The following is a 1,113,540-nucleotide window of genomic DNA, read 5'->3' as shown; positions in this document are numbered from 1 at the left end:
CTGCTCCACTTCTGATCCTGCTCTCTGCTATGGCCTGGGAAAGCAGTAGAAGATGGCCCAGGTCCTTGGGCCCCTGCACCCTTCCATGGGAGACCCAGAAGAAGCTCCTGGCTCCTGGCTTCAGATCAGCCCAGCTCTGGCCGTTTCGGCCAACTGGGGAGTGAACCATCAGATGACCTTGAGGGAGCAAGCCAGGAAAGGTGGAGGGGGGAGGCACTAGTCTGATCTGGCCTTAAATAACCAAGCTTCTGACAAGAACAACCTTCCCAGGGCACGCCCCGGCATCACCACAGGACCCCACCAGGCCCGCCTTGAAGACACCACAGGAAGATCTAGCGTCCACCCTTCACCCATCAGGCGCTGGCTCTGGGAGGCAGGGAGCTGGGTCAGCATCTCCAGTCTCCGTATCCCGCAGGTGCTGGGGAGGGGTGAGCAGACGGTACTCGTAAGCACCTGCTGTTTTCTGTAGGATTCCACTCGTCAGAACAAGGTTCAGGGCAGAAGAAAGATGAGAGGGGAGTGACCCCATGTGAGGTGGCGGCTGAGGCGGGAGTTCAGCCTCCGGGGGGGGGGGGCCTTCACAGGGTAGACGACACCCAGTTAGTAAGTTGCCGAGCTGGGGTTCCGACGCAGCACCACTCAGCAGCAAATAGAGTGTTCTCTCTTCTAGAGCATCACTCATTTGCATTTTGTGCTTTTCCTTCTGCAAAGAGAACGCTCGTTTCCTACTGGGCTGGGTACGGATGGGGCATCCCCGATCAGGTGAGCGTTAGCCACAGTCCCCTAAAGGATGCGATGCTAGGGCCACCCTTCACGCAGGGTCAGAAATGAAACACAGCAAAGCCAACCTGGGGCCTTCCGCCAAGGGCAAGGGCATAGATGGCTCCGAGCAGCCCTGATGTGGGGGCAGGGCCGATCGTCCACCCTTTCATGCACACAGTTTGCCGCGGGCCACTTCCAGCCGCAGGAGAAAGCCTGACCTTTGAAGAGTGCTATAAAAAGTCCCATTCCCGCCTTCTCTCATAATGCGCCTTCAACAAAGGAGGAACGTAATGAAGGCCTTCTGTGTTCAAGTGCCTGGCACACAAAGGCCACTCGGGGCGCGGCCACACTGCGAGAGCAAGTGCGCAGGCTCTGGGCAGCCTGAAGCGGCCAGCGGGGAGCCTGCTGCTGTGGCACTCAGCAGTGTGGGCCCCGTGTTGGTCATAGCCGCCCTGCAGCAGCCTGGGAGCCAGGGGAGAAGGGTGGCTCCAGGAGCCAGGGGACCGAGGTCACTGGTGGTATTGGCTTTGGAGGACTCAGAACTCACATCCACGTGGGCGGGGGTCTCCAAGGGGCCAGTTAAAGCATGTGGCACCCTCCAGCACAACCCCTGAAATTGCAATTGAATGGCAGGTTTCAGAGAAAGTGGGAGACCCGCTGCTGCCGCTCTCTGTGGCCTTCAGCGAGGTCCCCACGTTAGCCAGGTCGCTGAAGGCCGAGTGTGAGCAAAGCCTAACAGTTAGGATGCCTTCATTCCGCAGCTCAGTGCTTGGGTGCAGTCCCCAGCTCCGGCTCCTGAATCCAACCTCCCAGCAACGGGGACCCTGGGAGGCAGCAGCAGGCGGTGGCTCCAGTGTTTGGGTCCCTACCACCCACATGAGAATCTGGATTGAGTTCCTGGCTCCTGGCTTTGGCTTTGACCCAGCTCCAGCCTTTGCAGGTAGTTAACCAATAAGTAGAAAGAAGTCTCTCTCTCTCTCTCTCTCTCTGTGTGTGTGTGTGTTTAAAAAACATACCATTGTGGCCAGCGCCGCGGCTCACTAGGCTAATCCTCCACCTTGTGGTGCCGGCACACCGGGTTCTAGTTCCAGTCGGGGCGCCGGATTCTGTCCCGGTTGCCCCTCTTCCAGGCCAGCTCTCTGCTGTGGCCCGGGAAGGCAGTGGAGGATGGCCCAAGTGTTTGGGCCCTGCACCCCATGGGAGACCAGGAAAAGCACCTGGCTCCTGCCATCGGATCAGCGCGGTGCGCCGGCCGCAGCGGCCATTGGAGGGTGAACCAATGGCAAAGGAAGACCTTTCTCTCTCTCTGTCTCTCTCTCTCACTGTCCACTCTGCCTGTCAAAAAAAAAAAAAAAAATACCGTTGAAATCAAGCCTTAAATTCCCTAGAAAACAGCAGTGTGCAATCTCCCAGGAACTCCAGCTACCTAGTTTATTTTTTTCCCAGGGCCAAACACACCATTGTGTTTCTCCTGTTGCCCTCCAGAAGAAATTGTTGTTTCAAAAGACCAAGTCGAAGAATAATAGAAATATTTCAACATTAGTCACACTTGGCAGGTGGGGGCTGGGCTAGACAGGACAATAGCGGATTGCAGCTCCCTTCCCACACTCGCTGCGCTCGGGCTCAGTGGACACAGCGGTGGGTGAGCTCCCTGGTAATGTTTCCGTGTCTGCTCTCTCTCCCCTGTGTATATGGTAGAAATAACATAAATTAAAATCGCTCCTGATGTGATCCGCCTCTCCAGATGGGACTCTGACTTACGATAGGTCAACTTCTGATTTTTTTTTACTTAATAATCTGCAAAAGTCATACACATTCAGTAGAAACTACACTTTGAATTTTTAAAAGAATACTTATTCATGTTCCCTTTATTTGAAAGGCAGAGAGACAGACAGGAAGAGATTTTTCCGTCTGCTGGTTCACTCCGCAAATGCTCCCCAACAGCCAGAAGCCAGGAACTCCATCCCGGTTTCCCATGTGGGTGCCAGAGGCTCATGCACCTGGACCATCATCTGCTGTCTCTCAGTGTGCATCAGCAGGAAGCCAGAAACGGAAGGGGAGGAGCTGAGACCTGAACCAGGCTGATAAGGGTTACAGGCATCCCAACTCACTGACGTCTGAGTTTTGAATTTTGCTTTTTCCAGGCAAGTGCTCAGAGCCCTGATCCTCTCTCCTGAAGTGGGCAGTGGCAGGAAACACAGCTTCCAGCCAGCCCTGCCATCCTGAGAGGAAGCCCTGGAGACTGCACGGTGCCCTTGGCTGCTGAGTGGGACTATTGGGTGGGTTGGCCACAGAGCATTGAATGCATTTCCACTTGGGATGTTTCTTTAAAAAAAAAAAAAGATTTGTTTATTTGAAAGGGAGAGATATAGAAAGAGATGCGGGGAGAGAGAGAGAGAATCTTCTGTCTGCTGGTCCAGTTCCCAAATGGCTGCAATGGCCAGAGCTGGCCAGGCCTAAGCCAGGAGCCAGGAGCTTCTTCAGGGTCTCCCACGTGGGTGCAGGGGCCCAAGGGCTTGGACCATCCTCCACTGCTTTCCCAGACCATAGCAGAGAGCTTGATCCGAAGTGGAGCAGCCGGGACTTGAACTGGGTCCGTATGGGATGCGGGCGCTGCAGCTCAGTCCTTTAGGCCACAATGCAGGGAGAACTAGCTGCTGCAGGTGGCCGGTGTGGAGAGACTGCTGAAAGCAGAGGGCAAATCCAGGACTACTCAAAGTGTCACTTGCTGCAGAGACTTAGGGCAGGGGCCTGGGCTCAGGGGCCATGAGACAGTGGATCCTCACCCTGCACTCGGGAGGGAGGGGACAAAGGTGGCAGCAGCCATCCTGGGTGCACCTGGACTTTCTCCAGAACCATTAACATTCCAGGCATTAGGTAAGGGACATTCCAGGGTGAGCCCAGCAAGATGGGCCCAGCAGGTTTCATTACTGACTTGTATCTAAAGTGCAGGGTGATGGTTCCGACCACGATGGCTGTGTTCATGTCAGGCTGCACCCCCACACAGATGTGGAACCCCAGTGTCAGGGCTGTCTTCCTCCACACCCTGCTCCTCACTCCCAGCTCCAGGTGCATCAGTGATTTCCGTAGACGGCTAACAAAAGATGGGCCAGGAGCTCCAATAAAATCCCAGGGCAGCATCCAATTGTGGGGAACAGCTGTTGCCATTATCCCAGGGCTGGGCCTTGGGAATCTGGGGAAGGAGTTCAGAGGGAGGGAGGGCTGCAGGCACTCGGAGGCTCGACTGGAGCTGGAGGAGCCACTTCCGACGGGTCTGCGGGTGCCTGTCCTGCGAACCCTCGATGCTGGCCGGAGAGCTGTCTTCCCCTGCGCTTGAGAGCTTCTCCCAGAGCAGTCATCCAGCTCTCATCTCACAGCGACTATGCTGAAACCACATTGCACACCGACTCAATCGTGAGAACTGGGCTGCACGGACCTAAATGTTGTGGGGTGGAGAGCGAGCGCTTTACATAGTGTGCGGTTATGGCTCGGACAGGATGTGGATCCCAACCTCATGCAGACATTTAAACCCCAAAGTTAGGAGCTAGTGGAAGGGAGAGGCTGGACAGTTAATCTGATTTCGGTGGTGTAGACGATGGGCCTGGTGTGAAGTCCTGAGGTGGCGGGGACCAGCCCTCAGAAGGTGCTTCTTGCAAAGAGGGGTGCTTACAAGGCCTGAATCAGCGCCAGCTGGTGCACTGTGCCCCCCCCCCCCGCCCCCACTCGCCGTACGGTCCATCCTAGGCCTGGACCCCAGGCCCCACCGTTTCCACCCTCAGCAGCAGCCAAGCCAATGGGCCAATCTTGGACTGTGAACCCTCAAAACCGTGAGCCACATCAACCTCTGTTTCCTCCGTGAGCAGCCTGTGCCGGGGATCTCAGGTCGGTGATGAAAAGCCGACTGACACACACGGAGAACCTCACTCCCCCTTTCACTCCGTGGCCGGACAGGGTCTCACCGCATGGACATCTCGTGAGGCTGAAGGCGGAAAGGTGTGTACGATTCGCACACTGTGTCTTCTTGGCTTCATCGATGTGTGACCGTGACACTTTGCTTCCAGTGCTGCGAGAAAAATCCGCCCTCTATGGTGCACGAGAGGCGGAATGGCAATTTTCAGCAAAGAGATTGTTAAGTGCATTTTTTTTTTCTTTCGCAACATTAGACTTCAACAGTTTTCCCCACACCTAAGTAGAAATGGAAGAATTGTACAGCGAGCATGCTATACCCACTACCTCGCTTCTACCACTACCGCTTGGCTTAGCCGGCTTTGCCTTACATCAATCCAGCCAGCCCGCCTGCTCTCTGCGTTCACCGGCTCATCTGCCTTGCTGACGCATTTTAGGACCCTACATCCCTAAAGAGCAAGCACATCACTCACTCCTCACCAGTGTGTTCATGATTTTTGGAGGGATAATTTAGACAGAGTGAAATGCACGAATCAGAAGTGGACCATTCCATGAGTTTTGACAAACGTGGAATCCAGACTCGCACGCCTGCTTACCAAGGGTGACTTGAACTAAATGCAATTTAGTTTAGATGAGACCTCACTGCAGAATTTCTGTCCAGTGTCCTACTGCATTCTCTTTGCCCCAGAACGTGGGACAACGTCATCAGACATGAACCCAGGCATTTGGACGTGACTGGCTTGAGGTGGTGTGTGCGACGTGGAGGAAATGGGTTCAGATCCTGGTTTCACCACTTTTTTGGCTGCATGATCTTGGGCAATGCACTTGGCTGGTGCCTCGAATTCTCCATCTGCAAAATGAAGGCAAGGACAGAGCCTGCCTCGTGAGTTTGTTCTGTGCCATGAGGGCTGTAACTCGTGTAAAACTCCCATGTGGAACACTGCTTATCATCTAGTCAACACCCAAGGTGGCTGGCCCTGGAGACCCCAGCGCCGGCAGGGGTCAGGGAAGAGGGGGTCTCGTGTCTGACGTTCTGACTTTCCAGAATGGCCGGACGGGGCAATCTCAGGTCCCACTTACTTCTGAGTCTCTTTGGCCCTGCTGGCCCTCTGGCCAGAAATTTAATGACTGTCAAAATCCTCACCACGACATCACCAGACAATGTCAGCAGGAAGCTGGCGCCCAGAAAATGACTCAAACCAGAACGGGAGCAGGTGGGGGACTGGGTTCTCAGTCTTTCGTTGTGTTGAGTTTACAGCGTAAACCCCATGGCCTGGACTTTCCTGCCACACTATTTCATTGGCACCAAATCACACGGCAGCCTCATTAGCTCTCTGGGGGTCCCCATCTCCGCCAGCCCCCGGCTTGCCCTGGAGGCTGCTGCTTGCATTATTCATGACTCGGGCGCAGCCGGTGGCCTGTGCAATGGAGATCAGAGAAGAGTTTTTAGCAGCGAAAGGCTCTTTATCAATCCAGGCCTCTTTGCTGGCTTTCTGAGGCCAGACTCATCCCTTCTTTCATTCAGTCATCCCACAGTTAGTCCCTGAGCGACTGTAACAGACAGGGAACTTGCTCTCAAAAAATCTTTTTTTAAAAAAGATTTTATTTTATTTATTTGAGAGGTGCAATTACAGATAGAGAGAGGGAGAGACAAAGAGAAAGGTCTTCCATCCACTGGTTCGCTCCCCAAATGGCCGGAACGACTGGAGCTGAGCTGATCTGAAGCCAGGAGCTTCTTCCGTGTCTCCCATGCAGGTGCAGGGGCGCAGGGACTTGGGCCATCTTCTACTGCTTTCCCAGGCCATAGCAGAGAGCGGGATCAGAAGTGGAGCGGCCAGGACTCGAACCGGTGCCCATATGGGATGCTGGCGCTTTAGGCCAGGGTGTTAACCCACTGCACCACAGCACCGGCTCCAAGCCTGCCTGATTTTGAACCAGCAGGGAGCTGGATTGGAAGAGGAGCAGCTGGGACTAGAACCGGAGTGCCGGCGCCGCAGGCAGAGGCATAACCTACTAGACCACAGTGCCAGCCCCCGCTCTCAGAAAATCTTACAATATATTTGGGAATACAAACACTTAATTAGTATAATAATTAATTAATAATTAATCACAATTAGTAGAGGACTGGCCCAATAGCAGCCCATAGAGCAGCTCATGTTGCTTGCCCTAATGGCAAAGGCTAATCAATGTCTCCCAACGTTGATTTTTTTTTTCTCTTTCATAGTAGTAAAACACTTATTCTTTAGCAGAAGACATGGAATCCAGGGTCATGACTACATTTCCCAGCCTCCTTTGCTGTTATGTGTGGTTATGTGACTATGTCCTGAGATTTCTGCAAATGAAGTCCATGCTCTAAAATAGGGAGCTGGGGAGGGCATTTGGAGTGGCTGTTAAGATACCATGTGGAAGGCCGGCGCCGCGGCTCACTAGGTTAATCCTCCGCCTTGCGGCGCCGGCACACCAGGTTCTAGTCCCGGTCGGGGCGCCGGATTCTGTCCCGGTTGCCCCTCTTCCAGGCCAGCTCTCTGCTGTGGCCAGGGAGTGCAGTGGAGGATGGCCCAAGTGTTTGGGCCCTGTACCCCATGGGAGACCAGGAGAAGCACCTGGCTCCTGGCTTCGGATCAGCGCGGTGCGGCCATTGGAGGGTGAACCAATGGCAATAGGAAGACCTTACTCTCTGTCTCTCTCTCTCTCACTGTCCACTCTGCCTGTCAAAAAAAAAAAAAAAAAAAAAAAAAAGATACCATGTGGAAGGCTGGCACTGTGGTGCGGAGGGTTAAAGCCCGGCCTGCAGCTCCAGAATCCCATATGGACGCCGCTTCGAGTTCCGGCTGCTCCACTTTCGATCCAGCTCCCTGCTAATGTGCCTGGGGAAGAAGCAGAGGATGTGCCAAGTGCTTGGGCACCCACACCCATGTGGGAGGCCCAGAGGAAGCCCCTGGCTCCTGGCTTCGGATCAGCTCACTGCATCTGCCTCTCTGTAACTTTGCCTTTCAAGTAAATAAATAAATAAACTTTTTTTTTTTTTTTTGTAAAGGTGTCACTTGGGAACCTGCATCCCACATCAGAAGCTCCACTTCTGATTCCAGCTTCCTGCGGATGCTCATCTGTGGAGGCGGCAGTGGTAGCTTGAGTGCTTGGGTCCCGGCCTCCTATGTGGGAAACCAGGCTTAAGTTCTGGGTTCTTGGCTTCAGCCTGGCCTGGCTCTGGCTGCTGCCAGGCATTTGGGGAGTAAGCCAGTGGATGGAAGATCTTTGCCCATCACTGTCTCTCTCGTTCAAATAAGTAAAATTAGTTATTTGGTTAAAAAATGAAATAGAATTGGTGCCAGTTCGTGTCCCAGCTGTTCCACTTCCGATCCAGCTCCCTGATAAGGCATCTAGGGAAGTAGTGGAGGATGGCCCAAGTCCTTGGGCTGCTGCACCCACATGGGAGACCTGGAAGAAGCCCCTGGCTTTGAATCGGCTCAAGTTCTGGATGTTGCAGCCTTTTGGGGAGTGAACCAACAGATGGAAGACCTCTCTCTGTGGCTCTGTCTTTCAAATAAATAAAATAAATCTTTTTTTAAAAAAATGAAATATAATCCCAAAGGAAAGACAGCTACCTCCATAACATACCAAGGGTGGCACTAGGTCCATTTTCTGATGGATTTCACTGTGTCTGTTGGTTGTGATGCCTGGAACCAGGGCAGCTATTTTGACCCCAGGGGGAGAGCTAGTTGGCAGAGGATAGAGCAGAAAGACAGAAGGAAACTGACACTGAGATTGAGCCAGTGAATTAAGCAAGCCTGGAGCCACTCCACCTCCAGACTTCCTGTTATGGAAGGTTATAACACGTCCTTCGTGTTTAAAGAGGATTAGTCGGAGTCTTCTACTACTTGCAGACAAGAGCATCCTAAGAAAACGACATGATAGGGTCCATCGTGACCTAGCTCATGACCAGCTCTCCAGGTCCATTTCTCTCCACTGCCCCAACCTTCAGACCCACCGAAGTCCAAACCAGGCTCTTCCATTTCTCCAGGACCCACCAATCAAGTCCTCCTCCAAGATCAGCCCAGCAAATGTCTCTTCCAGGAAACCTTGGGCAGCAAACCCAGCGTGGGGACAATCCCAGATCCAGGTGGCCACTCCTGGGCCTTCGTTCCTGTCCAGTGTGGCCTCGGTGGTGACTACATGGTTGAAAAGACCTGATTGCTGCTGCCCCTGCTGCTGACCTGGGACTTCCTTTGCACAGTGCCCAGGGATAGGAAGAGAGTGGGCTGCACCATGGGGCCCCTGGCTTCTCCATCAGCCAGTGCCCTGCCCAGGAAGTGGCAGCAGTTAATGTGCCATGGGCGTCCTTCGAGCCGTAAGAGAAAGGAGGTGGACAGGATTATCCTCTTGCCCGTAATTGGGCAGCCTCTTTGGAAACCCTCTGGGCACTGAGAAACCAGTTCTGCTTGCTGCAAAGCTGGGCTCGCACCAGTCAAACATTCACAGGGAAGCCCTACCCTGGGGATCTTCTTTCTAGGAAACCAGGCTAACAGGCCTCCCCACCCTGTGCAACCTGGGTGCGAGGAAGAAAGATAACCCTGTGATCCCAGAGCTCAGCAGGGGTTGCTACCAGGACCGCGGGGAACTGAGCCAGTGGCTGCTCACTCAAGCCAGAAGGAGACCTGGATGGTCATCCAGGCCCCACAGAGGCTTCTGTGCCCCCAAACCAGCTCGGGTAGCTCTCCGTTCTGGGACTCAGGTTGTTACTCTCCTTGATTTCGCCTCTGACCCGCCGTGATTTCTACTGCCTCGGGGCCTGTCTAGTCCATCGCTTCCGTTCACGTATGGCTTCTACTTAAATCTGAATTCTGCTCTGTGTGCCATTCAGACTCCCAAGAGAGATCACCTTGGGTCGCTTGGTCACCACCCAGTTGGCATGAGATTGGGTGGCATGACGTGGCATTGTGCGGGCCCCTTTGTAACTGGCTGTCCTGGTCCAGGCACCTCAGAGAAACACAGTTGTCCCTTTTGCCTTGGGATCGTGTGTCAAGACCCCTAGTGGATGCCCGTCATCGTGAACAGCTCCGAACCCTGTAATTTAATGCCCCGACAATCACAATGAAGCACTCACTGTGCGCTGTGCCTTTGACTTTGGCAACGAGGTGCCACATTCTCTCTGATCTTGACAACTCGAGGATCCAGTGTTTTCTCTGTCCTTATCAATTCAAGGACTTTCACCTTTTCTGGTACAGGCACTTTCACGGCTTGTCTTGGGCAGATCCCAATCTCTTGGGCCCTGGGGCCACTGTTGACCTACAGCATGCATACATCCCCAGGTGGGATGGAATGGGATGGCACGAGATGTCCGCATGCTTCTTAGGTGGCATGTAATTTACAATGAATCATCTATTTCTGGAATTTTCCATACAATGTGTTTGGACTGCAGGCAATGGAAACTGTTGATAAGGGACACTATTGTGAGTGTTTAGAAACATCTGCATTGGCCAGCACCGGGGCTCACTAGGCTAATCCTCTGCCTGCGGCGCCGGCACACCGGGTTCTAGTCCCAGTTGGGATGCCAGTTCTGTCCCGTTTGCTCCTCTTCCAGTCCAGCTCTCTGCTGTGGCCCGGGAAGGCAGTGGAGGATGGCCCAAGTGCTTGGGCCCCTGCACCCCATGGGAGACCAGGAGGAAGCACCTGGCTCCTGGCTTCAGATCAGTGCAGCGCACTGGCTGTAACACACTGGCCGTAGCGGCCACTTGGGGGGTAAACCAACGGCAAAAGGAAGACCTTGCTCTCTGTCTCTCTCTCTCACTGTCTAACTCTGCCTGTCAAAAAAAAAAAAAAAAAAAAAAAAAAGAGAAACATCTGCATCAACTTGACATTGCTGTGACACCCACAAAACTAGGATGGATGCGCTCATCTCCCTGTCTAGGGGGTGGACCAGTGTGGGCGTTGTGGGCTCTGTGTGATGTCAGCTGGGGAATAGCCCTGCATGGCGAAATCAAAAGGGAATGTTTTGAAAGAACAGCAGCGGATCATTGATCACAGGTACTTGAGAATCACTGGGAAGCCTGCAGGAAAGCGCTCTGAGCAAAACTTCCAGAAATGACCCCTAAGCCACGTAGCAGGCAGTTGCTGCCTCTGCCCCCATGAGGGAGCTGCCCCTGGAGGTAGGGTCCCTGCTCCAGACGTGAGTTTCAGAACCGTCCGCCTGTGAAGCCAGCCACACCAGCAAAGCAGGTATCTCGGGCAGCTCCTATCCCTGCATCCGGGCATATGGGCATGGTTTTGCTTTCCAGTCCCTGCTGCCAAGGAAGACTCCCTGGAAGAAGGCTAGGGTGAATGTCCACTGAACGGAGCCACGGTGTCCATTAGCTGAGTGTAGACTTCTGCCTCCACGGGACCGATACCCTTCGCTCCTGGAAGTCACGTGCCCCTGGACCACAAATGTTTGCCCTTGTTGTCACATTACCTAGAACAGCCTCCCTGAAGTTCTGCTGGTGGGGGAGAGAGCTAGGAACAGAAATGAACCTGCTTTCCCAGAATGCTCCCCTCTGTTCCCTAAAGCCCTCTCCAGTGTGAGAGCCTGAAGCATAGAGATTAAGAGCCCAGCTCTGGAGTCAGACTCACCAGCTGTGCAGCTTTGAGTAAGTTGCTTAACCTCTCTCGGCCTCATTTTTGCCATATGTGAGATGGCGTTAACAAGAGCACCCGCCTGAGCGTGCCAGGAGATGCCGCTGCCTCCCAGGGTGCACACGGGCAGAAAGCGGGAATCGGGAGTGCAGCCAGGTCTCCAACCCTGGCACTTGAAGTAGTGTCTTAGCCACCGTACCAAACGCCCGCCCCAGGTCACCCCTCCCCCCACCCCTGGGACACACCTCTGGGAAATCAGAAACACTGGGAGGGGTGTGTGCACATATTTACTAAGCTACTTAAAAAAACAGGAGTGGCCTTGGTCAAATACTGACATTAGAAGGTATTTTTAATGAAATGACTGGCAAAAGTCCAAGAAGTACTGACGGTTTTCTGGGTCCACTCACCAACTGTTCAGCTTTTTATTTTGCAAGATCAAAAACTCTGCTTTCCCTCCTGCTCCCCTCTGCCTGGCGCAGAGCAGGGAATGAGTGAAGACGTCTGTCTGTGCTCTGATACATACGCTAGCCTTTCCAAGGGCAGAGATCGGAGCCTGTACCTTAAACTCTGGAGGAAACGAGCTGTGGAACCAATTCCCCGGAGAGAAAGGCAGTCACACATAGGATGGGCCCTGTGCAAGGAACCTTATTGGGGGAAGGGTCTTGGCAGACATAATTAAATTAAGATGCTTCATTTGAGATGAGGTCACCGGGATTAGCCAGGTGGGCCCCACGTCCAGTGACAGGTGTCCTTCTAAGGGGCAGAGAGGGGCAGAGCAGGTCATGCGCTCTTGCTCATATGGCCTCTGGATGCCGTAGCAGGTTGAATGGTGTTCTCTAAGAAAGATACGTTTGTATCCTCTGTGCCTGGGACTTCATTCAGCAGTAGTTTTTTTTTTTTTTTTAATTAAAAAAATTTTTTTTGACAGGCAGAGTTAGACAGTGAGAGAGAGAAAGACAGAGAGAAAGGTCTTCCTTCCATTGGTTCACCCCCCAAGTGGCTGCTACAGCCCGTGTGCTGCGCCGATCTGAAGCCAGGATCCAGGTGCCTCTTCCTGGTCTCCCTTGTGGGTATAGGGCCCAAGGACCCGGGCCATCCTCCAGCAGCAGAGTCTCTGCAGAGGTAACGAGTTAAATTGAGGGCACACTGGACTGAGGGGCCCTCCGTTCAAGATGGCTGGTAGGAAAAGGAAAGGGAGACTTGGATAGAGACCCAGCCACACACGCAGCGAAGAGGCTGTGTCGAGAGAGAGGCAGGGACTGCAGTGCCAGGCACGGGCAGCCAGGAAAAGGCAAGGGAGGGTCCTCTGGAGCCTATGGAGGGAGAGCGGCTGGCACCTCGCCCTTGAACTTCCAGCCTCAGGAGCTGCCAGAGTAAATTTCTTGCTTATTTTTTTTAAAGATTTATTTGAAAGGGAGAGTTATCGAGAGAGAGATCTTCCACCCGCTGGTTAAACTTCCCAAATGGCCACAACGGCTGAAGCCAGGAGCCCAGAACTCCATCCGGGTCTCCCACGTGGGTGGCAGGGGCCCAAGCACTTGGGCCATCCTCTGCTGCTTTCCTAGGGGCATTAGCAGGGAGCTGGATTGGAAGTGGAGCAGCCGGGACTCAAACCAGCACTCATATGGGATGTTGGCATCGCAGGTGGTGGTTTAACCTTCTGTGTGCCTCAGTGCCGGCCCCACATTCTGGTTGTCTTAGGCCACCCAGTCACTGGCCCCAGGAGGCACACGCAGCTGACGTAGAACCACAGCAGCAGACCCGAGGAGACAGCCCACGTGCCTAAAATGCCGACTCCGGCTCTGGCGAGCAGGCTGTGTCAGCCTGAGATCCTGAGTGTGGCTCAGCTGGACGTCACACACTTCTGCGTCTGCCCAAGCCCCCTGCCAGCCTCACTCCCAGCTTGTAGGCAAGGAGAGGTTAGGAAATGCATCCAGCTGGAGTCAGCTGTCTTTTCAAAACGCCACACACGCCCCTGTCCTCTTCCAGTCACAGCATCTTGACTTCCCTTGGGGGACCCCTGCACCCACAGTCCCCATAACACGGGCAGGGCTGCCCCCACGTCCTGAATTAGTCAGCTCGGGCCGTGCTCACAAACACCAGCTCTGTAGACTGAGTGGCAGCGTCCACACCGGGAGCCGATCTCCTAGCTCTGCAGGCTGAGAGCCAGAGGTCAAGGTCGGGCGTGGTCTGGCTGCCGGTGAGGATGGGACTCTTCCTGGTTGGACGACGGCCACCTTCTCACCGTGACCTCACCTGCCCTTTCCTGGGTGGGTGCCCGTGAAGAGGGATGGCTCGCTCCCCCTCCTCATATAAGACCACTGAGCCTACTGGATTAGGATCCACACGGCCCCCCGCCAGACCTTTTTTAACCTTAATTAACTCCTAAAAGCCCACCCTCCAAATACACCACACTGGGGATTAGGGCTTCAACATAGGAACTTGGGGAGGACACAGCCCAAATGAGGCCCATCAGCGCATCCTCTCCATTGGTCAGTTTCAGCGTAGACCCCAAGGCCATCTGAAGGCCTAGCTATGCGAGACTCGAGCAGCCAGGGCACGTGGACAGGAACCGCCTCAGAGTACAGACCACTCAGGAGAGCAGAGCCGGGCAGTAGCAACACAGCAGCACCCAGATCCAGCCACACCTGAAACCGCATGCCCAAACCCTTCTCAGTTAACCTGAAGCAATCCACCCTTTTTACTTCCGCAAGTCCGTTCTTTGCTGTTTTTCTGTCACCTGTAACCCGAAGAGTATGAATACGAGGGTGCTTCAAAACATTCATGGGGGGAAAATGGAATTACAAGAAAAGGTTGTTCTGGTGTGATCTTCTCCTGGAAGTAGATAATCCCAGAGTGTCACACGGGGGCCACCCTCGGAGTCCCGATTCTCCGAAGGCAGCTGGGTCCTGATTATTTTTTTAAATAAAAGACTTATCTATTTATTATTTGAAAGGCAGAGTTACAGAGAGGCAGAGAGAGAGAGAGAGAGCTTTCCATCCATCGGTTCACTCCACAAATGGCCAGGAGCCAGGAGCGTCTTCTGGGTCTCCCACATGGGTGCAGGGGCCCAAGGTCTTGGACCATCTTCTGCTGCTTTCCCAGGCCCGTCAGCAGGGAGCTGGATCGGAAATGTAGCAGCTGGAATTCGAACCCATGCCCATATGGGATGCCGGCCCTGCGAGCAGAGGTTTTACCCACTATGTGCAGCTCTTGCGATTTTTTTTTTGAACAAACACATTTTTAAAATTTTTCCCCCAGAAACCTTCTATTTAAGGAATACAAAATTCATGCATTTCATAAACACAGCTTTAGAAATAAAGTGATTCTTCCCAGTGTACCCATCCTCCTGCCCATCTTCCTCCTCCCTCTCCTATTCCCATTCTAATTTTTTTTACTAAGATCTATTTTCAATTAACTTTATACACATATGATTCAGTCCATACTAAGAGTTCAACAAGTTGTATGAATAAAAAAGAACCTTTTCCTCAACAGTGGAGAGAGGGCTGTTCAAAGTCACTGCATCTCCAAGTGTCCATTTCACTTTTTTTTTTTTTTTTTTTTTTGACAGGCAGAGTGGACAGTGAGAGAGAGAGAGACAGAGAGAAAGGTCTTCCTTTGCCGTTGGTTCACCCTCCAATGGCCGCCGCCGGCGCACCGCGCTGATCCCACGGCAGGAGCCAGGTACTTCTCCTGGTCTCCCATGGGGTGCAGGGCCCAAGCACTTGGGCCATCCTCCACTGCACTCCCTGGCCACAGCAGAGAGCTGGCCTGGAAGAGGGGCAACCGGGACAGAATCCGGCGCCCCAACCAGGACTAGAACCCGGTGTGCCGGCGCCGCAAGGCCCATTTCACTTCTATACATTACCTTTTAGGTGCTCTATTAATCACAGACCAGGGAGAATATATGGTATTTTTCTTTGGGGATTGGCTTAGTTCACTAAGCATGCTGTTTTCCAGTTTTTAAAAATGCATTTACCCTTGCTCTCCTCAAACGGCAGTGGAAGCGAGGAAGGTACAGGACAGTGAACAAAGGGGGTTACTTAGTCAATCAGGGGGCACGCCCCGGCAAGCAGAAAACAAAACAGGACTCCCGGGACTGAGGTCCCAAGGATGGCCCTGACCAGCTCGCGGCACAGCGAGCAAGGGCCAGGGCAGGGTTTCCCTTCCTGGGAGCCCCCTGGCATCCCTGGAGCCTGGCTGCAAGGCACAGTGCCGCTAAGGCTGCGAGCCCTTGCGCAGGCCTGGGCCGGGTGCCTCACCAGCGAGTGAGGAAACAGGGTAGCACGGAGCACGCTGGACGTGGGGGTGGCGCGCAGCCCTCTGCACCACCGCTTCCCCTGGCCTTTCCCCAGGCAGGCTCCTCCTCTCGCAGGCCTCCTCGCACTGGGGCCCCTGCTGCTCTAATTCGCTTTTTTACGGAGCAGGAAGCCTCAGGAAGGGGCAGCCGCCGAGTCTGCCGCGTCTTCTGCCATGGCCCCAGCACCCGGCCTCGAGCGCGCGGTAGGTGCTCTGGGAACCCGGGGACCCACCCCTGTCCCTTCCAAGGCCGGGCACCCAGTAGAGGCTCGGGGAAGGCTGATTTGAGGCCAAGGACGGCTGCAGAAGGCACGGGCCACTTCGGCGCCAGGGGCCGCCGCGCCACCACCCCCTTCTGCTTTTTGGTCTCCCGGGCTAACAACGTGGAGAGAGCGGCGCAGCCCCGGAGCCTCCCCGGACGAGGCCGCCGCCCCGGAACCGGGGCCGGGCTCGTCGTGCCTCCGGGGAGGGAGGACGGGGGAGGCCCGCGGGAGGCCGCTTCCAGGCGCGTCCCAAAGTCCCTCCCGCCGCCTGGCGTCGCTTTAAGGCGGAGGCCCGGCGGGGGCCGCCCCCGCGGCGCGCTCGGCTCCAGACTTCGGCATTTCCTCCCCGCTAGCTGGCGCGGCCTCGCCTCCCCTCGGAAGAGGAAACTCGCGGGGCTCGGGTAACGGGATCCAGCGAGCAGGAGAGCGGCCGGAGAGCCGGGAGGGCCGCCCGCGGTAGGAGGCGAGGCGGGTCGGGCCGGGCCAGAAGCTGGCCGAGGACAGCGCGGCGCAGGGCGACACAGCGCGCCGCGGGCGCAGGGCGCGGCCCGGAGCCGGGGAGTGCAGGGCGGGCCGCAGCTGGAAGGAAAACTTGAGCTGGGAGAGGAGGCCGAGCCGGAGGGCGGCTTCCCCCGGCCCTGCGAGGGGGGAGCCGCCGCGGAGGCCGAGGAGACGGGGACAGCGGGGCCGCCCGGGCTCTGCGCGCATGCTGGGCCGGGGGCGCCGCCGGGGCTGGCGCCCTGGGCTGCTCGGCCGCCGCGGCCCCGGGCGCCCGGGATGTCGGTGCACTATACCCTCAATCTGCGCGTCTTCTGGCCCCTGGTGACTGGCCTGTGCACCGCCCTCGTGTGCCTCTACCATGTCCTCCGGAGCGGCGGGGGCGCCCCGGCCGAGCCCCCCGACGGCGCGGACAGCGGCTTCCCGCTGCTCAAGGCCACCGTGCTGCTCCTGTTAGGCTACGTCCTCCTACGCTGTCGCCACGCCGTGCGGCAGCGCTTCCTGCCCGGGTCGTCGCGCGTGGCCGGCCACTCCACCTTCTCCCCAAGACCCTTCGGAGAGCCGGGCCTCGGCGTCCTGCTGGAGAGTTACTACGAGCACGAGGTGCGCCTGTCGCCGCACGTGCTGGGTCACAGCAAGGCGCACGTGAGCCGGATCGTGGGCGAGCTGGTGCGCGCTGGCCGTGCCCGGGGGTCCCCTGGCCCCATCCCCGGAGGAGCGCTGGCCTTGGCCTTTCGCGGAGACTTCATCCAGGTGGGCAGCGCCTACGAGCAGCACAAGATCCGCCGGCCTGACGGCTTCGACGTGCTGGTGCCGCTGCGCCTGCCGCCGCTGGTGGCGCTGGAGCCGCGGAGCCTGGGCCAGGAGCCGGAGCTGGCCCCGGCCTTCCGAGGCTGCTTCGTGTGCGCTCTCAAGGCTCCACCGTCACCGTCGGGGCCCCCAGGGAACCAGTGGCTCCGAGACTGCAAACCGTTCTCGGATGGCTTCTGCGTGGACGTGCGTGGGCGGCGCCACCTCTCCGCCACGCTGGTGCTGCGCTGGTTCCAGGCGCACCTGCAGCGCTCTCTGGCCACGGTGCGCTACAGCCTGGAGGGGCGCTGTCGGGTCAGCCTGACCCCGGGAGGCCCGGAGCAGCCGCCCACCCTGCACATCCTGCCCTGCCGCACCGACTACGGCTGCTGCCGTCTCTCCATGGCGGTGCGTCTCATCCCCGCCGTCCACTTGGGAGACGGGGTTTTCCTCGTGGCGCCGCCTCCGCCACCTTTGCCGGTCGGGCCCCTGTCGGAGCTCCCGGGAGGCCTGCGCGCCGAGGCGCTGTGGGGCGTGAACACAGCCCGGCAGGAGCAGAAGTTGCTGAGCTGGCTGCAGGAACGGGCCCCTCCAGGTGCCTGCTACCTCAAGTGCCTGCAGCTGCTTAAGGCCGTGCGCGACCTGGGCACCCGCGGGCTGGACCCGATGGCCAAAGCTCAGTGGGAGCGCGTCCTGTCCTCGTATGCGCTCAAGACGGTGCTGCTGGCGGTGCTGCTGCGAGAGGGGCCTCCTGCCAAGGGCTGGGACGACGCGCACCTGGGCGAGTGCTTGGAGGAGCTGGTGCAATTTCTGAGGGATTGCTTGCTGCGACGCCAGACGCTCTTCCACTGTGTCCTGGGCCCGGGCGGCGCGGCCAGCGACGTGGGCCCCCTGCCCAAGGTCCTGCGCGAAGCCGCCCCGGTTGACCTCCTGGCCGCTTTCGACAGGCGCACCCGGGAACTCGCGGCGGCGCGCTTGCTGTCCACGTGGCGAAGGTTGCCCCAGCTGCTGCGGGCCTATGGGGGGCCCCGCTACCTCGCCAGGTGCCCCCCACCCCGGAGCCAGCGCACCCTGGGGTTCCCAGAAGGTGAACCGTAAGCCCCGAGGACAGCCCCCACGTGACCCAGCGCCCTTGGGACCGCTTGCAGCCGCTGGGGGTGGGGTGATGGGGAAACCGCTTCTGGCCCAAGGAGCTGCAGAAGGGGCTGGGAGAGTTTTGGAGGATGCCACAGGCTTTGGGTGGCTTAACCATCACCCCCGGCTCCACCATCACTAACACAGATATAGACTCATCACACCTGCCCCGGCGTCGGGGGCGAGCTGTGGAAGGTGATACAGAGTGGACCCAGATGTTGGTCTGTGGATGAAGATTGCTAACGCAGCTTGTTAGGGAAGTCGGGTGGAGGAAGCCCAAGCTAGCTGCAGACAGGACCAAATGTGTAATAATAACAACAACAAAACTAATGTTTTTTGAGATGATTCCTTGCTAGGTACTGGGTTCCTGATTTTTTTTTTTTTATTTAAATCTTTATCCACAGCTGGAATGGAAGTTCTTTTCCAGCGGTGAATGTTCCAAGGAATATAATTTCCTCTGTCCAAGTGAATATTCCTGTACTTTTTTCAACGGTGCCACCTCGGGTGCTTGGCAGGCCCGTGGACGATGAAGTCGCACGTGCCGCGCGGCTGTCGGGGGCCGATGGAGAAGCATGCAGGGCGTGCAGGCTCCCATGTTGTAATTACCGGCAGCAGGAGTGTTGCATCTGAAAGGGGGCCAGGTGCATTGATTATGAAGTGTGTGGCCATGGCAAGCGGCCAGCCTGACAGCTTCCTATCCCTCCAGGCCATAAGCGGACCGATGCCGAAGTCGGTCAACACCCATCGGCTGAGCAGGTCCTGTAGGAGCCGGCCACAGTGTGGCCACAGCAAGGCGCATGTTGCAGACAACACCTGCGAGGGCAGACAGCATGCTGGTTCTGGAGAAAGAGGTGTTTCAGCCATTGTCTATAAAGGTGTTTTTGTAGGGCATGCTTCTGGCTGGAGACGGAAACCTCTGGTTTGGTTTTGTTTAGCAGAGCCCTTGGGGAAGAGGTTTCTCCCTGAGTTTTAGTAGCAAAGGAAGAGGAAGTGCCTGCTGCCGGGCCTCCGTGCTCAGTGATGGTTCGTGGTCGCGAGGGTGTCTCCCCTGCACCAGAAACCCGTATGCACTCAGCCCAGGTCTTGCAAAACGTCTCCCTTAGAGAGCTCGGTAGCTGAGGCTCTGTGCTTGCCCATCAGTCACTCCCTGGTGCGTCAGCGGAGTAAATAAGTGGGGTGAGAACGCGAACACAGCTCTGGGTTGCCCATGCTGTCTTTTGCGTGTAAATGTCACCGGGCTGAGTGCATTTTGCAGCTAGGAGGGGTCGGTGGGGAAATTCCTTGTCCTTCCAGATTGCTGATGGCTCTCGTTTGTGGTTTAAGATCAGAATGGCCCAGAATTGTAGCCCGAGTCCAGAATGTGGTTTAAGTTCTTCAGCCTGTCTGAGCATTGTACGTTGGAATTTTTTCCCTCTTTGTAAACAAAGACATGTACTTCCTTTGACTCTCAAAGGTAAAAGTTGGAAGGTAGAAATAGTTCGGTGAACAGGGCCATTGTTGAGTTTCTGAGCTATCTTGAGGGGACATCCTAAACCTTTCTTTAGGGGACTCGCTTGGCCACCGTGGGAAATCATCGTGCATCGGCGATCGATAAGGAAGCCTTCTCATCAGAGCTGCACAGTCCGGTGTGCAACTGTGGACTGAAAGGGAAACACCTGCAAATGTGCTGGCTCCTGGAGGTCATTTTGGGCGTGGTTCCTGTGGGCTCCATCAAGGTCACGCCTAGCTCAGGGGTCACTGTTAGGTCACAAGGTACCGCACTGAGCAAAGCTGTCTGCCAGCCTCTTGCAAAGATTAAAAACTGCACAGCATTATTTTTAACTTTTTAAAATAAGTGCCAAAGTAGATCGTATATATATGTGTGTATATATATTTCTATGCTCAGCCACGACTCCTCCTGCAGTTATTAAGTCTACAGCATTGGGGGGAGAATGAGGCTGTTAGAGAGATTATAAAGCTTTGAAAGCTGAATTTTCCAAATATTTCTAGCTGAGTTGATGGTTTCTTTTTTATCTTAATATTTTGAAGCATAAGTCTGGTAACATACTGTTATCGTAGTTTATTATTGTTATTATTATTATTATTATTGTTTCAGGTTAATTACCCAAAGCCTCATCCATCCTCGAGATCTTTAAGTTTTATTTTTTTAAATTTAAAATTTTAATTATGTTAAATTAATGGGCATTGTGTTTGTGATTTTTAAAAATGTTAATGTTTTATTTAAATGCCATGCTGAGCAATTGTTCTCTGTACATGGTAACCAAAATGTAGGGATTTCGACCAATTTTGGTCCATGCGTAGCCATCCAAAATGTGTACCACGCACAAATGAATAAAACAGCCATTAACCAGGCTGCCCAAGGCACTTAAATTAAGCTCAACTCTGTTTTGTATGCGGGCTCCATCATTTGAAATGTACACATTTTTGGTGTAGGATTGGTACTGGGGATGCATATATGCAAATATCCCCATACAAAAAGGTTCAACAGCAGCCACCAAAAAGGTTAGCTGTTGGCGCTGGTGCCCAGAGAAAGATGTTTTGGGGAAGATGACTCAGGCGAGCGGCGGCCAGACGGCGCTCAGCGCCTCCCACCCGGCGGGCTTGGGAGCCTTCCTGGAGCTCTGGTGTGGGCTGGGAGATGGAGTTGGTTTTTTGGTTGTGTGTTTTTTGTTTTTTTGGTTTTTTTTTTTTTTTTTTTTGAAATGAAACTGAAGCTGAAAGAAAGGCGGCTTCAGGAAGGAGGACTTGAGATGGAAGTGAAAGGGAGAGAGAGAAGGGATCCTGCGAGGGTGTGAGAGAGGTTTGGGTTAGGAAACGCGTTCTTCAGTGTGTGCTATTTCCAGCCAGGGGTCGCAAACTCAGCAGCCTACAGAAAAGGCGGGGGGAGGGGGGTTATGGGGGGAGTGGACGGTGCCCACTTTCCAGGGGCAGCCCTCATCCAGCTCCATGCAGAGCAAGGGAGACAAAGGGATAGAAACTACATATTTTTTTAAAGTCAAATTTCCTGATTGTTCAACAAATAATTTAAAAATATCCAAAACCCTATGTGGGCCAGATGAAAGCCTGCAGGCCACCAGTTTGCGACCCCTGCCTTATACAGTGAACTTGACCCCCAAGTTGTATGCGGTTATCTTTTGTGTTGGATACGGGGGTGTTATATATCGTGGGGGGATAGTTCAGGTCTTCTCTATCCCTCAGACTTAAGCTTTATTGTAGAAACAAACCAAAAAAAAAAAAAAATTAACCCAGCCACAGATAACACTTAACTCAGAGTTCCCGGGAGGACCCCTGATCCCGGAGCCGTTCTCCGAGTGGGACCCTGTGTCAGGTCTCGTCCCCTTCCTGGTGGCTCGGGGCAGCCGGCTTTGCTGATGGCTTGCAGATGACTCATCAGGAGGGCTTGCAGGAGAACTCATTTCGCTGCGCTTTGTTCCTAGAGTAAAATTAATTGTCATCATTATATTTTTTGTGAGTGGTGTTCGAGCCTGTGCGTCGACGATGACGTGACAGCCGGCTCCTGTGACCTCGGCACAGCAGTGCTGAGGCTTTGAGCCGAGTGTCTCAGACCTGTGCCACTGTCCCTGCCAAGGACACGGCTCTGATCCGATGCTTGGAATGTCTGGATCCCATTGAAACGGGCATCCCAGCGCCGGAGGAGTTAACCAAACAACACCCCCAAAGCCGCTCGTTCTGTGCCGTGCCCTTGACCTTGGAGAGGTCTTTCTCTCCTCGCTCGTCTCCACATGAAGGAAAATTTATTTCTCCCTCTCCAGTGATGGAGAAAATGAGCCTCATTCGCGAACATTTCCAGAGGGAAACAGTTCCGTGTTATCGTTGTGGTGCTGGTTAATTTTTTTTTTCTGATTGCCTGTCTGATACTTAGACATGACTGGTCTTTAATATCTATGTAGCACATGGTTGAGTGGGACTAAAGCAAGTATACGTTGTGAGAGGCTGAGGACTATGCAATCATATATATATATATATATATAATCTGGTTTTTGAAGTATCAGAGATGGAGTGTTTTAGCATTTTTTGCTATAAAAGTGCCTTGATTCAATCGCTTCAGACATTCCTCCTATTTTGTTGTAACCTTGAATGTGTCTTCTGACCCCAAACTGTGTACTATGAAGCATTCGGACTGCGGCAGTCCAAGCAGAGGTTGTGTTCCAATAGCAGAGACCAAAGAGTTCATCAGATCCGGTTTAGTTGCTACAGCCGTGTGATTCCAGTGCCGCTGAATCGCACCACATTTCCGTGGTCCACACCATCGAGGCCTGCCATGCGTGTTCTCTTTCAGGTTGGAGTGAATTTGCACTTTTTAATCAGAGGGGTCATTTGGGGACCTTGTTCTTTATATATATATATATTTTTTTGCTTTATTAATAAAGAAACTTGTAGAAAGCTCTGGACTGAATGGTGACTTGGGGGAGGGTGCTCGTTTTCTCGGAGGGCAGCTCTGCCCGCCCTGGTTTGTGCTTCTTTGCACAAACCTCACCTGCGTGTATGGGAGGCCTTTGGCCGTGCGGGAAGGCTGCAGGGGACCGTGGGATGCCAGGTCATTGGCTGCAGGTGTGCAGCCTGGAATCCTGCCTACTACAGCCTCCTGCCCCTGCCCTTCCTCTCTACGCGTCCCCTTCTTACCCCTTCTCTGCCCCCAACACAGTTCAAGTCTTGACCTGTGGCTCGTTTCTGACTCAAGAATTAGGCCCCGGAAATTTCTTAGCCCCTTAGGCCCTCTCCAAATGGTAAACACGGCTAATAAGAAATCCCATCAGGCTTAGCGTGGGATCGAATCTTGGCAGTGGATGAACTGTTCAGAGCCTCAGGGCCAGGCGGCCGCTGAGGGACACCTGCAGCCCCGGGACACTGGTGCAGGGGAGCAGCTGTGTTTTTTTGTTTCCTTTTCAGCGAGAGCAGCAGCTCCCTGGGATACTGGGGACACACACGGAGGTGGCCGAGGCAGGCATGACCTTTCTCCTGTGCTGTTGCACACTGGGAGGGGCAGCTGGCTAAAGAGGTGCTGGTTTGCGATGTGGTGGGGGCTGGGCTGGGGAGGGCTCATGAGAGGCACCTCCTGCAGCTTGGGGACTTCAGGGAGGGCTGCCCAGAGAAGCCATGCCTAAGTAGGCAGGGATTGGCCACGTGAAGGGAGCGGCTGGGCAAGAACGTACCTAAGGCAGAGGTGGAAGCGCTCCAGTGGGCTGGAAAGGGAGCGAGTCCCGGGCAGGAGGGCTGGGACAGGGCACAGGGGGTCTGCGAGCCTGAGCTCCTCCCACTGGAGTGAGTGAGGCGCAAGGAGTCCAATCAGAATTCAGCAGGTCTGGGGTGGGGCCTGTGATGCTAATAAGCTCCTAGGCAGTGGGGAGGTCACTGTTTCCGGGGCCACACACAAAAACATACACACACATACACACACGGCTGCAAACCCCGCTGAGGGCGTGGCCCGGTGCTGAGGGCACTGGGGAGGAACAGAGTGTCCCCCGTGAATTTGGCCCACTCTGGCTGCCATGTGAAGAATGGAGGAAGCAGAGGCTGGCTGGCGTCCCCCCCCCCCCCCCCCCCAGTTTTTATTTTTGGCAACAAAGCTTTGCTGGGACACAGCCTTACCCATTCATTTACATCCTGCTCTGGGAAGCTTTCCTACTATGTGGCAGGACTGAGTCATTGTAATACAGACCCAGTGGCCCTCACAGCTGGAGACCTTGACTCTCTGCCGCTTTACGTGATCAGTTGGCCAACCTTGGAGCAAGGCTGAGCTAACCGGATGCTGCGGTGGTCCAGGCCTGGAGGCGCCAGAGCTGTAGGCACAGAACAATGCCGAGACCTGTCTTCCAACCTTGCATCCTGCCCTTCCCACCCCTGTGTATCTCTGCAGGCTGCCCAGTGCTCCCTGAAGCTGTAGTCCCACATCCGGGAAAATGAGATTCATCCCAGAAGTTCATCCGGAAGCAGGGTGGAGAATTAGATGAGATTCAGCACACCATGGGCTTGGCGTCTGTGAACCAGCCCCAGGTGTGCGTTGGTGGACAAGGAGCGGGATTTTCACGTAGTCTGCAGCCTCCCCTGGCTGCCTGGGCAGCTCATTCCTGCTCCATGGTGGGGCCTGTCGTGTGCCCCCAGCCATCTGCCTGCCTGCGACCGGCTTCTCTTAGTCTCTTTCCTTCCCACGTTGGAAGGTTTTGCTCTGGGTACCGTGGACCACCCCTCCTCCAGCCCTTCCCCTACTCCCACCCTTTGCAAAGTGAATCCGGTCAAGGAGGGCAGACTTTTCGCCTGCCCCGGACATAGAATGTGCCAGAAGGAACAGGAGGCCAGGTACTGGCCCAGGCCTCAAGAGGTCCTGCATGCTTCTTATTGCTCTCTTGGAAGGCTCCCGCCACCGCGTGAACAGCTGGCCTGCTGGAGGGTGGGCAACCACGTGGCTCAGCTGACCACCCTAGTCTGGCCTCCCTGTCCCTCGCTGGCCCTACAACTGACCTGGGTGCTGATGGAAACTCTTGGGTGAGCCCAGCCAAGGTCAGCCAAATCTGGCCCAGGTCAGCAGAACCACCCAGTTGGCCCACAGACGCTAAGCAAAAGTAGACAGTGTTTTCAATCCCAAGCCAGCAGCCACTTACTGTGGAGTAGTTACTGGCTCATCTGGATGTACTGTGCTTTGAATTGGTCCCTCAATGTTTGTATGTTGGAAACTTAACTCCCCAGGGTGAGAGTGTGACGGGGTGGGACCAGGCTGAAGCTGGGAGCCAGGTCTCTTTTATGGGTGTCAGGGATCTAGCTACTTCAACTGTCACGTGCTTCCTCCCAGGGTCTGCATTAGCAGGAAGCTGGAGTTGGGACCCAGAGCTGGAACCCAAACCCAGGCACTCGGAGTGGGGTGTGGATGTCTCATCTCAGCGTCTCAGCTTCTAGGTCAAACACCAGACTTCTGCACAGGTGCTCGGCTGCCGCTCCACACCGCCTGCCCCACAGTGGATCCTGGCTTCCCTCGGCAGCTTGGTCTACTGCTGGCGTAGTAGATAGTAGCAGCCACTATCGCTGTGCAGTGTTTGCACAGCTGCTGGGATGCGTGCCTGCACCCACCTTGGTCTTGTAAAGACAGATGGGAGCTGGAACAGTGCCAGACCTGAGTGACGTGCTGCTGCAAGTCTCAGAGGCAGTGACTCGGGAAGCTAACATGGCCGTGCCTCAGTCACGCTCACGGGTTTAAGCTGGTAGGCACGCGTCAAGTGCAAAGGAAAAGAACAGCAATTCAGTGCAAGTGGGAGGTTGCATTGGTTAGGAACACAATTGCAATTTGGCCACAACTTGTAAAAACCTACCGGAAGTGACTTCAACAAATAGAGGTGTGTTTTATCAGGCAGCCGGAGGGCTAGAGGTTCGTAGGCAGCAGCCAGGGATGAATCAGGACCCGGGCATCGCTTTGCAATGTCATCTCAGGTATTTGTGCCTTTGTGCTTCTCAGGTCAGGACCCTGCCATGGATTCTGCATTTCCAGACACTCAGCTTTGTCTGAAGGAAGCACTAAAGACAATGGATTTGGGAGCTCAGCGGACCTCCTCTCACATCTCATTGGCCAGGATGGTGACATGTGACCATTTCCTTGCTGCAAGGGAAGCTGGGAAAGAGAGTCTGGTACCTGACCGACAGCAACCCTGAGCAAGCTGTGAAGGAAGAGTGGGCGTTAGCGGGTAGGTGACAGTTGGCCTCAGAAGTGCGAGGGACAAATAGCAGAAGAGTATGCCAAGGGGCTGGCATTGTGGCACAGCAACAATGCAAGCATCTCATCCGGGAGCACTGGTTCAAGTCCCAGCTCCTTCACTTCCAACCCAGCTCCCTGCTAATGTGCCTGGGAAAGTGCCTGGACCCCTGCCACCCATGTGGGAGACCCGGATGGAATTCCACGCTCCTGGCTCTGGCCTGGACTAGCGCTGGCCATTGCAGTCATTTGGGGAAGGAACCAGTGAATGGAAGCTCGCTCGCGTGCTCTCTCTCTCTCTCTCACATCTTCCCTCCCCCACCCCCATAACTCTGCCCTTCAAATACATAAATAAATCTTTTTTTAATAAAAGAAGATTGTGTCAGGAAGTGAGGGGGAATTAGAGAATTATAATGCCATGATTATTCATTTATACTTGCCTAAGCCTTAGCATATAGCAAATGCTCCGTAATTATTAGACCTGAAGTCCCAGTTCCATCATTCCAAGGCTGCACTCCTTTGGGAGAGTCAGTTAATTCATGTGGATGTCAGCCTCCTCGTCTGCAAAACAGGGGTGCCAACCCTTCCTGTGATGGCTTCAATGGGGGAATCTAAGAGCAACACACGTGCGGTGGAGTAGCTGGGTTCCTGCGATGGAGAAGCTGGGTTCGCTTCGAAGCAGGGTGCTGGCGGCTTTGGAAGGATGGGAGAGCGAATCCTTGTGGCCAGAGGTCGTTCTTGGGCACCCCGCCCAGTCTCCCTGCCACCCAACTCCCTTCCCCCAGGAGGCATGAACGAGTCTGTGGTTGTGAATGTTATGTGAGTCCCCGGAAGGGAGGACTTCCAGGGACAGGATCAACCACCCCATATGTCTTTTATTTTTTTTCTTCTCCTTCTAGTGATGTCATCCACTTACAAGATTCCCGCCTGCTGTAATTTCCATTGCTGGACTTCCGGGCAGAAAGCACGGGCTAATAGTTCTCAATCCCAGCCCATAATGATCTGCTGGTGCCTTCATAAAAATGTCCATGTTGGAGCCCCACCTGGGGCCTCAGAGCAGAGCTTCTGAGCGCATGGCCCAGGCCTGGGCACTGCTCCCAGGGCCCTGTGGAATGTCCGCGTGTGGCCAGGGAGAGCACCTGTGGTCTCTGCACCAGGTGTGTGCAGCCTCACTGGGGGGTGTGGGCGGGGACAGATGGGTGAAGTGGAGGTGGAAGAAAATCTCAGGGTGGGGCTCTCTGAGAAACACAAGTGGGAAAAGCCCCGCTCAGCAGGCACGGGGTTCAATTCCACTTCCAGTTCCCCTTCTTCTAGTTCCAAGAACTACGGTTGAAAGCAGAAATCAGAGTGATCCTGAAACCCAAAGCCAAGCCTCTGTGTTCAGAGTGGGGGAGGCCCTCACTCTTAGCCTTCAGACTGAAGGGAACCTGTGAGGGAACTTCCAAAGGTTCATGGAATATAGAATTAAAAGGGAAGTTCGGGTGCAAAAAAATTGAAATCTGTGCCTTGGTTTCTTGTAATATGCACATTTTTAAAAAAATTTATTTATTGGGGGGGAGCACTCTCATTCTCTGGATCACTCCCCAAATACCCAAAAGGGCCAGGGTTGGGTCCGACCACAGTCAGGAACCAGAAACTCAATCCAAGTCTCCCCTGTGGGCGGCAGGGGCCTTAGTACTTCAGCCATCCCCTGCGGCCTCTCCAGAGCTGTATCCGCTGGAGCAGGGCTCAGACTGGAACCCAGGCAGGAGCAGGGCTCAGACTGGAACCCAGGCAGGAGCAGGGCTCAGACTGGAACCCAGGCAGGAGCAGGGCTCAGACTGGAACCCAGGCGCTGTGATCCGGGATGCAGGCATACAGAGCAGTATCTTAATGACCAAGTCAAGTGGCTGCCCCCTGGTATGCGTTTTCAAAGACCCCTCGAATGCATGGATTTCAATTCTTTCTTGCACCAAAATAAACATTTTTAAAATCCCACCTCCTGTGACCTTTTGCTGTCTTCCCCAAACACTGGCTCTCTTCAGGCCTACACAACGGTTTTGCCCACCTTGGGTTTCCATCTCCGTCTCCACTCATCTTCAGCTGGCACTTAAAAAAATTAAAGTCCATGGAGACACCTTCCAGTGATGTGGGGAGTCAGAACCTGGGAGTCCCACTGCCTGCCAGACTCAGGCAAAAAGCTTTTAAGGACTTTATCTCTTCAAAGATGGTTATCTTCGCGGTTTATGTAATCATCGGTCTCCTCGGATTAGGAGCTGTGCCTCTGATGAGGGGCTGTGGAGCCTTATCAAATGAAAGCATTAAAACATTCCAGCCATGGAGACCAACGGCTGGCACTTGGAGAGGGGAAGCCTTCAGGATCTTGCACGACCAAAAAACTGCTAGAAACACTGCCGTATATTTTACGCAATGTGCCATGAGTTTTTTTAAAATAATTTTTATTTCTTTGAAAGGCAGAGAGACAGAGGGAGAAATAGAGCAAAAAAGAAAGAGATCTCCCATCTCCTGGTACACATCCCAAATGGCCACAATGGCCAGGCCCAAGCCAGAAGCCCAGAGCTCCATCACGGTTTCCCATGTGGGTGATGGGGCCCCAGTCCTTAGGCCATCGTGGGCTGCCTTCCCAGGAGCACTAGCAAGGAAGCTGGATTGGAAGCCACGCAGCCAGGACTGGAACTGGAGCTCTGACATGGGACAAGGGCATCACAAGCAGTGACTTAACACGCTGCACCACAACACCAGCCCCCAGCGATGATTCTTTTTTCTCTGATAACTACCATCAGCCCTCTGCATCTGTGGGTTCCCCATTCATCAAGTTAACCAAGCACAGATCCAAGAAATTGCATCTGTGGGGCTGGCACTGTGGCGCAGCGGGTTAAAGCCCTGGCCTGAAGTGCCGGCATCCCATGTGGGCGCCGGTTCGAGTCCCAGCTGCTCCTCTTCCGATCCAGCTCTCTGCTATGGCCTGGGAAAGCAGCAGAAGATGGCCCACGTCCTTGGGCTCCTGCATCCATGTGGGAGACCCGGAGGAAACTCCTAGCTCCTGGCTTTGGATCGGCGCAGCTCCGGCCATTGCGGCCATCTGGGGAGTGAACCAACAGATGGAAGACCTCTCTCTCTGTCTCTACCTCTCTCTGTAACTCTGTCTTAAAAAAAAAAAAAAAGAAATTGCATCTGTACTGAACACGCATGGACTGTGTTTTCTTGTCACCATTGCCTAAATAACGCAGGGTAACATCTCTTTATAAAGCACCTACTTTGCATTAGGTAGTCTAAATAATTGAGAAGGGACTGAACACTATGCCGACGGACAGGTGCATCTGCAGAGCTGGGTGTCCACAGGGGTCCTGGAGGATACTGGGGGACAACTGGGTTTTCAAATCCCCTAATCAGTAGGGAGCTCCACTTGCCAAGTCTTCCAAGTGGATTTGGGCTCCCTCTCACCGAACCCAGACCCGAGAGCCCTTCTCCTTCGTGGCGAACACCTCCTGATGAAGACCCCCCTGCCCTGCTCTGTCTCCCAGCCTTCCTGCAGTTAGGCAGGGACACAGGACCAGCCCTGAGCAATAGGCCGGGAGCATGGCCCTGCAGAGACAGTGTGCAGGTGGTGACGTCGTGTCTGAAGTTGGAACTGAGTCACCACAAAGCAAGGTTGTACTGGAGAGTCACTCCATTCAGAGACCTTGGCCTCTGAAACATTACCAGGGTAGCACAGCCCAGCCTGTCCTATGGAATGCACCCGGAGGCTGAAAGGGGCTCCAATCAGCATAGTCCCAGTTGGGAAGTCCTCAATGGAAGCCGGTAAATAGGCACTGAGTGCCGGCTACATGTCCGCCGACTCTGACCCCTCTACCAGCGAGAGGAGACAGCCCCTCGCCAACTAAGCGAGGGCCGAGCACCCAACCGAGCTGAACACTTTGAAGGCAATAAACCAGTTTCTTCTCTTTTTAAAATGTATTGGAAAGACAGAAAGTCAAAGACACCGAGATCTTCCATCTGCTGTTGACTCCCCAAATGTTCACAACAGCCAGGGCTGGGCCAGGCCAAAGCCAGGAGCCAGGAACTCCATCCAGGTCTCCCACGTGGGTGGCAGGGATCCAGGTATTTGAGCCATGCCCTGCTAGCTGCTCAGGTGCACGTCAGTAGGCAGCTGGAATTGGAAGCCAAGCCAGGACTTGAATCCGGGCACTCGGACAGGGGCCGGGGGCATCATACGTGGCATCTTCCCAGCTGGGCAAATGCAGGCCTAGAAAGAAACCTGTTTCTGTGATACCGATCCCAGGGGCCTTGTGCAGCCTTGGGGTTAAGGAGGGCTCTCTGATGTCAGGAAGCACAGCACACCAGCCCGCAGAGGTCAGACTCAGGGGTCATCCACAGAGCGCTTCCTGAAGGCGAGGCTCCGTGCCAAGTGCTGGTCGCACACGATTCTCCCCGGACTGTGCCAACGGCCCCAGGGGTGCCACTGGTACCAGCCCATTTCACAGAGGAGGAGACAGGCTCAGCACGAGGAGGCCTTTTCATTAAGAAGTGCAAACAGGCATTGAGCATTGGAACCCCCAGCTGCCGGCTCTAAAATGAGCACTGGTCACTCACATTCCTAGCCCTTAGAAACCCAGCCAAGAGGTTAGTCATGCAGGAAGTGGCCTCCCGGGTCCGTGGACAGATGTTTATAAATGGCCGGGAAAAGCCACCGCAGCTGGAGGGGACAGAGTTCTCTCCCCGCACCAGCAACTCCTTCCAAGCTCCAGGCTTCAGTTCTCATATTTGTGGCATTCCTCCCCACTTTCCCGTCCCCCCACGCCACCCCTCCCGTAAGTCTGACCTCATCCCTCTCTCAGCAGATATGGAGGCGTGGGCAGCGGGCCCCACAGTAGCTCAGCCACTACCCGTGGCTTCTCTCCAAACCCAGCCCAGATGAAAATGATTAGCGGGGGCCAGCGTTGTGGCACAGTGGGTTAAGTCCCAGCCTGCAGCACCGACATCCCAGAGGGCAGCCTGTTCAAGTCCTGGCTGCTCCACTTCCAGTCCAGCCCCCAGCTAACGTGCCTGAGAAAGCAGTGGAAGATGGCCCAAGTGCTTGGACCCCTGCACCCACATGGGGGACCCAGAAGAGGTCCTGGCTTCAGATCAGCTCAGCTCCTGCTGTTGCAGCCATTTGGGGAGTGAAACAGCAGATGGAAGACCTCTGTCTCGCTCTCTCTCGCTCTGACTCTCCTTCTCCCTTTCTCTAACTCTGCCTTTCAAATAAATAAATAAATCTAAAAAAAAAAAAAAAAGAAAGAAAACGACTAGCACCCACCAACCCTCTCCAGGCTTTCCAGATGTTTCTCTGGTGTGGCTGTGTTAAAGTGTCAGCTGGCGCGAGCTGTTTGTTCTGTCTTTACAGGACTAACCAAGTCCTCACATGGCTGCGTCAACACTCGTTCAGACACACGCTGCACACACAGACATGCACACGCACACACACGCACAGCGCACAGTCACGCACATTCGCTCAGCGTTGACCGAGTTGCAGCACAGTCAACTTACACCATCACCCAGGGGCCAGACCCAGCCTGCAGCCTGTTTCTATAAAGTTGTGTGTGTGTGTGTGTAAGATTCCTTATTTGAAAGAGTGACAGAGAGAGAGGGAGAAACAGAGAGAAAGAGATCTTCCATCTGCCACTTCACTCCCCAAGTGGCCACAGCAGCAGGTGCTGGGTGGGCCAGGCCAAAGCCAGGAGCCAGGAGCTCCATCCGGGTCTCCCACATGGGTGCAGGGGCCAAGCGCTTGGGTCATCTCCCCCGCTGCTTTCCTAGGCGCACTAGCAGGGAGCTGGATGGGTAATGGAGCGGCTGGGATGCCCGCGCCGCAGGCGGTGGTCTAACCTGCTGCGCCACACTGCCTTCGGTTGTGTTGGAACGCAGCCTCACTCATGCCTTTATGCATTACCTGGCTCTGCTTTGCACTTCCATGGCTGGATCAAGTAGTTTTGATAATGACCATTATAAAATATGTACTCTCTGGCCCTTTACAGGAAAAGCTGGACACGGTTAGAATCCTTGATCCAAGTGTTTTAAAAACCCTGCGGGATATCAGTTATTACTCCGGAGCTAACCATGCGGCTTCAAACCTACCACCTCTGTTACTATCTCTTGTGATTCTGTGTGTTGACTGGGCTGGGCCGGGCTGGGCAGGGCTGGTCTGGGCGCTTCTGTTCCTCGTGGTGTTGGACTTGAGACCCAGGAGCCTCGGAATTTACTTCCTTATTGAGATGGAGACGACACCGACCAGAGGTTCTTGAGGGACTTGCGGTGGAAATTGACAAGTGTTGAGTGCCGCTCCCAGACGCGCACGAGGGCCGGTGGGAGGAGCTTCCGTGCACCTGCTGGACAGTCTCAGGCTCTGACTCCTCCTCTGCAGCGCATGGCAGTTTCGTTTGCACCCAGCCGGACGTTCTGCACGGCTGCTTCCTCCCCATACCACACTCAGTGCTGCTCACTGGCGCCTCCCCAGGCAGGCCATGATATTGGTCGTCCTGGGCTATTGTGACCAAGGGTGTGGGTGGGGGAAATCCCTAAAGGGGCAACAGGGGTCTTTTGTGGCTGGACGCTGCATGCTCTTGGATGGGTCTGGAGCTGTGTGGAGTGACCTGGGGTCAGCGATGAGTCCATGCTCTCGTAGGGGCATGGACACATGCATGGGAGGCAGGGGCTTGATTTAGTGAGTCCTGTTTCTGTCCTGTATCTGAGGGAGTCACTGAGGCCCAGGGTCACCCAGCAGAGCAGCCACTGAGCTGGGGCTAAGCCCTGGATGTGGACAGGGGAGTGAGGGAAAGCTGAGGGCCACCAGTGGCACCTGCACACACACACATCCCAAACCCCACTGCTCCCAACATGTCTGCAGCCTCCGCACACACCCATTCCCCCAGATGCCATAACACCCTCCTAAGGGTGGCCAGCTGTGCTCCTGCCCTAGTGTAGACACCATGACACTTTCAAGTCTCCCAAAAAAGGGACAAACCCAGCTGCACCGTGGAGCCATCACGGAACTTCCAACAGTCCTGATGCTCAGGCCCCAGCTCAGACCAATTGAATCCTTAACCCTTTACCTCTCTGAGCCTCAGCTTCCTCATCTGTAAAATGGGAATGGTACTTTCCTATTGCATGGTTGTGTGGACTCAATAAAAGAATGCCTTCAAGGTATCTGGCACAGAATAAAATCAATACTCAATAATAAAGGTGCTAATAATAATAAAGTTGCCCTTTATTGAGGGCTCATTAAGAGGCTGGCCCGATGCAGTGTTCTCTTCAGTCTGTGGGTTGCTGGGACCATACAAGGGGCAGAGTGTTATTGCTTTCACATGAAAGCCAGGTCAGTTTGCAGATAAAGGAACTGCGGTTCGTGATCCTGGCCCTGTTGGATTATGTTCAGAGAGCCAGGCCAAGGAGCCAGTGACCCAGTGAGGTCAGAAACTGCCCCTGGGACTCCAGGATGACATGAGCCAGCCCTGGATTGGCTTGTTCAAAATGAAAATAGCCTTCTCATTTGTTTGAGATCACGGACGTTATGCACGCTGACTATAAACAGCTCAAACAGTGCAGACGCGTATGGGAAAGAAAGATCTTCGGACACCCTTGGAACCCGGGCTCAGGTTTCCTTTAGCAACCAGGAGTGGGAGAGAGGGGCTCCTCCCCACCCACCCTTGCCCATGCCTTCAGGACAAACTCAGCGGTTCCCATGACATCATTGCTCTGCCTTGAGGCCGTGGTGCTGGGCACAATGGCAGGATGTGGGCTTTGGAATGAGCAAGCTGACATCAGCCTAGCTGGAAAGGGCTTCGCATGGAGCTGGGACTTAGCCTTGCAAAGGCTCTGGGAGTAACATTTCAGTGCACGTCTCCAGAGCCAGCCCTAGAGCCCTAGAGCGGCTCCTAATGACTGAACACTGACTCTGCACCAGAAGTCACGCAAAAGGTGGATCAACACATGGAGTCCTGGCTGCCGCAGCAGTCAGGCGCTGTTACAGCCTTCCTGCGGGAGAGAAAGCAGGCTCAGAATCCTCTTAAGACAAGGGTTCTTGCCAGTGCCATGGCTCACTAGGCTAATCCTCCGCCTTGCGGGGCCGGCACACTGAGTTCTAGTCCCGGTCGGGGAGCCGGATTCTGTCCCGGTTGCTCCTCTTCCAGGCCAGCTCTCTGCTGTGGCCCGAGAGTGCAGTGGAGGATGGCCCAAGTACTTGGGCCCTGCACCCGCATGGGAGACCAGGAGAAGCACCTGGCTCCTGGCTTCGGAGCAGCGTGGTGCGCCAGCCGCAGCGTGCTGGCCGCGGCGGCCATTGGAGGGTGAACCAATGGCAAAAGGAAGACCTTTCTCTTTGTCTCTCCCTCTTTCATTGTTCACTCTGCCTGTAAAAAAAAAAAAAAAAAAAAAGACAAGGGTTCTACAGGGCTGAGAGCCTTGCCCAAGGTCATACCCTAATAAGCAGGTGCTCCAAGAGAAGAGTTCAAGTTCACCTGAAGGGCCTGCCCAGGACATGCAGCATCCCTTGGCCTGGCATAGCCACACTATCTGCACTGCCCACCTGCTGGTCATTTAGAAGCGTCTAAGTCTGCTAACTTGGTTTCACAGTGCATTCAAGGAACCCTTATTTTACTTAATAAGCACCTCTGGGTGCCACGGGGGTGCCACGGTCAGCGTGCTGGCAATTCAGAGCTGCCAAAGAGAAGCCATTTTGTTTCCTTGAAGCAAAATGGTGCAAGTTCTTAACTTCAGTAGAATAAAAACAATCACATGCTGATATTGCTACAAATGGTGGTAATCACACCTTCTGTCCATGAGATGATGGAGAGGAAAGAGAAATGCATGCTGTTGTCACCGTCACACCTCGAGCTGCAAGACACAGCCACAGTGTGTGGGAAGGACACTAGATTACAGGGTTGGGTACTTCTAGCGGTTTCCCGTATCCACTGGAGCCTTGGAGCATGGTCAGGGGGATGACTGTGTTGAACCTTTCTCCTTAACCCTGCCATAGATTGAATGTCTGTGTTGCCCCAAATTCGTATGTCAAAACCTAAGTTTTGGAGTGACAGTGTTAGGAGGTGGGGCCTCTGAGAGGGGATTGCTGGTGGGCGGAGCTCCCATGAATGGGATCAGCCCTTCTGTGAGAGGCTCCCCAGGGACAGCCTTGCCCTTCTGCCAAGGGAGGCCGCGGGAACAAGACAGGAAGTGGGAGCTCGGCCGACCCAGATCTGCTGGCGCCTGCATCTTGGCCTTCCCGGCCTTGAGGGCTGCGAGGAATAAATGTGTTTCTAAGCTGCCCAGTTTATGGTATTTCGTTACGGCAGCCTGGATGGACTAAGATTTTTTTTTTTTTTGCTCTAGCCTCATTCCAAACAGTATCTGTGACAATGTGCTTTAATGTGCTAGCTACACATAGTTCTCCCTCCTTTTTAAAAGTTTTACTTATCTACTTGAAAGGCAGGTAACAGTCAGGGGAGAAGAGAGAGAGAAAAAAACAGGGGCAGGGGGATAGAGAGAGAGATCTTCTGTCTACTAGTTAGCTCCCCAAATGGTTGCAATGGCTGGGGCTGGGACAGGCTGGAACCAGGAGCCTGGAACTCCGTTCTGGTCTCCCACGTGGGTACAGGAACCCAAGCCCTTGGGCCATCTTCTACTGCCTTCCCAGGTGCATTAGCAGGAGCTGGGTCAGAAGTGGAACAGCCAGGATGCGAGCCAGCATTCCCAATATAGGATGTCAGCGTCCCAAGAGACAGCTTCACCTGCTGCACTGTTATACATCGCTTTCCAACATTTTAAAATAAACACCTACTCAAGTAGAACAAGTATGTCTCGTGTCCCACCAATGAATGGGAGATGTTTGTTTGGCTGTGAAAAGGCACAACAGTTTCTGTGGCCAGATCTGAATCTCACCCTGAAGTGGGGGAGGCGGGGCGATGGTGGAGTCTGAATTGTGTCCTACGCCCCAGGACCTCAGAGGGGAACGCACTTGGGGATGAGCTCTTTCAAGCAGTGGTTAGGCTAGAATGAGGCCATCAGAGCGGGGCCCAGAAGCACTCATGTCCTTATGGGAGGAGACCCAGTAAGAGGGTGGCGCCTTGACCTGCACTTCTGCCTCCAGAACTACAAGGAAATAAGTGACTGTTGTAGAAGTTGTTGTGGCAGCCCTGCTAAGCTACCACAGACAGGTCCTCAATCACACAGGATTTGAGATGGTTAGGGCAACGGGGTCAAGGTCAGAGGGAGGGTATGGGGAGGAACCGCCGTGGGAAGCAACCAGGTTCAAGGCTCCAGAATGGGATCATGAGGGACGGTGGAGGACTTAACATCTCATTCCGGGTTCACAGAGACCTCTCCAAGTGTCAGAGCTGAAGACAGAGTTCTTGCTGCTTAACAAGCCATCCCAAAGTGCAGAAGCTTAAGGTAATAACTTTTCAAAAATGTTATGGGGTGGAGTGGGGGGGCTGGCGCTGTGGTGTAGCTGGTGAGGCTGCTGCCTGTGGTGCCGGCATTCCCTATGGACACCAGTTTGGGTCCCAGCTGCTCCTCTTCCGATCCAGCTCTCTGCTGTGGCCTGGGAAAGCAGTGGAAGATGGCCCAAGTCCTTGGGCCCCTGCACCCACGTGGGAGACCCGGAAGAAGCTCCTGGCTCCTGGCTTCGGATCAGCTCTGCTCCAGCCATTAATGACCATTTGGGGAGTGAACCAGCGGATGGAAGACCTCTCTCTCTCTCTCCCTCTCTCTCTGAGTATAACTCTGACTTTCAAATAAATAAATAAATCTTAAAAATAAAAAAGGTATGGGGAGAAATTTGACTCTGGGTGGATGATTGACAACCAGGAGAGAGAAAGAGCAAGAACTCAGATTCGAGGGAGAGTTCCTGGGGGGGCTTCTCCTCTTGGGGCAGGGACAGCTTCTGGTGTGTGTGTAATCTGTGCTGGGTCACCCCAGGTGCCGACGCTACACGCCCTCCTCACTCCAAAGGCTGCCTCCCGTTTGCTGCAGCTTAGGCTGCAAGACTCTTATAAGTCAGAGGCAGGATGCGCCACCCACAGGCGAGACAGCACACGACGCTGGTGCGAGAGCGCTGGGGAGCAGCCGTTCACCGACCTGGGATGGGGCTGGATGGGACTGGATGGGACTGGGGGTGAACACCCAGCTGTAGGGCCGGGGGCTGTGGGTGCACGCTCTGCATTGGCTGCCAGGACTCGTCCACGGGCCGGAAGCTCAGCTGCTCACAGCAGGCGCCTGCGTGGTGACCCAGCCTCTCTGGCTGCCTTCCTTTCCCTCCCCATCTCCTCCCTCAGTGTTCCTGGGATCTCCCCTCCCGTTAATGACTTACTCTCCACCTCTGCTTGAGGGTCTGCTTTACGGGGAGCCTTAATGAAGTCAGGACGTGCAGTGTGATTGGGGGTCTGTGTGGGGGCCTCCGCCCCCTCCTCATTTCTGCCCTGCAGATGCAAAGCCCCCATCCAGTGTGGACTGAGACCGGGGTGAAGTGAGACCTTGGAGGGGCAGGCAAGGGAGAGAAATGGTGGCAGGACAAAGGGTCTGGGAAAGAGGAGGAGGCCGTGCTGCAAGGCCCCTTCCATCTCCCATCCTCACGGACTTGGTACTGGAGAGCTGCGATGCCGAGGGAAGCGTGCCCTTGGGACATCATCCATGCCTGCTGGCTGTGCTGCCCCTGCTGGGACCACTCGGCCCAGCCAGCGGGGAGGGGGCAGGGCTGTAGTCCAGAGGTCAGGAGCCTGAGCTCCGGGCTTACGCTGAGCTGGGATCAGATCCCAGCTTCCACACTCATACACTCTGTGATCTTGAGTGGATCGCTTACCCACTCTGAGCTACAGTCTGCTGTTCTAGCAACACAGCCAATTCTCCTGGGCATGTCTCCATGGGCAGCGGGCAGGGGTTTCTCTGGGGGGACATCACCTTTCTGTGTGGGGATCTGGCTTCTTTGGCTACAATTTATGATTACGAGATTTAAAAATGTATGAATGCATTTATTTTCTTTTCTTTGAAAGGCAGAGAGATAGAGAAGCAAGTGGAGAGAGATCGTCCCTCTACTGGCTGGCTCTACGGATGCCCTCAACAGCCAGGGCTGGACCAGGTGGAAGCAGGGTGCCCAGAACTCAATCCAGGTTTCCAAGTGGCAGGGACACGAGTACCTGAGCCATCACCTGCTGCCTCCCAGGTGCACCTGGGTGGGAAGCTGGATGAAAGGGGGAGACCCAGGGCTAGAACCAGGCACTCTGGTATGGGATGGGAGCGCCTCAGGCAGCTTCCTAACCACCGTGCCACACGCCTGCCCCTGATGGTGGGACTTATCCATGTACTGCCTGGATCGTGACATTTGGCACTGTCTGGAGATGTGTGTGGTGCTAACAGCTTGCAGAGGGGGCTGCTACTGGCAGGCAGCGTGTGAAGGCCAAGATGTTGCTACAACCCCAGGGTGCACGAACACTCCCCTGATACGCAGTGCCGGAGGTGCAGCCTCGGCTGGGGACTCTGCATTTTATTCAGTGGGGAGAACCTCTGGGCTGGGATGTGTTCAGCTTTCCAAACTGCTTCCCAAAGTCTTGGTTAGTGCCCGCCTTCGCGCCTCACCAAGCGGAAGTGCCATGTTGCCAGTTTTTTGTTGATGAACTTAGTGTGTCCAGTCTTTTGACTCTTCTTCCAGCACCAACATGAAAACCCTTGTAACAACCTATTTAGGGAAACTAGCCTATTTGGGCAGAAACACATAAACTCTCTCTCTCTCTCTCTCTTTTTCTCTTTCTCTTTCTCTTTCATGCACACACACAGTCACTGTTGGTGGAGACCCCAGGCCACACGCCTATGACCGCAATTTAATTTCTACATCCATTTCCTCCATTCCCTTCATGTTTAACATCGAACTGGAGTACAGAAATAGCTCTTGTCATCCTGGCTGCTGCCCCGGATTCACCTCCTGTGCATGCGGACACACGAGCTGGAAAGATAAACAGGAAATCCCTCCCGGCCTGGGAACACGGAGTGGGCCTCTGTTCCCCAAAGAGCTGGAACTCAAGAAAGCGAAGCGTCGCCGTGGGCGGGCCCGGAGGCCCTGGGCTGAACCCTCTCCCGGCCCGGCTCTGGGGAGCAGTTACCATTCTGGTCCCCCCCCACCACCACCACCAAATGCTTCATGTGAATGAATTCCGTTTGGAAATTAAGCCTGGACAACTTGGTGCCTTTTATCTTAGTTCAGGTAGTGCTGTGACTTCACAGGCAGTACTTTATAACTACATAATCTCTCGCCATCATTTTTACTTTACTAGTTTGTCAAGTGACTGGATTAGCCATTTCTTTCAAGTTAGCTCTAAATGTTACTAGAAGTCAACAGAAGAGAAATTAAAAAATAAAATAAAATAAAAAAAAAAACCTGTACTATTTGAGAGGCAGAGAGAGAGAGAGAGAGAATCTCCCAACCACTGGTTCATTCCGCAAGTTTCTGCAATGGCCTGGACTGACCCAAACCAGGAGTCAGAAACATGATCCAAGTCCCCCACATTAGGGGTGGGGCCAGAGATTTGATTCCTTGAGTCATCACCAGGTGTGCATGTAAAGGAAGCTGGAGCCAGAGCCAGGCATTGAACCCAGCCACTCCCATCACGAGATCCGGGCATCTTAGCTGCTATGCTAAAAGGCCACCACTAAACATTTTAAAATAAATATCACATACCATTATTTTGTGTTTATCAAAGGTAAAACAAAACAAAGCAAATCCCTATCATATAAAGGAAGACTAAAACAAGATGCACAGGTGACTATTAATAGGGTTTAGGTTTCGCTCTGAGCTTTTCAATAAAGCAATTAGGGACACACAATGCTTCAAATTTCTTGTTTTCTAATCAAAAGAAAACCACACATCCAGAGCTGAGCTGACTGCCTTCCCGATCCTAATTCTGCAAGGAACAAGATGTGAACAGTTTTAATTTATGCCTCCCATCTGCATGTTTATTTCTGATCCGCTGGCTTTCCCTGTGCTGCCCTCATAAAATGACAGCTGTGTGGCTGACCACTCACCATGCGCCAGGCACCAGGTCATGTGCTTTACGCTTGCTGTGTGGACTGTTACTGTGCCCATTTCACAGCGAAGGAGACTGAGGCTCAGGGGGTTAAGGAACAACCCACACTGGACACTCGGCAAACAGTGACAGATGGACAGGCAGGGATGGTAAATAGCTTGTCCAGATTCAAACAGCTGGGTGATGCCAGAGCTGGGATTCAATCTAGCAAATTTAGGGACCTTAAGGGTCTTTATACCTATGAACACCAGAGAGAGAGGGAGAGACATGGAGAGATCTTCCACCTGCTGGTGCACTTCCCAAATGGCTGTATCAGCTGGGACTGGGCCAGGCTGAAGCCAGGAGCCCGGAACCCCATCCGGATCTCCCATGTGGATGCAGGGGCCCAAGGACCTGGGTCATCTTCCCAGGCACATTAACAGGGAGCTGCATTGGAAGTGGAGCAGCTGGGACTTGAACCAGCACCTATTTGGGATGCTGGTACTGCAGGCTGCAGCTTAACCCGCTACACCACACCAACAGCCCCTGGGAAATCACTTGTCTGAGGCCCAGTTTCTTCAGCTTGCAATCTTAGGTAGTGTTGTGGGAAATCCATGAGTGGATGCTTGCAGAGGGCTTAGTGCAGAGCCTGGCAAAGAGGGTGTCTACCATGTCAGCTCCCATCAGTGTCCAAGCTGGACGCCCAGGAAGTCATCAAGACTCCTCAGTGAGGCACAAACCGCCAGCCCTGTACCTCACGAGATCTCTCTCGTCCCACGACCCTCCCCCTCCTCCCCCTGCTCTGATTGCCCGGCGTGGCAGGGTGGGGTGGAATTTAATCAGGAGGGCTCCCAGGGGGGCTCTAATGCAATCCACGTAGGGGCAGAGACCTGCGCATCCCCAGGTGGGAATGAAAAGGAAGCTGGGGCCAGGACTCCTCGTGAGAACAGCTTAGCTCACAGGCAACCTGAGAGTGGGGCTCAGCCACGGGGGCCGCGGAGAGGAGGCAGTCGGCCCCCAGCCACGGAGCAGGGCCGCAGGGCGGGGTTTGGACTTCCAGAGCTTCCGTCCGCCAAGCTCCCAGGCTGTGAGATTGTGAGGCGGCAGCCGAAGCCGTCTGCTCTACGCACCTGCGCACTTGCACACATTTCTTTACGCAGCTCACCTCCTGCAGGTCTTAGCTTAATGGTTGCCCAAGGGGGCTGCCCAGCCACTCTGTTTACAACTGTAACCCCACTGCCCCGATGCCTCATACTCTGAGTTCCTGTCTCTGTTTCATCTTGTCTGTTTTTTAAAGCTTTATTTTTTATTTATTTGAAAGACAGAGAGAGAGAGAGAGAGGTCTTCCATCTGCTGGTTCACTCACCAAATGGCTATAATGGCTGCAGCTGGGCAGATCCAAAGCCAGGAGCCAGGAGCTTCTTCTGGGTCTCCCACGTGAGTGCAAGGGACCCAAACCCTTGGGCCATCTTCCACTGCTTTCCCAGGCCTTTAGCAGGGAGCGGGATTGGAAGTGGAGCAGCCAGGACTAGAACCGGCCACCATATGGTATGCTGGCACCGCAAACAGAGGCTTAGCCCACTACGCCACAGTGCTGGCTCTGACTTACCTGGTCTAATGGCATGAGAGATGTCAGATATCAGGAACTGCATCATGTTCATGCCAACAGCCTCCGAGTCTATGCCAGGCTTGGCCCAAAGGTGTGCTCCACCAACGTTTGTTGAATGACTATGTGTGACATAGCCTGACGCCTTGGACACAGGGTGTGGGGTCATTTGTGTGTTAGGTACCAAGGCAGCACAGTCTTGGAACCTGGGAATAGAGGAAGTAATCTCTCTTTGAAGTGGTTCAGTGTCCCCTCCTTGTGGGAAAGGATGGATGGTGACATGTTTTTCAAAATGTGCAGACTGAGAGGCAGCGATGCTGGCTCAAGTGGCTGCCACCCACGTGGTAGACTTCAGCTGAGTTCTGGGCTTTGGGCTTCAGTCTGGCCCTGCCCTGGCTGTTGCAAGCATTTGGAGAGTGAACCTGCAGTTGGGAGACCTCTTCTTTTGTTTCTCTTTCAAATAACTTTTTAAAGATTTGTTTATGTATTTTGAAATTCAGAGTTGGGGAGAGTCAGAGAGAGAGTGAGCGAGCTTCCATCTGCTGATTCACTCCCTAGACAGCTGCAATGGCCAGAACTAGGCCAGATCAGAGCCAGGAGCTCCTTCCAGGTCTCCCACATGGGTGCATGGGCCTACGCTCATGGGCCCCCCTCCATTGCTTTCCCCAGGCCTTTAGCAAGGAGCTGAATTTGAAATGGAGCAGCCAGGACACGAATTGGTGCCCATGTGGGATGCTGGCACTACAGGCAGCAGGTTAACCCATTACACCACAATGCTGGCCCCTCAAATACATTTTTAAATATAAGAACTCAAGATTTTAAATGAGTCAGGTGAGGTTAACCTACACTGCTTGATCTCGGTGGCTTAGGAGAACGAGGGTGTATTCCCCACTCCTCTGCGTCTGTAGATGAGGGTGGTCAGGGCAGGGGAGAGGGACAGGCAAGGCTGACAGGTGATCAAACCCCTCAACTCTGCCTTCTCAGTCCCAAAAGCAGAAAAAGAGATGACGGGAGGTTGTACCCTCCTTCTTGAAACATATTGGTCACTTCTGCTTTAGCCCATTGGTTAAAAATACTTGGGTAGCCTCTCCTAGTTGCCAGGAGCTGCGAAATGTAGTCTTCTTCTGATCCCCCCCCCCCAAATAAGAAAATGAACTGGGACTTGGTGGCCACGTGGGCCTGTGTGCCCTGCGGGTGACCACCTCCCTGTAAGCAGACCTGCTCTGTGGCACGTGCGACGCTCCTGCAGGGGCAGAAGGGTCTTCCTTCCTACCCACTGTCTCAGCTCCCAGCAGAAGTTGGCACAGAAAAAGGTGCATTGTCAGGGCTTGTGCACTGAACAAATCCATGGATAAATCCGCGGATGATCCTCTCCCTCTTCTCCTGGCTTTGGGCACCACACGCTCTGAGTCATGGTTAATTCCCTCGCTCGCAGGCTGAACTCTTTAAAAGATCCTAATTAGATTCTTAGAAGAAATAATACCCATCAGACAAACAAGTGACAGGAGGCTGCCTGTGGAGCTAAACTCCAGGCCGGGAAAATGTAATCAGAGGGTCTATCCCTCTGGGGACCAGAGAGATATGGGGAAAAGGTCATGGCCAGCTCGGAGCAGGCTCACTGCCCATAGAGAATGGCCTTCAGGGGCCAGCGCCCGGCTCGCTGTGAGTCGGGCGCAGAAGAGAGGACGTTTTCAATGTTGCCATAAAGACGTACTTTGCTCTTGATGAAACTGAGCTGTCGCACGCTCTGGAAGGTTGATAAGCATGTTTTACAACCAAAGAGACTGGAATTATGGGGAACATTTCAGACCCTTCCTGGACCTTGTAAAATAAAGCAAAGCAAGTTTTCCTGGGGAGGCATATGACACTCTAAGGCTCTTTAAAAAAAGATTTATGTATTTTTATTTATTTTGAAGGAGAGAGAGAGAGAGAGAGAGAGAGATATCTTCCATCCACTATTTCACTCCCCAGATGGCCACCATGGCCAGGGCTGGACCAGGCCGAAGCCAGAACCCAGAAGCTTCATCCTGGTCTCCCTTGTAGGTGGCAGGGGCCCAAGCACTTGGGTCACATTCTGCTGCTTTTTGCAGACCATTAGCAAGGAAGTGGATGGGAAGTGGAGCAGCCTGGACGTGAACCAGCGCCCATATGGGATGCCAGCACTGTAGGCGGCGGCTGGACCTGCTATACCTCAATGCCGGCCCTGTGCTCTTGCTCTTATATTCTCCTGTGTGAACATACATGGCTTGTCACAGTGTCACACTGGGCTTCACAGGGACCTCAGACTCATTTGAAGGCAGCCAACTCAGTTTGCAGGTGAGAACTGAGAACCACACAGGTCAAATCCAGCGTTGTTTGAAATCTGTGGTTGAGCAGGTTGCGCACTGTACAACTCTATTGTATGCTATTATGCGCTATTACCACAGACTCCTATATAAATAGAGGCTCTTGGAATTGTCTGAGGGCACTTCAAAATGTTTGTGGAAAAATATAACTGAAATAAATTTATTATTGGAAAGTCAGAGTTACAGAGAGGAAGGAAGAGAAAGAGAGAGACAGATGGAGAAAAACAGAGTGAGAGAAAGAGAGATCTTCCATCCTCTGGTTTACTCCCCACATGGCTGCAAGAGCCAGAGCCCCGCCAGGCGGAAGCCAGCAGCCAGGAGCTTCTCCTGGATTTCCTACATGGGTTCAGGGCCCAGGGATATAGGTCATCTTCTATCACTTTTTCCAGGCCATTAGCAAGGAGCTGGATCAGAATTGGAGCAGCTGGGATTCGAACAGGCACCCATATGGGGTGCCGGCGACACAGGCAGCAGCTTTACCCACTATGCCGTGGCGCCAGCCCCCGTAGGTTTTTCATAGTTCCCTCATACAACGAGATGCTCTGTATGCCTCCGTTCTCAAGAAAAAACAATCTTACACTGCTACATCTTAAAAAAAAATTACTCTTGTTGCTTTCAAAGAAAAATGTGTACAAATTTCAAGTATCATTCAACTGAGATGAGTTAGAGAATATTAGCATAGCCTTGCAAAGGGTGATTCTTCTCAAATCCTTTAAGGAGTTCCATCTTCTCGTTTCTTTCTGAACATCAGTATTCCATTGTCGCTAAAAGGCTCAAGTTCTGGAATCAGCAGAAATGTGATTTGACCATTAATTATCTGTGACTTTAGGCAAATCACTTTAGCTCTTAATATCAGGGCTCTTAATTTGTAATACGAACATAACATTATCGCTGAGTTGAACAATGTCATCTACAGATGACTCATTTCCCCTTCTTCTTTGCTTACTCTGAATTCCTGCCAGGCAGGAGCGGGCTCACTTTAGACTATGGATCTTGGCTGATCACTAAGCCAATCCATCACACAATCCCACGCCTGCTCTCCCAGACTCCTTTGCAGCTTGAGGTAGCCATGTGATCCTGTTTAGGCCAATGGGAGTTTTGTTTTCATTTCCGGGAGATTCTGTTACACTGAAGTCCATTTCAGTCTTTTAGAGAGTCAGATCTTGAGGGCTGGGTCCAGCTGGGAAGAGAATCCATCCATCGCACTCTGAATCGGAACCTGAAGCCCAGGTTATCACTCCGGTTATGCCAGTGATGCTGTGGTGTCACCCTGGACTAGCCGTTTTCTCTTTGGGGGTGTCACCTCCCTCATCTGTAAAGCGAGGGGGTCTGGATGCTACTGGCAGGGGACTCATTTGTTTATTCATTTCTGCGGGCAGAGAGGACTCATAGACGGCACGCCTGGCCACCCTCTGCCCTCAGCCCTGTTAGCGCCTCTCCAAGAGGAAGTACTCATCAGCTCCATGAACGCCCCGGACATGCCCCGGGCCATGTATCATTAGCAGAAGGGGCCACTTCCCTGGCAGCACCCTGATCTAAGTTCCCCCTGAGCTCTTGCACATTTCCACACCAGTCGACCTTTGGGTTGGGTTCTCTGTTAAATTCAGCAAGACCCCAAGACACACATTCAGGGATTAGGAAGCTTGTTTGGTCTGGCGTTTATACCAAGTGCTCTAATCTTTTTAAAGGGAGCTCCACACTGGTGATTTTTAGGTCAAAGTTCAACTGTTAACAAAGAAATGTTTTGATTCTGGTGGAACTGTCATTCTTTGTGTCTGGCTCCCTAAGTAACTTCAGGTGTGCAGTGGAGCCGGAAGGGACGGTCTAAGCAGAGACCTTGGGGCTTTGATCCCAAGTTGATCACAGGCAACACGGGCAATTTGTGTTCTTCACACCCCACCTCTATGACAGTGCTGGCTCCCAGAAATTCATGCGTGGGAGGGCACTGTGGTGCAGTGGGTTAAGTCACCACCTGCAACCCCACATCCCGAATCGGAGGGCTGGTTCAAGTCCTGGCTGCTCCACCTCTGATCCAGCTCCCTGCTAATGCGCCTGCAAAGCAGCAGATGATGGGTCAAGTACTTGTGTCCCTGCCAATCATGGGGGAGACCCAGATGTAGTTTATGGCTTCTGGCTTTAGCCTGGCCCAGTCCTAGGTATTGTAGACGTTTGGGGAATAAACCAGCAGATTCTCTCTCTCTCTCTCTCTCTCTCCCCCCTTCTCTCCCTTCCTCCATCATCTCTTTTTGTCACTCCTTCAAATACATTAACCTTTTTTTTTTAAAGAAGAAATTCATGCCCATTGCACTTTGATCAATAAGCAATCCAAGCAAAGTTTTAGAAAAGCTGGGAAGTTTCCACTATTTTTGGTGCTTCCTCGTCTCTAGAGCTCTAAAACAATCTCCAACCATCCTCTCTCTGCAGGTGATTGGCACTGGTTCATGTCACCAACGATACCTTTGGTTCAGTCCCTGAGATCAGAGGCTCACGTGTCCTTGATCTTAACTCTGAACCCACAGATATCTAGCACAATGAGTAGTCAAGGACAGGTTGACATTGACCCTCTCACCAAAATCACGTTGGTTGGCCTTTGATGTTTCCCCCCATGATAATGTTGAAATTTTAACAGAATTTGATCATTGCAAAAGACATCCAAGTGCAGCCTGGATAATGATGTCTTCGTTCCTTCTGTGTCGCATCTCCAGGACTCCGTGGGGCTAGCAACGGAAGGACCAGCTGATGTTTTGTGCAGCAGACAGGGTGGGAATTCTGCCCTCTGTCAGATGTGGAATCAGACCGAGCTCTGCCTCTTGTCCTCTGTCTCACCTTGGTTAATCCACTGAATATCTTTTTTTTTTTCTTGAAAAGTGGGGGAAGCTGTTCTTCCTGTGGTGATAACGCTGATGACTGGGGCTCCATCCTGGCCGCTACTCCTCTCTTCATTGTCTTTAATCCTAAGAATTCTTGCCCAGTTTCTGGGCAAGAATGAGAGCAAGCAGCCCTAAGCTGTGGGACACTCTAAGGATGAGACATTGGAAAGCCCACATCTCTCAGAGCTCTCTGTTCTCGAAGATATTGGGGTTTGAGCTTGCAAAGCAAGGGGTGTGTGGCAGGTTTGTTTCATATTTTAAAGGGGGAGCTGGGGAGGTGCATGAGAACTGGGGTGTCGCTCCCCCTCTTCACAGAGGAATGACACAGGACCCTGTGCTGTTCTTTTGTCTGCTCGGCCCTTCCCGGGTTTGCTGCTGGTTCTTCCCGGGTTGGCTGCCGTCCCTCCACCTCCGTGGAGGGGTGGGCCCCCCTGCCACTTTCCCCACTTCCGCGGGGGAGCGGCACACCGCCGGCCGGCTCTCTCGGGGGCTGCTCAGATGTTATCTGGATGTTCCCCTTAGATGTTCCTGGTGCATGTTGTCTCTCTCCTCCTTTATAGTCCTCTTCCACCGATCCCAACTCTGCTACCCACATGCCGAGTATGCTGCTCTCCTCCAATCAGGAGCAGGATCAGCTCCTGCAGGTCATCACTCAAGTTGGCGAGAGGCAGCTGCGTAGAAGTTGTTTACTCCCTTCTCAGCGCCATATTGTGGGAGAGCAGATGCATAGAATAAGTCTTAATTCCAGTAACTTAGTCTAGTCCGAGTTGCTCCCCACACTGGGGTGCAGAGGTGACTCAGAAGAGAAGGGACAGAGGTTCTGGAGTTTTCTGGGCAAGACCAGGAAGAGGTGTGGAGGCACAGGTGACATGTTCACAAGGACCCTGTGCTTGGTTTGATGCACTATTGTCGTTGTCTCTGAAATTCTGAATGATGTTGAATAAAGTGCCTGTATCTTTATTTTGCTCTGAGCTCTAGCTAATTCTGTGTGTGTGTGAGAGGTAAAAAAGATGCAAAACTGAGATGCACACCCATGTGGGTCCCCCAGTGACTGTCATCTGTGGCCCACACACCATCCCCAAATCCTCAGCTCTTGTGAGTCCTTTGTTTAGAGAGAAGTCTTAGATGTGTATGGGCATGGCTTTGAGGAGGGATCTGAGAGGGGCAGGGGTTTGGCACACTGGGTAGGACACTGCTTGGGGTGGCTGCATTCCATATCAGAGTGCCGGGTTCAAGTCCCAGCTCCCAGCTCTGCAGCTTCTTATCCGTTTCCTGATTAAGTGCAGCTTGGGAGGCAGCCAGTGATGGCTCACGTACATGAGTCCTTGCCACTCACAGGGAAGACCTGGATTGAGCTCCAGGCTCCTGGCTGTGTCCTGGCCCTGCCCTGGCTAGGGGTAGCATTTGGAGAGTAAACCAGTGGGTGGAAAATCTCTCTCTTTCTGCCTTTCAAATAATAAAATGAAGATAAATAAAAAAAAAATTTTAGAGGATCTGAATACAACCAAATAGATGTTTTCCCACAAGCACCTATTAAACTGTCCCTGTGACACTGCCTGCCCTTAATCATAAGACATCTTAACTCATTATGATTTTTCTGCTTGAGGAAATAATACAAGCTCCCTAGTGTTCCTGTCTCCTCATCATCTTACTTCCTTTGTGAGAATTAGCCTTCCGTTGTTCCATATGTTGCCAGTAGGGCTGCCAATCATGGCGCGCCGCCTCTAGCCATAGGTCTGGGCATGTGATCCAGGCTGTGCCAATCGTACTGCTGCCTCCCCTCCCCCACACCTTTGAGAAATCCAGGGTGAGGCTTTAGGGGCTACCAAAGGTGAGGCTGCCTCCATCCTCTTTTGATTGCATTGAAATGAAAACTGCAGGGCACCCAGAGACAGACCAATCAGAGTATTGCGCTTTTCTTCAGTTCCCTGTGGTCACAATGTAACGTTTGGCTCTTACTGTTCTTGTTCCCCAGGGGAACGTGGCACTTGTCAATTGCTCTGATGGACAGTGATCCCTGGAGCTGGTGAGGTTGACCCAGTGACAAGGTCAGGCGACAAAGGTCTTGAAGACACGACCAGAGAACCTTTCCAAAAGGTTAGAATGCTGTGGTGCCTTCTATTGCCTTTCTCAGTGCAGAAACCAGGCCACTTTACTGTATTAATAACCTTCGGCATAAACTTTATCGGATTTGGCTCACTGGTGCATGCTTTTCATTGGTTTGTCATAGAAACATATCCAAAAGACAGGGAAACATAATTCGCAGAGAGAATTCCTTTGCATTTCTGAAAAGTATTCCATTTTATGGCTATGCCACATTTCACTTATCCATTCATCCGCTGATGGACCTGTGGATGCTTTCCACTTTGCAATCACAAATAACAGCCGCTGTAAACATTCACATGCAAGTCTTTGTGCATAGGGAAGCTCTCTCCCGGAATGGCCCAAGCTTACCTGAGCACAATGGAGAGATTTAAAACTCACCAGCCATCCCTGCAGAGGCCAAGATGTTACGGGGGCGTCAGGGTCTCAGGCCCTGTGTGGATTTCCCCGTATTTCCCTTAACAGGGAGGAACAAGACCCAAGTGAGGCCCACTACCCCTTCCTTGGATTGGTTTCTATGGATGTCTGGGAAAATGTCTTTACTCATTGGGATTGCTGTGCTGGGAAAAAAATGTAAAGGTGCCACCCACTAGAGGCACTTGTCCACTTGCATGGGGGGAGACTGTCGGCAGAATTCATTCATTCATTCATTCAAACACCACAGCAGAGTGTCTTCCATATGTTGGGCACTGTTGTAGGGATTAGGGATAGCCTGTGAAAGAAACAAACTCCTCTATATTCAGAGAGCTTACCTCTAGCTGGGGAGGCAGACCGTGAGATATGACGAATGTAACACACAACACAGGGTGTCATGTATTAGACAAATTAAGCAAGGGAAGTAAGGATTGCCCCAGGATTCAAAAAGCATCTACTGAATTCCTCCTAAGTGTGAAAGATACGGACACGAAGTGACAACAAAGCTCAGGTCTACAGGGCAGCCACTCTGGCTGTGGTTTGCAAGTAAAGGAGACAGGAGGGCACAGGGCACTGCTGATTGGGCACAGGGCACAAGAGAACACACGTGTGCACCACACTGCGTATGGATGTTGCAGTCAGTGACGGGCTGTGTGTCTACGACGCTGGTCCCACCACATTCTATCGCCGGCCATGTCGTCAGAGCCACGGAAGTCTGTGTGAACCACACCGGACATCTGCACGACTACAAAATCAGCTAACGCTGTGTTTCTTGGGACTTCACCCCTTCATAAGCACCACGTGGCTGCGTGTATACATCTCAGTGGTGACTCCACACGTTCCGGCTTGAACAACTTGAAGAAGGAAGAGGCAGGTTGAGGGAGTAGGAGGGCGGGTCAAGGTTTTTTTTTTTTTTTTTTTTTGACAGGCAGAGTGGACAGTGAGAGAGAGAGAGAGAGAGAGAGAGAGAGAAAGGTCTTCCTTTGCCGTTGGTTCACCCTCCAATGGCCGCCACGGCCGGCGCACCACGCTGATCCAATGGCAGGAGCCAGGTGCTTCTCCTGGTCTCCCATGGAGTGCAGGGCCCAAGCACTTGAGCCATCCTCCACTGCCCTCCCGGGCCACAGCAGAGAGCTGGCCTGGAAGAGGGGCAACCGGGACAGAATCCAGCTCCCCAACCGGGACTAGAACCCGGTGTGCCGGCGTCGCAAGGCGGAGGATTAGCCTAGTGAGCCGCGGCACCGGCCAAGCATTTGGTTTCAGAACACAAACTTGCTTATGCTCCCTACACAGGGGCTGGATGACTGTTTTCTGTAAAGGGCCAGACCATCACTATTTTAGGCCTTGTGAGCCATACGGTCTCTGTCTCAATGACGCAACCCTGCCATTAGCTCATGAAGGCTTCTAGAGAAAACGCACGTTCCAAAGTAACTGCATTTACCAAAATAGACGGGACACCACATTCAGCCATGTGTTTGCAGACTCCCATTCTTAAATGTCGGAGAAATGGAGCCTTATTTCACACAGGGTATCCTGGAGTTCAGAGAGGGCCCCTGGACTGGGAAAACATGGAGATGGGGAGGGGGGGGTAGAATTCTGTGGCTAGACTGAAGAGGAAACAAGACGTAGAGAGACAGAGACGAGTCAGCCGCTCCGGTTGAGCTCCTGAATCCAGTCCTGTCTGAGATGCAGGTCCATAAATCAATCATGTAGATTCCATCTGGGCAGCCGCGTGAGCAGCCACCACTCTGTCTCTGCAGAAGGGTGGCTTCCCTTGCATTTTCTGCTACACGCAAGGCTCCGGAAGGCAGACAGCTGGTGGGGGCAGAGGGAGAGCCGAAGAGCTTGTCGTGCGTGTTTGAAGCGCACTGCCAATCATCACCGCCCTGTGTATCTACCGAGAGGTGGTCATTGAGAGGAAGGGAAACTACACCAGACACCAGGCCAGCGTTTTGCAATTCCTCCATTTGATCTGCATCCCCAACCCCCTGGTATGCACAAGCCCACTCACTGCTGAAGGACACTGGTCAATGGCCAAGTCCCTGTTAGACCCCACATGGTGTGCTATGCCTGACTGTGGACAGGGCCTATCTATGCCTTCTGGTATTTTCTTCTTTGCTACTGGAGGTGAGCCGAGCTCGCAGGTGTGTGCAGGGATAAATGCACCTGTTCTACCTCGTGGACCAGCAGCCATAGCGTCACCTAGGACTTGTCAGAAATGCAGAGTGGCAGGCCCTTCTGACTCGGAAATTTGTCCAGAATGAGATCTGCAGGTGAGGCACCCGCGGTCAAGGTGGGTTCCCACACTTCAGTCGGCCTCGGAAGCATCTGGAGGCTCTGCTGATGCACAGCCTGCTGGTCCCACTCCCGGAGGTTCTGATCCGGCTGGCAGGCGATGGGTTCTGAACGTCTGCATTTCTAGGAAAGGCAGCCCAGGGGCCGTGCTCGGAGCACCGCGGGTCTCTAGTGCACCAGCTAGCTGCCTGGGATCAGGGCTGAGTCAGACACAAAACGCTTTTCTGGACGTTGCTTACAGCATCAGGCCCTCCTCCCCGCCTCCGGGAGACACGACACATCCAACCCAGAGCTCCCGTCCTTGTCATAAATCGTAGGAAAGCAGATTTCGTGATTTTATGCTGCCCCTTGAAACCACAGCCGCACTGTCACGTTTTCTGCCTCCCCTGACATGTCCTTCTATTTCTGCAGTTAAATCAGATCTCTGGCCCTCCTGGCTGTAGCCGAGAGAGGGAACAGGTGGTCACCAGCTTCCTGCTAATAACCCCTCATATGTTTGCAGCCCATTATTAAATCGCCCTCAGATTTTCTTTCTCAAAGACTAAATAATGAGCTACCCTCTCCCGAATCATGGGGTGGAAAGGGTTTGGCCGACTATAGCAACCAGCCTCAGCTGGGGGAATATGGAGTGGAAATTCTGCAGCCAGTATGGGGGCTGGAGGAAGGATGGGGTGCGGGCTTCCGGGGCTTTCAGAGCACAGCCCATCAGACTCCACCAGCTAGGCAGGAGCCGTAGGAGCAATGCCAGCAGGCGGCGGGCAGGAAGAAGAGAAGTCGGACAGCACACAGGGATCAGCTGGAGGTCAAGCTTCATGGGTGAGTCAGTTATCTTCAGGGCTTCTGGGCACGACCCAACCCCAACCTCACGCCAGCTCCCACCCGACCCCTTCCAGCGAATGGGACAACACTCACGGGGCAGCCTGGCTGGGGGTGCATGTTGTCCTAGGTAGGAAGCCTGTTAGTGTCCTAGCTTGCTAATGTCAGGGTCACACTGAAGGCACCTGCACCTGCACCTCCCGGGAAGCTGCAGATCCCCAGGTCCTGCTCCTACACCCCCTGCCTCAGGACCCCTGGGAGAGGAGCCCGAGAGCAGAGCTGGCGCCCTCTGTCTGTGCACAGTCTGCTTGTCTTCTCAGTCTTGGCCATGAACCAAAGAGGAAAACTGTTCGGGGTAAACAAAGTACCTGTTGCAGATACTAGTAATAGTAGCAACCTATCTGTGTGATGTGCTTGCGTGTGTATAAGTTTTATGTACTTATTTTTTACGTACTTATTTAATTTATTTTTATTTATTTTTTTTTTGACAGGCAGAGTGGACAGTGAGAAAGAGAGACAGAGAGAAAGGTCTTCCTTTTGCCCTTGGTTCACCCTCCAATGGCCGCCGCGGCCGGCGTGCTGCGGCCGGTGCACTGCGCTGATCCGATGGCAGGAGCCAGGTGCTTCTCCTGGTCTCCCATGGGGTGCAGGGCCCAAGCACTTGGGCCATCCTCCACTGCCTTCCCAGGCCACAGCAGAGAGCTGGCCTGGAAGAGGGGCAACCGGGACAGAATCTGGCGCCCCGACCGGGACTAGAACCTGGTGTGCCGGCGCCGCAAGGCGGAGGATTAGCCTAGTGAGCCGCGGCGCCGGCCCGTACTTATTTATGAAAGGCAGAATGAGAGAGAGAGGAAGACACAAAAGGAGAGAAATGTCTCGACGACTGGCTTACTCCCCAAATGACTGCAGCAGCCTGTCCTGGGCCAGGCTGAAGCCAGCAGCCAGGAAAGCCAGGAACTGCATCTTGGTCTCCCACGTGGGCGGCAGGGGCCCAAGTTCTCGGGCCAGCTTCCACTGTTATCCCAGGTGCAAGAACAGGAAGCTGGGTCAGAAGCAGAGTAGCCAGAACTTGAACCAGCACTGCGAGATGAGAGGCTGGTGTTGCAAGGGGCGGCTTAACCTGCCACGCCCCAAAAGTGCTATCCTCATTCATAGTTTGAAAAGAATAAAGTGGGGCACATGACTGGCTTCGTGTAAGATGCCTGCATCCCAGATCAGAGAACCCGTGTTCAATTCCTGGCTCTGGCTCCCACTTCCAGCCTCCTGTCAATGCAGATGCTGGGAGGCAGCAGGAGATGGCTCGAGCAGTTGGGTCTCCGCCACCCACGTGGGAGACTTGCATTGGATTGCTGGGTCCCTACCTTGACCTAACCCAGTCCTGGCCATCACGGGCATTTGGCAAATGGAAACTGTTTTTGTCTATGTGTCTCTCTGTCTCTTGAATAAATAAAAAAAAACTATTATTTCTTCAGTGCCTCCTTGGTGGCAGGCACTGTGCCGTGGGATAAACACGGATTGGCCAGCTGGATCCTCGCCCCCAAGAGACATGTCTGCTGACCTCCTAGTCATGGAGGAAACAGGCGCAAATGAAATGCATGCTTGGGGTTGGGGGGAGAAAGAGAGACCCCCAAGTGTGTTGTTTCAAAGGCGATTTTCTCGTCTGCTTTATCTACACCAGCCCTGGCGGGGCAGCGCCACTGTGGTTTGGACACAGTTCCAGGTGGCCCCAAGGGACTATGTGTTGGAGGCACATCCCCAGTGCGGTGATGTGGAGATGTGGTGAGACCTTTAAGATTCAGGGCCCGGCAGGAGGGCCTGGCTGACCCCTTCCTGCACTCGGGCTTCCTGCCTTGCTGTGTGATCTCTCCCTCTTTCCTGCACGTGTGCCATCTGTCATGAGGGCCTCACCAGCGCCCTTGACCCTCCAGAACTGGAAGCCCCATCAACCTCTTTTCTTGACAAAGTGCCCAGCCTTGGGTATCTGATTATAGCATCAGCAAACAGACTAAGTGTTGCATCCATTCTGCAGATGAGGAAAACTGAGGCCTGCAGAGGTGGTTTTGCTCCATCGAGGATGCACAGCTGTTACATAGGCAGGGCTGGGCTAGGAACTGGATGCCCTGCTCCCAGAAGACCACCCTGCCCCTGGAGAGGGTGGAGATGAGAGGGCCCGGCTCCTACACACAGTGACGCCCTCCTGTCTGCCCATTTTTGGAATCAGACTCCAGCAGGTGGCTGCCTTTCAAGATTTCCCATGAGCTATTTAGTGAGCCTGGCCATGACTTACCTCCCTGTCATTTGGAAACACTGCCCAGGCATAGCTGGGGTAGCTGACACAGGATCTAAGGGGCAGGATCGGGAAGCTGTGTAATTAAGGCTGACTTAGGAGACAAATGCCACCAGCTGGCAGAGCAGAAATAGCAAGTCACCTCCCCAGGACCCGTGTTGTCCCTCTGGGAGCCAGTGGCCACTGTGGCATCGTGGCACTGTTAATTATCATCGGTGTGCCCAGGGCTGGGACCTGTGCTGCCTCCTAACTACCTCACTAAGGGTTCCCAAGAGAAGACCGTTATTATGTGCAGGCGCCTGCCACCCAGGGCTGGGCCTTCTCAGCAGGAAAGAGAGGGCTTGTTCCTTTTAGAAGCTGGAGATGGACAGGGGCTCAGACATGGCCAGGGGAGGTGACAGAAGCCTCATTCCCTGGCCATCAGCTCTGAGTGTCTATGTAAGACAAGCTGAGTTCCAGAACCATTCTACGCTGCCCACTGGGCAGACCCACCTGCATGGTCCACAACACCTGTCACAGGCATGTTTCTGTCTCCCAGCCCCTCTTAGGGAACCAGTGCCTCCACCTCCCTGGGTGGTCCTGGTGGGATCATGGCTCACGATGCCCCCCCAATCTCTGGTCACGTGGGCCAGGCTGACTCAAGCAGAGTACTGGGTCCTCTGGACACAGCGGACGTGTGTGTGTGCGCGTGCGTGTGTATGCATGCGTGTGTGTGTGCGTGACCTTAGCAGGACTGAGACTTTCCATAATTCAATATTAAGTCTTTCTTCCTTTTGAAACATAAACTGCAAGCATAGAAACTTTTAAGTGGTCATTTTTCTGCCATGTGAAGCAAACCTATTCCAAGGAAAAAGAATGGAATGTTCAGAAGGAAGCTGAGAAGAGGAGGGGGAGAGGGAGAGGGAGAGAGAGAGAGAGAAGGAGGCAGGGAGGGAGAGAGGGAGAGGGGGAGAGGGAGAGAGGGAAGGACGGAGAGGGAGAGAGGCAGAGAGAGGAGAGGGAGAGAGGCAGAGAGAGGAGAGGGAGGGAGGGAGACAGAGAGAGGAGAGGGAGAGAGAGAAGGAGAGGGAGAGGGAGAGAGGGAGGTAGGGAGAGAGAGAGGGACGCAAGGAGGGAGGGGGGAAAGAGGGAGAGGGAGAGAGGGAGGAAGGGAGAGAGAAGGAGCCCTTACGACTTTAACTGCACCCCTAGTTCCATCATGCCTATAGGATTTGCCCCCTGGACTTCCCAGTTAACAAGTTCATAAATTCCTTTTCGGCTAAGCTGGACGGAGTCGGATGTCTTTCAGGAACACTAGATAACACACCCGGGACTCGGCATACTCCGCCCAGCCCTGGCGGAGACCCGGCGGACCCGCACACACAATTCCTTCTCCTGCCCCCGCAGATCCGTCCTGCTCCAGTCTTTTCTACCTCCCACAATCGCCCACCACGCACTGTCACCTCACTTCTCAGCCTCCCCACTGGCCTCCCTTGCCCCCGTTCCCATAGCCAGCCAGCCAGCCAGACACACTCACAAACACACATCCTGCCAAAATAATTTTCTTACATTTTTTTTTTATTTGAAAGGCAGAGACACAGAGGCAGAGAAAGACGGGGACCCTCCATCTGCTGGTTCACTCCCCAAATGCCCGTGACAGCAAAGTCAGGAGCCCAGAACTCCCACGCAGGTGGCAGCGATCCAATATTTGAGCCTCCTCGGGTATTCTCTAGCACGAAGCTGGAATCTGAAGCAGAGCCAGGCACTGCAAGCGGGTCCTTTACCACGGCACCACGACATCACCCCTGCAAACTCTGACCCTGCTCCTTCCTGACGCCCTCCCCAGCTCCCTGTTGAACCTCACCTGGCCCTGCTCTCCCACTCTCCAGCCACTTCACCTCTAAGCTACGCACATGCTACCAGGGGACTTCAAAAAACTTCATGGAAGTTCATTCCATGAACTGTTTGAAGTACCCTCAAAAGTTCAGGGGTTCCTTTTTTTAAGATTTATTGAGAGAAAGAGCGAGAGAGGTCTTCCATCCTCTACTAATTTCCCAGGCCATAGCAGAGCGTTGGATCTGAAGTGGAGCAGCCAGTGTCCATATGGGATGCTGGCACTGCAGGCGGCAGCTTTACCCGCTACGCCACAGCGCCACCCCCAGTTCAGGGGTTCTTAACCTTCCTGTGCCATGGAAACCTGTTGAAGCCCATAGATTCCATTTCAGAACAATGTCTTAAAAAATCATAGGGGGCCGGCACTGTGGTATAGCAGGTAAAGCCATTGCCTGAAATGTCGGCATCCTATATGGCACCAGTTCCACTCCTGGCTGCTCCACTTCCCATCCAGCTCTCTGCTGCGGTCGGGAAAAGCAGTAGAAGATGGCCCAAGTCCTTGGGCCCCTGCACCTGCGTGGGAGACCTGGAAGAAGCTCCTGCCTCCTGGCTTCGGATCAGCACAGCTCCGGCCATTGCGGTTAACTGGGGAGTGAACCAGTGGATGGAAGACCTCTCTCTCTCTCTGCCTCTCCTTCTCTGTGTAACTCTTTCACATAACATAAATAAAGCTTTTTAAAAAACCATAGAATACATAGGATGGTAATGAAATTATAATTATGTGGATGTGTAGTGATCAAATATTTAAATTTAAATATGATCATATATGTGCTTCTTTATTAATTCCTTAAATAGAAGGACTTAGCAATGGGCCTAATGACTGTTGTCCTATTCAAATGGTAAAAAGTATAAATGAAATTTCAAGTTCTCTGCAGCTCTAGAATGTAAGGTGAATGTACAAGATTTCTGTGGATGACAAAGTACTGGGAGAGGGTTAATAATGTTTTGGTTTGTTGCCTGCACTTTTAAAAATTATATTTAATTTATTTAAAGGCAGAGTGACAGAGGGAGAGACACAGATCTCTCATCTCCTGGTTCACTCCCCAAATGGTGGCACCAGCCAGAGTTAGGCCAGGCTGAAGCCAGGAGCCAGGAACTCCATCTGGGTCTCTCATGTGGGTGGCAGGGGCCCAAGTACTTGGGCCATTTTCCGCTGCTTTCCCAGGGGCATCAGCATGGAGCTGGATTAGAGGAGGAGCAGCTGGGACTGGAACTGTCACTCTGCTATGGGATGGCACAATGGCAGCCCTGGAAGGAAATATTAAATAAACCTCAGGTAGGAGCTAGTGATGATGGAGATGTAATTTTTTCCCTAAGTTCATGACTCACCTTCCCCGAGAAGTCTATCCATCCAACCTTCAGCTAAGCACCACTGGGGTCCACAGTCGTCTCCCTCCTTTGGTTCTTTGGGACTTGGATTAATGCCAGCCCCTCCTGGGGCCTTCTCTAACCATCATACTCTGTACAATGGAGCCCCCTGGGCCTTTCTCTGTCAATGCACAGGTCCCACGGAGCTGCATGCTTGTGTCTATCGCCTGGACTAGAGGCTTCTCCAGTGAGGTTTGTGAGGGTGCCAGCTGCCATGTCCCAGCAGGCATGGCTGGGGCCTGGGTCCAGTCCTTGCCAAGGGCAGGGAGGGGCTCACAGAGCTGTGGGCTCAAGGAATCAGTCTGAGAGAGGCCTCTGCCTCTGACATGCCCCAGATGAAGTTCTTTTTTTTTTTTTTTAAGATTTATTTATTTATTTGAAAGTCAGAGTTACACAGAGAGAGAAGGAGAGGCAGAGCGAAGTCTTCCATCCAATGGTTCACTCCCCAGATGGCCGCAGCGTCCAGAGCTGTGCTGATCTGAAGCCAGGAGCCAGGAGCTTTTTCCCAGTCTCCCACATGGAGGCAGGGGCCCAAGGACTTGGGCCATCTTCTACTGCTTTCCTGAGCCATAGCAGAGAGCTGGACAGGAAGTGGAGCAGCCGGGTCTTGAACCAGCGCCCATATGGGATGCCGGTGCTTCAGGCCAGGGTGTTAACCCACTGTGCCACAGCACCAGCCCCATCCCAGATGAAGTTCTTATTCTGCTTAGCTATTCATCCCTTCATCTGGGGGTGGTGCAGCTGTGAAGACCCGAGACTTCTTTAAAAATGTATTTATTGATTTATATATACGAAAGGCAAAGATTCAAACCTCCTGGATTCTGGTTCATTCTCCCAGTGCCCACAACAGACAAGGCTGGACCCAGGCTGAAGCCAGGAGCCCAAAACTCATGTGAGTTACAGGGATCCAACTACTTGAGGATCTCCAGCTGCCTCCCAGGAGCGGAGCCAGGTCTCGAACCAGGTCTCGAACCCAGGTCTTGAACCCAGGCGCTCAAGTGGGACGCTCCACTGCTACAGCAAGCTGGGCCCTTGGGGTTGAGCAGATCTGCATTTTTATCTGGTCTCTGTCCCTTTCCACCTGTTTGGTTTTTTTTTTTTTTTTTTTTTTTACAGGCAGAGTGGACAGTGAGAGAGAGAGACAGAGAGAGAAAGGTCTTCCTTTTTGCCGTTGGTTCACCCTCCAATGGCCGCCGCTGCAGCCGGCGCACCGCGCTGATCCTGGCAGGAGCCAGGAGCCAGGTGCTTTTCCTGGTCTCCCATGGGGTGCAGGGCCCAAGCACCTGGGCCATCCTCCACTGCACTCCCTGGCCATAGCAGAGAGCTGGCCTGGAAGAGGGGCAACCGGGACAGAATCCGGCGCCCCAACCGGGACTAGAACCCGGTGTGCCGGCGCCGCAAGGCGGAGGATTAGCCTATTGAGCCACGGCGCCGGCTTCCACCTGTTTGTTTTGAGCAACCCACCTTGCCTCCCATCTCAGAACTTCTGCTACCTCCTTTGTCAAATGCGGAGGATGGCAGCGCCCATCCAGGAGGGGTTGAACCAGGCCCAGCCCTCAGGCACCACCACTTGACCGGAAAGTTGGTATGGCCCTGGCAGCTGCCAACTCTCCATCGACTCACTCGGCAAACATTTACTAAGCACTTACTATGCCAGGTGCTTCACATGCAGTTAAAGCATTGGATGATACCACAGGTGGACTGCGTTATTCCCATCTAAAATCACCTCTTCTCTCTCCGGGAAGGGGTGCTTAGTGTCCCCCAACAATTCCAGGTCTTAAGGGGTTAAGGCACCAAGCCCACCCTTCTGGGCTCCTTCATCTCCCCCATGATCAGGAATCATACAGCAGCTCCACACAGTGGCCTGGGAAGGGTTCGAGGTTAGCTGTCTGGGGTTGAATCCCAGCTCCTTAGAGGCCATAAACACCCCAGTCAAGCACTTCCCTGGTCTACGTCTCCTTTCAAGTAAAGAGTGGGATCGGGAAGCGCCTACCTCATGGCTGCCAGAGAATTAAAACAATGAATTCATGCAAAGGGTGGAAAATGGTGCCTGACTCACAGACTTAAAAAAAAAAAAGGCTAACAATAACAAGGGCACTTCAAAAAGTTTACGGAAAATGGAATTAAAAGACACGTTCGTTTTGGTGCAAAAATATGTAGTTTTTTCACTATATGCATTTCCACGAAATGTTTGAATGCCCCACGTATGCATGGATTTCAATTTTTTAAAACTGAAATAAGTTTTTATTCCATTGCCCACAAGTCTTTTGTATTATTCCTGGGAACACCTGGCAACTCCTCCTCTTCCTCAAGTCCCCCTCCCTCTCCAGCCCCAAAAGACACCTCCTCCTCCAGGAAGCCCACTCCCTTCCCACCAGGCTGGAGAAAGCGGAGTGGTAGACAGGAGTGCAGAGTGCGGCTGCCCTGTGCTCCCACCTGCGGGGCCTCGGCCCGAGGGCTGGGGGATGGCGAAGGCACGAAGGGTCCAAAGCGGGAACAGAAGCGTCCTTGGAGCGCCTAGCGGATGCGGCAGGTGCAGCGGTGAGCGAGCTACACGAGCCTGCAAGGAGAGGAAGCGCTGACTTCTAAACGCGCCACACGCTGGGCGCTACAAATACGCCATCCTCAAAGGCGTACACGCCGGCCCCATTTGCACGCGCCATCTGCACACCTGTGTCTACCTCCTCGTTCGCTCCCTACCTCTTTTGTGGATGACACTTTCTTACTTGTCCCCAGGAAACAGCCCTGGCGCGCCGGCAGGGGCAGAACCTTCACCCATTTTTCTTCCTGGCGAAAAGACAAGAGAGGCGCCCGGAGGTTAAAACGTTGGAAAAGCTGATAAGCCGGGAACCAGCCGGGCGTTTTAAAGAGAACCAGCGGAGGGCAATGTGCGCCCTCGAATCCCGCGGTGGCGAGCCAGCGCGAGCTCTGCGGCCTTGGGCTGGGAGGCCCTCGGGTGCTGGGCGCTGCGGCCACGCGGGCTGGCGGGCGGGCGGGCGGCGGGGTGCGCGCTGGACACGCCCCAGGGCGCACGGCCCTCGCCGGCCACCAGCTGCCCGCGGGCGGACTTGCGCACGAGGCCGGGCTTGGACGCTGGGTGGCGCTGCCGGGCCGCCCCAGGCTGGACCTGTTGCGTCCAGGTCGCAACTCCGGCAGGTTTAGGGCGAAGGGACGCTCGGCTCTCGACTCGCGTCCCCTGCGGCCCCGGCCGCGGAGTCCCACCCCCGGAGGCGCCCTACGCCCACCGCAGCTCCGGACTCAGGTCCTGGAGTCTCTGCCGTAGCTCGCCGCCACCGTTCTAGGCGCGACGGGTGGCGCGGGAATAAAGTTTTCCCAAACCCGGTCTGGGGAGAGGGTTGGATGGGGAGGATCCTCCCAGCCCCAGACGCCACGGCGGGGGACGGTGCCCCTCTGCGGCTTCACATCCCCGCCCCCCTACTCCCAGGGTCTCTGCTTTCTGGAGGCGCCCTGGCCGGCCAGATGGGCTGACCCGTGCACCGTCCCCTCCCACCCCCGTCCCCGGCCCCAGCCCCGGTCCCTCCCCCGCCTCCCGCGCGCCCGGGCCCCAGCGTCTCCGGCCCCGCCTGCGCCGGGGTCGCTGCAGTCCCCGCGGCCGCCCGAGGCTCCCTGCCCAGGCGCCCCGGCCCTTTTCCCAGCCTGGGGAGCGCCTCGGGGCGGGGGAGCGCGGGACGGCGAGGGAGGCCGAGGCGGGGGCCCTGGGCGCCCCGGATCTGCGAGCCGGCGAGGCAGCCCCGACTCCGGGAGCCGGAACGCAGGGAAAGGCAAGGACGGGGCGCCCGGCGGAGGGGCGGGCGCCGCTCATCAGCCACGCCAGTCACGTCTGGGGCCACCCGGCTGCCTCTTTCTTCCTTTCCCCCTTTGCCTTCTCCCCCCTCCCGCGTTGGCGAGGGCAAAGTGGCCGTGGCGGCGCCATGCCCGGGCCGGAGTGAGTGCGCGCGGGCGAAAATGGCGTACATCCAGGTAAGGCTGAGGCTGGGGGGACAAGGTCCGGGCTGTGGGCTGGGGGTGCCGCGCCCCCTCGGGCTGCGAGCGCGCGCAAGGGAGGGCACCCGGCTGGGCTCCCACAAACTTGCCTCGAGAAAACGGGCGCCCCAGCGCAGGCAACCTGTGCAGCCGCGGCGGTGCGCCCCGGGAGGAGAGGCTGGGGACCCCCCCGGACCCCAGGCTGGAGGGCCCTAGGTGGACTCGGCTCGCGCGCCCTCGCCTCCTGGGGAGCGAGTGGGGGTGGGGAAGACTTTCTCCCCCTCCCCGCGCGCCCTCCCCCTGGCACCCCACCCCAGGGGAGGGGCCGCGCCAGCTGCGGTTGCCGTGGTGACGGCTCCGGCTAATTGGCCGGCGGAGCGAGCCCGAGGCTGCTGTTCCGGCCAGAAGGGACAAGGACGTCGTCTTTCCCGGGCCCTGGGTGCCCAGGGTGGGGGGCGCGCGGAGGCGAACTCCCCCAGAATCCTGGGGCGGAAAACACTGGGGGAGGCCGGGCTGCTTGGTTAGAGACCTTTCTCCTGTGCCGGGGCGGGGGGTGGGAGGGGGAGTGGCGACAGGTCAGCGCCAAGGTCACCCGGATCCGTTGAGCTGCTGCTTTCTGGGGCTGGCTCCTCCCAGCCAGGCAGAGAAGGCCAGGGGCTCCCCTGACTCCTCCACCCGTCCAGGGTGCCCGTGTGCTCACATCTTGTCCCCTCGGCCACAGCAGGGGGCTCCCGGGGGACTCCCACACTCCCTCATCTTGTTCTTGGGCTCGGCAGCCTGTGGGCCTGGAAGCTGCTCTGTCCACCTGGTGCAGCCTCCCCATTCCCCTGCTGGCCCAGAGTTCTGCAGTGGCCTCCCCTACATGGAGTGGCCACGTCTCTTCGGCTCACATTTCACCGGGGGCTGAAAGTTTCCACCATCACTCAACGCACATTTGGGTGGTTACCCACGAGGTGCGGACGGCACAGCGTCTGCCCCTCTGCGTGCACCGTCCAGCGAGAGAGGGGCATTTTGAGGGCATGTCCGGTTTTCAATGGCCACCTGCAGCACAGAGAAATCAAGTGCCTGTCCAAGGGCACACAGCTGCTTAGCAGTCAGGATGGGACCTCAAACACAGGACGCTTGAGGATGGCCCAGTGGTGCTGGGTTTCTTTCTAGAACAAAGTATCAACTCTGTCTGGTGCTGAGTACAAAGTATTTTTCCCCCCAGGTCCACATGGTATTGGACCCAACAGTGCCACTCTGTAGCAAGAAGGCAGCCACAAAGGGAAGTCTGTGAGTGGGCGTGGCTGTGCCAATAAAACTTTATTTGTGGAGACCAATTTGATTTTTTCAGTATATATCTTTGGCATGAATCGAGAAGTATATTTACCTTTTTTTGGTTCAACCATTTAAAAATGTGCCAGTCATTCTTAGCTTGAGGCTGCGGCTGGTTCTGGCCTTCGAGCCATGGTTTCCCAACCTCTGCTTAGAATACGTCCATTCTTCTCCCACTTGCTTTCTGGCTTAAACCAGTTCTCCCCCATTAGTGTCCGGTGCTGGAGCCGGGGAGGGGGGGGACCCAGGGTGAGGAAGGACTCTGCAGGCTGCTTCTCCTTCTCCATCTCCCTGGAGGGCCTTCGCCCCCCCCCCCGCCCCGTCTTCAACCTGGGCGTTTGGAAAGCCAGGTGCTTCGTGGGGGCGTGCCGTGGCCTGGTCTCTGTTCCTTGTGGTTGTGGAAGGTCCTCCTCTGACCACCTAATGCCCAGGAAATGCTTCCCTCAGTTAAGCCCGTGGGCGTGCCCTCGCAGGGCATCCTAAGCGTTTCAAAGCACTTTCTAATGGAGCCCCTGAGGGAACATAGCCTCTGGCGGTTTTGTGCACAGTTCTGCCTGCCGGGACAACACCTGGTGCCAGGCAGGTTCCCCTGGGGCCTTGACAAGCCCCCTGTGTTCATGAAACCACAGAGGGGGGTGCTCTATTTTGCAGCTGGGCAGCATGTGGGCAATGTTGCCATCTGTTCGCTCCCACCCCAGCGACACCTGCTTAGGTAGGTAGGGAGCAGCTCCCTCCATAAGTGAGCCAGGCTCAGGCTCCTCCCTCGCCCCGCCCCTCGCTTGTCTGAGCCACATGATTGGTTGGCTGGTGGTGACGCCAGGTGAGGCCCCTCACCGCTTCCAGGTCTTGTTCTCTGTATGGTTTGAGTTTTGGTTTTGCTGAGTTGGTGATCAGTGCCTTCCACTAGGCGTTGGAGTGCCACCTGTACTATATTGATATAATGGCTTTCTATAAATAGATCCTTTTTATCCACTTAAAATTCATATGGAAAGGAAACTTTATGTTTTATGACCATAATAGGAAACCAGGATCACGAGATAGAAGCAGAAGGCAACTGGAAAAATATACACCGTGGGAATCGTGCCACTTTATTAAATTCTAGCTGGAAGTGGTTTTCTCCAAGGCTCCCAGCTCGGGTCTGCCTTCTTTGTTTAAAAGGCAGGGAGCAGCCGGCACCATGGCTCACTTGGCTAATCCTCCATCTGCAGCGCCGGCACACCGGGTTCTAGTCCCGGTTGGGGCACCGGATTCTGTCCCTGTTGCTCCTCTTCCAGTCCAACCCTCTGCTGTGGCATGGGAGAGCAGCGGAGGATGGCTCAGGTGCTTGGGCACCTGTACCCGTGTGGGAGACCAGGATGAAACATCTGGCTCCTGGCTTCGGATCGGCGTAGTTCCAGCTGTAGCGGTCATTTGGGGGGTGAACCAATGGAAGGAAGACCTTTCTCTCTGTCTCTCTCTCTCACTGTCTAACTGCCTGTCCAAAAAAAAAAAAAAAAAAAAAAAGGCAAGGAGCAAGGTTGGAACCACATTAACGTGCAATGGTACTCAGCTGAGGCTTCCTGGTTCCCAGCTCTGAGTTCTAGTCCCACAGGGCTGGGTCCTAGCTAGGAGACAGGACTCCTAACTTACCTGGTTGATGGGGGCCTTGCAGCACGCCTTGTAGAGGAGGAGGAAGAAGAGGGGAGGAGTTGGGGAGGGAGGGGGCCCGGAGTTGGGGAGGGAGGGGGCCCCCTCCCATCTTCACGAGCCCTACATCATGGCTTTCTTTTGGATTTCTCCCACTTGTGGGTGGACATGTGAAACTCCCCGCCATCCCCATTGGAGCGCAGTGGGAAGGTAGGGCCTCCGTGGGGGGGCCATGGCGTCCGTGCCTGCCTGCAATGCTGCCTCACCGTGTCCTGCTGGGGTGGCCCCGTGGCTGGCTCTGTCGGGGAAGCCTTGGGCTCCTCTTCAAGTGTGGCTGCGTTGGACAGCACGACTGTGTGTCCCCCGCTCTGATTCACAACAGCATACGGTGCAAAGCACATCGCGATGCTAAAGTTTCCCATTTACTCGGTGTTGGTTAACCGGGAAGCTACCAGCAGCCCTGATAATAGCAACACCTTGTTAGCAAGTCAGCTCCCTTCGCAGGATGGTAAGTGAAAAGATGCTGGGCTTTTTTTTTTTTTTTCTTTTCTTTTGTGAGTTGCTGGAATATTGCTAAACTGGTCTTGTCTCTCTCTTTCTGTAACCCCTTCGCCCCCTTGCGCCCCCGGCCTCATCGCGATCTCTAAAAGGGCAGCTGGAGCCATTAAACGAGGTGGGTTCCCGGAGGGGGGTGGTCTGCCTGGGCTTTGAATTAAGCAATGTCTGGCTGTCATTTGGGGGTCTTCCGTGGGGGCCGTGGGGGTGTGGAGCGTTAGACAATAACTGGATGGCAATGATGGCACATACAGGGTCCATTTCTTTCTACCGGAAGGAAGCCCCCAAGAAAAGCCCCCCCATTGGTAGCACAGGGTACCCTTCCCACCCCGGCTTATCCTGTCTGATTATCGCTGTTTGCTGTCATGTCAGTGAGATTTTTTAAAAAATTTTTTTCCTTGCTTTCCAAAAGATAAAGTAATATTCATTGTGTTTTGGGAACATATTGTCTAGCCCTCCTGTTGTTGTATAAACCACCCACATGGCGGGAGAGAGGCTCGCATAAACTATAAATTACCTGCAAATGTTTTGCTTGCTATTAATGGCTCCAGCGACTCGCTGTTTGCCATCTTTGTGCCTGCAGTGGGTAAATAGACATGGAAAACATTTTGTTCTAAGTGTTCGGCCACGGAGACGCGCCTCCTGCGGGTCTCCGTCTCTCAGCCCGGGTCGACTGCTTGTAATTTGGGGTGTTGTCTCTTCTCTCCCTCCTCTCCCCGCTGCCCGCCTGCCCGCCCGCCCCCGTGGCCTCAGGGTTTTCTTTCCAGAATCTCTGATCTGCTGCTGTGCAGGTGGACCTGCAGGCACTGCTGTGAGAAGTGCTGTGCGTCCAGCTGCTGCCAGTCGAGTGAGGATGAAGTGGAAATTCTGGGACCTTTTCCCGCTCAGACCCCGCCCTGGCTGTAAGTCAAACCGCATCACGACCCGTCTCCACGGCTTTCCGGTCTGCGTGCTCCCTGAGTCGGGGGGTCCCCTGGGTGGCAGCGGCAGCAGGATTTGGTGGATGAGGGTGGGGATGGCGAGTTGCCATGGGCATCCTTGCCGCTGGTGGGGGCTGTGAGCTGTGGCCCTCGTGTTGCTTGGCAAGGCTGGTGAGACCAGCTGGTGGCGGAGATTCTAACACTGGTGGTTTCACGTTGGGACTTGAGGGAGGTGAGCTGTGTGTGGTGGCCCTGTAGGGGCACCTTTAATCAACACTGGGTATCATCCCAGGTGGACGGAGGGGTCTTTGTGCATCAGGCTTCTGCAAGGGATGACCAGATTCTAGGGGTTTGCATCCAAGCCAGCATCACCAGTTGCCTGCACCTGCTAGATGCTGAGTGGATATTGGTTCCTGGACTGGTGGGTGGGATGAACAAACAAGGGCTTTTTTTTTTTTTTTTGCTGGTCTGCACAAGAACTTCAGAAACAGGGGAGCAGGAAAGCACCCCCCGGCTCCATCCTGGCCTCCAACGCTGTTTATGTTCTCTTTGGCATCTTTCATTTTATTTCCAATTTGCTCTCCTCCCGCGCCCGCATACAGCATCGCCATCTGCCAGTCGCTCGGATATTTTGGGAACACAGCTTTGAAGCTTCTCAGCCACGTGTCTGGTCCATCTCTCCACGGCTGGGAGAGGGATGTGGTCAGAGTTCCGGGGGAAGAGTCCATCAGGCCGGGGCTGGGCAGGGACTGGCAATCGCTGGTTGCGATCTCTCTTGGCTGAAGCACCCCCAGCTGGAGCTGTCACAGCTCAGCCCGTGGGCTGTGATTCTAGAAGCCTCTGGTGCCAGGTCTTTCCCTCTAAGTCGGAGCTTGTGCCGCACTCTTCTCGCTTCTGCAAGCATCCAGGGTGTCCATAGCAAAGTGAATCAGGGTCAGGTTATGGGAGTTCAGATCCGATTTCTACTCCCATTTTCTGGGTCGTTGACCTTGGACAAGTGGCGTGATCTCTGTCCCTCCATTTCCCCTCTGTGAAATGGGAAGATAAAAAGAATGGTATCTGTCTCATAGGGTTGCTATTGCAGGGACTGAATGAGCGTGATTGTGGAAGGCGTGAGGATCCTCCAAAAGTTCGTGGGAAATGTGTGCCAGGCAGAAACTGCGTGGATTTCAAAAATTTGCACCAGAACATACTTTATCTTTGAATTCTATTTTGCACGCACTTTTAAAAATTTTATGTATTTTTTATTAGAGTGAGAGAGAGAGAAAAAAGAGCTCTTCTACCTGCCAGTTCACTCCCCAAATGCCAGCAACAGCCAGGGCTGGGCCAGTCTAAAGCCAGGAGTCCCCAAGTCCGCCCAGTTCTCCCATGTGGGTGGCAGGTACTTGAGCCCTCACCTGCTGCCTCCCAGGGTGTGCCTTTGCAGGAAGCTAGACTCGGGAGTGGAGCCAGAACTTGAACCCAGGTTGTCTGATATATGAAATGGGCAGTCCAAGTGGCATCTTAATGGCTACACCGAATGCCCACCCCTCTGCTCAGATACTCTGCCCCTGGCGTCTGTGAGAGATTGACTCTAGAGCCCCTGCAGATCCCCAGATCCCTTACCTAAACTGCCATGTTCCCTAGAACCTACGCACTTGCTCCTGTATACCGCGCATCACCCCCAGGTCATTAGAATCCCCAGTGCAGTGTGAATGCTAAGGGGATAGCTGTTTGCCTGTTTTGTTTAGGAAATAATGCCAAGAAGCAAAATCCACACTACAGATGCACGATGTTCCTTGGAGTGTTTTCAACCTGAGATTGATTGCGGACACAGAACCTGCAAGCAGGGAGGGCTGAGCGTGCTTCAGCGAGCTGGACCCCTGCATCCTGCGTACCCTAGTCTGGGCTCGGTTTCCTCATCTGTAGAGTGGGAGTAGCAGAAGCATGTATAGGATTGTTACAAAGTAAAGGAGATGTGTACGCAAGGCGCTTAGCACAGTAGGAAGGGGTCTGTGAGATTCCTTCTCTCTTTGCTTTGTAGCAATAGAGATTGATGAAATGGATGCGAAGCCCGTGTTAAGGAACACTTCCATTATTCCTCATTTGAGGCTTGACTCCTACAGGTGTATGGAGATCGGGGATATTTGGTAAAACTCATTGACAAAGAGCAAATTACCAGGGCTGGTGCTGTGGTGCACTGAGCTCTGGTTGGTTGGTTTCTTTGCACAGAGCTAGATTTGTTGAATACATGGCCAGGATGTAGCAGGCAGGCAGGTCAGGTGGGGACTGACCACTGCTTGTGCCGTAGGGTAAACAGCGGCTTACAGCGCCACCATCCCATGTGGGCACCGGTTCGAGTCCTGGCTGCTCTGCTTCCAGTCCAGCTCCTTGCTAATGTACCTGGGAAGGCAGCAGAGGGTGGCCCAAGTACTGAGGGTCCTGCCACCCAGTGGGACACAAGGATGAAGCTCCTGGCTTCAGCCTGGCCCAGCCCTGGCTGTTGCAGTCATTTGGGGAGTGAACCAGTGAATAGAAGATCTCTCTCGCGCGCTCGCTCTCACTCTGCCCTTCAAAAACATCTTTTTTAAAAAGGAAGAGAATTAGCATTTTTCAGTACCGCATGCGGCAGAGGTTGGTACAGCCCATGTGCTCTCTTTAAAACCATGCTCACAAGAATGCCAGCTCCCTGAGGGTGGGACTTTTTGTGTGTCTTGTTCACTCAAGCAAACAGTTGTCGATCGGCTGACCAACCTACAGGCCAAAATGGAATGCTGAAAGTGCCAATCATCCAATGAAAAGGTAGTCTCAGTTCTTTGCTGTTTTTCCTCGAGTACACTCTGAGTGCCTTGTGACACGCACAGAGCCCGATAGGGTCCTGTTACCACACCCAGGGCACTTGGAGTCTTGTCTAGGAGATAAGGCAAGTCTGCAAGTCCAGTTACCCTCCAGAGTAGCCATCTGCACCCTGTGTACGTAGGCGACAGTTCTGCTTGAGTCTTGTTATGGGAAAACCCAGGGGTGATGGCTTCAGGTATAGCTGGATCTAGCGGCTCAAATGATATCTTGTGCCTCTGTTTCTTCTGTATTTGCTTCATTCTTTTTTTTTTTTTTTTTTAAGATTTATTTATTTATTTGTAAGTCAGAATTACATAGAGAGAGAAGGAGAGGCAGAGAGAGGTTTTCATCCACTAGTTCATTCCTCAATTGGCCACAATGACTGGAGCTGTGCCGATCCAAAGCCAGGAGCCAGGAGCTTCTTCCAGGTCTCCCATGTGGGTGCAGGGGCCCAAGGACTTGGGCCATCTTCTACTGCTTTCCCAGGCCATAGCGGAGAGCTGGATGGGAAGTGGAGCAGCCAGAAGTCAAACTGGTGCCCATATGAGATTCCAACACTGCAGGCCAGAGCATTAACTGGCTGCGCCACAGCACCGGCCCCTGCTTCATTCTTAAGCTTGCTTTCTGCATGGGGCAACACTAAACTCACATCTTACCATCTTCACAACAAAACACCCAAGCAAGGCTCCCATCGGCCGCCTGCGGTCATGTGCCTGTCACTAGGTGCCATCACTGTGCCTTGGAGATAATGGTCCCAGAATCGTGTTGGGTTCCTGCTTACCGGGAACCACGGCGAGGTCACCCTCCCCTGAACCCCTGAGCTAAGCTGGTGAACTGTGGGCCGAGTGAGCATTTCCTGTGAAGGGCCGCCGTGTGGCGTCCGTCACCTCTGCTGGCTGGGGCGGTGTCAGAGGGCAGCAGCCTTGGGTAATGCGCAGAAGAGTGGATGCACCATGTCAGTAGCACTTGGATCACAAGAACAGACAAGTGGATTTGGCTCTGGAGCTGGCCAGCTCCTGTAGGAGACAGCTTGGGTGCTGTGACCCACAGGAGGGAACGGGCCCCGGGTGGGTAACGCCGCAGGGGCACGGCTGTGTAAAGCCTGCAGGCTCGGGGGGAGGGGAGAGGGGTAGTGTCAGAGCGTGGATGCCCGAGGAAGACCTGGGATTTCCTTCTATGCCACTGGAGACTCCTGCTGGACACTGAGAAAAACGGAGTTGGGTACCTGTTCGCCCCCGGGGTCACAGGCGCTCTGTTTTGGTTTGACTGCTGCCCCTTTGTGCAAGTAGAGGACCCTTTCCTTTTCAGGGATCAAGGGGTTGGGTTTTTGTTTTGTCACCTGCAGAGAAGTGGCCTCGGGCTTTCTCTGCAGGGCCAACACCTCGGGTAACTGCAGGTGGCACCAGTCACATGGTGGCCATTTGGAATACTACCACCCAGGGTTGTGCAGTCTACAACCTGAACAGCTGTATGTGACCTTCGTGGTTTCCGTGATGATCCAGGTCTCCCTTGAACTCCAGGCTCAACCCATTTTTTGGCATTCAACATGATGCAAAATGGTAAGAGAAAGCTGTAAAAGAGAGGCACACTCATCAGTCAAAAAGCAAATGTACAGCTTGTGTTTTCCCCAGATTTATTTACCAAGTGGGCAGCTGCATGTTATCAAACAGGCAGGGAGTAGAAATGCCACAGGCTTTGCAGCTCCCCTCCTACTGTGGCTTCTGAGCCCAGACCCTGGGACTTGCCTCTGTGGACTGAAATGTGGCAGGTGAGCTGGCCTTTGTGTATGCGCTGTGTGTCACCTCTGGATGGTCACCTATGCTCATGGCTTATGGGCCCCAGCTTCCCATGGCTGGGCTAGGCCAGGCTGAGAAGGTCAGGGAGATGGAACAGTTTGGTTTCTTTTTTTTTTGGGGGGGGGAGCAATGCCAGAAAGACCCTTGAAGAGTGAAGTCAGCTAAGTCTTTGGTTTGTCCAGCAAGCGTATTTTTTTAAAAGATTTATTTATTTATTTGAAAGTCAGAGTTACACAGAGAGAGGAGAGAGAGAGAGGTCTTCCATCCACTGGTTCACTCCCCAGTTGACCACAATGGCCAGAGCTGTGCTGATCTGAAGCCAGGAGCTTCATCCGGGTCCCCCATGCAGGTGCAGGGGCCCAAGGACTTGGGCCACCTTCTCCTGCTTTCCCAGGCCACAGCAGAGAGCTGGATTGGAAGAGGAGCAGCCGGGACAGAATCCGGCGCCCCAACCGGGACTAGAACCTGGGGTGCCGGCGCTGCAGGTGGAGGATTAGCCAAGTGAGCCATGGCGCCGGCCACTCTCTGCCTTTTAAACAAAGAAGGCAGACCCGAGCTGGGAGCCTTGGAGAAAACCACTTCCAGCTATAAAGTGGCACGATTCCCACGGGAATGTGTGGCACTCACTGTCTGGGTTTGGCATTACTGGGGTTCTATGCACGGATCAACAGAGGTGCAGCTTGGTTACCCATCGTCCCCCCTAACCCGCCCTGGGGCTGCCACTGAGCGTCTGTGAGTCGAGTGGAGGTGGCTGGAATGAGATGGCTCACACCCTGGCCGGCACATAGTAGGTACTCAGCACCTAGTACCTTTGATCATCGTAGGTGCAGATCCCACCAATAAGAACCGTATGCTGGTGTGAGAGGAAGGGCAAGACCTGCACCAAATAGATAAGACAACAAATAGACAAGAACCATGGGGAGGTCCTTTCACAAATTCACCACCAAGAGACATTTGGAACACCTCCAGCAGGCTAGGGCTGAGGTGTGCCGCGGTGAACACCCCTAGGGCTCAGTGTCAACCGCAGAAGGGAGGCAAGCTGCAGTCCAAGATGAGCTATGTGCAGGGTGGAGGGTTAAGACGAGCAGCCACAGAGAGGGGCTGATGGCGACCGGAGGAGGCGATGGGGACGGGGCGGGGCCTCTCTGCGCAGGTGCCCTGGAAGCGGAACCTGAATGATGGGACGGAACCAGGTTGGGTAAAGGCACAGGAATAGCATGAGCTGGCGCAGTTGGGCGACAGGGGCCTGATGGCCACGCAGGAGGCTTGATGACCCGTGTCTGGGAGCTCCGGATGACAGTGGCCCTCAGGCCCCTGGGGAAGGCTGGGGGGACTTGGTAGTGAAGTGTGGCAGCTGGGAAGGGGGCCCCTGCAGAGGGGTGGGGCGCAGGGGGCATTTCGTTGTGGTCCTGCCTCCCTTGGAAGACGGGAGAGTGTGACCCCATGCCACTCGCTGTCTCCCTCCCGCTTCTCCTGCCCCTCATGTCTCATCGGCTGCCTCCACCACCAACAGGCGAGGAGCAGGGAGCCAGCAAAGGTCCCACTTCCTCCCGACAGCAAACCCGGTCTTGTCCTGGCCGTGACAAAACACATCTGAAGACCGCGTAGGATTCTGAGCTTGCATTTTTCAGGACGAGTTCCCTACAGGCTTAAATGTCCAGTTGAGGGGAGCAGTCTGGGGAACCTAGCCCACAGCCTCTCCTCCTTTTTCCCCCACCCTGGCACCCTGCCCTGGCTGTGTGAGCATTGGGGCATCTTAAAGCCCGTCTCTGTTATAAAGAATATCAGCCACAATGTGTTGCACCTGCTCTGCCCCGCACAGTGCTGGTGTGCGCTCATTCGTGTTTCCGGCAGCCAGGGAGGGTGGGTTCCCTGTCCGCACTCCCACAGCTTCCCCGGTAGGGCACTGAGTCATGGCCGCCGTTCCTTCACATTGAGCCGCCATCCTCCAATCATTGATTCGCAGCTGCAGCCCTGCCACTCAAAGAACCCTTGAGTGACACCTGTTATGGGGATATTTCTGAAAGATGTTAAAATCTTTTCAAGATGCAGTCATGGGTGACTTAGCAGGACACCCTGGCCAAAAGCTGCTTGCTGGAGTGTGGAGGCCAGTAAACAACCCCACAGTCCATTCCAGACTGAAGCATGACAGGGCTCTGTCTTCACTTGCTCAAAGTGGCGCCCCCACGTGGCAGCAGCCTAACATTGCACAGCCCTCTACCCAACCCCAGCTTTTGGAAGTGTGCGGATCCTTTGACAGATTGTTGAAAACAGGGAGGGGAGGGGGACGGAACTAATCCTTCCAGGCATTTCACATTTTGTACAAAACGCCAAGACTTCATGGAGAGCTTAAGGATTCTCACGCTAATTCTTTATTGTTAAAGGTTTATTTTTATTTCTTTGAAAGGCAGAAAGACAAAGAGGGAGAGATTTTCTGTCTTCTGGTTCACTCCCCAGATGGTTGTGGTGGAGCTGGGCCAGGCTGACACCAGGAGCCTGGAACTTCATGTGGGTCCCCCATGTGGGTGGCAGGGGCCCAGGGACTTGGGCCATCATCTGCTGCCCTTCCAGGCACATTAGCACAGAGCCGGAGCGGAAGAGGAGCAGCCAGGACTTGAACCAGCGCTCATGTGGGATGCGGCGCTATAGGTGACTCCACCCGCTGTGCCGCAGCGTTAGCCCCCACACTGTCTCAAATGGACATTGTTGGAAGTTGTAGGACATGGGCCCGAGCACAGTGAACTTGTGGGTTGTACCTTCCTAGGGACCAAGAGGCCAGGCCCTGGGGTTCCCTTGACGCCACTGAGGCCTCCCCTTTTCCTCCAGGATGGCCAGCCGGAGCAGTGACAAGGACGGTGACTCTGTCCACACGGCCAGTGATGTCCCGCTGACCCCACGGACCAACTCCCCGGATGGGAGACGCTCGTCCTCAGACACATCCAAGTCCACGTACAGCCTGACCCGGAGGATCTCAAGTAAGCCCTCTGCTGGGGCCATGGGGCCCTGGCTGCTTCTCCAAGGTCGGTGGTGTCCTGGGGGAGGGGTAACCACGAGGGGCGGGGCTGTTGCTGGGGAGGAGGTGGCATGGTTTCTGCCTTCACCGATAACCATTTTGATCACCTTGACATCGTTTGTCGTCACTGTCACGTACAAGCGCACTCCAGAAAGTTCATGGGAAATGAAAATACATGCTTATTTTGGTGTAAAAAGTGTTTGCAATCCATGCTTTTTCCTAATTCCCATTTCTGTGACGTTTATGAAGACCCCCTCGTAGGTCACATCAGTGTGAGAGGAGTGAGTGTTGCTGTGTGGACAGCAGGGCTCGCCAGCTCAGGTGACCTGGGGGCCCAGCTGAGTTGGCTGAGTGACTGCAGAGGATTGGGCACGGACAAATGTCACTCTGATGCTGCTAATACTGTGCCTGGGGAGTCACACAGGACAGGGTGGAGACTGTGGCTAACTGGACCTTTATGGCTGCTACCCAGCCCCAGCTCCGGGCAGCTCTGTGGATTGGGGACCTAGGGTGGCCCAGTCTTTCTAGAGAGAAACTCACGACCTGGGTTTTTGTATCATGTTCCCTTGCTTTTACACCTAAACAAAATGTATTTATGGGTCACATTTGGGGTCCTAGGTGATTTGGGTGGAGAGGAGAAAGGAGAAAGGAGGATAAATCCCAGAGGCTCCCAGCTTTCTTTCCCTCCGCAGGGTGTCTTTGCCCTCCCACCCAGCTGGTGTCTGTGCGATTCACCTAACAGAAGGGAAAAGCTTAAAATCCACACAGTGCACCCATCAGACAGAAAAAAACTGGTGTCTAGCATTTCCTGATATAGATGGGGAAGAGAAAGGCAGGAGAAAAAAATGTCAAGGGCTCAGATAATGAAATAGAAGACATTTTTTTTTTTTTGACAGGCAGAGTGGACAGTGAGAGAGAGAGACAGAGAGAGAAAGGTCTTCCTTTGCCGTTGGTTCACCCTCCAATGGCCGCCGCTGCAGCCGGCGCACCGCGCTGATCCGATGGCAGGAGCCAGGAGCCAGGTGCTTTTCCTGGTCTCCCATGGGGTGCAGGGCCCAAGCACCTGGGCCATCCTCCACTGCACTCCCTGGCCATAGCAGAGAGCTGGCCTGGAAGAGGGGCAACCGGGACAGAATCCGGCGCCCCGACCGGGACTAGAACCTGGTGTGCCAGCGCCGCAAGGTGGAGGATTAGCCTATTGAGCCACGGCGCCGGCCAGAAGACATTTTTAATGTCTGTAGGCCTCAGTCTCTCCATCTATAAAATGGGAGGGGGGAGCCTGGCCTGGCATTTCCCACTGCCACAGCCACCAGCCCCCTGGAGCTGGTGGGCACCGAATCAGAGCTGGTGCCCGACCAGAAGGGCTGCAAGTATAAAATACATGCTGGACTTCGAAGATAGTGTGGGGGAGGAAAGAGAACTTCGAGTGGCTTCCTAAAATGTTCTGTTGGTTACTTGTCCAAGGGGTAGCCTTTGGGATATACAGCCAGACTTCGAAAAGTTTCTGGAAAATACAATTAAAAGAATTCATTTTCAAGCAAAGCATTTTGCAATCCAGACATTGTCTTCAACAATATGCGTTTTCCAGGGACTTTTGGAAGATCCCCTTATTAAAAGGTTCTCTGACCCAAGGGATCGGGCAGATGAATGGCTTCGCACCCTCGGTCCCTTTAGAACAGCAGCAGTCCGTGATGTGGGTGACGGTGATGGCTGTGCTGCCATACTGCCTCTCGCAGAATAATTACTCCTGGGGTGCCCTCCGCCCTCTGTATCCTCGGATCCACGCAGCTGCCGGTGGGACATGCTTCTGGAAAGTCGCACCTGGGCTGAACACGCACAGATCTTCTTCCTTGTCATTGTTCCCTAAGCAGTAAATGTGACAATGGCTCACGTAGCATTTATGTGGCAGTAAGCACCATAGGACCCTAGAGATGACTGACAGTCTGTGATGTGTGTAGGTTCTGTGGAAATGCTAGCCCTCCCCCATTTTTTAAAAAAATATTTTATTTATTTATTTAAGAGGTAGGGCTACAGACAGAGAAAGAGACAGAGAGAAATGTCTTCCATCTGATGGTTCACACCCCAGATGGCCGCAACAGCCAGAGTTGGGCCAATCCAAAGCCAGGAGCTTTTTCTGGGTCTCCCATGCAGGTGCAGGGGCCCAAGGACTTGGGCCATCCTCTGCTGCTTTCCCAGGCCATAGCAGGAAACTGGATAGGAAGAGGAGCAGCCGGAACTAGAACCGGCGCCCATGTGGGATGCCAGCGCTGCAAGTGAGGCTTAGCCTACTAAGCCAAGGCACTGGCCACAGCCTCTCCCCCCTCCCCCACCCCACCTTTTCTGTCAGGACCTGGAGAGTCAAGTGTGGGCAGGTTTTGGTATACTCTGGGGTCCTGGAACCAGACCCCCAGTGGATACAGAGGAGCAAGTCTATTTCAAAGCATGGCGAGCCCAAGAAGCAGAGGGAACAATGGGAGGGTCTGTGACAACATGGCCAGGCCCATCCCAGCATGGCCGGCCTATCCCACCATGGCCAGGCCCATCCCACCATGGCCAGGCCCATCCCACCATGGCCAGGCCCATCCCAGAGTGGCCGGGCTCGTCTCAGTGTGGCCAGCCCGTCCCAGCATGGCCAGCCCATCCCAGAGTGGCTGGGATTGTCCGTCCCAGAGTGGCCGGGCTTGTCCGTCCCAGAGTGGCCAGGCTCATCTCAGCGTGGCCACGCCCATCCCAGCGCGGCCCTGTTCACTGTTATTTCTGGCCATTGCCTAGGTCTGGAGTCGAGACGCCCCAGCTCCCCGCTCATCGATATCAAGCCCATTGAATTCGGCGTGCTCAGCGCCAAGAAGGAGCCTATCCAGCCCTCGGTGCTCAGACGGACCTATGCCCCCGACGACTATTTCCGGAAGTTCGAGCCCCGGCTCTACTCGCTGGACTCCAGCAGCGACGACGTGGACTCCCTGACGGACGAGGAGATCCTGTCCAAGTACCAGCTGGGCATGCTGCACTTCAGCACCCAGTACGACCTGCTGCACAACCACCTCACCGTGAGGGTGATCGAGGCCCGGGACCTGCCGCCCCCCATCTCCCACGACGGCTCGCGCCAGGACATGGCGCACTCCAACCCCTACGTCAAGATCTGCCTCCTGCCCGACCAGAAGAACTCGAAGCAGACGGGGGTCAAGCGCAAGACGCAGAAGCCCGTGTTTGAGGAGCGCTACACCTTCGACATCCCCTTCCTGGAAGCCCAGAGGAGGACCCTGCTGCTCACCGTGGTGGATTTCGATAAGTTCTCGCGCCACTGTGTCATCGGCAAAGTGTCCGTGCCCTTGTGCGAAGTTGACCTGGTGAAGGGCGGGCACTGGTGGAAGGCGCTGATCCCTAGCTCCCAGGTAAGTGCTGGGCTGGCCGCATCTCCTCCTGGGAGCCCAAGAGAAAAGGGGTGATTTCCGTCTTTCTTCTATTGAAACAGCATGTGGCAGGGGGAGATGGGATGATTGTGTAATTTTGAAATAATTTTTGACCCACAAGAAGTGGCAAAAATGCAGCAGAGAGTCCCTGTGCTCTGTGTATCCAATGTCCCCTGATGATATCATCCTGGACGGCCAGAGGACACGAGCCAGGACATGGGTCACTCGACCGGGCCTTGTTCCGACTCAGCTGTGTATGGCACGCGCCCCTATGATCCTGTGAAGTTTGCTGTCACGTGGGCCGTGTGTAACCCCGACCCCGCTGCCTCCCTGGGAGACTGTATGCCATCGGTGCTGGGTGATTTAATCGGGAGTGTGGCTATCAGTCACTTTGGCTTTCAGGAATTGATTTGACAGGGAGAAGAACGGTGCAGGCTAGAGAACAGGATGGGGCATGGATGCTTTGCAGGCAAATCAATCGTTCCATTGGCGTCCATCCCCCGGCCAGCCCAGGGCTGCTTAGAAAGCCACCCACAGGCCAGGCGGTGTCACCAGGAGCCGTCAGGCCTTGCTGTGTGTTGGAGCCTAAGCGTGCACATGCTGTGGGCAGAGGGGTGCTGGGAGCGTAGGTAGCCAGTGGGAGGTGTGTGTGGGCCGTTGGGCTGTGAGCAGCAGACCTGGGTGATGAAGGCAGGAGTGTTTGGTAATAAACACACACACTAGGGACTTCCGGAGCTGTGCTCCACTCTTTTTAAGAATGCAGGTTTTAAACACAGCTGGAGGAACTGTTCCAGTGTCAGGGCCGAGGGCCGGAGTGGGGGTGGGGGGCGTCTCGGATGTTAGGAGATTATCCCTTTCCTAGTTGGGGTTTTCCCCAAGGAGCCTCTGAGACAAGAGAAGTCGTTTATTAGGGAGGCAACACTATGGTAGAAAACACCAGGAAGGTCATATAAGGGATGTGTTGGTATTGGCCGGGCTGCTTCCGCGGGTAACCCGACCTAAACCCTGCTGGGGAAGCTGGGAGCCCACGGGAAGCTGCTGCCGCAGAGGGGCGAAGCAGCTGGGACATTTGTACCCCTTTGTAGCCCAACCCCTAGTGGTCATTGAGGGCTGTTAGCAATGACACGTCCTGCTGGGGAAGACACCCCTGACATCGACACGTGCAAAATAAGGCAGGGGCCGGCGGCTGCCATCAGGCGGTCAGTGGTGAGGGTGAGGAGGTGGTGACCTCCGTGCTGGCAGTGTCTCCCAGCATCGCACCCCGGCATCAGGGCCAGGTCCCCAGGCTGATGGCTCGTCCCAGCACACAATCAGGATACGTCGGGTGCGCGGTGTGTGTCTTCCTTGGGTTTTCAAGGAGTTACTGTCTCTCAACCATCTAGAAACCTGCAGTTTAAGCAGGGAGACCCACTGGACAAACTCAGGCTTATCTTGCCAAGCTCCCTGCTTGCCCATGACGGAAGGCCCTGGAGACACAGCCCGGGCATCCACACACCTCGCCGCCTTTGGGTCTTTGCACAGATGTCACCGTTGCCACAAAGCCTTCCTGGCACATCACTGTCGTTTCTCTCTCCTGCCTTGTCCCAGGGGATGGGCCAGTGCAGACACAGCCGTGGGAGATGCCTTCCCACGGGGAGCCGTGAGCGTGACATGTGAGGGCAGTGGGCTTGGACTTCACCTTCTCACCCCTCCTGTATCCGTTTGCTGTTCATTACTTTAAAATACCCAAGAGGAGCTCCTTGAGAAAGCAAAGGTTTTTTCCAGCTTACAGTTTGGAGGCTACAGTTCAGGATCAGGTGGCCCCACTGGGCGCCTGGGGAGGCTGGACATGGCGAGTGTGGAGGTGATGATTCCATGTGAGGTGTCACCTACGACCAGCTCCGGTTGCTGGGAGGGGACATCTCCCGTGCTGGGCTTATTCAGAGAAAGCCTGCGGCGCCCAGTTTTCCAGCCACGATCGCAGTAGTTACATCAGGATGATGCCGTCGTGGGAAAGGCGGTCCTTGGGGAGGGTTTATGCTGGGTCCTGCTGCTGTGCCCTCTGGGAGCAGAGGAGCTGAGCTCGTCTCAGGACTGCTGGGTCCCTGTCCCTCTGAGGAGGGGTGGCCGGGCCTGGCTCATGTCACCGTGGGAGCAGGTTTGTCCGGAGCAGGAGGGCTGGCTTCTCATCTTTCCTGTGAACTGCAGGCAATGCCTTCCGTTCCCAGGGGACCTTGGGGTGCCTCTGAGAGCCAGAAGCATGCACATGGTTGAAATCTTTCCAGCAGGGGAACCCCTGGGAAGTGCACCTGGTTTGCACTTGTCTGTCACTATGGGGCGTCTCACCTCGTTGCTGGTGCGGTCGCCACGTACGTAGATTATGGCTGTTAATTCCTGTCGCTGTGGGCTTGACTCTCACATCGGGGCCGTGAACTCCTCCTCTGCCTCGTTCCTCACAGAGATGGGTGTTTTCTATGAGGGCTCATGGCTATTTATGGGAGAGTCATGTGGATTGAGAGATATGTGCTCTTCCTCTTCACCTCTCCTTGTTACTCTTTTTTTTTTTCTTTTTCTCTGACTCATGCATTATTTTTTTCTTGAGTTTTCATGATGTGCCAGGGATCTCTATGCAGATTAATCAACTGAATATCACGTCATTTTCGTCTCATGGCAGAGATAGGTTCGTAAATAGCAAAAAGGTAGCAGTGTGCCCCATGCAGGATGCAGGTGGAATGAAGGCTCGATTTATTAAGAACGGACAGATGTGCCCCTGAAAACCACTTGGCAGGGCCAGCTTAGAGACTGAGTTAGTCCTCCGATCTGGGACATGCGTTAGGAGTGTTCACGGGCATCTGGGTGGGCCTGGGAGTGGGGGTAGTGTATTTCACCTGAGTGCTTTACATGTGGATGATATCAGCCTTGGAGGCCGCTTGGAGTCTTTGTCTTCCTGTTTTCTGTACTTTGTAGAGGAAAGAGGCTGGGAAGGGGAGAGATCACATGGAGAGATGGGGAGCCAGAGCGTGGGAGGGGCCGGTGCCACCTCCCACTAAGCCCCACCTCTTAAAGGTTCTACCACCACTCAACAAACTCCTAGCACATGAACCCTTGGGGGAGTACACTCTCATCCCCCACCCCCTTTTTATTTTTAAGATTTGTTTATTTTGTTCAGAAGGCAAGTTACAGAGAGAGGGAGAGGCAGACACTGAGAGATCTTCCATTTGCTGGTTCACTCCCCAGATGGCTGCAGTGGCCAGAGTTGAGGCCAATTTGAGAGCCAGGAGCTTCTTCTGGGTGCAGGGGCTCAAGCACTTGGGCCATCTTCCACTGCTTTCCCAGGCCATCAGCAAGCAGCTGCATCAGAAGTGGAGCAGCCTGGACTTGAACCTGTGCCCATATGGGATGCTGGCGCTACAGGCAGAGGCTTAACCTTCTATGCCACAGCGGCGACCCCTTTGACCCTTTCCAAGTCAGAGCAGTATCTCTGTTTGAATACTGGACTCATACTTAGTGGGACAGAGCTCCAGCAGAGAAAGACTCATGGAAATGCTGACCGAGGGGAGAATGGACGCCTTGTGCTTTCTTGTGCTTACTCTGGAATCTGCTCTTTGAGTTGCCTTAGGTTGGGTTCCCTGGAAGCAGGGCCCTGGTCGGGGATTTGGGCATGGATGAGTTTCCTGGGGCTGCCCTATATAATCCAGCACCATGGACAGGAGTTCTGTCATCTCACAGTCCTGGATGCTAGAAGGCCAAGGTCCAGGTGTTTCCATGGCCACGTTCTTTCTGAAACCGATAGGGAAGATTCCTTCCCTAGCTTCTCCAAGTCCTCTGATGCTTTGCAGGAAATCTCTGACCATCCCTGGCTTGCAGCCACACTTCTCTAGTCTCTGCCATCCCCTGGCCTTCTCCTCCCTGCGTCCCTTCTCGTAAGGATACTGGTCATGTTGGACTGGGACCCACCCTACCCCAGGATGACCTCATGACACTTAAGTCATTGCTTCTACTCTGTTCCTGAGAAGGTCCCATTTGGAGGTGCTTGGAGGGGAGGGTGGGTAGCACTTGATCACATCTTTCTGGAGGACACAAGTCAACCCATCCCAGGATATGAAAAGCCTACAAGGGGGAAAATGAATCAAGTTGGGTAAAAGAGGAAAGAGTCCAGTGAGGATGTGGCCTCAAGTCAGAACCAGCCTCAGCCTGGCCCACAGTGGCCAGTGGCACCTGTTCAGACATATGCTGGGGTTGTCCCTCCTCAAGACAGGGGACATAGCCCTCTGTACCCCTGGGTCAGCCAGTCATCGTCTGGGAACCAGAGAGGGGAATCTGATTGTCAGCTGGGTGGCCACGGGCCTCCCCATAGCTCCTGTAACATTGGCATTGAGTAGGTAGAGACCAGGGATGCTGCAAAGCCTCCTACAGTGCACAGGACACACACACACACACACACACACACACCCCAATAGCACAAAGCTTGAGCAACCCTGCTGTGGACGAAGGGCAAATGCACATAGGGGCGCAGCAGCAGTCTCCCTCGAGAGTTAAGATGAAAGCCAGGCTGGTCCCTGCAGGTGAGAAGGGCTTCTCAGGAGGGCTACAGTGGTTGGGGTGAGGGAGGAGCAAAGGAGCAGAAAGCCCGAGGACCAGGTCTTTGAGTAGTTGCTTTGGTTTTCATTCCATTTGTGGGAAAGGAGTTACTGGTCCCACACGAAGAATCAGATCAGGAAAAAAGGCCTGGGTGGGAGACTGAAAACTCACACAGTGCCATGAGGCCATGCAAGTGTGTGTCTGTCATTGCCAATTTTCATTAGAAGCAAGTGTCTGTCTTCCCCAAATTGGCTGGTCAGTTGAATGCAGAGGTGTTGAATCAGTTGAATGTGAAAGTGTTGAGACAAAATGCTCCAAGTTCTTGCTTTGGCCTGTCTTAGTGGTGGGCAGGGACAGAGTAGCTGCTGAGGTCTGCTTCTACCTTCTGTGCCTTAGGGAACCCCTGTGGAAGATGAACAGGTGCCTTGCAGGGCCAGCCTCTGAGCGCTCTCTAGCAGAATGTCCCCTCTGTCCTGTGCCTTTGAACCCTGCATCTTTGATCTTGGCATTCAGGAAGTCGGCAGCCAATGGAGCTCTGACTTTATTTTTGTCTCATTGATAAGATTTGGCCAGAAGATAATGGAAACAATGACACAGAAGTATGAAGTGTGCGAGGTGATGGACTTGGGCATGGAATGACACAGGCTGCTTGAGAAATTCTGCTCATGCAAGTGACTGAATCCCCATCTAGAGGGGATATTTGCATAGGCTCTACTCTTTTTATTAAATGTGCCACCTGGACCATTTTTAAGTGTGCGGTTCGGTGGTGTTCATTGCATTTGCATGGTTGTACAGTCAGCACCACCATCTATCTCCAGAGCTCCTCATCTTGCAGGACTGAAACTCTGTCCCCTTTAAGCAGTAATTCTCACTCCCCTTCCTCCTGCTCCCTGCCTCCATGCATTTGACTCCTGTGGGTGCCTCATGCAGTGGAATCATGCAGTGCTTGTCTTGTGACTGGCTCCTCTCCCATAGCATAATGTCCTTAAGGTTCATCCACGTTGTAGTGTGCCAGCATTTCCTTCCTTTTTGAGGCTGAATAATATTCCTCTGTGTGTGTGTGTGTGTGTGTGTGTGTGTGAGAGAGAGAGAGAGAGAGAGAGAGAGAGAGATTGATTTTCTTTGTACACTCACGTACCCATTGGTAGACACTTGAGTTGTTTCTATCTCTTGGCATTGTGAACCATGCTGCCGTGAACACAGATGGACAGGTGTCCCTTTAGTCAACTTTTTTGGAGTCATCACCATATCAAGGGTGGAGTAGCTCCTTCCCGCTTGAGTTCCTGTAGCTTGGGCAGGGAAGAGCGAGGTGGAGGCGAGCTCCCATGCCCCGTGTCCTGCTGGAGACTCAGAGAATTTGGGAAGCACCTGCGGAGGTGTGTGCACGCGTCAGGATTCCTCTGGTACTGTTTCGGGCTGTGCATTTCACTATATATAAACTTAATTTTAAAACCCCACTATAAATACACACCAAGCTCTGATTCACGATCTGCCTGTTGAAGGATTTAGCAGTGCTGTGAGCTGCATGTTGGTGCCCCTCCTGATTTATCTGTTGACATCCTAACCCCGAGGTGATGGTGTTAAAGAGGCGAGGCCTTTTAGGATGGTCAGGAGGGCAGAGTCTCCAGGTATGGGAATTCGTGCCCTTATTAAAAAAATACCAAGAGAGCTACCTCGTCTGTTCCGCCAGGTGAGGGCAAAGTGAGAGGTGAGGGCTGGGCCTTCACTGGACACTGAATCTGCAGATGCCTTGATCTTGAACTTCTCGCGTTCAGAACTGTGAGAAGTACGTTTTTGGCGTTTATAAGCTGCCCGGCTGTAGCAGCCTGAATGAGGGTAAGGAGGAAGGGTGCTAATGCCTGCAACCTAAGTTGAAGTGCATTCAAAAACTTGTGAGGGGGAGATATGCAGGAAAGCAAAGATACTGAAAAAGTAACCGTAGGATTATTGGTCACTGTTCATTGTGGACTTGGGGTGATGTATCTGAGGGTGTTCACCGTGCAGCTTTTCTGCAGTTGGAAATGTTCATAAGGAAATGTTGGGGAGCAAAGGACAGAAGGAGGCGGCAGTACCAGGGCGGAGTCATTGCTGTGGTCTCGAGGGAAGAGGCGGTGGTGGGTGAGACCGTGGAGGTGCCGGGCGGTCAGCTCAGGGATGCAGCTTGAAGGCAGAGTCTTTGAGGCTGAGGACCAGCCCTGGGACATGGAACTCCAGCATCGGGGGCCGCAGACAGGCCCTACAAATCCAGGGTTTCCGTGGCCATGGTTGTTCTCATTAAGTGGCGTCTCAGCCACCTGGGAACTGTAACTGGGGGGTCCCCAGGCCTCATCCTCACTGATTCTCGGGCAGAGGCCCATGAACTTGCACTTGAGCCAGAGCACCTGAGCCTCACTCTGAGCAGCCTCGGGTGATGGTGGAGGGTGGGAAGGGCTTGGTCATGTGAGCTGGACAGACGTGGGCCTGGCGATTTTCTCTGCACGCACTGGCCGGCTGGGTGACGGCTCCTGTGTGCTTGGTGTGCAGGTGTACCCCATGCATGGCTGCCATGAGGACTGTGTCTTCTGCAACCCTTCTGGAAGGATGCTCAAGTCGGAGTGCTCTCAGAAGTCCGTGGCGATACCTCTGGCCCTCGTCAGCGTGTCACATCACGTAGTGCAAAGCCAGCTTGCTCACTGGAGAGACATGTTTGATTTAGGTCCAAAAGAAGAAAATGTGTTTCGTCAAGAGTGATATTTTCACACTGGCAGGCTGGATATTATTGTTTCTGAAAATTCCTGTAAGCCAAGCCTTGCTGTGTGCAAATGAAAAACTCACAGAGCTTTGAGGTCTAGAATCCAGAACCCTGTGGCTTGGGAGGCGGGATCTGTGCACGTCACCCTCCTCTGTGGTGTGCGCCGACCCACGGAACATCATCCAGCATCCTCACTTGGGCTGCCTTGGGAAGCAGATCTCCAGGCAAAGGTTTGAGGGCAGGCATTTTGCTTGGGGGAGATGAGACCAGTAAAAGGTGTGTTATCACGCAGGTTGCCACTGGCTGTAGCTGGAGCTTCATCCTGCTGGGGAGCTCACTGTCGCCCACCCAGAGACACAGAGAGGACCCCAGGGCCACCCACAGGAAACTCAGCAGAGGGCTGAGGTCAGGGCCAGGGTCTGGGGCAGGTGCCTACATTGTGGTTGTGCTAGTCCTGCTAGCAAGGGCTCGGAATGCAGAGTCTTCCACCTGTTCCCCTTCTCTCTGCCACCTCTCTCCATGTCCCCTCTCCCATCTCCAGGAGGTGCAAGGCCGGTGAACAAGACCTGCTGGCTGAGCAGCTGTCCGTGCAGAAAGAGGCTGGTCTCCCCCTCTCTGCAAGGGACTCTGCAGCCATCTCTCCCAGCCCTGGAGCTGCGGTTGGGGGGGGGGGGGAGAGCCCCAGGTCTCCTGCTCAGCCATTCCCTCCCCCTCCCCCTCCCCCATCCTTTAACTTACAGTGGCAGCGGGGGGGGGGGGTAACCTTTTGGTCTGCCCAGGGCCATTTGGATATTGTTAACATCATCCGTGGGCCACACAAAATGATCAACTTAAAAATTAGCCTGCTATAGACATATTGAATTTTGAGTCCCACCTGTGGGTGCCTTGACAAGGCCAGGTGAGATGATTCCGGGTGGGCTGCTCCCCACCGCTCACTTCCAGAGTCGAGGAAGAGGTGGCGGCTGAGCCTGTTCGCTGTCTCTTGTAAAGCCCAGGGCCCCCAGCTGTTGCTCACTCCTTGGTACCCTGCCCTGGTCCTCAAAGGAATGGGCTTTTGAATTTGGTTTGTGTGACAGTAAATGCTGCCTGGATCCTAACCCGTGCTCTAGGCAGACCGTGGGTAGAAGAAATTTAGGATTAAAAAAAAAAAAAGATTTATTTATTGCAAGGCAGAGTGATAGGGAGAGGAAGAGAGAGAGGGCTCTTCCATCCTCTGGTTCACTCCCCAGATGGCTGCAACAGCCAGGGCTGGGCCAGGCCAAAGCCAGGAGCAGGAACTCCACCTGGGTCTCCCATGTAGCGGCAGGGGCCCAAGCGCTTGGGCTGCCTTCTGCTGCTTTCCCAAGGTCATTAGCAGGAAGCTGCATGGGAAGCAGAGCAGCTGGAACTAGAGCTGAGGCTCCGGTATGGAATACCAGCCTTGTGGGGCAGCCGCTTAGCTCATGGCGCCACAACGCTGGCCCCAGGAATGTTTTTAAAAAGACACTTTTGGCCAGCGCTGTGGCTCACTAGGCTAATCCTCCACCTGCGGCACCAGTACTCCGGGTTCTAGTCCCAGTTGGGGCACCCGTTCTGTCCCGGTTGCTCCTCTTCCAGTCCAGCTCTCTGCTGTGGCCCGGGAGTGCAGTGGAGGATGGCCCAAGTGCTTGGGCCCTGCACCCGCATGGGAGACCAGGAGAAGCACCTGGCTCCTGGCTTCAGATCAGTGCAGCGCCATCTCGGGGGTGAACCAATGGAAGGAAGACCTTTCTCTCTGTCTCTCTCTCTCACTGTCTAACTCTGCCTGTCAAAAAAAAAAAAAAAAAAAAAAAAAAAAACCCAACTTTTTAGGGCATTTTTAGGTTCATAAAAAAAACTGTGAGGACAGTGCAGAGGGTTCTACCCCTCCCCCCATACATAGCTCTCCCATTGTCAACATCTCCGAAGAGAGGTGCGTTTTGTGCAGTGGGTATACTGTACCCTTGTGTCGTTGTCACCTGAGGTCCACAGTTTACATTAGGGCACTCCCTTGTCATTGTCCAGTCTGTGGGTTTTGTTTTTTTTGTTTTTTGTTTTTTTTTTTTGACAGGCAGAGTGGACAGTGAGAGAGAGAGAGACAGAGAGAAAGGTCTTCCTTTGCCGTTGGTTCACCCTCCAATGGCTGCTGCGGCCGGCGCACTGCGCTGATCCAATGGCAGGAGCCAGGAGCCAGGTGCTTTTCCTGGTCTCCCATGGGGTGCAGGGCCCAAGCACCTGGGCCATCCTCCACTGCACTCCCTGGCCACAGCAGAGGGCTGGCCTGGAAGAGGGGCAACCGGGACAGAATCCGGTGCCCCAACCAGGACTAGAACCTGGTGTGCCGGCGCCGCTAGGCGGAGGATTAGCCTAGTGAGCCACGGCGCCGGCCCCGGTCTGTGGGTTTTGACAAGTATGATGACATGTGTCCCTGCTTCTATATCACAGAGTGGTTCCACTGGGGCTTCTTTACAGATTTATTTATTTGAAAGACAGTGTCAGAGAGAAATCTTCCATCCGATGGTTCACTCTGCAAATGCCCACAATAGCCAGGGCTGGGCCAGGCTGAAGCCAGGAGCCAGGAACTCCATTCCTGATTTCCCACATGGCTGGCAGGGGCCTTAGCACTTGGGCCACCTTCTGCTGTTTCCCCAGGTGCATCAGCAGGGAGCTGGATTGGAAGCAAAGTAGCCAGAAGCGGGCATTCCAAGCAGGAGCTTAACCTGTTGTACCACAACTTGGCCCCATTGGGACTTTTTTAAGAAAGCAAAAATAGGGGCCGGTGCTGTGGCGTAGTGGGTAAAGCTGCTGCCTGCAATACCGACATCCCATATGGGCACCAGTTCAAGACCCGGCTACTCCACTTCCAATCCAGCTCTCTGCTATGGCCTGGGAAAGCAGTAGAAGATGGCCCAAGTCCTCGGGCTCCTGTACCTGTGTGGGAGACCCAGAAGAAGCTCTTGGCTCCTGGCTTCAGATCGGCGCAGCTCGGGCCATTGCAGCCATCTGGGAAATGAACCAAAAGAGGGAAGACCTCTCTCTCCCTCCCTCCCTACCTCCCTCCCTCTTCCGTGCCTCCCTCCCTCCCTCTCTCCACATCTGCCTCTCTGTAACTCTGCCTTTCAAATAAATAAATAAATCTTAAAAAAAAAAAAAAAAAGCAAAAATAGTTGATCATTCGAGGCGCTAGGAATTCTGTGCTGATTGGACCTGCACTGTAGAAACCGCCTGGAGGTATAAACCGCCCCCAGCCTGCCTAGCAGCTGCTAAAAACAGCCGGGTAAACAGATCCTGGCTGCCTTCTGCCGTTGATCCCTCCCTGCCCGACACTGTAACAGTCAAGGCCCTTGACAAGGCCAGTGCCGGCTTTTTAATGAGAACCCCTCTGCGACTTGCCCTGAGCCGCTGTCGGCCTTGAGCCCGCTCGGTGGAGTCCCGGCCTCCGTGTGCACGTTCACACTGCTGCCACCCAGGTAATGGCGAGCAGCGATGTTTGTGCAGATGCTGCGCAGTCAGAGCTGGACCCAGGCCAGAGCCTTGCAACACAGCTGTTCGCTAGAAGGTTCTTCCCATGCAGTCCCTGTTTTCGTTCTCTTCACATTGAAGTCGGTTTTACATTCCAGACATCCACACGTGCCCTTGAACCGGAAGGCGAGGCAGAGATGATTGGAGCTAGCTTCTCTGTCTCACAGATGAGAAAGGTTGAGTGACTTGTCCAGAGCCACACAGCAGAAGCAGGACTGGAGTCAGGGCTTCCAGGTAGGCAGTCCTCCCGCTGTGCCAGCCACGTTACCCGGCGGTGGCTGGGAGCACAGGCCCTGGAGTCATACAGACCTGGGTTCAGGTCCTGGCATAGCCCCCGACTCAAGGCGTGGGCCCAGGCGAGCTGCTGACCACCTCCAGGCCGTAGTCTCCCAGTCCGTAAAGGGCGACTGTGCAGTGTGTTGGCACCAGTGGGTGCCGGGTCAGTGGTGAGATTTTCAGGAATTTTGCAAGCCGGATGATGTCACCCTGGTAGTGTACAGTCAGCCGTGGCATATGAAACTGACCATGGCCGTGAGATCCGAGCCCCCGAGTGCCCTGAGGGTCAAGCCTTTGCCATCACAGCATTGATCATGGCAGCTGTCATTTCAGATGTCCTTGTGGACAGCCAGAGACCTAGGTGCTAAGAACAGGGAGCTGGGCATGTGTATACAGTGGTGCCATATCATGATCAGGAGCAGAGACCCACAAGCCAGTAATCCTCAGGTCAGAGCCAGCCCCATTCCTTCTGGAAGTGTGACCTGGGTCTCTAATAACCAAGGCTGGCTCTTGCTGGGTGCTTGCCCGGAACTGGCTACTGTTCTAGTGGCTTCTATTTAAATTTGAAAGCCACCAGGGACTGCCATTATCCCGGTTTGTGGCTGAAGACACAGAGGCCCAGAAAGTGTGAGGAATTTGCCCAAGACCATGAAGTTCATCAAGGGAGGAGGCTGCGTTCAAATCCTGAGCATCTGCCCCCCCCCTTTTTTTTTTTTTTAATTTTTTGACAGGCAGAGTGGACAGTGAGAAAGAGACAGAGAAAGGTCTTCCTTTGCCGTTGGTTCACCCTCCAATGGCCACCGCAGCCGGTGTGCTGTGGCCGGCACACCGCGCTGATCCGATGGCAGGAGCCAGGTGCTTTTCCTGGTCTCCCATGGGGTGCAGGGCCCAAGCACTTGGGCCATCCTCCACTGCACTCCCTGGCCACAGCAGAGAGCTGGCGTGGAAGAGGGGCAACCGGGACAGAATCCGGCGCCCTGACTGGGACTAGAACCCGGTGTGCCGGCGCTGCAAGGCGGCGGATTAGCCTAATGAGCTGCAATGCCAGCCAGCATCTGCTCTTGACCTTGGCATTATTCCTTCCTTGGAACATGGTAGGACTCTCCAGAGCGCCAGGAGCCACGTCCAAAGGCCAGATACATATCTATTGTTCTCATCCCAGCTCTGCCACCTGTGAGCTGGGTAGCATCAGACGCATGCCTGAACCCGCCGGTGCCCCCGGGGACTCGCGTGGACCACATGGGTAGTAACGGTGCCTCTTCCAGAGGGGCGCTGTGAAAGTGAAATGGAAAACTAAAGCAAAAGCACTCGGAGCCCGGAGCCTGGCACGCAGGGAGCTCTCAGTGATATTGTTCACCATCACCATCACCATCACCATCACCATCACCATCACCATCACCAACGTCTTCTGCACCAAGCATTCCGTGTGGCATGCTCAGCCAATGCTTTCAGCTGTGGTTTTGATTCGTTTATTTGGTGAACCTGTCAGAGCGGAGGTGGTTTCCCCTGTGTCAACCCCTGCGTGGGACTTGGGGACAAAGGAGTGAGTGAGGGGCTCACAGCCTAGGCTGCAGGTGACCGAATCGAGAGTCGTGAGATGCTCCCTGGGTGGGGTTCACATTTGCTGCTCTGTGCCCAGCACCACACCAGTGCCCAGCTCTCCTGTTCATGGAGTAAGCAGCCCACAAACATCAAAAATCCACTGTAGTCGCACTCTCTATGATGATGTGAGATGGGACGGTGCCAGGGGACCACAGGTGGCTGTCACCACCAGGCATAAGGGGAGAACGCTGAATTGCTGATTCTCAGGCCCCTCTCCTGAGGGTCTGATGGAGTTGACTGCAGGAAGGCCTGGGACCCCGTGTTTTACAGTATCCCTAGGCGTCCCATGTGGGCGGTAGCCTTGGCAACCCTGAGCTGTGCAGGCCTACGTCTGCCCCTGCCTGGACTGCTGGCTGACGTTGCACTCATAACTGAATTGCTTCTCCGTCTGTGTGGTGCCACCGTGTACCCCCAGAACCCAGGAGTCCTACGCTATACCCACGTCAGGTCCCTTCCTCCCCTCTAACCAGGCCCTGGCCACCAGCACCTGTCACCCAACACCCTCTTTAGGGGTCACCCTGCTTCATCCCCTCCCCCAAGTCCACCCCTCTTTGTTCTTCTCGACAGAGCAGCAAGGAGTACAGGAGAGTGAATCTCAGCTCTGGCCTCTCCCCCACTCCCAGCCTTCCTGGGGCATCCTGTCTCATTCCCCATGGAAGGGAAGCACGACTCCGCCCTACTGCTCCCCCAGCCTTGTTCCCCAGCTGGTGGCCTCCCTTGCAGGTGCTCCAGCCACACTGCCTCTCCGGGGTTTCTCAGGCACACCCAGTGTGGCCCTGCCTCACGGCCTTGGCACTTGCTGCTCTCTCCTGGGCATGCCCTACCCACAGATTCCTCTGTGGCTCCCTCCTTTCCTTACTCAGCATCTCAGAGGGGTCTTTTCCAGACTTCCTGCTGTCAGTCATTGCACAACGGTTCTCCCTAGTCTGGTTCTTCTACTGCAGTGTGAGCCCGGAGGGGCTGGGACCGTATTCCCCGCCAGTCCGTCAGTGCCCGGGGCACCGCAGATGTCCCTGTGGTGCTGCCGCCAACCCTTGATGCTCCCTTAGCTCATGGCTTCATCACTGCTGTGTCTGGCTCCATCCCCTGGGGGTCTGAGTCTGTATCTCTTCTTTTATTTTTTCTTCTCCAATTTTTAAGTTTATTTTCATTCCAGAGAGACAGATGGAATGAGATCTTGTGTGCACTGGTTTATTCTCTAAATGCCCACAATAGCCAGGACTGGGCCAGGCCAAAACCAGGAGCCTGGAACTCAATCCAGGTCTCTCTCTCTCTCATGTACAGAAGCAAAAATGACCACATAAACAAATTTTTTTTTCCTAAAGTGCAGAAAAGTGGACAGTTACACATGAATGGAAGAGGGAGTTGGAAGGTGAGACAGAGCTGTCATCAGAGGAAGGAGGCTTGCTTGATTTATTTATTTAAAAGGCAGAGTGAGACAGAGGTCTTCCATCAGCTCCTTCACTCCCCAAATGGCTGCAACAGCCAGTGCTGGGCCAGGCTGAAGCCAGGAGCCAGGAGGTCCATCCGGGTCTTCCATGTGGGTGACAGGGACCCCAGCTCTTGGGCCATCTTCCGCTGCCTTTCCGGGTGCATTAGGAGGGAGTTGAATCAGAAGGGAAGCAGCTAGGACTCGAACTGCTGCTCCACCACGGAATACAGGCATCCCAAGCAGTGGCTTGACCTGCTGCGCCACAAGGCAGGAGGTTTTTAAAAGCACAGATGAATTAGGTGACTCATAAAGCCTTGTGTGGCTCCCTGCTCAGCAGGAGATGTGCACACCCCTTACCTGGAGGCGGAGTAGGAGCTCACCTATCTTTCTCTTCTACTTGGGTCTCTCCCGGCCTTCCCATTCCTCCACTGTCACCAGCCCCTGCTCCTCCTCATCTCATCTCAGCCCCACTTCTGCAGGTGCTTCTGGAAGGTCGGTTCCCATAGCATCTCTTATTCCCCATGGCACACACCACCATGCTAATGAGATAATCGCAGAGTTAGCTAACAAAACGTGATCATTACGAAGGAATTGTGACTATCCTGAACTCCATTCCAGAAACCATGTTTGCCCTGGTCACTGCTGTGTCCTTTGTACTAGCCCGGTCACTGAACAATTATTGAGCACCTACTGTGTACTGGTCATGTGATTGGCTCTCTAGGTATCTGTAGGCAGGGCGATTGGGCTGGATGTGGGTTGAGAAAGAGCTGGGGAGACAACAGGAACAGAGAGAGGTCTCTGCAGAGGGGGAGTGAGGAGGAGGCAGCAGAGGCTGTGGCTGGACACTGCTGTCTCCAAGGCTCTCCCCTTCTCTCAGTTACTTCCTTGGAAGCACTGGGCTGTCCTGGCTGGTGCTGCTTCTCCCTGGGAGAGGACGCTCTCTGAGTGTAAACCTGACCACTGTTGGTCCTTCCTTTGGGCTTGGGGTGGCTGGAGGCAAACTTGCATGCCTGCTAGGCTTTCATGGCAGGTTTCATTTCATTGTTGAAGCCATAATGTTGCAAGTTTTAAAGTTATCTCTGCCCAACCCTGTCTGCAACAAGACACTCACTGGAAGCCCAAGTTCAGATACAATCTGTATCACCCTCCTGAGATGCTCAAGTGCATCCGAGGAGGTTGATTGAATCTGGATGGCCATTGAGTCTGAAACATAAACTCTCCAACATCAAAAGAGCCAGCTGCTCTCAAAGCTTTCCTGGAAGGTGTAGACTCCTACGCAGGACATAAGCAAATGTTTCCCTTAGCCAGTGTTCACAGAGCATCTGCAGAGATGGAGCAGAGTCAGGTCACTGCCCTCCATGAGCTCATAGCCTGTGGGGCAAGAAGACAGGAGAACAGGTGGTGCCTCAAAATAAAACCAGAGCCTTACCTCACACCATACACCAAAGCAACTCCAGGCAGCCAGGGGTGCAAGGGGATCTTCAGAAAGTTCATGGGAGCAGGTGCTTGTCCTAACATTCAAGACACCTGCATCCCATATCAGGATGCCTGAGCCAGGTCATGGCTGTGTTCCTGGTTCCAGCTTCCTGCTAATGTGCGCCCTGGGAGGCAGCAGGTGATGGCTCAGGTAATTGAGTTCCTGCCACTCACATGGGAGACCTGGATGGAGTTCCAGCCCAGCCCTGTGCATTACAGACATCTGGAAAGTGAACAAGCTGATGGGGGTGCTTCTCCCTGTCTCTCTGCTGCCTCTCAAATAAATAATTTTTTACACTTCATGGAAAATTCATAGTATGAAAGAGCTACTTATGAATTTAAACATTTTTGCCATAGCAATAAGTATATCTTTTAATTCGATCCTTCACAAACTTTTAAAAGTAGTCATATATATATATATATATATATATGTATAATGATACATATAATGTCTACCTCTAGGTAGTAATACTGTAAGGTTTTGAAAAAAGAATGTCAGAATATGCCTGTGCCATCAGTGCAGCTACGCAAATATTGTTTTTGCACTGTGGTATTTGCAAGGACTCCAGAATCGAAAGCTTTGTAGAGGGGGAAGAACATGTTCAGTGAAATACGTAGTGTTAGAATTATGGGTAGATTTTTTTCCTTTAAGAAAATCTGTTCCTATTTTAATTGTGCAGTAAATTCAGAGACAAAGGGCTCCCCTGGCCCAGGGGCATGGAGGCCAAGGGCAGCAAGCATGTCTGTGTTTGGGCAGGGTTGCATGTTGGGTGCACCCCTGGCAGCCTCGGTAGGAGAGAGCATGGAAGTGCCTTTTAGAAGCAATTCAAAGGAGGCGTTAGGAGAGAGGGGAGCTGGGCTTCCACCCCACCCACCGCCCAAAAATGTCTTGTCCCAGATGGTTTTCTTTTTATTGATGAGAACCTGACTGTGTTGAGAGGCACGGGGGACGGGGACGGGGGTGGGGGTGAGGGAGAGAAAACCTTTGCCTGGGTGCACTGCCCAGCACACACCTCGCCGGCTGCTGGGGTGATCCCAGGGGCTTCTGGATTCATTTGAGTAATTCACAGACAGGCTATTTGGGTTCTCCCTTGCCCACCCACGTGGTTTGACCAAATTAAGCTCATCAGGCTTTTATAAAAAAGGAAACGGATCTGCTTATTTGTGATACCGCCTCCAAAGGGGAGAAGGAGAAGCAGAAAGGACCCAGCTCCTCCTCCCGTCCCACCTCAGCGGGAGAGGCAGGGCAGGCATCCCGCTGAGCACCCTTAGGGGACCATGTTCCTCTCACTCAGTCTCCATGCTGGGGCTGCCCGAGTTGCTCCCGGGGTCATCTGGGTTGAAGTTGTCACCCAGGGCTGATGCATTCAGATGCTCTTCAGTGTACAGTGGGGTTGTGTCTTGGCAAACCCATCGTAAATGGAAAACATCGTATGTCAAAAACCCATCGAATCCGCCTAACCCACGCTGCATCATAGCAGAGACACACAGCATTGTAGAATGTTGTTTCCCCTTGTTATCCCGTGTGATGGCTCCTGCTGCCCCCCGGCATCATACAAGAGGATCCGACTGCCTATCCCAGTCCGGGGGAAGAGTCAAAGCTCAGAGCCCCAGGTACAATTTCTTACTGGCAGCATATTGCTTTTGCAGCATTGTAAAACTCGATCCTCCTAGGTCAGGGGCTGTCTGTAGTGTGGGGGACAGTTTGGGCACTGTCCTTGCCTTTATGCAGAACAAGAAAACCTCAGGTAAGGACAGAAGGAAAGCAAACAAGATGATGTTGTGATCCAAAGTGATGGAGGCGGCCGGCACCGCGGCTCACTAGGCTAATCCTCCGCCTTGCGGCGCCAGCACACTGGGTTCTAGTCCCGGTCGGGGCGCCGGATTCTGTCCCGGTTGCCCCTCTTCCAGGCCAGCTCTCTGCTGTGGCCAGGGAGTGCAGTGGAGGATGGCCCAAGTACTTGGGCCCTGCACCCCATGGGAGACCAGGAGAAGTACCTGGCTCCTGGCTTCAGATCAGCGTAGCTCCAGCCGTGACGGCCATTTAGGGGGTGAACCAATAGAAGGAAGACCTTTCTCTCTCTCTCTCTCTCTCTCACTGTCCACTCTGCCTGTCAGCAACAACAACAACAACAACAAAAAAGTGATGGAGGCAGGCGCTGTCCTTAGTCTGTCGGTCACGGAAGGTTTACTTGAGGCAGGGATGTTTGAGTTGAGATTTGAATGGAGATGGAGCAGCAGGTCCAAGCTCTGGGGGGCAGGTGTGCTCTTGTGTTTTGAAGGGAAAGAAAGATGGCAGATGTAGTCTGTGGGTCAAGTCCCAGATAGACAGAGGTTCAATCATTTAGATTGTTGTAGATTCTTAGAGACTAGTGGTTCTCAGTGGGGGTGATTTTGCCCCCCACCCCGGGGACATTCGCCATGTTTGGGTGCATTTTGGGTTGTCAGGATTGTGGCGTCCAGTTAAGCATCCTGTCCTGCACGGGGTAGCTCCTTGCAACAAAGAATGACCCAGCCCAGAATGAGGATAGCGCTGAGGCACGTGGATCGGAGGTAGACAGGCCGAGTACTTCGGGTTTTGTTCTAAGAGGGAAGGAGGGTTTGAGACGGGAACATGCAAGATGGTATGGGGCCATCGTTCTTTTATAAACCTAGGGTTTTGTGCTTAAAGATTTCCCCTTGGACATCCCAGCCTCAGCTGACCGTACTGTTCAGAGAAGGAGGCCCTGCTGAGCTGAAGATCCCCCTCCACCCCCCGCCCCGCCCCGAGCAACGGGACAGCTGAGCCCCCTCCCCCCGCGATGGTTTGTGAATTTGGCACTTGGATTTCTTGCCTTGCAGCAGAGAAGGGAGGCTTAAGGGGGAGGCAGGAGGAAGAAATCCGAGCTCGATCTTTGCAGGCTCCGGTTTGCAGCTGCTGCTGTGACCTTTTCAGGTGTGGGGGAGACGAGAGACAGACCCAGCTGAGGCACTGTTCAGTCTTCAGTTCCCATTAACAACTTGTCCAGGGTAGAATCGTATGTAAGAGCAAAGAGTGACTCATCCCAAGATTCACAGGTTTCCTCCGGGACTTCTCAGCGTTGCCATTGTTGATCACTCTTTGTTGGGGGAGGGGACACTGTCCTTCGTCTTCTGCACCTTGCACGATGTCTAGGAACACCCCTGGCCTCTGCCTCTAGATGCCAGTAGCACTTCTCTCCCCCTTCAGTTGTGACAACGAAAACCATCTCCAGATATGGTCAGAAGTGCCCGAGGTGCTGCAGGTCCAAGGTGGCAACATTCCAGGGGTACCCACAAAGATCACCAGTAATTTCATGAACCTCCTGGGGTGGGCACAGGTTGAAGAGGTACTGGACTAGGTGGTCCACTCTCTGTGCCCACATCCCAAATGTTGTATCAGCTGTCTGCTTGCAGCTTTTACATTCAGCATCAGGGACAGGTGTGGCGGTGAAGTGCATATTCATATTGAATCTCGTATTGAAGTGCATAGGTTCGATACCCAGCTCCAGCTCCTGACTCTGCCTCCCTAATAATGTGCACTTTTGGAGGCAGCAGGTGATTGCTCAAAGAGTTGGGTTCCCTGCCACCCATATGGGAGACCTGGATTGTATTGCCAGCATCCAGCTGTGGCCCCAGCTCAGCCCCTGCTACTGTGGGCATCGGGGAAGTAAACCGGTATATGGAAGCTTTCTCTCTGTTTCTCAAATAAATAAATTTAAATTAAAAAAATCAATTTAGCATCAGCTACTTGTAGAGAAGAAGGACTGGAAGACACCAATCCAGGAATCCTCCAGGAATGCTTTGCCCTCTGGGTCTGAGTGAATGGTGCCATTTGCAGTGCCCTGCCTGCTGGGGCAGAGGCCCTGAGTGGAGTGGGGATTTTCCACTTTCTGCTCGGCTGGGTCAGGATGAGATCTTGAGACTCTAAGCCCTGAAAACCGCAGAGCCTCACACCCTATGTCATTCAAGATAATATCAATTTTCTACTGAAAATTCCAGTGCTCATTGAGATTTCTCAATAGTTAATTTGGTATTATTGCTGAAATGTCAAGTTCTCGTCAAAAATATTTTTTTCTCTCTTTTATTTGAAGTGGAGGTAGAGGGGAGGGACCCACCTGCTTCTGGGGTGCCTGGAGCACACACCTGCTTTGCCAGTTAAACGGCCACTCTATACTTCCCCTTCTCCCACAGTACTTCCCTGGCACCCACAGATCTGCATTTGCTCTCTATCCTGTATATTTCATAAGGATAATCTACACTGTGTGATCTGTTACATCTAGCTTCTTTCATGTAGCATTTTTTTTAATGTTTATTTATTTGCTTGAGAGACAGAGAGCTTGCATCCACTGGTTCACTCTCCAAATGACCATGATGGCCAGGACAGGGCTGAGGCCGAAGCCAGGATCTGGGAGCTCAATCCAGGTCTCCCGTATGGGTGGTAGGGACTTAATTACTTAGTCACCCACTGCCTTCCTAGGTTAGCAGGATGCTGGAAGCCAGAGCCACAGCTGGGAGTCGGATGTGGGATCCAGATGTCTTAACCACTAGCCCAAATGATAGCCGCAACTTAGTATGTTTTTGAGGTTCCTCTGCATTGTAGTCTCCTTCTTTTTGTCACTAGTGTCACTATGTTGTATAGATTGGCCATGTTTTCTTCATCCATGTGTTGATGGACATTTGGGATGTTTCCACTCTGGGGCTATGTGAGAATGCTGTTATGGACATTCAAGTCTAAGTTTATGTTTGCTCTTCTCTTGGGTGTATAGCTAGGGGTGGACTCGTTGGCTCCCATGGCGGCTCTGTGTAACCTTTGGGGGAACTGCCACACTGCTTACCACGCTGGCTGTACCACTTGCCATTCCCACCAGCCCCACACAGCAGTTCCGATTTCTCCGCTTCCTCACCAACACTCATTATTTCCTGATTGTGTGTGTGTGTTTCTTTTTATTGTGGTCATTCGAGTGGCTGCACAGCCCCCGAAATTTTGATTTGTTTTCCTGTCTTCCCTTCTATCCCTTCAAAAACTGAATTTCTTGACATCTGCGACTGTGCCTTCATCACCAGCAATGTGGTGTGAGAGCATGGGGCGGCTGCGTCAAAATCCTCTTATTAGAGTTGTGATATGATCTCAAACCATCTCCCAGTGTCTGTAAGCCTAGATTCCCACCCCTGTGAGATGGAAACCCCTGGAGTGTCTGGACGGATAAGATGAGAGTCAGCCTTCTTGTGCCTGGGATGGGGCCCACAGTGGCCTGTGGAGATTTCTCAGTGTAGGTTTGCAGTAAGGGTCATGATGTCCCCGGTACCCAGGATCCAGTAAGGATGAATGTCTGTTATGAGAATCAGCTCGCCCATCAATACTGCTCAATCAGCCCTCTCTTTATTTTCTACCATCTGTTCCCCAACTCCAGACTTGCAAATTGATCACTCTCAAGATGAGGCAGAGAGAGTGGCCGGATCAATGGGAAGGCTTTGCTGGAAAAATACAACGGGAAAGCCATTGTGTTGGGTGGGTGGGTGGGTGGGTGGGCGGCAAGGGCAGTGAGCTCGCAGCCCACAGAGGGAAGGAAGGAAGGAGCTTGGCTTTTCTCCGATGGAATCATTCTGGGGAAGGACTCCAGGGAGCTGATCCATGGTGTGGGGGAGGGGAACAGCAGCTCTGTCCACTCTTGAAGGTTACAGGGAGGACATCGGGGGTTCAGGGCCCAGGAGGTGCCCTTGCCTGCCTTCTGCAATTCCCGTGAGACGCTGGGTTCCAGCAGACTCCCACCCCGGGGCAGCCCCTGGGCATCCTCCTTTGGCTCCCGTGGACGTGTCTAGAACCTCCTGCTGCACTCCAGCCACACTGGCCTTGCTTCTGCTGATTCCTCCTGCCTTGCACTGGCTGCCCCCTCTGCCTGTGTGTCCCCTCCCCATTTCCCAAGGTTTCTGCTTCACTCTGTGCACAGCTCACCTCTCACCCACTAGCTGTGCCCTACCACTCACCCCTCCCACCCTCTCTAATTGTCCTGCTTTCCTTTTTAATGCATGTTTTAAGTTTCAAATGCAGTCATCCCTCAACAACCTCAGGGGATTGGTCCAGGGACTCCCCAGGTCACCACCAAGAACACCAAATCTGAGGAAGCACCAGTCCCTTAAAGGGGTGATGTTTGCATAGAATCAGTGCACACCTTTCTGTAGACGTTCTGTTTTCTTTCCAGAACCGTGTTTTATATCAGGTCTATAGGTGAGTAGGCCAGGAGTTAACAGTCTGAGACAAGTGACTAGGAGTCCCGATTCTAACACTAGAAAAGTCTGGATGCATGTGTTTGCTTCCTATAACCTGTTTCCCGTGGAAATGGGATCGATAAGCCCAACCACATTTCTCCTGCGTGATCTCTCTTTTGCTCACTGTCCTCTGAACATTAAGTTGGATCATTATTGTTACGGGGAATGACAAAGGCCATCTCAGTTCTCGTCTCCCGTGGAAGGATTTCCACATGGACAGGAGCTTCTGTAGACTGTAATCATCTCCAGATGTGTTATTTTTTTTTTTAAGATTTATTTGTTTATTTGAAAGTCAGAGTTATACAGAGAGAAGAGAGGCAGAGAGAGAGAGGTCTTCCACCTGATGGTTCACTCCCCAATTGGTCACAACAGCTGGAGCTGCGCCGATCCGAAGCCAGGAGCCAGGAGCTTCTTCCGAGTCTCCCGCATGGGTGCAGGGGCCCAAGGACTTGGGCCATCTTCTACTGCTTTCCCAGGCCATAGCAGAGAGCTGGATTGGAAGTGGAGTATGCGGGACTAGAACCAGCGCCCTTATGGGATGCCGGCACTGCAGGCCAGGGCTTTATCCCACTGCGCCACAGCACCGGCCCCTCCAGATGTGTAATAACACCTGATACCCTGTAACTGCCACGTAAATCCTTGTTACACTTATTGTTTAGGGAAAGATGGCAAGACAACCGGTCTGCACTTGTTCAGTATGGGTGTGATTTCTTCTTCAAATGCTTTGAATCTGTGGTGCTTGGTGTTTGTGGATGCAGAACCTGCAGAGAGGGAGGGCTGACTGTATGTTCTATGTAAGATATTTTTTAAAGATTTATTTATTTACTTGAAAGGCAGAGTAATAGAAAGATTTTCCATCTGCCTATTCACTCCAAATGGCCACAATGGCCAGGGCTGGGCCATACTGAAGCCAGGAGCCCAGAAACTCCATCCTGGTCTCCCATGTGAGTGTCGGAGGCCCAAGGACTTAGGTCATCTTTTACTGATTTACCCTGGCACATTAGCAGGGAGCTGGAATGGAATCAGAGCAGCCGGGACTCAAACAAAACTGACATCACGTTTAGAACCTATTTTTAAATATTCGGCCAACATTTTTTTTTACAAATACAGGTATGTGTGAAACATCGTTGGGCAAAATGGTGATAATGCTCACAGCTGAGTGACGGCGATGTGGGGAGATGTTACGCTGGCAAATCTGTATAATTTCAATCATTTTTTGAAAAGGAGCAGATGGTAGGGAGGGCAGCTGCTCTTGTCTAGGAACTTGGCAGTGTGGAGTCGTGCACTTGTGCTCGTGTGGATTTTCTGCAAGCGTGGGAGTGTTGACATCAGGGGCCTTGGTCAGTGCTTTCCAACAAGTCCTGCCATGACGGGCTAGAAGCGTAGGCTCTGTCGTGGGCTGTGTGTCGAGAACAGAGTTCTTACCCAGAGACTGACTTTGCAGGGTGTTCCGCCTGCTGGGGATCCCACAGCATAGTGGTCTGAGCACCTGGAGTCAGCCTCACTGGCGCCAATGGCCAGCTCTGCCTCTTTCCAGATGGATGACCTTGGACATGTTATTTAAAGCATTCTGAGCTTAGTTTTCTTGCCTGTTAAATGGGGTTAATACTTAATATGAAGATTAAATTAATCAATCACATATCAAGTACTTAGCATAGAACATGGCATATTGCACTTATTTTTTTATTACGGCTGCTTTGGCTGTTGCTGTTAAACATTGTAAGAGCAGAAAAAAGTTTCTGAGCTAGATGGATGAAGATAATTGGAGGCAGAGGCTAAAAGAAGAAGAGGAGGCACCCCTGTCAGCTGATCTCCCTACCAGCTGTTCATTTGTGAGCTGCACGAGGGGTACAGAGGGCACAAAAGAACAGGAAAAGTTGTTCCTGAACATCTCCTCTCCCCGCAGAACGAGGTGGAGCTGGGGGAGCTGCTCCTGTCTCTGAATTACCTCCCGAGTGCTGGGCGACTGAATGTTGATGTCATTCGAGCCAAGCAGCTTCTTCAGACGGATGTGAGCCAAGGGTCAGGTACAGTGCCATCCCCTGCCCTCCACGTCGTGAATGGGGCACCTGCGTGTGTTCAGTGGACTGCATCCTGGGTACCACTGATGATACCTTGGGTGGTGCACAGCATCCAGAACTAGGCTGCCGGCTCAAGAGAGAAAATAAGTCCTTAGGTGATTCTTAGGGTGAAGCAGGAACCCGGTTTGAATTGGTGGGGTTGACTGGGACCAGGTGTGCTACCGAAAACCTAGAGTCGGAGGAAGTTCCTTTTGCCTTTCCAAACACTGTGCCTGCAATAAAGACAGTGTGCTCCAGGTGGCGATAGTGTGCAGAGACGGCATGGCGGCCCACACACAAGCCTGGAGGTTTGTTCACAGCCCACTTCATATGTGCCATGAACCTTTGTAAATCCTAGCTCTGAAATGACTATTGTATTTAGTGTCTGCTTTATAGAAAAACCAATTCCAACGTGACTTTTAATGAAACAGAGCAGATTCCGTTCCATCTGGAGATATTGTTGTGAAAGCAGCCATGGTCCCTGGATCCCTTCTGCTGCCTTTTCTAAGTACAATAGCAAAAATAAATTACTTTTCTATAAGGTGACAGCTGAAGCTAGAAGATACCTCACAGTCTCAAAAGCCACATTACAAAAATAGAGGTTTCCGAGGGACCACTGGCAGGAATGTATCAAGGCTGGAGAATTCCAGACGCGCCACAATAGAGGAGTCAGTTTGATAAAATGATTAAGGCTTCTGATGTCAGCCTGCCTGGAACAAAATCTCAGTTTCACAGCTTGCAAATAATGTGGCCTTAGAGAAGTTATTTTACCCCAGGATGCCTCCCTGTGCCTCAACTTTGCCATCTCAGAAATGGACACATTAATAATATTCATCTCGTTGGTTTGTTTAAACAGATGCTAAAGTGGATAAAGTCCAGGAATCCCATTATAGCGTGATTGAAGAATATATAGTTATAACTATGCCATCTCCATTCTCCTGTAGATGGGCTCACTGACGTGATAATGGGAGTCCTCAGGTAGCTGGGACAGCCTCTCCACCTGGTGTTGCCTCCATCAGGCAGATCTTAAGCAAATCATGTCTCATCTTGAGTCTTCAGCTTTCTCATCTGTACGGTGAACACAGCACCTAACAGATGGGAGCGGTTCCATAAGTATCAGATGGCTGAAGGAACAGAGAAAGGGATGAATGGATAAGCAGATGGATGAGAAAATGATGAATGAGTAGTAGACGGTTGGTTGGGGGAATGAATCAATGAGAGGAGGAGTGGCTGCTTGAATGGGGGAATGAATCAATGAGAGGAGGGGTGGCTGCTTGGACTGATGGATGGATGGGTGGGTGGATCAGTGACTCAATGGATGGACTGATGAGGTGGATCAGTCACCTAAAGGATGGGTGGTGGATCATGGAGGGATGGTGGATCATGGATGGGTGCATGGACTGAGAGATGGATGAAAAGTTGAAAGGATGGATGGAGGCTGAACAAATTATTTGCGTCTGATGGTGTTCTGTGATGCTTTGTTCGATTTTCAGACCCCTTTGTGAAAATCCAGCTGGTGCATGGACTCAAGCTTGTGAAAACCAAGAAGACCTCCTTCTTAAGAGGCACAATCGATCCCTTCTACAATGAATCCTTCAGCTTCAAAGTGCCCCAGGAAGAACTGGAAAATGCCAGCCTAGTGTTTACAGGTAGGTGGCGTGCCAGGAGCCCTGGGGGAGGCACGTTGTGGAGACAGAAGGTGGCCTCTAGACAAAGGGCCTCTGGAGAGAGCCTTGTATTTGAGAGCTTCATGGCTGGTGTTCAGCCATCTGGATTTGAATCCAGTGGCCATCTGTGAACTTGGGTGAGAGTCGCAGAACCATGCAACGTAATTGTGACGAATGTGGGCCCTGAAGCCAGATTTCCTGGCACGGCTGTGTAGTAACCGAAGGCAAGTTCTAAACTCACCTGAGCCTCAGTTTCCTTATCTGTCAAATGTGGACAATAATAGTCCTTGTGGCACAGACGTGTTGTAAAGAGGAAATGATCCATGACGTGGGAGCAGTACTTAGCACAGGTAATATTAGTACTTAGCATAGGTAGTATTAGTACTTAGCATAGGAAGTACTCCCTCCGTTAGCTTTGATGACAATGATGCTGATGAGTTACATTGCTTACAGTTAACAAAGAAGCCTGTGAGAAAACAGGGTCGCCTAGGTCGCGGAGGAGGGTGTTGAAAGGCATCCAGGGCTTACGGGATGTAAGCAGCAGCTTCAGGACCACTGGCTCATGGAAGTTAGCCCATCTTCCCAGGCTGTGATTGATTGAACCCGTTATTTCCATGGTGTATCACTTATCTATCGCTGCCCAACAAATCCCTCCAAAATTTAAAAATGCTAGAGACCCCTCCCCAGAGAAATAGGAGTACAGAAGCTTTTTTTTGGGGGGGGGGACAGGCAGAGTTAGTGAGAGAGAGAGAAAGAGACAGAGAGAAAGGTCTTCCTTGTGTTGGTTCACCCCCCAAGTGGCCACTACAGCCGGCACTGCAACTGCACCGATCCAAAGCCAGGAGCCAGGTGCTTCCTCCTGGCCTCCCATGGGGTGCAGGGCCCAAGCACTTGGGCCATCCTCCACTGCACTCCCAGGCCACAGCAGAGAGCTGGACTGGAAGAGGAGCAACCAGGACAGAATCCGGCACCCCAACCGGGAATAGAACCCAGTGTGCCGGCGCCACAGGCAGAGGATTAGCCAAGTGAGCCATGGCACAGGCCAGAAGCTGTTTTTTTTTAAAGATGTATTTATTTATTTGAAAGTCAAAGTTAAACAGAGAGAGGAGAGGCAGAGAGAGAGAAAGAGAGATAGAGATCTTCCATCCGATGGTTCACTCCCCAATTGGCCACGATGGCCAGAGCTGCGCCAATCCAAAGCCAGGAGCCAGGAGCTTCTTCTGGGTCTCCCACATGGGTGCAGAGGCCCAAGGACTTGGGCCATATTCCACTGCTTTCCCAGGCCATAGCAGAGAGCTGGATTGGAAGTGGAGCAGCTGGGTCTCGAACTGGCACCCATATGGGATGCCAGCACTTCAGGGCAGGGTGTTAACCTGCTGTACCACAGCACCAGCCCCGAGTACAGAAGCTTTTACACATAGTTGGAGGAGACTTTTTGAACCCCTGTGTCCTGTGTGGTCATCCCCCCCCCACCGTAAAATTAAAGCCTCAAACTGGAGGGATCATACCCCAGCCCCGTGCACCTGTTAGCCGAGCGCCCGCACTACAGGTGGACATTGTCAGCCGGGGCTGTTGTCAGCTGCGCCATCAGACAAGGCCTCTGCTGTCCCTGCCTGTGATTCCCTCTGTAGGCTGGGGTTTGAGGCCCCTGGCCACGGGCTCATGCTCCTCAGGGTGAAAACCCAGTGACAATGTTCTTTCTGGGGAAGGAGGCCTCCCTGCCCACTTTGATCAGCGCCCTGCACCCCTGGATGTGCTTTAGAATCTGCTGGGGACCTTAAAAGCCCACCCACGGCCACCCCACACCCCCCAGAGCTCTAACCCAGCTGGAGTCCCACACACGTCTCCGGTCGTCCTTCCTTGTCCAAGGTTTCCCATTCTGTGGTTTCTGTGCCACGTGGTCAGCTGCAGCCCGGAAATCTTAAATGGAAAATTCCAGAAATAAACAGAGCCCTCATTCCCATGACTCGTATTGCACACTATGTTGTTCCAATGCTTATTTTATTGACAAGTATTGTTAATCACTTACTATGCCTGATTTATAAATTAAACTTTATCATAGGTATTTCAGTGCAGGAAAAGCATACAAAAGGCTTGGCACCCTCCATGGTTTCAGGCATCCACCGGGGATCTTGGAATGTATGTCCATGGAAAAGGGAGGACCACTGTGCATATATAAGGTTTATTTATTTATTTGAAAGCCACAGTGACAGAGAACACAGTCCTATCTGCTCATTCTCTCCCAACGGCCACAATAGCCAGAGCGGGGCCCTAGCCAATCCAGAAACTCCATCTGGTCTACCCTGGGGGTAGCAGGGACTCAAGTACTTGGGCCACCACCAGCTGTTTTTCTAGGCACATTAGCAGGGAGCTGACTTGGAAGCTGAGTAGCCAAGACTCAAACCAGCGCTCTGATCTGGGATGCCAGTGTCATAAGTGATGGCTTAACCTGCTGCACCACAGCTGCTGAGTCTGTATATTCTTTTTTTTAAAAAGATTTATTTTATTCTTTTTAAAGATTTATTTGTTAATTTGAAAGTCAGAGTTACACAGAGAAAGGAGAGGCAGAGAGAGAGAGAGAGGTCTTCCATCCACTGGTTCACTCCCTAAATGGCTGAAATGGCCAGAGCTGTGCCGATCCGAAGCCAGGAGCTTCTTCTGGGTCTCCCACATGGGTGCAGGGGCCCAAGCACTTGAGCCATCCTCTACTGCTTTCCCAGGCCACAGCAGGGAGCTGGATCAGAAGTGGAACAGCCAGGACTCGAACCAGTGCCCGTATGGGATGCCGGCACTGCAGGCAATGGCTTTGCCCACTGCGCTACAGTGCCGGCCCCTAAAGATTTATTTTATTTATTTGAAAGGTAGAGTTACAGAGAGGGAGGTAGAGAGAGAGAGAGATCTTCCATCCACTGATTCACTCCCCAAATGGCCACAATGGCCAGAGCTGAGCCGATCCTAAGCCAGGAGCCAGGAGCTTCTTTCAGTTTTCCCACATGGGTGCAGGGGCCCAAAGACTTGGGCCATCTTCCAATGTTTTCCCAGGCCATAAGTTATCAGAGAGCTGAATTGGAAGTAGAGCAGCCAGGATTCGAACCTGCACCCATATAGGATGCTTGCGCCCATATAGGATGCTTGGGGCTTTAACTCACTGTGCCACAGCACCGACCCCTGAGTGTGTATGTTCTTAAAGCACGCCAGGTAATTCTAATGTTCAGTCAGGATTCGGACCGAGAGCTGGGATAAGAAATGTGGATCAAGTCACTGTAGACAAAGCTGCGGTTCTCCTGAATTTGAGTGCGTAAGGTTCTAACTTGTTTTGTTCGTCCGTGGAGGGAAAGAGCCGTCACCTCCAGGCTGAGGCTGCGAAACCCAGCCCATTAGCATGTTTCCAAACACTGCGGATCAACAGTAGGGTTGAGCTGCAATTTAAGCATTTGCCAGAGATCTCCAGTCAAAGCCCGTAATTAGTGGGCGGGGTGGGCCTTCTGAACGGTTCCCTTCCTGTGTGGGATGAGGAGTCTCCTGCCGTTCGCGGTCAGGTGGTGTCTGCAGGATGAAGAGAAGGGGGAAATTGCCTCTCAGCCCCTGAGACAGCGCCACGTGGTCCAGCGGCATTCTGGGAAATTCAGGGAGGTTCTATTGAACCAGTGTCAAGGGGAGGTAACTGGGCTGTCACTGGAAGTAGGGAAGATAAAAAGGGTGGAAGGAAGGAAGGAAATGCAATTTGATGACGATGCTTCAAAAAATAGAAAGTGGAATTACTGTAGGACCCAGCATTTCCGGGGCTCGGGATAGAAAGGGTATTCTGCAAAGAACAGGAAGCAGGACCCATCCTGACAGCTGTATGCTCATGTTCGGAGACGATACAGGTGAGAGGATGGGCGAGTAGATGAAGAACATCAGGTGTGGCTTTTTTAAAATATGGAACTCCTGGGGCCAGCACTGTGGCACAGCGGGTTAACGCCCTGGCCTGAAGTGCAGGTAGCCCATATGGGTGCCGGTTCTAGTCCCAGCTGTCCACTTCCGATCCAGCTCTCTGCTATGGCCAGAGAAAGCAGTGGAAGATGACCCAAGTGCTTGGGCCCCCTGCACCTGTGTGGGAGACCCAGAAGAAGCTCCTGGCTCCTGGCTTTGGATTGGCGCAGCTCCGGCCATTGCAGCCAATTAGGGGATGAACCATCGGATGGAAGACCTCTCTCTCTCTCTGCCTCTACTCTCTCTGTGTAACTTTGACTTTCTTTTTTATTTTTTTGCAATTTTTAAAAATTATATTTGTTTCTAAAAATCCTGTTATCACAAAAGGAATCTTAATTCACTAAATTTTTTGACACAGCATTGCTAATATAATGCATATTTATTGCCGGCGCCGTGGCTCACTAGGCTAATCCTCCGCCTAGCGGCGCCGGTACACCGGGTTCTAGTCCCAGTCGGGGCGCCGGATTCCGTCCCGGTTGCCCCTCTTCCAGGCCAGCCCTCTGCTGTGGCCAGGGAGTGCAGTGGAGGATGGCCCAGGTGCTTGGGCCCTGCACCCCATGGGAGACCAGGAAAAGCACCTGGCTCCTGGTTCCTGCCATCGGATCAGCGCGGTGCGCCGGCCGCAGCGCGCCAGCCGCGGCGGCCATTGGAGGGTGAACCAACGGCAAAGGAAGACCTTTCTCTCTGTCTCTCTCTCTCACTGTCCACTCTGCCTGTCAAAAAAATAAAAAAAATTAAAAAAAAATAATAATGCATATTTATTTTACAACTGGCTAATTTGATGAAGTCACCTATAAAACCTCAGAAGCCTTAAATATTTCTCTCATATTCTTAGGAATATCACCTACAAATACTTGTCTTCATTTTATTGTCTTTTTCTTTTTTTTTTTTTAACTTTTATTTAATGAATATAAATTTCCAAAGTACAGAATATGGATTACAATGGCTTCCCCCCATAACATCCCTCCAACCCGCAACCCTCCCCTTATCCACTCCCTCTCCCCTTCCATTCACATCAAGATTCATTTTCGATTCTCTTTATATATAGAAGATCAGTTTAGTAACTTTGACTTTCAGATAGATAAATAAATCTTTTAAAAAAGAAAATATGGAACTCTTCAAGAATTTGCATGTCCTACTAATCCCTGTATTGTTCCAGTTTTAGTATATGTGCTGCCGAAGTAAGCACGTCAGGTGTGTTTTGACATATCCAGTGGAATATTAGCCGGCATTTTAAAACCAAGGGGATTCTGACACATGCTATGGCATGGTCAGCCTTGAAGGCATCATGCTGAGTGAAATAAGTCAGAAAAGGACAAGTAGTGTGTGATGCTGTATGGAGACTCTATAGTAGTCAGAAATCATAGAGACCGGCAGGTGGCGAAGATGCCCACCATTCACATGGGAATGCCTGGGCTCGCATCCTGGCTGCGTCGTGACCCCAGCTTCCTGCTAACACACACCCTGGGGAGGTAATGGGGCTGGATCACGTAGCTGGATCCCTGCCCACCCACTTGGGAGACTTGGATTGAGCTCCCGGCTCCCAGGCATCTGGGGAGTGATCCAGCAGATGGAAGCACTCTCATGCTCTCCTTTCTCTCTCTTTTTCTTCCTCTCCCACTCCCTCAAATAAATTAAAAGATTTAAAACATCAGAGGCCGGTGCCGCGGCTCAATAGGCTAATCCTCCGCCTGCAGCGCTGGCACCCCAGGTTCTAGTCCCGGTCAGGGCGCCGGATTCTGTCCCAGTTGCTCCTCTTCCAGTCCAGCTCTCTGCTGTAGCCTGGGAGTGCAGTGGAGGATGGCCCAGGTCCTTGGGCCCTGCACCTGCATGGGAGACCGGGAGGAAGCACCTGGCTCCTGGCTTCAGATCAGCGCGGTGCGCCGGCCGTGGCGGCCATTGGAGGGTGAACCAACGGCAAAGGAAGACCTTTCTCTCTGTCTCTCTCACTGTCCACTCTGCCTGTCAAAAAAAAAAAAAAATCAGAGACAGAGGGTAAAACAGAGGGTAGCAGGGGCCGGGGACAGGGAAAGTGGCACAGCGGTGTGAGTGTGATCAGTGCCACCGGTTTGTTTGCCTAAAACATTTTATATTAGATGTATTTTGCTATTTTTTTTTAAATAAGCAAAAAAATTGCAGCTAGAGCTGCATAGACCTGGAGCCATTGAGAAGCGTCAGGTGCAGGTGTGGGAGCCTGGCAGGCCCCCCTCCTTCTTGGGAAAAGGCCACTGAGAGGGAGGACAGCCTGGTGGTTAGGGGTCAGGTGCTGGGCTGGGGCTCCTGTTTGCCGCTTACCTGCTGTGTCATCTTGGCACTTTCCTTCCTGTTGTTTGCCTCAGCTTCCCTGTCTGCAAACTGGGGCCATTGACACTGCGTGAGCTGTGTCTGAGCCCAAATGGTTAAACTTCTTTGTGATATTCTTTCTGTCTTAGGATTGTGCTGCATTGGTGTTAGCTGTTAGTGTTACTCAAAAGACACCAGATTCGTGCAGTCTTTTGCAGCCTCAAGGCTCGTCTGAAAGAAGGCCGGGTCACCTGCCTGGCCCCTTCCCTCCCAGTGTGCACCTCCTTGGAGGTGAAGGTTTGTGGGAGCCACGTTAGAAGGAGGCAAGTGCACATCAGACACTTCTAGCCCTCCACCACCTCCCACTTCCCCTAGGTTCCCGGGGCTTCCTGGCCCTCTGGGAGGCGTGTCTCCCTCCTCTTCCCAGGGCAGACTTGGTTAAGGGGCAGTGCCTGGTCAGGTGTTGCTGATGGCAGGGGTGCTAGAGGGTGGGATCCAGCCCCCTGCAGAGGAGCTGTCCAAGTGTCAGTCCCCACTGGTTGAATTTTTTTTTTTTTTTTTTTTTTTTTGAGCACTTGCTTTGTCTCTGGCATTTTGCTAGATGCTAAGTTATCAGCAGAGACCCAGATGGCCGTGGCCTGGGATCTCATGGAGCTGAGTCCTAGCGAGGGCACAGACTGAAGGTCATCAGCACCATGCCAGGAACCACTGAGTTGAGGGCTGGTCTAAAGGTATCCGACCCTGCCTGGGAAATGGGAGGAGGTGAGGGGTGCTTATCAACAGGGAGTTGCAGCCAGTGAGAGGGGTCAGGCAGGGCTCCACCCCAGAACAGAAACCAAGGCAGACCTCGTACTTGAACCTGGGAGCCAGCGAGCTGCCCTGGGCATGGGCTCCAAGCAGGACCCATCAGGAGTGACCAGTGCCAGGCAGCCATGGAAACCTGGCAACTGTAGTGGTGTATTTGTCCATTTTTCATTGCTGTAACAGAAGGCCTGAGGCAGGCTACTTTGTAAAGAAAGGGGCATTATTTTGGTTCAAGGTCTAGGGGCTTCATGTGGTAGAGGCCGTCTCACTGGCAGAGTCCCAGGGGGCACAGAGCACAGGGAGAGAGACAAGGAGGGTACACGGATGTGTGTGTATGTGTGGGGAGAGAGCTGGTCTCTCTGGTCTCCCTCTCATAAAGCACTAGGATTTGAATTGGGGGGCTCCCTCCTAATACATTTCTCTAATTCTCATCGTTGTTTCCACCCTCTCACTACTGCCCAGTGGAGATGCAGTTTCAAAGCCCTAGGGAACGCGCATCCTAGGATGCAAAGGCTCCTTCCAGGGATTTCTTAAAATGCAGATTCCAATCCAGGAGGCTGGAGGTGGAGCCTGGTGGGGGAGCAGATGCAGGGAACACTGAGCAGGTGCATCAGGGTGAGTGATGGCCGTGCCGCGTGTGTGAGCTTCAAAGGAGCCAAACTCTGTCTGTACGTTGGCATTACTTGAAGGATGTAGGAAAAATCCTGATGCCCAAGCCCTCTGCTCAGAGTAACAGACTCAGCGCGGGCATCTGCTTCTGTGACTTGGCAGGGGGAGGGCTGTGTTTTTCAAGGCTCCCCAGGCGGCGTCTGGTGCAGGCTGGCTTGGCCCGCCCTTCCCTGGGCCGCTCTGCCTCCCTCCACGTCCGCCATCTGCTTGGAGGCCTCCCAGAACCCCTGTGAGAGCGAGTCCCAAGGCACCTGCTCTGTGGTCCGCAATTCCGGGCTCTGTGCAGCTGCAGCATCAAATTGGTTAATTGAATGTGCTGGGGAGATGAGATGGGTTGGGGAGGCACAGCGGGGACCCCACGGGAACCTGGAGGTCCACTGATGCTGCCCTCTTGCCTGGGAAGACCCAGGCTCTAGTGGGCAGCAGGGCCCACACTTAAGGAGCTTGGGGGTTTGAGAAGCAGGACAGTGGGGAAGCTGAGGGTTTCCCACAGAGGAAGGAAGAGGAGGCCATGTTGCAAGGGAGCCTGGCTGGGGTTTGTTCTGGGACACAGATGTCTCCCTGCCCCAGGGCGCCAGCCACCTAGCCAGCCGCCTAGCACCTCCCACCTCCCACCTTCTCTCCCTTTGCGCCCGGCCTAGTGGGCAGCAGCCCAGCCCTGCCTCCTACAGAGAGGGCTGCACAGCCCTTCTGAGTACAGATGGGAGTGAGCTGCAATTCAGTTCACATTGCACCTTTCCCTCCTAGCAAGTGAGTCTGAGCGTCAGCCTCCTCCTCTGTTGTGAGCGTCCACTGTCTTCCTTTATTTACTCACTCACAAAGGCAGAGAGAGAATGGAGAGAGAGAGAGATCTTCCATCTGTTGGTTCGCCTTCCAAATGCCCACAACAGCTGGGGCTGGGCCAGGCTGAAGCCTGGATCCCAGAGCTCAATCTAGGTCTCTTTCATGGGTGGCCAGAACCCAGGTACCCGAGCCATCACTACTGCCTCCCAGGGTGCTCATTAATGGGAAGCTGGAATTAGAAGCAAAGCTGGGACTCGAACCCAGGCCCTCCAAATTGGGTTGCAGGTGTCCAAGTGGTGATGTAACCACTGCACCAAACGTACTCCTCCCCCAAGCAGCATCTTCCTCACTGCACCAGGTGCCCTTCCCTGAGCTCCCAGTCTTAGTACTGTGTGTAAAGAACTTCAGACAGTGCCTTGTGGGTGGTTGGTGCTCAGTAAATGCCAGATGTGATACTGATGAAAATAACGACAAGGAGGAGGATGAGGGGGCTGGGGCGGGGGGAGAACAGGGGAGGAAGAAGAGGAGGGATGGGCCTTGCCACGTAGAGCAGACCCTGGAATGACACACGCTTGGGTTTCTACGTGGGTCCCATCGTTTACCAGCTGTGAAACCTCAAGCAGGTGACTCCCGTCTCTGGGCCGAGCTGCCCCTTGTGTAGGATGTGGGGAGGCACTCCCGGCATGGAAATTAAATCAAATCAGCATGCGGATCCCTCTAGCCCAGAAGTGATTGAAAAGTCACCTCTGCCATTTTAATCATCGCAGGTGTGAGAGAGTTGAATGCTGGCCCTTAGCAGGTTCACAGCTCTGCCCAGCTGCCTGTGGCTACGTTTCCAGCATCTCTCTCTCCTAGTCACCGTCACCCCAAAGCTGCCAGCTGGTGTGGTGTTGGGGAGCCAAGGGTTGACACAAACTCTGTGCCAGCCCAGCCCACAGCACCAGCCCGGTCTGGGCTCCCTGTGGCTCCCTGGGGTTAGGTCAGAGCCAGGGCTGGCAGTGGGCACTTGGCTCCAGACCCTGGACCAGTGCTGAGCAGTGAGCAGCAGTGCAGGGAGACTCGTGTGTCTGCTTTTTAGACCATGACAGGGGACCCGGGAGCCAGAGCATGGGGAAGGGAGAGGGGCCCGAGAAGGGACCCACAGACCAGCGTGTGAACTCCTGGGCTTGACTGCGAGCTGCACACGGGTGACTGCTGCTCTACACAGTGCACCCAAGGCGCTGAGACCTAATGGCGGGGCAGGCCATCTGGTCCCTGGGGTCACCTTTGAGAGGCAGGCACTGCAAAGGCTTTGGAAACTGGGCTGACACTGGACTAACAACACATGGGAAGGGCCTGGAACTTGAACTCCGAGCCTTGCCTGTTCAGTTGCCTGCCAAGACAAACAACTCAATAGAGTTTAAACAAGGCCCACAGCATAGCACAGGCATGCCTCGCTTTATTGTGCTTTGCATATATTACATGAGAGCTTGTGGCTACATTGCATCAATAGTTCAGATTATCATTAACACGTTTAGTGATACAATATTTTAGGGTATGTTCATTTTTCTTTTAGGTATGCTATGGTACACATTATAGACTATAGTATAGTATAAACAGAACTTTACATTCTTTTACTAATTAATTTGAGAGGCCAGAAAGAGAGAGAGGACACTCCCATCCATTGGTTCACTCCCCGAATGCCTGCAATGTCTGGGGTGGGGTAGGGAGGGGGAGTAGTATGCAGGGGTAAAGCTAGGAACTGAGAGCTCAATCCAGGTCTCCCATGTGGGTGACAGGGACCTGATTACTTGAGCCATTACCTGCTCCCTCCCAGGTACACATTAGCAGGAAGCTGGAGTGAGGAGCTGCAGCCAGGAATGGAAGCCAGGCACTCTAATATGGAATGCAGGCATCCTAATCAGTGTCTTAACCTCTAGGCCAAATGCCCATCCTGAACATAACTTTATATGCTGTAGGAAATTTAAAAATTTATGGGACTAGTTTTATTGTGATATTTGGTTGATTGCAGTAGTTGGGAATTGAACGCACAATACCACTGAGCTATGCCTGTGTTCAAAGCGCCCAAAAGGAGTTGATTTACAAAGAATCCAGTCAACAGACCCAACCATGAGATGGCCCAGATGTTGGAATTATACCTCACAAAAATGCTACTTGTTGCAGTAGTCCTGTTACGGTGAAAGGATACAAAATAAAATCGGCCAAGGGAGGAGACACACAGGACAGAGTCCGAGGAGGTCCAAACTGCAGGCCGCCAATCATCCTGTCCCCAAGGGGTCAGGGACTTCCAGGTCACTGCGGGTCATCGCACACATCCCAGGGGTCATCGCACACATCCCAGGCGTCTGACCTGCCTTCCGCAGCCCCACCCAGAGGTGTGGCCAGTGCTTTTAGTGACCAGCTTCTCCACTCTCAGTCAGTCACACCACTCGAGGCTCCCATAGCCAAAGCCCCCAGGCACACAACACATCCCTGGCAGACACACCGGGGGCCTAGAGATCACCAGTCAGAGCCAAGGCCAAGGCCAGACCTCTGTGTGGCTGAAATGAGCTCTCCCCTCTGCAAGAGGGAATGGGCAACGTGTGCAGAGTCCCCCAGCTCATCGGTGATTAGCCCAGCTGCTTCCAGAGCCTGCCTCAGCCCTAACCCTGCACCATGTCGTGGAGGTGGGGGGTCCCCCCAGATCTTGCTGAGATGCAGACTCTGACCCAGGAAGCCTGGGGCAGCAGCTGAGTGTCTGTGTTTCTGGTGAGAATCAGGGGACTCCAAGGCTCATTTGAGGACCACACATGGAAGAAGCAGCAAGAAGACCCTTTCCTTCTCCGCTCTCGCACACACAGTACCCCCCCACACACACACCCCCACAGTCAGAGCAGGGAGGCCTTGTGAGTTTACAGGAATAGCAGCAGACAGATCAGGCAGAGCCTGTAGGCTAACAAGGCTGTGGTTGTTCCAAGTTCATTGAGAGATCTTTTTTATTTATTTATTTATTTATTTGACAGGCAGAGTGGACAGTGAGAGAGAGAGAGACAGAGAGAAAGGTCTTCCTTTGCCATTGGTTCACCCTCCAATGGCTGCTGCGGCCGGCACACCACACTGATCTGAAGCCAGGAGCCAGGTGCTTCTCCTTGTCTCCCATGCGGGTGCAGGGCCCAAGCACTTGGGCCATCCTCCACTGCCTTCCCGGGCCACAGCAGAGAGCTGGCCTGGAAGAGGGGCAACCGGGACAGAATCTGGAGCCCCGACCAGGACTAGAACTCAGTGTGCCGGCACCACAGGCGGAGGATTAGCCTAGTGAGCCACAGCGCCGGCCCATTGAGAGATCTTGAGGGTTTGGACCCGGGAAATGATAGGCTCTGGATGATGCTTGGAAGGTCTCATTCCAGCTGTAGAGCGGGGAGTGGTTGAAGGAGAGCAGGAGGCGAGCTATCCAGGGGAGCCCGTGGTGTTGGTCCAGGAGAGGCGCTGGTCACTTGGACCGGAAGGTGGCAGAGAGTAACTCGGTGGGAAACCAACGTGGGGGTGGAGTCAACTGCATTTGCCACGGATGAGATGTCAAGGACCATTTCCCTGATTGGCCAAGTTAGTCAGCCCTGGAGAATCAGGATTTCCAGGCTGCAGATCTCCGCTCCTGCCTCCCGGGCTGTTTTGGGGACAAAAGGAAATGATGTGTGTGACATGCTCAGCTCAGGAAGGGCTCTGTGGATGGGGCATGGAGTCTGGAGGTGGGCAGAGGCCGGAACTCCAGGTAAGCAGGCAGCAGGTGGAAGTGGGGGCCTGTCACCTTAGGGTCTCCTGGCAGAGCCTACAGCAGCACCCCCGCCCCCGGCTGCCCTCCTGCCCACTCCGAGAGCTCCTTGAGGCTGCAGAGTCCGCCAGGCAGTGCAGCTTCCTGGATCTTCAACGTTCGTCTGGAGTTCAGTGGCAGGCTCGAAGGCCAGGCCGGCTGCCAGGCCCCTGGGGCTTCGATTCCGTCTGCATGGCTGCTTAGTGATTGTGGTGCCTTTTGCTGGAGTCTCGTTCCAGGCAAGTCCCCAGGGGCCAGAGCATCAGGGAGCTGAGCATTTAGCCAAGCACATGAGTCCCCACAGGGACCGAGCTGGATGGATTGGGAAAGTGGAGCTGGCCAAGGCCAGGTTGCAGCCTGGCTTTGTGCCCCAGGGCTGGCAAGAAGCCATCATGGGCTCGGCAGCCAAGGCCAGCACCTGGGTAGCTTCAAAGGTGGAGGCCTGGGGCGGGCACTTGGCACAGTGGAGAAGTCACACCTCGGGACACCTTATCCCATATCGGAGTGCCTGCGTTCTACTCCCTGCTCTGCTCCCAGTTCCAGCTCCTTGGAGATGTGCACCTGGGAGGCAGCAGCGATGCCTCAGGTACTCGGGTTCCCAGGACCAAGTGGGAGACTCAGATGGAGTTCCTGGCCCAGCCCCATCTGTTGCAGGCATTTGGGGAATGAACCAGCAGATGGAGACTCTCACTCTCTCTCTCCCCCACTGCTATAAAATAGAATAAAAATTAATAAATTAAAATTTAAAATGCATAGCCCTCCATAAAAATGTTTTTTAAAAAAAGGATGAAGCCCTGTGCATGGAATAAAATCAGGAGCCAAGAGTGTCCTTTCCAGACAGTGCTCTGTCCATCACATCACCTTTTTTTTTTTTTTTTTTAAGATTTATTTATTGATTTGAAAGTCAGAGTCAGAGAGAGAGAGCGAGCTTCCATTTGCTGGCTCACTTCCCAAATGGCTGCAAGAGCCAGGGCTGGGTCAAGCTAAAGCCAGGAGCCAGGAGTTTCTTTTGGGTGTCCCACCTGGGTGTTGGAGCCCAAACATTTGGGCCATCTTCCACTGATTTCCCAGGCCATTAGCAGGGAGCTAGATCGAGTCCTGGTTGCTCCACTTTCCATCCAGTTCCCTGTTAATGCTCCTGGGAAAGCAGCAGAAGATGGCCCAAGTGCTTGGGCCCCTGCCCCACACGGGAGACCTGGAAGAAGCTCCTGGCTCCTGGCTTTGGCCTGGCCCAGCCCTAGCCATTGTGGCCACTGGGGAGTGAACCGGCAGTTGGAAGATCTCTTTCTCTTTCTCTCTCGGTAATTCTGACTTTCAAATAAATTTTTAAAAATAATCTTTAAATAAAAACAAGTCAGAAAGCCAGACTCCCGGATCCTGGTTGCTGTGTCGTTTGAGCGGAGCCTTTTGGTCTCTTGCAGCCTGTGGTTCCATCTATGAGACGTGCATGAAATCTGTCCCCGTGAGCATGCAGTGCTGACAACAATAATAGCAATCACTTATATAGCGCTTCCTACGCACCAAGTGTTTCACATGAATTTAACTCATTTACTCCTCGTAGCAACGCTCTGAAGCAGGGATCATTGTCATTACCATTTTACGGACGAGAAAATTGAGGCAACAGTAAGATCAGGAGCTTGTTTGGGAGCCGGGATCCAAATGCTGGTTATCTGGACAAGAATCTGGGGTTTCCACCACTGGCTTCTACGTCTGAAACATTTCTGTAGCCCCTACCATGTTGAGATACTGTGTACATTGCTGAAGAAATAGCAGAAAGACATAAAAGACCCATCCTTCCATGGTGCTCGCATTCAAGTTGGGCCAAGGCGAATGATAAACGGGTAAATATTAACAGGGAGAGGTGCTGGAGAGGGCCTGGAGAATTATTTTTAACTGGATGATATAAAGTACGAAAAGCCCTGCTGTGCAAAGATGGAGGAGAGCGTTCTAAGCGGAGCAGGTGGCCAGAGCAAAGGCCCCGGGGCAGGAATGAGCTTGTTTGTTCAAAGAGGAAGAAGTCCATAGGTCTCAATAAATGGAGTGAGGGCAGAGCTGTAAGTAGGGACCACGGTCAGAAGCGTAGATGACGGGGGTGTCGTGAACACCTCCCTCGTGCCCACGGCTGTTAGGCGCTGGAGAGGCAGCTGTGGCTCTTGGTCTCATTAAGGACTGGGCGAGATGACGTGCAGGCGAGGATTTGGCACGTAACAGACATGCATGTGTGTAACTTTCCCTCTTTGCCCGTTTGTACACCGACATGAAGACCACTTCCTGGCTTTCTGCCTATTCGTCGTCCCACCCCACCCCCCATCACAGCAGAACCATCCGTGGTTGGTTTGCAATGGAAACCACTTTTAGAGACGGGCTTGGCCACGGGCAGTACTGACCAGGCAAGGCAAAGCCGACAGGCGGGGGAAGAAGCAGCAGAGTGGGCAGTGGGGCATGAACTCAGCTTCCTGTCTGACTTAAGCAGCAGAGCCCTGCACTGGCTGGGGGGTTGGGCGGGGGGGACTCTCAGGCCTCACCATTGGCCCTCCTCTTTCGGATCCTGGGTTCCAGAAGGCACCAGGAAGCAGGAGCAGCGTCCGCTGATTTAGCTGCCGGCGTTCCCACGGCGTGTCTGCTTTGGGGATTTTTTCTGCAGGGTTTTCTTGGGGCTGCATCTTCAGACCTGGTTGCTCAGCCTGTGCTGTCGCCATCCCATCTCACAGGAGAGGAAAGTCCAGCTCGGAGTGCTCAAAAGCTGAGCGGCACTGCATGAGTGCCACTGGGGCTTGGCCGCAGATCCATCCGTTCGTAGTTTGACACAACAGGCTTATTTTCCACTTGCACAGTGGTCCTTTGTGGGTCCTTGGGTGAGTGGCCTTCCGTGCAGGGATCTGGAGGCCCAGGCTTCTTCCCCCTCGTGGCTCAGGCCTTGGAGAGATCCCCTGGCAGCTGGTGGGTGGGAGAGAGGGAGAGCTGAGGTTACAGGGCAGGGTTTTATGGACGAGGCCTGGAGAGACTGTATCTCACTTCTATGTTGGGCATAATTTCCACGTTAGTTTTACAGGCACATTCACAGGCATGTGGTGATGGGAAGGAAGGGGAGCTGATGGCTTTGTTTTAAGGTTATATTTTATAATTTCCTATCTTCATCTTTTTAAACAGATTTATTTATTTGAAGGGCAAGGTGAGAGAGAGTGAGAGTGCTTCCATCTGCTGGTTCACTCCCCAAATGGCCACAGTGGCTGGGGTTGGGCCAGGCCAAAGCCAGGAGCCTGGAACTCCATCCAGGTCTCCCACATGGGTGGCAGGGACCCGGGTGCTTGGGCCATCTTCTGCTGCTTTCCCAGGCGCATTAGCGTGGGTCTGGATCAGAAGCAGAGCAGCCACGACTTGAACGGGTGCTCTCGTGTGGGATGCCAGTGATGTCCCACATGGCAGCTTAACCTGCTGCACCATGACACCAGCCCCCTATTGCTGGCTTTCTAATATATGAAAGATATAAGTAAAGGATACGTATTTACAGTGTTTTATAAAAGATACTTGTTTATGCATGGCCGGTGCCGCGGCTCACTAGGCTAATCCTCTGCCTTACGGCGCCGGCACACCAGGTTCTAGTCCCAGTCGGGGAGCCGGAGTCTGTCCTGGTTGCCCCTCTTCCAGGCCAGCTCTCTACTGTGCCAGGGAGTGCAGTGGAGGATGGCCCAAGTGCTTGGGCCCTGCACCCCATGGGAGACCAGGAGAAGCACCTGGCTCCTGCCATTGGATCAGCGCAGTGCGCCGGCCACAGCGCGCCGGCCGCAACGGCCATTGGAGGGTGAACCAACGGCAAAGGAAGACCTTTCTCTCTGTCTCTCTCTCACTATCCACTCTGCCTGTCAAAAAAAAAAAAAGATACTTATTTATGCATTATAAAACGTTGGTATTTCTACATACTATATAGGTATTTATGAGTGCATATACATTTATATATTTTATGCCTATATTCTACAAATATAACAATATTAGCATAACAAATATTAATAAATTGATAGCAGTTAATAGTAAATATCTGTAAAAGATGTTTACATACATACATATCATCTGTGTATTGGAACAGGATGCACACGTGTGTACGTGTACAACTATGAAGGGGGGAGGATAGGCTAAAGAGGAACAGGGTCTGATTTCCCCCACTTTCACAGTTTCTTGCGGCCGCTTCCGGAAGTGCACACAGTCACGTGTGTCTTGGCTCATGTTAGCACCCAACACGCATAAACTCCACTGCAGCTCACTCTTGTCACTTAACGTATCTTGGCATTTTCCACGGTAGCATGTATGTGCTTATTCATGGGCTCCTCATATGAGCCACCCGCCGTGGCTGTGACCGTGAGCAAATTCAGCGAATACCGCAGCTCCCTCCGCTGAAGACCTGAAGGTGGGAAGACGGGCGGCGATCCAACTTACTCAGAGTTTAGAGAGGACGCTAAAGGCTAAGGAGAAAGCAGCCCAGAGAAAGGGAAGCATGAGGGTTATAGGTCTTTCTTTTTTTTTGACAGGCAGAGTGGGCAGTGAGAGAGACAGAGAGAAAGGTCTTCCTTTTGCCGTTGGTTCACCCTCCAACGGCCACTGCGGCCTGCACACTGCGGCCGGCGCACCACGCTGATCCGAAGCCAGGAGCCAGGTGCTTCTCCTGGTCTCCCATGCGGGTGCAGGGCCCAAGAACTTGGGCCATCCTCCACTGCACTCCCTGGCCACAGCAGAGAGCTGGCCTGGAAGAGGAGCAACCGGGACAGAATCCAGCGCCATGACCGGGACTAGAACCTGGTGTGCTGGTGCTACAAGGCGGAGGATTAGCCTAGTGAGCCATGGCGTTGGCGGTTATAGGTTTTTATAAGGTAGCAGGAAAGGCCTCTTGGAACAGGTGACCATGAGAGAGAGAAAGAGAGGGAAAGGGAGAGGGAGAGGGAGAGGGAGAGGGAGAGGGAGAGGGAGAGGGAGAGGGAGAATCTTCCACACTCTGGTTCTTTCACTAAGTGCCCACAACAGCCAGGGCTGGGCCAGGCTGAGGCCAGGAGCTGGAAGCTGAGTCCAGGTCTCCAAGAACTGGAGCCATCGCCTGCTGCCTGTGAGCATGTGCAGTAGCAGGAAGCCGGAGTGGAGGCAGAGCTGAGACTCTGCATGTTAACTACCTGCCTAACGCCCTATTAGGTGTTTTGAGTGGACAGAATAGCAGAGCACAGGACCCTGCCGTCCAACCAGGAAGGTGTTTCTGGCTGTGTGTGGCCTGGTTCCTGTGGTCATGGGGACAGCATGGCAGGACCCCTCTTTGCCATCTCTCCAGGTGGAGTTGTCTTTCTCACTGTCCCACCCCAGCTGGTTCGCCGAGGTCCCCTTCTACTCTAGGATCCAACAGGCCCTGACCTCACTCTTCCATGACGTCACCAATACCCCCATGGTGGGTAGAGCCCCTGTGACCAGTCACCTCTTGATGTGGTGACAGTGACAATCGAATTTCAACGTGAGTTTTGGAGGGTGCAAGCATTCAAACCGCAGCAGGTGTCCTGACTCAGAAGCAGATACTTCTGCAGGATAAACTAGCAAGTAAAGGATATAGAAGCAGAACCATTGGTTGGTTGTATGTCTGGTTGTCTTGTTTTTAATCTTGACATTTTAGTAAGAAACTCTGAAATCATATTGAAAGAATGGTGTCGTGAATACCCACCCTCAATTCTACAAGGAACACTTGGCTGCTGGCTTTGCAACACGTCAGTCTATCCCCAATTGCTCTCGTAACTCAAATTTTTATCGCGCATTTCAAAGTCAGTCTCAGGTTATTTTCCAAGGTCAACAGCAGCCATAAGCCAAGTTCGTCAATCATAAGGATAAGGCACTTCATGAATTTTCTCAGCATGAACACACCCATGTGCCCAGCGCCCAGATCAAGAAATGAGCTTTTCCAAAAATTCCCTCCTATCCCCTTGCAGTTACTCCCCTGCGCCCGGGAGCGCACCGTCCTGCGTTCCCTGCCCGTGTGCTCGTGTTGTCTCTTTTTGCTCTTGATGGAAATGGGATCGTACCACTTCTTTCACCCAACATCATCTTTGTGAAACTTGATTCGTTTCATCGTGTGTAGCTGTCGTTTTGCCATTCCTTTCTTGGAGCTGGTATTTCGGGGGGTGACTGTGCTATGATGTGTGTGTCCATTCTGGAGGTAGGGCGAGTTTTAAACACACTGGAGTTGTGCCTGGCAGAATAAGTGTTGTTTCCTTCAAAGCAAATGAGGCAAGAAGGAACTTCTAGAAGTCAGCAGGACCCAAATTGAAACCCAGTGCTACCACTGTGGGTGCTTGGACTTGATGCCTTGTCTTACGCTAAGAAAGAGACAGAAGCCAGCTCAAGCCACACTGTAGCTTAGGGCCAGACTCTGTTGGTAAGGAGCCGTTGCATGGGGCGAACGGTGGCACAGAGGTGGAGGCTTGCATTCCTCCCACCAACCACGGTCCTCGTGAGATCCACCAGGGCCAGGAGCTGCAGGCCTGCTGTGTCCACACATCGGAGGGATGCTACCTCGGGCCCATCATGCCACCACTGCACAGGACAAATTTGAGGAGGCAGCTTTGTCTGTGGCATCTCCAGTTAGTGCAGCACCAGTAGCCAGGGTTTGGAGGACTGTCGTTACCGTGTGGGGGTTGGGGAGGGGTCTGCAAAGCCAGCGACTAGAAGCCTTAGGGTCCAAAGCCTAAAATGTTTTCTGTGTGGCCCTTTGTGGGAAAAACACAGCCACCCTGACCCTAGAGAAACACCTCTCTTTTGCTCTCTCAATCCTAATCCACTCCTCCAGGAGAAGTGATGAGGAACAGGAAGCGTCTGCAACTAGAGGTCAGTCCCTGGGCCCCGCTGTGGGGCGGGGCGGGGTTAAGATGTTCAAGGTCCCCTTGCCCCCTCTCCTCTCTGGGGGCTGCAACAGGCACCATTCTCTGCAGCTCTTTCAGTGACCTCCGGGTCAGGCTCCTGCAGGCACAAGACCTGCATGGCTATGGGCAGAGAGGTCCCGTCCTTCTCATACACTAGGGTCGGGCCCCTTTCTCCAGTCCCGCTCAGCCATCAGGCCACCTGCAGTTTGGATTCTGTGTCAGCAGGATCTCTTGGGGAAGTGCCAGGCACCATGAGGGCAGAACCTACAGTTCGCTGTTCCCCTAAAACTTCAACAGGTGTCTTGTACCCAGCCCTGGAGACATTGGTAGCAAACGTTTACCCAAAGCCTTGGCAACATCCCCAAAAGCCAGGTGCGAAGACGTCCCTCTTCATGAAGGCATTTGGATGGTGCGTGTGAAAACAGCGCATTGCTTTACAGTCACGCCTTTAAACGCTTCCCGGTGGCTGCTGTGTCACACCCAGATCTGAAAGTGACGCTCCCACCCATATGTTGCCTTCATGCCTGCCCACTCCGCGTGGCTCAGTGTTCCCACGGAGGCGCAAAGAAGTGAGCCATCAGCCCGAGAGGGATTTGTAAGGAAGCTGCGATCTTGAAAGACCTGGTCCAGGACCACAGTGATGTCTCCCAGAAGCACCTTCCTCTCTCCCTGGGTTTGCTCTGTAAATTCTCCAATGCGGAGCTCCCAAGCCCTCGCTCGCTGGCTTGGCATGGCTTCCTCCCCACTCTTTCCCCAGGTCTCCCAGCTCCTTGGCCCTGGCCATCTGCTTGGCCTCTTGAGTTCCAATGGCTTTCCTTTGGGGTATGTGGTGGGGGAAGGCAGATGTGACGTTAATGTAGGGAAATTCCTTCACTCATGCTTGTCCCTTAAGGCAGGGCTTTTCCACCTTGGCACTTGCTGGCATCGTGGGGACCCGGTAACCCTCCGGTATCAGGGACTGTGGGGCGTTGGGCTGCATCCCTGCATCCCTAACCCTAACCCTAACCCTGGGCTCCACCCACCAGATGCCTTCAGTACCCCTCTGAGAATAAAATATGCCTCCAGATATCGCCAACTTTGGAGGGGAAAACTGGGCCCCGCTGAGAACCACTGCATTAAAAAATTCAGCAGTTCCCTTTAAGCCAACGTGGCCTGCGACCTGGACATGGAGGCCTCTACCTTGGGCTTGCTGCTTTCAAAGGGGTAAGGTTTCCAAGAACAAAGCAGGCCCTGGAGGGAGGAATCCAAGGCGTGAAGGGTCCACATCTACCTTTCTAGGTCACCTCCGTGTACCACCATCCTAGAACTCCCCTGCAAACCATCGTCACCCTGTTTCCAAGGCTGGTCAGGGCTTTTCTGGGTCCATCCCCAGGAATGAGGTCCAGGATGGCCAGTGCATGCCCTGTGTGTCCAAAAAGGTAATAACATAGAGATAACACAGTAGCTGCAGGGTTGTTGTTGGAGTCAGTGATGTGGGGTGCTGGGATGCCCACGTCCCACGTTGGAGTACCTGGTTTGAGCCATGGCTACTCTGCTCCCACTACAGCTTGCTGTTAATGTACACCCCTGGAGGCAACAGGTGATGGTGCAAGTAATCGGGTCCCCACTATCCATGCGGGTGACTAGGACTGGATTCCAGTCTTCTAGTTTTAGCCTGGCCCAGCCTAGGCTGTTGCAAGCATTTGGGGAGTGACCAGCAGGAGACAAGTCTCTCTTTCTGTGTCTGCCTTTCAAGCAATGTGAATAAGTTTTAAAAATGTAAAAAAATGTAGTCCACTCAAAGTCCATACACAGGAGCCACTATCTAATACGCACGATGGACGTGTTAGCTGCTATTATTATTTTTTTCCGATCAGTAATTCCTAAACGTAAGACAACGTCCTTCCTTGTTTGCTGCTCAACCAAAGAAGCAGCCACCCGCTCAGACATGGCAGGGGCGGGCGGAGGGACCTTACTCTGCTGGGCCCTAGAGAATTGCTGTGAAGGTCTGTAACGTGGCGCCTTCATGAGGGATTTCGTGGGATTTGCCGGAGCCATCCTCACCGTTGGTACCTTTTGAGGACCTGCCTCCCTTCCAGGCACACACACAGTGCCGACAGCCTTAGGATTTTCTGCTTTATGGTGGGGCGAGAGCATGCCCACTGCGCCTTCCAGTTCTTATTATTTCCAGTGCATTATTCATTACGTGAGATACTCAACACTTGATCATTAGGGGTCTCTCTGTGAGATGACTTTGCCTAACCGTAGGTTAATGCAAGTATTGTGGGCACACTGAAGGTAGTGAGACTGAGCTATGATGTCCAGTAGGTTAGGTGAGTGCATTTTTAACTTGAGATATTTTCCACTGACCATGGGTTTAATTGGACCCCACTGTAAGTCAAGGAGTTTCTGTAAATTTATGCTCCTCATCTTGTCCTTGTCACCTGAGAGGGACAAGGGAAGGAGGGAATGGGTGAGACTTTCCTTTTGAGATAAGAAAAGGAGAAATGACACTGAACTTTGAGTTTCAATTCCTACCAGGTCACATGCTGGGGACAGAGGGGTGAGGTGGGTGTGACCTTAGACACTCAACCAGTTAATATCTCTGAACCTCAAATTCCCAATCTATAAAATAGGGCTAGAAATAGTACCTCCCCTAACCGGGTCATGGTAAGGATTAAGTCAAAGAGGTACAGAAAGGGCTTTGCTCAATGCCCAGTACCAGAACCCAGGGCCTGGTGTTGCTGATTTGTATTATGATAATAAAGTTATCTGGAGTGTCATTATGACTGTCGCAAGGGAAAACATGGGGGACAAGTTCTGTCTGAGCAGCTGCTGTGATTCACAAAATGAGCCAAGAACACTTGCAAAACATCCCCCTTAACTCACAGAAGAAGCTTCTCAGAAGCAAGGAAACGGGGTAGCTGAACGGGGACTCGGCACCTTCGCGTCTGCACCCATGGTATAACTGGGCAAGCTGAGGCCCAGCACGGATGTGCTCTGCCTAGTCTTTTTTTTTTTTTTTTTTTTTTTTTTTTTACAGGCAGAGTGGACAGTGAGAGAGAGAGACAGAGAGAAAGGTCTTCCTTTGCCGTTGGTTCACCCTCCAATGGCAGCCACGGACGGCGCGTTGCGGCCGGCACACCGCGCTGATCCGATGGCAGGAGCCAGGTACCTATCCTGGTTTCCCATGGGATGCAGGACCCAAGCACTTGGGCCATCCTCCACTGCACTCCCCGGCCACAGCAGAGAGCTGGCCTGGAAGAGGGGCAACCGAGACAGAATCCAGTGCCCCGACCGGGACTAGAACCCAGTGTGCTGGCGCCGCAAGGCAGAGGATTAGCCTAGTGAGCTGCGGTGCCCGCCCTCTGCCTAGTCTTGAAGTCACACCTGGAGCAGCTTCAAGGTTTCAGAAAGTGCTGTCGTTTGAGGGGGCTTTAGAAAAAGTTGGAAGGAGTGGGGACCTCCTCTGTGACGTGTGCCAGAGCCAGGCTGGGGGTGGGGGGAGGGAGACAACAGGGAGTTGTGAGCTACACTGGGTCTCCTCTAACAGTTGAGACAACTCATGAACATGCAGCTGAAGTGTGGGGCAGAGGGGTCCCCTCTGGGGTGAGGAATGTGGGCTCCATGCATTTTCATTCTCAGAAATGCAGGAGTAAGGGCAAGCGTCTGACCCAGGGGTGAAGGTGCTGGTTAGGATACCAGTGCTCTGTAGTGGGGTAGCTGGGTTCAATACCTGGAGATCCTGACCCTAGCTCCCTGCTGATGCGGATCCTGGGAGGCAGCAGGTGGTAGCTCAAGTGATTGGGTCGCCACCTGCGAGACCCGAGTTGAGTTCCTGGTTCCTGGCTTTGGCTTTGACTGAGTACCAGCTACTGTGGGCATTTGGGGAGTAAATCACTGCAGGGGAATACATCAGTGGATGGGAGTCTCTCTCTCTCTCTCTCTCTCTCTCTCTCTCTCTCTCATATCTCCATCTCCATCTCCACCTCCACCTCCACCTCCACCTCCAATAAATAAAAAGGAAAGAAATGGGGGCACACCCTAACCCAGCACTCAAGAGGTGGTCCACAGGTCACAGTGATGAACGTCTGGGGTTCCAGCCCTAGTCTGGGGGTGTCCCTGTACCGTGCTGTCAGGCTCAAAGGTGCGTGGGGTCGAGGGTCAGTGAGAGCTGGGGATGCGGCTGGGAGTCCATTGTTCCCTTATGAACCAAACATGTTCAGTGGGGAGCTGGTGAGTTTGTTCCTTCCCATTGGCAGTAATCGGGATTTTTTTTCTTTTAATTTGCAGTGTTTATCACACCCACATTCTAAGTCATCCAGCTTCCCTTCCAGATCCGTCTGCCTTGGCAAACTAAATTAGCAACCTAAAGAGTTTAGCTGTTACAGCGAAGAACGAATTCATTTTCGCAGCAAATATCAACTTGCCCCTGACTCAGGCACAGCACTTAAATCGTGACTGGAGCAGTGAAATCATTCCCTTCACCTCTCTGGAGATCAGTCTCTCCAGCTGTAAAATGGGCCAGCGGTGGTGACTGCCACAGAGCAGTGGCTCTCAGCGGGGGCGGGGCGGTGATACTTGTAACTCAGAGGACGTGTGGCAGTGTTGGGAGATGCCTTGGGTTGTCGGTTTTCCTATAGCTCCCAGGGCAGCGCCTTTCAAGACAAAACAACCTGTCCCCAAAGACTGAGAGTGCCCAGGGCCAGAGACCCTGCCCTACAGGGCTGATGTAAGGATGCAGCAGGTTGATCCATGGGACCTGCTTAGCCCTGGGCCCAACACATAGCAGGTGCTTAGTAAAGCAGTGGCACTCCCCAGGCTCCCTCGGAGCCTGCTCTTTGTAGCACTAGGGGGCACCTCTGGCCACTTTGCCCACCTCATGGTGCTGTGGTGGTTGGCACCAGGGAAGCAGGCTTGTGGATGGCTCCTGAGAGGTCAGTTGGCTGTGTGTGCGTGTGCACTGACCCGACCACAGATGGTGATCCTCCGAGGCTTTCGCCTATGGGATCCCCGAGATCCATGGAGGTTAGGGACAGGAAGCTGGAGTCCCAGCTACGTGGGACGCAGACATCTTAACCTGAGTCGCGGGTGCTACGCCAGGCGTCCACCCTGGCCCTGAGCTCTCTCGTGCACTCAGAGTCATGATTATAAGCAGAAATAGTAACCACACAGTGAGTGCCCTCAGCTCCGTGAGAGAGTGAAGGGAGTTTGCCCCTTCACGGACTGGCCTGTTTCGAGTTCTTACACCTGTCTGGTAGTCACAGTCCAGCCCCAGATGGGGAAACCAAATGAGCAGGTTTATTCAAATTCCATCTACATCTGTGAAGAGAAAGTAGGCTTCAGGACAAGCCCACAGAATCCATGCCTGACTGTGGGACGTCTATTTTGATGTTTAGATGCTTTTTCACAGATTCTCGGTCGCAGGGGTTGTTGGGTGCATGTACCCTGTATATCAAAGATCTTCGAAGATTTTGTGGCAATGTGTATTATGGGAAAGCTATGCAGAGATTTTTAAAAATTGTCACATCAAAAAAAACTTTTGGTTTTATTTTTCTCTGAGATGTCTGGAGTACTCTCATACATTATCCAGTATGTATTAGTGACTGCATTGAAGTGAGTCCCTACAATAAGTAGCGATGTTAGGGAGGTGCCTTAGAACAAAACTTTGGGTTGTGTTTCTGCAGAGAAGGGATTTATTTAAGGGTCTAGTTGCAAAGGGTTGACTTCCCTCACAGGTTATCATTGGCTTCAAGTACTGCAAGTTTCCGTCACTGGCCAGCTATGTGACTTGGTTTCCTGATCTGTTAAATGGAAGGGGTGTCCAGCCCCCCGTCTCTGAGCCCCTTTCTCAATTGTGCACGTCTACTCTTAATTCTCTCTGCCCTCCAACAACACCCTCCTTAGAATTCCTAGGGATGGCAAATCTTGATATTCTCCCAGGCAACTTTGATAACAGGGGTGGTTAGTTGTACTCAGCTTCAGCTTTTTATAATTTGCATTTCAGTTTTTTTTTTTTTTTCTGAAAGTCTGGTACGATTGCCATCACTTTACCAAGTGATTAGCAAGTGCCGATGCCTGCCAATTAGCTCAGATGGCCACAGCAGCAAGTGCCGCGCGTCAGAAAAGCTGAATCACTCAACATCCCCCACCTGTCCCGGGCCAGATGATTCAGCAGCCAAGTTACTTTGCAGATTGGGATGAGGAGCGTGGGCTATTAGACTTCCTTTGCGTTTTCTTTCCTTCTGGCCGTTTAGATGTGGATTCTCTAATAGCAACTTCTTTCTCTCTTTGTTTTCTTTCCAAAGCAATCTGTGCTTGTTAAAAGAAGGTTCGAACTGTGTAGACTTATGCAACACGGAAGTGGACATTTCTCTCTCTCTCTCTCTCTCTCTCTCTCTCTCTCTCTCTCCCTCGAGAGTCACTTTTCAACAATTTGCCGAACATTCCTCCAGGTTGTTTTCTTTATATACATTAATGTTCCTTTTAACAGAAAGAGATGGCGTGTACGTGGACTGTTTCGCAATGTGCTTTTGTCTCCTAGCAGTAAGTCTTAGAGGTTTCTCCATTCCGTGTGGGTGGCTCTGTTTTGTGTTTAACAGTGACGTGGATTTCCACAGTATTATTGCATCGGGAGTGATTTGGAGGTGGGCGTTTGGCATATGGGTTAAGATGCCACCAGGGACTCCTGTGTCCATTTCTGGAGTGCCTGGATCAAGAGTCAGCTCCACTTCTGGTGCAGGGTCTTGGCTTTGGCCTAACTGAGACCTGGCTGTTGTGGTTTGCCGGCATTTGGAGAGCAAACCAGTGATGGGCTCACTCTCTCTCTCTGCCTTAAAATAAATTAAATAGATCTTATTTAAAAAAAAAATCATTTGCCAGGTTAACATATGAAGGCTACAAAGATGTAGTCAGTGGAATATAGTCTATTTCAATGCCTTCAGCCAACAACATTTCTTTCAAAGAAATTGTTTCATTTTTGTGGATGTTCTTTCATTTTTGTATTGGAAGAGCAGAAGACACACAGAGATCTTCTACTTGCTGGTTCCTTTCCCAAATGCCTACAACAGCCAGAACGGGACCAGTCTAAAGGCAGGAGGAGCCCAGAACTCTGTCCAGGTCTCCCATCTGGGTGGCAGGGACCCAGCTCCTTGAGCCAATCTGTGCTCTTTCACAGCTTTCGCCAGTCGGAAGCTGGATCAGGAACAGAGCGGCTGTGACTTGAAGCAGGCACTCCGAGAGCGAGTCTGGACTCTGGAGCGGCGGCTGAAGCAGCTGCGGCAGATGCCTGCCCCCAGGAAGCCGTTGAATCATCCCCGCCAGTCCTCACCTAGGTGCCTCCCGAAGGCGAGCCTAAGGCGATGACGTGGGTTCAAGGAGAGCACCAGGGAGGGCGGGGACCCCTGGCAGCACCAATCAGGGGGCGAGGAATGAGACGGGCAAGGCAGGCAAATCCGTCAAGGCGTGTGACGCATGCAGGTCTGCAGTTTGGGACGTCCTCTCTCCGCGATTCGTTAGAAGGATTCACGGCTCTCAGCAAAGCTGTTGACACTCATGATCCCCGTTGATGACAGCAGCAGGGTGTAGCCTGACGTCAGCCGGGTCAGGGGGAGCTGCTGCCGTCTGAGTGTCTGTGTCCCCAAAAGTTTGTTCCTTGAATGCTGATCCCTGCTATGTTGACCGCATGAGCTGAGTCATCGGACAGTGGTAGGGTGTTAGGATACAGCCCTCGTGAACAGGATTAGTGCCCTTGAAAACGAGGCTGGGGGCTGCCATCCCCCTCCCACCCCACGAGGACATTAATTTCTCCCAGTCCTGGAGGCTGGGAAACAGAGGATCAAGGCCCCGGGCAAATCGGGGCTCTGGTGAGGGCCCACGTCCTCATGCACAGCCACTTCTCCTTGCATCCCCGCGAGGTGGGAAGCACCCACCACTCCTCTGGGCCCCTTTCAATAGGGCATCGGTTCATATGCACCTCCCAAAGGCCCCACCTCCCAACACTGTCACTTGGGGTGACAATTTCAGTGGAGGGCGGGGGGCCACATTCAGACCACGGAGCAATCGCAGGAGACACCGTGTGGCCCTCAGAGCCTCCCATAGTCGTTCTCTGTCCCCTCCGGAGAAGCGTGTGATCCCTGGGTGAAGGCATTGTTTTTATGATTGAAAAGCAGGCCGGCGCCGCGGCTCACTAGGCTAATCCTCCGCCTGCGGCGCCAGCATACCGGGTTCTAGTCCCGGTCAGGGCGCCAGATTCTGTCCCAGTTGCCCCTCTTCCAGTCCAGCTCTATGCTCTGGCCCAGGAGTGCAGTGGAGGATGGCCCAAGTGCTTGGGCCCTGCACCCGCATGGGAGACCAGGAGGAGCACCTGGCTCCTGGCTTTTGGATCAGTGCCGGCTGCAGCGGCCATTGGAGGGTGAACCAACAGCAAAGGAAGACCTTTCTCTCTGTCTCTCTCTCTCACTGTCCACTCTGCCTGTCAAAAAAAAAAAAAAAAAAAAAGACTAAAAAGCTGAGAATGACCAAAAAACAAAAGTACTCCATGAGGATGCATAGCTGGAGCTCGCCCCTCAGCCCACCCCGGGGGGCTCCAGGCAGCTTCCGTGGATGGTGTCCCATGTCAAACTCCACAGCTGTCTGCCTGGGCCATGCCTGCAGTCTGTGCTAACTGGGCCCCATGAGCCACTCAAGATCAGTGTGGCCACAGCATTCGTGGCATTTGGCTGTGGAAGCTGGAACACACTAAGACATCCGTTCTGCCCTTGTCCCGCCATAAAGGCGGGATAAAAGTATCAGGACAAATATGGGTTTAGCCGTGTTCCACCCAAGCTTCATTTACAAACGCAGGTAGTTAGCCAGGTTTGGCTGGGAGGCTGTGGTTTGCCAGCCCCTGCTGGATAAAATGTCCTTGTATGTGTTCGCCCATGTGTGCAGTTACACGGGAACACGAACTACATACTCCTCTAAAGTGGAGTCAAACTGCTCTCCCACCAGCGTACCTGACAGTGCTTGAGATGTACTTTTTAAAAAATGTATTTTATTTTTTATGTGTTAGTTGCATACATTTCTGGCTTACAATGTGATGTTTCCATAAGCCCCTTTCCCAAGGATGTAAAACCTATGCCAATTACAAAGGTTGTTTCTCCATTACCATTCCTTTTTTTTTTTTTTTTTTAATTTATTCGAAAGAAACAGAGACCTTTTGTCTACTGGTTCTCTCCCCCAAAATGACCAGGACTAGACCAGGGCCAGAGTCAGGAGCACAATTCAGGTCTCCCATGTGGGTGGCAAGTGCGTGAGCCACCATCTACTGCCTGCCAAGGTGCACATTAGCAGGACACTGGATCAGAAGCACAGCAGCCGGGACGCAAACCAGGCACTCGGACACAGGTTGCAGGCGTCCCAAACAGAGAGTTAAGCACTGTGCCAAATGTCGGCCCTCTTCATTGCCGTGTCTAAGCTTTGAAGAAGCACAGGAAGTGAGAACATTGTTCCGCAAGGAAAGAAGACCAAGAGGTTGCATAATGGATTCTTGTTTTAGATTCAAAGTCTACAGGGAAGGAGACTGGCAACTTGTTTTTATTTGGGAAGAGCAAACCTTATACTACCCACTCTGTTTAGTTAAAAAAAAAATCCATCCTGAGTGTTACCTATTCAAAAAAATAAATAAAAAAAACACACACACACACACTTTTTCCCCAGGTGCATCAGACAGAGAACTCATAAGCAATTGATTTTTAGTAAACAGATTCCACAAGTACAAGAAACATACATGGTCCAGCTTTTCTGCACAGCGCTGCCAAGCCCCAGATACCCCGGATAGAACTGTCAACCTGCTCTACTTAACTCTGCTTTGCCCTTGGTCTTTTTTGTTGTTTAGGCATTGGGTAGGGTTTTTGGTTTTGGTTTTCCAGTTTTCTTACCACTACCAGCCCCACCCTTTTTTAATCATTTGAAATTCTTGGTGTGAACCCCACAGAGAAGAACAGAGACTTGTTAGTATTCAGGCTCGGCTTTGGACTGCATATTTTAGCTGGTTTATTTGATCATCAGCGCCCCTCCTGGGACCCAGCCTGCCGTTGCTCTGCCCCTGCCGAGTGAAGCCGTGATATTTCCCCTTCTGTAGCCCTTCATTATAACACAGACACCGTCTGCTTCCACATCAGTGAGATGGCACGCTTGGACTGCCCACATGCAGATCAAGAATTAAGCAGAACTTGGCCAGGAAGATAAATCAGGCTAACCATCTCATTAGGCTTGAAAGACACAAGTTAAACTTGTGTTGGAATCAACACAGAAGCCTCTCCAGGAGGCGTGCAGCACATCTAGGGGGTGGAAGGAACTGCCATAACCGTGTCTTCCAGCAGACTCACCTCCGCTGTGTGCCACAGAGCAAACAGGAGGGCTCCTTTATAAACGCCCAACAGCCAGAAATGGAGACTCAAAATGCAGTGCGGAGGTGGGCATTTGGTCTAAGTTAATGCACCAGTTAGGACGCCCGTATCATTTCCCAAGTCGTGGGTTTCTCTCCCAGCCTTTGCTCCCAATGCCAGCTTCCTCCTGAGGCAGTAAGTGATGGCTCAGAGAGTTGGGTGTCTGCACCCACATGGGAAACATGGGTTGGGTTTCCAGCTCCTGGCTCTGGTCTGGCCCTCGGTTATTACAAGCATTTGGGGAGTAAGCTAATACATGGGTGTTTTTCTCTCTCTCTCTCTCCCTCTCTCTCTCTCCTCTCTCTCCCCCTCTCTCCCTCTCTCCCTCCTATCTCCTCTCTCTCCTCTCTCCCTCTCTCCTCTCTCCCTCTCTCCCTCTCCTCTCTCTCCTTTCTCTCTCCTCTCTCGTCTCTAAAATAAATAGCATTAAAAATAAAGTATAATGTTTATTGAGCACTTCCTACATGCTAGGCACTGCAAGCTATGAATTTTACACACATAATTTAATCAAAACCTTACATAGACTTGTGAGGTAAAGTACTACTAAGGTTCCCCTTAACCCATAGGGAAACTGAGACTCAGAGAAATTATCTCATTTGCTATAAAGTCTCGGAGCACCCTAATGACAAAGCCAGGATCCACCCAAGGATGTCTTGCCCCATGGCTTAACCTACTGTTTCTCATCTGGGGTGAACCGGCCTTCCCAAGAGCCTTTGGCCATGTGTTGGATGCATTTTGGGTTGCACCAGGTGGGGGCGGGGCAGCTAGGGATGCTGCGAACCATCCTACAAGGCACTGATCATGCCCTAACAGCAGTGGCCTGTCTTTACAGCTGAGGGTTGTGTGGTCTAATGGCTGCTGTCTCCTCCCTGCCCCTCTGCCTCCACAGTGTTCGGCCATAACATGAAGACCAGCAACGACTTCATCGGAAGGATCGTCATTGGCCAGTACTCCTCCGGCCCCTCCGAGTCCAACCACTGGCGGCGCATGCTCAACACCCACCGCACCGCTGTGGAGCAGTGGCACAGCCTGCGGTCCCGAGCCGAGTGCGACCGCGTGTCTCCCGCCTCCTTGGAGGTGACCTGAGGTGACCCGCGGGGAACACAGCTTTCATATGTGGGGGAAAAAAAATAAACAAATGTGTCCCATCCTATTACATCCACACCTGCCTACACTCACACACATCCCCGAAGTCCTCTCTCTCTAGTGATCCCAGAGTGGCCGCCTTCGATGAGCGAGGCCTGAGAACTTTCCGGAAGCCCCATCCATAATTCATGAGCTGAGGGGCTCTCTGCAGTGCCTCTCTTGTTGATACCCTACCCGTAAAGGCACTTTCAACCCTCGGGCTGGAGAAGAGGCCTCCCAGAAGGTGCCAAGCTCCATTGAGACCCAGTTTGGCCAGTGTGTGGGAGGCCCGTCTCCCTACTCCCAAATCACACACCCTCTGGGGAACTTCTGTGCCCTGAGGGCCCTCACACCCAGTCCCTTTCTCCAAAGGTATAAGTATCCTCATCTTCTCCTTAGTAAATGTGATAAATAGGTTAGCCTATCTGGAGAAAGCAATGGCAACCAAAATGTTCCAGTATAAGAAACCCCCCTCGGCTTAACTGAATCTGTCCTTGTGTTAGCTTATTCCAGGGACTCTGCGTGTGTGTGTGTTCTCATGTGTGTGCCCTCCCAGGCGAACATGTGTGTGTGCCTGTGTGTCCTCTTGGCGAACCAGGGGATGGTTCAGGACCTGCACCCTGAACACTCCCTGCTTTCTGCTTCTCTCATCCAGTGAGCTGTCCCCCAGTGTCCTGCTGTCTGTCAAAGACCCCACCTTGGGCAGTGGTTATGTGTGCGTACATCAAGTTAGTAGGGTATGATAGAGCAAAAGTAACACTCTTTGACCGAATCATGGTGATTGTGACCCACAAAAGACCTGGATTTAAATGGCAACACATCCCATCCACGGGAATCTCCTTCCTTAATCACTTTCAGGATATTTCTCTGTGTGTGAACCAATGTCATGTCTCATGTGCTAAAGAACTATTGTAGTCTCTCTCTCTCTCTCTCTCTCTCAGAAGCTTCTGTATCTTTTCCCACAGTATATTGTCTGGTGTGATGGGGAGCTATTTATTGAAATTAAAGATTATTTATTTGTGCCATGCATTCAAGATACCTTTTTCTTCATGAACATGGGACACAGTGGAGGAGGGTATTCCGGCTGCCATTACTACAAAACAAACCATCCCAACCACTCACAGCAGTGATGTGGATCAGACCAGGTCTGATAGGAGGGTTCATCTCTACTCTAGCTGGGGCCTCGTCTGGAAGAGGGGAGGCCTAGGGGATGGAATCTTCTGGAAGTTTATTCCCTCCCCTGCATGGTGGTTGATGCTGGCTGGCAGCTGGGAGCTTGAGTTCTCTCCATGAGGACTCTCCATGTAGATAGCTCGGGCTTCCTCGCAGCATGGTGCCAGGGTTCCAAGGAAATTATCCACGAGCAAGAGGGACACAGGTGCATGCCATAGCCTTTTGATACTCTGTCCTCAGAAGCCACACACTCTGTCACACTGTCTTGGTCAGAGCGTTCACCAGCTCCTGCTCAGAGGAAGGGGAGAGAACAGGAAATGGAAGGGAAGGAGAGAGTTACGTTGGATGCAGAGCTTCTGAGATGGGTTCTATGTAGTGCAGCCATCTTTGGAAAAATACAGCCTGCCACAGTAGGTGCAGTCCAACAGCCAGTCCTGCTGGGCATGGCTCATGGCATTAGCATACAGCCCCAGAAGGAAGCACGGTTGCATGTGGAAGTATACCCATCTGAGGACTGATAGGAGGAGGCGTCCAAAGAGATGACCAGGTTCGATCAGGGTAAGTGGTGAGAAAGCAACAGAGGCGGATGGCCAGCCCGGGCCTCTGGCCGGAGCCTGTGATGGGCTGAATTATGTCTTCCGAGAAGGATTTCTGGAGCCCTGCCCTCGTACCTCAGGAGGTAACCTGATTTGGAGCATGGTCTTTATAAAGGTAAGTAGGAGAGGTCATTAGGTAGACCCCAATCCAATAAGGCTGGTGTCGTTGCAAAGAGAGGGAGGGGCATTTGGACGCAGAGACACAAGCACACAGCAGGAAGATCTGGAGAGAGAGGGAGAGACCAAGGAGAGAGGCCCGAGACCCACCTCCCCTGCAGCCTGCAAAAGCGATCAACTGTTGGGCATCACCTAAAACCTCCATTACAACATGGCGCCTGGCGGATGTTCGAGGGGCGTGTCTGCAGCTGCTGCAGTTAAGCTCCGTAAGATCAGACCACCAGCAGGGATAGGTCTGCTTTAGTTCCGGACACGTGGACAGTGCGTGATCCCTATACTTTACTTAAGGTGCCCCTGTGCGTGGTCCACCCATGCCTGCGTGACCTTTTCGCTGATTGGCTCCCCTACTGCGCATGTCCTTCGTAAGCTTTATAAGCCTGTACACTTCCTCAATAAAGTGGTTCCTGCTTCGACAGAACTCACGGGTGCTTGTGGTGTGCTCATCACCTGTCTACCTTACCTCTCCTGTTTGCCTTATTGGGGAGAGTCTGTAGTGGCCCCTGCTGGTCAGGGGCTAGCACTGGGCTTGAGACCTGACAATCAACCCCACAAGGTGGGCATTAAGTCTACCAGTTAAGATGCCCACATCCTACATCAGAGTCCCTAGGTTCAATTCCCAACTCTGGCTCCTGACTCCAGGATCCTGCTAATGTAGACCCTGGGAGGCAGGGGTGGATGGCCCAGGTAACTGAGTTCCTGCCACCCATGTGGGAGAGCTGAATTGAGTTCCCTGCTCCTTACTGTGGCCCTGACCCAGCCTGGACCACTGTGCATAGTAGGGAAGTGAACCAGCAGATGGGAGTTTCTCTCTCTCCTTCTATCTCTTTCTCTCTTCTCTGGATCAAGATTTTTCGTAAGTGTAAAATAAAACAAGCAATCAACCCTTCCTGCACTTTGACTTAAGGCTTCAGCTGCCACAGCTGAGACACTGATAAATAATTGTACTGAACGTGTCTGGACTTTTTTCCTTGTTGTTCTTTCCTAAACAGTACAGGAAAACAGCTGTTCACATAGCCTTTGCATTGTACTAGAGATGATTTAAAGTATAAAGGAGCATAAGCCTACGTTCTGTGCAATTACTGCACCCTACATAAGGGACAGGAGCGCCTTTATATTGGGGTACCCACAGGGGGTCCTGGTACCCAGCCCCCACAGGTGTCATGCATTCTAAGCCAGCATGGCTAACAGCTCTGCTGGCTGTCTCGTCAGAAAACAGCCCTGTAGGACCGATGAGGAGTTTAGCTAGAAGATGCCTGCCATCTTCACGTAACTTGGACAGATGTGGGACACGTTGGCATCATCCGCATCTTGAGGACTAGAGTTTGTTGGGAGACGAGAGTGATTTGTTGAAAGGTGAAGGGAGATCTGAGTTTCTATAGAAACCTGGACCCAGGGTGCCCTGGCGTGGGCTACCTACTTGTTTTAATTAGCATCCTCCTCCTCCCAGGTGTCATGTGGGAGAAGAGCTACACAGGGCACTAATGCACTCTTCTTCCGGGCGTAGGGACCCCAGTGCAAAGACGAAGGGCAGGCGGGGAGTGGGGTGTGGGCGTTTCAGAGTCACTTGTGTCTTCCCAGGGCCATGCTGGGTCCTCACATCTCATGGTGGCAAGGCATTGTACTCTTCCCCCTGGGCAGCAGCCCCCAGTGCAGACCTGACCCCAGAGTGCCCCGGGATTCCAGCCCGTGCACTAGGACTTGACCTGGGCTCCTCCCCCTGCCAGCCCTGCTCAGCTCTCTGGGTACTGGTATTTTCTCTTCCAGAAAGCTGGGAATCGCTGCGTGGAAGAAGCTCTGCTTTCTATTGCTGGGTGGCCTGTTTTCCCACCACTAGGGGATAGTTGCCCCTTCATTTCCAAGTTCACGAGAAAGGTAGAGACAGAAACAGAGACTGACTCCCATCTGCTCATTCATCCCCCAAATACAGCAACAGCTGAGGCTGGGTCAGGCTGAAGCCAGGAGCCGGGAACTCAGTCCCATGTAGGTGGCAGAGGCTGAACTTTTTTTTTTTTTTTTTTTTTGACAGGCAGAGTGGACAGTGAGAGAGAGAGACAGAAAGGTCTTCCTTTTTGCCGTTGGTTCACCCTCCAATGGCTGCCACAGCTGGCGCTGCGGCCAGCGCACCGCGCCGATCCGATGGCAGGAGCCAGGTGCTTCTCCTGGTCTCCCATGGGGTGCAGGGCCCAAGTACTTGGGCCATCCTCCACTGCACTGCCTGGCCACAGCAGAGAGCTGGCCTGGAAGAGGGGCAACCGGGACAGAATCCGGCGCCCCGACCGGGACTAGAACCCGGTGTGCCGGCGCCGCAAGGCAGAGGATTAGCCTAGTGAGCCGTGGCGCCGGCCGAGGCTGAACTATTTGAGCCATCACCTGCTGCTGTCTAGTGTCTCCCCTAGCTGGCAGCTTGAATCAGGAGCCAGAGCCTGGTGTCAAACCAGGGCACTCCAATATGGGACCAGGGCACCTGAACCAAAACCAGAACCACTAGGCTAAATGCCTACGCCTAGATTCTGTGGTCAAAAATACCATTTGAAAACAACTCCGGAGTGATTAGTAGGTAAAAACTAAAAGACCATGCTTGGAGAAAAAGGAAGGCAGTGCCCTAAAAGTCAGCAGTGGCTATCCTTTGGTGATTTTACTACCCAAGTCTATACCTCCCTATGCAGTGTTTTCAAAGGTTCTGGAATAATCTAAGAATGGTTTAACATGCATCAGTCACTTGTGAGATGTCAAGCCCTTGTGTGAGAGAAATACTGATTTGTTCCCATTTTTCAGAGGAGAAAACAGAGGCTTAGAGGGATTAAATAGTCAGCGTGCGACCACGTAGCAGCAGATCTGGAATCTGAACGTGAGTGCATTTGAATTGGAAGCCATGAAATTAGGTGCCTTCTGTTGCCTCTTTTGTAATTGTGGTGAAATGGTCAGGACTTTGTTTAATTGATAAATATGTTTTTAAGGCTAAGGAATTAAGGGAGATAGGAAAAATAGATGGTAGGTAGGAATATGGATGGATAGATGTTGATAGAGATGATAGATGGTACATAGATAGTAGAGATATGAGTGGACGAGTGGGTAGATAGGCGATAGATGTATATGTGATAGATGATAGACTAGATATGAATCTTCCCTGAGCTCCAGGTTGTGTGTATGTGTGTGTGTGTGTGTGTGTGTGTGTGTGTAGCTGGGTGGGAGTTCACTATCATCAATGAATACAACTTTTTTAAAAAGATTTATTTATCTATTTGAGAGGCAGAGTTACAGACAGAGCGAGGGAGAGACAGAGAGATCGTCCATCTGCTGGTTCACTCCCTAAATGGCAGCAACAGCTGGCGCTGGGCTGAATCAAAGCCGGGAGCCAGGATCTTCTTCCGGGTCTCCCATGTGGGTGCAGGGGCCCAAGCACTTGGGTCATCTTCCTCTGCTGTTTTCCCAGGTGAATTAGCAGGGAACTGGATTGGAAGTGGAACAGCTGGAACTCAAACCGGCACCAATATGGGATGCCGGTGCCAGGGGCAGCCGCTTAACCCGCCGTGCCACAGCACCGACCCCTGTCCACTTTTAAAAAGGATTTTTCTTGGCCTGCTTTGGACAACCCCCTCCATCCTCCCAGTCCAGTAACACTCAGAGGGATGTTGCTATGGTTTCAAGTCTGCTCTTCCAGAAGTCACATTGAAATGTCAGTGTTACTGTGTTGGTATTGGGAGAGGGGCCCTTTAAGAAACGTTAAGTCTGGAGTCAGAGGCCTCAGGGGTGACGGGGGTGGGTTTGCCCCCTCTTTTCATCACCTCACCCTCTCAGCTTCCACTGTGAGATGACACAATTGGAAGATCAACGCCAGATGCCAGGACCTTGATATTGGACTTGCCAGTCTCCAGAACTGTGAGCCTAACAAGTGCTATTCGTTATAAATTACTCCATCACAGGCATTCCTGATGGCAGCCAGAAATGGTCCAGACAGGCATGTCGTTTCCAGGCGGGCCCGGGGACGGGACAGCAGGGGCCTCCAATGGGCAGCGAGGGGAGAATCCCCAAGCCTTCTTTGTAGTATTTACATTTGGTATCAGCCTTTAAGCATGCCAATTTTGGAGTATGTGTTTTAGTATAAACATAATATATTAGTACAATATGTAGTACCTACACATCACATGGATGCCTGACCCAGTCCTTAAAAAAAAATCTTTCAAAAAGTAGATGCAGTAAATGCTTGTCATTTATAAATAAATAAATATACATGCTCAGTGGGTAGCATCAGCAGAACAATTTTGGGGACAACTGGTATACCTGAGGCCTGTAACCAGCTGGAGGTGGGGCTGAGTCAGGCCTCAGTGGACTTTCAGCTCCAGTGCCAGCAGGGCCAAGTGGGCACTGGCTAAGCTATTCCTCACAGGCAGAGCGGCAGAAGACGAGTAACTTGGAAGCCGAAGTGACACGCTGCATTGCTCCCCATAAATGCCAGCTACAAAGTGTCAGTGCGCCTGACTGAGCATTTTTGGAGAGGAAGTGGGAAGGTGGTGGGGTGATGCTGGAGGAAGTCTTGCAGTAGGTCCATGAGGATAGCACGATTTGTCTAGTGTCTCCCCTTGCAGCCTCTGTGCTAAGTGGTGTAAGGAACAGCTGTGTTTCCTCTCCTTGGGGCGGTGGGGATGCATTGTATCCCCCATTTTAACGAGGGGCACACGGAGGATCGGAGAGGCAAAGTGACTCCCCTAAGGCCACAGGATGTGAAAGAGAAAGCAATTCTGGCTTTTAGAAAGAGGCATTCTAGGGGCTGGCGCTGTGGCATAGCGGGTAAAGCCGCTGCCTCCAGTGCCGGCATCCCATATGGGCACCGGTTCGAGTCCCGGCTGCTCCACTTCTGACCCAGCTCTCTGCTATGGCCTGGGAAAGCAGTAGAAGATGGCCCAAGTCCTTGGGCCCCTACACCTGCATGGGAGACCTGGAAGAAGCTCCTGACTCCTGGCTTCGGATTGGCACAGCTTCAGCCATTGTAGCCAACTGGGGAGTAAACCAGCAGGTGGAAGACCTCTCTCTCTCTCTCTCTCTCTCTCTCTCTCTCTCTCTCTCTCTCTCTGTCTTTCCCTCTCTGTGTAATTCTGACTTTCAAATAAATAAATAAATAAATATTTTTTAAAAAGTATTTTTCAAAAAAATATGCATTATGTATGCCGGGGATGAGAGCCCTATGAAATGTCTGCAGATTTAAAAGTATTTAAGCCAAAGCAACCCCTCAACAACGCTGTGCACTGATGGTGACATTCTCTGCTGTTTGCTGAGCACCTACTCCGTGTCACACTCTGCATGGAACCTTCTACAGACACCTCCTTTTGACATCCCTGGAGGGACCCTGAGAGACCAGGACAGCCTGGGGAGTGATGAGACAGGGGAGGAAGCTGACTTACCTGGACCTCCCCCGGGGAACTGACACTTGCAGGCATCACCTGAAGGGGGCGCTCTTTCTCAGCTCCTTGCAATTACTATGCTATGGAAGTGAGAATCAAGTCTTACCAGATCTTCAGTTTCACAGAAAGCCAAAAATCTAAAATCTCCCCAAGTCTCCTGATGTCATTTTTTAAAAAAAGATGTATTTATGTATTTGGAAGGCAGAATGAGAGAGAGAGGAAGAGATACAGAGACAGAGATCTTCTATCCGCTGGTTCACTCACCAAATGGCCTCAGGAATCAGGGTTGGGTCAGGCCAAATCCAAGAGCCTGGAACTCCATCCGGGTCTCCTACATGGGTGGCAGGGACTGGGGCATCCTCTGCCGCTTTCCCAGGAGCATTAGCAGGGAGCTGGGTCAGAAGCAGTGCAGCCAGGACTCCAACCAGCAATCCAATATGGGATACCTGCACTACAGGCAGCAGCTTAGCTCACTGGGCCACAGTATCAGCCCGTAAATCCCCCAATTTTGCACCCTGACCACAAACTTTTAGACTTCAGAACTGTGGGCCCCTTGGCACCTGATGGCCCAGGAGTGCTCTGTACCCACGGCTGACTCCTGTTTTACCATCTGGCAAACGCAGAGATGCAGTGGATCCTGGGTCGGCTTGGGATGTGGGCTCCATTACTATCCCATCTCACAGAGGCAGACGCTGAGTCCCAGAGCACCGACTCGCCTGCCGCAGGCCCAGAACAGCCTAGAAGCAGGGCCGGAAGCGAAGGGCTCGGGAGGGGAGCCGACCTGGGGCTGCTTTGCTCTCAGCTGTCACTCTGAGCTGTCTCCAGCAGGGCAGAGTGGAGGGGAGGAGACACGGGGAGGAGGAGGAGGGGACTGGGGTCCACCCTGTCTGTCCCAGCTCCCGACAGGCCCCGCCTGAACCTGGGAGGGCAGTTGTGGACCCAAGCTCCGGCCGCAGAGCCCCTTGTCGTCTTCCCAGGCTGCGCTGTGGTTTCTCAGGGCTCAGGATGCAGAGGTGGGGGTTGTGGGCCATGGCCTCCCTGACCCTTCTGTCTGCGAGGGCCTTTCCACCAACGGACATCAATATCAGCCCAGGTGAGCACGGGGGCGGAGGTTGGGAGCAGGTGCAGAGGAGGACAGCTCCGCGGGCTTGAGTGTGAGGCCTGGCTGCCTGGGCCGCGGCCTGCCTGGCCACAGGGGTGTTGGAGGGCACCGACTGAGCCTCCGGGCAGTGTTCCGTCCTCCAGGCCCCATCACAGACACTGACCTAGACCCAGGCCCCAGAAGCCTAGAGTATAAGTCCCGTTTTTGTAGGTTTCAAGCTCTGTGGCCCGGACAAGTTCCTCTGAGCCGCAGCTTCCCTGGAAAGTGGAGGTGGGGGGGGGGGGTGCTGCTGCGCAGGGGCAGCGAGATGACGCGGCGAAATGCTTGGCACAGTGCCAGCACCACGTGCCGCTCTGCAAATCGTATTCTTGTGTTTAGGTTTGGCATCTGGGCCCCCTACCCTCACCCTGGAGGTTAGACATGAAGAGGACACAGCTGTCCCTTGTGTGGCCTTCCCGGAGGTCTGGTTCGTGGCTCCCAGCCCTGTGGGTTGTAGGGGGTGTCTCCAGAATTGGGGAGCCATCAGTCTCAAGCCTGTGGCCTCCCAGTGTCCCATGTAGAGGACCAGGTGCATCTTCTGCTTTGGGAAAGGGAGGGTGGGGTGCTGGCTCCAGGGGACCCCCCACCTCGGGTGCAGAGGGTGCTGAATCCTGCAACCTCCTTATTTCTACTGGGATCTTTGCAAACATTGTCTGAAAACACATAGGTATTTTCTATTTAAGAGGCAGAGACAGAAGAGAGAGAGAGGGAGAGAGAGAGAGAGAGAGAGAGAGAGAGAGAGAGAGAGCTTCCATCCTCTGGTTTACTCCACAGATGTCTGCCATGGCTGGGGCTGGGCCCGTCTGAAGCCAGGAGTGGGAGCTCAATGCAGGTCTCCCACACGGATGGCAGGGACCCAGCCTCTCGAGCCATCACTGCCGCCTCTCAGGGTCTGCACTGGCAGGAAACTGGAATCAGAAGCCGGAGCCAGGAATCAAACCCAGGTCTTCTGATAGGGGGCTCAGGCACCTCAACCATACAAGCTCCCTCTGCTTGTACTGTTACAGAGCTGTCTATAGAGTTATTAGTGTCAGTCCCCATGACTGTAACTTATGCAGCCCTTCGCATGGGCCAGGAACAATTCTGACTTACTCAGTCCTCACAGTAACCCTGTGGCAGAAATATTGCTTTTTATCCTCACTAAATTAAAGCTAATAATGAAATACCTAGATGGAAATTCTCATCAGGCCACAGTTATTGGGCTGTTACAGTGTGGGAGTGAATTCAAACAGAGTTGCTAGATAAAACACCAGTAAATAAATACCAGTAAATCCTTTTTTAGTGTAAGTGTGTCCCCAAGATGGCATAGGGCATCCTTATAATAAAAATTATTTGTTGTTGATCTGAAATTCAAATTATTTTTTTTATTTTTTTATTTATTTATTTGGGAAGCAGAGTTACAGACAGAGAGGGAGAGACAGAGAGAAAGGTCTTTCAGTTGCCGGTTCGCTACCCAAATGGCCGCAATGCCTGGAGCTGGGCCGATCAGGAGCCAGGAGCTTCTTCTAGGTCTCCCAAGCAGGTGCAGGGGCCCAAGCATTTGGGCCATCTTCTACTGCTTTCCCAGGTCATAGCAGAGAGCTAAATCTGAAGTGGAGCAGCCAGGACAGAAATCAGCACCCATATGGGATGCCAGCACTGCAGGTGGAGGCTTAGCCTACTATGCCACAGTGCTGGCCCCTGAAATTCAAATTTTACTGGCATTCTTTTTTTTTTTTAATCTGAGAACCCCCGTAGTAAGGGTGAGGGGAAGTCCTAGTTCACGCTAGCACAGCAAGGGCTTCAGCTCTGCAGAAACTCAGTGCACAAATCAGCAAAAATCCCAGGGCCTCGCCTCCTCTCCTCTCCTCTCCTCTCCTCCCCTCCCCTCCCCTCTCCTCTCCTCTCCTCTCCTCTCCTGTCCTCTCCTCTCCTCTCCTCAGCTGCAGACATCTGTGGCTCACAGTCATGGAGGCCAGAGGTGCAAGATAGGAAGCCAGCACATCCGGGCTCTGGTGAGGGCCGTCCTCCTGACGTGCACATGGCGGGGGCTCATATGACACAGACAGAAAGCACTGCTCTCTCTTCCTTTTCTTATTGTCTCTTATTTGTTTGAGAGGCAGAGTGACAGAGAGAGAGGGAGACAGGGAGAATCAGAGAGAGTAAAAGATCTTCCAATGGGGCCAGCGCTGGCATAGCCAATAAAGCTCCTGCCTGCAGTGCCAGCGTCCTGTATGGGCACCGGTTCGAGTCCCGGCTGTTCCACTTCTGATCTTTCTCTGCTATGGCCTGGGAAAGCAGTAGAAGATGGCCCAAGTCCTTGGGCCCCTGCACCCATGTGGGAGAGCTGGAAGAAGCTCCTGGTTTCGGATCAGCACAGCTCCGGCTGTTGCAGCCATCTGGGGAGTGAACCAGTGGATGGAAGATCCCTCTCTCTCTCTCTATCTCCCTCTGCCTTTCAACTCTCAACTCTGCTTTCCTAGCTGTATCAGCAGGAAGCTGGATGGAAGTGGGGCATCCAGGACTCAAACTGGTGCTCCAACACAGGATGCCGGCGTCACAGGCAGCAGTGTAACCCACTGCACCGCGATGCCAGCCCCTCTCTTCCTTTTCCATAATGGCAATAATAATAAAACTTTCATGTTACGTCCACACCTACTTACCTCCAAAGGCCGTGCCTCCCAACACCGTCACACTCAGAAGGAGACTTCCAGCCCACAACAGTGTCTTTGTGACCTTGCTCTTGGGCCTTGGTTCCCCTCTTCCCCAGAGAGAAGGTGGACGAAATGTGTTCGAAGGCTTCCCTTGTGTAGCCCAAGCCCCTGCCTTTATGCCCAGTGTGTGTGGGAAGGGCCTGAGGCTGGCTCTGAGTGTGAGGAAACGACCTCTCTCTCCCTAGTTTTTTGTTGCCCACCGTGCCTCTCTGAGCCTCAAGTTTTCTCCTGCAGAAAGAGGGTCAGAGGGTGCCTACCAAGGCTTTGGGGAACTTCACAGAAATCCTGCAGGTGAAGTGCTTTGCACACAGCACGACCTGAAAAATGAGAGCGAGCGCCATTACCACTTCTGGCCCCGAGCTTGGCGATGTTGCAGTAGAACTGGCCAGGGCAGTTTCCAGCAGTGACGAATGGCTTCATCACAGAAAGGAACCTCAGACGTCCATCCGCAGGCCTCACACTTGGCTGACGGAGAAGGGGACTGAGACCGCACCTGACCTGGCAGCCTTGTCGGTCTCAGAGTTGGAAGGAAGAGTCCTGGAAACCCATCCAGTCCAAGGTTTTCTGCATCACCACTGCAGAAATGGACTACGGAGGCCAGCTGACCTGGTCAAGGTCATTACTGGTCCAAGTAGCCGTTCTGCTGCTCCCCAGGCTCCCAGCCCAGCAAAAAGCTCAGCTGGAGGTGGAGCAGATAAACCCTGTAGACTGGAGGACAGGGGTTTCAACCCAGAGAGAGAGTGTGAGTGAGTGAGCATGACACTGTGTGTCTCCATGGGTCCTTGCACACCCCAAAGCCCTCCCATTGGTGGGTAGCCCTGGCCTTTTTCCTCTACCTTTTGGAGCAAAACAGAACAGGTCACTCACCCCTCTGCAGCAGACCTTTTATTGCCTACCCTCCGGACATGCAAATATATGCAAATCATACAACTCAGCCACACCCCCAGGTTTGCTGTAGAAATAAGCAAAATCTCTGTAGACCCCATTGAGAGACTTGCAAGGATTTCAGCAGATGAGCTCCTGTTCCCAACACCTGTTCTATGAACTTGCCTTTGATTGTATTGTTTAAGCGGAGTAGCAAGTGTAAAATGCTTAGGGCAGTGGCGGGCACCTAGGAACGTGCCTAAGTTATTGCTGTTATGTAACTCTTCAAGCATCAAAAGCATCCCTCTCCCCAGACCCTGAGCCTAGAACTCCCCACAGCAAAGCAATTGTAGCAAAGTATTTAGAGCTCAGGGCCTATTTCCTCAGGGCTCCAGGGGGTGTAGATGGGGGAATAAGTAGAAGTTCTGTGGTCTTTTCTTCTTCCCTCCAAAAGCCAGCATTTGGAAGGCCCCGGGTCCCAGGCTCTCTCTGCTGCCATCGTATCTAATGTTCACTAGAGTCGGGCACTGCTCTCACGCCCCCAGTAAAGGTGAAGAAAATGAACTATACAGCTGAGTTTCCAGCAGGCGCTATCTGATGCCGGCATCCAAGCTCTTTAACCAGAGCCCAGAGGCCTGGAGAACTCCTGAAGCCGACTCCCTCCTGGGCCGCCCCTTAGACACTCTGGCCCACACCCGCTCCACCCCTGTGGTAACAGAGCATCTAGAACCTGTCTTCACACATGCTCACTGTCGCCACACACGTATGTTCCTCCGTCCAGACTCCGCAACTTAAGGCCACAGACTCCAAGCCAAAAAGGCCTCCAGGAAACAATGACGAACTTGCTTACTTAATTAATCATTACATTTGGTATTTAATATGCTTAGTTTGCAAATGAGAAAGCCAAGAGCAGGAAAAGGTGTTTGCTGTAGAGTCGAGGAGTTTCCAGGTAGTCGTTAGACCTGAGTCGCAACCCCTCGCTAATCCTGGGAGCAAGGTTCTTAACCTCTGGAGCCTCAGCTTCCTCACCTGTGAAATGGGGCTGATACTAACGCCGCCTATAGTTTAGTCTCCAGCAGTCACTTCTAAGCACCTAACGAGCAAGGCAAGACATCGTCCAGCGCTTTTGCTTCTGCACCTTGTGTTGTCAGCTCTCTGAGCCAGGGCAGTCTGGCAGCGGGATGGGTGATGAGGGTGACAGTGTGTCCTCCAGGCCCGCTGCAAGCATCCAAGGCCCAGAACAGGGACTGGGCAGACAACTGTGGCCCCAGAATCTCCCCACCCCCGTCCCCTGGCTGAGCCTCAAGGCTGAACCGGGCAGGAGGCAGAGTGGGGGGTGCGTCTGTGGGCGGCTGGCAGAGTGGGGGGACCAGGGGACTGAGCAGCCAGAGTGAGTAGGAAGGTGGCAATTTATTCTTTTTAAAAGGGAGGAGCTGGAGGGAGAGCCCTGAATTCCACTGCTGTGTTTTCTTTCCCTAGCAAACTGAGAGCTCTCTCCAGGGTTGGGGCACTTGTGGGCTTTTGGCGCTGCTAATTGAGCTAAAAGACCATGAAGTTCGGTCTCCTGGTTTCCAGAGCAACAGCCCGGTGTGCCCCACCACCACCGGGATGTCCTCACCTTCTCCTTCCCCTCCCCCTCCCCTACCACCAGCTCCACCTCTCCCTCTCCCTGGAGCTCAGATTCCCAACCAAACCATTTCCAACTCTCCCTGGGCTCCATTCTCTCTCCCACCCCCAGGCCTTTGCCCCAGGCAGACACTCTGCCCTCCCCCTAGAATGCTCTTTCTCTGACTCTTCCTCCTCCCAGCGGTCTGAATCGAGGCCTCACCTCCTCTAGGAAGCCCCCTGGATTTCTAGGTCTGAGTGCCCCCGTGACAGCACCCGGTCTTTCCCCAGTCCGGAAAAGGGGCCTGCTGGGCTCTCATCACCCCGCCAACTCCATGAAGACAGGGAGGGGGCAGTCACCCCCTCTACTCAGGAGAGGAAAGGCGCGAGCAAACGACAAAACTCCTCGGCCACCGCGTCCTCAGGTCCTCGCCTGGCACACACCCACAGATGGCAAATGAACGACATTTTGATTTCTGTGCTTATGTCTCTTGCTTGTGGTGCCCGCAGACTGCATGACCTGTTAAGGCAGAAGTCACAATGGCAGAGTTTGCCACTGTCGACCCCGCATGGAGCCAACTGCCTGCCACCAGCCAGGGGCTGCTGTTGTGCTTAGTGGAATCAACAAGGAATTGTGGGGCACAAGGGAACGGCCTGAAACGCAGCAGGAGCCCTGAGAGCTGGAGCCACACAGCCTGGCCTCAAGTCCCAGCTCTGCCGGTTACAGGCTGCGTGACCTTGAGCACGTTAGTCAGCCTCTCTGTGCTGTGGTTTCTTCATGTGTAAAGGGTGGGGGGTGTGTGACAGTGGTACTTCCCTCTAGGTTGTGTGCTGATAAAATGAAAAAAATCCGGCCAGTGCCGCAGCTCAATAGGCTAATCTTCCTCCTGCGGCGCCGGCACACAGGGTTCTAGTCCTGGTTGGGGCGCCGGATTCTGTCCCGGTTGTCCCTCTTCCAGGCCAGCTCTCTGCTGTGGCCAGGGAAGGCAGTGGAGGATGGCCCAAGTGCTTGGGCCCTGCACCCCATGGGAGACCAGGAGAAGCACCTGGCTCCTGCCTTCGGATCAGCACGGTGCGCCGGCCGCAGTGCACAGGCCACGGCGGCCATTGGAGGGTGAACCAATGGCAAAGGAAGACCTTTCTCTCTGTCTCTCTCTCTCACTGTCCACTCTGTCTGTCAAAAAAAAAAAAAATAGTCTTTTCCTCTATAAAAAAAAAAATGAAAAAAATCCAAGAGTACTTCAAACAGCTCATGGGATGTGGAACTAAAGGAATTTATTTTAGTGCAAAAAAAAAAAAAAAAAAAAAAAAAAAACAACCCTGAAGTCCATGCATGGCTTTTCTCATCGTGACTTTTTGCAGATACCTTGTATGTCAAAAGCATGCAGTGCGTGCTCCGTAGGGTCTAGCTCTGGCTACTGGGTTGTCATCATTCCCTGACCCTGCACCTCCAAAGCTATCTGCAGCCCTCTGCGAGAGACATGGGAGCCGGGCTGGTCTGGGGCCGGGTTCCCAGTTCCCAAAGTCCCAGAGGCAGGCAGGAGTTAAATCCCCAGGGCAGCACAAGCCCAGCTCCTTCCTGCCCCCTCCCCAGGTCCTGCTAATTCCGGGCTGCCTTTGCCTGCCCAGGTGGAAAGGGGAGTAATGGAGCAGTGACCTGTCCCGGCCCCATTTTCTGGTGCGTTTCACCCCAGGCATCCAGAGCCTGGGCTGGGACCGGCAGCTGGGAGGAGAGGGTGCTGGCTTTCCACCCTGGGGGGTTGGGGACAGCTTCCTGTGAAACACCCATCAGGTTTTAGGACCAAGGACCCTTCCCCCCTGCCCTCCCCACCCAGCTCCCTTCATTTCATTGTTAGTTTCTCTTCCCCACTCCCTATTAGGGGAGAGAATGAATGACCGGATGGCTGATTGTACAGGGGCCGGCCACCTTTCAGTCCGGCACTGTGTAGACCGGTGCTTCCCACATTTTCACACGTGCTAGAATCACCCTTGTTAAACTTCAGATTCTGGGGGCCTGAGAATCTGCATTTTGAGCAAGCGCTCAGGGGCATGCTGGCGTTGTCTTTCCTGCAAACCCACAGAGGGCAACTTGCCTTCAATGCTTGCTTAGGAAACTCCAGAAATTGCCATCCCAGTGTCAGGACTTGCCAGGGTCAGGGGCATCAGGACACGTGGGCGGTGCACACAGCCTGTGCACTGATTCCCCAAGACGTGGTATCTGATTCCCCACACTGCTTGAGGGCAAACCACCACTCCTGTTTGCTGGAAACTGAGGGTGCCTAGGATATGAGACCTTTGGTTTTACAACTGGGATAGTTCTGGACTTGCTAGGGTGGGCGGATCACCCCCCTTCTCTCTGTAATGTAAGTAATTAAGATGCCAAGTCATTTCAGGGTGGGTGGGGGTGGAAAAGCGGGTCAGTAGTGAATCATCCCAGCCAGCCACCCCTGGACAAACTTAGACAAGTTCTCACCAATCAATGTCCTTGGTTCCAAACCAAGGCAGGGGTTGCCAGAGGGAAGAGGATGGGAGTGGTTTGTTGTTTCCCATCCTTGCAAAGGCGGAAGTTGCTACAAACATAGACCCCAGAGAGGGATTCAGTTCAGTCTCTGTGTAGCAGGCAGTGCCAGAAAGCCCAAAGAGCTCGGCCACCCTCAGCCTTACAAGGAGTCCTCCAGGCCTCATTGGACGCCAAGTCCTTCGGGATCAAGATGCTCTCCACTGAGAAGGGAGGAGCCTGAGGCCCAGGGAGGGACAGGGACAGGCCATGGCCACTGTGCTCCCCAACTCCCCGAGCAGAGCTCCTGACCTTTGTGCTACAGGAGAGGGTCAAGTGAGCAAATCCTTAATCAGTTGACTCCAGTTTGGATACCGGCGTGAATTGAGAGAGAGTTGGCCAGGATGGACCAGGATGGGTGGGATTCGCCAGGACTGGTTAGCACTCTCATGGGAAAGCCTCGTGGCTCTGACCAGTCCTGGACAGCGTGGCTTGCAAACTGCCTGCCTTGCATGGCTCTCTCATGCTTTTCTTTCTCCAGAAAAATCACAGAGACGTGAACATGGACATGTACACACATGCACATACATAGACATATGTGCACATACGTAGCCATGCATGTGCATACATAGACATGCGTGCACATACATAGACACACATGCACTACATAGGCATATATGCATAGACATGCATGCACATACGTGCACACTTGGGGCTTTGCATGATTTGCATGAATTGCATTCAGGTCCAGAAACCCTATCAGATCATTGATAATCCTGCTATTAGGGTACAATCCATATAAGCCAGGCACTCGACGACTATATTTGGCCCAATGAATTGGTCCAGAAACCCTGTGGAGTCAGTGCTATAAAGACCGCTGGTCATGCTCCCTGCTGTTGACGTGCCACAGTGAAGCACAGGGACTTTGGAAGCAAAGACCTTGGAGTCACGGGGCCTGCACCCAAATCCCTACCTCACCACCGATTTGGAGGATGCTTTGGGCAAGTCACTTAACCTGTTCAAGCCTCAGTTTCCCTGAATGTGCTTGGACCACTGCAATGCTCAAGGGGTGTTGTCTACTGTTTTATTTTTTATTTTTTAAGATTTGTTTATTTGGGGCTACACTGGGGCATAGAGGGTGAAGCTGCCACCTGCAGTGCCAGCATCCCATATGGGTGCCGGTTCGAGATTCGGTTGCTCCACTTCTGATCCAGCTCTCTGCTGTGGCCTGGGAAAGCAGTAGAAGATGGCCCAAATGCTTGGGCCCCTGCACCTGCGTGGGAGACCTGGAGGAAGCTCCTGGCTCCTGGCTTCAGATCGGCACAGCTCCGGCCGTTGTGGCCAATTGGGGAGTGAACCAGAAGATGGAAGACCTCTTGCTCTGCCTCTCCTTCTCTCTGTGTAATTCTGACTTTCAAATAAATAAACAAATCGTTTTAAAAAAGAAAGGAAAGATTCGTTTATTTATTTGAAAGGCAGAGTTACAGAGAGAGAGAGAGAGAAAGGTCTTTCATCCACTGGTTCACTCCCCAAATGGCTGCAACGGCCGGAGCTGCGCCAATCCGAAGCTTGGCACTCCTTTCGATCTCCCACACAGGTACAGGGGCCCAAACACTTGGGTCATCTTCTGCTGCTTTCTCAGGCCATAGCAGAGAACTGGATTGGAAGTGGAGCAGCCAGGACTCGAACCGGCATCCATATGAGATTCTGGCGCTGCAGGCAGTGACTTTACCTGCTACAACACAGCACGGCCCATCCACCGCTTCATTCTTCCATGAACCCAGCCAACCACTGCAGTGGCCTTGAAAGCCAAGATCGCACACCCCTAGGGACCACCAAGGTGACCCCGGGGATCAGCTAGTTTGGTTTCATAACAAGCAGGGCAGACGGAGCACAGACCCGGGGTGGGACCCACAAGTGGCAACCCTCTTCTAACTGGGTTCACCGCTGCTTGCCCTCCAGAATGGGCCGGCCAACCCACAGCGAGAAGGGTTCTCAGCCTGCCTGCCTCTCCCAGAAATCTAGTGTCGTGGTTTCCCAAAAAAGCTTCTCCCAAGAAAGCGTCTCAGAGGGGCTGAGACTGGAGAGTTTCCGTGTCGCAAACACAGATTTTTCTAATATGCTCCTTTTCAGAATTAACCACAAATCCTGAACCCCCGTAGTTCAATGGGCCAGAGATATAAATAGTCTTGTCTCTAGCCTGCCGGTATACCCATGGAAAAATGGGCACTCCTCCACAGAGAGCCCAGAAATACAAATCAAAATGAGACACCCTTCCTTGCGTGGAACATTTGCGAAGATTGCCATGGAGGGGATGATACTCAGAGCCAGCCAAGGGCAGAGCAAGACAGGCACTCTCAGCTGTGGCCGTGGGAGTATAAATTGCTTTCAGCAGACAATTTAGCAAATTGTATCAGCCTGAAAAACCTCTCCAGAAAATCATCAGAAATGCCAAAAAAGCTTTATGCACAAAACTGTTCATCTCAGAATTATTGTAATGGTTTTTTTTTTTTTTTTTGAAAAAAGGAAGCAATCTAATTATCCAAAAATAAGGAACTGATTAAATAAACTCTAGGAGTGCCACTCAGGAGCGTAGTCAAGAGATATTTAAAATAATGTTTACAAAAATGTAGAATGCCAACAGGGAGATACTTACACTCTTTAATTATGGAAGATCAGAACACAGATTAGTATTTATACTACAATGTAATAACAATTGCATCTATAACTCATCACGTACAAACCTGACATGAGGAAAAGTGAGCCAAAGTACTAATGATTTCCAAATGTTCCAAGACAAGCATATATTACTTTTGTTATTTTCTGAAATTTAGGCATGCGTGTGTGTGTGTGTGTGTGCGCGTGCGTATTTTAACCTCAGGCATAGAATTGCATTTATCATGATAGGACATGTTTTCTTTAAAATAAAAGGGGACTTTTACATGTCAGCAGCAAATGGAATTGAAAGATACATTTTTTGTTAGTGCAAAAGATTTTCAAATCCATGTATGGCATCTTCAGAATACATACTTTGGCCAGCACCACGGCTCAATAGGTTAATCCTCCTCCTGCGGCGCCGGCACACCAGGTTCTAGTCCTGGTCGGGGCGCCGGATTCTGTCCCGGTTGCCCCTCTTCCAGGCCAGCTCTCTGCTGTGGCCCAGGAGTGCAGTGGAGGATGGCCCAAGTACTTGGGCCCTGCACCCCATGGGAGACCAGGAGAAGCACCTGGCTCCTGGCTTCGGATCAGCGCATGTGCCAGCTGCAGCACACCAGCTGCAGCGGCCATTGAGGGGTGAACCAACAGAAAAGGAAGACCTTTCTCTCTGTCTCTCTCACTGTCCACTCTGTCAAAAAAAAAAATTAAAATTAAAAAAAGAATACATTTTGAAGATTCCTTGAACACATGGATTTCCAATTTTTTGTAGCAAAATAAATGTATATTTGAATTCCATTTTCAGTAAACTTTTTTCCGTCCCTGAATATGGGAAAAGCTGTGGAAACAACGTGAGCCTGGCCCCCCTTCCCCCACCCCACTCCCAGCCCGTCTCCTCTCTGTCCCCAGCCATTGCAGAGCTGCCCCGGGCTCCCCTCTGCCCCCTGTTCTGGATGGAGTTCCAAGGCCACTGCTATCGCTTCTTCCCTCTGAACAAGACCTGGGCGGAGGCCGACCTGCACTGTTCCGAGTTCTCCATCGGCAGGAAGTCTGCCAAACTGGCCTCCATCCACAGGTGAGAGCTCCTCAGCCCGCCACGGTCCAACCAAGCACCTCCTGGAAAAGGGAGTAGAGAACGGCGTTTCCCACCAACGTTTCTCTCTGGTAACTGAAGCTATTGGCTTCTCTTTGTTCACTTTTTAAATTTTATTTATTTGTTTTTATTTGAAAGGCAGAGAGACACACAGAGAGAGAGAGAACCTTCTACCCACTGATTCTCTCTCTCTCTCCAAATGCTCACAACAGCCAAGCCTGGGCTGGGCTGAAGCCAGGATCCAGGAACTTAATCCAAGTCTCCTATGGGGGTGGCAGGGACCCCAAGCGCTTAAGCCACATTAGCTGCCTCCCACGATGTGAATAGCAGAAATTTGGATTGGAAGCAGAGGATCTGGGACTCAAACCAGGGACTCCGATATGGGATCTGCAGGTCCCAAGCAATGTCTTAACTGCTTTACCAAATGCCTTCCATTGAAGCTACTTTTTAACCAGCCCAATTTCTCACTTAAATTATCTTTGACAGTAGTTAGCAAAGTGTTTAGCAGCAGTAGCAAAGAACATGCAGAAAGATGCATCCTGCTAAGAGCCAATTTTTTCTCCATATCACAGGGAGCTTGACCCTGTGATACAACTGGGCATGCTTATGTAGAATATAGTGTAAGGGAAAATGACTGGCATTTATTTGCTAAGCGTGTCACATACATCACCGCATCTCAAACCTTCAAACCATAGCAGGTGGATAGCCTTATTTTACAGTTCAAGAACCTTTGGCTCTGAAAACGTGAGTAGTTTGTTCAAAATGACACAGCTATTACATGGGAGAAATGGGTTTTGAACCTGAGTGATCAGATAGCACAGTTCCCCTGCCAAGTCCTGCTCCCATAGTGCTGTGTGTCTCTCGAGCTGCAGCCACAATGGCCGCCTCAAAGTTGAAACCCAGCCCAGCCCTTTCACACTCGTCTGCACCATGGGGTGTCCTTTCTCCTCTGCTGGGAATGCCCACCCCTCTCTTCTCATCCAGGTAAATGCCTCCTCAGTCACCAAGGATCTCTTTACTGAAGCAGCCTGTGGCCCCGGCACCTCGAAGTGCTCACGCCCTCTTTCTCCTGGAGATCTTCCTTCATCCCCATGTACTACTGCATGTTTTTTGTTTTTGTTTTGACAGGCAGAGTGGATAGTGAGAGAGAGAGACAGAGAGAAAGGTCTTCCTTTTGCCGTTGGTTCACCCTCCAATGGCCGCCACGGCTGGCGCGCTGCGGCCGCCGGTGCACCGCACTGATCCAAAGGGAGGAGCCAGGTGCTTCTCCTGGTCTCCCATGGGGTGCAGGGCCCAAGGACCTGGGCCATCCTCCACTGCCTTCCCGGGCCACAGCAGAGAGCTGGCCTGGAAGAGGGGCAACCGGGACAGAATCCGGCGCCCCAACCGGGACTAGAACCCGGCGTGCCAGCGCCGCTAGGCGGAGGATTAACCTATTGAGCCGCGGCACTGGCCTGCATGTTTTTCCATCTGACTTCCCTGTGGGCTTCTTGTGTGTTCTTCAAGATTCTCAGAGATAGAGAGTGAGCAAGAGGGGGTTTCCTTTATGTTTTAGAGCCACTGATTTTGTTGAGAATAGAGAAGTTGTGCTGGGTCTTAGCTCCTAGATGAGTCTTGAATTCACACCCATCTATTATCCAACAGAGAGATCAGACACCCACTGTTTTCTCCATGGAGTTGAAGAATATGCCGAGACAAGGTCTGACCAGGAAAATAGCCATGATGGGTATTTAAGGCAGAAGATTTATACACACACACACATGACAGAAGCTCAGAACTTAAAGAGGAGGCAGTGAGGTAGAGACACACAGAAACACAAAGCCAGTTCCAGCCCTAAGCTGGAAGCCAGGCCATTCCGTCTGGGAGCTGGAGCCACAAAGAAGAGGCAGCCCCTGCCAGAGACCTCCAAGCTTCTCCCTCCTTCCCCCCCCGCCCCAGGAGGCTCACCAGTGCCTCCCATTAGTTGGCAGCAAGCTGACATGGTGTCTGAGTGTGGTGCCGCTGGGGCCCAGCAACTGAGGCCTCCAACCTGAGTGGATATCCTGAGATTCCACCCCCCCACAAAAAAAAACTGAAGAAGGGAGCACCATATTAGAATAAAAGAGCTTAAGGGGGCCACTTCCCTAGGGGATTCCAGACCCGGGAATCTGTAGCCTTCTGCAAACGGATGGAGAGCTGGAGGTTGGACCCTGGGTTAGAGCTCCCTCTACTGCTCACCAGGAAGTGGTCCCTCAGACCTCCCCCTCACACAGGCGTGGGACTAGCCTTGACTGTGTGTCTCAGTAGGGGTTCGCTGTGATTTGACGTCCTACACGTGGAAACCCAGGAAAGGCATTCCTTAGGGGCCAAATCCCCTGTGACAAAGGAACACAGTCCAGGACCAGCACTTACAGAGATGGACCAATCAGCGTATAGAGGAAAATGAAACATAAGAAGGTGAGGTGGGATTGAACGTTAAGTTTATTTTGGTGCAAAAAAAGTTTTGAAATCCATACATAGTTTTTCCATAATATACATTTTCTGCAAACAGTTTTGGAGGGCTCCCATATAAAAGAGCAAATATATAAAAATGATTCCAAATCAAGATTTCACTTCAGCCGGCCCCCAGGGAGGTCAGCCCAACCTGCCTCCTTGTACTTTGCATCAGAAAGGATTCCTGGCAAATTCAGGGGTTTTCCAGAAATTCCTGTTCTTTCAGACACAACTTGACTTTTTTTCAGTCTTCTCCTCTCCTGCCATCCCTCTTTCCCTGACACCAACATTATCCCCCCCCCTCTCTTTTCTTTACATTTATTTATTTGAGAGAGGAAGAAAGAGAGAGAGAGAGAGAGAGAGAGAGAGAGAGAGCGAGCTCCCATATACTGGTTCACTGCCCAAATGCCCACAACAGTGGAGGGAGAGGAGCTGCTGGGCCAGGGCTAAACCTCAGGGCTTGGAACTCAATCTGGGTCTCCCATGTGGTGGCAGGGACCCAAGTATTTGAGTCACTACCATGGCTTCCCAGGGTCTGCATCAGCCGGAAGCCAGAATCGGGAGCAGAGCTGGGAGTCAAAGCCAGGCAATCCAATACGGGATGCAGACAATTCAACACGTATGGGATGCAGGCATCTTAAGCACGTAGACCAACTTTTCTCTCTTATACAGGCTGTTCCCCATTTGCTTTCCTGAGAGCACGTAGAAGAGTTGAATTGGAACGCATTTGGCTGGTGTGTGTGGCGCTCAGGTCTCACAAAGCTAAGCAGTACACCTGCCTTCATCCTGGCTCTGAGACGCATCCAGTTCAACAGAGCACGTCTCCATGCGTTTGCACTTTGCTCTTTCCACTAAGAACTAAACGCAGTTAGCTTATGTGCCTGCAACATCTGATTGGGATTTAGGATTCTCCTACTTCCAGCTTCCCTGCTATTTTCCATCTTTCTCTCAAGTGACTGCCGAACTGAATTAAGTTCATTTGATCTTTGCTTGGGCCTTTCTATTTCTCAGTTATTTTGATCAGACATGGGGGAAAGGCAATAAAATATTCAGAGTTGTCCAAACAGGTGCCATTGAACAAAGAGGATGATAAAATGACGAGGCTGCTGGTCTACCAGATGACTGTTGAAAATGCATGAGCAGTTGAGAGAGGAGTAGCAAAACTGTGTATGAGAGAGGCATTTGGGGACATCACTACTTACCCAGCTGGATAGGACCAAGGTCAAAAACCCATTGGACTGAAGAATGCCTTGTCCCCAGAAATCTCATCGCCTTCATTTCAGGCAGAACACACGCTCCCAAAGCACCAGCATTGATTAGCGCCTGGTGACAGCCTGGGAGAAGATGTCCAATAGAAATGAGACATGACATCAGCCTGTGGGGTCTCTGCAGGACTGGACCCGGAGAAATGGAGAATTAAACCAGCCAGCTAGCTGCAGAGGGGACGGGGGCTTTGGGCTGCAGATAAGCAAGGATTGATTCGAGGACATTGGTGAGAGGTTTCCTGGGAAAATCAGCCCTGGACCAGGATCTGAAAGGACTAGAGGATGAGGACAAGTCAGTGTTGCAAATGAAGACACCAGTGGGGGCATTGCGGGCACTGGTCAGGAGCAGGAGAGGCAGGCAGTCTGAGACTCGAGCCCCAGCTACACTGCTTCACGGATGCACGATCTTGACCAAGTGACGAATCATCCTCACTGTAGCAGTAATCACACGGACCTCTAGAAAGCTGTGGGTGTCAGTGTATCCAAAGTTCTTAGTGCTCACCTAACTTGAGCTTCAGGAATGTCAGCCGTTATTTTTCGTTCACTGTCATTCTCAGTCTCTCAAAGAGGCCCGGTTTTTCTTAGCGTTCCAGAGGGCGTGCAAGCTTGCTTCAACCCCCACTCCCGCCCCTTTCCTCCTCAGCCTCAGTAGTATCTGATAAGCAGCTCTGCATTCGACTTCCTGGAGCGCTGTGTTGGGAAGGCTTCTAAGTGCTGTGAACATGGACTAGATCAGCCGTGTCATCTGCAAACACACAAATAAGGAGAGGAAATGTATGTGCTTTGGTTTGCTACCAAAGCCTCAAGCAAAAGGAAATCTAAGGAGAGGATTTTAGACAAGGTGGCATCTTCTGGAAAGCAGTCATTTGGAAGAAACTGATGGGAGCACATAGACCTTTTTGCACCATAAAGGGAACCTCAGCATAGCTCTGCCTTGAAATGAGTTATTGGTTAGGTGCTAAGTCTAGGGCTTATCACTTTTATTTTATAATAGCTTCTTTGCACAAACTGAAGTCCACCTGTTAGTGGTAGGTAGAAGCCAATAACGGGAATCACTTGTGCAGTTGGATCTGTCCATCTATGATTGAAGGATTTGATGGAGTGTGCCTACCCCTGTCCATTTGTTTTCATAACCCTCCCTTGCTCTTCCAACTTCTGCAAATGACCTTTCCAGGGTTACTGAAATCAGGGCACTGGGTGAGGAGTTAGCTCATCACTCCTCCAAGGTTTCCAACATGGCAGCTCCAAATGTGGTGTCCACACGCAGCTGCGACCCAGAGGAAGGACAGTGGTGGAAACTAGGGCTGTCTCCCTTCACCACAGAGGAAAGCATTTCAAAGATGCCCCTATATCTACTTAACCGAAGTGTTCTCTTATAGCAAATTCATCAAACTTGAGCACATGGCCAATGTTAGCTGCAAAGGGAACTGGGAAAATAAAATCTGGCTTCCCTAGGTTATGTGTAGACAATGGGTAAACAGATTAGGAATGGCTGTAGAATAAACAAGTCTGCCCCAGTGCCTGTCTGGTGTGAAGATGAAATGAATTCATGCATATAAAGTATTAAGCATAGTATCTGGCATGAAATAAGGGCTCGGGAAAGATTTCAATGGTGAAAGCCTGTATGTGTCTGTTTAACTGTCCATCCATCCCTCCCTCCATTTCTCCCTCCCTCCACCTCTATTTCTTTGGTGTTTTAGCTGTGGACTGTCCTCAGCATCCTCTAATGAGTCTTTTGTTGAGTGAATCATTTGATAAGCTCTTTGAAATAGAGAAAGAGAATCCCCCAAGAAGACACTATGGGAAGGGGGGCTCTAAGGAAGGTGGGCTGTTGACCACAAGGTCAAGTGGGCACTGGGAGTTCAAGCCTGCAGCTGAGTTTCCCAGGGAAACAGAAAATATGTTAGAGGCAGAGTGTGAATAAAGGCTAGATGAGATGGGTGTGTAAGGACGGGTAGTGTGGAAAGGGCCTTTGAGAGAGAGCAAGCATGTTTAGTGGAGATGTTCGTTAAGTGTTTGGTGTGTGCAAGGCAATGGAAACCCCTTTCATTGTGTCTTCATCTTCAATATAATCAATCCACCTGCTTTACCAGTGTTTTTGAGATGCATTTAAATGTTTAGGGATGAATAGCAATGCCGAGTCCATCTTTGAGCTGGTTTGGTTTAAACCCGGAGATGACCAGGTGCAGACAGCTACATACAGGTAACCTCATTAAAAAATAAAAGCACATGGAGCCCGCATTGTGGTGCAGAGGGTTAAGCCACTGCTTGCCACTCCGACATCCCATACTGGAGCGCCGATTTGTGTCCCAGCTGCTCTGCTTCCAATCCAGCTCCCTGCTAATGCACCTGGGAAATCAGCAGAACATGGTCACGTGGGTGACTCAGATGGAGTTCCTGGCTCCTGGCTTCAGTCTGGTTCAGCCCCAGCTGTGGCTATTTGGGAGATGACCCAGCAGATGGAAGATCTCTCTCGATCCCTCTCTGTCACTCCACTTTTTAAATAAATAAAATAAATCTTTTTTTTTTTTTTTTGACAGGCAGAGTGGACAGTGAGAGAGAGACAGAGAGAAAGGTCTTCCTTTGCCGTTGGTTCACCCTCCAATGGCCACCGCGGTCGGCGCGCTGCGGCCGGCGCACCGCGCTGATCCGATGGCAGGAGCCAGGAGCCAGGTGCTTTTCCTGGTCTCCCATGGGGTGCAGGGCCCAAGCACCTGGGCCATCCTTCACTGCACTCCCTGGCCACAGCAGAGGGCTGGCCTGGAAGAGGGGCAACCGGGACAGAATCCGGCGCCCCGACCGGGACTAGAACCCGGTGTGCCGGCGCCGCTAGGCGGAAGATTAGCCTAGTGAGCCGCGGCGCCGGCCTAATAAAATAAATCTTTAAAAATAAAGGTAAAAGGGGCCAGCACTGTGGAACAGCAGGTTAATGCCCTGGACAGAAGTGCCGGCATCCCATAAAGGTGCCAGTTTTAGTCCCGGCTGCTCCTCTTCCAATCCAGCTCTCTGCTATAGCCTGGGAAAGCAGTACAAGATGGCCCAAGTCCTTGGATCCCTGCACCCATGTGGGAGACCCGGAAGAAGCTCCTGGCTTCTGGTTTCAGACTGGCGCAGCTCCGTTCGTTGAGGCCATCTGGGGAGTGAACCAGCGGATGGAGGACCTCTCTCTCTACCTCTCTCTGTAACTCTGTCTTTCAAATAAATAAAATAAATCTTCAAAACAAAAAGTAAAAGTAAAAAATAAAGCAGATGGAGTGGACATTTAACCCAGCTGCTGCACGCATTGAGGGGAATGAACCAGTAGATTGGAACTCTCCCCTCTCTCTCTCTCTCTCTCTCTCTGTATGTTTGTCTGCTTCTCATATAAGAAAAGAAAACACATGAAGGATTTAACCCAGAGCCTAGAACCAAGTCGTTTTCCTGTATTGTTTGCTATTGCTATTATTAGTTCTTTGAACTCTGAGTTGATGCAATTATAATCCAACTTTAAAGTTGCTGTTATAGGCCGGCACCGTGGCTCAATAGGCTAATCCTCTGCCTGCGGCGCCGGCACACCAGGTTCTAGTCCCGGTCGAGGCACTGGATTCTGTCCTGGTTGCTCCTCTTCCAGGCCAGCTCTCTGCTGTGGCCCGGGAGTGCAGTGGAGGATGGCCCAGGTGCTTGGGCCCTGCACCCGCATGGGAGACAAGGAGGAAGCACCTGGCTCCTGACTTCGGATCGGCACCGTGCACTGGCCATAGCAGCCACTTGGAGGGTGAACCAACAGAAAAGGAAGACCTTTCTCTCTGTCTCTCTCTCTCACTGTCTAACTCTGCCTGGCAAAATAAATAAATAAATAAATAAAACATAAAAAATAATTTTAAAAAATTACTGTTATAATGGAGATTCATAGTCTTATAGATATTCCCAGAAGTTTAACAAGGATTGCTTTCAGTTTTCCACGCCATCCTCAAACCTGCTGCTCCGTGTCTTACAGCTGGGAGGAGAACGTCTTTGTGTATGACCTTGTCAACAGCTGTGTTCCTGGCATCCCAGCCGACATCTGGACAGGCCTTCATGATCACAGACAGGTGAGGAAGCAGGGACCTAAGCACAAGTCAAGAGTCCACGTTGATGTGCTGAACTTTCCCACAGGCACCAGGTCACTGCTCTGCACTGAGCCCGGGGAGAGAAACGAGACGCTGCAGGAGTGGCTAGAGCTCAGGGATGTGATGGAAACGCATTTCATGGTCAGAGAAGGCAACTGCTTTGCCGTGGTTTCTCCAAAACGCCAACAACAAAGTGCGATTGGGGATGCAAGAGGCGTTCAAGGGGAAACGCTGTGTGTCTGAGACGTGTGCACGGGGAGGGCCGGTAGGACTGGGCCTGAAGAGTCTCGGGTCACTGCTTGGTGAGGCCCCTGGGGAGCCCCAAAGCGAGGGATGCACATTCAAAGGCTCCTGCGTTGGCAGGGAATGGGCCAGCACGGGTACCCCTGAGTCATGCTGAGTCATGCTGAGTCACGCTGAGTCACGCTGAGTCACGCTGGGAGCAACCTGCAGGAAGCTCCGTCTCACCGTGAATGTAATGGCAGTTCCAACACCAGGTGTGACGCCAAGGAGGCAGGAAAGCCGAGCTGTCAATCACGTGGGTTTTCTGGAAGGTGATTGGAGCCACAAGCACTTCCGTGGAAGCCACAGCGTCGCTGGGTGAAATAAACATTTTAAGCCAGTGTTTAATGGGTAGATGGACGTCAAGGCGAAGTAGAACATCCCGGGTGCAGGGAACAGCATGGGTCAAAGCTCTAGGGCAGGGGAGACCTTGGCACATTCTAGGAAGCTGACGAGCAGGTGGGCGGAGTTACGGTGGAGAATAAGGCTGAAGAGAGTGACTTGGGTCATATCTCCTACTGGGCAGCATCCCAGCAAATTCCATCTGGAGCTTTTGTCCACAGACTTTTCCTGGGCAGACTGTGTGCTGAGTCTGCATTTCGCATAAATGCCCCTTGCCACTTAATGGCTGGTAGGGGACTTTAGGCAGCTTTACATCTCTCTAGGTCTCAGTTTCTCTGTCTGTCAAAGGGGATAATAATGGCAAGAGTGCCTGTTGTGAAAAATAGGTGCAGTAACATATGTAAAGAGCTGGCGTGCTGCTTGGCACACTGTAAGAATTCAGGGATGGTGGGCATTGCTGTTAAAGCAGCAAAGGTAACAGCAGACAGTTTTCTAATCAATAGATTTGGCAAGGATCCGTATGAAGTTGTACCTCTTTAAAACCCCACAAATTCTATTAACAATAGCAACTTTTTTTTGACAGGCAGAGTTAGACAGTGAGAAAGAGACAGAGAGAAAGGTCTTCCTTCCGTTGGTTCACCCCCCAAATGACTGCTATGGCCCGTGCACTGCGCCAATCTGAAGCCAGGAGCCAGGTGTCTCCTCCTGGTCTCCCATGCAGGTGTAGCGCCGTGGCTCACTAGCCTAATCCTCTGCTTGTGGCGCTGGTACTCCGGGTTCTAGTCCCGGCTGGGGTCCCAGTTCTGTCCTGGTTGCTCCTCTTCCAGTCCAGCTCTCTGCTGTGGCCCGGGAAGGCAGTGGAGGATGGCAATAGCAACTTTATAACTGGGTTGTAACTACATGAAATCAGAGTTTAAGGAACTTGTACTCTAAGATCTAAAAAGAATAATGATAACCTGTAATAAAGAAAAGGAGCTTTTTTATTTTTTTCAGGGCTGGGCACCCTGTGGCGGGCACTGTGGCAAGTCCGTCACGAGATTTAATCCATCCGACCCTCACATCAGCTCTCTGAAGTAGATACACACTCCTTGTACAGGCATGGAAACTGAGGCTCAGAGAGGTTAAACAACTGGTCCAGGTCTCAGGAAGTGATTGGAGACGGGATCTCAAGCTCTGATCTCTCCCCTCCTCCCTCTCCCCACCCTCCCCCTCCCCCACTCTCTCCTTCCCCAACCCCCACCTGTGTGTCTCAGAAATATACACTATTCTCATTATACAAGAGGAGCTCCATAATCATCAGTGTTTACAAGGCTGCTTTTCTAAGACCTTGAATTCAGAGAGAAATGGCTCTTTATTCTGGGTATTACAAAGATACAGTGCTTCCCACAGTTAATTTGCACATTTATTGCAACACTAATCAAATTGCCAACAGGACTTTTCTTGCAATTCAACAGTAGTTCTACATCAGGCAAGAAAAACACAGACTATTTGGACAAAAATAAAAGAGATGAAGAATGACCCATCCACTGGTGAGGGGTAGCATTAGTATTTTGGGCAATGGAGTTTGAATCCCAGCATTAATGCTTTATTAGCTGTATGAATTTAGGTAGACCCATCTGAGTGTCAGCTTTCTCCTCTCTAAAATGAGATTGGCAATGCCTGCTCTGTAAGCTGGTGAGAAGAAAATGAGTAATGTGCCCAGCATGGCATTTGATAAGCTCTCAGCAAACGGGAGCTAGTAACAGTGGTAGTGGTGGTAGCAATCAGATCAGATTAAAAGGGAGGACTTTTCTGGCTGAAAAGCCCATGAGAGCATCTCAAGCATGGAAAGCCAAGACACTGGGGCAAAAAATATGTCCTACATGAAGGATCTCTGCGAGAGAGACCCCAGTGGAAAGAGGGGCCATCAAAGAAGGAGGTATCTTTCTCTGAAGGAAGGAGAGAACTTCCACTTTGATTATGGCCTTGTCTAAATACAGAGATTGTGGCTTCCGTAGCCTTGACAGCTCGTGTCAAGAGCCTCGGGTGATCACTGACTTCATACATAAGGTTGTTAATTGTTAACAACAGGAGTCACTGTGCACTTACTCCTCATGCAGGACCTCTGACCTCAATGAGTTGTACTATGAGAATTAGCTGTAAAACTTGTTCTCAAATTTTTTTTAAATATTGTGTGTGTGTGTGTGTGTGCAAATTGTAGAAATCTTTACTTAGTATAGAGTGGGGCTTCTGTGTATAAAGTTAATTGAAAAGGGCCGGCACCGTGGCTCAATAGGCTAATCCTCTGCCTGCAGCGCCGGCACACTGGGTTCTAGTCCCAGTCAGGGTGCTGGATTCTGTCCTGGTTGCCCCTCTTCCAGGCTAGCTCTCTGCTGTGGCCCGGGAGGGCAGTGGAGGATGGCTCAAGTGCTTGGGCCCTGCACCCCATGGGAGACCAGGATAAGCACCTGGCTCCTGCCTTCGGATCAGTGCAGTGCACTGGCCGCAGCGGCCATTGGAGGGTGAACCAATGGCAAAGGAAGACCTTTCTCTCTGTCTCTCTCTCACTGTCCACTCTGCCTGCCTGTCAAAAAAAAAAAAAAAGTTAATTGAAAAGGAATCTAAATGGAGAATGGGACTGGGAAGAGGAGAGGGAGGAGGAGGTGGAGTGGGAGGGTGGGTATGGTGGGAAGAATCACTATATTCCTAAAGTTGTACTTATGAAATTTGTACTCATTAAATAAAAGGTTTCTTTAAAAAAAAGTGAGGGCTTTTGCAAGCAGGTGCCACCTATGGAGGCACAAGAATTCCATCCCCGGGACAGTGCCTGATCATCCTCTCCTTGGCTTGCTTCTTTGCCTCTGGGCGGAACCCCCCAGGAAGGGCAGTTTGAATGGACCGACGGCTCAGCCTATGACTACAGCTACTGGGATGGGAGCCAGCCGGATGATGGCATCCATGCCAACCCAGAAGAGGAGGACTGTGTGCAGATGTGGTACCGGCCCACCAGCGGTGGGTACCCCAAGACCAGGGCTCTCACGGGGGTACTGGGGAGGCATCACGAATGGTTGGGAGTCAGACAATGTTTTCATCAGCTTAGAGAGCAATCGGGGGTGCCTGGGGAGTGGCCATCCTCAGAGAATACATTTTTAACAACAGTTAGTGGGTGTTGTTGGCAGGCAGACTCTCACTTGGATAAAAAGACATTAGAAGTAGAAACATAAGGAAAAGACTAGAACAGCAAGTGGTCAAAGGGTGGTGCTTCTGGGTCTTCTCACCAACACAGCCAAGAGCAATGTCTCATTGTTCACCTTCAAAATGGGGCTAATATTTATCTCACAGAGTTGACATAAAGAAAAGAGAAAATGTGCACAAAGTGTACATGGCACGGTTATCACGCGCTATCCGTCATCATCACCCCTTCCACCTATGTTAGAAATAAAACTACTTACATGCCCATTTTGCAAATGAGGAAACTGGGTTTCGCAGAAGTTGAGCAACTTGTTCAAGGTCACACGTCAAGCAAACCTGGTAGTTAGGTTTCAAATCTACATCTACAAAACTCCAGTCCAAGCATTTTACTGTTATGCCCTCTTTGCTTCTTTTTCTTTTCCAGGTTAGGGGAGGGGATATGGGTGTGGAATAATGACTTTTTTGTTTTACCTTGGTAGCCATCCTATAGCCTGGTACTCAGGGTTAGGTGAGGTTTTCCCGCCCAGCCATGGTGGCAAGTCAAGATAGCTCTATAGGGGCGAGAATTGTTGCACAGTAAAGGTGGTAAGTGCCCCTCCCCCTGCAACACCAGCATCCCACATGAGCACTGGTTCAAGTCCCAGCTGCTCCACTTCCAATCCAGCTCCCTGCTAATGTATCCGGGAAAGCAGCAGGAGATGGCCCAAGCACTTGGGCCACTGCCATCCATGTGGGAGACCAGATGGGGCTCCAGGTTCCTGGCTTCAGCCTGACTCAGCCCTTGGGGAGAGAACCAGCAGATGGATGATCTCTCTTTCTCTCTCCCTCTTTCTCTCTCTCCCTGTAACTCTGCTTTTCAAATAAAAAATAAATCTTTAATAAGATCAACCTTAGGAGAGAGGAAGGCTGGACAGCCACCTTGTCAAGTATCATCAAGAAAGGGCTACCAGTGCAGATGTGAGACCTACTGGGAAAACTCTTCCTCCAGAGAGTGGTGGGGGTCACTCTCACTGTGGTTCTCTGCTTCTTCCCACACAGCACTGAGGTCCTGGAATGACAACGCCTGCGGCCAGAAGTTCCCCTTTGTCTGCAAGATCCCTTCTCTGAGTATTCATTGATCCAGTCTTGCCCGCTTGAGCTCGGCTTCAGCATCAGCTCGTAGCTGTACCTAGTGGAGAGTTGACCCCACACAAATGTAAAACACACAGAGGAGGCCAATATCCCAAACAGAGATTTGGAGCAAGTAAATCTTAATTCTACAGGGCTGTCTCTTGGCCACATAACAGGAAGCCCAAATCAAAATGACCCAAGAATCAGGAGTCCAAGGGTTGATATAGATTCAGGGTTGAACCCCACTGGCCTGGTTTGGGTCAGATGCCCAACCCTAATGCAATTTTGGCACATGCTCAGAGGCTAGGACCGGTGTAGACATCGCAGGGGTAGAAAGGAATGGGAATCAATACCCCTGGGAAGATGTTGGCCAAAGGGTGAAAACTTTCTGGAATAAGATAATCTGGAGTTACAATGCACACCAGTGACCTAGTTCAGGGTGATATATAGTAGACTTGAAATTTGCCCAGAGTGGATCTTCAGTGCCCTCACCAGGATCAGAGGTAAATATGTAGTTCGTTAATGAACTTGATGGTGGCCATCACTTCACAGTGTATATCAGGTTCTACATCCTCCATGGATGCTGTATTAGTCTCTCTTACCTTAATAAAATATGTCAATCAATAAATAAAGTTACTCTGCGTGTGTATGTGTGTGTGTGTGTGTTCTGAACCACTCAGCCCCACAGAGGACGTTGGTTCTCCAAAGGAAAATGAAAATATCGCTGTGTTAGCCTTTCATTACCACAGCAAAATGCTCAAGGAAACTAACTCTATAAAGAGAAAAGATTGATTTACCTCACTGTGTGGAGGTTCAAGTCCAAGTTCAGACAGTCCCATTGGTGTGGCCTCTGTGAGGGTGGTGGATGGCAGTGGAGGAGTGTATGGGAGGGAGGATCAAGTGGTGAGTCAGGACACAGAGAGGGAGCTGGGCCATTAGTTGGGCTTTCATAACAACCTTCTTCTGAAAATTAGCTTCTGAGGACCCGCCCCCCAGGACTTAAGGACCTCCCACCAGGCCCCACCTCTGAACTTTCATTGGATTAAGATCCCACACTGTTAGCACCGTTACCCTTTGACTGAGGTTGAAAGTCCTCATGAGCTTGGGAAGCAAGACCAGAGCAATGACCCGAACTTGTTTCTTACTAATGGAGCACAAAATGGTGATGTCACTGTGAAAAACCATCAGGCACTTCCTCAAAAAGTTAGCAGAGTTACCTAGGACACAGCCATTCCACTCCTAGATATACACCCCAGAGAACTGAGAGCAGGTGCCCAACTATGAATGGTAACAGAAGCCTTGTTCAAAATAGCAAAAAAGTGGGAACTACTCAAACGCCCACCAACAAGTGGATGGATCCACACAATGAGGTGTATCCGTACAACGGATGGTTACTCAGGCATAGTAACAAGTAACTAGGAACATAGTAACATAACAAGTAACATAACAACCAGGAGTGAAGTACTGATACCTACTACAGTCTGAATGGACACACTGTACTGCCAGTCATACAGACCACACCTGATAGGATTCCATGCATGTCCAGAAAAGGCCACTCTATGGGGAGAGAGCGTGGACAGGGGCTGGGTGGAGGGGGAGGAGGGGAGCACTAACAGCCATGGAGCTCCTTTCCGTGTGGTGAAAAATGCTTTGCAGCAGCCAGTGTGGTGGCACGGCAGGTGAGCTGGCATCTCGTATCAGAGGGCTGGTTCCAGTCCCGGCTGCTCTGCTTCTCATCCGTCTTCCTGCTAATGCACCTGGGAAGGCAGCAGAGGATGGCTCAAGTACTGGGGCCCCTGCCACCCAACATGGGAGACCAGGATGGAGTTCCAGGCGCTTGCTTTGGCCTGGCCCAGCCCCAGCTGTTCTGGCCATCTGGGAAGTGAGCCAGTGGCTGCACTCCCTCCCTCCTTCCCTTTCCCTCCCTCTCTCCCTCCCTCCCAAAAATAAATAAATAATTTTTAATGTTCTACAGCTAGTGACCATGGCTGCACAACATTATGAATGTAACAGAAGTCACTGAATTTTACATTTTTAAGGATTAAAATGGTGAATTTTATATTATATGAATTTTATTTCAATTTTTAAGAATGATACCAGAAGAAAGTGTTATAGGTCCCCTGGTCACTGCACAGCCACATTCTGGGAAGACAGTCTTTTCACTGCACAGCCACATTCTGGGAAGACAGTCTTTAGAGAACAGAAGGTATTATTATTATTATTCATGAATAAGGAAGCAGGAAAACATCTCCAATTTGCTGTCCTGATTGTAGGGCAGGTGAAAGCGTTTACAGCTCATGAAGGAGACAGCTGGCGAGCGGAAATAACCTACAAGGCAAGTTTGATGGGCAGACCCTGCTCTGCATGTGCCCAGGACCAACACCAGGTGGCGCCCTATGCTGGGTTCTTTCCTAGCATGCATTTAAAAAAAAAAAAAAAAGCAGAAACCTAAAAAATAGGATCTGATCCACTGTTAAAGCGTAAAATGGGGACATTTTCAGGGAAAGATGGGGACTCCTAAGACATTTTTATGTATGGAGCATCAGTGAGGAGCCCAGCAAAAGGACACCCACTTTCAAAAGTACACGTGCCAGGCCTGAAAACCGATGGATATTTATTAATAGGGTATTGGACAGTGAGGCAGGCAGCTGAGTTCCGTGCATGATTCTCTGGACCCGTGTGTGCCCTTGGGCACCAGTGAGAAGGCAGAGAGAGAATAAAAACAGTGATTGACGTTTGCCACGTTGTGTTGCTTCTCAGATTTTGCAAGAATACCCTTCTGTGAAGGATGCTAACATGGGGCTTACCTACTGCTTCAGAATTGGGCCTGGGGCCTGCGGTTGAAAACAACAGGTACTAATCACGCCTCATTCGAAAGAGGGCGATGACAGAGAGCGGAGCCCGTCTCCTGCCCTCCGAGCTCGTGTAACAGTTCGCAAGATGGGCCTCATGGGTGGGAGCAGCAAAATCCTGGAGCCCTAGGGCTCAAGGGGGACAGGGCCCACAGTGAGATGCTTCCCGTCCACGTCCGGTGTGAGACGGGACAGACACAGGACCCACTAAGCCAAGCCCTTCCATCTCCAGGTCCAAACCGATCAGGAGCAAGGAGTGTCCAGACCTAACACACACACACACACACAACCCCAATGCCCCGCTAGGGCCTTCCCCAACCTGCACCCATGCCCAGGAGGACTGACAGATGATCTCCCTGGGGAGGTCGTTGTGAGTATCACGACCATTACGTCAGGTGCAGAAACAAGCAACCATGACGGTGCACAGCACCAAGCCAGGCGCAAACCAGCTTGGCAGGTGGCAAGGGCAGAGGGATGAGCCACAAAGAGGGCACCCCACGCCTCCCCAGCCCGGTGAAAACCTGTGTTCCCGTATTCGGCTCCTGTCGGGAGCCAGATGGTAGGAACCCCACTGTACCCCCAGTACACCTTGTCTGGTTGCACGTGGACATCTTGTCAATTTCTATTGCAAGAGACTCAAATAACTTGGACTAGTATTACAATTATTCGTAGAGATTGCAGATACTTCCAGCCGGCGCCGCAGCTCACTAGGCTAATCCTCCGCCTGCAGCACCAGCACCCGGGGTTCTAGTCCCGGTTGCTCCTCTTCCAGTCCAGCTCTCTGCTGTGGCCCGGGAGGGCAGTGGAGGATGGCCCAGGTCCTTGGGCCCTGCACCCACATGGGAGACCAGGAGGAAGCACCTGGCTCCTGGCTTTGGATCCGAGAAGCACACCGGCTGAGGCGGCCGTTTGGGGGGTGAGCCAATGGAAGGAAGACCTTTAAAAAAAATACTTGCAAGAAGAGGCGGTGGCCCCTCACTCCCCAGAAATATGCTGGCCACACTTCTGCACACATACTTCTGCCACACTGTTGCAACTGCAACCCACTCTGGTCCTCCCCTGGAGAGAAACTGGTCAGAGCCCTCTCAAGAACCCTTAGCACACTCATTCCTTGGAGTCTGGGAGTGTATGGGAATGGGATTTTCCCTCTATCCTTTTATGTTGTTTTCAGGAGGCCTGTGGCTTAAGACAGATGGCAGAAGAAAAGGCCTAAGGATTTTACTGATGTTTTTATGTGCACAAGGGCTTCACAGAGAAGAGAAAACTCAGAGGCAGCTAGACTTGGGAGCTCATATACCATTTTAACAAAGAGTGATAGATTGCAGCGAAGTGACTAGATAAAGGTAATGGGGTGGGCTTGGATTTCCAGGGGCTGGAAACTGTATGGCAGATAAGGGTTGTTTAGTGTGGTGTTATGACTTCATCTCCAGATCCTAGTGTAGCAGAGGCAACCATTCACAAAGGGAAACTTATGCTCTGCTTTTAAACAAATGGAGGGAGGAACAAGCACTCTGCCTATGTCTGCTGTTTCCTAACTGCCTCCGATTCCAAACAATCCAAACAATCGATACCATATTCCGATTCACCAGGATCCTGAGCTGGGAAGCTCCCTGTGCATGCCCAAAAAGAGAGAAGGGGGAAAGACCTGGGAAGAAGGACGAGGGCAGGTGGAGGACAAGAGTCAGTAAGGCACTGGGTTGGTTCTTCCAGCTCCCTGGGAAGAAGCACAGAGGTGGGGCCAGCACTGTGGTGTAGTAGGCTAAGCCTCCGCCCTTGGCACCAGCATCCCATATGGGCGCTGGTTCTAGTCCCAGCCGCTCCTCTTCCGATCCAGCTCTTTGCTATGGCCTGGGAAAGCAGTAGAAGATGGACCAAGTCCTTGGGCCCCTGCACCCACGTGGGAGACCTAGAAGAAGCTCCTGGCTCCTGGCTTTGGATCGGCTTGGCTCCAGCCATTGCAGCTATTTGGTGAGTGAACCAGTGGATGGAAGTCCTCTCTCTGTGTCTCTCCCTCTTTCTGTCTGTAACTCTACCTCTCAAACAAATAAATAAAATATTTTTAAAAAAATAAAAAGCACAGAGGTCCGAGTAGCTGATCTGTGCCTCAGTTTCCCCATTTGCAAAATGAAGACAGTAATAGTATGTGTCTCATAGAGGTCAGGATTTGCTATATGAAGTGGCTTTGGGCAGTGCCTGCAGACGGTGCTGTGTCATTTACATACCGTTATTATTGTGTTGGTTGGCTAGTTTCACAAACACACTGAGGAACCAGCCACCCCTGAACTCAATGACTTAAAATAACCATCATTTATCGTAACTCATGCCTCTGCAGCTGAGCTGGGGCTGAGCTGATCTAGGCTTAGCTCCACAGGGCAATGCTCCTTCTCTCTGCAGATGCTGGGGACAGTGCGAGCGACTGCTCCATGTTTCTTAAATGCATGCATTAGCTAGCCTCGTGCTTCTTTTCTTTTTTTTTTTTTTTTTTTTTTTTTGACAGGCAGAGTGGACAGTGAGAGAGAGAGACAGAGAGAAAGGTCTTCCTTTGCCGTTGGTTCACCCTCCAATGGCCGCCACGGCCAGCGCGCTGCGGCCGGCGCACCGCGCTGATCCGATGGCAGGAGCCAGGAGCCAGGTGCTTTTCCTGGTCTCCCATGGGGTGCAGGGCCCAAGCACCTGGGCCATCCTCCACTGCACTCCCTGGCCACAGCAGAGAGCTGGCCTGGAAGAGGGGCAACCGGGACAGAATCCGGCGCCCCGACTGGGACTAGAACCCGGTGTGCCGGCACCGCAAGGCAGAGGATTAGCCTAGTGAGCCGCGGCGCCGGCCCTTCTTTTCTTTTTTAAAGATGTTTTTATTTATTTGGAAGGCTGAGTTACAGAGAGAGAGAGAGAGAAAGAGAGAGAGAAACAGGTCATCTATCCGCTGGTTCACTCCCCAAATAGCCACAACAAATGGGGCTAGACCAGGCCAAAGCCAAAAGCCAGGAGCTTCTTCTGGGTCTCCTACGTGGGTTCAGGAGCCCAAGGACTTGGGCCATCCTCTGATGCTTTCCCAGGCACATCAGCAGGGAGCTGGATCGAAAGTGGAGCAGCCAGGACTCGAACCAGTGCCCGTATGGGATGCCGGTGCTGCAGGGGGCAGCTTAACCAGCTACGTGACATTGTCCAGCTCTGCTTGTGCTTCAGAAAGGCAAGCAGAAACAGCAAGGCTTCTCATGGCCTGAGCTTAGAACTGGCACAGGATCAGCTCTGCCAAATTAGCCCAAACTAGCTATGTGAGCAAGCCCAAGGTCATCTCTCTGAGGCCATAGCAGGGGTACAGGTGCAGGCAGGGGTGAAGGATCAAGGCCAATGTAACACGAGTATGGTCAGAGAAAGGCAGGAGCTATGGGGCTGTGCAGAAGGCCTCATGAGATCAAGGCCAGAGCAGGGTTGGAGGCACCAACGCCCTCAGAGCCCCAGGAACACCACTTACCCCTCTCTAAGGCGTGGGGGGGAGTGTCTTTATCTGGAGAGGAGGCGTCTGGGTAAAACACAGCCTGAGAGAAGCACCTACGCCACCTGCTGGGAAATACCCTCATCAGAGGTCACACTGGGCGCAGAAGCGGCTGAAGGACCACCGGGACGGTCTGCGCCACCCACAGGGGACACGCTCTGTGCGAAGTCAGCTGTCTTCTCTCTGCCCTTCCCAGCTCGCAGCCAGAGGAGCTGGACCTCGATAAGGGGCTGGGGGACTTGTGTTCCAGAACCAGACCACAGCCTCGGTCCCACTCCACTTAAAGGGGCTGGAGAAGAAGAGAGGAGAAAGAGGGAATCGTGCCCCCCATCCACCCTGAGTACCTAGGGCTGCAGCCTGGCCTCCACCGATGACAGAAGATGAAATACATAAATCAGTTCAAGCCTGGAGACTTAGATGGGCCTGCTCTGCCCTCTTAATAACCGGACGCTGTAGAATGCCCCCAAGGTGACACTGCAGGACAGCAAGATGGGATGGATGTGGTTGAAGGCAGTAATTCTTCGGGGAGCCCTGTTTGTAATCCCTGGGGTGAGACAGCTCAACGTAGAGAGAGAGTAAACGACGCAGCCCAGTGTGCAGGAGCTGTTACTACTATTGACAGAGCAGTAGTATTTTACTCCCTGGGTTTCCTTTCCAAAAGAACAGGTTGCACTTGGGAAACAGAAGAGGTTTCAGAGAAGCAGTGTGCAGTCCCACAGACAGCGAGCTGTCTCTGTAAAAGGACAGATAAAAGTAGTTCATGTTTTGGGCTTCCTGCATCAGTCTCTGTTTCAACTGCTCAACTCTGCAGTCGCTAGGGGAAAGCAACCACAGCCAATACAGATGTGGTCTTGTGTCCCATAAAACTCTGTTATGGAGGCCAGCGCTGTGGTGTAGTAGGTTAAGCCTCCGCCTGCAGTGCCAGCATCCCATATGGGCACCAGTTCAAGTCCTGGCAGCTCCACTTCTGAACATGCTCTCTGCTGTGGCCTGGGAAAGCAGTGGAAGATGGCTCAAGTCCTTGGGCCCCTGCACCCACGTGGGAGACCTGGAAGAAGCTCCTGGTTCCTGGCTTCGGATCAGTGCAGCTCCAACCATTGAGGCCAATTAGTGAGTGAACTAGTGGATGGAAGATTCTCTCTCTCTCTCTCTCTCTCTCTCTCCCTCTCTCTCTCTCTCTGCCTCTCCTCTCTCTGTGTAACTCTGACTTTCAAATTAAAAAAAAAAAAACTATGGAAATCAAAATCTAAATTTTGTAGAATTACCATGTATTACAAGATATTCTTCTTTTGGCTTCTTTTCCAACTGTGTAAAATGTATTCTTTTTTATTATTTATTTGACAGGTAGAGTTATAGACAGTGAGAAAGAGACACAGAGAGAGAGAGAGAGAGAAAGGTCTTCCTTCCGTTGGTTCACTCCCCAAATGGCCACTATGGCCAGCGCTGGGCTGATCCGAAGCCAGGAGCCAGGTGATTCTTCCTGGTCTCCCAAGTGGGTGCAGGGGCCCAAGCACCTGGGCCATCCTCCATTGCCCTCCTGGCCACAGCAGAGAGCTGGACTAGAAGAGGAGCAATCAGGACTAGAACCCCCGGCACCCACATGGGATGCTGGTGCCGCAGGTGGAGGATTAACCAAGTGAGCTGTGGGGAGCAATCCGGACTAGACTGAGTTACTGGAATTAAGACTTATTCTATGCATCTGCTCTCCCACAATATGGCGCTGGGAGAGAAGTAAACAGCTTCCGCACAGCTGCCTCCAGTTCAACCAATAAACTGTAGGACTTGCTCCTGATTGGAGAGCAGCGTACTCGGCGTGTGGGCAGCCGAGTTAGGATTGGCGGAGGAGGACTATAAAGGAGGAGAGAGACGGCATGCACGAGGGAACATCTATGGGGAACATCTATGGGAACCCGTGCAGCCCCCGAGAAAGCCGGCCGGCAGTGTGCCGCTCCCCTGCGGAAGTGGGGAATGTGGCCAGGGGGAACTGCCCTTCCACGGAGGTGGAAGGGATAGTAGCCAACCCGGGAAGAACCAGCAGCAAACCCGGGGAGGGCCGAGCAGACGAAAGAACAGCGCAGGGTCCTGTGTCGTTCCTCCACGAAGAGGGGGAGCGACAGTGAGCCACAGCTGGCACCGGCCCTAAAATGTATTCTTAATCTCAAGTCGTACAGTAACGGGTGGTGGTCCAATCGTGGCCCATGGCCGTGGTTTGCTGACCTCTGACCTGTGTGGCTGACACTGAAAGGACAGAGAAGGCAGGAGGGAAGAATCCCCTGGGAATAATTTTTAGGGTGTGGTTCTGCACCTAAATTACAGTGGCACATTACATACCTCTAAACTCCTCTGAAGCTCAGTTTATCCATCTGGCAAGTGGGTCTAGTAACCATGCTGTTCTCTCTCAGGATCGTTGCAGGAGTCAGATGGAATCATGGCTGTGACTTTGGGCAGTGTAGGTGCAGTTAAAAGAAGTGACCGGGACAGGCACGTGGCCTGGGAGTGAAGGCACCAGTTAAGACCCCTGACCTCAGCTTCCTGCCTTTGCAGGCCCTGGGAAGCAGTGATTTCCCATGAGTTTTTTTTTAGGGCCTTCATAGCTGTGGCCAAAATGCTTCCAAGAAACTAAAGTCAACTTTCATCCTAATCTAGTCAAAGACAATAGCCCTCATCGCTGGTCCTGTTTTTAATTACGATTTCTCTGATTGCCCCTGAGGATGCAAACCTGGTCATCTTCTTGAACTGGTGGGTGGGGGCGGAGGGAGGGGGCCAAGTTTTCCACTCACTCTGAGGTGGGGCGATGCCAACCTCCCACAGCCTCGGGACCGTTTAATTAGCACCTGTCCCCCTCAACCAGGCAGCCAGTGAGCTCCCCGCCACAGGAGCCTACACTTTGCTGCACGCCCACTGGAGGCATTGCCTTTTGCTTTACAATGAAAAGAATCCCCCGATCACACTGACCTGTCAAACGTCGGGCTTCCGGGGAATATCCATCTGCAATAATGATACCACAGGTCCCCCTCCCCCGGGGCTGAGTCCCCAGCTGTGCTGTGAGCGTGGGCACCAGGAAGAGACGGGGGAGGCCCTGCGGGAGCCCTCACAGACTCCACTGCTCTCCCCTCTTCCACGTGGGGCTGGGCAGCTCCATGTCTGCTGGTACCTCCTTGGTAAGCCCTGCTGTGCGGATAGCCAGTTCTGTGAACTCAGCACCTGCCACCCGTGCTGACCTCCCACGGCCAGCCCATATCATGGCCTGCACCCTCTCCCCTGCTGGCTGGCTGGCTCATGGGGGGGGGGATGGCAGAAAGAGCTTCACAGGGATAGTTGGGGGTGGGTATTCTAGGCATTAGAACTTGTCTAAGCAAAGCACCTGTTCAGGGAGGGGAGCCTCGCACATATGCACAACTCTGCAATCCTTGTCTCTTTGTGACTGGCTCATGGATAGACACCCTTGCTCTCTTCTGGTTACAATTTGCACAGAATATCTTTCTGCATTTTTTCACCTTCAACCTATTTGTGTCTCTAGATCTAACTGAAGTGTCTTGTAACTAGCATGTAGTTGTATCATGGGGTTTTTAAAAATTCATTCTGTCCATCTGCCTTTTGAATAGAGAGTTTAATTTGCTTGTAGGATGGATTATATTTAAAGTAATGACTGAGGAGTGGGCATTGTGGGCAGTGGGTGAAGCTACTGCCTGGGAAGCCTGCACCCTGTATCGCAGTGCCTGGTTTGAGGGCTGGCAACTCCAATCCTGCGATCCAGCTTCCCGCTACTAGTGTGCCTGGGAGGGAGCAGGTGATGGTCCAAGCACCTGGGTTTCTGCACCCCTCTGGGAGGTCCGGGTTGAGTTGCAGGCTCCTGGCTTCAGCCTGATCCAGCCCTGGTTGTTGGGGGTGGGGGGCGGTTAGGAAGTGAACCAGCAGATGAAAGTTACCTCTCTGTCTCTCCTTCTCCATCACTCTGCTTTTGAAATAAATCTTTACCATGATTACTGCCAAAGGAGGACTTGTTTTGTTGTTTTTCTGTTGGAGTTGTGTGTGCCTTATAGTTTTTTGTCCCTGATTGCCTGCATTACTGTATTCTTTTGTGTGTAACTGATTTTTTTTTCAGTGAAATGTTTTAATTCCTTTTCACTTCTTTCTGTGTATGGATGTATATCCTGTAGCTATTTTCTTTGTGGTTACCATGGGGATCACATTTAACATCCCAATGTGATAACACTCTGATCTGAATTTATCTCCACTTAACTTCTGTGACGTACGAAAACTCCACTTCTATAAGCTCTGTTCCCAGTCCCCCCCCCCCCCAGCTTTTTTTTTTTACTTGACAGGTAGAGTTAGACAGTGAGAGAGAGAGACAGAGAGAAGGGTCTTCCATCCGATTGTTCATTCCCCAAATGGCCTCTACAGCTGGCGATGCGCCAATCCAAAGCCAGGAGCCAGGCGCTTTCTCCTGGTCTCCCATGTGGGTGCAGGGCCCAAGCACTTGGGCCATCCTCCACTGCACTCCCGGGCCACAGCAGAGAGCTGGACTGGAAGAGGAGCAACCGGGACTAGAACCTGGTGCTCATATGGGATGCCGGCACTGCAGGCAGAGGATTAACCAAGTGAGCTACGGCGCCGGCCCCCCAGCCCCTTTTAATTACTGATATTATTAAATCATATTATTGATATTGCTAAATCTGAGTACCTGCAGACTCAGCTTTGCTGAGCTCTTTATTTCTTGGTGCAGCTTTGAGTTTCTGACTGGTTCCTTTCACGTCCACCTGCAGAACGCCTTCCAGCATTTCCTGCAGGACAGGGCTGTTGTGAATAAACTCCCCTGGCTTCTGTTTCTCTGGGAATGTCTTCTCCCCTTGCTATTGACGGACAGTTTTTCCATATACTGGATTCTTGATTGACAGGGTTTTTTTTTACCCCCAGCTACTTGAATACATCAGTCCACTGCCTTCTGCCCTCCAATGTGTCTGCTGAGAAATCTGCTAAGAGGCTGGTGAAGATCCCTTGTATGTAACAAGTCACTACTCCCTTGCTCCTTGCAAAGATTCTTTGTCACTGGGTGTTGACAGTTTGGCTATAACATGCCTTGGTGTGACTCTCTTTGAGTTCATCCTACTGCAGTTCGTTATGCATCTCAGATGTTTATATTCATGTTTTTCATCAATTTTGTGAAATTTTCAGCCATATTTTCCTGTTGTAAAAAAAGATTTATTTTATTATTTATATGAAAGAGTTACACAGAGAAGGAGAGGAGAGAGAGAAAGAGAGAGAGAGAGAGAAATCTTCCATCCGCTGATTCACTCTCCAATTGGCCATTAATGGCTGGAGCTGGGCCAATCCAAAGGCAGCAGCCAGGAGCTTCCTCTGGGTCTTCCCATGTGGGTGCAGGGGCCCAAGGACTTGGACCATCTTCTCCTGCTTTCCCAGGCCATAGCAGAGAGCTGGGTCTGAAGTGGAGCGGCTGGGACTCGAACCAGTGCCCATATGGGATGCTGGCACTGCAGGCGGCGGCCTTACCCACTACACCACAGTGCCAGCCCCCATAATTTCCTCTTTTTCCCTTTCTCTCTCTCTCTCTCTCTCTCCCCCCCCCCCCACAATATGTGTGTTGGTCTACTTGATGTTGTTCCACAGTCTTGTAGGTTCTGTTCACTTTTCTTCAATGTTATTATTGGTGACAAATGAGTCCTAGGAGGATTCTAGAAATTCTGCAGCAGGCAGCATCTTGGGGAGAAAGTGTGTGGCCTCCCACGGCAACCACTGTGAGGACATAACAGCTCTTGCCTGGAAAGACAGGTGCGGTGGTACAGAAGGCAGCCAGTCTCACCAGCTGCTGCCGATGTGCTGGCCTTCCGGCCAAGGGGACCAGCACTCCGTTTCTGATATCACACTAGAAGCCTTGGCTGGAGGAGCTCCCTGCACTGGGCAGGTAACTTTTGCTCAGACTGACCGGGCAGAAGCTCAGAATGCGTGTTCTTTTTGCCTCAGGCTGTATTGAGGGAGAGTACATGCGGCAGAAAGAAGAAGGACGGAAGAGAAAAAGATAAAGACACAGCCACCCTTCCGCTTCCTTTGGGGACCGAACCCACCACCACAGCTACCAAAATCCTCAGATGCTGGAGTCCCTTGCGTGAAACGGTGTCATGTTGCACAGAACCCATGCCCATCCTCCTGCGCACTTCAAACCCTCCTCTCCAGGTGACTTCCAACACCTACTACTTTGCAAAATGCCTTGCCAATAGTTGGTAGGCCATATTGATTAGAGATCAATGGCAAACAAGGTAGCAATGCAATTTTTAAAAATAGATCACATGTATAATGTTCGCACACAACACACTTCTCGGGACGTATTGTCTTTAAGGGATGGGTGACCGATTTCCTGTGACGGGGTCCAGCAGATGGCAGCAAAGGGTCTCACAGAAGGGGGGATTTTTCTAATTTAAATAGAGTACCAGGGGTGGGCATTTGGAGCAGCTATTAAGATGCTGCTTGGGACATTCTCATCTCACATCAGAGTGCTTGGGTTTGAGTCTTTGCTCTGCCCTCCACGCCAGCTTCCTGATGATACACATTCCTTAACACCATGTGGGAGACCTCGATGGAGATCCCAGCTCCTGATTTGCACCTGGCCCTGTCCTGGCTGGTTCAGGGATGCCATCTTGGAATTTGGAGATGGGCATGGCCTCCCGGGGATGGCAGAGAAACAAGGCAAGGGGAGTTTGCACCCCGATGATGTCACAGAATGAACTGCCACACCAGCTGTGACTTTCACATGAGAAGCAAATTTTTATCGGGGTGAAACCATCGCTATTCTGAGTCTTGTGCTAAGTACACAATATAATGAAGTCTCCAATCTCGTCGTGCAGTCAGAGAACTAGCAGGCTCTTGACAATATCCTCTGGAGAGGCCCTGTGTGGACAACAAACCCTGCAGGACATGAAAGCGCTTTCCAGCTGCAGTGCCGTCACCAACCCACAGCACTTACTCTGTCAGTCTTTGCCCGCGCGTCCTTTCCATCCGAGGATGTTACTTCATCAAATTCCCAGACTACGACTCAGCTCCGTTAGTCTCTGCTCACAGAGCCTCAAGTGGTCTCTTTACGCACGAAAACAATCTCCTGAATACAGAGAAGGCGCACATTTCTGGAATGTTAATCTTTTATCCTGGGGAGAATAGCATGAAGGATTGGGCGCTCAGCCCTGGCTGATGGGCTCATGGCCCTGGATAAATACAGCACGGTTCCTTTGGTCTCCCATCAAGCAGCGAGGCTGTGGTTGACGACCCAGATGTCGCAATGTCCACTGAGTCATCCATGCTTTCTTGCAGTCCAGGGGACACAGGGCATATGTTTGGGATACAGCTGAGCACTTTCAGAGGCACCGTGCTCGACACCCTGGCCTGGGCATTAAGATACCTGGTTTCTTTGCTCCCACACCCTGCCTTGCATGCTCTGTGTGAGTCTCCCGTTTGCAAGTGATGACATTTAAACTGGCTTCCACAAAAGAGCAGGACTTGCATTGCCTCCTGTAGCTGACCACGTTCAAAATCAAGGAACGGCCAGACCCAGACACTGAATTAGCCCTGCTTCTGGCTTCTGGAAGCCTGGTGCTTTAATATCTGCCATGCATGCATGCGCTGGACACTCCTGTTCTAGACAACCTGCCAATCTACCCAGGCCTGAGTCACCTTGCCTTGGTCTTCTGCCTCCCCGGTGTCCCACCCCTGGAAGGAGTCCTCTTTCAGGGATGTGATTTTAAAGCACAAGTGACAAATCCAGAGTCTAATCCTAACCCTTCCCTCGTGGGGATTTCATGCTCCAGGAGGCTACAAGCGTACTTCAAGAACCTCCTGGGGGGCCGACGCTGTGGCGTAGCCGGTAAAGCTGCTGCCCACAGTGCCGGCATCCCATACGGGCATCGGTTCGAGTCCCAGCTGCTCCACTTCTGATCCAACTCTTTGCTATGGCCTGGGAGAGCAGTGGAAGATGGCCCAAATCCTTGGGCTCCCGCACCCACGTGAGAGACCTGGAGGAAGCTCCTGGCTCCTGGCTTCTGATTGGCAGAGCTCCAGCCATTGCCGCCAATTGGGGAGTGAACCAGCAGATGGAATACCTCTCTCTCTGCCTCTCCTCCTCTCTGCATACTTTCAAATAAATAAATAAATCTTAAAAAAAAAAAAACTTCCTGGAACATGGGATTCAAACGTGAGTTTATTGGGAGTGGGGATTTAGTCTAGATTTTTTTTTTTTTTGACAGGCAGAGTGGACAGTGAGAGAGAGAGACAGAGAGAAAGGTCTTCCTTTGCCGTTGGTTCACCCTCCAATGGCCGCCGCGGCCGGCGCACCACGCTGATCCAATGGCAGGAGCCAGGTACTTCTCCTGGTCTCCCATGGGGTGCAGGGCCCAAGCACTTGGGCCATCCTCCACTGCACTCCCTGGCCACAGCAGAAAGCTGGCCTGGAAGGGGAGCAACCGGGACAGAATCCGGCGCCCCGACCGGGACTAGAACCTGGTGTGCCGGCGCCGCAAGGTGGAGGATTAGCCTAGTGAGCCATGGCACCAGCCTAGCGTAGATGTTAATATGTCCATGTTCCATATCAGAGTACCCAGGTTCAATTCCCATGTAAGGGTCCTGACCCCATTTTCCTACTAACACAGAAGCTTGGACGTTAGTGATAGCTCAAGTAATAGGGTTTCTACAACCCATGTGGGAGACCTAGATTGAGTTTCTGGCTTCTGGCTCCAGTCCTGGCCATTGCAGGCATTAGGGGAGTAAACCAGTGGACAGTAGCACCACTTGCTCTCTCTCTCCTCCCCTGCCTCCATATGTGGGTGTGTGTGTGAAACATTTTTTTTAATTTTTTAAAAAAATAACTGTAAGTTCACTTTGGTGCAAAAAAGTTGAACTCCATGCATATGAGAAATCTCCAAAAAGTGAAAACTATGTCCAACAAGTGACACAAGGTTTTGTGGGGCAACGCTGTGGCTTAGCAGATAAAGCCATTGCCTGCAGTGCCGGCACACCAAATGGGCACCAATTCAAGTCCCAGCTGCTCCTTTTCCAATCCAGCTCTCTGCTATGGCCTGGGAAAGCAATAGAAGATGGCCCAAGTCCTTGGGCCCTTGTACCCAGGTAGGAGACCTGGAGGAAGCTCCTGGCTCCTGGCTTCAGATCAGCCCAGCTCTGGCCATTTGCGGAATGAACCAGTAGATGGAAGACCTCTCTCTCTCTCCCTTTCTCTCTCCACCTCTGCCTCTCTGTAACTCTGCCTTTCAAATAAATACATAGATCTTAAAAAAAAAAAAAAAAAAAAAAAAGCTTTTGCACCAAAATAAGCTGCCCTTTCACCTCCCATTAGCTCTCTGGAACACACTCATCTGCAGCCAAATGCTCTACCACTGAGCTATAACCCTAATGCCCTCACGTCCACCAGTGCCCACACCCCCAGGGCTCAGTGCCGGGTCACAGGGGCAGCCCCGATCTCCACAGTCCACGGAAACCTTTCCAGGGAGTTGATCCTCAGCCTGCCAGCCCCAACCCGCCCATCCCTTCCTGCAGAAGCCACGGTGCAGGCTCCTGCCCATGGTTCCCCCTCTCCCTCTGCCTCTGTCTGCCCGTGCTCCCCCTGTCGGCCCCCTGAGGTGTGACATGGACTCCCTCTCTCGGGCTCCGTGAGCATAACAAGCTGACTCCTGGGCTGCTGGCCATATCACACCTGAATAATAATAAGGGCTATTGGAACAGGGGCTCAGCCAGCCAGGAACGTGGGGGAACACCGGGGATCAGTCTCCACCTCTAAGCCCCATGTTCCTCAGTGCTACCTTCTTTCCCATACAAGTCTTCCCCACCGGGGAGCTGAGGGCCTGCTAACAGCTCCCCCAACCCCCACATCATCCTGGGGCTTAGTAATCCTCACGCAAGGGTGACTGCTCGTCCCAACAATAGCCTTAAAATTCATTTCTCTTGTCCTGGCTTGAGTGACAGTCCGTCCTTGAACCAATCACTGTAGCCAGAAAGATGGGGTACCTTAACTGGATGACATGGGAGATTTGCCAACCGTTAGAGCTTGGGGTGGGACCTAGAGAGTGGAAAGACTACCTCCACGAAGAAAATGCAATGCTGGTTGAGTCCTGGCTGCTCTGCCTCCAATCCAGCTCCCTGCTAATGCACCTGGGAAAGCAGCAGAGGACGGCCCAAGTGCATGGGTCTCTGAACCCAAGTGGAAACCCAAGTGGAGTCCCTGGCTCCTGACTGGCCCAGTTCTGCCCTGGCTGTTGTAGCTGTTTAGAGAGTGTGTGAACCCAATGGGTCTCTAATAACCCCTTGCAGGAAGGTTCATGAAATGATTCTCATAGCGCTCTCTGCACAGTGTCTGGCCCTTAGCATGCACTGTGCAGAGCTCCACGCAACCCCCTCCACCCCCAACTGCTCTGCTTGTCACACATGGCACCGCCTCTGTAACAGCGCTGGAGAGATTCAGGATCTTAAAGTTTTTGCAGAATGTAACTCTGATGACTCTGCAAAAGCTTTTCAGGCCATTTTACAGATCAGGAAACTGAGGCTCAGGGGTTTCTAGGAATGTTCCCCCAGATTCTGAACAAGCGTCCTCCTAATGCCAAAGCTCATGCTGTTTCCCGGGCACCTTGGTCTAGCTCCCGCTCAATCGTTAGCTTGTTTTACAGCGTTGGCGATGCGGCTTCCCCTCCCCGGCACACAGTAGGATGCCGGGGCCAGTCCGGGCTGTTTCTCCTTCTGGCTCCATGTTCAGTGAGGTTACAACGTGGGTCCTCCCCCAAGCTCTATTGGTCGCTGAGAGATCCGTTCGTAGCTGTAGGACTGGGACCCTCTGCTCCCGGTGGCCGCCCACTGCTCCCCACACATGCCCCCCCCCCACATTCGTGGACAGTTTGCTTCTTCAAGGTCAACTGGAGCGCATCATTTTCCCCTGCCCCTCCTCAGAGCCCTCTGGCTTCTCTGCCATCATGGAAAGTAGCCGATGCAACAACCTGGGACCACGGCTCACCTAGAAGAGGTGCTAGTAGCACACAGAAAGCCCTCGCCTGCCTTGCCTCCCAGCCCTGGCTCCCTGCACCTGCTCCGCATTCGCAACAGTATCAGTCTCATCCCATCCCCAGAGCCCCAAGAACGATCGGCTGGCTGCCTCTGAGTCACCACACCCCAGCAGATGGTGCTAAACTAATTTCCCAGCATCTTTGGGAAGGATTTGGTTTCTGTCTCTTGAGCTAAGGGCCAAGCAGGCAGTGGCAGCAGCCCCCAAGGGCCAGGGCTCCCTGCCTGGTCCGGGAGAGCCCAGACAGAGATGTGATAAGATCCTGAGGCTTGGAGAGGGTCCAAGCTGCAGCCTGCACTGGATCATGGGAAGGAACTGTGGGTGCCAAACCACAGGGATGGTGCTGATGAATCCCTGGAAATGTAACCACACAGAGAAGGCTGCCATTGTTTGGGACAAAGACTTACAGGACTTTCACCAAGGATCCAAATGATTTTTTTTTTTTTTTTTGCCAGGCAGTGTTAGATAGTGAGAGAGAGAGAGAGAGAGAGAGAGAGAGAGAGAGAGAGAGAGAGAGAAGGTCTTCCTTCCTCTGGTTCACTCCCCAGATTGCCGCTACAGCCAGCGTGCTGCACCGATCCAAAGCCAGGAGCCAGGTGCTTCCTCCTGGTCTCCCATGTGGGTACAGGGTCCAAGCACTTGGGCCATCCTCCACTGCCCTCCAGGGCCACAGCAGAGAGCTGGCCTGGAAGAGGAGCAACCGGAACAGAATCCAGCACCCTGACCAGGACTAGAACCCAGGGTGCCGGCGCCACAGGTGGAGGATTAGCCAAGTGAGCCACAGCGCCGGCTCCAAATGATTTAATCTTCGTTAACAGCCCTCATGCTTTTAGTGCCATATTATGGATGAAGAAACTGAGGCACAAAACGCCAGGAACTCATTCAAGGTCATAACCTAGTAAGCGATGCGGCAGTTTTTGAACCCTGACCATCAGACTCAACAGGACGCCACGTAATTAGCCTGTCCAGGTGTCTGATGAACTGTTGGAATTGGCTAGAAAGTACATATGTGTCCATGTGTGTGCGTGTGCATGTGCCCCCACCTTGCATCAGTGCTGTATTGTTTTTCAGATTTGTCCCTTAACCTTAGACACTTCCCTGCAAAGAGAGGACATTGATAATATCTAACACATTTAAATTAGGTAAAATAAAGGCTTGGGACGCCAGTACGCACTGAATATTCCTAGTGTTATTTACAATCATTGTAAATGGACATTGACATTCTGCCAAAGACATTAACCAAATCCTGTTACAACAAAGTGAGTAATAATAAACCAGATATTGTGGTTGCCCCCCTATCCATTTCTTCCTCCTCCATGGGCTAGAAACCACACAACCCTCTCACATCCAAACACCCTCAACTCCAGGGGGGAGGCTCTGATCGATCGCCCAAGCTTTTTGGGAAATTTCCACCAGGTTTGCCTTTCACTGGTTCAGGCAGCCCCAGCCTGATCTAAGCACAATGACCTATGAGTAGCAGAATCCAAACACGACTGGTCCAGCAGATGGGATCAGGATTCTTCTCCATCAGCTGGACGCGAGTCGTCAAACTTAGAAACCTGTTTGCCTTGGAGAAAGCATCCCGAGCGTGAATCCATCTCACAGGGAAAAGTGATCAAAGGAGCGCACACGGACAGAGCTAGGATCCTATCAGACCACACCTGAAGTCTCTCCGAAGCTGGCTGCTACTGTTCAACCTGGTTTAAATTGGTTTTCTGTTATTGGAAACCAAGAGTCCTAATTAATAGGCTAAATAGGTAAGTGATGAAATGGCCCTGGTGAATTGTATTAGCTCTCTGAGAAATTGGGAGAGGGAGGGAGGAGGGGGTTGGACAGAAAGCATTTCACTCACTCACTAGGGTGGCTATAATTTTCTTAAGAAAAGGTGAGCATTGGGGCTGGTGCTGTGGCGCAGCGGGTTAAAGCCCTGGCCTGAAGCACCGGCATCCGATATGGGCGCTGGTTCTAGTCCCTGCTGCTCCTCTTCTGATCCAGCTCTCTGCTATGGCCTGGGAAAGCAGAAGATGGCCCAAGTCCTTGGGCCCCTGCACCCACGTGGGAGACCCAGAAGAAGCTCCTGGCTCCTGGCTGCAGATCAGCTCAACTCTGGCAAATCATTTGGGGGCCCGCCATTTGAAAGCTGGAAAGTGAGCCTCTCCACCTTTGCTTCAATCGTTTCTATAACGCAAAGAACCATGTCTGTGATGCCCCGAGATTTTGTTTGATGTTTGTTTCGGAGCCAATTGCAGATTTTATTTCTTCCACCTGGCGGAACCCAAATCCCAGCTGAGTCCTGTTGCTCTTTATCTTGCTTCTGGATCCCGCCCTCTGTGGGTGGTTAGCATCAGTGAGTTCAATAAATCCCAGCCTTCCTCCTGCCGATGGGAGCCTGACTCGGAAGTATGTGGCAGGTGCAGGCAGGTTCCAGGCTCTGCACGGGACATCCATGCAGGTCGCCCCTCTTTGAACCCCCTTCTCAGTATCACTGGGAACAGGTGCAGTCTCCTGGGAGCAGAAAGGCTGTGTCCCAAATGGAACCTAATGAGGACGGCGTTTGGCGCCCTGGTTAAGGTCCACATCCCATTTCCCAAGGTCTTGGTTCAGGTCCCAGTTGCACTCTCCATTCCAGCTTCCTGCTAAAGAGCACCCTGGGAAGCATCAGGTAATGGATGACTCAAGTATTTGAGCACCTGCCGCTCACATGGGAGATGTTGGTTGGCTTATAGAGTTCCTAGTTTCCGGCTTCAGCTTGGGCCAGTTTCAGCTATTGTGTGTTTGGGGGCATGAACGAGCAAATAGGAAGTCTCTCTCTCTCTCTCTCTTTTTTTTTTTTTATTTTTGACAGGCAGAATGGACAGTGAAGAGAGAGACAGAGAGAAAGGTCTTCCTTTGCCGTTGGTTCACCCTCCAATGGCCGTCGCGGCCAGCGCGCTGCGCTGATCCGATGGCAGGAGCCAGGAGCCAGGTGCTTTTCCTGGTCTCCCATGGGGTGCAGGGCCCAAGCACCTGGGCCATCCTCCACTGCACTCCCTGGCCACAGCAGAGAGCTGGCCTGGAAGAGGGGCAACCGGGACAGAATCCGGCGCCCCAACCGGGACTAGAACCCGGTGTGCCGGCGCCGCAAGGCAGAGGATTAGTGAGCCGCGGCGCCGGCCGGAAGTCTCTCTCTCTCCATCTCCCTCTCCTCTTCTCTCCCTCTCCCCCTTTCAAATAAAATAAATAAATAAATAAAAATTAAGAAAAACCCCTGTGAGGCGACTGAGTCATGAGAGCCCACCCTCCGAAGGGATTCATGCCATCTTGGGAGTGAGAGCGTTCTCTCCAGAGTGCGCTGTTGGAGAGGGAGCCCACCCCCAGGGCCGGGCCCCCTCCGCCTGCAGCCACTTCTCTGCCACGTTGTGACACAGCCTAGAGACCGTCATCACCAGAGGCTGAACGGATGGGACCTCCAAACCTGTGAGCTAAACAAACCTCTTTTCATTATTATCAGCATCAGGCATTTTGTTAAAGCAGGTAAGGCAAACCAGTGACTCTCAGACTGAATTTGGCTGTTTACACCAATGACATGACTTTTTTTTTTTTTTAAAGATTTATTTATTTATTTCAAAGGCAGGGAGAGGGAGAGAAGGAGGGAGGGAGGGAATGAGGGAGAGAGGCCTTCCATCCGCTGGTTCACTCCCCAGATGGCCGCAGTGGCTGGAGCTGGAGCTGTGCTGATCCGAAGTCAGGAGCCAGGAGCTTCTTCCAGATCTCCCACAGGGGTGCAGGGGCCCAAGGACTTAGGCCATCTTCCGCTGCTTTCCCAGGCCATAGCAGAGAGTTGGAACAGCACATTAAGAACCCCGAACCTGCACTCCTCCCTAGCTTAGCCCGGTACTCGTCAACCAACCTCTCCGCATCCCTCCTTCCCCACTGGCCTCTGGGACCCACCACTACATTTGCAGCTGCTGTGAGGTCACCTGGCTCTTCAGACTCCACACACAGGGAGGCGGTGTGATGCTTGTCTTTCTCTGCTTCACTCGTCTCAGTTCCATCCTTGTTGTTGCAAATGGCAAGATTGCATCCTTTGTGGGGGCTCCCCTGCACCACACTTGCTGTCTGCATTCATCAGTGCCTGGACACTTGGGTGGTTTCCATGTCTGGGCTACTGTGAATAGCATGGCAATAGAGGTGGGAGTACACATGGCTCCGTGGCAGGTGGATTTGGTGTCCTGTGGATAGATAGCCAGGACTGGGATTGCTGGATCACATCACAGTCGTCCCTTCTGTTTTGTGAGGCCCCTCGATACGGTTTTCCCCAACAGCTGTCCTGACTTGCATTCCCATCAGTAGTGGGAAAGGGGTCCTCTTTCTCCACATCCTCCCCAGCACTTGATATCTTTAACATCCGGTCTTGCTGGAGTGAAACGGCGTCTCACTATGGTTTTGATTGGCATTTCCCTGATGACTAGGGGTGTGCGGTGTTATTTCCTGTGCCCGATGACATCGTGGAGTCACTGGGCCAGCTCTGATTTCTCCTGTCCTTGTGGTTTTTTTGTTTGTTTTGACAGGTAGAGTTACAGACAGTGAGAGAGAGAGAGAGAGAGAGAGAGAGAGAGAGAGAGAGATGAGAGAAAGGTCTTCCATCCGATGGTTCACTCCCCAAATGGCCGCTCCGGCCGGCACTGCGCCAGTTCCGAGCCAGGAGCCAGGTGCTTCCCCTTGGTCTCCCACACGGGTGCAGGGCCCAAGCACTTGGGCCATCCTCCACTGCCTTCCCGGGCCACAGCAGAGAGCTAGACTGGAAGAGGAACAACCGGGACTTGAACCCGGCGCCCCTATGGGATGCCGTCGCCAGAGGCGGAGGATTAACCAAGTGAGCCACGGCGCCGGCCCATTGTGTCCTTGTGTTTTAAGCTGTTCTTAGTTCCTTGCAGCTGGAAGCATTCTTAATATGGCCGCTATGTTCAGATTTTTTTTAACCTCCCAGTGCCTTAAATTTTTATGTTGAAGGGATCCCCCCAAATAGACCTTGATTTCTATTTTCCCTTATCTATATTCTATATTCTCTCCCCATTTCCCTGGAAGCCAGGGTCCTAGGACACACAACCCAACTGGAGCACATGCCCAGAGTTTTGAACAAAGAGGGCAGGTGGAAGATATCTGAGCCGCAGGGCTGACGGTCTGGGAGGTCATTGCTCAGGGTCCTGCGGCAGCAGTGCCCACGTCGGCTGCGAATCCCTAATCCCCTGGTGCGATCCGCTGTGTGCCCGCTGGCAGGGCTGCCCCTGCTTCTTGGCCATTGCTGTGTGCTTTGATGTCCACGCAGGAACAGCAGGCTGGCACCGAGTGGTTCATTATAAAGGAGAGGACGCAGAAACAGCCACGTGGAAGAGATGCTTACAGGAAGGCATGCGGGCAGGGCTGGGTGTGGTGCTTCCAGGCCCTCTCCCAGAGCACCCCCCACCACCCAGCCCTTCCCTGCGTTCACCAACCGGGACGCTCTCCACGCCTTCTCAATCAAGCGGTCTCATTACGCAGGTGAGAGTGGTTCAGCCTGATATTGGAACACCTGAGTCCCACATCAGAGAGCCTGGGTGAGATCTCTGGCTCCAGCTCCTGGCTCCAGTTCCCCTCAAATGCAGACCTGGGAGGCAGCACTGATGACTCGAGAGATTGGGTTTTGGCCACCCATGTGGGAGACCGGGGTTGGAGGATTTGGCTCCCAGCCTTGACCCCCTGGCTGTTACAGGCATTTGGGGGAACTAAATAGGGGGTGAAACATCTGTTTCTCTCCCTTCCTCCCTCCTTACCTTTCCCTTCCTTCCTCCCTCCCTTGTGCCCTTTCAAACAAAAATAAAACTCAGCACACGTTCGTGGAGACAGAAATTCGATAAAGGATCGCCTGGGGCTGGGGTGGTAGGAAGAGGGCGGGAAGAACTGGGGATGCGTGCTCATGGTTATGGCGCTGCTTTCTTGGGTGATGGTTGTGCAACTCTCGGAATATACCAGAAGCCACTAGATGTATACTTTAAATGGGTGGGTTGTATAATAGGTGAATTATATCTCAAAAAGGCTGCTTTTAAAAAAATCATAAAATAAAATTCAAACTATAGCCTTAACCTGCCAGAGAGTCCAAGGATTTTAGGAGCTGTGTGCCAAGAACCAGGGACAAAGACCACATATATTTTATTTTCTCATGTATAAAATGTTGAAATAATCCTTTCTTCAAAATGTGCTTATTTTTTATTTATGTGAGAGGCAGAGAGACAGAGACAAAGAGAAGTAGAGGAGGTACTTATCCACTGGTTCACCCCCTCCCCCTAAATGCCCACAACAGGCAGTGCCCAGTCTGTCCAAAACCAAGAGCCAGGAACTCCACCTGCGCCTCCCATGTGGGTTGCAGAAACACAGGTATTTGATCCCACCTGCTACCAGAATCAGTAGTGGAATCGAGACTTGAACCCAGCACTCTGATATAAAATGTGGGTGTCCCAAGGTGCCCGCCCTTGCATTTCTTATCATGCCGCCATCTCCATATTCAGTGCTTCCTATAAAAGCTTTTGTCTATCATTTCTATCTTTTCAGAAGTAAAACAACCCGTTGTAACGTTATGTCAGTTTTTGCTGAGCGGCTCAAGTTCAGTGTCTGGGTATAGTAGGTGCCAATGAAAGTAACACACACACGGATGAAGGAATGACCGTGAAGAACCACTGTAGCCGGCGAGTGTGGGGAAGAAGGATATGCAGCCTGCAGAAAATGGCACCAAGTCTGCACATAACCACAGAGAGAGGAGATCTGGATTGACCAGAAAGTCAGAACTCAAACCATAGGGTGGAATTTATACAAAAGCTAATTTTCGTTTAAGAAAAACTGCAAACAGTTGGAGCCGCCCGTGGCTGGAGAGCACTGGCATTTGCGGCGCAGAAAGGGGCCTTGTCTGCGAGACATCCCTGCAGAGACCAAGCGGGCACCAGGCAGCAGGGCTGGCGTCCCTACCCTGCGCGTCTCTAAGTCCCAAGCGTGCCCGGAGGACGGGCAGTCTCCTGCATGCGCAGACCCTGACTCTGCAGGTCTTGGTGGGGTTGGGGGTCTGCCTTCCTACCCAGCTCTCAGGAGCCGCCGCCCATAGACTACCCTTTGAGTTGCTAAGGTTGCAGGTCCTGAGACTCTGGGAGTCCGACCTCGACATCTGTGGCCTGGCCTTTGGGATAGCCCTGGTACCTGGGACACAGCAGGTGCTCAAAAAAAAAAAAAAAAAAAAAAAAAGGAATATTTTTAGTAATCTGAGCGGCAGAGGCTGGTCTCGAGGTTGATGTGCTGTGTGACCAGCACATTCTGAGAGCTGCTGTGGCAGAGCACAGGGTGTTGCTGGGGTTGGAGATGCGGGCGAGGGAAGAAAAATGCAGCAGCTGATGTTGTAGCATAGCGGGTAAAGCGGCTGCCTGTGATGCTGGCGTCCGATATGGGCACCAGCTTGTGTCCTGGCTGCTCCGTTTCCAATTCACCTCCTGCTAATGTGCCCAGAAAAGCAGCAAAAAACGGCCCAAGTACTTGTGCCCCGGCACCCACGTGGGAGACCCTGTAGACGCTCCTGGCTCCTAGCTTCCGTCTGGCGCAGCTCTGGCCATTGCAGCCATTTGGCCAGTGAACCAGTAGATGGAAGATCTCTGTCTCTCTGTCTCTCTCTAACTCTCTGACTTCCAAATAAACAAATAAATAAAAGTGCAAAGAAGGTTTGGAGAACTGTTCTGAATTCTTTTAAAAATTCATTTATTTATTCAACTTGAAAGGCAGAGAGACAGAGACAGAGACAGAGATCTTCCATCTGCTGGTTCACTTCCCAAATGCCCACAATAGCCAGGGTTGGGCCATGCTGAAGCCAGGAGCCCGGAACTCCATGCAGGTCTCCCACATGGCTGGCAGGGACCCAAGTACTTGAGCCACCACCTGCTGCCTCCCAGGGAACACATTAGCAGGGAGCTGGGTCAGGCCCGGAGCTGAGACTCAAACCACACACTCCGGTATGGGCTGGGGGCGCCCTAAGCGCATCTTCACTGCTGTACCATGTGCCCACCTCCTGGTTTGTAATCTGATTATTGTGCTGGTTACAGAAACCTGTCTGCACACCACGAAAGGTCAATGTTAATACATGATTGCTTAGAACATAAAATAAATGTTTTTGATATGATACTTGTGGGTGAATATAAACACCGTCTAAATCACAGGAATTAAAAACTCAGCCTGTGCCTAGCCAGAGCCGGGTACTGAGGATTCTAAGATGAATAAAACAAAAAGCAGCAGTCCTACCCCGCCCCTTCCCGCTGTCACAACTGCTCCGTGAAAATAATTATTCAAGCATCATACGGGACGAACGGAGGCGCAGCACCATCCATGTCTTCATCATTTTGTAATCACCACTGTTTACACTGGGAATTAAGATGAGGACTAATTACATTCTGTGCTTTTGAAGGGCTTGGAAAAAAAGCCAGGAATGCTGTTCAAACTGCCTTATTTATAAGCCTGCCCCACTTAACATGCCGGCGTGTTTGCCTCCAGACTTAACCTTGTAGACTGTCAAATCCTTCCAAGGGCAGAGGCAATTTGCATAATCCGGTCTAGCTGCCGACTGACAGATGAAAGAGCTCCAGCCCCCACCAGAGAGAATCTTGGCTCAGAACTTAGAAAAGCAAACAATGCAAGAATCCACGCTGTAGAAAGAGCTGCTTTATACGCCCGCAGTGGTTTGCCCGATGCATATACTAACACACGCACATAAACTACTCCAACAATGTGATTGTACTGTGTCAGCTGTTCCCTAACTTGTTCTTTTTTTTTTTTTTTTTCCAGAGATAGAGGAAGAGAGAGCCCCCATCCTCTGGTTCACTTCCCAGATGTGTGCAATGGACTGGATGCCAATGCTGGATTCAATATCCCCACTTCAGCTCCAGCCCTGGCTGTTGGCAGGCATTTGGGGACTAAACCAGTGGATAGGAAAGCTGGCTCGCTCGCTCTCTCTCTCTCTCTCTCTCTGCCTTTCAAATAAAATAAATACATCAAAATTTTACAACTCACATGGGACTTGCCTGAGCTCAGATGAGAGGGAAGTGTCATCCTCTCACTGCAAGGGGAGCCAGATCTTGGTAGAGCCCATGGACCAGTGAGCATCCTCCCCTGTGCGTCTTCTCCTTCTCATGAGGGTGTGTGCACACCGGTACACAGACACTCCTCCTGGCACATCTGCCAAGAGAGCTGAGCAGCAGGTGCACCTCGGTGGCCAGGAGCACACCCAGCCCAAGAACCGGGTGTTCCTGCCATTCTCTAAGCCAAGGAAGCAGGGCTCCACGCAGGGGGAGGGGGCTGCTTCTAGGACAGGGCCAGGAAGTGATCAGGATGACCTGGGAGCTTCCGGCAGTGCCTGGAAACAAACTGCTTTCAGAAGCACAAAACCGGCCGTGATGGGATGTCAAGGGATACAGTGGCCAAAATCGGAACTCTCTAATCCAAAACAAAGGAAAGTAAGATTAGAATCCAAAATTTACAAAACAGCAGGGGTCTACACTGATGTAAAGAAATGGCTTAGTAAATGGAATGGAATGGAATAGAATAGAACAGAACAGAACAGAAATCGTCCTTGTAGAAGAATTGCAAACGCTAGAACTTAGTTTGTCCTCAGGAGGGCGTCTAATGGCTGCCCCATGCCTTAACCGTGGCCTGCACAGTGACGTCATCACAGAGCACAGGATGGGAAGGTTTAGGGAAATGCAAGGTCCCAGCGGAGAAACCGACAAACGTGGCTTCACCAGGTGCTGACGTTGTTGTCAACCACAGTAAAAGTCCCACTGGCAGTGCGCATGCCGGATAGGACGTGAGGAGAAGGGTGCTTCGGCTCTGTGGTCTCCCTCTGAGACCAGCCTGCAGAATCGTGAGAAAAATCAAGACAAACGCAAATTCAGGGGCGTCCTACGAGGCACCTGACTAGTATTCCTCGGGACTGCCAGGGTTGTCAGAAACACAGAAAGCCTCAAGAGGCGCCTTCGGGGGTGAGGGTGTGGTGCAGCAGGTGAGGGGCCGCTTGGGACGCCTGCAGCTCCCCCCCATATCGCAGTGTCTGGGTTGAGTCCTGGCTCTGCCTCCATTCCCAGCGTCCTGCTGCTGCACACCCTGGGAGGCAATGGAAGACAGCTCCAGAGCGTGGGTCCGGCCCACCCACGTGGGAGACCCAGACTCAGTGCCCGGCTCCTGGCTTTGGCCTGGCCCAGCCTTGGCTATTGTGGGTTTTTAGGGAGTAAATCAGTGGATGGAAGATCTTTCTTTGTCTCTGTTTCTCTCTTTCAAATAGAATGAAAATAAATAAATAAATGACTGAAAGAAGAGTCCAAGTAGACATGTGACTAAATACAAGGTCGTATTTCTGGATGGGGTCCTGAAACAGAGAAAGCATTTAATTAAAAACTAAGCGCCATCGCTGGTCTTGAGGCGAACGGTAACCAATGAATAAAGCAGAGATGGAAACCAGCAGGGGGCGTTGTGACACAGCAAGTGAAGCCACCACCTGCGATGCCCGCAGCCCGGCTGCTCTGACTCTGATCCAGCTCCTTGCTAAGGCACCTGGAAAAGTACCAGATGGTGGCTGGAAGTCCCTGATGGGGTTTCAGGCTGCAAGTCTTACTTGAGCCATAGCCTGCCGCCTCCCAGGGTCTGCTTTACCAGGAAGCAGGTGCAGGACTTGAACCCAGATACTTAGATATGGGTTGTGGGTGTTCCTGGGTGTCCCACCAGGTGTCTTAACTGGTAGGCCAAATGCCTGCCCCTCTCAAGGGTGTTTGTATAGTTCTGTGATTATTCAATAAGTTTGTGCTGTTAACCACTAAAAAAAAGATTTTAAAAAATGCAAACCCACCCATGATCTGAATTATAGGCAGAGTGGGCCGGCACCAGGCCTTCTGCCTGTGGACTGGCCTCTTGCGCCACCTGCTGGTAAATAATGGGAACCTCATTCTCAGATGACACTCGTTTTAGTCCCTCTTTGGTTTTATCAACAAATATTTATTGGACATGTAATACGGGCTGGAGAGTTTTTTATTTTTAGTTTTTCTTACATGCTTATATTCTTTTTTTTTTTTTGACAGGCAGAGTGGACAGTGAGAGAGAGAGACAGAGAGAAAGGTCTTCCTTTGCCGTTGGTTCACCCACCAATGGCCGCCGCGGCCGGCGCACTGCGGCCGGCACACCGCGCTGATCCGATGGCAGGAGCCAGGAGCCAGGTGCTTTTCCTGGTCTCCCATGGGATGCAGGGCCCAATCACCTGGGCCATCCTCCACTGCACTCCCTGGCCACAGCAGAGGGCTGGCCTGGAAGAGGGGCAACCGGGACAGAATCCGGCGCCCCGACCGGGACTAGAACCCGGTGTGCCGGCGCCGCTAGGTGGAGGATTAGCCTAGTGAGCCACGGCGCCGGCCTCTTACATGCTTATATTCTAACCCAGTCAGCATAATGTAAAAAAAATGCTATTCTAAGGTCATCCCTGACCCACTAATCCATTATTCTTTTAGAGAAAATCCAATTTCCTTCCTCGTGTTTTAACCAAAACTCCACTCCCAAGAAGTGCGGGCCCAGGGGATCTGCAGTTATATATCAACATCTACAAGATAATTGGGGCACAGAGGAGCGTGGTCATCGCAGATGGCTTTGGGAGGGATTAGGTTACAGGGAACTTTGAAAGTTGAATTACATTTTAAATGAACAAAAGACAGAAATCTGACTAAAACAGATGTCAGGGCACAAAGAATCCAGAGCTTGAAATCATCAGGGTAGCATGGGAGCACTAATCGGTCAAAGCTGGAGAATATTTGGACAAAAAAAAAAAAAAGAACAGAGAGGGGCCGGCACTGTGGTATAGCGGGTAAAGCCACCGCCTGTAGTGCTGGCATCCCATATGGGTGCCAGTTCAAGCCCCGGCTGCTCCACTTCTGATCCAGCTCTCTGCTATGGCCTGGGAAAGCAGTAGAAGATGGTGCAAGTCCTTGGGCCCCTGCACCTGCGTGGGAGACCTGGAAGAAGCTCCTGGCTCCTGGCTTCAGATTGGCACAGCTCCAGCCATTGCAGCCAATTGGGGAGTGAACCAGCGGGTGGAAGACCTCTCTCTCTCTCTCTCTCTCTCTCTCTTCCTCTCCTCTGTGTAACTCTGACTTTCAAATAAATAAATAAATCTTTAAAAAAAAAATAAAAAAGAAATGAACAGAGAGTATGAGGCAGAGAATTGAGGTTTTTGGTGTTTTTTAAATTTTTTTGATTATTTGGAAGACAAAGGGACAGAGAGAGATCTTCCACCTGCTGGTTCACTCCCCAGATGCCCACAACAGTCAAAGATGGACCAAGCCAGAGCCAGGAGCCAGGAGCTCCATCCGGGTCCTTCACATGGATGGCAGGGACCCAGGCACTTGGGGCCTTCTTCCACTGCCTCCCACCCGCATCAACAGGGAGCTGCATTGGAAACAGAGTGTCCAGGACTCAAGATGGCACGTGGGACTGTGAGAGTCCCAGGTGGCAGCTGGGCCCAGCGTATCATGGTGCCTGCTCCAAGAACTGAGTCTTGTGCGGAAGAAGAGAAGCAAGAGGAAAAGAAGGGGGTAAAAACAGATCTTCAAGAGCATAGCCCCTTCCACCAAGATACCCAGCCCTGGCCAGTGTGCGTCAAACATACGGCAAGGGCTCACGTGATCCAAAAGAGCTCCAGGACACATTTCACGTTTTTTGGAGCTTTCTCTGCCATGCCATGTGCTAATGTCAAGCAGCTTCCCCAGAGACCACTAGGCTGTAAGCTCCACCATCTCCGCGTGCAGGTGCTTACAGAAGGAGCCCACTGTGTGCCCACTGAAGGTACATTAATGGGCTCCGTGTCCAGCTTGTCCTAAGAGCAAGTCAGAGCCTAATCATAGTACTCAAACATTCTGACATAGTGATTGGTTCAATGTGTGGTCATGTGACTCAAAATGAACCAATTGCAGCCCTTCCCTAGCCTTTTGGAAGCTGAGGCTGGGAGATGTTTACCTAGTGCCTATGTGGAGAGACTTGCCATTGAAGTTTTCCTTTCAGCTCTGGCAACCCAGGAAGCCACAAAAATAAATCCGTTTTGTATTCTGCATTTGAGAACAATCATTTGTTAAATATTTATTCTACTCCAAGCCAAAGGCTATGTGCATCTTCTTTCAATAACCTCACATGCTAGGTAATATTTTGCTTCCACTTTTTAAATAAGGAAATATTTGCCCAAGTTCAAACAGCCAGGAAGTGGCTGGGTCTGGATTCAAAGCCTAGATTTCTTTGATTCTAGAGTTCAGGGTCTTCACTGATTGTCATACTGAACCTCTTCTGAATGCTTATGCGCTAAGCATATCTCCAGTTCCTCAGAAATTCTTTGAAAACATCATTTTTTAAAGTACAATCAAGATCTTGAAGCATTTCTTTTTATTTATTTATTTTTTGTTTGTTTATTTTTGACAGGCAGAGTGGACAGTGAGAGAGACAGAGAGAAAGGTCTTCCTTTTTTCCGTTGGTTCACCCCACAATGGCCACTGTGCTAGGTGCGCTGCAGCCAGCGCACCGCGCTGATCCGAAGCCAGGAGCCAGGTGCTTCTCCTGGTCTTCCATGCGGGTGCAGGGCCCAAGCACTTGGGCCATCCTCCACTGCCTTCCTGGGCCAAAGCAGAGAGCTGGACTGGAAGAGAGGCAACCAGGACAGAATCTGGCGCCCGGACTGGGACTAGAACCCGGGGTGCTGGCACTGCAGGCGGAGGATTAGCCTAGTGAGCCGCGGTGCCAGCCTGTTTATTTATTTATTTGAAAGAGTTACAGCGAGAGGTAGAGTGAGAGAGAAAGGTCTTCCACCTGCTGGTTCACTCCCCAAATGACCACAACGGATAGAGCTGAGCTGATCCAAAGCCAGGAGCTTCCTCCGGGTCTCCCACGTGGGTGCAGGGGCCCAAGGACTTGGGTCATCTTCTACTACTTCCCCAGGACGTAGCAGACAGCTGGATGGGAAGAGGAGCAGCCAGGACTTGAACCAGAGCCCATGTGGGATGCCAGTGCTGCAGGCTGGGGCTTTAACCTGCTGTGCCACAGTGCCGGCCCCTGGAAACACCATTTTTAATGGCCACACTGATGGAACAATGACATAAGCCTCAGCCATTCTCCCTTATTGCCCAAAATAGATAAACACTGGAATGTATTCCTTGCCCTTGAAACTCAGTTATGTCTCACACCCTAATGCCTTCATACCCCACCCCTTAGAGCCACCTGAAAGACCAGTTCCAGGAATCCCCCCTGCCTGCTGCCCCCTACCCACCCCCACCCCCAGCCCTCCTAAAATATAGAAAGGCCCAGCCCCTGGGGGTTGGGCCTTCTGCCATGTGTTCCATCAGTGTGCACACGGGCAGTCAGTCACCCACCTCTACAGATTGATTTTCTCTGAATAAATTCGGTCTGGCTGTAAATTCATACTCTGCCTCCTCTCTATTCTGCGCCTCTTTTCCTAACACACACCATTTTCATTTGATGTACGTAGTATGAAGATACTTCAAAAGGTTCATGAAGGGGCCAGTGCCGTGGTATAGTAAGCTAAGCTTCCGCCTGCAGTGCCGGCCTCCCACATGGGCTCCAGTGTGTGTCCCGGCTGCTCCACTTCTCATCCAGCTCTCTGCTTATGACCTGGGAAAGCAGCAAAAGATGGCCCAGGTGCTTGGGCCTCTGCACCCATTTGGGAGACTGGGAGGAAGCCCCTGGCTCCTGGCTTTGGATTGGTCCAGCTTTGTCCATTGAGGCCATTTGGGGAGTGAATCAGCGGATAGGAGACCTTTCTCTCTGTCTCTCACTCTCTCTGTCTGTAAATCTACCTCTCAAATAAATACTTAAAATCTTTTCTTTAAAAGTTCATGAAAAAGGGATTAAACAACAATTTATGTTAAGTGCAAAACATTTTTGAAATTCACGTATTTTTTATTGTGGGGAGCAACTCGGACTAGACTAAGTTACTCGAATTAAGACTTATTCTATGCATCTGCTCTCCCACAATATGGCGCTGGGAGAGGAGTGGACAGCTTCTATGCAGCTGCCTCTCGCCAACTTGAGTGATGACCTGCAGGAGCTGATCCTGCTCCTGATTGGAGGAGAGCAGCGTACTCGGCGTGTGGGTAGCAGAGTTGGGATTGGTGGAAGAGGACTATAAAGGAGGAGAGAGACAACATGCACCAGGAACATCTAAGAGGAACATCTATCTGGAGGAACATCTGGGCAGCCCCCGAGAGAGCCGGCTGGCGGTGTGCCGCTCCCCCGCAGAAGTGGGGAAAGTGGCAGGGGGAACCGCCCTTCCACGGAGGTGGAAGGGACGGTAGTCAACCCGGGAAGAACCAGCAGCAAACCTGGGAAGGGCCGAGCAGACAAAAGAACAGCGCAGGGTCCTGTGTCGTTCCTCCTCGAAGAGGGGGAGCGACATAATGGTGCCGTGACTCGGATAGGAAACCTAGGAGGGAAGAAGTGGGAAAATACCGGAGAGAGAGACTAGCAAAGAGCCTAGGGAAAAGCCAGATGGAAAAAGTGCCGGAAGAAGTTAGGATTGAAAGCGAAAGTGAAAGCTGGAGGAAACATAGACTCGGATGTGGACTATGGCGGGGAAGCTAGGAGATTAAAAGCGAAAGTGAAAGCTAGAACAAACAGACTCGGATACGGACTGTGGGGAGAAGCCAAGAGAAATGAGAGGGGAATATTGTTGGAAGAAAAGTTAGGAAACATACCGGGTAGAGAAAAATATGTTGGGGAGGATGAAGCCGTGGGGGCAGGCCGAAGCGGAGACGTAAGCTAAGGTTGGAATTCGTCAAGTCAGCCCGGGGAACAAAAGCAAAAGGCGAAAAGCTAAAACCAGAGGCGGAGATGTAAGCTAGGTTGGAATCCATCAGATTAGCCCAGGGAGCAAAAGACGGGAAGCCAAACTGAAAGGCGGAGACGTAGGCTAGGTTGGATTTCGCCAGGTTAGCCCGGGGAACTTAGACTGAAAACCAAGAAGCGGAAACGTGAGCTAGGCTGTGTGATTCGCGGAAGCCGCCGCGCGCAGAGAGAGCGTGCGGGGCACGAATAGATAGGAAGTGTGGGGCTGGCGCAGGGCCGTGGTGTGGGCGCGAAGGGGTGCGGAGACCGTGGAGCGTGCGCGAAGCCGGGAAGCCGCGCAGATGAGAAGTGCGGGCTGAAGCCGCGCAGAGCCGGGAAGCCGCCGCGGGGCGAGGCGCTGAGAAGCAGCCTCGGGGCGGGTGCCGGGAAGCCGCGGGGATAAGAGAAATGGAAGTATAGAAGTAAAATGAGAGAAATAGGAATGCTGGCAGATAGAAGTAAAATAGGAGAAATAGGAATGCCCGGAGATAGAGAAATAGAGAAAAATAAGTCCTCCCCACAACACGGCAATGAGAGAGCTTGGATTCGGTCTGCCTGATTAGGGAGGCGGTGAGCACCTGCGGGTGGCTAGCAGCTTATGCACCGCAGGTCACTGAAGACAGGCACGAAACATCAGTAAGTCTCCCCACAATACGGCAATGAGAAGGCTTGGATTTGGTTTGCCTGATTGGTAGGGTTTGTAAGCACCTGCAGGCAGTTCTAGCAGAGCAGAGCATGCGCTGCAGGGCACCAAACACAGGCACGCATCAGCACCTAAAAACCTCCTCACAACATGGTGAAGAGAGGACCCGGATTCGGTTTGCCTGATTGGTAGGGCTTGTAAGCACCTGTGGGCAACTCTAGCAAGCAGAGCAGAGTGTGTGCTGTGGGGCACCGAAGACAGGCGCGTATCAACGCCAAAAAATAAAAAGAAAGGGGGAACTGTGGGGAGCAACTCGGACTAGACTAAGTTACTCGAATTAAGACTTATTCTATGCATCTGCTCTCCCACAATATGGCGCTGGGAGAGGAGTGGACAGCTTCTATGCAGCTGCCTCTCGCCAACTTGAGTGATGACCTGCAGGAGCTGATCCTGCTCCTGATTGGAGGAGAGCAGCGTACTCGGTGTGTGGGTAGCAGAGTTGGGATTGGTGGAAGAGGACTATAAAGGAGGAGAGAGACAACATGCACCAGGAACATCTAAGAGGAACATCTATCTGGAGGAACATCTGGGCAGCCCCCGAGAGAGCCGGCCGGCGGTGTGCCGCTCCCCCGCAGAAGTGGGGAAAGTGGCAGGGGGAACCGCCCTTCCACGGAGGTGGAAGGGACGGTAGCCAACCCGGGAAGAACCAGCAGCAAACCTGGGAAGGGCTGAGCAGACAAAAGAACAGCGCAGGGTCCTGTGTCGTTCCTCCTCGAAGAGGGGGAGCGACATTTATAATGTGCATTTTCTGTGAATGTTTTAAAGTATACTTGCATAATCTAACTCCCAGTTATTGACTATTTAGTATATTCACAATATTTGCCATCTCAAAGTTGTCATTTTATTCTAAACCTGAGTCAGCAGTTTGTGGCTAAATCCAGTCTGCTTCCTGTTTATGTAAATAAAGTTTTTTGGAACACAGCCCCAAGCACGGGTCCCCATCTTGCTTAGGACTGCTCCCAAGGTGACGTACAGTCAGAGCCATTGCAACCCGATGTCTAACAAAGCCTCAAATATTTATGACCGGAATCTTTATTTTCAAAATGTTTGCCAACCTCCGCTCTGAGTATTTTTCTGTCTGCCAGTTCTATGGTGAGGATAAATTTGCAGAACAGAATCAAGACAAAGGAAGTTGATCCTGAGCAACGTCATCCCCAGCGGTTTGTACGGAGAGCCCGGGTGCGGCTGTTGGTGGAGGCCCGTGCTGGCTGACGGCCACCTTGCAGATAGTTCCGGCGCCCGCCGTTCCGGCCACTGCGTGACAGCAGTGACCGAACCACATGCAAGCCACTGCCCTCATGCAGCTTGCCATCTGTTGTTTTAAATAATACTTTCCTTATAGATTTATTTCTTTATTTGAAAGAGTTACAGAGAGGGAGAGACAGAGAGAGCCTCTAACTGTGGGTTCACTCCTCAAATGGCCACAAGGGCTGGGGATGGGCCAGGCTGAAGCCAGGAGCTTTACCTGGGTCTTTCATATGGGTGCAGGTCCCTGCGTACTCGGGCCAGCTGCTGCTGCTCTCCCAGGTGCATCAGCAGGGAGCTGGATCAGAAGTGGAGCAGCTGGGACTTGAACCAGTGGCCATATGGGACACCAGCATCACAGGCGATGGCATAACTTACTGTGCCACAACGCCAGCCCCTGTCACCTGTTTTTTTAAAGATTTATTTATTTATTTGAAAGGCAGAGTGACAGAAAGCAGTAGAAAAAAAGAGAAGAGAGAAAGATACATTCTATCCATTGGTTCACTCCACAAATGGACATGACAGCCAGGGTTGGACCAGGATGAAGCCAGGAGCCTTGAACTCCACGCAGGTCTCTCATGTGGGTGGCAGGGGCCCAAGTACTTGGGCCATCGTCTGCTGCTTTCCCAGGTGCCTTAACGGGGAGCTGGATAGAGGGGGAGCAGCTGGGACTTGAACCAGTGCTCCAATAGGGGATGGTGGTGGCTTCACCCCCTGTGCCACAGTACTGGCCCCAAGGTTATCACCTATTGAAGGGGTGGGAAGACAGCCTCAGCTACTTGACCAGAATAGGTCCTGTGTGAGGTGCTGGTAAGTGCCATGAAGATGGTCGGAGTGAGAAAGCGTGTGGAAGCCCTGGGCAGAGTGCAGTGGGTGCTGCTTTCCCCTGCAGGGTCCCCACCTGCCCCCGAGAAGGTGACACAGGGAGCTGAGACCTGAAGGAAGAGCAACCAGACGGAGAGAAGAGCCGATGCCCGGAGCATGACATTTACGGAGTTCCGGGGGGTGTGGCGGCTGCCTTTACCGCTCGCAGAGTCAGGCTGTGGCATCCACAGACAGCTTTGCCGAGCCAATCAGTCAGTCAGGATGCATTTCTGGTGGACTGAAACCCCACGCAGGGCCTGGGAGAAGCGACTGATTTGCTTTGAGATTGGGTTAGTTTTCGTGTCTCAAACCAACAGTGGCTGCACCTGTCCACCCTGGGGGGGGGGGGGGAGTGCAGAGCAGCCTGAACGAGCTGGGGGTAGAGGATTATGGGGGCTCCACGTGTGCTGGGGAAGGAGTGACAGGGCCAAAACCTCACCGTGCTCTGCCTCCTTCCCTTCTCTCATCCACCCCCTTCCCTCAATCGCCAGATCCCGCTCTGTCTCCCTCAAGATGAGCGCTGGACTCTGGCATCTCTTCTCACTGCCCGCTGCCCGCTGTCACTGCTGGACACACACAGCTGCTCATCCCAAACAACTAATCTCACCTTCTGGGACCAGCAAGTTAGGCCACAACCTGCGGTGCACGCATCCTATATGAGCGCTTGTCAGGTCCCAGCTGCTCCACTCCCAGTCCAGCTCCCTGCTAATGCACCAGGGAAAGCGGCAGAAGGTGGCCCAAGTGCTTGGGCCCCCGCACCCAGGTGGGAGACCCAGCTCCAGGCTTCTACTGCCTCACAGGCTCATTAGAGGAAGCGGAGGAACCAGGACTCCATCCGGGCACTGCCAGACGGGATGTGGAAGTCCCAAAAAGGGGCTTAACCTGCGGCATCCTAGCGCCAGCCCCAAGGAGTTTTTAAATAAAAATACCCAAGGTCAGAGTTGAGCTGGTGATTCTGCCACACATACAATTCTCACAGTAAAATGCAACCCAAATTGGTAAAAAAAAAAATTATTCTCACATGTTTTATTTATTGAAAAGAAAACAAAAATATTCTATGGTCTCACAGTTTCCATTTTCTGATAGGAATAGTAGGTTCCTGGTAGCGGGCATTTAGCCTGGTGGTGCCGACACCCACATCCCTCATTGGAACCCCTGGATTCAGTTCCTGGCTCCAGCTCCTGGAAGGCAGAGGGGATGGCTCAAGAGGTTGGGTTCCTGCCACATGGGAGATCTGGATTGCACTCCTGGCGCCTGGCTTTGGCCCCAGTGTGCCCTGGCTGGGGCATTTGGAAAGTGGGCCTGCAGATGGCTCACTCAGTCTCTCTCTCTTTCAAATAAAAAGAAATTCTCAAAGAATGGGAGGTTCTCCTTCAGCCACGAATGCGAGTGCTTGCCCTTAGAGGGGCAACTCTCATGTGCAGTTTTCCTAATTGCTCCAGGGTTGGTCCCAGGTCAAGGTGCTCAGGGCCCGAGCTTTGCTCCCTGTGAACTGACTGCTGCTGGCTTTGCAGGTGGCGGGGGTGGGAGGGGCAGCTGGGGGATGACTCATGCTCCTTGGAACGAAATGCATTCCATGGCATTGCGCCCGGCGCTCTGGAAGTTCAAGACCTTCCACTGGCTGCTCCCCGGGCTTTGGCTGCAGAAGGAGGCAGGACCCCAAGACAGGGAACCTGAAACAGGACACCTAGTGGTTCAGAGCTTATTCTGGAATTTAAGTCCTAACAGATTTTTTTTTAAAGATTTTTTTTTTATTTGAAAAGCAGAGTTACGGAGAGGGAGAGGCAGAGGCAGAGAGAGGAAGGGAGGTCTTTTGTCAGGTAGGAAGTCAGGAAGTTAGCCTATGTGTGTATGAGAAAGGCCTGCAGACCAGCACCCACTGCGGAAGCTCCAGGAGCCCAGTGTTTTGTACTTCAAAGTCCTGCCCAGACCCTGATAACCATCCAGGTGGTCCCAGCTCTTCCCCCAAGGAAAGCTCTCAGAATTCTCTCCTCAGGACCAAATGGGTTACCTCACCTGATAACAAGGAGCAATCAAACCGAAGGGAAGCCCCCCTACTCTGCCCAGTGCCAGCAAATCTGGGGAGGAATTGGCTAATTTTCACCCAACAAACCTTTCTGCTAGGACTCCCCTACTAAAATACTAACACCAGGGAATGACCACTTTGCTTGAAAATTGTGCATTTATAATGGCCTGCAGCAGGATCCTCAGATTCTGAAAACAGCTTGAAAAAATGCAGATTCCAAGAATCTGTCCCTCCCCACCCCCCATGCTTCCTGGCTCACCACTGTCCCTTCACATGCCAATCAAAACTGGGTAGAGAAGGCAGACCAGGGGCCTACGGGTCTCATTCTCCAGCTGGGAACCTCCAGAGCTGTGAGCTAGAATAAACCTTCTTGCCTAAGTAGCTTCTCTTTAAAACAACAAGAAGCTAATACACTCTCCCATGCTAAGGAGTTCTCTCTTTTTTAAGACTCATTTACCTGGAGAGGCAGAGAGATGGAGAGACAGGGAGACAAGAGAGATCTTCCATCTGCTGGTTCACTCCCCAAATGGCCACAACAGGGAGAGTTGGTCCAGGCTGAAGCCAGGAGCCGGGAACTCCACCCTGGTCTCCGACATGGGTAGCATGGGCCCAGGTACTAGAACCATCTTCCACTGCCTTTCCAAGCACGTTGTAGGAAACTGGATCAGCCAGGACTCAAACCAGCACTCCAATATGGGATGCAGGCATTCTGAAGCAGTAGATTAACCCGCTGCACCACAGTGCCAGCCCTCCAAGGGAGCTGTGACACCTGGGTCGTGTGGCCTCCTCGGAGACGCCCTCCTGATTTCTCCCAGCTTGATCGCATCCTTACTTGTGTCTGCACCACAGCAAGCCCATTCCACTGCTGAGGTGGACGATGTGACTCTGAAGGTGCAAATTCGCTAATGCTTCATCTGCCCGAGTGGACATCGTAGTAGGTTGGGGCCATGATTTTACCAATCTCTGTTTCCACAGCTCCCAGCCCAACAACAGGGAGGCACACGCGTGGGAGACAGAAGCATTAGGATGCTCCCTGCCTCCCTGCGCTCATTTAGAAAAAAGAAAACAGCAGCAGTCCATGAGCCCATCAGTCGGGGACTGGCTGACATCACAGATCATGGAGACCCATGAGATGCGAGATGGGGACAGCCACTGGGCGGTGAAGTAGCTCCCTGAGCTCAGGTGGAAGCCGGAAGCGAAGTCCCAGACAGTGTGCAAACAGCGATCCTGTTTACTGGATCATAGCAAGGGTAGGGAGTGCGGCTGGCATCGAGGCACAGCAGTCTGAGCCCAGGGTTTGGGTTCCGGCTGCTCCACTTCCGATCTAGCTTCCTGCTAACGCACCTGGGAAGGCAGCAGAAGGTGGCCCAGGTGCTTGGGCTCCTGCACCCACGTGGGAGACCCGGATGGAGTTCTGGGCTCCTGGCTTCAGCCTGGATCAGCACTGGCCATTGTGGCCATCTGGGGGTGAACTAGGGGATGGAAGATCTTTTTTTCTGTGTCTGTCCCTCCCTCTCTATTGCTCTGCCTTTCAAAATAAATAAATCTAAAAGAAAAGTGGAGGGGTTAGGCAGTGAGAATATCTGTGTATATGCATGCATAGGAAATTTCTGAAATTCTCTGCAATACGCAAAGCCACAGGAAATTAAAAGCGACACCTGCGGGGACGGGCCTTTCAGACTTAATCAGAGTAACCCTGAGGGCTCGCGCAGCCCTCGCCGAGCCTTCCCCCACACGGCCAGCAGAGGGCGCGCTGAGGCCGCCGAGGCCGCGGGCGGTCACCGGCGAACCAGTGCGCCCGCGGAGGCCACTTATCCAAAAGGCTAATTAGGGGTCCCCGCGGGGTGTTCACACTCTGTCTCCTCCTAACGAAGCAAATTTAATTGCAATTTAATTTCCTCCAAATTGCATAGGCAATTAAAGAAAAAAAATCACTTCCCTTGCCTTTGACTGCGATTTTGCAGGAGGCTCTTGGTAATTTGGGCCATTTAATGAAGTCCTTTGTGGGAAAGCAACTGCGCATCGCGGTTGCTACGTCCCCGGAGCCCGCCCTGGGGGCAGAACATGGGTTCTCCGCTCAATTTCGATTGACTGTGTGTCCAGCCTCAGAACCCAGCCCAGCAGCCCGGCCCTCTGTAGCCGCCAGGACTCACTCTTCCAAGTACCAAAGGTCGAGAATACAAAGCTTTCCCCCCAAGACGCCGTCTTCCTTCTCAGTGCCGTCACTGTCCTGGCCTCCGCCTCCCTCTGCATCCTGGGGTGTCCAGAGCCACACCCTTGTAGGATGGAGTTGAATGACTTCAGTCCAGCCCGCAATTGTCCCATCAACACATTCCAGGCACTGGCGTCAGAAGACAGAAGAACCGGACTCCATCCACGCCATCCACAGCCAGCCCGTGGTAGAAAGCCCAATGGATACACAAAATGTGGCAGGTTTGTGCGGCGGAATATAATGCAGCCATAACAAGGAATGGAGCCTGGACGCATGCGCCAACTCGAACAGGTCTGGAGAACACGGTGAAAGGTGGCCACCACGGAAGGGGACCTAGGGTGCAACTTCAAGTTTATGGTCAGTGTTCCAAATAGACAAATCCGTAGTCAGAGTGGGTTGATGATTGACGGGGAAATGAGGAGGACTGCTCAGGCGCTTCAGGGTCTCCTTTGGGGGTGGGCATTTCGTTAGCCCAGCAGTGAAGACACCTGTACCCAATATCAAAATATCTGGGTTCAATACTTGCTCAGCTCCTGCTTCCTGCTACGGCAGACCCTGGGAGGCAGCAGTGGGGACTCAAGTACTTGTGTTCTTGTCGCCCACATGGATTGATTGAGTCCCTGACTCCTGGCTTCTGCCCTAGCCCAAGGCTCAGCCCCAGTCGTTACTGCCACTTGGGGAGTGAACCAGCGGATGGAATATGTATCACTCTGTGTGTCTCCCTCTTCTCTGTAACTATGCCTTTCAAATAAATAAAAATAAATATTTTTAATAAATAAGTAAAAATAGGGGCCGGCACTGTGGTATAGCGGGTAAAGCCGCCACTGCAGTGTGCAGTGCTGGCATCCCATATGGGCGCCAGTTCCAGACCCAGGTGCTCCACTTCCGATCCAGTTCTCTGCTATGGCCTGGGAAAGCAGCAGAAGATGGTGCAAGTCCTTGGGCCCTTGCACCCTCTTGGGAGACCCGGAAGAAGCTCCTGGCTTCAGATTGGCACAGCTCCAGGTGATTCAGCCAGATGGGGAGTGAACCAGCAGATGGAAGACCTCTCTCTCTCTCTGCCTCTCCTTCTCTCTCTGTGTAACTCTGACTTTCAAGTAAATAAATAAATCTTTATAAAAATAAATAACTAAAAATAATAAAAAAGAGCCGTTTTAGAGGCGATTATGGTTACACAACACAGTGGATGCTCTAAATGCCCTTGAGTTGTAACCTTAAAATGGCTAAGCTTCCTGTTATAAGATTTTCACCTCAATTATCAAGAAAAAAAAAAAGCTGATGTCCTAGCGGGATTGGGTTGCAAACAAGCCAGGAGGGAAATAGATGATGAGTCATGGAAGTCTGTAGTCAAGTTGTTTCACTGGGGCGTGGACACTGCCCTGACGGACAGGCGCCCCAGGAAGGCAGAGGTCCCGGTGACAGGTGCGGAGGCTTCCTGGCAGTCTCAGCCGGTGCCTGGGGCCCGGCGCTGGCTGTGCGACCTTGGGTGAGTCACAAGCCTTCATGAATGTTTTCCATCTACAGAGAAGCCGAATGCCCCACTCGCGCTCGCTGGCTGTGCGACCTTGGGTGAGTCACAAGCCTTCATGAATGTTTTCCATCTACAGAGAAGCCGAATGCCCCACTCGCTCGTCTTTCCTGGCAGTGTCCGCCTTCCGAATTTGAGAGTTAAATGCGGTCCCTGTTCCAGCCCATCTCAGTTTGACAGCTGAGTGACGCAATGCTGCTTCAGGACTCAGAGCGTGGCGGGGTCACGAGAATTAGCGGGGCCTCCGTGTCTGCAGGGAACCCTTGCACTTGCCCTGACCATTCTCCCCATCCTGGCTTGGGACCATGGAGTGCGGTTCCGAGTGGCCAGGCTGAGTCTCGGGCCACAGCTGACGCTCAGAAGCTGTGATGGTTTGGACGTGGTTTGCGTGTCTCCCAAGGCTTCGTGGTGCTGGAATTTCATCGTTCCTGTGAGCTGTGAAGACAGAAGACACTCAATCCAGCCATGGTGTCTGGAGGAGGGGCCTTCTGGAGGGCCTGGATTTGACAGGGTCATCAGGCTACAGCTCCCACAATTGGCTCTTGGTGGCTTTATTTCAAGAGGGAGAGAGGACCAGGCATGGGCACAGATACACATGGATTCCCTCCTTTTTTTTTTTTTTTGTAAAATATGTATTTATTTTATTTGAATTGAAAGACAGAGAGGCAGAGAGAGAGAGAGAGAGAGAGAGAGAGGTCTTCCATCCGACGGTTCACTCCCCAGATGGCCACAACGGCTGGAGCTGCACTGATCCGAAGCCAGGAGCCAGGAGCTTCTTCCGGGTCTCCCACGCAGGTGCAGGGGCCCAAGGACTTGCACCATCTTCTGCTGCTTTCCCAGGCCATAGCAGAGAGCTGGATAAGAAGTGGAGCAGCTGGGTCTCGAACCGACACTCATATGGGATGCCGGCACTGCAGGCAGCGGCTTTACCTGCTGTGCCACAGCGCCGGCCCCCGTGCTCCCTGACTCATCCGGGTGATGCTCAGCACAGCCTTGGGACTCTGCCAGCTCAAAGGCCATCAGTAGAGGAGACCCCAGAACTTTGAGCCAAAGAGACCTCCTTTATTAGGTAGGCTGCCTCGGGTATTCATTACAGAAACAAAAATGGGTTAGTACAGAAGACAATGAAGAATCTCAAGCAGGCCACACCAAGAGCAGCCTCCCATTCTTTTTAAAAATATTTATTTGGGAAGCAAAGAGACACATAGAAAACTTCCTTGCATTGGCTTGACCCCCAGCTGCCTGCAATGGCCAGCACTGAGCCAGGCCGAAGCCGGGAGCGGAGAACTCAACCCAGGTCTCCCACGTGGGTGGCAGGAATCCAACTGCTTGAGCATTGCTTCTGCCTCCCAGGGTCCCCGTTAGCCGAAGGCTGGGGTCAGGATCCAGAGCCAGAGCTCGGTATTGAATCCAGGTCCCCTGATATGGGATGCATGTGTTAACTGCTAAATGGCCACCCCTCTTCACACTTCTGAAAACTGTTTTCAAAGCAACTAAATGAGAGCGTGCTCTTACAACAGTTGCATTTACAGAGTTGATTGTCAGCCAACAGATGTATGTTGGGTGCATATTGCATGCATTTTCTTTCTTCTTCAGATTTATTTATTTGTTTGAAAGACAGAGTTAGAGAGAGAGAGAGAGAGAGGTCTTCCATCTTCTGGTTCACTCCCTAAATGGCCACAATGACCAGAGCTGTGCCGATTTGAAGCCAGGAGCTTCTTCCAGGTCTCCAATGTATGTGGCAGAGGCCCAAGGGTTTGAGGATCTTCTGTTGCTTTCCCAGGTCATAGCAGAGAGCTGGATCGGAAGTGGAGCAGCCAAGACTTGAACTGGCACCCATATGGGATGCTGGCATCGCAGGCAGTGGTTTTACCCACTATGCCTCAATGCTGGCCCCGTATTTTCTTATTTAATCTTCTCAGCCACCCTGTGGGGTAGGTTTATTTTCATCCTCATCTTCACGAAGGGAAAATAGAGGCTACAGGATCAGAGAAATCTCTCACCCGTGGTCATGTACCTGGTGGGCGGTGGAGCCTGGGTTTGAACTCATACCCTGTGTCTCCGCGGCCCCTGTTCGTAGTTGGAAGCCGGACTCCTTGAGAGCTTGGGGAGTTCCACAGCTTGGCCAGGGAGCATTCTAAGGCTGCTGGGAGCACACGCCAAAATGCAGACCATGTCCAGTGGGGAACCAACAATATTTTAGGAGAGAACATAAAAGCCCTTGTTTTTCCCTAATCCTGTTGACTACAATAAGAATCATCCTGATTTCAATTCAAGCGACTTAGTTTGAACCCAGTGTTGTGTTCTGGGGGTAGAGAGTGGGCTTTGACAAGACAGCAGCTGGGAGCTCTGGGTGTGTGAGGGTATCTGGGGTCTGGAAAGGATGCCTCCTTCAAAATAAGAGTGCCCTGGAATCCATGGAGACAGAGGCAGACTCTGGCTGCCAGGAGCTAGGTTGTCAGGGATGGGAGGGGTGGACCAGGATTGCTTAATGGGTAGTAGGTTTCCGTTAGAGGTGGTGAAAGGTTGTTGGAACCAAATAGAGGTGATGGTTGCACAACCCTGGGAATGTCCTAAGGGCTGCTCAATCGTACCCTCTGAGACGGTAAACTTGGTTACGTCTATTTAGCAGCAAAGAATAATTAATCAATTAACAGAGCAGTTATTCTGCCATTAGAGCCTTATTCCCCTCTCCACCTCCTTCAGCTCTTGGCTGCTCCCCCCTGCCCCATCCCATCCCCCCATGCTCTAGAATCTTCTCTTAAAATACAGTGAATGGTGTGCTAAACCTTTATTTGTTTTCACTTGGGTCCTTTGAGATCATCTTTGGCTCTAAATGAGGACCAGACGGAAACCATCAATCGGGTTCCACTGGTGAGGATCCTGGAGGGACCACAACCACTGTGTTGTATCCAGGGGGAACACCACCTCCTCCCCTCTGGCCGCCAGGGCTATCGCCTGCAAATATGGGGTTAGGGTGGCCAGACAGGTTTTTCACGAAATATTGGAAATCCAGCCTTTCTTATGAAATCTTTTATGTTTCTTAATGCTGGTGACAAATTCAGTTAAAAACAGGAGACAAAAGGCAGCCCAGAGAGAACTCACTTGCGCTGGCCCTGGTTTGCACATGTGAGAAAAGTGAGGCCCAGGAAGGGTGTGGTGCACCAAGGCCGCCCCGAAAATAAGAGACGAGAGATGAGAACCCAAAGCCCAGTTTCTTTCCCTGGCTCACGCAACAGGGCTGGGGCTGGGGTCCAGTGTGTCGGGCAGGTCACCCAGTGTCCCCGAGTCTTCCTAGTGTCCTGAAAGTGAGTCCCTCCTGGGCCCCCCCAAAGATACAGCCTTTTATTTTTTTAATTAATTTATTTGAAAGTCATAGTTACACACAGAGGGAGGGAGAGACAGAGAGAGGTCTTCCATCTACTGGTTCACTCCCCAGTTGGCCACAACAGCCAGAGCTGTGCAGATCTGAGGCCAGGATCCAGGAGCTTCTTCTGGGTCTCCCATGCGAGTGCAGGGGCCCAAGGACGTGGGTCATCTTCTACTGCTTTCCTAGGCCACAGCAGAGAGCTGGATCAGCCAGGTCTTGAACCAGCGCCCATATAGGATGCAGGCACTGCAGGGGGTGGCTTAACCCGCTGTACCACAGCACTTGGTCCCAAAGATACATCTTTGTCCTAAAGGTGCTGTTCTCTGGGACATAGGAACAGCACCTTTGCTAGGGGGAGGGGCTTAGTGTGAGGGACCCTCTGGAGAGGAGACCTTTCTGAATGATCAGGGGGTCCTAAATCCAATAGCAAATGTCTGTAACAGAGAGAGACACAGAGAGAGAGACAGAGAGAGAGGTGCAGAGGAGAGAGCAGTCTGGAAATGGGGTGTAGCTACAAGCCAAGGAATGCCTGGACCCACTTGATGCTGGGAAAAGCAAGGGCGGATTCCTGCTACCACCTTCACTTTGAAGCCCTGGTCTCCAGAACTGTGGGGCCATTCTGTTGTTGGAGGCTGCCAGGTGCGTGGTCACTTGTGTCGGCAGCCCTAAGAAACCCAGGTCATCTATGAAGCAGGGAGCACCCCACCTGTCACTCCCCACCTGTCACTCCCCACCTGTCGCTCGACCGATGATGAACGAGTTAGCTCTTGCTCGACGGCTGCGGTGAGCTTGCACGTGGGGAAAGTCCTTTACAGACAGTTCACGTTCTGTGCATACCGTTGCCTTCATGAGCCACCTGGGGAGTGGATAAGCCGCTCTTTGAGGCAAGAAAGGGCAGACATCGTGGCCAGGGGAGGGGCTGTTGCTGGAAGGGCTGGCGGCCTTGTGGCGTTTGGGGGCAAGGAAGGTGACTGAAACAACAGGGGTTCGTTGTTCTCAAACAACAAGGCAGCACCACTTGGAAGCTCCAAGGCTGGCTAATTCCACGACTCAGCTACATCAGGTCCCAGGCTGGCTTTTCCTCTTGGTTGTAAACTGGCTGCCACAGCTCCAAGCATTGTGGCCTTACTTGATTTCCCCCAGGGCAGATAGAAGGGGAGAGCCACTTTTCCTCCCAGGGACCTGTTTTCCTTAGGGCGAACAATCTTTCCAGCTAACTCCCCCGTGGTCTCACTGACCATGCCCTAGCTAGAACAAATACAAGTGTGTAATGACCAGCTTCCAGCTGTTCTGCTGTGCCTAGTCTCCAGGGACAAACCATGACCCGTGGACCAAATCCAGCCTGCCACCTGCTTTGTTTCTATTTTAAGATTGATTTGTTTATTTGAAAGGCAGAGTTACAGAGAGAGAGAGAGAATCTTCCATCTGTTGGTTTACTCCCCAAATGGCCTCAACAACCAGGGCTGGCTCAGGCCAAACTTAGGAGCCTGGAATTCCCTCCTGGTCTCCCATGTGGTTGGCAGGGGCCCAGGCACTTGGGCCATCTTCCGCTGCTTTTCCAGCACACTGGCAGGAAGATGGATTGGAAGTGGAGCAGCCAGGACTTGAGCCAGCGTTCATACGGGATGCTGGCCTCACAGATGACAGCTTAACCTGCTGCACCACAATGCTGGCCCCACGTTGTCTGTCCTTCCATCCCCTACTCCCTCCCTTCCCTCCTTCCTTCCATCTTTCCACCTTGCCTGAGCAAATGAGATTCAAACCAGCACCACTGCCTCTCAGAGAGCACATTATGAAAAACATGTCACCATCCGTCTTTTTCCCACAAGGAGGGGACACTGAACCACTTCAAAGAGAGGTTACTTCCTCTATCCCCATGTTCCAAGACTTGGCTACTTTGGTGCACATAAGCAAATGATCACACTACATCATGACCCCACAGCAAGACCCCCACCCCTGCATCCAAGGCGTCAGGCTATGTCACACATAGTCATTCAACAAATGTTGGTGGGGCACCCCTTTGGGCCAAGTCTGGCATAGACTCGGAGGCTGTTGGCGCAAACATGATGCAGTTTCTGACATCTGTGATCTCTCACACCATTAGAATAGGTAAGTTGGAGCCAATGCTGTGGTGTAGTGGGCTAAGCCTGCACCTGTGGTGCCAGCATCCCATATGGGTACCAGTTCAAGTCCTGGCTGCTCCACTTCCAATCCAGCTTCCTGCTTATGGCCTGGGAAAGCAGCAGAAGATGGCCCAAATGCTTGGGCCCCTACACTCTGTGGGAGACCCAGAAGAAGCTCCTGGCTCCTGGCTTTGGATAGCCCAGCTCTAGCTGTTGTGGCCATTTGGGGAGTGAACCAGTGGATGGACAATCTCTCTCTCTCTCTGTCTCCCCCTCTCTCTGCAACTCCGCCTTTAAAATAAATAAATGTTAAAAAAATAAAAAGATGTAAAGAAGGCTGGGGTGAGCATTTGGGGCCGTGGTTAAGCTGGCAACCAATTTTGGAATGCCTGGAGCTAGTCCTAACTCTGCATCTGGTTCCAGCGTGCTAATGGTGTGCCCCCGGGAAGCAGCAGTGATGACACAGTGTTTCAGTCTCTGCCTCCCACGTGGGGGACCCAGATTGAATCCCAGGTCCTAGCCTAGGACTGGCCCAGTCCCAGTTGTTGTGGGAATTTGGAGAGTGAACTAGTAGATGGCAGATCTCTCTGTCTCTCTCTCACTCTTGCTCTCTCTCTCTCTCTCTCTCTCTCTGCCTTTCAAGTAAATAAAAATAAGGTTTGGAAAAAAAGAATTCTAAAGAAGGTAAACCATGAAGAGTGCTTAGCGTCTGAGAAGTAGTCAGTAAGTCTCGGATGCATTCATTACTCTTCCATCCAATATCAGTTCTGGAAAAGCAAGGAATTTCTTTGGGTGTGAGTTGGACTTCAGTTGTGGTCTGTGGTTCTTCACCGAGTTTTTACCTGGGATTCAATAATTCCCATTGTGTCTATTTTTAAAAAAGATTTATTTATTTATTTATTTATTTGAAAGCGTTACAGAGAGAAGTAGAGACAGGGAGAGAGGTCTTCCATCTGCTGGTTCAGTCCCCAGATGGCCGCAATGTCTGGAGCTGCGCCGATCCGAAGCCAGGAGCCAGGAGCTTCCTTTGGGTCTCCCACGCAGGTACAGGGGTCCAAGGACTTGGGCCATCTTCCTCTGCTTTCCCAGACCATAGCAGAAAGCTGGGTTGGAAGTGAAGCAGCCAGGTCTCTAACCATCACCCATATGGGATGCCGGCACTGCGGGCGGCAGCTTTAAGCCACAGTGCCAGGCTCATGTACCTATTTTTCTATTACAACATTATTCCAGGTTCCAAGAAACAAATTAAAACAAGCCTGATGGCTGGCGCCGCGGCTCACTAGGCTAATCCTCCCCCTTGTGGCGCCGGCACACCGGGTTCTAGTCCTGGTCGGGGCGCTGGATTCTGTCCCGGTTGCCCCTCTTCCAGGCCAGCCCTCTGCTGTGGCCAGGGAGTGCAGTGGAGGATGGCCCAAGTGCTTGGGCCCTGCACCCCATGGGAGACCAGGAAAAGCACCTGGCTCCTGCCATCAGATCAGCACGGTGCGCCGGCCGCGGCGGCCATTGGAGGGTGAACCAACGGCAAAGGAAGACCTTTCTCTCTGTCTCGCTCTCTCACTATCCACTCTGCCTGTCAAAAAAAAAAAAAAAAAAAAAAGCCTGCTACAATGCAGGCTATGAAGTTCAAATTCAAAGAAGTGAGATTTCTGGCATGGCATTAACAATGGTAACCAAAAGATTTTGGGGAAATATCAAAATCCTGACTTCGCTTGATCCTAAGAAGCAGTAACTAGTCAGCCTGGGAACGTGGCTCTTTTATGTTTTTGTTTTTGTTTTTTTTTTTTTGACAGGCAGAGTGGACAGTGAGAGAGAGAGACAGAGAGAAAGGTCTTCCTTTTGCCGTTGGTTCACCCTCCAATGGCCACCACGGCCAGCGAGCTGCGGCCGGCACACCGTGCTGATCCGATGGCAGGAGCCAGGTACTTATCCTGGTCTCCCATGGGGTGCAGGGCCCAAGCACTTGGGCCATCCTCCACTGCACTCCCGGGCCACAGCAGAGAGCTGGCCTGGAAGAGGGACAACCGGGACAGAATCCGGCGCCCCGACCGGGACTAGAACCCGGTGTGCCAGCGCCGCAAGGCGGAGGATTAGCCTAGTGAGCTGCGGCGCCAGCCGAACGTATTTAACTCTATCTCATGCATAGCCCTTGTGTGTGTACTGAGGCTGTACTATGAGGCATCTACAGTGCAATTGTCTGGGGCTGCTAGGAAAGCTCAGGCCAAGCTACAAAGATCGCTTTCATCGCGATGCCATGACACTGGCCCGTTACAGGGACTCTGTGTTACGCTGAGCGACTGGGGAGCCAGGGCGCCCTGGACTTCAGGACCTTGCCCTCGGGCACCTGGCCTTCCAGGAGCTCTGGGAGCACAGCTGTGTCCGTGTAAGCCGGGCTGCTCCATCAAGGGCAGACTGCAAGGCCACCTTGCCGCTCATCGCGGCCCGAGGGTCAGCAGCGGGGCATTCCCTGGGAGCCACTGGCTGGAAACACTGCGGGGTGCAACAGACCAGCAGTTCCTCAAAAAGTTAACAGATTCTGTACGCCCGTGGTCATTGCAACATTTGTGACAGTAGCCACAAAGGGAGCGAGCACCCAACAGGCGCAGGCTGCTTATAAAGTAATCCACAGATGAAGATAAATAAACAAGGGGCCGGCATTGTGGCGTAGCAGGTAAAGCCACCTGTGACGCCAGCATCCCATATGGGCGGGCGCCAGTTTGAGTCTCCCCTTCCAATCCAGCTCCCTGCTAATGGCCTGGGAAAGCAGTGGAAGATGGCCCAAGTGCTTGGGCCCCTGCAGCCACGAGGGAGACCCGGAAGAAGTCCCTGGCTCCTGGCTTCAACCTGGCCTGAACCTAGCTGTTATGGCCATTTGGGGAGTGAACCAGTAGATGAAAGATCTCTCGCTCTCTGTCTCTCTTCTCTTCCTCCCTCCGTGGCCATGTGTGTGTGCTTCTCTCTCTCTCACTCTGCCACAACACAGATAAACCTTGAAAACATTATGCTAAGTGAAATAACCCGGACACAAAAGGACAAATATTATATGATTCCACTTCCATGAGCTACCTAGAGTAGTCGAATTCATAGAAACAGAACGTAGCGCAGTGGTTACCAGAGGCCAGGGGGAGGCAGAGGTGGGGGATTCTTGTTGGATGGTCACAGAGCTTCAGGCTGAGCTCAGTACTAAGTTCCAGAGCGGGATGGTGAAGGTGGCTGCACAGCACCGTGTACTTAATGTCATAGAATGCCACTTCAAAGCGATTACATTTTATATTATGCGTGTTTCACCAAAATAAAAAACTGGTGAAAAAACATTGAACAAAAACATCAGACACGCCGAAACTAAAGAACACTCCACAAAATAATTGACTAATTTTCCTTGAAAGGGCTTAGAGACTACTGGTAAAAGAAAAAAAAAGGAATATGCAGTTTGGGGCAGTGGGTGCTGGTGAAAGTGGAGAAAAAACCCTGCTGGTAGAATTTGCCAGTTTCTGTGGCATAAACAGCCCCCCCACGGCTGATCTCCAGCTACTCGTGTGATGTCATGAGGGCACAACTGGAAGGAGACACACAAAACTGGCTTCCGTGGTCTGCTGAGGGCCAGTTGCAGTCTACAGGGTGTTTGGGACCAAGCAGAGTATGGGGACATCAGTTTGTGCAACTATCCATTCCGTCAGGAAACCAGCCTGCCCCTGCTCCACCAGCCTTCTTGCGGCATTTGATGCAGAGTAACTTCCCACTTCTGCCAAAGCAGTGACCCAGGCTAGATAGTGAGTAATTGGTTCTGGGATGGGCGTGCGACCCAGCGTAAGCCAATCAGGTTCTGCCTTGAGCCTTGGCTGCCAGAGCTAGGAAGGACAGTGGCCTCTTGTCGCAGAGTTGCATGAGTGGGTGAATGGCAATCAGAACTCTCGGAGGTTCGCTCCCCTATGGCATCATGAAGCTGATTTGCAAAATAAAGCAGTTCTGTGAAGTGGAGACCGGCTCCTAATGACACTGTTTATGGCCCTGGATCCAGCCATGCCTGAAATCATCTTATTCCTTTCTCTACTGTAGGTGGTTTGAGCCTGTACCTGGGGGCATCTTTTCTCAATAACAGCCTCCTTTCCATCACTCCTGAGTTCGTGCAACGCGTGTTGGCACATGTTTCTGAAATGCGTCTGTGTGAACTTGTACCCACCCCGACATGTGATAACAGGAGCTTCCCTTCTGGCTTGTCCTCTCCTCCCTAAAATAAAAAATACTCGTTTCTCCTGCTCGGGGAGTCACGGCTTTGGAAACGCTTCCTTATTTGCTGCCCATGAGTCCCTCTGGTACCCCCTTAGAAGCCTCCAGGAAGCAGGCCACAGTCTGGGGAACTGCATATGAGGCGCCTTTCGGGGAGCACCACCTATGAGATGTCCTTACCTCAGACAGGTAGCCTGGGGGCCGGTGTTGTGGTGCAGGGTGTTAACTCTGCTTGCAATGCCAGCATCCCCGTATCAGAGTACTGATTTCTGTCCCCACTGTTCCACTTCCAATCCAGCTCCCTGCTAATGCATCTGGGAAAGCAGCAGAAGATGGCCTGCGTGCTTGGGAGCCCACTAAGCATGAGGGAGACCTGGGTGGAGTTCTAGGCTCCATCCTGGCCATTGTAACCATTTGGGGACTGAATCAGCAGATGGAAGATCTCTGCCCCACTTTCTCTCTCTCTCTCTCTCTCTCTCTCTCTCTCTCTGTATCTCTGCCTTTCAGATACATAATTTTTTTTTGAAAGAAAAGGTTACTAATAACTTTAACACAAGGACCAGCATTGTGGCCTTGTGCCTTAATCAGCCACTCATGACACCAGCATCCCATGTCAGAGCACCAATTCAAGTGCTGGCTGCTCAGCTCCAGGTCCAGCTCCCTGCTAATGCACCTGGGAAGGCAGCAGAAGATGGCCCAAGTGCTTGCATCCCCACTACCAAAGTGGGAGACCCAGATGGAGTTCCAGTCTCCTAGCTTCAAGAAAGAAAGGGTGGGGGGAGGGAGGAAGGAGGGATGGAAGGAGGAAAAGGAAAGAAGGGTGGCCTAGGTCCAATCAAGTCTCCCAGAACTAGCTTCCAATTTTCACCAAAGGCAGAGGAGAGAATTGACACAGGAGGAAGCCATCAGGCAGAGGCACGAGGCAGGACATGTTCAAGATGACTGCTCTGTTCCTTTAAAGAGTCGGTGTCATTCAGAAAGCAGAATGGTGGTTGCCGGGGGTGGGGGAAGAGGAGAGGCGTCCTCGTTTCGTGCTTGTGGAGTTTCAGTTCTGCAAGATGAAAATGGCGGTGGTGGCTGCACAGCAGTGGGGTGTTCTTAGGGCCACCAAACTTGCACTTAAAAACAATTAAAATGGTGAACTTCTTGTTATGTTTGTTTTTGAAAGATCTTGTTTATTTAAGAGACATAGAGAAGGACAGATGGATAGAGAGCTCCCTCCTGCTGGTTCACACCCCCCCCCCCAAATGTCTGCAGTGACCCGCTGGGGCTGCTGGATCAGGGCTGGGCAGGACCTGGGAACTTGACCTAGGTCTCCCCCGTGAGTGGCAGGGATGCGGTCACTGCATTCATCACTGCCGCCTCGCAGGGTCTGCATCAACAGGAAGCTGGAGTCAGGCCCCAGAGCTGGGAATCTGTCCAAGTCTTCCAGTGTGAGAGGCGGGCATCTCAGCCAGTGTCTTCAATGCGATGCCAAATACCCACCCCGTCTCCGCTGTTTTTTGCAGAGCCATTGGAATTAAGTTACAAGGATTGTGGACTCTTGGTCCCTAAATACTTCAGGACGCCTTCTACAGGAATAGCACCAGCCTCTGACACAATCTCAGTGTCACCATCGTAACCAAGGGCATCAGCAGTGGCTCCTGAGCGCTACCTGACATCCAGTCCGCATCCAGATGTCCCCAGTGACCTCAACAATGCCTTATGTAACTACTTTGCTTTCTCAAATCAAGACGCCATTGAAATTCAGTCTTCGCTTTTCTTATTGTTGCCTTAGTCTACATTTTTTTTAGACACATGGCAATTCATTTGGAATTATTGACATTTTTTCCATAGTTCTGACTTTTTTTTTAAAAAGTGGCTTTTTTAAAATTTTATTTATTTATTTGAAAGACAGAGTTACAGAGAGGCATAGGGAGAGAGAGAGAGGTCTTCCATCCACTGGTTCACTCCCCATCTGTCCACAATGGCTGGAGCTGGTCCGGTCTGAAGCCAGGAGCCAGGAGCTTCTTCCAGGTCTCCCAGGCAGGTGCAGGGGCCCAAGCACTTGGGCCATCTTCTGCTGCTTTCCCAGGCCACTGAAAACAGCTGGATCGGAAGCAGAGCAGCCGGGGACTCGAACCAGAGCCCATATGGGATACCGGCACTGTAGGCGGTGGCCTTACCCACTATGCCACAGCACCCCCTAAAAAAGATTTTTGAAATTTATTTGAAAGACAGAGCTACAGAGACAGGAAGAAACAGAGAGAGAGAGAGAGAGAGAGAGAGAGAGAGAGAGAGAGAGAGAGATCTGTGCACTGGTTCACTCCACAATGGCTGCATTGGCAGGGGCTGAGCAAGCTGAAGCCAGGAGCAGGAGTTGCATCCGTATCTCTCATATGGGTGGCAGGGAGCCAGGCACTTGAGCCATCCTCCACTGCTTTCCCAGGTGCACCAGCAGGGAGCTGGGTCGGAAGTGGAGCAGCTGGGACTCCAACCAGCGCCTATTTGTTAAGGTTTTTTTTTTCTTCAGAAATTGTACTTAAAAAACTGCACTACCACCAGCCCTTTTAGGGGTTCTTTCCTCTCTTGGAAGCTCCCCCCACCCCCACCGCCTCGGCTCCAGCTGGAGGTCTTTGACTCTAACAAACACTTTTAAATCTCTTTGCCATCCACTTGGAAATTCTTCTTCCATGTGAGACAAAGAACCAGGGTAACAATATTTTCTCCAGGACTAGAACCAGTGTCCATATGGGATGCCTGCACTGCAGGTGGCGGCTTTACCCACTGTGTCACAGCACCAGCTCCAGAGAGTCTACGCTGAAGAAAGAAACTTATGGGGCCAGTGTTGTGGTCTAGCGGGCAGATTTGGAGTTCTAGAAAGAGGGCCGACCTGGGCTAAGACCAGAGAGTGTGCTGTGGGCTCGAGTGTCCAGTTGAGGGCCAGCAGAAGGACCCCAGTGGCCACTCCTCAGCGACGTGCACTCACATCATCAAGTTATGGTGCAGACAGCACGTGTGCCCGGCCACATCCGGGGAATGGAGTTGTTAGAGATAAAGGCAGAGCGAGCAAATGACAGCACACAGAAGCTGTGAGCTCAGAGCTGGCTGTAGCAGAGGAGCCAGTCACCCTCCCTTGCATTTTGGCAGAGACACATGGTCTCTTGGTCTATTTTCTGTTGCTGTAACAGAATACCTGAGACCAGGTCATTTATTTTAGCTCACAGTGTGGGAGGCTGGGAAGGCCAAGATCAGGTGGCCACATCTGGTGAGGGCCTCATGCTGCTTCATGACGCGCAGGAGCCAGAAACAAGGAGAGAGCACCAGGTACAGGACAGAAAGGAGGTTGAGGGATGCGCATTGTGGCGTGGTGGGTTAAGTTGCCCTTTGGGATACCTCCATCTCATCATATCTGAGTGTCCGGGTAGAGTCCCAGCTACTCTATGTTTCCCATCCAGCTTCCTGCTAAGGCATCTGGGAGGCAGTAGATGATGGCCAAAGTGTTTGGGCCCCTGCCACCCACTAGTGAGACCTGGATGGAGTTCCCAGCTCCTGGCTTCCACTCAGCCCAGCTCTGGCTCTTGTGCCATTTGGGGAATGAACTAGTGTTTGGAAATTTCTCTTTCCCTCTTACATAGATAGATAGATAGATAGAGTAGTGTTTTTTTTTTTCCTTTTTTTTTTTTACAGAAATAGAGCTGTCTGGGCCTCACCCTTGGAAATCCAGGTTTCAGGGCCTGCAGTGGGCCCAGGCATCCATCTGTGTTCCAAGGCCCCCAGTTGGTGAGAATGTGGCCACTCCTGCCTCCTTCAGGGCAGGTGCTCACGCCGGGGCACTGCACACCCTTGCTGAAGGAGAACAGATTTTGAGCTGCTCTCGATCTCAAAGTCAATTTGCTTAACCCCTCCTTGTACCTGCCCCAAAGCTGTTGAATATGAGCACCGCCAGAAAGAATGGGAATCTTTCCACCTGCTCATTCTTCAGTCTGCTCCAGACACACACAATAGAGGAGCAAAATCATCGTGACCACTTGCCAGTGAGGCCGGAATGCACCGGGAACTGTGAGGATTTGGGAATTCACCGGACGGCAGTGTTTTCTGCATAGTGTGCTGTTCTGGTTAGAACCCTGGGGCCTGAACCCCGACTATAGTCAGAAGAGCCCCAGGAGCACACGGAGGCCACCTCCCTGGTAAGAGGCCTCCAGTAGCTTCCGTTGGCCTTCACCTTGGCTTACACGGTCTGGTCCATTGTATCGGTCAGGATTGAATGCAGCAACACCGTGAGCTATGAGAGAAGAGATTTATTCTAGGAAATGGACCTCACAGAGTTGTAAGAGAAGGAACAAGAGGCCGGCGCTGCGGCTCAATAGGCTAATCCTCCACCTAGCAGCGCCAGCACACCAGGTTCTAGTCCCGGTCGGGGCGCCAGATTCTGTCCCGGTTGCCCCTCTTCCAGGCCAGCTCTCTGCTATGGCCCGGGAGTGCAGTGGAGGATGGCCCAAGTGCTTGGGCCCTGCACCTGCATGGGAGACCAGGAGAAGCACCTGGCTCCTGCCTTTGGATCAGCACAGTGTGCTGGCCGCGGCAGCCATTGGAGGGTAAACCAACGGCAAAAGGAAGACCTTTCTCTCTGTCTCTCTCTCTCACTGTCTACTCTGCCTGTAAAAAAAAAAAAAAAAGAGAGAGAGAGAGAGAGAGAGAAGGGACAAGAGAGAAGCTGGGGGGGGGGGGGTCAGGGGAGGCACTGGCCAGTCCATGTGAGTAGCAGAGAACACTCAGCCACCAAGACAGGCTAGCTCTACAGCAAGCTGTGCCTGCGTGGGGTGACCACCACCCAGCTTCTGGCCATCAGGGTCAGCAGTCAGGAGGAGAGCTGGACACAGAGCAGAGGAGAACGAGGACAAACGGGAAGCTGCAGGCATCTCTAGCCCACACCTAACCACGATGACCTTGGGTGGCGGCTGCTGCTTCATTTGCACCCGCCTCCTTCATCAGGTCCAACAGGGAAGAGGATTCTGGGAAATATACTTAACCAGCTTGATGCAGTCCAGACAAGCACCCTCTTCTGTTGCCTCTTCTGGCTGTCATCCTCTGTGATGGTTAATTCATTAAATGTTTTATTTATTTACTAGAGAGCGAGAGTGTGTATGTGTGTGTTCCCATTTCCCAAATGCCAGCCATGGCCAGGGCTGAGCTGGCATTGGAGCCAGGGATCAGGAACTCAACCCAGGTCTCCTATATGAATGGCCAGAACCCAACCACCTGAGCCAGGATCTGCACTGGCAGCAAGATGGAATCAGGAGCTGGAGCCGAGTTTCAAACCCAGGTGCCCCAGCGTGAGACACAGACATCCTAGCTCTTGGGCCACGTGCCTAGCTGTGTGATGGTTAATTTCGTGTTGACCTGACTGAGCCCTGGGATGCTCAGATCTCTAGCTACACATCTTGCTGAGCGTATCTGTGAGGTGTTTCCAAAGGAGATTAGCACCGGAGCCCCTAGAGCGAGGAGCGCAGATGGCCTTCCCCAGTGTGTCTGGGCGTCTTCCAATCTGTTGAGGGCCTGAACAGAACAAAAAGGGGGAAAGGAAGGTAAATTTCTTTCTCTGCTTGACTGCCCGAGCTGAGACATCGGCTCGTCTGCTTCTCGGCTCTTCGTGCTTGGACTGGACCTGTCCCTCCAGCCTTCCTTTCCTGGGTGCTGAACAGGGAACCCCTCAGTCGCCATCATCACACGAGCCATGGCCTTGCATCTCTCCTCTCTCTCTTTTCAAACGAACCAATTAAAACATATTTATTACATGAACAAATATGTATGGTGTTAGGGTTCGATAGCAACTGTCTATACGTACACAATGTGGGATTATCGGGGTAATTGGCTCACACTGTAGCAGGTGTCTAGGAGTTCTCTCTCCCGTCAAGTTGACGTCCGTGCGATGGGAACACTGGGACCCCAGCGCTCCTCGTTGGTTCTCCCTTCACTTCCCAGACGGTGCCAGGTCCTTTCCCCTTCTCGGGGACCTCTTGCTTCCAGCTGCAGGGTCTTTCCCCTCACCTAGCTCCTTCCTCTTCACAGACCAGGGCCCAGCTAACCTCGTTGTCCCTGCACTTCCACCACTGCCGTTCTCTCTCTTACTGTTCTCTCACATGGACAATTTGGGATTTGTCCCAACATACAGTTCTGTGGGGCTAGCATTTGCCTTCAGGATTAGCATGCCGGGTAAGGTGTCCACATCCCAAATCAGAGTGGGATTCAGCACTTGGCTCTGGCTCCTGATTCTAGCTTCCTGCGAATGCATGCCCGGAGGGAGCCAGATGCCACGCCAGCATCCCACATCAGAGCACAGGTTTTGCTTCCAAACCAGCTCCCTGAGAAAGCAGTGAAAGATGGCCCAAGTGCTTGGGCCCCTGCCACCCACATGGGAGACCCGGACGGGGTTCCAGGCTCCTGGCTTCAGCCTGGCCAAACAGCCCTGGCTATTGTAGCTATTTCAGGAGTGAAGCAATGGATGGAAGATCTCATTCTCTCTCTCTCTCTCTCTGTACTCTCTCTTTCAAATAAGGGAAATAAAGCCCAGAGAGGCAGCAGGTGATGACTCGAGTCACTGGTTTCCTGTCACCCACATGGGAAACCTGGATGGTGTTCTTAGCAGCTGGCTTTGGCCACAGCCCGGTCCTGGTCATTGTGGGCATTCGGAGAGTGAACCAGTGGATGGGAGATTCGCCTCTCTCTTTCTCTCTCTCCTTTTCCCCCTCTCAATTAAAGTAATATATATGTATGTTTGTGTGTGTCTGTGTATATATATATATATATATAGGGAGAGAGAGAGAGAGAGAGAGCGAGCTGTAAACCCAGGGCCTGCCATGTAGTAGGTGCCTGAAAACATAGTTATTAAATGAACACATGTGGTCATTTTCAAGGCCAATGTTTGATATATTATTTTGGGAGAGGAAATAATGAAGTAAAGCATGGCTTTGTTTTACTATATTATTTACAGGGTACATGTGACAAAACAAAAGATGCAATGCGTAAGATCCCAGCCAGCAGGCACACACCAGTCCTGCCTGGGTCCCCCTACAGGTCTGGAAAGCCATTTAGAAGCAATTACTAAGACATTATTTGCAGTGTAATTAAATAACCAGCTCTCATCGGGAGTTTTAATGGCCATCATGAGACATCCAGAAAATTCCTGTGAGTTAGTGGTCCCAGTTTCCAAGGCTTAATGGCTCACATACATCCCAGCCCTACAGATTTCTCTAATATCTGCATCATTTTCTCTGCAAGAGTGCTTTATATGAATAGATGGTTTTTCTTTAAAAAATAAATTTTTGCAAACATTCCAGGAAAATATTCCAAACAGTCATGATCCCAGTTTTTTCTTTTCTTTTTTATTTTTTTTTATTTGACAGGTAGAGTTATAGACAGTGAGAGAGAGACAGAGAGAAATGTCTTCCTTCCGTTGGTTCACTCCCCAAATGGCTGATCTGAAACCAGGAGCCGGGTACTTCCTCCCAGTCTCCCATGTGGTGCAGGGACCCAAGCACTTGGGCCATCCTCTGCAGCCCTCCCGGGCCACAGCAGAGAGCTGGACTGGAAGAGGAGCAACTGGGACAGAATCCAGTGCCCCCACCGGGACTAGAACCCGGGGTGCCGGCACTGCAGACGGAGGATTAGCCAAGTGAGCCACGGTGCCGGCCAATTCCAGTTTTTTCTAGCACAATGCACATAGAGGTGTGGGAATACCTAGCACACATTAGGTGCTTAATAAATGATCAGTGCCTTCCCACATCTCTAGGGTTATTTTCTTCTAAAGATTAAATGAGCTGTCAGGGCCCTGCTTTCAACTTAGCAAGTAAAATGCCACTTGGGATGCTGACATCTCCTATCGGAAAGCATGGGTCTGAGTCCTGGCTCTGCTCCCAACTCAGCTTCTGGTAATGCACACACTGGGAGGCAGAGATGATGGCTCAAGTAGTTGGATCCCTGCCACCCACATGGGAGACCTGGATTGAGTTCCTGGCTCCCAGCTTCAGCCTGGCCTACTGATAGCATTTTGGAGATTTGGAGAGTAAACCAGTGGAGGAGAGAACTCTCCGTATACCTCTCTTTTTTTTTTGCAAATAAATATATAAGTAATAAATAAATGGCTCTCTAACTCAGGCCACTGGTTGCCAGCATCCCATATGGGCACTGGTTCAAGTCCTGGCTGCTCCACTTCCAATCCAGTTCCCTATTAGTGCACCTGAGAAAGCAGCAGAAGATAGCCCAAGTATTTGAACCCCTGCACCCACATGGGAGACCTGGAAGAAGCTCTTGTCGCCTGGCTTTGGCTTGACCCAGCCCTAGCTGTTGCAGCTATTTGGGGAGGGAACTGGCAGATGGAAAATCTCTCTCTTTCTCTCTCTCTGTAACTCTGCCCTTCAAATAAATAAATCTTAAGAAAAAAGACAATATGTTCCTTTTTTTTTTTTGACAGGCAGAGTGGGTAGTGAGAGAGAGAGACAGAGAGAAAGGTCTTCCTTTTGCCGTTGGTTCACCCTCCAATGGCCACCACGGCTGGCGTGGGCTGGCGCGCTGCGGCCTGGGCACCGTGCTGATCCGAATGCAGGAGCCAGGTGCTTCTCCTGATCTCCCATGGGATGCAGGGCCCAAGCACTTGGGCCATCCTCCATTGCCTTCCCGGGCCACAGCAGAAAGATGGCCTGGAAGAGGAGCAACCAGGAAAGAATCCGGCACCCCAACCGGGACTAGAACCCCGTGTGCCGGCGCCGCTAGGTGGAGGATTAGCCTAGTGAGCTGCGGCGCCAGCTGACAATATGTTCTGAAAGAAAGTAAGTAGGTAGGTAAAAGAACTTTTTTTGGGAGAAGATTAAAAAATGAGTATTTAAAAATAGCTACTGAGTGGCACCTCTGCCCTTTGAAGCTCAGTTCAAGTCCAGGGTACACTTGTTCTTCTTCCTCTCTCCTCTTAGTGTCAAAAGTGAAGTACAAACTGGAGAAAATAATTCCTGGAAATAGTGATTTCAGCATGTTCAGGGACCATCCTGACTCTGACCTAGCTTTTGACAAGTCGTCTGTTTGCCTGGATGCGTGGAAAACCAAACACAAGTGTTTCAGCTAGAATGTAGACATGCAGGCAGCCAAGCACGGAGTCAGGAGCCGTGCTCAATCTGACTCCTCGCATGACTTTTACAAAAGACTTTACTGAGGCAGGTGCTGTGATGCAGTAGGTTAAGTTGCCTGCTGGGACACGCACACCCCATGTCAGGGCGACTGCTTCAAGTCGGAGCTCCTGTGTTTCTGATCCAGCTTCCCACTGATGTGCACACCCTGGGAGGCAGCAGGCGATGGCTCCAGTACTGGTCTCTCAACTTGCATGGGAAACGCTGATGACTTCCCACCTCCTGGCTTCAACCTGGCCCAGCCCTGGCTGTTGCAGGCATTTGGGGAGTGAACCAAATGAGTGGGAGGTCCTGCTCTGTCTGTCTTTCTGTGTCTGTGCCTCTGCATTTTAAATATAATGAAAATAAATAATTTAAAAGCATAGCTATTGGGAAGTGAGAATTGGGGTGCAGACGGGACAAGAGAGTTCATTGGTTAACTGAGAGAGGTCTCATTCATTCCTTCTGCACAGGTGTGGCTCAGTTACATGCTGCTTCATGTGACTCAAGGTCAAAGTTGGCGTTCTTGTACTTGGCAGAGTGGGACAAGATTTTTGGCCTCAGCATCAAAATCATCCAGTGGTCCATGCCCCGTGTGCCCTTGGTTCTGGCTGGTTGGGGCCAGTTTTGTCTGTGAGTTTTGACAAAGTGTAGTTGGTTGTTCCTTAACTCTGTAGGGTAAATTTCACTGGCATCTGGTCCCCATAACAGTATTCTTGCTTCTTCTGTTGTATCTCCGTGTCCCTGCGGGAGTAGCCTGGCTCTTCCTTTGCCTAGAATGAGAATGGCGAAGCCACATCTTTGGGACAGAATTGTGGGATTTGGCTGTTCTGCCACTGTCTTGAGTCCTGACACGACGGGAGACCACCAGCTTGCCTTCCCTTCAGCGCCAGTGTCTGGGGACAAGCCCGTCACCCTCTGTGTTCTAGGAAGGCTACCGCTGTCTTGAGCTATGGTGAGGGGGGTTGTCCACATGGCCCGGTGTGAGTAGAGAGTGGAGAGCTGGCAGTTCCTGTGTCACCCACGAGGGCCCAGCTGGTGGACCGTCCTCCCGGGGGGGGGGGGTTAAGAGGACACAGCCCACAGAGCTTCAGGGCATTGGCATCTGTACTGCTCGAGTGCTTGCTGGCCACCCCTTGGGGACGTGGCTTCTGTCTGCCTTGTCCCTCAGCAGGTGTGATCCCAGAGCGGCTGAGTCAACAGCACCTTGTGAGAAATGCAAATGGCCAGGCCCCACCCACACCTCCTGATCAGAAACTCAGGAGGGTGGGGCCAGACACCTTTTCTTTTCTTTTTTTTTAAAAAGCAAGCTTTCCAGGTGACCTTGAATACACTGGCCTTGGACAGCGGCTGCCCCCAGGCCAAGGACCCTCCCTGCTTCTCCCACACTCCTGAAATTACAATCAGCGAAGAGGCTGGCTCAGGCTCAGCGGTTCTGACAGTTTGGACACCAGTGTCTTACCCCAGGGCTCACGGCTCAGCGCGGGGCCCCGCATCACCCCGGGGCGGGGAGGGGAGGGGAGGGGAAGATCTGATAGATGTGCAGACTTCCAGCTCCTGCCCCAGAGCCGCTGAATCAGGCTCTACCCTTGACCTAAGGTCCCCACGTGACTCTGCCGAGCGCATTGCGACTGAGAAACCCTGGCCCGGGGTACAAAACCTCCGCCTCACGCGTGTGCCTGGAACTCTCTGACCTGCGGATCAATGATTTACGGAATGCAGCGCAAAGGTTGGGACTTGTGTTTTTCTGATTCCGCGGTGACAAGGCTGGTGGAGAGTAATTAAAGTCGACGAGCACCGCCAGGGGGCCCTAGAGAGGGAGGAGGCGGGGGTGGGGGGGCGCCGTAATTAACGCGGGAGCAGTTCTGTCGCCATGTCATTAATTACTGCGCTGTTACTCTCGGGAGGCCTTCTCATAAACCAGCTATTTCTTCCTCCGTCCGCGCACGCCCCTCCAGTTTTTCCATTGTACTCATTTCTCAACATTTTACCGGATCACTACTGAGTGATTGGGAAAGTGAAACTATGGCTGACTCAGAACTGGAAGAAATACTCACTCACCTGGACGTAGTATTTCCTGAAACACGTGAGAGCGCCCCAGGGTCGAATGGGTTGGCCTTGAAACCAAAGGCAACAGGTCTTGATTGACAAGAATTTTATTTGTTAGTAAATTGGGTGATTGTAAGAGGAAATTTTTTTTTTTTTTTAATTTGAGAGGCAGTAACAGAGAGAGAGAGAGAGCGAGCGAGGGAGAGAGCTCCCATCTAACAATTACTCCTCAAATGCCCACAAGAGCCTCAGCTGGGCCGGGGCCAAAGCCAGAAACCAGGAATTCAATCCAAGCTTCCCATGCCGTAGCAGGAGACCAGCTGAACCCAATTACTTACACCCTCACCACTGCTTCCCAGGGCCTGCACAGGAGTCAGGAACCGAACATAGACACTCAGATGTTGGACACAGGCTTCTTAACTACAAGGCTGAAAACCCTCTCCAGACATGGGATTTTACAACCAGGATTCTTTTGTATTATTCCTACCGATATAGTCTTTTTTTCTTTTTTCTTTTCTTTTTTTTTTTTTTTTTTTGACAGGCAGAGTTCGACAGTGAGAGAGAGAGACAGAGAGAAAGGTCTTCCTTCTGTTGGTTCACCCCCGAAATGGCTGCTACAGCCGGCGTGCTGTGCCGATCCAAAGCCAGGAGCCAGGTGCTTCCTCCTGGTCTCCCATGCGGGTGCAGGGCCCAAGCACTTGGGCCATCCTCTACTGCACTCCCGGGCCACAGCAGAGAGCTAGACTGGAAGAGGAGCAACTGGGACAGAATCCGGCGCCCCAACCGGGACTAGAACCTGGGGTACCAGCGCTGCAGGCGGAGTATTAGCCTAGTGAGCCAAGGCGCAAGCCACGGCACCAACCCTGATATAGTCTTTTTCCATAACTCGAAAGTGATACTTGGGGGCCCAGTGTTGAGGCACCATGGCTTACAACATTGGCGTCCCACATCAGAGTGCCAGTTAGAGTCCCAGCTGCCTCACTTCTGATCCAGCTTTCTGCTGATGTGCCTGGGCCTCTGCCATCCATGTGGGAGTCCTGGATGCAGGTCCTGGCTCCTGACTTTCGTCTGGCCCAGTACCTGCTTTTGCAACTATTTGTGGGGATGAAAAGTGGATGGAAGATCTCCCTTCCTCTCTTTCTGATGCTTTGCCATTGAAACAAAGAAGGAAAGAGAGACAGAGAAGAAAGAAACAAACAAGTGGCTCCTATGTTTCTGCTGAGTCTTCAAACCCTTGCTCACTTCTATGTATGTGTATCTTGTAAAGTAGGCCAGGGGAGGAGGTTAAGGCTTGGGGGGAAGACACCTGGGTCCCTCAGAGGAAATGTTGAGTTGTGGTTTTTCTGCTTGTAAAATAAGCACTTTGGGCCAGGTGTTCTGAGGTTTGACATCTTCATCTATGACATGGGGATTCCAATGCCTCCCATGCAGCCGACATGGGGATTAGAACTCTGTCCCCCAAGTGCAGAGAAACATACCTGGCCCACAGGAGACGCAGGTCTCAGTCCTGTTGGATGCTGTACAAAGTGCACAGCTGGAGTGGCTTAGAAACACCGGAAATTGATTTCTCAGGGTTCTGGAGCCTGGGAAATCCAAAATGGAGGTGCGGGCAGATTCAGTGTCTGGGAAGGCACAGAGGGGTCTTCTTGTAGTCTCACATACTCAGAGAAGGCAGCTCCCTGGGCCTCTCCTGGGAGGACACTCAGTCCGCTCACGAGGGCTCTGCCTCCTGACACCATCACCCGAGGGCTGGAGTTTGGCACAACAGTTAATGTTGCAGAGTACCCGGATTCAAGTCCCAACACCACTTCCAACTCCAGCTCCCTGCTGATGCACACCCTGGGAGGCAGCAGGTGGTGGGTCAAGCACCTGAGTTCTTGCCACCTGTGTGGGAGATTGAGACTGAGTTCTGGGCTGCCATTTTCAGCCTTGCCTAGCGCTGGCTGTTATGGGCATTTGGGAAGTGAACCAGTGGGTGGAAGACCTCTCTTTGTCTTTGTCTCTCTGCCTTTCAGATAAATAACAAAAATTCTGACATATCAATTTTGGTGAGGAGATGCATTGAAACCACAGCAATGCTCAATAAATGCATCCCATCATTACTGCTTTTTTAAATTAAATAATTAATTTGAAAGGCAGAGTTACAGAGAGAGGGAGGCAGACAGAAAGAGAGAGATCTTCTATCTGTTGGTTCACTCCTCAAATGATTGCAACAGCCAGAGCTGGGCCAGGACAAAGTCAGGAGCCCAGAACTTCATCTGGGACACTCACAGGGATGCCAGCATTGCAGGCGGTGGTTTAACCTGCTGCACCACAACGCAGGCCCCTATGGTTACTATTTGTATTGATACATTATCAACTCCTTAGAGTTAGGGATTGGCTATAATTAAAAACCATGTGGTGACAGTTCCTGACTTGTAAGCGGCAGGTTGTGTTCCAAAACAGATAGTTCAGAATTTGTTTTCCCAAGGAGATGGCATCAGCTGGTTACTTCCTCAAGGCAAATCTGGAAATGCCTATCCACACAGTAGGGTGACCTAAATATTGCACAATTGCAATTTAAGAAGGCAGGGAACGGCTCTGATGTGAGGTGAATGCAGCAGCAGCAGCAGCAGCCACAGCTCCTGCGGGTTCTCCCTCACCGACAATGACAAGAGGCTTTCTGCTCGCTCTGAATGGCCCTGGCGGCTACATGGCAGGATTAATAAGCCAAACACAAGGGTTCACACTAGAAGATTCTGCAGGGGGCTTCTCGGGGTGTGAGATGAGTGATTCTGGGCTTTTAAAATTGTTTAATTGCACTTAGAAATGTATAATTTTTCTTTCCCTTGAGTCAATTATCCCTAATGTTGTTTTCACAGTTTGCCCTGAAACTACCGTCCTTAGGATGATGGCTCTCGAATCGGCTTCTTTGGGACACATTCTTATATCATCAGTTTGACATCTCCACTGGGAAGTCTCATGCAGATCTGATAGAACATGGTCAAAACTCAACGAACCCCAATTGTTTTTTTTTTAATTTTGTAAAATTTATTTGAAAGATAGAGTTATAGACAGTGAGAGAGAGACAGAGAGAAAGGTCTTCCTTCCATTGGTTCACTCCCCAAATGACCGCTACAGCCAACACTTCACCGATCCGAAGCCAGGAGCCAGGTGCTTCTTCCTGGTCTCCCATGCGGGTGCAGGGCCCAAGCACCTGGGCCATCCTCCACTGCACTCCTGGACTACAGCAGAGAGCTGAACTGGAAGAGTAGCAACCGGGACTAGAACCCCGTGCCCATATGGGATGCTGGCGCCGCAGGCGGAGGATTAACCAAGTGAGCCATGGTGCTGGCCCCACCCCAATTGTTTTTAATGTATTTATTTGAAAGGCAAAGCGAGAGCGAGAGAGATTTTCCATCCCACTGGTTCACTGCCCAAATGATTGCAAAGGCTAGGACTGGGCCAGGTCAAAACCAAGAGCCTAGAACTCCATCTGGGTCTCAGGTGGATGGCAGGATGTGCCGGCCTGCGGCATGATGAACTGGGTCTTCCTGAAACAGAGAGTGGGAAAGCGGGGACAAGGACGCAAAGAATGGAGCCAAGACAAGTCCTGATCAAGGCTCGTTTATTGAATAAATCCAGTAGTATTTAAACATGACCAGTTGTTTACAAGAAGGAGCACAAAAGATTTACATATCAAAAAGGCTCTTAAGGTTACAAAGAGTTCCCAATAAGGTTCTTAATTATTGATTACAAGGGTACAATAAAACACTTAGGTGATAAATGCAGGTTATAGGTGTGACTGATTATCTGTATCATTTCTTGTGAAAGGTTTAGGTTCTTCCTGCCTCTTCCCGGAATCTCCCTAGCCCAATTGTCTGTGCCGGGGAAGTCTCCATATGTTTAAGTGTAAACAAAGGGAGTGACTACCTGTGGCTGCCCACAGCAGGAGTCCAGGTGCTTGGCACATCTTCCATTGCTTTCCCAGGAACATTAGCGGGGAGCTGGACTGGAAGAGTAGAAGCCAGGATTTGAACTGGTGTCCATATGGGATGCCGGCATTGCAGATGGCTGCTTAACCCACTCTACCACAACACCAGCTCCCTCAAGCGCAAATTTGCCTCTTCTTGAGCCTTTCCTATGTCAACCAACGTACCCATCTATGCTGCCTTGTTTCTCCTTATTTCTATCACAGGTACCCCTGTGTTCAGCTGTAATATCCCATGGAATTACATGCAGAATGGGATCGCTCCTCACCCTCTGCACCATAGAACGTCAGTGCCAGCACTACTGTCTCCGCTCCAACAGAGTGCTAACTGATTGCTCTGTCTCTCCTGCTCCTGGCTTCACACAGCAGCGAGGGCCATCTCGAAGCCTCAGCAATGGCTCTCCCTTACTGAAAACCTTCTGAAGGCTTCCCATGGCCAGTGCCACTGTTCGGTGCCAGAATAAATCTCTTCTCTATTTCTGTTGGATTGAAAAAGTGTATCTATGTTCATGGTCTCCTGGAAAATGTAATTTTCTCTTCCGGGTGCACAGCTGATGGATGCCCCCGGGGGGTCTGGGGGACAGGAGATGATAGAGGTGAGGGTTGCTGGGCTGCTTGGTGTGTCAGCTGTCTCCTTTTTCTTCTCAGCCCTTCAGTTTGTTGGACACTAATGTGCTCAGTGACCTCGGGCAGGCACTTAATCTCCGTAAGCCTCCGTTTTCTCATCAGCAAACTCAAGGTGTTGGATCAGGCTGTCTTCCAGCTCTAAATGATGATGATGATGATGCATCGGTCACCTGCTCCCAGTATGTAATAGATGGTGGAAAATGTCTGGGTTTGGGGCTGCTGCCATGGTGTAGGAGGTAGAGCTGTCGTCTGTGATGCCAGAATTCCATATGGACACCAGTTCAAGTCCCAGCTGGTCCACTTTTCATCCAGCTCCCTGCTGTTGTGCCTGGGAAGGCAGCAGAGGGTGGCCCAAGTGCTTGGGCCCCTGCACCCACATGGGAGACCCAGAAGAAGCTCCTGGCTTCTGGTTTCTGCCTGGCCCAGCCATTGTGGCCATTTGGGGAGTGAACCAGTAGATGGAAGATCTCTTTCTCTCCCTCTCTTTCTGTAATTCTACCTTTCAAATAAATAATTCTTTTTTTTTTGACAGGCAGAGTGGACAGTGAGAGAGAGAGAGACAGAGAGAAAGGTCTTCCTTTGCCGTTGGTTCACCCTCCAATGGCCGCCGCGGCCGGCGTGCTGCGGCCGGCGCACCGCGCTGATCCGATGTCAGGAGCCAGGAGCCAGGTGCTTTTCCTGGTCTCCCATGGGGTGCAGGGCCCAAGCACCTGGGCCATCCTCCACTGCACTCCCTGGCCACAGCAGAGGGCTGGCCTGGAAGAGGGGCAACCGGGACAGAATCCGGCGCCCCGACCGGGACTAGAACCCGGTGTGCCGGCGCCGCTAGGCGGAGGATTAGCCTAGTGAGCCGCGGCACCGGCCAATAATTTTTTAAATGTCTGGGTTTGAAAAGATAAGTTTTAAAATAAAGGAAGGGGGTGCCAGCGCTGTGATGCAGCAGGTTAAAGCCCTGGCCTGAAGTGCCGGCATCCCATGTGGATGCCAGTTCTAATCCCGGCTGCTCCTCTTCCAGTCCAGCTCTCTGCTATGACCTGGGAAAGCAGTAGATGACCCAAGTGCTTGGACTCCTGCACCCGAGTGGGAGACCTGGAGGAAGCTCCTGGCTCCTGGCTTTGGATCGGCGCAGCTCTGGCTGTTGTGGCCATTTGGGGAGTGAACCAGCAGATGGAAGACCTCTCTCTCTGTCTCTACCTCCCTCTGTAACTCTTTCAAATAAATAAAAATAAATATTTAAAAAATGAAATAAAATAAAGGAAGGGGGCTAGCGTTGTGGCACAACAGGTTAAGCTGCTGCTTGCGATACCAGAATCCCATCTCAGAATGCTGGTTTGAGTCCCAGCTGCTCCATTTCCAATCCATCTCCCTGCTAATGTGCCTGTAAAATCAGTGGGAAATGGCTAAAGTGCTGTGGTCACTGCCATCCATATAGGGAACACAGATGGAGTTCCAGGCCCTGGCTTCAACTTATCCCAGCCCTGGCCATTTGGCGAGTGAACTAGCAGATGGAAGATTTATTTCTCTCTCTGTCTCTCCCTCTCTCTCTGTCACTCTGCCTTTCAAATAAATAAAACAAATCTTTAAAAAATAAAATAAAGGGGGCTGGTATGGTGGCACAGTAGGTTAATCCTCTGCCTGCAGCGCTGGCATCCCATATGGGCACCAGTTCTAGTCCTGGCTCCTCTTCCAATCCAGCTCTCTGCTATGGTCTGGGAAAGCAGTAGAAGATGGCTCAAGTCCTTGGGCCTCTGCACTCATGTGGGAGACCAGAAGAAGCTCCTGGCTCCTGGCTTTGGATCAGTGCAGCTCTGGCCATTGTGGCCATCTGAGGAGTGAACCAACAGATGGAAGACCTCTCTCTCTCTCTGTCTCTACCTCTCTCTGTAACTCTGTCTTTCAAATAAATAAAATAAATCTTAAAAAATAAAATAAAATAAAATAAAATAAAATAAAGGATTACTTGATTCCTAGGATCAATGTTTCTTCCCCATTGATGTCTATTTTCAAAAATAAAGTACCCGGCCGGCGCCGCGGCTCACTAGGCTAATCCTCCGCCTTGCGGCACCGGCACACCAGGTTCTAGTCCTGGATTCTGTCCCGGTTGCCCCTCTTCCAGGCCAGCTCTCTGCTATGGCCCGGGAGTGCAGTGGAGGGTGGCCCAAATGCTTGGGCCCTGCACCCCATGAGAAACCAGGAGAAGCACCTGGCTCCTGCCTTCGGATCAGCGCGGTGCGCCGGCCGCAGCGCGCCGGCCATGGCGGCCATTGGAGGGTGAACCAACGGCAAAAGGAAGACCTTTCTCTCCATTTCTCTCTCTCACTATCCACTCTGCCTGTCAAAAAAAATTTAAAAAAATAAAGTACCAGCATTAACCTGTGGAATTTCTTAGAATATAATCTCACATAGGCCAGGAATTGTGGTGCAGTGGATTAGGACTCCAGTTGGCATGCCTGAATCCCATATCCTATATCTGGGGTACCTGGGACCAAGCCCCACCTCTGTCTCCAATGCAGGTTCCAACTAACGGGCTTGGGAGGCAGCAGTTGGTGGCCCAAGGACTTTGGTTCCTGCCACTCCTATGGGAGACCTGGATGAAATTTCTGGCTCCTGGCTTCAGCCTGGCCCAGTCCTGGCTGTCACAGGCATTTGGGGGCAGTGATCCAGTAGGTGGAAGATCTCTCTCCGTCTGTTTCTCTGTGTGTGTGTCTCTCTGTGTGTTTCAAAATTTTTCTTTAAAAAAAAAAAAAGGAAAATAAATAAAAATTTAAAAAATAAGACACTGCCTTCTCATTCCTGTGTCTGCTTTAGCATACGAGGACGGAGTTGAGCATTGCGAAAGAGATTAAGTGACCCAAAAACCTAAAATATTGACTCTCGGGCCTTTTTCAGAAAAGGTTTACTGACCTGTGCTGTACTCGATACATCAGGCTGGACAGGCTATATATTTAGCAGGTCCTATCACAGACTGAAATGGAAGAACTCCCTTCTGAAAATTCATTATTTCAAGACAGCAGCAGCAGAGGATTAAACTAAACTTATGGCCTTTGACGTGGGGCAAAGTGCAAGTGCACGGGCCGCATGTTCAGGAAGTTGATTCTGATGCCAGAAAGGCCCCTGAGAGACTGGATGGTGCACTGATCTAGACACTGTATTGCGGGGGCAGGCATTTGGGAAACCCACATCCCACACCCAGAGTGGCTAGGCTCAAGTCCCAGCTGCACTGCCAATGTCAGTTTCATGCCATTGCACAGCCTGGGAAGCAGCAGGTGATGGTTCAAGTACCTGGATCCCTGCCGCCCACTTGGGAGTTCCCTGGTCCTGGCTTTGGCCTGGTCCAGCCCTCACTGTTGCAGGTGTTTGGAGAGTGAACCAGCAGATGGAAGACACCCCCCCCCCCTTTCTTTACCCCACTGCTCTCTGCTCTGTCTGTCTCTCTCTCTCTTTTTTTTTTTTTTTTTTTTTGACAGGTAGAGTTATAGACTGTGAGAGAGAGAGAGACAGAGAGACACGTTGGCTCACTCCCCAAATGGCTGCCATGGCTGGCACTGTGCCGATCCGAAGCCAGGAGCCAGGTGCTTCCCCCTGGTCTCCCACGCGGGTGCAGGAGCCCAAGTACTTGGGCCATCCTCCACTGCCTTCCCGGGCCACAGCAGAGAGCTGGACTGGAAGAGGAGCAACCAGGACTAGAACCTGGTGCCCATATGGGATGCTGGTGCTGCAGGCAGAGGATTAACCAAGTGAGCCACGGTGCCAGCCCTCTACTCTGTCTCTTTCAAGTGAAAACAAAGTATGTTCTGGGCATGGCATATGGATGTAGCCATCACCAGTCACTCGGAGTGCTTCTCTGTGTTTTCAACCAGCGACTGCTGCTTGATAGTATGTTGCTTGTCTTGTATCTCAGGACATATCTGTGACATAAGTAAAACTGTGAAAATTTCTTGCAACAGTAATTCTTCCATTTTTGAGACAGTTTTATCTTTGCAAACTACTATCATGGAGGTGTGCAATATACCTTTTGGCTCCCTTTCTATTAATGTCATATATATATATATGTGTGTGTGTGTGTATATATATATATATATATATATATATATATATATATATTACTTGAGTTCCTGCCACCCACTTGGGATGTACAGGTTGATTTCCCAGCTCTTGGCTTTAGCCTGGACCAGCCCTGACTGTTGTGGGAATTTGGGAAGTGATCCAGTGGATGCAAGATCTCTCTCTCTCTCTCTCTCTCTCTCTCTCTCTCTTTCTCTCTGTGTCTTTGAAAGGCAGAGTTACAGACAAAGAAGGAGAGATGCAAGGATGTGGAAAAGGCTTGAGTGTTATGCAGCCCAAGAAGTCCCCAGGTCTGCAGTTGGCAAGCTGAACACCCAGGAGAGCTGGTGCTGTCAGTTTTAGTCTAAAAGTGGGCAAAGAATGACATTCCAGCTCAAGTACACAGGAGGGCAGAATTTCATTTAGAAAATATTTATTCATTTTTTTGAAGGGCAGAGCAAGAGAGAGAGAGAAAGAGCTAGAGAGAGAGAGAGCTTCTCTTCTATCCACTGGTTCGCTCCCCAAATGACCCCAACAGCCACGTCTGGACCAGGTCAAAGCCAAGATCACCATCCAGGTCTCTCACATGGGTGGAAAGGGCTCAAGCACTTGGGCCATCCTCTGCTGCCTTCTCAGGCACATCAGCAAGAAGCTGGATCGGAAGCAGGGCAACTGGGATTTGAATCGACACTCATAGGGGCTGTCGGCATCGCAGCTAAACCTACTGTGCTACAATGCTGGTCCCAGAATTTTCTCTTACTGAAGCTATTTTTTTACTCAGGTTTTTAATTGATTGAAAAGGGGCCTCCCATATTTGGGGCGGGCATCTACTTTACTCCATCTACTGATTCAAATCTACTCAATCTACTCTTCCAAAAACATCCTCCTGTAAACACCTGCAATGTTTGATCAAACATCTGGAGACCCTATGACCCAGTCAAGTGTCATACAAAGTTAACAACTACATTATTCTCCCTGTCTTATCCTATCACTATACTATATTTAGAGAGTGAATGATTTTCCTTGTGGAAGTATTATTACAATATAGATATTGATCTACAGTTTCCTTTTTAAAAATTATTTATTTAATTTTATTTTATTTAAGAGACAGAAGATCTCATCTGTGGGATCACTCCTCAAATGCTCACAATGGCCAGAACTGGGCCAGACTGAAGCCAGGAGTCAGGAACTCAGTCCAGTTCTCTCACGTGGTTGAAAAGAACTCAATTACCTGAGCCGTGTATCACTGCTTCTCTGGGTAGACATTAGCAGGAAGCTGAAGTCAGGAGCCCAGCTGGAACTCAAACCCAGGGGCTCGAATACAGGACCCAGGTTTCTCAAACGAGGCCAAACGCCTGCGCCCACAACTTCCTTCTTAAATTAGACTATCTTTCTAGCTCACCACATATCAGTCTTCCCTCAAACTTCATTCCTCCAAACACAATCGGTGCTAGTGACTTTTTGAATCTAAAAATTACCATTGGGAAAAAAAAAATCACTCATATTGAAAAATACATACATGCACATATGTGTGAAGGTACATATGCGTGTGTGTGCTATTTCGTGTCTTCCCCACTCATGGAGGTTTGAGGAACAGGAGATTAGGGGTTTGGGCTTTGATGCAATGGGCAGTAGGGAAGCGGCGTGTGGTCTAGGGGTGGGGAAGACCCACAAACCACGGTACGATTGTCTCAAGAACAGTGTCCACAATGATTCATTTCTTCAGTTGTGCAAAGTGTGGAAGTCAGAGAACAGAACACACACGCACACACACACATCTCCATTACTTTAAGACACAACTACCCTTCGGGGATACTCCACTGCAGTCATGTTGAGATGACCGTATGTCAACAAAAACATGTAAAATCCTAGCACTCCATACAAGATAAACGGGTAAGAACGACCTAATGTTTGGAATTTTACATGTGCATTTAGTGCATTCCAGGACAGTGAGAAACTGTTTCTCCTTGTAAGCCCTGCGGGTGGCTTTCAGGTAGCAGGTGTCAGATAACCCAGGGTTCAAATCCCGCTTCCACCACATAACCAGCTGTGTGGCCTGGGAGCAAGTGACTCACTAACCTTTCATTTCTTTTCTCTCCCTTTTTTTTTTTTTTTAATTTAAAGATTTGTTTATTTAAAAGGCAGAGAGAGAGAGAATCTTCCATCTGTTGGTTCACTCTTCCAATGACCACAGCTAGGTCCAGGTTAGTCCAAAGCCAGGAGCCCCTCCCACATGGGTGGCAGGGGCTCAGATCCTTGGGCCATCATTCCTAGGCACATTCTCGAGCAACTTGATGGGAAGCAGAGCAGCCAGGACTCACGTGACCTCTGCTACACAGCTGGTGTCACAAGGGGCGACCTAACCAGCCCCACCCACTTTCTGAGTGCAATTTCTTCCTGTGTAAGAATGGAGTTTCACTGATATTTACCACCCAGAGTTTGAGGAATGGTGATGGTTAGAGATGGATATAATCAAAAGTCCTAGCAAATGGCTATTTTTATTTTAACCAAATGGTGAACAAAAGGGATTTCTGCTTTTCAACTGGGGAGTGTGGGGCCAGGCTTGTCTCAGCTTTTCCGTTTGTGGCATCTGCTGGGAGCAAACGCATCCCGAATGTTCCAGGAGGACCTGGAGAGTGGACGATTCCTTGTCTATGACTGTATTATTTTCATATTCCTGCTTCCCTTTCCCGAGGTGATGTAATACTCGGCCATCTGCTCCCCTTTCCTCTGGAAGCCACCGCCAGTCATGCTTTTCTGAGAACGCTCTTCCAGCACCCAGCAGGAGGGTCCCCGAGGGGTGGCATGCCTGGGGACAGTTTAGACACGGTGCCAAGCAGTGTGACCTTCAAATCATTTCAGCATGAAATGCCTACGGAATAAAGCCTTCGTTTGCCTCCTTGGTGCGAGACAAAGCAATCCTTTTAGTTTTGACGTATGTTCTTGTACAAGGATACTTCAAAACACTCATGGAAAATGGAAGTAAAAGACACGTTTATTTTGTTGCTAACATTTTTTGAAATTCACATGTAGCTTTTTCAAAACATATTTTCCGTAAGCTTTTCTGAAGTCAACAAATTAATAAACTTTGAAAAAAATATTTATTTATTTGAAAGGCAGAATGACAAAGACAGAGAGAGAGCGAGAGGAGAGACAGAGACAGAGATCCTGAAATGGCTTCAACAGGCAGGGCGGGGCCAGTGAAGCCAGGAGTCCTGAGCTTCTTCCAGGTCTTCCATGTCGGTGGCAGGGCCCAAGTGTTTGGATCATCGCCACTGCTTTTCTAGGTGCATTAGCAGGGAGCTGGATCGGGAGGAGAGCAGCCACGACCCAAACTGTCCATCAGTGTTTGGAAGGTCTCCTGCATACAGCAACCCACAAAAGAGACTACGCAATCCTGTCTTCAGCAGGAAGCTTGGAGGTGAGATACTTATCCCCTCCTTCCTTGGTCAGCTCTGGGATTTCTTCTTTATGGAGCTAAGCTGGCAAACCCGCTTGCTTTTAAGGAAATAGGCTACTTATCCAAATTAGGTTGGTTGTTGGTTAAAATAAATTATAGGGACAAGGAACTGCATGTGGGTTTAAGGCTCCCTTCAGTTTGGGCAAGCCATAGCCTCTAAGTTTGTGAAATGGAAACAGGAAGAGCCACCAAGAACTGGTGTTTCGCACAGCAATGAAAATGGCTGAGTTCCTTGCCGGTGTTGCGGCATAGCAGGCAACCCCAGTGTGCTGTAGGAGCACTGGCTGGAGTCCCAGCTGCTCCACTTCCCATCAGCTCCCTGCTAATGTGCCTGGGAAGGCAGGGAGGATGGCCCAAGTACTTGGGCCCCTGCCACCATGTGGAAGACCAGGATGGAGTTCTTGGCTCCTGGCTTTGGCCTTGCCCAGCCCTGGCCATTTTAGCCATTTGGGGAGTAAACAGTTGGATCGAAGACCTCTCTCTCTGTAACTCTGCCTTTCAAATAAATAAATAATTTTTTTTTTTTGACAGGCTGAGTGGACAGTGAGAGAGAGAGACAGAGAGAAAGGTCTTCCTTTTTGCCGTTGGTTCACCCTCCAATGGCCGCCGCGCGGCTGCGGCCAGCGCACCGCGCTGATCCGATGGCAGGAGCCAGGAGCCAGGTGCTTTTTCCTGGTCTCCCATGGGGTGCAGGGCCCAAGCACCTGGGCCATCCTCCACTGCACTCCCTGGGCACAGCAGAGGGCTGGCCTGGAAGAGGGGCAACCGGGACAGAATCCGGCGCCCCGACCGGGACTAGAACCTGGTGTGCCGGCACCGCTAGGCGGAGGATTAGCCTAGTGAGCCGCGGCGCCGGCCCATAAATAAATCTTTAAAAAACCACAACTATTGAGCCGGCGCCGTGGCTCAATAGGCTAATCCTCCACCTTGCGGCGCCGGCACACCGGGTTCTAGTCCCGGTTGGGGCGCCGGATTCTGTCCCGGTTGCCCCTCTTCCAGGCCAGCTCTCTGCTATGGCCAGGGAGTGCAGTGGAGGATGGCCCAGGTGCTTGGGCCCTGCACCCCATGGGAGACCAGGAAAAGCACCTGGCTCCTGGCTCCTGCCAGGATCAGCGCGGTGCGCCGGCTGCAGCGGCGGCCATTGGAGGGTGAACCAGCGGCAAAGGAAGACCTTTCTCTCTCTGTCTCTCTCTCTCACTGTCCACTCTGCCTGTCAAAAAAAAAAAAAAAAAAAAATTTGTTAAAAAAACCACAACTATGCATAGATTTCAAAATGTTTTGGTGCTTGCCTTTTTTTTTTTTTAAGATATATTTATTTTATTTGAAAGGCAGTTACAGAGAGGGAGAGATGGAGAGAGAGAGTAAGAGAGAGGTCTTCCACCTGCTGATTCACTCCCCAGTGGCCTCAATGGCAGGAGCTGGGCCAGACTGAAGCCAGGAGCCAGGAGCTTCTTCTGGGTCTCCCACATGGACCGTTTTTTGCTGCTTTTCCAGGCACACTAGCAGGGAGCTGGATGGGAAGTGGAACAGCCCTGATAAGCTTATCTTCTCATTCCATTTTTCCACACATTTTTTTGAAGTAGCTTCCCATGTAAAATCCTTAGCACCACACCTGGAAGGTAGGGGCCAGTATGTGTTCACTATCGTTATCATGGATGGTATTATTACTATAGTCATCATCAGAACTGGGTGACTTTGAAGCAGATACAATAAGTAGTGAGCACAGCACTCTCCTGTACCCTGGCTTTAACTCCCCAAACCCACACACTAATGCCCTCTGTCTTCAATCCAGGCCTAGACTTCAGGCAGGATGTATAAGCAGCCAGAGCTGGGGAAGAACCAGGGGACAGACATCAGAAGCCACAGAGTAAAATGTCAGGAAGAGGGCTGGCATTCGGCCTAGTGGATGAGACCCTGCTTAGGACACCAAGGTCCCACATCAGAGAGCCTGGGTTCAAGGCCCAGCTCTGGCTCCTGCGTCCAGCTTCCTGCTAATGCAGACCCTGGGGAGGCAGTGGTGATGGCTCAAGGGTCTGGGTTTGCGCCACCCCACGTGGGAGAGCTGGATTGAGTTCTCAGCCAAACCAGCGGATGTAGGCTCTCTAGGTCTATAAAATAATAGCAAAACAAACAAACAAACAAAAAACACTGTGAGGAAGAAACCACGGGCTAGGAGCTCCTACTAAAAGCCAGAAGGAGCCGGCGCCGTGGCTCAACAGGCTAATCCTCCACCTTGCGGCGCCGGCACACCGGGTTCTAGTCCCGGTCAGGGCGCCGGATTCTGTCCCGGTTGCCCCTCTTCCAGGCCAGCTCTCTGCTATGGCCAGGGAGTGCAGTGGAGGATGGCCCAGGTGCTTGGGCCCTGCACCCCATGGGAGACCAGGAAAAGCACCTGGATCCTGGCTCCTGCCATCGGATCAGCGCGGTGCGCCGGCTGCAGCGGCGGCCATTGGAGGGTGAACCAACGGCAAAGGAAGACCTTTCTCTCTCTGTCTCTCTCTCTCACTGTCCACTCTGCCTGTCAAAAATTAAAAAAAAAAAAAAAAAAAAAAGCCAGAAGGAAAGGGAGCTGCCAGATAGCGCTTGTCAATTGGCATGCAAAGTAAAAGGATTCTTCTCCATGTAAACCAGTTCTTCAGAAACACCTTTACTGCAGCCAGGAGAGAGATACAGGCAGGATGTCTTTCTAAAACAGGATGACAGCATAAAGAGAGGGCAGTGGTCTGATTTACAATGATACTGATTTATTCCTGGGAAGCACAGTTGCTCCCCCTTAGCATACATAGCCCTGATGATCCTGGGCCGGCTCAGGCATAAGCCCAGGGGGACTCTTGCTCTACTGCTTTCTCCGCTGGGTGAGTTACAAATAGCTTGGGCCCAGTAGCATCATCCTCTTATTTTATTGTCGGGAGCAGGCACGAGCGTCTAGGGCAGCATGTCGTGTGCCCTGATTCAGGGCAGCTTGGCCTCTGCCTCACGCTGAGGCAGCCAGAGTGCAGATTTCAAATGTGTCAGGAGGTCTCCCAGCCAAATTCCTCCCGCACCAACTTGAAAACTCGCTATAAAAATAGCCCTGACAGAGGGAGCCTGGCCTGTGACAGATTTCCTAGCTGGGAGCAGAGAAGAAGGCTGCTGTCCCCCCGCCCCCTTTAAAAAATTTGCTCTTTCACGTCTCTATGATGGGAATGAGCTTTTAAGACTGTGTTTAAAAAAAAAAAAGAAATCACCCTTGGACTGGAGTTTCCCGTTTGAGAATCAAGTTTCTTAATTCTTGGTGTCTAATTGAGATTAATCCTGAACTAGATACTGGGTTCCAAGAAAACAAAAGAGAGAACCTAACCTTTTGTTGACTCAGGGAATAGACTTGAGTATCTATCTAGGAAATTTGGAAGATCTCTAGGAAAATCATAAGATTCATAAGGACTCTGGGGCTTCATCAAATCCTACCACTGGGTCTGAGGGAGCTAAGGACAGATCCGGTTACCCACAATCTTTGAGTGTATTAAAAACGTAAGAAACAACACACAGGGTTAAAGATTTGTGGTATTTTTAAGCTTCTCTTTTTACAGCTAAACACTTTTAACACAAGGGGTAGGAACGATAACACAATAGAATTAGCTGTTGGCCACGTCATAATCTAATTTATTATGACCTATTTTTGCATAGCCCCTGTAGATGTGTGGGCTGGTAATGGGATACAATTTGAAAATCCAGACTTTTTCCTGCCCATGTGTGTCCAGGACTCTATGCATAACCTCAGGAGACAATCACGTCAAAGGTCTAAATCCGAGGCCTTTGACGAATGTGCGGTTGGGACCAAATGTCCCTTCTGTCCTTGCCTGTGACATTCCCTGCCTGGTCCTGCTTGCTACCAGCTTGGGCAGCCTGCTTAGATTCTGCCTGCATCAAAGTCCCAATTTATAAAATGCTTCATCAGAACCTACCTCGTGAGCGTGGTTTTGGAGGACTCCCTGAAGCAACCCACACTGACCATTTGGCCCAGGGCTTAGCATTAGTAAACGTTCAATAAATATTAACTAGTGTTGGTCACTATTATTAGCTGAGACTCAACACCTTGGCCAGAGGCTACTCAACTGGTCCATATGGATCACTGTTATACCTAGTATAACAGTTGAATATGAAGAGCATATTCAACACATATTTGTCCAATGCTTACTTTTAGTTTTTTAAAATTTTCTTTTACCAATGCCATTTTTGTATTCTAATTAGGAAATTTGCAAGAAGCAGGAAAAAAAATCACTCTTGATCCCACTTATCACAGGTTTTCATTATTAAGGAAATGTAACAAAATTTCCTTTTTTTTTTTTTTTAAGATTTATTTATTTGAAAGGCGGAGTTATAGAGAGGCAGAGACAGAGAGAGAGATCTTCTATCCACTGGCTCACTTGCCAAATGGCTGCAATGGGCAGAGCTGAGCCTGGCTGAAACCAGAAGCCAGGAGCCAGGAGCTTCCTCTGGGACTCCCATGCAGCACAAGGGTCAAAGCATTTGGGCCATCTTCCACCGCTTTCCCAGGCCATAGCAGAGGGCTGAATTGGAAGTGGAGCAACTAGACCATGAACTGGGGTCCATATGGGATATTGGAGCTGCAAGCAGTGGTTTTTCCCACTATGCCATGGTGTTGGCCCCAAAATTTCCTTCTTTTTAAAAAATTGAACTCCATTCTTATTTTTTTAAAAAATATTATTTTTATTTATTTGAAAAGCAGAGTGACAACGAGAAAAGAAGAGAGAAAGAGAGAGAGAAGAGAGATCTTTCATCTGCTGATTCATTCCTCAAATGCCTACAATAGCCGGGGCCACAAAGTCCATCCAGTGCCCCATGGGTAGCAGAGACCTAAGTACGTGAGCCATCATCTGCTGGCTCCCAGGGTGTGCAATAGCAGAAGCAGAGGTGGGACTCAGGACTCAAGCCAGCTGTGCCACAACTCCATCCTCCTCCTGCCTTTATAAAATGAAACTGAAGTCACAGCACACGCTCATTTTTGAATCTGGGTGTGTGTGTGTGTGCATTTTGTTTGTTTTGCTTTGATTTGGTTTAACATGTTCATTTAGTATTTTTCCTGATTTTGTTATAAATTCTTCATAAATATTCTGTTCAATAGTTGCAGAACATTCATCTCTTTCCTAATCAGTTTGCTATTATTGGGCATTTCCCCTTTTTCTGCCATTAATAACTCAAACTGAGATGACTTCTTGACCCATATCCCACACAATTTCCATTTTATCTTTCCCATTTCATGAATGTTTGCTATGGGTCAGGTGCTGTGCTCTGTGCTGGGGGAGGGGAGGAGTTGGGCTGGAACAGGTGCGACCTTGGCACTGACAAAGTTCACATCCTAAGGGTCAGGCAGATGACAAATGTGCAAAGAAACCCAATACTGGCAGATCGTGGTGGTTACTCCCCAGGAAAGAAATAGGTTGTATGACAGATAAAGGGCACTGCCCAGCTTTTTTTGGGAAAAGAGGTCAGAGTATACCTCTCTGAAGACTTGAGATGGGCTTTTGAAAACAGGGCAGGGATCAGGGAGAGGTAAATAAGATGGCTAAAGCACCACATTTAAGGTGGAACTCACTTGCAGGCGTGTGCAACTGTGAGGTTAGCATGCACACGTCCCTGAGAGTGGGTGCTTCCTTAAATTTTGCACCCTAAGTGCATCTGTCATCTCATACTACTCCCAACCCATTGGAATAAATGCATTCCAGGCAGAGGGAACAGCAGGTGCAGAAGCCCAGAGACCACAAGACGGCAGGTGCAGAAGCCCACAGGCTGTTCCTATGAGTGGAATGGGGTAGAGAAATGCTAAGGGAATCACAGACGTAGAACCATGAAAAGAAACAAGAAACATAACTTTGGAAGTTTTGAGAGGTGTTCATATTTGATATACATTTTAAAAGTACCCAAGTAGTGGAGAAGAGTGCACTTCTGATTTTCTCCCAATGGTTTCACATTGTCTCTAGAACCCACATGTGTTGGGAGGCGGGGTTGAGAGAACACCAATAACATTTTTAGTGCTTAGGAGCTCTGTAGTGATATTTCTCAGCCTTGGCTATACGTTAGAATATCCTGGGGAAATCTCAAACATACTGAGGCCAAGGCCTACGCTGAAGGGCCCAGGATAAGCCCTAGTTATAGGGGATCTTATTGTGAAGACAAAAGCAAGAAGCACTGTCAGGATCCTGTTCTGGAAACAAGCTGCCCTGGGATGTTTGCCATGTGGGACAAACTGGATTTTTTTTTTTTTTTTTTTCCTGACAGGCAGAGTAGACAGTGAGAGAGAGAGAGACAGAGAGAAAGGTCTTCCTTTTTCTGTTGGTTCACCCTCCAATGGCCGGTGCGGCTGGTGCACCATGCTGATCCGAAGCCAGGAGCCAGGTGCTTCTCCTGGCCTCCCATACGGGTACAGGGCCCAAGGACCTGGGCCTTCCTCCACTGCACTCCCAGGCCACAGCAGAGAGCTGGACTGGAAGAGGGGCAACCGGGACAGAATCCGATGCCCCAACCGGGACTAGAACCTGGTGTGCCGGCGCCGCAGGCGGAGGATTAGCCTATTGAGCAGTGGCGCTGGCCAGACAAACTGGATTTTACAGTCTCTTGCGTGCACCTATCAATGATGACTCTGAATTTTATTCTAAGAACAGGAACCCATTGATGGGTTTAAGTAGGATAGTGGAGTGATCTGATTTTTGTTGTAAGAAAACCAGTTTGGCTGTGGTGTACCTTAAGATAGATTCCCAGAAGTGGAATTACTGGGGGAAAGGGAGTAAATGAGTTTGACTCTTGTGAATATACACTGTTAAATTCTTTCCAGGACTTTTCTGCCAAATAACACTGTCCCACCTTCTGTGTCCTCACGTCATTCCTCTGTCAACACTGAATATTTTTGAGGGTTAATTATTTCTACAGGAGAAGTGCTGGGCACAGAGAGAGAGAGAAACAAGAAATTGAGCAACTGGCCACAACCTCTGCCAGCTACCTTTACTTCTGTACTTCTTTTTGGTCACTATCCAAATAACCAAATGCTTTAGGAAATCCAAATATAGCCATAAACCTCAGAAAAACCTGTTCATCTGGGGCCAGCATCGTGTTGCAGCAGGTAAAGGTGCCCCTTATGGCATCGGCATCACATACTGGAGTGCTGGTGGTAGTCCTGGCTCTTCTGTTTCCAACCGGGCTCCCTGCTAATGCACCTGGGAAGGCAGCAGATGATGGCCCAAATGCTTGAGACCCTGCACCCACGTTGGAAATCTGGTTGGAGTTCCTTGCTAATGGCTTCAAGCCTGGTCCAGTACCAGCTACTGTGGCCCTTTGGAGAGTGAACCAGTGGATGGAAGATCTCTCTCTCTCTCTCTCTCAATGTCACTTTCTCTTTCAAATAGATAAATCAATCATTTTGGATCTGATTTTTAGCTGACTATATATATATTTAAAGATTTATTTATTTATTTGATAGGTAGTGTTAGAGAGACATAGGCAGAGGCAGAGAGAGAGAGAGAGAGAGAGAGAGAGAGAGAGGTCTTCTATCTGCTGGTTCACTGCTCAGATGGCCACAATTTCTGGAGCTGGAGCTGTGCTGATCCGAAACCAGGAGCCAGGAGCTTCTTCTGGGTCTCCCACGTGGGTGTAGGGGCCCAAGGACTTGGGCCATCTTCTACTGCTTTCCCAGGTCATTAGTTGATATTACAGATTACTCCCTCTGTGGCAGGCACAGAGAAAGACTTTTACACACAATAGGTCTATTAATCCTCTCGACATCCTTAAGAAGTTGGTACTATATCACAGGCACCAGGAGTTTGCCAGGGCTCCCCTTGCTTTTAAGTGAAGGAGTTGGCATTTGAACCCAGACATTTTTCTGGAATTGGTCTGCTGTTTTGTTGTTTTAACCTTTAGAAAGGTTAAAAGGACTCCTAGCATTTTTCTTCAGGCATCCAAAGTTCTAGTTATCTTGCTGCTAATGATTTTGGAATTTGAATAATTGACATGACTTGGTTGCTGCAGTATTATCATGAACAACTATTTTTTAAAAATAATTATTGGGGCCAGCACTGTGGTGTAGCGGGTAAGGCTGCTGCCTGCAGTGCTAGCATCCCATATGGGCGCCGGTTCTAATCCCGGCTGTTCCACTTCTGATCCAGCTCTCTGCTATGGCCTGAGATGGCAATGAAAGATGGCCCAAGTCCTTGGGCTCCTGCACCCACGTGGGAGACCTGGACAGTCTCCTGGCTTTGGATGGGCGCAGCTCCAGCCATTGTGGCCATCTGGGAATGAGCCAGTGGATGGAAAATCTCTCTCTCTGCTTGTGCCTTTCTCTAACTCTGCCTTTCAAATAAATAAATAAATAAATAAATCTTTTTTTTTTTTTTTTTTTTTTGACAGGCAGAGTGGACAGTGAGAGAGAGAGACAGAGAGAAAGGTCTTCCTTTGCCGTTGGTTCACCCTCCAATGGCCGCCGCAGCCGGCGCACAGCGCTGATCCAATGGCAGGAGCCAGGTGCTTCTCCTGGCCTCCCATGGGGTGCAGGGCCCAAGCATTTGGGCCATCCTCCACTGCCTTCCCGGGCCACAGCAGAGAGCTGGCCTGGAAGAGGGGCAACCGGGACAGAATCCGGTGCCCCGACAGGGACTAGAACCCGGTGTGCCGGCGCCGCAAGGTGGAGGATTAGCCTATTGAGCCGCGGCGCCAGCCTTAAATAAATAAATCTTTACAAAAATAAAAATAATTATTATTTGAAAGGCAGAATGATACAGAGGGATAAAGAGAGAGAGAGAGAGCTCTTCTGTCTGCTGGTTTATTCCCCAAATGGCCACAATGGCCAGGACTGGGCCAGGCTAAAGCCAGGAGTCAGGAACTCCATCCAGGTCTCCCATATGGGTGGCAGAAGACCAAGCACTTGGGCCATATTCTGCTGTTTTCCCAGGTGCATTAACAGGAAGCTGCACCAGAAGTGGAGCAGCTGGGGCCAGCGCTGTGGCATAGCAGGTGGGGCTGCCACCTGCAGTGCCAGCATCCCATATGGGTGCTGGTTCAAGTCCCGGCTGCTCCACTTCTGATCCAGGTCTCTGCTGTGGCCTGGGAAAGCTGTAGAAGATGGACTTTACTGTGTGGGAGACCTGGAAGAAGCTCCTGGCTCCTGGCTTCAGATTGGCGCAGCTCCGGCTGTTGCAGCCATCTGGAGAGTGACCCAGCGGATGGAAGACCTCTCTCTCTCTCTCTTGTGCCTTTTAAATAAATAAATAAATCTTAAAAAGAAAGAAAGAAAGAAAGAAAGTGAGCAGCAGACTTGACCTCCAGACTCCAATAAGCTCTCTAATAGGGGACGCCAGCACGCAAGCAGCAATCTTACCCCACTGCACCACAACACTGGCTCCACAATCAACTGTTGAAGGAGGTAAAAATGACTGATGGGCCACAGCAGTCATTTTCTAATGGGGCTAAGAGTTCCAAAGAAGAGGGGGCATCAACTCACCTGGAGCATAAAAAGCAAAGGATCTGAGAACAACGGATCCAAGGAAGCTCAGAACTTCTAAGTAGGAAAAGGCTTTGGAGGCCTGAAAGGCAGGCTTCCAGTGATTTCTTTGTCATAGATCAGCTCCCCAAGTACCTTCAGGGCAGGGTTTGAGTCTTGACAACTGTTCTGTCCTCAGAGGCTTGATTAGCAGGTGTTCAGGAAATTCAGCTGGACGTTGCAACAATACATCATGATTAGGCTGCACATTTAAAAACTACATGACAACATTCCATATTGTGTATGTAATTAAACATTAATTACAAACAAACAAAAAGAATGCCTTGATGTTGTAACAATAACAGCGTTTCGGAGGGGAGTGTTGCGGCACGGAGGGTTAAGCCGTCAGCCGCGATGGCGGCATCATGGACCAGGGCTGGTTCCAGCCCGGGCTGCTCCATTTCAGATGCAGCTCCCTGCTACTGAGCCAGAGAAAGCAGCAGCAGGTGGCCATAAGGCCTGGGCCCCTGGCACCTACAAGCAAGACCGAGATGGAGTTCCAGGCTCCTGGCTTCAGCCTGGCCCAGTCCTGGCCGTTGAGGCCATTTGGGGAGTGAACCAGCAGGTGGAAGATCTCCGTCTCTCTCCCTTTCTGTCACTGTGCCTTTCAAATAAGTAAGTCTGTTTTTAAAAAGTGCCTGTCAGAACCATACTAACAGACACTAAGGCTGGGCCTCATTCATAAGGGATTTTTTTTCCCCTAAGAGAACAGAAAGGAGGAAGTGATGGGGGGGGGGTTCCTCCATCTTCCTCTTATTAAGAGGCAGGTGTGAGGGTCCTTGGACACGTTCAGGATGGGGCGTGTCCATGTGTCCTGGAGTCCTCCTCGCTCGGTAAATTCATCCCGTTTTATTGAATTTATAGTTTACACCGGTGAGTGACCATGCTGGGGTCTAACCAACTCCACTGGAATCTCCGCTTCGCTTCGGAGGACTTTCTATCCCTCTGGACGTGGAGTTGGGACAGGCGGGGAAGCTGGCTTCTAGCTGTGACTGACCGCCCCATCCTTGGGAACTGGCAGGACGCTCCCTCGGGGTGCAGGGCTGGGCCTGGTGTGGAGATGCCAACCCCTCCGTGAACCCTCCCTGGCCAGCAGGCTGGGCTCCCTCGCACGGTTCACCCTGCGGCGGGTCCTCTGCGCGGTGTAGCTGCTATACCCTGGAAAGGCATGGTCCAGGTGACAGGACCCGATGGGCACGCTTCAGGAGGGGGCCGGAGGCTCACCCTCTGGCGACCTCACCCTCTCCACGTCTCCCCGCAGCCCGTGGGAAGATGGGCGCACGTGAACCTCAAAGGGGACGCCTGTGTGTGCGCAGCCGCAAGGGCTGTAGCGCCCCTCACCGCAGGTCCTCGATTGGACGTCAGTTTGCACCTGACCGCCAGGCCCTCCGGACTCGGGTGCCTTCAGGGGAGCGTTAGGGGAGGGTATATAGGGGGCGGGGGGTGGAGAGCCCCTCTCCCGTGAGCCCCCGCGGTGGCGCCCGGACTCTGGCGGGGGGGCGGCCCCTCGGGGCCCCGCCCCTCGACCACGGGCCCCGCCCCCTCCGTCCAAGCACCGCCCCTCTCCCCCGGGCCCGGTCGGCGCCGGCACCGCCCCTCGCTCCCAGCATGCCGTGCGGCAGCGGCGGCGCGGCGGGCGGAGCCGGGAGGCGGGGAAGCCGTGGCCGTGTGAGCGTGAGGAGTCGCCACCACCGCCTCCTCTTCGCCGTCCTCGTCCTCCTGGGCCCCGGCGTCGCGGGCCGCGCACGGCCCTGGGAGAGACGTCGCCTCCCCTTCCTCCGCCTCCCCCTCGGCGCCGCGCTCCCGCCTCCTCCTCGTCCTGCGCTGCGGGCTCAGGCGGAACCCGGAACGGCCGTCCTCCTCCCCCGCCCTCCGCCGCCTCCTCCTGCTGCTCCTCGGCTTCCTCTTCAGCCCCGGGCCGGAGCGGGGTGTCGGCGGCGGTCGGTTCGGGCGGCGACTCGCGCTTCTTCGGGCGGCGGCGCTTGGCCATGTCGTGTCGGGGAAGGTAATGAGCCGCAGAGCCCCGGGGTCTCGGCTGAGCAGCGGCGGCGGCGGCGGCGGCACCAAGTACCCGCGGAGCTGGAATGACTGGCAACCCAGGTGGGTGACCGGCGCCGAGCCCGCCGCCCGGCCGCCCTCCGGGGCCTCGCCTCGGGCGGGCCGAGGCCTAGGGCTGCGGGGCAGGGAGGCGCGGCCTAGGCCCTCCACCCCCCGGGAGCCGGGCGCGGCTTCCTGGGTCCCCTCCCGCCCGGCTGGGGGAGGAGGGCAGCTGGGCGGCGAGGCCTCGGTGCCTCCCCCTCCCTGCATTTCTGCCCCGGGGCTGCAACCTAGACCCGGGGCGCCGGGCTCCGGCACTTGCCTGGGAAGGGAGAGGCCTGGCGGAGGTGGGGCGCGTTCCAGCGACCTCCTGTCCCCACGTTGGGGTTAGAGTTGGGGGTCCCCGCGAGTCCAGGACCCTCCCTGTTAACACTCGCGTCCTCGGTCCGTCGCCCCTTTCAGCCCCCACGCGGAAGACCGCCGTAACTGGGTTCTGTCTGTGACTCCCACGTGTTAATACTGAAAAAAAAAAAAAAAAAAAAAAGAATAAAACAGTTCCCACCACGGCCTTCTTCTGACTTAGGGCGGGGCGTGAGCGAGGCACGGGCTGGGACGGCGTGAGTGTGAATGGGATCGGGTCCTGGGGATGAAGTTTTCCCCGAGTGCGGGGGCGGGTGCTCTGGTGAACGGCAGGTCCCACCTGGACGCCTGGGAGGGAACCGCTCAGAAGGCTAGAGAAATTCCCTGTTACGGAGGCGTTGATCTCGGAGCGCTTTGAGGCCTGGTCGAATTATTATTATTATTAGCATTGACATAATTTTCCTGTGTTTATGATTAATCAGGGGGCAGGTGTGATTTGGGACTTATTTATTCTTCCTGAGTAAGTGCTGGTAATGTTACAGGCCATTTGGACCAGTGCCTAGGAGAACTCCCTAAATGTATGTAAATATTTTGGGGATGTCATGGAGCCTTCCTAATGCTTCGGAGGACACTTGCATTATAATTTTCAGAAACTGGTCAAATACATGGAACAGTCGCATGCCGGTCTTTTGGCTTCCTGATAGGGAATTCCAGCGGTATTTGAAAGTAAGGAATTTGATAAGATTTTCGAATGTAACATTTTAAACCTGGGTGGAAAAATCCAAATATTTGGCTAATGAGTGGTACATCTCTTTGTTAAAAATACCTTTCCAAATGCCATATCTATTGAGAACTGATGTGTGTGACTTTAAAAGTTAATGCTTGAGTCTAGAATTGAGAGGTTAAGTAGTAAGAAATTGAAAACCAAGGCTTTGACTTGTCTTGTAGCACTTAATGGCTTGTGAGTGTTACAAATAAATCAGATGACTAGTTTGCATTACAGTTACAGTTTACATTCTTTCCTGTAATTGACATGACTAGTTTAAATATTTTTTTACCTGTAATTGGCATGCTTAGTTTTGCACTTTTATTGAAATGTGTGAAATAGGATTTTTTATTTTGTGTCATCTAGTGAATTAGGTGGTAAGTGAACTTCCACATAACATTTGAGAGCTCTTTGGATTTCCCATTATTTGACAGTATTGTGATTGTGTGTGTGTATGTGAGAGAGCGAGCGAGAGAGGGAATTTAGTAACTCTTCCAAGAACTAAAGTGTATTTCCCAAATAGCCCTAGAGGTTCTGGAAAAAAAAAAAAAAAACCTGATGCTTGTGGTTCTAAATAGAGTAGTGATGTTATATCTGTGTGCTGGGGCTACCTGGCTTCATTGTGACAGGTATCAAGCAGAATGGCTTCTATAATTATGGCATATGTACTTGGGTTATTAATGTGACCGGTTTTATTTTTTTCTGGATGCTTTATTTCCTAGCAGTGAGATTGTGTGTGTGTAGGGGTTGGGGCCAGGGGAAGAGAAGGTAAGCTGGCTTTGAAGCTCCTCTGTTAACAAAGTTTCAGAATTTAATGCCTGAGTAGATGATGCAGTGAAATAGGCTTGGTTACACAGGGTAACAGTTTGTTAGGATTTTGGAAATACTTGATTTTCTCCGGGAACAGAGACGTATGGACATATCCCATAACTTAACTTGATTTTTTAACAAGGTTGCCACAGTTGAGGTTTTAAAAATAGTTGATTAAAAAAACCCTTAGATGTTTTCAGAAGCTAGATTTGAGGTGGTTTTTCTGTCCCTCCTCCTCTTGAGAAAGGTAACAGACTCTGATTGACTGACAGAATGGAGCTTGTTTAAAGGGGAGTATATTTATTTTTCCAAACATTTTTGAATGCAGGAAAACTCTATGGTTCATCTGAGTTATTTTGATTTTTTTGGAAGGGGGTTCTGTTTTTCTTGATTTAGACTTGAAAAAAGTGAGATTTAAATTTAAAAGTAACTCAGTTTTAGTGTTTGTCAGTTGCTCTTGACTGTTGAGTTGGTGGTGGCCACACATGACTCTTCACACATACTGACAGGAAGTGTGTTCCAGGTGGCTGAGTGGACTAGCATCAGGTAGCAGCTGAGCTAGCCTACCTTTGCTAGAAAAATGTTTTTATCAAAAAATCTTTTTTTTGTTTTTACTTTCATTTTATTTGAAAGGCAGAGAAAGGGATCTTCCACTTGCTGGTTCACTCCCCAGATGCCCACGATATCCAGGACTAGGCCAGGCCAGAGCCCATCCAGGTGTCCCACATGGGTGGCAGGAACCCAAGGTGAGCTGTCACCTGCTGCCTGGGGATGTGCATTAGCAGGAAGCTGGATCCTAAACAGAGGAGTCAGGACTTTCATAGGCACTCTGATATGGAATATGGGCATCCCAAAGTGGCAGCCTAACCATCTCCCTTGAGAATGATTGTTTTAAGATTAAATGTGTAATATTAAACATTTTATAGTTCCAAAATGACATTGACTAACTTTATATTGCAGTCAAATACGGATTGATTAGTTGAAAAAAGAAGAGAGACTACAGGTCAACATGAAGCAAGCATGTTTTCTACATTTGGGAGTCTTAAGATTTTATTTATTTAATGGATGTTTGATATCTTTATGATAACCAATTTATGATCTTTCTATATTTCTAAATGGATGAAACAGGATGTTACAAATAGCTTCCATTTTTGGTAGTATGTAGACAGATTTAGAGTTCTCAAAAGTACAGATAGCTTATTCTCCATTATAACAGACCAGAAGATGGAAGTGTTGTGAAGTTGAAAGAGCCCAGTACGAGTGTGTCTGAAATGAGAAAGGATTAATGAAAGCAAAATTATCTAGTGAGCCTTTTGTAAGTGTATTAAATCTGATGTCCATAAGTACACGTTATAGTGAAATACATAAAAGACAAAATTAAGTGGAGTTAACATATTTTGTAGCTATAAATGGAATCTTACAGAATTTATTGATTACCAGTTCTGTACTGCAGATTTCCAGGTGTACCAGGGAGGTTTTTCTGCCAGTTCCATATGAGTGTTTAATTTGGAAGGGTATTTTTTGGTTATAAAATATTAATTTTTCTTTTAAGTGGAATCTTTTTTTCCTCCTTCTATTTTGGTTCTTTTTAAAAGTGATAGTATAGCTGAATTTTTTTTTTAGATAACAGATTATGAAATACTTTTGTGAAAATAAATATTCTAATTCAGTAAATATCAATAATGCCTTAGGGATTTTTGTGACTCATAGAATCACTGTCTTCAAGAATGTTATAGGTTAGTGTGGGTGATTAAGAAAGGGCTTTGTAAATAGTAAAGTTATGTGGGTATTGTGATGTAATTCTTGGTCTGCTTTGTATAATGTGATTATAGTTAACATTGAGAAAAGAGGGAAAACTATCAGTCAAGTAGGTGGCAATGAGTGCTTTCTCTTTACAATTCTTTTTTTTTTTTTTTTTTTTTTTTTAATTATTTGAGAGGGAGAAAGATCGCTCTTGCATCCATTGGTTCACTCCCCAAATGGCTGCAACAGCCGGAGCTGGGCTGATCCAAAGTTAAGAGCCAGGAGCTTCTTATGGGTCTCCCACATGGGTGCAGGGCCCCAAGCCCTTGGGCCATTTTCCACTGTTTTCCCAGGCCATTAGCTGGGAGCTGGATTGGAAGTAGAGCAGCCAGGACTTGAACCCGTGCCCAGATAGGGTGCCAGTGCCTCAGGTAGAGGCTTAACCTACTATGCCACAGCACTGGCCCCTCTATACAATTCTGACAGTAATTGGGAGGGGGAAATTTCAAAAGAAAAAAAATGGCAAAATGCAAATTACCCTTGGTAAGAATTTTGTTTGCTTAGGGATGGAGCACTTTTGAGAACTAAGACAAGTAAGAGGAAACTGGAAGAGCTGGATTGGAGCCACACTGTAGGCCTTGAACCACAGTTGAAGTGTATTTGTAATGACTTAACCGTTGGGGAAGAAATCTAGTTGCTTCTTGAAGGAGTGTATGTGTGTAAGCACAGTAGGAAGCAGTTGGAACCGTCTAGACAAGAGACTGCTAAGGACCTAAGTACTGTGTTCTGCTAATAATTCATGTCTTAAATTCAGATAAAAGTATTCAACCCAATATGTGGGAATTTCCGTAAACATAAGCCCCTGACTTGTTATTTGGTATTGATTAAGGATGATCATGGAAATAATACTTTTATCTCCTCACACTTTGATTCATGCTGTGATACTTAAGGGAAATGTCATCCATGTGTGGTCCTCAGTATCTTTTGGGAGTGTTCAACTTCATTGCCTGGCATTCAGTGGATACTTACTTACTTTGTCTTAGTCAACTAGATTAAATCCATTGGACTACCTGTTATGGATTCACACAGACTGGTGTCTTTTCACATTGTTATTATTTGGGTTACCTGGCTTTGTAACTCTTAAAGTTTTCCGAGAATTAAAGTATACCTCTTCTAGTGTAGAGACCTGCCAGTAAAGATGACAGAAAATTTGTAGTTTAATTCCAGGTTACAATATTTTCTTTAAATATAGAGTATAGCCTGTTAGATTATTTTTTTTAAATATTTATTTATTTGAAAGACTTACAGAGAGAGGAAGAGACAGAGATCTTCACTCCCCAAATGGCCCCAGCTGCCAGGACTGGGCCAGGTTGAAGCCAGGAGCAAGGAGTTGGTCACCTATGTGGGTACAGGGGCCCAAGCATTTGGGCCATCCACTGCTGCTTTCCCAGGCGCTGGACCGGAAGTGGATCTCCCAGCTTTGCAGGTGGTTTTACCCACTGTGCCACAATGCCCCCCCACTCCTTTCCCTTTCAGATTCTTAAGAAGTTTCCACAGAGAGATGTTTGATTTTACAATGCTAATTCTGTTCTATCTTGTATTACCTGATTGAATGTACCTTTTAAGTTTACTTCTCCTTTGAACTCCAGTAAGATACTTCTTTGCAATGAGGTTTATGTCTTTAGTATATTTTAGTAAATGTATACACCTGTGAAACTCTGGCTCTAGTCAAGATACATAGAGTTGAATTGCCTCTTTCCCCTCTACAAAAAAGTGGTAACACAAGGGTTGATCTTGCCTTGAAATCTTTTGTAGAAAGGAAATCTTTGAATATTTTCTTTATTACCAATTTCTGTTTAATGAGGATTGATAGCTTCATCATCTTCAGTGTTTTTTTTTTTTTTTTTTTTTTTTTTAAAGATTTATTTATTTATTTGAAAAGCAGAGTTAGAGGCAGAGGCAGAGGCAGAGGCAGAGGCATGAAGGGAGGGAGAGAGCGGTCTTGCACCTGCTGATTCACTCCCCAAATGACTGCAGTGGCTGGAGTTAGTGGATCCGAAGCCAGGAGCCTGGAGCTTTTTCCAGGTCTCCCACATGGGTGCAGGGTCCCAAGGACTTGGGCCATCTTCAACTACTTTCCCAGGCTATTAGCCGGGAGCTGGTTTGGAAGTGGAGCAGCTGGGACTCAAATCTGCATCCATATGGGATGCCAGCACTGCAGAGCTGTGGCTTTACCCATTAACGCCACAGTGCTGCCCCACTACCAGTGTGTTTTTATTGTGTTGATATACATATTGCTGACTTACTTGGAGTATCTGAAAATCTCTGTGGGAATTGTTTCGATGATCTCTCCACTGTTAACCTTTTCAGGCATTTGAGCCCTGTTAAATAAAAGGAGCTTCTTTACCTCACCAGGTTGGTTCCTGTGAGCTACAGGTCCAGGAGCCTGTCTCTGCCTTGTTGATACCAACTATGGTTTCAGTCTGCTTTTCATGCTCGCCCTAATCTTAAAGTTTGCTCCTTTGGCCCCTGCACAATCTCTGCTCTCTGTGATTTCCCTCCCTTCCAAATTTTGCACGTCTGTTGAGAACGTTAACAGGTACTTACTGTGTAGTTATCAGGTAGATTTAGGTGCCTGAAAGCTGAGACTGAGTCACTTTTCTCCCCTCTGTCTTGCCTTGAGGCGCTCCCCAGGCACATTCCTGCTATAGGGCCTTTGCATGTGCTGTTCTTGTAGCATAGTGGTCTCTGAAGCTGCTCCCAGAGTACTTGACTTGGCTGCTGTCATGCTGTCTCAGCCTAAATGTTATTTCCTCAGTGTGAGAAACAGCCTTGTTCTTTAACACTTCTCCCTGGATTTTCTTCATGGTCCGACTATTAGAAATTTCACTCAAGTCTTCCCCCATAAAACATAACCTTCGTATGTATGTGGATCTTGTTTAATTTTTTTACTATTGTATTGTTGTCTTCCCTAATAGATAGTCATTAAATTGTATACACCATATTTGAGTGGCTTTTCTCAAGCAAATATTGTGTCCTTATCCATAGGGGTTGCTTCTAGGACCCCTCCCCCCGCCCCACCCAGGAGTCCAAAATCTGTGGATTTTCAAGTCCTTTATATAAAATGATATATATATAAAACCTACATGCTTCCTCCAGTGTACTTTAAATAATCTCTGTGTTGTAATTTCTAGAACAGTGTAAACACTATGCAAATAGTTGTATTGTTGAGAGAATAATGATGGACCCCAAAAGTCTGTACAAGTTTGGTCCAGGTGCAGTTTTTTTAATGAATATTTTTGCTCTGTGGTTGGTTCAGTCTGAGGTTGCGGAATGCATTGATTCAGAAGGCTGGATGTACGTGAAAGTAGATTCTACAAGTTTGTTTCTGTATTTGGAGTTAACTCCAGACTTTACAACTCTGCTACTGTGGGAGGTATTTTGAGGGGGAACTATTCCTTTTATATAGCAACTCTGTTAGCCTGAGACTGCAGCTTCAACAAGCTGATTGAGCAAGTTCAAAGGGACAGTGTTCTAATGGACTGAAGTGGCCAGGTCTTCTACAGAAGAAATAATGTAGTAAAGATTCCTAGGTTTTATCCATCTTGAAAAATACCTAGTTAAAATATTTAAAGTTCTCTTACTCCTATCTGTTGCATTTATGTAAACATTATTTAAACAATCTAATCACTAAAAGGTTAGGCACTGGATTGAGGCTTGGCATTCCAATAGAATGCTAGGGGGACAGTTCTTGCCCACGGTATAGCTGTTGATTTGGGAAAGAAACCTAAATTTTGTAGAATCAACCGATTTATAAGTATGGCTAATGATTTCTTTCATATTAATTTCTGTTAGAAATTGTTCCTTCTAAGGTGTTGCTCTTCATGGTGTTATTCATATATGCCTAGGACCTTGTGTTTACTTAGAAACCTTTTTCAGAGGGGTTTCTGGTATCAGAATTATAGATTGCTTTCTTTGTCAGGGAACTTCCCAGATTATACTTTTAATTTATAGAGACACTACTTTTCTTAAAATTTTAATTTATTTTCCTTCTATTTGGAAGAAATATATATAGAGAAGTCTTCCATCTGCTGGTTTACTCTCCAAATGTCCACAACAGCCAGGACCTGTGCTAGGCTGAAGCCAGGAGTTTGGAATTCAGTCTGGTCTCCAGCATGGGTGACAGGAAGCCAGCTACTCAAGCCATTACCAGCTGCTTTCCAAGGTGTACATTAGCAGGAAGCTGGAATTGGAAGTGCAGCCGGGACCCAAACCCAGGCACTCCAGTATGGGATGTAGGTGTCCTGAGTAATGACTTAACTGTGCCAAATGCTTTTCCTAGTACTACTATTTTCATTTTCACTTTTTATCAAAAGAAGGAACCTCAGCAATGCTCTTCTGTGTTCACATGAAAATTATTAAAGGATTCACAGTGGCTTCACTGCATGTACTTTGATACAGATCTATATTTGGGAACCTACATTGCTGGTCCACCCCCAACTTCCAATCCCCCCCCCCCCCCTTGTTTCTGAGAGAGGAAGGGAGAGTGAGCTCATGTGAGAGGGTGCTTACTTCCACCTACTGGTTCACTCCTCCGCTGGGGATGGGCTAAGGTTCAAGCTGGGAGCTAGGAACTCAATCTAAGTGTCCCAGTGACAGGAACCCAATTATTTGAGCCACAACTGCTGCCTCCCTGGGTCTGTATTAGAAAGCTGGCATCAGGAATTGGAGGCAGGAAATGAACGCAGGCTTCCAGTATGGGATTATGTGATGCAAGTGTCCTACTTATAGGCCAGACATCCCACTCCCTACACACACCCACCCTCTACAGATATTTTAAGTTACTAAATTTAAGTCTTTATTTTTGGTGACATCCAATAAATTAATACCCTTTGTATTGTTTAGGTGAAGACTGTACTGCTGAATATATCTTGGACTATGTAGTGACATGTTTTAGTTTTATGCCATATTTGCTGGCATTGGTAACACTTTCTTTGAATTTAAAGTATTCCATCATGTAAATTTGTTAGTTGAAAATTTTCTTTATTCTCTCCTGTAGCATTTTAACCTGATTTTAAAGGATGTGAATGTGATGACCTTAACTTTCATCTTAGAATATTTAATTTGAAGTAACCCATGACTTTTGCTCCCGTGTGTGTGTGTGTGTTCGTTCTAAATGTAACACTTGATTCAACATTGGAAATTCATATTTGTTGCCCTAGGGGCAGATTCTATGTTGCCTTTCTGAGATTTTTCAGAATGTAGACAGAAAACTTAACATGAGCAAAGATGTCAGTCTATCTGATACGCATTTTTGTTTATCTTCTAGAGCTCTTTTCTGATCACATCAGAACAGATCAAAAAATGATTCACCACTGAATTAATATATAATTGGAAGGACATTTCTTTTCTAAAAAGATTGATCACATTTCTTGCCTATTCTTATGTTCTTTGGGTAAAGGTGAAGAAAAATGAAAATATAGCAGATTTCTGGGTAGTGGGATTGTGAAACATGAGATAGAGTATTTATTCATTAGTTAGGTTTAAAAGAATCTAATTTCAGTCACAGATTGTATTGTTTCCAAAGCACTAGAGTTAGGATTTTGATTATTTAAAATGATAAATTTTGTCATTTAAAATAGTGGTGACATTTTAGTATATAGTATCGTTTATTTTTTGAAAATAATGAAATTATAAGTGAAGTTTATAATTCGCTTAATAGTAGAGGTTGTGGGGCTGGTGCTGTGGTGTAGTGGACTAAGCCTCCACCTGTGGCACCAGCATCCCCTATGGGCACCTGTTCAATTGTGGCTGCTTCTCTTCTGATCCAGCCCTCTGCTGTGGCCTGGGAAAGCAGGGGAAGATGGCTCAGGTACTTGGACCCCTGCGCTCACGTTGGAGGCCTGGAGGAAGCTCTTGGCTACTGGCTCGTGACTTTGGATTGGCTTGGCTCTAGCTGTTGTGGCCATTTGGGGAGTAAACCAGCAGGTGGAAGACGTCTCTCTGTGTCTCTCCTCTTTGTAGCTTTCTCTCTCAAATAATAAAAATCTTAAAATAGTAAATGTGTGTAGGGTAGTTGGTTCACTGATTATAAACAAAGTTTTGTAGAAGAATCCTTTTACTTAAAACAGCTTCTCATTTATAATTACTATAATGCTAGTATTCTTCCATTTTTATAATCTTGTTGAGGATGTAAAAATCGCATGATTACTGTTCTTCCCACTTTTTAAAATTAATATTTTAACTGACAGTTGTACACATTTATAGAGAATATGTGATGCTTTAACACATGTGCGCCACAGTGCCAGCCTCTGTATCAGGTTTTTATATGTAAAAATGCATGTCTTTTTTTGGTATTGATGCTTCACAAATATTTATTTTAGAATTTGATGTCAAGAGAGTAGCAGTGAACTAAGGAAGGGAAGACAAGGGTCTTTTAAAAAAAAAAAAGATTTATTTATTTGAAAGTGTTATAGAGAGAGGTAGAGACAGAGAGGTCTTCATCCGCTGGTTCACTCCTCAGATGGCTGCAACTGACAGAGCTGAGCCGATCCCAAGCCAGGAGCTAGGAGCTTCTTCCAGGTCTCCCATGTGGGTGCAGGGCCCCAAGCACTTGGATCATCTTCTACGGCTTTCCTAGGCCATAGCAGAGAGCTGGATTGGAAGAGGAGCTGCCAGGACTAGAACCGGTGTCCATATGGGATGCTGGCACTTCAGGCCAGGGCTTTAACCCGCTGCGCCACAGTGCTGGCCCCGACAAGGGTCTTTTGTACTGGTCACTACCAGATGTCTCTCTAAGGAGGGAATTCTTGCCTTCTGAAGATACAAGGTTATATGAGTTAAAGTATGAGAAATTTTATTATTTTCAAGTTAAAAAATTTTTTTTTAAATTTATTTGAAAGTGAGAGTTACACAGAGAGAGAAGAGTCTGTGCCACAGTGCCAGCCCCTATTTTCAAATTTTTAAAAAATATTTATTTGAAAAAGTAATAGGGAGAATGGGCTGGAAAAAGAGAGAAGAGCAAGAGAGAGATCTTTCATCTTCTGGTTCGGTCCCCAACTGACCACAGCAGTCAGGTCTGTCCAGGCCAAAGCCAGGAGCCAGGAACTGCATCTTGGTCTCCCACCTGGGTGGCAAGGACCCAAGTCCTTGGATTGTCTTCCACTGCCTTCCCAGATGCATCGATGGAGCTGGATTAGAAGTGGAGCAGCTGGGACTGGAGCTGGGACTTTGTGAGATGCCAGCATCAAAAGCAGTGGCCATTCTGTATGCAGTTGAATATCCATTACTTATTCTGTGTGCTTTAATAGAATGGAATGTTTACAGGCCCTTAAACTATTATTTTTAAAAAAACCTGAAGATGCATACCAAAGTTTTTCCAAGAGGATTTTATAGTCAATGTAAGGTTTATCAGATCTTAAATAGTACGATTATTAAGGTAATTTTATGTTAGAGACTATTTTGTAATGTAGTGAAAGGTACCTTTATAAGAAAAGTGACTGCCAATATATTTTTATAGCTGATCTTTATAAATTCTAATATTGAGTTTTTAATGATTATTTTAAATGTTTATATAGTTTGTTTAGTAAAAAAATTTGCATCTCAAAGTATCATTTTTATATTATGAGAGTGAAGTTTTCAGATTGGCTAATATTTGCATTGTAAGTTTTATATGCAGTTTATCTAAAGAGAAATGCTGTCAGTACATACACCTGTGTTTAACCTCTCTGTATTCCAATTTGTATACACTTTGAAATTGTACCGCGAAACTATTGTGTGCTTCTATACAATATGTATCATATTGTCCATGAAATTAAAAAGAATTTGATAAAATTAAAAAAAAAAAGTGGCCACAACCTGGCCCCTGGAAATTACTTGATTAAAAAATGCCCTTTGTTTTCTATGTCTCAGATTTGGAATCTTCAAGGACCTTCCTGTTTTATCTTTTTCCTCAAACTATGTAAAAGTTGCTATACATGTCACACACAGAGATACACATATGCATTCTAATTTGAATTTCAGTTTTCTCTTTGTGTATATGTGTGTTTGTGTTATAACTTAACCAAAAGTTTCATGAAATTTGTGTCAAATCCTTTAGAGGAGGCTGGCCAGCACTGTGGCTCACTAGGCTAATCCTCTGCCTGTGGCACTGGCACCCCGGGTTCTAGTCCCGGTTGGGGCACCGGCTTCTAGCGCGGTTGCCCCTCTTCCAGTCCAGCTCTCTGCTTGGCCCGGGAAGGCAGTGGAGGATGGCCCAAGTGCTTAGGCCCCTGCACCCGCATGGGAGACTGGGAGGAAGTACCCGGCTCCTGGCTTGGGATCGGCGCTGTGCCGGTCATGGCGGCCATTTGGGGAGTGAACCAACGGAAGGAAGACCTTTCTGTCTGTCTCTCTCTCACTGTCTATAACTCTGTCTCTCTCTCTCACTGTCTAACTCCGCCTGTTTAAAAAAAAAATCCTTTAGAGGATGACATTTAAGATACTTTTTATATTTTAAAACAATATTGATGAGTGGCAGACGTTTTTAACAGGCTTAGCGGTTAAGTAACTGCTTAGGGTGCTCACATCTCAAAGAGTGCCTGGGTTTGATGCCTATCTTGGCTCCTGATTCCAGCCTCTTGCTAACGTGGACTGTAGGAGACAGCATTGATGGCTCAGCAATCTCTCTGTCTCTCAAATAAATAAAGAAGAAGCTGGCGCTGTGATGCAGCGCATTAAAGCCCTGGTCTGTGGCACTGGCAATCCATATGGGCGCTGGTTCGAGTCCTGGCTGCTCAATTTCTGATCCCGCTCTCTGCTGATGCACTTGGGAAAGCAGTGGAGGATGGCCCAGGTAGGTGCTTGGGTCCCCTACGCCCATTTAGGAGATCCAGAGGAAGCACCTGGCTTCAGATAGACTCAGCTCTGGCCGTTGCGGCCGATTGGGGAGTGAACCAGTGGATAGAAGACCTCTTTCTGTCACTCTGTCTTTCAAATAAATAAAATAAATCTTTAAAAAAATTAAAAATATTGATAGGTATAGAATTAATTGCTCTGTGATATATGTGATATAGTAGATCTCTCCCTACATTTTATAATGTACTTCCATTAGCTATACGCCTATTTTCCGTTGACTAATAAGGAATTTCCGTGCAGATATTCATTATTATTTATTGTTCATACTTGCTACTGGTTGAAATTAGAAGCCAGTGAAAGTAATGTAATCTTTATGATTATTTTCCTATATTGGAGAGCAGGTACAAATAGAATTAAATAGAGAAAGGCTAATTAAAAGACAGCTTGTACCTTGCTTAATTTTTATTTTACAGTTGGAATTTAAGCTACTTTTAAAAGCATCAGTTGAATGTCAGATTGCTTTTTTGTCTCTATCCTTGTCTGTGTGAACATGGTATGCATGCATATTCACATGTTTTAATTTCTTTTAAGGACACAGGAAGAATGTCAGAATCGTGGAAAGGTTATACTCTGCCAGTGAAATAGTTTTAATTATTGGGGGAAGAAAGAATCACATATGTCTTCTGAGCAAACATGAGATTTAATGGAATTTTGTATCATTGTATGAGTGTATAAACTGTCGTAAGCATTCCTGAGATTCTGTACTATTTTAAATTGCACTACTTAATTTACTGAAAATGAGTAAATGTGTTTTTTTAAGGAACTTCATATCTGGAAACATTGATTTTTCTCTTGTTATAAAGGGAATTGTAAAAGTCACTTATTTTAAATCACTTAAACCAATCTGATTAAGGAGTGTTTACTGTAAAATGTAACAGAAGAAAAAGATAGGGTCTGTGTAGACGTGGATTTAAAGTGGCTCAAGCAATGATTTTGAGCTGCTTTATAGCTTTCTTTAACTGAAGGCTAAATATAAACACCTTGGAACATTTCTGGCTGCTGCTACTGAGCACAGTGGGGGCACCATTTCTTGGCCCTTGATTGCTGCTTACTATCAGGTTTTACTAGCTATCAAAAATTGCCTTTATTTAATAAAATTTCTTACAAATAGAGGTAACAGTGTGATTATTTGGGAAGTAGCTTCCTTTCCCAACTAGCTATTGTAAGTAAGATCTTACCATTTGAAAATTATCTGAGACCTTTTTATTTCTTTTTAAGCAGTAGGAAATGGTTATTTCAGGATCACCCTCAAAAAAGAAGTCCTAGTGCTTGAGTAGGAGAGTGTACCATACATGTTTTACCTCTGATTATAGTAACATGTTTCTTTACCAATTTGATGTCTAAATGTGGTTCTAAACCTGTTTCCTACCCCAGCCCACCTAAGAGTATGTGTCCTGTAGGATTTATTGGGAATGTTGAAAAGAATCAGGGCCCATTAAAAAATAAGAAACAAAACTACTTTTTGTGTTACTGTGATTGTGTTGGTAAAATTAGAAATAGAACTAAGGTGTTTTAGATTGCTCTCTGATTTGTATTTTTTTGGGAGAATTTCTGGTAATGTCTTCCCCTTGTTGAGAAGCAGTGGTGTGGAATATGAAATTCAGTAAGTACCTTTACCATGTTTGCCATTGTGCTTAGTATGTATGTGTTAGATGTCAAGGGGTACAGGGTAGTTGGCATGGTAGAATATTGCTCTTTTGGTGCCAAAAACTTAACTGTGCCCAGCATGTAGATATACCATCCCGTATTAGAGCAGTAATGCCTAACTTGCTAGCAGTTTTCTTTCAAAGTTCCTCTGTCCTATTTACATAATGTTTGCTTTTCTTTTTTTTTTTTTAAAGAAAGATTTATTTATTTATTTGAAAGAGTTGCAGGGAGGGAGGGAGGGAGGGAGAGGTCTTTGATCTGCTGGTTCACTCTCCAATTGGCTACAACAGCTGGAGCTGGGCCAATCTGAAGCCAGGAGCTTCTTCTGGGTCTCCCCTGTGCAGGGGCCCAAGGACTTGAGCCATCTTCTACTGCTTTCCCAGGCCATAGCAGAGAGCTGGATCAGAAGTGGAGCAGCAGGGACTCAAATTGGCGCCCATATGGGATGCCGGCACTGCAGGCGGCGGCTTTATCTTCCGTGCACAATACCAGCCCCAGTATTTGCTTTTCTTAGTGTGTTGTAAGTTATATTTAGGAGAGCACATCATTTTTGTTGACCAGTCTTACCTGTTTAAAAAAAAAAAAAAAAACTCCAACATACTGTATTTTTAAAAGACCATGGTGCTTTTTAAGATTTAAAATAAAGGAATTTTCTTTCTTTATTTTATTTTATTTTATTCTATTTTTATTTGACAGAGTTATAGACAGAGAGACAGAAAGATCTTCCTTCCGTTGGTTCACTCCCCTAATGGCCGCATGGCCAAGTTGCACCAATCTGAAGCCAGGAGCCAGGTGGTTCCTCCTGGTCTCCCATGCGGGTGCAGTGGCCCAAGCACTTGGGCCATCCTCCACTGCCCTTCCGGGCTACAGCAGAGAGCTGGGCTGGAAGAGCAGCAACCAGGACTAGAACCTGGCACCCATATGGTGTGCCGGCACCACAGGCAGAGGATTAACCAAGTGAGCCATGGCGCCTGCCCTGTATTTATTTATTTTTAGAGGTTTATTTTATTTTTATTTATTTGAAAGAGTTACTGAGAGAGGTCTTCCATCCACTGGTTCACTCCCCAATTGGCCACAACGGCCAGAGCTACGCTGATCAGGAGCCAGGATCTTCTTCAGGGTCCAGGGACTTGGGCCATCTTCCACTGCTTTCCCAGGCCATAGCAGAGAGCTGCATTGGAAGTGGAGCAGCCAGGACTCAATCTGGCGCCCATAAGGGATGTCGGCACTGCAGGCAGTGGCTTTACCCACTAGCCACAGCGCTGGTCCCCCATGTGGCATCTTAACTGTTGGGCCAGATGCCTCTTAACCATTTTTTTTTTAGTTGACACATAATAATCGTACCTATTTATGGAGTATATTGTGATAATTCTATACATGTATATGATGTATAGTAATAAGGGTAATTAGAATTTTTATTTCCTTCAACATTTATCATTTCTTTAAAAATTTTTTAAGCTTATTTTCATTTTATTTCAAAGGCAAACAGAGATCTTCCATCTACTGGCTCACTCTCCAAAAACCTGCAACAGCCAGGATTAGGACAGTCTGAGGAGAGAAGCCTGGAGCTTAATTCTCATCTCCTACATGGGTGGCAAGGACCTGAGTACTTGAACCATCATCAGAAGTAGAGGTAGACACAGGACTTGATCCCAAGCATTTCAATATAGGATGTAGGCCATTCCAAGTGATCCCTTAACCCACTACACCCACCCCTATTTTCAGGATTTTTACAAAGATGGCTATACACTTATATTAATAAAATATTACTTTGCCTTCTCCTTGATTACAGAGTCCCAGTCTGGTTTAGAGGGCCTTTGGGATTCCTGTAGTCAGTAACACTTAGGATTCTTAATCTTCTCTGTCCTAATGGGTTGCTTGGCATTTAACTGGAGAGCCTTGGGGGGCTTGCAGGGTGTATTTATTTGAGATTTTCAGTCTTTTTTTGTCTTGCCTCTAGTAGGGAGGTCATGGAGTAAGATTTCCTTTGAGTCTTGGCAATTTCTCAAGCCAAATAGATTGCTTTTAGAGTACTTCAAGGAGTTTCTTACAAAAGGGTAAGATAAGCAATACAAATGGCGTCTGAAGTAGGGTCTCAAATTTTTAAGACTGAGTTAGCTTGGGGTAAAAATAAAGGCCAAAGCCAAGTTAATGCAGTGCCTTTAGCTAAAAAAAAGTAGCGTGTACAACACTGTTTGTTATAGGAACACCAAAATCACATTTGCATTGGAAATGAAAAACATAGCATTATAACGAGCAATATTCTCAATACCTGTTAAGATACAAATTTATGCAGTTGAGTGACAGAATCTTGAATTATTGGTAGATGTCATGTGTCTCAGCCAGTGATTTTTCTGATTTTCCCAATGTAGTGCTTTTGCTCTGTGTCATTTTTCTTTCTTTCTTTCTTTCTTTTTTTTTTTTTTTTTTTGACAGGCAGAGTGGACAGTGAGAGAGAGAGACAGAGAGAAAGGTCTTCCTTTTGCCGTTGGTTCACCCTCCAATGGCCGCTGCAGCCAGCGCGCTGCGGCCGGCACACCGCGCTGATCCGATGGCAGGAGCCAGGAGCCAGGTGCTTTTCCTGGTCTCCCATGGGGTACAGGGCCCAAGCACCTGGGCCATCCTCCACTGCACTCCCTGGCCACAGCAGAGAGCTGGCCTGGAAGAGGGGCAACCGGGACAGAATCCGGCGCCCCGACCGGGACTAGAACCCGGTGTGCCGGCGCCGCTAGGCGGAGGATTAGCCTAGTGAGCCGCGGCGCCGGCCGCTCTGTGTCATTTTTCTGTGTCTTCTCAGTGGTCAGTTAATGAGAATTTAGCTACAGTTTTTGAAGCCATCAAAACAAATAGGCAATAAATATTAAGAACTTCTAGTGGATAAAAGAAAAGCTGCATGACCAATGCAAGGCATTTAAAAAGTAAAATTATTGTGCTAGAAATTTAGTACATTTTACTATTAGTGACAATTTAGTGACAAATGTCTTTCTGTATCTTGGCTAGGCTAAACCTTTTTAGCTTTAAGTTCTGGTTCTTATATCTAATTGATTTAGATACCAACAGCCTTTGATTCCTGTGCAAAGCACAGTGACCTTAGCCAGTGCTGTATTTTTGCTTCTCCATTTAGAATGGCTAAATGTGATAGGTAATAGATGACATGAAGTACTGAATTATTAAAAATAAATCTTCTGTGCCTTTACTCTAGACATGTGTTTGCTTTTATAAAGTCTGGCTTATTGAGTTCTAATTTATATGCTGTATAGTTTTTCAGTTTTGACAAAGGCGTACAGTAATATAACCACTATCACCACTACGACCGAACTGGACACCTTCCCCCCAAACTTCCTGTGCCCCTTTGTAGTCAGTTTCTGCTTCTAGCCCTGGGTAATAATAGTTGGTCTTTTTACCCTTTCTCTCCTTTGTTTGTTTCTTTCTTTTTTTAAAAAATATTTATTTACTTGAAAGAGCAGCAGAGAAAGAGGAAGAGACAGAGAAGGATCTTCTGTGTGCTGGTTTGTTCCCTTAGAATTCAGAATGCATTGAAGTATATTGATGAGACTTACCCTTTCCATTTCTGGCTTCTTTGTGTTAAAAGTAACTCTTAAGATTATATGAGTATGCTAAATTTTAGTTATGTAAGTTTTTTTTTAAAGATTTTATTTATTTATTTGAGAGGTAGAGTTACAGAGTGAGAGGGAGAGACAGAAAGGTGAAAGGTCTTCCTTCCATTGGTTCACTCCCTAAATGGCGTCAATGGCCGGAGCTATGCCGATCCGAAGCCAGGAGCCAATTGCTTCTTCCCGGTCTCCCATGTGGGTTCAGGGGCCCAAGCACTTGGGCCATCTTCTACTGCTTTCCCAGGCCATAGCAGAGAGCTGGATCGGAAGAGGAACAGCTGAGACTAGAACCTGGCACCCATATGGGATGCCGGCGCTGCAGGCTGAGGATTAACCTACTGGCCCCTATATAAACTTTTTTTTTTTTTTAATTTATTTATTTATTTGAAAGGCAGAGTTACGGAGAGAGAGAGATACCTCCCATTGGCTGGTTAGACTGCAGCGACCTGGCTGGGCCAGGCCAAGGCTAGGAGCCAGGAGCTTCATCTGGTCTCCCACTTGTATCCAGGGGTCCAGAGACTTGGGCCATCTTCTTCTGCTTTCCCAGGTGCAATAGCAGGGAGCTGGATCAGAAGTGGACTAACTGGAACTCTAACTAGTGCCCATATGGGATGCTGGCACTGCAGGCCACAGTTTAACTTAATGCGTTATAGCAGCAGCCCCTAGTTTTGAACTTGAGAGGTAAGCTTAAGTTAGTTAATTTTAACTTAAGTTAGTTTTAACTTAAGAGATAAAACTGCTGGGGCCAACATGTTGCAATAGGTGAAGCTGCTGCTTGCAATTCTGGAATCTGATATTTGAATGCAGTTCGTGTCCCAGCTGCTGTGTTTCTGATCCAGCTCCCTGCTGATGTGCCTGAAAAATGCAGATGAACGAGGCCCAAGTATCTGTGATCCTTTCACCCATGTGGGAGATCTGGATGGAGTTCCAGGGTCTTGTCTTTGGTTCAGCTCCTCCACATTCATTGCAGTTTTTTGGGGAGTCAACCAGGAGATGGGAGATCTCTCTCTCTCTGTCTCTCCCTGTCTCTCTCTCACTCTGCCTTCCATAAATATGTCCTTAAAAACAAAAAGGTAAAACTTACTTAAATTAGACAATCTGAGTTGATTTTGAGACATCATTTTCTAGTCCTTTCCCCTCCCTCCTCTCCTCCATACAGTGACAACTGTGTTTTCTTTTCCTTACTACAAGATGTGTAGTCTAAGATAGTGTTCTTCTGCCTTCAATAGTAACATTTCAAAAAGTGAGTGAATGAAACTATGTGACTTAAAAAGGGTAAACTAGTATAGGACACACTTTGAGTGCTAAAAGAGTTTGAAGGAGTTTTTTTTTTTTTCTTTCTGAAATCAAAGAGCATTTTGTATACCCCAGTGGAACTTAAAACTTACATGAAGTAACTTATTTTTTTATTATTATTTATTTATTTGACAGGTAGAGTTATAGACAGAGAGACAGAGAAAGGTCTTCCTTCCGTTTGTTCACCCCCCAAATGGGCGCCATGGCCAGCAATGCGCCGATCTGAAGCCAGGAGCCAGGTGGTTCCTCCTGGTCTCCCATGCAGGTGCAGGGGCCCAAGCACTTGGGCCATCCTCCACTGCCCTCCTGGGCCACAGCAGAGAGCTGGACTGGAAGAGGAGAAACCGGGACTAGAACCCGATGCCCATATGGGATGCCGGCGCTGCAAGTGGAGGATTAACCAAGTGAGCCACAGTGCCAGTCCCACATGAAGTAACTTATAATAATTTTTTTCTAGATTTCAAGTTTTTAGAGGATTGGAACTGTCTTAGTTTTCCTTTTGGAGTCTTGAACTGATATTAGTTTGTGCCCTTGTAGTTAAGTGGTCAAGAAAATATTTTTTATTTCAGTAGAACAGAAGGTGAGTTGCAAGTTGAATCTCACGTGAAAGCTAGTGTTTGGTTAGGTTAGGGGCCTGAATTCTGGAGTTCAGAGAAAGACCTCAATGATAATATGCAGTAATTTTAATTAGTAAGCAATTTTATATGCCACCTGGGAATGGGTACAGTGATAAGGGAAATTGGTAGGCTCTCTGCAGAACATAGTTAAATAAACATTTCAAATAGTGTACAACCTAAGACAGACTATTAGAATCTATAGCATACATAGAGCAGGAACTCCTGGCTTGCGTCAGGGGAATCAGAAACTTCCAAAGGAAAGCTGAGGCTTAAAGGATAAATAGAAAGCTAGGATTGGCTAGTGGCAAGGACAAGGCTGTTCCAGGCAGGCAGGGACTGATCTAGGTGATATTTTCTAGGTACTGAAAGGCTAGAATGAATGGGACACAGCTGAAAAGGGAAGCAAGCTATGTAAGATGATATGGGCAATAGAAGTGACATCAGATTTGTGTCTTACAGTAATTTTGTTGCAAAGTGGAAATGAGATAGAAATGATCAGAAGGTCTATTTGTAGAAAATAGTGATGGTATCATTTATTAAAATGCGAAGACAGGGAGGCAAGGAGCTGGTTATTGTGTTTGAGACATTTGAACATTGGAATAATTTTTTATTTTTCCTTTGAAAGACATATACAACACACACACACACACAGGAGGGAGATGGGGAGAGAAACAGAGAAATTATCTGTTTGTAGATTACAGCTCAAATGCCCATAATGGCTAGGCTGTAGGCTGGGCCAGGCCGAACTCAGGAGCTTGCAACTCAATCCAGGTCTCCTAGGATGGATGGTAAGCATTTGAACCATCACCTTCCAGGGTGTGCATTACCCTGGAATTGGGAGCTGCCCCCAGGACTCAAACCCAGGCACTCCGAGATAGGATGTGTGCATCCCAAACAGTGTGTTGCCTCTGGATAATTTTTTTTTTTTTTTTTTGGACAGGCAGAGTGAACAGTGAGAGAGAGAGAGAGACAGAGACAGAGAGAAAGGTCTTCCTTTGCCGTTGGTTCACCCTCCAATGGCCGCCGCGGCCGGCGCGCTGCGGCCGGTGTACTGCGCTGATCCGATGGCAGGAGCCAGGTACTTCTCCTGGTCTCCCATGGGGTACAGGGCCCAAGGACTCGGGCCATTCTCCACTGCACTCCCTGGCCACAGCAGAGAGCTGGCCTGGAAGAGGGGCAACCGGGACAGAATCCGGTGCCCCGACCGGGACTAGAACCCGGTGTGCCGGCGCCGAAGGCAGAGAGAGGATTAGCCTAGTGAGCCGCGGCGCCGCCCTGGATAATTTTTTAAACAATTGGTTATATAAGTTTGGGTAGCAGAGTAGACTTTTTAAAAAAAATTTATTTTTTTGAAAGGCAGAAGTGGAGGCTGACAGAGATATTTTCCATCAACTTGTTCACTTCCCAAATGGCTGCAATGGCTGGGGCTATTCAGGGTCAAAGCCAGGAGCCTGGAGTTCTATCTGGGTCTCCCATGTGGGTGAAGGGATCCAAACACTTGGGGGGCTGTTTTGTGCTACCTTCCCAGGCACATTCGCAGGGAGCTGGATCAGAAGTGGAACAGCCAGTACTCAAACTGTTACTCATATAGGATGCTGTCATTGCAGGCCACTGCTTAACCCAGTGTGCCACAATGCCGACCCAGAGTAGACATCTCTGATAGAGGCTACATATGGAAGTGGCATATAGTTTGGTAAATATTGCTATCAACATGGATTGAGGGAGAAAGTAAGTGTAAGTGAGATGAATAGAGGGGTTAACACCAGGCTTTGAGGATCTTTGTTTTAGTAATTTGGTGGAAGAGTTACAAAGTAGGACTAAAAAGGGAAAAATCCATTTACTTTGAATTCTGAAGGTCTGAGCAGTGAGGGTTATTGTAAGGATGTTTCAAAGAGCGTTTTTATTCAGCCTGTTTCATTCTTCTGCAAGGCACCTTGTTGCGGGACACAGCTGATGAACTCTGCTCAGCAGCCCTGTGAAAGCTGCTGAGAGGATGAGTAGATTGAGGCTTGAAACAAATCTTAGATTAGCAAGCTTGAGGTCCAAGTGGGTTTTGTCAGGAGTGATGGAACAAAAGTTGGATCCGTGTGGGCTGAGGAGTTAGAAGGTGAATACCTGGAATTGGGGAGTATAGGCAACTCTTACTTGACTGCGGAGAGCAAAGGCAGGTTGTTTGGTGGAAGGACACATGGAATTGATGGAGTTTTTCCTTTTGCTTTTTTATTTTTTAGTGGTGGGGAATTTAAGGTTTAGAATTGATCTCCCCCTTCCACCCCACCTCGTGAATAGTACATGTGGAGAGTAGAAGAGTGATCTGGAAGACCTGGGACTGTGGTGCCTGTTGATGGACAGTTAAATGTTGGGTTCTTTTGAGGTTGGGATTTTGCCAGATTGATGTGAGGCAGTTGAAGGGAGATTAGGAGATTGGCGAGAGTGTTATTAAAATAAGAGATCAAGAACTCTAATCTAGTTTAAGAAAGTGAAAAAGGAAAAGAATACTTGGATTGGGAAAAGAATCACCGAAGAGGCTCATGGGATTTTAGAGGCACAAGTCCATGAGTGACATTCTTACCTTGATAGAAACAGTTATGATGTTATGAGAGTGAAACTCAGGTTATAGTGGATTAAAATTGAGTGGAGACAAAGGAGGATCGATTTTTCAAGGTTTGTGAAAAGTCTAGGCAGTTAGACTTACAGAAGGAGAAAGGGAGTTGATATTTTGGTTTTCTTTTTTTAACTATTTTTTTAAGATTTATTTATTTATTTTTAAATTCTTTTTTTCTTCTTCTTCTTTTCTTTTCTTTTTTTTTTTTTTGACAGGCAGAGTTAGACAGTGAGAGAGAGAGAGAGAGAGACAGAGACAGACAGAAAGGTCTTCCTTCCGTTGGTTCACCCCCCCAAATGGCCGCCACGGCCAGCGCGCTGCGCCGATCCGAAGCCAGGAGCCAGGTGGTCCCTCCTGGTCTCCCATGAGGGTGCAGGGCCCAAGCACTTGAGCCATCCTCCACTGCCCTCCCGGGCCACAGCAGAAAGCTGGACTGAAAGAGGAGCAACCGGGACAGAGTCCGGTGCCCCAACCAGGCAAGTGCCCCACATGGCCACAACACCAGGACTGAGCCAGGCTGAAACCAGTAGCCAGGAGCTTTTTCCTGGTCTCCCACCTGGGTGCAGGGACCCAAGCACTCTGGCCATCCTCCACTGCTTTCACAGGCCATTAGCACGGAGCTGGATAGTAAGAGGAGCACCTGGGACTCTTAACTGGTGCCCATATGGGACGCCAGCACTGTAGACAGCTAACGCCACAGCACTGGCCCCTAGATTTTTTTTTTTTTTTAAAGGAAAGGCTTAATGCCGGATGTATGTTGGTGATGTGATGAGCAATGAAGTAGATTATGCAACATATGTAAGAGAGACAAAGTATACCCTGTAACATAGGGGAAAGTCATGGATCCTGATGATTCTGTAGGTCGAAGGTTTTACTTGTTCCATTATGGAAAGATGATGGGAAGAAAGGTTGTATGTGTAGATGTATGTAAATTCATGGATTTTTTGGAAGAAAGTTGGCAGGCACTAATGGAGTGTTGAGAAATTGAAAACTAAGAGAACTGGGTCTGAGTTTTTGTTCTGACTTTTTTTTTTTTTTTTTTTAAAGTAATTTATTTGAAAGGCAGAGTTACAAAGAGGCAGATGCAGAGAGAGAGATCTTCTATCTACTGCTTCACTCCCCAAATGACCCCAATAGCCGGAGCTGGGCCAGTCCAAAGCCAGGATCCAGGAGCTTCTTCTGGATCTCCCACACAGGTGCTGGGACCCAGGTAGTTCGACCATCTTCCTCTGCTTTCCCAGGCCATCAGCAGTGAGCTGGATCAGAAGTGGAGCAGCCAGGATTCAAAGCAGCGCCCATATGGGATGCCAGCACTTCAGGCGACGGCTTTATCCTCTGCACCACAGCGCAGGACCCTGAACTATTGAAAATGAAATCAAAGGTCTTTATTTCTCATGAAGCAGGAATATTTTAAGTTGTGAGTTGTAGAGGGAGGAGGAAGACACAGAAAGTTGGATTTGTGTTTTAGAAAGAACCCTGGCTAGGTTCATTTTGCTTTAACGTTTTGGGTGTCATTGAAAGGCTCATTGCTGTCAGAAAAGGAGTATCAGCATGGGAGAGCAGAATTTTCAGCAGCCTGCCTTCTAGATGGTTATGTACATGAAGCAAAAGTTGAAATTTGATGTATTGCCCTCTTGGAGTTACTGGCTTTTGTTTGCTCCTGGTTAATTTGATTTGAAATTATTTATATTAATATAGAGTATTTGAGGTTTCTTGGAAAGGAAAAAAACTGTACTGAAGCAAAATCTTCAATATGTTTGTTAGAAGACAAAATTTATAACCTTTAAATTTTGTATTCGAGCACATTCAGTGGTTTTACGTTAGGTGCAGAGTTGGAGGAGTGCAGTTCTCAAGATCGCCTTTTGCTTCTGACCCTAGTTGCAAGCTTGTAGCTTCCCAAGAACAATCTTAAGTTGGATGAATCACCAAAGGACTCATTAGAACTTTGTGAAAGCCGATACACTCATGCTCCAGTTTACTGCAGCTGAAGATTCAAATTATAACCAGCCACGGGTCAAGGCACAAAGGGCAGAGCCCTTAGACAGTTCCAGTTGTCTTGTCCCTGTAGAATTGGGGACAGTGTTGCTTTCCTGGTAGTATTATTGCCAGCCAGGAAAACTCACTCCAGCCTTCGTGTCCAGAGTTTTTAGAATTGCTGCAGAGTTGACTGGCCATGTGGCTGGCCTCAGTCTCCAGCTCCTCTGGAGGCTCAGCTGATTTGATGTGACTCAAAGTGTCCTTCTTTAAGTCCTGTTAGAATTTCCCATGTAACCCAAACCTTCCAGGTGAAAAAGGACACCCTGGGAGTGGATGTTGAAAATGCGGTGCATTAAGCCTTCTCTGGGACACCCACATTCTATATTGGAGCGCGGATTCCAGTTCCAGCCATTCTGTGCTCCTGTTCCATAGTAGCTAGGAGGCAGTGGAAGGTGACTTGGGTTATTGCCACTCATGTGGGAGGCCCAGATGGAGTTCCTTTCTCATGGCATTGGCCTGGCCTAGCCCTAGCTATTGTGGGCATTTGGGGAATGAACCAGGAAGTGGAAGATACCTATCTCTATCTCCCTGTGTCTCTGTGCCTTTCAAATAAATAAATAAATCTTAAGAAAAGGGGGGAAAAAAAGGGTATCCTGATTAGATATGATATTACAAGATTCCCTCCCAGAATCTGGGTAAAAGCCAGGCCTCTTTTTGGGCAACATAAAACTGTACCATTTTACAGTAAATATTTTCATATTTTATAAGTCTGCAGGGGTAGTTTAGTTGACAGTTTGATTTATGGCTAAAAATTGGTAACAAAGAACCCATAGATGAATAATTAATATTTGTTATTACAGATGTATAGCTAAGGAAGCTTCACCAAGAAATTGTATTAACAATGTTTCAGTATTGCAAAACTAATGCAACTTGTTGATACTTCTGATGTGGGATGGTTTAGTTCTTTTTTATTAAATTTGAATTTAAATTTTTCTAAGAGTTTTATTTAATAAAGTCCTTGAGATGCTCATGGATTTTTTAGCCACAAACTTATAGTTTGGGCAGGATTTCTCAAATAAAATGACACACAGCAAGGTCCAGAGGTATACACAGTTTCAGTCTCTTAACCCTCACGAAAGCGTGTCTGAGTCCAGGTGAGTAAGAGACAGAGACATAACAGGGATAACCTTGAGTTTATTTGTAAAAGGTAGATACTTTTCAAGTAGTAGTAACTGTTAGTGTGTAAACTTTGCAGCATATCTCACAAGTGGTCTGTGACAGTTGACATTTGGAGTCTTATTGCTTTAGAGAATAAATGCCTTCCTCCTTCATTGGCTCTAGTGCAAATCTCATTTCCTGGTTTATATCCATTATAAATTAGTTGTCGCCATGAAGGTAAAATCCCTTAATAAGACTAGGCAAAAACAATTTTGAAGCAATATGATGCTTATTCTGTTGGCACCACTCGATGTGCTGTTTGCATCAAGTCATTTTGGGGTGCTTTACAGAAATGCTTCCTGATAGCAAATCCCTGACTTCACCATTTACAGAGATGGCTGGTGCAGGTGCGCACGCTCGCTCACTCGTGCTCTTTCCTCCCTACTTCCCACCCCACAATGTCTCTCTCTGGTTATTCTTTCTAATGCTTACAAGAACTGGACCACAAGACCACAGCTAGCCGGGAGATACTGTCCTCTAACACGTGATGGATTGTTTATGTAAGGTTCCAGGATTTGGGTCATTCAAAATGAATGGCCTCCTAGACTTACTGCATTTTCTGGTTGTTGAGAATAGGTAACTAAAAAGAGCAGTAACAGTATTTGCATGTGATTTGTATGTTATATAAGCATTTAAATTCTCTTATGTACTAAATTTTTTTTGGTTGCCACCTTAAGCCTTTAAATTATTCTGTAAGGCACAAAGTGGCTTCCCATCTCAATTTTTGCTTTAACATATGAACCCTAAGGGGGCTTAGTTCAACTAAAAGCACCTAACTCATGAATGATATTTGCTTCATGTTTGAACAACCAATGTTTTAACCCACTGTCTTCACTAATATTGTAACTACTGTCTTACAGATTGACTTGATGCAAAACATCACAAAGGCTCCATATTATACAGTATGCGATTTTTGAGGTATGAGCTTTAGAAACTTACCTCTCATGTGGCATGTACATCAGGCTTTAACTTCAGTTTGATCGTTTTGGGGATATTTGTGCTTTTCTTTTTCTCTCTATAATTTTAGAGCATTAGAGGGGCTGTGGAGGTATTTTTGGATCCTTGCTGAGATTCTTAGCCTTAACAGATACCTTTTCTTGTTCTACTAAACTGAAGCACTAATTCTGGCAGATGATAGCTTTTTCAGCCCTTTTAACTAACTAGCTTAACATTTATGCCTGCCTCTTGGGGTTCAAATCTGCCTTTTCTATTTTGTGCCTTTGATTGCCTTATTTTAAATGTTCATTTCCATTCTTTAACAGTTTTTCTGTTTTATTGGGCTGGGATGATCTTGTTGATAATAAACTGCCTAATACATTTCTTGAATCCTAAGCAGTCTAGATATTATAAAATAGAAATTTCCTATAAATGCTGAACCATTTTGTGCTTTTGGGTTTGGAATACTTATAGCCTGAATTCTAGTTGGAAATGTTTTGATCAATTAATATTCAAGAAATTGGCAACTGTGGAGTTTTTAGGCAGTTTTGGGATAATGCTTTTATCTTATTGGATTTTTTTTTTCTATTTCTGAGAATCCAAATTTTGGGGGGGCGGGATCTTGTGTTCACAACTCATGGGGTTTAAAAACCAGTGTTTGTAACAAATTGAGAAGTCGCTCCTGGTTTTTACAGTATAGCTTGAAATCTACTAACTCCTTGTTAGATATGTGGTTAGTAATAGGGTTATTTAAGTTCTTCTTAAAATAAGCTGTTGCATATTGAGTGTAAGAACTTGTTTCGATTGTATTCATAGATTCCCAAACTATTTGAATATTAGCTCTCTCTCAAATTGTAATCCTTGAGTTTTGTTTGTATTTTTGTCATAATACATTTTAATGTACCCTGCAAGCTAAGTATTTAAGAATTCATTATCTTATTTAAGCCTCACAATAGCTTTACATGATAGATGGATATTATTCCCATTTCATGTAAAAACACCATTGAGGCTTGGAGGTTAAGTGTTGTATGCAAAGGCGCATGAGCGTTTTCAGTCCTGGAACTGGGAGTGGAGCCCAGATCTTTTTTTAACTTGTATTCTGTACTGCCTTATGTTACTACTATGTCACCAGAAATCAATACAAATATTTAACTCTTAATAGTGAGGACAGTAAATGTGATATGTAAATATAATAAAGACATGTTTAAACATTGGTAGACTTAAGTTACCTTTATGTTTTAGAATTAGTAATGTGTTTTTGTTTACTAACAGTTTATTCTCTACCAAGTTATATTAGGTGCCATACACACAAATCCAAAACCTGTCAGAAAAGTTCATAAGCTCTGTTTTATTTTTTAGCTCCCTTTAAGAAAGTAAAGGCATATTAAGGCTTATTATGGGTGCATATTTTATATGCTCTACTTATTTATTTTAAAGATACTTATTTATTTTGAAAGCCAGAGTTAGAGACAGACACACACAGACAGAAACAAATTTTCCATCCTTTGGTTCATTCCCCAGATGGCTGCAATGGCTAGGGAGCTTCATCCAGGTCTCCCACATGTGTGAAAGGGGCCCAACCACTTGGGTCATCTTCTGCTGCTTTTCCCAAGCCACTAGCTGGGAGCCAGATTGGAAGTAGAGTAGTAGGGACATGAACTGGCAACCATATGAGATGCCACCATTACAGGCTTAATCCATTACACCACATTGTCCACCCTTGATGTTTTATTTTTAGATATGTGGGGAATATCTACTAGTTTAAAAAATGTTCTTATGGTCTACTGATAATTAATGATATTTTACTTAGAGTTAGTATACTTAGTAAATATCTTCACACATTTTTCTTGAAATTCCTTAGATTTTATTTTTCCATGTTAGAATTCCTTAGCTGTGTCTGTGAATAGTGAATTCGAATATTGGAAGAGAATACTCCATTATAGAGCCTTAGTTATTTTAGTATGCTAGATTATGGAATTTTTATCAAGTCTCAGAAGTAATTTAGATTTGTTCCAGGTAGGAATTCAAATTTAATTGGACTTGTGTTCTGTTACATTAATAGTGATTGCTAAATACAGATCAAGGTGTCCAACTGATTGAGTCTCAGCAAAGTTTCATGTTTAGTACTTTTGTAGGAGGTGGCAAGGATGGGATGATGAACTCGATATATATCAAATTGAAATATATAAATATATGTACATGCACACATACATATAAATTGTCACTTGTACTTAAGGGGGAGGGGCACAATGATTGAGGAATAGCTTAGTTTCTGCCCTTGACAGTGTCTTAATCTTCTCCAAATAATTATAGTTTCAGAATGTGTTAGTAGTGTCTTCTTTAGTGTTTTGTATTATCTGCTTTGTTGATAGTTTGTGGTTGATGGTTGAAAGAATAAGACTCAAGAGAAATCTTACAGCCCACTTCAATGTTTAACTGATAAAAAATAGAGGCATAGAGCAGACAAGAGCTGATACTTAGGTACAGGCACTAATCCTGTGCTGCACCACTTGTTTGTTAATATCCAAGTATCAGATATTACTCTAAACAGTACTTAGATTTTACATAGATTATGGACTACAACCTTCAAATTCAGTTTTATTAAATTTCTGAATACCTTATTTTTATTTTGAATCTTTGTTTCCTTATGTTTTATAATTATAATTGATACTTTTTACAGTTAAGGAATCTTCAGAGGTCTTTGTATTATAGTCCATAAAGTAATTAGACTTCCCAGCTAAAGTGTTGCTTCCTTGGTGCTTGCTTTCAAATACCATCCTGTATTTTCCCACCAGATAATTAAGGATTCTCTGGAAAGTTTAGGGCATGTTGCCTTGAGGCTATACTTTAAAATGATTTGGTAACACATTGCCCCTGCCAAATGCTGCCAGTGTTTTTTATGTCTATGAAGAGTAAAAATTTTTGACTGATAAACCTTCTCCTTGGGAGAGAGTTTAGGAAGAATTACTCTTTTTGTTGTCATGTGAAGAAAATCCTGAACCAAAGTGGCCAGCTGCCCATTTCCTGGGGTATAGGCTTAGTTTTGCTCAAACCAGTGAAGTCCTAAGCAATCCAGCCTGAGTTGGTCACTCAGCCTGATCCTGGCAATTATTAGTATAATGGTCATGGTCAAATATAAAAGATGGGGGGATGGCACTGTCATGTAACAGATAAAGCCACCGCCTGCAGTGCCAGCATCCCATATGGGCACTGGTTTGAGTCCTGGCTGCTCCACTTCTCATCCAGCTCCCTGCTGATCAGCCTAGGAAAGCAGTGGAAGATGGCCCAAATCCTTGGGCCCCTGCACCCACGTGGGAGACCCAGAAAAGGCTCCTGGCTTTGGATCTGCCCAGCTCTGGCCGTTGGCGGCCATTTGGGGAGTGAACCAGTGGATAGAAAACATCTCTCTCTCTGTATCTGCCTCTCTATGACTCTACCTTTCTAATAAATAAATATTTAAAAAATATATTTATAAAAGATGGGGAGAAGAGAGAGGCCTGTTTAAAAGAAAAAAATTATTGGGGTATTTAAAATGTTTGTTTAAAGTTCTAATTTTTCACTTTTCTCTCTTTTCAGAACTGATAGTGCATCAGCCGACCCAGATAATTTAAAATATTCTTCATCCAGAGATAGGGGTGGTTCTTCTTCTTATGGACTGCAACCTTCCAATTCAGCTGTGGTGTCTCGGCAACGGCATGATGATACCAGAGTTCATACAGACATACAGAATGACGAAAAGGGTATGTATATTTTCTTACTGCTCTGGCATGAATCTTATGTGTCTGTCTCATTCTCTTCTCTATCTCTAACCCTTCCTTTTTCTCTAGTGCGCTCTTTAATATAAACAATATTAAAATATAAATAATAGCTATTATTTCTGAAAACTTTATACATTTTCCCACTTTTTAATTTAAGTTTTTGTACATGTAATAAATGTGGTTTGCTTGCCAAAAAGTACAATACTTTCACTTTGGTCATCCCAACCACTCTCTCTAGACTTCTAAGAGTTCTTAAACACAGCGCAGAATCAACTTAATTTAGTTTTAATTTTTCTGCTTATCTTCTAATGAAAGAAACTGAAAGATGAATTATTTCATGGCAAACAGCACAGGTAAAAGGTAGAAGAAGCAGCAGGGGCTGGTTGAGCAATAGGGTTAGGGTTAGGGTCAGGGTTAGGGTTGGGCAGTGAGATCCTGAACTCTCGGGCATTGATTGAGTGAAGTGAAGAACCTATTAAAATAATGTGAACATTGCTGTTTTCAGGTGGCTACAGTGTCAATGGAGGCTCTGGGGAAAATACTTATGGTCGGAAGTCGTTGGGGCAAGAGCTGAGGGTGAACAATGTGAGCAGCCCTGAGTTCACCAGTGTTCAGCATGGCAGTCGTGCTGTAGCCACCAAAGACATGAGGAAATCACAGGGTAAGGCCTTGACAAGACTCCGCCCCTCTCACATGCCTGCTTCTAATGCCTTGCACGCCACAAGTTGATTAGTAGCACGCGCGAGTAATTTTTTTTTTTTTTTTTTTTTTTTTTTTTTTTGACAGGCAGAGTGGATAGTGAGAGAGAGAGACAGAGAGAAAGGTCTTCCTTTTGCCATTGGTTCACCCTCCAGTGGCCGCCACGGCTGGCGCGCTGTGGCTGGCGCACTGCGCTGATCCGAAGGCAGGAGCCAGGTGCTTCTCCTGGTCTCCCATGGGGTGCAGGGCCCAAGCACTAAGGCCATCCTCCACTGCACTTCTGGGCCACAGCAGAGAGCTGGCTTGGAAGAGGGGCAACCGGGACAGAATCCGGCGCCCTGACCGGGACTAGAACCCGGTGTGCCGGCGCCGCAAGGTGGAGGATTAGCCTAGTGAGCCACGGCGCCGGCCGCGAGTAATTCTTACTTAAATTGTTTTCCTGTAAATTGTTCATATCCTACAAGAAAGGTTTTTTTTTACACTTTTAAAAATAACGTTCTCTTAAGATAAATATAGAAGATTAGATGAGAATTGAAGCAAGGGTTTCCCCAGTGATCATGAATACTGAATGTATAACGGGCACTTACTGTACCGAGTCCTTGGTAAGTATATGACCCACCCTCTTCTGTGGTTAAATATGGTGATACCGCATTCTGCCTTCTAACACAAGTGCCTTGAAAATTCAGAGGATTATAAGCAAAGATAAATTTTTTTTCCTTAAAGGAGAATTTGTTGTATTAGTAAGGCAGAAATTGAAGTGTTTTATTAAAATGCTTTGTTGGATCTAATTATTCTGCACATTTGGTTTGTGCCCACCACTGCTCCCCCACCCCCACATGTATGTGTTATGGGTATCTAGGTGAACATCTTTGTCTTTTCAGCCTTTTGGCTCATGGGTGGGGGGGATATAACTTTAAAAGACATAATTTCCTTTGGGTTAATTTTCATAAGTTAAATGACTAAGTTAAATGCTATTTTTTTTTTTTTTTAAGATTTATTTTTTTATTTGAAAGAGTTACAGACAGAGAGGAGAGGGAGAGGGAGAGGGAGAGAGAGAGAGGTTTTCCATCCCAGTTGGCTGCAATGGCTAGAGCTGTGCCGATCAGGAGTCAGGAGCTTCTTCCAGGTCTCCCACACGAGTGCAGGGGCCCAAACACTTGGGGCATCTTCTACTGCTTTCCCAGGCCACCCACAGCAGACAACTGGATCGGAAATTGAGCAGCCTGCTCTTGAACCAGCACCCATATGAGATGCCAGTGGTTCAGGCCAGGACGTTAATCTGCTGCACCACAGTGCCAGCCCCAGTTAAATACTAATATAGATGTTGGTTCCTCTTCCTCACAGGTTCAGAGTTAACACATTTTGCTAGTGACAGAATTGTATATAGAGCTTTGATTCCCAACTGCTAACCTAATGGCATTTTCCATATCCATCCTGCTGAAATACTCTGTGGACTAGGAGTTTGTAAAAATCCTGTTCTTTCTCCTCAGATAGGATAATTTCTGTCTATCAATTTATTTTGTCATGCCTTAGAAATGAAACTGTCAGACCTGTTGATTTGTTTATGTACGTATTGACTAGTTATATTGGCACAGCTAAAAAAATTGCTTTAAAAATCTAGTCTTTGAGTGCATCCTTATTCTGTTGCCAGTATTCTTTGCATTCTTGTGACTAAGGGCTAAAGGGAAGAGAGGTCCGTGTTAGCCTCTCTGTAGCTGCAGCATGTCTTGCACACTTGTAGTTAGACACCTGTTTAACTGAATGTGTGCTTGCAGTTTGCCAAAACTTTGTCCTAAAGAAATGATGGTAATATAAAAAAGAAGCTGTTTTCCAGTGGGATACTTGCATGAGAATTCCTCATAAAAAGCATAGGCTTGTTTGTACCCGATTGAGACTTTATCCCAGCCTGTTGAAATGGTTTATTACCTATACCATGCTCTTTCCCTGGGTGTTGAAAACAGTTTAGAATGGACCTGGGCCGGCACTGTGGCTCACTTGATTAATCCTCTGCCTGTGGCGATGGTGCCCCAAGTTCTAGTCCCGGTTGGGGTGCTGGATTCTGTCCCGGCTGCTCCTTTCCAGTCCAGCTCTCTGCTGTGGCCTTGGAAGGCAGTGGAGGATGGCCCAAGTGCTTGGGCCCTGCACCTGCATAGGAGACCAGGAGGAAGCACCTGGCTTCTGGCTTCGGATCGGCACAGCGTGCCGGCCATAGTGGCCATTTGGGGGATGAACCAACAGAAGGAAGACCTCTCTCTCTCTCTCTCTCTCTCTCTCTCACTCACTCACTATCTAAATCTGCCTGTTAAAAAAAAAAAAAAAAAAAAGGACCTGAAAAAATTGGTATCTAAACTGTTGTATGTCTCAACTGGTGCTTTGGAATGAGATGTTCAGTTTGGTTAGGATTATACATTTGTTCTTTCCTTTGGCAGATTTTTTTTTTTGAGGATTTACTGTGTGCTAGGAACTCTGGTGGGGCTTGATTTATAGGGATGAACAAAGGGTGACAGGACCTGCGTTTTTTGAGCTTTTATTGTCCACTGGAATATGATTTTTGATGTACTTTAAAAATGTTTAGGCCATTACATTTCGTTTTCTTTATACTTAATGGGTGCCAACATGTTTATATGTGCAGAGCGATCGATGTCTTACTCTGATGAGTCTCGACTGTCGAATCTTCTTCGGAGGATCACCCGGGAAGATGACAGAGACCGAAGACTGGCTACTGTAAAGCAGTTGAAAGAATTTATTCAGCAACCAGAGAATAAACTGGTTAGTGCAGTATGTGTGGAATTGTTGATGATTTTTGTGTTTCCATAATAAGCTAGATAATGCTGTCTGGAATGGTGTACAAAGGGAAAAGATTTGCTTCTGAGACAAAAAATAAGAGAGGTTTCTTAATCTATATTTTTTGGCCTACAGTATGATGATCTAGAACTTAATATCCTGTAATGTACATTTTATCTACATCTGTCCATTATTGGATCCTCATTGATACCATTTCCATTTAAGTGCTTTTTGTTTTAAATGTTTGTTTTCATCTAATTGAAAGGCAGAGAAACAGAGAGATTGAGAGACACTCTTCTGCTAGTTCACTCCCCAGAATGTATGCAATAGCTGGGTGGAAGCCAGGAGCCTGCAACTCTATCCAGATCTCCCGTATGGGTGGCAGGGTCCCAGGCACTTGGGCTGTCATCTGCTGCCTCCTAGAGTGTGCATTAGCAGGAAACTGGGTCAGAAGAAGGAGAGCACATGAGACTCAAACTGGCACTCCAGTATGGGGTGTGGTGGCTTAACCCACTCTGTCACAATGCCTGCAACACTTTTAATTTTTAACACATTGGGGCTGGCGCTGTGGCATAGCAGGTTAAGCCACTGCCTGCAGTACCAGCATCCCATATGGACGCTGGTTTGAATCCCAGCTGCTCCACTTCTGATCCAGCTCTCTGCAATGGCTTGGGAAAGCAGTAAAAGATGACCCAAGTGTTTGGGCCCCTGCATCTGCATGGGAGACTTGGAAGAAGCTCCTGGCTTCAGATCAGTGCGGTGCTGGCTGTTGCGGCCAACTGAGGAGTGAACCAGCAGATGGAAGACAGCTCTCTCTGCCTCTCCTTCTCTCTGTGTAACTCTGACTTTGAAATAAATAAATCTTAAAAAAATTTTCTTAAAGCACATTTTAGCCTATGGATAATCTTGTTATTAGAGCTTGAAGAAAACAGTCTTCAGTTCCAGGACCAAATGTGTCTATTTTTCATACGTGAAATTGGGGAAATGGTGCATATTTTGGTCATTTGTAAGTTTTGTCTGGTGGCCAAGTTAAGTAAGTGAAAAAGCCCTTTAATAAACAAAGTACAGAAGTAGTTATAAATTTTTCTTCTGCTAAATTAAGAACTTGATATCAAGCAACAGAAGGGCTCAGAGTAGGTTTTTCCCACCTGGTGTTTTCTTTTTTTTTTATCAAGTTTTGAACACGTAGCAAGTTCAAAGAATTTTACAGTGAACTTCCTATACCTACCATCCAAATTTTGTCATTAATAATTTATCATATTTGCACTATTACATATTTCTTCGCCCCTCCATTATTCCATTTTTAATGTGTATTTCATAGTAGAGAAAATGTGATTTTTGAGTATAGTTTTCATTGATGATCATGGCTCTTATGTTTCCTGTGGATGAATTTCTTCATAGTCTGAAAGGAAACTTAAGATATTCCTGATATGCTAATTGGGTGCTGACAATAATAAGGAAATCAAGGTGCTAGCCAGTTATAGTTTGGAGAATAAAACAAGTAAAGAACATAGTATTCTTTTTTTTTTTAATAGTATTCTTGAAATATGAATATTGAAAGTTTTTATAAATATGTGTGTGTTTTTCTTAAGGTACTAGTTAAACAGTTGGATAATATCTTGGCTGCTGTACATGATGTGCTTAATGAAAGGTAACTAATTATAATAATGAATTTATATGGCTTTGAACTGTAGTTTTTATTTTTTCTTAACTTTTATTTAATGAATACAATTTCCAAAGTACAGCTTATGGATTACAATGGCTTCCCCCCCCCATTACTTCCCTCCCACCCCCAGCTTTCTCTCCCCTTCCATTCATATCAAGATTCATTTTCAATTCTCTTTATATACAGAAGATCAGTTTAGTATATATTAAGTAAAGATTTCAACAGTTTGCACCCACATAGAAACACAAAGTGAAAAATACTGTTTGAGTACTAGTTATAGCATTCAATCACAATGTACAGCACATTAAGGACAGAGATCCTACATGAGGAGCAAGTGCACAGTGACTCCTGTTGTTGACTTAACAAATTGACACTCTTGTTTGTGGTGTCAGTAATCACCCTAGGCTCTTGTCATGAGTTGCCAACGCTATGAAGTCCTTTTGAGTTTGCCGACTCTGATCATATTGGACAAGGTCATAGTCAAAGTAGAAGTTCTTTCCTCCCTTCAGAGAAAGGTACTTCCTTCTTTGATGACCTGTTCTTTCCACTGGGATCTCACTCGTGGAGATCTTTCATTTAGGTGTGTGGGTTTTTTGTTTTTTTGTTTTTTTTTTTTTTTTTTTGCCAGAGTATCTTGGCTTTCCATGCCTGAAATACTCTCTCATGGGCTTTTCAGCCAAATCCAAATGCCTTAAGCGCTGATTCTGAGGCCAGAGTGCTGTTTAGGACATCCACTATTCTATGAGTCTGCTGTGTATCCCACGTCCCATGTTGGATCGTTCTCTCCCTTTTTTATACTGTCAGTATTTGCAGACACTAGTCTTGTTTATGTGATCCCTTTGACTCTTAGTCCTATCATTATGATCAGTTGTGAACAGAAATTGATCACTTGGACTAGTGAGATGGCGTTGGTGCATGCCACCTTGATGGGATTGAATTGGAATCCCCTGGTATGTTTCTAACTACCGTTTGGGGCAAGTCTGATTGAGCATGTCCCAAACTGTACATCTCATCCCTCTCTTATTCCCACTCTTATATTTAACAGGGATCACTTTTCAGTTAAGTTTCAACACTTAAGAATAATTCAACCAATAGTATTAAGTAGAACAAACAGAAAAAAAACTACTAAAGGGGATAAAGTATTAAGTTTGAACTGTAGTTTTTTTTTTTTTTTTTTTGAAAGGCAGAGTGAACAGTGAGAGGGAGACAGAGAGAAAAGTCTTCCTTTGCCGTTGGTTCACCCTCTAATGGCCTCTGCGGCTGGCGCACCGCGCTGATCCGAAGCCAGGAGCCAGGTGCTTCTCCTGGTCTCCCATGTGGGTGCAGGACCCAAGCACTAGGGCCATCCTCCACTGCACTCCCGGGCCACAGCAGAGAGCTGGACTGGAAGAGGGGCAACTGGGATAGAATCCGGCGCCCCGACTGTGACGAGAACCCGTGTGCATACGCTACAGGCGGAGGATTAACCTATTGAGCCGTGGCGCGCCTGAACTGTAGTTTTTAGATATTATTTAAAAACATTCAAGGGGATATGCCATTGGTTTTGTTTATGAACATTGGACATGTCACGGGGTCTTCTCATTTTTCTCTATTTATATGTTAATTGCTATTGAATTCAAGTGGAATCCACTTGAATATCTTATTAATTTGCTAATCTGACTAAGTATTGACTTATGGAATGGCATAAAACTCTTGATGCAGACATGAATGAATGATTAATTTTTCTATATCAGAAAATTTTGGAACCACTTAGAAGGAACTCCTTACAAGGGAGCTTCTTTCTTGGGGGAGGGGGAGTAAGGGCCTACTGGTGTTTCCCATAGGTGTATGGAATCATTCTTCATCTAGTAGTTGTCAAACAATTGTGTTGAAGGACACCCAAAACTCACCTCAGCAGACTGCAAACCTAACTGCCTTTTGATAGCTTTGTTTTATCTAGTTACTTATACCTAAGTCAGTGTTGTTATCCTTTTCAACTTACATATTTAAGTATTATCATTTCCTATTTTATGGTCCTAAGGTGTAGATTATCATATAGAAGATAATTGCTTACATTATAGTGTGTTTTATATAATTTACTGCTGTCTTTTTCTCTGAATCATTTCGTGTAGTTTGAGGTGAAATTTGAAACCTGAATTTTAGCATTTTTGGGCCTTTCCTTACTGTTTATAAATAATTAGTTTTGTAAAAGAACATCTAATGTCTGACAAACACTTCTGGGCACTGTAGAATAAACAGAATAGAGTGTATGAGTGGTTGAAACTTGAAGCTTTTATGTATTTTCAACAGAAATTTTTAAAAGTCATTTAAGATGTTCTTTTGTAATTTGTCATTCCTGTCATCTTTGAAAGCTTATGATTTGTGTGTGTGTCTGTTTTGTTTGCATTAAAATAAACAGCAGCAAATTGCTTCAGGAGTTGAGGCAGGAGGGAGCTTGCTGTCTTGGCCTTCTTTGTGCTTCTCTGAGCTATGAGGCTGAGAAGATCTTCAAGTGGATTTTTAGCAAATTTAGCTCATCTACAAAAGATGAAGTTAAACTGCTCTACTTATGTGCCACCTACAAAGCACTGGAGACTGTAGGAGAGAAGAAAGCCTTTTCGTCTGTGATGCAGGTAGGAGCAGCGGGGAGGAGGGAGTGATGCTGTGTTGAGAAGAGAACTGCCCTTCGCGCAGTGTCCTTGAGGAGCGTGTGAAGAAAGCAGACTTAGACTAGAGGTCATCTGCGGATAGTGAATATAATGTAAATAAATGCCTTCCTTCTGACTTGAGTAAAGGATGAACATTAAAGATAGATCTTACTTATTTTTTAACAAAAGATTTTAAATACCAGATGTTTTCTTGTGTGGGAAGATCTGTACACTGTGGAAGCTGTCCTTTGAAGTTAGCTGTGCAGTGGTACAGTGCTTTGCAGGTTGCAAGTGGGAACTCCACGGGGAGACTGCATAGGAGGGAGTTTCACGACTCTCTGAGGGACACAAAAAGTAGACCTCACAACTCTGTCTTACCCTTTTAGAGTTTGGTAATATGTCCAGAATTCTTAATCCTTACTCTAAGTTATGTAAAACAACTATAAGTGAATACCAGCTCTGTTTAGTTTTATATCATCTTTAGGTATGTGAATCTATTAGATTATTCCTTACTTTTAAGTAAAATTTTAAGTACATCTCTCTTCAGCTGTTGTTTTTAAAAATTGGGATATTGATGTGTCTGGAATTTCTGATCTCTTTTTTAATGATTCATGAAATGTTTTATTTTGGGTAAGTAGGTTCCCCCTCTCCCCTTCTTTTTCTAAGCAGATAAAAGGAAGTTTTGCCTCTTTAAAAATGTGCTTCTCCTAGGGTTATAGAGGTTATGAGAAAAATTTTGTGGAAATGTGAGAAAATATAGCTAAATAACGTGATCAAATTTACTTACTGTGTATACCATCTTTATATTTGGAACATTTCTCCTATTTAAAAAATTTCAAATTCACAGGAAAACAGATGGGATATTACAATAAATACCCATATACTTTTCACCTAGATTATTACTTATTAAAATTGTTATTTCTGGTCGGCGCCACAGCTCAATAGGCTAGTCCTCTGCCTGCGGTGCCAGCACACCAGGTTCTAGTCCCGGTCGGGGCGCCGGATTCTGTCCTGGTTGCCTCTCTTCCAGTCCAGCTCTCTGCTGTGGCCTGGGAGTGCAGTGGAGGATGGCCCAAGTGCTTGGGCCCTGCACTCCATGGGAGACCAGGAGAAGCACCTGGCTCCTGCCTTCGGATCAGCACGGTGCGCTGGCAGCAGCATGCTGGCTGCAGCGGCCATTGGAGAATGAACCAACGGCAATGGAAGACCTTTCTTTCTGTCTCTCTTTCTCACTGTCCACTCTGCCTGTCCAAAAAAAAAATGTTATTTCTATGCACAGGTACACACACATATACTTTATTGTTGAACCATTTTGAAGATGAATTACACATTATAACAGTTAACCCAATAATATATTTTTTTAAAGATTTATTTATTTGAAAGGCCGAGTTATAGAAAGGCAGAGGCAGAGCAAGAGAAAGGTCTTCCATCTACTGGTTCACTCCCCAGATAGGTGCAATGGCCCAAGCTGCACCATTCTGAACTCGGGATCTTCCTCCGGGTCTCCCACATGGGTGCAGGGGTCCAAGGACTTGGGCCATCTTCTGCAGGCCACAGCAGAGAGCTGGATTGGAAATGGAGCAGCCAGGACTTGAACCAGCACCCATATGAGATACTGGCAACCTAGACAATGGCTTTACCTGTTTTGCCATAGCGCCAGCCCCATCCCCATAATATTTCAATATGTATATCCTAAGGCTATCCTTTATAACAACAGTAATTATTATCAGAATAAGCACATTAATTTTATTGAATATATATTCAGATCTTTGCAGTTGTTCCTAAGGCATCTGTTACAGCTTTGTGTTTCTTGTGACCCAGGATCCCATCAAGATTCAGGCATTGTCTTTGTGGTGTGCTATTTTTTTTGAAAGGCAGAGTGAATGAGAGGAAGACAGAGAGAGAGAGAGAACGAGAACCTGCATGTTCATATGTTGCGCCATGCTAATCCCAATTGAAGCAAATTTGATCTAAAGGATATTCATGAAAAATTTGCTCTTTATTTTGAATTGAAAGTAGTTGTGATATGTTAAGAAAACACTTGGTCTAGAACATCTTTTTATGCTTGAGAAATACCTTTAATCATAGTTGGTGTTAAAGGGAGTACTTAGAAATAATGTAAACAACTTAGGACTAATGTTAACTCATGTTAGAGCAAACGGTATTTGTTTTTAGCGTAACACCTTAAAGGAATGATATGTTAGTAAAAAATTTTTGAACTGAATCTATAGAAGTTTTCTTCAATATCATAATTAGCTTTAGATAGAGTCACTAGTAAGTAGTGAACCCAATTTTCTTGTTTTCTGTATTTATTGAATGTTCATAGTTTATAACTTTTATTTTCAAGCTCGTAATGACCAGCCTGCAGTCCATTCTTGAAAATGTGGATACACCAGAATTACTTTGCAAATGTGTTAAATGCATTCTTTTGGTGGCTCGATGTTACCCTCATATTTTCAGCACTAACTTTAGGGTGAGTTCCCCACTTCTTTTTTCAGACAATGGGGTAAGGATATGATTGTGTGAGGAAGTGGAAAATCAGAAAAACAATACTTCTGCTATTTTGAATGTAATCAATATTTTTGTAAAATACCACCTTTTTTTCTTCTTACATTAATACCTTAAAATATTTATTTAGCTTTTAAAAAGCATTATATGGTCTTAAAATTTGATTTATTTCTTTGAAAAGCAGAGAGATATCTCCCACCTGCACATTCACTCCCCAAGTCCCTGCAACAGCCAGGACTGGGCCAGGCCCAAGCAAAGAGCCTGGAGCCAGGAACTCCATCCAGTTCTTTTAAGTGGGTGGCAGAAACCCAAGTATTGGACCATCACCTGCTGCCTCCTAGGGTCTGCATTAGTGGCAAGTTGTATAGGAAGCTGAGGTGGCAGTCCATCTCCGGCACTCTGATATGGGATGTCGGTGTCCCAAGTGGTAGCTTAACCTGCTGAGCCAGAATATCTTCCCACCTTAAGATATTTAAAAGAAAATATTTCATCAGTGTCATAAATGCAGATCCTTTATTCTTATACACCTCCCCTCTTCCTATAATGTCAAATACATAGAATATAGACTCTTTTTAGAATCTTCTACTGTGAAATGGTCCATAGGTGGAATATCAATAAGACCTTAACATGACTGACACCCTCTTTCTCTGTTTCCATTAAGGATACGGTTGATATATTGGTCGGATGGCACATAGATCATACCCAGAAACCTTCGCTCACACAGCAGGTATCTGGTAAGTCTTTTCAGCATATGGCATACTATGGGAAGGAGTGCTGAGCCCCTGAAGATGAGCTGTTAGTACTGTATCTATAATAATCCAAGAAAGCTAATTACTTCAAGGAAACTTTGTGTAATTAGTAGTAGATTGGGAGAATAAGTGTGGATTGTGACTTTTTCCTTTTTTTTATAATTATTAAAAGATTAACTTAGAGAATTGGTATAAACCATAGTTTTTCTTTTTTTGACTTTTAAGTGAATGAATAGCACAGCACATTTGCTGTATTTCCACTTGTTTTAGGTGTTATAGTAAAGTTTTTTTTTTTTTTTTTTAAATATTTATTTATTTGAAAGATGGAGTTACAGAGAGGCAGAGAGAGAGAGAAAGAAAAATCTTCCATCTGCTGGTTCACTCCACAGATGGGCACAATGGCTGGAGCTAGGCTGATTTGAAGCCAGGAGCCACGAGCATCTTCCAGGTTTCCCATTTGGATGTGCAGGGGCCCAAGGCCTTGGGCCATCTTCTACTGTTTTCCCAGGCCATAGCAGGGAGCTGGATCGGAAGTGGAGCAGCCGGGATTCAAACCAGTGCCCGTATGGGATGCTGGTACTACAGGCAGTGGCTTTACCTGCTACACCACAGCACTAGTCCCTATAGTACAGTTCTGAAAGTAGGATATGCTGGTGAGAGCAGTTCGTCTCATTACCACTGGGAAAATGACTGTACACCTTTGATATAGTTCTGGATTAGAAAGCCAGGCTGGGCTGGTGCCACGGCTCACTAGGCTAATCCTCCGCCTGCAGTGCCGGCACCCCGGGTTCTAGTCCCGGTCAAGGCACCGGATTCTGTCCCGGTTGTTCCTCTTTCAGTCCAGCTCTCTGCTGTGGCCCTGGAGTGCAGTGGAGGATGGCCCACGTCCTTGGGCCCTGCACCCGCATAGGAGACCAGGGGAAGCACCTGGCTCCTGGCATCAGATCAGCACAGTGCACCGGCCGTAGTGGCCATTGGGGGGTGAACCAACGGAAAAAGGAAGACCTTCCTCTCTCTCTCCCTCTCTCACTCTCACTGTCTACTCTGCCTGTCAAAACAAAACAAAACAAAACAAAAAAAACAAACAAAAAACAGGCTTGTGGTGGATTGTGGCATTTTAGTCTTAAGTCATTATATGTAGTGACAGTAAGGATTGTCAACTATGAATTATGAGAATCTGGGACTTCAAGTTTCAATAGAATGTTCATTTCTTTTTTTCTCTAAAGATTTGTTTGTTTTTATTTATTTGAAAGTCAGTTACATAGAGAGAGGAGAGACAGAGAGGTCTTCCATCCACTGGTTTACTCCCCAATTGACTGCAATAGCTAGAGCTGCACCGATCCGAAGCCAGGAGCTTCCTCCGAATCTCCCATGCGGATATAGGGGCCCAAGGACTTTGGCCATCTTCTACTGCTTTCCTAGGCCATAACAGAGAGCTGGATTGGAAGTGGAGCTGCTGGGACTGGATCTGGCACCCATACAGGATGCTGACACTGTAGGCGATGGCTTTACCCACTATCCACAGCACCAGCCCCTAGAACGTTCATTTCAGCAACATAAAAAAGGCATTGGTTATTCAATTAAGCATATTTATGCTGGCAGGCACATTTTAAGGGCCAACAACTTGAAAATTAGAAACCTTAAAACAAGGCTCTCAGATTCTTTAAATTTGGATTTATTTATGTTTAACTTGAAAATTATTTTTCTCTCAAAATTTCCTCTGATTCCTAGGGTGGTTGCAGAGTTTGGAGCCATTTTGGGTGGCTGATCTGGCATTTTCCACCACTCTTCTTGGTCAGTTTCTAGAAGACATGGAGGCATATGCTGAGGTGCGTGTATTAAAAGCTGTTATTTCTTTTTTAATCTTTTCATTAAAGAATGATTTGCTTTTTATTTATTTGAAAGGCTTAGTTAAGAGATCGATCTTCCATTCGCTGATTCACTCCCCAAATGGCCACAATGGCTAGGACTGGGCCAAGATGAAGCTAGGAACCTGTGCTTCTTCTGCACCATGTGGGTGCAGGGGACCAAAGACTTGAGCCATCCTCCACTGCCCTCCCAAGATGCATTAGTAGGGCTTTAGATCGAAAGCGGAATAGCTGTGTCTTGAACAGGCTCTGTATGGCATGCTGGTGCCGCAAGCTGAGCTTTAATATGCTGTGCCACAATCCTAGCCCCATGAAAGCTGTCATTTCTTTAAATCTCAGTTAAGGAGAAAATCCTAAACAGTGCTAGATGTATTTTAAAATAATTTACACTATCTGACATTTAAGCAGAAATTATAAGACCATCGCATTATTTCATTTTTTGTTTTTTCAAATGTTTGTAGGTTACTAGCAGTTACCAAGAAGAGAAAGGAAAATTGCGGACTTAATATTTTGCAAAATGAAATACTCAGTAGCTGATATTTTTCTGAAGGCATTTTCTATGATTCATCCATATCTTTTGTTACCAAAAGAGTCTTAAAAATAGGAGAAATTGGGGTTGTGTTTTAAAGTGCACATTTTCTCCTGACATGTATATGGGACCCTGAATGATGCATGGAGGACCCACCTTGGCTGTAGCCACCTGGGCAGTTGTGTGAGAGTAGTGTGGCAGCTTCAGGGGGCCACGGAAGCCCCTTTTATTGGTGGTTGGCTTTCCTCTCTGCACCCCACTGTTATGGCTTAGCTCTATGCCATCTCCTGTTGGAATTTCGCCATGTTTCTCTGTATTCATGTGTACTGTGACTCTTGTTTGGTGTTCAAGGCTCCCATAAAAATTTAGCTTCATCTTTTCTTTATGTTTTTGCTACTTTTAACTGTACCTCTCAGTTTGCTGTCTTCCAGAGGAGAACATAGCACTCTTACTGTACACTGTTTCTCCATCCCTACTCCCAGCATGTCTTTGTAAAGCTGATATGCTTCTCAGAAACCATCTATTTTAGTTTGCTGAGACTCTTCCCTTTGGTATCCATAAGATCTATTTTTCTTGTGTTACCTTGCCACTTAGTTATATTTAGATAATTATTCATTCTAGTATCCCATTTTTTGGCTAGTATTTTCTTTTGAGTATATTTTATTTCCTCAACTAGATTATTAAACAGACCTTAAAATTTTTTGGGAAAGATGGAGTTAGTTCATTCTTCCGTCCGCTGGTTCACTCCTCATGTGTCTGCAACAGTCAGTGCTAGTCCAGGCCAAAGCCAGGAACCGGAGTTTCATCCGTGTCTCCCACGTGGGTGGCAGGGGCCCAAACACTCAGGCCATCTTCCACTGCTTTTTCCCAGGCTATTAGCAGGGAGCTGGATCAGAAGTGGAGCAGCCAGGACATAAACCGGCACTCGTATGGGATGCTGGCATTGCAAGCAGAGGTTTCACTTGCCATGCCACAGTGCCGGCCCTGAGGTCTTAAAATTTTATAAATCCCCTCGCACTTTGCCCTTCCAGTGTGTAGTGTTGGTATGGAGCACTGTTGGTATGGAGTACTTATTATTGAGTTGAGTGGCTCAAAGAATACCCACAGTGAGATTTTAGCAGAAGCCAGTTGAGGAATGGTAAGTTTATGGCTCTGTTTGTACCCATTTGTGACCATTTTATATGTATGAAAATTTAGTCTTCCCCAGCTCCTGATTTTCTTTATTCTGATGGGGTTAATACTGGCTTACTTAAATAATAGAGGTAAAACTCCTTTTATATCATTAGAGTCATCTGTTTCCTTTTCTCATAGGTTGAATCCTGTTAATTTGTTAAAATCTATTATGAAGTTAATTGACTTAAAAATTAGGATCTTTAAAATTTAATCATTTTCAGATATTAATTTATTTTATTTGAGAGGAGAGACTGAGAGAGCCTCCCATCTATCTACTGGTTCGCTTGCAGAGTGCCTGGGAGCCAGGGACCCAACTGTTTGAGCCAGTTGTCCCCCAGAATGTGGAAAGTTTGAACTGGTTGTCTCCCAGAGCATGCATTAGAAGGAATCTGTAATTGGGTGTGGAGCTGGGATCGGAACCCAGGCACTCTGAGACTGAATGTGAGTGAACCAAGCAGTATCTTAGTTGTGGTACCAAACACCTGCCCCTGGATCTAAATTATTTTTTAATTAACACATAGTAATTGTACATATTTATAGTGATATTATATGTGTACAGTACGTAATGATCAAATGGGTGGTTAGCATTTCTGTCTTATCATTTCTTTGTTTGGAACCTTTCAGCTCCTTTCTTCTGGTTCTTCCTTCTCAAATATAGGTTATTGTCTGTTTTTTCTTTTTAAAAAGCAATGTACTATTTAAATAAGAATGCTGTGAATTCACATCTAGGACCTCAGCCATGTGGCCTCTGGTGAATCTGTGGATGAAGATGTTCCTCCTCCATCAGTGTCATTACCAAAGCTGGCAGCTCTTCTCCGGGTATTTAGTACTGTGGTGAGGAGCATTGGGGAACGCTTCAGCCCAATACGGGGTCCTCCAATTACTGAGGCATATGTAACAGATGTAAGTGTCTTTGGGTATTTCAGATGTGGTTCAAGAATAGAGTTGTTTTTGTGTTTTAAATGGTTCTCTTTATGAATTATATTATTAATCTTTCATTTGTTTAGCATGTGTATATTTGCATCTGGCTACCTGAATAGCCAGAAAAACAGGGAATCTTACTCCATATTCTTCCCATTCCATCTCACAACCCCAGGAAGAAAAGGCCACTACAGTTTGAAATGTCTATGAACTTTTCTGTCAGGAGATTCTGTTTAGGTCCATTTAGTCCTAATTTTTAATATTTACATTTTAAAAATTTCATATATATATCTTTTGAAAAATTTATTTTTTAGAAAAAGGCAGAGGTAGAGAGAAAAAGGTCTTCCTTCTGCTGGTTCACTCCCCAGATGGCCACAATGGCCAGAGCTGGGCCTCTCTGAAGCCAGGAGCTTCTTCCAGGTCTCCTACGTGGGTGCAGGGGCCCAAGGATTTGGGCCATCTTCCACTGCTTTCCCAGGCCATAGCAGAGAGCTGGATTCGAAGTGGAGCAGCCAGGACTTGAACAAGTGCCCATATGGGATGCTGGCACTGCAGGCAGCAGCTTTACTTGCTATGCCACAGTGCCAGCCCCACAATTTCCTTTTTTTTTTTTTTTTTTTTTTTTTTTGACAGGCAGAGTAAGACAGAAACAGAGAGAAAGATATTCCTTTTTTCCGTTGGTTCACCCCCCAAATGGCTGCTACGGCTGGCGCACTGCGCCGATCCAAAGCCAGGGGCAGGTGCTTCCTCCTGGTCTCCCATGTGGGTGCAGGGCCCAAGGCCTTGGGCCATCCTCCACTGCCTTCCCGGGCCACAGCAGAGAGCTGGACTGGAAGAGGAGCAACCAGGACAGAATCTGGCACCCCAACCAGGACTAGAATCCCTGTGTGCCGGCACCGCAGGTGGAGGATTAGCCTAGTGAGCTGCGGCACCGCCACAATTTCATATTTTTAAAAATAAATTTGCTCCATTTAGTTTTTCAACATTAAGAATAACACATTCAGTAAGCTCCCCAAAAAATAATTTTCCCTTTGGCAGGATGAATCTCATATCTTTACAAGATTTCATAGTGTGACATCAAGGAATACAAAGACATATGTGTTTAACACACAGCTTAGTCTGAGGTGAGTTGTAAGAGACAGCTAAATTGCCCTATACTCCAGCAGCCCCAAACATTCATGGCACTGTAATACAGTCCACTGCGTGGTTCTGTGTGATGTATGTTAGGTGTGAACTTCAGGCATTGCACTGAGCTTGCATAAGAAGGGAGAAGCATGGGTGATACAGCCATAAAAGATCTAATCTAAATGATTAAATTTACCATTAGGATGTAGCTTGGGCTATTAGGATAACTCACTTTTGTTGAACACATTGCTAAATAAAATAGGATATTAATTAATATAACTCAAATGTATTTGAACAGAAATGTCAGAATTTAAAACCAGCTTGTTGATATTTTAAACCTGGTTAAAATGGTTTAATATCTTTGTATCATTTTTGCTATTTAAAGAGTAGTTGTCTAAAGATTGTTGGAGTTGAAACAAAGGCAGCTAACCTAGATCTAAAACAAAGGGAGGGGAACATAATCACTTTTCAGAATAGTTACAAATTGAATTTATTCTTTCATGATGCTATTTTAGACCTTTCCAAATGATTTTAAGAAAACCAACATACAGGGTAAAAATAATGAAGTGGTTGTTGAATAATACAGAAATACTTTTCAGCAGTTTTTTTCTCCTTTTTCTTAAGTTACTTTTTACCAGAAATTTGGTACATAAATATTGACCATTATAAATCACTGGGATTTTTTTTAATGTGGGAAATAATGAGAATTTTCTTTTATGAGATTATAAATCGATAAGCCTAAGACTACTTAAGTTTTCAAAAGAGATCATCAGGACATGAACATCAGTAAGCTTCAATGATTAGAAATTTTTAGTTTGAAGAATGATTACCAGAAGCCCAAGAGTTAGAATATAATAAGTGTTGGCAGATTATTTCCATGGTTAATACTGTTACTGTTACTGTTTCAAGTTCTCATGTATTTGAGCCAGTTAGTGACTTTGGGGAGAAAGGAAGTGAATAGAAGGGAAATAGTGGATGGGAAATTCCGTTTCCTGTCACATAGTTCTGAGGAATTTTTTGCCATGATCATTCTGCATATTGTACTAGAGATAATATTCAGCTCCTGAGCACTACAATATTAAGACTGCTGACAAGGCAGTCAGTTTTCAGTTGAAACTGCATTAAATAGAAAATATTATCTTGTTCTGTGGAAGCATGTGAATTTTTTTAAAAAGCTGCTTGTTTTCCCCATTTGCAGGTTCTGTACAGAGTAATGAGATGTGTGACGGCTGCAAACCAAGTGTTTTTTTCTGAGGCTGTGTTGACAGCTGCTAATGAGTGTGTTGGTGTTTTGCTCGGCAGCTTGGATCCTAGCATGACTATACATTGTGACATGGTCATTACATATGGATTAGACCAGCTGGAGAACTGCCAGACTTGTGGTACCGATTATGTCATCTCGGTCTTGAATTTACTCACATTGGTATGTAATTGTTCTTTTTTATTGCTTTCTAATATGTTGATTTATCCAGGCCATTACATTTGAAATATGTGGAAGAAAGAAGGGCTTGGCTTTGTTTTGGGGGAGGGGGAGTACATTAATCAGTCTTCTTCGTGTAATCTAATATGCTTTTTTTTCTGGTATCTGTTTGCTTTTAGAGTTTGATAGTGTAGCTTAACATCATGTTTCATCCCAGACTGTCCAGCTCCTGATCCTATTTGAGATGGTGTTGTTTAACCATTTTGGAAGGCCCTGTTATATTTTGTTTCCCATGCAAAACTTCTCTTATTCCTTTAATTTCTTAACCATAAGTATTCCCTCTTCCCCTTTTATTATGGACATTATGAAGAACATAAGGAAAAGAAGAGTGTAATGAACCTCTGCATCCTTAACCCTGAGCTGCTCTAATGAGAAGCGCATGTCCATCTGGTCCGTCTGCACTGCAGACGCTGCCTCCACCTTGCCCCTCCACCTCCAGCTGGGCTATTTTAAAGCAAATTCTAGATGACGTTCTGCTGAGCATTTCTGCCAACATTACACCTCTTTTGCCAGTGTAATAAAACGCCCATGTTTAAGTGTAAAATACATGTATCCTCTTGAGTTGTCTAAACATATTAATGTCACAGTGCTAAGGTCTTAGGATATAGGTTAGATATGATTTTTCTAAAGTAATGGATTTTATTTATTTATTTATTTATTTTAAAAGACTTACTAATTTATTTGAGAGGCAGAACTACAAACAGAGAGAGGTCTTCCATCTGATGGTTTACTTCCAAAATGGCTGCAACAGCCAAAGCTGGGGTAATCCGAAGCCAGGAGCCAGGAGCTTCTTTCTGCCACGTGGGTGCAGGGGCTCAAGCACTTGGGCCATTTTCCACTGCTTTCCCAGGCCTTCAGCAAGGAGCTGGATAGGAAGTGGAGCAGCTAGGACATGAACCGGTGCCCCTATAGGGTGCTGGCTGTGCAGGCAGAGGCTTAACCTACTATGCCATAGTGCCAGCCCAGTAGACTTTATTTTTTAGAGCAGTTTCTCAGTTTGCAGAAAGTCAAGGTCACATGTCTGCTTCCATCCTCCAGCAGTCTCCCTTATTGTTGACATCTACATTTGTTAACAGCTGATGAACACAGGTTGACACATTATTATTATTATTATTAAGTTTACTGCTTACTTTACAGTTCACTCACTGTTGTACATTCTGTGGGGTTCGACAACTGTGTAATCAAGTGTTTCTGCTATTACAGTGCCATAGAGGATACCTTCAGTGCCCTTTTTAAAAATGATTTGTGTTCTCTGTACTTACCTCACTCTCAATTCTTTGGCAACTCCTGATCGTTGTTGTGTTCATAGTTTTTCTTTTCTAAAATCTGATAGTTGTAGTTATGTTGTATTTAGCTTTTTTAGATTGGCGTCTTCCACTTAGCAACATGCATTTAAGGTCTCATGTTTTGCGGAGACTTGATAAACTGATTTTTTTTCTTTTAGGTTGTGGAACAAATAAATACAAAACTGCCATCATCATTTGTGGAAAAACTCTTTATACCATCATCTAAACTATTACTTTTGCGTTATCATAAAGAAAAAGAGGTAAGTGACATACTGACACATTTGTAATGACTTTTTGTTGTTGTTGTTGTTACTACAACTGGTCTTCACTTCCTTCAGCCTTAACCTTTCTTTTTTCTTTTAAGATTTATTTATTTACTTGAAAGAGTTACACAGAGAGAGTAGGAGAGAGAGAGAGAGAGAGAGGTCTTCCATCTGTTGATTTACTCCCCAGTTGGCTGCAATGGCCGGAGCTTTGCCGATCCGAAGCCATGAGCCAGGAGCCTTCTCTGGGTCTCCCATGTGGGTACAGGAGCCCAAGGACTTGAGCCATCTTCTACTGCTTTCCCAGGCCATAGAGAGAGCTGGATTGGAAGTAGAGCATGTAAAATAAATACTAAAAAAATTTTGTAAGGGTCAAATGAGCAATTTTTTTTTAAGTTAAACAGAACTGCTATGTATGTTGTAAATAAAAATTATTAGCTTATCAACTAAATCCAAATAAAATTATAAAGTTTCTAAATGAATCTAAGAAAACCATTCTTAAACTTTTGTTTACACATTTTTTCTAAGATTTATTTATTTATTTGAAAAGTAGAGTTGTAGAGAGGGAGGGGAGAGAGGAAGAGAGTGAGATCTTCCACCTTCTGGTTCATCACCCCAATGGCCATAGTGGTCAAGGCTGGCCCAGCCTGAAGGCAGGAGCCTGGAACTCCATCTGTGTCTCTTAACATGGGTGGCAGGGGTCCAGGTACTTGGGCCATCTTTTGCTTCTTTCCTAGGCAATTAGTAGGGAGCTGGATTGGAAATGGAGCAGCTGGGATTCAAATCAGTGCTTATATGGGATGCCAGTGTTGCAGGTGGCAGCTTGACCTCCTGTGCCACAATGCTGGTCCCAGCTTTCTAGATTTCTCTTGTTTAAGATTTAAATCATTCATCTGAAAGTCAGAGTTAAACAAAGAGAGAGGGAGGAGGCAGAGATCTTTCATCCACTGATTCACCCCCCAAATGGCCTCAACTTTTGAAACTGGGCTCATCCGAAGCCAGGGGCCAGGACTTCTTCTGGATCTCTCATGTGGGTTGCAAGGGCTCAAGCACTTGATATCTTCTGCTGCTGTCCCAGGCTACTAGCAAGGAGCTGGATTGGAAGTAGAGCAGCTGAGTCTAGAACTGGCACCCATATAGGAGCTGGCATCACAGGCAGAGGCTTAACCTGCTATCCTACAAAGCTGGCCCCCCCTTTCTAGATGTTAAAAAAGCTGGCTCTAGGGGCTGGTGCTAAGGCTTGGTGGGTAAGGCCACTGCCGGTAGTGCCGGCATCCTATATGGGCGCTGGTTCGAGTAACAGCTGCTCAATTTGGATCCATCTCTCTGCTATGGCTGGGAAAGCAGTAGAAGGTAGCCCAGATCCTTGGGCCCTAGCACCCATGTGGGAAACCTGGAAGAAGCTCCTTGCTGCTGGCTTCTGATTGGCCTAGGTCCGGCTGTTGCAGCCATCTGGGGAGTGAACCAGCAGATGTTAGACCTCTCTCTTTTTCTCTCTTCCTCTGCTTCTCTGTAACTCTGCCTTTCAAATAAATAAATAAACCTTAAAACAAACAAACAAACATACAAAAACCCTGCCTCTCCTATGTTTGCTTCCCAAAGATATTTTTCTCCTCCCAAAAATTAAGATCTTGGCTGACATTGTGGCGCAGCGGGTTAACGCCCTGGCATGAAGTGCCGGCATCCCTTATGGGTTCCAGTTCTACTCCTGGCTGCTCCTCTTCTGATCCAGCTCTCTGCTATGGCTTGGGAAAGCAGTAGACGATGGCCCAAGTGCTTGGGCCCCTGCACCCGCATGGGAGACCCAGAAGAAGCTCTTGGCTCCTGGCTTTGGATTGGCACAGCTCCGGCCCTTGCGGCCATTTGGGGAGTGAACCAGCGGATGGAAGACCACTCTCTCTGTCTATCTCTCTCTGTAACTCTTTCTTTCAAATAAATAAATAAAATAAATCTTTTTAAAAAATTAAGATCTTAGGGGCTGGCATTGTGGTATAGTGGGTAATCTGCCACCTTTAATGCTGATATCCCATATGGGCACTGGTTTGTGTTCGGCTGCTCCACTGCTGATGTAGCTCCCTGCTAATGGCCTGGGAAAAGCATTTGAAAGTGGCCCAACTACTTTTGCCCATGCCACCCATGTGTGAGACCCCGATGAAACTCCTGGTCTTGGCTTGGCTCTGCCCTGACAGTTGGGGCACTTGGCTAGTGAACCAGTGGATGGAAAATTTCTCTCTCTCTCTCCCTCCCTCAGTGTAGCTCAGACTTTCAAATAAAAAAATAAATCTTAAAAAGAAAAATTAGGACCTTGGATGTTTTGGACAGTTAATGCATCAATTCTTTCTTAACAAAAGATTCATTTGTTTGAAAGGCAGAGTTAGAAGGAGAGAAAGACACACATCATCCATCTGCTGGTTCACTTCCCAAACGGAGTAATACTGAGCTGGGCCAGGCTGAAGCCAAGAGTCTGGAACTCCACTTGGATCTCCCATGTGGTTGGTAGAAGCCCATACTTGTGGAATCTTTCACTGCTTCCCCAAGTGCATTAGCAGGGAGCTGGACCAGCAATGGATTAGCTGGGATTCTAACTGGTGCCTGTTTGAGAGGGCAGTGTCACAGACATGGTTTAACACGTTGTGCTACAGCACCAGTTCCGAATTTATCAATCTGAAATTGAGTTGCTTCACCAGCACAATGTAGATAGTGGTTTGTTTCCTGTATAATTGTGGTTTTATCTTCCATTTGGTTGTAACTGTATTCTGAATTTTCTTTTTTAGGTTGTTGCTGTAGCCCATGCTGTATATCAAGCAGTGCTCAGCTTGAAGAATATTCCTGTTTTGGAGACTGCCTATAAATTAATTTTGGGAGAAATGACTTGTGCACTGAACAACCTGCTACATAGTTTACAACTTCCTGATGCCTGCTCTGAAATAAAACATGAAGCTTTTAAGAATCATGTATTCAATGTAGACAATGCAAAATTTGTGGTTATATTTGACCTTAGTGCCCTGACCACAATTGGAAATGCCAAAAACTCGCTAATTGGGGTGAGCCATTTTTTATTGCATTTTTTTTAAAGATTTTATTTATTTATTCTAAAGTCAGAAAGTTAGAGTTACATAGAGAGAGGAGAGGCAGAGAGAAGTCTTCCATCCAATGGTTCACTCCCCAGATGTCTGCAATGGCCAGAGCTGCGCCAGTCTGAAGCCAGGAGCCAAGAGCCTCTTCTGGATCTCCCACGTGGGTGCAGGGGCCCAAGAACTTGGGCCATCCTCTACTGCTTTCCTAGGCCACAGCAGAGAGCTGGATGGGAAGTGGAGCAGCTGGGTCTCGAACCGGCGCCTGTATGGGATGTTGGTGTTTCAGGCCAGGGCATTAACCTGCTGTGCCACAATGCCGGCCCCTATTGCATGTTTGTGTATTTCATTTACTGTCATATCAGTATTACTGTGTGACCAATGGAGTTTTTATAACAAGTGTGGAAAAATATTGCCAGGATTATTTTATTGCCATTATATTCCACGTTTTCCTTTTGTTTGACAACCTTTGATAATGGTTTTTAAATTTTTTTTTAAATTCTCCAGGAAGCATCTGTCAGGAATTTCTTCTGTTTAGTATTCTTACTGAAAAGTAGTACATTTTCCACTGTTAAACTTTGTAAGGTTCTTATACTGTTTCTTCTTTACTTGGCACCTCTTTTTCTTTCTTCTCCTTTTTCTTTTTTTTTTTTTTTTTTTTTTTTTTTAAATATTTATTTGAGAGGTAGAGTTACAGGCAGAGAGAGGGAGAGACAGACAGAAAGGTCTTCTGTCCATTGGTTCACTCCCCAGATGGCCACAATGGCCAGAGTTGGGCTGATCTGAAGCTAGGAGTCAGGAGCTTCTTTGGGCCTTCCATGTGGATGCACAAGCCAAGCACTGGGGCCATCTTCCACTGCTTTCTCAGGCCATTGGCAGAGAGTTGGATGGGAAGTGGAGTAGCCAGGACGAACTGGCGCCAGTATGGCATGCTGGCGCCACAGCTGGAGGCTTAGCCTGCTACACTACAGTCCCAGCCCTGTTATGTTTTCTTTCCACTGAAGTTAGTACTTACAGGTGGTCTTGTATTTTGACTGCCTACTTTTGTGTAAGAGTATTCATACAGTCTTTCTTTTATGAAAAGAACAAAAGATTTTTTGTGTGTGTGAAATTTGAAGTGCCTGCTTTTGATTTATCATGATTGTGCTCTGTATATTGCTTCCATATTGGACCTTGGAGGACTGGAAAAAATTTTTAATAGAAAGTATCTAAGAGAGGAGGGAAAAAGTCAACATTTGATGTTTTTATTTGCATGCTGTCTGTGGTGCTTGACCATTGCCTGTACTGTGCTCCTTTCTTCGATTACAGTTTGAAAGCTGAAGTAAAGTCTTCCCTTCTTACACTAAAATTTGCTTTTTGGTGAATTCACCTTGTATAAAGATGTAAGGAATTTTATATGCTGCACTCTGGAATTAGGGAGAGGACAGGTAGGACAGTGAAGTGGAATTGAATGTAATGCTGAAAAGGGAAGGGTGGACAGGGTTGGGCTGGCAGGATGTGCTGCCTTTTTCTTGTTCCTCACTGGACAGGATACCCTGCCATTTGCAGTAGTTGGAGAAATCAGGAAGTGCAGTCTACTATACCAGTATAGATACAAAAGATCTTTGTTGAGACCAAGAAATAGCAAACTATAGCAAAATAGTGGCCCAGAACCCAGATAGAGGGGGTGTAGTTGGTTGGTTGGTTTATTTGTTTAAATAGCTATATTGAGATATATTTTCACACACTGTACAATACACATTTCAAGTACACAGGTCGGTGTTTCTTATTATACTCACAGAATTGTGTGATCGTCACCACCCTGTCACCTGAGTTTGTACAGAAAGTGTTATTGGAACGCAGTCACTCTTGTTCCTGTGTTTTGTGTGTGGCTGTTTCTTATTGTAGTGCCAGAGTGGAAGGCTTGCCTTACTACACCAGAGGTGCTTACATATCTCACAAGCTTGAGATGATTACTGTCTTGTCTTTAGAGAAAGTGTTTGCCAAAGACCCCAAGTTTAGTGTTACATTGTTTTCAAAATTGAAAATATAATTTTAATTTTAAAAAAAGTACACTTACCTTGGAGGATAAACTTTTATACACTTGTGCATATGTTGGCCCAGCCATAAATTAAATTTTGTTTTGTGCGTTGTTAGATGTGGGCGCTCTCTCCAACTGTCTTTGCACTTCTGAGTAAGAATCTGATGATTGTGCATGGCGACCTGGCTGTTCACTTCCCGGCCATCCAGTATGCAGTGCTCTACACCTTGTACTCGCATTGTACCAGGTACTGTATTTACAAATCCTTCTGAAGGGGCAGAGAAGCCAAAACGTTCTATTTTTTCAAGAGGAAGGAGGAGAAGCAAGAGCCCTTTACAGCATTAGATTTTTGAAAATGTGAGTTGCTTTGACTTTGGACTTGCTTTCTTTGATTGAAGATCAAAGGATTGCCTGAACTTTGTCTTTCAGGCACGATCACTTTATATCTAGTAGTCTGAGTTCTTCATCCCCTTCCTTGTTTGATGGAGCTGTGATTAGTACTGTGACTACAGCTACAAAGAAGCATTTCTCCATTATATTAAACCTTCTGGGAGTCTTGCTTAAGAAGGATAACCTTAACCAGGATACAAGGTAACTCAGTAATACTTTTATTACATGTTCCTCACTATTGATTTTCCTTCCCTTCCCTTCCCTTCCTTCCTTCCTTCCTTCCCGCTTTCCCGCTTTCCCTCTCGCTTTCCCTCTCTCTTTCCCTCTCTCTTTCTTTCTTTTTTGCCAGGCAGTGTTGGACAGTGAAAGAGAGACTGAGAGAAAGGTCCTCCCTCTGTTGGTTCACTCCCCTAATGGCCGTTGTGGCTGGTGCTGCGCCGATCTGAAGCCAGGAGCCGGGTACTTTCTCCTGGTCTCCCATGCGGGTACAGGTCCCAAGCACTTGGGCCATCCTCCTCTGCTCTCCCGGGCCATAGCTGAGAGCTGGACTGGAAGAGGAGTAACTGGGACTAGTACCTGGCACCCCAGCCGGGACTAGAACCCACAGTGTTGGCACCGCAGGCAGAGGATTAGCCAAGTGAGCCATGGTACCAGCCTTACCTTTTTTTTTTTTAAATATTATTTCTTTGAAAGGCTGAGTTAGAGAGAGAGAAAGAAAGAGGTCTTTTATCCACTGGTTCGCTTCCCAAATGGCTGTAACTGTTGGGACTGGGCCAGACCAAAGCCATGAGCCGTGAGCTGCTTCCAGGTCTCCCATGTGGATGCAGGGGCCCAAACACTTGGGCTGACCTTCACTGCTTTCCCAGGCACATGGGAGCTAGATCAGAAATGGAGCAGCCGGGACTTGAACTGGCTCCCATATGGGATGCTGGCGCTGCAGATGGTGTCTTAACCCACTGCGCCACAGCCCCTGATTTTCCTTTCTAATTGAAGAATAAGGAATGTGGATTAGAGGTGGGATAGAGCAGTTTCTTCACTGTAAATACTGGTTGGTTGGTGTTATTTATTGTAGGTATTCTTTGTCAAGAAAGTTAAATACAAAATCCATATACCTCTCCATTTGATGTTTTATAAAACTTTATATTCAGATTTTAAAATATTCTCTTATAATTTATGCTGCTTCAGGGATTTTTTTGAAAGATATGTAGCTATTTTGTGTAGTTTAATTTCTGCTTCTTATTGTTTGATGTTGACAAAACCAAAAGAAAAGCAATGTAAGAGCAACTGTAAAACATTTTAAGTGTAAAATCAACTATTTTGTGTTTCAGGAAACTGTTAATGACTTGGGCTTTGGAAGTGGCTGTTCTAATGAAGAAGTCTGAAACATATGCTCCTTTATTCTCTCTTCCATCTTTTCATAAGTTTTGCAAAGGCCTTTTAGCCAACAGTAAGACTCTTATTTATTTATTTATTTATTTATTGAAAAGCGCAGACACGAAAACAGAGCTCCCAACCATTTTTTCTGCTTCCCAAATGGCTCACGATAGCATGGGGCTGGGCCTGGTCAAAGACAGGAGCCAGAACTTAATCTAGGTCTCTCACGTGGGTGGCAGGGACCCACTTGCACCGGCACTTGCTGCTTTACAAGATCTGCTTTAGTAGGCAGCTGGAATCATAATGGATCTGATACGGGATGTGGGAGTTGGATCTGCATGTTAACTGCCATTACTAATGCTTTCCCCTCTCTGATTTTTAAATTTTGATTATCAACTTTGGCTATGGGAGAAGATAGTCTCTTGAGCCCTTGTACTGACTGAAGGTGTATAATTCCCATTTTTAAGGACAGATACAGAGTCTTGATTTCTTTTCATTGTTAATATTTAAAAAATGAGTTAAGTGTTATATTTTAAAGCTGATGTCAGTGTTTACACATTCGATATCCTTTTACATTTCCCCTTAGAAAAAGTTCGTTCAAAGACTAGCCATTTACTTTAGGTGGGTTTTGTTGAATGTATCATTTCTCCAAATGTTACTGCCGGTGAGGTCTCCAGGCAAGAACAGTACTGAATGTATAGTAGGTGCTCAGCATTGGGTCAGTGATTGGTTTCAGAAAATTGACAAACTGACAGCTAATTTCTTTTGGCAAACTGAAAGTAAATGTCTCTTCCTTTGCCAGCTCTTGTTGAGGATGTGAACGTCTGTCTGCAAGCATGCAGCAGTCTGCATGCTCTGTCCTCGTCCTTGCCGGATGATCTTTTACAGAGGTAGGCACTAAAGACCGTCATCTTTTGACTCTAGACCTATTGGTGTGGAAATGTTGCCACATTGGCTTTGTTTTCATTTTCTCCTAGATGTGTTGATGTTTGCCGGGTCCAGCTAGTCCATAGTGGGACCCGTATTCGACAGGCGTTTGGGAAACTGTTGAAGTCAATTCCTTTAGACGTTGTTCTGAGGTATGACGTTTGTTTTGGTGCTTTATTTTGCTGCCTAGTAGTCATCTACTTTAGGGAAAGACAGATGGCCTGGTTGAGTGCATTTATGTCGTGTCTTGTGTGGTACTTTTTCTCAGTGATTGAACAGATGCCAGAAGATCAAATTCTGCAGATGTAGAAGAAAATAACAGATTTTTATGTTTAATGAGCTTTATAAGTTCACATAATTTAGTCCACAATAATTCATATATACCAAAATGTGTTTGTTAGTTATAGTTCAGATACTTGGTAACTAAATTACAGTCTCTTAATGTTTTTGATTAAGTTGGTTTGGGAACTTTACCTAAAATTAAGAAGTTGTCATAACAACTCTATATTCCTTTGAAGTCTGAGTTTTATATTTCTTTATAATTCAGTTAAGGAAATAACCTATTTGTAGTAATTGCTACTATTTTAACTAAAAACTATTGCATAACAGTGACTTTATTTTCTGTCTACAGCAATAACAATCACACAGAAATTCAAGAAATTTCTTTAGCATTGAGAAGTCACATGAGTAAAGCACCAAGTAATACATTCCACCCACAAGATTTCTCAGACGTTATTAGTTTTATTTTGTATGGGAATTCCCATAGAACAGGGTAAGACTTTTGGTTTTTGTTTTACTTATTTATTTATTTTACTATTTCACCTAGTAAAAGTAACTGTCTTGAGCTTACTTCAAGTTTTGAGAGAAAATTTGTGTCCAGGGTGATAGAGCAGAAAATAACATTCTTACCAAATGAGTTATTTTAGTCTCCATCAATAAGAAAATTGTTTTCAAGCAGCTGTGGTTGATGATTAAGTAGTGTGATGCTGTCGGTCCTCTTGGGGTGGCCTGACTGGGGCTGTGGACACTCTGGATTTAATGCTTAGTTGCAGTGTCGTGCGTTTTGTCCAGCAGATTGTCACAAGCCAATTACCCTAGTGACTGAGCCACATCATGCTCCCTCCTGTAAAAGACCTCAAAAATGAGAGGTGGAGATATACTGCTTCCCAATTTTGTAGGTTTTTGCCTTTTATAGTAGGAAAAATGATAGTTTCCTTTACTCCTCCTTTCCCCTTGTGTTTTTTTTTTCTTTTTGATTATTAAATGAAGTTATTATCTGTTAAATATGAAACTGCTTTCCCCAGGAAGGACAATTGGTTAGAAAGATTGTTCTATAGCTGCCAGAGATTGGATAAGCGTGACCAGTCCACAATCCCCCGCAATCTCCTGAAGACAGATGCCGTCCTTTGGCAGTGGGCTATTTGGGAAGCAGCACAATTCACTGTCCTTTCTAAGCTGAGAACTCCACTGGGCAGAGCTCAAGACACCTTCCAAACAATTGAAGGTAACCAACTTATTCTGCTTTTTCAAATAACCTTCATAGCCTTACTAATTCAGAAATAATGCATTTCTTATGGTTGTGAAAACAAATTTAAAAGAGTTTATGTTTTTTTCTTTAATACTTTGTCATTAATTTTAAAGTATGTTAGAATAAGCTCCACTCCCCTCCTTTTTTTTTTTTTTTTTTTTTTTTTTAATAAGATTTATTTTATTTATTTGAAGCAGAGAGAAAGATCTTCCATCCACTGGTTCACTTCCCAAATGGCTGCAGTGGCCTGGGCTGGGCCTGACTGAAGCCAGGATCCAGCTTTTTCTGGGTCTCCCATGTGGGTGCAGGGGCCTAAGCACTTGGACCATCTTCTGCTGCTTTCCCAGGCCCATTAGAGGGAACTGGATTGGGAGTGGAGCAGCCGGGACTCGACCTGCTGCCCATATGGGATGCTGGCATGACAGGGGGTGGCTTTCCCTGCTCTGCCACAATGCTAGCCCCATTAGCTTTCATTGATTTGCAACCTGGTCATCTGTTTTTATTAAAAAAAGTAGATGATTTGTGTGGAAGAGACACTTTGTCATTTTAGGATTTGTTTTTCAGGAATAGATAGAAAGGATATTTGATAAATAGAAACTTGTGAAATTCACATTTATCCATAGAGCCTTTATTTTTAATTTAAAATGTCTTTACTTTCAGGTATAATTAGAAGTCTTGCAGCTCACACATTAAACCCCGATCAAGATGTTAGTCAGTGGACAACTGCAGACAGTGATGAAGGCCATGGTAGTAACCAACTTAGACTTGTTCTTCTTCTGCAGTATCTGGAAAATCTGGAGAAATTAATGTATAATGCATACGAGGGATGTGCTAATGCATTAACATCGCCTCCCAAGGTTGGTTTCTGTGGAAGGGTGTTGATGAAACCTGGCAGTATGTGCAGACCTGAAGTCACGGTAGACTTGTGTATTTGGTATAGAAACCAAACGTATATGAATGTTTGAGACATCCGTCTGTAATTTAACCCAGTCCTGAGTTTTCCTTTCCCTTTCTCTTCTCTAAAGGTCATTAGGACTTTTTTCTACACCAATCGCCAAACTTGTCAAGACTGGCTAACTCGGATCCGACTCTCCATCATGAGGGTTGGGTTGTTGGCAGGCCAGCCTGCAGTGACAGTAAGGCATGGCTTTGACTTGCTTACAGAAATGAAGACAAATAGTCTGTCTCAGGTAAAATGGTGTGTTTGGAATTTAGTTAGATCTGTTCATCAGAAAAATTTGCATTTAATTCCTTAGATTTGATTTGTGGATAAGATAAGTTAAAACCAGTTGATTTATAAAACTATTGATCTGATATTTTGGAAAAGCAGTAGTTATCAAAGACACGTATTTATGGCTTCTGTGTGTGTTATGGGAATATATATCTCAATTTGTATAAGAAGTTCTTGCCTTTGCAGAGAGAAAATTTAAGTGAGAGCAGAATTTATTTTAAAAGTGAGAAAGTGAGTGTACATTCATACCAGAGTGTGGGCAACCCTACATGGAGAGATACCCATCATGAGTGGGCCAGAGAGCTGCCTATCAGGAGACAGCATGGAAGGAGGCCAGAGAGAGACTAAGGCCAGAAGTCGAAAAGCAAAAGGGACATTCCCCTGTGTAATAGTCCTCTTTATAGGGCAGGGGCTGGTACCTGGATTGAATATAGAAATGAAGTGGAGTCTGGGTGGGATTTAGTGTGGGTGAGGCTTTCTGGGAGTTTCGTGGCACCTTGGTGTGGGGCCTAATTTCCTCGTGGCCATAACGGCATTTCCTCCCTCCTGGTCCTGGAAAGACACAGATGCATTATGGGAAAGCAGGTGTACTGGATTGACATATAAGAATTGAGTTACAATGCAGGATTATGCAGAAATTATGAGAAAACCTTCCATTTCACCTATTCCTACCTGATCTTGCCTAGTTCTCCCATATCACACAAAACATTAAAAAATACACATTTCTTATGCTTGAGGGTTGGAACACTAAAGATAAGCCTGAGAAATTTGTCTATTGGAAAAATAATTTTTATAATTTGAGAAAGTGCTTGAGTAATTTCTGGCTTGTAATGTGGGTTCACAATAAGTAAATGCTATCAAAAAAACCACAGTAAATAATATTTAAAAACATGAACTTAATTTGTTAATTCATGTTTGTTTCATCTTTTAAGAATTCCACATTAAATAATTTGGAAATAACAGTTTGACTTTAAATTGGCTTAGATTGTGATCAGTAGATGTAAATTTGTGAGGATTTGAGTTTTCCTGACAATTCCGTGATTATTTTCCTGAATGCGTTTTCAGGGGAATGATTTGGAAGTGACTATAATGATGGTGGTAGAAGCGCTGTGTGAACTTCATTGTCCTGAAGCCATACAAGGAATTGCTGTGTGGTCATCTTCTGTTGTTGGAAAAAATCTTCTCTGGATTAACTCAGTGGCTCAACAGGCTGAAGGCAGGTGAGTTGGAAGGAAAGAGATGAGTGACATGACTGCTTGATGTTTGTTTTATTTATTTTATTTGAAAGGCAGATAGAAATAGAGGAGATATTTTCCAACTGCTGATTCATAACCCAAATTCCCGCAATATCGAGGGCTGAGCGAGGCCCTACACAGGCACCTGGAACTCAGTGCAAGTCTGCAAAGTGGGTGGCAGGGAAACAAGTTCTTGAGCCGTCACATGTTGTCTCCCAGAGTGTGCAGTAGCAGGAAACTGGAACCGAAAGCAGAGTGGAACTTGAACCCAGACACTCTGAATTGGGGTGTGGGAGTCCTAAGCAGTTTCAGCAGTATCAGTCCCAGCCATCCCCACACGTCTGCCATTGAATTTGTTTTCATTAATTGTGAAGAAGAGATCTGATTTGCCCCCGCTTCCTCCTCACTCCTTGCAGAGTAATTAACTCATTGTCTTATCTGTTTATTGTGTAAGCCATGCTCTCACTGTTAGATTTTGAAAATGCATTGTGTGCTTTTAAAATGAGACTGCTTCAATTTATGTTTCAGGTTTGAAAAGGCCTCAGTGGAGTACCAGGAGCACCTGTGTGCCATGACAGGTGTTGATTGTTCCATCTCCAGCTTCGACAAGTCTGTTCTCACTCTGGCCAATGCTGGGCGCAACAGTGCCAGTCCCAAGCATTCTCTGAACGGTAAGCGTTCAGTATTTAAATCAAACAGCAGAAGTTGAAGTCACTTATTTTGTGCTGATGATCCTACTGTATGGTTAGGTTTCTGAAATGTTTGATTGCTTTCGTGCTCTCTTCTTATTTTATTCAATACTTTTCACTCAGGTGAATCAAGAAAAACTGTGCTGTCCAAGCCAACTGACTCTTCCCCTGAGGTTATAAATTATCTAGGAAATAAAGCCTGTGAGTGTTACATTTCAATTGCTGATTGGGCTGCGGTACAGGAATGGCAGAATGCTATCCACGACTTGAAAAAGAGTACCAGTAGCACTTCCCTCAACCTAAAAGCTGATTTCAACTACATAAAGTAAGAATTTCTTTTTTCGATTATAAATTATGATGCTTAATCCATCAAGTGTCCCAGACACTTGACTGGGAAGATAAAGGTCTTTGGACTTTGTGTGCTATCCTTGGCTTTTAATAATGGTTAATGGATCATTTCTTCATAGAGCACATATATGTGCCAGGTATTACAATATAGCAATAAATTAAACAGACATGAATTCTAACGCTTTAAAACAGAAGTTGATGAAAACAGAATAAAGCACATTGATAAAAGGATTAATTGGACCTCATCTTTTCTAAGCTTTACGGAAAACCATGAAACTTAAAGCTGCCTTTCTAGAAAGGGGAAGACACCCAAACCAACCACAAGGTCAGAGAATACCCATCAGGTTGCTGTTTGGACACGGACTTGAGGGAGAGATGTGTTACGGTCTGACTTAGTGGTTCACTCTGCTATGGGGTGAAGAGACTGAAGGTGGAGAACAGAGTGGAAGCATGTTGACTGTTATTTTGTGGGGCATTGGTAGAGGCTAGGAGGAAAGGTATACACAGAAAACGATAAGACATGCTTCAGATGTGTGTGAAACTTATAGATGAGATTATTGAGTAAGCAGTTTGTAACTAAGGAGAGATTTTGAAAATGTCAGTATAGGGGGCTGGCGCTGTGACTTCGAAGATAAAGCCTCTGCCTGCGGTGCTGGCATCCCATATGGACACCAGTTTGAGCCCTGGCTGCTTCACTTCCCATCCGGCTCCCTGCTAATGCGCTTGGGAAAGCAATGGAAGATGGCCCAAGTGCTTGGACTACTGTACCCATGTGGAAGACCTAGCTGAAGCTCCTGGCTTCCACCTAGCGTAGCCCTGGCCATTTGTGTGTGTGTGTGTGTGTGTGTGTGTGTGTGTCTTTCAAATAAATGAATTATAAGTAGTAATTCAAGGCCCATTTTTCTGTTCACCTCCCATATTCTCCAGTTTGTAAGCCACCAAACCAGAGAGAAGGCTGTAGAGAACAGTGAGTGTACAGGGAAGAGGGCCAGGGTCAGAATCCTTTTTTAGCATCTTTGTGAAGGGATGGGAGAGAAGACCATTGAGGAAGAAAGTAGCTTACATGTAGCAGATCCAGATGGGAGTAGTCAGCTTTTTCAGATGCCCCAGTGACTACAAAGGAGGAAGAGTTCTGTAAATGATAAAGAAAGCTCGGTTGAATGATACCAAGTATAGAGACATTTGGAAATTAGGAGATGGAGGTAAGTTATTTGCTCAGTGAATTTTTCTTGTTCAGGAAGCAGTAACTGTGCTAGGGTAGATTATCTGCTTACTTAAATATTGGGGAAACCCAGAGTGTTGTTTGAAGCCAAGGAGGGGGAGCCATTAGAAAGCAGAGATGGAAGAAACGAGAGAAAGAAGATGTCTAGAAAGATTGCCTGGACCTTCCCTTTGCTGTGCCTTAAGGAAAGCCGTATAGGTGGTTGCAGCTGGAGTTCAGGAGGTGTGCAGTGGATGAGAGGGGAGGAAAGCCCATGTCTTCCTTGGAGAGTCAGCCTTCAGGTGAACATGCAGAGCATAGTGAGGACATGGGGAGCCTGCCACTGGAGAGGACCCGTGACCTCTAGCAGCAGAAAGAAAGTGTGTGTTGGTCAGTAGACCTCAGTAGTTCAGTCATAGCCAGTAAAGGCTCTCTTGAGCAGCTGGTGATTGTGTTGATCCAGGTACAGAGTAAGTGAGGTGAAGTACGTTTCCCATGCTGGCTTCAGACTGTCTAGAAAGGAGTGACACCGGGGAAGACAGAAAAGAGATTCTGCTACCATCCTCTTCCTGGCTGTAGAGCAGCTGCAGTAGAGATGGTGACAGAACATGGGATCTGAAAGCTGCAATGTGGAGCTCTGAGGATGAGGCCTCTCATTCTCACATTGAGACTGCTGGACTCTGGGATGGAGCCGAAGAAATGGCATCATTTTTCAGATAAAGTGAGATGGGAAGGAGTTTTTTGAAGTGAGAGAAACTTGTTTGTTCCATGCAGCAGAGTGAAAGGGGAGGACTGAGGTGCAAGATTGAGGTGGCAGGGTGAGCTCTAGGGGTTCAGGTTTCAGGTGAGGAATGAGGCCATGTGGGGAGTTGTGCAGGGAGTCACACGGTTGGTGGTGAAGTTGCCCTACAGAGGTCTGCTGTCAGTGGGTTGAGCAGGCTGTGAAGATAGCAGGCTGCAGCACACACAGAGGAAGCTGACTGGAAGGCTGCATGAGCTCAGCTGAACCCCCAGCTGTGACTTTCCACTTTGCCTGTTAAGTGCTAGTTAAGATGGTTATCACGTTTTTAAAATAAACAAAAATAGTGTTGTGCTCATGGAATATATTTCTTGAGAATACTGTATATTATGCTATTTTTCTAGAATTTGTTCTATGTTTAAATGGTTCCACAGACTGGATAGGTTATAGAACAAACTGACCCGTATTTTAATTACAGATCACTAAGCAGTTTTGAGTCTGGAGAATTTATTGAATGTACTGAGCAATTAGAGTTGTTACCAGGAGAAAATATCAATCTACTTGCTGGAGGAACAAAAGAAAAAATAGGTATTTGAGAAAATAACTGTAAAATTTATTGTTGTAGGTAACTTGCTCAAAGTTTTTAGCTTTGTATGTTTTACTGGGAAATCTGGAAGTTTTTGTACATACGTAGGTAGAGTCTTCATGTATAGCAGTAAATTTAGGGCTGTTCTACATACATTTTATTTGGCCATGAAAAAGAGCTTCATAAAGTAAACTAAGAAAGACTGCATTAATACTTTTTTGCCTAGCCATTTTGTTTGAAAAAGTAAAACTTAGTATTTAAGCTAAACATTTTTCTTGTTTTTATCTTAATGTGGCTTATTAAATTTTTTATCACAAATATTTTGTACATTATACTGAAGTTATTATTATCAATATTCTATTAGCATTGATGTTATAGTTTCAGTAAGATTTGCTAATGTAGCTCTAGATTTGTTCCTGAGGGTAACAGATTGACTTGCTAATTTTCACACCTTTAAAATCCAATGAATTTTGGAGTCTGAGGCATAATTTTATATGAAATCAGGATTTTTATACAGTTATCAGTAATGCATAATGATAGTGATATGAAAGGAGATATTCTTTGGTGATTATTTTAAATATAGTGTTCTTATACATTAAGAGCAAATTAACTTAATGAGATTTATTTAACGTGTGTAGATATGAAAAAACTGCTTCCTAACATGCTAAGTCCAGATCCAAGGGAACTTCAGAAATCCATTGAAGTTCAGTTGTTGAGAAGTTCTGTTTGTTTGGCAACTGCTTTAAACCATGTAGAACAAGACCAGAAGTGGCAGTCTATAACAGAGTAAGTATAATCTTAAGGATGAACATGTGCCCTTTCTGTATCATAATTTTATATACTGGGGGAGGGACAGGAGGAGACAGTTACTACATCACTAAATACTAGTCCTAACAGCTTCATTTTAGTTATAGAAGTCATACAGTATATAATTGTGAATGGCAACACATACTGAGGCTGAAACTAAATTATAAAAAATTCCCAGAAGCAGATGATTTACCTTTTATCAATTCCCTGTAGAGCAGCCTGCTTCTTCTTAATTTCATCATCGTTGAGCCCAAGTATAACATCTTCATGACTGCTTGATTGATAACCCCCCACTCTGCACTCGTTACAAGTTGGAAAAAAACCTCATTAACTAATTGATAGTAATATTTTGTTTCAGAAATGTGGTAAAGTACTTGAAGCAAACATCTCGCATAGCTATTGGACCACTGAGACTTTCTACTTTAACAGTTTCTCAGTCCTTGCCAGTTCTAAGTACCTTACAACTGTATTGTTCATCTGCTCTTGAAAATACGGTTTCTAACAGACTTTCAACAGAGGTGTGTATATGTGTATTTTTGTAGGCATGTTTTTTTAATATTAACAGACACTGCTGTAGAACTTAGTTTTTGAATGTTTTTAAAATAACTGATAACAGAAATTTGAAATTGTTTTTAGGCAGGTTTTCATTTGAAAAATAAGTGAGGCAGATGGAATGACCTAATATATACTCATGTTTCAAGGATGACTAATTGGTTAATTTTTTTCTTTTTGGGAGACTGGTTTGAGGAGTGATCTGTATACGTGTGTTTTGCATAGGAAACTACATAAATCTTATTTTAAAAAATAGTTATTTGAAAGGCAGTCACAGAGAGGGGAGGGGTAGGGGGAGAGAGAGAGAGTGCTATTTCTGTTGGCTGGTTCACTCCTCAAATGAACTGGCGCTCCAGTAAATGTGGGCATTACAAGTGGTGACGTAACCTACTGGGCCAGAATGGCTGCCTGTGTTTTTATTTTTTATAAAAATTTACTGACTTTATTGACAAGTATATTGATCAGTTGGGTTAGGTATTCTGAAAAGATGTTTCTTTGGGTAGTTGCCTGTACTGATCGGAGTATACAGGGTACTCGGTGGAAAGGGATATTTTAATAGAATTGGAATAGATTTGAAGTAGTTGATCTGTATTGAAGTCTTAGACTCATAGTCAGTGTGTCTACAAACATAAAAAGGACACATTTTCTGTGTTAAGCATCTTTGTTTTCCTCTGGTAGGATTGTCTTATTCCACTCTTCAGTGAAGCTTTGCGTTCATGTAAACAACATGACGTGAGGCCTTGGATGCAGGCATTAAGATACACCATGTACCAGAATCAGTTGTTGGAGAAAATTAAAGGTACGTGGTTTTAAATAATTAGCACCTTTGTCAAGATAAAACACGTTTGAAGAATACAGTTTGATGAGTTTCGATGCATTCTCACCAGTACAATCGAGATACAGAGCAATCATCTCACTCTGGAAAGTTCCCTTGTGCCTCCTCAGTTATGTCTCCATTATTCTTGTTCCAGGCAGTATGATGTAGATTACACTGTCTTTACTGATGTTTCATAGAAACCAAATTGTATACTGCAATCTCTGTGCCTCAGTTCTCTTTCTCTGCAAGATGCATATATATTTAATGTTTGTTTATTTGGTTCCATCTATTAAAAAAGGAAAGAAATAATCTTACAAGGCCGGTGTTGTAGTGTAGTGGGTTAAGCCACTGCCTGTAGTGCCAGCATCCCATATGAGCGATGCTTCATGTCCAGGGTGCTCTGCTTCCAGTCCAGTGCCCTGCTCATGTTCCTGTGGAAGGCAGCAGAGGATGGCCCAGGACTTGCACCCCTGCAACACACGTGGGAGAGCCAGATGGAGTTCCGGGCTCCTGGCTTCTCTGACCCAGACTCAGCTGTTGCAACCATTCGCAACCAGTGAATGGACGATCTCTCTCACTTTCTCTGTGTCCTCTTCCCCCTGTAACTCTGCCTTCTAAATAAATTTAAAAAGAAATTCATGGAAAAAAAATGAATTATGTTTAAAAAAAAAAAAAAAAAACACACACACACACACAAACTTCCATTTGCTGCTTCATTCCCAACATGCCTGCAATGTCCAGGTCTGGGCCAGCCTGAATCCCTGCATTTGAGTCTCCCTGTGGGTGGTAGGAGTCCAGGCACTTGGGCCATCTGCTGCTTCCCAGGATGTGCTGGCAGAAAGCTGCATTGGAAGTGGAGTAGTTTGGACTTGAACCAGCACCGTGATAAGGGATTTGAGTGTCCCAAGTGGTGACCTAACCTGCTCCAGCATTGTATTTTCAAGGCTCAGTCATGTTGCGTGTATCAGTACTACAGTCCTTTTTATTGTTGTGATGATCTTTTGTAAGGCTATACTACAGTTTATTCATTCTTTGATGAGTGTTTGGGTGTTTTTAAATTTGGTTATAATTATAAAGCTGCTATGAACAGTTTTATGGAATGAAATTGTTGGGTTTTCTGGAATAGCTTTCAAACAGTTGGGCCATTTCTTATTGTAGTTGTACAGATTATATTCTTTTGGCATCTTAAAGTTCTAATTGCTCTATGTGCTTGATATCGTCAGTCTTTTCCCTTTAATCACTGGAGTTGCTGTATTTTCTTGGATCGTTTTTTCATTCATTTTTCTTCATGATTAATGATGTGTTGAGCATCTTTTCATTTGCATCATGGCCAATAGTTTACCTTATTTTCAAATGTCTGTTCAAATCTTTGACCCATTTTAATGAAGGCATAAGACTTTTTGTAAGTTCTTTGTCAGATCAAATGTACTATGAAAAATTTTAAATGTTCCAAATGAATAGCTAGAGAATTACTAGTGGTGTGAATGTTTATATGCATCTCACTTTTTAAAAACATTGCTACTGGAGCCAGCGCTGTGGTGTAGTAGGTCAAGCCTCTGCCTGCAGCATCAGCATCCCATATGGGCACCAATTCAAGTCCCAGCTGCTCCATTTCCCATCCAGCTTCCTGCTAATGGCTTGGGAAAGCATTGGAGGATGGCCCAAATCCTTGGGCCCCTGCACCCATGTGGGAGACATGGAGGAAGCTCCTGATTTCTGGCTTTGGATTGGCCCAACTCTGGCCATTGCAGTCATTTGGGGAGTGAACCAGCAGATGGAAGACCTTTCTCTCTGTCCCTCTGTCTGTACCTCTGCTTCCCAAATGAATAAATAAACCTTATTTTTTTTTTTAAAGAATTTACTATTTATTTTTGGGAAGTGGTGAAAAAGGGGCATAGTTAGGAAATAATTTTTTTGGCCATATTTCTCTGCAGTCTGGGGATAGATGACTCAGAGATTAATGAAATGTTTTCTTCTCTCCAGAACAAACAGTCCCAATTAGAAGCCATCTCATGGAATTAGGTCTAACAGCAGCAAAATTCGCTAGAAAACGGGGGAATGTGTCACTTGCAACAAGATTACTGGCACAGTGCAGTGAAGTTCAGCTGGGAAAGACCACTACTGCACAGGATTTAGTGCAGCATTTTAAAAAACTGTCAACTCAAGGTCAGATGGATGAGAAGTGGGGGCCTGAACTTGATATTGAGAAAACCAAATTGCTATATACAGCAGGTTAGTAAAATGAATAACAGGTAATATACATAAGTATAATAAAAATCTTGTGTATGAATATTATTGCATATGGTACAAGGTAGTAATAGGAAAGTGGATTGTTTTCAGCTGCTTCAGAATATTTGCATCCTAAATAAAGTTGTTTGTGTTTGTATAATTCAGAGCTTATAAAAAGTAAATTTGTTACAGTGCTTTAAAGTAAGAAATGTTTACAGAGCTCATTGTTGGTCCTAAAATAACATCAGTCATTTGGTTTTAAAGCTTCTGAGTGCTGACTGTGTTTTCAACAGGCCAGTCAACACATGCAATGGAAATGTTGAGTTCTTGCGCCATATCTTTCTGCAAGTCTGCGAAAGCTGAATATGCAGTTGCAAAGTCAATTCTGACGCTGGCTAAATGGATCCAGGCGGAGTGGAAAGAGATCTCAGGACAGCTGAAGCAGGTGTACAGAGCTCAGCAGCAGCAGCACTTCACAGGCCTTTCTACTCTGTCTAAAAACTTACTCACTCTCCTAGAACTGCCATCTGTGAACACCATGGAAGAAGAGTATCCCCGGATCGAGAGTGAATCTACAGGTAGGGTTTCTTTTATTAGCTTTCAAGGATTGATTTTAAAAGCTCTATTGTTTTTTTTTTGTTTTGTTTTGTTTTTGTTTTTTGTTTTTGTTTGTTTGTTTGTTTGTTTTTAACTTCACGTTTTATGATTTGAGAGGCAGAGAGCCAAGAAGAGAGCACACACTTCTCCATTCATAGTTTGCTCCCCAATGGCAGGGCACTGTGGCAGGTGGACCTCATGCTAGAAGCAGCTAGAGAGATCGGAAGTGGTAGCCTGTGTTCCCCTTGATTGGTGGAGCACAGAAACTGCAGAAAGACTCAAGTTTCTCATTCTGATAGAAGCACTAATAATGGAGTTATCTGAAAAACAGGCAGTGGTTTTGCTCAGTGTTGGAGTGCATGTTGTAGTAGGCACCATTGTCATGTTTTTACAGTTTATAGGGGGGTACTTAATCTTTTTGCTAAGACATGAGAAGTTACTTTGGTTGTGAAACTTAAGGTTTAATAATACATGTTTGTGTGGTTTTTTGTTTTGTTTTGTTTTGTTTTGTTTTTTTGACAGGCAGAGTGGATAGTGAGAGAGAGACAGAGAGAAAGGTCTTCCTTTTGCCGTTGGTTCACCCTCCAATGGCCACCACTGCTGGCGCGCTGCAGCCGGCGCACCGCGCTGATCTGAAGGCAGGAGCCAGGTGCTTCTCCTGGTCTCCCATGGGGTGCAGGACCCAAGCACTTGGGCCATCCTCCACTGCACTCCTGGGCCACAGCAGAGAGCTGGCCTGGAAGAGGGGCAACCGGGACAGAATCCGGCGCCCCGGCCGGGACTAGAACCCGGTGTGCCGGCGCCGCTAGGTGGAGGATTAGCCTATTGAGCCGCGGCGCCGGCCCATACATGTTAATCTTAATTAATTATGTGTATTATGGTAAGGTCTTAATCAAGATTATGACATTCTGTAGTCCATCTGACACCTGAATTTATCAGGTTCAGTGTCAAAAAGATTTGTGTCTGTGTCCCTCCCTCCCTCTGTTCCTCTCTCTTAACTGAGCTTTTCAAATAAATACATAATCTTTAAAAAAAAAAAAAAACCAAAAAGGGGTCAGTGTGGTGACACAGCCTCCACCTGGGACGCCAGCATCCCATTTAAGCAGTGCTTTGAGTCCTTCCTGTTCGACATCCAATCCAGCTCCCTCCTAATTTGCCTGGAAAAGCAGCAGAGGATGGTCCAAGTGCTTGGGCCCCTGCAACCCACATGTGAGATTTGAATGGAGTTCCAGGCGTCTACTTTTGGCCTGGCCCATCCCTGGCCCTTGTGGCCATTTGGGGAGTGAACCAGCAATAGTAAGATCTCTTTGCTGTCTCTGCCTCTCTCTTTCTAACTCAGCCTTTCAAATAAATAAATCTTAAAAAAAATTTGTGTGTTCCATAGGTGATAATGTAAGCTTACTTGGGAAACTAAATATCAACATACTTGGCTTTTAGAAAAGTATAATTAAAAAAAAAAAAAAAAGAAACATAATAAAATTTGTGCCTTATCAGATTATGTAGAGTAGTATTATAGAATTTATTGGTTACTTATAGATAGTGGTAATGGCGTTATTAGAAACTTGCAAGTGTAACATTGCTGACTTCCTTTATTATTTTTTTCTCCATCATGGTAGTACATATTGGAGTTGGAGAACCTGACTTCATTTTGGGACAGCTGTATCACCTGTCTTCAGTACAGGCACCTGAAGTAGCCAAATCTTGGGCAGCATTGGCTAGTTGGGCTTACAGGTGGGGCAGAAAGGTGGTCGACAATGCCAGGTATGTGTGTGTAAATGTGTAATTTGTTTAATACATTGCAAGATCTTTAAAGTTTCTGCTGGTATGTAATTTTTGATAGCTAAAATACTGATGACGTATATGTTTTTATAGTCAGGGAGAAGGTGTTCGACTGCTGCCTAGAGAAAAATCTGAAGTTCAAAATCTGCTTCCAGACACTGTAACTGAAGAGGAGAAAGAGAGAATATATGGTATCCTTGGACAGGCTGTGTGTCGACCAGCGGGAATTCAGGCAAGGGAAACATAACTACCGTGTTTGGGGGGTAGGGAGCTAGGGAGTGGGAAAGTAGTACCGTGATCACTGTTCTAACTCATGCATTGTGAGGAAATTGATCACACGTATTTGATTCAGTGTTGAATGAGATTAAGACAATGATTGTTAAAAGTAAAAAAAAAAAGTGAATTATAGTATTTTTTTAAGAAGTTATAATTTCTTGAGAAATCAAAGTCATTTCTTTAGGGTCTTGTTAAAGGGAGGTGAGGTTTGTTTGTGTAAATTAAATTTCTCTTTTCATTGTTCTTCTAGTAGGGAATTAATTAGGTTCATAACCCTGGGTTTGGAGCTTTAAAAATGTACCAGGACACAGACTCTGCTGCCAGATATCCTGAATGGGACTTGTGCATGCATGTGTTTGCATTTCCAAGTCATTCAAAGTTCTGTCAGTTCTGGAATGCTGTAACTATTTAATTGCAGTCTTCAAAGGCATGAATTTTATTTGCCAGTCTAAATTCTTGCATTAACTCAGTTCTTTTTGTAAACAACAGCATCTGTCTGTGCCAGAGCTGGTGTTAGGTAGTTGCACAGGACTGTACAGAGAATATAGTCTTTTGTATGTGGAGCAGCTGGGACACCAACGGGCGCCCATATGGGATGCCGGCACCGCAGACAGGGGCTTTACCTGCTCTGCCACAGCGCCAGCCCCCAGCTTGTGTTTAATTTTCTGTAGGCGGAATATTATTTTGTAAATTGCATTAAAAATACAGAAAGAACCAAAAAACTCTTAGATTAGAAAAATAAGCATGATGAAATTGATTTTGTGTGTATGAAACTAAATGGAGCAATTTTAGTCTTTCATGAATGAGAAAAAATGTTTTCATGAAATGGTCAAATCACGTATCTTTCTCTTCAGTTTGTGTTTAAAAATTTTATGCCAATTTTCCTTCAGGATGAAGATATAACACTTCAGATAACAGAGAGTGAAGATAATGAGGAAGATGACATGGTTGATGTAATTTGGCGTCAGTTAATATCAAGCTGCCCCTGGCTTTCAGAACTTGATGAAAGTGCAACTGAAGGAGTTATTAAAGTGTGGAGAAAAGTTGTTGATAGAATCTTCAGCCTGTACAAACTGTCTTGCAGTGCATATTTTACGTTCCTTAAACTTAACGCTGGTCAGGTAGGTAGTCAGTGTTTGGGTTTTTGACATTGCTTTGCTTGTAAATGTCCTGGATTTTTCTTATTTCTTTCCTTCATCTTTGAACTGTAGATTCCTTTAGATGAGGATGACCCGAGGCTACATCTAAGTCACAGAGTGGAGCAGAGCACTGACGATGTGATTGTGATGGCCACCTTGCGACTGCTCAGGTTGCTTGTGAAACATGCTGGGGAGCTCCGGCAGTATCTGGAACATGGCTTGGAAACAACACCTACGGCTCCTTGGAGAGGTGATGGCCTAAGTGCACTGTTAAGGAAAATTGACTTCTGAGTGGAATGTCTAAGACCACTTAATAAGTAGTAGTTCCTCTGTGTTCATTATTTGAATGCGTTGAAGCATAGCTTTGTTAGTTCATAGGACCCCCTTGACTTTGTGTTACGTCACTAAGACCTTCCCTCCCACTGTTCAGAGAAAGGAAGACTGCATGGCAGGAGCTTTTTGAATACAGCATTCGTATGAGTTTTAGAAAGGTTTGTGAAAATAAATTTCAAAAGATTTCATATGCCCTTTACAAAAATAGCATTATCTGCCTTACTTTTAAGCATTCATAGAACACTTTTCTCTAGAACAGATTTGACTTGTTCTGGACTTTAATTATACCTTGGTACCCTTAACCAGTCTTTTAAATCAAGAACTATATTGTATGGTACTTCATTATCACAGAGAAAAGTTTGAAAGCCATTAAAACTTGTGCTGGCCCTACATATGTCACAGTTTTATCTTTTGCGTCTACTGTGTTGATAGTTTTAATAACTTTAAAGAATCTTTCTTTCTTCTCTTAAAGGAATTATTCCACAGCTCTTCTCACGCTTAAACCACCCTGAGGTGTATGTGCGCCAGAGTATTTGTAACCTTCTGTGCCGGGTGGCTCAAGACTCCCCACATCTCATCCTCTACCCTGCGATAGTGGGCACCATATCACTTAGTAGTGAATCCCAGGCTTCAGGTATGGAATATTAAAATAGTCTGACATTTTAGTATAAATTATTTTGTCAGTTTTTGTTAGATCTTTTTTTTTTTTTTTTGGGGGGGGGGCTTTATGTTGCGGAGTTGGTAGTATTTGTAGTTTGTTCATTGTGAATGATTGCCATTTATTGAAGGAGAAACTACTAAGTATTTGGTTCATGGAAATGTACTTTCCATGTTATCTTAAGTCTCTGCAGTCATCTACCAAGGTGTGGAGAAGTGGAATGACTCTCAGGTTAACTGAGCTATAACTGGCAGATAATAATTAAGTGTTATTTGTTAGAGACTCTTTTATTATTTTCCATTAGCATTTAGTAATTTTGAAAGTTAGCTTATAAAAGATCAGTGTATACAGAAGGTAACTTAGTTAAATGAGTGTTTAGAGTCAAATAGGTAATTGATGTTTTCCCTAACTGAGCGTGACTGCATGGGAGAAATATTCAAAGTTTCCTTATAGTCCCATTTCATTGTAGGAAATAAATTTTCTTCTGCAATTCCAACTTTACTTGGCAATATTCAAGGAGAAGAATTGCTGGTTTCTGAATGTGAGGGAGGAAGTCCTCCTGCTTCTCAGGATAGCAACAAGGATGAACCTAAAAGTGGATTAAATGAAGACCAAGCCATGATGCAGGACTGCTACAGCAAAATTGTAGATAAGCTGTCCTCTGCAAACCCAACTATGGTGTTACAGGTACAAAGAAGTTAAACTCATATGCTATAAATATATAAATATATTACAACACCCTGCCACCCCCAAAGTCCTAAAAACAAAACGTAAAAACTATCTGAGACCCAAACATTTTAGGATAATCTTTTAGAGTTTTAGATAAGCTTTATAGAAAAGCAATTCTTTATTGATGGAGTCATTAATCAGGGTTTCCTAAATTGGACCTGGAGTGAAAAAAACAAAGCAACTTTCAGCCGTAATGCCCAGTGTTTAAAGAGCTGTACGTGAGTGTTCGGTTGTGCCGTCTGCAGGTTCAGATGCTTGTGGCTGAGCTGCGCAGGGTCACCGTGCTCTGGGATGAGCTCTGGCTGGGAGTTCTGCTGCAGCAGCATATGTATGTCTTGAGACGGATTCAGCAGCTTGAAGATGAAGTGAAGAGAGTCCAGAGCAACAACACCCTGCGCAAGTATGTTTGCATACACTCCGCTCAGGAAACGAAGCTGCTGCTGTGTGGATGTTTTCCTCTCTGTAGTTGTGGCATTAAATATCTTCACAGTGTTGTGTGCCCATCCCCACTGAGCCTTTGCCTTTTCAGAACTTGTTTGTGATCCCACACAGAAGCTCTGTACTCTCCACCCCCGCTCAGCCCAGCTCCTGGTTACCTCTACTCTACCTCTGTCTCAGGCAGAAAGGTGCCTCATGTGCAGTGGTGTTTTGAAGAGTGCTTGGAGGAATAAGCAAGCATTTAGCATAGTGACTATGAAAGCTGCATCCTGTATGGCAGTGCCGGGCTTTGATACCTGTCTGTGGCTCCTGATTCCAGCTTCCTACCTGTGCAGACCCTGGGAGTCAGTGCTGCCTACCCACATGCGAGTCCTACTATATTGAGTGTCCAGCTTTTGGACGGGCCCAGCCCTGGCCATTGCAAACGTTTGGGAATTGAAAAAGTGGATGGGCGGCTGGCGCCGCAGCTCACTAGGTTAATCCTTTGCCTGCAGCACTGGCACCCTGGGTTCTAGTCCCAGTTGGGGCTCCGGATTCTGTCCCGGTTGCCCCTCTTCCAGGCCAGCTCTCTGCTGTGTCCCGGGAGTGCAGTGGAGGATGGCCCAAGTACTTGGGCCCTGCACCTCATGGGAGACCAGGATAAGTACCTGGCTCCTGCCATCAGATCAGCACGGTGCGCTGGCTGCAGCACGCCGGCCCGCAGCGGCCATTGGAGGGTGAACCAACGGCAAAGGAAGACCTTTCTCTCTGTCTCTCTCTCTCACTGTCCGCTCTGCCTGTCAAAAAAAAGTGGATGGGAGCGCAGTTTTTTCTCAGTCTGTCTGCCTCTCAAATATGTAAATTAAAAAAGGTTGTGGAAGCATGGAATTAAAAGGTAAGCTTATTTTGATACAAAAAAAAATTTTAGAAATCCTTTTTTTTTTTATTTAAAATTTATTTATTTGAAAAGAAGAGTTACAGAGAGAAAGTGAGCGAGAGGGAGAGAGGGAAATCTTCCATCCACTGTTTGACTCCCTGAATGCCTGCAACAGCCGGGCTGGGCCAGGCTGAAGCCAGGAGCTCCAGTGGGTCTCTCATGTGGGTGTTTGCGCCCAAGTACTTGGGTCATCTTCCACTGTCCTCCCAGGAGCTAGCGTTAATAGGGAGGCAGATTGGAAATGGAGCGGCCGAGGTTTGAACTGGTACCCTTATGGGGCACAGTAATTCAACCTGCTACACCCTTTAATGAGCTTTTTGATGATTCCTGGTGTAAATATATTTTAGAGTTTTGGCACCAAAATAAATATTTTTAATGCTATTTTTCACAAATTTTTTGAAGTTCATCTGCATTAAGATATATTAGAATTTCATTTTTTTCCGTGGAAAGTATTCCATTGTATGAATATGTAGTAGGCCCTTTCTTTCCTCAAGGAATATGTTCTAAGACCCCTAATTCAAGACTGAAACTACTGGGGCTAGTGCTATTACATAGTAGGTTAAGCTTCTGCCCATGGTGCTGGCATTTCATATGGGCGCCAGTTTGAGTTCTGGCTGCTCTACTTTGAGTCCAGCTCCCTGCTAATGGCCTGGGAAAGCATTAGAAGTTGGCCCAAATGCTTGGGTTCTCTGTACCCACGTGGGACATCTGGAAGGAGCTCCTGTCTCCCGGCTTCGGATTGGCCCACCTCTACCGTTTGTGGCCATTTGGGGAGTGAACCAGCGAAAGGAAGATTTCTCTGTCTCTCCCTCTCTGTCTGTTACTGCCTCTCAAACAAATAAATAAATTTTGAGGGGGAAAAAAAGACAAATGGCAGATAGCACTGAGTCATGTTGCTTCATATATATATGCCTAAAGTTTAGTTTATGAATTAGGCATAGTAAGAGATAAACAATAGCTAATAATAAAGTAGACTGATGAGAATGATACACTATAGTAGAGGTTGTAAGACTGATCCCTCTCAGTATTTTCTTGTACTTTACCTTTTCACTTGTAGGAGGTAGTCTGTGGTTTCTTTTTTGGCATATCTAAATTGCCAGCATCAGTACCCTTGTGCTTTGGGACCATAATTAAGTAAAATCAGAGTTATTTGAACACAAGCACTGCCATGCTTTCAGTTGACCTCATAACCAAGATGGCTCCTAAGTGACTAACAGGCAGCCAGCATGGATATGCCTTACAGAGCCAAGATTTGTCTTGGTTGGGACAGCATGAGATTTCATCACTCTGTTCAGAATAACACATAGCGTAAAAATCCATGCATTGTTTATTCTGGAATTGTCCACTTAATATTTTTGGACCATGATTGACCTTGGGTAATGGTAACTGTGGAAAGTGAAACTGAGGCTACGGGATGGGTAACACAGTGTTTACCCATGTATCTGTAAATAGATGGGTAACCTCTGTATTTTGTGTATGTGAATAATGGTACTCTGAATATTGGTGTGCACATTTCTGTTTGAATCCTTGCTCTCATTTGTCTTGTATGGATTTTTTTTGTATGATGCAGTGCTTTTGTATGTCTAAGCTGTTGAGGAACCAGCAAACTTCCACAGTTGCTGCATCATTCTATATTCCCACCATCAGTGTATGAGTGTTCCATTTTTTCCTCATCCTGGCCAATACTTGTTAATTTTCTGGATTTTTGGTAAGAGCCATCCTGATATTTCCCTAATGACTAAAAGTATTGAATCATCTTTTCTTTTTAAGACAGTTTTTATATATTTGATTTATCTGAAAGAGATGTTCCATCTCCACTGGTTCACTCCCAGGTGCCTACAACAGTCAGGGCTGGATCAGGCCAGAGCCCGGAGCCAGGGACTCAGTCCAGATCGCTCCCATGTGGGTAGCAGAAAGCTAGAACTGGAAATGAAACTGGGCCTCAAACCTAGGCACTGCATTATGGAATGCAGGCACCTTTTCTTTTTCCTTTCTTTTCCTTTCCTTTTTCCTTTTTCCTGTCCTTTTCTTGACAGAATGAATCGATCTCCCACCTTCAGTTGGCCAGGGCTGAAGCCAGGAGTTGGAAGCTCCATCAGTGTCTCCCAAGTAGTTGGGCCATCCTCTGCTGCTTTCCCGAGAGCATTCACAGGGAGCTGGATTAGAAGTGGAGCATCTGGTGCTTGCACCAGCACTCTACTGTAGGGTGCTTCTCTGGCACAAGGCAGGCCCCATGCCGGTGTCTTTAATCACTACGCCCAGTGCCTGCCTGTGAGCATCCTTTTATGTGCTTGTTGATCATTCATGTGTCTACCTTGAAAACAGTTCAGTTCAAGTCATTTGCCCATTTTTTAATTGGGTGGGGTGGTACTGTGTTGCAGGGGTTCTGTCTATATTCTGGATATTAATCCCTATCAGATACTTGACTTGCAAATATTTTCTATTCTGTAGATTGTCTTTTCATTCTCTTGATAATATCTTTTGAGGCACATAAATTTCTTAATTTTAAATTAAGGTTTTCCTCTTCTTTCACTGCCTATGATTTTGTTGTAAAATCTGGTCATGAAGCTTTTCCTGAAAAGTTTTCTTCTAAAAGTTTTATAGTCTTAGCTGTTTTTTTAAGATTTTATTTATTTATTGGAGAGGTAGAGTCTATAACACTGAGAGGGAGAGACAGAGAGAAAGGTTTTTTCATCTGTTGGTTCACTCTATAAATGACCACAACGGCCAGAGCTGTGCCAATCCGAAGCCCGGAGCCAGGTGCTTTTTCCTGGTCTCCCATGTGGATACAGGGGCCCAAGGACTTGGGTCATCCTCTACTGCTTTCCCAGGCCACCAGCAGAGAGCTGGACAGGAAGAGGAGCAGCCAGGACTAGAACCGGCATCCATATGGGATGCTGGCACCACAGGCAGAGGATTAACTTACTATACCATGGCGTTGGCCCCTATAGTCTTAGCTCTTAAGTTTAGGTCTTTGATAGATTTTTAATTATTTTTGCAAGTGATATATGGTAAAGGTCCAGCGTCATTTTTCTTTTTGCTGTGGGTATACCATTTCCCTGTACTGTTTTGAAAAGAAGCTGTCTCTTTCATGTGTTCTGTTTTTAAAAATGCTTTGTTAGTAAGTTACTTTGCCAACATTTTAATGCTTTTTTAGGTTTATTCTTCGATGCTGTTAGATTTACTCTGATACTATTTTCTTAAACTTACTACATTTAACTTATTTCATGTTTACATAGAATTTTAGTGTAAATTAGTTTTTGAATAAAAATGTTTTCCTGATCAGAGAAGAGAAGATTGCAATCATGCGAGAGAAGCACACGGCTCTGATGAAGCCCATTGTGTTTGCTTTGGAGCATGTGAGGAGTATCACGGCAGCCCCTGCAGAAACACCGCATGAAAAGTGGTTTCAGGATAACTATGGTGAAGCAATTGAGAATGCCCTGGAAAAGCTGAAGACGCCAGTAAATCCCGCCAAGCCAGGAAGCAGCTGGATTCCATTTAAAGAGGTACAGAATACTCAGGAATGCCACTGCCATGGGATACTCCCTATGAGGACAGCTTTCAATACATGCACGTGTGGTAAAGGAGAGCTTCTTACTTCAAACACGAGGGAAGATTTTGGTAGACCCATAAGGCAACCTGTGACCAGTTGCTTAAAAGAAAGGTAGAAAAAGGGATTTTGCTCATTTTGAGAATTGGGACAGGCAGAGGCAGAGGGTGTAGTGATGGTACCTGCTATGTCATGGGGGTGGGGTCTGGTGAGCTAAATATTGTTTTTCTGCTATACTCATAAAAGAGAAATTTAAATTTGTGCCTATTTAGTTTTTCTAGAGAGAAGCATTAGTAGAAAATATTGACATATAACAACATTAGTTTTTTTTTTTTTTTAAGCTTTATTTGTTTATGTGAAAGTCTGAGTTACACAAAGAAGGAGAGGCATAGTGAGAGAGGTCTGTCATCTGCCACACCGATTCAAAGCCAGGAGCCAGGAGCTTCTGCCAGGTCTCCAACACAGGTGCAGGGGCTCAAGGACTTGTGCCATCTTCCACTGCTTTCCCAGGCCGCAGTAGAGAGTTGGATGAGAAGTGCAGCAGCCAGGACTCAAACTGGCTCCCAGATGGGATGCTGGCACTGCAGGTGGCGACTTCACCTGCTGTGCCACAGAGCAGGCCCCCAACAACATTAATTTTAACAAGTACTTGTTTTGAAATCAATATGGTGCATGGGATGATTAGCCAGATACTCGAAAATCCTGTCTTGTGTGTGTTTTGATCCCCAGTAATTGCATATTTTCTTTGGTCTTCATCTTTTTTAGTATATGTGCTACCAAAGCAAGCACTGGTCTTTTTTTTTTTTTTTTTCCCCAAAAAATACCATTAGTTAGGGGACTGTCTTTATTAACTTCGTAGCTTTTCCTTATTTTTTATCCTTTATTGCTCGTACTTGATTTTGTTATTGACCTTCAGTAACTATTTTTAGAAAAATATTAAAAAGTATGTGTTACAACGATTACAGCCAGTTGTAAACTGCTAAATTCATGAGAAATAGCTAGGAGCACAGGACAAGAAAGTGACCACAAAGGGTGGTGTTCATTACCTGCGACGTAGTGTTTGTGACCAAGCAGAAGCCCCAGTTTCTTTATGTACTGAAATCAGTTGCTTGCTTCTTTATCTCTCTTTCAGTAAAACAAGCAAGAAACCCAAAGGAAGGGGCAAGAGGAATTTTTAGCAACCTGTGTGTGTGTGTATAATAATTCATTAATATTTTATGATTACATACTTTTTAAAAAAAAATGTGTGTTTGAAAGGCAGAGAGAGAGAAAGGAAGGAAGGAAAGAGAGAATGGTCGATCACTCAGTCTTCCATCTGTTGATTTACTCCCTGAATGGCTGTAAAAACCAGGACAGGGTCCGGCCCAAGCCAGGAGTTTCAGGGACAAGTATTTGAGTATTCCAGGCCGTCTGCTATGGGATGCAGTCACCCCCAGAGTCCTCTGCTTGCTGTCAAGGTCTGCATCAGCAAGAAGCTAGATTCAGAATATGGAGATGGAACTTCATCCCAGGCAGTCTGATAAGAGATGCCATCATCCACCTGAGGGCTTAACCTGCTTTGCCACAGCAGGTGACTTGATGATTGTATACATTTTAAAAATCAAAAACGATATCTGTGTTCCTCAGAACTAATTAAAGAAATAACTGTATGGTAGCTCGACTAATTAAATCTTGTCTTCACAACCACTGGTACGAATTTGGAAGTAATCATTACCTACTTTTTAAAAATAGTTGTTTAACAGTGCATTTCTGAGTGATACTCAATTTCTACCTATTTTTAATTTTATATTAATGAGATAATAGTTGTATACTTTTTTTCTACTTTTATATTTTTTGTATCAGTGTTAGGTTTTTTTAAGATTTATCCACATTTTGTGAGTAGACAAACAATGAGGTGGAAATACCACATTTTACTTGTATTCTTCCGTCAGTGCATACATGGATTATTTAACATTTGCTTTTTTTCTTTCTATGAACAAAGATTGCTTCACGTTTTTTTCATACAAAAGGAAAGTGCAGCGTTCATTTACTCAGGTGCAGATAATTAAGTTATCTACAGGTAGGGGCATGATTATACATAGAATCTGTTTCCTGTGATCGCTGGAAGAAATTGTGTTGTTTTTCTGCATGCTTCAAGTGGTCAAGATCTAAATTGTTATTCTTTCCTCGGAGTGGGCATTTGGTGAAGTGGTTATAATGCTAGTTGGGAGACCGGCATCCTTTATCAGAGTACCTGGGATAGGTCCTGCCTCTGTTGTCTGTTTAGCTTCCTGCTAATGTGCATGGTTGATGGCTGAAGTCGTCTCCCACCTGGGAGACCTAGACTGAGTTACCGGCTTCTGGTTTTGGCATAGCCTGGGCATTTGTTGTTGTGGACATTTAGGGAGTAAACTCAACTGGATTAGAGATCGATTCCTGTTTATCTCACAAATAAATAAATATTTTAAAATATACTTCTGTTTAAAAAATCAAGGGGCCAGCACTGTGGCACAGTGGGTTAAAGACCTGGCCTGCAGCGCTGGCATGATAAAAAGTGCCAGTTCCAGTCCCGGCTGCTCCACTTCTGATCCAGGTCCCTGCTAATGCACCTGAGAGGGCAGTAAAAGATGGCCCATGTCCTTGGGCCCCTGCACCCATGTGGGAGACTTGGAAGAAGCGCCTGGCTTTGGATTGACTCAACTCTGGCCATTTGGGGGGAACCAGCGGATGGAAGACCTCTCTTCTCTCTTTGCCTCTACCTCTCTCTCTAGCTCTTTCAAATAAATAAAAAATCTTAAAAAATTAAAAAAAAAAAGGTCTTTGCTGCTTTTGTGTGTGTGTTTTCTTGTTTTGCTAAGTCTCTTAGAAATTCAGCTAATTTCTTCCTCAGTGCAATGAGAATAGATTGAGCCTCATTTTTCCGTGTAATTGAATGTTAGTAACTTTGCCAGTGGCTTTTTAAGGGTGTGTGTACTTGGCAATCAACTGCTACCTGTGTCTTCCGCTGTATTACAAGGACTGAACTGATTTGTGCTGGCATTGTTCAGACATACATATTTCAACTGTGGGAAATTAGATTGGAAAAAGCCCTAGAGTTTTGAGCACAGCTGCAGTTTCCCTCATGTCTTGTGATTTCATTGCTTGTTTGGACAGAGGAAGAGGGGGGAGGAGTTGTCACAGTCTGGAAGTTGCTAGAGCCTGTCAGTATGCCAGTGTTGAGCTGGTGGTGGAGATGTAGGAAGCACCCGTTGTCTGTATGGGCTTCTAAGTTCACTTTTATGCTGAAATAAGTGACCTGATCCTAATGGAGATTCTTTTCACCCCTTTGTGAATATAGATAATGCTGAGTTTGCAACAGAGAGCGCAGAAACGAGCAAGTTACATTTTGCGTCTTGAAGAAATCAGTCCGTGGTTGGCTGCCATGACTAACACTGAAATTGCGCTTCCTGGGGAGGTCTCAGCCAGAGACACTGTCACAATCCACAGTGTGGGTGGAACCATCACAATCCTACCAACCAAAACCAAGCCAAAGAAACTGCTCTTTCTAGGATCAGATGGGAAGAGCTATCCCTATCTTTTCAAAGGTAAGGTTTGAAACTTCGTCTTAATGGTGTTTGCTCATCTTTTTTAAGGTGTAGTTGTGTAGGAGAGGGTTATTTCAGATGTTTCTCTGTATGTCATTAATAGCCCTAGGGCAGTGGTTGGATGATCTCTGGAAAGATGATCTGTCTCCTCCCCTCCCCTGTGAGTTTACACAAGCAGAACAACTGAGGTATAGCCAGTTTGGCCAGTGTCGAGTAGTAAGTAGTAATAGTATCTGGATAGAGTCTCCGCGCTCTCAGGTGTGTTTTGCTGTGCTATTGTTAGTTGAAAAAAAGACTCAAAGTAGTATGCTCTCAACTCCATTTGGTCACCTACGCCAGCTACTTTTGTTTTTATAGGACTGGAGGATTTACATCTGGATGAGAGAATAATGCAGTTCTTATCCATTGTGAATACCATGTTTGCTACAATTAATCGTCAAGAAACACCCCGTTTCCATGCGCGACACTATTCTGTAACACCACTAGGAACAAGATCAGGCTTGATCCAGTGGGTGGATGGAGCCACACCCTTGTTTGGCCTTTACAAACGATGGCAACAGCGAGAAGCTGCTTTACAAGCACAAAAGGTTGGTTAAAGTTTAAGTTTACTTCTGTTTGATTGTTCATAAGTATATGTCAGCCCATTCTCTGCTTGTGAAATATTGCTAGGCTTACTAGAACACTTACACATGAATATAAGGGTTAAAGTAGTAAAAGACTTGCTGTCTCAAGGAAAATGTTTTTGAGACATTTTATAAAAATGAGATTTTTTAAGAAGGTTTTTAAAAGATGTATTCATTTGTTTGCAGTGTGTGCTCACACACACACACACAATAGTATCTTCCATCCACTGGTTCATTCCCCAGATGGCTGCAATAGATCTGGGTCATGCAAAAGCTAGGATCCAGGAACTCCATCCAGGTCTCCCACGTGAGCGTCAAGGGCCCAAGCACTTGGGCCATCTTTTGTTGCTTTTCCAGGAATATTAGCAGGAAACAGGATTGGAAAAAGCAGCTAGGACTTAAACTGGCACTCCCATCTGGGATGTTAGCATCATATTTGGCAGCTAGTCATGCTGCACCACAGTGTCAGCCCCAAAAATAAATTGAGGCAGAAATTATGATATTGGGTTACTCTGTCTCTAGACAAATGAGGCGGGTTGATTGTTGCTCACTCAGTAACTTGGCATTTTACATCTTAATGTTTTTTATTGGCCTTTTGAGGGCATCTTCAGTTAAATTTTGGTAAAAGAGCAACTTTGAATTTAGAGGTGATCATCATGTCATCCTATTTTGTACCTTTGATGTTCATACTTGATTTAAACCAGGAATTTAATTTAGAATTCATTTTAGCCCAGTATCAGAAACAGCAGCAAGTGCTAAGGATATTAGTATAAATTGTATGTAATCTTAACCTCAGTATTCCACATCTGGCTAAAAAAATACATTTCCTTAAGGTAGGAAAAGGAAGGAGCATGAGCTTGAGAGGAATAGCGTTTTAAAAGTAGACATGAGAGACTGTCGAATAGTTAGTCTTTTTGAAAAAACTTTGTTTTGGGTGATAGAAGCAGAGATCTCCCCCTCTCTGGTTCAATCCCCAAATGCCCACAGCAGCTAGACCAGAACCGGAGCCTGGGAGCTCAATCCGGGTCTCCCATCTAGGTGGCAGAGATCAGCTGCCTGGGCCATCACCTGCTGCCTCTCAGAGTGCAAAGCTAGAAATGGAGCCCAGGTGCTCTGAGATGGGGTGTGTCTGTCCCAAGCATCAGCCTAGGCACTATGCAGAAGACCTGTCCCAGAGCAGTTACCAAAGGGTAGATCAGTAATCGGTTTCAGAAATGTGTCATGTACCTCCGAATATTTATCATTTTATATTGATGGTTAAGTCAGATTAATGAGATGTGTGCCTAAATGATTTTAAACTGAATTTGAGGTACAAAGTAGACTGTACTTGGATGTTAATGTTTTGAATTGAACCTCAAGAAAATTAATTTAACAGCTGCCTAAATTATTTGATAAAGCAATAGTGCCTAATTAAAAGGAAGATACATAGATTATAAGAATAAACATTTACAATCCAGGGGCAGGCACTGTGGCATAGCAGGTTAAGCCACTGCCTGCAGTGCTGGCATCCCATGTAGATACTGGTTCGAGTCCTGGTTGCTCCACTTCTGATCGAGCTCGCTGCTAATGCATCTGGGAAACCAAGAGAAGGTGGCCCAAGTCATTGGGTCCCTTTTCCCAAATAGGAGAGCCAGAAGAAGCTCCTGGCTTCAACCTGTCTTAGCCCCAGCTGTTGTAGCCATTTGGGGAGTAAAACAGTAGATAGAAAACCTCTCTCTCTCCTTTCTCTCTGTAACTCTGCCTTTCAAATAAATAAATAATTTTTTAGAAACAACTTTTATAATCCAGAATTGTCTGTTGTGTATATGAAATTTGGTTCGTTAACATTGCTACTGAAAAATTAGTTACTAATTTACATTTAAAATATTTTTGTCCTTATTTAAAAATATATATATTAATTTTTTAAAAATTATTTTTAAAGGCCCAGGATTCCTACCAGACTCCTCAGAATCCTGGAATTGTACCCCGTCCTAGTGAACTTTATTATAGTAAAATTGGCCCTGCCTTGAAAACAGTTGGACTTAGCCTAGATGTGTCACGTCGCGACTGGCCTCTTCACGTAATGAAGGCAGTATTAGAAGAGTTAATGGAGGCCACACCCCCAAATCTCCTTGCCAAAGAGCTGTGGTCATCTTGTACAACACCTGACGAGTGGTGGAGAGTTACACAGGTATGTGTTTTGTTTTCGGAGGTAATCAGTATTTGTCTTGCCTACCACTATCTTGTCTGTCCTCCTTTCCATTGCTTCCTGTGTTCCTCCAAACTTGTTTGAGACCTGTGTCTGAATCATCCATTGCGGTTTTAAAGGCATGGTCATGGCTGTGTCTGAGGGCAAGAGGAGGTGACTGTGGCTCAGATGGAAAGGTTGGTTAACGGGTTTCGAAAGAGACAAACTCAGGAGGCTGAAAAGAAGTCCCATGTAGAGCCTCCACGTGCACAACCCTAGGGAGTAGCTATTTCTTTAAGAGAAAGGGGATATGATTGTGACGTTTCCTAAGTTTCAGAACATCAGTCCACACTGGAGAGGAGCTGGCTCACAGCATGTAACTTGTTCTCCTCACCCTTCTTTTCCCTTTAGTCTTATGCGAGATCTACTGCAGTCATGTCTGTGGTTGGGTACATAATCGGCCTTGGAGATAGACATCTGGATAATGTCCTCATAGATATGACGACTGGAGAAGTTGTTCACATAGATTATAATGTTTGCTTTGAAAAAGGTAACATTTATGAGGATCATTTACATTTATGAGGATCAGATTTTTTTGGTAAAAGGGCAAAAATATAACAGTGTGTCTTTTCAAAGGTAAAAGCCTTAGAGTTCCTGAGAAAGTGCCTTTTCGAATGACACAAAACATTGCAACAGCATTGGGTGTTACTGGAGTAGAAGGTGTTTTTAGGCTTTCGTGTGAGCAGGTATGCTGTTTTCTCTTCTCTTTAGTAGATCTGTAAGTGAACAAAACCTGTGAAGTGACAGAAATCGCACTGTAATGAGAAAGTTTGTGACAAGACGTATTCAAAACTCTTCCGAAAATAGGTTCTGCACATCATGCGACGTGGCAGAGAGACTCTGCTGACCTTGCTGGAAGCCTTTGTGTATGACCCCCTGGTGGACTGGACAGCAGGAGGCGAGGCTGGGTTTGCTGGCGCTGTGTATGGCGGAGGTGGCCAGCAAGCTGAGAGCAAGCAGAGCAAGAGAGAGATGGAGCGAGAGATCACACGCAGCCTCTTTTCTTCCAGAGTAGCTGAGATTAAGGTGAAGCCAAGCATGTAATACCTTATCGTCATCTTTTTGTAAACAAAGTAAACATGTCTGTGATCAAATTGAGTAAAACTATTTCTCTGAATTGTTTATGTGCAAGACTGTAAATATAATGTTGGAAAGAGGCAATTTGATGTTTTTTCATGAGTCTATGCTCCTATAGAGTGACACATGGTAGGTGAGTTAATGATTTGGGGAAAATTTTTAAGTATATTGAAATGTTTTCACCAGTGATGATTGTAAGTGTTCTTAAATTGTATTGCCTCTTTCTCTCCACCTGTAAGCCAGTGATGCTACTTTTTCTGTGTGTGGTGTGGTTGTAATTGCATGGTGTCTTCAAATTGAGTCAGTTGGTTTATGGCCATGTGAACTTCAGCACAATAGTTAACCGTTGTAAAATGCGGATGGTGCTATTACCCCTTCATGGTTTTGTTGAGATTTCAATGGAGCAATATGTGGAAAATGTCTTACTATGATTCTTCTGACAGACATCACTTTATCTCAGTGTTGACTCTAAGAATCTTCCTATTCGCAATCCTTTTCACAGGTGAACTGGTTTAAGAATAGAGATGAGATGCTGGTTGTGCTTCCCAAGCTGGACAGTAGCTTAGATGAATACCTAAGCTTGCAAGAGCAACTGACAGAGGTGGAGAAACTGCAGGGCAAACTACTGGAGGAAATAGAGTTTCTAGAAGGAGCTGAAGGCGTGGATCATCCTTCTCATACTCTGCAACACAGGTGAAAAAGCCGGTGAATTCTTTACATACATGCCATTAGGAAGAATTTCTTAAAAATGAATATTGTCAATTTGAATTACTGTAGCAGCACATGTAAATGATAAAACCAGTCTTAAGGACTGTAGTTTCAATGTGTTAGGAAAGAAAAATTGACATAAATTTTATGCTTTTTTATATTAAAGTTAAATGTGTGAGTGACTTATGGGAAATACGGTATAGTTCTTAGTGGATTTGGTGTTCTCCCTGAAGTTGTATCTGAGTCCTTATTCATTTATTGAATTTCTAAAAATCATTAAATAGGGTGATCAGACTGCATAAACCTGCACAGATAGGTGCTGAGGAACGTGCTGTGGAACGTGCAAGTGCCAAACATTACATGAGGCTCTCAGACTGTAATGATCATAGACATCGGTCTTTAGCCTTCCAGGAGCTCAAAACTTGGCGGAAGTGATAGAGTTTTACTTAAATGTTGGAAGCAGGGCTGGCACTGTGGCCTAACAGATAAAGCCTGCAATGCTGGCATACCAAATGGGCACCAGTTCGAGTCCCAGCTGCCTTCTTCTGATCCAGCTCTCTGCTATTGCCTGAGAAAGCAGTAGAAGATGACCCAAGTCCTTGGGCCGCTGCACCCACATGGGACAACTAGAAGAAGCTCCAGGCTCCTGGCTTCAGATCAGCTCAGCTCTGGCTGTTGCAGACATTTGGGGAGTGAACCAGTGGATGGAAGACCTCTGCTTCTCTGCCCCTGCCTCTGTAACTCCGCCTTTGAAAAACATAAACAAATAGTTGAGGGAATGACAGTGTCAGCAAAAACCAGAAAAGTAAGGGACATTTGAGCAGGGCTGTCAAGATTGCAAAGGAGCTAACTGGCAATCCTAGTATGAGCCAAGTCCGTCTCAGCCACTCAAGTGTGTAGAAGAGATAGTAGCCAGTGATCTTTGGATTTTTGTTTGTTTGTTTCTCCTTGATTAGGTATTCTGAACACACTCAACTACAGACTCAGCAAAGAGCAGTTCAGGAAGCAATCCAAGTGAAGCTGAACGAATTTGAGCAGTGGATAACGCATTACCAAGCTGCATTCAACAATTTAGAAGCAACACAGCTTGCAAGTTTGCTTCAGGAGATAAGCACACAAATGGACCTTGGTATGGGTTGTATTTTAGATATACTTGTGAGCATGTGTGTTGTATAGGTGTGTGTTTATGTGTGGCATTCTGGTTTGTGCTCCCTTACAGCAACTGCTGTTGACTTGAATTGGCATCAGTGTGATTAATAATGTCTTTCATCAAAAGGTCCCCCAAGCTATGTGCCCGCAACAGCCTTTCTGCAGAACGCTGGCCAGGCCCACTTGATTAGCCAGTGTGAGCAGCTGGAGGGGGAGGTTGGCGCGCTCCTGCAGCAGAGGCGTTCTGTGCTCCGTGGCTGTCTGGAACAGCTGCATCACTATGCAACTGTAGCCCTGCAGTATCCCAAAGCCATATTTCAGAAACACCGGATTGAACAGTGGAAAACCTGGATGGAAGAGCTCATTTGTAACACCACAGTAGAACGCTGTCAAGAACTCTACAGGAAGTAAGTTGATAGCATTAATTTTTTTTCTGCTGCGGGTGGAAGCAAAGCTGTGTTTGTCTTGTAAATTGCAGTTGTGTGTTTTTCTGAAGAGAATGGCTGATATATGCAATTTGAATGGAATCACCTTTGTCTTGGCTTTAAGAGGGTTTGAGCTCATGTTTTCCCTCAAAAGACTGCTGAAATATATCCCAGTGTCACAGTGGCATGATTGGGTTAAAGAGAGCTAGGCTCTAGGCAACTATGGATTCCATTACCTACTGTCAAGTCCTGTTAGGAAGTTGTTTACTGAAGCTCTTGGGACATTCTTACTTGCAGAATGGAAACAATGAATAAAGATGCAATATTTCTCTTACTGTTTTTAAAGCTTTAACTTTATTTACTGACAGTGGGTGGTTGTGTTAAATATACAAACCTCTCTTTTACAGATATGAAATGCAGTATGCTCCCCAGCCACCTCCAACAGTGTGTCAGTTCATTACCGCCACTGAAATGACCCTGCAGCGGTATGCAGCAGACATAAACAGCAGACTTATCAGACAAGTGGAACGCTTGAAACAAGAGGCTGTCACAGTGCCAGTTTGTGAAGATCAGTTGAAAGAAATTGAACGTTGCATAAAAGTTTTCCTTCATGAGAATGGAGAAGAAGGGTCTCTGAGTCTAGCGAGTGTTATTATTTCTGCCCTTTGTACCCTTACAAGGTTAGTTAGCTAACTCATCGTGGATCATTGCTTTGCCTCAAAAACACTGATGCTTATTGAGACTTCATCTGTCTTAAACTTCCATTAATCTTGCCCAGCATTACAGCTGCTTTCTTTTCAGATTTTGAAACATCCTCTTTAGTGGGCTCCTTCGACTCCATTTCACTGCTCAAATATTGTCTCACGTAGGCGTAACCTGATGATGGAAGGTGCAGCTTCGAGTGCTGGAGAGCAGCTGGTTGACCTGACTTCTCGAGATGGAGCCTGGTTCTTGGAGGAGCTCTGCAGCATGAGTGGAAATGTCACCTGCTTGGTTCAGTTACTGAAGCAGTGTCACCTGGTGCCACAGGACTTGGACATCCCAAACCCCATGGAAGCATCTGAAGCCGTTCACTTAGCCAATGGAGTGTACACCTCACTTCAGGTGAACACTTTAATTTTATCTTACATGTCATAAACTTGTTGTAGATGTGTAATAATCTCTGTAGTCCAGAACAGCAATATGGTATCCTCCTTTTTATATTGCTTAAATAATCATTTAAAATAAACATCAGTGTGAGGTATGTAGCAATAACTTGTTATAATTTGCCCAAGTTTGCTCTTAATGTGTGGCATTGATTCTCTGAATTTATAACTTACCTAAACTCAGAAAGCAGTAAAATGTGTTTCTTGCATGTTTATAGGAATTGAATTCAAATTTCCGGCAAATCATATTTCCAGAAGCACTTAGATGCTTAATGAAAGGTGAATACACATTGGAAAGTATGCTTCATGAGTTGGACAGTCTTATTGAGCAGACAACTGATGGTGTTCCTCTGCAGACTCTAGTTGAATCTCTTCAAGCCTATTTGAGAAATGCAGCTATGGGACTCGAAGAAGAAACACATGCTCATTACATTGATGTTGCCAGGCAAGTGCTAGCTGTGCCCTGTTTCCTTGTGACGGAGATGGGGCAGACAGATAAAGAGGATTCTGAACTCTTGCTTCACTCTAAGTTTACTTTTAACTTCTAGAGCAGGAGTAATTATAAATGCTAGCACAGAATATATACTTAAAAAGTCTTTATTTTAAAGTAAATACAGATTGACTGGAAGTTTTTAAAGTACAGAAAGATCTTAGGCACACTAAGTCGCTCTTCCAGTGTATCTTGCATACCTATACCACAGTAGCAGCACCATGACATGGAAAGTCATGGAGTCTACAGGGCTTCCTTGGACTTCACGAGTTATGCACACATTTTTGTGTACATATGTGCATATGTGTGTATTTTAGTGCAGTTCTGTCCTGTACGTGCATGTATACACATGTCGTTTCATTGCTGTAGTTACACACGTGTGCATATACAGTTGAATTCACTTCTGTCAGACAATTTTAAATTAAGTTTTGTAAGTTTGTTTTAGATACTGCCTTTCTCATCTGTTTAATCCAGAAAAGGAGATTGACTTTGGAACCTGTAGAGGTTGGCAGTTCTTCCAGATAGATAGGCCCTAAGCACCATTGTCCCTGATAACTCAGGATTTCTTTCTTTGGTGTTTCAGTGTCTTAATTCACTACAGAAAGTATAACTGAGAGAGAGGAAAATTATTGTCACATCACTTTTCAAAGAGAGAGAGAAAAATAGAAAAAGAGAATGGTCTCCCATCCACTGGTTAGCTTCCTAAGTGCCTACAGCAGCACCAAACTGAGGGCCAGGAGCTCAATCCAGGTCTCCAGTTATTTTGAAGCAAGTTTTTTCCCCCCTCATTATTGAATAATACAATAAATGTTTTTAAAATAAAAACTTAGGTTTCTTTACTGTGGTACCATTATTTCACAAAAATAATAGTAATTTTGTAATGTTAATTATTCTGCATTCAGAAATTATCTATTTTCTCATGTTTTTCTTTAGTTTTATTCATACAATTAGAAGAAATGCCATAAAAGCATAAGCAAGTGTTATCCCAACAGTGATTTAGATTATGTGCAAAACAGCTTTTTCATAATTGGCAGTATTTAAAACAGTAGATGCTAAGTTTAAGTTGAATTTTTCACACTAAATTTCAGACCTGATTTTCTCTTTTCTTAATTTCTTATGTAGATTTCCCTTGTCCTCATATAGAAAATGTTTAATATGTACATTGGGAACATGTCACTCAATCTGTTTTAGAGAAACTTATCTTGACAAGGAAGTTTTATACCACCTTGCAGCTCTTTTCCCATTAGTCTCTGATAGCGCTGCATTATTAATTCTCTTAAGAAGTCTTAATAATTCTGGCTATGTTGAATGGTTTTTGTATATGAATGATAAAGTTGAAATTCTAGCTAACCTTAGTTTTCATATAGTAAGTACTGGAAATTTTTTTTTTCTTATTTTAAATATTAATTTGAAGTCAGAATTATGGAGAAGGAGAGACAGAGATCTTCTGTCTGCTGGTTTGCTCCCAAGATGGCTACAATGGCCAGGGCTCAACAGGCTGAAGCCAGCAGCTTTATTTTGGTCTCCATATGGGTGGCAGGAGCCCAAGTACTTGGGACATATTCCACTGCTTTTCCCAGGCCATTAGCAGGAAGCTGGATTGGAAGTACAGCATCTTGGACACAAACTGGCATCCATAAAGGATGCTAACATCAAAGACAGTGGTTTTACCCATTAAACCACAATCTGGCCCCTTACGTTTGCATGTTATATAAAAATGTTTAGAAGTAGTGCCTGTGGTATGGCCATTTGGACTAGCGATTAGGGATCCTGCATCCTAGATCTGAGTACCTGAGTTTGAACTCTGACTCCTGATTCTAGTTAATTACTAATGCAGACCCTGAGAGACAACAGTGACAATAATTGAGTCTCTGCCACCTATATGAGACCTGGATTGAGTTTCCTGTCTGGGGAGTCAGTCAGTGTGGGGAGCTCTCAGTCCACCTGCTGTCTCTTACAACTAGGAAAACAGAGAAAGAGCGTTTGGATATATAAACACTATGTAAGTTTTAAGTTAATGGTAATGTGAGGGCTGAACTTCTGAAGACCTTGCATTCAAATGTCCATAATTCAACAAAAAACATGCAAAAATGGACAGGCACTTCACTTTACTGTTTGTAGTTGGTTTTACCATGTGGCTAATGTGAACAGACCTGACAATTGATTAGGTCCAGCAGCCTTAAAATTGTGTAATTCTTAATATAAACTCTGTAGTGAAGCATATCACTTCATATTCTGTGTTTCAAGTGAGGCTAAAATTTGTTGCAGTTATTAAAAGTTATTGTCACAAATTCAAGTTTAATTAAAAAACATAATCCTATGAGTAATTAGACTCACTGGAACCACTGGCATTTATACAGATTTATACATATTCTGATTGACATTAAATAACCATTTTATCACAACACTCCCTCCTGGTGCCAGACAACTTTCTAGACTTTTTGTGCTAGCTGTGAGACACTCTGCCCTTTTGTGTTCTCCCCTCAGTGAGAGTTTCAACTCCCTTTTCTTTCTTCTAGAATACTGCATGCTCAATATGGGGAATTAATCCAACCAAGAAACGGTTCAGTTGATGAAACACCGAAAATGTCAGCGGGCCAGATGCTTCTGGTAGCATTTGATGGAATGTTTGCCCAAGTTGAAACTGCGTTTGGCTTATTAGTTGAAAAGGTAATATTAACTTGTTTTATGAATATTGTGCCATAAAGTAAAGTGGTTGTTCACTGTGTGAAGAATGGAGGAGTGATCTTCTTTTCTTTCATTTATAGTTAAACAAGATGGAAATTCCTGTAGCATGGCGAAAGATCGACATCATAAGGGAAGCCAGGAGTACCCAAGTTAATTTTTTTGATGATGATAATCACCGGCAGGTCTTAGAAGAGATATTCTTTCTAAAAAGACTACAGACAATTAAGGAATTTTTCAAGCTCTGCGGTACCTTTTCTAAAACGTTGTCAGGTAATAGTCTACATTTAAATGTTTGTGGTATGGTATTTTGGAAGGGTTGGAGTAGGGCCAATTCGATTGTATATTCATAAAGGCTTAAGTGCATTATGTAAGCATTATCACAGTATTTTATTCTTGTATGAGATAGTTGAAGAAAGTTCTGCTTTTTCAGGATCAAGCTCACCTGAAGATCAGAATACCGTGAATGGTCCTGTACAGATGGTCAGTGTGAAAACCCTGTTTAGAAATTCTTGCTTCAGTGAAGACCAGATGGCCAAGCCTATCAAAGCCTTCACAGCGGACTTTGTGAGGCAGCTCTTGATAGGGCTACCCAACCAAGCCCTTGGACTCACACTGTGCAGTTTTATCAGTGCTCTGGGTGTGGACATCATTGCTCAAGTGGAAGCAAAGGATTTTGGTGCTGAAAGCAAAGTGTCTGTTGATGATCTGTGTAAGAAAGCAGTGGAGCACAACATCCAGATCGGGAAGTTCTCGCAGTTGGTCATGAACAGGGCCACTGTGTTAGCGAGCTCCTACGACACCGCCTGGAAGAAGCATGATCTGGTGCGCAGGTTGGAAACCAGTATTTCTTCTTGCAAGACAAGTCTGCAGCGGGTTCAGCTGCATATTGCCATGTTTCAGGTAAGGGGTTTTCTTAAGAATGTATTTTTCTGTCTTTCTGTCCTCCTTTCTGTCTTCCTTTCTTGACAGGCAGAGTTAGACAGTGAGAGAGAGAGACAGAGAGAAAGGTCTTCCTTTTGCCGTTGGTTCACCCCCCGATGTGGCACGTTGCGGCTGGCACACTGTGCCGATCAGGAGCCAGGTGCTTCTCCTGGTCTCCCGTGTGGGTGCAGGACCCAAACACTTGGGCCATCCTCCACTGCACTCCCTGGCCACAGCAGAGAGCTGGCCTGGAAGAGGGGCAACCAGCACAGAACCAGCGCCCCAACCGGGACTAGAACCCGGAGTGCTGGCACCGCAGGCGAAGGATTAGCCTAGCAAGCCCCAGCGCCAGCCTTAAGAGTATATTTTTATCAGCATAGGAAACTTGAAAAATGGGTAGAATTAATGTAAAGCAATCAAGGAGGGAAAATTTTAAGCTCCCTCAACTGTGCCAACACAGAGCTAACTCCCCTTTCCAGTTCTTCCTCGTTTGTTTTCTGTGTGGCTAAGGATATTTGGTGTTTACAGTTTGTGTTCTTTGAATTTTTCCCTGATAGCTGCATGGCAAGCATTACCTGCATCATTAAATATTGTTTGTAAATTAGTTTCTAATGGTTGAATATATTCATTGTGCAAATAAGCTTCCTATATTGTTGAACACAATAAGTAAGTTTTTTTCTAAAACATTTCTTTTTCTCTGATGCTCTAACGATAAGGATGCAGAGTCGGGTGTAATTTCTGGAAGCCTGTTTTTGATACTTAGTGTCAGGACAGTGCGCAGACTTGGAGGTGAGGTAAATTTAGATTCAGACTAGACACAGGTGTGCAGGGGTGACTTACCCACCCCGAGTTCTGATTTCCTTCTCTGCAGAGTGTGTGCGATGCCTCTTTCATAGGCCAATGACTTTGAACATAAGAATCTGTGAAGACACTGTGCTTAATGTAAATTTCAGCTGTTTTTCTTTCTCACTTCTTTATCCGATGTAGGCTTCAGTATTATTAATAGCTTCAAACAGATTGTAAGGCGTGGGGTCATTGGGGAATCTATGTTCTAGAATATGTTCTGGCATAAACAATGGTTACTTAATGTCAATTGTATTGAAGCTACTTCCCAATGGTGGAATTGTTGATTTTTAGCTCAAAAAGAAGGAAACCAATGTATTTCCTTCTCTTTGCAATGTTATTAGTTTTCTTACATTGTAAATTAAAATAATAATCAGGCTAATAAGGTTTTTTATATGTTAATCCTATTTACAGCACATTGGGAGAATTTGGGGAGTATATTTTATTCAAAAAAATGTTTAATGCAGACAGGCTTTTTACATTTTTTGGGTATTATTTCTGCAAAATAACACCGTAACAAATTTTTAAAATTTTTTTACCTGAACACATTTTAAACTATGCACAAAGTAGAACTTTTAAATTGTGGCTCAAATGTTGCTTGTCTTTAACAGCATACAGGGTGACTACATGCTCTTCCCAGCCATCTGATCTTGCCATCGCTTCAGGGTCCTATGTTTGGAGAGTTCTCTCTTGTGACTGCTGCTATGTTTCTTTCCGTCTTCTCAGTCTGAGCACTGGATAAACTACCACTGTCCACCCTGCTGCCCTCCCCAGCCACCTCCAGCTTTATCCTCTAAAACTTAGCACTGAAAGATTTTCAGAATTACTATTTTTTTTTAAAAAGATTTATTGATTTATTTGAAAGAGTTACACAGAGAGAGGAGAGGTAGAGAGAGAGAGGTCTTCCATCTGATGGTTCACTCTCCAACTGGCTGCAGTGGCCGGAGCTGCGCCGATCAGGAGCAAGGAGCCAGGAGCTTCTCCCGGATCTCCCACAAGGGTGCAGGGGCCATCTTCTGCTTTCCCAGGCCATAGCAGAGAGCTGGATTGGAAGTGGAGCAGCCAGGTCTTGAACCGGCGCCCATATAGGATGCCAGCACTTCAGGCCAGGGCGTAAACCCACTGTGCCACAGCGCCAGCCCTCAGAATTATTATTAAAATATGGTGTATTAGTGATTCCAGACATTTACTAGCCATTCCGTACTTCAGGAAGATCTCGTGTGAATGTGACTCTTTGCTAGTGGTTTTTCTATTACTCCTCCCTGCCCAGCCCCCACTGTTTGCTGCAACAAGATTTTTTTCTCTTCTCTCATTTCTAACTTGTACTTCCTTTTCCTTATGTAGGTGATTTTATTATGTTCCCTTGTTTTTGAACAGTGGCAACATGAAGATCTGCTTATCAACAGACCCCAGGCCATGTCAGTCACCCCTCCCCCTCGGTCTGCTATCCTAACCAGCATGAAGAAGAAACGGCACACTCTGAGCCAGATTGAAACTTCCATTGCAACAGTCCAGGTGTGTTTTGTCAGCTCTTCCTTCCAGCATCTTATAGAAATACCTTACACTATAATTGTTTTGCTGTGTTGTTTGGTGTGTATGTTTGTCCCTGGATTCTAAGCCAGAGGAACATAAACCTCTTGGTACTTTTAGTTTTAATTTTTAGTTTTTCTTACCCTTCAAGGTAATTGAATCTTATAATAGCAGTTATATTTTGAACCAGGAGCAGAACATACTGAGTATTTTAGGTTTTTGCTTAATTTGATAATTACTATGCCTTAACACATTAACACATAAGGGGAACCTTAGTGATTGATAAAACTTGGGAATACTGCTTTATTTTCTGAAATGGATGCAAGCAATTACATCTGGTTAATACCATCTAAGAAGCTTAGGCATATCTAACAATGTGTGGATAATGGTGGTTGTGTTTTTTTGTTTGTTTGTTTGTTTGTTTGTTTATGTCTGAGAAGCAAGAGGTGCAGGCATTGTGGTGCAACAGATTAAGCTGTTGCTGCTGTTGGCTCCCTTCTCAGTAGCTGCATATTTTCAGTCTGGTTTCTTGCTAGTGCTCTTGAGAGGCAGCACACGGTGGTCTGCTTGGGTCCTTGCCACTCATTTGGGAGACCAGAGATCTTCATCCAAATTTCCTTCATGGGTGGCAAGGGCCCAGGGACTTGGACCATGTTCTGCTACTTTTCCCAGGCTGTTAGTAGGAAGCTAGGTCAAAAGTGGAGCACCAGGACACAAACTGAGATGCCGGCATCTCAAGTGACAGATTTACTGCTATACCACAACACCTGTAAATAAATATTTAAATAAATAGATGGCTTCTGGACTGGTGCTGTGGTGCAGCGGGTTAAAGCCCTGGCCTGAAGCACTGGCATCCCATATGGGTGCCGGTTCTAGTCCCGGCTGCTCCTCTTCTGATCCAGCTCTCTTCTGTGTCCTGGGATAGCAGTGAAAGATGGCCCAACCCCTTGAGACCCTGCACCCACATGGGAGATCCAGAGGAAGTTCCTGGCTCCTGGCTTCATATTGGCTCAGATATGACCTTTGCAGCCATCTGGGGAGTGAGCCAGCAGATGAAAGACCTCTCTCTCTGTCTCTACCTCTCTGTAATTCTGTCTTTGAAATAAATAAATAAAATAAATCTTAAAAAAAAAATAAATAAATGGCCTCAATAAATAAATACTTTAAAAAAAAAAAAGCAGTTGACTTGAACCAGCACTCTGATATGGGTTCCTGGCATTACATTCAGTGGCTTAATCTGCTGCCCCACAATACTGACCATTGTTGACAAAATTTTTTTTAAAGATTTATTTTATTTATTTGAAAGAGTTAGAGAGGTAGAGACAGAGAGGTCTTCCATCTGCTGGTTCACTCCCCAGATGGCCACAACAGTCGGAGCTGCGCCAATCTGAAGGCAGGAGCCAGGAGCTTCTTCTGGGTTTCCCACATGGGTGCAGGGGCCCAAGGACTTGGGTCATCTTTTATTGCTTTCCCAGGCCATAGCAGAGAGCTGGATCTGAAGTGGAGCAAGCGGGAACTAGAACCAGCACCCATATGGGATGCCAGGACTTCAGGCCAAGGCTTTAACCTGCTGCGCCGAAGCTCCAGCCCCAACAAAATTTCTTAAGCTAAATATTTGGACTAGTGATAAATCTCTCCCCCTCACTGGTCCTAATCATGGTTATGTATAATTTCATAATGTATATTCTTTATACTTCGTGACTGACATTTTTCTGTTTTTACAAATTAATAGTAGAATAATATAAACTGTTATTCTGTAATATTTACAAATCTTGTAATTAGACTTCTTTGGTGATAATTCTTTGAAGATTGAAATGATGTTCCTACATAATTTATTAGCCAGAAAAGATGGCTTTCAATTTATAAGAATGAACTTTTGGCTATTCTTTTGCTTGCACAGACCTCAAAAATTTGAGAGAAAAGGAGGAGAGAATGTTAGTGGTGGGTAACACATATTAACTCAGTAGGAATTTAGTGTTGCAGGTTTTTTTCTTTTCTTAAGATCATTTTATTTTAAAATGAAAATGAAACTTATGCAGATTTTAAGGCAGCAGGCTGAAAGTCAGTTATCACTTCTCCAGACATGTGTCACCTTAAATATTCAAAGTGAAATCAAGATTGACTGTAAAAATCGATTATAAAAGATGTGCTCTAAATAACATATATCACAACCAGCTTCATTTGAATTTCCCTTGTATTATATAAAATGCTTGATAGGAAACTGAAAATGTCATAAACAGTCACCAAGATTCTGCTGGCTTTTCCAGGAGAAACTAGCAGCACTGGAAGCAAGTATTGAGCAGCGACTCAAATGGGCAGGGGGTGCCAACCCTGCATTGGCACCTGTACTACAAGATTTTGAAGCAACAATAGCTGAGAGAAGAAATCTTGTCCTTAAAGAGAGCCAGAGAGCAAGTCAGGTATTGTGACTCCTGTGTCCTGTCTTTGTGTTCAGTTTCAGGATGATACAGCTGAGTGGAAGTCACCTATGAGGTGACCATGGGGAGCCCGGGTGACCACGCTCCAGCTCTCAGCACTGGAGGAGGGCCTGACAGGGGTCCCTGAGGCTGAGCTCATAGCCCGTTACTTCCCTAGGCTGCTCTTGCCTGCCAATTAAATGGATTCAGCCTCTGTTGAAAAGTAAATTTGATTTAATTCCGTATTTGTCGAAGGCTCTGTTATGTGCAATTAAAGTCAACTAAATGTTGGAAGAGATATTTGTAGTACTCCACGTGGCAATAAAATGTCTTACGAGTATGTGCTCTTCCAGAGGCTGTGAACTAACCTTGTTGTGACTGAAAAACAAACACAACCCACCCCCCACTTCCAAAAAGCAAAACTGTTATGGGAATTTTCAACCTGGTATAATTTTAGACTAATATAATGATAACTTTACCTCATGTACATATCACCAACATTTAGTCATTGTCAACAGGAGTCCTGTCTTATTTCAGCTATATTCCCTATCCAGTATTTAATGGAAATCTCAGATACTGTATCATTGTCTGAATATTTCCTTATGTGCCTGATAAGATCAGAACTTTTTTTTTTTTTTTGAAATTTATTTATTTTATTTAAAAGTCAGTGTTACACAGAGAAAGGAGAGGCAGAGAGAGAGAGAGGTTTTCCATCCGCTAGTTCATTCTCAATTGGTCGCAATGGCCGGAGCTGCGCTGATCTGAAACGAGGAGCCAGGAGCTTCTTCCAGGTCTCCCACGTGGGTGCATGGACCCAAGGACTTGGGCCATCTTCTACTGCTTTCCCAGGCCATAGCAGAGAGCTGGATCAGAAGTGGAGCAGCCAGGACTCGAACCAGCGCCCCTATGGAATGTCAGCACTGCAGGCCAGAGCGTGAACCTGCTGCTCCTCAGCGCCAGCCTCCAGATCAGAACTTTTTAAGAACAGAACCATGAGCCGGCGCCGTGGCTCACTAGGCTAATCCTCCGCCTTGCGGCGCCGGCACACCGGGTTCTAGTCCCGGTCGGGGCGCCGGATTCTGTCCCAGTTGCCCCTCTTCCCAGGCCAGCTCTCTGCTGTGGCCAAGGGAGTGCAGTGGAGGATGGCCCAAGTGCTTGGGCCCTGCACCCCATGGGAGACCAGGATAAGTACCTGGCTCCTGCCATCAGATCAGTACGGTGCGCCAGCCACGGCGGCCATTGGAGGGTGAACCAATGGCAAAGGAAGACCTTTCTCTCTGTCTCTCTCTCACTGTCTGCTCTGCCTGTCAAAAAAAAAAAAAAAGAACAGAACCATGAAACTGTTAATCATACCTTCAATAATGTGCTTAAAATTGCCAAATATCCAGTTAGTCTTTTGTAATCTTGCGTATAGTTAGGCAAGAGTAGAAGTAGATGGGGAACACTATAGTACAAATGTTTCCTGAAATCTGGATACTGTATAGGATTGCACCTGAATATGATGATAGTTTTGTTAGGAGATAACTTTTCTGTGTGAAAACAGCCATAGGGAAGAAATACGTACCTGATCATTCTTAGGTGCTGTTGGCCGTCTCACACCTTATAAAATCAATAAAATTGAAAATGTGCATTTTGTGAGAATTTGACCTGCTTTTCAAGAGTTGGACATTATCAGATCCAAGTCTATAATTGAGTAGGTAATTTATTTCCTGTGTCATTAATTGTCTTTACTCTGGTGCTTCCCGTTTCTGTCTTCACAGGTCACCTTTCTTTGCAGCAATATCATTCATTTTGAAAGTTTACGAACAAGAACTGCAGAAGCCTTAAACTTGGACGCTGCATTATTTGAACTAATCAAACGGTGCCAGCAAATGTGTTCATTTGCATCACAGTTTAACAGTTCAGTCTCTGAGTTAGAGCTTCGTTTATTACAGAGAGTGGTGAGTCTTGAGTCTTGGGTAGAAATAAAGAGATGTGGTGATTAAAATAAGACCAGTGTTACATGGGCACCTGATTAATTCAGTCATTCAGATTCAGTTTATATATACTGAACACCACTATTGTAGGTAGAATGTTGTTAGAAAGATTAAGTCCTGCTTTTATCCTTCAAAGCATTTATTATTTTAATAATGAATGAAAAAATGAAAAGGATTCTTAGACATAGCCAAGGTGCTATGGCAGTTCAGAAGGGAGGAGAAAGGCAGGGTATAGCAAATGGTTCAGATGCATTGAAAATAGCATGATAGAAAGAGGAACTAGTAGAAAATGAATGCTGGAAAGGTGAGGTAAGTCCGGAAATAGCAACTTGTACATTCGGTATTTGTATTTCACGGAAAAGCTTTAGGTTATGTGTTAACCTCTGCTTTAATTTCTAAGAGAATGAGTTAGAGACCTGGATGAGAATTATCTTTGTCATTCCAGGTATATGCCTCAGGTCTTAAACTTGAAGTAATTGTATTCTGTATGATTATGTAGAAAAGTTGAAAATATTCATCTATATTTCATAGATTGTTGAACAGGTTAAATACTATCTTTATAGGTGATCAAGCCTTTGCAACTAAGGTTCTTTTTTTTAATCAGCTTGAGTTACTAGTATCTTTGATAATGATGATGAAGGGACTTTTAAATTATTCTGATCCTTAGTGCTTGTTCTACTTAGGACACCAGTCTTGAACATCCTATTGGCAGCTCTGAGTGGCTTTTGTCAGCACACAAGCAGTTGACCCAGGATATGTCTACCCAGAGGACAATTCAGACCGAGAAAGAGCAACAAATAGAAACAGTCTGTGAAACAATTCAGAATCTGGTCGATAACATAAAGACGGTGCTCACTGGTCATAACCGGCAGCTTGGAGACGTCAAACATCTCCTCAAAGCAATGGCTAAGGTAAGACTAGCCACCAGCACACGTTCACTGCCCCTGTTTTATAAGATTACAAGTGGTCTCCTGATATAAATAGAGTGACATTTTGTAAACAGTTTCTCTCAAGTCACAGCTTTCAGTTTGTAACTTAATTTGTGTTTAATTAACAGCAGTATTCTGATTTTTGTATATAGCGGAACTGAGACTTAAAAGAATTGGTTTATTCACTCTGACATAACTTGTAATAGAACAGACATGAACCCAGTCTGAATGTTGAGATCTTCAGCTTCTCTTCCTCCTCCCCATCTTGTTGTGGGGTTCACAGATTAAAAACATAGTGAGACTTTTGTGGCCGGCGCCACGGCTCAGTAGGCTAATCCTCCGCCTTGCGGCACCGGCACACTGGGTTCTAGTCCCGGTCGGGGTGCCAGATTCTGTCCTGGTTGCCCCTCTTCCAGGCCAGCTCTCTGCTGTGGCCCAGGGATGCGGTGGAGGATGGCCCAGGTGCTTGGGCCCTGCACCCCACGGGAGACCAGGATAAGCACCTGGCTCCTGCCTTCGGATAGGCGCGGTGCACTAGCCGCAGTGCGCCAGCCACGGCGGCCATTGGAGGGTGAACCAATGGCAAAGGAAGACCTTTCTCTCTGTCTCTGTCTCTCTCACTGTCTACTCTGCCTGTCAAAAGAAAAAAAAAAAACCATAAAAACATAGTGAGACTTTTGAAGTCAAATCAGGAGTCTGCATTAGCCGTCTGGCGACTGCCTTCTCATAATACAAGTCCAGAACAGACAACCCTGCATTGCTGTGGTGGAGGGTTTTAAAAGGGAAAACCTGCTTTTTATCAGTCATTTAATTATGCATGCGGGCTTATGCATGCAGAAAGGAGACATATAGCAAGGAGAAGCAGTTAGCCAATCAGCTAGTTTCTTTGTAACCTTATTGAAAAATACAACAATTCAGTTATTTAATTGTTCCTGGTTGGGGTCAAGCATGGTGTCACTTACCTGGGTGCCACCTGTGTTATCTTGTGGCTGCAGCCGGGAGTAGACAGGAGAAATCAGTCTGGTGGCCTTGGCCATTATCAAGCAAGCAGAGGTCCAGAAGTCAGAAGTGGTCCAGTTATAAATGAACATTTATCTTTTATGAAGAATAGGCCCTGTTTTTAAAACAACCAGTCAGGATAATCTGTAGTCTAAAACCACCTGCGTGTGCTATACCACGTAGACTGTTTAAACTTTTGAGTCACCAGTTACAATCTAAATCCCCAAACTTGTTCCCAGCATTCTACATAGACCAGTTAGTTTATAAGGAAACTGAGCAGCCAGAAAAAGCTAAATGAGTTCATCATCACAGAATAGTCATTTTAGAATTTGTTTCTACTTCGAATTTGCTGGGAACAGAGTTCCTGTACAAAAGAAGTTGGACTGTAATAAGCAGATTAAACACATTGCTATTTGAAGTATTTATTATCTCCTAACCAGCAAGTGACTATCGTGAGAGTAATTACTTAGAGAAATTAATCTTTAATACATTGATTTTAGGATGAAGAAGCTGCTCTGGCAGATGGTGAAGATGTTCCCTATGAGAACAGTGTTAGGCAGTTTTTGGGTGAATATAAATCATGGCAAGACAACATTCAGACAGTTCTGTTCACGTTAGTTCAGGCTATGGGTCAGGTTCGAAGTCAAGAACATGTGGAAATGCTCCAGGAAATCACTCCCACCTTGAAAGAACTGAAAACACAAAGTCAGAGGTAAGAATGCCTTCTGGCCAAAACATACCTGTTATAATGAATTTGTCTCTTGATTTGATTTTTTTTTTCAGTTCATATTTGTGTAAGTGATTGTCTGATAAAGCATTTCATAAATAAGCCCTTTTTATTTTGTATTTCAGTATCTATAATAACTTAGTGAGTTTTGCATCACCATTAGTCACCGATGCAACAAACGAATGTTCCAGTCCAACATCATCTGCTACTTACCAGCCTTCTTTTGCTGCAGGTAAGAGAAGACTTGAATCTTGGTCTTATAATATTCTACACACAAGTGTTTTATATATTTATACTGAAGCACTTTTTAAAAATAAATATTATTTGAAAGAGTTACAGAGGCAACGAGAGAGAGGGAGTGAGAGATCTTCTGTCTGCTGGTTCACTCCCCAAGTGGCTACAACCACCAGAGCTGAGCCTATCTGACGCCAAGATCCAGGAGCTCCTTCCTGGCCCCCCATGTGGGTCCAGGGGCCCAAATATTTGGGACATCTTTCACTCTTTCCTAGGTGTATTAGCAGGGAGCTGAATTAGAAGTGGAGCAGCCATGACTCAAACCAACAGCCATATGGGATGCCAGCACTGCAGGTGGCGACTTTACCTTCTAAGCCACAGCACCGGCCCCTACTTAAGCACATTTTAAAGAGCTTCCTTAAACCATCAGGAAGGGTTAAATTTTACCCTGAGCATTTTTGGCTTATCTTTTAACATAGTCATCTGAGAGGGTAAAATACTGTAAATATATAATCTTTAAAAATTCATTTTATGATTTTTTAATTATATGCTTATATATATATTTATATATATGTTTAGAAAAATACCTAGAAAAGGTTATGGTTCTATTTCAACTAGAGGTATTTTACACTGTGTATTTGTTGATGTATTTCTCTGCATGTTTGTATACACATAAACACACGCTAGAATCTTTCTGTGAATGCAGTGTTTATTGCCTTTTCCCACTTACTGGTAAATTAGTAATTTCCCTGTCATTCAACAGTCTTGAAGATTTACTTAATGGCCATTTTTTTTTTTTTTTAATGATTTATTTATTTGAAAGCATCACAGAGAAGGAGGGACAGATCTTCCAACTGCTGGTTCACTCCCCAGATGGCCGCAATTTCTAAGGCTGAGCAAAGCCAAAGCCAGGAGCTTCACGTGGGTTTTAGGGGCCCAAACACTTGGAACATTATCCATTGCTTTTCCCAAGCCAATAGCAGGGAGCTAGGTTGGAAGTAGAGCAGCTGGTACTTGAACCAGTGTCAGTGTCATAGGTGGCAACTTTACCTGCTACTCCACAATGTAGGCCCCTTAATCACCAAATTTAATATGCCATTCTGTGGCTGCCATTATTAACCTTCCATTGTTGGACAGTTAAGATGTTGATGTTTCTTTTTTTTAAGATTATTTATTTATTTGAGAGGTAGAGTTACAGACAGGGAGAGGGAGAGAGAGAAAAGTCTTCCATCTGCTGGTTCACTCCCCAGTTGGCTGCAACAGCTGGAGCTGAGCTGATCTGAAGCCAGGAGCCTGGAGCTTCCTCTGGGTCTCTCACACGGGTGCAGGGGCCCAAGCACTTGGGCCATCTTGTACTGCATCCCATGTGGGCTCTGGTTCATGTCCCAGCTGCTCCATTTCCAATCCAGCTCCCTACTAATGGCCTGCAAAAACAGTGGAAGATGGTCCAAGTGTTTGGGCCTCTGCCAACCACGTGGAAGACCCAGATGAAGCTCCTGGCTTCAGCCTGGCCCAGCTTTGGATGCTGAGGCCATTGAGGGGGTGAGTCAGCAGGTAGAAGATGTCTATCCTGCTCTATAATTCTGACTTCCAAAATAAATAAATAAAACTTTTTAAAAAATTTTATGTATTAATGAGGTTCAGTCCTCAAATGCTCTCAACAACCAGGACTGGGCTCAGCCTTCTGCCAAATCCTGGCATTGGTAACTCAATCCAGGTCTCCCACGGGGATGGCAGAGACCCAGTCAGTTACTTGGCCATCACCCACTGCCTTCAGAATCTGCCTTAGTAGGAAGCTAGAGTTAGGAGCATAGCCCGGCATTGAACCCAGGCATTCTGATAGAGGAGGCAGGCATCTTAACATTAGGCCTAGTGAACGCCCACTCCTGTAGTTGACTATTTAATTTGGCATATTTGCACCGTCATCTATCTCCTATTGTCCTCTTTGCCCCTAACCCCAATTTTCTATTTACTTGTGAATTGAGAGATCGATTCTTTCTTTGTAGCAGTCCGGAGCAACACTGGCCAGAAGACTCAGCCTGATGTGATGTCACAGAATGCCCGAAAGCTGGTTCAGAAAAATCTTGCTACATCAGCAGATACTCCACCAAGTGCCATTCCAGGAACTGGAAAGAGTGTTGCTTGTAGTCCTAAAAAGGCTGTCAGAGATCCTAAAACTGGGAAAGGTAGTAAGTTATAACAGGGATACTTCACATTTTATACAAAAAGGTGGTTTGACTTACCCATGTTTCCATTGTTTCATAGCTGTGCAAGAAAGAAACTCATATGCAGTGAGTGTGTGGAAGAGAGTGAAAGCCAAGCTAGAGGGCCGGGATGTTGATCCCAACAGGAGGATGTCAGTTGCTGAACAGGTAACTTCTTACAATTTAAGCTGCCCATTTGGATGGAAAAGCATAGGTTTAAAGGTCTCACTCGTTTGCGTGGCGGGTCATTAAGAGAGAAGAGTGTGAAGGTTGTGGGTGCAGTGAGGACACAGGACATCTTGGAGGAGCAGGAGTTTGTTACGTATTCTTGAGTCTCAGTGGATGTTTGATGCTGCTATTCTGAAATTTTCTCATTAGTGTTATTAATATTATATATACAGATTTGAGAATGATTTCTTTTCCCCTGGAAAAGACTTAATAATTGGACTCTAGTGCATCCTCTGGACATAGACATGATTGTTTTATTGTAAAAGAAAGTGTAGCAGAGTCAGAAACAAGTTTTTTAAGCATCCGTTGTGTTGCAGAACGTGCACTGGGTCCTTGTTGGTAGACCACCTCAGCACGTACCCAGTGACTTCACGTCTTTGACTCCAGCAGCACGTGTGAGGTCGGGAGGGCTCACTTTTCAGCTAAGGATCTGTTAAGCTCCGAGGAGTTGCTACTTCCCTAAGACACACGTCTTGTAAGCTGTGGAGTTATGGGAGAAGCCCAGCTTAGTTAACCTCTTTCCACCATGACAGCTACACACCCTTTGGTTGAACAGAAGCTTACTTTTAAACAGTTCATATAGCTTAGATATGAACCATATCCTTTCAGATCTTTTTAATTTATTGCATTTCAGTTTTCCTTTTTGTTCCTTCATTCTTTTTCTCTTCTTCCTTTTTAAAAATCCTCTCAGGTTGTAAGTAGCTTTAAATGCTCCCATATTTTTACAGGTTGACTATGTCATTAAGGAAGCAACTAATCTAGATAACTTGGCTCAGCTGTATGAAGGTTGGACAGCCTGGGTATGAATGGCAAGACAGTAGATGAGTCTGGTTAAGCGAGGTCAGACATCCACCAGAATCCACTCAGCGTCAGGCATCCAAAGCCACACCACAGTCGGTGGTGATGCGACTGGGGGCTTACTCTGAGGAAACCTAGGAAATCTCGGTGCACTAGGAAGTGAATCCCGCAGGACAGCTGCACTCAGGGACACGCCCAACACCATGGCCTGCAACCAGGTCACAGGGGAAAGACGGCAAGCTCACCGCCTGGACACGGAGATTGTCTTTCTGCCTCAGAACAGCTGCAAACGTGTCAGGAGGTAAGCTGCAGGGAGCAATCGGGATGCCGCGGAGCACAGAGTGATCTGGAACTCCATTCCACCTGACCCTGTGTGTGCAATCCAGGAAAACACCCTGCTCAGAAACGGAGAACACTGGGGCCGCGAAGAAACCACAGCCAAGGAAGATTTGATGCATTCAGATTCTCGTGTTACACTTGTTGCTTGGCAACAGTACTGGTTGGGTTGACCAGTAAGTACAAAAAGGCTATGCGATATGAATTTCAGAAATGGACTGAAAATGGAGAGCTATGTAAGAGATACACTACATTGGAAGAACTTACTTCTGAAATGAAGGGAAAAAACACTCCACCATTCCCCCATCTCCCTGCCATTTCCCCATCCCCCTTCTACCTAATCTAGCATGGATTAGCCATTCTTCACATCCACTTTTATTTCAATCCTCATATTTCATATACTTCCATCTTGATGCTGTTAACTTATATTTGGAGCGATAAGCAGAAATTTCTCCAAGACCACTGGTAACATGGAAAACTCAAGGATTGTTTGAAGGTCTCTCAAGGATTGCTTAAAGGTCTGATGATCACATAGAATGTAATTCTGGTCATTTAAGTCATTTCTGTGATTCTATCATGTGCAGTTTCCAGAATTGTCACTGTGCATTCAAAAGTAATGAATCTAACAGACATTTGATTTAATGTACACTCCCCTTTGCTTATAGTGTGCATTTTTGGGAGGTCATTCACATTTTCCCTCTTCTGTGATTGCTGTAGTTTCTTTCATAGAAAGTAGCTAATCTGATGTAATCTTTTACCTTTTTAAAAACCAGGATAGAGTGTGTATTAGAGTTTTACATTGTTGATGACAGATGAAAATAAAGTGATGTTCTGGTGGAGGTAGAGTGAGATCGTTTTAAATTCCGTTTTCTTATTTCATACTTTTAATTTACAAAGTGTAAATTAGAAGTTCTTTAGTTTTCCTGGCATTTTAGGACATGTTTGTGAAACATTAGCCACAGTGAGAACCACCAACATCATTTTATTAAGTTCAGTTACTAGTCTGTAAAGTACCTTACTTTTTGCACAGTTTTAATAGCTTGCTGTTCAGTCAGACATTAGAATGAATTCATGATCAAGGTTCCCTTAAATTTAGCATCGCATTTCAATACTGACTGTATTGTTGATCTAAAATAAATCCATTCTAGAATAGGATTCTTAAAATCACGTATTGACACAAAACAGAACACAATTAAAACCCTAACTGCTTGAGTCCATTTCCCTGCATTTTAGAGATTAGGACAGTGGTCACCCTCTAGCTGCCAGTCTTCACAGACTTGAAAGGTATTAAGGAAAACTTCCACATAGCTCTGGGCCTTTCTGTATTCTTCTGGTTGCCACGTTAGTCGGTAATTCTGAAGTACCCATGAGAGGATGCATTTCAGTATCAGTGCTTTCTTAATACTTTGACAAGCATTGCAAAAAGGATGGTATTTTTGAATATCCATGCATCCAATAGCAAGTTAAGGAACCTAGCACATCAAATTTTATTTTCTTCGTTTATTTTGAACCTTACTTTCACAACCACAACAACCTAGCTGGAATAATAATGCCATATTGTATTTTGCACGCTGCTTTATTTCCTAGAGGCTGTGGGAGCTGTTGGCATTCCTCACTTGATTACCTCTGCTCTCTCAAGATTAAACAGTCTTCAGCAACATTCTTTATTGTCACAAGGAGAAACTTTTATCACAGTGATAAAACCAGCTCATAGTAGTTTGTCCTAGATAGTATTCAGAAGTTGCTTCCTCTTTGGTAGAGAAGGTAAATGAAATAGGTGAATTTTATTGCCTGTGTGTTTCAGGCTTCAGAGGTACCTGGCACCTTATCCAAGAAAAAACAAAACAGCTTTATTTCAAAAACATGTGCCTCTGGTATATTACCCACTTTTATTTTAAACTGGTCCACAGAGAATAGTGTGGCTCCTATGATGCCTGTTTGGTTGTTGGGCAGAAAGAAGTGGGTGATGGCTTCAGAGCTCGCTCTTTGCTGCACTCTGGACAAGATCCGAGTCTGTGCTGTCATTTTGTAAGCAGCCTTGCCATTTTGAACTTTGAGAGCCCTTGTCAGTTAGATTAAGAAAATAGGGCCCATATATTGGGGATTATTTTGTAAAATAATGTGAGTGCTCGGGTTTTGAAGTCATCGTTTTTGATAACAATACCTGTGGAAAACCAGGAATCCTCTCCTCAAGCTGCCTCTCTTCCCTCCCTCCCTCTGTCCCTCCCTCCCTCTCTTCCTCCCTCTCTCTCTTTGTCACTCCCTCCACCCCCCTGTACCTCCTTCCCTACCTCCCTTTCTCTCCAAGTTTCAGAGGGTACAGAATTGTCTACACACAACCTCTTCTATTCAAAGTACCCTTGGAAATTGAAGTTTGTTTTGTTTGTTAATATTGCCTGCTTTTTGAGTTGTTTTTTCTACAAAGCTGTAGAGGCTTAGTAGTTTATGGAGCTATTTCTCTTCTGTTTCTTTAGTGTGTCTTATAATTTCTCATTCTCTCTGGCCATGAAGTTCTTCTGTAGTTTGCTAGATGATGATTAAGATTCTTTCATGTCTGACACTTGTGTTGTTTCGAGATCCATGAGATTTCTTTGTGTGAGAACTGATCATCAGGCTCTTGATCTTTCTCTAAATTGCTTTTGTACACCCCAGACCCCAGGTTCAGGGTGAGGGTTTGTAATACAAAGAGAAACTTCCATCACTTCTGCCCTAATACTTGCCTCTATACCTAAACTTAGTAAGTAGTTTTAATATTGTCCAATGTTTGGTGTTATTTGCATTGTTTTCTGTTCTTGTTTTTGTTTTTTAAATTGTGGTTGTTCTGATGTGTGAAATTTAAGGAAAGAGCCATTTAAAAAAATGCCAAGCAGGGCAATGCAAGTACAGCCAAATATTAAAGTTGATGTGCAATCTTGGGTCCTTTTTCATCGGGGTATTATAGGCAGTACTTTACATCAAAAAGTCTTCCTGGCCTATTTTCCTCCACATTTTTGTAATTACTCTGGGGCTTACTTGTTTTGGCAGTACTAAAATCAAAGGAGCTGGTTCTTCTTCTCCCAATTCTTTTCATACTGAAGCAAGCATCTGCAACTAGCCTGGTAGTCGTGTCAGTGAATGTGTGTTAGCACACTTGAGCATCTTTGTTTTAATGTTCTGTTTTATAGCTTGTTGAACTTGAAAAATGCCCGTAATTTAGAGCTAGGACCCCCCCACCCCCCCAATCAAGGAGGTAGAATAGCTCATGCGAGGGTCACTTAAGAGTAGAATTTGTTTTCAGAATGTGGGTAGTGTTAGAAAGAGTCCTCTTGTGGGGAGGAAGTAGGAGGAATCACAATTTTTTTCAAGTATCAGGGAAAGGGGAAATGTACTGTATTACAAAACCCCCACGGGTTTGTTGCACTTTTCTCTGCTTCTTAGGCCTGGGCAAGGGTTTCACCACGCTTCTTTACAAAGGGCAGACTGACTTGGATTGAGAAAGCTTTGTAGGTTCAAGGGTTAATTGTAGAACACAACCACTTAGGGTCCCTTGCTTTCCATGGGAATTGGGCTGGGCTTGTTAGGAAAATGCTGTTTGTTGTGCTAATGTAAAAATACACAATTAGCTCAATTTTTGAAGATGGTAAACTGAGAATTGCATGTTCTGAAATGCAGACTTTTTTTAGTGTGTTTTTCTTTCAAAACAGGCTGATTATCTTTTATTTTTCTTTGTTTTTTTCCTGACAGTTGAAGTTTCAGCTCCTGTTTAAAGTTACCGTGTCAGTTATTTTTCTGGTTTGAACTTCCCTTATATTTCTACCTGTAATGTCAGTGGCAACGACATCCTATTTCACTTGTTTAGTTTTTAACCCCTCATAAGAGCAAGTTGAGTTTGAACTGAATCTTCCTTGTCCTAATAACATTGTATAAATAGTGGCTTCTCTGTGCAAAAAGGTGGTATTGCCTCCTGATGGACATAATTGTGATTGCATTTAAGATAAAAAGGTGAACAAATCACACCAGCTTCCTGAAAATGTTCATAATGCATCTTTTGGAAAACAAAACACATGCCTACTTTGTGCTATTTGCATTCACATGGCAAAGATTGTATGAAATACCTTTTTCCAAAAAAATAAAAATAAAATAAAGGTTCAGTCTCAAAAGACACGGCATTGAATTTGCTCTGGATTTATTGGTCAGAGTGCATTCTGGAAAGCTCTGCATGCCCTCCCCCCCTTTGTGAAGCACTAATACTTGCAAGTATGAATAATTCTCAAGAAAGTATTTTACTTTCAAAGTAACGATGGAAACTAATGGAAAAGTTCTTAGCATTATAGCCCAGTTCGTTAAGCTGAAGTTTGGCAGTTTTCAAAACTAAAACTCCTGCTGACCATGGTTTGATCATTTCCTGGGTGTGAAAACAGAAAAGATCCAGCTCATTTTTATCCTGAAGATTGCATTTGTTGCTAATAGATTGTGTGAGCAGAATTTGTTCACTGCTTAGTCATCCAGTACATTCCAAAAGATCACATCCTGTCTGTGCAGCACAAAAACAAAGCTCGTGCAGAAGCTAACCACATTCAGGGTAGGTTTGGAACCTCAGTCAAAGACCATAGAGCAGTGCCCCCAGTCTGAATTTTGGAAATAGGTCTGGGAACACATTCCTTGATTAACAAAAACGCTATGAGAAATTGCTGCTTGGATTGCTCCTGTTTTTCACCTATTTCAGTTTCACAGTCTGGTTTTTTAAAAGTCTTCCCTTTTTTTTTTTTTTTTTTTTTTTTTTTTGTAAGTTGTGCATAGGGAACTTGGGGTGAAAACCAGAAGCATTCTGTAGCAGAGCTTTTTTGCCAAAGTAGGAATGTTTTTAAAGCCTAAAAAGTCTGGGGTCTGTGTTGTGAAAGGTATCAGATAATGCTGCCACCCGTGGCCTGCAACCCATCGAGGCGCCGGTTGGAGCTCTGGCTGCTCTACTGCTGATCCAGCTTCCTCCTAGTGGCCTGGGAAAAGCAGTGGAAGGTGGCTTCCAAGTGTTTAGGCCCCTGCCACCCACATGGGAGACCTGAATAAAGCTCCTGGCTTCAGCCTGGCCCAGCCCTGGCCGCTGCTGCCATCTGGGGAGTGACCCAGTCGATGGGAGATATTTCTGTTCCCTTCCCTCCGTCCTCTCTTCCAAAATAAATACATCTTAAGGAAAAAAAAAAATGCCTAGTAACTCTTTGGCCATTCTTTTTTTTTTTTTTTTTTGGACAGGCAGAGTGGACAGTGAGAGAGAGAGAGAGGTCTTCCTTTTGCCGTTGGTTCACCCTCCAATGGCCGCCGCGGCCGGCGCACCGTGCTGATCCGATGGCAGGAGCCAGGAGCCAGGTGCTTTTCCTGGTCTCCCATGGGGTGCAGGGCCCAAGCACCTGGGCCATCCTCCACTGCACTCCCTGGCCACAGCAGAGAGCTGGCCTGGAAGAGGGGCAACCGGGACAGAATCCGGCGCCCCAACCGGGACTAGAACCCGGTGTGCCAGCGCCGCTAGGCGGAGAATTAGCCTAGTGAACTGCGGCACTGGCCCTCTTTGGCCATTCTTTAAAGTTGGGTGTTAGTATGCCGCTAGCAAGATTGTACACTCTGCTCAACACCTTCACCAGTGTGGCTGCTCATTCTTCGGTCTTTTTGTCCTTTTTCTTCTAAAGACATAGAGGAGAGCCTGCTCCTCAAACTCCAGAGCTTTAAAGTCTGCCAAAGCGTGAGCATTAAGCCTGTGTCCCACGTTAGAGTGCATGGGTTCCACTCCTGGTTCGAGCTCCTGATTCCATTTTTGTTTTAAAAGATTTTACTTATTTGAAAGGCAGAGCTAGGCAGAAAGATCTCCCACCCACTGGTTCACTCTCCAAATGGCTGGAGCTGGGCTAATCCGAAGCCAGGAGCTTCTTCAGGGACTCCCGCGTGGATGCAGGGGCCCAAGCACTTGGGCCATCTTTCAGTGCTTTCCCAGGCCACAGCGGAGAGCTGAGCAGAAATGGAGCAGCCAGGACTTGAACCGGCACCGCAGATGGCAGCTTTAGCTGCTACGTCATAGCGCCAGCCCCCGATTCAGCTTCTTGCTGAATTGATCCTGGGAGGCATTAGATGATGGCTCAAGTAGTTGGTCCCTGACACCCACATGAGAGACCTGGATTGAGTTCTCCACTCCTGTCAGGTTTTCCCAGCCCCATTTGGCAAAGGAACCAGTGGATGGGAGCTGCAGCTCTCAATGTAAAACAAACGAGGTCTTTATTGACTGTACGTTACTTATACAACCTGAACTTTCCTGCAGCGTCCCGCATAGCAGAGACCTCTAACGTTGGGGAGGTCAGGCGATACCCCCGCCCCGCCCCCAAAGGTCGCGGTCAGATTTGACACTTCCGCGAAGTTCACAAGGCTCCTGGTTGGTCCAGTTTGCTCAGGGCTTTTCTTTGACTTCCCTGAGCTTTTCAGAACCTGGTTGTTATTTGAAGAGTGCTTTCAGGATAAAGTCGGTGGCATTAATACACATGGGTTTATAAGGATAAAGCGTACAGTACTTTCCCTGAGACGAACCTCTGTCTAGGCCAACATTTGGCGTGATTCAGACAAGAGCTTGCTAACGCATTTTGAAGTCCAAGATGGAAAAGATGGAGAAGGATCTCAACAGAGTTCATCCAGCTCTCTCTAATGGAAGGAAGGCGCTATTAATCACTTGGTACAGGGGGAGTTTGTAGTTTAAACCAAGGGGCCCGGCGCTGTGGCTTAGCGGGTAAAGCCGCCGCCTGCAGTGCCAGCATCCCATATAGGGTCACTAGTTCCAGCTCTCTGCTGTGGCCTGGGAAAGCAATGGAGGATGGCCCGAGTCCTTGGGCCCCTGCACCTGCATGGGAGCCCCGGAGGAAGCTCCTGGCTCCAGAGAGCCCCCCTACCCGTTGGGGCCACTTGTGGAGTGAACCGGAGAATGGAAGGCCTCTCTCACTCTGCCTGCCTCTCGAATAAATAAATTAAAAAAAAAAAAATGCCCCATGAAGGATTTCTCTCTCACTTTGACACCCACCCCCACCCAAAGACCTCATTCCTGAATACGCTGCGGCAGAAGCCACATCAACAGCTCCATTCACTTGTTCTCAGAACCTCACGAGGTGGGCACGAGTCACAAATCTGGGTTAAGCCGCTCACAGGCCGGGGACGGCGAGGGACCGCGGCGCTGGGAGACGGACTCGCGGTCGGCCCGCCCCAGCCACTGTCCCGCGCCGCGTGCCCATCTCTGCCCTCCGCCTGACACCGCACACCTCTACGACTACTCAGTTTTCCAGAGGGGTTCCTTAGGCGCTGAGCGGAGCCAACGCCAGGAGGGTCCCGCGGCTACGGTGGCGTCCACTCTCGGCCAACCAAACCTCCGCCGCCGGCAGCGACAGTTGAACCGCTTCCGCGAGCCCTGGGCGGGGCGCCGCACAATCCCTGGGCGCCCATTTGTTATTCCGTTTCCCCGCCCCCTCTGCCCGGCACGGCCCCTCTCTCCTTTGACCTCGATTTCAAGTCATGCGCTGAGCTGTGGTTGGTGGGGCTTTCCTGAAACCTGCGCTCGATTCACCCAATGAGGAGCGAGCGTCGCGGGTGCTGTCGGGAAAGGCGGCCGGCCTATATAAGCGACCTGCGGGGCGTTCCCTCGCGCTGTGTTCGCTGTGCGGGTTTCCAGCGGAGGTTGAGGTTGGAGGGGCGGCTCGGGTTCGCTGAGACGACTCTTGACGGACGATGGCGGAGGGAGATAATCGCAGCACCAATCTGCTGGTGAGTCCCGGAGGCCTGCCCGCAGGAACCGAGCTGGGCCGGCCGGTGGGCTCGGCGGGGACGGTCGTCGCGGCCTCGCTCCTGTCCCCGCCACGGGCCCGTCCCTCCTCGGCCCAGCCCGGGAGACCCCCGTCCCTTCGGGGTTCGTGGGCGGCTCCCGGTGGGCGGTGCGCGGCGGGGCGAGGAGGGCGCGTGATTAGTCACTGCGAGTGGGGGTTGAGGAGTGCGGGACGGGGGCTGCGAGGGGCCGCGCGGTGGCTTTCGGGCCTCCCCGCGGTCCTGTCCGCCTTGGATCTCACCCTGGGCGAGCGCTCGTCCTCTTCCGTCTAAGACTTGAGCGGGGATGGAGGGTCCCACGGCCACGGCCGAGGATTTCTGTTGGAGCTGGCGCAGCTTACAAGGACAGGGAGGCTGCGAGCTCCCCATGGGGAACCGGGCCTGGGCCTGGAGTTGGGAAGGCCGGGGGCTGGGAGCTCACAGGACGGCTGGAGAGGATCCGGGGGAGCTGCAGCGAGGCCCTGCCTTGGGTGGACGTATTGGGTTCGAATTTAACTGCACCAGTCCAGGCAGGACCCGAGAGAGCGTTCCAAGGTCCCAGATGTTGGCGAACTCTGAAGGGCGGCTTGCATTGGGCGTGGTTTTTTGCTTTGCGCTGCTGCTTTCTAAGAGAATCGGTGCAGGCACAGCGAGGCTGTCCAAGTCCTGTTGCAATAGCCGAGTCTCACCTGGAGCCTGGGGTCCCCAGCAGAGCAGCCCGACTGCAGGGACAGCAAGGCCTTTGGACTTCCCGGGGCCGACGCTGTCAACTCCTTTGCGTCTCAGTTTCCTTATCAGCGAAATGGGGATGGCAGCAACCCCTTCTTTCTAGGGCGATTGAGAGGATCAGGCGAAGTTTAAGGTTCTTGGCACATGTGATCTCTGATTTAACTAGTCGTAAGCGTGAGCGATAAAGCCAGGACACCTAGTTCTCAGGGGAAGTACTCACAGGGACCTTGGGGTTTCTTGTTCCAGTGTTTTCTCCCTTTACCAAGATGAGCTTCAGGGAGTCTGTGGCCTGAGCTCGTCTTCGAGGCCCACTTTGGGATGTCAGGGCTGCAGGAACACTGGAAGTCTACCCCGAGCGACAGGAAGCCCTGTAGAATGGCACTTGTAATTTGGAAAGCTGTTTTCCTTAATTTCGCAATGGAGCCCACTATCTCAGTGCTCCCGTTACACAGAGCCGTTTTAGAAGGTGAGTGCGGCTCAGGGGAAGGCTTTCCTAATGGATTGAGAGTAGGATTGAGATCGATGAAGTGAGTGAGCTGCGGGCCAGTTCCCACCACCTGAAATGAACAAACCTGGAGTGGTCTAATCTGATTAGCACTCTGGGTGCTGCCACTGATTGCCTGTCCACGCCTGGGAAGGGTTGGAGCCCACTTGCTTTCACTGTGAAATGAGTCGCATCCCTACATTGCCAGCTCTGTAAGGGTTGAGCTCCATCATGTATGTGAGGAGTCGCCCCGTGCTTGGATTCACTACAGGGTGGGCTCTGCCTATTAGAAGATGGCCCGAGTCCTTGGGCCCTGCACCCGCGTGGGAGATGGGGAGGAAGCTCCTAGGCTTTGGATCAGTGCAACTCCAGCAGTTGCAGCCATCTGGAGGGTGACCCAGGGGATGGAAGACCTCTCTCTCTCTCTGTCTCTACCTCTCTGTAACTCTTTCAAATAAAATCTTAAAAGAAAAAAAAACAAGGAGAGGCTTCCCCTAGCCCCCTGGTTGATTCCCATCTTTGGTACAAAATTGCAGAGTTCCTCAGAAAGGAAACTGTTGAAGATCGGAATGAGGAGGTGTTGATTGGCCTTGGGAAGATGTAACTGTTAGAACCACGGAGATGCTGAGTGATGAAATGGTCGCTTTCCCTTCTGCCCCGTGTAGGCTGCAGAGACGGCGAGTCTGGAGGAGCAGCTGCAGGGCTGGGGAGAGGTGATGCTTCTGGCCGACAAAGTGCTGCGGTGGGAGAGAGCCTGGTTCCCGCCTGCCCTCCTGGCTGTGGTCTCCCTGGTGTTTCTGTAAGTGAGCCGGGGGACTCCATGGGCTGCGTGCGCTTGGTAGCGCTGAAGGCTCTGTTCAGGGCAGCACCTTAATGAAGCCTTTTGTAGCCTGTAATCCATCAAGAATGCCTTTTCTTACAAGCCGTGCTGGGTTTCCACAGTTGGTAGTACTTATGTAAGCTTGGTAACTTGACGCAGTTGAATAACTCGGTGACTCTCAAGCCTTTTGGCTCAAAACCATTACCATCTTACCATTACAATCTTAAAAAGTACTGGGGGTTTCCGAAAGCCTTTGTAGGTTGGTATTTATATCAGCCACTGCGGCTGTGACGTCATCACGCTATGAAGCCTCTGGAAACCACTGGTGAGGAAATTAGCGCCAAATAACGTCTCTGAGAACCACGGCACTGAGTGAATTGTGAAATTAAGCATCTGCAGCCAGGCATAATACTGGCTGTTTTCTAAGCTTCTTTAATTTTTTTTTAACAGGATTATCTACTATCTGGACCCATCTGTTCTGTCCGGTGTTTCCTGCTTTGTTATGTTTTTGTGCTTGGCTGACTACCTTGTTCCCATTCTAGCACCCAGGATTTTTGGCTCCAATAAATGGTAAGTGACACAGTGATTTGCCGGTTTAATTTCGGAGGCCTTCCTGAACCTGGTGGCCGTGGCTACTGTGCTGTGATTAAGTGCAGAGCCTTGTCGAATCATTCAGGCGTTTTCACCTTCACCCGTGTGGTTTAAACTTACACTTACTGCCACGGGCTTTCTGAAGGTACAGTTTCAGTGAGGACTAACAAACATCTCAGTGAGCTTTCCCTAACAGGTGCACATTTCCATTTCTGTTGATATTTGAGGTGATCAGCTATTTCACAAACTATTCTTGAATAAATAGGAAAAGGTAACTGGTCGACTGTAGTCCACAGTCATGTAGTGACCAGGAGCAGTCTGCTGGGTGAGACACTTGTCTCGGTGCTGTGAAATGTTTGGACCTTTAAGTTTCAAATATCAAAAAGAAGCTTCCTCCACTAAATTGCCTTTGTCGTTATGAGAAACCAGTATTTACTATATTAAAAAATGCCCAAAGCATTTAAGAAAGAACTTAAACTAGTGTATTTGCTGTTGGTTATGGGCCCTCCCCACAGTTATCTTTATTTTTTTAAAGTTTGTATTTATTTATTTGAGAGGTATAGTTACAGAGAGAGGAAGACACAGAGAGAAAAGTCTTCCATCCATTGGTTCACTCCCCAAATGGCCACAATGGCCAGAGCTGGGCTCATCCGGAGCCAGGAGCCAGGAGCTTCTGGGTTTCCCTTGTGGGTGCAGGGGCCCGAACACTTGGAGCGTCTTCTGCTTTCTGAGGCCATCAGCAGGGAAAGTGGCGCAGCCTGGACTCGACTTGTTGGTCATGTGGGATGCCAGTGCCGCAGGTGGAGGCTTAGCCCGTTACGCCACAGCATAGCCCTCCCCCACAGTTATCTTTAAGCTTGCTTTCTATATTTGCTTAGACTAACTTGATAATATTAGAAATAATCACTTATTGAGAGTTTTTCAATACTGTATGTTAGGCCAAAATCAAGAGACTTGCTGATTGCTTTTTATGAAAGTTGTGTGAAGTTGGCAGGTCAAGTGTTGACTTGATGCACACTTCTGCTGTTTGGCCATTTTTACTGAAATGAGAGGTTATGGGGAAGAATTTAGAACACTAAGAAGTAGACAAAAAAATAAATCCTAAAAAGTGAGAAAAGTTGTTGTAGAAGGCTGAGGATGCGGCTGGTGCTGTGGTGCAGTGGGTTAACGCCCTGGCCTGAAGCGCCAGCATCCCATATGGGCGCCGGTTCAAGACCCGGCTGCTCCACTTCCCATCCAGCTCTCTGCTGTGGCCTGGAAAAGCAGTGGAGGATGGCCCAAGTGCTTGGGCCCCTGCACCCACATGGGAGACCTGGAGGAAGCTCCTGGCTCCTGGCTTCAGATTGGAGCAGCTCCGGCTGTTGTGGCCATCTGGGGAGTGGGAGTGGACCATAGGATAGAGGACCTCTCTCTCTCTTTCTCTCTCTCTCTCTCTCTCTGCGTAACTCTGACTTCCAAAGAAATGAATAAATCTTAAAAAAAAAAAAAAAAAACCCTACTGGAAAAAAAAATAGAGGGCTGAGGTTTTGAGATGTTGAGGCAGCGTCGGGTGTGTGCCCCGTGCTTCAGGAGGTTGGACGTGAGTGAGCTGTTTGGCTGCATTTATGCCATTCTTCGGTTTTGAGTGCCTGAGATGGAGTTAGGAGACTAAGGGTCATACTAAAAGTATTTTAACTTCTCTCTGGATTGTTGAATTTCTCACCTTTGATCCCAGCAATGAGTCAAACTAGATGTTGGAGTAGATTCCACACCCACACTGCTACACCACCTCCACCACCCCCACCCCCACCCCCACCCGGCCCGGGAATCCCCCAGCTGCTCTTTTTGCCTGATTAGTAGTCTTCTTGTTCTTGAGCATCTTAGCTGCTGGGCAAACTCCCCGCCACCGGCACCCCACCCCCCAGCAAATGAATCTTCAAATTCACGTGTTTGAGAAAAAAGTTAAATTATAGAATAATTAAGGACATTAGCTTTTTTTTGTTTGTTTGTTTCCCAGATGGTAGCAAAGCATGCAATAATTCTATAGAAATGAGAGTTTTAAGTGTGTACCTTATGAACCTTTTGTTTGGTGATTGAAGTACTTGCTCGGCAGGCAGGCAGGCAGGCAGGCAGGGAGGGAGCTCCCATCGCTGGTTCACTCCCCAGATACCCACAGGACTGCTGCTCTGTGAAGTGAGGAGCTGAGAGCTGCGCCCAGGTCTCCCACCCGGGTAGCAAAGACTTCACCGCTTGAGCCATTCCTGCGGCCTCCCGAGGCCTGCACTGGTGGGAAGCTGGAATTGAGAGCAGAGTTGCAGCTGAACCCCGACACGCGTATGGACTGTAAGCAGCTTCGCCGCGAGGCTGAATGTCCCCACCTGCATTCTGAACCTTTAAGGAAAAGCCTCACATATTTGGGGAGCAAGTTAAATTATAGGTGATTAAACACCCTTGCTTAAAGAGGTTTCTTCACATCAAAATGGAGCCTTTGAGTTATTTTTCACTTGGCAGTAATGAATAATGCTATTTTTTAGATAAGTTTGTGACCATGCAGTGTTAACACGTACAAGAGATTCAGCCACTGACCTTGACTTCTTTAGCCAGGTGACATTTTAATCTGCAAATTTGTAATTCTTAGAAAAAAGCTTTTGGAAATAAATGTTGTTAGTTTCATGGTAATCTGTATGTAACTCAGTTATTGATAGAGCAAATTTTATTTTTCTATAGAGAAGAAAGGGCACTGTGTTGCATAGACACTATCTAGCCTTGACCGAGGTAACAAAAGGTCTAATTGTTTACCAGAAGATTCAGGGCTCGGCAGAAATCCTGCTGCTTGCTCACCAGTGTTCCAGGGGAGGACCAGAGGAGAGAAGGGAACGCGTCCATCCAGATGTACAAAGGCAAATGTTTTTATCAGAGCCAGAAAAATGCCACAAATACAAAGTGCTCCTTGGGCCTTTTGAATTAGTTCTGTGGTTTTGTTTACTGATTACATTTTCCTGTACTGGGAATAAACGTGTGAAGACTTGGGATTTGAGCTGCTTATTGCTGCTTTGGTGTGAGATGTATGAATCTCAGCTGGGGGTCCTGTGCTTTAATTGCTGGTGGTTAATTAGCTCACTGAAGAACTGTTGGTCTGTTAGTCTACACTGCAGGATTCATTGGGAAGTGAAAATAGGAATAGAGAAATCAAGTTTATGTTTTTGCATGGCCGATAGAATTCAGTCTTTTGTTACTGTCGTTAACCAAGTGTGGCTTCCCAGCTACAGGTTACCATTATTTCAGTTTGGTGCACACACTTCCTTCTTTCTTTATGTGAAGATTTATGCTGTAAAAGGTGTTACTGCTGCAATAACTGGACCGAATAAGATAGAGGTGAACCACTGTTTTTTATTTTGACTTTCTTTAGAAAATAGCTATTTAAATTTAAGGCCATGATGTGTTCCTGACCACTGTGGAGATTTGCTTGTATCAAAGGGGGATTTTTTTTTCTAGGACCACTGAACAACAACAGAGATTCCATGAAATCTGCAGCAGTGCAGTGAAAACCCGGCGCAGAGCTGTGGGATGGTGGAAGCGCCTCTTTACCCTCAAAGAAGAAAAGCCTAAAATGGTACTTCCATTCACTTATGTAAGAAAAGCAAAATCTGAAGCGTGAGGCAATTCTGACTTCATCATAGTCTGACAGCTTTTTTTAAGTAGCTTGATATTTATAATTATCCATTGATTTAACTTGTAAGTGTATTCTTGAATATTTATCTGAATTAGATTGTGAATCATTAACGTTGCAAGTTATATTTTGCATTTAACTTTTATTTTGGTACAGCAAAAATTTTTTCTTTTTTGTTCCCTGGAATAAGAGACATATACTGGCCGGCGCCACGGCTCACTAGGCTAATCCTCCGACTTGTGGCGCCGGCACACCGGGTTCTAGTCCCGGTCAGGGCGCCGGATTCTGTCCCGGTTGCCCCTCTTCCAGGCCAGCTCTCTGCTGTGGCCCGGGAGTGCAGTGGAGGATGGCCCAAGTACTTCAGGATAAGTACCTGGCTCCTGGCATCAGATCAGCGCGGTGTGCTGGCCGCGGTGGCCATTGGAGGGTGAACCAACGGCAAAAGGAAGACGTTTCTCTCTGTCTCTCTCTCTCACTGTCCACTCTGCCTGTCAAAAAAAAAAAAAAAAAAAGACATATACTTAGAAAGCATCTGTCTCTAATTTCTCCCAGCTTCACCTGAAGTTACTGTATGAAGTTATTGACAAAGGAATATAGTTTTTGTTATATTTAATGTATGTGTAGAATCACAGGAGAAAATATATCTGAATCCTGTGAATTAGGTCTAAAGGAATTTTCTATGGATTTTTTGAAATATATAGATTTCTTTAACAGATATTTTTAAAAAGTGGTAAAAAGTAAGTTAATTCCCACCCTTTGAAACAAGCCATTTTTTAGATTGAGAAATAAAGCTGTAGCTGTTACGGCGTACAGGGTGATGTTTTGATGTGGAATAGTGAAACAGACTCCATGCAGGAGCTGATGAACTCTGTTGCTCTCTCTGTCAGTACTTCATGACCGTGATCATCTCTCTTGCGGCGGTTGCTTGGGTGGGCCAGCAAGTCCATAACCTGCTCCTCACCTACCTGATAGGTAAGTCTCTGAGGAGGAGCCCCACGCACAGCCTCAGCACTACAGTCTGCCTGTAAGTTAGCAAAGGACGAGCGGAGGGGGAGGCAGTGATGAGAAACGTAAGCGAGACCCAGGTCTTTGTGATGGTCATAGAATAACCAAAGTAGAAAGTAGTGTGCACGAGGTAGAAGTGAGCAGTGGTTTTCATCCGAGGTTGGGGAGGGTTTGATGGCAGAAGTTTTGGAGATAAATCTCAGTGAAAGTAATAGACTTCACATTGCTTCCTCCCATTTGAATATCCATAATTTGGGAAGCTGACTTCTTTAAAATGTAATAACCTTAAGGAAGCTAATGGCTGACTCCTTAATTTTGTTTGTTTTAAGTGACTTTCTTACTGCTGCTTCCTGGACTGAACCAACATGGAATCATTTCGAAGTACATTGGAATGGCCAAAAGGGAGATAAACAAGCTCCTCAAACAAAAGGAAAAGAAAAATGAGTAGTGCCCCTGCTCACTCGGTGTGGTTGCGGAGTATGCGTTGTCCCCGGACACCGTTTCTCCTTTGCTATCCGATACTAAAATGTTAGAGACGTCGACCTTTGCTCTCCCTCACTCTGCCCTTGGTTAATGAAAATTCAGACTTGCCGACTCAGGCTCTGTGCATGGTGCCTGCTTGTCCTGTGTAGCTGGGTGCATTCTCATCAGTTGGCCTTACACGGACACCTCTTTAGTGAGTATGATTTGCTTTGATTTTTCTCAACCAGCATTAATTCGTAGACAACATTACATTTAGGCAGCTTCCTCTAAAATAACATAGTGATGAACTTTGCCCTTTAGTACAGTTCACAGCGACTTGGGAAACTGCTGGAAGTGACCTTTGCTTTAGCTAACACAGGATAGTGGTCTGTGGCTGCAGGAAGCCACCTGCCACAGGACCGTCCGACTTCGTGACTGTAGAGACCAAGTTCACCACTTCTGATGATGAGACCAATTAAGAACCATTCCTCATTCCGTTTCTTTACAGTGGGAGAAGAATCCCCAGGGAATAACATGCAACAATTCCAGGTTTCTCCCATGTACAAAACTTAGAAATTTAGAAGAAACACTGGCACTTCCTCCCAGACGGGGAATATGACAGGCCTAGCCGTCTTGGCCCCCTGCACTTAGACCGGGGCTAGCAGATCTTTAAAGGCAGACTGCCAAAGGACGAGATTCAGGATGGTTAGTGTACTTTGGACTTCTGGTCTGCAGCTGACTTCTAAAGTGCACAGCAGGCTAAGACTCATGTCCATGACCCCCTACTCCAAGAGCAGCCCTTGAAGGACAAAAGTCTTTCTGTGTTTAGTCAAGATTCATTGCAGTAGGAAATAATCTTATCTTACTGGTTGCTGAGACCAGAAGGAGTCTAAAGGCAAGGCAAGGCAGCACCAGCCCACGTGCCAGTCTCTGTAGGTCTGGCACAGCACTCGGCCTGTGTGTGACTTTTTTTTTTCTGGATAATTCTGTGAAAAATGCAAGGGCTGCTGGTGAGAGCAGGCGTGGAGTGACGATCCTTGAACCCTGGTCTACATAGGTGTTGGAACTCCTTGGAAAGTTTCTTGTAATCATTCTTGGTAGCTAGTTTAGAGTAGTTGATATCTGTGGGAATAAACCTCTAAGGGCCAAAAATGTGAACTATTTGGGAACAATTCTGAAACGATTAACTAGCTGTAATATAGTTTTGTGAATTTATTGCACTGATGCTGTAAACCCTGTCCCCTGTGGTATATCTGTCCCTAAGTAGCTGTTTCCTGCCTTTCAATTTTGCTGTGAACAGTGGCTCCCATTGTAGCACGTGTTTTTTTTAATGTTTCATATAAAAACTACCTGAATTTTGCGTGTTTCCTCCTTGTAAATAAGCCTGTCTTCCTATGCAGATTTTTTTGTGAATACGCGTTCTACCAATTAACTACTTTTGCAGTTTTAATCCTGTATTATTTCTTCTACTTTGTTTTGTGTAAAAGGGGAAAAATAAAAAAGCTGGAATCTCCTTGTGTCCCATTTTCTTTGTAACGTAGCCAGCATAATGTTGACAAGACGTGGCTTTGGGAATCTGGTGAATGAGCTGCCTCAAAGGTGCACTTTAGGAACAAAGTGAGACAAAGGTTTGAATTTGTTCAGCAGACATCCAGGCACCACGGTAGATGGCAAAGGACACCCCTGCCTAAGAGGAGGCCAGCGACGACGTGCGAGAGGAACGGGCTGGAAGAACGGGGTGGGGGGGGCACCTCCATACCCCGGGGCCCACCTGGCCCTCTGCTTGGTCAGTAACTGTGGGTGACTTGTGTGCACTTTGAACACTTGAGAATTGGAGCTCAGATTGGGTATTTTAGCTTCTGAGTCTTGCTGTCTGGACTTTGTGGGTCCTGAGAAGAAACTTCAATAGCCAATTAAACGCTGAGCCCCTCCAGCCTACAGAGCAAGGATCCTGCTTTGGAGCCTCCTGGGGGTTTGATGATGTCCACAAGGGAAGTGTCAGCCCGGTCACCGTGGAGCCCCTGTGGTTTCCTCGGGCTTTGCAATGTCTGTCTTTTCCCGGGGCAGCGGAATCACTTCTCCGATCAGGCTCCCGTGGCTGGCTTCCTTCCCAGCTCCAGCCAGCTCCACCGCTCCTCAGCGGGCTGGCTTCATCCCTGGCCCTGGGCCTACCTCCCGCCCAGGTCCTGTGTTCCAGAGAGTTGGGGGCGGGGTGGGGGCGGGCTATTGCAGCGAGTTGGCGCCTGGAAGTCGGAAAGGCCTTGAGGAGTACTGAAGTGATCTCATACGCGCAGCTCGTCCTTCATAGGTTACCACTTATTTTCACGACTTTGAGAGTGATTGATCTTGTTTGAAAACCTCTCAGCAGGTTCGTTTGCCTAAAAAATCACCAGTGTGGTGCTGGCGTTTGGCACAGTGGTGAAGATTCTGTCAAGCTCCTGTGTTGCACAGCTCCAGCTGTTGCAGCCATGTGGGGAGTGAACCAGTGGCAGACCTCACTGCCTCTGCCACTGTCTCTCTAACTCTGCCTTTCAAACAATAAATAAATCTTTAGAAATTAACAAAAAATTTTCGATTAATTTATTTGAAAGAGTTACAGAGAGGAGGAGAGACAGAGGCTGAGAGATCTCTTCCACCTGCTGGGTGACTCCCAAACTGGCCACTGTGGCTGGGGCTGGGCCAGGCTGAAGCCAGGAGCCAGGAGCTTCTTCCGTGTCTCCCACATGGCTGCAGGGAACCAAGGACTTGGGCCATCTACTGCTTCCCCAGGTGCATTAGGGAGTTGGATCAGAAGCAGAGCAGCTAGGACACAAAAGGGCACCTATAAGCTGCCACCATAGACAGTGGCTTAACCTGCTATGCCGCAGCGCTGGCCCAAAAATAAATAAAAATTTAAAAGCAACCTTTTTTTTTTTTAAATCAACCTTGTGAGTCAAGTTCCCGGTGCCCTTCCTCATTCCCACGCCACCCTATTTCCCCTTTCCTACACAGTCATCCTGAAATCTCTCCATCCAGTATTAAAAGAGCAGGACTATTAGAAGGCCAGACCTCTTCCCTACCCATCCTGCCTAGAGCCAGACCACAAAGGAGCTAGTATCTTCAACAAGCTGGATAACGATTTCTGTTTTGACTTCTTAAGACACGGGTGCTTAGGAGAGGGCAGAAGCAGGGACTCAGGGAAGTTACTGCGAATACCCCAGGCGAGGTAACCGACCCCCAGCAGACACCAGTTCCTCAGAGGCGGGGCCAGAATCCACTTCTTCCAGGCCACAGCCCCATGCTGTTTCCATTCTGTATGCCAGCCATTGCAAAAATTGCAAACCCTTTGCCACCATTATCTCATCTGGCCTCTGCATTAACCTGGAAGAGGCAGTTGTTATTAGGCCCTGTTTTAAGTCCAGGGAGAGTTCAGAGGACAAGAGTAACTCAAGGCCGGCGCCGCGGCTCACTAGGCTAATCCTCCGCCTTGCGGCGCCGGCACACCGGGTTCTAGTCCCGGTCAGGGCACCGGATTCTGTCCCAGTTGCCCCTCTTCCAGGCCAGCTCTCTGCTGTGGCCAGGGAGTGCAGTGGAGGATGGCCCAGGTGCTTGGGCCCTGCACCCCATGGGAGACCAGGAGAAGCACCTGGCTCCTGCCTTCGGATCTGCGCGGTGCTCCGGCCACAGCGCGCTGGCCGCGGCGGCCATTGGAGGGTGAACCAACGGCAAAAGAAGACCTTTCTCTGTCTCTCTCTTTCACTGTCCACTCTGCCTGTCAAAAAAAAAAAAAAAAAAAAAAAGTAACTCAGATTGGTTCCAAGCGGGTAAAAGCCACCGTCTCAGACTCCCAAGTGTTTATTTCAAAACACTTGTAGCTTCCTTCCAAACTGTGCATCCCAGAATATGGGAGAAAAAAAAGTCCGGAGCCCCAACAAGTAACTTCTAATATTTAGGGAGAGTCAAAGCCACAGGGGCTGGCACTGTGGAAGAGCGGGTAAAGCCACTGTCAGTGCCGGCAGCCCATAAGGGTCCCAGTTCAAGTCCCGGCTTCTCCACTTCTGGTCCAGCTGCCTGCTAAGGGCCCGGGAAAAGCAGCTGAAGACAGCCCAAGGGCTTGGGCCCCTGCACCCACTCAGGAGACCCAGGTGCAGCTCCTGGCTTCAGCCTGGCCCAGCCCTGGTCGTTGCGGCCACTAGGGGAATGAACCAGCGAATGGAAGCTCTCTCTCTGTCTCTCCCTCTCTCTGTAACTCTTTCAAAGTAAGTAAATAAATGTTAAAATGTACACAGATCTCAAAAAACGGGGGCAGGCATTTGGCTCAGCGGCGAGCCCGCTGCCTGGGGCTCTCCCATCACTTATCCCAGTGTGATCTCCAGCGCCAGCCCCGCTTCCTGGGAGGCAGCAGGTGATGCCCAAGCCCCCGGACTCAATGGATGTCCCGGCTCCTGGCTTTGGCCGGCCTCGGCCTTGGTTATGGCAGGCACGTGGGGCGTGAAGCAGCAGGTGGAAGATTCTGCCTTTCAAATGATGACAGCACACATTAAAACAAAAAGGTAGTCGGAAAAGTTCCCATCCTCGTTCTTAGGGCTGACTTCCTGCGGGTCCTTCCAGTTTATAAATCACAAGCATAAAGATTTATTCTCCGTGGTGACCTGTCACTGCACTACAAACCCGCAAATATCCAGTACCGTTATTGGCCCTTGGATTTTTGCACAAGAAGCGCTAAAACGCAATCGAGCTTCCAATTAACGATCATCTCTGAGCCCTCCCCTTGACTTCACCCGGAAGAGGTCGATTTCATCGACTCTCAACTGCCAACCCCTGAGGAGACTCCGCCCCTTCATTCTCCTCCTCCAACTAGGCAGTGGTTGTTGGGCCTTTAAAAGTCTCGCGATAGCCCGCGCGTTTCCCATAACTCCTTGCTCTCGCTCCTCCCGTCCTCTTTCCGCCATCTTTCCGTGCCGGTGAGTAACTCTCTCCGCGGGCTCCAACACCATCCGCCGGCTATCAGCGCCATCCCGCAGTCTGAGGCTCCGTTTCGGTGTCCTGCGAGAACGCCGGACTCCCGGCGGCCCGGAGCTCCTGGTCTTAAGGGGGCCTCAGCAGGCGCGGGGGACAGCCATGCCCAGGCACTCCACGCTCTGTGCCCGGGGAGCCTGGCTCGTGGGGTGCAGGCCGCAACGCTGGCGAGAGCCGGAGCTTTCGACTGGCCGGGGACCAGCGGTGGCCCTGGCTCGGCCGTCGGCCTTTGGACTTGTCCTTGTTGGCTGAGGCAGCGCCGTGGCTGCGGCCTGCGGGCAGCATCGGAGACGGTGGCCGGGGTGGGGCGTGCAGCTGCCGTTCGGAGGGCCTTGGCTGGGAACTCAGGTCGAGAGTTTGCTGTGGGCGCTTGAGACGGGCAAGAGTGGTGGCTCGCGAATAAGTGTATGTCCCGTGTCCCGCGGTGATGCGCTTGCTGCTCTACACGCCTTTGGACGGCGCGGGGCCGTGTTCATTGAGTCGCGTTAAGCCGAAAGCGAGTTCCGGGTAGGAAGCCGAGGCTGAAAGTGCATTGGCAAGTTTTTTTTTTCTTGGGCCCTAATGCATTTTGTCCTGGTTGTGGAAGGCGGTTCGTGGGTGACGGAGGGTCGAGGGTGCGGGTCGTGGTGGGAGGGGTGGTTGGCGTGTGTGTGTTGCTGGCAGTGCCGGTGAAACTCTGTTTCTTGCCCGAACAGCCGCGATGGTGCGCATGAACGTCCTGGCCGATGCTCTCAAGAGCATCAACAATGCCGAGAAGAGAGGCAAGCGCCAGGTTCTCATCAGGCCGTGCTCCAAAGTCATCGTCAGGTTTCTGACTGTGATGATGAAGCATGGTGAGTGTTGGCTGGGCTGGCGTCGGGAGGCTGCCCCCGGGGAGGTCAACGGGCTCGCGGGGAGCTGAGGCAGATGCACTGGGGGCGTCGGAGCCGCTGCGGTGCTTGGGAGCCTGGGAGAGGCCTTCGGGCCTGTGCTCAGAGCTCCGTGCTGGGTTTCCTTGGCGCTGGCTGGCCGAATTCCTTCTAGACCGTAGGGTGGACTGGGGTGTTGGTCCAGCGTTCTGTAGATGACTGTGCTGGTGCGGAGGACACTGGCAGAATGAGGGCCGGGAAGGAGCGGCGGGGTTGAGTTTCTGGCTAACAGCTGTGTTCCACAGGTTACATTGGCGAGTTTGAAATCATTGACGATCACAGAGCTGGGAAGATCGTGGTGAACCTCACCGGCAGGTTAAACAAGGTAAGGGCTGGTGGTTCTGCACATCGGAGCCCTTAGGGGCTGTGCTTGTTCTTGGGAGTACTGTGTAGTATGTGACAGGCTTGCGTTTCTTGGTTACTTAAAACAGTGTGAGAACAGGTTACTGCCATCCATTGTGTTCAGCTTCCCTGTCTTCCCCTGCGTGCTTCCTCTCCGCGGGAGGCATTGGGAGTCGTTTTTAAAGAATCATATTATGTGAGTGAATGAGGTTCTCTAAATCCGAGTACTTAATTTTCTGCGTTGGCTGAGTAGCTCTGTGCTGTCTTCCGGTCTGGTTTGTCATCAGCGTAAGCTGGTGGGAGAGTTTGGCCGTCTGGCTCGGGGTTACGAGCTGCGTGTGTGAGGGGCAGGAGTGTGGAAGCCAGGGACGCTGGCAGAGCGGTGACTGCGCTGTGTGCCCAGGCTTGCGGGTGTCAGAGTTGCTGGGATTTTGAGATCGCCTAGGAGAAAGGAAGTTGGTAGCAGGGGCTGGAGTGATAGGCTCTACTTCCTGGCCCAACAGTTTGTTTTACAGAGTTGCTTTCTTAGTGAGCTTCATGTATGGTTAGAGAGGATTAAGTGAAAACTATTGTGTCTGAAGCCAGCTTGAAAGAAGGCAAGGATAGTTTGCCTCTGTCATTTTGCTGTAGTTGTAACCATTAGACCCCAACCTCAACGTGGGGCTTGGGAAAACCATCCTTTCTCAGTCTAACCCATTGTGCGGGTTTTTTTTTTTTTTTTTTTTTTTTTTTTTAAGATTTATTTGAAAGAGTTACTCAGAGAGGTCTTCCCTCCGCTGGTTCACTCCCCAGTTGGCCGCAGCAGCCAGAGCTGCACCTCTCTGAAGCCAGGAGCCAGAAGCTTCTTCATGCCTCCCAAACGGGTGCAGGGGCCCAAGGACTTGGACCATTGTCCACTGGCATCCCATATGGGATGCCAGCACTTCAGGCCAGGTGTTAACCCGCTGGGCCACAGCGCCCCCTCCCCCCCCCCAGTGCATTTTTGAAGTGGGAGGGGTGTGTGTCATTTTGGGATTTCTCCTGGTTTTGGAAATCTGCAAACTCAAGTTTGAGTTGTGTGAAGATTTTCTGGCTTGTTAGTGATGGAGAGCTGGTGCCAGTACTTTGCAGAGTATCCTGCATGAGGTGCTGTGACTGGGCAAGAACACTGGACTTGGGATGAGTTTCTCTGAACCTCACTTGAGTCCTCTCTAAGGGAGTACCTGTGTCCACCCCACACGAGGTGTGCTCCTTCCCTGCTGTGGGAATGTGGTGAGGGCAGTGTTGAGGGGCAGAGGTGCTTTTCAGTCCCGGCCTGACCACCTCGAGATTCCTCTCGGTGAGGCTGGTGCTGCGGAGAGTGGGCAGAGCTGCATGGCTCAGTCCCAGCTGCTCCACTTCCGATCCAGTTCCCAAGCGCTTGGTCCCCTGCACTCATGGGAGACCCGGAGGAAGCGCTTGGCTGTGGATTGTCCCAGCTCTGACTGTTGCGGGTATTTGAGGAGTGGAACCAGAGGATGGAAGAGGAAGATCTCTCTGTGTCTCTGCCTCTCTCTCTTATTCCACCTTTCAAATAAAATAAATAAATCTTGAAGAAAGTTTCTTCCAGGTAAGGAGAGGGTGTGCTGGAGTACCGGCCGAGTGCTGCCAGTGGAGGCGTGCTGAAGGACTTTCTGCTTGGAGGGAGAACTGCTTTCCCTCTGCCTATCCCTGTGTGCCTGCCTTCAGTGTGGGGTTGTAATGGAAACAGCAGAACCTGAGCGGGCTTCCCACGTGGCTCTGACAGGCCGGTTTTCAGGTTCTCTGGACTCCACACACAGCCTGAGGCAGGAACAGAACCACTTGAACTCTTGAGTAGGGTTAACCTCTGCAGTCCCTCCTCTGTTCACAGTGGAGCGTGCTGCGATCCTCTGAGTGATTGTCTTGTGGCACGCACAGCTGTGGGCTGCTGACTTAGCCCTTTGGGGTTTTCGCTGTGAGGCTGCCAGGCCTCTGTTCTCCCATGGACATGGGGCGTACAGTGGGAGCCTTGCTGCAGTGAGAGCTTTCAGTGTAGTAGGGATTTGTGAGATGGCGTTTGGACATGGATTTTGCTGTAGCATCTGCATACACATAATCTTACGATTTGGGTACAGTGCTCTTGGAGGGCTGACACTTGGGAGGGTGGTTGTTGCTAGGTCCGGATTGGTTTGGAAAAAGTAGCCTGGTATCGTGGGGCACCATCCCTCAGGAAAGTATGAAGTGGTTTTGAGTTCAGAGCCTTTGGAGCTTGTCCTAGTATATTCTAGTATTTTGCTGTTTTGCTAAAGGATTTGAGACTCTACAAGTTCATTTTGGCCTTATTCTGATCTTTGAGACAGGGGCTGCTGACCTGACACTGCCATGTATTGCCCTGCCTCCCACCTCTTCCTTGACTTTGTCTACTTTTTTTTAAGATTTATTTTATTTATCTGAAACATAGTTACAGAGGGAGAGAGAGGTCTCTGTCCACTGGTTCACTTCCCAAATGACCCCAGTGGCCAGAGCTGAGTTGATCCGAAGTCAGGAGCCATGGGCTTCTTCCAGGTTTCCCATGTGACTGTGCAGGGGCCCAAGGACTTGGGCCAACTTCCAGTGCTTTCCCAGGCCGTGGCAGAGAGCTGGGTCAGAAGTAAAGCAGCCAGGACTCGAACTGGTGCTCATGGGATACTGGCACTGTACCGCAGTGCTGGCCCCTATGTCTACTCTTTCCTTGTGAGGTGGTTAGCCTTGTCGGCAGCCGTGACCTTTTTTTTTTTTTTTCTTTAAGATTGATTTATTTTATTTGAAAGGCAGAATTACAGAGTGGCTGAGGCAGAGAGAGAGTCTTCCCATCTGCTGGCTTGCTCCCCAAATGGCCAGAGCCTTGCCACTCTGAAGCCAGGAGCTTCTTCTGGGGTCTCCCACGTGAGTGCAGGGGCTCAGGGACTTAGGCCATCTTCTACTGCTTTCCCAGGCCATAGCAGAGAGCTGGATCTGAAGTGGAGCATCCAGGACTTGAACTGGTGTTCATATGGGATGCCTGCACTGCAGGCAATGGCTTTACCTGCTATGCCACAGTGCCGGCCCCTTTAAATATTGGGTTTATTAGGTTATAACATTTATGCCAACTTGTGTTACTTGGTTTTTCTGTGATTGGTGAAGTGTGAATGAAATCATTATTCTTTTCCTATCATTGTACAGTGCGGAGTGATCAGCCCCAGATTTGACGTGCAGTTGAAAGATCTAGAAAAATGGCAGAATAACCTGCTTCCATCCCGCCAGTTTGGGTGAGTTGGTTTTGTCTGTCTTGTTCATGGCATATGATCCATATTGTATGTGTTCACGTAACCCTAGACTGATGGCCAGAATCATTTCTGAGCTCCAGGTCTCTAGGAAACTTGGTTTAAAAAGTCTTCATCGTTGTTCAGCCCTGGGCAGTCATAGCCATCTTCTATGTTATCTTAATCCTTTTAGTACACCTGTGGGGTGGCCAGATGCTGCCCACAGCAGGTCTCTGATAGCTTGCCTGTCAGGACACAGAGTCACAGAAACGCATATTAGACTCGCGCTTATGTTAATGCTTTAAACTCCATATCACATTTTGATGTTAAAGGAGTTCTTGGGTTTTCAGTTAAGCTTGTTTCCCAGTGTTAGCAGAGTGGAGGTCAGGGCTGTGTTTGTGTGGCTAGGTCCCTGGCTTTGGATCCTGGAGCTGTGCTTGTGAACTGCCAGTCCATGGAGGCACCAGTAGTCCCGGAGTGCCTTACAGAGTGGGTGCCTGTAACCGCTGATGTGAGGTGTACTACACCAAAAATCACCTCTGTTTGGAACATAAACTCACCAGCATTTTTTTTCCACCCCGTAGTTTCATTGTACTGACAACCTCAGCTGGCATCATGGACCATGAAGAAGCACGACGAAAACACACAGGAGGGAAGATCCTGGGATTCTTTTTCTAGGGATGTAACACAGGCTTACAAATAAAAGCTCGATGGACTCTGGTGCTTCCACTTGGTCGTTTTGAACCATTAGTGCAGCGTAGCAGGAGTGTCTAGTGGTGTGCAGCCACGGTGACTGTTGGTGAATGCCCTTGGCCAGCGTGAACAAGACAGGCCTGTGAGTGCCCCGCTGCCCTGCTGGTCTGGGGGAGAGTAGTCTCCTGGGTCTGGGTGGTGCAGCGCCTCTTCTGGAGTCTTGGTTACTCATAAAGGGTGTGCCTTTCCTACAGTAACAGTCCTGACTAGCTGGTTAAAGGTGCCTACTGTGTGCAGCGCTCCGCAGAAAACAGCAGGCAGCTGAGCCCCGAGCTCACCAAGACTCACAGACAGTGAAGTTGTCCAATTATCCGTTACCAAACATTTTTGGAGACTGCTTTTACTCTGAGTGTATCACCAGGTGGGTGGATGTAGCCAGTGTTACTGACTAGATTTTCTTGAACCAAGGGGAGGGTTTCTTCGCACTTGAACTGTTGGAGGATTGCGGATGTGAAGGTGGAAGCTGCTGGGCCCCTTGCCTGGGAAGAGTGGGAACGGCGGAGGGGAGCCAAGTAAATGAGACTGGGCCTGGTTTTTAGGTCGGAACACCAGTGTGTCAGAAATGTTAAAATTTCAACATGTGATTGACCAAGAGGGGTTTTATTATTTGTAGAAGGCAAACCCTGTATGTTTTAACACAGCACACTTTAATTGGGACTAGCTATGTGGGAACAGCATGGGCTAGAGTTTGGTTGAGTAGATCTGGCTAAGGAGACATCAGCTGTATTTGCATGTGGGTGGCACAAACAGGGCAGCTCACAGCCTACTCTGGGCCAAAGCAGGTGGGTCTGGACTTCGGGCTGGTAGGTGCTGAGAACTAGCTGATCTTGATTAGGGTTGAATTTTCAGAAGGGTGAGTTTGACTTTTCCATCTGTATTCTCTTGGTAACTGGGTCTAGTTGACCACAGTATTTAAACAACAGTGGGGCCCTTTTCACGTGGTGGACACTTTGTGTCTTGTAATAGTGTTGGTGTTAACCCTGCTGGGTGGGTGCAAAGCAAAAGAAGAGGAGTAAGATTTGGGGTAGAGAAGTAACTTTGCTAGGTTGAGACTGGATAAAGGTTTAGAAACTCGGGTATTTAGATGCAAAATTATTTCTGATGTATTTGTGCTAATACCTTTGTTTCTACAATTAACTACTCCCTAAAGACCTTTATGAGTGTTAAATGGTTTGGTGTGGTTAATGAATTGTATGTGTCATGTTCAGATTTATATCTTTTTTTTTTTTTGACAGGCAGAGTGGACAGAGAGAGAGAAAGGTCTTCCTTTGCCATCGGTTCACCCTCCAATGGCTGCCGTGGCTGGTGCACCGTGCCAATTCAAAAGCAGGAGCCAGGTGCTTCTCCTGGTCTCCCATGGGGTGCAGGGCCCAAGCACTTGGGCCATCCTCCACTGCACTCCCTGGCCACAGCAGAGAGCTGGCCTGGAAGAGGGGCAACTGGGACTAGAATCCAGTGTGCTGGCCCCACTGCCGTTTCTAATCCAGCTCCCTGCTAGTGTGCCTGGGGAACAGGGGAAGATGGCTAAGTACTTAGTTCCTTGCAGCTGTGTGGAAAATCCAGATGGAATTTTGGACTCCTGACTTCAGCCTGGCCCAACCTTGGCTGTTGGTCTTTTGTGGGGAGTGAACCCGTGAAGGGAAGATCTAACTCTTGCCTTTCAAATAAATCTTTTTAAAAAACTTTGTGAGGGATAGAGGCTTGCGGAGCTGTCCTGAGTACCTTGGTGTGGACAGTTTGTGTCTCAGAGTCAGCTTCCCTTGCTAGTGGGAGGCACTGAGATGTCAGCCCAGGCCTTGTGAATCTTCCCAGGGTGTGGCTCTCGTGCTAGGAACAGATGGGGAGTTGCTAGCAGGTACTTCATCAGAAACCCCTGTTTTTGGAAGGCTGTCCTTTTTATGGATATCACAATGCTCAGTCTATTTGCAGAGACCATTTAAAGAAAATGGAGGTGAAATCATAGAGGATTTAGTAAGGATGTGGAGAGAGTCTGGTTCCTCTAGAAGGTGCTTGCTCAAGTGGGGCCCGTTGTGGGAGTGGCTGGCGGGGAGCATGGTGCAGTGTCTCCATCTGGGGCATGGCTTTCACTTAACTAAAAGGGCTACCTTGTGTAGAACCTCAACAGCCAGGAGTTCCGAAGGCTGGCCCTGGAGGCAGTAACAGCCCCAGTTGTTAGATGAGGATGAGTTAAGTGTTGACTCAGGGCTTCACGTTCTGAAGGCTTTTTGAGGGGTCAGAATTGAGGTGTGCTCTTCCCATGTAAATAGCCTCCATTTCCTAATCTTAATTTAAGGGGAACTCAGTAAAACCCACCTCAGAGCTGTGGGAGGGAAAATGAGGTGATGTGAATGACACTGAGTCACACTTGTTCCTGTGTAGTTGTGTTGGGCTCAGAGGCGAAGTAGGATCCAAGATGGTGGGGCATGCCTGCTTGTTTTGTCTGGTAGGGTCTGGCCTCCAACCTGGTGCACAGAGGCAAAAGATAAAAAAAAAAATAAATCCATGCTGATGGAGTTACTCAGCAGCCTCTTTCTGACTCCAACACTGCAAGAGGGTGTGAGTGGCTCCATGGAGCATTGCTGTTTTGTGGGATGCAGTGCAGGTCTCGTTGGCAGGGAGCAAGATGGTCTTGACCAGTTTCTGAAGCCTTGTGAACAGAGGTGCTTGTGACCTGGAGCTCGGTGGCCGTGGTTAGCCCCCAGGGTTTCACCATCTGGAGACAGTTGAGGCTCTTGCTGGCCGAATGAGACCAGTTGTGCTTTCCCTTGTGGGGTGATCCCAGCCCCTCACTACCGGCTGCTGTTAACAGGGATCTGGGGACGGGGGTGGGGGGAGGGTTGACCACCGATCTTGAGGTGGACCAGGGTACTTTGAGGTCCTCAAGAACTAAAAGGGACCCAGTGCCCAAGTCCTGTGTCTCATCCACAGACAGGTGTCAGGTGTTGTCCCCTTTCTGAACATATCAAGCAAAAGGACATCCAGGGAGCCTTTGATCTGCAGCTGAAAGTTTGCCAGGCAAGAGATCAAAGGCAGCACCCAGGCCTGCTGCAGCAGTGCGTGCCAGGTGTCTTTCAGGCTGTTCTGCCTCATCCCTGGGGGAGGACTGCCAAGCAGGGGTGTGTACTTCCTGTCTGGTAGGCCGATGTGAGAGACCACTCTTCCTTTACCCCAGCTAAGCGCCCTCCCTGGGAGAGCCAGCTGGGAGACCTGACCCCCAGAGTCCCACATGGATGTTCTGTCTAACCGCCATTTCCCAGCCACACGGGCCCCACCTCTGAGGGGGAAGCCAGCTTACATGTCACCTCCCCACCAGTGCCAGCCTTTCTCCAAAAGGAGTGTGTGTGTTCCCTCCTGCATAGATGAACGTCTGTGAGCCCAGTGGTCCTCTGCTGTGCCCGTCGGACCATGTGTGTGCACTGCCACGCCAGGACCAGTCTGGGTGGCCACAAGGAGCCATAGGCTTGGAAGGTCAAGGCTGTCTCCATTTCTAAAGTAGCACCTTGATCACGGTGTCCTCTGGAGGAGAGAAACTTGTCCTGTGGTGGAAGAGGGGGCCCCCAGCTGGGGCCCTCATGGCCTAGCCCTTAGTACTATTACCATGGGAAACCAGTGGGAGTTTGGAGGGGAAAGGCAGCCAAACCATAGCATCAGACATGGAGCTAAACTGTTAGATGTGTGGTCCCATTGAATCGGTGATTCTGCATCATGGGTACTGATGACCACTTCCAGTTTTTTGAGTGAGAAAAGCAAGGCTCCGACCTGTGGTACCATTTGGGCAAGGTCCCTGGAGGTGGCCAAGTCAGAATTTAAAGGCCTTGAAACCGTAGCCTGCTCCTTTCTCAGCCCCTCTCATTTCCCATCATTCATTCTTGTCTCTGTCAGCGTTTCGTGGGTGGAGCCAGGTGTTGTGCCAGGTACTGGGGGCTCGGGTGCAGGAACCTTCGGGCTGGGCCGCGCTGCCGCCTGGTGATCCCTAGCAGACTGAGCGCCCACAGCAGAACCCCCATTAGTCCTTTGTGTTCCCAGCATCTGGCTCCTCGGAGGGAGGCCACGGGGCTGTGGCCGTGGGTGAGCTGCAGTGCAGAGTCCACAGGAGCCACAGGCCCCAGAGTCAGGTTGGAGTCCAAGTCTTGTTCCGGCCCGAGGCGCCTCCCTTTTTGTGTTCTCACTGATCTAATGGCAATGGAAATGCTGAGGGCTTCCCTCGCCAGGTGTGTGCTCTGGGGCCAGTTGCTCAGCCCTCTGCCTATTTCCCCTTCAGTACAGAGTCACGTGCTACTTCCCCTGTGCCCTGAAGATTAGATACAATGTTTGTGATGTGCCTGCCAGCTGGTGCTTAGCACTACTTGCTGGTTACTCAGTTCTCCGTCTGCCAGGCACGTGGCAGGTGTGCCCCCTCCGTCTCCCTGTGACTGACTGCCCAATGAGCTGTGTGCCTGTAAGTGACTTCCAGGCTGGAGGATCTGGTGGCTGGTGTGACCTCCCTGCTCCTCTCTGCCGAGCAGTGGCTGCTGCACTGGCCCGACCTGAGAGAGAGGTGTCAAGGCAGAGGTGCAGGTGTGTAGCAGGATGCATGAAGCTAGGGAGATGTGGCCTTGATCCTGCCTACTCCGGCCCAAGCAGTGCTTAGAGCCAACAGTGACCTGCAGTGAGGGGCACAGCGTAGCCGGATTCGCCTTCTCTGGGGTTGACAGCTCTAGCAGCCTGTTCCTAACACGGCATTCCTGGGACCTGCATCTTCCCCCTCCACCTGTATGGTTCTTAAATGCGTATCCTCAACCGTTGGGCTCAAATGTTCAGTCCCTGATGGGGACGAAGGGGCACCTGACTCTCCAACCAGGCTGAAGATAAAGCAGGATGGTTTGAGCCCAGGAGATGCGAGTGCTGTCGCTTTAAAATGATGGAAGTAGTGAAATAAAAGCTCAAGGCACTGCCAAGTGTCATTTCTGCAGGGAGCCATCAACAGTGGGGACCTTCTGGGAGCAGCACAGAAAGAGGGGTCACAGCCTAGGCCCCCGGGGTTCCCAAGGTGCAGCTGCACCTCTTCCCTGTCTGTGTTTTAATTCCGTGTTTGGGGCTCGCTCTCCTCTCCAGTGACACAGCCAGGGCATCTGTGCGGGTTCCTGCTTGCCGAGAGTGGAAACCCCTCTGCCCGCTGTTTACTGATAGGTGTATAGCTCAGCAACCCCTGAAGGGAGGGGCAGTTGCTGGAGGCTTTGCCTGACTGTGCACTGAGAGGACGCCCGGCAGCCAGGTCCAGATGCCACACTGCCCTGACCTGCGCTGTGTCCCCGATCACACTCGTGAGTGAGTGCTTTGCCTTGCTCGTCCCTGGAAGCTCCAGTCTCTCTGTTGCCTTCGCAGGAGCCCCTATGCAGGGCTTCTGAGTCTTCGCCGTGGGGTGGCTTGGGCTGGGAAATCCTTCAGGTGCCTTGTTGGTTGTAGGGTGTACGCCCCTCCCACGAGACCACCAGAAATGTTTCGGGTGGTGCCAAATGCCCCCAGTGGGGCAGACTGACTTCCTGTTGAGAACCATGTTTCCGTTGGGTCAAAGGTTCACATCCACATTGCAAGAGGCACCCAAGCAAGGGTTCAGAAGGAGGCCGGTGCACCACGTCTACAGATTCAAGTTCAAAGTGAAGCTACCAAGCTTAGAACGTGCCCGTCCTAACTACGGCAACAAGAACCGAGCAAAGCAGACCACGCGACTGGAAGTTAGCAAAACAGCAGAGAGCTGGCTGCACGTATCGGGGGGGGGGGGCCTGTTGAAAGGCCAGCACATTTGGATTAGAAATAAAGATGCTCATAATTTACCAGTGGTGACACGTTTATGCCATAAAATTTATTTTGCTTTCATTTCTGTAAAAATCCCTAAATATGTTGTTACAGTAACAGTTTTTTCACAATTCATATTCTGGTGGTAATGATCCAAAGGGTTAAAAAATAGTTCCAGAATATTAAAATTTGAATATATTTTTACAAAAATATATAAGTGCAAAAATAAAACTTTTTTTAAAAGATTTTATTTATTTGAGAGGTAGAGTTAAAGACAGTGAGAGAGACAGAGAGAAAGGTCTTCCTTCTGTTGGTTCACTCCCCAAATGGCTGCCATGGCTGGTGCTGCGCCAGTCCAAAGGCCGGAGCCAGGTGCTTCTTCGTGGTCTTCCATGTGGGTGCAGAGGCCCAAGGACTTGGGCCCTCTTCTGCTTTCCCAGGCCAAAGCAGAGAGCTGGATTTGAAGTGGAGCAGTCCGGATACTGTGCCTGTATGAGATGTTGGCACTGCAGACGCAGCTTTACCAGATACTCCACAGAGCCTGCCCCCCAGCCAGCTTTGGAAGTGCTCTAGGATCGAATTCTGCCCTGGGAGAGAATCACACTTCAGCTTTGGGGTGTGAGAGTGCTGTGCCCACCTCCTGTCCCCCACACTCCAGGTCATGGTGGCCTGCCCCTTCAGGGCTGCGTAGAATGTAGAATTTATGTTCAGAGCATCATGAGTGTGGGTCTTGAGCAGTCTAGTGGCTCCCTCCAGGACTAGCAGAAAGGCTTCCTAGTTGTTTATTTTTAAAGAATTATTTGAGGGGTCGGTGCCGTGGCTCACTTGGTTAATCCTCTGCCTGTGGTGCCGGCACCCCATATGGGCACTGGGTTCTAGTCCTGGTTGTTCCTCTTCCAGTTCAGTGCTCTGCTGTGGCCCGGGAGGGCAGTGGAGGATGGCCCAAGTGCTTGGGCCCCTGCACCCGGAAGCACCTGGCTCCTGGCTTCGGATTGGCACAGCACCAGCTGTAGCAGCCATTTGGGAGTGAACCAACAGAAGGAAGACCTTTCTGTCTCTCTCACTGTCTATAACTGCCTGTCAAATAAATAAAATTAATAAAATTATTTGAAAGGCAGAGTGACAGAGACAGAAAAATCTTACATCTGTTGGTTAATTCCCCAGATGTCTGCAAGAGCCAGGGCTGGGCCAGGCCAAAACCAGGAGCCAGAAACTCCATCTAGGTCTCCCGTGTGAGTGGCAGGGGCCCCAACATGTAGGTCATTTGCTGCTGCTTTGCTAGGTGCATAAGTGGGGAGCTGGATCAGAGGGGAGCAGCCAGGACTTGAACTGGCTCCTGATAGGGGATGCTGGTGTCACATCAGCCCCGAGCTTCCTAGTTTTTACACCCAGGACATTTCTGGGGTTGACATGTCTTCCCTGGTGGCTTTTGATAAAAGCATTTGAAAACATGGGTGCTGGCCTCCACAGGCTGGAGCCAAGGACAGTACTTGGGACAAGCAAGAGGCAGATCAAGAAGCGTGAGAAGGGAACATAGGGGGAAAGAGACGTGTATATAACGGTGTCCATTTAGAAGTGTCCACACCCACCAGAGGGTGCAGAAGGCTCTGTGCAGACCCCGGGTGAGCTGCATGCTCAGAAGAGACCAGAGAGGAAGGCCCAAAGCTGCTGTCTCGGGCTGGCTCCTGGGCTCTGTGCAAGTAGGATGTGAGGGCTACGGCAGAGTCCAAAGGGCCTGGCTCAACGTCAGAGTGCTGCCAGACAGATCCGGTTTGCAAAGACCAGGATAGTACAGGGTGCTTTTAAAAGCCCATGGAAAACTGATATTCTGTATATAAAGAGAATTGAAAATGAATCTTGATGTGAATGGAAGGGGAGAGGGAGCGGGAAAGGGGAGGGTTATGGGTGGGAGGGAAGTTATGGCGGGGGAAGCCATTGTAATCCATAAGCTGTACTTTGGAAATTTATATTCATTAAATAAAAGTTAAAAACAAAAGCCCATGGAAAATACACAGTAGGAAACAACTCCATGTGGGGGCCGGTGCTGCGTGGAACGCCTGCAGCCCATGTCGGAAAGCTGAGGATCCAGTCCTGCTTCTGCCTCCGCTTCCCACCCAGCTTCCTACTCCTGCACTCGGGAGGCAGCCAGTGATGGCTCAAAGACCAAGTCCCTGTCCCCCACATGGAGACCCAGTTGAATTCCTGGCTTCTGGCTTAAGCCTGGGCCAGTCCTGGCTATTGTGGGCATTTGGGGAATGAGCAGGTGGATGGAGGATATTCTCTCTCTGTGTTTCCTATCTCTCAATGTCTCCATTGCTCTGCTTTTCAAGTAAACAAAAGTGAATAAATACACATTAAAAAGAACAACAAAAGGGGCCGGCTTTGTGGTGCAGTGGGTTAGGTGGCCCTTTGGGATGCCAGCATCTCTTATGGGTGCTGGTTCGAGTCCCAGCTACTTCACTGGGAAGCAGCAGACAATGGCTCAAGTACTTGGCTTCCTGCTCCCTCCACCCCACATTGGCTGGTGATGGCATTTGGAGAGTGAACCAGAGATTTGTCTGGTCTGTGAACCAGTGGATGGAAGACCTCTCTCTCTGCCTCTGCCTCTCTGTTAACTCCTTTTCAAATAAATAAATAAATCTTTTTTTTTTAATGTAAATGTAAAGAAAATAAAGTGTGGCTGATTCATGGGAAAGTAAATGAATACTTGGCCGGCGCCGCGGCTCACTAGGCTAATCCTCCGCCTAGCGGCGCTGGCACACCGGGTTCTAGTCCCGGTCGGGGCGCCGGATTCTGTCCCGGTTGCCCCTCTTCCAGGCCAGCCCTCTGCTGTGGCCAGGGAGTGCAGTGGAGGATGGCCCAGGTGCTTGGGCCCTGCACCCCATGGGAGATCAGGAAAAGCACCTGGCTCCTGGCTCCTGCCACCGGATCAGCGCGGTGCGCCGGCCGCAGCGCGCTGGCCGCGGCGGCCATTGGAGGGTGAACCAACGGCAAAGGAAGACCTTTCTCTCTGTCTCTCTCTCTCTCACTGTCCACTCTGCCTGTCCAAAAAAAATAAAAATAAAAAAAAAAAAAAAAAAGAAAGTAAATGAATACAATTTTTAAAAAATACTTCCTATTCAACGGGAAATCTCCAGGGGGCAGTGTTGTGCTGTAGTGCAAAGCTGCCACTTAAGAGGCCAGCATCCCACATTGGAGTGCTGTTTTGAGTCCCAGCTGCTTGGCTTCCAATCCAGTTTCCTGATAATGCTCCTGGGAAGGCAGCAGGTGGTGGCCCAAGTCCTTGGGCCCCTGCCACCCATGTGGGAGACCCAGATGGAGTTCCCGGTTCCTGGCTTCAGCCTGGTCCAACCTTGTGTTAGGCTATGTGGGGAGTGACCCAGTGGATAGATTGCTCTCTCTGTCTGCTTCTCTGTCTATTGCCCTACCTTTTAAATCCATCAGCCAGCCAATCAATCAGTTTTTTGAAGAATCTTCAGAATGGCCCAGCATTATGGCATAGCAGGTGAAGTTTGAGTCTCAGCTGCTCCACTTCCAGTCTAGCTCTTTGCTATGGCCTGGGGAAGCAGTGCAAGGTGGCCCAAATGCTTGGGCCTCTGCATCCGCATAGGAGACCCAGAAGAAGCTCCAGGTTCCTGGCTTCAGATTGGCCCAGCTTTGGCGGTTGTGGCCATTTTGGGAGTGAACCAGTGGATGGAAGACCTCTCTCTCTCTGCCTCTGCCTCTCTGTAACGCCCTTTCAAATAAATAAATAAATCTTTTTTTTAAAATGTAAATGTAAAGAAAATAAAGTGTGGCTGATTCATGGGAAAGAAAGGAGTGAGTAAGGACTGACCATGAGGCAGCCCGGCTGTTAGTCTCACTGGACAGTGGCATTGAACGACCATCTGAAATGTGCTCAAAGAGCCAAAGGAAACCCTGGGCAAAGACCAGAGGAAAGGGCACTTTGCAGATGATGCACACCCCTGGGAGCCAGCAGGACATGGGCTAGTGGGATGTTGAGTTACTCCTTTTAATGTTAGTTCAAGTGATAAGGATAGCAAGCTCTCAGATACCAAGAAATCTTTGTTTAGGTACTGTAAGGGTTCTTTAAGGGGGTGGGGTGGGGGGCTGGAATTCATTCCTAACAGCAGGTGTAGGAGTCCTGACTGGCACACAGTCTCTAGCACATGGTAGGTCTTCAGGAAGTAATTTTTTAAAAAAATATTTATTTATTTGAAAGGCAGAGTTACAGAGAGGCAGAGAGAGAGAGAGAGTCTTCCATCTGCTGGTTCACTCCCCAGATGGCAGCAATGGCCGGAGCTATGCTGATCCGAAGCCAGGAGCCAAGAGCTTCTTCTGGGTCTCCCATGTGGGTGCAGGGGCCCAAGGATTTGGGCCATCTTCCACTGCTTTCCCAGGCCATGGCAGAGAGCTGCATTGGAAGTGGAACAGCTGGTGTCTATATGGGATGCTGGCACTTCAGGCAGTGGCTTTACCCAGTATGTCACAGCGCTGGCCCCCAGAAGTAATTCTTGAATAAATGAATGCATTCATAGTGCTCTGGTATTGGGTAGGACCTGTCTAGTAGTCAGCATTTCTGTTTTCTCCCTTTGGGGAGAGGAGTAGGGAGGGCAGCACAGAGGAAAATCAAGATAAGGTGATCTTGAGTTGGCAGATAGTTTTCTTCTCCTGTCCCATTTCTTCACCAAAAATAATTTTTTGCACCAAAATAAGCTTGTCTTTTAATTTTCTCCACATGTTTTGAAGTGCCGTCATACAATTAGCCACTTTTACTTTGCTTTCACTTAAATTTTTTTCTTTACCATTTTTATTTGCTTGAGCAAAATAGACAGATATAGGTAGATCAGCAATAGAGAGAAAGAGAGAGAGAGCTTCACCCACTGATTGACTTCCCAAGTGCCTGTAACGGTCAGGGCTGGGTCGGGCCGAAGTGGAAGATGCGAGGCCCCGATTACTGGTAGAATCCAGATTTTACTCTGCCAGGGAAAATCTCACTTGTGAAAATAAGAGGATATTGGCCTGCGCCATGGCTCAATAGGCTAATCCTCCGCCTTGCGGCGCCGGCACCCCAGGTTCTAGTCCCGGTCGGGGCACCGGATTCTGTCCCGGTTGCTCCTCTTCCAGGCCAGCTCTCTGCTATGGCCCAGGAGTGCAGTGGAGGATGGCCCAAGTGCTTGGGCCCTGCACCCCATGGGAGACCAGGAGAAGCACCTGGCTCTTGCCATCGGATCAGCACGGTGCGCCAGCCGTGGCGGCCATTGGAGGGTGAACCAACGGCAAAGGAAGACCTTTCTCTCTCTCTCTCTCTCACTGTCCACTCTGCCTGTCAAAAATAAATAAATAAATAAATAAATAAATAAATAAAATAAGAGGATATGAGCCAAAGTCATGAGCCGGGAACCCAATCCGGGTCTCCCAGGTGGGCCTCGCCACTGCCTCCCGGGTCTGCAGTAGCGGGAAGCTGGGATCAGGAGCCAGTGCTATCGAACCCTGGTACTCCGATGTGCAGTGCTAAATATCCACTCCCAAGAAGCCACTTTTACAGGAGAGTAGGGGTCATCATGTTTTACAACTACCTGTTGAACTGCTTGCTCTTTACTTAGAACACTTTTGTGCTGTGGGAAAAGTGGGATTTCCTCCAGGCTTCCCTACTCAGCCGTGTTCAGCTGGGCGAGCCGAGCTCCCTTTCTGCTCCTCTGTTGCTCTCTCCCACCCTCTCCCAACTGGGGCACTGACTGCTCACTCATGTCATTGCCTGGGGATGAGCCAGTCTCTCCTGCTGGCCATAACAGGCTCAAAGGGGGCCCATGGGAGATCACGTGGACGTGGTCTGTCCTCTGTGGATGATTCACAGGGCCCCCAGAATACAGGGAGAGAGAGGCGGGGACTGGGAAAACATGGGCAAGAATGCAGTGGCTCAGATGTTCTGCTTATTTGGCTCCTGGCTGAGTGGGAATTTGCATCACTCCATCTCTAGCCTTTTCCTCCGGAATCAAAGTAAGTTTGCTATTCAATTATTAAGCAAATTTCACAGCCAAATAATCCTCTTATTTTTACAAGTGAGATTTTCCCTGGCAGAGTGAAATCTGGATTCTACCAGTAATCGGGGCCTCTCACGTCTTCCACTGGCACTGTCCTTTGTTGAGTGGGAGGAGTTCAACTGTTCCCTCCATGGCTTAGGAGCTTCTAAACAGCAGCTCTGGAGATTCCGCCTCTCCAAGCCAGAGGTCCACCATCGGGTGGGTAAGAGTTTGCTCTCCGTTCCTGTTAGTCCATCAGCTCCATCGTCCCAAGACTCGGGTCTCGGGTCACCGGCGACAAAATGTGAAGGGAACGGAACAGTGTGTAGGACCCGGTGTGCTCTGCCTGGATTGATCAGGAAAAATATCAACCCTCAAACAGCTGCCTTTGAGGTGGAGGTCAAACCAGGCTTGTTGAGGGAACATGTCCGAGAGGCCAGGTGTTAGGTTCAATTAATTTTCTTTTTAATTAGTCCCATTTATTTCATCGGACTGTAGGCTGCTTGATAGCTGGTCATCCAGTTATCCATTTCCCCTTCTTCCCTAAGGCTTGTATCATCATTCATCCATCCATCACCATCCATCCATCCATCCGTCTGTCCATCGAGTCATCAGTCCGTCCATTCATGGACCCATCTAACCATCCAGTCATCTGTCCATCATCCATCCACCCATCCATCCATGCATCCATCCAGCCAGTCATCTGTCCATCAACAACCCAGTTATCCCTCTGTCCATCCAAATTTTATTAAATACCTACCATGTGCCTATTTGGCTCTATGTGTTGAATCCTCTCTAATCACTAAAGATCCCATTCAGTGCTCAGCTCATATCCTTGGAGAGGCCTAAAAAGAGGACATGCAACAGAATTGGGCTGAGCTTTTCCGGACACCGAACCCAAGGAGTAAGACAGTGATAGATGGAGATTGGGAACTCATCTTCTCTGGCAACTGTCTTCTCGTCTCCCGGGGGTAGTGTGCTTCCTCTTCCAGCACATCCAGCATTCCCCTTTATCTGGGAGCATTCTAGAATCCCTTCTTTCAGTGGGGCAAGGGGGAAGGTCAGAGCGCAAGGTAGCTGGTGCTATGCAGATTATGCCTTCACGGTTGGTGGGCATATCCAAGGGAATGGCCGTTTTTGGCTCTGAGAAACATCCCTAATGCCACGTGGTCAGCAGGCTCTGAGCCAGTTTCTTCCAGTGGAGATTGGCCCGTGCCTCCTGCCTCATTCGTTCAGTCATTCCACTGTGAGCATCTGTTAGGCACCAGACTTTGTGCTAGGATCCAGGGATACAAAACAGCAAATCAGACACACTGAGAGCCTTCAGTGTTGAAGGGAAACCTGGTGGACAAGAGCCCCGAGGTTAGGAAAGAAGGGGGATTTCAGCTTTCTTACACGACTTGGCAATGGCCTTACTGGTTATAATGGGAATGTGGAGTGGGCCAGGCTGAGGAAGGTGTGTGTGGTGGCGGGAGATAGGTTGGTTTTATAAAGTTTGGTGAGTCTGGCATCACGCATGCCCATGATTCCAGCAGGCCTCATTGGCCTAAGAAGTCTGCCAGAACCTCTGGGTAATACTGGTTTCATTGTTTTAGTGACCTCAAGGAAGCCAGGTCCTGGGACACACAGTAGGGGCTCGCAAATGCTTGCAAAGCTGCGTTCAGTTGAGTTGAGGTCAGTTCAGCCTCACCACCACACTGGGCTCTGCAGGAGTCTGTAGTGAGCATTTGGCCTTTTCTGCCCCCATCTCTTGTACCCTTTCTCCTTATCTACGAGTGTCCTGGTTCTTCTTGGATGCTTATCTGCCTTGCCCTTCCAAAAGTCTTTATGAGAGGGGAAGTCCAGGTCTCTGTCTTTGTACACTGGAAGCTGAGCCTTCCGCTGGAGACTTCTAATGGCCCCAAACAGTGATGGATTGGACTGTGCCCAACCAGACTCCTCTGGGCTTTTGATCCTGTGCAGAGTGAAACCCTGGGGGTGTTCCCTTCATTGCTAACACAGCCTGTGAGCTGGACTTGGCACACAGACCATGGGTTGCCATCTACCTTGTCTAGAAACTCCTGCTGCTGTGACCCACTTGGTTGGGTTACTCCAGGCTTGAGTAGTAGGAGCTCCCTTTGGACTCTGTGAACAACCCCCCCCCCTTTTTTTAAATACGATTTCTTTTTTTTTTTTTTTAATTTTATTTTATTTGAAAGAGTTACAGAGAGAGGTAGAGACTGGGAGAGAGAGGTCTTCCATCCGCTGGTTCACTCCCCAGATGGCCACGATGGCCAGAGCTGAGCTGATCCAAAGTCAGGGGCCAGGAGCTTCTTCTGGGTCTTGCACAAGGGTCTAGGGGCCCAAGGACTTGGGCCATCTTCCACTTTTTTCCCAGGTTATAGCAGAGAGCTGGATCAGAATACGAGCAGCCAGGACTAGAACTGGTGCCCATTTGGATGCCAGTGCTTCAGGCCAGGGCTTTAACCTGCTGCACCACCGCACCGGGCCCATAATCCCTCATCTTTCCAGCAAATTCTCTACTTTCGGAGGGTAGGCATTTGGTGTGGTGGTTCAGACACCACCTAGGACACCTACATCCCATACTGGAGTGCATGGATTTGAGTCCTGGCTCCATTCCCGACTCCAGCTTCTTGCACATGTGCATCCTGGGAGGCAGCACATGATGGTTCAAGTAGCTGGGATTCACGTGGAAGGATTCCCTTCTTTTTAAAGGCTGAGTAATATTCCATTGTATGTATCTGTTGATGAGCGTTCAGATTGTTTCCATATGTTGGCTCCTGTGAGTAGTGCAGTTGCAAACTTGGGAGTGCAGCTATCGCTTTGAGATCCTGAGTTCATTTCCTGTGGGTGTATACCCAGAAGTGGGACTGCTGGATCAGACAGGAGTTCTATTTTTTGAGAAACCTCCATATTGTTGTCCATTTTGCATTCCCAACAGTGTACAGGGGTTCCAGTTTCTCCAGGTCCTCATCAAGACCCGTTACCATTTCTGTGGATGACAGACATGAGGAGCCACCCTGTTGTTTTCTGTAATGGCCACAGTAATTTACATTCCCACCAAGAGTGCACAAGCGTTCCCTTTTCCCTACATCCTCACTAATACTGTCATCTTTTTTATAATAGCCATTCTGATGGGTAGGGTAATATCACATTGTGGTTTTATATATTTATTTATTTATTTGAAAATAGAGCAACAAAGAGGCAGGCAGACAGACAGACAGACAGACACACACACACACACACACACACATCTTCCACATGTTGGTTTACTCCCCAAATGGCTGCAACAGCCAGGTCTGGGCCAAGCTGAAGCCAGGAGCCAGGAACTCCACCCAGGTCTCTCATGTGGGAGTGAGGGACTCAGTCACTACAGCCATCTCCCAGTTGCCTCCCCAGGCGCATTAGCAGGCAGCTGGCTTGGAAGTGGAGCAGCCGGCACTTGAACTGGGGCTCTGATATGGGCCAGTGTTCCAAGTGGTGGCTTCATGGATTGTGCCACAGTGCCAGCTCCAAAGTGAGTCTCTTGTAGACAGCACATCATTAGTTGTATCTTGGCTCTTTGATTCATTTAGCCATTCTATGTCTTTTTATTTTTATTTTTTTAAAGATTCATTGGGGCCAGTGCTGTGGCATAGCAGATAAAGCGCCACCTGCAGTGCTGGCATCCCATATGGGCACCGGTTCGAGTCCTTGCTGTTCCACTTCCCATCCAGCTCTCTGCTATGGCCTGGGAAAACAGTGGAAGATGGCTCAAGTCCTTGGGCCCCTGTACCGATGTAGGAGACCCAGAAGAAGCTCCTAACTCCTGGCTTTGGGTTGGTGCAGCTCCAGCCGTTGCGGTCAATTGGGGAGTGAACCAGCGATGGAAGACCTCTCTCTCTGTGCCTCTCCTTCTCTCTGTGTAACTCTGACTTTCAAATAAATAAATGAATCTTTAAAAAAATATTTATTTATTTGAAAGGCAGAGTTACAGAGAGGCAAAAGCAGGGGAGAGAAAGAGGGAAGGAGAAAGGGATGGAGGGAGGGAGGGAGATGGCTTCCATCCGCTGGTTTACTCCCCAGATGGCCACAATGCACAATGACCAGAGCTGTGCCAATCCAAAGCCAGGAGCCAGGAGCCTCCTCCTGGTTTCACATGTGGGTGCAGCGGCCCAAGGACTTGGGCCATCCTCCCACATCCTCAGGCCATAGCAGAGAGCTGGATCAGAAGTGGAGCAGTCGGGACTCGAACCAGTGTCCATATGGGATGCCAGCACTGCAGGCTGTGGCTTCACCCAGTACGCTACAGCGCCGGCTACACCTTTTGATTTTTAAAATAATTATTGACAGGTAACAGCTTACCATTCAGTTCTTGGTCTTGTACTCAATAGCCGTGTAGCTTTGAGCCTGTTATTTATCTGTTCTCAGTGAGTTTTCATCCTGTGAATTGGGTACTATTGCAGAGGTCACTCCTAGGCGGGAGGTCAGGACTAGTTGGGATGCTCCGTGTGAGGCTGGGACAGTGTGGAGTTCATTCAGAATTTATTGCTGTTGTTTCCTGCTCCCATGGGACAGGCTCCTGGATGCTCTGGTGGGAAGGACGGGGAACCAGGGAACCTGGACTCCATTCCAGTCCCGCACACCTGCCGCCTGCCCAGCCCTTCACGGGGTTCTGGATATGGGGTTATCCTGCTTCGCACCTTGTGGCCCAGCATACCTCTAGGCAGGTGTGGATGCCCAGTCCAAGGGCAGGCGACATCAAGGCTGGCCAGGGCATGGGGCGGCAGCTTATGGTGAGAAATCCAGCCAGCAGGGGTCAGGGTCCTGGGGACCAATGGGACACTGCAGATGCTTTCTCTTGGTGAATCTGAATTTGAGACGCAGAGAAAGCGTTAGAGGTGTCAGGGGTCATGCAGAGACACAGAGAAGGAAAAGTTGTAGCAAGACGCCTTGAGTCAGCAGAAGCTATGGTGAGCAGGAGCCGTGAATTGACAGCAACCATGAGTCAGCAGGAGCCACAAGTCAGCAGAAACTCCGAGATGGAGAAGAGAGGGGCGGGCAGAGGAGCTGGTTGCCAGCACGGTGGGGCTCAGGGTGCGGGGCCAGGAGGGCGCCCTGGGGAGGGGGCGCTGTGAGGGTCCTGTTGAGTGTCCCACCTGGCTGCTGTCAGGTGACCAGAGCTTCTGCTGGAACCTGGTGCTCCTCCGCCTCCTGAGAAGCCTGGCTGGGGCTGGAGACCTTGGGGCTTCCCACTCACGGGTGCCCGAGACCTGAGAGTGCTTCTCTCCCTCTCCACGTACAAGAGCCTGACGGTGCACGGCCACCTCACAACTCCTCGGGGGCTCAGTGTCCTTGTCTGGGACACGGGGACGCCCTCAGCACCCTTTCCTGAGCCAGGCAGGCCCCCCGCCCGCCCCGACCCCTAAGGCAGCCTCACCCCACAGCGGCTGCCTTATGGGATTTGTGGTTTCTCCTGAGCTTCCTGTCTGCTGTGTGTGGCAAGGCTGGTTTGTGCAGCTCCTCTTCTGTTCTAAGAGTTTCATAGTAGCCTTCTCTTACCTTGGTAATAAAAATAAATAAATAAATAAATAACCCTCCCGAGACCCCCACTCAAAGGGGCTGCTGTGGTGTGAAATAAACTAGCCCCTGAGGGGATTTCCAAGGTGGTTTTTTTTTTTTTTTTTTTTTTTTTTTAAGATTTATTTAGCTTTCGCCTGCGGCTCACTAGGTTAATCCTCTGCCTGCGGCGCCGGCACACAGGGTTCTAGTCCCGGTTGGGGCGACGGTTCTGTCCCGGTTGCCCCTCTTCCAGTCCAGCTCTCTGCTGTGGCCCAGGAGTGCAGTGGAGGATGGCCCAAGTGCTTGGGCCCTGCACCTGCATGGGAGACCAGGAGGAAGCCCCTGGCTCCTGGCTTCGGATCGGCACAGCGCGCCGGCCGTAGAGGCCATTTGGGGGGTGAACCAATGGCAGGAAGACCTTTCTCTCTCTCTCTCTCTCTCACTGTCTAACTCTGCCTGTCAAAAAAAAAAAAAAAAAAAAAGATTTTTTTTTTATTTGAAAGGCAAAGTTACAGAGAGGGAGAGGAAGAGACAGAGAGAGCAAGAGATCTTCCATCCGCTGGTTCACTCTCCAAATGGCCACAACAGCCAGAGCTGAGCTGATCCGAAGCTAGGAGCCAGGAGCTTCCTCCGGGTCTCCCTTGTGGGTGCAGGGATCGAAGCACCTGGGCCATTTTCCACTGCTTACCCAGGCCATTTACCAGAGAGCTGCATCAGGAGTGGAGCAGCTGAGGCTCGAACCGGCGCCCACATGGGATGCCAGCACTGCAGGTGGCGGCTGTACCCACTACGCTACAGTGCTGACCCCAGTTTCCAAAGGTTTGTGGGGAAAATTGAACAAAAAGATAATTTGGGTGCAGAAAACTTTGAAATCCACACATGCAAGGGGTCTTCCAAAAACGCATGGAAAATATGTATTAAGAAAAAAGTGTGCATGGATTTCAAAAAATTTTGGCACCAAAATCATCATCTTTGAATTCTGTTTCCCCACAAGTTTTCTGAAGTCCCGTCTTAAATGTAGAAATGTTGGCGTGCGTTTTAACCGAATCTTCTGCCTTGTGTCATAGTCGAGTAACGTCAGCAGAGAAGGAAAGTGGTTGGTTCCAGGCTCCACAGAAGGCCAGGGTGCAGGGGAGTGGGGGCTGGGACTTCCAGGTGGGGGTTCCTCCCCTGCTCCGCCCGATGATGGACATGCACCTGCCTGCAGCTCTGGGCCCTGTGGATCTGAACGAGCCAAATGTTTCCATCCTTCCCAGGAAGATTCCAGGTCTATGCTGTGCCCAGTTCACGGTGGGCTTGGCAAGTTCTGGCCAAGATTCTCTGTTCGGTGACTTCTCTTTCTGAATAAGGCTCTCTGGGCTTCAGAGTCAGAGATGGGGCCTCTCTGCAGTACCACAGCACTCCCTGTAGGTGTCAGCATAGGACCGCAAAAGTCCTGCAATGTTGGTTCCCTGCGCTCAAGAGAGCCTGGGAGGCGCTGGGGTAGGGTGTTTACCAGCTTGTGGGAGAGGAGAGTGGGGGCGTCGCCAGCCTTGAGACCAAGAAGCTGCTGAGGGGGGCTGCAGGAAAGGAGTAGCTCGTGCGTCCCGCCTGTCCATTTGTCTGTCTGTCCATCCGTTGAGCGTCTGTGCATAAGTACTGTTGAGCTCTGTGCCGCAGGTACAGACCGATACAAACACACATACATGCGTGTGCTGACATGTTTCCTATATGTTATATGTGCATACACACATGCACACAGAGAGAATGCTGCCTTTTATTCCGTGTCGAGTTTGCTTTTATGTCTCAAGCCGCTCGTAAGGACTTTGGGCTTGGGCAGGCATTTGGCACCGCGGTGAAGGTGCCGCCTTGGGAGCCCGCATCACGAATTGGAGCTCTCGGGCTCACAGCCTGGCTATGCTCCCGATTCCAGCTTCCTGCTAGTGTGCACCCTGGGCGGCTCGCTCTGACCAACAGGTGTTCCCATCTCACAGTGCAGGTTGTTGGGCGCTGGCCAGCCGCGTGGGAGACCCGGCTTCCTGCTTCGGCTTGGTGTTTGGAGAGTGAAGCAGTATATGGAGACTATTTTAAAAAGATGGTGGACTTGTCTGTACAGGCCATTGTGTGCAACCATTTCTAACACGCTTCCTTGATCCTCCACGCCTTTCTGTAAGCCAGATGCCACCTGGGACTTTGATACATCAAAGTCTCTCGGAATGTGCCTTCCCCTCCCCCGCCTCCACCTTGTCCCCCAGGGGGTACCAACCCCCCCACCCCCCCGCCCAGGATTTCTGCCAACTCAAGACTTTCTGACTCCCTGTGGGATGCTTGTGACCTGCTGCCTTTCACATGGTTCTTATTTTTTAATTTAAATTGAAAATATTTTGGCCGGCAGTAACTACCATGAACAACCCATCTGCAAGTCTTCACACGAGGCCTCTGTGAGCTCAGCAGGTTCTGGGCAGGGCTGGGCAGGCGTCCCTGGCCGGGGATCAGGGGATCGCATTTCAGGCACAGGATTCCTCATCTCTCAGGTGCTCCCCTCCTCCCCGGCTCCCAGCCAGCCCCTGTGGAAGCTCCCGCAGGGCCATGGGACACTGGGGCTCAGATGTCGGATGTGTGGCCTGAAAACATGGGAAACCGGGGGACAGTTCCCCGAGAGTTGGTTCTGGCCATGCTAAGTGTGTGATGCCGACTCGGACGCTTACGGAGCAAGGTGTGGGGTTCAGGAGTGGTGGAGGCAGGGGCTGGTCTCCTGACGGAGGAGCAGGCTTGAGGCTTCAGAGTCTGGGGGACTCTGCTTCCCCGGGCTGGGTCAGGTGCCACTGTGGGTGCACAACGAGCAGCTCGAGCGAACGTGCTTTCTCCTCGCAGCTGCAGGCCCACAGCAAGGACAAGCCCTGTCTTCTCCCCGCAGCTTGCTAGCCCAGGGCAGGGCTGAGGCCGGTGGTGCTTGGCTGCAGGCAGAAGCACCTGGAAACTTTCCCAACCAGCCCAGGGCCCTGCCCACCAAAGCAGCACTTAAGTCTGGAGTAGGCAGCAGTCATTTTATTTAAAGATTTATTTATCTATTTGAAAGGCAGAGTTACAGAGACAGACAGACACACACACACACACACAGAGCACAAGAGACAACTCTTCCATTTGCTGGTTCACTCCCCAAATGGCCGCAATGGGCATCGCTGAGCTAGGCTGAAGCTAGGAGCCAGCAGCTTCATCCGGGTCTCCCATGTAGGTGGCAGAGGTCCAAGTACCTGGGCCACTTGCAGCTGCTTTTCCCAGGCCATTAGCAGGGAGTTGCTTCGGAAGTGGAGCAGCTGGGACACAAGTTGGCGCTCACAGGGGATGCTGGTGTTTCAGGTGGTGGCTGTACCCCTACGCCGCAGTGCCAGCCCCAGCAGCAGCAGTTTTAGTCTCGGGTGGTTTGAATGTGCACAAGGGTTGAGAGCCAGTGCTCTGGGGTGGCCATTGGGGTGTTGGCGGTGGGATCGCTGGGCCAGACGGAACACGCAATCCCATTTTTGCTGAACGCTGCCCAGTTGCCCTCAAGGGTGGCTAAACTGATTTGCACCCCCACCGGCCATGTGCAAGGGGATAATGGCTGTTTTGTGTGAATGAGGCAGGAGAACCAAGGGCCCTAGTCCAGTTAGCAAATTGCTTCCATGTGGCTTGGCCCAACGTCGGGACTGGAGACACCCCACGCCCTTGTATGGCAGCATGGCACAGCTGAGTGGGCACTGGGCCGCCCACGGAATCACCTGGGTGTCATTTCAGACTCAGAGCCCACCTTACCTTGCGTCCCACCGGGTCACGTCCCCACACCGGGCTTCGGCGTCCCCAGCCTGGAAGGCAGGAGAGAGGATCCCGCCCAGGGCTCCCATGATGGACACCTTCAGCCAGAGCCACGAGTTGTGGTAGCCTGGTGGCCGGATGGTGGGCTCAGGGCCCCGTTTGCATCTGTGAGTCCCGTGGGTGCCAGAGCTACATGTTCTGCTGACCCCAGCGTGGTTTGTGGCCTACACTCACCGCGGAAGGAAGTGGTGCATCCCAGTTGGATGTCAGTCTCAGGAAAGTTTATTTTCCCCGTCCAAGTTCACCAGTCCCAGGTTACAAGTTCATGGAGCTGAGGTCGGGAACACTCGCTGGAGTTAAATAGACTTGACTTTTTCTTAAAAATTTTTATTTATTTGAAAAGCAGAGTTAGAGCTAGAGAACTAGAGAGCTAGAGAGAGAGAGAGAGAGAGAGAGAGAGAGAGAGAGAGAGAGGTCTTCCATCCTCTGGTTCACTCCCCAAATGGCCGCAATGACCAGGGCTGGGCCAATCCAAAGCCAGGAGCCAGGAGCTTCTTCTAGGTCTCCCATGCAAGTTTAGGGGCCTAAGCACTTGGTCATCCTCCACTGCTTTCGCAGGCACGTTAGCAGGGAGCTGAGTCAGAAGTGGAGCAGCTGGGACTTGAACCAGCACCCATATGGGATGTGGGCGCCACACGCAGGGGCTTTAACCTGCTGTGCCACAGCGCCGGCCCTAGACTTGCCTTTAGATCTCTGCTCCGCAGCTTTCTGTGTGGGTCCATTTGGGAAAACCCCTCAGCCTCAGCTCCCCCATCTGTGAAATGGGAGTAAGACTAGCATGTGCCTAGGATCGCTGGGAAGTCAGTGTGATCAGTTCCATTCAGTTTATGAGGCGTTTTCTATGTACTTGGGGGTGTTTAGGGGCCAGGGACACTGAACCGAGCAAGGCGAGATGCTCACCTTCATGGACTTGCTAATCCTTACGGAGACAATCAACAAGGAGGCAGAGAAGTAAACAGGGTTTAGATAATAACAAAGGCAGCCGGCACCACAGCTCACTAGGCTAATCCTCCGCCTGTCGCGCCGGTACCCCGGGTTCTAGTCCCTGTTGGGGTGCCGGATTCTGTCCCAGTTGCTCCTCTTCAGGTCTAGCTCTCTGCTGTGGCCAGGGAAGGCAGTGGAGGATGGCCCAGGTGCTTGGGCCCTGCACCCGCATGGGAGACCAGGAGGAAGCTCTTGGCTCCTGGCTTCGGATCGACACAGTGGGTGAACCAACAGAAGGAAGACCTTTCTCTCCGTCTCTCTCTCTCACTGTCTAACTCTGCCTGTCAAAAAAATTAATTAATTAAAAGATAATAACAAGGGCCATGACGGAGATAAAACAATATGCAAAAGAACAAGTGCCTGCTGTAGGAAACAGAGATTGGTTAATTGGTGACTCATAACACAGAGATCAACGAATTGCATTAACGTGTAAGATGAGAGACTGTATTTGAGATGCCTGGCTCAGTGTTGGTCCTGGTGGTGATGATGGTGATGGTGATGGTGACACGGACTCTCCCGTTAGTTAGACCGGCAGTTCCGAGCGGGCGCAGACCCTGGCTGGCTGCAGCGGGTTCTGGCGCTGTCCACTGTACTCAGAGCTGGCTGAAGGCTGACCAGCAGGGGCAGGCCTATCAGAGCTGGGGCCGAGGGAAGCAGGTCTGATTAAAGGAAGATAAAGTCTTCTCTCTGCCGTGTCCGGCGGGGAGCGCTAAGAAATCAATAGGTCTCGCAGATCAGTGGAGGGGGCTTGCAATCTGGCAGCATGGGGCTCTTTAATTAAACCCATAAATGCGAGCAAAGGTAACTGCTGATTTCTGTAGTGCGCGGTTCTGTCTGCCTGCCAGAAACAGAACAAATCAATGCACTTCCAGAGGCGCCAGAGGGCTTGCCGAGGAGGCCTCTGGGTCAGGCACAAATCTGGGATGCCCGGCTGTTGCCTTTGGCAGGTCAACAGCCCTTTGGTCACTGGTGTGCTTTGGGGAAGACGCCCTCCTGTCCAGCGGTGGGTCATCTCCCGGGAGTCTCACCCTGCTCGGCCTGCCAAGATGTCAGTATTGCCCCGACCCTCCATTTTTTTAAAATTTTTTTTTTTTTTTTTTAATTCTGAAATCAACCTTTGCTATGTGAGCTGCGGTCCACAGACCAGCAGCCGGGAGCGTGTCTGAAAGGCCCCGCCCTGGACTGCTCAGCACCTGCCCAGGTTCACAAGCTCCCCAGAGAATTCCCGTGCGCATCAACGGACGGGACGCCCTGCAATCAAGCGCACCCAGGAGACTGCGGCGGTAAAGCGGCCGATCGATTGCAGCGTCCAGACCTCGTTCCAATCCCGACAAAGAGTGGTGTGAAGTCCATCTACGGGGCAATCAGAAAGTTGAACGCGTGCTGTATATTTGCTGACAGTAAGAAATAACTCATTTTTAAGGTGTTCGGACAATTTTACTACATTTTAGCTTTGAAAAAAAAAAGTGCTTATTTTCCTTTTAGTCGAGAGGCATAGAGACAGACATAGAGAGATTCTGTGTCTGCTGGTTCACTCCCCAAATGCTGACAATGTCCGAGGCTTGGCCAGGCTGAAGCTCAGAGCCTGGCGCTCCATCTGGGTCTCCCATAGGCGTGGCTGGGACTCAAGTACTTGAGCCTTCGTCTGCCGCCCCCCGGGTGTGCAGGAGCAGGAAGCTGGAATCAGAAGCGGAGTCACAAGCCCAGCACTCTGATAGGGGGTGATTCGTCTGAAGTGGCATCTCACCCACTGCGCTGAGTGTGTGTCGTGGACAGTGTCACCACAGAGAAATGGGGCGTGTCTGCGGGGCCGACCAGGCTCATTGTCACAGATCCTTAAAACTATAGTAGGTTAATATTCTTAACTATTGGTTTCACAAAGGCATAAAACAAAGTTGTATGAAATGATATTTGCAGCACACACAGTTCATCGGTGCTTTGGTGACAACACGTGGCTTAATGTCCCACAGCCCCGCGGGCCGAGCTGCACCAGATGCAGGCGTGGGGCAGGAGTGAGGCGCTGAGCCCCGAACCCAGGCTGCCTGGGGTCGAGTCCCACCTCTGCCCCTTGGGAGCCGGATGGTCACAGGGCTGAATGGGTGGGCCTTGGAGATCCCTTGCACAGGGCAGGCGGTGACGTCGGCGTGGAGTGGGGACACAGGGTCAGTGGTTCTGACCTTGTCTTTGTGCGTTTTTTAAACACTGGGTTCAGCGGGTGTCTTTTTTTTTTTTTTTTAACATATTTATTTGTTTCATTCACTTGAAAGGCAGACATACACACACACACACACACACAGAGGGGGCAGGGAGAGAGACATAGAGAGAGGGAGAGATCTTCCATCTGCTGGTTCACCCCTCACGTGCCATCTAGGGAAACTGAGGGTCTGGAACTGCATCCGGGTCTCCCCGGGGGCCCAAGCACTCGAGTCGTCATCATTGCCTCCCCAGATGCTTTGCCGGCCCGCGAGGTGAGGGCGGGCGATTCGCCCTGGAGGTTAAAACCCACACTAGTGCCCGCGGTGGAGGCCCGACCCCAGCTAACACAGCAATGATTGGGTCCCTGCCGTCCACAGGGGACACCCGGCTCCTGTCCTCAGCTCTGGCTCAGGCCTGCCCCCTGCAGGCACCTGGGGGAGTGACCCGGAATGGGAGGTCTCCGTCTTTCTCTGTGCCTCTCCGGTGAATAAACAGAATTTTAAAAAAGACACAGCTATGCACACACACATGAATATACATGTTCAGTACTTGTGTAGACCCTACTAAGCTGTGGCACCTGCCGTGCCACAACACCAGCCCCCCAGCTTTCTTCTTTCTAACGAGGGGCTCCTCCTTTGGAAAGGGAAGACGTCACCCTATAAATAGCCACAATCTATAAAGCTGTCACCATGCACTGGCACTTTTCACCCATGACTTCATTTAATCCACAGAAATAGCTATGATTGTCACAGCCCTGTTTAAAGGCGCTGGGAGGGAGTTCAGAGAACGGAAATGACCCGAGGCCACGTGGCCCCCTGGGGTTTGCACCAGGCACTGCGCCATCCAGGAGGGCCGTGCCCAGTGTGAAACGGAGTGGATTTCAGGTTTATGGCTCTCTAATTTACATTTAATTTGAAAACCCAAGTCCCTGCGAAGTATTCCTCTGTGAAAACAACTCGATTGTTTTAGGGGGGCTACATTTCACTGTAACTGTTGAAGATTTAATGTCCACATGGAAACCGTTGTAAAACATAGATGGGAGTTTGAAGACCTAGTGCGTTAAAAAACACGTAAAATAGCTCATTAGTAATGGTTTATATGATTGCATGCTGAAGTGGATATACTAGACTAAATAAAGGGTATTATTAAAATTAATTTCACCTCTAAAAATTATTTTAAAATTATTTATTTTGAATGGGAGGGAGAGAGAGAGAGATCTGCTGGCTCATTCTTCAAATGTCCCCATCAGCAAGGACTGGGCCAGGCTGAAGCGAGGAGCCAGGAACTCACTCCAATCTCTGGCGTGGGTGGCAGGGACCCGAGTAATTGAGCCACCACCTGCTAACCCCCAGGGTGCACCTTAGCAGGAGGCTGGCTGGGAAGCAGGGCTTCAGCCAGGCACTTTGGTTCAGGATGTGGGTGTCCTAAGGGGTTCCTTAGCTGCTGTGTCAATGCCCACCCCTGGCTGCGCCTGTAAGAAGTATTTATTTATTTATTTATTCGAAACAAAGAGTGATGGAAAGAGAAGGTGAGACCGAGGGATCTTCCATCTGCTGGCTCATTCCCCAAATGGCTGCAACAGCCGAGGCGGGGCCGGCCTGAAGCCAGGAGCCAAAAACTCCACCCGGTCTTCCATGTGGGTGGCAGGGACCCAGGTCCTTGGGCCATCACTGCTGCCTTCCCAGGGGCACCAGCAGGGGCACCAGCAGGAGCCAAGTCAGAAGCGCAGGGTAGCAGGACGCTCCCGTGGGCTGCGGGCGTTGTGAGCGATGGCTTGACCTGCTACGCCACAATACCTTCGCCCTAATACCAAGTTGTTTTTTTTTTTTTTTTAAGATTTATTTACTTATTTGAAAGGCAGAGTTAGAGAGAGAGAGAGAGAGAGAGAGAGAGAGAGAGAGAGAGAGAAAGTCTTCCATCCACTGGTTCACTTCCCAAATGGGGGCATAAGCCAGAGCTGGGCAGACCTGAATCCAGGAGCCTTTTCCGGGTCTCCCATGTGGGTGCAGGGGCCAAAGGGCTTGGGTCATCTTCTACTGCCATCCCAGGCCGCAGCAGAGAGCTGGATCAGAAGTGGTGCAGCCAGGACTCGAACCGGTGCCCATGGGGATGCTGGCCTCGCTGGCAGAGGCTTAGCCTACTATCCCACAGCACCACTGCCCCCCTCATTCCACCTTCTAACCAAACATTTTAAATGGGTTACTAGAAAACCTTTAGCTGCATAACTGCTTTGCAGTACCATTTGATGGGACAATGGTTCATGAGAACCTGAACCCAGGGAAGCCGAGTCTGGGGTCCTTCCCCGGGCTACAATGTGCCGCTTCCCAGCCCTGAGTCCCAACGCCTCTCGCTCAGCCCCATTGGAGGGCGGAAGACGGAGCTGACCCCAATTTCTCTGGACCACCGGACTCCCTTCTGTTCCAGAGCCTGGCGTCTTCCCCAGGCCCTTGTTCTGCCCACAGAGGTCTGGCACAGAGCGCAGCTGGCCAAGCGAGTCACTCTCATTCTTCCACGTGTGCTGTCAACACGCACCTGCAGGATACCCACTGTGAGCGGGGAATGGTTCCAGGCACTGCAGACGCGACCATGAACAACACAGGCAAAAGCTCCTGAGCTTGGGGCTTAGATTTTGTTGGGCAGGCAAAAGTCAAGAAGAGAAAGAGAATTACAGGAACTGAGAGAGTAAGAGAAAGCCCAGGAGAAATCAACAAAGCAGAGATGGCAGGGGCAGGTGCAGGAGGGGTTCACGGGGGCCGCCTTGTGGCTGTGGAGACGAATCTCAGCCCAAGCCATTTCTGCCTTTCTCAGTTCCTTTTTTACTTTAGGTTTTTTTTTTGTTTTGTTTTGTTTTTTTTTTTTTTTTGTTTTTTTTTTTTTTCATTTATTTGAAAGGCAGAGACAGACACACAGGAAGACAGACACAAAGAGATATTCCAGCCTCTTCTTACTCGTTTCCCAGATGCTTACAATGGCTAAGGCAGGGATAAGCCACAGCTGGGGACTCAACCCGGATCTCCCGTGCGGGCTGCAGGGCTCCTAGTGCTTGAGCCATCACCCGCCGCCTCTCAGGGGTGTAGCAGCAGGAAGCTGGAATCGAAAGCAGTGCGGGGACTGGCACCCAGGTGCTCCAATGTGTGATGCAGGCGTCCCCAGGGGCATCTTGCCCCCTTCCCCGTTTCTAATGGCTTCCGGCATTCCTTGGTTCCTGGACCCATGCTTTCATCATCACAGCTCCTTCTTAGCGTCTGATCCTTCTAGAAAGCCTTGTAACCCCCTCCTCTGCAGATCCTTCGAACCACATCTGCTACGTCTGCCACGTGAGGTGATATTCACAGGCTGGTTGTTGGGGTGAGGTTGTGTACCAGTGTGTATGTGAATTATTCTGTCTCTCGAGGAACTGAGGTTTTCGATATGGTGTTACTGAGAGGACAGTTGAGTAAAAGCCTGGAAGAGGTGAGGGAGGGAATCGTGCAGATACCTGGGGAGGGAGCCTTCCACAGCCTGTGCAAAGGCCCTGGGGTGAGTGTGTGGCTGGTGCATTTGAGGTTCAGCAGGGAAGCTGCGGCAGAGACAGCCAGGGACAGAAAGGCAGGAGCTGAGACCAGAGAGATGGTGCAGGTGGTGATGGGGCTTTGGGGACATCATGGAGGGCCTTGTGGATGATTTGAAGGATGGCGTCTTACTCTGAGTGAGACGGGGAACCAGTGCAGTTTCTGTAAGCATGCGCCCAGTAACTGCCTATGAAGAATCTGGAACTGACAAACGAGAAGATAGATGCAAACACACGCAAGCGGACTGGGGAGATGGGGGAAGGACACACTGAAGGGTAGGCTCAGAGCGCACGAAGAAGGAACTCTTTCATGCAGGAAGCTCATCAGTGAGACAGCTTCCGAGTCTGGGTGTTACAGTAAGCAAGGGGGTGTGAACGGACCGCGCACCAAAGAGGGAACGCAATTAGCTGAGCTCACAAGGGAGTGCAGCTTAAACAGTAATCAAAGGAATGCAAATAAAAACAGCAAGCAGCCACATTTGCACCTCCTAAAGACTTAGAAATGAGAATCCAGCCGCTGGCCAGGGGACTGGGGAGCTGACAGTTTGCCTTCAGTGTGGGCATTCTTGTTGGTCCAATAAACTCGTTTCCAGTAATCTGGCCCAGGGGACTAATTCCGTATCTGGAGAAAGCCAAATGGTAGAAGCAACTCTATTGTAAGCAGTAGATTAAATAGGCCCGGGATCTTTCTTTCATCTATTATCTATCTCTCTCTCATCATTGTTTTATTACTTGAGAGAGAAAGAGAGACCTTCCACCCGCTGGTTCTGGTTCATTCCCCAGATGCCCATGATGGCTGGGGCCAGGCTGAGACTGAGACAGGAAGCTGAGAACCCAGCCTGGGTCTCTCTTGTGAGTGGCAGAGACCTAATTACTGTTTTTTGGATTTTTTTTTTCAAGACTTATTTATTTGAAAGAATTACAGAGAGAGAGAGAGAGAGAGAGAGAGAGAGGAATTTTCTATCCAATGGTTCACTCCCCAAATGGCCACAATACATAGCGGGTAAAGCTGCCACCTGCAGTGCCGACATTCCATATGGGTGCCAGTTCTAGTCCTGGCTGCTCCTTTTCCTATCCAGCCCTCTGCTATGGCCTGGGAAAGCAGTAGAAGATGGCCCAAGTCCTTGGGCCCTTGCACCCATGTGGGAAACCTGGAGGAAGCAACTGGCTCCGGATCGGTACAGCTCCAGCCGTTGTGGCCATCTGGAGAATGAACCAGCGGATGGAAGACCTCTCTCTCTCTCTGTCTCTCTCTCTCTCTGTCTCTCTCTGCCTCTCCTCTCTCTCTGTGTAACTCAGACTTTCAAATAAATTAATTAATTAAAAAAAAAAGCCACTATAGCTAGGGCTGAGCCAGGTTGAAGCCAGGAGCCCAGAACACCATCTGGGTCTCCCACATGAGGGCCCAGCTCCCTGGGCTGCACCTGTTGCCTCCCTGGGCAGCATTAGTAGAAAGCTGGACAGGAAGTGGAGGAGCTGGGACTCGAACCAGGCACGCTCATACAGGCCACAGGCATCCAAAGTGGTATCTTAACTGCTGTGCCACGTGGCTGTGCCCCTTTTCTCTCTTCACCTCATTACAGGGAGGAGACTCCTCAGCTGATCCCAGTCAGTTTGCCTCTCCTTCCTTCTCTTCCTACCCCCTTTATTGAGTCAGGCGAGGGGCCTCGCATAGAGCACTCAGCCTTGTTTGCTAGGGTTTGCCTTGTGGGGAAACCCTCCCTGTATTTATCTTTTACGGTTGCCTGCAATTTATGACAAATGGCATTGGTTTTCCATTTACAGAAATGTTTCAAAGCTCCCATTTTCAATACATGCATTTAATTTGTTTAGAAGTGAATTGCTAGCAGAGAAATCTTCTAAGTAAATCATAGTTCAGGTGAAACACAAACTTGGCTCAACTATAGAGGGTGGGTTTTTTTTTTTTAATAAAGATTTATTTTATTTATGTGTGAGAGAGGGAGAGAGATCTTCCTTCCAGTAGTTTACTCCGCGAATGGCCAAGGGCTGGGCCAAGCTGAAGCCAGGGATTTGGAATCCCATCCAGGTCACCCACATGAGTAACAGGGGCCCACTACTTGGGCCGTCTTCTGCTGCTTTTCTAGGCACCTTAGGCAGGAGCTGGGTGCGAAGCGGAACGGCTGGGACTCGAACCAGTGCTTGGATACGGGCTGCCAGCATCACAGGCGTCACAGGTGCCACTGCTGCAGCCCCAGATGCTGGTCTGAGTCCTTCAGTTTGGGGTGTATTACCCTTAACCTTGAGTTCTTTGGGTTCTGGGAGCTCAGGCCTTGATGCTCCACTGCCTTCCATAAACTCAAGAAGCTTCCAGCACCTCTAGGCTAAAGTCTAGTAGCACACGAAGCTCCACCACTTCCCGTTTTCGAATATCACGTCCTTATTTACCCAGTCCCATTTACTGAGCACGAACCAGGACCAAAGTCTCAGCCTCTGTCCGCAGCACCCACTGGGAAGTTTCTTCTAAGAGAGAATGGTGGCCGGCGCCGCAGCTCAACAGGCTAATCCTCCGCCTAGTGGCGCCGGCACACGGGGTTCTAGTCCTGGTCAGGGTGCCGGATTCTGTCCTGGTTGCCCCTCGGCCAGGGAGTGCAGTGGAGTATGGCCCAAGTGCTTGGGCCCTGCACCCACAAAGGAGACCAGGAGAAGCACCTGGCTCCTGGCTTTGGATCAGCGTGGTGCGCCGGCCGCAGTGTGCCAGCCATGGCGGCCATTGGAGGGTAAACCAATGGCAAAAGGAAGACCTTTCTCTCTGTCTCTCTCTCTCACTGTCCGCTCTGCCTGTCAAAAAAAAAAAAAAAAAAAAAAAAAAAATTGGTGCCTGGAAAGAAGCCTTGTCAGAAATCAGGAATAGACGCATACGCCCGCCCATGAGGACACCCTTGCTTGTCCTGGCTGATGGATGTGCCTCCTGGCGCGGGAGAGGCAGGAAGAGCTGGGGTTGACTCTCGCCCTTGGTATACCTACAGGATGCATTGGCAGGTGCATCCCACTGGGTAAACAAGGGTCAAGAACTGGTATAGGCTGGGAGGGACCCTTGGAGGGTCTTCAACAGGAGATTGTAGGGTGAGTTTCAGGGTCTGAATTGTGAGAAAGGGCTGGAGGGAAAGAGGCTGGGAGGGTCTCTAGGAGGTATCTGGGGGGCTCAGCATTGCTGTTGCTTCCAAAGGGTAGGTATTTTCACTGGTTGCACAAGAATTGGTGAAATAAAGAGACACCACATCCCAGGAACATAGCTGGACGGGTTTTCCCCAAACACAGAGGGGGATCCAGAGAAAGGTCTGATCCACCACGAATACTCAGGCAAACAGGGAAGGTGATGCACAGGGCCCAGGGGGTGGGGCCGGCACTTGCCCATGCCGCCAGCCTCGAGCAAGGAGAGGGTGGTGTGTCTGCTTGGCTGCGGACTCACTGCGAGCAGAGAAGCCAAGGGGCGCGTTAAATATGACCCCACAGCAAACAGGTGGAAATCACTCCTGCCCAGTGGACGTCCTCCAGAGCCACCCACACAAGAACCACCCGGCACTGCCCGTGCACAGGGGATTTGCTGCAAGGAATTCTTTAGCAGCAATTAATAAGGTGAATTTCAACTCAATCCACAATGCTGAAATGAAAAAAATTTGAGAGAGACAGAGAGAGAGAGATTGATTGATTCCATTTGCTGGTTCACTCCTCAAATACTCATAACAGCAAAACAGTGCCGGGCTGAAGCCAGCAGCCAGGAACTCCAACCAGGTCTCCCACAGGTGATGCAGGGACTCAAGTGTTTAAGCCGTCACCTGTTGCCTCCCGGGGTCCGCTTTAGCAGGAAGCTGGCATCTGAAGGCAGAGCTGGGAACTGAACCCGAGCACATCTGATGTGGGACGTGGGCATCTTAACTGCTAAGCTAAGTGTCTGCCTCATACAAAGGTGAAATTAAACACATAAATGCTTTTAAAAAGTGAGAAGCCATTGCACCTGTGTTCTCAGGGCCAAGTGGGGCGATGGTGGATGAGTAGCCTGGGTTCCTCGTCCAGCTTTGCTGCTGAGTCTCTGTGGTCAGCTGCGGACCCTCCCAGACGCTGTCTTACTGCACTTGGCTTTGGGATTCTACACAGCCCCCCGGGGGAAATCCAGGTTCCAGCACCAGGCCTGGCTTTGGAGACCGAGGCTCTCCCGGTAGCCCTTGGCTCACTCTGGTGCCTCGATGGCGATTTCTAGCTGCTCCGGACCAAGATGTTTGAGAAAATGCTGGGAAGCCATGCGCAAGAACGGTCCTGGAGAGTGGCCCAGGGCTCGGCTCGCGGACCTGGCTCAGGTCCTGCAAGGATTTCAGGGAGGGCAGCGCCTGCGTGAAGGCATCAGGCTCTGAGGCAGGTTTGACCCCAGGGGAGGGAGGGGAGGTAGAGCTGGCCATGCAGGCTGAAGAAGGGCAGGAACTGGCCTGCCTGGTTTCCGGGCTGAACCACGTGGATTTGTGATCGCAAATCCAGCCGGGGCCCTCGCTTGGTTATGCTGCTCATGGCACAGGTGCCAGGGCAGCCTAGGGTCGCACACCACCTGGCCTCTCCCAGGACTGTTTCTGTGGCCACGTGAGACAGGGCGTGGAAGGTGCTCTCTCTCTTGCTCTCGTGCTCTCTCTCTCTCTCTCTCAAGATTTATTTGTTTATTTGAGGGGCTGGCGCCATGGTGCGGCGTAGCGGGTAAAGTCGCCACCTGCAGTGCCGGCATCCCATATGGGCACCAGTTCAAGTCTTGGCTGCTCTACTTCTGACCCAGCTCTCTGCTGTGGCCTGGGAAAGCAGTAAAAGATGGCCCAAGTCCTTGGGCCCCTGCACCCACGTGGGAGACCCGGAGGAAGCTCCTGGCTGTTCCACAATGCCAGATCCAAGGGCATGCTGAATCAGAGTGAGTATCTGGCTGGTTGAGTTTTGGTTTTGTGTCCGGCTGGGTGGGGGTAATCCTTGGAGTTTAGAAAGTGGCCGCGGGGAGTCGGACAGCACGGGTTGGGGTCCTGTTGCTCTCACCTGCCAGCTGAGCAATCCGGGGCGAGTTATGACATTTCTCTGTACCTTGGCTTCCCGACTGCCAGTCATTCTCCCCTCATGGGGCTGCTTTGAAGATTCAATAGGTGGGAAGGGGTCAGACCTGTGTCTGGATTATTCTGGCTACATCCGGGCTGCTGAAGGCCCCCTGGCTTTTCCTCATCACTTTATTTCCCGTAAGCCTGAAGCTTAATGATCGGTGTGACACCCAGACAGGAATGGGTTTCTCTTATCCTGGTGATATAATCATAGATAATAATGCCAGTTACATAAGCGTCCCTCCTCCTTGTTAAATCCACCTGCGCTCTGCTCCACTGCGTGCTGTCAGAGAACGGTTCTCCCAGTGGGAGAAAGACACCCAGCTTTATGCTAATTATCACCTTCCAGCTGAGACCAATGGCCTGGGGGTGGGGTGTGGAGCTGGGAAAGGAGGTCGGGCTCTAGAGAATTCTGGGAGCCGAAAGCAAACCCTGGCCTCCTCAGGGTCCGGAAAGCTCAGCCTGCGCCTTAGAGTCCACAGGCCAGGCCTCTGCACGCAAATGCTGAGCTGCCAAGATGCCGTTCCTTTGCTGTCTAAAGTCCAAGCACAAGTGCAAGTCCAAGTGCACAAGATCCTGGGTCGTTGTGGAAAACAGGGAACCTGCTGAAAGCGTACACGTCAGCTACCCCTCAGCGGACGGTGTCAGGAATCAGTCTGCAGAGATGCGGCGTGTCCCTGGCCTCCCTCGCTAGGATGTTTGGGGGTGGTTCAGGCATGGCTGTAGCCGGAGCTCAAATAGTTTCCCCAGATTGCCATCAGGTTCACACTCTCATTTTATTCCCCAGATGGAAGAAACCATTGGCGCTATCAACCCCAGACAAGTCACCTGGACCACTGCTAGAGAGAGGTCTCAGGGAAGGACCTGGGTGGGTGTATGTCACGTGTGCCTCTCTGAGCCAATCATGTTAATGGGAAAAGTTCCACATGAAACAGGTTTTCACGTGGCAGAGGGGTTCTGTTCCGGAAGCAAGAGAAAGGTGGGGGAGGGTGGGTTTGCCGAGCTGATGAAGATGATGGTTGGGGGGACTCTCTAAGAAGCAAACACAAATTCCTGATGCTTCTGCCCTCGGGAATAGGGCTGACTTCTCACTGTCATCCTCCCACAGTCCCGCCCCCTTAGGTCTGTCCTTAGAAGCTCGTGTTAGGCTTATAGGACACTGGGGGTACCAGTGCACACTTGTGGAAGCTGAATTCAGTTGCTGCTTTAAAAAAAACCTCAGATATTTAGAAATACAAGTGGCATATTTTCTTGGGAGAAAAAGTAAAGAAGTTAGGTGAACAAAAATAAAATAACATTTATGACTGGCTGGGGTTAACCGTGAGATTTCTACAAGGTCAGGCAAAAGGTGGGGTTGAGAGAGAGGGACTGCAACTCATAAGAGCTCCGCTGACCACCTCTGTAGCTCCTCCTTGCAGTGCTTTGCACATTTAAAAAAAATTTTTTTAAAAGATTTTTTATTTATTTATTTGAAAGTCAGAGAGTTACACCGAGAGAAGAGAGGCAGAGAGAGAGAGGTCTTCCATCAGATGGTTCATTCCCCAACTGGCCGCAACGGCTGGAGCTGCGCCGATCTGAAGCCAGGAGCCAGGAGCTTCTTCTGGGTCTTCCAAATGGGTGCAGGAGCCCAAGGACTTGGGCCATCTTCTGTTGCTTTCCCAGGCCACAGCAGAGAGCTGGATGGGAAGAGGAGCAGTCGGGACTAGAACTGGTGCCCATATGGGATGCCGGCGCTTCAGGCCAGGGTGTTAACCTGCTGCGCCACAGCGCCGGCCCCTGCACATTTGATTGTTATTTTTTCTAAAGGAAACGAGAGACTTTTATTTTTAAAGATTCATTTATTTATTGGAAACTCAGAGTTACACAGAGGCAGAGGCAGAGAGAAAAAGTGTTCCATCCACTGGTTCACTCCCAAATTGGCTGCAACTGCTGGAGCTGTGCTGATCTGAAGCCAGGAGCCAGGAGGTGCTTCTGGGTTTCCCATGTGGGTGCAGGGGCCCAAGGACTTGGGCCATCTTCTCCTGCTTTCCCAGGCCACAGCAGGGAGCTGGATGGGAAGTGGAGCAGCCGGGATTCGAACCGGTGCCCATATGGGATACTGGCACTGCAGGCAGCGGCTTCACCCGCTCTTTTTTACCCAACTCATTTTTAATGAGTTGCTTGAAGTGCTTTATTTAAGATAATTTCATTGTGAAATATTTCAGGCATACAAGAGTAATATCGTGAACAACCACCTACCCTTTCCTCGCTTCAGAAATGTAACAAATACAGTCTAGTTCCCCTGAGGACTCTTCTTAATCTCTGTCTCTTCTCTCCCTCTCCCCTCCCAGTGGGCATCTGTCTCCTGCTGTGTGCTTTGAATTTCATGCCTATTTTATTTATCTATTGGAGAGAGAGAGAGAGAGAGAGAGAGAGAGGCAGGGAAGGAGGGAGACAGGGAGAAAGGGAGAGAGGAAGTGGAGGGTGGGGAGAAATGTGGTAGGGAGGGAGAGAGCCCTCAAATGCCTGCAGAGGTGCAGGCTGGGGCTGAAGTGGGAAGCTGGAAGCTCCATTCAGATCTCCCAGGAGGGCGGAACACATCCTGGGTTCCTGCCTCCCAGGGTCTGCATTAGCAGGAAGCTGACGTTAGGAGCTGAGCTGAAGAGCGAATCAGGTGCACTGATGTGGGGTGTGGGCATCTTAGGTAGTGTCTCATCTCCCAGGCCAAACACCTGCCCCATGCCTATCCCTATACTTTTATTGAGTATGTGTTTTCCATGATCAATATATATTTTATAATTCATATTTATTTACTTATTTTTTTAAAGATTTATTTATTTGAAAGACAGAGTTAGAGAGGTAGAGACAGAGAGAGAGAGAGAGAGAGAGATCTTCCATCTGCTGGTTCATCATCCCCAGATGGCTGCAACAGCCAGATCTGTGCCGATCTGAAGCCAGAAGCCAGGAGCTTCTTCCAGATCTTCCACATGGGTGCAGGGACCCAAGGACTTGGGTCATCTTCTACTGCTTTCTCAGGCCACAGCAGAGAGCTGGATCGGAAGAGGAGCAGCCGGGACTAGAACTGGCACCCATATGGGATGCCGGCGCTTCAGGCCAGGGCATTAACCCACTAAGCCACAGCACTGGCTCCTTCTAATTCATATTTAAAAACCTTAAATGGAAGCCCACTGTATTGTTTTTGCTTATTATTCTGCAAATGACCCAAGTTGTGTTTCGCCTCTTCTCTTCCACCATTAGTGTTAATTTGTTACAGTTAGCATTTCATCGTGTATGGACATTTAGGTTGTCTATTTCAAACAGTGTTTAAAATGTCTCTATTATAAACAGTGTTACACAAATATTCTTGCATGCTTCTCCAAGGCTAGGGTATATGCCAGGAGTGTAATTATCCAGCCATAGGGTCTAGACATCTTTAACTTTGCTCAGTTTTACCAAATTGATATGCAGAGCGTTTGTACCCACCTATACTCTCACCAGAAATACAGTGAATTCCTGTTGCTCCCGAATTGGTGTGTTAGACAGCTCACCTGTTCCAGTTTAATGTGTGTGACGCACAGGTGATTCACACTCAATGTTCAGTGCCAGAGAGCTGGAATCTGATGTCTCATTCACCATGGTTTCCCTAGCACATGGCACAGTGTCTGAAACATAACAGTTATGCTGTGTCGTTTGGTTGACTACTGGAGCAACATCATTTTCTGGCTCCTTCCCTTGCACGGTGCTGAGGAACGCCCTCATTCTCCAGGGAGTCTTGCTTCCGTCTCACTCTTCCCACCTAAAAACCAGGAAACCTCTCAGGGGCTACACAGGGAAGATGGTGTGTGGCTGCCCCACTTCTTGGCTTAGAGCTGCGGATCTCAAAATGTTCCACACCTTGGATCACATGGAGGGCTTGGAAAAACACAGAACGCAGGGCCCCGTCCTCCCCAGAATGTCTCATCAGGATATCTAGGGCCAGGTCTAAAGCTCTGCAGCTCTTTCAAGTTCCTGGGTGCTGGTGGTGGCGGTGGTCTGGACAGTCAATGCAGACATTGTAGATATGCTGCATACGACGTGTGCTCCAGGAAGAAGTCACATCCAACCCTACTTAGCTGGAGCACAGAAAAGAGCTGACAGATCATGACCCTGATCAGACTGGAATAATTCAATATGAAGACACTGGGCACACACTGGGCTGTTTTCATCCGGTCAAAAGCCTTCCATAAGGCAGGATCTGCGTCCATTGTTTCTTGCTCCAAAGGTCATCCTCATTTTCCATTTCTCTGTCTTCAACATCATCATTGAACATTCATTTCATTCAAAGGTGGACTTGATCATGTCATGGTACCATAACAAACACAGCTACCACTGATTGAGGAAGTGGGCACCAAGTATTCTTGTCTGTTTCCTCGCTGAATCCTCGCCCAAGCCCCTGGAGGTAGGCACCACAGATCCAGCGATTACATAGCAACTAAATAGCAATCTGAGGCTCTGACCCAGGTCTCCACCTCTGCTGTCTGATGCTCTCCATCATACATGGGTGAGCTGTATTTCTTCCCTCATTTGTTCACCAAATATTTTCTGAGCACCTACTGGGTGCTGATGATGTGGCTAAATAAGACAGAAAAACTGTCTGCTTCTGTGATGTTCATGGTCTTCTCTTCTTCTTCTTCTTCTTTAAAGATTTATTTATTTGAAAGGCAGAGTTACAGAGAGAGGGAGAGGCACAGAGAAAGGTTTTCCCTCTGTTGGTTCACTCCCCAAATGGCTGCAATGGCCAGAGCTGAGCTGATCTGAAGCCAGGCGCTTCTTCGGGATCTCCCACATGCATGCAGGGGCCCAAGTGCTTGGGCCATCTTTTGCTGCTTTCCCAGGCTGTTAGAAGGGAGCTGGATTGGAAGTGGAGCTGCCGGGATTCGAACTGGTGCCCATATAGGATAATGGTGCTGCTGGCAGAGGCTTAACTTATTGCACCACAGTGCCGGTCCCTCTTATTCTTATAAAAGGAGATTATACTATTCCTCTCTTAGGGTTACTAGAAGGGTTGGGGAAATGTGTGCCTGGTATACAAGAGGTGCTCAGTAAGTGTTCATTTCGGAACTCCTTTACCCCCAAGAGCAGGCAACTTTCTCTTCATGTAGGTGGCGGAGGGAATGGTTGGGGATAATTCCGAGAGTGACTACTTCTGCTGGAAAGAGAGCTTGCGTCATCTTCAAATCCATGCAACCCACGTTCTGTTGCCTCTCTGAGCAAATGCTCATTTCCTGCTCTCGGGGAGCGAGGCTCAGTTCCTCTTCTGTCTCCTCAGCCTCTTCTCTCCCTCCCTGTTCTAGGTGGCGTCACAGAATCAGCCAAGGGCACAGCAAGCCCAAGAGATCTTCAAGTCTCAAAATTCCTTTGGAGGCTTTGTGCAATTATGAGAGATGGAAAATGGCGAAATGTGGGCTCCAGGCGGCGGGTGTGCTGGGGAGGAGGCGGCGATGAGGAGAGACACGTGCAGGTTGGGAGGCCAGGCCTGCCTAGGCGTGAGGGAGAAGGAAGTCACCATGTCTCTCTCCAGCATGAGGAGTCCGAAGCCCCTGCACGGGAGGTGTGCATCTTAGGGATCTGGGCTGTTATTGACGCAGCTTCCATCTTCACCACCTGTGTGCAAATCAGTTCTTTCACCGGCTCCATTTTAATGATTTCCTTTTCTCTCCTTAGGAAGAGGGTTCCGCTCTGTAACGTGATCAATGCACAGAAACCCCCATTGGAGGCCTCTGTCACTACAGACAAGACCATTCAGAGGAAATTCTGCATGCTTTCCACACTCAGGGCAAGGAGCAACCCTCAGAGTGCAGCAGCTGACCGGCTCCAACCGGCCTGGGGCTGCTCCATCCGGGTACCTGCGTGGGGTGGGAGAAGAGCTTAGGTTTAGTCCCTCAGGTACCTCCTGACCCTGAGCCAGCTCCGTCATGTGTCAGAGCCGCAGCGTCCTTGTCTGCGGGTGGAATTTCACGTGTGACCCTCACTTTTTTTTTTTTTTAAGATTTATTTATTTATTTGAAAGTCAGAGTTACACACAGAGAGAGAAGGAGAGGCAGAGAGAGAGAGACAGAGAGAGAGAGGTCATCCATCAGCTGGTTCACTCCCCAGTTGGCTGCAGGCCAATAGAAGCCAACCCGTTACTTTCCTGCTTGTAAACGCTGCTGGGTGAGGGTTAAACCCAAGGAAGGGGTCACGTTAGCTACATTGTGCCTGGCCTCAACTCTCACTTAACCCTGGCCATCACAGAGTGCCTGCGACTTTGTATTCTTTCAGGAGAGGAGGCGAACCGAGGGTCGGCTGTCTTACTGTCAGCGGTGATAGTAACAACAGTGACCCAAGGAGCGAGCTAAGCGCGCTAGCGATCCATCCAGTGCTGGCGATCGAGGGCGGGCACCCAGGAACTCAGCCCCGGGACAGGCCTCATCCAGGGGCGACCGTGCAGGAGGCACCACGGTGGATTTTCCAGGGGGAGGCAGGCTTCCCTCACCCCACGCTGCCCGCCCACCCAGGCTGGAGGCGCAGCACAGCCGTTCCCCAGTGGCCGGCAGCAGACCAGGTCTGGGCGCCTGGCACTGCGTGGGCGATAAACCTGGAGCCGAATCAGCGCCGCCGGCCTCGGTGGGTTCTGTGCTCGATAGCAGCGCGTTCGCCCCCGCGTGCCCTTTGATTCATGCCTTCGGTAGAGCCGTCTGCCAAGTCGCAACTGACCGAGCCTCCAGCTGCCCTGGGCCTTCTCTCCAGCCACTCCTTACCCACAGGGCCAAGGCGGGGCTGTTTCCTGTGATTTGGTACAGGGGCTGCTAAGCCAGCCGTCCCTTTCCCAATAACGCAGCCCTTGGGAAGCAGCAGTGATGGCTCAAGTCACTGGGTCCCGGACACCCACCTTGGAGACCTGGATTCAGTTCCCAGCCTCCCACTTTTTTTTTTTTTTTTTTTTTAAGATCTATTTATTTGAAAGGCAGAATGATAGAGTGGAAGCGAGTTGTAGGTGGACGTAAGTTTTCATTCCTTTTTGGGTAGATTCTTAGGAGTGCAGCTGCTGGGCTTAATGCTTAATTTTTTTTTTTTTTTTTTTTTTTTTTTTACAGGCAGAGTGGACAGTGAGTGAGAGAGACAGAGAGAGAGAAAGGTCTTCCTTTTGCTGTTGGTTCACCCTCCAATGGCTGCCACGGCCGGCGCACTGCAGCCTGGGCACCGCTCTGATCCGAAGGCAGGAGCCAGGTGCTTCTCCTGGTCTCCCATGGGGTGCAGGGCCCAAGCACTTGGGCCATCCTCCACTGCACTCCCTGGCCACAGCAGAGAGCTGGCCTGGAAGAGGGGCAGCCGGGACAGAATCCGGCGCCCCGACCAGGACTAGAACCTGGGGTGCCAGCGCCGCAAGGCGGAGGATTAGCCTAGTGAGCCGCGGTGCCGGCCCCGATTGCTTTCAAAGTGGCCATGTCCTTTTACACGGAACTTGGGTCCAAAATTTTAACCATCGTGTGTGTGTGTGTGTGTGTGTGTGTGTCTCCTGCTACTCCCCAGTGTTAATAATTAGTTAATTTAAACCATTATTGCCTGATGTTCATTCTTTGCTGGTCCTGGGATTAGAGGTAGGAGGGAGAAAGGAGAGGGACATCGTTTGTGTTCTGCCTTCCCTGGTGGTTTGGATTCTTGGTCACGATTCTTTGACCTTATATCCTTGCTTTGAAGATGGGGGATCTTAAAGGCAAGAAGGGGTTGGACAGGCAGAAATGAGAGCATTGGGAGAGCCGCCCAGTGGGGAAAACAACCTAGCAAAGGCGTAGGGGTCAGGCCGAGGCCCACTGGGGTGCAGACTCTGTCACCAAGTGTCCTGGAGCACAGTGGCGAGTCCACAGTTAGGGCCCTCGAATGTCACTTCTGGCGTTCCCTGCAGAAGGGCCCACGTGCGGTCTGTGTGTTGGGTCTCAATCCCACAAGAGATGGATGGCGGAGATCGGCGCCTGCTGCCCGTGCCTGGGCCTCACCTGGAGGTGCGTCACCCCCTCCACCTCAGAGAACTTGAAATTCCAGCTCTCGGCCGGCGCCGTGGCTCACTAGGCTAATCCTCCACCTGCAGCACCGGTACCCTGGGTTCTAGTCCCGGTCGGGGCGCTGGTTCTGTCCTGGTTGCTCCTCTTCCAGTCCAGCTGTCTGCTGTGGCCCAGGAAGGCAGTGGAGGATGGCCCAAGTAGTTGGGCCCTGCACCTGCGGGAGACCAGGAGGAAGCACCTGGCTCCTGGCTTCGGATCGGCACAGCACGCCAGCCATAGCGGCCATTTGGGGGATGAACCAACAGAAGGAAGACCTTTCTCTGTCTCTCTCTTACTGTCTAACTCTGCCTGTCAAAAAAAAAAAAAAAAAAAAAAAAAAAAGAAAGAAAGAAAGGAAAAAGAAATTCTGGCTCCCAGGAGCTGGACTGCCTCATCTTGCTGGCTCCCACCCACCAGCTTCCTGCCTGCTCCTCCACCTGCAGTCAGATAATGAGGATACAGCGCCTTCCTTTTTTATAAAATTCTTCGTCATTCATTTTCAGTTTTTGAAAGGGAGGAAGACAGAGGGAGAAAGAGAAGGAAAGGGAGGTGGGGGTGGGGCATGGCCATAGCTTTCCTGGGAGGCTGGGTGCCCTTCGCTGGCTGCACACGGCTGTGTGCAGGGACCGGATGTGTGTAGCAGGGACCGGATGAGCTGCTAAGGAGGGGGTGGCTGGCTGTGGTCTGTGTTTCCTGCTGACCTCTGCAGGTCGGGGACTCCCAGAATCCTCCAGGCCTGGGCTATCTCTTCCTCCTCAAACAAACGGCCCTAGGCTTCCTGCTCTTACTGAATCCATGCATGCATTTTTTCCATCTTTTAGTCTTTGACAAGCTAAGGATGGTTGCCCATTAGTGGGTTATGAAATGCCACCAATGCCAAGACTATCTGTGGCTTTCAATTTTCTTTTGTATAATAAGCTATCTTTTGAGCCGGCGCCGTGGCTCAATAGGCTAATCCTCCACCTTGCGGCGCCGGCACACCGGGTTCTAGTCCCGGTCGGGGCACCGGATTCTGTCCCAGTTGCCCCTCTTCCAGGCCAGCTCTCTGCTATGGCCAGGGAGTGCAGTGGAGGATGGCCCAGGTGCTTGGGCCCTGCACCCCATGGGAGACCAGGAAAAGCACCCGGATCCTGGCTCCTGCCATCGGATCAGCGCGGTGCGCCGGCTGCAGCGGCGGCCATTGGAGGGTGAACCAACGGCAAAGGAAGACCTTTCTCTCTCTGTCTCTCTCTCTCACTGTCCACTCTGCCTATCAAAAATAAAAAAAAAAAAAATAAAATAAAAAAAAAAATAAGCTATCTTTTGATTCCACGTTCCCACAAACTTTTGAAAGTGTCCTTGTGTATGTGAGCTCTTAGACCAATGGTATAAGTGGCAAAACAGAGAAAGATGGAATCACATAACATGTGATTCCAATATCTATTGCATCCCAAGCGCTGTGCTAGCTCCTGGGAACACACTATGGATCTATGGCTTTCTACTCAAGGAGCTCACGGTTCTGTAGGAAATAAGCACATAGAAGCAAATAATGAAAGTAAAATATACTACGAATGCTAACAGCATATACTAGATACGTACTATGTAATGGGTGCTGTCATAGCATTTTAATATGCATCATCTTACATAAGCATAATGATCCTTGGGGGATAGGGCTATCATTACTCTTATTTTACCAGAAAACAGAGATTCAGTATGGTTAGGTCAGGAAGCTGGTCAGTGGCAAGTGGTGTATCAGGAATGTTTTAAAAATGGTGGGGGACTTAAAATGAGTGGCTGCCTCTTGGAAACAGAAAAAAAGGTGGCGGGTCATGTTATTCCCAGTTCTGGACATCAGGTGGCGATGTCAACCCACGGCAGCTTGGTTGCTGGGCTGCTTGGAGGCACCCGCACGGCACAGTATAATACACAGTATAATATCTTGTAATTGGTTCTGACCTGCTCGGGCTGGGAGTGTGTGTTTTTCTGGTGCTTCTCTGCCAGCTGGCTTTCTCTTGGTGTGTACTGGCTGGGGAATCAGAAACGGGAAGCGGGGAGATTTCTGCTGTTGAAGGGGGAACAGAGCTCAGAGAGATGCCAGATTCTGGTACCCCAGGCCGACGCAGTACTTCATGTGCAGTGCTAGCCCTGGGGGCGGTGGCCCCTCTTTGATAAAGCCAGAAATGACCTCCTCCAATTCAGCCGTCAGTGGAGGCTCAGGGGTACTAGCCCAGGCTAGTTATCGTCTCTTCCTCTTTTTCTCTGATTGCTCTCCCGTCTATCCCTAACCCTTATACTGGATTCCTTTGTTAGTGATGCCATTGCTTCCTGAAACATGGGGTGGGTGGGAAACGAGGAATGAGAATCTGTCTACTTCTGTGTCTGCAAAAGACATTGGTCAGTCAGCCTTAATCCTAGGGGTCTAGGGGCGTCCTCGAATGATATTCATTAATTATCATTATTAACAGCACAACAATGCATTGAAGATGGTTAGTCCATGCTTGGATGCCAGGTAATTGGCGCTAAGACTTCCCTTGGAACTTCTGTGTTCTGATTTGTCCTGAGGGGATGCGGGTATTTGGTAGAGCAGTGAAGACACTCCCGTATCCGAGTGCCTGGGTTGCAATCCTGGTTCTTCTTTGATTGCAGCTTTCTGCTAATGTGCACTGCTGGAGGTAGAAGGTGATGGTGCACACACTTGGGTCTCCACCACCCATGTGGAAGATCCAGGTTGAATTCCAGGCCTGACCCAGCCCCAGCTTTTGCAGGTGCGTGAGGAGTAAGTCTTCAGATCTCTCTTTCTCTCCCTCTTCTTGTCTCTGTCTTTCAAATAAACGATGAAAATAAAGAGAATCTAATTTGTTCTGAAGGCAGGCTGAGATGAGCCAGTGACTGTGTTAAATTAATTGGGCATCAGTCCAGGAACTCTGCTTCTTTGTCTCCTACCCTGACCGTCCACGTGACGTTGGTGGCACCAGGAGGCAGACGAACGGAGCACTGGACCACACGCCTACAAACTGCCAATCCATCTTCAACAGTGCCCTTACTTTCTCAGCCTTGCCCCCAGGACAGGGCCCACATGGACCCTTTCATCAAAGCCCATCAAGTGCCAGAGGTTTACAGACGACTCTGGGGGCGTGATTAGGACGGGAGGGAAAAGGCGCCCGGGCCAGTTGGCAAGCCACCTCCTGAGGTCTGTGGCAGCCCCCTAGCTCTCTGTTGATTACTCTCAGCCAAGCTCTTCAGGTTCTCTGTGGGGAGCTTCTCCCTAAGTGCCTACAATCAGGTTAGCAGGCAGCCGGGGAACAAGGCTGAACAATGGCTTTTCCATTTAAGTCAGTTCATATCAGCAAGAGGCCCGAACTCTGGTTTTTTTCCCAGCCTCACTTGGAGATGAAGCGAAGAGCTCCGTCAGTCATCCTGCAGAGGAGAAAACTAGGCCATCGTCGCCCAGAGCATGCACCTGTCCTAGATTTGAGGGCTGCACACGTCCTGTTGGCTTTTGGGTTTCAGAGGGACAACCTGTTGACACCGCTTCACCCCCGAGTGCCTTGGAAGGCGATGAAGGTGTGGACGGGTTCTTCATGCAGCCAGCTGCTCGGGATCTGGTGCTGATACATCCAGCGTCTCCTCCTCCAACTCCCACTGGAGGAGGAGAATCCCACCTCCTGCCCAGCGTGGGTCCTCTCCTTTCCCTCCAGCCGAGCAACCAGCCTGGTCCTTACCACACTGGTCCCGAGTCAGCTGTTGAAGATCCGCCTTTCCCCGACCAGGCAGTGGGTGTTTCAGTCCCAGGGGCCCCCTCCACAGAGTCGTGGGACGCTGGGTAAGTCCTCCGGTCTCTCTACCTATGAAATACGGCAGCACGAGAGCTGGCACCACTGACCTCATGGGGTGGGTTGCGGGTGAGTCTCCAATGGGGTGGTACCAGGTAGGTGCTGGGCCAGCTCTCAGCTGTCTGTCTGTGCCTGTTTTTGCACATGTTAGAAACTGTGGCAGGAAACAGAGTTGTGGCCTCTATGCCTAAGATGCCTTGGAGGATGTGGGTTGGGTTGAGAAATTCCTAGCTCTGACTCCTGACTCCTGCTTCCTGCTAATGCACACCCTGGCTCAAGTAATTGGGTTTCTGCCACCCAGGTGGGAGAACTGGGTTGAGTTCCTGGTTACTGGCTTCAGCTTTGGCCCAGCACTGGCAGTTGCAGGCCATTTGGGGAGTGAACCACTAAGATGGGCAAACTGTCTCTCAAATAATAAAAGAAAGAAGCCATGGCTGCACTCTAGAGCAGGTTCTGTGTCCAACCTACCAAGAGTCTGAGGCACTGAGGAAAAGGAACGTCTCCTTAAAGCTGTGTTTCAGACACAGATGAAGGAAACAGGTGGCTCCCACTGACTCGGGAAAGCAGCTGAAACCAGCTCAGGACAACTGGGCATGCGTCAGTTAGCCCTCTCCTCGCTTTAGTGCTGGAAGAAGGGGCTGAAGGCTTCCCACTGCACGTGTGCTGTGCGTGACGGCAGGGTTCTACTCCGCGCCAGCGTGAGCTTGTGCCCACCCCTCCCTGTGACGCTGAGAACATCCCGCCTTGCGTATTTATTTTCCCTTGGGATAAAGCCACCCACTTCCCCTTGTTCAGGGAGCCACAGCTTTGGAAGGGACTCCCCAGGGTTTCCTTATTTGCTTTAAATGAAAAGGAGCTTTGTGAATAACTCCTCCGGTGTGTTCCTTGAGTAGGCTCACCAAGAAGCCGACTCACAACGCGAGTGAGCGACGCGGACAAGTATTAAACGTTATCTGCGAGTCATCTGGCCAACTTTGGGCGTCAGCAGACCTGTGTAATGGCCTCACTGAGGGCTCTTGAAGCATTCATTCGAGAAAGGCCTTCCATCTTCTAGGCCATTTCTTCTCAGACTTTTATATACCTGGAAAACACAGAGTCTGATTCAGTTAAGTGAGGCCAGGCCGGAGGATCTGCACTTTCTGTGGCCTTCCAGAACAAAGCCATGCTGCCCGAGTGTAGAATACATGGTGAAGCCGGCGCCACAGCTCACTAGGCTAATCCTCCGCCTTGCGGCGCCGGCACACTGGATTCTAGTCCCGGTCAGGGCGCCGGATTCTGTCCCGGTTGCCCCTCTTCCAGGCCAGCTCTCTGCTGTGGCCAGGGAGTGCAGTGGAGGATGGCCCAAGTGCTTGGGCCCTGCAGCCCATGGGAGACCAGGAGAAGCACCTGGCTCCTGCCTTTGGATCAGCGTGGTGCGCCGGCTGCAGCACGCCAGCCGTGGTGGCCATTGGAGGGTGAACCAACAGCAAAGGAAGACCTTTCTCTCTGTCTGTCTCTCTCACTATCTACTCTGCCAAAAAAAAAAAAAAAAAAAAAAAAAAAAAAAAAAAAAAAAAGGTGAGCTGCAAGAGTCTAGGAAATACGTTCTCTTTCCTTGGCGCTTTCTTGGTGTCGTGTGCCATCTCACTGGTCTCAAGTGGGACTCTTATCTTGCGCAGTCTCGCGTGCCGCAGTCATCCCACAAGAAACCACTGGACTATGAAGTGCCCTTGACTGCTGGGTTAAAACAGTAACGTCTGCTCAGTGACCCGCACTTGGCAGTGCACCCGCCAGGGGTTGGTAGCACACCACCTGTTGTGAACATCACACAGCCCAGATATATGGCATTGCTGAGGGCATAGCTGACCATTTTCTTTGCTTGTTTTTGAGCAAAATCTTAAAAGCTTGCTCATTTTTTTTTTTTGCCTTCCCAAATAACACTGACCCTCAGCAAATGTTGGAAAAGCAGAAAGTGCCTGCAGTGAGCAGGAAACCAGGTCAGGCCCCTGGTCGGACATCTGACTGTTGCTTCGAACTTCAGGAACACTGATTTCCACTGCTACAGGACCTCTCCTCTCCACGCTGCCTGGTTCCTTCCCACATATGGGTGAACCCATCACTCAGGACAGACGCTCCACGCCTTGCCCTGCAAGTTCAGAGAAGCCCTTGGACTCACCCCATTGGGATCTCTGCTAGCCCTGAGATAACCACGTTGTCCCCAAGACTCGTATCGAGGGCAAACCTGTTGGTTCAGAGAGGACAGGTGGCACCGTCAGGCCAGCATCTTGGCATCTCTGCTTCCCTGTCTCCCGGAGCAACGGCATCACAGGATGACCGGATCCTTTTGAACAAACACAAGTCCAGGTTCAGCGCTGGGCGACTCCACAAACCATGCACGGACAGACAGAAAGTGTTTGATTGTGTTTCTCAGTTTGGAGCATCAGTGAGTGTAAGAATTTCCCTTCCTTGGATCGTTTTCTTCTCTTTCTCCCCCTCCCCCCCATCTTATCACTGATGTCTGCCATGTTGTGTAATAGCCGTACACTGGAGATTAGACAGAAAACAAGGACTAGGAGGGCAAAAAGGATTCCAGGAGAGAGAAATGAAAGGCAAATGGATTTTGTAATTTCTGAAGATGTGAGTACCAGGATTTCGGGCTTTTCTGTTACTCCTGACAAAATACGCAAGCAGGCACATAAAGAAACCCTGCAGGGAGTGACGAACCAAGTCTTAGGCGATTTTCCTCGGAAGAAAACCCATGCTGATTTGCAAGCGGGGGATCCTGGGTGAGAGGATTTGGAAGGAGATGGAAATGTATCAGTGGCCGCCCAGACGTTTGTCAAAACAACGGAATTCTGTGGAGCAGAAGCGATGAGCAGAAGGGCTGATGCCAGGGAAGGGTGTTCCAAGCGGGCTCTTTGTGTCAGGTTTGTCTCTGCCAAGACAAGGACGCTTCTAGCTGTGTGTGATAAAGCCTTTTGCAAGACAGGTGTTCAATCTGACCTTAAAGGGCGCGTGACTTTGCTGACTGCGGATGTGTGGCCTCACCCTCGTGCCCCCATACCCCCATACCCATCCTGGGATTCTTCTTCCTGGGCCCAGCGGCACCTGCATGATGTCAGGGCTTAGTAAGCACCTCTTGGACATGGGGACAGGGTCAGGACACCCTCTGTGACTCTTCCCAGATGGGAGAGAGAGTTTCTCACAAGGAACTGGAGGTGCTGTTATAGGAAGAACGAGGAGGCGATGGCTGGGCAACTGAAATCAACAGCACTTGGAAAGTGAGACTTGATTCCAGTACCGGACTGAGCCTGTGCTGAAGTCACTGCTTCCTGGATGGCTGTGATGGCCCTGACATCCCACGGCTTGTGGGTGAAAAGTACCCTGTCCTCCTGAGGCATGGCATCCCACTAGCAGTGGGTACCCCTCATGCATGGCTCTTGGTTCCTAAATACCTCTGTCCATTAAAGTAGCAAGGACTTTTTGGAGAAGTGGCTGACTTCAGGGTTGGGGCAGGAAGGGACAAGGCATGCCTGAAGTATCTTTTGTCATTGTAAAGTATGGAGTTCTAATAAATAACTGGTAAGGGCATATCACAGTGATGTGGAAACCAGCTCGCGCATGCTCTCACTTTAAAATCTGGATCAAAGTGTTTAAATTTGGTTCCCCAAATCTGGGCTCATCTGAGCATCACAATCAATAATGATAGATAGGGATCATAACTCCCAGGATCCTTGAGTCCATACTGAGAATAAGAAGGGAAAAAGATAAGGGAAGCCTTTATAGAAGGTAGTCAAGGAATAAATGTGGAAGATTTTAGAAACTTCCATTTCACAACCACCATGCTGAAAAGTGATGATTCTTGTGTGAAAAAGCTCAGCCCGGGCTGAAACCAGCAGACTAAAGTATTGATGGGGGCTTGGGTTGTGACACAATGGGTTAAGTCACTGCTAGCGTGGCATCCCTTATGAGTGCTGTTTACATTCTGGCTCCACTTCCCTGCTAATGTGCCTGGGAAGACAGTAGATGTTTGTTCAAGTACTTAGGCCCCCGCCACCCATGTGGGAGACCCGGATGAAGTGCCCAGCTTCAGGCTTCAGCCTGGCCCAGCCTTGGCCATTTTGACCCTTTAGGGAGTGAACCAGTGGATGGAAGGTCTCTCTCTCTCTCTTTGTCTTGCCCTCTCTCTCTCAATCTGACTTTCAAATAAATGAATGAATAAATGAATAAATCTTTTTTTAAAATAGGGACAATGGGGGCATTTGAATGTGGGCTGACAATAGCATTGACATTTAACCTCCAGAGGTGCTAGCTTTGCTACAGTTTTATAGGACAGCGTCCTTGCTCTTAACAGAGGGAGCTGAGTCAAGATCTGCACCTCACCCTGAAATGTGCCAGCACGTGTGCAAGTGCAGAGAGAGCAGTCAGGAAATGTGAAAAATATTAACAGTCCAATCTAAAGGATGCATGGATCGTCTTTTGTTGTACCATTTCTACAAGTTTTCTGTGAATTTGGAGTTTCCAAGTATTAACCGTTGGGGAACAATTGCACCTGTGTGGGTCCTCCTCCACAGCAGATTTCGAGGCACCCGTCTCTGTCTCGGCCAACAGCAGCCCTGGTGAGTCAGTTTGTCAAATTTTCAGCAGTTGGCGTGCTTGGCCCTTGATCACACAGTCTGAAGGATGTGTCTCCATGTCCAGCTGGAGAGAGAGAGAGAGACAGACAGACAGACAGACAGGGACAGGTGTTGGGCAGATGGAGTTTGAAATGACCGGTTATGAATTTTTGAGCTCACATCTTTCAGTCTTGAGTTCGCCAATGAGTCAAAGTCAACCTTGGACTTGAAAGCCGACTTGTCAGTCAGATGGGAACCCCAAAGTTATGCCCGCTCCTCCTACCCCTCCCACACCCCAAGACACCTGTCAGATTTGACCATATGCCAGGAACCATTCTGATGCTTAAGATAGGATGAACTGTAACCAGTGGGGACATGTTTGAAATATGTTACTATCCCCGATCATGCCTGGGTGGGGAGCGTCCAGCCCATGGGCCACTTACAGCCCATGAAGTCGCCTGGTCTGGCCCTGCCAAGGGAGCCACAGGAGGGACTGAAAATTCTGTAAGTCCATAGCAGGCCGATTGTTAATTTTATTTTATTGAAGGACAGGATGATCTTTAAGTTGATAATTGTGTGTGGCCTGCAAATCATATTAAATATCCTGATGGCTCTGGGCAGAAAAAGGGTTCCCCACCGCTGCAGGAACCACACGCTCAATACAAAAACAACCAAAAAGAATACTGACGAAACGAGACAAACAGGCTACTCACAAAGCAAGACAGCAAAGTGGCTAACACATGCCTGAGACTGTAGGCAACCTCCTGGGGAGAAGGAGGCTTGGTTTTCATTTACAATGAAATGCAGTTGTTTATTCTTCAGGCTGGAATAAATTAAAACCATTGCTACTATGTTGAGTGGGAGAGAAATAAGAAAGTTATATGCACTCTTGGTGTGATAATAAATTGTCACATTTTAGGAAAACTGCTTTCTGTTACAGTGAAACAAATGCACTTTCTCATTGCCACAGAAGGTTCATCTTTGGGAATCCTTCACAGGAACAAAGGCACCCGTAGCTCAGCAGGTGCTGGCCACAGAGGGTCCCTACCACTCCCAGAAAGCACCCACAACAACCAGCCTGGAGACAGTCTGAAAGGCTGCTTACCGGGGAATGGTTGGCTGAAGAGAGAATTTCCAGTGCTCTGGGAGAGTCATTCATTCATTTACCATATATTCATTCATTCACTCACTCATAACCATGTGTCTTGTGGCTCTACTCTGGGCCAGGTGTTGTTATAGAAACGAGGGATAGGACAGTGAGTAATACAGACTTGGTCCCTTGAGCATGAAGCTTACATTCTAATGTGTGTGTGTGCACATGTGTGTATTTTGTGTGTGTGTGTATGTGTGCATGAGAGAGAGAGAATAAACAAATAAAATAAGATAGTTTTAAAAGAATTTTATTTATTTTCAACTTTATTCTAGAGGCAGAGAGACAGATATATGCACAGAGAAGTCTTCCATCCACTGGTTTACTCCAGCAGCCAGGGCTGGACCAGGCCAAAGCCAAGAGCCAGGCACTCCATCTGGGTCTCCCACATTGGTGACAGAAGTCCAAGCACTTGAGCCATCTTCTGATGCTTTCCCAGGCACATTAGCAGGTAGCTGGACTGGAAGTGGAGCAGCTGGGACTTGAACTGGCTCTTGCATGAGCTGCCAGTGATGCAGGCACCAGCTTAACACACTGTACCACAATACTGGCCCCATAAAATAAATTTTAAAACAGTCACAAAATCACTAACACTTTAGCAGTGTGTAATTCCTATCAATTTGTTTCACAAACATTTAAAGCAGGGTTTGACAAAACACTGTACTTTCATCATTTTATAAGAACCCATTTGTGTGGGAACTCACTCATTCAGTGAGACCAGTAATCGCATGCGAGCTCAGTGTCCCCAGTGACCTAATCGCCTACCCCGGGCCTCACCTTGTCAAGGTCCCCCACGTCAACACCGCCACGCTGGGGACCGAGCGTCTGGACAGGAGCCCTGGGGGGCCCAGTCAGATCACATCCATACCACAGCACGCCCCCTGGTCTTCCCAGCATTCTCTTTCTCTTTGCTATCTCTTGACTCCCACCCCAGGGAAGAGCCAGGAAATTTCACTGGATTTGCCAAGACTGTTGGCGACTGTGATGTAAAAAGCAATAAATTCTGGGCCAGTGGTTATCTAGGCATAGATTTCTGTGCATACATAATAAATATATACTTAAAATGTGTGAATTTTAGCCCACATAAATTCTACTCCAGTAAAGTTGATTTAAGGAAAGAGCAAGTTAGATTTATATATATTGTCCTGGGAAGATATTTATGAGATACAGTTAAGATAATTTTTTTTTGCGTGAAAGAAGCAAGTTCTGCAGCGATGAGCAAAGATAAGGTTTTTTTTTTTTTTTTTTTTTTTTTTTTTTTTTTTTTGCAGTTGAAGCAGGTGAAATAGAAGAAAAGCCCTGTGTGTGTTTCCTGTGTTTCTAATATAAACACAGAGGGATTGGAGAAAGGAACACACACTGCTTATGCAGAAAGGGAGTGGGGATGGGAAAGAATTGGATTTTTTTTTGTATCTCTCTGTATCATTTGACTAGTCCCAATGAGCATATAGTACGAAGGGTGTTTTTGTTTTTGTTCTTAAAAAAGATTTATTTATTTATTTAAAAGTCAGGTCCACAGAGAGGGAGCAATGGAGGGAGGGAGGGAGAGAGAGAGGTCATCCATCCATTCCCCCAAATGGCCACTAACAGTTGGTGCTGGGTCAAAGCCAGGAGCCTGGGACTCCCTTTGGGTCTCCCACATGGGTGCAGGAGACCAAGCACTTAGGCCATCTTCTACTGCTTTCCCTGCCACATTAGCATGGAGCTGGATTGGAAGCAGAGCAGCCAGGACACGAACAAGCACCTAATATGGGATGCCAGCACTGCAGGTAGCAGCTTAACCTGCTGTGTCACAATGCTGGCCCCACAAAGGGCATTTAAAAAAATTATATTTATTTGAAAGGACGGAAGAGAGAGAGAGAGAGAGAGAGAGAGAGAGAGAGACTGCCACATTCACTTGGTTCATTCTCTAAATGCCTACAACAACCAGGACTGGGCCAGGCTGAAACCAGGAACTTGGAACTATGTCTGGATCTCTGTTGTGGGTGGCAGGAGTCCAGTTACTTGTGCCACACCTGCTGTCTCTCAGGATGTGCGTTAGCAGGAAGCTGGAATCATGGAACAAGCGTTTGAATCCAGACGCTCTCATGTGGGGTACAGATGTCCCAAGTGGTGATCTACTGCTCCACCAGAATGTCCACCCCATTCAGTGGTTTTCATGGAGGGCTCATCCCACTGGTGTGATGGATTAACTGACTCTCCAGCCCCTTCCTGTTCCCAAAAGATGGGGGCAGGGCTGAACATTCCAAGATGCCAATCATGACTTGGTCTTTCCGGTGACCTCCCTCAGCCACGAGCCCACCAAGAGTTTCCTCATTAGAACAAAACCAAAAGAAAGTTCAAGGGATTAGGCATTCTGTGGCTTTAAGCAGGATCAAAAGCCAAATATTTGAGCAAAAGGTTCTCTTAGCACCCCTATTGCACAGGGAGATACAAGACTTTTGGGAGCTCTGAAACTAGGAAGTAGGGATGAGATCAAAATACGTGTGAATATTTCTCATAATAAATCCCACTGTGGCTCCGTCTCCTCTAGTTCTTTTTCTTCCACTTCTGTACGCCAAAAATCAGACCAGCGGCTCAAGTCCCAACTCCAAGGCCAAATCCTTCAAATTGTCTTTCTTTTATTTAAAGTTTCTTCATTTGAAAGGTACACACACACACACACACACACAGTGTCCCACCCACTGGTTCACTCCCCAAATGGCAGCAAGAGCCTGAGCTGAGCCAGGCCAAATGCAGGAGCCTAGAACTCCATCCAGGTCTCCCACATGAGTGGCAGGGGCCCAAGCACTGGAGCCATCACCTGCCGCCTCCCAGGGTGTGCCTTAGCAGGAAGCTGGATTAGAAGTGGAGGCAGGACTTGATCCATCTTTCTGTCTAAAATGGGGCTTCCCTGTTCTCTGATTCCCACAGGTGCTGTATTCCTCTTACACGGTGGCATTTGCATTTTCCTAATTGTACCTATTTACATAGATCATAATGCTCCCGGAACACTAGTCAAGGAAACTTCAAAACTTTATGCAAGACGTGTATTATGAAAACACTATGTTGGGGTTCGTGCTGTGGCATAGCAGGGAAAGCCGCTGCCTGCAATGGTGGCATCCTGTGTGGGCACTGGCTGTTCCACTTCTGATCTAGCTCTCTGCTATGCCTGGGAAATCAGTAGAAGATGGGCCTTGTCCTTGGGCACCTGCACCGGCGTGGGAGACCCAGAGGAAGCTCCTGGCTCCTGGCTTTGGATCTGCACAGTGCTGGCTGTTGCGGCCACCTGGGGAGTCAACCAGTGGATGGAAGACCTCTCTCTGTCTCTGCCTCTGCCTCTCTGTAACTCTGCCTTTCAACAAATAAATAAATCTTAAAAAAAAAAAAACCATACTATGCATGGATCTCTTTTCTTTTACACAACAAAATAAGCTTTTCTTTTAATTTAACTTTCCACAAACTTCTTGAAATACTTTCCTAATTTAATCTTAGGCAAGATCCATATCAGATTGAACTTCTTGAATACAAGCAATAAGAAATCAGTTGTTGCAAGGGGATTGGAGATTTTAAAAAAATAAATTCTGGCTATAAAATTACAGAGTGCTCACTACCTGAAAAGCAGCTAAAGAATCTACAGAACAGTGAAGTTCTTTTTTGATTCTTCATCTCTTAGGTGTTATTCAAAAGAAGCCCTACCAATCCACCAAACTAACAGAAAGATCCGTAATCTTCTGTGTTGAATATGGTGTGAAATGCTCTAAATGCTTAGAGTTGGAGTAGGGAAGAACTTGACTTAGGAAATACGAAATTCTATATTTTGCAACAAAATGGATGCAACTGGAAACCATTATACTTAGTGAGTTTAACCAGTCCCCAAAAGACAAATAGCATATGTTTTCTATGATAACTAATGGTGACTAATGGAGTACCTAAAATGTAACGTAGAGGAGTGAAATTGACACTTTGAGATTTGATGATTGTTCATAGCCTTTGTCTCTGCTGTTGAGGATTAGTGGTTTGTTTTTTCCCTCATACTATTGAATCGCTATGTTCCTAAATTTGTATACATGAAATGCATGAAGGGGGTATGGCTTAAATAAAATTTAAAAAGAAGAGGCCGGCGCTGCGGCTCACTAGGCTAATCCTCCGCTTTGCGCCGCCGGCACACCGGGTTCTAGTCCCAGTCAGGGCGCCAGATTCTGTCCCAGCTGCCCCTCTTCCAGGCCAGCTCTCTGCTGTGGCCAGGGAGTGCAGTGGAGGATGGCCCAAGTGCTTGGGCCCTGCACCCCATGGGAGACCAGGAGAAGCACCTGGCTCCTGCCATCGGATCAGCGTGGTGTGCCGGCTGCAGCGCGCCAGTCGTGGTGGCCATTGGAGGGTGAACCAACGGCAAAAGGAAGACCTTTCTCTCTGTCTCTCTCACTGTCCACTCTGCCTGTAAAAAAATAAATAAATAAAAGAAGAAGAAGAAGAAGAAGAAGAAGAAGAAGAAGAAGAAGAAAATTTTACAAATAATAAAAAAATGATGCACATGCAAGAGAATTTATCACACAGCTGATTCTAAGAATGAAAACCACGGGGCTGGGAAGCGACCTGCATGTCATTTGGTGGCAGATGGCTTGGTAGAATGTGGCGCACCTGTGCTAGGTGAGGCCCTGTGACTGTGAAGACAAACTGGATCTCCAGCCATCCCTCTGCAGCGAGATCCACAGTGTGCTGTGCAGCGGGGCAGGAAGAGACAGGGACGATGGACTGAGTGGAAACACCACGATGCAAGTCAGCACTGCCAGGAGGGAGGCGTGGGAGGAGGCTGGGTGGAGCAGCAGTGCCACACTCTCTCTCAAAGCCACCCAGGAAACGACACAGTCCCCTCCCCAGCGGCCATGATCCCCTGAGGAAGGAACCACGCGCGTCTAGCATTTGGGGAGGTGTTGGCGTCCCGCTTGGGGATTTCCCCAAGGATCGCCTGCGTCATTGTGGTATCCTGAACTTCAGATAAAGAGACCCCCTTCACGTTGGTTAATATCTTTCATTTGTGGCGCTTGAAGACTTGCAGCTTTATCTTCTATTTGGGTGACATTCGAAGGGCTGAGTGTGAACCTTCCCCTCTTTGCTTACTGAGACAGTCTGTCGAGCATTGGAAATGCCACTTACACGCATTCCAGCGGAGACCGATGTCTGATAGATGCTCCAGCTCACCAGTGTCAGAGACATGCAGGTTCAAGTAACGACGCGATACGAGTGCCTCGCTGAGGCTGGGCAAAGATGGAGAAGCAATTTACACCTGGCGTGAGGGGTCTGCACGAAGTTCATGGGAAGTGTGTGCCCTGGAAGAAGCTAAGCATGGACCTCAAAAAAATGCTGCACCAAAATTAATTTAGCTTTTAATTCAGTTTCCTGTGAACTTCTTGATGCCTCCTCTTCCTGGTGGGCAGCAGAGAAAGGGGTGCTCTCTTCTGTTGTTGGTGGAGATGAGAACGTGTTTAGCTTTTTTCATCACATTTATTAAAATTAAAGTGTGCAGGTTCTTTGAGATCATCATAGAACTTTGGGTACATACCCGTTAACAGAGGCAGTGACACACGTGTCGATCGCCCACGTGATGACATGTGATTGACACGAGAATGACGTCATCAGCGACACTGCTGAAGCCTTGCGTGTGTTGCTCTTGAGCCCATTTACTTTGCTCTACTTTTCCTCTAGAGAAGAATCTGATCTTGTCCTCTCACTTTCTACTTTGAAAAATGGTTAAAAAAAAAAAAAGAAAGAAAGAAACGTGTGTACTCTTTGACCCAGAAATCCCGCTCTCAATGTCCACTCTCCGAGAAAGAAATGCCCTCTCACACAAGGACATTTGTAGCAAGGATGTTCATTGCAGCACTGTTAGTAGTAGCAGAAGAGGACTGATAAATGATAGGACATCCACTCCCTGGAATGTTCTAGAAAGGACGAATTAGAGCAAACCAGAGGCCGAGGAGGGATTATCATGGCATGAGGGAGAAGATGGACCCAGGAAAGTGGGTATGCCTATGGGTTGCACACAGTGTGTAAATACACTTATCTTTTAACTCCATTTGTGTGAGTAGTTTGAAGTACCCTCATATGTAGGTTGTTGGGTGTGAAATGTGTGCGCGTGGAGACAACTTTGGAAGAGTGCACTCTAGGTTAGCAGCGAGGACTGCCCTGGAGGGGACGGGCAGTGCAGAGTGGAGGGAGACAGGGTTGGGCACACAAGCAGGATAGAAGAGAAAAAAATCTTTTTTTTAAACATTTATTTTATTTGTTTGAAAGAGTTACACAGAGAGGTAGAGAGAGAGAGAGAGAGGTCTTCCATCTGCTGGTTCACTCCCCAAATGGTTGCAACAGCCAGAACTGAGCAGATTCGAAGCCAGGAGCTTCCTCCAAATCTCCCTTGTGGGTGCAGGGGCCCAAGAACCTGGGCCATTTTCTGCTGCTTCCCCAGGTGCCTTAACAGTGAGCTGGATCAGAAGTGGAGCAGCTGGGACTCAACCTGGTGCCCATATGAGATGCTGGCGTTGCGGGCTGGGGCTTTAACCCACTGTGCCACACTGCCAGCCCCAGAAAAAAATTTTTACTTGGGCCTCAGTTGCTTCATCAGAGAAATGTAGATCAAACTTCCTATCTCGCAGTGGACATTTGGCCTATCATTTAAGATGCCTGGATTCCGGGGTAGACATGTGGCATCATGGTTAAATTGCTGCTTGGGGCCGGTGCCGTGGCACAGTAGGCTAGTCCTCCACCTAGTGGCGCCGGCACACCGGGTTCTAGTTCTGGTCGGGGCGCCAGATTCTTTCCCGGTTGCCCCTCTTCCAGGCCAGCTCTCTGCTGTGGTCCAGGAGTGCAGTGGAGGATGGCCCAAGTGCTTGGGCCCTGCACCCCATGGGAGACCAGGAGAAGCTCCTGGCTCCTGCCTTCGGATCAGTGCAGTGCGCCGGCCGCAGTGCGCCAGCCGTGGCGCCATTGGAGGGTGAACCAATGGCAAAAAGAAGACCTTTCTCCCTGTCTCTCTCTCTCACTGTCCACTCTGCCTGTCAAAAAAAAAAAAAAATTGCTGCTTGGGATGCTACAATCCCATAACATAGTTCCTGGTTCCAGTCCTGGCTACTCCGCTTCTGACCCACCTTCCCGCTAATGCACACCCTGGGAGGAAGCAGATGATGGGTCAAGTACTTTGGTCCTTGCCACCCACGTGGAAGACTTGGCTTGGTTTCCAGACTCCTGGCTTCAGCCTAGTCCAGCCCTGGCTATTCTGGGGAGTGAACCAGTAGATGGAAGTGTTCTCTCTGTATATCTCTCTGTCTTTCAAATAAAGTGGAAAAACAATTTAAAAAGCCTGCATCCAGTATTAGAGAACCTGGCTCTGGCTCCTGCCTCCAGCTTCCTGCTAATACAGAGCCTGGGAAGCAGTGGTGGGGACTCAAGTTGTTGGATCTCAGGCTCTCACGCGGGAGACTTGGACTGAGTTCCCACTCACGGCTTCAGCCCTGGCCTAGCCCTGGCTGTTGCATGCATTTGAAGAATGAACCAGAGGATAGGAGTTTTTTCTGTCTACTGTCTTGTTATGTCCCTTAAAAAATCCTCTCCTATTTTTGGCCCAGGGCTTATATAAGAATTTCATGAGAGGATGGGAAAGCTTTTTATTGAAATTGTTCAAGACTTTTCCCAAACGTGTGATGGTGGGATTTATTATGATACTTAGAAGAGCTGTGCAATTTTGGGCAAATGGTTTTATTGTTCCAGTTTTAATGAGGTTTCACTGTTAGAGATAATAGTAACTAACCCAATTAACAGGCTGAACCTGAACTAATGAAATCACTGTGCCTGGATTAAATGTACAGTCCTCAACTATGATCAAATCCAAAGTTATGTAACCCAACTGCTAAATCCCTCCTCTTTCCTGTTTCAGTCACACTGTCTTGGAAACAATCCTGCTGGGTCTGCAAAGTGGAGACCATGCACTGTCTCAGGGCCTCAGCACACAATAACATGGAAGTTGCCAGGCACAGAGAGTGGAGACACTGCCCTACACAGAGGGTAGAGAGCTGCCGCACCAATGGCCAGGGCTGGGCTGGAGCAGAAGCTGGGAGCGAGGAACTCAATCTAGGTCTCCCACGTGGATGACAGGAACCCCATCACTTAAGCCATCACCACTTCCTCTCAGGGTCTGCATTAACAGGAATCTGGAGTCAGAGGCTGGAGCTGGGACTGAACTAGGCACTCTGATGAGACATGTCTTAACTGGTGTCTTCCTAGAAGCTAGATGCCTGCCCCTATTACATATTTTTCTTACAGATTTATTTAGCTGAAATAGTTAGAGAGAGAGAGAGAGAGAGAGAGAGAGAGAGATCAATCTTGCATCTGCTGGTTCACTCCTCAAATAGCAGCAATGGCTGGAGCTGGGCTGACCCAAAGCCAGGAGCCAGGAGCTTCCTCTGGGTCTCCCATGTGGATGCAGGGGCCCAAGGACTTGGGCCATCCTCTACTGCTTTCCCAGGCCATAGCAGAGAGCTGGATCAGAAGTGAAGCAGCCGGGTCTCGAACCTGCAGCCATAAGGGATCCTGGCACTGCAGATGGCGGTTTTACCCAGTACGACACAGCGCCAGCCCCATCTATTACATATTTTATAAAGAACTAGAAGGAAGGAGTTTGGAGGTTCCCAGCACAAAGAAATGATGAATATTTAAGGAGATGGAAATACTAATTACCCTGATTTGATCATTGCACATGGTGTCAAGTATCACATTACCACGCTGTACCCCAAATAAATGTACAATTATTTTGTATTAATAAAAATTATATTCTTTGAAAAAAAGCTGTGACTCTAAAGGCGTTTAAAGAAGGCATTAACCTATCCTTCTTCCTTATATTAAGTGATTGCTGGTGCTGTCCAACCTACTCCCCAGAGGCTGTGCAGAGCGTTGGGCACCAGTTAATAGATGAGGCAGCACAGAGAAGAGTCCAGCCAGGACACCAACGTCATGATCTATCCGCAAGTGCGCCGCTGATGGGTCCTCCAAGGGCATGTCCAGCCGGAGCCCCCCTTCCCCTGTGGAAGAATTTCAATGTCACCTAATTGAGTATCATGGTAACTGGGCAACCATTACTTACAAGAGACACGGAGTTGTAAATTATTCTATTTAATTAAGAACTGCACATTTCCTATTAAAGAAAAGCTTATCATAGGTTAGTAAATTTATTGGGAACACTTAACTTTAGCTAATTAAGCTGTTGAACTCGAGGCAAGGGCATTCATTAATAACCAAGCCCAAGCAGTTAAGGGTAATTAGTGAAACAGCTGGTCTTTATCTCACCGATAAAGGATGGTTAATAGAGATCTTTACAGCTGTTATAAACTTCCCCAAAGCAGTGTCTTCAAAAGTTTGTGTCAGTAAAGAATAAGGAAGAGGATACTAAATCGGAAAGACCTGAATTGGGAGGAATCTGGGTCTCCCAGCTCAGAGATGAAATCTACGCAGGTGGCCTTTTGTTTCTCTGACCATCTGCACTTCCTCGACAGATTTGGACCCCAAAGTCCACAGCAAAGCCATGGTTAAAAATCTCTGGGGGGCCAGCGCTGTGGCGTAGTGGGTAAAGCTGCCACCTGCCATGCTGGCATCCCATATAGGCACTGCTTCAGGTTCAAGACCCGGCTGCTCCTCTTCTGATCCAGCTCTCTGTTATGGCCTGGGAAAGCAATAGAAGATGGCCCAAGTGCTTGGGCCCCTGCACCCGCATGGGAGACCCGGAAGAAGTTCCTGGCTCCTGGCTACGGATTGGTCCAGCTCTGCCTGTTGTGGCCATTTGGAGAGTGAACCAGCGGATAGAAACCTCTGTCTCTCTGCCTCTACCTCTCTGTAACTCTGCCTTTCAAATAAATAAATAGATCTTAAAAAAAAAAAAAAGGTCCCCTGGAACCTTGGCTTCCCCAGGAGCAGTGAGCATGGGTCAGGGTCAGGTGCAGATACAGTGTTTCCAACCCATGATGAGTCCACACCTCTACAAGCAAGCCCGATGGTGAGCTGGATCGACTCGTCATTGTGCCCAGACCACAGCATCCACTGAGAAATCAGCAACGCTGCCTATGGCCGTACCCCGCTGAACGTGCCAATCTCCTCAGATCTCAGAAGCTACAGGGTCAGGCCCGGTGAGTACCTGCATGGAGGAAATCAGCCAAGCTTAAAGCGCAGCCCACAGGTGTGAGATTGACCATAAGCAAATCATCATTTCAAAAGTCTCAAAGCTGTGCTGTTTGTGCTGTTTAGAGACCTCAGGAGGCCATTGGATGCCACTTCCAAGAAAGCCACCGGGTTCTGAGTACAGGGTCTCCAGAATGCTTGGGTCAGAGCCTGCGGGCTGTGTGACCGGTCCTGTGACGACTGTGGACACGACCCCACCCTCCCAAGCCTTAACTAGCTGGGCCTGGGTCACTGAGGCAGAGACGGTTCTTCACAAACCGGAGCAGGGGTCGTTCGTCTGGAGCCTGTAAGCATTCAAAAACTGCACAGTGGTGCCTTTGGGGTGAGCGTTGCGGTGCAGCGGGCACCCCATAGAAACGCCAGCTTGAGTCTCAGCTGCTCCAATCCAGCTCCCTGCCGATGCACCTGGGAAGGGAGCGGATGATGGCCAAGTGCTTGGGCCCTTGACACCCATGTGGGAGACCCGGATGTAGCTCTGGGCTCCTGGCTTCAGCCTGGCCCAGCCCAAGCCATTATGGCCATTTGGGGAGTAAACCAGGAGATGGAAGAGCTCTCTCTCTCCCTCCCTGTGTGTGTGTCTCTCTCTCTGTGTCACTTTATCTTTCAAATAAACAAAAAAATTTAAAATATGTATCTGTGCATATGCATTTTCCTGCAGTGGTAGGAAGGGCCAGTGACCTCAATGAGCCCATAGGTGGCAGCTGGGGGAGGGTCCTTGGTGTCCAGGGCTTAGTGAGGCCCCACTTTGGATTAACCATTAGTGTTAGTTAATCCTGACACAAGTGGTCTGGAGGGGGACCCAGAAATGAGGATTTTAGCAAGCACACCTGGTGAGTTTTCTAATCAGACATGTTCAGGGGAGAGCGTCTTAGACCACGGAAGTGTGGTCTACACACCAGTGGCGTGGATGTCACGGGGGAAACCTGTTAGGGACGTAGACTCTCGGGGCCCACACTGTGGTGCAGAAGGTTCAGCTGCCCCTTGTGACGCCATATTGAAGTCCAGGTTTGAGTCCCGGCTGCCCTACTTCCGATCCTGCTCTCTGCTGTGGCCTGAGAAAGCCGTAGAAGATGGTCCAAGTGCTTGGGTCCCTGCACCCGTGTGGGAGACCCAGGAGAAGTTCCTGGCTCCTGGCTTTGGATCAGCCCAGCTCTGGCAGTTGCGGCCAATTGCGGGGGTGAACCATCAGATAGAAGACGACTCTCTCTCTCTCCTCTGCCTCTGTGGTTCTGCTTTTCAAATAAATAAATAAATCTTAAAAAAAAAAAAAGACAGTTTCTGCACGACGGGGGAGTCCCGTGCTGGGAGAGAGCCCATTGCATTCACTCACAAGTTAGTTAATTTGTCCTTTCCCTGCCTAAGTGTTTTTGTGACAGAAGTCACCCAGCACCCCATAGCAGCGCTCTTCTCCACCTTGGGCGGTGCACTGCGCACACACCTTCCAGGCGTTTGGTCGAGATCTAGGGGAGTGTTTCTCTGGGACCCGAGCAGTCACTCCCCAAAGTGGATGTTGGGAGTCATTGCTGCGTTTTGCCACTAGCTGGTGCCAGATCCCAAGTACAGAGGTGCCCAGGACAGGGGCCCCTGGAGCTCAGGTTTGAGGGTGATGTTGCAGATGTATCTCCAAGCTTCCAAAGGTTCATGGAGAAATGAAATTAAAGTATCATTTTATGGGGGGCTGGCACTGTGGCGTATTGAGTAAAGCTGCTGCCCGCAGTGCTGCCATCCCATATGGACACTGGTTCTAGTCCCAGCTGCTCCACTTCCGATCCAGATCTCTGCTATGCCTGGGAAAGCAGTGGAGGATGGCCCATGTCCTTGGGCCCCTGCACCCACGTGGGCGACCCAGAGGAAGCTCCTGGCTCCTGGCTTCAGATCAGCCCAGCTATGGCTGTTGCGGCCATCTGGGGAGTGAACCATCGGATAGAAGACCTTTCTCTCTTTGCCTCTCCTCTCTCTGTGTAACTCTGACTTTCAAATAAATAAATAAATAAATCTTTTTAAAAAATCATTTTATTTTGGTGCCCCCGAATGAAATCCACACATAGTTTTTTTTTTTTAATGATATACATTTCCCATGAACTTTTTGAAGAACCCTTGTATGCATGGATTTCAAGGTTTTTATTTTTATTATTATTTTTTTTAAGCACGCTACAGTTTTAGTTTGCTCATGGGGAAAAAGAATACTTCGTTCACAGTGAATTGTGCCGAAGCTCTGTCTTGTCACTCAGTAACGTCCTCCTTCACATCTCCTCCCTCTTCTCTACTTCTGCCCTCTTGGCTGCAAGACAGCTGCTGCACCTCCAGCTGTCGAGTCCACATTCCAAGCAGGAAGCAAGAGAAAGCAGCGAAACTGCAAGCGGTTCTGGAGGCTGCGGCAAGACCCTTGTTCTGTGAGCTGCTGCACGCAGGGTCTTTGGGGCAGGGGGCGGGGGTCCCTGCACGAGGCGTGTGTTAAGACACGGGCCCCGCTGCCTTTGGTGTTTCAAGCGCCTGGCGTCCGAGTTTGGCCGAGCGTGGAGCAGCGAGCACCAGAGCTGCCTGGTACCATCGGGAGGGACCCCCAGAGTTGGAACTGAGATCGGGGGCGGAGCAGAAGCCAGCTGTTGAGGAAGGGGCGGGAGGCAGAAGCAGTGACTCTCAATGGCCGAGATCCGGCCTCTCCAGTCTCTCAGGGACGGTTCCTTAGAAACAGGGTCCCGGGACCCAAGTCCCTGCCGGAAAGGGACCGCTGGGTGCGCACAGTGCGCTCACCACTCAGGAGGTGGCGCTGCGGGCCTAGAACGCAGGCGGTGGGCCACGTGGGCAGCAGGTGCGCCCCACCGAAAGCGGGCAGCAGACTATATCCCTGCAATATAAAGGTCCCATAGAACGCAGGCGGCGAGTCCCAGGGGAAGAAGCGGCGTGTGCCCTGCGGGGCAGGCTGCCGAGCGCCCTCGTGGAGCGGGCTTCGGCCGGGGTCGGGCCTGGAGCACTGGCCGCAGACGCGTTGGCCAGCACGGTGGCGGCGCTGCGGAACCAGTGTGCCGACGCATCCGCCCATGGGCAAGGTGACGGCCTCCAGTGCTGCGAACGCGTCCCTGGGCCTGGGCGTGGCCGGGTCGGTGGTCGCCCCTTCGAGGTGCGCGCTGGCACCACCTGCGTGGGCATCGCCGTGCTGCTGAGCCAGCGCCGGCCGCACAGGGGCGGCGAGGGGGCGGCCCGCGCGGGCCCAAGCTCGCTGCCACCGCGCTCTTCCTGGGGCTGTGGCAGCCTGGAGGCCTACGGCCACACCCGGGGCTTCGAGCCGCAGACACGCGCCTGCACCTGCTCCGGGAGCCGCGGTCCCGCCACCCCTGTCCCTAGTGGCTCAGCCTTCCCGGCCCCAGGTCAGCGACGGGGTCCACGCGCGTGGCAAAGGTCCACCTGCATGCGCCTCCCGGAGAGCTGCCCCCAATTCATCTTTCAATCCCGTTTTTCAAGAAGACCAGAAAATCATTCATTTATTTCTTAGGGAGGGAGAGAGAGTGCATTCTCCAGTGTTGCTTCACCCCCCGAACGTCCGCAGTGTCTAGGGAGGGGGCAGGCTGAAGCCAGGACGGGGGAGCTCAGTCCAGGGCTCCTGTGTGGGTAGGCGGCAGGGCGCCAGTCTGCGTCCTCGCTGCCCCCGGGGCTGCGTTAGCAGGGAGCTGTCATCAGGAGCTGACAGAGGACGCCGGCAGGTGCCCCAGCCAGGTCCTAGCTTTGCGGCCGATGCCTGCTCTTCCGGAGCCGTAGAGGTCGGCAAGGGCTGGGGCAGCTTCAGGACCTCCCCTCTTGGATAGCACGTGGGTCGCGCGATCGCTGATGCTGCCGGGACTTCTCCCCACGCTTCTCCTTCTGAGGGCGTCTCCTCACTTCCGGTTTGACGGTGCTGCGTACAGTCTGAGAGCAGAGGCGCTCAGCCATCAGGTGGCGGTAGGCGTTTGCGCTGTATTGAAGAATGCAGTTACTTGCCTGGTGGAGACGGTTTTGTCTGTGGGCCAAAAGCGTTGTCAGAGATACATACGCCAGAATATTCTTATCTACAGATAAAGAGTTCAGCAAATACCGAGATGTTTGGATAAAATAAAAAAGTTGTCAACAAACCAGCCAACCTCAATTGATCAATTTTATTTGGGCGATTAGCAGAGCCTATTTTGCACCAGAGACTCCTTACATCAAGCAATACTGAACGTTAAACAAACAGGTCATCAATTATTAAAAGGCAGCTGCTATTAATGCAATCCCTCGTGTCTCAGTTACACCAGCATTTGGAGGGAGCGTGGAAGGGTAGTTCAGGCATCTGACAGGCAGGATAGGAATTTATTCTGCTCCCTTTGCTGAAATGTTTCACAGGATCTGTCTCCAAATTTTCCCTTTAGGAGTGGGTGTTGTGATAGAGAGAGAGAGAGAGAGAGAGGGAGAGAGAGAGGTGTGAAAGTCAAAGATGAGCTGCAAGTGCGGATTGCTGCCGTCTAAGCCGCATGGGAACCGCGATGGTCTCTCCTTTTATTCTCCACTTCCTGCTGCTTTGTGCTAAGGTAAAGCAGGCACATGCTTATACACGTTTTCTTTCCCCCTCTGTCTCATTTTCACGTTCAGGATGTCTGTCCCTTAAATGCTACTGCCTCTTCCGCTGATGCTTTTCACCTCACCGCTCCCTGAAGAACCTCATCCCCAGCCCGGAATGTCCCAGTCCGTGTGGTGCTGCGCTCACAAGCTCTTCCCCCTCGAGTGGCCATTCCCTCTGTGAAGTGTCTCCCAGCAGCAGCGACCATCGGCAGCCCTGTCTCCTTCCGGTCTGCAAGCCTCTGTTTAATGTTTCTTGTACAGGGTTTCTCGTCCTGAGCTCTGGTTCTTTGTATACAGAACCGTCTCTCCCTGTTACACTGTGAAATCTTCCAGTCAAGGACAGCATCCCTTTCTCCCTCCCTCCCTTTGTCAAACAGCTATTAAGTGGCAGGCCCCATGATAAGGTTTGTGGATACAATGAACTGGACACAGCACCTGGTCTGCAAGGGAAATTGCAACACAGGGTGGGAAGGAGCCAAGAACAAACACCTTACATTCGTTCTTCCACTGAATCTCCTAACTGGCTCTAGACACATCCATTATGATTCCCATTTTACTGCTAAAAGTCCTGAACCAGAGAAGACGTACAACTGTCACAAACACAGGACTAGCAATAGTAACTGACTCCACAGCACCGTGGTGCCACAGCCCTGGGCCCGCCCGCCGACCACTGTTTGAAGCTTCTCTGATTTCCTCTGTGACAGAGGTCAACAGATGGCTTCTGCCAAGGGCCTGGTAGTAAGTATTTTAGGTTTTGCAGGCCATGCGTCTCTGTCCCCTTTATTCAGCTCTGCCACTAGAGTGCAAAAGAGGTCAGAGACAATAGGTGTATGAGTAGCCATGGTCATGTGTCAGTAAGACTTTTTTTCTTCTTTTTTTTTTAAAGAGTTATTTATTTATTTGAAAGTCAGAGTTACACAGAGAGAGAAGAGGAGAGAGAGAGAGAGAGAGAGAGAGAGAGAGAGGTCTTCCAGCTGATGGTTCACTCCCCAGATGGCCGCAACGGCCGGAGCTGTGCTGATCCGAAGCCAGGAGCCAGGAGCTTTTTCCGGGTCTTCCACACAGGTGCAGGGGCCCAAGGACTTGGGCCATCTTCTAGTAAGACTTTATTTCTAATGAAAGTTCATGGGCTGTGGTTGCAGATGCCATAGCTGCTTGGTGGCGCCCCCCGGTGGACGTTGGAGGGGCGTCACTGGACAGTAACTGCTTCTCTACAGAAACAGAAGCTGCCGGTCAAATGCTGGACATGACGAAACGGGCGGGGTGAAGAGCTGTGTGTGGAGTTACAAGGATGACAGAGCAGCAACCTGTTTTATTTTCCCACCCCGTCTACTTGTTTCTTTTTACTTCCATTTTATTTTATTTTATTTATTTATTTATTTTACAGGCAGAGTGGACAGTGAGAGAGAGTGACAGAGAGAAAGGTCTTCCTTTGCCGTTGGTTCACCCTCCAATGGCCGCCGCGGCCGGCGCGCTGCGGCCGGCGCACCGCGCTGATCCGATGGCAGGAGCCAGGAGCCAGGAGCCAGGTGCTTTTCCTGGTCTCCCATGGGGTGCAGGGCCCAAGCACCTGGGCCATCCTCCACTGCACTCCCTGGCCACAGCAGAGGGCTGGCCTGGAAGAGGGGCAACCGGGACAGAATCCGGCGCCCCGACCGGGACTAGAACCCGGTGTGCCGGCGCCGCTAGGGCAAGCTTTTATCTCTCCCTGTGACTCCATTAACTTAATCTATAGTAGGAGAATTATCCACTCAGCTCCCAGAGGACACCAGAGACATACGCAGGAAGAAGAGGAAAATGTGTTTGGTGATGATTTGCTGTAGTTTGTGGACATCAGCGCACAGCTAATTAGGGCGAAAGTTGGAGGGTGCAGGCGGGTTATCAGGCTCCGTGATGTAACAGGTAAGTGCAGAAGTCAGGAAGTGCATAGCTACCCGCGTCTTCTGAAACTGTGATGGGGGAGTGTATTAATCATCTATTGCTGCATATTTATTACCCCCAAATTTAGCAACAACCAAAACAAAAGCGTTTAGTATTTCCGAGTTTTGATGGCCAGGAACCTTGGCGCGTGTCACTTGGGTGCTCTGCCTCCGAATCTCCCTAGGGCGGCAGGCAGGGCGGCAGCCAGGCTGGGATTTCTGTCAGCTGAAGGTCCAGCCGGGGAAGGAGCCCCTCCATGCTCCAGGGGATGTCGGTAGAGCTCGGATCTCCAGGAGTTGGAGTGGGTGCCTCAGGCCTCAGCTGGCTGCTCACTGCAGGCTGCGCTGCTGTCTCCAGTATGGGGGCCTGATCCACTGAACCACGAGAGCCAGGGAGGCCGGAGGGTCTGCCAGTCTTACGTGATCTGATCGCAGTGGGGCCTGCCATCGCCTGTGCCGTATTCTGTTGATTAGAAGTGAGTCACGGCTGGTGCCACGGCTCACTAGGCTAATCCTCCACCTAGCGGCGCCCGCACACCAGGTTCTAGTCCTGGTCGGGGCGCCGGATTCTGTCCTGGTTGCCCCTCTTCCAGGCCAGCTCTCTGCTGTGGCCCGGGAGTGCAGTGGAGGATGGCCCAAGTGCACCCCATGGGAGACCAGGAGAAGCACCTGGCTCCTGCCATCGGATCAGTGCCGTGCGCCGGCCGCAGCGCAGCAGCCATTGGAGGGTGAACCAATGGTAAAGGAAGACCTTTCTCTCCGTCTCTCTTTCACTGTCCACTCTGCCTGTAAAAAAAAAAAAAAAAGAAAGTCACAGGTGCTGCCCAAAGTGTCGGGGAGCGCACAAGACCAGGGGAACAAAGAGGAGGGCGTGGCTGCTCAGAGTGGGAGCAGCAGTGATGGAAGACTTGGCGTGGGCAAGTTCATCAGCATGTTACGACGGTCTCTCAAGCTGTGTTCATGTCTTTGGGTGAGTGGCTGTTATATTTTTCCCACAAATTGAAAAAAATCATGTGACATACAAACATTGTCTGTATCCCTAGGGTGCAGTGTGGTATTTGAATACGTGCATACAGCCGGCAGTGGTCAGATCAGGGTAGCTGATGCATCTGTCACCTCAGATGTGTAGTGTTTCTTCAGCTCTGTGCTGGGAGCATCCAAACCCCTCTCAAGCTATTTTGACATTCACATGGGTGCTTCAAAAAGTTCGTGGAAAATGGAATTAGAAGAGGATTTTTTGGTGTAAAAGAATTTGAAATCATCCATAGCTTTTTTTTCTTAATGTGAGTTATTTTTAAAAAAGATTTTATTTATTTGATAGGCAGAGTTACAGAGAGAGAGAGAAGAGAGAAGAGAGAGAAGAGAAGAGAAGAGAAGAGAAGAGAAGAGAAGAGAAGAGAGAAATGTCTTTTATCCACTGGTTCACTCCCCAAATGGCCAAAATGGCTGGAGCTGAGCCGATCTGAAGCCAGGAGCTTCTTCCGGGTCTCCCACATGAGTACAGGGGCTTGAGCACTTGGGCTGTCTTCCACTGCTTTCTCAGGCCATCACAGAGAGCTGGATAGGAAGAGCAGCAGCCAGGATTTGAAATGGCATCCATATGGATGCCGGCGCCGCAGGCGAAGGCTTATGCCACAGCGCCAGCCCCATGCATAGCTTTTTTGTAACACACGTTTCCATGAACTTTTGAAAAGATATTCATGTGCATGGCTTTCAGTATTTTTTGCATTAGAAGATTATTTTTTAATTTCACATTTCCAGGAAATTTTTGAAGTATGCTTTTTGTACGATTGGTATCAACTGTAGTTAGTTTGTAGAATATCAGAAGTCACTCTTCCGCCTGCAGTGGCACCCCTGTGTGCGTTAACCGCCCTCTCTCCATCTCCCCCTCCTTCCTCTCCCAGTCTCTGGTAACCACTCCTGTGCCCTCTGCTGCTGCCAGATCGACCTTCTGACCTTGTTCATTTAAGTGAGAACATGCAGTATTTGTCTTTGAGCCTGACTGCCTTCACTGATGTACCATCCTTCAGGCTCCGCCAGGTGGCGGCAGGGGACAGTCCCGCTCTCGTGAGCGGTCACTAGCACTCCTTGTGCCTGTGTGCTGCATTTGCATTAGCCATCCGCCAGCAGGGGGCGCCCGAGTTGATCCCGTGTCTTGGCTGTCGTGAACAGTGCTGTGATGAACATGGCAGTGCAGATACTTCTTTAACCGACTGATTCTCTTCGCTTTGGGTCCTTACTCAGGGGCTCAGTGACTGCAGCACATGTGGTAGCTCTATTTATAGCTTTTTGAGGAATCACAAGCTGTTTTCCACACAGGATGTGCTGATTTATGTACGTACCAACAGGGTATGAGGGCCCCCTGTTCTGCATCACTGGGAGGTTGTTGCTGACTGTCCTGGGACGAAGAGGAGGCGGTGGTGTGCCTACATCACCCAGTTGCTATCTTCAACTAGAAACTCGGATTTCTGGGAGATTTGGACTCTGGGGAGAGCACTCGTCCTTATTAGATGCAGGTGGCGGATAAGCAGAACTCGTGTGACAGCCGGGACTATTTTAGTGGCAAGCAACAGAAAATCCAACTCAAGCAGTTTAAGGAAGAGGAGAACGTACTGGTCTAAATAATTGTAAAGTTCAAGAGGAAGTCTCACTTCAGGTGGATTCAGGGATTAATATATTTTGTTTATTTGAGAGGTTCAGTTATAGACAGAGGGAGAGGGAGAGAGTGGGAGAGGGAGAGGGAGAGAGGTCTTCTATCTGCTGGTTCATTCCCCAGATGGCCGCAACAGCCAGAGCTCCGCCAATCTGAAGCCAGGAGCCAGGAGCTTCTTCTGGGTCTCCCACGTGGGTACAGGAGCTCAAGGACTTGGGCCATCTTCTGCTTTCCCAGGCCATAGCAGAGAGCTGGGCCGGAAGTGGATCAGATGGGACGTGCACTGGCTTCCATCCAGGATGCTAGCATCGCAGGTGGAGGCTTAGCCCACTACGCCACAGCGCCGGCCCCCAGATGATCTTTTAAGTAGAACCGAACATTGTGCAGCCCCTTGAGCCTGGCTTCCTTCACTCAGCCTAGCATCTTTGAGACTTGCCCATGTCTTCGTGTGTTTTAGATCAGTCTCTTTTTTGCTGAGTGCTAGCATTGCACAAATGTCCCGATTTCTTCATCCACTGAGCAGCTGAAGGACAAGTGAGTTGTTACTGTGTTTTAGCAGCTCTGGATAAAACTGTTAGCTACCTTTGTGTCTGTTTTGTGACTACAAGTATTCATTGCTCTGGTAAAAATTGAGTAGTGTGGTTGCTGAGTCATAGAGTACGTCTCTGTTCAGCTATATAAGAAACTTCTAAGTTGTTTGCCAAAATGGTTGTGCCATTTTGCATTCTCATCAGCAATGAATGAAAGTGAATTGCTTCCTATCTCCATCAATATTTGATATCATTAGTTTTTTTTTTAATTTTAGCAGTTCTTTTAAACTTTTACTTGAAAGGCAGACACACACACAATACTTCCTTGGTGAAGTGTCTGTGCAAATCTTGCGTTCATTTAAAAATTGTGTACTTACCTAATTTGAGAATAAACACTATTCTCATAATTCTCACAGGTCAAATTTGATGAAATAGAAACAGCAACAATAACTATATAAGGAGGCCTGTTTTTTTTTTTTAATGTAAGGATCCTTTTTTTAATTTATTTGACAGAGTTAGTGAGAGAGAGACAGAGAGAAAGGTCTTCCTTCCGTTGGTTCACCCCCCAAATGGCCGCTACGGCCGGCGCTGTGCCAATCTGAAGCCAGGAGCCAGGTGCCTCCTCCTGGTCTCCCACGTGGGTGCAGGACCCAAGTTCCCGGGCCACAGCAGAGAGCTAGACTGGAAGAGGAGCAACCGGGACTAGAACCTGGAGCCCATATGGGATACCAGCGCTGCAGGCAGAGGATTAACCAAGTGAGCCACAGCACCGGCCCCAGGAGGCCTATTTTTTAAAAGGATAAATTATGTAAAAGAATACAGAACTGTAGAGACAATAAAATAACATCACATAAAAATTGGATTGAATTTTGAAGACTGTTCAGGATTCAAATACTTTATCAGATATGTATTATGCAAATACTATATTCCAGTCTGTGACTTGAGTTTTACTTATTTTAACATCTTCTGAAAAGCAGAAGTTTTAAAATGTTGATGAAGTCCAGCTTGTTAATTCTTGCTTTTATGGTGTCAAATCAAAGAAATATTTGCCTTAACTCATGACCACAGCATTTTTCTTCTCAGAGTTCTATGGTTTTGGGTTTTACATTTAGGTCTGAGATCCATTTTGAGTTTTTTATATAAGATAAATGTCAAATTATTATTTTGTTCCCCAATCTTTTCTTATCTTAAAGTAATGATGAACATACCCCTATGTTATCTTCCAAAACCTACTGTTTCCCTTTACTTTTAGATTGACAAATGATTTGGGATTTCTTTTCTTTTTTTATTTCTTTTTATTTGTTTATTTGAGAGGTAGAGTTACAGACAGTGAGAGGGAGAGACAGAGAGAAAGGTCTTCCTTCTGTTGATTCACTCCCCAGACAGCCACAATGGCCAGAGCAGCAATGATGTGAAGCCAGGAGCCAGGTGATTCTTCCTGGTCTCCCACACGGGTGCAGGGGCCCAAGCACTAGGGCCATCCTCTACTGCTATCCCAGGCCATAGCAGAGAGCTGGATCAGAAGAGGGGCAGCCGGGACTAGAACCTGCGCCCATATGGGATGCCAGCGCTGCAGGCAGAGGATTAATCTGCACCATGGCGCTGGCCCCTGGGATTTATTTTCATGTATGGTGTGAGGCAGGGGTCAAGTTGTATTTTTTTCCGTGTGGATGTCCAGTTGACTCAGCACCATGTACTGATGCGTCTTATTTCCTTCTTGTCCCACCACTTCATCATAAATCAAGTGTTCATAAATTCAGGGGCCCATTTCTGCACTCAGTTCTTCTCCATTTGTCTATTTTTATGCCAGTATCACTCTCTTAATTTCCATTATTATAATAGTTCTTATTGCTTGTAGAGTGCTCTTCTGTTGTATTGCTCTTTAAGATTGCTTTGGCCAATTTAGGCCCTTTGAATTTTCATGTAAATTTTAGAATCCACTTTCTGATTGCCAAAATGCACCAGCTGGAAATTTGATTAGAATTGTGTTAATCCCATGGATCAGTTGCAGTTTACATTGTGACCCTATGGATTCCTGCAGTCCGTGGCCATGTTTTATCCTTCTCTTTATTCAGATGTTTACAAATTTTTATTAAGACATTTTAGAGTTTCCCATGCAGTCATCATGCACATATTTTGCCAGATTTATTCCTACCTATTCGATTTTAAAAACATTATTATAAATGGATATTTTGCTTTCAGAGTATTTGTTATATCAAAATACATGTGATGATTTTGTGCTTGTCTCAATGGATTGGGTCTGGAAATACTGCTTTCTCTTGGGAAGCAGGCCGAAGCATGTATTTTTTTTTTAAGATTTATTTTTTTATTTGAAAGAGTGACAGAGAGGCAGAGGCAGAGGCAGGCAGAGAGGCAGCAATGGCTGGAGCTGCGCTGATCCGAAGCCAGGAGCCAGGAGCTTCTTTCCGGTCTCCCATGTAGGTGCAGAGGTCCAAGGACTCGGGCCATCTGCTACAGCTTTCCCAGGCCAGAGCAGAGAGCTGGATAAGAGGTGGAATAGCGGGGACTCGAACTAGTGCCCACATGGGATGCTGGCGCTGCAGGCCGGGGCTTTAACCCACAGCACCGGCCCCGAAGCATGTATTTCAATGTATTCTCCTGACCTCCCAGGTGCACTGCACACGGTGGGGTTCAGGTCATTCCATTGCACAACTCTAGGGTGCATATACTCAGAGACGGCACCATTCACATGCAATTGGATATAATTTGTGCCTCAGGCATTATGTAGCCCTGGCTACCATGAGAGAAATCTATGAAAGGTGCAGAGAGTGATAGAATATTCCTTCTGTGGGTTGGAAAACGCCACTTTTTAATGATTAGTGTACTTCCTGGTAGGAGGAAAGACTTTTCCCATCTCTAGCCTGAGGAACAAGGCGGCATCACCACATCCTCCTTCTCCATAGGCTACTGCTGGCATGAAACTTTATATCCAATTACATGCATCTTAATTTTGGGATTCAGAATTAACGTAGTTGACTCCTGACTTATCAGGGGAGAAGGTATGTGATCTGGATAGGGCTGTCATGCACAGTTGTGCAGTTTGTGTACTGCGCAAGGGCCCCCGGACATGATGATGAGCTTGATGGAAGAGGGCTGAAATCCAGCACAGCTCTCGTCACGAAGCTGTGTGCCTTGGCATGGGGCTGCGTCCATCTGTGGTGGGCACTTTCTCCTTATTCGTGGGACTGCGTCCATCCATGGTGGGCATTTTCTCCTTATTCATGGGGCTGTGTCCATGCACAGTGGGCACTTTCTCCTTATTCATGGGGCTGCGTCCATCCACGGTGGGCACTTTCTCCTTATTCTTGGGGCTGTGTCCATGCACAGTGGGCACTTTCTCCTTATTCGTGGGGCTGCGTCCATCCGCGGTGGGCACTTTCTCCTTATTCTTGGGGCTGCGTCCATCCACGGTGGGCACTTTCTTTATTCATCTTCCCGGATGGGGCAACCAAATTCCATCTTGCGCAGAGACACCAGAAGGCCAGTGGACATCCCGGTGTAGGACTCTGAGGTTGGCCCACCTCTAAGCTGACCAGCAGTGGCTGCGTTTGTCACCATCTCTGGGTACAGATGAGTGGTGTTGCCAGGATGCTGGCCGAGTGTTTCCGTGGAACTCCACGCCCTATCCCGCCCCTTCGGTTCGCCCCATATTGATCGCTCTCTCTTGCCTCTCTTAGCCTGAGCTAGGAACCCTCCTGTTATTAAAAGCAGTCCCAGCTGCCCGTGCCTTTCATTTCCTTTGAATCACATTAATTACCTGACAGCTAGAAAGTGAGCTGGTATTTTCAGATTTCAGCTGCTGGTCGGCAAGAAATATTTACCAGCTCCTGCAGATTTATAAAGATGCCACGGAGATGCCTGGAGACTAACAATCAGAAAATACAGCAGCAAAACAACACTATTTTTCAAGGTTAAATGCTCAGAATGCTAAAAAGAAATTGTCCATAAAGCAAAATAGGCATTCGGAAGCTGGCAGCCTGTACCCTGTACCCTGGACAAAAGGGAGGAGCTGGAGGTTTAAAATCAGATCTCCCAGCTTCACAGTAATTAGGAATTTAATAAGGGGAGCTTTACTTTTCATTTGGCTTCAGTCAGGCAGCTGCTGCCCTCCCTCCAGCCCCTCCTTAGGAAGGTCCCATGGCTGACCCCCGCCCCCCACCCCCACCCCAGCACGAGATTTCCTGACCAGGAAGTATTTCCACAGATAAGGCGCCTGCCGCTCTGCAGGCCAATGGAGCGACTCCCAGTGGTCACTCCCTCGAGGCAGTCGGGACGGCTCCTGTGATGTAGGGAGACAGCGGGGGCTGGAATTCCAGGAGAGGAAGGTTCTTTCTTTCGCTGATGCGACCCATGGCTTTGTTTCCTGTTCTCCATGAACAGAATGACAAACTCCTCCCAGGCCACCCAGTAGAGTCCTGGACTCTTGGGCCGACAGCATCCCTTAATATGTGGTCACACTCTCAGCACGGTGACCCAAGTGCTGTTAGGAACGGGCCACGTGTTTTCCAACAGGGACAGTGCCCTCTTGAGCACAGTGATCCTCCGCAGACTCCCTGTTCCAGGGCCTTTCACTTTCATTTGTTTGCTTGTTGTTAATGCTGTCAACAACTGTTTATTAATGGTCTATTTTTTACGTGCTCTTTTTCAATTGAGGTTAAATTCACGTAGAACTAATCATTCGAAGTGAACAGACCAGTGGCATTCAGTACACTCACAGTAACGTGCAGCCACCTCTGGCTGTTTCTAAAATCATCCAACGGCCTGCTCCTTTTAAAGACTTACTCCCCAGGCCTCTCATTCTCCAGTCCCTGGGAGCCACCGAGCGTCTTCCTGTCTCTGGATATAACGACTGTGGCTATTTCATACACATGGACTTACACACTGTACCATCTTTCTTTGTGTCTGGCCTCTTACACTCAGTGTTTCTGGGTCTCATCAATACTGTAGCATATATTGGAACATCATTTCTATTCCATTGTTGTGCCCGCTGGAGTTTATCCTTTCAGCTGTTGATGGGCACGCGAGTTGCTCGCACCTTTGGGCTGTTGGGAATAGTGCTACAAGATTCTTTCAGGTCCATGTCGTTGTTGGCATCCTTGTTTTCATTTCTCTAGGGTGTGCGCCTGGGACTAGAATTGCCAGGTGGTGCTGTCGTTGGATGTCCAGCTTGTTGAAGAACCACCAAAGTTCCTTCCTCAGAGGCTGCCTCACCTCGTGCTTCCATTTCAAGGGCTCGTTTCCACACCTGGACACATGAGTGAACAAACATGGCCCTTACAGGCAAAGGTAGACAGTAAGGCATAAGCATAGCAAAAAATAAATCCTATGCAGCATAGAAGGTGACCTGTTCCAGGCATAAAAGAAAAAGTGAAACGGAGTGAAGGGAACTGGGGCGGGGTTGTGGGGTGGTAGGCAGTGGGAGGGTCAGGTCTCACTGAGAGGGGAGACTACAAGGAAGTGATACAGTATCTCTGGGAAGAGTGTCACAGCCAGAGGGAACAGTAAGTGCAAAGGCCCCTAGGTACTGGCTTGTTTGAGGAACACGCAGGGCCAGTGTGGCTGGAGAGGAGTGAGCGGGCAAGGGAGCAGAGAGGGGGTGGGAGGAAAGATCCTGTGCAGCCTGGAAGACCCTGCTAAGGGCTTTGCTTCTGCACTGAGGGAATCGGGAAGCCACGGGAGGATTTTGTCCCTAAGCTTTATGCTTATAAAGGAGGCAGTGGAGTAGTCCACAGGTAAGGGGGTGGTGGACCATACCGCGGTGGGGGTGCCAGAGCTGGGGTGAAGTGGCCAGATTCTGGGGATGGTTGGAGGACAGAGCCAGCGGGAACGCCTCGTGAGCTGGATGAGGGTCGTGGGTCAGGGCCCAAGGATGACTACAAAGTACTTGGCGTCAGAAACTAGAAGGAAGGAGTGGCCATCAGCCAAAATGGGACAGGCTGTGGGAGGAACGGGGTTGTGTGAAGGAGATCGGTTTGGATTTGTTATATTTGAGACGTCTTGTCAACATGGGATGTCTGTGGAACTCTCTCAAGTCTTTGGAGTTTGTGCTGGAAGGCAGAGCTGAGTTGGGGTGGCTGGGATTAGCTTGCTCCACCATGATTTCAGGGAAATCCTTGTATCAGGGGTCACAAGAGGTTTTTTCGCCCCAGGAAACATTGAATAATGCAGGTGGTGGGAAAATAGAGAACATAGCTTATGTCTCAAGAGGATTCCATTCCCATAATTTTTCTCCATGTGAAAATTTGTGCTTATGGTTGTCAGTTCTTCAGGCTTTTTAAAGGAAAACTATAAGTCTGGTTTCTTATTTGAAGTCTCAAAATTGTTTAAATGACCTAGCTATCAGCTATAAAATGTTTTTTCTTAATGTTAATTGGAGAAATTTGCATATGGACACGACATTATAGAATTAGAGACTACTTAGTTGTGATAATAAGGTGGCTGTATTCATGAATGTCCTTATTAATAGGACATTCATGCAAATATTTGAGGGTGAAGTATTCTGTTAGGTGCAATGTATTTTCAAATAGTTTAGAAAAAAGCAAGTGTGGCATGTGTGTGGTATGTGTGTCAAGTGTGTGTATGTGTGAAGTTTGTATGTCAAGCATGTGTATGTGTGATGTGTGTGTGTATGTGTTAGTGGTATCAGAATACCAATGATGTCATTAGTTGAACTTTTCTTTATATTTAAGAATTCTCAAAATAGGATGGGGGTGAGATGTGCAAGGGGGAAGGATAGGCCCAGTAATGATGTAGGCAGTCAAGGGCTGACCTGTAGAGCCATCTAGTTTGCAATCCCTTTCCTTGCAAAAAAAAATCTGTTTTATAACCTTTGTTGTTTAAATAGACTTTTTATGCACCTGCTGTTGCTTCAGGACTCTGGGTCTCCCTGATACCCTTCTACGTCTTCTTCCTTGAATACCTTCAGCTTCAACAAGGGAGGGAGAGCTCAGAGACAAAACAGTGGTACCCAGGGGGATGTACACAAATTATGCTTGTCCCCAGGGAGACAGATTCCATTCCAACACAAGGGTGGGAATGATAGGTCATTGGCTTGCGGGTAAGGTTGAGAGAAACTCATGGGAGGACACACGATGGAAATGCAAGACACGTTTTTCTCTCTGCGTTTCTGCATAAATAACTGTCTGGATTTCCTTGCTGGTCTGTGGTTCAAGCAGCTAGATGTAGGATCCAGCCAGTCTGTAAGCTCTCTTCAAGATACCTATTTTCAGCTCCTGGGGCAGTGCCTAGCACATGGCAGTTACTTGGAAGTCATGGAAAGAACCAACAGATGTCACTTGCTGGACCAAGGAGTCTGCATTTTACATCATGTCTGCCGCTTGCTGGGGAGAGGCCTGTGTAAAATGTCCTGGATGGTCTGGGAAATGCTGATTTTTTCTGGTGTTTAATCTTAGCCTCGCATTCCCACATGGGCGCCAGGATGGGTTCCCTCCAAAGCAACACAAAAATCCATGTTCAGATGGCAGCTCCTCATAAATCCTGCTTGCCGTATTACCATTTTCATCTGCCTACCTCTGCATCCCCTGGGTTGGGAGGGAGTGCTTTACCTTAGAAGTGATTCACTGCTCATGGGCCACTGTGAGCTTGGAAAGCCACACGATAGAAGCTCCATATCAGTCCCCCCATTTATAACCATGGCGGAGAGCTGGGTGTTGTCTTGAGGTTATCAGTGGTTTCACAGAACTCAACCTTTTTTCCTCGTGTGTCTATTTTTCAAAAAGTTACTACTCCAGATCTCTGAAAGTCGTCGCCCCCAAGGATGCATTTGTCTTTGGTTTGACATCTCTTGAGCTGTGTCCCTTTTCAATTTTCCTTTCTCATGTAGGATAAATGGCTCTGAAGGGTTTGGAGGGAAGAGTTACATCTTGCAGCGCATTTGTGAGTGCATGGAGACCCTGGCCTTCCCCCTACTCACTTCCTGCGCCCCTCCGTTAGGTGGTGGGGGAATAACCAGCTAAGACAAATGGCCTTGGGTGATGTTTACGCAACATTCATACACTGAAGCCCTAACTCCTAGTACTCAGAACTTGACTTTATTTGGTGACAGGGCTGTTGCATAGATAATTAGTTCAGAGGAGGCCCTAATCCAATATGGCTGGTGTCCATATTTAAAAAGGAAACTTGGGGATAGAAATGCACAAAGGTGAAGGCAGAGGTCTACAGTTCAAGGAATGTGGACACACCATCAGAGCTGTGAGAGCCTTGGGCAGATGTGTCCTCCCAGCCCCAGAGGGAACCCACCCTGACAGTGCCTTGAGCCCAGTCTTGGAGAAGTGGGAGATGGCAGCTTTCTACTGTCTGCATCCCCTAGCTGGTGGTCTTTTGCTACAGCAGTGCCAGAGGCCGGCGCCGCGGCTCACTAGGCTAATCCTCCGCCTAGCGGCGCCGGCACACCGGGTTCTAGTCCCAGTTGGGGTGCCGGATTCTGTCCCGGTTGCCCCTCTTCCAGGCCAGCTCTCTGCTGTGGCCAGGGAGTGCAGTGGAGGATGGCCCGAGTGCTTGGGCCCTGCACCCCATGGGAGACCAGGAAAAAGCACCTGGCTCCTGCCATCGGATCAGCGCGGTGTGCCGGCCGCAGCGCGCCGGCCGCGGCGGCCATTGGAGGGTGAACCAACGGCAAAGGAAGACCTTTCTCTCTGTCTCTCTCTCTCACTGTCCACTCTGCCTGTCAAAAAAAAAAAAAAAAAAAAAAGAAAACAAATACAGGTGATGTCCCTAAAATGTCTGCCTGGGGACCTGCATTTACGTGGGAGGTAAAGTGCGTAAGAGCTTGAGTTTTTAATTTCTTAATTAATTACTTTGAAGTGGAGAGTAAGTGAATGAGAGCGAGCGAGCTCCTATTTACTGGTTTATTCCCCAGATGCCTGCAACAGTTACGACTGAGCTGTGTGGAACCCGGGTCTCTCATGGGGGTGGCAGGGGTCCACCTACTGAGTCATCACTGCTGCCTTCCACAGTGGGCATTAGCAGGGAGCTGGTATTGGAAGCAGAGCTGGGACTTGAACCCACGCACCCTGATATGGTCCCAGAAATCCTAACCACCGGACCAAACATCAGTTCCAACATCTGGAGTTTGAACTCCAGCTGGGTAATCTTGAAAAATTACTGATCATCTCTGTGCCTCCAGTTTCCTCAAAATACAACTGAAATGTTTAGACCTGATGGTACTAGCGCAGGATTAAATGAGATAATGTATTAAAAGCACCAAGCCAAGCCGGCGCCGTGGCTCACTAGGCTAATCCTCCACCTTGCGGCGCCGGCACACCGGGTTCTAGTCCCGGTCGGGGCGCCGGATTCTGTCCCGGTTGCCCCTCTTCCAGGCCAGCTCTCTGCTGTGGCCAGGGAGTGCAGTGGAGGATGGCCCAGGTGCTTGGGCCCTGCACCCCATGGGAGACCAGGAAAAGCACCTGGCTCCTGGCTCCTGCCATCGGATCAGCGCGGTGCGCCGGCTGCAGCGGCGGCCATTGGAGGGTGAACCAACGGCAAAGGAAGACCTTTCTCTCTCTGTCTCTCTCTCTCTCACTGTCCACTCTGCCTATCAAAAAAAAAAAAAAAAAAAAAAAAAAAAAGCACCAAGCCAAATACCTGGCACATGGTGGTGGTTATTACTAATAATTGCCGATATTTACGGGGCCCCAAAAGACTTCCACAATCCAGAGTTTAAAAATTTCTGCACAGACCACACTTAGCCAGAGGTGGAGAGTGCCCCCGTCTCTGGGCTTAGGGTCTGGAGCACTGTTTGGTTTCCATTCCTTTTCAGGAATCTCATCTTTCTCTGGGAAATGGGACGTGGTACATCATTGGCGCAGGCAATAGCACACTTACCATTTAACCCAGAGGGATTACGAGGGCTGTAAGCGGTGGGTGGTATTTGGAACCATCAGATGGGCTGCCTGGTGTGTACTCATATTCCTGGAAGCTGATGGGCTAGTGCAGGGTGTGGCTCCGAGGGGCCTGTTTCTCAGTGTCTCCCTCGACCAGGGAGGAGGCGCAGCGCAGTAGCTGCATAGTAACGAGCACTTACTGGAACGCGTGCTAAGTCCTGGGCAGGTTTCCTCAGAACTTCACCCCCTGCGAGGCAGCCGGTGAGTTCTGTCCACGTGGGAGACGAGGGAATTCCCTACTCCCAGCTTTGGCCTGGCCTAGCCTGGCCTAGCCCTGGCCACTGTGGGCATTTGGGGAATGAACCAGCAGAGGGGAGAGTTCGTTCTCTCTCGTTTCTCTCTCTCCCTCTCTCTCTCTCTCTCTCCCTGCCTCTCAAATAAAAATTTTAAAAGAAAAACATAAAATGAGAATCTATTTTCCACTATTCACTGAGGTCACAACAGGAAATTGCTTGTAATTTTTCCGTGAATAACAACTCGAGCAGGAAGCTGTGCTAATCATTATTATTATTACTTATGCTAATAATTACATTTGATTGGGCAACTTAAATAGAAGCTGCCTTGAGGACAAAGACAGTCTAAGGAGTTCATTATCACGATTTTCCTTGCAGCTTGCTGTCTTCTCAGCACCACTAATTAATATTCACTCCATAAACAAACAAGGACTGTGCAGGGGGCAGGCTGCAGACACGGCTGCTCCCAGAACAGGGGGAAGAGCGAAGGAGACAAAGGCACTGGGTCACACTTGCGATTATCATCACCGTAAGATGCTTCTGGAAGCAACTTGGCAAAACTCACTGGCACCATATGCCTGGCAGATTAGCAGCTTCAAGACAATTGAAAAATTAAGACAAATCTCAGGTTCAGTCTCCAAATTCAAACATTGAGAAAATGCTCATTTTGCTCCATCCAGTCACCAATTCACAGCAAGCTTTTTTATCCTGGGGTTTGTTTTGTGTGTTTGATTGATGTGTCAGTGCTTGGTTTCCTAATCTGGTTTTCCCTCTGTCTCATTCACAGTCTGTTTCAGATACACAAGAGCACTGGGTTCTGGGTGCTGCCTCCATAAACACTGGCAGACACTCACAGGATTGAAGGGTATGGGATATAGGTTCAAATCCTGATCTTGCAATTAAGAAGCCGTGACCTTCAACAACTTGCTTAACTATTCTGAGCCTCAGTTCCCTCATCTATAAAATGGGCGTGATACTGATATGTAAGGTCAGAGAATTTTAAAGGGGACTTAACCTAAGAAAATTTATTTCATTTATTTAAAAGGCAGAGAGACAGAGATCTCCCACCCTCTGGTTGACTCCGCAAATGCCTGCAACAGCTGGAGCTGGGCTGGATCAAAGTCAGGAGACTGGAACCCATTGCAAGTTTGCTGTGTGGGTGACAGGAACCCAGCTACCCGAGCCATCATCACAGGGCAACCTAGGAAATGGAGTAAATTAAAAAAAAAAAGATTTATTTAAAAGCAGACAGAGAGATGGGGTGTGGGGAGAGGAAGACACCTTCCTCTTTCCAAATGCCTACAACATTCGGGGCTGAGCCAAACTGAAGCCAGGAGCCCAGAACTCCATCTGGGTCTCCGCTATGGGTGGCAGGGGCCCAAGGACTTGGACATTGTCTGCTGCCTTCCTGAGTGCACCAGCAGGGAGCTGGATCAGAAGCAGAGCAGAGCAGAGAGTAGGGACTTGAAGTGGCACTCTGATGGCCCTAGCACAAGGGGTGGCTTAACCTGCCGCATCACAATGTAGGCCCCTATTCTGTTGACTTGATTTGATTTTTTAAAACATTTTTTGAGATAAAATTCACACAGCATCCAGTTGGCCACTTGGAAGTGCCCAGGTCCGTGGCACTGAGCAGGGCATTTCTGGCAGAGGCAACATCTCCGTGGTGGACAGAGGCTGGGCTCAGGGGGTGGTGATAAGTGGGTGGTTAGCGAAGTTTTCTGCTGAGATTGTTAAAATGAAACAAGAACATCTGCAAGCTTGAAAAATTAGGACTTCCAAGTGTGTGGTTACTAAAAGTGGCAGGCTCTTTATAATTTATAAGCTCGGGTGTGTGTGTGCGTGCGCCCCAGCAGTCTTTTCTAGAACGTGTGGAGTGCGGTTCAAGAGAAAGGTTAGCTAACAGGAAAGATTTTAAAATAGACCTCAAAAGTAATGCTGTGATGGGGGCTTCCAAGCACGTGTGAACCAGTACAGCGGCGTCTCAGACACCTGCCACCCACCACTGAGAAGGATCGGCTGACGCTTATAGCTCGACCGCTCCCCCACACTCCTGTTCACTAAATGTCACCTATCAATATTATGTTTCTCTAAAAAATTAAGACTCTTGTGAGATTATGCTCAACTCATGTTTTTTTCTTTTAAAAAAAATTTTTTTTTGGAGCTGGTGCTGTGGTGTAGCAGGTTAAGTTGCTGCCTGCGGTGCCAGCATCCCATAGGGGCGCCGGTTCGAGTCCTGGTTGCTGCACTTCCGATCCAGCTCCCTGCTGCTGTGCCTGAGAAAACCGTGGAGGATGGCCCAAGTGCCTGGGCCCCTGCACCAGGTGGGAGATGGAGATGAAGTTCCTGGCTCCTGGCTTCAGCCTGGCACAGCCCTGGCTTTTGCGGCCATTTGGGGAGTGAATCACCAGATGGAGGATCTCTCTCCATCTCTGCCTCTATTTCTCTCTCTCTAACTCTGCCTTTCAAATAAATGAATACATCTTTAATTTTTTTTTTCATGAGCGTGTCCTACATGTGAATGTTTATGGGGTTGGCATAATTGTTCACCAATCAAGCTGATCCACTCAGGTCATTCTCCTGTATTTCTGTCTCCTTGTCTTTTCCTTATGTTTGGAGGCCCGCAGCCCCTCTCCTCCAGTTCTTCATCCCTGCACAACGCATTCTGTGTACTGCACTCCCCTCACTGTGCTGTGGAATGCAAGGACTTACTCCTTCTATCTGACTGGGTTTTGGTGACCATTACCCACCCCCTTCCCCCTCCTCTCCCCGACTCTTCCCAGCCTCTGGTCACCACTATGTTCTTTCCATATGTGAGCAGAATGTGTGATATTTTACTCCTGATAAGCTCCAGTGCCATCCATTTTGCTGCAAATGTCAGGGTTCCATTTTTTATGACTGAATAATATCCCATTGTGTGTGTGTGTGTGTGTGTGTGTGTGTGTGTCTGTGTGTCTGTGTGAGATTTTCTAAGATAAAGACTCTTAAAACAAAGGCACAATATCATCAGGACACCTAGAATATTAACAATAATTCTTTGGAACATCAAATGTCCCATCACAGCTCAGATTTCTTACTGTTTCATATTCTCATTTTTTTGACTGTTTCTTTGACTCAGGCTGCAACTCAAGTCTTATATGTTGTGATTGTCTTTTGTATCTTTTAATCCAATGGTTTTGCCTTCAGTCCATTGACTGTTGGAGAATTGAGTGTTGGCACTCACAATGTGGTCTGTGTATCACACTCATCAGCATCACCTGAAATGCAGAGTCTCAGCTCCCACCCCACACTCAGGGGTAGAGTTTGGAGTCTAACAACATTCTCGGGTGATTAGTGTGTGAGAAGCACCGCTGTGGAGTGTGCCGCAGCCTAGACACTGCTGGTTGCCTCTCTGGGGTGTCATCCAGTGTGTTCCTCTATTTTCTGCATTTCTCTCTTTCTCTTTCTCTCTTTTTCTTTCTTTATATATTTATTTATTTATTTATTTGACAGGTAGAGTTACAGACAGTGAGAGAGACAGCGAGAGAGGTCTTCCTTCTGTTGGTTCACCCCCAAATGGCTGCAACAGCTAGAGCTGCGCTGATCTGAAGCCAGGAGCCAGGAGCTTCCTCCTGGTCTCCCATGTGGGTGCAGGGCCCAAGCACTTGGGCCATCCTCCACTGCACTCCCGGGCCACAGCAGAGGGCTGGACTGGAAAAGGAGCAACCGGGACTAGAACTGGTACCCATATGGGATGCCAGTGCCACAGGCGGAGGATTAACCAAGTGAGCCACGGTGCCGGCCTCTTTCTTTCTTTTCCCTTCTTCTTCTTTCTTCTTCAAGATTTTGTTTATTTGAGAGGTAGAGGAAGAGACAGAGAAAGGTCTTCTATCTGCGGGTTCACTCCCCAAATGGCTGCAACAGTTGGAGCTGAGCCGACCCAAAGCCAGGAGCCAGGAGCCAGGAGCTTATTCTGGATCTCCCACGTGGGTGCAGGGGCCTTGTCTGTGGCGTTTCTATAGAGTTGGGTGTAGAAGTTCCTTCATGCTTAAGTCTAACAGGCAGTGGCATCCGGTTGCCTCTCGTTCTGTGCTGCTAGCTCCCATGGGATTAATGCTGATACCTGTGAATTCCTTAGGGATTGCAAAGCAGAGCCAGGCTCCCGTCTGAATGGCGCTGGCTCATCTGGGAAGTGCTTGAGTCTCTAACTTGGATTTGCCATTTCTGTAAGGTTGATAATGTAGAGCACCGCTTAGGTGCTAGGCAGTGTTCTCAGGACTTTCCTTGATGAACTCGTGTATTAATCCTCACAAAAGCCCCGTGAAACAGTGTACTAGTTTCCTGTTGCTGCTGGAGCCGGCTGCCAAAATCCTGGTGGCTTAAGACAGTGTGGATTTTCTATCTTACAATTCTGGAAGTCAGAAGTCCAAAGTGCACCTCACCTGGCTCATAGCAAGGCGCTGTCTGGGCTGCCTGCTGCCGCCAGGGGAGAACCCACCTCTTCCACATCCAACAGGTGGCCGGCCTTGCTCGGCCTGTGGCGTCTTCCTCCTCCGGCATCTCCGAAGGCAGAAGCACAGCCGACTCAGACCTCCTCGACCCTTCCTCCTTCCCCTTCTGTACTGAAGGCCCTACCCTGGGGGGTTCTGTGTTATAAAACACCCTCGAGGCTAGCCACTCTGTAAGGAGGGGCTTGTGTAGTTCACAGGTCTGGGGTTTCAAAGCACCAGCATCGGTGCGGCTCCAGTGAGGACCTCCTGGCACCATGGTGACAGGTAGAGGGTAGCGAGGTGGGAGCCTGTGGGAGAGGGGGAGGCAGCATCGTGAGACAGCAGGCAGAGAGGCGCAGGGCTGGGCTGACCCCTCATCGACAGCCCGCTCCTGACAGGACTACATGCCTCCTTTCCCAGGGTGTTGCCCTCCGTGGCGGGGTCCTGGGAATTCAGCCACCTCCTAGCGTTGCCACCCGGAGGACCGAGTCTCCTGCATGTGGACCATTGTGGACGCTCTCCAGTCAGATCCAGACCAGAGCACCTGCATCATCCGAAACACTTCCCTTGTTTTTAGGCCAGTTACCTAGCAACCTGAATCCATCTGTTCCCTTGATTTCCCTTTGCTGTAAGACTTTATGTATGAATAGATTCTAGGAATGAGAACATAGGCATCTATATTTTCTTTTAATGTTTTAAAAGATTTATTTATTTATTTTGAAAGTCTGAGTTACAGAGAGAGAGAGAGGAAAAGAGAGAGAGAGATCTTCCATCCACTGGTTTGCTCCCCAGATGGCCACATGGCCAACACTGGGCCAGGCCAAAGCCAGGGACCAGGAGCTCCATTTGCGTCTCCCACATGGGTTGGCAGGGGTCCAAGTACTTGAGCCATCTTCTGCTTTCCCAGGCTATTGTCAGGAGCTGGATTGGAACCAGTGCCCATATGGGATGCTGATGTTGCAAGCCGCAGCTTTACCTGCTACGCCACAGCACAGGCCCCCAGGACATAGGCGTCTGGTGGGCCATTGTAGTTCCTACCACCAGGAGGCACTGTGGTTCCTGTTTACAGGTGCGGAATCTGGGACACACAGAGGTGAAATAACCCACCCAACTCCACACAGGTCACTGGTGGGGCTTGCATGCGAGCAGGGGGCTACTCCAGAGTTTGTGCTCTGAATCTGTAGACACGAGGCACTTGGTTTTTTAGATTCTCATTTAATATTTTATTATTTATTGTTATTTGTAAGGGGGAGAAAGGGAGAGAGAGGGAGAGTAAGGGAGAGAGAGAGAGAGAGAGATCTTCTCTCTGCTGGTCTACTCCCCAAATGTCCCCAGTAGCCAGGGCTGAGGCTGAGAGCCTAGAACTCGGTCCTGGTCTTCTACGTGGGTGGAACGGGCCCAAGTATTTGAACCATCACCTGTTGCCTCCTAAGGTGCACATTAGCGATGAGCCGGAATCAGAACCAAGATAGGACTCCAACCCCGGCTCTTGTCTCTGGTGAAGGCTTCCCAAGGAGCCTCTTCCCTGCTGCACCAAATGCCCCTTCTCCTTGGCTCTACCTTTAACTCTGCCCAAGGAGTCATCACCGTTCTCTCCGAATGGCTCTTGAGAGACAGTTAAGGAAACAATGAGTGAGCACAGTTGGCAGGGTGGGGCCTGCAGGTGTGTGGAGCACCAGTTGCACTGTGTCTGCTAACATCTGCCAAGACAAGTTCCTGAGAGGTTTGGTGGCCAGCTGCACTTCAAGAGAGGCCCCTCCCTCCCTGCCTGCCTCTCCCCGACACCACCCGCAGCGGGAGCCCTGCATCCCGCATCCCCGGGCCTGACAGTGACAGATTGTCTTATCAAAACCTGGTGCCGGGATTGCACTGTCATTGGCTGCGCAGAGGCACCGTGGCGCTGGATTCTTCTCGGAGAGAAACGATTACAAGGCACTTTAAGACCCGCAAGCAGAATGCCCCGTGCAGCTGGCATCCTTGTTTATGACAAGTGATGATTGCCACAGGTGCATGGCACAGTTGTGTGGGGGTGCAGCAAGAGGAGCTGTGTGCACTGGGACAAGAAGTGGGGAGTGGGAGCCAGGGGGCCCGGGGCCTCAGGCTGACTTGACTGGGCCGCAGGGAACATCCTGGGTGGCCCTGGGGATGCCATATGGACAGAGATGTGACCTGTAGTTGTGGGAAGGCCCAGGTGTTCTGAGCAAATGAGCCCAGAGCTGGTCACTGTCCTGTGAGGGTAGTGGGTGGGGGGCTTGGGCTCCAAGGTTTTGGGCTTCTTGCTACCCTAAGTGGGGACCTTGGGTCGGGGGCATTAGCAGCACCTGGGAGCTGTAAGAAATGCACAGGTTCAGGCCCCACCTAGACCAGATTGAACCAGAATCTGCATTGTAACAAGAGGATTCCTTTTTACACCAAAGTCCCAGGGCCCTATGCTAACAGCAAGGTTAGGCAGGAGGGATGGCGTTTCGGCTCAGATCTCCGACTTGGAGGGTCTCCACCTTGGCAGTGTCTTTGTGTCACCTGGGGAGCTTTTAAAAATCTGTTATTTCTGGCCGGCGCTGTGGCTCAATGGGCTAATCCTCCGCCTGCGGCGCCGGCACCCCGGGTTCTAGTCCCGGTCGGGGCACCGGATTCTGTCCCAGTTGCCCCTCTTCCAGGCCAGCTCTCTGCTATGGCCCGGGAGTGCAGTGGAGGATGGCCCAGGTGCTTGGGCCCTGCACCCCATGAGAGACCAGGAGAAGCACCTGGCTCCTGGCTTCGGATCAGCGCAGTGCGCCGGCCACAGTGCGCCAGCCGTGGCGGCCATTGGAAGGTGAACCAACGGCAAAGAAAGACCTTTCTCTCTGTGTGTCTCTCGCTCACTGTCCACTCTGCCTGTCAAAAAAAAAAAAAACTGTTATTTCCTTTTAATTAACAAATAATAATTGTCTGGATTTATGGGGCACAGTGTAATGTTTTGATACATGAATTCCTTACGGAATGATCAATTCAGGGTAATCGGCATAGCCCTCACCTCTAAATGGGGTTGCATCAAGCTAAGAAGATCCTACAAGGCATGAGAACAATAGGGTGAAGACAAGACCACACAGTGGGAGAACATATTTGCAAGTTGTGCATTGGCTAAGGGACCAATATCTAAATAATCTGTTAACAAATGAGCAAAAATCTTGACAAGGCATTTCTCAAAAGAAGGCATGCAAGTGGCCGATATATGAGAAAATGCTCTTCTAATTATCTGAGCAATGCCAGTTAAAACCACATTGAGATACAAGCCTAGGAACATCCAAAAAATCACCATGCCTTGGACGTCCTTCCAGACCAGGAAACAGGGTCTGCAGGGCTGGAGGCGGGCGCAGCGTCGTGTTCCAGCTGCCCAGGCAGCTCCATTGCCATCGACTTAACACTTGCTCTAAGCCCAGGAACCAGGAGAGGTGTGCGGCTGTCTCCTTTCCCCCGGGGAGCCGGTGTGTGTCCTTTCCTGCAGAGGCCTCACTGGTGCTCCCTTCAACCTTCTTCCGGGGAGCAGGTGTTGGCAGAGAGGGGTTAAGACGTCACTTGGGTGCACCCCACTCCCCGGAAGTGGAGGCCCTGGGTTTAAGTTCTCTGATCCCATTTCCAGCTTCCTGCCACTGTGCACTCTGGGGGACAGTGGTGAACGTTCACGGAGCTGGGTTCCTGCCATCCATGTGGGAGACCTGGAGGGAGTCCTGGCTTTGCTGTGACCTGGGACCATTGTGGGAATTTGGGGGCGTAAACCAGAGAATGGGAACTCTCTTTTCTTGTCTCACAAAGAAATCAGTTTAAACAGTCTGTGGGTCCCCCCTGGGGAACCTCATTCCTGCTGGCTGAAAGTACTTCCTCTGCCCACAGGGCAGGGCGGGCCAGCCGACAGGGAGGTTTTTAGTTACCAACAGCAGACACCTGCTCTGGCAGACTTAAACCCAAAGGAAATTAACTGAAAGAGATGAGGAAAACCGTAGTAGCATTGATCTACGTTTTATGGAAGGTTTACAGGTACTTCAAAAAGTTCATGAGAAAATGTAATTAAAAGATAAGTATATTTTGGTGCCACTTTTTTTTTTTTTTGAAATCCATACATGTGAGAGAGTCTCAGAAAGTTCATGAAAAATGGGCATGTTGAAGAAACTCTGCTTGGATTTCAAATTTGTTGCAACAAAGTAAACTTATCTTTTAATTACATTTTCCCGTGAACTTTTTGAAGTGCCTGCATGTGTGCCAGGTGGTGTCTAATCCCCTCAAATGTATTCAGATATTCTATTCTCAAACAATTCTATGCATTAGGCATTTTTCTTCTTTTTTAAAAAGAACATTTAAAAATGTATTTGAAAGCCAGAGAGAGAGAGATTGAGAGAGATCGATCTTCCATCTGTTGGTTCACTTGCCAAATGCCTGCAACAGCCAGGACTGGGTCAGGCCAAAGCCAGGAGCCCAGGACTCATACTGAGTCTCCCTATAGGTGGCAAGGGTCCAGTTCCTTGTGCCAGCACCTGCTGCCTGCCACAATGTGCATTAGCAGGAAGCTGGAAGGGGAAGAGAGTTGGGACTCAAATCCAGGCACTCTGATATGTGGGGTATGGGCATTCAAAGTGGTGTCCTAGCGGGGCTGCCCCCCTATGGTCTGCAGTTTAGCTCGGAGGAAACTGCCCTGGTGAAGTTGCACGAGTTGCCCACAGCTGCAGGTGCAGCGGCAGACCCAGGATGTGAAATCAGTTGCTCTGGGTCCTCCGTGTTTAAAGGCACTTACCCGCTAGCCTGTGCCGTCGCTCGGCGGTGAGAAGACAGCTTCCAGGTGGCAGCAGGAAACACCCGGGCATGGCTGGGCGCTGGGTGGTAGGACTCACTGCGTGTCTCGTGAGGGATGCTGAAAAGCCCAGCCACCCTTTAGGATTGAGATACAGGTTACGAAAGGGAGCTCAGGTCCCTCGCTTTTCTTGATTTCCAGTTCCAAACATTGGGTTTCGACAGGGAGGAAGGGGAGTGAGGATTGGACGAGGCAGCATGCGGGGGGGGGGGGGCTTAGAGGGAGGGGACCACTGCATCTCACTATGGTGGTGCATACCCAGGGAACGATATACCTTGCAGTTAGTTTTACTGGATGGGGCCGGTGCTGTGGTGCAATGGGTTAAGCCACTGCCTGTGACGATGGCATCCCACATGGGCTCTGGTTCATGTCCTGGCTGCTCCACTTTTTTTTTTTTTTTTTTTTTTTTTTTTTTTTTTTTTACAGGCAGAGTGGACAGTGAGAGAGAGAGAGAGACAGAGAGAAAAGTCTTCCTTTTGCCATTGGTTCACCCTCCAATGGCCACCACGGCTGGTGCACCACGCTGATCCGATGGCAGGAGCCAGATGCTTATCCTGGTATGGGGTGCAGGGCCCAAGCACTTGGGCCATCCTCCACTGCACTCCCGGGCCATAGCAGAGAGATGGCCTAGAAGAGGGGCAACTGGGACAGAATCCGGCGCCCCAACCAGGACTAGAACCTGGGGTGCCGGCACCGCGAGGTGGAGGATTAGCCTATTGAGCCATGGCGCCGGCCCTGCTCCACTTCTGATCCAGCTCCCTGCTAATGGCCTGGGAAAGCAGTGGACGACTGCCCAAGTACTTGGGGTGGGAGACCCAGAAGAAGCTCCTGCCTCCTGGCTTCAGCCTGGCCCAGTCCTGGCTGTGGCGACCATTTGGGGAGTGAAACAATGGATGGAAAATCTCTCTCTCTCTCTCTCTCTTTGTAACTCTGCCTCTCAAATAAACATTTTAAAAATGTTTTACTGGGTATGGATTTCAGAAACGACAAAAAAGAAAATGGGTACTTTTATGAAAGGGAGAAGCTGAAACGGATTCCGGGCGGTGGACAAGCCAAGTGTTTTGGTGTTTGGGGTGCTGGTTTTGTGTACATCTGGTTACACACAACAAGGGCGTGGGAGTTCTACTAGACTTCACGTTTCACACTTGCTCAGTGTGGATGTCTTGGCTCCTGAAGGCAGTCGCACAGCCTGCTAAGACTGTTTGTTATGGGGTTGGGGGACCTTCCAGATCAGGGGCCCTGGCGGGAAGATGAAAGCTTGCTCCAGTCCCGGGCTGGTCTCAGCAGGGTGCGGTGATGGGGTGGAGAGGCCATGAACTTTCAAGTTCAACCAGGCCGGGTGCAGGAGCTGGAGGCACCACTCACCAGCTGTGCAGCCTGGGCAGGATTCTGTGTCCCGGAGCAGCTAAGAGCTGCTGCCCTGGGGAGCTGCCGGCCCGAGCGGGAGGATCCAAGATGCGTGGCACGCTCTAACAGGGAACTCAGAGTGGTTTGCCACAGCACAGCAAGTGCAGAAGAAAGGCTGGTGGTTGTTATTACGTGGGCCATGCTGTTTTATATGATGTTTAAGGCCTGTCAGGGGAGGGGTGGGTGGAAGATGTGATAGTTTCAGAGTTTACGGAAGGCATTCTCAGAAGCCGTTGGTGAGGACACCAGGAGGATCCATGGGTCCTTAGGAGGTTTCCACATGGTTCTTCTCTCGGTTCCAGGGTGCTCTTCCCTATCCGGCAATAAATAAAGAAGACGGTAACCCCTGCAGCTGGTGACGGGAAGACAGGCTGTGGGCAGAAGGGCTGAATACTTCAGGAGAAAACTGCCAACTCTGCCTCAAAAAATAAACCGACAAACCAAACATATGGCCTCAGGGGAAGAATGCTTTCTGTCCAGAAAAAGGAAGAGTGGACTCTTTCTATCTCTGTAGCAGGAATTAGTTGAAATACAGATACAGATGTTTGACAGTCACTAAAATGAGAGCTTCCTTCTGGTGCATCTGCCCTGGAGAACACTCAGATAAAACCTTAGCAGCAAAGTGCAGAGTGCTGGGAGAACAGGTGCAGAGGTGGGCTGTGACGGGCGCTGTGATGACTCAGGGGAAGTCTGCGTCAGACAGGGGAGCTAGGGCATGGCAATTACCCTCTGATCTGAAGGAGCAGCTGGAGGTGAGGGCCTTCCTGCAGAGGCACCAGCATATGCCAAGGTCCTGTGGCTGAGTGGAGAGCAACTTGTTTGAGGAACTGAGAGCAAGTCAGCTTGGCTGGAGGGTGGTGAGGGGGGAGAGCCCCTGGATCCTGTAAAGATGGTGCATTTTATCCCAGGATTGCAGAGTTTGAAGCCGCAATAGCAGCAGCTTTGCAGAAGCCCTGAGGCTGCCTGGGGAGAAAGGATGGCGCTCTCCTTCTTGTAAAAGCCTGCATCGCACCCCCTCCCCTTCCAAGTCTACCTTCTGCTCAGGGCCACTTTTGTTTCAGGGAAGGAGAGAAGGAGGGGCATTTGAGAGCCCCATGGAGAATGGGTGTCATTAAAATAAAAAAAAGGTGGAAAACCTCAGCTAGGTTCCTCCTGCCAGTAAGGATCATACCACAGGTTCCCGCTTTACTGCTGACTGGGTATGAAAGGGGGAAGGGCCCTCAGTTGAGTTCTCAGCCCAGGGGTGGCACGAGAGTTTGGGAAGCAAGCACCCTGTCTGGGAGATAAACTTCTGGAGGACGTTTTACACTGTGGCTCCGGTGCCTTGGCATGAATTGGCTTTGTCCAGATGTCAGCCAGAAGCCCAATGCAACTGCTAATTTGTAGGCGCCTTGGATGACAGGTGAAAGTATTAATTTGTAGCTTGAAAACTCACCCGCCATGTGCTTCCTCCTCCAGCGCGGTAATTAGACGTGGTTTGCCCTGACTTTTGCAGGGCTTTTGACTCGCGCCGGGGAAGGGTTCTCAATCTGGGTACTGCTTGCGGGATGCAAAGTCCTGTCTGCCCGTGGAGGGGAGGGAGCGGTGTCCTCGTTCTGTGTCGTTCACCCTGGGTACCTGGCGTTTCTCCCTGATCAGCCCATTCTGTGCGGCTGTAACAGAATCTGCAGGCGGGATCGTTGACTAACACGAAGCGTTTATTCGGCTCACAGTTCTGGAGATCAGGAAGTTCAGGATGGAGGAGCCGGCCTCTGGCGAGAGCCTTCTTGCTGCGTCATCCGTGGCAGAAGGTGGAAGGGAAAAGAGAGCAGGAGAGCAAGAGACGAGCTGGTAGTCTCAGCCCTTTCATAACTCGCATTAGGGAGGGTGGCGTCCGTGGGACTTGGGCTCCTCCTGCCGACCCTGTGGCATCAGGGGTTGTTTCCAATGCTGGCTTTTGCGGGGTATATGGAGATCACAGCAGGAGTCAAGGCAGACTGTTGGCTGTTCCCTCTTCCGGGGCGCTGTGTTTTGCATCCCCTCTGCCAAGGAGCCGCCCTGCGAAAGGCTGACCCTCCCCTGCAGGCTGGACCGCCCTGGGGCGCCGGTCACGCTGCAGCTCTCCCTGGGATCATGTGAAGCCAGGCTTCAGACGTATCCACCTCTGCCTGACCTCTCCTGCGCCCCTGTTTGACTCGCCTTTCTCATGAGAGCCTTCCCTCCATATCCTGGGGCAAAAGCGTCCCAATCTGGGGTGGGTGCTGTGGCACAGCACGTCAGTCCACTGCTTGGGATGCCGGCATCCCATTTCAGATGGCTGGAATCGAGTCCTGCCTCTACTTCTGATCCAGCTTCCTGTCTGTGGGAGGGAGCACGTGACGGCCCAAATTCTGGGGTCCCTGCCACCTGCTGGGACACCTGTGTGGAGTTCCTGGCTCCTGGATTCAGTCTGGATCAACCCTGGCAATTATGGTCATTTTGGGGAATGAATTAGTGAATGGAAGATTCTCTCTCTCTCTCTCTGTCTCTCTGTCTCTCCCTCTTTCTCTGCCATTCTGCATTCCAAATAAAATAAAATGAAATAAAAATAAATAAAATAAATCCTGTTTCAGGCTTTGCCTCTAGGGAACCTGACCTAGGATCCAGTGAGTGCCAAGCATGGATCTACGCCCTGGATGTAGCATGTTGAACTTGAAAGCCAAAGTCTCTGTCATGGCACAGCGTGGTGCTTTTGAGGGGTCTGGTTTTCTGTATCCCTGTCTTTTAAATTTTTTTTAGGTTTATTTTATTTATTTGAAAGAGTTACAGAGAGAGGTAGAGACACAGAGAGAGGTCCTCCATCCGCTGTGCCACTCCCCAGATGGCCGCAATGGCTGGGGCTGCGTCGATCTGAAGCCAGGAGCCAGGAGCCAGGAGCCAGGAGCCAGGAGCCAGGAGCCTCCTCCGGGTCTCCCATGCAGGTGCAGGGGCCCAAGGACTTGGGCCATCTTCCACTGCTTTCCAAGGCCATAGCAGAGAGCTGGATCAGAAGTGGAGCATCCGGGACTAGAACCAGTGCACATATGGGAGGCCAGTGCTTCAGGCCAGGGCATTAACCCACAGTGCCACAGTGCTGGTCCTCTGTCTTTTAACAGGTTTGACACTGCAAGACTCAGATTTCTCATTTGTCCAGTGGTGATAGCGGCAGCACAGAGATGATTGTAGCCCCCTCTGGAGTCCAGCAGCTGCTCCTCCCATAGACACTTCTAGAAAGGAGTCTTAGCTTCCGTTTGCAGCTTGGCTGCTGCTCCTACACATAGGAATTCTGACTTCTGCACTGAGTTTCTAGAACCAGAGATTGATGCAATGTTGGGCTTCATTTTGCTGTGTTCTACCTAGGTGCTTATTGAATGAATGAATGATAGTAAGATTAACCATGGTGCTGTGGCTACAGCAGTCTCACATCTGACTTCAGAGTCAGATGAAGTGGTCCAGCGATGAACACTTCATTACCCCCTCTCTAGCAGAAGGAAGTGGAGGCGCACGGAGGAGAGCAGCGTGAGCTGCTGTGTGAAACACGTATACGACTGTAAAATATCACACGGCAGGGCTTTGGGTGACCGGTTAAGTCGCAGCGCCGACTTCTCCCCAGGATATCGCTGGGAGGAATTTCTTGTTTGAATGTCTTCCTATCACTTGTCCCTTTGTTGAGCTCAAATATGGACAACTCTTTTAGCCCATTGTTCAAAGCCATGGAAGTTGTTTTTGAAACTTTGAGCTGAACAGATGATTCCCCAAAAGTTGGAAAAAAGAAAATCATGACCACCTACTTCTTTTTTTTAAAAAAAAAGATTTATTTATTTATTTCAAAGTCAGTTACACAGAGAGAGGAGAGGCAGTGAGAGAGAGAGAGAGAGAGAGAGAGAGAGATCTTCCATCTACTGGTTCACTCCCCAGTTGGCCACAATGGCCGGAGCTGCGCAGATCCGAAGTCAGGAGCCAGGAGCTTCTTCCGGGTCTCCCAGGACCACCCACTTCTGTAAGAGGAGCCTTGCATGGTCAAGCGCTGGTTCAGGTCTCTACGGCTGCTCGGGTTTTAGTGAGGGGAAAACGATGCCAGGGGCTGATAACTTGGTCCTTCAATGTGGATCAGAAGTTCAGTATGGAGAATGTACCATTATCTAAGTGCATATACACAGAGCTCTTGATTTTATAGCCCATCGTTTATTTATCATTGTTACAGGACAGGAGTAGTTGAGATTACTGACTGATTTTTCTCACTGGCCCTGGAATCTAACTTCCTTCATTATTGTTGTTATTTAAAATATATATTTGAGAGAAAGTAAGAGGGAGGGAGGGAGAGAGGGAGGGAGAGAGAGGTCAAGGCTTCATTCAGCTCCATCCGTAGACTTGCAAGATTCTATAATTTCCCAGTCTTGTTTGTGCTCAGTTGCGTTGGGTTTATGTTACCTGCAGCCAAGTGGCCTGCCGCCATGGTTTCCCGTTTCTTTACGGCTAAGGTCTGAAGTGCCTCCAGTATCGTGCAAGAACCACATGACCTGGCCCCTTCTCTCAATGTCCTCATTTCCCATCCTGTCAGTGTCACCCACTCTGATCCAGCCATCTGTCCCCTGGCTGTCCCCCGACACACCAGTCTCTATTCAGACTGAGCAAGTCAGACTTTATGGGAGGGGACTGGGTGACGGGATTTTTATTTGAAAGGCAGAGTGACAGAGAGAGAGGGGAGAGGAGGGGAGGGGAGGGGCGGGAAGAGGATTTCCAAGGTGCATTAGCCGGGAGCTGAATTGGAAGCAGAGCAGCTGGGACTTGAACCGGAGCTCTGACCTGGCATGCTAGTGCTGCAAGCAGGGGCTTAACCTGCTGCCTCACAGTGCCAGGATTTTTAAGGAGGTCCTCAGGACTCAAGTGTGCATCTAGAGCTGTGTAACTTCATCTTCTGAAGCAGGTGGCTGCGTGTTAGGGCTGCTGCCACGAAGAGTGAAAGTCTTGGGGGCCAGTGCTGTGGTGTAGCAGGTAAAGCAAACACCTGCAGTGCTGGCATCCCATATGGGTGCTGGTTCAAGTCCTGGCTGCTCCCCGTCCACTCCAGCCTGAGAGAAGCAGCAGAAGATGGCCCAAGTGCTTGGGACCCTGCACCCACGTGGGAGACCCAGACGAAGCTCCTGGCTCCCAGCTTCAGTCTGGCCCAGCCCAGTGAACTAGCAGATGGAAGATGGATCTCTCTCTCTCTCTCTCTCTGTAACTCTGAATTTCAAATAAATAAATTAATCTTTATAAAAATGAATGAAAGTCTTTACATTTTGTCTTCATGGAGTCCAGTTTTAATTTTGTTTGTATAACAGGAAAGTACTTCCTTATACCATTAAAACCTTTTTTTAAAAGAGACTATAGGATGTTGACTTATTATGACTTCCAGATTAAAAAAATATTTTAAGAAACCGTATTTGTTTGAGTGTCTTTTGTAGAAGTGTCCACGCATCCTCCCGAGGTCACAGGATGCATTTGTCACGGGAGGTTGGTTTTGTGCTCCGAGCTGGTGATCCTTAACTGCTTTCCCACTCCAGCAAGCTAAGATATTGAGCCTTGTCTTATTTGGTATTCAAATGAATTCTCCTTTGCAAAATTGTTATTTTGCAGATTACTAAGTGATTCTAACGGATTTAACTTTAAAAATATGATGCAAAATCTTGATTTTTTTCCATGACTCAATGATGTTAAGGAATTCCCCGACTTACCACACGTGTGTGCCTGAGAGAATATCAGCCTTGGCTTTTTTATTTATTTTTATTTTTTCTTTCAATTTTTATTCTATTTTTTTTTTGACAGGCAGAGTGGACAGTGAGAGAGAGAGACAGAGAGAAAGGTCTTCCTTTACCGTTGGTTCACCTCCAATGGCCGCCGCGGCCAGCGCGCTGCGGCCGGCGCACCGCGCTGATCCGATGGCAGGAGCCAGGAGCCAGGTGCTTTTCCTGGTCTCCCATGGGGTGCAGGGCCCAAGCACCTGGGCCATCCTCCACTGCACTCCCAGGCCACAGCAGAGGGCTGGCCTGGAAGAAGGGCAACCGGGACAGAATCCGGCGCCCCGACCGGGACTAGAACCCGGTGTGCCGGCGCCGCTAGGCGGAGGATTAGCCTAGAGAGGCGCGGCGCCGGCCAATTTTTATTCTTTTTTATTTAATACATATAAATTTACAAAGTACAACTTTTGCATTGTTGTAGCTTTTTCCCCCATAACCTCCCTCCCACCCACAACCGTCCCATCTCCCACTCCCATCCCATTCGTCATCAAGATTCATTTTCAATTATCTTTATATACTGATGATCAACTTAATATATACTAAGTAAAGATTTCAACAGACTACACCCACACAGCCATACAAGATACAGAGTACTGTTCGACTAGTAGTTTTTTTATTATTTTATTTTTTAACTTTTATTTAGTAAATATAAATTTCCAAAGTACTGTTTATGGATTACAATGCCCCCCCCCCCACCATAACTTCCCTCCCACCCTCTACTAGTAGTTTTACAGTTAATTCTCATACATGGGGAGCAGGTGCACAATGACTCCTGTTGTTGATTTAACAATTGACACTCTTATTTATGACGTCAGTGATCACCCGAGGCTCTTGTCATGAGCTGTCAAGGTTATGGAATCAGCCTTGGTTTTTGATAGCTTTTAAATTTCTGGTTCAGGTTTTTTCTGTGACCAAGCTGTTCTTAGTGCCTTGTTCTTAGCTTCTGTAAGATGTCCCTGCTTCCTTTTATAAAATGCTTGTTTTGGCTTATGCTGCTTCAGTGAGTTTCTGGTACAGAGTTTTGACCCAGACAGTCATTAATCCTGACAGCAGCCTTGCAAAGTGAGTGTTTTATTCCCATTTTACAGATGGGTCATCTGCGCCCCAGAGGGACTGAGAAATCCTCTGGCCCAGGTTGAAGCTAGAAGCCAGACACTCCTTCCAGGTCTTCCATAGGGTGACATGGGCCTGAGTAATTGGACCATCGTCTGCTGCTTTCCCAGGTGCACGGCCAGGAAGCCAGGAAGCCAGAATCAAGGCAGGGCATGACACCAGGCACTTTAAGTGACAGACAGCAAGGTCATGATACCAGAACACGTGATATGGGAGATACTGGCATGGCCATCTCTGGAAAAAGTCTGATAGGGGCCTTGCACTGTGCTGGGTGAAACACGTGTTCAGTAGAGCCTTATTTAGTTAGATGGAACGCATACTCATCAACAAGTTACACCTGCTTATGTGTCCCCTAAGTACACCTCCTCCCCTCAAAGTGACTTCTTTGTTGGTACTCCTCTAAGGCTTTGCTTTATCAGCTCTGGCTTGGGTCCCCATTGTGCAATCTCCTGGCTGGGTGGTCCTGGGCCAGTCACTTCATTACTCAGCCTCAGTGGTCTTGCCCACAAAATGGGGGTAAGAAATAGGAAGACGGCATTCCCCAGGGGCTGGCTGGAGGAGAGGGCTCCATGACTTACAGCTGCTGGTGCTGCTGTTGTGTCCCAGGAATGGAGTGTCCGCTTTCCCAGGCTTTCCAGGGCTCAGTGCGAGAGTCCAGGGTGTAGGTCAAAGTCGATTTGAGAAGAAAAGGTGGAGGTTAAAATTCCTCTGCTTTCCTCATAGTCATTCCTCTTGGTTTCTCTTATTATTTCCCCATCCTCAAGAGGACTTGTGCTGACTTGTGGACAGCTCAGACATGCCGTGGTGGCTACTGCTGACTTAAAATAACAGAAAGAAGAAGGCTCTAGTTTCAGAAAGTTCTCGCCGTCCTCTAGTCAAAGCTTCTGATCTTGCTGTGGGCTCGAATTATCCTCAATTAGAACCCCAAGCCTCCCTGCTGCTGTTGCCTGTCGCTGTAATTACTCTGTCATCATTAATTCAGTGATGCCGATTAGCCCACAGCAGACAGTGTGTTTGTCTACAATGCCGGTTACCTGCTCCTCTCGCCAAGACAGCTGTCCCACCTCAAGCCTACTGGCTGTTAGTTCAGGTCCAGTGTCGTCAGCTTGCAAGTGTGCCGTGGATCCAGTCGGGGGGATGTGTTCTGAGAACTGAGACGGAGGCAGCCCTGTCGTGCAAACACCGTAGAGCACCCACACAGACCTCGCAGGCATCGGCCAGTGGAGATGAATGAGGCTGCTGTTGGCATAAAATGCCATGTTTTTTTTTTTTTTTAACAGGCAGAGTAGACAGAAAGAAAGGTTTTCCTTTGCCGTTGGTTGACCCTCCAATGGCCACCACGGCCAGCACGCTGCGGCCGGCGCACCGCGCTGATCCGAAGGCAGGAGCCAGGTGCTTCTCCTGGTCTCCCATGGGGTGCAGGGCCCAAGCACTTGGGCCATCCTCCACTGCACTCCCTGGCCACAGCAGAGAGCTGGCCTGGAAGAGGGGCAACCGGGACAGAATCTGGCACCCCGACCGGGACTAGAACCCGGTGTACCGGCGCCACAAGGCGGAGGGTTAGCCTATTGAGCTGTGGCGCCGGCTGCCATGTTGTTTTACAGGCGACTTCGAAGTAGGAGTAACTCTGAAATGAAATTGTACAGTTAACACTTGAACTAGTAGCACGGTCGCTGGCTGGCATCACCGGGGCTGTGTGCTGTACATAATTGTATGCGCTGTACTTCTAGATGGCTGGAGGTGTGCTGGGTTTGCACCAGCATCACCCCAAACATGGGGGTGCATGTTGTGCTGTGACGTCATGGCACCTGTGACATCACTAGGCACCAGTCATTTTCCAGCTCTGTTAGACTTATGGGACCACTGTGTATTATGGACTCGAACTTTGCTGTGGGCAACTGGATTATAGAATCTGCTCTCGTAACTTCCCAAAGACTCAAGTTGGCTGGCTTCCTGAGAAGCAACACCGGAAGGGGTAGTGAAGGACTCCATGTGCTACGCTGGGGAAGCTTCTTCCTTCTTTCCTCCGTTCTCCTCCTCTTTTCCCTCCGGGAGCCAAGAGCAGGGATGGAAGAGCCAGACAGCTGGGTCTGAATCCTGGTTCTGCATGGCGACCTTGGACAGGCTGCCCAAGGCTGCTGGCGCTTCGTGGGGGGAGCACAGTAACTGTTGTCACTCTTTTAATCCTTCCTTTCTTCACAGCCCTCCCTGCCCCTAAGGAAGAAAGTCCTGGAGAACCTGGGCTCGGTGCTGGGGATTCCCTGGTGAACTAGTCCCTGGGGTACTGTCAGGGAGCAGCAGTTGTTCTAACTGCTAATTGGTTCTAGTTGTGATAAATCCCACCAAGCACTATGAGTGGGCATACTAGAGAGAGCTTGCTTTCCACAGGCGATGTGCGATGATCAGGGAAGGCTTCCTGGAGGAAGTGACAATGGAACCGGGATCTGAAAGATAAACATGATATTTCCAGGAGAACTGAGAGAGAGGGGGAGAGAGAGAGAGAGAGAGCGAGCGAGCGAGCACGGCAGAGCACCTCTGGCAGTGGGACAGAGTATAGAAAATTCTGAAGTAGGAAGCATCCTCCTCTGCTGGTGTTTTCAAGCAGATTAATGCTTTGACATGGTCCAAACTTCAAAACAAAGAGATAAACAGGTTTTTCCTCTTTCCATTTACCACCTTCCTGCCCTGCCCGGAGGCAACAGATGAACCAGTTTCTTAGGTATTCTTCTAGAACTAGTCTATGCATAATCAGCAAAACGTATTTATACACACATGTTCGTACACATCCTTTCTAAATGCGCTCGTGAAAGAAACCCACTTTCCTGTTATTACCGTCTCTCTTCTCTTGAATATACATCCTGGAACGCTTTTTTTGACAGGCAGAGTGGACAGTAAGAGAGAGAGAGACAGAGAGAAAGGTCTTCCTTTTGCCATTGGTTCACCCCCTAATGGCTGCTGCAGCCGGCTCACTGCGCTGATCTGAAGCCAGGAGCCAGGTGCTTCTCCTGGTCTCCCATGGGGTGCAGGGCCCAAGCACTTGGGCCATCCTCCACTGCACCCCCGGGCCACAGCAGAGAGCTGGCCTGGAAGAGGGGCAATCGGGACAGAATCTGGCGCCCCGACCGGGACTAGAACCTGGTGTGCCAGTGCCGCAAGGCAGAGGATTAGCCTAGTGAGCCATGGCGCCAGCTGGAGCTCTTTCCCTATCAGAACACAGAGAGCTTTCTTATCCCGTTTCCTGCTGCAGCAGTGTGCGCTACTCGATGCACTGTCGTTTATTTAAGCAGTCTCCTCGTGATGGATGTTTTGGTTGTTTCCAGTTTGTTGCTATAAACAAGCTGCAATCGATAATCTGATACCTGTGCAATTTTCTCATGTGCAAATGTATCTGGGGATAAATTCCTACAGGTACAATAATTGTGCCAAATGATATACTTTTCTCCGTAGAGGCTGTGCCAATTTACATCTCCCCTTGAAGCGGTGTTTGAGAGCGCCTGTTCTCCCATTGGTGCGTTAACCGCCGTGTATTGACTTCTCTGGTTTTGCCCATCTGATAGGTGAAAGCTGATACCTGGGCATGGTTTTCATTTGCATTTCTTTTACTCTAACACTACCAGGTTTTCATTTGCTTGAGAATCACTTGTATTTGTCTATTGGTCCTGTCTTCTTCTTACTGATTTTTTTTTTTTTGACAGGCAGAGTGGACAGTGAGAGAGAGAGACAGAGAGAAAGGTCTTCCTTTGCTGTTGGTTCACCCTCCAGTGGCTGCCGCGGCTGGCGTGCTACAGCCAGTGCACCGCACTGATTCTATGGCAGGAGCCAGGTGCTTCTCCTCTCCCGTGGGGTGCAGGGTCTAAGGACCTGGGCCATCCTCCACTGCACTCCCTGGCCACAGCAGAGAGCTGGCCTGGAAGAGGGGCAACCGGGACAGAATCCGGCGCCCCGACCAGGACTAGAACCCGGTGTGCCTGCGCCGCAAGGCGGAGGATTAGCCTAGTGAGCCGCGGCGCCAGCTCTTCTTACTGATTTTACACATTAGGGAAGTGAGCTGCTTCCTGTGCTGTGCCTCCTGTGCATTGCTTTTTGGGTTTGTCCAGGGTATTTTGACTTTGCTTAGGGTGGTTTTGGTTCTGTGGGGAGCAGCTCGGACTAGACTGTTACTGGAATTAAGACTTATTCTATGCATCTGCTCTCCCACAATATGGCGCTGGGAGAGAAGTAAACAGCTTCCGCACAGCTGCCTCCAGTTCAACCAATTAACTGTAGGACTTGCTCCTGATTGGAGGAGAGCAGCGTACTCGGCGTGTGGGCAGCCGAGTTGGGATTGGCGGAGGAGGACTATAAAGGAGGAGAGAGACGGCATGCACCAGGAACATCTATGGGGAACACCTAAGGGGAACACCTGTGCAGCCCCCGAGAGAACCGGCCGGCGGTGTGCCGCTCCCCTGCGGAAGTGGGGAATGTGGCCAGGGGGAACTGCCCTTCCACGGAGGTGGAAGGGATAGTAGCCAACCCGGGAAGAACCAGCAGCAAACCCGGGGAGGGCCGAGCAGACGAAAAGAACAGCGCAGGGTCCTGTGTCGTTCCTCCACGAAGAGGGGGAGCGACATAATGGTGCCGTGACTCGGATAGGAAACCTGACTTGGATAGGAAACCTAGGACGGATAGGAAACTTAGGAGGGAAGAAACGGGAAGAACTGGGAAAATATCGGAGAGAGAGACTAGCAAACAGCCTAGGGAAAAGCCGGACGAAAAAGGTGCCGGAAGAAGCTATTGAAAGCCTAGGCATAGACTCAGATACGGACTACGGGGGGAAGCTGGGAGAAATCTCTAAGGTCGAAAGCGAAAGTGAAAGCTAGAACAAACAGACTCGGACGCGGACTGTGGGGAGAGGCCAGGAGAAATGAGGGAGGAATATCATTGGAGGAAAGTTTGGGGAAACATACCGGGTAGAGAAAAATGTTAGGGAAAATGAAGCCGCGAGTGCAGGCCGAGGCGGATACGAAAGCCACTTTGGGATTCTCAAGTTAGCCCGGGAATAGGGGGCGAAAAGTTGAAACCAGAAGCTGAGACGCAAGCCAGGTTGGGATCCGTCTGATTAGCCCGGGGAGCAAAGGACGGGAAGCCAAACCGTGGGGCGGAGACGTACGCTGGGTTGAATTCGCCAGGCTAGCCCGGGGAACTTGGATTGAATGCTAGTGGTGGAGACGCAAGCTACGCTGTGTTACTCGCGGAAGCCGCCGCGTGCAGAGAGAGCACGGGGCGTGAATAGATAGGGAACGCTGGCGTAGGCCGTGGTTCAGACGCGAAAGGGTTAAGCGTGGAGACCGCGGAGTGCGCGAAGCCGAGCCGCGCAAAGCCGGGAAGCTGCGTAGATGAGAGAGGCGCGCGGGCTGAAGCGGCGCAGAGCCGGGAACCCGCCGGCGGGGCGAGGTGCCGGAAAGCTGCGGGGATAAGAGAAACAGAAGTTTAGAAGTAAAAGAGAAATAGGAATGTTGGCAGACAGAAGTAAAATGGGAGAAATAGAAATGCCCGGAGATAGAGAAATAGAGAAAAATAAGGCCTCCCCTCAACATGCCAATTAGAAGGCTTGGATTCGGTCTGCCTAATCAAGTGAGGCGATGAGCACCTGCGGGCAGCTAGCAGCTTATGAGCTGCAGGTCACCGAAGATAGGCACGAACCAACACTAATAAGTCTCCCCCACAATAAGGCAATGAGAAGGCTTGGATTCGGTTTGCCTGATAGGTCTTGTAAGTCCCCTGCAGGCAGAGCAGAGCATGCGCTGCAGGGCACCGAACACAGGCACGCATCAGCGCCTAAAAACCTCCTCACAACATGGCGAAGAGAGGACCCGGATTCGGTTTGCCTGATGGATAGGACTTGTAAGAGCCTGTGGCAACTCTAGCAAGTAGAGCAGAGTGTGTGCTGCGGGACACCGAAGACAGGCGCGTATCAACGCCAAAAAAATAAAAAGAAAGGGGGATCTGTGGGGAGCAGCTCGGACTAGACTGTTACTGGAATTAAGACTTATTCTATGCATCTGCTCTCCCACAATATGGCGCTGGGAGAGAAGTAAACAGCTTCCGCACAGCTGCCTCCAGTTCAACCAATTAACTGTAGGACTTGCTCCTGATTGGAGGAGAGCAGCGTACTCGGCGTGTGGGCAGCCGAGTTGGGATTGGCGGAGGAGGACTATAAAGGAGGAGAGAGACGGCATGCACCAGGAACATCTATGGGGAACACCTAAGGGGAACACCTGTGCAGCCCCCGAGAGAACCGGCCGGCGGTGTGCCGCTCCCCTGCGGAAGTGGGGAATGTGGCCAGGGGGAACTGCCCTTCCACGGAGGTGGAAGGGATAGTAGCCAACCCGGGAAGAACCAGCAGCAAACCCGGGGAGGGCCGAGCAGACGAAAAGAACAGCGCAGGGTCCTGTGTCGTTCCTCCACGAAGAGGGGGAGCGACATAATGGTGCCGTGACTCGGATATGAAGCCTAGGCAGGGTTTAGTGTCGTTCCTCCACGAAGAGGGGGAGCGACAGGTTCTGCAGCCTTTTTTTTTTTTTTTTCATTTTACATTTACTAACAAAATGAGTATGTGTATTTTATCTTTTCTGGATTTGTGAACACTAAGAAAGCCTTCCTCATTCTGAGGTCGTAAGATGATTTAATTCTTGCAAACGTATTTCAGAAAAGGTGACTCCAGGTCTTGCTTTAATTATCTTTCCCTGTGTTTACCACACGTCTTAGGGAAATGACTTTTCATGTCCAAATGAAACCTTTGTGTGAAGTCACAGTGACAATATTAGTTTCATCCCATCAGCAAATATTTCCTGGCACCTGCTATGTGCCAGTGTGAAACTAAGAAGCACAGGAGCTGCGGATATTAATAAAGAAGCCAGTGAAATATAGTTAAAATTCCACCATCAAGAAGTAACCACCATAATCATATGGTATTTATCGTGAAGGATTTTAAAAAGTCTATTTTAAAAAGTTGAACTTTTGGACATTTGGTTTCTTTTTTAGAAAACTTTTGTTTAATAAGTATAAATTTCATAGGTACAGCTTTTGGAAATAGCGGTTATGCATGTGTTTTAAAATAAAAATAATATTGCATGCATGATATTTTGTGGTCTGGTTTAATAATGTATCTTGGACTTCTTTCCATGTAACTCACTGTAAATCTAGATTTAATATTTTGCATTCAGTAGCTGTGATGGTGATTTGCACATAGCAGGATTTGTTGAAGAAATTGGTGGAGAGTCTGAACTTCTTCCCCGTTTCATTGTTACAGCAGAGGTGAGGCAGAGGCAGAGGCAGAGGCAGAGAGAGAGAGAGAGAGAGAGAGGTCTTCTATCCACTGGTTTGTTCCCCAAATGGCCACAATGGTTGGAGCTGAGCCCATCCAAAGCCAGGAGCCAGGAGCTTTCCCTGATTCTCCCACACGGGTGGAGGGGCCCAAGGACTTGGGCCATCTTCCACTGCTTTCCCAGGCCACAGCAGAGAGCTGGATTGGAAGTGGAGCAGCTGGGACTCATATAGGATGCCAGTGCTGCAGGCCGTGGCTTAACCTGCTGTACCACAGTGTCTGCCAGAAAGAACATGCTCACATCTATCCTTGCCCTCTTGTCTTGGACAAGGAATCGCTGAGTCACACTGCTATATTGTTCTCCAGGAAGTTTATACTCTGAGCATCAGTGTAAGGACATTGCACAGAAAGGGACTTGTAGAGGGAGAAGGAAAAGAAGAGGAAGGAGGGGAAAGATAAAGGCAGAGGCTATTTGGGGAATTCTAAAGTTTTACTTTGGAAGGTGGCAAACTATGGCTCCAGGGCCAAATCTAGTGTCTGATTGTTTTTGTGTCTGTGTTTATAAATAAAGTTTTATTGGAACACAGCCACACAAGCACTCGTGGATCACAGTGTCAGTGAGCTGCCTTTACCCTACAGTGGGAGACTTGAGTAATTGCAGCCGAGACCACGTAGTCCACAAAGCCCAAGACACTTGCTCACTGATGCTTTGCAGCGTAGCCTCCCTTTGGGTGTCTCTATTCACTTTACACCTCGTGTTAAACTGGGAATGCTGTTGATTGCCCTGAATAATTTCAAAACTTTGTAAGCCAATACTCTCTAAGTCCCAGGAGTCAGGTCAAGGCCAAAGAGTGACTACCTTTTCTCTTTCTCTTTCCTTTTAGGGAAACAGAGTTTCTGTAACTTACTTGGGCTGAGCATTTGCTACTGCTTTGGAAAATGCAGGGAGTGCCTGGGGTGAACTGACGTGATGTATGTGAAGGGGTGGAGCTGTGTACAGGCGTCTGGGAGGTTGACCTGCGGTGGCACTGAGCACGCAGGTTTCCCACCCTCTGTCCTGTCGACAGGTGATTCTGCACTGTGGGGGCTGTGATCTGCCTAGCACCATTGCTGGTGTGATGGACAGAACAATATCCCTCCCAAGAGTTCCTTATCCTAATTCCTGGAACCTGGGAGTATGTTACCATACACAGCCAAAGGCAAACCCAAACGAAAGCCTTGCAGGTGCGACTTACGATAAGGGCCTTGAGCTGGGGAGATTATTCTGGATCATCCAAGTGTGTCTGAAGTCACCGCAGAGGCCTTTATAAGAGGTAAACTGGCCTGGGCATTTGGCGTGGTTGTGGGACATCTGTGTGTCACACTGCAGTGCCTGACTTGTGCCTCCAGCTTCCTGAGCTTGCAGACTGGCAGGTGGGCTGATGGCTCTGCAGCTGGGTTCCTGCCACACGTGTGGGAGGCATGATGGAGCTCCTGGCTCCCGGTTTCAGCCTGGCCCATCCCCAGCAATTGTGGGCATTTGGGGAGTGAGTGAACCAACAGGTGGAGGCTCTGCCTATCTCTCTGCTTCTCAAACAAGTAAAATAAATGCATTAAAAGCTTCAAGAAAAAATAGTAAGCAGGAGAGGGGGGGATTTGACAAGATAAAGAAGAGAGCAGGAAAAGAAGATGCTATGCTGGGCGGCTTTGAAGATGGAGGGAGGGGCCGTGAGCCAAGGAGTGCAGCAAACTCTAGAAGCTGAAAAATCTCTCCCAGAGCCCCTGGAAGACAAGCATCCGCGCAGACTCCGAGCTCTGGAATTATGACAATACACTTGCGTTGGTGAAACCGCTGCTTCAAGTCATCTCAGCGCTGGTCCAGGAAGCTCGGACATCCAGCCTCTGTCCACTAGGTGCCAGTAACGCTCCGTCGCTCCCGCGGCGATCGCGCGGCTGCAGACCTCGTCGAACCCCCTTGAGCCGCGGACTGCCCCCAGCCGCCCTAGGGGTGATGTCCCCACTAGAGGAGCCGCAGAAGCTTGCCGATGGATGAAGGGAGCCCGTGTCCTGTGTCAGGCTGAGGGGTCTCCCGGTGGGAAGCTGGGGGACCTCGGCTCCCCGTCGTGGTCGCTGGGGCTCAGCCGCGGGGATGCACGCCCGGGTGCTCCCAGTGCGGGCCGGGCTGCCCGAGGATGCTCATTGGATGTGACAGCTTGCTCTGCTGGGCTCTGCCTCTTAGCACCGGGATGACAGCCGCTCTCCGCGGCGGCCTTTCCCCGCGGGCCAGGCTCCTTTGCCTGACCGATTCCACGCCCGCCGTTAGGAAGGACTCCCTTCCGTCAGAGCCACAGTGGCTGGGTCCCGGCGGCTTCCACGCAACAGGAAGCAGCTCTGGCCAACAGAAGGAAAATAAATCCAGGACTGTTGGGCCAGCAGGGGCTCCGCTAAAGGAGAGAGTTTGCTTAGGAAGGAGAATGCTAACGCAGCTCCGCAGCTCCGGGGTGGTCAGCAGCAGATGGGTTTCCTGAGTCCCCTCTCCTGACTTCTGCCACTCACGCCTCACTTTGCTCAGTTGCCAAGTTGCAGATTCCCCGGGGGAGGGGAGAGACGCAGCTTGCTTGGCCACCTGAGAACAGGAGGAGGGGCTTGCTCAAGGTCACAGAGCTCCGGCTCCAATGGCAGAGCGTGGCCGCTTCTCCTGATGGCCAGGCCAGGTGCTGGAGTCTTTGGGGAGATGGACTTGCCCAACTCGAGAGCTACTCCAGAGTGAGCGCGCTTGGGAGAATTCTTCAAAAGGCTGCTCCCGTGACACCTACATTCGGCAAACTGGCTGCTTTTTCTCCTGAGTACCAGACACTCGGATGTTTTTTAGATATCTAGAAATGACAGGTGCTTTGTTGATGTATTTTAAAATAGAGTTCTAATACAGTGTTGGGGTGTTGTTGCAATAACATTATATTGGCAATAAAACCTGGGCGGTATAAGTGTGAACTACAGTGAAATGGGCTAAAGAATCCCACTTTTTTTTTTTTAAAGAAATCAATGCTTAATATTTGTACATATTTACAGAGTACTGTATGATGTAGGGAAAGTGGAACTCTTATACATTATTGTTTGGGATGTAAATTAGTTTACAGCCACTATGGAAAACACTATGGATATTTCTTAAAAAACTTAAAATAGATGGCCAGAGTTGTGGTGTAGTGGGTTAAGATGCTGCCTGAGGGGGCTGGTGCTGTGGCACAACGGGTTAACGCCCTGGCCTGCAGGGCCAGATCCCAGATGGGCACCAGTTCAAGTCCCAGCTGCTCTACTTCCGATCCAGCTCTCTGCTGTGGCCTGGGAAAGCAGTAGAAGAGGGCCCAAGTCCTTGGGTCCCCGCACCCATGTGGGAGACCCGGAAGAAGCTCCTGGCTCCTGGCTTCGGATCGGTGTAGCTCCGGCCGTTGCAGCCAATTGGGGAGTGAACCATCGGATGGAAGACACCTCTCTCTCTCTCCCTCTCTCTCTCTCTCTGCCTCTCCTCTCTCTGTGTAACTCCGACTTTCAAATAAATAAATAAATAAATCTTTTTAAAAAAAAAAGATGCTGCCTGAGATGCTGGCATCCCATAGGGCGCTGGTTCAAATCCCTGTTGCTCCACTTCCAATCCAGCTCCCTGCTAATGTGCCTGGGAAAGCAGCAGATGATGGCCCAGTTCAAGGGCCCCTGCCATCCACATGGGAGACTGAAATGGAGTTCTAGGTTTCTGGCTTTGGCATGACTCAGCTCTGGCTGTTGTACCATTTGAGAAGTGAACCAACATATAGAAGTTACTCTCTTTCTCTCTGTAACTCTCCCTTTCAAATAAATAAACCTTTTAAGAAACTAAAAATAGAACTAACATATGAGCCAGAAATCATCCATGATTAAAAAAAGTTTATTTCATAAGGCAGAGTGACAGAGAGGGACACAGACACAGACACACACACACACAGATAGATAAAGATCTTTGGTTCACTCCTTAAATGGCTGTAATAGCCAGATCTGGGCCAGGATGAGGCCAGGAGGCAGGAATTCCATTTGGGTCACCATATGGGTGGCAGAGGCTCAAGCACTTGGGCCGTCATCTGCTGCCTCCCCAGGCGCGTTAGCAGGAAGCTGAATCAGAAGCAGAGCGGCAGCACTCTGACGTGGAATGCTGGAGACAGAAGTGGTGGGTTAACCCATAGCACCACACCGCTGTCCTGGAATGTGCTCTCTGTCTTTGAGCTGCTATTCAGTCTCGTGGAAGGTAGATTATCTCACGCACGTTTGAAGGTGTTTCAGAAAGGGTGTGGAGGGAGGAGCGTTTGGCACAGTGGTTGAAGTGCTAGTAGGGATGTCGGAGTCCCTGCTCTGCTGCTGATTCCAGGGCCCTGCTAACATACACCTTGAGAGGCAGCAGGTAAAGGCTCAAGTGGTTGGGTCTTTGCTATCCATGTAGAAAACCCAGACTGAGTTCCTATCTCATGGCCTTGGCCTGGGCAGACCCAGCTGTTTCAGGCATCTGGGGAATGGGCAAGTGGATGTGAGATCCCTATGTCTCTCTGCCTTTAAAATAATTGAAATAAGTTATAAAAAAATTAAAAGTGCACAAAAATGGAATTAAAAGATAATTTATTCTGGTGCAAAAATTTTTGAAATTCAGGCATATGAGGAGTCTCCAAAATGTTCATGGAAAATTATGAAAAAAACTATGCCTGAATTTCAAAATATGTTTGCACCCATGTAAGCCTACATGCTCTCATACCTGCATTTCCTCTGGGTGCCTGCCTCCATTTAACCACCTGTGGAGTAGAAAACAAGTGTCAGTGGCGTAGTCCAGCCACATCATGGCGCTTTTGTCTGCAATTCACAAAACAGTTGTATAGAGTTCCCATTTTCTTTATTCATACACAAAGTTTTGTTGAGCACTTATTATGTGTCAGGCATTGAAAACACATAAATCATCTCTGGCCACCTCTCAGTAGTGAAGCCATTATTTTTTTTCATTTATGTTGTGTCCTGGTGGTCAGGTCTGATTCATGTACTCCAGACCTGGACTGCCACCATAGCTGCATGACATTGGGCAACTTGTTCCTTCTCTTTGTGCTTATTTTCATAAAATATTGATAAAGTTCAGTGGGATCCTCTGTGTCAAACACACAGTATATGTATGATTCGATAAGCAAGGGGATTGCTATTTACCTTTTTATCATCAGATTCTGCAGAAAGTCTTGCACACAAGTAGAGGAAAACGTATAGCCCACCAGTATATTTCTCTAAGGCAGCTGATGGAGAACAGAGAATTAATTATCCCAAAGAATGAGCAGAGTTATCGGAGGAGGCTGGGTCTCAGGTTAATGTAGCCATCATTCAGAAGGGAGCTGATAGGCTGGAGTGTGAAAGGAACCTGCTGCTTGTTGATAATTAGCCTGGGTTTAATGAGTTATCAGGTGTTAATAACAGCTCCAGTGCAATATATCTTTTCACAGCCTTCAGAGGAGGTGGAGGGTGTTGGATGCGTTCTCGCTTGTTGGGGTTTGATGTGGGTGTAGAAGCCGAGCTGAGGATTCCAGGCAGAGAAGCGTTAATAACTGCCAAGCCCAGGGTGAGGGGAAGAATTAGTACGGGGTTACTTGGACGGGGACATATGCTGGTTTTTCCCAGCGGGAAGCAGCAGCCCTTTGCCAGTGGTTGGCATTTCTTCTTGTCTCAGATAATCCTGACAGCAAACAGTTTAGAAGGAAAATAACCCCCACCTGGAAACAGTATAAATTTCTATCAATAGGCTGCAGGCTAAATGCATTTTAGGACACCTGTACAACAGAGTACCATGTAGCCTTTAAAAAGAATAAGGTGGATCTATACAGCATAGTGTCTAAGAGATATGGAGTAGAAGAGAAATGGAACAGTAACCAGAGCCTGAGCTGATGTAGAGAAAGAGATAGGAAGAAGGAAGGAGGGAGAGAGAGAGGGAGAGAGGAAAGAGAGAGAGGAGAGAGAGAGAGAGAGGAGAGAGAGAGAGGAGAGAAAGGGGGAAAGAAGGAAATACAGATTAAGGTATTTCTTTGTAAAACCAAGGTTTCCATGTGCAGATCTGCAGGTTACTGTAAAGCCCCCTGGGTGATGGAAGGGGGTGGGTGTTGTGTAGCATCACATGGGAAGAGTCTTCCAAAGCTTTTCGTATACCTGATGGAATACTGGGACCCTGGTGTCCAGAATCGAATTCAGCACACTCTGTTGACGAATGTACCTCATCATCCCTGGTCTGTTGTACTTATGATATGTCAGAGACCTACTAGCCTCTGACGAATCTACCGACTCAAATTCAGTACCTTGTACCCCCTCGTGTCTGCCTTGTCTGGCAGAGGGAATGGTCTATCCTGAATCTTGTGCTTCTCATTCCCTTCCTATATTCGAACTTCTGCCACGAGTATGTGTGTTCTTCTCAGATACATTAACAAGACACAAGTTTTCTTATGCACGGGCTTTCTTGACTTCCTTATTTCACCATGCTCTACATTCGTGACAGTGGCAACCATTCCCCCACCGCCTCTCTCCCATCCATCTTCCTTGCCCTTTCTGCCTCTCAGCCAATCTCTTCTTGCCCAGGCCACACCGGCTGATTCACTGCATCCGCATAGCAGGCTACCCATTGCGGATATGGTTGTTTCCACTTTGCTTTTTTTGAAAAATTATGTATTCATTTATTTTCATTTTTGTTTTGAAAGAGACACAGAGCATCAGAGACAGACACAGAGAAATCCTCTATCTACTGGTTCACTCCTGAAATGTTAGATAGAAGTTATTGGGTGAATACCTAATGTGCTGGCCTCAGATGCATACAACGTCTCTGGAAGGCTACACGAGAAACCGACAACAATGATGGCCTGTGGTTCAGCTTCTGAGAGAGTTTTACTTCTCATTTTATAGTTAATTTAATTTTTCATTGACAATTTTAGCATGATAATGATGGTAACAATGATTTTAAGGTTTTTTTTTAGCTAAAATTACGGAATTTTAATAAAGAAGAGATTTCAGGCAGTCCTGGTTGCTGTAGCAAGGTCAGGCATACGGAGGATTTAATAAGATGGAATTTAGAAATCAGAGCCTGTGGATGGCTTCAGAAGGAGCAGAGTCTGCAGGATGCTGGTGCATGAACCCTTTTGCAAAGGGGGACAAGTTGAGTGCCCCACTGGGACACTGATACGCTGAAATCTGAGCGCCCTCTTGTCTGTGTTCCACACAGTGTTGAGTTCTGTGAGGCAGGGGCCACACATGCCCTGTTCTCATGACAAACCCTGCACTGAGTTCAGTGCCTGCACACGGTAGGGACTCAAAATTGTTTGTGAAACAAAACTGAACGTAACCACTGTTCTGGGCAATTTTTTTTTGATGGATGATGTGGACCATGTTTCATTTAATTTTATTTTTTAATATTTAGGTATTTGAAAGGCAGAGTGACAGAGAAAGACACACACACAGAGATAGAAAGAGACAGACAGACAGATCTTCTATCTTCTGATTAACTCCCCAAATAGTTGTAATGGCTGAGGCTGGGCCAGGCCAAAGCAAGAATCAGGAATTCCATCTGGGTTTCCCACATGGGCAATAGGGGCCCAAGTACTTGAGCCATCTTCTATTGCTTTTCCAGGCACATTAGCAGGGAGCTGGACTGGAAGCAGAGCAGCCAGGACTGGAGTCAGTATGGAATGCTGGTGCTGCAGGTGGTGGCCTAACTTACTACTCCACAAAGCTGGCCCCGTGGATTGTGTTTTACAGACATTACCTCCTCTCATGCTCATTGCAGCCATTTGTGGTGAAAAAACAAAAATGGAAAACAAAAGCAGAAACAAAAAAACTGAAACTAAACAAGAAACCGAAGCTTTCAGAGTTTAAATAGCTAGTTCAAAATAACACAGTTCCAGTGTATCCGTGGGAGGCATTTCTCCCACTAAGATGACAAGAGAGAGATGTCCCAGTGGAGGAAGGGGAAACAGAGATCGATTGTCCCAGTCTATTGATTAGGGGATCACCTGGTCTACTGGGTACTCATTGCTCAGGGCTGCCACCAGAAACTGCCACAAAGTGTGGCTTTCATACTGCAGACCTGTTCCCCAGAGCCCTGGAGGTGAGAAGACCAGTGCGCCCTCTGGAGGGTCTAAGGGGAAAATCTATTCCGCACTGCCTGTGACCATGGGCTCTCCTTGTCTTGCAGCTGCATCTCTCCGATGTCTGGCTCCACTGTCACTTGTCTTCTCCATGTGCATCTCTATCTCTTCATATAGGGACATTAGTCCTATTGGATTTAGAGCCATCTCATCATAAACCTGGTTACATCCACAAAGACCCTATTTCCAAATGAGGTCCCAGGGGTTAGGATCTCAAGATGTCTTTTTAGAGGGGGCACTACTTCAGCTTATAACACACTGTGTTAAAGAATCTCAAAGACTTGTCCCAGGTCCCGGTAGGTAACACTGACGGTGAGGTAGCTCCCTGATGAAAGAGGACGGGTGGAGGTGTTGACTACTCAGCTGCACGGCACCTGGGGGAGCGCAGCTGAGACGTCACAGACTCCGCAGCCTAGGCCAGGGCAGGGGAGTTTCTCGTCCATGTTCACTGCGCACGGCAATGCCAGGGAGTGTCCTCTCTCTCACTCCACATGTCCATTCATCACACAGCTAAGAGATTCCAGCTATGTGACCTTGAAAAGCCCTTGAACGTGAATGTCCTGTGTAACTAGCAGTCATTGTGCTAATCCTGACATTGGGCCCTGGAAGTCCCTCAGAAGAAGCAACTTCCTTTATTTCTGGAGTTTCCCAGACTTGGATCTCCTGGGGGAGGGAGTTGGGTTTGTGTAAGGGATCTGAAGTATATGGGAGTAGGGGTCCCATAGAGGGTGCAGCTATGGGCTCCTGCACTCATTGTATTCAGAGCAGTTCAGTGTACTACAGTGGTATTCGGATCTATGTTACATTCACTGAAGTGTACCCATTTCAAGTGCACTTTTCTTTTCTTTTTTATTTATTTGACAGATAGAGTCAGACAGTGTGAGAGAGAGACAGAGAGAAAGGTCTTCGTTCTGTTGGTTCACCTCCCAAATGGCCGCCACGGCCGGAGCTATGCCGATCCGAAGCCGGGAGCCAGGAGCCAGGTACTTCTTCCTGGTCTCCAACGCGGGTGCAGGTGCCCAAGCACTTGGGCCATCCTCCACTGCCTTCCCAGGCCACAGCAGAGGGCTGGACTGGAATAGGAGCAACTGGGACTAGAACCCGGCACCCATATGAGATGCCGGCATTGCAGGTGAAGAATTAACCAAGTGAGCCACGGTGCCGGCCCTCAAGTGCACTTTTCAATGAGATTCAACAATGAAGGTAGAACACGTCCATCACCCCCAAGATTTCCATCTTCCTCCTTTTTTAAAAGACATTTATTTATTCAAAAGGTAGAGTTACAGAGGAGGAGGGGGAGGGGGAGGGGGAGGGGGAGGGGGAGGGAGAAATATCTTCCATCTGCTGATTCACTCTCCAAATGGCTGCAGTGGCTGGAGCTGAGCCTACCCAAAGCCAGGATCCAGGAGCTTCTTCTAGGTCTCCCATGTGGGTGAGGAGCCCAAGCGCTTGGGTCATCTTCCGTTGCTTTCCCAGGCGCATTAGCTCCCTTCTTCCTCTTCCTAGCTAACCCTTAACGCTCACTGCAAATCCAGGCAACCAGTGAGCTACTTTCTATCAAAATGTATTAGATTTCCCCCCTCAGAGTTTCACATAAATGAACTCATGCAGTATACATGACTATGTTGGGCTGCTTTTGCCTGGAATAATACCTTGGCTATCCATCTATGTTGTTGCGTGAATCAATTGTTTTCTTTTCTTTTTTTTTTTTTTCTGAGCAGTGTTCCATTTTATGAATGTAAAATAGCGCATGCATCCATTCACCTACTGAGGAAGACTTTATTGGAGGAAATGTTCATGTCACCAAAAAGCTGGAAAACCACAGCCCTCCTTGGACTCTGCATTTTTGAGGATGATGGAGAACTCAATCTATGCCATGATTTCCTGTGATAATGCGAGTGATATTTTAAGAGATTAGATGAGAGGGTGTCAGAAAGGTTTTTGTGACCTTATTGAACTTACAATGTAGCAGGCAGCCCTCAAGAGGGGCCCCAGTGGTCCCCATCTCCTGATACTTGTGCCCTTGGGTAACACCATCATTTTTAGTGTGGGCTGCACTTACTGGCTTACTTCTATCGAGTTGAGCAAGCAAGACACAACGGGCTGCCCCTTCTGAGATTGCTACACAAAATCCATTACTCATGTCTTAGACTCTCTCTCTGCCCTTCTCTCCTGGATTGTCTGTCCTGGGGAAGCCACTCTCCACCATGCCATGAGTTAGTCCTGCAGAGGGGCCAGCGCAGTGTTGGGTGAAGGCTCCCCATCCATGAGCTAGAAGGAGATCCCCCTGAGTCGGGGGATTCTCATGATGACCATGGACGTCACCCTTCCCCTTTCAGCCCCGGGTTCAACAGAGCCCCAGAGGTGCATTCCAGTTGTAATTGTCTAATACAGAGCACGCGTCAGCACCACACCAAGCATTACTTCCATTTGCTGTTTCAGCCCTCACACTAACCCTATGATTTTCCCCCTCTTACTGATTCAGAGAGCAGGGGTCTGAGGGGAGGGGACAGTGAGCTAACTGGAGCTAGTATGGAGAGGAGCTGAGGTTCCCATCCAGGCCTTGCGACTTGTGTGCTGGGCCTTGACTGCTGCGCGTTCCTTGCACATCAGGGCTCTGCCTCGAGCCACCCACAAGTGATCAGGCCCTTGCTTCCCTGCTCCGTTGCTGCCTCCTCCCCCCTGCCCACCCTCTCCCACCTCTCCCCAACACTTCTCACAGTCCAGCCCTCCCCAAGTCGATTTCCTGGTCAAGGACATAGAGCAGACTCCCAGGGCTGGCACCTGTCTCACGTTCTCCCTCCTTTCCTTCCTCCCACATCTCAGCCATCATTCTCCTTAGCCTAACAGAAGCATAGACGTTTTCTTTCTAGTTCCCATCCCTAGTCTCAGAAGTGAAAATGAAATTCCCAGACACAGCAAATATTAGTTTATATTTGACAGGTGTGAGTGACTAAACTGCTCACTTAGGGAGGAGCCTCAGATGGGGAAAGAACCTGCTCTTTGGTCTCAGGGTTTGAATCCTTTGAGATCCTGGCCGTGTGACTAAGTTCTTCTTTTGTACCCCCCAGAAACCTTTTCTTCCTAAGTTCTGAGCCTTTGCTTTCTCATCTCTAAAATGGGGACCCTAGTTCTTACATCAGAGGAATAGATGAGACAGTCTAGATAGTAGCTTAGTGCCTGGTACAACATAATTACTCCATTTATTATCACGATGGTTTTTGCTTCATTCTTACTTGTAAACTCTGAGCTGTGTTTCCCCAAAGTTCAGGAGCTCCTCAGAGAAAGAGCCTGTGTCTGAATTGTTTCATCTCCCTGGTGACCTTGGAGGTAGGTCATCCTACAGGGTCAGGCATGCCTCCTTTTTCACTCTGTCCTTGTGTAAAAGGCCAGGGTTTTGCTTTGGTGCAAGAACATGGCCTCTGCAGCCAGTGAAACTGGTTTTGAACTCTAGTTCTCCCACTTATTAACCAAGTAACCTTGAGAAAGATATCAGTGTCACCAGGCTCGTTGTAAAAATGGGGATCATAATAGCCCTAGCCTATAGCTTGAGTCAATGAGCGCACATAGAATGTTTGCTGTGATGCAGGGACACAGTGATCGCTTGACGGATGCACACTCTCGTTAGTATTCTCGAGGAGTTGGCCGGCCCTCCGCAAGCTTCTGGAGTCAGGGTATTTCATCCTCAATATTTTGGAAGCTCCGGTAGGGATTCTGCCCTCCTGCCTCACTTTGGACAGCAGTGGTCCCTCTGGATTAGTGGAAGGCTCCCCTCCTCCTCCTCCTCCTCCTCCTCCTCCTCCTCCTCCTCCTCCCCTCCCTCCCTCCCTCCCTCCCTCCCTCCCTCCCTCCCTCCCTCCCTCCCTCCCTTCCTTCCTTCCTTCCTTCCTTCCTTCCTTCCTTCCTTCCTTCCCAGGGATTTTCTTTCTGCACATTGGACTTTTATTCATGGATCCTCTGCCCGAGACGGGGATGAAGAATTCTTGCTCTTTGCAGATTTTCTGTCCTTAATGGTCCTGTTTTGTGCTGTCACCCCCATGCCCTCCCTCTGCTCCAGCTCTCAGCAGCTGGCAGGAAATGTTTATAGAAGCAGCTTTTCTTTCTCTTTTTAATAGCCTCCTAGGCTGCAACCTCCCAAATGAAATCCTTGTTAACCACAAGGACTCTAGGCTACTGATTGATATTCTAGTCATACTGAGAGGGAAAAAAAATTACAAAGAGAGAAAGAAAGCACCAGCGTACCCATGGACTGGTTCCAACACCCTCTGATGAGTAGTGTATATATCTATTCACGCCCTGGATGCTAAGGGATTCCTTCTAGATTTTAGTGTTTGACCTAATTATCTTTGGGTCAGTGTGGATTTTCTGTACCTCTTGTGGGTTTTCTGAAAGCAGAAGTGACAATTCCGTACATCTGCCTTTCAACCAAGAGACTCATTACTTCCAAATTAAAAAGGTACTTGTCTCGAAGAAACGTTAGTGCCTCAGTGAAGATGGGGTCCAAGTTCAAGGTGGCTTCTGAAGATGACTAAGGGCTCACTCTTGCTCCGAGCCATCACTGAAGGGACAGTGGCCCTCCACGTGTGGTTATGAAAGGGCCACAGAGCGTGCAGGCGAGGATCATTGGTGGCCGGGTTCTATCTCAATGGATCAAGGAGGGCTTCCAGGTAGCAGTCGTGCATTTTGGATGGCTCTTCAAAAACTGATGTCAGCGAACATGCAGGTGGTCCTTCAACACCCACTCCCGCCTTCTTGCATAGTTGTAAAATCCCTAGTTTTTAGTGGGTCCCTTGCCCCCCAGAGTAAAGGTTACAGTTCTGCGGAATGGTGCTTGCAGTAGTGGCCACAGCTGTCCCCCTCCAGGCACGCGCTCGCCTTTGCAATGTGGCATCGTAACTCCTCCTGCTTATTTCCCCACCCCTGAATCCAGGCCAGTCCCGTGACTTGCTTGGCAGATGTGGTGTGACACAGGTGACGCCATGCCGATTCTCAGCCCAGGCCTCAAGAGCCTTGCACACTCCCAGTCTACCTCTGGCAGCCTTTCCCTGTCACCTGGTGAGCAAGCCAGAGCCAGCCTTCTGGACACTCGTTATTCCAGGGCGGGGCTTCCTAGACCAGCCTGTACCCAAGCCACCAGGAGCTGACTCTGGCTCTACGAGATGGGCTCAGCCAAGAGTGTGAAGCTGCCCTGCTGAAGCCAGCTGACCGCTCCAACCTACAGAGTCATGTGCTAACCAAATACTTACTGTTTCTTTCTTTTTTTTTTTTTTTTTGACAGGCAGAGTGGATAGTGAGAGAGAGAGACAGAGAAAGGTCTTCCTTTTGCCGTTGCTTCACCCTCCAATGGCCGCCGCGGCTGGTGCGCTGTGGCCGGCGCACCGTGCTGATCCGAAGGCAGGAGCCAGGAGCCAGGTGCTTCTCCTGGTCTCCCATGGGGTGCAGGGCCCAAGCACTTGGGCCATCCTCCACTGCACTCCCTGGCCACAGCAGAGAGGTGGCCTGGAAGAGGGGCAGCCGGGACAGAATCCGGCGCCCCGACCGGGACTAGAACCCGGTGTGCTGGCGCCACAAGGTGGAGGATTAGCCTAGTGAGCTGCAGCGCCGGCCAGTTCGCTCTTCTCACGCAGTGTGGCAGAAGTGCAGGGGATCAAGCCAAACCGCAGAGGCACTTGTAAAGCCTGCAGGTACATCCATGGTGGTGATTGGCCATCGCAAGTCATGTGACCAAGACTGACACTGGTGGATCCAGAAGTGCATTCCACTCACAGTAGGAAGTTTGCCAAGGCCCAGGAATATATAATTCCGCTGAAGGAGAGGATCTGTTACACCATCCAAGAAAATGGGGTGCTGCTCCACTTTTTCCAGAGCTTTTTTGTATGTCTGAATAATTTTTCTATTTTCCTCAGAGTCTGTTATATTTTTTGTTAGGTGTATTACAAGGCACCCTCTCTCTTTGTTTAAAATTTTGTGTAGGGACAGGTGTTGGGGTGTAGCAGATTAAGCCGCTGTCTGTAACATGGGCATAACTTATCAGAGTGCTGGTTTGAATTCCAGACATTCTGCTTCCAATCTAGCTACCTGCCAATGTGTCTGGGAAAGAGGAGGAAGGTGCTCCAAGTGCTTGGGCCCCTGCACTCACATGGAATACCCAGAATGAGTTCTGAGCTCCTGGCTTTGCCATTTGGGGAGTGAACCAGTGAAGGGAAGGTATCTCCTTCTATTTCTCCCTCTCTCTGTATCACTCTGCCTTTCAAATAAATAAAAATAAAGATTTTTGAGAGGCAGAATGACAGAGAGAGAGAGAGAGAAATCTTCCATCTACAGATTCACTGCCCAAATGGCCACAATGGCAGGGGCTGGGCCAGGCTGAAGCCAGGAGCAGGAGATCATCCAGCTCTCCCATGTGGGTGCAGGGCCCAAGCACTTGGGCCATCCTGTCCTGCTTTCTCAGGCACATGAGCAGGGAACTAGATTGGAAGTGGAGTAGCTGGGACATGAAATGGCATCCAGATAGGATGCCAGCATTGCAGGTGGTGGCTTACCCAGCTAAGCTACAATGCGGGCCCCCAAATAAATTTTTTGAAAAAATAAAATGTTACTTTAAAAATTAACATATGCATACATGGTAAGAAGTTCAAAAAATAGTACCAAAGCCTATAACAATGAAAAAGAGACTGGTCTTTTTTTTTTTCCACCAATGGAAATATTGGGTTTATTTTCAGGGATGTTTTTTGTGTGCACAACCAAGTATTTGAGTATGCTTAAAAATATAAAAATAGTATCATTTTACACTTCCTCTGCTTTCATTTTTCCTCCTCCTTAACAGCATACCCTAGGGTAAAGTTTCATTTCAACTCTGCTATACCCACTTCATTCTGTCTAATGGCTACATTGTTTTCCGTTGTGAGGCTGTGCCAGGGTTTATTATGGCTGTGCTGTAGTGAAAGACATTTGGATTGTTTGCCGACTTGGACTTGCTTAACCAAGGCTGCATGTACGATCCCGACACATCTGCCTTTAGACATACGTGTGAGGTTATTAGTAGGTCAGAACTCTGAAACAGAGATCGCCAGGCCAGTGGGTACACAGGCACATGTGATAGACCTTGACCCTCTCTGTATGAAAGAAGGGAGTCCTTCTAACACGTCTGTGGGCGCTGATCACCCCTCCTGTCTTCTGAGCTGTGTCCCATGGTGTCATTTGGGCTACATGTAATAAAGCCAATCCCAAACTTGAGCTAGGATCTCCGGGGAGACTCCGAGTAGCTTCATTCAGATCTCAGCACATGGTCCCCGATTTGAACCTGGGGAGGGCGTGGTGCTCCGTTGCTACCCCAGTCATCCTTCCCATGAGCACGCAGGACGCGCTTCCAGTGTCTCCACCAGCATGCTTACTGCACAACTCCTTGCTGCAAGTGAGATGATTTATGTCCTTGGGAGAACGCAGTAAAAAAAAAATGTGCACAATACCCTTTAATTTGATCTTACTTCCCTGTAGCACCTAAATATTTAGGGCAAATAGAAAATAGTTCTGATTTACAATCTCTATAAAAATTTTAAACAACCTAATAGGACATTTGATCATGAAATTGCCTGAAATAATGTTGGCATTAGGCAGCCATATTTCTTTGAAATGGGCTGTAACTTCAGTGCAAACCCCCAAATATGGATTTTTTTCCCTGTTAATAACAGTCTTATTAATAAAAGAATGATTTTCGTTGCTGATCCTCGGCAGCTGTGTTCTGGGTGCCTTTGTTCAATAAATGCAGAGATAATAACTGTCAGTGGGAAGAAAATGTTCTGAGGTTCCCAGGAGAAGTGATGGAAATAAATCTTTTATTAAATCCTATCAAACTGTGTTTCTTGGTTTTTTTTTTTTTTTTTTCATTTTTTTAAGTCACAGACATGTCTGTTAGTTTTTGTAAACCTTTCCTCACATTTGTCAAAAAGCACTGGGACGCTTGGTGATCTTGAGGTTAAGTGTGTGATCAGTCAGGGTGATGGATTTGACATAATTAACTGCCGTAATGGCGCTTTCCAGTTTATTCCTCTTCCCTGCTCCCTGCTGAAATCGGCTGCAATTGGTTGACTTCTGACCGTGTTCTCGGATGTGCTGTGGATGCCTAGGAAGAGAGCAACAGGAGAATGTAGTCAATGGCCAGAGGTTCTCTTTGGCCATAGATGGCAGGCCTCTTGTTGAGTCGGGACATCCCCATTCTCCTTGAAAGACACACCCTTCACTACTCCCAGGCTCAGATGGGTCTGATCTGTTTGCAGCGTTAAGGGTGGGTATACTATCAAGCCAACCTTATTCAAGTTGGGCCAATCAGAGCTAGGCCTGGGATTTTTCTATAATTGTTGAGAAAAGAAATTGTTTTTTGATTGGAATTCCTGAAAGGACAAAATATTAACCTGCTTTTGGTTACCTTTCCTCTCCAGGGGAAGAGTATTCTTGACAGAAGACAAAGCAGAGGCAATCAGTCAAGAAGTGGAGAAAGACGGATTTGTGATGATGTGCCTTGAGTGCCAGAGTCCGGCCTTGCCTGAAGCCTTAGTCTCTACTAGGTAAGACTACAAACGTGTGTGTTAGCTTTGGTGGTTTTTTTTTTTTTTTAAAGATTTACTTTATTTATTTGAAAGTTAGAGTTACAGAGAGAGAGGGAGAGACAGAGAGAGAGAGAGGTCTTCCATCTGCTGGTTCACTAACCCGATGGCCACAATGGCCGGGGCTGAGCTTGGCTGAAGCCAGGAGCCAGGAGCTTCTTCCAGGTCTCCCACATGGGAGCAGGTGCCCAAGAACTTGGGCCATCCTCCAATGTTTTCCCAGGCCATTAGCAGGGAGCTGGATTGGAAGTGGAACAGCCAGGACTTGAACAAGCGTCCAAATGGGATGCCAGCACTGCAGGTGGTGGCTTATCCTAGTACGCCACAGCACTGGCTCCAGCTTCGGTCAGTTTGACTTGAGTTTGTGTCACTAGCCTCCAAAAGAGTCCGAAACAATTTGTGTTGTTCAACTTTCAGTCAAGTCTCTTGTATAGGACAGCATAGTCAGCATGAGAAATACCCACGTCCACAGTAACATAACAATGTCAACCCTCCTACTCAGCCAGTGCCATGGGCTATCTTCAGGCTGGAGTGACTGCTCCAGCCCACAGTGCATCAGAGGGTCTTGACCCACGGGTTCTCATTGCTAGCATTAGTCATGGTTGCCCCAAGTCCACGCACTGAGAGCACAGAATTTACCTGTGGCCTATGCCTTCCTCACCCCCAATAGCTCTTTATAAATGCAGCTATGTATCTCTCTGCAACAGAAGGAGCCCAGCCTGAGAATTTCCCCAGCTCATGGAAACTTCTAGCTCTTCCCTTGTTTTGCTCAAATCGAGTAATGAACTTGCTTGTATGTATGTGGGAGGCAGGGAGGGTATGCTGTAAAGAAGAATATGGACCCACACGAATAGTTCACCTATTGCATATCCGAATCTAGCTTGGTTCCTGTGCTGTCCTGTCCTCTTGCATCTCACGTAGCACTTCATACTTCTGATGGGCTAGACGCTGTGTTAAGTATCCCACATCAAATTAATCCTTAGAAAATAGGAAAATGGCATTATTATCTCTATGTATAGCTTGAGGCTTAGCCAGTAATTTTCCCAGCATCCCACAGTGAGAAAATGGAAGAAGCAGGATTTCCACTTGGGCTGGAATATCTCCAAATCCAGTTTCCTTCCTGCAGCGTCAGCACTCCCTGCGTCATGCTGTCAGGCTGTGAATCTCCCCGACCTGGGAACTTCCCGGTTCCATCTCTTCTGCGTTGCCTTTGGATTCTCCATCCCCAGTCCGCAGCCTTGCATGGAGGACGCTTTCTCAATGGTTTCCTGAATGAATTGTTCATTCACAACCTTGTAAGGTGAGAATTTTACTTCCATTTTACATACAAGAAATTTAGATTTAGGAAGGTTAAAAGAAACTACCCAAGGCCAGGAACTAACACTCATGAAACAGAATCCTATAATCCTGGAATCTCTTCCTTCAATGAAGAATTGAGAAGAGCTTCCATGAGCTAGAGTCTTGGGAGTGCTCCTCTATTTAAAACAGGTAGGTCGTGTGCAAACATGGACGTAATTTACCGCCTTGCCTCGTGACGGCATGCTGGGCTGGATTGCCATGCAGAAAGCTGCACAGCCGTTTTTATGAAAGAAGGCGGCATCGATGTTCCTGCGTCTGTATCTGAGCTCCTTATAACTTGTGAGCAGCAGAACATTGCTTAATGGTGCCGGACGGAGCTCCAGTGCAGATGACTCCAGTGGGGAAGTCGTTTATGGAAACTGAAATGATTGTCTTAGGGATCCGAGGTGTAATCTTTCACTTCTTAGTCTCTGTTCTCTTGAGTCCCTGTCTGTATCATGGGGGCATGTGAGGAGGAATCCTGGTGACTTTGCCCAGAGTAAGGAGCTCTGTAGAGGCAGGCAGACCTGGGATGCGTGGAGAGGACCGGCCAGGCAGAGGCGGCAGCAGCAGCAGCAGCAGCCGGAGCTCTGGCAGGACTGGTTTCTCTGAAGGACACCACAAGGAAACACCTTTCCCGGGGCTTTGAAGAACACAAGAGCCAAGCCCGGCTCTTCTATTTGAGACAGCTTTCTCTGTTCCAAAGAGTTGACCTTCTGTTCAGCCAGAGGTGGTTTCTCACTTCATCTTGCCTCCCAACACAAGGACTTGGCAGAAGTGCAAGAGAAAAAAGAGCAAGAGGTGATTTCCAAAGTCTTCCGCGTTCCTGGGATGGTGTTTGAACCAGGTCATGCTGCTGCCACCCTCCTGGCTGCTTGTGTTTGGAGTAGTCACTGGAAGATTAAGAAGTTTCCTGAAAGTTAAGAAAAATACCAATTCAATATAGCACTAAATTTTTTCAGACTATTTTCTTTTTTTAAAGATTTATTATTTATTTATTTGAAAGTCATAATTACACACAGAGAGAAGGAGAGGCAGAGAGAGACAGAGAGAGGTCTTCCCCCTGCTGGTTCACTCCCCAAATGGCCGGATTGGCTGGAGCTGTGCCGATCTGAAGCCAGGAGCCAGGAGCTTCTTCCGGGTCTCCCATGCGGGTGCAGGGGCCCAAGGACTTGGGCCACCTTCTACTGCTTTCCTAGGCCATAGCAGAGAGCTGAATTAGAAGTGGAGCAGCCGGGTCTTGAACTGACGTCCATATGGGATGCCAGCACTGTAGGTGGTGGCTTAACCCGCTACGCCACAGCATCAGCCCCGAGACCATTTTCTTTGGAGAGGATGAAATACTGTACCCTCCCTGATGTACTGATGGAAGCAACCAGGTTACATTGTTCATTAACATTCCCAGACATGGAGCCAAGAATACATATACTTCACCCGCTTGCTCACACGACTCCCCATAAAGCCACTCATTCATCCATGCATGCATTCAGCCATCCAGTCACTGATCCATCTACCCACTCACCCATCAGCCATCCACGTATCCGTCACCCATCACCCACCAACACACCTATCCATCCATCCAGCCACACACCTACCTACCCTCTCACCCACCTACCTCTCCATTTCTCTACCCATTCTCCTGACATTTATCAAGCATAGGTAATGTGCCAGACAATACTTGGTTCTCAAGAAATTCCAAGACTGCATTTTTTGCTATAATATAATTTTTGAGGGCAAATTTGCTCTTGAGGTTTTTTTTTAAGTGAAGCAAAATGTAGTATTGAATTTATATAGATTTTGACTCTTACATAACTGTACACTTGGCATTGAAAATCTTATGCAACTTCTCTAGAAAGAGATGGTCTGTGGTACAAATCGCTGTGTCATGCAAAAGGATGGGCTGTAAGAAACAGTTTTTGTTTAAGCTTTGTTTATCATTAGAAACTATGAAATCGTTGGACTGAAGTTGTTGTTTTGCTTGGTCAGGTGTTATTGGTTAGTTAGAAATAAGTCCATATCAGTGAGCAGTGTAAGTTCTAGAAAACTGAGGTGTGAGTGAAATAATCTAACATCCCTTGACTTTGCTACGCTGTACCATGTTGAACAACAGTAGCGCTCTTCTTTGAACAGAGGTGGCAGAGCTTGATGGAGAGATTGCAGGCTGCAGAGTCACATGGCCTTGGTTCAAATCCCTTTCCTGATTTAACCTGCTCCGTGGCTTTGGGAAAGTGTCTTGACTTCTCTGAGACTCAGTTTTCAAAACTATAAAATGTTGTCTCATAACATCATTGTGAGCATTAAATGAGATAATGTTTATAAATCAATTTATCTTTTTTTTTTTTTTTTTGACAGGCAGAGTGGACAGTGAGAGGGAGAGAGACAGAGAGAAAGGTCTTCCTTTTCCGTTGGTTCACCCCCCAATGGCCACTGCGGCTGGTGCATCGCGCTGATCCGAAGCCAGGAGCCAGGTGCTTCTCCTGGTCTCCCATGGGGTGCAGGGCCCAAGCACTTGGGCCATCCTCCACTGTACTCCCTGGCCACAGCAGAGAGCTGGACTGGAAGAGGAGCAACCGGGACAGAATCCGGTGCCCCGACCAGGACTAGAACCCGGTGTGCTGGCGCCGCAGGCGGAGGATTAGCCTATTGAGTCACGGCACCGGCCCAATTTATCTTTTTTTTTTTTTTTTTAAATAAGATTTACTTGAAAGGCAGAGCTACAAAGAGGCAGAGGCAGAGAGAGAAAGAGAAAGGGGGGGTGGGGAGAGAGAGAGAGAGAGAGAGAGGTCTTCCATCTGCTGGTTCACTCCCCAGATGGCCACAACTGCCGGTGCAACGCTGATCTGAAGCCAGGAGGCAGGAGCTCCATCCGGGTCTCTTACGAAGGTGCAGGGGCCCAAGGACTTTGGCCACCCTCCACTGCTTTCCCAGGCCATAGCAGAGAGCTGGATCAGAAGAAGAGCAGCCAGGACTAGAACCAGCGCCCGTATGGGATGCTGGCACTGCAGGTGGTGGCTTAACCCACTACGCCACAGTGCCAGCCCCTCAATTTATCTATCTTTTTGGAGAACAAGCTTGGTATTTCAAGGGCATGGGGTAGATTGACTTCTTTCCTTAGCTCCCTGGTTAGAGCAAGCTCCTCACATGTTTCTTTTTCTCTTATTGTGTCTTCCACCCTTCCAAGTTGTCCCTGTAACTCTTGGACACTCTACTGCACCTTCTAATATAGGCAGTATGAACATACTTCAGAAAGCTTGTGGAGAAATTGAATTAAAAGATAAGTTTATCTTGGAGCAATTTTTTTGAAGTCTTTTATATGCTGCAGTTTCCCTAAACTTTTTCAAGATTCTTTGTGTATATTTTCCCATTTCTCTTTTCGTTTATTTATTTAGTTATATGTAAATAATGGATAAAAATACATGGAGTTGTTTTATGTGTTTTGCTTAATTTACATCAATGGTTTGCGGACAGAAGTCTCCTTCATGCTGTTCTACGTACAGCCGCGTCACTGAATTCCGACTGTGGCCTAGGCATCAGTGTTTGTATGGAGCACAATTTGCTTATCCAGTGCCTCAGTGATGATCGTACAAGGACATCAAAGTCTCTGCTGTGGCAAAGGAAACTGGTGAAAAACCTCATGCCTTCGGGCTTCGGGGGCTTTTCTCTGGAGCACAGATGCAGGTGGGCCTGTGGGCACTGACTGGTTCGTGGCATGGAGTCCTGAGCGAGTGCAGGGGGAGGAGCGGCTCGTGTCCGCTTCTCCCTGCACTCACCCTCTCCGACTTGGTCACCTTCTCCATCTGATGGAGGTATATCCATGCATCATGGTTTCAGTTTGCTTTTCTCTGATGGCTGGTGAAGTTGAGTACCTCTTCATACATTGTTATTAACCATTAGTGTTCCCTTTTTATTGATTGTCTTTTCCTAGGTTTTCCCTTTTTACTGGGTTTCCTGTAATTTTCTTGCTAGTTTGCAGGTGTGTCTCGAGACATGGAGGCCAGCTCCGTTTTAGAAGTTGCAGGTCTCTTCTCATAGTCTACCAAATGTGCCAAACATGTAGATTTCTGAGCAGAAACTCCAATTTTTTTTGAAAGTGTTATTTTATTTATTTGAAAGGCAGAGTTACACACGCATGCACACGCACACAAACACAGACCCACACCCACACACACACAGATCTTTCATCTCCTGGTTCACTCTTCAAGTGGCCACAACAGCTAGGGTGAAGCCAGGAGCCTGGAACTCTATATGAGTCTCCCACATGAGTGGCAGAGGCCCTAATACTTATGCCATCTTCCACTGCTTTCCTAGGCACGTTAGCAGAGAGCTGGAGCAGAAATGGAGCAGCCAATACTTGAAGCAGTACCCGTGTGCAATGCCAGCGTTGAAGTCAGTGGCTGAACCTGCTGCATCACAGCACTGGCCCCAGAAGTCTCAGTCTTTATGGCATTGAGCGCCGCACGTTTTCGCACTGTGACTCATTCTTGTTAGATTTTGCTTAGACACCTGCCCAATTCTAAAGTCACAAAGATATTTCCTTTTTTAGAAGATTTATTTTTTTGAAACTCAGAGTTTCAGAGAGAGAATGAGAGACAGAGAGATCTTCCATCTGCTGGTTCACTTCCCAAACAGCTGCAACGGCCAGGGCCAGGTCAGGCTGAAGCCAGGAGCAGGCGCTCCATCGGGGTCTCCCACGTGGGTGCAGGAGCCCAGTGCTTAGCCCATTTTTCAGTGCTTTCCAAGACAATTAGCAGAGAGCTGGATATAAAGTGGAGCATCTGGGACTCGAACCGGCATCGCAGGCATCAGCTTAACCTGCTATGCCACAACGCCAGCCCCCCATTGTCACTGATTAATGTAATAGTTGTCCTTTCACATTCAGGTGTAAATGAGGGAATCCAATTTACTTTTTGTCAGTGAACCATCCTTCTCCCCTCTTTCCCACTGAGTTCTGACATCAGGTCTCCTGTGTGCGTGGGGAAGTTTCTAGAATCTCTGTGGCACTTCATTGATCTGTTTGTTTTTTCATAAGACACACTTTTAATTAGTATGGCTTAGTAAGCTGCCATGATATTTAATAAAGTAAATCGTTCCTCTACTCCCATTTTTCAGAAGTACCTTAAATATTCATGCCTTCTGCATTTCCATATCCATTTTAGTATCAGTTTGTCAAATTACTCAAAAATTCTGTTCAAATTTTTATTGAGCTGAATGAAGCTCGTGGGTTAATGTTGAGAGAAATGAGTATCCTTGCAGTGCTCGGCTGTCCTGTTCACGCACACAGTGCTCATCTGAACTTACTCGGGCTTTTTAAGATGGTCTTTATAAATAAGCTTTACTTTTTCCCACAGAGCTCTAGTGCACTCACTTTTAGGTTAATTCTTGGATATGCTGTATAAATGTATATGTATATATTGCTTTCATGGTTTAAGCACTCTGTGCAACGTCTAGCACTAGTGAATTCTAAATAAATGGTTCTCATTGTCATAATTTTAGCCACTAGAAAGTGGGTGCTAAACAAAGAGAAACCACGTCCAGAGTCTTTAGGAGCCATCACAGTGTGCTGGGAGCTGTACGGCAGTGGGGTCAGACATGTGTGCGTTCTGGTGCCAACTCCACCGCCAGCTCTGTGACCTTGACTGCATTTTTGAGACCTCTGGACACCTACAGTGGGACTAATAGTCATGTCACCAGTGTTCTGGGTACAGTGAGAAGGTAAAATGAGATGATAAACTAATCATGAGTGCAGTCACCGGCACCCAGAAGCACTCAGAACCTGACTCCTTTCCCTCCGTAGTAAACATGTAAAGAGTTTGTCAACCATTCTGCACTATTTCCCCCACCAACCAATCTCCAATTGAAGTCCACCTCTGAATTTTTTTTTTTTTGACAGGCAGAGTGGACAGTGAGAGAGAGAGACAGAGAGAAAGGTCTTCCTTTTGCCATTGGTTCACCCTCCAATAGCCGCCGCAGCCGGCCCACTGCGGCCAGCGCATCGCGCTGATCCGAAGGCAGGAGCCAGGTGCTTCTCCTGGTCTCCCATGGGGTGCAGGGCCCAAGCACTTGGGTCATCCTCCACTGCACTCGCTGGCCACAGCAGAGAGCTGGCCTGGAAGAGGGGCAACCGGGACAGAATCCGGCGCCCCGACTGGGACTAGAACCCGGTGTGCCAGTGCCGCTAGGTGGAGAATTAGCCTATTGAGCCGTGGTGCCAGCCCACCTCTGAATTTTACATCTCTGATGAGATGGATACAGAGAGCAGGTACACACATCAAGAAAGATAAGAAGAAAAATCTGTCGTCCCAAGCATTCCCTTTTTGATGACACCTTTTCTGTGTCCTCTTTAGGGTTTAAGTCCTCGAGGACCAGTAGCACCAGGGATGCCACGGTTGGCTCCTTGTGTCTGTTTCACTCCAGGTGTTTTGTCCGAGCCACCGTAAGCCCATCCTCTTGGTCAGTGATGGGTTCAGGGATGCTGGGTCTGTGCCATTCTGGCTGAATCTTGGGTGTCAACACTGAGCCAACCAAACCTGAAGTTCCTGTCCTCTTTCAACTTCCTGTTATAATAAATGAGTTATCAATTGTGAATTTGAGCTTGAATAGAAATGCCTTTTGTTGACAGTCCAGTGTGTCAGTGGATTCAGACCTTGTCTTTAGCACAGCCTATGAAGACCTTATGCTCAAGAAATGTGTTGGAGGGGGCCAGCATTGTGGTGCACTAAGTTAAGCCACTGCCTGTGATGCCTGTGTCCATGTTAGCGCTGGGTTGAGAGCTGGCTGCTCCACTTCCGATCCAGCTCCCTGCTAATGTGCCTGGGGATGCAGAGGATGCTGGCCTGAGTGCTTGGGCCTCTGAACCCATATGGGAGACCTGGAAAAAGCTCCTGGCTTCTGACTTCGGCCTGGCACAGCTACAGCCATTGTGGTCATTTCGGGAATGAACCAGCAGATCTAAGATCTCTCTCTGTCTCTTTTCTCTCTCTCTATAACTCTGCTTTTCAAATAAATAAAAAATAAATCTTAAAAAAAATGTATGGCAGTGAAAATGAAAGTGAGAACCACACTGACTGTGTGGGGCGCAGTGCACTGCAGAACCTACATTCACTAGATTATTTGGGCTTCCTCATAGCCTTTTAGAAATTGATTACTCTCTGTGTCTTTCAGATGAGGACACTGAATATCAAAGAGAGTATGCTCTCTGCCCACATTTGAGTCAATACACAAATGACCCAGTTGTAACAGAAACTTGGATTTTTAAACTGCTATTTTAGTGTTTTGGTTTTTGAAATGTTTATTTATTTGATGGGGGTGGGGAGAGGAAGGGAGAGAGATTGATTGATTGATTTGCTCTTTCCTACTGCCTCACTTCCCAAATGTCTCCCATGACTACATTTGGGCCTTGGCCAAAGCCGAGAGCTGGGAACTCAATGTAGGTCTCCCATGTGGGTGGCAGGAACCTGATTACTGGGGCCATCACCGTTACCTTCCATGGCCTGCATTAGCAGGAAGCTGGAATCTGCAGCCAGAACCAGGTATCGAACCCAGTGCTCTGATACGGAGCACTGGCGTCTTAACCAGCATCTCAACCACCAGGCTGGACACCCATCCCCAGTATGTTTTCCAGGATGCCCCCTCTTCACCTTTCTATGTCTTACACAGTTGTGTAGCCGTAATGCCTAACAGAGAGTCTGTTTCATATTGGTTGCCAGTGCGTGTTAGAAGAATAAACACACAAATAAATGCCTTGCTGTATCTTAAAAAAAAAAAAAAGCAGCTCTCACGGAAAGCAAGGGCAGTGATGTCCCTTCCAGTGTTTTAACAGTGCCCATCAGTGGCGGCGTCCCATCTCAAAGACAACAGGCTGGGGAGTGGTCCAGGCCCCTCGGCCAGACGTGACAGGCAGTGATACCTTTTCAAAGGTCACGCTGTCTGGGGAAGTCTTGGGCACGGCCGGCCGCGGAAGGAGTGGAGCAGTGAAGTCAGAGAGGTAGTTTAGAACTGTCATCCTGGCGCCCCTGCGAGCAGCGTGCACCGCTCTCATCGATCAGGTTCAGGGTCTGTCTAATTAATACCAAACCTTTAGTGCTCTTTGATTCTCCATCAGCCTTCAGCATTCTGACACATGGTCACTGGGCTTATCAATAATGTGCCCCATAAATCCTGTTAGCATTTTCTTCCCAGTGCTGCCCCTCGGGAAGCTGCTTAAGAAGCTTGAAGGTCCTTATCCAGCGCTGGCCTTGAATCTCAAGCAGGGTCGGATGCACTGGAACTCTTGATTGTGTGTGTGAGACATTACCACTCTGAGTTGAGCCCTTTGTGCCTGGCTGGAAGCTCTTCCATTGGGGGAGATCTCAACACTGAGCTGAGCAGGTCCCCTCCCAGCAGTGTCCATCATTCTAAGAAGGAGTCCTGGTACGAGGGGTGGCACTTGGGCCATCTTCTGCTGCTTTCCCAGGTGCATCAGCAGGGAGCAGGATCGGAAGTGGAGCAGCCAGCTGGGACTTGAACAGGCGCTCCAGTACCTGTTGCCAGGGTGTGGCGGCTTAACTCCCTGTGGCACAGCTGGTCCTCTGTGCAGTCTCTCTACTGTTAGTCTTATGCCTGCCTTTTCCTCCTCCTGCATCCACAGTCCCTAATGGTCCCATTGCACAGAATCCCTGTTGCCGTGCTGGTGACTAAGCTATTATTAGCTGATGTCCAGCATGAAGCCTTTGTAGGTCCATTGCATTTCAGTGGCAGATCCTGATGGCTTCCTCATTCCAAGCATTTTGGGGGCTTTGCTCTCTCTCTCCAGGAGGCCCCCTAACCGGACTCTGAGCCTTGCTTCTCCTTGCTCAGTTCTCCTTAAAGAACAAAAATCCTTGCCCTAGCCAGGTAGGGGCTGAGCAATGCTTTTCACTGCTGATCATTTCTAGCGTGGGTGGGTGCAGGAGTTGTGTGACCACCACAACAGGGGGAAGCAAGGTGAGGGGCAGATCCCGATGGCGTTACAGCATTGTGTTGTGGGAGCTCACGGTGAGCCAGAGAGGGTGAGTGACTTGGGTGATGTCACACAGTTAGTGAGCAGCAGAGGCAGGATTTGAACTCAGGTCGCACTGATTCCCAGTGCCTGCTTGGGAATATGAGTTTTGATGGGAGGAGAGTAATGGAGTAGATGCTGACTTCCATCTCAGCCTGGAGAAGAATGGCTGATTTGTGAAGAGTTTATAGTGGGACCAGGGGGAGAGGAGGTGACCTGGAAAGGAGACAGGTGGCCCTGAAAATGCAATCTAGGGCCGGCCCTGTGGTGTAGTGGGTAAAGCTGCTGCCTGCATTGCCGGCATCCCATATGGGCACCGGTTCAAGTCCCAGCTACTCTACTTCCGATCCAGATCTCTGCTATGGCCTGGGATAGCAGTAGAAGATGGCCGAAATCCTTGGGGCCAGCACCGCGGCTCAATAGGCTAATCCTCCGCCTGCGGCACCAGCACACCATGTTCTAGTCCCGGTCGGGGCGCCAGATTCTGTCCCGGTTGCCCCTCTTCCAGGCCAGCTCTCTGCTGTGGCCAGGGAGTGCAGTGGAGGATGGCCCAAGTGCTTGGGCCCTGCACCCACATGGGAGACCAGGAGAAGCACCTGGCTCCTGGCTTCAGATCAGCATGGTGCACCGGCTGCAGCGGCCATTGGGTTGTGAACCAATGGAAAAGGAGGACCTTTCTCTCTGTCTCTCTCTCTCACTATCCACTCTGCCTGTCAAAAAAAAAAAAAAAAAAAAAAAAAGAAAGAAAGAAAGAAAAAAGAAATCCTTGGGCCCCTGCACCCATGTGGGAGACCCAGAAAGCTCCTGGTTCCTGGCTTCGGATTGGCATGGCTCCAGCCATTGAGGCCATCTGGGGAGTGAACCATCAGATGGATGAACTCTCTATCTCTCTACCTCTGCCTTTCTCTCTCTCTGCCTTTCAAATAAATAAATCTTTTTTTTTTTTCAAATGCAATCCTTCATCACTTTACCGAGTCCAGTGTGGCTGGCACTTCAGCTGCCAAACTAAATAAAAACTGCTGTTTGCCAGTGCTTGCGAGGGAGGCGCTGCATTAACTCCTTTACAGTTATCACCTCATCCAGTCCTCCAGGTCATCCTAGGAGACCCACTGCTCTGCCTCCCTTGGGCGAGGTGCGGAGAGCTGACTCACACAGTCAGTCGATGGAGCCCGCTACAGACAGAATCGTGTGTCCCCCAAATTCATGGCTTGGAACCCTATATTGTAACTCTCCCTGTATCAAGAGATAGGATCTGTGGGAAAATAGGAAAAGGTAAATGAGGCCAGGAGGGTGGGGGCTTTGATGCAATAGGACTGGTGATCTTAACAGGAAGAGGAAGAGACACAAACCTTGTCTCTCTGTTGGCAGGTGCACAGAGAGAACATTGTGTGAGCACACAGTGAGCCAGGAAGGGAGATCTCAGCAGAAACCGAATTTCCTGGGACCTCAAGTTTGGACTTCTTGCTTCGAGAACTGTAAGTAAGTGCACTTCTGTCACTGGAGCTCCTCATGTTGTGGGCAGCCTGAGCTGAGCAGTGTGAAAGCCAAGCCTACCGGGATCCTAAGTCATCGTGTAGGATTGCTGACATGCACCTCCTGGGGCACACACGTTTAACACCTGGAGAAAGGACCTTCACAGAAAGGAGTGTGAGGGTGGGCTGCTTCTGCAGTGAGCTGGAATTTGTCTTGAGAGTAAGAGCAGGGCCATCTATCTGGCAGGATGAACGCAAACCCTTCCAGCAGGTGCAAACTGATGTTTTCATCCCTGCGTTCTTCCTGTGCCATGGGCTAGAGTAAAACAGCTGCATCTCATCAGGAGAGTAAAGAAAGCTCCTTACGCTCAGAGACACTCCCTGAAAAGGAGGTTAAAGCATGGAAGAAGGCCCCATTGTCTGAGTGACATTTGTCGTCATTATTTCTGTCTTGTAAGAGCCGGGGCTCAGGTGTTAACACCCAGATGTAGAGCAATTATGAAACCACCGAGCTCAGTATAATATTTTTCTTGAGTCTCTTGTTCTGATAGCTGGATTTATTGGCAAGAGGTGCATGCCAGCAGAGCTTAATAAGGGTTAACAGCGTCTGGTTCCAGCTCATTCTCTTTGTAGCCCAACACTATAAACAATTCTGTAAAAATCAATGTTGGAAACCTCTATTTTCTTTCCCTAAAAACTCCTGCCCCCTGCACAGGAGCCTTATTTTCCTCTTTTGACTGAGATCTTAATTTAAATCTGAAAATAGTCTTTGGAGGGCCATGGATATTTCTGTAGAGCCCATGGTGGTGCGGGGTGGGGGCAGTCTTTGGTACTGGGCTGGGTTGGCCCCAGGGTGAGGGCTGACTGGTGGGAATCTTCTGACATGTCCCAGGTGGTGCTAATGTGTAGGCACAGGTGAGAAGCACCCTTTAAATAGATAAATGGTATCTATGCTCTGTAGATAAGCATGTTTGTGTTTCCTCAGTTTCCCCCTCCTTACGGTTTGGATAAAAGGAGCGTCTGACTGTGGATTTGTGGCGATGATGAGATGAGGTACATTAGTGTCCCTGGCAGAGGTTCAGGCTTGCATAAATGTTGGCTGTTGTCATTATGACTGTTACTACTAATTTTTAAAAACACTTAGGGGCTGGCGCTGTGGTGTAGTGGGTAAAGCTGCTGCCTACAGTGCTGGCGTCCCACATGGGTGCTGGTTCGAGTCCCAGCTGCTCCACTTCCAGTCCAGCTCTCTGCTATGGCCTGGGAAAGCAGTGGAAGATGGCCCAAATCCTTGGGCCCCTGCACCCACATGGGAGACCTGGAAGAAGCTCCTGGCTCCGGATTGGCACAGCTCTGGTCATTGAGGCCAGTGGGGGAACAAACCAGCGGATGGAAGGACATCCCCCCCAATCCCGTGTGTCTCTGTGTAACTCTGACTTTCAAATAAATAAATAAATCTTTAAAAAAAACACTTAGGTAGCAGATGATAAAATTAGTTTCATTTTATCTATTTGAAAGGCAGAGCAAGAGAGGGGAGGAAGAGAGAGAGAGAGAGATCTTCTATCTTCTGGTTCACTCCCCAGATGGCAGCAATAGCCAGGGTTGGACCAGGCTGATGCCAGGAGCCTGAAACTCCATCGAGTCCCCCACATGGTTGGCAGACGAGTATACTTGGGCCATCTTCTGCTGCCTTCCCAGGCGCATTAGCGGGAGCTGGATCAGAAGTGGAACAGTTGGAATGTGAACTGGCACTCCATTAGGGAATGCTGGCACTGCAAGGGGCAGCTTAACCCATGCAGCCCCCAAAGCTGATTTTATTTTAGAAACGGGAGATACTACTTGCTGATTGGTGGGACCAAATCCCTGAGAGGGTAGGGGTGGGCTCCTGGGTTCAGGGACTTGATACCACCTGTTCTTTCTGGCTCTGCCTCGTGTGAGCTGCAGACTCCAGGACCTGCATATTTGCATAGGAAGAGGATTAGGTTGATCCACTGCACATCATATGACCAGAAAGGCAAGAGCCTTCTCCCACCAGTTTCAGTTGGAAAGGACCTTGAGGTCCGGGTGGTGTGCTCATGACTGGTTTGATCATTGTGCCTGGGGAAGTGGGGTGTACTCCCAGAAGCGGGGAGAGGGAGGAGGGAGGCTGTGAGAAGACCAAAATAATAACCACTATGGAGATGGACAGACAATTCTAATAATGATGGCTGCATCCCTTCAACAGATATGTAGTAAGCATCTGTTATGGGCCACACTGCTTTATAAGATGGCATGCAGGGCCAGTGATGTGGCGTTCTAGGCTAAGCCTCTGCCTGCAGCGCTGGCATCCCATACAGGCGCTGGTTTGAGTCCCAGTTGCTCCTCTTTCCATCCAGCTCTCTGACTTGGCCTGGGAAAGCAGCAGAAGATGGCACAAGTCCCTGGGCCCCTGCACCCATGTGGGAGACCCGGAAGAAGCTCCTGGCTCCTGGCTTTGGATCGGTCCAGCTCCAGCCGTTGTAGCCATTTGGACAGTGAACCAGCGGTTGGACAACCTTTCTCTCTGTCTCTCCTTGTCTGTAACTCTCTCTCAAATAAATAAATAAATAAATAAATAAATAAGTAAAAAGATGATAAATGCATACCATATTTAAAATATTGAGCTATAGTTTTATACAGTATAATTCACCCTTTTATCGGGATATGATTCACATATAGTAAAATTCACCCTTTTGAGATACATAATTATTCATGTTTTGTGGTGCTATTGTAAATAGTAGTTCTTTTATTTTGAAGTTCTTGAATTTTTTAAAATTTTTAAAAATTTTTTTAAATTTTTTTTTGACAGGCAGAGTGGACAGTGAGAGAGAGAGACAGAGAGAAAGGTCTTCCTTTGCCGTTGGTTCACCCTCCAATGGCCGCTGTGGCCGGCGCACCGCGCTGATCCGAAGGCAGGAGCCAGGAGCCAGGTGCTTCTCCTGGTCTCCCATGGGGTGCAGGGCCCAAGCACTTGGGTCATCCTCCACTGCCTTCCTGGGCCATAGCAGAGAGCTGGCCTGGAAGAGGGGCAACTGGGACAGAATCTGGCGCCCCAACCGGGACTAGAACCCGGCGTGCAGGCGCCGCTAGGTGGAGGATTAGCCTGTTGAGCCATGGCACAGGCCCGAACACATACAGTCAAGTAACCACTACCACATCATGATACTGAATATTTTATGGCAGGCTTAATTGTTGAAAGAAGGAGATAGAGAATGTTTCAGTCACCCGTCCACATTGCTTGCTGTCTCTTTGTAATCCACCCCATGCCTCTGGTGACACCAACCTGTTTTCTGTCTCTGCAGTTTGCCTTTTTCATAAAGTCTTCCTAACAGAATCCTATCGTGTGGGACCTTTCTCACTTAGCACATGGGATTCCACAAGTGCTTGTATGTATCAATATTTTTTCCTTTTCATTACCAAGTAGTAATCCATTGGTTGATCCATTTACTGGTAAAAGGTATTTAGGTTGTTTTCAAGTTCGGGGAGATTATGAAAAAGTTGCCAAAATATTTGCACACAGAATTTTGTGTAAGCACACATTTTTAAGAAGATTTTTATTTATTTATTTGAGAGAGTTACAGACAGTGAGAGAGAGAGACAGAGAGAAAGGTCTTCCCTCCACTGGTTCACTCCCCAAATGGCCACAACGGCAGGAGCTGTGCTGACCTGGAGCCAGGAGCCAGGAGAGTCTTCCGGATCTCCCTTGTGGATGCAGAAGCTCAAGTGCTTGGACCATCTTCCACTGCTTTCCCAGGCTGTAAGCTGAGAGCTGGACAGGAAGAGGAGCAGCCCAGATTCCAACCGGCACCCATATGGGATGCCGGCGCCACAGGCAGAGGATTAACCTATTGCACCACTGTGCCGCCTCCTGTAAGCACACATTTCTATGTCATTAGGTAGATGTTCAGACACAAGGCTGCTGAGACATATGCTAAGTTTATAGTAAACTTTATGAGAAACTACGGAAGTGCTTTCCAGAGTGGCCGGACCATTTTGCATACTCACTCCTAACCCCCCCCCCCCCCCAATGTCCGAGTCAGTTACCCTAAAGCCCTTCTTAGGGGTGGGAGGTATCTCCTTGTGGTTTTAGTGAATACCTAATGATGCTGCGCTTCATTTGGGATGCTCATTTGTCATTCTCACATTTTCTGCTGTGTCTGTTCAGAGCTTTTGCCCATTTTTTTTTTTACTGAGTTAGTTTTTTCTTATTATTGAGCTCCGAGTATTATTTTTTTTTAGAAATTCTTTTTAAAAATAATCCATTTAATAGGGAAAAAATATTTGCAAACTATGCAACAGATAAAGGGTTAATAACCAGAATCTACAAAGAGATCAAGAAACTCCACAAAAACAAAACCAACAACCCACTTAAGAGATGGGCCAAGGACTTCAATAGACATTTTTCAAAAGAGGAAATCCAAATGGCCAACAGGCACATGAAAAAATGTTCAAGGTCACTAGCAATCAGGGAAATGCAAATCAAAACCACAATGAGGTTTCACCTCACCCCGGTTAGAATGGCTCACATACAGAAATCTACCAACAACAGATGCTGGCGAGGATGTGGGGAAAAAGGGACACTAACCCACTGTTGGTGGGAATGCAAACTGGTCAAGCCACTATGGAAATCAGTCTGGAGATTCCTCAGAAACCTGAATATAACCCTACCGTTCGACCCAGCCATCCCACTCCTTGGAATTTACCCAAAGGAGTTTAAATTGATAAACAAAAAAGCGGTCTGCACCCTAATGTTTATTGCAGCACAATTCACAATAGCCAAGACCTGGAACCAACCTAAATGCCCATCAATGGTAGACTGGATAAAGAAATTATGGGATATGTATTCTTTAGAATACTATACCACAGTAAGAAACAACGAAATCCAGTCATTTGCAACAAAATGGAGGAATCTGGAACACATCATGCTGAGTGAAGTAAGCCAGTCCCAAAGGGACAAATACCATATGTTCTCCCTGATCGGTGACAACTGACTCAACACCAAAAAGGAAACCTCCTGAAGTGAAATGGACACTATGAGAAATGGTGACTTGATCAGCATAGCCCTGACTGCTAATGGACAACTTAATACATTATCCCTCATAGTATTTTTTTTGTCTGTTCTACTTAATATGACTGGTTTAATTCTGTAATTATCACACAGTTATTCTTAAGTGTTGAAAATTAACTGAAATGTGATCCCTGTTCAACATAAGAGTGGGAATAAGAGAGGGAAGAGATGTATAATTTGGGGCATGCTCGGGCTGACTTGCCCCAATTGGTAGAGTTAGAAACATACCAGGGGATTCCAATTCAATCCCATCAAGGTGGCATGTGCCAATGCCATCTCACTATTCCAAGTGATCAATTTCAGTTCACAATTGATCATAATGAAAGGACTAAGAGTCAAAGAGATCACATAAACAAGTCTAGTATCTGCTAACACTAACCGATAGAATAAATAAAGGGGAGAGTGATCCAACATGGGAAGTGAGATACTCAGCAGACTCATAGAATGGCGGATGTCCTAAATAGCACTCTGGCCTCAGAATCAGCCCTAAAGGCACTCGGATCTGGCTGAAAAGCCCATGAGAGTATTTCAGGCATGGAAAGCCAAGACACTCTGGCAAAAAGATCTCTGTGAGTGAGATCCCAGTGGAAAGAACAGGTCTTCAAAGAGGGAGGTGCCTTTCTCTGAAGGGAGGAGAGAACCTCCACTTTGACTATGACCTTGTCTAAACAAGATAAGAGTCGGAGAACTCAAGGGGCTTCCATAGCCTTGGAAACTCATGACTGGTGCATAGGGAGATTACTGATGCCATAAACAGGAGTGTCAATTTGTAAAGTCAACAACAGGAGTCACTGTGCACTTACTCCTCATGTAGGATCTCTGTCCTTAATGTGCTATACACTGAGGCTTAATGCTATAACGAGTACTCAAACAGTATATTTCACTTTGTGTTTCTATGGGGGTGCAAACGATTGAAATCTTTACTTAATGTACACTAAACTGATCTTCTGTAAAAAAAAAAAAAAAAAAAAAAAAAAGAAATTATCAATTCCCAACTTGACTCTCACTGGGATTAAACATGACAAGAGGTCTGATCTGATTTCATCATCATTTAAAAAAAAATCATCTATTATTTTTCACTTTATGTTTCTGTGTGGGAGCAAACTGTTGAAATCCTTACTTAAGGTATACTAAGCTGATCTTCTGTATATTAAGATAATCGAAAATGAATCTTGATGTGAATGGAAGGGGAGAGGGAGTGGGAAAGGGGAGGGTTGTGGGTGGGAGGGACGGTATGGGGGGGGAAGCCATTGTAACCCATGAGTCGTACTTTGGAAATTTATATTCATTAAATAAAAGATAAAAAAAAATTGATATTGCCTTGCTTAAGCAAAATTAGGTGTATAACTTTCATTTTCCACTTTAGCAGGGATTTTAAAAGTATAATAACTTGTTCCTTCACAGCACAAAGAAATATTATAGAAAGTTTTCCAGAGAAGAGAACTCTAAGTTGCTTTTATTAAGTTGTTTTATCATGACATATATGTATATCAGCATAATAAAAATATTATATGTCAAATGTTAAAAAAATAATCCATTTTATATTTATTTTCATTTAGTTACAAGGCACAGAGAGACAGATGGAGAGAAATCTTCTGTCTGCTTGTTCACTCCCTAAATGTCCACAACAGCCAGGGCTGCGCCAGGCTGAAGCCAGGAGCCCTGAATTCCTTCCAGGTCTCCCACGCAGGTGTCAGGAACCCAGTCATCTAATGCCCCAGAATGTGCATGAACAGGAAGCTGGCTAGGAAGCTGAGTTGGTGGGAGTGGAAGCAGCCCTCCACAGGGGGTGCAGGCCTCCCAAGCAGGACCACCCCTCAGCTAGCCTTTGCATAGTCTGGTTCTGATGTCCTGCCTTTCAAATGAATAAATAAATAAATATTAAAAAAAAAAACCCACCTGCCTCCAATGTTAAGTCCCAGTGAGAATTTTTTAAAAGTCCAAATGTTAGAAACAGACTTGGCTCTGCTCATCTCTGTGCGTTTTGCCTCCTCATTCTCTCAGCAGTGTCTTGTGAAGAGCAGACGCTTAAAATTCTGATCAGGTCGTCAAGTTTTTTTCATTTGCAGATTATGTTTCTGGTGTCATTTCTAAAATATCATTTCCGTATCCAAGTTTACAGAGATTTTTCTCTTCTAGAAGTTTTATGATTTTGGGCTTATATTTTGGCTTCTGAGCTATTTTGAGGTAAATATTGCACAGCACGTGCCATGTGGGTTGAAGTTCATTATTTTTCATGGGGATGTCAACAGTTAATCAAGTACCATTGAGTTGTTTTTGGATACTTGTGAAAAATAAGTTGACCATATTTTTGTACTTTTTTTTCTCGAGTCTTTGTCTGGTTGATATATGTGTGTGTCTCTCCACCAAAATCTCACATTTTGATGACTGTATCTTTATAGTAAGTCTGGAAATCAGGTAGTCTGAACTCTCCAATTTTGTTCATCTTCCTCAAAATTGTTTTTGCTATTCTAGTTCCTTTGCTTTTCTATATAAATTTTAGAATAAAATTGTTGGTTTCTACAAAAAATACTACTGACAGTTTTGTTGGAATTGTATTGAATTTATACTTGGGAGAGACAACTTAACAATATTGAGTCTTTCTGTCCATGAATTCAGTATTCGTTTCCATTTATCTGTGCCACCTTTGACTTCTGCATCAGCGTTTGCAGTTTCCAACATCCAAATGGCTCACGTATTTTTTCCCAAGGGTTCCATGTCTTTGGGCTCTATTGTAAATGTTTGTAAAGTTTGAAGTTGGGAAGGCTAAGTCCTCCCGTGTTGCTCTTTGTTCAGAGTTGTTTGGGTTATTCTGGGCCCCTTGTTTTTCGCATGCATTACCTCTCAGCTTTCTGAAAAACATCTGCTGGGATGTTGATAGGAGTGCTGTTGAATCTACAGACCAGTTTAAGTGAGAATTGCTATCTTAAGAATATTGCATTTCCAAAGCCATGAATATGGAAGCGCTCTCCATTTATTTAGGCCCTTGTACATTTTTTTGTGAGCAGTTTTTGTAGTTTTGAGTTTACAAGTCTTATTTTCTTTTAATAAATTTATTCCTAAGTATTTTATTCTTTTTGACACTCTTGAGAACAGACTGTTTTTCTTGACTTCATTTTCAGATTGTTCATTTCTGGTATATAGAATATGATTGATTTTTGTATATTGATCTTCTATTTCCTCTTGAGTGAGCTTTGGAAGTTTGTGAATTTGTCCAATTCACGTAACTGATGAAATTTATTGGCACAAAATTCCCAATGTGTGCAGTATCTGTGGTGGTGTCACCTCTTTAATTCTTGATATTAATTATTTCTGTCTTTTTTTGTTGATCATTTTGGCTAAGGGCTTATTAAATTTATTGATCTTTTAAAAGAACCAATTTTCGGTTTCATTTATTTTTTTCTCTACTGTTTCCTGTTTTCAATTTATTGATATGATCTTTCATATTTCCTTCTTTCTGCTTGCCGTGGGTTTAATTTTTTTTTTCTAGCTTCTTAAGGTAGAAGCTGAGGCTATTATTTGAGAACTTTCTTGTTTCCTATCAGGAGCATTTAATAATATAGAGTTCTCTCTAAACGATGTTTTGCCTATGTCCCATAGACTTTGGTATGCTGTGTTTTATTTTTTAAATTTTTTATCATCCCTTCCTTTTTGACTCACGGGTTTCTTAGAATTCTGCAGTTGAATTTCCAAGTATTTGAATATTTTCTAGATACCTTCATGGTATTGACTTTCAGTGTAATTCCATCATGCGTGTATAATATATTTTGTATTATTTCAATGCTTTTTAAAAATATTTTTTATTTGGAAGTCAGAGTTACACACACAGAGAAGGAGAAGCAGAGAAAGAGAGAGAGAGGGAGAGAGGGAGGGAGGGGGAGAGAGAGAGAGAGAGAGAGAGAGAAAGTCTTCCATTCGCTGGTTCACTCCTCAACTGGCTGCATAAGCCAGGAGCCAGGAGCTTCTTCTGGGTCTCCCACATGGGTACAGGGGCCCAAGCACTTGGGCATCTTCCACTGCTTTCCCAGGCCATAGCAGAGAGCTGGATCAGAAGTGGAGCAGCCAGGACTCAAACCAGTGCCCACATTGGATGCCGGCACTGCAGGCGGTGGCCTCTCAGTCCTTTTAAGATTCCTTTATTTATTTGAAAGGTGGAGTTGCAGAGGCGGAGGCAGAGAGAGAGGTCTTCCATCTGCTGGTTCACTCCCCAAATGGCTGCAATGGCCGGAGGTAGGCTGATCCAAAGCCAGAAGCCTAGAGCTTCTTCTTGGCCTCCCACCAGGGTGCAGGGGCCTAAGGACCCAGACCATCCTCCACTGAAAGCTGGATGGGAAGTGGAGCAACCAGGACTCGAACCAGCACCTATAAGGAATGTTGGCACTGCCAACAGTGGCTTCAACTGCTACACCACAACACCGGCCCCTTTAAAGATGCTAAAATTTACTTTATGGGCCACGATATTGGTTGAACGGTTCATGTGAACTTGAAAAGTGACGTGTATTCGTTCTGCTGTTGTTGAGTGAAAAATCTCCAGGTGTCAATTAGATCAACTTGGTCGATGGCACTGTGTATCTTTACTGATTTTCTGTCTACTTCTTCCATCAATTACTACGAGAAAAATGGCGAAGTCTCCATGTGAAAACGTGTTTCTCCTTTCAGTTCTGCCAGTTTTTGCCTCGTGTGTTTCGCAGCTCTTCTGTAAAGTACATGTACATTTTGGATGGTTATATCTTTTTGGTGAATCAATTCCTTTAGCATTATGTGAAGTCCCTCTTCACATAATGTATTGCTTTTTTTTAAAAAAAAATATTTATTTATTTGAAAGTCATAGTTACAGGGAGAGAGAGAGACAGAGAGACAGAGAGATCTTCCATCTGCTGGTTCACCCCCTAAATGGCCACAGGAACAGGACTGCTCCAAAGTCAGGTCTCCCGTGTGGGCGGCAGGGGCCCAAACACGGGGCCATCTTTGCTGCTTTTCTCGGGCCAAGAGGAGTGAGCTGCATTGGAAGTGGAGCAACCGGGTGTGCACCGGCATCCATATGGGATATCGGAGTCACAGGTGGCAGCGTTCCCTGCTACACTACAGCACTGGCCCCGATAGTGTGTTTCTTGTGGTGATGTTGATGTGGGAAAGCTTAGAAGACAACTTTAAGTTCACAAGCTGGAAGCCACACCTCCTTCGGTCTGTATTGCCATGTTCATCCACCTGTCAATCAGGGGCCCCTCCTCCAGGAAGTACCGCCTTTACCGCGGCGTGGGGGTGGTACCACGTAAACACTTCCGTTTTCCAAGCATAGAAAGAGCTAGGAAGGCGCGAGGCTCTCGCTCCTCGTGGGCTCCGGGCGAGCGAGCGGAGCTGGGTATGATAATTCCCTTTATTTGGCCCACTCTCCCTCAATAAAGGCCTAATGAGCCTGTGTATTTTCTCCCTTTGTAAATAAAGCTTATCACACTGCGTGGAGATTTTGGGCCTGTGTTTAGAATTCTGTAAGTAAAAGGCAAGAACCTGGAAATTGATTTAAGCCAAACCTAACCCACAACAGGGACTTTATTCAGGCCATTAATGCTGCCTCCTGGGGTGCACATCAGCAGGAAGTTGAAGTCAGGAATCAAGGCCAGGCCTCGGATATGGGACGTGGGCCTCTGAACTGGTGTCTTAACCAGCAGGCCAAATGTCCTCCCCTAAGATAGGTATTTTTAGAGAACCTATGCTTTTTTTTTTTTTTTTAAATCTATATGTCTTTGGTATGTATTTAGACCATTTACACTTAATTTCACGACTGATGTGGTTAGATTAAAATATAGCATCTTGCTGGTTGGGAGTTACTTTTGATGTCGTGTTGTCTTTCCATTACACTCAAATCTGCAGATTTTCCAGATCCTCTCTTCTGAGCTGTGGCAGTCGAGGGGGGTGGGGTGAAGAGCTTACTCCAGTCCTGGAGAGTTGTTGTGCCAGTGGGGTCTCCGCCGAGACCAGTGGCGTTGACTTGCTGCACTGTTGCCTAGGTCTCTGGCAACAGAAGCAGAAACGTTGCAGAGTCACAAAGTCCGTGATGAGTACTGTCTCCTTCACAGGGTGGATGCGTGCAGTTGTTACACCTCCAGCACAAAGTGAGGACAGTGACACTCAGGAGGGCTAAGCAACCCGACCAAGTTACACAGCGGCAGAGCCAAGATCTGAACTCAGGTCTGTCTGAATCCCACGATGAAAATCTTAATGCCTCTGTTGAAATGTAATAGGTAAGTCATTATGAAGGTACGTTCTAGTACTCTTAATCTAAATTGCTATCAGTATGTGCGTCGAGAGATACCTTTTAATTTTTAAATTGTGAGGATCTAGCCTATCAGGGTGAGACATCAAGAACTTGATATTACCTGTTAGATTGGCTATTATCAAAAAGATAAAAGATAGTAAATGATGGAAAGGATATGGAAAAACTGGGATCCTTGCACCCTGTGGGAATGTAAATTGGTATACTTTTTATGGAAAACAGCTCCTCACAAAAATTAAAAATAGGATTACCATGTGATTGAGCATTCCCACTCCTGGGTGTATACCCAAAGAAGTGATATCTGTGTAAAAGGGATACCTGCACTCTTGTGGTCATTGCCCATTTATTCAAGATACAGAAGCAACTTAGATGTGTTTCAGTGGATGAGTGAATAAAGAAAACGTGGTATATATAACAATGGGGTACTATTCAGCCTGAAAAAAAGAAGGAACTTACGTCACCTGTGACAGCATCCTGCACCTGGAGGGCATTATGTTTGGTGAAACAAGCCAGGCGCAGAATGACAAACACGTGTGGCACGACCGCACTCACAGGTGGGACCTAGAACGCTGGCCCTGCAGAAGCGGAGCGGAGAGTGGCGGTGAGGGGGGTTGCAGGGCTGGTTGCTGGGCAGATGCTGTTCAAACGATGTAAAATTTCAGTTGCATTGGAGGATTACATTTCAGGAAATCTATTGTACAACGATAATCAGTAACAATCTATTGTATTTTTGAAAATCACTAGGAGAATAGATTTTGCAATTTGAAAGGTCTTTTACAAAATAGACGTCTATGAGGTAATACCTCTGCTAATGAACTATAGCACAAAAGATGCAAGTTTTAGAACATCGAGTTGTACACAGTAATGTGTGCAGTCTTTTCTTGTCCATTTCAAAGATAAATTAAACACATTAGAAAAGGGACTTGATAGTATTTTGTTTGCCTTAACTAGAAGCTTCGTCCTTTATGGGAGACCAGGAAGCAGCGCAGTTGAAATCTGTCAGCTTGTCCTGATGAATTGGCCAAGGGACACGTGTGCTCAATTGCGCATTTCTTGGGTTTGGAGAGAAGCGGGGTACAGATGAGTGCCTCTGTGGAGACAGGAGCTCCCTAAATAAAGATAGCGGCTGTGAAGCAGAGTGATCCTGACATCTGCTAACTGGATAAGTACACTTCCTCCACCGCTCACTGTCGGGCTCCTGTTCCACCCTGTGGAATCTCCCTTTAGCCAGTTCCCGATCCAATGGTGAACCTATTGCAGAAATAAATTATGGGGAAGCACGTCCATTGCTACTTCCCTAATTCAGAAAAATCAAGCTCTTTTTCTGTTCTACACTGTTTCCTGTCATGCATAATATAGCAAATTAATTAGTGGATCTGGAGGCGTTTTGCTAATACAATTTCTCTCCCTTGCTTGAGGTGAATTATATTCATGCTTCAGTCACTTGAATATTACTCTTCATGTTTGACGGAATTATGTTATCAGGTGATGATTATATTGCACACTATCTGATTCTAATTAAACCAGAAAATAGCGACATTGTAAAAGGAGCATGTTTCATGGTCTGCACTCCCCACCCCCTCGCTGCTCCATCCGGTTTTTAAAGCTTTCTGAGCTGTGCTTGGGTTGTTTTCTGACACTTATATCTTCTTTCTTTTCTCCCATCACAATGCCTTCTTGGGTCCGCTTCCTCTAATGGGTAATTTGTACAAATTGAGTCTTAGAGAGACATAATGTTTACACTTGCCTTTTTTTTTTTTTCTATTGGAAGCACTGTGTTTAGGAGTGACTGATTATTTCAGGTGATAGCAAAGAAGAAAATGTGTTGTTTTATCAAAATCATCCACATACCTTGAGAAAAAAGCCCCTTGCCCAAGAGAAGAGAAACTCTGATTTATTTCCTCCCTCCTTCCCTCCATCCCTCTTTCCTCCCTCCCTCCCTTCCTTCATTCTTTTCTTCTGTTCTTCCTTTCACTTATTTGAGTGGCAGAGCTATAGAGAGAGGGAGGGACAGGTCTTCCACCCACTAGTTCACTCCCCAGGTGGCCACAATATCTGGAGCTGTGCTAATATGAAACCAAGAGCCAGGAGCTTCTTCCAGGTCTCCCATGTGGGTGCAGGGGCCCAAGCACTTGGGCCAGCTTCCTCTGCTTTCCCAGGCCATCAGCAGGGAAGTTGATTGGAAGTGGATCAGCTGGGACTCGAACTGGAACCTGTATGGTATGCTGGCACCATAGGTGGGGGCTTACCCTGCTAGACCCCAGTGCTGGCCCTGAGACTCGGGTTCTCGAGGTGAGAGAGAACCAAGGTGTGGAGACAGGATACAAGGTAAGCAGGGCTGCGGAATTCAGGCCGCTGGGGTGTGAGCCTCAAGTCCTGGGTTCCAATTCTGGCTCTGCCTTCCTCTGCTGTTGTTTCTCTCGCCGTATACAGCAGGACGTGCTCCGTGCAAGTGAGGTCTGGGAGAGTTCATTGGCTTTATGAAGTCATGGGGAAGGCAAGGCTGGAACTCCCCTTCCAGCTCTCCTCCTCCTATGGCGGTGAGTGAAAGGCCAAGCCCTCAACCACGAGGGTGGAGCTCTGGAGACATCACGTAGGGGAGGTCACTGGGTATCACCGCGTCTTTTCTCACAAGGATAACGTTGTGCCTTTGAGTTAGACTCCACTCACCCTCCTTGGGGCTGCTGATGGTGTGAGGAGCTTTCTAAAGTGTGAGGTGAAACCGGCAGCGTGCTGCAAATGAAAGGCACTTTCATGGTCGGCTGAAAGAAAAATACAGTCCACTACCTTAAACTGAGCAGCTCAAGTGCAAGGTAGAGCCCAGTGTGGTCTGTGGGCTTTGATCGTTGGTCCTTATTCACCGAGTGGTAAAGCTGGGAGAATGAGTTGCAGCACGGGTCTGGCTCCTGTTGGGATAATATTCCTCAGAACACGGGCCTGCTCATTTTCCAAACTGTTTTCCTGTTGGAAGAACGGACTCTTGCCTGCAGTAACAAATTGTGTAATTCAAGTCAGCCTGGTGACTTTCCTCGCGGATTTTTATCTTCCTGCGCGAGGGCAGTGGGGGCCGCCTGTTCGTTGTCACATTACTCCTTGCCTGTGTGAACAGGTGCGTGCCTGACTGCTCAGGAAGAAGGATTTGTGGGAAGAAAGCTCCGTTGTTGGGCTCCACGTAGGACCTAGAAAGTGGCAGAAACAGTTTTTCTTTTCTGAATTTTGGCTGTGGAAAGAGGCAAGGACAAGCCACGGACAGAGCTATTTAACATATATTTATTAAGCAATTATTATATTCCAGATCTTACTTTTGGTGCTGGGGGTAGAAGAGTGAACAAAATTCCTTACCTTGGGGATTTAGGAGCAGGCATTTAATAGGGTGCGGTGAGAAGGCCCTGGGATTGGGGGCTCCAGTTCTGGCTTCTTTACTGGTTCGTGGTCTAGTGGGGAGAGAAATAGCGAGCCAGATGAGAGGAACATATACAGAGTACTGGAAAGTGATAAACTCAGGGAAATAATTGAGCAAAGGATGGAGATACGGAAAGCTGAGAGGGTGCGGAGAAGGGGGGGGTCTCTTGGAGAAGGGGACTTTGGGGCAAAGACTTGAAGAGGCAGGAGGGTGAGCCATGAGGATGTCTGTAGGGATAACATTCCAGGAAGCCAAACCAACAAGTGCAAAGTTCTGGAGGTGCTGTGTCTCCGGTGTGTCTGAGGAAGGGCCGAGTGGCCAGGGGCACCAAGGTGGTGGTTGGTGGTGGTGTGGTGGGAAATCAGGTCCTCTTAAAGCTTGTGGTTTTTTCATGGATGGCTGCGAGCAAGAGCGGAGGAGGAGGTTCAGGTTACTCAGAAGGGCTCACTAGTCAGAGTGGGCGCTCTGCTGGGTCCAAGGACAGGGAGGGTGAGCCTGCCCTCATGGACCAAGGAGTCTATTCAGGATGGGACATTAACCCACATGGAACCTCAGAGGACAGGGAGGTCCAGGCATAGTCATATGGATCTCTCAAGAGAGGGAGAAAGCTCTAGAGAACTGGATGAAAGCAAAGGTTCTGGAAACACAGTATTAGTGCTATGATCTTGGGTGGGACACTGCATTGTCTGAGGGTCAGTTTTACATCTATAAAATGGAACATACTTTGCAGGGTTGTGTGAGGATAGCATGTGCAACATGCTTTAGCAAACACAGAATACACAGTAAGGCCTCAGTACATCGTAGCTGACATGATTGTTTTATTGTATTATCAGAGTGGTTAGGAGAGGATTCTGCCAAGTTTGACTCCGGAGTAAGTGAGGTGCTATGGACAAGGTGGCCCTCAGGGTAAGGGGACTATATGAACAAACATATCATTATGGAGATAAGCAAAGGCAGTCATTACAGTGGTCATAGTTAATAGAGTAGCAACAATAAAAATGGTGATTTATTGAGTGCGCACATGATCTCACTTAGGACTCACTGTAGTCCTGTAAAGTAGGTGTTCAGATGATCTTTGGCTGCTGGGAAAGCTAAGGCTCAGAGACATGAAGTGATTTTCTGAAGGTCACACAGCTCGCGAGAGGCAGATAGGTGGCTCAACACCAGGGAGTTTCCACTTCACTCCGCCTTCACTTCTCTTTGGTATTGTCTGTGGGGCTCGGTTGAGACAGAGACGGGTTTTGGTCTGAGGGACATCGTAAGGAAAATCCAGCAGATAAGAATAAAGGAGCAGTGGTTGTGTCTTTATGAGCAGCATATTGAACTGGGGCTATTCCTGCCCTCCTGGTCCTGTAGAGATAGAGATTGAGTTCTTTCTTTCTTTCTTTCTTTTTTTAATCTTTACCCTTCTTTCTCTGTTTGAAAGCAGTTTTATTTTTGTAAGATTTATTTATTTGAAGGCAGAGTTAGAGAAGGGGACACAGATCTTTTATCTGATGATTCACTTTTTTTAAAAAAAAGATTTATTTATTTCACTTGAAAGTCAGAGTTACACAGATAGAAGGAGAGGCAGAGAGAGAGAGAGAGAGAGAGGGAGGGAGAGGTCTTCCATCTGCTGGTTTATTCCCCAGTTGGCTGCAACGGCTGGAGCTGCACCAATCTGAAGCCAGGAGCCAGGTGCTTCCTCTGAGTCTCCCACGCGGGTGCAGGGGCCCAAGGACTTGGGCCATCTTCTGCTTTCCTAGGCCATAGCAAAGAGCTGGACTGGAAGTGGAGCAGCTGGGACTTGAACCGGTGCCCATATGAGATGCCGGCACTGCAGGCTGTGATCTTACCTGCTGCGTTACAACGCCGGCCCCAGAGATTGAGTTCTTTCCTGGCTTGATAGAGAAGAACGGACTTCTGGGGTACAGTTGTCCCCCAAATGTCAAGCCATCGATTTCTAAGTTCTTCCTCATAATCCCTAGGCAACAGCTAAGCAGATTCACAATTGGACTTTCCATATGAAGGGAATGGACTTTTCTTGATGAAAGCTTGATTTTTCTGATTTGGGGAAAAAATTCTTAGGGGTCTCAGTTGTGGTCTGGGATTTGATGGGCAGCTGACCTGGACCCACAGACACCCCCCGGGGGAAATAAAGCTGGAAATAAATGAAGTGTAATGAGCAACAGATGTCATGAGCCAGGCTGTGACTCTCCTAAGCTCTGGGGTGACAGTAACTTGACATTAACCTTAAAGTAGACGAAGTTGTTGTGTATCCTTGTATTTTTCATTAATACTTTTTTATATATTTTCTCTGAATTTCCTTGTAATGGTATTCCAAATTCCTACCTCTTCCTGGAGTAATGATCCTATAGGTGGCTAATTCATTCTTTGGCCTTCCAATCAACAACCGAGTTCATTGAGCTTTTAATAGGTATGAGCACTGTTCAAGGTTCTGAAGACTGAGAGCATGCTAGGGTTATTTGTGTTTTTAGAGAACAGCAAAGTACCAGTATATTTTAGGTTCTTGATGTATATGGCTTTTTTAAGTGATAAGGAAAAGGGTGAATTTTTTTAAAAAGATGTGTTTATTTATTCTGAAAGTTACACAGAGAGAGGGAGAGCCAGATCTTCCACCTACTGGTTCACTCCCCAGATGGCTGCAACATCCAGCGCTGGGCCAGGCTGAAACCAGGAGCCAGGAGCTTCCTCTGGGTCTCCTGCATGAGTGTCAGGGGCCCAAACATTTGGGCCACCTTCTGCTTTTCCTAGGCCATCAACAGGAAGCTGGATTGGAAGTAGAGCAGCTGGGACATGAACCAGTGCCCATATGCCACAGGTAGCAGCGTTACCTGCTATTCCACAATGCTGACCCCAAGGTTTTTTAAGAAGTCTGGTTTTGGGCCAGAGCCGAGGCTCACTTGGTTAATCCTCCGCCTGCGGTGCTGGCACCCTGGGTTCTAGGCCTGGTCGGGGTGCTGGTTCTGTTCTGGTTGCTTCTCTTCCAGTCCAGCTCTCTGCTGTGGCCCGGGAAGGCAGTGAAGGATGGCCCAAGTCCTTGGGCCCTGCACCCGCATGGGAGACTAGGAGAAGCACCTGGCTCCTGGCTTCAGATCTGTGCAGCGCGCCGGCCGTAGCGGCCATTTGTGGGGTAAACCAATGGAAGGGAGACCTTTCTCTTTGTCTCTCTCTCTCACTGTCTAACTCTGCCTGTCAAAAAAAAAAAAAAAAAAAGGTCTGGTTTAATTATGGCATAAAAACAAATTGGTCAAAATGATTTGTTCAATCAGTGGATTATCATTTTGTTTAACAGCTCTGGGATGATGAAGAGAGTTGGTGAGCATATTACATAAAGCCTTAGGCATTAGAAATAACATTCTCTTTCTCAATATAGAGAGTTTTAAAGGGATTTTTTCTTTGAGAGGGAGGGAGGGAGGATAAGAGTGAGAAAGAGAGTAAGTGCACTCCTACCTACTGGTTCACTTCCCAAATGCTCATTACAGCAGGTTAAGCCAGGTTGAAGCTGGGAGCTGGGAGCTCAATCCAGTTCTTACATGTCCGTGGAAGGAGCCCAATTACTTGAGTCATCAGTAGTTTGCTTTCAGATGGAACGTTGGTCAGAGCTGAGCATTGAACCCAGATACCCCAGTGTGGATGCAGACATCTTAAGCAGAATCTCTCTCTCTCTCTCTTAAAGATCTATTTGTTTATTTGAAACTCAGGGTTACAGGGAGAGATGGAGAGTCTGAGATGCAGACCTTTGATCTGTTGGTTCACACTCCAATGGCCACAATGAATCCAGGAGCCAGAAACTCCATCCTGGCCTCTGACGTGAGTGGCAAGGGCCCAGGTCCTGGGACCATCTTTGCTGCTTTCCCAGGCCATTGGCATGGAGCTGGATTGGAAGTGGAGCAGCCAGTGCTCAAACTGCTGCCCGTAGGGGATGCGGACTCCGCAGCTGGAGGTGTAGCCCGCTACTACAGCTCTGGCCCCTCAAACAGGATTTTGACGACTATCTCAAATTCCTGCTTTTAAGTTCAGAGCTAGGGGGCTCCTTGACTGCATACTGCAGGGATAATCTTGAAAAATAACGGGAATTTACTGATGTGTAGTTGTTGTGATCTCAGAAAGCTCTTTGTGCTTCAGTTTGTTCATTTGAAGGCTAATGCAGCTCCTGGCTTTGGCCTGGCCCAGCTGCAGCCATGGCGGCCGTTTGGGGAGTGACCCAGAGGGTGCAAGAGCGCTCTCGAGTGCGTGCGCTTGCTCTCATGTTCTCTCTCTCTCTCTCTCTCCACCCCCACTGCCTTTCTTCCTTTCCCCCTCTTCCCCTCTCCCCCCTTCCCGTTTCTCCCTCTCTCTCTCTGCCTTTCAAACAAATAAATAAATCTTAAAAAAAAATAGACACAAGGTAGACTCTACGTGTGAACAGACCCACCAGAAGTGGGGGAAGGAAGGGGACCATCCCCTGGGAGGCAAAGAAAGCCTCCGTGGTCTTGCCCTATGTTACTTTGACATTCCAATAAAAATAAAAAGATTGCATGATTTTGGGCAGGAACTGAAAGTACTGTGATGAGAGGTGTTGATTCATGCTGCCTGATTGCCAACAAGGGGAGTGCTCTCTGTACCCACAGCCATACTAATTTGATGTTTCATCTTCATTAAGTGAAAAATGATATGTGTTGTTCTTTTATTCCTTTAATTAATTGGAGTTTAGAAGCTTCCCGTGTATATAAAATTTGCATGGTTATTATTTTCCTTAAAAATAAATGTTATATAACTTTGTGATCCAGGTAAGATGCTTTGGAAGTTATGTTTTCATCAGGTTCTTGCCTGATTTGTTGAAGACCTTATTATCAGTCATTTACAGTGAGATAAATTCCAGTGTTAAAAAAGAAGGAAGCCACATGGAGAAAGGAGCTTTAACTTTACACAAATAGTTTTTTTAAAAAAGGGTTTATTTATTTGAGAGGCAGAGTTAGGGAGAGACAGAGAAATCTTCCATCCCCTGGTTTATTCCCCAAATGGGCAAAACAGCCAAAACTGGGTTGATCCAAAGCCAAGAGCCAGGAGCTTCCTCTGGGTCTTCCACATGAGTGCAGGGGCCCAAGCCCTTGGCATATCTTCCACTGCTTTACAGGCCATAAGCAGAGAGCTGGATTGGAGATGGAGCAGCTGGGATCGAACCAGTGGCCATAGGGGATGCTGGCACCACAGACAGAGGCTTAACCTACTACACCACAGTGCCAGCGCCCATAAATAGCTTTAACTTCTTCAAGAGAATAAAATCTAACTCTTAAAGCTACTGAAATAAACAATCTAGATGTAACACAAAGCTGCAGCTACGTGTAATTCTTACACCAGCATAATGACTAATTTGAAGAATCCGAGTTGAAATTCGGAAGTGTCATTAACTGAAGTAATTTTCCTTTGAAAAATTTTAGTGCTAAGATTTTGTGCTGTAGAGAATGAATACTATCACTTTCCACAGTATTTGTAAATGAAAAATTGTTGATAGAGTATCTTTTTATTTTACTGAGAAAGTTTGTGGCATTGTTTATTATTACATGATAGGGCTGTGTAAGTGTCAGTTGGCTTAATGTTGGTTGGCTAATGCACTCTGGGTTATCAAAACCATAATACTAATAGAATTTTTTTAAATTCATAAAATTCTTGGTTGCATACCTTATGTTGTTACCACAGCTTCTCTCTTTGCTTGAAAAGATTTCGAACTAAAGTTCCAAAGAGTGGTCTTGGCTTTCAGGGGTGTTTCAGATCTTGAGTTTGAATCCTAGCATTGCCACTTGCTACTTATGTGGCCTTCAGCAAACTATTAAAATTATAGAAGCCCCGTCGGTTCCATCATCTGAAATGGGAATGATGATAAAGTCTACCTCAGTGATTATTAACAGAATTAGCCGAAATAATGCATATGAAGTACTTAGCTTATTGTCTGGAAACTTATCAATGATTCATAACTACTTATTACTTCAGCCTATTTCTGCACTGGAAAACTATTTTGCAATAAGCAAAATGATTATAACGAAAATGACAACCAGAAGGCTGTCAACGTTTCTGACTCAGTATCTGGGGAAGGGCTTGAGGACATGCCGTCCTCACACGTTCCCAGGGGAGTCTGATGTGGGCGGCAGAGGGCTGACGGGCGGAGAACCAGTGCCGGAAGCCTTTTCCACCGTGATTTCACTGGGTCCTTAGCATGAAGGTCTAGGAGGTAGGCTCCCGCATGGTTGTGCCCTGAGGTGGACGCACTGGGAGGTTTAATAACTTTCCCAAGGCCATGCAGCTTGGAAGTGGTGGGGCCAAGGTTCCGACCTCCGTGTTCCTCACCTCTTTTTTTAAAAATTTTTTTAAAAATTTTTTAACAGGCAGAGTGGACAGTGTGAGAGAGTGAGAGAGACAGAGAGAGAAAGGTCTTCCTTTTTGCCGTTGGTTCACCCTCCAATGGCCGCCGCGGCTGGTGCGCTGCGGCCGGCGCACAGCGCTGATCCGATGGCAGGAGCCAGGTGCTTCTCCTGGTCTCCCATGGGGTGCAGGGCCCAAGGACTTGGGCCATCCTCCACTGCACTCCTGGGCCACAGCAGAGAGTTGGCCTGGAAGAGGGGCAACCGGGACAGGATCCGGCGCCCCGACCGGGACTAGAACCTGGTGTGCTGGCGCCGCTAGGTGGAGGATTAGCCTATTGAGCCGCGGCGCTGGCCCTCACCTCTTTCTACCTGAGATGACCTATGTGGAACTTGAGCCCATCACTCACTCACCCCTCCCCTGCTGTTCTCTGTCCCCACCTTCCCAAGTCAGTACCATGGGCAAGCATTATAGTCATCCTTTCCCTCAGTCTGTCATCCTCCTCCTGCACTGTGCGCTTGGTAAAGTCAGAATCCTGATGGAAGAAGCTGCCTGCTTCGCACCTGCCCTTGCAGCCCACCACAGCTGGAGAAATGGGCAAAACTGCTCTGACCCTGCCAAGAACCTGGAGCGGTTCTGCCATACTTCTGGGCAACCACACTGCGCTTTATTAGTCCATTCACCCTCCTCCTTTCTATTTTATTGTTGAAATTTATTTTATTTTGGTAAGAACACTTAACATGAGGTCTCCCCCCTTTACCACTGCTTAAGTGTACCGGAGAGTATTGCTAGCTACAGGCACCATGTTGTACACTAGAACGTGTTTGCTTTGCATGGTTGAAGCTTTATTGATTAGCAGTTCTCTATTTACCCCTTCTTTATCCCAATCACTGGCAATAACTATGCTACTTTCTGTGTCTATGAACTTGACTACTCTAAGTGCCTCAATAAGCAATAAGATGATGTACCTGCACAAATGAGAGTACTTAAAAAAATTGGTAGAAATAGATTTTAAAGATACATTTATATTGGTTCCAAAAATTTGAAATCCATGCATATAGAAGTCTTTTTTTTTAAAAAAAGGTTTATTTGAAAGTTAGTTAGGAGAGGCAGAGAGAGAGGTCTTCCATCCGCTGGTTCACTCCCCAGCTGGCCACAACGGCCGGAGCTGTGCCCATCTGAAGCCAGGAGCCAGAAACTTCCTCTGGGATGCCCACGCAGGTGCTGAGGCCCAAGGACTTGGGCCATCTTCTACTGCTTTTCCAGGCCATAGCAGAGAGCTGGATCGGAAGTGGAGCAGCCGGGACTCGAACTGATGCCCATATGGGATGCCAGCACTGCAGGCGTCAGCTTTACCTGCTACACCACAGCATTGGCCCCAATACAGAAGTCTTTGAAAACTTTATGGGAATGTACATTATGAAAAACTATATATGAGTTTCAAATTATGTCTTCAGTGGTTTTGTTTTCATCTATTTGAAAGAGAGAGATAATCTCCCGTCTGTTGGGATGCCCTGCAATAGCCAGAGCTGGGTCAGAGACAGGAACCCAGGATTCCATCCAGGTCATCCACGTGGGTAGCAGGGCCCTAAGTCTTTCAGCCATCACCTGCCGCCTCCCAGGGAACACTTTAGCAGGAAGCTGAACCGAAAATGAAGGTGGCACTCAGACTCCAGCACTCTGATACAGGATGTGGGTGACCTAAGCAGTGGCTTGACTGTTGCCCCATAATACCTGCCCCTCTTGCCTTTCTCCATTTTTCTACCAATTTTTGAAGCCCCTTAGTATATTGCAAGATTTCCTTCTTTTACAGGCTGAATAATATTCCTTCGTACTTGTATCCCACCTTTTCATATCCATCCATCTACTGGTGGACATTCAGATTGTCTCCACATCTTGGCTACTGTCAGTAGTGGTGCGGTGTGCACTGGAGTGCTCATATCTCTCTGAGATCCTAGTTTCAATTCTTTTGGGTAAATATCCAAAAGTAGGACTTCTGAATTGCTGGTTGGTTCTATTTTTAACTTTCTGAGCAATCGCCCTACTATTTGCTTAGCGTCTCCTCCTTTTTCTTTCTTTTCTTTTTTTTTTTTGACAGGCAGAGTGGACAGTGAGAGAGAGAGACAGAGAGAAAGGTCTTCCTTTGCCGTTGGTTCACCCTCCAATGGCCGCCGCGGCCGGCGCGCTGCTGCCGGCGCACCGCGCTGATCCGATGGCAGGAGCCAGGAGCCAGGTGCTTTTCCTGGTCTCCCATGGGGTGCAGGGCCCAAGCACCTGGACCATCCTCCACTGCACTCCCTGGCCACAGCAGAGGGCTGGCCTGGAAGAGGGGCAACCGGGACAGAATCCGGCGCCCCAACCAGGACTAGAACCCGGTGTGCCGGCGCCGCTAGGCGGAGGATTAGCCTAGTGAGCCGCGGCGCCGGCCTCCTCCTTTCTCAACCAGTTTCCACCTCTCCTCTCTTCTCAGGCTCCTGCACTTCCCCAGGCAAACACTCAGCTGATGACCCGTTTCTCAGCTCACTGGGCAAAATGAGGCAGTCAGAAGTGACTTCATGCTGGTTGTCTGCACACAAGCATTGTCGTTACAGCACGTAATCATGAAGAGAGGAGCTGTGGCCATCAGGTTGACCCATACGATACCATTATGAGATACTGCTTCCAAACTATTCCCTTCATATTATTTATTTTTGGTAATTTCTGTCCCCCAACTTCCTCCCAAAAATAGACTCTTGAGAGAAATCCATCAAAATGCTCTTCATGATTGTTTTTTATTTGATGAGGCTATAGGTATATTGTCCATTTTTCTTGCTGGTTTATTGCAATAGGAACATATATTGCCATGAAAATTTAAAACAATTATCTATAGTTCTGCAAAAATACTTGCAAACCAACAGCCACCAACTTCTCAGGATCAATTATTTTATTATAGTTTGCAACCATCCACCTAGCAAACGAGACACAGGATGTGTAAATTTGGCTAGGAAGGGGCAAAGAGAGCAGATAATTGGGCTTCCTTAAATGCACAGATGTAGGAGTAGGAGGTGGGGAGCAGGCACTTATGTCTGTGAAGGAGGGCCGCCGAGGGTGGAGGGTGGATGGAAGGAGGGTTACGGATTTTCAGCTGCCTCTCAGCTGGCTGTGAGCTGGATCACTGTGCTCTAACCCTCTTTGTGTTCCTTTTGACCAAAAAAGGGAGCACATCACTTTGGCCCCTGTTCATAATCTCTTTCCATTGTCTTTTTTTTTTTAATAAGAGTTACACAGAGAGGTAGAGATGGAGAGAGAGGTCTTCCATCCGCTAGTTCATTCCCCAGATGGCCGCAGCGGCGGGAGCTGCACCCATCTGAAGCCAGAAACTTCCTCCAGGTCTCCCATGCAGGTGCAGGGACCCAAGGACTTGGGCCATCTGCTACTGCTTTCCCAGGCCATAGCAGAGAGCTGAATCGGAAGAGGAGCAGCTGGGACTAGAATCGGCACCCATATGAGACACTGGCGCTTCAGGCCAGGGCATTAACCCGCTGCACCCCAGTGCCAGCTCCCTCCATTTTCCTTGTGATACACTTCATCTCATCGTTCTGCCCACAGATCCCTCATGACAGAGCCTCCCTGCCTTTCCAGCATCCTCTCTGCTCTTTCCTTGTTTGTCATGGTGCGGCCACAGTGGCCTTCTTCCTGTTCGTGGACACGTCATAGTGGTTCTCGGTCTTTCTCTCGGGGTCTCCTCCACCTTAGAACATTATTCTCATTCTTCACATGCTTGCCTCTCGTCATCCCTCATATTGCAGTGCAGATATTAACTCCTCTGAAAAATCTCCTGTGATTCTCATTTTTTTTTTTTTTGACAGGGCAGAATGGACAGTGAGAGAGAGAGAGACAGAGAGAAAGGTCTTCCTTTGCCTTTGGTTCACCCTCCAATGGCCGCCGCGGCCGGCGCACCGCGCTGATCTGATGGCAGGAGCCAGGTACTTATCCTGGTCTCCCATGGGGTGCAGGGCCCAAGGACTTGGGCCATCCTCCACTGCACTCCCTGGCCACAGCAGAGAGTTGGCCTGGAAGAGGGGCAACCGGGACAGAATCCAGCGCCCCGACCGGGACTAGAACCTGGTGTGCCGGCGCCGCAAGGCGGAGGATTAGCCTAGTGAGCCGCGGCACCGGCCTCTCATTTCTTTAGTAGTTCTCTCTTGCCCTTCTTTTTTTTTTTTTTTTTGTAAGAAGGGATTTAATTAGTAATTTACATCCAGAAATTCAGTTAATGTGATACACTGTATTGGCAGAATAAAAGACAAAAAAAATCAAATGATCATTTCAGAAAACACAGAAAAGCTGCCAAAATCCAATATCCATTCATGATAAAAACATCAATTAGGGAAAGAACACTTGTGAAAAATCTACAGCTAATATTATTCAAAAATTTTTTAAATTTTAATTAGTTTTTTTAAAAGATTTGTTTTATTTTATTTGAAAGAGTTACAGAGAGAGATGGGGGTGAGGGTGGGGAGGTCTTCCATCTGCTGGTTCACTCCCCAAATGGCCAGAGCTGAGCTGATCTGGAGCCAGGAGCTTCTTCCAGGTTGTCCACGTGGGTGCTGGGGCCCAAGCACTTGCGCCATCCTCTCATGTTTTCCCAGGTACATTAGCAGGGAGCTGGGTTGGAAGTGGAGCAGCCAGGACTTGAACTGATGCCCATATAGGATGCTGGCGCTGTGGGACAGGGTTTGATCCGCTATACCACAGCACAGGCCCCAATTTAAATAGTTTTTAACAAAATTAATATTGTTTGTAGGTAGAATTCTAAGAATATAAAGATACTCTTTTCTTCCCCTCTCTTCCTTCCCTTCTCTTTCCCATGCTCCTTCTCTCCTTTTATTTCTTTTTGTTAGTTTCTAACATAAGGTATTTTAAGTTTACATTGCAGTAAAAGAGCTTGGTACTTCACCAAATAAATTTAACAAGTAAAAAGCAAAATGACCCTAGTTTAGTCAGAATATAGAGAACGTTATAAACAATAATTGAATGAAAAAAAGACCATTTCACACATACTACAGTAAATTTTAAAGCAATCACATATCATTAAAACTATAATAGCATAACGTTGTTAAACACTGGTTTGACAAAGGTATAAAACAAAGTTTCACAAAATTGTTTGCCGCAAAACACAGCCATTTCCCACCCCCCTTTCGTTTTTAGCGCCTACGTATCAGGGAGAACACGCAGTATTTGTCTTTCTGTGTCTGTCTTACCCTACTTTTGGACTCTTCTCTGTGTTACTGTGTAAAATCTCTCTCCTACCATTTTTTATTATTGGGAAACGGCTTGGTATTTTATTTGTTTACCCATTTAGTGTGTGTCTTTCTGTAGAATGGAAGCACCGTGAGATACAGATCTGGAATTGGCCCCAAGATTTCAAATGTAGTGGTGCTTGGCACCAGGTAGATAGATGATCAGCGAAGGTTTGTCATTGAGTGGTGACTCAGTGCCCCTTTCTGTCTCATGAATGAGTGCCTCAGAGAGGCGGCATGAATCCTGCATGAAATGCAGCCCACCCCAGACTCAGCTGGGCCGTGGGGAGCCGGGAGAGTGATTGTCCTGTGTGGGTGGGCGGGGTGGCCCTCTGGGGACCTGCTGGGTTCTGACCGTGTGTTCAGATCACAGCAGTGCACTGAGCCGAGTGCCTAGGATGCGTGCTGGGCTTCAACACCAAGTCCAAAACAAAAGCAACACAGGGAAGCAGGGGCAAGACTTTGAGATGGGGTTCTCAGCCCAGGGACATCTCGTCCTCCACTCACCAGGAAGGCATCTGGTAATGGCCGGAGGCATTTTAGGTAGTCACAGTCGGGGAAGGGGGTCTTCCTGACATCTGGGGATGCTGTGGAACTTGCCGTGATGCACAGAGGAGCCGGCCTCTGTAAAGAGTCGTCTGGCCCCAAATGTCCTTTGCTCCGAGCTGAGAAGCCGGGCTGTCAAGGACAGTCTGAGAAACTCCAGGACTGTTTGAATGTTAATTTCACCCACCACAGCCTTCAGCGCCTTATTGACTGGATTCGGACAATGTTTCCTTTCCCAGGGGGGTGTCTGAGAGCAGGAGCTGATTTCATTGCTACCCTCATAAATCTCTGAAATGGAGAGCAGGTCTGAATATTGGCCCCCTCTCTCCCCCAGTCCCTGAGGCCCTCTGCGGTTGGTGGTGGCAGTTAGCTCACAACAAATCCCACAGACACAATTGAAATGTCATTTCAGGGCTGGGACACGAGGGCAAGGGTATTTAAGATGTAAATTGTTTGGGTTGTGCCTGAATCTTTTATAGATTTTACCGGATGAGAAAAATGAGCCACTACTTTTGGATAAAGTTCGCTTTTACCTCTGTATTATTAACAAAGCCAGCCAAGTGAACCAGACTGCGTCTGCCAGAGAGAACAGGGATGCTTGTTTGGGGGTCAACACTCGAGTGTGTTCCCCGCTGGCTGTATTTATGGCTCAAAAACCCAGGAACGGGTAGGAGGATGTCCTGGGTCAGCGCGTCCTTGCCATGAAAGCAGTGGGCCAGGGATGTCTTGCTGGGCGTGGTGAGAATGAAGTGCAGTGATCTAACCCAGGGTGGAGAATTAGGGACCCTGTGTTGATTGTGTTAGAAATTTGATATTACTAGATCCTAACTCCAAAGATAAATCCTTTCCTGCTCTCTGGTTAGAAATCCACTGTGTGTCTATCAAATGCAAAGATAAAGACACAAGTCAGGTTAAAAAGGAGAGGGGAGGCGGGGGAGAGGTATAAGTGAGAGAAGAAATTTACTAATTTCTAATTCCACCGACTGTAGAAATGCCTATTTTAATCTTCTTGGGAGAAATTATGCCTCCTACATCTCCTTTGTAGCCCCTACCCAGAAATTAATTTTGAACGTTAATGTGAAAGCAACCTGTTTTTTTTTTTTTCCTTTGAATTCTGCTTTTGATTCTGACAGGGTATCTAAAAGGCTGCTATTAGACAAATTTTCATTAACTAATAAGCCAGTTCTCAGGCAAAACATGAATTTTTTGTCATCTCATGTGGAAATGGAAAAAAAGCCATAATTAGAAAGAAAATCACTAATTGTAAGGAGCGAGATTTGTTTGCTAAGAGTAGTTATTAAGGGGCGAGGGAAGCATTGTAACTTCAGTACCAGAAAACAGCGAATGAGATTCAAGTGGAATGCAGGCGCTTGCCCAGATGTAGTAATGGCCTTCCGCTTACAGGTCCAAAACTGTGCTTTGATTTGAGGCATTGTTGGCACTTTTTTTTTTTTTTTTTTTTTGACAGGCAGAGTGGACAGTGAGAGAGAGAGACAGAGAGAAAGGTCTTCCTTTTGCCGTTGGTTCACCCTCCAATGGCCGCCACGGCCGGCGCACTGCGCTGATCTGAAGGCAGGAGCCAGGTGCTTCTCCTGGTCTCCCATGGGGTGCAGGGCCCAAGCACCTGGGCCATCCTCCACTGCACTCCCTGGCCATAGCAGAGAGCTGGCCTGGAAGAGGAGCAACCGGGACAGAATCCGGCACCCCGACCGGGACTAGAACCTGGTGTGCCGGCACCGCAAGGCGGAGGATTAGCTTAGTGAGCCACGGTGCCGGCTTAGGCATTGTTGGCACTTTTTAAGGAACAACATACAGTGGTGTTAAATGCTTGAAGCACCATAGTTACTAACCATTTATTCACACCTCTATTTATTTTAAAATATGTGTATTTGGTTCATTTTCATTTATTTGAGAGACAGAACAAACTGTAGAGAGATCTTTCATCCACTGGTTCACTCCCCAGATGCCCACAGCTGCTGGGGTGGGGCCAGGTTGAAGCCGGGAGCCCAGAACTCCATCTGAGCCTCCCATGTGGGTGGTAGGGACCCAAGTACCCGAGCCATCGTACATGGCCCCCAGAGTGTGAATTAGCTGGGAGCTGTGTCAGAAGCAAGGCAACTCTAACCCAGGCACTCTGACGTGGGATGCAGGTATCTCAAGTGGGGGCTCGCCCCTCCCTTTGTTTTGACTGTATCTGATTTACAGTTTCATAAACAATGCTACTTTGTTTTGATAATTTTTGTTAAAGATTTATTTATTTGAAAGGCAGGGTTACGGAGAGGCAGAGGCAGAGAGAAAGAGGTCCTCCATCTGCTGGTTCACTCCCCAGATGGCCACAACGGCCAGAGCTGTGCTGATCTGAAGCCAGGAGCCAGGTGTTTCTTCCGGGTCTCCCATGCAAATGCAGGGGCCCAGGGTCTTGGGCCATCTTCCACTGTTTTCCCAAGCCATATCAGAGAGCTGGATGGGAAGTGGAGCAGCTAGGGCTTGAACAGGTGCCCATATGGGATACAGGCACTGCAGGCAGCTGCTTTACCCGCCACGCCACAGTGCCGGCCCCAACAATGCTGCTTTGAGCATCCAAATAATTGATTGTTTCCTTAGGATGATTCTTGGAGTTGGCACAGGAGGCAAAAGGCTGTGAACATGTAATGTTCCTGGTGCAAGGTGGCTGACTACTCCCCTGGAAAGCGGCACTGCCTGGCAGGGCCCTCGGTGGCGTAGGAGGGGCCGTCTCCGCTTACCCATGTGCGGTGTTCTGTGTTCTTAGACAAGGTCGTGATGCACCCCACAGAGGAGGTGTGGGAGTTCAGGATCTGAGCTGGTGGGATCGGGAGGAAGGCAGGACAGTGAGGGGCATAGCACGGACAGATTCGCATTTGGAGTTACCTTCCATGGGATGGTTAGGTTGGAGGGGTGTGGATTTTCTAGACACCCTGGCTGGAAAGGTCCTCCTCACAGTCCCCCTAAGCCATCCTCACCTTGGGGAACTCACGAATTTGCCACCTGGGGCTCCACGTGTCTCTCTGAGGAAGGAGCTGATGACTTTTCTCACTGCAGTGTTTTCAGCACTGAGTACAGTGTCTGGCACTTAGAAAGTACTTACTCAATAAAACAGTTGTCCTGTGTTTGTGCTTGAGATTTGGAGAAAGGTACAAGGCAGGGTGCGTTTTATCAGTGTCGGCGTGGAGCAGCGAGGATTGCTCTGTCGCCACGTGGGGCTGAATCCGGCCCTGCGTGCAGATTGCTGAAGCTCTCTGAGCAGCTGTTTACCCCTGGAAGCATGCGGTAGTGGTAATTTGGCTGCCCGTTCTCCATTCACCCTCCCTAACAAGGCCGGATTCTCCACCATGGTGCTGCCCATGGGACTGGGGAGTGGGGGCAGTGACACCAAGCCCTGTCCTACCCAGAAGGTGAGAGGACCCCGGAAACCCCTTCTGCAAATGCTCCTGCTCAGCATTCTAGGACAGACCAGGAACAGGCACGGGGCCCAGGGTGTGGAATTCTAGGCAGAGGGCACAGCACAAGAGTCCACAGCTGCTGATTGACTCCAGTTGTTGCTGTTGGCGGTGATGGAGGTGAAGGGACACCTGGGTGCAGATAACAGTTTCTCCTACCAGGATGTATTTATCTATTTTTAAAGATTTATCCATTTTTTGGAAAAGCAAAGTTACAAAGAGATGTGTGTGTGGGGGGTTTTCCATCTACTGGTTCACTCCCCAGATGGCTGCAGCTGAGCCGATCTGAAGCCAGGAGCTGCTTCTGGGTCTCCCATGCAGGTGCAGGGGACCAAGGACTTGGGCCATCATCTTCTGTTTTCTCAGGCCATAGGAAAGAGCTGAATCAGAAGAAGAGCAGCCGGGTCTTGAACTGGCATCCATATGGGATGCCGACACTGCAGGTTGCAGCTTTACTCGCTGTGCAGAGTGCTGGCCCCCAGGATCTGTTTAAATCCTACTTCTTGAGTCTTTTCACTAATGGGCTCCTTTTAATAAATTTCTTTTCTGCGTTCGTCAGTTTCTGTTGCTTATGGCCAAAGACCCCTGACTGATAAATATCTATGCCTCAAGGTTTTGAGGTTTGTGTTTTGAAAAACAAGAATGAACTGAGAGAGCATATTAGATTAATCTGAGGCTGGGAAGTCTGGAGTTGGGTAGTGAGAATTCTGATTGCCAGTTTCTCTTCTGTCTGGCAACTTCTCTCTCCTTATTTTTGCTAGCCGCTGCCCGCTGTTCTTCCAGCCACAAATTTTTTTTTTTTTAGGTATAAAGTGTTTCCCAAGCATGGTGCAATTATCCATACTGATATGCTGTGCTGTAGGATTCCTTTGGAGAACAGACAGCATGAATTGGGAGGAGCTGGGAGTTATCTGTTTTGAAGAGATGAATGTGTGTGTGGTGGGGAGTGAGATGGGCTTTTTGATGGTGGCTCAAAAATTGATTCTAATTGCTGTTTTCAGGTTTAGCTGATGCTGCTTTTAGTTATTTACCTTTTCCTCTCTCTGTCTCTTTTTTTTTTAAGTGACTTGGGTAATGGCAAATTTGTTTCCACCCAACCATATTTACTCCAATCTTTGGAATGTGTCTATATACTCACGTAGCTGAGTGATTTAGAAAACACCTTCAGCCCAACAACTCCAGGGTTACTTAAAACACTGAGACCAGGGTATCCTCTGGGAAGAGTAGCCCCGGAAAATCTGAGTAATTCTCTTGAATGGGGAACCACTACTTTCCTCTGGATACAAGATACGTCTGCAGTACCATGGATAAGGGAATTGACTGCGGGTGATGGAGCTCCCCTCAGGTCTCTCTCCTGGGTGGGATGTCACCATCCTCTGCCTGTGTCTTCACACCCTTTCCCTCTGGATGTGTCTGTGTCCAAATTTCCTATTCTTACAAGAATGCCGGTGATCCTGGGTTAGGCACCCCCCTAATGACCTTGTTTCACTTGGTTACCCATCAAAAAGACCCCATCTCCAAATTAGGTCACATTTTGAAGTCGTAGGATTAGGACTTCAGTGTATGAATTTTGGGGAGGTGAGAGGATGCAGTTCAGTCCCCAGTAGCCGGTCAAATTCAAGGATGCTCATTGGCCCTTAGCTCTGGGGGTGACTTCCTTGTCTCCTGGGATTTCACTGCTTCGCAGTCTTTCTCTTGCTGTTCAGTGACATAGCAGAGCATAGTAGCTACTTCAGGGTTGTTTTGAGGATTCAGAGTTACTACCCTGGAAGCTTGCAGAGCAGCAGCTGGACATAGGGCACTCAGTGTTAGCGCTCCGAGCAGGGGTCACTGTTGTTACTTTTACAATCATGGTCGCTTCTACTAGTACCTTTATTTTGCTCCTAACATTATCAGGTGCCATTTATTTAGTGCCTGTTACTCCTAGCAGCTGGGCCACTGTGAACATCCATCCAGGAAGGGAAGATTTCTGCTCAGCTGATGGGACAGCCGCAGAACACCTCCGCTCTCTGTCTTCCCTGTTCTGCCTGTTTCCAGGTGCTGATTCCTGGCCCAGTCAGATGTGTCCGTGCACAGCAGTCAGGTGCAGGAATAGCTGAGGCCTGGCTCAGCAGGGGCTGGGACCACACAGGGCCTCCCGGCCCCTTGGACCCTTCACCATAGCTATGATCTCTGCTGGGCCCCGAGAGAGTTCCAAGAGTGCAGTGGACCAGCACAGGGTTAGCCCCTGAGCGAGTGCAGCCTGTGGGCGGCACCCAGGCTGCCATGTGTGCTTCCCCAATCAATTCTTCCGAAGGTTTCCTGTGAATTCTCTTTTTTTCTGCTTAGCCCAGGTTTCTCTTTTCTCTCTAGAAAGTGCCATCCGTGAAGGGTGAACAGAGATGGAGACACACATATGCTACCTGGTTCTGATACAGCAGGCGTCTGTTAGCCTCTCTTCTCTGCCCACTGCACCAGAAATGGGGCAGGGCTCCCGTTCCCTCCTTCCCCTTAATTGATTTCCGGATTTAACCTCCTGGAGTAGAGCCTTGGCTGCCTTTTCAAGTTCAGTCTCTCATCCTTAATTTAATGCTTCCAGGGTAGTGAGAACTTCTGTTTCCCACCTACCAGTTGGCATCTGGCTGCTTTTCTCATCCTGAGAAATTTAATCTCATTAATGTCAAACCTTTGTACCTTGCCTTTAGGTTGTCAAAAGTGATGTATATTCGTACAGTTCCCAACCCTCTAGAAAGAGAGCCCTTCATCTACCCCAGGACAGGGTGGGTGTTTAAAGGGTGGTCCAGTTGTGTTCCACACCAGGATCGTCAGCTAAAGGATTCACTCCATTCAACCCAGGAGTCCAAGGGCCCTGGCTGGGAGAGCTGGCAGATGGAAGAAGCAGAGTGCGTGATTCAGAATCTACTTGGCTTTGCCTAGGTAGCCTGGTGTGAGCTCTTGGAGTAAGACTTTCCCACTGTTTCCTTCCAGTGCTGAGCCAAGGGGTCTATTCTTGGAGCAGTTTTTCAGCCCTGAGCTAACAACTGTGTATGATTGATTTTTCAGCATCTCTCCTGGACAGGAGACACTTTTTGTTCTAGTTAAAGCAAATATAGGATTATGATAACCTAAGGCGCTTTAGTGGTGCCAGTTCCTGGCAGAGTAACGACACGGTGAAGCGTGTTTTCTCCTCCATCTCTTTATTTCCACGAGTCTGTTCTCTCTACCCAACACTGATTACATTCACTACGAGCAACCCAAATCATTTCAGCTAAGCCACATGTCCTGGGCCCCACCAGCTTGATGGTACAGACGAAGTCACACCAAGAAAAAGGTCTGAATGATGCAGGCGTATTCCCTTTGGCTATTGTGGGTAGATCCCGTGTGATTCCAGAGGTTTTCCAGAAATGTCTCAGGTGTGCTAGAAACTATTTTTGGAGACCTGTCTCCTGCAAGCCATTTGAGAGCGCCGACTTCCCACTGTGCCTGTTAGTGCCATCCCTGACAGCTCGGATCCCCTGCCACTCTCTTGGCTGCATGGGTACCTCGAGTTCTTTGACAAACATGACCAAGCCCCGCCGTGTGCTGTGGCCACGCCCCTCTTCTGCACAGAAAGCCCGTCCTTCTGTCCTGCCTTGCTCTGACTTTGGTCATTGGTCCCTCCAGACAGTTCTGCTTGTGCCCCAAGTCTCTCAGCCAAGCATTGGTTTCTTTGCTCCCATCAAGACTCAAGCTATCAAGGCAGAGGCCAGTATACAGTCTCTTACCTCACAGCTCATGAGAACTTCACTCCAAGGCTTATGGGACTTCTGGATTTTTCTCCATGGTGCTCAAGGCTCAGAAGACCCTGAAAGGGGAGGGCCCAGGAGAGGATGCAGCCAGAAATCGCTGCTCATCAATGGATTTAGTGATTCACTCTCAGGACACCTGTCAGTCAAGCTCCCCAGACCGTGTTTCCAGGGATGCTGGATAAGCCACACTCGGTGGAAGGACAGGGGTTCATGCCCAGTGAACCGCAGCAAAAATAAGGACAACATGGACAACAGTGAAATAGTCAAACAGCAACAGATGGAGAAGAAGAATTCCAGTTATGCTGCAAAACTGTTAGTGACACAAACTGGGGTCTTAGCTGGTTAAAGCGACCGACTCCACCTGCACAGGAGCGACCAGAGTACAGTGCCTTAGCCTGAAACGGGAGCCAATTAACTGCGTCATCCAGCGGAAGAAGTCCTCCTGGGAGCTGACTGGGCAGGGGAGGGGGCAGCAGCCTCCACTCCCCGTCAGAGCGCCTTGTTTGTTCATTGATGCCTAATAAATCAGAGCCAGGGAACCAGATGAAATTGTCTTTTGTTTTTGGTTTCCATTATTAATGGAACCTTTTAGAGCTCTGTTTATACTTTTTACTTGCACAAAATCACAGGCCTTCAGACAAAGGGAGCAGATGGCACTCAAAGCTCACAGTTGGTCTGGATTGCGTCTCGTGGAAGCAGCACTAACAGAGACTTGTCTCGGATGTGAAGAACTGGAATCTAATTGTGGGGTTGGTTGTTTCAATTTTGTATAACGACGTGTTTCTTTGTCTGTGTTATTCCCACTCGAATTTAGTGCTGCGCCTGTCAAATACTCCTTTAAGAATCTGAATGGAGTAGGCGAGGCTGAGTTTTAAGACTGTGGTTCTGCTGGAGTGGTGTCGCTAAGAATTGTGAGGGTCTCAACATCCTCACCTCCTGTTGGAGCCTCCCTTGGAGGGGCTGTCTTGTATGCCCTGTGAACTCCCTATCTGGCCAGAGGAGACTGGACAGGGATTCAGGCTTGAGCCCCAAGTAGCCACTGGAGGAGCCTCATGTGTGTCTTGTATATAGGATTATGGTTAATTAGCCCTAGTAGGTTTTCTTGCCTAAAACTAAAACCATCTTTCCAGGAGTTAGGATATGAGACATACTCAAAGGAAGTGGGATCTATGTTCATGCAGGCGCGATCCTTGTTGATTTTCTTTTCTGTTTCCTCACAGTGGCCGGTATGGGAATGCAATGGATATTTGATAAATAAATCAAACACACAGACCATCTGTAGAAAGATAAAAACCATGAATCTGCATCTATCTATATTTACTTCATCCTGCTGCTGGGTAATCAGACTCCTCTACCTCTTCCTCCTTCTCCATGCTGTTACTTTTTTTTTTTTTTTTGACAGAGACAGAGAGAAAGGTCTTCCTTCCGTTGGTTCACCCCCCAAATGATCGTCACGGCTGGCGCGCTGCGCCGATCCGAAGCCAGGAGCCAGGTGCTTCCCCCTGGTCTCCCATGCAGGTGCAGAGGCCCAAGCACTTGGGCCATCTTCCACTGCCCTCCCGGGCCACAGCAGAGAGCTGGATTGGAAGAGGAGCAACTGGGACAGAACCAGCGCCCCAATTGGGATTAGAATTCGGCGTGCTGGCGCCGCAGGTGGCCATGGCGCCAGCCCATGCTGTTACTTTAAATAGACTTTTTTTTTCTTTTTAAAGTATTTATTTGAAAGGTAGAGTTACAGAGAGAAGGAAAGACAGATCTTCCATCTGCTGGTTCACTCCCCAAATGGTCTCAATGGCCGGAGCTGTGTCCAATCTGAAGCCAGGAGCCAGGAGCTTCCTCCAGGTATCCCACATGGGTACAGGGGCCCAAGGACTTGGGCCATCTTCTGCTTTCCCAGGCACATTAGCAGGCAACTGGATCAGAAGTGGAGCAGCCAGGACTCAAACCAGTACCCATATGGGATGCTGGTGCTGTAGGCTGTGTCTTTAACCCACTGTGCCACAGTGCTGGCCTCTTAAATAGACTTTTAGAAGAGCAGTTTTAGGGTCATGGCAAACTGAGTGGGAGGCATAGATATCTTCCCATTTGCCACCCAGCCCCACAATGTTCTGTGGCTCCGATTGCCAACACTACCACGGAGTAGCACATTGGTTGTGTCAGAGAACTTAAACTAAGCACAATCATCCAAAGACCAAGTGGACGTCAGGGCTCATTCTTGGTGTGGTTCATTCTGTGGGTACTGACAAATGTCTAATGTGTATCCACCTTTATGGTATCATACAGAGTTGTTTCACTGCCTTCAGAATCCTCTGGGCTCAGAATTCATCCAGGCCTCTTCTCAGTACCTCAAGCTCTGGTATTTTTACTGTCTTTGTAGTTTTGTCTTCCCTAGAATGTTTTATAGGTGAGATCAGACACAGTGTAGGCTTTGCAGATTGCCTTCCTTGCTCAGTAATATGCATTTACATTTCCTCTACATTTTCTCATGACTTGATAGATCCTTTTTTTAAATTATTTTTATTTATTTATTTTTTATTTTTTGACAGGCTGAGTGGACAGTGAGAGAGACAGAGAGAAAGGTCTTCCTTTGCCGTTGGTTCACCCTCCAATGGCCGCCGCGGCCGGCGCGCTGCAGCCGGTGCACCGCGCTGATCTGAAGGCAGGAGCCAGGTGCTTCTCCTGGTCTCCCATGGGGTGCAGGGCCCAAGCACCTGGGCCATCCTCCACTGCACTCCCTGGCCACAGCAGAGAGCTGGCCTGGACGAGGGGCAACCGGGACAGAATCCGGCGCCCTGGATAGATCCTTTCTTGTAGCACTTAAAACTATCCCATTTTTCTGGATGTACCACAGTTCATTTGTTCATTCACTTGCTCTACGGATCATCTTGGCTGCTTTCAGGTTTGGGCAATCAGGAAGAGAGCGTAAACATCCCTGTGTGGGCTTTTGTCTGTTCACGTGTTCTCCTTTTGGTAAGCACCAGGGAGTGTGCTTGCTGGAGCACATGATGGACACATGTTTAGTTTTGTGAGAAACACTGTCAGTCAGCCTTCCAGCGTGGTTGTAGTTTTTGCATTCCCACCACAGTAAATGAGAGTTCCCTGTGCTCCACATCCTCACCAGAATTTTGTGCTATGGTTTTGATTTTAGCCACTCTGATAGGTGTGTTGTGGTCTCACTGTTTTAATGCACAGTCTCCTCATAACTTTTCATATGCCTGTTTGCTAAAGTTGTATCTGCGGTGAGGTATCTCCCATTTCTCATTGGTTTGTTTTCTTATTTTTAAATTTTGAGAGTTCTTTTTAGATGTTCGTTGTCAGACTTGATCAAATATGTCTTTTGTAAGTATTTTCTCCTACTCTGGTTTGTTTTCTCATTCATGTAATCCCCTCTCTCTGTATTACCTTTTGCTGTGATAAGTAGAAAGGTGTAGTGTTTAGCTGTTATCATTTTAGAAACATCTGGGTCCTGATTTGGCCTCTTACTGAGGCCATGGACCATAGGGCTGGACACAGTGATGGTGTCACCTTGTCGAGTTAATGAGGAGTCAGAATGTCCCAGAATGCAGTTAGCAAGCACTGCATCAGTGGCAATCATTTTCATTGGGATTATAATATTGATTTGATTTTTAAAAGATTACTTATTTATTTGAAAGGAAGAATTAGAGGGGGAGCTAGAAAGAGAGATCTTCCATTGTCTGATTCACTCTCTAATGGTTTGTATTGGCCAAGGCTGGACCATACTGAAGCCAGGAGCCAGGGGTTCATCCTGGTCTCCCACGAGGGTGCGGGGGCCCAGGCATTTGGGCCACCTTGTGCTGCCTTCCCAGGCCATTAGCAGGGAGCTGGATCAGAAGTGGAGCGACTGAGGTACTGCTGGTGTCCCATGCAATGGCTTAACCCACTGCACCACAACACCAGTCCTATCTTTTTTCCTTCTCTCCTTCCTTCCCTCGTTCCTTTCACGTCACCTGGACCCAGTCCCTAGTTCACCCTCATCAGTCACCGGGTCCCCCTCCAATCCTGCGTTCAGAGCACACTGACCTCTGCATCTGTCTCAGGGTCTTTGTCCTTCCGTTTCTTGCTTCTGGAGTGCTTTCTTCCCAGTGTGGCTTTTCCTTCATCAGTTAATTAGTTCAGGATAAAATCGATAACAAGCAGGCCAGTGCAAAGGTCATGAAGTTCCTATCTTTTGTGGGAGACTGAGCCCACCAATGAAGAGCACCCCAGAGGGAGGAGGGACAAGGGAGTAGCAGAACCGGGGAAGAGAGGAGTCAGGGAGGGGTGGGCGTGCTTCGAAGAGGGGTGAGGCTGCAAAGGAGTGCAGTGCGGCTCCCAGGGAGACACGGTGCCTTGCACCTGCCAGAGACCCCAGGCCCCCAGCGTCATCTGTAAGTGGCAGAACTGGGGGCACCATGCCGCTGAGGCAGACGGTTCCCAGGTGGTACCCAGCTGGACTGGCCCTTGGGCAGCTCTCCAGCGCCCACATGACGTGAAACTGTTCCCTCTGCATCAGCCAGAGCAGTGGGTGCTAACTCTCCTGCTTGCTCCCGGGCGGAGGGCTCCCAGGCGGAGGGACTGGGACGTTGTAATGTCAGTTTACAGCTATAAAACGAAGACAGTGACATTTTCGTCTCTTCTGAGTTTGGACAGAAAACAAGTCTTTATTCCCGAGTTCATCATCGCTGTCCATTGTCACTTGTGAGAGTCTCGTTACTGGGAAGGTCACCCTTTAGATGATTCTCACCTCTCTGCTTCCCTTTGTCTCCCCTCTTTGACCCTGCCCTCTCCTCTGACCCCTCGAGTACTAGAAGCTGAGTTTCCTTCTCACTTGCCTGGGCCAACGCTTGGCCCTGTGGTCCCTGGTCACCTCTGTCGTAAGGTGGTTGTGGTTGTGAGGATCCACACAGGCCTGTGGTCCTCCCTTCCATTGGATGTGTGGCTGGCACACCTGTCCTGGCCCCTTGAAGCCAGGTGAGGCCTAGGAAACAGTTCTGATCAGTGAATTGTGAGTGGCGGTAACGTTTGGCCCTCCGACGTGCGATGTTTTGTCCACAGCCCTCCAGTGATCTCTCTTCGCTGGCAGCATTTGAGATGCTGATTGCCTCGCCAAACTGCTCTAAATTAGTTAAGATCAGTTCAGCTTCCCTTACCAAACTATGGCGTGGGCCTTGAGAAAGAATCAACTTTTGTTGTTTTCCGTGAGTGGGGTTTGGGCATCTTTGTTATCACAGCCTCAACTCTCCTGCCCTGAATGACATCCACATTGAGCCCTGTGAAGACTCCGCTACAAAACTGTTAAAGCCAAAAGAAACGTTCAGAACATGAGAACTGGCAGAGCTTTACAGACAAAATATTTTGCTTTGGCAAATATGTGGAGAAGGAAGAGGCCGTTGCTATATTTAGAGCATGAAGCAAATGTTCTGTTTGGATATTCAGACAGATAAACACATTCAAAAACACGATCAAATTTTCCACTCATTGCCTGATTAGAAACATTTTTTAAAAATTTATTTTTGATAGTCAGAGAGAGAGACAGAGAGAGAGATCGATCCCATCCGTTGACTTATTTTCCAAATGCCTACAACAGTCAAGGCTGGGTCAGGCTGAAGCTAGGAGCCAGGAACTCAGTCTGGGTCTCCCATGTGGGTGACAGGGACCCAAGTACTTGAACCATTGCCTGCTGGCTCCCAGGGTCTGCATTAGGTAGAAGGTGGAATCAGGAGCAGAGCTGGGACATGAACCCAGGCGCTCCAATGTGGGATGGCATGTGAGTGTCTCAAGTGGTGTCTTAACTGCTGTGTCTAATATGTGGCTCTGGTTGGAAACCAAAAAGTTGGCATTGTTTGCTTTTGCATGTTGTACACACAGATACACACACTCACTCTCAAACAGACACAGCTGTATAATATAGCTAAGAGTTGCTTGGTTGTGAGAAACAAGGCATTTGATCAAATTTGCAGAAGTGAGCGATCAAACTATTTCAAGATGAAGGTAAGACAGATTCTGCATCACTGTGCATTAATCTGAGTCTCACGTGGTTTTATGGAGTCATAGAGAGCATTCTCAGAGTCTCTCCATCATCAGAGCTGATAGAATCGTCAAAGCCATCGTACAGCAATTTCTACCAGAATTTTTACTGTTTTACTGTCATGTGTTTTATTCTGTTACTCTGATTTTTTTAAGTATTTGTTTCATTTATTTGAAAGACTTAGAAGGAGAGACAGAGAGATAGGGGCCTTCCATCCACTGGTTCATTCCCCAAATGGCTGTGATAGCCAGACCTGGGCCAGACCAAAGCCGAGAGCCAGGAGCTTCATCCAAAACTCCCATGTTGGTGCAGGGGCCCAAGCACTTGGGCCAACTTCTACTGCTTTCCCAGGCACATTAGTAGTGAGCTGGATCAGAAGTGGAGCAGCCAGGACTCGAACTGGCACCCATATGAGATGCTGGTATGGTGGAAGGCAGCTTAACCTGTTATGCTACCGTGGCAGTCCCTCCCCTTGGTTACCTGTTTTGCCCTCCTGGGAAATTTTTCTCATGATTATATTATGCTTTGCAGCTTTTGTATTTCTGTTGCCTAACTTCAGAATGTCTACAAAGGATGGACTTAGGAGTGGAGTTGGAAGGGAGATTGGGGCTAAGGGGGCACTGCTACAATATTTACTCAGGAATGAGAAAATAACCAGTTGTCCATAACAAGGGATAGGAAAATTGCTGATGGCAACTTGTGGGAACCCAGTAGTCAGCACTCGGAAGCTGTCAGCTGGCGTGGAGTTGGCTGTCTTCCCAGAGGACCTACTACAAAGGCTGTCGTTCCTCAACTTGTTTCTGTCTCTTTATTTGAACAGGATTCCCACAAGATCTGTTTTTTTTTTTTTTAAAGATTTATTTATTATTTGAAAGTCAGAGAAGGAGAGGCAGAGAGGAGAGAGGTCTTCCATCCGCTGGTTCACTCCCCAATTGGCTGCAGTGGCTGGAGCTGCACCGATCCAAAGCCAGGAGCAGGTGCAGGGGCCCAAGGACTTGGGCCATCTTCCACTGCTCTCCCAGGCCATAGCAGAGAGCTGGATCAGAAGTGGAGCTGCTGGGACTTGAACTGGTGACCATGTGGGGTACAAGCACTGCAGGTGTTGGCTTTACCTGCTGCACCACAGTGCCAGCCAGCCCCACAAGATCTTTTTTAAAATTTTATTTGAGAGGTGAGAGTGGGGAGAGAGGGGGAGAGAGTGAATGAGTGAGAGAACACTTCCATTCCCTGGTTTACTCCCTAGATGCTCCCAGTGACTGGAGCTGGCCCAGGCCAAAGCCAAGAACTCAATCCAGGTCTCATACCTGGGTGTGGCAGGAACCCAACTTCTTCAGCCATCATTAGCAGGGAGCTGGAGACAGCAGCCAGGGTTGGGCATTGAACCCAGATGTCTGGTATGGGACACAGGTATCCTAACCACCAAGCCACATGCTTGCCCTCACGAGCACTTTTGCTATTGTCACAATGAGTGGAGAGAATAATGGCTTTGCTCTGAGACTCTGAGCAAGTTACTTGGCCCCTTAGATGAGGAATGATCATATTCCTGGACCGAATGACTGTGAGGATTGTGCAAGATCAATGTGGGAAGGGCTCTCACATGGCCAGGGTCCAAAAAGCATTTGGCTCTGCCCTTTTCCTGCAGTTAATGAGGAGACAGCAGAGCCGGGTGGTTGCGTATGCAGGTTGTGAAGTCACACAGCTTGGTTTGAGTTCTGAATTCTGCCTCTTGCCAGCTTTGGGTAAATGGGGGCACATGACTTCATGTTCTGAGCCTCCTTTGCTGTGTCTGTAAAAGTGGGACAAAACAGGACCTGGTGTGCTGTGAAGAGCAGATGAAATACGGAGAGATACAGCACTCCACACGTGGTAAATACTCAGGAAATGGTAGTTTTTCTCAGTCTGCTTATGAGATCTGAGTGTCTTTTTGTATTCAGTCCTGGGTCTTCTCACCATCCCTGATCTGAAACCCCGGGGGCCAGGGGTTTTGGAATTCAGAGCAGTAATGAAAATGCGAAAGGCCACATGGGAAACCATCCATTGTGCAGCATCCCACCCACCGTGGGGTCTGCGGCAGCACATCTCTATCAGCTTGTCCCTGCCGGGAATGTGTGAGTGCTCATGCTAAGTGGGACCAGGCCATCAATAAACTGATGTCAGTGAATGGAAAAAAAAATCATTTTGGTTTCTAGAGCTTTTTGGAATTCAGGGACCTGTGTTATGAAAAACTCTTGCGTCCTGTGTTTTTAAGCAGTGCCCACCACCCGTTTCCACTTTACCAGTGCTTCTCCTACACGTCTGTTTTACTCTTTTTTTTTTTTTTTTTTTTTTTTTGACAGGCAGAGTGGACAGTGAGAGAGAGAGACAGAGAGAAAGGTCTTCCTTTGCCGTTGGTTCACCCTCCAATGGCCGCCGCGGCCGGCGCACCGCGCTGATCCGATGGCAGGAGCCAGGAGCCAGGTGCTTTTCCTGGTCTCCCATGGGGTGCAGGACCCAAGCACCTGGGCCATCCTCCACTGCACTCCCTGGCCACAGTAGAGGGCTGGCCTGGAAGAGGGGCAACCGGGACAGAATCCGGCGCCCCGACCGGGACTAGAACCTGGTGTGCCGGCGCCGCTAGGCGGAGGATTAGCCTAGTGAGCCGCGGCGCCGGCCTGTTTTACTCTTTTGAGACTTTCTTTGAGCCCTCAGCTCTCCTCGTTGGCTGCCTGGGTTCCCCTTCTCCCTCTCGTCGCTGTCTGTAGTCTTTACTCCCCCCTGGGTTTCTCCTTCCCTTTCTGCAGTCCACATAGTACTGGTGCGACGCCTGCCTTGGCTTTCTCTGGTTTGTCCCTCTGTTGTGTGCTCTCTGGTTTCTCACCCCCACTTCCTGTCCTCTGTGGATTCCACGTGGCGAGGCCTCCCTGCCTCTGGTCTTGCATAATCTCCCGTGGACTCTTTCTGCCCCTTTGTTCATGGCTAGCACCCCTGGCTTCCTCCCTCCCCACCACACACTCAACTTTCTCCTTTAATTCCTTCCAGATAACTCTCTGTCCACCCTGCCTTTTATAATGCCAATAACATCACTATGATTATTTATTGAGCTCTTACTGTGTACTAAGCACTTCTTAAGGCTCGTTTAATCTCATTCTTTCATCACTCATCAGGTTAGGGACTCTCCATCTTTGTATTTCAGATGAGGAAATTCAGGCTGAGAGAGACAGCAACTTTCCCAAGATTGCCTGGTTAGGCAAAATAGAATTAAGACCTTATTGCTTTCAGATTTTGTATTTACTCCTTATTACGTTAAACTCATTGCAAAGTTTGGGATTTCAAATCACTATGCATGTACTTTAAAAGGTGTATGGAAATGGAAGTAAAAGATAAGTTTTAGTGCAAAAAATAAAATCCATGTATAGTTTTTTCATAAGTTATTTTACATGTACTTTTATTTTTTTTATTTTTTTTTATTTTTATTTATTTATTTTTTTTTACAGGCAGAGTGGACAGTGAGAGAGAGAGACAGAGAGAAAGGTCTTCCTTTTGCCGTTGGTTCACCCTCCAATGGCCGCCGCAGCCGGCGCGCTGCGGCTGGCGCACCGCGCTGATCCAAAGGCAGGAGCTAGGAGCCAGGTGCTTTTCCTGGTCTCCCATGGGGTGCAGGGCCCAAGCACCTGGGCCATCCTCCACTGCACTCCCTGGCCACAGCAGAGGGCTGGCCTGGAAGAGGGGCAACCGGGACAGAATCCGGCGCCCCAACCGGGACTAGAACCCGGTGTGCCGGCGCCGCTAGGCGGAGGATTAGCCTAGTGAGCCGCGGCGCCGGCCCTACATGTACTTTTAAAAATACTTGAGGCCGGTGCCACGGCTCACTTGGCTAATCTTCCACCTGCGGTGCTGGCACCACAGGTTCTATTCCCCGTTGGGGCGCTGGACTCTGTCCCGGTTGCTCCTCCTCCAGTCCAGCTCTCTGCTGTGGCCCGGGAAGGCAGTGGAGGATGGCCCAAGTGCTTGGGCCCCTGCACCCACATGGGAGAACAGGAAAGTGTACCTGGCTCCTGGCTTTGGATTGGCGCAACTTGACCATGCGGCCATTAGAGGAATGAACCAATGGAAGGAAGATCTTTCTGTCTCTGTCTCTTTCTCTCTCTCTCCCTCCCTAACTCTGCCTGTCAAAAAAAAATATACTTATTTGAAAGGCAGCTTGACACACATACACACAGGGATCTAGGATTGCTTCTATTTGGCTGCTCCATCATTTTAAAGACCTTAATTTGCAGCCACTTGAACTGGAGAGGTGTGGGGTGCATTTGTAGGCTCTCAGACACAAAGAGCAGCTCTTAGCATCTTCATTCTTAGGTGAAGAGATGATTTGCCCAAGATATTCCAAGCTGGGAAGTGTCAGATTCATCACCAGTATTAGTAGCCTGGATACTCCCCTTCCACTATATATATATGTTTTTTGACACCTAGAGATCTTTTATCTGTGCTAATACTACTTCTCTTGATTTATAGTAAGTCACTGGATTTTCACTTCTTCATCACTGATAATTACAGTAAAAATTCTAGGGAGGGTTTCATGGGTCAGGTGTGGACCCCATGCCATCCATCCTGAAATCAATTCCTAGATCCAGGAGAATGCAGTGTTCCGATTGGTCAGGTCAGGTCATGGGAGTAACTCTACAGGGTGGAGGAAATGCAGTGAGAGGCACCTCAACCTGTCCCACATGTGATGGGGATAGTGGAGCACTCTAGGGTCCTCTTACTAAAACAAACAAAAAATCCAGTAGATGTCAGGGCCTTCACATCAAACAACTGAATGAAGAAGGAAATGTAAGCTAGGATTAGTGACAAGGGAAATAAGTGAGTCAATGAATGAACACACACCGCAGCTTTGGTGGAAGATGAGGGAACCTCCCCAAATGAGAAGAGTGACTTAGGGCAGGTTTATGGTGCATGGAAGCTATGTTGTGCCTATTGCATAGTTTTTGCATTAGGGCTCATCTTGGTTAAAGCAAATCTTCAAGACCTGGGAGCTTTGCGGTGTGTAAGTGATGGTGACCTCATTGTGCTCATTTCACTTCTCAATACCGCTGCGGTGGGGACAGCACTGGGCTGTTGACCTGCTTAATCCCCAGGAGGAACTCGGTGAGGAGAAGGCGGCCCCCTCCTCTGCAGCCCTCAGAGCTTATCCTTCTCTGTTTCCTGGAGCCTCCCCCTCCTCTGTAGAGAAGGCTTCCTGCCAGGGAGGCCAGGGAACAACCAGCAGGCTCCCAGTGCTCACTTCCACAGGCCAAGTGACTTCCGCAGTGCCGGGCCTGGAGTTCCTTTATCTCTCCCTGAGTCAGGAGACTTTATGGGCCTTTCTGCAATATTCCTCCAGAGAGAGGTAAACTGCCCTTAAGTAATTGCTGAAGGAGGCATAAACCTGGGAAATTTGATTTGAGCTTGCAGTTTGAATCGGGGAGAGCTCATATAAATAACTGAAGCCGGCGAATGCGGCAGCTTTGTACTTCAGAGGGTTTTTTTTTTTTTTTTTTTAATCTCAGGGTCTTCAGGGGAGAAGCTGTGCTGCAGCAGCCTACCCCGCCCCCAGCCTCTGTCCTCCAGTCTTGTCCTGCTTTGGCTCTGTTAGCTGCCAGCGTGCAGTTTGGCAAGCTAAAGTTGTCTAATTAACTTCTGTCTTCGGAAACAAAATATTTGAACCCTCAAGCCATGCTGTATTATAGAGCAGAGACAGAGACAGCCTTTTTTTTTTTTTTTGAAGGATTTTATTTATTCAAAAGGTAGAGTTACAGAGAAAACTGGGGGGAGAGGGAGACGGATAGAGAGAGAGAGAGAGAGAGAGAGATCTTTCATCCACTGTTTTACTCCCTAAATGGCTGCAGTGTCTGGGGCTGGGCCAGGCCAAAGCCAAGAGCTCAGAGCTCCTTCTGGGTCTCCCACGTGAGTTCAGGGGCCTGAGGACTTGGGCCATCTTCTGCTGCTTTCCCAGGTCACCAGCCAGGAGCTGGATTGGAAGTGGAGCATCCAAGACCCAAACCGGCATCCATATGGGATGCCAGCACTGCAGATGGTGGCTTAACCCACTGTGCTGGCCCCCAGAGATTTTAAAAAGAACAATTTAGAACCGCGAAGAAGTCTGGAATCATCCAGCAGAACTTTACCAATGACAGAATGAGGGACCAGAGTGGTAGGGGACTTTCTGGAGGTCACTGAGACTTTGGAAATGTCAGTCAACTTTTGCTGTTGCAGCAAAGGACCCCCAACTCCTGGAAGTGTGAGCTTCAAACTTTTGTCAGAGCAGAAGGTGGCCCTGGATCCCCTGGGCTGGCCCCTCTCCACATGTCTTGTCGTGCTCTCTGGGAAATGCTCTCATTGAAGATGACAGAAGCTTAGGAGAGGCAGAACCAGGCCACAGGAGTGCATTTATACCTCTTGCTCATATACGGAAGTTGTCACATGTGCTCACATTCCATTGGACAAAAATGGGCTCACGACCGTCATGCCTAAAGGTAGTAGGCCAGGGATTTTCCTCCATCTACGGTGGACCCCTCTTACCTGCGGGGGATATGTTTCAAGACCCTCAGTGGATGCCTGACCCATGGACAATACCTAACATATCTGTGATAAAGTTTGTAAGTATACTGCAATAAAGGTTGTGTGATGGTGGTCTTTCTCTCAAAATATCTTAATGTGCTATAGATCTTAGCAACTTCAGCATATGATCTTTTTTTTTTCCTTAAGTGGAGAGCTTTGACCTTTTCTCTTTAAGATTTATTTATTTATTATTTGAAAGACGAGTTAGAGAGAGGCAGAGGTGGAGAGAGAGAGAGGTTCACTCCCCAGATGGCCACAATGGACGTAGCTAAGCTGATCTGAAGCCAGGAGCTTCTTCCAGGTCTCCCACTTGAGTGCAGGGGCCCAAGCACTTGGGCCTTCTACTGCTTTCCCAGGCCTTAGCAGAGAGCTGGATTGGAAGTGGAGCAGCTGTCTCATGAAGCTGGCACCTGTATGGGATACTGGCACCATAGGCGGTGGCTTTACGCGCTATACCACAGCACCAGCCCCACCTTTTCATTTAAAGGGGTCACATTAGGGCTTCTCTTGGTCATATCTGAAAGACTAGGTTTACTCATCTTAAAAAGTTAATTGATTAGTCAGTTTTAACTTGTAAGGGGGAGAGAGAGAAAGAGTGCGAGCACATGAGAGAATCCGTCTTCCATCTGCCAGTTCACTCTCCAAATGCCCACAATAGCCAGGGCTGGGTCAGGCCAAAGCCCAGGAGCCTAGAACATAGTTGGGATCTCCCAAATGGGTGGCATAGGTCCAGGTACTTGAGCCATCATCTGCTTTCTTCCATGGTTGCATTAGCAGGAAACTGGATTGGAAGTGGAGCAAGGAGCTGTCAGATGTGGGCTGAGGGTTCCCCAAATGGCATCTTCACAGAATGCCCGCCCCAGAATGACTACTCTTGCACTTTGGGGCCATCACTAAGTCAAATGAGGGTTACCTGGACACAGGCACTGTATACTGTGACAGCCAACTGCCAAGCCAGGACGACTGGTAAGTGGTTAATGCGTAGCTAGTGTATATCGTGTGGGTAGGCTGGACCCAGGGATGGCTCCCATCCTGAGTGGGATGCAGCAGGATGGCCTGGGATTTCATCAAGTTACTCAGAAAAACATGCCATTTAGAACTCATGAATTACTTACTTCTGGAATTTTCCATTTAATAATTTTGAACCATGCTCAATTGTGGAAGACTAAAATTGTGGGAAGTAAAATCCTAGACAAGGGGAGACTACTGCTGTGAGGCACAGAGGAGTGGACAGGGTACAAATCTTTATGAACAGATAACTCAAAGCACCCCTGGAAGGTATAGGTGCCCTTGCAAGACCAAGTCCAAGGAGATAGGAAGAGACAGCTTTTGAAATTTACTGAATCTGCTTATTATTTCAGTGTTCTTACCTACTGTTGATTAATGACCAGATTGACCTGGCGATATGAGCTTACTGTCTGGGTATCCTCCTAGACTCCCCCCGCTTTGTCACACTCAAGCTCACCCCAGTCATCAGTGCCTCTGCAGTGCCCCTCCCTCCAGAGGCAAGCCTTCTGTTTTGGTCCTCATGTCCCCTGCCTCCAGACACTCTCTCCAGCCCACGCTCCGCTGAGTGGCCACAGCAGCCTTTGGACTTCAGATCTCGGACACTCTGTTTCTCAAAGTCCTCCCACAGATACAAGAATAAAATTTTTTTTTCATGTCACCCTGTGGTTTCAGTTCCTGTTGCCTGATGCATCAAGCCTTGAGTTCGATCTTTAGTCATCGAAGACCAACTGGTGCGCTGATGAGCCAGGTTAATCCAAAGGCTTGACTTGGGGGATAGGCTCACATCTCCACTGGGATTCACTAAACAGGAAACAGCTGAATAAGGAGGGGTTGCAGCTCCCAGAGGATTGGGAGGAGGAAACCATGGCTCTATTACAGACTTCACTTGTAGAGGGCTGAGGTGAGACCTGGCTTCTGTGAGGGCTCTGTGATGGGTCCATATGCTACTTAAGCCCTATTGAGTGTTCTCGGGCCTCTGTTAGGATTTAACCAACAACTCCCAGATATTGGAGAGTTGACTCCTGTTTTTGTTTTAGTTGTGATTTGGCATTGCTCTGGCTGTCTTGCCTCCACCATCCTATTGCTATCCTAGAATTAGCTGGAAGTCCCACACTCTGACAAGGACTCTGCCTTTCCATGTGTTCTGTAGTTCTTTGTGGCTGTAATACATTTTAGCTGCCAACCTATCAATCCCCCATTTGTTACCTCTTTCCTACTTTTCTACCCTTATTAATCTAGAAAACTCTTAACGTTTCAAATCTAGCTCATAGCATATATTCCTTAAAAGCTCCATCCTCTGCAGAGGATGTTCACGTTGTTTTCTGAGCGCATAGATCAGCTTGCACATTGTTACTTTGATTCTTTGAGTCAGTTAATATTCATAAACAGTTTGCTAGTTCTAGGCATGGTGCAAGATATTAGGAGTATACCTGTGAGTAACTGGTGAAGCCCATGCCATCACGATGCCTGTTAACTAGTGGGAAAATAAACTAACCAAGGAGCCAGATGGTTATCAATGGAGTAAGTGCTGTGAAAGAAATGGAAAAGGTGGTCAGCTAGAGAGTAACTGGAAGAGGTCATTTCAGTAGTGAGTCGAGAGTACCCCTTTGAGGAAGTAACATTTCCATCAAGGCCTGAGTGATGTGAAAGATTCAGACTTGTGCATAAATAGGGAAAAAGAGTGAGGGGTAAAGAAAAAGCGAGGAAAAAAGGCTTGGAGGCAATAAAGGATTTGATAGGTCTAAATCTTAGCTAAGACACAGAGCATGGTCTAAGAAGAAGTAATATGAGTGGATGGGGATTGGACTTGTGGAAACTTAGAGACTAAGAGCAAACAGGAAGATCTTGAAGCTGTTGAAATAATCCAGGCAAGACCTGACGTTTTGGACTAGGGCTGGTGGCCAGGTACTACTGTGGCTGTAGAACCAACAGCACTTGTTGTGTTGGAAGTAGGGTCTAATAGGAAGACATCTAGGAGGGCATGGAAGTCAAGGGTGGTTTTTGATATGAGACTGGGACAAATATAGAAGATTGGGGAGGAGCATGGGGTTGGGTAAAACTTTGTTGCAGACACATTAGTTTTGAGATGCTCATTCGAGGATGTGATGGTCAATTCTATGTACCAACTTGACTGGGCTAGAAGATTCCCAGAGAGCTGGCCAAACAGTATTCCTGGGTGTGACTGCGAAGGGGTTTAGCCTTTGTTTGAGGAGACTAGTAAGGAAGATCTGTCACACCAATGTGAGCAGGCATCTTATAACCTTTGAGGACCTGAACAGAACCCAAAGGCAGAGGAAGGTGAGCCGAGGTGTGCATCACCTTCTCCTGTACTCAGACAGCACAGCTGCAAGATCTTGGACCTTCAGACAGAGACTGGAATGTACACCATGGGTTCCTCAGCCCACAGGCCACTGGACATGGACTGGAGCCACACCCCCAGCTTTCTTGAGCCTCTGGATTTCCGATGGTAGAGTGTGGGACTTCTCAGCCCCCATAATCGGATAAATAAATCCCTTATGAGAAATCTCTAAGTAGCTCTTAATATATACTACTTGTCCTGACTTTCTGGAGAACTAACACAGAGGGCCAAGACATCTGTCTTCTTAGACTGTGCTGTATCTCTAATGCTCAGTACAGTGCTAAACACATGGCAGGCACTTAGAAAGTATTTGTTGAAATGGAAGAATCAGAATGATACACTTGAAAGCTACTGATGACTAATGGCCTCTGGAACAGCAGACAACCCGGAGTCCCTGGCAATGGCTAATTAAACCATTGCAATCTGATGTCCAAAATATTGTATGCGGGAGACCCTCCTTCTTTTCTTCATTAATTGAACAGGTCCTGTCTTTTTCACTCTTGTAGTCCATTGTTCTTCAGATGTAATTAGCCCTTGCGTTTTGACAGTCAATGAGACTCCACTGCTTTGATAAATGACTTGTTTCTGAGAAAGGAGTATTTGTGAATACAAAATCTAGTCTTCTGTATTTATTTTTCCCACCTCTTCTTTCTACACTGGGCTGCCCTGGGGCTACAGTATAACTTTCAAGATGGCCACATTCCTATAAAAAAAGTAGCAACAGCCACACAGAAATAATAGTTTCTAATTTATGGAACACCTATTGCATTGGCAGATTGATACACTATGCGGTATACAGCATTCCTGAAGGACAGGTTTAAAAAAATCCTTACATCATGGCTGAGGAAACTGACTGAAGCTGATAAAAACTAAAGAATTAATTAAGATTCCATAGTGACCAGAGTGCTGAGTGGGGACTCAGACACACCCACACTTGCTGATGCCAGAACCGAGCCTTTCCCTGGCGTCTGCGTCTCCTAAGTAGCTGCCCTCGTTGAGGAGGTCCTGTGTGCTTCACTCGCGGCTCCCTTCCTTCCTTAGCAAAGACAGCATCTGGTTGCTTCAGGCTTTACTCTCGCGTGACTGTGGTTTTCTCATCGATTGTCTGGGCAGGGAATGGTGATTTCACCTGCCTCTCCAGGTGAGGAAGGTGCAGCGTCCTCCAGTCGGCAGTTGTTAGTCTCAGCATCCCGTCTGGGGCCGTCTGACCACCAAACATGATCCCCAGCCTTTCCACATCCACAGTCTGATTGGATCTCCATGTCAAGGCTCAATTGTTGAAATACTTCAGATCTTGTATCAATTCAATTCTGCCAGTGTCCTTTGTGCTAACCCAGAGAAGGGGTATTAAGTTTCTTAAAATTGTCTGTGGTGACCTTACCCAGTTAGAATGGGCACCGTAGATAGAAACAAACAAGTGTTGGGAAGGAGGAGAAATTGGAACCCTTGTGCACTGTTGGTGATTATGTAAAATTGTGTGGTCATTTTGGAAAATAATATGGAGTTTCCTCCAAAAGTGAAAAGAGGAATTTCTATATGATCCAGCAATCCTACCTCTGGATACACACACACACACACACACACACACACAGAGAGACACACACACATACATATCCCCCAACTCCCAAAAAATCAAAGCTGAATCTCAAAGAGATATTAGCAATCCAATGTACACTGCAGTGCCATTCATTAAAAAAAAATATTTGAAAGTCAGAATTACAGAGAGAGGAGAGAGAGGGAGAGAGAGAGGGAGGGAGGGAGGGAGGGAGGGAGGTCTTCCATCCGCTGGTTCACTCCCCAATTGGCCTTAATGGCTGGAGCTGCGCCAATACAAAGCCAAGAGCCAGGAGCTTCTTCTGGGTCTCCCACATGGGTGCAGGGCCCAAGGGGTTGGGCCATCTTCTACTGCTTTCCCAGGCCATAGCAGAGAGCTGGATTGGAAGAAGAACAGCCGTCAGGACTTGAACCATAGCCCATATGGGATGCTGGCACTGCAGGTGGTGGCTTTACTCACTGTGCAACAGTGCCAGCCCCTGCAGTGCCATTCATAATAACCAAGATGTGAGGACAACCCAAGTGTCCAAGAGTGGAAGAATGGATAAAGTTAATGTGATATCTATTTGTATATAAAATGGAGTATTATTCATGAAAAAAGAAGTCCTGTTGATTTTTGCAACATGGATGAACCTTGAGGACACTGTGCGCAGTGAAGCGAGTCAGTCACAAAGGGGGGAACACTGTATGAGCCCACCTCTGTGTAGCAGCTAAAGTAGAAGATGGTTGCCCAGGGATGGTGATTGGGGTGGGGGTGGGATTAGTGTGCAGTGGGTATAGAGTTTCAATTTTACAAGATAAAGTTCTGAAGATCTGAAACATAATAGTTTGAATATACTTAACACTGTTGAACTGTCCACTTAGAAATGGTGAAGATGATAAATTGAATGTTGTGGAGTTTTTTAAAAAATCACTTACAGCTCAGCTTCTCAGGGCTCCAAAGATAAAGACGTAAAAGCCCTGCCACTGACCAACTCCTAGTCCAGAGACGGAGGCAGGCAGGTCACAGGAACAGCAATGAGTCTGGTGAGCTAAAGATACAAGCAAAGGAGAAGGCAGATCTTTTGGAGACAAGAAATTCTCTCAGGATGAGTTGAAATTAATTTCTGGGGAAACTCTTTTCTTAAGGCCTGGGAACTGGGCACTTGTAATTGGTAGGATTCATCTAGTCTGACCACCTATTGTTACACATATCCCTATAAAAAAGGCCAACCAAACTCAGTGGTTTAAAACAGTAGCTCTTTTATCACAGCCACAGATTCCGTGGGTCAAGTGATTGAAATATCTTGTGCCTTGGCTGGGAAGGCTTGAAAAATTGGCGGTGACTTTCACAGCCAGGACCTGGGATCATCTTTAAGCTTCTTCACTCTCAGGTCTGCCATACGGGCAGGGATGATGCAAAGGCTGGGCTTTGCTGGGGTGGTTACGTGGAAAGCCTACCTGAGGCTCCCTGCCGGGGGCTTGGACATCTCTCCTGGTGGCCTCTTTTTCATTAAGTCATAGCTCCAAGCATTGCTTTTCGTGACTTAGCCTTGAAGGTCACATAGCATGCTGTATGCTCTGGTTTATGAGTGGAAGTTAGATTTAGGAGGAGGCAACACAGACACCCACTCCCAACTGCCAAAAAAGTTTATAGCCACAATTTAAAACTATTCCATCATTCTTATTCCACATCCAGAGATCTGAATTTCTCCGAACGCCTTGCAGAGAACTCAATCCCACCTTGAGAAATCTCTCCAGGTGTATTTACACCAAAAGCCTACTTCAATTAATCAATTCTAATGCTCCAATTACTCAGCTTATATTTTCAGACACTCTAATAAGCACCACAAATGAATAGGAATTAAACTGATGGTGCATCACCCTCCACTATTAGAAAGACCACACTTGATTTCTCAAGCAGCCTTCACCTTTGCAAAATGAACTTCCTCCTCTCACTTGTATTTAGCACAGGAAAATGTCTCCTTAGGGCTGGAGTGGGAGCGGAGCAGGGGGGAAGGCTTCCAAGAAGGTTCTTCATGAAGATTGCAGCCTGTTGGTTTTGGGCTCTTTGCATGCTGGGAGAGCCCTGGCTCTCAGTGTACCCAACTGCAGAGCAAGGTTTCTAGCCTTACTATTTTCCAAGGACTGCTCTAGGTCCCAAAAATGTCTTGATTACAGAAGCATCTGTCAAGGGCAATTTTCCAACCTCAATACACAATGGGTGCATTCATGTAACAGCCATATTCATTTGGATAAGTTGCCCTCAAGAAATACAGTTGTACTTTTGATAATCATATCTTTTCACCTGCATTTACATAAATATATACATGTATTTTTACATAAATAGTATCATACATTGTCTTCTGAAATTGTCTGTCCCACCACAACTATAAGTACATGGAAAACTTCCTTTTCAGCACATAGTATGTAATGTAGCTTCATACTTTTCTAGTGCCACATAACAGTTCACTGTATAACTGCTTAAACAGATCCCTTTGATGTAAACTGAGGTTTCCATTCTTTAGGCTATGCAGGTGTTAACAGTGCTTCAGTGAGTAACCACGTGCGTTGGTCATTGTGATGATTGATGTTCTGTGTCAACTTACCTGGGCTAAGGGATGCTCAGACAGCTGGTGAAACACCATCGATGGGTGTGTCTGTGAGGGCGTTTCCAGAGGATTTGCATTTGAATCCATAGAGTAAAGATCTCTCTGATCACCCAATCCATTGAGGGCCCAGGTAGAACAAAAAGGTGGAGGAAGGATGATTTCTTTTTTTTAAAGATTTATTTTATTTTTATTTTTTGAAAGAGTTACAGAGAGAGGTAGAGACACACAGAGAGGTCTTCCATCTGCTGGTTCACTCCCCAGATGGCCGTAATGGCTAGAGTTGCATTGATCTGAAGTCAGGACCTTCTTCTGGGTCTCCCACATGGGTGAAGGGACCCAAGGACTTGGGCCATCTTCTACTGCTTTCCCAGGCCATAGCAGAGAACCGGATTGGAAGAGGAGCAGCCAGGACTAGAACTGGTGCCCATATGGCATCTGTCAAGGGCAATTTTCTAACCTCAACACACAATGGGTGCATTCAGACCAGGTCTTTAATCCTCTGCGCCACAGCGCTGGCCTGAGGAAGGATGATTCCTCCCTCTTGAGTGGAGTTGATTTCTCCTGCCCCGGGACAGTGGAGCTCCTGTTTCTCATGCCTTCTGGCACTAGAACTCACATTGGCTGCCTCCCCAGTTCTCAGCCCTCTCGGCTTAGACTGAGTTACTGGGTCTCCAGCTCCCAGGCAGTAGACCACAGGACTTCTCTCATCTCCCATAGCTGTGTGAGCCATTGCTTTAGTAAACCTGCTCCTACAAATCAGTGTATATCCTCATGACTGTGTTTCTCAGGAGAAACTTGACTGATACAACACTTTTGTTCTTAAGCAGATATACCTTTGGGCCAAAATTCTAGAAGCAAATTTGCTGGGTCAGAAGTTAGGAGCTTTGTAATTTTGATAGATACGGACAAATTCCTCATCATAGAGATAATGCCAACTTATTCTTCTATGAATAATGTGCGAAAGAGCTCGCCTCTCCCCAAGGATGTGATCAAACTTTATAATGCTTGCCACTCTGATCAGGTGAAAATGGCATCTCATTGTGGTTTCAAGTGGCATTTCTCGTTTGAGAGAAAGCCAGCCTTTTTTTCTCAAATGTAAGTCTTTTGTATTTTTTTGTCTCAGAAAAATCTCTTTATAGACTTTGAAGGGCCAGAACTTAAAACCTTTTATTTATTTATTTTTTTAAAAGATTTCTTTATTTGAAAGGCAGAGTTACAGAGAGGCAGAGAGAGAAAAGAGAGATCTTCCATTCACTGGTTCACTGTCCAAATGGCTGCGGCTGAGCCGATCTGAAGCCAGGATCCTAGAGCTTCTTCTGGGTCTCCCACATGGGTACAGGGACCCAAGCACTTGGGCCATCTTCTGCTGCTTTTCCAGGCACATAAGCAGAGAGCTGGATTGGAAATAGAGTAGCTGAAACCCGAAAAACCAGTGCCCATATGGGATGCTGGCACTGCAGGAGGTGGGTTCACCTGCTATGCCACAGTGCTGGCCCGGAACCTTCAATGACATCACTCTGGCCTCCCCTTCATGGTGAAGTCAGGTACTTGGCTAAGTCCTTAGATGGATGCTAACATCCTCATCCCCTTTATGGTTTCTTGGGCTTCGTCTATAGGTCAGGGAAGTGGGACAGCCCACAGGGTGACCTCCAGTGGCCATGGAGTTGGGTTTTATTTTCTAGAAACACATTGAGCATATAACATGAACCACCAAAGTCTTTTCTCTAATTCCTCAAAGCAGTTTTGTCCCAGAGTCGCGGAAAACAACTGCACGTTATTTTTGCTGAAGCTGTTTCTTTGCAGAACATTTTGTAATCATTATGGGTTCTGTCATAAGAAAAACAACTCATGGTCTTTCTGGAAAAAGTCAAACACTGGCTGGTTTCATCATTTACTGGCATCAGCTCTTTCTGCTGATAATCATGGCAACCAAGCCTCTCTTCCTCTGCATGGCCTCAGCCTGCCTGCTCTGGGTTTGGGAGTGGAGACGGTAGGAAGCCTGGCTTTGGCTCTAAGTCTGAGTTGAAATTGTCAATGCACTTAACCAGACACCTTGCATCTTGGAGTGATTGACCCCTGCCCAACAAGGGATAAAGATGACACTCCACTTAGATTTTCCTGTGGTCTTAGTGTCTGATATCAACCAAAGAAAATCCTACAGGAAGGAGGTTCGGGTGATTAGCCACATTCCAGGTTCTGTGTCAGGGACATAAAATGCATTAGTGCTGTGGGGGCGTGAAGATCAGACCTCCAGGCTCCTGCTCATTTGTGCCAAGAAGTGAGGGGCAGAGTTGGCCGGGTCAGGCTTACACGCCTCCCTCTCCCTTGCATCTCCTGCTTTTGAGGCAGGTGGTTGCAGCAGCTCACACACCATTCGGAACATCCAAGTGCATTAATAAGATGCTGTCCTCGGACCCAAAGAACTCGGGCATCTGAGCAGGTCCACCCGGGAGCAGTTATGCTTAGTGCAATGCAGTACGTACCACGATAGAAGGGGCTTTCCAATCCACCCAAAGAAGGACTCCTGGAGGAGTTGAACCTTGGTGAAAATATCTGTATCGATTGGCATTAGACATGGAGGCAAGACTGACCATGTGATAAATTAAGTGGAAAAGAGAGATGAAATGGAGTGTCTGTGTATAATGACAAGTGGTTTTGTGTTTCTGGAGTAGAAAGTATGTTGTGAGTAGTGGTTATGGAGGTAGACAGATCGTGGTGCAATCTTTGGAGACTTTTTCCCTAAAAAGACTGATTTATCCCCAAAGTTAACTTGCTTTTCCCATGACACACACTGATGGAATTCCACTGTGCGAGGTTCTCTTGCTTGTGCCTATGCTTATGTGCAGTTACCGCTCACCGGCTGTATGGGTGTCTGGTTTTCTATCCAGCAATTGTGTGAAAGAGATGAGGTTTCCATAGTCCTTATAAAGCCTAGATCCACCAGGTGGAGCTTGGAGAAGAGCTGAGGTCAGAGAAATATAGTCCATCAACAGCAGTAGCGTCAAAACAGTTCATGCCCTTCATTGTGGAGTCCGGTCATTTGTGCATTTTTGTTTAGCCTAATTCTTTTTCTTTTTTCTTGAAATGCAGAGATAGAAGCAGGCAGAGAGCCCGAGAGCTCTCATCCACTGGTTCACTAAGTGCCTTCAACAGCTGGAGCTGGGGGTTAGGATGAGGCCAGGAGTTGGGAACTCAGTCTCAGATCTCCCTTGTTGGGCCGATCATCTGCTACTTCCCAGAGTGCTGGTTGTCAGGAAGCTGGAACTGGAAAGCATAGCTGAGGCTCAAACCCAAGCGCTGTGATAGGCAATGTGAGTGCTGTAGGTGGCGTCTTTACTGCGGCACCAAATGCCTGCCTCTAATGCAATTCTTTATGATGATCGAAGAACACACACACAAACGAGAGGAGGGCATGCCAGTGAGAGAGCGAGGCGTACGTACTGGGTCCAGAAAACTCTGCCCTCCACTTGCTCCGCAAGAGAGCGTGAGACAGGAAGACTGAGCTTCACGCCCCACCCTCAGTTTCCCACAGAGCTCTCACAACCGGAGCCAGATGGGATCCCAGTGTTTAAGGATACATGCTTTTATAAGACCTGGGTGTTGACCACGAAGTTAAGGGCTCACCAAGAAGCCACTGAGCGACTGGGCCCTGGGTAGGAGGAAGACTGGCTGGTTGGGCCAGACCCAGACCCCAGCACATGCTGTACCTGAAGGGATCTGCACATCATTTTCGTTATACAACCTTTAGTTGTCTTGCCGATTTTTTTGTTTGTTTGTTTAACATCGCACTCCAAAGGGAAACTACTTTGTTCACAGTTCTCAGAAATAGTGAAAGACACACAAATGTCAAAGTCCAGAGCAAACGTAGGAAGCTCTTTGGATTTCTGAGCCACTTTCACCATTCCTATATTACTCCAGAGACTCCCTCTCCCAGCACAGCCCTGAGCAGTCCTGGTACTCCTTCCTCTCTTTGCCTGAACTATAGTCTTTATTTTATTATATGACCTGAGCCTGTATCCTGCAAAGAGGAATTGTTGCTCTTTCCAAGATACGACAAGAAGGGTGGGAAAGGAATTGCATTTTTAATCAGAGCAATTCTTTTGTGTTAGGGAATGAGTTGTGTCTCCTACCCAAAACAAAACAAAACCAAACCATAACCATAGGTTGCAGTCTTAACCTCCAGTCTTAAGAACGTGACCATATTTGGAGACACAGCTTTTACAGAGGTGATTAGGTCAATGTTAAGCCGCAAGAGTGGGCCATGATCCAGTCTGAGTGCTGTACCTACAATAAAGGGACATTTGGACACAGATACGGACAAATCGGAGGCAATGGGATGATACCAGGAGAAGATGGCCATCTGCAAGCCAGGGGGAGAGGCCCCAGCAGAAATCAAACTGACATCTTGACCTCAGCCCTGTAGCCTCCGCAGCCCTGAGACATTTCTGTTGTTGACGCCATGCGGTATTGTGCTAGTACAGCCCTTGAAGATGAATGCAGGCTGAATGTCCTGGATCCACAGTCCTTGAGGCCATACACGTTTCAGATCTGGGGCTATTTGCATAGACATGACTGGTTGAACATCCCTGTACTCCAATATGAAATAGGAAATCCCTGTATTTACTCCATTCTTTTCATATTTTCAGATTAGGACTGCTCAACCAGTACACGTCGGAAGTGAACTGGGGCAGGCTGCGATCCCTTGCACTAACAATACCTGTCCCCTCCCACACCAATGTCTTTAAATTTGTACACAAAAAAGAAAGGCAGCTACTCACAAACATTGGTACCTGGGTTGCTTTGGGTAACAAATTACTTTAGATGCTTTACATGGTTGACTGCAAGAGTGAAAACAGGGGTGTGGGTGACAGGGAACCACAAGAGACGTTGAAGCAGAGAAGGACTTGATGGATCTGGATTTTGGTGGCTCACGCTGATCTTGATCTTGACAAGTTATTGAAGGAGGGCGGGGCAGGATGTGGAGAAACAGCAGAACGCTTTTTTCCTGCAGAGAAGCCAGGAGTGGGAGCTGAGCTGTGTTTGGTAAACCTCTGTTCCAAGAGTGGTAATAATGGTTAAAGGGTGATGACAAGAGCGGGTAGAGGTGGGTGCTGGTCATCTTTCTCACTTGAACCCTTGAGTGTAGGGTGGCACCATCCATGGAAAATAGCCTTGGGAGGACTTGTTTATTTTTATGCCATCTCAATCCAGAGAGAACGTAAGTTGGTTTCGACAACCACTGGCCATGTCCTAATAACTATAATTAGGCAGGGAAAGTGAAGCAAGGAGCAGTGGAAAGAAGGAAAGAGAAGGTGAATCCATGAGCCAGGTGAGCACACGGGTCCTCATCTGCAGACTTAAGCAGTTGCTGGACATGGGCTGTGCATTTTGAGGTAAACCAACAAGTGACAGTCCTCACCCTTGTCGGTTTGGTCCACTTTGCCCACCTCTTCCAAGGATACGGAGTCTGAAAATTCTGAATCAGCAGAATCCTAGCTTTTGCCCCAGGGATCTGGGAAGAAGCAAGGACTGAATGAGTGGATAATCTACAGAGAATGAGCTGTGCAGGGTTCCAAAAATGTGAGGCGTCCCCCAGATCACCAAGGCAGAGCAGGCTACAGCTGCTGAGCTCAGAGACTGGGCTGACGGAGTCTGTTCTTTCATGCCACAGTGCAGAGTGTCATTTGGAAAAATGACGCAGGGATGTCCTACGCCTTCTGGGACACCACTTGTGTGATCTACGTGGCAACGCTGCTTCTGCTCTGTGACTGTGTGGGTTACGTAAGCAGACTGGCAGCTTGAGTCTCACTGTCCTTCCAAGAGCGAGTGCATTCCCATCCAGCACATTGCTGTTAGCCCTCCGTGACCACACCTGTGGAATGCATTCAACCTGCTGGTCTGGTAGCCTTGCGTTGGAAGAGGGAATGGCCGCTCCCAGGTTCCGCCTCCTGGATACTCTGTCTTCTGTCGAGTACTGAGTGGAAGTGAGGGGGGCGTTCTGCAGGTTTATGTTCCTGTTGCCTACGGGGTACCTCTGTGCGCTGAGCAAAGTCTTTTGAGGGACTGACAGCACCGTAAAGCAGTTGTTGGCACTAATATTACCACACGTTTCAGGGTCCAGGACTGGTAGTGGCTTGTCTTGCTGATTTCTGTGACTCGTGTGTGTGTGTACACATGCATGTGCACGTGTGTATGTGTATACTTTGGGGTTTATGTCACTTTGTTTTCTGCAGTGAATATCTTAACTGTAAACACCTATTGCTTGTGTATTAAAATCACCTTGACTTCCCCTTGTATGGTCCCTTCTACTTTTCAGGGTGGTGACATGAGACCAGAATTACTGTCTTTCATCTTCCTTTTTCTGTGCTTAGTTCATAGATGGACGCATGACTTCATGCATGGCAGAGAATAATCTTGGTGTTTTTGATGGAACTACTGGGGAAAAGATATTTTCAATTTCCTCTGGGAAACCAACCTGGTACAGCCTAAGTCCAGGGTTGTCAGGCACCATTATGTAGCCAGATGGGGATGGCATATCCACAATGGGACCAACACAGAGTTATGAAGATGTGAGATATGGGGAGACAGCCTGGATGAAGCCAGACACACCGTGCACTTCCTAGGGTGATAAACCACAAATGTACGGTTATTGTTGTGGTTTAGCTTATGCCAGTTTTCTTTCTGTCATATGTTACTACAAGTTATGTCTAAGACAGGGTCTCCACTGTGCCTGCTGACCTCCAGCTGGGGTCTGCTAAGGTCTGCCTCAGATTTGAGTGTCACCCAAAGATTCATGTGTTGGAAGCATGGTCACAGTGGGTGGCAGTGTGGAGGCTGTGCAGCGTTAAAGTGGTGAAGCTGGGAGGGAGGTATTTATGTTGTGGGCGGGAGCATCATTCTGGGAAGGGATTGATTCTGGTCTCACTAACTGAATTAGCTTTTCCTGATCTCTGCTGTACACGTCCTTGTCATTGTGATACCATCCACCAGGGGGCCTACATTGGATCTAAGCAGATGCCAATGCCATGGCCTTGAACCTGCAGGACTGTGAGCTAAATACACTTCTCTTCCCTCTCCCCTCTTCCCCCTTCCCCGCTCCTTCCTTCTTTATTTATTTATTTGAAAGGTGAGTTACAGAGAGACAGAGAGAGAGAGAGAGAGATCTTCCATCTGTTGGTTCACTCCCCAAATGGCCACAATGTCTAGAGCTGAGCCAATTTGAAGCCAGGAGCTGGGAGCTGCTTCTAGGTCTCCCACATGAGTGCAGGGACACAAACACTTGGGCCATCTTCCACTGCTTTCCAAAGCCATAGCAGAGAGCTGGATCAGAAGTGGAGCATCTGGGACTTGAACTGGCACCCATATGGGATGCCGGCACGGCAGGTGGTGGCTTTACCCCCTATGCCACAGCGCCGGCTCCCATCTCTTCTTTATAAAGTGCCCAACCTCAGAGTGTCATAGGAGCAGAAAACGGGCTAAAGTAGGACTTTCCTGGCGACTGGCAGCGTTGTGCAGCTGGCAGCTTCTCTCCTGCAAGTTTGTCATGTCTGTTCCTTCAACATGCACCACAACATTGGTATTGGCTTTGGAGTCAGAGGGTCCTGGGTGTGAGTCCCAGCCTGGCCAAGTAATTCGGTTCTGTGTAAGTGATCTCACCTCTCATATTCTCTGCTTCCTCAACTGTAAGGTGGGGGAAATGGCACCAACCTCAAGGGATTCCTGGTGGCTCTAAGTGCGTCCGCAACCTTCACAGGCAAGGAAGGCCAACATACTTCTTTTAAATCAAACTAAATCTGGCTCTAGGCTCCCATGTAGCGGAGTGTTGAGCAGTTTGGTCACCAGCATGGTTGGAGACAGTCTCTGGCAATGCCCGTACTTAGGCACAATCTAGGGAGCTTAGGCTGTGAGTTGAGACGAGAGCAGGATCTGGGGTTCAGTCCTTGGGGGCCTCCTGGGGTTCTGCACGGAGCTGCTGCACTGATCCCACTGTGTTCCCCAGCCTCCCCGGCCTGCTCCTCACTCCTGCTGTATTTTCTTATTTTCTTTCTTCTAGCCAGAGATTTGGCCACAGTTGTTATTGTTTTTTCCCTCCCAGTGCTCAGTTCTTCCTGGTCTCTCGTAGAGATGTATGTTTGCAGTGCTGGTTCTAACCCCTTGTGAAAACCCAAACCTCCATATCCCTCCCTGTTTGGGGAGGCTAATGCTTTATCCATCTCTGAGGTCCCACCCCAAGCTCTCCCCAGCCTCGTTTCCCACCCCTTGAATGAGCTTGCACCTCCCAAAAACACTGGGGTGAAGGCTGCTTTCAGATGGTACCCTGACTTACATTTTCCACCCTTCGGTGGAAACTCTTGTTGCCTCAATATCAATCTTCTCCTTTGATGCCAAAGGAACTTTGAGCTTCATGGGAAGTACCTAAAGTAAGGTTGATATTTAGCGTGTTTGCAGCTGAGGTGAGCCGTGTGGTTGAGTTCTGGTAAAAGGTGCTGTTAGAAAGCACAGGTGATAACTTCAGGAGGCCTTCTTAAAGGGCCAGTTCTTGGGCCGCTGCTGTGGCATAGTGGGTTAAAGCCCCAGCCTGCATCCCATGTGGGTGCCGGTTAGAGTCCCAGCTGCTCCACTTCCAATCCAGCTCCTGACTACTGTGCCTGGGAAAGCGGCAGAGGATGGCCCAACTCCTTGGGCCCCTGCACCCACAAGGGAGACCTGGAAGAAGCTCCTGGCTCTTGGCTTTGGATCCATTGAGCTCCTGCTGTTTGGCCATTTGCAGAGTGAACCAGTGAATGGAAGACTGCTCTCTCTGCCTCTCTGTCTTTCAGATAAATAAAATAAACCTTTTTTTTTTTAAAAAAAACAGCCATTTACATCTGCTCCATGTCCCTCCTTCCTTTATTACATGGCTACCTGGAATGAGATGCTGCCATCTTGAACCAAGAGCATGATGGTCATATCCTAGAAGACATCAGAGCTGTTAGGAGGGGATTGAGTTTTCAGTTACAAGAGGAAGCACAGGAGAGGAAATTCCCTCTTCTTTGCCATGATGTCCTGATGCTTGGCCACCAAGAAGACAAGCTCCAGGTCCCAGACAACCTGCTGAGTGTGACGGAGCGGAAGGAAGGAGAGAGCTTGAGTCCGTGATGGCATCACTCACCTGGAGTTGCCCACCTCCAGGCTTCTTGGGATGTGAAATGAGATATTTTCTCCTCTGTTCAAGCCGCTGTTATTTGGGTATTTTATCCCATGAGGCACCCTAACTGTTGGGACATGAGGGAACACAGTGCAAGGGCACAAGGCTGGGGTCTTGTTTTTGAGACAAAGCAGTAGGAATCCCCTTGGTCTTTTGAGCATCCTTTGGCAAGGAGAACAAACACAGACAGGTATCTCTATAAATTATCCCCCATATGTAAAAAGCACAGCGTGAAACCTGACACATTTAAAGCAGTCAGTAAAAGGTAGCTATTTTTCTTTTTCTTATTAGCATAATGCCTCAATAAATGTTAGTTTCCGATCCTATCTCCTTGAGTGTCTCTCCCTCTGCTGCTGAGTTGCTGGGTGCCTCTACATTTATCTCCCTTCTTCCCTATTAAACCTGGCTCTTGAAAAGACTGTCAACTTGCTCTCATTGAGGTGTCAGTGATAGATAAGGCTTAACGTATGACCTCATTCCCCAACCGCTATCAGCTTGCCAGAGAGATTTACATTTAATAGAGGATTAAAGCCTTAAGCCAAAGGAATGAATCTTTAATGGTGAAATTTGAGGCACCAGAAAGCCTATGAAAAACTGGTATTGAAGGGGCAGAGGGTCTCCTTGATATCTTGACATTCTCATGAAGTTCTCAGGAGGGTCTCCAAATTCTCCCAAGTTGAGGAACAGGGTTCTGGCTGGCAGAGAGCTGACTCTCAACATGGTTTTACAGAACTGCACAGGAGAAGGGTGGGGAATGATGAGACTGAAGACACAAGAGGTGGGTGTCAGCCCCGGAGGGAGTTGGCTGTGCATGGTGGCCCGAGCCCTCGCGTGAGCTTCCCTGGCACTGGGGCTGTGTTGAGTCGCGTTTGCTTGGGGTGCAGCAGTTCTCCCACTTCCCCTTGACGTTGGCTGCAGCAAGTTCTTCTCTCGGCCCCTGCCTCCTCCCTGAGCCTCATCCTCAGCTCAGCTCCCCTCCCTGGGTGTCACCGCCCCAGCTGCCTCTCTGGCCAGGCTTCTCCAGTGCTGTGAGCAAGACTTGGGGGGTGGCCTCGCCTTGCACCCATGGCAGAATCCTTGGGCATCAGTGGGGCCGCTGTCGTACAGACCCAGTGGGTTGCATTTCCGATCTTTGGGACTTTCTCTCTGAGTGCTGTTTCGGGAATATCTCCTTTCTGAGATCCCATGCACAAGACTCCACTGTGCTACTCAGAATGGCGTTCAAATGGAAAACTTAGGGATTTTTTTAGTTCTGGAATTTTCCGTATAATGGTTTGGAGTGCAGCTGACTGCGAGTAACTGGAACCCCACAAAGCAAAGGCAGTGATCCGGAGAACTACAGTGTATCTATCTATCTCCTGGCAGCACCTGCCAGCCCATCTAGTACATTGTAGGTATCCGGGGAAGGTTCATTTGAAGGGAAGGTTTTGTTTTGGTTTTCACAGCTTGGCACTTTCTCCAGCACACCATCCATTTGTTCTCCCATTCTCCCACCTGGCAACAGCAGGCAGGTACTGGAGAGATAAAGGTAAACAAGAGATAGTGTTTGGTGTTGTGAGTAGGTGGGTGAGGTGTCAGCTCTCGGAGCTCAGTTAACACTATCTATTAGGAGTCCTAATAGGGGCTGGTGCTGTGGCGTAGTCGGCTAAGCCTCCGCCCGAGTTGCCAGCATCCCAAATGGATGCCGATTCGAGTCCCAGCTGCTCCACTTCTGATCCAGTTCCCTGCTAAGGGGCTGGGAAAGCAGCAGAGGATGGCCCAAGTGCTTGGGCCCCTGCACCCATGTGGGAGACCTGGAAGAATCTCCTGCCACCTGGCTTCAGACTGGCCCAGCTCTGACTGTTGCCCCCATTTGGGGAGTGAACCAGTAGATGGAAGCCCTCTCTCTCTCTGTGTAACTCTGCCTCTCAAATAAATAAATGAATAAATAATCTCAAAAAAAAAAAAAAAAGAATCCTAATACCAGTTCTACAGGGTTGCCTTGAACAGGAGACAGGGTACCACTTGAAGAGTTCTTGACACAGTGCCTGCCAACCAGGCAACATTCAATCAGTTTTGGTGTTTATCATCATTGGTGTCATGATAGATGAATTATAAGACCACTGAGGCAGGGCCCAGCCAGAGGTGAGAACAGAGCCCTTGGGCCCCACGCTGTGCTGTGGGAATAAGCAGCTGACAGAGAAGGAGCCCTAAAACACTTGCTAAGCTGCCGGAGTTGCGCAAGTGCAAAGTGTTTACTTTTATGGGTCCAGCTATTATCTGGGCCCTCATGTGACATTTCTTCCATATTTTTCCTTTTTGAGGCTTTCATTTTGACTTGATTTTATTCCCGTGAAAAATGTAGTGAGCACAAAAGAATCTCCTCCTGATTGGTTCTGGGTCAGCACACCCTCTGCATCCACCCATTTACTCTTCCCCTCCCAAATGGATACAGTCTTTCTTGTTTTCATTGGTGTGAGAATATCTATGCTTCTTGTTTAAAAAAAAAATCAAATCGTAGAGAGACGTACAAAGAACAAAATATCAGTTGAAATAAATCACTTAGAGGTACTACATTTAATATTCTGGTGAAAAAATTTTCTCCAGATACTTTTATACATTTCTCTGCAGCTCTATCTGGTCTTCCAGTCTTATGTAAATGGATTCAATCTATACAAACAAACCATTTTCCCCTCTGAACACTTTTGTTTCTTTAATTGACACATGAAAATTGTACGTTGTTATGGAAAGCCATGGGATATTTTGAGTCTTGTGTATCTGGTGTGATGTTTAAATCAGGGTAAATGTATCTGTCTCCTCAACCATTTACTGTTTCTTTGTGGTAAAAACATTCAAAATCCTTTCTTCTAGCTATTTTGAAATATTGTGCATTATTATTATCCATAGTCAGTAGAACACAAGAAGTAACTGCTCCTTTCTAAACGTCACCTAGTGCTCCTTACACAGCCTTTCCCGGTCCTCCTCCCCTGACCTCTGGGTACCCCCATTACACGCTGGGAAGATGCACCCCTCCATGCTCTCCGAGTCCTGTGTGTGACCACCAGATGGCGCTCCATCTGAATGTATCCGAGGTTGCCATCCCTGGTGCAGGCTCTGGAAATAAAACGGTCCTGAGCATGGCCCTGGGCACCCTCACCTCGGGCTACAGATGGATCGATTCTGTCTTCAAGGACACCTGAAGTGGGCAAAAGTCACGCTCTCATTCCAGCAGGAAGAGAATCTCGACGCTCTTGGACTGGACAAGTTCTGACTTGGTTTCAGGTCCCTTCGAGTCTAGTTCCTCTTCCCCAGTAAGATGGGGGGATCCCCGCAGAAGGGTCAGTGCCTCCTAACCCAGAGCTCTGGGCAGCAAGGCACTGGTTGCGTTTTACTCTCCATTAGGAAGAAGGTAGGGGCCTGCATTGTGGCATAGTAGGCTGAGCTGCTACTTGGGACTTTGAGACCCCACGTGAATACCTGTTCAAGTCCTGGCTGCTCCACTTCCAATTCAGCTCCCTGCTGTTGCACCTGGGAAGGCAGCAGAAGATGGCTCAAGTGCCTGGATCCCTGCACCCATGTGGGAGACAGGATGGAGCTCCTGGCTCCTGGCTCCTGCCTGGCCCTGACCTGGTTGACACAGCCATTTGGGAGTAAACAAAATGGAAGATTCTCTCTCTTTCCTTCCTTCCCTCCCTCCCTGCCTTCCTCCCCTCTCCCTTTCCCTCTCCTTCCCTCTCCTTCTCTCTTTCCCCCTCCCTACCTCCTTTCTCCGTCGCTCTGTATTTAAATAAATAAATAAATAGATATATAAACCTTTGTTTTTTTTTTTTTTTTTTTTTTTTTTTGACAGGCAGAGTTAGACAGTGAGAGAGACAGAGAGAAAGGTCTTCCTTCTGTTGGTTCACTCCCCAAATGGCCGCTACAAGCAGAGCTACACCGATCCAAAGCCAGGAGCCAGGTGCTTCCTCCTGGTCTCCCATGCGGGTGCAGGGCCCAAGCACTTGGGCCATCCTCCACTGCCCTCCTGGGCCACAGCAGAGAGCTGGACTGGAAGAGGAACAACTGGGACAGAACCGGTGCCCCAACTGGGACTAGAACCTAGGGTGCCGGCGCCGTAGGCAGAGGATTAGCCTAGTGAGCCACGGTGCCGGCCATAAACCTTTAGAAAAAAAAAAGAATAAAGTGGCTAGGAAAGTAGAGGCTAGAAAGAAACAAAGTTATATGAGTTGAAAGCAAAAAAGAAGTTATAAGAAGTAATATCGGATTGGGAGTCAGAAAATTCAAATTTTAGGATTTGGTGTTAACTAGATGGCTGACCTTGGAAAAGCACTTGACCTTTCTGGGGTCAAGCTGACCTATGTGTAGAGGAGGGGTCGGGTAGAATGATCTTCAGCCCTGGTTTGCTTGGATACAAAGATCTCCTTTTTGTTGTTGTTGTTGTTGGTTTAGGGTTTTTGGGGTGTGGGGCTGGGGTCAAATTGTACCTAGAAATGAATCAGTCCAGCACTGCTTGGAGCCCTGGAGAATTTGGGTGCAGCAGCGTCTGGAGCAGGACACAGCTGGCCCCTGAGCTCCACTCTGCATCTGCCCTCCTCGCAGGGCCGGTAGTTCCAGCTGCACCAGCACAGCCTGTGCATCGTTTTTAAATTCCTTTCGCTGTGCTAATTGACACAGAATAAAAAATACCCTGGAAGAAAACAGCAACTGCTCTTGCAGCCGCCAGAGCACCCAGCAATTGGGAGAAGCTGCCGTACAAGCTAACCGAGGCTGGAGACGGACCGACTGGCGTCTTGCAGGCTGAGTGGCCTGTTGCTGGGAACGGGAACAGCTCTGACTGGCGGTGTGAGTGGTAGGAGGCGGGGAGGGAGTGTTGCTGGGTGGCACCAGCTCTGAAGATCCAGACTGATGGAGAACCAGGAGAGGGCCTGCAAAGTAAGACTGAGAGGAGGGGCAGTGGCTGTTTCTGTCACCTGCAAACAGCGAGAACCACAGCCCCTTCCAGGCTGTGTGTCTGCCAAGAATTGGTGTCTCCTAGCGTGTCCGGTCTGGGTAGAGGGGATGTGGGGCCCGAACCCGTCTCTCCAGAGAAGGGCTTGCACCTGTGAGGGTTGTTCCCCCAGAAGCCACGATATCTGGGGACAGTTCTGGTTGTCGTGGCTGGAGTGGGCCAGCAATTCTAGCTTCTAGTGGGCAGAGGCCAAGGACACTGCTAGAAAACCTATAGGTAAGTTTATTTGGGTGCAAAAAAGTTTTCCAATCCCTGTGTAGTTCTTTGTCCCTACTGTGCAATGTTTGTGAGCATTTGGAAGACCCCTCATACTACAGATAAGTGTGTAGAAGCAGTTGTGTATGTGTCGGGGGATGGGTAGCAGGTGACAGCGTCCCCGCTCTGGGGCATCTCTGGGACCCTGCTGATCCTGGGGTCCACTTTGGGACGATCACAGACCTCTCCAGGCTCTGAGTACCATTCTCCATCAGGGACTGACCTGCTTCATGCTGGGAGCAGAGACAGATGTGATCAAGAAACCAGGAAATGGCAGTGCTAGACCAAGTTCTTGAAGCAAAGGAAATTGCAATCATTTGGTGTTTTCACCAGAGACAAGAGTCTAAGAGTCTGGGAGGTGAAAGAGGAAGAGTCTCGGGTTCGAGTCCCCTCAGTTCTCCACAGGGTAGCTGGGCAGTCTTCTCGTGGCTCCGGACCTCACTCTCTCCTCTGTAAAATGGGCAAACAGGAGTACCTGCTTCCTGGAGTGTTTGAGTGTGACGATGACCGTGAGCTTCTTCGCAGAGTGGCAGGACAGCACGGACCACGGAGGGGGAGTGGTAGCTCTTGGTCCTGTTAATGTTCTCGTTGTCAGCTTGGAAGTCGATAGCGAGGATGAGGACTGGGGAGCTCTTGCTCTTTCCCCCTCTGCAGGAGATTAACACGAGGAGGACACAAGTAGATCGCCCCCAGCGCTGCCTCCTCCTAGGCTGCGGGTCCCGGGACTTTTCCCACTCTTCCCGGGAGCCATTTGCCCTTTCTCTCATCTCCTGGCAAGAACACGGGGAGAGAAATTAAAGCAATAAGGGCTGAACTGTCTGTGATTGAATAGAGCGCGTGATAATGATATATAAAGCCAAAAGCACTAAGTGGGCAAAACTGTGCTACAGAAGTGAGTAAAACCGAGATAAATCCATCCCCTGAGAGCTATAACACATAACTCAAGAAACGGGAGCAGCAGGGGTCTGCGAGCCCTCGGAAGAACACTTGGCACTCCCGCTGAGCACAGCCTCTGTCCAGCATCCGTAATTTCCCACGTGCTCAGGGCCAGTCACTGCTGCCAGGTGCCAGGGGTGCTGCTGGTCAGAGCAGGGTTTTGGTGGAACCTGCACGCTGCACCCACCCTGTCTGGTGGCAGAGATCTGAGGTCTAACCACAACGGGCCCGAGGGCTGGATGAGCACCAGGAGGCCTGGGTTTCAGCTCTGTTTCCACCTCTTTTGAGCTACGTGATTTGCACAATTTTAAAAAATTATTTAGGGGCCGGCGTTGTGGCATAGTGGGTAAAGCTGCCGCCTGTGATGCTGGCATTGCATTTGGGTGTTGGTTCGTGTCCCACCTGCTCCACTTCTGATCCAGCTCCCTGCTGATGGCTTGGGAAAAGCAGTGGAGTTCTTGGGCCCCTGCCACCCTTGTGGTAAACTGGAGGAAGCTCTTGGCTTCAGCCTGGGGCCATCTTGGGAGTGAGCCAGTGGGTGGAGGATCTTTTTGTCACTCCCTTTCTCCCTCTCTATAAATCTGAGTTTGAAAAGTAAATGAATACATTAAAAAATATTTTATTTTTTGAAAGGCAGAGACAGAAAGAGAGAGGGAGACAGAACCCTTCATCTGCTAGTTCACTCCCCAAATGCCTGTGACAGTCAGAGCTGGGCCAGGCTAAAGTTAGGAACCTAAAACTCAACGTACGTATTCCAAGTGGGACTAGAAATCCAAGTACTTGAGCCCTCAGCCTCCCAGGGTGCACGTTAGCAGGAAGCTGGGTCAGAAGCAGAGGAGCCAGGACCCACGCCAGCGTAGGACGCAGGCATCCCCGGTGGTGTGTTAACCACAGTGGCTCTCGCTGAGATGTGTGCTCTCGATGAAGTCACTTTACCTCTCTGAAGCCCCATTTCGTCACCTGGGCATTGGAGGTAGAAATGTCTGCTGTTGAACGAGCACGAAGTTGCAGTGTGGTGGAGAGAAGGTCTGCTGTCCTGTTACAGAGCAGGGTGAGCACAGGCAGCAACAGTGCGCTCTGTAGTTCACAACACCAGGAGAGGAGGTTTCAGATGCTCTCTCCACAAAGAAGGGAGGCATGTCGGAGGCTGTGGCGGAGCTCACTGTCCTGACTCAAGCATTGTACCATATATTTGAAGGGTTCAAATGGTCCTTGGGACATGTGTACTGTGAGGAAACTGCATGGATTTGAAAAAGGCTTTTGCATCAAAGTAGATGTATCTTCTAAGCTCAGTTTTCAGCAAGCATTTCGAAGTCCCCTTGTACTTGGATCAGAGCAGCACGTGGGGACCTGCAAATATGTACAAGGCCATGTCAGCTTTACAAAGTGACGCATTTCCTGCTACAGGGAAGTGTGGAAGCTCACCCGGCAGGGTGGTCTCGCAGTGGTGTGGATTTTAAAACATTCCACTGAAAGCCGTGGTTCTCAAAAGGGGGTCCCTAAAGGAACACCGTCAGTGTCACTGGGGAATTATTAGAAATCACATTCTTGGGCCATACCCCAGGCTTACTGAGCTGGAAGCACTGGAGTGGCCCCTGGCAGTGTGAGTTTTACAAGTCTTGGAATGCTGCTACCGATTGAGCGTGAGCCTTTTACAGAAAAATAATGCGTGCTGTTCCCTGGTGTCATCCTACGTGTCCAGTCCTTAATAAGGATGGAAGGGACTCAGCATCCACAGGTGCTGTCTGGGCTCCCAGGCAGTCCCTCGGCTTGGAAACAAGACTGTGTATTCCTTGGCTGGTGCCGCGGCTCACTAGGCTAATCCTCCGCCTGCGGTACCCACACCCCAGGTTCTAGTCCTGGTTGGAGTGCCGGATTCTGTCCCAGTTGCTCCTCTTCCAGGCCAGCTCTCTGCTGTGGCCAGGGAGTGCAGTGGAGGATGGCCCAAGTGCTTGGGCCCTGCACCCCATGGGAGACCAGGAGAAGCACCTGGCTCCTGGCTTCGTATCGGAGCAGCATGCCAGCCGTAGCGGCCATTTGGGGGGTGAACCAACGGAAAAAGGAAGACTTTTCAATCTCTCACTCTCTCATTCTCACACTCTGCCTGTCAAAAAAACAGATGTGTGTTCCAGGGGATGATGCAGGGGCGCTGAGTCCCTGCAGATGGGGGGCGTTCCTTGAGTCCAGGTCCATGTGACTTCCCTTCCATCCAGGTCCTGCACTTGCTCCCTTCCCCTCCCTCAGATACGAGAGACACTTTCCATCTGGGAAAAGCTCAGGGAGGCAGAGACTGCCCTCTGCCTAACAATCCCTCTGTCCTGTTTGGAATTGGTGCCCCGATTCCCTTTAGGTGTGGGCTTCGAGTTCTGGAACTCACAATGCGAAGTGTTTGGAATGTGAAGTTCTTTCCCTTGCTTTTCTGCAACCCATCCCTTACATAAGGAAGCATCAGCAGATCTAGCTGCTAGAACGTGGGCGAAGAGAACTAGGAGCATCAGGGACTCTGTGGCGGGGAGAGTGGGCAGTGATTTCAGGGGTGACGCCTTGCCATGTAAATTCATAAGGTAGGCAGGGAGAGGTACAGGTCATTCCACTGAGTGTCCTTGACAACCTTGCCTTTGGTTTAGGTGACAGGACTGGGACCCAGGTTCAGGATGCCACGTAGAAAAGGGAGACAGTTTCTCATGCAGGCGTTCCCTCCCATGTACCGTGATGAGGACTCGAATACTCTGTGCCTAACCCAGGCCTCTCTTCCTTCTGACCCTGGAGAACTCAGCTAGCCAGAGTGGTCTGTTTCTGTCTTTCAGGAGATCCGTGTGATACAAGAAGGAGAAATGCTTTTGTGTCCATTTAAAAACCTTATTATGCTTGTTTCGATGTGGTGGTTCCAGTAGTTACATTCCGGAAAGCATGGGTTCTGCAGCTCTGCAGTCTTGAATGTGAGCTCCCCGTTGTAAGAAGGGAATTAGAGGCATTGCAAGGAGCCTGGCTTCCGTCTGATTAGAACCACAAAGACTCAAGCCGGCAGTTCTTAGAAACATAAAACTCACGTTCAGCGGGGCTGGGAGAGGGGCTGTGGGATATTTGTATGATGGGTTAGACTTATAAAATGCATTATTATATGTCAATCACCAAGATAGAATCCTAACTGGCAACTATTAGGATCAGATTGGAGTAAGAACTGATAATACTTAAGGGCAGCTTAAAAGCTACCAAGAGTACTTCTCGGAGTCATACCTACAACTGCGTATGCTCCTGAGCAAAGCATGCACAATGAAGATTATACTTAACCTTTTTTTTTTTTAAGGTTTTATTTATTTATTTGAGAGGTAGTGCTACAGACAGTGAGAAGAAGAGACAGAGAGGTCGGTCTTCCTTCTGTTGGTTCACTCCCCAAATGGCCACAACTGCTGGAGCTGGGCCCATCCGAAGCCAGGAGCCAGGAGCGTCTTCCGGGTTTCCCAGGCCATAGAGAGCTGGATTGGAAGAGGAGCAGCTGGGACTAGAACCAGCGCCCATATGGGATGCCAGCACCGCAGGCGGAGAATTAACCTGCGCCACAGCGCCAACACTTAACTTTTTATACAACATTCTTGATCTCTTTTATATATAAAATCATTGTCAGACCAGAATCTCCTCGGTAATGGTGAACAGCAGTGATTCTTACTAATGCCATCTTCCTTTTTTAATTTTTAACACTTAAAAAATAGATTAATGTGTAGTACTTGTACATTTGTATGGGGTACAGTGCAATTTTCACATAACATATAGAGCATAAAATCATCAAATTAGGCAATTAACACTCCTGCCTCTTTATCTTTTCTTCATGTTTGGAGCCGACAGCTCCACCCTTCCATGCTGTGTGCAGCGTGTTGCACCTGACTGTGGGCTACAGTCCCCCCACGGTGCTGGGACGATGGGCTCTACTGTTTGTGCTTCAAGGCTTTTAATTTATACTTAAAAAATAATTTGAAAAGCAGAGAAAAATACACCCAGCTATAAATACAGATAGAGAGTTCCCACCCACTGGTCCATTCTCAAATGCCCACAGTGGCTGGGCCTGGGCCAGGACAAAGCTGGAAGCCAGGAATTCAATCAAGGTCTCGCAGGTAGGTGGCAGGAAACCAACTGCTTGAGCCACCGCTGCCTCCCAGGGCCTGCATTAGCAGGGAGCTGGAATTGGGGGCGGAGCCAGAACTCCCTGGGTGCTTCTAACCACTGGGTCAAGTGCCCACTGCCTGGAACCTTGGGCTTCTGTCTGTCTTGGTGCCCATTATCCAGCCTCCCTCTGTCTCCCCTCCTGCACCTCCCAGATATCTGGCGAGCAGCACACTTTCTGTGTATTCTACAGTAAAACTGTTCTAGGGGTCTCCTGGTCAAGATGCAGCAGTGCCATGAGGCCAGGCTGCGTGTGTGCCTGAAGAGGAGTGCAGTTCTCCTTTCCACAGCCCTGCGTCCAGGAGGAGGGAGGGGCAGACAGAGCACTTCCGGTTTCAGTCACCGCACAGACTTGGCCCTCGTGCTTGGTGAGGAAATGCAGGGTTCCCTCTGAGCTGCGAGGCCCTGCTCTTATCTGGCACAAAGGGATGAAGAGACATCGAGGTTGACAGCCTGGAGCCAGCGTGGCTTCTGCTGGACTTCAGAAACGCTGACTTAGTTCTGCACGTGGTATTAGGGGCGCACATTCCTGAGGTCAACCGACACACCTGACAGACTTGTTTCATGGAAGAAAATTAGAGTTTGGTGTTGGCTGTCGTTTTGGTGAGTAATTAAGGGGTTTGGCCCTCATTCCCTATGCCCTGCAATAACACACCCGCCCAAATCACCACTTGGCAGTCTGCAGCTGAACTCAGACACGAAATAGTCAGTTTCATTTCGCTCACCAGGTAACAAGCGGCTTGGACGCCACTGTGGAGGGGTAATTGCAATTCAGCTACCATAGGCACTCTAGCTTAATTGCTGTACAAGATGACAGCAAGGAGGCCCAAATGGCGGGGTGCATCCTATACTTGCCCTTCCTTGGCTTGACAGAGGCGTGGGTGGTGTTGGGTTTGGTCCACCTGACTCCCAGGACTTTCCAGGAAATCTGCATTCATAGAGAAAGAAGAAGATAAGGAAGGACTATTGGCTGGCAGGGATGCTTTCGTAGTTGGCCCTCCAATTCCGTGAGTTTCATGTCTGTGGGTTCAACCAGCTGCAGATGGAAAATATTCAGGAAAAGACAGTATTTGTACTGAAGATATGCATGCTTTCTTCTTTATTCCTGCAACAGTGCAGTCTAACAACCCCTTTCATAGCATTTGCATTGTGTTAGGTATTGTAAGTAAGCCAGAGGTGACTTCAAGTATGCCAGAGGGTGCGAGTGAAGCTTGTACCGTGCCCTTGTGTGTAAGGAACTTGAGTACTAACAGGTTTTGGTCCCTGTGCAGGGGCCTGGCACAGATTGCCTGTGGGTACCCAGGTATGGCTGTGAGGTTGGAGATGGACAGAGCTCCACAGTGTTGCTGTGCTGGGACCTTCCCCATGGAGAGAATGCTTTCCCACCTGAGACCCGCAGAGATAGCTTTTGGAGTGGGGTGTGGGAGGAAAAAGCAGTGGCGTAGCAGTCAGGAAGTCTGCTCTGTCATTCATACCCATCAGCTCCCAGGAACCCAGAGTCAGCTCCTGAACCACTGAGCCCTGGTACAACGCCAGCCTTCATCCTGGCACGTTCAGACTGCCTTCTCTCCAGCCATTCCTGGCTTGAACACCTTCTTTGCCCTCCTGATTCATGGTATTAGAACTCGTTAGTACCAAAGCATGGAAAACACAGCTCAAATTCACGCGTTCACTTAGCTGATCTAGTAACTGATGTGGTTTTAGGCACGGGTGGATGTGTGGAATCTGATGATGGCATCAGGACTCAGTTCCTCAGAACTCTGTCAGTTCTGCTTGCCCTAGTGTGACTCCATTTTCTTTCCTCCTGTTGGCGATATGGCTGCCAGAAGTAACCAGCTTACATCCTCAGAGCTCCAGCTGCACCAGAACAGAGTAGCTCTGTCTCAGCAATCTCAACAGGGTGTTTTACCGGCTTTGGAAGAACCGTATGAGGCTCCTGGTTTGGGACATACCCCTCCACCACCCCCACTCCATCCCTTCCCCCAGCTCTGTAGCACTTGAATGACGATGGGCAAGCATTGACCAAGTGGGGGCTGTTGCAAGCAGAGGGGATGGATGGATATTGATGGCACAGCTGCAGATGCCCGTTCTGCCTCATCTCCCACGTTGTGGCCCGAGGGCTCCTCCACAGCAGGAATTTCACGAGATGACTGGTGTGAATTCTGGCAAGAAGTGTCTTGCAAGAAGCTAAAATTAGCTAGTGTTTGTCAGAAAGTTTTACTTATTTATTTTTAAAAGAGTGGATTCAGGATTATCCTTATGGTGCTTGTCAGTTGTGGCTAGATGGACATTTATGATTCTATTGTTTCTGTGTTTTGTAAAACTGAACATTGCCATGACAAAGGTAGCCCTCAGAGTATGTCAGTTTTGCTCATTTGGGAGGTCAGGGCTGGTGCGTTCAGGCTGCTTGGAGGATCCGGGGAGGAGGATCCCAGCCACATGTGACAGCTTGGCTGAGCCTTGCAGGGTGAGGGGGGTGACTGGCCGAGGGGGTGCCTTTTGGATGTGAGTGGGAAGGGGCTGGTGAAGTGCAGAGTGATCCCCAAGCACTGTAAGTGTCCCCTGCAGGGCTGTTTCTCACACGCAAACCTGTTCCCTCTCTAGGCTTCTTTCCAATTCTGGTGCGCCTTGTCTTCCTACTCACTCTGTTAAGTCATCCTCAGTTCAGTCTGTTAAGAACCATGAGAGCAAAAAGAAGAAAAAAGGAAATTTTGACTTTTACAGTTCAGAAGGCAGAGTCTGGGGGGAGCAGAAAGGAGGTGGAGTTACCAAGCCTTCTCCAGCACTCGACTTGCCAAGAGATCGCCCAGGTTGGGGAAGGACGAGAGCCAAAAATCTGTCAGAGAAAACTCCATTGAGGGGGAGGGGCACAATGACAGATGTGCCTCGAAACCACGGGCCGTGACCCAGCAGCCACTGCGGCCAGTGCGTGAAGTCCTTGCCAGTTCATCTGGCGGGGGCTCCACGTGTGTCTTCTGGTTCATGACACACGCGAGATGTAGGGAGATGTTTGCCACGAGATGCTTTTACGTGGAGTGAGTGATGACCACCCCTCAGTGTTGACATACTTAGGTGCCTGTTTGCATATATTTGTGTGAGTGTGGACAAAAGTATGAAGGTACACAATTCCTCCCAGCAGAAAGAGGTGAAGAGGTGGGAAAGAGGTGTTTTTTTTTTTTAGATGTGTTCAATAGAAAAGTGTGTGTAATAACTCCACTCACGTGACCTTACGTAGATAGGTACATGTGCATATACTGCTTTGCCACCATGTCTCTGCTCTGAGAATTTAGCATCCGGCCCCAAGCTAGGTCGGATGCACAAGGCGGGCTTTGCTCTACGGCTTTGAGTTTGCAGGGTTTGGAGGCTGTAGAAGCTGCCTTGATGCCCTGACTGAGCTGGGAGCCAAGCTTCCTTCACTCCTCTGTCCAACCTGGGCTTCCTCATGAGTAGAGATGAGGTAGCGGGAGCCTAGGGGAGTATCTGCCGTGGGGCAGCCCTTCACAGAGTCTTGGGTAAATGCATGAATGAGTGAGGTAATGAGTGAAGAAGTGAGCAAGTAAAGAGGTGAGACGATGGATGAACGAATAAATTTGTTCCTCAGAAGGAGCCCTGACAGGGTTGTTAATTACTCCTCCAGGCAAGGGTGGCTTTGCGTTGAGCCACCCATCATCCTCTCCCAGTGCCTTCCTGGACAAAGACCCACTGAGTACAGTTACCTCTTGGCTGCAGGCATGGAAGGGAGAAAAACTAACTGGCTCCCATCTCCTCCTCATCAAACGTTTGCCAAGCACCTGTCCCATGCAAGGCATTAACTAGGGACCGTGGGAGATGAGAGGTGCATGTTGTAGCCTTCCCTGCAGGAACACTGGGAAACGCAGCTGGAGGAGTCACCGTCAGAGGCCGGGAAGGACTCCACAGAGAGTGGAAGCACAAGCAAAGCAGTGAGGAGCATGAGCTTGAAGCCAGATCCCTGCCTGCCTTGGATCCCGTCCCCCCCCAATCTCCAACCTCGGACAAACCAAGGGAATAATGGTAGCAACCACCTCCCGGTCGTGTGCTGAGGATTAAATGGGCAAATACAAGTGAAGAACTCAGAACAGTCGCCTTCACATCCGCATCCACCTTAGGTGTGACCTGTGTGAGAGAAGGACTCTCATCAGGGCAGGGTGGCACAGTGTGGAGAGAGGTGGGGGTGTGAGGCGGGGGTTGAGCCAGCCTGGTTCAAAACCCGATTCTCTCATTTCCTACCTATGTGACCTTCACGTAAACTCTCCTAAACTCTCCAAAGCTCGGCTTCCTCACTTACAAAATGGTAATAACCACACCAATTTCATTGAGAACATGTGTTCGCCATGGCATGATAAATAGCAGTTATTATTGAAGAAGAGCACAGTAGAAAGGATCCCAGAGGAAGGTGAATAAATTAAGCAGGATGACACGTCTGTCTTCTCCCCCATTTTCTCTTGGAGGCCTCATCATTACCGGTTTGCATTTCTATTTTAATCATGTTGTAGGTTTACAGTATTTTTTCCCCCTGCATCTTTATATGCTATAATTTGGGTACTATTTTTACACAATGAGACCATTTTTAACCGAGAACAGATTCAATTGTCTTTCAGCATATATCATTGTTTATCTTAATTAATGCTAAAATATTCTTAGGGGGAAAAACACATCCCACAGAGTATTATGCAAGGAAACTTAGCATTCATTTTTGCCTCCCTCTTGTCTGGCATATCGGTTTATAAAGGTTTTAGCATCCTGTTATTTCAATGACAATACGCACACTCTTAAATGCAGACACACATCAGTGGGAATTAAATCGCAAGGTGTCAACAGCAGGTCGTGGATTAGCACCAGCAAAGTATGTGTTGGAGGCTGGAGGATTGACAGCTGAAAGGCGACAGGAACTGTGCTGTGAGGATGCAGTTGGCTGAAGTCAAGGGCTTCTGCTTTGATTGATCCGTGAAGCATTTCTTGAGTTGGGCTAAGCCTGTCTAGGCTCTGGGCTGGGAGTGTTCCATAATAAGGCTCTTAGGTTGCTCAGCCTGGGGTGGACACCTTTGTTGTTGATCAGCATCTATTTTTCTTCCTTCCAGTCAGATGCCGCATGTGCCCCAGGTGCCCTGAGCATGGATGGACAGGTAAGAGAGCTGACCAGTCACCATACACTATCTCCCTGGCTGTAGTGGTTGGGCAAGGGATGACCCTGCGACACACAGAGCCAGCGACACTGGATTGGGGGACTTCAGATAGAAACACTGGGAGAGGGGTTCTCATTCGGCTGGGATTCCAATCAGGGAGAAATATTGCTGGGAGCTGCCACTGTTCATCTTTGCGGGTGAAGAGGGGAGCGTTACCCTGAGTGAAAACATGAAAGCAAGCAAGGCTGAGAGATGGAGGCAGGTTCTTGGTGACATCCCCTGGATGCTGAATCTCTGCTTGTTTAATGTCCGTCTGCCCTCCGGAGAGTTGATGATTCAATGTGATCCAGTAAGTCCTCTCCCTCTCTGGCGTCTCCCCCAACCTCCATCCATGTTCAAGGTTGATTGGGTTGGGTTTCTGTCACTTATATCCAGAAGAGTTCTGGGGAGTGGAGCGTTTCCACAGGCAGTTGTGAGAAGCCAGGACCCTCTGCTGAGTAGAGGGAACAACTTGATTTTGACCACGTGTGCGGGAACGTGCACCTAACGGCATCTCTCACCCCAGACTTGCTTGTTCTGCCAATACTGACGAATGGTTTGGCCTCTGGAAATTCCCGAGTGGTCTTTAAGTCACATGGTCTGGAGGAGCTCCCAAGAGGCTGGACGATGTAAACCCTGAAGCCTCACTAGGTCATGCAAGAACCCTAAAGGAGCTGATAGGAAGGCTGCACGTCAGACATGTTAAGCCTAGGATCGAGGGAACTGACCCAGGATGATCTAGTTGGTTAGCCAGGGTGAGGGGAGGACGCTGTGACAACTGTCCATAGGAGGTAATTATCTCTTGTTGAAAATTTCTCACAACTCAAATACGGTCCTAAATGCGTTCCATACACTGCTATGTTTAATCTTCTCAGCAGTCCTGTGAGTAATGGAGCTTTTACAGGTCAGGGAACTGGGGCTTAGTGAGGTGGAGTGACTTGGTCAATCACAGGTAGGATTTAAACTCGGTTTGTCTGCCTCTGATTTGATAGAGGACTTGGGTCCATGACTAGGGAGTGTGAGAGAGGGGACAGTGTTCAGCCTCCCAAGGTAATAAGGGAGCCGAGGCTAAACTTTTGGTCACAGATTCAGCCTCACAGGGGCAGACCCTGACAGCACTGGGAGAGCGGAGTGAACAGGGAACAGGCCAGGGCTTGTGCAGCAGCACCGCACGGCGGGGTTGGGAGGGTGCCACAGTGGGTCTGCCTGTATCTGGGGCTTGTGGCAGAGGATAGACACAGGACTCCAAAGTTAATTCAGGCCTAATCCCAGAGTTGGAGCAGAGCTGGCTCAGGGATGGGAAAGTAAGGAGAGAGAGAGATGGATAGAGGACTCCTGTGGAGCCTTGAGGCTAAAAAGAAAAAGAAAGATTCCTTTATTCATTAAAACAACTATTATAATAAACTAGTACATGATCCCCACTGGACTAGGGTCTTCCTCACACATTGATCTGAGGCCCAGAGAGGCCAAGTGAGCCATCCAAGGTCACACAGGAGCTGAACTGTGGTTAAAAGCTAGGTCCACCGAAACGTGACGATATTCCCACAGGTGTCTCCTGGAGAATTCAAGTAATAAACTGATCATTAGCTCTGAAGGAGGAGTCTTAGGGGCAGTTCACATGTGCAGATAATGACTGTGCCTTGTGGTGTGCTGACAACCTGGACGCTACCTTCAAAACAACCCTGTGGCATTTAGCCAGGCGTCACCGTCACCATTACCATCATTGTCGTCATGGCTGCTATCTGTTGTACTAACTTTTAGTGAATACAGTGTCTGCATGTGAACCCAGGCATCTCCAACTTTCAGACATGCCTGAGTTGTTAAGCAAGACACCTCTACCTCCGACTGCGCCTCAGTTGGCTATTGTCAGAACAAAATGAAGTAGTACAGGCAGAGGGCTCAGAGGGGTGCTTGGCACGCAAAGCTCAGTCAGCGTTGGCTTTCATCATGGCCATTTCCATCTTTGCATCACCGTCTCTCTTTTTTGTGGCTAACCCACCATGCTCGAGTGTGCTAGGAAATGCAAGGGCGCTTGCAACGTGCAGAGCCTCTAGGGGTAATCCTGAGGCAAGAGATAAAAGCGGCTCACTTGACATAACTTCATAAACCCATTTTAATCCCGACGTTGATTTTCTGTTAGAATGATCCCTTTCGTGTTTGCATACACAGTTCCTGCATGCCTCTAATACAGACGTATCAATACCATGATTGAGATAAAACAGTTACCTCCTCTGTATTCTCTTTATGCATCAGTCACCCTGGCCTCTTTTTTTTGTCTTTTTTCATCCTCTGCTACACAGTAGCATTCACGGGAGTGCCTCCTTATTCCCTCACCAGCCATAACTCAAGGTGGAGGTTTCAAATAATGACAAGTAGTAAAATAGGAGAGATTTAAGCAAATTCAACTGGAAATAATACAGAGAAATATTACTCACCCTGGACACGTGCCTCTCTTTTGATCTCCCTTGTCCAGGATGCACTTTTTTTTTTTTTTTTAAAGAAATGCTCCTTTCATAGAAAGAAGCAAGCAGACACTAAAAGGAAACCTCATGTCTTTGTTGAGAAATAATTAGTCTGATGGACAAAGGAGCGTAGAAAGAAATTCGTTTGTTTCCTAAGCCCCTTTAGGCAGCACGTCTTTCTTAGGTTTGGGCTTGTAGATGAGAGTTTGGGAAATGGAAAATTTTCTTGAATAAGAATTCAGGAAGTTTGACCTATGCAGTTACCTCTCTCTTAACTTGACAACAATTGGCAATTACTTTTTGATCCGAAGCGTGAGGATGAATATGGAAAGGGAGTGTGAATCATTCTCCTTCGGAAACGCTTTCCTCTCTCCTGTGCTGCACCTGAAGCGGATTTGCCTTTTTTTTTTTTTCCAGTCCCAAAGATTCAATATAATGTAGACTTGGAAATACCTGTGTTTGCTGCAGCTGGGGGCGAAAACAGTTGGCAAATCGATGAATCAGTTTCTTTTCTTTTCCTCTTATGGAAGCTTCCAAGACCTTGACAGTGCTTTGCAATGGGGTGCATTGGCTCCTAGTGTCGGCACATGGCACCCACATGTGGCTTAAGACTCTCAGACCCCAGTGGCTCTGGTGAAGATGGAGCACTACGCTGCAAGCAGGATCATGGTTGTCTATAGGTGACTGGGAAAGCGTGGGGCTCTGAAGTCCGTCTCACCAGGATTAAGATCCTGCCTCCTCTGGGATCTGGAGCTGATGGCTGGATTCCTGCCACATTGAGCATCCTCACTGTAGAATGGGAATGAGTAGCTCCCTTGCAGAGCAGTGTGTCCTCAGCCTTGGAGCTGTTGACATGTTGAGCCTGGCCATTCTTCGCTGCAGGGGGCTGTTCTGTGCATTGTAGGGTGCTTAGCATTACTCTTGGCCTCTGATCACATTGTGATGACCAAAATAATCCCCAGACATTGCCAAATATCTCATGGAAAGTACAACCTCTCTCTTCTTTATTGATAGCTACCAGCATGGAGTGACTGTGAAGCAATCCTGATAAAGCTCTCAGACACTGCCTTGCAGACAACACATAGCAGATGCTCAGTCAGCACCAGTTGTTACTGTGCTAATAAACAGAAACCCAATATCATGATTTTCCTCTTGAGGAATCTTACAGGCTCTCTGGATCTCTGAGGTCCCAGATTCCAACTGTGCTGACAAGATATTCTGCTTTCTAGCAAAACCACCAGTCTCTAGGAACAAGCAAATCGATATTCAGGTGGTTCTATGAATGAGTGGCCTCCTCTCACCTTGGTCTGAGAGCTGTAGGCAGGAATTTTAGAAAAGGGTCATGAGAGAAGACAGATGGCACATCACTGACATTTTAGGTTATCACAAGTCAAAGTATCCCCATGCCTTGGCATCCACTAGAAGTTACTGCACCTGGTCTTCATGGATTGGAGCTCTTGGTGCATCTTGGAGGGGAACAGGAATAATGATCTGCGTTGCGGGAGGAACCTACCCGACTGGCTTTGTTCTTCTATATCTTAGTTCTAGCTATTTCTACCAATTGATGGACTGCTCAAGATGGTTCTGTTGTTTGATCACTGTCATGGACTACATTGCAACTCACCAAAATTCACATGTTGAAGCCCTAACCCGCAGTGTGACTGTGTTTGGGGATGGAGCCCTTGGGTTATAGGGGTGGTGCCTTATAATCTGACCGAGCTGATGTCCTTATAAGAAGAGAAAGAGAAAGCAGAACTCCCCCCACCCCCTGCACCCAGGAAAGGCCTGTTGAGGATAGAGCAAGAAGACAGCCATGGAGGCCAGGAAGAGAGGTCTCACCAGAAATCAAAATTTCTCACATCTTGGTCTTGGACTTGTAGCCTCCAAAAACGGGAGAAAATAAACCATCCACTGTTGAAGCTGCCCAGTCTGTTGTAGTGGTTTGAGCTGACTTGCACAAGTGCTGACCCAGGTGTGTGGCATACTCCTTTTGTGCTCACAACAGCCTTTTGAGATATGTTCTGTCCTGCGCTCCCCAACATGCTATAGAAGAGAAATAGAGTATTTCCACACTTGTCCAGTGCCACACAACTACAAAATGGAGCCCAGGCCTGTCAGTTTCCGAAGCCCAGGTCCTTAACTGCTAAGCCATCTTAATATGGGTTGTGTCAACCCCCACAGTGCCATTTATAGAATGTTGACATAGTGCAAGCCTCTATGTCCGGGATTTCAATGCATCAGTTATTTAATCATGCCGCACTCCTACACAAAGGTCACAATGGTCCCCATTTTTGCAGATGAGGAAACTGAGGGAGGCTCTGTTAACTCGAAAGGCTGCAGCTTAACTGGCTCTGCAGGAATCTCTAACTAGCTCAGTCTCTGCTTTGGAATCGCAGGGCGGGTAATGCCTGCTGGGATATAATGAGCTGATATTTGCTCTTTAGAGGCCACAGATTGTTGTTGAATTTTTGCAGTCTCTACAGTTTTAATCCCACTAAGGATTCTAGCGGCGAGTGGGAGTGAAGGTCTCAGAAGGAGTTGAGTGCACTCAACTGCAGGTCAGTCCAGCTGGCTTCTCAGGGTTCTGCATTTATGCAAATTGGAGGGAGAGGTCTCAGCCCGAGGAAGGGGGAGTGCACACCTCTCTCCACACTGGCAGTCCTCTCCGAGGTAGTCTCTCCAGCTCAGGGCTTAGCAACAAATTGCATCTCCCTCCTTTATTTCTTCCCAAGGACAAAGAATAATAATTCAAAGCAGAGAAAAGAACTTACACTCATACACTGCGAATTTCCAAAATGTTTTGAGTTCACCTTAAAATCACCAGGGGGAAACAGGTGTTTTCTGACAGATGAAGTCAAGACACAGAAGTCAGGGCTGTTGATCTCACACGCACTGTGTCCTCCCCACGTGGTACCATTTGGGTGCTGCTTATGCTGTAGCTACTTAGTATCCTGTCATGGTTAAGGGCAGCAGCTTTGGAGACAGGCAGACCTAGGTGTGAATCCTACCGGTGACACCAGCCATCTTGGACACACTGCCTGGTTTAAATAAAGATGGGGATAATAACGGTCTTCTGGGGTCAGCTACATTAAACTGAAGGCTATCTATGGAAAGCATGTGGTAGGTGCCCAGTGGTTGTTTTCACTGTCCTTAATGGATGAGAACATTCTAGAATGTGGCCTAAGCACCACCTATCATGACCTGTGAACATCTCCAGGTAAAAGCATCCTCTGAGGGACCTTGGAGGTCACTCCTATTTTGACTGGGAGCTCCCTTGGGTGGGGAAGATGGCATAGTCTGGACTCAGGTGGTATTTAACAAGTGACCATCCAGCTTTGGGCCAAGAAGTCTAATGACCAAGAGTTAACAGAGTTTTTTGTTTCTGAATCCCAGCCTTGAAGTCAGACTCACGTGCCAGCTAGCTGGTCTGTACAATGGTGGGCAAATGTCCCATTAGATTCTTGTGAGTGCTTAGTGGACTAAGGCATGCAATATGCTTAGAATGCTTGGTGAGCTGCAGACGGATGGAGCTCACTTGGTATTCCCACAAGCCCCTCTCTATTTCCTCCTCAGTAGAGGTGGCTGTTAGAAGCCCTGAAACTTGGTGAGGTTTCCTTTATCTTCCTCCTTCTCTGTCCTATTGGGATATGAGTAACATAAAACAGTCGATTTTCCTGAAATGGCCTGTGATGGTTCCTCTGCTCATCCTGGTCGTGTCAATACTCATTTTGCCTTCATGGAGAGGAATTTTTTATCTAAGGACCCCTTTTCCACAATCACAGCTCTAACAGGAATACATTTAGAATTTTTTTCTTTTGAACCATTTCATGAAATCTAAGCACCTAGACTTCCCCCAGGCGCAGTGATGCACATGGTATAAGCATGGAATATGGTGTCAGAAACCCTTGTCTCTCGGCCAGAATTTGCCTCTGACTGTGATAAGTTGGGAGAGGATGTCCCTCCCCACTTCAGGACTCCAGTTTCACCGTTTCTAATGGAGCTGAAAGCCAAGCAATGTCTAAAAGTCCATCCTAATTAGGCTGTTCTGTGTTTTTGTCACTCCCTTGATAACCAGAGCTCAAGTTGATCAATCCTAAGTCCTAAGATGATGAAGCACTTACACCAAAGCTTATGTTTGTTCCTTTTCCCTGTCTGTACCAGACCAGTTTTCTGCTTTTGATCAGGAAGATTTGTGATAAGTAGTTGTCTATTCTTGGCAAATCTCACTTCTCCCGTGTTTTAACAGTATCCCTCCCAGTGGAGTCTGGTGATTAAGAGTGGGGTTCGAAGTTCAAATCCTATTCCTGTTCTTTACTAGCTATGAAATGGAAACCTGTTCCTCTTCCACATTCATTCTACAAATACTAGAGATGAATTTGGTGCTATGGATCCAAGGATGAGCAGGACAGACACTATTCCTGCCTTCTAAGATGTAATCTAGTGGCAAAGACAGCACCAAAAAGGTGGCACCCATGTGAGGAAGACCCACTGTTAGGAGATCTTCTAGCAGATACTCCTAACGCATAGACTGTGCAGAGAGAGGTCAAAAGCAAAGACCGAACGTGAGAGACACGAAGGGATTCATGCGCTAGACAGAGAAGTCGGGGGCTGGAGACAGGAGGGTATCGAAGGCTTCAACATAAACTCAGAAAAGTTCATGAGGAAGAAAGCAAAATATGGAGTGGGCAGTAGAGAGGGGAACAGTGTGGGAGTGGAGAGAGAGTGAGCGAGCGAGCGCCAGGTCATGAAAAGGATTTGTAAACTGTATTAAGGAGAATCAACCTTAATCCCCAAAGCAATAGGAGCCCCTCAGACAATTTTAAGAAGAGAATTACATGATCAAGTTTTTATTTTGGAAAAATTGGCTGCATTGTGGAGAATGGTTAGTGTTGGAGGATGAAGGAGGGAGAGCCAGTTGGAGGATATAACAGTAATCTAGGCAAGAGACTGACAGAAAGATGGCTGCTTGAGTGCTAGGATCTTTGTCAGTTTTGTTTCTATGAGAGAGAGTCAAACTATTCAAGGACAATGCATATTATGACAAAACTATGCATGCATTTCATTTTTTTTTGCACTGATAAGTATCTTTTGTTAAAAGATTTATTTTATTTGAAAGGCAGAGTGACAGGGAGAAAAAGAGAAAGTGATCTTCTGTCCACTGGTTCACTCCACAAATGGCTGAGCTGGTTGGGACTGGACCAGGCTGAAGCCAGGTCTCCCCAGTGGGTACAGGGGCCCAAGCACATGGGTCATCATCTGCTGCCTTCCCAGGTGCTTTAGCAGGGAGCTGGATTGGAAGAGGAGCAGCCGGGACTTGAACTGGATCTCTGATAGGGGATGCCGGTGTCTGGCTACAGCTTAACCCACTGGGCCACAAGGCTGGCCTCATGTTCTTTTACTCCCATTTTCCATGGAGTGCTTGTGTCCTTTCATGTGTGTCCCAGGTCCTTGGGCACAGAGCTTCTTGTCTGCCAGTCGGTAACTGCTTGTTGCGTGTTAGCGATTGAGACCCAGCCCAGTGGCTAGGGGGCACGGAGAGAACATGTGGATTCAGACCTAATTTGTAAGCCAAAGGGAAAAAGTGTACAACTGATTAGATGGGAATTGAGAATGATTCTGCATTCTGACTTGGGTAATTGAGGGAAAAGGATGACATTCTCTGAGATGAGCCTCGGTTTTCTCATCTGTAAAATGGGACCAATATCCCACCTCTCATATATGGAAAGAGAGTGGCCCAAGGCCTGGTTCATAGAGTATTCAGTGTGTCAATGAGTCCCTCGTCTCAGATCTCACCTCTACGGAGTGCAAGGTCCCCTCCGTAGGTTATGAACAAACAGCACACATACACATTTCCCCAAGTCTCCGGATTTGAAATCCTCAGAGACAGTAATGGCAGCAGCAGCAGCAAGAGCAGCAAGAGCGAGCAATGTGCAGCCAGGAAATGAAACAAGCTGCCGAGATTGCTAATTGGAGTTTGCTTTCCAAGGATGAACTGCGAATCTCGGGGAGGCTCAGTCACCTGCAAACCTGGTCCTTAATGAGCTGCTCTGCTCTTTGTCAACAGGATGGGTGGGTGACAAGGATTTCTGTAGCTAAGAAGCAGCTGGGGTGGTGGGGTGGGAAGGAGTAATTTAGAAGAAGGAAAGTGTTTGTGAAACCCATCATCCCTCCTGCCATTTGGCTACTTAGCGTCATTTCTGCAGCCCCGTTTTGAGAGGAGGAGAAATTGCACTGGACCTGGGGCTGCAGATTCTTGGAGAAGACAGATGCTGGTGTGAGACAGCCCCGTGGCCCCACAGAGCTGCCGTGTCCACTCCTGTCTGCTCAGTAGTGCGACCTGAGCTGCAGCGCTCTGCCGTGCTCTGTGCTGTCCAGCGCTAGGCTTGCGAGAGGACAGAGACACAGGGAAAGCAGCCAGCAAATAGGTCATTACCATGCCACAGGATGGGTTCATGAGGGTACTTCAGAAAATTCATGGAAAAAGTTGTTTGTGGGGCCGGTGCTGTGGTGTAGTGGGTAAAGCTTCCGCCTGTAGTGCCGGCATCTCATATGGACACTGGTTCAAGTCCGGCTGCTTCTGTTCTGACCCCCCTTCCTGCTATGGTCTGGGAAAGCAGTGGGAGGTGGCCCAAATGCTTGGGCTCCTGCACCCACGTGGGAGACCTGGAAGAAGCTCCTGGCTTTGGATTGGCCCAGTCCGGCCGTTGCAGCCATTTGGGGAGTGAACCAGCAGATGGAAGACCTTTATCTTTGTCTCTCACTCTCTGTATCTCTACCTCTCAAAAAAAAATTGTTTATTTTTGTGCAGAAACATTTTGAAATCTGTTTTTGTCACAATGTACATTTTTGTGAACTTTTAGAAAATCCTCATAGACGTGGATTTCAAAGTATTTTGCATGAAGCTAAATTTATCTTTTCATTCTGTTCTTCCATGAACTTAAGTAACCTCTGATTTAAACAGGGGCAAAAACAAATTAGACTGGGTTGTTGACAACTAATGAGCCCTCACGGTAACCCAGCTTCAAAAGGCGGTTTTTCTCTCTCTTCGCTGGGAGGCAGAGGGAAAGCTGATCTTGAAGGTGTGCTTATTTTTGGCAGTCCTCGGGAGTATACTGCTTTCTAATGATGGAGGGTTTTTTCTTCTCAGTTAAGATTCTTAAGCAGCTTTATTGATATATAATTCATGTGCCATACAGCTCACCCAGGTAAGCATACATTGCAATAATTTCCAGCACTTCCAGAGTTGTGCAGCCTTTCCTCTGTGCCCCCAGCCCACCCCCAGTAGCAGTCTCTCCCCATTTTCTTCCAGCACCCCTTTGCCCCCAAGACAGCCACTGGTGAGCTTTGCATCTTTATGGATTTGCCTGATCTGGATATGTCATAGAAACGGAAGCAAAGAGCTGTGGCATTGTCCCTGGCTTCTCTTCTCCTCCCATAATGTTCTCAAGGTTCATCCACATTGTAACATGTAACACAAAATGATGTTGTTTTTTTAAATGGCCAGATACTGTTCCTGGGGGTGGATTTTAAAATATTGACATCTCCTTGTCAATAGCGTTTTCACCCAGGTTGAGCATCTGTCTTGCCTCAAGAACCAGAGTCTTTGCTGCCAGATTGGAGTGTCAGATGCACTGTGAATAGTTAAGGACACAATTCAGGGACCGAGCGCCTGGTCCAGCCTCATCCCTGTCCCTGTTCTGTGTCATTCCATGACATTCTCAACACACAAGAGACCGCTGGACTCTGTCCTACTGACCTCTGCTTCCTCTCTGAACACTCAGTGAAGTCTCCAGTTCTAACCTCAAGCACCTGCTTTCCTGGGCCTTCTCCACCCTAAAAAATAAATGTCCTTCAGGGCGGGAGTTGTGGCACAGTGGGTTAGACAGCTGGCTAGGATGCCCACATCCCATAAGGGCACTAGTTTGAGCCCCAGCTGTTCCATTTCCAACCCAGTTCTCTGCTAATGTGCCTGGGAAAGTAGCAGAAGATAGCCCAAGTGCTTGGGTCCCTGCACCTATGTGGGGGACCGAGATGGAGTTCCAGGCTCCTGTTAGGCCTGGCCCAGCCTTGGCCATTGCAGCCATTTGAGGAGTAAACCAGCAGATGGAAGATCAATCAATCAATCAATCAATCTCTCTCTGTCTCTGTCTCTGAAACTGTGCTTTTCAGATAAATAAATACATTGTTCTTCAAAAGGAAAAACTCCTCTCTCCCGCTCCCTCCTTTCCTTCCTTTGAAAGGCGCATGTGTGTGCACGCACACACACACACACACACACACAACACAGAACTCTCATCCACTGGTTTACACCCCAGATGTCTGCGTGGAACAACTGGGACTGAGCTGTGGCCAAAACCGGGAGCTGGAAACTCAATGCAGGTCTCCACACATGAGTGACGGGGGCCCAACTACCCGAGCCATCACTGCTGCCTCTCAGGGTGCGTGTTGGCAAGAGACTGGTGTCAGGAAGCAGAGCCAGGAGCTCCTATATGCAGTGTGTGTGTCTCAACCTGCATCCCAACCACTAGGCCAAACTCCCACCCCTTCCCCATTTGCACATTCATCTTAATTATGGATTTTGCATTGTGTGTTATAATGGGGGGGGCAGGCTTCCCCTCCAGGCTGGTGATTTTTCTGAAAGAGGATAATAATCATACGCCTTTCTTTTTCTTTTAAAGATTTATTTATTTATTTGAAAGGCAGAGTTGCAGAGAGGCGGGAGAGGGGGTCTTGCATCCACTGGTTCACTCCCCAGATGGCTGCAACCACCAGAGCTGGGCCGATCTGTAGCCAGGAACCTGAAGCTTCTTCTGGGTCTCCCATGGCCCAAGGACTTGGACCATTTTCTCCTGTTTTCCAAAGCTATTAGCAGAGAGCTGGATCATAAGTGGAGCGGCTGGGACGGGCGCCTGTGTGGGATGCTGGCACTGCAGGTGGCTGCTTTATTTGTTACGCCACTGTACCGGCCCCTCATATTGGCTTTCTCTAACCCAGGTGCCCAGCTAGTTTTGGGGGAGCTTGTTTAATGTTTGCATAAATAAGTGAATGAATGAATGAGATAAGTGAACGGGAGAGAGATGCTCACGGAAGTTAGTGGATACAAAGTGGAAGTCATTTCTTTCTACCCGCAGGTTCAAACACAGCAGTTTCTGCTCCTCCTGTTTGAAATGGCTTGTTTGAAAGAGTGGGAATGACAATTTAGAGAACATTAAGCCGTGTAAGCATGGAAAACAATTTGCTAACGGTGGTTATCTCTGGAGGGCGGGGTCTCAAGGGCTGGAGAGGCTTTCACTTAGCCTTTCATTAGAGACTTCAAAAGAAGGAAGCTGTGTGATCACAGGTCGTTCTCACTTCGATGGTTTAAGGGCGATTTTCCACGTTAAAAATTATAAAAACAAAGCAAGTGAACAGAGAAGAAGCCGGCTCAGGTGAGTGCTGGCAAATCACTCATTCTGTCTGCTCCCCTGGGAAAGGGACAGTGCCTGGCACAGAGGGGCATTGGATAAGCGACAGTTATAGCCATCATTAGCAATCACAATAATGGCAATAAACAAACGCTAAACCTAGAGGCCCCTTCCATGTGAGACAGTCCTTGGGTCATTTTATTTATAGCCTGTCTGCTTATGTTGGTGGCTTAACAGATCGATTCTGTGAAAGCCATGTGGCTTAGCCCTGGGACGGAGGCTGTTGTAATAAACTCCGCTTATGGGGCAGTATGCAGAAGTCAGCTACAGTGACCTCGGGGGTGGAGTGAGGCGCCATGGTGATTGTCGCTCCCATCTGTTGAGCCCTTGCTAGACCAGAACACAATCCCAGGAGATCTTTATAATTCCCATTTTACAGATGAGAAAATGAGACCTGATAGGCTAAATGCTTTAAGGCCATATAGCTAGGAAGTGGCTTATCTGAGATCCCAACCCCTGTCTCCTGGGCCTGAGTTAGTGATCTTTTTATTAGACCTGAGGCCTCCCACTGCAGGTAATATGGTGTAGGAGAAAGGGAGGAGGACAGATGAGAGTTTGAAGGAAGGTCCCCAGATTCCCACTTTTCCCATCATGGCTCCTGTCATGCCCCAGTGGGCCCTAGAAGTCTTGGAATGAAGAATGGTTGCTTCTTGCTGCTGTCACCCATGCCAAGGACTTCTGTGGAACCTGACGTGCAGCGTAGCCTGGGTCGATCATGGATACCTGAGGATGTCCGACAGGGGACTTCCAGTTGTACCTCCATACCCAGTCGTCTTTGCTTCCATAATAAAATGACTTCTCATGAAGCACGGTTGCCTGAAAGAAAATGTTTCCCAGGCTGCCTAGCAGCACCGTGTGGACAGGTGTCTAAGTGCTGGTCAGTGGGCTGCTAGCAGGAAGCGCTGGGCGTGGCTTTGGAGAGGTTTCTCGAAAGGGAATGGGTGCATGTTTCTCCTTTGCTTCCCCCCTTCTGGGGCTGCTTTGCAGATGGGGTGGCTGGACGGTCACCTTGCTGGTGAGGTGAACACAGAGCTGGGGCCACTTACAGTAAAAGAAACATTCTCTCAGTGGATTCCCTGTCTATATTTGTGGGTAGATGGATGGTTGGTTGCCACCCCCCAGTGTCTACCTTTGGGCTGAGTAGTATGTCTCCCCAACGTCTTTCATCCAAACTTTGGCTGAATTTCATTGATAGATCGTGAATACTCAGAGTGGAAGGGGGTGATATGAAGGCAAATTCTCTCCCTATCCAGAGACCAGGGAAGGGAGGTGGCCCCTCAACTGGAGTCCAGCCTTGTCGTTCCTCTGCCCATGGTTGATTGAAGGTCAGCCTTGGGTTGAGTTGAGCTCAGAGTTTGTTTTTTCATCTCCTGTGTGAGCTACAACCATGGAAACACTCAAATGTCAAAGAAGGATGGCATCTGCCCCTGCCCAACTTGACCGCAACGCAAGCCACTACTGAATGAGCACCTACTGTATACGATGTGTTGTGAAATGTTGGAGAACAAGGCTCTGACTCTGTATCTATGAAGTTCTTATTCCAGTGAGGAGACTGACAAGCCAACCATGACAAGACAGTGCCAGTAGCAAGGAAGCAGAGGTGGCATTGAGGGCCCCCAGAGGAACACTGAAGCCAGTTCATGGGACTGGGGCTTCCTAGAATACGTTTTGCCTAAGCTGAGATGACACATGGGAAGGGGCTGGCTTGATGAAACGCAGAGCAGAATGTTTCGGGAGGAAAGTATGAGTGGGGAATGGATGGCGATGGGCCAGAGTGGAGGTGTAGGGCCTTCCACGTCGTGCTCAGCATCTCAGATTTACCCTGAGAGCAAAGGGAGGTTACTGGAAGATTTTACTATAGAAGCAGTAAGATCAGACATAACCTGTAGAAATGTCCCCTGGAGAAGTACGGACAGGAAAGGGAGAGGCCAGTTAGGTGGCTGTTTTAACAGAAGTGCATGCATGTGAACTCACTAGAGCATGCGTGTGCATTTGCATACACAACACACACACACACCCATGTGCACTTTCATACCAGAGGTTTACACAAGCACCAGGGTGTGGCCACCACCAGAGCTGGCAGACAATGCCTTCACTTTCTCACCCGTCAAATGGGACCAACAATAATTGTCCTTGAATGTCTCCCAGGTTTCGGAGCAGATGGAAGCATCACATCGTCAAAGCTTTTACAGCTCAGTGAGGCTGCCTGGCCCCTTGTCGCTTTCCTCTGTCCTCAGCCCCCGGTGTCTGAGGCATCTCAGGGTACTGCTCATGGAGGAGCCATTGTGGGAAGGCAGACCTTCAGACAGACAAGGTGTAATTAGATTTCCACGCAGTTTCAACGTTGGAAATAGCACAAGAAGATCAGGGCTTTGCCTCCAGACACTGAAAATTAGAAATTGAAGAATTAGCTGGAGACTCCCAGGCACAGGTAGGCATCCCCTGGGCCTGGGACTCTTTGAAGAAGTCCACTGCTTGTTGCGGGGGGGCGGGCTGTCCACACTCTGTTGGGGGACATGTGCAGGAGGTTCCTAGGGCTTCCTGGCAGAGTTGGCACAGACTGTGTGACTCATACACCAGAATTATTTCATTCTGGAGGCCAGCAGTCTGAGGCCAAGGGGCTAGCGGGACAGTGCCTTCCGAGGCCTCTCCCTGGTCTGTGCACTGCCCTGGGTCTCTGCATGGCCTCCCCTCTGTGAGTGTCGTCCCAGCCTCCTTTTCTAAGAAGGAAACCAGCTCAAGCACACCGGGGCCCACCCTGATGGCTTCATTATACCTTAGTTGCTTCTTTGAAAGACCCCACCTCAAATACAGTCACTCTGAGATCCTGCTGGTTAGGACTTCAAGACAGTGTGTGTGCACGCATGCATGGTTCAGTCCCTAGCAGTGCCTACACAGTCTATTTGGACAGCAAATATAAACAAGCTTCCAGGAGACCCAAAGGCTGTGGCAATTGCTGTTGAAGTTGACCCCCCCCCCCAGGCTAAGAGTCCCTGACAGAAATAGAATCGTGCCATCTGAGCTGTGGCATCAGCCACGTTCTCTTGTTCTTTACCTGGGCGCCAAGGTGCTGGTGTACTAGAGAGCTGGTTGACAGCCACTTGGCGCTTCTTCCCCTCGTGGCTGACAAGTTTCACCATGGCAACTGCTGGCTGGGCAGAGATAACCCTGGGGTGGCAGGGTCAGCCCGATTTCGCTTCTCCTCTCACTGCTTGGATGGCCCTGTTGGGATTCATCTGCAGAGTTGAATTTCTTGCTAATAGTTTCAGGTGTGTGTGGCTGCACCAAGTGACATCTTCAAGAAGGCAGCCACAGGGATAACGGGATGCCCCGCAGAAGTGGGAAGACCTCGGTCACCAGCCAGTGGGTCCCAATTGGGTTTTCTGTCTCGGGCTGATTTGGGCTCTGATGATTGTCCCATTTCCTGGGAGTTTGCCACAGGGCTTCTGCTGCCTTCTCTGCTACTGGAAAAATAGCCTGCAGGCTTCAAATCCTCCTCATTCTTCTCTAGTCTTTTTTTTTTTTTTTTTGAAGATCTATTTACTTATTTGAAAGGCAGATGGGGCCAGCGCTGTGGTGTAGCGGGTGAAGCCGCCGCCTGAGATGCGGGCATCCCATATGGACGCCGGTTCGAGTCCCAGCTGCTCCACTTCCTATCCAGCTCTCTGCTATGGCCTGGGAAAGCAGAAGATGGCCCAAGTCCTTGGGCCTCTGCACCTAAAGCTCCTGGCTTTAGGTCGGCGTAGCTCTGGCTGTTGTGGCCATCTGGGGAGTGAACAGTGGATGGAAGACTTCTCTCTTTACCTCTCTCTGCCTTCTGCCTTTCTCTGACTCTACCTTTCAAATATATATATATATATATATATATATATGTATTTTACTTATTTGACAGGTGGAGTTAGACAGTGAGAGAGAGAGACAGAAAGGTCTTCCCTCCATTGGTTCACCCCCCAAATGGCCACCATGGCTGGTGCTGAGCCAATCCGATGCAGGAGCCAGGCCCCCCCCCCCCCGGGTCTCCCACATGGGTGCAGGTGCCGAATCACCTGAGCCATCCTCCACTGCCTTCCCGGGCCACAGCAGAGAGCTGGACTGGAAGAGGAGCAGCCTGGACTGGAAGAGGAGCAGCCCGGACTAGAATCTGGTGCCCATATGGGATGCCGGCGCAACAGGCAGAGGATTAGCCAAGTGAGCCATGGTGCTGGCCCCTCAAATAAATCTTAAAAAAAAAAAAATAAAAGGTGGAGTTAGAAAGAGGGAGAAACACAGAGAGCAAGCACTTCCATCTGCTGGTTCACTCCTCAAATGGCTACAACAGCCAGGACTGGGCCAGGCGGAAGCCAGGAGCTAGGAGCTCCTTCCAGGCCTCCCATGTAGGTGCTGGGGTCCAAGCACTTGGGCCATCTTTTGCTGACTTCCTATGCACATTAGCAGGGAGCTGGATGGGAAATGTAGCAGCTGGGACATGAACCAGTGCCCATATGGGATGCAGGCAGTGGTTTAACCTGCTGTGCCACAACGCCAGCCCCACTGAGTCCTTTAAAAACAGGTTTCATGCACTGTGGCCCTTGGAGTTTGGAGTCTGGGCCATTCACAGCCACGACCCTGGAGAACCCTTGGATGTGCCAGGGGTGGGAGGGCAGTAGGTCGGGGAGGCAGTCATAAGAAAGGGCTCACCTGACTCACTGAGCCGTCAGCTGTCCGAGTGCCATCTCCAGTGTCTCCAGGGCCCTGTGACTTGATGAGGAAGCATCTGTGCATGAGAGGGGCTGTAGGGAACAGAGGACGCTTGTTAAAGTCCCCTGGCACAGACCACACTCTCCACCTTGGGAGTGGTCCCGGGTGGTCCCAGTATCCTGTGGCTTCGAGAACCTGCCTTGAGCTCCACGATTCTTCAGGGCTGTTCCATTTGCCCTGTGACCTGTGGTGGCCAGCTTTGTGCTGCCCTGGTGCACTGTGTGCCTTCCCAGCTCTGCTGCCCTGGTGCATTGGAGAAAACCCCAGGTTGGCAGTCTTGGGAAGTCCCTGGGAACCAGGGAAGGGCCAGCTTCCTGTTCTTGTCCTTGTGAAGCCAGACATGGCAGCCACCAAGGACCGCGTTAGACCCTCAGGCTGTTTCTCCACTTTTCCCATTGGACTTTTTGAGATGTTGCTAGCACGACTTTGCATTTTTGGGTCATTCACTCCACAAATATGTCAGAACACCAGTGATGTGCTAGGTATGGCTGAAACTTAGTGTGAGAACATAGACGTGAAAGCCGCAAAGCCCTTGTATGGTTTTCACTCTGATATTTTTGTGAGTCTGAGGAGGTGGGCCTTTTAGCTTGCTTTGTCACGGATCATGACAGCTGGCATGCCACTTTTTGTTCCAAAAGAATTTTGAATGGGTAAAATGATCCCCTTAATACACACCTCTCTCCAGCCAATCCGGAATCTCTCTCCTGGATGGGGGAAGGGAGGTGAGGTTTGGGGACATCTGTTTATCTAAGTGGGCTTCAAAGACATTTGTGGATAAATGGACTTCAAAGATAAGCTTATTTTGGTGCAGAACAGTTTGAAGTCTTCGTGTAGCTTTTTGGTAATAGCGTCTTCTGTGAAGGTTCAGCAAGCCCCCTGAGACAGTTTCCCTTCTCTCTACGCATTTTGTGCTTGGGCCTCTCAGAATAATGTTTTCAGTACTTAGTGTGAAACACATAGAGCTATGAAGAAAACCAGCGATTTGAAATGCAGTGCTCAAAATATTTTAGAAATGGTGGTATGGCCACATACGTGCTCCTTGATTCACACATTGAAGAACGTGATTTAACAGTGGGTTGAACAACAGCTGTGGTTCCGAGTGCTGATGAGCATAGGGATAGTTTGAAATATCTAACAACTGGGATGTGGGATGAGAATATCCATGTTGTCTCTTGGTGACAGAGTCCCACGAATGCCAATGGTATGCTGTGGTTTGTAGCAACTGCTGTGGTCCGCCGCACTCCTGTGCAAAAGGCCACGAGAGAGTGGCTTTGATAATAGGAACTTACTGTTTTTTTCAAAAAGATTTATTTATTTGAGAGGCAGAGTTAGAGGGAGAGACAGAGAGAAAGGTCTTCCATCCGCTGATTCACTCCCCAGATGGCCACAAGGGCCGGAGCTGTACTGATCCGAAGTTGGGAGCTTCTTCCGGGTCTCCCACGTGAGTGCAGGGGCCCAGAGACTTGGGCCATCTTCTACTGCTTTCCCAGGCCACAGCAGAGAGCTGAATTGGAAGAGGAGCAGCCAGGACTCTAACTGGAGTCCATATGGAATGCTGGCATTGCTTTACCCACTATGCCATGGCACCGGCCCCAGAAATTTACTGTCTTACAGTTGTGGAGGCTCAGGGTCCAAGGTCAAGGGAATAGGAAGGCTGTGTTCCCCCGCAGGCACAAAAAAGGAGCCCAAATCACACAATCATCTGTGCACACGCCCGGCCTGCAGCCAGGAGAGGCAGGAGTTGGGTTTGCTGCTCTCCCTGTGCCACAGGAATCTTTTGTTCTCCCTCAGTCCACTAAACTTCCCCCCCTCCAAGTTCTCTGACAAACAGTGACAGTAACCTCGAGTGGCCCAACGATCTAACATCAAAGTTACCACTTTAGGATTATAGGTGAAGAGGAACTACCTTGTTACTTTGTTTTTAATCTAAAAGTCAGATGTCACTGGAAATCTCCCCTCCCCCCGCAACCCCACATTGCCCATTCTGATGGCCTCGCTATTGCTTTTCAGATCCTTAAGGGGTGGTAGGCGGGGGTCAAGATGCTGCTTGCAATGCTGACATCCACATCGGAGTGCCTGGTTCAAGCCCTGGCCCCACGTTGACTGGCTCCCTGCTGGTGGGCGGTGCCTGGAAGGCAGCAGGTGGTGGCTCACCCGAGAGGTCTGGCTTGAGTTGCAGGCTCCTAGCTTCACCTTGGCCCAGCCCAGGCTGTTGCCAGCATCTGTGGGGGTCAACCAGCGAGTGGAAGGTCTCTCTCTCTGCCTTAAAAAAATCCTTGAGTTGACATTCAAGCCCCTTTACGACAGGCCTCTGCCACCTCCCTGGCTTCAGCCCACTCCCCACTCACCCCCGAGACCGCCCAGTTGCCCGCCTCCTCTCGGGTCATTGAACACACCATGTCCTTTCCGCCCGCGGCGTCGACACCTGCCATTTGTTCTGCTATGATTCAGAAATGCTAAAGATCTCTGTACAATGTCAGAGGGACGTGCTTTGCTTTTCCTCTGTGAAATGGCAGGGGGAAGCAGAGTATGAAGCCTCAAGGATTTAGAGTCCTGAGAAAGCGACTTTGAGTGAGTGCGAATTCCATTAATACACAGCGTTGCTGTGCTGAACGAAGCCAGGAGCTTCGTTTCTTTTGGGCTTTAACTGGGCTAGATCCTGAAGTTCTGGGGTGCATGTGTGTGTGCACACATGCATGGGTTCCCTGGTAAACGCTGTTTCTCATAGACTGGGGATAATGAACACGCCAGATGCTGGAGTAATTAATATCCACCTGGGTTACGTAGACCGGTGTCTGGGATGTCACCCGCGGAAGCAGGAGCACTCCTCTGTGGTTGATGGGATGTGTTCCGTGTGTATGACGTGTGAAGGTGTAAGGGGGGTGTGGGTGTGGGTGTGGGTGTGAGTAGAGGGGAAGGCAGACACTTGACATAAGTGACTCCCGAATTTTATTAATTTGTTTACTGCCTTCACCATTGCTGCCATATTCAACTTCTGTCTGTATTTATTTCCTTATGAAGTTACATTTTGAAAAGCACTTTTTCTTTATAGTGACCCACTTATTGTAAGCCTAGTTTGAACCTTAAAAAAAAATCCACAGACCGAGAGAAGGTGCTTGCAAAAGACATATCTGATAAAGACCTGGCATCTAAACTCTGAATGAAGAACTATTTAAGCTAGGCAGAGAGAAAACAAAGAGTTCGGTTTCAAAATGATCGCAGATTTGTGCAGAACCCACTGAGAACACCAGGTATACAGATGGCAAGGGAGCATGTGAAAGCATGTGCCGTGTAGGACGTCACTAGGGAACTGCAAATTAAAGCAACAGCGTGTGCTTCTTCACGCTTTCTCTTTCCACCTTCTCGCCCGGGACTCCTCCTTCTTAGCCATGATGGTACCACAGACCACTGACGTTTGTGGGAACACAGCTGAGGAACCCCCTGGGCTGAAGGTCTGCATTCCAGCTTCCCACCTGAAAGGCCGCTGCAGCCATGGGCAAGCCTCTGTTTCCCCTTTGCCTGAGGTTCCTCCTCTAACCCTAACCCCCAGCTCTGTTGTGCAGAAATGAGATGAGGACAGGGACTAGGATGGGTCAGAGATCCGTGCCTTCTTGGGACACAGTCCCTCCAGTCCCCGCAGTTTCACGCTCATCCCTATAATACACATGGCTGATGGGAATGGAAATAGATGCAACTACTGCAGAGAGCAATTTGGCTCCATGGGGTCATGTTGAAGGAGCAACTGATCCCCTGACCTTCCCATGACCCCAGCAGGTGCACATCCAGGTGTAAGTGTCCTTGAGGAACATGGAGCAAGGCAGTTACTGCAGTAACAAGTGCAAAGGTGGAAAATCAGGAACAACCTGACTGTCCATTAGGAGGGGGATAGATAAACACATTATTGTATCCTTACACAGTGGGGTACACAGAACACAGACAGCTGTTAGCATGAACTGGATGTGGTATGAGAGTGAGCATTTGGCTGAGCTGGTAAGATGCTGTCTGGGATACCCACATCCCAGATCAGAGTGCCTGGTTCAAGTCCTGACTCTGCTTCTGAATCCTGCTTCCTGCTAATACACACCCTTGGAGGCTGCAAGTGATGGCCTGAGGACTTGGGTCCTCGTCACCCATGTGGGAAACCCAGACTGGATTCCAGGTTCCTGGCTTCTGTCTGTCTTAACTCCAGCCATTGTGGGCATTTGGGGGATTAAACAGAGGCTGGAGGATCTCTTTCCGTCTCTTTCAAGTCAAATGAAAATAAATGAATTTTAAGAAAGGAATTAGATTGGGTCTGCGTGGGTGGATTTTTTTTTAACATAATGTTGGGTCAAAAAAATCAAACTCCAAAACAATGTAAACGATATGATTCTGATTATAAGTGGTGAATACAGTAAGCATACTAAATATAATATACAGGTTCACATGGGCAGTAAAGTATACAACACTGACCAGAAGCGTTCTGTACATACCAAATTCATAACAGGCTGGGGAGGAGAACACGAGAGGCTGGGCAGCTTTACACGCATGCACACGTGTGTACACAAGCTCAATTCTTTCACCAACTTGGTGAATACCTGTGTGTATATATAAATATAGATAATCCTTTGGGCTTTCTTGGTCCGTTTTTTAAGAATTGATACACAAAAACAGCACACACCTACCGGGGGCCATGCAGCGTTTCTGTGCCTGCACATGTTGTGTAATATTCCAGTCACAGCAAGCACATCTCACTCCTCCAGCAGCATCATTTTTTTTTTTTTTTTGACAGGCAGAGTGGACAGTGAGAGAGAGAGACAGAGAGAAAGGGCTTCCTTTGCCGTTGGTTCACCCTCCAATGGCCGCCGCGGCCGGCACACTGCGCTGATCCAAAGCCAGGAGCCAGGTGCTTTTCCTGGTCTCCCATGGGGTGCAGGGCCCAAGCACTTGGGCCATCCTCCACTGCACTCCCTGGCCACAGCAGAGAGCTGGCCTGGAAGAGGGGCAACCGGGACAGAATCCGGTGCCCCGATCGGGACTAGAACCCGGTGTGCCAGCGCCGCAATGCGGAGGATTAGCCTAGTGAGCCGCGGCGCTGGCCTCCAGCGGCATCATTTCTTTGGGTTGGAACATCCACAATCCTTTCTTATAGCTTTTTTTTTTTTGGGGGGGGGGGAATACACAGTACCTTGTCCTTATCTATAGTCCCTAAAGTGCAAGAGTTTTTATGTTTTCTGCATTTAAATTTTTTTTAAGTAAAAAGGATTTATTTCTACTTTGCTGCAATTTACTTATCAAACAGTTCCACAGCCCATATTGTGTGTATCAAACTTTGCAAATGTTAATCATTCCTGCCTCAGGGCCAGTGTTGTGGTGCAGTGGGGTAAGCTGCTGCCTGTGATGCGGTCATCCCATATGAGCACCGGTTTGAGTCCCAGCTGCTCTACTTCCAATCCAGGTCCCTGCTGGTGTGCCAGGGAAAGCAGCAAAAGAGGGCCCCAGTGCTTGGGCCCCTGCAGCCATGTGAGAGACCCAGGTAGAGTTTCAGGCTCCTGGCTTCTTCCTTGGTCTAGTCCTTGTGATTGTGGCAATTTGGGAAGTGAGCCAGCAGGTGGAAGATCCCTCTGTCTCTGTCTTCTCCCCCTTTCTCTGTAACTATGCCTTTCAAATAAGTAAATCTTTTTAAAAAAATTCCTGCTTCATAACAACCCCATGTAATATACAATTTTAGAAGAGAGGAAACTGATGCACAGAGAGGTTAAGCCACTTACCCAAGGCAAAACAGCTGGACAGTACCAGAGCCAGGCTTCAGCCCCGGGTATCCTGATGCACTGTCCATGTCCAAAGCACCTGAGACGTGGTATCCATTGCTTGTAGCCTCTCTCCTAGTCTCCAGGTGTGTCCCATAGCCCCTTCCACGCTGCCTCTCTGCTGTCTTCCTTTACTTTGTTGCAAGCTGTGTACACACCCACCCACCCATGGATCACTCTTTCCTGCCTCTATGGGAAGGAAACAGCAAATGCTGTTGAACAAATGGATGCGTGAGTGATTGCAGGTTCCTCGAAGTAACTCTGTGTCCATATCAAGCTCAAGGTCATTGCTTCTGAGTCTCCCTCTGCCTATGATGTCATATAGGACATTGGCACTGGGAATGTGGAAAGTCAGTTCATTTAGTAGAAAAGTTGACAAACAAAACCAAATGATGTAGGATGCTTGTGTCTTAAGGGCTGCCTCTTCTTCTAAATGTGGATGGGTGGTTCAGAGAACACTGCAGAGTTTTAGGAAACATTCAGGCTTCCTCACAAATCGCTGTTCTCTCTCCAAATAATTGCTGTCCGATTTCTGGCTTTAAGGTGATGCCATCTCTTCCAGGAAGCCCTCTCTGCCACCGCCTTGCCCTCTTCCGTTGCTTTCCTGCCTCACAGTCGTGTAAAGTAAATTCTCATGGAGAGCAGGCTGGAAGAGTCCCAGGGCAGACGAAGCCAGCGGTCCTCCTAAGTTCCCTCAATCCTGCTCTATTTGCAAATGCAAGCAGAACTTAACTGGAGCTATTTCTTATAAATGCTGATTTTAAAAAATGGCAGAATCTGAACTCAGCCAACACATTTACGTTTCTCTGTGGACTTTGTAGGTGGATGGACCCATTGAGGCAGCTGTATAATTCCTTGGCCTTCCTTCTGTAGCCCTCCTGTAAAAGTCCCCCTCGGTGCAGCTCTGGAGCTACTCATTTCATTGTTGTTGTTTGTGCAAATAAACACTTTCAGATTCTTGGTGTGCCTCAGTTTACCTTTATAACATTACCCTTTTCCCATGCCAAACTCATGACAACATACATATTTCTGAATTGATTCTAGTGTCTGTCCCCAGGAGACAGAAAAATTCAAGAGTTGAAGAATCATGTTTGCTTTAAAAATTCTTACTTTTCATTTTATCTGATAGGCAGATAAGCATGTAGGATGCTTGTGTCGTAAGGGCTGCCTCTTCTTCAAAATGTGGGTGGGTGGTTCAGAGAAAACTGCAGAGTTTTAGGAAGAGAGAGAGAGTGAATGAATGAATGAATGAATCTTGTATTCACTGGCTCACTCCCCAAATGACAGCAGCAGCCAGTTCATGGCCATGCTGATATACCCAGTTCAGGGTCTCCCATGTGAGTAGCTGGAATTCAAGTACTTGAGCCATCACATGCTGTCTCCCCAGGTGTGCTTCAGCAGGAAGCTGGATCAGAATTGGAGGAGCCAGGACTTGAACCAAGCCCTCTGATATAGGATACAGACATCTCAAGTGATGACTTAACCATTGCACCAAATACCTGTCCCCATCTTATTTTTTAAAGCTTTATTTGTTTATTTTAAGGTGGAGTGATGGGGAGAGAGAGAAATCTTGTATCTGCTGGTTCACTTCTCAAATGGCTGCAGTGACCAGGGCCGGGCCAGGCCGAGGCCAGGAGCCTGGAACTCAGTCTGGGTCTCCAGCATTGGGCCCAAAGACTTGGGCCGCCTTGTGCTGCCTTTGCAGGTGCATTAGCAGGGAGCTGGAGCAGAAGTGGAGCAGCCGGGACTTGAGCTGGCGTCACAGGTGCAGCTTAGCCTGCTGTGCTACAGTACCCGGCTCCTGTTCACATCTTACTGTTGGTACCTGGGATTTCTCGCTATGTGCTGGCCACAGGGTAACTGCTCATCTACCATTGCTGAGTGACTCTCATTGCTGGATGCAGTAGCTTAGCCAAAAGATGTTCTGCCATGGTTTCTATTATTTTCTTGAACAGAACTCCTTTTATTAAATGAAAGTGTTCTGACTTATATAAGACCAGCACGTTTCTCTGGTTCAACTGGGGTGAAACCGGGGAGAAACTGCTTTCCCTGCTGTCTCTCCCTGGAGCTCCCAACAGGATTCCCAGGCACAGGTCCCTGCCAGGTCTCTGTGTGCCTTCACCTTAGCGTCTCAGACGGATCTCGCTGAGGGGCCCCTCTTTGAGAGGCAGGCGACGCGTCCTCTCCTCCCGGCTCCTGAGTCAGCCTCATGGGGCGCTTTGCTAATGGAGCCATAAATTCCCCTTGAAATGAGCGTCCTGGTTTGGTTTGCTCTTCCGATGACCTCTTCCTGGGGAAAAGGTTCTGCTTTCCCTGAGTTATGGCAGCGACTCCTGCGCGTGGCTGTGTGGTGTCCTGCCTCTGCCATCTGATAGGCTAATTCCTTTCCAATTTACGAGCTCGTTAGTTCTCCTGCCAGCTCCCAGCTGACCCAGTGGCAATATCTGCCCGCGTCCTCCTGCTCAGACAAACACAGGCCCCCCCCTGCTGGGGAGGCAGCCATCCCAGCCCTGTCATCTCATTGACTGGCCCTGGCTGACTCCACTGAAACGGGCAGGGAGGACAAAGCACGGAGAGCCACACCAGGCTTGGTTCCCGTCCTCAGGAAAGCGCCTGACGTGGGTCTCAGGGCGGCTGGGAGGCTGACTTGGCCTGTGTTTAGTGGCTGATTGCCTGCCAAAAGGCTCAGGATAACGTCCACCATTTAGAGCAGTGAGGCTCCTGCCCGCCCGGGACCTTTCTTCCTGCCCCTACATTCTCCTTCTGGGATGCTCATGGCACATTTCGTGGTGCCATCCCCTGGCTCTGAGTCTGATTCCAGGAGCAGTAAGAAACCAAGCTGGGGATGCTTTCCACAGGCCTCTACTTCCTGACCTCTGTCATGGGCATAATGATGGGTCTCACAAGAGCCTGGGGCGTGCCATGAGATCCATGCACGGAAGGAGTTAGGAGAAGTGTGAGGAGGGCGGAGCCGAGGAAGACGCTGGTGCATCCCAGCTGGGGATTGAGGCGTTGGAATGCGATGGCAGAGGGGGGATGCACAGCTGCGGATAGCAGCGTTGATCCCCCGAGGTTCACACTGCAGCCTTTTACGAAGCATGGAGCATCCTCCAGGGCTCCCAGCGCGGCTCCAGGGCGGGGAGCTGTGGAGAGGCAGGGTCCATCTTCACGCTCTGCGCACAGCCCCGCTGCTTCCTGTCACTGCCTCTCCACTGCTTCTCTCCTTAAGAGTTGCATTGATCGGAGAAGAGCTTGAGAAATACAGATCAGCAAAAGCAGGACCGGACTAAAGCCAACTCCAACAGCCACTCGCTGTCTTTCCTCTAAGTGTGTCCTCTGTTTAAACAAAAACAGGGTAATTGTTTCATTCAACAATAAACTGTGGGCATGTTTTCTGTGAAAACTTAAAACCACACGATCTTTTTTAACGACTGCCTGGTGTTTCATTGTGTGTATTTCAGCACCCAGAACTGAAATCTGAACATGGGTGGTTTTGGGTTTTTCACATACAGGCAGCATTGTTGTAACATTTCCATACGTGAGCTCAATTTTGATTTAGGATAAGTTGCTCCAGGTACATGGGCTGTGACAAAAGAGATGCGCGTTTTTAGGTTTTTTGATACCTGGGACCCAGGCCCTCTGCAGCTAGCCGTCCTTACCCTGAGCCTGAATGTAGGAGGGACCCTCAGTCAGCATGGTTTCATCTGTGCAGATGCACGTGGACCTTGCTGGTCTTTTGAGCAGGGAAGGTGGAAACCCAAGCAGCTGCCAAACAAACCCCAAAGCCCAAAGCCCGTGTGGCTGAAGCTCGGGAGGCCTTGCCATTTAGAGTGGTGACTGGTGATGTTTGGTATCCAGAGATGCTGAGTTCTCAAGGTGGTCAGGTTCTAACCTCAGCTCAGAATCACTTGGGAGAACTTTTAAAAAAAAATGCTTATTCGTTTATTGATGTATTTATCATCTAACTGAACATGAGAGAGAGGGGGGTCTTCCATCTGCCGGCTCACTCCCTGCGTGTCTGCAACAGACGTGGCTGGGCCCAGTCAGAGCCAGGTGCCTGGGGAGGTCTCCCTTGTGGGCGCAGGGACTCAAGCACTTGAGCTGTCGCTGCTGCCTCCCAGGACGCATTAGCAGAAAACAGGAACCAGAAGCAGAGCAGCTGGTGCTCACTGTAGGGTGCAGGCGTCCTAAACAGTGGCCCAGCCTGCGGAGTCACAGTGCTAGGTGCCTTGAGGAATGGTTGTTTGATGGCGTCAGAGGTAAAAGATGGGAATGAAGGAAAGGTTCTAGGGATGGCTGCTGGTGGTGGGTGTGTAACAATGGGAATGTCCTAATGCCACTGTCCTGCGCATTGAAGAGTGGCAAAAATGGTAAAAATTTTAAAAAATATGTTTGTTTGTTCTGAAAGTCTGAGTTAGAAAGAGAGAGAGGGAGGAAGAGGGAGGCACAGAGACAGTGATGGGGAGGGAGAGAGAGAAAAAGGAATCTTCCATCTTTGGTTCGCTCTCCAGACAGCTCCAATAGCCAGCGCTGAGCCAGACTGAAGCCAGGAGCTTCTTCTGGGTCTTCCATGTGGGTGCAGGGGTCCAGACTCTTGGGCCTTCATCTGCTGCTTTCTCAGGTCCAAGCAGGAAGCTGGATTGGAGGTGGGGCAGCTGAACCACTGACCCAGACACCTGCTCTTGGCGTATATTATTTTCAAGGCAAAGGACTTGCTGGTGTAGCACAAAAGAAGTTATCTGTTATTATTTCTTTTATTTTCTTTCTAATTATGAAGGTAGTTGCTTGAGTATCTTGATTTGGAAAACTGATATTCTGTGTGGGAGGGGGCGTATTAATGCTACTGGAAACGTGTGCCCCCCTACTTAAACTTCATTGAGAGAGTCTCCTTCCTCTGTGAGTTAGCCGCAAAGCATTCTGCATCTCCAGCAAAGAGAAATCAATTTGAGCCAATGATAACTTGATCTTTGAGCTGTGCCCCGGCAGTGGAAGCACGCAGTGTGGTAAGGTGGAGAGAGACAGATGGTGTGGGCGGCAGGGAGTGGCGATGGCGTCTTCGTCTGGAAGAAGGAGATTTCCATCGTGGGGTGCTCTGCTCGGGACCTCCCCACCCTCTCGCCCAGGGCAGACATTGCTCATCCGTCAGCGTGGTCTTACCCTCTGGACACTACAGCTGCATGAGAACCCTTCTTCAGTGACGCTCTGGGCACCTGCCAGCAATCAGTCAGAAGAGGCGTAGGAGAGGAGACCCTTTTCCGTGCCTTACATAAGCAATCCTGTATACCCAGAAAGAAGAAAGAACGTTCCGAGAGAAAATGAACTGTTTTTCACTTTCTCAGAATTCTACGGCAAAGGAGAAAGTCATTCCCATGGGACTAATGCAGTGCTGCAGGAATTTTTTTTTAAAGATTTATTTATTTGAAAGTGTGAGTTACAGAGAGGCAGATGCAGAGAGAGAGAGATAAAGAAAGGTCTTCCATCCACTGGTTCACTCCCCAGATGGCCGGAACGGCCAGAGCTGTGCTGATTCCAAGCCAAGAGCCAGGAGCTTCTTCCGGGTCTCCCACATGGGTGCAGGGGCCTAAGCACTTGGGCCATCTTCTACTGCTTTCCCAGGCCATAGCAGAGAGCTAGATTGGAAGTGGAGCAGCCGGGACATGAACCAGTGCCTAAATGAGATGCTGGCGCTGCAGGCAGTGGCCTTACCCTCTGTGCCACAGTGCCGGCTCCTGCAGAAACTTCTAAGACAGGGGCTCTCAGAGTCCATCCAAGAGCAGTTAAAGGAAAACACCAAAACCCTGAGTCTGGGGTGGATTGATGTGTTGTCAAAGGGCTTGAAATAGAAGCGTGTGACTTCCCATGTGTGGAAGTCAGTACCTAGAGAGTGCAAAAACCATGTGGCTGTCACATTGTTGGCTCTGTCATTGTAAATATTGCTTCAGTGACTCCTACCGCACACCTGGCAATATGTCTTTCCTTCCCCGTGTTACATCATTATCACGAATCCCTCACTGTGTGTATATATGTACATTGTCTATATGTGAAGTGGATGTGACAGAACGTTAAGGGTTGTGACATTTTAACACCCAAAATTGATAAATACATGTTCAGAGTGTTCCAATGCTCTTCGAAATAGAAAAACTTAGCTTTGCCCTAAGCTGCCAAGTAGCTCTGAGTCTCAAATGTGCATTTTCCCCTCTTTGATTTGAAGCAGTTTAGAAAAGTAAAGTGAGCTTCTAGAAGACACGAGGAAACCACCAGGTATGCAGAGCCGGGCCCAAGAGGGGCTGCAGATGACAGGAGCAATGGCAGTGACAATCTACCGCACATTTTCTACTCGCTAGCCCTCGTGCTAGGGTGATTGGCGTGGATGCTCTTGCTTTCTCCTCTGAGGTCGGTCCTGTGACTGCCTGCCCTTTGCATAAGACAGGCCTCCAATCAGGGAAGTCAGTAACCTGTAGGTCGTGAAGCTGTGGGATTTGAGCCCAGGCACATCTGATTCAGCGAGTTGTGCTCCTGGGACTCTGGTTCTGAGACCAGCACCGTCTTCTCTCTCAGCAGGAAAAAGCAATGACTCAGAATCTGAAGCATCTTTCCCACCACTTCGCCAAAGGCAAGGACTTGAACTTGGTCCTCCTCATCTTTCCCACAGCAGAGCACAATCGCATTCACAGCTGATACACAACCAGCTCACATTTGGTCGAATTTGTGTTTTAGACAATTGGAGGCTTTCAAATCCAAGGAAATCTGTTCACAGAGCAATTGTGAGTTCTGAACTTTCCAACTGCCTGTTCGGGAACCAGAGTGGATGTGGCTCCCATGTCCTTGTCACTTGTATTTTTGGCCCAGGCACTCGCTAGGCAGTGTCGTAGCAGGATAGCAGCCCACAGGCAGATCGAGTTCCTGCCTTCAGCCTCGCAGTCTGGAGGAGGAGACAGTCTGGTCGTAGAAACATGGAAAAGAATTCCAAACAGGTGCAAGAGAAAGGCCTGGGAGGGAGTTGTCGCCCGGATCCGGGAGATCATGGAGAGTGGTGTTGAAGGTGGCGTGACCATGTCTGCCATTCAGTGCTTACCGTGTGCCACACACAGACCCTGTAAAGTCACCTGGGCCACCCTTTCTATTTCTGACATCAATCGTCAGTTCATCAAGTGGACTCTGCTGTCTCTCAAATCAATCAATCAAATATTTTTCCTAAAAAGAGGGGGCTGGTATTTGTTTTAGTGGTTAAGCCACTGCCTGGGGGTGCCTGCATTCCGTATCAGAGCGCCTGGGTTTGAACTGAATCTCGGCTCTGTTCCCAATTCCAGCTTCCAGCTAACATGGACCCTGGAAAGCAGCAGGTGATGGCTCAAGCTGTTGGGTCCCTGCCACTCCTGTGGAAAATCTGGATTGTGTTCCTGGCTTGCAGATCCAGTTCTGGCCCATCTCCAGCCATTGTGGACATTTAGGGGGTGCACCAGCAAACAACAACTCTGTCTCTCTGCCTCTCAAAGTTGACCTCTCATCACCGAGATATATGAATGGAAGAAGCTGACCCCAAAGGTAGCATTGAATTCAAAGCCAGGCCACAGCTAGAATTCAACTTCTCTCCTACTCTACTGTACCTTTCTTTCCCCTGTGAGATCTGAAAAATGAGTTGGCATTAGGTCGGAGGGGAGGCCACTGGGAAGTCCCTGCTGGACTGTGGATCACGACCTGGAGGTGTTGATAACAGTGTGGGGCAGGGAGGTTGGGGAAGGGGGTTCCTTAGAGGGTGAGTTGGGTGGGAGGAGATCTGAGGGGCTTCACACAGTCCTGCCAGAGGGTGTAGCTTTCACTCCAGGGGCTTGGGCAGTCCCAAGATCAGATTTATTCTAGGAAATGCTAGTCTGCTATTGAGGAGGCTTATGATGGGGAGAGGGAGGAGAGGTGCTGAGGATGCAGCCTTTGGTTAGTGGCAAGGCCAGGGCAGAGTGGGACCAGTGGACTCCTGGGGACCTGCAGAGCCTGGGAGTGAGCAGCACCTTCAGTTTTGTGCTCCATATGCCCTCATGCCTCACTCGAGGCTCAACCCTGCTGTTTGAATTCAGGCCATGGTAGCATACCACAGGCCCACAACAGATATGAGGGAAGCTGGGAACCCACAGAAAAGCAAAAGCCCTGTGACTCCTTGGGTAGCTCGATCCATGTCTGACTGTTAGCTCTTATCATTACCCAGTTTATTTCAGCCTTGACTTCAGCAAGGGTGGAAAGTTTTATGGAATGGAAATATTTTTGAGATTCAATAGTTCTTTTGTGAAAAGATGGTGGTGGAGGGGCAGAGGTAGGAGAGAAAGAACAGAAAATGATAACATAGGATTAGATAAGAAACTTCTTGGCGAGTGGATAAATAATCAGAGCAAATTCCTGCAGAGTGGGAAAATGCAGATGGCACTTGGCGCTGGAAGATCCATTGAAACAAGTGCACTGTGCTTTCTGGGTGTTACCACGGTGTTTCCGAGGCCCTTTGTCAAAGACGCTATTCACCAACCACGCTTTAATCTTTAGCCACCGCTCATCCAAAGGCCTTAGGAACCTGTGGGGTTCGCGGACTGCACCGGCCCAGATGCACTTTCAACAGAAAGGATGTTGGATGCTATTTGCTGTCAGCCCTGGGATGTTTCTAAAAATCACAAGGACTAAAGTGTTTTTGTAGCTGATTTTAAATACGTCTAACACAAGAGTAGAAAGCCAAATACAACAGAATTTAAATAAGCTGCACTTCGGACTTCTGATGTTGAAGTTTGCGTGCCTGCAGTTTGAGGTTGTGAACTGGGGAGGAATCAGGCTGAGTTTCTTAGAAAAGTGGTGTCTAATTTTACCTCTTCTCATTTATTTTTGTTCCTCTGAGGGATAAGTGCTACTGCTGACCTTGCATCTGATTTGATGAGGCTGCAGACTGCTTGTCCCTCCAGTGATGGAGTGACAATTTTACGCTATGCCCTTAGCCAGCGCCAAAGTCACACCAACCTAGATTTGAATCCAGCTCCATGGCGTAGCTTCTCTGTGAACCTGAACGAGTTTCTGAAAGCCTCTTTGAGAGTGGAATGGGGAATAATTATGGTACTGTGTCTCCAGGCTCCTGGAAGCATTAATCTGATAATGAGGCAGTGCGTGCCAGAAGCTTGGAACCAGCCTTGGCACATGCTAAGTGTTCATTCAATGCTAGCTTTTAGTGTCATTAACTGTTGGCTCTAACAAAACAAAAAAACCAAGGTCGAGGCTTCATTTTTGTGAAGTAAATGATTAAATATTACAAGGTGAAGACATTAACTTTTATTAATGCTTTATAAATGATTAAATATTATTAGTAGGTTAATATTTATTAATGTATATGAAATGATTAGATGAATTATAAAGCTATCTCTAGTGTGCAGGAATTTTATACTAAATGATTAAGTGAGTTAAAATCAAATAAGTTACTACTCATAAAGCAATCAGAGCAGTACTCAACACACAGTAAGCATTCAACTACTTATTTATGAAATGTGAGAACGTTTGAACTATCTGGGGTGACTTCTTCAAATTGATCTCTTTCTGAAGGGAGGGGCTATCAGACTGGAGGAAAAAGTGCATTTCTTCACCCTAGCAATTTCATGTCCATCCACATTCCCTGTGCACCCTCAGCGCTGTTTCTCTGTTCTTTTTTTTTTTTTTTTAAAGATTTATTTATTTGAAAGAGTTACACAGAGAGAGGAGAGGCAGAGAGGGGGGTCTTCCATCCGATGGTTCACTCCCCAGTTGGCTGCAGCGGCCAGAGCTGCACTGATCTGAAGCCAGGAGCCAGGAGCTTCTTCCCGGTCTTCCAGGGACTTGAACCGGTGCTCATATGGGATGCTGGCGCTTCAGGCCAGGGCATTAACCCGCTGCACCACAGCACCAGCCCCTGTTTCTCTGTTCTTCCTTGCTGGCTGATAGTGTGAGAGACGGGGAGGAAGAGCAGAGACCAGTCCAGGTTCCACCCAGCAGAAAAGGGTTTCTTGTGCCTGATTTGGGGAATAGCTTCTACTCTTGATAGAATCTCAGATTTACAGAACAGTTACAAGAATGGGATAAAGAACTTGGATTGCAGTCTTCATCCAGACTCACCCATTGTGTTGCCCCATTGCTTTCACAACCTTCCCCACCCCATCTCTGTTTCTCACCTATCTTTCTATCACCTGTCTATCATGCATCCATCCATCCATCTATCTATATATCTAATCTATCATGTTCTTGAAGCATTCAAGAGTACCTTGTATTTGTGCCTTTAAACACTGTAATGTATGTTTCCTAAGAACAAAATGGTTCTTTTACATAACTAGAGTTCAGTTACCAAAGCCAGGAAATTTGACATGGAACACCACTCCTCTCTGTTTCTCTATCAAAGCTCATCAGATCTCAAGATCTCTTTGGTTTTACCCAGTCCAGGATCCAATCTAGGGTCCCAGACTCTATGCTTCTGGCTCTTTCTTTGTTTCTGGATCTTGACATTTTTGAAGAGCATAAGCCAACTGTTTTGTTGAATGATTGTCAGTTTGTGTGTTTGATGTCAGAAATAATGCTGAGGCATTGTCTGTTGCTTTCAAAAAGCATCTTGGAACTTGTGTCTGTGGGGGTGCTACTACTAACGCAGGCTGAAGTCTGGGGTGAGTCGTCTGGCCTAGATCTGGGTTCTTTTATTCTGCTACGCTCTGCAGATTGTTGTATGTTCATTAAAAGTGACAGGAGGCTTAAGTAGGAGTGGAGGGGAGATTATCTCTGTGTTCATCTTTGCAAGACCCACTTGTTGATTAGAATGGGAGTCAAGCTGTCATTGCTCATGTGACTGGTAGCCTGCAGTTTTTAGATTGCTTCTCCCAGAACAGAAGCCAAGGCAACCTGGGTACAGGTTGTTTACTTGGGGCCAATTCTATATTAAAGCACAAGTTAGGGAATGGGAGAGGGAAGCGAGGCAGCTCAGGAGGCCCGGCCAGTGTGTGCTGCCAGACCAGCCCTTCCTGTGGGTCACGCGAGCTTGATCCCCTGGGAACTTTTGGAGGCAGTTAGCATCATAGCGAGGACCAGGAAGTTAGGGTGTTGTTGTTCCAGTCCCTGCTGCCAATGGGCTGAGGACGCCCCCAGGGCACCAGCTGCAGTATGCAGACTAAGCGCAGCTCCAAAGTCCTGGAGGGTCTCAGTGCTCACAGCCTGCATGGGGAGATCTGGCGATAAGGGGCTCTGGGCAGAGCCTGGCGGGTGCCCACTCCCCTGTTGGTGCCTGTCTTACTGTGGGTGAGCATTTATCACTGTCCCCATAGAGCACTATCTTTTTTCCCTCTTTTTACTTTGATTCAGGCTCTGTTTCAACCCCTAAGACATAAGGCCATAGCCTTTCATTTTAAAAAACGTTACTTGGGTCTCAGACCCTGCCTTTTTGGTGTTTCTTCCATGGAGGGGGGACCGTAGTGGTGTTGCATAGCTCTGAGTGTGTAGGCATTGGGACCAGCCATCCTGGACTCTGTTTGTCCTGTCTCTAGGACCATGGGCAGGTCACTGCCACCTTTATGAGCTTCAGTTTCCTTGTGCACAAATGGGCATGGAAGAGCCACTCCTCAGGGTTTCAGAAGTGAGAATTAAATACGACATTGTTTGTAAGCCCTGACACAGAGTGGTCATCATTGTTCAAACTCACAACACATGTAAAGTGGCCTGCACTGTGCCAGGCACAACTGCTTGATAAGTACCCAGGGTTTATGATCCAGGGTTGGCTAACTTTGTCTACAAAGAGCCAGATAGAAATGTTTTAAGTGTTGATATCCTTTAGGTCTCTGCAGATTGAGAATCCCTTATCTAAATACTTGGAATGAGATGTATTTTATATCTCAGCTATTTTTGGAGTGTGAGTGTGTAACTGAGTGAGAGAGAGAGAGAGCGAGAGAGCGTGTGCGAGCGCGAGAGTGAGAGAGAAGATGTCTTGGGGATAAGATATAAATCTGGGCCGGCGCTGCGGCTCACTAGGCTAATCCTCCGCCTGTGGCACCGGCACCCCAGGTTCTAGTCCCGGTTGGGGCGCCGGATTCTGTCCCGGTTGCCCCTCTTCCAGGCCAGCTCTCTGCTGTGGCCAGGGAGTGCAGTGGAGGATGGCCCAAGTGCTTGGGCCCTGCACCCCATGGGAGACCAGGAGAAGCACCTGGCTCCTGCCTTCGGATCAGCGTGGTGCGCCGGCCGCGGCGGCCATTGGAGGGTGAACGAACGGCAAAGGAAGACCTTTCTCTCTGTCTCTCTCTCACTGTCCACTCTGCCTGTCAAAAAAAAAAAAAAAAAGATATAAATCTGAACATGAAATTCACTTAGGTTTCGTATCCAACTTGAACACAAGGCCTGAAGGTGATTTGCTAGAACATTTTTAGTACGCCTGCATTTTGTGCCCGATCCCATGGGTTCAGATATGGATTTTTTCAGCAGTCATCAGTAGTATGTCAACAAAAAGACATGAATGTATTCTATAAAACTTTATTGACAAAACCTGACAGTGGCCCTGAGTTATAGTTGACTGAGCCCTGGCTCATATCATTGGAAATATTACAGCCATTACTGTCATTGTGGGCTGTTTCATTGCTAACCATTTTGGCAAAGCACAGTTGATTTTTGTTATTCATAGTAGTCCTGTCCATAAGCTACAATGAGCACTGAAATAGCAAACACTGAACCATCGCTCTTAGGGAAATACGGGTCTAGGTTCCTGTGAGTCTCTGGTTGCAACAGTTTTGTCAGACAACCAACGTATCATCTTATTTGATGTGTGTTTAAAATTTATTTTCATTTTATTAAAGGACAGAAAGATATCCTTCCATCCTCCGGTTCACTCCCCAAATGCTTGTACCATCCAGGAGTGGGGAACTGGGAGCCCCATCCAGGTCTCACACATGAGTGGCAGGGACCCAACTACTTGAACCATCACTTGCTTCCTCTCAGGGTGTGCTTTACCAGGAAGCTGAATCAGAGACAGAGCAGATGGACTGAAACCAGGCACTCTGATATGGGATACAACTGTTCCAAGCAGTGTCTTAACTACTGCCCAAACATCTACTCCCATGGGTACAGACATAGACGTAGATTTATCCACAGTGAGCTAAGGGCCAACAATACTATATCTCATGCCTGAACAAAGCTTATTGAATGTACGTATGTATTGGGCACGTCGCAGCCATCTTTCTTGTACTTAGTAACACTAGACAATGCCCCGGCACTGTTGAGTGTCATTTTCAACAGTAAAGCTACGAAAAGGAAACACAAAATGTGGAAATGTCGTGCTTAAGAGACATAGACACACGTTCACTGTATGAAGGCGGAAACGAGAGGGTGAGCAGGGCCTGTTGGAACTCAGCGAGGAAGGTGTGCATTGAGTGATTCAGATTTCTTTTTTTTTTTAATTTTTTAAACTTTTATTTAATAAATATAAATTTCCAAAGTACAGTTTATGGATTACAGTGGCTTCCTCCCCCCCATAACTTCCCTCCCACCTGCAACCCTCCCATCTCCCACTCCCTCTCCCATTCCATTCATTTTCAATTATCTTTATATACAGAAGATCAATTTAGTATATATTAAGTAAAGATTTCAACAGTTTGCACCCACACAGAAACACAAAGTGTAAAGTACTGTTTGAGTACTCGTTATAGCATTAATTCACATTGAACTACACATTAAGGACAGAGATCCTACATGAGGAGTAAGTGCACAGTGACTCCTGTTGTTGACTTAACAAATTGACACTCTTGTTTATGGCGTCAGTAATCTCTCTAGGCTCTTGTCATGAGTTGCCAAGGCTATGGAAGCATTTTGAGTTCGCCGACTCCAGTCTTATTTAGACAAGGTCACAGTCTATGTGGAAGTTCTCTCCTCCCTTCAGAGAAAGGTACCTCCTTCTTTGATGGCCTGTTCTTTCCACAGGGATCTCACTCACAGAGATCTTTCATTTAGGTTTTTTGTTTTGTTTTGTTTTTGCCAGAGTGTCTTGGCTTTCCATGCCTAAAATACTCTCATGGGCTCTTCAGCCAGATCTGAATGCCTTAAGGGCTAATTCTGAGGCCAGAGTGCTATTTAGGGCATCCACTATTCTATGAGACTGCTGTGTAACCTGCTTCCCATGTTGGATCGTTCTCTCCTTCTTAATTCTATCAGATAGTGTTAGCAGACACTAGTCTTGTTTATGTGATCTCTTTGACTCTTAGACCTATCATTATGGAGTGATTCAAATTTCTGTGCTATGCTCATGTGCATGTCTGTGAATGACTGAGAAGGTGCTGTGAATATCGGTTTTGAGGTTACAAATAAATTTTAGTGTACAGGCTAATTCATAAATACAGTGCTATGAATAACGAGGATTGATTATATATACTTAGATCAGTAAATGAAATATATTTTGGAAATTTTGCTGTAGAATACGAAAATATGAGGCTTACTCTTTGGGCTTTGCTTGATATATTCCTCTTCATTTTTATTTTATCTTAGTTTTTTTCAGTTTTTAACTCTTTATGTAATTTCATAAATACATAGTCAATATAAAAACATTAAAATGATACACAGCAATAAAGAAAACAAAGTTACTCTTGATATTATACATCGTTTTTTTCTTCAGAGGTAACCACAGCTAATATTTGGTTGAGCCTTTTGAGATTCACACACAATTGTGTACATGCACAAGAACAGACAACTGTGAAAAATAAGTGGGCCACACAAAAACCCTGAGTGTGGGTGTTTATAGCAGTGTTCACTACTCATAATTGCCAAGGCCTGAAAGCAACCAAGATGGGTAAATAACCAGGGGCCTATCCAAGTGACAAGATATTTACCATAGATAATAAATACAGATAATCTAATGAAAATAAAAAAGTAAAGTGGTTTAAAAACTACAAACAAAAGAAAATGAGCAATTAACCTATGAAAAGACGTGGAGGAGACTTCTATGTGCACTGTGATTGACGGGAACCAGTGCCGTGAGTGATTGTAGCTGCACAGCATTCTGGGAAGGAAACTCTGGAGACAGCGGAGTCACCAGTGGCAGTCAGGGATTGGAAAAGGGCACAGAGGAGCAGCAGAGCCCAGGAGCTTCTCAGACCAGTAAAGCTATCCTGTGGATACTACACTGGTAGATATATGTCATTATACACTGCTGTGTAACCTGCTTCCCATGTTGGATCGTTCTCGCCTTCTTAATTCTGTCAGATAGAATTAGCAGACACTAGTCTTGTTTATGTGATCTCTTTGACTCTTAGACCTATCATTATGGAGGGACTCAAATTTCTATGCCATGCACATGTGCATGTCTGTGAATGACTGAGGAGGTGCTGTGAATATTGGTTTTGAGGCTACAAATAAATTTTAGTGTGCAGGCTAATTCATAAATACAGGCTGCACCACGCTAAGGATGAACCTTAACATATACCATGAACTTTGGGTGGTGATGATGTGTCAGCGTAGGTCCATCCACTGCCACAAAGGTACCCCTTTGGTGGGGGATGTTGATAATGGGGGGGAGGTGGTGACAACTATGCATGTGAGGGGGCAGATGGGAAATCCCTATACAGCCTCTAAGTTTTGCCGTGAATCTAAATCTGCCCTAAGAAAAGTCTTTAAAAGAAAAAGTAAACAGGATTGCACTCTACATAAAACATACCATTTTGTCTTCACATTGTGTCTTGAAGACCATTCTGCTCTTTACGACCTATGCTATTCTTTATGACAGCCACAAAGCGTTCCGCCACATGACTGCACATCATCTCCCGCTGATGGCTTTTTAGGTGGCTCCCGGTGTGATGGCATCCTAAGTCATCTAGCGGTGGAAAACTGCACGCACAGTTCTGTGGCTCTTTGGCAAGAAGTAGAGCTGACCAGCGGTTGAGAGTATGTTCTCTGCCATCCGCAGTCCGAGCTGGAGTTCTCGTTTAGCAACTTGTTATGTTGTTTTGTGCCATTTAACTGTCCTCTCTGCACTTCCTCTTCCTCCTCTGTAAGATGGGATATTGAGTGATCTTACAGAGCTGTAGTGTTGGTGAAGAAACTCTAACCTTTTGCATTGTGCCTACACGTCGTAAGTTAGCACTCACGTTGGGTAATATGTTTATTTTTCAGGGTAAAGTCCTAGAGCCAGGATAGTGTAGTAACAAGAGCATACACTCTCAAGAGGCAGCTATTAGGTGTGAAGTACTCAGAACAGAGCCTTGTCAGATCCTAATCACAGTGGGAGAATTTTCTATTTCAGCCCACAGTGGCGCCATTGCATCACAGGGAATGCGTAGATTTAGCTTTTGATGGAACTTCTCAGCTGTTCCCCAAACTAGTTGTACCAAGGTACACTTTCACAACCCATGTAAAACACCTTTAGATGCTTCATTTTTTTAACTGAAATTTGGTATTTTCAGTGTATTTAACTTTAGCCATTCTTTCCAGTAGATAATGATATTAAAGAACACTCATAGAAACTTCATTCAAAATGGCCCCCGAATGGAAGCAACCCAAGAGTAAAATTGATCAATAAAGGGTGGAATTTTTAAAAGAAGAATTTGCTGTTACCATTAGAACTCCAGGAGGACAGGATTGCTAGGTCTTGTGTTTTATATTTCAAAGCCTCTGCCAAGTCAGAAATGTTCTGTTCCACCCTCCAAAACCCTTCAGAAGAAGGGCTTTGCCGTGTTCCATTCCCACAAACAGCCGTTGAGACCCCCTGCTTCCCTACATCCTGCCAGTGTGGGGTACTGTCAGCTTAGTTTTCCCAGTCTGATGAGTGAGTTCATTCCTTGCAGCACGAGTGAGGATGGGCCTTTGAGAAAGTTGTGGATGAATGCAAGGAAAAGCACATCATTGCTCCATTGCTCTCATTTTCCATACGCTCATTTCGGCTCTTTGGAAGATTAACAAGTGGTTATCAAGGTGCTTGTGAGAAGCAGCAGGGGCAGAGATCCTCCTTCAGAACCTTTCAGTAGGAGGAGGGGGCCCAATTTGGTTGGCTACAAGACCCTCCCCCCCTGCCAGATGTCAGCAAATCACAGGCATTCACACAGTTGAAAGCCAACTCGTTCAGTCTCTTTGGGCAACACAGTCAGACGGAACTCAGCATGCTTGGCTCAGGGTGCTGAAATAAATAAGACTTAATTTATATTTTAAAGTCTTTTATCTCTCTTTAGGCCCCTGTGGTTCAGTGAAATAAAATCGAGGTGGAGAGATGGGAGAATGCAGCTTTAATAATGCATGACCTGAAATCTTGGCCTTTCTCTCTCTGCCTTAACGCTCACTTGGACGTCTGCCATTTCCCTCTGATTCCCCGACGTGATTCTTGTCCCTCCTCTACAACGACGTGATTCTTGTCCCTCCTCTACAACGCACGGCCTCAGCATTCAGATGGTTCCAGGTCAGACTTGAAGGTTTGATAACCACTTTGACCAGTGAGAGGTTTCAGGACAAACTGGGGCTCTTAGCCTCACTTTCTGGAGTCACTGTCCACCAGTCAGCTGCCGTATTGATAAGATTAGCTGGTAATTAACAGCCCAGCCCAGCCAAGCAGAGGAGATGGCTCAATTAGCAGAATGTCAGGGCATCTAATTTACTTTGCTTATCGGAGATGTATTCTCTAATGATTCCAAGAGGAGCAGGACAGCTTCAGTGCAGGGATCTGAAGGGGTCTGTGAGCTTCAGTGTGGTCTAACGTGACTGTGCGCTGGTTTGCTTGGCTGAGATACAGACTCGGGAGGTGGTGGGGCTGGCATACGCGTGAGTATCTTAAGCTTGAGCAGGAAGAAACAGAACAGCTCTGCTTGTTATTTTAAGCCCCTGCTCCTCCAGCTGCTTCCTACTTTCTGAACTGAGTCCGTTTATCATTTGAGAAGACTCCTTCTCTGGCTGGTAAATTCATTGGGACAGTAGCCATGCTAATACCACCTGCAACAATCCTGTAGAAGTTATGGATGGAGTTCTCTGATGCTTCAGGCATTGTTCTAAAGCCTTCCCATTGCATGGCTTACATTTCACCATCTAAATCATGGTTTGGCGAACTTTTTCTGAAAAGGGCCACACAGTAAATGATTTAGCTCTGGGGACAAGACAGTCTCTAGTGCAGCTGCCTAACTGCCATTGCATTAAGAAGGCAGTCATAGGATCTGTGTACGTGAATGGGTATGGCTGTGTTCCAATAAAACTTTATTTGCAAACATGGACATTTGGCTAGATCTCTGCTGTTGGTTAACATCTGGCAGCACCTGCTGAAGGTCAGTGTTTCTCAAACTGCTTGTTGTGATGTATTAAGTCACAGAATCAGTGAAGCGAGTTGCAAAGATTGCGTGGAAAAAACCATAAAATCAACCAAAATAAAAAGTTCTATGAATGTATCATGTCTAATATGGATAACTTCTATTTGTAAAATTTTATCTTAGGCCCCAGTGGCCTAACAGGTTCTAACAGACACAACTGAGATCATTATGCTTAGTGACATAAACCATACCCAGAAAGACAAATATCACAGGTTTTCTCTGACTTGTGGTACCCAAAATATAGTCTAAAGCAATTCACGTATATGGGCGAAACTGACATCTTTGGGTTTGATTATCGTTTATAGCCCTTGTCTATTTTCCTACTTTTTCTTGTTGTGCTTTTTATTTAAATTAAAAACAGTTTATCTCAAAAATTAAAAAAGAAAGGGAGAGTGAGGAAGAGGGGGAATGAAGTCTCATATTCTTAGGTTTTTGTGTCTAGGAACCACATTAAATCTGTTCTCTTTATATTAATAAAAATTTATATCAAACAAAAAATGAAAATAATCCTCTCAGGAGAGAATAATGTGAAATAAGCATAAAGTGAGATTCATAGGCTGAAGTATGAAAAGTTCACTGATGAAAGGGGAAAGTTGTGAAAAGGGGACAAAAATGAATTTGCCTCCTTTAAGTTTTGAAATTCATTGTTGTCTTCAGTTATGAGAAAAAAAATGTCAAAATTGTTCTGTTGAATTTTTTTTATTTAAAAAAATTTTTTTTGACAGGCAGAGTTAGAGAGACAGAGAGAAAGGTCTTCCTTCTCTTGGTTCACCCCCCAAATGGCCGCCACTGCTTGTGTACTGCGCCAATCCGAAGCCAGGAGCCAGGTGCTGCTCCTGGTCTCCCATGGGGTGCAGGGCCCAAGCACTTGGGCCATCCTCCACTGCACTCCCGGACCACATCAGAGAGCTGGCCTGGAAGAGGGGCAACCGGGACAGAATCCGGTGCCCCGACCGGGACTAGAACCTGGGGTGCTGGTGCCGCAGGCGGAGGATTAGCCTAGTGAGCTACGGCACCGGCCTTGTTCTGTTGAATATTAAGTAGTGAATCTATAAAATTATTTTACGGTAACCAATACATACTAGTAAATACATAAAAAAAAGAAATCCATGCATAGTTTTTTCCTAATTCACATTTCCCATGAACGTTGCGAAGTGCCCTCCTGTAGGCAGAGCGAGAGTCATTCCTGGGAGGGCTAGGACTCGGATGATACCAGAACACTTCATCACTCACGATGGTGGGGGCGGGGTCAGAGGAAGCAGCTAAACATACAAGCCAGTCTGCAGGTGTTGTATCCTCCCAAGAGACCACGCCTTTGAGACACAGCTTTCTCCCTCCTCCACTTTGGCGATGTTAATGAGTAACAAAATGATTGAACTTCCTTTCAGTGGAAGGAAAATAGAGGAAAACAAGGGACGGGCTCGTTCCGCAAGTTGAGTGCCTTCCTGCTGAAGCACACTCCAGTCTCCTTTTCCTTCTTGGTATTTTCTTTGCAATTGCTGTTTATCACAGTGTGTTTTTTTTTCCCCCAACATATTTTAGAAGCCAGTTGGAATTGATTTGAGGCTCTAACACAGCCTCATGAATGAAAAAGCAAAATGCAACTTATTCAAAACCAGCCCTGCCTTAATCTTAGCAGGTGCGATGGGCTTTCAGTGGTGATGCGCACCAGAATGTGAGAGTGCCACGCTTCTTGCTAGGAGTGTCTGCTTTTGTTTCCTCCACCCCCACTGAAAGACAAACGGCTGAGACATTTGTACCTGCAGCACTTATAAAGGAGGAATGCTCACACCGTTCATTTTATTGCTGTGGTGTTGCCTGCAAAGCGAGGATGCTGAGGACTTCAGCCAGGAGAGGGAGGATTCCGGCAGCACTACGAGGATGCCTCCCCACCCCCACCCCGCCCCCCACTTCCTTCCAGGTGTTGCAGGGCAAATGCTTGCCTAAGTGAGGCGCCCTGGGACATTATCTCTGAAACTTCTTATGTTCGGATTTTCAAGGCCAACCCTCTGGGTGCACTGTCTGCTGATCAGTTTGAAGGCTGATCTCCCTGGCAACTGTGTTTTATGTGGGGTATGTTTTAGGCATACAAAAAATAGAACAAGGAGTTAATAGGAATGATGTAATCAAATGCTGTTTTCAGTCAGAAAAAATAATCAAAAATGAATGACAGGCAGCTCATTAGGATTTTTAAAATAAAGTATACTTAAATTAAAAAGTATATGAAAATAAGAAAGAAAATAAAGTATGGCTCTGCCATCTAATAAGATAATTGCCCTTACTGTAAGGCTACCACAAAACACACCAAACACCTGGGTGAGGGATAGGGTTTATTGGTGGGGAAGCCTGACTCACTGGAGGGAAGGGGTGAAGAAGGAAAAGAGGAAGAAGGAGAGAGAGACAGAGACCGAGAGCAAGCCACATGTTCAGGAACAGGTCCTGTTAAACCTTTGCCAGGGGGCGGGCAGGGAAGGAAGTAGGAACAGCAGATCCCGTTAGGATGGTTGGGCCATGTGGCCACCTGGCTTCCAGCCATGGCAGCAGGGGCTAGAGCCTAGGATGGTATCTGGAGTGTAGACTATACCGTAAATAAGACTAATACTTAATATTTTGTAATGATCATTCTTGTCCAGTATTTTTTTCCTACTATGTGCTTTGGCTGAAAGCCACAAAATTCTCCCAGGTTAACATCTCAGTAAGGAAGGTCAAAACATAAGAGGGGGCTGGCGCCATGGCTCACTCAGCTAATCCTCTGCCTGCAGCGCCGGTACTCTGGGTTCTAGTTCTGGTTGGGGCGCCCGTTTCTGTCCGGGTTGCTCCTCTTCCAGCCCAGCTCTCTGCTGTGGCCCGGGAGTGCAGTGGAGGATGGCCCAAGTGCTTGGGCCCTGCACCTGCATGGGAGACCAGGAGGAAGCACCTGGCTCCTGGCATCAGATCAGTGCAGTGCACCGGCCGCAATACATAGCGGCCACTTGGGTGGTGAACCAACGGATAAAGGAAGACCTTTCTCTCTGTCTCTCTCTCTCTCTCACTGTCTAACTCTGCCTGTGGGGGGAAAAAAAACCCACAAGCAGGAAGCTGTAGCTATCCCCACTCAGCTCATCTTGTGTCTTCATGCTCCCGAGCCAGGGATGCATAGAAGAGGGTTCTAAGCTGCCTCACCCTCTAGGCCTCCTCCCAGGTGCCTGGGATATTTGCACCAAGCCAGGAACACCTTACAGATGCTTTGCAGAATTTTGTATACCAAGTCTTCGTTGGCAAGAGATCCAGAACCAATGGACACCCACCTGGTGTGTGGGACAGGCTGTGTTCTCAAGAGCTGAGCTTTGTGTACAGCTTCTCATTACTCACCCGACAGGCTTGGGTTCAGCCATAGCCACCGGGTCTAGTGTGGCTCGGGAAAGCTCACATACTCTTTACTGCATATACCTGTTGATTTTGTGAGTATATATTAAACACACTTGTATACACACATGTGCAATACATACACACACAAATTATTTGGCTTACATATCTTCATGTTAAAAACCATATACACATATAATCAATTATACATGCATAGAATTTAAAGGGTCAAGGATTTTATAAATTCTGTTTTAAAAGCAGCAGTAATTTACTTTTCATTCTCTTTCCTTTCTTTCCCATCAGAGGCTACAGTGATCAGCTCTTTAGTTGATCTTTTAGATGGCTTCAGGTACCTAAGAAGCATGTTTAAAATGTCACGCATTGGTATTTTTCATATTTAGGCATTGGCTGTTGTCTTTCCCCAAGGCAAAGGAAAATTGAGCCCTCTCGAGTCCCCTCCCTGCTTCCACCCCCACCCACGATGCACACGCGTCCTGTCTCGTGACCTTGCCAGATGTCTTCCACAGTGATCTTGTAATACGTGCAGTGAGATTCTTGTTCCGTTGGTGCACACCTTTGTTTCCCATGACATTAGCATTTACCTTTATAAGACTTAATCTAGGGGCCGACCTTGTGCAGTGGGGTAAGCCACTGCCTGCAATGCTGGCATCCCATAATCGGAGTTCCCTGCTCTGTGTCTCAGTCTGCTTTTAAATAAATAAGTGAATCTTTTAAAAAAATTTTTACTCCATTTTCTAGGTCCTTGAAACTAATTCAACCTTTGATGACACCTACCTATATGAGAAAGCTGTCAACTTTACCTCCCGGGAGTTCAGAGGTCCCAGGGCCTTTGAGCCCTGTCCCCGGCTCGATGTGCAGAGAGCCAGCTCTCATTCTGAGAGATGCCTGCTCTCTGTCCTCTGCAGTGAGTGTGCACCATTTCTCAGCGCCTCTGTGTTCTGTGTTCTTGGGTTAGTCCCTCAGCTCAGTTGAGTTTTTCACTAGGCTTCTCACTGAAGAGTTACTGTTCTTGGAGATGTTATATGTAGACGTTGGATAAAGGATCCTAAGTTGGAAATCACTTTCTTTGAAATTTCAGGCGCTACTCTCTTCCAGCTTTTAGAGTTGCTATTGAGAAGTCTGAAGTGACTCTAGATCTGAAACATTGGATCCACTTTTCTCCTGGGAGACTTATAAAGTTTCTTTGATCCTGGCTTGAAATTCCATGAGATATGCCTCCGTGTGCCTTTTGAACCAGGAAACACATGCTCTTTCGTTCTGAGGAATTTTCTTGAATTATTTAAAGGATAATTTCTTCCCCTCAATTTTCCCATTTTCTCTTTCTAAAATCTCATTATTCAAATGTCAACTCTACTCTTTTTAAAATATTTTATTTGTTTTTTGAAGAGGCAGAGTTATTTATTTATTTGAGAGGCTGAGTTACAGACAGAGAGAAGGGGAAACAGAGAGGCCTTCTATACTCTGGTTCACTCCCCCAAATACCCACAGTGGCTGGAGCTGGGCTGATCCAAAACCAGGAGTCAGGAGCTCCTTCTGGGTCTCCCACGTGGGTGAAGGCACTGACTTAACCAACTATGCCACAGTGCCAGCCCTACTCTTTTTTTTTTTTTTTAATTCTTGTCTCCTGTTTTGTATACCTTTCTCGTTTTCTTCTGGAACATTCCAGAAGAATGTTATTGAACTCTGTTGTTAAAGTGCTCATTTGCACTTTCACATTTTTAACACCTGAGGGCTCCTTTTGGCTTTCCAGTTTTCCTATTTTCCATCGCAGTGGAGCTGTTGGTACAATGCCCAGAGCCATGAGAGAGGAACAGGGAGTAGGGGGATGCACTTGGAACAGAGTGAACAAGGCTGATGATGCCCAACCAGGGCAGGAAAACTAACTGTGGGCAAGGGGCGCATCAGGTGTTGCCCTGGGGACCCCTGACTATTAGTCATGAAGGTGCTATCTAAGCCCTAGCTGAGCCTTTGACTTGGAAATCTCAGAGTCTCAATTTCTCCATCTACAAAATGCGTTGTTTGAATCTTCTAGGAGATCTACAACTCTAATGTTCTCATGGATCATTGAGTTCATCAATACATTATTTCTGCAAAGGATGAGAATCCTAATACTGCCACTTGTATGTTTATACTTATCTCAGTGTCCATGTATGTGTGACCAGCACTGCTCAACATGATATAACTTTGACCCCCAGTGACTGAGACTACAGATTGACTTGCCCAAGGTCATGCAAGGGGGTAAAGGCAAGGCCTTTGGTCTCTTGCAGAAACCCTGAGCAAGCCAACTTTCTCAGCCATGACCAAGAAGAAGCCAATTCAACTGAAAGAAAATGCTGCTCTCAGAGGCCTTCAGGGTGAAGCTGCTGTACAATTAGCAGAAGGTAAGGGCTGTATGTGGGAAACTCACCATCACTCAGCCAGGGGTTGGCATTTGCAGAATGAATCCATGAAGAATGAGCCCACCCACCCACCACGGGCTGCACATCCACCACGCACCTGGAGGACGGGACACGGAGCCTCAGCATTTCAGTTTCTGTTGTTTGATTCGGATTTGTCGCATCAGGGGCGAGCCTGTGCTGAGTTCTTCCTCTTTTTAATTCATTAAATTGAGAAAGAGAATGGGGAGGGAGCCGAACCCATGCTCCCCCAAGTGCAGGGGAGGAGGAAGGTCAGAAAGTGCCAGGGGCACCATCAATTCCATGAGTAGAAAGCACTGTTTTAGGGGAACAAGAACAGGATCTTTCAAAACTGGGATGTCTGTGTCGGTCATTTCCTGCAGCCTGTTCTTAGTGGTACCAAAAGCAACTGAGATAAGTCGTCAAAGAACTCCAGGTGTCCTCAGTACTTGGAGGCGATAATGACAATAAAGCCTGCCCCCGCGGCAACACCAGATCTCCGTTTCATTTTGTGCATTTTAACCACACGCCAGATACTGTGCAGATCGTGTCCAAAAAACCTTATCTCGCTGAACACTCGGCAAGCATCTGGACGTAGGAACTGTGATTCTTGCTGTTTCACAGCTGACTTCTGGTCAGGTGCTGAGAGAGCTGTGTCAGAGTCCACAGTCACCCTGGAACCCATGTTGCATTCTGTCAAAATGTAAAGTCTGGCTGGCTCTCTTAACTGTTATTTTATTTTGCCCCTTAAATGTTTTAAAATTTCCTTTATTTGAAAGGCAGAAACAGGGAGAGATGGAGAGTGATCTCCCACCCCCTGGTTCATTCCCCAGAGGTCTGCAACTGCTAAGACTGGGCCGGGGACCCAGAACTAAATCTGGGTTTCCCACATGAGTGGCAAGAACTCAAAATACTTGAACCTCACCTGCTGCACACTGGGGTGCACATTGGCAGGAAGCTAGAATGGAGAGTGGCTCTGGGGCTGGAACCCAGGCTCTGATGTGGGTTGCAGGCATCCTAGCAGCCACTGAACCACTCCTGCCCCCATTTTGCATCTTAGAAAGCTGCCTTCTCTGTGATTGCTCAAAGTTACGTTGAGGACAGTTATTAGGAAAAGTCATTTATTTTGTGTTTTTAAGGTGTGTTAGAATACACATAATGTAAAATGTCTCACTTGAATCATTTTCAAGTGTGTGATTTAGGGACATTAAATGCATTCATGATGTCCCACAATTATCACCACTATCCATTTCCAGAAATTTTCAATATTCCCAGACAGCAACTCTGCCCATTAGACCCCACCAGCCCCTGGTAACTTCTTGTACTTTCTGTCTCTGTGAATTTTCCTTTTCTAATACCTCGTAGAAGGGAAATCGTATGGTACTTTTCTGTCTATGTCTGGCTTCTTTCGTGTAACATAATGTTTGCAAGTTTCATCCATCTTAGAGCATTGTTGGAATTTCATTCCTTTTTATGCTGAATGCATGGATCTCATTTTATGTATCTCTTCATCTGCCGATGAACACTTGGGTTGTTCCCACCGTTTGGCTCCTGCAAATGATGCTGCTGTGAACATGAGGGTCCCAGTAGCTGAGTCTTTGCCTTCAGTTCATTTGAGTAAATCCCTGTAAGCAGAATTGCTGGGTGAGGTGGTCATTCTGTGTTGAGCTTCTAACGCATTTTATTCATTTTCATTTTATTAGAGAGAGAGAGATTGATTGGTCGATCTTCCATCTGTTGGTTTACTCCCCAAATGTCTGCAGCAACCAGGAACGGGCCAGGCCAAAGCTGGGAGCCAGACTCTCAATCTGGTCTCCCAGGTGGGTGGCAGGGACCCAAGTACTTGAGCCATGGCTACTGTTTCCCAGAGTGTTCGTTAGCAGGAAACTGGATTGGAAGCAGAGCCAGGACTTGAACCCGGACAACTCCAGTGTGGGATGTGGGTGTCCCAGGTGGCGTCTTGAGCACTGTGACAAATGCTTTCCTCTCTGTGGTTAACTCTTTTTATAGATTTTCAAAAAATTTATTTATTTATTTGAACGTCAGAGTTACAGAAAGGGGGAGACACACAGAGAGCTTTCCCTTTCAGTGTTTCAATTCCCAGATGGCTGCAATGGCCAGGGCTGTCTCAGGCCAGTTCCAGGGCCAGGAGCTTTATCCAGGTCTCCCATGTGAGTGCAGGGACCCATGCACTTGGGCTGTCTACCACTGCTTTTCCCAGGCCATCAACAGGGAGCTGGATAGGAAGTGGAGCAGTGGGGATTCAAACTGGAACAGTCATTTTAATTCACAGGAGATGAAAACTGTGTTGAGGCTCGGGTGGGTTAGTGGAGTGGTAATCAAGTCATTTTGCAAACCGAAGCTTCTGTAGGCATCATTCAAGCTGCAGACTTCTCGGACCTTGTGCACACCGCTCTTCAGTCTTACAGATGCTGGAGGGGTCGGGGCAAAGGCCAGGCTCCGTGCCGGCAGCGTTATGAATGGTTCCCGTCTCCTTGGAGAACATTTGAGAATCAGAGAAGCACAACTTCTGGGAGTAGTCTACTATTTTAATGTAGTGTAATAACACATGAACCGACAGAAAAATTTTCCTGCACAGATATCCAGTCCATCATTGTTACCATAGCAATAAACAACAAAATGTTTGTGTGGCACTGGCTGAATTATAGTACAATGATACAATAGGATACCAGGTGCCTATTAGAAATATGTTGTTGAAGAATACTTGAGGGCTTGAAAAGATGATAATGATAAGTACTTAAATAAAAATATGTATATGTACTATAGAGTTTCACAGTTGTCATTTGGACATCATGAAATATCCAAACACACACACACACACACACACACACACACGTACCAAGAACAGAATAATATTTTTTAAAAGATTTATTTATTTGAGAGGCAGAGTTATAGACAGAGGGAGAGACAGAAACAGAGACAGAGGTCTTCCATTCACTGATTCATTCCCTAAATGGTCACAACAGCCAGAGCTGGGCCAGTCTGAAGCCAGGAGCCAGGAGCTTCTTCCACGTCTTCCATGTGGGTGCAGAGGTCCAAGCATTTGGGCCACCTTCTGCTGCTTTCTCAGCCCATAGCAGAGAGCTGGATTGGAAGTGGAGCAGCCGGGACTAGAACCAATGCCCATGTGGGATGCTGGCACTTCAGGCCAGGACTTTAACCTGCTGTGCCACAGTGCCGGTCCCTATTATTAATAATTATTAACACTGTCTCTCCAGTGTGTCCTAAGACTTGAGTTAGTGTGCAATAGTTTTATTTAGGAAGAGCTTCCATTAGAAACTGGCAAGGGAGTGGGAGAAGTGGGACCCAAACGGGAAGGAAATAAAGCCAGGATTCAATTTTAGGCCAAGTTCCATCAAAGGTAATGTCAACCAACCAGAGTCTGTGAGGAACTCCAGAGTGTAAATTAGACCTCAGATTCATTCCAACCTAAGGCAAGGAAGTTAAACTTTGAAACTCCTACACCCTAAGTCATGAGTTAAAGGACGTCCTCGGGGTTCTTGTTCCGGGTAGTCTGGATAAAGTCCTCCAGTCGCCTGAGAGATTGGCAGGTGCAGGCCTTTGGAAGCAAAAGCTTACCCACACCAAGGAAGAGGTGGGTGGAAAAGGCTAATGGGATCCTAGGGGATCCGGGTAGAACCCCCCGACTTAGCATCCTCTGAATATTTGTAGTCAAGGGAGGTGCATTACTTTATAATAAAAACATGTTACTGAAGTTATTTATAGAATAAAATAACTGTCAAAGCCCTCGGTAATGTACATCCATTTCAGAGAATTATACTCAGTGTTCTGTGAACGCAGGCTCTTTCTCACAGCCATGCTACACTGACTGTCCTGGCAATGTTCAATTAATCTACGAGGCTTTAAAATCCTCAGGAACCAACCTGTATCACCAGTAGTACTCAGTATAATGGAAATGATAACATTTGGAACCATCCTGTACATGACGAGTAATAATTGAGGTGAGCATTGAATGTAGTGGTTACAATGCCCCCGTTTCATACCAGAGTTTGTGGGTTTGAATCCCAGCTCTGCTCCCAATTCCAGCTTCCTGCTAATGCAGACCCTGGGAAGCAGCAGTGACGGCTCAAGTACTTGAGGCCCTGCTGCCCGTGAGAGAGAGCTGGATTGAATTCCTATCTCTCAATTGCAGCCTGGCCTAGCTGCAGCTGTTAGAGGCATCTGGGAGTGACCAAGGAAATGGGAGTCCCTATTTGTATTCAATTTTTTAAATAAAAATGAAACAAATGAATAATGACATAGATTGATGCACGTCATGGGCTAGGTCCTGGGTGAAGCACTTGGCACGCAGTGACTCGTTAAATCCTCACAGTAATCCTAGGAGTTTGGGGACAATGACTATGCCCAGTTCCCGGATGGAAAAACCAAGGTCAAAATCGGTTATGCTATTTTCTCTGACAAAACCAGTAAGAGACAGAGCTTGGACTCAACTCAGGTTTGCCTGCTACTGATGTTTACGTTGGGAATCATTATTCTGTGAAATATACCAGGGCATAGCTTTCCCTCTTATATTTTATGAAAGCAAAGTCTTCAGTTATGATCATGGTCTAGACTGCTGTCACACTGTGCTCAATATGTGGTCTTGAGACCATTCCTCTGCTGGTTTTCCTAGCCTTGTTGGACAAATAATTTTAGCCTCTTCCCGTTCATCTCTTGGGAAAAAGGCTGATGTATTTGTAAGATGAGCAAAAACCATTGTGGAGACTACCTGCCCCAGTGCATCCTGGGCTGGATATACTGTAATATTCAAACTTCAATCATTGCATTCCCCAAATGATAGGTTTCTCTGCTCTGAGAGTAAACCTTACTCTTTTGTCTGCTGCAAATATATGTGGTAAAAATGGACAGAGGCCAAGAGGCGTGTTATAATGTGAAAAAAGCATTTTCTAGGAGTGTGGAATAAGGGTGATAATTTTAGAAATTGCAAAATAGGATAAATGGGTACCTTCCTTCCTTCTCTTGAACCAATTTCCTTTCATCAGCAGCTTAAGTCTAAATTTGTGGCATAGAATTCTACATGACACAAGTTGAAAGAAATAGAAGCAAGCATATAGTTTAAAAGATGTTTAGAGGAGTTAGTTGACTTCCACAGGTTAAATTTCTATCCAAAGATTAATTTGCTTGCACCACACTTGTAGCTTTCCAGATTTCTATTTGCTTATGTATGAGAAAAAACCAAACTCAGGCTGAATCTAGAGATTAGTTAAATTACTCCGACATTCATTATTGGAAAAAAACCCCTCAATTCCATTTGGAGTTGGGTTGTGTTCAGTGCGCTCTGATAATAACTTTTTGCTTGACTGATGGCTCCTAATTTTGGTAGCGGTATGTGAATGTCAATCACAAGTAGAAACAGACGCGAGAGCTCCAGGACGCATGAAGCTGGTTGCCATGATCTCATTCCCAAATGTGTGTTGATTCAAAATATAGGCTAAAGAGATTTAATTACACTCTGGGTGGGAAATGTTTGTGTTTCACTGGGGGAATACGAAAAGAGAAAAAGAGGAGCAAACGAAGCAGAGAGACCCCAGGGAATCCAGAGAGCAGTGTGTCCCGCTGACAGGTGCAGCGGACAGACTGAACATCTGTGTAGGGATAGTGGATCGCTGAGGAGCAAGGGGGCAAGGCACTAAAACCCCAAGAGGCGGTTGCCCGGCTCCGGTTCACAGGCCAGAGATGGACCGTGTGTGTCTTAATCAACAGATGGTTGCACCTAAAAATAAAGATGGGGCCCATCAGACTTCCTTTCTCTCCTTCTTCTTTCAGTCTTCTGGCGTTGATCTGGTCTTAAAGCACGGAAGGAAGACTCCCAGAGCCCCCAATTCCATTGTTATGCCATGAAAATGAGCACTTAGAATGGAAACAGCTGGGCCCATAGTGTGGCAAATCGGGTAAAGCTGCCTCCTGCGGCACTGCCGTCCCATATGGGCGCCAGTTTGTGTCCTGGCTGCTCCACTTCCAATTCAGCTCCCTGCTAATGCACCTGGCAAAGCAAGGAAGATGCCCAAGTACTTAGGCTGTTACACCTACATGGGAGACTCGGAAGAAGTTCCTGGCTTTGGTCTGGCCCAGCCCTGGCTGTTGTGGCCATTTGGGGAGTGACCCAGTGAATGGAAGATTCTGCCCCCCCCGTAACTCTTTCAAATAAACAAAATAAATATTTTTAAAAATTTAAAGTTTTCCCCACTGGATGTACTCAAGGCCTGTGGATCTGAAGGAATTTCACTCACTATTTCCATGCAACAGTTGCTGTGTGGGATATTTCTCAGTCTTAGGTCCTCCTCTTGTTTGCTTGCTTGTTATTTTATGTTTCAGAGAAGCAAACTGAAACTTGGAGTGGACAAGAGCTTGTGTGGTAGTTAAGTGTCACGCTGAAGCACATGGCTTCAGTGCTACTCTGCCACTTGCCAAATCGCTGTGTGCCAAACCAGCCTCTCTCCCTCCCTGCAGCTTCTTCTATAAAGCAGGAGAAAGATAAGAATATTGATGACAACCTTAGCTAGTAGCACTGACTGAGATATACATGGACAATGCACTATATTTCCTTAGTGTTGATTAGCTGAACAAGTAATCTCTTCTAGGTAATGTTTTAGGCGCTTCATAATTTGCTTTTTGGCCTTGGGTGAGAGATACAGCTAATGGTGCCAGTGATCGACATTTATTGAGCACCTACTGTATGTGAAGACACTCTGAATACTCAGACCTTCTACATATGTGTCTCATTCTATCAGACAGAAACCCAAGAGGGAGGTACTGCTTTGTTCCCACCATGTGAATAAGGAAACTGAGACAGAGAACAGTGGAGTAACTTGCCCAAGCCCTTATAGCTAGTGGGTGGCTGAACTGCAATGATTCAATAGTTCCTTTCAACAAATATGTGTTGAGCACCGACTCTGGGGCCCAGCGTACGTTAGAGGTGAGGAGCGGGATGTTGAGTAAATAGAACAGGCTCTGTGTCCTAACAGCCCATGGATTCTAGCTGGGAGGCAGACAGTGACTCCTTGTACAGCAAGGACTGGGTCTAACTGTGACGCCTGCCAAGCAGGCGTGGTGTGAGAGTGAAGGGGGGGTTTCTGACCTGGTTTCTGGGCAGTGGCATTTAAGCTGAGATCTGAAGGTGGGGTGTGAAGAATGTTGGAAGCTGGGGGCCGTTCTCACAGTGCGCTCAATCCTCACGCAGTCCCTGCAGTCTATTAAAAACCAGTGCTGGCTCCAACCCTGCTTGTTGGCCACGTCTGTTCTGTGTTTTGCCAGCTTGCCTGACAGCCTAGGCCCTGACAGATGTGTTTTCTCTTTGAGAGAGATTTTGACATCATGAATCTTTATTCTGACCAAAGGCTTGGGATTGGCCCTTGGCAAACTGCAAGACTAAAGGCATTATGGGTAAGTGTGTGAGTGTGTGCGTCTTGTAGCTGTAAAAATGCCATCTTCAATTATATCCCTTAACCACCCCAGTTCTCTGCCTTGTTCAGTGGACAGGAAGTGAGGATGGTGGTTGTGAGTGACAGGAAGAAAAGCTGGCACGCTCTGGGCAGTGAAACCTCAAGCATTCTCTTCGTTGCTTAACCACAAAGAACCTCTCACTTAGCATCAGGGCTGAGGGACAGCCGGGTTGTCAAACGTGTCCAGGAGAATTAACCAGGCTATTTTCATATTTTTCCTTTGGGGAAGAAGGAGGACAGGCAGCATCTTCAGACCTCAAGGACTTTGAATTAAAAATGAGAGGGATGTGAGTATTCTTCTCTCATTTCTCCATTCAATTCTATTAAAGATTTTGTGACCCTTGGCTAGGAACTAGGCACCTAGATGTGAAAATTTCTTTTCTTTTTTTTAAAAGATTTATTTTACACACAGAGTGAAGGAGAGGCAGAAAGAGAGAGAGAGAGAGAGAGAGAGAATCTTTCATCTGCTGGTTCAATCCCCGATTGGCCACAATGACTGGAGCTTTGCCGATCTGAAGCCAGGAGCCTCCTCCAGGTCTCCCATGCGGGTGCAGGGGCCCGAGGAACTGGGCCATCCTCCGCTGCTTTCCACAGCAGAGAGCTGGACTGGGAGTGGAGCAGCCAGGAGTGGAACCAGTGCCCATATGCCAGCATTGCAGGCAGCAGCCCTACTCACAATGCCACAGTGCCAGTCCCAAATGTGAAAATTTCTTCTTCCTCATCTCATGGTGGGGCTGTCTTTAAAATTTTTTGGATTTATTTTTTAGAGGGGGGTAGGGAGGGGGAGGGGGAGGCCTGCCTCCTTCCTGAGACTCTTAATTGATGTTGTGCAGGAAAGAAGTATGTTTAAATAATAATCCAAAAGCAGACTTCTCAGCACTCAGCATAGTCCCTGTCTGCCTAGCAGTGGGCATGTATTAGTCAGGGTTCTGCAGAGAGACAGAACAATAGGAGATAGATGAAAAATAGATAGATAGATAGATAGATAGATAGATAGATAGATGATGGAGAGTTGTTATGAGGGACTGGCTCATGTGGTTATGGACGTTGGTATTATGACCATCTACAAGTTGGTGAACCAGGAAAGCCAGGTATATAATTCCAGTCCAAGTCTAATAGCATAAGAAACAGGGCTAGAATATGGATGTCCCATCCCAAGCTAAGAGCAAAGGTACCCTTTCTGCATCTTCTTGTTCTCTTTGGTGGTGCTTACCTACATCCATAAAAGTGGTCTTTTTGATTCAAATGCTGATCTCTCCTAGAAACAGCCTCACAGACACACCTGGAGATCACATGTGACCAACTCTCTGGGAAACCCTCAGATCAGTTCAGTTGGCACATAGAACCATCACAAGCATTTAAAGTTTAGCAGAAGGATTGAGTGATTGCATGATTGAATGGATCAATTAAGGTCCACGTCCATGAGAAAGCAGAAGGCAAATGTGGGTGTGCTTCCAGCATTACGTCAGTGTTAGCGGTTGCCCTGAAAATTGGGGTTGATGAATCTATGGCTTGATTGGTTAAAGAAGAAAAAAAGGGAAAAGGGGGAGATAAAGAGTCATGGAAAAACATTAAGATTCAGGCTTGGGAACATGATTGTCAACCTGTGTTGCTACTGACCTTAGAATACAGTGGTGAGAGGTGTGGCATTCTGCAGGGGCGCACAGAGTTGAGAGTATGCTGGAATCATCCAGGGGGGCTGTTAAAACCCTGACTGTGGGGCCCTGTCTGCAGAGTTTCTGCCTCAGTGGGTCTCAGTAGGCCTGAGGATGGCAATGCTGCTAGGCCAGGGACCACACTTGAAGAATCAGTGGCAGAGTGGCTTAGATAGGACTCTACATTCTGACCACTTGATTGAGGGTTTCTTTCCAGAATAAAAACCACTCAGTTGCACTACAATTTTCTAAAATTATAGAATTCTATTTAAAAAATCATTTTAAGTATGTCTCATGTGAAAATGTATCTGCATTTTCATGTATTACATCTGGCTCAGCTTCTGTATTCCCAGCTACAAAGTGGGGATGATAATAGCACCACCTGTCTCTGAAAGTCACTACCGTGATGAACTAATTGCATCCAGGACCTAGCACAGAGCCATGCCTGTAGCCAGCACTCGGTACATGCCAACAGTTAGTGTTCACCATCAACCTCAAATGAGTAACTTTTTGGAGAAGAAAACTTTATGCAGAGAGTGTTTTGTGGAAGGATTTTATGATTCAGCCTTTGAAATTTTAAATCAGAAAATATTTCTCTCCTCTGAAAAGGTGCTTTCAACCATCCACTCCCATTTCTTTAATAGTAAATCATAAAAGATGAATTGGATGACTGCACCTCAAAGCTCCCCTTCGACAATTCCTACCCCAACCCAGGGCAGACTTTGTCCTACCCGGGGTGTGCCCAGGAGTTAGATAACTGAGGAGCAAGTTCCCAGGGGTGAGGCTGGAATCTGGCTCCATGAAATAAATGCATACCCTTGGAAGGTGCTGCTTGCTATAAATAAAAACAGAGCAGAGCCAGAGTGAGTGGGGCCGAGGAGGGCGAGGATAATTTCAATGTCAAGTCAAGGTGTGGGGGGGAGCTGACTCCCTCCCTCGACATCAAACTCCCCCTCTTGTTATTGTAAACCTTTGTTCTTCTGTTCCCGACTTTCCCTGCACTGCATGGACTCTTGGTCCATTCTGGACACTGGAGAGCCCATGAGAATAAATCTGCAATGCCCCTGGCTTGTTGGGCTGAGCACTGAGCTGAAACGGTTGGGTGTTTCCGTGACTCTTGGTAAAAGAAAGTTGACTAGATCAGCATTTCGCAGTGTGTAGGTTGCAGCCTGTCAGCAGCTCACCCATTTAAATGGTCATGACTAGTATTTTGTTTGCTTTTAGAAAATAAATTGAATGCAGTAGAAATACTACAGTGTGTCGCACTGTACCTTGTAGGGTAAATGCTGTTTTCTGAACATTTTTACATATGTGAATCTGTGTGATAAATATGAAATTGAGACGCATCTGCATGTGCAGTAAGTCATGGGACATGGTTGAAAGAATTGGAAACATTGGTGGTATTATCTACTAATGAGTAGTACAAGTAATAACACCTTTCAACTTTGCAATATGGTGTTGCTAGGGTATTGGTTTTTAGTCAGGCAAGGTTTTGCTTCCCAAGGAGAGTATCTGGAGATATTTTTGGTTTCATGACTTCAGAGGAGGAGCTGTGTGTTGGAATCTAGTGAGCAGAGGCCAGGGATGCTACTAGATATCTTCCACTGACAGCACAGCCCCCGCTGCTGAGAAAGAGCTGAGTTTTGACGTCAGTAGTGCAGAGGCAGAGAAACTATTTTTTTTCTTCCTTTAAAAATTTTGTTAGCTTGATATTTAATTATTTTTTGAGACAACATACTTTTAATTTATATTATTATAATCAAGGCTTAATGCTCCACTAAAGAAAGAGTTCAACAAATAAAAAATAGAAAAGACCATAGCTCAGCAGGAAAATAGACAAAGGATATAAACAATTATCAAGTGAAAAGATGTTCAACTTCACCCATTTAAGGTCAATTTTCAATTTGTTTGACAAAGATTTAACACACTTTGACAAAACACTCTATTTGCAGCAAAACTGATACACACAGGCATTTCTTTTTTTTCTTTAATCTTAGCTCCCAAATACAAGAGGGAACATGCAATATTTGACTGTGTCTGGCTTATTTCACTCAATCTGATATTATCCAGTATCAGTTATCTTGCTGTAAATGATAGAATTTCGTTCATTTTATACTTGAATAATATTCTATCATATATATCATATTTTTTATCCATTCATCTGGTAATAGGTATCTTGGTGGAGTCTATGTTTTGGCTATTGTGAACAGTGCTTCTATAAACACGGTAGAGAAAGTATCTCTTTGCTACAGTTGAGTTCATGTCTCTTGGTTCTACAGCCAGTAGTGGGATTGCTGGATCATATGGCAGGAGAAAGTCTATTCGCAGAGTTCGTGTGTCGACTCTTTTTTTTTTTTTTTTTTAAATTTTTGACAGGCAGAGTGGACAGTGAGAGAGACAGAGAGAAAGGTCTTCCTTTGCCGTTGGTTCACTCTCCAGTGGCCGCCGTGGCCGGCGCACTGCGGCCGGTGCATCGCGCTGATCCGAAGGCAGGAGCCAGGTGCTTCTCCTGGTCTCCCATGCGGGTGCAGGGCCCAAGGACTTGGGCCATCCTCCACTGCACTCCCGGGCCTTAGCAGAGGGCTGGCCTGGGAGAGGGGCAACTGGGACAGAATCTGGCGCCCCAACCAGGACTAGAACCTGGTGTGCCGGCACCGCAGGCAGAGGGTTAGCCTAGTGAGCCACGGCACTGGCCAGTGTCAACTCTTACCAACAGTAGCCTTATTAATACCAGCTACCATTTATTGAACACTTCCTGTATTCTGACATTCTTTTCAGGGCTTATATTAATAAGTCCTTTTAAAAACTACAATAGGTAGGAGAGGACAATGCATTCTTGTCCCCTGTTTCAGTGGAAGAAATTAAGGCATGGGGTGATCAAGGGCTGCCCAAGGTCACAGTTTGCAGAATGAGGATTCGAATCCAGGAATTCTGGTTCCAGATTCCTTGAACCAGCACTTTACATTTTCATAGCACTTTATAGTTCCCGAAGCCCTTTGTTGGGTGGTAAAACACACATAACATGGGAGTGGCCATTTCAACCATGTCAGAGTGTACAGTTCGGTGGGATTAAGTGTTGTGTAACCACTTGGATCACCATCATCAATTCCAAAGATTTTATCTCCCCAGGCAGAAACTCTGCCACCATCTAGCAGTCATCCCCCTCTTCCCTCTCCTCAGCCCCTGGGAATTTTCCATCTCTTTTCTGTCTCGATGGATTTGCCTGGTCTAGGTATTTCACATAATGGAATCACATAATTGTGTCTGGCTTCTTTCACTTAGCATCATGTTTTCAAAGTTCTTTTGTGCTGTAGCACACATCAGAATTTCATTCCTTTTTTTTGAGGGGGGGAGTGCTGAACAATATTCCTTGTATGGAAAGACTTCATTGTGTTGTATGGAAAGACTTCTGTTTGGCACACGTGTGTTGTTTCTACCTTTTAGCTATTGTGAATAAAACTGGTGTGAACCCAGAGCTCTTTTATACCAAGGCTGGAGAAGGGACATGCATGAGAGCAGCGGGAGGGGAGGACCATCTTCCTCGGTCATCTCATCTCTCTCTTTTGCTGTTCACGGCAACCCCACAGGTATCCCGCATTTTTACATCTAAGAGGAACAGAGAGGGGAGTGACCTGCACAGTGCCACACACATGGTCATCAAGGTGCCTCATCTCTCATCACAGAGGAGAAAGGTGTGTGTGTGTGCATATGTGTGCGCGTGTGTGCATGTGTGTGTGGATGTGTCTCTGTATGCGTGTGTGGGCACGTGTCAGTATATGTGTATGCATGTGTGTATGTGTGTGGGCATGTGTCTGTGTGCATATGTGTGTGCGTGTCTGTGTATGCATGCGTGTGCATGTGTCTGTATGCATGTGTGTGGATGTGTCTGTATGCATTTGTGTGCATGTGTATGCATGTGTGTGCATGTGTCTGTGTGCATGTGTCTGTGTGCATGTGTCTGTATGCATGTGTGTGCATGTGTCTGTGTGCATGTGTCTGTGTGCATGTGTGTGCATGTGTCTGTGTATGCATGTGTGTTCGCGTGTGGATGTGTCTGTGTGCATGTGTGTGCGTGTGTGTGCACATGTGTCTGTGTGCATGTATTTGTATGATTTAGCAGAACTCTGAACAGCAGCTACCTTCTGAACAGGAGCTGAACTTAATTCTTTTTTTTTTAAGTTTTTCCAAAATGATACATATTTTTTCAAGCTATCTTGTTGTTTTATGCAATTTTCTTTTTTTTTTTTACTTTTAAATATAAATTTCCAAAGTACAACTTTTGGATTACAGTGGCTCCCCCCCCCATAACTTCCCTCCCACCGGCAACCCTCCTCTCTCCTACTCCCTCTCCCCTTCCATTCACATCAAGATTCATTTTCAATTATCTTTATATACAGAAGATCAATTTAGTATATATTAAGTAAAGATTTCAACAGTTTGCACCCACACAGAATGTAAAGTGTAAAATACTTTTGTTTGAGTACTAGTTATAGCATTAATTCACATTGAACAACGCATTAAGGACAGAGATCCTACATGAGGAGTAAGTGCACAGTGACTCCTGTTGTTGACTTAACAATTGACACTCTTGTTTATGGCGTCAGTAATCACCCTAGGCTCTTGTCATGAGCTGCCAAGGCTATGGAAGCCTTTGGAGAGGAGCTGAACTTAATTCTGATTTGTGTGTAAATCGTGATGGGAAACAAAAATCCCCTCAGTCCTCTACTGTGACATTTCCAGGCGCTATATTTAGACACACATGAAGATCCCCAAATGCGAGTAATGATAGTTTTCATTGTGCAAACAGGAACACATTATTTCCTTTTTAAGTTTTTCATTCATTCATTAATTCGTTTTATTTGAGAGGCAGGGAGAGAGAGTGCTCCCACGCATTGGCTGATTCACAAAATGCCCGTAATGACAATGGCCGGGACTGGGCCAGGATGAAGCCAGGAGACAGGAAGTCCATCTGGGTCTCCCGTGTGAGTGGCAGAGACCCAGATATTTGAACCATCACCATCTGCCTCCCAGGTTGCATTTTAGCCGGAAGCTGGACTGGAAGCAGAGCTGGACTCAAACCCAAGATGCTGATGTGGGATGTGGGTGCCCCAAATGGCGACTTAACCAGGGCACCAGCTGCCTGCCCCTGGAGTGAGTCCGTTTAGGAGAACACCTTTGGGGTTCCAGTTTATCTTCTTTATCAGACTTTTCCTATAATATGCCAGATAGTAGCTGGTTTGGTCTTTGTGGACCCTACAGTCTGTGGGAATTTCTCATCTCTGCTAATAAAACATGAAAGCAGCCATCGGCAGTTTGCAAATGACTGGACACGGTTGTGTGCCAGCGAGACTATATTTATGGACCCTGACATGAAATTTCATATAGTTTTCACACGTCAGAAAATATTCTTAAACATCTTTTCAACCACTGCAAAATGTAAAAAAACATTCTTAGCTCGCACAAGGCGGCCCAGAGCCGTGGGCCATAGATCACTGTCCCTCTGCCCCATGTCATCTCTCGTGGTGGGTCCTTTGGCATCTGAGTGCATCGATCCCACCCCCCTTTTTAAAATTCCAGCCAACACACAACATCTGAAGGCACATTATGCCGTTTTCAGAAAATGTCAATCATGGATGGAGTCAAAATATGCTGCCTTGTATCATTCATTCAACAAACATTTAAAAAGCTTTAAATATTTTAATTTTATAAGATGGAAGTCTGGCGAATTACACAAAGTTAGAGCAGGATAATGACCTCCTGTGTGTCCGTCACGCAGGTCTGATGCTTGCCAGCAGGGGGCCAGTTTGCACCTTTCACCCCACGTGGGTTCTCCAGCGATTCTTCAAGCCCGCCTCAGGGATACGGACTGACAAGGTTTACCAAGCTGCCACGATTTAGAAATGAACAGTGATTCCTTGGTATTGTTCAGACCCAATGTCCAAATTTCCCTGACTCAACTTATAGTTGATTTCTTTAAACTCAGATAAAAATAAATTAGTACATTGCATTTAGTTATTACATCTCTTAAGTCTTTCTAACTATGAGGCTTATTGAAGTATAATTGACATACAATAAAGCACACACATTTAAGTTATAGAACTAAGGAGCTTTGACACATATATATAGCCATGAAAACATCCCCACAGTAAAGATAGTGAACATGGCTGTCCCCCCAGAAGTTAATTTGTAACTCTTTGTATTCCCTCCTTCCCATGTTTCCCCATGCATCCTGGGACTACTAATTTGCGTTCTGTCATCATTGTTTGCATTTTCTAGTTTTATATAAATGAACCATTTTGCATATATTTTTCTTCTTTTCTTCCTTCTTGCTCTTTTTCTTCCTCTCCTTCCCTCCCTCCCCTCCATCCCCCCTTGCTTTCCTTTCCTCTCCTCCTATCCCCTCCTCTCCTCTCCCCTCCCTTCCCCTCTCCTTGCCTCTTGCTCCTGCACAGTGGAGAAACCTGCTGCCTGCAGTGCTGCCATCCCATATGGGCACCTCTTCACCTCTCAACTGCTCCACTTACAGTCCAGCTCCCTGCTAATGTGCCTGGGAAAGCAGCAGAGGATGACCCAAGTACTTAGGCCCCTGCACCCACGTGGGAGAACTGGAGGAAGCTCCTGGCTCCTGGCTTCATTCTGGCCCAGCCCCAGCAATTGTGGCCATTTGGGGAGTGAACCAGTGGATGGAAGACCTCTGTCTGTCTGTCTCTCCCTCTCTGTTTGTAACTCTGCCTTTCAAATGACTATAAAATACATCTTTAAAAATAAATAAATAAAAATGAATGTTAAAAGAAGTAAAATGCACAGACTGGAGGGAAAATAGTGAAAGCATATATCCAGCAAAAGACAAATCCAGTGCACATGAAGTGCCCTCCAATTTCAATCATGAAAGAACAGACAATCCAATTAAAAATGGCCAAAAGCTTTGAACCGCCACTTCAGCAAAGAAGATAAACAAATGAAAAATAAGCATGTAAAAAAAAAAAGATACTTAGCATCTTTACTTAGGGAAATGCAAATTAAACCAGGGATAAGAAGCTACTGTGCCCCTATCAGAATGGTTAAAGGTAGAAAGACCTTACTAAGTGTAGCAGAGGTTGGGGGAGCAGCTGGCGCTCATACACTGCTGGTGGTGATGTGACATGGTGCAGTCACTTTGCAAATAGTTCGGTTGTATCTTAAACAGTTACATACATGTTGTAGTAAGCAGAGTAATACCTCCTCCACGCCAAAGATGCACACACATATGGTAATCCCCTGGATCCCGTGATGGTGTTGCCACACACACGAAGGGAATCGCAGACAGGATTAAGTTAACATTTTCAAGACGGGGAGATTGTCTTGGATTATCTGGGACACCCAAAGTGATTATAGGGGTTCTTCGGGGATGGAGGCAGGAGTGTCAGAGATTTTTGAAGACGCTGCACCGTTAAATTTGAACAATGAGGAAGAAACCACAAGTCAGGATTTTTTTTTTTTTAAGATTTATTTATTTGAAAGGCAGAGCTACAGAGAGAGGGAGAAAAAGAGAGAGAATCTTCCAACCTCTGGTTCACTCCCCAAATGGCTGCAGTGGCCAGAGCTGGGCCAATCCAAAGTCAGGAGCCAGGAGCTTCTTCTGGGTCTCCCATGTGGGTGCAGTTTTCCAAGCACTTGGGCCATTTTCTGCTGTTTTCCCAGGAGCATTAGCAGGGAGCTGGATCAGAAGTGGAGCAGCCAGGAATTGAACCAGTGCCCATATGGGATGCCAGCACTGCAAGCAGTAGCTTAACCCGCTTGCTGGCCCTAGGATTGCTTCTGGAAGTTGGCAAAAAATGAGAACAAGTCTTCCCTAGAGACTCCAGAGGGAATGCAGGCCTGCCAGCAGCTCTGTTTTAACCCCTTCCATGCTTCTGACCTCACTAGCGACATGGAGTTTGTGGTGATTTGTTCCAGCAGCATTAGCAAATTAGTACACGCACCTCCATCTGATCCAAGCGTCCCATTGCAAATTATACTCAGTAGAATGCATGTGCGTTTGTATGCAAATGCTCTTAACTCTCTTTTAATCTGTGAGAGCTTCCTCTCCCTTTTGGATTGCAGCCATTTGTGAAAAGTGTATAAGGAGTGCTTACTGTGGCTCTGATCCTACTCTCCAGAGACATGAGAGAACTTCAGAACACTTGCGGGAAAATTGATTTAAAAGATGAGTTTATTTTGATGCAAAGGTTTTTTGAAATCCCTGTGCGGTTTTTTTTCCCATGATATGCATTTTCCATGAGCTTTTTGAACACCCTTTGTATGAGTTCCAATTTTTTAAAACCAAAGCAAACTTACCTCGTATGTAAACAGCAGCACTTGGGTTTCTTCATGGTCTCTTTGATAGGTGCTCATTTGCCCCGGAGTTTCCTTTCCAGTTTCTGGTTTTAAATCATCTCCACTCCTTCACATGGTCTTTATTGGCGCACGTGAAGGTCCCTCATAAGGGAGCTGTGTACCGAGGACTGGACTCAAACCCAGGATGCAGTCAGCCTTCCCAGGATCCCTCACCTCTTCCAGGCAGACACCCCAGTTTTCATTTGCAGCTCCAGCTTCCTTCGCTTTCTAGATCAGGTGGCTCCCTTGTGGCTGTGACTGACCTCTCTCACTCTGAAGGCAGCCACCTGCTGTGGGCGTGGCTACCCCGAGAGCTCCTTCCCTCTAGAATAAGGACTGGCTCCGCAGTGGGCAGCATTTCCAGGCAGGGCCATTGCAGAAATCACTGGGCTGTCAAATCACTCAGCAGCAGGTTGCTGGGTGAGCCCCAAATCAGAGTCACAGGGGGGCTGGCTTATCTTTAAAGACGTTCACCCACGCTGAGGGAGCAAGTTGTAGGCAAACGCTTACAAAGGGACGCATGCCTAGCTTTGTGGGAGACACGGGGTTTCTCATTTAGGGACATTTTTTGGAGACTCTGGGAAAAGCCTGGCAATGTTAATGTCTTGTTGAGCTGTTTAGTCAGCACACAGAGAGACCTCAGTGTCTGTACTTTTGGGCCACGAAGTGAGACTGCCTTCCAGCGCTCGGCAGAATCCTGCTTAGCGTTCCAAGGTCACTGAATCTGATCCTGCTTTACCCACCCCCACCCTACAGGTCCTTAAATAGAGCCTTCTTTTGGCCTTGAGAAACCCCAAACTCCCTTCAAGCCCCTGCTCAGCTTTGGCTTCTCCACCAAGAGTTCTCTAGTTCCTTGGGTCTTAGGGCCATGTTGTAATGCAAGACAGAACTCACAGCAAACAATTATTTCTTGGCTTCCCCTCGGTTCCCCTGGCATTTCTAAGCACATTTCAAGAACTTTGAGATCAGAGATGTCTCACGTTCACGTGAAAAACCTGGCATTTATTTGACAACAGTTTCCTGCATGCTGGAGATTTGAGATAGAGGTGGACCTTGTCTTTGCGGAGGCTACAGTAATGATGGGTAGGAAAACAAGCACGTAAATAAGAACGTGTCATATAACAATGGAAATCAAGCAAGATAATGGGAAAATGAGCAGCGGGAGGAGGGGGACATTCACAGGGTGGACAGAGAAGAGCTCCTTTGAAAAGGTGGCATTGGAGCCTTCTCTCGGTTTGGTTTTAACTTCGTCGTTGGTGATAAGGACACAGGACAGCAGAATTTCTCATTTCTTTCCATCTTGTGTTTTTGACATATGCCTTCTGAGCTGATTCGATAGACTAAGGAGACGGCATGTAAGAGGGACCACAGTGATCCCCATCCTTACAAGCAAATGGCATATGTTTCATTTATCACACATAGAATATGGCAGAAATGCTGGATGTCACTTCACAGGTTAGATTATAAAATGACTTTTTTAGGATCTCTTGCCCTCATTTTTTCCTAGATTACTCCAGCTAAAGCTACCTTCTGTTTTTAAAGATTTATTTGACTATTTAGAAGGCAGAGTTATTGCCGGTGCCGTGGCTCAATAGGCTAATCCTCTGCCTGTGGCGCCGGCACCCTGGGTTCTAGTCCCGGTTGGGCCGCCAGATTCTGTCCCGGTTGCTCCTCTTCCAGTCCAACTCTCTGCTGTGGCCTGGGAGTGCAGTGGAGGATGGCCCAGCTCCTTGGGCCCTGCACCTGCATGGGAGACCAGGAGGAAGCACCTGGCTCCTGGCTTCAGATCAGTGCAGTGCACCGGCTGCAGTGCGCCAGCCGTAGCAGCCATTGAGGGGTGAACCAACGGAAGGAAGACCTTTCTCTCTGACTCTCTCACTGTCCACTCTGCCTGTCAAAAAAAATAAAAAATAAAAAAAGGCAGAGTTACATAGTGGGAGATCTTCCATCTGCTGGTTCACTACCCAAATGGCTACAATAGCCAGGGCTAGGCCAGGCCGAAGCCAGGAGCCTACAATTCTCTTACTTGGACAGCAGGGGCCCAAGTACTTGGACCATCACTCATCGCCTTCTCATGTGCCTTAGTTGGAAGCTGGTCAGAAGCCGAATAGCCAGGACTTGAACCCACACTCTGATAAGGGATGGCAGCACCACAGATGGCAGCTTACCTTCCTGTGCCACCAAGCCAGCCCTTGGAGTCTTTGATATTCTAACATATGCTCTTACCCGGCACGTGAGTTGCAAGCGGAGTCTCTAGGGGCAAAATTGTGGACAGTCATCAGTTCAAGGGACCGTGCAACAGTGAACTCTTTTTAAACCCATAAGCAGGTACCAGAGCAAAACCTTCCAGCTCATCATTTTTATCAGGAGGCCTTTCTGACAAGAGATTCCAAACCCTGGCCCCCACCACCTTGTTTCTCTGCTGAGGTCCAGACGCCTTTGGGAGAGTTAATGTAGTTTTGTCACCGCTGAGCATGTGTGTGCCCACACAAGGATGAGCACATTGCCTTAAAGAGTGTTGGCATTTGTCGCCCTGCAGCTTTTCGGATTGTGATGTAGAAGAGGAGCCTGGAACAGAACTCCCGATAAGAAGACTTGACTCCCCCTCCATAATGTCATCCCGGCTTGGTTTGGCCTTGATGAATTCAGCACTTTAAAGGTTCTGTCAACACAATCAATTTTATGCCCTCCATAAAACTTGTGAGTGAGCTCAGTGAGAAATTCCAAGGTCTGCAAAGGCAATTAATGCTTGAAATATATATTGAGTTGTTTACCGCGACATTTTATGTCGCCACAGAGCTGCACCCAAGATGGCCCTGGGGAGGAATTTCCCTCGGGAATGCAGAGTTTGCTTTCCAGATAGCATTGATGTGTCAGATTCCTCCAGAACACAGAGAAACGTAAGGCACGGCAGCCAGTGAAAATCCAGTAAAATTCACTCACCACATTGATGCGATTTTCCTTCTTCCCCATCCCAACTGGCAAAGATCTCCTGTGGGTATTTGTTATCAATATCTTAGCAGCTAAGTTTTACTGGGCCATGTGAATCACTACTCTTTAGAGTTATAAGCTTCTATAAATCATAGTAACTCTCTGGACTGCATATTCTGAAAATTAAATGAAACACCAGGTTATAAAAAACTAGTAATAGGGGCCAGCACTGTGGTGCAGTGGGTTAAGCCACTGCCTGCTGTGCCGGCATCCCACATGGGTGCCAGTTCGAATCCCGGCTACTCCACTTCCACTCCAGCTCTCTGCTATGGCCTGGGAAAGCAATAGAAGATGGGCCGGCTGGCGCCGCGGCTTACTAGGCTAATCCTCCACCTTGCGGCGCCGGCACACCGGGTTCTAGTCCCAGTCAGAGCGCCGGATTCTGTCCCGATTGCCCCTCTTCCTGGCCAGCTCTCTGCTGTGGCCAGGGAGTGCAGTGGAGGATGGCCCAAGTGCTTGGGCCCTGCACCCCATGGGAGACCAGGATAAGTAACTGGCTCCTGCCATCGGATCAGCGTGGTGCGCCGGAACGCAGCGCGCTGGCCGCAGCGGCCATTGGAGGGTGAACCAACAGCAAAGGAAGACCTTTCTCTCTGTCTCTCTCTCTCTCTCTCTCACTGTCTACTCTGCCTGTCAAAAAAAAAAAAAAAAAAAAAAAAAAAAGATGGGCCAAGTCCTTGGGCCCCTGCACCTTCGTGGGAGACCCTGAAGAAGCTCCTGGCTCCTGGCTTCAGATTGGTGCAGCTCCAGCTGTTGCAGCCAATTGGGAAGTGAACCAGTGGATGGAAGACTTCTCTCTCTGCCTCTCCTCCTCTCTCTGTGTAACTCTTACTTTCAAAGAAATAAATAAATCTTTTTAAAAATAGTAATATAATAATGTGGTTTATAATTTATGAAGTAATCATTACTTCTTGTGTAGTATTAACAAGCTCCTTCTGAGGATAGCACTAATGCACAGAATGCGAGTAGATCCCAAAATTCCAGTTATACAAAGTTACTTCAAAAAGTTTGTGGAAAATGAAATTAGAAGGTAAACTTATTTTGGTAAAAAAATGAAATTCATGCATATATAGAAAATGTGTATTATGAAAAATCCATGCAAGGATTTGTTTTTATAATTTTTAAAAGATTTATTTTTATTTGAAAGAGTTACAGCAGAGAAGGAGAGGCAGAGAGAGAGAGAGAGAGAGAGAGAGAGAGAGAAGATAGATCTTCCATCCACTGGTTCACTCCCCAATCGGCCCCAAGAGCCAGAGCTGTGCTGATCTGAAGCAGGAGCCAGGAGCTGCTTCCAGGTCTCCCACGTTGGTGCAGGGGCCCAAGGACTTGGCCCATCTTCTACTGCTTTCCCACGCCATACCAGAGAGCTGGATTGGAAGTAGAGCAACCAGGACTCAAACCAGCACCCATATGGCATCCCAGCACTGCAGGCAGTGGCTTTACCTGCTGTACCACAGCGTCAGCCCCTATAATTTTTGCAACAAAAATAAATTTACCATTTAATTTAATTTTCCACACACTTTCTAAAGCATCCTTACATGTCTTAGGTTATTCTCTTGTCAGTGGTAATGACAAACAGCTTCAGAATCTCATTGGTTTATAACAGTGTTTCTGAGTGATATGTCATTTCATTACCTGAATTTCCTTATTGGTTTTTGCTCAAGGCCTGTGGGCTGGCCAGGACAGATCTGCTTCAGGCTGCATGTTGGGTATAGGTCTGTCTGCTCTCAGTGCACTACATGGCTACGCCCTTTCATGGACAAAAGCAGTCGTGCAGAAGGATGATCAGAAACACAGGACACTTCTGAAGCCCTGGATTCGTGAACTGTCCTTTGCCTGTGTTCCGTTTGCCAGTGCTGGCCCCATTGTGGATCTGAAGACCAGTGGGGCTGGGAAGTATTTTCCACGACAGTGGTCCAGGGCAACAGGGAGACTTGCAGAAATAAGATCACCTACCATGCAATATTTGTATGAGCATAAAGAAGTAAAGAACTCAAGGCTGCTTTATAAATAAAAGGAGCCCAAGAAGCACACGACTTTCTCTCTTTTGTACTCAAACTTCAAATAACTTGAATTGACCTTCCACTCTACAACCCAAATAAGAGCTGAGTGCTTCCTTTTTCTTGTGTTTGCTGGTTCCATCAGTGGCTGATTTTTCCTTCCAGAAAGTCAGGTACTTACTATTCAAGTTGTCCAGAATCCCCTTGGCTGACCACAAAATGTCTATCGTACTGACTCATCTTCAAATGTCAGTGACCAGGCAAGAGAGTAAAAGAGTTAAATGTTTATTCACTCACTCACATCAAGTGAATCCAGGATGTGCCTGAGACTGGGGGTCAGGGAGAAATGCAGGGTCCAGTCTCAACCCTGCTACGAAGTGTGGCAAAGACAGTGATGTTTTCTGGGGAGAATCCATGAGACAGGAAGCTGGGGGCGCTCCAGGGAAAGTCACTGACTGATGCTAACTGCTCAGGAATGGCTTCGTGCAGAAGTTACTTTCTAAATAAGCATTCCCTTCCAACTGCAGTCTAGCCGTTTTGCCTAAAAGTTGGCAGATGTGACTTGCCCTAGGGTGAAGAACATTTTAAGAAAGATGTTTTAAATGCAGTGTTTAAAATACCTAAAACAATTACACAGGGGTTTTTTAAAGTTCATATAACAATTCTACTGCCTTTTGCTCTTTAAATATTTCTTCTTTTCTCATTGTTGATCTACTAATTTCACTTTTAAGGAAATAATCAGAGACAAGGAAAGAGGTTTATGTACAAATATGTTCATGGTGGCATGCTTAAAAAATTTAAATGGAAAACTGGACAGAATTTAAATGTCCAATAACAAGGGGCTGATTGGGTAAGTTATTGTAAATCTATTTAATGGACTATAATGCAGATGTTAAGATAATATTGTAAACAATTATAATGACTTGAAGACATTCTTATGGTATAAATATTAGTGGAAATATGCAACATAATAAACCATAATATTTTATAATCATTCATTCTTTAAAATGCAATAAGATCATAAGGAAATTCAGGAGCATGAGAATGGGGATTAGCTCAAGATTCTAAGATTTTATGTGCTTTGTGTGTCCTTTGTATTTTTCTGTTTTTTTAAAAAAATTGTTTATTTTGTTTGAAATGAAGAGTTACACAGAGAAATAGAGGGGGAAGGAGGGAGAAAGAGAGCGAGCGAGCGAGTGTCCATCTGCTGGTTCACTCCCTAGATGGCTGCAGTGGCCAGAGCTGGGCTGGTCTGAAGTCAGGACCTAGGAGCTTCTTCCAGGTCTCCCACATGGGTGCAGGTGTCCAAACACCTGAGCCATGTTATGCTGCTCTCCCAGCCACATCAGTAGGGAGCTGGAGCAGAAGTGGAGCAGCCAGGACTTGAGCCAGTGCCCATATGGGATACTGACACTGCCACAGTGCCAACCCCTTTTATATTTTTCTGCGTTTTACTTTTTGATAAACAGTATTGCATTATATTTATTTTTTCAATCTCATCAAAATTATATGTGCACATAGTTAAAAATAAAAATCTTGCAGCAGGCATTTAGTGTGGGAGTTACGACGCCTGCCTACCATGTTGGAGGACCTGGGTTCGATTCCCAGCTTCAGCTGCTGACTCCAGCATCCTGCTAACGCAGAACTTGGGAGACAGTAATGATGGCTCAGGTATTTGGGTTTCTGCCACTCAGGTGGGAGACTTGGACTGAGTTCCTGGCTCCTGGTTTTAGTGTGTCTCAGCTTCAACTGTTGCAGATATTTGGGGAGTGAATCAGCAGACAGGGCTGCTTCCTTCCTTCTCTCTCTTAAATGTGTATTTTTTTTAAGATTTATTTTATTTATCTGAAAGAGAGAGAGGTGGAGACAGACAGGTCTTCCACCCGCTGGTTCACTCCCCAGATGGCCACAATGGCCGGAGCTGCGCAGATCTGAAGCCAGGAGCCAGGAGCTGCTTCCAGGTCTCCCACGAGGGTGCAGGGGCCCAAGGACTTGGGCCATCTTCTACTGCTTTCCCAGGCCCTAGAAGAGAGCTGGATTGGAAGTGGAGCACCCAGGACTCGAATCGGCACCCATATGGGATGCTTGCACTGCAGGTGGCGGCTTTACGTGCTACGCACCAGCCCCTCCCTCCTTAAAAATGTTTCTGGAGCTACTAAAAACTTGGAAAATATTCCTCTTGATTGTGCAAGAAGGCAGCGGGAACGGCTGCTAAGACGAGGGGCAGGGAGTCCATCAGACTCGGCTTCTTTGCCTTCTGCTGCCTCAGAGGCTGGGCTTTTCTGGTTCTCCGTTTCCCTGTTTTCTGCAGGCGGTTCTCCTTTGGCTCCTTGCTGAGCTGCCTTAGCCTGTTCTCCCTTTGTGTGCGTGCACTTTTTTTGTAGCCAAGGACTCTTCCTGGCTGCCTTCTGGGCTTCATGTCCGCTGCTGCAGGAGCCGGATGAGCCGACCACCTCGCTCGTCATCATGGCCGCTTCTGCAGAGCTGGCCTTACCCTGGGCTCCTGGCCGCGGGAGGGTCGCGCAGCACCGGGAGCCTTGGCGAAGCTGGGCCCCACCTCCCAGTAATTGTCCGGACTTTTCAGCTGTTTTTTTTTTTTTTTTCCCCCTCTTCGGATGGGGCCGAGGAGAGCACTTCCTGTCTTGTGTTTCTATGATATGATTATAGTCCTATTGTCAAAATCATGAATTTTAGAAATTACCCATTGGCTGCTGGTTATGGTGGTTGCCATTGAGCTCTTAGTCAACTTCCTCAATTTCTCTTTCCACCCTTTATGGTCTCAATTTAATTCCATCAAAGTCTTTGTTAAATCAGTGGTAGTGTACATAATATTATGATGATACGAATTTTGCTGATAGCTGAAGAAGACAGTGTGTGTTTTTATGCTGAATTCCCCCATAGCTCTGTCAAATACCGGCTGACAGTTTTCCATAGTCCCATTCTACAGGTCTGGTTCTTTATTCTCAAGGGCATCTCCTTGACTGTTATCATTGGACAGTGCCCTCTCTCCGCCTTTAGCTCAGTACTATCCTGGGGTTTTTCCTCTCGGGTCTGCCAGTTTGGACTCTTCAGACCCTGTGTCTTCCTCTGTATTTTCTCTCTCCCTTTGGTAGCATCCATCCATCCATCCATCCACGCAGTAGCTTCTCAAGAAGGAGTGCATGGGAGAGAAATAATTTGGGTCCTTGCAGGTCTCAAAAAATTTCTTTATTGTGGACTGACGTTGTCTGACTGGTTTGGCTGAATAGAGTTGTCCCTGAGCTATTTCAAGAAAGTCCCTTCTCCAAGCATGAGCTGCTGCTGTGTGCCCCGACCCGTCAGGATGCAGACTGCGGGGAGCAGAGATGAAAAGCAGCAGCCGGCACCAGGGATCAAGCTGGGAAGAAGAGGAAAGAGACAGCGAGTGTGGAGAGACAGTGAATCACCCAGGTCAGACTCCAGTGCTTGGTTAGAGGTAAAGCAATCAGCCAGGAGCTTCCATGAAGTAGGCAAGACGTGGGGCTTGGGGAGTCAGCTCAGGCACACCCTGTGGTCTTCTCATGTTGAGTTCAAGGGGCAGGGCGGCTTAGGCAGATCCAATATGAGAGCAGCTCTGGGCTCAGGTGTGTGTTCCTTGCTGGACACAGGTTTCTTGCATGCGGGCTACTCCCAGAGGAAGCCAAAAGCCTTTGGCAAAGCAACTGATTGAGATAGGCGATACTCCTGGGAGCCACGTACAGGCTTCAGAATGCTGTCTTGATTAAGACACTATAAAATCACTCAATACCCCTCACTCTTTCCAATGTCTCCTTGAATTCTGGTTGGAGAGGGAAAAAGCAGTAACACCGAGAACAAAACAGTGGCTGTGGGCGTATGCTTCCCTGCCTCTTGCGCTCTGCCTCCAGCTGTCTGCGGGGGATTCAGCTCTGCAGGGTGGCCTGAGGGCAAGGGGGGCAGACCCCCCTGCCAAATCACCACCATGATCTCCATCGCTGCTGCAGTGCCCAGAAAAAGTACCTGCTGGCCTTCCTGTCCCGGTGACATCTGGAAGAGATGGAGCCGTAGGCTTGGGGCTGAGGTCACAGGTGCTTTTCATAGTGGAAGTGATTTTGGCGGCAAGGAAATGGCTTACAACCTCCTGGAGCTCTGTGGTCTCTCCAGGCATCCGGAGGAGAGCACAGGCATGAAACAGGAGCTCCCCGCTTTGGAAACGCACACCTCTTTCAGATGGGTTTCCCCAGAAGTTTGAACAAGGAGTCAGCGGGATCGCAGTTGAACGGCGGACTTTTTCTCGAAGTGTTTTACTGCCTTGCAGGAGTGGACACGCTTGACCGGAGTCCGTGGCTGGCTGCCAGCGAGGACTGCAAGCTCATGAACTCAGCACTGCTGTCCTTCTGGGGCGTGATTTACTCGAGCACATAGTTTGCTGCCAAGGTCACTGCCGCCCTTTGGAGGGGGCTGAGATGGTGCAGTGCTTAAGGCACACCTGCAAATAAGTTACCAGCCCCCAGCGGATTTTTTTTTTGACAGTGGGGGTTGGGGGGGCGTTAGGCAACCTGTCTCAACTTGTGTTTAAGATGAACCCAGGAGCCCATGTGCAGAGAAGCAGCATTCCTGTTTCCTTGACGTGAGCTCAGTACTTTAAGATCACACATTCACATTGGTAGTCTGCTTTGTGCTGAATTACTTGGAGGGTTATTGAGGGCTCAGATGATCTTGGATCTTAGGATCCATAAAATAAAGGTGGAAGACAGTAGAAAGTACTACGGTTAGTATTTCTGTTACCCTCACAACTCCTGTTGCTGCTACCTCTGTTTCCATCATCAGTACTCTTCCTTCTGCAACTGTCGCTACTTCCACCCCGCACAGTGGCTCTTGCTGATGATACAACTGCGGCTGGCAGCTGCCTTTTAATTTATTTTGATTTGAGAGGTGGGGAGGGAGAGAGAGAAAGAGGAGACAGCTTGCCAGACGGAGTGAGAGAAGTCCATTCACTGGTCAACTCCCCGCATGTCTCTAAGACCAAGGCTGGGCCAGACTGAAGTCAGAAAGTGCAAACTCGGTCCAGGTCTCCTACCTGAGCGGCAGGGACTGAACTACCTGAGCCATCACCTGAGGCCTCCACGTGTCTGCATTAGCAGGAAGCTGGCATTGGGGGAAGTGGAACCCAGGCACACTGATAAGGACGCAGACATCTTAACTGTGATAATGGCAAACACCTGCCAGTGCACCATGTATTTTTTTTTAAAGAAAGCTTTTATTTAATGAATGCATATTTCATAGGTACAGCATTAGGAATATAGTGGTTCTTCTCCCCATACCTACCCTCCCATCCCCACTCCTGTCTCACCTCCTACTCCCTCTCCCATCCTATTCTTCATTAAAATTTGTTTTTGATTAACTTTATTTACAGAAGACCAACTCTATACTAAGTACAGATTTCCACAATTTGCACCCACACAGACACACAAAATATGAAGTACTATTTGAAAAGAGGTTTTACAGTTAATTCTCATAGTACAACTCATTAAAAACAGAGGTCCTACATGGGGAGTAAGTACAGTGACTCCTGTTGTTGATTTAACAATTAACACTTTTATTTATTATGTCAGTGATCACCCAAGGCTCCTGGCATGAGCTGCCAAGGCTATGGAAGCCTTTTGAGTCCACAAACTCCATCAGTATTTAGACAGGGCCATGAGCCAAGTGGAAGTCCTCTCCTCCCTTCAGAGAAAAGTACCTCCTTTGATGGCCCCTTGTTTCTACTACACCATGTATTTTTAAATTTTTATTCATTAATTTTAGAGGAAGGGAAAGGGAGAGGGAGGGGGAAGGAGGGAGGGAGGGAGAGGGGGAGAGAGAGAGGGAGAGAGAGAGAGATCTTCATGCAAAAACCAACCAATGTGGGGGAATGTTGCCTCCATGTTTCTGATAAAGATTTTTGAGTCTCACAGAAATTAAGGTAACTTGGCCAAGGTCAACCAGATCGAGTGGCAGGACTTGGGTCTGAAGTCACATCTCTTTGACTCTTAGCTGTGATGCCCTATGACACAAAGAAAGAAACAAAACCCACAAAAATCATAGCATAAGATTTGTCCACCCAATGACAGTAATTCCCCAAAGAAGACATAAACAGTATGGAATCCAACAAGGAGAGCTTGTTCTAAGTAGAGGGAATACTGCCCTTCCAAGCTTCTCAACTGGCTTGCGCATGCTCTCTCTCTCTCTCTCTCTCACACACACACACACACACACACAGATACAGATACACTGCACTTGGATAGTCCTATAACATCTTTGAGCATACAGTTTCGCTTAGCTGACCTATTTTATTTCAAAAGGGAAACCAGTTAATGCCCTAGATTTTGAAGACTGACACATTCCCTGTTTATCTTTCTGTTCACTGTTCTCATTCTGAACCCAAAATTCAGGTTGGCAGTTTTCCCTCTTAATAGGCCTGGGTAAAGGAAACCCTGGTCTCCCGTCTGCCTTCCCTTCTCCCTTGCCCGTCCTGGTCTCAGCATTTGCACATTATCCACTGACTGCCCAACAGAGCCCATGAAAGAGATGTCTGTTTGGGAGTCTGTTGAAGAAACACTCTGAGTGAGTGCCCAAAGACAACAGCTAATACTTCCCTTGTACCTCCCACGTGGGTGGTAAGGGCCCAGGCACACATCTTCCGTAGCTTTCCCACACATTAGCAGAAAGCTGGATTGGAAGTGGCACAGCCAGGACACGAACCAGGACTCAACATGGGACACTGGCATCACAGGTGGCAGCTTAACCCACTGTGCTATGATGCCATCCCCTTTGGACCAACTCCACTCAATGAGGTCTTTCTCTTGAGGTCATATTTTATTTTATTTCTTGTTTCAGCTTCATATTTTACTTACAACTTTTGAGATAACATTTTAAATTTATATTATAAGCCAAGGCTCCATGGCTCCACAAAATAATGAGTTCAATAAATAGAAAGCAAAAACCCACAGTTTTGCTGTAACCAGCAATCAAAATAGATATTCAACTTCATTCATATAGACTACTTTTTAAAGGGTCACAAAAACTACATAGTATATAATTCCTATCAATGTGTTTAACAAAGGTTTAAAGCAAAGCTAAACAAAACCCTGTTTTTGCAGCAAAATTGATACGTGCAGGGCAGGTTTAGAAATGTTCATCAGAAGAGTTTGCTGGGATCTGTATGTAATAATTTAATAGGCACTTTCCTTATCATTTAAAGCAGTTTGAGCTAGTATTTCTGGTATTTTCTGATGACAGGTGAGAATGCAAGTGTATGTTGGAGACTGTAAAATTCCGAAGACAGGGCTGGACTGGACACCCAGGGCCTCCCTGTTCTACCCTCAGCCATGCGCTCCTGACCACCCCTTCCACTGAGGAGCTGTTAATCCTTACGGGGTTGCGTGCACTGCAGCCCCTTCTGCGAGACAGAGAAATATAAGGGATGATTCTTTGAGAAATGAAATCTGAGGGGACTGCCTGCCTGCCTGCCTGCCATGGGGTCACCCCGCCACTCACAGGAACTCGCCTCCAAACCGCTGCCCATAGCCCTACACATAAACCTTAAGACCCCTGAAATGACTGTGCTGTGTGAAAGCCAAGGTCAGCGTGGTCATGGATGTGAAGACTGGGAAGCCTGAATGTCAGAGAGGCAAGCAGAGTGAAAAGAGCTCACAGAGCAGCAGGTGCAGGACGCTTGGGCTGCCTGCCCCACTAATCTTGTTGCAGGTACCTTGTTCAAGGCTGACTAAGACTGATTAAAACACTTTACGCAGCTCTTGTTGACAGGATCCGCTATAGAACATCTTAATGACTAAACGAAATTATGGTGCAATTTCCCTTGATTAAAGACAAAACTAAAACCTGCACCATTTCCAGGGCACGTGTGAGGATAGCAACTTGACAACATCTTTAATGGACTCAGAGTTGGATCCTGCCGAAGAGAAGCATGACAATCAGTGGGGATTTGCTCCTCCTTCCCATGACTTCCTGTGTGGTTTTAGGGTTTTTTTTTTTCCTCCATCTCCTACTGGCTTTGTGTGCTTTTTCCCTGATTGTCTAAATAGCTCGCAGGTGGCCACCCCCAACATCAGATGCTATTTGAAAGTAGCACTGAATTTCTGGGTGTTCTTTGGGCTTCACTCCAGACCAGACTGGTTGTAAGTGCTTGTTGCATGGCTCCATTCTGAAGCTTCGCTCAACACCACAACACACCCTGTTGATAAGACGAAGCCGAGTTTGTTGTTTAAGCAGTAAGGGGAGACACCACCCCATGAAGTGCTGGCGGTGTTGCAGAGAGAGGAAAGTAAAGTCAAACTTCATGAGAATCAGAAGGTTGGTTTAAGACGGTCTTTCAAAGTGGCACTTGAGTAGTAGTACGTAAGGACCATGATGTAACCATCCAGGAGTGGTGGACCCAACAAGGTATGGGTAATGAGCCAAGGGACTCGCCATTTATAGAGCGTAAGCTTTCAACGTGTCTTTTGTAATGAGCATCAAATAATGTACCTAAGTGGATGACTCCTGGTAAGAGGAAGTCATACTAATGAAGACAGAGGGAGCGATGTGGATAGCAGGGTGGGATTTTGGTTCCCAGTGTTCACACTGAGCATGGGGCTAGAGGGTTTCTCTTCCCCCCCCCTCCATTGCTAAAGTTCAGGATGCCTGACGTGCTCACAGGGCCCCGTGCCACCTTCATTGGCCGGCTTTGCTTCTCTGCCACATCCGAGTCTCAGGTTGCTCTCTGTGTTTGAGCTCTGTTGACCAGTTTTTAGTTTTCAGCTTCTTCCTACATCCGGGTCTTTGCATATCCTCTATTCTCTGGCTGCGATGTCCTCTCTCTCTCTCTCCTGTTATTTGCCCAGTTGACTCCCTTTTAGAGGGCTCAACCAGTGATTCTAAGCTGGGTTTTCTCCTTGTCCATCTCTTTTGATACTCTGCATCGTCTTCAGAGTACTTAGCAGCACTTTTAGAATGAGTTGTTTCTATGCCTGCCTCTGTCTTGTTCAGTGCTGTATGCCTAGGGTTTAAAAGAGTGATGTGGGGTTGGCACCATGGTGCAGTGGGTTAAACCATGTCTTGCCACACTGGCACCCCTTATCTGAGTGCCAGTTCGAGTCCTGGCTATTCTGCTTCCTATCCAGCTTCCTGCCAATGTGCCTGGGAAGGCAGCAGATGATGGCCGCAGCGCTTGGGCTCCTGCACCCAACATGGGAGACCTGGAGGGAGCTCTGGGATCCTGGCTTCTGCCTGGCTCAACCCTGGGCATTGCAAATATTTGAGAAGTGAACCAGTGGATGGAAGATCTCTCTCTCTCCCTCCTTAGTTTCCTCCCTCAGTAACTGGCTTTCAAATCGATCAATCAGCCAATTTTTTTTTAAATAAGAGTGACTTATACCTAATGGATATTTAGTTTGTACTTGTGGAACAAATGACTTTGTGACAATGGAATATGTCTCCTTCAATTTATGGGGGAAAATTTGAGTTCCATTAAGACTGAGTATGTACGTTTCTTATGAAAGCCTTCTGTGGTATCTGCTTCTATTGTTACAGGCTGAATCATTTCCCTCCAGAATTCACGTATAAATCCTAACCTCCAGTACCTCAGAGTATAGAGTATGACTATGTAGGGAGATAGGGTCTTTTTTTTTTTTTTAAGTGCTATTTGAAAGACAGTGACAGAAAAATGAAGACATGCACGTGTGTGTGCGCGCACGCAAACACACAGAGAGAGAGAGAGAGGGAGAGAGAGAGAGAGAGAATCATCTTCCATCTGATGGTTCAGAATGGCCACAATGGCCAGGGCTAGGTCAGACCCAAGTCAGGATCCTGGAACTCCATCCAGATTTCCTATGTGGGTGGCAGGATCCCAAGAACATGGGCCCTCTTCCACTGCCTTTCCAGACTCATTCGCAGAGAGCAGAGCAGCTGAGACTTGAACTGGCACTCTGATAGGGGATGCTGGCATCTCTAGTGGCAGCTTAGCCCACTGTGCTATAGTGCTGGCCTGAGACAGGCTTTTCATTCATTCATTCATTCATTTATTTTGACAGGCAGAGTGGACAGTGAGAGAGAGAGACAGAGAGAAAGGTCTTCCTTTACCGTTGGTTCACCCTCCAATGGCCACTGCGGCCGGCACGCTGCGGCTGGCGCACCGCACTGATCTGATGGCAGGAGCCAGGTACTTCTCCTGGTCTCCCATGAGGTGCAGGGCCCAAGCACTTGGGCCATCCTCCACTGCACTCCCTGGCCACAGCAGAGAGCTGGCCTGGAAGAGGGGCAACCGGGATAGAATCCGGCACCCCGACCGGGACTAGAAGCCTGTGTGCCAGCGCCGCAAGGTGGAGGATTAGCCTATTGAGCCATGGTGCCGGCCGAGACAGGCTTTTCAGAGGCAATTAAGTTAACATGAGGTTATTAAGATGGGCTATAACCTGATATGACATATGTATTTGTTTATTTTATGTACTTGAGAGGGGAAGAGAAAGGGAGAAAGAGGGAGAGAAAGAGGGGGAGAGAGGGGAAAAGGGGGAGAGAGAGAGATTGATTTACCATTTTGCTGGTTCTCTCTTCAAATATCCTCAATAGCTAGGGCTGGGCCAGGCTAAAGCCAGGAGCTGGAGACTCACTCCAGGTCTCCAACATGGGTAGCAGGGACCGAAATACTTGAGCCATCACCTGCTGCCTCCCAGGGTGTGCATTTGCAAGAAACTGGAATAGGGAGCTGAGCCAGGACTTGATCCCAGGTACTCCAACCTGGGACACAGGCTGCTCAAGTGACAGCCTGACTGCTCTGCCAAAGGCTTCCCCCATGACTGGTGTCCTTGTAAGAAGAGATGCTGGGGGCTCATGGGCACAGTGAGGACACACTGAGAAGTTGGCTACCTGGAGGCTAAGGAGAGAGCCCTCAGGAGAAACCAACCAGCCTACATCTGGATGGTGGGACTTCGGCTTCCAGAACTGAATGAAAGTAAGTCTGAGTTGTTCATGCCACAAGGCTGTCCTGTTTTGTCCGTGGCAGCCCTGCAGTCTAACAGGAGTAACCTGACCTCAGTCAGCGCCTCTCTTTGCCTCCGTCACAGCCCTTATCTCCGCACCCCAGTTGGTCCTGTGCAACTCTAAGCTTCAGAACAGGTGGAGCTCACTCCCCTCTTCCTTCCAAGGCCTTGGCACAATGACTCCCATACCGGGAGTGGTCTATATGTGTTTATAAAATGACAGAAAAGGGGTTGATGCTGTAGCATAGCAGGTAAAGCTGCCGCCTGCAGTGCCAGCACCCCATATGGGCGCCGGTTCCAGTCCTGGCTGCTCCAATTCCAATCCAGCTCTCTGTTGTAGACCTGGAGGGCAGTGGAGGATGGCCCAGGGGCTTGGGCCCCTGAACCTGTGTGGGAAACCCTGAAGAAGCTCCTGGCTTCTGGTTTTGGATCAGCCCAGCTCTGGCCACTGCAGCCATTTTGGGAGTGAACCAGTGGATGGAAGACTTCTCTCTGCCTCTGCTTCTCTGTAACTCTGCCTTTCAAATAAGTAAATAAATCTCTAAAATTGACAGAAAAAACAAGAATGAATTTAGGAGTAATACTGGGATGTGAGGCACAGCTTTGGTGAAATCACACAGTCTTATCAGTATTTATCAGATGCAGAGTCCACATCAGGCACGAATCCAGGTGTTAGAGAGAATGCAGTACACGAAGTAGACAAAAAAAAAAAAAATCCTGTCTCATGAGGCTTCCATGGTGCTGGACGTAGAGCAAGATAAATAATGGGATAATGCAATGGGACCAGGACTAGTGTGAGATAAATGTGTCACTGGCTTCAGAGGCAAAGTCTAAAGGAGTGCTGAAAATGTAGTCTTGAAGATATTTTTTAATTCATTGGTTTTTTTTTTAAAAAAAAAAACAGAATTAATGCAAAACTATGCATGATAAAGAAAATATCAAAACCTGAAGAAAAGACAGCATTCTTATATAGCCTGTTAAATAAATGCTAAGGAGGGAAATGAAATAAAATCAGGAAAGGGGGAGTGAGTGTTTAGCCTATAGGATATTTTGCCTGCATCCCAGATCCGAGGATCTGGGCTGATTCCTGACTCCAGTTTTCTGCTAATGGAGGCCCTGGGAAAGGCAGCAGCAATGGCTCAATTAATGGGGCTTTTGACACCCATGTGGAAGGTTTAAATTGAGCTCCTGACTCCTGGCTTCAGCCTGGACCAGCCCCAGTTGTTGCAGGCACTGGGGAGGTGAATCATTGGATGTGAGCTCACTCTTTCAGTCTTTCTCTCTCTGCCACTCAATAAATAAATAAATAAATAAAGATTCGAGGAAAATATCGGGAAAAGGGACAGGAAATTTAGGGGGAAGTGTTGAAATTTTAGGTAGAGCGGCCAGGGAAGACCCACCCACAACGTGACATTTGGGTGAAGATCTGAAAGAAGGGAGAGGAAGCCGTGCAAACATCCGAGCTCATGGCAGTGGAGGGAGACTTTCTAGGTAGACAGAGGAGTAGTGGCACAAGCTCTGAGGCAGGAGCACATCTGGTGAGGGCCAGGGGTAGCAGGTGGCAGAGGAGGGAGTTCAGGGGATGAGGTTCCAGGGGTCACAGGGGTAGCAGAATGGACTGAGCCCAGTGCTGCCCACTCATCTGAACTATTTTTAGCCTAGAAAGCCTAGAATTTTACAGTGATAGTCCTTAATTTTTTAAGGGTGGCTGATTAATTTGAAAGAAGAATTACATGCTACACAGGCTAAGAACAAACCAGTTCATTACGAGAGACAATTTTGCCCCCCAGGGGACACGTAGCAGTGTCGAGACGTTTGTGGCCACCACAGCTGGAGAAGGGATGCTACCAGCATCTAGTAGTTAGAGGCAAAGGATACTGCCACTGTCATACAATGCACAGGGCAGCCCCACCCCCTACCCCACTAGAAAGCATGACTCAGCTCAAAATGTCCACGTGGCAGCCATCACTGGGAAACAATGCACTAACAACGTGATGAGGTCAGCAGTTTGAGGGAAGGAGCAGACAGCCCAGACGCTCCTGATGGCCCTCTCCCCGTGCCTCCCCAAACGCCCACTCATATGCTGCCTGCTTCTGCAAAGGTGATTTTCCATCACACTCCTCCTGTTCACTCATCACAGCCACAGCCCTCATTTCCATGTCTGTACCCACCCCAGGTATAAAAGCTGCCCTGTGCACCAGGCAGATGGAGACCAGCCAATGACAAGGCTATTAGGCAAAACCACAGTGCCTTCCCTGTCTTGTCTCTGTGGGCCGCTCACTTCAGATCGGTAGGTTTGTGCCTGATCAGTCCTTTAGTCTCATGACTGCCTAGCCTGATTCTCTCATTCTCGCTGGTGGAGCACAATTTGTCATTCTCAATGGAGTAGCTGCGTCCACCCTTTCTCGATGGAGTAGCAGTGTCCACCCTTTCTCCTACTGCATTCGCAGCTGATGATGTGAATCCCATTTCAACAGCCTGTCCCTCATTAAAATGACTTGAGAGAAAACCATTTTGGATACTTTTGTTATCACATGAGAGTATGTATAGAGCTATGGTTTTCATTCCAACCAGCTAGCTCAGGAATGTCTGCAGTGCCCAGCAGGTATTGGGGAGATGTGAAGAGGCTGTTATAACAGACAGTGGTGCTCACTGGGCTAAACAGACCCAGGGGCTTGTCTTGTTCAGCAGAGGAGCCTGTTCTCAGGTCCAATGCTGCAGAATGGTAACTGGGCCTGCCTGGTTTGTGGCAAGATCTGGTGACATGGCAATAGAACTAGAAATCTGAATTTATAACCTCGTCAGCTTTAATGTACTAGGCGAGATTCCTCTTAAATCATTCACACTGCCTAGATGCACTTTGTGGGTCATCTAATGGCGATTTCTATTTAGATCCTTGAGAGCCATCTTTTATTTTTATGCATATGAGAGTAAATCCAGAAAGTTAAAAATGGATCAGAGTAAGAAGGAAGGGGTGGTGGATTCAGGATGTATCCAATTTAAAAAACATGTTTTCCCTACCCTCCAAACAGTGCCTTGTCAACCACCTCAGTATCATCACGGCCATCTGTGTGCAGGCCATGCTACTAAAGAAAGAACTTTACCATGATCATCTCATTTGGTTCTCATGACATCCTGGGAAATACTGTCTTCATTTTGCAGATGACAGACATGAGTCTCAATGGTCACATCCCGGCATAACCGGGAGTTGAGCCTGGGACTCCACGTACTGAGATTTTACCCATTTCTCTTTTTTGAGATTTATTTTATTTATTTGAAAGATAGTTACAGAGAGAGAGAAAGAGAGCATGCGCACGCGCGCGCGAGAGCACACACGCTTCCATCCACTGATTCACTCCCCAAATGGTTGCAACAGCTGGGTCTGGGCCAGGCTGAAGTCAGGAGCCCGGAGTTCATCCAGGTCTCAACACATGGGTGCAGAGGCCCAAGCCCTTGAGCCATCTGCCCCTGCTTTCCCAGGCACATTAGCAGGAAGCTGGATCAGAAGTGGAGCAGCCAGGACTCGAACTGGTGTCCATATGGGATGATGGCACTACAGATGGCTGCTTAACTTACTGTGCCACAGCGCCAATCCTGGTTTTAGTCCATTTCCCTCTGCTGACCATGATTATAGTTTGGAGTTTTCCCATCATACTGTGATGATGGCTGAAGAAGCTGGGGGTGAGTGTTTCTGAACTTTGAAGGCATTTGTAGTTTTTGACCATACCCATGTGGATGCAGTGGGGTGAAGTCTGGTCATTTGAGTGTTCTAGAATCCTAAGGTCAAGGAGACAGCAGGGACAAAGTGAGCCCATTCATCATGTTCCTGAACAGCTCTCAACTATGACTAACAAGAGTTGGCATGTAAATACCCTGGCTTTCTTAACACCCTCAGGTGCCTGTTCTGTGATTTCCCGTGGTTCTGACAGTAATATCTTACTTGATAATACCTTCTAATGATCTGTGTTCCTTTCCTATTTCACTACTTTCACCTCACAAATCAACTGTGCATACATGACTCCTTGTCTCAGGGTCTGCTTCTGGAAGCAACCAAACCCAGACCCAAGAAAAACCCAAGTTCTTTGGGTTTTGCCCCACGTTGACAATATTTGCTTGTGTTTGATCTAGGCTAGTCATGTGACCATTTGCATTTATTATACAAAGTCTTACGTAATCACCGAGCAGATGACAACAGAATTTAGCACCAGTTTTAACCTAAGCTTACTAGAACAACTAAAAGTGGGAGTGGAGGTGAGACAGGAACCACAAGGACACAGTCAAAGAAAGGATGCTTGCATTGCTATGATTCCTGCCACACCGCTGTTGGTTAACACAGCTGATTGTCCACAGTGCAGCATGACCAGTGATAAGAGGCTCTGTTCTTTCATCTTCCTGTTTAATTTTCTGTCTAATGACTTTAAAGGAAGAACTCTTTGGCACTGAAAATTACTTTGGATTGTAACAAAAAAGGATCCAGGATCTTTTTTTTCTTTTTCTCATATAGTCATTCAGGGACTTAGTGTAATTGAATTAAGACACTTCCAGGGGGTGAATTATAGGATAATAGTTCAGACCTTTCCACTGAGTAGGAGCTGGCCTGTGGCCTTGAGCCCACTAGATCTGAAGGTGAATTACTGCTCCATCGCTCACCAGCTCCATTTAAGAGACCCTGGTTACAGGGAATTAACAGCAGCATCCAGGTCAGGCAGAGGCAGCCCAAGACCAAAGAGTAAGGGATGAGGGGAACACAGAATTGCATTTGCAATTTTGCCTCCTCACTTCAAAGAAGTCAGACATCAGAGAATAATGTCTGACCCTCAGTAAAAATGAATGCCCCCAGCCCGGCTGAACTCTGGGTGTTTCTTCTTCTTTTTCTTTCTTTTTTTTTTTTTTTTCACCAGAGCTGTGCACAGAAGTCTCAAGCATTCTGTTCTTTCAGCACTGATAGAACTACTAATTACAGGTGGGGGGTACAGCAGGCACTCCCATCCCAGCGGCAGGATGGACAGTGACTTCTGGGGGCCCTATATGTTCCCCATTTTCCCTGCTGCCTGAATGTCACCCATGACAATTCATTGATTTGAGTTAAATTTTCAAATCCTATTATTCACTCTCTTTCCCTCCCTCCCTCCCTCTCCCCCATCCCCACAAAGGAATTAATATTGGACATAAGTTGAATGCTCTTGGCACTGAACTCAGCTACACTGGAGCTCAGATCTAAATTTCACAAGTGTGAAATCTGTGAGATCTCTGTAAAGTGGGGTTATTGTAACACCCTCTTAGGCTGCTGTGAAGAGCAGATGAAAGAACAGATACGAGACTTAGCAAGATGTCTGACATCAAGCCAGAACTCAAGAATAAACCTCATTCTTGGGCAACATCCTTCCGAGGCTGATGTGCATGCCAGGATTTGCATCACCGACTGGGTTCTTTACTAGGTTCTAGCATGTGAAAGTTGTGCTACGTAAGAAAACCTTGATTCCTTCAGTGTGGCTCATAGATACCCTCTTCCAATATGGCACTCAGGGGTAGTTTTCCACCTACATTTGTGAATCCTGGAATCCCAGAGGATAGCACTTCAGTGCCCAGGGATCCCACTCAACTTAGGAGGTCAGCACCAGCTGAGGGGACAGTTCCCACTTCACTTCCTCTTAGACCTGCCCACTGTCATCTGCCAGCATTTTGCTATCTGTCCCAAACTTTTACCCAAAGATAAAAAGAAAATGCTTATAATTCATTACACTTCATTAAAATGAAAATAAAATTTATTTTGCATCAAAATGAAAAAAATAGGAGTCATTTATTATTAGCATATAAATGGCATTTTTTACTGTCACTCTGCCTCAAAATCACTTACATTTTCAGTGATCACAGCACACAAAATTAATTTTTGATAGCCTTTTGTGATTTGGCTGAAAATTCTTATTTCTTTTTGTGCTTTAAACAGCAAACTGTATCCACTGCTATTCATAGCAAATTTTAGATAATGAAGCAATTAAAAATACATGGATTTAAGATCTTATCTCATTTTCCTTTGGCCTATTTCTGCTTCATTATTCATGAAGGGATATGTTTAATTCAGAGTTAGTAATTGCAGATATATCTAGTATAAATTGTGCCTCATATTCTTTACCCATTTCAATTTATTTTAGCAAATAGATCTCTATTTGGAAAAAATTGTTAAGAGAGGGAAGAGTATGACAAAAATGCAGAAGTGTGTGTGTGTGTGTGTATGTGTGTGTGGGTGTGTGGACTGGCATATCCAAAATAAGATCTCAAAAATGTTAATAACTACATTTCCTCAGGATTTACCAAAAACCAGGCACTGAGCTGAACAATTAAATATGGCATTTTGTTTAATCCTAATAACAGCCTTAGAGGAGAAGTGTAGATAGTGCTTCCATTGCTTAGATGTGGAGCCTGAGGTCAGAGGGCTTACAAGATTGGCCTAAAGTCACTGTCAGAAATGACACAGAGCTGGAGTCAGAACTCGGCTCTTCTGCCTCCACAGCCTGTGTATCAAACTGTTCATCTGCATGCTAGGACTGAATGTATGAGCACCTTAGAGAGATTTGTCCAAGGCTGTCGAAGCCCTCTGCTGTTCTAGCCAATGCATTCCCAGGACACAAAGTAGCTGGAATGAGGGGCTGTGACTTACTTGATTTCCAGGAAGCCTACAGTCTCTTGTAACACAACTTGTCACAGAGTTTTATGTACTAGGGAAAAAAGAAGAGGGAAGAGAAGAAAAATAAATAGGAAATAGTCTAAATGAGTTCAGTTATAGGCTAGCTAAAGTCTGATGCATTTGTTTAGTATTATACTATGGAGCTCTCAAAATGTTAATGAGACTGTTTACTGGTATAAAAATTGTTGGCCGGCGCCGAGGCTCACTAGGCTAATCCTCCGCCTAGCGGCGCCGGCACACCGGGTTCTAGTCCCGGTCGGGGCGCCGGATTCTTTCCCGGTTGCCCCTCTTCCAGGCCAGCCCTCTGCTGTGGCCAGGGAGTGTAGTGGAGGATGGCCCAGGTGCTTGGGCCCTGCACCCCATGGGAGACCAGGAAAAGCACCTGGCTCCTGGCTCCTGCCATCGGATCGGCGCAGTGCGCCAGCCGCAGCGCGCCGGCCACGGCGGCCATTGGAGGGTGAACCAACGGCAAAGGAAGACCTTTCTCTCTGTCTCTCTCTCTCACTGTCCACTCTGCCTGTCAAAAAAAAAATTGTTGTAAATTGCTGCATAAAATGCAGGTTTGTAAACATGTACAGTGAACTCCTACTTTAGTAAGAGAGTATATATGTTCATATGTGTGCATGCAAGGGTGGGGCATAAGTCAGGGCAACTGAGCCCTGTGGAAATGCAGATCGCTGGGGTTGGCACTATGGTACTGCAGGCTAAGCTGCTGCTTGTGACACTGGCATCCCATAGAGAGCGCCGAGTCAAGCCTCTGCTGCTTCACTTCTGGTCCAGTTTCACACTAGCTTGCCTGGGAGAGCAGTGGAAGGCAGCCTGAATGCTTGGGACCCTGCTGCTCATGTGGGAGACCCGGCTAGAGTTCCAGGCTCCTGGCTTCTGCCACTGCAGCCACTTGGGGGAATGAACCAATGGATTGAAGATCTCTTTTTCTCTTGCTCTCTCCCACTCTCTGTCACTCTGCCTTTCAAACAAATAAAATAAATCTTTTAAAAATGCGAATCACATAACCTAGTTTATAATTTTCTAATAGTCACATTTAAAAAGTGAAAACATGGGTGAAATTAATTTTAGTAATATATATTACTTATACCCAGGTATCCAAACATTGTTAATGCATATTTCCTCAGCATGCTAGTTTGCTGATTATTTTTAAACACGGAAGATCTTCAGCAAAGCAGTAAGGCTACTTCTGTGTGGGGGAGGGTGTCTCTGTGGATCAGAGAAATCTCTGACCCAAGACTACACAGCCAAGACTTTTTGGCATGAGGATTTGGTTACTGCAGCCAATGGCAGAGGGAGGTAACAGAGAAGCATGAATTTGGAGGCAAAGCAAATCAAGAGAAATAAATAAAAATAATAAAAGGGACATGAACCCTGAAGAATCTGTTTAAGACTCGAGGGTATTAAACTCATAGGATGTCGGCTGGGGATTCAGGCAAAATGTGTTGAACATTCAAAGGAAGGAATGATCTTAGCATAATGCTGGTGGGTCGAACTTAGGATACCGAATATTTGGAGGATTACATCTTCGTTCTGTTTGTGCTAAGTAGACACTTCTACTGGTTGGCACCTGTTTTCTAACTGTTTTGTAAGTCTACACTTAATCATCGATAAATTGGTAGGTGCAAAGCAAATGTTTTTTTTTTTTTCAAATAATCAGTTTCCCTGGCAGACATAAAGATGTTATTTGGGATTGAAGAGAGCTTGAGTTGGGACAGTCTTCCATATGCCACGTAGGTGCAGAATCAAAGGCTGTTGGTACTGCTCTGCTGGCATCTGAGTGTCTGTGTAAGAGTTCTTCACAGCGCGTTTCTTGGTTGTGGAAAGGCCCACGTCCAGAACCTGGGGAGGCTTCGCAGGCCGGCTGCCCATGGCACCAGGAAACTGTGCCATCTGGGTGTCGTCCCTGCACACCCCCTGCTCCTTCGCCTGGAGCAAATCTCTGCAGAAACACAGGAAGGTAGTCTCTGGGTGCTGGTCTTGGCTGGCTGGGAATACTTATTGGAAATCCCGTCTCTCTTTAAAAATATTTATTTATTTATCTGGAAGGCAGAGGGAGGGGGCAGGGTTGGGGGTAGATTTTCCATCTGCTGATTCACTCCCCAAATGGCCAGGGTTGACCCAGGCTGAAGCCAGGAGCCAGGATCTTCATCTACATCTCCCACGTGAATGGCAGGGGCCCAATCACTTGGGCCATCTTCCACATCCTAGGCCATCATCAGGGAGCCGGAATGGAAGTGGAGCAGCCGGAATGGAAGTGGAGTGGTACGAAAACCAGCTCTCTTATATGGAATGCAGCTGTTGGAATGCAGCTGTTGCAAGCAGCGGCTCATCCAGCTGCACCACAGTGCAGCACCGCTATGAATTCTGAGTCTCAGTTTCCCCTGTTGCAAAAGGAGGGTCATTATGAAAATGAGGATAGATATGGTGGTAACTGAGGACCAAATAGGGGATGCTTGGCGCAGTACAATGAGGGGCCGGTGGTATAGTGGGGCGAGTTTCCGCCCACAGCGATGCTGACATACCCTCTGGGCACCAATTAGTGTCCTAGCTGCTCCTCTTCCAATTTAGCTCTCTGCTTATGGCCTGGGAAAGCAGTGGAAGATGGTCCAGGTGCTTGGGCCCCTGTACCCACGTGGGAGATCCGGAAGAGGTTCCTGGCACCTGGCTTCAGATGGGCTCAGCTCTGGCCATTGTGGCCTCTGGGAAGTGAACCAGCAGATGGAAGACCTCTCTCTGCGTCTCTCCCTCTCTGTCTGTAACTCTTCCTCTCAAATAAACAAATAATTCTTTTTAAAAAATGGTATAATGAAATGAATGGAAACACCTAGACCATCAGCAGAGAGCTACCTGTATTTGTTTTATTTCTTTCCTAGAGAAAAGTGACAGGGATTCACTTTCTGAGAAATTACACTATGCTCAATGACTTCCCATCAAGAGGAAGCAATGTTCCATATCCCGCCGTTGGTTAGGTATCAAGTGGGCCCATGTCAGACAAGTCATGGCTTTTAATCTCCCTTTATTTGCCATGTCACCTGTCAGTGACCTTGACTGTTGCCGGCTGCTTGTGTTCTGCAGTTTCCTGATAAGTGTGTTTATAGCTTTTGAAGTCATGTCTGCTGAAAACCACATCTGGTTCACCGCCGCCTCCACAGACACACAATGGAATGTAAAGGCTCATTCTGCGGTGCACACAATCCGTGTCTCTTTTCTCAGGGGATTCCAGATGGCGTGAAGCCAGCAGAGGCAGCTCTTTGATGGCTGACGACGCTGGGGAGGAGAGGAACGTGAAGTAGGACTGCAATGCCTCGCTGAGGTGGTGGGGGTACCACGGTCTCCTCCCCAGGGACAGGAGAATGAGTTCCAGCTCCAGGTGCTTTGCAACATGCGTACCTGTTTGTTAAGCCCATCGAGACCCTTGGAGCTGAGCTGGTTGTGATTTTTTGGTGAGGTAACATATCCTGCGCTCGTCGTGTCCACAACTGATGTCAGGATGAAGTCTAGGGGCTGGTGTGTGAGGCATCCCATACAGATGCCAGTCTGAGTCTTGGCTGCCCTGCTTCTTATCCAGCTCCCTGCCGACGTGCATGGTAAGGCAGGAGGATGGCCCAAGGGCCTGGATCCCTGCCACCCACATGGGAGACCCAGACGGAGCTCCGGGCTCCTGGCTTCGGCCTGGCCCAGCTCTGGCTGTTGTAGCCTTTTGGGGAGTGAACCAGAAGATGGAAGTGCTCGCTCGTTCTCTCTCTCTCACTCTCTCACTCTGCCTTTCAGATAAATAAATACAGCTTTTAAAAAAGAAGGAAGTCTAACACCGTAAGACAGGTGGAGAGGCATTCTGTATTTTATTAGGGTATGCATGATGGCATTTTTAATTAAGAACCAAATAAAAACATTAGCTGCCATTCATTGAGCAGTTTCTGTATGCCGGCACTCATCTGGAGTGGTGGTCTTGCCTGGCTACAGTGGTTCTGTGAAGTAGACAGAGGTGTTGTTATATCCATTTTACAGATGTGAAAATTAAAAATCAAAAGGGTAGAGAAAGGTGCCCAAAGATGGACAGTCCTTAGAACCTGGTTTGTCTACAATCTTTGATGACTACAGATACGTCATTTGTGTTGAGGATATGCTTGGTAGCCTAGTTGCAGGGTTGTGGGTTGTACGTATGTTCAGCAGCAGGCTATTGGTGGCTGATTGGCCACAGTTGTTGTATCCACATAGATAAGGATATATGCATATGCATATTTTCCAAGCACTGGGGTCCAGTTTGAAGCAGGACATGCCTAATCCCAGTTCCAATATTTTGTTTAAGATTTATTTTTATTTATTTGAAATAGTTGCAGAGAGAGGGAGAGACAGAGAGAGAGAGGTCTTCCATCTGCTGCTTCACTCCCCAGATGGTTGCAACAGCCGGAGCTGTGCCAATCCAAAGCCAGGAGCTTCTTCCGGGTCTCCCATGTGGGTGCAGGGGCCCAAGGACTAGGGCCATCTTCTACTGCTATCCCAGGCTATAGCAGAGAGCTGGGTGGGAAGTGAAGCAGCCGGGACACGAACCAGCGCCCATATGGGATGCCAGCGCTTCAGGCCAGGGCTTTAACCTGCTGCACCACAGCACCAGCCCCTGTTCCAATATTTTTTAACCACTGTACTATTCTCCACACCAAGGTAAGAAATAGGAGCTTATTAGGGAAATTTTCTCCTGGCAGGTAGCGGATGTTAGTGACTGAGGTTGTTTTGTAAGCATCTGCACTCTTGTATAAAATAGCTATTCCTGCAGAAAGGTCCTCAAGTGAATCTTCACAGTGATTACCGCTCTGCAACCACTGATGACCAAGGGAGAACACGACTTGTGCCCCCGACAACCTCCTCCAGCTTAGTTCTCCTTCAAGACTAGCTTTTCCCTCTCCGCAGGGGAGTCATGCAGTCATTTTCCACAGCAAACGTCTCAGCTGGGGGCAGGCATTTGGTTTAGCACTGAAGTCAGTGATTGGAGTGCCCTGGTTCAAGTCCCGGCACTCAGTCCTCACGTCCTACTAATGCACACCTTGGAAGGCAGACGGGGACGGCTCAAGTAGTGAGGTCCCTGCTGCCCAGGCAGGAGCCTCAGGTTACGATCCTGACTCCCAGCTTTGACCCGGCCCAGGCTGAGGCATTGTGGGCTTTTGGGGATGTATAAGCATATGGGAGTGCTCTGTGTATCTGTTTAATTAAAAAAATATTTTTAATACTACATAAGTGAAAGACTAGGAAAGTATTTGTAATACACTTGATAGATTGGAACATCAATATCCTTAATAGATAAGGCAATATTTCAAATTAGAATCAAAGGAAGGAACCCAGCAGACCAGTATAAGTGATACACAAATATAAATAATAATTCATACCCGGGGGATGAAAGTTGGGGAATTTGGCACATTCAGGAATTGCCATTGGAGTTGAAAATTAACAAAAATCTGGCCCTGTATATCAAAACCAATTAACAAAAAAAAAATACATGATTTTTGTTCATTCATTTAATTGCTAGGAATCCATTCTCAGGAAAAAGATAGCTACAAATATATGAGGGCAGTTCAAAATGTTTGTGGAAAGCAGAATTAAAAGTTTATTTTGGTTCACAAAATTTTGCAATGCATGCATCATTTTTTCATAAGACTCGTTTTCATGAACTTTATGTATTCATCAAATTGTGTATATTGTCGTAAAGTAGTAAGACACCTGGATGTCCGCTTTAGGGTCTTCTCTAAGCTGATTATGTATCTTCATTCCCTAGACTGCTGTAAAGATTATTAAAAGGATTTAATTTCTCAGGATTGTGCTCACAATGTATTAAGTGAAAAATGAGGAGATTAAAAAGCAGAGTGGTACAGTATTGTGATACAGAGTTAAGCCGCTGTGTGGGAAGCTCACATCTCCTGTAAGAGTTCAATTCAAGTCCTGGCTGCTCTGCTTCCGATCCAGCTCCCTGCTCATGGCCTGGGAAAGCAGCAGCAGATGGCCCAGTACGTGGGCCCCTGCACCCATGCGGGAGACCAGGAAGAAGCTCCTGGCTGTGGCCTGGCTCAGCCCATGAATCAGCCCATGAGACCAAGGGGCTGAACTCTTTGAGGATTGATGTCCTGTCTGTTGTTCCTGGCTCCATGAACACATCCTTGAGAAAGGGACCTGTCTCTTGTCATCCCGGTCATCTCAACATGCGGCTCATAGAAGATTGGATGGTAGATTAAGGAGATCCTGTAACTTGGTCTTTTATAGGATGTGTTTGCCCGTTTCCCATCGCTGAGTTAATGATTTCTGAAACTGAAGCTCACAGGTGATCTGAGCTGCAGTGGGTCTTCTCTTCAAACCCTGATTTTGCCAAAAGAGATGACCTGAGGTTGGGAAGAGATGGCGTCCGTGTCACATGGCTGGCCAGGGGAGGCCAGGACTCTGCCCAGCCTTACTACTTCCCTTCTGGAATTTTCTACCACATCTAAGTCCATTTCTAAGTTTCATTTGTATCAGGATGCTGTGTGTTGTGGTACAGTAACAAGCAGCTCTGAAGTCTCTGTGGCTTAGCATGATAGAAATGGCATTCTTTCTCATGCAGCAATCAGCTGAACACTGATGGTTGAGCTCTCTTATCAGTCAGAAACCTAGGCTAAAGGAGACCTCACCTTGACACCAGGTTGCATTGAGTGCCAGCTAGGGGACAATTCAGGTCTTGAGTCATTCATTCAGCACATGTGTTCTGCGATAAACCCTGGAGATACAGCAACAACAGATACCACACCTGCTTGTAGGCACACACAGCGTAACACTGATGGTAACAACAACTATGATAGCATTGGAAGCTACAGCAGTCAAACTTTACTGGGCACTTACTAACCCAGGCACTGTGTTTAGAGCTGATTTTATTCCACTCAAATGTGCAAAAACACAACTTTATTCTTCTATCACCTGATTAAATTTCACTCTCAATCATTCACTCCCATTATGCACTGGAAAATGGAATTAGGGAAAATGTAATCACTTCTGGTTAAAAATGCAGCGTTTTTTGAGTGCTCCAGTGTTGCCCAAGTTTCTCTATACTTTGGATTTCTCTCTAGCCTTCTCACCAGGCATATTTGAAGTTCCTGGAGTCAAGTGGAGGCTGTGGTGGTGGGACAGGCCGGACTGCATGGAGTAACACCACCCTGTGTTGTCATCTGTCTCCACCGAGTGTGGCTATGTGACCCTTTGCTGCTGACCGTGGCTGCTCCGTGGCAGCCTTTGGCTTGAGAGTGGCTGCATCCGCATGCTCAAGTGCCAACTGTGAAGTTGGTTTTGGTGTCACAGCCAGTTCAGTGGTCTCTATGGTTTTGGTGTCACAGCCAGTTCTATGCCCTTCTCAAAGCTGGAGAACTCCCACAGGCTGTCCCAACACTCCAGAGGTATGAGCAGGATCTATAATGGTTCCCTCAATCCTCTCCATCTAAGCAGTCCTCTTAGTCATTCCTGCTCAGTGAATTGGGCACCTTGTTGGACAAAAGAGCTTCCTTATAAATCCTGTATACTCCCCGGGGAACGCAGTAGGGACTTCAGCTCTAGAGTTCCCCTAACCTTGTCCGTCTTTTTTCATCATCCTAGAGCATAATTGTTTTATCTAGAGTCAGCATATAAAATCTTAGTGGTTTTAAATGATCTTTTTAAAAAAGACTTATTTAATTGAAAGGCAGAATTAAAGAGCAAGCAAGAGAGCTCTTTTATCTTCTGGTTCACTCCCCCAAATGGCTGGGGCTGGGTCAGGCTGAAGCCAGGGGCCAGAAACTGTCTGAGTCTCCCATGTGGGTGGCAAAGCAAGCACTTGGGCCATCTTCTACTTTCCCAGGTATGTTAGCAAGGAACTGGATTAGAAGTGGAGCAACTGGGACTCAAACCAGCACTCTAATAAGATACCAGTATTGTAGGATAGGCTTAATCTGCTAAGCTACAATGCCAGCTCATTAAGTGATTTTAAAAAAAGAAATCTCTCCTCAACAGATAGGTCAAAAGGTGTTCTAGATACAGATGGAAAACAATCAATACTGTTTTGTAATATGTATATTAATTGTGAGAGTTAAGGACTGAAATATCGCAGAGACCTGCAGCTGGAATCCCTCTAAATCAGGATTCTGTGTCAGCTCATTACAAAGGCGAATCAGTTGTTGGCTTTGAACAGATGACTCACGCCTTGATTAGAGTGTCCGTGGTGAGGAGTAAATGATGTTTGTGTGCCAATAGTATGTTTGAATTTCAAATCATCCGAAATCCTAGTCTGGCCTAAATTGGAAGTTTTCTCAAATGCACAAAGAGAAACTTGGATCCAAGTTCCCTCTCAGTTATCAAGGATTCTCTTTGATAATGGGAAGGTAAACAGAATCTTAATTCATTCTGTTATGACTTAATTTTTCTGCATCAGAGAGAAATAGCAGCAATGCTTGGTATTTAGGGAAAGCAAATGTTTATAATTCATCTATATGCAGTCATACACATTATAAATGGGAGTCCAAGAGATACCATCCTTAATAAGCAAGTGAGAACTTATGAGCCTCTCATCCACCTTGCTATCATTATTTATCTTGTATTAATGGCGTCTCTACCTGGTAGACTTCTCTGAGTCTATTAACTTTTTCTTAATAGCCTCTTTGAACACTGGGGCAAGCCACTGGGCTCTTGGCTCATCTGCAATTTCTCCATTGTTAATGAATGCCCTGATCTGTGTCATGGGGAGACAGTGGCTCATTTTGAATGTAATTTTGGTCCCCACTTGGATTCAAGGCATCTGAGCTTGTCCTGTGGACATCGCTCTCACCATGACTTCAGCCTGTTGGTCAGTGAACATCTGTGTGAATGAGTTGATTTTCATGGGTGAGATAAAGCTGAAAAGGGTAGTTGTGAAAGTGGCTTACACACGATACCTTTGGGAGAACAGTCTCAGTATGAAGAGTGCTGGTGGGGGCACAGGCATTCTTAGTTCCACTTTGTATCTCTATGATAGTGTGTCAGTTACTTCAGCTGGTAGGGCCTATGTCCACACCTACAAGATGAGGATGGTTATTGCCGATCTCCCATGGTGTTTGAGGGTTTATTGTGGTAAGGCATGGAAAGAGGCTTAGCACAGGGTAAGTGTTCAATAGACTGCACTGCCTGCCCTTACTTCTCTCTGAACCTTCCATCAGGGAGGGTTGTGGAGGGACACTAAGTAAGCTCAGGAGAACACGGGAAGTGTTAGGTGGATCCAGAGGTCCCGAATTATACATCGGAAGTCAAGATCCAGGAATATATGAATTATTATCGTTTGTGACCTCATTTCTCCCTCAGGCTGATCCCAGGACACCTTTTTTTAATTTTTTTTTTTTTTTGCTTTCCCATATCCAAGTTGACAGGGCCACAGATGGCTGGAAGGCACCCCTACATACTCTTCGGGAAGAACAACAGCTAAGCTTTGCAAGCTTGTACCACATGACTGATACAATCTCTCATGACAATCTCATTGAATCCTCGCAAGAATCTTTTGAGGGAGGTCATCGGTTTACTGATGAAGAAATGGAGGCTCAAAACAAGGTGAAGTCATTTGCCCAAGGTCACCAAGGCAAGCAACGAGGGAGGAGGGACTCAGCTCTCACTTGTGCAGAGGACCCAAACTTAAGCTCCCCTTTATCCGCACGACCCACAGCCCTCAACTCTACAGCAGCCAGCTTAACAGGCTGAATTCCTTCAGAGCTGTGCTGCGGGTTCCGTATTCCAAAGGTCATAATGCTTCAGCCAAAAATGCCACAGAAACGGTGCCTTGTGTTTCCAGGTTACTTCACGGGTCTCACTAGGCGTCCTCTTCTGCTCCCCAGCTTTGGCATTCTGCTTGGCCACCAGACAACAGCCGTGTGCCCTGTTAGCCAGTGATCGCCCACTGCAGCTTTCCATGGCCAGTGCCTGCAGGGAGTGTTGTGGGGAGGAGGACCTTATCCCAAGAGTCCAGATGCTGGTGTATTGGCCCCGTGATGTTTTGTGTTCACCTGTTCTGGGCGGAGTTCCCTCTCTGCGAATGCCCTAATGGTGTGTAATGATCATTGCTGTGTGTTTCCTACTCATCCAGGCTTCCCTTACCAGCATCCTTGATGACTCATAGTTTACCCAGTCCTGTGCTTGAATAGCTCTGTACTGCCCATGGTAGCAGTAACAGTCGGCTCCCAGGTAAGTTTAAATACGCTGGCTTGCTACACCTGATTTAGAACATGGATGAGAACAGCAATAACCACGTTAAGTTTCACTCTTACCTCTACTCACAGGAGAGACGTGCTCTTGGTTGAATATTTAATTCAGTTTTGTTAGAACTGGAAATCATCTTACCCCAGCCCTGCCTGACAGAAATACTAACGTCGGAAATTCATGAACAATGGGGCCCCGAGGTCAAGAAAAGGAAAATGGAGTCAACCGAGCCTTGCTTGTCGCTGCAGAGTAGGGCTTCGGGAATTACGATGCAGGTTCTGGGACGAGCGAAGGAGATAATGCTCTTTGCATTGAAGTGATTTTTCTCAATGCGAAATGCTTTTTGGAGTCCACACGGGGTAATTTCCACCTGTTTGGCATGTAGGAGATACACTTCCAAATCCTTAGACTCAGGTGGGAAAGAAACATCACTCTTTATTTTCCTCATTTCAACTCAAATTCACCCCAAACGCCTGAGCAGCAAGGTTGGGTATTAGCAAAGTCCTAGTCAGTATTCAGGCTTCCTCACCACTCAAATTCCGTTAGTGCTTCTTGTCTTAAACACACGAATGCAACTTGCTGCCAAGATGCTCACGGTCTGACACCAGGTGGACCCTCTCATCTGATTTCAAGTCCGAAGCCCAGGACTCCAAAATGTCGAGAATGGGGCGGCCCCTGGCCCCTGAACCTGAGATCCAGCTTGCCTTAAGGCCTGTCCTCCTGTGGTTTAGTTTTCCTGGAGGCTTCTCCTGATATGGCCAACGTTTCACTTTAGCTCCCTTCCTATCTCTCTGGGAAATCCCTGCCTCTTCCAGGTTCCCCCTCCCGGGTCGGTTAGATCCAGCTCGTCTCTTCTGCTCTGCAGTCTGCTGCAGCAAACATACCCAAAGTCTCTTTGGGATGGAAGACCAAACATACAGCAAAGAAAACACAGATTAATAATTCAAAAAGTATCTGCCACAGGTAGAGAAAAATAAAATCAAACCATTAATTTCCCTCTATACTTTGTCCTGCGGCAGTGAATATACAACAGGACTCAGATTCTGCAGTAATTGGAGGAAGGCTCACAGAGCTGCCTTCCATTTTTTAATTGGATCATTAGTGCTTCTTCAACCATCTTTTCTCGTGGGTATCCACCCTGCCTTTTATGGTTGGGGTGGTTTTTTTTCGCCCCTTCTCAGATCTTAATTTTGCAAATAAGGACTGAGAAGTGGCATTAACATCAGCCTCATTATCACGTTTCAGTTTGGCACCGATATCCCTTTCTCCATCTTTATTAGCAGAGCCTCTGATTTTTAAAGCTCATTTGCATAATTCCTAACATCCTGAGTTTATTTGGGAGGCCCTTTGATGTGGAAATGAATAGACAAGGCCCTCTCTACACCAGAGAGGCCCTTCTGCAAGACTCAGTGGGACCTAGCACCCAAGAAGGCAGACTCGGTGGGCAGGCAGATGGCCTGGCTTTGAGTTCTCCTTAGCCACTGCCTGTTCCATCTCTTCGGACCCCGTTTCTCCACCTGTGAAATGGGGCCAGGGGCTGGCTCGCACCTCTGCCGTGACCAACCTGCATCAGTGCACACATGGCAAAGATGACGGTGCTCTGCACATACCATCAGGCGCCGCTGTCACTGTCACTTCCTCTTGTGAATGCGGACGCCTTCCTGCAGAATGACACACTGCAAAAAGGGCCTGGACCCCAGAGGGAAGCTCAAGGGGCCATCAGAGAGAGGCATTTGAGTGGCGAACACCCAGACCAACAAAGCGTGAGCAGAACTGTGAGAGCAGGGTCACATTGCTTTCCTGACGCTCCTCCCCATCGGGGAGAGGATCCCTCTCCTGACTTCCCACAACCACAGCGTAGTTTTACCTGTCTTTGAACTTCATGTACATGGAGCCATGCAGGCTATATTGTTTTTGTCTGATTTATTTTGCTTAATATTTTGGAGAGATTTGTCCTCTACTTTAGTCAATAGAAGGAATTGATTTTTCATTGCTGTTTAAGTTCCATTTGGGGAATATGCCACAACTTGTTTATCTGTTCTACTTTAGGTGGACATTCCAGTAGTTTCCAATTGGTGAGTAGGAAGTGTAATAATGCTATTGTACATTGTAATGCATAACTTTTGTGAATTTGCATATTTACCCATTTTTATAGGTATCCATTTTGACATGAAATTGCTGAGTCATAGGATACAGATCTGTTCAATTTTAGTAGATGTTGCCAAATAGTTTTCCCAAATGATTGTGACAATTTACATTCCTCCCAATTCCTCTCTCAAGCTAGTTATTTGGCATTTTGTTCAAACAATGCAAGGGATGTGTAGTCATATCACATTGTGTGTGTGTGTGTTTTTTTTTTATTTTTTGACAGGCAGAGTTAGACAGTGAGAGAGAGACAGAGAGAAAGGTCTTCCTATTTCCGTTGGTTCACCCCCCAAGTGGCTGCTACAGCCAATGCATTGCGGCCAACACGCTACACTGATCCAAAGCCAGGAGCCAGGTGCTTCCTCCTGGTCTCCCGTGCGGGTGCAGGGCCCAAGCACTTGGGTCATCCTCCACTGCCTTCCCGGGCCACAGCAGAGAGCTGGACTGGAAGAGGAGCAACCGGGACAGAATCCAGCACCCCGACCGGGACTAGAACCCGGTGTAACGGCACTGCAAGGCGGAGGATTAGCCTAGTGAGCTGCAGTGCCGGCCCACATTGTGTTTTATCCACTAACCATCTGACACTTTATTTTTTCAGCTTTTGATTTTGAAATAATTTCAAATGTATAGACAGCTTGCAAAACTAGTATAGATTTGTGTACTCCTTATTTGTTTATTTATTGACAATCAGAGTTACATAGAAAGAGAAAGAGAGACAGAGACAGACACAGGAAGAGATCTTCCATCTGCTGGTCCACTCCTCAAATGGCTGCAATGGCTGGGGCTGGGCCAGGCAGAAGCCAGAGCCCAGGAGCTTCTTCCAGGTCTCCCACGTGGGTGCAGGGGGCCAAGAACTTGGACCATCTTCAGATGCTTTTCCAGGCATGCTAACAGGGAGCTGAATTGGAAGCAAAGAAGCCAGGACTCAAACGTGCCCATATGGGATGCCAGCAATGCAGACGGTGGCTTTACCCGTTATGCCACAAAGCTGGCCCCAATTTATATACTCTTCATCCATGTTCAACAACTGCCAATAATTTCTCATCTTAGATTTGTTGTTTTCTCTCTATGTGAATACACATATTTTTAAAAGAGGTAGGTTTTGGATATCACACCCCATTTGTCGCTAAATGTCTCAAAGTGTGCTTGCCAAGAATCATCTCTTAAATAAACATAGCATAATAATAAAAACAAAAAATTCAGCATTCATGTAATTACATAATCTACAGATGCTATTAAAAGCTTTCCAGATGTCTTATGGCATCATTTATAGCATTTTTTTTTTAGGGCTCAGGAGTCAACCCATGATCATAAATTGCATTTAATTTTGATGTCTATATAGTCCCCTTTAACCTGAAATGTTTCTTTAGTTTCTCTCTCAGGGCATTGGCATGGCTTAAGGAGCGTAAGAACATCTGTAATTTCGTTTGTCAGGTGTTCTCTGATGAGAGTCAGGTTGTCCATTTTTGCTTGGTTCTGACTCAAGTGATGCTGTGGCCTTCTCACTGCGTCACTCCCTTGAAGTTGCTTTGTTCCTTCACTCCCGACTTTGGCCACTTGATTACAGTGATGTATGCCAGGTGTTTCTATTATAAAGTTACTTTTATCCTTTTGTAATTGGCGAATAGTTTTAGGGAATATAAGGCATATAAGCATCATGCACCACATGAAACATTCATCCACTCATTGTAGCATCAGCCGATGGTTCTTACCTGAAGCAGTTATTACTGTGATAGTTGTAAATGGTAATTTTCTAATTCCACTCTTCCTTCTTCATTAATTAGTTTGAATTCTACAGCAAGGAAGTGCTTCCCCTTCCCTATATCAATTAGTTAATCGTCACAATGGAGAAATAAGGACCTTAGACTAACAGGAGCAACGCTATCATACATGCTAGAATAGTTCCAAAAGACACAGCACTCGGGACTCAAAGGACAGACAACAATTTGCCTACAAAAGAGGCCCAGAAAGAGTGAGGCAGTGAGAAGGCAAAGGCAGAGGCTGGGTGTTGGTGGAGAGAAGTTTGACATGGGTGGGGTGCAGCAGTTAGGGTAGAGGTGAGGATCTAGTTACCCCTTCAATGCTTGTGGACAGAGGTGGGGGAGCCCACCCAGATAAGACCCCTACTGCAAGCATGTAAGGGCGGGGACAGTGGGTCCCCAGCTCTGCGGCCCCTGCCCCGCGTCGGGGAGCTGTTGCTCTCCCTCTGTTTCGGGCTTTCCTCTTTATTTCTATACTGAGCAGCAAGACCAGGGGAAGCAGGATGTCATGGGACCATACTGTCCCTGCTGTGCACTGCGGGGGTTTCCAAAATGTTCCTAGTGTCAGTAGCTCAGTTTCCCTGATTTGCAAAGTAGATGCTCATATACTGAAATGAAATAATAAATTTGGACACTAAAAAAGATACCATTTGTTGAGTGATAGCCACGTGTCAGACCAGTTAGTGACACTCTCAGGAAGATACAGCTGTGTCTCTTTTATAAGAGACAGAAAACCAAGGCTGAGACAAGGAATCATAAATTGCTTAATATTGTCCAGCAAATTAGGGGCGAGTCAACACTGACACTCAGGTCTGTGTGATTCTAGAATTGTGTTGCAGTATTTCTAAAGCCAAAAAAAGTCCTGTATCGAGCACATGCTATTTGCTAGGCTCTTTGCTTAGTGCGAGGGGTCCAGAAATATGTGAACCCCTGCCCTAGATTAACGGAGAAGGCAGACGTGAAACGAATAAGGACAACTCAGTGTTTAAAGGTGGTAAGTGCGGCGTGGAGGTCTGAGGCTCTAGGAGAGAGGATCACCAACCTTGATCGTGATGGAGACACCTGAACCCAAAGTGGAAGGACAGACAGGAATCTGAGGTCCAGGAGAGTGTGTATAGGGGGTGTTAATGGGAGGTGGAGTCAAGGAGGGGGGTTAAGTTCCACAAACTCACACACAGTTACAGAGAATGTGAAGTGTATGCAGGTAGGCCAAAGAGCAAAGAGCTGAAAGGCAGATGAGGTGCGTAGGCGCTGCCCAGGGACAGTGGTCTTCAACGCTCAGTGACTTGCCTAGTCCCACCCTACAAGACAGAGACAGTTGGCAATGTCAAGACGGTGGTCGTCCCGTGGCAGGAAGAGTGAAGGGTCTCTGGTGGATGGAAGCCAGGGAGGTAGCTAAACCCCGCACAATGCAAAAGGTGGCCCCACGTGTCAGCAGAGCTGAGGCTGGGCCACTGGGGCTGTAGGAGCAGGTGGAAAAGCCTTCCCATGGAGGGTATTGTGCTTAGGCAGGGAGCTCAAGGGGGAGAAGGAAGCGGTCATAGGGGGCGTGGGACGGAGAAAGTTCCAGGCAGGGGGAACTTAACTGCAAAGTGCAGAGAAGGGAAGGCATTTGTAGTTGTCCATGATCCTGAAAGAGGCCCAGGGGTTGGACAGCTGGGCGGTGTAGGGGAAGACGGTGCGAGCAGATACCGGGGAAGGAGTCCGCACCCAGATGGTGCGTGATCTTACAGGCCGGATAGAGCTGGTCTTTTATTCTAAGAATACCAGGCAGCCCTGGAGCCATTGAAACAGGGGCAGCACCTGCTCAGCTTCACACATCACGTTTTCAGAAGCTCCCGCTGGCTGCCGTGTGGGTTGGAGAGAGACAAAGGGAAAAAAAAAAAAAAATCAGAAGGCTGTGGCAGGACTTATACGAGAGGTGGTGACACCGAAGCTGAGCTTTTATCCGCGGAAGTGGAGAGACACGAACAGACGAGAGAGCCATCTTGCAGGCAGAGTAGACAGCGCCTAGAGACATCAGAGCCTGGGGACAAGGGGGAATGCGAAGTCAAGGACCCCGCCTGCCCAGGTGTTTGGTTGGAGGCACTGAGTGGGCTGTGGTGGTGTTGACTGAGCTGCAGAGACACCTGAAGATGCAGGTTTGCGAGGTTGTTTGGGGCTTACAGGTAACATGCCAATTCCCATCCAGTGCAGACGCAGCTAGGCAGCCGGCCCCCGGGGGTCTGGACCTGCTGGGGCTGCGCAGGCGAGCTTCATGGGCGCCCAGTGTCCTCGTGTATTTCCGAGTTTGAGCTCTGCTTGCAGAATTCCTCCCGCCTGTCAGCCGGTGTGCAGATGCCCCGAGTCTCGGGGTGGCATTTTCTCAGTCACTGCCAAGCCTGGCACCGGGGTATTTTTAAAGTGTCACATCCTCCACACCCATTTCTGAATTGAGTCACACATCTAGTGAAGTTTCCAGTTACAACCTCCAGGGAAGAGAAATGCCCTGGTCCAGATCCCTGTCTGCAAAGCACTGGGGTTTGTGATGCCGGCTCTCTGTGCCTCTCAGTCCTTCTTTTTCTTTTTCTTTCTTCCTTTCCTCCCCCCCCCCCCCCCGCCACCTCTATTCTGAAGTCCTGATCAGCTCTGGGCTGGGAGCCTTGGAAAGTCAGTCCTCTCCCATCTTGGACCCTCAGGGGCTGAGACTCAGGGTTAGGATCCGGGAGACCTGAGCCCTCCGCTTGCCTGTCCATGTGCTGGCTGTCTGGCTTTAAGCTGGTGCTCGGCTTCCCAGTCTTCCTTTGTGAAAAGGGGAGATGGTGACCCCCGCCTCCTGCAGGTCCTTTGTGAACCATGAATGAGCAGCGCGTCTGGAAAGTGCTGTGCACATTTCAAAGGCCACCGCTTGCTGCCCCTCCGTCAGTACCACCCTGGTCCAGTCCTGTGATTGCAGCCCCCTGCTGGCCACTCCTGCCCAGATCTCCCCCCCACCCCCTACCCCTCCCCGCTGTCTCAAATCCATTCTGAACACTGTACAGATGTAAGTCATGTTATATTGTGTGTCTGCTCAGACTCCCCCCTCCAGCCTCACTTCCAACTCAGAGTCCCTAGCGTGCCCCCCTCCTCACACCCCCTGCTCAGTTCACATCAGTCACACTGCCTACCTGGAACACACTAGGCAGAAGCCTGCCCCAGGGCCTTTGCACCTGCTGTTAACACCCCCTCGGGCGCCCCTCTTGCAGATGGCCACATGCTTCTTCCCTCAGAGCTGCGGCGCCACCCTCCTCCTCGCCTGAACACTGCCAGTTCCCCCTCGTTCTCCATGCACGCAGCCTACTTCTCCCTTCCGCACTTGAGTTCACTGTCTCTCATGCACCCGGCATTGCCCTTCCTTTCCTGTGTGTCCTCTGTATCCATCCGGCGGGGAGGAAGCACAAGGAAGGTGGGAGTTGGCGTCTTTCCCTGCTGGTTCACTCCCGAGGCCCCCATGGCCCAGAGTGCTGCCTGGCAGATAAATGAGGAGCCTTTAGGAGTTCATGGAAGATGGGATTAAAGTTTAAACTGGGTGCAAAAAATCTTGATATCCATACATTGCTTTTTTTGTCATAAAATGCATTTTCCATAAGCTTTTTGAAGACTCCATAAATGTAGGAATTTGATTTTTTTTGGCACCAAAACAAACTTCCTCTTTAATTCCATTTTCCCTGAGCTATGAAAAATTTTCTATTTATTATTTTTTTGGAGGTGTGGACTTTCATCCATTGATTCGTTCCTTAAATGCCCATAACTGCTGGATTGTGTAGGGTAACAGCCAGGAGCTGAGAATTCAGTTTAGTCTCCATTGTGGGTGGCAGGGACCAAGGTACTCGAGTCGTCATGTCGCCTCTCCTAGGGTGTGCGCTAACAGGGAGTCGGGGCTCAAAATCAGGCACTGTGATGTGGGATATGGGCATCATTATCCCATGTGATGCCCACCCCGTGAGCTTTTTGAAATATCCTTGCAGGTATTCAATAAATGCTGAATGTTGTCAGGAGAATGGACAGATAAAGAACTGGAAACACAGAGAATTAAAACAGTTTCTCCAGGGCAGGTGTTGTCGCACAGTGCTAAATTAAGCTGCCACCTGAGATTGCGTCGTCCTGTATAGGAGTGCTGGTTTGAGTCCTGGCTGCTCTGGTTCCGAGCCAGCTCCCTGCTAATGTGCCTGGGAGGGCAATGGAAGACAGCCTGAGTGCTTGGGCCCCTGCCATCCACATTGGAGACCTGGATGGAGTTCCAGGCTCCTAGCTTGAGCCTGGCCCAACCCCCCACCCATTGTAGCCATTTGGGTAGTGAATCAGTAGATGGAAGATCTCTCTCTGTCTCCCCACCCCCTCACTCTGCCTTTCAAATAAAGTAAATCTTAAAAATAATTTTCCCAAAGTTACAGATCTAGCAGGTGGCAGGGTAGGCTTGAAGCTGGGAAGTCTGTGAGAGAGGAGAGTGTGTGTTCCAGACTCCTGCACTGCTCAGTGGAAACAGGTGATTGTGTCTGTGCTGTGTCGTGCCCTCCCCTCCGCAGTTCACAGAAGCCATAGAGATGCCTGATCATCAAATGCCCAGACAGGAACCCAGGAAAACAAAGGAGGTTGTGAGAAGGTGCTGCCCCCGCACACTTCGTGCCTGGAGTCATGGATTTCCTGGTGGAGACCACAGGCACATCCCCACCACGGTAGAAAGCTCCAAGGCACGGTCTGGTGGTCTTCCCTTCATCGCTGGCTCACTCTGTCCTCTTTCCTGCACCTGGCTCTTAGACACAAACATAATCCCTGCAACCTCCCCAGCAGGTGAAGATGCTGATGTGTGGCTGACCTGCTTGTTGAGAGGAGAAAGGCACTCAGTGGCCAGATCCAGGGCTATTGACACAGTAAGCTACTATTATGATGTGACCGGATATAGGCATATCACCTGCTTTGTCATTCAACATAAGACATGAAGACAGAGGAAAGGCAGGAAGGAGGTGTGCAGGGTAGCGATGGGAGACTGAGGGACCACTGCCACCATGCTCTTTGTGTCCCTGTGTGGGAACAGATTACTGCTTTTTTTTTTAACTCTTTTTTATTTGAAGGGTAGAGTCACACACACAAACACACACACACACACACACACACAATCTTCCATCTACTGGTTCACTCCTCAAATGGCTGTAATGGCTGGGTGAGGCTGAGCGAGGATCTAGGGAATCCATTTGGCTCTCCCATGTGGCTGGCAGGGACCTGAGTACTGGAGCCGTCACCTGCTACCTCCCCAGATGCATCAGCAGGTAGCTGGATCAGAAGCAGAGCAGGGGCCAGCACTGTGATGCAGTGGGCTACGCCTCCATCTGCGGCACCAGCAATCCCATAGGGGTGCCGGTTCAGGTCCAGGCTACTCCTCTTCTGATCTTTCTCTGCTATGGCCTGGGAAGGCAGCAGCAGATGACCCAAGTGCTTGGGCCCCTGCACCAGTGTGGGAGACCTGGAAGAACCTGCTACCTCCTGGCTTCAGAATGCGGCCATTTGGGGAGTGAACCAGCAGACGGAAGCTCTTTCTCTCTGTCTCTCCCTCTCTCTATTTGTAACTCTACCTCTCAAATAAATAAAACACAAAAGGAGGAGGAGGAGGAGAAGCAGCAGCAGCAGCCAGGACTTGAACCTGTGCTCTGCTATGGGATACTGGCATCTCAGGTGATGACTTAACCCACTGCAAAACAACACCAGCCCCGAGACATCTGCTGCTTGGAGTTCTCATCAGTCCTTTGGGATCTTCATACCCTTTTGATTTACCTGTCAGCCTGGCTCGTTTATAGTAAGCATTCACCTGGAGCTTTCTTTTTTTCTTTTTTGACAGGCAGAGTTAGACAGTGAGAGAGAGACAGAGAGAAAGGTCTTCCTTCCGTTGGTTCACTCCCCTAATGGCCACCATGGCCGGTGCTGCACCAATTCGAAGCCAGGAGCCGGGTATTTCCTCCTGGTCTCCCATGCAGCAAGGACCCAAGCACTTGGGCCATCCTCCACTGCCTTCCTGGGCCACAGCAGAGAGCTGGACTGGAAGAGGAGCAACCGGGACTAGAACCCAGTGCTGTAACCAGGACTAGAACCTGGGGGTGCTGGCACCACAGGTGGAGGATTAGCCAAGTGAGCCGTGGCGCTGGCCACACTTGGAGCTTTCAATGTGACAGACACTGTTCTAACTTCTTTGCCCAGTCAGCCTCGTTACCTTACTTCATAGATGGGGAACATGAAGTGCAGAGAGGTTGGCCAACCTTTCCAAGGACACACAGGACAGAGCAAAGCTGGATTTGGACCTCATGTTCAATCGCTCTCTGCCGTGTTGCCTCTGGGCGAGATTAACAGAGCCCAGGAAGCGATTTGGCAGCCATCCCAGCAGAGGAGGGGGGTGAAGGCGTCACACTTCCCCTTCCCGGTAACCTAATAAATGGTGCACTCAGTGTACAGCAGTGAGGGCTCTGGAAACTGCTCTCTGCTCCTCTGTCTGCAAATGCCACAGGTGGCCTTCTCAGCAAGTCTGGATTGCTGCCATCGCCGTCTCCTCCCAGACTCTTTGGCCCTCCTGCTCACTGGAAAGACTACAGTGAGGATACAGCTGTCGGGGAGAGGAGTGAGTTTTCTAGAAGCAAAATGGCATGGAACCCCAGAGTTTCTGTGGCCAGGCTGCTGTGACTCCTACCACCAGGGAGGGCGGAGAGAGAACAGGTGGAACAGACCACTTTACACTGGCTACGGATGTCTCTGCTCATCAACACAGCTTACATGGTAGACTGCAAGTGGAAAATGAGAATTCGAAAATTACAGACCAAGAAGGGCAATTAGTGTAACTAAAGCAAAAAGATGGGATTAAAAAAAATGTAACATTTTGCTAACTCAGTGCAGGGGAGCTGTTTTACCAGGGAGTAAAAATAAACTATTTTGTATGCATTGTGGATGTGTTATGTCTTTTCTTCTGCCTGTTGTGGCTGTGTGAGGGGAAGGGCTCACGGGGACCAGAGGCACCAAGGGGTGGCCAGCAATGCAGGACGTGGAGTCAAAGGGTACCAGGTTCAGATCCTGGCTCCTGTCAGTTGTGCAGCCTCAAGCAGATTTTTATAATGAATTCATTGGTTAAGTAATGAATTAGAGACACAGAGAACAAGAGCTCTCGTCTGCTGGCTCAGAATTTAATATCTAAAAAGGAACTCAAACGACTCAATAGCCAGAAGAGGAGCTGGCTAAGCCTCCACCTGCGGTGCTAACATCCCTTATGGGTGCTAGTTCATTTCTAGGCTGTTCCTCTTCCTGTCCAGCTCTCTGCCAATGCACCTGGGAAAGCAGTGGAAGATGGCCCAAGTGCTTGGGCCCCTGCACTCTTATCTGATGTATGGTGTGCAAGTATTTTCTCTCACTACCTGGGTTGGCTTCCTTCTGTTAATCATTTCCTTTGTGGTGCGTAAACTTTTTAGGTTAGTGCAGCCTCATTTGTCAGTTTTGCCTTTGCTGCCCGTGATTTTTGGAGTCTTATCCGAAAAAGCAATCATTGCCCCTAGCAATGTAAGAAGCTTTTCTCCTAGGTTTTCTTCTCGTATTTTGTAGTTTCGGGTCTTAGGTTTGTCTTTAATCCATTTTGAGCCGCTTTCCTGTTAGAGCTGCTTTTGCCGCACGTGGTGTTTCCATTTTTGTTTATTTCGAGCTACTTCCTTAATTCTTCTTCTGACTCCTTGTTTAACGTGAAGTGCATATTTGGAAGTTTCCCGGTCTCCACGCCGCTGCAGTTGGAGCAGATGCCTCCCGCCCCGTGATCTCAGCGCCGTCAGCCTCGTCGAGACTCGGCTGTGGCCCTGCAGTGCCACCTGTGCTGCAGAAGGCTCCGTGCACTCTGTGGCTCTGGTGTGCTCTGTACACGTCTGTGTGGTCTGCAGTGAGCCTTCTTGCCAGGAAGGAGGCATGAGGTGGCCAACACAGGGAGCAGACGGCACAGGAATGTCAGAAAACAAGGTCCCCGCTGGGTGGAGATGGGGGCTGGGGCTGGATGGGAAATGAAGTGAAGACTTTTGGGAAAGTGAGTTGAGGGCACTGCACGGTGGCACAGCGGGTTAAGCCTCTGCATGCCGGCATCCCTGTGAGCACCAGCCGGAGTCCTGGTGCTCCCAGCTAATGTGCCTTAGAGGCAGCAGATGATGGCCCAAATGCTTTGGCCCCTGCCGCCCATGTGGGGGACACTGGGATGGAGCTCTGGGCTCCAGGCTTCAGCCTGACCCAGCCCTGGACTTTGTGGCACTTTGGGGAATGAGCCAGGGGATGGAAGATTCTCTCTTACTGTCTCCCTCCCTCTCTCTCTGTCACTCTGCCTTTCAAACAGATAAATCCTTTTTTTTTAATGAGTGATTTGATGTCCTTGGGGTTCTTTTTTTTTTAATTTATTTATTTTTTTTACAGGCAGAGTGGACAGTGAGGGAGACAGAGAGAAAGGTCTTCCTTTGCCGTTGGTTCGCCCTCCAATGGCTGCCACGGCCGGCGCGCTGCGGCCAGCGCACCGTGCTGATCCGATGGCAGGAGCCAGGTACTTCTGCTGGTCTCCCATGGGGTGCAGGGCCCAAGCACTTGGGCCATCCTCCACTGCACTCCCAGGCCACAGCAGAGAGCTGGCCTGGAAGAGGGGCAACCGGGACAGAATCTGGCACCCCGACCGGGACTAGAACCTGGTGTGCCGGCGCCGCAAGGCGGAGGATTAGCCTAGTGAGCCGCGGCGCCCGCCGGTCCTTGGGGTTCTTTAGCAGGGAAGGGTTCTTACCTGGTTGGTACCTGATGATCCAGGGACCACCGAGAGCAAAGCATTCGAGCAAGTTCTCGTCACAGCACCTGTGTTTCCACTCCTGCTCTAATCTCTCCCTCCCTCCCTCCATTTTCTCTGCTCTCTGTCCTCCTACCCACAGATCTCTACGTCCTTCTTTGCCTCTGCTTTCTCCTCTCTTGCTCCTGTCCTGCTCTGCATCATCTGCCTCCCTCGGCTCTCGTAAGCTCATCTCCTCCACTTCTCTCTTCCCTTTCTCTCCCTTCCTCATCTCCCTACCCCCCTTTCTGTTTCTCTCCTGACTTCGTCTGTTCCCCTCTTTCTCTCGTTTCTTTCCCACCTGTTCCTTCCCCACCTTGTATTCTTTGATGGCTCTGCCAGCTTTCTCCCTAGATCTCTCTGCTTCCCTGGGGCACCTCCTCCTCACCCACCTCCTCCCCTCCCCTGCCTCCTCCCCTCCCCTCCTCTCCCCTCTCCTCCCCTCCTCTCTCTCTCTCTCTCTCCCTCCCTCTCTCTCTCCTTCCCTACTTTCTTTCCTTTCTCAGCCCCCAGCTCCTCAGTCCATTGTCTCTCTCTCTGTCTCTCGGTCTTGAGTGTAACTGTATCTGTTTTGCATCTCCTACCTTTGGCAACTTCTCTGGCTTGTTTTCGTGTCTTTTTCTTGAGCAGGTGGGGTTCTCTGGCATTTCCAAGTCTATTTAAAACACACCGTCAGGCTTGATTCAGAGGAAAATCTGATTTCCATAGTTTGTGCGCTGGTGCCCCAGGGGACCCTTAGTCTGATTATGTCCTGGAAAGGCTGTGACACAGCTCCGGCCCTGGGAACCCTGGGAGGCGTGGCCTGCTGGGCTCAGCTGCTTCCTTCTGGGTCATGGAAACATTTTAGGAGTCCCACAGTCACCAGCTCTTTATGTCGTGGTGGAGTGCCAGTCTTTTTATTTTTCCCCCACACTATAATGTGCATGTAAAGCACCCTGGGATCTGGTTGGGATGCAGACTCGGGTTCAGCAGCTCTGGGCTGGGACCTGCCATTCTGTGTTTCTTTCTTTTTTTTTTTTTAAGATTTATTTATTTATTTTAAAGTCAGAGTTATACAGAGAGAAGAGAGGCAGAGAGAAAGAGAGAGAGGTCTTCCATCCGATGGTTCACTCTCCAATTGGCTGCAGTGGCCGGAGCTGCGCCAATCCGAAGCCAGGAGCCTCCTCCAGGTCTCCCACATGGGCACAGGGGCCCAAGGACCTGGGCCATATTTTACTGCTTTCCCAGGCCATAGCAGAGCTGGATCTGAAGAGGAGCAGCCTGGACTAGAACCAGCGCCCATATGGGATGCCGTCACTTCAGGCCAGGGTGTTAACTCGCTGTGCCACAGCGCCGGCCCCTCTGTGTTTCTTAGAAGCTCCCAGGAATGTCAATGCTGCAAGCCTGTGGCCTGCACTCTGAGTAGCCAGGATGTAGTGCATGCTTTCACTTAGAAGGTCTCTTCTCAGGGCTGGCACTGTGGCACAGCAGGTCAAGCTGCTGCATATAGTGCCGGCATCCCAGGTAGGCACTAGTTCAAGTCCTGTCTGCTCCACTTCCAATCCTGGCCCCTGGTAATGCACCTGGGAAAGCAGCAGAAGATGGCCCAAGTGCTTGGGCCCCTGCACCCACGTGGGAGGCCTGGATGAAGCTCCTGGCTTCTGGCTTTGGTCTTGCCCAGCCCTGGTTGTTGTGGCGATTTGTGGAGTGAAACAGTGGGTGGAAGACCGCTCTTTCTCTTTCTCTCTGCCTCTGCCTCTCTGTAACTCTGCCTTTCCAAATAAATAAGTAAATAAATCAATAAGTCTTTTTTTTTTTTTAAAGAATGTCTCTTCCGCCTGGAAGTCCTTTAATTCCCGCCTAGCAGGTCCCGCTTCTCTGTTCTGCTGTGGAACTCAGGGAGCATTCTGTCGCATTTCTACTGGACTTCTCATCTCAAGGTCTACTTGTCTCCATGGTTGTCTCTCTTTCTTTGATCAAGAGCCACTCCAGCACTTGCCCTAGAACAGAAAACAAGATAGAGCATTCCAGGCCAGCAAGCACAGCAAGTCCACCATGATGTCACGCACCACCACGAACTGCCCTTCCCCACGTGAACGCTGGGTGCTGCTGGGAAAACCAGCAGCTGTCGTCACAGTAGCTGAGGTTCAGACACAGCCCGAGTGCCCATCAACACGTAATGTGTTCACACAGTGGGACACTGTCCTGCCCTAAAAGGAAGGAGTTTCTGACACATACCATGGATGAACCTTGGGGACAATACACCAAGAGAAAGAAGCCAGCCACAAAAGGAGAAATAATGTGGAGCCGCTGCTGTGTTGTAGTGGGTTAAGCTGCTGCCTGCAGCGCCACATCCCAGGTGGGCACTGGTTCAAGTCCCTGCTGCTCCACTTTCGATCCAGCTCCCAGCTGATGCACCTGGGGAAGCAGTGGAGGATGGCCCAAGTGCTTGGGCTCCTGCGCCCCTGTGGGAGACCCAGTATAAGCTGCTGGCTCCTGGCTTCATTCTGGCCCAGCTCTGGCTGTTGCAGCCATTTGGGGAGTGAATCAGCAGATGGAAGACCTCTCTCTCTCTCTCTCTCTGTCTCTCTCTGTCTCTGTCACGCTGTCTCTCCGTCTCTCCCTCTCTCCCTCCCTCTCTGTAACTCTTTTTAAATAAATACGTCTTTTTCTTTTTTAAGGAGAAATACTGTGACTCCACTTCAAGCAGTACTTCAAGCAGTCAAATTCACACACACACACACACACGCACAGAGAGAGAGAGAGAGAGAGAGAGAGAGAGAGAGAGAAAACAAGATGGTGGTTGCCAGGGGCTGAGAGAAAGAGAAATGAGGAGTTAGTTTAGTGGGTACTTAGTTTTAGAAGATGAAAAAGGTTACGAGACGGATGGTGGTGAGGGCTGCCTATTATGACCGTACTTAACACCGCTGAGCTTTCTACTTTAAACTGGTAAATTTCATGTGACGTGCATTTACCACAGTACAAATTCTAGAAAAAGAAAGAAAAGCAGTGACCTTGCATCTTGAGGTTGCAGTTCTAGCCTTGCCTGGCAGGCCTGCAGAGCCTGGACCATGGACCAGCCCCCATCTGCGGAGACGAGGCGCTTCCTTGGTAGACTGCTTTGCGTGGACAAGAGATCTGTGTCACCTTCCCTGTTTCCCATAACTCGTCCTGTGTCATGGCCCCATCCTGATGATGTCTGGGGCGGGTGTGAAGGAGAAACCAGCTGGACGTCATTTCTAAGTGCCCTCGTTCATGGCAGAGGGTGAGTCATCATGGAGATCCTCTCAGCTGTATGAAGGTGGCATCCAGCCGGCCTGCACTGCAGGATTCTGAGCCTCGCACTTGACCTTGGGCGCCCTGTGCTGCTGTCCAGTGCGCCGACTGCTCCTTTCTGATGTTTTTTGACTAAGCTGCAGATGGCCACTGTTGAAATCGGAGATTGCCACTGGCTCTGGCCCAGAGGGTCCCTCACTCTGCCCCCCTCACCCCGAGCGAGGCCTTTTCTGCCGTGTCTGTTCTGTCACAAACGCTGGGTCCCCCCAGAAGGAAGCAGGCGGGGAGCCTCGTCATCCACGCCAGGGGAATGCCATCAGTACCATGAGCTACGTCAGCCACCAGCAGATTCAAACCTGTGGGCTGTCGTCTGACTTGTCTTAAAAAATATAATCAATTAATTAATTAATCTGAAAGGCAGAGAGGGAGGGGGAGATTGCCCAGCCACTGGTTCACTCCTCAAATGCCCACCACAGGCTAGGTTGATGCCAGCAGTTGGTAACTCAGTCCAGGTCTCCCACACGGGTGGCAGAGACCCAAGTACTTGAACCATGACCTGCTGTCCCCCAGGAAGTGCATTCGCAGGAAGCTGGACTGGAAGCCCAGGCAGACACCCAAACCCAAGCACTCCGTCCGATACGGCATGTGGGCATCCCAAGCAGTGTCCCAACCATTGCATCAGACAGCTGCCCTGCGGTCTGATTTTCTAAATGAGGTTTTCTTGGACTGGAGCTAACCTCACTCAGTTACATATCGTCCATGGCACAGTTTCGAGCTGTGGCAGATTCTGTAGCCTGCAAAGCTGGAGTGTTTCACTGGCTGGCTGGGTGCATAGAAAGGTGCCTGTTGCCTGGTCTCGGTGATGGAGTCACTGTATGTGGCAGCCCTGGAGTTCTGAGCTGCAGGAGGTGAGCCTGAGGTACCCTGTCGGCCACAGCTTGCTGAGGGAGGGCGCTCCACACCAGCTAATGGATGTTCTTCAAGGAGGTGCGTCTTGGGCTGCAGGTTTTTTTTTTCAACCCACTTCCAGTTTCTCTCTTCAAGCTCAGAGCTCCAGTAGGATCTTCATCTTGCTTTCTTCCCCTCAACATTTCTTTCCTCTCTTGGCCTCGCTCTTGCTTCCTGCCCAAGGCTGGAACAGTGACCACGTCTGTCTGTGTAAGAGGTAGGAATTTCTCCTCTGTGTTTTCTATCCTAGAGTTTGCAGTGAACTTCTTTGCACAGACTCCAAGAGTTGCTAGGAGTCACCATTTCTTTCTCAATGAAGCCTGCATTATAAGGCTATTGTCTCACTCTGAGCGCTAAGGGCCTACTTTGGAAGTCAAGAGGGGACATCGCCACTTCCTCTTTGTGTTTCCGCCATGACCAGCGCAGTCCTTTCTGAGACAATGGATGCTCTGCTGAGGAGCAGGGAGAGTCACCTATTTCAAAAACACCATCTATGGAGACGATTGCAAGCAGCTGTGGTGCAGTGCCTGAAACAAAGCAGCTGATCAATAAATATGATCTCTTTCCAGCACAGCAGAGAATCACGGCAGAGCTTTGGCAGGTAGAGACTTTGATTGATAGGAAACCAGTCCACACAGGAGGAGATACTCTAAGAGCCATCCCTCTACAGCAAAACACAGTGAGTCCTTTGAGGCTGAAACCTGGATCTGACTGGGACTCAAAGCCATGACTTCATCCAGATGTGACCAAGCAGCCATGGAGGCCCAGGGCAGCTCGGATGCTGGTGGCGGCCCCACCTGCCTGTACTCGACGTCCAGCTGCTACTCGTTTGCTCATTTGGGAAAGGCCCCCTGCACCCACCACGGGGGCAGCTAACCTCTGGCCTTCCTCCCTCTTGGAAGTCTTGGCTCTTTAGACTCTAATTCCTGCTTCCTGGAGGCAAAGCCGGCATGCAGCTCCACATGGCCTCTGCGTTCTCCAGCTGGGGTTTCTGAAGGGCACTGTGATGCCTCCTCCACTTCTGCTGCCTCCTAACTCTCTTTCAGGGTTCACCTCGTGTGTCACGAATGGACGGGCAGCAGCATTTTCCTGACCATGTGGGCTCCCCATGGTCACTCTGTCGATAGAGAGCAGATGTTCTGAGAAGATGGGCTGAGCTGTGGGTGGCGAGACAGACGCGGGGCTTGGCTCTGGAAGCTCAAACTCAGAACATGGAGCCAAACCATCTGAGGCTCCTCCGGGAAACAGGTTCTGCAAATCTCTCTTCTCCCCATCTCTGGGCTCATGCATATTCATAAGTAGAACAACTCCAGGCCAAAGATAATGATTCGTGCAGGAAGCACCATTCTGAACATTATTATCTGGGAATGACAAATGAATTACTAATTTAACATGTGTATTGCACAAATAGATCATAAGAACTTCAAAGTCAAAATCATCCTTTGGAGTCGTGCGACTTCTGTTGTAATGTAGCATCAGCTGGGAGAGGAAGGAGGAGGTCCCCCACTGGTGGGCTGTGCACATCAGTTCCCTTCAAAGCAGAGGAGAAATGAAAGGGGGTGAGATTTCAAACACAGCTTGAGTCTGCAATAGAAGGCAATTATAATGACCAGGAATAAAACAACAGTGATGACAATAAAGAGCCAGCCACTGGCACAAGCAACAACATTGCTTTGAGTTATTACTTGGGGATGGACAGAGTCCTCCCATTATTCCCCCTGCTGACAACAACAATGGAAGGGAAGTCAGTTGGGTTCATTGGCTGCTCAAAAAGAATCAGAGGGCCATCGCTGCAAGGCAAAACTGAAGGTGGAGTGGGGTGGGAGCGGGGTTGACTGGAGCTGCGTTTCAGGTCAGTCGCATATTGAAATGCTAATGCATAGCATGATAATGTGATAGCTACACCAGCTTCCCCGCTGCAAAGATCGCCCACTTCCAACTTGTCAGAGTTGACAGTCCAGTATAAAACCCTACTGTCAAGGAGTGGCAGCTCTTTTAAGATGAGGTCTTAAGCCATTTCTTAAAGTTCTGTATTCCTGTCATTCCTGTTCCCTCTGCCTCCAATTCCTTTTCTTTCCAAAATGCCATAATAAACTGGCTTCCTCTTCACCTCCCTAGGACAGCATTCATCCAAAGCCTGTGGGAAAATTCATATTCATTTGAAGCCTGATACCCCTTCTTAGTGTTTCTTTTTGGGGGCTGATAACATATTCTAGGGTGTTTACTAGGTATCAAGTAATGTGATAAAGCACATAACCTTTGGGATGTCATTGCATTGCCACAATAACCTAGGACAAAAGTGCCAGACTCCCAGACGGATGCTCTGAGAGGTTGATGACTTGCCCACGTGTACACGGCCTGTGATTGGCAGAGGCAGGAGTGGAGGAAATCCCGGTCTGCTCAGGAGGCCACTCGTTTCACTGTGGAGTGATAGACAGGCTTCATGTCGGAGAGGGCCATCTTTTTAAGGATGATCATGCAAACCTTGACCAAGTGGAACCCTTGTGAAGCACCTGGCTTGGATGCAGACAGTGAGGGCCAGCTGCCTCCTGTTCCAAGGGATGAGGTGCTGATGGTAGCCAGAGGAGATGCCCACCTGGGTCTTGCATCTCCTCTACACCGTGCCCCGGGAAAAGTAGGCATGCAGCCTCACAGCTGCAGCCCAGCATAGCCCTGGCTCTCCTGTCAGGACCCCCAGCTCTGATGGGGTCACCTGCTCATAATTAAACCAATGGCTGGGTCCTGGTGATGGGAGGAAGGAATGTGGTGCTTCGATTGGCCAGGCTGAATCACGCCTTCTGCTGGACCTGTGGATCCAGTTCTCACCACCTGCAGGAGTCCGTCAGAGAGTGGGAGACAGGTGGTGCTACCTCCCCAGACAACTAGGGAGTTGTCTCCAGCAGAAGGGAGAAGAGATGCTAACCAGGCAGAACCGACCAGTGCCTACTGCAGTGGCAGTGTTCTTGCCTCCCAGCTCCTGAGGTTTAGAGAAGACAGAACGGGTTGAGGACAGACACAGAGGGTCAGATGCAGAAGGGTCCTTTCAGGGAACTTTGCTCAGAAGTGGAAATGCAGAATCGGAGAAGAATCAGAAAGATCTCCCTTCAACTCCACCCAGGAGTGACAGAATCTGCAGGAGGAATTGCTGTGAAACCCATCCCCGTCTGATCCCCTCGGCCCGTGCCACACAGACCCAGGCACGCCCATCTTTGTTTCACAGGTGCCTGCAGCTCTTGGAAGATTCCCCAGGATCCTTTGCAGGAAAGCAGGGTGAGGTCTAGGAAGAAGCTCGGTGAGTACAACTCGTCTCTCACCCCTCCATTCTGCATTTTGCCTAAACCAACAAGGGAACCTTTGCCGACAGTGCTCTCCACTGAGGTATTCTCACCTCTTCTCTGTGTACTTGGGGCACACAGTAGGCACTTAACAATTGTTCTGGTGCACAGGAGGCACTTAATTACTGAACAGCAAGCATGTTGTGCCCATGTAGTACCCATGGGCAGCTCTCGTGTGAAGCGGGAAGGTGTCTACACACCTATAGCTTGTAAGTGGCAAAGAATGCTGGCAGGGCATCCACACCTGAGTCAGCGGCAGTCCTGGGTGCCGTCGATGTCAGCAAGATCTGCCAGACCTGCAGGATTCAGACAGATCTGCACCGTGCCGGGAAGACCTGGGCCCCGGCAGCCAAGTCATCAAGTCTAGCACGAGGAGCACGTGATTAAGCCCCACTCAGGGTGAAACTCAAGCTCCTGGGATGCCAGAAAATCCCATATCTCCAGGAAGTAAGGCTTTACCAAATCTAATCTTACTGCTAATTTGAGAGAATGGCTGAGTAGCAACCTGTTGGTTGGGGGAGTCAGAACAGTCACACGGGGCAGGCAGTTAGCCGAGCGGTTAAGACGTCCACGTCCCACTCTGGAGCACCTGGGGCCAGTGCTCAGCTCAGGCTCCTGACTCGAGCTTCCTGTTGATGCTCATCCTGGGAGGCAGCAGGTGATGGCCTGGTTGACTGGGTTCCTGCCACCCTGGTGCTTCAGCCCTGGCCATCCAAACAGAAGGATCTTCCATCTCTTGCTTTATCCTCCATATGCCAGCAGGAGCCAGGGCTGGGCCAGGCAAAAACCAGGAGCCGGAACTCAGTGTAGGTCTTCCACATGGGTAGCAGGGACCCAAGTACTCGAGCCATCATCTGCGGCCTCCCAGGATTCGCATTAGCAGGAAGTTGGAATCAGAAGGCGAGCTGGACTTGAAGCTGTGCACTCTGACATGGGATGTGGGTGTGAAGCTTAATCAGTGCACTAACTTCTGCCTCGAGAGAGAGTTTTTAATTTGTGTTGCAAAGCAGAGAAATCTCAAAATGGTCAAAGAGAATTTTAAAATGCTTACTAGAGCTCTGGGACTGGGTTCAGTGATCCAGTATAATTCTACTTGTTCTTTAAAATCCACACGAGGTTTCTGCCTTGCTGTGGTTTGGGTCTGAGTTGCTTGAGCCTGCAAATCTTTGTGTCCTGTAAGCTTGGTCCTTGTGGTGGTGGTGGCAAGGCTCTGAAACCTTCGTAGGTGGGTCCTAGCTCAGACCAGATGGGTCGTGGCAGCACTACCCTTGATGCGCGTCTTGCAGGGTGAGTTGGCTCCTCTGAGAAGGGAAGGCCACCCCAGGCTCTTGGCCCCTCTGCGCATGCTCCACCTATGATCCCCACCTGATGTTAGGCCCTCACCAGAACCTGGCAGATGCTGATGCCATGCTCTTGAACCCCCAGAACTTTGAGCTCGATAAACTTTATAAAGTGCCAGCCTCAAATAGTTCGTGATCATGACAGACACGGAGTGAGAAACACCTGCATCTTCTATGTTCTTTAGCCTGCAAAACACACTGAACCATCAGCTGCCCAGGAAGAGCTTAAGTTCACATGAAAAGGAAGGCAAATTATTAGCAATGCAAAATTTCCTAGAGAGGAAATATCCTTCAATTTTATTTTTAAAAAGTTTTATGTGTTTATTTTATTTCAAGGACAATGTGATAGAAAAGGAGAGGGAGGGAGGGAGAGAGAGAGGGAGGGAGGGAGAGAGGGAGAGAGGGAGAGGAAGTGTGTGTGTGTGTGGGGGTCAGGGGCCCAAGTACTTGGGACATCTTCTCCTGCTTTCCCAGGTGCATTAGCAGGGAGCTGGATCAGAAGCAAAGTATCCAGGACTCAAATTGACCCCCTGAGGGGCCAGCACTGTGGCACAGTGGGTTAAAGCCCTGGTCTGCAGTGCCAGCATCCCATATAGGCACCGGTTCCAGTCCCCACTGCTCCACTTTCAATCCAGCTCCCTGCTATGGCCTGGGAAAGCAGTAGAAGATGGGCCAAGTGCTTCTCTCTCTCTCTCTCTCTCTCTCTCTCTCTCTCTGCCTCTCTGCCTCTCCCTCTCCAATAAACAAATAAGTCTTTAGGGAAAAAAAATTGACCCCCGATATGGAATGGCTGCTTAACCTTCCCCACAATGCTTGCCCTGGGATCCTTCAGTTTTTAAAAACACATGTCAGGAGGTCATACTTTTCTTAAACTGAGAGAGAAATATGAGTTGGACAATCCGTATTAGACCGTGAGATTTGTTCCACTCACCTAAGAGTTAAAATGGAAAACAAATTGCTTAAAATCGCAGCAAGGCAGTTTCCTGGTTTTCGGGCTTGTGGCAACCTGGACTTGTTTCCTGGGAAGTCTTCAGAGAGCTGCTGGATCCACCAAGTTGGTTTGCATAGTTACAACATCTCTGGGTGCAGGACTAGAGAACCAGGTCAGAGGCTCTCCCGTATTCCTGCTGGTGCTGTCTGACTTCTGCTAGTGCGTGGTACCGAGCTGTGGGGGATGGGGTGCGAACCAGGTGCACAAGTCTGTGCCCGCCTGGTAGGGGAGGCACCGTCAACTGGGACAGGCAACAAAGGACCCGTCTTTGGGTTAGGTTCGTTGCCACCTATTTGCCCGGATGCAGCCCAGAGAAGTTTTGTGATTGCTGGAGACACTGAAATTTCCTAGCTGAACTTGGGGAGTACTCTAATATTTTCTGTGACTCTTACTTAAACATTGGCAACTTTTCTGCAGCTATAAATATGACTGGGACCCAGCCATTTCTCTCTTTGTAGTCTATGAAAATTAACTCAGTCCACAGGGGCTGCATTTACTGCCAAAAGCCCCAAGTGTGGGCTCTTCCTCCACACCGACAAAAATAACAGTTAATTAGGCTGCAACACCCAAAGGAAAGTGAACTCACACCACCAATCACGGGGCGGCATGCAAAGTGTTGTCATGACAACCAGCATTTACAGCACTTCAATTTTAATATATCAAAGGCTAAGGATAATTTCCCGGCAAGAATTCAAGAGGTGGCTTTCTCCCGAATCCTCATTCCTTCTGCCAGTGTTTTGCCAGTATTGCCAGTCCAGGAGCTCTATTCCTGTGGCAACAGGTTTACAGGGAAGAAAAGCCTTGTGTGTGCATCAAGCACTTGGCATGCTCTGCCTTGGAGTGCTGTATGCCTCGGGAGGCCCGGGGCAATGGTACAGCGTTCTTTCTGGAGACCAGGCTGGGTGAGCAGAGCTCAGAGGCAGGTGAAGTGTGAGCTGTGAACCTTGCCCTCAGTTCAAGGTGAATTTTTGTTCTCATGAATACCCCCCTCCCCTCCCTCCTCCCTCCTCCCCTCCCCTCCCCCTCCCCTCCCCTCCCCTCACTTTATATACAGAAGGCCAACTCTATACTAAGTAAAGATTTCAACAATTTGCACACACACACACCAAAAAAAAAAAAAAAGTTTGAGAGCAAGTTTTACAGTTAATAAATTAACAGGAATCACTGTGCACTTACTTCCCATGCAGGACTTCTGTCCTCAGTGAGTTGCATTATGAGAATTAACTGCAAAACTTGTTCCTTTTTTTACTTTTGTTTCATTTTTAAAAGATTTATTTACTTGAAAGGCACATACAGAGAGAGAGAGATTGAGATTGAGATTGAGATTGCATCTGCTGGTTCACATCAAAATGACTGTAATAGCTGGGGGTGGGCCAGGCCAAAGCCAGGATTCTGGATTTCCATGCAGGTCTCCCACTTGAGTGCAGGGGCCCGGGTACTCAGGCCATCACCCACTGCTTTCCTAGGCACATTAGCAGGGGACTGGATCAGAAGAAGAGCAGTGAGAGGTTCATACGAGCTCTCATATGGGATGCCACCATCGCAGGCAATGGCTTAGTTAGCTGCCCCATGATGCTGACCTTTGACCTGATTTGTAAAAAACTGTTATCTGTTTAAAAAATTTTAGGTGTATTTGAGAGAGAGAGAAAAAATGAGAGAGAGAGAGTAAGAGAGAAAGAGAGTGATCGAGTGAGCATTCCCACCCACTGATTCACTCCCCGTAAGTCCACAGTGGTGACCAGAACTTGGCCCGCCAAAGCTGGGAGCAAGAACTCAATCCCGGCCTGCTACATGGATGTCAGGGAACCAAGTACTTAAGCTATTTCCTGCTGCTTTCGAGGGTGCACACTGACCCAAAGCTGGAATTGGTAGCAGGGTCAGGCACTCCAGTATGAGACACAGGCATCTTAACTTCTAAACCAAATGGCTGCTCTTATTTTTTATGCATACTCCATCTTCATTTGTAAACTTCAAGTTTATTAACTTGAAAATGCTTCACTTTACTCAGAAATAAGTCGAGAATAAGAAAGATCTTGAATGACAGAACACACTGGAAATGCTGGATTGATTATTTTAGGTTCAACCAGACGTATTAACTAGGCTAAGGGAGTGTTGCCTGTTCAGAGACCGTTGGGGAATCCGTTCTGAGGAGATCAACATGAATGATTGAAATTGGCATGCCAGCTCCGCTGACAGTTGAACAACTATAAAGTGCTCTAAAAGAGTGTGTTCAAAGTTCCTTCACAATTTGTTTATACACTTAAAACCTGGGGGAAACAGTTGTTTAACTTTTTTTTTTCACAGAGTCTTATTTTATGCTGTGCCCCTAGTATTTAGCACAACACTTGGGACAGGTATATGGGAGTTCTTCAAACGGTTTATGGAAAATGGAATGAAAAGCTAAATTTATTTTGGTGCCAATTTTTTTTTAAATCTATGCATGATTTTTTCACAGCATATACTTGCATAAACCTTTTGGAGACCCCTCATACAAGTGGATTTTGATTTTTTTTTTTGTGCCAAAAAAATTTTGATTTCATTTTCCATGAGCCTTTGGAAGTACCCTCTTATGCTCAATAAATACTAAAGGAATGGATGAATTGAAGTTTTAGGGAGGGTAGAAATCCCAGCTCTGGAACAGCCCAGCGGGTTCAGAGGATCAGAATCTGTGTGTTTCCCCCTCTTTGCAGTCGGCTGTGCAGAGAGAGGTGAGGCAGATCTGGAAAACAGCAGATGAGAGGCCATCCTGGTTGCACTGACGCATTGGCACTGTGCGATTATTTGTTTTCTCTAATACCATGTGAAAAGCACTAATGAGATTAGCCTTTTGCGATGAATGCTAATATGATATGAAAACAAATGCTAATATGCAATGTGAAATTGCTAACAAAGGAGAAAATTGCTAATAAAATTCAATGGGCCTCAATGACAAATGCTCCCTACATCTTCCTGGTCTTGCCAGGGCTGTTTCATAGCACCGGGGATGAAAGGGAGATGGGGAGAAATCCTAGCACCTGGTCGCCTGGTGGTGGGTGGATTTCAGTTCCTTCCTGTAGGAGTACCTCTGTGTATGTGGGAACGTGAGAGCAGGCATTCAGAGGCCGCACAAACCCACACACAGCCTCCAAGTGCCCGGAGGATCGCGATGGATCTCTGTGACGGACCTAAGACCTGTCCCTTTCCACTTTTCTCCAGAATTCTCTCTGGTCTTTTGTGTCGGATGGCCTTACTCCTACCTTGTGCAAGTGGTGGGTAGATGCTTATGTTCTCAATGACCCAGTGGAAAAGCAGACAGAAAGATTTGCCTACAGCCACAGAAACAGCAGTGCTGGGCTGGACTCCACGTCCTGGGTCCTCCCCGTGCCTCTGCAGCCCACGCTGCGATGGTCTCTCCCTACGTCTTTTCCTCCTCTTCCTTCTCTGACTCAGCTCCTCCCTGTCTGCCTCCGCCGTCCCTTCTCTTTCTCCCTCCTCTCCATCTCTGCCCTCTTCACCCCGTTACACATCTCCTTGCCTCCCCCTTGTCCTGAACCATCGTCTGCCTTTCCAGTGTTTCTTCTCTGTGCCCTTCTCCACCATCTCTTTCTCAATACCTCTGGTCCTTGTTATTCTCATCCAAGGGTCACTGGTTCCAGCAAAATCCAACATCTATTTTGAAAACGGACTTTGGCTTGGGATTAGCCCATTGTTGAATGGAAGTTAGGGTGAAGACTTGGCTCAGCTACTCATAGATTTGGCAGATTTTGAATTTCTCTGAGTCCCTGTTTTCCCATCCATCCACACACTGGGGATAAAGGTTATCTTGTGACCAGAAAGTATAGCTATTTAAAAATGGTCATTCTGCCGAAGAACACAGGGAAGACGCATTGAAACAGTGAGAACAGTTCATTCAGGGGGTGTTTTTCTTCTTCAAATGATTCTTTGAGGCTGTTGAACGGTGCATTTTTCAGGCACAAGCCCCTGTTTTATAACTGATGTGACATCCTCTCTGCTGTCCTGAAATGAAACTCATAGGTTATATAACCCAGTCACATGCAGTTGCACAGTTTCATTATAATGACCTAACAATATTTAAAAAGGAGACCGATAGATAAGTAATACATGTGCAGTCATGGGAATTCCAGCGTGTAAATTCTTGCCCATGAAAGTAGAAGACAGGATGCAGTAGGCAGCTGCCTGCCCATTTCCGGAGTCCCTGTGGATGGGAGGCCTACAGGTGACTGACGCAGGTGTGCTTTCCCGATGAGTTGATGGCATGTGGCCCCAGGGGTGGCGTTTTCTGAATTGGTTTACCACTGCCAGCCGGGCTCTGAATATAACACAAGGTAGCTCCAGACCTGGAAGTTTCAGGGTAAATCAAGGCTGAAAATTACTTGTGTTTATAGCATCCATGGAGTTTATCAGTAGGTTTTTCATCTACCTAAATGTCAAGGGGGACATCAGGTGAGTGAGGACGTGGGAGCACCCTGCGTGGGCTGACGTTGGCTTCTCCGTGGCTTGGACTTGACCCCGTAGATGTCCACAGCGCACCACCGTGGCAACCAGAAGCGATCCCATACGTGTCCAACATGGTGCTTGGGCAGCACACAGTCCCTGCTGAGCTCAAAACTGTATCTTTAACAATGATCCTAATAAAGCAAACAAAGAAGCCGTTCAGTTCAGCGCCTTGGGAGGTCTTTGACAACCTAGGGGCCAGCATGGCTCTGCTCTCGTTCATTGAGGCTAAAAGCAAGTGAGAATAGTAGCACTGATCCCACATCTAGAAAATTGAAAGTGAACCAATTTTTTTTATCATCGAACCTGACAGGTTCAGCACATCTCTCCTGTCACATCCCTGCCTGTCCTCAGAGTCGGAGAACAGAATCTTCCCACAGATCCATGTTGCTGCTAATAGGATTTGTCTCTGACTACACGATCAGCCTGCTCTGATTCCTGAGACCACGGAGGGTAGTCTGCTCCCCTCCCTAAATGCAGCCTCCCTTGTATTTCAGCCCGTAGAACAATTCCCTGACAGATGGCGGGAAGGGGCGGGGGAGGACACAGAGCTGTAGACAGAGCTGTAGTCAAAAGTGGGACTGGTCAGGACTGGTTTGGATTAGCGGCAGCCATCCCTGGGTGAGCCTGGAGGTAGTCGGCGGCAGGCAGCCCCATCTGGGCACAGCACACTCCCCAGGACATCAGCACACAGCTTTGCGCTGTGCACTGGGCCCATGGAGGATTTCCTAACGTGTTCCGTCTGCATCAGAGATGGGGGAATTTTAGGAAAACGGGATTTCAAAGAGAAAGTTGAGCTCATGGCTGAGATTTTAGGGCTCGTGAAAAAAGGGTCTCTGTTTAGTCCTGTGGTCTGAGCTCTAGCTCAGAGGAGGCCAGACCCCTCGTTCGCAGCCATGCTGCTGAGCTAAGTTACTCCCTGAGGTGCTGTCAACTCCTCCTTCAAGACTGTGGAGCAAGTTTCTTGTTCTTTAGGCTCTGAAAGGAAGGTACAATTGCGGAAATTCCCATTCCTTAGTCTTCCCCCAAATGTCATCTTGGAACAATTCCCTGTAATTAGCTGTAACCGCTCACACATTTATTAGAAATATGCCATCCTTTCAAAGCAAAAATCCTAGACCAGAATGAAATGGGCTTGCTTTCGTCTCCTTGAATTTCTGCTCCAGGACCTGGTGTTCCATGAACCCTGGAACACAACCAGAAAGCAGGTCAAGTCACTGGTGCAAAAATCCCGGCACCATCTCTGATCTTTGCCCTGGTCTGTGAAATCCACACAGTGAGAGCCCCTTCCCTTTCAGGGTGGTTGTGAGGGCTAAATGACATCCAGGCCCACAGTGTCGGCCGCAGGGCCTGGCTCACGGCAGGTTCTCAGCAGCCACCACTGCTCCGTGGTCAGGACGTGCAGGCAGCCTGGACTCCACTCGCCTCCTGGGCCCTGTGTGTCTCGGGTGAAGAGCTGCTCTAAGCCAATGCCTAGGATTCTTCTCTTCCTCATGCTCTGTGTGTCTGACCCACTGGTAAGTTCAGGGACCCTACATCAGAAACGTACCTGAGTTCATTCCCACGTCTTCATCACTACCACCACCACTGTCATCCTCTGCTTGCCATTACTGTGGCTGTCCCGTACCATCCCATTGCATCCTCCTGTGTTGGCTTATGGCCCTTTAAATCCATTCTCCTCATAGGAGTGAGGGTCATGTTTTTTAAAAATATATTTAAAAAATGTTTATGTGTTTATTTCCATCTACTTAAAAGGGTGAGAGGGAGAGAGAGAGGGAGAGACAGAGAGAAACAGAAGGAGGGAGAGGGGGAGAGGGGGAAGGAGGGGAAGGTGGGGGAGGAGGGAGGGAGGCAGGAAGTTTGTTGATATACTCACCAAATGCCTACAACAGCCGGGACTAGGTCAGGTCAAAGCCAGGAGCCTGGAACTCCATCCAGTTCTCCCACTTGGGTGGCAGGGACTCAAGCACTTGGGCCATCCTCTGCTGCTTTCCCAAGTGCGTTAGCAGGGAGCTGGAGTGGAAGCAGAGCAGCCAGGCCTTGAACTGATGCTGTGATATGGGGTGCAGGCACCCCTAGCGGCAGCTTAACCTGATGTGCCACAGCACCTGCCCTCACCCCTTAGGATTTAAGTTCTGTATCCACGTTTCCGCATGATCAGACCCATGCTCATATCTCTGTCTCATCTTGTACCACGCCTGCTGTGTGTCATATTTCTGCTGTGCTGCCTGTCCGATAGGACACTTCCTCCTGTAGACGCCTCCCTTCGTTCTTTGAGCCAGGAAGCCCTTCCTCTGGATCGTCCTCTGGCTGACTTATTTTGTATCCAGCCTTTGCAGAATTGTCACTCGTCTGAAACTCCTTCCCTGACCACCTCGTCTAATGTAGTGATCATCGGTGTCTTTTATACAATAAGTAGAGAATTTATTGTCCAATGTAGAACACTTACAGGAGTGAATGGCCAAGACAATAGGTTTAAAGCAGGCCAGCCCTGGATAAATTGAGGTGTGTGTGGTTACTCTACCTCTTACCCCTTCTTTGTAATATCACTGTGCTTTGTAATCTCCATAGCTCCTTTCATCAACTAATATTTGTATTTATTTACGTATGTTTTATCTCTTACCTCTTGAAGAAGACAGGGAGATTGTCTCTGTGGTTTACTGTTGCACCCTCATCAGCGCACAGTAGGTGCTTTGTAACATGTTGTAGTAAAATGGGTTGAATGGACGATGTTTCAATTGTCGTGGGTTATGTACCTGTGAGTTAGTTATCCTAGCTACACCTCTTGTGTCATTCTGAATAGTGAATATTAAACCTGCCTTTCTGTACCCATCAGAAATCTTGTTTTTTTCTGAATCAGCAGGTTCCAACCAAAGCTGGCTTGGAGTTTCCAGGGCTTCTGGGCAGAGGATGCATCCTTCACTTTATTGGGCCGCTTGCTTGGGTTAGATTTGGTAAGCACAGACCAGGAAATAGTTCCTGGAGTGGGAGGTGCTCACTCAATCTGCTTAGAAGATGTCTGGTTGTGCAGCATTTAGGTCCATGAAATAAGGGCTCTTTCTGCTCGCTGATTGGAAACGCCAGAGAAGCAATGTTGAGAACAACAGAGTGGGATCGTTGAAATAATTAGTGCGGGTACTAATTATGTGAAATCCGGTTATTGTGGAGCAGGGCTTGGATTGCATGTTAATTAATATTTAAGTCTTTTGGAAGTGGCACTGAATGAAGAACCCTCCCCTGGCCACTTGGTTCCTCCGCAGCCCATCCCTCATGAGGCCGGATTTTTGGGGGCCCAACCAGAAATCCCCTTATCACAGGCAGCACAGATCACAGGCTGGGCCTGCACTTGCACTCTTTGCATTTCTACAAAGGAAGGCCCTGGTATTATGTGACTGCCTGTGGGTTCTGAGGGCTTCTAATGGGCTTCCCTTTGTACAGTCTCTTAGCAACCAATTGAAGTTTGTAAGCTGAAACAATGGAACGCAAGTCCATCACTCCTTTCCCGCATTCCTCTGAGTCTGGCCTCCTCTCTGAGAGCCAGCCCAGGGGGTGATGCACACTCTTCCTTCCTTGCCAAAGCTCCACAATCCTTGTTCAACTGTTATTTCACATGGGAAGGAAGAGGAATTGGGAGGTGGGGAGATAGCGTAGGTGCCAGCTGTGTTAGCTATTTAAAACTTCCACGGAAGCCAGGTGAAGTCCTCAGTGGGATGGACCTACACTCATTCTAAAACTAGGGAAATACCGTGTGAGAGGCAAGAGCGTCCTTTAGGGTTAGTAGAAATCCCGGCTCTGCCATGTAGCAGCTCTGTGTCCTTGGATGTATTACAGTACTGTTCTGGCTTTTTTGTTTTCATTTTGTCACACAGGAGCAAAAGTTGTACTTTCTTCATTGTTTTGCTGGAACAATCATTAAGATACATCATTAATTTAACAAATATTTATTTCTGGTTAGGGTTCCTGTACCAGACACTGTCCTTGGTGCTGAAACCACTGAAGTCCATAAAGCAGACAAAAATTCCTGTTAGTACATATAATGATAATCCTAGACAGAGGGAGGGAGGAGAGAAGGGAAGAGGGCAGGGGAGAGAGAGGGTGAGGGAGAGATGATTAGATAGACAGACAGACAGACAGACAGATAGATAATGGATGGTGAATCTGATGGCTTTAATGAGAGAATTCCAGAAGAGCCCACTGAGGGTATGACCATTGAGCATGAATGGAAATGCAATCTGGAATAAAGGCCTTTGCCTGGTGCACATAGGTTGTAAATTCTTTTTTTTAAATATTTTTTTTATTTATTTGATAGAGTTACAGAGACAGGTAGAGAGAGAGAGGTCTTCCAACTACTGGTTCACTCCCCACATGGCTGCAATGGCCGGATCTGAAGCCAGGAGCTTCTTCTGGGTCTCCCACGTGGGTGCAGGGGCCCAAGGACTTGGGCTATCTTCTGCTTTTCCCAGGTCATAGCGGAGAGCTGGATCAGAAGAGGAGCAGCCGGGACTAGAACTGGTGCCCATATGGGATGCTGGTGCTTCAGGCCAGGGCTTTAGCCCACAGCACCACAGCACCACAGCGCCACAGCACCACAGTACAATTTACAGTTGTAAATTTTAAGTATATGTTAGTCATATTTTTAGTTCATTAGCTTGTTAATATTGTTAGCTTTTTATCCATTCACCAACTCAAGCATTTAGTAATTTCATGACTTTTGGTTTTCAACCACATCCGAGAATGACAACCAAGACCACACTGAGCAAAGAAAAAGTTTTGTTAGGGTGAAGAACTGCCAGGAACAGCCTCAGAGGGAGAGGAGCTCAGGGCTCCTGTGCAGGGCTGGGGCTTTGTAGGGAACATGTGTCGAGGGAGGAGGGAGACAGGTGGAAGGTGGGTTGAAGCAGCTGAAAAATGGGATATGGGATGCGGGCTGGAGCAGTGGGAGAGGACACCAGGTACTGTGAGACAGGATGAGGCTCTGCAGGTGCACGGCACCTCCTGCCAGGAAAGAGTGGGGGTGATGTCTTAGACCTGTGTGGATTCAGGATTCTCACACTCCAGACTTTCTGGTATAGGAAGTAGGGGTGGCAACAGTTGTTCAGCTGCTTCTTGCTGAGTGGGGGCAGAGTGGGTTTAGGCCAGGCTGGAAGATGGGGTGTTCATTTATGAGGCTGATGGGAGTGGCTGGTGGCTGTACTGCTCAGTAACATCTGGTTAAACACCTGGGCACTGATGCTCCTGATACGGTCTATATGAAGTGGAGGAGGCATGGGGCAAAAAGAAGTACAGTACCAGTGGGTATTACAGGTCCCAGAACCGGGAGAAGCCAAGGGAGGAGAGAGGAGAGCAGGCACCATCCTTGCTGCTCTCAGGACTCCTGCTGTCGCTTAGCAAGACGTTCTCTGAGTCACTGTGCCATGTTTCTGACCACTCCAGATTATTAGTAAAAAGGCAGCATGGTTCTCCCAGAAACACACATGTTCCCCCTTTCTCTGCTAATGAAAGGTCTAACGCCCTTCTGTCTGGAGGGCCAGTTCAGTCTGGTCCTGCAGGTGTGTGATGGAGGCTGCAGCTTGTTCTAGCTCAGCATTCATGGTGTGTGTTAGCTGCTATAGCCGAGGAGCACCATACGTTAGGCCGGCAACCCCTGTCCCCACTCCTGTGGGAACGCCCAGTGCCTCTAGGAAAGGAAGGACAACTATGTCCCTCTTAATGTGGGTGTTTTGAAAAACCGGTATAGGAAGAGACCTCTGGGAGGACAATTACTGGAATGCAGATGTCGGTAGTGGTGGGTGGCAGACAGTGGTACGGGAAGCCCCCACATTGGAAGAAGTGGCCTCCAGTTAAGCAATCCCCTTTAGTTATGGGGGTCATGGAATCAGAGTGGAGTTGGAAAAAGGGTTAGAGGACAGCAGGTCAAGGGATAGTGATGCGGTTAGATCGAAATACTGGTGTAGGCTTTTCAGGTGACGGAGGCTGGTGAGTAAGGGAGAGACTGTCTCATTGGTGGGTGTAGGAGCAGAGTTTATAGGGACTTAATTAATTGTAAAGGGAGGTAACAGGGTGGAGCAAATCCAGCAGCCATCAGCCAGAGAGTTGGGTGAGTTGAGGAGCTGGTAGATTGAGGAGACAGGAGTGCCAGTAAGGGCGTGGAAGGTGAGGTGGTCCGGGTCTTTGTGGGAGGGGTGGTAAGGGTCGCCACTGAATGGCTGCCTATGACCAGTTTTTCCCAGCTCCTTGAGCAACCTGGGAAAAACCTCCTGTTGTCAATTAACGTCTTGGTGCCCTCCCCCGTTGCTTTAACCCCAGTGAGTGGTGGGTGTGATACAGACCTTTGTTCAGGGTTGTGGGGGGAGGGATTTGTTAAAGCAGAGTGTTCCACCAGGGAGGGCAGTTACCTCAACGCTGGTGGTCCAGCAAAGGAGCATTGGAATGGTTGTCTCTTGGACTCAGCAAGTGGCTGGAAAGTAGTTTAGGTGGGAGGGGCTTGTACACATTTGGGAAGGGAGAGGGCCAAGGTGGAGGGGGACTGGGTGCTTATTGATACCCAGGGAACTGTTATTCAGGGGTTATGGGAAGGGGTGACCATCTGGTGATCTTGCCCTTGGTGGGACCCACCTGTTGGCAGGAGTACGTCTCTGTTGTATGACGTGTGTCAGATGAAGTGTTATTTTGTGGAGTGGAAATCACAGCGGGTGCCTTTTTAAGCTGGGAGAGATGTACCCAGGGAGGGTGCTGGGAGATTCTGGCAGCAGTCAGAGTAGTGCGGACCACCAGGTGTGGACCTGTCCACCTGGGCTGTGGAGCCTGAGGGCGTGTCTTTGAGAAACACCCATCCCCAGGTCTGAGAGTCTGGGTCACAGGATCAGAGTGGGGCAGGGTTAGAACCTTGTCGGCCTGTTCTCAGAGGGGCGGTCTCTATAGAGTGAGGGGTAGCAGATGATCCTGGAGGGGATGGGGTTGGAGAGGGGAGGGTCTGCTAGGAGCAAAGACCGTCTGTACATGAGTTCAAGGGGCTAAGAAAGCCCGGGCTCGGGGGTGTCCTTTGGCTCTGTCTCATCTTCTCGGGAGGAGACCACAGGGCAGCTGCCAGGAGCTGGTACTTTGTCTCTAGAGGCCCGGTCAGCATTTCCTGTTCCTCCCTCCCATTAAAGACTAAAGGCTCCATGTAACTGGTCCTGCGGGGGGAGTTTGGGGCCCGTCTTCTACGTGTTTAAGCTTTGTCCTGCTATCAGGGGCTGACTGAGATACAAAGTGAGTGTTGAGGACTAGCATTCCGTCTCCTGAGGCTGGGTTGAGGTTGGGGTAGTGGAAGAGAGCTTCAGAAAGGTGGGCTAGGAACTCGGCCGGGTTTCCAGTGGGTTGTTGGGTAACACCCGGAGTTGTTCAGTTACCGGCCTTATGAGAGGCCATGTGTGGCCGGCGCCGCAGCTCACTAGGCTAATCCTCTGCCTGCGGCACCAGTACTCCGGGTTCTAGTCCCAGTTGGGGCGCCGGTTCTGTCCTGGTTGCTCCTCTTCCAGGCCAGCTCTCTGCTGTGGCCCAGGAAGGCAGTGGAGGATGGCCCAAGTGCTTGGGCCCTGCATGCGCATGGGAGACCAGGAAGAAGCACCTGGCTCCTGGCTTCAGATCGGCACAGCATGCTGGCCGTAGCAGCCATTTGGGGGTTGAACCAATGGAAAAAGGAAGACCTTTCTCTCTGTCTCTCTCTCACTGTCTAACTCTGCCTGTCAAAAAAAAAAAAAAAAAAAAAAAAAAAAAAAAAAAAGAGAGAGAGAGAGAGAGAGAGAGAGGGGCCTTTTGGAGGCGATCATTCTGTCTCTGGCTGCCTTGCCAGGGGAGTCTCCCCTTGCGGTTATGGCCTGGTAATCCCAGTGTGGGTCAGAGTGGGGAAGAGCATGTGCCCGCACTGGGTCGGCTGCATCAGCTGGGTGTGTGTCATCTGCACGAGCCTGGGCCGAGGTCCACACCCTCTCCTTCTCGTCAGCCATGAGGGTAGAGGAGAAGACAGTGTACAGATCATGCCAAGTAAGGTCATGTGCCTGAGTAATCGATGTTGCAGTTCGCTGGCATAAGAGGTAGGATCATTAGAAAAGGAACCTAGTCGCGTCTCGATTTGGGAGAGATCAGCCAGGGAGATAGGACATGGACGTGGACCCTCTGCCCCAGCAACCTCTCGGAGGGGGAAACTCCATCAGTATGAGATCCGGTGCCACCGCTGGGGGAGGTGAGACGGGAGAAGGTGAACGAGGGGGTGGAGGAGTAGGAGGAGGGGGCGCCTAAGCCCGAGGAGGGGTGGCATCTTCAATGTCAAAGTTGAGAGGAAAGACTAGGGTCGGGGTTTGTGGCTGCATTGGGAGAGTTGGGGTCATCGAGGGGCTTGATGGGGACCCTCGCTAGGAGCATCTGATGGGTACAGCAGGGACTACAGAGAGAGGGACCAGAGCGAAGGTTGACAAAAGCTTGAATGAAGAGAATTTCGGACCACTTGCCCACGCAGTGGCAAAATTATCTAAATCCCGTAAAGTGCTAAAGTCAAGGGAGCCATTCTCTGGCCATTGGGATTGATTATCGAGCTCGTATTGAGGCCACGCTGTGTTACAGTAAAAGACTGAGCCGTGAGGCTTGATGGTTTCTCTAAGTCCCAAGGCCTTAGGGACAGAAGGAGGCACTGGAGCAGGGTCAGTCCAGTAGCAGACTCAGAATTAGAGGCCACTATAGTGTTTTAGAGACAGGTGAGCGAGAGGCACAGATGAATGAGGACAAGAGGGTAGGCACTAATGAGAGTCCTCCTACAAGTGGTCCAGGAGTGGGGGGCAGCCGAGGCCAGGGTGAGGGCAGATATGAACAAAACAAGAGAGGGGGGTGGCACTGCGTAGAAAGGGGAGAAATCAGGAGAGTGTGGGGGGCACCTCGAGAGGCGTCTCCCGCGAGGGGCAGCACACTGCAGAGAGAGGCTACGACCTCTAGTGCAGGCAGCCGTGACTGAGAGGTGGGAGAGACCCGGGGGCCAAGGGAGGCTGTTGGGCGTGCCGCCATGACATTTTACAGCGAAAGCCAACAGACAGCTCTGAGATGAGAGACCCACTCTGCGTTGGCAGTGCCAGAGATGGATATGAAGGACCGGTGAAGGTGTGGGAGGGCAGGCAAGGACAGCCAGAGCAGGATTTCCCAGTCAACTGAAAGTGAAAATGACGGGCACGTTGGGCAAGAAGCCAGCACTGCAGGTGGTCCGAGGCTCCAATGGGCTGTGGTTGGCAGTTCTAGTCCCTCGGGCTCAGTCGTGGAGGGGCCAGACCCGTGGCCACAGTGCCCCTCTCGGGTGTTGGCACCAGCTGTTACAGTTTTCAACCACCTTCAAGAATGACAACCAAGACCACGCTGAGCAAAGAAAAAGTTTCGTTAGGGCGAAGAACTGCCAGGAGCGGCCTCAGAGGGAGAGGAGCTCAGGGCTCCTGTGTAGGGCTGGGGCTTTGTAGGGACACTGGGTCAAGGGAAGTGGGAGACTGGTGGGAGATAGGTTGGAACGGCCGAACCAAGGGATGTGGGATGTGGGCTGGAGCAGCGGGAGAGGATCCCAGGTACCGTGAGACAGGGGGCCCCGACACAGGGAGTCCAGGGGCTGCCTGATTCACAGCTGCGGCAGTGACAGGGACTGGGAGGCACAGGAGGTGTCTCTGACTTGCAGCTGGGACAGATTGTGAGAGGGTGAGGCTCTGCAGGTGCACGGCGCCTCTGTGTTTTTGTTCTGATGCCAGGAAAGAGTGGGGGAGATGTCTCGGACCCGTGTGGATTCAGGACTCGCACAGTGGCCAATTCTCAGTAATCTACCCACCTAGTGATCCATCCTTCCAACCATTCTCTCACCTGACAGCTTTCTGAAAGAGATAGACAAAAATTGATAGGATTTGTAAATTCAGAAATATACCAGCTGCCATGGGAAAGGTAGATGCAGACAGGACTTACAGCACAGTTTTTTTATCCTCGGCACCATTTCCAGTTTGGGCTGTCTAATCCTTTGCTGCATGCGTATGTGTGTCCTGTGACTTGTCAGATGTTGAACAGTGTCCCTGGCTTCTACCCACTGGATTTCTGTGGCTCTCCCAAGTTGTGACAACAAAATAGGTCTCCAGACATTGCCAAAAGTCCCCTGGGGTAGGGGAGCAAAATTACCCTCAATAAAGAAGCCCTAGCTTATAGGAACACCTTCTGAGGGAAGGAAAAGTAATCTGTCACATTCCTCTAGAAAGGAAATGAACTCAGAACTTCAATGTCAGTACCAATCGCAACATTTCCAGACACTGTGTTTCCTAGATTTATCCTTCTTATGCTGGAAAGCAGTAGAGACGTGGGGACTTTTGAAACTGGAAATAGAATCTTCCCTCAGAGGGGCTGTTTTCATCTCCCCTGAAAGTTGGGGCTCAAAGACATGGTTAAGGCTTCCTGGAGAAGGCATGGTGCCCAAGAAATCGTCACTAACTGGGAATGCAGGCCCAGGCCCGGTGACTTTGGAATCCTGCCTGACTTCATTGATGAAGCTGAACACCAAGCTCAGCCCAGGATCCCTCGGTGGAGTGACGGCAGGGAGGCTTTCTCTGTAAAGAACTTGCTCCTGGATCTCCCCAGAGGATGCCATGGCCAGGCCCCAGCAGCCATCTTGGTCTAAGGGCACCTTTCAAGGTCAGCCCCTTCCAAGGGCAGCTCGTGGATAGCGGCAGAGGATCTCAGCGTGTCCGAGTCCTCGCTTCCCTGCGCGTGTCCATGCCGAGCCGTGGGGTCACGGACAGGTGGTCCATGAAGGCTGTAGTGTCTCAGGTAGCTCTGGAAGTTATCATTTCTCTCCATCTCACTGCATCACCTCCTTCTCCAACTCTAATCCCGGTTAAGCTCTGAGGGTACTTCAAAAGTTTGTGGAAAAAAAAAATAGAGTTAAAAGATAAATTTATTTGGATACAAAAATTTTTAAAATCCATGCATCTTTTTTTTATAATATAAATTTCCTCAGGCATTTTGAAGACCTCTCATATGTACAGATTTCAAAAAGTTTTGAAGAAAAATAAACTTTTTTTATAAAAAGATTATTTGAAAGGCTCCTGAGCTCATTCAGATCTCAAAGCACAAACATGGTCACATCACCCTCTTGCAGGCACCTTGGTTTAGGGCCGTGCTAATCCTTACAGACCTCTGCTGCCCCGGCTGCACTCCTCACTCGTCTCCATCACCGCTGAGACCCTGTCTCCGTGGCTCTGTGCAGGGCTGTCCTCCTCATACATCTCTGTGCACAGCACTGTTGTCAGCCTGCGAGTGCTTCCTTCTCTCTACACCGTGATGCTGATGAAGCATCCTGTTCTCACCTCTCTGAGAGCCTGGGGGCCTCCCACTCACTGCTTCCAGGGCGCAGTTTTACATTCATTTGCATGCTTATTGCATTCTCATTTGTCTGACCTACTAGACGCTGAGCTATACAAGGAATGGGCCCAAATCTATCTCACTGAACCTGATCAGGACTGGTGCCTCACCAAAGCCACCTGTAGAGGATTCGGTCAGTGTGGGGCCTTCTGAAGCCAAGGGGCTGGCTTGAGAGGGGGCCAGACTATAGGGAGTTTGTAGTTTGGGTGACACTGGGGCAGCACCAAGAAGTTCTATGATTTGACTTCTACTTCTTGTTCATACCTTCATCCTGTCTTATTCTATTTTACAAGTCCCCTGAAGGCAGGCATTTAAGAATTTATTTATTTTTATTTTACAGGAAAAGCAGAGACAGAGAAGAGAGAGAGAGAGACAGAGAAGAAAGAGAGACAGAGAAGAGAGAGAGAGAGAGAGAGAGAGAGAGAGAGAGAGAGAGATTCCAGCCATTGGTTATCCACCTAAATAGTTCCATCCGTTGGTTCATTGCTACATTATCCTCATCCGAGCCAAGTCATAGCTGGGAGCTGGGAATTCAGCCCAGGTCTCCCACACGGGGGCAGAAACCCGAACACCTGAGCCATCACTGCTGCCTGTCGGGGTCTGCAGGAGCAGGAAGCTGGAGTCAGGAGCTGGAGGCAGGTTTCCAACTCAGGCACCAGGCTATGGGACATGGGTGTCTCCACTACGCTAAACACCCATCTTAAGCGGGTTATTTATTAGTAGAAGATTCGGTGTTAAAGATTTTCACAAAAAGGAGCCTGAATTGATTCTTTTAACCCAACATTTATTAAGAATATATTTTTAAGCTAACATCATTGTTAAGGATATACTTTCATGCCAGGCCCTGTGATAAATGTTTGTATGTGCTGTCTTATTAAACACAAAGAAATTAATTTGTAGGCACTGCTTAATTTGTAGATGAAGAAACTGAGCCTTGGAGACATTATCTAATCAGCCAAAGGTCAGAAATTGGTGGTAAAATTAGTGTTAACCCTTGGGTCTAATTTTAAAATTCACGAGTTAAACCAGTTTGCTTCAAAGAGTCCTTTGCTAACTCTGGGTTTGTGAGTCAGCCAACACCTATTGCCTTCATGCCCTCACCCATCAGCTGGAAGATTCCATTGCTATTCAAACCTTGGGAGAATGTGCGTGCGTGGACACCACTGGGAGGCACAGAGCCAGAGTGTGTGCTGTGGCTCATTCACTGGGTTCTGGCTCTGCACAAGAAAGAGAGGGTGTGTTCTTCTGTGACCTGCCATATCTCAGGCCACTGACAGTAACACTGCAGTCCGCACACGAGCTAACCTTGAACTGCTACCCGCTTTCCAATTCCCACCAGAAGGGACCCTCCTGCCTTAGGTTAAGATGCCAGAGGAGGCACGTCACCCTGGTTTCCAGTAATTTGTTCTGCTCTGTGAACTTGCAAGTCTGCTTGTCCAATTTCATGAAATTTGGATTAATGGGCATCAGTTGACACTGACTCAGCTGGTTTGTAAGCGATTTTGTCACATGGAAGAGGAGGGCACCAGTGTGATGGTGGGACCCCAGAGCTACTGGGGATTAGACGTCTGCATGGCAGCCCACAGCATAGGTGCTTGACACAGTTTTATCCTAGTGTCCTTTTGGGAAGACCATGTCAACCCCTGAGATCTTTGAAGGGAGGGACATCGCTTCTCAGACGACTGGTAAAGATGTTCATGTAGTCCCCCTTTCACTCATCAAATCTCCTGAACACCTGCTCTGAATGAGCTCTGTGTTAGGCTCTGGAGAATCAATGGTACAGAACACAGATGGAGTCTTGTTCTTAGGAACCTTACATTCTAGCTGAGATTAGCAGGCCACGATCCAATAACTATCTAGTGTCAAGTAGAATTTTCATCTGATACTTCTGTATTCTCGGTTAAGTACAAGAAAAGGTCAGTTTTATTAACAGCTTTATTGAGAGATGTAATTCACCCTCCGAGGAATTCACCCATTAAGAATACACACTTCGGGGGCCAGCGTTGCAGCACAGTAGGTTAAGCCACAGTGTCTGAGGCTGGCACACCATATTGAAATGCTGGTTGGAGTCCCGGCTGCTCTGCTTCTGATCTGGTTCCCTGCTAATGTGTCTGGGAAGCCAGCGGGTGTTGGTCCAAGTGCTTGGGTCCCTGGCACCCATGTGGTTGACCAGGATGCAGTTCCTGGCTCCTGGCTTTGGCTTGGCCTAGCCCTGGCCATTGTGGCCATTTGGAGATTGAACCAGCAGATGGAAGATGCTCGCCCGCCTGCCCTCCCTCCCTCCCTCTCTCTCCCCTCCCTCCAATCTCTCTTTCTTTCTGCCTTCAGATAAATGAAATAAAATAACACACAATTAGATTTTTTTGTGTGTTCAGAGAATATTCCCAATCACTGTGGCCAATTTGAGAGCGTTTTTTGCCAACTCAAAAGTAAGCTCTGTAATGTTTAGCTGTAACCCTCTCAGCCTTCCATCCCCAGCCTCGGCAACCACTATTCTACTTCCTCTGTTTGTGGACTTGCTTATTCTGCTTAGACACAAGGTCACCTTTTCAGTGTGAGGCAGCATCGAAGGAGGCTTCATCATCTGCCCCTCCATTGAGGCCTCTCAGATCTCTAATCCAGGTTTCTGGGGACTAGTGAGGGGCTGGCTGTGAGCTTCCTTTCTACTGTTACACTCCACCTGAAGTTCCATGCTCAGAAAAATGTGAGTAAATATGAACGTGTAGGCCAGCGGCGTGGCTCACTGGGCTAATCCTCCACCTGCGGTGCCAGCACCCCGGGTTCTAGTCCCGGTTGGGGTGCCGGGTTCTGTCCCGGTTGCCCCTCTTCCAGTCCAGCTCTCTGTGTGGCCCGGGAAGGCACTGGAGGATGGCCCAGGACCTTGGGCCCTGCACCCACATGGGAGACCAGGAGGAAGCTCCTGGCTCCTGGCTCCGGATTGGCACAGCACGCCAGCCGCAGCACACCAGCCATAGCGGCCATTTGGGGGGTGAACCAACGGAAAAAGGAAGATCTCTCTCTCTCTCTCTCTCTCTCTCTCTCTCTCTCTAACTCTAACTCTAACTCTGCCTGTCAAAAGAAAAATATGAACGTGTAGACACAGCCAGCTGTACAGCGACATCACCACACAGCACATGTGCTTGTGTTTCCAGGAGCCCGTCAGAGTCTGAGTTTCTGTAGTGGCCTGGCATTGCGTCCCCCCCATCTCCCATCTCATTCCCTCTCAGCTTGTTTTCCCCAAGATACCGGGATAAATGTTACAAAGCATTCACCTATGCCCCACCTAGCCCCCAAGATCAGCAGGGCTTCCCATGGCGCCCTTGGCGTAACCCAGTCCCCGCCGTGCCTCCCAGCATCATCCCTGATTCCTCTCCCCTCGCGGCCTGCAGCACCTGCGAACTGTCGCATCCTCCCAGCAGGATTTCACCATCTTTCCAGCTTGTCTTGCCTGTCTGTCTGTGTCTCCTCCTCCACGTCTTAATGTAGAGACTGCTTCCTTTGGGGGACCCTCCTTGGTTCTTTAAGATGTGGACAGGAATCGGCGTAGATCTCTCTTGCTGATAACAGATTACTCCAAACTTACCACCACAAGACAGTAAACATCATCTCACATTTTTGGGGGGTCAGGAATTCAGGCTGAGCTGGGCATTTCTGCATTAGGGTCTCTCACTTGTGTGAGTCATGTTGTTAGCTGGGGCTGCTCTCATCTGAGAATCTGACTGGGCTGGAGGGTCTGCCTTCAAGGTCGTTGACACACGTGGCCGCTGGCAGGAGGCCCATTTCTTTCCACAGACCCACTTGAATATCCTCACAACAGGGCAGCTGGCTTCCCACAGGGTGGATGATTCAAGAGAGAGCTTGGAGCTGGTGCTGCAGCTCACTAGGCTAATCCTCCGCCTTGCGGCACTGGCACACCGGGTTCTAGTCCCGGTCGGAGCACCGGTTTCTGTCCTGGTTGCCCCTCTTCCAGGCCAGCTCTCTGCTGTGGCCAGGGAAGGCAGTGGAGGATGGTCCAAGTCCTTGGGCCCTGCACCTGCATGGGAGACCAGGATAAGTACCTGGCTTCTGCCATCGGATCAGCAAGGTGCGCCGGCTGCAGCGGCCATTGGAGGGTGAACCAACGGCAAAAGGAAGACCTTTCTCTCTGTTTCTCTCTCTCACTGTCCACTCTGCCTGTCAAAAAATAAAATAAATAAATAAATAAAAAAGAGAGCTTGGGGGCCGGCGCCGCGGCTCACTAGGCTAATCCTCCGCCTAGCGGCGCCAGCACACCGGGTTCTAGTCCTGGTCGGGGCGCCGGATTCTGTCCTGGTTGTCCCTCTTCCAGGCCAGCTCTCTGCTGTGGCCAGGGAGTGCAGTGGAGGATGGCCCAGGTGCTTGGGCCCTGCACCCCATGGGAGACCAGGAAAAGCACGTGGCTCCTGGCTCCTGCCATCGGATCAGCGCGGTGCGCCGGCCGCAGTGCGCTGGCCGCGGCGGCCATTGGAGGGTGAACCAATGGCAAAGGAAGACCTTTCTCTCTGTCTCTCTCTCTCACTATCCACTCTGCCTGTCAAAAAATTAAAAAAAAAGAGAGAGCGAGCTTGGAGGAAGCTGTGGTTTAGGGAGTCCACTGTTGTCTCTTCCAGCGTCATCTTTTTTTTTTTTTTTTTTTTTTTTAAGATTTATTTGAAAATCAGAGTTACAGAGAGAGGTTTTGCATCTCTCCTGGTTCACTCCCCAAATGGCCACCATGGCTGGAGCTGGGCTAATCTGAAGCCGGGAGCCAGGAGCTTCATCCAGGTCTCCCATGAGGGTGGCAGGGGCCCAGCCATTTGGGCTGTCTTCCACTGCTTTTCTCAGGCCATTAGCAGGGAGCTATATCGGAAGTGGAGCAGCCGGGACTCAAACGGGCACCCTTATGGGATGCCGGTGCTGCAGGAGGCGGCTTCCCCTGCTGTGCCACAGCGCCGGCCCTCATCATGTTTCCAAGAAGCAATTAATTAAGCCCAACATGAGTAGGTAGGAAACTAGCTCTGCATCTTGAAAAGGGGATTGTGGAAGAATTTGTGGAGATATTTCAGAATTGCCAAAGCACTCCTTGTCCATGCTCGCGTCGTGTCCTGCATTTAGCCCTAAATTGGCTCCTAGCTCCTCGTGTTGTCATAGTCTATCTTCCCTACCTTGAGCTTCTCAAAGATACACACGTGCTTCCTTGCAGTTATATTCCTAAGTTCATCACAGTTCCTTGCACGGTACTTGGTAATCATTTATTTGCTGAGTCATTGACTTGTTGTAGATATATGCAAGCTACAGGTGGTAGCTTCTCAAACTTTAACCAACGTGCCCGTAAACCGCCCTGGTGTCTTAGTGGATTCTGGGGTAGCGAGCCTGGCGTGGAGACTGGGATGCTGGTTTCTTAACAAGCGCCCAGGTGGTGCTGACGCTGAGCTCCACGGACTACACAGAAACGGGGGCGGGTCAAGCACGGTGATTCCCTGAGAAAGCACCGCTTAGTCTGGCAGCACTGCCCGTGCGAGCCTGGTCGTGGGCACAGCAGCAGCCCTCGGGGCCCGCCCTCCCTTTCCTGATGCCAGCTGACGCAGCACACGTCAGTCCAGGCAGGGTCTGTGGAACCGGGGAAGACTGACGGGCCGGCGACGCCTGCTCCATTGACTCTGGAATGTAAACTGGGCAGAGGCTGCTTCTGCAGGGGCCCAGGGCTGGAGGGACACTGAGTGAACCACCTGGGAGGACCTGCGAGCTGGGGGCTGGTAGCAGCAGGTGGTGGAGCCTTCCCACCCCCAGCGACCCCAGAGAGCACATGAAGCCCAGTCTGTGTGCTATGGTGGGAGCATAGCTTTTGCTGAGGGCAGGAAAGTACTGATTTGTATTATATTTAGTATAGAATTAAATGCATAATATTATATAATTTAATACAGTTAATATAAATTCAGCATATTGATATATTAAATATATTAGTTGTATCTAGTATAATTATATATGATTTGTATTATTGCATAATAGACTGTTTTATTGATCCTCCTAGTTCTTGGGATACGTGATTGTGAGACTCACCTTTTTTTAAAAATATTTATTTATTTATTTGAAAGCAGAGTTATAGAGACAGAGAGAGAGAGGTCTTCCATCTGCTGGTTTACTCCCCAGATGGCCGCCATGGCCGGAGCTGTGCCAATCCAAAGCCAGGAGCCAGGTGCTTCTTCCTGGTCTCCCATGCAGGTGCAGGGACCCAAGGACTTGGGCCATCCTCTACTGCTTTCTCAGGCCATAGCAGAGAGCTGGATGGGCTGGAGGCAGCTGGGACACAAACTGGCACCCACGTGGGTTGCCAGTGCCTCAGCGGAAGCTTAGCCCACTAAGCCACAGTGCCAGCCCCTGTGGCTCACATTTAAAGAAAACTGAGTGCATTCAGAATATGGAGGTGTTTTCCATTAATACTGTGTCTCTCACTTTTATCCTGTGGTTCTTATTTAGCAAGGATAAAGGAGAAGTGATACATGAAATTATACTTAAAATTATGGAAAGTCGAATTAAAAGATGTTTATTTTGATGCAAAAAAATTGAAATCCATACACAGTACTTTCATAATATAAATTTCTCATAAACCTCTTGAAGACCTCTTGTAGGAATGGATTTCAAAAATTAAGGTGGGGGCCAATGCTGTGCATAGCGGGTAAAGCTGCCAACTGCAGTGCTGGCATACCATATGGGTCCTGGTTCGAGTCTCTGCTGCTCCACTTCAGATACAGCTCCAGATTCCGGCCTGGGAAAGCAGTAGAAGATGGCCCAAGTCCTTGGACTCCTGCACCTACGTGGGAGACCCAGAAGAAGCTCCTGGCTTCAGATCAGCCCAGCTCCGGCTGTTGCAGCCATCTGGGGAGTGAACCAGTGGATGGAAGACCTCTCTCTTTCCCTCTGCTCCTCTTCTCTCTGCCTCTGCCTATGTGTAACTCTCTCAGATAAATCCATCTTTAAAAACAATTTTTGCACCAAAATAATCTTTCCAGAAATATTTGCTTTTTTGAAAAGCAGAGAGAGATCGTCCACCTGCTGGTTTACTCCCCAAATGGCTACAGGGCTGGGGTTGGTCTGGGCTGGAGCCAGGAGCCTAAACTACTCTGGGTCTCCCACATGGGTGGCAGGGCCTGAGTACGTGGGCCAAACCTCTGCTTTCCCAGGTGCGTTAGCAGGGTGCTGGGTGAGAAGCAGAGCAGCCTGGACTTGAACCAGTGCTCTGTTGTGGGATGCTGGTATTGCAGGTGGTGGTTTAACACACTGCCTTGCAGCACTGGCTCCTAAACCTATTCTCCAGTTCCTTTTTTTCATGAATGTTCTGAAGTCCCCTATTATGTGAAATATGTGGTCCCAGACTAGGTATCCTTTTCTTAGCACATGAAGGGCTGATGGAAGTGTAGATGAAAGATTTCACATCATTTAATGCAGAGGGTCTCAAGCTTGATGGCACATTGAGACCGCCTGGAAGCTTTCAACATCACTGAAGCCTGGGTCTCACCCCCAGAGGTTCTGATTTAATTGGTCTGGGTGTAGCTTGGGTATCAGACTTCTTAAAAATCTCCCCAAGTAGCACTCAAAAATTAAATGCCCATGTTTGAAAGCCACTAGCTTAGTCTTACATGAACTCTCTTTTTTAAGATTTATTTTATTTATTTGAAAGACAGAGTTACAGAGAGAGGTAGAGACAGAGAGGTCTTCCATCCACTGGTTCACTTCCCAGATGGCCACAACGGTCGGAACTGCACCGATCCAAAGCCAGGAGCCAGGAGCTTCTTCTGGGTTTCCCACGTGGGTGCAGGGGCCCAAGGAATTGGGCCATCTTCTACTGCTTTCCTAGGCCATAGCAGAGAGCTGGATTGGAAGAGGAGCAGCCGGGACTCGAACCGGCGCCCATATGGGATGCTGGCGCTTCAAGCCAGGGCTATAACTCTCTGAGCCACAACGCTGGCCCTGTGAACTCTTAAGTAATAGGTAAAACAGGACCCTATTTTAAAAATTTTAATTTTTAATATTTAGTGACAAAATTAGGGCATAGAAATTTTGTTTTTAAAGATTTATTTATTTGAGGCCGGTGCTGCGGCTCAATAGGCTAATCCTCTGCCTTGCGGCGCCGGCACACCGGGTTCTAGTCCCGGTCAGGGCACCGGATTCTGTCCCAGTTGACCCTCTTCCACTCCAGCTCTCCGCTGTGGCCCAGGAGTGCAGTGGAGGATGGCCCAAGTCCTTGGGCCCTGCACCCCATGGGAGACCAGGAGAAGCACCTGGCTCCTGCCTTTGGATCAGTGCAGTGCGCCGGCCGCAGCGCGCCGGCCGCGGCGGCCACTGGAGGGTGAACCAATGGCAAAGGAAAACCTTTCTCTCTGTCTCTCTCTCTCACTGTCCACTCTGCCTGTCAAAAAAAAAAAGATTTATTTATTTGAAAGGCGGAGTTACACAGAGGCAGAAGGAAAGAGAGAGGTCTTCCATCTGCTGGTTCAGTCCCCAAATGGCTGCAATGGATAAAGCTGGGTTGATCTGAAGCCAGGACCCAGGAGCTTCTTCTAGGTCTTCCACACAGGTACAGGAGCCCAAGGCCTTGGGCTGTCTTCTACTGCTTTCCCAGGCCATAGCAGAGAGCTGGATTGGAAGTGGTGCAGCTGGGGCTCGAACCGATGCCCATATAGGATGCAGGCACTGCAGATGGTGGCTTTTACTTGCTACGCCACAGTGCTGGCCCCAGGGCATGGAAAATTGAGAAATTATTCCCATTTCTTTGAAGTCCATCCTAGATAAATAGACCCTAGGCTCCTTGATGACAGAGTCCATGCTACTGTCTGCTGATGCAGGCTCTGAATGGTCAAGGTTGGCAAAGAAAAGTTGGCAGGAAGTTGAGGTTCATTAGCCCCAACCCTGGAATATCAGTGTTCTTAGCTGTGAGCAACTCTTGCTCCTGGAGTTTGTCTGAGCCCATCTTTGCACTCTTGCAACTGACCTGCCCACCATCCAGCCATGATTAAATGAGCACGAGCTTATGATAAAATGAGACTGCAGCTGGAGGTGCTGAAATACTTCCTGTGGTGGTTACAGCGACCTTGATGATTTTACAGAAGAATAAAATGTGTTTTCTAAGGAATGGGCCCCAAATTCTCAGACACCCCCTGCAGCAAGGGGGTGTGTTAAATCAGGACAATCAAGAGGGGGCACATGTAGTAGTAATTTCTATCAAAAGTGGCACCAGGGCTCCTCTTAGGAGGGAACTCTCTCAGTTTGGAACTTAGACAAGAACTCAGCTTTGTAAGTTCCGGTAGGTGTGGAACATGAAGCCCTGTGGGACTAGACAGAGATCACAGTGTTTTAGGGGGGGTCATGGAGAGAAGACAGAAGGAAAGGGAGGATGATGGGATGAAGAGGAGGAGACAGAGCCATGGCTGGAAGCTGGCAGGTGGCCTCTGAGAGGTTTCTGGGCCTTTGAGGATGGGGACATCCAATATTAACTTAGATATCAGTCATCTGAAAGGCTCTCATGCAATCCCTTAGTCAAAAGCTTTGCTAAAATCGAGTGCCCAGGTAGCTCTGCAGTAGTATTTTGAGGACTGGTGTGTTGAAGAAAGGAAGAAAATGAACCTGTGGAATAGAGAGGTAATCTGTAAAATGAACCATGTCAGTGGAAAAGGAACCCGGGATTGACTCTCCCCGAGGATGTGCACGGAGACTGGGGCAATGCTGTTTCCTAAAAGTCCCACTTGAATGTCAGCCATCGAGGTAATGCCGCTTTGTCGTTAAAAGGAGGCTGAAGGAAGATGTCAAGTCTCAAACAGAGAATGAATGTGGAGACCAGCCTAGATGGAATGTCCCAGAAGAAATGACAGATGGAGCAGCAGTCCCGTTCATTTCTTCTCCCACTCATTCATTCACCACAAGGTGGCACACACCTTACCCTGCTGGCTGAAAGCAGAGACACTGTCGCTGCCCACAAGGAGCTGCTTTACCCACAGGATGTGAAGGCAAAGGGTTCTGACACGGAGCTGTGTGCAGACACTGGGTCTCGTATCACACTCCTTCTATCTTCTCACAGTTCTCCCAGCAGCTTGGTTAAGTATTATACCTAATGCACAGCTAGACAAACTGAGGCGCAAAAGCTGAGGGACTTGACTCAGCCCTGACTCAGCTAATCTGTGATGAAACTATTGTCTGAACACAGGATGACGGACTCCACACACGGTCCGTGTTTTGGTCAGAGGCACTGGGAAATTGGTAGCAGGGGGATCCTCCTTGACGGTGTGCCTTGGAAAGCTTGGCCTGTCTTTGTGCCGAGTCTCTGCCGCCTTGCGGTCCACCCAGCCCCAGTGCTCTCCAACAGGGGTCATCTACGACTTCCCTCCTGGCTCCACTGTCGGAAGTGCAGCCATTCAGCCCCCCAAGCACATCCCAGCCCCCTTGTCACGGATGAGTTTGCTTCCAGGAGAGTTCTAGGTTCCAGCAGCGGGCTCAGTGGGGAGACCAGGGATCCCCAGATATCGCTACTATAGCACTGTGGGGAGAGAGAATGTTCTGCACGGCAGGCAGGCAGACCCTGCTCTCTACTGTGAGGCTGGAACCATCACCATAATCAGCACAGGACAGCTCCATAGGCCTTTTTAATGAGTCCCGTGCCCAGGCTACAAGGGTAAAAGGAGAAATCCATCATGTTGTCCCACATGCATAAACACTCTGTGACTAATTAAGTGACGGGGAAATAACCCACACCATCCATGTGAGCCTTATTTAAAATGATTGGCTTAAGACGGGCCCAAAGCCCTTGTCTTTGGAGAGACAGACAGGAGTGGGGTGAAGACAGTTTGGGCACTTGAAGAGCAGAAACGAATTGCCCTGGCAAGCTGAGAAGCCACCTGGGCCTGGAGTTGGCTGAGGCAGTCGACAGACATCTGCTGTTTGTGTCTGTTCAGCACCATCCTCTCCCCGTGGGGCTCTGCTGCTCCTTCAGCCCAATCCTGCCATTGGGATGGGGCTGTCAATCACAGTTTTCGACCCAATCCCCTGGCTGGAGGGGTGGGGATGTGATGGTAGCCTTCGCCAATCTCAGAGACTTGTCTGCCTGACCCCCGAGATAGGCCTGGAGTGAGAACCCTCTCCTTTGGAAACGAGGACAAAGGACATTGGCGTCTTTATGTCATGAAGTTCTTCTGAGGCCTCCTTTCTCTACCATGGTCTCAGCTGTCTGTCAGAGGGAAGAGAATCAAGCTGGGGCCAGCAAACCGGACTGTGAGAATCCAGCTCCAGCTCCAGGTCTTGAGTCCTTCATGGGGCTGCTCTGGTCCTCGCACTTGTTACTTTAATTCTTGATTTGATAACTCCCCCTTCTGATTGCACTTCTGTGAGTGTGCTGCTGTCATCTGTAAGTCAGAGGACCCCGACCTTCCGAGACAGGGATGCCCACAAACACTTCTCGGGAACACTTGCTGCTGGCATCTTACCTGTACTGTCTTGGGCACTGGGTGAAAGTAGGACTTTGTACCTGGGCAACTGTCTGCGCCCGTGGGCCTTCTGTTGTATGGTGGCTTCCTTCTCATTTAGCTCCAGCAGAGGAAAGTGACTCCCTGGGAACACACAGCAGGTCAATGGCAGGACTGGGGCTGGGCAGGGCTGGATCTCTTGGTTCTTAGGCCAGTATGTCCTGTCAGAGGTGTGCTGTGTGAGGTCCCAGGCAGAGTAGCGGAACAGGACTAAGTGTGAATGCACAGTATCCAGTAGTTGACTCAGCATCACTACACCTCTTTATTTTTGAAACTTTATACATTTTTTTATTATTTCGTTTAAAACATTAAAAAGGGAAACATCTATTGGAGTATAGTGGGTTTTTTTTGACAAAAATGTATTTGCATCAAAACTTATACACAGGCATTTTGTAGTTGTTTTTAAAATTTAATTTTTTCTAAGGAATACAAATTTCTTAAGTACAACTTTAGAAATTTAGTTATTCTTCCCACCATATCAGCCCTCCCACCCACAGTCCCACCCCTTCTCCTCCTCTCTCCCCACTAGTCCTGTTCTCCATTAACATTCATTTTCAACAGTTTGCACACACACACACACACACACACACATACCCAACTGTTTGTGAGAACTGGTTTTACAATTAATTCTCATAGTACAACTCATTGAGGACACAGGTCCTGCATAGGGAGTTAGTACAGAGTGACTCTTGTTGTTAACAATTAACACTCTTATGTATGACATCAGTGACCACCTGAGGCTCTTGAAATGAGCTGCTTAGGCTATGGAAGGCTTTTTAATCCACAAATTCCATCAGTATTTGGACAAGGCCATAAGCAAAGTGGAAGTTCTCTCCTCCCTTTAGAGAAAAGTACATCCTTCTTTGATGGTCCTTTCTTTCCAGTGGAGTCTCACTCACAGAGATCCTTCATGTAGGACATTTTTTTTTTGCCACAGTGTCTTGGCTTTCCATGCCTGAACTGCTCTCATGGGCTTTTCAGCCACATCCGAATGCCTTAAGGGCTGATTCTGAGGTTAAAGTGTTACTTAAAGCAATTATCACTCTATGAGTCTGCTGTGTAGACTGGTTCCCATATTGGACATTCCCTCTGTTTTAATTCAGTTTATTATTATTAGCAGGCACTTGATGGTATGTATATAATCTCTAACACTTAATCCTATCTATATGTTCACTTTAACACTTAACTATGATCACTTTAACAATTAAGATGGCATTTTTATCACCAAGTTGAATGGGATTTGGAGTCTCATGACAAGTTCTTAAACTGTACCCTTATAAGTAAGTCCATAGGAATGTATGGAGAACTATACAGTGTTACAGTTACAAACTTACTCCTCTCTCTCTTTTCCACAGTCTTATTTTTTACTGAGATCCATTTTTTTTTTTTGACAGGCAGAGTGGACAGTGAGAGAGAGAGACAGAGAGAAAGGTCTTCCTTTGCCATTGGTTCACCCTCCAATGGCCACCGCCACCGGCCCGCTGCGGCCGGCGCACTGCACTGATCCGAAGGCAGGAGCCAGGTGCTTATCCTGGTCTCCCATGGGGTACAGGGCCCAAGCACCTGGGCCATCCTCCACTGCACTCCCTGGCCACAGCAGAGAGCTGGCCTGGAAGAGGGTCAACCGGGACAGAATCCGGTGCCCCGACCGGGACTAGAACCCGGTGTGCCGGCGCCGCAAGGGGAAGGATTAGCCTACTGAGCTGCGGTGCCGGCCGAGATCCATTTTCAGTTGACTTTATACACATATGATTAACTCTGTTAAGTAAAGAGTACAAATAGTATGAGGAAAAAAAAAAGATGAAAAAACAAAAAAACGAAACTGTTCCTTGACAGTCAAGACAAGGGCAGCTCAAGTCATCCCTTCTCGAAGTGTTAATTTCACTTCTACAGATTTCATTTTAGGGGCTCTATTAGTTCTCACTGATCAGGGAGAATATAAGGTATTTGTCCCTTTGGGATGGGCTTATTTCACTAAGTATGATTCATCCATATTGTTGCAAATGACTGGATTTCATTTTTTAGTGTTGTGTAGCATTCCATAGTGTATATATCCCATAATTTCTTTTTTAAAAAAGATTTATTTATTTACTTGAAAGAGTTACACAGAGATAGAAGGAGAGGCAGACAGAGTGGTCTTCCATCTACTGGTTCACTCCTCAGTTGGCCACAATGGCTGGAGTTGCATCAGTCCAAAGCCAGGAGCTTCTTCTGGGTTTTCCATGGGGGTACAGGGGCCCAGGGACTTGGACCATCTTCTACTGCTTTCCCAGGCTATAGCAGAGAGATGGATGAGAAGCAGAGGAGCCGGGACTCGAACCAGCACCCATATGGGTTGCTGGCACTGCAGGCGGCAGCTTAACACACTTACACCACAGTGCCAGCACCTAACATAATTTTTTTATCCAGTCTTCTGTGATGGGCATTTAAGTTGCTTCCATACTTAACTATTGTGAATTGAACTGCGATAAACATGGGGGTGCCGATAGCTCTTTTGTTTACTGATTTCATTTCCCTTCAGTAAATTCCCAGGAGTGGGATGGCTGGGTCATATAGTAGGTCTATATTCAGATTTCTGAGGTATCTCCAAACTGATTTCCATAATGGCTTTACTAGTTTACATTCTCACCAACAGTGGATTAGGGTACCCCACATCCTCGCCAGCATTTGTTGTTTGTTGATTTCTGTATCAAAGCCATTCTAACTGGGGTGAGGTGAAATGCAACTGTGGTTTTGATTTGCATTTCCCTAACAGCTAGTGACCCTGAACATTTTTTCATGTGTCTGTTGGCCATTTGGATTTCCTCTTTTGAAAAATGTCTGTTTAAGTCCTTGGCCCATCTCTTAAGTGGGTTGTTTGTTTTGATGTGGAGTTTCTTGATCTCTTTGTAGATTCTGGTTATTAATCCTTTATCAGTTGCATAGTTTGCAAATAATTTCTCCCATTCTTTCTGTTGCCTCTTCATTTTCCTGTTTCTTTTGCCAGACAGAAACTTCTCAATTTGATGCAATCCCAATTGTTAATTTTGGCTTTCATTGCCTGTGCCTCTGGGGTCTTTTCCAAGAACTCTTTGCCTGTACCAATGTCTTGTAGGGTTTCCTCAGTGTTCTCTAATAATTTGATGGTGTTGGTTCATATATTTAGATCTTTAATCCATGTTGAGTGGATTTTTGTGTAAGGTGTAAGGTAAGGGTCTTGCTTCATACTTCTGCATCTGGAAATCCAGTTTTCCCAGCACCATTTGTTGAAGAGACTGTCCTTCCTCCAGGGATTGGTTTTAGGTCCTTGGTCAAATATAAGATGGTTGGAGATATTTAGATTGATTTCTGGTATTTCTATTCTGTTCCACTGGTCTATCCATCTATTTTTGTACCAGCACCAGGCTGTTTTGATTATTACTGCCTTGTAGTATGTCTTGAACTCTGATATTGTGATGACTCTGGCTTTGTTGTATAAGATTGCTTTAGCTATTCAAGGTCTCCTGTGCCTCCATATGAATTTTATCATCTATTTTTCTAGATCTGAGAAGAATGTCATTGGTATTTTGATTGGTATCTCATTGAATCTGTAAATTGCTTTCAGAATAATGGATATTTTGATGATATTGATAATTCCAATCCATGAACATGGAACATTTTTCCATTTTTTGGTATCGTCTTCTATTTCTTTCTTTAATGTTCTGTAATTCTCATTGTAAAGATCTTTAACATCCTTGGTTAAATTTATTCCAAGGTATTTGATTGTTTTGTAGCTATTGTGAATGGGATTGACCTTAGAAGTTCTTTCTCAGCTGTGGAATTGCCTGTGTATACAAAGGCAGTTGATTTTTTGTATTGACTTTATAGCTTGCTATTTTACCAAACTCTTCTATGAATGCCAATAGTCCCTTAGTGGAGTCTTTTGGATTCTCTCTATATAGAATCATGTCATTTGCAAATAGGGATAGTTTGACTTCCTCCCCAATTTGTATCCCTTTGATTTCTTTTTCTTGCCTAATGGCTCTGGCTAAAATTTCTATGAATATATTGAATAACAATGGCGAGAGTGGGCATCCCTGTCTGGGACCAGATCTCAGTGGAAATGCTCCTGTTTTTCCCAATTCAATATAAAACTGGCTGTGGGTTTGCCATAAATTGCCTTGAATGTTCCTTCTATACCCAATTTGCTTAGAGCTGTCATCATGAAAGGGTGTTGTATTTTATCAAATGCTTTCTCTGCATCTATTGAGATAATATGTTTTTTGTTTAGCCATTTTTTTTAATGTGAAGTATCACATTGATTGATTTGTGAATGTTGAACCATCCCTGCATACCAGGGATAAATCCCACTTGATCCAGGTGGATGATCTTTCTGATGTGTTTGATTGGCTAGAATTTTGGCGAGGATTTTTGCACCTATGTTCATCAGGGAAATTGGTCTGTAGTTCTTTCTCTGTTGTGTCTTTTCTGGGTTTAGGAATTAAGGTGATGCTGACCTCATAGAAAGAATTTGGGAGGATTCCCTCCCTTTCAACTATTTTGAATAACTCAAGCAGAATTAGAGTTAGTTCTTCTTTAAATGTCTGGTAGAATTCAGCAGTGAAGCCATCAGACTTGGGCTTTTCTTTCTAGGGAGAGCCTTTATTACTGATTCAATTTCCATCTTGGTTATGGGTCTGTTTAGGTTTTCTGTTTTCATGGCTGAATTTAGGTAGGTTGTATGTGTCCAGGAATTTATCCATTTATTCTAGGTATTCCAGTTTGTTGGCATACAGCTCTTTGTAATAATTTCTCATGATTCTTTATTTCTGTGGTATGTGTTGTTAAATTTCCTTTTCCACTTCTAATTTTATTGCTTTGGGTCTCTCCTTTTCTTGGTTATTGAGTCAATGGCTTGTCAATTTTGTTTATTTTTTTTTTAAAAAACAGCTCTTCATTTTGCTGATCTTTTGTAATTTTTTTGATTTAGTTTTGTTGATTTCTTCCCTAATTTTAATTATTTCTTTTCTCCTACTAGTTTTGGGTTTGGTTTGCTGTTTTTCTAGATACTTGATATGCATTGATAGCTCATTTATTTGGTGCCTTTCCAATTTCTTGATGTGGGCACCTATTGCTATAAACTTTCTTGTTAACACTGCTTTTGCTGTATCCCATAAGTTTTGAAATGCTGTGTTGTCATCTACATTTGTTTCCAGAAAGTTTTTGGTTTCTCTTTTGATTTCTTCTATGACCCACTGTTCATTCAGGAGTATGTTGTTCAGTCTCCATGTGTTTGCACATGCTCTAGGGATTCCTGAGTTGCTGATCTGCAGCTTCATTCCATTTTGGCCTGAGAAGATGCATGGTATGATTTCAAGGTGTTTTTTTTTTTTTAAATTTGCTGAGACTTGCTTTGTCGCCTAGTAATGTGGTCAATACTAGAGAAAGTTCCATGCACTGCTGAGAAGAATGGGTATTCTTCAACTGCAGGATGACAAGTTCTGTAGATAGCTTTTAGGTAGATTTGGTCTATAGTGTCAATTAACTCTGCAGTGTCCTTGCTGATTGTCTGTCTGGTTGCTGTTCATTGCTGAAAGGGGAGTATTGAAGTCCTCCATTACTGTTTTATTGGAGTCTAAGTCTCCCTTTAAATCCCTTAACAATTATTTTTAAATAGCCAGGTGCCCTGTAATTAGGTGCAGATACATTTATAATAGTCACATCTTTCTGTTGAATTGATCCTTTGATCATTACATAGTGTCCTTTGTCTCTTTTAACAGTTTTTTTTTTTTGTTAAAGTCTATTTTGTCTGATATTAGGATGGCTATACCAGCTCTTTTTTTGTTTTTTTTTTTTGTTTGTTTGTTTTTTTTTTTTTGGCATAGAATATCTTCCTCCAACCTTTCACTTTGTCTGCATGCGCTGTTGTTGGAAAGATGTGTTTCTTGTAAGCAGCAAATAGATGGGTTTTGTTTTTCAACCCATTCTTCCAGCCTGTGTCTTTTAATTGGAGAGCTGAGGCTATTTACATTCAAGGTGACTATTGATAACTAATGACTTTGCCCTGCCATTTTTCCAAAAATATTCCTATTTTTTTACTTTGAATTTACTTTGAACTTTTACTGAGAGATTTTCTTCCTTTACCTTATTTTGTAGTGATGACCATGTTTGTGTGTGCAACACATCGTTAAGCATCTTTTGCAGGGCTGGACAGGTGGTGACAAATTCTTTCAATTTCTGTTATGGAAAGTCTTTATTTCACCTTCATTCATAAATGAGAGCTTTGCAAGGTACAGTATTATGGGTTGACACTTTTTTTTTTTCTCCTAAGACTTGGACTATATTTCACCATTCTCTCCTAGCCTGTACAGTTTCTGATGAGAAGTCCATTGTGAGTCTAATTGGAGATCCTCTGAAAGTAATCTGGCATTTCTCTTGTGCACATTTTAGAATCCTCTCTTTATGTTTTACTGTGGTGAATTTGACTACAGTGTGTCGTGGTGAAGATCTTTTCTGGTCACATCTATTAGGAGTTCTATGTGCTTCCTGTACTTGGATGTCCCTATCTTTTCCCAAATTAGGGAAGTTTTCTGTAATTATTTCACTAAAAAGGCTTTCTAATCATTTCTCTCTTTCTGTGCCTTCAGGAACTCCTAGAACCCATATGTTGAGTTGTTTGATAGTATCCTGTAGATTCTCAACAGTGATATTTTAGTTTTCTAATTTCTTCTTCTTGTCTTTGGTTTCACTGTATAATTTCCTGTGCTTTGTCTTCTAAGTCTGATATTCTTCTGCTTCACTGATATGTTGTTAAGGCTCCTCAATGCATTTTGTATTTGTTCTATTGACTTCTCCATTTCATTTTGATTTCTCTTTAAGGTCTCAATTTCATGGGAGAAATTTTCTTTCATGTCCTGTAAGGATTTAGGAAGCATTTGCTTATGATTACTTCTGTGTAATCTTATGATCAATTTTTTTTGAATTCCATTTCCTGCATCTCATCATCTTCACAATCTAGTATTGAGTGTTGTGTTCTATTGGGGGAGTCTTGTTGTCTTTCTTATTCTTGGTTCTTGAATCGGTGCATTTTTTTGGCATTTGTGGTTTCTTTCTTTCTTTCTTTTTTTTTTTTTTGCTGTGGCAGCTTTTATCTTTGTACTATGACTCTGTAGATAAGTGGAATGTGTGCTTTCAGGGAATATCTAGAAGCTTGTAGTGGGTGTTACCAGGGAGCTCTGTTCAGTTCTCCAGGGTTAAGGGCATACCTAAGGTGAAATATCCAGGTTTGGCATGGTAAATCACTTTTTTTTAATCAGAAGGGAAGTTTATTCTGCTCAGCTGAGCTCTGTCTGAGTACTTGCTCCAGTGGGTACAGTATTTGTCCGCTCTGTACCAAGGACCTCACAAAGGATCTGTGTAGTCCTCAGTGTAAGTTCCGAATCTCCAGCAATGTCTTTCACCAGGTTACCAGGAACCCCCAACCTTGTGGCATCTCCTACTGAGACTGCTCAAAGTCCCAGCCACAGCATGAATCCTCCCACACACCCTCAGTTTTTTTCACAGTCCCAGTTCAGAAGCTTCACACAGTCACAAGCTCCTAGCCCCCTGTTAGTTCTCCCCACCCAAGACAGGAGTCTCCACTCAGCTGGTTGCTGGGCACAGATGCGAGCTGATCAGCTGTTACATATCTCCAAAATGGTGCCCGCTCTATCGGCTCGTTACAGTACCCCATTGTAAAGTGATGGGGGGGCGGAGACAAACGTGTCTGTCCAATCCTTTTTTTTCTCCTTTGGCAGGTATACTATCCCCCATGGGGCTCCATGCCAGGTTTCCTCTAGGCTCTTCCTGCCACTTTTTCACCAGTGGCTTGAGCTCTGTGGTCTCACCTCACTTTCCAGTGCTAATGTGTAGGTGCTTGGCTGCTGGAGTCCCGAGCTGTGGGCACCCATGCCCTCCATGTTGGTCCACCATGTCCCTCTAATTTCAGTAGAGTTTCCTCTGCTGTTTTCTCCCTAACTCTTCCCCAAGACTACAATATCTCCAGTTTTTTTAAACTATCTTCTGGGCTAGGGCGGTAAGCTCTCTCCCTACTCCACCATCTTGGAACTGCCCCTATGATTTTAAAATTTTAAACATTTTAACATTTAACATTTTGTTTAAACATTTACATTTTAAAATTTTGAACGAGGATTTGCCTTCCTGTGGCTGCTTATTTCACTTAGCGTGATGACCTCTTGTGCCAGACATTTTGCTGCAAATGATAGAATTTCATCCTTTTTCTTTATCCACGCATTTGATGATGGACACTTTTGCTGATTCCACATTTTGGCTGTGCTGAACAGTGTTGCTGTGAGCACGGTGAAACAGGTTGACACCTGAGACAGTGGATTCTTTCTTGTCTTTTGTGTTTATACCCAGCAGCAGGATAGCTGGATCATATATGCGCCTCCTTCAAGTGTGCACCTTCCTGACCTTTCAAGTTCAGAGGAGGAATGACCTGCTCTTGGTTCGGTCTCTCAGACTCTTGGCCTTGACTTGTTTCCAGCACGCAGGCAGCAAGGCCTCGGGCCAGCACTGTAGAAGCTGCTGCTGTGCCCCGGGGGGCCCTGGAGAGCTTCACTTGTGGGGTAGGGATGCTGCTGAGACAGAACTTGTGGCTCCGGCACTTAGCCCTCCCGGTTTTTTAAAAGAATCTGTTGTTCAGATTTTTATTTATTTTCTTTTTGTTTGAAAGGAAGAGAAATGGATGGAGAGAGCTATTTCATTCACTTGTAACTTCCCAAATGTCCCCTGCAGTCAGGAATGGTTATGCTAGGCTGAAGCCAGGAAACCAGAACTCAGGATGAGTCGCCCGTGTGGGTGTCCAGGACTCAGTGACTTGAGCCATCACCTGCCTCTCCGGGCGTGCCTTAGCAGGAAGCTGGCCTGGAAACAGAGTATCTGGGACTCGAGCCAGGTGTCCCCCAGTATGGGAGGTGGGCGTGCCAAGCAGTGACTGAACCCCTGCACCACACACCTGTTCCCCATCTCCAATTTTTCAAGGTCTCTCTTAAATATATTGAGGCTAATTTTGTCTGTAAAGGGGTTCCCCATGAAAGGAAGGAAGGAAAACAGTGTAAAAACATTAACTCGATGAACTTCAACCCACACACCGTATTCTCTGAATAAGAGCTGCTAAGAACAAGTCACATAAGCAAGAAAGGCCAACCAGTCTTTCAGTAACATTGGCTCAGTAACCTTATTATTGAAGGTAAAAAATCAAGGATTACTGTTCGATAACCCATGTTTTGACAAATAGTAATCAAATGATGGATGTCCAAGATAGCCACTTGGATGACTGTCCCACGCCTGCACTGCTAATCAGTTAAGGTGATTCACCTGCTCGTTCGTGGCCTACTCATCCCCTGGACTCCCTGTGCCAGGACGACTGCTCTGAGCCTCACTCCTGTGGTCCTTCAGAAATGTATTCCCCCCCTGCAAACTAACTCATTGCCTGAGGACTTAGCTTTGGGCAGAGAAGAGGGAACTGGTTGAACGAGCAGGCTGGACAAGGGTGCTGGCCAATGAGGCTTGGGTCCATCCATCAGCTGATACAATCCTTTTGGGTCTCAGTGCCACACTTGGCCTGTAAGGATTTTAAAGGGTGAGTTAGCGGCATCCCCACATCCCAGCCAGCTGGGCACTCCCTGTCCTGGGCCATGGCTGTCACAGGCCCCACATAAGTGTCCCAGTGAGTGGCCCACAGATGAAGGAACTGGCTCTCCCAAAGACCTGTCCAGGTGTCGCTGGGGGATGGAAAACTTTGCTGCCAGACCTGATCAGAATGACCACATGTGGCATCAGGCACATCATTTCACCCACCTGGCTGTGTGTCTGTCTATGGAATAAAGGGGTTGGTGTTTGGGTTTTCTTTAAGGAATATGTGAATTTCCGTTTCTGGATGGACAGCCGCTGTAACAGACACATTCTCGGTTCTTCTCATGTCACCGACAGGTGTCTCTGATTACAAGACCTCCAAGTGACTGTCTAGGGGCCCAGGTCCCTTCTGTATTGTGGCTCTGCCTGCCTTTATGTTGAGGGCTGTGTGATGGTTCCCAAAGACAGCTGTGGAATCAACCAGCTGAAAAAATACACAAAATCAAGAACCTCTGAACCGGCAAATGGGGAAAAGACAGAGAAGGCCTTCCTGGGCACCCACCCGCGTCCCACTGGCCTAAAGTACGTCACTTGGCCACACCTGAGAGCAAGGACGCAGCAGTCCAGAGAGAAAACTACTTGCAAACTCTGGGAGGCACGGTCTCCTTGCAGTCCCCCCCCCCCCACCCCAGGAGGGGGTAAACTCTCACACCTGCACTGGAGTCCCAGCCTCACCTGCAGGAGGGCAGTGCAGTGAGCCCATCGGGAGAGGCCAGCAGTCCTCACGGGGAACATGTGCACAGGTTCTCCCACGAGAGGTCCCGCTGATGCCTTGTGGTCTCAGCCTCCCGGCACCTTGGTTCCTCCTCTCCTTCTCAAAAGTGTTCATTTGGTTGATAAATTACATAGCGATCCTGTCCGTCACCGAGCAGATGACGGATGGCTGCAGGAAGATGCACAGCGTTGCTGGGAAAAAAACCACACAGCGACTGTTCCATAAAGACAGTGTTGTTTTTTTTTTTTTTTAATTTTAAAATTCTGCATCTGAAAACACAGTATGACAGAAAGCATTTATATACACCTGCAGTGTTTTTGGTATGATACAGTATTTAATACATCCACTGTTTTCTGCAAAAATTTTGCTTTGTCGGACAGAAACAAACTCCCCTAGACAAAAAAATACAGCTAAGGCACAATTTTGTTGTTGTTGTTGTTTTCCTGCTAAATGAAAAGACAGAAAAGGTGCAAAAAATGGGCAGGTTACACAGTTGTTTCTGAGACCCACACATTCTACCTGGAGGAGAAGTATCTGGGTGCTTGGAACTTTGAGTGTTGGTTAATTTCAGATAGTCCAATATCTCTTAAAATACTCCTTTAAATAAATAGCAAAATATCTACATCTTTCAGAGTGTGCCATTTGAATTCATTCTCTCTCTTTTAAAACTTTATTTACAGATTCTTTTTTTAAAATCAATACATTACAAAATATTTCTGTACAGTTTTATGCATATTATGATCTATAACAAAATAGTTATTTTTAAAAACTATATCACCACATGTCTTTGAGAACAATGAAGGGGGCAATAACTTATTGTGAGGCCTCTCTAACAAGTACCCAAATAAACGCTATCGACAACGTAATTGTTATCTTTAAAAAATTAAAAAAAATAAGACGAAGGGACTACAAAGACAATTGCGCTCAATTCCAGTGAATTTCCTATGAAAACCCTGGGGTTGTCTTTGGCCTCCATCAACACTGAGCGATAGGAGGGTAAGGAGGTGTCGTCCGGAGGTGGGGTGGGGTGCTCGTGTTGAGAACACGACCCTTCACGGGGATACGTACCGCCAGCGCGTTCCAGGTGGGAAGGAGGAAGAGATGGACCGAGAGCCTCTCCTGACTCACCCAGTCACAGGGGAGGGGCAGGTCGGGGAGCCGCTGTGAGCGCCCAGCTTGTCCCAGCGGCCCCACGGGCTCAGAGAAGGCTGCGGGCGCTGGCTGCGGTTCCCTGGAGCACCCACGCCTTCGTTTTGCCCATAGGAAAGGCCAGAAGCCCATTTCTCCTACGGAAGACCTTGGTGCCAAGGGCTGCCCACGGGCTCGCGGGTGCTCTGTCTTCTGTGACATTGGTGGGGATGGGACAGGGAGGACGGTCGGCTTCCAGAAAATAATCGTAAGGCCACATTTCAAAAAGGAGGAACCTAAGGCTTTTTGGGGGGCGTGGGCGCGAAGGATTGGGGGGAAGCAAGTGGGAAGGGAATGAAGAATGGAGAACACGGTGATCATGGGGGTGGGTGGCGCAAGGGGGCAGCACCTGCTTCCCGGTGGTGCCTGGGAAGAGGTGGGGGGAGGATTCCCCAGCCAAGTGGAGAGAGAAGAGGCCGCTTTCTCCCGACACGGGCTCGGCGAGAACAGAAGCAAGGACCGCAGGAGGGAAACACACAGGCGTGGGAAGCCCTCCTGTCCCAGAGGGTCCTGTACAGCATCCCGTTTGCAAGGTTACAGAAAGAAATACTTCTGAGAGAAGGGGGGAGGAGGAAAGGGAGACAGAGATGGGGCGGGGGTTTGCATAGATCGTACATTCAGCCCCAGCGGATCTGGACACCTCTCTCCCCCCAGGTAAACGTCTCAGCAGACACAGTGAGGTAGCGTCTGTGGTAGACCCATGAGGCAGACCCATGAGCGAGGACAGCCCCGTGCGGCTCACGCAGAGGCTGCACGGGTTGGAAGGTGCAGCCAAGACTTGGGCTTTGGAGCGGGCCCAGCTGCCTCTCGCCCTACCCCGGCCCTCCTGGACCCTGTCCTCACCTCGTCTGCCCGGCATGACGGTGTAGACCCAGGCAGTCATGAACCTCTGCGTGTCTAAGCAGCAGCAGCTTAGCACCCCCAGTCTTGCTCCTTCTGCTTAGCACCAGGTGTCCTGGGAGCAGGAGAGCTGACCACGAGCGTCCCCTCTGTGGGGCCGTCTCCGGGAGGGGAGGGGCCAGTCCCATGTGAGCCATCCTTTTTTACCCTGCCCTAATGCCAGCTTCTTCCTCTCCCGCCAGGGCAGCCCCTGAACTCCCCGTCCCCAGAGGACAGAGGTCGCTGGCAGTGCCCAGGGGGAACTAGGAAATGTTTCTTCATCCGTAATCTTGGTTTTTTTAAATAGCCAACACTGAACATCTAGATTTCCCACAAAAACCTGGGTCCATGGCTCCCTTTTCCAAAGTGGAAGTCTGTACCGCACTGGACTTGGACTCACACCCGGGGACAGCGGGTGCTGGACCAGGCACAGGCTTGCATCCAGGACCCAGCTGCCACAGGGTGTGGCTTTGGTCTGTAAGGCCCTCCTCGCCATCCCGAAGGCTGAGTAGGCGGACCACCGCCTGCACGTCCCCCCACCCCGTAGTGAACTTGGCTGGGCCCCACACCCAGCTGCTGCTGCTGTCTGCCTGGTGCCTGCTCAGCCACGAGGCCAGCGTTTCAGCCTGTGTCCACCTCTTATCTGCAAAGCAGACAACCAGAGGGCACAGGGGCCCCACCTGCCACGCCACACAGGTGCCCAGAGGAGCTGTAAGCTGCCCCTCTGGGGTGGGGGACTGTGTGCTCTCTCTCATGTGGCATTTTAAAAGTGAAACTGACGATAGGAAATCAAGCCAGCCTGAGCCCTGGTCCCACCAGGAGGTCTTTTTCCAAGAGGAGGACCTAGTGTACTTCTTAAACCCAGGGTGCTGGGCAGCAGGGCTGGGCCTGGCCACGTGCAGAGCTCCGTTTCTGCCTTAGAATTATGGGCTGGGTGGGGAACTGTGCCCAGCCCATGGGCGCTTCCTCCCCCAACCCCAGATATCTACCCCCCAGTCCTACCTCCACGCCTTTTGAGCTCCCGGGGACCTAGTCCGCACTGAGCCTGCCCTGCTGCCACTCCGCACACGGCCTTGTGGCCTGCAGCGACCTCGGCTCTGTGCCCTCGGAATCCTGGGGCCGCCACAGCTCCAGGCTGCCTGAATGATGGCCTCCGATAAATCCTTCTCATACTGGGGGTGGGGGTGGGGCACAAAATAAAAGGAGTTACAGTATCCTCTCCCAGGGAAAGGCTCTCCCTGTCTCACATCACAGGGGGCTGTGCTTGGAATTCTCTTTGTTTAACCAAATAGAAATCTGCAAAATTATTCTCTGGTCCCAAAATACAGGAGACAAAGGAACGCCCACGTGACTTAGCTCTGGAATCACTTGGGAGGAGGAGGAGTCGATGGGGGGAGGTTTGGGGGGGGTGGTCCCCAGAGGAAGCTGGCTCTGTCATTTCTGCTCTGGTTTCTGGGTGGGAAAAAGTAAGATGTTCAAGGGCGAGGGCCCTGTATGGGGATGTGCAGCCCCCAGCACACGCAGGGCGCCCCCAGAGGCCAGGCAAGGAAGGTGGAAGGAAAGGCTGTCCATGCGGCTACAGCAGCCCAGGGACACTGGGGGCAGAAAGAGGATGTGGCCCCCAGGGCAGGGTTCCTGTAGTCTGTGAGACCATCCCGGGGGCTCTGAGGTCACTGGCCCTGCCGTGGATGGCAGCCTGCACCTGGACGGTGCCCACGGGGTCTCCCCCTCTGCCTACCATGGACCTCCCTCCGAAGGAGCCCCTTTTCCTCTGCCTCGGTCACTTCCAAGCCCAAAGTGAGATTGGCTAAAGGAAGCCCTGGAGGAAGCACGCAGGGCTGGCTCAGGCGCCCTGCACACAACACAGTCCTGCCTTGGGCCTCCCGCCTGGCACATCCCGGAGCCTGGGGTGGGCGTGGCTCAGGAATCCCCGCCCTGCAGAAGGAAAAGTGGGGCTCCAAGGGTCCCAAGGGCTCCCTACTTCCAGCCGGTGGGTGACGCAGTTCGAAGCTTTCTCCTCCTGGGGTCCAACATCCCTGCTTTCCTCTGAGGACAAGGTGGGTGCAGGGCAGACAGACGGAGAAAGGGGAGGGAGCCTTTTGTGAACAAAGGCAGCTTCAGTTAGTAAGAGAACGTAATCGACAAGCTGCGAAAACAGCACCTACGAATTAGTCATGGACTAAAACAGAGAAATAATAAATACCAAAAGTGTCCCTTCTCCAAGTCCTCCATGGCCAACAGGCCATCCCGCCTTGCTGGGCGGGGGCAGCGGGCAGTTTCCTCCAACCCATGGGGACAGCTGGCAAGCAGGGTGTGACTTTTCCCAGGGAGGTGGGATGGCAGGAGGCAGGGTGGGCCTCCAGGGGGAGCACGGGAAGGAGAGCCCCCACCCCCGACCCCGATTTCCGGTAACTGGAGCCCGGTGACTAACAGGAGCTTTGATTTTTAAACAAGCTGCCCCGTTTGTGAGACCCGGCCTCCTCCTGTTCGCGTCGGGTGTCCAGATGGGCTGGCTGGCAGCTCCGATAAAGAAGGGCAGGGAATTAAAAACCCGACCTGCAATGCAGCTTCCTGGAGGCGGCGCGTCTGGTCCAGCGCTGTGGTCACTCCCAGCAGCCCCGAGTGTGCCAGTCGGAGGCTTCCCTGCCTGAGCTCGGAACGGAAGGGCCCCGGCGGGTGCCGGGTATTGCCCTGGCATCCAGCTCAGGAGCTCTGTTCCCTGCAGGTCTGCGAGTCTCACGGCCATGGTCCCCTAAGCTCCCGACTTCCAGGAACCAAGAGGTCCCGAATGGCTTGGGAGACTCGAGGCTCCTGTCTCGAAGCATCAGCCCATTTCTGTTACCAAGTGTGGCAGCCTCAGGGGAGGGGGAGTGTGGGCCGGCCACCCACCCTGCTGGGGGGCCTTGGCCATGGCACAGCAAGTTTTCCTGCCCATCTAGATACGCAGACAGCTCAGCCCACAAAGGACTCACGGGAGGCTTGGAGCCCTCGCGAGCCTGCCTCCTCCCTGGGAAAGGGCTAGGACGTGGGCTTCCGGGGCCTGTGACGTCGGGGCTGGCTGGAGAGGAGCGGAAAGAGAAGCAGAAGGCTGGGGCTGGGGCTGGGGCTGGAGGCTTGGGCAGTGCTGTCACACTGGCTTTTACGGAGCCCTTGTGTTCTGCAGAGGGTCCTCAGCAGACGCCCTTGGCGGAGATGGCCCAGTGGGCTGCGCCCGGGGGAGGGGACCTCTCACTCTGCAGCTCGGGCTTCAGCTGCACCCTGGACCTCTGCCTACCTCTGCGCCGAGCCACCAAAGTGCTGCTGCTTGAAACAGAAGTTTGAAATCACTTGTCGGCCGGGGTGGGAGGGGTCGGGGGAGATGAGAAGCTGCAGGACCTGAGGCTCGACCCGAGAGGTGAGACCGCCGCCGGCACAGAGCCGCCTCCCAGCTGACCAGTGGCAGGTTGTTGGCAACCCTGCCCCGGCTTCCAGACCTCCCTTCTCCATCACTCTGCAGCCAGCCGGGCCCCTTGCGTGGGACACCAGGGCTGAGAACCCACCAGCCCCTCTGGCTGCTTTCCCAGTGAGATCCCACCGTGGCGCACGTGTGCCCGGTGCTACCTGAGCCTGCCGTCGGGTTTGACGGCCCCCAGTTCCGACTTGGGGTCGGGGCTCAAGGAGCTCCATGCTGTGTGGCTGCAGGACTGCATGACGGGGCAGGCGGTGGGGCCTGTGGAACAGACGTCCATGGCGGCCCACATGCTGCCCACCAGCGAGTCCAGCCAGCCCTCCAGCGCCGTGCCCGTGGCCGCTGCGTTCCTCCCAGCCTGCTCCACCTGGGCGGGGCTGATGGGCAGGCTGAGGACCGGGTTCAGGCTCTGGAAGCTCTGCTCCATGTAGGCACTGCGCGGGGGCCCGTTGTGCAGCTTCAGGGTCTCCTCTGGAAGCAAAGGGAAGAGGCCGTGGTTAGAGCAGCCACTCACCGTCCCGCCTCTCCGCCCGCCGGGAGCTGCACCGGCCCTCGGCTCACCTCGGTAATTCACACAATAGTCACGTCGGGAAGTTATCCCAGCAGTCCCATTTTACAGGCAAAGAAACGGAGCCCACCAGGACACAACCCGCGTTGTACGGGGCACAGGGCCTTCGTTCATCCAACGCACCTGACAGACTTCAAAAAGTCTGTGCAACATGGAACTAAAACATCGGGTCACTCTGGTGTAAACATTTTGAAATCCACGACTAGGAGGAGGTTAAAAAATGAATGGAAATGCATATTATGGAAAAACTGCATGAATTTCATTTTTTTGCACCAAAAGTAGCTTATCTTTTAATTCCGTCTTCCACAAACTTTTCGAGGTCACCTTGTTGTAATCGCAGAACACCTTCCATGGTCCAGACAGTCGTCCAATGCCTGTTTTTAAGCACCTGCTTTTTGCAAGGTGTTCACTCAACACACGCTTACTAGGCCTCTCTAGTCTTTAAGGAATTTATTTTTTGGATAAGGATATAATGCGCATAGCATTCCTAGAGAGCCAAGACTATTCCAGACAGTGGTATGAGCCAGACAGGTGGAGAACTTACAATTCGGTGGAGACTGACACCAAAAAAGTCCCTAAGGCAGATCATGTCAGGCAGGGATGAGGGCAGAGAACAGACAGGGACCAGGGTCAGAGCAGAGGACCGGTGATCACAGCCCTTGAGCAAAATCCGCCCACCCTTTGGTTTTATAAATAAAGTTTTATTGGAATACAGCTGTGCCCACTTGTTTATTATCTATGGCTGCTTTTGTGCTGCCACGCGGAGGGGAGCGGCTATGGTGGCGAGTGTATTCTGCCTGCAAAGCTGTAGGTATTTACTGCCCAGCCCTGGATGGGGAAGGTCTGTGGACCCCTGGGTTTGAGTGATGCGGGGAGGGGACATCCACGCTGAGTGCTGACTGCTGTGTGGGAACAAGCCACAGGCAGATGCTGAGGGGACAGCAAGTGCGAAGCCCAATGAAGCACCTTCCCCCAAGTCACACCGGTAATGCGTGTTGGAGCCAGGCTGGAAGCCCGGCGAGAAGCCCAGCTCTGGGCTGCTGAGGGTCCGCCGTGAACTCCGGAAAAGCCCAGGCACCAGCGCTGGCCACGCCATGCAGATTCGTCCTGCAAAGCATGAACCTTGCACCAGACGGGGGTGAGACGTAACGCCACGCAGTGGCCCTCTCGGTAACTCTGCCTTGCTGGGGACCTGCCTCGAGCCAGCTACTCTGTCCAGGGCTCAGGTAAGAGCCCAGGTACGGCATCAGCCCATCTGGGTTTATGTCCCCAACTCCTGTATATCCAGCATATGGCTTCTGACTTCGACTCGACTCAACATGCCCAAGTTTTGTTTTGTGAGGATTAAACATGCTAACTCCCATGAAGTGCTTAAAATGGAACCTAGCATGTCCTCAATGCTTGGGAAAGTTTAGCTAGGTTTATTCTTGCTGGTGTGATATGTGCACAACACACACACACACAGCCCTGCAGGGCTGTAAAATGGGCATCAGTTAGACCCACAGCCCTGGCAAGAAGCAAAAGCAGAAGTTCACGTCTATAAACCATGAAGGAAGGGTGCATGGGAGGGGCTGTCACTACGCTCCAGGGCTTCAAGGTGGGGAGGCAGAGGTGCAGGCGTTGGGGGTGTGGGGAAGCAGCCCGTCATTCCTAGTTTGCAGGACTTCCCAATCATTGCCTATTTTAGTGCTACATACAAGCATGCACCTAGAAGACTGGCGACGCATCTGGGGCGCTGCGTTTCACCAAAGCAGACTTGGCTCAGTTCAGCGTGGCGAGGGATGGAAGAGACCTAGGAGACAACACAACCACCGGAAGACAGCGCTTCCGTCTGCCTGACAGCAGCTGTCCCCACCAGCGGCGACCAGCAGGGCACGGAAATCAGCAGGTTTGCTGCTTCTACTACGTGTGGTCCTGAGAGGGGAAGAGGGAGAAAGACCCTATGCCCGCCCTTCGTTCTAACAGCAACAAGAATACTGGCTTGACTGCCATAGACAAGAATGTAATTCCCTCAAGCCCCAATGCTCCAGGGCCCTGAGCGCTGGGGTTGGCCCACCTCTCTCGGCTATCGGCAGACATGTGTGGCACCAGAGCCTGTCTGTGCCACCTTGTGCAAGATGACAGGCTGGGGCGGGGGAGAATCCAAACTGCTAAAAGGCAGGAGATTCGGGTGGAAGGAGCAGCTAGCAAACACCAGGAACTAAATATTGCGGTGGGTGCAGAAACCCTTATGAAAAATGAGGTTAATGTGGGAAATGCTATTACAGTATCAGCTTGTGATACTTGCCTCTATAATTAAATTTTCTTCAATTCCACCTCATCAGATTTCTTGAGATTACCAGGGACGCGTCAATAGCAAATTACTCTTGATGAATCATTTTACAAATTGCATTGCTCCCACCTTCGTGTTCCTTGTCATTGCAACATGGTTAACAAATACGATTACTGATGCCCTGGGGGCTGCATCCTCTTGGGGGTAACACGACCCCTGGGTTGCTCTGGGCACGGGTGGGAAGAGGTCTGCCTGTCTCAGAAACCCTGGAAGAAAAGCTTGGGGAAATCAGGCCCCAGCGAAGTTCCCAGCGTGCTTCACTGCGGGGGTGGGTTTGGGACCACGCCTCTGTCCTGTCTTGCAGGTGCATCTCTCCCATCCTGGACCTCCTGCGGGAGGCCAAGGCTGCGTACCTCACCACTGCAGTACACTAAGTGAGCGGGCTCGCGTCCGCTGGTTCTGAAAGGGCTGTTGGCCTGGTTCAAACAGGAGTGGAACAGGCTTCCATCTCCAGGACACTAGGTCTCTGTCTTTCTCTTGCTTAGCACAAAGACAGCAGAAGTGGATGGAATTTACTTCAAGCCCCTCCCCCTTTAGAATTCCAGCATACCCTCCCCGGGTCTATGCCATTGTCATATGGCCACCTTCTGCACCTGGCCCCCCTCTGCACACCTGGCCAGCCCAGAGCTGTTTTTAGCAAACAGAGGCTGTAGTGTGCTCCTGGCTTCCAGGTTTGTTTTTGACAGGCAGAGTTAAACAGTGTGAGAGAGAGACAGAGAGAAAGGTCTTCCTTCGGTTGGTTCATCCCCCTCAAATGGCCACTATGGCCAGCGCTGTGCCAATCCGAAGCCAGGTGCTTATCCTGGTCTCCCATGGGGTACAGGGCCCAAGCACTTGGGCCATCCTCCACTGCACTCCTGGGCCACAGCAGAGAGCTGGCCTGGAAGAGGGGCAACCGGGACAGAATCCGGCGCCCCGACCGGGACTAGAACCGGGTGTGCCAGCGCCGCAGGCAGAGGATTAGCCTAGTGAGCCATGGCACTGGCCTCAGGTTTGTTATCTTTGAGACAGAGAACACTTCCCAGGCCTGCGGGTTCCGCATCTGTGGATTTAACCAATTGCAGATTGAAAGTAACTGAAGGGAGAAATTGTGTCTGTGTTAAACACGTCCAGACGTTTCCCCCTTGTCATTGTGCCCTAAGTACGCAGTGTAACAACTATTTCCATGGCATTCGCGTTATATTGGGTTTTAGGCTCTGTGCAGGAAACTCGGGAGGAGGCAGGCAGGTTGCGTGTGCAGCCTACACTGCTGTTACCCCGTGGAGTCTGGTATCTGCCGGAGGCCCACAGACACAGAGGGCCCTGGAATCCTGCTTCCAGGATCTTTCTTATGGCTGTGCCTGCTGAGCACACACCTTTCTTGGGACAGCTGCTGGTCTCGCAGTTAAAATGCCTGCGACCCATGTGAGAGTGCTTGGGTTGGACATGGAGCTCTACTCCCGACTTCAGCCTTCTGCTACTGCAGACTCTGGGAGGCGGTGGCGAGGGCTCAGGAACCCGGGGCCCTGCCACCCATGCGGGAGACCGGCAGTGCGTTCCTGGCTCTAGGCTTCAGCCCTCACCCAGCCCTGGCCACTGGGGGTACTGGGAGTGAACCAATAGATGGGAGACCTCTCCCTTTCGATCTCTTTGCCACTGAAATAAATAATTTAAAAACCCTTCCTTGAGGCGTAACGGTAGTCACACCAAACAACAGACGGTGTTTACGTGTCCACCAGTCAGGTTCATGAAGCTGCAGCTTTGTAGACCCCGACGTAGAAAGCACAGCAAGTGTCAGTACGAAATGTATTTTGCTTTTAAAAGCAGCACGGGGGACGTTCTGTCCATGCTTTAAAAGCACTGAGAAACCTCTACAAGGATCCACACCAAACTGCCGGCAGAGGCTGCCCCCGCAGGCAGGATTGGAGCCACGAGAAAGACATTTCCCTTGGCTCCCGACAGTGCAGGAGGAGACACGGAAGCGTAAAATAAACCTTTGAGGGGGAGAGGGGCAGGCAGGCCCAGGTCTGACACCCTGCGTGTTCTCTGTGTCCTGTGGACGCCACTGCCTTTGTGCGGACTCACAGACACTGAACTGGCACGCGTCACGGCGCTGGCTTTGTTTGTTTTGGAACTTCCAGTACATGCACCCGGGCTGTGACTTATCCCGTGACGCCCTCCTGGACAGAGTGCTCTCCAGGCTGACGCCGGCCAGCACTGTGCTACAGCAGTGTTCATGGCTGCATAGTACTCCAGTGCACTAGCAGACCGCTTACACGCTGCACACTCGTACCGTTTCTGATTCTGCGCTGCCGGGAACACTCCCACTGTAACCGTTTCTGCATCTGTCTCTACGGGGCCTGCGATTGGGGTAGACTTTTCAGACAGTAAACGTTCCACTTCACTAGGCTAAACCGTTTTCCAAGCCCATCTCCGCAGTTTACCCTCCTGCTTAGCACGCGCAGATGAACCTGACCCTCCAGGCTGACTGACCCAGGGTGCTGTCTGACCTTCGTCATTCCCAACATGGCAAGGGAGGCGGAACCCCCTGTTGCTTTAAATTCGCATTTCGGCCATGATTAAAGAGGTTGGACGTGTTTTCGTCAGTCAGTCACGCTGTCTGTTGGCCCGTTCACCCTTGTACAACAGGGCTGGCCATCATTTTGTTCTGCAGCTTCAGAGAGGAAATATTGCTGGCTTTGTGGGCCATGGGGTCTCCGTCACAGCCATTCAGCTCAGGCCCCAGTGCAGGCAGCCATGTAGATGAGTGGGCGTGACTGCGTTCCAATCAAACTTTATTTACAACAACAGGCAGCGGGCCAGGTCTGGCTTATGGCCAATCGTTTGCCAATCTCTGCTGCCGTGCACGAGTACTTCTGGCCAATGTGTAGCGAGTAACTTCCATTAGGATGCGGCTGGTCTGTCTGCCTACTGTCTCCTGTGTTTGAGTGGAATTCTCATCCCGAGTCTACACAGTATACAGATTTGCTGAGACTCAGCGCCTGCCAGGCCTGGGTTCATTTCCCACCTCGTCTGAAAGGGGATTCAGACCCCCTGCAAGGCCAGGGAGAACATCTAACAGGGATGTGGTTCAAGGGCAGACGGCACTGCCTCGGCGTGCAGGGAGGACCCTGGATGGCTCTCGGGGCGGGCGAGCAGGACAAAGGCCCAGGAGCCAGGAGCGCGGCTCTACAGCGGCCACGTGCCCCGCGTCCGAGTGCCGTGCCCTGCAGAGCCCCCTCCCCCACCACCCCGCAGTGCCCCCAGGAGCACTCACCTGGCTTGATGGGCTGCCTGTTGGAGAAGGTCAGAGGCGCCACCAGGAACCTGGTCTCTGCCACGGGCACCCAGTGGTGGAGGATTTTCACCGTCCAGACCCCAGGCCGCAGCGGCAAGTTCAAAGGGGGCTTGTAGTGGGTGAACTCGGCAGTGGACTCGATGAGGATGTCGTAGGTGGCGGCGATGATGTTGACAGGGTCCACCCAGACGACGGTCACGGTCACGTTGGGCCCCTTGCCCCACTTCTGCATGCCCACCGGTTCATCCAGGGGCCCCAGGAGGCCCCCAAAGTTGCGGAACAGCCGCTCCTTGGCATCCCAGTCGGTGCCAACCTGAAACAGAAGAATGAGTCCTGAGACCACGGGGCCTGAACCAGGGGCTGGGTCTGCTCATTCAGCTTTATGTACCCCTTATACAGGTGAGAAACAGAGACCTCAATTAAATCAACTGCTTAAAGTTGCACTGCTAGGAAGCAGAAGAACTGGGATTTGGGGCCAGTCTGGAGATCACAAGGCCTGTGGTCCCTTCACGAACCATTGGGTCTTGTGTGCCCAGTACGTGGTGTGTGCTTGGGAACGCCCACGCCCCGAATGCAGGCAGGAATGTGTGAACGAGTGCAGGAAGCGCTCCCGGTGAGCAGGCACAGCTGGCTTCTGTGTGGGTCCTTGGTTTTCCAAACTACATTGGGAACGACTGCTCGGGAAAAGAAGAGAGCTCAGGGTTCGGAGTTGTTCTGGCACAAGCTAGGACAGAGTGGGGACCCTCAGCCTTGCCTGTCCTCTGCAGGAGCTCAGTGGCTCTCCTACGAATGGACAGTGCTGGCTCCCCAAAACACCCTGAACGGCACCGCTGGGATGGATGACATCACATAACTCACCTTCCCCCAGCCGGCTGATGTGTGTGTGTGTGTGTGTATACATGTGTATGTGTTTGTGTGTATGTGTACATAGGTGTGTTGTGTGTATGTAGCTTTAGCAATTAGCTTTAGGTTTCTCTCCTTCCATGTTTGTTACCCACAATTTTTAAAATTTTCAAATATATTTTTATTTATTTGAAAGGCAGTGTCAGAGAGAGAGGGACAGAGAAAGAGAGGCCTTCCACCTGCTGGCTCACTCCCCAAATGGCTGCAAAGGCCGGAGCTGGGCCAGGCCAAAGCCAGGAGCCAGGAGCCTCTCTGGGTCTCCCATGGGGGTGCAGGGGCCCAAGAACTTGGGTCATTCTCCACTGACTGCCCAGGCGCATTCGCAGGGAGCTAGATCGGAAGTGGAACAACCGGAATGTGAACTTGAATATGGGATGCTGGTGTCACAGGCAGTAGTGTCATCCTCTGAGACCAACCCCTGCCGTCTACAACTTATTCTCTGCCCAGAAAAACCCCGCCACATGTTCTCTCACTGTTCAACCCCCTGCAGCCTCCCAGTGCTCCAAGGCCCCAGTGGGCCCCTCCAGCACCATCTCACCCGAGTCCTTCCCGCCCCAGGGTCCTGCTCGAATCACCCCCTCCTCACATGTCTGGGCAGCCAGCCAGCGACCTTCAGGGTCCACTCTCCTGACCTCCCAATCGAAGGGGGCCCTGCAGCCGCTCGGGGTCACTCCCCTGGGTCACACCCCACTGCCCCACAGCCACTCCATGTCACTCCCCCCATCAGCCCCTCCCCCCTGCAGCCGCTGTGTCATCTCCCCGATCCGTCATTCCCCCCACCCTGTCTCCTCCTGCAGTGGGGAGCAGCACTGTTTGGGAGCAGTCTCTCCGTGTCTTATTCCTCATCTCACACACTCCGTGTGCCTGAGGGCTCCGTGTGCTTGTGTCTGCTCGGCTCTCTGCTCTTTCTGGGTGCCTAGTGTGGGCTCTGCACACAGCAGGTGCTCAAGCAGTGTGCATTCAAGGAATGAGTGAACAGTATGATCAAAAAGCCAATCACCCATGTAGATCCCTGACCTTGAGTCTTTTCAGCTCAACTCAAATTGGGGAATATTCGAATTGCAGAACATGGTGGACTCTCCCTGGAGGCGGCATTCGGTGTTTCTGAGAACACAGCAGACGGGGGAGTGCTCTGCACGGCCACTGGGACTTTTCTGCGTGGCCTCTCTTAATGGCCCAGGGTGCTGCAGGTGGGCAGGTGCATGTGGGTAAACATGGGCGCCCGCTCAGAGTACGCGTGCGCAGGGCAAGCAGAACGGATTTCCTTCTGCCTTGTGCTTGTGGCAAGTCCGCAGTGCGCTCCTCACCGGGACATGGAGCTCCTTGGCTGGGCTTTACCGAGGGCGTAACACGCACCGGGCGCAATGCGAAGCCCTTGGCTGCGTCCACTCATTTCCTACTCCAAGTTCCATAAAGGAGAGGCCCTGCCACTTCTCTCACTGTCCAGATGAAGTCACTGAGGCTCAGAGAAGCGGGACAGCTTGCTGTGGTCAGGGCGAGGCACGGGGACCCCCGAGTGTGACCCCAAGCTGCATTCTTATTGCCCACGCAGGACACAGCCCCTCCCCCACTCCCCGCTCCTGGCCTGGAGCCCGAGTGCACTGGCAGGTGCACATCTGGTGTCAGGCTCCCCAGGTGGTCACGGCTTGGATGCTCCTGCAGGGGCTGTGGGTCCTCCTGAGTGGGAGGGACCCCTTGGGGGTCTGCAAGGACAATGTCCTGAGGAGCCTGGCACCTGCTATAGGCCCTGGGCGCAACAGGAATTAAAGCAACACTGCTTAGCAAAGGAACAAGTGAATGAACAAGCCTCAATTCAGGCCTCATGGCCTTGGAGATCTTCCCGAAGAAATCTGACCTCAGTTTCCCTATTTGTCACCCCCCTATCTTAAGTGCGGCCCCTCCCCCAGCTTGGGGAGAGCTTTCTGGTCTGGCTAGCTTCTCCTCTCTCCCACCTCTCCCTCCACCCAGCCCTTGGCTCCAGGTCACCCTGGAGTACTCTCAGCACTCCTGTATGACCTGTTTTTGGACCAGACATCCATCCTTTGCCCTCCTCTCAGCCAGCTGGAACCCAGCCCCCGCCTGCGGCCCGGGCATCGCCTCTACTCAGAAGTCCACCAGGCAGAGGGAGCACGGAGGTGCCTCTCCAGGACCTGCACAGCTGTGTGTGCTCATTCACATCTCTCTCCCCTCAGCTCCGGACTCCTGCATGAAGGCACGGATGTCTGGCTCACTTACAGACATACCTCTAGGGCTAAAAACAATGCTGAGCAAACAGTCGGCGCTCAATTATCTATCTACCTGCTTACCTATCCATCCATTTATACATTATCTGCATCAATCCACCCATCCATCCATCTATCTATACATTATCTATCATCTATCATCCAACTATCACCTATCAATCTATCAATCATCAGTCTGTGTATCTGTCATCTGTCTACCTTGAACTTGAACACACACGTAACGAGCAGGGGCCGAGAACATGGACTTCCGTATGCACCCAGACCCTCCACACACTGGTTTTCAACAGATGCCATCAGAGTGGAGGAACGGTCACAGGACTACTTCGGGGTGACACTAACGGAAGGGCTCGGAAACCACTGAGGGCAATTCAGGGACCCGCCCTGGAGCCTGCTGGGGAGTGAAGACAAACGATGCAGACGCGAACTCACGAGAAACCCGAGCGGCAGAGTGGGGATAACTCAGGCAGGCGAGCGGCGCAGCGACCGCGGGAAGCCAGGGGCCTTCTTTCTGAACGAAGGAGCGCGAGGATTTAGCTGGCTGCTGCCGCAGGCACGAGGGGAGGAGGCGCGGCCTGGGACGCAGCCCTGTGGCCGCCACATCCTCCGTGACCCCCAGGGTCGTCTCGCTGGGCCCACTGTGGACATCTGTTGCATTTACCTCCAAGTGATCCATCACCCAGCTTTAAATACACGTTCAAGTTCAAGCCGAACACACTGCTCCCAGCTTCCAACCCGCTAAGGGCTTCCCGCTGCGCTTGAGATACAATGTGCACCTCTCTCCAGGGCCTGCGAGACCCCTGCGCCCCACCCCTCTCCCGCACTCACTGTGCTCTGGCTGCATTGACCTTGTTGCTCTCCTTGAGTCTCCGAGCTGCTCCCCCGAGCCTCAGGGCCTTTGTACACGCTCTCCTCGCTGCGTAGAATGTTTCAGACCACCCAGGCCTGGTTCTTTTTTTAGCCTTCAGCTGTAAGGTTATCTCCTTAGAAAAGCTGCCTCGAAGGAATTATCCCATTGAAGGCAGTCCCTGTCATTCCCCAAGGCCCCAGCTATCATACAAATGAAATTTTATTTTCTCTATGATATTGTTATTAGCCAAGCTGTCTTTGTTCATTTATTTGCTCGCTCACTGGCAGGCTGCCCAGCCAGACTGTGATTCCATGGCAACGGGGCCTGGGTGGTGTGGTCCGCCGCTGTCCCTCCTGAAGCCAGCACATCGTAGGGACTCAGCGGCTTGCAGGAGTGAGTCTCTCCTCCCCAAGCCAATGGCACTGGGTGCACACGAACTGGGGAAATGCGTCTGAACGGCTCAGCTGCACTGGCCACCTGCCGTGAGCTGGGCACCTTGCAAGGCCCTGGGACAGTGCTAAGCCCAGGGAGATGCTCACCGGCCCCCAACACAGCCCTGTAGTTCCTCACCACCTCCACGCTCAATTTCACAACTCTGCCCTTACCAACAATGAAGAATTCACAAACTCCAAGTCCATATATCTGCAGCCATCCTGTAGGTTCTCACACCAGGCGGTCCTACTGCGGGAACCCTCCCCGATCAGTAGCTGTGCAGTGGCTAATACCGTTTGTCACTGGCGCAGGTACCCAGTCAGCCCCCAGCAGGCTGGTAAACCGGGAGAGCCCAGGCACGAGACATTCACGTCTCTAGTGGGCTGCTTGGGCTCCGGGACAGCGTCAGCGGGGGCAAAAAGGCTAATTGCCCACTGCTGCTGGTCATTCCCGGAGCTACTGTGGCAGCTCAAAGCCAGCTCACGCATTAGGAGCTCTGCCGACAATGATATCTTCGCAAGACACTCTTAACTCACTTGTTCAGCGGGGTGCAGGGCTGGAGAAAGACTTGCAAGGGGAATCCAAGCAGAGGGGACCCCCATTTCACCCTGGCTGTGCCCCACAGGTCCCTCCTCCATATGGACTTCGACCCTACACCCGCAGCTGAGCTCGCTGAAAGGAACCGGCCCCTGAGCTACTTCCTGACGTGGGGAGGTGGAAGCCAGGTGCTGGGGGTTCGTGTGGACAACACCTGCCACACCTGCCACGCTAGACCATGCTTCCCCTTCCTGCCCGTGTCGCCACCCAAGTGCCTTCCGTCCGCATTCGCAGGTGTAACTCAGCCTCCACGAACCACACGGACTGCCAGTGATGGGTGGCACCTGCAGGTGACAGGACTCTTGGGCTAGGGACACAGCTGTGGAACAGGGCTCCAGGTCCAGCCTTCTTGTGGACAGCCAAAGAACAACCAGACCAATCAAGATATGTAACACCTTACGTGGTGTTGGAAAAAATAAAATAGGACAGTGTCAGGTGGACAGTGTCATGTCAGTGGCCACAAAGGCTTCTCTGTGGGTGCATCGCTTGGATTTAGGTAACAATGACAAAACAGCGTTATCTAGAGCTGGGACATACTTTTTCTATGGGGGGCATTCGAGGTGGGGGTTTTGCACACACCAGGCTGTGTGTGATGAAGACAGAAGGAGCGTGAGAGGGGAAAGAGTGGGGTGTGGCTGGGGAAGAAACAGTTCGGATCATGCGAGGCGTTTTGGGTCTATGGGCAGGGCTGGTGATGCCTGGGTAGATAACAAACCAAAAGCTGATGCTATGTCAGGAGGGAGACGCCATACTCTGCGGACCATGCAGCAGTCCATCTGTCTATCCACTGACTGTCCACCTGTCCATCCACCCAGCCATCCATCTACCCCACCCACCTACCCCTGTACCCACTGATGTATTCAATGATACACCTGGTGCTTATGTTGTGATAACCTGTCTACACAGGAACTAGCGAGAAAACCACCACAGGCATATGATTCATGACCAAAGAGACCGGGTTTGGTGTGGCGCTCTTTCACTCCTTAGCTCTGATCCAGAAAATTCCAGGTTCATGAGGGAGAACTTTTGCTTCCTAGATCTGGTGCAACAAAGCACTGGATTTCCATAAGCCTCAGTGGTCCAACCTGTACAATGGGATGAACGCCGCTACTTCATTAGCAAGTGGATTTGGCACCTGTCAATCACTGGCAGGTTTAGGAGGAGTTGCTGGCTAAGACGAAAACGGAAGAGGAGCAGAAACTCTATTACAATACAGACCAAGCTTCTGCTGACGAAACCACCCTACCGTCCCTCTCTCCTGCTGGTTTAAGGTGCCGGTCCCGGTATTCAGGGCTGGCTCATCTGTAGGGCTAAGTCCCCTGCTGCTCTGTCTGCAACACAAGAGTCAGACTGCGAAACAGAATGCAGCACGTTGACGCGTGGAGGTGTCCGGCCTCTTACCTCGGAAAACTGAAGCCTCCCGAAGTCACTGGGAGGACTGGCGACCTTGAAGACCTTCTTGGGCATCACCCACGTCTCTAGAGTCTCCAGTTTGCTCACGGCCAGGTTGGTCGCATGGTGCTTGACCAGAAAGCCCTGGAAGCGGTCGGCAAGGAAGTAGAGGTGGACGGAGGCGGGGTGGCCCATTGGGTAGTACCTGCAAAGGCGGCAGTGGCAGCGCATGAGTCAGGGAACGAGTGTGTGGGGCCGCAGGGGGGCTGCGCTGGTTCCGCTCCTCAAGCAGCCCGGTGGGTTACCAGGCCTACTGGATCCTTCTGTGACTGTCTGAAAGCCCATTCCTAGGTCAATGCTCCCAAAGACTATGAATAAATGTGTTGATTCTAAATGTAAGATATGCAGACTGCAGGAAAGCAAAGAAAATGACCACGTTTGATGCCTTCTCCCATAAACAATGTCAACTCACCGATATTTATGGAGCCCCCTGTTGCTGGGGGCTGGGGAGTGACGCTGTGGGAGCGCCGTCTATCCTAGCAGCGAGCTTGCCTTCAGCCTTAGTCCCTACGCATATATTTGCATAAAGACTCCAGAGTTGGGCTCCTATGACATACACCCACTAGGTCTTGCTTTTGCTCCATGGTATTTCCGAAGCATTACCACACGCCTTTGAAAAGTCCCTGAAAACAGGAGTATGTGTGTGTGTGTATTCACGGTATTGCATTCTATGTAGAAACATTTTATAGAGCAAGTTGCCTATCATTGAATGAAAGTTTCAATTTTTTGTAATTCTAAACAATGCTGCATTAAAAATCTTTGGGCAAAAATTTTTTTTTGGAACATTTCTCATTCTTTAAATTTTTATTTATTTGACAGAAAGAGTTAGACAGTGAGAGAGAGAGACAGAGAGAAAGGTCTTCCCTCCGTTGGTTCACCCCCCAAGTGGCCGCTACGGCCGGCGCACTGTGCCGATCTGAAGCCAGGAGCCAGGTGCTTCCTCCTGGTCTCCCATGCAGGTGCAGGGCCCAAGCACTTGGGCCATCCTCCACTGCCTTCCCGGGCCACAGCAGAGAGCTGGACTGGAAGAGGAGCAACTGGGACTAGAACCCGGCGCCCATATGGGATGCTGGCGCCACAGGCAGAGGAATAACCAAGTGAGCCACGGTGCCGGCCCCTCATTCTCTTTTTTAACCTCTAAAGGGCTCTGTGTCTGCTGCCTAATTTTATCAAGAGTCCTGATGTCTGCTTCCTTTGTCTTTCTCATCACCAACAGGGGGCATCATCTTGCAAAATTACCACCAACCTTCAGGGCAAGTTTTTGGCACAGCATTGAAGACACCAATTTGGACACCGGCATCAGAGTGCTGGGCTGGAGTCCCTGCCTGGCTCCCAATCCAGCTTCCTGCCAATGTGCACCTGGGAGGCGGCAGGCAATGGCTCAAGGTCTTAGTTTCTTACGTGGGAGCCTGGATCGAGTCCTGGGTTCCTGACTTTGGCCTGGCCCAGTGCTGGTATTGAGGCAATTTGGGGAGTGAACCTGAGTGTGGAAAATCTCTCTGTCTCCATCACTCTGCCTTTAAAATAAAAACAAATAAAACTTTTAAAAAGTTTTGCCAGCCAGTGCCGCGGCTCACTAGGCTAATCCTCCGCCTGCGGCGCCGGCACACCGGGTTCTAGTCCCGGTCGGGGCGCCGGATTCTGTCCCGGTTGCCCCTCTTCCAGGCCAGCTCTCTGCTGTGGCCTGGGAGTGCAGTGGAGGATGGCCCAAGTGCTTGGGCCCTGCACCCACATGGGAGACCAGGAGGAAGCACCTGGCTCCTGGCTTCGGATCAGCGTGGTGCGCCGGCCGCAGCGGCCATTGGGGGGTGAACCAAAGGAAAAGGAAGACCTTTTTCTCTCTCTCACTGTCCACTCCGCCTGTCAAAAAAAAAAAAAAGTTTTGCCAATTTGAAAGAAATGCAGACACATACACATGTTTACATAAAAAGAAATTCATGGAAAATGGAACTATTGCAGTGCAAAAACTTTAAAATCCACACGTCGTTTCTGTAGGATACACACTCTCCCTGGGCTTCACCGCTGTTTCCCCACCCCCGCCTGATCCAGCGGGCGTGCCTCACGTCTCTGGTCTGTGATGCCCTGCTGCCAAGGTCAGCAGAGATGCCCGGAGAAGCTGAGGGAGCACGGAACAAGGCAGCTCCTCATCCTCCCTCCTTGGAAAATCAAAGCTGCTACTTTTGCATAGCACTAACAGCGCGATCCTGGCTCCTTAGTAACCACATTCCACAGCGCAGGCCTTCCCTCTGGCCTCAATCTGGAGTTTCCAGTCTTCACGTCCATTTGTAAGGGCCAGGGAAGCTGCCTTCCGGAGTCGCCACGTCCCCTGCCGTCACTGCCTGTGACTGGGACGCCTCTGTGGGCTCTACATGAACAGCCTGCACCATCTTCGGATCTCCGTGTTCCTGGCCCGTGCAAGCATGCTTGGATCTGGACTTGGGGAGGGGACAGCGCTGGCCCGTGCTGCTGTCAAGCCTCAAGAAGCCCTCCACATTTCCAATGCCCCTCCTGCTTTAGGAGAGCACGCCTGGCAGAGGGCGAGGCATTGGGAACAGGATCGAGTTACCCAAAGCCATCCCAGGTCAGCCAGTTCAGAGCCCGGGCAACAGAGCTGCTGTCCTGATCTGTGGCTGGCGGCAGGTGCAGCAGTGCAGCCAGCCTGGATGGAGGAGCCTGCCCGCCTGACCTGCACATGTAAGCACAATGCCAAGGCTGCTCACTGACATGCTGATCTGGGGTGTGTGTGTGTGTGTGTGTGCACGCGCTGTGTGGCATTAGCATGACAACAGATGTGTGACGCACTGCCAGTGTGTGACCTGTAAGGCGGGGCAGGAAGGCAGGCAGGTGCGCTTGAGTCTTGGGAATCAAAGAAAGAACGAGCTTCCAGAAAGAAGTGAGAGGTTGTATGGGATATTGGGGGGGGGGGGACACGAAAATGAGCGCTGTGTTGCACATTCTAGAACCCGAGGTGTTCACCTCGGCTGGTTTTTCCTCCCTTTTCTATCAGGGAATTCTGTTGTTCCCACCCGAACCCGTCCTCTGCTCTCCCTCGGCCCGTGTCCTGCTCCAGGATCAGGCCCCACCCGGAGCTCTGCAGGACCCCCTCTCCTGTCCCTCTCCCTATCCACTGCAACCCAGTCTCACAACAGCCACGTCCATCAGTCCCTGTTCAGTGCCGTAAGGGCTGCTTTTTTTTTTTTTTTTTTTTGACAGGCAGAGTGGACAGAGAGAGAGACAGAGAGAAAGGTCTTCCTTTGCCGTTGGTTCACCCTCCAGTGGCCACCGCAGCCGGTGCACTGTGGTCGGTGCACTGCGCTGATCTGACGGCAGGAGCCAGGTGCTTTTCCTGCTCTCCCATGGGGTGCAGGGCCCAAGGACTTGGGCCATCCTCCACTGCACTCCCGGGCCACAGCAGAGAGCTGGCCTGGAAGAGGGGCAACCGGGACAGAATCCGGCGCCCCGACCAGGACTAGAACCCGGTGTGCCGGTGCCGCAGGCGGAGGATTAGCCTAGTGAGCCGCGGCGCCGGCCCTGTAAGGGCTTTGCTCAATGCTTGCAACAGAATCCAAACTCCTTCCCTGGTCTACCAGGCCCTTGTCTCTTTCTCTGGTTGCCCTAGTCCGCGATCCTCTAGCCGCAAGGGAATCAGTTTGGATTCTGCAACACATGAACAGCTGCTCTCCACCCCAGGGCGTTTGCACAGGGTGTTCTCTCCGCTGGAATGCACGCCTCTCCTTCCAGGTGCATGGTCTTAGCTTTACCACCACCACGCTGGAGACCACGTCCTTGAACGCTGATTGGCTCATTACTGTCATGTGACTCGACTTTCGGCCTCAGCATTTACTTTTATTGGCCTTTTGTTCTGGTTTCCTAATGCTTAGGTACTGTCTGTCTTCACATTAGAATGTGAGGGCCTTGGGTTCCGGGGCCTGATCCATTTGGGCTGTGGATGCATGCCCCACGCCTAACAGAGTCTGACACTTGGAAGATGCCCAATCAACAGCTGCTCAATGGGTGAAACTTCTAGAAGAGTTTCCTCTAAGGAACACCAAGGGTGCCTAAACCTCTCTGGTGCCTCCTCTCGACTGCACTTGAGGTTTATGTCACTGGAACTGTGACTTCTGGGGAAGAGAAAGACTCAAGACGCAGTGCAGAAAGCGACAGGGAGGAGGCTGTGGCCCGGCAGCTGACGCCACCGCCTGAGGCACGCACACCCCACGGCGGGGAGCCTGGAGCATGTACCAGCTCCTCCACTTCTGCTCCAGCTCCACCCTCATGTCCCCGGGAGGCAGCAGATGGTGGCGCACACACCTGGGTTCCTTCCACTCAGGTGGGCGGCTTGGATGAAGCTCCTGGTTCCTGGCTTTGCCCTGGCCAAGCCTTGATTGTTATAGCCATCTGGGGAGTGAACCAGTGGATGGAAGACCTCTCTCTCTCTCTACCTTCCAAATAAAAAAAAATAAATTTCCTTTTTTTAAAAAAAGACTTATTTATTTATTTGAAAGTCAGAGCTGCACAGAGAGAGGAGAGGCAGAGAGAAAGAGAGAGGTCTTCCATCCGCTGGTTCACTCCCCAGTTGGCCACAATGGTCAGAGTCGGGCTGATCCAAAGCCAGGAGCCAGTAACTTCTTCTGAGTCTCCCATGTGGGTGCAGGGGCCCAAACACTTTGGCCATCTTCTACTGCTTTCCCAGGCCATCACAGAGAGCTGGGTCAGAAGTGGAGCAGCCGGGACTTGAACCAACACCCATATGGGATGCCAGCATTGCAAGCAGCAATTTTACCCGCTACGCCACAGCATGGCCCCATAAATAAATCTTTTAAAAGTTATCTCCAGGATACTGCAGGTACATTCCTTTGGCCCAAATGTGTTTTTTTTTTCCTATTATTTAAATAAAAAAAATTAGGTGCTGAAAAAAATTAGGAAATTCACATAAAAATCTGGATTTTTGATTTCTCTTGAAAACTCAAGAGAACCGGCTGTCACTCCAAGTGTAATTCCCAGAAATGGCCTTCCAGACACAGCTCTCAGCCCATCCTGCAGGGGCCACGCTGAGTGACACACGCTACCCACCTGGCCCTGGAGGGCACCTGAACTTGGGGACCTGTGCTGACACACACAGATCCTCATCTCTGGACAGGGGTTCCCAAACGGGCTTTCTACTCTTGCTCTCTCCGTCTGCCACTTCCAACACCCCTGAAATCCACATGTGTTGTTTTCTAATAAGAACAAATCAATGAATGTTATTCTGATGAAAGGTTTTACTCCAACTGGAAGGGCCCGATGTGCCTGCGAGGCCCAGATGAGACGAGGTTCTTGGTACACCTGTTGTCCCCCAGATGCCTCTGGGATTAGAGGTCCTTGGTCCTGATTTATTTGCTGTCTCCAACTCATAAATACATGGCATTGCCCACAGCGAGGCACCATGGTTCCATCACAATAAAAAATGAGGAAGAAACCAAAGAAACCCAAGCCCGAGGCAGCTTGATGGCTCACTTCATTTCAAAACAAGTACCAGGAGAAAACGCCAACAACCTTAAATAGATTGGGGGTGTCTTTTGGAATTTGCTGTACGATCGTTTACCTTACCCATTCTGGAAGCCCAGCGTTAGAACTGTTGTTGAATGGCACCTCCCTCCCAAGTCTCAGGCCTTGTGCTGTGTCCTGGGGACACACATGGTGCGGCCCAGGCACACAGAGGGGAAGACACTGGCGACCTTGACCCAAGGCACTGACGCTGCGTGCAGTGCGTGTGTTGGAGCTGAAGTCTCTGAGCCACTTTTGTCTCGCGGGAGGTTGGGACTTCGGCTACTTGGGGTAGTTCAAGAGCTCGGCAGAGAAGCTGGTGCCGGGACACACTCTGATGCCGGAACAGGTGACGGTGAGCGAGGAAAGCAGAGTGAGAGCCGCGAGGTGCATCTCACCCTGCAGGCTCCCTAGTGACTGAGGACGGCACCCGGGGGACCAGCACCAGATTGAGTGCTGGCGAGCGCCTGGCAGGTGCAACTCTGACAGGGAATAATGAGACCGCGTGGCACAGGGAGCGCGCTCTGAGGACGACTGCTGTTGGACCGCACGGCTCCTCATGGTGCAGGCAGGGTCCTTCTGACCTGAACAGAGGCTCAGAGAGGTGCAGGCCTTGCTCAAGGGCAAGAGCCAGTGAGCAGAGCTGAGGTCGACTGTAGTCACCCGCCCCGCCCTTTATACAGACGCCGCACCTACAGGGACACTTGTGTCACCTGTGTCACCCGTGTGACACGCTGTCCTAGCCCCGCAGAGACTCGCCTGTGCCTCCAGAGTTCTGAGGAACACAACAGTTCCTGTCTCCTCCTGCCTCCCTCCATGAACAGAGGGAGGAGTGGGACAAAGATGACACACAAGAGAAGGCACAGTGAGAACCGACTGGGGGGTGGGGGGAGAGCAGGCGTTCCTGGGTGTTTTCCCTCAGGACAAAGAGCCCCGAAAGTCTGCAGTTGCACGGTTACCGTCCATCAAGACAAACAGTGCCAGATACTATGGGGACACAGGGCTACCTGCCAGGGCACTGGGACGGTGGTGCAGGCAATCTATTCATAGGCAGAGAGAGAGGAAGCAAGGGGTGGGAGCATGCGGCCCAGAAGGGGCAGGAGGCAGGGACCCCTCTGCACCCGGCCCCCTCTGCACCCGGCCCCCTCTGCACCCGGCCCCCCCTGCACCCGGCCCCCTCTGCACCCGGCCCCCTCTGCACCTAGCTCCCTCTGCACCTGGGCCCCTCTGTACCTGGGCCCCTCTGCACATGGCTCCCTCTGCACCTGGCCCCCCTCTGCACCCGGCCCCCTCTGCACTCGGCTCCCTCTGCACATGGCCCCCCTCTGCACCTGGCCCCCTCTGCACCTGGCCCCCTCTGCACATGGCTCCCTCTGCACCTGGCCCCCCTCTGCACCCGGCCCCCTCTGCACCCGGCTCCCTCTGCACATGGCCCCCCTCTGCACCTGGCCCCCTCTGCACCTGGGCCCCTCTGCACCTGGCTCCCTCTGTACCTGGGCCCCTCTGCACATGGCTCCCTCTGTACCTGGGCCCCCTCTGCACATGGCTCCCTCTGTACCTGGGCCCCCTCTGCACATGGCTCCCTCTGCACCTGGGCCCCCTCTGCACCTGGCTCCCTCTGCACCTGGGCCCCCTCTGCACCTGGCTCCCTCTGCACATGGCCCCCCTCTGCACCTGGCCCCCTCTGCACCTGGGCCCCTCTGCACCCGGCCCCCTCTGCACATGGCCCCCCTCTGCACATGGCCCCCCTCTGCACCTGGCTCCCTCTGCACCTGGGCCCCTCTGCACATGGCCCCCTCTGCACCCGGCCCCCTCTGCACCTGGGCCCCTCTGCACATGGCCCCCCTCTGCACATGGCCCCCCTCTGCACCCGGCCCCCTCTGCACCTGGGCCCCTCTGCACCCGGCCCCCTCTGTACCCGGGCCCCTCTGCACCCGGCCCCCTCTGCACCTGGCTCCCTCTGCACCTGGCCCCCTCTGCACCTGGCTCCCTCTGCACCTGGCTCCCTCTGTACCTGGCCCCCCCCTGCACCTGGGCCCCTCTGCACCTGGCCCCCTCTGCACCTGGCCCCCTGATAGGGCTCACCTGCAACTGTTCTCCCCATCCGTGTGCAGCGATGCCTCTGCCCGGCGCAGCCCCAGGCGGGCGAAGGAGTGGTACAGGGTGAGCGCCACATCGCTCAGGCTCTGGACGCCGTCGGGCTCGTCGTAGACGTTCTCCCAGTAGGAGCGGAGGCCGGGGGTGCCCGCCGGGTAGTTGCCGTACAGGTAATAGTCCAGCTGCCCGATGATCTCCTGATTGACCACGGCTTCGAACTTGCGCGCAAAGAAGGTGGGCCGGGCGGTCTGCTGTGCTCGTGGGAGGAGAAAAGGCCGCATCAGCAAGCGATGGGGAAGGGGCTGGTGGCCCCCAGCTTTTCCCGTGGTTAGGAGCAGGGCCCCCCAGTCAGCCACCTGCATCCAGGCTCCAGCTCTGACACCTGCGGACCTCCCTGCTCTCAGTTTCCTCATCTGCAAAATGGGTTGGAACGAGGGTGGGAGGCGGAGTGAATGGGTGAAGTCCTGGGATGCAGTTAAAGGGATGATGTGCACTTGGTAAGCGGCGTTCGAATGCCTGTTACTAAATGAAATCGCACACTGCTAGCTGTGGACATACGTAAAACAGCCCCATTCCCTGAGGAGGGGATTACAGCCTCGCGTCTCTCTCATCTCGACAGCAGGCAGCGAGGTCTTCCATCTACCGGTTTGCTTTCAACATCAGGGTTAGGGCAGGTTAAAGCCGGGAGCCCAGAATTCCCTCTGGGGCTCCCGCACTGGGGGAGGGGCAGGGGCCCAAGTCCTCGAGCTGTCATCTTCCGGGGCCCAGGGTGCGCATGCAGGAAGCCGGCTCAGAGGCGGAGGTGGGACCTGCCCCCAGGCACGCGCACGTGGACAGGCTGAACCACTGCACCGCAGCGCCTCCCTCTCTCGGGTTCTGCACCTAGGTTTGCACTTCAGTGGACGACTGGGCACAACAGGGCTAACGACCTCGGAGCAGGGCTTCTCCGCGGGGCGCTGCGCGTGCGCGCTGTGGCTCGGGTCCTCCCGCGGGGTCAGCAGGAAAGGTCGTCTTCCCATTTCACGGATGAGGAACGAGATGTACAGACTCTCCTAGTGGTATGACTTGAACTCAGATCTGATGGCTCTGAAACCCACTTTTTTTTTTCCTGTAGTCCTCTAGAATTGAGCTATTGGAAACTGGAAACCCCCGACAATAAACATCCTTTGTATTGTTCTAAACATCCCACCACCTCTCTGCTGTACGACCCTGGGGGCCCCTCTCTGGGGTGGGAGGCTCAGCTTGACTTCTTCACGGAAGCACTGGAATGGGTGGGATCCCCTGAGTGCAAACCTCACTCTGCTGCTTTCTAGCTGTCTATGCCTCTGGGCAAGCCATCCAAACGCTCGGGGCCTCAATGTCCTCATCCTGAGAATGGGTATACACACAATGCATGCATAGACTGAAACACCAAGCGGTACCCTACAAAAATGAACACGTATGTGTGTGTCAATTAAAACAATGTGTGTATCTATATGTATATAAAGAAACAGACACCTGTAAGATGAAATCTATAAATAGGAACAGCCTTGGAAAGATGCCCACTTGTGTGGTACAATGATTAGGTCATGACAGTAGGACTATGAGTGATATTTGGAAATTTTTTTTGTGCATTTGCTACAAAAACATACTTTAAAATCACTAAGCAAGGTTTTAGCAACGAGCAAGCCCGTCCACCTTGAAACAATGGGTCTGACCACATAGGTTCTTAGCACACACTGTCTCTAGCCCCCGGCTGGCTCCCAGGCGCCCACCTATTCAGGGGCCTGCGAGTCTCCATGTTCCGGAGGGGTGCAGAGCCAGCCTCAGTACCAGGGCAGCCTCTTCTCCCTGCCTGTGAGCCTCTGACCACGGCTGGGGCTTCTCAAAGGGCATGTTTCTATATTTATCGCGCTCCTTCTCAGGGCTCTTTGAACAAGAACTCCGAGTTCCTTACAGGCAGCCGTGGCTTGATTCTGGATGTCGGGGGAGACTGTTGACCTTTGTTGACTGTGGAAGAACACGCTGTGGGCGCCTGATGTGGTCTCTCTGTTCGCCAGTCTTTCCCCCAGGAGGCTGGGGCTGCAACGCGAACGCTGCCTCCCGCGCTCCCGGAAGTCCCACGCTGAGGCTCTGGGCCACTTGCTCTCAGGGATGGGGATCTTTGAAACAAGGACAGCCACCGGCCCTCTACAGAAGGGGCAGTTTCTTCTCTTTTCCTTCGGAATTGGTCAGACATCCCCCTGCGGCCCCTCCTCTACTCGGCAGACTCTGTCCACGTGGATGGTGCAGAGCTAATGCCACCCAAGTTCACTCCCACGAGAACACGGGTTGGCGGACATCCCTGGGGGGCTCTCAATCTGCCACTGAGAAGGAAGATCCCCTGCTGCAGCCACTTAGGGTGGGGACCTCAAGGACATGCAGGCACCAGGAAGAGGGCTGTGTGCCTGTCTGTGACCAAGAAGGCAGCAGGCTCTGGGGGTAAAAACCCAGTCTGCACTGGAAGCGCCGGAGTAGGACACTCATCTATCCCCAAAATACTCCCTTCACTAGCTGTGTGGCCCTTCCGTGCCTCAGTTTCCCTGCCTGCACAATGGAGTGACGTCAGCCCCAGTGAAGTCGATGCCTACCGAGGGTCTGGCATGTGGCCGGGCGCAGAGCTTACCCAACCTGGTAGCACCCCAGCCACCCTGCCTGCGATCTTGTTAATTGGCTTGATTCTGGTTCAGCTGGGTCTAGAGACAGCTGAGATTCTGTATTTTCAATAAGCTCCCTGGTAATGCTGATGTCTGGGTCTGTGGACCACACCTTGTGAGGCCAGGCTAGGAGGCTGGAAGCTCCGTGCCAACATCATGCATTCCAGGGGCCATTTCAGTTTTTGTCAGCGGTGGGCAGAGTGCCTTGGCCAGGTTTTCAGTCTGGCACTTGCTCAGGGGGTCCCTGTTAGGGGTTTAGGAAGTGGCACACTGTGTCCACGTGGTGGCTCTGGTGACCTCAGAGTGATGTGTTTAACTATTCTGCAGGCTCTCCCTGAGCTTTCTGCAGCTAGAATCTAGATGTGGCTAAGGGGGGGCGGGGGGAGAAGTCCACAGGGTCCCCTCCATCCCAGCCTCCGAGCAGAGTCGGGGGTAGAAGGAGACTGCCATGCGGGATAGGATCTGGGGGCCGAGGCAGCCTCGGGGTTCATGGGACGCAGATGAGCGGTTCCCACCCTCCTGCCTCCGCTCTCCCCAGCACTGTAAATTGCTAGGCTGTGCAGGGACAGCTGTGAAGGTAATAACATTTCTACCGCTTCTTACTCCTTCAAGTTCACAGGGCGCTGTGGTTTCCAAACCTGGCAATTCATCAGAATGTCCCACAGGGTAATACACTAAAGCGGTAAATTCCTGGACCTTGCTGGAGATCAGCAGTTCTCAACTGGGGGTGAGCTGGCCCCCAGGGGGACACCCGGCAGTATCCGAGGACATTCTTGGCCGTCACAACTGGAGGAGGAGTTGGGGGAGGGATGCCACTGGTATTTAGTAGGCAGAGGCCAGGGGTGCTGCTAAACCTCTTATTATGCATAGGACAGTTCCTTGCAACACAAAATGATGCAGCCTCAGTGTTTAGAGGCTAGGGTTGAAAAACTCTGTCCTTGGCACTCAAGTTGACACCCAGAGATATTTTTTCAGAGATTTCAGGGAATTCTGGCTGAAAGGCAACACAGAGAAGTGCATGAATATGGCCTCTGGAAACAGATACCTTGGGATGTGTGATGTTGAGTAAGGTTTTCTGAGCTTCCTATGCCTTGATTTCCCTATCCCTAAAATGGGATAATAATAATAATAATAACAACAACAATACCTATGTTACCAGGTTGTTATAGGGTTAATGAGTCCATACAGACACAGCAGTTAGAGCAGCGCCAGCCTGGAGTAAGCGTTTAAGAGGTGTTGCCCGTTGTTGATGCTTTACCGTTACTATCTACAGCCAGAGCGAGGCACCGTGGGACAAGCTGACCTCCGGGTCTGGCCTGACAATTGTAGGGGCTCCAGGCGAGGTGCGGCTGTGGGGCAGGCAGGGCAGCGGGGCTCACCTGGAAGCGATGGAAGTCCTGCGGCTTGAAGTCGTTGGGGGAGCAGCCGCACCAGTCCACGATGTGCTTGTACTGGCACTTGCAGCCCAGCTTGCGGTTCCAGTTGGTGATGCGCAGGTTGTTGTCCACCATGGTGTCGCAGTGGGGGCTGTTCTCCAGGACCGTGTGGAAGAAGGACTGCAGAGGAGACACAGGCCAGCCCTGAGCCCTCTCCCAGCCTCCCCGGAATGAGCTGGGCGTGGGGACTCCTTCCTGGGGACCAGCGACTGAGAAGGACTTTCTTGGAGACTCATATGTTCTCTCTGCATGCATGTGGGGTCAGCTCTCAGTCCGGTCCAACTCAGGGTATGGCTGGACACTCTGCTGAGAGCGGCTTGATTCTACTTGGAAGTCTAGAGCTCTGAGTGTTTTCCTAAACAGTCCTGCCCCAGTGTCCAGCAGCTACAATCGGACTTCAAGACCTCTCTTGTCAACCCTGTCATCTCCTGTCTGCTCAGTGGACAGGAGATGCCCCTCAGGTAGGTCAGCACATGGGGAACAGAGGAAAACATGGGGGCAATTTTGCAGAAAACCTTGGGCCAAAAGGACTCTTGCTTTGCCAGAATGGACCTGAAACCAAAGGTCTCAGGACCAAGACAGCGTGAAAACACAGGCTGATGGTCTGGAATTTCACCTGTGTGTGAGAGAGGTCAAGTCTGGGGCTGGGAGGCAATTAGGTGCCCCCTGCCTTAGCCACCAGCATAGTGTGAGAACACCAGGAAGGTGTGGGTGCGGCTATTCTCTGTCCATGGTCCTGAAACAGGCACCATTGTTTCTCCCTACACCAAGGACGGTTGGCCACTCTCACCAAATAATCTGATGATTTTGGGAGTGAAGAGCTAACAGAGGGGTGGGGCGCTGTGGCATAGCAGGTAAAGACACCACCTGCAGTGCCGTCATCCCATATGGGCACCGGTTTGAGTCCAGGCTGCTCCACTTCCAATCCAGCTCTCTGTTATGGCCTGGAAGACTGAAGATGGCCCAAGTGCTTGGGCCCCTGCACCCACGTGGGAGACCTGGAGGAAGCTCCTGGCTTCGGATTGGTGCAGCTCTGGTCATTGCAGCCATTTGGGGAATGAACCAGCAGATGGAAAACATCTCTCTCTCCCTCTCTCTCTCTCTCTGCCTCTCTGTAACTCTGTATTCAAATAAATAATCTTAAAAAAAGAGAGAGACATCAGAGAGGAGAGACAATGGCTGCAGCTACCGAGAGATTGCCAGAATGAGGAGGCACAGGAAAGAGAGATGGAGCTTTCTATGCCAACACTGCTCTATGACAACCCCAGCGACCTGGAGAATATATTTCCCCTGCTCTCTGGTTCCTATGGGAAGCTGTTCTGTTACACGTGGATAGGCATAGCCTTCAGCCTTCTCCTAATCTAGGCCCCTGGAGGTGGACTAAGAGGAAAGAGGGGGTAAGGCAGAGAAGCCGGATGGAGGTGGGTCTAGCAGAGACCCTGGCATACACAGGCTCGCGTGCTGGGACAGGGGAGGGGTCCAGAGTGCATGCGCAGCTTCGGCCACCATCAGTGTGGTGGGAAGTTGGATGAAAACAACCAAACTCGAAAAGTATCTCCTCTAAATGGGAGAGTGGGAAAAATGAGGCTCCACCTGCTGCTGCTCCCTGCTGGTCTTCCCATGAAGCCAAATGACATGTCTTTGAACCTGGGTTTAAGCTTGACTCGTCTACAAACTCAGACGAGGCACATATTCTCCAGCAAGCCATGGGCAAAAGCACCCAATTGCCAATTGCCCTGTGTCCTTTCATAATGATGCAGAAATTCCCTGCAAGATAATGGATGAGGACGTTACTGGAATTGAGAGAAAAGGTGATTTTCACTGAAATAGGATTAAAAGCTGATTGCTTCACATGTGTTCAGAATAGTAAAACCTAGCCCAGTGATGACAATCTCTGGGATTTCTGGAATGCAAGCAATGGAGTGGATGCTCTTTTCTACCAGGAAGTGACAGATCAGTACCCCCGTGAGAGAAGGGATTGTCGGTATTGAAAACGTAGCTGTTTCAAGATTGATGACTGCGGAGGACGTCAAAAGTTGACATGAGTGTGTGCAGAGAGGGTGGGCACAGTTGTGCAGGTTACACACTGCACGGTTTCAGGGGTACCATCAACCCTGCGGATATCAGAAGTTTGTAATTTTTTTAAACGATGGTTTCCTGGAAAGTGGCAGGAAAGTGTCTTATTCTAGCCAAATCAGCATGTTGGGGTGATTTCATAACCCAGAGGGGCCAAGTGTGTCGAGCTGGGCAAGGCCCGTTGGTTCTGCCTTGCACAAAGGCATTGTGGGTTGGTGCAGAAGCATCCACAGCCTCTGAGGAGATGGGCTGGGGGCGGGGTGGGCAGAGGCCTCCCGAGGGCTGCAAGGCCCCGGGTAGCTGAGGCCAACACAGGTAGATCCAGCACCATCTTGCCCCACATTCAACATCTTTGCCTCAAAGGCCAGCGCCAGCTGCTCCCTCTGCTGGGAGATCCTCCCTGCAGACTCACCTCGGCGGGGAGCAGGGTGTACGAGTAGAACTGCTTCATCTTCGTCACCAGGTCGTCCGTGGAGAACGTCACGTACTCGACGAACTTCCGGTTCAGGAGGAACCAGTCAGAGCCGCCATCCACCGCGATGCCCTCCGGGATCCGCCGATCCCCCAGGCGCCACATGTGGGCGTCGCACTCCAGGAAGAGCCGGTCCAGGCCCTGCTTCCGGATGAACCTGGGTGAGACAGAGTAGCCCTTAGCTCAAAAGTGTCCTCAGGGAGAGAGCTTCCCCCGGGGCGAAGGAAAAGGACTGGGCTGCAGCAGGGCTGGGCTGACTGAGCGCGCACGGCACGCCAGTGACCCAGCCAGGCTCTGTGCAGTTTCTCTCCTGTCCCTCACTAGGGAGGCAGGTGCTGTGATGGCCCCACTTTACAGATGAGGCCACCAAAGCTTGGACAGCTTCAGGGACTCGCCCAGCACGGTCAGAAGGCAATGACCACCCATTTCACCATCTTCCTTTCTGGAGAACTTTAAAAACAATTATTAATTTCAAAGGCACAGGAAGAGGGACGGTAGAGAGGTAGAGGGTGACCTATCTGCTGGTTCATTCCTCAAGTGATTGCAATAGCTGGGGCTGTGCCAGGCTGCAGCCAGGAGTCTCTAGAGAGCTTCTGAAACAACTTTTCTATGCCCTGGAGGCCTAGGCAGTCTGTGAATGTAGTGCGATCCCTCGTGTAGGAACAAAACTCTTAAATGCACACAGTAAAACATAAAAGGTTATAAAATGCTCCAAACCCCACCAAACTCAAAAGTTACTCAACAGCAATACATGTACTTCTTGATTCACACATTCTATACAAAATTATGAATTTTTTTTTTATTTTTTAAAAGCTTGTTTTTGACAGGCAGAGTTAGACAGTGAGAGAGAGAGAGAGAGACAGAGACAAAGGTCTTCTTTCTGTTGGTTCACCCCCCAAATGGCCGCTACGGCCGGTGTGCTGTGCTGATCTGAAGCCAGAAGCCAGGTGCTTCCTCCTGGTCTCCCATACGGGTGCAAGGCCCAAGCACTTGGGCCATCCTCCACTGCCCTCCCTGGCCACAGCAGAGAGCTGGACCAGAAAAGGAGCAACCGGGACAGAACCCAGCACCCCGACCTGGACTAGAACCCGGGGTGCTGGCGCCTCAGGCGGAGGATTAGCCTAGTGAGCCGTGGCGCTGGCCAAAAGATTTTTATTTATTTGAGAGGCAGAGTTACAAACAGAGGGAGAGACAGAGAGACATCTTCCATCCACTGACTCACTCCCCAAATGGCTTTGCCATCTTCCACTGCTTTCCCAGGCTACAAGCAGGGAGCTGGATTGTAGGAGGAGCAGCTGGGACATGAACCAGTGCCCATATGGGATGCCAGTGCTGTAGGTGGAGGCTTAGCCTACTTACTACGCTACAGTACCAGCCACTGAAATAGTTTTTTGAAAACATCAAATGTATGATAATTTATGTGCATGTCAATGTATTAAAAAACAAGATGTCAAAGAAGGTCTAATAACTATTGTAATTCTGAAGAAGCACAAACAGTGTGTTTCGCTATCTGAAGGAACTACAATGTGAAATGAAAATATCTGATTCTCCTTGCTGACAAAGTCAGTGCTAACTGCTAACGCTGCTGTGGCTTGGCACTTACATTCAGATATGATTTCAGTTAGAATCTGGTGAAAATAAAGATACACTTTCCTTCCCATCCAAGGTCATAGATGCCTTGAGTTCTCCCCATGACCTCAGGTTAATAACTCCTACATTAGCAATTATCTACGTAATCATTTCATTTAGGGTTTTGCAAGGCAGGCTGTGCAGTGGCCAAGCTGGCGTATCCTATGTGGTAGCTGCAGAAATCAAAGCTGTCTGGGTCACAGAGATGGTGAAGCGGGTGAGCTGGGAGGGCGGACAGGGGCAGACCCAGGGCTCTGGTTCAGACTCTGAGGTTCATTTGCAGTGAGCGTTCACTGAACACCTACCATGTCAGTCATTGTGCTGGTCTCTGGTGGGGGTTAAAGAGAAGGATGACTTGTGTTCCTAAGGAGCTAGTTATCTAGTTGGGAGCTAACAGTCTAGAAGTCTCCCAACCTGGGAATCTCTGCTCTTCAGCCTGCTGTTTATGTATGTTTAGAATCCTGGATTTTGCAAACTCCTATAAATTCACTTGTATGAATGTTTCTCTGCAGTGACATCACCATAACTTTCCTGTTCCATCTGCCCACTACTGTGCACAGCCTTCTGGTCCAGGCTTTTGGACATACCTGGAAGGATCTACCCCTTCCTCCCAGCTCATTTCCCACTAATTAGCTCCAATTTATCAATCAGATTGTACTTGAAAACTTAACTCCTCCAGTCTTACACTGTTGTAGTTCTTTGCCACAATCACTTTTACCACCATCTCTATCACCACCAACATCTTTATCATCACCATGGTCAACCACCTTCATCATCACAACCTTCATCAGCATCACCACCATCTTCATTGTACCACCACCACCACCACCACCACCACCACCACCACCACCATTCACAAACTGCCAAGCCATCCAGGGTATTGAAAGGTTATTTTGGGGCTGGCTCTGTGGCACAGTAGGTTAATCCCCCGCCTGCAGCACCGACATCCCATATGGGTGCCAGGTGTAGTCCCAGCTGCTCCTCTTCCAATCCAGCTCTCTGCTATGGCCTGGGAAAGCAGTAGAAGATGGCCCAAGTGCCTGGGCTCCTGCACCTGCATGGGAGACTGGGAAGAAGCTCCTGGCTCCTGGCTTCGATCGGCACAGCTCTAGCTGTTGTGACCATTTAGGGAGTGAACCAACAGAAGGAAGACCTCTCTCTCTGTCTCTCCATCTGTCTGTAACTTTACCTCTCAAATAAATAAATAAAATCTTTTTTTTTTTTAAAAGAAAGGTTACCTCAGAACTTCTATAGTCTCCTGGCTCTGGTGTCACCCAGCCCTGGCTGTTGCAGTCATTTGGGGAGTGAAACAGCAGACAGATCACCCTCTGTCTCTGGACATTGGTTACTCATTGAAGAGAATGATGTAATACATGATGGAGGTGGTGGTGACAACATCCCATTATGAAAAATGGTGAAAGCATTACCATTCCAAGGGACTTGTGCAAATTACCTATTGTAACTCTCATGAAGAACCCAGAGACAGTACTTTTATTAATCCAGTTTTACACACGTGTGGACTCAGTTTGCTATCATACATTTGTGTGCTTCTCTGACTGCCATCTTCTCCAGCAGACTATAAGATTCGTGGGAGCTGGGATTCTTATTTTTGCCCATCACTATGTGTTTGGAACAAAGTAAGTATCCACTGAGTGAATGAATGATTGGGTAAACTCAACTCTTAAACAAGCCAATGCACACCCAACCCTATTGCACTCCCAGCCTTGTACAGTGGAGGACAGCAAACAATACAGACTCCAGACCCTCTTCCCCAAGAACTCAGTCCAACAGAGGAAATGAAATATAGGCACACAGAACCATAGCTTGAAGCAGTTTCAGGGAACATCTAGAAGAATGAGGAACAGAGCAAGGATGTTGTGGGCTTGGTCAGGGATGGCTTCCTGTAGGAGGTGGTGCCAGGGTAGTTGTGAATTTGCATGGAGAAGAGGAAACTGACATTCTTGATACACAGCACAGTCTACCCAAATGCACAGCCTGGAGAGCAGCTCGTGTGGCTTGAGCAGGTGAGTTCTCTGGGCTGGTGACACGGTTTGTGGTGGTCGTATTTTTTAAATGGGGGTGAAAGTCATGCTGATACCCACCAAGCAGTCACTCCCCATCCTCCCTTCCCTCCAGACCATGGGGACTATCCGTCTTCTATCTCTAGGGATTTCCTATTCTGGACATTTCCTATACATGGAACCATACAAGACATGGCCTTTGGCATTTAGCTTTTTATTTATTTTTTATTTTTTATTTTTTATTTTTGACAGGCAGAGTGGACAGTGAGAGAGAGACAGAGAGAAAGGTCTTCTGTTTTGCCGTTGGTTCACCCTCTAATGGCCACCGCGCTGATCCGATGGCAGGAGCCAGGTGCTTATCCTGGTCTCCCATGGGGTGCAGGGCCCAAGTACTTGGGCCATCCTCCACTGCACTCCCTGGCCACAGCAGAGAGCTGGCCTGGAAGAGGGGCAACCAGGACAGAATCCGGCGCCCCAACCGGGACTAGAACCCGGTGTGCCGGCGCCGCAAGGCGGAGGATTAGCCTAGTGAGCCACGGAGCTGGCCTGTAAGGTTTTTTTAAAAGATAACTTTTATAAAAAAAGATTTATTTTACTTATTTGAAAGAGTTATTTATTTGAAAGAAAGAGGGAGAGACAGAGACAGAGATAGAGAGAGAGAGATGTATCTTTCATCCATTGGTTCACTCCCTCAGATGGTCACAATGGCTGGAACTGAGCTGATCTGAAGCCAAGAGCTTTTTCTGGGTCTCCCATGTGAGTGCAGGGGCCCAAGGACTTGGGCCATCTTCTGCTGCTTTCCCAGGCCATAGCAGAGAGCTGGATTAGAAGTGGAGCAGCTGGGACTCAAACTGGTGCCCATATAGGATGCTGGCGCTGCAGGCTGGTGCTTTAACCTACTGCACCACAGCGCCAGCCCCTCTATAAGATTTTTGACGGGGTCACTATAAGCCTAGAGATGCTGGTGGCCTCTTAGAGCAACACTAGCAAAAGCCAGCGTGACAGTGAGAATTAAGGGTACTGATGCTGGACATGGTCTTGCCCTGCTGGTCACACCGAATCCCTCCCACTGGGCCTCTCACAAATCCAGTGGCATCTGCTCAGGGGAATTGTCTGCCACCTCATTAGTACACCCACATCTCTAGCACTTTCCCCTGCATGAGCAGTGGACCTGCTCCTGGAAGTTGGTTACACACTGGAGATAATGATGTAATACATTTAAGTCTTAGCAAAATTGATGATGGTGTAACAAGATAGTGATGGCGGGATGATGCTGGAGAACCGACTTCATTAGGCTGAAATTGGCTTTTTGTCTCAGAGCAGGGCTGCTTTACCTGCAACAATATGGGAGAGTTTGAATGGCAGGGAAGGGTCCTCTCTGACTCTTAGTTTCCCCCTTAGTAAAATGACAAAGTCGGGCCAGGCCTGGGTTATAAGGTCAGGGGTCAGCGGGATAGCGGAAGTGTATGAAGGCAGCTGAATACAACATTCTATACGTCACTCTGTTACACCCCCCAGGAAGGGGGTTTGGGGCCCCATGGGAGCCCACTTTTCCAAGGACAGACAGAGGACATACACACAATGGCAGCACCAACCAGAACCAACCAGAAGACCCAGCTGTCAAAGTCCCCAGTCTTGGTCTCTCCCTAACACATCTTTTCAAATGTGTAAAATCTGAGCTCAACAGCGAGGCCGTGTTCATGTTATGGTCATAACACCACCCTATTGGAACCCAACGCAGCTCTAACAGGGCCACTAAAGGAAACCCCTGTGTCTAGGAAAACAAAATCTATTTTGATGCTGGCTGGTGATAAATATAAATGATGCCCACTCAGTGCACTTACTCATGCTTAAAACTTTATCCTTTCGATAATTTATAAAAAAAAAAAAAACCTACATGGAAAACAGAAAATAGACTATTCAGGAGAAAGGAGGAAGAGACCAGGTGAGAGGACTAGCAAAATTCTTCTTGCCCTTGATCAGCATTCTGATTTCATGTTCCATTATATGGGATAATGTCACTGTCTTGCAATTTTAATGTGATGTCCCAGACCATAATATTCAAATACAATATTTATGCAGTCAATCTTCAAAATGAAATATTCATGGCATTGGGATATTGGTGGCTGTATTTACTGTGGTCAAAAACTGATATGCTGCAAATATAGGCTTTAGTTAATTATGGGTTAATGGAGACAACCAATTCCCCAGGTCTCAGAAATGTTCCTGGGGACACAGGAGCTACTGGGGACTGAGATTTAGTCTGGGAGAAGGGACTGAGTCTGGGTGTTGACCATGAGGAAAAGAGTTGGTTGGGGGCCGGCGCCGTGGTTCACTTTGTTAATCCTCCGCCTGCGACACCGACATCCCATATGGGCACCGGGTTCTAGTCCTGGTTGCTCCTCTTCCAGTCCAGCTCTCTGCTGTGGCCCAGGAGGACAGTGGAGGATGGCCCAAGTGCTTGGGCCCCTGCACCTGCATGGGGAGACCAGGAGGAAGCTCCTGACTCCTGGCTTCAGATCAGTCCAACTCCAGCTGTTGCAGCCATTTGGGGAGTGAACCAGCAGATGGATGACCCTTCTCTCTGTCTCTCCCTTGCTCTGTCTGTAACTCTATCTTTCAAATAAATAAATCTTAAAGAAAGTACCTGTGATACTTAAAAATGATATTTGGAAAGGCAGATGGTGAGGACATTTCCCAATTCAGTGAATTCCCTGGCTACAGTCTCAGCATAGTCATCAAGTGTAGAATTTTCCAGAACTGACTTCCTCCTTTATAGGTTCTAAAAGAAATAAATTACCCTCTAGGATGTTTTGGCCAGGAGGAATCTCAGTACCAGGTAATATAGCTAATCCTCCAGACAAATCAGAACAAAAGAAAAAAGACCCGAGATCCAGAGAGGGTGAATGATACATGCAAAGTCACACAGTCCAGAACCTAATCTCCCCTCCTTCTGTTTGGTGTTTGGTAATCCCAGATTACTCCTCTGGCATAAGCACAGCCTAAAGATTTTTAGTAAAAACACTGAAGTCATGCAATCAGCAGGAAAACCCACAGTGGATGAAAGCAGCCAGCAGTGTGTACAGGACCTCACCCTACAGACAGATGATGAACAAGCCAGGCCAGGACTCTGGAATCAGATTACTCAATGCAAGTCCCATGGCTGCTATTTACCTTAGTCAATCCTCATCACATGAATCACGTGGCACTTCCAATTCTCATGTGGAAAATAGTGATCCCAATAATACCTATTCCATCCCCCAGAAGTGATGTGAAGGTTTAAGTGAGACTATCCATGGTGAGCACCCCACAAATGTCCAAGATGCTCTAGCAAGTTGGAAATGTTACACTCCTCTTTCTTGTTCTCTCTTGAGAGATCTGGTAGACAGGTACATAGGGCACCCCCAGGGCAAAGGAGAAACCTATATTCTAACAAGCAATGATATTTCAGCACCAAGGACAGGGCCCAAAGTCCCCTACAGGCGCTCCATCTCTTGTGATTATTTTTAAGCAACAGCAATAACTCTGGTGGTGGGGGTGATGAGTGACACGGCCTCCCTTCTAATTCTGTCCAACTCTCATGAGCACGAAACCCTGTTGTCTTTCCAAGCCTTGAGCCTTCAAGGATTCAGCTCAATGAGTTTTCAGTTTGGCAGCCCTACAGGGTCCCTGTTGGTCATTTCTGTCAGGCTCAGGTGGGCTGTGCCCCTTCTGACTTGGGCTGGAATTAGGTGTTATGTGTCTGCTCTGCAAGAGAAGGAAGAGCAAGGTGTGCTTGGGCCTGCATGCATTCAGCAGCTCTAGAAAGCACCTCCCACATTCCAGATGCAGTCTATGCACTGACAGTATGGTGGTATATAACCATTCTTGCTTTTCTCTCACTTCACTCATTTGACAGGAGACAAACAATGACAGCTACCATTGATGGAGCACACACTACATTCTAGAACCTGTTCCACATAGCAACTGTACATTTGCTCATTGAGTCTTTCACAATTGAAGGAACAGAACCATAGGGAAGCAAAATAATTTTCCTGCTGGTATTATGGCACAGCAGGTAAAGCTGCCACCTGCAGTGCCGGCATTCCATATGGGTGCTGGTTCGAGTCCTGGCTGTTCCTCTTTTGATCCAGCTCTCTGCTATGGCCTGGGAAAGCAGTGGAAAGATGGCGCAAGAGCTTGGGCCCCTGTACCCATGTGGAGACCTGGAAGAATCTCCTAGCTCCTGGCTTTGGATCAGCCCAGCTCTGGCCATTGGGCCATTTGGGAGTGAACCAGCAGATGAAAGACCTCTCTCTCTCTCTCTCTCTCTGCCTCTCTCTAACTCTGCCTTTCAAATAAATAAATACACAAATAAAATAATTTTCCCAAGGCCACACAGTTAGTTAGGGGTAAGGATGGCATCGATATCTTAGTAGTCAGGCTCCAGATGCCACAAGTTATAATACTGCTGCAATAAAGAGAGAAGACACGAAGAAATACAAAACACAAATCTGTAGTTAGGTGTTAATACACGTGCTATAAGAAAACGCAGCAAGCGATGGCAGGAAGTAGAGAGACGGACACTGAATTAGTGAAGACTGCTGGGAAGACTTTCCCTGAGCGGGTGGCACTGAAGCCAGATAAACGGAAGAGCAGGAACTGATCTTCTGAAGAGTCGAGCGGGGTGAGTGACAGAAAGCTTGTGCAGAAGTCCGCGTGACTGAAAAGAGACTATGGTGGCTGAAATGCAAGAGCTACAAGGAAATGCTCGTGCTACCATCTCACTTCAGAGCAGATCGACCTCAGGAGAGGTAGGCTGTGATGAGGCTGGGAGAAGGGACACGTTGTTCATGCACGTGGCCTGGGTATGGAGGAAAGCTCCATGGTGGACAGCGCTGGGTGGTTAGTGCAGCCCAGTGCTTATAAGAATCGGGATTCTGCAGCCACACTGTCAAGTCTGCTTCCCCACTTATGAACTGTGTTGTTTAATCTCTCTAGCCTCAGCCTCCCCATCTCGAAAATGGGCACAATAATTACTATCCTTACATCCTGGGGTTATGGTGAGAACTGAAACAGTGAATTTCTGTAAGGCATTTAAGACGGTCCCTGGCACATGGGAGAACCTCCATGTGTAACTGCTATTACTGCACAATGTGGGGAAAGCCAACTTGAGCTCACCATTCAGAGAGAGAAGAAAAAGAAGCCCAGGCAGGAATGCAGAGTCACAGCCCGAATCTTGGAGCCTGGGGTGCCCAGGCTTGGAGGCTCCTGGTCTTCACAGAGCTCAGAGTCCTTGTTCAGCTTGTACCTCCATGCGTCTACATTTCTGCTGGGGGTTAATGGGTTTTCCACATTGCACGTATTTTTAAAAACAAGGTTTATGTCTCTTTGTTTTCATTATAGAAACACTGCATGCCTTCATAGGCTTAGGAAAAAAAATGCAAAGATCATACTCTGCCTTTCAGAGATGACACCATGAACATATTTTTGAGTCTTTTGTCTAACTCCCATGCATGATGTTTTAAAAATATCAGTAAAAGGAAAATTGCGAAGTTGACCTGAAACCATAGGCTGAGGCCGAGAGAGAGAGAGGGTGCTTGTGTGTGTGGTTCTGCATGGGTGCTGGCACAGGCTAAGCTTTATTATGACGTGGCTGCCATGACTGGATTAAACAAAGTGAACATGCAGTGATAAATGTGCCGGTCTGGTTTAAGGAAAGCAGAAGGGAAATGCAATCTGCTTTCTCTATTGGAGATGGGATATTAATTATCTCCTCACATCAGTCATGGTGCTGCAAGTCGGCCAGGGGGAGCGCCCCTCCCTCCATAAGCAGGTTGGCACCAAAGTGCCTCCTGGGAACAGATTTGCCTGGGAGAGGTTCCCGGCCAGGCCCTCGAGGGGTATGCCAAGTTTTAGTTAAACAGTTGCCTGTTTACACATCAAGGGAGGTTTGAGGATTAGTTCAATGTCAAAGAAGGGAGCTGCTGATGCTGCTCAGATGCCACTGTGGCTCCCAGGGCGGGAGTGGCTGCCTACAGCAGGTGCAGTCCTGGCCAGAGAATGGAGAAACCTCTTTATGCTACTTCTCACCTTATCTGCCCTTGCTGCCTCCCTACCTAGACTTCTTACACAAGGCCGGTCATTTCTCTCACAGACGCCAAAGCTGTTTGTTAAAGTGCTCATCAGTTGTGTCTCATCTTCAAGATTCTTTTCATTTCTTCTTCCATCATCATCATCATCACCACTGTCACCACCACCACCACTGTTACCAACTTCACAGGCACAATGAAATGTTCCAAGCGCTTATCCCTCTAAGGCCTCATGTAATGCTCGCCACAACTCTACAGCGTTGGTGTTGTTATCACTATTCCCATTTTACAGGCGAAGAAACTGATAGTTGAGGTCACACACCCAGTGGGTGCTCAGAGGTTGTGGAGTCCTGAGAGTCCAGCCCCAGAGCCTGAATTCTTAAGCCCTCGGCTATGTGCTTGATACAGCATCTGCAGGGGAGCCCCTTAAGAGTTATCGTGATGCCCACTGAAAACAACGTCTATTTCTTCAACTCAGCCTTATTGTAAGCATGCGATCCATACACTCATGGCTAGATGGGATAATTCCACATGCCTACTGATGCACCGGCGATCAATACCTAACGTCCCCTGCATGCCCATTTACAAATGACCAGAAAGAGCGTCACGTCACTGGTGGTTCATGGATACACTTTGGAAAATGCTGACTCTAGGATGTAGGGGAAGGACCTGTCCTTACTGTTGTGAAAAAAAATTCTGTTTGAAGTTAGCAGGATTTTGCTCTTTGATCAGTGCACCCCAAGAATGTAAAAGTTCAGGGTCTCTGAAATGCGCTCACTGACCATGCGGTACCAGAAGAACATGAGCCTTAAAGTCAAACCAAACCAGGGTCCAGTTCCAGCTCTGTTGTCCAATACCCATGTGACCGTGAACAAGGTAAAGCAACTCCCCGTATCTGTTACTCTCATTTCTAAAATGAGGTAACACCTGCCAACTAGGCTGATGGGAGATAATGGACTTGAACGCTCTTGGCTGCTCAGCCCAGTGCCTTCTTGCGGCCAGTGAGGATGTGAAATCCCCCCAAACCCATCACTGCCTGGATTGTGTAAATGGGGAAACTGAGACATGGCCAGTTGAACCCATTTGCTGCAGCTCCCTGGTCGCTGCATGGTGGAAGTGACCTTTGACATGGGTGGCTGGACTGCAGCCTGATCTACGTTCTTGCCCCAGTGTGGGTGTGACCACTGGGTTCCTGGTGACCATGAATGAGCTGAAAAACATCTCTAATGCCCATGAGTGAGGACCAGGAGCTCCTGGGGCCATCTCCAAAGACCTGCTTCCTCAGGCTGAGGGTGAACCTTAGTGCACCTGCGTCTGGTAGCTTTGCTCCTGTTCTCGGGGAAAATGATGCCCGTGCTGCATGTCTGTCAATATATCCGGTTACTTTATTTTTGGAGGGAAGCAAGGAGAAACAGTGAACACAACACTCCCCTTCATTTAATTACAGGAACAGTCAGGACCAATTTGGCAGCGATTAAAATCCTAGTTTGCCTTTATACCATCTTTTCACAGCGGGAGCTGGAAGTCCAAATTGGCTGCCGAAGGCTGCAGATGAGGACAGAAGGTCAGCATTTCCATTAGGAGTCACGTGGACCTGCAAACCCAGGCACCCTGTGGCCCATTTTCTATCTCACTGTTTGCTTTCGTCCCTCCCCATCTCTCTGCCTTTCAAGTCCTCTCTGCTTTTGTCACCTCCTCTTTTGTAGGGGTTGTTTCTGTTCCAGAAACACGGAACAGCAGAGAGGGAAGGGGCTTTGGAGATCATCTCGTTTAACCTCTTTATTGAGAAAATAAAGCTCAGAGAAGCCACACAACCACCTCGTGCGTTGGCAGAGAGCCGGGCTGGAGCACAAAGAGGCTGAATCATGCAGGAGCCAGGCCTGGACTCTGGACACACTCACCGGGCGTGGGCCCTGGCGCTGCCCTAGCTGTGTTAGCTCAAGCAGCTTGCCTCACTTCTTTGACTCTCTGTCTGCTTAGTGGTAAAATGGGGCTAATAAGTTGCCCAGAGTTGGTACCTGGTGTCAGAAAACTAAGCTGACACAGGGAAACGGAACAAATAGAGTCTGGGTTTGCTGTTAACATTGGAGCTGCTTGACTCAGCCACACCTGAAGCCAGTCCCTAAAACCTTCCTTATCCTTAGCTGGTTTGAACTGGCTTTCTGTCATTTCCCATCAAAAGAGGTCTTTCTAACACACCACCGGGGAGGGAACCAGAGATAAGCCATGGCTGGTTCTGCATGCTTGGGAGAGACGATGGGAGACTGGGCTAGCTGAGGCTTGGCAGGTAGCAGACCTGAGCTACCCGAGAGGAGAGCATAGAGGATGATGGTTCATTGGCTTCTTCTGCTATTAAATTAATGCTAAATTACCACCCTTTATTCATGTAAATGGGAGAATCCAAGTGGGGGCTCGAGTGTTGGAAGTTGTGACCTTGTCTGTCCAGAGAGCTCTGGGTTTGGGGGTTGTGGAAGGAGGTACAAGTAGCAATTCCTCAGCCTGTGCCTTTGTCCTGTGCCATGTGGGTACCACCTGCCACCTGCCAACTACTGATTCCCATCAATGACACAGGATGGACTCCAATGCCCAGAGTCACAACGCAGGCCCACGCACCTTCAACAAGGGCACTTCAGAGTATCTGCGGAGGATGGCGTCAAAAGATACATTTACTTTGGTGCAAAACACTTTTGAAATCCATGCATATAAGGACCTTCAAAGAGTTCATGGAAAATGCTTGTTATGAAAAACTATGCATTCATTTCAAAACGTTTTGCATCAATATAAACTTATCTTTTAATGTGACTTTCCATGAACTTCCTAAAATTCCCCTGTATTTCTTTCTCCTGCTAGCAACATTTTAGTCCTATGCTTATTGCGACAACGACATTAGCGTCCTCTTCATGAACACGGGCATTCACTCTACCAAATGCTTGATATGCAACCTCTCTTTAATCTTCCCAACAATCCCATGAGTGTCAGTTTACTCATATTTCCGTCATACAGCTAAGGGAACAGGTTCAGACAGGTTAAGTCACCAGCTAACGCAGCACAGGGAGGACATAGTAAATCTAACCCAGGAGGTGTAACCTCGAAGTCCATGCTTTTAACTCGTGCTAGCCACAGTTCTAAGCACAGTGTCTGAGCGACAGATCAGAGGGACTAAACACTGACTAGGCTGTAGCACTGACTCTGGGGTGGATGGAGTTAGACACAAGCTGATACATTGAAGACGAGAGCCTTTCTCGTGATACAAATCGTGTCCTGGAGCCTACCTGGAGGGGCAGAAATATCTGACATCTCATCACCTCTACAGGATCCTGCTCAGTCCCACTCTGTCCCCACGGCTTGAGGACCAGAAAGACCCGCGTTCAAATTCTAGCCGTTGTCCAGCTATGTGATCTTGGGGAAAAACCATCTGGACTCCTGAAACTTCCCTTTTATCTCCCAACAAATGGGAATAATAATTCCTCCCGACGCATTGGTGGCTGTGGGTATGGCATTGGCTCTTGTATGAAATGGGCCAAAGGGCTCGTGGAGTGATGGGTACTCAGTAGGAGCACAACACACGGGCTGTTACCCTTGTCTTCCTGGCCAGGCTGCTCTGCTGTGGTAATATGTGCTAATTTAAAGAGCATATTCAAGTCCAATGTCTGCTTTTAAACTGGGGGAGGCAGGCTGTGAGTAGGACAGCAAGAATCTACACACAGCCAGCCGAAGGCAATCAGAGCGAAAATTCAGGAAAGTGACATGACAGGAGGACTCGGGGCGACTTCTTGGAAATGAAGTTCACTGTTTGCTTTCGTCCCCATCCCCCGCTGTGCATAACTGGGTAAACTGAGTCAGGGAGGGAGGGAGAGGGAAAGAAAAACTGAAAAACCACCTTGAGGGCCGAGCAAAGCACAGGGCAAGCTGAAAGTATCCTACGAGCTGCACGTTAAGCTCCCAGTTCAAGGCTGGAATTCAGATCTCCCCTATAGGGGGCGCTCAAGACTGTATTGCTTTTAACTGGGCTCCGCTCAGTGCTGGAACTTAGTGGTTTCTGCTGCTTCTAATCTCTGCTGATGTCCTGAGCGGACGTGAAGCAGAGGGGAGGACCAGGGCTGCGAGCTGGGCTCCTGGGTTCGAGTCTGTTGACACGAGATTCTTGTAAATGCTATGCCAGGACGTGGTCTTGTTTGCTGCTGGAACAGTGCCTGGCACTCAGCAAACACTTGTTGAATAACTGGCTGACTGAATGAATGACCTTGGGAATACCAGCTGGACTGCGAACCTCAGTCTTCCCACCAATTAAATGGGAATTCACAGCTGCCTTCGTCAAAGGGTTAGATAATGGACTAATAAAAGTGCATGGGGCTAAAAGAGACATAGATGCCTAAGACATTATGAAATATGTAGTGGCCAGTGCTGTGGTGCAGCGGGTAAAGCCACCTCCTGCAGTGCCAGCATCCCAGGTAGGCACTGATTCTAGTCCTGGCTGCTCCACTTCCGATCCAGCTCTCTGCTATGGCCTGGGAAAGCAGTAGAAGATGGCCCAAGTCCTTGGGTCCCTGTACCCACGTGAGAGATTTGGAAGAAGCTCCTGGCTCCTGACTTCAAATCAGTGCAGCTCTGGCCACTGTGGCCATCTGGGGAATGAACCAGCGGATAGAAGACCTCTTTCTCTCTCTGCCTCTGCCTCTTTGCAACTCTGCCTTTCAAATAAATACATAATCTTAAAAAAAAAGAAACACATAGATGCCTATGACATTATGAGAGACATAGATGCCTATAACATTATGAGATACGTAGATGCCTATGACATTATGAGATATATCCACTCTCCCCCTGTCCACAGCCGACAAGAGGGGCTACTGCAGTGTCTAAATGCACATGGCCACGGCCTGTCATGCCAGGCCCTCCTCCCATCCTCCACCTTTCTCTAGTGGCATCAAACCAGCCAAGAAGGAGGCCACCAAGTGATCACTCAACACTTCCCATTTCTGCTTTGCACAGAGGTAGGGGGTGATACACTACCTTGCATTGTCCCGGCCGTGCGACTTCAAGAAATTCATATCTCGGTATCGGGAGAGAAATGCCACCAGCTGGTCGTTCGTCCTGTGGAAACAAACCAAGAAGAAGGTCAGGGTCCTCGCGAGACCACAGGGACCTGGAGTCCCAGCTCCCTGTGTCATGGAAACCAGGCTTCCCTCTCTGTGTCCTGCCTGAATCGCCTTTGCTGATCACAACACTCGGGCTGATAAGGCATCTTCTTTATGTGTCGCCATCCCCATATGACAAAGGACTGCTTGGATTTTTTTTTTTTTTCTCATGGGCTGTGTTTGACCAGGAACTCTTGAGAGCAAGCCAAACATCTTACATGTTTTGGCATCTCCAGTGGCTAGCCCTGGGCTTGGCAAACAGGAGGTCGCCAGTGCACAGCCCAAATGTCAAATACATAGCAACCTCAGAGTCTTTGCACTTGCTTGTTCCTGGGAAACTCTGCCCTGTGTTTCTCCATCCTTGGCCTGTTCTTGTCATCTGCATCTCCTTTCAAATGTCAACTTATCGAAGAGGCTTTTTTAGGTCACTCAGGGGGAAACCTGCACTTCTCCTCCCCTCCCCTCCCCCAATAACAGCAGTTTCTTCATAATTTTCATAATTTTCTTTTACCACCCGAGAGCCACCGAACTTGCTTATGTTGCCACATAAGCTTCTTTGACGGAACCTAGTCAGGCCCATCCACAACTGGCGCACAGTAGGAGCTGCATTAATGTTTGTTGAATGACTGAATGAACGCAAGTCTGAACTGACTCCTTCAAATATACTCTGAGCAGCGAATTCATCAATGAAGCCATGCACCGGGTCCTCAGGAACCACTGGGCTACTGACTGTGAGAGCTTTAAAAAATATGAAGTACGATACAAGTGGCGGACATCGTTCCCGGCGTTGTTAGCCCAGATGTATCGCCATCAATCTTGGGACTAGCAGTGCAGTCACAGCTAATCAGCTTGTGCGTACACTGTGACAGTATTTTAAAAGGCAGTCACACAGGTCCCATCTGCCAGCATCAGTCGCCTCTTCGCTGAATAAACCCCAACAGGTAAACGGGGCCTGATGTGACAGCTCCTTACTGGAAAGGGTTAACCACTGTTTCCAACTGGGAGAATCAGTGGAGGCGGTGGAAAGGGAGAGCACCCCTGGGAATCCGATGCAGGCTAGACTTCTGAGAAATGGGAATGAGACCGTGCCTGGGATCCGGAAGTAAAAAGTTCTGGGGACAGACTCCAGCTGCACGGCTAAGCCAGCTGTGTATCCAAGGAGAAGTCATTTAACCTCCCTGAACGGTGGCCTGCTCTAAACTCAGAGAATTAAACCTGCACAGCACAGAGCAGGCCCCTCATCTACAGAACAGGCAGCCGCGCGCTTTGAGAGCCCACACAAGGCTGTTCTCTCTCCTCCCAGCGCCGCCTCCTCCCTCACTTCCCGCGTCTCTGCAGTCTCGCCACCCAGAGCCCCCTGCTCTCTCATTGGATGGCTCATGTTGACCAACTCATAATTCCAGCGGAGGGGGCGCAGAGCCGTGGCTGCCGCATAGCCGAGGCCCCATCCTGTGGCTGAAATAAACACTGACCCCAGCCCAGCCGCTGCGGGCGGCAGACACCATAGGAACCCGGGTGTCAGCAGCGAGGCAAATCCAGGCGCACGCACCAAGCCCAGCCCCGCCGGTGTGCGGTGTGCGCACGGAGGTGGTGCCACGTGTCCGCGAGCCCCACCGTGCGCCCCCGGGCCCCAGACCCAGGTACCTGGAGCTTGGGAGGCCCGGCAGCTAGAAGGGGAAACGAAACCAGCCAGTGCTGAGCGCCCATGAAGGGGCCCCTCCGCCCGCCTGTCTCAGCTCAGCCACTCTGTGCGACAGTTCATTATTGTCGTCCTGATGAATGCGGGACAAGTTAACCTCTGAATGAGGCCCGGGCAGCAGGAATAATGCAGAAGGGAGGATTGAAGGGGCCAGGACCGGGGCTCCCAGGGCCCCCCCTGGGTCAGGCGCTGCAGCTCCATTTGGCAACCCCAGAAAGCGCCTTTCAGGGCCGTGAGCTGGGGCCATTTTCGCATTTCTCGCTTCACCGAGCCCCCATCTGACAGGGATGAATAGGCATTTAGCGAATTTACTTAGCAATGCTTCCACATGAAATCGTCTCAAAAGATGACATTTTGGGGGAGGGAGGGAGGTTGGGGGGGCAGTGGTTTCCAGGCTCAGAGCTCGTGGATAAAGACACTTTGCAAAGCTAAGTGCTGTGTGCACTGTAAGGGATTTTTGCTGGAGGGGTTGCATGGGTGGGGCTGGGGGACCACTGTCTACCCCCCATGCTCCAGGAGCCCCGGGCCCCTGGCTCACCCTCTGTGTAAAGTGTCTGCTCTAAATGCCAACGCCTGTCTCCCCAGCCCTTCTCCGAGGGAGAGGGAATTCGGCTGGGGACCAAGTTTTCCCATTGTTGCTTTCAGACGCCTGTCGATAATTGCCTACATAATATTTAGTTCTCTCCAGATAATTAACAGCTTGCGAATATGTTGACATTTTACCCCGTTCCTGGCTCTCGCGCGTGCTCTCCCAGCCGCACACATTTCTCCCTCCTCCTTTCAGGAGGCAGCCATTGGCCAAGTGGCTCCCGGAGTGCATCCTTGGTGTCTGTCTCTCCATCAGCTTCCTCGTACCCTTTTCTCCTGTGATTAGGAGTCACGTCTCTTCGTCTACTTCCTGATGGGAACTGGGGTCTGAGGTCCGCTGCTGCGGCTATCAGAGCCGCCGAGAAATCCATTGTGAAATAAATAACTCAGGAACGAAGGCTGAAAACGAACTTCCTGGGAACCGTATGGGGATTCTGGTTGAATGCAAATATAAATGAGTAACAACATAAGCTCTCAGACCACAGCCCTTTAGTGAGTGAACATCGCGTCCTAGGCCCTGGGGAAGACTTCTGTCCGATTTCCCTGCACTTGATATTCACAAAGATGATTTTGACTTCAAGCTGCATTCCCATTTTAAAGATGGGTGGCTGAGACTCAGGGATAGCACAGAACCAGGACAGGAACCCAGTCACACATGTCGTGGCCAGCGCTCTCCACCATGGGGCTGCTTTGGAAAGTGATGGAGAGTGAATGAGTGGGTGAGTGACTTCCACCCCAGGTGCAGAACAGTGGCAGGTGCTCTGATGTCTCCCTGCTCACAGCCTGGTGTGCAGCCTCGGCTCGCTGTGCACAGACGTGCAGCATCTCAGGCCCCGCCCAAGAGCTACTGTGTTCCTCTGCCTTTGAATGAGATTCCCAGGGGCCCAGAGGCACTGCTATATGTCAGGTATGCGTAGAGAGGATCAAGTCTCTTCCTCCCATCTTCACGGGCACCCTGCAGGCTCTTTAGAAAAGCCCAGACTTGGCCTTGGAATAGGTTACTTTTACCTTCACAAGCCTGTGCTGTTCGGAGTACTAAGTTAACTCATGCATGGTAGGACCTGTGCAGTAGCACCTAGCATAGCATGAGCCCTTGAAAAACATTAGCTATTATTTCATAGCATCAATGACTGTCATCTGGAACATCAGAATCTGAAGACATTTTGAACTGGGGAAAGCAGTGAAAAGATCCAACCTGATCTGAACACAAGACCTGCAGGGCCGGCGCTGCGGCTCACTAGGCTAATCCTCCACCTGCAGCGCCAGCACACCGGGTTCTAGTCCCGGTTGGGGCACTGGATTCTGTCCCAGTCGCTCCTCTTCCTCTCCAGCTCTCTGCTGTGGCCTGGGAGTGCAGTGGAGGATGGCCCAGGTCCTTGGACCCTGCACCCACATGGGAGACCAGGAGAAGCACCTGGCTCCTGGCTTCGGATCAGCATGGTGCACTGGCTGCAGCAGCCATTGGAGGGTGAACCGGCGGAAAAAGGAAGACCTTTCTCTCTGTCTCTCTCACTGTCCACTCTACCTGTCAAAACAAAACAAAACAAAAGACTGCAGAACAGCCTGTAGAATGTGGTGTGGGAAGCAGCCCAGAGTAGGGACTGGCTCTGTGTCTCCCAGCCGGTACCAGAGGTAGGCACTGGCTCCCGGAGGGCCGTGGCACCACAGTGTGTCTCTTATGCACGTGTATGTAGTAACTCTGAGCACGAAGACTCACAGAAAGCAGGGCGCACCACTCGCAGGGCCCTCCAGCACCCAGGCACCCTGGCTGTGTGAAGAAGGCACAAAGCGGTGCAGCCAAGCAAGACCTGTCTGCTGGCAGCGGGTGATGGGCGAGAGGGGCCAGGACCTGCCCCGTCTCCGCTATGCAGAAGCTGAACACAGAACCAGCTGTGCTTCTCTGGATCCCTCCCTTCCGGCACTCTTGTTGCCCCGACGCCTTCCCAATGCGGGATGCTGGGAACGGCTCCTGGCCCAAAGGAAGGGCTCAGTCCACACTTGGAAGAAGGGTGGACAGACTCCCTGAAGGCCAAGAATGTGGTTAAGGTCACAGGTTAAGGTCAAGGTTACACACAGGAGTTTTGTGAACATCACGACTCAGGATCTCGCACTGACACTGCTGGGCACACACAGACCGCGGAAGGCACTGGACTGAGCCCTCCTGGACTGCAGTCGGCCAGCCTCTGCGGAGCAGACGAGGTCACGAGGGGCTGTGGAATCGGCAGGTTGAGGGTGGTAGGGATTGAGGCGCTTGTAAACTAAGTTCAGAATGGACCATGCTGCTCTTCCCTAATGTCTTCCTCTGGTGAGTACCTTGTGCGCACAGCTTCCTCATGTGCACATTTAATTTAAATACCACTTCGCTGCATCGTACAAAACAGTATTTATGACACCCAATGGATCATCTTTTTATTCTACAAGGGTAAAATACACGAAACATAAAACTTACCACTTAAACCCTTTTGAAGTGCACAGCGCACTGGTATTGAGCACATTCACATTGTTGTGTAATCATTCATTTCCAGAATTCTTTTCATCTTGCGAACCTGAAACTCTACCCATGAAACAGTAACCCTTCGCTCTGTCCCTGAGAGTCTCGCTACTGTGTGTGTGCGCACTGCTCTATGTGCTGTATAGGAACGCACGTACCTGGGGCACATGGAGTGTCTGCCCTTCGTGCACGGCTGTCTTCCCTGAGTACAACGTCCCCAGGGGCATCCACGTTGCAGCAGGCATCAGAATTTCTTTCCTTTTCGCGACTGCATACCCTCCCACCTGGCTGTAACACTCAGGCTTTTCTTACACTGGATGCAAGAAAAGCAACAGTGACCACTGCGCTGTCTATTTCCAAAATAAGCTAGGCGACAAGGGGGCCATCATCCTGGCTTCTGGGACTTCTAGGCTTTCGGGACACAGAACTTTTGGTTCTAAAATCAGATGGTCCCCAGGCAGCCCAAGATGAGGTGGTGACACCGGACAGAAGGGTCCACAGGGAGTGCAGCCGCAGGATACGTGTCATGTCCCATGGGTGCTAAAAGCTGATCCTTCCGCGATGAGCCCAGCTGTACAGAAAGCCACCATGGTGGGAGGCCAACTGTCACCCTTTCCTGTGCTTTTAAAGCCATTGTTCTAGAAGCTCAGATTACAGCCAGACAGTGAAGCAAACACCAGCAGCAGCAACATCTAACACTCGCATGCCCACTACGTGGTGCCACACACTGTTTCAAGCACTCTGCATCTATCAGCCCACTGAATCCTGTGCAACCCCAGGAAGTACGTGCTGGGATATTTATATCTAATTTACAATGACAGAAATGGAACTATATTATACATATATATGATTCTTGACGCTGTGATAAATTCTGTTGTCCTGTGCCATCAGTACACGGAGGTCAGCGTCACAGGATGGCACAGCCAATCCCCTCGTGATGGGCTCGGAGGCTGCCTGCATTTTCTGCCTCTTACAGATGCTGCTCCCATGAATGTCCCTGCGTGAGCCTCCCCCCAGTTCCTAGAAGTGGAATTCTTCACTTGAAGGACAGACATTATAAAGGTGCCTCTGTGCCCTTGGAAAGACACACCATATGGAACAAGGCCTCCTCGAGAGCTGAGGGCACAGCCGGGGCTCGCGCCCTTGCCCAGGAACCAGGCTGTCTGGCTGCCAGGAATGTGGGGAAAGAGGAGATTGCAAAGGGGATGGAGGGGGGTGTGTTCTGGAAAGACCTGGCTCCTGGCTGTCAGGGTGGGCTTTCTTGGATAGGGTGGCCAGGCCTGGGCAGGGCCTTTTGTCTTTCCCAGAGTACCAGCCACCAATGGGACTCTGGAGGGGAAAGGGACCTCACCCAGATGTGCACATGACCTCTGTCAAACAACAAGGGGGTGGGTGGAGGGGCAGAATGACACACCCCCGCATCTGGGCCAGCTGGAGTCCATCTGTCAGCTAATAGGACCAGGACTGCACCTCGGACGTCACACATCTAACTCGGTTCTGCTCCCCCAGGATCTAGCACACAGCAGGCACTCACCACTCACTCCCTGACATGTGTAACAAGGGCCCACGTGGAGCTCTGGCTCACAAGGCTCATCTCTGCGTTGTGCCCCACAGGGAGGGCTCAGTCCACCCTGGCTTGAAGGATGAACAGACTCCCTGGAGGCCAGGAGCGCCCTCATTCACTTCAGTCTCTGCGCCTGCGCCCATCCCATTCTCTCTGCCAGGAACGCTCCTCCCAGGTCTTTCCAGGTGAACTGGGGGAGACTTGAGGGAGGCAAGGAACCCCAGGGTCAGAGTGCTCGTGAGACAACAACGGCGGCTGCAGAAGCATCTCCCTCTGCTGCCGACCCAGTGTCAAGTGCTTGTCCTCCTCTGACCCCTCGGGAGCCCTCCCAGCAGATGCTGGCTGCCAGGTGCGTGGGGCAGGGCTGGAAGAGCTTCAATGGCCTGTCTACAGTCTCCAAGTGCACCCGAGGGCCAGAGCCCGCGCACTTTCCAATCTCACTCTCCTCCTCGGGAGTAAGCTTCAGGAATGTGAAATTCCCTTTCTTTACAAACAGAGCCAGGAAACACACACAGTACACTGCCATCACCCTCTCAAGCCATTTCTCGTCAAAGGGACGGACGTCAGACGTACGCTGCCCATTGGGAGGTGACACGGGTGAGACCTCTGTGCAGGGTGCGTGCCCCGCTCCTGTGCCTTTTCCCACCTCTGCTCCATCTCAGGAGTGCATTCAGCGCCACGGCCCCCCCCTGGCTTACTGGGGGTGGGAGAGAGGGAGGGAGTGGACACATGGCCATTAGCCTTGGTGCTGCACAAAGCAAGTCCAGGATTGCAGAATGACACTGAAGAAAGATCAAGTTCAGGGCTCTCTGGAGAAAAGGCAAGAGCCAAAGAACTGGAAATACGGCAAATCCCTGGTGTGAGTGCCGTCCAAGCATACAGAGGGACTCATTCTTGCTGAGATAAGGAGAAAATGCATGGAAAATTCTAGTCATCACATTCCTTCCTGGACCCCCAGGCTTGACCACAGCCGCTGCTGGGCCCAGAGGAAAAGCGAACTGGAGAAAATGCTGCCCCAGCCGCAGGCTCTGTCTCATGTGCCCTCCAGGAAGCAGCTGCAGGATCCTCTGAGAACAGACGTCTGATCATGTCACCTCTTCCACCTAACGTCTTCAATGGCCCCTCGCCACCTGCAGGACCACTGCCTGACTCCTGAGCGAGGCACACAGGCTGCTAACAATTTGGCGCTGCCTGCTGCATCTCTGGGATTACTTGTACTTTTCTAAACACTGAGTGCTCCTGTGTCACTCTACGGTTTTGTAAGCTGTGACTGCTGTCCTGGGAGATCTGACTGCCCACTTTCTGGACAGGTCAGGCCATGGAGAAGCAGTGGATGAGGTGCAGGGGTCCCTGTCCTCCAGCAGGGCACAGTGAGACCAAAAGGAAGCCAAAACCAGTCAGGTCCACATGCTATACAGACAACAGACAAACTGGAGCACAGATCAGTTCCATGACAAAGACAAAGTGGTCTGAGGCCCCTGCAGGACAGGGGTCTCTGTACAGACCCACAACAAACTGGAGAACCACCTGGATGATAAAACCCATCCCTTTTAACTGGATTTGCTTTTTCATTACTGGCCCAAACGGTGCAGGTCTGAGAGACGCTGACTGCATTTGGAGGGACCGGCAAGCCATCTCTCCTCGCCTAAACGCTTTTGCAGAACATTTGTGAGAACACGTTTTTCATTTCAGACACACATAAGCCATTCTTAAGAGGCAGTTTATCTGACGTTCCATCAATGAGCACTCCGCGCACATCAGGCCTTTCACCAGACAGCTGTAATGGAAAGGTGAGTGACAAGAATTGGCACCAGGAGGCCACGTTGGGTCCTGGGTGAGGCAGCGTGAACAAGGAGCTGGCTCGACATTCAGCCTGGGGTGTGTGCGCCTGTGTCTTTGCATGTATGCACGCGAGTCTGACTGCACTTCCATTCTCTGAAACGTAGCCATCTTCCTATTCCACAAGACATCTCAAATGAGAACATTTGGTTACCCAAACTCTGCATTCCCATACGATGACTGATGACAGCCAGCTATCTGGTCTTTGAGTGCAAGGGGAGGTCCTCGGGGGAGGACGACAGAAGAAAGTCTCTGAAAAGCAGATGTGATTGAAGCGGGAAAAGCCAACACCTGGCTACAATGAAAGACGTTTTCCGACAGGTGTCTGCAGGAACTTCTGTGATCTCCGCCGTGGAACTGCTGTTTGATTTTGAGCAAATTTCTCAAGCTCACTGGGCCTGGAGTTTCCTAATTTGCCAAATGGGAGTAACACTGTTCTGAGTTGCCTGTGTGTCGTGCAAATGGCCCACAGCAGGTGCTCAGTCTCAGTATGAGAGAGCCACTGGGAAGAGTTTCCATATTCTTAGCTGCATAGGCAGCACGCAAGGCATCACCCATTCCTCTATGTAGCCTCCTGCCAAGGTATGACATTTTAGATCTCACACCAGTGTTCCCAGTTTGTTGTGGGTCTGTACAGAGACCCCTAAATGACCCCTAAACTATGCTGGGCTGTATACTGAAAGCTCAAGTTCCCCTCGTGTTTGTGGCTGAGAATATACTGTGTGTACTATTCACACTCCACTGGGTATGTACAAATAATGACCACGGCCATTACAATCTATCTGTTACGATTCCCCCACACCAGTGTCCCTAACATACCAACTGACGATGCGGTCAAAGTCACGGGGACCTGGGAACATGGGGAGGAGGACTGAGTTCCGGTCCTACCACTTACTGGCTAGTGACCTTGGGCAGGTCAGGTCAGCTACTTCCTGTTCAACTTGCTCATCTTTACACCCGTAAGAGATAACAATACCTACTTCATGGAGTGGCTTGCAAATTTAATGAAGCAAAAGGGAACTCTCTGCTGGCTGCAACTGGAAAATTCTAACTGAGGCAGAAATTAGGACCAGAAGTAGGGAAATGAATGTGGGGCGGGAAACAATGAAAGAGATCCACCACGGGTTCTGTGATCTTGCCCAGAGAGTGCTAGACTGTTGGCTGTTATCATTATTGCTGTTACTATTATTATTCCTACTTCGATGGACTGGAGGCTGTGCCGTACTAGCGACAGGATATAGCAACATCCTCCAGCTCCCAGAACTTCAGGGTTGGGTCAGTTTGAATCTCAGCTCCGGGATGGGACTGAGCTCTAAAGGTAACTGACTCTGTCACTGATCACCTCATTCTCCTTGGGCCGCCTGCCAGGTTCTCTAGCCTGTCTGCACTGGACGAGGTCAAATGCATTGCTACGCACACAGGAAGACACATAACCCTCTACGGAAAGTCAAACACGGTAACCACCTGTGGTACAGAACCACTGCTTGAGAGAGGCAGGTCCTGGAGGGTCAGGAGGTGCTGCACCCAGCATTTTCTTGCTCAGAGATTTCCAAGGCTGTCTGTTCATCTCAGAGGGCCGATGGAGGACTGTTGAAAACAGAAGACACAGCTTGGGTGGGCGCTGCTGCACAGAGGGGTCAAGTCACCGCTGGGACACTCCCAAGTCATATCAGAGTCATGGGCTTGAGTTCCATTTCCACTCCAATCCAGCTCCCTGCTAATGTGCAACCTGGAAAGCAGCAGGTGATGGCTCAAGTGCTTGGGTTTCTGCCACCCACACAGGAGACCCCGGTTGAGTTCCAGGCTCCTGGCTTTGGCTTGGTACAGCCATGGCTGTTGTTGCAGGCATTTTGGGGAGTGAGCCAGTGGATGGATGGCACCTCTCTTTCTCTCTCATAAACAAATTAAAAAAAAAAAAACAGAAGACATATACATTAAGATCAAAATTCGACAGTTTCTAGGGACGGAAAACTTCAGAACTGTTTTCCATCACTCAGATCGGTGGTTTTCATTCTGCATCTGGGGGAGCCCCAGGCTCTGCAGGGCCATCTGGGGCCTCAGGGCAGCTCCTGGAAGCTTTGGGGCCCATGTGCACCTGGTTTCCACAGGAGACCTCAGAGGTGAAGTTTCAGTTGGGTAAAAAGTGAACCAGTAGCCTAACAATAAAAATGTAAACAAACGCATTAAGTAAAACAATCAATTTTGATTACAGGGTTCTTTCTTGGGGGAGGAGGCATCTGGCTCCATGGCTGGATTGGCTGCTGAGCTGTGCCCACTGTCTATCCAATCTCGGGCAGGTGACCACTTTCTGAGCAGCACGGTCACCTTCTGCATACTGGAAATCCTAAAACGACATGCCTTAGAGAACTTTTCTCATGGCAAAAAGAATGATGGTAGGTTAAGCAGGTTGCCTGTGCAGCTGGCAGGGCCAATACTTAGTAAGAACCAGGTGTGTTAGTTTTGGGGCTGAGAGTAAAATCCCTCCAGCCCTCGTCCTCTTTGCTTCCTGCCTGCCTGCCTGCTCAGCCTTTGGGATTGCCTGAAGTGTTCCTAATGGTCATACCTTGAACACTGTGCAAGCCCTGTCTGCTCTCTCAGGGAAACACAGTTTCTCACTCCTTTGACAGATTGGGCTCTGACCTCAGCATCTGCCCAGCATTTTCCATGTGCTAAAAATGGTGCTGATTTCTGCCTGCAGACACGAATTCTGCTTTTGCAGCTACTGACATCACTTTGAGTTGAATGGATCCACCTCAGTGGGGAAATTTAAGTCCTGGTTTGATTTGATTATACATGAACTCACATATCCTGCTCCTTGGGCAAAGGTTACTCATTTACAGATATTTCTGATTTTCCCCAGAGAGGTATTTACTCAGGGACAATACCTTGGTCCTACTCCCCTTGTGTTCCTATGGTGACAGATAGAGTGTTTCACTAACATTAATAAAAAAAGATTAACAGGTGTTATCTGAAACCATTCCAAAGACTGTCCACATAAACGATGTCAGAAGATGCTGGCACAAGTTCATCGATTGTGGAGGAACTGTTTCAATGCCAGGGCCCTGAGTGGTTAAGTAGCTGGACTGTGACAGGATCCTACTGTAACTGTAAAACAAGGCATGAGCCACAGGAAGGCAGGGATCGTGTCTATTGTGGTCACACTGCGATATTTCCATTTGCTCCTTCAGCAAATATTTATGTTACACCTGCTGCGTGTCAGCTACTGTTTGAGATGCCAGAGAGACAGAGACCATGGAGACCAGGCCCTGGTGAGAACCGAGCCCTGAGGCAGAATCTGTTATATGTCCTGGATTCACTTCTCTCCTGAGCGTCATGGAGGACACTGGCTGTGTCCTGTCCTTGCAGGGATGAACACGGTCATGTCAATCATCTTCCGATGAGCAGCTCCACGAAAGACAAGTTTGGCTAGGACACTACATCCAGCTCATACTAGGTACTCGAGGCACACAGGACAGCCGCAGAATGAAGTCTTTGGGGCTGTTTCTGCGATGAAATTTCCAAGTCTGTACAGCATCTCTTACGCGGTAAGGCAAAGGCATGGGCAGGTAGGCCCAGATGGTGCAAGCCCAGTGAATGGCAGCCTGACGTGCCATTGTGCCATGTGCAGGGGGATACTGGGTTCCAAGACCACTCTGCCCACTTTGCTTCCTTGACGTGTGACCCTGCTGGTTAATTTTCCCCTTGAGTGTCTGAACTGGCTAACGCCTTGCTGAGATCATGTGTATGAAACGCTTGACCCAGGGTCTGGTACGCAGTAACTGCTTGATTTCCTGACAGCTTCTGGTACTGATTCATCTCTGAGGAAGAGAGGCTGGCTGGCTCCCCCAAGTGCTGCAACACGCAGTCTCTGGGAGCTCCCTGGGGAACCGGTGGTCCCTGGAGAGCCTTGGGCCCAAGAAACTGAGAAGAAACCTGAGACCAGCTTCTCTGGTTGTTTCCCTTCCCAAAGGACTGAGGTCGGCCCCCAAAGGCAATCCACCTACAGAAGCTGGAATACCTCTCTCTTCCTACTCTATCTTCTTCCCATTTCTTCCCTTCCTCTCTGAAGTAGTTCAACCACCTGTGTTAAAAAGTCATCAAATGAATGGATAAAGAAAATGTGGCGTATATACACAGAGGAGTGTCATCTGCAGTAAAATGGATGGACTCGGAGAACATCATGTGAAGCGAAACACACCAGACGCAGACAAATGCTGCATGTACCCTCTTATGTATGGAAGCTAAAATGACTCCATATCGAACAGAAAATAGCAACTAGTAGAGGCTGGGAGGGGTGTGATGGGAAGGAGGAGGGTTCCTCATCAAAGTTGATCAAAGGAGTAGGTCTCATGTTGCCCAGCCTCGTAGGAGACTCAAGTTCACGATAATCAGGTATTTGGTGAGCAAGTAGAAGAAAGGAGCTCCAAGGCTTCGTTCACAAAGTAAGACCAAAGGAGGAACTGCTGATTAGCTTGATCTGATCAGCACACATCGAGTACACGCACTGACGCGGTGCACTGCAGCCTGTAAGTGTACACAATTATTACGTCTTGCTTGTTGTTTGTGGAAGTCTTTAGTGGAGAATGTAGACTTTGGCTATAATGTAAATGGAAAATATCTTATCTCAAAAATAAAAAACATAAAAATTTAAAGGTAAAATAAAATTAAGACAAAAAGAAATATGATGACACTCTCAGGTAAACCCACACCTTTCCTAGAGTTTGTGGAGAGGAGGGCAAGCGTGTGAATACAGCTCACCATCGAGGACTGCAGGCTCCAATACTGCTCACAGATTACATTTATAAAGTCCTCGTCACAAAAACGTGAAATATCTGAGGTGACAGATACATCCATTAGCTCAATGTAACCATTCTGTAGTGCAGTCCATAACCACATCAGCACTTTATAACTCATAAGTACAAGCAATTCTAATTTGCTGATATATATAATTATAATAATTATAATATATAATAAAAAATGAAAACAAACCAAAAAAGTCACTTAAATACCCCACCAAAGAATTAAAACCAGGTGTTCAAACCAAACTGGGATGTGAATACTCACAGCAGCCCAAGAGGCAAAATGTGGACACAACTACGTGTCCATTGCAGGTGAAGGAACAAACGGCAGTCTGTCCACAGAGGGATATTAGCCAGAAAACGGAATGAACAAGTCCATGCTACAGTATGGATGCACCTTGGAAAAAATATGCTAAGTGGAAGAAGACAGAGATAATATGCCATCTATGGTAGGACCCCACTGATCTGAGCTCTCTGGGTGCACCAAATCTACGCAGACAGAAATCGACGGGTGCCAGGGCTTGGGGACTGATCGCTTCCTGGGTACAGTTTTCCACTAGGGGAGGAAAAATGTCTGGATGAGGCCATGATGAGGGTTGCACAGCGCTGTGAATGGATTAAACATCACTAGCACTTTTGTGATGTGCATTTTCCCACTATGAAAATACACTAGTCGAACCTAGAAGTTTCAAAGTGAAACAAAGTCATCCTGAGACAGCTGTAGACAAACCCCATGCTGGGGTATCAGACCTATTTTATATGCACCATCCCCTAATCCTCCCACCCCTCCCAGAAGACAGGCAGTATCAGTTCCATTTTACAATGAACCAAATGGAGTGGCTCCAAGCTTGGGTAGCCAGTCTCATAATAGTGATGATAATGATGGCGATTTATACAAGATACACGTTGCAGGCACTCCATAAAGAGTGACTTCTGCTGCCTTCTTAAAAGTCTCATGAGTTTTCACATTTTACAGAGGAAGAAGCACAAAGAGGTGAAATGATCTATCCTTGGTTAGACAGTCCACATGTCACAGGATCAAGGATTTGTACCCAGGCCACCTCACTTCAGGTCCACGTGCATCACCCCTGGGGCTGGAAGGACACTAGGCTTGGTCATGAAGCTGGGGTGACCAGACACATCTGCAGCCATCACCTTCCCACCCGCTCTCAGAGGTGATGGGAGCAGACCAGACACCTGCCGCATGACACTAAGGGGTTGCACGAGTCTCAGACCCTCTTCCAGCATGCAGTCCGACAGCTATGACTTGTGATGGTCCCTCCAGCCTTCGGGGCTCCCAACAGGGCTTCTTGAGGCACCCCCAGTTCAGTGGAGGAGCAGCAGAGCCAGGTTTAGAATGGGCGAGCAGCTGGCATAGCTCACTGTTCTGGAACCCGCCAGCTCTTTGGAATGCTTTCCATTTTCATGGTGGTGAAATCTGAACATGCTTCTAGCTGAAAGAATTAAGTACAGGGAAAACCCCGAGACTCATCCACAATCCAGGAATAAGCCCAAGGGTTTTTTTGTTTTTTAAATTGTGGAACTGAGAAGATGAATATAGCACACGTGACTCCTGCCGCTTGGGAGTCACTGTGGTGCTGTGAGGAGGACTACGGCTCAGGCATTTATTTGCTCCTTCATTTCTCACTTCAGTAACTACCTACTGAGGCCTCACTAAGTGTCAGGCCCGGCACCAGGCACTAAAGACACAATGGTAAGCAGAACAGATGCCACACTGCACTTGCAGAACTGCCAGCTGAGTGGATTTGTCACTTTGGGTCACCATCATGGCTCTCATGTATTGAGTACTTTCTCACAAGTAATCCTTGCAGCAAAGACCAAGGTAGGTAACTCACGACACAGGTAGGCAGGTAGCTCACTGCACAGAGGTCGACTGGTCTGCTCAAGGCTGTGTGGCCGGTAAACGGGACCGAGTGCCATGGCAAGGACTGATTCCGCTGACTCCCCAAATGTACACTTCTCACCCCTTTACTACACTTCCCTGATGGCCTGAGCCCTGGGAAATTTCTGCCAAACAGAGAGCAGAAAGAGGATTTCTGGGCCCAGTTCCAGCTCACAGCGTCTCTCCAGGAAATCCAGGGACACGCAGCCTAAGAATACCACAGGCTGTAGCCAGACCCAACACTGAGAGAAAAATGCAACAACAGGGGGATTTAGCCTGTGCAGAGTAATTACCTGTGCTTTAATAGCCATATCCACTGACAGAAAGCATCAGCTGGCTAGAGGGCTCTACTTTTACATCTCCTTTTCCCCACTGCCAAGCAACTAGCTAAGTACTGAAGCAGTCTCATGATGGCACTCTCCAACAAGAGTCTTCTCCCTGCTTTTAGGATAAACTCAAGACCACATATGGTCTGGTCTCACCTGCCGCTCTAGCTTCATTCTACTGGCTTAGTCCCTTACTAACACCTACACAAGCCCCCCTTCATTTGCCTTATTCCCTCCTACCTCGGGGCCTTTGCACATGCAGCCTCCACGGCCTTTAATGCTTGTCCTCTATTTTTTTTTTTTTCACATAGTTAATTTCTCCTTCATTTTCACTTCTCCAAGGGTACTCTCCAGGGAAGTTCTGACACTTCAGAAGAGAAGTGGTCGTATGCATGTCAGTTTCCTGCATTAAAAGCATGAAAGTCAGGTCTAGTGCTGTGGCTTAGTGGGTAAAGCTGTCACTTGCAGTGCTAGCATCCCATATGGGCATCAGTTCCAGTCCCAGATGAACCACTTCTGATCCAGCTCTCTGCTATGGCCTGGGAAAGCAGTGGAATATGGCTCAAGTCCTTGGGCCTCTGCACCCATGTGGGAGACCCAGAAGAAGCTCCAGGCTCCTGGGTTCAGATCAGCCCAGCCCTGGCCATTGTGGCCATTTGGGGAGTGAACCTGTGGATGGAAGGCCTCGCCCTCTGCCTCTGCTTCTCTAACTCTGGATTTTAAATAAATGAATAAATCTTTTTTAAAAAAGCATGAAAGTTTCCTAATAATACTGTCAAGATATAATTATTCACTGGCCTCATCTGTATATTCCTTGAGGGCATAGATGTGCTTTATTCTCTTGGTTTCTGTCACCCCAGATCCTCATAAATGTCCAGCACATAGTAGGCTTCCAAAAAGCAACTGGTGACTGATGTGACAGTATCAATGCATAAATCAGTTAGTGAGAGCCTCAAGGCAATATTTCATTACAACGCACTTTTTTTTTTAGGGTCATCACCTTGGTTAAAAATTTCTCTCTTCTAAAACTGACACTGAAACCTGTGGCAGACTCCTGAGACAAACAACAGGAGGGGAGCCCAGAGACACTTACATAGAAAGGTGGCAGGAACCAAACACACAAGATCAACCAGATTTACAGAATGTACAACAGGTGCATGTCTGGTCACTCTGGGAAATCCTTGAGAAACAGCCAACATTCAGGCAACTTGCCTGGTCAACCAAGCAAAGACGCTTCCTGGGGAGCAAGTGTTGATGTCATGGGTCCCTGGAATCAACATCATGAACCTTTTGGGTTCAGATTGAGGAGGGTGGCACTGGGTGAACTGTACTGCTCATGAACACCAGGCTCTTCTGACAGGTGCATGCAGACAAGGCCAGGTGGGTGGGAAGAAAATATGGAGTAGGATGACTCATACTCCAGCGGGCTGGACAGGCCTGTCGTCATGGACGACCCCCTGTGAGCAAATGGCCTGTCTCTCCTTGGCTGGCCCTGCTCAGGAAATGTCAGCTCAAGGTCAGGACTTGCATGCCATGTGGGCTGAGGATAAATAAAAGGAGCCCATTGTTTTATGTTAGGGTCAGCTACCCAGACTTGGGGTGGGAGTCCAGGCACCAAGCACACGGAATCGACTGCCCTCCTCTGTCCATGGTCCTGAAACCAGAGCACCTGTTGCTGGCATGGTGGTTGATAGAATCATCTTGGATAATGAGGTTAAAGGCCTTGTGTGTGAAGATGGATTGGGCTGAGACATGTGTGTTCTGAGCAAGGCCGTTATCTGAAGTGTGAGAAGTTTATCAGAATGATCTAGGGCAGCAAACTATGACCTGGTTTTGCAAACAAAGTTTTATTGTAACCCAGCCATGTCCCTTCATTTACAAATCGTCTACAACTGCCTTGGTGCCACAGTGGCAGCTTCGTCATCATGACAGAAACCATAAGGCCTGCAAAACCTAAAACATCTACTATCCGGTCGTTTTTCAAAAAAGTCACCAACCCCTTATCCAATTAAATGCTGTAATTGTTTGTTTGTTTCTAACATTTATTTATTTGGAAGAGTTACAAAGAGGAAGAGAGAGAGAGAGAGAGAATCTTCCAGTGGTTCACTCCCCAGATGGCTGCAATGACCACGACCAGACAGGCTGAATCCAGGAGCCATAAGCTTCATCCAGATCTCCTACGTAGACGGCACGGGCCCAAGGACTTTTAGACCACCTTTCATTGCTTTTCCCAGGCTATTAGCAGGGAGCTGGATCAGAAGTGGAGTAGCAGGACATGAACTGGCACCCATACGAGATGCTGGCATCACAGTTGGTGGCTCTACCCACTATACACACTGTTGGTCAGTTCTACACCTTCCGCAAATCTTTCTGGCACCATCAGATTATCAAGTATCTCCCCAGGTCACCCTGTTATCTTTCCAGCCCACCGATTTCCTTGGACACTTTCCACCTGACATATTATCCACTCACCTACCATCTGTTTCTCTGAGAGTTTGGTGGTGCTGCAATAGAACAGCACTGGACCTCCTTCACCCCATACTCCCAGCACACAGCAAAGTGGCTGCATAAACTAGGCACTTAGTAAGTATTTGTTGCATGATCAAAGAGCCACTTACTCCTTGTATTATTACTTTTTACTATTTTCTCATTTAAATCAATGTTAAAAGAAAACTTCAACTTTAGAAATCTAGGAATTAGATATGCTAAGTTTTTCTTATATGGAAATACATGGGGCTTCAAAGAGTTCATGGAAAATGGAATTAAAAGATAAGGTTTATTTTGGTGCAAAAAAGTTGAAATCCATATGTATAGTTTTCATAAGATGTATTTTCCATGGATTTTTTTTGTCGACTCCTTCTAAACATTGGCATTTTCAGAAACTCTCCTTCAGATCACTCGTATACCACCGGTGGCCCATGGATCACACCTGGGGGTCCCTGGCTTGTTGTCCAGGACATGGGTGGGTGTAGGCCTCAGCTTCATCTCCCCAGGAGTAAGCATGTCCTTTGTCCTTTTCTCCCCAGTGGTGAAGATGAGGGTCCTAACTCACCAGATGGCTGAGAGCTGAAGTGAGGCTATGGGAAGCCTCGATCACTCTACACGCACTCAGGATGAGGACAGTGCCGGCAACCCTTGGGGAGGAGGCCGGCTCCTGCCAGCCCAACTCATGAGCGCGCCTCGCCCCTGGGCACCGCAGCCATCACTCTCAATGAAGCCCATCCAGGACACAGCCCTGGTGCCTGAGCGGTTCCACCGCATCCCAGCAAAGCAATTTGGATTAATGGGACTATTTAGCTGTAGGTGTCCAAAGAATACATTGTTTAAAGTAACTTGTTAGAAACTTCCCCAGGGTGGCAAACTTTTAAACAAAGATTGACTCTGTAATCAAAAACTGCTTGGCCTTAAACCAGATCCCAGCCTCCCAAAGAGTGCAATTATATTGAGAACGGGGTGGCGATGTTTGTGCCCCTGGCTTGGCTCGTCAAGTAATGTTGACTGATGAACACAATTAAATTGCGCCACAGAGAATCCTTCTCTGGAGAGACAGGTGGCAGCTCTTGGGGGCACAATTTCCATTCCTTCGCAGCCAGGGAGCAAAACACTGGTGTGGGACTCCACTTCACCCGCCTCCCCCATGGGAAAACTCTTTTCCATTAACTGGTGTTACAGCCAGTCGCCCAAGGCCAGAGTGTGCATTCCAGACACCTAATCGGGACTGGGTGGGGCTGTTTCACTTAAGATGAGCAGCAGTGAGAGGAGGCAGGGGTGAGGGGAACTTTGCTCTCTGCCTTGGCCTCTCTTTCTTGACTCTTCCCCAGGCTGCTGACCTGTCCAGATGTCCCAGCTACTTCGTGATACTTCCTAGGGTCACCAGGGTGGCGAGAGGTGGACAGCCAAAGCCTGGCATGGAGGGAGGGTTGGCGAGGAAGTGGACGGGTGGGAATCTGGAGCTTGGGGCTTTGCATTTGGAACTTCAGGAAGATTTCAGCTGGAGTGATTCACAGCAAGTGGGGAAACGGACATCAAGGGCAGTGCTGTTTCGCTCCAGCGTGGTGGAGAAGGATGGTGAACCCTCGACTGCCTGCAAAGTGGGGAGTCTGGGGTCATGGGGGAAGGGGACTCAACTATAGACAAAGATGGCTCAGTCCAAGGCAAGCACCTTCTTCACTCCCATAATGGCCAGATCTCCTCAAAGGGGTGTTCCCTTCATCTGCGTTCTGGGTTAGTGCAAGGGTATAGAAATGAAACATCAGATGGAGAGAGGAAAGGAGAGACTAGAGGCTGGTGCTGCAGCTCACTAGGCTAATCCTCTGCCTTGCGGCTCTGGCACACCGGGTTCTAGTCCCGGTCGGGGCGCCGGATTCTGTCCCGGTTGCCCCTCTTCCAGGCCAGCTCTCTGCTGTGGCCAGGGAGTGCAGTGGAGGATGGCCCAAGTACTTGGGCCCTGCACCCCATGGGAGACCAGGAGAAGCATCTGGCTTCTGCCATTGGATCAGCGCGGTGCACCGGCCGTGGCGGCCATTGGAGGGTGAACCAATGGCAAAAGGAAGACCTTTCTCTCTGTCTCTCTCTCTCACTGTCCACTCTGCCTGTCAAAAAATTAAAAAAAAGAAGAGACTAGAGACAGTGACCACCCAAAAGGTCAGACCGTGGCTTCGTCTAGGATTAATAACTGTGCAGCGTTCTCAGTTATCATCAGCTTGTCACTGTTGTCATCATCATCACCACCACCACCATCACCACCCAGAACCATTTCCTTGTGCTCCGGTATCTCTTAGCTTCCTAACAAGTCTCGTTGAGAGTGTCATGGGAGGGCAGTCCAGCAGGCTTCCACAGTAGGGCCCTCCTCTGCCCATCTCCTTCCTGGGCTTACTCAAAGGGATGAGGAACCAATGGTTTGACTGCTCAATGCCCAGATGCTGCTGTAGACCTGGTTATCAGTGTGGTGGATAACTGCACTGTGTGCACCTGGATTTCACTCCTTTTCCCTATATTTCCTGCCTGGGTTGGAACTAACGCCCTCGGGACCTAGGCCAGCCACAGTTCTTTTCTTTTTTGCCTGTTCTAGTCATGGTCACACAACACCTGTGGGAACAAGAAGCTCCGTTCAGGTGGACTGAGCCATCTCTGCTCTAGACCCATGGGCCTGGCTGAGTGCCCTGATCACATTGTTTTGGTGGTGGGAAGATGAAGAGGAACTCATATGCAGGTGCCAGCTGTGAGCCCCCCACCCCGTCCCCCACCCCTGCACCAACCCAAAAGTATCAGAAAATGAGAAAGAAGGATTCTCACTTGGCTCTTGCTCCTTGTTCAGCTCCCTGGCAGGTTATAATCATTGCCCTCACCCCGCCCCTGCAGGTGAGACAACTGACTCAGAAAGGCTGGCTGGGGGCCAGCGCTGTGTTGTAGTGGATGAAGCCGCCACCTGTGGACAGGTGTATTAGTAGCTCAGGCTAACGTTCTGGAAGCTGGACGTTCAAGATCAGGGTGCTGGCCAATTTGGTTCTTGGAGAGAGCTTGCTTTCTGGATTGTAGATGGAAACCTCCTTGCTGTGTTCTCAGAGTCAGAGAGGGACAGAACTCTGGTGTTTCTTCTCATTGGGTCACTAATTCTGTAGGAACAGCGCTCCACCCTTACCACCCCCTTAATGACATTCTTAGACGCTATCTATCCAGATACAGGAGTATGGTTTCCACATATGAATTTGGGGGGAGAGGAGTTCACTCCATAGCAATGGTGTTCACATCCAGGTTAGGCTACGACTGCAGGGCCTCCTCTCTGCCCTGGTGCAATGAGTTGATGGTGCAGAATCGCCTGCGATGTTTTGCTTTTGCTGCAGGACAACTGTGCATCCTTGGGGAGAAAAGCACCCACCCCCTTCCACCAATGCTTGTTGAAGTAAACGAGAATTCCACTGGGTAACACCAATTAGGCAGGTAGGGGAGGGATCTGGAGAGTCTCAAGTCTGAAGGGAACAACACTCCAGGGGGATAAGACATCTGGGGCTGTTCTGGCTAATTCAGGGTTCCTAGGTCTGTGCTTTGAGCACACAATGGTCACTAAGCCCTGACTTCTACCAGTCAGAGGGAGAAGCCCACGAGGACAGGGGGCCACACTGCCTGTGCTGGGGTTTGCACTCTGGTGTGATTTTTTTTTTTTTCCACCTGAGGTCATCTGCTTATGCTACCCACTACTCAGCCTGGCAGGTGAGCACCAATCACATTAAATTTGGGAGTCACCTGACCCCGTGTTCAAATCCTGGCTTGGCCACTGTGCACCCATGTGAACCTGCTGAGTCCCAGTGGCCTTCTGTGTGCCTCACAGGACGCTGTGAGGACTAATGCAGAATGGACTGGCACTCTAGCAGCTGGCCGTGCCCTGCATGACTCTGGATCTGCGGTTCCGACCTGCCCTGATTATCTCTTGGTTCCAGGACAGCTCCCATCTCCCGGATTCTCATCCAGATAAAGAAGACAAGAAATCAGAGGAGGCAAGAATGAGTGGCAGTGCTGCAGCCGAGAAATATCCAAAGATAACAGGAGCAGTAGAACCTGTTTGGCAAACATCTCAGGTGTTTCCTTCCCATCCCATCACCAGGGATGACAAAAGCAAGGGTTTGAAATACTGCTCCAGTTCCCTCTAATTGTGAGGCACTGGGCATATTCCTTACTGACCTCAGTTTCTCTATCTGTAAAATGGGACACAGTGATAGTATTCATCTTCTGGGGGAGCTGTGATGGTGACACTACATGGAGAACACACGGGCATTCCTTGGGGCAGGGTCCTGTGCCCAGTGACCACTAAGGACCGTGGGCTAACGTGTGAGCTCTGGAGGATGCTAGGTCTTGAAGGGATTGCCCAGGTGTCTACTTTGAGGAGCCCACCACTGACCACCCACCAGGCTGGGCAATGACTCAGGATAGCAGCAAGGGAGAGGAAAAAGAGAAACAAATAAATGGTTAAGATGCCACTTGGTTTGCCCACACCCCATAACAGAGTGCGTGGGTTCAAGTCCCTGCTCTGCTTTCAATCCAGCTTCCTGCCAACGTGCAGCCTGGGAAGAAGCAGATGACAGCCCAATACTTGGCTCCCTGCCACCCACATGAGTGACCTGGATTGAGTTCCTGGCTCTTGGCTTTGGTCTGGCCCAGCCCCAGCTGTTGTGGGTATCTGGGGGGTGGCGGGGTTGGATCTAGTAGATGGATGGAGAATAGTGCTCTCTGTCTCTGTTGCCCTGCCTTTCAAATAAAAATAAATAACTAAAACTTAAAAAATAATGAAATACAATTTACATTTATACACTTACTGATTGGAGCTTAGACCTGTCCCTTGCACCTCACACTCATCCACATCTCTGCCATCACCAGTAAAAAGGGCAAATACCCCTTCCTTATCCCAGCTGACCTTTCAAGATGTGCTGTCTCTCCAGACCAGCCTTGAAAATGACCTTTACCCAAATTAAATTGGCAAATAAAAGAGCTGTCTGCACCTCAATGTTTATTGCAGCTCAATTCACAATAGCTAAGACATGGAATCAATCTAAATGTCCAACAACAGAAGACTGGATAAAGAAATTATAGGATATGTACTCTATAGAATACTACACAGCATTAAAAATAATAAAATCTGGTCATTTGCAACAAAATGGATGAATCTGGAAAATATCATGCTGAATGAAATAAGCCAGTCCCAAAGGGACAAATATCATATGTTCTCCCTGATCTGTGACAAATCAATCCCATCAAGGTGGCATGTACCAATGCCATCTTACTAGCCAAAGTGATCAGTTTATGTTCATAATTGATCATAATGATAGGATTAAGTGTCAAAGGGATCACATAAACAAGACTAGTGTCTGCTAATAATAACTGAATTAAAAAGCAGAGAATGATCCAACATGGGAAGTGGGAAACACAGCAGACTCATAGAATGGCAGATGCCCTAAACAGCACTCTGGCCTCAGAATCAGCCCCTAAGGCATTCGGTTCTGGCTAAAAAGCCCATGAGAATTTTTCAGGCATGGAAAGCCAAGACACTGTGGCAAAAAAAAAAAAAAAACAAAAACAAAAAACAAAAAACAAACAACCCACACAGACAGACAGACCCAAATGAAAGATGTCTGTGAGTGAGATCCCAGTGGAAAGAACGGCCATCAAAGAAGGAGGTACCTTTCTCTGAAGGGAGGAGAGAACTTCCATTTTGATTATGGGCTTGTCTAAATAAGGGTGGAGTTTGTGCACTGAAGAGGCTTCCATAGCCTTGGCAGCTCATGACAAGAGCCTCGGGTGAATACTGAGATCATAAATAAGAGTGTCAATTGTTAAATCAACAACAGGAGTCACTGTGCACTTATTCCCCATGTAGGATCTCTGTCCTTATGTGTTGTACTATGCAAATTAATGGTAAACCTAGTATTCAAACTGTACTTTATACTTTGTGTGTCTGTGTGGGTGCAATTTGTTGAAATTTTTACCTAGTATATACTAAGTTGATCTTCTGTATATAAAGATAATTAAAAATGAATCTTAATGAAGAATAGGATAGGAGATGGAGTAGGAGATGGGATGGTTTGTGGATGGGAGGGTGGTTATGGGGGGAGACCACTATAATCCAAAAGTTGTACTTTTGAAATTTATATTAAATAAAAGTTTTCCAAAAAAAAAAAAGAAAGAAAATGATCTTTACCTACAATCAGATTTGGGGGACAGCCAGTGGAGGAACAGACTTTACCAGGCAGGTTACCCAGACCATGGACCATCCAGGGTTCACACTCAAATTCCCAAGATGCCCTTGGAGCAGCCCAGTATGCAAACCATCCCAACTCTTAGGAAAGTCACATAAAATAAGCAAACCCGCTCCTGCACTGGGCAGGAAGATGCCAGAATTGGAAAGAGACCATCCACAGACACACAAGAGGAACAGGAACTAAGAGATCTCAGGGAAGAAGATACTAGGAGGAAAAGAACTTGCAAAATGCACTGTGTGGTCAAGGTGAGATCTGGCAAGATCATAACATTGGTGGGGGATGGCGATCACCTCGTTTTTGAACTGTTTAGTATCCAGTGCCTCTTATCTTTAGCATCAGTAGCACAATTCTTTCGTAGAAGTACCCACATTTCTAGCCCACGACACCAGATATAACATTTGTCAGGGCCAGGTTATTTAAATTCAAATAAAATAAAATTTATAAGCTAGTTTCCCAGTTCAGTAAGGCACATTTCAAGCTTTAAATGGCCACATGTGGCTATTGACTACAGAGCTGAATGGCAGTTTAGACCATTTCCAGCACCCTACCAAGATCTATTGGACAGTGCTTGTCTAGGACACTGCCTGGTGTCTAGTAGGATCTCCAAAAGCCCTTGTGAACAAATGAACGAATAAGTGATCAAAGTGCCCTTATTCTCTGCTGGCCAGAGGGGACACATAACCCTTTAAGGGGGCCTGCACTGTGGCGAAGTAGGTTACGCTTCCACCTGTAGTGCCGGATGGAGACTTGGCTGCTCCTCTTCCAATCCAGCTCCCTGCTAAAGTGCCCGGGGAAGCAGCAGAAGATGGCCCAAGTGCATGGGCCCCTGCACCCATGTGGGAGACCCGGAAGAATCTCCTGGCTCCTGATTGGCCCAGCTCTGGCCATTGAGGCCATTTGGGGTGTGAACCAGTGGAGGGAAGACCTCTCTCTGTCTCTCCCTCTCTCTTTCTGTAACTCTGCCTCTCAAATAAACAAATCTTCTAAAAAACAGATGTAGCCCTTTTTGTAGTGAAAGCATGGGCAGACAAACGAAAGAGCAAGCAAACAACATGGCGGCTCTCCCCTGGGTGGAACAGTCACGTCCATGCTTGCCTTTCGTTCTGTGACCTTTTACAGTGATTTTGAGAACGCCCTCACATCCTTCCAGGAATGTCCTGAGCAGGACGGCATCCCCATTCGTAAGAGCACTCTTGGCTTTCTGAGCAAGGTTGGTGCTTCCCAGTGGAGTCTCCTGAGAACTCCAAGCTCACTCCATTTGTGCAGTGGATGCTGTGGGTCAGTCATGGCCTCACAAAAGCCTAAAGAGCTGTCCAACCTCCAAAATGGCTCAGCAGACCCAGAGCAGCTGGCACGAGGAAAGCAAATCACATTTCTGCAAAAGCAGGGGTGTGCTCTGTCAGCCTGAAAAATAACAGGGCTGAGGATATGTTTATTCTGTTGCTAGATGCAAACAAAACTGTTAACAGCATAATTACCAGTGTGTGGTTCCAGCCCCCTTGAGAACAAGGGCCTGGGCAGACACGTGCTCCCAGGCTCCCACATTATCTGGGTGGAGCTCTCCTAAGATGGTTTCATCCTGGGGGCTCTGGGGGTCTTGAGAACGAGGGTGCGCATCTCTGAACAGCCTTGGAACCCAAATGATTTGGATGCTGAGAAAGTGGCCAGCATGACACATGGCCACAACCAAAGATCTGGGCGCTGGGCCCTCCAATATGACATCTCATGATGTACAGAGGCTAACATGCTATTGCATAACACACTACTGCGGCATTTACCTCGCTATGATTTCTGTAATTATGTGATGAATGCTTGTCTCTCCCTGGACCAGTGGTTTCCAACCCTCACTAGGTGTTACAATCCCCTGGGGAGCTTTACAGATCCATGGAGATTGTTGCCTCCCACAAGGAATTTCTATTCCACTGCTCCGCATGGAGCCTGATCATCTGGGAGTCACACAGAAGCCTGACTTGACCTTGCTGAGCTCCCTGTGGCAGGCGCCCTCTGTGTCTCCCTCTTGTTGTACCCTCAAGGCCCAGTAGCCTGTAGGTGCTCAGAACATGGCCCTGATGAAGCCCTAGCCCATTTCCAGGGTCTGGTTCAGCCTGTACCACCTGGGGGACTCCGCAGGGCCAGGCAGAGGTTGTCCTAGCAGTCTAGGTGTGAAGGGATCAGGTTCTGGCCTGGGCTGGGAAGGAGGGCATCACAGGTAGGAATGCAAATGTGACCGATGCCAGGGTTAGAATTGAGTCTGCAGGGTTCTGATGGAACAGCGAGGGTTCCAGCTGTTAGTGAGCAGGGGGGCAGGCATATTTGGCAAGATGGGGAAACAGAGGAAATGGTACAGGGGAGGAAATATTAGGAATCACTTGAGAGCTTCTGGGGGTGGAGAGATGCAGACTCTCTCCATAGCTAACCTCACGGTTCCATCAAGAGGTTTACCAGTTACCTGAAGCTCCCAGGAGTCCCTAGACTCTTTGTTTCAGGATTTCATGCTCTTCTCAAACAAGAAAAGTCTTACACCCCTTAGGATGGCTACTACTACAAACAGATGGGGAATAACAAGTGTTGGTGAGGATGTGGAGAAAGTAGAGCCCTGTGCACTGGTGATAGGAGTGTAAAATGGAATAGGTACCACGGAAAACAGGTTTTTTAAAAGTCTGAAATAGAATAACCATAGGATCCAGCAATCCCACTCTGGGCACATGGCCCAGAGAACTGAAAGTGGGGTCTTGGAGAGGTACTTGTATAAGCAAGTGTGCATTCACAACAGTCAAGAGGTGGAAGTAAACCCAGGTGTCTCCCCACTGACGAGTGGATACATAAAAATGGAATATTATTCAACAACCGTTCAAAGGAAGGGGACACGGACCCCTGCCATGGCACGGATGAACCTTGAGCACATCACAGGAAGTGAAATAAGCCAGTCACAGAAGATGCCTAATGATGGCACTTGCTTGTTGTCCCTAGAGTCCAAATTCACAGATGGAGGGTAGAGTGGTGCTTGCTGGGGGCTGGGGAGTGGTTGTTTAATGCGAACAAGGTTTCCACTTTGCAAGATGAAACCTGGAGATGGCTAGTGGTGGCCGCTGCACCACAGCCTGAATGTACTTAATGCCACCGTGAATGCTACTCTGTATACCACTTCCTGGTTAGGAAGATACCTTTTGTATTAGGTGTATTTTACTACATTCAAAAAAAAAATACAGTGGTCTCCCCATCATTCTCTTGCACATTCATTTCACCCCCACTGGCTCCCCAACCCCCAGGCTGCACCCAACCTGGCTTACTGCCAGCTCGCGTCTGCCTGGCTCTTCGAAGATTCTGGCTTCAGGCCAGGGTTTCTGGGAGGCCTCCTGCAGCTCCCACCGCACGGCTCTGGGTGTCTCCTGAGCAAGTTGCTGTGCAGGACTCAGGTCCTGGTGCCCACACCAGGGGCAGCGGCCTGGCTCTGTGGGACTGAAAGGTTCCATGGCTGCTGGGGGCTCTAGATGTCCATCCTGTCTGCCTGGGCACGCGTCTCTGCCAGGCGTTTGGAGAGGAGCGGATGCTCTATGGCACAATTCTGGAATCAGCAGAAGTCATCGCCTCCTCACTCCCATTTGGGTGCCCCTCGCACCTCTTCACCCATGGCATCTAAAACCATGGCTCAAAATCGCAAATGTGCTTACTCCCCCTGCAAATCTCCCAGCTCTTGGATGGAGGCTTCAGGCACCCAGCAGATGAGCTAAGCCCCAGCACGGGCTGGCTATAACCTCCCTCATCTGTAGGAAGGCAGCCCCTGGCCCTTTGCATGTCAGCCACTATAGCTTTTGTTAAACTGCTCACCCATGCCAGGAACCCTCCTACCTCTGGCCTTTGTCGTACCACCCCTCTTCCTGGAATGCCTTCCTGGGACCCTGTGCGCTGCTGCAATCATGATGTCTTGGTTCCCAGTCTGTCTTCTCCAGGGGCCCCCGCAGGGCTCCACTCTGCTGAGGTTCACTTGCTATGCACTCATAGGTCCCTCATGCTTTTCTTCAGAATCCTTGCTGCCTTTGCAACAATGGGGTCACTTGTATGATCCTGATTAATAGTACCTGTCCCTCCATATTAACCGCAGTGGCTACCACACTCAGCTGAACACTCTGCAAACAGCAACTCATGGAGCCTTCTAAGGAGCCATAACAGGTGGTTCTATTATTTTCCTCCCTTTACAGATGAAGAAATTGAGTTACAGGGACACTAAGTGATTTTCCCAAGTTCAAGCTCACACAGCTAGTAAACAAAGGAGCTGGGATTTGAACCCAGGTGGTCTGGCCTTGACCAGCATCCCCTAGCAGAGTGCTGGTTCGTATCCCAGCTGCTACACTTCTCATCCAGCTCCCTGCTAGTGCACCTGCGAAGGCAATGAAAACTGGCTCGAGAACTTGGATCCCTGTCACCCATGCTGGAGACTCCAGCTGGGATGGAGTTCCTAGATCCTGGCTTTGGCCTTGCTCAGACCTGGCTACTGTAGTCATTTGGGGGAGTGAAACAGTGGATTGAAGATTGCTCTATGTCTTTCCCTCTCTCCGTCACTCTGCTTTTCAAGTAAATCAATCAATAAATATTTAAAAAACAGGAAGAGCTGGGGAATGAAAAGACAAAAGGAGGAGGGAAGGACTGCGGCCCATCCACACGAGAGTATTGGTGAGCCACGGACAGGGATGAGGAGCTGCTGCACGCTGCAGTGTGGATGGACTCAGAGACAAGACGCCCTATCCCATGCAATCCCATTCACACGAAATTCCCCAGATGGGCCGCTCCACAGACACAAGGCAGCCTGGTGGTGGCCAGTGAGCTGCGAGTGACTGCTGAACGGCTGCAGGATTGTCTTCGGGAGTGAGGACGATGCTTCGGGATGAGGCAGAGCGGATGACATGATCGTGGCACAGCACTGTGAAGATACTGAATCGGACACTTGACAATGGTTTGTTCTAGGAATGTAATTTTCTCTCCATTAAAACAGAACAACCCTGGATCTGCCACTTGCTGGCTGTATCCCGTGGTCTGTTTCTTCATCGGATGAACGGAAATGTAAAAAGTGTGTACCATCAAGGTGTTCTCAGGACTACACAAGGCTCTTAGCATAATGCCAGGGAGGTGCTACTATTGCATTTGCTGTGGTCTCTGCTGTGAGCACTGACTCATTCAAGACCCACTGAGCAGACTAAAGGAATGAAAAGCACAGAGCAACTGCACACGGATACCTGGGCCCCCACAGCGGTTAATTTAATTATGAATCTAGGGTGAGAGGGACCTGCACTTTAGGCAGGGTTTCACTTCCCTACAAACTGACTCTTCTGTCTGAGCACTGATCTCAGTGGACGCTGTCTTTTGGGGGACCGAGGACTAAGACTCCCAGGTATTAGGCCGGCGCCGCGGCTCACTAGGCTAATCCTCCGCCTTGCGGCGCTGGCACACTGGGTTCTAGTCCCGGTTGGGGCACCGGATTCTGTCCCGGTTGCACCTCTTCCAGGCCAGCTCTCTGCTGTGGTCAGGGAGTGCAGTGGAGGATGGCCCTAGTGCTTGGGCCCTGCAGCCCATGGGAGACGAGGAGAAGCACCTGGCTCCTGCCATCCGATCAGCGCGGTGCACCGGCCGCAGTGCACCAGCCGCGGCGGCCATCGGAGGGTGAACCAATGGAAGGAAGACCTTTCTCTCTGTCTCTCTCTCTCACTGCCCACTCTGCCTGTCAAAAAAAAAAAAAAAAAAAAAAAAAAAAAAGACTCCCAGGTACTCCCAGGAGTACCTGGGTCAGGAGTGGGCCTGACAGACAGTAGGTGCTCAGGAAATGTCTGTGCTGTTAGCGTGCGTGCTGGTCATGCTTGACAGGGCCGGCACAAACACTGGTCTACAGGAGACTGCAGAGAAGCTCCGGCCACCTGCTTCCTGTCTCCACCAGCTGGCGTTTCCTGCCGCGGTGTCACGGAACAGCTCTCGTGCTCCTGGTCCATGTCTCTGATCAGATATCAAGACACAGGCTGGGGTCTACAGCTGAAGTAACTTAAATGCCCACATGGTGGGCCCTGCTGGGTTAGAGGTGGTTGCCACACATCCCCAGGAAAGTGAAGGAGTAGATCCTGGGTTTAGCTTGAAGGCTGTCATCACCATTTCCCCTACTCTGTAGATTCTGACCCCACACACCGCCCCTACTATGTACTTGCGGTGTTGTACGAGGGACCCAGGAGGGGCACACTCAAATGTCCTCCTTTCACGTAGGATTTGTCCCAGGTCACAGAGAGGACCTTAGGAAGGACAGGCATGCATGGGAGATCTCTTGCTGTCCATCAAAGATCAAGCAGCAAGGCAAGAACTTTTTTTTTTTTTTTTTTTTTTGACAGGCAGAGTTAGACAGTGAGAGAGAGGTCTTCCTTCCGTTGGTTCACCCCCTAAAAGGCCACTACGGCTGGTGTGCTGTGCTGATCCGAAGCCAGGATCCAGGTGCTTCCTCCTGGTCCCCCATGTGGGTGCAGGGCCCAAGGACTTAGGCCATCCTCCATTGCACTCTCGGGCCACAGCAGAGAGCTGGACTGGAAGAGGAACAACCGGGACAGAATCCGGCGCCCCAACTGGGACTAGAACCCAGGGTACTGGCGCCACAGGCAGAGGATTAGTCTAGTGAGCTGCGGCGCCAGCCCACAAGAACTCTTTCGACTTCACTCCTTTCTATGGGCAATCTATAGTACACTGGGCATAGTGCCCTGCCTTAGGAAGTAGAATATATTGGACCTAACCATCATGCCTTTTGATGATTCAAGACCTAGTAGAACCTGTTTGTAAATATCCATTTTCACCTATGTCCTGTATAACCAGCTCCCAAACCAGAGCCAGCAGAGGCCAGGAAGCCATGGTCAACAGCAGAGTGGGAAGGCCTGGAATTTTTCACACACTTCCCTGGCACAGACGAAATACAGGAATGTTCTTCACATTCAACCAACTTGCTGGTTCTGGTCTGCTTGTCCTCTAATATTCAGCCTTCACAGACAAACCTGCTTTTCCCAGTTTTCAAAGCAATGTGAGTTTGGGGAATATTTTACGACTCTCTGAACTCTATCAATGGGAAAAGGAACAGCAACTCAGGTGAGGATCACCCACCTGACTCCACTGCTGTAGTAACAACAGCCTGTGTTTATCTAGCATTTTGGATGCATCAGGCACTGTGCTATTGACTTGCAATATTTTATTTAGCAATCCCAGCAGCCCTATGAAACGGGTGCTACCAGGGTACCTGCTGAAAGCTGGAGCAACTTGTGCTGAGTGACATGGGCAGACACTGTTGGCAGAGACCCCTGGCTGTGTCTAGGGCCTAACCAGGGCTGGTGCCTCGTAAACCAGTGATCCTTCACTACCTGAAAGGAAGGTTCTGGCCCCGGAAGGGCTCAGGAGGAGACACAGGGAAGGGATGTCAAATCAAAGAACAGCCCTGGGTAGCCACGTTGGGCTGGCTCTGTCCTAGGACATCCCCCAGGGTTTCAGAGCCTCTTGGAGGGTCTGACTTGGGCGCTCCTGCCTCCTTGAGAAACCTCTTAAGGTTGCTCATCCTTCCTGGGATGGGAGAAGTAGGAGTTCTGGAAGCTACAGATGGAGTGGCAGATGGGAAATGCAAACCTATCCGAGTTGCCCGGGATAAAACCATTCATCTGCAAAATTCATATGTTTTTGTGTGCGGCGACGTCATGAAAACAACAGCAAGAAGAGGCAGCAGTGCTTGATGCATAAAGTGCCTCTGGCCATGAAGCTGGCAGGGCAGAGTGGGCAGAAGAACTCGGGGAGAAGGGGAGAGGAAGAGAGCGACAGGCCAGCAGACACACAATGTGACCTGGAGCATTGAGGCTAAAACAGCTCTCGGCATGATGACTTTCCTCTCCTTGAACCCCAAAAGAGGCTGGGCACACGATCTGAAAAGGGACCTCTGGGCTTCTTGGAGATGCAAGCTGCAACCCTGCACGCAGCTGAGATGTTAAGAGGCGGCCCCATCATCACATCCCGCTGTCACGGAGAGTGCTCCCGAGGCTTGTTAGGTGGCAGGACCCGGATTCGAACCCCAAGTATTCTGAGCAGAGTCTGCACATCGCACCCTGTGACTGCTGAGCAGAACGGGCCTCTTCAGGTTAAGTGGTCGTGGCTACGCCATCCATTTGACAAGCAACACAACACAGGGTATCCAAGTGGCAGCGATGGGCATGCCTGCCTGGCCTCAACATGTCTCTGGCTGAAAGCTGCCACCTGACCTGGGCAGACACCCTCTGAGGCCCCCACTGGAAGGTAGGGACCATTTCCTTCTGAATTTCCGGGTGACTTGGGGCCATTCTGCCACCTTGAACCTTCTGACTTCCACAAGGACTGACCTCAGGCAGAAAGAACATCAACTTTGGAACCACACAGAACTGGTTCTCTTCCCTGGTCTGCCATGTGTGTATCACATGACTTTGCTGTGAGGGTTGAAAGAAGCACCTGCCACATTAGCTGCTGTGCTCAGCGTTATGGGACAGCTCTGCACTCAGTCCTTTCCCAGAAGATGGTGGAAGGATGTTCTTTCTCCCCCCTGGACTGTTCTCACCTTTACCGACCTCTCCTCCTTCTTTTGTTTAACAAATTCTGTCCATTTTAAAATTTTCTCAAGGCAACAAGTTCAGCTCTGACCCACGCTGTGCCCAGGCTCCTCCCCGTATCACAAAGAGTGGTTCTGAACCAGAGATGGTTTGAGGTCCCAGGGGACATGTGGCAATGCCTAGAGACATCTGTGGTTGGCACAAGTGGGTGTGGTGTGCTACTGGCATCTTCCGGGTGAGCCCAGGGATGTTGCTAAACATTTCAAATTCACTGCACAGGACAGCCCCTGACAATGAAGAATGCTCAGCCCAAGCCACGGTGCCAACGCTGGGAAATCCCCATCTGGAGCAATCTTCTCTTCTTGTTTCCCTGACAATCTACCCCTTCTCGTGCTGCAGGTCTTCACTCCGAACTGAACATGCAAAGCCCTCTGGGATTTTCTGATTGTGCCCGTCCTGTTCTTCTGCACTCACACGCCGCGCACTGCTGGTAGCCCTTCCACATCTGACAGGATGTCTCCCTGGCCCCATTATCCAATTCCTTGCTCTCAGCCAGGATGTGTGCTTCCTGAAGCAGGGAGAAGAAGCTGTTCTTGCTGGCTAAATGCCCCACTAGCACAGAGCACAAAAGTTGCTCTATGAATGAATGCGTGGGCCATGGTCTCTAAAACCCTGCCAGCAACAATATTACCTCTGTGCTTTTATCCTTGCTACTCTACAAAAAAAAAAAAAAAAAAAAACCCAAAAAAAAAAAAAAACAAAAACAACAACAAAAAAAACAGAAACAAAAACAGGTGTCTTGGGGCTGGCATTGTGACACAGGAGGTTAAGTTGCTGCTTGTGTATGGGAGTGCTGGTTCCAGTCTTGGCTCTTCCACTTCTGATCCAGCTCCCTGCTAATGCACCTGGCAAAGCAGCAGATGATGGCCCAAGTACCTGGACCCCTGCCACCTATTTGGAAACCTGGACTAATTCCAGTTGTTGAGCCCATTTGGGCAGTGAACCAGTAGACAGAAGATCGATCAATATCTCTCTCTCTCTCTCTCTCTCTCCCCCCTCCTTCCCTCCCTCCCTCCCTCCTACCTTCTCTCCCATTCTGTCATTCTTTCAAATAATTAAATAAATCTTTAAAAAATAAAACCAGGTATCTTTCCAGATCATGCCATCTTTTCTCAGGTTCAAGGGTGCCAGGTGTATCTTGTCCTAAGTGACCAGAGAATGTGCATCCCCCCCTGACTTTGTGGGAGCCAGGGTCTCCCAGCAGATGACAAAATGCTTTGAGGCCCAGGACTGAAGAGGGGCGGAAAGGAAGATACTACGAAGGAGAAAGAAGCCATTTCTAGCTTTAAGGAGATGCTTTCCTTCCATGCCTACAGCTTATTTGGATCCTGACTGAAAGCCCAAACTCTTGGGAATATGTGACCTGGATACCCAATGGCATTAAGACTGTCTGTTAGCGGTTTAGATGTGCTAATCATGCAGGTGCTGTGTTAAAGGAGACCTGATCCTGAAATGCTTAAAGATACAATACAACCATACGGCCACTTACATCTGCTGAAAAACAGCCCAGGGTCTGGGGAGGAGGGTGAGAGGCAGGACACAACAGGACGTGCACGCACAGCCTGTTGTTGAAATGGGTGATGTATACATGGGTTTCATGAGGTTGTTTGTAATACTGCTGGACTTGCTTGAAAATCGCAGTAATCAAGGTTCATTTATTTTTCTAAGAAGTCTGCATCTGGTTCTCCTGAGAACACTGAACCCAACACTCCTGGGAAAGAGGAAGCTCCACCCAACACTCTGGTTCACTTCTCACCACCCCAATCCACTTCCCATCACCCCAATCCACTTCTCACCACCCCCAATCCACTTCCCATCACCCCAATCCACTTCCCATCACCCCAATCCACTTCTCACCACCCCAATCCACTTCTCACCACCCAATCCACTTCTCACCACCCCAATCCACTTCTCACCGCCCCAATCCACTTCTTATTACCCCAATCCACTTCCCACAACCCAATCTACTTCCCACCACCCCAATCCACTTCCCACCACCCCAATCCACTTCTCACCGCCCCAATCCACTTCTCACCACCCAATCCACTTCTCACCGCCCTAATCCACTTCTCATCACCCCAATCCACTTATTACCCCAATCAATTTATTACCCCAATCCACTTCCCATCGCCTCAATCCACTTCTCATCACCCCAATCCACTTCCCACCACCCCAATCCACTTCTCACCGCCCCAATCCACTTCTCACCGCCCTAATCCACTTCTCACTGCCCCAATCCACTTCTCACCGCCCCAATCCACTTCCCACCGCCTCAATCCACTTCTCACCGCCCCAATCCACTTCTCATAGCCCCAATCCACTTCTCACCACCCCAATCCACTTCCCACCACCCCAATCCACTTCTCATCACCCAATCCACTTCCCATCACCCCAATCCACTTCCCATCGCCCCAATCCACTTCTCATCGCCCCAATCCACTTCCCACCACCCCAATCCACTTCCCACCACCCCAATCCACTTCCCACCGCCCCAATCCACTTCCCACCACCCCAATCCACTTCTCATCACCCCAATCCACTTCCCAGCACCCCAATCCACTTCCCACCGCCCCAATCCACTTCCCACCACCCCAATCCACTTCTCATCACCCCAATCCACTTCCCACCACCCCAATCCACTTCTCATCACCCCAATCCACTTCCCACCACCCCAATCCACTTCTCATCACCCAATCCACTTCCAATCACCCCAATCCACTTCCCATCACCCCAATCCACTTCCCATCGCCCCAATCCACTTCCCATCACCCCAATCCACTTCCCACCGCCCCAATCCACTTCCCACCACCCCAATCCACTTCTCATCACCCCAATCCACTTCCCACCACCCCAATCCACTTCCCAGCACCCCAATCCACTTCTCATCACCCCAATCCACTTCCCATTGCCTCAATCCACTTCTCACCACCCTAATCCACTTCCCATCACCCCAATCCACATTTCTTTTCATCTTTGCCAATGCATCAGGTAATGAGTTGCCTTTTTGATAGGCAACGGGAGTATTGCTCACTTTCTTGATTTTTAAACCTTTTTTTCCTACAAGATCTCCAGGGGGGTTTTCTTTGCTCAGGGTTTACTTGAAAGTACACATATTCATGCGAAGCAACAGACCTTCCTGGTGGCACCTGGGGGTCACTGACGCTTGTGTATCTCCCCCATCTTGGGGCTGCCGGCTGCACAACCAGGTCCTGACCACTGGGCCCAGAAGGGGCAGAGCTCCAAAAGCAGCCCCAGAGTTGTCGCTCTCACGCGAAATCTCCTAATTTTAAAATGTGGGCCAACAAGTCACTTGACAGGGGCCACCGCGGCACATCCTGAAGACACCTGCTGGTGACCCTGCTGGCGACTGATGCAGCTGCCCTCCGTTCTTCCCCTCCCCTCCTCTCTGATTTAACCTCTAAGTCAGACCTTGTACACCCTCTGTTCACAACACACCAGGGGCTTCCACCTTCCTTGCTGTAACAGCCAAATTCTAAAATCTCCATGCTCTGGCCCCAGTTTCTCTATAACCTCAAAGCAACTTCTTAATCTGCTCCTCACTTACTCTGGTCCAGCCACGCTGAGCCCTGCCGTCCCTCACACCCATGCCCACGGCCATCTCAGGGCTCAGCACTCACGGTTCCCCTCTCCTGGAACATGGACCACGTGCCAGCATGGCTCCCTCCTTCATCTTGCATTTTTATCCATGATGATGGTCCCAGTCAACCCTGTTATCTCACAGCTCTCCCCCGCCTCTGCCCTCTGCTTTATTTTTCTAACATAGCATTTTACTTATTTTGTTTATTGTTATCTCCCTACTCTTTTTAGTGCATGGGGACATCCTTTTAACAGAGGTGAGGAAAGTACGTGTTCACTGGGTATCTGTCGAATGTGTGCACCGATGAGTTTCCGGTGCAAGCCGAGTCCTGCACGCGAGCTCCCGGAGGCACAAAGCTTCTCTGGACAGGAGCAAACCATCTCTGCCCGCCGGTGTCCCAGTGAGGAGGTACAAATGCGAGGGTGAGCAGGCCCTCAGCCCAGGCTGGCCACGGGCCGGCTTACCTGATGGGATAGTCGGCTGCACTGAGGTTGATGAAGAAGTCCCAGGGCCAGTCGGGCATCTCCAGGAGGTCACGCATGCTCTGCAGGTAGGTGGACAGGAGGCTGGCTCCCCCCCAGATGGTGGCCATCCTCCAGGGGGTGACGCGGACGTTGCTGTACTGCCTGGCGAACTGCAGCACTTGCCGATGCAGGTAATTGGAGCGCTTTTCCCAGGAGAGAAAGGGTAACGTCAGCGACCAGGAAAGGCACAGGCACGCCCCTCGCCCCGGGCCCCTCCCTTCTAGCCGACAGGGCCTCTGACGTCAGTGGGCCTTGTCAGTCACTGATTCCACCCCAGGGTATCTTTTTTACATCACTACTTGAACTTTCAATATTTTTAAAATTTTGCATTAGATTTAAAAAAAAAAATTTATTTATTTGAAAGGACAGAGAGAGGGAGGGAGAGACAGAGATCGTCCATCTATTCACTCCCCAGATGGCTACAGTGTCCCAGGCTGGTGCACCCCAAAGCCAGGAGCCCACACTTTTTCTTCCATCCAGGTCTCCCACATGAGTGGCAGGGGCCCACACCCTCTGCTGCTTTCCCAGATGCACCAGCGGGGAGGTGAATCAGCAGTGGAGCAGCTGGGATGTGAACTGACACTCCGATGGGTGACGCCAGTGTAGTAGGCAGCAGCTTAGCCCACCACACCATGATGCCAGATTCCCTGGTCCCGCCTCTGAGCTAACGGCTCACAAGGCTACAGTTGGTGGTGCCTGGGACTCTTGAGTTTTTACATATGACTACTGCCTGTGGTTTGAGGGTAAGAAAACAGTGTCACTATGGTGTAACTCACCTAACCACTGCAAAAATTCATTCCACTGTTAAGTTTTTGCAATATTTAAAGCAGAAGTAAGTCCGTTAGGATTTCCTTCTGCATAAAGTTTTGCTAGCATAATGTCTTAATCAGGGTCTACCATGAAACGGCTTAGGAGTATTTTTAAGGCTTAGATAGCAAATTAGCAGCATGCAATACCTCTTAAATTCTCAAGCAGAGGCAAGGGCCTTCTCTGCTGTCAGTTTTAAGTTCACTAAAAACTGGAATCGCAACACCGAACACTGTAGCGATGCATTCTGCTCAGTGATACTTGAGTTGCTGCAATATTTGATTATCCATTTTGTTGTTACAGAAAAATTCTTAACTGTAATTGGTGGGTGTTATGTAATAGTATATTGCCTTGTTTTTCTACCTCAAGTCATGGGCTTTATGTGCTAGATTTTAATAATATCCTTGAGTTTGGGCAAGTGTACAAGTCTTTTGAAAAGAGCGTGGTTTACTTGGACAAAACTGACCAGTTCTGAGAACTGTGAATGCTCCTGAAGTGGTTTTTGTGGGTGGGAAACAAATGGTGAGAATTTGACTTGGTCCCTCTTACTGAAATCGAGTCTACATAATTTATCAAATTGTGTTCATGCCCTGAGTCCCTGGTTTTGTATGCATGCATCTATCAATAAACTGTGATACTTGGGGGAAAAAAAGAAGCATGGTTCCAGCTAAACCTCATGAGTATTATAGGGGGTGGAATTTATTTTTTTTAAAGATTTATTTATTCTTTTTTTTTTTTTTTTTTGAAAGGCAGAGTTAGACAGTGAGAGGAGAGAGAGAAAGGTCTTCCTTCCGTTGGTTCACCCCCCCAAATGGCCACCACGGCGGTGCTGCGCTGATCCGAAGCCAGGAGCCAGGTGCTCCCTCCTGGTCTCCCATGCAGGTGCAGGGTCCAAGCACTTGGGCCATCCTCCACTGCACTCCCTGGCCACAGCAGAGAGCTGGACAGGAAGACGAGCAACCGAGACAGAATCCCGCACCCCAACCGGGACTAGAACCCGGGGGCTGATGCTGCAGGCGGAGGATTAGCCTAGTGAGCTGCAGCAGTGGCCAAGGGGGGTGGAATTTCTTAACTCCGACCACCCACCTCCTCAGAGGCCTTTTAGAACAGACCTCGGGGATCAAACATCCCCTTTGCTTTTTTGACTAAAGACACAATCATGCCACGTCAGCTGACTGACAGAAAGTTTGAGAGCAAGACAGCTCTGTGGTCAGCAAGTCTGCTGATTTTTGTTAATAAAGTTTTATTGGCACACAGCCACAACCACCAGCTGACATTGTCTCCATGGATGCCTTTGCACTACAAGGCGTGCATGGCCTGCTACATGTAGTTATACATGTATATATATGTTATATGCTATATGTAGTTTCAGCTACATATATCTGGCCTTTTCTAAAAAAAGTGTGCCCACTCCTACAATGGTTGTCCCCACAAAGCATGTGAGGGGTAGGCAGAGGTCACTGGGCGCTGAGGGAAAGAGGGTCGTGGGGCCGGCGCTGTGGCGCAGTGGGCTAACACCCTGGCCTCAAGTGCTGGCATCCCCTAAGGGCGCCAGTTCGAGACCTGGCTGCTCCACTTCCCATCCAGCTCTCTGCTATGGCCTGGGAAAGCAGTAGAAGATGGCCCAAGTCCTTGGGCCCCTGCACCTGTGTGGGAGACTTGGAGGAGGTTCCTGGTTTCTGGCTTCGGATCAGCGCAGCTCCGGCCGTTGCGGCCAGCTGGGGAGTGAACCAGCGGATGGAAGACCTATTTCTCTCTCTCTTTCTGCCTTTCCTCTCTCTGTGTAACTCTGACTTTCAAATAAATAAATAAATAATAAATCTTTTTTTTTTTTTTTGACAGGCAGAGTGGACAGTGAGAGAGAGACAGAGAGAAAGGTCTTCCTTTTGCTGTTGGTTCACCCTCCAATGGCTGCCGCGGCCGGCGCACTGCGGCCGGCGCACCGCGCTGATCCGATGGTAGGAGCCAGGTGCTTCTCGTCTCCCATGGGGTGCAGGGCCCAAGCACTTGGGCCATCCTCCACTGCCTTCCCGGGCCACAGCAGAGAGCTGGCCTGGAAGAGGGGCAACCGGGACAGAATCCGGCACCCCGACCGGGACTAGAACCCGGTGTGCTGGCGCCGCAAGGTGGAGGATTAGCCTAGTGAGCCACGGCGCCGGCTAATAATAAATCTTAAAAAAAAAAAAAAAGGAAAGAGGGTCGTAGACCAAAGCTCCTGGTAGTGCTGCCTGCCTATCAGAGACCCAGATGGCAGGATTCCGAGTGCTCCTGCCACAGAGGAACCATCAACTGTAAGGTGATGGAGATGTTGACTACCCTGAACTGGTCAGTGCACAACGGACAAGGACAAGGGGACTTCAAAAAGTCTGTGGAAAAAATGGGATTAAAACGTAAGTTTATTTTAGTACAAAAATATGAACCCTGGGGGAGGCGGCATTTGGCGCAGCAGTGAAGTTGCCGCCTGGGACGCCCGCATCGCATACTGGAGTGCCTGGCTCACGTCTCAGCTGCTCTGCCTCTGATCCAGCATCCTGGGTGGCAGTGGTGATGGCACAAGTACTTGGGTCCCGGCCACCCACGTGGGAGACCCAGGTTGAGTTCCTGGCTCCTGGCTTTGGCCTGGCCTCATCCTGGCTGTGGTGGGCATCTGGGGAGTGAATCAGTGGGCAGAAGATGTCTGTCTGTCCCTATCTCTCTTTCAAATAACATGAAAATAAATAAATATTTTAAATAAAAAATTTGGAGTCCCTGCATTCATTTCATCTGCATTAACATGAATGGAAGCATGTTTTCCCTGTACTCGCTGAAGACCCTCTGCATACATACATCAAACTATCGTACTGCACAGCATAAACATGCACAATTAGCATGAGTCGACCAAAGATTCTTAAAAAGAAACAACTGTTACAGAGAAAGTGGAAAGTCAAAGCTGGAATCTTTGAAATCAACACACACAGATACACAGGCACACACAGAGTGACACACTCAGACAGAGACGCGCACAGGTACACACACACAGAGAGACATACAGGTACACAGACATACATGGTGACACACTCAGAAAGACACAGACGGATACACACAGGCACAGATATACATACACACAGACATACAGATACACACATAGATACACACAGGCACAGACACAGATACACACAGCGATAGACACACTCAGAGACACAGACACACTCAGACACACATAGACACGCACTGGCACAGAATTAGATACAAACACACAATATACAACATACAATATACATATACATAAACATACATAAACATACAATATACAAATACACACATACAGATATATATTCATGCACAGATACACACTCAGATACACACACAAAAATACACACAGATGCACATATACACACAGAGACACAGACACACACAGATACAGATACACACACAGAGACAGATTCATGCACAGTGACACTCAGACACACACACACACAGATACACACAGAGACACAGATACAGATACACACACACAACCCAGAACACTGCGAAAACCCAATGTTGTCCCCCCCTCTGAGTCTTCTCTCAAGGGGCAGCCTGGACTTGTGTGCAGCCTGGAAGGTTCCAGGGGGGACAGATGGACACAGAGCAAGCCCAGGCTGGGGTGATGGCAGGACCCTCACCTTGTCCACGTGGATGTAGTAGAAGTGGTCCTTGTGGTAGATGGCCTTGAACATGCGTTGCAGCTGCCGGGAGGCGCGGCCGTGGACCACCAGGACGAAGGCGATCCTCACGGGGTTGGCCGGCATGTACTCCACGGAGTCCTCGTCCCACTGCACGTTCTTGTTGGCTTTGCCTGGGGAAACCCAAGAGGCCACAGGTGAGGGGAGGGTCCTTTGGGGGCCGGGGACTGTCTCTGGTGCTTCATCAGGGACAATTCCAGGATCATGGCAGTCTTGTTGGGCCTGAAAACCGGATTTCACTCAGCTCAGCAGGTCCCAGACCCTCACTGTGTGCAGGTACAGCAGGGGCCGAGGGGACTCTGGGCTGGCTCAGGGCATTGTTCCCGATCCCAGGGGGCTTAAACAGCTTGGCGGAGACAGGGCAGCAGGAGATGAAGTGTCCGGGAGAGATATCTGTATCATGGAGGAAGTAGTAAGTGCTGAGTTAAGAAACACAGATGCACATGCCATTTTTCCTGTCCAGGATCCATTCTCCCTCTTGTCCTAACAGCATCCATTACGAACTGTAGGTTTGTTTTTTTTAAATTAGAGTAAGAATTGAGATCTACCCTCTTAATAAATTTAAAGGTACAGTATGGTATCGTCAACTACAACGGTCCTCACCAAACCTCATGGATTAAATAGAAATAAAAAATAAATTAAATGGAAATAAAAAATTTACTTTGGTGCCGACATTTTTAAAATCATGCATTGTTTTTTCATAATACACATTCTCCACAAACTTTCTGAAGAGCAGTTAAATGCATGGATCGCAAGATTTTGCACAAAAAGAATTTATCTTTTAATTTTGTATTCCAGGAACTACTGGCACGATGCTCTTCTAGCCACGATGTTGCTCAATGGAAACTTTACCAACATCTTGAGTAACTGAAAGTTTATCACCCAAGGCTTTCGGAGGCATCACTGGCCCCCTCCCGGCTCAGTCGTTGTGGGTGGGAAAGATCTAAGTCCACTCCATTTCCAGGGGTGGTCTCTACAGCGCAGGCCTGGCCAATCAGGACATGGCATGCCTTGCCCACAGCGTGGTCTGGGGGTGCATGTGTGACCCAACCCGATCACGCTCAGCAGTCGACAAGACAGAAGTCCAGGCTTTGTGGAAAGTGCTACGTAACAGCGGCTCTTTCTCTTGGACACGAAACAGGAGGTTCTAGGAGGCATTTTGTTCTCACAGTGCAGCAAAGCCAGGCTGAGGGAAGCACCGCCGGGGGTGGCAAGCATCCAGCTCCTAATGACCTGGCTCCAGCCCCTGGAACGGCCACCGCCACAGATGATTTTTCTTTTAAAGCCAGATCTGACACCAGATCTGCCCAGATAAACGGTTCCAGACATCGTTTATCCCGAAATCATCCTCATCCTCCTTTCCCTCCAAGATAATCCAAGGCCAAGGCTGTGGAGAGAAACACGACCTCCCGGTGTGGTCCACGACAATGTCCCCTAGAAGCCTTCCCGCTCTGCTGAGCCCACATGGCCTGGGCGATCCCTCAGACCCCTCCCCCTTGACGGGTCCCGTGTCCACCTGGTCACTTCACCACCCCTGCTTTCTGCCACTAGCGCACAGCCCAAGGACAGGACTCCTGTCCCCACCCCACCCTCTTCCCATTCTCTGCAGAGCATTCAACACCATCTGAAACTGATCTGTTCACTTGTTTAGTGTCTCTGAACACTCCACGGGCACACAGGCTCCAGGACATGAGGGGCTGTTTCAGCTTCATCTACCACGGAGCACGCAACACTAATATCCGGCACACAGCCGGTTCTTGGCGAAAACCAAAGTCACGAGAGGGTACATTTTTTTCTCAGTACAATAACAACACATTTTATTGAGCCTTGCCCAGGCCTTGACATTCATTATCTCATTTAATCTTCACAACGACCTGCCAGCTAGTGTGATGACCCCATTTCCCATATAAGAAAGCCACAATTTAGAGGTCGAGGGATTTGTTCAAAGTCACCCTGTTTTCATTAGCTATGCTGAGGTTTTAACTGACGTCTGACCGTGGCCTTGCCCACGCACACACACCACGTTATTATACTTAAGAGTTCGGAAGGAAAAGTTTCTAACAGCTTGTTAATGAAATACCTTGTTAGTCACTGCAAGTAAGTAAGCATGCAGTCGAGGACTGCCCAGGTATTGTAAGGGGGATTTCAGTATCAGATGACGAGGCTGACACTGGGTGATCAATAAGACTACATCTTTCCCTCCATTCATCCTCGCTCCTTCCCTTCCCTTCCCTTCCCATCCATCCCAACCACCCATCCACCCAAATATACAGCAAACAATCCAACTACCCAACATCCACGGGGGAAAAAAATCCACTGCCTCTCGTCTCAAACACCACCCATCCAGCCAAGGATTACGGGGTGTTTGGGATCATCCCATATTTGCTCTCCAGCCAAGGCTGTCTCTTGCTGCCGTTGTTAAATAAATGAGTGAATGAATGAGCGCACTCTGAGGAGGAGTGGTTGCTCTGGTCCAGAGGAGCTGACCCCCGAGGGCCTGCCACGCATCAACGCCGTGCTGGGAGTCCCGCCTCTGTCACTGTTCGGCCCGGGGAAGCGTGCGTGGTCATCTCTGACGAGGCTCAGAGGGGTTCACACGCTTCCCAGTGAACTCAGGCAGGAGAGGTAGCCTTGCTGTTTCTGCCTGCCCTGTGCTGAAGTGGAGTTGGGAGATAAGGACAGGGCTGTGTGAGGATGCTATGCTGGTCTGCCAGGGACTTGGTCGCTGATACTGAGGAAAGTCCTTATCCTATCTCTGTAGGGTTTGAGAAAGCAGAGCAACTTCACAGGGACTTGGATCTTTTCTTCTGGAGAAGGGAGAGAGGACTGGAGGCCAAAGACAACCACTCCAGCACCCTAGCTTCTGTGACTTGAAACACGAAAGCGGTCTTCAAACGGTGCGTGGGAATGCATTTTGTGAGAAAATGATGCATGGAGTTCATATTTTGTGCACCAAAATAAACTTATCTTCTAATTTCATTTTTTCCCCATGCAGCTTTGGAAGTACCTTCCCACAACCACATTCATCCTTGGGTCAGAGGGTCGGACTGGGGAGCTGTAAGAACTAGGAGCAAAAACCCTGGAGCGGCCGGCGCCGCGGCTCACTAGGCTAATCCTCTGCCTTGCGGCGCCGGCACACCGGGTTCTAGTTCTGGTCGGGGCGCCGGATTCTGTCCCGGTTGCCCCTCTTCCAGGCCAGCTCTCTGCTGTGGCCAGGGAGTGCAGTGGAGGATGGCCCAAGTGCTTGGGCCCTGCACCCCATGGGAGACCAGGAGAAGCACCTGGCTCCTGGCTTCTGATCAGCGCGGTGCGCCGGCCGTGGCGGCCATTGGAGGGTGAACCAACAGCAAAGGAAGACCTTTCTCTCTCTCACTGTCCACTCTGCCTGTAAAAAAAAAAAAAAAAAAAACAAAAAAAAAAACAAAAAAAAACCTGGAGCCCGTCTGGGGTGCAGCCATGTTGGGAGTGGAGATCACAGCCAGAGCCAAGCATTTGTGGAGGGCCAAGTAGGTGCTAAGCACTGTTTGCTGCACGGTTTTATTTACTTCGGCCAGTGCCTCTATAAAAGGGGAGCGGTTATCTTATCGCACGGTGCGGAAGCTGAGGCTCAGACCGTCCCTGTTTGGAAGTGAGCCGATAGTGGTCCTATCATCGTCACTACATTTGATTTCACAGAGAGGACAATCTGTTCCTAGAAGGGGCATGCCAGCTGTAGGACAGATAACAAGGACGAGTGGTCAGAGCGTCGTGGGTCTTTAACCCAAGTACTGTCCAGCTCCTAAAAGAAAAACACCCTATGAACTTAACAATGTAATCAGATTCCCATGGCACAAAACAGAAAATAAGTGGAAAAATCAGAGTGATTAGGAGCAGCGGGAGAAGCTGACTTGAGACGAATGTTAAACAGCCGGGGTTACGGGGGGAGAATAGCAAGTGCGTTTCTGTGGTGCAGGTGAGGAGGCTGAAGGTGGGAGTCAGAGAGAGCACCCCCGTGCCCCCCCAATAGGAAGTGAGCTGCGTGACTGACACCTGCTACTCCAAGCTCTGTGTTTCTCAGGATCATCGTGGGTCAAGCAAGGACTGGGTCATCCTCGGGCCACAGAGATGGTGAAGACAAAGGGCAGTCCCCTGTCGTCTGCGGCTTTGCTTTCCATGGCTGCAGTTACACATGACCCTCGGTCCAAAAACATTAAATGGAAAATTCCAGAAATAAACAGTTTATAAAACTTCAAAGTAACGTTTATTTTTATAAACATAAGCGTTCTACTTCATTATTTTTATTGTAACTCTTACTGTGTCTAATTAATAAATGAAATGTTATCCTAGGTACGAGTGCATGAGAAAAAAGCAGTACAGTTAGTCACTCGTATCCTGAAGTCTTGCATCTGTGTTTAGCCGCCGGAGGACTGGAAATAGTGGGGGAAATGGCATGTCCTGAGCTAGTATGGACTGTTACTCATTATTCCTTAAATGATACAGTTTAAAAACTATTTACATAGAACTGCCATGGTGGCTGGTGCCGCGGCTCACTAGGTAATCCTCCGCCTTGCGGTGCCGGCACACCGGGTTCTAGTCCCGGTCGGGGCACCGGATTCTGTCCCCGTTGCTCCTCTTCCAGTCCAACTCTTTGCTGTGGCCTGGGAGTGCAGTGGAGGATGGCCCAAGTGCTTGGGCCCTACACCTGCATGGGAGACCAGGAGGAAGCACCTGGCTCCTAGCTTTGGATTGGCGCAGCGTGCCGGCCACGGCGGCCATTTGGGGGGTGAACCAATGGAAGGAAGAACTTTCTGTCTCTCTCTCTAATTCTGCCTGTCAGAAAAAAAAAAAAAAAAAAAAAAGAATTGCCATGGTGTCAGGTATTACAAGTAATCTAGAAGTGATTCAAAGTATATGGGAGGATGTGTATAAGTTAAATGCAAAAATACTGCTTTATAAAAGGGATTTGGGTATTCCCTGAATTTGGAACCCTAGGCAGTCCCCATGGATACTGAGGGCATCTGAATACACGGGCCTTGGTACCGTCCATAATTTTAGGGATCGCCTGGGGGTATTGGAATTGTCCCTGGTGGATAAAGGGGTGCTACTATAAGAATGTTGGGCTGTCAGTGACCATCAAGCTTGGGGTGCATCTGGGAGGAGAAAGCAAGGTGCAGGGGTTTGGAGCGTAGCCTCAGGCAGAGCCCCTTAGGTAATCTCTCCAAGGCTCCTGGACACATATAATCACAGCCTCTGGCTCACGAAGCTGTTCACACTCAGTACTGAAACAGTGTGCAGCATGGACTAAATCCTCAGTAAGCCACACCATCAGCGGCAGCATTTCCATGTGGCTGTTCACCCGCCATGACCAGGATGAAGTTTGGTTTCACCAGCTGGGCTGGCCCTGGGGTTCTACCTCAAGGCTGCACCGGCTCCCAGCACTGTGGATGCACTGAATCCTGCCGCCTGCAAAGAACTATCCTCAGCCCGAGCTGCTCTCCAGACCACAATTACAACAAACGCAAAGGAGCCGCTTGACTGGAATAGTTACTCTACCAATAAAGCCCTTGATTCTGTTTATACTTGCAAAGGGCCTCTTCCAGCTGCTGCGAGGAGGACTTTCTGATTCGCTTCCAAGTGAGAGAGCTGGCTGGGTCTTGGGAACGACAAGCAGTGGGAATGAGGTTGGGTGCAAGTGGGACTTGGGTCCGGAGGCTCTGGGCTGAAGCTAGACCAGCATCCCGCTGCCCGGGAAGTCTCAAGTGCTGGCATTCAGAGGGGGCACCTGGGTCCAGCCTTTCTTCGTGGGGACTTAGAGACACCCCCTCTCTGACAGTTGGTTGCTTCTCTATACAGTGGGATGAGAGTGGGAGTTTAGCCTATCTAAACATCAGAATACCTGGTTTTGATTCTCAGCTCTGGCTTCTGACTCCAGCTTCCTGTTAATGAAGACCCTGGGATGCAGCAGGGTCCCTGCCACCCACATGGGAGACCTCTAAGCATTCTTCAAGAGATAAAAGAGTCTGGCCTTGGCTTACAGGGGACTGGCTGCTATAGAGGAATCCATCCTGATGCTCAGAGGAGTAGTCCTCCATGCCCTCCAGCTAACTCCATAATCAGATTAGAATCCCAGACTACTCAGCCATCATGGCCTGATCATGATGGCTGGCTTTCTTGACAGGCGCCAGTCCTCTATCAGCCAAGGCCAGGCTCTTGCTGGATGCTACCCTGGCTCCTGGGGCCTGGCAGAGCTGAGCTGATTCAAACTCAGACAGCTCCAACCATATCTGGGGCCCTGGGCTGTCTTCATGGAAGACTCAAGCCTGACCGGTTGCATCCAGCAACCTGGCTCCCTCTTCCTTCAGGCTTGGGGTAACCTGTGACCCCTGCTCAGGACCATCAAGCCCCCAGGGAGGAGTCTGCTGACAGCCCACGCTGCCCTCCCACGTTAAGGCTACTGTCATGAGCAGTCCACCCATCCATGACCAGGCCGGGTGATTCATGATCAGGGACCAGGAACAGTTCCACACCCGCCTGTGACCTCCAGCCTGAGTAGACGAGAAGTGGGGGGAGCACAGGTATGAAATAGGGTCCTGGAGTGTGGAGGGGGGAGCTGCGAGATCAGGGGTGCAGGGATGAAGCTGGCCAGGCCAGCGCATCGGCGCTGGGTCTTAGGACAAACTGACCTTTCCCTAGAGAAGCCCTGCAGGATCTATTGCCCAGCTCTCGAGTCCCGTGCCATGGCTTGGTTGAAAGTTTTTGGTAGGGGCAGGTGCTTGGCTCAGTGGTAACAATGCCACCTGGGATGTCCAAACGCCCTGCTGGAGGGCGGGGACTCGAGCCTCAGCTTCACCCATTCCAGCTCCCTGTTAATGCACACCCTTGGAGGCAGCAGGTGATGGCTCGAGTTGTTAGGTCCCTGCCACCCATGATTTGGTTCTTGGCTCCTGGCCTAATCCTGGCTGTTTCAAGCATCTGGGAAGTAAACCAGGAGGTGGGTGATTTCTGTAGCCATTCACATCCGTTCATTTGCCAGTGGACACTGGGGTTGCTTCCACCTTTGGGCTCTGGCGAACAATGCTGTTTTGAACACAGGCATCCCAATACCTGTTTGAGTCACTGCCTTCAATTCTTTGGAATAGATCTTCAGACTTGGCGTTGCAGGATCATGTGGTCATTCTCTTTTTAATTTGGATTTTCAGAAACTCATCCTGCACTTCCTAGCTCAGTCATTCCTCAGAGCGGCTCAGCCCGGGTCTCCCTCCCCAACCTTAGGGGCCACTTTGCCTCTTGTGCCTCAGTTTCTCTATCCATACAACAGTATTCACTTCCAAGTAATGCTCTAAGGACTGAAAGCTACAACAGAGGCAAAATAGAGCTGTGCAGTGAGGGTGGACAAGCAGGAGCTGAGCCCAATGGGTGCAACTCTGGAACCCTTGGCCACTGCCCTGAGACTTGTAATAACTACTCGCAAGGCTGGGGGCGGGGTGGCCCTGGACCTGACCTTGAGGACTTCAGAGCTTATGTCTTTCAAAGCACTGTTACCCAAGAGGCAACTCACCGGGTACACAGCAAAGGGCAATGGACCAGGGGGATGGTGACAGCCTTTACCTACCCTGCTCTTCTGATCAGCCCACCAATGTGGTCTCAGGTGCGCACAATTCATCCCCAACAGCCCTCACGTGCTGAGCCTCCTTTAGCAAGCAGGAGGGCTCAGCCCCCAGGACTGGCATCTCTGGCAGACCACAGGAGTGCCTGGCTCCCACTGAGTGCTGCCATTTTGATGTCCCTGATTCATGTGCATGCTTGCTGTCGCTTCTTAGCAAGTTCCAGCAAGATTTCCACTTAGGGCAGTGATGCAGAATCACCTTTAAAATAAAAGACACTTAAGATACAGGTGAGTCTACTGCAGGTGCCGGGTGAAAATGGCAAAAGCGAGAAGGCAGCAGCGGTGTGTGGGAAGGTTGTGGACTATTAACGAGGCCATGAGAGCTGGCTGAGTTTGTTCAACAAACGAGGAGGGGAAAGGCCAGGAGCGGAGTCGTGCCCAAGCAGCCCCATGTCATGGGAGGACCTGAAGGCACAGACATTGGCCTTTCCTTCAGGTGCCCACAAGGGTTTGTTAGGGGTTTTGGGGGTGGGCTCTTGGGGAGACCCTTCCTGCTAGGAGACGGTGGGTATCTGATAAGAAACAGTGTCTTTTGGATTTTCCTTCAGTTTTTTTTTTTTTAATTTTTAGAAGATTTATTTATCTGAAAGAGTTACACAGAAATAGGGGGAGGGTGGGAGGGAGGGAGGGAGAAGGGGAGAGAGGGGGTGGGAGAGGGGGAGAGGGAGAGAGGGAGAGAGGGAGAGAGGGAGAGAGGGAGAGAGGGAGAGAAGGAGAGAAGGAGAGGGAGAGAAGGAGAGAAGGAGAGGGAGAGGGAGAGAGAGAGAGAGAGAGAGAGAGAAATCTTCCATCTGCTGGTTCACTTCCCAAATGGCCACAAAAAGCTTGGGCAAGCAGGGACTGAAAGACAGTATTTTGATGCCAGACACTGTAATCCATGCATATATATATTTTTTCATTAAGAAGCCTCTTCCATGAACTTTCTGAAGACTCCACCTGGGGAGGGGAGGAGGGGAAGGAGCAAGTCACTACCAGCTGAGAACCACTGATGTACAGGTTCTCTAGTGGTCTCAGAGCAGCAGCGGCAACAGCATCTGGACTCTGTCAGAAACGCAAATCTCAGCCCCAGCCCAGACCTTCTGAGTGGGAAATGCTGGGGGCGGGGGACCTGAAGTCTGTGCCTAACAAGCTCTCCAGGTGACTGGTGCAGGCTAAGGGGGGACACCCTCTAGGCCGGTCGTTCTCAACCCGGGCTGCACCCTAGAATCATCTGAACAGCTGCTGCTTCATTTTTTGAAGCAGCCCAGGGCAGGCTTTAGCACAGTGTGGTTAAGCCGCCATTTGGGATGCTCGTACCCCGTATCGGAGTGCCTGGTATGAGGATTGTCTCTTCCACCTTCCCAACCAGCTTCCTGCTAATGTGTGCCCTAGGGAGGCAGAGGCTGATGGCACGAGTTCTTAGGTCCCTGCCACTCACATGGGAACCTGCATTGAGTTCCTGACTCCTGACTTCAGCTTGGCCCAGCCTCGGCTGTTGCGGGCATTTGGAGAGCAAACCTGTGGATGGGAGATCTCTCTCTCTCTCAAACTCTCTCTCTCTCTGCCTTTCAAATAATATAATAAGAACTGAAAAACAACCCACATTTTAGTCTGTCCCCAACAAATTCCAACTTAATCGATTTGATGGATGCCAGTGTAGTTTCTAAAACCTTCCCGAGTGGTTCCCATGCTTGCTCAGGAATGAGAACCACATGTTGTATGTCATCTTTTGCCAAAGTCATGGTTAACATATTAAATTCATATCACTATATTAATATGCATTTCCATGGGGGTACAGTGCCGTAGGTGCACAAGGTAAACACAGTGCATTCATCAGGTCATCTCTACAATCGCCACTTCCTCACCATTCACGTTTAGGGTCATAGAGCTCCTCTTCCAGTTCTTCATAAAATACATGTTGTGAACGACAAGCATCTACCATGCTGGGAACACTGAAGTCACTGTTATTTTAATTTAAAATACATATTTTCTATTAGTACATGTTTATGTGGTCCAGTACAGTTATCCCATATACACACACCCTGGGTAATGATCAAGTTAGGGAATTAGTGTTCCCATCTCCTTATGTATAATGTGAGGGGTCTTCAGAAAGTTTATGGAAGTGTATATGATAAAGACACTGTACATGCATTTCAACGTTTTTGCACCGAAACAAACGTGCCTTTGAATTCCATTTTCCATGAACTGTCTGACGTACATGAGTACAGTTAGTTGTCTCTAAAAGACTACATCTCTCAAGGTGGGAAGTGTTTTATCCAAAGACATCCGTGGGTGCTTCCTGCCTGCTGCTCCACGCAGGGGCTTGGGCTGGCTCATTTGTTATTTCCCTCCAGCTCCGAGGACATGTCTCCCTCCAACCCCAGTCAAGCACTCAGGACATGTTACTGCTCACTGGGTTTCTTCCCCCCTTTCGAGACTGGAGTTATTAAACCACAGCCCATGGCTGAATCGTCTTATTGATTTTATTGTCGCAAGCCCTGGGATATTCTAATGATGTACTGCTCAGTAAATGGAAACTGGTGGCATGGATATTGATGGCGTATGGTACATCTCGCCGCAATTCACCAGGCTCCAGTCACTTCGCCTGTTACAGATCAGCTGTGGAAACGCTGTGCCTCTGATGCGACCTTTCCCTTGCATCGTGCGTGGAGCCACTACAATAATGGTAACATGGCTTCCAGGGGCCAAGACTCAGGTTGAATTCTTTTTTTTTAACAGACATGATCTCAAGTACTTCTTTGAGGGAGATACGTGGATTATTTCCACTGTACAGACGAGGGCCTGAAGACTCAGAGTGGTTCCTTGACCAGCTAATAAGCTGTGGAACTGGGGTTCCGATCTCCATTTGTCAGCTGCTCTATCAGGAGCACTTCTGACCCGTAAGTTCAACCACACAAGCAAACAGCAGTTCCTACTGTGTTCCTTTCTGATGCATCCAGCACAGGTTTGTGCTGCACACATTTCCCCCTCCTCTCAAGCAGTATTGCAAAACAGGAACTACTAGCAATTGTGGACAGTGTGTTCTGAGCTACTTGGGGTTGTCTCCTGCATTCTAGGGTGTTTAACACTCCCAGCCCCCAATTTAGCCCCCAGTGTTTACGTTTTCCCATGCCCTGCAGGGGCCTAATATGGTCGTTGCTTGAGAGCCACTCAGCTCCCTGGGAAGTGGAAGGTTCCCTGCTAAGATGGCCAACTTCTTTGGCCACAAGAGGAGCCACTTAGGAAAGGCAAAACATGGCTGATGGAAAAAAGTCCGACTTGAGAACCAGCGAGATCTGGTTGTAACCCTCGGCTCCCTAATCACTCCCTCTGGGAGGCTGGGCAAGTTAGAAGCTCTTAAAAGAAAGACTTATCCATTTCTTTATGTGAAAGGCACAGTGGGAAAGAGAGAGAGGGACAAAGACGTTCTATCAGCTGGTTTATTCCGCAAACACCTGCAATAGCTGGGGCTGGGCCAAGCCGAACTCAGGAACCAAGAACTCCATTCAGGTCTACCATGTCGGTGGCAGGGGCCAACCCCTTGGGCCGTCAACCACTGCCTTCCCAGGTGTGTCAGCAGGGAGCTGGATCAGAAGTGGAGGAGTTGGGAGTAGAATGGGCACCCCAATATAGAAAGCAGGTGTCCAAATGGCAGATTAACTCCGTCACAATGCCTGCCCCACAAAGGGTACACACTGACCCCCACCTTGTAGGAAGGACTCCATGGAGGTGTGCACTCAGAAAAACACCTGATTCGGAGCAGTGTTCTTCAGCCTCGGCGATTTTGTCTTCCCCTGTGAAAGTGCTGTTCCCAGACCCCTGGGAATCCACGGGTGGTGGTGTAGGCTGCTAAGTTTGGGATGCACTGGCACCCAGTGGCAGTTGCTAGATTGAGTGCCCGTGAGATGCCAGGAAGGCACCACTCTGGGAGTGGGTGGGGGGAACATGTGTTTTGGAGGAGCAGGCTCTCTGGGAAGGGAGCACAAACCACTAACACATAACCAAGCCCAGGGCCAACTCGCAATGTGAAGAAAATGTAATGGTGCCCATCCTTTCTATGACCTTAAATCAGGGCAGGCAAGGCAAGGCATCTCCTCCCCTCCACATCCTCACTCCCTGCTCCGCAACCTCGTTCAATGCCATCCAGCCCCTGCTCCATTCCTCGGTGCTGGACACCCTTTCTTTTGTTGAAGACACCACTTGCTAGGGACTGAGTTGTGTGCCCCTCCAGCCCCTCAAGTGACTATACTGCGGATGTTGTCCTTAAGGAGGTGATGAGGGTGAAAGGGTGTCATAAATAAGAATCCCTGGGCCAGGGGGATCAGCACCCTTATGAGAGGAGACATCAGAGGGCTCATTCTCTCTGCCTCCACAGGAGGGCCAGCAAGAAGGAAGACACCTGTAAGCCAGGATGCAGGTCCTCGCAGGAACCCAACCGTGGCAGCACCTGAGTTCAGTCTTCATCTTGAACTTGCAGCATCCCAGACTGTGAAGGAATCCGGGTCTGTTGTCCAACGTGCCCTGTCCATGGGTCTTTGCTACTGCGGCTCAGGCAGTGGCTCATATCACACAAGGGGGTCTCGGGGTATATCCCTTGGACAGTGATCTACAGGTTGAGTTAGGGGTTAACTGCCTACAAGGGGAACAGCACAGGCAAAGGCCCTGTGGTGAGTGAGAGCGTGGCAACTGAGAAGACAGAAATGAAGTCCAGAAGGATGGAAAGATGGCAGGGGTGTGACCCAGGACACCATGGAAGGAGAGGGCCAAGCCATTAGGACGGGTACTATACCCACACTGGAGACCGGGACTGTACGTGGGACACACTCCGGAATGCCAGGTGGGACGGTGTGAGGAGGACACCTCGCAGTGCAGAGTGGAGGATGGGCAGGAGGCGGGGCATCTGGACCCTCCTGCCATCCGCAGTCTGGTGTGTGGAGAACACGAGAGAGGGCACACAGCTCCCTGGCCTGCTCCCCCTGCCTGCCTGACCCAGAGGCTGCAGTGAGCCAGGTCTGCCGTGCGCCGTCCTGTCGCCTGGCATTCCCATCTCCATTCTCCTCTCTCCTCTCATGCAGGGACTCGCGGGCTCCATAAATACTGCCTGGGAAAATGCAGCAACTCATCTATTTTTATTACAAATGGGGCCTCTTGAGGAGGAAACAACTCTTATTTACTTCTCAGGGTAAGGGCTTTGACAACAGGTTTATTTTCCCCAACTCTCCAAGGACTAAGTGAGTAACACTCCAAAGTTAACAGTACATTAATTAATGCCAAATTGGCCGAAATTTTCCTAATAAAAATCCTTATAGTAATCACATTATGGGCCATTAACGCTGCCTCCTGATCATAAACCATAAATATGTTCTGCAGGTGCCTTCTTCTTCAAAAGGGACATTTCCCCAAATTGGTGCTCATTCATCACGTTAATGCTTTCCCGTCACATAATGCAGACAGGAGTAACTATGAAGGTTCACGCTTGATCGTGGTTTACTCCATGCTGGTCACTTGGCCAAGACCTGTCCATGCATCACCTCATTCAGTCCTTGCAGTAAACCTATGAGGTTTAAGCACTGCTTTCACACCCCCCCCCCCCATTTTACAGATGGGGAAATGAGGCACTGTGGGAATGGGGTAATTTGCCTATGGTCAAAAAGCCAGGATGTGACACATATCCTAGTGTGGCATCCGAGTCCAGGTAATCTGATTCCAGAATATTCTGTCACCTGCCTGCCTGCCTGCCGCGAGCAACAAGTCCTAAGTAAGCCTCGAAGCTGAAGGTGCCCCTGGGCCAATCTCGCTGCTTTAGGGCCTCTGGTTTATTTTAACAGCAATGTCAACAATGGCTGACACAGCACAACACTCAGTCTGGCTTCTAGAGGGCAAGGATGATGTTTTCCTGACTTCTGCCTCCCTGGGCCTTGGGCAATGTCCAGTGACAATGCCAGGGGCACCCTGAGTGTGTTCCTGTTGAAAGAAGAAATGGATATGGAAATACACACACAAGAGGGCTCACAGCCTGGGTGGCAGCAAGCATCTCAAGTCACTGGGATCTGGGGGGATCCATTTCCCGGGCTTGCCCTTGGTGGGGGGCGTTGGGAGGCACTGGAAACCATGGTGGGCTGGAGCCGCAGTTCCTGGGCTGGCCAGGAAGCAGCTTGCTGTCAGCCCTGGCTAACTTCGCTCCTCGGGGGCTTTTGATCGCTTCTTTGATCACTCTGTCCATGCAGGTAACACAGACAGCAGAAAACTCAAGCACACAGAACACGAAGAAATGACAAAGAAAAAGGCAAAGCACAGATATTGGTGCTTCCAGATATTGTCACTGTTGGCATTGCAGTGAACATTTTCCACTTTTGCACTCAGACACTTTGTAAATAATCCTATACATTCTACTTTGGTACATGAATCCTATTTTTGTTTTAAAAAATGTGGGTATTTATAAGGGAGAGAGCGAGGGATAGAGAGAAAAAGAATGTCCCATCCACTGGTTCACTACTCAATTGCCTGCAATGGCCAAGATGGGGCCAGGGGACAAGCAGAAGCCAGGAACCCAGTCCAAGTCTCCCACATGGGTGGTGAGGACCCAGCGGCCACTTGCGCCATCACCACACCTGCTAGGATCTGCATTAGCAGGAGGCTGGAGTCGAGAGCCAGAGCTGGGGGTGGAACCCTGGCACTATCATATGTGACACAGGTGTCTTAACTTTCAGGCCAAGACACCCACCCCTGATTCTACTTCCAACCACGTGCCCTTGACCATGAGCATAGATGCCCTTGCTTTCCTCCTCCCCTCCCTTGCTCCTCCTCTCTCAGATAGCCGATTGGCTGCCACGAGCAGCTGCCCTGCCAAGGCACTGGGGACACACAAGGGAGCAAACCCGACCTGAAATCTGCCTCTGTGGAGCTGACAGCCCAGCTGGGGGCATTGGAACAGACAATCATGTTTTCCCAAAGGTGCTGTATGCAGCGAAGGAAAAGGACAGGCATAGGTGGGGATGTGGGATCGACTGCAGACCAGGTCTTCAGAGCTTCTCTACCAAGGTCACGGTGAGGCTGAGACCTGAGGAAGAGGGAGCCAGGCCAGGAGGGCATTGCTGCAGAAGGCAGGCAGGCCACAGGCCGAGGTCTTGAGGAGGTCAAGAACAAGGGGGCAGGGAGGGGGGACGGTACTGGAGGGGACTGCTGTCTGGCTTTCCAACTTTTCTTGGGTGTTCTTCTGTATTTTTGAAATTTCTGTAGCATAATAATGAAGGCCTATTCATTTCCTTCTCTTTTTAAAGATTAATTAATTTATTTGAAAGTCAGAGTTAGAGAGAAAGGGAGAGACACAGAGGCAGAGAGACATCTTCCATCTGCTGCTTCACTCTTCAAATGGCTGCAACAGCAGGTGCTGGCCCAGGGTGAAGCCAGGAGCCTGGAACTCCATCCAGGTCTCCTACATGGGTGGCAGGGACCCAAGTGCTTTGGCCACCTTTCACTGCTTTCCCAGGCACATCAGCAGGGAGCTGGACTGGAAGCAGAGCAACCAGGACTTGAACTGGAACCTACCTGGGATACTGGCATCGCAGGCAGCAGCTTAACCTGCTGCGCCACAATGCTGGCTCCTGATTGGTTCTTTCTTGAACACTTCTGAAGGTAGGCGGATCAGGGCTTTACAGCACTGGCTACGGTGTGGACAGCTCTGATTGCGAGTTACTTCTTCTAAAGTGTGCCTGCCCAAAAGGCTGATGCATTGTTCCTAATTTGGTGTTCAAAGATAGCACTGCTGTGCCTGCTGGGAGCAAACCTCGTGCAGACTGGGCAATGCTATCGGGCAATGACTCCGCTCCCTGCTCCCTCCAGGCCTGGGCCACACAGGTGCTCACAGCTCACTCAGGTCTGTACCCTTTGCCATGTGCCTGTCAGGAAGTGACTAGAAGGCCTCAGCCTAGGGTGCCACCTGTCTCCTTTAAGACCTTGCACTAGCATAGCCTAAGGTCACTGTCTTGAAGTTTCTAAGAGCAGCCTGAACAGCTGACAGCACAAACTCATTCATTCATTTGATAAATATCACTCACTCATTCATTCATGCAATAAATACTTAAGCAGGCCTGTGAGCAGCCTACACCCTGAAGCAGAGGGAAACAGAGCTTGGAAGGGTGGACCTGAACTTGTTTGATGCAGAGTTTTCAAACGCATGCCTCGGCGGCGGACACAGAGCCCTCTTCTTGGCGAGTCTCTAAATGATGTCTCTCACTGTCACTGCTTCACATGGGGACACCAGACTGAAGAACCTTAAAATTCAAACCAAGATGGAGTGACCTAAGCCAATACCATTAAAAACAAGAAGTTACCTTTGCCCCAGATAAAATTAAAGTTTAAAAATTATAGCCCTAAACTTTTTCCCCCAAAGCTAACATTAGGTGCAGCTATAAAAATAAGGGACCCTATGCTTAGCTAGCTGCGACACTTGTGCCTGGCTGTGCTAAGACCTAATCCAGTTTGTATGCCTCCTAATACTCAAATAACGGTGTGGGAAGCGGGACGCCGCTCTCCCTCCAGGGGAACGAAGGGAGCGAGACGTCGTCCCCCTCAGGGTGAACAAGGTGGCGCTGGCAGGGAAAGGAACTACTAAAGAAGTAAACAACAAAATGGTGACGAGGTGCATGCCTCCCATGTGATCCCGTAGCTGATTGGATAGAAGACACATGCCTTTCACATGATCAGCTCACGGATTGGACTGCTGTGTGCATGGACACTATAATGCTTTTGATTGGTCGCTGCGGGTATATTAAACTGTGTGGCTTTGTGCTGGGGGCGTTCTCTGGACTCCCGAGTTCAGGAGGCCCGTCTGCACAGACGCCGAATAAATCCTCTTGCTTTTGTATCAGCTGGTCTGGACTCTGAGTCTTTGGGGTGTGCCTCTCGACGTGTTAACATCCTCACTCTGAGGGTCTAACACAGACACTGGGCTGTGATGTTTGCATTCACCAAGCACCCTCACAGTAGGCTGAGCTCCTATCTTTCTGTACCTGCCAGGACCACCTGGAAGTCCCAAGAGGCCCTGGTTTCTGAACCACGATGCGGAAACTACATTGAAGCCAGGGCTTCCTGAAGAGGAACCTGCACAAATGAGCTGGCAGAAACAGCTGTTTTACTTTTTTTTTTTCTTTTAAGATTTATTTCTTTATTTGACAGAGTTACAGAGAAAAAGAGGCAGAGAGGAAGAGAGAGAGAGAGAGAAAGGGAGAGAGAAAGATCTTCCATCTGCTGGTTTAAAGCCAGGGTAGGCAAGGCTGACACCAGGAGCTTCCTCCGGGTCTCCCACATGGGTGTAGGGGTCCAAGCACTTGGGCCATCTTCCACTTCTTTCCCAGGTCCATTAGCAGGGAGCTGGATAGAAATGGAGCAGCCAGGACTTGAACCAGCATCCTTATGGGATTATAGCACTGCAGGTGGCAGATTTACCTGCTAGACCACAGCCCTGACTCCATGTTTTACTTTTTTTTTTTTTTTAAAGAGATTTATTTCTTAATTTGAAAGGAAAAACAACAGAAAGAAAGAGATAGAGACAGACAAAAAGATCTTCTACCTGTTGGTTCACTCTTTTTAGCCCACAACAGCCGGGGTTGGGCTGGGCCAAAGTCAAGAGCCCAGAACTCCTCCTGGGTGTCCCACATGGTTGGTAGTTGGGCCTTCCTCCTCTGCCTTACCCGGCATGTGAGCACGGAGTTGGATCAGAAGTGGTGCAACCAGGACTTAACGGGAACTCTGACATGAGATGCTGGCATTGCCACATTAACATGCTGCACCACAGTGCCAGCACAGGAGTGACCAGGAGTGGCTGGTCAATCAATGAAGCAGGTCATTTCAAACATGGGCTTGACTGGGCTAGTGAATGGCAGGGGAAAGAGAGAGAGAGGAGTCCCAGCTCTGCAGACCGGATGGGGTTAGGACAAGCCTTTGAGGGAACAGGACCCACACGGCTGCAGTCCAGGCCATGGGCAGCGGGAATGAGTTCAATGAAATGAAATTTAGTCAGCTCCAAAAGGAAACATGTGTCGTGCTAATTTCCTGGGTGTACCAATGTGTGAACCTAACAGATGATACTTAAATGAGAAAGGCAGAGAAATGACATTTGGTGAAACAATGCATCAGTGGGTAGAATTTGTTGAGACTGCCATTTAAAAAAAAAAAAAAATACGAGCACAATTGAAAGTGTAGCAAGCTGTCATCCGGGCCAGGCCACCCAGGCATTCCTGATCCAGCAGGCGGAGAGGAGTCGTGGGCGGCCTGGGCTGGCGGCAGTCTGGACGAGTGCGGGGGCCTGAGGCCAGCGTGTGTGCTGCCTTTTGCCGCTCCTGCAGGGCCTGTTTGCCTGCACAGATAGGATTGTTTGCTTGTCTCTGCAATTAGGAGTGAAATCTTAGCCTGGGTAGGGAACATGCCTTTGCTTGTTTATTTCTGTTTCTTAAAGGCAACAGATTACCTCCTCTTTAAGGTATGGGAAGATGTGAAAAGGCTGTTTTTCCCATTAACCTGGCTCCTGGTGCACAGCAGGCCTCACCCACAAAGGAGGGATGACTGGATGATACACTCCTCTGCCTTCTCTGATGCCATCTGTGGTGGCATTGCCATTACCGTGCCGCGGTGTTGGTGATAATCACTTCCAGTCCCCACTGTTCCCTTGACATACTGGCTTGGGGTCCTTGTCCTCATCCACCTGCACGCCCTCCTTTCAACAGTAACACAACCAGGGCCAGCACTGTGGCTTAACAGGTTAAGCCTCTGCCTGTGGTACCAGCATCTCCTATGGGCACTGTTTTGAGTCCTGGCTGCTCCACTTCCGATCCAGCTCTCTGCTGTGGCCTGGGAAAGCAGTGGAAGATGGCCCAAGTGCTTGGGCCTCTGCACCCAGGTGGAAGACTTGGAAGAAACTCCTGGCTCCTGAATTTGGATAGGCCCAGCTCCAACCATTGCAGCCACTGGGGGAGTGAATCAGTGGATGGAAGACCTCTCTCCTTGTCTCTCCCTCTCTCTACCTGTAACTCTCTCAAATAAATAAATTAATTAAAAAAAAAAAAAAGTAAGAGAACCTACTCCGACAGACAGTACATCCCTGGATAGCTAACTGATTAGAAAGAGACAGGATTCTACTCAAGATACTGGCCCAAGAAGCCATCTGCACATGGAGCCCACCAGAAATGTCATCTTGAATAAAAGCTAGCATTTTGTTAAGCACTTACTATATGCCAGGCATAGGGTCGGGTGTGTTTTGGCTTGGTTTGCATTTGTCCCTTTTAACCCTCACACGAATGCTGCAGATCAGGAGCCACTGCGATCCTAACTTGACAGAGGGAGAAAGGGTTGAGAGCGGCAGAGGCTAAAGAACCTGACCAGGATCACACAGCTAGGGGCGGAGAGGGTGTTTGAACCCAGGCTGATCTGATTGCTGCTGTATGTGATTAATGCCATCTACTTAATGTAATTAAGTGTGTGGTGCAGGTGGCTGGTGAGGGCGGGAAGTGCCTGTTTCTCGGTGCTTGACCAAGAGCACCCGAAGCCAGCAACAGTCAGGCCAATGCTGGGCTCTGCCGCGGTGACACATGGCCCCTTGACTCCCAGTGCCAGCAACAGTCAGGCCAATGCTGGGCTCTGCCGCGGTGACACGTGGCCCCTTGACTTTCCCAGTGCCAGCAACAGTCAGGCCAATGCTGGGCTCTGCCTCGGTGACACGTGGCCCCTTGACTCCCAGTGCCAGCAACAGTCAGGCCAATGCTGGGCTCTGCCGCGGTGACACGTGGCCCCTTGACTCCCAGTGCCAGCAACAGTCAGGCCAATGCTGGGCTCTGCCGCGGTGACACGTGGCCCCTTGACTCCCAGTGCCAGCAACAGTCAGGCCAACGCTGGGCTCTGCCGCGGTGACACGTGGCCCCTTGACTCCCAGTGCCAGCAACAGTCAGGCCAATGCTGGGCTCTGCCACGGTGACACGTGGCCCCTTGACTTTCCCAGTGCCAGCAACAGTCAGGCCAATGCTGGGCTCTGCCGCAGTGACACGTGGCCCCTTGACTCCCAGTGCCAGCAACAGTCAGGCCAATGCTGGGCTCTGCCGCGGTGACACGTGGCCCCTTGATTCCCAGTGCCAGCAACAGGCCAATGCTGGGCTCTGCCGCGGTGACACGTGGCCCCTTGACTCCCAGTGCCAGCAACAGTCAGGCCAACGCTGGGCTCTGCCACGGTGACACGTGGCCCCTTGACTCCCAGTGCCAGCAACAGTCAGGCCAATGCTGGGCTCTGCCACGGTGACACGTGGCCCCTTGACTCTCCCAGTGCCAGCAACAGTCAGGCCAGTGCTGGGCTCTGCCGCAGTGACACGTGGCCCCTTGACTCCCAGTGCCAGCAACAGTCAGGCCAATGCTGGGCTCTGCCTCGGTGACACGTGGCCCCTTGACTCCCAGTGCCAGCAACAGGCCAATGCTGGGCTCTGCCGCGGTGACACGTGGCCCCTTGACTCCCAGTGCCAGCAACAGTCAGGCCAACGCTGGGCTCTGCCACGGTGACACGTGGCCCCTTGACTCCCAGTGCCAGCAACAGTCAGGCCAATGCTGGGCTCTGCCACGGTGACACGTGGCCCCTTGACTCTCCCAGTGCCAGCAACAGTCAGGCCAGTGCTGGGCTCTGCCGCAGTGACACGTGGCCCCTTGACTCTCCCAGTGCCAGCAACAGTCAGGCCAATGCTGGGCTCTGCCTCGGTGACACACTGCCCCTTGACTCTCCCAGTGCTGTCTCAGAACAAAGGCTTCCTTCCCAGCCCTGTGCTGCCCTGGCAGCACCCCCATGACTGTCCAATGGGAGAGCAGAGTGTCCACACTGCTCCACTTCCCCACCTTGTTACCCTGGGTCCTGCTCCTGCAGTACCCAGAAGGGACAGGGGTCGGTGTGATGAATTCCTACCCACTCAACTGGCGAGACCAGGGAGTGCCTGCACCAACACTTCTACTCATTGACCTTTGAGGGAGGCTGAGTCTCAGGGGCCCATGGGGACACATGGGAGAGGGTGACAGAGACCCCAAGAATCTACCAGGTGCATTTACAATTCATGCCACAGGAACAGAGGGTGATGCTTGATGCCAGAGCCTCTCCAAGGGGGTAGTTTTGCCCCCTTGGGGTATGGGCAGGTGGGCCTTGTTGGCTGTCACAGCTTAGTGGAGAGAGAGGAGGCAGAAGTCAGGGATGCTGCTAAGCCTCTGACCGGGCACAGGCCAGGCCCCTCAGCAAGGAACATCACAATGTCAAGTGCTGGGGCTGAGAAATCTCACTGGACGTCTGAGGGTCTCTGAAAGATGCCCCAGGAGGGGGAAGGTTGGACTTGGCAACAGTGGAGGCTCCTAGGCTGCTCCTGGGAAACTCAGTGCCCTCATAGCCCGACACAGGGACGGCCACTCCTGGGGCCACTCCCAGGGAAACCCAGTGCTGCGAGCAGGTCCACAGCAGCATGGGGCAGGGGCTGAAGGACTCCTGCACACGCAGTCCTCAGCTCCTCGGGCCAGCGGGAGGCAGAGGCGCCAGGGAAAAAAGCAGCTGACATTTGTTCAGTGCCTCTGCCCACCTCTCTCCGTCTCCCTCTCCCTCTTGCTAGCCTTGAGTTAGAAGAACCTATTCTAAGACTAACCTGTCAGCCGGTGACAACTAAATTACTAACCCTGCCTCCCTCAGGGCCACGTATCCCTGTCAGACAGCCAGACACGTTAACAGAAGAGAGCAACCCAGACGAGTTTTCCCAGCATGGCGGAAGGAGACCACTTAGGCTGCAACACAGCCACGTGGCCACGCGCACTTCCAAGAGGCCAGGGGACTCGGGCTTGGCTGGAAATAACCACAGGGGAGGGACTCGAGGCTGACCAGAGCAGTGGAGTGCGGAGAGCGGTTGAGGCTCTTCCTCAAACCCTTTTCTTCCTTTTCGTCTGCACTCCTTAGAGCCTACTTCCCAGCATCCTTTGCAGTGAGGTCCCAGTGCCTGGCTGTGCTTTAGCCAATAAGATGGGAGTGGGAGTGAGCCAAGGACTCCTCCTGTGCTCGCTCCTGGGTACCAGGTTGAAGATGGGGGAGCCCCCAAGATCTACAGGGCCTGGATCCCTGAATCACTGCTTGGAGGGGTGCCAATCCGGAACTTCTGTTCTGGATGGCAGAGTATGGAGGTATACACCTCCTTCATGTGGGACTTGAGGACGTTTGCAAAAAAGTGGAATTTATAGTGAATTTCATTTTGGCACAAAAATATTTGAAGCTCATAGGTTATGTTTTCCATAATATGCATGTTTGACAAACACTTTGAAGACTCTGTAGTCATTCTACACTCAAGCTCTGCAGACAGAGAAAAAAACATCTAAATTTAAATTCTAGGGCCAGCACTTGCTGGCAGTATTGTCTGGAGAAGCTACCAGAACCTCTGGGTCTCAATGTCCTTAGGGGGAAAATGGAGATAAGCCACCAGGGAAAAATAACCTATACATGGTAACGACAGGGGCTTGTTTACAGTAACTATGCAGCAACTGTTAGCTATGATGCACTTTCCCATCCTGGACCATGCCCTGCCAGCCACTGGCCGTGAAGGGAAGCAGAGCACTGAGCGGAGGCAAAGGCGAAATCACTGTAATTAGACCAAGGTGTCCCCATATTTCCTGAATGAGCAGACGAAGGAACCAACCAACGTCCGCCTTCCCTGGGGATCACACTCATGCAAGCCTACCCTCCTGTTAAGGGCACGATCCAGTGTGATCTGGTGGACGGGAGAGCCCTGTATGAGAGATTACATCATAGACCCCGCCTTGTTACCTGCCGCAGGTAAGCTTCTGCGGTTCGGAAAACACATCCTTCTACCTTCAGGTCTGTCTGGCCTCTGTCTGTGTTCTGGCTCTGTCACTTACTGCCTTAGGGGTCTCAGGCTACCACATCTGTGAAATGGGCATGGCAGAGAGAGCTAACCACCCATCAACATCCACTCTTCTCTCTGATGTTATGAATGACAGACGGGCATGCGGCTGTCCAGCGAGTGGAGCACTTGTCAGCCTCCCTTGCTGCTAGGTGGATGAAGCCCGCCCGATAATAGAAGATACGTCAGCAAACCTTTTCCCTAAGGGGCCAGACAGTAAAGACTTGGAGCCTGGTGGCTCTGCGGCATATGATTCTCTGTTCCTTGGAGCACCCCTCAGCTCTGCCTTTGTGGACAGAAAGCAGCTACAGGTAACAGCCAAACTGACAGGCGAGCTGTATTCCAGGGAAACCTGATTTACAAAACAACCGACAGCTACAGTTGGCTCATGTACCCTAGACCAATGCCTGCGTTAAGACAAGTCCAGCCTATCAAATAGAATACTAGTCTTCCAGAAAGTGCCATCTGATTAGACAATTTGCTTTGCACAACCCTATAAGCCTCTGATTCTTATACACACACACACACACACACATACGAGTACACAGTTGGTTCTCTGTGTTCACAGGTCTTATAACTGTGGATTCAACAAACTGTGGATTGAAAATATTTGGAAAAAAATGCATGTCCTGAGCATGTATGGATTTTTTCCTCTTGTCAGTAGGCCCTAAACAACATAGTATAACAAGTATTTACAGAGTGTTAACATTGTATTATTACAAATAATCTAGAGATGATTTCAAAGTATACAGGGGATGTGCAGAGGTATGTGCAAATACTATTTTATAGAAGAGACTGGAACAGTGGTGGATTCTGGTATCCAGGGGGAGTGCTGCAAACACCTGATATCTCCTGGGAAATCAAGAGATGATTTATATATATAATATATAAATATATATTGTATATGTATATATAATATGTAATACTGTATATATAATATATATGATTTATATATGTGTATATATATTATAAATATATTCTTTCCTCCTACAATTTATAATTGGTCTATGTCCCTGAATTCTTATTTCCTTAAACATTCTCCCTGCCCTTTAACCACACTCCATGAGCTGTGTCTCCTCTCTTCCTTCCTGTCTTGCAAGACCATCTCCATAATTTTCAGAGACTACTATAAATGAAAATGAGGGCCCCTTGTTTAAAAATCGTTAGGAGTGGCCAGCATTGTAGTGCAGCAGGTTAGGCTGCCACCTGCAACACTGGCGTCCTGCATTGAAGTGCCAGTTGGAGTCCTGTCTACTCCACTTCCAATCCAGCTTCCTGTTAACTTACCTGGGAAGACAGTGGATGATGGCCCAAGTTCTTGGGCCCCTGCACCCACGTGGGAGACCAAGAGAGGTTCCTGGCTATTGGCTTTGGTCTGCCTTAGACCTGGTTGGTGGTGGCCATGTGGGGAGTAAACCAGTGCACTGAAGGTCTTTGTCTCTCCCTGTCTCTGTCTCTCTCTGCCCTTCAAATAAGTAAATAAATTTTCCAAAAAAAAAAAAAATCGTGAAGTGTTTCAGGAGAGTGAAAGCACAGTGTGACAGCAAGCCCAGGCCGCCGTGAACGTGAACTCTGCTCGCTTGCTCTACTGCCAGTCAGCCCAGAAAGTTTCCTGACGAACTCCTTGACAAGTCCAGAAATTTGCCACCTGTCTGCTGCCTGAAGGGTTCTGGGAATGGTTTTACACATCACAAGGAGAAGAAGAAGAAAGCAAGAAACCCAATTCTCTTTTAGTATATTACTTGTCAGACAGTGAAATGGGATATAATTATGGTGTGACATTTCCAACAGCAAATATGTTCCAGTGTAAGCAATTAACACCGATTCTTTTGGCAGCCTTAAAAAGATTACTCAGAGACTGCGGTAAGTCACAATGCCCCATGAATAATAAATAACACAGAATCACAGCTAAGTTGCGCACTAAGACCAAAGTTCAAATTTTCTTGATGAAAATGGATTGAGTGCTGTTAACCCTCTGTCGACTTCATGTGGCTTCAGCAGACTCGGATCATGAGTTCTCCAGAATTCCCTAAACTGCTTGTTTACCTGGCTACCAAGAACATCCATTTCACCTGCTGAAAACCTGCATAACCGAGTGGGTTTGGACGTGCCTCCCAGGGTGGACACTGTGGACATGGCTTGCACTGACACCTGTCATCTTTGGGGTTGTCTTGGTTTGATGAGGTCGCCCTAAGGTTCAGGTGCATACCACACTGGGATGCCCATCCCCGTCTCTGAACTGGACCTGATGTGACCCAAGGGAAGGCAGGTTCCTTCTCGTTTTTGTGCCTCTTGAGACCCTCAGCCATCAAGGCAATGGAAACCCCAACAGCAGGTAAAAGGAATGCATGCTGTGGGGAGGAGCTCAAGGCCATGGTTATGTGCAGAGGCTCGAGGGCTGGGCTTCTCACCTGCAGCACTATGGTGGGGGCAAGCCGTCTGGTGCTGGGTGGAATGTCCAGCAATGTCTCTAGAGGGCTCTTCCCTCTAGAAGGTGCCAGGGGCACCCTCCCCTCAGCCGGGATAATCAAGAATGTCTCCAGACATGGCTAAATGTCCGTGGTGGGATACTCACATAGACAGATCAGGATCTACCGCTCTGTGGCCTTCAGTGTGACTCCAGTGCTCTGAGCCTGATTCCCCACATAGAAAATGGAAAATGAAAACCCTGTCTTCTCTATAGAGATTTGTGTGAAGGCATGCAATGGTGCATGTTGGAGAGCCGAGCCAAGTGTCTGGCGCACAAAGCCAGCATTCTGGAAGACGCACTATTCATGGGATCCCTGGCTTGCTGTGACAGTTGCTGGGCACAGTGGAGCCATCACAGGGGCTGGGAGAGCAGGGATGCTAAGTCTTGTCCCTGTCTCCACTGTGGGAGCTGGGAAAACTAGTGTGCAGCTGGGCATTCAACCACCTTCAGTGCAATGGGACACCTGCTAAAAGGCAGGCCTGGGCTTGTGGCAACGAGGGCTTTCAGAAAACTGTCCAAATATGGTCACTTCATAGACAACTTAACACTGATGATAAGCAAGAGCTGGCCGGCGCCGTGGCTCACTAGGCTAATCCTCCGCCTAGCGGTGCCGGCACACTGGGTTCTAGTCCGGTTGGGGCGCCAGATTCTGTCCCGGTTGCCTCTCTTCCAGGCCAGCTCTCTGCTGTGGCCAGGGAGTGCAGTGGAGGATGGCCCAGGTGCTTGGGCCCTGCACCCCATGGGAGACCAGGAAAAGCACCTGGCTCCTGGCTCCTGGCTCCTGCCATCGGAACAGCGCGGTGCGCCGGCCGCAGCGCACCGGCCGCGGCGGCCATTGGAAGGTGAACCAACGGCAAAGGAAGACCTTTCTCTCTGTCTCTCTCTCTCTCACTGTCCACTCTGCCTGTCAAAAAATAAAATAAATAAATAAATAAAATAAAAATAAAAAGATAAGCAAGAGCTTCCCAGGCGCCAGTGTTGTTGTACAGTGTACTAAGCCACTGCCTGTGACGCAGGCATCCCGTATGAGTGCTGGGTTGAGTTCCTGCTGCTCCACTTCTGACCCAGCTCCCTGCCAATGTGCCTAGGAAATAGCAGAACATGGTTCAAGTACTTGGGCCCCTTGTCATCTACATGGGAGAGCCAGGTAGAGTTCTGGGCTCCTGGCTTCAGCCTGGCCCAGCCCCAGCTGTTGTGGTCATTTGGGGAGTAAACCAGAGGATGGAATCCATCCCTCTTTGTCTGTCTGTCTGTCTCTCTCTCTCTCCCCTCTTCTCTCTCTGCACCTCTGCCTTTCAAATGATTTGTTAAGAGTTTCCCAGGCAAGAAAGGGAATTCTAGACAGAGGGAACCACAGGTACAAAAGCACCGTGGTCCCTGTAACCCCAAACTACCCAGAGTTCAAGAAGGCCTGGGGTTCTTGAAGGGCTGTGAATTCTGTAGGAGAGACAGGGAAGGCAGGTAAGAAAGAGCAAGACAGGTAGGCAAGAGGCAGATGAAGAAGGAATCGGAGATGCTGCATGGCTCTCACCTCTCTTATCAACCCAATGAACTCAGTCCAAATGCTGCTCAGCAGGGAACAATGTGGTGATTGATTAGCAATGTCTGCTTGGGCCCAGGAAGGTAAAGGAGACTCCAACTATAATATATTGACTGGTCTTGTAGCAGAAGGGTCTGTATCAGGGGAGTGATAGCTTTGAATTCCATTTTCCATGAACTTGTTTGAAGTCCCCTTGTACCATAAGCAAGAAAGGACAGAGCCCTAGTGGAGACAGCAAGGTGCTTGGGGAGGGGGGAGATAGAGGCACAAGAGATAGCACTGATGGTGCCCTTGTGGACTTAAGTGAGTGGAAATAACACAGAGACATCTGGCTTTCTGGCTTGGGCAACTTGGAGAAAGGTGATGTTATTGACCAAGGAAGAGAATTCATGAGAATTTGGAGGCCAAAAGGTGATGGTTCTTTTTATGACCCTGAGATGCCAGGGGACCCCGAGGTAGAGTCACTGACTGACTATTGGGCATTTGGATCAGAAACCCTGATCAGTGAGGAGGACTCAAGTCCCCAGCTCAGACATGGAGGCTGCCATTCCTGGCCAGTGCTTCCTCTCCGATTTCCCTGTTCTCCCAGCCCTCAGGGAAGCTCAACTGCAAATGAAAAAGACAGCTCTTTCCAGGGGGATTCTCCCCTAATCTAAAGCTATTCCCGATTGACAGGATTAGTGAAGGGTGACAGAAGAAAGTCATTTCTGAATAATCCCCTGCACATTTCATAGTCAACACAGCACTCGTGCGATCCTTGTAATCCAATTAGGCAATGCAGGAGCTGTATCTTAATTCCCGACTTCATTGTGACTTGCCTGGTGGCAGGCAACCTTGTTTAATAAGGTGTCACCGAAGCACCAGGTGGTGCATACAAGATGAGCATGCAACAGCGGCAGAGGGTGGGGCTGAGGGGAGGTGACAGGTGCCTTGAAGACGTCCTGTCTCAGACAGCCAATGGCTGACTTAGAACCCCCATGTCCTCATCAATGAAACTTCTGATTGGAGAAGACTTTTCTCCCGTTCTGTCCAACCACTTCACTCCTCCTGACCTGTGAACGCTGTGTGTGTGCCATCTGTCTGGGGGCTGGGACTTACTGGACAATGGGAATGCCAATAATTTTTATACCACTTTCCAATTACTGAGTAGATATCTCTTACCTGGCACAGTCTGAGGCATTTGACACACATTATCACACCCACAAAATCCTTGGTCCCAATAGACTGTGTTTTCATTCTATGATTATGGGAGGGCGTGGGATTTGCCCAGGTTTGCAGGTAGTTAGGGCCAGAGTTAGAATTCAAAGCTGGAGCTGTTTCCTTTCTATGGTTCAGTTCTCCTCCAGCACCATGCCCTTCTTGGGTAGGGTTCCAGAACTAATAGGCTCAGCATGGGCCAAGGGCCTCCTGGATCCAGCAGATCCAGCCAGTTCTAGCACACATGCCCACATCAAGAGTAGTCTGCTTCCACCCTCCATGGACAATCCAGGCTGTGGGCTCACCAGGGTTGCTTGAGTGGGACTGTGATTAACTGCAATCAGAAAGAACCTGAGGGAGGAGGCACTACTTCTGATCTCTACCAGACCTTCAGGAGCTAAAAGGCGGTGGAGTCCGCTCCGAGTGCTGAGCTAGGCCCCAGGGAGGAGGGGCTCGTGCTGGGATCCTGAACTCCAGGAGCTGCCCAGCCAGGTAAGGCCAGGGTGGGGGTTATGAGGAAGTCACTGTCCGCCTACTCACCATGCCTAACAGAGTCACGACTTCTTAGCACAAACCATTTTGCCATAGTTGATTTGGTTCAATCTGGATCTCCCAGAAGATTCCAGAAACATTGATTCTTATGGGCAAGATCCCAACTTTAAAATTATTGCTAACCGAGACTTATAAAAATAATCATCCAAATATGAGTGTCTTATGTTGAATGAATAGTGTCTCCCCCAGGGCACGTAGAATCTCAGAATTATTTGGAAACAGAGTCTTTGTGCACGTAGTCTGTGGAATGAAGACAAGTTTACACTGGATTGGAGTAGACTGGCGTTCTAAGAACAGGCCATACAAATACATAGGGCAGAGACTGGGATGGAGGGGGGCAGAGTGGTGCATCTACAGACCAGACAGACAGACAGAGGCCACAGAAATGAGAAGAGGGGCAAAGAAGCTCCCTCAGATCCTCCGGGGGAATCAGCCTGGCCAACACCTGGATTTGAACTGGCCTCCAGAACTCTCCCTCTCCAGGATGAAAGAAGACATTCGTGCCACTTCAAGTCATCACATTTGGGGTCACTTGACATGGTAGACTTAGAATGAATATGGTGGCTGGCGCCACGGCTCAACAGGCTAATCCTCCGCCTAGCAGTGAGGGCACACCGGGTTCTAGTCCCAGTCAGGGCGCCGGATTCTGTCCCGGTTGCCCCTCTTCCAGGCCAGCTATCTGCTGTGGCCAGGGAGTGAAGTGGAGGATGGCCCAAGTCCTTGGGCCCTGCACCCCATGGGAGACCAGGAGAAGCACCTGGCTCCTGCCTTTGGATCAGCTCGGTGCAGCAGCTGCAGCGCGCCGGCCGTGGCGGCCATCGGAGGGTGAACCAACGGCAAAGGAAGACCTTTCTCTCTGTCTCTCTCTCTCTCTCACTGTCCACTCTGTCTGTCAAAAAAAAAAAAAAAAAAAAAGAATGAATATGGCAAGCCAACACCAACCATATCTCCGAGACAGAGAGGAAAGTGCCCCACAGTCTTTGACCAAGGGCACAGGATAGCCCTTTCAATAAAGAATGGTCCAGTCCCAAATGTCAACAGAGCCATGGTTGAGAAACCCTGAGCTAAATGAACCCCACATTGACTCTGTGGACTATGCACCCCCTGGCCTGTGTTCCTCAAGGAACCCACATCGTGGAGGGCAACAGCCACCAAGATTCTTCTGAAACAGTCTAAACATCTAACATTTGTTGTACTCTAGGCACTTCCCGTGTATGACCAGGGCTTTCTCTCCTTTAGGGATTGGTGGATGGCAAGCAGTGTGGTACAGTGGGTAAGAGCAGAGATTCCACAGTCAGCTGGTTTTGCATCTGGATCCACACTAACGAACCATGTGACCTTGGCAATGGCCTTCATGCCTATAAGTCTCAATGTCCTCACCTGCAAGAGACAGTACATGTAATACCCATGTCCAAAGGGCTCTGAATCTCAAATTAGAACTAACATGTAAAAGGCTGAATAATATGGTCTCCATAATGCTGGTCATTGATTAATAACTGATGATGGTCAAGACGGTGGTGGCAATGGTGGGGTTGGTGGTGACAACAATGGAAGTGGTGATGGTGGTGACGACGGTGTGGTAGTGGTTTTGATGGAGTTCAAGGTGTGGGGAGGTGGTGCTGCTGGTTTGGCAATGTCATAATGGAGGTTATCATGGTAGCTGTGTGGTGGCAGCAGTGGTGGTGATGGTGGCATTGGCCGTGGTCTTGGCATTGATGCTGATATTATGCCCTCTGGATTGTTCTTCCTGTGTCTCTTGACCTGGTCAAATCAAATCCATACCTCCTGATTTAGCTAAAGAATGGTGGCACTCTCATTGGTTACTTCCTTGGGGCATCATTCTTCTGCTTTTGTGTTCTGCCGCACATTTTGTTAATGCTGCTAACACACCCACCATCTGCCATTTCAGGATTCCTGCCTCTACTTGACTCCTCTGCTCTGTGGGAGCCTCCTTCCCCTCGCCTGGCACATGCAAAGGGGAGCCACTTAATACATGCAGGTGGCTACTGAATGGAGCGGATTACCAGAAATTTTTAGCATGCTTACTCCCAGCCCCTAAAGAAAACTGAGAACAGAAGCAACTCGGTGGGAATCTTGCATCCCTGCCTGACTCAAGGAGACCTCAAAGCAAACTCATCCCCAGCTTCAACAAGCTCCAAGAATGGGGGTGGTGCCGGAGGGCAGGTTTCCTTGCAGGATGGGTGCTGTTCTCCTGCTTGAAAACTGGAGGTGATGGATGGGTGCAGGTGCTGAGCAGAGACACAGGAGGGCCTGGGAAAGACGCAGCCTGTGCCAAAGACTCTGACAGCCGAGGCAGGCGGGAAGCCTCCGAGCAGAAAAGAGGAAAGGAAGGAGCGGCGTGGGGCGTGCGGCATACCAAGCACCCTCCCTGTAGGCATGCCCTGCTTCAAAGCAGCACTCACACCCTGGCAGCTCCCGCCAAGCCAGCAGGCAGATTTCACTGGGCTCACACTCTGTTTTGCTTATTTGTTTTAAATTAAAACAGTTGTCAGTTAAATCAAGAGATTTCAGAATAAAAATTCCACTTTCTTACAAAAAGATAAAAACCTAACAGCAATACAACAACTCAAAGGGTGAGCAAGCCCGAGACTGCGCTCTTCAGGGAGAGAAGTCTGGAGCCCTCGCTGTCGCCTGCGCTACGCGGTCAGCTGCAGTCTCCAGCCATTCAGGTCCTGCCTGGCCCTGGGGGCCACTTTGTGGCTTTTGCTTTAAATGGCACTGATATTTGAAATGCCAACTTCATACAAGTCAAGAGTGGATGCTGGGGGATATGGAAGATGTGGCGCTGCCTGTGGCTGGCTGGATGACGGCAGGCAAGGTGCTTGCTCTGAGTCTTAGCTTTCTCATGGATCAAGCAAGGATGCTAATGACAAGGGCTCCTCTATCCTGAAGAACCCAACAAAGACAGGAAATGCTTTTGAGGGGTTCCCACCACAGTGAGGTCAGTCCCATTATTACCCCCATCTTGCAGAGGAGAAATTCGGGACTGAAGGAATGAAATGACATGCCCAAGGACTTCCAGCTTGTATGCGATAGAGTCTGGATTTAAATGCAGAAAGCCTGCCTCCTGCACCCAAGTTCATCACCACTACTGGCTCCGATGACTCCCTCCCAAGGTCCGTTGCATCCAATGGCAAACTCATCCGTCTGTTCTGCTGACTGAAATCTCTGTGCGTATCTGGATGTCTGTGCAACATAACTGCTCGGCACTTCCTTCCCTGACCTACTAGCCTGGGAGCAACCTGAAGTCTTGAGATAGGAACTTCTGCCTGGATATCACTTGTTTACTTAAATAATAATAAAAAATGCCTAACAGAAATACTAACCCAATGGATAAATAAGCACATGTAAAATCTATTGAATCAACTATTGGGTAGAGTAGATACAAAAAGTTAATGAACGGGGCCGGCACTGTGGTGCAGCAGGTGAATGCCCTGGCCTGAAGCGCCAACATCCCATATGGGCACCAGTTCGAGTCCTGGCTGCTCCACTTCCGATCCAGCTCTCTGCTGTGACCTGGGAAAGCAGGAGAAGATGACCCAAGTCCTTGGGCCCCTGCACCAGCGTGGGAGACTCGGAAGAAGCTCCTGGCTCCTGGCTTCAGATTGGTGCAGCTCTGGCCATTGTGGCCATCTGAGGAGTGAACCAGCGGATGAAAGACCTCTCTCTCTCTTTCTCTCTCTCTGCCTCTGACTCTCTGTGTAACTCTGACTTTCAAATAAATAAATAAATCTTTACAAAACATTAATGAAGTCAACACCCTGACTACCTGTTTTGGACATTTCTGAGGTCTGAGTTGGGTCATCACAGACTGCACGGTGGCACTCAAGGCTCTTTCCAGGTGGCAATAAAGCGAGCAAAGCCACATAATAAATACAAGGAAGATAAACCATCTTCCCTCCTCTCCAACCCTAAGGCTTCGTTTCACCATGAGCAAAATGAACCCAGTGTTCTTTGAGGCACATCCACAGTAACTGATTACTGTCTGTGCGACTCTGTTAGTTATTATCCTATCATCATAAAACAGATTATGCTATAGTAATGAATACGACCAGAATGGTTTGCTGGCAGTTTAATCAATGCATTCCTCAACTGCAATTGAGAAAAAAATAGGTAACAGAGGATTATTTGATCTACATTTTTATTAATTTGGTGCCATTTGTCTTCTGGTTGTTTTAATGATCTCTCATTATGAGAAAATGGGGAAATTTCCTGGAAGAAGAAAAAAGAGGCATCCAGCTCCATTTTGTTCACCGCTTTGCTTTGTTTTAAAATGAGCTCATTTCAGTTCAGTTTGGAAATGGAGGTTCCCGAAGCCAAATTAAATGTGGTTCAGGATTCCAGGAAAGGAACAAGCTCTCTGGCTCAGACAAGCTGGTCAGGGCTATCCAAGTCCTACACAAGGTTCTGTGTGTTAAAAGTGGCCCAAAGATGGCAGAGCCAAACCATCATCATCTTATGGTTTTGTTTTGTTTTGTTTTTTCTTGGAGGGGGAGTGGACCTACTATGTGCTAAGCTCAGTGCTGAGTGAGATCTTTTCTCCAGTCCTCCCATCCATCCTGTAGAGGGCGGTACTATCATCCCCATGAGACCAGGTCACCTGCTCCAGGCCATGCTGCCAGAAAGCAGCAGCAGTGGGCTCCACTCTCTGAGAATGCCATCTCAGAGCACCTCTGTATTCCTCGTGCACAGGAGAAGGACTGTCTGCTTTTCAGTCCCAACAAGATAGAAATCGTGCATGCTGGATACTGAGTGGGGAATGATGGCAAATGCTTTCTTTGCAGCTCCTCCACAGACTGTATTTCTCTTCACCACAGCTTTCAGGCTTAAACCAGAGCTTTGCTTCATGTCTGCCTCTGTTTACAGAAAATACAAGGTATTGGCGGATGTGCAACCACTGGTCTTCCAGCAGCAGCTCCTGCCCAAAGGCAGGTTCTAGGTGTTACCAGCCCGGAATTTTCAACTATGTGCACCATTCTGTTCTATTCTTTTCTCTCTCTCGCTCTCTGTTTTTTAAAAATTTATTTATTTGAAAGGTAAAGTTACAGAGAGGAAGAGGCGGAGAGAGAGAGTTTCAGAGTCTTCCATCTAGTGGTTCACTCCCTGAATGGCAGCAAATGGCAGGAGCTGCACTGATCAAAAGCCAGGAGCTTCCTCAGGTCTCCCACGCGGGTACAGAGGCCCAAGCACTTGGGCCATCTTCTACTGCTTTCCCAGGCCATAGCAGAGAGCTGGATGGGAAGCGGAGCAGCCGGTTCTTGAACCAGCACCCATATGGAATGCCAGCACTGCAGATGGTGGCTTTACCCACTATGCCCATGCACCAGCCCCAACACCAACCTGTTATTTTCACCAGAGATGATATTTATGGGGAGAAGGAGAGAGAGAAGCTGTGAAGGGATGGGGGGGGCTGGCACTGTGGCATAGTGGGCAAAGCTTCTGTCTGCAATGCTGGCATTCCATATGGGCATCGGTTCTAGTCTCAGCTGCTCCACTTCTGATCCAGCTCTCTGCTATGGCCTGGGATAGCAGTTAGAAGATGGTCCAGGTTCTTGGACCCCTGCACCCTCCTGGGATACCTGGAAGAAGTTCCTGGCTTCTGGCTTTGGCCTGGTCCAGTGCTGGTTGATGCTGGAGGCCCGGAATGAATGAATCCATGTCCCACTGACTGCTGGTGACTCCCTGAAGCAACAGACGAGTGATGCACGTGTGGCACTGCAGGCTTCAGGAGTCCACCCTCTCCGTCTACTTTAAGGGAAGCTGGACATCTGGAAATCTCAGTGAAGGCCTCTAGTTTTTAATTATTAGCAACTGATTGCAAAAATGTAAATATCTGGGACTGCCAGTTTGCTGGCTCTAGCCTGAGGCTGAGAGTGAAAGTCAGCATATGTAGGCCCAGTCTCTGTGGGTTGTGAGCCTCAATGGCTACCAGGAATCAAACAAAACAAAACAAAACAAAACAAAACAAAACAAACAAACAAACAAAAAAAAAACACAAACCACCTGGATTTTTCCTTAAGGGGACAGATTGGTGTTGGCATCAGTCACTGAACTGGGTGATACACAAAGGTGGCAGGATTTGGTGGAGGCAGGAGGACAGGAAAACAGAAGTGGCTTTGGGATGTCAGTGGGACAGCTGAGGAGTGATGGTCACTGTCTTAATTTCCTGGGGCATCCCTAACAGAGTAACACACACTGGGGGTTTAAACTGTCTCCCAGTTCCCAAAGGTGGGAAGTTCAAGATCAGGGTGGCCGAAGGTTGGCTCCTCCTGACAGCTGTCGGGGAGATTCTGCTCCGTGCCTCTCCCCACGCTCTTGGTGGGTGGCTGGCAACACTTGTTACGGTGCACAGATGCACTGCCCCTGTCCCTGTCTTTAAGTCCCCACTGTACTCTCCCTGTCTGCCCATCTGTCCTTGTGTCCAGATTTTCCTTTTTTATGAGGACACATTCATAATGCCATTAGGGTCCACTTGAATGACCTCACCTTAACTTGCTCATTTGAAAGACCCTGTTTCCAAAGAAGGCCACCATCACAGGGACTGGGGCTTAGGACTTCAACATCTTTTTGAGGATTCAGTGCAACCCATAATATCCACTGAGCAACTGAGTATGGGATTTTTTTTCAAAGATTGATTTATTCATTTGAAAGGCAGAGTGACAGGGAGAGGGAGACAGAGAGAGAAAGAGACAGAGAGAGAATGAATGAATACCAATCTTCTGTATACTGTTTCACTTCCCAAATGGCCACAATGGCTTGGGCTGGGCCGGGCTGAAGCCAGAAACCTAGAACTCCCTCTCGGTCTCTCACGTGGATAGCCGGGGCCCAGGTACTTGGGCCATCTTCCACTGCTCTCCCAGGTGCACAAGCCGGGACTGAGTTAGAATCGGAGCAGCTGAGGCTTGAACCACCACTCTGATATGGGACACTGGTGCGGCCAGTGGTGGCTTAACCTGCTGAGCCACACACTGGTTCTGACTGTAGAATTCTGAACCTGTGGGAAGACCTGCTGCGGGGCAGTGAGCAGCCCGCAGGTGACTGTTCATAAGGAGAACAAAACGATGCACAGCCTTTTGGCTGATCTCATTTGGGGATTTAAACGGTTAGGATCCAAGGATGTATAATAATCTCATTGGGTAATAAAGCCTAGTGCTTCCTGGCCTTTAACACCCATGATGTGGAAATAACAGTCCTCAATAAACAACCCTTACAGCCACTGTCACTGTCGTTACTTAGAGCTCCAGAGTCAGATCTGCATTTTCTGTGTTTCCGCCCCTCCCCACTCCCCATTCTCAGTTTGGAAAGAAATTTGAGGATGTGCTAGAGAAATTATTATTATTATTTTCCAGAGGGACTTCTCCATCCCCACCAGGGGGCTTCCCCCTGCCTCCCCCTCCCCACGCATGGCGCTGTGTTTTGGCTGGGGACACGGGTGCAGGTCGAGGTAGAAAATTGACGCCCTTTGTCCCGAGAGGCAGGGAGTCCGTGTTTCAGAAGCTTCTCATAGCTCCACGAAGTGCACATGTAATTAAGCAGAACGCACTGCGTGTCAGATGCGCGGGGAAGTGTGCCTGTGGCAAAGGTGTCTTCCTTCCCGAGACACACAGAGGGGTAATTAGAATCTGGAGACAGCAGCCATCAGCATTTCTTAGCAGCGTTTTTCAAGGTTGATTCAAAATTCACGTGGGGCCCAGTTCTGCACCCTGGGAGGCCATGGCAGTGTTGGTGCTGTGTGCAATCCTTTGGCAAGATCCTAGAGCTCTCCTAGTGTCACATGGGTGACTCCAGTCTGAAAGTCATTGTTCACTTATTAGTCACTCAACAAACATTTGTTGAGCATCGGCGGCAGGTGTCAGTCCTTCCCGCCTTTGCACAGTTTCTCCCCAATGAGTGTGGGTGTATCTGGGGCACAAACTGGAGTCTTTTGAACAATGAGCTGGGAACTTTGCCCCGACCTTTCCTTCCATCCATCCACCCCATTCTTTTTTATTTATTTATTTATTTTTTTTGACAGGCAGAGTGGACAGTGAGAGAGAGAGACAGAGAGAAAGGTCTTCCTTTGCCGTTGGTTCACCCTCCAATGGCTCAAACCACAGGAGATGCTGGCAGCTGGGCCTGGGAGGTGGCAGAGGAGACAGACCAGGGAGTGACTGGCTGGATTGAGAACTGCAACATCGCTACCCTGGCTGAGATGTGAGAATGGAAACTGACTTTCTCCATCTCTTCAGAACCTAGCATGAGCTGGCCTCAGTCCCCTGAGCTCCCAGGAGGATTCCTACGAGTGACGATGTTGTTGGTAAGACACTGATGCTGAATGAGCGCCTGCCCTGCACATGCTTCATACGCATCACCTCACTGACCAGCGCCTGTGACGTAGACGCTATCATCAGTTCCATTTTGCAGGTGGGGAAAAGGAGGCACAAAGAAGTGTAAGCAGTGTGTGGAGCCAGGATTCAGCTCCACAGCACGAAGGGTCAGTAGTGGCAATGCCATTCCTGTCATTCCACATTCCAGAGAGGACCCCAGTGTAGACACTACCCACCCCTACCTCCCGCTCTGCAGAGGAACCTCACAGGATTCCAGATGCATAAATAATGTCTGGAGGCCGAGCTCCACTGATCTGCTGGAGTCTTTATTGCTCTACAAATGCATTATTAATCAGCCACTGGGGTCCTCCCCATAGAGCCTTTTAAATTACAGTTAAACTCCTTGATAGCGTTCAGTGCACCTAATAGTGCATTTCCTGTGTTCACAGCAATAAACAAGGGAAGGAGGGAGGCCTAGATAACCAGGGTAATTGTCCTTTGAGGTCCAGGCTGGCAAAGCCATAGCAACCGTGCCTCTAAATGCTCTGGTTCCCCCTAATCAAGTGTCCAAACAAACTGTGCCCTCAAGCCAGCACCATGAAGGTGACCTATGTCCTCCTACCTGCCTAGGGACCACACAGCTTCCCAGGGTTCCACGTCACCCCCTCGTGGGCCCTGCCTTCTGGGAGCTTTTCTGGGAGTGGGTGGGTGGAGGGGTGTGTTGAGACTATGAGGGACCACCACGTTGGTGGGGCTTGCTGCTTCCTTGGAGGGGAGAGGGGCTCTTGCCAACTCCCAGGTTAGGACACGGCTGGCTTTTGAAGCACAGACCAGACTGGGAGGCAGGGAAACCAACTATTCTACCTTCTGTCATTCCCTTCCCAACCTATCATGGCTGGAAGGAAAGAGCAGCTGGAGAGATCATTCAAGACCAGGGCTTGGTGAACTATGGCCTGCAACCAAATCCAGCCCGACCGTGTTGTAAATAACCTTAGTAGAAGACAGTCAGGCCTCCTCATTTACACATTTTCTACATATTGAGCAGACTAGATAAGACTTGGACATCATGCCCAGCAAAGCTTAAAGTCGTCACTCTCTCAATTCCTACAATTACTGTGAGTGGAACTCAGATCCCACCAAATTCCTGCACAAAAGCCATAATGGCTCCCTGCTACCTTACAGTAAGGGTGAGATGACTAATCTAGAGTAAATCACCAACCTCACATTGTGGGAGGATCCTTGTCTCTTTGATGAGGAGAATGAAGAAGCTTAAGACTTAGACAAGTCAGTACATATTTTTAGAAGAGCTAAATTTTTTTTTTAAGAAAAGACAAAAAACTACACATAACTTAAACTTTACCATCTTCACCATTTTGAGTATACAATACTATTAAGTATATTCACACTATTGTGAAACCAATCTCCAAAAATCTTTCCATCTTGCCAAGCTTAAACTCTATATGCATTAAAAAACAACAACAACAAAAACTGGCCATTTCTTCCTCCCTGAAGTCTCTGGCAACCACCCGTTACTCTGTTTCTAAGAACCCAACTTCTCAGGATATCTTATAAGAGGGAGCTCATACAGTCTCTCTTCTTTCATGACTGGCTTACTTCAATTAGCACAATGCCTTCTAGGTCCATCCTTGCTGATGCATGTACCAGAAGTTTGTTGTAGAACACCCCCAAAACTGGGCTGGAGGAAGCCCTACAGAATCCTCCCAGACTGGGTCCACTTGCCCAATGCACAGCAGGCAAATGACTGGCACTGGGCTGGTGGGAAAAAGCAGGAGCTTATTTGCAGAGAACAGCAAGGAGTCAGGCAGCTCATGCTTAATTCCCAGACTCTCCAGGGGTTAAAGGCAGCGAATCTTGGAGTCCGAAGCTGGGGATGAGCAGGGTGTGATCAGCCTGTGTGTGGGCCTCTGGTGGGTTCACAGGGCACGCGGCCCTCATTTGATTGGTCAGTGATGGGGGCCAGAGTGTCTCTTCCATGATGGCAAAGGTGGGCTGTGGTCTGGCTGGGTATGGGTAGACTGGGTAATTGTGAGTTATGTAGTACTTGTAGACTGTGAGTTCTGTAGCATTGTTACAGAGAACTAATGATAAGGTCTACATCAAAGGCATTAGGGATAGAGGCTCGGCTTCAGTTTCATCCCCCTTTAAGGCCATATAATATTCCACTGTGTGGATATACCCCATTTGTGTATCCATTCATCCACGGACGGGCCCTTGTGTTGTCTCCACCTTTTGGGTCCCATCAACAACGCGGCTATGAACGAAGGTGCACAAACGTCTCTTTGAGACCTGGTTTTCAACTCTTTTGAGTACATACCTGGGAGAGGAGAGCAAACCTTCACGGAGCCCTTCTTACAGGCAGCCTCTGAGCAGCCAGTCTCAACCTGGGGTCTCAAGACAATGAAGCTCTAACGTCCTGATGCACCCACCATAGGGAGGGAGTCAGCTTCCTTCCAGCGCCTCTAGAGTGGTGCTAGTGCTTACATCCATAGAAGAACTCAGCAAGCACCTACTCAGTCCAGCAAAGCAAAAACACCCCCCACACATACACGCAAAAATCCTGCCAACAACCCAAGTGCCCATCACCAAGGCAGTTACACCCCGCCCCCGCCCTGTGCTGTGTCCACACGACAGACACACAGCCATTCAAAAGAACCACAAAGGTCTCTCTGTCTCCTGAAACGGCCTCAGACTTCACTCTTCTAGTTTGTTAAAAAACACATAAGGGGCCAGCACTGTAGCACAGCGGGTAAAGCTGCCGGCTGCAGTGCCGGCATCCCATATGGGTGTCGGCTTGAGTCCCGGCTGCTCCACTTCTGATCCAGCTCTCTGCTAAGGCCTGGAAAAGCAATAGAAGTCCTTGGGCCCCTGCACCCATGTGGAAGACCCAAAAGAAGTAACTGGCTCTTGGTTTCAGACTGGGGCTGTTTCAGATGTTGTGGTCAATTGGGGAGTGAACCAGCAGCTGGAAGACCTCTCTCTCTCTCTCTCTCTGCCTCTCCTTCCCTCTCTGTGTAACTCTTTCAAATAAATAAATAAATCTTTTAAAAAACACATAATAAATGCTGTGAGCCATAGGCATCCTACTGTGCCATAGAACAGAAACACACTCCTATCTGACTGCATTTCAGTACCTATTACCCAACCTTCCCCCGTTCCCCTTTCCACACACGCATGTTTCCATACATACGGACAACTAACTAGAGCCACGTCGCATGCCTGCTTTCTGCATTACTTGAGGAAGTCAGTGGTTATTACTATTTTTTAATATCCTGCCTTCCCTCCCACGGCTCTGCGTCCAACCATCCTTTTTGCTTTGGTTCCTGGAACCATCCCTGGGGATGGGCAGTTGGCAGCCTCCCAGGTACAGACAGGTTTCCTGTTCTTACTGTGCCACCCTCGGAGGACAATTATTAATTTGTGCTTTGTGGCTCAGCCTTGATCCTGATTTAGGACAACATAAACCCTGCTCAAAATTGTGAAGAATAAATTAGTTTACTAATTTCACCATTAAGAGTTTATCAACGCGAGCACTACTTCACCCGTCCCCCAATCAATCACCATTTTCTGTGTTTATCCCCTGTTCAATTGTTACCACAGGGTTCTATACACATCAATTTGCCCGATGCTCTTCCTACATATGTTTTAAATTACTTTATCATTGTATAAATTTCACAGCCATTAAAAGGCTCTAATACCGGAATGGCTGACATGGTGTTAAAAATTGGATTCAATTCCAAGGGGTAATAAATTGTGACCCAAATCCAATCTCTCATGGGTGACTGAAGGATACAATGAAAAATTATGGCTTTGTCATTTTTACACTAACACAAATACACCACAGCAACGAGACAGTGGCAGAGGACGGGAGCAGCTGCTGGTGCCTATTTTTTACCGGAGGCAGTGGACTGCCGCTGAAGGCAAGTCCTGGGGGTCTTGGATGGGATTCAGCCTCCAAGACCAGGTGAGCTCCCCACCAAATGGCTCTTTCTGCAACACCTGGATGTGGCTCGGTGAGCAAGCTGGGCAAGATTCCCTCAGCCACCACGCTGCTGCTCCTGCGAGCAGCAAAGCCCAGAGGTTAAACTCCTGGCCCTTGATTCTCAGGCTCGCGGCTCCGGCAGAGCCTGGCTCTGTTCCTGATGTAAAGGGCGGTTGGCTGCAGGTTTTCTCCCTCTTGGTGCCTTCACTTCCTTGGATACAGAGTTAATGAAGCTTAAAGCCTGGGACAGGTCCCAGCACTCAGCAATCCCTAGGGAAAGGATGACCGTTAGATAAGAACAGGTTCTTGTACCTACACCTCAGTTCCCTGTTCTTGATTTTATTTAAAAAAAAAAAAAAAACTGATTAGCATGTCATGCTTGCACATCCTTGTGGGCACAGTGTACTATTTCACACAGTGTAAACTCATCCCATCGGGCGGGAGACGGAGGGAGGATGGATGAAAGGGCTCTAACACCACCAGCGAGAAGCAAGAGGTCCCTGTGCTGGCTCGCACGCAGCGGGTGACCACAGATCACACTAACGTGCTACACACCCGATAAAGGCTGGAGGGGAGGGGCTGTGCACTGCCTGTTTTTTTTTTTTTTCAAAAGTTTCTTTATTGGAAAGGCAGAGCGAGAGACACAAAGATCTTCCATCTGCTGCTCCGCTCCCCATATGCCTGCAGTCACGAGGGGCTGGGTCAGGCTGAGGTCGGGAGTCTGGAACTTCATCGGGGTCTCCCATGTGGCTGGCAGGGCTGCGAGTGCTGGAGCCATCCTCTGCTGCCTCCCCCGGTGCACATCAGCACGAAGCCGGGTTGGACGCACAAGCGTCAGGTGCTCTGACGTGGGAGGTGGATGTCCCATCAAGCGGCTTATGCTGCTGAACCACCACACCCACCCCACTCTGTTCTTTCTGGCTACAGGGAAGGAGGATAACCAAGAAGTAGAGCAAGGTGTTAGCTGGCATTGTTGTGCTTTTCATCCACGGAGAAACTGGATTAGTCCGTTAACATGGCTGGGTTCCACACTTACCAAAGGGGGCACCCTGTACCACGGTGAAGGTGTGGGGCTCGAGTGCAAGCTCTGTCCCTTGCAGCTGTGACTCTGGACACATGAGACCACTTCATTTCCCCAAGCCTCAGTTTCCCCATCTGTACAATGGGGTTAGGACACATACTTTTCTCCAGGGCTGTGGGGAAGGCTCAAGGAGCTCATGTTTGCGAAGCTTACCCCTACAACCGGCATTCTGAAACACAAGGTGTCACACCCAAGCCCAGCGCAGGAATGAGCACAGCGACACAGGGTCATGGCCCTCCTGTCTGGGTTGGAGCTATGACGGCTTTGGCAATCCCACTGTGATGGACATGAGCTCCAGTGGCTTTGGGGGACCATGGTCTAGGCACTTTACCGACATGAAGAGCTATGGGGACAGGGTCACAGGAGGTTTCTAGAAGGCAGAGGCATTAACAAAAACCCCTAGCCCCCTAACTTGGGAGAAAATGCAAGCTGGTTTTGTAGGTTTGTGAAAATAAGAGGGACAAGCCGGTCCTTTGGCTCCTGTTTTGGGGCCCTTGGTGGCTGACCCCCAACCAGCTGCAACCACAGAAAGAAATGGCTCAGAAAACAAGCGCTTGGTGCTCTTCTTGCCCTGTCCTGTGGCAGCTTCCATACAAAAACCCACAGAGGAATGAGAAAAGCACCAGAAACGGTGCTGCCATAGAAGAAGGTCCCCCATCCCCAACCGACGCCGCCCCGAAGGCTTCCAGAACCCCCATGAGCCACCAGTCAGGAGGTGACCGGTCACTGACTTGTGGTTGCAGCCACCAAGCGATGCCCAGGGCGGCACTCCTTTCAGCAGCCCGTAGGGCCGGGCAGGCCTCCGTGCAACCCGCTTACACGTAAGACGCGGGGCTCAGGGAAAACAGTTGCTGGAACTGAGGGCACCTTAGGGGACAGTGGTGGAGAGGCCAAGGCCGCAGGTCTTTTGAGTTGAGCCTGGTTCCCCTGGATCCTCCACCTGCCCAATGGTGTGGAAGCAGCCCATCACACGGGGCTCACACCCAGTCTGTGCTGCCATGGGAGGCACTGAGGGCTTCCTTCTGTGACCCAGATGTCATCAGAAACATGGGTGAAACGGGGAGGAAGACCTCTCAAACTTGGGCATCCTTAGTCTAGGGCAGCAAGCAGGAGGGTGCAGGGCCGTCTTGACCTCAGGCGAGCCCTGGGTCAGGGCTCAAAGGGGGAAGCAGCATGGTTCTCAGGAGAGAGGATGTGGGGCTTCTCCCTACCCCAGCTGGCCAGAACCTAATCTGTCTTTGGGGCGGATCTTCACTCAGCTCTCTGAGACATGGGTTTGGTCCCGAACACTGCCTCGGCCCTCTGTTCTCCTTGCTCAAAGCAAACACACAGATCACCTAATGCAAACTCTGGCTGGGAGGCACAGAGACTTGTCTTCCAGCTCATACCCAGATCTCTCCTGGTGGTCGTGTTGTTCATACTCTACCTCTTCCTACCCCAGGCCCTTTGCACATGATGCTCCCTGGGTTTTGAATGTCTCCCCTTGTTCAACTTCCTCTAGTTCACTTCTGCTGCCCTCTGTCTCTCAGCTCCACTGCCAAATGTCTCTGCAGAGGTGGTGTGTACCATTGCCATTTCCCATCTATTTTTACGACAATTTTAGCCATGTGTTCCCCACGGCAGCAGGTGGCGGGATCCTGAAGGACCAGGGCTCTGTCTTTTTCCCTCCTAGGTGAATCTCCAAAACCCAGTACCCAGCAGAGACAAGAGACGCTCTGGAGTAACTGCTGAATGACTGCATCCTGGACGGAGCTGGTCATGGGTTCAGTCTCCAGTGCGCGGCTGTGGAACGCCCAGAACACCAGCTCCAGGGATGTCTCAGGGCTCCATCCACATTGTTCAGTGCACACGGGCCTCTGCAGCACTCCCACCGAGCCACCGGAGCTAACAACCAGGTTCTCCTCTTACCCAGTGAGGATAAGACTGAGCCCCTGACATCTGGAGTTGCATCTGGGGCAGAGACAAACGTAGCGGATACTTTCTGCATGTGCCAGGTGCAGTCAAGGGCAAGCTCGGGGGGCTACAGAGACGGATCTTCCTGCTCTCTCCTGCCCTCCCCCACGACACCCATGTTCTGGCTACAGCCTCTCCCTGCTTCCTCCCTGGCCCGTGTCTGGGGTGAACACAGCGGCCAGGAAGATCCTGCTAAACACGTAGAGATTATGCCCTAGGCTGTCCCAATCCCTGCCCCAAACCTGACCATTGCTGGTGCCCGAGGCCCAGCACAAGGTGGGGGTCCCCATCCCCATCTCATGGTCCTTCCTGCTGGCGCCCACCACACCAGGCCCCGCCTGCCCTGCACCTACCTCCCTGCTTCATTCTGGCCACCATGGAACACAGTGTATGTCTTACAAGAGAGACTTCAAAAGTGCACGGGAAATGGAATTAAAAGAGAAGAGCTTATCTTGGTACACAACATTTCAAAAAATTCCTGCAATATTTTCATAAAATGCATTTTCCATGAGTTTTTCAAAGAATCACTGTATGTATGCACTAAAATAAAAACTTATCTTTTATTTATTTATTATTTATTTTTATCTATGGGTGGTTAAGCCCCAGGTGACTCTTTTTTGTTCAAACTTTGCTTATTATTTTTTTTTGAGATGAGATGCTTTTAACTTGCATTATAGTCAAAGTCTTAATGGCTCTACTAAATAAAGACTTCAATGAAGAAAAAGTAAAAAGAGCATGGTCCCACGGGAACACAGGCAACGGCTATAAACAACCACCAAGTGAAAAGATGCCCAACTTCACTCATGTAAATTTTCAGTCACCAAATCAGCACGCCTATAGCAGTGTGTATTTCCTATTAACTTTAACCTTTCCTTCGGATTCCTGGCTCCATGAACTTCCAGAAGTTCCTGCATTTATGCCTGTCTGGCCCTTCCAGAACACAAATTCCATGCACTCCCTCTGCTCTGTCTGTTTTGTCCACTGCTCTTTCCCCAACACCTAAGCTGGGCTTGGCACACAGGAACCCACAGTAAGCACTGGTTACATTAGTTGAATGAATGAATGAACTCGGTATATCCAAAACTCTTGGGACTGCTGCTCTCCCATGATGAGACCACATCTTTCTCCAAGGACATTTTCTCTCCTGTTCTCTTTAGGTTTCTCTCAGCTAGATGATGCCCTGCGTGGTCCCTCTGCCTACCTGGAGGATGGTTGCTGGTCTACAGTCCATGTCTTTCTCTGTCTCTTGCCTGCTCTCTGACATGGGACTGTGAGTTCCAGAAGGCCAGAGCTTGCCCACTCCTTGTTCACCATGTCCCCATGTCCCCCTAATTTGTGTGGTATGGATTATTACTTCTTTGAATTAGTGACATAGCACAAGTATATTTAAGTCTGCCATGGAGCAGAATGAGGCTCATGGTCAAGACGCATTTCCAAGGTTATCCCCCAAGTTCTCCTAATTCCTCACAGTGCGTGCACAAAAGCAAGAAGATGCATTGAAAGAGTCACTTATTCACTGACGGTTGCATCGCTCTAGTGAACAACGGATCTTCAGGAATGTCTAACACGGTGCCAGGAGCTAGGAGCACCGCGATTCTGCTCCAATTATTCAAAAACGGAGCTGGCCAACTGTCACGCCTGGAAAGCCAGCGACCTCAAACCACCCGTGATGTTCCTGGCCACAAAGCTGGACTTGCCAGCGCCTCCACGTGTGATAGGAGGAAGAGAAGGAGGCGGGGAGGGATGCTGTGCTCCAGTAAGGACAGGGAAACAGCAGGTGAATCCCAGCCGGCCACACTGCCTCCCAGGAACACAGGAGTCAACCCTCCCCCTGCACTTCCCTCCAGCCTTGAACAAAAGGGAGGCCGATGTGCGGAGGAGCTGCTGCAGGCAGCGGGCCCCAGAGGCAGAGCTGGAGACATGCTCCTGATCATCGTGAGCACGTGAGAAAGACGACAGCGACCTGGGCACAATCCCCTGGTGCAAAATGGCCTCTGGGGCAGGCGCGCAGCCTAGTGGTGAAGACACCAACACGCCCAATCTGCGTTTGAAACCTGGCTTCAGCTCCGACTCCAGCTTCCTGCTCCTGTACATCCTTGGGAGGCAGCAGTGACGGCTCAAGCACTTGGGTCCCTGCCACCCACCTGGGAGACCTTGCTCCTTCCTTCAGCCTCAGTCCAACCCCAGCTGTTGTGGGCATTTGAGGGAGTGAAGCGGTACATGGAGGTCCTCCATCTGTCTCTCTGTATCCACATCTCTTAAAGAGATACATGAGCAAAAGATACCTCCATCTGTCTCTCTGTATCCACATCTCTTAAAGAGATACATGAGCAAAAGATACTCCACTCAAGCAGGGTTTACTTCTACATGGAGTTTCCAGAAAGCGTGCCCCGTGACAGCCGGGGAGGGCACGAGCCTACTCCTCCAGGGACTGATGTTTTCATCTTCTTTGTATGCCTCAACCTCGGCTTTGCTTTCAGGATTGGTGCTTGGGGAACAAACATACCTTAATGACAACTTTTAAAGTAAATGGCAGGGCTGTGCAGCTGGCAGAATGTTCTGAGGGAAGGAGAGGAGGTGGAGAAGGAGGTGGGAGGAGGTGAGGGGAGCATGCATGATACTTCCGTACCTACCTATTTCCCTTTCTGTAAAGCCTGTGGGTGGCCCGAGCACTCTTTACCACTGCAAGGCTGGGCGTGAGAGTGGGGACAACCCAGGTGCTTTGGAAGGAAAAGGCTTGTTGGGACGCGTCTCTGGGTGGGGGTCCTGGGGGTGGCTGGCCACAGCTCCCTGGCACGTAGCAGGGGTTCTATGGAGTTGGCTGGGAATCTGGCTGACCAGGTGGTGGGCAGCCCCATCCCAGCCATTAGCAGCTCGCTGTTCCTGGTGGGTCTCTTGAATACGCCTGCTTCTTCCCCCACGCTCTCTTCTTCTTGGGGCCATGCCACAACCTCCCCGTAATTCCCCCCCCCCCCATTTCTAGTTCTTTCTGAAAGACGCACCAGAACAGGAGCAGGGCTGCTGGATCACACGGGAGTTCTATTTTCGGTTTTTTGAGCATTTTCCCAGCAGCTACCCCCTCTGCTTTCACAACATTGCTGCACAGGAGTTCCGATTTCCCCACACCCCCACCAACACCTGGCTTTCTCTTCTCGTTTGATAGCAGCTACCCTGATGTGTGTGTGAGGTGATACCTCAGAGGGCATTTACTCAAAAGAACTGGAATCAAGATTGCAAAGAAGTGTCTCCATCCCCATGTTCACTGCCTCACTGTTCACCAAAGCCCAAGTAGGGACACAACCCGAATGTCCCGTGATGGGTCAAAAAGTGTGGTCGTATGCCTACAACAGACCACGAAGGAAATCCTGCCGCATACGGTAGCATGGATGGACCATTATGTCAGGTGGAATAAGACAGTCACAGAGAGACAATGCTGCGTGACTCACGTGAGATAGAACAGTGGTTGACGGGGCCAAGGAAGGGGGTGGTGGGAGCCGAGGCTTAACAGGTATAACGTTCTGAGCCCTAATGTACAACACGGGGACCACAGCTAATAATACTGCATTGCGGTGCAGTGTATTTGGAATTTTTGTTAAGTGACTAGATTTTTGTTGACAAACCGCATATACAGGCACACAAGGTAACCATGTGACAAGATGGATACATTAATTTGCTACACTACAGTAACCATGTCAGGATCTACATGTATCTTACAACATCATGTTGTGTATTTCAGCATGGGAGATAAAATTCATAAAACACAAAAAGAAAGTCCCAGTTGTGCAAGAGGGGTGAGTTGTGGAGATGTCAGCCTTATCCTTAAAAATCTGTTAGGAGGGCAGCCTCGCCTAAGGTGTTCTTACCACAACAAAATAAAAGCAGTAGAATGTAAAAGAAGACAAAAGGAGAGGAGGAGGAACAAGAAGAAAAAAAGGAGAAAGAGGAAGAAGGAGAAGGAGAAGAAGGAGGAGGAGGAGGAGGAAGAGGAAGAGGAAGAGGAGGGGGCACCAGGGACTGAATCAGACCATGGTCCAGCTGGGTTCAGTTCTTCCAACAACTTCTATGCCAGGGACAAAACCATGCAAACTCCGTGTTGGCCTGCTTACTCCTTCCCTGTGGATCTGATGCCTTCTCTCCCTATTTCCCCATTGCCCCCTCTGCTCCTGTCCCAAGGACCTCTTTGCTGGTTCCCAAACATGCCAGGCTGTTTGCCAAGGCTGTTGCCTTCTGTCCAACACTTCGCCACCTCCTGCCCCCCAGAAAGGCTTTCTGTGTGTGGCTATGGGAGGGGCTCCCCGCCTCCCCAGTACTCTCACCCTACTCTACCTCATGATGGCTCTTGACATATCCAGACACTAGGTGGTGTTCTGTTGATACACGGCCACCTCTGGTCTCCCCTATCAGGCAGAAACTCCAGGAGGGTGGAGATATCTCAATACAACTCCCAGAGTCAAAAGACAGCCCAGGAGAAGTGCTATGGTGCCACCTCTGGGACATCCATGTGTCACACAAGGACTGGTCCATGTCCCGGCTGCTCTGCTTCCAACTCAGCTCCCTGCTAATGCACTGGGAGGCAGCAGGTGATGGCTCAGGTGCTTGGGGCCTTGCCACCCATGTGGGGGACCCAGATGGAGTTCCTGGCTTTGGCCTGGCCTGGCTCTAGTTGTTGCAGGCATTTGAGGAGTGAACCAAGAGAGAAAAGATCTCTCTCTCTCTCTCATTCTCGCTATTTTTCAAATAAATAAGTAAGTAAATAAATAAATATTTATAAAAATGGAAAGGACATGGAGTTCCATGCAGTGCAGGGTGTAGGGCAGAGACCCTGAACATACAAGGCCGCCTTTGTTCACCTCTCTCTCCCCAGGTCCGAGAACAAGAGTTGGTAAACCACAGCCTGCCACTGCCCATGTTGGAATGGCCCTTGAGCAAAGAGGGGTTTTTACATTTTTTTAATAGTTGGGGGAGGCCGGTGCTGCTGCTCATTAGGCTAATTCTCCACCTGCGGTGCCAGCACCCTGGGTTCTATTCCCGGTTGGGGCACCGGTTCTGTCCCAGTTGCTCCTCTTCCAGTTCAGCTCTCTGCTGTGGCCTGGGAGTGCAGTGGAGGGTGGCCCAGGTCCTTGGGCCCTGCACCCGCATGGGAGGCCAGGAGGAAGCACTTGGCTCCTGGCTTCGGATCAGCGCAGTGCGCCAGCCACAACACACTGGCCATAGCGGCCACTTGGGGGGTGAACCAACGGAAAAAGGAAGAGCTTTCTCTCTGTCTCTCTCTCACTGCCTAACTCTGCCTGTCAAAAAAAAAAAAAAAAATAGTTGGGGGGAAAAAACAGAAGTAAGATATTTCACAACAAATGAAAATTATGTGAAATTCACATTTAGCAACCATGAATCTAATTTTATTGGCACAAAGCCACATTGGTCATTTCTTTAGGGACTGTCCACCCAATGATGGTGGAGTTGGAAAACTGCAACAGAGACCACATGGCCCGCACAAACTCAACCATTTACCACATGGTCCTGTACAGACAGCATCGCTGGCATCCTGGCTTTGAACATGGCCTGGCACACAGCAGGTGGCTGATGCACAGGGTCCTCTGTTTTTTTCTGGATCTGCCAATCTCCTTTCCCTTCCAGGGAAGACCTTTGAGACTAAGTTTGCCAGCTCCAATCGACTCTTACAGGACGCCTCGTCTTTGCTGGGCCCTGGGCCTCCCTCAGCAGGAGTTGCTGGAGATCAGTCCAGGTGGATCCTCCTTAAACCTGGCCTTGGGAAAGCAAGTCGGCCCCACTCACTCGGCCACGCTGTGCAAGGACTGGTCTGGCTTCAAACACCACTCTCACCTCCTGCACTGTGCTTTTAACTCCTCATGGAGGCTGTCTCACTTTCTCATCTCTGGTGGCAACAGCTAAGGACCTGGGTGAAGCATGTCGCTGGCTGACAGATGGGGAAACTGAGGCACTAGCAATGGTGCTCTATTTTCCCTCCACACCAGGCTGCCGGCCATGATTTCTGGAAACTGGCTCCTTGTGCTCTGTAGGTTCCCACTACACCTGGGTTATGGGGATGTGACAGTGCTATCTGCTAGGTCCTCCTGGAAGGGGGTGACCAGTCTCCCCTGACCGTCCTTGTCCAAAGTCTCATTGACCAGGGCCTGTGGCATCCGGGAAAGGCTGCTGGAGGAGAGGCAGAGTTTCCCTCCCAGCACAGCCACATCGTGTTCATCATTATCCTGAGCTCTTGGGCCGCGTCCCCAGTTGCACCCAAATGCTTGCAACGTAGCAGTCCTTGTCCGTCCATCACTCACAGCCTGGCCACTGCCTTCACTCAGCCACCCCAGCCAGAGTCCCCACTGAACCAGTGCCCCTTGTGCAGTGGGCATGTGCCCCGGATCATCTCAGCTTTGCCTCTCCAATCCTCCCCGAGGTCCAGGCTGCAGGCCGCTGGCTGTGCCTGACCCAGCAAAGGGTGATGTGCAGGAGGGAGCCAGCAGCCCATGGGGCCTCTCCAGGGATGCTGTAACTCACGCTGCAGGGAGGCTGGTGGTGGGTGTGAGGCCGCCGGGGGAGATCCTGGGCAGTCATTGGTCTCACTTGCAAGGAGGCCAAAACAGCTGTGTGACATAGCGGCTGGCAACAGAATGGTGCCAGGGGGGTCACAGGTCAAACAGTCTTTATGGGGAAAGACACTAGACAAAGGAGAGGCAGAAGTGAGCCCCTCTCCTACGGTCATGGTCATGGGTGGTCCAGGAAGCCTTCCCAGAGGAAGTGGCACTGAAAGCTGGAGACAGGTGGGATAGAGTGCGGTGGGGTCAGGTAGAAGGGCCCCCATGTGCAGCTCAGAGTCAGTGTGCCGGTTTGTAGTAGTGCTAGAGTGTGGACAGAGTAGAGTGGAAGGCCGCTTTTGCAGACACGCAGAGCTGACTGTGCACACAGGGGAGGGGCACTCTTGTCCATTTTATGGGTAAGTAGTAGCTTGAGACACCAAGAGGTTTGGGTCACACCATCAATAAAGGAACAACCAGGATTCCAACCCTTCCAGCCAGAGATCTTTGAAAGGGAAATCTTCCTTTCCAGTCCAGGAAGGCCTTGGCCTTCCACGTGACATAGTTTCATTTCCATGAAACACAAGGAGACCCAGTCAGGGCGGCTGAGGCCCTAGGGTGGTTCCCGAGACCAAGCACTGGGCGAGGAGGGAAGCAATGTCAGGAGAGCTGCCTGGGTGCAGCAGGGCTGTCTGAGTCGGGGGAAGTGACACAGGGGGCGGCTTGGAGGCTGAGTCGGGGGAAGTGACACAGGGGGCGGTTTGGAGGCTGCAATGAGCACAGGGAGGGGCTACTTTGTGGCTGGAAGTGAGCTTCTTGGAGGCCATCCCTGGGGGCTCCAGGGTGTAGCCCCCTCAAAAAGCTCCCAGTGGGCAGCCTGTGGATCCCTACTCCCCTTGTGGGAACAGATGTCACCGCTGGGAGGTTGCCACCACCTCCTCTCATCTCCTTCCAAACTGCTTGCTCCAGGGACAGAGAGTGGAGAAGACAAGCTGGAAGGGTGAGCAAGCTTTCTGCAGACAGCCAGCCGCCTCCCACAATTCTGACTCTGCCTCTTCCCCAGAGGGATGTGGTCATGAGCCCGTGGAGTTGGCGGGGTGTGGGGAGGGACTGCCAGGAACAGGAGCTCTTTGCAGAGTCAACACGTGCAAAATCGACTTCATCGCCTCTGCATCTCCCAGACTTGCAGTCACAGGGAATTGTGTCTTCAACAACACTCACCTTCCTGCCCACTACAGGCTAAAGTTTGGGTGGTGCCCAGTGAAGCGAAACCACACCCTAGGCTGTCCACCTGTGCACGCGCACAAAAATGTGGCTGTGCATTTTCTCATATACTGGAGTCCCCTCCACCCTGGCCTCCGTTTCCCCACTGAACAGGAAAAGAAAGGACCACTGGGCTGGCGCTCAAAACCCCCCTAAGCGGAGGGGAATCCGGGTCTCATGGATGGCAGACTGGGAACGCCATCTCGGTATGGGGTGTAATTACATCTAAGCTTTCTGCTGAAGAATGGTTTATGGCTTAAATGCTATTAATTGTAAGCCGTTTTGTTCCACGGGAAGTTGTTCATTGATAACTACCCAATTAGGGTTATTTTGCAATTAGTCTATTCACAGTGAATTTATTGCAAAAGGGGGAGGCTGTGGTGCAGCAAATTAAAGTGTTGCTGGGGCTGGGTGTGCAATGGCTCTTAAATGTCAATCTTATCAACCAGTGCAGAGGTCCCAGGAGGGTGTGCCACTGAGGCCTACGCAGGCAGCACAGGCCTCAGAGCAACCTCCAGCAAACGCAAGCTGCAAAGCCACATCGGAGCTACCTTAGCGTGACCAGGAAGAGTGTGGGAACCCCTGGCCAAAGCTGGTGAGATCTTGATGTTTTTGAAGAGCTGTGGGTGGGGCAGGTTGTATAGCAAACACGCATGCAGCTCTGACTGCTGAGCAGGTGGAGTTCCTATCATGCGTTCAGCTCCCACAAAGCCTCTGAGGTAGGTGTGATCAAGCCCATCTTTCCTTTACCAAAGGAGAAACTGAGGCACGGAGGGGTCAAGCACTCTGCCTTGTCAGAGGAGATCCAGGATCTGAATGCAGTTGGTCTGGCTGCACGGGTGCACCCCTAACCACTGTCAACATCAGCCTGCCTGTTCTACCACCAGCGCCTCCCTTTTCTCTTGCAAGTGCACTGAGGACAGGGAGACACAGCCTGGTGCAGTGTCTCCTCTCTGGGGCTCTCTGGGGCTCAACAGCCGTGAGCCAGAGTGAAGCCCTTTAAGGAAGACATGTGGGCTCTGGAGCCCGAGTTGCAGTCCCTGCTCGGCCACCTGCCAGCTGCATACGTCTGGCCAAGTCCTCAAGCTCTTGCAGCCTTACTTTCTTCATCAACAAAAGGGGTTCAAAATGAACTTACATTACAGAGCGAGGTAAGGATCCAGTGTGGCAAGGTGTAAACGGTGTTAATATATACTAATAAGGATGGTCTCTAACTTAGAATGGCTTGACTTAAGATTTTAAAAATTGATGATGATGTGAAAGTACACTCATACCACTATTCTGTTCTTTAATTTCAGTATTCAATAAATTAATTTTTATAATTTTTATTTATCATTTATAAGGCAGAATTACAGAGAGAGGGAGACACACACACACACACACACACACACACACACAGAGAGAGAATGAGAACATCTTCATCTGTTGGTTCACTACCCAAATGCCTACAATGGCCATGGCTGGGCTAAAGCTACGAACCTGAAACTCAGTCTGGGTCACTCATGTGGGTGGCAGGGATCCAGTCACTCCCAGCTACTTACGCCGACATCTGCTGCCTTGCAGGGTGCGCGTTAGCAGGAAGCTGGATCGGAAGTGGAGCTGGGACTTGGACCCGGGCACTCTGATATGGTATGCATACCAAGTGCTATCTTAACTGTTGTGCACATTATATGAGCTACTCAACACTTCATTATAGAACCGGCTTTGTGTTACATGACTTCACCCAACTACAGGCTACCATCAGTGTTTTGAGTACACTGAAAGTTGGGTAGGACAAGCTGTGAGGCTGGGCAGGCTAGGTATATTCAATGCACTGGGATTTTGAAATTTACAATGGCTTTTGGGGACATCACAGCATCAGAAGTTGGGGGATACCTGCATATAGTATCAGTGGGCAACAGGAGTAAGCAAACCATGAGTTAAATCTGGCCTCTGCCTAGTTTTGTGAATTAAGTTTGACCAGAACATAGCCAAGTACACTAGCGTATGTGTTATCTGTGACAGCTTTTGCGCTACACAGCAGAGGTGAGCAGCTGTAGCAGAGACAGGACAGTCTGCATGGCCTAGAATACTTATATTTGCCATCTGGCCCTTCACAGAACAAGCGTGCTCCCCCCCGGTACAGGGTAGGAGACCAGTATCACTTTGGTGGAAGGGCACTCACTCAGGCCTCCCATACTTCTCTGCCAGGCACTGGCTTGCACAAGGTTTGGGAAATGCCACAGTCTACCTGACGCTTCCCAAGTATGCCAAGTCCAAACAGGAGTACAGACAGGAACCACGTGGACCACTCAGAGACGTGTGGAACAGCGAGGGAGAAAGGGAGCTCCTCTGTTGTTTGGATACAAAAAAATCCTAAAATCTGAGCAAACTGAAAGTGGTCCCTCTTGCTGTCCTCCTGGAGGGACACACAGATCCTTCCAGAACTCTGTCTACGCACTCAGGGCATGGGGGCACCTTGTCCTCATGGGGTCTCCTAATCCAATCTTCCGTCCTGTGACCAGCAGTAAGCACACAGGCACACACACTTGTCACTCAGCACTCTCAGGGATGGGTTCCACAAGCCCCTTGGATACCAAAACCCTTGGATATTCAAATCCATTATTAAAAATGATGGAGTAGGCTGGTGCCGTGGCTCAATAGGCTAATCCTCCGCCTGCGGCGCTGGCACACCAGGTTCTAGTCCCGGTTAGGGTGCCGGATTCTGTCCCGGTTGCCCCTCTTCCAGGCCAGCTCTCTGCTGTGGCCTGGGAGTGCAGTGGAGGATGGCCCAAGTGCTTGGGCCCTGCACCCGCATGGGAGACCAGGAGGAGGCACCTGGCTCCTGGTTTCGGATCAGCGTGGTGCACCAGTTGCAGCACGCCGGCCGCAGCGGCCATTGAGGGGGTGAACCAACGAAAAAGGAAGACCTTTCTGTCTGTCTCTCTCTCTCACTGTCCACTCTGCCTGTCCAAAAAAAAAAAAAAAAAAAAAAAAGATGAGTAGGGGCAGGCACTGTGGCACAGGAGGTCAAGTTGCCCCTTGGGATGTACGCATCCCATACCAGAGTATTGGTTCCATTCCTTGCGACTCAGCTTCTGATCCAGGTTCCCGCTAATGCATCCCAGGAGGCAGCAGCAATGGCTCTAGGACTTGAGTTACTGCCCCCACATGAGACCAGGTTGGAGTTCTTGCCTCCTGGGTTTGGCCTGGTCCAGCCCTGGCTGTTATGGGCATTTGAGAAGTGAACCAACTCACTTTTGCTCTCTGACTTTCAAATAAATAAATAAATGCCTAAAAAAGCAGCAGCAGTGCAGGTTAAAGAAGTGGTACACTATATGGTAAGAACCTATGCACACCCTCCCACATACCTCAAGCCATCCACATTACTTATAATGCCTCATATAATGTAACTGTGGTATACAGAGTTGTTATGCTCTGCTGTTTAGGGGGTAATGACAAGAAAACAGCCTGCACACGTTCAGTAGATATTACTTTTCCCTCGAATATTTTCCACCTGCATTAGGTTGCATCCACAGGTGCAGAATCTGGGGATCAGAGGGGCCAGCTGTACACAAAGTGTTGACGCCTACAGGGAATGGGTGACCCTGCGCTAGTCTGTCTATCTTCTTACCTGGGCACTGAACAAGTGGATTCCTACTGAGTGGGAAGGCGTCTTTCTAGCCTGCTCTTCCTTGGGATGCTTCTGGTCAGGCACCTCCCTTCCATCTCAAGGGAAACGGGACTTGTGGCTCTGCTGTTTTGGGGAGGCCACTCTTCAAGGCCTTGCCAGGTCCGAGTGTACCAACCTCAGGGGACTGACAGCCCACCACCCCCAACTTTCTGCAGTTGGTTTGCTCCATTCTCTGCCTGACCCTCCATCTTCCCATGAATCTCCCTCCCACCCAAGTCCGCAGGAGCTCTGGGTGCTCACAGTTGGCCTCAGTGACCACTGGGGGGTCCTTTCCCCGCTATTCACAGAGAATGCAAGCACCTGTTGCTATGGGAATTTAGAAGCAACAAGGAGCTCTGGTGAACCCTCGGCCACACCATGAGGGACAGTGGGGCACAGCTTGCAGGGTGGCCCTGAGTGAGCATGAGGGGTGACCAGGAGCAAACTGTGACACAGCCTAGAAGGAGCCCTAAGCATGCAATGCCAGCTGCTGCCCGGGCAGATAAGGAAGCCAGGGCTGGAGCGGGGAGGAGCAGCTCAGCTTGAACTACAGGACCCGTCTCTCCATCTCTAATGCATCCCTCTTTGTTCCAATGCCCTTCCTCCCAGAAAAGTGCCCCGTGGATGCCATCTGCCCTCTCCCTGGAGAAAACCACCAGACCACCTGCTGCAGACTGCTTGACCAGCAAGGTCCTCTCTAAGCAAAAGCAATATTTGGACAGGTTCCCTGAACCTGGGTTATGGTAAGCTACTGTGGGTGTGCTGGGTAGGGACAGGGACGCAGGGGACATGCCTGAAACAGCAGCGACCACAGCTGATAAGCAGGGTGACAGGCACACAAGGGTCCCCGCTACTCTGCATGGGAAAACTTCTGCCTGTGTGTGTCAAGGGGGGAAGGAGGGATCCTAACATGGAAGGAGGAAGTTCTAATGCTCTACAGCAGGTAGGCAGGGCTGGGAACGTCCACCTGCAGGCCCTAGGAGGCCCATGAAATCATTGGGTCTGGCCCTGCCAAGGCAACTGCAGGCAGGACTCGAAATTCAATACAACCACAGCGGCCTAAGTTCTAACTTGATGATTTTGGATGGCCGGCGAACTATGTTGTAAGTCTCCAAGGGGCCCCTGGCAGAAGCAAGGTTCCCCATCCCTATAGGGTGACTCCAGTTCACAACAATTTATTGTAAATTTTATCATGAGCCATAAGAGAAGAGTCGGAGAGGTCTCAACACAAAGAAACAATTCATGTTTCAGAAGAAGGAAACGCTCATCACCCTGATTTGATCATTACACGTAGTAGATACCCAGCAAATGATCATCCTATGCCCCATAAATGTGGACAATTATGATTATGATGTTGGTAAAATACAATAATAACAATAAAAAAAGAAAGTAAGACTTAATCAGGGCTCTCCCAGGATATCTCAGCTTGTGAGCTTGTAAAGTCATCTGCAAGCAGTATGACCTTGGGGAAAAGAATTCACATCTCTCATCTGAAAAAATTAGACTCCCAACATCAATGCCAACCTCTGGGGGTGGTGAATGAGCTGAGCTGATTGTATGTGCAGTGTCTGGTGCACAGCCAGCGCATGGCGATGCTGCATCAACACTCCCCTCCCAAGACCACGGAGGAGGTGAAGGTCACTACCAAGACATCCATGCCAACAGCATGGCCTTAGATGCAGAGATGCACAAGCAAAACCAGTCCCCATCTTGCAAAGAGCCCTCGACTCTACCTGTGAATTCCCCTATCAGAGCTCACCAAGAGACCAGATCTAACAGGGGCTCGGTGGCACGTGCAGGAGTGCCCAGAGAGGGAGGGAGGGAGGGAGGGAGGGAGGGAGAAAGCAAATAAAGGAGGAAAGGAAAGGAGGGGAGGGGAGAGGAGGGGAGGGGAGGAGAGGCAGGGGAATGAGAAAGTGGCTTTCACAGATCCTCAAAGTCCACATGACCAATTAGGCACCTTTTTAAAAGAACTCCATTAAAACGATATTCATGCCATGTCTAATCCCGATATTCTGCTGAGAGAACCCGAGTCTATCAACACGGCCACCACATCTTGTGTAACTTTCACACCAGCGCCAATGATCTCATTGCTAGCTTGTCCTCTGCCATAATAGCAGTGGGCTAATCTGCTAAGAGAAGACCATCGAATGCCATACGCCGCGGCCTATATACAAGGCTCCAGAAGCCAGGAAGCACCGGACCTTTAGTTCTGATCCGAGGTTTGTGATACAGGGCAGCCATTCTCCGAAGGTACTAGAAGGTGAGAGCAATGGGGCTCAGCAGGGACTTACCCTCCAGGGGGCAGAACCGCGTCACCCTCTCCGGCATCAGCAGCCCCAGCTTGTGGCGGCAGTAGGTCTCCCCGATCTGCTGGCGGCAGTGCTTGGACTTGGAGCGGGACAGGGCGGAGATGGCCTCCTTGCCCGAGATCTCACACTTGGGAGGCTGGTCGTACTTGCTCTCGGGGGAGCTGCCCCCGCTCTTCCTGGCATGGGGCTGGCGGGGGGCGGCCTTCCCGCGGCTGCTGTTGGCTGCAGTGCTCTCGCCAGGGGGCACCGCGTCACTGGGGCCTCTGCCCAGGAGCGAGTGTCCCTTCCCCCTCTCCTGTGGCTCTGCCTTCCTTCTCAACAGCTCCTTCTGTCTACTCGGCGGCTTCTTTGCCAGCTCGGGCTGGTTCTTCTGCTTTTGAGTCCTGGGTGCGAAGTTGCTATTGTCTACGTTCTCAAAATCCTTGGGGACCGAGTTCTCGTTGTTGCTGTCTGTTCGCACTTTCTCTTTTGGCCGGTGGGAGAGGTAGCCATCCTGGAGGGGACGAGAGAGAAGAGGAACGTGACTTAGGGACTGTGCCAAGGTGTCTGGCCCTTGGAGAGCAGGCCATGTGGGACTGGCACCAGAGCCAAGGTTTCCCACTGTCCCTTTGCTACTTTTTTTTTTTTTTTTTTGACAGGCAGAGTTAGACAGTGAGAGAGAGACAGAGAGAAAGGTCTTCCTTCCGTTGGTTCACTCCCCAAATAGCCGCTATGGCCGGCGCGCTGCGCCAATCCAAAGCCAGGAGCCAGGTGCTTCCTCCTGGTCTCCCATGCGGGTGCAGGGCCCAAGCACTTGGGCCATCCTCCACTGCACTCCCGGGCCACAGCAGAGAGCTGGACTGGAAGAGGAGCAACCAGGACAGAATCCGGTGCTCCAGCCGGGACTAGAACCTGGAGTGCCGGCGCCGCAGGCAGAGGATTAGCCAAGTGAGCCGTGGCGCCAGCCTCTGCTACTGTCTTAAACTCTGCTAAGACTTCTCTCTCTGGACTCAGTAAATTGCTGGGCATTCCAACCAGAAACAAAAGCTTTACCCAGCTCTGAGAAGCTGGGATCAGGGTTCTCAACGCTTCTCACGAGCCACGCCTTTTCAAGGCACCTTTCTTTGCTTCAGTGTCTATGCCATTTTGTCCTGGCTTCCGTGTTTAAAAGTTGCAGCATGCAGTGCTGTGATGGTTTGTTTCAGGGCTGGAAGTGACATAATGAAGCTGTAAAGGGAGGATACATTGCTAGGGCGTTGCATGCATTCCCTGGCCCTTAGGCTCACAGATCTGTGCCCAGGAGAAGCGGCAGCTCAGGCCACTGTGAATTCTGTGGCAGACACGTTGTGTGGATGCTGAGGGCAGGGGAGGGGATGCTGACTGGGCAGAGTGGCCCTTACGGTGAGGAGGGATGCAAACTTGTGACATTCTCGGGCTTGTGTTTATTTCTTGAGTTTGCATCTGGAGGAGGACTGATAGGAGTACTGTCCAGGGTCAAGACAAAGGTCTGGAGTCATTCTGGAAACAACGCATGGCAAGGATGTTTCCAGAAAGGTGGCAACCCCACTCTGCTCCTGCAGGTGTAGCCAGATCCTGGTCATTTTGAGTTCAGGTCAAATGCACCATTCAGTTAATGCCCCCCGATCGTTTTTGAAACACGCGGTTTTTGCTTGGGGCCCATCCCCAAGGCTTTACCCTGGAGGGTGTCCACTGCCCCAGGGCATGCTCACGGTGGCCTCTGCATGCTCACTGGTTCCATGAATCTGCCCCTGTTGCTATAGAAACACATTAAGAGGGAGCAGCATCCCCATGAGCTTTCTTTTTTAAAAGAGGACTGAAAGTTGCCTCTTACCCATCCCCAAGGAACAGAATGGCAGGAAATGAACAGTAGACTGTGCTGGTGTCTGGGAGAGGCGGACACAGCAGCTGACACTCAGCGAGGCGCCCACTCTTCCGGTCTGCAAACTATAGCCCCTGGGCCAAATCTGGTCCACCGCTTGTTTTTGTGAATAAAGTTTTATTGAAACACAGCCACACCTGTTCTTTGATGTGCTGCTGCTGACTGCTTTGGTACTACAAAAGAGGTGAGTAGCTCTGGTGGCGAATGTCTGGTATGCAAGACATAAAACCCCATATGAAAAAACCATGCACGCATTTCAAAGTTGTTTTGCACCAAAATAAAGTTATCTTTAATTCTATCTCCCCACAAACTTTCTGAAGCACACTGTATTTCCATCTGGCCCTCTAGGAAAAAGTCTGCAGACCCCTGTTCTATAGGAGTGTGAGATGAAAAGCCGGCCCCTCTGAAACTGGTGTAGCTGTCCCTGTCCGCATGGTCCCTGTCTGGCTCAACACTGGTCCAGAGAAGCTCTCCATGGCTGCCCTCTGCCCTCTGCCCCAGCCGCCCTAGAATTAAGCACCAATTTCTCCTCTTCAGAGGTCATGAGAGTGACAGTTGCCACTAAGGCAGCTCATGGCCACTCTCTAAGCTGGGCATTGCTATTATTACCATGGTTTACACAGCAAACTGGGCATCCGTTCACAGTCACGTGCCCCAGATAGCCCAGCTGGCTGGTGGTGAAGCTGCAATTCAAACCAGACAGAGCACAGACCCACGCTCTGGCCTGCTGGTTTTGCCATTCGTGTCCAAGAAATTGTTGAGCGCCTTTTACAACTATCACCCTATGCCCTCATGCACTGCATCCTGACCTTGAACCACAAGATGTAGATCACTTCCCAATATACTCCCTCCTAGCTAAACACATCTTGTACAGGCCCGTCACCACCAAGGAGCCATCTCAGGGCTGACCAGCGGTCTATGGTACTGCAGGAGTCTCTCTCTCTCTCTCTCTCTCTCTCTCTCTCTCTCTCTCACACACACACACACACACACACACACACTCACACACACACAAAGCAAGCAGGGTCATGCAGCAAGGAGCTCGAGGTGGTGGAAGCTGCAGGCAATGGTGTAGACGGAAGGAAAACGAGTGAACGGAGAAGTGGGAGTTTTGTGTCAAAGAGGAGCTTGTGTTTCATCCCAAAGCGTTGATGAGGACCCTTGAGTCCCCGTCTGTCATCCCCACGAGCAAGGTGCTAGAGCAAGCCTCTGTTCTTGTACCCTAAGAAAGCCTCACTGAGACTCTTCATCCCTTTTTTCTGTCCAGAGGCGCTGGGTGCATCCCAACCCAGGGCTCACACACGTGTGCCACAAGCCCGGCACACAGAGGGACTCTCGGGCATCACGTGTTGGGCTTTGAAGATCTCCCTGGAAGGAGGCCTTCTAGACACCACTTAGTGCAGAGGCTGGTTGTTAGAACATCCACGGATATGCATCACGGGCCGGGCTCGGGGCTCTGCTCCTACATGCAGAGCCTCACTTAACTTGCAGAGAGATACGCTCCAAAGCAGCTGCTACTATTCTCTTTCGACTTATAGAAGCAGGAGGCATGGGGGCAGATCTTGGGGCTGTTGATGAATTTGTCCAAAGTCATCTGGGGGAGGCAGTGAACTTGAGCCTGTGTGGTTCTAAATGATTCTGTGCAGCGCCCTGTCTGTTTTTGCTGAGAGGTGAGCCTATCTCTAAGGAAAGGGGTAGGACCCTCTTTTGCTCCCATTCGCCTAGGTGGGGATGGAGCTGCAGAGGGCAAGGGTGGGATCCAACCGGTTCTGCACACACGGCCCAGTTCCCTTACTCTTGGCACATGACGGAACTGTACTTCCCAGGCTTTGCACATTTGGCACAGCAAAGCAATGTGCTGTAGCCACATCAAGTGACTGGACCCAGGGCACAATGTGCCATGTTCCCCTGCCCCCCAGAAGAGTAACCAGCCACACTCTGGATGGTCCAGTTCGTCCTACATCCCTGAGGGAGGCCCATGTGGAGTGGAGACTCCACCAAGCCCCATGGGCAGAGCTCGGCCCCTACTGTAGGCAGTCTCTGAGCCCTGAGGCTCTGTGTTACCATGGCTAGATACAGCTCATCCTGACCAACACAGGGGCTAACTTGACCTACTTCTTCCTCCCAGCTGTCCCCCTGCACAGGAGCCAATTTTTTTTTTTTTTTTTTTTTTGCTTCCAACAGATAGCAAATCAGTTTCACCATTCCCATTCTCTAAGAACACAAATTAATATTCTGCTCATAAGCCTGTTTTCTAGACATCAGCGAACGAGAGGGCAAGCAATAAGCCCCCAGACCCACTGCCCTGAGACGGCCCCAGCCCCTTCTTTGCAGCACACCCTCAGTATTATCCCTGGGCTCCTCTCCTCAGTATCAGAGGTCACCAGGCTCGGCCCTTAGCAGCTTTTCGCCAGGAGTCACCAGGCACAGAAGCTCCTGCTCTCAACTGCTTTCCGGTAGAATTTTGCCAGGAAACCCAGTGAAGGTCTCCCTGGGTCCACCCACGGCAGGTGGTGCTCACGTGACCGCGATGGGGATAATGCTGGAGGCAGAGCTTGAGGAGTCGCTCATCTCTCACAATGTAGACTTCACACCTGTTCAGGGGCTGCTCATCCCAGCCTGGTCACTGCCACTGCACTGTCCGCAGGGGTGCTTCAGTAATGGGGTGGATAAACAGAATTAAAAGAGAAATTTATTTGGTGCAGAATTTGCGAAATTCATGCATAGTGTTTTTCATAGTAAGCATTTTCCAAGATCGTTTGTATGCATGCTCTCTCTATATTTTTGCACCGAAGTAAAGTTCTCTTTTAATTCTATTTTCTGTGAACATTTCAAGGAATATGAAACTTCTAGAATCTTCCTGCCACCCAAAGCAGGAGGAAGAATGAATAACAAAGCTGTAATGGATACTCTACCAATTCACACTGGGCCTCCACACTCTCCTGATGGCCCCCACCAGAGGACGGATTAGCTGTTTTTTCTGCACCGTGATTGATGAGCCACGTCCTCCTCATTCTTAACCAAGCCAACGCTCTCACCTTGGGTTATTTATGCAAATGTAACCCTTTGACTTATTTTATTTTAATGTACTTATTACAATGATTGCACATTCAAATGTTTGCACGGGCGCTCCGAAACTCTAATTGCCCTGCTGTTGCCTTACCTTGAAGCTGTTGTGAGAATCCATTTTTATTCCTGAGAAATAATTAAATGCAATAACGTCCTCCATTCCCATTCAACCTTGGGCATGCTCAGAGCCAATTTCAATCAGGTAGAAATATGCGAAGCGCCGTATGGCTCCAAGAGGCAGATGACGCGACCCAGGCAGCCCTGGCAAGACACCCAGGTCTGCTTCTGCCTCCTCCTGGCTCTCCCCAGTCTACTAGTCCTGCTTTGGAGAGGCAAGGGTGGGTCGCTGTGTTTCTTCTTAAGTATCCACCCAGAGGTTAAGCCTGCCCTTATTGTCTGTGTGGAAGAGCACCAGGCAGAGATGGGAAGGCCTTGGCTCTTCCTCGAGTGATCGGCCAATATGCTCATCTGTGTAGTAACAGGTCTTACATGTGAGCTACCGAACATTCTCTGCATTAGTCATTAATCAATACGATCGACTAACAGAGTTCCATCATTCCAGCTCATTGAAAAACAAGTGGATGGACGTTATCAGGCCGGGGACTAAAGACGGGGTGGGAGTTCCTGCGGGCATCGTGTCTCCTCTTGGCCTCCTCCTTCCACCACGGTTTCTAACAGATGCTGCGAGTCACAGGTTGGAGTCAGCAGAAGCAAATTCGGCTCCTCCCTCTTCAAGCTGAGACAAACATCTCATCCCCCTAAGCCTCTATTTCCACGTGGCCTAGGGTAGTCCCGCATCTGGGGGACTTGGCAAAGCTATCGAGCACAGAACACAATGCTTGACACAGGAAAGTGAGTAAAAGACAATCATCTAGCAGAAAATCCAGATCCAGGGTCCGGTGTTGCGGCACCCGTGGATTAAGCTGCCGCCTGCAACTCTGGCATCCTGCATGAGCGCCGGTTCACATCCCGGCTGCTCCACTTCCAAGCAAGCCCACTGCTAATATGAATGAGAAAGCAGCGGAAGGCAGTGCAAGTTATCTGGGTCCCAGCCACCCATGTGGGAGACCCAGATGAATGTCCTGGCTCCAAGGCTTTGGCCTGGTGCAGCCGCAGCTGTCGCAGTCATCTGGGAGGTGAAGCAGTAGCTAGATCTCTAAGTCTGTCTCTCAAATAAATAAATACATATTTTAAAAAAAAATCTACATCATATAACCTAAAATCTGCTCCAGGCCATTTACACACATCTATCAGAAAATCCACATCCAGTGCTTAGCACTCCCCAGGCTCTGCTCACAGCCATTCGCACGAACTTGGCCATGATGCCCCTAGGAAGGAGATGCTGGATTATTCTCCCCATTTTTCAGACGGGAACACTAGGTTTAGGGCGGATGAGGGGCAAAATCTGCACACCTAGGAGGTGGAAGGTCAAGGAACTGCATGCAGGCCGTCTGGGTCCGGAGGCCATGCTCAGCAGCACCACACTGCCTCTGGCAGCTATGAAGAACAGGGAGGTGCCAACAGGAAATCCTGGCCAGGTGCTCGGCTAAGAACAGAGGGCGCCCGTCCCACCTGCTCACCATAGCAGTTTATGGCTTCCTTTCGTGCCAAGTGGACACACAGCCGGCTGGGTAGCTGTTTGCTGTTGAAGTCAGTGTCTGAGGCTTCCCTCCAATTGCCAAGGTTACCGAGGCCACGGGGAGGGATACTAGGAGAGAAGACCGCACCTGCTTCCAAAAGGACTTCCGTGCCAGAGTAGACGAACGTGAGAGGCACAGTGCGCATGGCTGCACCCAATTAGGACATGCAATTACCCAGGCTGCCAATGCAAATAGACCCGACAGAGGCCCTTTGCCCAGCTCATTGGCATGCACAAAATGTGGCTGAACCGGCCAGCACTTAGAACCCTGGGGGCCAAGCTGGACACAGGCGTGTCCTGCTTGAATAGAATCCTAAATAATAAGCTTTTCACAGTTTAGCTACGCTTTAATGGGACACACTGCAAGGGGTGAGGAGGGAGGGAGCTGGCCTGATCTATCTGGGTTGAAATCCAGTTCTATCCCTGAACCCTGAGATGGAGGGCTAGTCACTTAACCTCACAGAGCCCTGATTTCTCATTTACCAAGAAAGCTTGGTGGTAGGAAGATCTGCATTGCAAAGGTGAGGCACGGATGGTGGGACACTTCTATTTAATTTATTTTGTGCTCTCCCCCAAATACTTACAGCAGCCCAGGCTGGGCCAAGCCAAGGCCAGGAGCCTACAACCCAAACATGGGTGACAGGGACCAAAAGACATGAGCCATCACTTGCTGCCTCCCAGGGTCTGCATTAGCAGGAAGCTGTATGGGAGGCAGAGAAGCTAGGACTCCAACCAGGCACTCTGATACGAGATGCAGGCATCAAGCAGTGCCTTAGCTGCTGGGCCAAATGCCTGCCCCTAATTAATTCTGTTTAACCAACGAGCATGAAGCTGTTTGTGGAGCTCTTAGTGAGTGAGTGCATGGTGATATTTTTAGCTGGCATCTCATCACTGGATGAGCAGGCCCGAGTCTTTCATCAAAGGCAGGGTGGTGAGATTCAGACTCTGCCCCTCTGCTCGCTGTGTGGCCCTGGCCACAGCACCTTTGTCTCAGTTTCCCGCTCTGTAAAATGTGGAGCCACTCTAAGGGGGCTTTGATGAGAAGTCAAAGAGTTTATACACAGTTTATACATTTAGCTTACTGTCTAGAACTTAACAAATGCTTGCTATCTTTAATTTACTGAAAGAGCACTGATGCTGGCGATGACTGAATGTGGTTGCTCTTCAGTGTGGTCTGGGGACCCCTGAGCATCCCTGAGGGCTTTTCGGGGGATCTACAGGGACACATCCCTTTTGTCACAGTGTGACTGTGTTGGTTTCCTGTCTTGCTCATTGTCTCGCAAGTGCACAGCAGAGCTTTCCAGAGGTGACAAGCCGTGCAATATGGCAGCAGGTCGGAAGCAGAAGCAGATGTGAGCCTTCAGCTGTCTGCTATTAAGTCCAGCACCACAGAGATTTGCAAAAATGTACAGCAGAGCCTCGCTTCTCATTAACTTTGTTGCAGATGCGGGAAATATACTGTTGACATTAGCATGCTTATTTGGAGACAGGTAACTGATTACTGCCGCTTTTGAGACTTAATAAATATTTTAGGAATGCCTTAGTTTAAGTATCGATATGTAGGATAAGTAATTGATGGATATCACCTCACTAAACGAAACTCCTTTAGGGCCCTTGAGATTATGAGGGGGTCAGCGCTGATGTGATACACATCTGTCCTGCTCAATATCCACTCATTAATGGGAGCAGAGTTCAGGACCCTATGCTGTGAGCTCTGTTATACGCCAAGACCGCGGACTTGTACGATTTACATTTTACTGGTGCAACAGCAAATGCACACAGGAAAGACAGAAGTCTAAGCTGAGTAGACATGGGGTACTGAGAATCATAGGAGCTCCGGCACCTTTTTTTTTTTTTTTTTTTTTGAAAGAGAGACAGAGAGAGCGAGAGAGAGCAAGCTCCTATCTACTGGTTCATCCCCGAAAAGCCCAGAAACACAATCCAGGTGTTCCACGTAGGTGTCAGAGACACAATCAGTTGAGTTGTTGTCTCCCAGGGTCCACAGTAGCAGGAACTGGATGTTGGGAAATGTCTGCTAGGACGTTAGGAAATTGGACGTGGGGTATGTCTGTCTTAACTCTGAGACCAAATGCCTGTCCCAGGACCCTAAAGTCTCGAGTCATCTTTGAGGACAGACATATCTGGCTGCAGAAGAGCAATGCTGCCTCTCTGATGTAGGGAGGGAGTTATGTAGCGATGAGGAGATGAGGTCACCAGCCCCTGCATCCAGCCCTGCCTGCATTGTCAACCTCCCCCCACCAAAGACCCCTGCAGCATCTTTGAAACGACTGCTCAGAACCTGCTCTAGCCCAAAATATCCAACATGGCTGCCAGCGGTGGTCCCATGATGATCTTTAGCTTATTATAATGTCATTAGAAGAAAACTTCCATGGCTAACACTCCTACTCCCATCATACACCTGACAGGATAATATCTCTGAGATTTCCAAAGGATGAGGGAATGGGCGGTACTGAATGAAGTCTTGCACCGAACCCCGCCCCTTATGAATTTTTCATTAAACCACACCCCAGACACCATGCCCTGTGCCTCCAGTTCATATAAAGCAACGGCCCCAAACCTTGTCGAGTGCCGTTCTCACTTGACCATGCCCCCATCCCTTGCTGAGTGTGCACGTTCACATTGCACATGAATACATCTCTCTTTTCTTGCTGCTTGGCTTACACCTGTCTCTCCTCCTTGAATTATTCCCTTGCATTGCAGACAAGAACCTGGACCCAGCCACCCCACAGCATCCCTTCCTTGACCAAACCACAGCCAGGCTCCTCTGAACCCCTTATCTACAGAGTTTCAACCTTGGCCTGTAGACACATGAGCGGAACACAAACTTGGCTTCTGACGGGCTCAAGACTACATCCCTAAAATTGCCTGCCTGAAAAACCTCCAGGTTGTCCAAAGAATGGGCTGTCTAGCGGGGTCCATCTCCCAATGTCTGTGGGAAGGCAACAGAACAACTTCCATGTGTGCCAGTTAGCAGACCCCATGGGTTTCACCTGCACCAATGCCCTCCAACCCCTTGGATCCTGTTTTGTAATTTTTCCCTTCCCTGTCTCCACCCAGCCCCTGCTTGCCCTGGCTCCCACTTCCTCATTCTCCCTTTAAAACTCCCAGATACCTCTGGGCAAATCCAAGTTGAGTTCTGTTCATGCTGGATGCCTTCCCTACTGCAACAGTCATGACTGATTAAATCTGTTCTTACCACTTTAGCCAGCATCTGGCTTTGTTTATGTTTGACAATGCCCAAGGCCACATAGCCTGGACCTCAACTCTACAGTTTGAAACCTTTGGGCCAAAGTAGAGGAAGCCAGTGGAAGCTCAGAGCCTCCTGTGTGCCTGGACCAACCTACTCGCCTCTCCCAGATCCACTGGGGGACATGATCGTGACAGTCACAGGGTGGGGAGCACCCAGATGACTGCAGGCAGGTGGCAGGTGATGATATGAACTGGCATTTTCTGGCTCTTACCATGTCAGCCTAAGGGATAGCTGTGGGGTGCACAGGGGCACACAGAGGGAGAAATGGGGGCAGAGGTAAAATAGCGGAGGAAAAAGGATGAAATGCAAGGGAAAAACGGAGCACCTGGAGGAAATAAACACAAGCCATCACTTACTATGAGCTGATTAGGCACCAGCCACAGGGCTAACAAGACCCTCCCTTGGAATGGCTTATTCATCCTTTCAGTTTAAAAAGGAGAAGATTCTGCCCTTTGTTGTAACATGGATGTAACTGGAGGGTGTTATGCTAAGTGAAATAAGCCAGACACAGACAGAAAAGCATTGCGCGGTCTCACTCACATGTGAAATAAATTGTGTGTGTGTGGGTGGGGGGTGGGGATTGTTCTTTCTACCCATTTGTCCATCCACCTATCCATCTATGCATCCAACCACCCACCCATCATCCATTGATCTATCCATCCATCCACCCAACCACCCATCCGTCATCCATCTATCCAGCCACATATCCAACTGTCCATCCATTTGTTCATTCGTCCACCCATCCATCCATTTCCGGTACACAGAGAATGGGACAGTGGTTGCCCACAGGTGTGGAAGGCACAAGAAAGTGGGGAAATGTAGGTCAAAGGATCCATCATACCAGGTAAGTAGGATGAACAAACCTAGAAACTGCGTGCTCAACGTGAGGACTAAGTTAATAAAACTGTATTGTATTGGGGAATTTTGTTAAATAAGATTTTATCTGCCTTTGTCATGGACAGAAAAGCAACTCTGTGACATGATATGTCAACCTACATTGCTCAGTAACCATTTTACTATCTGTATGTATCATCATAACTTCAAACACACACAATAAAACCTATCTCCCAAATAAATAAATCTCCCAGAGGAGGTCAGGAGTGAGTAAAAACAACTGGCCACGTGTCTGTCAATGGCCTGCTACTGGTAGGTACACCCACACCCTTCTGTTCTCGTACTCAACGTGGCACATTTGTGCTACCATGGTAGGGTTGAGTGGCTGTGACAGGGAATGCATAGCTCCCGAAGGCAAAATCAGGCTTTCGGCAGAAAAGTGAGTACTCCCTCAAACAAGGAAACTGAGGCTGAGCCCAGCTGGATCCAGGTCAATCAGTGTGCAAGAGGCAGGGTCAGGGGCCGGTGCTGTGGTGTGGCAGGGTCATCGCTGCCTTGGGACACGGGCATTCCATATGAGCACTGGCTCTAGTCCCGGCTGCTCCTCTTCCGATCCAGCTCCCTGCTAATCTGCCTGGGAAAGCACTGGAAGATGGCCCACATGCTTGGGCCCCTGCACGCACATGGGAGACCCAGAGAAAGATCCTGGCTCCTAGCTTCAGCTTGGCCCAGCCCCCAGACATTGTGGCAATTTGAGGGGTGAACCAGTGGATGGATGACCTCTCTCTCTCTCTCATCCCCCTCTTGTTCTGTCTTTCCCTCTCTTTGTAATTCTGCCTTTCAAATTAAATCAATAATTGTTTTAAAAAGGCAAGATCAAAACGGACGCTTGGGCATCAGACCCAAGAAAAGAAGAAAAGCAGAGAAGAGTCTTCCAGAAATGACAATGGTCATGCTGTCCACACAGAAGCAGTTGCTATGAGGAGGCCTCAGGACGGTGAAACAAGCATCCCTCAGGTTGGCCTCTATTGTGGGTGAGCATGGTTTGCCTGCAATTGCAACATCCTCTTATCCCATGGCCAAGGCCACACAACCCAAAGATGGAGAGAAAAAGGAGGGGGTCAGGAGGAGGCAGAGGCGGCTGGGGGTGAGGGAGGGCGGGAAGGAAAATGAAGAACCCCATCTTGCTTGAGTAAGACAGCCTCTGGGTACCTCCAAGACAGGGTCCCTCAACCATAGCACAAGTGACATTCTGGACCGAATAACTTTATTTGAGGGGCTGTCCTGGGCACTGAAGTGTTTAGTAGCATCTATCACTTCTACCCACCAGATGCTAGCAATAATCCCCTGGCCTCAACCACAAGTGTGCCCAGACCATTCTCAAAGGCCCCTAGAGTGGGGGGTATGGCAACACTACTCCCCACCACCCAGCCCTATGGGGAACCATGGCTCAAGCCTCAGCTGATCAACTCCTGTTCTCACCTAGAACAGCCCCGGTGGGCAGCCAAAGCAGCCACAGCTGGAGAGAGAAGCCACAAGAAAGAGGGATGGCTGCAGAAAAGATCCAAGCTTACTAAGGAGGGTGTTCTGGAGGAAAAGGAGGGAGGCAGTGGTTGTGGCTACTCAGGAAGCAGCAGCAACTGGGTGGGAAAGTAAGAGGGGAGTCAGGGTCCCTGAGGACAGGGAGCCATGGTTCCCCATAGGGCTGGGTGGTAAGGGATGGCCAGTCCCTGCGCTGGTGCCTCACCCTTTGCTTTCAAGTAGTTGTCACGACTGGACTAATGATTGTATCCAGTGCACAGATGTCCGCTGTGCTCTGTGGAATGTTTTCCAGCTTTGTGTCTTTTTTTTTAAAGATTTATTTATTTATTTGGGAGGCAGAGTTACAGACAGAGAGAGGGAGAGACAGAGAGAGAGGTCTTCCATCCGCTGGTTCACTCCCCAAATGACTGTAACAGCTAGAGCTGGGCTGATCTGAAGCCAGGAGCCTGGTCTCCCATGCAGGTGCAGGGGCCCAAGCACTTGGGCCATCTTCCACTGCTTTCCCAGGCCATTAGCAGGGAGCTGGATCAGAAGTGGAGCAGCCAGGACTCTAGCAGGCACCCATATGGGATGCTGGCATCACAGGCGGAGTCGTAGCTTACTGAGCCACAGTGCCAGCCCCAGGGCTTTTTTCAGAATTCATCTAACAAATTCGATGTCTGCCCTCTTCAAAAGCTGGGGCCCTGAACATTCTGGGCTTGGATTCCTCTGTGACAATCACCAGGGGGCTCAGAAGGGGCCGCGTGGTCTCCAGAGGGGCACCTGCTCTACAGAGCATCACAACTCCCATCCCACCTGGCTGGGGTCCTCTGGCCCACTGGTGTGCCTATGAGACATGACCCAGCTTAAAACTAAGGACCCAGCTTCCTCATGTGAGTCTCGTCTCAAAGATCTCAGAAACCTCAACGGATCCTTGCACTCCAAGGCCTTCGAGAGAGGTGGTGTGGCCACTACTGGGGTGTTCTGGGAACATTTGGCAGTATTTCTGGTCACAGTGGTTGGGGGGGGCTTCTGGCAATTAGCAAGCAGGAGGACATCGGATGCCCAGCATCACATGCACTGCCAATGACGCATTGTCCTGCAGCCTGCAGGACTTCCGAACGCCCCCAGGTGTCCCCTGGGTGAACAACTCTTTTGTCATCATCCAGACCAGCAGCCTAACTCAGATTCATACAGAACACAAAGTGCTTAAGAACAGTTACATTGTAACTGAATTTTCTAGGAAAGTAACTACTGTTTCATTCACAGGGAGATTCTGTGTCATTCACAGTTTGACCACAATTTCAGAAAATTACATCATCAAAGGCCACTCTAGCCTTGGCTGTGCGTTATCAAGGAACACACCTGTTACTGTCTGCCTTTGTAGCTGCTGAATTCATGCTGACTCAACAGACAGCAGCTGACCTCTTCAGATACTGTACTGCTCCTTCTATCCAAGGGTGGGACCCCAGCCAGCAGCGTCAGCATCACCAGGGAGCAATGATGGACATGCACGGGTGTAGACCCTGGCCTGGGCCGCTGAATCAGAATCTGTGTCTTAGCAACACCCCAGGGTGCTCCCTCTGCAGGTTAGAGCTTGAGAAGTGCAGGGTTACGATGTTGCACCTGATGGTTTATATATTGCCTATTTATAAGTTACTTTTACATATTTCTTCACACTACGTTAGAGCAGGGTGCCAATCTTTTTGATAGTTTGCGGGTGCAAGGAGGTTTAGAGTAAGAATGAATTGCATTTCCAGATGGGTGGAAGGAAGGTTTTAAAAGATCGCTGCATTGAGAGGCACTGATTTATGCATTCCAGAAACTTTAGTTGGGTGCCCACTCCATGGGCACAGAATGGGAAGGTCAACTAGGACATGCTTTCTGCTCTTGGTGGAGTTCAGAATCATGACAGGGAAGTGGGCACAGATAGAGTTATTTTAACACTCATAAAACTGGAAAATGCAGGGTGTGAGTGGGGTTGGTTGTGCACCAGGGGTTGAGTTTCATGGAGAATACGGATCTGCAATGATAACACATTAATAAAAAATGTATACAGGGACTTCAAAAAGTTTGTTGAAAATGGAATTAAAATCAGTTTTGCTGCAAATACAGGGTTTGTCAAATTTTGTTTTAAGGTTTCATCAAAAAAATTGACAGGAGTTATATACAACAGTGTTAGTGATTTGTGGCTATTTTAAAATGTATATGAGGGAAGTTGAATATGATTTTGATTATTGTGTAGGGCCCTTGTGTATTTCCCTGCTGGACTATGGTCCGTTTCACTTCTTATTTGCTGAACTCTTTATTTAGTGGAGCATGAAGCCTTTGACTATAATGGAAATTAAAAATGCTATTTCAAAATATAATACACAAAATGTTAAGAAAAAAGCTAGTTTATATTGGTAAAAAGCCGCTTGAAATCCATGCAGAGTTTCTACATAACAGGCATTTTCCACAAACTTTTTCAAGACCTCTTATATAATTCTCATGGAATACTGGAAAAAAAAAAAAAAAACAATTAAAATAATCCCGGATATAGAGCAGAACATGTTTTCCAGGCCACTCTTCTAGAGGGACAACCTGTGCAAAGTGTGGTAAGAGACTTGCTACGGTCATAGCTGGTGCTCACAACCCTGACCATTGTGGGATCATTTCTTCTAAAGACTGTGCTGAACACCTTACACAACTTATCTTTAAAAACTCCAGGGTAGGCCGGCGCCATGGCTCAATAGGCGACTGCAGTGCCAGCACATCGGGTTCTAGTCCCGGTCGGGGCACCGGATTCTGTCCTGGTTGCCCCTCTTCCAGGCCAGCTCTCTGCTGTGGCCCGGGAGTGCAGTGGAGGATGGCCCAGGTCCTTGGGCCCTGCACCCACATGGGAGACCAGGAGGAACCACCTGGCTCCTGGCTTCGGGTCAGCGCAGTGTGCAGGCCGCAGCAGCCATTGTGGGGTGAACCAATGGAAAAGGAAGACCTTTCTTTCTGTCTTTCTCTCTCTCACTGTCCACTCTGCCTGTCCAAAATAAATAAATAAATAAAATAGAAACACACTTTAAAAAAAAAAAAAAAAACTCCAGGGTAACTCTGCAGGGCAGGTGCCACCAGGTTCACATTTTTCACTTGGGGCTTTGCTATCAAGACCTTTTGCCTGGCTGCCTCTGGTTCCCTCTCAATCTCTGTTATCTGAGAACTCCCAGCTCTGTACTATGCTCACCCCACCCTCCAGGCCCAAACCCCAATGAATCTGTGTGTCCTGTGGAGCTCATTCCTTATGCACGTCTCCTGCCTCAACTCCCCGGAAGCGCTCTGCTGTTCCGGCCATCGCCCTCCGAATCATCCTCCTGGCTCAGGTCCTCTGGGACAGGCACTTAAGGAGACAAATGGGCCTCCCGCGGATGAAAGACACGCAGCTTTCAAACTCCCCCTTCGCATCTGCTGGGCCCCCCTGCCCCGACTCCCTGCCACAAGTGGGTAATGAATGGCACACTTGTAAGCTCATTACAGCAGAGCCGCTGAAGAAATGGAAATGCTCACGGAGCCAGCGACATAAATAAGGAAAGACGCCTGTAAATAAATAAATATAGATGCACAGACGCACACACAAGCCCAATTAATTTATATCATCTGAAAGCCCGAGCCATTTGGGGTGGGGAGAGCGAGCAAGGCAAAGGCTCCTAATATTGCCAACCATGTGATAGCAGGACTGAGCTTCCCCAGCAGCTGCCAATAAATTATTTTTACTACGCAGAGGTACAAATGAATATGCTGCCGCCACCCCCTAAATCTCCTTTATGAGCATGTGTTTGCCTTGGCCCACCCTAGCGGGGATAGGGGCTGCCAGGCAAGTTTGCATTGGCCGAACTCCCAAGGAAGGCAGCCGTCTTGCAGCTCTGAAGGCCTCCTCCCTACAACCTGGAGGGACCCCACTGGCACTTCCTGTTTATGGGGCGTTGGGCACAGCATCTGTGTCTACTGCAAGGCTGTGGGTGTTAATGCCTGCAATGCCCCTGCCCCAGCTTTGGCAAGATGACTTCTGCAGCCCGAGCTGAATGTCGCGGTTGTTCCTGGGATGGGGTGTGCCCCTCTGGGCCCCAGCATCCTGTATCAAGAACCAGGTTGGGGTACAGAAGCTCCGAGCACTCCCTCCAGGTGGGACATGTCCCATGCCCATCTCTCAGCCTGTTCTGAGCCAGGAGGAGGCATTACAGAGTCACAGGGACCATGACTGCTCAACCCAGCAGTAACAGGGACATGTCTGCAGCCACTCTGGTAGATCTGAAACCTGGCTCTGTCACTCTCCAGCGGTGCGACCTGGAGAAAGCTCACTTTATTCCTTCCTACATGAAATAGGAACAATAATATCTAAGGCTCACAGGGCCAATGAGAAGGTGTGTGGACTCTATCAGTGAAAAGGCCCAATCAGAAGACATGGCAACCAAGGACAGGTGGCTGTGAGTGACACCATTCTACCTGAAGTCCTACATCGACCTTCCATGCCTTCCTTCACAGATGCTAACTGAGTGCCAAGTACGAGCTAGGCACCGGCGGTGTCGATGAGCAAGACAGGCTGATTCCTTTTCCCAAGGAGCCTATCTTTTAGCAGGATGAGACAAACAGCCAGTCACTAGCAACTCAGTATATAAACAGAGTATACTGCAGTGCCGCGCATCTGGTATCTACCCATTCTAAAGATTCAGTAACTAAGGCTCTGTGAGGTTATCTAAGCAGGTGGAGGAGCCGGGGCTACACCGCCCCAGAGAGTTGAGAAAGTGAGCAGAGGAGAAGCAGGCGGCTCAGAGCCTGGCAGAGCAGGTGACGGTGAAAGGCAGCTGCCCGTGCTGTCGTGTTCTGGAGACCGAGCCGCCTCCCTGGGGGCATGGCCCTCCAGGTTGGGTGGACGGCTCGCAGCGGCACCTCTTCCAGCATGACAGCCAAGCCGGGACTTCCAAAGCCCAGCTGGACTCAGACAAACGACTACCTTTTATCCTCAAACCACCCATGAAACCTGCAGCAGAAGGTGCCGCTGAGAGACCCCCGGGGCCGCAGGTGTTCCAAAGGCTCCTGCTGTACCTCCAGCCAGCAGCCTGACAGCTGCTGAGTTCCTGGGCCGGGCGCTTTGCCTCCAGACAGGACCCACCTCCGCGAAGCTCCTCTCCAGAGACCTCAGCTTTTGTGGGTCCCCGCAGGGCCGGTCTCATCAGGTTTCTTGGCTGACTTTGCTGCACCCCGCCCTGGCGGCTCACTTGGGTTTCCCTTAAGCCGGCTTCTCAGCAGGACTTTTCACTTCAGAAGAGTTACTGCGGGGGAGACTGGGAGCGCCTCCCACCCCGTCTACCTAACACAGTCCAATGCCAAAGTGGCTGCAGGTCCCCCCAGGGATGCAGGCTCTGCTTAGCCTCCCGCTGCGTGTACTTCTGTTTATCTGCTCCACACCACCCCATCAGGCACAGACACCATGTGCAAGCACCTGCGGGGCTCTGAGTTTCCAGGTCGGCCGGCCCCTATCCTCCTGCTTTTAACTAAGGGAGGAAGGGGCCCAGCTGGCAATGGCCAGACAAGAGCACCTTCTGGGTCCTGCAAGCAGGCAGATGGGCCTCCTGTGGCACTGCTGAGGACGCTAGCTGGATTCTGACCCTGGGAGATGTCCGTGGGTCTCCGCCTCTGGCTGTCTGCTCTTTCCCCATCCCTCTGTCTGTCCATCTCTTGCCCTTGTCCCCTGCATCATTCTGCGATTATCAGGCTGCCCATCACCCAGAGATATTTATGGGGTCACTCCACGTCTGAAGGACCCAGGTGGGCAAGGTTTGCTTTTTGCAACCATTTTCTCAAATGAATTTAAATATTTTTCAAATGCAAAGGTTTCCGATGTAACCTAAATTCATTCAGGAGATAATTCAAAACACACTGAAGAATGCAGACAATTTATATAACACCCCCACTTATCAATGCGGCCATGTTGTATTAAATTCTTCAAAGAAATTGGACTTCACAGATAGAACTGAAGCCCCGCCCAGCTCTCATCCCAGGGGTCACTTCTATCCCTCACATCTACATATTTATATTTTTAATAAATATGGATGTGTCCACATACAATACAAGGAGACTTTAAAAAGTTCACAGGAAAATGGAATTAAAAGATAAGGTTGTTTTGGTGCCAGACGATTTTGAAATTCATGCCTAGTGTTTTCTCAGTATGCATTTTTCCGGAACTTTTTGAAGATCTCTCGCATACAGAATTACTTCGCGCACTCGTAAGTTTGGCAAAATGGTCCACGCTGCTACCAGCTCCTTTGCAGCCTGCTTGCTTCCTTTGATAATTTATGAGCATGTTCAGCCCCTTTTTGTTTCTGCTCGGTGGTTCTTCTGCTCTCAGAAAACGTGATGCAAGGAGAATTCACAGCCTTAGTCCTCGCCGGCTCAGCCTTGCCTGCCCACTGGAATCATGTGGCGGCCTGAAGAAATGCTCACGCAGGTGTTGCGGCTGCACCCCAGGCTGTGCCGGGCTTTGCTGTCTGGATTCTGCTCTCCATCTGCAGGCTGAACGTGCTGGGCTCTATAGAGGCGCCCTCGGCTCAGTACTTCTCCTTGGCTCGCAGGCAACATGCGCACGGACGTTGTTAGAAGAAGCGGCACTGACATCTGGGAACGTGACAAAGGAAAGGGTGGCAAGATGGCTCTGCCCCAGCCCGAGCAGGTGCAGGTCCTCGGAGGTGCTCGGGACGCCCAGCTGAAGCTTTCCCTCGCTCTAATCACAGACACGAAAAACGCTCCTAATGTAACTTCGACTCAGCAGCAGTCGTTTTCTCCTTGGGTGGTTCAGGTTTATTTGACCTCTGCAGAATGTACCCCCTCCCCCATCATCCAGGTGCACTGTGGTCCACAGAACCCTCTCAGAAAAACATGGAACTGGGGGGAGGCCTCCTTCAGGCTCCTCACTACTGGATGCCCCAGAACTGCGCAGGTCTAGGGGCCACACCTGAGACTGCTGAGCAAGCAAAGGGAGTGACCCCTCACTCCGGCCTCCCAGGATGGGGATGGGTGAACTGACAGCCGCAGATCCCCACGTGACTCCATTCTCCACCTCCGAGTAATGAACGTGGGACCCAAAGCAGCAGTACCTGCACGCCCTGGGGAGCAAACACGGTCAGCGTCTGCATTTCACAGATGAAGGAACTGAGGCCCAGGGAGGTGAAACAACTTGCTTAAGACCCTCACCCCAGCCCCCACCCCCGCACCCTCCCCACCATGGCCAGCAAACAGCAACGGGCCCCTGCAGCACATCCCCGGTGCCCACAGCCGGGAGCAGACAGCTGTCTTGTTCTAATCGCTCTCAAGATGTGGCTGCTTTGGGGAGCAAAAGGGGGCGGGGGAGACATGGGGAAAACGTTTTTAGAAATTATTTCTGACAAGCGACCAGAAACTAAAATAACAACATTTGGTTTGTCTTGCTAGCTGGAGGCGAAAATCAGCGCAGGTTGGGAGGATGAGGCTGCGGGGGAAATGCAGACCAGGCTGGTGCACCCTGAGCTGGCCTGGTCCCAAGAAGGGCGCCGGCCGCTCCAGATGCCACAAGGAAAGGCTGCACCTGGGAGCCCACGGCTCGGCTTTCCCCGGGGAGAAGGAAGGGCTGGGTCTCTAGGGGTGCAGATGGCTGCAAGGTCTGGTTGTAGGTGGGGTCCAGTGAGCCACGGGAAGGGTAAGGTGGAGGCTGCAGAAAACTAGGAGGTGTAACCCAGCGGGGGCACAAGTGACTCTTGGTACTGAGAGCGAGAACGGATGTCTGCCGCGCACTCGCTGCTGCGGCTGCTCCAAGGGCTGTGCCTCCATTGTATCAATTTACCCTCGCGAGGATCCTTAGATGCGGCTGCCACTGTTGCTGACCCCATTTAACATACAAGGGAACTGAGGCACAGGGACCAGAATTCACTTGCCCTAAACAGCACCATCCGTAAGCAGAGGATAAGGAGTATGAACCCCATGGGTCAAACATCCTGACATTCCCCGAACACCCATGGAGGGGCCAGGGAGCCCACCGGGTGGATGGACATGGCAGGGCGTGGGCTGGCCTCACTGGGAAGGAAGAAGGAGCCGGCCCTGGAAAACTGGCAGGCTGGCACGTCTAGAGGCGAGGGCGAGCCAACGGGAGCAGATGGGGCCCCGGCAGCAGATGTTAATGCAGTTTGCTTTTTCCATATGCTTTTCTGTTTAGCTGCAATAAGTGAATTGTTCTTTAATATCTGTCAGGAGCTTACACTCTGAAGGCCAGTGGCAATCACAGGCACTCAGAAAGACACAAAGGGAAGCTGGCTGGGCCATCTCTTCCCATCTCAGCACAAGGGATGCCAGGTTCAGCATGGTCCAGGCGTGTGTGTGTGTGTGTGTGCGTGCCGGCACGCGTGCACCTGTATATGCACACAGACACACATGAACACACATGAACACACTCCTCACTTGCCTGGACAGTTTCCCTTGACATCCTACAGTCTCTGAAAGCCCAGGTCAGCACCCTTCCTATTCGCCAATAAGATGAGGAGTTGAACATTTTGCTTCTGAACAAAAAAACAAAAAACCACAACTTGAAAATGCATAAATGGCTCCAACCACTTTGCTACCTGGGACTTGCAAAGCAGCCTCAGGTCATCTCCTTAATTAAGAGCTACAAGAAAATTCTGGAACCGCAGCTTGTCTCAGGACTTGGGACACATGGCCCCATGGTGGATGACGGTGCTGTGGACAGAAGCCTGTGTCTGAAATTTCCATTTGCCAGTCACACTAACGGTGACTCCCAGCTGCCACATACTCTTTCTCAGGGCCCAGCTGTGATTCTGTTAATAGCAATAAGACCCACGCACCCTGAAGCCAGACAAGGAGTGCAGAGGGCTTGGCCTCTGGCCCTCACTTGGTCCACATCAGCACAGGGCAGGGGTTAAAACCTATGCAGAATCGCAGCATTACCCCAAAAGAGCCTAGTGACCTTGGACACCTGCTTCTCTAAGCCTCAGTTTCTTCATCTGCAAAATGGGAGGAAACAGCAGCTATGTCAAAGACACTCATGAAGATCAGGTGACAAGAAATGCAGGTAAGACGCTCAGCACAGCAACAGCTACACGGTGAGTATGTGGAATATTCGCTGTTATTTTTCATTATTAGAGGCAACACCCTTAATCCAAACATCTGAAATCCAAGATGCTCTAAAACTAGAAACTTTTTGAGTGCTGATACCACCCCACGAGTGGAAAATTCCACTCCTGACCTCATCTGATGGGTCACAGTCAAATCACAGGTGCACTAAGCATACTATATAACATTACCTTCAGGCTATCTCTATGGGTACAGGAAAAATAAGTAAATTTCATGTTTAGAACAACTCCAAGAGATCACATGCATATGCAAATACCCCCAAATCTGAAAATATCTGAAATGCAAAACGCTTTTGTTCCCAATTCCTTTGGATAAAGCATATTCAACTTGTTTCGCTATCTCTCTCTCTCTCTTTTTTTTTTAAGATTTATTTATTTTTTACTTGACAGAGTTACACAGAGAGAGGACAAGAAGAGAGGAAGAGAGAGAGAGAGAGAGAGAGAGAGAGAGAGAGAGAGAGAGAGAGAGAGAGAGGACTTCCATCCAATGGTTCACTCTTCAATTGGCCCCAACGGCCGGAGCTGCGCTGATCCGGAGCCAGGAGCCCCTTCCGGGTCTCCCACATGGGTGCAGGGGCCCAAGGACTTGGGCCATCTTCTACTGCTTTCCCAGGCCATAGCAGAGAGCTGGATCAGAAGAAGAGCAGCCAGGACTAGAACTGGCACCCATATAGGATGCCAGCGCTTCAGACAGGGCGTTAACCCACTGAGCCCCAGCGCCGGCCCCTGTTTCACTACCTCTTACTTGTTCATTCCCCCCACCCATATGTGAGCAGCTTCTAAGCACATCTATTGTTCTAGGTGCTGAGGTGCCGCTGTGGGACCTGTTCTCCACCAGGGAGGGGAAACAGAGCTAAGAGCGTGGCTGGTGAGACGTGTGCACCATGGGTGGGCATGGCTGGTGTGACGTGTGCACCATGGGAGAGCATGGCTGGTGTGACGTGTGCACCACGGGAGAGCATGGCTGGTGTGACATGTGCAACACAGAAGGGTCCACTTGCTCACTACTCGCAGGCAAGCGCAGAGAGGGCAAGAACAGAGGCAGCCCTGGCCACATCCACGCTGACTTCATCGTCTGGGGCTGCTCTGGCCTTTCCCCTGCTCTGGCTGTCATCAGGGAGGGGCTGGGGCAGGGCACAGGCAGAACAGGCAGAGCCAGCTGGGTGATGTGATGGTCCAGCTCCTGCCGTGGGGATCCCACACCAGCAAATGGGTCTCAGGGCCTGGGTGGCGCTTGTGACTTATAGCAAGCTGCAGGCCCTGGGGACCTGGGCTCCACGCCTGTCAGTCTGCTCTCAGGAGGTTTCTGGCAGATGCAGTGGCAGAGTGAACCCCCACAGACCAGGGCTCTGCCCCACCCTGCCCCAGGATGCTGTCAGAGTGGGCGTGTGGCCCCTCCTGGGGGACAACCAGCATTTTCCTCCGGCCCAGAACCCAGAATCTGCCTTTAGTCCCAGCTGCAAAGTTCTCCCTAATGCCAGCAGGCTGTGCTTCCTGCCAGGAACACGGCACCCTACCTGGCCTCCTGCCTCCTGTATCCCCCTGGGTTTCACAACCGTCCCCCACCACCACCAGATCAGCCCTCCCCTCTGCTCTTACAGAGCTTCCCACAATGCACTGGAGTTCATGTTAATGGGGTTAATTCCCACGTAATGCACTCTTTTGAGAAGCAGAAGTTATTCAAGTTCATAACCCCCCAGGGTTTCACTCCAAACCTGGGGTCTGTGTGCGCACATGTGTGACTTGTGCAGATGACACCAGACAGCCCATAATTTTCATCCCTGTCATACAGATGAGGACGCTGATGTTCAGAGAATTCTGAGATGTCAGACCCACCTGACAGCACCCGGCCCAGCTGCCCGCCCCAGTCAGCAGCCATTCTGTGTGGTGGCCTTTTTCCTGGTCTATGTGGTCAGGCTGCAATTTAGCCACTCTGAGGACTCTGCCTGAGTTGCCCCCACCAGGAGCCCTCCCAGGGCCCTCGGCTCCATTCAGATGTCACCTTGCATTAAGAGTCCACTGGGCTGGGCTCTGGGGACAACAAGCCTCTGCAGAATGTCCCCGAGGGAGAAGTCAGAGGAAGAGAGGCGGGGAGAAGGCAAGCAAGGCGTTGTGCAGAGAAGGCAGGCACAAACCATGCACAGACGAGCAGGCATGGTGTGTGCCAACAGAGCTTTTCTTTATAAAGACAAGTGAGGACCAGACCTGGCCCGCAGACTGCAGCCCGGGTCCAGACCACACCCGGGCCCAGGCCACTCGCTCCCCTGCCCCATCACACGTGGGGCCCAGCCTCCATCTCCTTCCTTTTCCTGCTGCCACACTTTCTCCTTTCTCTAGCATCTCCAAGTGACACTCAGTTTGTACTTCATCCGGCATCCTGCGACATCATGTGACAACCCACCCTGACCGCCGTGGCTGGAATTCCTTGACTCCACAGATCCAGATCGACGTCATGACCAGAAACCACGGCGACTGACGCCTTCCCAAGGCTTGGCTGATCTGTATTCCCAGGTATGGGAATTAGAGCTAGAATGGCCTCATGCATCCAAGACCATGTGTCATCAAGAGGACAGCTCAGAATGCAAATGACTCCTATCCAGCACGTTAAAGACAAAAACAAAAAAAAGCCTCAGTATACAATTTCAGCCAGTTTCAAAAAAAAAAAAAAAAAAAAAAGCCCAAATAAACCAAACAAAACCAGAGAGCCAATGTGGTAGAGAAGCAAGTCTATGGGCTGTTCTGGTTCTACACCCTGGGCCTCAGAGACAACCCCTCGCAGAGATGCGAGTTAGGAAAGTGGCCATGATGCCTCGCAGAGAACAGAACGTAGGGCTGGAGCAAGTGGAAGTGGATTTCCAGTGATTTTCTGCTTCAAGGCTATGACCCCACCCAGAAGTAAATGTCACATTTAGAGCACAGAACCCGTGGACTCCAGACTTGCCTACTTTTCCTCCCGGTTGCGAAAAATAAAATACAACCAAAGTCGACAGGCGAGCCGAGCGGAGGAGCTCACTCAGCCCAGCAGCTGCCAGCCACGTCTTGAAAATTGCATCCAAGAAGTCAAGGTTAGTGTCAAACTTTCCATAATTTTTAACAACCTTCTAAGTAAAAATAAAAGTGCCGGTCTGTACTGACTTGAATTTCTAAGCATCTATGGCTGGGAAGGCACAGCCCCTGTCATTCTGCATTATGGTCAAGTTTTCCTTCCATGAAGGGCCGGCCTTGGTGCAGGGGTCTGGCATTGATGGAGCTATTTTTGGATGCTTCCATTACTGGGACAGCCAAGAGCAAGCTGGAAGGAGACACCTGGAAGACGGGCCCTCTTGCCTACGTGGAGTCACCGGTGGGTTCCACGTCTAGAATCCTCCCCGTGAGGTTCCCACATGGTTCAATGTCACAGATCATGAGCTGAGCGTCTAAGCGTCTACAAACAACTCAGCGTGCTCCGTACTAGATGCCACATGCTCAGTTTGGATACAGTTACGTCCATTATACAGATGAAGAAACCAAGGCCAAGGTCTGAGGCCCACGGCCTAAAGTGAGTGGCAGAGCTGAGGGTCACAGTCAGCTCGTCTCACTTCAGAGCTGCTCCTAAAGAGGACAAAATAGCCACACCATGGTCCCATGAGCCATCAGGCAGAGGTGGCTCCAGTGTCCTGGTGCTGGTCAGCCACCAAGTCCCCATCCCTTCAGGGCATGTGACAACTGTTGTTGTCCAAGGACTTTCACTGGACAGGCAGCCTGCAAGACACTGGGACCTGTGAGGGTTGCCTCTTCCCATGACACAGATGTGCAAACTGAGGACCAAGGAAGGGAGAATGGCCTGAGCACAGTCCCCAGCCTGCTAGTGGCATGGCCAGGAACGGACAGCACATCCTTGGCCTTCACCTCGAGCCAAAACAGGGGCTTAGATGAGGTCGGAGCAGAGCACACCCACCTCAGTCTTCCAGTCTCCAAGGTCAGGGGTTAAGTGAGACTTTAAGCTGTGTGTTCCTAGAGCTCTGAAGACCAAACTGCCCTGAGTGCCTAGCGCTTGCAGCGTGCTGAGCAGGTGCACAGGGTGAAGGCTGCTTCCTGGAGTAAAAGACACAGACAGAACAAGTCAAGGGACTGGCACTGTGGTGTACTGGACTACGTTGGGATGCTAGCTCCTGTACCGAGTGCCTGGTCTCAGTCTTGATCCAGCTCCCTGCTAATGAGCCTGGGAAGCAGGAGATGATGACACCAGTACCTGTGCCCCTGCCAATCCTGTGGGGGACCAGGATGGAGCTCCTGGCTCCTGGCATTAGCACAGTGCAGCCCTGTCTGCTGCAGGCATTTGGGCAGGGAGTGAACCATTAGATGGAAGAACCCTCTCTCCTTCTCTCTGTTGTTCTCCCTTTCAAATAAATAAATAAATAAGTCTTTCTTAAAAAGTTACATCTGAATAGCTATTACCCCTGCTCTTCTATGTTACAAAAAGGCTTTAAACAGATGCACTGGCCAAAAATCAAACAGACAAAAACACAGTGGGGTGGGAAGGAGGCAGAGTAAGGAAGAGTCAAGATAAAGTAATGAGACAGGAAGTTTAATTTGCCAGCAGGAACATGGTAAGTATCTCATTCCCCATTCCAAGATACCACAGGACCTGGCCACCTAGACCTCCCCACGCCTCTCCAGGCCCCACCCAGGCTCGCTGTCCAGGGCTGAGAGGTTCCTAGCGCTGACATTAGCCCCAGCATGAGGGGGGCTGCAATGGGTAGGGCCCCTGCAGGTGAGAGGCAGGGACCACCACCTGACCTGTGCCACATGCAGTGGAGCTGTGATTTGTGCTGGGCTCCTGCAGGTGGGGGTGTGGCTCCCAGGCCCCCGTGCAGCTGTGAGCACTCGCACCTCCCAGAAGCAGAGACCCTGGCTGCTGCTGCTGGACTTGATGTAGGAGGTCCTGAGCGATGCAGAGGGGAGGAGAGGTGCTAGCAGCCCAGGGTGTCCTGTGTCTGGGGGTCACCACCACCAGCCAGCCCCAACAGCTCCACTGGACGTCCAACCACCGGGGCTTTACCTTTCCCTCCCAGGGCTGGGGGCAGCGTCCTAACATAAGATCCGCTTAGCATGGCCCCTGCATGGCTCCCGGAGGACACTGTTCCAATGAAGCTGCGTGACACTGTGCAGGTGCAAGGCTACTTAGGCACTTCTCAGCCAAAGACGACGGTTTGCACTGGCTGAGTCCAGGTGGAGGCAGAACCTCCCTCTTCTCAGTCGCCGCCCTTCTGTCGCCGCTCGCCCTGTGGAAAGCCATCCCAGAACAGGTGTAGGCAGAAACCGCAGGGTGCACCAGGGGCAGGCGTGGTGGCCGGGGTCCTGGGTCCCTCTGAGACAGGCTGGCTGTGTGATTCTGAGCCAGCTGCTGGCTCTCTGAGCCTCGCGTTCTCATTGGCAGGGGGAGGCAAGCATGCCTTCTACCTGGTGGAGAAAAGGGACGGAGTGCTGGCGCAGCTGCTAGGACCAGAAGCTGCCTACAGCCCCTCCGTGCAGGCTCAGGCCCTGCTTCTGTCTGTGCCTGGGGAGGGGTGGCCTCAACAAAGGCGGGGTGGCCAGGGCAGGGCCAGGCCCGAGGTGCAGTGTCGCCAGCGGCCGAGTGCGTCTCCCCGCACACCCAGCGGCCCCCCGACTGAGGAGGCGCTGCTACTTCAAGGATGAGGCCGGGGGTCTCAGCTAGACAGATGCAGCTATTTCTATCTCCGCTGCCTGCCACGGGCAAAGCTGCTGCATAAGGGAGACCGGTAGATGGATGTTTACTCAGGGCGTGGGGCAGCCTGAATACCAATGCGGCCTAAGGGAGGCTGTGCCTGCCAGGGCTGCCAAGGGACCCGGCAGAGCAGGAAGGGCTGGCAAGGGCTCAGCCACGTAGGGGTGCCGAGCAGGGCGGGACTGGGCTGAGCGGTGCAGGGTCCAAGAAAGGCTGGGAGGGGCTCAGCACAGCGGATGGGGGTGATCTGGACGGGTCTGGGAGGGGCAGGGCTGAGGTGGGCGGGCTAGGCTGGGCCAGCTTGGGAGACATGCCTTTCTTTCAAACCCAGCCCCGTACCTCCCCAGGCTGCCGTGGCTCTGCCCTCCCCAAGATCTTTCAGGAGCTTGCCTCCCTAAGCACCGGGACAGCACTGATCCCAGCTCTGGGAAGAGGGCTCTGATAGGGAGGGTTCTGAGCTCCTTCAGGGCCGGAAGCACGTTTCCAGGCTCCCCAAGCATGCCCAGGATCACACAGCGCCTGGCGCGGGTACACAGCAGGCGCAGGATGAATGTTGAAGTATCCACCAACCGCCTGAGCAGCACAGACAAAGCCCTCTGGAACAGGGACAAGGGTGGAAGACCGATCAGGCGCAGGGCAGGGCAGAAGAGAGTGGGCACAAGGCGGGGGTGGGGGGTGCGAGGATGCTGCCGGGTGCAGGGGTTAGCAGGGCAGTCAACGTGGGCGAGCAGCTGGGGCGGTAAGGGCTCTCAGCAAGAACACTCGGGGCAGGAGTGAGCAGGCTGCGTGGATGTGGGGGCGGTAGCATTTCAGGAAGAAGGAGCGGAAGTGTGAGGAAGACCCTCCGGTGAGCGTGCGCCTCACCTCGCTGGCAAACCCGAGAGAGGAGGAAGCCGAAGGCTGGAAGAGAGAGAAGAAGTGGGGGCTGCGCCACACACGGTCCCCTAGAGTCAATTTTGACCTGTACGGGACATCTGATGTTTGGAGTCATTCTTGGTTGTCCTGGGGGAGGGGAACGTGACCAGCATCCAGGAGAGGCCAGGGCAGCCCCACCACACAGAGGGATACCATCCAGGAGGTCGGCAAGTGCAGTCCTGGACCGTGGAGAAGACAGCCTGGGCTCTGGGTGGAGAGGGATTGTTTGCTGAATGAACTAGCAGCTCTGGCTTGCACCAGTGACACAAATGTGACTTGGAGGTGTTTCATCTCTCAAAAGCTTTTCTCCCATTCACAGACAGAGGGAGAGAGGAAGAGACCTTTGTGTCTGCCAAGAGCACACTGGGAAATCCGGGTTTTGAATGTCCTACTTTCTGTGCCGCCCCAAAGGATGCTGACTGTCTCTGGCCCAGGGACAATGCAAGTCACTTCCTGGAGAGCTGTGACACTGTGAACGTGGCCAGGGGGCTTCCGTAGAGGGGGGCAAACCACCCTGGGGGCGGGGGCAGGGGCGGGGGCGCCCAGAGGAGACCGGATCAGCATCTGCTCCACCCCAAGTGGGGACCGGGTGGCGGCGGGGCAGGGGTCCTGCCTGTGATGTTTTCAAACCCTCCCCCTGCTGCTTCCAGAACACATGGGCTTTGCCTTGGTTTCACACAGGGGATGAGAGCAGAGAGGGCCCGATTCCTGTCCCTGGTCCCTGCCTCTCTGTTTGTGATAATCAAAGGCTAATTAGCCACGGCCCCACGGGAGGACGAATTAGATATGGAGGAGGTGCTGAAGATACAACTGCAAGGTGGAGCTGCTGGGATGCCAGCTGGGACGGCAGGAAGGAGGGTGGAGGATGGATTTCTCCAGGGCCAGGCTGCCCCTTCAGCTCACCCCAAAGACTGAGAGGGGCCACGAAGATCTGGCTTTTCTTCGTCAGCTCCCAGATCCACCAAGTCAAAGCATTAAGAACCCAGAGTGAGCTGTGAGATTCAGGGGCACAGGGGGTGTTCTGCAGACAGCAAACCCCGGAGCTCATCCCGGCTGCCTCCCTTACTGGCTGTGATAGAGTCTAACCCGAGTCTCAACCTGCTCATCTGGAAAACGGGCCCAGACACAGTCAGGGACTGTGAGGTCAGGGACTGGTGAGGGAGGGGCGGAGATGGAGAAGAGGGGACAGAAGTCCTTCCTCTGTGTACTGCGGCCGAGACCCCGCCCTGAGGGCCTAAGGAGTGCCAGGTGACTAAGTCCCCATACGACCCCATGCGGTTTTGGGTTTTCCACTTAAAATTTGTATTTATTTGTATTTATTGAAGAGACAAGGGAGAGAGAGACAAAGATAGACAGAAATGAGAGACAGAGACAGAGAGGGAATCTTCCATCCACTGGTTCATTCCTGGCTGGGCTAGGCAGAAGCCAGGAGGCAGGAACTCAATCGGAGTTGCCCACGTGGGTGGCAGGGGCCCAGAGCCATCGCTGCTGTCTCCCAGGGTCTGCAGAAGCCAGAATCAGAGTGGAGCCAGGACTGAACCCAAGCACTCTGATTCAGGGTCTGCCCTCCCGTCAACATGAGGATGCTGGATGTGACGGGATTAAACTCATTTTCCATCTTGCCACCTGCAGCTCCGTGCTTTCTGGCTTCTAGGAATTGGGCATGATCACACAATGAAGGGCTTGGGCCCCAGGGTGGCACTAAGGGGGGATGGTGGAGCCTTTGGGAGGTGGGCGCTGGTCGGGGGGCTCCTTGGGTCACTGGGGGCACTGCCTTTGGAGGGCACTGTGGGGCCCCAGCGTCCCTCCCTGCCTTCCTGTTCAGTGATGTAAGCTCCTGCACACCATGGGCTTCTGCCACGATGTGCCACCATCTACCACACTTACCAGAGGCCAAACCAATCGTGGACTTGAACCTCCAAAACCCAGGGCTAAATCATCCTTTGCTGCCTCGGGTATTGTGTTGTCATCCATAAGCTGACCACAACACCATCTTACACAGAAAATGTTCAACTGCTCCTGAGTGCTGCCATGTGGAGAGCCATCACCGCTCCATTTCACAGCTAAGGAGACCGAGGTGCACCCCTTAAGGCACCTCTTGGCCAATGTCTCCACCAAGAAATCAGAGGCCCCTGCGAAGCAATGTCCGAAGAAATAAAAACTGTGGTTTAGGTGAGATGATACCCATGTGGGAGAGGGACCGGTATTACTTTTGGAGCTGATGGGGTAGGCAGGGGCTGTATTTTGTCCCATGAGGTCCGAGAAGCTGGGTTCTACCCCCAGCATTCCCTGCACAAATGGAGTATGCTCCGCACAACTCAGGATGGCACCGGATCCCCATAGCCAGCCTGAAGCTCTGCCTGTTCCACTTCACACACAAGAAGCTGCAAGTCAGAGGGCAGAGTAGCGGGAGCCACAGAGCTGGCACACGGAGCACTTGAAAGTTGAGTCAGGTTGGAGGAAGCGTTTCCCAGTGCCTGAGGCCCCTCACAGTCTCTGTGGCACCCCAGGATGGGAGCTGAGAGTCCTGAAGAAACTGCTGTGGGGTCTTGGGACAGTCAGCTCTCCTGGCCTCCTGGTCTATTGCTCCCTCTTGGCCTTTAACTGACGGTCAATGGAAATGGTCTGACCTGCCCCAGGGATTTTGCACAGGCTGTTCTGGATGCCTGGAAACATCTCCCTGCACAAATCCTCATGGTTCACACCTCACAATTGCTCACGGGTATTTGCATTCTCCTCCAACTAGAATGCAGGCTACTTTGTTGCATCTCTTAGTGATCCACAAACCCCGCCTGACCCAAGAAACTGGTGTTTGCTGAGTGAGTGCCTGAATACATTAAATCCATTTCCACAAACCTACTGTGCTTCAGACAGTGGGAAAGCACGGGTAACTCTGCACAATGACTGAATCCAGGGCCTGGCCACCAGCAAGCCTGAGTCAGAGAAAATAGTTCAGAGAACAGAGATGGGGCAGCAGTAAGCCCTGGCCAGACCGCACACCCAGGAAGCAGATACACCACACATTCTGTTCGCACACAACCCCCTCAGCCCTCTCCTTCCCATTAACCTGCTCTTCCTCAAGGAACTTCCAGAACAAAGCAGGGCCAAACACCCCAGGTTTAACTATTCTGATGATCCTAGCCATGTAGCAGGTTTAATCCCTGGCAGCACTGCCACAGACAGGTGCCGAGGCACCTTGTGAATTTCCAGCATCCCTTCTGCCTTGTGGCTCCAGCTGAGGTTGCCATACATGGGACTCGACAGAGCCTGCACCCCTCACGGAAACATCACCAGGGGGTCTAGGAGACAAGGGCTGGGGATAATGAATGGGGTCCGCTCAGATCACAGAGCCCTGACTGCTCAGTCAGAATGAGATGCTGTTTGGTGACTCACATGCAGCATGGGACACCTGCATCACATACTGCGCAGTGCCTGGGACAGGGCCCCGCTCTGCTTCTGTTTCCAGCTTCCCTAATGCACACCCTGGGAGGCAGCACCCTGTGAGAACCAGGGTCTCTGCCACCCGCATGGGAGACCTGGGTTGAATCCCTGGGTCCCTCGCAGCTTCTGCTTGGCACAGCCTTGGCTGCTGCAGGCATTCAGGGGGGAGTGAACCCGCTGATGGAGGCTCTGTCTGCTGTCTCCCTTTCAGATAAAATGAAAATGCATATTTTAAAAAACAAGAAGAAAAGTTTCAACAAGACTAGCGACCCAGGAAGCACTTGCTTCCCCTCCCACCTGCTGGGCTTCCAGCACCAGGGACAAGTTTGCATGCAGGCAGACACCCAGGCAGCAGGAGTGGGATCCAGCTGCCAAGACTCTGTGTTAGTGAGATGAGAACTGAGGTCCAAAAATAAACTGGGTGGGGGGAGCCTCATGGGCAGACACCAGACAAGAGGATGATTCAGGGACCAAACGCATGAAGTGTGCTGGGGGATGGAGAATCCACGTCTGAGTCCATGACCAGGTCAGGCAGAACTTGGAGCGGGGAGGGGTGGGGGTGGAAAGAGCGGCTTAGTCAGGAAAGTGGAACCCAAGGTAAGACTCAGCTCTATGCGGAGGCTTCTGGGCTCCCAACAAGCGCTATCTTTTAGGAGGGGCACGGGATTTCCACTTCGGGGCCTGGGACCCTCACACTGCCTTGACTTCAGTAGGATGATGACTTGTGTGGGAAGGACTGCTACAGCAGTCTTGCGTAAGGCTGGAAATAACCTCAGGCCGATGAGCTGTGCCCTGGTTAAAGCGATGATGCAGGGCCAACTCCCATGGAAAACAACGCAGCTACAAAAAGGATGCAGGCAACGGGATACACTCAGAAACAGAGCAACCGCTGACACACACAGAGGAGTGAAAAGAGCAGAACACCTGCCAACGGGAACGCTTGTCTGTGTGAGTTAAGGAGACTGGCAAAAGGCACAGTCTGGCAGGGGTGGGGCACGTCCAGCCCACGGGCTGTATAAGGCCAGCAAAATCACGTGGTCTGGCCCTGCCAAGGCTACCGCGGGTGGGACTCCAAGTTCAATAAATCCATGGCAGGCTCATTTTCAAGTTAATAATTTTGTATGGCCCACAAATGATGTTATAAATATCCAAATGGCCCTTGGCAGAAAAAAGGTTCTCCACCCCTGGAAGCAATCCCTAATTCTGACTCCTTCTCACTAGCTGCGTGATGTCGGGCAGGTTCCTTTTCCTCTCCGGGCCTTGGGTTCTTCAGAGAAGTAAGTACAGCTAATGCATGCATTCTCAATGGAGGTGTTAGTAACTGTCCCAAAGCGGCAAAAATGGGAGTGGGGAGCGTGTGTGTGTGCGTGTGTGCATGTGAGAAAAATCATAGCTATTGTAGTGGTTTGTGTCCCCCAAAAAACTCAGTCCTATTTGATAACATCTTTTCCCTTAGCATTTAATTCTCTCACTAGGGAGAATTTCAATTAAATTAAACATTTCTCCTTAGGAGGGTGATGATAAAAAAAAGAAAAGGCTGAGTCACACTGATGTAAAATACTCAGAGCAGCATGAGGCATAGGGGATGACACTAACTTTGCAATGTTACTGCAAGGCTCACATGAGATGACAGATGTTACAATGCTGAGTCCCACCACGAGGCCGGCGGCTGAGTGCTCCTAGCAGGCCCTGTGTCTCAGATGAGGAGCTGGAGGCTTGGAGAAAGGAGAGGACTAAGACAGAGATCAAGGGCTAAGCCAGCCTTCACACCTGCTCTCTCTGAATGAGAGCTTCCTCTTTAGGCTCAAAGAGTGCTTGAAGGCCACTGCATGGTCAGGTTTTCACGGGGTCGCCCAGGCCAGGCACTGGAATGCATCCTCACCTTTGTGTGCAAGAGCACAGGATGTCAAATAAGGCCCAGGAGACATCACAGCAGGCGGCCACCAACTCCTCCCCACGGCTACTGTGTGCATGACACAGAAGATGTACAGAAATTTCCTCCTGACCCAAGCCCTAGGAGCAGATGTGCCTGCGATGAGCCATGGTCTGTATTTGGACAGAGGGTGATGGAGGACACAGGTTTGTTTTTCCTGCTGGCGGCCAGAAAGCCTGGAGCTAAATATCTGGTTCCCATGGAGCGAGGCCTTCAAGGTGGGGTTGAGCATCGACACCAACTCCAACGAGCCCCACTGCTGCGTTTCCTTCTTTTGCCTCATTTTTAATTTACACAAGCTTATTTTGATTTGTATGCACTTGTAGACAGCCATAAACCCTTCCTGGAACAGGGAGGGGTGTAAAGAGTTGAATCAACAAACACACAAAGTTCCAAGAGGTTCCAGAAGAAACTACCACTGCCAGAAGGGGTGGTTTTTGGGCTATGATCACCCAACGCCCCAGCGGCTAGTGAACCAGGCTGGGGAAGTTGGGGGCTGCACTCTGACCAGGCCTGGGTGAGCAGGAGAGGAACTCAGAAAGTGAGCGAGCAAGTTTTCTATTCATGGGAAATGGAATTAAAAGATAGGCTTATTTTGGTGAAAAAAAAAAAATCAAAATCCATACCTTTTTTCTACAAAAACCACATTTTTCATGACCTTTCTGTATACATGGATTTCAGATTTTTTTTTTTTTTTGCACCAAAAATAAACCTATCTTTTAATTCCATTTCCTAGGGCCTCACCAAGGTCTGTAAGGGAGGGGGAGCAGGGGGACGGGGGATGGTGGGATCTGTGAGGAAGGGGAAGGAAAGGGAGAGCAGGAGCTTTAGTCACGGTGGTCTCTACGGATAGACCACCCTCTGATTCCTTGGTTCATCCATTCACCCAGCCATTCATTCCAGACCCACCACGTACAAAGCATTGTGCCTCCTATAGTGGATACAAGCATGAAGCAGACAGGCCGTAGCCCTGTCTTCCTGCAGGCTGTGGGCCCTCGCTGGCCCTCTGGTGTCTTTTGCTAAACAAAGTTTTTGGGAACACAGGGAGCCTGGTTCATTTACGTATCATTGATGGCTGCTGTCCCGCAGCAGTTGTGACAGAGCCCTGACTACTACAAGGGCTCAAACATTCACTATCTGTCCCTTCACAACCTGTTTCAGCTGCTCTTACCATGGCTGTTGCATTTTACTGCTGGGTAGATAAACATTTTTCAAATAAACAAAGAGAAATGTTGATAGCCTTTGGAGACCCCAGTTTTCCTGTCTATAAAATTGGCATGATAAGAGAGTCATTGTGAGGATTAAATAGGAGAAGGTACAGGAAGCTGGGAGAGAAAAAAAGCATTACTTCTTATTCGCTTTATTATTGCTTCTGCAAAGGCTGGGAGAGAGAGGAAGAACCACATCACCCCTCACCCCATGTCTTTAAGATACACTCGGCCTTTTCTTTCTGACTCCAGGAACAGGCAGGGTGACTTGATCAGTGGGATCCTGTTCTAAATACTGCTGGCTTTCTGCAGGCCACTGGGCCATGCTTTCCTGATTTTCAGATGGGTGTTATTTTCCCCAACATTTTAGCATTTCTGAAATTGGAGCTTTCCTAATAATCAGTGTGTAAATATAAATTATTAATTTGTATCTGTTCAGAGCAAATTATGTGGTAGGTACTCGAGATGCATGAACAAAACATATATGAGAACAATGAACATATGTGGGTGTGCAAGACACTTCGGAAAGTTCATGCAAAAATGGAATTCGGACATAAAGTTTCTTTTGATGGAAAAAAATTTGTCAAATCCATGTGTAATTTTTTCTATAATAGGTATTTTCTAATTTAAAAAAATTTATGTCTTTGAAAGGCAGAGAGACACCGAGAGGGAGAAAGAGCCATAGACAGAGATCCCTCATTCTACTGGTTCATTCTCCAAATGCTTGCACCTCCCAGAACTGGGCCAGTCCGAAGCCAGCAGCCAAGAATTCTGTACTGGTCTCCCACATAGGTAGCAGGGACCCACCTACTTGAGCCACAGCATGCTGCCTACCAGGGGTGCCAATGAGCAGGAAGCACGAATTGGGAACAGAGCACTCTAGTATGGGATGCAGGCATGAGGCATCCAAAGTAGTGTCCGACATGCCACACCAAATGTCTGCTGCCATAATATCCATTTTGAATGAACCTTTTAAGTAAAAATTTATATATTTATTTGAAAGTCAGAGCTACAAGGAGAGAGGGAGAGATCTTCTATTTGCTAGTTCACTCCCCAGATGGCTGCAACAGCCAGCACTGGACGCAGGCTGAAGCCAGGAGCCAGGAGTCAGGAGCTTCCTCTAGGTCTCCCATGAGTGTAGCAGGGGCTCAAGCATTTGGGCCATCTTCTGCTGCTTCTTCTGCTTTCCCAGGCACACTGACAGAGAGCTGGATCAGATGCAGAATGGCCGGGACTTGAACCCGTGCCCATATGGGATGCCAGCGCTGTAGACAGTGGCTTTATCTGCTACACCACAACAAATAAACTTTTTGAAGACCACTTGTATACGTGGATTTTTTTTTAAATTTTGCACCACAGTACACTTATTATAATTTCATTTTCCATGAATTTTTAAAGTACTCTCAGACGCATACATTCCATCACTTCTCAGTATCCATGATACCCTGGAACACAACCAGGGTCCCCAGTAGATACCAAAATCCACAAGTCCTTAAACCTCTTAGGTACAATAATGTAGCAGTCATACAGAACCAACGTGCACCTTCCCATACACTTGAAATCACCTCTAGCTTGCTTACGAGACCTAATACAGCAAATGCCATGTACAGTTGTTAGTTGGGTCATTTCAGAAATAACCAAAAAAAGTACATCTATGTTCAGTATGGTTGCAATTTCATTGTCAAGAATTTGTGATCCATGGTGGGTAGAAACCAGGCAAACGAGGCCTGTGGGTAGTGAGCTGAGCACAGGTGCACATGCGCCTTTATGTGTGTGTGTTCTTGTGGGATTCTAAGACTTAAAGCTGTGTTCTCTAGAAGCTTCTGTTGGAAAAGGAGAGACCGACGGTCACAGCAGCTGCCAGTTGGTAACAGCTATGAAGAGAACCTCAGAAGAGGAAGAGAGGATGGTGGCAATTTTCAATTTCAAAGCAACGGCTGAGTTGGCATCATCCCCAGAAGATGACCCAAGACAGGCGAGGGAGCAAGTGCGCTGGGACTGGAAGCAAGATGCTGCAGGGAGAGGCAAGGGCAGGTGCAAAGATGAGAATCTGTGGCCATGTGTCTGCTAAAGCTGTACTAACACAAGGCGACCATCAGATTACAAGTGGTTATTTGTACACTTACAAGATTACAAGTATGATTTGTACAGTATAAGCATGATGTGACAAAACAGTAATGAGATTGCCACCAGGCAGGGGAGGGAGGCAAAGCGATCCTAAGGTTTCATTTCCGCTGGCTCCTCAGCCCTGCTCCTTTGCAATGGCTGACAGGCTCTCTTGGCTCTAAACCTGCCTTAAGCCTCCAAAAGCTCCACCTGTCAACAACCCCATGAGTCCACAGGTAAGATCTTCCCCTCCCCCTAAAAGTTCTGAGAACCAATGGAGAAATGAGTTGTGTAATAAAAGTTGCTGGACCAGATAAACTAGTACCAGCCATGGCCTTGCCCTAGGGGAGCACAGGTGAGCCGAAGGTGTCTCTTTTCACAACACTCCTGAAGACAGTCAAGAAAAGGAAACTGTTTATCCATCCCCCAACTGGGTACAGACAAGAGTAGAGGAGCATGATGCAATCGTGTGCTTGGTTGATAAAATCCACACACTGCCTTGTGTGTGTGGCATCCTTTGCCAAGTTTCTTGGCAAACTCACCAAACACAACCACAAGCCCGGACAAGAAAGGGCGGCGGGCTCTGGATGGCACAGAAGCGACCGGGAAGGCCATGTCTCTCTGCTGACGGGGCACTGAGAGTCAAGCTTCCTTTGCCCACTCCTCCCAGTGACCCCTGCTGTGCGAAGGTGGAGGCACCGCCTCCACAGCTGTCCCCAGGCCCCTGCCAAGAGGCCCTGGGGTCCTCACCACCGGGGACAGCCGGCAAGTCAGTTGTTTTCAAGTTCGAGTGTCCAAAATGAGGACCAGTCTGGGTTATAATCCAACTACCTTTCCTACCTGATTTCCCCAAAAATGTCCTTCTGGGGTCTTATCGTCTTCTGTGGCTAACAACACAATACCACAGACACAGAATGGGTAAGTTATAAAGGAAGCAAGCTTGGATTGCTTTGTCGTTGTGGTTCAAGGTCGAGGGGTTGCCTCTGGCGGTAGTCTCCTTACCAACAGAGTGCCGTGCTGGGGCAGGAGATGGGGAGTGAACTGTAGACCTCAGCACACTGGTTGTCAGGTCAAATCTGGTCTCCACATAACTCATCAATCATGGGAATGTGCTGACCCATTGATGAGAGCAGAGCCCAGACCAGCTCTCAAGGTCAAGACCTGAATGGAGTTCCTGGCTCCTGGCTGTCGCCTGCTCCAGCTCCTGCCATTGTGACCATCTAGAGAGAGTGAAATAGCAGATGGAAGATCTCTCTCTCTGGCTCTCTCTTTCTCTCCTTCTCCCTCTGTTATTCTGCCTTTCAAATACATAATAAAAATAAATATTTTTAAAATTCGAATGTGGGGGCCGGCACTGTGGCACAGCAGGTAAAACTACGGCCTGCAGTGCCGGCATCCTATATGGGCACCATTTCGAGTCCCAGCTGCTCCTCTTCTGATCCAGTTCTCTGCTGTGGCCTGGGAAAGCAGTGGAAGATGGCTCAAGTCCTTGGGCCCCTGCACCCATGTGGGAGACAGGGAAGAAGCTCCTTGCTTCTGGCTTCAGATAGGCTCAGCTCCAGCCACTGTGGCCAATTGGGGAGTGAGCCAGCGGATGGAAGACCTCTCTCTCTCTCTCTCTCTCTCTCTCTCTGCCTCTCCTACTCTCTCTGTGTAACTCTTTCAAATAAATAAATAAACCTTTAAAAAAAATCAAATGTGAAGCGGTCGAGAGAGAGAAAAGAAGCAAGAAAATGGAGAAAGAGAGTGAGACAGAGAGAGAGAGAGAACAAAAATTGGAGCAGCAAATCATTATCACCCTACATACTACTGATGTTCACACCTAAAACTCTCAGGCAGATGCAATCCCTCTATATATTTCTCTTTCTTTTTAAAAAGATTTATTTATTTGAACAGCAGAGTTGATACAGAGAGGGGGGAAAGAAGGAAAGATTTTTCCATCCACAGGTTCACTCCCCAAATGGCTGCAACAGCCTGGTCTGGGCCAGGCTGAAGCCACGAGCCCAGAACTCCATCCAGATCTCCCACGTGGGTGGCAGGCATCCAAGGACCTGGGTCATCTGCTGCTGCTTTGCCAGGTGCATTAGCAGGGAGTCAGATCAGAAGTGGAGCAGCCAGGACTCGAACCGGTGCTCACAGGGGAAGCAGCAGCTTAGCTCGTTGCTCCTCAATGTATCTCTTTCATGCTGCAGGCAGACTCTGGGAAAACTGGATATGAACGGAATCTTTTTAAAAACTCCTTTCAATATACGTCTTTGCATACTTACAATGTGAAGGGTGGCCCATTCGTGAGAACAAGAATCCTCCAGTAGGTGGGACAGTGGTTTTCCCATAAATATAGCCTTCTGCTAACTTGGGGTTTCCAAGTCTGGAATGATCCCACATTCACTAAGCCAGAAGGGTATTGAAATATCTATTCCAGCCTCCTCCTTCTACAGGGGCAGGGTCTGAGGGAGCGAGAGGCAAAGTGACTCACCCCAGGTCACACGGCTTGAACCTGGGAGGTAAGTGGACTGCGGTTACCCACGGAGGCTGCCTGAGTCGAGGGCCAGTGCCTGAGAGCTGGGAGTCCGCGAGTTACACGAACCCAGTAGTTTTAATGCCCTATTTTCTGGAAGGCAAAACTGTATCACCAGGGTGTTTCTCTTTTTCATTACAGGAGTCATCTCTATTTTATTTATTTTGCAGCAAAATGATTTAAATCAAATGTGCTTGGGCACAGAGGAAATTTGACCTGAACGAGGTTTTTTTTGTCTTGTTTCGTTTCTGTGCAGAGCCAGCAAAGACTTCTCCCTGCCTTTCTGAGGCCGGTAACACCTCAGCACCAGGGAATCCATCAATACATCTTTCATAAGGGCTCCTCCACACAGTCAGGAGGAAAATCTTTCCAACGACGCTGGCCTATTTGTAACTTTGGCCTGAATAAAAGGAGGGATTGATCAGGGCTTGGCGTGCTTCCAGGCCTAGGGAGGCAGGGCCTACAAATGGAACTTAACTGGGCAGTTGCTCAGGACAGAGCACCCGGCAGGGCGAGGCATGGCCTCTTAGGTGTGGGCCCTGAAGGACTAAAGAAACTCAGCCTTCCTCTGCTGGGACAGCAAAGCGGCTGCTGTCTGCACAGAAGAGGTTCAAAAGGAGCCACGGTGACGTCTTGATGTTGGGTGCTCCAGGAGTTTCGGATCGGTTCCCTCTCTGGGTGCTCGCCAATGCAGTAGGAGGAGTACAGCCTTGGTGCAGCCGCCAGCCAATCAGTCGGCACTTCCTAATCTCCAATAGGACTGGGGGAGCTTGAAGATCCCCTCACAAAGCCAAGGGCATGCAGCATTGAAAAGGAAATCCAATTCCTCCAGACATATCCACGGATCCAAGATGGTGTCCACGAGCACTCAGTCGGCTGGCAGACGAGGAGATCTGAGCTCAGCCTCGGTGGCTGCTGCTTGTTACCCCATGGGTGACCAACTTCTCCCTCTGCCTCCTTTTCCACAAAACTGGGGTGAGGCTGCTCACTTGACAGCAGTGGTTCTCCATCAGGGCGAGGGGCGAGGACTTTGCCCCTTCTCCTGGTGACCTATGGAAAAGTTTGGGGACATTTTTGGCTGTCCCGAAGGCCAGGCCGAGGGTGGTCCCTGTGTCTGGTGGGTAGAGGCCAGGGAGGCTGCCAAACACCCCACCATGCACAGGTCAGCCCCTTCCCCTGTATGCAGCCAAGAGTGATCCGGATGAAAATGCCCACAGTGTGCCGACGTTAACCAGACCTGTCGCGAGGGATGCTGCAGCAAGCACCGGAGATGAGGAAGCGAGGGGCAGATCCCAGCTCCAGGCACAGAACGGAATGAGTTGCTTCCCGCTCTGTAGGATTCTTCTGCTGCTCACCTCCCTCCCTGACAAGGGAGGCTAGCGTTGCACTACTACAGCCCCTCTCCCTTCCTTCCTCTTGCATGGTTTTGGGGCAAAGACCGCCACTCTGCTTGCACCCCTGAAAGCTGGGTCGGTCCTAAAGCACCAGTCCTCACCCAAGATCACCACAGATGTACAGCCCAGCTTCTTCCACACTTCCTGGGCATGAGGGCGTGACCAGGACCCCACTTGTCTCTTAAGATGCAGTTCCTACACGGGAATAAATGAGACTGGAAAGCCTAATTTAAATCAAGAGTTGCTATGAGGATTAGATGTCAGTATTCAGTCCAATCCCTGGCATATGGTAGATGCTCAAGAAATGAGATTTCGGCCGGCGCTGCGGCTCACTAGGCTAATCCTTCGCCTTGCGGCGCCGGCACACCGGGTTCTAGTCCCGGTCCAGGCGCGGGATTCTGTCCCGGTTGCCCCTCTTCCAGGCCAGCTCTCTGCTGTGGCCCGGGAGTGCAGTGGAGGATGGCCCAAGTACTTGGGCCCTGCACCCTCATGGGAGACCAGGAGAAGCACCTGGCTCTTGCCATCAGATCAGCGCAGTGCGCCGGCCACAGCACGCCGGCTGCGGCAGCCATTGGAGGGTGAACCAACGGCAAAGGAAGACCTTTCTCTCTGTCTCTCTCTCTCACTGTCCACTCTGCCTGTCAAAAAAAAAAAAAAAAAAAAAAAAAGAAATGAGATTGATCATTTTCTGTGGGCAAAATCACGTCTGCCTACTCTGCCATGAGGACTGGGAGTCAAATGCAAAGAGTGTTTAGCATCCAGCTTTGCACAACAGTGGACGTCGTGTAAACCCAGGTTGATGGAAACAGAGGTTCAACATACAAATGCGAGCATGAAAGGAGGCAGGCAGGAAGGCCCGCAGCAGAAAAAGCATCCAACACAGAGACAGCTCCAGGCACATCTGCAGAGCACACAGCACGAGAAGCTGGGAGAGAGGCTCCAACAGGCATAAGGCTCTTCCCCACCTGCTCAGGACCGTGGGCACCGGGGGCTGGGTCAGCTCCCCTCCTGGGGTACAGCAGCTCCCCTCCTCCCTGAATGTGACAGCCAGCAAGTGTCTCTGGGCACTGCCAGGTCACCCCTAGTTGAAAGCCACTGGTCTAGAATAGTGACTGATCCCCAGGGGGACCCCGGCTCAGGAAACCCTCGCTGGAAGAAATCAGGGATGGAGGGTGCAGGGGGGAACAAGGCTGAGCCCCCTGCCCGGGCAGGCCTGGTCCCCACCTCGCCCCAGCCAGAGAGCTCACAAGAGGGACTTGGGACGCGGGAGGCTCTCTCCAGGATGCACCTCTCAGCTTCCCTGAAACAGCGGGCCATTGCCAGCGTGCACTGCTTGCGCCGTGCCTTGTCCAGAGGGCATGTTTTCCGAGGACCTAGTTTTTCTCCAGCCTTGAAGAGTTCCTGGGGATACTGCAGCAAATGCCCCTGCCACTCGACCTGCCTCTCAGCCCTCTGCCTTCAAAGGGAGTCTTGGGAAGTACTTCTCATCCCAAATGCTTTAATGCTCCTATTTGCTGGATGAGCCACTGCAGTCAAGAAGATTATGAGGTAGGGAGTTGAGATGTGTGCTTGCGTTTCTGGGCTTAGAGGCTGGAAAAACCCAGGCCTTCTGCATCTGAACTTCACCACGTGGAGGAAGCTGAGGGCAGCATCCTAGGGGGAAAGTGAAAGGCAGAAAGCACAGGGGGAGGGGGCCCCAGGAACCCCCCAATGGAACAGCTGCAACGGAACTGCTGGAGACTTTTTTTTTTCAACAGCTTCCTCTGCCTCCTGTCCCAGCTCCAATCTTTGGTTGACTGCTAGGTCTCCCTTGGGTGCCATCCCTCTTCTCCAGCCCCACTGTCACCCCCTTGCTTCTTGGACTAGCACCCCCCACACACACACACCAGGGCCTTTGCACGTGCGGCTTCCTCTTCCTAGATTAACCCCCAGTCTGCATTTCCACCTTTCAGCCTCAGAGCCACGTTCCAGGGGAAACGCCCCTGAGCTACCTGAGCTCCAAGCCCACACAGGCACCAGACCCCTGGGACTCTCACCTCAAGTCCCTCAGCGCAGTCCTGCACAGCGGCTGGCGTCTGCCCCCAGCAGACTGGAGGGCGGGGCTGCACCTATGTCGCCCACCATGCTTGCAGGATAGGTAAGTGCTTTACTGGAGGGAAGGAAGAGTGAGCCTTGCTCCCGGTTTAGACCGACAGCATCCCTGTCACGGGGCACACGCCCCATGGCTGCATTCTCCAACACCACTGGAACCGGACGGCAGGAGGCCAACAGGTGGGCTGCCTCCTCCTCCCCTTCATATACACATCTTCTCTCCAGCCCCGAATACATAACATTAGGTCCACCCTGCGGCGGTCCAGGATAACCACCTGGCTGCACGTACACCGTGGCGGCCACTCCTTTTTCGGTCATAGCAGGAAAGGTCCCGATGGAGCCAGAGACCTGGACCCCGGCCTGGAGGAGCCCAGCACCTCACTCAGGAGCTTCTTAGGAATGCAGACCCCAGGGGCCACCCCAGAGGGGCTCAAATAGAACACGCATTCTAACCAGAGCCCCTGGCGGACGTGTGGAAGCCCTGGCTCTACAGTCACCTGGAGGGTTTGTTACAGCACAGTTGCTGTACCTGTGCCGTACCCGACTCGCCCCCAGCGACAGACTCAGGGGTGGCAGCAGAAAGAACCTCTCAGCTTCCCTGGAACAGGGGGCCAGGGGGGCAACCGGTTCCCAGGGATGCTCTACCAGCAGGAACGGGTCAGACGGGCTCTGGAAGGCTTCTGAGAAGAGGCAAGGTCTGCGTTGGAAGGGGGCACAGGTGCGTTTGCCAGACAGATGAGAGGCAGAGGGGCCTGCTAGGTAGAGACACTGCACCAGGAAACCCAGGTAAGCAAGGCATGCTAAGGGGGCCGTTCGTGAGCTGTGCCTGAGCCCAGGCCAGGTGGGAGGGAGCCTGGGGGAAGGGAAGGGCCTGGAGATCCCAGACACTGTGCTTCCTGTTAACCAGCAGCATCCCTCCAGTACAGCCCTGAGCCACTCCATCCTCCTCCCCCTCCCCTTCCTCCCTCCTCCTTGTCGTTGTCATCACAGCCCATACTCAGCTAGTGCCCACCAGCCGCCAGGCCTTGTTGCATCGCCGTATATTCCTTTCTCAACTCCCCCCCCCGCCCCGCCCCCGCCCAGTAATGACCGATGTGCACGGGGTTGCCCAGCTCACACTGAGAGCTCTGTGTTCCTGGGCCAGCCTCCCCCAGCGCTGTCCTCTTCTATCACTGCCCTGCAATGTGACCACCAAGCATTGAATGTCACACAACACCGGGAACTCTTTGGTTTCCATGGTTTCCAAGCATGAGTGAGTGTGTGTGTGTGTGTGTTCACGCGCGCTTGCTATTTAATCTTCACAACACCCTAACTATTATCCCATTTTGTAGATGAGAAAACTGAGCCACAGAGGGATTAAAGTGACTTGGCCACAAGGGGCAGGGTAGACATCTAATTCAGGACATTGAGCCCCAAGCTACTGTGAAATACCGCCTCTCTAAAAGGCTCTGATAATCAGGACAAGCTCATGGGTCAGAGACGTTTCTGAAACAGAATTCTGGGTGCCAAATGGGGCACAGAATCAGGTCCCCTGGGAGAGGCCCCAGCTTACCAGAGCTGAGCAGGGAAGCTGGGAGAAGGGTGTTCCCCCAGGGCCACGGCCACGGCGGCTCGGCGCCAAGGGCTCTTGGGCAGTCTGGCTCCCAGCTCAAAGGCCTGCCTGTAGCCACGTCTGCCCCAGGTACCCAGTCTGGTGATGTTCAAGGACCAGACAAGAAAACGTTGTGCTGGGTCCCAGCCCCTGCCCTGACGCCCTGGCAACCCCACAGAGACCTGCTTTGAGGCCAGAAAGCAGCAGGCAGGGCCACTGAGCCCTCAGCCAACCTCAGGGCGCTGGCTGCTGGGACTGGAGCCAGGGAGGAGGGGGCAAGGAGGACACACAAGGAGGCTTTAACACCACCAAACAAGGCTTCCTGCACAGGCCAGGTCTCCAGCCGCACCTCCCTGGCCAGACGAGGCCCGCCTTTGCCGCCGACTTTTTATGGCCCGCTGGCCTCCTTGGAAGGAGACGTTCCTTGTGCTTGGAAATATGCAAGATGATCTACATTTGCGGACAGAGACGGCTCAGAGCCGCGCGCTCTGCATGACTTCTGGCCAGGCCGGCCGGGCTGGGGCTGAGTTCTTTCCTTCTTCCATGTGGCGTTCCGGGAACGTTGCTACAACAGTTTGTGTAGTTTAGGCGAAACACAGCAAAAAAGTTTCCTTTCATGAGGGGGCAAAGCAGTGAAAACCAAGTCCAAAACGTTCATAAAAATCCCTTACAGCCTCGAGAGTGGCGTGGCCTGAACAGAGGGCCTGGGAGATACTTCTCAGTGTCTCTGGCCTCGGTTTTCCTGACTGGGAAGTGTGGATTGGGCTGGGAGAATCTGTCCCAAGCTGTTCCTATAGGGCTGTGTGCGTGCGACAGAGCAGGATGGAGGAGGTGGGGACTTAGCAGCTGTCTTCTGTCGACTCTGGACATTCGCCACGCACCTGCCTCAGGCAGGCCACGTTAGTAGGTCATGGTCATTAATCCTAAGTCAATCCACTCTGGGCTGTCTGGACGCTGGAGAGAGCTCCCCCAGCCCAAAGAACACCCAAACCCCATTGTTTTAAAATTCTGCAGGTCATATCCAACTTACTCACGACTCATGAGTTCCTAGCTTTGACTTCGAAATTTTACCCAGGAATCATTTCAAGAGGTTTGGCATCTTTGGATCAGGAGACCCTGGTGGAACCTGGGAGGCCACAGGTCCTGGTTGGGGGAGGAGGGGGCAGTGACTTAGGGTCCTTGGTGTTGACACAGTTCCCAGCTCTCTAGCGAGAAGCCTGAGAGGGCTCTGACTCCAGGGACCTGCCCAGGCCCATCCACCACCTGCACAATGGCACCCTTGGGGTGCTGTAGACAGGGAGGAGAAGCGCTTTATCTGTCTGACCCAGCTGCTCGCTGCTAACATCATTCTCAGAACATTCTAGAAACCGCTAGAGTCTAGGTCTTGGAATATCTATCGCAGGTTCCCCCCTGAGCACTAGAAGTAGCCCTGTCACCTCTACCGAGTGCTTTTCCACGAACGCCATCAATAGCTGTGCTGTCTACAATGTCTTGTACAAGGAGCGTGAGGGACACCCAATGAGCTGACAGCACAAAAACCAGATTACAATTACGCCCTCGCACGCCAGCAGAGGCAGCCTGCAAGGAGGCACAGAAACCAGAAAACCACCTTGCGAGAGAGAACAAACCCAACAACCACAGTGAGATGAGAGACTTCACAAACGGAAGCCAACAGAAGGAGTGTGATTCACTTCAGATGAGGTGCTGAGCTCCCTGGTAGCCAACACAGAAAAGGGGTGCACTGCATTGTCTAACTCGGGATCTGACGGCTGGAGGACCCAGCACAGAAAAGGGAAAAGCCTCTGTCCTGGTGGAGTGAAGGGGAGAGTGAGAGGTGCATGGTAGACAGAGGACGTGGCGGCCAAGGTGGGGCCTGTGGCTTACACAGGGAGGCACAGGGCAAAGGCAGAAGGAGGGAAGCAGATCTGGAGGCTATGGCAAGAGATGATGCAAGCCCGGCTCGGGGCGGGGGCGGGGCTCCAAACCCACTTCTCTGTGCAACCAAACTCTCTCCCATCCCCCCTTCCAGCTCCTCAGATCTCCATCCATTTCCTGCCCTGTGCAAACCCAGCTGCTCTGAGCCTTGGCATGTGCTGTGCCCTGAACTCGGAATGCTCTGCTCCCTACCCTCAGCCTTGGCACCTGAGCGGAAAGGTCAGCTCCGTGGAAGGACCTTTCCCTTAGACCCTGCCTCTGCTCTCCTGGCACAGGTCACAGTAGGCCATGGAGGCAGATCAGGTTAACCATTGTTTGGTCCGCTGGATGGTGCTGTCCTCTCAGCCAGGGTGTCTGTTACCCCATGAAGAAGACATATATGTCCGCTCCCTAGGGCAGCTCCTCCAGCCCATGGCCCTGGGCCTGGCACATGACAGGTGCTGCATCAACTCTGGTGGATAAATGAACCCCAGAAGGTAGACAGAGAATTATCCCCAGGTTAGAAAAAAGATGGGAGCTGGCCTTGTGGTGCCATGGGTTAAGCCACTGCTAGCACCCTGGCATCCCATATGGGAGCCCCGGTTTGAGTCCTGGCTTCACTTCTGACCCAGCTCCATGCTAATGCACCTGGGAAGGCAGCAAATGGTGGCCTGAGTACTTGGGCCCCTACCACCCACAGAGGAGACCGGGATGGAGTTCCCGGATCCTGGCTTCAGCCTGGCCCAGCCACGGTTGCTGCAACCATTTGGGGAATGAACCAGTGGATGGAAGATCTTGCTTTTTCTCTCTCTCCTTCTCTACCAATCTGCATTTCAAATGCATATACAAATAAATCTTTTAAAAGAAAGCAGGTGTCCCGAGAAGTCAGGTGCTTTCCAAGGGTCCCCTGTGGTGGATCCCAGGTGCGAGTCTGAGGCCAGGCCTCCTGACCCCACAGTTTGTTGCTCTGACTCACACCGGAAGATCCCGCCCTGATCTTGCTCAAGTTCCCAGGAAGGGCCCTGCCTTAAGAACTGGGAGGAGGCCCCTCCCACTGACCAAACGGACAACTTAGTGCTCTGACGGGAGCCACCATGAATAGGATGATGATCAGCAAAGTTCCCAGGAGACGCCAGAACAAAGTCAGAAAGGTGCAGCCAAGCCTGAGTCAGGTCCCGGCAGAAGGGGCATCAGGCAAGAGCCCACCCAGCTGGCGTCACTGCGGCCACAGCTCACAACACAAACCACGCTCCCTGCAGCACGCAGCCTCACCTCACCCACTGTCTAGGCTGTGGCAAACAAATGGGGGGACCCATGGGAAATTAGACTGACCGACTCAGCCTTCAGGGACCACGTGCCACCTGGGTCCCGGGGACGGAGGCTGTGGTAGCGTGGACGTGAGTCCACCTGACAGCACAGGTCGGGGAATGCCCACCCTGCTCCCCTGCCTTGCAGGTTCAGGAGAGGTGGGACGATGAACCGGAGGCCGAGGACCCTTGCTCCTGAGGTTCTATTTTGCGTCCACGTGGCTGTCTTGGATAGCAGGATACGGGCTAAAGCTAATTTTACCCAGAGCCTGCTCCCAGGAACAACTGACTTGGAAGGCCCAGTCAGATCGAATGGGGCTTTCGCTGTCAGCAGCGGTGACCTGTGATGTGATTCCATCTCGAGGTGTTTGCCTCTTGTCAGTTTTGCATGCTTCTTTGAGCTGTAACTTCTCTTTGGTTCATTTATGAGTACAGAGGAGAGAGGCAATCTTTGAGATTCATGACGGATACACCAGAAGCCTGGCTGAGTGAATGCCCCCCCCCCCCAAAAAAACATAAACACATAAATCATGACAGCAGCTCCTCCCTGTTTAGGAGACCCATGCCATGTGCCAGGCACCGGCTGACTACTTTGCACGTAGCATCTCCTTAGCCTAGTAGGTTAGATCACATGTTTGTTTCTAATGAGGATGAAATCTCAGATCTTGGGGACCAGTTTGTGGTATAATAGGTTAAAGGGCCACCTCGGATGCTGGCATCCCACATGGGTACCTGTTTGTGTCTCGGCTGCTCTACTTCTGATCCAGCTCCCTGCTAATGTGCCTGGGAGAGCAGTGGAAGATGGCCCAAGTCCTTGGGCCCCTGCAACCACGTGGGAGACCTGGAAGAAGCTCCTGGCTTCCGCCTGCCCCAGCCCCGGCTGTTGTGGTCATTTTGGGAGTAAACCAACAGATGGAAGATCTCTCCCTCTCTCTTTCTCTCTCTGTAACTCTGCCCCTCAAATAAATAAATAAATAAATAGACCTTAAAACAAACCCCAGGTTTTCAGCATGGCCCGTGAGGCCCCACAGGACTCTCCTCTCTGGAAGCTCCCTGAGCCCCTCTTCATCCACCAGGCCAGCCCCTCCCTGCCTCAGAGCGTCTGCACACGCTGCCCCACCGCTGGAACACCTTTCGCTGCAGGCTTAAAAATCTGCCTCAGTTCTTCCATCGCTTGAAGTCAGGCTCAGGTGTCACCTCCCCCACGCCAGTCTTGGCCGTCTCATCACCTTACTTAATCCTTTCATTGCTCCTTTTTGCCTCCTTCAAGTTTTCTCAGCTATGTGTTTGCCGGTGTGTTTTCATTCTGTTTCTTCTTGCTCTACACCTCTGTGAGTCCAAGGACCTTGGGCGTTCACATCCCCAGTATGTTCGACACTGGCAATGATGCTGGCACGTGGGAGGGACCGAACAAATAGTCAAGGAAGGACTGAGCGAGAGACCTGGGAGCTGGAACCTCAAGTGGCTTGATCTCATTCTGGAGCTCGGATTTGCAACCACTGAGCTACACAGCCCCAGCACAGGGGCCCGGCCCCAACATCTGCACTTCCACAGGCAACACCAGCATATGAGGCTTTGGTGGAGGACAGGAGGACGTTTTACCACATGCTGGAGCTCTTGGTTTGTTGTGCCTGTCACTCTCTAAGACTCCCCCAGGCTTCGCGGCCACTCAGGTGCAGGCTGGGACAGGGAGGCGGTCCTGGCTCAGTCCTCTGACTGCACGCAAGGATCGAGTTTGTACCTCAGCAAAATACAATTCCATACAAGGCTGGGGACCGTTACCCAGGCCCTAAATGCTACACTAATTCAGACCCTGGCATCATGAATCCAGAGATTCTACAAATGTGTACAGTGAACTCTCAGGTTCTCTGGGCAATGCAGAGAGAAATCAGGAAAGAAGAACAAAAAAAAAAAAAAAAAAAAAAACAGCACTTGGGCTACATATCAGCAAGTCTGGGGTTCCACCCTGGGCTCTGCTTCCTCCCTTACTGGGTGAACTATCACCTTTGTCTAGGTCTTCGCTTTCACACGTCAAATGGTGACGATGATGTGCATCTACTGTAAAGGGTTCACTCTCAAGTCCACATCAAGAAATCTGTGAACAAATGACCGAGTGCCTGGAACTTGTAATAAACGGTCCCAAAGCAAGGTGCATGAGGGTACCTTACCCGAGTCTTGTTAAGATTCTAGGAGCACGACAGGAAGGACGATGACTCAGCTGTGTTTCTCAGCCCCCACATCAGAATGCGCAGGTTAACCAAAGAAAGGACCAGAGTATGCAAAGGCGCCATCCTGGACCAGCGTAGGTCAAGGCCAGGTGCTCCGGGTTTCAGTTCTGACCCTGGTACCAGCTGAGGCCCCCACCTCCACCCCCACCCCCACTCTGGGCACTGCTTCCTTAACTGTCACACGTGGGCAGTGGTCTATGTGGTCCCGCTCCTTCCCACCTCTCGAACTTCAAGCCCTCAGCTCTTACCATCAATTCAAGGCGCGCCTCCTGGCAAGGCGCCTTTGCATTCTCACCCACACTAGGAAATCTGCGGCACAGGCCGTCTGTGCACTCTGTTCCCTCTGTGTGGAACACAGCTCGGCTTTCCTGTGACCGCTCCTTCCCACTCTGTGACCCGCAATCTCCTCCAGCCGTCCTACGTAAAGCAGCCCACATGTGGCACACGACCGCAGCTCCTATTGACTCAGTACCGCCGATCAGCAGCTATGTTTCCATGTTGCTTGTTTCCTGCCTGTCTTCCACTCATCACTAGACTGAAAGCATCCAGAAAAAGGGGGTCATGCCCATTAAGCTCAGCAGAATCTTTCCAGACCCCAACATAGTGCCTGGAACACAGTGGATGTGTTTGGTTAGGAGCAGGGATCCGTGCTTGGTCTTTTCTAATGTGCAAACACCAAAGCCCTCCTCTAAAGAACCTCAAACACATCATTCCCGATGCCTATCCCCAGTTCTCTTCCCACCCCACCTCCTGCAGCAACGAGGCATGGGCCCTAAGCCAAGCCATGCAGTTCCATTTCTGGTTCCACTACTTTTAGCGGTGTGCCCTTGGAATAGTGCCTTATCCACTCTGTACCTCAGTTTCCTAGCCTATAAAACAGGGTTCATGATAGCAGCACCTCCCTCAGAGAATTGTTTTTGGCACTAAGTGAACCAACATCCACAAAGGACTTAGGTAACACATATGTGGAAGCACTTAGCACTTACCACACTCTATACGTGAAGAAATGCCATCAGTACCATCCGTGATCACGCACAGGTTTACTCGAGTACCTTACTTCTCACAAAGGGACATTGGCTCCTCAACTGGACACTCCTTTCCAACCTGATGACCCAGGGCAAGCCACTGGGGGAGTACTAACTTATCCTGGAGCCACATCTGGGTCAATTACCTCACACTCTAGCAGCAAGGCCTGGACACCCATTTTTAAAGTCTCGTTCCATGACTCAAACCTGCAGCTAAAATCGAGGACCAGTATAAACTCCTTCTGTATCTGGTGCACCTTGTCCTCCCTAACAGAGGTCTGCCGTGTTTATTCTAAAACACCTGCCAGCCTATTTGTTTTAGCTTTCTCTTGAGTAGTGGTTCTCCAACCGGGGTCAGTTTTGTCCCCTAAGGGACATCTTCTAATGTCTGGAGCTGCTCTGGATATCCTGACTCGGGGCAGGGTGCTGCTGGCATCTGGTTAGTGGAGACCACAGATGCTTCAAGACACCCCACAGTGCACAGAGCATTCCCTCCTCTTCCAAAAGAGGATCATGCAGCCCCAGTGACAGCAGTACCAAAGCAGAGAGAGACCCAGCAGTGCAGCCACCCTTTCTGTGGGAATGAGGGGGACAGCAGTGCCCCACCAACAATGGAAAGCAAGGGGGAGTCAGTGTCACCGATGCCCATACCAGCCCCACAGCAAGCAGATGCTTCATGAGTGACAGCAGCTACCATCTGCTGAACCCACGCTGGCTACCACACAGCTAAACCCCGACACATCTTACTTAACCCTAGTGGCCATTCTGAGTTGTCCCCACTTAATGCATTAAAAAGGAGGGACAGCAAGGTTGGGTGTCTAGTAGATTTAGATCTAATCTGTTTTGTGTGCTATCGAAGGGAAGGCTACCCCGAGGGGTTAATGAGCCAGCTCACTCTCCTCAAGCCTCACCATCTACTGAGCCTTACACGGAGAGATTTAATTCACCCTCACAACAACCCCATGTAGTAGACGACTGTTGTCCTCAGCACCTCCACGGAACACTGCGACAGAGCTTGGTGCTTCGTGAGGAATTTTACACAGTGAGGAAGGAGCGGAGATAGGGTCTGAATCCAGGGAGCCTGTATCCAGACTCTGGCTGGTTCCCACCACATGCTCCTGCCTCTCACAGAATGACAGGCAGACAGGATCAACCTCCACTCCTACCACAGGACCTTGGCACATGCTGTTCCCTCTGCCTTAGATGCCTATCCTCTCTGCCCAGCTAACTCTTTTTCACTCTCTGGTTCTCAGTCATACTTTACTTCTCTGAGACACCCTCCCTGATCAGGTGAGTTACATCTGCTCAACTCTCTGCTAGCGCCCCTTCATTTACAACAAACGCATCACTTGTGCCAGTCTCCTCCTCTAGCCTACAGGCTCTGTGAGGACAGGACCAGGTCTGCCTTATTTAGCACCGTATTGGCAAGCACCTGCCATGATGCCTGGCACAAAAGAGCTGCTCAGTAAAAGCGTGTGGTTGAATGTATGAGACGGGGACCAGAAGCCAAAACAATAGCCGCTGAGCAGGCGAGCTTCCAGAGAGGGACACAACCAACTCCCTGAAGCCATGTCTGCTTCCTAGTGGCTGGTTTCTATCATTTTCCAATCAGCACTGGTTGAGTTCTAATGGATTTTCTGTGATAGCCCTCTGCAGAAGGGAGGAAGACTCTGTTTACTGGGGGACAGGCCTTTTCTTCCTGCTGTATTTAATGCTGCTGCTAATCATGGAGATTAGACTAAAACAATTACAACAGCTAATTAAAGAACAATGCGGTTTTTGGCATCTTCGTGCAGACGGCACCATTGGGAATTCCTAACTCGGGCAAAGCAGGGATAATTAAAACCCCGGCTCGACTCTCCCCACTCCAGCAGCTGGATCACGCTGATTAAACTGCAAATAAAACACATGAAACCAACACTTTGTAGTCTATCCAATTTCACTTAAAAGGGCTTTTAACTGATTCATAAACAGAGAAGCCATAAACGGCAAATTATTTAACCAAAGCCAGTTATTTCGTCATCACTGCTCATTTTATTCCCAGCACTGGACTTCCACGTAGAAAGAAGGGGACACAGAGCTGATGATGCCAGGAGAAATGCACCAAAGCTCAGTGCTACTCATGGCCATTCACTGCCAACAGAACAATGCCAACGTGCAGTTCCTCTCCCTGTGCTTTCTATCCCACGGTACCAAGAACTGGGTTTTGCACATGTCCCAGATAAGTCCAAGCGTCAGCTTGTGGCTCTAGGTCAACAGCAAATGGCAGACATAAAGAAAGTTCCAGAGTACAGCTAACATGAAAAGGGTAGTGTGTGGCTTTAAAACTTATTTAACTCATTCAGAGCCAGACAGCCACTATCTACTGAAGAAAGAAAGACTCGTTCTGAAGCTATGAGAAGGTGGGTCACAACAGCTGGGTATAAAAGCAAGCTGCTCTCTCTTAGAGACCATCTGTGACCCCAGCCCAGCTCCTCTTTGCTTCCCCACTCCTTTTAACACGCACAGTGATACAGCTGGCTAGCTCCATCCTTAACCAGGAGATCAGAGATGAAAACAAGGGAAAGGTCAAGGAAGAAGGAAAAAGGGGGAAGACACACTCAGTGGGAGCTGCAAGGGACAGAAAAACACTGACAGAGGCAGACACAAGCCTGGCGAGGGCTCAGTCCCACAGGGTCTGGGAGTGGGCACCTGTCCTGTCGCGGTAGCGCAGGTCCTTGCTGGCCTCAAGAGCAGTGCTTTTCACCCCAGCTGTGCTGAAAGGCCTTTTTGTCCTCAATCTTCTGCAGAGAGATAATTCCATAAAACAGGACAAAAATGAAGCACTAAAGAAAAGCCTGACGTCCCCAATGGTACGAAAGTTTCTAAAAATGTATCCTCAATTTCTGAACTTGTCTTAATATCTTGTCAATTTCTGAATGTGACAGTGACCCTGCTTTGTGAGTGGCAGCAGTCCATCGACCAAGCTTTGAGTAGCCCTTTTTAAAAATATCACCCACAGCTATTGAGGAAAAAACTCAATAAAATTCATAGTATTCTGTTTAATGTCTACATGTTGTTTGGTGAAAAAAAAATGTAGGCTTTCAAATGGAATGCACCAGAAACTATACCAGAACAATGATTTTACTTATCTTTTTATTTTCCTTTTTCCAGCCTTTTTTAAAAATAAGGTGCTAAGTTTTTAACAAAAAATAATGAGAGTGATTTTAGAATATTCCATCTTGAAATAAGATGTTTTATCATAACATGACTTACAGTTATTTACATGTAATTATTAATGAATTATGTTATAATCATTTATTTGTAGTTGTCTGTCATGTGGGCACAGGATGGGATTTTTTGCATGTGATAAATAAGATGTTTACAAAAAATCCTTTTATTTCAGTGGATGCCTTTGCAATTTGGTTGTACAACATCAGATTGCAAATATCTAAGCCCCTTTCACATATGAAAACAGCAATCTCAAAAGATTTAAACCAATCTACTCTTAAATGGAATCCAAAAGGTTTACAGAAGAGAGAGCTTGAAATCAAATGTTTAAAAAAAAATAGAAGGCTGGAAAAATACACAGAAAAAAAACTGGCATGTGATTTTATTTTTCTTCTTGGTCATTTTCCAGATTTCCAGCCATGAAAATTTATTGCCTTATGAGCAGAAAAAAAGATTCCATTCAAAATTTTAATTCAGGGAAATTGCTTGCATTTTTGAGAGTTGTATTCTAACGTTTATACCATAAACAAGGAGAATTCCATTAAAGGAACCCGCCCCTTCCCTATATTGCAGTCAAAATCGGTTACTTACTCTGTGTTCCTAGGTATTGAGACAAGACGGATAGATGGCAAACTGACATCTGTAAGACTTAACTGCTAGATGACTAATTTTCTCCTGGGCTCTAAACACTAAGTGGTCAAGAAGCATCATATTTCATGTAAGGGAGAGTCCCCATGACAGAAGTGCTCTGCAGATCAGCAGTGTGTGCTGATCAGCCACCCATTATCCTATTAGTTTGTTTTCAAGCCGCTCTATCAAAGTGTTATTAATGCACACTAACCTGCACACATTGAATATATACAACCTGATGAGCTGGGATGTCTGCTGGACCCTGAGGTCATTGCCACACTCAAAGTAACAGACATAACCATCGCTTCCAGTGGTTTCCTTGTGGTCCCAGCCCTTTTGTGGGCAGTAAGATCACTGGATGTGACAGCTATCCTCTCAACAAACCTCTGAAGTACACAACACGGCCCTGCCACCTCCAGCACCCACAGCACTACCCGCAGATCTCTACAACCGCCTCATCTTGCACTCCTGAAACTTCACACCGATGGCACAACTCCCCCTGTGGCCTCCCCCTAGCCTGTTGACCAGGACTCTATCCATCTTTATGGCAGGGGAGCAGGGGAATCAGTGTTCCCAAGTTTAAACGGAAGGGTTTGGAAAGGCAGATCCCTAAGTTCTTTCCACGTTTCTTACTCCAGCACCGGGTGGAACTGGCTGAGTAAGTGGTAAGACCAAGTGCAAGAGGAGAGGACAGGGTCTCTTAGTCAACACTGATTAAGAATTTTATACGTGACCAAAGGGCGCTGATCAGGGGTACATAGGGGCCCATGAGCACCGAGCTGGGTGTGACTGCACAGCCTTGCTGATGGCAGAGGGACAAGCACCACCAACCCAAGCAACAGTGGATGCAAAATTTTAAGTTCTAAGATGAACTTGGTCTGAGTATTTAATGTATAGCAGTTGGGCTGATGCATGTGTTAATGAACTTGACAGCTGCAATGGTTACATAACATACACCTTGAATATACTCAACCTTTATTTGTCAATTAAATTTTTTTAATGTTTAAAGTGTTTCAGAGACCAAATGCACACATTTAAGTAAGAATTTTTCACAATGTAGATGAAACACCTGTCAGCACTATGCTCAGGTTGAATAATTGAAAGTGAATGACAACTGCCTTTTCATACTTGATTACAATCAGTTTCTATTTTTAAAATATGTGTCTGGATTTGAAATTGGACTTGGATTTCCCGGGCAAGTCTGCATCATTTTCCCACCTTAACATTCCACTGTGGTGAGCCAAACTCAGTCAACCTTTCCCCGGCTAACATCTGTGATCAAGATTAAAGTAACGAACAGTCAGCTCTGGCTATTGAAGCATAAACTCGAGGATCAAAATCAAGTCTTTGCAAAGTGTGGGGACCCAGCCACACTCATTATCTGCTTCAAGGGCTTGCTGCTTCCGTGGTTATCATTTACATGAACCCTGGGACAAGCATCGTCCACCTCCTTGCCTTTGAATCACTGGAGGAAACGAATGCATCTGAGTGCAGTGCAAGCTCACCGCCACCGCACGGAGCTGTACGGAAGCGTCTGGAGCAGAAGGGACGGGGTGGGAGCCTCGGGGTCTGCACCAGAGCCAAGCCAGCCGGTACTGCACGGTTCTAAGGACTTCAACGATTCCTAGGGTGGAGAGGTGGGGCCGGCAGAGGGTCACAATCAGGCGCATTGAAAGAAAAGAGAAATAACTGTGATTGAGAAATGGAACAGCAGGGAAAGCGATCCCACAGCAGATGGGTTAAAAACGGCAGGAGAGGGGTGGCGGCGGCGTGGCGTAGCGCTTGGAGCGGCTGCTCCTGACGCAGGCCTCCTGTATCTGAGTGCTGGTCTGAGTCCCAGCGACTCTGCTGCAGGCCCAACTCCCTGCTGCAGCATCTCTGAAAGCAGCAGTTGATGATCCCCGTGCCTGTGCCCCTGCCACCTACATGGAAAACCTGGATGGAGTTCCTGGTGTCCTGGCTTCAGTCTGGCCCAGCCCCACTGCCATCTCTTTCTCTCTCTCTCTGCTTTTTGAATAAATAAACAAATAAATAATTTTTTTTAATGACTCTGGGTTCAGTAAGCACAGAGCCATAGTATTTTTGACAAGTGAGGGATCATCAATGCTTGTAGCAGAATTCAAAACCTAGGGCATAAAATGATGTCCAGACTTCTAGGGTGCTACCACTTAGATTCCTCAAGGGGTAAAGCTTAAATCTCTAGAAAATCAGGCTCCCAAAGCCCCTGCAAGGCTCCAGACAGCCAAAGTTTTGCTGTGTGTATGCATACGTGCATATCCACATTTTGTAAGCGTTTCTATTTTCCTGTTCCTAAAAATCACTCCTAAAACAGGCCTTCCATGACTGCGCAGAACAGTGGCTGGTGAACTCTTTGAGTAAAGGGTCAGATGGTAAGGATGTTGGGCTTTGCAGGTCCTGGGACCTCTTCTGCAATGGCTCTGCTGTGGCTCAAAGTAGCTACAGATGGTCTGTAAAGACCAGAGGAGGCCATGTTCCACCAACTCCACTGTCAAAAAACAGATAGTTGGCTACATTGGACTCATGAGCCACGGTTTACCAAGCCCTAGTCTATAACAAACAACATGGGCTCTCGACAGGGTTGGATCTGGATTGAAACTATGCATCTACCACTTGGTATTTCTGAGACTCAGTTTCCCTCTTTTAGAATATGGGGGAAGGGTGTAATATATCCATTCTGCTAGGTTACTGTAAGCACCAAATGGGAAATATCATAGATAAATGCCCAAGTGAACTTCCTCTCCCCAGTAGTTACTCTTTTTTTTTTTTTATTTGACAGGTAGAGTTATAGATAGTGTGAGAGAGAGACAGAGAGAAAGGTCTTCCTTTCGTTGGTTCACTCCTTAATGGCCACTACGGCCAGCGCTGCACCGATCCGAAGCCAGGAGCCGGGTGCTTCCTCCCGGTCTCCCATGCGGGTACAGGGACCCAAGCACTTGGGCCATCCTCCACTGCCCTCCCGGGCCACAGCAGAGAGCTGGCCTGGAAGAGGGGCAACCGGGACTAGAACTGGCACCCATATGGGATGCCGGCACACAGGTGGAAGATTAACTAAGTGAGCCACGGCGCCGGTCTCCAGTAGTTACTCTTTCCATCTACTAGATATCTTCTTGGTTCTTTGCTCATGTATCTATGCAGGCAACAGTGGCCTTCCCTGGCTATCACCTCCCTGCCCACACCTCTTCCTCTGATGTTGCATACAGCTGGGCAACAGGTGCCATGAACGTTCCCTGACCGGTAAGGAACAAATGCTCATGAGAGTGGATACTACAGCCAGAGGGGACAAAGATGTTCTCGAAACCAGCAACTCCTGGCCTTGGGCCTCTCACTTGCACAGACATGGACCCACAGCAGTTTGGAGACATACTCATTTATTTTATTTCTTTAATGAATTTATTGTACTTATTTGGAAGGCAGACAGATGTACAGACAGAAGTACAGAGATACAGAGAGGAAGCATCTGATCACTGGTTTGCGCCACCCCCACTCCCGCCAATGCCCAGAGCAGTTACGACTGGGCTAGGGCAAAAGTAGGAGTCCGGAACTCAACCTGAGTCTCCTAGTTGGGGGTCCAAGCACTTGAGCCATCATTAGCTGCCTTCCAGTGTGTGCATTAGCAGAAAGCTAGAATCATGAATAGGGCCAGAACTCAAGCCTGGGTACTGCAATATGGGATGTAGGCATCCCAAGTGAGTGGCATCTTTTTTTTTTTTTAAGATTTTATTTATTTATTTGAGAGGTAGAATTACAGAGAGAGAGAGAGGAAGAGGCAGAGGGGAAAGCCTTCCATCCACCAGTTCACTCCCCAAATGGCTGCAACAGCTGGAGCTGGACCAAATCAAAGCCAGGAGCCAGGAGCTTCATCTGGATCTCCATGCAGGTGCAGGGGCTCAAGCACTTGGGCTATCTCCTGCTGCTTTTCCAGGCCGTAGCAGACAGCCCATTCAGAAATGGAGCCACCTGGACAGGAACCAGCATCCATATGGGACACTGGTGCTGCAGGCGGAAGCTTAGCCTACTGTGCCACATCACGGGCCCTGGAAGTGGCATCGTAACCACTGCACGAAACACCTACCCCAGCATACTCATTAAAAAGTCAACACATGGACACAAGGAGGCAGTCGATCTTGCTGGGGTGTGGAATTGTACAGGAATGCAACTGCATTTCCTCACTTAAGAAGTGGGGTTATTAATGAGAGGTTCTAGAAGGTACTAACTCAAGCACTGGGCACCTCGTATGGCACCTGTCAGGTAGTGGGTGTTCCACCACACCTGCTGAATGAACCCTGTGGTCGTGAGGCCTGAGTGACAAGAAGCAGCATTCTTAGCACCAGTGCTGGCACATAAAGGGTCCCTTCTCGTTACTGACAAAGCCACACGCACTTTTTTTTTTTTTTTAACATTTATTTGACAGGTAGAGCTATAGACAGTGAGAGAGACAGAGAGAAAGGTCTTCCTTCCGTTGGTTCACACTCCTAATGGCCACTATGGCCGGCACTGTGCCGATCTGAAGCCAGGAGCCGGGTGCTTCCTCCTGGTCTCCCATGTGGGTGCAGGGACCCAAGCACCTGGGCCATCCTCCACTGCCCTCCCGGGCCACAGCAGAGAGCTGGTCTGGAAGAGGAGTAACTGGGACTAGAACTGGCGCCCATATGGGATGCCGGCGCACAGGTGGAGGATTAACCAAGTGAGCCACGGTGCCAGTCCCAGCCACACACTTTCATACACAGGCAATCTCTCTCTCCCTCTCCCCCTCTCCCCTTCTCCACCCCCCTCTCTCTCTCCCTCCCCCACACCCCACAAACACACACACAGCTCTCAGTTCCATGTGGGCAGGAAGCATATCTGACACAAAGCATGGGCTCGTTAAAGAACTGTTCATTTATGATCATACGGAACACGCATAAAAACAGCTTAATTGCAAACAGCTGACTGTGGGGCTGAACTACAAGGTCCTTGTGATTCTCCATCCACAGCCATTTGTCCCCCCAGAAGGAGCTAAGAAATACGTTTTTCTGGGCCCAGGATTATGAAATACCACTGGCTGTTTGCCAAATTTCAGAACAACATCAACCACACTCATCAAAGCATATCATTTCACTCCCTAGGCGGGGATTCCAGGGTCCCCCAAGGGTGGAGATTCCATGGAGAAAGTCCCTTTGAAGGTGGGGATGAGCAAGGGGCTGTGAGGTCCCAACACCCCCATGCCTGATGCATCTGATGAGCCTTACGGGCTGTCTCTGTAGCTGCCAGGATGCGCTCTGCCTGAGAACCAAGATGCTCCGTGTACTTGCAAGGAGATAGCCACCAAGGACTCTGCTTCCTGGCACACAGGGAGCGCTCACACTCACCCAGCTCCTGGCCCAGTCCCTGGGTACAGCAGCAGTGCCAGGCGAGCCCTTCCTGGGATCCCCTGAGTCTCATGGGCCCCATGGCCCTGTGCCCAGCCCAGGTCACCTCTACAGCCCCAAAAGCAACATCCCAGCTCTGGAGGAGGAGAGGTCACCAGGCTGACGCAAACCAAGCCTGGGAAAGCCGCGGTACCCAAGTCAAGTCCTTGGCCTTGGACGCCAGCGTCGGAACAAGGGCGGAGGCTGTGTCCTCTTAGCGTGACATCAACGAACAGCCTGGCTCCTTGGCCCCGAAAAAGAATGAGCCAATGTCTGCCTCTGGCCATGCAAAACCTAGTCCTCATTTAGTCAGTGGAAATAGTACATGAAGGGCCAGATGTGGCCTTTGGCTTGAAAAACTCAGCCTGCTCAACTGACACATGTGTTTTTCCACTAACTGCTGTTTTTGATTTGGTTGTGGTTGTGTTGCTGTTGTTTGAAGCAGGGGGAGGGATTAAGCCACCCTTCTGGAAAGGGGAAATAGATGTGCCTGTGTGTGTGTGTGTGTGTGTGTGTGTGTGATACAGATGGGCAGGTACACAGGCACGCACGCAAACGGTGGATGCTAACATCCCCATTTTACTGACAGGCTCACTGCGGATGCAGCAGGTAAACTGTTGGTGAGTGACATGGCCAGGCTTCAAACCCAGACAGGTAACTCCACCACCCACTTGACCCCATGGGTCTGTGAGACAGAAGCCCTGAGATTACTACAACGGGCTATGTTGACATCTGGGGAAAACCAAGAGGCCTCAAATGGCCGGAAGCTAAGCTCCCCTGTTCACCGTTGCTTCTTCGGAAAGGACTCCTTGGCCAGCAGCCCTCCTTGTCACGGGGACCCGGTCCAGGGCAGCAGGCTCCAATCTCTTGCTCTCAGGAGAGCCAGAAGGCAGCTCAGCCTCCTGCTAGTACGATGCTTGCTTCCTACAGCTGTGGGTCTTCACCCTGTCCCAGTAGCAGCCCCCCATGAGGCCTGCATGGCTTGCTTGTGCCATGCTCCTCCCTGGGCTGGGCGTCTGCCTGACTTGAGTGCCTCTACTGATCTGATCTGACCAGTGTCAGGTGTCAACCCCATAGGCTGGGGCTCCCTACAGCACCGACAGCTCCAGAAGAAAGGATCAAGACACACACAACTCTGCCCTCTGAGCAGGGTGGGGCCCTTAAGAACCCACACGACGGAGAGGGCATCTGACACGGAGGCACCTTCGCTGCTTGGGACGTCCGCCTCCCATGTTGGAGTGTCTGGCTCGAGGCCCAGTCTCTCTGCTTTCAATCCAGCTTCCTGCCAACACATACCCCGGGAGGCAGGGCCCTGGAACCCACATGGAGACCCTGATTGAGTTCCAGGCTGCTGGCTTTGGCTGGGCATCAACCCTGCCTGGTGCAGGCATTTGAAGGGTGAACCAGTGAATGGAAGATCTCCTTCTATCTGTCTGTCTCTTTCAAATAAAATGAAAAAAAAAAACTTTCTTAAAATATTCATAAAAACATATGATTGCATAGTCCTGTCCCCACATCCCAAGAGGTCACCTTGCAAAGCACGTCCCACAGGTGAAACACTGGCGGCTTCGGCCTTCAGGTAAGTAAACCCCAAGTTCCTCTCTGCATTGGCGGTCCACAGCGAGCCCACCCCATGTCACCTTACTCTGGACCACCCCGCTGCTCTGGCCCACATCTGCAGGCAGGAGCTCCGCATTCTGCAGCCTCCACTTCCTGCGTGCGGAGCCCAGTGGGAGGGGGAGGGAGCCGTAAGGAGAGGGGAGCACTAACAGACCAGGGGAGCAGGAACAGCGCACGCAACCAGAGGCAAAACCCAGGCTAACTGGGCTCAGCTAACCAGAACCATCAGTTAACAGAGATCTTTCTTTGTTTCAGGAAAGCCCGTTTTGCTGGTGAGAACACTGAGATTTAAGAAAATGGGATGAAGGAAGAGGATGATCAGGACTATAGTTGAGCCATCCTTCCTACAGCTTAAAAAAAAAAAAAAAGATTTATTTATTTACTTGACTGGGGCCAGCGCTGTGGTGTTGCAGGTAAAGCTGCTGCCTGCGATGCTGGTATCCCATACTGGCGCCAGTTCAAGTCCCAGCTGCTCCACTTCGAATCCAGTTCCCTGCTACTGTGCCTGGGAAGGTAGGAAAAGATGGTCCAAGTGTTTGGGCCCCTTGTGGGAGAGACGCAAGAAGCTCCTGGCTTCAGTCTGGCTATTGCATCCATCTGGGGTGTGACCCAGTGGATGAAAGTTGTCTCTCTCTCCCTTTTTTAAAGATTTATTTACTTGAAAGGCAGAGTGAGATGGAGATTATATACAGAGAGAGAGAGAGAGAGAGAGAGAGATCTTCCATCTGGTGGTTCAGTTCCCAGATGGCTGCAAAGGCCAGAGCTGAGCCAGGTGGAAGCTAGGAGCCAGGAGCTTCATCTAGATCTCCCACTTGGGTAGCAGGGGCCCAAGGACTTGGGCCATCCTTCACTGCTTTTCCTAGGTGCATTAGCAGGGAGCAGGATCAGAAGAGCAGCCAGGACTCAAACCAGACCCATATGGAAGACTGTGGTGTCGCAGGTGACACCACAACGCTAGCCCCCTTCCTGTATTCTAATCATTGATTGGTTGACTTTGCCTTTCCTTATCCATGCAACATCTGCTGTTACATTTATTTTTCAGTGTTCCTTAGATAAGTTCCTCTATATCCTTACTTCAATGATTTAATTTAAAAAGGAAACATTATCCTTAAATTGGAGGAAAACTAGTATAATTTGCCATAAAGGGAATGCAAATAGAAAAATAAACAATGCGCTATTAATGAATGTCTTTACAGTTTGCTCATGCACTGCCTACACCCGTCTCGGGAACCCCCTGTGTCTAGCCAACACTTGGGGAAAGGCTGCAGCGCAGAAGCCGAGACGGGGCCTTGCCTGGCTGTGTGGGAAGGCTTGGTACAGCACGGGGAGGAGAGGCATTGTCCGGGGCAGTGCTGTGTCGTGGGAGAGGTGCCAGGTGGAAGTGCAGGGAGCACGGAGCACACGCTACGGAGGGGAAACGTGACGAGGACACATGAGGAAGAGGACTGGGGAGATCTAGACATGCCCCCTCCCCTCCCCCGTCTCTTCCACCTGCACTCAGAGCTGCCTGATTAAACCACCGAACACACACGCCTTCTGTTGGGGACCATGGATGGAACCTGCGGGAAAGGCAGATTAACACGCTTTGGGGATTCGCTTGTCCCCCAGAATGCACAGTATGCAGGACTCCCCCAGACACCAAAATCCATGTGTGGTCCTATGTCTTCACCAGGCTTCGTATGAGACCTGACACAATGCAACCACTATGGAAACAGCTGCGGTACTATGTTGTTTAGGGAATAATCACCTGGGGGAAAAAAGCCTGCCCACATGTAGTACAGACACAGGTTTTCTTTGGATCCTGGCTGGCTGACTCTGCAGATGTGGGCTCTGTGGGTAGGGAGCGCTGACTGTGTTTCGAAAGCAAGGAGGGGAAGAAGGGTCTTCTTATAACCCCCAGTTAACCAGAAAACAACGAAGCCAGGCGCCCACTGTTGTTTTACCGTGGTCCAATTCCACAGGGACAATGGTGTATCGTGGACGCAGATGTTCAAGGTCAAGGGGAGGTGCACAGGAAGTGGTGAAGGAGTGGTACAAAGATGAATCAGGAGATGTTGATGATGGAGCCCCAGCCCTTGCTGGTATGTGATTACATGTGCATGTGTGAGTATGGATGTCTGTGCGATTACATGTGTCTGTGAACATGGATGCCTGTGTGTGACTACATGTGTGTGAATGTAGATGCCCGTGTGTGATTACATGTGCATGTGTGAACATGGATGTTTCTGTGATTACATGTGTGCACATGGATATTCATGTACATGATTACATGTATGTGAACCTGGATGTCCATATGTGCGATTGTATGTGTGAACATGGATATCCATGTGATTACATGTGCATGTGTGAATGTGGATTCCATGTGTGTGATCACATGTGTGTGAACCTGGATGTCTGTGATTATATGTGTTTGTGAATGTGGATGTCTGTGTGTGATTACATGTGTGTGTGAACCTGGATGTCCACATGTGTGATTGTGTGTGAATGTGGATGTCCATGTGATTGCATGTGTGTGAATGTGAATGCCCATGTGTGTGATTACATGTGTGTGAACCTGGATGTCTGTGTGTGATTATATGTGTGTGTGAATGTGTATGTCTCTGTGATTACATGTGTGCACATGGCTATTCATGTGCGTGATTACATGTATGTGAACATGTCTGTGTGTGATTGCATGCATGTGCGAACGTGGATGTCCATGTGTGTGATTGCATGTGTGTGTGAATGTTGGTTCCATGTGTGATTACATGTGTGTGAAAATGTGGATGTGTGTATGATTATGTGTGTGTGTGAACCTGGATGTCCATGTGTGATTATGTGTGTGTGAATGTTAGTTCCATGTGTGTTTGCGAATGTGGATGGCTATGTGTGAGAACATGGATGTCCGTGTGTGTGATTACACGTGTATGTGAACCTGGATGTCCATGTGTGTGAATTTCACCCAAGGTTACCACAGGCTACTAAAAGGACACACACACACACACACACTGCATAAGGTCAACTTCTAAATTGGTCAGAGCAAGAGAGCCAGGCTGACCTTTAAGCCAGCTGAGCCAACACCCCCCACCAGGCTGACGGAGCACGTGTCAGACCAGCCTTGCTCCTGCCCGGGCTGCCGCCTCAGGGCCTGGGAGCCGTGAGGGTGTCCAAGGATCAGAGCAAAGCTGTGCACCTGCTCTCTCAGATGACGGGCAGGGCGGCTTTCCTGCCTGCACGGGCTGCTGGTGATTTCTCACAAAGCCCAGGGAAAACGAGGGCCCATATTCTGTAATACGATCCTCATCGGGCCCCGCCACGGCATTTTACAGGGTCGTATAGAATGCCAACTGCAGCAGTGAAAAAAGTTATTCTCCGCCCCACAAAGGTATATAAAGCCCTATAAAAGAAATATATTTTTTTTTAAAAAAAGAGGTTTCATTCTTGATACTTTCAGCCTCTGTTCACTGCTGAGAGACAGCGGTCTGCAAAGGTGGCCCTTAACACAGACTTCCCGAGAGCGTGTCAGGAAACCTACTGCTAAGCCCAGGGAAGCCCCGAAGGCTGGGCCTCCTGGGGAAAGAGGTGCCGGAGGCTTCCTAGGGGCCGCTCCCAAGAAGCCACGTGAACGCCCATCTCCAGGGAGCGCTCCTACAAACACGTCCTCCCCCCACTTCCCCAGCTTGGTTTTTCCTTCACCTGTCAGTCTTCCCATCTCCATCCTGCCTCTGAGCCTTCCTTCCCATTGTCCCAATCCCCTCCCCACAGGGACGTACCAGAGCTCCTCTCAGGGAGTCTCCCCTGCACCCAGGCTCCCCTCTGCAACTCTCTCCCCACGCGGCAGGCAGAGCGACCTTGGCCCATGCCACTGTCTCACTCCAGCACCTATGGTGGCTCCCTCCTGGCCACAGGATAAATCTCAAGCTCCTGGGTGTGATCTACGGTATCGGTCTGTGCCTATGCCATCAGCCCCACTGTCTGCCAACCCCTGCCCCTCTCACTGAGCCACAGTGATACCATATTTCTTATGACTTTCTATAATGCAAGCCTCCTATTTCTTACAATACTCCTACTTCCTTGTGATTTTCTATGTCACAAGACAGCATTCATATTTTTGTCTCTGTTCTGTTTGTAACAGCCTTCCGTGTTCCCTCATCCCAGCCACACCTGGCCTACTCCCACTCTTTAGGACACGATGTAGGTAAGTGCCTCTTCCAGGAAGCCTTCCAGGAGTGCTCTGCATTATACTAAGTGTTCCTATGTTATCACAGAGCTGGTAACACTCCACAGGGGGGAAGAATCGCGAGTCCATGTATCGTATAAAAATTGAACTCTAGAGTGAGGACTTTGGGTAGTAGTGTTGGCTCCAAGTGGGATCAGAGGAGCAAAACCTTATTTATCTGCCCACTTAGGCGCATCCCTGGGTATGTAGGCTGTGCTTCAACCCAATGTTTTAAAAACTGCACTGCAAGCAGTGAGGGAAGGGGGGAAGGACACGGAGGCAGTGAGAGGAATCATTGAGGTAACCCAGCGACTCCACAGACCACGCCCTCCCTGAGGACCCACCCAGCGCCAACTTCCTTTGAGGCTCCCTCTCTGCGTTCAGCCTGGGGACTGGATCCTGCCTGGGATCCATGTGCTTCCGGGATTGTGGAGAGAGAATCCCGCGGGTCTCGGGACACCTGTGTTTGCATTCTCAGGATCGTTTTCACGACCTCCACCTGAAGCCGAGCAGGCCTTTCAACCAGGAATGTAGGCGACGGGCTGCACAGGTACCAGCAACCCTGAGACTGCGACACCGACAGAAATCAGAGACGTTTTCGTGTCACATTGCTTTGGTAGCAGATGTCTCCAAACATTATTTACACTGTCACTACTTCAGAGTCACGGTGCTTATTAGACCTGCTGCCGAATCTACTTACTCAACGTGCTAATAAAGCCGCCGATGCACTATTGCTCCATAAATGCTATTTTTATATATATTTTGATAGCTGTACTTCAATCAAACTGCTTTCCTTTGTAGTCTCGTGCATTTAATTGTTGCATTTAAAAATTTCAATGTTATTTAGAGAAGAGGGGGCACGGGTTTTACAGGTGCCAAAGGGGTCCGTGGCACAGCAAAGCTTGTCATGTCCCACTCTGTACCGTGAGCTCACTGGGGACCTGGCACCAGGTCTTTCATTGTCCAATCCTAGTATCTAAAGCAGTGGTGAGGTATCATAGCATATTTTACAAAATGAAGATATTCTGTGTGTCTACCTATCTAGCTTTCTTCCTTGCATCTGTTTATCTACCCAACCACCCATCTACTTACCCATCCATCATCTACCCATTATCCATCATCTACCATCACCCAGCCTCCCATCCACCTGATCCATCCTACAATTCTTTTTTTTTTTTTTTTTTTTTTTTTTTTTTTTTTGACAGGCAGAGTGGACAGTGAGAGAGAGAGACAGAGAGAAAGGTCTTCCTTTGCCGTTGGTTCACCCTCCAATGGCCGCCGCGGCAGGCGCGCTGTGGCCGGCGCACCGCGCTGATCCGATGGCAGGAGCCAGGAGCCAGGTGCTTTTCCTGGTCTCCCATGGGGTGCAGGGCCCAAGCACCTGGGCCATCCTCCACTGCATTCCCTGGCCACAGCAGAGGGCTGGCCTGGAAGAGGGGCAACTGGGACAGAATCCGGCGCCCTGACCGGGACTAGAACCCGGTGTGCCGGCGCCGCAAAGCGGAGGATTAGCCTAGTGAGCCGCGGCACCGGCCTCCATCCTACAATTCTAACATTTGTCCCCCACATTCAGCGCCGTGGCTAAGCTGGGGATCTGTCAGGAGGAACAGTGCGCGGGGGTAGAGAAGGCGACATCATTCTCTGGGGTGGCCTTGGGCTTGTCACTGAACATGCCTGCAGGACAGCTGTGTTCCTGGGGCCTAGTACAGAGCTCTGCCTCCAGGTGCTACACCACAGCCCCACACCTGTGTCCAAACCATTTACTCCCCTAAACCCAGGAACATTTTGGCCTCTTGCTCTCAAAGTATCACAGAGCAGTTGAGCCTGCAGGAAAAGTCATGGACCTTACCAAGCCCGCCCATGGCAGAGAGTTCTGCCTGGGACCAAACCCCAGGCCAGCTCCCTGCCTACTTCCCACGTGACTTTGGGTGACTTCAAGCCCCTCCTCCTGGTGCCTCAGCTGCACCGTTTGAAAGGGAGGAGAGCATCCGCACACCCAGCACAGCACAGACCTGAGGCAGTTTATGGGAAAAGTAACTGAATTCCTCCACGCAAAGTGCCTCGCACAGTGGTGGGCACCTGTTTGTTTCCTTGACATGGAATCTAACGGAATATATTTTACAATAACTCGCTTTCCCTTGTCTTACATCTTAGGTTGCATTTCATTACAGCAAGTATTGGTCTTTTTCATTTAAAAAGTGATTTATTTATTTATCTATTCATTCGAGGGACAGACAGCGATAAAGAGAGCTCCCACCTGCTGGCCCACTGCCCGAAGGACCACAGTGTCTGTGACCCAACCACTTGCGCTCAGGTGCTGCCTCCCAGGGTGCACAGTAGCTGGATGCTGAACCTGAGAGCAGAGCCAGACTTGAACACAGGCGCTCTGATAGGAGATGCAAGTCCCTCAGTGACCTCCAGGCCAAATGCTTGCCATTCTTCCTTATTATTCTAAACTGTGTTCTGCTTGTCCAGCACCTGGCATGGTGTGTGGGACGCCAACTACTCAGTGAGTAGCAGGTGAATGAATTCAGCAGCCCATCATCTAGCTCACTGACTTCCTGCTGGTAGGCATCACAGCATTTTCTTTATTGTTATTTTAAAATATGCTGCCATGAACCATTACTGGACCTGTGTACCTTCTCACAACTGAACTTGTAGGGTAAGCGGCTAGATGTGGAGCCACTGGCTCAAAGGGCGCATGCGCTGTGAACTGCGCTCGGCGTAGCTTCACTGCTCTATCTGCAGGTTTCTTCCAATCTCTCCTCCAAGTGTGTGAGTTCCTGTCTCTCCTCTCAAAGACACTGGCGATGATCCATCATCACAACCTCTGATGAACCCTTGGGTAAAAACAGGATCGCGCGCTTGCGATTTGCATTTCAGATATGAGTGGGCTTAGGTGTTTCTCAAAAGTGATCTCTTGCTGGACCCTGCACTGTGTCTCCCAGGGTTCTGGGTGGCAGAGCTCACTGCCTCGGCCTCCCTGACAACACTGTCCTGGGTGCTGATCGCTAAGGCTTGCTGGGCACGTACCCCGTGCCCACCCAGTGCCCACCCAGTGCCCACCCGGTGCCCACACGGTGTCAAGTGCTTTACACGAAGGGATGCCTTCACTCTTCCCATAAATCCCATAGATCCGATCTGTGCTGGACGTGTGGACGCCACCCTCGCTGGGGGAGCACAAGAGCGGGTGATGGAGGAAGCAGCACCCACGGGACGCAAGTGGCAGTCGGGAGCAGAGTCCTAACAGAGGGAGCCAAGGGAGGGTTCGGTGTCTGCTGTGTTCTAAGGGTAGAGTCCTCTAGACTTACTCTACAGTAAGGCAATACAAGCAGGTGATTACAAAAATTCAATAATGTAACAGCATACTAAGTGAAAAGCGAATTCCTATCTGCTTTCTCCAATACACAACGATGACTGTGTTCTTTAAATCCCTTCTTCCAGATTTCCCCTTTGCATATGAACATGCCTGTGTATATTCACATGTGTGTGTATATTTGCATGTATATGTATATTCATGCACAAGCACATGCTGGCAGATTTATTTGGAGTTATTTTTTTATTTATTTTTTATTTTTTGCCAGGCAGAGTTAGACAGTGAGAGAGAGACAGAGAGAAAGGTCTTCCTTCCATTGGTTCACTCCCCTAATGGCCACCATGGCCGGCGCTGCGCCAATCTGAAGCCAGGAGCCAGGTGCTTCCTCCTGGTCTCCCATGCGGGTGCAGGGCCCAAGCACTTGGGCCATCCTTCACTGCCTTCCCGGGCCACAGCAGAGAGCTGGACTGGAAGAAGAGAAACCGGGACTAGAACCCAGAGCCCCAACTGGGACTAGAACCTGGGGTGCCAGTGCCACAGGCAGAGGATTAGCCTAGTGAGCCATGGCTCTGGCCTGGAGTTCATTTTTGGCAAGGCAGGGGCAGAGTCTGTTTTCAAAAGTTTGGCTGTCTCATTCCTCTGCTCTCAATTATCAGAAGAGTTCCCAGCGTGGGGTCAAAGCCGGGTCTTTTCCTAGTTCAACAAGGGACTGGGGATCTCAGGCCACCTGCACCGCCCCTCTCTGCCTTCCTCACTCTGCTCCAGCCACGGCAGCCTCTGCCATGCCACAACTGGGCCAAGCACGGCCGACCTCGGCGCCTTCGTGACCACTGCTCACTGTTCATCCAGGCGTCTACAGGGCTTGTTCGCTCCAACACTGCTGATGGAGATGGCCCCCAAAGCACCTGGGAAACCCCTCCCTGAGTCACCTGCCCTGGCCCAGCCCTCCCCTGCCTCCATCTCACACCACACAGCCATAGACGTTTCTCATTTAGAACACGCGTTCACAAGGGTGGGAACGTCCATGTGCCCCCAACTCTGCCCCAGCCCCTAAAACAGGGTCCTGGCACATGGTAGGCACTCACTAAATATTTATGGAACAAACTGATCAATAGTATCATAGTGACGTGCCAATATATATGACATTAATGTACTATATGGATGACAGCAAGCATGAAAAATAAATCCAGAAACGGACCACCAATGCCCAAAATATAATTTTTTTTTTTTTACAGGCAGAGTGGACAGTGAGAGAGAGAGACAGAGAGAAAGGTCTTCCTTTGCCGTTGGTTCACCCTCCAATGGCCGCCGCAGCCGGCGTGCTGCAGCCGGTGCACCGCGCTCATCCAAAGCCAGGAGCCAGGTGCTTCTCCTGGTCTCCCATGGGGTGCAGGGCTCATGCACTTGGGCCATCCTCCACTGCCTTCCCGGGCCACAGCAGAGAGCTGGCCTGGAAGAGGGGCAACTGGGACAGAATCCGGCGCCCCAACTGGGACTAGAACCCGGTGTGCCGGCGCCGCTAGGTGGATTAGCCTAGTGAGCCATGGCGCCGGCCCCAAAATATAAATTTTAAAAATATATTTAAAACATTGTGTTTCCAGCCATGGTGGAGAAATCAGGGCAGGGGAAACACCCAACTCAAACCAACAGGAAACAGGCCGCAGAGCACACAGCAGCCTTGCTGTCTGAGCAGCTTCGCCACACACAAGACTGTGAAGGAGGCCACGGTCAAAGCCAGCAGTGTCTGAACACAGGGCGGCGTCAGCCCCTGAAACCACAGACTACTTCCCGTGCCAGGGGAGCCCACGCTCTCCTGTGATAGCCAGTCCACAGCCAGCCTGTGAGCCCCAGCAAACCCCATCCCGGCAGCCTTCAGTGGGGCAAGACTGCCGGAGCACGCCTGGAACCAAACCCCTGGCCCTCTGCAAGGCACACTGGGCCTGCTGCATGGAGGTGACAGGGCTGTGGTGGCACTAGAGGTGTGGACCCCCCCGGGGTGAGCTGGGGGACTCGTGAGATGTTGTTCCTAGGGTTGTGGCTGGCCTTTTAAAGGGGACAACGACATTAGAGCTGGCCTCTGCATCTCCTCTATGGCTTGGAAATGCTGGGTTCATACCGACGTGTTCACAGACCCAGTGGTGGATACATGGGAATAAGATCTCCAGACCCAACAGTTACAGGAAGGTGTCCAACCAGCAGAACCCCTGTGAATGTTTCGTTACAGCCGGCAGAAGGTGCCGATTTCGACACAGTTCTACCAATCACATCAGGTTACGCTGGTGGTTCCCAGTGCGGTAGGGAAGTGACTTCCCCCCTCCCCAGGGGATATTAGGCAATGCCTGGAGTTATTTTTGGTTGTAACGCTGCCTCTCAAGTAAATAAATAAATCTTAAAAAAAAAAAAATAAATAACCTGGAACCTCACTGCTTTCCACAGAACTAAACACTTTCTTAGGCCAGGTCAGATCTGGCCATGGGAAGGCCCGTGGGGCAACATGGGGGTCTCTGGGGTCACATGACAAGAATGTCACCTCCTGCCACCTGATTTTGCAAAGGGATTTCAAAAAGTTCACTGAAAAAATGACGTTCAAAGGTAAGTCCCACTTGGTGCAACACATTTTACAATCCATGCATGGCTGCTGTCACGGGCATTTTCCGTGAACATTCCGCAGACCCCTTAGTGAGCATGGAAGCGGGTGAGCTGGCCACGAAGCCTCGCTCAGCTCCTCTGGGTGCCTGGCTGCAGCTTCCTCCCCAGGACAGCAAAACTACACTTCTGGCCTCGCTCCCACTCTTGGGCACCTGCGCCCCGCTGCCTTCAGTTCTCCACCCCGTCCTCTCTGATCGGAGGAAAATAAGGAGCTACGGCTCCCAGGAGAAATCGAGAAGGGAACTAGGGTTGAGAAGAGGCGTTCTGAAAGGCAGCGGAAGCCGCAGGGGCTGGCCCTCCCTTTCCGTCCCGCAGGATGCGTGGTGGAGAAGCGGCGACACGTGGGCCCTCCCCCTGGACTCAGAAACACAAACAGGCTGGTGTGGTGGCACTTGTGAGAGACCAGATTCAAAGGCCAACTAGACGTGCGGCAGAGAGAGAGTGGAAGAGTGGTGCACGCCTTGCCTGTTGGCAGAAATAACTCGTCTTCCACATCTGCCTGCTCTGGGGCTCAGGGAGGTGCTGAAGGCCCATCTGCCCCCCACCCCAGGCCCCAGACCTCAGCCCCTCCCGGGAGGAAAATGCCAGTCACCACCTGTGGCTGTGACCAACAGAAGGGTGTGAGCCAGTGTCCCCGGCCTGGGCCCCTCTCCTCAGTGGATCCCTGGGTTAACACGGATGTATCTGGAAGGTTTGTTTCTCAGTACGCTGGGAAGAGAGGGGATGTCACAGAGAGAGGCAGCTGTCATCCATGCCCCAGAACAAGGGCCACATGTCTGACACAGAGCCTCAACTCTCTCCTCGTCTCCTCTTGGAGACCTAGCCTCAGTGTGAAGACACCCCCCTACCTGAATCAGAATGAGACGGGACACAATGGCAACTCACCCTGGGACAGCAGCAGTGGTGCTGAGTCAGCAAGGGGAAGAGCTGCCACCCCACTAAGCGACAGCCAGCGGGGCCTGGTAAACACTCTATAGGACAAGCCAACAAGGGAGGTGACATGCAACAGGGCAGGCCATGGGGGGCGCTGTCACCAGCCTGGGGTCGGAAGGGGACAGAGTGGCTCTGAAGCTGTGGCTTCGTACAGAGACTCACAAAACCACGGAGACCACGGCATCTCACCTTGCAGCCTCCGCCTCCTGCCAGTCCCCTACGTCGGCCGAGGCAATGCAAAGTCCACGTGGCTTCAGGGGACCCTGCTGGGGGCCCTGAGAAAGGAGCAGGGGGCTGAGAGCAGATCTGATGGGGGCTTGGGGTGCATAGTACACCCCATACACTTCCTCTCTCTATCACCCAACACAGAGATGGCTGCAATGTGAGGGGAACACAGCGGGGGGCTACTGACACCCACCTCTGAGCGCTGTTTCTGGTCTGACTGATTGTCAGGAGGGCCACTGGGCAGCACTGCGAATCCTGGTCTGCCAGGAGGAGGCAGAGCGCCTGGGCAAAGGCCTGGCTTGGAGTCACCGCAAGGCTGCGGGGGAGGGAGGCCTGGGCCCGGGTCTCCTCACCGTCACTCGGGAGCTCTGTGGGCTTGGACCTCTCGCTGGTGCAGTCTCGCTGCCAAGGTGGAGACCAGGGCACCTTGCCCATGGCTGCCGTCAGGACGAGGCTACAGCACCCATAGCAAGGGCGCAGCAAGGTCCCAGGCACAGACACAGGCAGCCAATGCAGCAGTTAGGTGCGGCTCCAAAACTCTGCACACGTGACTCTCTCTGGATGTGTATGTCCCCCACACGCCTGGCTCTCCTGCGTGCTGCCATTTTACATGCAAGTGGTTTTCAGGACTGAAATACCCCGCAAGCCCGGCCTGGACCTTCGAGCACTGGACCATTCTTCGAGCTTCCGGGCTGTGCAGTGCAGCCCAAGGCTCGGCGATGGCAGGGGTGTGGTATTCATGCCAAGTGTTAGTGATGTCTCTTGACGCCTGCTCAGTCAAGGTAAATCCAGCAACAGTGCCTCGTGCCCTCCGCTGGCAGTGCCTGTCAAGAATGGGGCAGCTCGGGGGTTGGCACGGTGGTGTGGTAAGTCAAGCCTCCACCTGCATCGCCATCATCCTGTATTGGTGACAGTTTGTGTCCTAGCTGCTCAGATCCAATCCAGCTCTCTACTATGGCCTGAGAGAACAGTAGAAGAAGGCCAAAGTGTTTGGGCCCCTGTACCCACGTGGGAGACCCAGAAGAAGCTCCTAACTCCTGGCTCCGGATCAGCTCAGCTCCAGCTGTTGTGGCAATCTGGGGAGTGAACCAGTGGAGGGAAGCACCTCCCCCACTCTGTAACTCTGCCTCTCAAATAAATGAATAAATCCTTAAAAATAAATAAATAGAAAAATGGGGCAGCTCCTAGAGGAGACACCATTAGCTGGATGGGAGAAGCGAGTGTCTCTTCCCCAGCGTGCCATCAGGAGCCCTGCCTCAGCCAGGGGCCGCTGCACCTCATCCCATAATTCCCTGACCTGACAGATGCTTCCCAAGCCTGCAGTACCCAGGGAGTGATTACATCTGTGTCTAATCTGTGTCTATAATCGTATCTAATATCTGACCCACCTCTCACTTACGTCTGCATCTCATCGGTATCTATAATCTCTATTACAGCCACGGGGGCTATGAAACCTTCATGGAAACATGATGTAAAGATGGCATGGGGGTGGGAGTTGGGCACAGGGGTTAAGATACCACTTGGAATGACCACATCCCATTCAGAGTGCCTGGGTTCGAGTCCCACCTCTGCCTTCAGCTCTACTTCCCTGCTAACGCACACACTGAACAGAGATGGCTCAGGTGGCTAGATCCCTGCCACCCACAAGCGAGATTTGGGGTCTGGGGTCTTAGCTTCAGCCTGGCCCAGCCCTGCCCGTTGTAAGCATTTGGGGGAATGAACACGCAGAAGGGAGCATTCTCTCTGTGTCTCTCGCTCTCTGTCATCTCCCTTTTAAATAAATAAAAACCTTAAAGATACTGTGACTTTTCCACGAACTTTTTGAGGCCTGCTTGTACATGTCCATAGAATCTGTATCTACAGATCTCACTCCTTTCCCGTGTATATGTCAGCAACATGGCCGCCATGGGGACAGAGTCCAGTGATGACCTGGCTCTCAGTCTCCCTGGGCTTCAGCTGGTTCTTCTGTAAAATGGAGCTGTCTCATGAGCACCTGAGTACTCCTCAATAATCGGAAGCTGAACAGCCAAGTTCAAATCCAGCTCCACCAGCTCCCTGGTGTGTGTGTGGGGCAGCTGAACCTCTCTGGGACTCAGCTTCTCACAGGCAGCATGGAGATGACAGTTGCCACTCCCATATGGGACAGCTGTGAAATGTACATGAGTGAGTCCAGTTTAAAAATTTATGTAGGGGTCGGCTGGCGCTGCAGCTCACTTGGCTAATCCTCCGCATTGCGGCGCCGGCACACCAGGTTCTAGTCCCGGTCGGGGCGACGGATTCTGTCCCGGTTGCCCCTCTTCCAGGCCAGCTCTCTGCTGTGGCCCGGGAGTGCAGTGGAGGATGGCCCGAGTGCTTGGGCCCTGCACCCCATGGGAGACCAGGAGAAGCACCGGGCTCCTGCCATGGGATCAGCGCGGTGCGCCGACCGCAGCGCCAGCCGCGGCGGCCATTGGAGGGTGAACCAATGGCAAAGGAAGACCTTTCTCTCTGTCTCTCTCTCTTACTACCCACTCTGCCTGTCAAAAAACAAAAACAAAAACAAAAACAAACAAACAAACAAAACCCTTATGTAGGGGAACGCCTGGCACGGCGTAAGTGCTTAGTGAGTGTAAGTTAAGAGGGAATCAGATGTCCGGGTACATGTCTGATGCACGGTTCCCATCTCACAGTGAACACACGTGTGTACTCAGTAGTGACGAGGACAAGCATTTCCACAGCTCCGAGTTAAGGGCTGAACTCAACCTCCAACGCCCGCTCCCGTTAAGAACAGGGGAACGGTGATCTCGCTGTGATCTGTTTTTCAAAGCGACGCTTGCCGCTGCACTTGGGGGAAGCCGCTGGCTATTGGTGGAGGGTTCTGCCACAGCAGAGGAGCCCCAGCGTGGGACCACAAGCCCTCCCCGCCCGAGTGCAGCCTTCCCAACAGGGGGCCAGGTCAGCACGCAAGCAAGGGTCTTGCTGTCCTCCCCACCGAAATGGGTTCACCAAAGACCCAGCCATTCAGACCTGGAGGAAGAGATCAAAGGCCCTGTGCGCACCACAGAAGCTCCGCTCCCGGGAGGCGGCTGACGGCACGAAGCCAGATGGCTGAGCGCTGGTCTCATCTCACCATCCTCTCGGCAGATGCTGGGCACCATAAAAATTGATGGGCTGGAGACTCAGGTAAGAGCCACTCGGAAACTCCCTGACTGCTCCCCAAAACTGCTCTCCATGGAGGACAAGGTTAATCGGAGCCCAGAGCTGGAAGACAGACAAGAAGGCAGCAGCTGCTGAAATCGGGGGAGGGAGGGAAAAGCTTGGAGAGAAAGGAGCTTGCACACAGAGGCCGTGGTCTGCCTTGGAAAGTGGAACCAGGCCGAAAGGCAAGAGAAGCCAAGGGCCTGCTCCGTGAGGACAGAAGCCTGGGCCGGCCCCTCTCCAATCCCAGCCCTGGGAACTGGATTTTTAAATTGCTTTAAATTGTCTGCGCTATTGAGCCGTGAAACCCGATTCTTCCAAGAAAGTCTTTTTTCCTCCCATAATGGACCAACAAGATCTGCCTGTTGCACACCCTGTGCACACGAGCATGTGTATCGGGGTCAGTGTGTGCAGAGTCAGTTGTGATAAATGCAGAACTGTACTCATAGGGCACGGGGGGGTGGGGGTCATGCCAGAGCCAGCAGGCTGGATGAAGGCTCTCAACCAGAGAGGGTGACCTCTGATCACCAGGGAAGACACCCCCGTGTGGCTGGGAGTGTCTGTATCAAAGAAGCTGTCCACGGAGCAACTGGGACTGCCCTGGCATTTCTCAGCCTTGGCTGACACTGGGGGCTGCAGAATTCTCTCCTGGAGAGAGAGAGGGCTCTCTGGGGCACTGGAGGACGTCTGTCAGCATCCCTGACCTCTCCCCATGCGGGGCCAAGTTGTGACAGTCACAAATGTCCCCAGCCGTTGTCCTGGGTGGTTTTACACTGCAGGTCAAGTCCAGCTGTCCATCAGTGATTGTGCTCATCATCTAGATCTCTGACGTCTGTCCCCAGAGCAGCACAGCTGGGCTAAGACCTGAAGCTCCCTTGGCCTCTCCAATTTCTCCCTCTGGAGTGGACACACTTGCCTTTGCGATCTGGAATGTACACAGGATAGCTGGAGTTCAGCAGCCGTCCTGGTTCACAAGGTAACATGGAGGATGAGAGCCACTCAGCCAGGATGGCAGAGGAAACAGAGTGAGCCAGGGTCCCTGACACTTCTGTGGGCCCCTAAACCCTTGTGGGCTTAAAAAACCAAAATCTCCCATGGGACACGAGTGTGAACGGATGGACCTGAGCTTAAGGCCTTTTTTATCCCCACCTCCTCAGTCCTCTAGCCTTGCTTGGTAAGGTAATTCCTTATTCATCTTGACACTGCCGTGACATAAAGGCAGTGAAGGGGCCTGAAGGAGCAACCCTCTAATTGACTCTAAGGAAACCTGGCGTTATTTTCATAGGAACCCAAACCACGCAAAAAATTTCAACACTACTATTGTGGTCTCTGGCGAGGTTAACTCGTTCATGAACGCAAGCTTTCAGCTCAATCCTCACCCACTGGGGAGGCTGACGGGGGAGTTCACAGTGAGAAGCACAGGCTGGCGGCACCTGTGCATGCGTGCACCCCTAATCCCACCCGCTTCCTAGAGGGGCCTCTGGGCCATGTAAGGCCTCTGCATGGTCCAACACTGCAGGCTCAACACACCCATTCCTCATCACACCCCTGAGCCTCCCTCCCCATCATGCCTCTGAACTTCACTCCCCATCATGTCCCTGGAACCTCACTCCCCTCATGCCCCTGAGCCTCCCTCCCATCATGCCCCTGGAACCTCCCTCCCCATCATGCCCCTGAACCTCCCTCCCCATCATGCCCCTGAACCTCCCTCCCCATCATGCCCCTGAACCTCACTTCCCATAATGCCCCTGGAACCTCCCTCCCCATCATGCCCCTGAACCTCCCTCCCCATCATGCCCCTGAACCTCACTTCCCACCATGCCCCTGAACCTCCCTCCCCATCATGCCCCTGAACCTCCCTCCCCATCATGCCCCTGAACCTCACTTCCCATAATGCCCCTGGAACCTCCCTCCCCATCATGCCCCTGAACCTCCCTCCCCATCATGCCCCTGGAACCTCCCTCCCCATCATGCCCCTGAACCTCCCTCCCCATCATGCCCTTGAACCTCACTTCCCATCATGCCTCTGAACCTCACTTCCCATCATACCCCTGAGCCTCTCTTCCCATCATGCCCAAGCCTCCCTCCCCATCATGCCCCTGAACCTCCCTTCCCATCATGCCCCTGAATCTCCCCATCATGCCCCGAACCTCCCTCCCCATCATGCCCCTGAGCCTCCCTCCCCATCATGCCCCTGAGCCTCCCTCCCCATCATGCCCCTGAGCCTCCCTCCCCATCATGCACCAGACAAGAATACACTTCCTAGAGACTACCACATGTGCTGTTTGAAAATTCAATTAGGGCACCACCCCCTCCTGTAAAAGCACACCTTCCTTCCTCAGAAGAGGTCGCCTGCACTCACGTCTGGGTGTGCACTGTCCCTTCCCATAAGTCTTGCTGTGCTGCGCACCTTTTTGCCTCCTCCTCAGTCTCTTTTCACGAGGAGACAAGAACTTGGACCTAGCCCAGGCAGGGGTCAGCCCCCCACCCGACTCCAGTTCTAGGGGAGATCTGGCTGTGCAGTCACATGCTGGTTTGCAAAGACACCTGACTGCTTTCTAATCACGGGCCACTACCTGAAATCACAGATGCGCCAACTGGCTTGGATGTGTCCTGACTCTCCCAAGCGGAACGGAAGCCTCGTGGGCAGGAGCCCTCTTTGGCCCATCACTGTCTCCGCAGCAACCAGCACAAGGCTTGGCCTCCACGTGGCCCAACAGCTATTTACTGAACAAGCAAGGAGATGAATGGATTTGCATAGATGCCATTTTAAAGCAGCAACCTGGCTTCACATCTGCTGTTCATTTTCTACCTGAGTTTTGTTCAGAGTCCTCATGGCCCCAGCAACATCCTTGTTCCCTTCCCCTCTGCTTCCACTTAGTTGATCAAAGAGACTCAAGTACCTGGCTGGTTTTGAAAACTGAGCAGTTGGGAGTTCCCTTCCATATGCCCTTGATCTTCAGGCCCTGAGAGGCAGCGCCATGCAAATGAAGGTCTGCTTTCCTGAGTGGAGTCAGCCTCACAAGGGCCCAGACTGACAACTCTTTGCTTTACAAAAGAGCTGCTTTCTTGCAGCTCCCAAGGTGTCTCCTTGTTTGAGGAGAGCCCATTAACTAATTGACAGAGAAGCTATTGGCGTGGAGAGGGGGAGGCAGAAAAGTTAAAATTAAATGACAAGCGGCTATGCCAACTGGAGCAGACTCAGAAATGACTGGCTGTCTTGGGAATCAATAAGAAGAAGAGAATCAAATAAGCATTCAGACTCATCAAAACACTATTGATGTGCACAGAGGAGATGTTTCATTCTTTTGTTGTTTTAAAATGAAATTTCTATTGGGTCTATTGCCTAAGCCATTTTATCCACAAGCCTTGTGGCAAGTTTCCGGTCAAAAAAATTACTCACTGTGCCAAACATTCTATCTGTGTCTTTATCTCTCTAGCTAGCTAGCTATCCACCCTTCCATCATCCATCTCTCCACCTATACTATGCCCAAGTATTTGTGCGAAACATTCCTTTTCTATCTATCCATCCATCCATCCATCCTCCACCTCTCTACCTATAATATCTAAGTACATCTGAGAATACTTGTACAAAGCGTTCTCTATATAAAGTTATCAATCCATCCATCCACCCATCCACCTCCCACCCACACATCATCCATCTCTCTACTTTGTCTAAGTACATCTGGGACATTATACAAAGCATTCCCTATCTATCTATCTAGCAATCAACTTTGGGTGGCACATTTCAAGCCAGTCCCTCTAGTTTTGCCTGAGTCCTACCAAATATTTCTACTAGTCAAGGCAAATTTATTTTTTGGCAAAGAAGGGCAGAGGTTGAGAGGAGAGACTGTGATGTCACACGACCCTGAGTTTGACACCCACCAATGCTTTGCAGCACCAGTGTGACTGTGGGCAGGTTACTTAACCTCGCTAAACCTTCAGTACCTCACCAGAAGCTGAGGGCTAGAAGAGCACCTGCATCAGGGTGCGGCACTTGGGGATGCCATGGGAAAGGCCAGTTCTTGGCAAATGGCAAAAGCTTCGGGATCCGCAGGAGAGAAGGCCCACACTTCCGGGAATGGAGAGTCCCTGCCCACACTTCCGAAATGAAAAGTCCTTGCCAAGGTCCCTGTGGACGCCTAAACATCAACCAATGAGAATCAGACATGCCTCAATCTTTAACCCCCATGCCCTGTATCTATAAAAGGAGCCATCCCAACCTGACTTGCAACTTCCCCACTTCCCCGGCCCCCGCCCTGTTGGGACCAGGGGACCTCCCCCCCGGGGGGGAGTAGAATCCTAACAAAAGCCTGTAAAGTGATCCATCTGGCTGGGAAGATTTGTCACGCTGGACACCTTGCAGTTAGTGGGAGTGTGGATAAGGATAAGGACACCAACCTGCTAACCAAATTGCAATTCCTTTCAGACCTTGTTCATTTCTAGGTCACCGGCTCCTGGGGAGCCCCCATCTGGAGCACAGAGAAGCATGCACGGCTGCAAGTCGGGACTGCCTTGGTCCTTCCCCAGGGGCAGCCTGCCAAGGGCAAAGCTGACACCAGGGATTGCAACCTTCCTTGGCTTCCTCGTTGAATTAATGTGGTCATTAAGCAGAGAGTCCTGCTGATGCCAACAGATGCAAAGCTCTGCTGTGCTGATAGCAAAGAGTATGAAAGGAGCCCTCAGCAGCCTGGCCAACCCTCCTCACAAGCTCAGAACAGCTGCATAGGGACAGATGAACCAAGCAGCAGGTGAGGACCGGTGCCACTCATACTAAGGGTGCACGAAGGAAAGGCCCTGGTTTGGCCGGGCTCCTGCAGAGGCTGGGTCCTGGGCAAGCCAAGCTGTTGACGCGTGTTCTAAGGCCACGGGCTAGCGGGGAAGTCTAAACACATAGGTCTACCTGCAGAACCCAGACTCCAAGATGTGGCAGGCAAAGCCATCCTTAGGATCAAAGGGCATGGGGGGAGGAAGTGGGGACACACACACACACAGAGCTCCACATCACCTGTGCAATTGGTTTTTCCAAACGTGGCCACAGCCACCATCTTGCTCACGGACAGGGGACACATTTAGGAGACGGCACTCATGCATTTTAACTCTTCCCTGCTCTTCTGTTCTGCCTTGCCTGTAGGCAAGAGCCAGGAGCTGCTTCGCTGATGTCCAGGGCTGATGTCCAGCACAGAGTCAGATCTGGCTATAGCTTTATGCCAACAGTTGTGAAAAAAAAAAAAAAATTGTGCTTTGTGCTTTGGTAGGGTTCCAATGTGTCTTTAAAATGGGAAATCAGAACTCAGGGAAAGACAGCTCTATCCTACAGCTCCCTAAAGACCAAGAACTTAATCAGATTGAATGTTGATTGACAAATAGAGTCATTTCCCCAGTGATGTGGAACAGACACAGAGTGTCTGCCTTGCGTCACCAATGGCTGCAGACTGAGGCGCACGTCCCCTGGGCTAACAGATGTGACCTGAAGAGCGGTTATTGTTTCATAGGAGCTGTTACCCTCACTGTGTGCTTGCCAAAGTCATCGCCATGGGACTGTTCTTTCCCATGGAGGTGTGGAAGGGCTCGTCAGGTGGTGTCCAGAACAAAGGACACAGCGGGGACAAGGGCAGAGCTGCCCCTCAACCCCCAGGGAGGTACTATCTGGCTTCCCCAGTTCTGGACACAGATAATTCGTTCATGGGTTTTCCCGTGTCTCCTGAGTTTTCCTTCTGGGGAAGAACGGATCTGGACGAGAAGGGCGGGGGAGGATGCTTGGTGCTTGGGGCACCAGCATCTCCTATCAAACTGTCTGGATTTGAGTAGCAGCTCTGCTTCCAGTTCCAGTTTCCTGCTACTGCACCCTGGGAAGCAGCAGTGAAGGATCATGGGAGACCCAGATGGAGTTTCTCACTCCTGGCTTTGGCCTGGCCCATTCCCCCTGTTGTGGGCATATGGGGAGTAAACCAGTGGATCGAAGAGATCCATCCGTCTGTTTGTGCCTCTGCCTTTCAAATAAATAAAATAAATGTTTTTTTCAAAAAAGAAGAGATGGGAGTTGGCGCTTTGGTGTAGCAGGTAAAGCTGCTGCCTGCAGTACTGGCATTCCATATGGGCGCCGGTTCTAGTCTCGGCTGCTCCACTTCTGATCCAGCTCTCTGCTATGGCCTGGGAAAGCAGTAGAAGATGGCCCAACGCCTTGGGCCCCTGCACCCCCGTGGGAGACTCACAAGCAGCTCCTGGCTCTTGGCTTTGGATCGGCACAGCTCCAGCCATTGCAGTCAACTGGGGAGTGAACCATCGGATGGAAGACCTCTCTCTCTCTCTCTGCCTCTCCTTCTTTCTCTGTATAACTCTGACTTTCAAATAAATAAATAAATCTTAAAAAAAAAAATCATAGTCTTAGAGTCCTCTCCTAATCTGCCGGACAGAGGAGGGACACGTTTCCCAAAGCATGGCGCATAGAAGTCTGACCACAGATTCAGATGACCTCAGCAGGCACCCAGGGAATATTTCCACTTTATGTTAATAGTTTAATATTTATTTAGTGTTATATGACACACACATATAATATATATATAATATTTAAAGAGACACAGAGAGAGAAATTCAAAAATGTGATTTCATCAATGAGCATTTCTCAAACTCAACACCACTGGCAGAGTCTTGGGCTTGATCACTGTTTCCTGGGTGGGGCTGGCCCATGCACTGCAGGGTATTTAACACCAGGAGTGCCCCCCACCCCCATCCCCAGCCAGAAGCGACAACCAAAAACGACTCCGGATGTTGCCAAATGTCCCTCCGGGGTCAAAATCACTCTGTGGTTGACAACCACTAGCCCACGACACTCTTTCTTCTGAGGGCGGAATGAGTTAAGGAAAAGTACATTCTCAGGTACTCAAACTTCACAAATGGTAAATGGCGAGAACTGCTACGGCAGAATGTGAATGATGGAAAGACGGAGGAAACTGAACCCAAGCATGGCCCGCCAGGGAGAGAAAACCGGACCCTTCTGCTCAAAGCCACTTTTCTTCCGTCCTGCCGGCCCTGTCACTTGGTCACCCCAGGAGCCGACAGAACCACAAGTGCATGCTGGGACATCACAGAACACAAGTGCACAAAGCAACCCCAAGCGTCAGCTTCCCCCACACGTCTGGGCTTCAAGATCCAGGAAGGAGAAGCCAGTGGGTTTGCTCCTCTCTTGTTCCTTTGGGAAGACCCAGGCAGAGACCCACAGAGAGAGAGGGGTCAAGGACCTAAGGGAGAGGGCTAAGGGAAAGGAAGAGGGGGTCTTGGCCAGTGAGCTCCCAAAAGCCCCCAGGAGCTGTTTTCAGCCTTGAAATGTTCACATAGGTGTGCCTGTGTCTGACGCTTGAAAACTGTCCACTGTGGCGCTCCAAGGGTGGCCCCTGCCATCTCCCTTAACCCCAGACCTTCTGATCAGCACACAGAGCCAAAGAACCGAGCCAGCCCCTGCAACTCCAGGAGGACAGGGAAGACACATGCTGGGGCTTCAGAAAGTTCATGGAAGAGGGAAACAATTTTTAAAATTTATTTAGGTGCAAAAACATTGAAATCCATGAATGTATTTTTTTTAATACTACACATTTTCTGTGACCTTCCCGAAGACCCCTCATATTCAGGAATTTTAGAAACACTTGCAGCAAAATGAACTTTATCTGCTCACGCTATTTTACGCTGACTTCCTGAGGTCCCCTCAGAAACTGAACAGCAAACACTCAGAGGCACACAATATGCCCCGCTGGCTTTATCACCATTATCTGCTATAATGCTTAACCACAGTAAGGCAGGGCAGGCAGTGGTCACTGTGCTAATACTCCAGATGAGAAGACAGCGGCTTAGAGGCTGCGTGGCCCCAACAAGGGCACAGAGACAGATGACACAGAGCTGGGATGCTCACCTGGGCCTGTGAGAGACATGTAGCTACTGCACTGCCCAACCGCCTGGGAAAGCAGAAAGTGCACGGCTAAGGCCACACCCACCCTTCTAAGGGTCGTCACACCACATGGAGACACAGTGGTGACCTAGATTCCAGGGAATGGCCTCGTGTGGGAGTGGACAGAGGGACGCAGCCCCTTTCCCTGGCTGCTGGGTCCCGCCACGGGGAAAAAGTCTTCCGAAGGGAAGACACACAAGAGCATCTTCCTGCCGCCTGGCTCCGCGCTCTCTCCTCTCCGCCTTCACTTCACCTCCTCTTGATGGTTAGGCAGCAGCAAGGGACGGAGGAACACTCACAAGAAAGGACCTACAGCCCCTGCCACAGGGAGGAGGTACACAGATACCTGCATGTGCACACCCACACGATTACACACATGGAGGGGAGTGCACAGCCAGTGTGTGCACACACATGTGCATGCCTGCACACATCCAACCATGGCAGGACGACAGCCTCAGGTGCCTGTCCAGCCCTTCTGAGCCCCCAGCAAGCTAGCCAAGGAGCATCAAGACAGAGATAATTAACCAAGACGTGAAAGGGACTCACCTGGGTCTCCAGGGTGATCAGCGGACTCGGGTGCGGATCCTGCAGGAAAAAAGGAGAAGACACACATGAGAGATGCGGACCAGGGAACCGTTTGCCAGCAAAGATGGAATCCTTTGAGCTCAAGTAACCCCACGGGGAAGGCAGCCCAACTCTCCTCAAAGCTACGCAGATGTCAAATGAGCCCGGTCCAATCTGTCCCCTCCTTTCTTCCTCCCACATCCAAGTGATGCAAGGAGGTTCAAGGTTTCCAAGAAGGGGGCACCAGCATGGAGATCACACAAGATGGCACAGTATAAAGATAAGGAAGCCGGGGTTGGCGCCGTGGCTCACTTGGCTAATCCTCTGCCTGTGGTGCCGGCATCCAGTATGGGCGCCGGGTTCTAGTCTCAGTTGCTCCTCTTCCTGTCCAGCTCTCTGCTGTGGCCCGGGAGGGCAGTGGAGGATGGCCCAAGTGCTTGGGCCCCTGCACCTGCATCAGAGACCAGGAGGAAGCACCTGGCTCCTGGTTTTGGATCGGCGCAGCGCACCGCCATTAGCGGCCACTTGGGGGATGAACCAATGGAAAAAGGAAGACCTTTCTTTGTCTCTCTCACTAACTCTGCCTGTCAAAAAAAAAAAAAATAAGGAAGCCAAGCACTGCCACCACGTATCTCAAAGCATGTTAGAATCCTCTCAGTAAGAGAGAAGCCGTGTCCCTGAAATGATCAGAGGTGAACCTGAAACAATGTAAAGTCTGGATGAGGGACTAGGCCAGCAAGTCGTAACTGACCTTGGGGGAAAAAAAGAAAGAGAGACAGAGAGAGAGAGGAAAGAAAATGGAACAGGCCAGAAAGAAAGGAGCTGAATTCCTGGCGAGAACAGCACATTCCGAGGGCTGGGGGAGACGGATCTTTTTCAGGATAGAGAGGGCCAGAGAAACATCCTACTCATTCACTCTCTACAAAAGCCAATTGACTCGAAATGCTTGGTGGCAAGGTCCCGGGTCACTAAGCATGAACCCTTTGGGCTGGGGGAGGAACCCTGTAGGTGCAGAAGGAGGAAGAGACTGAGGGGAGGAGGCAGTGGGTACAGGGAGTGGTTTCCAAGGAAAACAGGAAACAGCACATAAAGACTATTTTTGTCTGCACTATGTCTGCTCCGAACTTAACCATTCATGCTTCTGAGAAAAGAACCTTAAGCTGCCCCGTAGGGAGAATGGGCACGGTTTTAGGGCCACAAAGTACAAACCCAGTATGAAGCCTGGCTTTGTCCTAGCAGATTTTCCAACACAGGCAGAAGCCACGCAAATGAGCACCAGCCCAGAGGCTCATGCCAGGAAGAAGAAGGAAGTGTAAGGGAAATTAGAACTCTGCAAACTCCTACTGTAGAAGAACTGTCACTCACTTTCTTAGCCACTGTTCTGTGATATCTTCATACGGATGCCTACTTCTGAGTATGAGAGTCATCGTCTCAGCAACATTTTGTTTTTCATTTATTTTTATTTTTATTTTTAACTGACAGAGAAAGACCTCTGGCTCACTCACTGGTTCACTTCCCAAATGCCCACAATAGCCACATGTGGACTGGGGCCAGAGCCAGGAGACAAGAGCGTAAGCTGAGTCTCCCACGTGAGCGGCAGGAGCTCAGTGACTTGAGCCATCACCACTGCCACCCAGGGTCTAGTGTCGGGAAAGGGAGCCGGCAATCAAATCCCGGCACTCTGTCAGATATGGGGTGGGGCCATCCCAACGGCTAGGCAAACGCTGGGCACACTTTGGGGTTCTGGTCCATTCTGACCTTTCTTTCAAGATAAAGAATTCACCTTTGCCCAATTCCAGCTTTCAGTGTAATTCCCAGGACTTCTTGATTGGCATGGCTCACAGGAAGCTGCCAAGAGAAAACCTGGCTCCAATTCTCACGTTTCCCCAGGCACCAAGTATCCCTCATATCCCAGAATATACTGAGGGGAACATTTCTCCTCCCAACACCGCAGCCTTGGCCCATAAAGGGACCTGGATACGTCTTTCGGGCCTCTCTCTTTTCCAAACTCTTCCTCTCTCCTTGCCAAGGGTGAAGTAGCAGCTAGGATGGCTTAACATGCACTCAGCCACTTTTTCCAAGCAAGCTCTCTGCTTGAGCCACTATCATGGAACCCCCTCCAGGTAGCTCCTTCAGTACTTCTGTGCAGCAACTGTTGACCCTGAACTTCCTGTTGAGGAAGGTCACAGGGCAGGACCCGCCTTGGGCATTGGGAGGCAAGACTATCTTCCCAGCCTGTGGCTGGCAGTGCCTCCAATGAGCAAGAACAGGTGAGCTCTGCTCTTCAAGTTAAATTCAGTCTACATCCATCCGTCCGTCCATCCAGATCCATCTAGACTTTGATTAGAATTTCAGAAGCTGCATCTTAGCCTCCAAATTAATCTTCTCCAAGCCAGGACCTAACAACGCATCACACTGGGGTGTTGGGTGCACGCCCAGTCATTGAGCTGAGCTTCAGAACACATTTGCACGGTGTCTGGGGCTCATGCTTCACTGTGCAGCACCCCAAGAGGGTGAAGAGGGTGGAGCCCTATGAACAACTTTGCTGGAAACAACACAGGACATCTCTGTCAACTGTGCTGACAAAACCCAGTGCCTGCTCCTCTGACACAGTGAAACAGCAGTTCTTTCTTCGGTGTTCCGAGATCAGAGACCCTATCAGCGCACAGCCAGGGTCCAAGCTTTATTAAGAAGCTTCTGGAAGACAAAAGCACAGATGCTATCTATTTAACTTCTGAATTAATCGTCCAGGAACAAGCTAAAGTACTCAGAAGTGTTCACGTCATTAACACTAAGGATCACCAGCCAACACGATTCTGCTCTCCTCTCTCTGTGCACCTTGGAAACGCAAGAATCTCCCTGTCGAGGCTCCATCCGGAGAATTCAGGGGATGACTATATATCTGTGAGGTCTCACTTTCAGCGACATCCTCCTTAATTGGAAAGGCTAACGAAGTGGAACCGGGTCAATGATGCTGTCTGCCTAATCCATCGTGTCTGTCCACAACGGGGCTCTTCGGTTTACAGTAGAGTAAATTCCTGTCTGTCACGGGCAAGGCTGCTGGAGACCAAAGGGGAATTTGCAGCATGCTCACAGGCTATAATGGAGCGCTCACAGATTCCTAACGCAGGTTCCAAGATGGCCAAAAATAAGGACATCCTTTCATATCATTGACTGCAGTGACTACGGTTGGGGAAGTCAAATGGGGAACCAGGGGGTTGGTTTAGTGTCCCTCCCTCTTCACAGCTCCCTGTGACCACAGGGTCCCGTCACATGGGACTCTGCAGCTCCTGGCAGCGTGTGTGCAGGGTGTGTCCCCACCCCTTCAGCTTGGGCTTGGCCCTTTGACTTCTTTGTCCAAGCACAGACTAGCACATGTGTGTAGGGAGCAGGTTAAAATATGCTTAGGTAGTTGAGCATGACCTCTGGGGTTTTGGCCATCACTACAAGAACTTCCCCCAGTAGCCTGCTGGTCCAACAAAGATGATAGATGCACGGAACAGACCTAGACCCCAACAGGCAGCGTGGGGCCAAGCCCAGCCTAGATCAGCCGACACCCGCCAATCCTTGCTGTTTCAATTCATTGAGTGTTGAAGTGGCTTGTTGTATAGCATTATTGTGGCAATACCTAACGGACAAACTTCCTAACCATGATTTTGACAGAAACACAAAGTATTGTCACAAACACTCACAGCCTTGGAATAGGAACAACACATACTGTCTTTCCCTAAGTCTGCAAATACATCCCAGGAACATGAAACAGGTAACATCCGTTACTATAATAGCCAACGCTCACTGAGTGACACGCCAGACTGTATGGTCACGGCACCATCACATCAAGCAAGGAAATACATGACCGTCAGGATCTGGTGTCATTGCTGAGTTACCCTTTGGGCCTCTTTCCCAAATGCAGGATTCTTTTGAATTTATTATTTAGATGGTATCACAACATTAAAGGAAATGCTCGCTCTTGCCCGGAGACACAGTTTTCATTGCAAATGCAAGCACTCCGCCCTCTCTCCCCCTCCCTCTCTGTACCTCTGGTTTATTCTGAACTGTACACCACGAGTAGATTACTTAACCAAAGCTTAGAATAGCTGAATACTCCACAGGCTAAGGATCCCTTATCTGAAATGCTTAGGCCCCGATTTTGGAGTTTCTTGGGTTTTGGAATATTTGCATAGATTTTATTGGTTGAATAACACTCCAATTGGAAATATGAAGTGTTCCAAAAAAAATTAGAGCACCATGTTAGTGCTCAAAAACTTTCATATTTTGAAGCATTTCAGATTCCTGGACTAAGGATGTTCCATCTGTAGTACAGCTGACAACTGTTCAGTTCCTTACCACACCCTAAGGCACTGGACTTAACTTCTACGCAGATTATCATTAACCCCTGTAACAACTCCAATTAGTCCCATTATAGAGATGGAAAAACTGACAACTAGGGATTGAGTAACCTGTCCAGGGTCCCAGAGGTTGTACCGGAAGCATGGATTTGATGTCAGCACCCTGTCCTTGAGAAACCTATGTTCTGTTACTTTACGGTAGCTCTACTGGAAAATACAGTCCCTCAGCCAACAAAGTGGTCCCACAATTGGGACTATGTCTATACCAGAAAGAACACAGACAGCGGGGGAACAGCATCACCTTAACAAACACTGGAATCCCTTCTCAGCATCTGCAGCTTTGCTAAAGGCTGTGGCCGTGGCCCACAGAAACTAGCACACGCGACATGACTGAAAACAGAACGCAGTCACTTTGCCACAGCAGGGAGCCGGCGTACAGTCGGCCGAATCAATCCACACGTGTTTACCGAGTTCCGACTCAGCAGCTAGCACTATGCCGGCGGGCACCAGGAGGGAGAGAGAAATGAGTTGAAAGTGACTCTGTGTACACGTCTATTCCCAAAGCTAACTGTTTAAATAAGAGGCCAGAGCCTGATTACAGATCTTGGAGGAGTAAAACTCTGCCCTTCACGAGTCTGGCTTGTACGATCAGAAAGCCAGGCCCAGGAGTTCCTGAGACCAGCAAGGCCAAAGGCCTGATTTTAATAAGCAATTAAGCTGCAATAAAGAAAGTGGGGAGAGGAAGAGGAATTTGCTCATTATCATTCCGTGCAAGCAGCAGACAGAGCTGGCTCTGCGGGTGGATTCCGAGCCAAGCTTCTGCCACGGCGAGGGGCATTCTTGTCCGTGGATGATCAGAGGGCAGTGTTTGTTTGCACTCGGATGTCAGGCAACGGCTTCGGCGTAGAGATGAGGTGCCGATCGTGACTCATCTTCAGAGTCTGATTTCCCCCACGAGGCCCATCCAGTGTGAGAGCGACAACGGGGGCCCTGACTCAGCACGCACTGCTCCCAGGAGACACTTCAGACACTGGCACAGATTGGTGCCCCATAAGCCCTCTCGCTGCGGGACAGAACCAGGAAGCTCCCACCACCTAGAGATCACCAGGGGACCTCGGACTCTCCCCCACAGCCCTCCAGCCTGCTGGGGAGACGGGCTCTCCAAAGACCACAGACTGGAAGCTGAGCCTGGATACTATGCCAGAGACCCAACACAGCTCTCTCACTGCACTATGGACTCTGTCACCTGCACCATGGACCCAGCGCAGGGAAAGCTCAGTGGAAAAGGGGGCAGGTTTGGAGTCAGTCCTGGGTTCAAATCGCACATAACCCTGCGTCTGTCTGCAGGGGCTGACACGGCAATAGGCAGACGTGGGGGCTTCAACAATGGGAACCCCTGGAGGCGTAGTCCTTCCTGGAGGCCGGAAGCCAGAGAAGGAGGGGTCTGCATTTGAGTGCATTCTCTCCACGTCCCCACAGGCCATCCCCACCGCTGTGCACAGGCATCCCTGCGGTCTCTGGGTACATTTACATGTCCTCTTCTCCCATGACACCAGACGGACTGCACTCCAATGCCCTCACATCCACTTCATCACTATCTCTGAGCACAGCCACATCTGAGGTACAAGGGGTTAGGACTTCAAATCAGTAATTTGACGGGGGGTGGGGAGACTATACTTTGGCTTATGACAATCTCTTCACAGACCTGTGACCTCAGGCAAACTCATTCACTTCTGTTTTTCTCATGTGCACAATGTAAACAGGTGAGATGCATTCTCTAATAGAGTGGAGTACAGAATTGATTGTCCAGGACCTTCTGGTAAGAGGCATGGGGCAATGCTAATAACTACACCAGTCATTTTAACTGTGTGTAAACCCAGACTGTCCCCAGCCAATCTAGAGATGCTGCCTCCTCCTCACCATGGAAACAGGATGCCACTGACATCATGGGTTGTCTTGAATGTCAAGTATAAATAGGGATTTAAAATCTCTGGTGCTGGGGAGGACACTTGGTAAAGCGCTGGAGTGGCTGGGTTGGAGCCTGGGTTCTGCTTTCTGCTAAAACACATCCTGCAAGTCAGAAGGTGATTACTCGAGTGCTAGGGTCCCCACGGCCCACACAGGAGACCTGGACTGAGACCACGGCTCCCAGCTTTGCTAAGACCTAGCCCTAGTTGTTGCAAACATTTGGGGAGTGATCCAGCAGATGGAAGATTCTCTCTCTCTATCTGCCTTTCAAATGAAATAAGTACATAAAAATATAAGAATCTATGTGCTACATGGTTATAAGCTCTAAAATAATCTTCCCTCTGTTTCCTTCTTCCAAGCTACTGAAGGCTAAGGCATCTCCCTCTACACTCAACCCTAATAAACCACAATTCTTCTGAGCTGCAAGTTATCGCAGACATGAGCTAAATCCATCTAATTTGATGGTGGTGAAATGAGTAAATTTCACTAATTCGTTTTGAATGCTTACTTTGTGCCAAGCATATGAAATAGTTGCAGCTCTGCCAAGGGAAATATTATGCCCTTCTCACTTTGTAGCTCAGATAACAGATACTCATGGAGGACAACTCGCTCACAAACACAGGGCTAGGAAAGCATGGAGCAGGGCCAGTGAGCAGGTCTGTTAGTTTTCAGAAAATGGTCCATTAACCAATATTCTGGTGTTTTCCAAAGTATGAACTTACTGAATCAGAATCTCTGGGCAAGGATCCAAATTGTCTGCATTTTTTATTAAACTCCCTTGAGGGGGTTCTTATGCACACTGAACCTGAGAACCTCTACACTAGGCTGTGAGTAATGCAAGACCGAAAGCATCAACAGTGACCAGGAATAGAGTTCTGACCTATGGTGCCAAGCATCTGAGGTAAGCAAGGTAGGAGAGGTTCCCTTCCCACTCACATGGCACAGGTACCCCTCCTGCTGTCCCAGAAACCTGGCCGCCTCCCCCGTCTGGCTAGCATTTTCTCCCTAGGGATGTGTGGCTCCTCCCCGACTTATTCTCCAACTCGAGTTGCAGCAATTGAAGTGGCACATCATGGGGCTTTTCCCCTAAACTTCTCATGGGATTTCACGGCGAGCTTCTCTCTGTGCCCGTGGGTGCTGCTCTGAGGGTGGGGCGCGTGCAGGGCAGGCAGCACTGGTGACGAGGGAGGGATGCCAGCCACACAGAACTCCCCTTGTTCTCCACCCACGGCTTCAGCTGGAATACGGGCACAGATCAGAATCCCACAGCACTCACCTTGCTGGAAAATGCGAGCTCACCTCTAACAGGGCTCAGGGGAGGAAAGAGGAACCCACAGAAACAGCAAGGAGATCCACAGGGCCAATGGCAGATACGCTCAGGCCTCTGAGGGCAGATTCCTCTCTCTCTCTGAGTTTTCAATACTTACAGGTCTCCTTCTACTCTACACTCCTTCCCCATTTTTCACTCCAGACCCCAGAAATGAGCAACAGAATCTTAATACGAAGCTCAGGCCTTGGGTTAACCTGCCCCAGCCTTGAATGCACAGGAAACTACAAACGTGTGAAAGCTCGTGAATTATTTTAAAGCTTCTCTACCTTGGGGACTTGGAGCAAAATGGTAGGCAGATACCTAAACTACCAATTATAACACTGTGCTCTGTGCGTGCCTCAAGAGGCTCTGTGATTCTTTAATAAGAGCACGGAACTACGTTCCTGGGACTACAGGGTTCCGGATAAACCCACTTGGAAGATGAGAGACTTGAGCTAGGAAGTATGAGGGCAGGGTGGCCCACTGGTGGCTGGGGAACCCTGGGAGCTGGTTTATTTCTTCATTTTTGGCTTACAGCATTGCCAGTGTTTTCAATCCAGGATACTCCACATGCAAATCCATATTTCTCACTTCTCTCTTTAAACATGGGAGATTCAGCATTCTGATGAGCACCCCTGCAAGACAACCCATCTCCTGACCCAGTGGCCGTGGACTGGCTGCTACAAGCAACCGAATTTGTGGTTCTGTGGGTGATGCAGCTTGCCGAAGGGCACAGGGCTGGTCAGTATTGACAGTGATGTAAGTACCAGCTCACAAGGGCTCACCACAACTGCAAAGAGGATTCTAAGCGGGCTGTAAGTAGTATCACATTTAAACTTCACAACTCTAGGAGACAGCTAGCGATAGTACCAACTTACAGATGGTGCAACCGAAGCTCAGAGCACAAGTAATTCACTCCGCTGTTCACTGGGAGGAGTCAGAGCCAGGGCACCCCAGCTCGGAAGGCTCCTGAGGCACACTTTTGGACCAAGAAGCCATACCGGCTTCTAGTAGTTCAACCTCATGGTGAATGGAAATCACCAGACCACACCCGAGAGTCCACAGTCCCCTGAGCAGCTAGCAATGGGAAACCACAGGAGACGGGGCATCGGATCAGATGCTCCTAATACCTGGCCTTCCCATTTCCTTGCTGCGGGTGTTCCTGTTAACTACTGAGCTTGTCGGTAGGAGGAACAGTAACCACGTCACACAGCTGGTGTGGGGACCAGCTGAGATGGCATCCCAGGGCCTCACTCAGTCCTGGCACACAGTGGCCAAGTCACAGATGCCAGCTCCCCTTAGAGGACAATGGCCATCACTTTGCCAAGTTCTGCAGCACATCAGACCACAAACAGGACTGCCACGTGCCAAGAAAGAACGGAGCAGGGCAGCCTCCTCCCAAGACAGCCCCAACAACAACAGGTGTCAGCCAACTCCCATCAGGGTTTCCTGTCCTGCCGAAGGCAGCCAGTTGGGCTCTGCTGGGACACAGGTCTGCCTGGAGGCGGGAACACAAGCTACACCTCCCACTCTGGCCGGGCACAGGCTACAACACCTACCAGTTTTGTCCCCATGGCTGTGGCCACCAAGAGAGCAAGTGGCCCAACAGGAACTGACATGGCCAGCTGTCCAGAGCTCCAGACACTTTGCTCCGCTTTATGACTCCTGGGACTTGTGGGAGAGTTCTTGTTCCTCAAGGAAGTAGTTCTGGTTAGAGCCCCAGAACCCAAGACTGCGGGTCCAAGAAAGGTTCTTGGAGATACAGGCCAGGTGTGCAATCCCTTGCTCTTGAATTCCCAATACGGCCTCATGAGCTGATATTTCCAGGAAACTGCAGTTACCCTGACCTGACTCCATCCCATCATTCTCTCAGGAAACACATGAGGTCCAGGAAGGGCAGCAGAGTGCCACAGGGCCATGCATGGCTTGTGTCAAACCCCATTCCAGAATCCGGTTTCTTGGTACCAAGTCCTGGATTCATCCCATTTTGTCAAATTCATTTCTGGGTGTGTCCCCCCCTCCTCTGCCTTTCATTCCTTTGCTCCTCTTTAGCGCCCTCGCTGGGGGGACATGCTTTGTTTGGGAGACACCAGACTCCAGCTCTTGGAAAACTGAGATTCAGCAGTGCTTAGGGTAGGGAAGGTTTCCCGGAGACCACACGTAGAACTGCCCACTGGAGCCACAAGGCAAACCCACCCCAGAGGCAGGAAGTGGTAACGCTGAGCTCCAGGGTGAGCTGGCAGAGAGATGCTGAGGCTATGTGGGAGGTGGGTGGGCTAGGGTAAAGTCAGGCTGAGCCTGGCCAAGCCTGGTGATGAGGAAGATGATGGCACTGATGAAGACGGCCTCACGACACCATGAGAGCTACACCTGCAAGGTCACCAGCAGGCAGCATAATTAGCAACTTAGGGGTATTATTTCAATAAATCCTTGTTCCATACTCAGGGGGTGTCTGCAACAGGCTGGCTCTGGAGTTTGGAAACATAAATGATTTGCTTTGATGCCTTGCTGGCGGGAGATGCCCCTGATGACCTCACGTCCCTGTTTCCAGCCTCTGCATACACGTGGGTATTGCTCCCAATCGACTCGGAAAGAAACCAAGGCTCAGAGTCACAGACTTGCTCAAATGCGTTATGAGACAGTTGTCATGACAAAGAGAGTCAGGCCTGTTTGATCTTAATATCTTTGCAGTAATTTTTTTCTTTTTGTTTTGTTTTTAAAAAAGAAAAGAATCAAACACTTGGATGTGGTTTGTTTGACCTACATTTCCTGCAAACTTTTTTGAACTAGTTGCCAACATTTTAAAATGGCATAACTTAATAATACCTAGCTTTTCCTGAAAGGTCAGAGGATCCAACCAGCTGGGCAGGCAGGCAGGCTACCAGGGTGACCACCGGAGCCAGGAAGCTGCGGGCTCTGGGGGGTGGACATATGTCCTCCAGCTTGCAACAGCCCACCTGGCCTCCTGGGCTGGCCCCTGAAAGCCCGAGTTTGTGACCCCTCATCTGTTTACCACCTGACATCGCTCCCCTGACAAAGCCTTACCCCCAATCCCAAGAAAGCAAAGATTAGAAGCCCAAGACACAGCAAAAGAAAGAGAGGAAGTCTAGTCACCCAGGAGCAAGCTGGGCACTGCGGCTTATTCATGGAGAAACCTCTACCTGGAGCTCAACAGTCCGAACTTTCTGGGACCATAAGCCCAGCCGGGAGGTGGCGGGTGGGGAGGTGCCCATGCAGAAGGCAGAACAGGAAGAGGCTATGAGTGCCCGCTGCTTTCTCGCTTCCTGCACGGCCGTGGTCGCCTCGTGCAGCTGCCTGTGCATTGCCTGCCTGTGTCTCCCTCGCTCTCTCGGAAGGAAGTGCTGTCATCACCCCCGACAACGGAGTTGGCCCCAGGAGCGGAGAACATGCACGGCTTCTGTGCAACGCAGCCCCAGAGACAGGAAGATGGGAAGAAAGAATCGCCTGGGATAGAGCATCCTGCGAGCCGCTCACAAAGCCCCAGCTGGGGGGCAGGGAAAGGAGGCGGCCAGAGGAAGGGGGTCCAGGGGCACACGGATGTTGCACAATGAGCCCCTTTCATGGGTGAACACAGCTCTCTCCTCAACTCACTCTCAATGGCTTTGTTTCTGAAACAACCAATTCTACACCCAAAAAGCCCAATTTGCCAGCCCTGGTGCCAAGGTCAGGCAAGAGCCTGAGATCCCCCAACAAGTTGATAATCAACACCCAGGAGACGACCACTGCGCTGAGCCCTGTTCAGCCGACCCAGGGCCTACAATGATCCTCTTTGATTGCTAAGCTTTTCTGCACCGGCTCAGGCTGGGGGCACCCTCACTCACACGCACGCTGTGCCTGGCCTAACTGTGGGCTCTATTCAGGTCAGGCAGAGCTCTTTTCCCAGGGACTTCATAGGGACATCTGGGAGGGTGGGGGGCGGTGGGATGAGAACACACTGGAGAAAGAAGACACAAGTTCAACTTGGCGGTCTCCAGTTGGACCATTCAAGACGCGGTGGGAACCATCGCCGATGACCCAGCCAGGGAACACAAATGCAGCCTCTTCACAAGGCACGCCTGCCTGCAGCTGAGGAGTAGCTGTCTCTGTCGGAAGGGGTGTGCACTCTTGTCCAGCTTCCCACAGTCCCCACCACAGTCACGCTCCCTTCGCTGAAGGCTGCCTGTGTGGATGCTGTGGGCACTGGACTTTGTAATCTCTGGTTTACTGGCTCTCAAGCTAAGCCCAGCTCTCCAGCTAGGAACCCTGGGGTGACAGAGTGTGTGGGATGTGGACCACAGACTGCTTGAAAAGCAAACTTGGCTCCAAAACTCAAGGATGACTTGGCCAGGAAGAATATACAACCACATCCCCAGGAATGCTCACCCAAGAGCGGAGCCTACTCCTACTGGAACAATGGGAGTCCTGGGCTGGGCGTTGGGCACGGTGTTAAGACGCCACGTGGCATGCCCAGATTCCATACTGCAGTTCTGGGTTTGAGTCCTCCCCATGCTTCCGATTCTAGCAGCCTGCCAGTGTGCTCCTGTGAGGCAGTGAATGGTGCCGGAAGCACCTGAGGACCTGCTACCCACTTGGAAGACCCAGATCGAGTTCTAGACTCATGCCTGGTTTTGGCCAAGCCCCCAGCTGTGGTGGGCATTTGTGGAATGATCTACTATATGGAAGACTTCGGTCCATCTGTCTTTCAAATAAAATGAAAATAACTTCAAAAATTTTAAAAAGAAGGGAATCCTAAGGCCAGCACTGTGGCACAGAGGGTAAAGTAAGCGCTTGCGATGCTGGCAGTCCACACGGGCACTGGGGTTTGAGACCCAGCTGCTCCACTTCCAATCCAGCTCCCTGTTAATGTGCCTGGGAAAGCAGTGGAAGAAGGCCCAAGTTCTTGGGTCCTTGCATCCACGTGGGAGATCCAGAAGAAGCTCCTGACTCCTGGCTTCAGCCTGGCCCAACCCTGGCCATTGGGCCATTTGGGGAGTGAACCAGCTGACAACACAAAACTAAAGTATGGCCTCAATTTACCAAAAGGTGCAAAAACTCAACAGAAGCAAGGAAGGCCCCCAATAGTAGTGGCAGGTACAGTGTATTCTCGTGTAGCTTTCCTAGGTCAGGGAAGGTGGATTAAAGTTCATCACACTTGCGTCTGCCATGTGCAGTCATGACCAGTGTTCTTCAAACCTGTATCTAAGTGTGTGTGTGTGTGCATGTGTGTACGCAGATATTTATGCACACTCACATACATCTACAGGTATGTACACATGTTTCTTCCATCCAAAGCCCTCCTACATAGCAGGATCTAAGATTCTTGTCTGCCTACCATCCCTAATTCGGGAGAATTCCCCATGTCACCCCACTCCTGGTACTAATTTCAAATGACTTCTGGGGGAGACCAGCTTCAGACAAAGGTCCATAAAGCACTTTTATTTCTAAGCTGTAAAGGAGCAAGAAAAAATAAAAAGAAAAGCATGCAGGATTCCGTGTCTGCTCTGCACATTTAGTTATAATTATTCATGCAGGAGCATCTTTAAATGGCAAAAGGGGGAAATATTACAGTTGTTCTGATTTCACACGCTAACTGTGTTTACATGCTAACAGCATTTCTCAGGGACAATTATCTTATTACTAGAGCACTAATCTTTTCAATCTTTTCAACACAGTTTACAGCTGCAGACTTCAAAAATTAAGGCTAATTAAGACCCTGCTTTCAGCAGGTATGGTAAACTACTCACATTTTAACAGAGTCGAAGAAAATCAGTGTGGAGAGAGGGTAAGAGGGCCACAGTGTCAAAGATAGACAGAAGAAATTATATCTCTTCCGTCAGTTCAAGGCCTCCAACCCTCCCGATGCTAACACGGCTGTCCCTTGGTATCCAAGAGAGACTGATTCCAGTAACCGCCACAGATGACCAAACCTGTGGATGCTCAAGTCTTTTATAGAAAATGGCGTGGTATTTGCATATAACCTACATCCACCCTCCTGCACACTTGAACTCATTTATAGATGACGTATAATATTTGACACAATGTAAGTAGTTGTTATGTATGTTGGTTAGGGAATAAAGATAAGGAAAATAGTTTGGGGGCTGGTATTATGGTGCAGTGGATTAAGCCACTGCTTCCGACACTGGAATCCCACGTTAGAGTGCCATTTCGAGTCCTGGCTGCTCTGCTTCTGATCCAGCTCCCTGCTAATGCACTTGGGGAAGCAGTGGATGATGGTTCAAGTACTTGGATCCCTGTCACCCATGTGACTATTGCAGCCATTTAGAGAGTGAACCAACAGATAATAGACATCTCTCTCTCTCTCTCTCTCTGGCCCCCTCCCTACTTTCCTCCCTCTCATCCTGCCTCTCTCTGTTGCTTTTCCTTTCAAATAAATAGATCTTCTAAAAGCAAGCAAGTCTGTACTTGCTCAGCACAGACACAGTATTTTTTCAAACATTTTAAATCCACAGTTGGTTGATTCCACAGGTGGATAATCCCTGGATATGGAATAAAGACTATTCCAGAATCCAGCAGACAAGCTGTACTGATGGAAAGGACCGTGGTATTCAGGTCCAAGGACAGCTGATCTGGCCCATCTGAGGAGAAAGCGTGCATTTTGCATCCAGCGACTCCATTTCCATTAATATTATATTATATTATATTATATTATATTATATTCTTCCGTGTGACTTCAGTAGAGCGGAGTGGCTGAGAACACGGACTCTGTATCAGTGTACCCATGCTCACTCGCTCGGTTGACCACTACTCTGTTTGAACCTGAACAGCTGCCTCATCATATTGGTGCCTCGGTTTCCTAATATGTGAAACAGAGATGATAATAACAATAATACCTCTTTCAAGACTTGTTATCAGGATGAATTGGGCTAATATTTGTAAATACTTGGAATTAAAATTTGTAATGTACTTAGAAAGAAGCTTGTTTCATAACAATCCTTAATTTCTCTTTACAGCGTGGGTCACACCAACAGCCACAACTGCAGCCATAACACCCCTCAACCACATGTTTCCTACCGAGTTCTTGACCTTGTGCAGGCTCGCGGCGCTGTACACCACTGAGAGGTGCTAATAAATAACCACGGCTACAGTCACTGTGTCTGTTAGTGACAGATTCTCCAATTACTGGTCCCGCTATCTCATTTGCTGCCACATAAAACAAGTACCTTGGTTCATCCGTTATTTTGTTTTGTTTTGTTTTGCTCCGTTTTAAATCACAGAAAGGCAGATTGCTTCTGAGAGCTACTGTGGGAATCCAGATACAGTCAAGTGTCTCAGATCCCAGGTAAAGCTGTGGGCATCCCACTACGGGAGCCACAGAACCGCTTTACGGCACCAATGACATTCATCAGGCACCTGCCATGTGCCTTGACCTCTGTTTGACCGGTTGCAGCCTGTCTTTGCAAATCCTATGGGGCAGGTAATGTTGAGCCCACTACACAGGTGAGGAAAAAAAGTCTACCCAGCGCCTATTGTTAACACAATAGTCACAATGGGACACAAACAACTGACATTTCCTCTCCCGCCACATTTTCTGAAGTAGCTAGCTTTCTCGAGGTGAGTACTAACACTGCTGCTGCTATCACTAGTCGTAGAACTAGTGGCCACAACCACCCCCAACCCCAACACAGACTAGGGACCAGGCACTATTCTGTCTGTCATGCATTAACTCAGTAATCTTCCCAGTGACCCTAGAAGGACTATTATTGGCCTTCATTTGACAGCTGAGGGAACTTGGATCAGAGAGGTCACTTAGCTGCACAGCGTTGGAGCCTCAGTTTGGCCAAATGCAGGCTATCTGTGTCCGGATCCCTGGTTCCTGAGCACGTGGCTCCTAGAATCTCTTATAACATCAATAGCATCTGGCAGTTGTCTCCTTTGTGGTGGACACACACCAGCCTCACAGAATAGGGGCTGCTGCATCCTCATAACTGCTTATTACAGCCTCAGTGATTTAGTGACAAACCTGGTGACAAACGCTGCCAAATGGGAGGATGTAGGGAGGACAGGAAACACAGGGACTTCGTGTGGGATGGAGAACAGGGAAGTTAGAGCTCAGCTGGGCTTCCAAGAAAAGAGGAAGAACCAATCCAGCCAGGACAGGAGAGAGCACAAGCATTTTAGGCAGGAGGCACTAATGGAGGCTCCGAGGCAGGAGGACACACGGTTTTTCAGAAACAAAGGGAAGTCTGAACCTAGCAGTGGAGGGGTGCTGGGATGAGGCATGTGGGGGGATTGGGGGCAGAGGCAGGCCAGGAAGTGCCTGTGGGTCCTGGGAAGATGCTTGGATCTGACCCAAGGAGCAGCAGGGACTCCCTGCCAAGGCGAAAGTGTGAGGGAACCCAAACCTCCCTCCGAGGTCAGCTTTTGGCCTACTAGCTGGATCAAACGAACCTGGCTCTGACACACTCCGAACCAGAAGCAATTCTGCAGACACACGGGTAAACCAGCACACTGAAGATGCAGAAGGCAGTTTCAGATATTTTAGGGCCGGTCGCACACCTCACACCACCTAAGCCACGTGGTTGCTTCTACCTCCCAAGTCTTAGAAATATTCAGGCCTCCTCATTGTTACAGGCTGTGAGAAAATCAAGAGGCGATATGTTGCAGCATAGTAAAGTCCGACAAAGCATCTTTTTTCTGTCTAAAAGGGAAAGACCAAGAAAAGAAAAATCAATCTAGGTTATGACAGATGTCAATTTGCAACTCTGAGTTCTGTGGCTTAAGAAAATGGCACAGGCATTCGTGAGATGAAAGGAATGGATGGTCAAAACACTCCACACACACAACACCTATCCACAGCCAAACTGTATGGACCACTCCCCGCCACCTCCCATGCACTCCCTCTGTGTGCACAGTGCTATGGTTTATTTCCAGCCCAAGCCGAACGTGCTCAATTATTCCAGTTTGCCTAGGATTGAGGACATGAGACATTCAATGCTAAAATCAGGCAGGATGTGCCGGTCACTGTCCACTGCAACCCCAGCAGGTACTGATGTATGGAAGCCACAGGCTACAGAAATGAAGACACTGGCTAATAGCCAATGGCAAGTAAGGAATGGGTTCCAGGGTTCAATTCCCAATCTTTGGGTCTCCAAGCCCTCTGCACCTGACATTTCTTAGGCACATAATATGCACACCCACAGTGGTTTTATTTTTTTTATCAACTTAATATTTTATTTACTTTTTGAGATCACACATTTTTTAATTTGCATTACAGTCAAAGGTTTAATGGTTCCACTAAATAAAGAGCTCGACAAATAAAAAGCAGGAAATCAGGCTAAGGCCATAAAAATAATCAAAGGAGAAGATGTTCAATTTCACTCATATAAAAAAAAATGTTAAAATAGTCACAAAATCATTAAAACTGCAGTACTATATAATTCCTATCCATTTGTTTGACAAAGATTTAAACCAAAAGCCTTGAAAAAGCATGAACTCACTCACTCCTCACAACATCTCTCTGAAGAAGGTATTACTAGTCTGAGTCTCGCTAAACAGATGAAAAGCCAAGGCTCAGGTTCACATATAATTCGCCCAAGATCTCACAGCCGGAAAGCAGAGTGATAAAACAGACCCTCTGGTTCTAGCGCCCAAGCTAGGAATCTGATCTTCCTTGCCAATCAAACCCCTGAGCAGCCCCCAGTATTACAGGGACTCCTGAGATTTGTGGTGTTGCTTTTTTGTTCATAAACCATCCCACAGCAGAGATTACACTGGGGTCTTGAGAAACAAACTGCTCTGATGGCCAACGCAATACCGGATATACTAGTGGCCGATGACGTACAAGGCCTCCTGGACAGTGACAAATCCGCAACTACGGGACGCTGTGGTGAGCCTGCTCAAGCTCTGTGTACAAGGACACTCCCTGCTCCAGAGAGGCCTAGGACATGCTTCCGGGACCTGACACCCACCACCGGAACCTCCACCATGCGGCCGGCTGGGTCTGCTCTTGGCACAGGCAGCCGGCTCCCAGTGCCCATGCTTCAAGGAAGCTTGCATGAACCTCATCTTCAAACGCCACACCCCGGGGTAGCACATCCCAAGGTGCCCTGCAACACGTGTGCCAGGGAGCTGTCAACGTTGAGGAGGGACGGTCACCACCGCACCGCCACCATGACCTCTAGCACTGACCGCTCAGGGCACCCCTGAGTCCGACCTTGCGCTAGACCCTGACCTGAAGGGCAAACCTCTTCACAGCGCAGGAAGTGGGCTCCCTGAGGGGGAAGGGGTCATAGGTACCCAGCAGGTGGAGTCAGGGATGCAGCTCAGCACCCTGCAAAGGGCAGGATGGCCCCTCCCGCAGGGAACTGCCCAGCCCCAAACACCACGAGTGGACAGGGGCAGGATAACAAAGGGGCCACCCACAGCTGACCAAGCGCCCAGCCCTTCCCTTGCTACTGGGCCATGACCTCAAGAGGACAGGCCACCTGTTTCTTCCACAGCTGCATCTGCAGGGCCTCAGGCAGGGCCTGTTCTCTTGTAAAGAGTAAGGATCTTTACAGGAGCACAGGGAGCACAGGAGTCAGGCAGGTGTGGGAGGCGACAGTGACCACGGGGAGGACCTAGGGATGAAGGGCCCGGGGTTTTGTCCATCCCTAGCCGTGGGATCTCAGGCAATTTATTTAATCTCCATAATTTACATTCCTCATTTATAAAGCAGGGGTAATAAGACCATAATAGTATGTACATGATGTAGTCATTACGAGGAATTTGTCAAACAACAGGTGTCAAGTGCACAGCAAACGTCAAATAAATGATGTCCTCTTCCTCCCCCCAGCCTCCTCCTACTTGTCCTTAGTTTAACCATCAAAACAACTGCGAGGACACAGACACCCGGGGGACCATGCCAGAGGAGGGAACACACACCCACCGTCTTCTGCTCCCCTACAAGAGGAGGAGGCCTTTCAATCACATTTTGCCCAGGGATAACTGCAGTCTTGTGGTCCCCTCCCACGTTCCTGACACCTGTCCCCACCCTCAGCATACACTGACACACACACCCACTGGCACTCGGAAGGCTGAACGACTGTGGCTTCCGTGGGTTGCAAGCTACAATCCTGTGCACTCAAGTTACCCCCTCATAAAGTCCTGGTTCCAAACACCACCAGAATAGTCGAGGAGTCCCCAGCCCCAGGCAGCACTTCCTTCTGTCCCCAGCTTTAACTACGTGAGACCTGCAAGTTGTGAGCTCTTGCACTTCACACTGGCACCATCGTATCTACAACGCGGAGGGCACCAGGCAGTGTTACATCTGCTGGCTGGAGGACACGGCGAGAGAAAGAAACTCCTGACCTTGGCTGTGTTCCACCAACAAAGAGCTGCCAGGGACCCAGACAGCAATCAGCGCAGCTGTCCTGGCTGCACAGACCAAGAACCGAGGCTCGGAAGAGCAGACAGGAGGCCCGGGCCACGTGTACCGCTCTGGTCTCCTTCGTCTCTTTCTCCACGGTGGAGTTGGAAAAAGTCAAACCTGTAGACTCCAATGATAGGAGTTGTTCCCCCACTACATATGGCATACAGCTGGCACTCAATAAATGCTCAACAAAATCAATGACAATTTAGTAGGCAACAACTATTTAATAGGAAGATTGAGGGACAGCATGTGGAGCGGGGTGTGTGTGTGTGTGTGTGTGTGTGAGAGAGAGAGAGAGAGAGAGAGAAAGAGAGAGAGAGAGAGAGAAAGATTGGACCAGGCCACTGATAAGTGGCCATTCTCCATGAGGTGGGCCTTTGAATCCACACCTGCATAATTTTTTTTTTTTTTACAGGCAGAGTGGACAGAGAGAGAGACAGAGAGAAAGGTCTTCCTTTGCCGTTGGTTCACCCTCCAATGGCCAATGCAGTCGGCGCACTGCGGCCGGCGCACCGTGTTGATCCGAAGGCAGGAGCCAGGTGCTTCTCCTGGTCTCCCATGGGGTGCAGGGCCCAAGCACTTGGGCCATCCTCCACTGCACTCCCTGGCCACAGCAGAGAGCTGGCCTGGAAGAGGGGCAACCGGGACAGAATCCGGCGCCCCGACCGGGACTAGAACCCAGTGTGCCGGCGCCGCAAGCGGAGGATTAGCCTATTGAGCCGCGGCGCTGGCCAACACCTGCATAATTTAAGCTAGATCCTAGTGACTATTCTAGCAAGAGGTCTCTGAAGTAAGATAGTTTCCAGGTTGGTGCTGCTACCGGCTTCCTCTCCTTCAGTGAAGGCAACCACGGCGGTGACTGACTGAAACATCTATTATGTGCCAGGTGCTTCACTGGCCTTGACTCTTTCTAATTCTTGCTTTCACCTTCACGGCAACACTGGAAGGTAGACATGCCCAGCAGACAAGTGAGGAGAATGAGGCCAAGAAACAGGAAAATAGCTGGTCTGGGGTTACAGGGCCACGAAGAGGCTACGCTGAGTTCTGGACCTAGATCTGCTTCTAAAGTTCAAGGTCTTTAACATAACGTCCTATGAGAATCAGATCAAAGCTCAGCCGTAAACCGCACGTTCTTGTAGTGTCTGTCCACGAACAGAATGCTTTAAAGAATTTTCTTTAACACTCAAGATACGAAACAAGAATTGGACAGCCTCTGTTCTATATCAGCTTTACCACAACAACTTGGCAAAGCGACTGGGGCTCAACCGCTTCATCTGCTGAGTGGGTATAACTCCCTCCCGAGCACGTCCCCAAGACTGCTGCCAGAAACAAAGGAGAACTGCAGCCAGAAGTGCACCTTCTCCCAGAACGGCCAGAGCCGAGCAGCTCTGCCTGCAGGATGTCAGCCTGAACCACCACGCCCTGCTCCAAGGAGTTCCCTCCAAAAATAAACTCTGCTAACTTCACTGAGCTCACCATACAGACTATATATAGAAGAAAACACTGGAGAGTTCCCATCTGGCAGCCGTGCCTCCCAAACTCAGCCCAAACGGCTAATTTCTAACTTCATCTGCAACAGCTTTAAACCAGGGAAGCCGGCTGAGGGATGGAAAAGCCCTGTGGGTGACGCCTCGGGGTTTCTGAGCCATCTATTACTGGAGGAAAATGGGAGCTTGTCCCAGGGAAGGCAAAAGACAAAGGAGACAGGGTGCGGAGGGTGGGGGCTCGAGGGAGCCCCGCCAGGACACTGGGTGAGTCCTGGGCAGTTGGGGGGTGGAGCAGGGATCTGGAGGCAAAGGAGCCAGGGCAGGCTCATTTCTCCATCTATGAAGTGAGGGCTATGTCTCAGTTACACACACACACACACACACACCATACACAAAGTCACACTCTCAGACACACTTGAAAATGCTCCCAAATTCCCCCCGGAAGAAGACAAGAAACTGTCAGCAAAGATTTCCTCTAAGAGAGACTGGAAGAAGTGGGAGAGAGAGAATTCTTTTTTTTTTTAACAGGCAGAGTGGACAGTGAGAGAGAGAGACTGAGAGAAAGGTCTTCCTTTGCCGTTGGTTCACCCTCTAATGGCCGCTGCAGCCGGCACACCGTGTTGATCCGAAGGCAGGAACCAGGTACTTATCCTGGTCTCCCATGGGGTGTAGGGCCCAAGTACTTGGGCCATCCTCCATTGCACTCCCAGGCCACAGCAGAGAGCTGGCCTGGAAGAGGGGCAACCGGGACAGAATCCGGAGCCCCGACTGGGACTAGAACCTGGTGTGCCGGCGCCGCAAGGCGGAGGATTAGCCTAGTGAGCCGCGGCGCCGGCCGAAAATTCTTATTTTTTATGAATTGTCTTGTCACATACTTGTACTTTAATTTAGAAAGAAAACTGGGGTGGGCCTTTGGTGCAGTAGCTAATTTGCCATTGTGACATCTGTCTCCTGGATCTGACTGTCTGATTTGCAGCCCAGACCCTCTGTTTCTGATCCAGTTTCTCACTAACACACATCCTGGGAGACAGCGGATGACGTCAGCCACTCATATGGGAAACTTGAACTGAGTTCCAGCTCCCGGCTTTGGCCTGGCCCAAGCTCTGGCTGTTGTATGTGGGGAGTGAATCACTGGATGGAAGATTTCTTTCTGTTTCAAATCAAATGAAAATATTTTTTTTTAAAAAAAAGGGCAAATGGAAGAATAGCACAGTGGTGTCTTGGAGACATTAAGCATAATGTCTAAGAGTTTGGGCCGGCGCCGTGGCTCAATAGGCTAATCCTCTGCCTGCGGCGCCGGCACACCGGGTTCTAGTCCTGGTTGCCCCTCTTCCAGGCCAGCTCTCCGCTGTGGCCAGGGAGTGCAGTGGAGGATGGCCCAGGTGCTTGGGCCCTGCACCCCATGGGAGACCAGGAGAAGCACCTGGCTCCTGCCTTCGGATCAGCGCGGTGCCACAGTGGCCATTGGAGGGTGAACCAATGGCAAAAGGAAGACCTTTCTCTCTGTCTCTCTCTCTCTCACTGTCCACTCTGCCTGTCAAAAAAAAAAAATGTCTAAGAGTTAGACATTTTTTACCCTAACAAGTGCCCAAGAGCAGCTTCTTCTGAAGCAAAGAAGGTTTATGCTGGTTCAGGGCTTTGAACACTCACAGTCCAAGACCTGCTAGTCCCTTCGTTGGACATCTAACGAGGACTCTGATGGCAGGCAGTAGAGTGTAGGCAGAGGAAGGATCAAGCCATGGGCCAGGAAGCAGAAATGAGATGGGGAGCACACCTGTCTCGGGTTTTTGTAGCCGACCCTTTCACAAGAACTTTCTGCCAAGGGCAGACCTCCTGGACACTGTACTTGGATCAAGCCGCCGTCTTATTCATACCATCAAACCATGACTCTGGGACCTAAAGGTCTGCATAAGTTGGGATCCAAATCCTGTTCAAAGTACAGCATGGGGGCTGTCACAGTGTAGCGGGTAAAGCCGCTGCCTGTGATGCCAACATCCTGTATGGGCACTGGTTTGAGTCCCGGCTGTTCCACTTCTGATCCAGCTCCCTGCTAGTGGCACGGGAAAAGCGGCAGAAGATGGCCCAAGTGTTTGGGCCCCTGCCACCCCCATGTGAGACTGAGATGAAGCTCCTGACTTTGGCCTGGATCAGCCCTTGCTGTTACAGCCTTCTGGAGAGGGAACCTGCAGACAGATTTCTCTCCCCTGCAACATAGCTTTGACTTTGAAATAAATAAATAAATCTTTACACACACAAACTGCAACATGTACCATACCATATTACGTAGCGATCCACTTCTGGGCTTATTTCCCTAAGAGTTAAATGCAAGGCCTTGAATCGGTATCTGCACACTCATGTGGACAGCATCCTTATTCATGAGAGCCAAAGGAAGAAGCAACCCGACCGTCCACACAGGAAGCTCTGCATGAATAAAGAAAATGCAGTGTGCATTTATACAATGCACTATTCAGCCCGAGACAGGAAGGACATTCTGAGACATGCTACCATATGGATGACCTTGAAGACATTCTGCCGAGTGAAATTGGCCAGTCGTAAATGGACAACTCTTGTATGACTGCACTTACATCGGAGTCTCAGCCTCGTGAAACCCGTAGAGGCAGAAAGCAGGAGGTGGCGGCCAGGGACAGGGCAGGGGGCAGGGAGGGCAGGCGAGGAGTTACTGTCTCACAGGCTCAGAGTTTCAGTCTGGAAAGATGAAGAGTTCTGGAGATAGATGATTACAAGCACTGAGATATTCCTTGTGCCACAGAACTGTGCACTCCAAAGTGGTGAGGCGCGTACGTTTTATGTTATGTACGTTATCCCACAGTAAAAAGGAAACACACACAAAATGGAAGAATAAAAGGCAACCAATAAATATGGGTATTTATGTAAGACAGCAAACCACACAGGGGCGGGGTGGGGGGGAGGGATGAGAATCCCCAAACCTCTTTTGTTTTCTAGGTTTGACTTGAAATTATGTAGAGGTTTTATTAATTCTAAAAACAATTTAAGAAAAAAAAAAAAGCAAAACGTTAGTGAATTAGGGATTGCGAGGCTAGGGAGATTCATGGCAGCTTCTGTTAATTTTCTGTGTAATTAACAACCCAAACATCTAAATGGAAAGAATAAGCAAATTCTGGTGCGTGCATACATGGCAATCAAAGGGGAATGAACTGCCAATTCATCAGGATGGACAAACCACAATGTCTCCAAACACTGAGTGAAAGAATCGAGGCCAAAGTACTCTATCATCCCGTGCAGCAACAGAAGGCAGACCGGTGACTATCTGCAGACAGGGTCTGGGAGGTGCCATCCAGGGGCATAAGGAAATTCTGAGGATGAAGGTCACAACCCAGTGATTGAGGTACCAGCATCCCAGGTGGATACACAGATCAAACCTCGTCATTCCCAAGCGGGGAAAGTGAGGCTCAGGGAAATAAAGCAACATGGTCAAGGTCACAGTCCTCGGCCAAGCTCCGAACTACCATCCAGCCCCCCCTCCCAACACAAAACAATGCCTGACTGCCCACCCGGAGACACAGCTGCAGACTCCCCCCGCGCCGGGGCCAGAGGACTGCACCCCGATGGAAGCACAGGGCCAGGCTGCCTGTGCACAGTGTGGGCAAAGACACAGGCTGGATCTCAGGGATGCGGACAGACAGCTCCTTCTGCTCCACCGCTGCTGGGGACAAGCACAGCCACTGCCGCGTGCCTCACCGCTCCCCTCCCTGCTCTGCACCACCAGGTTCTCTGCCAGACGCGCCTTCTCCCCTTGCTCCCTGGAGATCCGCACAGGTTCCTTTCCAGGCCTTTTCTCCACAACCTCTCCTATCCTCCCAGGGTTAAGCAGACTGCTTCCTCCTTAGCGACCTGGCTGTCTTCACCACTGCCACAACCATGGGGATTGGTTCCGGGACCCTCGCGGACACCAAAAGCCGTACATACTCACGTCCTTTGCAGGACACACATACAACCCATGCACACCCTGTCGGAAACTTTTAAGCGTCTCTAGATGCAAATGCGATGTGAACAGTTATCCTCCTGCCCTGCTAGAGAACAATGAGGTGAAACACGCACACAATTCTTTAAATATGCATTTTCAATCTGCTAGTGATTGAATCTGTAGATGTGGGACCCCAGGATCTGGGGGGCTGACCATATATCATCCTCAGTGCTCATCTTCCTCACTCTACCACAGGCCTCAAGATTCCTGGTGGCACAGGCTAGGTCTTATCCATGCCAGCTTTCCCCAGAGCCCAACAGGGTGACTGACAGGTGGTCCTTGTGGGAGGAATGCTGACTTTGAATGGCAATGATAAGAGGCATGCTTTAAACAAAAGGAGCATTTACATTCTCAGAGCTGCAGTAGGAACTGGCTTCTGTCAAAAGGAGCAAAGAGTGTCTTTCAATGTCTGGCACCAAGCCAGGCTGTGTTTTCCTGCTCAGCAAGGTTTTAACTTCCCGTAGTCCCACAGTTTGCAGGCAGAAGGCACAGGTAATTGTAGGGCCCGCCTTCTGGGAGAGGTGAGCATTAATAGGGTATTAATGTACAAAAAGCACCCAGTACAGAGCCTTGACTCGGATGCAGAGGTTGCTCAATGTCCACCATCACTGGCAAGCCATAGAAAAGGATGGCGTAGGCATTGAAGCTTGTCAGGCGGACCTCCAGGCCTGGCCGGCACTGAGCCCTGCGTATCAGAATGAACGCAGAGAGGAATGATGGCGGCAGCCCTGAACAAACAATTCCAGAGAAAAGGGGTGATTATGCCAGTTTCTTCCCCTGTACCCACTACCATGACCTCAAAGACTGGGGCCCGTTCTGTCTCTCTGCTAGTCAGGCCTGATTTTCACAGGTTCTCACACAGAGGTCACTGGCTGGCCACCCTCTAGCTGAGTCTGGCTCTCACATATATTTTGTACTGGCCTGAAAAACATTTTTCAAATTTGCAGCTAGTTTCCAATATTTGAAATTCCAGAGGACTGTTCAACCTATGTATATCCAACCTTCCTTGAAAAACCAGATTTGGGTCCTCAATTAGAATTGCTGGGAGCAGAGGAGTAACTGGCACTTCGGTTGGGCAGAGGCCCCCAGTCCCCTCGTAACACTGTACGCCTTCTCATTACCTGCCCTGCCCAGAAGGGAGAGGACTTTCCGATTCCTGCCACAATGAAAGGAGGTGGCAAGAAATGTAAGGGAAATTCCAAATGTTCATGGAAAATGGAACAAGAAGATAAGTTTTAGTGCAAAAAATTCACATTGCATGCATATAAGGGGTCTTCAAAAAGGTCATGGAAAATATGTATTATGGGGCCAGGGCTTGGCACAGTAGGTTAAGCCTCTGCCTGCAGCATTGGCATCCCTATGGGCACTGGTTCAAGTCCCAGATGCTCTACTTCCAATCCAGCTCTCTGCTAATGGCCTGGGAAAGTAGTAGTAGATGGCCCAAGTGCTTGGGCCCCTGCACCCACATGGGAGACTGGGAACTAAGCATGGATTTCAAATTTTTTTTGCACAAAAATCAACTTATCTTTTAATTCTGTACCTCATGGGCTGTTTGATTCAGCAAAGTGCTTAGCTCAAGGCGGGGCACAGTTCAGAACCTGAGTAAAAGCCCACACTCTAAACCCATCTGACTTCACGTTGACACCATTAGTATGTAAAGGCACAGTTGAATAAATGGCTCTGCTTAATAATAAACTAACCATGTCAGCGCTGCCTCTCTCGCGGAGAGAGCTAAAAATAAACCACGGCTGGCAGCACAGATCAATCTGCACCTGACAGAGGGGCGTCAGGTGCGCTGTCCTCTTCCAGGCCTGGAGGAAGCACTGAGCTGAGCCTGCAGAGGCCTGGGGGAAGTGCGAGCTGCCCAAACACCTGGCCCTGCAAGTTCTGTGCATTCACTCATCATTCAAAAGGGAGATGACTGGACGGAGACACGCGGGAAGAGGAGGCCAATCTGCTCACGTCAGCTCCTCTGCAGGTCGCACCTGAGGTGTCACCTCCTCCTGGAGGTGCCTGAGAGACAGCTGCGTCCCTATAGCACACATGTGAACACAAGCATGCACACACACACACATGCACACAGACTGGCACACGTGACCTGCGTGCACGCATACATGTACACCCATGCACCTGTGTGCACACACCTTACTGTTGGCATCCCTGAGTACTGCCCACAGGCACTCCTATCTTGTTATTTGTTCTCTTTCCACAAGGGACGTGGCCCTGTCTGCTTCAGCCCATTTCTGAACGGCTGCCTGGTTCTGGTGCTTCACGCATTCCTTGGTACCACACAGCCCTCACTGAAAATCTGCTGCATGCATCCTCAATACATAGGAGAGGACTTCAGAAAGTCCAGGAGAAAATGCAATTAAAAGACGTTTCTTCCAATGCAAAAAAAAATTTTTTTTGGAAATCCATTAAGAGTTTTTTTTTTTTTCCAAAATTCACTTTTCCTGAGCTTTTGAAGACCCTCTAGGCATGGATTTTGTATTTTTTGGACCCAAATAAGTTTTTAACTCCATTTTCTATGAACTTTTTGAAGTCTCTCTTACATGGTATCTTGTGATATTTCCAGATGTGCAAAGCTGGTACTCTAGAATCGTTATTTTTTGTCTTATTTCTCTATACTATAACTTTAGTATTTTCTTCAACCAACTCCCTTTTTGTTGAAAATAAGACGTTTTATTTAAAAAATGAAACTTCATGGCAGCATTTTTAAGGGACAGAGCCACCTGCCCGACAGATGAGCATCAGCGTTGACCATCGCTTGCCAGCAGTGTGGCCTCAGACCGGTGAGCTGACCAGCCCTGGGCCTCACCTCCTCACCACTGGAACAGAACCAGTGACAGCGGCACCCTCGCCAGCAGATGGCAAAGGATTCCTGAGTGGACACGCAGAAAGTTATTTCAGGGCCACTGCTGGGTACAGTGGCTGGCCCAGAGGGAGTTCAACTTTGAGGGCTGTCTGTATTAGAATTATTTATGAAAAGAGGAACCTTTGCAAAACAAAAGAAAAACATGAAAACTGAAAAGAAAGCATGCCTTTTATAGAACAGCTGGAAAACACTTCTGGAGACTGGGGCTGGGCTTGGGCTCTGCCACCACCGGGAGGTGAAGCACCCCCGCCTCTCCAGGCTCAGTCTCCTGTCTCCTCAAAGAGGAGGCTGGGCTGCACAAGATCCCACCTATCTCCCAGTTCCAACTCTCAATCCACAGATGACCCCACCTTAAAAGAAAAGACTGGACATCCTGAATTTACACAATGGGAGGCCAAGGGAGGAGCTGGGGGAGGGTCGATCACATTCCAAAAGGATTTGCTTTGACACAAGGATTAACAGTGGAGTTACTTTAAATAGCAGCTTAAGCCCTGTTTATGGATTACTAAACACTTGAGCAGAGATGGAGGGCCCCAGGAACCCCAGGGCAAAGGCAGGAGCAGACCCAACCAGAAAGGAAACAGGAGGCAGTACTGCCTCACAATTATAATCAACATCAACAGGAGAAACCCATTTCCTTCTCCGTATTTTGGCTGCATGTTAATAGCACTCAACAGGTGCACCTGGACCCATGCGCTAGTTTGAGGGCAGCAACCCAGTCTCCCTTTGTTTAAGAACCTACTATCAGAGCACTGACAATTTATTAACTGTCACAAGTGCGGCAGGCACTGTTGAGCTTGTGACATGCACTACTTCATTTCCACAGTAACCCAATGAGGCGGGGATAACTGCCATCATCATTTTACAGACGAGGAAACTCAAACTGAGAGAGGAGAGGCGACTGGCCCACAGTGAGCGGATGGCAGAAAAATGTTCAAGTCCGTGCAGAGGAACAAGGCACAGAGGCTGAATTATAAAAGGCAGGATCGGGGTGGGCATTTGGCACACCAGTTAAGATGTCACTTGAGAGGCCTACATCCCTTGAGTACTTGAGTCCTGACGCCACTCTCAATTCCAGCCTCCTGCCAATTCACGCCCTGGCGGGCGGCAGGTGATGGCTCAGAGCCCGAGCCCCTGCCACACTTACGCGAGACCCGGATGGAGTTTCCAGCTCTGGACTTCAGACTGTCCCAGCTGTTGCAGGTATTTGGGGCGGGAACCAGCAGGTTGAAGATCTCTCTCTCTCTCATCTAAGAGATAGCGTCTCCGTCACAAGAACGCAGAGTATCAGCTGAGGAGGTCCACAGATACAAGAAAGGATGGCACATGCCCTGAAAAACATGTGTGTGGGTAGAGCAAGGGGAAACAAGGCAGGAGTGGGAAGCCCCAGCCAATAGCCCACACTCCAGCATCTCTAAAGCTGGATGTCTGGAGCCGTCTTCTCCATTCTTTTTTTTTTTTAAAAGATTTTATTTATCTATTTGAGAGGTAGAGTCAGAGAGAGAGGGAGAGACAGAGAGAAAGGTGTTCCATCCTCTGGTTCACTCCCCAGATGGCCACAACGTCCAGAGCTGGGCCCATCCAAAGCCAGGATTCAGGAGCTGCTTCCGGGTCTCCCACGCTGGTGCAGGGGCCCAAGCACTTGGGTCATCATCTACTGCTTTCTCAGACCATATCAGAGAGCCGGATTGGAAGAGGAGCAGCTGGGACAGGAACTGGAAGCCATGTGGGATTCCAGCGCCGCAGGCAGAGGCTTAGCTGACTATGCCATAGCGCTGGCCCTCCTCCAACCTTAACAGGCATGGGCATTGGCATCAGAACATGTTGAGAGCAGACCAGTCTGTCCTGGGCAACTCTACTTCCGAAAGCCAGGAGGTACAGAGAGGAAGGAACTCGGTGCAGGGTCTCTCCTAGCAAGGCAGACACGGCCTTACATGGCTAGCCGAGAGCGTCTCATTGCCTCGTTTTCCTCCCTTGAAAAATGGGGCTATTAGCTGCCCCCCACCTCTCTCGGTGGGGAAGAGCAAGTGATTAATTAGGTAACATCTGTGAAGCCCTCCCAGCTCTCGGAGAAGGGCACCTTGGGAGAGGAGCTACGGAAGCACAGAGGAGCAGGCTGTTACGGTGCGATCATTATTATCATCGTTTTCATCACGGCGCTCTCCTGTCTGAAGGCCTGCAGCGGCTCCCCACTGCCCACAGAAGCAGCTGAGTGAGCAGCGTGGCAGGGGAGGCCACCAGAGCCCTGGGGGCCCTGCCCTCGGTTCTTTCACACCCTCGCACATCTCTGCCCCCACGATCCCCAACAAGCCAGTCCTGCCACCCCCATTTCCGTACCCAGTCTCCAGGGAGCAGGTCCAGCCCAACCAGGTCCAAACAGCTTTCCCTATGCCCAGGCCGGAAGCTCAATATCCAGATGTCTGTGTTTGTTGCAAACCCCTACTGCTGTTCTCCTGAGGGTGCAACTAGTCAGTGCACAGGTGTGTGCAAAATAGCGACACCTTGCACAGGTTTTTCCAAGAGTTTTAAAATAAAGACGGTGCCCAAGCCATGCCTAGGTGTCTTGTCTCTACCTGGATCACAGGCACACTGATGGACTTCAGGTAGAGTCCAGAACTCATGAATACTTGTAGAGCCTTCACAGCCAGCATAGGCTCTGGATTCAAACAAACCAGAGTGCCCCGTGAGACCCCTTACCACCTCCCTGGGCCCAACCTGCTCCTCTGCAGAGTGGCAAATGACACACCTAATACACACCAGCTAAAGAGATAAATGAGACAGGTGCGGATTTAGGGAGGAGAGACTTTATCAGAAAGGATCGATGCAAAGGGAAGAGAGGGAGTATCCCAAGAGGGAGAATGCTTTGACCTTCAGATCTCAAGGGTTCCGCCAGCAGCTCAAAGGGCAGGAATAAAAGGCATTTTCTTTTAAAGGACGGAGAAAACAGGGCCAGGGAAACCAGGCACCAGGAAGTGCATGACAGGGCGGGGTGATCCCATGGCAGACAGGAGAATGCCTGGGGTCAGGAAGGGGCTGGAGTACAGGGGCCTGCAGGAAGGAGAGAGGCTGTCCCTAGGCGCTTTGTCCTGACAGAGGAGCAGGTCAGCTAGGGGGAGTCTGGAGGGTCCAGGGAAACAAGGGGCGTCTGTGAGCTGTAGCCACGTCTCACTGTCTCACCGAGGCACCTCTGCTGCTCTGCAGGAGCACAAGGCTCCGGTGGAAGTCGGCACTGCCATTTCTCACGAGGGTGTGCGCATGCGTGGATTCAATGCAGTAACACATGGAATGTGTAAGACAAACTCGGTGAGTGCCAGCTGCTTTTCTCTGGGCTGATTACTGTTTACTTCCTGAGTAGGAGAGCCAGAAGACAGGGAGTGGGGTAGAGACATCCTGGAGATAGCTTGCAAATAAATACGTAGTCCGGGAGCACCCCCGTGTTGAGCCAGTTAAGCACGGGGTCTCGGCCAGTCACGTGGCACTCACTCTTTTCTCAGCACCAGGACATTTTCACCTCCTCCATTGAAGAGGGGTTCTGAGCCTACATCTTCCATGTCATCCCTGGCTATTGGTAAGTTAAAAGGGAAAACAAGGGGACTTCAAAAAGCTCGTAAAAAATGGAATTAAAATATAAACTCTATATCTCAGTGCAAAAAAAAAAAGTTTTAAAATCCACACATTATTTTTCATGATGCCTAACTTCTGTGAACTTTCTGAAGCACCCTTGTGCAACTCACCAGATCCTTGTGCACATCAAAGAGGACAGGGCGGAAAACAAAGAGTTAAGCCAGAGGGGCAGCAGAAAATCCGACCAACTCTTTACCCTCCGCTACAATCAGCAGCACTGCAAACCTGTTTTAAATTTACCAAGGGCTTTTGAAGCCGCCACCCAGCTCTTGAGGTATTTTTAGACAAGTAGAAATTCATTTCCAGCCTTAAGTCAGGAAATGGAATCGTGTCAGGTGTTTTCTCTTACAGGCTCTGGTCGTGCCCTTTGTTGGCTTCATCGCTTCTCATTTGCATACAATTAAGTCATGTCTCCCCCCCACCCCCCACCCCCGCCCCCATTTCTTCAGCATCTGCAGCAACTCCCCGCAGAGGGGGAAATGCCAGAGAAGTCAGCTCCAGGTTTAAGAGATCTGCTCTTAATCCGAACATCATTTCCCTCCGCAGAGACAGGCTGGTGGTGGGGGCGGGGGCAGGGGCGGGGGGGGGGGGGCGTGCTACAAGGAAAACAGGGCCTTGAACCAAGAAGAAAGAGAAGGAATGCCTCACTCCCCGCTCTGAACAGACGGAGCCAACACGACGCTGGCTGTGTCTCCACAGTCAGATGAGAAGGAGCGAAGCTCACGGAGGAAGAAGGAAACTAAAGCCACACCGCAGGGCTGAAGGCAATGTGAAGACAGGACCCCAGCCAGCAGGCAGACTGGCCCCCCTCGCACCCCAGCCAGCCGTCCAGCAGTCCCCCTCGACCTCTCTGACTCTTTAGACAGCCCATGTCCAGTTCACTGGCATGTCCAAGACAATCCACTACCCACCCACAAGTGGCCAGGACTGTGTCCACCTCGCCCCTTGGCCACCAGCATGGTGAGTGCAAGTCACGGTCATCTCAGATCCCAACAGCCTTTCACTCCTGGGGGAGGGGGTTCCCTTCCCCATTCAGCTGCTTGAAGGCTCTTTGTGAAATCATAAATCTCATGAAATGGCAAAGCACCAATGGAACACGCCACTCCAGGATGGCCCTGTTTACCGGAAGTGGAAGTCAAAACCTCTCACCCCAAGCCCTGGACCTTGCCCATGGCTGTCTCCCAAGCTCACGTCACACCAGGCTTCCTCTCTGCTCCTGCACTCATCACGTCCTGTTTCTAGAACTTTCCATTCCCTCTGATGCCTCAGCCCTTTTCCCTCTACCTGCACAGCTTCTCCTCCAGGTTTTCCCATGGCTTCTCCGGTCATTTCAGCTCTCAGGCCACACATCACCGGCTCAGAGGGCTCTCCCGGGACCACCCTCCTCAGCACACTGTCCTATTTTAATTCCACAGGAAATACATATGTTAACATTTTCCCACTTTTTTTTTTGTCTGTATGATCTCTGTGTCTCATTTACTATTGCTATCCTCATCCTGCACACTCACATCTGCCCAGAGCTGGCACTCAAGAAATGCTTGTTGAATGCACAAATGACCCAGCAGGAGGAACTAAGGCTGTGCTATGTTAGGTGAGCAGGTGAATGTAAAAGGCAGGGCACAAGGGTGTATTTCATATTACAGTGTATTGCAATTTGGATGCTAAATTTTCATCAGAAATGCCCAATTCATATTTAGAGTAAATATATCCAAGAGTAAAAATATCCAACCACAATTCTCAGGCCCAAGTTGTTCCAAACATACATTCTTTTTTAAGGTTTGTTTATTCAATTGAAAGGCAGAGTTGAAGACAAGCAGAGGCAGAAGTGCAGAGTGAGAGACAGAGAGAGAGAGAGAGAGAGAGAGAGATAAGAGTGATCGTCCATCCACTGGTTCACTCCCCAAATGGCTGCAACAGCCAATGCTGAGCCAAGCTGAAGCCAGGAGCCAGGAGCTTCATCCTTACCTCCCACGTGGGTGCAGGGGCCCAAGCACTTGGGCCATTTTCCCCTGAACTCCCAGATACATTAGCAGGGAGCTGGATTGGAAGTGGAACAGTCAGGACTCTAACCAGAGACCATATGGGATGCTGGCACTGCAGACGATGGCTTTACCTGCTATGCCACAGTGCCAGCTTCCAAACATATTCATAGAAACTTTGCAACAGCTGAAGTGGGCATCAGGTTCTAAACTTACATTTACTAAAATGGAACAAAATTAAGAATTCAGTTTCTCATCATGCTAACCACATGGCAAGTGCTCCCAAGAGCCGCACACTGGCTGGTGGCCACAAGGCTGGATGGCACAGGTGCAGCACAGGCTGCCCCACCATGCTGGCCGTGATTATCACAGTTGCATCTCCTCTCCTGAGCACTGGCTACAGGCCAGGCACTAGTCTGGGGCCCCAGGCTTCTGTTAGGTCATGGAGGCCTCTAGACAGCCGCATAAGAACTCTGCATTCTTTCCCACACGCAACCCCTTTGATTCCAACTTTACTGCAAAGAAACAGAAGCCTGGAAAGGTGAAACCCTTTGCTAAGAGGCAGAGGAAGGATTTAAATTACTAAGGACTTAAAGTTTGTGCCCCTGTCCCCCAAATTCATGTGTTCGCCAATGTGAAGGGACATGGGGATGGAGCCTTGGAAGGTAATCGTCCCACGAGTGGAGCTTTCAAAACTGAGATGAGAGCCTTTAGAAGAAGGATGGTAGGGGCCAGCGCCGTGGCTCACTTGGTTAATCCTCCGTCTGAGGCTCCGGCATCCCATATGGGCGCCGGATTCTGTCCCGGTTGCTCCTCTTCCAGTCCAGCTCTCTGCTGTGGCCCGGGAGTGCAGTGGAGGATGGCCCAAGTGCTTGGGCCTCTGCACCCGCATGGGAGACCAGGAAGAAGCACCTGGCTCCTGGCTTCGGATCGGCGCAGGGCCGGCTGTAGTGGCCATTTGGGTAGTGAACCAACAGAAGGGAAACTTTTCTCTCTGTCTCTCTCTCTCACTGTCTATAACTTAAATAAATAAAAAAGAAGAAGAGGGATGGTAGGGGTAGTAAGTTTCTTGGCTCCATGAGGATGCAGCCAGAAGCAGCTGCCCACAGGCCGGAGGACAGGGCTGCTCTAGGCACCGAATTTGCTGGCACCTGAACGATAAGAAGTCACTGTGTGTTGTTGAAGTCACTCAGCCCATAGTCCAAGACGACCAGGCTAGAAACCAGTCCCAAGGAGTGGGCTGTTGGCATCCCAAGTACCTAAAAATGGGGGTGTGGACCCTGTAATGAGAAGAGAGCAGCAGAGCCTGAGATGGAGGCTAGAATAGGCCAACATTCCACAACACACGTACAGAGGTGATCTGGACAGGGCCCAGGAAGGAACAGAAGAGATGTAGCAGAAATCTCCATCTTCTCAGAGAAAAGACACACAACCACTCAGACATACGGAGAGGACAGCCATTCAGAGGCACTCGCAGACAGAAACAATGTGTCATCGGCTAATGGAGAAAAGAATTCCTTGCAATAAAGTGGCAAACTTGGCATGCTTGTATTTGAGTTCTAGTGGTTTGTGGAAGGTGAGACTTGCAAGCGATGACATCGGCTGCTGAAAGGAGTAGCCTTGTTGCCTCTTGAAAATTCATATAGTAAGATGTAATGGGGGCACCGCGGCTCACTAGGCTAATCCTCCGCCTTGTGGCGCCAGCACACCGGGTTCTAGTCCCAGTCGGGGCATGAATTCTGTCCCGGTTGCCCCTCTTCCAGGCCAGCTCTCTGCTGTGGCCAGGGAGCGCAGTGGAGGATGGCCCAAGTGCTTGGGCCCTGCACCCCATGGGAGACCAGGAGAAGTACCTGGCTCCTGCCATTGGATCAGCGCGGTGTGCCGGCCACAGCGCACCAGCCAGGGCGGCCATTGGAGGGTGAACCAACGGCAAAGGAAGACCTTTCTCTCTGTCTCTCTCTCTCTCACTGTCCACTCACTCTGCCTGTCAAAAAAAAAAAAAAAAAAAAAAAAAAAAGTAATGGGAGAGAAAGGAATGGAAGGGAGACTTGCTAAGCTACACAGAACTAGAAGCTATGAGTTTGGAAGAGAGTGCCAGCCTACAGCAGTCTCATTAGAACAAGGCAGAAACTCAGGCACTTTGGGTCATGGTGTGTGGCTCCGAGTCCCTCTGACTTCCATGTCTGTGCGTGTCTTTGCGTGACCTTTGCATGATCTTCATGTGATCCACAAGTCCAGCCCTGCCAGCCTGTTCCTTCTCCTCTCTCAAGCAAGCCAGTGTCATGGAGTCACTCCAATAGGGAGGCAAATCTTGGGGAGGATTTCTCTGAAGACAAGGAGGCGTTAGCCCTGTCCTCACTGACGTCTGCAGCCCTCGTGTCTGACCACGGAGGAGGACACCGTCTCTAGAGGTAAAAAAGGCTACACTCAGAGTGGACAGCAGGCCAGGAGCCACAGCCCAGGAGCTCAACTTTCTGAATTCAAGTCTCACTAGTGTGTCCCATGTGTGCCTCTTATTACCTGTGCCTCAGTTTACCTACAGGTAAAAGGTCAATACTTAGCTCACAGAGGCGTTAAAAGGAGACCAAGGATAGAGAACATCTGGCACGGTGCCTGGCGTAGACCAAGGACTCCACATAAATCATCATAATCATTGTCATCACCCATTACGGTATTGTGATGTCTGTTGACAGAAGTGCAGCACAATGCAGGAGCCAGTTACACTGAAACCAAGTTCATTAAGGAGGTATGCGGCCAGCAGATCATTCACAGAACAGAGGACTCCCACGGGGGACTCCTACAAGCAGAGTGAAATCTCTGGAGGGCTTTTCAAATGGGGATCCATTTACCATACTGATATGGAATTCTTCGGGGACCCTTTGGGGAGGACCCAGATCACATGGGTCCCCCCGTTGTTCCCATCAATTCACTGGTTTGTGGGAGGCTGTGAGGGTTCACAAGACGCTGGGCAGAGAGATCAATGTGGCTATGGACCCGCCAGATTTTAGGGCTGCTAAGGGAAGCGGATGTTCAGAGTCAGCCACTGCAAGCCCAGACCAGAGCTGCTCACCTGCACCACTCAGCTGCCGAGTCCCTGGAGCAAGGAGACCAAAGGTGCCTGCTTGGCAAAGCCTGGGGCTGCGTGGTAGGCGGACTGTGGCTGTCTGTGTGGCGACAGCCATCCCTTTCTTGTACAGGTCTGAAAACCCAGAACACCACCTGTCACTCACACAGGGATTCCTGGACGCACCCTTCCAGCCCACCTTGGGGCTGCGCACAGAGGAACACTCTGTGGGTGAACCCGAGAAGCAGAGCACCTACTTTATCAGAGTGTGAAAGCTCAACTCTGACTTTTGAAGCTGGGAGACCCTGGGCAAGCTGCTTAGTCCCTCTGATGCAACCTCCTTATTTGTGAAATAGGTGACATGGAACCTTCCACATACACTCACCATGAAAACTGAGTAAATAAACATGAAGGGTTTAGAATGCTTCAGGCATACAGTAAGTGCTCAATAAATGTGCTTATTCTTAGTTTATTAACAGACTGCTTAGGTGGGGCTAAGTTCAGGGCATTAGCACACAAAAGAAGCATCCATGGAGTCAGCTGACTGTACCACAGTGCTTGCTCCAAACCCAGCTGGTGGCCTCTTTTCATAAAGTTTTATTGGAACACAGCCACACTTACTTGCTAACGTGTTCTATCTGACTGTTGTTCCATTGCAGAGGCGAAGCTGAGTAGTTGCCAAGGAGCTAAAATGGCCCTCAAATTCCAAAATGTTTACTGTCTGGTCTTGAAAAGGTTTGTCAGCCCAAGATCCGATTTAAATCGATAGGGATGCAATCAGGGAAGGTTTCAACTTAAGTTTTTCTTGGTAGATATTAATTTTTGCTTTTCACAGAATTCTTGAGAATGTTTGGACCAGTAGGCTCAAGTAACAGAAAGGAAACAAGCAAATTTTACACCACGGGGCTGGCACTGAGGTGCAGTGGGTAAAGCCGCCACCTGTGATGGCGGTATCCTACATGGGCACCAGTTCATGATCCAGCTCCCTGGTAATGTGCCTGGGAAAAGCTTAGCAGAAGATGGTCCAAGTGCTTGGGCCCCTGCTACCTACACAAGAGACCTGGGAGAAGCTCCTGGATCCTGGCTTTGGCCTGACCCAGCCCTGGCCATTGTGGCCCTCTGGGGAGTGAACCAGCAGATGGAAGATTCTCTCTCCATAACTCTTTCAGATAAATAAATAAATAAATAAATCTTTAAAAAAACTTTTACATTAGAAGCTTCAAGATGCAGGCTCACAGAGCTAGTAGTTGGTAAACCTATTTTATATGAACTTTATGGGGCAATGAAACACTTGAGCCAATACTGGAAACCTGGATAAATCATACTCATCAGTTCCTCTGAAGATTTGGCAACCGTAGTCATGTTCATGCCAAGCCTCCGTCAGATGGGCTAGCTCTTTCCCAGTTCACCATGAGCCCCGTTTTATCTGCATCTACAGCCACCACCCCCACTGCTGTAAAAGGCCTTCCATGCATACCCTTGGTCCTCTTGGCCCATGAAGTAAACACAGCCATCATCATTTCACAGATGAGAAAGCCAAGGTTTGGAGAGAGTAAAAGACTTTCCTAAAGATGCCCAAGTGGACAGCGACAAAGCCAGACAGCGGCCTGGCCCTTCGACCCTAGCTCACTGCCTCCCATCAGACACGCAAACAGAACAATCAGTCGTCACTCCCATGTTCCTAGGGCACTTTTCAGTTTGCAGAAGGTCATGGATCCCTGTAGCACGCATGAAGCTTGAGGAGCGTGTGTGCCCCAGAGGAACAGCGAGGCAAGAGGTTAAAACTCCAAGAAGATAAGGAACGAACAGCTGACATGTCTCAGAGGTCAGAGTTGGCAAATCTGCTGAAACTAACAAGCGCTGATTAGGCACCTGCTGGAAGCAAGACGCAGAAGCCCAGGTGTCCTCCTGGGGCTTGCCATCTCATGGGCAAGATAAGATGTATAAGGCTTGATTGCTTCTGGCAAGACTGTAGGGTAGCTGCAGCCAAAAGATGTGTGACAGCAAACCATCAGAACACCACCTTGAGTCTTGGCCCCTTGTTTTGACCTCAGGAGGACACTGGCCACCTGCCTGCCTAGCTGATGGCACCACAAAGTGTAAGTGCTATCACAAGTCACTCTGATACGGCTGCCATGACCAGCAGGATGCATGAGGGGCTAACTCCTGAAGTATGTGTAAAGGAATGGTTCAACACAAACTTGTACTCTGGCTCCCTGTTTTCTGTAGTCAGTCCCCCTTTTTCATCCTGTACAGAAGGAAACCTTGCTGCAACATCTTTCAGATCTCCTGTCCAGCCAGCTCTGGGATCCTCTGCGTAAGCTGCCCTAGTAAATTCTGGTTCTCACACGGAGATTCCTTCTTCATTCTTTGGTCTCAGAATTCCTGCTCATTTCTGGGGAGGTGGGGAGAGGTATTAAATGTTCCACCAACTCTTTGACAAAATTCAGGCTGGTAAATGGTAGGCTTAAGGCTCCTTGGAGCACAGGTGGATACCCAGATTGAAGTGGGTAGTACTGATTTTTTTTTTTTTTTTTTTGGTGGGGATAGCAGATGGTAGGTCCACCAGGGCACGTTGCATTCACTTCTTACAGGTGCCTTACCAAAGTACTTCTAACTGTGGGGTTTACAGAGCACACAGGAATCGCCTCCCATTTCAGTCTAAGACCAGGTGTCATTACCTTCACTAATTACACCTGCAACCCAGTCACTTCCCAAATAGGTCACACAGTTAAGGTCCAAGATGCCAGGACTTCAACACTAGAATTGGGGGTGGAGGGACACAGCTCAGCCCACGACAGGTGACTTCCTCAAGGTCACGGGAAAGTGTAGGGCCGGAAGCTGAGGCTCTCAAGACTGTCTCTGAGTCTCCTTCCTACACAGAACCAAGGCCTGGGCTGCCCCTGACCTTTCTGAGCAGGTTCGGGGGCTAGGAGAAGGAGCCTGGGAGTTGAGGAAGGGTGTGGCTGACTCTGGGCTCCCCGCACTGCAAGCTGGAGGGAAGCCCTTCTCCCTTTCCATTACACCGTGGAAAACACACAACTCAATTTATTTAAGAACAAACAGGCTTTAACCCGCAGTTCATTCTCCCACTCAATGATTTTCTTAGCATCTCCAGGCAAGAGCAGTAGCCAGCATTGTGTCCCAGCCACACACTCCCAGGGACCTAGATGGGGAAAATAATGGCATTTTCTCCACAAATTATCTCGCAGCTGAAGTAATAACTTGTTTATAGATATGCCAATTCAGATTTTCATCCCCTTAACCTGCCTCTCAAAGAAAAGTAGCACTGTCCCCACAGCCACACGGCAGCCGCTTAAAGCAGCACCTGTCCCTGCCCCACCCACCCCCACCCACGGCTGCACCTTTATTAATTTCAAACCGTTGGCAGAATCTCTTTGGAGACTCTGCTTTTCTACATCACAGGTCAACATCCTCCTGCTCTGCTACAATAAAACACACACCGCCGGAGATAAAACAAATATTTGTCTGGGAAGGGGAGAAAAACACAGGACCACACAAGCCCTTAAACACAAGCACTAAGATAAGCCAGCCAGCAAACCTCGCCAAAGGCTGCCTTGGAGTGAATGGGTCCTTGCTGGAGGTCACATTTATCCTACGACAAGGACCTTCTCGTGGCGTCCATGGTCTGTTCAGTCTACACCGTGTGGCCGGGAAGGAGAGCTGCTAGCATTCGGTTCACGTGCAGTGCGCGCACCCAGCACTGTGCCAGGAGCGAGGTTCCTCAGTGAGTAATGTAGATACGGCACCTGTGCCAACACAGAAGTTAGAGTCTAGCAAGAGGGACAAGCAACTGACCCACCAACTGAAAGAGCCAGTTCTCAGCGAAGCTACATGTGAAAGAAAGAAGGTGTGGAGTTAGAGCAAGGGTCATCCAAGGAGGCAGCACCTGGTCTGAAAGGAGGAAGGGGACAAAACCCTAGAAGTGGCCAGCATCACGGCTCACTAGGCTAAGCCTCCGCCTGCAGCGCCGGCACACCGGGTTCTAGTACCGGTCGGGGCGCCGGATTCTTTCCCGGTTGCCACTCTTCCAGGCCAGCTCTCTGCTGTGGCCTGGGAGTGCAGTGGAGGATGGCCCAGGTGCTTGGGCCCTGCACCCACATGGGAGACCAGGAGGAGTGGATTGGTGTAGTGCACCAGCTGCAACACGCCAGCCATAGCAACCACTTGGGGGGTGAAGCAATGGAAAAGGAAGACCTTTCTCTTTCTCTCTCTCACTCTCACTCTCACTCTCACTCTGCCTGTCAAAAAAAATTAAAAAAAAAAAATCCTAGAAGAGGAAGGGAGAGAGGACTGAACAGGGCTAACAGCCAGGGCTGACTCACACCTGTCCTCTTGTTCTCTGTCTCTTGGTCTCTCCCTCTCTTGCACTCCCACATCAACAATGCATTCTGCAGCATTAGTCCCTGAATAAATGCAAGTGGGGTCAACTCTGCCAACTCCTACCATTTTGCCTTGAGATTGCCAGGAACGGCACAATGCAAGGTGAGTGTTTCTTCATGCAAAGCCACAAGGGACTTCGTGCAAGTTGAGTTACTGCCTACATTTATACAGGCAGATATACTTAGAGGTAGGATTTGCCCTCAGAACTGACCAGGAAAACCTGGAACTTCTGCTGTGACTGCTTGCGGTGTCCTACAGCTGAGTCCCTGGAAGGAAGCAATGACTTCCTTTGACATCCTTCTCCCTGCTCCCCGGGGAAGGGAAGCAAGCCTCTCTTTGCCTCAGTTCCTGCATCTGTAAAATGGGAACATGCCCGCCTCAAGGAGTTGGGAGAAGTGTAAACAAGAACCCATGCTTACCACTCAGGTGATCCCTGGATGCAGGGTTAGCAGAGGGCCGTCACTATTACTGTATCCACTACTATGACTTCCAGAAGCACTGCGCATTCATGCAATGTGTGTTGACCAGTTATGCCCTGCTTGAGACTTTTATTCTGGAAACAACTTTCAAAAATAAAATGCAGGGGCTGGCGCTGTGGCCTAATGGATAAAGCCCACCACCTGCAATGCTGGCATCCCATTAGGGCGCTGATTCGGGTCCCAGCTGTTCCACTTGTGATCCAGCTCTCTGCTATGGCCTGAGAAAGCTGTGGAAGATGGCCCAAGTCCGTGGGCCCCTGCACCCATGCGGAATACCTGAAAGAGGCTCCAGGCTCCTGGCTTCAGGTCTGCCCAGGTCCAGTCCTTGTGGCCATTTAGGGAGTGAACCAGCAGATGGAAGACCTCTCTCTCTTTCTCTGCCTCTGCCTCTGAATTCTTTTAAATAAATAGACAAACCTTTAAAAGAAGACTTACAAAAAAAAATGCAGGCTATAGGTTCAAAGATATTTATAACATCATTAAAAGAATCAACCAAAATCTAAACATTCAACAACCCAAGAATGGGAACATTCACTGAGGTATATCAACTCAATGAAAGTGACGCACTAATCTGAATGGTTGATACGGAGACAAGAGTGTTTGCAAAGGGAAGGGACAGGGATGTGAAAAAGACCAAGTGTGCACTGCTGGACCACCATGGCTGCAGACCAACAGGGTGAGACTGTGGGGATGTGAAAACTGAGGTTGATTTGGAAAAATGGGCAATAGAGAGCATTTCTTTTTAAATTTTAAAAATTTATTAATGTATTTATTTAGAAGGCAGAGTTAGAGAGAGTGAAAGGGAGGGAGAGACACAGAGAAAGGTCTTCTATCCTCTGGTTCATTCCCTAAATGGTCCCCACAGTCAGGGCTGGGCCAGGCCAAAGCCAGGAGCCTGGAACTCCGTCCAGGTCTCCCACCTGGGTGGCAGGGACACAAACACTTGGGCTGTTTTCCACTGCTTTCCCAGGTCCATTAGCAGGCAGCTGGATGGGAAGTGGAGCAGCAAACACTCAAAACTATATACAGGCCTCACAGGCAGTAGCTTAACCTGCTATACCACAATGCCAGCCCTGCCTCTGGTAACCAGCCACAAAACCCTCAACCCAGATGCCCACCTGGGAACGGCTCAGCCCATCCCTATTTAGACACAATTCTCCATTGAGACCCAGGCTCAGGACCTCAAGTCTCATGGCTGAAACACTGGACTTATCTGTGGGGCCAGAGGCTAGCTGGGGACAAAGCTGTCTGCTGGGTTAGGGACAATCAGACTGTGTCTCTGTGCCATCCAGACCACAGCCACGGAGAATTATTTAAGTCCGCCCTGGGAAACCACAGTGAGGGCAGAAAAATCTATGTGTGCGTGTGTATGGTGAGTGGAGTGGAGGGAGACTTGGGGAGAGGGTGACAAGCCCAGGAGAGCTCGTGAGGACACAGGACTGAAGGAGGACAGATACCCTGCACCCTCCCTCATGGGACAGGAAGGGCTGAGCAGCCCCTGATGGGACCAAGAGCTTCAGACACTACCGATGTCCCACCTCAGAACTCTAGGAGCTGGGTCACTGGTTCAGAAAGTGAGAGAGAAAGCAGACACGGGTCCTATCCCGGTGGACATTGGGAGTTGAGGCACACGGACAGTGACATGCAGGCCGAGAAGTGGCACGCCCAGCCACAACAGTGACAGCAGCCGTAACTGACATGGTACCAACTGCTGACATGGGGCCAGGAGTTGTCTCATTTTTTTTAAAAAAGTTATTTATTTTTCATTTATTTGAAGGTGGGGAGAGGGGGCAAAGGGGAGAGAGAAAGAGAGAATATCCCTTCTACCAGTTCACTCCCCAAATACGTGCACCAGCTCGGGCCAGGCCAGGCAGAAGCTGCAAGCTAGGAACTCAATCCAGGTCTCCCTCATGGGTGGCAGAGACCCCATTTCTTGAGCCATCCTTGCTGTGTCCCAGGGTGTGCATTAACAGGGAGCTGAGATCTGCAGCAGAGCTTGGACCGGAGCCCAGGCATTCCAGAAAGGGACACGGAGTCCTGCATGGTGGCTTCACCATTGCACTGAACGCCTGCCCCAGCAGAGGCCTCAATGAACCTTCATGACTATCCCATGAGTTGAGAACAGTGACCACCTCCATTACACAGTGAGAAAACCGAGGCCGTGGGGACTCAAGTCGCTCTGTCAATGTCACATGGCAACCAAGCAGCGAAGTTGTGACTTGAGTCCAGGCAGCCCGTCCATCTCAGGAAGACAGCTCTGCACACACACTCATGCACACAAGAACACACACACGCACATAATATGCAGGGTTAAGCCCATTTGAAGTAGGTGTGCACATTCACAGACATGCAAACATAGTACAGAGTTATCAAGACAGGCATCAATATATAGACACAGAGCTGGAGCCAGGCGCACCTGCACACTCTCTGCAAACAAAGGCTGTGCCTCTGCACACCTGTGGGGGGCGCCAGTCACATGGACTACAGAGCACACACATGTGCGAGATTGCTGGCCACAAGCATGTAGCTTTCTGCAGGGATAACTCAGATGAGAAAAACGGTATTCAGAGATCCCCTGGCGAGGCAAGCGGCGGCCTGGCCACCCCGGGCCACCTCTCTACACAGCTGACACTGTGGATCAATGGCGCGGCTGTGCGGAGGAGGGCTGTGACACCGCGCAGCCAGCTCCTGCTGAGCAATGAATGTGGCGCTTGTCAGCTCTGCCCCAGGCGGCCGCACAACACGCTGCCCTGTTTCTGCTGGACTGGGGGCCCTGCATCCGCTCCAGCCCTCATTTTCACGTCTTTCTTCCCAGCAGACACAAGGCCTGCTCAGTTTTGCAGAGCTGGCACGGCGGCCAGGTCCTGGTCGAGGGAGAAGGCCCTGAAAAGTCACTTTATAAAACAGCCCTGCTCACGGAGGCCGAGCCACGAGGCCTGGGCGGCTGACTTTCCATTCAGCACACGCCCCACCCAGAGACGGGGCTCTGTCACAGCCAGCCCTTGTTCTCACCGGCCGTGAGCCCTGGGGAGTCGGAATTCACGGGGCCTGCATGGTGAGCACCCTTGGCAGCAGACCTGGCTCCTGGCGTCTTCCTCAGTGTGTGTTGGGGCGGGGGCGGGGTGGGGGTGCAGCTTGCTGTGGTCAGCTGAGCCCCACCTGGGGCAGGCGCTCAAAGACGTTCATTCACAGCAGGGGCTCCTGTGAGCCAGGAGACACCCAAGCTGAGACAGGCCAGGCAGAGTCTGTGTCGCTTGCGGTGGCTGGGAGAGACAGGGAGAGGACCTGGAGCCAGAGACCAGCAGAAGCCAGGGAGGGAAGGGGAGGCCGCTGGTGCACACGGAGAGCCAGCGAGAAGAGGGGCAGAAACTGCTCCTCCATTTCTCTCGGCTACCTCCCAACCATGGAAAGGAGTCACGTTCAGATGTCGTTTGTATGTGCACTAATCTATTCATTCAACAAACACTGGGTGCCCACTGTGTGGCCGGGGTGGTTGTTTCAGCCACCGGGAACCTAGCGGTCAATGACACCGTCTCCACCATGATGTTGCTTGCTCTCAAAATTCCCAACCTCTCCCCAGCCCCCAATACACCGCCATGTGACTTAGTGGCTGCCGCGCCTCCTGTCTGTGCTTCTCAAGGTCTCTCCCAAGATCTCGAGGGATCAGACTGTGGCAGCCACCAAAGTCCCAGGTGGGGCCAAGACTTCTGCTGGAGAATCCAGGAGAGGGGCAGGGAGCCGATGAGTCGTGTGCTCATGTGGGAAGCAGGTGGGGAGGCGCGTGGAGCCGCGGAGGCCCCCTGCAACCTGCCCCAGAACACGGAGCTGCGGGCCAACACGCACAGCAAGGCTCGGGAAGAAGGCGAGCAGCCAGTGAAAGGGTTAATTCCAACGAAGAAGAAAAGCAGCAGCCTTTTCTTCTTATTCATTCCGTGTTCATTCAACACATTATTCCGTGTGCTTAGAGTGTGTGAACAGTGGGCTGGGTATGGAGACCCAACAGGAAAAGGAAACAAAAGAACAGAGCTGTCTCTCTGCACGCACGAGGGTCTTTAACCCGTTCGTGTCGTCATTCTTTTCTAACTTCTAGGTAGCTCACTGTCCATGTGTGGCCTCTTGCTGAAGCACGCACAGCCAAGGGCATCAGGGGGACAGAGTTTGGAGACCGCACATGTCTTTTTTTTTTTTTTTTTTTTTAACCATAATGGCCAAGGCTGGGCCACCCGGAAGCTAGAAGCCTAGAACTCCATCTAGGTCTTCCATGTGAGTGGCAGGGGCCCAAGGACTTGAGCCATCCTCCACTGCTTTCCCAGGCGCATGAGCAGGGAGCTGGATGGGAAGCGGAGCAGCTGGGACTCGAACCAGTGCTCCAATATGGGACGCTGAGGTCGCAGGCAGCAGCTTCAGTGGCCACACCACAATGCTGGCCCTCAGATAGGTCCGTCATAATTCAGGCTTTGCGACTTTCTGCTTGTGTGTCCCTGGGCAAGTTACCTGGCTGCTCAGAGCCTCAGTGACATGCCCTTTAAAATGAGAACAACATAAAATTTTTTTAAGGAATAAATGAGTCTTGTTTTTTAAAGCGCCTACTAAGCCCAGGGCCGTGAGCTCAATGAGAACCGACTAAATGGTAGATGAGGGCTCTTAGAAAAAAAAAAAAAAAAAAAAAAAAAAAAAAAACATGGAAAACGAAGTGAAAAGCTAAGTTTCCTTTGGTGCACTCCCCACCAAGAACAAAAATCTGAAATCCATGCATACACAGGATCTTCAGAAAGTTCACAGAAAATGCATCCAAGGAAAATGCATCCAAGCATGGATTTCAGATTGTTTTGCACCAAAATACACTTATTTTTCAAGTCTATTTTTCCATGAACATTCTGAAGTGCCCTAAAATGTTCTTGAAATCTCCTAGCCAACACCTTGGGAAGAGTCCAGCTGCAAGGATCTGTGTGGGCTCAAAGCTGGCTCCCTTGTGGTTCACAGGCATTGGGGAGTTTCACATCTGGGGTGCCTGACACTGTTCCTCACCAGTGACCCAGGGACCAGCCTCAAACCAGGAAAATTTCCCCCAGTATCCAAACCTCGCCGCAAGAACCACAATATCCTTGGCTGGCGTGTTTTTTAGCTGCAAGAAGAAGAACAGGAAATGTCAGATACCGGGGGAAGGGATCAGGAGCACTTCCTGTGACCCTCGTGGGCCTGCACTATTCTGCGTTCAGACACCAGATTTAGACAACACTGAGAACCCAAATCGGGCTCTGGAAACTGGGCCAAAGAATCTGCCCATAATGACACACATCAGAACTGGAGAACATCTCAGTCCGAGGGGGGAAAAAAAAGATGCAAATTACAAAGACCTTCAGGGCCACCTGCTAAAAGTGAACAGAAAGAGCAGGAGGCAACCAAAGTGGGCCCGGACCTCCTCCTTCAAAGCTAGAAAGAGTAACAGGTCAATTCCCAACTTGTAATTTAAGTCTATTTTGGAGTTTACTGGAAAGCAGAATATAAGAACAGGATTTGAGACAGGCCAGCGCTGCGACAACAAGGAAACAAGAATACACACACGGGACCCGAGAAATCCAAGGTCCCAGTTGTCTGCTGTGTCTCGGCAGTGGCTCAAGGTCCCCGCATGCACCAGCAAGTCAGCAACAATGAGCACTGTACTGACCATGAACCCCCATACCCTTCCCAGCTCCTCTGCCAGGAGCCAAGAGGAGCAACTACGACACAGAATGTCTGCTGAACTCATTCAACTATGTTGTTAACATTTTGCTCCTTTATTGCAGTGACTGAGAGACGACAGACAGACAGAGCTACCATTCACTGGTTCACTCCCCCAAACACATGCAATGGCTGGGGCTGGCCTGGGCTGGAAGTAGGAGGCAGGGACACAATCTGGGTCTCCCACGTGGGAGGCAGGAAGGCGATTCCCTGAGCACCACTGTTGCCTCCTAAACTCTACAAGGGAGGGGAGCTAGAGTCAGGAGCAGAAGCCATGAACCTAAGCCAGGCACTCTGATAGGGGAGGCGGGCTTCGGAACTGCTTCTCCAAACATCTACCCCTCAACTGATGCAGAAGTATTAACATTTAAAGGGAGTATGTGATATAAAGTTGTAGTTCTAAACAGCAGGCTCCACACTGCCCAGCTCAGGCACAAAAGGAAAGTCCCAGGTGACTACAGGTGACCTATGGGATCTCTGGGCAGCTCCAGCTAAGCTGGGAGTGGCTGGCCAGCACACACCCTGCCACTGATGCTGCAGAGTTCACACTGCCGTGGCTGGCACAGCAGCAAGACTTGACCTCTATGGCTGCCCCTCTTGCAAGAACAGATTCTGGGCCAGGCCAGCGGTCTCAAGTCACTTGCTTCCTTGAGAAATTGAGACGTTCTGGCACAGAAGGTATTTTAGAGCCAGCAGCAGAGAGAGAAAAGCAGGTAGGCTGGGTTTGGCTCCAGGTCACCATGCTAACACGGATGCTGTGGCAGGCACGCAGCAGTGGAGAGCCTGGGCCCTGGGCCCTCCCCGCTTTCTCTGATCCCTGCTGTCCAGCCCTTAGGAGCGAGAAGAACTTGGATGATTAACTTCCCCCCAGCAGAGGCAAACCAGAACAGGATCCCAGGAAGGTCCACAAAAGATTATTTACGCCAAGCACTGAGTGCAGGCTCTCTAACACCAACTTGCACAAAAATATCTCTTGCTGTTACTGACGCTGTGAACAAAAATTAAAATCATAACACTACAGTCCTTTCTGTAGCATTAGCTTCCTGACAGAATGCCATGAAGGCAAAGAGCTACCTATTTAATGCAATTTGCTCCCTAATTAATTAATTATATTATACCCAAATTGAATTGTATTGTTTCACTCTCTGAGGAATGCTGGCATTATCACCTTGGCCTGCTAAAAATGCCCAGCCACCAGAAACTGCTTAGAAGGCATCCCTGTCATTTCACCCAGTGGACGTGAAGTTCATTATTTTTTTTGAAGCAGCTCTTTTGGCCTTGACAATGAGGCCTTATGACACTGAAAACTAAGGAAAAAAAAAAAAACCCTCTTCCTAACTCAGCAGATAAAAACACCCCTTGATTGGCTCTGAGTCAGGGGCCTAGGAGAGCGACTGTGCGGAGGCCTCAGATCTCCTGACAGCTCTGGGCCAGCGAGAGGTCCTGGTTTAGTTACCGCCGGGCGACCAGATGCCTACCTGACTTCCCAACAGTCAGCCACTCCGGAAACCATCCAGGAAGTAACCCCAGCGCCTTGCAGGCCTCCGTGGAGCAAGAGGCCCGTATCACTGACACTGATGGACACAGTTAATTCAGCTGCTGACTCACCAACCCCACAGCTGACACAGCCTGGCCGGCCACCTGTGGGTCACAAGGAGGCCAGGGTGAGGAGGGTGCCTTCCTTCCACTGCACATTGCTTTTAGGAAATTCATTCACACGTCGTGGGAGGGGCAGGGCAGCAGGAAAGGGGTTACAGGACCACCGCAGCGCACCAGGTCATGCTTTTCCCTGGCAGGTGACTGGTTAACTGACTTGGCTTGAGGTGCGTGTATGAGAAGTGCACCCCAAATTCTCCCTGTGAGCTCTGCGATGTCCCCTATAAAGGCGCCCAGCTTCCAGATCGAGGGTCCACATCCCCAGGAGGTGCTGTTTGTGTTCTCACAGCCACAGTGCAGTCCAAGCCCAAGGATGCATGTACACGAGACACGGGCACAGCCCTCAGGTCCCCAAAAGGCTGTCCTGGTGCACACACACACACACACACACACCACTCATATACTAAGGATTCCATACCCCCAGGCTTAACCCTGCTTGGACTCTACCACATTCCCCATTCTCTACTTAGGAGCCAGAATAAAACCCATGTAAACAGATTAAATACCATGGCAACCGAAGAATTCCAACCAGACATCAAAGATTGGGGAAAAGAAGTCCCCCTTTGAGATCTGCATTCGGGGATGGGGGAGGGGAGGGGCACAAGGGTGTCAAAGCCCTGGGATTTCAAGGTTCCTTTGCAACTCTGATGGAAATGCAACACCAGTCACCACCACCCACCGTGTGGAAATGTGGTCCCACTGAACAGTGTCCCAAGGCACTCTCCTGAAGCCACGCTTTCCCAGCCCCCCAACACGTCCACAGGGGTGTGTCCTCAGCCACAGGGTCTACCACTTTGAGGAAGTTTTCCTGATGGTCTAACTGCTGGGGAAAACCGGGGAAGGAGATGTAGCTGGTCACATCCATCACCCGGCGGGTTCTGCAGCCAGGCAGCCAGGGGGCCTGCCGGGAAGGCAGCCTCTGCCGCCACCGACTCCCCAAGGCCCGTGCCTGGCCACGCGCTCCCCGGGGAGACACCAACTGAAAAGGCTGAAAGATCAGTCATCCGCCGATGCGCCGAGCACAGGGCCAGTGTGTGCAGGTTCACTGCTGCGTTCCCTGGCCCCTCTTCCACGGGACAAACCAGGCGCGCGGAACTCCGGGCCCTGCAGAGGGAAATCACCCTGAGACGCACACCCTTAGTGCAGCCCACTCTGCATGCCACACACACAGCGCCTGGCCTAAATCCTCACCCAGGACTGGGGCAATTAACAGCTCTATTTCACAGATGATGAAACTGAGGCTGAGCAGGTTTTCCCTGGGCCATGGGGCTGGAATCAGTGCATGCGGCCAAAACTCTCCAAAAATGCGCCTGTCCTGTCTCCTCTTTCATCTTCCCCAGGACTCTCCCGCTCCACCGACTTCAACAGACACAGGCTGAGCCCCTGCCCTGGGCCAGGCGCTGGCTTAGGAGTCAAGAATACAGCAGTGAGTGGGCAACAGAGCTACAAGGGAAACTCTGGCCAGAGCGCCATGGTGAGGGAATCTGACGTTAAGTGGGGAGAGGCACAACAGGATAAGGACGGTGACAGAAATCCAGAAGCTGCTGCCATGAGACACGGGAGGGGTGGGGGTAGGGGACTGAAATTGAAGATCGGGGCTCAGCAGCGGCCTCTCTTGGAGAAGAACATTCCAGAAAGAGGGAGCAGCAGCAGGTGCGAAGGGCTCGAGGCAGCACAGGGCTTGCAGGCAAGGCAGCACAGGGCTTGCAGGTTTGAGGAACCACCAGGGAGCCAGCATGGCAGCGACACAGGCTAAGCAGAAAGCAGGCAAAGAACAAAGAGCAGGGTCCCCCGCTCAGCGCAGCCAGCACCTGCAGCTGGACCATTCCCTGCTGTCTGGTCCATGCAGGATGCTGGGTAGCCTCCCAGGTCTCTACCCTACAGTCCTGAATACCGGCAATGTCTCTGGACAGGGCCGCCTGTGCAGCCCCACTCCCCTGCTGGAGTCATCACCGTGTGCTCCTTCGGGCTCACATGGAAACCCGTGCTCAGGGAATACAGGCCGGCCCTCCCACACCTTGTTAGTGCAGAGGATGCACCCATTGGTTGGGAGGTTTGCTTAGGGGGAACCAGACTCCCAAGCCCACCAGACTTGTGAGTGCCCTATTGGGCCCCCATGCATCCCCAGAGCCCCTTATAGGACCTGAGACCCCTGCAAACCACACAGAGAACGGTCTTGGGTGTGTTTGAGAAAAAAGGGGAGACTGGATCCCAGCTGGTATGTCCCGTCCCCAGCAGCTTCTGTAGCTGAAAGCCCACCCTCCCCTCTGCCACACACCACAGCGGGTGCTGGTTTTGAAAACAGCTCTGGAGATGCTGCAGTCCCGGCAGGAAGTTCCAGTCAACAGCCCTCACCCCTGAGCTCCTTGCAAGCTGGAACTGCAGTTCTGAGTTCTGCAGAACCGGACGGAGTCACGGAGCTCTAGCAGCTGCACCTGCCAGGGACTGCTCTGCACAGCACAATCTGCCCCCAGTAAAACAAGGAAGGGAGGGCACTACAGCGGGAGGGCTGGGACAGGGAGCCCATGCAAATGAGCCCAGACAGCAAGCAGAGAAACTGAACCTTTGCACAGTACCCACAGGTCCTATTGAGGCAGTGGTTGATATTGCTTTAAAAGGCAAATAATAACCAGGCAATAGTTTGGGTCCACTGTGGACCCTTCCGCAGGCCCAGGACTATATTGAACAGTGTGGGGAGGACCTCAGGGATAGCTTGAGACTCTGAAGGTGTCACTGCAAGCTTGATTCTGACCCTGGAGAAGGGATGTAAGAGTGAGACGCGAACACCAAGGAGGGGGCAGTTGGTTTCCTTCATTTGCTAACAGCCATTTCCAAGAAGAAAGAAAACAGGGAATACAGCCTGGCCCTCCCACACCTTGTTAGCGCAGAGGATGCACCCACTGGCTGGGGGGTTCGCTTTGGGGGAAACAGACTCCCAGGCCCACCAGACCTGTGAGTGCCCTATTGGGCATCCATGCATCCCCAGAGCCCCATAAAGGACCTGTGCAAGGCCCCACTGACTTCCTCTTAATTTATTCCCACCAACAGCCTCAGAGAGTAAACAGCTTGCTATTTTATTCACAAGAACACCGAAGTCTGGAGAACTGAGGAATCTGACGCCCATCATCCAGCTGATAAGCTTTGACTTTGATCACACTTCCCTCACTCTCTTGGTTCCAACTGCACCAGCCTTCTTGCAGCCCTGCCCCAGGACATTGGCATGGGTTGTTTCCTGTCCCTGGGTTGGGCTATCTTCCCTTCTTCACCTGGTTAATTCTACTCATCGTTCATACCCCAGCTTATTCATCAGCTGGAAATCGGCTCTGGCCTTTCACCAGACAAAACCATTCTATGAAAAACCAGGACATCTTGTGCCCTGGGGACTTGTCAAAGTTGCTATTGAAAAAAAGAGCCAGTTGTGTGCTGCCGCCACATGCACATGCCTTGGATTTTAAATGGCCTCAATTCCTTGACATTGTCCTTATCAAGAGATAAGAATTGTATTGCCCTCCCTTTAAAATCACCCTGGCCTTAGTGACTCACTTGACTAACAGCACTAGTCAAAGTGGAGCCCTGGGAGTTCCCAGGCCTAGATTATAAGATGGCTGTGCAGTTTTGGTTGGATCTGGTAGAATATTCAGTTGTGGGCAGTCCCCCCTTGGAACCGAGCCACCATGCTGTGACAACCCCAAGCCACATGCGAAAGGGCACATATGATGTAGACGTGATATAGCTGGCAATTGCAAATGAGCCCCCCTAAAACATCCAGCACCAACTGCCAGGCTCGTGAGAGGGACCCCTTGGGTGTCCACCCAGCCAAGCCATCAGACGACCGTAGCCTGGCTCATCTCTGACTGTCACACGTGGGGAGACCCACGGCAGAACCATCCAGCTAAGCCCAGTCAATCCACACTACCTCGAGAGATGACAGTTAAGACTCGGCCAAGCCACTGATTTGGGGAGTGATGAGTGACACAACAACAGATAGCCGGAACTCCACGGGTTTCAGAATAATGAGCAGTTGTTCAGGTTGTACACACCTTAGACAGCAGCTATGACCAGGAGCTTACTGAACACATTATTGGTTGATTAAAGAAGAGTTGATTGTGTGAATTAATGACTGGTAGAGGCAGGTTTGATCCTGGTTATCTAACTCCAAAACCCCCTTCCCTCCTCCTTTTAACCACAGCCTAATGTTCCTTCTAGAACCAGAACATCACTTCATTTCCAGGCTATCACATTTGGATTGGAAGGAAAAGTAGATGCTCAAACTGAGCCTTGTCACAACATATCGGTAGTCTTGGTTGCTCTCTATGTCAAGGGAAAACTCAACTCTGGTTGACAAGACAGCTTGCTCTTGTGCAGTTATGGCCTCAACACAGCATGGTGCGGCGGGTCTCTGTCCCCAGCTGTGCCACTGGAACGTGAGAGCTGCCACAGACCGTAAGTAAATGAATGGGCGTGGTTGTGTGCCAATAAAACTATCTACAGCAACAGACAATGGGTCAGATATGTCCATCCCTGGTAGAAAACATAATGCAGTGGTCCTTGAATTTCGGAGTGTCCATGCTGTTTGCAGGCATGAATGAATCAACAAAGCAGGCATGAACCACCAGAATGAATTCTCCATCACGTTAGAGAGCACTTTTCCTGGAGTTCTGTGGTCAGATGGGTCCAGGTGCCAAGATGAAGGACAAATTTACAATTGAACTCTGTTCATCTTCTGTAAACTGGAGGAAGGGGAATCTGCTCCCTTTCATCTGAGTATGGAATGTCCTTGGCCAGCTTCTGATAGCCAATTTCCACAGGAGTTTGGAAATCACTTAAGTAGCTCAGCGAAAGAAGCCCTCCTGATAGAGTCTACGGGAACTGTTTGTTGATAAATAACTGAATTGGCATCTATTAGAATGAGAGTAACACACTCACTGCTATTAGCCCACTCAACAATAAGGCTCAATTACTGGGTGAAGATTATTCAAAGCAACAAAATATTGTCTAATGGCTCATTCTTTTGTCTTTGCAGAAGCAAGCCTTTAATTTTAGAAAGTGCTACCTAGGTTAGCCAAAACTGGCAAAATAACTGAATTTACATATATAGAAGCCACAAGTGCCCAAATAATGGCTTGTACCCAAACTCTAGTTAATGCTAGAGTTATACAGTTAATTTTTTCAAGTTTGTGTTTTCAAATAATTAAAGACTGTATTCATTTAACTTTTATATTAGGAAGGCATGGTTAATGTTAATTCTCTGGCAAGAGAAATTTGCTATGCTAATATTGTTAGCAATAATGGCTCAATACATGAAGAACTTTTGAACTCGTAAAGCAATTAAAAATAAACAACAGGATTGCATCATCTTATCCTTGGAACAATCCCAGGATTAGAATAGGAATAACTGTTCTCATTTGATAGGTGGAGAAAGTGAGGCTCAGTGAAGGCACCAGTGACCTGCACACATCCTAGCCAGGAAGTAGAAGAGATGAGGCTGTCAAGGAGACCTGGTGCTTCTGGAACAGTCCAGGACAAGGGAGTGTCCCCTCTCCATCCACAAGCAACAGGCAACACCTCTTTCTTCTGTGCTTTGCAAAGTTTAGCAGCATCTGAAATAAAAAGTTCTTGGCTAATGATTCAGATTATTTAGCTAAGGATGTCGATGTTGCCTTGAGTGTGTGTACAAGTCATTTGTTATGCCTCATTTTTAAAAAAGGGAGGCCAATGTCCAATAACAGCCCAAGGGTGTGGCTGAGAAGCCAATGTCAACCCAAAACATGACTTCACTGTCTAAATTTGCTTCCATTGCAACAACGGAATCCTTCTTCACAGATTCAATAAAACACAACGTTGGATTTCAATGCCGGGATGGGAGAGGAGTTGGTCCAAACCAGACACCCTCGTCTGTGGGTCTACACTCACCATAGTCAGATGCTCTTGCAACTCCTCAGCTATGTGGGTAACTTCTTCCCTGCCCTGGAAGCCAGGACTCTCACTGGGATGGTTTTCACTCTGCAAGCTGGTTTCCTCATCAGAGCAACCTTTCCAAGCAAACATTAAGGCTCCATGAAGAACCCATGGGAAATTAAGAATTAGAATATATTTTGTTCTTAAGAGAGCATGCCTGTGCCTGGTCTCTCATTATTCTTTTTATGGGGTGCTCAGGGGAGTCCAAGATAAAAGGATCTCTGCGAGGCTCCTGAAAAAAAAATCAGTGTCAATTAAGGAGTGACTAAGTGTATTTTCCAAAGATGGCCGTGACTGTAGCGCTGGTCCCATACGCTTTTCTGCTTCACAACCTAGCTATCCACCTACCCATCTAGAGGTGGAGCTTATTTTTCCAGCCCCTACAACCTGGGTGGGCCCTGTGAATGCCTTGAGCAGTAGAGCATGGCAGGAGGGATGCTGTGCCAGGTTCAAGTGTAAGCTGTGACTTTCCGGCAGCTTCCACCTTTCTGCCCATAGGAGGCCAGTTTCCACAAAAGAAGTGTCACTACCCAAAGCAGCCAAGCCACAGGAAGAAGCTGTGGGAGATAAAACACCACATGGAGAAGAGAAGGAGATCAAAGAGGAGCAAGGCACCAGACAAATGGGTGAAGAAGTCCTCTTACAGGTGGGTCCTCCAGCCCCAGCTGCCACTACCTAGAGCCAAGACAAACCTCCCTGCAGAGCCCTTCCCAGCTTTCTGATCCACAAAGTCATGAACGAAACAACATATAGCTTAGTATCCCTGATCTGAAACTCTGACGTTCAAAATGCTCCAAAATAAGACACTATCTGAGAGCCAACATGATGCCCCAAGTGGAAAATTCCATACTTGACCTCACGTGTGATGGGTCGCAGTCAGAATGCAGGTGCACTGAGAATGTTGCATAAAATCCCCATCAGGCTGTGTGCATAAACATGCAACATAAAGAGACCCTGTGTTTAGACCTGAGTCCCATTCCCAAGATACCTCATTATGAATATGTAAATATTCTAAAATCCTGAAACACTCCTGGTCCCAGGCATTTTGTACAAAGGACAACCTGCAGTTGTTTGAAGCTGCCAAGTTTCCAGAGAGCATGTTATCCAGTGATAGAGAACTGTCCCATATGTGAGGGTAGTTCAAGAAGTTCATGGAAAAATGGAATTAAACGACAAGTTAACTTAGGTATAGAAATTTTGAAATCCATGCAAAGTTTTTTTATATCTGCTTTCCATGAAGTTTCTGAAGACCTCTTGTAAGCCTGGATTTCACAGTCCCTGCACCCAAATAAACATCATTTAATTTCATTTTCCATGAATTTTTTTAAGCAGTCTTGAATGTGTTTTTTTTTTTTATGGATCTCCTTTGGGGCCATGTGAGTAGTGATCTTGTTTCTGTACTGCTAAGTGGCAAGGGGGCTGAAAGTGGGTCAGGACTTTGCTCACCTGGCTCCGCAAGACTAACACAGTGGGACTCTCTGCTGAGTAGCACCTGTCCCTGCCCTGCTAGAGCCGCTACCGACCAGCACTGACTCCATGCTCAGCTGTCCAGACGTGGGAGTTTCACTCCTGATGACTTAAGAGACTGGTGGATAAACATGACTGCCATGATCGGGGTGGTTTTTCTTTCCTCTGGCTCTCCGAAAAACCTCACTGGGCTTGTCAGCTTTGCCTGGTCCCTTCTCCGTGTTCCCAAGCTACCGCCTCCAAATCAGGGCTGGCATTCATCCTGACCAGAGAGTCTGCTCAACTAGGCAAGACTCATGAACGCTGCCTGACATCACAGGAAACTTCCCGAATCCCAGATCCAGCCCAGCCCTGGGCCATCACTGCCATCCCCCAAGGGCATCTGGCTCTGCCCCTGACCCCGTACAATGGCTGGCAGTGGGGCTCATTGGGAACTCACTACGGCAATGTTTTCTTCCAAGGCAGTTCTGTGACGCCTGAATGCTAATAAGCCTCCAGCCCAAAGGAGGGGCCCCCGCCACGCTTGGCTCTGGGCGGTGGCTCTGTGGGGACAATCCCGTGGGCTGGTCTCCCCTCGCCTCGCTCCCGTGGGCCTCTGTGCAAGAGTCAATATTGATGACCACTGTTTTCTGGGACGACTTGAGGCTCCCTGAGCTGCGGCGGCATCGTCCTGGGAAGCATTCCCATAGCACAGGCACATCCCGTGGCAACGTCCATGGGAATCGGGACCACGGTGGCTGAAGTCATTGTCTCTGCCTCCCAAGAAGAGGCGGAAGTCTGACTGGCCTCCGGTGTGACCCTTTGTGCCCGTCCTCAGCGGCTTCGTATCCTATCTGTCCATCCAGCCCAGGGGCACGTGGGGGAAGCTGGCACAGGTAACTTGCACTTTAGTGCCAGAAAAGCAGTGTCTGAGTCCAGACACCGCAACTCGCTGGCTGTGTGACTTGGAGGGTGTGCCTCAACTTCTCTGGGTCTCTGTTCTTTCACCTCTCAAAGGGAGGCAATAACAGCTCCTAGCAAACCTGCAGGGAGGGAGCAAGTAAGGCCAACCACTCTACAAATGGCAGCATGCAAGTTACAATATGCAGTCCACGAACAAATCACTTTTTAACAAAAAATGTGAACAGTTATGTATGTATGCTGATGTACATTAGAAAAAGAATAGGCTTATGTAACACCATGATTTTATGGATTTTATAGCTGAGGTTGAAGCTAAGTAAAAAACTGAGTAGATTGAAAGGAAAACATTAAGTCACCATTGCTGGGGAGGGTTACCCGGATGGAGCAGAAACAGAAGATGCGGTGTGTGGAGCCACCCCCATGCTTCACACCCGCATCGCAAGCGTGGACACCCCCACTGCCCAGCGCACAGCAGGTGCTCAGCAAGGGTCTGCCTTCCTCTACTGCAGCCCTTCTGTGGCTCCACTGGCATTAGGGTTTAGACAAGGCTTAGGGGATGGAGGCGGCTCCCTGCAGTCCTGGGGACTCCTCTGCTTGCCAGGGTGATGAGGAGGAACGGGCTTCAGCTCGGCAGGTCAGGATTTTCCCGTGAGCGCCTCGTCAACAGCAGGGCCGGCCCTCCTCAATAAACACTGCCTTCCATGCCTTCCTTCCAGGGCACTGGCCTTCCTCTGGGTGTTTAACTCCCCGCCCACAGCAGCAAGATTTAGATGCACTGCAGGGGAGCAGCCAAAGGTGGCTGCTCATTAGCATCCTCTGTCTACTTTAAGAGCCAAGAAACCGTGTCTCTGGACTTGACCCTCTGCTGGGGACACCAGGTAGCTCCCCTCCCAATGCCAGCCAACTCCAGAGAGCTGACCTAAGTCAGTTGAGAAGGCACGTGAGTCTCTGACCCACACACAGAGAATTCTGGAACTCGGCATGCAACGATTTAACACTGTAGTTCCCAAAGACCAAAGCCCACGGTTCATTGTAGGGCACCCCGGCCTGCATTTCAGAAAGGGTCCTTTGTGAGTGATCCACAGGGAACTAACCCAGCAGAGCCCCCACTGTCACCTGCTGCTGTTCACCGAACCTGTCGCCACAGCTGGACTTACTCAGACCCTCTGCCCGCAGTTGCTTCTCCTTCCACTTCAGGTAGTTCGTGGCGAATGGAATGAAAAGCTAAGTTTGGATGCAAGAAAGAATTGAAATTCAAGCATATGCGGTGGTCTTCCAAAAGTTCATGGAAAATGCGTATCATTAAAAAAAAAAAAAACGAGGTGTGGATTTGAAAACTGTTTGCACTGACATGAACTTAGCGCTTACTTGTCCTTTCTATGAACCGTCCTAGTACCACCAGGCTAGTGGCTGGCTCCATGTGCTTGTCCTGGCTGTCCCGAGTCTGCAGAGTTTAAACACATACTTCTTCTTTATTTAAGGTAAACCAATGTCATGTAATTCATATACACAGATTTATTGATCTTTCCCACCCTACCCTCCCTCCTGCCCACGCTCCCACCCTTCCTCCTCCTTCCTCTCTTATTCCGTCTCTTGCTTTTTACAATGATCTACTTTCAGTTTACTTTACACTCGTAATATTAACCCTACACTAAGTAAAAAGTTCAACAAACAGTAAGAAGAAAAAAACCAGTGTTCCTCAACAGCAGAGACAAGGGCTGTAAACAATCATCAAATCTCAGAATGTGAATTTCACTCCTTCTAACTCAGCTCAGACACCACCGTCCCAAAAAGCCACCTCTGACTTTGGAAGAGTTATTGCCCTGCCCTGCTATGCTTTTTTTTTTTTAAGGACTTATTTATTTATTTGAATGGCAGAGAAAAACAGAGAGAGAAAATATGAATGTCCCATCTGCTGGTTCACTTCCCCAAAAGCCTACAACAGCCAGAGCTGCCCAGGCTGAAGCCAGGAGCCAGAAACTCCAGCTGGGTGTCTCACGTAGGTAATAGGGCTTCAGCATCTACTGCCTCCCAGGCTCATCGCAGGGAGCTGGGTCAAAGGCAGAGAAGCCAGGACTTGATATGGGATGTGGGCATCACAGGCAGCTGCCCAACCCGCTGCACCAGCACCTGCCCTGCTGTGCTACTTCTGACCTCACTCGGCTGGTCCTGGGGTCCCACAGCCTCTCCCCTGTTTGCATGTGCATCTGGTCATGAGCCCAGCTTCCAACACTCCACACCACACAAGGGACAAACAGGGTGATACAAGTCTGGAGAATGAATGAAGACAGGACTCCCGTGAGTAACAGTATCTAATCACTTAACAAATATACCATGGGCTAGGAGCCAACAATGTCACACTACACAAGGGAGCAGTTCCTGTTCTGGATAGGATGAGATGAAGCTGTAGCCAAATAAACACAATTATTTCAGATAGTGACAAAAGTAATGAAAACAAGGCTGCAGCACAGAGCAGGGATCTGCACACTGTGACCAGTGAGCCAAACCCATGTGGCCATCTGTTTTTATAAATAAAGTTTTATTGACACACAGACATCCTCACTTCCACATTGCCTAAGGCTGCTTTCAGGTACCCGTGGCGGGTCAAAGCAGCTGCACCAGCGACCACGCGGCTCACAACCTAATACTCATTAGCCCATTACAGGAAATACTTCAACAACATGGCTGAGACAGCAACTGGGAGAGGGGAGAGATCTTGAGTACAGTGGATATGGAAGATGTCATTTCAGTGGAGACCAGAATACACAGCAGGTGCCAGCCACACAAATAACTGGGGTGCAGAATTCCAGACAGAAGGAACAGCAGGTGCAAAGGCCCTCGGGGCAGGAAAAAGACAGCGAAGAGGCAGTGGTGGTTTGGGCACAAATGGGTGGTGAAAGGCACCAGGAAAGGCACAACACACAGGACGTGGAGGCCGTCAGACTCCAGGAAGGGCTTCTCGCTGACCCACATGAATCACTCTGAGCCTCAGGGCAGGTGTCTGGGTGTTGGCCAACAGGCGGTGAGGTCACCTCCACAGAAGGGGCGGGGGTGTGGCAGCACAGTGAACAAAGTCTCCTTGTCAAGCCCTGCTGTTCACATGAGCCACTCCCACCCCAGCCCCACACTCCAGGTTGTCCCGAGTGCTCAGGTGAGCAGCATCCAGAACAGCTGAGCCAGCAGGCCACACACGTCCCACCCACACTGTGATTTTTATTTAAAAGACTCATGCTTTCTTTCCTTACGTCTGTGTTTTGAAAGGAACGGTGAGTTCCCTTCAAATCACAGGTTTAATAGACCAGTTATATATATTTCCTTTAAATACCATAAATATACTTTTTAAGACTGTTCACCTGTCTACCACCTAAAAATCATCTCAGCCACTCTTTGGGAAACAATTGCTTGGCATTCAAGTCTGTTGGAACTTCATTCACGTCAACCCATAACCAATTCCTGACACCATGATATTTGGGGACAAAGGGTATGCAGTACATTCCAAGGGGGTCCGAGGGCAGCTCAGGGCACGGCACAAGCTCTGCAGTCAGAGTTTAACCTTGGCCTTGACTCTCAGCACTGTGTGTCCCCGGCCAAGTTAAACCTGGAGAGATTCAGCCTCTTTGTTAATAAAACGGGGCTGGATCATTGTTGTGAGAACTGAGAGGGGCCTGGCACCTGCCTCATAGGATGTAATCAATAAATGACTACAGTCGGGATTACAAAAGCTGAATTATTTACTGTCATAATTATGATCATAAAATGTCCTCTGGTCTCTCAGAAAGTGCTAAAAGCAGCACCTGTCACCCACGTATCTGAGCTTCGGAGACATCTGCGGCCCGCCCCCTCACCAGTCGATGTCCCCTTGTCCTCTAGGGACTGTGACAGCCACTTGGTGGAGCAGTAGTTTTCCACTGGGTTCACCAAACTAGGTCTCCTGTCTCTTGCTTTTATTTTTTGTTTCCAAAAGCTCCTGATTAACCATGTTTCAGGGGGGGAGGAGGAGAAAAATGACAGCGAATGTTCCTTCCCCTGGTCCCTGCTGGGCTGGGAGGCAGCTATTTCAAACTCAATCAGCTACCTGCAGGGTCACTGGGTGGAGCGCCTCCCCACGGGGATCGGGGGAGGCCGCACAGCTGAGACACTTCCACGAGTGGCCTGTGACCTAAAAATCCAACCGCTCCCACGTCCTAAGGATCTCAAATCTAACCCGACATGAGAGGCCCGCATTCTGCAGGGATACCCCTCTTAGTAAAGCGCCCCACTGGGGGCAAGCAGCAGGCTTGCAAGGCTGTGAGGATCAAACACCAGCCTTCCCTGGAATCACCTGAAATTCCCTCTGAATTCCTCTGCATGAGCAGAGGTAAGTCTCCACCCGCCTCATTCAAGAAATCAGTGAAGGTGGGCCGGCGCCGCGGCTCAACAGGCTAATCCTCCGCCTTGCGGCACCAGCACACCGGGTTCTAGTCCCGGTCGGGGCACCGGATTCTGTCCCAGTTGCCCCTCTTCCAGGCCAGCTCTCTGCTGTGGCCAGGGAGTGCAGTGGAGGATGGCCCAGGTGCTTGGGCCCTGCACCCCATGGGAGACCAGGATAAAGGATAAGTACCTGGCTCCTGCCATCAGATCAGCGCAGTGCACCGGCCGCAGCGCACTGGCCGTGGCGGCCATTGGAAGGTGAACCAGCGGCAAAGGAAGACCTTTATCTCTGTCTCTCTCTCTCACTGTCCACTCAGCCTGTCAAAAAAATTTAAAAAATAATAAATGAAAAAGAAATCAGTGAAGGGGCTGGCGTTGGGGTGCAGCAGTGGGTTGAGCCATTATCATCTGTGACCCCAAACCCCATATCAGAGCACCTGTTCTAGAACTGGCTCTTCTGCTTCCCTTCCAACTCCCTGCTAATGTGCCTGGGAAAGCAGCAGAGGTTGGCCTAAGTCCTCGGGCCCCTGCCACTCATATGGGAGACCCAGATGAAGTTCTCAGCTCCTCCTTCAGGATGGCCCAGCCATGGCCATTGGGGGAGTGAACCAGCAGAAGGAAGATCTCTCTCATCTCTTCCCTCTATCACCCTGCCTTTCAAGTAAATCTTTTTTTTTTTAAGATTTTTATTTATTTACTTGAAAGTCAGAGTTACACAGAGAGAGAAGGAGAGGCAGAGAGAGAGAGGTCTTCCATCTGCTGGTTTGCTACCCAATTTGTTGCAACAGCCTGAGCTGCGTTGATCTGAAGCCAGGAGCCAGGAGCTTCCTCTAGGTCTCCCGTGCAGGTACAGGGGCCCAAGGAATTGGGTCATCTTCTACTGCTTTCCCAGGCCATAGCAGAGAGCTGGATCGGAAGTGGAGCACAGAACTTGAACCAGTGCCCATATGGGATGCCGGCACTGCAGGCAGCGGCTTTACCCCTCAAAGAAATCTTTAAAAAAATTCAGTAAAGTGGTCTTTCTTCCTTTGGCACAAACTGATGTGAAAAGGAGCCAGCAAAGAGGTTCTTAGGTTGGGGATGAGAATCAGGGCTGCAGTAAAATCCCTGGCCCAGGGAATTCAGCCGCTGGCTGGCTTCGAGGCATAGATGCCGCTCTCACCTCCAGGAACGGCGCCTTGCTTGGACCTCCCGTTACGTCACCATCTTTCCAGGCCAAAGTGTGGCACTATGATGGTTGATGTGTGTGTCACCCTGAATGGGCCATGTTACCTCTGGGTGTGTGTCACAGAGTGTTTCTGGGTGAGATCAGCATTGAATTGGTGGGCTCAGTAAAGGAAACGCCCTCCCCACTGGGCATCAGCTAATCCATGGAGGGCCCCAACAGAAGAGAGGAGAAGGAGGAGTTTGCTTTCCCGGCCTCACCACCAGCGGTGGGGCATCCACGTTATCATCTCGGGTCCTTGGACTGGGACTGACTGCGTGGGCTCCCCCGGTTCTCAGACCTCTGGGCCGGGCCTGAACTTTACAACCAGCTTTCTGGGGTCTCCAGCTGGCAGATGGCAGAGGGCGAGACTTTCCCACCTCCATAATCATGGGGGCCAAGTCCCATAGGAAAGTGCGCTCTGGAAACACACACAGTTCTTGGCTCCGGACTTCTGCCTGGCCCAGCCCCCAACATCCGGGGAGTGAGTCAGCGGATGGAAGATCTCTCTCTCTCTCTCTCTCTCTCCATGCCACCCTCCCTCTGTAACTCTTTCAGATAAATAAATCTTAAAAAAAAAATGGCTCATGTGTATAATAAGTATAAAAGGGGAGGTGCTCAGTAAGAAAAAGCTAACAAATTATACAGTAGACAAGTCAACGAAAAGAGAGCCACCTCCAAAGCGGGGGGGGGGGGGGGGGCAGCGGCTTTCCGTGAACATCCGGGAATAAACACTTTCCTGGTGAGCAGGCCCGAGGTTACTGTGGCAGCTACGCAACTCTGCAGCTAGAATGCCACGCAGCAGCAGCCATGGGAGGTGCCCAAGTGAATGGACATGGGTGTGTTCCAATAAAACTTTATTTATAAAAACAGGCAGTAGCTGAAATTGGCCACCAGGCCATTATTTTGCTGACCCTGATTTAAAGCAGTGCTTTTCAAACTTCTGTGTGTGTGTTTCGGGGTGGAGGGTGGGGGGTGTATCACCTGGGGAACCCGTTAAACTGCACACTCTGTGCGGCAGGTGTGGGCTGGGCCTGAGCTTCTGAATTCGTAACAAGCTGCAGGTCCAAGGACCCCACTTTGAGTGGTGAGAACACCCCGAAACAAAAAATGGAAAAACCTACTGAAAACCCCAAGTTAAGAAGCGCTTTGCAGACCACAGTATCGAAAAGTAATTTATTTTCTCATCACCGAGGAATGGAGTTATGCAATTGAAGTCCATCTTCAAATGGGGAGTACCATGTCATCGGTGATCAGGGACGGACCCCGCCGTCATTATCAGCAAAGCGAGTGCTACACAGTCTTGAGGCCCTGCTGCGTGCTTTCTGGCAGCAGTTAGCAGTGACATAACAGCAATCAATGCCGGTAAATGAATCCATCTGAAGGCCGGCCACGGATGGTAAATCACATTGTCCAATAAAGCTGCTAAATTAGCAACAGCGTGGCACACAGCGTTTCTTATCAAAGCGAATCCTCTTTGGAATGTGATGGACCACAGGGGAGCCTGGCCCTGAATGGGGGAGGGGAGCAGGAGCAATGACCATGACCCCCTGTGAGATCAGATGCACACGAGGGTGAAACCTGGGGTCCAGGCTCTTTGGGTGTCGTCAGAGCCCTGGAGGCAGGTGCAACAGTGAGATGCCACATGCAGGGGTCTCCAGGAAGCCTTCTCACCGCCTCGATCGAAAGCGGAAGGCTGCATTCACACCCCACTGGTGGCGAGGCAGAGGGGTGCAGCCCCTTTGGAAAGCAGTCTGGCAATTTCTTAACATCTTATAAATGTGCTGCGGGACCCAACAGTTGCAGTGCCAGGAACGTATTTGAGAGAAACGAAGCACATGTCCACACACAGATTTGGATGCAAAAGCTCAGAGCAGCATTATTCACAGTAGCCGAAGAGTGGAAACCCCAGTGTCCATCCAACAATGAGCGGGTAAGTGAATCGTGGTCTAGCCTCACAGTGGAACATGACTCAGCAAATGCGGCAACAGACACAGCCCTCGGGAACACTGTGCCAGGGGGAAGAGCTGGGTGCAGAGACCACATGTATGGGAAACATCAGAACAGACAAATCTGTAGACACAGAGCAAATGAGTAGATGTCCCGGGAAAGCCTCGGAAGTGCAACGAGGAATCACACTGGGATTAGGCAGATGCCCTACAGCTAGACTAAAGCAATGGTTACACAGCCCAGTAAGCTGATCAACAGTCCCTGGATGGAAAGAGCCCTTAAATGACATTAGTTTTACAGCATGCAACTCATATCTCAAGAAAGTTGTTGTCATACAAAAATTACAAGTTCCGATTATCTTCTTCCTCATGTAACTCCTCCCTGATTCTTAAGTACCTTGGGAATGCCACAAAAGACATCAAACCCAGAGACTCATAGACCGTCTAGATGAGAGACACATGATCACTCCCCAGATGGCGCCTTCTACTGTCTCGTCAAAGGTGAGAAATCAACACACAGGACCAGGTCCTTGGCTCTTACAGCAGAACGCATCTGTGGTGTGAACGGCATCCAGTCACAGCAGGGTGACGCCTGGGAGACCCACAGGTTGCAGCCGCAACCAGAGCCCACCCTGCCAGCCTGCAGAGGAATCAGGCGGGCACAGCAACAATGGCCTAATTTATCAGTTGTACCCGAAAAAAGAAAAACTTGCCACATCGAAAGCCAACTCTGCCACACCCTACACACCCCCGCCCAGGAGGCATGCCCTCTGAAGCCCGCTGTCACCCTGAGAAGTGACGCTTGGAGGCCACGCTCCGGTGCCAGAAGCAACGCCCACATGTTGAAAGAGACGAAGACTCTGAGGATGCGGCTTTGGGTTGCCCTGAGATGGCCCGAGAAAGAAGCAGTTCTGAGCTCTTGCAACACCCTCTCCTTTGGAAAAACAGTCTTTCCAGCTGCCAGAAAATCATACAAACTAAGGCAGAGAGGTCGGGAGGCGCGGCCTGGAACAACCCAACCCTCTTGCTGCCCCTCCCCCGCTTTGTCACCTGTGAATACATCTGATGGGGGCAGCTGGCTCCATGTTAAAAGCAGAACTCGGGGCCGGCGCCGCGGCTCAACAGGCTAATCCTCTGCCTTGTGGTGCCGGCACACCGGGTTCTAGTCCCGGTCGGGGTGCCGGATTCTGTCCCGGTTGCCCCTCTTCCAGGCCAGCTCTCTGCTGTGGCCCGGGAGTACAGTGGAGGATGGCCCAAGTGCTTGGGCCCTGCACCCCATGGGAGACCAGGAAAAGCACCTGGCTCCTGGCTTCTGATGAGCGCGATGCGCCGGCCGCAGCACGCCGGCCTTGGCGGCCATTGGAGGGTGAACCAACAGCAAAGGAAGACCTTTCTCTCTGTCTCTCTCTCTCTCTCACTGTCCACTCTGCCTGTCAAAAAAAAAAAAAAGCAGAACTCAGCGCCAAGAACTGGGAATCAAGCCGGCCCACAGCTGAGTCCAGTAGTGACCACGGCCATCTGGGTGCTGGCCCGGGCAGCTGAGCCCCTCAAGTGCAGAAGGAACCCTGCACAGGAGGAGTCGGGGCCAGAAGAATGGAACGGGAGCTCCAGCCTCTGACTTCATAGCATCTCCTCTGTAGCCCCAGAGGCACCTGGATCTGGCACACCAGCTCCACAGCCAGAGGCCTGATAATCTCTTTCTCCGTTTCCAGTGAAAAAGAAAGTACCTAAGATACTGGAGAATACAGTAAAATCCTTAACTCCATTTCTTTGCCTTTTTTCCCTTCTTTCCTCGTGGCAAGGCTGGATAAGCTTATCAAGTGCAGGCAAACTACATCTTAGCTCTGATCCTTTCAAGAAATCCATTTGGTGCCTTTAACATTTCATTTGGCAGATTGAATTTCGGACATGTATTTATGGGGCTGGGTTTGCCCTTAACGGAGCATTGCATAAATCCCATTACAGTATCCACTTTAGCGTGTTTGGGGTTTTCTAAGCCAGAGCTTTATCTAAGTGGACAGCCCCGGAATGACCCGCTCTGGCTCAGAGACACTCCCCCCACCTCCAGAGCCGACCTCTGCAGATGGGCTCTGTCATCACCCATGTCACTCAATGCTTCAGGAAGCGCTCTCCTGTGCACAGCCCCAGCGAGGCCTGTCTCGGCCCCCGAGGAGATGGGGACACTATCATCATTCACAGGGAAAACATGGGGTTCCCCTCTAGGAACCGCCTCACCCCCACAGCCCCCTTCTTTGGGTCCTGTTCAGAGAACGTCAGCTAACAATACAGTGCTTTCCTGGATTTCTTAAGCATCTAGCAATAGGGCTGCATTCCTTGTCATTTACTTTTTTTTTTTTTTTTAAATTGAAAGGCACAGAGACAGAGAAACAGAGATCTTCCATCCACTGGTTCATTCCCCAAATGTCCACAGCAGCTGGGGCTGTGCTAGGCCAAAGCCAGGAACCGAGCACTCAATCCAGGTGCCTATGTCAGTGGCAGGGAACCAAGCACTGTGTCATCTCCTGTTGCCTCCCAGGGTGTGCGTTAACAGGGAGCTGGGACTTGATCCCAGGCACTCGGATGTGGGACACGGGCATCCCAAGCTGTGACTCAATCACTGTGTCAAACATCCTCCCCTACTTGTAGTTTCTAAAAACAAAACGAAAAATCATCAAGAAAACAAGGAATCGAGAGAGATCTGAGACAGCAACACCAAGTAAGCCAATCCTTTTATGTGTCAGGTCAACCACTTTTAAAACGTGAAGTTGGCAACCCCGACTACACCCATGTGGAGATGATAGAGGGGGTGTGCACACAGTAGGTGCTCAATGCTGCCATGCTCTGGAAGTGGTCTGAGTCGATCAGAACCGGCGCTGGTACAGTTTGCCTGCATCGCAGCTGGTGGCTTATCCCATTGTGTCACAATGCCCCAGCCTCTTAGAGCTATTTTGCACCAAAATAAACTTAACTTTGAATTCCACTTTGCACTAACCGAATGACCCTCCTCCTGCCAACTGAAGACAGACAGGCCGTATTAATGCCTCTATCCAAGGATGAGGAGGTGGAGGCCAAGCGAGGTGAAGTGGTCATACAGGTCACACACATGAGGTTACACAGAGACAGGAGGTGAGGGAGGGATCTGAGCCAGGGTCATTTGACTACAGAGCCCCTGCTCATAACCACTAGGTTGCCGTGCCTTTCACAAAGTGGCTGTGGCTCTGCTCCGGGCACCACCCACCCCTAAGCACTGGGTGTGGCTGGCACCCAGTGGGGTCTCTGTCCCTGATGGCTAAATAGAATCTGATCACTTACTGAAGTGACTGCAACCACATTCAGCTTTTAAACTGCAGCCTGGGAAGGAGGTCGTTCCATGAGAATGGACAGCAGAAACGCATCCCAGAGTCAGGGACAGGACAGCAGAGACCGGCACGCTAAGACGCAGCCTCGCTGCCCAGCACAGAAATGAGATGCCCTGGAGCCGGGCAGCTGTTGAGAAACACAATTTAAATCGCCACTAGCACTTCCTGTTTGGTCAACTAGCATTTCTGTTAAGCTCAAGTATAGAGAAGCGGTGTCTCCCTTGGACCACAGAGGGGAGAAGGAAATGAAAACTTACATTCTATTCACTTTGTAACATCCACCCACAGTTTTTTCATAATACACATTTCCTAGGAAAACCAGGTTTTGAAAACCAGTTTGGATGCATGGATTTCAAAAAAATATATAAATAAACCAAGAGAAAGTTATCTTTCAACTCCATTTTCCACGAACTTCTGGAAGGATCCTCACCCATGTTCCCCAGGGCAAACCATCCAGGAGCCATGCATGTGAAATGTCCAATACCCAAAAATAGTAACAGCTGACCCTCCTGGGGGCTTCCTGGGTCACATCCATGCTGCACTGAATCATGGGATCCTCCCAAGAACCCTTTGTAGCAAACATTACAGGCTCCATTTACAGATGGGAAAAGAGAATGAAGCTGTGCTCGGAGCTCAGACCCTCTGTCCAAGGCAGGGGTGGGGAACATCCAGCCCACGGGCATTATAGGGCCAGCTAAATCATTTGGTCTGGCCCTGCCAAGGCACTCATTTTTAAGCTGATAATTACATATGGCCCAAGCATGATGTTATAAATATCCAAAAGACTCTTGGCAGATCAAAAGGTTCCCCACCCCCAGATGGGTTCTTAGACCTTAGGCTTGCAGTACTTTGTGCAAAGATCAACAAAGATCCTGTCAAGGCAAAAATAACCAAACAAGCCATGTTTGCCCAAATCCTGACATGTCAGATATGACAGCGAGAGATCTGCAACCACCCGGGCCCTCATGAGGTACACGCTGCCCGCCCCCTACTTCCATGACACTCCCACAGGTGGCCACAGACCCCCGGGTTTCAAAGCCAGCATCCTCAGCCTCTTTCATGCCTGGCTCCATAGACACCACGAAGGCATTCGGGGACAAGTGACTTTTATCCATACCACATGGTGACTGGAGCCGCTCCAGCGTGCAGGCTGTCACCCACATGTGCTGGGCGGGCACTCGCGTGCACATTCCGACACCGGGAACTGTCTCTTGTGCAGCGACACGCTCCACCCAACAAGACGGGCAGCCTGCTTTTCACAGAGCACTGTTCTCGAGAGAGAGAGACAGGGGAACAGAAGAACCTGCATGCTGAGACCCACTCCATCGTGTTAACACGAGGGTCAGGCGGGTGTGTGTTCAAAAGCGGTGAGCAGGGCCCATGGGTGCCCAGGAACATATGAGCATCCCAGTGTAATTCCCTCCCTCTGCCACGCTCTATGGCAACACTGGCTGGAGAGGTGTTGATGGCTCCCGGCAGGGTGGGTCTCACGCTTTAGTGTCAGGACCACACAGGAGTTTAAAGCCACGGCGGCTGGGATAGGGAAGCGAGCGCCTATATTTACCAGTGGCATGGTGGGCTCCATCCAGTGGAGAGGGCACAGTGCCTACTACCTCTGTCCCCAAGACCCAATGTCATAATACCATTAGGGGCTTGGAACACTGCCAGGCACACAGATTATTTTATTAAAATTAGTTATGATCATTACCATCATTATTTAACTCATAAATGGTTGTGTAAGGGGCTAAAGGAAAAATCCAGCACACAGAAAAGTTTTGGTTTGATTGCATGGGGTATTACTTTAAAAATTCAGTTGCCAATATATGGAAGGAATTTCAAAAAGGTCCTGGAAAGTGGAATTAAGTACATTTATTTTCTGTAAAAAAAAAACCTGAAACCCATGTTAATGAGGATTTTCAAAAAAATTCAGAGCAAATCTGGATTATGAAAAACTATGCATGGATTTCAAAATTGTTTGCAACAAATCAGACTCATCTTTTAATTCTGCACTTGAACAAACTCTTTGAAGTGCCCCTCATGTATCAGAGATAAACATGAAGGATCCAAAAGCAGGCTTCTCTGAAACCTGGAAGAACAGATTATCCTGGACCTGATTCTCCTACAGCTGCAGGCACTCTAACCAAGGAGTCAGTGTCCACCTTAGTGAAGCACTTGCGCTACTGTGCACCGCAGTCCCCACCACTCCCTATCCCCCCACACCTGCCCTATAACATGTGCTTCCTTTCTCTGCCTTCCCTTGAAATGCTTGGAATATATTTTTTTTTAAATATCCAGTACTCCAAGTAGCAATGGAAGACTAGATAATGAGTAACATTAAGTTCCCCTCAGGAAATCCGCAGCAAACAGTGAGCACCAGATAATGGCTAAGGATAAAGATGAGAATCATATATATATATGATACATGACATATATATATAAGGAATATAAAAGAATATATATATATATAGAAAATATATATAAAAGGAAGATAAAGATCCAACTCTGGCAATAACCCTCCACCGTGACCCAAACCGAGCTGCTGGAATTGAAGGATCACATCACAACCTGTAGTGTTCCTGCTCTCCCCCTCTGCCGGGGCCGGCTGTACGTGTGGAAGGACTATCTGGCCAAACACTACTCTGGGCGTATCTGGGCAGGTGTTTTGTGTGGAAACGTAACGTTTGAATTGGCAGGTGGCGCAGAGCAGATGGCCCTCCCTAACATGGTGGACATCCCGGAGGTCAGCTGATGCTCTTAGCAGACCAGAAAGCTGACCCACCTGCCGGGAAGGAGACGGCCTCCGGCCCCACCACGGGCCTCCTGTCTCCTTTGCACCCTTCCTGGGTTTCGAGCCTGCACTTTCAGCCTCGTACCCACACGTCAGCTCTCCTGGGTCTCAGCGCTGACTGCAGAGCTAGCAATGCCTCAGCCTCCATAACTGGGTGAGTAGATTCCTTATTTCCTATAGAACATCTACATAAAATACACACAGACACACACACACACACGCACATTTAACCCTCTGCATCCTTGGGTTACACATCCGCAGAGACAGCAACCACAAATCCAAACAGCAGGGAAAAAGAACTGTGTCCGCATTGAACATGTCCAGACTTACTTCCCTGTCATTATCCCCTCAGCAATGTCATGACTCCTTCCAAAACATCTGCATTGCATTCGGCAGAATTAGGAGGATGTGCACAGGTTATATGCAAGCAATGTGCTACCTTTTTTTAAAGGTGTTTTTACAAATATTTACTTATTTCAAAGGCAGAGTTACAGAAAGGAAGAGAGAGAGAAGTCTTCCATCCATTGGTTCACTCCCCAAATGGCTACAACAGCTGGAGCTGCACCGATCCAAAGCTGGGAGCCAGGGGTTTCTTCTGGGTCTCCCATGGGGGTGCAGTGGCCTAAGCATTTGGGCCATTTTCTACTGCTTTCCCAGGCCATAGCGGAGAGCTGAATCAGAAATGGAGCAGCCAGCACCCATATGTGATGAAGGCACTGCTATGCCACAGTGCCAGCCCCAAAATTATTTATTTATTTATTTATTTGAAAGGCAGAGTAACAGAAAGAAGGAAGGAGGGAGAGATAGTGTGTGGTCTTCCATCCACTGGTTCACTCCCCAAATGACCACATCAGCCATGGTTGGGCCAGGCTGAAGACAGGAGCATGGAACTTCATCTGGGTCTCCCAGGTGGGTGCATCAAAACTGCAGTTATTCCTGGGGTGCAGGAATTGAAACGGTTCATTCAAGCTAAAGGTTCACCATGTGCTTGGCAAATAGAAATTGTCCCAAAAGTGCTTGGTGGCATTTAACAGTATTCATGTGCTTATTATATTTTATATATAATAGTATATGCAATATAAAAATATATTTTATAACACTTATTGTACTTATTCTACTTATTTACTTATTTAGCATTCAAAACATACCACAGGCAGGGTACCCCTGACCTGAAATGCTTGGTACCAGAATTTTTTTGGATTTCAGATTTTTACAGATTTTAGATGTGCAAAACATAATGACGTATCTTGGGGAAGGGAAGATTTCACTGTAAGTGCCCAAGACCATGGCTGGAATGCAGCAGGTGCTCAATAAATATTTGTTGAAATAAATCCTGGTTAAAGGCATGAGTGGGTGAAGGAAGAACGTCTGTGTTCAGCTGTCACTGGAGTGTTTCTACAACGCAGCCCAGTGCCTGGCACAGAGTTAAGTGTCCAGCAAGTATCTCCTGAACTAAATACTAGCTGCCTATGTTTCCAAAGAACTAGCACAGCAGCTGGCACATAACAGGTACTCAATAAAAAGTTGTGAGAATCTGAGTTGAAGGAAATGAACGGGTGAAGGGATGATGGGCGGGTATCACTGTCTGATGTGCTTTGAGGTGTCTGTGTAGCCCAGCTACAGTGAGTGACTGGCACACAGTAGGGGCTCAGTACCCACTGGCTGAAATAAATGCTAGTTGAAGGAATGAATGGATGAAGCGAGGACGCCTGTGTTAACATGTTCACTGGCGTGTCCCATGAATGGGGTACAGTGCCCGGCACTTAGTAGGGGCTCATATTGTTTTCACAATATGGGTTGAAGGAATGAACAGAGGAAGGGCAGGCATCTACCCACAAATGCCCACTGATATGAGCCTAGAACCTGGCTGAAGAGCCTGGCACACAGCATTTGTTGAACCACGCGTGTAGGGACGCATCCCAGAGCCCAGCAGTGCTTGGCACACGGCAGGTGCTGCGTCTTGGGTGGACGGGACTTGACTGAAAGCCATCTGTTCACAAAGGAAGAGGTGACGGCATCAAGTGAGTCAGCTGGAGGCCACTCTTCTGCCCTAGAGGTGGCCAGTGAGGAAGGCTGGGAGCCTGCCTGCTCCTCCGCTGACGGTGACCCCAGGGTCACAAGGGGCTCTGTGGCGGGGCGCCCAAACACCAGCCAGCCACAGGCTCTTCCAGTGACTCCCAGCGGGCAGCAAAGGGCCCCGTGAATACCCTCCAGGGTCTGTTGTCTCAATCCCGGCCCCAGTGGAGAAGCAGCTGTTTTCAGTTTGTTTATCCATCTCCCTTGAGAGCCGCTGGGAGGAAACACAAACACTTGTTCTTTGGGGCAGAACTCAGCGGCTGCCTGGAGTGAAGAAAACAGTGTTTATTTTTAACGAGATAAAGAAGGGGAGCAGGGGCCGGCACTGTGGCGCAGAGGATAAAGCCACCATCTGTGGCGCTGGCATCCCATATGGGTACTGGTTCAAGTCCTGGCTGCTCCACTTCTGATCCAGCTCCCTGCTAATGCACCTGGGAAAGCAGCAGAAGATGGCGCAAGTCTCTGGGCCCCTGCACCCACGTGGGAGACCTGGAGGAAGCTCCTGGCTTCAGATCGACCCAGCTCTGGCTGTTGTGGCCATTTGGGGAGTGAACCAGTAGATGGAAGACCTCTCTCTCTCTCTTCTCCCCTTCCTCCTCTTCTCCTTCTTTTTCTCTGTAACTCTGCCTTTCAAATAAATAAGAATCTTAGATTGAAAAAGGAAGGGAGAGAGCAAACCACCACCCGCTGCTGTTCAATACAGGTGATAGCCAATACAGGGCCACCAAGACACTTGTACAAGCTGGGCACTGCACCAAGGTGCACAGTTCAGAGAGAAATCTGCCAACGATAAATCATGAAGTCATTTTCCATAGCCAGGACGGAGCTGTTGAGAGGAGGGGACAGACACCTTTTCTCCACACAAATGCAGCAACCTAGGAGCACACAGCACCTGCCAGCCCAGGCTGAAAACTCACAAGGAGAATGGACCCTTTTTCCTGCCCCAGCCAGAACTTCTCCTGTTTCTCCCACCCCTCTCCTTTCGTGATGGCAGCAGTGGACTTTTACATTGGGTTTTTCCATCAAGTTTTCCCACAAGGTTTAACTACGGCACAGAATCAAGCGAGCATGCGCACACACGCACACACACACACACACACACACACACCTATGAAGGAATTCAGGTGCCAGTAACAGTCCAAGTCTCTGGGCGTCTGACTGTGGGCTCTGGGCTTCAGCGAAGGAGCGTGCAGAAGTTTACGATCTGTTGAGAAGCATGGGGATATGGAAACTTTGGGGAAGGCTGGATAAGGGAGAGGGAGAAAAAACAAATTTAAAGGGATACGAGGGTAAAGGGAGTTCTGGCCAAGGTCAGCACCAAGCCAACAAGTCCTCAGATGCACCAGAGAGACAGCTTTACCTCTGGTCCCCGGAGGCCTCCGAAACACGTGAGCCTGCTCCAGACCTGGAACCACAGGGCCTTTGGGTATCCATGCCCATCAGGCTTCCTGGGCAGAGCAGGGGCCGCTCCCCAAGCATCCAGGTCTTGATGCTGGCACCACAGGCCTCAGACCTCACCCCCAAGGGGTCTGCATCCCCTCAGCCCCCCTGTTGTGTCCAGCCAGGTCCCCAGGTAAGGCAGGGATGGGAAGGGTTGGGCCTTGAAACACAGCACCTTCTAGAAGGTATCCCCAGTCTCTGCCTGACTCCCTGCATCTGGGTCTGAACACAGGTGCCCGCTCCAGTGCCGAGACACGTCCCTGGGTACTCGGCTTAGCCAAGTAGCCACACACACTTCCCTCTCCACGCACAGCCCTCCAGCAGGCCACTGTGTCCCTTTGTTGACTCTGTTATTTATGTGAATGGCAGAGAGAGACAGATCATCCATCTTCTGGTTCACTGCCCAAATGCCTACCACAGCTGGGGCTGGGCCAGACCAAAACCAAGAGCCAGGAACTCCATCCAGGTCTCCCACATGGGTGGCAGACACCCAACCACTCAGGCCATCACTGCTGCCTCCCAGGGTGTGTGTCAATAGGAAGCTGGAATCAGGGGTGGAGCCAGGACTCAAACCCAGGCGTCCCAAGCACAATCTTAACTGCAATGCCAAATGCTTGCTCCACGTTTTTTAGAGTACTTACTTTAGAGTACTCCTAATACTCCTGTCCAATCTGTTTCTCTGGATCGGGGGTGGCAAATCCTGACCCCTGGGCTGAGTCTGGCTGACTGCTTGCTTTTGGAAATAAAGTTACTAGGACATGGACATATCCAATTCATTCATATGCTATCTCAGACTGCTTTCACTGTACAAGGGCAGAGCTGAGTGCTTTCAATCTTGAAGCTTAAAATACGTGTGCTTTCACAAAAAAAAAAAAAAATGCCCACTCTGGCTCTAAGGCATTTGTTTATGTATTTATTAACATGTGAGTTCTTTTCTAAAATCGTGTTTGTATTTACGTGAAAGGCATAACCACAGAGACAGTGAGTGAGAAGGGGGTGGGAGAAGGGAGCTCTTTCATCAGCTGGTTCTCCAAAGGCCTGCAACAGTCAAAACTGGATCAGGCAAGAGTCAGCAGCCTGGCACTCAATCCAGGTTTCCCACCTGGGTGGCAGAGAGCCATCACTTGCTGGCTCCCAGGGGGCACGCTTGCAAGAAGCTGGATCGGAAGTGGAGGCACGACTCCATCCCAGACACGCCCATGAGGACTGTGGGTGTCCCTAGTGGCGGCTTAACCCACTGAGCCCCAGTACCCACCTGAGATGTTTCCTCTACACTATGTGCCTCCCCTGCCCTGGAATGTTAACCCCACAAGACAGGGATCTCTGTCTAAATCACGGGTACCACCACGGACTGAGGGTGCTTTACACACGCCAATGCTTCTGCTTAGATGTGAGTCCCGACGTGGCAGTGTTGCCAGATGGCAGGTCATTTAAGAGGTCACAGGGATGCCAGGGCCGGGGGGGATGGATGCCACTCCCACGAGAACGGGTGTTACCCGGCGAGTGTGGACTCCGCGGCTCAGCCTCCGGCTCCTCTCTCGCACACTCCCTCTTTCACACCTGCCCACTTCCTTCCGCTGTTGTGCCACACAGAGAGCTGCACGGGTCCTCACCAGACACTGAGCAGTCGGCGTGCCGGGCTCCTGGGCTGGCACAACCACGGACTAAGTCAGCCCCTCATTCTATCAACAGTCCAGCCTCAGGTGTTGGGTGACAACAACAGGAAATGTACTAAGGGTATTTCAGACCCTGAGAGCAATACCTGACAGGCAGCGGCAGGCACCCGACAGGGCAGGTGTTCCTGCGATCCCATTTGCGCCTGAGAAAGCAAAGCTCCGAGGACTCTGGCAGCTCAGAGGGAGAGATTCGAGGCTGGCTGGGCTGCAGCAGCACCAGGAGTTGAACCCAGGTCTCTCCACTAAAGACAGCAGACTCCTCTTTAAACCCCAGAGTGGGGTTTAGAAGTCACTGAATCTCTTTCCTCCTATGAGTCCACCAGGTCTTCTTCCTGCCCATGACTCTCTTGAAGGACCCCATGCGCGAAGAGCTGCAGTTTCGTTTTATCTACATTTATGGTTAATTACTAACTCATTTGATTCCCACAGTGATCGTCATACCCATTTCACAGACAGAACACTGAGGTAGACTGAGGCAACAGGACTGGGCCAACTTCATGTAAGTTCCAAGCTATGGATCCAGGATTCAAACCCTGCAGTGCTGCCTCTTCCAGGAACAAAACGGACCAAGCAAACTCTTAACCACGACCCTCCTCCCAAACCCGGGGGCTGGACTGCCTTCACAAATGTCCATGCTGGCTAGGCAGAGGTCGTGCAGAACAGTCTCGTGGTCCGCATCCTGAGGTTCCCGTTCCAAAGCCTGGAGACCTCCACTGTGCACAGGGACCCACGCAGGGAACACATCGACAGGCCAGAGGCTGGCCCCCCCCCCATCCCTTTCCCTGTGCCCGGGAGCAGCCAGAGCCATCTGCAAGCCCAGGGCGGGGCCACAGCTGAGCTCCAAGCGTGGGGGGGGGGGCTGCAGGGAGAATGGAGCCCTCCCCTCATGGCCATGCACACCCTCCCTGGGAGAGCCTGCAGATTGGAATCTCCCCGAATGGTTTTCACAACTCAGTTAGCAGCAATCAATTATTCACGACCTCGCTTCCCCACAAACTCAGGGACTGTCACTGTTAGCAAGATAATTTCTGGACTCCACCCAACAGCCCCGCTCGCAGCTGCCAGGAGGCCCGCTGTTTACTCCCTCCCTTCCCCAAAGACCTCCGAGGCCCACCCCATCAGCGGACGAAGGGACAGATGAGGAGGTCGCCTCGGTGCCCAGGACTCAGGAGGGCCCTCGCTGCCTGGGGCTGTTTCCAGCCTGGGTGACTCACTTTGGGCTGCGGAGAGAACGTCTGACCTCACTTGAATCCAACTGGAAAATAGGGCTCAAGCATTCCAGACCCTCTGCCAGGCTCCGGGACGAATCCCACGTTATTTCATGCAGTTGCTGCGTGAAATGTTGGGAGCTCCAAAAACACTGTGTTCTACACAGGGCATGACTGGGAGGGTCTCCAAGAGCTGTAGCCGCTCTGTCAAGGTCACGGCCCAAGACATCTGAACATGCTGGGGGAGGCAGGGAGGCTCCGATCTTAAGACCATCATTAGCATCTTCCTCCATCCAGCTGGAGGCTGTCCCCGGGAACACGTTCCCACAGCCCCAGAGGAGAGAGACGCTGACCCCAAGCCCTAAGGAAAGAGCTTCGGGCTCTGGCATCAGACTCGCCGTGGGTGGCCAAAGTCCTCACTCTGCTACTTAAACAAGCATGACCCTCCGCGCCAGCCGCACCCAAGCCTCGAGTCCACGTCTGCAGCATGGGAGCTCTAACGAGGCCAAGGCTGTGGTGAGGACTGGATGACCGTGCCCTGGTATGGCACATGAGAGGCATGCCGCTTCCTAAGACCCTGTCACGTGGGAGACGGATCACTGACTGAATGACTGTGGAGGCAGAAGCGTGCATTTGGAAACATTAAGGAAACATACATCAACTGTAAAATCCATATGATTTCAGAACACTCTTTCCTAAATAGAAAAAGCGTACGTCTGAAAATGAAGCTCGTTATTCTTATTATTAGCACAATTAGGATATTCATTGTAGGCGAGCAAATGGGCACAAACAGGCTATGTGATTGACTGAAGGCTATGTAGCCAGTCAGTGGAGGAGCTGCGCGTAAAACCCAGCCCCACGGGGCTCAGGAGGGAGGAGGAAGTGGTAGAGGTGAAGTCATCCAGGGGCCCCTCCCATTCATCAGTTCTCTCTTCCTTCTCTTCCTCTTCCTCTTGAGATCAACCAGAATAATAATAAGCATAATTATGTGGATTTTCACTGAAATATTTACTTATCGGTTGGTTGGTTGGTTGGTTGGTTGGTTGATTTGAAAGGCAAAGAAGGATAGGGAGAGAGAGAAATCCTCTGGCTCACTTTCTAAATGACCGCAATAGCCAGGGCAGGGCAGGCCAAAGCCAGGAGCTGGGGCTTCTCCCATCTGGGTCTCCCACATGAGTACCAGGGGCCCAAGTCCCTGGGCCATCATCCAGAGCTGCCTTCCCAGGTGCATCAGCAGGGAGCTGGTTCGGAACTCAGCCCGCTGCACCACAATTCAAGCCCCTCACTTCACGGTTTTTAATGTGTGCCTGGGCACCGCACTACATCAGCTTGCTTATTTCTCCCAGTGAACACCTGAGGAAGGACCATGATCCTCTCCATTTTACAGGTGAAGAAGTTGAGGCATGGAGACTGTCCAAGTAAGCTCAAGTAGCCCAGCACCAGAGCCCATGTGTATACCCATCCCATAGCACTGGATGCCCCAACAGAGACCACCAGGCACAAGTGAGGGGGTGGAATAAAGCAGGTGCACCACCCCCCCACACACACACACCCAGAGAAGCCCCTGAGGCCAAAAAGCCCCGCTGTCCTGGGATGAGAGCCAGTCCATGGCTCCACTGCACTGGGTCCTGCCATGAGCCGCCAGCTGGGCCTGCTGAAGGGGGCGGAGCCAAGTCTGCAGCCCTGTCCCTGTGGGAGGCTCTGACCACAGTGGCCCACTCTGCCCTCACCCTGCCCAGGGCAGCTCAGCAACCATCACCACACAGCACGGAGAACTGCAGAGTGTGTGGTGGGCACACACCAGGCCTGCAGGAGAAGCGAGGCAGGGCCAACAGCCCAGAGAGGGGGGCCCCCTCTCCTGGCCCACCCAGTCCTCAATCCTGTGGAGGACTTAGCCTCAAGTGACACACAGGTTAAAAGCGAGGGCCCTGTGCCAGCCAGGGTGAGAGTGCAGATCTGCCCCCTCTGCCTGCAAAACCTATGGTGGGGGGAGGGGTCACTTCCCCTCTGTGTGCCTCACTTCCTCCACCCACAAAACAGTGACTGCAGCAACGCTCACATCACGGGACCTGGAAGCATGGCACATCGTACTCCACAAACGGCAGCTGCTATTATCGTTGTTATTACTGAATCGTTCTCATCTATCCTCATCGAGAGGCTGACGCTTCAGGTAGTAGGAACACAGACTGAACCTTCAATGCTAAGGAAATGGGGGAGAAGCTGACAAGTGCCTGTAGAACAAAGACAAAAATCTTTGACTTTCAGATCTTAAAAAATGTGATTTTTAAATTAACTAATTCATTTGAAAGGCAGAGTGACAGAGAATAAGAGAGAGACAGAGAGAGAAAGAGGGAGAGAGACAGTCAATCCACTGGTTCACTCCCCAAATGCCTGCAACAGCCAGGACTGGGCCAGGCTAAAGCCAGGAGCCAGGAACTCCATCTGGGTCTCCCAGGTGGGTGGCAGGGGCCCAAGTGTTTGTGCCATTATCTGCTGTCTCCCAGGACATTAGCAGGGGACTGAATAGAAAGAGGAGCCGAGACTGACTCAACATGGGATGCAGGAGTCCCAGAGGGCAACTTACCCCACTGCGCCTCAACGCGCATCCAGAAAATATCATTTTAAAGCAGGCCTCCACAGCTCCTGCTCTTAGGACATTTCCCCACGTGATCCTTCAGGCGTTTTATAAAGGAAACAGAAACATTTCCTGGGCACCTGCTCGGTACCTGCCATTCACTGTCCTGGCACTGGGGATACCCTGATGGAAGTGATGGGCCCAGAGTCTGCGAGGATGGCAATGGGGGTGCCCAAGAATGCGTCAGGAAGGCCAGTGTTTGCCATCAGGAAGAGAGAGGGGCAGTCCTGGCAGGCAAAGGCCTCTTATGCACCCCAGACCAGAACAGCCACCACACTTGTGGAGGTGGGATCCCAGTGACTCTGCCCAGTGCAGGTCACGGCTGGAAGGCGGGGAGATGTGTGCAACCAAGATACGGGTAGCCACAGAAGCCCAAAGTTCCGAGTGTAAGGGACTCTGAAATCCCCTGGTCAATTCTAAACCCTTTTCTTCTTCTTTCTTTGTAAGACAGAAAGATAAAGAGCTCCCACTCACAGATTCACTCCCCAAAATGTCTAAAATGAGCCAGGAGCTAGGAACTTAGGCCACGTCTCCCACAAAGTTGTCGGAACCCAATTACTTGAGCCACCACCGCTACCTCTCAGGGTCTGCTTTATCAGGAAGCTGGAGCCAAGAGCCAGAGAAGGGAATCAAACCCAGTTCCTCTGATATGAGTCACATGGCATCTTATCCACTAGACTAACTAAGTGCCTGCTCTCCTGGGTCCATTTTAAAGATGGGAAGACAGAGGCCCTGAGAGGTAGCCCAGAGCCACACCAAGTCTCGAAGGAGCCCAGATCTCCACCCTGCTTAGTGAAATGAGTGACTCCAGGGGTGGGCGTTTGTTTAAGCAGTTAAGATGCTGCTTGGGATGCCACATCCCTGATCAAAGGACCTGGGTTCAAGTCCTGGCTCTGCTTCCAATTCCAGCTTCCTGCCAAAGCACAGCCCAGGAAGCAACAGGTGACGAGCCCTGCCACCCACATGGGAGACCTAGATTCAGTCCCAAGCTCTCACCTTCATCCTGGCCCAGCCCTGGCTGTTGTGGGCTTAAGGGGAGCGAACTAGCAGATGAAAAGTCTTTCTCTGTCTTTGGGTTAAATAAGAGATTCTAGCCCAGCCCTCACCGCAGACACCCTGGGCAGTCCCTCTCTCCACCACGTCTCTAGGTGAAGGCTACTGGGTTAGGGGCGTGGGAGAGGAAGCTACTACCAAACACACATGCCTAGAGGATGGGGCACAGGTCAAGCGACTCTGGCACAGAGACGAAGGCCATCATTGTGCAATGGCCACTATAGAGGGGACAGCGATTTCTGTGGCAGGGACAGCAGAGCGGCTCTGGAGACAGAGTGGTTGTGTCCAAGCAGCAGTCGATTTGTCTCTTGTGTTTCAGTGCCGCCTCTAAGTCACGTAATTTCTAAACCAGTCAAGTCTTCTAGGTCTGTCCTAAAACAGAAACGGTGACCCGTGAACAAAGCCGTAGGGAGCCTCACTTAAACCACAGGTGACTTTGTCCCCAGAAGCTGTTACGTCCTCCCCTCCCCCACTCCATGCCTGACTACCTTCTGCACGCTCATCTTCAGTGTCAGCTCACTGGGAAGGGCTGCTCTGACGACCCCTCCCTCCTGCAGGCTCACTGTCCCCTCCACCAGACATAAGCCACAGGAGGTCAGGGACCCTCGTTTGTGCACTGCTTCATCCCCACCCAGCTCCTAGCACAGTGTCCAGTGCACAGTAGGCCCTTGGTACCATGTGCTGCCTGAAGGCATAAATATGCACGACTATCCTGGGTGAGTCCGTGAAGTGACATCCTCGTGTAACATGTGACACACACAGGACATCACCAACAGGTGCTGCTGGGAGCATGTCAAAGTACATCTGAAGCCCAGAACGCTCCCATTTCTGCTGGGGGCAGCTCTGTATTTACTGAGAGACACCTTCTGAGCACCACACCAGTGACCTGCCTCCCAGCGTCTTGCCCAGCCCTGCCAGACAAGGACAAGAACTCTGTCTTTACAGCACCCAGCAACGCATCAAAACCAGGGGCGGGGGTGACTCAGCAGAAACCTATAGGATACTCCACCAAACAACATGTCCTGGCATCCCTACTATTCTTAAAGGTAAGAAGTTGGTCAACAGAAAACAAAAGCAAAAATGCATGAGGGGGCCGGCGCCACGGCTCACTAGGCTAATCCTCCACCTAGCGGTGCCGGCACACCGGGTTCTAGTCCCGGTCGGGGCGCCAGATTCTGTCCTGGTTGCCCCTCTTCCAGGCCAGCTCTCTGCTGTGGCCCGGGAGTACAGTGGAGGATGGCCCAAGTGCTTGGGCCCTGCACCCCATGGGAGACCAGGAGAAGCACCTGGCTCCTGCCTTCGGATCAGCGCGGTGCGCCGGCTGCAGCACGCCAGCCGTGGCGGCCATTGGAGGGTGAACCAACGGCAAAAAGGAAGACCTTTCTCTCTGTCTCTCTCCCTCTCACTGTCCACTCTGCCTGTCAAAAATAAATAAATAAATAAAAGCATGAGGATGCTTTGCGTGGAGGTGGGCAGGCTGAGTGATTCCTTCCCCTAACCCATCCATCACAGTAATGCTAAACCCGGGGCCAATCCTGCAGCCAACAGGTTCCTTACTCAACCTCAGGAAGCCCTGAGCCACTGGGAGTTAGGGAGCTTGTGGTCTATTCACAGGCTCTAACCTGAAGAGGAGCTACGTTAACCTTTCGTACTGTTGGGTCTCATGGAGATGTGCTGTGTCTGAATCCATGAATTCCTGCCTTTATTTGCATTAAAGCCTTTCCTTCTTTTGTTTCCTCAATTATTTTTTTTTCCAAAATAAAAACTGGACTCTTAATCATTTAATCTTTCATGTTTAATGCCAAAAGCTGCAGTGCCTTTAAAATAGGCTATCAATTTTCCTCTAAGTGCACTGTTAGCCTTATCTCAGATTTTGATATGAGGTATTTTAATTTTCGTTAATCAAACACTCTGAAATGTCAAATTTGATTGCTCTGTTGATCGAAGAGTTATTTAGAAGGATTCCGTTTAGATTTCTACGTGACTGTCATATTGTTATATATATATGTGTGTGTGTGTGTGTGTGTGTGTGTGTATGTGAATATATATGTGATATTAATATATCTTGTTATTCTATGAATAAAGCCTAGAAGATTGCTACTTTTTAAATCTATTAGGTTTGAGACCAAGTTAACCATCCATCTTAATTAAGGAATCTTAGAATAGCTAGCAAGTAGTCTTTAAAAGAAACAGCTGGGACTCAGTGGGTTAAGTCACCACCTGCAGTGCTGGCCTCCCCTATGTGTCCCAGCTGCCCCGCCCCCAATCCAGCTTCTTGCTAATGCCTGTGGAAGGCAGCAGATGATGCCTCAGGTGCTTCGGCCCCTGCCACCCACGTGGGAGACCTGGAAAGAGTTCCTGACTCGGGCTTCAGGCTGGCCCAGACCTGGCTATCGTGGCTATTTCAAGGGTGGGCCAGTGAATGCAAGAGGGCTCTCTGTTTTCCCCTCTGTCTCTGTTGCTCTCCATCTCAAACAAATAAATACAGTCCTCAAAAAGGAAAAGGTGACAAAGCCATCCCCCCAAACAAACACACACATCTTTGCAAAGAGGTCCAATACATACTTACACTTCTAAAGTTTCATCTTTCCAAAAGCAAACCTCCAAAAAAGAAAGTAAACAAACCATCGAGCTTAAACCAGGTCATAGAGGGAGAAAACACCAGAACCTAAGGTCTAAGATTTCCACATTGAGGCATCACGACCGTGCAGGCATCGCAGCTCTGCAGCTCCATTCTAAAGACTGAAACTGAGGCTGCCAGAGGCTGAGTCAGACAGAACAGCTCCAGCTGAGACGGGGTTTCAAGTCCACTGACCATTCCAAATGTCACCCAAAAGAAACCCTCAGACAGCGGCTCAAAGTCCTCTCCGGTGACAGCCTTTAAGTGCATTCATTGCACAAGGCAGAACCAGAAGACAGGATCCTAAGGCAGCCAGGACTTGATTCCTGGTGAAAGGAGCCAGCGAGAAAAGGAAGCTGACGTGCCTCTGACAAGCCCTGGAAAGGATATTAAGTCATTTTTCAGCCAGTGCCAAGCAAACCTGAAAGACGGGTGGATCCTGGGGAATCCTGGTGTTCTCCCAACAACCACGGGACAACAAATGGAAGATGACCGGTGTGCAGCAAGCGATGCAGAATCCTGCAGCGCTAAGCGATGCTGACAACCTACACCGAGGCAGCTCCTCCGGGGGAGGCTGAGCGCTCCGAGGCCGGGGCCACGTGCGACGTGCGCCATCCTCGAAGAGACATTTCAGCAGTGTTTCAATGCACAGTGACACATGCCACTGCGGGCTAGAGATCTTATTCAGGATGCAGGGCTGTGCTCGTCTGCTTGCCAGCAAGCAAACCAGGACAGCAGGAGATAAACAGAAGTCAATCAAAGCAGAAAGTGACATGGAGAAAAGAAATGCCTAATTCTGCCAGACCTGTTTTGCTGCAGAAAAGATAAGAGCCCTTTGGACAATATGGCTTCGGTATAAGAAATTAAATGATGGCACTGCTCCTGAAAGCAACTAAAGCAGTTCACATCAGGCATGGTCCCAACATCCTTGAAGGAACTGTGATGGAAGAACAGCAGTCGATTAAAAATTTTAGCTCAACGGGTTCTGCATTTGGCAAGACTAATTATGAAAGTGAGCCTTGTTAGAGTTTTTACATAGGAAAGGATCACCCAGCCTTACTCCCTGGTATGATTTTCAAATCAAAACATAATTATTGCGGTGGATATGTGGTACAGTGGTTAAGATGCTGCTTGGGACAACGACACCCCCTACCCAAGTAGCTGGGCTGCAGTTCTGACTATGCTTCCAATCTAGCTTCCTGCTAATGCACACGCTGGCAGCCCCTGATGCCCATGTAGGAGACCACGGTTGGGTTTCAGGTTCCTGGTTTCAGTCTGGCCCAGTCCTGGATGTTGTAGACATACGGAAAATGAGCCAGCAAATTAGGAGACATCTCTGTCTCTGTCTTTCAAATAAATTATTTTTTAAAAGTTGTGTAGGCCAGCGCCACGACTCACTAGGCTAATCCTCCACCTGTGACGCTGGCACCCTGGTTCTAGTCCCGGTCAGGGCACCAGATTCTGTCCCGGTTGCTCCTCTTCCAGTCCAGCTCTCTGTTGTGGCCCGGGAGTGCAGTGGAGGATGGCCCAGGTCCTTGGGCACTGAACCCGCATGGGAGACCAGGAAGAAGCACCTGGCTCCTGGCTTCAGATCAGCACAGCGCACCAGCCGTAGCGGCCACTTGAGGGGGTGAACCAACGGAAAAAGGAAGACCTTTCTCTCTGTCTCTCTCCCTCTCACTGTCCACTCTGCCTGTCAAAAAAAAAAAAAAAAGTTTGTGTAAAGGTCTGCGTTGTTGCATAGTGGGTTAAATCACTGCCCACAGAGCTAGCATCCTCTATGGGCACCGGTTTGAGTCCCAGCTGTTCCACTTCCAGTCCAGGTCCCTGCTAATGCACCTGGGAAAGCAGTTGAGGATGGCCCAAGTGCTTGGGCCCCTGTGCCCACGTAGGAGACCTGAAAGAAGCTCCTGGCTTTGGCCTGGCCCACACTTGGCTGTTGCAGGCCATCTGGCGAGTGAACCAGAGGATGAAAGATCTCTCTCTCTCACCAAGAGGCAAGCACAGGAATACCCCTAGCAGTGCTGTTTCTAAAGGAACTTCCTAAATGCCCGTAAGCAGATGGACATATAAACTGCGGTGTACTCCAGTGAAAAACATACAGCCAGTGAACAATGACTCCAGGAAAACAATACAGACACCAGGTCAGCAGGCCTTTCGGTGGGGACCGGACACTAACAGTCTAGGCGTTGGGGGCCACACGGCCTTTGTCATAGCTGCCCAAGCCTGCAGTCAGAGCACAAAGGCAGCCGCAGCAGATATGTAAAGGAGTGGACACGGCTGTGTTCCCGGAAGGCTTTATTTCGGGACACACATTTGAATGTCAGGTCACGTCCACATGTCACGAAACAAGTTGCCTTCTTCTGATTTTATTGCCCCACCATTGAAAAAGATGAGCCCCATTCTTAGCTCCCGGGCCGTATGCAAACAGGCAGTGGGCTGGACCTGGCCCACGGCTGTGGTTAGCCACCCCCTGATGGAGATGCACCTCACACGCATCCTGTGAAGCACAGCGAGCCACACGCAAGGGGACACAGACCACGGGACTCTAGGAGGAGGCCAAACTCACCGGGGGGCTCAGGGCCAACACAGACCCCGGAAGGCACACGCACAGAAGCAGACGCAGGAGGGGTCCCCAGGGCTGGCCAGCGATGCTGCAGTGGGTGGGCAGGCCCGCTTTCCGGAGGGGTGCACTCACAATCGGTGGACTTCTCCACAGGCAGGGGGGGACTCGAGAATGGGAAGGCGAGACCTTGCAACCAAGGTAGCCTGCAGGCCGGCATGGTCAAGCTGGTGAGGCCACTGCCAGCGACACCAGCATCCACAGGAGCCCGGGCTCATGTTCAGGCTGCTCTGCTTCCAACCCCGCTCCCTGCTAATGCACCTGGACAAGCAGAGGAAGACGGCCCAAGTGCCTGGGTCCCTAGCAGCTGTATGGGAGGCCCAGATGGATTCCCAGGCTCCTGGCTTTGGCCTGGCCCAGCCCTAGTCATTGTTGCTATTTTGGGAATGAACCAGCAGATGGAAGATCTCTGTCTCTACAAAAGGTAGCTTATTAGTCCATCAGCTTTAAAAACAGACGTGCAAAGAGAACCGCAGCAATCGAATCAAATGAGCTACAAATCTTCCGCTATGGACAGGGATCAGCTGATGCTACATTGTTTTAGGAACACTCCTTTACTTATTAAAGATTTATTTGTTTTATTTATGTGAAACGCAGAGTGGCAGACAGATGGGGGTGAAGACACACACAGAGAGGGAGAGAGAGAAAAGAGAAGAGAGTCAGAGAGAGAATGAATCTTCTACCCCCTGGTTCACTCCCAATGTCCGTAACAGCCAAGGCTGGGCCAGGCCAAAGCCAGGAGCCAGGAACTCCATACAAGGCCGCCACACGAGTGGCAGAGGGCAAGTTGTGGGCCATCACGGGCTGCCTCCCAGGAGTATTAGCAGGAAGCTGGATCGGAAGCAGACACTCTGATCTGGGACGCTGGCATCCCAAGTGCCTGCTCAACACTGCAGAGCCCAGGAGTATTTCCTGATGAAAGGCAGATTTAAGGGGTTTTCCTCTGGCTGGGGGTGTGTTTGCTCCCAGTGGGAGGTGGACTTTGGGGCTTCAGGGACGGGGGTAGCAGCAAAGTCCGGCCAGGTTCTTTTCTGGGGTGCTTGTGGGAAAGGATGGCGTCCCCCAGCCATGAGCGGCTCCTCCGTAGGCATCTGCCATCAACTCCGTGAGTGCAAACAGCAGCCGGCAAACCCTGCCCCGGACCCTCACCAGGGCGAGGGGCAGCCCTGGCTTCCATGCGATTTCCAGGGAAGACGTAGTTAATTATTTTTTCTCACAGTCAGCAGCTGAGTCTCACTGAAATCCGTGCTTGTAATTATTGCTCTAATTATTATTTTAATACAAATCAGCAACTTATCAAATATTACTCTCTGGATGCTGCCTCTTCTCTGCAGGGCTGGATGGGGGTGAATGCCATCCCCACCTCCCACCCCTGCCAAAAAAACCCGCTGCTTGGCGTGCATGGATGGTGAGAACTGGTGAGGCTACTTCCACCCATTAGACTGTCACCTTCAAAACTGCCCAGGTCCATGGCCACTCTCAACCCCATCCTCTCTTTTGAGTCAGTCGGTCATGTTCTGCATTTTATATCAGTTTGACCTTGGGCAACTCACCCACTACTGGGCCTCAGTGTTTCCATCTGTGCAATGGGCAAATGGTGCCAACCTTCTGGTACAGCCATCCTAAAGAATGCCCTAAGGGGTTCTCTCTGTTTGCACTTTCTGGGCAGCACACACGCGTATAATCTGCATGTTTTATTGATCCATTTTTATTTATTTTGAAAGGCAGAAGCAGAGAGAGAGAGACAGAGAGATCTTCCTTTGGCTGGTTTTCTCCCCAGACGCCTGCAACAGCCAGGGCAGGGCCAAGCCAAAGCCAGGAGCCAGGAGCTCCATCTGGGCTTCCCATGTGGGTGGCAAGAAGCCAAGCACTTGAGCCAGCACCTGCTGCCCTCCAGGACACGCATCAGTAGGGAGCCGGATCAGAAGCAGAGGCGGGACTTGCACTCAGGCACCCCCACATGGGATGCAGGTGTCCCACAACTGGACACAGAGGCTTCCCAAGTCACAGTGCCCCAGCTGGAATTCCAGTCTACAGCTCTCGGACCCTGGGCAGTTCCTCGCTCTGTGCCTCAGTCTCCTCATCTGTAAATGGGGACAACACTCGCAGCCACTTCATCAGGCCGTGCAGAGCCTTAAGCAGAATGGTCCATGAGAGGATGGGCAGGGACACTGAACAGGTGACAGCGACTCCTTCCCTCCTTATCACCAGGAGAGCTGTAGACGGACCCCGCAGTACACTCACGGGGAACACACCTCTGCAGAGCAGACAGGTGAGCAGAGCAGGCAGGCACAGTGCCCACCCCACCCCAAATTGTTGCCTCACTGGGAAGGAAGGCCAGAACTTCGTATTTTCCAACAGGCCTTCCAAATTAGATTTTGATTTGAAATAATTGATTTTGGCTACTCATTTAGAAATGTATGTAATTTAAAAAGAAGGGGAGGGGCCGGTGCTGTGGCGCAGCAGGTTAAAGCCCTGGTCTACAGTGCCGGCACCCCATATAGGTGCTGGTTCAAGTCCCAGCTGCTCTACTTCTGATCCAGCTCTCTGCTGTGGCCTGGGAAGGCAGTAGAAGATGGCCCAAGTCCTTGGGCCCCTGCACCTGTGTGGGAGACCCAGAAGGAGCTCCAGGCTCCTGGCTTCAGATCAGTGCAGCTCTGGCCATTGTAGCCATCTGGAGAGTGAACCAGCAGATGGAAGACCTCTCTCTCTCTCTCTCTCTCTGCCTCTCTGTAACTCTTCCTTATAAATAAATAAATAGAAGGGGATGGGCCACTGCTGCCTCTGTAACCTTGACCTGAACAGATAAAGTGACAGGTCTCCCCATCAGTACTTCCTATAGTCCATTTTAAAAAATATTTATTTTATTTATTTGAAAGGCAGTGTGTGTATGTGTGTGTGTGTGTGAGAGAGAGAGAGAGAGAGAGAGCAAGAGAAGAGTGATCTTCCATCTTCTGGTTTACTGTCCAAATGGCCACAACAGCCAGGGCTGGGCCAACCCCAAGCCAGCAGCCTGAACTCCATCCAGGTCTCTGATGTGGGTGCAGGGGCCCAAGCACTTGAACTATCAGTTGCAGCTTTCCTGGTACATTAGTAGGGAGCTGGATCTGAAGTTGAACAGCCGGGACTTGAACCAGTACTCACACGGGATGCTGGTATTGCAGGCAGTGGCTTGACCCACAGCACCCCAATGCAGGCCCCTTTACAGCCCACTTTTGTTGGAGGTAAGATCCACTCACTAGTCCAACAAAGAGTTCATTTCCTCCAAATTTTGCTCTTGTTTTTTCTTCCTAAACCTAGGAGAATGGCAACACAGGAGTCAGCCTCTCTGCTCCCCGAAGGGTTAATAATCCAAGCCCACACACTTGCAAAGCCCCCAGTTTTTCTCTGCCTCTCCTTATGCAGGTCACCACCCCACCCCAAAGTATACACTCGGGTCCTAGCTCTGTCTCCACCTGCTCCTAACAAGGGGAAATCAGGTGTCACAACACAGATTGTTCCTCAACAGCACCAGGAACAAAAGCAGGCATATTTTCCATCAGAAACAGAACCATCCCCAAACCCTGCCGAAGAGCAAATGGGGTTCCCTGCGTCTTTGCTCCCAGCTGCCCCTTCTGGGCTAGAGATAAAAGAGAGAGTGAAGGAGACAATGAATAGCCTTTTATTTCAAAGTGAACATCTGCAAAGCATGGGCCTCCATTAAAAAAAAAAAATCAACAACAACAACAAAAAAACCAGCCACAAGTCTAGGATTTAAAAAAAAGATTTTCCATGACATCTCTAATTAACAAAACCCCATTCCACAAGGAAAGGAGCAGAAACAGGGATGAGAATAACTTTTCCACACCCCCAAAGAAAAGATGCTTAACGAGGTAGCTCCTGCATTTTTTGGTCCGTCTAATCTGGTTTTAATACTATCCTTAAATAATGTATACATTAGCTCTCCAGTACCCCAAACATTTGTTTGTTTTATGAACATGACTCTTGTTTGAGCACTGAGACTTGGCGGGATGATCACGCTGTCCTTGGGCTCTTGGCTTTTATGACTTCTCCCCCTGCTCATTATGAAATGATAAGTTGTCTCCATTGCCCTCTTCAATTGCTGTTAACGCTGTACTGCGGTTCTGTTACCCTGGTTCGGAATAGGAGACTCCTGGTTCAGGCTTAAGTTAATGTAGTCATTACTGGGCCATTTGTGGACTCATTCATCATGGCTCGTTTCAAGTCTAACACACGGGGACTGGAGCACCAACAGGCAATGGGAGGCAAACACACAGCGGTGAGTCCCAAAGACCACCAGAGGGGTTCACACCTGCATCACTGCAGACAAGCTCAGGGCACCCTCGCGGAAAATCTTTCTATAATACAGACAGCAATCATTCAGATGGACGCAGACACGGCTCCTCCTAAGGCTGACCTTAAATCCTTTCTACCTGAACTTCAGAACAAAGCAACACAGTGGCTTCTCAGAAGAGCAAACAATCCTGAAATCTTATAAGCCAACATGTACCAAACCTCGGCCAGCCCAGCTCATCCATGGCCAGCACTGACCGAGCCGGTGAGAATCCAGTTAGGAGTAGGGCATGGCACTGTTGCTTCGGCATTTTCATCTTGCTAACTAAGTTCCTCCTACTTAGGTGCCACTCTACCTGCATGCTAAGCTGTAAGAGCCTTGGGCTTGTCATTTTGATTGGTTGGTGTTGCATATATTTTTTTCCCTAATGCACAAAGAAACAGACAGCTATTAACAAATCTTTCAAATGTTCATGGAAGCAGCAGGGGGGTGTGTGCAGATCTGGGATATTGTTGATTCTGTTCCTCTATTTTTTTAAACATTTATTTATTTAAAAGGCAGAGTTACAGAGAGGGACACACACACACACACACACACACACACACACAGAAAGAGAGAGAGAGAGAGAAATATCTTCCATCTGCTGATTCACTCCCCAAATGGCTTCAACAGCCAGGGCTGTGCCAGGCTGAAGCCAGGAGCCCAGAACTCCATCTGGTTCTCCTATGTGGTTGGCAGAGCCATTTGCCACTGCTTTCCCAGGCTCATTAGCAGGGAACTGGATCAGAAGTGCAGCAGATGGGTCTCAAATCGGCACCAATAGGGGATGCTGGCATTGGGTGGCTTAACCCATTGCGCCACAATGCCAGCTCTGATGCTCTGTTCCCTGATGGATGTGTGGATTCCTTGGGTGTGTTTGGTTCAGAAAACATCAGGCTGTACTTTTACACTCACGTATAGACACAGTACATCTTAAAGAACTAGTCAAAAAAATATGTAAAATTTAAGAACTGAATGCACCCTAGACAGAGAGAAACAACAGTCCTGTATAAAAAGCTGCACCACACCAGTGAGGCCAGTTTGCCTGTGACGCACCTGCTGTCACTGGCGGCTCACAACTGATGCCTGTGACATACCCGGGACTCTCTCTGCTTTGGAACCACCCTGACATCCCTCCAAAATAAGTAAATAAGGCAAGTAAAATAACTCCAAAATAATCAAACATGGAAGGAAATAAGCCCACCCCCTCCAAAATCGGTGCTCCCCCACAGCCCCTTCTTGTCTATGCACGCTGACCGTTGCCATCACTGCACCTGTAACCACTTTGTAAGTTCTCCTTCCTGTTGTTCAGGGGTCACCCTGCACCCACACCACCACCTCCATGAGGACAGGAGCGTATGTGTCCTTCTCTGTGCTTTGCACAGCACAGCAGGCCATGGGCCAACCTCTGCTGAGCCCATGAGTGGGTGGGAAACTTCTACTGGATCTCACCCATTCCTTCCGCTCCGTGTCCCGGAGGTTACAAGAGGCGGGACCCGATGAGGGGTCTGAACACTCCACATTCTTGTGCTTCTGAGTTCAAAGTTTTCACACCCGATTCTCAAATTTAACCCTCACAAGCCAGGGAGTTGAAAGAGGGGTAGCAACACCTGGTGAGCACCACAAACACACACAGAGAGCCACAGGGCATGCCCGACAGGCGCTCTGGAAAGTTCTACCCTTCCACCTGCCTCCTGTATCTGACAACGCCCAAGTTCTCAGTGTGGGGTTACTAGGGGGCAAGGCCGTGGGGAACACAGAAAGCGGAAGGCAGGTGATTCGGATGGCCAGTTACCACAAAGGGGAAACCAAGCTGCACGATTCTATTTCCATTCATGCGTGCTCCATCACAATGGCCTGATATGCACTTGGGTACTCGGGTATCCACTGCCAGCGAGGGAGGGAGGACGCCTCCATCACGCCCAGGGTAGGGTGAAGGCTTCCAAGCAGAGAAGTACTAAGAATGAGCCACAAGGGGTTAACTCACCCATCATCATTGCTAGCTCTTTGCAGGGCCATGGAGATCTTCCGAATGGGCTCCCAGCATCACGGGTGAAAAACATCTCGGGGCTGGTGAGCTTTGGGAAATCTGCAGGGTCTGGGGCATAACTAACTCAGCTTGGCCATTTAATTCAGACAAGAATGTGGGACTCCTACTGCTTGATCTTGGGACGTCTCAAAGAATTCCAAACATCCACACAGTCTCAGGGAATAGCCTGATCTTTCCACTTCAGTGCCTACTATGCTAACACACACTGTGGGCCAAAGAACACCTAGCCAGCGGCCAGGGATCTAAGAAGGCTTCGGGCAAACAGCCCCAAAGGTGCAGTTCCACTAGAGAGACAGAGTGGAGCACTGGCTGTGGGCCAGGCTGTGCGCCTGGTCACCACGCCCCGGGACAACAGAGCCTTCAGGACCCTGAGTTTCAGCTGGAGACACTGAGCCCCTCCCCCAAGGCTGAAGGGACACGACCAGCACACAGGGAGGATATTGGGGCCCCACCCACATTCTAAACATCACAGGACTTGCTCCAAAGCCCCAAACTGACCACCTCCTCCCTGTTCACCTCCCGGCCCCCTGTGGCCACTGGACACACAGCTTGGATCAAGGAATGGAGTAGCCCAGGCTTCAGGGCTGCCAGGAGACCTGCCTGGGTAACAGTCCTCCTCACTCCCGCCTTCCCAGACACCTCCTTCTGTGTCCAACAGGCCACCATGGGGAAAGGAGATCAGCAGTGACCTGAGATAGCATGTCAAAGGAATCTCCTGGTGACAGGCCATTCATCAGCAGTGGCCCTGACCTCGGACGGCAGGGATCACGTCTGTCCTGTTACCAGGAGGGCTCCGGTGCTGGACACAGCGTCTAGCACACTCCAGCTGTTGGGGTTTAGGATAGGTGGATAGGTATGTGGCTGGCTGGGTGGCAGATACATGCATGGATGGGCAGAAGATGGGATGGATAGATGGACAGATGGTCAGATGGACAAACAATTGGAAAGATGGTTGGGTAGACAGATGGATGGATGGATGGACAGACAGATGAAGGGACAAACAGATGGGTAGATGGCTGAATGGATAGAAGAAGGGGTAGACAGATGGACAGATGCATGCATGCATGAAGGAATGGGACGGATGGCAGAGAACAAGGGGGCTAGAGCTAAGGGACTCACTCTGATTGGGTAGAGACCAAGAACACAGCATTTTTTTTTTTTTTTTTTTGGAATCACCACCCAAGTCTAGTTCCCAGCTTGGCCACTTCTGCCTTACTTTTTAAATTACTTTTAATCAGTAAAACAGACAACAATGGCTCTTAACTTGCAAAATGCTGTAAGGATTCAGTGAGATCATGCCCTTCTGGTACTTCCTCAGTATCTGGTGGGAGGTGAGCATTCAGTGAAAGGTTTCTTCCTCCTTGTCCTCCTCCTCACCACCGCCACAGCGACACTGTCTGTGCACCCTGCAGCAATCTCCCGGCCCCACAAACCTTGACTCCTTAGGGTTTAAACAAAAGAAAGTGCATGGTGGCCCAGGATCACAACCCAAGAGTCCCTGGGAGGAGAAACCAATGCTTGTAACCGCGTTACCTCATCAGTACCCATCAGCATACGAGCCCACGTAAGCCAGTGGGCACGTGGCCGGGACAAATCTAAGAGGGAACAGATCCATTTCACTGCCCCCACATCCCCCAAAGTGTCTTCAGAATGGGCCCCACCCCCTCCCCATGGCTCCCAGTGACACTAACAATGCCGGTGTTCAGAGCCCAGGGCACACCCCACTTCCCCACCAGGTCTTTTTAACATCTCCTACTTCTAGCAGGGAGGGGACAAGCTAACCACAAGGATCGGATCAGAGGGGCACAACCCGATGCATATCTGTGGGCTAACGGGCAGTTTCTGTGGCAGGCGGAAGGAAGCATCCTCCAGGTGACTGAGACGGCACGCTGGCAGACACAGCTTCTGCGGCTGGCCCCTGTGCCCAGGCTCTCCGAGACGGCCACGGAGCTGTGTAACCGGGTGAGCAGCAGGAAGTCACTGTGGGGAGGGGACGGCCTGCTCCACCAGCCAAGGAGCCTCACACGGCAGCCTCTTGCCCTTCCTTCCCCGGCTACACAGCTGAATTCAAGACTCCTTTCTCTGGGCAACTCGGCAGTTCAAGTTCAATTATTTCCTGGTATGCACAGTACATATTTCCCAACAGGGCAATACCCTGTCTACTAGGACTGTCATTCCTGCCTCGGAGTGAGGAGACGGAGGCCAAAGGATGAGCAAGCCTGCGCAGAGAGCACTCTGCTTCCTAATGCTATGTTAGATTCAGGAGTATTGCAGAAACATCAGATAGGAGATGCTCTTACCAATTGAAAAAAAAGAGAAAGGAGTCACTATTTGAGATGATATGTGACTTTGTATAACTATAGTAACCTTTTTATTATCTATATGTTTCAAAACATCATGTGGTACATCTTAAATATATCTCATAAAATAAACGCTGTCCTCGGAGCCCAGCATTTTGATGGAATCAAGTACCGTGTGCCTCCATACAACACAGACAATTCCAAGGCTGCTGTCTTCACGAGACCCTTCTAAGAGGGAGGACACAGAATGGAGCACCGCAGAGCAGCCAGACGACCGGCCGCCTGGGTTGCAACCCCAGCTCTGCCGTTTATAACGGACGACCTTGGGGACCTCACTGAGTGTCACATCTCCTTCCTGACCCCCACCCTGCCCAGGCCTCAGCTTCCTCAGCACAGCTGAGGTTTCCATGAGTTAATATTTGTAAAGTTTCTAGAACACAATCTGGTTATGTTCAACACCACGACTTCTGGCTGCTGTAACGTGTTGTCACACGGCTTCAAGGATTTAACGAATTAACACACGTGTGTGTATAAAGGGTTTACAACCGTGCCTAGCACACTGCGACTGCTGGAGAGGCATTCTGCTGTTTTGCTGCCCTTCTACTGGCATCATTACTTGGGCGTCTGATGCAAGACAAACCGTATATGCGCCCCTCTCCTGGAACAGGCACACACTTAAGAGTCCGCAGTAAGAAGTGGGGAGAATGCTATTTAACGACAGTTCAGGAATGATCTGGCTGCCCTGAGGGTGCTTCCAAGAGTTCAGAAATCTGGTGTCACTGGGAAGGGGGCGACCTGAGCCTGGATCCCAGGGCTGCTCCTCCCCGGCTTTGCGATCTTCATGAGCACACAGCTCTGCCTCCCTGACCCTCAGTTTTCTCACCCTTGAAATGGGAACAGCACAGGCCTAGCCCGTAAAGTCAGGAGGACTCAGCCACCTGGTGAGATCATGTCTGCAAAGCCTGCAGCGCTCCCGCCCGGCACCAGCGACGCCAGAGCAGCGACTTCCGGCCCGGTCTCGGCACTCAGCTCTGTCACACTGGAGGATGCCCTCCTCCTTCTTGAATTCTTTTTTCCTTTCTTTTCTTTTTGTAAGTATTTAGTAGCCTAATATATGCAAAACACCAAAATGATGCTTTGGCATACAGCCAGCACTCAATAAATGTTGGTACTCCCTCGCTCTACCACACCCCATCCTGCTCCAAGCCTGGCACACACAAGAGCTGGATGTATTTTACTGCCTTGGATTTCACTCAAACCCTACTTTGTGTGGGAAAATGAGTAATTGCAAAAAAAAATTGCTTATTTTCAAACATACCAAGACTTTCCTTTTAAGAACAGCTCCTGTGACAATTTGTACACTAAATGGTTCACCTGCATTTTTCTATTTCATACACACGGGTCAACGGGGGAGCCCAATCATAGAGGAGCAAAGACAAAGTGAAGGGCCCAGGACTTTGGAAGGTGGGACGGACCACAGCTGGGGTTTGAACCAGGTCTCTGACGGGTACTGGAGCAGAGGCCTCTTTCATATGTGCATATTTCCTGTGACTTCTGTTCCAACACCCTTCCCTGTGAATTGGGGTTTTGTTGGGGTTGGGTTTGTATTTTTTACTATTTTTTTTTTTTTTTAGTTTCTCAAAGTATATCCTCATTGTCCCTGGTGGATGGCATTCTGGGCTATAGGAATGGTGAGACGCAGAGGGAAAGGAGAGAGGGAGAGCAGTCATAGCAACTCCTAGGGCAGCATCAAACAAAAGCTAAAGAGTGGGTGACGACTAAGCCAGTGCAGGCCAGGTGTGCGTTTCACTTGTGCACAGAAATGCTAAAACAGACGCAAATGGGGCTGGTGTTGAGGCACAGGCATTAAGTAGCTGCTTGTGGCACCAGCATCCCGTATCAGAGCACCGGTTTGAGTCCTGGCTGCTCCGCTTCCCATTCAGTTCCCTGCTGACCAGCCTGGAAGTGAAGTGGAAGATGGCCCAAGTGCTTGGGTCCCCTGCCACCCACGCAGCAGACACAGATGGAGTTCAAGGCTTCTGGCTCCCACCTGGCCCAGACCTGGCTGTTGGAGCCATTTGGGGAGAGAACTAATGGATGAAAGATATCACTCACGCTCTTTCTCTCTCTCCCTCCCTCTTTCTGCATGTCCCTCTGCCTTTCAAATATGTGAAATAAATCTGTAAGAACAACAAAATAGGGAAGATACTAAAATAATAGATTGAGACTCCTCTTAGTCATAAATAGTTCTGTGGGGGGAGGCAGATTCTTAGCATAGAGATATATTTCATGACACTTTTGTTTTCTGGGGACAAACACATACAATGGGACACAATGATTTCAAGTATCTGCTCCAGCTCACACCACCAAATTTCCTTTTCGTATGAAGACCATGGGTCAAAGCTGTACAACCCCCAGTAAATGAGAACTTAGGCCTCAGTTGATTTCCCATCTGAAAAATAACAAGCATTTTCCCACCCAACCTTCTAGAAGATAAAAAAAGTACTGATAAACTAGACAGAACGTGTAGAATCTAAAAAAGTGGAAGGAATACAAATACATATCTATGCATACATAATTTTATACACATACTTGTACCTATACTTATGCATAAATAATGTCTACTTTTATTTATATATTTAACACTTTCTAATATATGGTTAACAGATGGCAACATTTGCAGTAAGATAAATATTGTTCAACGATCCATACTTCTGTATACAAAGTGTAATGCATCGTTCAAACAAAATAAAACTTCCTTGAAAGTGTGAAAAAAGGAACCATCAACAAAATACCCTTTGTTCTCTTTGGTCTCAAAACATCTGGATAAAAGGAAAGCCAGGCCTCCGAGGTTGGCAGAACCAGAGGGGAACTGGATCCAGAGAACCAACCTTTCAACGTCAATGCCAAGATCTGAAAAAGTCTGAGTTACCTGAATAATGTGAAGTATGAGAAGTTTCTGCTGAAAAAATCAATAATTTAGAAAATGCACAAACTCCATTCCATTTAAATGTGTGTATGGAGTAGGCAAGGAGGCCCCTAAAGAATCAGCTTTCTTAAGGGAAACTTACTGAGTACAGTTTATCTAAGGGCATACATATGTGAAGGCTTCAAGAGAAAGAAAATAAACACTGGTTGCGTTAACACACAGTGCTCTCTTTCGCTTTATCCAAAACTCCTATTCAGAACCTGTAGGCTGATTTTCTGACAGCTCCCTCCCAATATTTTAGCTCCCTCCCAATATTTTCCCTCCCTCCCTAAGTGAGCCTGCCTATTTCCTCGAGTCTAGGATGACAGCAAAATCCACAGCTTACTGGAGACCCAGCAAAGGAATCAGAATCACAGCCACGCAACTCAGCTGCAATCCACCCAGTAATGCTAATACGCAAGAGCTTTGCAAGAGCGGCGAGACGGAAAGCCAGCTTGGAAATCTTTGATGGATAAACCCACGTGGCCATCGTCCTTCTGCCCTCTGACTGCCTGCCTGAGACGCTGGGTGTTTCCTCTTCGCTTCTTCAACGCGCCAAAAATACAATCGGGTCTTTCCACCGGTCTGCAGCTCCCCAAACACAGAGAGGGCACAGGTGCAGACCCTCTGGGAGGGCGGGAATAAGGGAGCAGCAAGGTCAGCTTTAGAATACACTCCACACACATAGCCAGCTCCAGACCACCCCCGCCGGCAACAGAGCACTGCCATGAGACATCATCTCGCAAGCATGTGGCTCACCAGCCCCTGCAAGAGCCATCTGGAAAACCACAACGAGGTTTCTTCACATGTCCCACGCCCGCGTCTCCCTCCCGAACATCACGCAGGCAGCGGCCCCATCAGGGTCGGGAAACAAGGGCCTCTGCTGCTCCTGAACCGTCCAGTCTTCTTGCCTGCAACCCAAGCGCCAGCTACACTGGACTTTGGGAACAGCCTGCCCCCTTCTGGTCTCCTTGAGCTCCTTGGAAGGGCAGGGGCTGGGTGGGCGCAATGGGAGGAGGGCAGAGCCCTGGCTGCAGCCAGTAGGTGTGTGCTGTGATTTCAAGACTTAAGCCAGCCACGGGGGTGGATGTAAGGGAGGAAGAAAGACAGGCAAGAGACGTGCAAATAAAATACAAACCCAGGAGCATGGTAGACAACGACCAGGAAGGGAAGAGCACTGAAAACAGAACCAAATGACTTAGGTGTCCAAGTCGGAAGGGGAAGAAATCGAGACGCGGGGAGACGTGGGTGGGAGGAAAGTACGTGCGCTTACAGGTGGAAGCAGAAGCCTCAGAAAAGCAAAGCAGCTCCAGGGCTGGACCAGAATTCCAAACGGAATCAGAAATGAAAATGGCACTGCCCGCCCCAACCCTGGCAACTGTGAGCCCCTCTGCGGCTGAGCCGGGGTGAGAGGGAGAAGAAGACAGCCCAAAAGGAAACTGTGGATGGATGCGCTACAGGCAGGAACCCCTGAAGACAGTCAGCCCAGACCCCTTCTCTCCGTTCGCTTGTTTCAACAGGTGGCCTGCTCAACCTAAAAGGGCCCAGGAACCCCATCTGAACTAGCCCCTGATGCCCCCATGTCGATCCTCTGTGTTTCTACCCGGGGCTGGCAGTACCTGCCCCTGACGCCTCCACCCCACCTCCTTGTAGGGCTCCTGAGTTCAGCGGGAACTTGTAGTTACGTTTCTGCCAGTTCACATCACGATCAACTCCAGGAGTCAGAAGGCATTCGCTCACAACACCCTTCCCTGACAATGTCCTGGGGCTCCCTGCACCCCACAGAGCAGTGGGAAATGCCATCACATCCCGCCCCAGGGCTGGCTCCAGGCACAGAGAGCCACACGCTGGCACAGAGGGTCACGCAAACTCTGAAGAAGTTGAGCAGCTCAGAAAGTGTCACGCTGTGCACGGAGGCGGTCTTCAGTGAGGGCTCCCAACGTGACACACGGCAGGGACAAGCGCTTGGTCCCTAAGGAAGCTGAAGTCTCACAGGCACACACACCGCCCCGTGTCTGATATCCTTCAGATTCCAGGCAAATCCCTGCAGGCAGGCAAGTGGCATGCTCCAGACAGACACCCAGCACATCAGCTGTGCCTGAAGACAGAGGCTCACACCCACCTGCCTGAGCTGAGTGAGACCCTGGCCCGCTGCCTGCTCTCAGGAAGGAGGTGTGAAGGGCATCCCTGGAGAAGTTGGAGACAGGGAGGAAGGCCAAGAAGCGGAAGGACCCCAGACGGGCTTCGCCAGACAGGTTCAAAGCTAAACCGTTCACATACCAGAAGGGCGGGATGGAGGGACACAACACACACAGGACAGAGAGAGGGAAGTGGCTCGCAGAAGTGAAGGGCCATGTCCCAGAATTGGAAACGAAGAGGAGGTAAAAAGAAAGAGACAGAGACAGAGCGAGCGAGCGAGCGAGCGAGAGATGGGAGAACATGGTTGGAGATAGAAGGTTCAGCTGGCCACCAAGGGGACACACGACACCCAGAGTGAGCCCAGGTATCCCCGACTGAGTCTTGATTCAGGGGCGTGCACCCCAGCCTCCACACCAGGCCAGAGCGAGCAGGGGACTCAGCTGTCTGCACCCAACTCGGCAAAGAGATGCAGCTGCGGGAGCCACCCCTGAGCAGCGGCTGAGGCTCCGGGCGCGATGCACACACCAGGCAGCGAGCGTCGCACCAGCAGCCCCACGCGTGCTACACAGGTCAGGGCAACCGCCAGGCACCCGGAGAACAGAAACCCCAGCTGGCTCCGGTCACCTCCCAGGGCGCGTCCCCTGGAAATAACTTCCCCAGACCCCCAGCAGCAGTCCTCAACCGGCAGGGGCCCCAGGGGATATGAGGAGAGCCGGCACCAGGGTCCAAGGGCTGCCCTCCCGCCTCCCCGCGAGGTGCCAGCCCAGAGGGGGATCTTACCAGTGCCCGGGAGGGCAGTGCCCCGCGGCGGGCCGGAGGCTGCGCCCGCGGATCTCCGGGGCCGCCTCCCCGCGCCCGCGGCCCCCGTCCTCCTCCTCCGCCGCCGCCGCCGCCACCTCCTCGGGCTGCAGCCGGCTCGGCGGGCAGGTCCCGGCGCTCCCGGTGCGGGGCCGGGGCCGGGGGCGGCTGCTCGGCGCCGCCGGCTGCTGCGCCCGCACGGCGCTCGCCGGCCCCGGAGTCGAGGCTGCTGAAATTCCACACGATCAGCGTCTGCAGCAGCAGCACCGTGAGCGCCGCGAGCAGCGCCGAGTGAGAGCGCCGGGCCAGCCTCCGGGCGCACGGCGCCGCCACCATCTTCGGAGCACGGCGGGCGAGCGGGGCGCGGGGACCCCCGGCGCGCTCCGGGCTGCCCCCGCACTGCCCGCGGCTCCCGCTGCCGCCGGCTGCTGCTCGGGCTCCCACTCGAGCCGCCGCCGCCTCGGCTCGCCGCGCTCCTCCTCCTCCGCCGCCGCCGCCGCCGCCACCGCCGCCTCCACCGCCGCGGCGCGGAGTTTTCAGACGGGCAGGGACCCGGACGTCACCAGGAGGAGGGGAAGGCTGGGAGGCGGGAGCCGGAGGCCGCGGTGGGGGCGGCGGGAGCGCGCGCGCGCGCGCGTGCGGGGCCGGGGCTCCAGAGGAGGGGGCGCGTAGCCCGCGCGGCTCCCCTCTCCCCTACACTCTGGTCCCAGCCAGGAGGGGCGGGCGATGGGGCAGGGCAGGGGCCGGGTGCCCCTGGGCTGGGGCAGAGAGAGGCGGGGCTGGGGGCGGAGCCGAGGTGCGGAAGGGAGGAGGGAAAGGGGAGGGCGGCGACTGGGGCAGTTGAACACCTCCAGCACCGGAGTGGGAACGCGGAGGAGGGCCGGCGGCGGCGAGGACAGTGGGGCAGCTCGGGAGCGGGTGGGCTCGCTCCACATCCAGGGCGTCTGGAAGCGGCGGGTCCGGAGAGCTGCCTTCCCGAGTGGCGAGCAGGCGGGAGGCGGGTGAACAGAGCGGGGCTTTTTGCCCGGAGTTTGCCGTCCCGGCGGCGAGTGGAGGCGAGAGGCCAGGACCCCAGCCACCCGGGGTCCCAGCTGGACCCCTGGATCCCAGCTGTTAGGGTGGGAAGAGGCTTTGCCTAGCGCCTGGGATTGATGCGCGCCAGCGCGTGAGTGACTCCTGAATCACACGCCCACCCCTGGCGGAGTACTCGGCGCTCACTGAGTCACTGCGCTGGTCCCTGCGGACTCACGAGGCAACAGACTCCATGCCCGGCAAAGTGCTTTAGTGTGAAAAAGGAGACCCGTGGGCTTTCCTTCGCAGGCTGAAAGCCCCGGAGTTCGTGCCCCGCACTGCACCCACCCGGAAGCCCGCCTTCTGCCTACACATGGCTCACTCCTGGGGAATGGGTCTTGTCCTTTCCAGTCCTGGCCCCTCTTTCCTGGTGACCTTGAGCGGGGAGGGCTCCTCCTAGCCTGAGCTGCCTCTTCCCAGCTCCAGCTGCATCCCCAGCAGGCCCTGAATCAATGCATCCGGTCTTTCCCGCCCCTGTTCTCCGGTCCAGGGTTTTGCATGCAGCCACGCGGGATGGGGTTGGCAACCTGTGCAGGACTTGCACGCCCTGTGGGAATGCAGCACATCAGGTCCACGGTGCTTTTTGACCTCATCCTGATTTTAAGGGAAGCCAGTGGAGTGCAAAGAGGATCCACTAGAGAGCGAGGTAGGGAGTGATGATCAGGTCATCGCCTCCACAAGCATCCATGAACACTAACCTGTGTCACACAGCCGGCCAGGCTCAGCGCTCCAGACGTGAGCCAGCACTGAGCTCCCCTCCCCCGAGCAACTGCACGCAGGTGTCAGTTACTGAACTTTAGTGGAACTGGGACAGGCGTCTGACCCGCTAGTTAAGACCCCATGCGGGATGCCTGAGTCCCATGTTGGAGTCCCTGGTTCAAGTCCCAGGTCCTCTTCTGATTCCAGCTTCCTTCTAACAGGCTCCTTTGGAGGTAGCAGAAGATGGCCCAAGTGGTTGGGCCCCTAGCACCCATGTAGGAGACCTGGATTGAGTTCCATCCTGGCTTTGGCCTGGCCCAGCCCTGGCTGTTAAAGGTGTTCAGAGTATAAAGCAGTGGATGGAAGATCTCTTTCTCTCCCCCTCTCCCTTTCAGATAGTAAACAAATAAAAACTTTTAAAGATTTATTTATTCATTCAAAATGCAGAGTTTGGGGGGGTGGAGACACAAGAGAGATCTTCCATCTGCTGGTTTACTCCCCAAATGGCCACAACAGCCAGGGCTAGGCCAAGCCAAAGCCAGGAACCAGGAGCTTCTTACAGGTCTCCCATATGGGTGCAGGTCCCAAGGAATTGGGCCATCCTCCACCACCTTCCCAGGCACATCAGCAAGGAGCTGGATTGGAAGTGGAACAGTCAGGACTCAAACCAGCACCCATACAGGATGCCAGCATTACTGGTGGTGGCTTAGCCCACGACACCACAACACCGGACCCAACAAAATCTTTTAAATGTAATGAGGCTGGCATCACTACAGGGACATGCCCAAAGTTCTTAAGGTTCACCAGAGAGAGGAAGGTACTGGAGTGACCCCCAGGAAAATGTTTTCTGGACCCATGCATCTTAGCCAACCGACTTCCCTGAACTAGGAGTGCCGGATGCAAACTCGATGGGATTCCTAGCTCCTGACCAGAGGGAGCCTTCGGAGTATCTACAGCCTGGCCCAGTAGGTTCAGCGCGTCTACTGAGGAATGGGATAGAGGCACACAGGCCAGCTCCCAGGGCCACCAGTCTCCTGCCACCTCTTTATCAGGTGGGAATCTTTGGATTGCAAGCAAGAAAACACCCCTCTTAAAAAGTAGACTTTACTGGATTGTACAACTGAACATTCCAGAGCAGACTTCAGGTGAGGTCCGATCCAGCTGCTCAGAACCACCACTTAGAACTCCCTTCCCTTCCGTATCTCCTCTCTTCCTTCCATGGGTCCTCTCCTCATGTCACAGATGTGTGCCCTCAGTAGCTGAGACTCCTTGCACCACATGCACATTTCTAATGCGGGGAAAGGAGAGTCAGTATTCCCCAGGATTCTCTGCTCAGGTCCACCCCTAAACCGATCACTGTGGCTAGAGAGAGAGAATGTGCTGATCAGCTTGGCCAACGGCCCGTTCTTCACCGCTGGCACTGGCAGGAAGCCAACTTCCCTGCAACCACTTGGGTGCTCCCTGGGGCTCAGGGTCTGACAGCAAAGAGGCAGTGAGTAGGGGAGGCAGCCCTAGCCTCTCTCCTGCCACACAACCTTGAGCTGTCCCCTCCCCACCAGGGACCACTGCTTCTTTAGTGCCACAGGAGTGGGTGGATGACTTGGTCCCCAAGAGCCATCAGGTCGCCAGCTCTCTCCCTTGGTGTCTAAACCATGTCCCGATCCCAGCATCCCAGTAGGGCCTCCTCTGGGACTCTTGGCAGCCCTGCCTCTGGCCCATCTCTGCTTCCAGGTCTCTGCTGCATTTCTTCCCTGAGCAACAGTGATGTCATCTGCTTCCTCCATGAGACACATTTAGCCACAGTCCTCTTAAGAGGCTTAAGAGAGAGGTTAAGGATCCAGGGCCCCAAGTCCCTGGAGGGGAGAGAGAGAGAGGGTTGTTTATCTTAACTCATAAAACACCACCAAGAAGGAGGTTTAAACCCTCAGGCAGGTTATGGATGCCATCAACAGTTTATGTGATGTTTCTAGGATGAAAAAATCATCTGAAGTGGAAGAGCAGGAAGGCAAGCTCCCGGGGGCACCAGGTCCTTCCTCCTGCCCCAAGTCAGACCCCAAGCGTCTTCCCCAAAGTGAGGCCAAGCAGCAGGCGGCTTGGGTGGGCGTGTACTTTGGCATATGTGAAATGCCCAGCTCAGTTCATGGGGCGCACTGGTGCTGTGCGTAGTGCCTGAGCCCCTGGGAGCAGGGTGTGGGCGTCATGTGTCCCTAAATCAAACCAAGCACAAAGAGCCTTTTCACATTAGGAGAGTTCTGCCTTTAGCTCTCAAGGTGGCACAATGTGAGACAGGCAGAGTGGGGTGTGTACAACAGAGCAGAAAGTACCGCCTAGGACTCCGGCTGTAGCCCTGGCCACAGCAGTGACTCTCAATTCTCAAAGATTTCTCCATTACTCAACAAAGATGCACTGGACCCTGTTACACGCTGGGCAAGCAAACTACAGCATGACGTAGATTCTCTAGCGAAAATCTGTTTTTAAATATGGTTCCCATGCTCGCTTGACTGACAACCGGGGTTCTAAAGAAATTCCAACTGATGTGTGGGATTCCCTCCCTACCCACACCCCCAAATCTTGTCTCATCATCACTTTCCAGTGGAAAGAGGGGGCAATCAGTTAAAGCGTGATTTTGAGCTCCTGGACAGGCCCAGCTGTGAGCTAGGGGTATTGAGGGAGATCAGGAAAAGAGGGGTCTTCAGGCCCCAGGAGTGGCCAGGAGGTCAGGGCAGCAGGAGAGGGGTGTGGGCAGGAAGAGCAGTCAGTGTGTGGAGTGGACAAGAGCCCGAACACCCAGGACAGACCCCCAGCTCTGCTACTTTCTCGCTGACACATTCTGCACCAGTTAACTTCTATGCCTCAATGCCTTCAGCCGCAAAACGGGGCTGATCATAAGGCTTATCTTATAGCTTGCTTGTGAGGATGAAATGAGATAATTCTTATCATGAGTTTCATAATATTAGATATCGGTGGGCTGTAAATTAAGAGTGTCCCAAGATATCAGAGAGAAAAAAAAAAGTAGTCAAGGAAGGCTACCTGGAAGAAGGGGCACTCAATCCAGGATAGAAGAGTGCAGTTACTCCAAGGGCCAGGAGTTCATGTCATTCGTCTCTACCATCTCTGGCACTTGACACCGCAGTGCAGGGCCCAGAGTAAACCTTGTCTGTGAAATGAACACCTGTTATGGGGTGGGGGCAGCAGAACAGCTGGTGGATTGGAACCCAGCCTCTAGCACCAACTCGTGACACTGAACTGTGCGATTGGAAGCAGGATGCTTGACAGCACTGAAACTCAACGTCCGCTCCTAGACGGTGAAGAAAAACCACGTCTGGGTGTCTGCAGGCTTTGGGGATGGGCAAGGGCACAGGTGAGTGTGGACAGCAGCCTGTCCCCTGTTTTATATAAGCGGCTGGCCCGGGCAGCAGCAAGCAGGGTGGAAGGCCTGTCCGCCTGGGGCTTTCCTGTCCTCCCCCGCAGCAGCGCCGCCCCAGGACGCCGCAGTGCAGGGGCTCAACACGCAGCCAACAGTAGCCTCAGAGTCCACTCTGGCCAAGTGCATGGTTTTGCTGCTTTTCCTTGAAAATCGCAAACATGTGCCTGTCTCTCCTTGGTTTATTGGAGTCTGTTTCTACCCGTACTCTACAAATTGACCTCACTTCGCTTTTTAAAAAAAGTAAAAATTCCCCCTAAGTTTCACTTCTGCATCAAGACAGAAATCAGAAACAGGTGGGTCACCTGTTTCTGGGTCAGTGAGAGAGCTGTGCACAGGCCTCCCTCCCACCCCCCACCATCCCTGACTCTCTAGCAAGTGCTTACAAACTGAGGCCAGAGGAGCCAGGATGCTGAAGGCCTCCCTGGAGCCCCTCCTCGCAGGAGAGGCCATGGACAGACGGCACCTGTCCCCGGCCCCATCCAACAGGAGAAAACAGCCTCAGATCAGACCGCAGACAAACCCTGCCCGACCCCCAGATGTGCTTCTGAAACCTGCGGGTGTTCAGGCAAATCATCCACCCAGATATCAGCAGAGGGAGCTCTAGGTAGCAAATCACTCCTGTAACCACAGGGTTTCCTGTGCCAAAGATCTGGAGACAGGGAGGAAAGGCAGGGGGAGGGAGAGCAACAAGAGGAGCTGGAACACATCACAGGCAAAACCCACCAACTTGCAAGGGTGGGGCTTACGGGAGAGGAGCTGAAAGGTGAGAGGTGGGAGGAGGAGATGCCAGATGGAGAAAATCGGAACCGGCGGCACTGCTGAAAGGGTGATCAGACCCTGGCCTGCACCGGCACTTTGACCTGTGAGATCTCACCATGGTGATGCCACACTCACATCACTCAAATGTTTGAAAGGGGGTGCACATGAGGTCCCAGCGTCAGACCAGACTGGCAGGCACTGCTGTCCTGTCCAAGAAATGCTTACTATGGCGTCAGAGTTGCCTAATCTGGCCCCTGGGGCTACAGGTTTACGGCTGTGCCCATTACAAGAATGATGATGGTGGTGGTCACGATGAAGGCGAGGAGGCGGAGCCCTGACTGAGCACTCACTGGGTGCCCTGCCTGGCAGACGTCAGCCAATCACAGCCACTGAATATTTACTGAGAACCTACTCAAGGCCTGGGACAAGCAGCGTACTGAGGTTTCGTGGAAATCCAACCCTGGCTAAGAGGAAGTCCCTGGCCTCCGGTGGGGAACACAAGGGACCTTCCGAATGCTAATGGAGATGCATATTATGAAAAAGCCATGGCTTTCAAAATATCTTCGTACCAACACAAACCCACCTTTTAATTCCAATTTCCACGAGCTTTTGGCAGTCCCCTGTTAGATGAACACTCTCAGAGTGCGGAGTACTCTGGAGAAAATAGAATGAGCTGCCTGAGTGCAACAGGCCGGGCGGGGAGACCCCTCGAGGCAGGGACTTTGGAGTCCTCAGGACTTCCCAAGGAGCACAGCTGTTGGAGGAGTCTGATTCCTTTTCCGTTCCAAACATCATCTATTGACCGAACAAATAACGTGGATATCTATTTCTTCACGTGTACATACATGCTGTTGCGATCTATAAAGGAATAATGTTGCTACATCGCTGTACTTCTTTTGTCATTTTGGGTTTTCTCTAACGATGATTCATCAAAACTCAAACTATTTGTGCAGGCTTAACAGGAGCGACGGAATGGGTTAGGAAAAAAAGTCCACACACAAAAAAGTGAAGAAATACTGTTTTGCCAAAAAAGGATTGAAAGCAACTGGTATGTTCAATCTGGCTGGTTTCTGTCCAATCTTTCACTTTATCAGCTTCACCACTGTAGCTTTTCCAAAGGTCCCTAAGCCCCAGATGCCCGTATTTAGCCCGTGCATCTCTGAGCTGGGGAGCTCAGTCCTGCCATCCCTGCTAGTCCCCTCCTGCTCCCCATCTTGGCTGTCACCTCCAATCTGCATGCTAATCCCAGTCTGTCCTGCACCTGTTGCTCCAGTCCTTTACCTGCTCACCTAAGGACTCTGTTCCATAATGGTTAACAGCAACAGGAGCTTACTGGAGGGCCATTTGACACACCAGCCTCTGCCAGCTGCATATAAACTATTCATTCTTCCCCTCCTGTTTGGTAAGAAATTCTGATTTTATCTGGAATGATAATGTACCCCAAGCCCAAAGCAATGGTTCCCAGCCTTTGTGTAGTGAGGAGTGATGAGAGATGACAGTTGATATGCTACAGGCGGAACTCCCAGGAAATCCTTTTGAAAGAAGGTGCTAGATACTTCGGGATGTACCTTCTTTTTCCTCTTGTCATTCTCATTCTTTCTGCCTGGGATGGACAGCAGCCAGAACCTCAGCAGCCATCTTGTGACCACGAGGATAGAGGTCAGTGGTACAATGAGCCAGCAAGAGAGGCAGCCGGGTCCCTAACACCTCCATGGTCTGCTGCACCTGGCCCTCCCTCCCTTGTACTCATGCTCCTCCATCACCTGGCTTCCTTGCCACCTCTGGAGCCGCAGCATTGCCCAGTTGTTCATCCTATCAGGAATGTTCTTTTTTTTTTTTATTTTTTTGACAGGCAGAGTGGACAGTGAGAGAGAGAGACAGAGAGAAAGGTCTTCCTTTGCCGTTGGTTCACCCTCCAATGGCCGCCACGGCCGGTGCGCTGCAGCCGGTGCACCACGGTGATTCGAAGGCAGGAGCCAGGTACTTCTCCTGGTCTCCCATGCAGGTGCAGGACCCAAGCAGTAGAGCCATCCTCCACTGCACTCCCGGGCCACAGCAGAGAGCTGGCCTGGAAGAGGGGCAACCGGGACAGAATCTGGCACCCGGACCGGGACTAGAACCCCGTGTGCCAGTGCCGCAAGGTGGAAGATTAGCCTAGTGAGCTGCAGCGCCGGCAGGAATGTTCTTCATCCAGATACCTTCCTGTCTCCTTCCCTATGTCATCCACGCTGCTACAGACAAGTCAGCTCACTGAAGCCTTGCCTGACTAACCCCTGGCATCACAGCCCCCAACACAACACTCCCGGCCACCTCTCCGTTGTTCTGTTTGCCAGAGCATCTACCGCAGCTCATCTACAACTGGCTCTGGTTACTGTCTTACGTCTGTCTCGCCCTGCTGGGGGAGTCACCGCATGAGGGCAGGATTTGGTCAGCCTTGTCTACTGCCCTGATTGGCACGTGGTGGTTGCTCAGGGCACTTTGGCTGCATTAATGAATGCATTGCACTCCCAGCCACATCTTACTGACATCTCAGTGAGTGGTGTTGATGACCCTGGCTTGAGTTGCTGCTCACTTGGAGTGCATGGACTGGAGTCCCCAGAAAGGGGTCACACGGGAAGATGGAGAACCTATGCTTGCCGTGTAATGGTGAGGGCACTGGCAAGAGGTGGGGGAATACCAGGCCACAGATGGCAGAAGTGAAGCAATGGTTGGGAATGAGACTCTGGATCCAATCCACCCTGGGTTTGAATCCTGCATATATTTTATACACATCTGGGACTTGGGACAAATTGTTTCATGTTCTTGTCTCTTCTTTACCTGGGAAACTGGGAGAACTTTTTACCCTTCTCCTAGGATTGTGATGGGGCTTAGATAAGCGAATGAATGTCTAAAAGTGCTCGAAGCAGCACTGAGTACATGGTAACACCAAGCACAGAACCTGCAAACTATTATAAGGCAATGAGAACTTGATAAAACGAATACATAAATATTTGAAGAAATCAATACGCTTCTTCTCCATAGCAGTCAGATAAATAGAAATAAAAATAAGTAAGGACATGGAGAAATTGCATAGTGTAACCTACAAACTCAATTTAATAGATTCATGGAGAAACATACTTACCCTAACAGAAAATAAATATTATTTTCTTATAAACATGAAATCTATCATATACCTGGACAGGAACACAATTTTAATGTATGAAATAAAAGAGATTTTTCTCAAGCCATAAGCCAGTAATAGTAGAAATATTTCATTATTTATTTTACTTATTTTTAATAACTTGAAGATTGAGATACATAATCCTAAATAATAAAATTCAATCCTTTTAAAGCAATAAATAAGAGAACACTTTATACCAAAATCTATAGAATACAGCAAAAACTATCTATAGTCAGGAAAACAAATAGAGTGCAATGTCTGCATTAAAAAGAATGAATAATAAAACAATAAGGAGATTGTTCGTGAACCCAGAAGTTTAGAATAAAAACAAAATACACTGAAAGGAACTCTGGGCAGAAAATTAGCAATGAAAGAGACTGGGTTTAACAGAATAGAAAGCATAAACAATGGAGGAAAGGAAAAACAAATTCAAACATTCATTTTTAAAGACCCAGATTAAACCTGCCACAAGTGAGAGTTAGAAGAAAGGAAACACATTCATGTAAAAAGGAAGACTTAACAAAAACTCCAGAAGAAAAGGAGAGTGGAAGAGGACACTGCACATAAGAGAGCACTGGGTAGCCTAGGTTAAGGGGCTAAGTGCTTGAAACAAAGGCAGATCACCCAAAGGAAGGCAGAAAGCTTGAGGAAAACAATTACCACAAAGAGATGAGGGATTTACCACCTACTAAGACCCCAGAGGAGAGAAGCTGAAAGCTAAACTTTATACAATCTTACGTAAAATACTGTCCTAATAGTATTTAAATAATCCCAAATCATGCACAGTGGTTCTCAGCCTTGACCTCATGCTAGAATCACCTGCAAAGACTTATTGAAGAATACTGATGTCCAAAACCCACGCCCAGAAACTCTTGTTCAATTGGTGTGATGTGTGCCAGAATCAGTGTACAGGTAAACAGCTCTACAGGTATACGGGTGTGCAAGCTAAACTTGGTACAGGGTGAACCTTTGCCCTTGAAAACAACAGAGAATTTTTGATTATTTAAAAATCCCATTTCTAGTAAGCAAAGCACCAAAAAAATAAAACGACAAGTAAATTTTACTTATGAATAAAGAAAAGTATTTTGAAAAAGCTACCAGAATCAAGGAACAAAGTGTTAAGATCAAGTGATGTTTGTTCCAGTAATTCAAAGCTGATCTGAATCAGGAATAGTATCACCAAAACTTTCAATTACATCAGCATGTTAAAGACGAATCTGAGAAGTCAATCTGCCCACCTTTGATAGTCATTCCTAATAAGACATGGAATAAAACATAACAGAAGGAAATCACTCAAATACAGTAAATGCTATTGAACAAAAATGCTATGCATGGCAAAAACTTTCAAATAAGGACAGAATTTCTTATAAATGCATTAGGACGGGAAAATAATCAGTGTAAGCACTGGAAAAGAAAAGACTCTCTTCTTTGCTAATGCTTTGCTTGTATACTAAATAAACCTAATAAATTCTAGTAAAAAAGTAATAAAATAAAATAAACCTGTTAGAATCAATGAGTATCTGTAAGGTAACTGGAACCATAAAATGTACAAATATTAAGAACCTTTCTTTTATCCTAGCATTAAAGACCTAAAAATGGATATGGGGGACATTAGATGGAAAAAGTACCATAGTCACAATAGAACCAAACAGTGAAACAACTTGAGAAACCACTTAGCAAGACAGGTTCAGGAATTACATTATGAAAATTGTTATTAAAACCGTCTTAAAAATCTCACTGAATTTCATAAAACAACATCCATACCAACAGAAATAAGTACCATGTTCTTGAGTTAAAAGGATGAAAAACTGCAAATCTTACCAAAACTCTATAAAATTAACTGAAAATTCCACTATCAGTTAAAATACAAGTTTGCCTTTTAGGGTGGAGGGGACAGGAAGTGGAAGATGAATTTAAATTAATGCAAGAGGAAATGCCATAGAATCCATAAAAATAAACAAATACATGCATGCATATATCAGTACATTCAAGGCAAATATACACATACCTTAATAAGTATCAAATACATCATAAAGTCAAATATAGAGAAATAACTGTGATGTATCTGGGGTGGGAATGGGAACACAATTAGATCACTGTAAGACAACTCAAAGACAGCCCTGGGATCCAGTAGGGAAATATGGCTTATTGAAAGGATGTTGCTAACCCAACTTATTTTCCATTGGAACAATGCTGGTCTCCCATCTGATACCATGCACCAAAAAATTCCACATGCATGAAGAAAGGCTTGAATGGGAAATAAATAAAGTAAATAAAGCCAGGACACTTTCAGAAGAGACAGCGAAAGAAAGGAGAAAGCAGCTCTGTAGGAAAACACCAGAGGAGGCAGAGGGGGCTGCAGACGCTTGAGAAACAGTTAGGAAGACGATTTGGAGCAAACTGAGCCTTAGAAACCGGGAGAGAACGACAGAGACGTTGAGTGTGGTGAAAACATAAATGGTGCCCTGGACTACAATTCAGCAACGTGAGAGAAGGAAGTCCTGATTGATCCTGCCACACGGCTGAGTCTCCAAGACATCATTATGCTAAGGAAGGAAGCCGGGCACGGACGACCACACACTGTGTGATTCAGTGTATCGGAGACATCCAAAATAGACGAATGTGTTGAGACAGAAAGTAGATTAGTGGTTGTCAGGGGCAGGGGAGAGGGAGAAAGGAGGAGTTGGTGCTAATGGGTATGTGGTTTATTTGGGGAGGCAGGAGGAGGGGTGATGGAGATACTATAAAATCAGGTTGCAGTAATGGTCGCACAACCCTGTAAATATGCCAAAACAGGTGAATTATTGTGGTATGTAAATTATATCACAATAATTTCACTATATCTCATTAAAATATTTGCTTCACTAAATCCACATTTGTCTATTAACTATGCACAACACAGTGTATCCTGACATCAATTCTGTAGAAAAATAACTCTTCCTCTGCTTTTACACTGCAAGAATCAACACAGAGGGTGTCTGTGACCAGGTGTGGTCCCCACACACCAAGGCATCAACTGAGTCTGTAACAGATACCAGCTAGGTATCCTCTAGTGTCCTCTCTCCTTGGAGTTAAATGCCTGAGATCTCACAGCTCAAGGACTCAGTACCTCCAAGACTGCCCCTCATTTCTGTACCAATCACCAGCCCCGAGTCGTTTACCCATCCCTCTGAAAAACTGACTGTACACTGGACTTCCCCTGAAGCCCTCCTGGAGTTAAATTAATTTGCCAGAGCAGAACACAGAACCCAGAGAATCCCACTTACAAGCTTCTCGTAAAGGATGTAGCACAGGATGCTGAACAGTTGCACACGTAGGTGAGGGTGAATGCATACATACATGCGGGAAGGGTCAGTGCTCCCAAGCCTCCCTTGCGCCATACCCTCCAGGAACCTCAACCTGAACACGGCCGCATGGAAACTCATCTGAACTCTGTCCTTTTCGGATTTTACGAAGCTTCACTATGCAGACACAGATGATTAAATCTTCGGGCAGGGAGAACCAGCTCAACCTTAAGCCCCTCGACTATGCACGTGCACACACACACATACACTCATCACTTAATGACAATATAGTGAAATATCTCAGATATTAATAGGACCTATGGGTGGGCATCTGTTGTTGTCTGGGACATGTGCAAGCTCTATCTGAGTGCCTGGTTTGAGTTCCAGTGTCTGATCCAGCTGCCTGATGATGTGTACCCTGGGAGGCAGCAGGTGACAGCACAAGTGCTTTGGTCCCTGTCCCAAGTGGGGGCCTTGGAGTGAGTTCCTAGTTCTTGGCTTCAGTTTGGCACAGCACTGGGTGTTGTGGGCATTTGGGGAATGAACCAGGAAATGGAAGACATTTCTTTCTCTCTCTCTCCCTTTCAAACAAAGGGAAAATAAATTAATTTTTTTAAAAAAAGGATTCACATAACATGTTTAAAATAGTCATTATCTTTGTGAATCTATGGATTATTTTTGTCTTTCAAAATTTCTGCAGTTTTATAAGTGTATTTAACTTTCATAATTGTATAAACATAATTAATACTTTAAAATTTACATTAAAAGGAGGCAAACACAGGACTAGGAATCAATCTTGCAGTGATTAATAGCACGGGATGCTCACCCTTGCAGACTTCATGTCTGAAGCTGGTCTTTGCTTTAAAAGGGCAGCCATTCATTCCAACAGCGAAAACCAGTTTCCCAAGGAGACCACCACTGGGTGTGGCCTTACAGTTCAGCTGCAGACCCCGACTCTCAGTTCCGAGATGGTCAGAACATAGTCAGCTATGCTCTACCAAGTAAGGATTTCTCCTCTGTCGCTGCAATAAGCTCTTCAAATTGCTTATAGTTCCAAGAAGTTTCTGTGCAGCCAGCACTTGGAAAAATATTGTCACGAAAGGAGCTTTAATCTCCCAAGATGACATCATCTATCAATCTACATATTTTCAGAGGAGGCACTTTTGTACCCAAATGTAGGAGCATTCTGGGTACCATCTGAAACCTGTGACCGCTAAGAGACGACTCACATTTCAAGAGGAGGGCCTGGTGCAATTTGGCCTTGATCTTTAAAAAACACTGTCTAATGAAGACACAGGCAATGGCAGCATTAAATAAACTTGTGGAATTTATCCATTAGTCATCTATTTATTAAGTATTTATTGAGTTCCAGACCTTGTGCTAAATTCTGTTGCTTTTACGCTTATGCCAGGGGTTGGCAAATCACTTTCATCCCAAATGCCAAATTTGATCAGCTGGTAGTGGTGGCTCACAGCACCATGCAGGAAAAGATTCTGGGACTGTCTCCAAACTCAAATGAAAAGAGCCATGATCAATTAGTAATGTCTGCCATTGCTGTGGAAGGAAGAATGGTGGTATATGCCACGTATTCACCCTGCCTGCTGGATTGATTCTGCCTGTTTCATGAAGGTCACTGAGGCCCAGAAACATGGTCTGTTTCCTGCAGATGGAAGGAACCAAATGTCTACCCAAGTTCTCATCTCTGGAGAAGCAAGAACAGAGGGAGATAAAGGGGTGAATGTCTGCAGGCCACCTGCTGCAGTCTAGACCTGGCTGCTGCTGCTTGCCTATCCTGAGCTGTGTAATCTTTGGGATATCCCTTTGAGGTAAGCATTATTGTCTCCTTTGTACAGATAAGGACACAGGCTAAGAGAAATGAAATACCTCTGCAGAGCGCCACAATCAATCAAAGCAGAATCACTCTTCCATCCAATGAGAGATCTAGGCTTAATTTGGGACCAAGAGAGAGAAGACAATGTCGTTTCTCTCAGAAGGTCATAAGACACATTCTACTAATATTTGATATTACTTTAAATGGGCCCCTTTGGAGAAGTGTTCAATCCAGTTTGTTCACTGAGACAAAATGAGGTATAGTCTGTTCCCAGTTCTGCCCACAACAGAGTGAAAGATGTCATTTGGTGAGGGTGGTATCCATGTCACCCCAGCAGCAAGATCAGAGCTTTTGGGCCTGGCTACAAATGCACACTCCCCGGATGAGCCCCAGCAAATCCAACTAATCCTCTTTTCAGTCTGGTTCAAATGTCTGTGACTATTTGGTGGACAAATCACCACCCCATAGAATTATGTGTAATTAGAAACTTACACTGTGCCAGCTCTGTGCCGACTAAGGGCTCCAGCTGCACAATCGTCCTGCAACCTCATACCATTCCTAGAGCAGGCGTGCCACGAAGATGAGACATGAGAAAGAGAGGAAATATCAGTCAGCTATCAAGGTAGAGCTGACTGAAACCCAGGCTATCAGATCCTGAAGTCTATGATTCACTTTCCATTCAAACTCTTTCATCTACTTCTAGTTCTTACCAACTTCCAATATGTCTTCCCAACAGGAAGACTGACACAAAAACTTGGCTGGATTTAATAGTATGTGCTCAGAGATCCCAAGAGACATCAGAAGGGAGTGAAAAAGAACGAATGAAGTGAGATACCACAACAGGCACTGCACCTCAGTGCTGCTCAGAGAACTCTGGGTGACACTGTAGGATACGTGACACCAGCGCAAGGGAGCCGAGGTATTCATACAGTAACTCCTCCCAGTTACTGGCACTTCCCACCTGCCACACAGGCACACAGAGTGGCCTCCGGTGGCCAGAGCTTTAGGACTGAGGTGGAGGCCAGTTAGCCTGTACAGGAACATAGCTGGCCTCAGGAACATGGGCAGGGTATCAACAGCTGCCCAGGGTCTACCTCCACATTCCTCCTCTTTTAAAAACCAACAGTTTGATTCAGGCATAAATTATAGACCATGCCATTTGCCAATTTTAAGTATTTTTAAAAGATTTATTTATTTAAATGGAAGGGGGGTAGGGGGAGGGAGGGAAAGAGGGAGGGAGGAAGGGAGCGAGATCTTCTATCCACTGGTTCACTCCCCAAACAGCTGCAACGTCTGAGGCCAGACAAGGGTGAAGCCAGAAGCCTGGAGCTCTATCTGGGTTTCCCATGTGAGTGGCAGGGGTGCAAGGATTTGGGCCATTATCTGCTGCCTTTCCAGGCACATTAGCAAGTAGAGAGGCCGGGGCTTGAACTGGAGCTCAGACATGTGATGCTGGCATCACAGGCAGCAACTTAACCCACTGCGCCACAATGCTGTGCCCAAACTTTCTTTAACAATTTCCAGCAAATTGATAGGATTTTATAACCATCTAACATAATCTATTTTTAAGACATTTCATCATTCCCGTAAGATTTCACAAACTTATTTTACAGTTAGTCACAGTTCCCATTCCCAGTCCCACATAACCACTAACCCTCGCTATCCAAGGGGAATTGGTTCCAGGGCAGATGCTCGAGTCCCTAATATAAAATGGTGCAGCGTTTGACTAGAAGCTGCTCTCATCCTCCTGTATCCTTTAAATCATCCAGATTACATTATCAGACCTAATACAATGTAAATTCCTGATACAATGGAGACAGTTGCTGGGCTGTATTTTTTTTAATTGCTGTATTATTACTTTTCCTGAATATTTCTGATCAGAAGTTGTTGAAATGCAGGTTGACTACACTTTCTGTCTCTATGGATTTGCCTTTTGGGACAGTTTATGATGAAGTGAAAAGGTCTCTCTTGAAATGCCTTAGATGGCAGAAGTGAAGTGAAAGAAAGAAGGGCAAGTGCCTTCCAAGTCTCTCCTCCGTGTGAGAGGTGTGGACCTTCCAGGTGAAGCAAATAATGTCTCCGTTACCAGTCAATGAGCAGACACCTCGTGCTTGGCCTGAAGTCCCGCCCTCCACAGGACGCACTTGCTCCGAGGCACTCTGTCGTATATCTTAAAGGTCTCTTTTCTAAGCAAACAGCTGTCTAGCAAACTGTCGGCTAAGAAGCCTTGAAGCCCATTACCCCAGCAGCTTCAGCACTGAGATGAACGGGGCTGGCTTAGCAACAACCCCTGTGCTACAAAGCAGGTCAGGGACTGATGGGCCTGAGAATTGAAGTATCTGGTCATGACTGATGTACAGAGAGACTTTGATTTCCTCCCTGCTTGCTATGTCCGTCATAGTTTCTCCCCGGTCTTCACAGAAGTCAATAAGATGGAAGAAAACATGATGAAACACAACGGGATCAGAATAACCAGCCAACTGGTTAACCACAGTCTGCATCCCACATAGAGCTGCCACTCTGGGGCCAGAAGCCTCTGCCATACCTACTCTGCGACTTGAGTAAACTGATTGCAATTCCTCATTCAGAGAGGCATAATCAGCTGGTGACTAAGAGTCTGCGGTAACAAGTGCTCATAAACACAGATGGGGTGGGGTGTGGTCTGCAACATCTCACCCCAAGAAGACGCCAACCTTGTTGCTGAAGGTCCCTCTCTCCAAGCTTTCCCTGCTTCTTGATCTGCAGCGTGTCACATGGTGAAAGACAAGGAGAGTGGCCGGCGCCGCGGCTCAATAGGCTAATCCTCCACCTAGCGGCACCGGCACACCAGGTTCTAGTCCCGGTCGGGGCGCCGGATTCTGTCCAGGTCGCCCCTCTTCCAGGCCAGCTCTCTGCTGTGGCCAGGGAGTGCAGTGGAGGATGGCCCAAGTGCTTGGGCCCTGCACCCCATGGGAGACCAGGAGAAGCACCTGGCTCCTGCCTTCAGATCAGCGCGGTGCGCCAGCCACGGTGCGCCGGCCGCAGCGCGCAGGCCGTGGCAGCCATTGCAGGGTGAACCAACGGCCAAAAAGGAAGACCTTTCTCTCTGTCTCTCTCTCTCACTATCAACTCTGCCTGTCAAAAAAAAAAAAAAAAAAAAAAAAAAAAAGACAAGGAGAGCACATGTCTATGCATCTCCTATAAAGCCACTAAGATTCAAATCCTGAGGTCTCCACCCTAGTGTCCTAATCCAATCTAAACCCCCCCACACACATACATACACCATACTCTCTTAGTATGATAAATGCAAAACTCCAGGCATTCAAGTCCTCAGTTGGGGAATAAATACTCAAATTAATTATACAGTCTCTATAGCAAGTGCCCACTTTTGGTTCTTGTGGCATGAAGGCAGCCATGGACAAGGAGAACAAATCACTGTGCTTCCGTTGTACCATTAGCAGGAAGCTGGGGTTGGGAGACAGAGCCAGGAATCACATCCAGGCACTCTGATATGGGATGAAGGCATCTCAACCAGAGTTAATCACTACCCCAAATACACACTCTTGCCCTATTTTCAAAGTAAGGGTTTCTTGACACAGTTTACCTGTAGTTGTAATATTCCATCATGCTACACTTAAGGCCACAAACACCGAAAATGGGGAGGCGGGGGGAGAGAAAGGCATTAAGGGATAGGGAGACGGAGGTGGAGAAGGATGCAGAGAGGTAACTGGGGAAGGGGTCACAAGAGAGAAATAGAAGGCAGATGCCGAGCAATGGGCCAGAAAAGCATGACAAAGGCAAGACAGGGACGGCTGGGGATCCACAATGCAGACCTCCGGGCTCTCCGGGGCTTCCCGACGTCAACACTGCTGATGTTTGGGGCTGCTTAGGTTTCTGCGGGTTGTCCTGTGCACTGTGGGGTGTTTAGCAGATCTGTGGTCCCCACCCGCTGGATGTCAGTAGCACCCCTCCCCAAGTTGTAACGACCAGAACTATCTCCAGAGATGTCATAAATGTCCCCTGGTGAATGGGGGGAGCCTTCCATGCCCCTCGGAGCTCACAGCACATGAATCCAAGAGAAAGAAGGGCTGTGGTGGGGGACACTGCAAGCCCATTGTCCTGAAGCATTCATTGTCCTTGATGGTAATTTAAAGCATTACTTTCAAATTAAAACAAATGTGGCTCTATTACAGAGTAGAATCCCCAATTTAAGCCTCAGAAGACATTTCATGTATGCGACGGGGCAGTTTTGGCTGCACTCCCAGAGCCCTTGGCCGGTACCCATTACGATCATCTGCCTTGGAGGAAGCTAGTAGGGGCTGCTGTTTATTCAGCGCTTATCATGGGCCAGGAACTTCAGCGAGTTGTCCTATTTGATCCTCAGCCTAATACAAATCCCATCTTACAAATGAGAAGCCCGAGAAAGGAGGAGATCATGGAACCTGTTCTAGGAACGATAGTTGCTCAAGAAGAAAGCTGGCAATGGAACCCACTTGATAGCATCGTCTTAGGACTCCAGTCTTAGCCTGACCCTCCCCCTCCCACCGTCCGCCGAGATTCCCCTTGCAATCCCTACCTGGCATATTCTTTGGGAATTTTCTCTCCTCGGGCTTTTGAAATTTGGATTCCTTTTCTCTGTTTCAACAGTGCAAGGGGCTGTAGGTCTTACTCCCGTGTGCTCATTGCTTTTGCTTCTTTCTCATTTGTAAAATATTTATTTATTTGAAAGTCAGAGAGACAGAGGTAGAGGTAGAGGTAGAGGTAGAGGTAGAGGTAGAGGTAGAGGTAGAGGTAGAGGTAGAGGTAGAGGTAGACAGATCTTCTATCACTGGTTCATTACCCAAATGCCTGTAACAGCTGGAGCTGGGCCAGGCCAAAACAGGGAGCTGGAAACTCAGGGTCTCCGATGTGGGTGGCAGGGCAGTCACTAAAACCACTATCTGCTGCCTCCCAGGGTGCACATTAGCAGGAAGCTGGAACTGGAACCCAGGCGCTCTGACATGGGCATCCTCATGACTGCACCAAATGCTCACCCTTGGACTCTGCTGTTTCAAAAATATACATTTATTTGAAAAGAAACTATACATGAGTTTCCCAAAAAGGAAGCCAGGGCATTTCTTGCCTGGACTACGTCATCACAGGAAAAACAAATTAATTCAACAGAAATAAACAAGGCAATTTCATTCTAGTTAGTTAGCCAGATTGCTGTGTTAATTCAAAGGGGAGATCTGTTTTGGAGAAATGATAAAATCATTAGCCCCTAGATGAGACATTGTCCTTAGCACAACCAGATTAAGGCAGAGAGCTTTGGAAAGGGAATTGCTCTCTCTAGGTACCATCCACTGCTGCAAGCATTCAGGTTACCCATGAAACCGCCAGGCCTTAAGGATGACGTGTGTTCACACCTCAGGGAGCACAGCTGAGAGGCTGTGAGGGGCTGAGATGTGCCTGCCCGAATTCCTATGCTCAAGTCCTAGTGCCCAGCACCACTGAAGTGAAAGGATTTGGAGATAAGGTCTTTAAGGAGGTAACTGAGTTAAAATGAGCTCATCGGGGTGGGTTCTGAAGCTCAGTGTGACTGGTGTCCCTAACCAAGAAGAGTTTAGAGCACACACACATGCAGAGGGGGGACCATATGAAGACACAGAGGAATGATGTCGTCTACAAGCCAAGGATAGAGAACTTAGAAGAAACCAACCATGTCCACACTTTGATCTTGGGCTTGGGGTCTCTAACACTTTCAGAAAACAGTTATCCGTGCTGTAAGCCACCAGGTCCGTGGTACTCAGTTATGGCAGGCTTATTAGCAAGTTACCCCAGGACTCGCTTGAATTCCATTTGGTTTCCAAGCGGAAATTCCCAGTTCAAATCCTGCCTCTGCCACCTGCTAGCAATGAGACCTTAAGCAAGTTGCTACACCCAAGTCTAACTCTCCTTTTCTTGTAAGATGAGAAACAATACTGTGTACATTACGAAAATGGTAACAGTATGGAACAGGAGAATCTGAGAGCATTTCAGAAAATACAAGGAAATTGAGTGGAAAGTTAGGTTTATTTCAGTGCAAAAAATTTTCTGAATCCATGCATTGTATTTCCATGATACACCTTTGGAGACTGGCTGCACATGCACAGTGCTTCATAGACTTCCTGGTACAAAGAAGGGCTTAAAACCACCACCAAAACTACACACATTTACACATACATACAACACACACACATACCATACACATATACTGTACACACACACCACACAAGCACACAGCTCCCCCCAAATATACACACAACACATACATACCGCATATATCACACATATACATACACATACACACATATACTAAATACACACAATACACACAACCCACATGTGTACACACATCACAAATATACATGCAACACGTATATGCACACCACACATATATGCACACCACACACATATATACCACATATAGACACCACACACACATATATACACTACACATATACACAGCACACACACATAACACACATATACATGAAAGAAACATGCCACACATACCACACACATATAAATACATGCCACATACATACTGCACATGTATGTATACACAATACACATACACCACACACATATATTTACACACCTATATGCACAACACATTCATATACACCACACATACAACACACAATACATACCACACACATAACACACATACTCACATACATACTCCACTCATACATACCACATATACTTGCACACACAACATACACACATAAAAACTACTATTGTCACAAACCTTGCCCCCCCTGGCCCATGGTGAATGTGAAGGTTTTTGTCATCTGTTTCCAACAAGGCCACTGGGAGGTAAGAGCGTGGTGCTAAGGACTCAGGGCTCCATCCTCAACGCTAAGCAGGAGGGGAGTATGTAGGGAAGAAAACAGTTCCTGCCGCTGTCTCCTGGCCAAGGCTGCCCACCCCCTGATTGTCCCCCCGCCCTCCCTTCTGCACTCGGTTCCTCTCTTCAGGACGTTTCCACTCCACTGTCTCCTGGGCAACCTTTGGCATCTGCTGTGTCCCCTTCCACATCCATCTCACAGACCCCCTAAGCACCTGCTCCCGGTCCGGTCCCACTGTTGTAAATTTCAAAGCCAGGCTTGTGTGACTCAGGGCACATTCCACGAGTGACAGAGAGACTCAAAGAGAACGTTCACTTGCCAATAACAATAATGACTCACCCATTAAATATAATTTATAAGCACTAATTACAGTGATTAATGATAATGGTTAAGTGTAATGTAGGTTCTTGCTTAGCACAGCGAGGACGGGTATGCCTTCCGTTAACTGAGCACTTGCTGCGTGTCTTCACCTCACATGTGCTATCTCACAACCTCCTTTCCACACTGATGACTCCACCATGCCCACCTGATACACGAGGGGACTTCGCAAATGCATGGGAAACGGAATCAAAAGGTAAGTTCCTTTTAGGGATCCTCTAAAAGTTCATGGAAGACGTACATCATGAAAAAAGTATGCACGGGGTTCAATTTCTTTTGCACCCAAATTTACCTTTCAATTGCCTTTTCCACAAACTTCTTGGAGTGCCCTCACACAAGGGCACTGGATGGCAGGGAGATCTGCGTCACCATCAGCATGGCTCCTGATGGGGACAAGAGGGTGGGGAGTGACGAATGGCAGAGTGGGGAAGAGTAGAGAGAGGCGCGTTTACTGCTTCTCCATGAACCCCCTACACCAGGCAGGGACGTGACCTCCAGACTTCTCTGCTTTCTGAGTCAGGGCATCCTTCGCCCTGGATGCACGATAGTCTAAGAGGGTCAATGAGACTTCTTTTTTAGAAATTTATTGAGACAGGCAGAGAGAGAGGGCTTCCATCCACTGGTTCATTCCCCACATGGCCACAATGGCTGGGGCTGGGCCATGGCACAGCCAGGAACCCAGAGCTTCTTCCTGGTCTCCCACATAGTGCGAGGGCCCAAACACTTGGGCCATCATCTGCTGCTTTCGCAGGTGCATCAGTGGCTCCTCTATCTGTGGAGGGCTATGTTGGTTCATTTTGGCCATGATAATAAAATAGTGCAGATGGGGTGGCTTATAAACAACAGACATTTATTTCTTCTCATTCTGGAAGTTGAGAAGTCCAGAGCCAAGGCATGGACTGGCCTGGTGTCAGGTGACTGACGAGGACTCTTCCAGGCTTGCACAGGGCTGCTCTCTCCCTGGACCCCCTCATGGCTTTTCCTTGGTGGAGTCTCTGGAAGGAGAGAAATCTCTGCCTCCCCTCTTTCTCTTCCCATCAGAGTACTGATATCATCACAAGCACCTCACCTTCATGACCTCATCTGAACCACATTATCTCCCAAAGACATCCTAATGCCGGCACACTGGGTGCTAGCTCTTCCACGTGAGTTGCGTGTGAACACAGTCACTCAACACGTACGACAGCCACCTTCCCCCTGTGTGTCTTCACATGGTCTCCCTTCTGTGTGTGTGTGTGCTCCCTTGTTACAAGGACACCAGGGTTACTGGCCCGGGATCCACCGGAATGACTCCATTCTAGCCTGATCGCCTCCGTCAAGCCTCATATCTCCAAATCAGGTCACCCTCTGAGATCCCTGGGCTTAGGGCTTCTACATGTGAATCAGGAGGTGACACAATTCAGCCCGTAACACCAGCTGCACAGACATGCATCTTCATTTCATGATTCCTCCTGACAGCCCTACTTGCCGGCGACATCCTTCTCCAATAGGAAAATAGTCCCCAGTCTAACTCAAACCTTCTCCTGTCACATTACAAGCTTTTCTTTTATTCCCCCATCATACCAATGTTCTCTCCTTTCTTTTCTGAGCCTTAAGTGCCCGACTCTCCTTGCAGCCCAGCAACCACTTCCCCTCCACTAATTAAAGGACACAACATAAAGCTACAGAGGACAGGGGTTGGGGGTGGGGTGCCTGTATTCAAATCATTCTCTTGAGTTCAAAATGTGAGCCAGATGCTATCAAGGACTGGAAAAGGAAGGTACTTGTTCATGGTTGTGGTTCACAAGCCTGAGAGCTTTGGTTTAAAAATAGGTGAACTGAAATAAACACTGAGAGCTACTCAGATGGCACCAAAATAGAGTGGTAATTGATCTAATGCAACTTCTGCCTCGGATCACATCATTATTTGTGAAGTTATGTCAGTGTTGCTCCTGCCAAGTTAGCAAGCACTTACAGCACGTGACTTCTAATTTAGGAATTAGACTATTTGCAGCTCATCTTAGCAGACAGCAGGAACTCAGTGGACACCCAGTAGCCAGACTTCTGCAAGCTTTGATTTGAGCTTGAAATGCATAAAGTGGAGGTGCCCCTTCGAGGTAGAACATGATGGCCAGCTCTAAGGAGTGTGGCTTGCAGCTGCTTTGCCATGGCCTGGGAGCTCCTACAGGGTCTGCCTCGCTGCAGATTTGTGGGTAGCAGGTTGCACTCCTCCTGGGGCAGCCTCCCTCTGGCACTCAGTGGCACAGAACTATAAACCAAGACATCCTGACACCTTCTGAGTCACTTTGATGTGAACCCGTTCTTGTTCCAGAGATCCCTGTCTGGTTGGTTTTGCCAATCCTACTTCCTCCTATTCCAAACCTGTTTCCTCTCTGGATCTGGATCCCTAACAAATTCACACCCCAGTTTCTAACTCCAGAGGATGCAAACTGAGACAGGAGCTTCTGCAGTTTCTAAAGTCAATGCATGCTCCTCTCTGAATTATTGAAAGGTACTGAGAGAGACAGAGACAAACACAGAAAAGAAAGATCTTCTGTTTACTGATTCACTTGCCAAATGCCTGCAAAGGCAGGAGCTAGGACAGGCCAAAGCCGGGGCAAGAATCTCAACCCTGGTCTCCCATGTGGGTGTCAGGGATCCAGCTACTCGAGCTGTCATCTGCTGCTTCCTAGTGTGCACATTAGCAGGAGACGGGAATCAAAAATGGAGCTAGACTCTAAGATGAAAAGCCCTTCACTCAGCCCAGCTTCCAAAGTGACCACCGCAGCTGACGGGACGGCCAAGTAGGGTCAGCAACATTGCAGGCAGAACTAAATTTCCTGTTAGAGATGCCACCTGCCTTTACCTGGCCAGCTCTCCTCCCAGGCCAGCTGGGTAATGGAAGTCAACAGGGTGCCTTCCCCAAGGAGGTTCACACCTCCCTTAGGATGTACCCCATGTGAAGAGACAGACAGATCTGGGCCTCTTAACTTACAAGGCCTAAAGCCCACCAGATTATTATCAAGCCCCTTCTGTCAGGTTCTATTTGCCTCTCAATCAGAGAACTTAGTCGTGGCTTAGATAGTACCTTTCTTGAGTTCTCTAATAATGACTCTGTCCTTTGTTCTAGACCCTGTCTAGCCCACTTGGGCCTCATTCCTTTGTAATCATAGCCTAATCTTAGTATCAATGGCTCTACTCCCAACCTGTGTGCACTGATAGTCCTCTCCCCCATTTAATGTTGTATGATTATTCAGAATTTCTCTACAGACAAACCCCTCTACCTGCAAAAGTTGAGTGGCCTTTCTCCCGGTCTTGGCTGGAATCAGATTTAGACCACGTCCATCAAACAATCCTCACAAGGGTCCAGAGAACCCCCCCTCCCCACTCATTTCCTCTCCTCTATGAAATCCTTTCATTACCTGGTTGATGTCACTCTTAGGATCATTGGTTGCTATTCTCACCCTGACTTGTATACTACAGTGTCTGTTTAAGTGTTTACAGCAGGTGATAATGGAATGAAACAAGCCTTCAGCAACCAAGCAGTCAACCAGATGCTTCTCTATCCATCCATGCCTGTCCCTGCGGAGCCCCAAGATACCCATAGCGGGCCCCTGTAGATGACATCCCCAGTCAGCAGGAAGTAGCCAGAGAGATTCATCGTCACCCCCTTTCCTATCATCAAAAGGTTGGGATGGTAGCTTTGGGATCTGCATGGAAGGAAGACCTATACTTCCGGGAATGGAGAAGTCCCTACCTGTACTTGCGGGGAAGAAAAGTCCTTGTCAAGGTCCCTGAGGGTGCCTAAAGGTCAACCAATGAGAATCAGACCCGCCTCAACCTTTAACCCCCATGCCCTGAATCTATAAAGGAGCTCTCCCAATCTCTGACGTGCGACTTCCCCGGCCCCCCGCTCTGTTGGGGCCGTGGAACCTCACCCGGGAGTGGAACCCCAATAAAAGCCTGTGAATTAAAAAAAAATGGAGCCAGAACTCAAACCAGGTACTCCAGTACCGGATGACGGCACCCCATGTGGCATTCTAACTGCCA

The 1,113,540-nt window shown here is 49.5% G+C and overlaps 7 protein-coding genes, 7 long non-coding RNA genes and 1 pseudogene across 55 annotated transcripts; 12 read left to right on the top strand and 3 right to left on the bottom strand.

The window, feature by feature from the left end:
- The first annotated feature begins 15,523 nt into the window (after positions 1–15,523).
- On the top strand, positions 15,524–36,768 carry LOC108176783 (uncharacterized). 2 transcript variants are annotated; one of them, XR_011384694.2, is made up of 4 exons: positions 15,524–15,780; positions 25,726–25,951; positions 36,306–36,381; positions 36,519–36,768. It is a non-coding gene; the product is annotated as an uncharacterized LOC108176783 (long non-coding RNA). The 2 variants fall into 2 exon arrangements; XR_016226184.1 differs by lacking the exons at positions 36,306–36,381; positions 36,519–36,768 and adding an exon at positions 26,859–27,935 and having other exon boundaries at positions 15,631–15,780.
- Positions 16,248–22,664, top strand: ITPRIPL2 (ITPRIP like 2). Its single transcript, XM_051847471.3, has one exon. The coding sequence runs from the start codon at positions 16,617–16,619 to the stop codon at positions 18,222–18,224; it is 1,608 nt and encodes a 535-aa protein (XP_051703431.3). The 5' UTR covers positions 16,248–16,616; the 3' UTR covers positions 18,225–22,664.
- Positions 36,769–56,255: 19,487 nt separating the features above from the next.
- On the bottom strand, positions 56,256–62,444 carry LOC103348565 (uncharacterized). 2 transcript variants are annotated; one of them, XR_007920121.3, is made up of 4 exons: positions 62,050–62,437; positions 60,660–60,742; positions 60,396–60,519; positions 56,256–56,445 (listed from the first exon to the last, which is right to left on the bottom strand). It is a non-coding gene; the product is annotated as an uncharacterized LOC103348565 (long non-coding RNA). The 2 variants fall into 2 exon arrangements; XR_016226183.1 differs by lacking the exon at positions 56,256–56,445 and adding an exon at positions 58,304–58,539 and having other exon boundaries at positions 62,050–62,444.
- On the top strand, positions 60,741–134,732 carry SYT17 (synaptotagmin 17). Of its 10 annotated transcripts, none has more exons than XM_051847479.3 (8): positions 60,741–61,940; positions 65,542–65,559; positions 66,233–66,343; positions 73,801–73,949; positions 76,760–77,379; positions 101,167–101,287; positions 102,814–102,969; positions 133,468–134,732. In XM_051847479.3, the coding sequence occupies exons 4-8, from the start codon at positions 73,802–73,804 to the stop codon at positions 133,662–133,664; spliced, it is 1,242 nt and encodes a 413-aa protein (XP_051703439.1). In that variant the 5' UTR covers positions 60,741–61,940; positions 65,542–65,559; positions 66,233–66,343; position 73,801; the 3' UTR covers positions 133,665–134,732. The 10 variants fall into 10 exon arrangements, with proteins under 10 accessions (XP_051703439.1, XP_051703434.3, XP_051703441.1 ...); XM_051847474.3 differs by having other exon boundaries at positions 66,195–66,343; XM_051847481.3 differs by having other exon boundaries at positions 65,537–65,559.
- On the bottom strand, positions 108,065–108,151 carry LOC149120604 (U6 spliceosomal RNA; annotated as a pseudogene).
- A 7,321-nt stretch (positions 134,733–142,053) lies between the features above and the next one.
- Positions 142,054–166,334, top strand: CLEC19A (C-type lectin domain containing 19A). The gene is made up of 5 exons (XM_008257784.4): positions 142,054–142,141; positions 153,413–153,578; positions 161,310–161,403; positions 164,904–165,036; positions 166,255–166,334. The coding sequence occupies exons 1-5, from the start codon at positions 142,054–142,056 to the stop codon at positions 166,332–166,334; spliced, it is 561 nt and encodes a 186-aa protein (XP_008256006.1).
- Positions 166,335–186,071: 19,737 nt separating this feature from the next.
- On the top strand, positions 186,072–190,951 carry LOC149120603 (uncharacterized). Of its 2 annotated transcripts, none has more exons than XR_016225656.1 (3): positions 186,072–186,191; positions 189,048–189,259; positions 190,307–190,951. It is a non-coding gene; the product is annotated as an uncharacterized LOC149120603 (long non-coding RNA). The 2 variants fall into 2 exon arrangements; XR_016225657.1 differs by lacking the exon at positions 186,072–186,191 and adding an exon at positions 186,995–187,252.
- Positions 190,952–228,428: 37,477 nt separating this feature from the next.
- LOC138847095 (uncharacterized) lies at positions 228,429–233,585 on the top strand. 2 transcript variants are annotated; one of them, XR_016226182.1, is made up of 3 exons: positions 228,485–228,800; positions 231,982–232,437; positions 233,298–233,585. It is a non-coding gene; the product is annotated as an uncharacterized LOC138847095 (long non-coding RNA). The 2 variants fall into 2 exon arrangements; XR_016226181.1 differs by lacking the exon at positions 233,298–233,585 and having other exon boundaries at positions 228,429–228,800; positions 231,982–232,890.
- An 18,767-nt stretch (positions 233,586–252,352) lies between these two features.
- On the top strand, positions 252,353–365,249 carry SMG1 (SMG1 nonsense mediated mRNA decay associated PI3K related kinase). 3 transcript variants are annotated; one of them, XM_051847483.3, is made up of 64 exons: positions 252,382–252,847; positions 279,193–279,250; positions 282,845–283,008; positions 283,532–283,687; positions 286,358–286,494; positions 288,102–288,160; positions 290,574–290,787; positions 293,150–293,275; positions 293,972–294,044; positions 295,791–295,888; positions 298,359–298,532; positions 300,874–301,098; positions 302,600–302,701; positions 305,479–305,748; positions 307,915–308,045; positions 308,228–308,389; positions 309,517–309,635; positions 310,365–310,452; positions 310,540–310,641; positions 311,121–311,261; positions 311,794–311,993; positions 312,678–312,874; positions 313,043–313,207; positions 314,314–314,468; positions 315,012–315,154; positions 315,296–315,497; positions 317,939–318,048; positions 318,685–318,832; positions 319,212–319,371; positions 320,084–320,204; positions 322,206–322,454; positions 322,745–323,029; positions 324,665–324,809; positions 324,921–325,059; positions 325,994–326,224; positions 326,315–326,492; positions 327,048–327,209; positions 327,703–327,920; positions 328,208–328,362; positions 332,603–332,825; positions 336,186–336,432; positions 336,790–337,019; positions 338,977–339,225; positions 339,634–339,772; positions 339,859–339,968; positions 340,090–340,308; positions 340,862–341,052; positions 342,024–342,196; positions 342,344–342,623; positions 343,049–343,321; positions 343,511–343,745; positions 344,005–344,231; positions 346,796–346,946; positions 347,045–347,234; positions 347,395–347,864; positions 350,106–350,243; positions 352,526–352,678; positions 354,436–354,615; positions 355,335–355,562; positions 357,080–357,291; positions 357,432–357,538; positions 359,547–359,726; positions 359,806–359,912; positions 360,701–365,249. In XM_051847483.3, exons 2-64 carry the CDS (start codon positions 279,237–279,239, stop codon positions 360,776–360,778), a joined length of 10,908 nt encoding a protein of 3,635 aa, XP_051703443.3. In that variant the 5' UTR covers positions 252,382–252,847; positions 279,193–279,236; the 3' UTR covers positions 360,779–365,249. The 3 variants fall into 3 exon arrangements, with proteins under 3 accessions (XP_051703442.3, XP_051703443.3, XP_051703444.3); XM_051847482.3 differs by lacking the exon at positions 279,193–279,250 and having other exon boundaries at positions 252,353–252,847; XM_051847484.3 differs by lacking the exons at positions 252,382–252,847; positions 279,193–279,250; positions 282,845–283,008; ... (5 more) ...; positions 293,972–294,044; positions 295,791–295,888 and having other exon boundaries at positions 298,393–298,532; positions 300,978–301,098.
- A 3,501-nt stretch (positions 365,250–368,750) lies between these two features.
- ARL6IP1 (ARL6 interacting reticulophagy regulator 1) lies at positions 368,751–378,159 on the top strand. Of its 2 annotated transcripts, none has more exons than XM_008257785.5 (6): positions 368,751–368,870; positions 370,785–370,918; positions 371,390–371,509; positions 375,005–375,122; positions 376,067–376,151; positions 376,514–378,159. In XM_008257785.5, exons 1-6 carry the CDS (start codon positions 368,835–368,837, stop codon positions 376,630–376,632), a joined length of 612 nt encoding a protein of 203 aa, XP_008256007.1. In that variant the 5' UTR covers positions 368,751–368,834; the 3' UTR covers positions 376,633–378,159. The 2 variants fall into 2 exon arrangements, with proteins under 2 accessions (XP_008256007.1, XP_089177762.1); XM_089321636.1 differs by having other exon boundaries at positions 370,656–370,918.
- Positions 378,160–381,546: 3,387 nt separating this feature from the next.
- Positions 381,547–386,883, top strand: RPS15A (ribosomal protein S15a). Of its 2 annotated transcripts, none has more exons than XM_008257787.5 (5): positions 381,547–381,589; positions 382,340–382,477; positions 382,798–382,877; positions 386,075–386,160; positions 386,739–386,883. In XM_008257787.5, the coding sequence occupies exons 2-5, from the start codon at positions 382,345–382,347 to the stop codon at positions 386,830–386,832; spliced, it is 393 nt and encodes a 130-aa protein (XP_008256009.1). In that variant the 5' UTR covers positions 381,547–381,589; positions 382,340–382,344; the 3' UTR covers positions 386,833–386,883. The 2 variants fall into 2 exon arrangements, with proteins under 2 accessions (XP_008256009.1, XP_089177761.1); XM_089321635.1 differs by having other exon boundaries at positions 381,565–382,179.
- Positions 386,884–414,250: 27,367 nt separating this feature from the next.
- On the top strand, positions 414,251–428,182 carry LOC149120602 (uncharacterized). The gene is made up of 3 exons (XR_016226180.1): positions 414,251–414,579; positions 425,571–425,748; positions 426,983–428,182. It is a non-coding gene; the product is annotated as an uncharacterized LOC149120602 (long non-coding RNA).
- A 2,039-nt stretch (positions 428,183–430,221) lies between these two features.
- On the top strand, positions 430,222–440,854 carry LOC127491444 (uncharacterized). Of its 2 annotated transcripts, none has more exons than XR_016226179.1 (3): positions 430,222–430,671; positions 431,285–431,729; positions 432,633–433,237. It is a non-coding gene; the product is annotated as an uncharacterized LOC127491444 (long non-coding RNA). The 2 variants fall into 2 exon arrangements; XR_007920122.3 differs by lacking the exon at positions 432,633–433,237 and adding an exon at positions 440,398–440,854 and having other exon boundaries at positions 430,225–430,671.
- Positions 440,855–530,946: 90,092 nt separating this feature from the next.
- On the top strand, positions 530,947–757,855 carry LOC103348570 (uncharacterized). Of its 24 annotated transcripts, none has more exons than XR_016225725.1 (7): positions 530,947–531,435; positions 531,519–531,562; positions 532,151–532,315; positions 599,884–599,928; positions 696,015–696,199; positions 696,729–696,826; positions 696,922–699,186. It is a non-coding gene; the product is annotated as an uncharacterized LOC103348570 (long non-coding RNA). The 24 variants fall into 24 exon arrangements; XR_016225706.1 differs by lacking the exon at positions 531,519–531,562 and adding an exon at positions 646,340–646,453 and having other exon boundaries at positions 531,304–531,435; positions 696,922–699,175; XR_016225703.1 differs by lacking the exons at positions 531,519–531,562; positions 696,922–699,186 and adding an exon at positions 706,598–707,658 and having other exon boundaries at positions 531,304–531,435.
- Positions 752,898–1,088,776, bottom strand: XYLT1 (xylosyltransferase 1). The gene is made up of 12 exons (XM_070064777.2): positions 1,088,034–1,088,776; positions 987,788–987,826; positions 903,161–903,671; positions 845,694–845,866; positions 841,183–841,385; positions 804,401–804,481; positions 789,607–789,823; positions 787,062–787,238; positions 782,996–783,258; positions 775,334–775,529; positions 768,890–769,223; positions 752,898–763,204 (listed from the first exon to the last, which is right to left on the bottom strand). The coding sequence occupies exons 1-12, from the start codon at positions 1,088,385–1,088,387 to the stop codon at positions 762,882–762,884; spliced, it is 2,871 nt and encodes a 956-aa protein (XP_069920878.2). The 5' UTR covers positions 1,088,388–1,088,776; the 3' UTR covers positions 752,898–762,881.
- Positions 1,088,777–1,113,540: the final 24,764 nt, after the last annotated feature.

The sequence above is a fragment of the Oryctolagus cuniculus genome, chromosome 19 (assembly GCF_051225735.1).
Source record: "Oryctolagus cuniculus isolate XC-2025 breed Fujian yellow rabbit chromosome 19, ASM5122573v1, whole genome shotgun sequence".
Taxonomy (NCBI): domain Eukaryota; kingdom Metazoa; phylum Chordata; class Mammalia; order Lagomorpha; family Leporidae; genus Oryctolagus; species Oryctolagus cuniculus.
This window is presented reverse-complemented; position numbering and strand designations above follow the sequence as displayed.

Bases quoted from the DNA above. Each gene is read 5' to 3' on its own strand.
- ITPRIPL2 (XM_051847471.3), top strand. From the start codon at position 16,617: ATGTCGGTGCACTATACCCTCAATCTGCGCGTCTTCTGGCCCCTGGTG.
- SYT17 (XM_051847472.3), top strand. From the start codon at position 65,292: ATGCTAAAGTTTCCCATTTACTCGGTGTTGGTTAACCGGGAAGCTACC. The intron at 65,560-66,194 runs GTGGGTTCCCGG...CCGTGGCCTCAG, and splicing joins AGCTGGAGCCATTAAACGAG to GGTTTTCTTTCCAGAATCTC. The intron at 77,380-101,166 runs GTAAGTGCTGGG...CTCTCCCCGCAG, and splicing joins CGCTGATCCCTAGCTCCCAG to AACGAGGTGGAGCTGGGGGA.
- CLEC19A (XM_008257784.4), top strand. From the start codon at position 142,054: ATGCAGAGGTGGGGGTTGTGGGCCATGGCCTCCCTGACCCTTCTGTCT. The intron at 142,142-153,412 runs GTGAGCACGGGG...CTCTGTCCCCAG, and splicing joins GGACATCAATATCAGCCCAG to CCATTGCAGAGCTGCCCCGG. The intron at 165,037-166,254 runs GTGGGTACCCCA...CTTCCCACACAG, and splicing joins GTGGTACCGGCCCACCAGCG to CACTGAGGTCCTGGAATGAC.
- SMG1 (XM_051847482.3), top strand. From the start codon at position 252,756: ATGAGCCGCAGAGCCCCGGGGTCTCGGCTGAGCAGCGGCGGCGGCGGC. The intron at 315,155-315,295 runs GTAAGCGTTCAG...CTTTTCACTCAG, and splicing joins TCCCAAGCATTCTCTGAACG to GTGAATCAAGAAAAACTGTG. The intron at 327,921-328,207 runs GTACAAAGAAGT...TGCCGTCTGCAG, and splicing joins ACCCAACTATGGTGTTACAG to GTTCAGATGCTTGTGGCTGA.
- ARL6IP1 (XM_008257785.5), top strand. From the start codon at position 368,835: ATGGCGGAGGGAGATAATCGCAGCACCAATCTGCTG. The intron at 368,871-370,784 runs GTGAGTCCCGGA...TGCCCCGTGTAG, and splicing joins ATCGCAGCACCAATCTGCTG to GCTGCAGAGACGGCGAGTCT. The intron at 370,919-371,389 runs GTAAGTGAGCCG...TTTTTTTAACAG, and splicing joins GTGGTCTCCCTGGTGTTTCT to GATTATCTACTATCTGGACC.
- RPS15A (XM_008257787.5), top strand. From the start codon at position 382,345: ATGGTGCGCATGAACGTCCTGGCCGATGCTCTCAAGAGCATCAACAAT. The intron at 382,478-382,797 runs GTGAGTGTTGGC...TGTGTTCCACAG, and splicing joins GACTGTGATGATGAAGCATG to GTTACATTGGCGAGTTTGAA. The intron at 386,161-386,738 runs GTGAGTTGGTTT...TCCACCCCGTAG, and splicing joins CTTCCATCCCGCCAGTTTGG to TTTCATTGTACTGACAACCT.
- XYLT1 (XM_070064777.2), bottom strand. From the start codon at position 1,088,387: ATGGTGGCGGCGCCGTGCGCCCGGAGGCTGGCCCGGCGCTCTCACTCG. The intron at 787,239-789,606 runs GTGAGTCTGCAG...TCTCCTCTGCAG, and splicing joins ACACCCTGCTCCCCGCCGAG to TCCTTCTTCCACACGGTCCT. The intron at 775,530-782,995 runs GTGAGCCCTATC...CCGCCTTTGCAG, and splicing joins GATGGGGAGAACAGTTGCAG to GTACTACCCAATGGGCCACC.